Source organism: Andrena cerasifolii, chromosome 5, assembly GCF_050908995.1.
Source record: "Andrena cerasifolii isolate SP2316 chromosome 5, iyAndCera1_principal, whole genome shotgun sequence".
Classification (NCBI taxonomy): domain Eukaryota; kingdom Metazoa; phylum Arthropoda; class Insecta; order Hymenoptera; family Andrenidae; genus Andrena; species Andrena cerasifolii.
Window position 1 is genome coordinate 17,779,328 of NC_135122.1, and position 845,436 is coordinate 18,624,763.

The following is an 845,436-nucleotide window of genomic DNA, read 5'->3' on the forward strand; positions in this document are numbered from 1 at the left end:
CCACAGCTACATACCTAGAAAAGTTTCAACGCGTCCCTTGCTCCCGTAACGATTTACCAATTGCCACGGGCGTCCGTCCCCTATTTTTAAAAACTGATTTTTATTAAGTTTATACCAAACAAGTGAATATTTGTAAAATTTGGCTTTAAATTTGTAATTAAATTGACAGTTCAAAATGGGTCCATGATCCGATTCGTCGATGTCACCGCCAGGGTTGTTTTCTCATTACCTACCATATTTTTCTTCACCGCCACCCCGAAAGTTGCGCCCTTCTGGAAAAATGCCAATTGCTGCCGGTAACCCAAATCGTTCCGAGGAAACCGACAACAAAAAAAAACTGTTACGAGAATCCCACCGACTAATTATATTCGACGCAATGCTCGCAATAAATTATTCGCCCCGCGGGTCCACTCCGCGCCGAGGCGTTTTCACAACGCGACTCGATGAAACTTTAATGCCCTGATAAATAATTGCCCGGCTTGCTTTATTTTCTTCATCGAATCTTTATCGTTCCGTTCGAGGCGAATTGCCCTCGTGCCTTTTTCTTGCGGCGCGACCGTTTAACGAGCGGTGAACGTACGTCGGCACCACTATCGAGAAGAAAAGTCCCGGCTAGGGGAAAAAAAACATTCGAACGTGCAAGTTCGACGACCGATAGTCGACGAAGCGAAATTTTAGCATAGGCGTGTAGCTCTATAGGAAGCAAGAGCGTACACAGGAGCGAGTCAAGATCAGTGAAAACAGCTAATTACTGCGGAGAAATCATTAATTATGTCGCCCCGTATTCCATCTTCGTTTAATATTCTTTTTCTCTGTCCGTTCTCGATGGTACTTCCGTCTCTTTCCCCGCCATGTTCTCCGCCACCGTTTCCATCCTGCTCTACCGCGCTACTTTATTTTTCACCTTTTTCTAAGACTTCTCTTTCACCGTTGCATTCTTCCTCGACGTTAATTATGCGAAGTACTCCCACGACACAAGAATGCCGCTTCAAGATCATGGACTACGGCCGTGTCAGTCGACGACTTTTCTAATTGTTCTCCGCATTTTCCTCTTCCTTTTCGACGCTCTGCTTTTTCACGGCTGCTCGTGGCGGACAATCGACAGTGTGACGGCCTGAAACAAATGCGATATTTCGGATTTGTTTCAAGAGAAAACCTCAAATTATATTAATTAGAAACTTTATGCCTACGTTACATATGCCTATAAAATAATGTTCCACAAACATATCCTACCAATCTCCAGTGGATCGGTTCACGAGTTTTTTTAGAAATCGCGTGCGCCAGCTTTGAAAACGCAGTTTTGAGAAAAACGCGTTTAAAGTTTTAGATATGTACTTTAATTAATTTTTTTTTAAATATCTAAATATGTACAAATATCTTAGCCGTAATGTTTTTAATTAATATAATGTAAGGGTTTTTCTAAAAAAAATCCCAAACATGGCCATCTTCTTTATTGTTATCAGAGTTACTTCATTCCTCGATTTCAATTCGTGTCGGTTTCACTCAAATCCTCTGAAATAAATTCTGAAAATTGTATCAATAATATTCCGTAGAGTCTGCTTCACCAGCTCTTATCATCTCACAAACCTTGGCATTCAGGGTATTTCCTTCGGCATCTACAAACATTTTTTGGATGAGTAATAAAATAAACTTTGCGTTGATCATTAGAAAAGAGCACCCATTCCAAAAGTTGTAGAACGTTTGTGGTCTCGTACAGTGACACACGTTCGCGGCGTACACCACGATCCGTGAATCGCTCCTTGGATACCGTTCATCTATTCTTCACGCGTGCACAGATTCAACGCTGCCCCGCGAACAGGAAAATGCTACGAAACTCTCGGAAGCGCACAGGTTGACCGCAAAAAAACGGATGAATAAGCAGCTCTTTAGTCGACGATAACAATCTTCGCGAGACATTCTCCATCTGGTCGTTTATTGTCGCCAAAAGTGAAACCATCATCCGGGAATTGAAACTTGCTGCCTGGCACTTTAATTCCAAACGCGTTGTGTTATTATGCCCGGCACCATTTGCGTTTAATAATCTCTGTTTAATCAGCTCGTTACATCTGCAGGAAGTAGAGTAGCCACTGTGACTGCCGCCTGTAAAATAAGTGGTTAAACAACATCTCGCTCACACTCTCGCGATATTATTCGAATAATATGGACAGATCGTTTTATTACGTCGAGCCAGTGAAAAGTATGATAATACGTTCGACTGTTTGCTGTCTGGTGAATTAAAATTCCATATTATACGCCTACAGTGGCCCACTATTTCTACCTGGCCTTTGCCACATTTGGAGATGCTGTAAGCGCAAGGGGACATCGGTGATTCAACTCCCAAAATTCGTGCGGTTCTGTCGTCGGAAATTTACATACAATTTACAGCATTCTCTTCCAGCCAGTGGACAGGATCTAACGTGGAAGTGATGCGTTAAAGCTTCTCAGTTGATGGGGATAAATATTCCCTGGAAATTGCACGAACCGACGCGAGAGAAGAAACGGACAGTTCACTGGAGCCTGCCAAATAAGCAGGGTTCGCCACCAAGCCCACGAGGTACCGGGACTTTCCATGTGCCACTTTGGCCATAACGCCAAGATTCCGTCTGGCTGCTTGCACCGGATAAAACTCGCCGAGAAATTCGATCGCCCAACAACTGCACAAGCTCCTCCAGGTTCATTTCGCAACAGGAAACTTGCAATTAGAGCAGTTGGGTCACTCGACTCTCACTGTAAGTCGTGGATCTAGCATGGGCAGGCTCGTCTCTGTAGGCAAAATTACGCAGCCGCCTAGGGCGTAAAGTTGACAAGGGGCGCAAAATTTTTAAAATAATGTTCCCTATGAGATACTAACAAAATACCCCGCGCTTCGCTTCGGGCCTAAGAGATATTAAGAAGTCCGTGAAAATATATTTTACCCTTTTTCACCCCTTTGGGGACGGAATTTCCGAAAATCCTTCCTTAGTGGGCGCCTACGTCATGAAAACAATGTACCTTCCAAATTTCACGTTCCTAGGTTAAACGTTTTGAGATGGGCGTTGATGAGCCAGTCAGTCAGGATTTTTTCTTTTATATATACAGATTACAATTAAATTATACTGTTAATGTTTTAAGATACGAATACAAATTCAGAGAATGGTCATCAAAAAGCTCAATAATTGGGGTGGCGCAATCTGGATTTACTTTTGGGGATTTAATTAAAAATTAATTAGGTGATTGTAAAAATGTATTCAAAGAATAAAATCCAGTTTTCCTTTCTGTTCACAAAGCCCCTTCTTTGGGGATGTTAGGGTGCGCCAAAGATTGGGGCGCAGAATAAATGTAAATAAACGGACTATAAAATAAACTAAAACGGACTAAATAAATACAAAACGTTTCAAGCTTCCCTAATACTTTATCAGCAATAGTGTTACAATATTAGCAACAACATCTATCGATATTAATATTTTTAAAAGTATCCTCTCTCCACGGTTCACACGTCCCCCGCGCACCCCCTACACTTGAAGGCCCGCCTCCCTTGAGGAATTCGGCAGATCGGTTCATTGATCCGTTCCTATAATTCTGGCACACCGCGTACGTAGGTACGTGCACCCGACTAATGCCAATAATTCACAAAATGGTCATCGCCGCTGGAAAGGTTAACGTTCCACAGGCGGAGCATTCGCCGCTAAAAATATCATTCCGACGAATCACGTGCACTGGCATTTCGGTTACGTCACTTTAATGCAGCGTTAACGTAACGCGAATGTTACCGGTGCGAGATGGTAAGGACTCTCGATCGCTGCGTTACGAACACGCGGAGATCGTATATCACCGAGGAATTTGCCCGTAAGCCCCGATAAAAATGGCACACCGTTGCGTTTTAGGGCGCTCCTCGCGCGGGGTGGATTGGCTTGAAAATAGGGAGTAGAATCGAGGATGCGCAGGGAGTATTTTCTCGTTCTCCTTGGCAGGCTTCCTCCTCCTCTTCCAAGTCCACTGACCGAGACTCGGATGCCACGCTATAAAGCCGTAGAAAAAGTCACGATCGTAAAACTCGGCTTGCTTCCGCACTTCGCGATGCTTTCGTGGCTGGCGATCGGACTCAAAAGTCGCTTTTCAAGCGAGGCTTGTTTACTCGAACGCTAGGAAATTCGAGACTTCGGTGGCATATTCACGATGAAATTTCGCGCAAGTGGCTTGTCTCGTTCTCAAGCCGCGGAACAAGTTCCCTTTAATTTTTTAAGGACTCTGATCGAGATAAGGATTGTTATTAGCATGATAGAAGTAAAGTGGCAGGCCGAGCGCAGTGTTTTAGAATTAATGGAACGCATGAATTTCTGTTTTCTCGTCAGGCCTGTTAGTAACGTGTTTTTTCATCGAAAATGCCAAGTTTTCCGTTTCAATGTGGAGCGTGGCGTTATGGCGAAGGGGAACGACGCCGCGTCTATCGATCAACGCCATTTATTATGTACAAAAACTTTTATTCTCTGAGATTATGATTATCAGTAAGTTGCGCGCCAAGGTAGAGCCTGTAAAACGAAAGGTTTAATGTTAACATGTTCGCACAGGGGAACGAGGCGTCTCGTCTTCTTCTATATTCAACGTTGACTTCTAGTTAACCGGATATCACGTCCTATTATTCATTTTTAAGGGGAACAGATTTTTAAGGTGCTGCAGAAAACGGCATTATATTCAATCAACATAGTTCCGCGGAACGGTTTTATTATATAACTACTTTACTGTAAGTTCTCATAAATCTTTCGAGGATAAGCATTATTTGCCACCGGTCGCGCAACAGCGACTGGCACTCTGAAAAATGCTAAAAGTCGCTGCAGGAATGTCTACTGATATAAAGCAACATGTATTGACAATATAAAATAGAGAGAAAACCAATTTGCAACGATAAAGTGAAGGTACCTAATGTCTGCGAGGTGCCTGAGACAAATAACGGGTCCAAAGATGTACAATGTAAATATAAATTCTTCAACTATTGCTTAAATAAAAAAAAACTACGAAATTTGGTATCAAAACAGATTTAATTCAGTAAAACGGTGTTTCCCAATCTTTTTTGAGTCGCGATCTCCTTTTATATTTAAGAAGGTAAAGAAAACAGATTCAAAATAATATTTCAAAATATAATTCCAACTTACAAGGGAAGATCCCGAACCCGAAAATTCAAAAAATTCTGGAACTTTGCGAATATGTAGGGGATTTCCTCCTGATTACATCGTAATTTTTGTTCGTTGCCCAAATTCACTCGAAGCAGGTGAAATTAACCCCTGAAAATTCGGCTATTTTCAGATTTTGCGTTATAACTCGCGAACTGTGAGAGATAGAAAAAAAGTTTCAAGACAAACGTTACTTCTTTTAACTAGATCTATCATTTGCTGTAAAAATTATTTTACAGTTCACGAGTTTAAACACAAAGTCGGGTAAATAACCGGATTCTCAGGGCTCAATTGCACCCCCTTAGAGTGAATTTTGGGAAGAAAACAAAAATTCCCTTGTAATCAGGTGGAAATTCCTTACATATTCACAAAGTTTCAGAATTTTTTGAATTTCCGGGTTCGGGATGTTCCCTTCTTAATAATATTTAAAAAAAAAACGTGGCGACCACCAATTGGAAATCACTGCACCGAAATAATGAATTATAAGTTTTTCTTAAAATTCTCATCATCCTCCCACGGTCGTGCTCTACCTGGGGTAGTTTGTTTTAGTACCCTTCAACTGAAAGTCATCGAAGTACATTCAGGTATCAATGTCGAAAAGATTGTATCCAGGGACCTACAACGTACCGAGGCTACTATCAAACTATCATCATCATTGCCTTCGATGATATTCGTTTATTCGCGAGCCGCTGTTCATTATTCAGTGTCTCCCGACAGATTCGCCTCCTCGGTGCATCCAAGTTACCATCCAGCTGGCATGGCTGAGATCAATTTCCCGTGAAGCACGGGCGTTTGGGATCGTAGTGCACGAATTACACAGGAGATTTGCGTAATCGACCGCGATAATTAAGGCAGTGGAACGCGGCAAACCGTGCAGATCGCAGTTTGAGGGAACGATTACGAGGGAAATGGTTGGTGCGCGCGGAGTTCGCGCCTCTTGTCTTTCCCTTGGCGAGCGCGCGGATAAAGGTGGCGACAAGAACGCGTAATGATCCACGCTCGATTATTGCGAAGAAGAAAGAGAGACGGGCGTTCTTTCGCGGCGAGGAGAGCAGGCTGGATAAGGACGAGTGGATAGAAAATATGGCCATGATATTTACTAACGGCGGCCTCCACGTGAAAGTGCTCGCTCTTCGCTTTATGCCCGGTGCTCGGGGAACGCGTATACGGCTTCATGTAACGGGTGACATGACCGAACCTTTCGAAGAAAAATAAGATCACGCCACGTTCGATTAACGTGCTGCGATTCGAATTTAACGCTCCCATTTTGTCGTGACTCTGTCGGGTGCTAATTCTTCTCAGTGTACCACGAGGCTTCTGTGACCAGGACCCTGACAATTGTTGCTCCAGACGAAGAATGCGGTTGAATATGGAACGATCGAGACGCGAGATATTCGAGTGCCATGGAATTTGACCTAAATAATAACTCGTTGAAGCGCGAATTATTTACCTTCGCACCTATCGACCAGCTTGGCGGGTGCAGTGCAAATGGGGGTGTTTTATTAGGGGATTTTTTAAATTAAATTACATAAATTATTCGGGGGGTTTCGTGGATAAAGAATCAGTTCGATTTATGAGACTTTTTTTAAGGATACTTTGTTTTGGGCTTCTGGGGAATCTTCCGCAGTTATTTTTGAAGATATAGCAAATGTAACTATGTCATTGTGGCGGTATATGTTGAAATATTTTCGGCTATAGGGTATATTCGTTCTTGTTTTTACATTGCTTTTCAAGTTTCACTTTGGGAAATTCAGTTGGCTGTAAGATCTACTTCAAACTCTCTTCCAGATAATCAGAAGAGCTTACGCAGTGTTATCTTTTTCTGCTGATAGTCGATTGGCTTGGCGAACCGAGCATAACTTTTGTCTTTGTTCGCTTCAACTATAATTAATTGTCGCTCAAAAAGTTGTAAAAGTTTCTATACAACTATAGCCACAGATTTGAATCGTTTTCATCTTTATTTTCCTCGAGTCTTATTACAACTTCATTTTAACCGCACACCCAAACGAAACTAATGAGCTTCTCCAAAAACCTAAAAACAGGACCTTAAAAAAAGGTAGCAAGACAATTTTTCATTACCAACAAACTCCCAAGCCAAACCGTGCAAAGAAATCGCTCCAAGTCCGTGTTTCTCAATTCTCGGTAAATGCAAATTTAATAAAAGAACTTGATAAACAAACTTGGCAGTTGCCAAGGGCCAAAATCTCATTGTTGAAAAAAAAGTGGACCCGGTCAGTTTCACCAACGACATGCTCACGCTACGTATCCAGTAAACCAATTCCCCGTTTCCATTCCGACGTTCCCCAGAGTCTCGCCGCGCCGTGCGGGCCAACGTTTTCGTATCGCCCGCCCATTTCACGGTCCTTCCTGTCCGCCGATTCAAAAGCGCCGTTCCGAAGACGGAGTCGGTGTCACGAGCATAATACGTACACAGCCTGTAATGGCAATTCATCCAAAGAATTTCGTTGAAAATATTCGCTGGCACCGCGTCGCGTGTATATCGTTAAGGCCTCCTCGGTGCTCTCTTCGCGAAAACAAGGACAGAAGAGAAGGGGATACGAAGTGGTAGAGGCACCTTTCTCGCGGCGCTCGCTGTGGAATGGCAAAAAGAGTGGGGGAAGTCTGACGTCACATCGGTTGGACGGTAGTGCCGCTAGCCTCTCACTTGGCCCGCGACGTTCGGCTTGTACGGTTCGGTTATCGTTTAATCTCGCGTCGATCCCTTCGATCTCGACCCGTGTACCGATCTCGTCCTTCCACGCCGGCGAGGGCACAGAGGGAGCCTCGCATCCAGCGAATATACCCGATTATCCGTCGTACCCCGAGGACTCGCGAAAGTGCGACACGCGAACGGGTTCGCCCCGAATTAAAAAGTGTGCAAGCTCCGGGGAGTGATATTGTTCGGTGTCGGGTGGTTTCCCGGTTCGCCAGTGTCACGGATGATTATTCTGTTGCGTCGTTGTGCCATGACAACCTGGATACGATCGTGAATGGATTAGGCGGCAGCAGCGGTGAGTACGACTCCTTTCTGTCATTCCGTTTCCGTCTGATCCTGGGTCGGCTGGTCCGTGCTTCCTGGTCGGCGGCGATTTTTCTAATCCCGATTTCCTGTTCGGAGAGCGCTTCGATTCTCTTCCGTCGTGTACTTTGAGGTTGTTTTTGGCGGTATTTGGAATATAACAGCGGGAAGCTGGCGTTTCAAAGGAAAAATGGCAGGCTGTAGGGGAATTTGGGAACATGGAAAGGGGGATTTTTTTAGGTCTCATATTTTCAGTGCTCACTTGGAAACTTTCCAATGTTGTGAACCTTATTTCTTTCATTTTTTTTTTTTAAATTCGTAACAGGTCTCAGCGGGGTACGGGATAATTTCATAATTTAAACACCTTTAATGGAGTAAAGCAAAATGGAGGCTTTTCTAATTTTTTTTTTTACGTATCTCGATTTGCCACTTATTGTTGGTTAGGAATCCCCAATGCAGGTTGTCACTAGGGTGCTTTTAGTTATTTTTCAATTCGTGCTCATTGCATTCACCGGTTAGAAACTCCAGTTGAATCCTTTTAAAGTTCGACCGATCTGTGCGCTGATTTACAAGCGTTTCTCGATTGACTTACGTAGGACCGATCCGTGGACCGTTGACCTTTAAATGCCCGTACGCAGGAGAACTGTCTAAAATGCTGTTTCGCCATCTGTTCATGAATAATCGACGATAAACATCGACGTTGACCAAGGTAGAATTATTTAAATCGTACGAAAACGATCTCTCAGTTTTCAGAAAAATTATTATTACAAGATATGTTGATGCGTCCAATGTTTATTTTTAAGTGTATCTGATTGATTATTTTATTCAGAAAGAATTGTAGCGGTGTTTGTATCAAGTGATTTTACTAGACCTAAAAGAAGCGTTCTTGTTTAGAGCAGAATAATGGCTTCAAAATTAATTTCGTAACGTAAAAGATATTTTAAAAAATTAAAAATTGTCACGATTGTGAATGTTCCCACACAGTTGCCACAGCAAAAAAAATAATGTTAATCTTCTACCGACCACGGGAAGTGGGATTCACAGGTATTTACTGATTTTCCGTGTCTCCTTTAATTTATTTTTCCCGAGATTGTGGATAATGATCACGTGTAGTATTACGTGAAGTGCAAACTGTAAAACCTTCACTGAAGTTGTTAACTCATCGATGCTCTGCCGAGACTTGCTTCCTCGAAGCTATCTAGGAGGTTTTCAATAAAAGCAAAAGACAGTAAATGTGATAATAATTGTTGCAATTCTGCCGCATTACAAATTCCATTGTTCCATCAGAGACGCAAAGAATTCTATTTTAACGAGCGACGTGTATTTCTAACAACACAATAATTTCTCGCCAGTTATTTTCTTTAAAAAATTGCGGCATCGATAAACTTTTTAAAGAATTCCAAGCAACTACAGAATTTCCATATGACCCATTAATTTAAACAAATTACAAGTTACTGAATTTATAATATTTCTATATTAAATAAACGTAAATTGAATAAAATTAGATAGATCATTTTCCTTTAATATGAGATTTTTAAATTTTAAACGACTCAAACTTCTTTTACGATTTTTCAATTAAAACAGCTAAACGTGCGCTCTACCTGCGCAAAATGCGCTGATCTAGTAATCGTAAAAGGAATAAGGGGTTAACGGGTTAAAACAAATTACCACGTTCGAGCAGTCTTAGTGTGAGAATAAGCTTAGAATTAACGATGAACGTTTAACGGGGTCGCCTGAGAATTTTCCATTGGACTCATTATGTGCTACAGTTTCGGGGACGTTCCAAAGTATCGGTAAATGAAGGAGGCGACAAACCCTGAACGTTCTTAGCACGTATCTAAAACAAGTAAAAACTGAAAACAATAATAATTATGCTAGATCTTCTGTATTTTCTGATCTTCCGATTTACCGCTCTATACGAAAACAATATTTTCTATTTCACTATGTGGATCTACCAATAAATTTACAACTGAATTCCAATGTTTCTGTAATTTTCAACAGAAAGAAATCTTAAATCTTAATCTTTAAGTAATATTTCTCCACGTTTCGAGAGGTTTGCATCGCAGCCCGAGCTTAAATAAACAATAACAATCTTTCTTCTTAATATCAACGTGGAATTGGCGGTAGCAATTCTCAGCCACGTAAGATTACACGCAATGCGAACCGAGGATTTTCAAGTTTCCGCCAGCAACTGCGCGATGGCATTCGAGGAATGCCTAGACTCCTCGGAGCTTTTCGTCCACTTTAGGGTTATTCGTTTTGAAAAGATCGAGGCACAGTTAGACCTTCGGTTAAATGTTCCCCATAGCGCATTCAAAGCAGCTCTCGATCCGTTCGATCTGCTTCGTTCTGGAGCATAACTAACAAATAGATTCTCGCGGTCGGCTTCCATGAATCGTCCCGCGACCAGAACTGGAGGCTTTGGCTCTAGAGTATATATCCAGTAAGTCCAGTTTGAGTAAGCATCCTGACTTCTCTTGCCTTCAAGTGGATTGACCTCCGCCGTCAGGATTCGTGATTGGAATAAATTCCCCGTGTGAGCCACTGTACTATGGATTCCGTGTCGAGGAGCACACCAGATCGTTCCTTTCAATTTTGGATGCCATCTCGGTGTAGTCCAGCTGGAATGGAATGCGAACAGTTTAACTTCACTCCCGCGTAACTCGTGCTTCTTTTTTGTCCTGCTCGAAGAGAACGTTGCTGTGACAGCCCCGCGGCGACTATTCAGCGGCTCGTTCGTAGAGATCGTCGGTAAAATTTGAATTTCTATTGTCGTTAATTGTTTCGGGACAATTGTCAGTGCCTTTACCCTTTCGCATACGTGATCCTTTGCGGTAGGTACAGAGAGGGGGGAAATATGGTTTCACGCGTTCCGCGCCACGTGGAAATTATAAATTTTGGTAGTGATGGAAAAAGGAGATTGTGATATTCAATTATAGAAAAATAGTAGTTGCGTTATATTATTCCTAATTTCAGCTTCTACTGATCTATTTTGATCTCTACACTGAACTCAGAAATACCTTTTCAATTTCAAAGGAAGCTTCAATTCTGATAAATACTATCCACCACCGGTGGCCCACGTGGCAGGAGGTGTTAACGATTGACGTAAAATTTAATTTGATCTTGAAAAAGATCTTTTTTTCTGTAGTAATGTATTTGATGAGCAGGTAAATATTTGAAAATGCACCGTACGTGACAAAAGAACCGTTTCTTCTCACCTCGAACTAGCTCCTCTTAGGTTCACGACCTTTTTTTAGATCATCTTGCAGGATGGTCCTAAGGAGAGGAATGCGTGAAGTTTAGGTCGCCGATTTAGTTGAAATTTGGTGTATAAAGACACTTTATACAATATGCAATAATATATTAAACGCACAGGATGCAGTACTGAAAATTTCGAGGGAAAAGTGAGTTCAAAGATTACCAATTTTCTTTTCTAGGTGTGCGCATATATATTTTCTCTAAATTTTAATTTATAATTAATTACAAACGAGGTATAAACAGGGACGCACATAAACAAAGAAAGGCAGAGAGAAAATGAAAAGAGAAAAAAAAGAAAATCCACGAGTGTACAATAATTTTTAATTATTCGCAGAAGCACAAATACAGAATCTGGAAAAGACAAAACTTTGAACTTGATTTTCCCTGGAAATTTGGAGTAGGGTACAAAACTCCAAATTTCGAGGGAAAAAATATATATATGTATTACCTATTAGCAAAATTGTATGAAATTTTCGAAAGACTTTGATTCTCCCTATTTAGTGTTATTCTTCGTTTTTGTAAGCAGATTGCGAGTCACGGAGACAAATTCCATTCAGTGGGAACAAACTGCAGCGCAATCGATCATGCTGGCAGAATCGATTCACTAGAGCGGGAAAAATTACGCATAGCGATATTCCTCTCCTATTTATTGGATCGGAACGTTTTACCGCTGGAAGTTAGTCGAGCGAAAGGGATGAGATTCTCCGAATTCGCGTGGATCTGGAATCGTTTCCCTTTGTGAAATTAGTTATCTCTCCATCTGTGTTTCAGCAGTATATAAATTATTGAAAATCTGTTGTACACGCGGACGAGGCGGGCAGAGTCAGAGAAACGGGAGAGAAAGTTTCACTTTCCCATATATCTTATTGTTGAATATATTTGAGGAAACGTAGTTAATTAATTCTCTTAATTAACGACCGCTTATTGGATGCAACCGTGTATTTAGAGAACACAATCGCACTTTTCCCGATGGAAGTGCCGTTTCTTCCTGTGAATAATTCAAATTTCTTCAAAGCCGAAGAAGATGAACGTGTTGTGCTTAAAATATTCTAAAGATATCGAGCTTCGGTAATCTTCAGTAAGATTTTTTTAAGAAACACATTTCGACAGTTCCATCTTTAATAATTCCGATAGAGAATATAAAGAAGAACTAGCCAAACACAGGTCGAAATCATTATTTCTCTGAAAAGAATAAAGGTTCTTTTCCTCTTCAGACATCTGCGCATCTTACGACTGGTATCTCGAATATATTTATCTGACAAAGAATAAACTGGTTTAGGAAATATAAAAAGAACAGAAAATGTGTGAATATATGTAAGTATGCAAAATATATTATTCGCCAGGCAAAAAGTTAAAAAAAAAGAATCAAAAACACTTATAGCTCGCTATGTGAACCTCTGTGGGTCTATTTTGACCCAATGATGTTCTCAGTCCTTTATGTCTGCTACGATTCTCATTTTTTTTTACCTAACCGTGTTCTCTGCAATTCTGTTACGGCCTTTGGGTCTTTCTCGCCGCAATTGCATTTTAATATTTTGGAAAATTCTTCCAACATCGAAAAAAGTGTAAGACTAAAATCTGAATAAAAGTATAGTTGAACCTTAGACCATGATCAAATTTATTTATCACGTTTCGACACACTTAAACTTGGTTTTGCTCTTCGATAATTCTTCAAGGCACCCAGAGACCACGAACTTTTTCTCACGTTGTATTTTCCACGTATGCATAGCTGCATCTGAAGATGGTGCATTGATCATTGATCTCTAAGCGCTCTGATAGCAGTTGTTCGTTAGTAGTATGCAAGGTTTATTCATTATCGCTGCTGGCAACCTTGAACGTCAGTCGCAGCAAGGGTGCTTCGCGAACGAATTGGAGAAATGTATTTAATATCGGCGGGAAAACAAGCTGCGTTAGTGAATAGGTGGAAATCGATCTTGTTGCGCGATAACGCAAGATCCCGTGCATCAAGGCTGACGGTAGAGAAACTCGACGAATTAGCATATGAAATTCTGCCATCCTTCCTGTTCCCCTCGGCCGTTCGCCAATGAATTTCCATTGCTTCAAGCAACTGGAGCATTTTCCACAAAAGGAATTCTACTGAAACGAAGAGTTCATTAAGATGATTGTTGTGTCTGCTTTTGGGCTCCTAAACTTTTTACACTTTAAGCCCAATTGTACTTCAATTAAACAAATATATATTAGAGGATTGAAAGTTCGTAATGAATTATCTGTGGCTTTCGGTTTCTGAAATTTGGAAGTTGAGCATGTTTCCTCTGTTACAAGGGGAGCAGCGACGCACTCAGAGAGGGGGAGGGGGGCAAGGGGTTCTGGCACCCCCCAAAGAAGGGGCTTTGTAAAAGAAAAGAAAACTGGATTTTATTCTTTAAATAAATTTTTGTAATCATCTAATGAATTTGATTGAATTTGCAATAAAAATATTTTTAACTCAGCTCCCCCCAAGACTAAATTCTGTGTGCGCCACTGGAGAGGAGTGTAGGGGTTTGAGTATTACAGGATAAGAAGGATCAAGAAGCATCTCATAAGTATTACTTAAGACACGCAGACACTTGAAGTATTACTCAAAAGTCCCATTGCTACGCGAAGGATCATAAATATAAAGTGTTGGAATGCTCAGGTGCATCCACTATTTTTCTGTGGTCACTGTTCACGTTCGTCGGCGAAGACAGATGGCTTACTTACAATAAAGCAAACGAGAATCGCGCACATATGACGACTTAGAACGATTCTTTGGCATCGGAAGATAAAATTCACGATGAGCAACCACCAGTTGTATCATCATATCGCTCGATTCCTCTTCTTCTCGACCGCAGAAACAGGAGACGGAAGAAATATGGTTTCGGTAAAAAATCGTAGGGTATAGGCTTACGAAACGTTAGACGTTGCGGCAAATAAACACAAGAACACTTGCAATAACTTGCAATTCATTCATTCACCTATTTGGTACCGCTGCTGAACAGTAGATAAATAATGAAACTAGCCTCCAATCTCGCGGCTTAACGCGTAACGCGTTAACCGACGCCATTAACACTTTCAATTAAATCTTATAAATTTATAAATCAATACCACTACTCGCCGAACCTAAATACATAAACATACGTATCACTTACACCAGTGGCGCACTCAGGATTTAATCTTGGGGGAGAGTGTGGGGGTGGGGGCGAGTTGAAGGGATAAAAATATTTTTAATATTCATTAGGTGATTATAAAAATTGATTTAAAGAATAATTTCTCTTTTCTTTTTACAAAGCCCCTTCTTTGGGGGGCACCAGCGTATTTTGCGCCACTGATTTACATTTCAAGCAGGCAAATTATCCAAATTCTATTGCAAAAGAATTCTGAGAACCAAGATAGGTTTCGCAAAAGTGGATGCATTGGCGGGTCAAATTGCGAATCAAATTGAAATCCATTGTTCTCCCCGCGGAATAATCATCTCACACTACAATCCGTACGATTTCTTGCTAACGCTATCGACCGCCGTTCATCGCCGACTGTTCGTCCGGAGAATGAGTACAAGGAAAACAATGTGCAACGTAGAACCGTTAAGCCGTCGAACTGGCATGGAAAGGCGCTGAAGAAATGGTCTGGCCTGCGCATAACGCGGGCCTGATTTACACCCGTAGGCCGGCGGAGGAACTTCTCACGAGGATACGCGACGAATCCAGCAGGGGCAGATGCGTGCGCGATAATTGACTTCACACGGAAACGCGCGAGACGTTAAAAAGTTTGCCGTTAGCTCGCCGCGGGATGGTAGCTCAATAGCCCTCGAAGTCCGGAACTATGTGAACGCGAGACAATCGTGAAAGTATCGCGCGGCAATGTTCTCTCTGATTGTGTTTCGGTAGAAAGTAAACACAGTGGGAAGAGTAGTCGAATTCTGGGCGAGAGTGCACTCTTTCTCGGCCGCTCTGGGACAGCCGGGGGGAACGAAGGGAACTGTGAAAATCCGTATCAGCTGTAATTACGCGAGTTCGAAAGCGGGGGCCAAAAAACCAGGGAAGAAAGAGGTCGAGGTGTGTAGGCATAAGGTTCGACCGGAAACACAACGGCGAACCGCGCGACGAACGCGTCGAACATCGTTTCGGGGGACACTTCCGAAGTGTGTACTTGCACGATTCCTTTTCGGTGCTCGATTTCTTTTCCCTTTCACTGGGATCCTCGTTTATTGCATTTTGGCTCGTTGTTTGTCTTTAGGAGAAAGGCTTTCAGGCGGCACCAAATTGAAGCTCGCGCAGTATATTATTGAATAATTGCCTGGCCATAAGATTTTTCTGCTAATTTTCACGAAGATGGTGTTTAAGCTGTACTTTCATTATGTTACTCTGTAAGTACGTGCTTATTTTCTTTTTGCGAATTCAAGACCTTCGTAGTGTGGAGTTTCTGAATTCAACATTCCAAATGATGTTGAATTGTTGTAAATTTTATTGTCTTCTATGGAACATGGAGGTTGCTTGGATCTCTTCCAAAATTCATTCGCAAAGTATTATTCTTGTTATAGTATTATTAAGATATTTCTTTGGAATTGGGTCATACTTTGTAGTTATTCCTACAAATATTTTACATCTTTCTCGTCACAACGTGATATTTAATAGATGAAAACAAACATGACCAAAATGTCAGGCAAGTTTACCCAATTTTATAAACATTGTATACCACGAAATTCCCTAGGCAGCTCTCTAGACCCTCTTAACTTGTCGAAAAATCGAAAAGGTGGCGAAGAATCATTTTCGCTCACAATTCACGAGGACTATGCGCTTCGCCGATAGGCACGGTCGAATATAATTGCAGTAAACGACGATTATCATTTAAAGGCCGTCGAAACAGGTTTCCTGTAGACACGAGGATCAGATATATCATCCGAGAACGCGAAAAATTATCGTCTCCCTGTCTACTTTCAGAGGCTGGTCACGTGGAACAGTTGACCCCGAAACACTATTATCATTCGCTGGATCAGGAACCGTTTTAAGCAAAGATTGCTCAGCTTGCAAGGGCGTCGTCACTGAAACGTTAAAAGTGGAACACGATATTATTTTAAAGAGTATAAAGACAGCAACATTTTGCAAATATTGGTCAACAACAGCATGGAAAAAAGAGACAACAACGCAAAGCTTACAAGGGAACTTCGGTAACCCGAGTATTCCGATTTTATTTGAACTTTGCAGGTTTGTAGGGAACCTTAATAGAAATATCAGACAATTTTTCTTTTTCCTACGTTTTGGTTTTTTCAAAGTAAACACACCCCTTAAAGGTTAATGTGTGTTTTAGTAGGTTAAAAAAATTGTTAGAATGAAAATTGAATAGTTTTTTATGCTCTATAATACTATGCAATCAAAATTATTAAAACGTTTTTCCACACTACAAATTTTAAACAATTTGATTGCATAGTATTATAGAGTATAAAAAACCATTAAATTTGCATTCTAACAACTTTTTTTCCTACTAAAACACACGTTAACCTTGAAGGGGTGTTTTCGCCCTGAAGAACCAAAAAGTAGGAGAAAAGAAAAATTGTCCAACATTCCATTAAGGTACCCCACGAATCTGCAAAGTGTAAAAAAAATCGGAGTTTTCGAATTTCCGATGTTAAATAGTGTGGGATTCATTCCTCTCGTGAAAGTGAACTCGGTTTTCTCCGTTTCCACACCGCATTCAATTCCTGCTTAACCGTGGAAATGGCGAATGATTGCTGTTTAATATTAAACACTTGATATTCAGCGTGAATAACGCACCTGCCGGCACGCGAGACGATACCATTTTTCGAGATAGCCTTTTTTGGAGCGAACCACCGCGATTTCCATTCCACTTGATCGAAAATTCGAGGAAAATTTCACCGATCAAGGAGCATGCTCCTGGAGGAAGGCGCGACGACATGGTTGCGCAACGCGAAACCTAGTAACCTTTTGTGATTCGATGCACTGGCGTGTTGAGGTCGATAATACGTGTGCATGGGTTGCATGAATGTATATGCCGCTTTGGGAATGGCAATAGCAACGAGTCGTGTTAAAGTCACTTGGTCGATGAACAAGTCACGCTGCAAGGATGGCGGTGCGTGACGAACATGACGAATCACTCTCCTATTAAAAGAAACATTTTTTTGTGCGGTAACAGGAGACTGTGTTAATAGAGCGTTTCAAATTTCGCCGGAGGGCAAATTGTGCTTAAGGGGCACGTGTCCGTGGAAGTACTCTGTACAACGAGAGCTGAATAAGCAGATAATTAGTTTACGACTAAAAACAAATTCAAGAGCCAAAAATATCTTTAAAATTTTACTGATCAAGTCCTCGATCAAGTGAAAACGCGGGTGGGTCAAAAAAGACCCGAGGTCTTTTGGTGAGGAGTGTGGAGCAGTGGCGCACCCAGAGGGGGGTTAAGGGGGCACCCCCCAAAGGGGAAAGGAGATTAATGTAACCCCGACTGAAGTATTTCAAGAGCTTTGTAACAAAAAGAAAATTGGATTTTATTCTTTAAATAAATTTGTGTATTCACCTAATGTATTTTATTGGATTAGCATGAAAAATATTTTTATCCCTTCAACCCGACTCTCCTCTAAGTCCTGAGTGCGCCACTGGTGTGGAGAGCGATGGTCGCTTACGTCTTTTCTCGTGTTTTTCATAAACTTTGTAATTCCAATCACGCTCGATAAAATGAGAGCTGATTAATTACCTATCCTCACGTATCATAGTTGGTATGAAATTACAATCAAGCCGCCTTGGCTAGCACTTGAGGGAGAAGTGTGACACAGGATATATGAAAGTAAACGGTTTTTTCCTGAATATTTATTAACTGTTTGTGTGTCGAGGAAAAGTACTGAGAAGCACGATTCCCTATTAATATTGCTAATGTAAGTAAAACCTTCACTCTTTGAAAGCCGTGAAGGTTGACTTGTTCCCACTTTTGTTTCGAACTCGGCGCGTTTCACTGGATCAAGAAACTGTTTACGCGTCTCGTCGCGTTTAAATGAGATCTTAAGTTAGTGAACTCTTGACGGAGTTGTGTCTCTCTGAAGTTGCAATGCTGATTCACAGTTTGCATTGTACTCTGCTTACTTTCACGTCAGTGGAACATGTAAAATAGAGGAAATTAAATATTTTGTAACAAATATTAAAGAAAGCAGAGGGGCAATAATTAATGTACAATAGTGTTGAGGTGTGGGTAATAAGACTATTTAACTTTAAAAGTTCTCGAAATCATTATTTTTGTGTGAAACTAACTGACATGAACTAGTTTAATATTTTACAAGGTTAGAACTTTTAATTATTTTAAATTCCTCAATTTGTACATACTCATTTGGAGATCGCCTTTGTTGGTTTCCATTCTGTATTCATTCCCATTCCATTATTGATTCGACGTGGGCTTTCGCGAGCAACCGTTAGTCAATCACAAAATTTCGGTAAATGGAATATTTGGTTATTAAGTCGATGAGTAACGTTATTCGACAAACAGAGCCGACTGAGACTGCAAACACGACTACTTGGCTTTCTCTCCTGGAACGCTTCAATTAAACAATCATTATTAATGAAATAATAAAAAAGATTGTTACAAGTCAAAACATTAACTTAAAGGAAATCCTTAATTAAAGAAGAAAATGAAGCTGTTACAAAAATATTCATATAACTGCTTCAAGCATACCTAAACACAAAAACTTCAATCTTGTGAACACTGAAATTTCATGCTTATTAGAATTATAGTGAAAAAATTACCATCAAGCAGTCGACTACTTTACCCTATAATAGAGCAGCGTTATCATTTAAGTTTCATGATTGTTTATGTAGGACGGAATAGAAAACAACTTAGCAACTTGACTGTTCTCATATAACTAATCCTAATCAACTTTCTACCATTTTGTAACCAAACATCAGAACTGAGAACAGTTAAGAGTGAGCCATAAATTCTTGACACTTAACAAGACAGTGGTAATTAGTAAAATGCACGCCCCCAGTGCAAAATATATATATATATAACCACATTATTTATTTTCAAGCTGAAATTTATTATCCCAATCAGAGAACCGAGCTTTTAACAGAAAATTGGGTGTCCAATTAACAGAGTTAACAGAGACTAGGTCAGGGCTTCTCGTTACAGTTACATCGCGACTTATTTATTAAGGAACGGCAAGAGCGTTTAGCTGGGAACGGTATCCTCTTCTGCATGAACGTGTGCATTTGCCGCTAATGAAATTTCGCCTGCGCGACTACGAACTTCGCACGGAGGCAGCGTGAAATCGATGCAGCAGTTTCAGCGTCTCGCGGAGTCAATATTACGCCACACCGGCGAAGTGTGTCAATAGACAAGCAAATAGTCGAATGCCACGGTGTTCCTCGTGTGGGTAACCTACTCACGAAAAGGAACACAAAGGCATAGTGGTTAGTTTCAGTCCGCCTCGGCCAGTCACAGTTGCAGAGTTCAATGGAGACCGTGAGCCGGATCTCCAAAGGCCTGTTTCAATCCGATCGACTGTCCTCGCTGGACACGCTTTCCGCGAAATCGCTTTACGGCTAAAGCAAGGGAATCGCATAGACAGAGACACGTTTCTGCCCAGTTAATAAATAATAATAATTCACCCGCAAGCTCTCGATGGATCTCGGGGTGGGTGGCTGTAAAAGGGTTCGCAAGATTTATTAGCGCAGCCTCGGCTGGTAAACGATTCCGTCTCCCTTGACAATTATCCTGCCGCGAGTGATAGCTTCTTAGTGGAGGCCTTCCAACGAATTTAACGCTACGAAGAGAAGACAAATGGAGATGACCCGTTTAGGCCCCGTCGCCGATGAACCGTTCGCCACGGCGAATGCTCGGGAGCAAAAACTTGGAAACGCGATGGGCGACCGGTTTGAATTCTCGCTATCGAGAAAGGAAACATCGACTTTCTTCCTGTCCTGCTCCCCGTCTCTCTTCTCCTCTGCTTTTTCACTGCCCACTGTCCCTGGTCTCTTTGTCTCGTACGTACAAATTCTCCTTCTTACCTTTTACGAATCGTTACGCTGCTCGGAGCGACAATCACCATCGAATGCCGTTGTTATTGCCTCTGCGGTGCAACAATTGTTATGGTTAATAACGCTAGAACAATAAACATTCATAAAATGCAACATTCTCTTCAGACTTTTATTTTTATCACACGATATCGCAAATATTACCTTTGGGTAATGGCTTTGTATCACAAACGTACTATTTGCAACAATTAATGCCCCCTTTAAAGTAGCCGTTATCTTGCCAGAGATGGGCAAACATTTATTTGAATAAAAATTTTGAGTTCGAATAAAAGATAAGTATTTTATTCGTTACTCGTCGAATAAAGATAACTCGAGTTATCGTTATTCGACAACGGATAAAGATAAAGTATTTAAATAATTTTTTATATAGCTAATATCCAACTCTGCCAAAAGCTTTGCTAGTCGTAAGAACGACGAGCCTTTGCGTTTAGCTTGAGAATTTATTTGTCAGCTGAATTATGCTTCTATTTTGCTTGCATACGTAGTTAGTGTTTCAGTGTACGCAACTAGTTGTGTTTTAGTGCATGCAGCACTGTATTAGTGTGAGCAACTAGTGTGCTGGTGCAAGGAATGTTGACCATGGATTGTCACTGTGTTATTGGTAAATTACAATCTTGCTCCACTGACCAAGCACATTTTCCATAGTTTCTCTGCATAGCGAAGGATATAATCACGGGACGATAATCTAGTGGCAGAGGCTGTTAACCCTGTCTCCGGAAGAGCGCGATGCGCGAGTAGAGGCCATTGTCTTCGCCTTCCGATTGCTAGACATTCGAATAATATCTTCACATATCATTGATGAGTACTCACGGAACGTACGATTAACTTGAAGCGTGGTTTCCGTTTCGATGTGATTCCATGCTTCCTTCGGTTTCTCTTGTACTTCTTCTTTCCCGATCGGAACGGCTTTAACCCAAATTCTCCTATGATAATGAGAACGATTTTAACCCACATTCTTCTATTATTATGCCAAACATTTTTGGCATTTCCATTAATGGTACAATGCGTTTTATTAATTTGAATAGTAGGCAACTTCATTTACGAGCACTGAAAGCTTCAAGCTTCTTAATATTCAACTTAATTCTTGCAACTTTGATTACTTCTATCGCTTTTATTCGAATTTAAGATCAAACTTGAATATGTTGCTAGAAATGTAGAAAATTGGTTGATATTAAGAAATCTAGGAAAATATGCAACGTACTCTTCAACATGTTTTTTATATCAGTTTATTTCTTCAATCCTTTAAAATATTCTGAACGATCCCGCAGCAGTGTTTTTGCCACTTATAGGTACTTAAATTTACATTCCACCTCGATTAAATCAAAAACTATATGTTAATGTTACTAGGAATAACGGTGCACGACACCTGGGTCCTATATTCGTGGCGTAATAAAAATAAATCCACGTTAACTGAACGTCCCAAAAGATAGATCAATGAGTGGTTTGGGTGAGCATAAATTGAATTAAATTTTCTTCTCGCTGAACAGCCGAGCATCGGCTTGAATTATTTATCTGACAATGTCTGGCGGAAGCATTGCACTCGTACCTATTTTACACGGGCACCAGTTTCATACGCGCTGTCCTCATTGTTGGCCCAAAGTAAACGGAGCATGACTTTGTTCGATGGCTCCGCGAGACTATCACATGGGATTAAAAACGTCCACGTGTCTGTGCGCATTGACACGTGAGTTACTGTCCCTGCGCAAAAAATAAATTATAGGAGTAGAGTGCCACTTAAAATGTTTGGCAGACGTAACGCTTTTTTCCCCTGGGTGTAGAATTACATCTGATTTTGGTGTAGATATAATTATACCCGGGATTTAGTGCCAAGGATACCTGTAACTTTGCGAGGCGAGATAAAAAATTAACGCTGCAGGTGGCAATTCGAAAATTTAGCACGAGCTACGCACTCTTTGGTTCGAGAAAAATTTTATGGGGAGGAATTAAACTTTAATCCTGTGGGAGTCCATTTGTCTTTGCCAGATAAACCAAATAGAAATTCTTTTTGCCAGAAAATTTTATTTCTGCGAGGCAATAGTTAAATAACATCAGTTTTTTAGTTTCAAGTCCCTCTTGAAATTAGAAACGTTTCGCGAGTAGGTATTAAATGAAAAATCTGTTTTAAATCACATTTTTTTTCAAATTTCTAATTTTTTCTGAAATTATTTGCGACTGTACGATCGAATGTACTAATTGGTGTAGTAGGCGCGAAAGATTGGTCCAATAAACATTGTAGTATAGTCGATCGAAGGTCACCACGTTTACATGTCTGACGTTCGGGTATTTGCAAATGTTTACGAATACCATAATAGCGTCACGTTGCGTTCCATTTGCAATCTACGAATGCTTCTCACTTATACTTTTTGCTGCTACAATTTTGCTCGCGCTGCATACAACAGGTAGGTGTTCACGTTAGATATTCTGTTTGCAGTATGTACATGTTAGATGGAATAGAACTATTTAGTGGCGGATTTAGCGAGCGGCCGATGAGTGGTTGCCGCCAGTGCCCCCGCTCAGAAGGCCCCATTTAAAAAAAAAAGATTTTATCCAAATACTACATTTTTTCCCACATAATTTTCATTTTCCACGCGCGCGTAAATTTATTTGTAATTCTGTTGCGCATACAGGATGTCCCAGAACGTTTGCCACCTGGGCCTTTTTCCTTAAATCCGCCACTGCATAAAACATATGTTATGCAACGCGCACAGGAAATGTGTGAACAGAACCAATTTGCGAGGTGTGACAAATTCCTGATTACACAATCGCAGAGGTGTAGCCTTGCCAATAGAGGCACCGGTGTTCTAGTAAATGGTGAAAAAATTTATATCAGAACAAAAATTGCGATATTCGTGATCACTTAAATTATGAAAAAATTATCAAATGACTTTGTCCGGAATAAGATTTAATAAATACCTACTAAAAGAAGGGGTAATAAAAAATTCTTCACAAGAACGTGACGTTTTAATACCATTTCGTAGAGTGGAAATAATTCCTCCAACATCTTCTTCCACGAAGCCTTTTGTAAGGAATAGGTACGAACGTTTGCGTCGAGGCGGTGCGTGCAAGCTGCATATAGTAATTTATAATGGTGGCGTTCGCGCGAGATTTAATTTAGAATAAATGACGGTAACAGATTTCGATCTCCGGGTGCAAATGGAAAAACGAGCGACCTAGGCGCGTTGACGGAGAGGCGAAAATGGAAATCGATCGATCCAGGTTTAATCCGATGTTATCTCGTGCGTAAAGGAGGAAATCCGGTTTCGAGCAACCATTAATCCATTTCTATTGAAAGAAAGCTCGGTATCCCAGCGATATAAGCAGAAATTAACGCCAATTTATCAACAGACGTCGTGTTTCATCGTAGCCGTGACGCGGGGCACTTGAAATTCTTGCATTACTCTTCCTACCAAACCCACCGGTAACGTGCATTTCCGCAAGCAGCACGAATTGACCGTAAAAGTTGTTACTAATGCTCGTCTGGCAGGAAACGATCTTTTCCTTAGTCACAGCAAGATTACACAGTGCGATATTATGTAAGCACGGTGATTGTAGAAGGCAGTGTTTGTTCATCTCTTTTCAGTCGCTGAACATTGCCTTCAGTAAATATTCACGAAACGTGTAAATGATCAGCGAGTAAGGAAGTTGCAGTAGCAATGCACGAAGGTATAAACAGTGCAAATTAAATAAAAATCGAGTATTTCGACAAAACGTAAATAACATGCAACCCATATATTATTTAGAATTTAGACCGATGCAAAAGTTCATTAGCTCAGAACGAGCAGAATCATTTTGCTACTGTTTTCATTTTCTTTCGCGGAAAATTGACTACTTAGCCTTTTACACAAATCCGCTCCTGTGTGCATCAACTTCGAACCGCATTTATTCCAACAAACAGTTCCACGAATCAGTTCCCTTGACAGATGACGGGTCCCTTTTGACCCACGTTAAATATTCAAGTGTATGTCATAGTACTTCTTGAAGGGGTGAAGATTTTAATTCATTGTACCAAAATTAATCGGTGAAAATGGACCCTGAATCCAATACACAGTCCACCTACCCGCCGTCCAAGGGTGCAGGTCCACGTTTGATGGAGCTCCGGACGAATACAGCCACAATTTTTCACCGTCGTGTAATCAGTGACGGGGCGTCCGATAATAGTAACAACATAATTACACGATAGCATCGTGGCAGCGCTTGTATTTAGCGATCGTCGAGCACGGAGTGTTAACGGAACAGAAAATCACTTTACCAGTCGGTTTCACGCGAACAGCTTAATAGCCCTTGCGAATCGTTCATCTCGGGGGCTTCAGATTCGTTCTCGTGCGATACGATCTCCGTACGCGCAATTTCTCGCGTCGACTCGCCGCTGCCGCGTGATAACCGGCATAGAGGAACGGCAAAAAATGAATAGTATCACTCGTACGTTAGCGGGGTAGAGCTCGCTGATCGGCCGTATGCAAATGCATCCGAGGAAGGAAACGCTCGGGTAGACGGCTGCGAAAGGGAGAAGGGAAAGGTGGTACGAGAGAGATCGAACTTGCGTAAAAAATGGCCACGCGGGTATATCCGCGATGCACGCCCCAACAGAGGCTACTTTCTTGAAGCGAAGAAAGCCGTCTACCTACATTATAGGTGGGAGTAGGTTAGGCCACATTACATGCTTGGGCGCGAGGAAATTTTACCTTCCTATATGCAAGTCAATAAGAACAGGGGGGGACTTACATAATTTAACAATGCATACGTGCCCGCCTGTTCAATAGGAGTCCATAGGGAAACGCGTAAGGAGCGTTTCAGATGGAAGCCCGTTTGAATTCTGATGCGTCGATTGTTCGTGCATCTGCACCCCTCTCCAAACTGAATTCAATGTTGCCCGATGCATTGTCTGCGCGTTTTTCTTTACCTTCTCACGTGGAAACACCTGTATTCGTGTATGTACGGTGCTCTCGCGCTCGTGTTCCTGGAATTCGCAGCTTCTAATAGCCTGTGGTGCAGCGAGCTGGAGAGTTGCTAGTAGTGGTAGCCCTTTTTTGGTTTTCTTCTGTGGCTTTGTGCGATCTTCTTGGTAATAAAGTGGCTTTCATTGAATAGAAAATTTAACAGTGCGTCGGAAATCGATAGGCTTTGGTGATTTTCTTTTTCTATTTCTAAACTGAACGGTGGAGAATTTCATTTACATAGTTTACTAGTATATACTGGAATTTTTTATCAGTTTTTAGTCGCAGAATGCTATTCTAATGCATCTTATCGCTTTTTCTTGTTGCGGTCGTATTTCTTTTCTATACCTACTTCGTTTAAAATATGTCGATTTTATTGGAAACAAATTTAAGACAATTTTCGTGATTTGTTGCTATTCATTTTTTATATAAAACAAAATTCTACATCAAACTTCTGTCATGCTAATAATTTCCTTGCACATTGAAAACCCTAATTGGCAGTGGCGGATTTAACAGGGCGGCCGATGAGCAGTTGTCTGGGCCCTTGCCCAGAAAGCACCCTGGGGCCCCATCCTTAAAAAAAATTATGATTTTATCCAAACTATATTTTTTTTCAGTACAACTACCCTTAGCTTGCTTTTAGTAAACTACCTCTTCATTTTCCGGAAAAAATGGGCCCCTCGGAACGTTTGCCACCTGGGTCGTTTTTCTTTAATCCACCACTGCTAATTGGGTGTCCGATTTATGGCTTATATGTGTATTTCATTCGGAAAGGAATGAAGGTTTGGAATTTTATAGCACTTTTATGCAACGCTACTTTTAATGTTGCGTACAGTATTTCTATTGGAGATACTTATCGATTCTACTTTCTTCTCTATCGATAGAAGTTTGCATTTAGAGCTGCATTTACGTAGCCACGTATTATCTATCTGCTAGTGCATAATCCATGGCAATACAACCTTGCTCATTAAATTTTATTTCAAGCACAATTTTTATTCCACTCGCCTGTATTTTCTATGTAACCAGAAAAGTCTGCAGCAACTTTCTGCAAGTCAGCTGCCGTCTAACGAACGGCTAATAAACAATTGCAAAATTATGTGAATATTCAAATTAATTGGATATTAGCATTGAAATCAGTTCGTGCATAAAATCATACCACTTGAGGTATGCTCGCGGTGCTGTACGTATAATGTATCGTGGAATAGTTTCGTGAAAGGCAGGCATGCGAACCGTCAATCGACTTCGATTCTTTCGACTCTGATTTATACCATTCACTCCAGAATCGAGCCGCGTACACGCGACTCACGCCCAAAGAGAATCCACTTTCATGGAGCGAGGAAAGTACGTTTACCTAGGTACGGAAAGGTAGAAGCATCTTGGAATACATACACTACCGGTCAAAAGTTTCGATCACAATACAACTACTATAGCATCATTTGTACAAGATGTCCAGAAATACATGGCACAACCAGGGGCAGATTTGAAGATTTGGCGCCCCTAGGCTAACAAGCGTCTGCCGCCCTTTCCGCGAAATATCAAATATTTTGATTTCAGAGTCGAGACAATTTCAAAATTAATTCAATATGGCAACTCACATATGAATTATTGCTAATTCGCTACATTAAAGAAAGGGAATTGTTTTTAAAGCTGTCTCGACTCTCTGTGTTTAAACCTTTTCCAATTTCTTTCGCTCAAAATTTACCGCTCCCCAAAATTTATCACTCTCCAAAATTTGGTGCTTTGCAAAATTTGTCACTTCTCAAAATTTGACACTCTGTAAAATTTGTGGCTTCCCAAAGTTATCGCTCCCCAACTATTGTTACATCCCAAATTTGGTTGCTCCCCAAAATTTGCCGCTCTCCAAAATTTGTCGCTTCCCAAAATTTACCAGCATAAAGCTGCAGCCTCCTTAGCCTATGCCCAAATCGGCCCCTGGGTATAACACAAAAGAGAGTGATTAGACGCGAAGAAGTGAGTGGAAATTAGAGACGGAATGTTGTGACAGAAAATTTGTTTTCCGAGAAAAATTAGTTCTAAATTCTACTGAGTAGAGACAAAACAAAGCAAAATATTATAATTACTTTCTAATCGCTTCGATTCAACTTGAAAGTTCTACAAAAGAAAAATCACTACTTAGTGTCGTAGATTTGCCATTAGGTACTGGAGCGTGCCACATCGATAATCTGGTAGGAATTGATAGTTGATCTTGACAGTGAGATAGCAAGACCAATTGAGAATAGATCACGACAATATATCACGATCGTATCGAGTGTTGACATTGTACATACACAAACGCGAAAGCAAGTAGTGATTCATATCGAGATCTACTAAATGGTGTATTGATCGATTACACGTGCATGTGGTAGATTTTTAAGTGGAGCAACTTCTAAAGAAATTTATTTTACCATTTTCACTTATTACCTTTGTAGTTGCTTCACGTATGTTGAAATAAATCGCGTTTTGTGGGTGAACGCAAAACGGAGCGTGGGTGATTGACCACTGCTTAATCTATGAATATGTAAAAAGCTGGGAGAAAATATCCTTCACCTGGTTTAGCCGAAATTTGTTACATAAACTTATACACATGCAACTTACAAGTTTCCATAGCACAAGTGTCACTATCATTGACACCTACTCACAGCTCTGTAAAGGTTGCATAACTGTTAATCACCAAGTATCCTAGAGAGGATATCTCCTAACATCACATATTCAATCTTCAAAAATCGACATTAAAATCAAAACAATATTTGAGTTTAGTAAAACTGTCCAAATCCATATTTCTTAAGTTTCAGTAAATTTTACTACTAAAAAATTTCGCCCTCGGCATTTGCCAAACATCCAAATTTTATTTTTTTTTAAAAATCGGAGATGTAAAAATGCAACGTAGCATAACTCAAAAACAGTATGTAGCTATGAAAGATGAGCAGTGATGAACCGAAAACGATAGACACTGGTAAAAAGAACACTTGGATGTACATTTCACTTAACCGACGTCATCTGTGCGTTTATTTAACACTAGGCTTGCCACAGAATTAACAAACACCCCTGTGATTGACACGTGCAAGAAACTTTTGCACGATAGTGTACATATACATACGAAGGAGCAGAAGGAAGGCGATCAGGTTCGCGTAACAGCTCGAGCTGTCTTCTACTAGATGCTAGAGCGGCTTGAGTTTCACGAAGAAACTCGTTCGTTTCTTTCCTCGACGTGCTTTCGGTATCGCGGTAAAAGCGAGAGAAAAACGAAATTATGTTAGCGGCTGGATCGATTGTGGAGGTAAGAAAGGTTATCGGAGGGTTTCTCCGCGTGTACAGGTTCTTGCGTTCCTTTCTTCGGCGAAACTGTAATTTGTTACCGGCAATTTTATGCGAGCTAAAAGTGGCATTAAAAGTAGCACCGTGTGCCTGTAGGTGAAACATCGCGTTTCTCCCAATCGAATTTCAAAGGCGCGTAACATTCTTAAAACTTTATCCTTTCATAAACGCTGATTGGCATCGGCGTGCTCTCGCGTCGACATTTTCTGGAATCCATCGAAAGTACTGCCCGAGAGTTTCGTACATCTCACAGAAACTATTTATTGCATCACTCACAAATTTATGTAGTAGGTACCTACGCAGAATTTTCATAGCAATACACATTTTTGCAATATTATTTTTCTACGTGGTTAATATTGGAATGTTGCAATAAATACTTCCAGTACCGTGTACTCTGAAACTAGCTCAACATGACTTTAATGAAAATTGTAATTTCTATATTCCCCGTTAGGTCTTCGTGAAAGTACTGCCAATAAATTCATTGGTAGTGATCTCATAAAGATTTAGTAGACAATATAAAAGAAAATTTTTTCAAAGTGTTGGACAGCTTCATTATGATTTCTCGAACCACTTCCAATGATCAATTTCGCTATCTCGGTTTTATAAACGTTAAACATTCTTGGAAAGTGGGGGAGGGATTTGTCTTTTTGGAAGAGTTTATGCTGTAAAAGGGGATGAATTTGCGCGAAGCTATAAAAGTCCGTAGGCGAATGATTAGGGAATAGGCAGGATATGGTAAGACTTCATATTCTGATTCATGAAGTTTCTCCACCGGCAGCCTTGACGCGCGTGGTGTTGCGTTATCGTGTAACAAGATCGTTTTCCACCTATTCACTAATGCAGCTTGTTTTCCCGCTAATTTCAAGTGCATTTCTCCAGTCTGTTTTCAATGTGCTTCTGCTGCGATTATTATCCAAGGTGTTGAGAAGTAACAGTCAACAAGTGTTTGCATACGGCCATTAGCGTCGTCGTTCCTTTCAGACAAAGTCTTTTGCCTGCTTCTCTTCATCCAATCATTTGCGTGTAAAATCTTTTTGACAATATACAAATCGTTCAAAAGTGGGCTTCGAGTAACCAAGTAGTCATTTGCATTATCGATATCCTTTGTATAATGAATCTTTGAGATGAATGGTCATAAAAAGATCGACACTCATTTCGAAGATTATGTTTAACAATTGCTTTAAAATTTTACACATAAAACGATGCCATTAGTGAACTTAAATTTTTGAGCATTAACATTGGAAACTAATTTTTTTAGTGCAAGCCTAAGAAGGTATTAAATTGATATTTAAGATACATCAGTTACTCGAAACATTCCTTTCGTTTTGCAGTTCTATTTGGAAGTGATTAATCATATTTTATCTTCGTAATGAAACATTTATAAGTGATCTATAACGTAGTAATTAAGGGTTATGTGTAATCAGATCCTGATCCACGGTTTACTTGAGATATCTCTTCAAATTGGTTCACGAACATTATTACGACCGTAAAGTATAGTCTCGTTATGCTCGTAGAACATGCAGCGGGTTTTAAGAAAACACGGCGCAGCAAGATGTGCTAGAAACACATTTTTCACCCAAGCATGCAAATTTCATCACCGAGAGATTTAAAGCGGCGATAATCTTTGAGCCTGTGAAAGTGTCACGAAACACCAACATTTCAATATAAAAATCTTTCACCGCGATCACCTTCGTGTATTTTCGCACCGCAAATGGATCATTCGTGCAACCTACTATTAAAACAGATTTACAATGCATTTTCTGACGCGTTACTAATTATTAACTGGTTATGGTAAAATCTATGCAGGTTCATTTTTTTTTGTTGCCAGTTTTAAAAGGTCTGTCGCAGAATTAATTGTTGGGGGAGCAGACGTCATAATAATACGTTATCACTGAAGATGCAAAACGAGTTTTTTCTTGTCAGGAGTGTTAATCATCGTTTCACATTAATTTGCGTTTTTTGCAATGGCAGAGGTGCGAGCTTAATCGAGCATTTTGTAGCGCTGCACCTTTTGCTTTTACGAATATTGTAAACAGTGTCATTGTAATATTTAAATATTGAATGTTACAAATTTATAGAAAATAATATAAGAATCTGCATATTCAAATCAGCTTAATCTTACCAGTTTAAACCAGTTTCAAATACAGAAGTTGTTATACACGGTTAAAAAATAAATGAATTATTTTATGTAGGTATTAGATGCATATTAATCCGTACTTATCGATATAAATATTTAAAGATTAGATATTCAGTGACCAATGATTAGAATTTTCTTTTCCTGTACGAAAGGAAATCCTCCGCAGAACGTTCGTGTATAATTTACGCAAATAGCAGAGGATACCGAAGAAAAGAAACAACTTCGTCGTTTAAAATAAACCAAGAAAACATTATTTCATTATTTATTTAAAATAACAAGAATCTTCGATTACGCGATGAAATTTAAGTCTGTGCAAATCTTTCCATGTCTTGGAAATACTTTTTTTTCAACAATTCCGTTATTTGTTTATTTGCATAGATTCAATATCTTATACCTAACTTGGAAGTACTTTAAATAGATGATACCGATGCGTTAATAACTGATTTCCAGGACGATGCAATGCCAAATGCAAAGCAGCAAGCCTCCGACTAAGAGAAGCCGTTAAAAGGAACTCATTAGACATTTTTCGCGTTGCCTTCGAAGAGTGAGAGTGATAAAAAATATACGAAGAACAGGATGGAAACGTTCTGCTTGGAAAGAATGATAAACTGATGTTCACGCTCTGCTCTTGGCGCTTCTTTCGACTTTTCCTCTGTTCTTATTTTCTTCCACGAAAGAGGGAAGAATCGCGGATTTCTGAATCGCGGCTGTTATCTCCGTTGATTGTTTTAACATCTTCAACTGTTTCGACTAGGTGAGCCGTAAAAACGGACGCCGATTTCTCCAGCTCTTACGAAATCGATATCTGCGCCGCTACGCCTCCCTTAGATTCTCTATCCAGATGCAAACGTGGCAGGATTAATTACTAAAAGTGAAATTATTCTTCGTCAGTTGCCGCTTTTGTAAACAGTGACGCTCGGATTTTGTTTAAGAATTATGGTAAGGGCTTGGCAACTTTCAGTTAGAAAGTTAGTAGTTCGACCTACGTTTTTTTTATTGGTTTACTTATTTAATTGAATGTACTTCTATGCTTTTATTCTTTGAGCGAGAGAACAAGCTAAACATCAAATGTCATCTTATTGTTAATTTTTTCAATATGTAGGTATGTACCAACTCCTGTGTTTGATCAAACGAAAGAAATATCACCAGTTACTAAATGCAAATAATTTCATTACAATTCTTCATTTTCACAGCTTACAAAGTTCATTTAACGTTATAGATATTAATGATACTCTCATTGGTTTATATTTCTCTTCTGCAAGGTGTTATAGATAGTTAAGACTGCTACTACTTCCACTAAACAAAAGAGAAGAGGATCTCGATGACATGAAAATATTGTAGAGACTGGTGATATTCACAGCACATTTATTTTACGTTCCTTTTTATAAAGAATCAGCAATATCGAGGAATGTCTTCTTATTTCTTTCTGCGCACGTACAATATCTGCTCGTCTGTCTCCGTTTCACTTTTCCGTTTGCTAATATTTTCATTTCATCTGCCCGTTTTCTCTGTCTCCGCCAGCCGGTAACCGTTTCTCTCGTAAACCGTTATCGGGTCACTTAACCACCCAACGAGATCATGTTCGCTCTGGTTAAATGAACGCTGGCAAAAATGAAATCTCCCTGGAGTCGTCATCTCCGTTCTTCCTTTTTCAGAGATCTCGTATTATTAATACTTCTGGCGGCGTTTGCAGGTCCACTCTCTAAGTGAATTTAGGTCAAATTGCCCCGACACATGGAGCCAACGTGTAACAAGGAAATGAAATATAGATTATCGATTACGATATTTTACCTCCCCGTGCTCTTTTCTTTCGGTCACACTGCAGCTTTTTTTTAATAACTCTCTAAGTAGAACGTAGAAGACCTTAATTTACAATAATAGAAAGCCCAAACTGTCTAATTTTCCTTGTGGAACAAAGTCTTAAAACTGCACGATTCTGTTATCCCTTCAAATGCGAATCTTCCTTTTTAAATATCAATTTTTATTGCAATCTAATTGTTTTACGAACTGGCTAGTTATCACCTATACAGGTAGTTACATGCATCGCCCTTCGTAAGTACATATTGGGACACCTGTGGAATAATTGTGAAAAACGTTGCAAATTTACTAAGGAGCTCTAACAAATTTTACTTTATTTCGTATTTTAAATTAAAAGCAGTGAAAAGTATTAAATCTGTACCAAACATCTTATTTTCCCAAAATACAAGTGTTCTAGTACTTATTAACGGCCGTGTATATAGTATAAATAAACTGCATAATAATAAAGGGGTCAATAAGATGAATCCATACAAACGGCGATCGGCAATGAGATCAACTCGTTGAAATGCTTGGCACGATGATCGTTAAATAAAAATCAGTCGGCAACATGCCGGTGCATCGCAATGAATCCCACCATTGCGAAGTAACAGTATTGAGAGTATAGTTACACCGTTGATTTTACGGAAGGCGTGTCAACCTACATTGTTCAAGTTTCAAATTCTTTGCGTTTCCTTCCTCGCCTGGTTCAATAGCGCGTAGAAATTTCACTCCCTTACCTCGATTACTCAAATCTCTATCAATCCCTGATTTCTCGTCCATAAAAAACTGCACAAAACCGATTCTTCATTAATGGCCAATATCACCTTTCAATTCAGTGTCTACCATCTAAAATCCCCGCAACCGTTCACCCTGTCCTCTGCGTTGCTAGGACGCGATTGCGGTGGATTAAAATGCGCGATATCACTTGCATATTACGGCTTGAAGATGTGACAGCACTACGGCGGAACAGGTCCGCGATCGTTGCACCAGATCGTCCCTGTCGGCCCGGCATATTGGTCCGGAGGCCCCGCGCGCGCAACACACGGCGGGTAAGACCAGTCACTCCGGTAAATTAGCATTTCCTAGACGCTTTCTAGGTCCGCCCGAATGTCTCGTCTGGCGCGACGAAAATTGTGCAACTGCGATCTCCCGGCGAGAGTGAAATTACACAGTGCCATTGTGGAATGTCGTAATGCGATCGAAACGATTGCCCAACGAATCGCTATTTCGGTGTGATCTTATACCCGTGGCAACGGGGCACGGGGCGCGGAAAAAAGAGGGGACAGTTTCTTCGTCCTCGCGCTTCCCTCGCCCGGAACGGCAGCCGGGGACGGTCTCGATCGATTTCGCCGATCGTAAAAAGCAAAATGGAACCGCCGCAGTTTCGAAAACGTTAAAAAGCGGAATCGTAGGATCGCGCGATTCCCGTTTCTACTAAGTAGACCGTGAACCGCGGACACGCGGATCATTTGTCAACAGCCTGCGATACTTATGTATATAGCGGTCCGGGCAGGCGTGTACATTGGAAAGTAGTCGGTGATATGAAGTAGAAAATGCGGATTTAATCGCGCTTTTTTTTTATCCTTGCGTCGTTAAGATTGTTTAGGAGGGGATATAATAACCGAGTACCCTCGTGATTTTTTTTACACCCAGGTAGATGGAGGAAGAATTTTTTTAGAATCGATGCAACGGCGCGGTATTTATTTAATATTTTTTTCAATGTACGGAAGATGTTCCTGGTCGAAGTCAGGCTTCTGAGTCGTGCTAGATTAAGAGACGGTTTGGGGGTTGACTCGATTAGGCAGGCTCGAGGAGGAAGGGAAAGGTTGCTGACAGATGTGTGTATTTATGTTTCAGTGGCCACGGAACGAGAATGAACAATTACGAAGATCGCAAAAGGCCGCGGATAGGTGCTTCGACGAAGCCGAGGACTGCGTCCATCGTAGGAAATGACCATGACGAGCGTGGCTGTCGCCCCGGGTAGCCTCGGCGCACCTTCGTCTGTGCTCACCCCGAAAATGTATCATCTACAGCACGGGTTAACTTCGACATCGTCCTCGCCCACTCCCGAAAAAGTGAGCGTCAATACTGTTCGCCCATATCATTTAACAGTAGTGATAAAAAAAATGCCTAAAATAGGGATGGGTTCCTTGAGGCGTCGTGACTTCGAAACACCTCGAAACCCAAGAAAGTTTCCAGTTTCCGGAATTCCATACCTTGCACTTTTTTCGCGATTAATGAATAAATAATTATTTGCAGCGCGCCTCTAGAATTTTTATATTGCTATTTATTTATTTTCTATTGCTATATGTTTATTATTATAGCTACGTAAGTGAGCTTTGCTACATAAGCATGAAGTTTGAATCTGAAGATCTGCTCCACAATTGTTTTGGAGCGCAAATGCAGATATCACTCCGCGATTTCGCCAATGGTAATGGAAAAGTCTCGTTACAACTCTGTTTCGACGTGACTCCGTATCGAAACCCTGAAACGCGAAACGCCTGGGCAAGGCCAAACCAGCTCTTCCGATGATGTAAGAGCACTCGTGCATTACGCGATTTAATTCGTCCCAGCTCTCTCACAAAGGCTAGCTCCGGTTTTACCTTAAAACCTGACCTCGTTGGCGACACCGAATACTCGCTCCTCGTGTCTTTCGAGCTCGTCGGGGTTGAACCGAGCTGGACGATGCCACGGCAACTCAGTCCCCTGCTAAACGGCCAAACGTCGGATAAAACGAGACTCCAGTGTCCAGTGGTCATTTCTGATCGATCCCACGTCACATTTCCCTCGTGATTGTGATAGAAAAATAATCGATCGCACCCGCTGACGCGTCTCCGTGACTTCCAAAGAGAGCTATGCACGATCAGTCACCGAATAATTAATAATTAATCGACCAGGAGTAGCTCGACGGCGAAATATTCGATACGTCTAAATTTCACGAGCTTCGAGATACTTATTTTCCTAGAATTTCGGTATAGTTCTTGGAACGAAGTCTGAAGTCCTGGTGAGAGGAATTTGGAATATTTTATATGGAAGCTGGATAAAATTCGAAGGTAATTAAAAGTTTGCTCGTCTGTGTTTGAGGAATATGCGCCACTGTGTAATTATTGTGGTTTGATGTTTGTTGATATTTTGGTGGGAGTGAAGAGATTTACCTGGGATTGATTTTCTGTGTCCAAAAGTACAGTGATACAGTATCAGTGGTGCAGTTCAGTGAAATAGAGAAGATCTAATTGTGGGATACATTAATCTTGAAGGCGACATTTGGTGTGCACTTGATCGCAGGGAAATGTGTGCAAGTTTAGAAACTAGAAAGTATGGCAACACTATTTAAGGAAGTAAAGAAAGTTGTGTTCCCTTCGTTTTAATGGCACATAACGCAGGTGCGCGGTGTTTACTGGATAAATAAATGCGATAGAACGTTATGGGGTATAGCTTTTGCTATACCAACGTTGCTTGTATAAACACCACGTTGTAAACAGTCACCCCCCTAATTTGATCTATGCGAGGCCTAACTGTGCCCCCATTTTCTAACCGTGAAATTTTGAAGGATTATGTAAACGCGTATTTAGAACTTAATCAGAAAGCACGAAAATCGTGTCTTATTACCTACGGTGAAATACAATAGAGAAAGTAAATTGCGAGGAAAATGAAAAATGCAACGTCCACGTTAAAGAGTTTCCATAAACAGATATATATCTAGCAGAGTCGGGTGGTACCTGGAGCGCAAAAGTAAGTTGTTTAACTCGTCGACAAAATCGTTCTTTTAAACACTGTAGGCTATACTTTCACTTCACATATTTAGAAGTGTAACGACTCTTCCGTAATTACAATATACAATCGGGATTTACACTTTAGTGGGCACAAAAACTTAGCAGGACAGAATTTTTTTTTACAATTCATTTACATCTAAATACTTGCAGACAATGGTAAGAAAGGAAATATCTACACTTGAGCGTATACAAAGTTATATTTGATAAATAATGTAAGAAGACTGATCAGAAGATAGTTCTGTGTATTACCTCCTGTTTCAGAAAGAGAATATTTGTTATCTTTGAATATTGTTCTTCGCGACAATCAGAGATATAAATTCTAAGATTTACCATAATTCAAAGTTCATCAGGATACGCATAACAGTATAGAAAATGGGTGATATCCAGCAGAATTCCGCGAGAACATTTCTTGTGCAATGTCCACAGACACTTATGCGTTACGAGTGCTTTCCCCCCCCTCGTTGCAGTTTATATAATAAATCCGCTATACGTATACCTTTAATTTGATCACCTTTCCGCACTCCATCAAACGCTGCGAACACGGTAGTAAGAGACTGACGTGCAACCGGTTTTGCGTTTGGCCCACATTGCTATGCTGCGATAGAACTTTCGAGATATTGCGTCCCAGAAGTACGCGTACGTGCTCTCTTTGCATTCGACGCGGTTTTCCTGATGTACCTGTGCCTCGTGATAAATTCTTGCTAAGCTCCGTGAAAGAGGCGTTTCCTTGGTGGATCGAGATCGAGTGGCATTCGTACGTAAACATCGTAGAAAGTATCACTCGACTGACTGCGAGTTTCAAACCTTGGACTAGGGCATAGGTAGTTAAAGAATTTGAAAGTATGTACGAGACGTAGAAATTTATCATAGTACATGTAGGAATACCTCTACGATAGAAGGAGATTTTTAATAGTAAATGTGCAGGGTAAAACAAGAAATGTCCATTTTTCGTGATTTTGCGATTTGTAGCATATTTTGTTGGTGGAAACTGGGACTAAAGTTCAAGTACCACCGAAAAATAACTTTAAAGGTTTGATATACCGGTTAAAAGCAGGAAATGTCCACTCTGCACTGCAAGAAAATACGGAATGTCCCCACTCTTTGCCCAAGCACAAGCTTCCGTTGTCAAGGTAAAACAAGAAATTATTGAAGAAAATTAAAATCATTGAACCCTGTGTCTTACTCTTTACTGATGGACTAAAGTATTAAAACTTAATTTTTAGATAAAGCTGTTTTGTGACGTTCCCCGTTTTCCCCTTACCCTTGAAATGTTTATGTGACAAGTCGATTCTAATTACAGAGATTTACAGTCTTTATTTTTTAAACTACTGGTATATAATTCGAGTACATTGGATTTCGTTGTTACTCGCGAGACGTTTAATTCCATCGCTAGTTTTGCCTAAGTAGTTCCTGCTTCAGGAAACCAGAGAATTATTATTCTATTGAATAGGATCAACGATTATTTCCAAACTGGGACTGACATTCATCGTTAACTGTAACACAGTGTCTTTACCGGTCTTGAAATGTACTTACCTAAAAGATTGTAATACATCGATACCTCTGATAAATCAAAGTAAAATTGGAAGGGAACTGATGCTGCAGTAAAGTAGATTTTGAGAACGCTTTCCCCCTTTAACGTATATTCGAAGTGGTATGTGTGACTTATTAAAGACGTTAAAATATTCCCCGCGCGCAATTGGAAGCGTTATTGCACGAGATCGGTAATTTACGTTGCGTTTGGAAACGCGCTAATCTACCTGTTTGAGAGGTGTTAAAAATTGCTTAACGAGCTACGGACTTGTAGCAACGATCGGAAACATGAAAGAAAGAATATTTTCCAGGGGAATATCTTAAGCGCGCCATTAGGATCGCATAAAAGCCTCAGTTATTTACGGATAGCCGAGGAATAGAGAGGAGAAAATATTGAGAGGGTAAACGCGGAGATTCGTTTAAGTATTCACAATCGATTTCATTAGCCTCGAAGGCAGACATAACGTTTGCACTTCATCGTCGCAGGTTATTAGCAATGCTACGAGTAGATCCGAATGTTTAAACCTTTCCTTAATTGCCTTTAATATCTACGGTTTCCTGTATCCCGATAGCTAGGCTGGCCATTTTCAATGATCACAATGTGTGTACCTTAGTAGGCAATTAATACGCACGAAGTAAGAAGGAAACGTTCAAACTATTGCTGCACTGACTTAATGGGCAACGAATTTGGAAGTAGACAGTATTTAGTAAGGGAATTTTGAGGAAGCATCCAAGACGTGTTTCGCAAATACAGTTAGTCACAAAAGCTGCTGCAGTATATTTAAAGTAATATTAAATTTAGAATTAACCATTATAATTTACATTGGTATGTATAAAGCTTGATTAATATACTTTTAGTTAGTAATATCTACTAAAGGAATGCTCAAAGAAATTTGCTAGGAGAATAAAACAAGATAAGCTTGAAATAGTGTTGGAAGTTCTTCAGTATCTCTTTGAAACGGTACAGTGAATACGCACGAAATTCGAGTCATTCTCCGTTATTAGTTGAAACTCTGTCATTCTGCGGGCGAAACCTCGCGTGATATTAAAATATAGCTTTTGGGGAGGGTAATGCTAATTCGTCATTGGGTTTCTATATTTTCTTCTGACGATACGAGCCTTAAAAATGAAGACATCGAAGATTTGAAAGTTCATAGTTGAAGCAGATCCACACCAGTCTGTCAGAGAACTGTGCGGGACAACTTGATTCAAGTCGAACGAAGGTGTGAAAATATTTGAAAGAAATGGATTTATTTTAACCGAAGAAAACTGAAAAGAAACATCAAATTGCCATTCCGCGGGGAAAACTAAAAAATACTGTACCTATAATATCTGCATACGGCGCACGCCACGAAAGCAAACTTCTCCTCCGAGTTCTCGCGTGCGCCGATTCGACGATAGGGCAGATAGATCATTACGCGCCGGCGTCCCGCGCCGATCGGCGAAACCATCGCGCGCAGGATTATGAAAAGACGAGGCTGGGCATCCGGTTAGGGAAACGTCGAACCGCGCCACGAGCTGGCCAGCCGGGTCCCGCTTCGCGAATTGCGGTATCATCCGCACGACGGCTGAGAGGATTGTGTAACTGCAGCCCCGCGGCGGCATAGACGCCACCAACTATGATGCATCTATGGTGCATCCGCCGTGACCCCGGTGCATGCGCGTGCACCCATGTCGCTTACGTGCGCGATCGTATCACGATAACGCCCATATTCACCTGTCTTCGATTGCGTACACCTGTGTTTCGCCGTGTAAACGGTCTCGATCGCTCCCAATACCCTGCAACCGCCATTACTCCAATCGAAATGGACACGTAACTGTCGGCGTAGAAGCATTTTTGGAGAATTTAATTTGGACCATGGTCACTTCCTTGTTTTTTGACGTTCTATGCGTGACATTTTGGGCGAAGTGGTGTGCAGGGGCGTCGAATTTTGAGGAGCGACAAATTTTGAGAGCGGCAAATTTGGGGAGTGTCAAATTTTGGGGGCGGAAAATTTTGAGGAGCGACAAATTTGGGAAGCGTCAAATTTGGGGGCCGCAAATTTTGGGGGTGTCAAATTTTAGTGGCGTCAAATTTGGGGAGTGGTAAATTTGGGGGAACGATAAATTTTGGGGAGCGACAAATTTTGCGCGAAAGAAATTGGAAAAGGTTTAATCCTTAAAAACAATTCACTTCTTTTTCATATAACGAATTAGGAATCAGTAAGAACTCATACCCATGTGAGTTGCCATATTGAATAAATTTTGAAATTGTGACGACTGTTTTAAATTAATATATTTGATATTTTGCGGAAATGGCGGCAGATACTTGTTAGCCTTGGTGCGTCAAATCTGCAAATCCGCCCCGGGATATGTATAATATATTAGAATAAAAACTTTAGAGAAATATAGAAAAATTATAAAGAAACAATTATATGTTTAAAGAACGTATCATAATACCATATTGTTCTTAAAGGTAGAAAAGTCTTCAAAGGAATGAAAAAGGGGTGGGTCGAAAAAGACCCAAGTGACACTGTAAGGTACACAAGGGATAGAAAAGAAGACATAACTGGGTCAAGAAAGACCCGAGAGTTGTAGCAGGAGGAAGGCAGATTTTGCAAAGCGATACGATTGAAATAGCGAAGTTACTGATCTATGGTATTGTAATGCAGATAGTTCAGGGGATGTTTGAGCATAAAGTTTCGGATATCCTGTGTTCAATGTAGCATAAGTGGTCCTTGCAACAGAGGCAGGTAGTACTTACACAAGCACTTAACCTTTTGCCTTGATGCAACTATTATACGCGAACACGTAGACGATAATATTTCATATTAAATTATCATAATCATAATTAGTTTTGACGTTTACAGGAACATGTTGAATAAGAGAAAGAGTGTTATAGGCACGTTTCCTTTGCATAATAAAATATTGGAATAATAAGAGCACTCGGATAGTAGGATATACAGGCAAGGGAGGCTCTGCTGTATTAAAGTAAGAGGTTCCGTGCTTTTCCCGTTTCTCCCGCATCCATGATACATATTTGCTTCCACGTGATTTTGAAAGCGAACGCTGGTATTTCGTCTTCGTAATTAAAACGTGCGAGTATGTTATCCTACTAGTATCTAGTACTCGAGACACTGGAAATAGAGTTATGCCAGGCAGTTGTGCATCTTACAGAATTCATGTAGGACGATTTATGTACTCGTTTTATTTCCTCTTATAAGAGATATGATGGATCTTGAGAAAATAAGCGTAGCTTTTAATTAGATTGGAAATTAATACGATCATCAGTTAAGTGGCATGTAAAAGTTCCTGAACGGTTGCCTACATTTCCTAGCTCCATTTTGTGAGAAGAAGGCTAAGACGATTTTTGAATAACGTAACATCGAAAGTAAAATGTTGACAGTAGGATGAAATGCTCGCTGTTCCATTTAAAACCCTGAAGGTTGCACGGTTACAAAATACTGATTATGTTATATGCCAGCCTTGATGCCATACGACTTTTACCCAAGTCACTTTTTTGTGTCGCGAGCAGACTACATGTTGTCGTCCGTGACAACTGTATTTTACGGTTTTTACGTAAAGTAGGTACTTACAATAGACAACGTCAATTTATTGAGATTAAGTATCGTGAATATGAAAAATCCCAAATCTATATTTCTTGCATTTCCTTCGCCGTATACTCTGATTTTATATTATTTAAAATAAGTGGAAAGGAACTCGTGTTACTCTAACATAAAAATTTCACACAAATATTTCAAATAAGTGCATACATTTAATATTTCGTAAAATACTTCGAAGCGCAACAGAAATGTTTAGCTTCAGCTCTTTAAACATGCTGCTGAAAGGAAATGTGAAAAATGATCGAATCAAATTTCCATTACCGTATGCTAATTTACACAAGAAACATTATGTGTAGGTATACCTTTGTTTTTAATCGTGCATACACGGCTTGCACAAAGGCTCCGTTTGTTCGACATTCGCGGGCAGAACGACGGTTTTCACCGATCGCCAACGTGTTAAGTAGTGCATACATTTCTCCCGCCAAAAGAATGTACTTTTTCGATCGTGCACGCGACTCTGTAATTTCTAGCTCCACGTCTATCACGCGTAGAAATTCGAACGTGCAATTTCCCATCGCTCGTTGTTCGTCATTGATTCCGGGTCTGTTATTAGCCCGTTGTGCATAAAGCGTGAACAAACAAGGTAAAACAATCCTGGGTACCATCATTAATCAATACCGATGCTTAAGTAATTAATCTTGTTGGTCATGCGCATCATCAGTCTCGCACTTCCGACATTCAGCAAGTGTTAACGAGTCGACACCATGAAATTGAGAGAAAACTTGAAGGGCTATCATTTTAAAATATATTTATGATGACAGAAAAATAGTCGGAACTAATTATCAGGATACATGTTAGCCGTTTTTGCTCTCGAAGTAACAGAAAATCGGCACGGTGTTTTCTTAATGGTTATATACTTGACAGGTCGGAAAATAGGGTCATTTTTAAACGATTTTATTTATATATTTTTTTTTCATACAAAGAGACGTGATATTTAAAAATCAAGATACACACCTTGTTGTGTATAATTTAGGCTGAATTCTCTGCAAAAAAGAAATTTGATACCTTAAGAAATGGTACCATAAAATATCCCCTTCTCCCAAGGCCTCTCCATAGTCGCAACATTTATGGTACCAAAAATATCTGAGAGATTAGTGGAGCGATTTGAATAAAATTTTGCACGAATATTCTCAAAACTATACTCTAGTACTTGTCGGCGTCGATTTCGAAAAAATGAATTTTTTCAAAAATGGCAGCAACTCGAAGTCAAGCATGTGATTATCCACCTAAGTTTTAATCTTCTTTTGCTAATTAAAAACAAAACAAAACACTATCTAAGACACTAATCTTAAGAATATTCGGGCAAAATTTTATTCAAATTGGTCCAGTATTCTCTGAGATATTTTTGATACCATAGAAGCTGTAACTATGAGGAAGCCTTGGGAGAAGGGGCTGCTATGGCACCATTTCTTAATATATCAAATTTCTTTTTGCAGAGAATACAGCTTAATTTATACACAACAAGATGTGCATCTTGATTTTTAATTATCACATTTCTCTATATGAAAAAAGAAATCATAAACATTCCCAAGAAAATGGTTCCTCGCTTACACCTGTGCACCGTTCGTCAAACATGATACATAAAACATTCTTAGGAAATGCAATAAGATTTTGACAATAAACCGTACGAAACATTACGTTTCCCGAGACGCGATTAAGCAATGGGTTACTTCGCCACCATTTTCCGCTGTGGTACACAATTTCATCGCCGATTCAAATCGACTGGCTTCCGTTTACGATACGAAGAAGCCATGGTTGCATTATGCGCCTGGACATTACGAAAAGCCTGTCACCATTCTAAATATAGTGATATGGACGTAATCGAAGGGGATTTAATCGCTGCAGACTCTCAAGGAAATAAGCAGCAGACGATCCTTTAGATCATCGTAGCCAGGCGCAATTGAAAAATCGCGAGATTTCATTATGAAGTTTTGCTACCGTTTCGGGGGCTGCATCGTGTTTGAGCTGGTGGAACTCTTCAGAAAAGATTGGAAAGGAGATTGGAAAACGGAAGTGCGCCTTCGAAGTGGCGGCGATGGCGACTCATTTTGCAGAAAACGCCAGGGGAAACGGAAATGGATTGGCACGGGAAGAAGCGCCGCGGTGGTTCTTGCGAAAAGGGAAAGAGAAAGATACACCCACAAACAACGAAGAGGGAGAGAGGAGAAGTCACGCGAATAGAAGATGCCCATCTCTTGAGGTCATCTCGATACGAGGCCTGGCCACCGAGGGAAAGTGGACTTCTGCTTTTTATGTCATACATGGTCGACTTTTCATTCTCCCCTTTTCCCTGACCTCTCGGCAGGCCCGATTTTCGCAGACACCATTCGAGCAGGAGAATTGATCGTGAATATCGGTAAGATTGCATTTATTTGAACGTAAGAAAAACTCGATTTATTGAATTTATGGCTCACAAGGGATCAAAAAGATTCGAAACTTTGCGGAAGTGTAATTCAAGTGGTGCTAACAACGTGACCATTTTTTGTTTTGGCAGGGAGCAAAGATATTGTGAGTTTTCATATTAGCATGCAGATTCTAATTGTCTTCGTTATGATATAAATTATAAACCGATAATTATCAGTGCCAGCAAACACAAATATTCCAAAGGAAAGATCATGTACTAATTCCAAATGTGGAGATCTATAACGAAACGCCCACGAAATGAAATAACAATAGAATATTACAATGAATATTATTACACACCAGCAATTGAACTCTGATCAGAAACACTCTCCTTTAAAAATTTGCAGTGACACAAATCGTCATGTATTTTATAGAAAAAAAAAGTAATTTAAAGAGAGAACATGATTATTATTTTTTTTCGAAGACAGAAGCAAAAATTCTCTCATAGAAGATAGCTTATCTATAACCAGTCCGTGCTTGGACTTACTGTTCGTGGATCTGTTGCGCTCGTAACTAAACGCGTTGCTTGCAGAGGTCGAAAACCTCCCGTTGGTTTAAAAAATTGCATGACTTCACCGTGCAATTAACATTATCCATCTGCGGGCAGATTCTATCCCAGTAATATCAACTTTGGCTCGCTAATTGTGTAAAAAGCATTAAGCGCAATCATCGTCATGGCTGTGGTAATAATTTTCGTTCGTCGGTTACCGCGGAAATTGCAAACCCTGGATCTTCGAGGAAGCAGCGTGTATAGCAGCTGATGAACTGTAAAACAAATTATCTGCCACTGCTTTACAGTTCAAGCACGCTTTGTAATTGAAAACAAGCGACACGTGGAATTAATTTAGGATTTGTTGATAGAGTTTCAAGATTGTCTATTCAACTTCGCGTTTCCTTTACCGAACGTTCAGCATTCCGAAGCGACGAACTTACTGAGAGAAGTAAGACGTTTGCTTTTCACTTCACACTTTTCGCAAAGGCTTTTAATATTTACAAGGGAACACGCGCCGTTTATTTTAGGGTTTAGTTGCGGGGTTACGAAATTGCTTGCCTGATGGATCGAATGCAACCTTATTTGTAAATTAGGCAACACTTAACGCAGTTCACCTTTCGGTGGTTGCACTTTCGAAACTCTAAAATAAAGAAGCACTTAGGATCGTTGTTGGGGAACGTACTTGTTTTGTTACGTACTTTTTGAAAGTGCCTTTGTGTTTATGAAAACCCCATGGAATTCGATTTAGAAATTGCCTGCTTAACGTCTCACGTGCAACTTTCTTTATAATTCATGCATCACTTTGCACATTTTACGTATCGTTAACTTGCACTTTCCAAAGTCTAATATTGAAACGTTACGATCGTAATTAAAATATCTGTTATTTTTTCATCGTACCTTGGGGACCCTTTTAATGTTTTACTTAGTTTAATTCAAGAACTTCTTGAAAAATTAAGAGAATATTCCATCCAGCTCTTCAAACGCGACTTTATTCGTAGTTCAGGCTGCACTTTGAATATCTTACGTTTCGTTAATCCTGCTTTCGAAATACTAAGAGAAAGAATTACAAATACGGTGTTTCCACACTCGAAACCACACGGTTTGTGCGAGCAACAAAGCGTTGAAATTGGGACCGATATAACAACGTAGTGGTTCAAGTACACTTTTTGATCAGATAGACGTAACTCAATTATTCGGCTAAACATTCATTGTTATCTAGGAATAGAAATTGTATTGTAAAATTGTGCATTATTCATTCGTTCATTACGCAAGTCTTTATCCAAAATGTGTGCGGTAATAAGATATCGTTCAGGATACAAGAGACACCCTAAAGTGAGTAAAAAGTGCTTAGCAAATTGAGTCAAGAAATTAATTCTGTTAGAAACGATTTTCAGTTTCAATAATTTAAGTGATTTATAAACGAACGAGTGCCTTGCCATGTGCTTACTTCGATATTTACCGAGAATTGTCTAAGTATCTTCATTGATTTCTTCACGTGCATCCTATCTTCGCATCATAGAATTACATGCTCTTTAGAAATTGCCTGGTCACGACAGTCATTTTCTACTTGGCGAAGCAAGAAGGTACTGCTCCCCATAATATTACAAAATTATAAAATAATAATAATTGACCACGATATTAATTAGGATAAATAGATAAACATATATTAATTAAGGGCCAAAAAATCAATTTTGACATCAAATCTGAATATAGCTTCTAACTTAGATAATGTCCTCAGGAAACACTACTTTTATTCTTCAAATCCTCGTATAAAATTCAAGCGTACCTCATCAACACCTTGCAATTCAGATGACAAATGCCTTCTGCCCTTTTGCATACACAACACAGACATATTTAATTATATTTTCAAACACTTGCATCAGAGCTTCCAATGGAACCTAATCAGTGCAATTAGACATTGCAATATGCGACGAGCGATGACCATATTCTCAACGAAGCGTCGTTTTCAAAAATACCACTCACAAATTGCAGTAGAATCTCCCACGCACCTTCCGCTCCAAAACTAATTGCAACTGTTAAAACCCACCATATGCCTCGAGCACCTGCTCTGACCCACATCGATGACCCATATGTGGACATACCCACGAGTGTACTGCAGAAAGACTTCTGCAACACCCTATACTCGACCACACACTCGTAATCAATCATCATACATACAATGCACGCAATTGCTGCCACCTGGGGCACCAGGTGGTAACCTGCGCCCTCCATAGGTCCACGGTCCCATAATCCTTATCATTAAGGTGTCCCTTTGCACGAGGTACAAGAGAATCGTGGCAAACAGATCGGATAGACATGCCCGTTAGCAGCAGATTTCACCTCCAGGGAAAAATCGATCGAAATGTCACTGGACTGAAAACCTGTACCGCTCGTCTGAAATTTTGTCGGCCACGCCCGTTCTCGCGTCGCACCTGCGGATATCGGTGCATTTCTACGAGCGCTGCAACTCCTGGCGCTCTGTACAGGCCGAAGAACGCGTCTCGTTGCCCCTACGTTAGTTTTCTTGTCGTCCTTTTTTTTTTCCTCTCGACCAACCGAGCGACAGAGCGTATAGGCCGCTCCTCTTACGTGAGGTTCTGGAACGAGGCTTTTACGAAAGTCCCAGCATCGACGAGAAAGTAAAGCGTATCGAGCCTGCCCTCGGGCCACCAATCTGCTCCATTTTCCGACCTCGCGCGCCGTTGGATGTCGCACCGATGCCTCGCCACCTGTATCCGCCTCTAAAATGCAAATAACCTACTTTTTTCCACGCAGCCGTATCCATCTTCCAAAGCGGAGGAACCGGGGAGAGGAAGCTGCCGGTTTCCTTGGTTCTTTGAAAAGGAAAAAGAAAAGAAAGATAGATCTGTGAATCGGTTCTCCCTTCCAGTCGCTCTAAAGGAAGCAATTCCCCCTGTAATCGCTGGTTAACATTATCCAACGTTCCTCGTGTTCTTCGTGCTTTTCGTGTTCTTTCTGTTCTTTGTATTCTTCGTGGTGCCCGGCGGAAATGGGGAGCATGGATTCTGTGGACGCGGAAAACACGTATTTCTAATTATATTAGACCGAGGCACGTGGAATGCGCCGCCTTTGGTTTCGTCGGGGAGAAAATGTGAAATGCTTTTTCGCCAACTTGCCGAGATAATTTCACGAAAGTGAGAGGCATGAAATATCTGGCGCTCGCGGCTGTTTGATTTATAGAAATCCCAGTTGAGGACCTTGCAGCAACAGGGGTGCAGCTCGATCTTTACCAGCTTAGAGTAAATTAGAAAAAAATATTTATAAAATTGTTTTACCTGAAAATGTTCTAAGCGCCAGTGGTAATAGAATCTGGTTTTTAGAACTTACAGTTTTCTACGAGGATTCTTCAATTATGGATGACGCAAACAATGTCTATGTATTATGTACTCACGTGTACGTAATTTGGTTTATAAACTTGTGAATGTAATTATGTTAGATGAATTAGTTGCGAACGCATTGGAATTTACAAATGTGATGGAACTACTGTAAGATTAATTTGATTTTAATTCAGACGGATACGTCCCCGCGGCATTTGTCGATTCTTCGAGGAAAACATTCTCGTTGGATATAGGAGAAATATTTTACCTCGGCACACGGATCTTGTTTGAACGGCAGGTGTAAGTGTTTGTACTTGTAAGACAAATTATATGCAGCTGTGGCCATCGAGAGGCTCGACGATGTCACTACGTCCTTACCCAAGCACATATGAATTCCCTTCCTGTTACCATAACTAATAAACTGGAATTAAGCACGTCAATCGACATTTGGCTTTCCGTTCCAGAATTCACTAGAAACTGTACCTACAGGTCGAATATTTGTTTATTGAATTCTCAGTACCCCAAGTTCGTTTCTATAAAGTGACTTACACAAAAGTACTACTCCTGTACTACTCCTGCAATTTAAAAATAAAATGATTATTGGAATTAGTGAAGATATAATACCACCGGATGATAAATAAATAAAAGATGAAAATATAGACCAGCGTATATTTTCAAAAAATAATTTAAAACACACAGTAATAAAGTAATATAATATTTCTGTAAAAGTAGTTGATAAACATTAAGTAATGGAAAAATTTACTCATGTATCTTGAAAAGAGAACAAGACCTGGATGAATGTATGACATAATAGCATAACGAAAGCTGTGATGAAATTAAAAAAAGGATATAAAAGACTATAAAATTCTGCGGATAATTTAAAGCTGAAACATCATAATCATATCCATGTATCCAGTAGATTACAATCATTACGGTAATTGGGTCCCCAGTCATTACGATTCGAAACTGTGCAGTCACTTATCCGCGCATCCATTCATTTCCCATAATTGTCGAAGGAAAAAGGGCGTGCGCGTAATTTCATACAGTTTCTTTAAAGATCATAGATTGCATCTAACCTTCGAGCACGCACAGCTCGCACACGGGGATCCCGTCTTAATGTTATTTTTTTCTATTCAGAAACAATGCTCGCGACCATTGCTTCGCGAGTTTCCTGGTTACAATTAAGCTTTCGCTTTCCAAGTAACTCTCATGCTAATTACCCTTGCAATGCCGGGTACGTGTTTAAAATACAACTTCGCTCCGTTACGCAAGACGGTCGTGTTAAAAGTTGACCTTTCGGATACTTTTCATAATCGAACCAGTAGAAAGCTATAATTCTCATTAGAAACGGTGCCTTCAGCAAAATTCCAAGAGATTCCAGATCAGACCCTCGCGTTTCATTGTCGTTTTTTTTAATGCATCCAATTAAAACGTAGAAAGACTAAAACACTCGACTATCCAAGAGCCCTAGAGGAATCAACGACACTCTTAATCCTTTCTGCTCTATTCATTTTTATTTCGCGGTAAGCACCACGTGGGAATTAGCGCGAAATTACCTGCATCTAATAAAAGCATTGCGCACCGCCAGGGATCCACTATTAGATCCTCGGTGACTGCATCGGCACGTCCAGCATCGAAGTCTCCGAGGGAGGCTTGCGAAAAACATTAAACTACCAAAATCATAGTCGGCTGGGCCCGGTCGTCTGTGGCGAATAAAATCCTTTCGCGTCGCGCAAACCTGTTGGCGAGTGCATGTCGTTTTACGATTAGATTTCCTGTTATTTTTAAAGGTCGGTTTCTTAAGCCCGCCTAGTGGAAACCAGAAGAACCAGGCGACCACAAGTCGGAATATTTTTCAGCTCCTTTCCAGCTCTGTTTTTTTACAGTTTCCTATAAATAGAGTTTTTATAGGCGGCCGCAGTCTCGAAATATTTCCTTTGTGCGCGAGAAGAAATGTTTGTCCGCCTCTCCGGCATCCTCGCCCCCTCGCGGTCTCTCTCCTCTTTCGAAACTCGCGACCAAGGCTTAAGACGAGCTCCCTCCCAGGATCGCGGCAGTTTCACCAGGGGAAAACAAATTTAAAATGCGATCTCGGACGATTCCGACCGCCATTTACTTTCGCTGGAACCTGTTGTTCCTTCGTCTTCTTTTTCTTCCTGCATTTCCTCTTTTTTCCTCCCTCTCCCTTTCTACGTCAGCGTCCTCCGTCGTGCTTTAAAAACGAGCAGGCGAACTTTCCACGATGAATCCCGCCGTGAGCGTGTTCCAGAATTCGCAGGCCCACGATGCGACATGTCCGTCGATTGTGTTAAACGCCTCGATAAATAACAGCATTCGCGAATGCGCGCTCGCAAATGAAGATTATTGTACGTTGAGCTGATGTTTGAAAATTAACAGCAAGAGCAAGATTTTACAGTGTATTTGCGTGTTAGTGGGTTACCAGAGGAAGTAGAAGATTTGAAAATTCATTAAATACCGTGAACATGTTTTTTATGTTTGATTAGATAATTAATAATGTTTTTTGTGAAAGATCTGCAGGCTTCCGAAGCACTGATCATCTCTAGTGAAAGAGTGACATTGTTTCTAATTTTAACAAAACTTAACTCGTGCGTGTAAACAATATGAAATTTTTATTTATGGCATTCTGCCGCTTCGAAGATGCAAGCTTTGCTTTTAGACACTTTATATGGATGGAGTGCTGAAAGTGTTGCATTAATATTTGTAGCAGTAATAACACGGCACGTATTCGATTAAGAATTCCGTTCGCCAAAAGAGGATATCCTGTTGAAAACGAAAGCTTTCACGTTTTCCGTTTCGGACGGTGATAGTAACAGCAGTAATTATTCGCAACAAGAACTCGCGCCGAATATTAATGTGATCCCCAAATAAGGGGGTGCGTACTAGCAGAGTTGTCCACGCGAAGCAAATGCATAATAGGTTTGTACGTTCAAAACAGAAGTATCACTTCCGCGTCGATATTTTCTGAAAAGGGACAAAAGTATTGCGCAGAGTCCCGGCACTTTTACTTTCAACAAAAACGAATCTCTTACTTCACTTATACTTTTCGTACAAAATTCTTCTCCCGGCATTACTCGCACCGTTGTCAGTGCTAATGGATTCGTGGATTCTGTTTGCTGCAGGGCTACGACACGCTGAGCAAAGGGAAGAAGTCGTGGAGCGTGAGGCTGGGGCTGTCGCGGCAGAGCCAGAGCGCCGATGACGCTGGAAAGGGGTGGGGAACGATAAGCGGCGGTAGCGGGCTCTCGCGACAAATGATCTACAGTGATCCATGGCTCTACGGTACGGTTCGATCGTCGAGGCCTGGCCACGAGCCACGGGGCTTCATGACGCCGCCGCCCCCGCCGCCGCCAGGGGCACCAGTGCTGGTAGTGTGTTCCTGCCCGGAATTCCTCAGCGGAACCACCAGGAAGTACGGCACCTGCCGCAAGTGCGGTGGTCACCGATTGGCTGGTGTGCCTTTCGGAGGAACATGTCGGCTCCCGCCGATTTCCTCGAGGTCCAGGCCCAGCCTAGCGGGTAAGGCCCTTTTCGTCCCCCCTCCACTGTTCAATTTAACACTTCATCGACGGGTCACGGGATATTTCGTGTTTTTGGGTTCTTAGCTTCGGCGAGTGCACTTAACGCTTTGCACTCTAACTTATTCGCTCGTTGATGGGTTATAGGTATTTTGCTCAATACTGTGCTTATCGATCGGATAAGATGACGAGTTGACTCGGCATTCGGATGAGTGAATGCGTGACGAAAGTTTCAAATTTTCATTCGCATGAGAAGACTGAATAATGTGGGCAAATTCAATTGATTTGTCCGTGGTAATTATCGAACAATCGACTTTGAATTTTTGTGATAGGATGATCAAGTTATCAGGGTAAATATAGAAGTTTGGAATATGCATAAATATAGCGGAGCAATTTTGAAATCAATACATAATTCATTTCATCCATTTTTTTTAAGGTTTAATGATGTTAACTAAAATCATACGTTATAGAATTATTAGGTGTTGTTTTGTATAATGATGTGTTTAAAGTAATTCTTCCCCGAAGTTGCTAACTATACACAATTGGCGAACCATGCATATAAAAATCTCCCGACGATAAAGTGTTAAACATCACATTGGGATGTTTGTTAACTAACGAGCTTTCTTCTTTGCAACACCTCTACGCTTTCAAGGAAATGTGAGTAAAGAATAGATGTCTACTATAATTAACACGCTTGTCTTTTACATCGATTAGCGCTCGCTAATGCATTCTAAGTTAATACTCGTGGTAGTATTCGCAAGCTGCTAATAAACTTGTTTGTTACTAATATTCTGTGCACGGTGCGTTTGTAACGTGGGTATATAATTTCGCTTCGTCTGGGCAGCTTTTTCCCGTTAAATATTAATCATTGCAAAGTTAAGTACTAAGAAAGAATGATGTACGATGGAAATAGTTGGTACTAAGCATTCGCAAAGAACTTCTTTAAGAATTTACACGCGTTTTTAACTATATTTTCTATATTAATTAAAAAAAAATCTATTTTTGTTCATAACAGATAAACTATCGCAAATACTATTACAGTTCTAAGTAGTTCATACAATAGAGGGATATGTCTTCTACAATCTCCGAAATTTTCAAAATTGTAGCTTCGAGAAATATGGCTTTAAAGTTTTCGTAACAATTCTTATATACTTACAAAATTACAGTACTAAAAATATTTATTGCATCACTCTCACGTAGTACGCAGAATATAGCAATAAAATGATTGGCATCAAACTTATTTTGGCGAAGATAGTGAGCTACACATTTTTACAATAAATCAATTTTACACTATTTTCCCAGAACTAAAAATAAAAGAGATATAAGTAATAACATGATTATTCCAGCGATGCAATAAATATTCCCCCTGCTGTATATACAATTTGCGTATAACCCACCCAGTAGCTTATTCCCTACAAATTCCTAACAAACACCCCACGCTTTTCGGGCCTCCAACGCAGCAAACCCCTATACGTAACAACTCCTAAACTCCACCCTCCAGTAACACCAAAACCCCCATCATGGCACATGGTGAAAGCAGTAAACGAACCTCCCCAAAACTCCACAGGAGTGCTACGATCCTCGATAGACGATCCCTACGACCAGATGCGTCGGAATCGGCTGGTGGAGCCGAGGACGCGTGCCCGGAGTATCTCGCCGCACCGTCCGCTGTCCCAGCGCGACTCGCGGAGCCAGAGCATGGCGAGGTCCGCGAAGGAGCGAAAGGGCTCGATAGAGAGCACCTCGTCGAGGTCCGAGTGGTTCGACAAGGAGACAGCGACGGGCTACGAGGAGACGGTTCGGAAGCCGCGGCCCAGCTTCCCCGCGGCTCCCGCCGACGAGTGGCTGGAGGAGGCGCCGGCGTCGGCGGACCCGCGGGGCCCTGCGGTCCCGAAGATCCCGGCCCGGCTGGCCCGAGTGGCGAAAAAGGGCAGGGGCGTGCGCAGCGACTGGCCAGACAGCGCGCCAGTGAAGCAACCCGAAACAGGTCAGACGAAGACCAACCAGGACGAGTGGAAGGAGCGGCCGTCGAGCGCCGGGGACTCGAGACGGAGCATCCTCGAGTGTGATGTGAACCCGTATCTTCTGCTGAAGAAGCAAAAGGACGAGGACGACCTGAGTGACGACCTGTCGGACAACGCCCTCGAGCAGGACGACGCCAGGCCGCGGTCCAGCCTGTTCGACCCGTCGAAAGTGAAGTCGATCGAGAGGATACCGAACCGAAGCGCCGTGGCGGCGATCGGCGGCCAGCGGATCAGGGTGTTCAACGAGCCCCGGGAGATCTCGGACGACGAGGAAGCTATGCCCGTCACGAGGATCCCCATACCAAAGGTCTCGCCGAAACGGCCGCCGAGGCGGCTCAAGGAAGCCAGGCAAACGCTCAGGAGCATACTGAAGCGGGGGAAGGTGCTGGACGCTAGAAGGAAGAGCGTCCTTTTCAACGTCGATAATGTTATATTCGCACCCGAGAAGCCCTCGGAGGCGACGCGTCTGGCGTGGAGCAGAATCGGCCGGATCGCTAACTGCGCTATGGAGGAGAGGAGCAACGGCGAGTCTGAGGAGGAGGAAGATGAGGAGGAGGACGAGGAGGAAGAGGAAGAGGATGAAGTACCGGTAACGCCGCACGATCAAAGGGAAAAGTATACCTTCATCACTGTTCCGAATATCAGAGACCCGAAGATGGACAGGATCAAACTGAAGGAGCCCAGGATCTCGCAGGATGCGTGTCAGAAACCTGTTAACGTCGACGTGGTCAGGGTAGACAAGTTTGTACCCTCTGGTAATTCGGGGCGTGCCCATTCCAGGAATAAAGAGAGCGTTGATGTGCCAAGGAAGAACGACGAAATCCGTCGAAGCTTTTCCAATCGAGCTGCTGCTTCAGCGAAGCACGAGAGTGTGAGGAAGGAAGAGGAGGAGAAGAGAAGGACAGAGGAGAGTATGATGAAAATGGAGGAGGATGCTGGACCGGGGATCAAGATCGAGGAACGTCAGGAGCGTATTCCAGGCATTGCTGTCGACGAGAAAGATCTGATCTTAAAGTCTGAAGGTAAGAATTGTAATTATCCGTTGAGTAAAGTTTCTGTGGATCTTCTTCAAGAATACATGCTGCGTTATACGCTTTGACCTTAACTGAATGATCGCACACGCGTTTAGATCATGGTTAAATTAGACAGGAATCGAAGCTCTCCATATTTCACGTAGAACTCGCAACGCGCAGATCTCCCTCAGAGATATGGTTGTTCAGCGCGTCACCAATAAAACGCAGGAAATTTTCCTGCAACCGTGCGTTGCTACACGTTCGTTAGTCATCGTTTTCAACTGGCCTTCGTTTTCTCAACAAGTAGCTTCTTTTTGCACAAGCACCAATTATTGCTTTCCTTTATAGTTTCACTAGCTCCCTGTTACGGGTGTTTACTTGCACGCTGCTGGCGGAAATAAGACCTCGCAATGATCCCTTGAATACGAAAATTTCAAGAAAGATAAGATGCTTAAATAAAAGTAGAAGGATAAGGATTTCACTTCGACCCTTGGAATCAATCCAAAATGAAGACGTACTTTTTATGAAGACACTTATTTTTCACAAACCTTGAACAAGGAGGCATTTACATTTATAAAAAATTGCAGAATTGTTAGTTGGATGGAAATAGATATGTAAAGTATCTGTATACCTACTTTCAGTACATGGCGATCGCCGATCGTTATAAAGATTTCGTTAAACCGAGATTCGATCGTCAGCATGATATTTTCTTAACAATGATAATATCTTGAAAAGTTCTCTCGCATTAGATGCCGTAAATCATCAGATCAAGCGCGGAGTTCCCCTTTCTCTAAGTGTTGCGGGCGTGTAATTATGCTTTTTAGAGCTCTCACGAGTTTTCTCTTCTTTTCAGAGTTGTTCACAGTTTGCGTGTGATTATGCTCTGTACAATGGTGAATTATGCTCGTGATAGATTCGTCACTTTTGCTTACCTTGAATGAGTCCAGAACCTGTGAGCAATGCTGAAAAAATTGAAATCGTTTTCTTTTATAATCAAATAGACATTACTTTTTACCATTTTTTTTTCAATTTCTTCCCTGTCCTAAGTTGATTATCGTTCGGATGATAATTAAAAAAATGCAAGGTTTTATTTTGCTATTATTTACCAAATATTTTTATTCATGAAAATAAAATATCTTACAAAATTCTCCCATTAGAAAATCCCACCACTAACGCTTTACTTGCCTTTCATCGCAAACGGCAACATTAGATTTATAACATAAATATTTTATTCTTTTAGAAACTCTTCAACAACTTATAAATATTATTGCTACATAATCATTACCAGCACTAGCCTAATTTTAAAAATTTGCCAAGTAATTTAAAAGCGACACCTCGTGTTAAAATTCCAATTTCAATATAATTGAAACGTGCAAAAACCATTGTATATATTTCGAAAGCGAGCTGATTCTTGCACTGAAATTTTTAGCAGAACAATTATAATCTATTTTGATAACAGACTACGTGTACTTGCAACAAATTTACAGAGAGCATAAAGAGATCATCCTTATCGCGGAGCCAGAGCGAACGATCGTACAACAGACCAGAGGTATCTGCCGGCGACGTGCTGTTCATGGACACCATGCGTCTCAGTCTCTGCAGGAAAGTGAAAGAAGCACCGTCCTCGTTGAACTCCAGCCAGCAAACCATCCGACGCGGGGATTCGCAGGAATCGGCGATAGAAACGACAGAAGACGCATACCCGACAAAAGAGCTCGACCCTGTCGAAAGCGACAGCCAGCAGGAATCGTTGAGCTCGAAGGAGATCGACGAGATCGTGGGAGAAAGGGCGACGGCGATTAAAGCGGAAGCAGAAGCTTCAAGGGATGCGCAGAGCAATTACGAAGAAAGGAACGATCATTTCCGAGGAATGAGACCGACCAGCTGGTCACCGCCGCCTGGAAAGCAGAAGTACCGTCACAGAGTCAGCGACCCAGGCGCGAGGACAAAGGACATGGATCGTTCTGAATCGGATCGAGGCAGCCCTGCGTTGCAGACCGCGTCCAACTCATACGGCTCCTCGAAGATCGAAATTGGCTCAGCGACGACGGAGAGCAACGTGTACAAAATTACAGTGAGTCCCAGAGCCTCTCCCCTCGTCCATCGGCTGCAGATAGGTCCAGGCGCGAAAGGGGCGAGAAGGACCTCGATTCTGATCAACGGGGACACGGCGCCCAGCACCGAAACAACGTCCGACAACAAGGTGACCATCAGCGTCGGCGGAGAAGACAGCGTCTACAATCCCACGGTGATCTCTGTGAACTCGGAGAACCCCCCTCGAATAAAGAACTCCGCTGAGAATCGCACCCTGGTGATCTTGGACAACTACAGGTCGAACATCGTCGTGGAGAGCGGCAAAGAGGAAACGAAGGCACTCAAAACGGACCCAGAGTCCGCCGAAGAGGAAGAGCTTTCTCGGAAGGCCAACGAAGCCTCGCTCGGGGAAAAAGCTTCGTTGACTGCCCTAGAAGTGACGACGGATTGCGAGAAGCAAACGAAATCGAGTGTCGAAGGGAAATTGTCTGGTGCAGAAAAGGCCGGGAAATTCTGTACAAACGACCGAGTAGAGCGAACGGAGAAGAAGCCTCCTCAAAAAGACGCGGAAAGTGTATCGAAACTTTCTGGATTGTCGAAGGAGGCGCTGATCTCGAAGCTGCTCGAGGACTCGCTGAGAAAGGCCCGCGAGAACGGGGAGATCGTGGACGAGGATAGTGGCGAGGCTATTCTGAAGATCTTGAAGCAGAGCCTGTTGAAGAGCAAGGAGTACGAAAGCTCCGAGTCGACCTTGGAGGCGAATTACTCGAGGGCGTCCAGCTTGAATTCGGACGGTGACTTCATCTCGACGAATCTGTTCCTCGAGGAGAATCCGTACGAAGTGATCAAGGAGCCCATCTACGAGGAAATCCCTGATGAACCTCCTCCCCTGCCGTTGAGCCCTCCGCCCACGGAGGATTACATAAAAGACAGGATATACTTCGGCGACATCGACTACTACAGGAAGGGCAGCTCCGACCAGTTCCTGGGATCCTATTTGACGGACAATGTGTTCAAGAAGCCGAATCCCGAGGACCTCGCGGAGACCTATCTGTCGAAGAGCCCCGAAGACTTCTTTAAGAAGATGTCCACGTCGCCCGACGAGGAGAATATATCGAGCAAATTCGAGCTGCTCAATTTTCTGATGGACTCGAAGGATCGAGCGATATCGATCGAGGGGGAGGACGACGACGAGGACGAGGAGGACACCGAAGGCGATTTGGAGGCGCTGTACGAGCAAAAGGAGACCAGCCTTGGCGATCTTAGCTCGAAGAGCTCGCAGATCTCCAACGTCTCTGATAGCAGCGAGGAATGCAATATTATCTTAACTAGTTCGTCGGAAACATCGAAGGTGAGCTGCGATTTGAGTAACCGCGTACTGTAATCGTTCGGGACGGCGGACTGAATATTTTTGAAATTATAAATTCCATAACAAGCCTCTTGCAAGGGAAGTTCGGTTTTTTCGTTCCGATTTTTTTTAAACTGGGCACGTTTCAAGAGGACCTTGATGGAAGTAACGGGAAATTTTTTGTTCGCGCCCATTTTCGGTTCTTCAGGGTGGAAACACCCCTTAATAGTTAATGTGTGATTTCCCACTTTCCTGTATATCTGCCTTGGGAATTCTAGTAAATGTAAAAAAAATATTAGAATGAAAACCTTAATTACGGCTTTTTACGCCGTATAAAACTGTGCAATGAAATTGTTAAAAAATTGTCATTTAAATAAAAGAATATTCCCCTCTTTTCACCTTGAAGAACCAAAAACGTGGTCTGCAATTCCAAAATATTCAGATTTCGGATCGTGGGTTTGTGGTAATAGTAATTTATCAAAGAAAAGTGCATTTACGTACTCCGTCGACCATTGCGTATACCACGAAACCACCTGATTTATCATTACTTTTTCATGGTAAGCGGGTATAACGAGATTAAACCTGTGCTGCGGTGAAAGTGACCACTTCGTGCTTATTTTGTAATAGTAATTTACTTCTATGTGATTACTTACGAGCCGAGCATTTCTAATAGGTGGAAACTCATTTTCGTGGTATAAGGATGGTTCACAATTTCAGGCACGTTTATCGCAATTCGAAATGATCCGCCGTTTCATGAAAAATGTTGTACGAGTCTAGAATACCAAGTCACTTAAATCAATTTCATTTAAAATTTGATGTGGCCAGACGACAGATTAGAGTTTCAAACAATCTCTTATTTAGTATATAAAATACTTGAGTTTTATCTGAAGAATAAATTTTAAAATTCGTATACAAACGAACACTCCAACTGCATACAATGAAAAATAACTTTCTAGTCACAATGATTAAACCTTGATGGGACGATTTTAGCAATACAATTCTTTCCAACATTTATTATCTTAATTTTCGTGCACCTAACAATAAAAACGAATTTACAGAAAGAGGAAGCTACGTGATCACAAATAAAATTAAATTTTTAATGACTTATATTAGAATCGGTCACATGGTCGTCCTAAATGCCAAAGAAAACCCACGAGAATCTAAACAATTAATAACGAATATTGTTGTAACATTTTCTGTGTTTTGTAGTTTGTCGTTTCTTATTTCTATGATTGGAAAAGTACACGTGTAGTTGCGATTCGATTGCGTCTAGCATGTGTACCGGTGAGTGAAACAAGGATTTCGACAGGCGTGATGCGAATTACAATGATCCGGCTTTTTATAGGCAAGGGCGGTTGATATAGAACGAACTGATAGCGGAGTGGGATCAGAAAGTAGTCAGGCCAGCAGCACTCGAGGCGTGCCAAGACGTTGGAGAACAGGAAATGTCTCTTCGGGACCAGGAAGTCTCCTCGGTGGAATCCCACAAGTGATTTCCGGTGATTCAAAGCTCTGCGAGGACTGCGAGCAACGTTTGGATCCTTTGATAACGGACAGGTGAGCGACAACATTCGTGCATAAGCATCCAATAGAAATTACAATCCCGAGCAGGGGCAAGATATAATTACGTAAATTTCTCGCCATTAGCGATCACGTCCTCTCCGTTGACACCATTACTTTCAGCTTGCCACTGAGTGGCTAGTAAATAAAATGAAAGTTAAAAGTTACCTGAAAAAATCCTTCTTTTTTTGTAATTTATTACACAAGTATACCGATAAAAGGAGAACGTGGAGGAATATTTTGTTTTCTTCTCGGGTTACTGATCCACGCAAGTATTTTAATTCTTAATTGCAGTGTTTTTACTTTTATTTTTTTAATTTTTCATTTCGCTGCAAATATAAGAAATATTAATTTTTATAAAATATTCAAATGCTACTGTGCTACGGGAATTGTTTCGTTTAAAATCTCTTTTGCAAATAAAATTTAAGGAGCAACTTAAACCTTTTTATAAGAACATGATCTCGTAATATAGAAATAACATTTCTGTAGCGTTTGAATTTGTTGAAGTTTTGCAAATAGGTTCCGCGGATTCATAAGTGTTTTTACTTAAGATCTGTTGTTTTACCAAGCGTAGGCAACCGCAGTAATATCCCCGAAGACAAACCACGTAACAAGCCCTCGGAACCATTGAGCTGCACTTTCTCCTACTATTGATTCTGTTTACCGCAACAAGCGAAAGTTTCGTTACCGAATATACATCAATGTCGAACGAATCGGCGTGCCAAAACGATCGAAACTCTTTTGTATGCGTCGCGCGACACTATGTGCACGTGAATTTGAAAGGAATCGCTATATTAATTGTCACAACGCAAGTTATTTTAATAGAGATTGCTTAATGATAAAGGTGCCCGAGTGGAATAAAGCTAATTTACACACGGTAAAAGACATGGAATGTTTTTCTTTATTTGCTGGCATAGTTTCTTGAGCGTAAGACTACTTTAGAACTTTACTAGGAACATGTTAGAATTAATTCATAATGATTTAATACGAAGGGTACAGTATTGTTATTTTGCAAAGTAAATGCATACGTATGTAGATTATTTATTTATTTATTTATGTAAAGTAGCGGATAACTTACGCATGTAAATCCATATTATCTTACAAGGGAAGATCCTAAACCCGGAAATTCAAAAAATTCTGAAACTTCGCGAATATGTGGAGAATTTCCTCCTGATTACAACGCAATTTTTGTTTTCTGCCCATATTCACTCCGGGGGGTGCAATTGATGTGTTTAAACTCATGAACTGTAAAATAATTTTTTTACTAAGTGATAGATCTAATTAAAATAAGTAACGTTTGCCTAGAAACTTTTTTTCTATCTCTTACAGTTCGCGAGTTATAACACAAAATCTGAAAATAGCCGAATTTTCAGGGGTTAATTTCACCCCCTTCGAGTGAATTTAGGCAGCAAACAAAAATTGTGTTGTAATAAGGAGGAAATCTCCTACATATTCGCAAAGTTTCAGAATTGTTTGAATTTTCGGGTTCGAGATCTTCCTTTGTTAGCTTCACGTCCAAAGTCATTTTTCTCGGAAGCTACGCAACCAATAGAAGAAATGTATTCTATACTTTTTAACCTCTTCGTTTTAACACGTACACCTCCATTCGATAAAACGTTTGTATGCAATTAATCTGTCTTTCAGCGGTGTGGTGTATGCGCCTTTCGTGTGCAGAAAATGCTCGAAAAAGAGAGTGGAGCGCAAGGAAATCATCACGGAAATCGTGGAGACGGAGCAGAAGTACGGGAGAGATCTGCAAATTATCCTCGAAGAATTTCACAGACCGATGCTGAGAGCTGGCCTCCTCACTTCGGAGCAGCTCGCAGCAATTTTCCTTAACGTGGAAGAACTCCTCGAACACAATCTCGTACTCGCGGAGAAATTAAAGGACGCTGTGGAATTTGCTCAGGTAGATAAGCTCGGTCTCAGTTCTTATTATTCATACGATCGTTAATACTTTACACGCTTTGCACATTCTGCTAAAAAAAAATACGTCGCATCGGATAAGTTGCCTGTACTTAGGTGCCGGTGGACTTCCGGCGATGCGCAGACTGCGTGCGCGTGAAATTCTTTTATCGTCTGCAGCTCGATGTGGCGGATGACAGCAGACAATAACCTACATTTACATGACCACAAATGTTCAGCTGCTACTTCTTTATTTAGCACTGCATTTGTAAACTTTTTATGAATTTAAGCACGATGATAGGATCTTATTGCGGCACCGCAACAATATGTAGATTTATGAAGCCGACGAATGTAGTTATTCATGGTCAGAAAGTCAAAATTTCCATTAGAATCAGGTAATTTGTTACACCTTTTTGCTGTTTTAATGGTTGAATGATAAACAGGAATCTGGGGACGAAGATCTCCTGACGGTAGACGTAGGAAAGACTTTCCTGGAATCCGAACGGATGCTGCACGCATTTGAAAGCTATTGCACTCGTCAGGGGAGCGCGAGCTTACTGCTGCAGAATTTAGAGAAAGAGAAAGAGCTGCTGCGGATCTTCCTGAAAGTTTCACAGATGGAGAATACAGTCTTACGTAGGATGAACTTAAACTCTTTCCTTATGGTAAGTCCTGAGTAGAATAAATTACATTGCTTTCTCGGACCAATCATTATGGGAAGCTTCGTATCGAATTCCCTATAAGCCCTTTTGAATTTCTTCTCCATCAAATACAATGACAATTTCGTTTAAGGTTCCTGTTCAAAGAGTGACAAAGTACCCCCTCCTATTGGCTCGATTGCTCAAAGCTACGCCATCGGTACGGCCGGACATTCAAGAAGCGAAGGAGAGACTGAAACAGGCCCAGGCCAACATCGAGCTGCACTTGGAACATATGAACGCTGTAAATATGTCATTCACGCGTGCAATGAAAATCTCGAATAAAACGGAATTTATTATTTAAGACGTTAATGCCTATGCGAATGCTATACGGCTCGTTGCGTAATTGAACAATGCGATAATAGGAGGCGAAAGATGTGACATCAACGAAACTTTGGAGAAGAATTTCCATTATTCAGAACGGCAGGCGGCCCATAGGCGAGCAAGACATGGTGAATATAAAATTGAGAAAGGTAATTTAAACGTACTTATTTTAAAGGGAGCAAATAGAGCGAATAAAACACAACAGAACTTTCGTGGTCTGAATGTTTAAAGAAACTGAATCTAAAAGTAATGATAAGTTAAAATTATTTTAATAAATATTTCTCATTTTGACAAATTAGTTAGTTTGCAAATATCGTAAGGAAAGAACTGATATATTTCAATAATTAACTACTTTTGATTCTAATCAACTATGGTATGGAATTATCTGTGGTACATGACGCGCTTGTAACTCAATGCTTGGTTAACAAATTCTAGAATGCAAAAACACTTTAACAATATTGCTATAGATGGCTGTGGAGGTGTTAGAATGGGCCCACGAAGAAGCGAAATTCATCCTGGAAGGGCGTCTATTAGTTGCTCAGCCAACCGATAACAATTGGAGACGCGGCCGAACTGTCAAGCTGGCTCCTGTTACCGCTATGTTGGTTACGAATGGCAAGGTGGATTATATCATTCTCATTTACCAGTGTTATGTGCATTCAGTAACGTTCTGAATTTGTAATCGACGTTCATGTGTAATGTTATGATATTCCTTCCTCACAGCCAAATGCGGAAGACCTTGAGTTTAACGACGATTCCCTATTTCCAAGGCACATAGGTATCAAGGAGGCTACCCTCTTATTGGTAAAAGAAAAGCTTGGACGTTATTCTTTACTACGCGTAAGTTTTATACAAAAGTTTCAGCAAAATTTCTAATTTGATTGAACGCTACTTAAGATTAATTTAAATGTACATTGTGATTTGAAGTTATGTCCGTTTTTAGGAACCGCTGTACCTTGACAAGTGTATAGTATGCTGTGAAACAGATCTTGAGGATTATTTCGAAGTCCAAGAATTGTCATCCAAGGAAACCTTTATATTTAAGGTGTTTACCATATACTAACACTATTCCGCATAATGTTTTTGTCTGAGAAAAATCTAAGTTCTGGTTGTTCGTAGGCTGAAGATGGAGCCCGAACGAAAAGGTGGTGCAGGACGCTGCAGGCTCATGCACAATCTCTCGGTGCATGGCGCAAACGTCGCGGGGCATTGCCAAATATTATGATATGCGGTGTCGCGAGAAACTGATAAAGAAATCACACGACTAGATATAAAAAGGAAATAGGATCTACATTTACAGTCATTATTTAAAGGTGATTATGATTCCTAAATGCGCAAATGATTTTGCACATGCAAGTGCTCTGGATCAAACAAGCGTATGATCTCCAGATGAATTAGTAATGATTTATCGTGGAGAAAGTGTTGGACCAAAGGATTTCCTCTGCTCATTGACGTGTCAATGAGTGATACGAAAGTCTAGTTCTCGCCGTGCGCAGACTATTTTGCGTTCGGTTGTAGTACGTTGCAGAAACTTTAAGTTTCCCACGTCACTGTAGTTATAACGCGCTGTGTACATACAGCGTTAAATCGCATTAAACCGTTTTCTCTTTCTCTTCTCCCGATTTAATAACCGCATACGCATACAGGATAAGCAATTGCCCATGTCTAGGACTGTTTAATCGTAATTCCATCGAAACTGAAAGAGCAGAGAGTAGCTGTGATACTGACCGGTGTATTGGGTACTTTCTTCAGATAATGTTAAATACCGCGGTACGAGACTTACAATTAGCTTTTTTTCCTATTGTACTTTCTGAGTGACATTTTAACTCCTGCGAGAACGTAAATAATAGTGTACATAGTATTAAGAAACAAGGTAATAGGGTTGGCACAGTTTGTACCTTCGATTTACGCGAGCCAAGAAACTGCCAAATGTTTCGTAAAATCAGGGCTTAATTATAATTCATAAATTAATTAATCTATTATATTCCATAACTATTCCTTGAGTAATAATTAACAGTATTTTATCGCGTCTAACACACAAAATAGAAATTGTACATTGTACTATAATTTTATTTAAAATCTAAGCCATATGTTTGTATATAAATGTGTATTTATATTGAAATCAGTTTTAGTAACATAATTATATGTTAAATCCATCATTCAATAAAAATCAAATATACCTATACGCATGCTGCACGTTGCAGTGCGAACCATATACGTTTATTTCTTCCAACATTTATAATTATTTTAGGTTCAAAGTTTTTTGGGGACATATTGATAACATACTAAAAACTACCATTGAGCCACGCAAAGAATCAAGATCGGAGAAGAAATTTTATTATGTAGTTTGCAAAGATCAGAGTGAAAACAATGAAAAGTATTGATTTTTTCAATATTTAAAAAAAGTTCAATAGTATCATTTGTATGCAATAAATTAAAAGATTCTCTCTCAAGTTTTTCAATTATACTCACTATATAAATAATTTTTAATTCATACAAAAGTTTATGTAAAACATAGTAGAAAATGATTAATGACTTTATGTGGGTGTATATTATTGCTTACAGTGCAAAACAATAGTTCTGTATATAAGTTTATCGTGTCAGTACAAGAAAAAGCAGGAAACACCAACACCAAAGTAAAATTGGTGCCTCATGTATACTGATTTAGCAAATTGATTTATAGTAAATACATTATAAAATATGATAAATATTTTACATAGCGTTTTCAATTCGCTATAGGTAGGCTCTACAGCCAATCCTCTGTTATTCAATTATTCAAGTGTATCGATTGAATTGTGATCTTTCGTTGTGTACATATGTACATGCAGAAAAACAAATGCGCATAGCGTCGTGCATACACACACACACACATACATACTCTACCTACCAATGGGCGCACTTTGCTACGAAGTAGGCCAAAGTAGGCTGTGAATTTAAGGGGTTCTCATACATCAGTCAACTAATCCTAGCACTCAGAACCCCTGGTGTGTCGTAAACAACGAAGATGAATTACGGGTGACATTCTGTTTTCTGTTGTGGTTCCGTTTATGTGACGCGCGTTACCCTTTCTATACAAAATCAGTAATTTTGCTCAATGAAAAATTAAGCTGTGCGTAAAATTATGGCTCAAGCGAAGCTCAACTCTCAAGACAAAACAGATAGCACGCTTAAAGACAAAGAAAAGGAAACTGACGAGAAGGAAGGTACATATCGCTGTAAATTATTTCTCGAAACATGTTATTCATTACACTTCCATCAGGTTTCATCAATCATCTATGATATGTTTGAATCATTCCACTGGATTTCATCATAATTTGGCTGGAAGCTTTTGAAAAAGTTGATTTTTAGTTTGCGTAATTCCCAACAAAATTCATTCGCCTGTTATTGCGATCATTGTTTACAATTGATGGATCAGTGGTTCCTGCGAAATGTAAACTGAATTTATTATTACATCTTTGGCAAAATAATGTTTTCGATTCTCTGGTTTTTCTGTGCCAGGCTCAATAGTGGTACCAGAATGTGCAGTTTGCCTTCAGCCATGCATATATCCAGCAAGATTACCTTGCAATCATGTATACTGTTACCTGTGCGTGAAAGGCGTCGCGAATCAGAGCAAAAGGTGTCCGATGTGTCGTCAAGAGATTCCTCCTGATTTCCTTGATCGACCGCAATTGTTAGAAGTTGACGAAGTACAAAAGGAATCAGAGCACTCCGAGGAAGAGTATCAATGGTTTTACGAAGGCAGAAACGGTAAAGTATATTTTCTTACATAAATTAACCCCAATTGTTAAATTTATAATATAAGAAGCAAAAAAAGTGATACGTGTATGTACAGGGTGTCTTACATAAAACGTTTCAAGCTATAACCCTAAATTAGTAAAAGCAGTAACAGTTCTTTCTTGGCTTTTATGATCCATTGTAACTTTTTGCATAAAAGACGAGATGTCCTCATCACACTACCCAAGAAGAGGCAGAGAGTATAATTTCACATTTTGTTGGTGTCCGTACAGTTTTCTAAAAGCAACCTTATTTAAGACACCTTGTGTATATATATATATCATAAACGCTGTATGTAACAAAATAAAGAAGCATTAAATTTTCTAAAAATAAATCGTCAACATAGTATAATAGAGCTAAATATCTTCTAAATTGATATGCATTATGTGCTATTTATAAAATCCTGTAGATACAATTAAAGTATGAAGAATAAAAAGATAGATAACTTCATTATTTGTTAACACCATGTGACGGGGTATAGATAAGTTTAAATCTTACTCCTTCATAGGTTGGTGGAAATATGATTCAAGGACCAGCTGGGATTTGGAGACTATTTACAAGCTTGGTAGACCCCAGTGCGAAATTTTAATTTGTGGCATGCTTTATGTAGTTGACTTTGAAAATAAATGTCAGTATAGAAAATATCACCCACGTTATAAACGTAACATCAAGCGTGATATAAAAGACGCACCTTGCAAAGGTGTCTCAGGATTAAAATAACTCGTAATCATGTTTCATGTACATCATAATTGACATGATAGATTTTTTATTGCATTTATAACTATGTATAATTCTATACAGTACTCAATATAACTTTCCATGTAAAATATTGTACGAAATAATGTTATAAGAATTGCTACTACTTTGTTATAAAAATTAGTTCTAATGTATGTTTCTAATAAAATGTCTGTATCGCCAAACAGAAGTTATTTTTCTTTGCAAATTCCTCGAGTCGAAGCATCTCCATCAATTGATGCTTAAATTTTGCTAAATCTTTTCCATCATGGGGAACATAACTTGTATGATTTTGAATTAAATTGTTACAGGTTGGTGGCAATACGACCAGCGTACAAGCTACGAATTAGAAACTGCGTATAAACAAGGCAAACGAAATTGTGAATTATTAATCGCAGGATTCCTTTATATCGCTGATTTCGGTTCCATGCTTCAGTTACGTAGGAACGATCCATCTAGACGAAGAAGAATTAAGCGTGATTTGTATAATGTTCCCAAGAAAGGAGTTGCGGGTTTAAGACTGAACAATCAGGATGAGGAAATTATTAGAGAAATAAGGGGCGCGGAGAGGCCAGCTAGTCCTGCGAGCGATAATATGGGTATAATGTTTAATAAATATATTTGGTGAAGTTCTAACACCGTGTATAAAAATTGGTTTATATTAGCGTTGCTTCTTTTAAGCAATGAAATCTTCTGCTGACAGGTACAGGAGATGGTACAAACACTCCAGTACCGCCAAGTAACACACCACAGACACCAGCAGGCGGAACAACAAGTGGCGATGCCACGCCACTAAACGACAGATTAGAACAAAGATCGGACTCTTTGCATCAGGTATTAGAACAAATGCGTTCCTTAGTTCTAAGAGAACATTTATCTTCAAGTACTGATAATGAATTGGAGGAAGCTACGGAAAGTGAATCACTTTCTACTCATTCGGCATTATAATGACTACGAACATCTAACAATTGCTATTCGTCGAGTAAAGGTCATATTTAAAAGCATTAATTTCATTGAGATAAATGTTTGCATCTCATTAAAAGAGGAATATAATAGATTCGTATATATATAAATATATATATATATACAAATTGGCCGTATGTGTGATGTATTGGCAAGTAATCTGTATATTGCTCTGTGATGCTTATTAAAAACGAACTAAGTGTAATGATGTCTTTCATGACAACGCGTGAACTGGATTATTTTAAGGCGTTAAAAGTTCAATTAGTATATTTGTACTTTAACATTTTTACCATCTCCTTAAGAAATCTCCAGGAAGAAAATATCATTCCATACTCCTGCGTTTCTCAATTAATGCTTTTTAATTTCGATCTACATCATATTTGTAATTACTATTACGGATAACATTACGAAGCTCGTAATTCTAGGTGGCTGAAGGTAATTACGAGTTTCTTACACGAACATCAGTAATAATACCATCGACTTATATGTACAGTGTAATACTCTGAGATCGCTAACTATATTTCTCTACTTGCACGGTCACACGTAACTAGTGTATGTACTGCCGTTCATTTCGCAATTATTTTAATCAACATTCGTTAAATTAATACCTTCTAAAAAGTAACATGGTCGAACGTTTGTCTGTCCATCTGTTAACAGTATTATTGCAAATAAATTTAGTATTTGTTAGAAGGTCATATCAGCGTTTCTCGCATTCGACAGAAGATTGCGATCATAATCAGAAGTAATACGTAAACACGACTATAGATACTAAAACATTTTCTAAATGATAAATATGTGCAATTAGGAAAGTTAATTTACTTATTGGTGTGTTATGTAAAAGTCTTTCCTATTGGAGGGGACAATAGAACGCACCTCAGGCACTTTCTCCTATGCCTCTACTCTCTTATTTTTCTTCTACACTTTCACAAGTTGTAAATTACCTATATATCATTTTTACAAAAGATTTTGCTACTTAGTGTGTATTATACTTAATTCTAACTTCTCGAACACATAAAGTGAGACGACATTATTCTTTATATGATAGAAACGTACCTCCTGGCATACGCATTATGTTTCTAAAGGTCGATGAGTGATTCGGAAATCAATTTTCTTTCTATTTATGGTGAACTAATGTGACTTATAATCCATCATGATTTTGAGCTATGCGTCTTGTGATTATATGTAGATATAACATCCAAAACTGTGATACTTCAATTTTCGTTCACTCGTTCTTCTTTAGAAATAAAGGACTCAAGGAAACTGTTTACTTAGATTGCAATGCAACTCGATCTAATAATCATGGGAGGAATAAATTATCAAATATTGGTGAATCAAGTCATGTTTAATTAAAGGATTTTGAGTATATACTGCTTTCAGTAGATTGTACAGATATTTTGTGATAATGGAAAACTTTTATCCTTCATTAATCGAACTTCTTGATTTGCTACAAAGTATTGTAAATATGTGACTTTGATTTGTACAAAATAATTTCCTAATGATGTTTTAGCATTTTCCATGATGAATGTTTTTTAAATCAACACCTAATTAATGGTATAATTACATGATTAGATCAATGCTAACATAATTGAAAGCCTACGTAATATGTAAGTACAATATATCATTTAAAGATGAAAAGTAATTCTAGTTACTATTCTAATAAAATTGCCAAAAAACTTAAAGATTTTGTGAAAACTATTTGAAAATTACTGTGAACGGATAAGAATATTACAAAAAGAAAAGAAGAGAGAATTCATTTTATCTGTAGTGAAATTACAGAGAATATATAACTAATATTATTTAAGGAAGATATTTTCCTAGTGCAGATTAATTATTTAAATCTTGAGGGAGTTTAATTTTTAACAAAGTGTATATTGTAATGAAACGCAACGTGTACACACTTTCAACATCCTCAAATACTGTAACGGTTGTTAAAAATTAAAAGTATATGCTTTTATTAAATAATAATTGTCACGTTTATTCCCAGATAATATATAATATACAGGGGGTAAAAGTGAAAACGTCATGTGAACGTATGTTCTATATACATTAGTTCTCGAGTTATGGATGATAATGAAAATATTCGAAGTGCCCGCCTCGTGCACAACGCACGCTACAGCCAGCTACAGCACGCCCCAGCATTGTGTGAGTTTGGCGGGTTCGACGCTCGGTCGAAAATAATGTCTCGTAAGAATAAGGCACCATAAGGCACTGACCTCCCGAAACTTGAGTACTTGATACTTCATATCGATGGAGATTGTTTGTAAATATTAGATAGGTCTTGAAGTACTAAAGCTTGAAGTAGCCGGTGTTGAGATACGCGGCGAGGTACTTCGAACATTTTATTTAATCATCCATATCTCGAAAACTAAGATATATAGGATATATGTTCATATGACGTTTTTACTTAAATTAGGGTGTAGATTTACAGCCTCAAGTATATTGACATGCATTATGAATCATCTTTATATACTACATTAAACAAACTCTCTGTACTACATACAGCACGTGAATATCGTTTTTTCTGTTGTTATGTCCAAAATTTCCATTACATAAATTACATATCTTCCTTTTTTATTTAATTTCAATACATATATAACTTCGCAAACGGATTCAATATAATCAATATTTATATATATGCATACATGTATGCACATTTTTAATCTACGGACCAGTAACATGAAAAAAATATAAAAGATTCAACGAAAGAACAAAAATATTATTTACAAAATTATTTTTCAAATTCAGTAATTGCATGAAAAAGTAAGTATTAATACCATATTGGCATTAATAAAAATTAAATTTACGCGCCATAGAAGCATGTCAAATCTGGTCAAAACTACAATCAAAGCAACTTCCATGTGGCTAATAAAAAGCCGGTAAACCGCCAGATTCCGAAGTTATTTGAGAAAGAGAAGTATTGCAAGAGGAGTATCAAACTTTATGACTTATTACCGAAATGTGCTGAGAAAAATGTGTTCGGTGTATTGTTCGTAAAGGTTTGTATGCCTTCTAGTGGCAACGTGACATACATTTTTTTATACGCAATATCTTGTATGAAGAACGTCGGCTTTATGTACGTTACATTGCGAGCCCCGAGAAACGTAACAATTGCATATTTATTTAGTGTTGTACACAAAAAAGTAAACGACGATCACGATCGAAGAGAAATATTATATGAAAATCGTTGCTGTCCGTATATCGAATTACATTCAAATGACGGAATGATTGTCGTTAACAAAGCGCGAATTAGTTCCACGATGCTTTGATGCAATACGGTAAAAATACAAGAATTCATTTAGAGGAATAATTATCAAGACGAAAACAAGCGAAAGGCATCGCGACGGGGTAAAAGTATTTTTACATAGAACGATTGAAATCGCCTCATCTTCCGGTCGCATTATTTGATAAGTCTGGGCTAATGTGGCCTACTTTCAGTTAACGGTTAGGGTTGAATAAAAATACATTCGCGATATCTAACAAACATTGCTGTTTCAGATTGCGTTTGGATCGGTCTACGTAGTAGAGGGAAGATTAGTACTTCGCGTAGGAAGACAAAGAATTACAAAGCGCGATGAGCATACAACAAAACACAGAGTTGATCCTTTTTGTGACCCATGTCGAAGCAGAGGACACATTCCTCAGAATCTGGGGTCAAGTTGACAAGAACTCCGCGACATGCGTGGAACGCATGATTCTGCCCTTGGTCGAGCAGTTCGCTCAGAGTCAGGGCTGCGTTGGACCTCAATCCAATAATCTGTGCGTAAACGCACTCTGCTGTGCCAGATTTCAAAACGAGGGATATTATCGGGCCAGAGTAATTAATATACGCGCCGATGGCATGGTGGTCGTGCAGTTCATAGATTATGGTAACATCGAACTGCTGCCGCCTCAAGAAATTCATATTCTTGAGAACATACATGGTTCCGAGTCTCTGCAGTCCTTTCCGCCTGTAGCGTTTGAGTTTACGTTAATGCATGTACTACCTATAAACGGCATTTGGGAAGACAAGATAATTGATTCGATTAAGAAAAGCTTGTGGTATAATGATTACAAAATCTTGATTCACTCGGTAGTCAGCAATCATCGTTTTATCAAACTTTGGTACAATAACGAGGACTTCAGTGAATTGCTAGTCAAGAGACACATGGCGCTAGGAGCCACGTTGCAAGACATGTTCAGGTATTTTCTTCATTTCACTATTAATAGATACTTTAATAAAGTATTATTCAACTTCTAAATTTTGCCAGAGGTCCTTACATATTTTATAATCTGCATTTAACTTTTCAACAATGGATTCCTTAAAAAAATATACGTACTTGTGTGATGTTTATATGAAAATTTCCTCAGAACTCTAATGTTAAGTATCTTTTAAACTATTAACTATGTATACCTAAAACCATATTTCATTAGCTTGTTTCGCCGTAAAATCCGATAAAATGTGTTTGTAATACTTTGGGTCCTCTTCTTGTGAGACATATTGCTTTAGACACGATAAATAATATAAATATGTTTTTATAATAATACAGCCTACTTTTTTATATATATATTTAGTACTATATTTTAAATAAATCTGCGGTTTGTTTAATTGTTAAATCTATCAAAGCATTGTAATTCTGATTTTTAAAATCATTTTCATATAAGCTCACCTTGTAAAATATCAAATGTGTTCTTTACATTGTTCTTGGAGATTAGAAATATGCTATTTTATCAAAATTCTGTTTAACTATTTTCATTTATTAAAACTTACATATACTTTTGTAGGCCGAAACCTATACAACAACCTCAAGTGCCAATGTATCAACAATCGAGTAAACATCTTGTTGGCAATAATTGTACTGCAGTGGCGTCTATGCAGAATCTGAATCCATTACATTGCGATGGAAACGATATGCACGGATACCAACGAAATGTTCCTTTATGTTGCGCAGCTCAACAGAAACACGCGATGCAGTCGCCTGTCCAAGAAGCTCTTGTATTCAAATCACGTGTTTTGGATGTACCATCTAAACACAATGTATACGTCTCTTTCGTAGATGATGGCCCACATAAGTTCTCCGTTCAACTTCAGAGTACATCTCAGATATTAAGTATCCTCATGAGAGACATTAATAACCACCCTATACAATCTTTGCAAGAACCTCCGTTACCTGGTTCAGTGTGCCTAGGTCGTTATACACTAGATAAAGTATTATGCAGGGCTGTTGTAATGTCTGTAATGGAAAACAAGTGTAAACTTTACTATGTTGACTTTGGCCACACAGAAGTGTTACCGTACACGGATATCTTCCAGTTACCGCCTCATTTCATTAATCCCAAAGTACTTTCTATCCGATTCACCCTAAGCGGTGTAAACGAGATAAAAGTTACGGATGAAATGAAAGAGTACTTCAAGCAAGTAGTCACAGGGAAATTACTTATTCTACATGTTCGCCCACCAGAAGGGCCACCTTTGGTTCAGTACGGAGATTTATATGATAAGGGAAAGAATATAAAAGACGTAATGAGACAAGCATATCCAAACCCACCTGTACCCGTCATGACACCTGCAGCTACAACTTTTGGATATCAAGAGCCGCAGAAGTTCTCGAAAGGGGCTGAAGACATTGTATACGTCTCGTTTGTGGAATCCTGCACGAAGTTCTTTGTACAGCTGGATAATAACGTTAAATCTCTCGAATCAATAATGAATTGCCTATCAGAGTTCTGCAAAACTGCACCTACTTTAAGCCTAACACAACTAAGAATCGGTCTTCCTTGCGCTGCTTTATATGATAATCAATGGTTGGTTGCGTACTGTGTTGAAGTTTAGTTTGATAATATATAGTCGTGTAGTAACACGTGCATTGATTTCATATTTTATAATTATTAGGTACCGGGCACAGATTCTTAGCATAAATGCGGAGAATGCGAAGGTCATATATGTTGATTATGGCAATGAGGAAACTGTGACCTTAATGTCTCTTCGTTTTATTCACGACGATTTGGTAAAAAAGTTACAAGCTCAAGCTATAAAATGTATTTTAAATGGTTGGGAATCGTTACCGCGTAACCAAGACGTTTCTAATCAGTTTGAATCTTTAATTTTGGAGAAACGTTTGCGTTTACGCGTGATGGATGTAACTCCGGACGGTCTAGTAGTAGATTTGTATGAACCCGAAAGGTTGGAGAGCATTAAATCGCAAATGTTGAACATGGTTGGAATTGATAAAAAGTCACCCAGCGAATCCAACTACCAAGATATGGAAAGCCAGCACACTACGAAAATGAGTGCAAAAATTAATCAAAGGTATTATCAGATATTTTCATTTATAATGATTTAACTGGATGTACAAACATACAAATTTTCATTACCACGATTCAAATGAATTAAGATGCGATTCACTGCATCGCAGGTTCAACCTCGCAAATCTTAACTTATTAAGTTTTCTAGTTTTCCAAAGTTACATCATACATTCACTGTAACTTTTACTGTTAAAGAATATTGTTTATCTTTTAAAACTTGTATTATCCTCAATTATAAAAAAAAACCTGTAACATCGAGTGTATAATAGAATTTATTGAATCGAAGATTACACGATCGTTATTGTATCCAATTGATGGTATTTTTCTCAAAAGTGAGAAACAAAATATTACTGGATGCGGTAATGGAACATTTTACGTTTATTATATTCGTTTTATGTTGGTATAAAAACTATCAAATTGATGAGTTGACTTCAAAATTTGTATCGAAATGTAATATTATTTCAAGTGTTAATCTATCTTTACATTTCAGTGAAAATACGAATAAATGGCATAAGAAAAGTCAGGTAGATTCATGGGATGAAACGCAGTACAGCAATACCGCACCAGAGAGAAGGAAATCTAAGACTTGGAAAGATGAATCAAATGAAGGGAAGCTTCATGAAAGTAGAAATGAGAAAAATAATTTCCATCGTATGGATCCACGGAATGAAAGGTTTAACAGAGATGACTTTCCTAATAACAGAAACACAAAAGATAAATGGAACAGCAAAAATGAATATAATGATTCGTTTAAAAGTGGAAAAGGTAGAGATAGTAGAAACAGAAGTTCGGGATATGGTCAGAAAAGTTATTCTTCTGACAAGAGTTGGAGCGATAAAGATTCAAATACATCATCTAAAGGTAGTGGTAGACACGGACGAGGTGGGGGTAATCGCGGTGATAGTCGCGGTGATAACCGCGGTGATAGTCGCGGCGACAGTCGCGGTGATAGTCGCGGCGACAGTCGCGGTGATAGTCGCGGCGACAGTCGCGGTGATAGTCGCGGTGATAGTCGCGGTGATAACCGCGGTGATAGTCGCGGCGACAGTCGCGGTGATAGTCGTGGTGGCTATTCCAAACGCGAGGGATTCTCTGGTAGAAATCAGAGTAGCAGATCAAGCGATAAAGACAGCGAAGGAAGTTTTAAAAATGGTAAAATGAATAGTAAGTTGTTCATATTTCGTTCTTGATTTATGTATGCTTATGATACTTAGCACATATAAAAAACATGCTAACTATTAATAGGTGACTTTTATCATGGAAATAATAATAAGTTCAAAGATAGGAAGGGACAAGGATACAGGCTATCACAAAACAAGGTACAATATGCTAATTATAATATCCATGTACTTATATTTCTTGTAATTATAAATGACATACATAAAAAGTTATCGTTTAGTAAATACTTATCTTTATCCAAAAATTATCGTTTTACTAATACATTCATTTACACTAATAAAGAAATTAATGTTTAGTGAAAAATTAATTTAATTTACAAGTGTACTTTTATAAATGGCTTTCCTCTCTGCTTCTTAGATTGCATTTGATATGGCTATAATATATTCAAAATAATTACTATATCATTAATGACTTTATGAAAAGCTTATGAAACCTTACATTTTGTTATATATTTGTTATAGTAAAGATATTAATCTGAAATTGTATGCATTCTGTGAGACAGATTCCTTACTTTCACAGAGTAACTTCAAATTCTAAACGCACCTTTACATTTTTTATTTCTACATTCTAGATAAACAATTAGCAATTATAAATCACTAACTAATTTATTTGTATTTTAGTTTGACAGCACGAATTCTCCCAGCACAGAGGAGGCGCGAAGATGTAGCCCCATGCGAAACAGAAACGAATTTCAGATTCCATCTCCTAATATAGTTATCGGGATTGCAAAAACTTGCGAAGTAGTTTTCACCAATAGTCCGTCTGACTTTTTTGTTCAATTAAGTTCTGATTACACTGCGTTGGATTCTATAATGGAAGGCATTGCGTCGACGTATGAGAACGGTGGAGAATTAATGAAGGCTTCTAAAATATTCACGGGTGTATACTGCATTGCTCAATATGCGGAGGATTTGAAATGGTACAGAGCCGTAGTTAAATCTGTCGAAGAGAATAATGCAACTATACAATTCATAGACTATGGAAATACAGAAACAGTCGAATTGGATAAAATTAAAACCGTCGAAAAGGAATTCGTGAAGCTACCAGCACAAGCTGTGCATTGTAAATTATTCGCTATGAAACATGATACTCCTGACCCGAATGAGACGAAACTCTTTGAAGATAAAGTTAACGGGAAAACGTTAGAAGCAGAATTTATAACTGAGGAAAATGGTGTGTACGCTGTCCTGTTACGAGAAGTTGTTGAAGATTGCCCAGAAAGTAACTACATAAACGAAGTATTCTGTAAAGACATCGACTTATTGAAAGCGAAGGAAAATGCGATATCTCGCAGAAAATATACTGCCAACGCGAAACAGTCGACTGAACCTGATTATGCACCTCTGAATTCAGAATGGGCGACAATTTCACACGCGTCTGGATCTAAGAAAGACGTGATCGTTACATGGTTCACAAATCCTAACAATTTCTATTGTCAGACGCTCGATAATGAAAGCGAGTTTAGGACAATGATGAAAGACATTCAAAAGATATACGTTGGTAGAGAACCCGTCTTCAACGCGTTACAAGTATAACTATTAATTTATATAATTAGTTGCGAGTTTGTATACCCTTTTTAGAGTATCATAAATACATTTCTGTTGTTACTTTTAGATTGGATCGCCTGTTATAGCAATATTCTCCGAGGATGGAGCTCTGTATCGCGCAGAAGTCATAGAGTTGAATAAACTGGGCGGTCATTTCGTACAGTACATAGATTTTGGGAATAGTGCTGTGGTTGCGCCTCAAAAGATTTATCCCGTAGAAAAGAAGTTAATGCAGCTGCCTAAACAAGCTGTTCAATGTTCCTTGCAAAATATTATTCCAGTGGATGGTGCTAGCTGGTCTAATGTAAATACAGGAGCGATTGATAGTTGCTTCAATGCTGACAAATATGAATGCACTTTCCACGACATGGAAGATAATAAATACTTAATTTCATTAAATAATTTCGGGAACGATGTAGCTAATATGTTGATCGAGAAGAAGCTTGCGTCACTTGCTACAGCGAGTAAATCAACTGAGATTATTGAAGGTGAAGATAATTTAAGGGTTGTTGCAGTTTAGTAATATCTGGAACACACTTTTTACATAATTCATATTTCTATTTTGCTTACAGGCAGTAATGGTACTACACAAACAATTCCATGTGACGTGGAAAGAGTGGATATAAATCTTTTAAGCGGTCAAGCACTTAGAGTAAAAGTGTCGAGTGTAGAAAGCGTATCTCAATTCTATGTTCAACTTCCTACTACGGCTACTATATGCGAAAATATGGTCAATACATACATGGCTGACAAAGATCCTAAGGTATGCTTTACAAGTTTATGTTTAATATTATCCATAAGTATATAACTATATTCATAACTATGATATATTCATAGCTGTGATGTGAAATATCTAGTAGTTTTAATATTATTGCAAGCGGGAAAATGCGTTCACGACTCAAAGAAATAATGATTTAACTAATACCACGACCACTTTCTTTGTTTCATATATTTTTTAATATTATTATAAACAGTAACGTATGTATTATATTAACAAGTTGATTATTAAGCTCAGTAATCGAAGTAAGCAATTCCACATATTTCTCGTCAGAACGTATCAAATATACGTTTTTATAATGGCATTAATATGCATGGAAATATTATTCTCAGAAACTGTATACAGTTGAGATAATAGTCTGTTACTAATCTCCATTATTCTAAACACGTAATATTCCTTACATTTCATTGCACGATGTATGGTATTAATAACTGAATTAGTATAGTCTCATGTTTCGTCTATGCTGTGTTGACTCTCCTACTACCAAGTTGCATTAGACACATAATATATTTTTGCGTTCATTATAAGTAATAATATTCCTACCTTCCGACTTAATTAATAGTTCGTAAACTTGTAATTACTGGAGCAAAAGACAGGTCAACTTTGGTGTAATCTACTCCATTCTATAGTGTGTGGTACCACTAACTGTATTGTGTAAATTTAAATAAGTTTACATTGCAGTACGTAGAAGTAATACGAAAAGATTTACGTACAAATTGTGTGCAAATGTCTCTTGCTAATGTTGTAAAATGTTAGCCTATTACATTTCAGCATTCTATAATTTTTTAATGCCAACTTGAAATTTCAAATGCATTTCTGCATTTATCAGCGTTGGTCTCAAGGTTGCAAAGATTTTCATCGTTACCATTCTGTAACATTTACAATTTTGTCATATAAATATTACAGTTTGTTGTTTCTTAATTTTACTTTTAATATTGCATGCCTTGAACATTATATTACTAAATGTGTGTACTAAATAATTGATAAAATTCCTGACAATTTTTATATTTACGAAGGATAACTATTTTATTTAATAATTTCTTCTTCCTGGTATATTACATATTCAATCCGTTGAGTATTATCAAAATTTATCAAAGTATTAGAAATATTACGTTTAAATCATCAGTTAACCATCAAGGCTATATCAACATGATATTGTTGTTGCATGTATTTTTTATTTATGCTTCTCATTGAAATGACCAAAATAGCAAATGATGGTTATTAAATTGATATTTGAAATTTTCTCAATATTAAAACGTCTTGTATTGGTTATATAAAAAGATTTAAATGAACAATATTGGTAAGGATAAGTTGGTAATGGCAGGTGATGCAACGATTGTCAGCCCATGAAATATGCCTGGGCACGGGTTGTTTGGTTTGTTCAAATGGAATTTGGAGGCGAGCAGTGATCAGTAGCCATTCACGATCCAAAGGCTTTGATGTAAAATTCATTGATACTGGAGCATATGATGAGATTCTCTCAGATAGAGTGAGTTTTTTAAAGGACCGAAATCAATTTGCATACTAGATTCATTATACTTGTAGATAATATAACATTATTGCTAGGAGTAGAAGTTATTTAATACCATACTTGCTGCAGTGAAAGATACTAATGCAATGATGTAATGTAAATTTTGGCAAATTCAAAACTTTTATATCAGTTCTACTAAGGCTATTAAATATACAAAGTACGAACCCATATGAACTAATATTGCATTGCTTCATTCATATTAAGCGAAAAGTGCCTGACAATGATAAATACTTAAAATAAGACACAGCTCAATATTCGTTACAATAAAAATACTTTTGTATTATCTTCTTTTATATTGCTTTCGTTTAAGTCAAGTGGCGTATGATGATATCCGATGATCATTAGTATTATATTCTGTCATCCAGGTGTTAGCTTTGCCAGGAGAGCTTGCAGTTATGCAGAATCAAGCAATAGAATGTGCCCTTAAAAATATTACATCTTCTCCCGAAGTAAACGCTATGTTGAAAGAACGCGTAGAAGGGAAAGAAGTAATCATGTACATCGACGAGGTTGACAATAACAGGTAAATCTAATTCTGAATTTATAAAGTAATATCAAAGAAGAATAATTTACACGATTTATACGTTTCTATATCTATATTACAAGTTTTTATACTTACAGGCTCATCGTGAAATTGTTCGATCCGTCGGGTAAGAAAATAAATATATCCGAAGACACCGATGAAGAGATATCACCTGTATGCCCAATGCCTCTTCTAAGTTCCACTCATAAAGTCTTAGTATCATACGCAGATCATTCTGCCAGCATATGGCTACAGCGTAACGCAGATTACGCATTGGACAAAAATTTAATCGAAGCACTCGATCAGTATTATGCGGCTTCTGGAAAATTGGTGGAGCCAAAGGTGGATCTTCTTTGTGCAGCTAAGAGCGCAGACGGCCACTGGTATCGAGCGAAGATCATAAAATGTGCAGAAACTGGAATTTATTTGAATTTCATTGATTATGGCAATAACGAAGAAGTTACTCGCGACCAGGTGATGGCTTTGGATCCGTGCTTCTACCAACCATACCAGTTAGCCATCAATGTGTCATTACCGGTGACACTTAATTGCACGGTGCCCGAGCAACTGGATATACTACAAAGTTATTTGTTAAACAAGGATCTCACTGCTGTTTTCCGTAATGTACACAAGAGATGGGTAGCGGAATTGTTGTATGACGGAGAAAAGATCAGTGAGAACCTCCGTTCGCATAATCTAGCATCGCAGGAAGTGTCAGGAGCAGGACAATCTCAGGTTCACAATATGTCAGTCGGTTGTAAATATGATGTATACGTAACCCACGTAGATTCCCCTAGTCAGTTCTGGCTTCAACGCGTGGACGATGCCGACGATCTTTCCAAGAAGCAGAAGGAGCTTCAAGTGGAAGCTCTTAAATTCCCACAAGTGGATGGAATACTAGAAGAGGGAAGTTTGTGCGTTGCTGTGTACTCTATAGATAGCTCGTGGTACAGAGCGCAGGTGCTTGACGCGGATGAGGATATTACGACTGTTCGATTCATCGATTACGGAAACACGGACGTTATTGACAACAAGTCCGAGAGTATTCGACAGATTCCAGACTCGTGGAAGGAGATAAAGGAATACGCGGTTAAATGTAGATTAGATGTTATTCCTGTGGATTCAGAAGACTGGAGTGTCGCGACATGCGAGAAATTTGAAAATTTATTAACAGCCAGCGAATACTTGCAGACATTGATAATCGCGAACAATGCTCCGAAACGAGTAGATTTGTTGATGAATGGTAAAAGTGTTACCGAAACATTAGTCGAGGAGCATCATGCTGTGATGATTCACACCGAAGATGATTTAATAGACGAGATAGTTGACCTCGAGTTGGATCCCCATTCCGCTTTTGTGAGCCACGTTAACTCTCCAAGCGAGTTTTGGGTACAAGAAGAAAAGTCCGTTGGCGATCTAGAAGTTATGTCTGATAGATTTATAGTGGCTGACATGTTCCCCAAACTCGATGAAATCAAAGATAATATGTTGTGCGTTGCCAAGTATCCTGAAGACGACAACTGGTACAGAGCACGTGTTGTCTCGCACAATGATAACGCCACGCGAGTCATATACTTCGATTATGGAAATTCGGCTACCTCCACTGAAATTCGTACCATACCGGATGACCTAGCGAATGTACCGCCGTTATCGAGGAAATGTCGCTTAGCTGTGCCGGAAGGAATCGCGGAATGGTCGGAAGAGGCTTGCGCTGAATTTATCAAATTGGCGGCTGAGGGAGCAACGATATTTTTGCTAGATGTGCTGAACGAGGACGAAACGTCGCTGGTGAAATTAACATTAGACGGTAAAAATGTAACAGACTTACTCGCAGAGTTCTGTGAACGTTGTCCACCGGTTATAGAAGAACGTCTACCTCCCTTGGGCGAAGAGAATTCACCGAATGCGTTTATTAGTCGTTTCATATCGCTGGATGAATTCTGGATTCAAGCTGAGAGCAGCACTGCAGATCTGAATATGATGTTAGACAGATTGCAGGCAGCTCCTAGTTTTCTTCCATTAACCACGTTTGAAGTTGGCGTGATCTGTGCCGCGAAATATCCAGAAGATGACCAGTGGTACAGAGCCAAAATTATTTCTCATTCTGACGATGGTACTGAAGTTCAATACATCGATTATGGCAATAATGCCACTACAAATGAAGTACGAATGTTACCTGTAGATATTATAAATATTCCTACTTTATCTAAACACTGCACCCTACAAAAACCAGACAATATGAGTTCCTGGTCTCCAGAAGCTTGTAAGCAATTCGAAGAACTTGCTTTAGAGGGAGAAACAGTGTTTCAGTTTGAAATCCTTGATGACTCCAATGATCCGATCTCTATTAAGTTGAGTCTTAATGGAAAGAATATTGTTGATATTCTGTTACCGTTTTCTGAAGACCACGAGAAAGTAGATACGGGCGAAGACAAAATTATAACCCAGGCATTAGGAAGCAACGAAGGAAATTATAATTCAAGTGAAGATGTAATTAATCAGACAGAAGATGAAGAAACCAAAAGCTTTGCTGTACAAGATGTGCATAACTCTACGGCAAAATCGGAGGAAACGTTGCAAACGGATGAAGAGCAAAGTGTAGACATAAAAAGTGAGTTTCAAGATGAAAAATTGCAAACAGATAAGGAGCCAACTGAAATCATAAGTGAATTCCAAGAGGAAACATTGGAAACATCTAAGGAGCCAACTGAAATCATAAGTGAGTTCCAAGAGGAAATATTAGGAACATCTAAGGAGCAACCTGAGTACATAACTGAACTCCAAAAGGAAACATTGAAAACATCTAAGGAGCCAACTGAACTCATAAGTGAGTTCCAAGAGGAAACATTAGAAACATGTAAAGAGCCAATGGAAAACATAAGTAAGTTCGAAGAGGAAACAGTAGGAACGTGTAAGCAGCAAACTGAAAATATAAGTGAACTTCAAGAGGAAACATCTAAGGGGCAAACTGAGTACATAAGTGAGCTCCAAGAGGAAACATTGAAAACATCTAAGGAGCCAAATGAAATCATAAGTGAGTTCCAAGAGGAAACATTAGAAACATGTAAGCAGCAAACTGAAAATATAAATGAACTCCATGAGGAACCATTGGAAACATCTAAGGAGCCAACTGAAATCATAAGTGAGTTCCAAGAGGAAACATTAGAAACTTGTAAGGAGCCAATGGAAAGCATAAGTGAGTTCCAAGAGGAAAAATTGGAAACATGTAAGCAGCAAACTGAAAATATAAGTGAACTCCAGGAGGAAACATTGAGAATATCTACGGAGCCAACTGAAATCATAAGTGAGTTTCAAGAGGAAGTATTAGAAACATGTAAGAAGCCAACTGAATATGTAAGAAAACTCGAAGAAGAAACATCTAAGGTGCAAACTGAATACATAAGTGAGCTCCAAGAGGAAACATTGAAAACATGTAAGAAGCAACCAGAAAACATAAGTAAGTTCGAAGAGGAAACAGTAGGAACGTGTAAGCAGCAAACTGAAAACATAAGTGAACTCCAAGAAAGTCCTGTGGAGCAAGATCAACAGATTACAGAGGATGCTAATAAACCCGTAATAGAACTTACTGTAGATGAGATAGTTCAGAACATGAAGAGAAATGCGTCTGATGATCCTGAAGAAGAGGAAGAAATATTTAGTGGTGATAATAGTAAGATAGAATCAGACGTGAATAATGATGTGGAAAAGATAACAAAAGCTTCGGAGAAATTGGAAATGGAAGCTGAAGTGCAATCGTGTAGTAGTAAAAATGAAATAGAAGTGGATCGTTTATCGCAAAATGAAGAAAGTACATCGAAAATAAAAGAAGATACAGTAACGGCTGCCATAGAGATAAAAACGTCAATTCCATCAGATGTCGAGAGTAGTGATAAAAAAATTGTAGAAACACCAGTTACTGCAATAGGTGCAGAAATACAAATACGTAAGAATGAAACAGAAACATGTCAGCCAAACACAGGCACTCAATCTTGCAACAATGATAATGAAATAGGTGCAGCGAAATTAGAAGAATCTTCAGACAAACAATCTTTAAAAGTTGAATCAGCTGAAAGTGTAGCAACTAGTTATTTGCCTGAAGTTTTAAAGGAGGAGGTTGCTGCGAGCTTTGGAGAGGAAGAGAAAAAGGATACTGATACCTGTAAGATACATGACAGTGATAAACTAAATTTTAGTATAGAGGGTCATAAAAATGATTCTCAGATAGAAAGTACGGACAAACACGACGAGCATGCAGATGTACAATCCGTAGAAATAACAAACAACTAGCGTAAGACTAACGACAAGCAAGATACAACTTCATTGATTGATGCAATAGGGTTTGTAAAGGTTAATGAGATTAATAATGGTAAGGATCCTTTGCAGCCTAAGAGTGCCCCGAAAACTTCTGAATAATTATGTACAAAGACTGACTTTGTATCTCAACATAAATTGTAAACAACGTCAAAATGAGTACCCCTTAATAGTTCATAGCGATGTACATTTAATTAAAAAAATACGGTTATATGAATAATATCTTGCTTGAAGAGTATAAAAGAAGATGCTATAAATGCACGGAAAATAATGTTGCTGTGCTCTCTTTGTTAGAAGAAAATTTCAATAGAAAAGAACATTCCCAACTGTAAATTGCAGCTTTAAATGTAAAAAAAACACATTGAAGTCTAAATCATTTTTATTTTTATGTTATTTTTTATGTTTTTACTACGTAATTAAGAGTACTACTATATATTTATTTGATTTTGTACTATACTAAACGTATTTTTCTTTTTATGTTAGCCTAAAAACTCTGTTTACAAAAACAGTAATGAAATATTTTCCGGTGCTTTACCAAAGAGTAATAGAGAATGTATTTGTGGTACAATAATTCAAAGCTATTCTTCTATTTTCAGAAAGTGAATACCTGAATTGTTATTTGAAACTTATACATAAATCTGATATAAATATATGAAAGTTTTACGATATTACGTGTTTTAGAATACTACCTAGTTATTCGTATTTCAATTTAGTGGACAAATAAAGATTCTTTTCTATACATAATGTGTTGGAAATATTTTTCCTTCTATTAAAAAATCGTGCTACGAAACAAATTATCACTTAAAGATCCGATAAATTACTCTCTTCGTAATATTCAAGATATTATGCCTCATTTAGCAAAGCTTTATGCAAAATAAATTTTTGTGTTTATAGTTTCATTCCTTTGCGTATAAAATAAAATAAAGAAACCACACTGTGTAAACACAACATTAGTAATAGTAATCATACAAAAAATAATAGATACTTATTATTAACATTATTCAACAATAAATACTAAAACCCGTAACATATGTGGATATCGAAACAGTTGACATCAAAATTATACGTTCAGGCGGACATTTCATGAGATTATATCAAATTTATGGAGACAAATAACATTGAAGGTAGCAATTTTCTCGTTATATTATTTTTAAGCTATTTGCGTTACACGCTTCATTACACGTAGCGGATAGAAATACGAATTTGTGCTTTAGTATTGACGTTTGCAAGAATATATTTTTGTATTATTAAGCCGCAGGTATAGTGTTTTCTTTTAAGATAATATTTTCGTAAAAAAAAAGTAATTTCGAGGTCATCTGCAATAATACAATTTAAACGGATTTTCGCAACTGACTTAATTTGTATTATACCAAGTATAGTATACCATTCTATGTTTATTATATCGATAAGAAAAATAAGAATAAAAGTAAATTTTAATTAGGTAAGGTACATGCATGGGCGTGTTAATAATGTCAATAAGAAACAGATTTTCTCTTGTTTGAACGCTGCTTAACGATAACATTAAAAATACATTTAAGAGTGATATATTGTTAATACATTTTATAGTTGATATACATGTATTTTATTCACTGATGATACAACGCCTTTTCATAATTGTTCGTTGTGACATAATAATACTATCCATAAATATATGTTCTAGTTGTTACCTTTTATAAACATACATTTGCGCATCGACGAAAACCGCTTATGAAGTGGACTATTTTTCCAAAACGAGAGATTGTTGCATGGTAATGCGAGGTTTACATACATTTTCCGGTACAGAAATTGAGAAATGTAATTAAAAGTAATGATGCTTCACAAATACTTTGCATTATACACTTAATGGATATGTAAATCATTTAGCAAATATTCTACAAATGGCAATATGAAATAGAAACTTTTATTTTTCTCCTATTAAATGTCGATTCAGTTACCGTTTAGTTATCGTGCAACAATCCATAGCTCGTGTAAATGCTTTCAACGAACTAGAGTGTAAACATTACGAATACAGAATAAAAAATCAGCTTTTGCGACTGTATGTTATAAAAATAAGTAAAAGAACAGAACTTCGTATACTTTTCATTTTATGTACACACACACACACACCCGCGCGCGCGCGCGTGTGTGTATATATGTACCTAATTTCAAATTGTATAATTTACTGGAGCTACAGGACGTTTGTCTCAGAACTATTGGGTAGTTTATTCACAGTATTGCGTTTTCGAATAAATATGGGATTATGTAAACATTTATATTATAATAAAGTATATCTTCTAATACGAGTTTGAAAATGTTTATCATCTTGTTTATAAAAATAATACGGACGGGAGTCATGGTAATAAAATACGTATTCAATATTTTCAATAAAATTTTTTTTTATTTAAATATTGTTTTTTTTATGTTACAGAACTTGTGTCGATTTTTCCTTCTTTCTATCGCGAATTCTTTAATTCGATTGGACACTGGGCTTCCTTGGCTGTGTGGCTAATTTCTCCCTTTTACGTCTTTTCATTCGTTCTATTTAACAAAAATTGGTAATGAAACTTGTCGCGTGTATCGTGTAACTTTTATTCCCGTTCAACAAGCGTACGAATAACATTAATCAAACTATTGTGTAATATATGCTATACGAGGACATGAGGCTAGGACAAATTATAGCTCATTCATAAGTAAAGACAGAAAATTGATATAGATAGAACAGATATTTCTTCTTTCACAATAGAATCTTGATCTTTATATACAACGTGTGCCACTTCAATCTCCTCAGGTAAATATCTCGATAAATATGAATGAACTTTGGAAGTTCGAAATATTTACCTGGAGAAATTAAAGTGGGACACCCTGTATATAATGATTAAAGCACTGATCTATAAATAGTTAAATAATAAAGTATATTTTCCCCGCAGATGTTTCACTTTATTACTTTTAAGTACCGCATAACGTGAGTCAATTAATTTTGTGGTAATGGATGCCGAATGCTTCCGAAGCTAACCCGACGTGCCTGTATCTGACCTCTGCCTTTTCCCCTTCAAACCTACCGACAGATACATTTCTGATGCACTGCATCAATATATCGTATATATAGGTATAATAATATTAAATGTTATCCCACGATTGCTACTTTTTCTATATACAAAATTGAGAAGAAGCTATAATCTGTTCCAGTCATGGGTACCCTGACCATACTTACCCTTTTTCATAGCGATTTTAACATTCATGTCCAGTTCAGTATTATACTCTTGCTGCTTTCTGCTCATCATTTCATCGCGAGCGGCAGCAATCTCATCTTCTAAGTACCATCGCAGAGGTCCCCTGCATCGTCTACAGATCATTGGCTCGTCCAAAGATTCCTTAATTGTGACACCTTTCCCGACATCACTTCTCGGATTAACATTGCGGTAAATGCCTTGACTTTGCTCCTGATCAAATCCGTCATCTCTTCGATTTCTCCGGCGTCTGCTATCATGCACGCCTTGTTGCCTACCTCGGTACCCACCCCGCCGCCCACTTTCATGCCCACTTTGGTGCCCACTTCGTCGTCTACCTTCATACCCACTTTGATGCCCACTTCGGTGCCCACTTCGTTGCGCGCTCCGATAACCCGATCGTTGAGCACTCCTTTGACTGCGTGCAGCGGAAGGCGAAGCAGCATCAGCATCTTGAATGCGGAATCTGATATCGGGCCCTCCTCCAGTTACACAGTACGGGAAAAGCGGTTCAGAATCTTGCCTTAAGAGGCGTAACGTTGGATCGTGGTCTTTAATATCGCAACAGAATCCGTAGGGTTTCGCCCAGAGATCATGCTTCGACGTGCCAACGCTGAATTTCTTAGTTGGGCTTCTCATCTTTTATTTAGTTATTTACTTATATGTAGCTATACACTTGAAATTTAGGCGAAGAGCATATTAACGAGAAATCGTAAGCATTTTAGGTTTTTAATGTGTCAAAAATAGGTTCGAAATATTTGAAAGGACTATCTAGAAAAATCATTGTTTATGCGTAGAGTATAAAGTTCATTATTCATTGGAACGAATAATACTAAACTTTAATTGGTTTATAATAGGCATTATAAAAATGGGAAAGAGATAACAACGAAGGAAACAGATTTATATACGTTCTCGCCGGGGATAATAAAGAGAAATTCTTTATTATAATATAATTCTTTATTTTCTTATTTATATACTCAATGATTAATAAAAAAAAGTAAGGATTCGAAACAATCTTCCCGCTGTGATTACTACGGCTCTCGTCGCTTCTAATTGGCCTAATCATGCCAAGGTATGGTCAAGTGGGAGGTTTATTGACTCGCAGCCGAACAGTCTCTGGCAGAGACTCTGCTTTCCACTTTCCAGTCATTTCCAGTTTCCAACTCCCAGTTCCTTTAGTTCTGCTTGGTTCTACTCGGGGCACCTATGCAGGTACGCTCGAAGAGCACTCTCCTGTCCACGTTTTCCAATCTCGTCAGCCTGTAACATTAAGCGGTTTGACGCACAGTTAATGTAAATGAACGAGGCAAGCCCAGAAAGCACGTGTATCCACGTGTATCCGCAGACCATCAAATGACCTGCAACGTAACTCCGAAGCGTTACTCGTAAAAGTATGAATTCCTCCGCTCTGTCATCTGGAAGTTTAGGCCATTCACCAGGGCAAAGAACGTCGGAAGCTCAAGATTCGGAACTAACCTCCAGCAGGAATCAAACGTCGAAGATCCTGAATCAAATGAAATCCGAGTTGCAAGGGCAGAAACAACAGAAACGTCTGCACCGAGTGTTGCACTTAAAACGCGTCCAATCGTTGAGAGAGGAACTGGATTACCTGAAAGCAACCGAGTGGAGATATCAGCCAATCGACCGGTATATTTTAATGTTTGAGCACTTGTTCGTGTGTAAACTTCTTTCCTGATTGTAACACATTGCATACTTTCATTTCATAGGTACATGGATAGAAACAGTAGAAACTAAACATGCTATCTTTAATCTATACTCTTATAAAGTATACCGTAGGATATAAGTCGTCCACGAAAAGCGACACAGACGAAATCAACAATGTCATAGCTCGCATCGAGAATGCCTACAAGGAGGAGACGCAGAAAGATAAATATTTTAATAAAGATGATTGTTATTACAAGACAGGAAAGATCACTTTCATGGCGACGGATTACGTTCTACTTGATGACTTTTATATGTGCGATAGAGCGAACATCTCGCCAAATAATTTAGCAATAGGCGATCATGTTCATTATTCTGTTTCACGGGAAAACCATGGAGAAGAGCATAAGATAAGGAAGATTATTTCTGTGATAGACGAATCTTGGGATGACGTCCCTGCGGACCCTCTGCCAAACCCTGCAGAACCTCCGCCAAAACCTGTTAAACCGCAAACCTTAACAAAATGCATAATCGGGAAAGTAATAGAATGCAAGAATCGATTATTAACTATAGAACCTGACGATATTTCTGTCGACTTAAATAAAGTGCAATCTGAGTTTATCCCTGTAATTGGAGATTGGTTGAAGCTGGAGTCCGAAGTGGAGATTAATGAGGAGTCTTACGATTTGAGCGGAGATATCTTAGAGATAAAGAGAATACAACCACTGAGATCGAAGCTGGATATTGGAACTGTATCTAGTTATGACCCAAATAAAGAAGTCGGCGTTATTGGCAAAGACGTTGTATTCACTAGAAGGATATGCGATTTGGGCTACATTCCTTGTGTCGGGGACAAAGTGATTAGCGACAGTGTCGAAAGTGATCAGGGAATTTACACATGGAGGTCGTTAACCGTGGTTCCAGTAATTCAGGCAAGTGCTGTTTTGAAAGTAACTGATTTGGACGTTAACGGTTCTATTGGGATTAAGTGGAACAGTTTGATGTAATAATTGAAAATGTATGTAATAGAAATGTATCTGTCCTTTATAGGTCTCAGGAAAAAAGACTGAATTACCAACATTATGCAGTACTCATATAACAAGAAAGAACTTAAACGAACTCATGAAGGATAAGTGTGATATAGTTATTAGTAATAATTTAAACATTGATTTAAATGTATTAGAAGAAACAGATTTAACAGTTACAGTACAAAATGTAGGTAATACTGTTCGTGTATTACGGAAAGGTTGTTTCATGATAAAGAAAGCTCAGTCTCAACTATATTTAGTGCAACCGAGCGCTGCTGATAAAGTTTCAGTATTAAGTCCTTCCGACACTTTGACTTACATATTCAGATGCAAGGGGAAATTTATTGGTAGGAGCGAGGAGTTATTTATTTTTAGTTTTAAAGGTTTTGAAATCGGAAGAATGTTTTATATAACTGTCACACCTAAAAATATACAAAAGAAAACGTGCTCTAAAGGCAATAATAACAGAACCAATAAACATAGCCACTTGCTGGATCTGGATGACTGGAATCAAGCTACATACATTCCAGGCATTCGTCCGTATAGGCCGCCAGCCTTCATCAAAGTACGTAACGTAATATTTAAAGTCCCAAAATGCTATTGGGACATAATATCGCAATGTATAAATGAAGGTAAATCACAAACTGAATGCGAACAAGATGTGGGAGATGCTATACCTTGCCTATTGGGTAGACTCAGTTTTCAAACGTACAAGGATCGTTTTCATGCTTTATTATATTTGGAAGATATTGCTCAAACGATAAATATGCAACAGTACAGTATAGAAAGCACAATCTTGAGGCACTGCGGAGAATATTTAGTGATGGAAGTACCTGGTCTTGCAGAAAAACGCCCGTCTCTTCTTATTGGCGACAGAGCTATAGTATCTTTTAAGTGGGATGATTCTCAAGGTATGTTAGTTAAGCTCGGAAATATTAATACACATACAGAGTTTTCTGTAGAGGAAAGTGAATTAAACTAAAGTTGCTAAATTAATTCCTTGTGAGTTTATGTGAATTATTTAATATCGTATGCCATAAACTAAAAGCTCCCGTTTTGTGTGTTACAGGAAAACTGAAATATGAGGGATGTATTCACAAAGTTACCAGCTCGGAAATTTTCTTGAAATTCAATAGAAAGTTTCACGAAGAATATAATTGTGAAGATTGTCAAGCAACGTTTAAATGTTCAACATCTGTCATACAACGTTGTCATAATGCCATCAATATGGCTACAAATCGCCTGGGACCTAATTTATTGTTCCCTACGCACGTAATTGAAAAAGACTCTCAAGTAAATCTCGAAGAAATTGAAATAACACGCAAGCCAGTTCCTAAACAGATTATTCATCAGCGAACTGATTCCATATCATCGGAGTCTTCTTATACTAGTACTACTTCTATAAGCAATAAATCCAGTAGTACAAATAAGTCATTCTCAAAAGTGTCAGTCATAGAAAGATTATTCAACATTAAACCAGTAGAGTGCAATTCAAACCTTGAAACGAGCCTTGTTTCAACAACACATGACAATCAATCTATCGAAACGAAGAGCGAGATAAGCATGACGAAGAGTGAAACAAGCGTTCAACAGAATTCGGTAGATACAGTGTCGCCAAAGAATTCGAAACAAGAATCACCGGTTTCTTCTCACAACGCTGAATTACAACCGTACCTTTCGCAAGTGAAAAAACGAAAGATACTTTGGTTCAATAAAAGACTAAATTATTATCAAAAAGAAGCTGTGAAAAACATATTGAAGGGGCAAGCACGGCCATTACCGTATGTAATATTTGGACCACCCGGTACAGGGAAGACTGTTACTCTTTGTGAGACAATTTTGCAACTTTTAACAATAATACCTGGAAGTCGATTGTTAGTTGCTACACCATCTAACAGCTCAGCGAATCTTATATCGGAACGACTTCTAGATAGCGGTGTACTTAAACCTGGCGATATGGTATTTTATATTCATATAATACAAAAACTTTGCATAGACCTGGCTTTCTCATTATTAATTAAAAAGTAATTAATAATTGTATTATCAACATACTGCTCGAAAAATTTAGTTCTATCAATATATAGTATTAAAAAGTTACTTTATTACAATAGAAATATGAATGCTAATCCGCTTTGAATGATCGCATACTGGATAGTTAGCATTAAATATTTCTTTTGTATTTTTTTCATAGGTACGGCTTGTAGCTCATCATTGTTTGGGTAGTGATTCTATACCTGATAAGTTATTGCCATATTGCGCCACTGCGGAAATAGCGCAGGAAGGAACATATGAAAAAACAAAATACAGCGGAGTCGGGCCAAGAGTAAATTGTCCTATGAGCGTACTTGGACGGCACAGAATTACTATCGGTACCTGTATCGCGTTGGGAATATTGCACAATATGGGTTTCCCTCGTGAACATTTCTCACACGTACTAGTCGACGAGGCTGGCCAAGCGACGGAACCAGAGATCATGATTCCACTTAATTTTATTCATTCTGATCATGGGCAGATAGTTCTTGCGGGTGATCCATTGCAGCTTGGCCCAGTCGTACAAAGTAGATTAGCGAAGAATTTTGGTTTGGACGTGTCTTTTCTATCGAGGTTACTGCGTCACTTCCCTTATCAGAAGGATCCTAATGGCTTCGAAACGCTGTACGATCCTCGGCTCGTCACGAAGCTTGTTATGAATTATCGAAGCTTACCGGAAATACTTGATTTATCAAGTTCACTGTTTTACGATTCTGAGCTAATACCACAGGTACGTATATTTAACCGACGACAATCATATTTCGGATATTTATTAAATAAAAATACATAATTGAATGATATTTATAGATTTCTTCCAAAAGAAGCAAGGAAGCTAAGATTTTGCGGACATTAGCCGCTGAACTACCAGAAAGAAACGGTTCTCCGCCGTCAGTAGTCTTTCATGGCATTAATGGTCAGAATTGTAAAGACACTGATAATCCTAGTTGGTATAATCCTGAGGAAGCAGCGCAGGTGTATCTTTACTTGTTAAAACTATATAAATGTGGTCTTTCGCCCGACGATATTGGAATCATAACTCCTTATCAAAAGCAGGTAAAGTAGTTGAATGTGAATTTAAAATAATCAATCTAAGAAGTCACATTTTATTAGTATCATTCACTGAATGCAGGTCCTCCAAATTCGAGACTTGCTCATGGAACTAGACGTGCAGTTGCCAAAAATCAGCAGCGTGGAAGGATTCCAAGGTCAAGAGCGTAATGTCATCATTATATCAGCCGTACGGTCCTCGAATAATTTTGTAAACGAAGATATCAAACATTCTCTCGGATTCGTGGCTTGCCCTCGAAGGCTCAATGTCGCAATTACTCGTGCTCGCGTTTTAGTTATAATTTTAGGGAATCCTAGACTGTTAGCCCAGGACCCGTATTGGAGGAGTGTCTTAATATACTGCATCAATCAGGATTCTTATACCGGGTGCAGTTTTGTCTTCTCAGACATAGAAGATTCTCAGGCGATAACAAACGATTCTTTGGTTGTTAACGAAACGGACAATTTGTGATGATTCATGACAATACCCATAGATTACGTCTTTTTTATATTTGTCGAGATATCTGTTACTGAAGCAAGAAATTACATATTGTCCTGTGCACAGTGTTTTTACAGAAAAATAAACAATATTGTTAGTATCATTAAAAATGCAGCTTAAAAGCTAGATTACTTTCGGATAGATCAGTGCAAAGTTTTATTACGAGACGCATAAAAAAAAACCTTCCGCGAAATATTTAGTCTTAAATGATCATTCTTAATTTTCAACTCTTGCCCATCTCTGATCTCGACTCGCCGTGTATGTTGAGTTGTGGAATGAACAATTGTATTCTGCTTTTTCTTCCTTTTTTTAATTAAATATCTTCCGTCTTTTCTGTTAGAATATCTTTTTAAATGTCTAATGATGAAAGTACAGTAAATGATAGCAAGTATTATCGCAAGTACTCGATTACTTCCTTCCTTGCACATTTCGAATAATGAAACGTGCAGACACGTATTACAAGACGTACAGCTTTTACGCTGTAATTTACACATGTGTGTTGTAATATATTCGTACAATACTGATGCAAATATATTTTTATTCGAGTAATATAATTTTTTGTAAGAATCAATGAATAAAAATATATTCGTTTCATGATATATGGTCGATCTTCCCTTGGCGCGCATGCAGCTGAATTATTTCAATCTCAATGTTCTGTTTTCACTGCGGGTTGAATTAAGTGCCTTCTCTGACAGTATCCCTGCTGATCGTGACGTGGTGTCACGAGTCCAAATTCCAAGAAATTTGACGCTGCAACGAATGGAGCCTTTAGGTACGATGTATACGATCAATAAAACTTTGCATTTAGAATGTAAAAGTCTTTTGTATCTTTATAATTTAGTCACGCGTGAGGGAATTTTGTAATGAAAAATGTAAGGAAAAATAATTGTGAATGATACTGACCTTGTTTAGTTCCACACTATGCTTACAGGATCCTGATTCTTAGCCTTCAGCTTGCGTTCGATCAAGTTCTCTAACGCTTCGCTTCGTACGCTCAGCGTCTCAATTTTCTCAACTAGTTGTTGATACGGTGAAGCAGGCTGCCCACCCATTACAACGTGTCCTAACTTGCTGTCTATTTTAGCATCTAGCCGCGCGTTACGTATTAAATTAACGATCCAACACTCTGCCACGTCTGCCTTCATGTTAAGCTTCTCTGCAAGCATTCTGCAATAAAAAAAGAAAATGTTAGAAAACGTTGATAACGTCCTCTTCGCAACATATTGAGAGAGCTATTATACCCAATACTGATACACTGATGAATTCTGCAGAATGTTTCGAAGATCATCAAACGAGCATTCTCTACAAATTCACTTAATAATGCGATCAAGAAAAAGTCATTAAATACAACTGTTTGACACTCTTGTAATTTCTGTCTTGCTCCGACGAAGTCATAATTCACGTATAAATGTTCCAGAAACTCTGTAATAGGATCGCGATACGTATACGATTCCTGTTAACAGAAAGTAATGGATATGTTAATTTGAAGATTTCAAATAACATGAAAAAAAAAATGAAGTTCCAAGAAAAGACTGTTTACAGACCTGTTGTATTACTTTCACGAGATCCTTTAGTATGGACCGCCTGGAACGATTGACAATGACAGCAGCAGCTAAATAACGCAATATATGCGGACACATTGTCTGAATAGCATTTAGGTAACTGTAAGAACAAGAAATAATCTTGAGCATTTAATTACACTTAGTATGTTATTTAAGGATGCTTTTTAAAGTATAGACGTACTGTGGCCGATAGAGGAACATTTCTATGATTAAATCTCTGCCCTTTACATGATTGAAAAAGACGAACAAACTCCAATGAATGAGCCATGTCCTTTGTTGTAATATTTGAAGAGAGTTCCCTATAACATTACTGTCGATGTATTCCCTCAGCTTGTTTACATCCTCTAATGCAGTCTCCCAGTTTTGCACCAAAATCTCTGACGCCAATTTACCCCAAAGCACGTTTAAATAATTCTGGAAATTTACATATGCGCGCATTATTGAAACGTGCTAGTTTCAACCTTGTAATTGAACACTTTGTGGCCATACCTTATCTGCTGGTGGCATTATAAGCATATAGAAATATAAATATGAGGTAGAAACCGAATAATTGCCGCACTCGTATCTATACTTTGCCAACTTCACGAAACTGTCCATCATTTCTACTCGGAACTACAAACACACAGTAAATAAGTTAACGTGAACTTTGATTTGTATTATTTGAAACTGCTATGGCATTGCGTTATATATTTTATTATACTTACATCAGACTCCTGAGTAAGATAATTGTTCAATGCTTTAGAATCTCTCATGTTTTCCATCTTCTTCATGACCTCCTCGTTATTCATGAGCGCGATCACGACTGATACATTATCCTGCAGAACTCTGAGCTCTTGCAGCACATCGGCACGGCGGGCTTTCAACTCCTACAATTAAAGCTCTCGTAGTCAGGCTTGTCATTCACAAATATTCAGTTATATCAGAGTCTATTCGTACCTCCGGCACTTCCAAGTTCGGATACAGCTGCTTCCTGATGTCAATGGTGTAATCTATCATGTTCGTTTTACTAAGTATATCGAGTTTGGCTTGGAGCAACTCGTCTTCATCGTAAATCTGAAAACCGTGAGTGCATTATAACCAAAGCGCATATGGCGAATATATTCCACTTTTTGTTATACCTGTTTCGCAGATAAGAACTCCAGGAGAGGGAACACTAAATGTCGATCAAGATATTGACCTATACGAGATGTCAAATCGAATTTCGCCATTTCGATTGTTGGAGAAGATTGAGCAAAAGCAGTTCTAACCACAATCTACAATTAAAAAGGCCTCTGACCACGCTCTGCGTTAACGTCAGAGAGTATAAAGTGGATTGACTGAAACGTTTCCGCAACGAAATAACGTGTTATAACCTTTCAAACTGTGCCACCAGAGTGCTACCAAGAGCAGTCTTTTTTCTCGCAAGTTATAGAGAGCTCCGAGTTTACTAAACATAAAATATTAATATATATTCAATTATTAATAAGTAAAATTATAGTAGAAATATTTGTAAAGGGTATTCTAGGAGAAAATAAAGCCTTAACCACAACCTTAATATTCTAATATTTTTATTTATTTTGAATGGCTAAAAAGCCTGTCATATTTCGATATTCCAGCGCCAAAGAAAATAAAGTACTTTTCGAAGCCTTGAAAAAACCCTTATACATTTGAAATTATTGATAACTTATAAATATTTCATATGAAAATTAGACAATGAAAAAAAAGCAAGTGAAATGTAATGGGATTTATAGGAATTCATTCAAAATCGTTACAAATATCTCTAGAATAAAATAGGTTGCAAAAAGTTAATGATTACGTAAAACGAATGTACGATACTTTAAGTATTAACTTAATTAATAATAAATATTGAGTTTATTTTCAATACTTTACACTGCTTTAAAAAGTAGTCAGTGATGAAATTTCTTTACTTACAAGTTAAATGAAAGTATACTTTCCAAGTTAGGTTATATTCGATTTATTTGAAAAGTCTGTTAAACAATATTTGTCCAATAAGAGAATCGAGAACTGGGCCGAGTAAACAACGTTTAATGCATCTGTCAAACACGAACATACGGAGTATGTATTTTATGGTCTGTCCTGGCACCACCACATTCATGATTTCCGATTCGTGTGCTGCACTGGTCCGTGGTCGGAGGAGCACTGTTCATCTGTAAAATTCTGTGGTCAGAGTTTCTGTATCTAACACTCCTCTAAATACAAATAACTGAATGAAATGCCACCCAAAAAGGCACCTGCTCCCAGTAAAAAAGTGGAGCAGAAGAAAAAGGAGAAAGTCATTGAGGTATTCGAACGCGATGGTTCTTAAGATTGCTAACCTTAAACGCATGATATCCCATATTTCAAACATACATGCACGTGGGGGAATTATTATTATTTCCGATCGCCTTATCCATTTAAATGCCGCTTTCTTCTTCTCGTAGGACAAAACTTTCGGTATAAAAAACAAGAAAGGTGCCAAGCAACAGAAATTCATTCAGCAAGTAGAGAAGCAGGTAAAATCAGGTGGTGTTAATCCACGGAAATTAGAAGATCCTAATATTAAAAAGCTTGAAAAAGAAAAAAAATTAAAGGAGCAGAAAGAATTAGCTCTCATATTTAAGCCCGTGCAAACGCAAAAAATAGAGAAAGGTATTGAATAAAGTAAGGTTATCGCAGAGATCTAGTTAAGAGAAAAAAAATGATTGTCAATAATTGTCTGATTTGTGTCCTGTTACTCGTTGTTTGCTTTATAGCATTTCAACTTTTTTTTAACACTCCAAACGCCAACTACGAAGGTTAAACAGCGATCGCTTGTGTTTTGTAGGAACTGATCCCAAGTCGGTAGTATGCGCATTTTTCAAGCAAGGACAATGCACGAAAGGCGACAAGTGCAAGTTCTCTCACGATTTAAGCATAGAAAGAAAAGCAGAGAAACGTTCGTTATACTGTGATATGAGAGACGACGATGATAAAGAAACCGATACAATGGATAAGTGGGACGAAGATAAATTGAAGGAAGTTGTAGAAAAGAAGCACGGGGGTGGTAATCGTCCAACCACTGATATCGTGAGTAGACGTCTACGATATTTTCATATTTATTCACCCATTTATAGTATATTAGGAGAAACTATCTTATATTTTGTTAATTTTAGATTTGTAAGCACTTTTTGGAAGCAGTAGAAAAATCAAAATACGGATGGTTTTGGGAATGTCCATCGGGACAGAAATGTATCTACAGGCATGCGCTTCCACCTGGTTTTGTGCTCAAGAAAGATAAAAAGAAGGAAGATAAAAAGGACGAAATGTCGTTAGAGGATTTGATTGAAACAGAGCGAGCTAATTTGGGACCAAGCCAAGTAGGAGCATGTTTATAATTAAATTTTCAAAATCTTCTGTGCGATAATTTAGTAGAGAAGAGATTGTTAGGAATGTTTATCGAAGTGTTTAACATAACTTGTAAAAGCGTGCAGTAGCGATGATCTGTTACTTGTGTCTGTAGACTAAAATAACTCTGGAGACATTCTTGGCGTGGAAGAAGAGGAAACTAAGGGAAAAGAAAGAGCAGGCTATTAGGGATGAAGAAAAGAGACGGAACGACTATAAAGCCGGTCGCCAAGTTGGTATATCTGGCAGAGAAATGTTCTACTTTAATCCTGAGCTTGCGGCTGGAGACGGTATTCTCATTGTTAATTTATAATAATTTTTATTAATAAAACTTACGGCATAAGCATCGTACAAAATTATATTCAAAATGTTATTTAGGTATCGACGATGGAGACGAAGCAATATCTAGTTATGTTCGCGAAGAGGAAGAAGAGGAGGAAGAGATGGAGTACAGGGAGCTTGATATGGACAGGCTTGCGCTTGAAGCTAGTGAAATTGATAGTACTGGAATAACTGTAGCTACTTCGGATCGACTGAAAACCAATGAGACAGAAAACAACGAAGATTCTACTGGTACGTATAGAATGCTCGTATTACCGCAGGATGGTATATTAAGTACTACTACAGTTTTTCTCGCGAAGTTACTTACGAAGTTTTTGGGATAGTTACCGTAGGCGAAGGTGCAGCTGCATTAGCAATTAACGAGAACCTATTTGTGGAGGAAGATTTAGAAGGTTTAGAGGACGAGCTAGAAGATTTGGATTTAGAAGAGTGATGAAAATATTTTCTTTAAATTCTCCTCCTTACTGTGTGTCTTCATTTATCTGTACTCTTGCAATACATGTATTATCAGTATATTATCCATGTATTCACTAGTTTCAGGTGTGATGCCTTGTATATTATTACTTACATTCTATTTGCAAGCAGTATATTTACACATAATGTATATGCGAAGAGCTGGTCTCGTGTAAATCACGCCGAATTAAAAGTTTAATGTATTTTAATTTTTAACGATTAAAAGTATAGTTTATCATTTTTTATTACATCTGCAAATTGTTTAACGTTTATTACCTTGAAAAAGTTAAAGGAAAAGACACGTGACATTGTATACTTATGTAGTAGTTATGAGAGTAACTCAACATGGATGGATTTAGGACGATTACTTTTGTCAGTGTATTACTTTGGGCAATAGACGACGTAAAAATTGCTACTGACGAGACTGGCAGACGATGCAGAACATGTTTTCAAAAATACATTCACATATGCGTATTACTAACACATATGGATGTTGAATAATTTAGAGATTTCTTTAGTTGATCCAAAGTTTTATCACATACGCATCATATCTTTATACACACGGAATGCATGAATAAAAGTAGATACAAAAACACATGTACATCACAAATTTTTGATAAGTGTAGAGATCTCAAATCATTAGAATTTTCCCTTAAACGAGACAAAATAAGGAGAAACTTGAACTGGATATATGTAATTATAAATCTGAGCATCGGACGGATATTTACAATAAAAAGAATGTGTTTACAGTTTATGAAAACATTAAAAGTCTATTAACATTAGAATAAGAATTTGCGAGCTGATCGATGACTTCGGTTGTATCATTTATTTGGAATATATAATAAGTAAAATACAATGAAAACTTTTATATTTCTACCGCTGCAATTATTTACACTTTCACAAATACTTCAAGTTAAGCGCTATAAGTTATCGTTTCTAAGTAAGGACAGACGGTGAATTTTGGTGTATGACAGGCGATATTAATGGCATATTTTAACTTGTATCTTTATGTATGTATGCATTTACGCAGGCACTTCTAATAATGAAGTAAGTATTGAATGAAAAGATGTAAAGTGTTACGAAAGATTCATACACCAGTGAAATTAGGATTCTGTATATTCTGTAACTTCTAAATCTTTTATGCTTGACAATGATGATAAACGTTGAGATGCACGATACTCGTACGAGCCAACTCCTGGATGTTTCTCTATTAAATATTTATATGCAGTGACAAGTTTGTCGATATCCTCTACTGTAAGTTGCATTGGTCTCGTTGTTGGATCCAAATCAGAAAGTTTATACATCATGATGCCTAATTCCCCTCGACACTCCAATGGGAACAGTGTTCTACAGGATGAATAAAAAAAAATGAGAATTAAATATGAAATTCAGAAATTTTTTACATAATTATTCCATTTACGCCCAAATCGCCCGTGATTTTCATTAAGTTAAGACGTCAAGAATTTCAAAGTCGATTTTCACGAAAATAAAGTGCGATATCAAAAAAAGTTACTCTTTCTTTTCTACTTGTAACAAGTAAATAAGTCGAGAAAAAGGAAATAAATTTTTTGATATTGCGCTCCATTTTTGAGAAAATCGACTTTGAAATTCTTGACGATGCATCCAGTCGCATATAGGGAAACCTACCCTAATGAACATCACTGGCGATTTGGGCGCAAGTGGAACTCGCCCTTTATTGCGCTAAGAAAATATACATATGTCATTGTATTCTTTATGAAAAATAGTGAAACTTTTTAATTTTGCATTTCTGTCTAATGTCGTCCATTTCCAGGAGAGGATTTATCAATAATAAGATGACCCTGAGTATGCGGTAACACGTTTCAAAGTAAAAAATTGTACTTACTCGATGCCTCGTATACTATATTTTTGACGAAAACTGAAAATGTGTCGCGTTACTTTCTCAAAAATTTTAAACTCGTGTTTCGTGCGTGGAACAGCCAGAGGCACAAACGATATAAGGCCAACATCGACGTCCGGTTTTGGAACAAAAGCTGAACCTATAATTTACAGATTATAAAAAAACAAACGTTTTATACACGAGGTTTAAAAGCGTAAGTTAATTGTAGAACAGAAGAGTGATAGTTTATTCTACCTGGTATCATAAAATGCAGTACTGGGTGTGTCCAAGCTTGTGCCATTACAGATAATCTGGATCTTTGTGGATCGAATGGTTCAGCTACTAAACGTTCAGCAACTTCTTTTTGAAATGTCAATGTCATTCTGACCCTTCCGAATTCCCAAGGGCCTCTCCTTTCACAGATCGCGTGTAGCCATTGTATTATTAAGGGCGTTGACACGTTAAATGGTAAATTGCCGATTATATAAATCTTTGGGCTTTTGTCCTCCCAAGCTTTCATTTCAGTTTTAGGGAAAAGATCGTTCATGCATACTTTCATGATATCGTCAAAAATTATATCCATGTTACCATTAACTGCCCCAAAAGCATCTGCTAACATGTCTAATGTTGATTTAAAACGCCTGTCTTTTTCTATAACTATTAGTTTCTCAGGATGCTGTCTTAAAATCGATCTGGTTAATCCACCAGGTCCTGGGCCAACTTCTAATACATGACATCCAGCAAGATTCCCTGATCTTTTGACCATTTTGTCTGTTAACTTTTCATTTAGAATAAAATTCTGCGAAAGCTGTTTCATTGCTCTTAGTTTATACAGTTTTACGACATCTCTAATAGTCGGAAGAGGCGGTAATCTTAGCCCTGCCATTTTTCCTTGGATTCGTATGACTTTAATAATGAATACAAATGTAATACGATATATTTATAATTATTCAATATTTATACAACGCAGTTACATTAATGGTTCATGTTTTGTTTCCTTTTCGACCTGTGTTGATAGTAGATAACATCTTTAAATTCTATAAACTATAAATGCTACAAACATTTTTAATTTGCGATAGATTCTTTGCTTATTGTTTCGGGCTCGTTAAGATCGTCTAAGAAAGTTTCTTGTTTCACTGCGTGCATGGTATAAAAGTAAATTCCAAGAACAGTGGCCGCTAAAGACAGGCCAAGTATAGCATTACTTTTACGAAGTTTTTTGTATCTGAGTGCCCTTTCAAGATTTATTTCTTCTGCTCGTTTCAGAAACATTAAATCCATAGACTTTAACTCCTTTGGATTGACCTTTTGCATAAAGTCAGTATTTTTTTCACCTAAAAACGAAGCAAATCACACATAAAGTAATAACTTTATGAGGAGGTATTATGTAATAAATATTAAGCTTGCCATTCACCAGGTTGCATTTTTTAAAATTTTTTCTTCCACACAAGTTTGTGCACGGCTGAATTATCTCCACTGATACTCTGCCTCTTGTTACTGTTTGGCAATAGAGAAAAACTAAACTTAATATATATCCTTGTAATTTCCAAATCTGTTTAGCTTAAAGAAAATTTGCAGAACATTTATTGTCCTTGGTGTTACGCATCTTATTTTCTGACAATTTGTATCGATATGTGCGTTTAATAAATTAAAATTAAATGTTATAAATTGGAATAACTTTGTCATGAGGTTCCTAAAAACTAAATCGAGGTTATAGCGACAAACTAGCCTCTTCTTGGATTTGGAGATTACTTAAAATACCCAAATGACAACGCACAATTGTATACTGTGCAAAGTATAGTTTTTGGGGCAGTGTCAATAGTTATGTTAGTGCAATTCGTTGTAAATTACCTTCCGAATCAACAAGAAAATCGAATGCTCGTTCAATTAAAAAACAAACCTAACCAGTTCTAACGTTCCAACACCGCGGATGCGCATCGGCGATGATCGGCTGTAGCGAGACGTGGGACAAATGCTTACCCCCACCATGACCTACCGCCGTTTATCACTTTGCTCCGCCACTTTCGGACACTCTTGGACACACCTAACCCACAGACGAGGTATAGAATAGACCTATCAAGCAATGTATTTTTGTGTCGCCAGTTTAGGGGGTCCTAGGACCCCCTTGCCATTTTAGTGTCGCATGCAACGTTACCGGTGAAGTCTCAAAACAGATTGTAACGCTACGCGTGGTAGGAACTAGAATTAAGCACGAGTAAAACTAGTTTATGTTTTGAGAGTCAATGCCCGCGATTTACAAATGTTTCTGTTAGAGTAACAATTTAAAAATCGTCTTATGAACATATTTCGTTCAACGGAAGAGAACGGAGGAAGAAAATAAAACGATATCACATTCGTCTTTTAACCTTGCTGTCCTATTCCGGTTTATTTAACGCAAAACAAATTTATTTAACGTACAAATTTATATAAACAACAACATTATTTGTGGAAGACATGCTTTCATGATGTAACGTGGAATACCTCGCAAAGGAATTGTAACTTTGTATATTTCAATAAAATGCTGAAGCAGAGAGGACTTTAAAAATTGTGAAAAACTCAACAGTTCCAGTATCTCGCTGAAATATTCCAACTTGCACTTATTCTTCCATCTTAACACTATATTCGTATTCTGGGGTTCGGTAGGAACAATCGAACAACATTTTAAGTTACATAGTATTGCAAGTTAAAGAAATTCTTATATCTAATTAGAATATTTGACAATCACAGCTATCGGCTCGATTCTCATCGATTACCAGGTCTCACCACGAGGAGGTTGCTGCTTTTCGAGACCCGTAGAGAGATAGATGGAATCAAAGTTCCATCGATCTCCCTGTACATGAAGCCTACTAAACCAAAGAGATGGATGGAAACAAAGTTCCATCGATCCCTTCGGTTTAGATATAGAATCTAGGGAACTGCCAAGCAATCGCTCGATTAAAAGAAATTCAGGAAAGAAGGAAAGGCGAAGGGTAAGCATGAAACGAGTATTGGACGGCGCAGTTCCTACCACCCTGCTGTCCAAGTCGAAAGGGAAAAGCGCTCGGCGCCTCCCAGACGATTCCTGTTGCTCCGATGCGACTCGTCAGGAGCAAACACTTGACCTGACTCAAGCCGTCCAACACGGAGATTGGGTAATCGAACCGGGTGACTTACGCAGGCAGTGTACCAAAAGGTGCACCCCCTACGCCCGAAACTTTTCCCTTTGGACAAGAACACCAAGGGATGAAACTGATCCACCCATACCGATTCCATGCTCAGTCACTTGCTTCCGCAAACGGAAGCAGCGGTAACCTCCTCATCGCAGATGAGGAGCCAATAAACGAACAACAAAGTTAACGATTTAGTGACTGCTTGGCAATTTTACATGGGACCTTAAATACTTCATACTATAATAAATTAGCCTAGGCTTCCTTAGATGTCTTCTTTCACTGTCACTTTGCACGATCACTTTTCACTATCACTTTTCACTATCACTTTTCACTAGTAACGGTGAACCTGAAAAGCTGAAACAATCAACTACTATATGTTAGTAACGGTGTGGTCGGCCTGGAAAGAAATTAAGGAAAAGCTTATTGAGTTGGAGACGATCGAGATAATTTCGACCAACAGCGGAGCACGCACGAGCATGCAAAACCACCGCAGAGATAAGTACTTGAAGGAAAGAGTGACAGAAGTCACAAAAACCATCGAAGACATAGACGAGATGAAATGAATCAGGGAAAACCATCGAAGACATCGACGAGATGATATGAATTAGGGCAAACCATCGAAGACATCGACGAGATGAAATGAATCAGAGAAAACCATCGAAGACATGAAATGAATCAGGGAAAACCATCGAAGACATCGACGAGATGAAATGAATCAGAGAAAACCATCGAAGAAATTCACGAAAATGAAATAAATCATTTAAACCCATCGAAGAAATGCATGAAATAAAATAAATCATGCAAACCCATCGAAGAAATACACAAAATAGAACGACTCGCGCAAAATTCTCGAAAGTATGCATGGAAATAGGACAGATGATGGAAAACGACCGAAGAAATCAGATTTCACATTCGCAAAACAATAAAATTTTAAATGACTCACCGAACCCCAAAATTTCACGAGCACCAAGCGAATAAACGAACCCAGGCCAGAGGGGCGAGAGGCTGGCGGAAGAACCAGGGTTGAAATCCTGACCAGGTCCCCAGCAAGTTCAGCAGCTCCGGGGGAGGGGGAGGAAGAACCAGGTCCTCAGGAAGTCCAGTGGATCCAGGTGGCTCGGCAGCTCCAGGGGGGAGGCGGAGGAAGAACCAGGGATGAAATCCTGACCAGGTCCCCAGCAAGTTCAGCAGCTCCGGGGGGAGGGGGAGGAAGAACCAGGTCCCCAGGAAGTCCAGTGGATCCAGGTGGCTCGGCAGCTCCAGGGTTCCCGGAGGTCCTTCAAGTCCGGAGGACCGACGACGACTGAGTACACGAAGATCTGTGAGCTCCTTATGTAGATTTCGAGGAATGATGTCCCCCGATGAAAACAAGGTCGACGGTTAGTTACAATTGCGAAATCCAGCGAATTCTTCGGCAAAAATGGATTTTCGGCTAAAATATCCATTCCAGTGGCTATTGCTGTGACAAATAATGTTAACAACATTTACACTAACCGCCCAGTATAAATTATTATTAACTATAATCGATAGAACTCGAGATATCAAGCAATTTGTAACATTTGGCCTTGGATTTGCAAATGATTTTCTCCGCCGACTGAATTCTTTTTTATTCTCAATGTTTAATCGTTCGATACATTAATGTTAATGCTTATACATATCACGTAGTATTATTTATAATGTATAAATACGTTTTAGTTGAACTTATTGTAAGTGAATAGTTGCAGGAATATTTGGAGAAATATGAGTGAGATACTTGTTAGCATCGGCGAAGTATAGGCTAAAACGATAGACTTATCACCTTATGGGAATTCGCGTTCACATCACTAACACGTAGAGGCACGGTACTCTATGAAACACTTTTTGATTACAAAATCATTTTCTGTTTTTAAACATCCTTCAGTTTCTGAAAAAGTCTTCTAAGTAACGGGTATATCTGAATGGAATCCTGTTAAATTAAAAGGCCTCCCACATGGTCCAGTAATCGATGAAATTGAGAAATCACGAGATAATATGCACTATGCCATGCACACACTTGACTGAACCGATGAATTTCTCAGGGCTAGACAAACTTTTAAGACACTCATGCATCATGCAACTTTCTGCGAGACTTTTAAAATTAGATTTTACTGTAAATTTCAGTGTTGGCGGCAAACGGAATCCAATTATTATTACTTCACTGGAATGATTAAACAGTGCATTAGAAACTTGTGGGAATATCAGTAACAGCGTGAATTTTTAATACTTTTTTCGGCGCACGATACGTGAAAGGGTTCGCGAGGGTACGCAAAGTGCTAATAAACAATGTCATCTTGCAATTTATAGCTTGCACGGGCTTTGAAGAAATGCCATTTCTGAACGCCATAGTGTCTTGATCCACGAAATGGATTTTCGGAGAGAAATCCGCGTGAGTCGTTGACCAACCGAGCCAAAGCATACCGTAACAAAAGCCTACCCTCTTATGTCAAACTCTCTCTCTAAACAAGTCACACGTATACAAGTACGCACACACCTTTCAGCGTTTCAACACATTTCAGAGTAGTTGCTGAGTTGGACGCTGTTCATGAGTAGATGTCACTACATTCAGACCTCAAATTATGGGTCGGTAATACAGTTTGGGTGGCTCTAGGTGATAGGTCTATCCTATACCTCGTCTGTGCAAAAAGGTTTTCAACAAAGTTACAAATGATTTTTGTGTACTCACGAACAACCCCCGGTTTGCAACTTTATTGCAGGTGCAAGAATCGTGCAATGGAATTCGGAACAGGCCGTTTTCAAGCCGCTGCACCTGCAAGAGAAGTTGCGAGCCGCGAAATTGCTTATGGGGAAGTGGGAGCTGTGATGCATTGGTTATGAATTGTGAAGCGTCGAGTGTAGAATGCGGAGCGAAGCGTAACCTATGAACTGTGAAGTGTAGAGTGCGGAATGTTGCGTAAAAATTAAAATTCTTTAAAGTACGGGGTGTTGCCTGTGATGTGGGGCCAGGAGTAGTGTTAGAATGTTGCAGGAATCGAGTACAAACGGTATGGGTTAGCCATGAATACGCAGAAGAATATGTAACATAGTAATATTTATTAGAAACACGCTACAAACAGAACAGATATTATTCTATATAGGTAACTCTGAAATTCGATCACTGTCGCTAATAGATGTAAAATAAATAGTCGGGGAGACTAGAGAATGTGCCAGGCGTAGCTTAGGTTAGTAATTGCACACTTTAGTCTCTTAAATTATACAAATAAGTTGCATAGTACACTGCTTTGTTTCCATAATCTATTAATGCCTTCTATCGCGAGTGCATGGAGGCGTAACATTTTTTCCTGCTGACCGATATGTGTGACGTAATCGGCAGCTAGTGAGCTAGTATAGCGTGTCAAAATAATTTATTTCTTCGCGAGACGTTATTGTAAATTAGATACAATTCACTTAATTGCAACGTTTTCATTCGCTGTTCGTTTAATAAATATATATATGTCTCCTATGAAACTAATCAAAGTGATGTTCTTGATGATCTACGTGTATTCTGAGTTTTAATACTTGACCTTATAAATGACAACGAAATTATATATATATATATATAAAATATATATATGCATGTATATAAATAAATTTTATGGCAAATGGCGATTGACTTATACGAGTCTTATATTTTACATCGATCTTCTAATTCTCCTCGAATGCTCTGTTGATGTTACACAAGCTATGTTCCCCATGGAATATCTCGAAGCTCCCTATCCTTCGTCAAAACTTTGACCGTGCCTCGTGGTAAGTTCCATATTGATATTCCTTGTTCTTCGCTCCGTAATCATCGTTGAAATTGTCGGAACCACTGTACATCGAGAATCCGCGACGAGACAGCAATTCTCCTGGCACGATTGTAGGGTTCGTGTAACAAAAGTCTGCCATCATGCTCGTTTGCCTATTTAGTTGATTGGACCTGGATAATTTGACTAGCTATATACAAGAACCTCGCGCTGGGTGTGAAATGAATGATATAAAAGCAATTTTGAACGTGTTCCACAAATCGTTTAAAGTTGTAATAATTCAACAATATTCTATCCAAGAGACATAATTCAACCCTTTGCGCTCGTACATTACGACTACTAACTTGACTCTACGCTGTATTTGTGCCACGACAACGTGAAACTTATAAAAATCTTAGAGATAGATAAATGAGATAACAAAGAGTTAAAAAAACGTCTCGATAGGCCGAAAAATAATGATAAAAAAACGAGTCTGGTTACGCGCAGGTCTGTTTTAACTCCTGTACTCATCTCACATACTTCCAGCGAGATAAGCTAAACAATCGCGTCGCGGGGCAGTTAAGATATGATATCAATGACGGTCTGCCGTGACTCATGAATTCAATAAAAGCGTACTCGCGTAGAATCTCCGAGAAACGGTGAACAATTGGCAATGGCATTCGCTTTTTAGAATATAAATCTTACGTGACTTATTCCGATTTTCGGCCTACATCGTCGAGGACGTGGCTCATCCCAACAAAACGACAGGCCAGCAAAGCTATCGATACCGGCAATATCAATAAGAAAACTCGTCAGACTTTATAAATACCATGCCTTTAAGACAGAAGCGAAGCTTACTGCGCGTTTCTCTCCGAAGCAAAGCTCAAAGGGATCAGCGTCAAACAAATTCGAAGGGTCCCCCCCCAAAGGAACACGAGGCGGAGTTTTGCGTGCGCCAAAGGGGACAGAGACAATATCGCGCAATCATTCTTTTCATTTATATCGAGTGGAACAGGATACTCACCCGTCCGCAGCCAATCGATTGATTTTGCAGAAGAGGACGCAGACCAAAACGAAAAGCAGCAACAGTGCACCGGCACCGATCCCGCACGCTATAGCGAAATACAGCAATAGCTCATCGATTTCCTGGAAAGTCGAACAACTGGCCTTAGATCTGCAATTAATCGCCTGGGCTCTACTTATATCAACATTCAATTCAACGGAATTCCAAGGAATTCAACGAATTTAAAACGCGCTGATAGATAGTAGTAGTGTGGGGCGGCTGAAAGGATAGGACGTCGATGGGATGCCGGCAAAGCGAAATGAGAATGCAAGAATGTGAAAGAATCTTTGCCACGCGCGGCTGCTTTGCGCTTCCTCGAACCTGCGTTTCGCAATATGCATTTAATGCGGATGTCAACACGCGGCAAACAAATACGCGAGTGCGGTTCGCAACAATAACTTCACGGACCAGAAGGTTCGCGCAGCAAGTAAAATACGCTCAACATCGAATAGATGCCGCGAATACCTAAACCACGCGCGTTTCTTAGTCACTATCGTCTATTCCTACGCGAAACGTACAGGATTATTTATTCGTCCCACGAATCGCTTTCATCGCGTGCACCTCTGTGATTCCCCTTGCGCCAGTTCAACCTTGAAGGCACATAGTTGCATCTCTAATAGACAGCCGGCCGAGTGCTCGCAATTAGCGTTACAAAACAAGCTTTATCGCGGCTCTATGATTAGCCTCGATTCCCGTGAAAGCACTCACAGAACGCGACGTAAGAACGAACGCGACTGCATTTGATTAATTACGTGCAAATAACGAGGATCAGCGTGAAGTAAGAGTTGCCGCGGTTAATTGAAACGAATGACCGATCGGTAAGCGAAGTGCTCGTCCATCTTATCGTTGCATTCACGGAGATGATTACGGGGTACAGGATGCTTCAGAACTGTTAGAAACTTAGCGAGATATAACAAAGCCTTGATAAACGTGGGTTTGCAAAATAGTTGCCCGAGAGAAGTGGGAACTAGTACAGTAACCGGCTACTTAAAGTCAGTGCATTAACAAAGAATAATGTAAAGAAGACGAAGAAGGCGAACATAGAAAAATAGAACCCGTTTGTTTCTTTTGCACGATCGGTTAATTAACAAGTTAGACGTGTGCCCGCAGTTTTGAAATATCCTGTACGTTAAGGGAAACTATGTCGCGCGCTGTGTATGTACGTATCGACTGGTGCGATTTGCGGTCAGGGACCCGCGGTGTTTCCACCTTGGGATCGGTTTAGGTACGGCGGCAGAAGAAGAAAAAAGTAACAGAATCCTGTACTCACCATTGTAAACACACGGCGGAAGAAAAGTGACACGGGACCCCTTTGGAGACAATACTGGACTGGCGTACACAATCAAGATACCGGTATCAGCACGTTATCGTGACGGACTAGATATCTGCGAAAATCTGGTGGCATTGTAGAACTCGTATTCCGCGAACTCTTCGTATAGCCGTGTGTTAATTCCTTTTTACTTTAGAAGCGATACGGTAAATCGCGTTAGCGTGACGAATCTTTGGTACATCACGCAGAGAGTACAGCTATAGAGTCCGCCTTTTAATTTTCCCGTAGCTGTTGCGCAAAGCGTAGATACCGGACCGTAATCACCGAAATGGAGTGTTACGCAGAGGATGGAAGAAACCGGCATACGAAATCGAACGGTATCGCCCGGCGAAAACACGGAAGATCTACGGCAGCTAATAACACGCTCGGCTACTTCCGGTCGCTGGATCGATCCTTTCCGTGACTTGTTTTTACATACGCTTACGTCGGCTTTGAACGGATCAGGCGGCCAAGTAAATGAACACTAACTAAGGAGCGGTGACGAGAGTGAAGTAAAGTGTGTAACAGTGCCCGCAAAGTAATGCTGAATGCTGATAAACCCCTCCAGGCTTTGGAAGGTGTACAGGTACAGGCATGCGTGCGCGCGGTTACGACTTCTCGCAAGGGTATCCGCGTCCTCCGCGCGCACCGGCCGAGTCCGCACGTGCCACGAGTATGCGTTTACGTGGGTATCGTTAATTTCTTGTATCAGAGCCGAGCGCGGGCCTGTCGAGCGGGCGTGCAGAGACAAAAAGGCACGTACGACGCTCGCTGGACGAGCACACCTGTCGTTCGGGCCAGCTATGTAAACATTGCGCACGTGACGAGCCCTTTTCAATTACGTAAGCTTCTCACAACCGCGAGCTTACCACTTAATGATAATTAGAATTCAGCATTCTTTCAGTGGATTTCTATGTTCCCTTGGGTGCTGCGAGTCGATCGTTGGAGCGCGTGCGACGAACGCGCATCGGCGATCAGGGAATGCGCTGAGAGCTGAAATTTTAATATCGATGTAGAGTTAATTAATTCCAGCCATTTTTACTTGGTTGGAGGAGCAAGGAAATGTGGAGGTGTATGTATCTGCAAGATTTTATTAGATCTTCAAGGATTATAAAAGTACAATAAATATTTGTTTTTATACAGTGGAGCTTCGCTGAATTCTACGGTAGGAGCTAATAGCAATCTTAGACAAGACCTGATAGAAAAATATGAAACTTACAAAAGACATTTACCCTATATTCTCGTCGCTAAGAAGTCTATACATATGTACACGTACAATTGATATTTCTACGATATTTACACAATATCGATCAACGTAATGTTATCGTGAACGTTAGGTTCGTGCAGCGAAGATGTCATGAGCCACTGCAACACGTGGGGAAGCATCATGCTCATACTTAAATACAGATAATAAGGAATGGGCTGCGTAGAACCTATTGGACAAAACCATAAACCCCTTCTGGTCCCATCTCGTATATGGTGACTCAAGAAACCTGCCAAAATTAGCCAAGAGTAGTAACCGACCCTTGGATGATTAAACACGCTCGAATAAAAATTGAGCACGAGCCATAGCGCTATAGGAAGCGTGGTGCAGTGCATAAACGGTCGTTTTTGTAAATGTGTTGCATCCTGTAAGAAAAACTCCATGTTAAATTATTACTGCAATCATTATTACTGCACCTCAGAACGCAGCCATCTGCGGACACAGACGACTACGGTTCTGATGTCAGATTCTGCTGCCCAGATCTGGCTATCAGGGAGGTTATATTATATCACTTACGCTTAACTTCCAACTGCATGCCGCGATGAAGTGATCTACGTCGATAAAAGACGATAGAAAGAAGCACCAGAAGATGCTCGAGAAGTTTTGAACGAGAGACTTCTTCGACAGGTTCAAAACAACTGCCCAAGTGAGACCACCGACGATCGCGTGGGTGGCATTGTCGAAAATCGCGCGCGACACCTCGGCCTTCCCATCTTTCAAACCCTGATCGCCAATAAATGAACAAATGCCAATAGCTGCGGTCAGTATCACTCGCGAAAGAACGTCTCTTTTCCCAAGAAACATTACAGTAGATTCATTAAATGTCACCCGAGGTCTTTATAAATTCTAACAAAAGCTACAGGAGAATAACACTCTGTAAACAAAAGCCCGCCATTTTGGTTCATTGCTACGACATGCTATATACATGCCACCTATGTCCTATACTCTATTTCAGCTAACTTCGTAATCAAGAAATTCAGTATCTTTTAATTGTAAGGCAAATTTTGCATTAATTGGAAAGTCTGAGTCGTCAATTCTGTTCACAATTATTTCTTTTATACTGCGAGGCATTATATTCTAGAACTATTTGAATTCTGTTATGATATTTAAAATTCACAATGTCATTGGCTCTTAGCCAAAACACGATGCATCCCTGGTTGCTTCGATGTTTATCATAATACACTATCGTGACCAATCGTGACATTAGAAGTCATTCGAAGTTTACTATCGAATTGTGTACATACATGTCTCGTGAAAGGTTCCTGGCGGAACGAGGCGAGGGAAAGAAGACTTTCCTCTGTTTCACGCCTCGCATTCACGTAGCATAATGGTAAATAATTCTTCCTCTCAATGATAGATCTCTTCGAACATACGTTGTTTTGAAAATCGCGTATGCGGTACGGCTTTTGTTCTAACCGAGCGTCATCGCGGTTCACTTATTTACATTGTATCGGATGATCGAAGGAGCACGTGCTATTGGAATTTCATTAAACTATCCGATAAAGTAGTGTTTCGCGAGTATCGTGTCGAGATAGTTGTATAAACAACCGGGCCACGAAAATGTCGAATTTCAAGGTACGTAATGCCTGTTTTGCGCGGTAAAACATTCGTTAATGAATGAAATAGGTGCAACAAATTTCGGAAATCTGTTCTGCGTATAGTCGACACGATCTCTGCAAAAGCATATTCTAATTCCTCGATTTATATGCGTATGCTATGCGATTTACTTAATGTTAGAAATGTGTGTGTCCGTGTATAGTGAATAGTATTAGGGAATTATTGTTACTTGCGTATTCTTGATCCAAATGTGACGTTGGTTCTCATTCCAGCCTCCCGATTCCAAAAGAGAAGAATTTCGGAAGTATCTCGAGAGAGCAGGCGTTATGGACGCTCTTACAAAGGTACTGGTGTGTTTGTACGAAGAGCCAGAAAAGCCGGACGATCCTTTAGAGTATCCTTTACGTACAATTCGATACTGCGATAGTAAACCTTTAGCAGCGGTACTTGCATCTCTTGCGGGCAATATATTTCTTTAAACAAGCTGTAGATATATTCGCCACCACCTAGGGGGCATCACGGAACCTGATATTGAAACAGAGTTACTAAAGAAGGAACTGGAGGAGGCTAAAAATACCGTTACAGAGCTAAAGACAAAATTGGTGAAATATGAATCTGACGAGGGGGCAGAATAAAATATACCAAGTTTTAGATTATAACTAAATACTAGTCCCCGCTGGATGCTGACTTTTACGGGGTCGGATTGACTATGTGCCTTAAAAATAGATATAGCAAACTTTTAAAACAATTTAGGACATAAGACAAATTAAGTTTAATTTCGAAAATTCCATTATTCATAAGTCTATTTTCTTTATCATGTTTGTACAAGTATAGATATGTTCTATATGTGGTTTCTTTTAACAAAATTATGCGTATCTAGAAAAATGGGACATAGTTATAAATAGTTGGGTAAAATAATTATAAGATGGAAAGCTCAACAAAATTTTCTTTTATGTGATATTTCTCTAATCAATGTAAAGTATTATTTTTTTTTTATATATGCTGTATATATTTTTTCCTTCAAACATAAGAAATTAAACGAGTTAAGCTTAATAAGGTACACGTGTAAGAGATCTTATTGTAAACACACACGACAACACGTTAAGTTAGAATTCAAATGTATTTCTGGCAATATACATAGATATTAGCGAATCTAGCTTATAACCTAAATGTATTAGAGTCCTTTAGCCTATTGACATTTTTTTGACAGTGTTTTTTATTCACATGTATTTTTCTTGACAGTGTGTGTAACCTAAAAGAAGCGATACAAAATTATTAAACAAATAATGGAACACGAGACTTATTGGTCAAGTCGTATTAACTCCACCTTTCATCATTTAGGCGATCATTGCGTGCAAATGGAATTCTTATTAAAAAAGGGAACAGCCTTCATGTTGGTTTAGCAGCTTGCCTGCGCTTCACTTCCCAGTTATAAATGCGTGCCATATTTACTTCTGTCGTTGTAAATTGGTCTCTAGCAAAGTCTAAATCGTGTTCCACATAGCCTAAATTCCTCTTCGCCGCCTCGATGTTCTTCGTCAACATCTCCTGAGCATCGTCCAGGGTGTACTCTAGCATAACGTTCGCTCCCAACCATAAGCACACCTTGTCCGTAGGTGGAATAACAGCTTTCGCGTACACTTGATCGGACAAAGCAAACTGGGTCTCCAAGTCTGTGCTGTTGTTTTTCTCCAGCTGCAGCTTCTTAATCATTTCCAAGGATCTTTCTAAATCAGGTATTTGTGCCTTCAGCCGCCTCATCTTATTAACCAAGTTGAATTCCATGAATTTGTATTTGCTATGATTCTCGTCCAGCATCTGGAGTACTTTATCCGCCGTGGGATTCTCGGGCTTTGCCATAAAAGCGTCGACATCGTCCTGCATTGAAAACATTCGCTGTATGAAATAACAGTGCGTCTATTTCGTAATGAATTCAAATATCATGGTGTCTTTCTTTTCTGACCATATAAGGTTTGCGTCGTAAAAAAAATCTGTCTCGTGGATTTCTTTTAACGTTGAATACGATAAATAAAAACACTCCGTTTATAAACTGTTAAGCTGTTCGAGGGAGGGAGTTATTTCCTTTTTTATACATAGACTTTTATTGGGAACCATGATGTTTGCTTCTTCGTAAAAACATTCAACGTGACAAAATACAACCTAAATGGATACGATTCTCGTACTAATAAACATTGTATATTAATATATTGCGCAAACTTTTTCCCCGGATAATGTACTTACCACAAAATCGGCCTCCGGTATTCCGGCGTACGACTTTTTCTCTTTATTCAACGCAACGTCCACTTTGTCACCGTCTTCCATCTTGAATTACTCATACGAATTCTCTATGGGTGTGTTCCGATTATGCGCGCTACGAGTGCGCTGCGATCTATGCACTCGATGCGTGAATCGGAACGCACCCCACAACATGCGACCGGTTTACATGACCGCTCTTCGCGTTTAACAACGTAAATACTATGGATTGTATAAATAAACGGTTGTGTAATTTCGAGCGTGCCAATTAGAAATAGAAGTTTGTTTAAAAGCAGACCGGAGATATAGTTTCATACGAATATAGTATGTTGAAATTCAAAATCCTGAGCCACGAGCTAGTGTTCTCTGGTGGCAAATTCGAATATCTGAAAGTGTTCTATCTATCTGTCATTTATTCTATGACTGTTTAATTGCGAATTTAATGTATAACAGCGACGGGTCAGGTTTTAATTACTCCTACGTTCATTATTCCACAAGAATTTTCAATTAATTACATTTGGATAGATACTTAGTTCATGGATACCACGCTAGGTGGCTGTAGTGTTTCTTGGCCCGCGAAACACTAAAAATTTCAAATTTCAAAGTAGAATGACCCAGAACTATCAAGACGATCAGACTTCACGAGCAAATAGAAATAATTTATCAGCAATGTAAGTATATTTAATAAAGCTACCGTAAAACATACTTGTGTCTCAAATTTAGTTACCCCAACTTATTAAAATTTCTCTGCAATACACACCAAGCGCGAATTTCTTGAAGAACTTTGAAAATACATATCTTTAGGGAGAAGGCTAGTTTTTCTTCTTCAACTTTCCAGATTTTCGTTGCCTCTGTAATCCCACTGTCATCCTTCTCCCCTAACGCATGGGTGGGTTCGATTTAAATTAGTCATCCACCCGCACCCCACATACATCCAAGCACCATACACGGACAGGCAAACCGACGTTAACATTTACGATTGACCCGGGGCGCATTTCTCCTCTTTAATACACTTTATTGGCCTAATAGAGCCGAATTGTTGGCGTATCGTGTAAAGTAGGGTAAGCCCTGCCCTATCTGTCTAGACGTCTTGCGCACAAAAGAGCCTCCCTTTTGTGAGGTGATCACGTTGTATGCAAAACAAACGACGAAACCCAGTAGCACGTGTGAATTGTATCGCGCTCGGCAGCCACTGGCAAGCATCGTCCCTGTAATTAGTTTGTTAATAAATCCGCCGCGCGTGTAGCAAACTAATTAGCTAAATAATTACTACATCACTGCATCCCTTCACCACAGCCAGTTCGTAATTAGGAGTTTTGCAATATTGAAATGAAAAAATGGGAACGATGGCTTTCCCTTAAACGAGAATGTAGGGAATACAATTGCAGTAAATAAGATGTCACTTGTTTGCGTATCCTATTGCAGAAATCTGTAGAAGTAGACTCTCCTTGTTTTACTTCGCCCAGATAGCAGACAAATACGTTTTAATTACAAGAACGACTTAATTACACCTCGCAAAATATCACTGGCTCGGTGATCGCTCCACTTGCAACTAAGCTCGCTCTAATCGCGCCGCGGAATAGGCCCGGGCCGCGTACAGCTGCAGCGGAATAATGTCAACTTTCTCGTTCAGCACGAGCGTAGGATTAGATGGCTAGGACAGATTAAGGATGTAACGTTTGTTGTAGGCGCATAGATCACGATGATGACCCGTAACGAGTGCGTGTCGAGCGGCAGGGCGATCATATGGGTACGGGGTACAGTGTACACCAAACAGGAGCGATCCGAGTGAGCGAGTGACTGAGTGAGTTGGAGGTCGGAGGAGTATATTGGCCATTTCCGCAGGAAGCCCTAGGTAACCTGTAACCGCCATTGAGGTTGGAGCTAACGTGCCACAGATCGCTGCCGTTTCATAACAAGCTGCTCTGAATTCGCCTGCCCATAATCTCCGCGCGTTAATTGATTGATCTTTGCTTTTTCAGCGGCCCAGCTGCACCTTGCTCTCTCTCTCTCTCTGTCCGCGAGTCGAGATACGCGTGGCACTCGACGATAGTAACGTGGCACGTTATGTTCAATTAGAACGTAAATACAATACCACTATCTCGTTTCGAGCGCAGGGAGCCTGGCATCGCAATATTCGCTGCACTCTGCGACGGAAGGGGTCGACGATGTAAATTTCGAAGGACCTGTAGCCACAACGGTGATTTCAGGCAATGATGCGTGCTTGAAACGAAGGTGGAAGAGCGATTCAATCTGAGACCAATTTGCAAGGAATTATAAAACAGGAGGAAGAATTTTTTGAACGAGAACGATAGGAAGAATAAGAAACGCGGTTGCCAGACGTTTCTTGGAACTTGAACGCGAACGAAGGAGTAGCCAAGTCCCCCTTCGATCCAATAGATATGCGTGGCGTCGAAGAATGAATTCCTCTCGGGTCATCGAAAAGAAAGAGCCGATGCGTGGCTCCGCGACTGACAATGGTACCACAAATAATACCGGCCGCCTCTTGTCGTCCGCAGATTTAATCTGTCGAAATGAGTCATCCTTTTGAGTTGGCCACGCTTAAGAGAAGCCGAGCAATTCTGCTCGACGGGCAATCAATGTTTAATTCGTCAGGGGGAGCGAAAAATAATGAGAATTAAAAGTTCGCATTGTTCTAGGAAGAGGAATTGGAGACGAGTTAAAGGAGCTCCAAAGTTGACACTGCCATCCTTTTCAGCGGCACTGTCAACAGACCGACGCCCGTGCCCAAGGGTGTCAAAACGATAGGCGTGTACGGAAGTTTTTAGACGCCTTTGAAAGGAGAATGCATTCTTCCTCGAACCGTCAATACAGAGAGTATTTGCTCGGAGCTCGCTTTCGAATTTTCTTTTACACCATCCGGCGCCGATGCGCGGCTCAATCTGACGCGAGAGAAGAGGGTGGTTGACTTAACGAAGTGATCTTCAGCAGACGTACAATTCTAAATTCAATCTGACGTTTGTTTAGTATAGTGGACTTTCCTACACGCGCCTGGCCTCAAGAATTTCAAAGTCGATTTCCTCAAAAATGTGGCGCGATATAAAAAAAAGTTGCTGTTTTTTTCGACTCATGACAAGTAAATAAGTCAAGAAAAGCGAGTAAAATGTTTTCATGTTGTGCTTCATTTTCGAGAAAATCAACTTTTAAATTCCCGACGTCGCGTCCAGTCGCGCATAGGAAAACCTAGCTAAAGATAGGCTCTCGCTACGCCTCACCTCGCCTCGGCGCAACTTCTTTTCGCACTGACATCCAAGCTCGCGTCGCCTCGGTTTTTCCGTATCTGAAGTTATCTGAGCTTGCCTCGGTTCATGTGTTTGGGCAGTTGCTGAGAGAACCTCTTCCTTCCTCTTTTAGCGGCCACCGAAAGCGGTGGCATTGCATCGGCTCGCACTACGCCTCTCTTCCTCAAAATATTCTCGAGGAAGAATCCGCGGCTCGGTGTCGCGCCGAGGCGAGGCGCAGTGTGAGTCAAATTGTGAAAATACATAAGAAAAGCATAGGAAGAATAAAATGAGCCGAGGCGACGCGAGGCGAGGCGTAATGAGAGTCCACCTTAAAGCAGGGTATCCACTTTGCGAGGCTTCCTCGCGAGGCACGCCTCGCGAAGTGGATTCCCCATTCCTCTTCACTTTGCACAAAGTGATCATGCCGAGGTAGTCTCCAGACTCTCCACTCCGCGAGGCGTGCCTCGCGAGGAAGCCTCGCAAAGTGGAAACGCAGCTTAAGACCTCGGACGAGTCCCCTTTTCCTCCCTTTCAAAATTAAAGCTTAGAAATAAAATTTTCTATTCACCCAACACTGCGTTACAAACGCCAGTTTCTATTTCCTACTAATCGAAGGATACACAGAAACTTACGAGCCAAAAAAAAGGAGCCACTTTGCGTGCACTCTCCAAGGTTCCAATGACATCGGCAACGTGCACGGTCGGCTGAAACGGCACGTGCGAATGTATGAATGAAAGTTTACGAGGATAGTAAGAACAGGTCAATCTGCCAATTGACCATTGGTTGGGGCGGACCTGCACGAACGAAGGTTCAGATCGTTCCTCCCTTCTGTCCGTCTTTGGACGTCGACAGCCGGCAGCAGAGGCTCACGTGCACACTCGAGTCGTAGTAAGTATAGTATGCCTACCACCACCGCACGGGAATTGGTCAAGCAGAGTGCAACAGATAAGGGTGCCGGATGGTGGGGGATAGTTGACTCTCTAGTGGCTATTCGGAGTCAGTTGCTCTTATGCTTGCCAGACATTAACAACACCCACGCTGGGCTGTTGCTGCACGAGCCTCGTGACTCCAGCGTCACAGGTGATTCGAAACGGTTTTCCGATTCTCTTCGTTCCGCGGTGTCGACTCGCGCACGGGAAACCGCCCGCCTTAGTGACTGTTTTTCGCGACCGAATTCGATCGTTGCCATTTTCTTTATTGACGCTGGTGCCTGCGGATAATTTTAGTGGTGATCGCGCGCGGGAATATTGGACGCGAACGTACGCTTAATCGCATCGGACAGAGTGCGCCGGATGGGGTGAATTTGAACCCGGCGAATTCAAGCTGGAGGGAGATTATTATCAACCTGTAGTTGATGATTTGCCTGGACACGATGAGGAGTGCGCGAGACCGTCTCGTCCAGTCTTCAAGAAGTGTCGCCGTGTGATCCTTTGACGGAAGAAGGCAATCTAGTCGCCTGACTCTTTATGTGACCGTTCAGTGTGCGGTTCTGCGAGTGATTGTGGTCTAAGCAGCTGAATCTCGTCGGAAGGACAGTGCCGCGACGGAGCAGGGGGTCCTCGAGACCGCGGCGATCGAGGATCAATGCGGAAGAATGCGGATGAAGCAGCTTTCGTCCGCGTATCGTGCCTTCTCCTGAAGTGGATGCTGTCGGGATCGAGAGAACAATGACGAGCGACAGTTGAAAGGGTGTCGCGTGGATTGAGGGTGATCGAGGGCTGGCTTCAGAGGGGGTTGCGAATATTATGTTAGCAACGGGATTATGTGCGTTTCTGAAGGTGCTGGCGTTGGCGGCGAGCGTCGCGGCGCTTCTGCCAGAGGACTTGGAAGATCGATCTGCTCCTGCCAATCTCCAAGAGGAATGCGCCTCGAAATGCCCCGATCTCGACTTGACTCAGGTAATTTCGTCCGTGAAATTCTAAAAGCTAACGCTTCCAAGGAATACACGCTTCGTTCACCATCATCTAAGTACATTTATATACGAACTCTCATCCCTCTGCTCCAAAACTCTCCACTTTCCACCCTTCACCGACAGACTTCGCTCTTCGTCCCCTTGAAACAAGCTCCCCGTCTTGCCTGCAACGTACAGAATCCGTTCTCCGCTCAGAAAACATGGTCACCCGCGATTGAAGCGCGGAAAAAGAAGAAGACATCTCGATAATGCCCGTCGATTTCGTTAACAAGGTGACAGGTTATTTACATAGACCCCGCGAGAGTCGACGGCGACTGGGTGGATAAGAAGAACCGACAGCTCCTCGGAGCTTCTTTCTCTCAATCGTTTATCGGGGAAGAAATAAGAATTTCGTGGCCCTTATCGACCGCTCCTCGCGATTGCCAGCAATATTATTACACGCGCCTATTATGAAAGTGGCAATAGATAAAAGTGACCGAGACGCTTGCATGCCCGCTTAGCGTGGCTCTGGACGGAAAAGAAGTCGGGACGCGACGCTACGAGCTCGGCCGCTAAATTGCCCGTGAAATGCGTGCCATTTTTCCCGTCGCGTATTTTCCTACCGCCGGCGACGACGGCGGGGCCGATTGTTTACAGCAATAAATAATCGCAATCGCGGGGAAATTTCTTTATCGCGCGCTCCATTCCTCGCGGCAAGAGGTCAACACGGTCGCGGAGAAGCACACGTTGGCCCGTGAGATCGGGACGGAGGCCAGGATCGATCGTGCGAGCCCTATCGATAGCAATTTTTTTTTTGCTTCTTTCGCGAGGGGCGCCGATTACGTTCGCTCGCTGGTTCGATTTCAATTTCTGCGCGCCCGTTCGGCCGCCGCACGACGACGCGTGCGCGCGATCCTTATCGCCGTCGAATTTCCGCGGTCCACGAGCTGGCGGTACAGGCGAGCCGCGTCCGCGGTACGAACGATGACGCAATTTTTTTCTCGCGAAAACAAGAATTTAGACGTTCGCCGGAGCCGCGAGAAGCGTTCTTGGGAGCGAGGCGAGCGCGGCACAAAAATGGCTCCGCGCGAAGGACGTATCAATTTAAGTCCACTCTCCATCCCGACTGTACCATTCATTAATTAACTTAACTACACGACGGCGCATCATCCCAGTCCATAAGCACGATCTCGAGGATGAACGACGAGCTGTAACGGATACAGGAGCTTCTGATCACACTTTTCCCTGCATTTTCCCCCTATTTTCTTTATATTTGGGTGCGATGGATCTTTCGCCACGGCACGAGGCGATTTTTTAACAAGATCTTCACACGTCCCTTTCGACGACAGCGTTTGAATTCGGTTGAAGAGGATCGGGTGGATTATATGGTTGCTTGGCGCTCGCGTGTCTTTTTCTTCATTTCGTCCTATGGCTCCCACGAAGAGTGAATGAGGAGACTGAAAGGATGCATCAGGACAGATGAGCGTAACAAAAGGCGGTCTGGAGAAATGATTAAACCGATCCTTTCGTGGAGAGTTAAATTGATAATTGGTAGCAATTCCGTTCGCGCCAATTGCCGAACACACTGATTAGCAGGTTTTTACGGCGCGCTTGTTCAAGTGGGTTCGGCAACCAGTTGCTTCTCGTCGATCGGTTTAATTTTTCACTGGCTAGACAGGAGGGCATGGTTTTATCAATAGCTTGTTAAATGTAAAGGTTTCCTTAATCTCGTTACATTTCAATTACCCACGGGTGCAGATAAAATGGAGCACGGTCCAGAAATCAACTTCTCGCTCCCTTATCTTCCCTTCGGCGTCTTCGACGGCTCCCCTGAATCTTGGGTCGATTTTTCACGTCCCCGCGTGATTTCGAAATCCCAAGTCGCGCGGTGGCTTCGATCCAGAGCATATAGTAAAAAGTCCAGATAAGTGATCGAGAGGCACGTTGCACTGGCGAGCGCAGAGGCGATTTATTAAAATCTCCGTAGCAGGAATTCGTGTTTACGCTGGGCGGAGAAGCGAGCGGGCGCCCGTGTTATTTACTAAACACGTAGTAGCAGCGACGTCGTTATCGTATCTCGAGGTGATGCCTAGGATGACCTTACTATGCTTGCATAATCGCGATCGCGAGCTTTCTAAACCCCGGCTCCGGGCCGTCACGATTTCGACCCTGGCCGATAATTCATCGTACTTTGCCACGAAATGATTTAATGCGCGTCGATAATCCGTCGCCATTGTCGCTGGGGTCGGCCGCGCGAAAGAAGTCTCCGAGAGATGTAGAGCGGTTAAAAAACACCGCGGAATATTGTCAGAAGCGTGGCAATTAGCGATTAACTCGGGCGAGTCTTCCGCGCGGCTGGCAGACGCTGGAATTCCTCAATTCCCTCGACGCCGCTGAATTTTTCCCTTTAATTGAAAAATAATTACTTAAACGGCGCGTGTAATGGAACCCCTCCCACGCTTTAACCTACATACGAGTCGCGTTCTGCGTGGACAGCCGTGGAAGCGGCGAGGTAACACAACGCGCACACCTCTAGGGATTCGAAAATCTGCGTGGCGGCCTGCAGAATTTCGATCTGGCGGCGCGCCGGCAGGATCGCCGCGAGTGCAATATTATATGTGTAGCCGTACACAATGAACTTCCTGCCGGCCACATCCTCTCACCTACAACGCGTGCCTCGTGACTTGCTACGGGTTCGCCTCCGAGTGCATCGATAATCGAGCGAAATTCGAAATCGCCGTGGGATTCGACGCGGAGCTCGATGGAGAACGGGAAGGATAATAGCGGCGAGCGATCCACGCCGAGGAGACGATTTTGTCGCGGAGGTTTGGGCAATCCGGATCGTTACGGAGATACCGCTATTAATTTTAGCGCGAGATACGCTATCGCGGAGGAAAACGAGATCGAGTGATCCGTGTAATTGGGACAGTCCTCGGATGATTATTCTTGCTAAATCGAGATTCCATTGGGATGAATTACGGGGTGGGGTGATTCTGGAAGCTGAAGGGTGGAATGTAAAGGAGTTCGGAGATTTTTTGGTGGCTGCGATGGAGGCGGATTTATCGAGGAACGATCTATACTTGAGACGAGGGTGATCTTCGCGTATTTTAAGGCTGAATTCAACCCTCAATGGTGGGACACGTATACGGGCAAGGCCCACATCTATTAAGATTTCAATGTGAACTCGAGGGAGTTTCGTTTTCAAAGGACAAGGGATCTGCTGACTTTCTCTCGTGCTCAACGAGCCGGTGATCCGTTACACGGGGACAGTCGCTTAATTGGTGGATATTTCGGATCGAAGGTTCTACCCGTGAAGGATTGTGATTTCTTCATAGTCATTGCGAACTGATAGTATCTATAAGGTACGGCAACTCGTTGAAATATATTTGCTTTAATCGCTCCAGCTTCGGCCTACAAACAAATCCTGGGAACCAGAGTTTCGGCGCCTTTACGTGACGTCATGTCAATTAAAACGCATGCACGTATCGCGCGCATGTACGCGGGATCGGGTAGTCGTGTGCAGCGGTTTGAAGACCGTAACGAGTGGCAGCTGATGCTGGCCGTTTTTAATTCGCCCCATGATCTTCAAGGTAATTAATGAAATTAAATGGCGACTGCGCGGCCGAGCGTCTAGAGGCAGCCTTGACAGACCCAGTGTCGTGGAGATTACTAGAGCCTAGATACAGTGGCGGACTGGGTCTGGAAATATTGGTTGCCGGGAGACAGAGGGGGCCCAGTCAGAATTATAAGGCTGTCATTTAATTTTTATAAGGAATAAATAAAATTTTTTAAGTGGCAAAAAGGCACGATTAACATTTTTGTGAAATAAACGTATGTTTTTTAGTAATATTCGGTAATATTTTCTGATGTTTAAACGCCCTATTCCATCAGGGGGGCCCACTTGCCATTGGGAAAGCTTACAAGGGAAAATCCCGAACCCGGAAATTAAAAAAATTCTGAAACTTAGTGAACATGTAGGGGACTTCCTCCTGATTACGACGCAATTTTTGTTTGCTGCCCAAATTCACTTGGAGGGAGTAGAATAATTAACTCTTGAAAATTCAGCTACTTTCCAATTTTGTGTTATAACTCGCGAACTCTAAGAGATAGAAAAAAGTTTCACGGCAAAAGTTACTTCTTTTAATTGGATCTATCATTTGGTACAAAAATTATTTTACAGCTCATGAGTTATAACACAAAATCGGAAAGTAACCGGATTTTCAGGGGTCAATTACACCCCGTTAGAGTGAATTTGGGCAGCAAACAAAAATTCCGTTGTAATCAGGAGGAAATTCCCTTGTTAGACCCTGGCCAGTCCGCCACTGCCTAGATAATGAAACACCTACCTTTTACAACAATTTCATTCAACGTATACTCGTGTTATGCAAGCATATGCATTTTAATATTCAATTATGGAAAAATAGCCGGTGGCAAGGGTGGGTTTTTGCATAAAATTGCCGGTCAGCAATGTGTTAAGAAATAAGAATGAGTGGATCCACGATCCACGCGGCACGTTAGTCACAGGCAGCTGAAATCAAGGAGCACAGTGCCGATTACGCAACACTGACAATAAGACTCGTGGAAACGCTTTTCCACTGTGAACGCCGACATGAAAAATGCTTCCTGCTCTGCATGCTAACGAGCCCGGACCGCGAGCCACGCTGGGCGATGTGTATCTTTTTAATTCCCCGGGTAACGCGAGAATAATTGGCGGGGCACGTAGACGGGCGCCGTCGCTGGAGCGGCCGTTGGGTTCGAGCTTTCAACGGGCCGGGCAACGAAAGCGAAGGGACACCCTTTAAGGTGTTTGCCAAAGACAAACCTCGGACTTCAAAGGTGGATGTTCCATCCCAGTGGACACCGTCCGGTATACATTCAACACCGTGCGACCGTGGCTCGTTCACGACCGCACGAAAAAAACCTGACACCCTTTTCCCTTCAACCTGGAAACACCCTGGGCGCCTTCAGCGTGTCAAAGGCCTCTGACTTGCATCGGTTTCGGACAGGCGTCCGTTACAAGAAAATTCAGGTGCGGGCTTCGTACCTGCCATTTTGAGTGTCTTCCTGCAATTTGTATTTTTTTATTCTTCCTCCATATTCGTGCCTCTTTCGCGAAGAGGAATGCACAATAGCGTCAACGAGCGTTCGCATGGTGATCTTTAAAGCTTCGCGCTGTTAAAGCGTTGCATTAAGATTGGAACTCGATAATCGAGGCGGAGGGGGATTATAGATAAATGCGTGATCGACGTGTAAAAATAGTAACGGTTGAGAGGAACCTTGAGAAGGGGGTGTCGAGAAAAATCTGTGTTGCGCGTATTGAATCGAGAGGGAACACAGAGGCCGGTCATTAGACCCGATCGTTAACGTCGCTGCGAGTTGGAGGCGAGGCGCAACAGTTGGCGAACGCTGCCGAGCGTGACGAAGACGTTGAACATGACGGAAGGACGTGCGGAAGGACGAGCAGGTACACATTAGGCGATTACCTTCGATCAGATAAAACAGCACTTTACCGGCTGATTTCCGTCTTGAGGATCGAACGGAGCACCGTGTTCCTCCCAGTGGGAACGGAAGCAAGGATGGAGCTGCCGCAATGAAACGGAATGACTTTAAAATTCCACTGACGCGATGGCCACGTTTCGGTAGTTATAAAGAATGAAAAGGAACGGGTGAGATTAGTCTGGAGCGAACGACGATAATTGCGAGCAAACACGAAGCGGTGGGAGATAAAATTGGATGCTTCCAAGGTTCGTTTTTAAGAAGAGGAGAGGAGTTCCTAAGAAACAGGAATTATTACTGGGAATATCGTGGCGTTGGAGACCGGCGATGTCGCAGGGGTACGCTTGTTTCGCATGGTGTTGCCTGTCTGTACGGTTTGATTAATCGGGTGCAAAGTTAAACGAGCATCGTGCCGGGCGGCGAGGAACAGACAACGAGATGCGTTTCCACAATGGAAAGAAGGGAGGGAGAAAAATTCATCGTAAAATTGATACATCCACGCTGAGCGGGCGATAGTCGCGAAAACACTGCACCGTCCTCTCTGGTTTCCCTTATCAGGGGACTCGTCATTGGTCGCCGCGCCGCGCCGGTCTGTTGTTCGCGGGAAAACAGAGAGCAACGTGCACGGTTAACGGTCCCTTCGCTTTAGCGGAAAATAGCCACTTCGCGAATAGTCGCGTCGACAGAAATATCGAAGCAAAGCCTATGCAGCTTCTCAAACACACTTCGCGAAGGCAACGAAAGTAATCAACTTCTATTCATCGAATAAGTTAAGGAACACATGGGGGCTTCCCTGGGGTTTACCCAAAGTCGGGTACGTTGTAGGAGAAAAAAAAAAAACAAATTGCGATTCGGCAACGAACGGCGGCAACGACACGGTCGCGTAACGTGCAGGGGCCGCAGAAAATAAATTGAATCGCTTGCCAAGCTTTAAAAGCTAGTAAATTGTTTCATCCGGTTCAATTGACACCACCGCCCCCCTGTGCACCTAAGCCCGTCGCGAACGAGTCGCCGAATGATCGCCGGCGTGTCGTGGTTTCCCTGATTCCGCCTCGGGGCCCCGCGCAGTCGTTGCACCGCTCGCACCTGTACGTTACGCGCGCTTCCGGTACACAGGTGCGCGTCCGGCTTTTTAATGGAGACGAGAGCGAATCGTTAGAACGTGAAACGCGGAAGGGAGGTTCCGCGGAACCGACTGGGTCGAAGGGGCGGCGAACAATTCGTGGGCCGATAACGAGGGTGCGAAGCCATGCGTACGCTTATGGGAATTTCGGGATAATCATCGTAACTGACCATGTTTATGCAAGAACGCCTGTCGCGTCACCTGTCCCTTCATGAATTTAAATGTTCACGCCTGGGGACCTTCGCACTTCGGTGGATCGACGAAATATTTGCACGTTTCCTCGTCGATTCATATTCCTGCACGGCTGCGAATTGCTTAGGCACTGTGCCTTAATCGCCGTTAGTAACGCTTGCTGTTCGATCTGTTTCAGAATCGAACGGACGACTCGAGCTCGGAAGTGGGATGTGGTGTGCGATGCAAGATCGATCAGGTAAGAAGATTGGAAGTTTCGTCGGTACACGTTTCATGTACATTTCTATCAATTCCGTAGACAAGAAATCTAGAGTAACTAAGATAAATCTTCCTGAAAGACGACGTCCACCCCCTTACTTGCGATGATTTACAAGGAATCTCCTGAATGGCGTCAGACTTCCGGGCGAATCGGCTCCGTAGGTGGCTGGACGACTTAGGACGAGGCCAATTCTCGGGCCGGCCGTAGCGCGAATTTAAAGCAAGTTCGTCGGGGAGCATCGACGAACGTTTATTAACGTGCGCGAGACGAAAATAAAGGGACGCCGGTCCCCCGGCACAATGAAAGTACTTCCGCTGCTGTCCCAGGGGCCCCTGTTCACTGACTCTCCGGCCAGGGAGACGGTAAACGGCAAATAAAAACAAAGCCAGGCCCTGCGCGTCTCCCTTTCTCTCTCTATTCAAGCGTACGCAGAGGTGGCCAATGAATGGGCGAACGTGTGTACACGCAGTATTACGCGTATACGAATGAAAGAATGGGATCGTACGGCTTCGTGACTTTAAATTGGATCGCGTACAAGTACGTCCTATGGCGGATGTCGCCAAATTACCGTGCGACTCCGGATTCGCTCTCTACGTTTGCTCGTCTCTTTCCGCCCCTCGGGGCCTCTCTGTCCATCCTTCCACCGTATTCCGGAAGTACCCGCGAAAAACGGGGGAATTTAGCGATCACTCGCGGCTATACTATCGATAGATACCCACCACTCGACCTTTGCATCTATTCAAATAAAAGCTAAATTGTCCCGCGATGCGAGAACTAAACAGACCGGACCCTTGTAGAAATTAGAGACGATCGTTAGGGCGTTTTAATGGCACTGCAGGTAGAAAATTCTCTAAGAGAGGATCGGAGGGTGGCGAGACGGAGAAAGGACCCCGACAGCGACCGGAAGGATATCCAGCAACGCGTGTCTCCAGGGTAGGAAACGAGACCTGCAATTAATGCCACGAAAGGGACAAAGGGCACTCAGATACAGTTAATTACCGCTTGGTCCCGAAAAAAAGGGGTACGGTGATTAAGCGGGGCCCTTGCTCGTGTCCTGGCACGAGGATGCCGGTTTTCTGTGCCGAGCATGTTTTACAGAGCCTCGTGTGCAGGAGGTTACGCGCCACGGATGAAAAGCCTCGAATACCACGGGCCGGTACGTGAATTGCGCTTTAAAACGATTTCCTCCCTCGCCTCGTTTCACGGTTCGTACGTCCCAGTAACGCGCTCGGGTAACGGTTTGCCGGCGAGCGACACAATTTAAGAGGAAGACGCTCTACTTTTTGCTAAACGCAACCCTAATTGCCATCCTCTGCGGGCCCAACGATTTCGCCGGGGTTTGTTAGCGAATTCTGCCTCGTTTCCACGATTAACTAGCCTGTGAAACGAGGCGCGTGGAAGTGTCAGCAATAGTAGTCATAATCTGTTAAAACCGTTCCTGCTCCCATTCTGTTTACGCTATGCTTAATCGAGTCTAATGGAAACTTGAAGAACTGTGCTCGGTTCAATCGACGGTGATTACAAGAAACAGCATCTCGCGTGCTGCGTTACTACAATTCTGTATAAATAATTAAGTATACGCTATGATATCCTCATACAATTTCGTTATAAATTATAAAGAGTAGTACAGGAACTACGAACGGAAGATCAGTTACTATAAAAAGCGGTTGGATATTAATTTTTGCCGATGTACCCTTGCGCAAGTTCGTATATCCGTTCAGGTTTAATGCCTCTTCCGGTAATTTTACGGCTCGATAGCGATGATCCGATACTCGTGGAATTTCTTTTGTATATACGAAGTATCGCGTGTGCAGCGTACCCACGCGGCAGCTCGACGAGGACAGCAGAGAAGCACGCGGTCCTCGATCTTGCAAACAGCAATTTGTACACGTCTCAATAAGAATGTCGCGGTGGCTGGGGATCGTGAGTGCACGGAGTAGGCAGCCTTTCCACGGCCTTCTTCGTCCGCCAGACTGACTCCAGATATTGGAGTGGGCTCGTGAAGCGTAGGACCACCGACAGCGAAGATATCCATGACAAATGCTGCCACTCGACAGTGGCTACCAGAAACGGCACTCGTCCGTGCAAGCGAAACTATCAAGACCCACCCTCGACGTGTTTACCAGTAAACAGAAGCCTACCCTTGCTCGATGGATCCAAGGGGTCCTCTGCTTCGCTTAAACAGAGAAATTAACGAGCGATGTTAAACATCCTAGGAGTCTCGTTATTCGCGTCTTACGTACGGCGTGTTCCACAGGCGGATGCTGGAGAGCAATCAGTGTACGGGGTTAAAGCGAAACGAGGAGCGGACGAATAGATCCTCGTCCGCGGCGCGATGAAGATCTACGATCTACGGGGAGCCGAGTAGAGCGAGGGCCTGGCTGGGGCGTAATGTGTGTTGAGGTTTTAATGAGGAAGTGAGAAATTAGCGGGCGTCGAGCCGCTGCGCTTCAGCCATTTTCCACCGACACGATAGTTTTGTCAACCCCTATCGCACGAGCCAGGAGAAATACAGCGCGGCCGCTTAACGAGCCGAGGCGAATCCGAGCAATCGCCCGGTGGAACGTTTCACGACGGAATCGAACGCGGCAGAGAGGGAGCGCGTACGGCGCGCTGTTTCGTGAGAGAGAGCTAATTGAAAACGAGGATTCAGCTTGATACGGGCGAATTAATAAGAGCGTCGCGGAGGAAAGTAATTAATTGAAGGGTAAAAAATTATCGTCCGCTCGGTTGTTAAAGCAGCAGTTCCAACTGTCGTGCACGCCGGAGATAAATGCTCGCCGGCTACTCCTTGCGCGTGAACATCCTCCTTTTTCTTCTCTCGGGCGTTGATAAGAGAGAGGAAGATGGTATTTTTAACGCGGGCGCGGATCGAAGAAATGCTGCTTGCCTCGGGGGTAAATGCTCGTGATTCTTTCCGTGTTCGATACGTCCACGCCGTTTATACTTCTGTTTGTGAACGCTAACAATTGTCGCGCTCCTCTCGAGCGAATCGCGCGGGCATTTGGAATGCTTGAAAGCGGCGTCGTAAAACTGGACTGCCACCAAATGTTTACAAATAACGTTTATCTAGCGCCGAGGTCCCTTTCCTTCTAGACTTTTCACACCAGCTGACCTATGTGATACCCTCGAATGCCACCGTACGAATCTATCACGTTATAAATGCAACATGGATGTTGCGCGACCTTTCGCTGGTTATCTCCCATCGGTTACGTTCGGGGTGTCAAAACTTCGGTATGTAAGCTTGTAAACATAGATTATTCAGATTCTTTCCAGAGGAAGGTCTGGCATCTATCGTCCCTTCGGTTCGAGCTATCGAACAATCCAAAACCAATTCAAAGTGAAGTTTGAAACGTAGGTGCTTAATCGAAGTTACTTTACCGCCTTTAACGGTAGTAATAACTATAAATCTCTTTCGAAATTCAAAGCGCGATGATAGACGCAGGTGCACCACTAATGCCCCTTGAATTATGCTTCCCGTATCGTTGAGGCGCGGCGCCTGTGGATCGCGTTAGAGTGCCGTTCGTCACGACAATTGGTAAATAGCTCACTCGTATCTCGACACACGACGTTGAACCAGAGATTCCGCTGCACATCACTTCCAGTTCATCTTCAAACACGATCGAACGCTAATTACCAGTCCCTCGGAATTGAGACAAGACATGCGGCTGGGTCGGAAGGCTGAAGAAGGTGCTTGAAAAAGAACAGTTGTATACAGCTGGAGCTGACGACGAACGAAACGATTCAGTCAAGAACTATCAGAATCTTGCTCTTCCCGAAGCTCTTGAGCCAGCCGAGCACGCTAAATCACTTTTGTGTATTTACGCTTCGCTTGACGAGCGAACACGATTTCTTCGAGACGATCATAAGAGAACGACAAGACGGATACTGTGTTCCGTTAGGCTACCGGGTCTGCTGTTTATTTCCACGGCTTCCCGCGCGAGCTTCCGGTTAAAAAGCATCAATGGACATTTCTGGAAGCTCGTACTCGACCGGCATGCCGCATAATTCCATTTATCGGTAACGCAAAGTCGCCGCAGCGCGGACTAACTATGTCAAAGTAATAACGCAATTTTCTTAACGATAACATCGTTGATCTTACGCCGCGTTTATCGCCCTGGAAGAAAAACGCTAGGAGGAACGTGCGTATATCAGCGAGCGCGTATCGATGGGAAGGAAATCGAAGCTCGCGGGCAGATCGCGAAAACAGGCGCGCGTTGGCCGCGTTTCCAGGCGCTCCTTTCCCTTCGTGCTGCTCATCATCGGCTGGCTTGTTGTCGCCGGCAAATGCCCACATCCTCCCGTGCGGAAAGTTAATGCGTTAAACTTCGGTTCGCAAATCCATGCTCGGCACGAACCGAGCGGCTGTCTTATGAACGTGGGCGTTACTTGAGGCACGTGCCACATGTTTCTTGCCCGTGTCTCTCGAGCACTTCGCCACGCAGACGTTCCAGTTGCTTCAATGCCAAAATAATGCGGCCTGCACGCGACATTGATGCTCCGTCGCGATTGGAGTCGCTGATTGGAAAGAAACTGGAGTCGTTTCGACGCGGTCATTTAAACGAGAGCAAAGAAGTGGAAATAATCGTAGGGGGCTGATTTTAATCTCAGGTGTCGCGTAACTCGACGAAGAGCTATGAATGTAATTAAGTATGGTACATCTGGTCGTTCTCTGTTTCAGTGCACAAAAGGCTGTGGAGCGTGGCAACGAGCACTCGACACGAGCTGCCAGGCAGTCTGCGTTAGTACAATTTCCTTAAATGAATTTCTTATCTTAACACTGTAATTCGTAATTCTACCGAGCGTACAGTTCGCGAAAGTTGAACGCGGCACGTTGTTTGCAGAACGGGACGCAGGAGCTGCTGCCGCCCAAGGAACTGTACTGTGTTCTCGGCTGTCACGACGCCTTGAATCGTTACTTCCAGCAGTTGAAAGGTAATCGAACCCGTTCGTAGCACACCTTCTTCTAATGTATCTTTGCACAACATGTTTCTCTATAACTATCTTAAAGCTATTACTATTCTCCGTTGCGGTCTACATTCCCAACGCTTTAACTAAAAGTTCACGAACTCTTTGGCGTAACGATCGATGGCGTCGGACTTCAGTGGCACCTCGTCGTAGTGGTCGAAGTTGCCCGTGTCCTCGACGGACGGGCAATCCGGTATAAAGCTGGGCTGTATCGTTTGGTGGTAGATTTGCATCCAATCCGTGGTCTGGAACCATTTGTGGTCTTTTATGTCCAGAGTGCCTCCCTTTAGATTGCCAAAACGCCTGCTCAGGTCTACCTGCAGTATGTTCTTCAGGATATCTCTGAGCTCCTCGCCGAAATGGGGGGCGAACCTGTACCTGCCGGCGACGATCTTCTCGTATATCCTCATCGGGTCCCGCGAGTAGAACGGCGGATACCCCGCGTTCATCTCGTAGATTAGCACACCGAAGCTCCACCAGTCCACGGACTGCCCGTAGCCCTTCGACAGGATCACTTCCGGCGCGAGGTACTCGGGCGTGCCGCACAGCGTCCACGTTCTGCTGTTGATCATCTTGCAGAACCCAAAGTCTGTCACCCGGATGTAGCCCGTGTTCTGGATCAGAATGTTCTCCGGCTTCAAGTCCCGATAGACCAGCCTGCAATGGTGCAGATACTCGAGCGCCAGTACCACCTGGGCGGCGTAGAATCTCGCCAAAGATTCGTCGAACTTGCCCATCCGCCTTAAGTGGGTGAACATCTCGCCGCCGTTTATGTAAGGCAGCACCATGTAGATGTATGAGTTGTCCTTGAAGCAGAACTCCATGTAGACGACGAAGGGAAACCTCACGCACTGGAGTATCCTCTTCTCGTTGTAGGTGTGGTTCACCTGCTTCAGCTTCACGATCTTCGCCTTCTCTAGGATCTTCATGGCGTAGTAGGCGGAGGTGGCCATGTACTTGACGACGATCACGCGGCCGAACGCGCCGGTCCCGATTGTACGCAACTGTTCGAAGTCGTCGAGGGTGACGGTGTCCCTCTTGATTACCTTCCACTTTTCCAGAAACGAGGCTCTCAGCTCGTCTAGTATGAGCTGGTACTCTTTGAAGGCTCGCTGCCGTTCCAGATTTATCGCGGGCATCGTGAGTGTCCCGTGCGGATAGTTTATGGACAGAGATTGCTCGTCATTCAATTCTTACGCTAGTGAAACGCCAGTGATAGATACACCGTCTATGAGCCACTGTATGGTTATGATTCATTGATGTTACGTTTCATATTTATATAGTATTGATAACGCGATCTTCTTTTCTTCAGTATGTCAGCCACATTCGAGACTTACCGATCTAACCATCAATTCTTTCTTCGTCTCTGATATAAGTTTCCATTAATATCGAATGATGTCGATCAACAGCGGAGATAGGTATTCCTCCGGCACCGGCGCTGGTAGCAGACTCCCTGACCGCAACGTCCCTACGGCTCGAATGGAAAGGAATAGACATCGAAAGACGAGGAGGCGGTATTTCGTACCTGGTGCAGTGGAGGTACGAAGAACTGGCCGAAACGTGGCAGTACTGCAGGAACCAGTCCTGGGGTGAGGATGATCAAATTCTGGTCGAGAACCTGCAGCCGTACACTAAGTACAGGGTAAGCCTTCTCCTCCACCTAGCTTGCGATCCAGCACTTCGCAATTTAATACCGTTTACGACGCGTACCTGAAAGATATCGATCTACAATTATTAGTAGAATTTATGCATGCCTCGAAGAATCAATGAAGAGTTGAGAAATTTGGAATACATTGTTACCTAACTCTTTTTTCTCAGAATCTTCACGATAGTAGCGACTGCTGCATAAAAGTTTTCGTTTCTTGTCTTCCAATTGCAGTTTCGCGTAGCGTTGCTCTTAAAATCGTCTCAGCATAATCCCGAGCCGATCGTCTCCGCCCCGAGCGTCGTGATAAGAACACTCGCCGAAGGTTTGCCGACCTCAGCACCGGTAATTTTAAGATCGGCGGTGGTAGACAGCTGCCGCATCTCTGTGTCTTGGGAACCGGGACCTTTCCCGAATGGGCCACTTTTGTCTTATGTCCTGCGTCTGCAAGGGGCTGACCACTCCCAGCTTAAGGTATACGCCACGCCAGAACTTTTCTACAACCATACATCATGTGATAACTCTATCTGCCTCCCTACCTCGCGAGGCGCGCAATTCTAAGCGCACGTTCCAACGCTCTCTTCTACGAGACGTCTGACCACACGGTTCTATCGACGCCTCAAACTTCATTTGCGCTTTCCCTACTTCGCTGACTTTCGTAGCAAACAGCACTGTGAAATGTCAACCTGGTTCTACAAGATTACCCTCGTTCCTCCGATGGGAATGTATACGTATACTTTGGATAGATAAAATGGGGGAGATACGAGCATGTCTGGGGTGAAATTGCACGCTGATTTGGGTCGTTGTTAAGGGAGCTCGTATTTGAACAGATAATTCAATTCAAATTCAATACCTTTGTATTAACTTAGATAAAAATTCAACCTACCCAGTGATTTATCGCTGGTACTTGGAAAAATAGTTACTTTGAAAGAATGCTCTTCGCTTGAAGTGATTTGCATACACCGCTATCGCAAATCACTATTAATATGCCGCTAATTTTCGTCCCGCTAACACAGCTTGTCACTTGTAAGAACCAGTTCTTCCACGGTATACGTTTCTGGCATGGCGTTTCTATTCCTATTCGCATACCGACTTCCTAGCGAGGGACTGAAAGGGATGACCGCGTTATCAGCACGTTTAACACGCCTCGCGATTGATCGACAGGACATTCCAGCCTCCGAGAACACCGACCACTACATGTTCCAAAACCTCGAGCCGAATAAGAATTATTCCATAAGCGTGACCATGAGGAACGGAGTGGGCGAGGGTCCTCCGGCAGTCATCTCCATCACGACCACCCCGGAGCCAGCTGGTACGTACCGGAGCATCTGCAATTTCCAAGTCAATTGAAAGTTCAGCGCATCTTCGAGATAAAAGAGCCACAGACTTTCAACGTAATCCACAATGTTTCAGTGAAAGATACTCAGCAGCCCATTCTAATCCTCGGTGGTCAGCACGTGGTGATGAAGCAGGACGCGGACATGCTGGACGAGCCGAGCGTCGTCTACGAGAACACCAGCACGATTCGCGGCGTGGCGATCCACGTAGCTTCTGCCCAGCTGTTCGTTTCCGATTCCCTGGGATACGTGTACAGAACATCGATCGTGAAACGAACGACGCCTACGGTGCTCCTCAGCCCCAGCCAGGCAAACTTCAAGCCCCTCAGCCTGTCCGTCGACTGGCTGAACCTCCACCTGTACATCCTCGGCGAGGTGAAACACGCGACGACAGTCTGGCAGATAGCTAGGTGCAATTTAGACGGCAGAGGTTTGACAGTGGCCGTGGCTGGCTTTCTGACACGACCCACCCACATCGAGGTAGATCCCTACAACGGTTACTTATTCTGGGTGACCAGAGGTGGCTTGTACAGACTCGACCTGGCTGACATAAGCAATGGAGTGAAGCACGAGGTACGATTCAAGCAGCGTTGCAAAAAGGATATTTAAGGGGGTATACCCGTTTGAACGCTCGGAAAATATGTACATTTTGTGGATTTTTTTACAAGTCAACGGCTTGATGAAGATTTTCCGTTTTTGTATTATTTTTTACATAGTATTAGGATCTACTTAAAAAAAAAATTCAGTTAAAAATATATTCTTTTTCGGAAGTTATGGGTACATATACGAAACTATCTCGATTTTAGACGGCTACACGGTGGCCCTGAAAAAAAGCTGTGTGTTGTGTCTGAAATCAAAAACAGTAATTTTTTTATAAAATATGTTACGAATACACAATTACCACTGAAAAGTGAAAAGATTCAAAAATACGAAAATGGTAACTCAAAAATGACGCTGAAGTGTGGTGAACCCCACGTGACCAATTTGCGATTATAAGGTGTAACTACGTTTAAGAAATACCCACATCTCGGATAGGACGATCATCAAGTATCACCGAATTGTTACAGGTTCAGCCCTACTTAATCTTAGACGACGCTAATCTAGGCGCGTTCACCGTCGACCACACGAACTTCCGTCTGCTAGTCCCCCATCACATCCAGAACACAGTGATGTCCGTCTCCCTGGACGGCCGCGAGATCCTGGACCTTCGCCAGAACACGCAGCAGCCGAAGTTCAAAAACGTGGTCTCCCTGGCCATGGCGAACGGCCTGTTCTATTGGACGAACGGGGAGGAAGTGTTGATAGAGGGGTACCACTCGGGGCAGAACAGATACTTCCACAACGCGTACCCCGATAGGTGAGAATCTAGATTCTGTCGAGGATACGCAGCGTCGTTCGCCGGAAGCTTCCACGAAACATGTCTGTTGCAGGTCGAACGGTTCATTTGTCAGTGTCAATGTACTTATGGATGCCAGCCAGCCGGTCCCAGTCCCAGTGAACCCACCGACAGGCGTGCAGGCGGTCCTGGGGGTGGAGAGGGCGAAAGTGTCTTGGCAGGCGCCTCATCTGTTGGGTGGCCAGGGCAAGGGTGCCTGGCAGAATTGGTCCTACGAGCTGGAGATGAAGGACGAGTCTACGGGGGAGACGATCCATCAGAAAGATATCGCCGGCTCATCTCACACCGTGCACAATCTCCGAGAAAAATCGGAATACTCGATCAAAGCGGCCGCGTACACCAGCGCTGGTAGAGGACCCTGGTCCACGGAGTTCAGGGGCCGGACGTTGCGGTATACCGTCTTGCTTGGCACGGTTTAATCGAAGTTGCGCCAGTGTTTCCTAATTATTTATTCACCCCTCAGGGATGGATCGCACGCGTCCATTCTTTGGTCCGCCAACGAGGGTCTCCTACGGAGCGACGTGACTGGGGAGAACATTGATACCCTGATGTACAAAGCCAGCTTGAAGGAAGCTGAGACTGATTATCACATAGTCGACGTGAGCTGGTACAAGGACGTTCTATATATCGTGGGGAATAATTCTGCTCTATACCGGTACAATGTCACCAGCCATCAGAAGGCGAAGATGAATATTCATTCTGTCGGGAGTGTTGCCGTCGATTGGATATCGAGGAAGCTATACTGGGCTAATCCGAAGCAGCAGATCGTAAGCGAAATAGATTCTCCGATGGGCAGTGGAAGTTGCGGCGGTGCAGCTTTATAGAATTTCTTTCAGATAACCAGAGCAAATTTGAATGGATCTCACCAAGAGCCCATGTCGATCTTAGCTATCGTTAAGGAATTAATGATCGACTCCATGGAGGCGTACTTGTACTGGTCCACCGGGCACGCTGTGGAAGTTGCGCGGTTAAATGGGCAGGATAGAAGATACTATCATTCTGACGAGATATTTAATGGCAAGCAAGTCATGGGTTTAACTCTGGACACCGAGAACAGATACGTTTATTGGATCGTTCGCAGTTACGAGAGCGGATCGATCGTTTATCGCGCGCCAACGTCTGAAAGAATCCCGATGAGTCACAAAATTGTGCCTGAAAAGGTTCGTATCTAAACTCTAAACCCTGCCCGATAGCATCGACGAAGCGATTCAATATTCTCTATCATATTTTCCTCCGCAGGTTTCAGCTCTGCAGCATCCAAACATGCAAGGCCCACTGTGCTACTTCTCGGAACACCTTCTGTGGCTCCAAGACGACCGAAACGCGGTGATAGGCGACCTGTCTGGCCAAAACACCGCCATAATAAATGGGATCACCTTGTCAGGTCTCCACATGGTGGCTGTAATGGACCCAGCTCTCCACCAGTATCCAAAGAATCTCACGTCAGAGACTGTGGCGGTTTTGCCGAACGCGGTGAATTACAGCAGTATTAGGGTGGAAGGGACTTGGAGGAACTTCAACATCTCCTGGGACCCCGTGGAGAACATCAACTACGGAACGGTGTTCTACGAAGTGAAGTTTGCGGATTACATTAACACTAACTCCAATCCAGAGATCACCACGGAGACCTCGATGCCTTACAATAATTCCGAGCGGATTCTGCCGTACTCGGTGCTGGAGGTAACCGTGAAAGCGTTCACCTATTGGGAAACAGCACATCACACTAGGAGGACACTAAGATCGCCGCAAAGTGTGCCCAGTCAGCCAACGGATCCTAGAGCGTTCATTGAATTCCACAAAGAACCCCCCAGCGAGAGCGTCGACATATTCGTGATATTCAGGTAAGAGGAATGTCTTACGTGTGTCTAGTAACGATTGCGAAACCAGGTGAAGCGAGAGATCGATGGACGGGAGTGTACGACGCGGGTAACCGCGAATAAAGTAATTGCGAAAGTCCCTTCACTTTTCAAGCATTAAGATGCTACATATCTGTTCCCATTCAAGTGAAGCCAACTTCCACGCAACTAACCGTGGCTCTTATATGTTATCGCAGATGGGATCAACCAGAGTTCGCGAACGGCTTGATCGTGGGTTACACCGTTCAATGTTGGTTCATAGAGGACGACGCGGAGATCCAAATCTGCGATCAGTCTCTCATCTCCGATAAATTGCAGCACACCGTGCACGACCTGCTGCCAAACACTACGTACTATTTCCAAGTCCGAGCTCACACGGAGATCGGGCCCGGCCCGTACACCGACGTGATCAACGTGTCGACGATATACGAGAACCCAGTGCCGCAACTGTTGGTCGCAACTATGGACGCGGTGAGGATTTCGGACTTGGACCAGGAAGAGAATCACACTATCACTCGACACATCGCTGTCGAGGTCACTTACCTGGCAGCGGAGCGCAAGATCTATTGGATCAACGAGATGCAAGAGCTGGTCACGTCGGACTTGATCGGCGCGAACGCTACGAAGATCTTGACGCTGAATAACAGCGCCCTTAGTGTATCTGTCGATTGGGTTGCGAGAGATTTGTACTGGTCCGAGTCTGGCTACCGCGAGAACGGTGGCCACATCATCAAACTAGACTTGACCATGTGGCAGGCTGGGATTGTCAAGTACGAGCGCATCGTCACGGCTAATAGGCGCATCTTGAATCTCGATATCCTGCCATCAACAGGGTAATCACTAATTTTCAATCATACTTTAACATGTCCTAGGTACGATTGATATATATGGCGCGTTTACCTTTGCAGATCGTTGTACTGGATAGAGCTGACGAAGAATGACAGGGGTGTGATAATGCAATCTGACTTGGACGGGGAATCTAGTCAACCCTTCTTCAACCACATCGACGATTGCTCTTGCCCGTACAGGCCATCCGTGATTCCTGTGATGGCGATCGACAGTACGAACATTGAAAAGCCAGCCATGTATTGGATCTCCCTGGAAGGTCACTTGAACATCGCTGATATCAATGGATGTACTTGCAGCTTGATAGTCAGCGCGGACTTCAACAAGGGCTTGCCGCCGACTTCTCTGACAGTCGATAAAATGAACATATATTGGTCGAACATCGCGGAGGACCAGATATACTTTATAAACAAGAAATACCCAGAGGATGGGGAGATCAAGCACTTTTATTTACCATCTGTGCGAAGCATCAAGGCTTTAGGGAAATCCCTGCAGCCCTATCCCATCACGAACTGCTTGGTGCCCCATCAGGTGTCCTACAACGTGGAAGAAACCAAGAAGACGGCGTACAGTATTACCGTGAAGCTCCCTCAGCCTGTCCCCCACATTGGTTGCGAGGGATACAGTCTACCCAGGACGCTGTACACGATATACGTGTCGCAGTGCCTGGAGAACGATCCCACCAAGTGCGAGGACAGCGAGAGAACGAAGCTGCAGACCTACGAGACGGAGTACGAGATAACGGATCTGAAGCCCTTCACGAAGTACAGATTGAAGCTGGCGTTGAGCAACTACTACGCCGATCTGGAGTCGATGAGCTTGGAGTTCGGTTCGGGTGTGGTGTTGAGAACCGGGGCTGGTGCTCCTACCACTCCAGAGAACGTTACCGTCCAAGCTCTGACGCCCACTTTGGCTGTGGTTTATTGGATGCCGCCGAAGATACTGAACGCCGCGGCGGTCAGGTACGAGGTGCACTGGCGATTGGTGCGATTGATAAACGGGGCACGGCAGAAAGGAGAGCAGCTGATAAAGGGCACCGAGCGCACGGCTGACGGTAGATTCTTCACGATGCTGGAGCCCTGGCTGCCTGGACAGGAATACCTGGTGTTCGTTCGTGCCTATCCCGCTCACTTTAATGACGTCTACAGCGAGAGCCGCGGCCAGGTGGTGAAAATGTTCCCGGAGCCGAATAACTTGACTTCATCCGGGATCAGCGTGAACAGCTTGAACGTGTCTTGGGTACCGACTGTCAACCTGACGATCAGGTACACTTTAGAGTACAAAGACGTCGCCGTGGAGGACTGGCAGATCGCGAACCACTCCACAGTGAGCAATGACAAAGTGACGTATTTCATTCAGAGACTGCAACCTCGTACTCTTTACAAGTTCCGTCTGCTTCTGAGGTATCCGAGTTATAAAAAGGACTTCGTTTGGCCAGCGGATGGCAGGTTCACGTTTCAGACGCTTGGTAACTAGGCTCGTGATTTCTTTTAACCATTGTTGCAATTTCGTTTTGTCAATGTTGTGAATGATTGTTGGAACAGGCGACGTACCGAGTGCCCCGGGGATGCCCACGGTGACCAAGCTTCGCAATTCCGTTTACCAATTGAATTGGGAGCCTGCCCAAGCTCATGGCTCCCAGATCACCCTGTACTGCGTCGAGGGCATGAGGATAAACGAAATCAACGAGCAGATCGACTCCACGGAGAACGCGGTGTGGAAGTTGTATTACAACGGAACGGACAGCTATTGGATAATCACGGGGGACATGGACGACAAGTATCGGTTTCGCGTTCAAGCCAGGAACGCATACGGATTCGGCGCCTGGAGCCGGTCCAGCCTGATCGTGGACTTGACGGAAACTACGGGGGGTATATTGGCTGCTCAACAACACCTGGGGCTGGTGTTGGGACTCAGCGTCCCTGTTATCACCATCATGCTCATCTGCTTCTGCTACTTCCTCTGCCGTAAGTGTACGATCGTAACAGCAGATCACGCGCTCTCGAGCCTGCGGTGGGAGATCGAGTTAGCGGGGTAAACGAATGAATTTTGTAATTCAGCAGTGTACAGGCAACGTAAAGAGGACAAGAAGGCAGTGTTACCACCTTTGGTGAGCGACGTGGAATTGGCCACCCTTCGGGAAATACCGCGGGGTAATTTCGTTCAGTCCAATGCCCTTTACGCGTCCACCTTGCAGAACGATCCTGACGACTCCACCCTTCCTAAGATCAGGCGAGAGCAAATTACGTTAGCGAAGTTCTTGGGCAGCGGGGCGTTTGGAGAGGCGAGTAACATATCGAGTACAGATTGTCGGGATGGCACGTGGCATTGTAGAGTTATGATTATCACGAGTTGTTTGGAATGTTCCAGGTGTTCCAAGGAAACGCTATGGACCTGGACAGACCAGGAGTCACCCCCGTTGCGATCAAGACGCTTAGGAAGGGAGCATCGGCGCAGGAGAAGACGGAATTCCTTCAAGAAGCTAGGCTCATGAGCCACTTCCGTCACAAGCATGTTCTCAGACTTCTCGGTGTGTGCATGGACACGGATCCGCCGCTGCTGGTGCTGGAGCTCATGGAGGCTGGGGATTTATTGAGCTATCTGAGGGCCGGTCGATCCCTGCAACCAACGGACCCGCACGTTCTGCGTCTGCAGGACTTGCTCGCTATGTGCGAGGACGTGGCGAGAGGGTGCCGTTACCTGGAGGAGCTTCATTTTGTACATAGGGATCTCGCGTGCAGGAATTGCTTGGTGTCTGCTAGGGATCGAGAGAATCGTGTTGTTAAGATCGGTGACTTCGGGCTTGCAAGGGATATATATAAAAATGATTATTACAGAAAGGTGTGTGCTCGTACGTACAATTCGATCTTGGTTTAATGTTTGCAGTTGGTTTAAACGTTGCTCTGTGTGTAGGAAGGGGAAGGATTGCTCCCTGTCCGGTGGATGGCTCCTGAATCGTTAGTGGATGGCGTGTTCACTTCGCAGAGCGATGTCTGGGCATTCGGTGTATTGATGTGGGAAATCACATCGTTGGGCCAGCAGCCATACCCTGCCAGAACAAACCTCGAAGTATTACACCATGTTCGCGCCGGTGGTAGATTGTCTAAACCCCTTAACTGTCCGCCCGTCTTGCACCAGTTGATGTTGCGTTGCTGGAGCGCTGCCGACGCCAGGCCCAGCTTTAAACTCTGCCTCGAAAACATAGTCAGACTTCGAAGTACTATAGAGGATGGACCGTTAAGTCCGGTGCATGCTGGTCATTACTTAGCTAGAAGGGGTAAGTTCAGACTGCAGTGAAGCAAATGTGCCCAGCGAGTAAATAATTGTGGATACTTTGAAGAATGCTTATGCATACAATCATATGTCTATACATGACTGTCATAGTGAAATTCAACATCTAAACTTATAGTTTTACCTTGGCTGCTTCATCATCTAATGGTACAATCATGGTCATGAATGTCCTTACTTAAATTTTAATCTATTTACTAAATCCGACTTTTCTTCACAAGTCACAACATAGGCATGTTTTTCGCAGCATCATAAAAAGTGTTCGATATACGGGCTGGGCGAGGATGAGTGGTGGATTTATTGGGCTGAAAGAAATAAAAAATGTAGAATAAAATATGTTTGGATACGTGCCCTCGTTTTCGAGAAGATCGACTATGAGAGTGGAACTGATTATCTTCAACGTCGATTTTCTCGAAAACGAAGATTCATATGAGAAATATTTATTCTACGTCTGTTATTTATTTTTGCACAAGGAATCACTTTGTTACCGAGTCTGCCACCCATCCTCGGCTATGCTGTATAAATTTAACAATTTGCTTGAACACATATTTATCATTGCATGGCTCATGCTTGCAGGCGTGTCTAACATGGCTTACTTTGCTGACGAGAATCAAAATCATAATAATTCAGGTAGGTTCTTTGTGAACATCATCTATGTTGAGGGTTATTAAAACGACACTGATTCTCACTTTTAGAAAATGACAATAATTTATTATAAACAAAGTCTTTGCTCCAAAAATTGGCTGTGGCCAACGGTAAAAAAAGAATGAGTCTAATTGTAGAGACGACGTTGACTAAAAGAAGAAACTAAATTAGACGGGAATTATTGAATACAAGTAAAATCTTCATAACAAATAAACTGTTATTTCCTAATCAATTATTATAACAATCTATCTATGCTGCTTCTCTATTCCTGTTTCATTGTACGTCAAAACCAAATCTATAAACAAGAACCTGTGTAATAGAATCGATTGCTTTCTTCAGGGAATTCGTGGAAATCCAGCAGCTCAGAAGGCAGCAGAGACATGCAGCCATTCCTTCAGAATTCTCATAATACACCGCTTACATCGCAATCGGGCGAAATACCAAAATACCTAGAATTATTAGCAGATAATGAAGACATTATACAGGGTGGCCCATAAGTCGCTTTACCATTTAAAAATTGAATAACTTTGTTGCTATTACATGTTTTAAAACCAACACTTCAGAGTTCAGACTTGGAAAATTTGTTCCCTGGAAAGTTATTATTATGGAAAGATTCGAGACGGAGCGGCGTATAAAAATAATTGAATTTCATCTTCAAAACTACATATTTCCACGTCCGCGTATTGGGGTAAAATTCAATTACTTTTACATGCTGCTTCCTCGCGGATTCTTCCATAACGGATTTTCAGGTGACGAATTTAGAGAATTTAAAGCAAAAGTTTTAAAACGTATATTAGCGATGAAGTTATTGAATTTTTAAATGGTAAAGCGACTCATGGGCCACCCTTTAATAAGGGACAATTCGACAAGTGGATACGAAGTGCCTCGATCGATTCATATTTCCGATCAAGATTTAGGTAATATTAATAGAATTAGTACAAATACAGATTTAAAGGACAGCTTGCATTCTGATACTTCACAAGAGCAAAAAGATTGTTTGAGCGGCAGTAAGTGTGATAAGAGGTCTTCGATATCCAGTTGGAATTTACCAGAACGTAAGAGGGCATCGATCACAAGCATGACTGAGGAACGTAATAGTTTAGATAGCTCAAAGTTAACCGACCCAACTATCAAAGCGAGTTTAAAGAGATTTCTTTACACCATTGACTGATCAACGGAAGAATAAAAGGAACATGACCGAACGGCGAGGATCCGAAGTAAGTTCTAGTTGTTTGAGCTCAAATATTAGTTTAGCCCCACCTATCCGACTTAGTTTATCATTAACTAGTTCCCAAAATGTTCTTCCATCGAAGAACAGTGTTATTGGTGGTGCCGGAGAATCCGCGCTAACGATAAGTGACAGTAACGTTACGAAAAGTACATTGCCGAAAATTCAAAGGATACATCCTAATTTACAAAATGGTAAAGCTGACATTCCTTTGGTGATAAGTAGTGCGTTATTGAATAATTTATTAAGGCCAGCTCCAGTTGTCGATGACGGTGACGATATAGTTACATACACGAATGCTATATAACAGAGACGTTGTTAGGGTAAACGGTTCGCCAAGCATTTTTGTTATTAAAGGTGAAGAAGGATCAAGTCACTCGAACGAGTCATATTTTTAGAAAGTGATCGCAATTTCAGTTACAATTGCATCAAAGCTGAAGACACACGTCAAGTTCCATAGCTTTAAACTGCCATATTAATGTATGTACATATTTAAATTTTAATATCTGGCATTTGTTTTACGTAAATCGTGGCAGAAAGTGTTTAATCGTAGGGGTGTTAGTTTCTAATTATTAACCATGGACTTGTTTAGCACCTAAGAGACGAGAATAGTTGTAGAGTATTACACGGGGATTAGACTAATCCGCGATAGTTTTATATCTGTTATCGAAACTAATGTATTTATTTAATAATCTAAAGGTACGATTAAAATTTCACTGTTCATTGTACAAATTTCATATTTGGTGATAATATAATGAGTACGATCTTGAAATTGATATTCTTGTTACGTAAGGATTTGTTAAGTTTTATATGGAAATTTAGCAATTCTTATCGAAGTGGTACAAGTAAGAATAAACGCTTGCGCTGAATTTCATACGAATCGACTGATAATGCTTGGAATTCGTGTTCCCGAGCTCGCGTAACACTACAAATTTCGAAACTACTGTAAATATTTTACTAATGTGTACAAATTTGATATTTTTTTAATTTCATTCATTGCTTTTGTCCGTGAAAGTATTAGGACACTGTTATAGGTATCCAAATCCAGAGATTTAATTAGGAAAGTATAATAGTAGTATAATGGTAGTAGTAATAATAAATCTGGATACATACTTTTCGAAAAGAATGTTTTGATACTATTAAGGTAACGAAAATGAATGGTTATTTTTTAAAAAAAAATTTCAAATTTCACAAAACCTTTCTAGAAAGTACGCGAAGATGGAAACACTTCGTAATCTTCCCAGTTAACTCTTTCGCTCCTAACGCCGGCTATGGTTGTCGCGCGCGGAATAGTAGTAGGTAATAATCAGTGTCATATTTGTTTCTCAGCCAGTCCTCTGATTATTACAGTATTATAGTATTATATACTTAAAACAGTGGAGTAACTACAGAGCGTATCGTGACTCGGCCTACCTTGTCGTACAGCGTAGCCGCTATTCGGCTGACGCTGTCGCAGCGAAAGGGTTAATAACTCTCCGATATTTTATCCACATACTGTTAGTTCCTTAAAAATTTTGCAAACTTTTTAAATAAGCCGAACTTTGTACATATCTTTTATTGTTGTATCGAGAAATATATCGCTAAGATAATAATTGTATGAATTTTGTATATTTGGTATACGCACGTTAATACACTCATGTGGAACGCATGCGACGTATAGTTCACTCCCAAGTGTAAATAAATGACTTGCAGCGTACTTCAAAGGTGGTTTATTACAATTAAGCTTTGTCACTAATTTACATAAAATGTAAAACTTACGGATGACAACTTGTTTCCCTAGGAATTAGAAATTTTCGTCATGAATATTGTACTATGATAAATGCTCTATTCAAGGTTTGCAGTAATTTCTTTCATAGTATAACTTAAAGAGAATCGTGAAAGAGATTTATTAATTTATCCTAAGAGGTAACATTAATATGTTATTCGTGTACTTAAAATATTATAGATTTTTTTTCAATATTTTACAAGAGCTCCTGGAAGGAAACGTGCAGATTTTTACTTAAAGCCTCGGAGGAAGATAACATATTTTATACAGTTCTGAAATATAATATTACCTATGCGGTGGTGGTAGTGGTGGTGGTCGTAGTAATAGTGGTAATAGTAGTACTGAGGGGAACGTCGTCGTCTAAAGAATCATCCTTGCTATGTTCATGTAATAAGACGTATTCCCTAGAGCTAAATCCAAAACGTATCACATCTCTCTCTAATAATTCATGGTATCTCCTTGGTTCTAACTTTACATTATTTACAAATGTACCATTCGCCGATTCTAAGTCTATGAGATACGGGCGAATCCTTCTACCCTCGCCACCTCCTTCTCTTTGAAAGGATACCAGACGGTATTGTAAAACAGCATGCTGCTTGGAACACGAAGGATGATCTAAAGGTATATCCGCGATTTTGCGATCTCTCCCCATTAAATACGCCGATTGTCTGTGAACATACAACGTGGGTAGGGCTTTCTCCCCCTTGAAGGGATACAACCTCCACCTGCGTTTAGGTTTCCTCGAGTCTGCCGGTTCGGAATACTTAATAACTACCCCGTTCACAGTATTCGTGTCCTCCGTCAATTTACCAGACAGCTCAAAGTTCGGTTTCTCCTTGTCCTGTGGCTTCGCTTTGGAATCTGCTTTTCCAGTTGGTTTACCCCATTCCGGCGATGGTTCTTTCTTCACTTTGGCTTCCTCGAAATTATTTCTCCTCTCTCTGTTCGCGTCGTTATACCTCTTGTTGTATTGAGCCGTGTCTCTATGCTTTTTATTCTTGTCCTCGTAATCTCTGTATCTTGAATGAGGCTCTTCCCTTCTCAGAGGTGACCTCTCGTGCCTCCTTTTACCATTTTGTCTTTCATCGTCTCTCCTTGGATGATCATACCGACTATCCCTATATTCCCTATCCCGTTCACGTTGCGATCTATCACGATGCATATCATTATTGTCTCTTCTTACTTCCCTGCTAAATTTGTGAACGTCCCTACCTTCTCTGCCATCTCTATAATTTTTATTCTTGATGTTCGATTCCTTTCGGTTCGATCGTCTGTCTTGGTTAGGGCTCTCGTCGCGCCTGTGCTTGCGTCTCTTCCGTGACTTGTCGTCGCTGCTTTCGGAGCTGCTGCTGGACATTTTTATCCTCTCATCGATCGGATCCCTCGAAAGCTAGCCGCGACTAGGCATTTAACATCCCGATGGGAAGTGATGCTAACGCAGGATAACCTATTCTGGTGATAAAATATTCCGTTATAAACACACGAGCGTAAAGTTAGTTAAACACATTGGCACACTGTACATGGCATATCACCCATAATCCTTACGTTTTCGAATTCCTGCTCCAATATTCTATTACACTTTGAACTTTCCTTACAATATAACAAATTCACTACCATTCACTAACGTGCGTCATACGAAACACCGCCATTTGTAACACTACTTCGGGCACAGACGATGTAGAGAATAGACTTAACATCCGACGCAGACTTTTGCAGGCCCCTTATTTTCGTGTAGCGTGCGACTTTATCGATTCAGAGGGGAACAAGTTCAAAACGCTACTAGCGGTTAGAATTAAAATTAAATACAGAGCGATGTCCAGTCTTTATCTTAATTTAAACTTGACTTGCCCACGGTGCACAGTTTAGAATGTTTAGATTAAACTTCAAATTTCGATTTTCACCCGTTATTCTTCTTAACGGACGCGTCACGCTTCCTATTATTCGCGCACTACTCTGAAGTCTAGCCTTTGTCTCCTTATGATTGCGCGTGATATTGCAAATCGGGAAAATGCAAGAAAATAGCAGCCCGAGCTTCGCATTCGTAGTCACTCCGGGACTCCATTAGAACGTACGTTACCTGCTGTAGGTTGCGGTCGAAAGGTAGCAAAGTGAACAGCTCCGTCGTATAAAAGGATTGCGTTTATTTTTGTATAAAAAAAAAGTACAAAATCAGTATATACATAATAATACATAATTAAAATATCTACAAGGATACTTATAGTTTTATGTCCTTTACCTCTCTTAAACCTTGTTTCGCTTTCGTTGTAACCCTAACATAACATGTGAGATGACAGAACGTTTCATGTGTTGCGTCCACACTTGACACGCATGGCATTTGTCACTTTTCTTTTATCTTTTAGTTAACTTTCCGCCATTGTATGCTACAGGATTCGTGCAGTACAACTTAGTGCGACGGGAAATTGGTTTCGTCGAGTGTGTCCGTGCTGTCGGAATTGCTTTCAGCAGCGTTCACGAAGGCCGTCGACAAATCGCCCGAGAGTTTACTCACGGTCTGTGATACCACGTCGTACATGAAGATCTCTTTATCGCCTTCCACAGCATCTTCCGGCCTGTAACATCGTAAAACATCAGTCAACCCATCAGGTAAAAGTAACTTTAACGAATACTCAATCGATTACTGAGTCACGTGCGACGAACGCCTTCGGGCGTTCGGGGTCTACGTAGATCGATATACGTTTAACGATTTCCGCACGCGAGGCGCTTACTTATGCCAAACTCTTCGTATCGAGGATACGACTATCCAGGACTGTTGGCAAGGGTTAAACGCCAAAGAAAGCGAAGCAAGTGGATCTCGATCGTTACCTTGATGGGACGCACGCGGAAGCAGATTGTGCATCGTTCGGGGAAGATCGCGATGGAGGAGAATATCGCTCGTTAATGGATAATTGCGCCGCGGCGGTGCGCCGTTTAGAGCAAGCGTGCGAGTTAACGAAGGTAAACGGGTAAGCAATGGGCGATTAGTTATGGCATCGAGCGCTCGTTTAACACTTACATGGTCACCAACAGCACCACAGATTGCTTCTGCGGATCGGTGCGGCTCTCCTGTTCCAGCCACTTCTTGTAGTTCTCCGCGGTCGGCTTTTTCACCAGTTGCTTGAGAGTGTCGCCAGCTAGAAACTTGACCGCCTGGACGTCGCTGACCCGTCTACCCTGCCGCGACTCGATCTCCTTCTCCTCTTGAAAGTTATAGTGGACGGGAGCCAGCACCACCACGCTGGATATCTTGCGGCCGTTCAGATGCGGCACGTCCGGTATAGGGAAGGAAGCGCCGCTCACTTTAAGAGGCAGATAACGATTGTATTGAGCATCGTACTTGGGTCCCACGGTCACGGGATCCAGCCTGGTGGCGTCGTCGCGTATGTGCTGATCCGCCAGCGCCTGGCCTTGCTCCGTATTCGGATCGAAGCGTACTACTTTCATCTCCACGCCTCCGGGGCGCAAGGTGGCCTGCTCGAACTTAGTGGCGGTGGTGGTCTTCTTCGTCAGCGCCGCTGAGGAAGGGGAGGCCGGCGGGATTTCCGCCGTTTTCGGCTTCTTCACGATGGACGGTACCGGCTCGCTGGCAGCCACCGCGGAAGCGCCCCCGGCGCCGTAGAAATTCACCAAAGCCTCCGGCGGTAGTTTCTCGATCGGTATGTCGCCGACCTTGTCGTAATCCAGTATCTGGATGTCGGCGTTACCCAAAATACCGGAACTCAGCAGCTGTTCCCTGATGTCATCGGGTACCTCGTCCGGAAGATTGGCGATGTTCTCCCTGATCCTCGCCTCGTTCTTCGGGGAAGCGGTGGTCGTGGTTGGCGGCTCTGTGGTCGTGGTCGTTGTCGTCGTAGTGGTCGTGGGAGTCGGTGTCGTGCTGGAGATGAACGGTCTGATGGTGGATATCGAATTGAAATCCTCCGTGTTAGTCACCGGGGTCGCGTAGATCTTCTGAGAGGGACTCGCGCTGTTCCCGAAGGATGGACGTCCCCAGATGGATGATCGCTGCGAGGACGGTGGGTATCGTTGTTGCGGAGGAGGTTGTGGTTGAGAGGTCTGAAGGTTTTGGGAGAAGAATCTGGAATCCTGCTGCTGAGTCTGGAAGATCTGTTGCTTTGCGCCCAAGTGTTGGTCGTTGATGAATTGATTTGACGGATTCCTCAGGAGCGGTTGACTTTCTGGCAACGGACTAGGAGGTTGAACGGAAACGTACTGGTTCTGAGGTATTTCTGGGTATTCTGTTGGCGGGAGCACAGGATTAGGGGGGAAAGGGCCGGGGTGGTGTGGATTCTCTCGAATAGAATAATGCTGCTCCAATTTCGGAACAGCTTTGAAGATTTCGCCGCCAGGCTTCTGAATATGCGGCTGAAGCGGTATCTGCGGCACACTTTGTATCGGTTGCCCCTGGTTGTACTTGAACTGGGTGCGATACTGCTGTTCCTGCTCTTGCTTCCTCCTTCGTTGCTCTTGCGCCCTTTGCTGCTCCTGCACTCTTTGCTGCTCCTGTATCCTCTGCTGTTCCTGGAGCCTTTGGTGATCCTGTTGCCTCTGCTGCTCCTGCTGCCTCTGCTGCTCCTGCTGCCTCTGCTGATCCTGCTGCCTCTGCTGCTCCAGTAGCCTCTGCTGCTCTATCTGCCTCTGCTGCTCTATCTGCCTCTGCTGCTCCGTCTGTCTCTGCTGCTCCAAGAATCTCTGATGCTCCTGCAACCTCTGTTGCTCATGCTGCCTCTGATGTTCCCGATGCTTCAGCAGCTCCTGCTGACGACGCTGCTCGTGGTACCTTTGCTTCTCCAATTCCTGCTGCTTGTAGAGCGGCAGCGGTTGCTGCTGCTGTTGTTCCGCGCTGAAGTGGCTGGCCTGGTTCACCGGCAGCGGCTGATTCTGTATCTGCACGCTCTGATGAGAAACCGAGAGCGCCGGGGGAAATCCCGGTTGCTGCGGGTGATTGATATTGACGCGGTGAGGCGGGCCGAAGCTGTTGAACGGCGCGCGTTGCTGCACTTCCGGCAGCCCCTGGATCGTTATTGGCAATCGCTGAGGCCTCGGCAACGGGTTTCTCGCCTGCGGCGGCGATGGAAACGGCGACTGTTGCAAGAAATTAACCGGCTGTTGCTGGGGCGGCTGTTGCAACGCCTGCTGCTGTGGAAACGCGCCGGCGATCCTCTGTTGCGGGAAAGCGGGCACTCTCTGATGCACCGGCTGGATCGGTTGGTACGGTCCATGTTGTCGTTTGGGAGAGCCAGGAGCGATGGAGCTCGGCTTGGTGTGCTGGACGGGCAGTGCCTCCAGGTCGCTTCGCTTATTGTGGTTGTTCGGTGGCACTTGGTCCGTGCCAAAGGTGACGCGTATACCGCTAGAACCTGAATGGTACACCTCGCTTTCGGGTCGAATGATCGCTCGGAGCGTGGTGGAAGGCTCGGTCGGTGCCGGTGTCGCTGTGTGAACAGGTTCTTCCGGGTAAGGCGCCTCGTTATCCGGCTTGATCTCCTCGTGCTCCTCGACAGGTGTGAGCGCGGGAACGGGCGGATCGTAGACGACACGGGGCTTGTCCCCGTAACCCTTCTTCTTCTCGTACTTGACGTAGAACACTTGTATTGGCTCTTTCGTGGGCCTCGGGGTCGGTAGCGGCGGAGGAGGCACGGGTGTTGGCAGAGACTCGTTCGACTCTTTGATGATTATTTCGATGATCGGCTCCGGCTCGGTGGGGTAGTAATTCAACGGACCTTCTTCGTAGAGATCGTCGCTCTTGGAGCTCGCCAGGGGATTGTAGAGTGGATCCCTCTGGGAGTATTGAACGATCGGCTCCATCTGGACCGCGTACGGCGGCGGTCTGCCTCCTCTCCTCGGATAGAATGCCACCTGTTGTCTCTTGTCGCGGCTCTTGGAGGAATCATCTTTGGCATAGGTCGCGACGACGCAGGCCGCTGCCACTACGACTATCTGGAATGGTGAAACTGCGTCGGAGCCGCGGGAAAGGGAGGCAGGCGCGACGGGGAGGTTTCCGCGTGCCGAGCGTAACGCGCGTTTACGTTTACAGAAACAAACGGCCGAGGCGCGTGGTTAACCGAGTGACCCGATTAATTACGAGAAGAAGCATCCTGGAAGGCCTTAAGAGGCCGTTCGATTGGTATTCTAGCGTCGCCGAATGGACAGTTACTGGTACCCTGATAAGCGATTCCCAGCCGCGATCGTGTTCCCGATATGGCGAGACCGAGTTACGGCACGCGTCGGATATAGGATGTTTCTCGCGTTTAAATTCCGCGGATAGAAGCGGCGATTCTCGTCCAAGGCTTCACATGGCCATGGAGAAAGAAGGAGAGAAAATTTAGGTTTTAGATTCACGGCGGCGCGCGTTTCACCTCGAGAATTCGGTGACTCTCCTAAAGCGGGGGACTTCTTAATATTCCTCGGACAAAAAGGAAACCTGTCTCGGAGCGGACGAGCTCGCTACGGACTTCATTTACGCGGCTTTAATACCGAACGCGGGAAAATCAAGCGATCTACCACCACTGAAATACATAACGAAATTTTCCGCAGGATTCCAGGGATAACGTATAAGAGAGTGGTACTCGGCGGGAACGATTTGCTAAGCGCACATAAACGCGTCGCTAATCCGATATACTTTCCCTAGCTAAGTAGCCTAGGGCGATACGCTGACTGATTACAAATGATAGAAGCTGCGTCGAACGTTTCCCGTAGTCACGAAACGAGGCGCGCTTATTACGATGAAAGTACAAGCGAGCCACCTTCTCTTAAACGAGACCCATCTATTCTTTTAACGCGCGACACCGCTGAGAATTTCTCCAGAACCGTTCAGCCAGGAAGACGACTTGGCGGACCATACCGAAACGATCTTTCTGTATAATTACCAGCTTGAGGAATCGCATAGCGCGTGCAGATCTGTCGCTCCGGCAGCCCTTCCTTCGATCCAGTCACACTTCACCGACTTCACGTGCGTTAACTTTGACGATGGATGGCTAACTCGCGATTGGCGACATGATATCCATCCAGGACCGGGCATGTACTGAACGATATTCAATGGAGCTTCGCATGGGAACTGAGGACAGATTGGGCCCAGAGGCCCGTTTCTCCCCAACCCGATGCCACCACCACTGGACTCTTCAAGAAGCTCCTCTCTAATATCGAATACGGTGGGGCACCTTTCTCTGGCTGGTGCCTACCGTACACTTTGTGGCCAGTGGAAGGCAACGCGCAGACACGGCTTCTCGAGACGAAAAGGAAAGAAAAAATAAGAGGAACGTTCGAACCGCGAGTAGGGACCGGCAGAAGTGGGTAGGGGGAACGGGCAACGTAGTTGTCGACTTTCTTTAAATCCGTCTACCGATCGAAAGGAAAGGAAGATGATTATATTAGCCGAGCAAGCGTCACTTTTCCGTTGACCCCCAAGGCCTATCGAAACCGAAACCCACCTTTCCTCTAGGAGAAGGCCGTGTCCGCCCCGGATGCCACGGTGCACACCGAATTATTCGGTGAAAGACTACCGCTTTACTAAACACAGCAACGCGGCGGATCGCGCGCCAGCATGCAGCTATCATTACTTTCGCTGAAGCCTTATAGCGGTTCCGAGCCAATGATTTCTCGCCAACGAATCATTTCCTGCGTGTGTCTAATGACCTTTCCTTCACCGTCGATAAGCAAAATTCCGCGAATCATTTCTGCCGTTTATGAATTGAGAGAAACATAACTCGGTAGCCGTTATTCCCTCGCCATTGGTTCTTCCCCTAATTCCATCTCGTTACCTGTCCTCTGCTTTTACTAATATTAATTGCCTAACCGTACCTAACGCGTGGTGAAGATCTATTTAATCGCACTGTTAGCGAAACACCTTCATTAGCTTTTGTCTCGGGACGAACGGTTAGTGTTGCATTTCTCTTTTCTCACCGTGACGAAATCGCTCCGAGGTTTTCCCGCAAGTTCGAGCGACGTAAGAAGATCGCGTGCACCATTTCCCGCAAATCGCGGGCCGCTGTGAAAGGCAGAAATCTAGAATACCAGTTAAACGAGGATGACCTGATGAAACCCTTAGTTGCAAAAGCTCTGATGCAAAAAGTTCTCATACTTGCGTAACGCGCATTCTGGGCTGATCTACCGGGCAGCCAGATAACATTCGTTCTAACGATATCCTCCGCACTTCCTGATTCCTCCTCGTGGCCTCACTTTTGAACTTTACGAGCCAAGCTGTACGAGGGAGTCTCTAACAGCGTTTTCTCTTTACGTTCGCGTGCCTGCCCGTAGATTTTCAGGCCCGCATACAGGCGCGCTGACATTTATCGAATTCAATGGACCAATGTCCAGCACAGTGACCAACGGAGATGAGCGTTTGGCGAATAACGCACTGTCGGGATCCGACGTCACTCGTCCTACTTGGAAACTTTCACTTACGTTGGCGTAAGAGGTCCAAATAATCGCCGAGAGACTCGAACACGGCGGGCAAAGGACTCTCCTCCGATGGCCAGTGATTTCGACTTACGCGACTGCATCATCGATAAAAAGAATTACGAAACGTTTTTCTCGACGCCCGAGTATTTCGTATTTACAGTTTCGATCGTCTGGATGGTAAAAGTCGTGCACGCGGCAGCTCGTTTCATTAAAATCCACAGACTGAAGCAAATGGTACGCCTTCTTACAGAGCTAATGGCTGTGCTAGCAACGACCGAGGATGGATTAATAAGCCAGGTGTAAAAAGACGGTTTTTATTACAGCGTTTAGCAATAATTGCAACAGTCCTTTGTGAAACAACACTCCGCAGCGGATTGCACGAATTTCAGTCGCCCAGTTCTCATGAAAGTCCGAGGCATAGTACGGCAGATGATACGGTTCTCCTGCGGCTGTGCTGTTTGTAGGTATATAGTTCTCGGAGAGCAGTGCGCTCATGAGCAATAACGTAACTGTTGAAGAGTGAAAGTGCCGTAAAGTGGGACACGGCTAGCGTCCGATCTTTTAAATAATAAATAAAGCAAGCATACGGCTCGGCAATTTCCCTGTCTTTTGTGTTGAAACGGCGGAAGGCATCCATTTCTCGCGTCCTTGCCTGGGACGTTAGAATTCGGGGGCTTCTTTGTGGTAGAATCTCCCTCGATTGTCCTCCCGGGAACCTTCGTCGTTGGCCCGCACGAAATTTCGTGTTTGAAAAAAGCGTGTTGAAGGATTGCATGACATTTTGCGCACAGTCCGCTCGGCGTCCGCGGTTTCACCTGCGGCTTTCCTTTAAGTAAACTTTGGTGTATTGACATACGCTCACAACTGCGTTATATAATTGGGCAGCATACGCGGTGTTAAACAAAAAGTAGCTTTAATCGGCGTTATGCTTGCTGCACTTTCTATTTCTGTCGTAGAGAGTAGATTTTGAAATCCTCGCCAGCTCGATGTATCTTGGATAACGGTCCGAGTGAAGACGTTTGATTATAGCGTGTAGGAAATATTTCATTTTCATTTATGCGGATGTTACTGCATGTGGTTGGAGGGAAATTATTTGGTAAGGGAACTTAATGGATGCTTAAAGTTTCTGTGTGAATAATAAATACCTTATAGGGTTTAGAGTTTTATCGCAGAGTTAGGTCCACGTGGAGTGATAAATCAAATTTCCGCGGCCATTTCGCTGCAGCTATGGCCGCACCTACAGATATTTGCTGCACGTGTAAAGCTTGTACGAGAACTCGTGTAACGATCGACCAAATATTTTCCGTTCTAGACGTATACGGCTGGCTATTAGACTCTTACGTTGTGGTACGTAACATAAAATACATGTTGTGATTAAGTTTCATTACTCCGCTACCGTCTTGTTCGGAATACTTCGATGCACCCTGACGGACGTGTGTAGCTTAAGCACCGATGTTGTTACTGTCTTCGAGTGGCGATTCAGGCAGATTACAGAGGCTGCGTTTCTTCTGTCGTAGGACTTCTTCGAGGAAAAATTATGGGAAAAGTTACCTGAAAGCTGGAGGCTCGCATTGTATGATACGTCTCCTCAAGAATTTGGTGAATGGATGTCGGGGGACATCTTGCGGTGGGTATTGACACTACGCTATTTGAACGCGTGATTTGCATTATTTTTTAAAATTCTTTAATCTTGTCGCAGGACACGCACGTGGCCATTGTCGTTACTTGCGCTTCGTCAAGTAATTAACACGCTACAGATCAACAGAAATCACGGGGACCCAGAAAGCGTTCTATCTTGTGAATTTAGTAAATCAAAAGCACGTAATAATAAACACAATGAGAAGTTTGAGGCGCATAGCAAAGAAGCATGTGACAACTTATACTCCAAGGATAATAAATTTAATAACTTGTTTTCCAAGCATATAAAAAAGAAAAAGAGATATGAGATACAAGAAATAGCTCAAGTAATGCATTAATGTTTCTCAGTTGGGTATATATGTGCGATACATTGGAAATACTTATAGGTATGCGCAGACTGCGCCCACGAATCTAATTGTAAGTGCATCGTCGATATTGGGTCTGGAATGGGTCACTTAGCTCGTACTTTGTCTTTCCAATATGGATTATGCGTTACCTGCGTCGAGCAGGATTGTACGCTGTTGCAACATGCTAGGTAAAGTTGCCACGACGTGGCAGCGGTGTTACAGGTGATGTTCAAAGTAATTTTTATTGTAGGAAATGGGATCAAGAATTATTGGTGTCTGTAAGAAAGCACGTTCCTAATTTTTGTCAGAAATGTCCGCAGCACTTTCCAGCTAAATTGGAATGGTCAAATTTAGTTGAATCAGAACTAATTAGTCGGTTGCAAGATTTGTTTCATACTGGTTTTGATTTAAAGAAGATTGAAACTGAATTTGGTTTGGTAGGCCTTCATCCGTGCGGAGACTTAGCTCCGTTACTATTAAAGCTTTATTCTTCTAGAGATGAAGCCAAATTTATTTGTATCGTTGGATGTTGTTACATGAAGTTAACTTTAAAGTATGTATATCATTTAAAAGATTTATTTTCATGCATCTCACTGTGTTATACCGAGTGCTTAACTTTTAGTTCAGAGATAAATGGGTTTATGGGTTATCCGCTTAGCAAGTATCTGTCCTTGTGCAAAAATAATGCATTGAATTATACATCGTTAGAAGTGGCATGCCACGCCATTGAAAAGTACTGTGACAAGTTAAAGGCTGGGAATTACGAAGATTTAATAGTTGAGTGATTTGACTGATGCATACGTGGTTAAATATGTATAGTTGAATGAATAATTTGTTTTAGGTGCACACGTATAGAGCGGCTCTAGAAACTATTTTAATAAAGAAAAGTGATGAATTACGGCACTGCAAGTTGAGAAATGTCAAAGTAACAAAAGGGATGACATTTCAACAGTTGAGTGATTTACATCTCGCAGCTTCGATTCGAATACCTGGCAATAACGCGTAAATGTAATTTGATGTTTTAGATACTGCGTTAAAGCGACATCGAATTTCGACGCTCGTTTGCAGCCACGAGATCCCGACATCAACAATTTAGAAATTAATAATTATTTAAATCGTTGGCATCAAGTCCTAGCGTTTGGATCGCTGCGAATGATGTTGGCGCCATTAGTGGAAACGATCGTACTGCTCGATAGATTTCTATTTCTATCCGAGAAGAATTTGTCGCCAACATTGAAACCAATTTTTGATAGCAAACTATCACCGCGAAATTTAGTGCTAATCTCTAGTAAACACGATTAAGTAATTTACATTTTGAATGTATCCTATAACTTCTGACTTAAACATTTCGTAAATCCCGCGTCCACGAATTAAAGTGGCCGATTAAAACGTGCCTCTGATTGGACGCTACTATATAACAATTGTCAAAGAACGATGCATTCCAATTTCCCTTCCTCTGAATAATTCCAGCATTTCGAAGAAATTGTAACGATTCGCCATAATATATCTGACACTGATATCGCTTGAATTTATTCGAAGTAGAAATTTAATGCTAGCGTGGATATTCGCAGGGATTGAGCGAGGAGTGGGCCTCGGACCAATCAGCGAACGGGTGGAATCGTAGAGGGGCGCGTGCGCGCGGTTCCGCCTTAAGGACTAGTCGTGTTCGGGACGCGGTGTCGGCAGGTAGCGCTGCGGTGGCCGGCTACTTCGCTCGAGGCAGAGACGTTCCTCTCCAGCAACATCGAGAATCGAGATCCAGTTTCCCTTAAGCCGCTCTCGCGCGTTTGTCTGTTCTCGTCGCGTTCGCGTCGTGTCCTACCGATTATTTTCTCCTTCCTCCCCCCCTCCCCCGCCCGCGCACGAGATCGTCGACACGGTATAGAAAGCCGCGCGGTATACACAAGGACGTGTCGTCGTAGCACCGAGTGCGCCCCCGCTTTGAAAAAAATAGAAAAAGTAATTGCCCGGTGCCGAGCCCCAGGATGGCGTTCAACGGAGACGGGCCACACTCCAAGAGGCAGCGACTCGAGGAATCCGGTCACAGGGTGAGTAAGTTTACACAACGTTAGAGAGATAGCCCGGTCGATGTTGTGTGTGTTTTCGTTTTGGCGGCGTTGCTCGCCCAGCCACATCGTGGGATCGTTTCTCCTCGATACGCGAGCGCTGTTACCGTGCTCTCGCGTACGGGTGAACGCGTGCGTCTCGACGTGTCGCGCGAGAGATTTACAACCCGTGAGGCGGTCGCGAGCAGCGGAGGGGGGAAAGTCGCCATTTATCCGGTCGCTTTTACCCGTATCACCGCCACCGCGTCGAAACAATGGGCGATGCGCGCGCTCTCGAGAGGAGATTGTCTCGTGTCCGCGGTGTCGTGTCGCGTTTAATACGAAACTCCAGCAACAACGACGCTTAGCTTTCGATACGTGGCTCGTGTTTCGGCAGCAACCTGTTATATATCCCGTGGCCTGTCTCTCTCTGTGTGTGTGCGTCTGCGTGCCGTGTGTATGAGTGAGTGAGTGTGTGGTGCGCGCCCCGCATCGTTCCCCTTACGGGTTCCGTGATCGTCGTCGTCGGCGACGCCACCGTCGTCACCGTTGTCACCGTCGTCCGTTGAATAGGCTCCGTCGCGCTTCCATATCGTCGTTATTGACGACGGCTGGTGCGCGAGGATGCACGTTCAAAACAAACCCCCGTCGGTGAACCGGGGTCGATAATTTCCATCGCGTTATCAGCGGGAGACGAGGCGTTGTCGCGATGCCCGCCGCCTGCGATCACCTCGATAGCCCATCAGTTTCATCTTTATACCGTGACGTATGAGTTATTGGAGCCGGAGAAACGGGCCGGGTAATAACCGAGTAGTTTCGTGCTCGTACGCGTTTCAACCCGTATAGAGGTGTTTCGGAGCCGTCGGCGCCTATGTCCTTGTCAAATCGTTTGTTTGGAGCGGCGGTTCGCTGAAATCGATCCCTGGGCATATTCCGTTAAGATTCTATATTAACCGAATGTATCCGGCGAGGGTTTCGAAGGTACGAGAACACATATCGATATTTGACTGGCGATGTTGACACACCGCACAATTTATTGCCTTCTTATTTCATCATTTATTTTGTGCTCAATCGATTCTTATACGACAAGGTGTATCGAGGCACTACGGAACATTTCTTTTTAAATGATTTCTCACTCTGAATCCGTACACGTGTTTCTCTCTCGCACGATTTAACAGATTTTAAGCGTCTTTATATACTCGTGTAATATTTCATATACTTATTTTCTTTCTAACGAAGAAACGTGTTTAGAGTGATCCCTATACAAATGTTTCCGTGTTCAAGCTTCTTTATTAGAAGTCGTCTAAATATCGTTGGTATCGTTTCTTTGATTTCGCAACCTTTTGTCACTCGCGATGTTTTCCACGCGTGCTATCGCCCCGTGACCGATCGCTTTATCGCCACGACATGCTCGTGCAATCGTTTTAAAGTAAAAGTTTACCACAGCGTGTAGGAAAGGTCATTGTCACCGTCTGCTACTTCGTGACCTCCGTTTCACGGTTGCTAGCACTGCATACTGCTGAGAAACACATGCCAGGGATGATGTAATATTAAGCGTAATGTGTTACATATGCATGTAATGCTGATCATATTATCGCACGACGATGCATTGACGTACCTTGATGGGAGTATTGAACCATTGTGTATCTCTTCTTTTTCTGTACGCGATAGCTCCAGTATTGTGTATCTACGCCCTACGGTATACCTTGGAGTTTAGAGTCGTCTTGCTTGTAATTCAGATGTCTGTATGAATTGAGCGTGAAAAATATTTGGCAATTTCATTGTAGCTGACACAGTGACAACTAGTAAGTCTTAAACTCCATTGCAAGCACTACACAACAGTATTTGTGAAAATCATTATACACTTACCACTTAAGTATTGCCAATCCTTAGAGGTATTTGTAATTTAATCGAACCACTTGAAAAACTTTCTGCAACGTATTTCAGAAATAAGTGCTTGCTCAAGACGTTCAATTGATTACAATGCCACTGTGCGGACAAAACAACTAATATACGGTTAGTTAGTTAAGAAATAGCATCGCTACTTTACCCTACATACTACATACATAGTAACGCCATAGCAGTATTACAGACTTACTATGATACAATTACAGAAACACTGTAGTAACGTTAGAGTTGCTCCATAGTTAATACCATAGTAACAATATATATTACACTGCAATAGAGTTGTCACTATAGTAACATACTGGTACAGTAATCTACCATAGCGAAATGTACTACTCCAACGGAATCCTATCCCTATAAATAGCAGCAGATATTCGTCGCTAACAGATTCCGCATATCACAAAATCAATATCCATACTCATACTTACGCTGCTACTATGCAATAGCCATTTGATTCTACGGATCCCTATGACGACTATAGAGCCTATGACTGACCCAATTGCTCATATTTTACGAAATCTGTGACTCGTACGCGGAAAGCCATCCTTTGTACGCCTAATTACACAGTCTTAGCAAGATCTTTGTTATTTCTAAAAGATCGATAGTGCCCGCAATGGTACGACCAACTTCCACTTACATACCCCAAGTAACGACAATACTACTTATGAGCCAGCGCTATAGGTCGCATATTAAAATATGCATCGACACATTTCCAAGCTCCTCGAGCATATCCTGCTTCGTGGCCGCGGATAGTTTCGGGACAGACGCTCATAAAGCCACACTTGGCTCTGGGTGGTTAACGAGAAAACGTTTCCATTTACGTTACGACAGGCAAAACCGGGTTTCTTGCCCGGTTACGGCCGCGTTCCAATTTGCTGGCCGTCGTAACCGGCGGAAGAAAAAAGAAACGAGCATCTAGTCCACCCCGTTTGTTAATGTTAATTAAGTCACGACGATCAGGTATATAAATCCACGTTGCTGGAATATCAATGCGCCCACCTTCGCCGCCGGCATCCTTTTGCACCCGTGCTTGCATAATGCATACAGATGCCACTCGATTTCCCGGTTTCGTTCGCTCCTCAGCCTCGATTCGATTCGCCCAACGTTTTCGGGGCAGATATCGCTGTGTGTTAGGGGGTTTGCAGATCCCGCGACGCGCGAGATCAAAGGCGTTTCGCTGCCAGCCCTGCACCCCCCTGCCATGAAACATTCAACGCGAATGTAAAAAATATTGGGCCGATCGCGTTTTGGGCGCGATACAATCCCTCTCGGCCGTGATCGCGTGGCTTCCACGGGTTTATCTTGTCTCTGGTCCCTTGTTGAAATTCAAACGCCCCCGTAGAGACGGAGTTATAGGGTAATCGCGTAGAGAGGGGCATAGAAAGCCAAAGCAGCACTTGAAGGGTTGCTATCTCGATCCGAGGCGAGGATACCATCGTTCATCTCGCGATTAGTCGCGGTCTGGAGTAGGATTCATCATTAATCTCGTCACTTCTAATCCTCGCCATTAATCTCGTCATTCAGGCGTTTCTTTGGGAATGAGCATGTCGGTGTTTGTCATAGTAGTTATATTGAATTAATGATATCACGCAGAGTTCCCGAGGTGCTTAGTTCGTACTGCGAAGTTTGTATCACGGTAAAATCTATCAGCCTTTAATATAGGATATATAATTTTATTCTGGATCTGGATAGCATCTGGGTATCTTTGAACAAACATCAAAGGGCAGAGTTATCTCTCCCTTCGCTAATCAGACCCTCGGCATGTACTGTCTCGAGACGCTGGCCAGACGCTGGTCGCCACGAAAAGCCGCTGGTTTGAACTTTGCCAACGCGAAGTCAAGCCGTCTCTCAAACTTAGCGACACTGCCCGCTCGGTGTGTCACGCTGACCAAAATATCACTTTGCCCCTCGCGCATCCTTGCGACATAACGCGCACGTGCTCCTCTCCTGACTGGAATGCCTCTCGAAGCCACCCTCTCCGTCAACCTGTGACGATGTGTGTCCGTTAGAAAAAGATCGATACGCTGTCTGCCGAGTGGATACTTGAAAATCACCACCGAGTGGATGAGATTCATGAACGTTGCTCGAGCAGCTGTTGGACGTTTTACGGGCTTGAACTGGCTGCCAGGGGTGGGACGTCACGTGAAACTCCAACCAGTGGCAGTTAAGGGCGGCTCGCCCTCGCATCTCCGCACTTCTTGCCTCCTAGTTTCTCCGATCTTACATATTTCTTGCAGAAGCTACTGCCAAGGGTTAATTCTTTTGTCGCCATGGGTAGTTGCAAGGGGCGCTGTAAATACCCCTCCCTGGGGCACACGTTTCCACGTGTGCAAAACATAGAACTCACTCGAGACACCCATTTCCTCGTGTGCGATGTACAAGGTAGATTGCACTTCAGACACCCATTTCCACGTGTGCAATGTGCAAGGTAGAATGCACTCGAGACAACCATTTCCGAAGTGTACAATGTGCAATGTAGAATACCCTTGAGAAACCCATTTTCAGTGCGCTTCGCCCTTGTAAATGGACCCTTTTCAACGCCTTCGATACCGCCGTAGAAAATTATATCCCTTTCAGTTTTAATTTCTGCTGGGGAGTCTGGTAGAAGCTTAGAAATCGATCGGAGTGTTGATGGTATTATATTTAGTATCCAATTAGGAGAAAGCGGTAAGAGACTCTTCATAGTTTCGTTTTTAATAGAGAATGAAAGGAAGTGTTATTTCGGTTCAAAGAAATTTTTGCCATCGATCGGTATGTATTTTGGGTCATCGTTGATCCGTTACTTGTTTCACGCGATGCACATGTATTCGCACACCTCGCTAGGATGACGGAAATGTGACGCAACTCGGAAACTGCAATTTGTCGGCGGAGTGGTTCGAAGGCGTTTATTTCAGGCAGCATGATTTAACTGTAATAAAATCTGGAAAGCCCTGACTTTTAGGTCGCGACGGACCTCGAGCGAGGGAACGGCTGTATTCCGTCACGTACTTTCGATTTAAAAAGTTCAGTCGATTGCTGCTGGAATACGTGAAACAGCAATTGAAATCGCGTTAAGGGTGGATTAGATATTCATAAATTGCAGTCGAACCTCACTTTAAAAGAGAACCCTCTGGCATAGCTTATTTAATCCAGGAGTCGGCGGCAGGAAATTATAAAAATGCTGGAAAAAGGGGGGAAAGCTCGATTACTTCCTATCGCGAGTAAAATTGTACATTCCCCCGCGTGTTATTTTATGCAAATTATGTTTGATTCAAAGCGAAGTAGATATTATTAGCTGGCTAGACAGCTCGAAACGCGCGGCGCGCGCATTTTCTTTTCATAACGAAATTAAATCGAATTGCCCGTTCCGTTTCGTTACGCGCGCGATTTACTCCGAAATCGCCGGGCGCCTCGGCTATAAATTGCTTTCGATATTATATCATATAATGGAATAATGCCTGGCGTCGATGGATAAGAGTATTGAATGCGCGGTAAATTGTCATCGATCACGGCACCATTGTTCCATCAATCATGATTATTACGTTGACGCGAAAATAAACCGTCATCTGATATGTCGCCGTGCCTCTGAAAGGCCATTGTTCCCGTTCCATTGCAATTTCCATCATTACATCTTTCACGCGCCGTTATTACGCCTCGCCCCTCCGAAAGAAATTTCATTTCGCGATTCTCCACTTTCATACTCCACTCTATGTACCGCGTACTACGATATTTCAATCTACACAATCGGAGCGGATCCTCTTGCAATTAGAAGCATTGTTCCAGGGAATGAGAAGCCACTCGCGTTTCTTGATATCACCTGTATTTGCGATGTGTAAAACGCACTCCACTTGGAGAAATATATTATGTATATATATATATTCACTTAAAATTGAGGACCTTGCAGCGAGAGCGGTGTAGCTCCATTTTTTTTACAGTTTTTGAGTTACGACGTGTAATATAGGTAAAAAGAGCAATTTATTGCAAATAAATAAAAATAGAAATGAAAATTGATCAACTCAATAACAACTACTTGCTTATTGTGCGAAAATATATATTTTTTAATCAGTGTTCTCTTTTTAATGTTAAGTCAAAGCAATAATTTTATAAACAGTCTTTTCTAATTCATTCCAAGTTGGTAAAGATGGTGAATTTCTCCTCGCATGTCGCGTAAAGGACGTTTCTGCATTCGTTCAAATTCACTCGAAGCTTACGAATCCATCATGGTCGCCCGTCACGGACGACCGAGGAAATTGGTCCCCGTTGAAACGTTATTTCCAGAAGGAAGCGTGTACTTTTTCTCACCGCCACCCGTTCACCCGTTATTCCTGTACCTCTCGAAATAACTGCACCGAAATAAAAGCTTGTTCTCGTTAGCATGGAATCTTCTTGAAGGGCAACGCCGTGAAACAACGCCGTTACGCAACCTGTTCCCAAGGTACCTTGTCGAACAACGCGCTGAAGTCTTTGGCGCCGGGGGGATGACTTTTTATTACGTGTCAATCCTCTGGAGGGTAACTCTAGAACGATCCAGAGAGATCAAAAGAACGTAAACGCGTTGCAACAACGCGGCACGGTCAGGTTTCATTCTTTCGCGAGAAGCACGCATAAACCGAAATTCCTACGCGCTGTGGAGGAGAACACACTTTGAGTGCTCCGAAAGGATCTTTAAGAGAAATTTAACGTTTCCGTTTACATCTTTCTTCACACTCCCGAAGAAGGAATACTTAAAACTGTTGCCACGGGCATCGACGCTTAATAGCTTAAGAGGTAGCACAGTGTTATAGATTGCCAATAGCCGTTCAGTGTCCCACAATCGCCAAAGCAAACCATTCGAAGCAGCAATTCATCCGAAGTACTAAAGTGGCACAATGGGGGGTATCCTCCATTCGCTGCAACTCGAAAAACAGCCTTCCTTTTATCCGCGTTCTTGATTCTTCCTCCGAAGCATTGATAGCCAATCACAGCCACCGTCGTTCAACTCACTCTTTCCCAAACCAAGCGAATTAATTTCCACGCAGAAAGTGTACCGTGCCTTCCGTCCGAGCGTGCCCAAAGAAAACCCACCGGTCTCCTGAAAAACGATCTGTTTTTGCGCGCCACCGGGACACGTTGCGTCAGAATATGCGTCTTAAGAAGCACAATGAAACGCGATATTTCTCTTCCTCTCGAACGTATCGAGAGAACCGCAGATTTGTCGCGGATACGGTGGGAAGAGGGATCGCTGGCGGGGAACGGGGGTATGATCATTCGTTCGCGATTTCCGGCAGCGAATACGTTGAGTAGGATGTTCGAGCTAAAGGTAAGGCAGCCGGGGGAAATTTATTGGGCCGTCCGCGGTCCTGGGACGCGTGATTATTTGCTGGAGGCTGTGAATTTGTCGGTCTCGATGGCCGTGACAGTGAGAGGAGGAGAATATCAATCGCCTGGAGGAGAACTCTCGCGGTATTCGCTGCATGAAAACTTGCCACGTCCAGGACCCTGTTCTCGGCGTCCAACTTCCTGGCCCCCCTGAGAAACTTAGCCGGCCGCGTTCGCGATAATTCCTCCTCTAGAAGCTGGAGGGGGACGGACTTTGATTTGTGTCCGACGCTGGTCGATTATTATGCGATTAATTAAATGGAAAGAGTTTGGCGGGGAATAATTAGAATCCTGGTACCAGGGACCGTTCGATATCCTGGCCTCCTGTCGTTGATTGGATCATGAAGGACATCGATTTGGCGCAATTAATAGACAACTACTAAGTACCGTGCGGCACAGAGAATTCTAATTACGCAAAGGGAACGCGCCACGGCGACGCAATCAGCGTCCGAGATACGAACCCCCTGGTCCCCTCCTCGAGACGTTTCCTTTGCCACGGCGGAATCTAGATTACGAGGCCTGTTCGCGACAAAATCTTACCATTTTTCACGCTATCGCCTATCGATTCGGACACACGTGCCGGGCACCAGAGGTTTCCTCAGAGTTTTTAATCGCGCGGAAAGCACCGACTTCGCATACGCTAGTCCATCCCTCCCTCCTCCGTGTCGAGAGAATAGAAACTGAAATGATCGTGGCACGTTTCATGGGGGAGCCGAGTCGGCGCAGGTTTCGTTACCCCTTTGTTCGGCAATGGACGTCGATTTTCGATATGTATTCCTTCACGTGGCTCGTTCCCCTTTCAATTATCGGCGTTCCGTACGAAAGTCTCTCCCCCATGCAGTAAAGTGTATCGTTCTCTTACGCGTCCGCTCAACGCGTGACGCTTTTCGGTAAATGTTCTCCTTCCAATATGGGTGAATTCGAATTGGGATCTTGAAGGGAATTAAGTTCCTCGCCGAAGGGAAATGGGATTCGCTCGAATATGGGTGCCCTCCGTAGGTGATTCCGTTGAATGTTTCTTTTTTTTTTGCATCGATTTTCTGCTGATTTAAATCCCGAGGCCAAGTGGGACTATTTTACGTTTAATTCGATGGATAGTGCTCGATGCTTCTTTGTCTTCTAATTTCGATGCGAGCATGTCAATCCACTTGAATAATTAAAACGGCTACAATGATTTTTAAATGCTTTGCTCGGGGCTAAGATTGTAGGAAGGTTAATTCTAGAGTCAAGTCGATGAATACATGTGCATATATTAGTCGTATCGGTTCGCGAATTAATATATTCCGCATTGTACGTGGAGCTTTGCCAGCGTGTCGCGAAAATGTTTGCACTTTTCAGCTCGCTAAATTTACGCCTCGTATTTAGGAGGTCGCTCTTATCTGTTCCGCGATAATGTATCGCGCGGCGCTCACCGCGATTCAGAGATTATTGACTTGTTTCTGAAATAAAATCGGAGGTGTTATCGTAACCACACAGTTATTGCAATGACCGGAATTTTTTTGTTCCCGGTGAGCAACCTTTGAGCCTCGTTCCCAACTAAAATACACGAAGTATTAATGCACCCTTTGACGCACATTGTATTTAAAAAGCGATCTTTTTTCACCAGTTTGCGCGTACGTTTGACGGTTCACATCGCAGACGCGGGAACATGGCCCTATATTCTACAGCACACATGTTACGCTCTCGTTTATTTTCGTCGAGTATCTGGTCTTATCGAAGAAAGTCGCGAACTCGGGTCGCGGCGCGCTATTATCTCATTATCGCCTGTTTACCACCGTCGCTTTTCAACGTCGTCGCAACGACGCATGCATGAAGCTGGCACAAACTCGCGCGCAAATTTCAGCCGGAGTTCAAAGCAGTCATTAGAGTTGCTGTAGGCGAGCGAAACGAAATTAGAGGGTCGCGTATCAAACTACAAAGGGGATGATCGTCGACCAACGACGCTTCCCCCTTTTCCATCAACTCTTTCCTGTTTCCCATTCTCAGCCGTTCTGCTCGTCCCCAGCGAGGCGAGTTGCCTCCGTAAAATCCGGATACATCCTCGCCGGTCGCATGAAATCGGAAAATAACGAAGACACTTCCTACATAACTGGAGTGCGCTGATTGCCAGGGAAATTCTGCTCGTTACGCGACTATACAGCTGCGATATGGAACATGAAATACACGAGTCAGAAGACGCTATTAGGTGCGACATGCGAGTAGATGCTACCTGGGGCAGAGTCGAAGTAAACCCAGAGAGCAGAAAAGTCTAAACACAATCTGTTTGAGTTCGATCACTAAAGTTTAACCACATAGAGCTTAGCCAAGTGGACATCTTAACTACCCGTGCTATAGCCATCGGTGCAGTGGTTTCAGAGTCCACGTGGAACTGTATATCCCCAGCTTAACGACCATAATAAATAGAAAGAAGCAAACTACGGTTCTTCATCAGCCTCTCTGAAGCAGGCTTGAACTCGATGCCCCACAATGCTGTGACGTGACGTTTAGATACTCGTTTGAAACACTCCAGTCGCGATTCAGTCTCACAGCCTTTGATCCTGCTCTTGTTCAGAGCGAAAATGCGTGTTTTCTGTTTGCCCCGTGGTTCCGCGTATTCGATACATCGCCGCTCCCTCTGACTAATGATCGCGTGTCCATCCTCGCCTCTGCACGGTATAAATCTGGCCTTAGATCCGTCTGCTGGGGCCAACGGCACAGAACAGAGAAATAGAGGACCGGCTGACTGATGCGTCGAATTCCTCCACCAAAACACAAAAGCGATGTCCGCGTGCCGCGGATCAAGCGAAATGGGAAATTAAGTTGGACCGTTCTGCCGCGGGCGGAGTGTTCTGCTCTGATAATTCCGAGGCTATTCAATTAACCGAGACATTCCCGCCGGGCTGATTCTTATTTAGGGCCAAGCGATCGCGGAACGAACTTAGCCAGTAGTCGCGGGAAAAGGGACGTTTTGGGTTGAATTTATGGAAATTGTTGATGGAAGGCATTGTCGGGTTTGGAGAATCGTGAGATGTAAGATACATGGTCCGATTCACTTTCTGGGTACAGCTCTTCGTATTTTCTTTGGAGTTGCAGCGCGAATACACCAGCTCGCGAAAAGAAAGCGTAGAACTGAAGCCTTCCCCTGGTGCGCTTCCCTCGGAGGCGATTTGCGTGGAAGTTTCCAGGAAATTTACCACGGAATCGATAATTTTTCAGCGCGAGCTTACGCGCGCGGTAGCTGCATTTTTCTCGGTGAAAATAATAATTCAGGTTTTCCCCCCTCTGGCGTTATTAGTCTTCCACTTTTTTTCTTTCATATTCGAGGAAAATGTAGTTTGAAAAAGTGATGCCGGCGCGTGGATGAAAAATGCAGCGTGAACGGCCAACGATCGCATCTCGCGTTCGTTGCATATTTTCCTCTTGTTCGACGAACGCTTCTCTCGCGCGTTAAGTGGCTGCATTGTGTACGCGTGCAAATGAAGAAACGAAGTTGCGTGCGGAGCGTCGACGGCGCGTATTGTTCCGCTCTAATAATTGCCCTCGGAATCAATTGGGCGGGACGGAAAGGTTCTGCCACGCCGACAATGATTTAGGAGCTCGCTGGACTCTGTCTCCGACTTTACTATGGAATGCGAGAACTTAATGAGGTGACAGCCTCGCGTACCGCGCCCATAATGCAATGTCGAAAATCATTTAGCTGAGATTTCCTCTTGCACTCAAGCTGAAACACGTGGAAAGAGGATCATCCGTAGTCTCTCGCGAAGCTGCGTCATCGTTTTTGTGCGAGGAAGTCGCCATAGAGATTCTGCCAGTCACGTAAAGGGTGAAGGAAAGCAGAGGTACTTCATCAGAAATGACACCACTCATTAAGAATGAATACTCCTTGGTGTATAACGCGTACTTCGTCAAGATACTCCGAAATAAGTCTCGTGGACCAGCAGGATAATTGCCCCAAAACATTTTCAATCCGTTCTAGTCCTCCGGTAGGTACTTTAATATCCATTTATATCCACGACGCCAGTTGCATTAGAAGACATTCTGTATACCTCAGCTTCCGTTCGTCATGCTTGCCCCGAGTTGTTCAGTTTTTCTTGTGCCCCAACTCGGCGATATACCGCGGATCTGTACGTACCTATTTACTTTGCATCGTGAACAGATGCCACGAGTGTCGGAGAGCGGGTAATCCAAAGTGATGAGGCTAATCTGCGCTATTAACGGTATCGTCCGGTTCGATGGACCTCTGCTTTCGCGCACTCCTGCTTCGGCACACCTTTTCGGCTGCGCAGGACGAGATACGTGGGCCACGTGTTCAACGACCACGAGTGCGCAGAGATGCCAACGGCCTACGGGAACTATAACGCGGCTAAATGGATCGTGTAAACACGATCCAACTTGGCGAATGCAATTCCTTGGAAAATTCATAGGGCAAAGGGGTGAAACGTTAAAACGATCCGCGCGTATAGGCTCAGCCCTTTTGCGCGCACACGTGCAGGAGCCTCTGTTTCTGTAGAATCGCGGTGGCCCAATTATCTTGTCGGCTATGAATTACGTACAGTCTTCTGCGCGGCGGCATCCTTGGCGAGCGCCGTATAACGAAACTTTCCGTATATTTCGCCGGCAGCTAGCTTGCCGCTGGTTGCCGAGCGAGGAAAAAGCAACGCCCGGTCGCTGCACGAGAATGTTCCATCGCGAAATTTCTCTTGCTACCCCCGGACGAAAAGTTTCTTGCAACGCGACCGACCCCTTCGGCGACGGTAATGCGTTCCGTGGCTAGGATCCTTGAAAAATGGTCACGAACATTAACGGTTTATAAAACGTAACCTTGCTGCTCCTTGGGATAGTTTCCGTCGACGGGAAAAAAGATGATCAACGGAAGTTTGTGGCCTGCCACGCGGAAAGCACGAGTTTTTGTTTCGCCAGCGATGTTAAATCGTACGTGTGGCCCACGGTCAGTGCTTAAGTAGGTGATGGTTTTAAGCCACGTTCCTGCGTGTGTAACGAGTGACATTGAATGCACTTGTGTGGCTGGCAATCGATAGTTTGCAGTGCACGTGAACCTGTACATCCATAGTCAATTGTCGATACAGATATTGACACTCAGAGATGCAGAGATTAAGGGGCGAAGAAGCAGAGACGCGACATCTGGTTCCAAATAAGTTCACTTACTTGAAGGAGTAGCCTGAAGGTGCAATGATACAATAGTCCCCTTCCAGCAGATAAATACCTATCCCGGGGACATGGTTCGAAGAACTTGGCTTCCTCGATCTCCTTTTAAGAATCCCACGAGAAGGTTCTGTTGGGTGGACAAACTAAGTCATTACGAAGCATAAGCATTGTTCTCGAGTTTAATCTCTTTATCAGCACGTGGTTGGCACGCCGCCAATCGACTTTCTCCTCCACTCTGGGACGATCTACGATGCCCTCGCCTTGTTTTCATTTTACTCGTTTGCACCCCAACTTGCGCGAGTCCCACGGGTCCATACGAAATCTCTCTCAAACTACAGACCACGATCCTACTAGATTCTCAAAATTGAACGCATCAGCTTTCCGTTCGACGATTAAAGCGCAGAGACGTCGAATCTTCGCAACAGACAAGCCCAGGTGAACAAAGTAGCGCCCCCTCCTTGCCGATCGGAAGTGGGATCGCGAGCACAGGAAAACGGTCGCGGTCCAGTGTGATTTATGCGTTCGATCGGGCAAGGAGAGATTTATTGGAGCAGGTTCGGACGGCGATATTTTTTTCCGCGGAGCGGTCGGCGCGATCCATTGAGCGTGAAACCACGTGGCTGGCGCCGGGCCAATGCTGAGTTATGTTTATAACAACGTATTACAGATTCTACGTGGGATTCACCTCGCGTGCCTCGTAACGGCGATACTATGCGAGCTCTATACGACACGACGCGACACGCCGTCACGAAATCTTGGATCGCCCAACCTCTGCCAGCAGGCATTCCGTAAGATCCCGTGCCCTCCCCTTTTTCTTCGCGTGCTTCGGCGTGGTTTTGTTTGGCCGGCCGCCCGACACAACTCTTTCTGCATTCCCCCCCAGTTTTCCTTTATTTTCCCGCGGATATTCACAACTCGGACACACGCTGGCCCGAGGCTCGCGTAAACAGGCACTTGAATGATTTGGGAGCAGAGTTGGGCATTATCCGAATAAAAAAATATTCATTATTCTAGAATAACTTGATTTTATTCGAAATTTTTATTTGAATAATGCCCAACTCTGTTTGGGACTCAGAGTCAGTCTCGAGTCTTGGTCCGTAATCATTGTTTCGTGTGCTTTCAACCAAGTATCGGGGACCTTCTACTATTTTCGTAGAATAGAGTCTTCCGTAAATCTGTGGGATTATAACGTAGGTATCTACTAGCTGCCTTCGGTGAACAGTCAGAGGAGAATTCCACCGACCAAGTAACATCGCAAGGAAGCTCCTTCGAGGGGCACCGAGTTTCGCTCATCGTCCGACTCCCCGCCTCGATGCATTCATTCTATCCCGAATAATCCCTGAAAGATGCTTAAAGTTTATTCCCGAGCAAGTTCGCTTTAATCCTATTAGACGGTCTTAATGTTTCACTTTCCGACTGCCTGGCACCTCCTTCCGGTCCGCTCCGATCCCCGATGCGTCACGCTATACGGACGCTTGAAAATTATCGGCCGCCTTTACCCATCGACATCCATTCGGGAAAATATGCCAGGAAAATCGCTCGTAGCTCCTCGATGGATGTACAAATTGTATCGTCCGCCGTAATAAGAGCCTGGAAGTGCGAGTTACCGGCGCATTGCCGTGCTTAAAAATAGATGGAAGAATGGTGTGTCGGTGGAATTGGTATTGAAATTTAAAGGACGCGCGCGTACGGCGCTTGAATGGATAAGAGCGAGTAATCGCCGCTGGCTGGCGACTAATAATGAATGTTAATTTCTAACGGGCAGCGCGCCGTTCAATTTCAATTCTTCTGCCCACCTCTGAGCCTTTTCATGGCTCATCCGTTCGGCCAGGTACACATCTCGTGTAATCGAAGGGAGCGTTGCCGCGTATCGATTGAATTATTTCGGTGCACGGCGTGGTTACGTAAGGCAGCGGGGCTGTAAAGTTTTGTCGCGTTACACACTAAACAGTGTTCCCGTCAAGTGTGCGCCGTGGGGAAGCTGGGTTGCTCGTAAATTACAAAATTAAATTACTTTCGTAAGGCTATCGGTGCGCCGTCGGCGATACACACTACCGTTCGTTACATAAAATTTGCATACATTCAGAATATCGCGCTCCTTTGCTTTCCCGAAGCTCTATCGGGAATATAAATTCTGCCTGATTAACGTCCGATTCATTGTGCCCGTTATTTACGGAAAAACTTGCGGCGACTCATTTGTGGGAAATATAGGCACTGTGGGAAAGCACGGGTAGATCAATTCTATTGTTCGCGCAAAATTTATGGATCTGTCAGTAATTGGAAAGCATTTGGAGGCTAAAGAAGCAGTCGCTCTGCTGCACTTTCAGTATTCTTAAAGGAATGATTTGTCAGGCTACTGCAGATATTCAGAGATGCTTTGTATTTGGAATCTACTTACAAATTTATGAGCTGCAATTCTTCATACACTGTAGAGGGTATTTAAACTCCTCGGAACCCGAGTGTAAGCTAGAAAGTGAAACAGAACGATGTAAAATTGATCGCTAATATTCTGAAAAATTAAGCGAACACTTTATCCTTTAAACGCCACTTCTATAATCCCACCGTTGACGACTAATCAGCTTCGTCGAAGTGTATTGTCGCTGCATTGCTCGGAGTACTTTCCGGTGACACGCTGTTTCCCAATAATCGATGGATGCGCGAGCGAAATTCTGCATACGCTTTAAGGATTTACCTAGGGTCCGACACCTACCCGCCCCTAAACTGTCCCGCTGCACTATTTCCGTCGCCTTTGGGTGCTGTCGTAAAAAGACGCGTGGACGTGTATTAATAGATCGCCCGAGTACGCATCCCTGGTGACATCGCGTACCATCGAAATTCAGCCAAAACCGCAGCGTGAATTTCTCTTATGCAACCTTCGGCCAATACGCGGCAGCGCCTGATCGGCACGCGGAAGGCGAGCCGGCGTTCGGATCCGAGAAATCCACCGGAAACCTCCTCGCGATAAACTCGGGAAACATGCGATTCATTGTTATCAAAGTGTTATACACTAACTTCGCTAATGCACTTGCTCCTTGTCTGTTTCAGAATCACGAGTATGGCGGGTACGGAGACGAGCCACGACGCAAAAGGTACATAAAACAATCCATTCTAATCGTTTACGTGTAATTGCAGAATCGTAGTTTGTGAATTTTCACGAAGGTGCATTGAGATGATTCTGGTAGCACGTTATAACGTAAGTGTGCTCAGTTTGGCGCTTTGTCCTGAAAATCTGCGAAGATTTAGTTAAGGTGGTATGCAGATGCGGGAGTTTCTTATATTTCGGTTAAATATTAGTTTATTCAACGATGGAGAACGTAGGGTGTGCGATCTTTTAATTACTTTACGCGGTGGTAGCCATGAATTTCGTGGTATTTATTAATACGATCATACTAAGCCCTCTTCCTTCTTCCCCAGCAATAGCTCTCATAATATCGCGTTGCTTGGGCCCATTAGCTTCCGCACCAACTCGCTTCGTTCGACAAAGTAGCTCGACTCGCGTGCTTGGTTAAACGATTTATTGCTCCTTGCCGATCCTCCTACCGAACAAGATACATTCAAAATTTCTAACTACAATAACAGTATCGCGGAGTTTATTACACTGCGATTAACCGCGCGAGAAATACGAATCGCCGAGCACGAAACAGAAAAGGGAATGAAAGAGGCAGGCCAGTGCAGATGCCGGGGCGAAATGGCCGAAGTGCAGAACAGATTACTCGTCGTGAAATTTGACCATAAAAGGGAAGCACATCGTTGGCTCGAAAGGGCAGGAACTTAAAACTGGGGAAAGGGTTTAAAGGACACAAAGTTTGAACGGGGGAGGGCCAATGGAAGGCTTAATGAACTTGTACCTTAAGCGAAGTGCATTTTTAATTGTGCTGTTCGATGGCCGGGGGACGCGTGCTGCCCAGAACGGAATTGGAATTATCACGGTGCAGGTGTTACTTGGCGATTGGTGTTGCACGCTGCATCCAGCTGCATTCCCGTCAAATGCAACTGCATCTCCCAGTCTGTGCCACCCGTAAGATGCAGCAGCGACGATCGCGCTCGGACGAAAAGTTAGCGCGAGCAAGTTCACCGAGCGGATATCGCTTGATATCGAATTCCCGCCGCTCTGAATCACGCTTAACGCTCGAGTTAACTTCTTATTATTAGACTTGGCCCGAGCTGAGGAAGGAGGCGGGTTCGGATCAGTATGAAACTTTGGTGACCGTCTGCGACGTTTTAATTAATTTCGATGCATGCCTCGCGCTACCCCCACCCTCCTCCCGTTATCACCAGCCAATTGCACGCTCGAGCCATCGTTGCAACGATGTCGCCACTCGGGAAATCGATAGGAAACGGCTGCGTCCCCAGATAATCAAACTGCTCGTCGTGGGCTTTTTAAAAGGACTGAACGCAGCTCGATTTCTGTATCTACCTCTGAATTTGGGCAATTTACAGAGACACTTGTCATTGCGGTAAGAAAGTGGATATTCCTTTGTTACACGATTATCGAGCCAGAGATTCCCTACACCTTTGTTGGAAGTCGAGGTTCCATAATTCCGAGTGGAAGCAACAGATTCGCGGGGAATTGGTCGTTTTGAATTGCAAAGAAAAACCCGAGCACGGTGCAACGGTGGCGCGCCTCTTTCCCTCCTCGCGGAAAAATGGTAGGCAGTTGAATTCCCAATCGGTTGCAAAGCGAGACGGAAGAGAGAATGGCATCGAGGCAGGTCCATGAAAAATGTATAGCTGGCACATCTATCAATAGGTGCTTCCCTTTCGTTGTACCTACCGCGCTGCCGCGTTGAATCTCGCAAGGAAATTACCAGCGTACAATTTTTCCTCCGTTTCTCTTCGGGGCCAGTAATCGAATATTCGCGCCCTCGACGAACCCCTTCTCTCTCTTTCTCCCTGTACCTCCGATTTAATGAAAAAAAAGAGCAAGAGAGAGAGAGAGAGGAAAAAAATTCGCCAACTGTGCACTGGCTGATGCAATTTGACTGGGATTCACGGCGTTCTGTTCACCGGGAAATGCAGAATTTCTCGCAGCCGTGACTACGCGAGAGTCGCGTCAAATTAAATCGTTACAATTATATGACAACGCTCGGGCGGGGGTTGGGAAATGAGGGCTATAGTAACCTAAGCCGTGCGACATTTTCTTGAAGGAACTTTAATAATATGTTTCTGGTTTTCTTTTCCAGAGAAGACAATAACACACCAAATCACGTTCTCCTCTTCACAATTATCAACCCAGTCTACCCCATCACCGTGGTGAGTGTTCCTTGACAAATCTCTTACGAGCGCTTCCGCGATGTCGAAACACGCCTGTTTCGCGTACGATCAAATATGCCGAGCACTCGAAGCGATCGTACCTCGTGTCTCGCTCGCGAGCTTTCGATGGGCACAAGTCCCGGCGATTCGCAGACGCCCTCTCGCGAATCGTCGAACGCGCGCTCGCGGACGCGGCACACAGTGATATCGATACGTACTATGGGTTGCGGAGTAGCGATGGGACCAAGTACAGGGTGTCCGCTCTGAAATCAAATCGTTCCCCGCTACTACCGTCGAAATACAACACAACAACAGACCGAAAAGAAACAAACATCAGAAGACAGTAATTTCACACGCAGGCGTCGACGGTAGACAACGCTGTCGCCAGAAAATCACATTATCGATTTGAAAAAAGGGCGACAGAATTGAAACAGAAACAGGGAATTTATCGAAAGGAAACGTTGGAGGGAGGGGGGCAAAAGTGGTCGGTAAAACGCAAGCACCATACAGGTCTCACAGGCCGTCGGCACTGCATTTTATTTCTGTTTTGCGCCAATAATAGATGAGCTCTGTCGCTGTTTCTGTCCCACCGGATGGTCGATGCTTGCACGATCTGGCATTGTTCACGCTCCGTCCATTCGCGAGTCCTCGCTCTCGCATACCTCTCCGGTCACAATGCTTATATATCTCTCTCTTTCTCTTTCCTTGCTTTTTCTGCTACGTTTTGTCCTCTCCCCACCTCTCTCTCTCTCTCCCTCGTGTTCTTTCTTTTTTGTTGTTGCTGCTACGTTCGTTTGTTATCTCCACGGTGGACGCACTAATTAAAGAGCGTCTAAACCCTCTGAAGGCTTTTGAGCGCGCGCACGCAAGGAATCGCTGGTGTTCCCTCGCGTTCCTCTCCTTTCGGCAAAATGCTTTTTGCCCGCCTGTTTCTCGCGAGCATGCGCCCCGTTTTTCTCCAACCCCGTCCACGCTCCCTCGAACCCGGTAATGGAAGCTGCGTCGGTTTCACTTTAATTACCGCCAGCGATCTCCGCGAGGCCGTCAGCCAATTGAAATTTTAATCTCGCCGCGGCCAAGACACGGCCAGAGTCGATTTACGCGCTCGGCCCGGCGAGCGAGACAATTCGGTCCACGAGCGTGTCGAGTCTTTCCCTCGGCGCTGCTCAGTTCCACGGGATAACGTTCCCAGCGCCGAGAGCCTCTGCACCGCGATCCCCGGGAACGGGAATTAATGGCGCGTAACGTGGACACGGAGGAACAGCAGATTCTACCGGGAGAGATGATAGAGACGCGACGGTGATTCTTACCATTCCTCAAAGCTCTCCTTTTCGAGGGATCGCCGAAAGAACCTCGTGCAACGGTGGAAGGATTTGAAACGCTTTGTGCTGACGATTCGCCCGGTGTGTTTATATTATAGACACCAGAATTAAGAGAGGATTGAAGTACCTTCCGGGAGAAGTCCCAGACCTCGTGGTTCGGTAGCCGTGATGATTTCTCGCGGGATTCTTGATTCTCGAGACGCGCGAGGGATATGGAAAAGCAATATTATGCTCGAACGGCGGCGATCCTATCGGTGTTTTCTCAATATCTACTGTCGAGGAGATTGATTCCTTGCGTCGAGCTCGCAGTGACGTGCAAATTATTCCAATAATTCCGTGTGCTCGAGCAGCAGTTGCTTGTCCACCGGTCGATAAACGTAGCCAGTGCGTCGCATACCTTGCCGCCGTAAATCGCTCCTCTAAACACCCTACGTGCAGCTCGAATTCCCGGCGATTTGCTACGTTTCGCGAAAGCACTCCGGGGCGATTCGACGAACAGCCTCGTATCGCGCGAAAGAAAACGCACGGAAAAGCGAGAGAGCCGCCTCTATTTATCATCGCGCCGCGGCGGAATTTATTAGAAGCGGTGTGCGGCGCGTGACGTTTGCTTTAAAGCCTGATGCACGCTCGAGCGCGTGCGCTTTTAGTCTCGCGGACGAGCTATTTGCCTATTTCTCACAGGCCGAGCGCTGCCCGCGCGGTATTTTCACCGCGATTGAGACGAATAAGCCGATACATCATCGTATTACCGGGAATTCATCGGAACGGTCCACGATCTAGAGCTTCGGGCCGCGGGTGTGCAACAAATTGAATATACAGGGTGACCCTTGATTCGGAAGGTAGTCTACTTCGTTCACCCTCTGGCGACTGTGAAATTCACCTTCCCTTCCACCGACATCCCGTATCTACATAAAGGAGCCCCAGCGCGCAACCATATTTCAGTTCGCCCATTCGCGACTTTTTCAAGTACGCGCGACGACTCGCGACAAATTTCAAAGGCGCCCGGTATGAAATAAGCCGGTGCCAGGTTTTCGACATCGCTCAAAAGAACGACCGCCATCGATCACGCGGCCCGATGCACGTGACTCGACTACGAACACACCCGCGAATGCGTGCACGTACACGCGACTCGGACGGTTTATATATTATACGCGGATCCTTACCGCCGTTCGCCATCGGCCAGATCGAAAAGCCCCCGTCGGAAGCTGTACATAGCCATGAATTTTCGCGCGCTTTAATTCCAGCGATAACTCACCCACACCGCCCTCCCGGTTAGAGTCAGCGAATTAAGATTAACACCTTGGCCGCGTGAAAATCAAGCGCGCTCCTGCCCCGTGGCCACCGCGAGTTGGGTTTCGCGCCGCGACCGTCCAACTATATCACCGCCGCGGGCAGCTTGATGGCTGTTATTTTAGAATGGCGGATCTACGTTGGATTTATACGGGGCTGTTTGCTGTTGGCGCGTCACCGATGGCCAGCCCGCTCGCTGCCCCAATGGAAATATTTTAATTGGCCGTGGACCGCCACGAGCGTCCGTCAGCCGCGGGGCTGAGCGTGCATTAGTCGAAGATATCCACTGTGAAGTGGTTAACGAGAGAGCTGCCGCGCGTTTCGCTGATTTGCAGCGGAGAATTCTATTTGGAGCATCGATGCTCGCCGAGCGTGTATCCCGCGGTGCGTGGCTGTGTGGGTCTCTTCCCGTTTCAGCTATTATAACGACGTTCGATTGAATTTTATTAGCTCGCAGTGCTTTCGTGATATTTTATAAGCGAGGAGTTGGTGGTGGATTTTTAATCACTCGCGTGTTTAGCCCTGGCTCACCTGTGCCGAGTCCTTGCAAGAGGTTTGATTGGAAGTGGTTTACGAGTGTGACAGAATCAGCCATGCTTTACGAGGGTGGTAGGTACTGGGGTTAGACGAGGGGAATCGTTGTCTGCTCGGTGGAGCAAGATAGAGGCGCGTAAGGGTCCCTCTTTGCCTTCCAAGCTAGGACCGTTTTCCATGCAGTCATCACTCTTGGATTGAACATCAATTTTTCACGCATCTTGCCTACCGAAAGTATCACCAGCTTAACATAGGGTGGGCAAAACCGTATGCACTATACGATTTTGCCCCGATCTAAAGTAGCAACAATAGTATTAAGTTCTATCCACCGCGTAATGAGCCTCGGAACCAAACAAATTTTGTCTCGAACATTTCTTCCCATCTCAAAAATTATTTATACAGGTTTCCCCTATGTATCTTCTAATTAAAACGCCCATTTAGCGTCTGGTATCGAACCTTTCCACATATCTCTGCATCTGAAAGCTTAACCAAGTTGACGACTATTTTATTTCCACATCCAGAGAGGCAATAATGCAACTCGGTAATTGTCACTTCGGTTATTAAAAGCCCATCCAGCTGTTTCTGTCCCTCTCTCTCTCTCTCGCCCTCTCTCTTAGTCGCAACGCTTCGAGTCCTTCCGCGCGCTGAAGTTGAAATTTATTCAACGATATCAAGTGGCATTTAAGGCACGTTACCCGAATCATTAAGACGCTTCCCATCCCCGGTTCAATTTACTCGTTTCGGCCGTAATTCGCGGGGCGAAATGAAGTTCTCGAGGAGGAACTGTAAGCCTCTCCACCGCGGCAGAGTGACACGAGTGCAGAATTATATTCCCATACGTGGTAGCGGAACGCTCCGTCGCGGTTTTCGTATACATACAAGCCGCTGACGTATTTAATGCCCACGACCTACTTCTACCGTCTGCCGAGAGAAAGCTTGTCTCTCGGATCGCCATTTCTTATGCATTCCCTGCCGATTCCTAACTAACGCGAATCCGAAACTTCCGGGGGGCAACTCCGCAGCCACGGTGCCTTTGCATTCCAGGCAAAAAGCCGCTGAAATTCGCGGTGGATTCGAGTCACCGTACAGAGGAGGCGAATTTGCAAGTGGCCATTAGGAGACTGTGACTAAAGAAGCCGGGTTGCGATTCACAGAGAGGATGAAAGCACCTAAACGGAGAAAATTTGTTTCTACGGGAAAGATGGGGTACACCGAAAGATTTCGCGGTCCGTCGAATGAGACTTACAGATCACGAGATTCGGTCCGAAGAAAATTCGACTCAACTGTCGCGTTTGCGAGGAACTTCCCCTCTACCTTCGACACCCGTGAAATAATTGAGTGTTTGCCTTTGAACCGTTAGCGGAGGAGAAAAAGCGACCGGGGTAAAGAACGCGGTACCTACTCTGTTTCCAATTTAAACACACTTCTTCCGCTGAGCCGGTTCATTCTTCGCTAGTGTAAACGGCGAACGCCAGTTCCACGTAGTTTAAAGTTTCCCCACGCTTTTCCCTCTTTCGCGCGCGACCAATTGTCGGCACGACGAGGGGAGCGCCGGGGAGTTAGTTTGCTGAGCATTTTCCACAATTTAAATAGAAATCTAGGAGCGGGATCTTGTTACCGCGCGTAACTGTATCGCCTCGTTTCAATCGCCGTTCTAGAGCTGCACGGTCAAGAAAGCTCGCGGGGACTCAACTGTATACCGCTACCAATCTCGACTCGCGTTTAACCGACCGGTACCCCGCGTCTTTGCTGCTCTGCTCAACGTCTCGCGTAACGTTCCATCGACGTCGTGGAATCTAGGGTGACAGGGGGACAGATCGTTTCGTGTTGCGTCAACCTGGAAATCCTTTAAAAGGAACTTTTGTCAAGTGGAAGAGATTCGAGAGAAAGGGGGCCGCGAGTGTGGTTGAGGATTTCGTAATCACGTGGAAATCATGGACAGAGTCGGGGATTCGAGGTGGTACAGGATGGAATATGATTCAGGGGAGCGTGTAAGTCTGGAGAAGTCTTTTTGATTGAAAGGTAGCGTGTCGTTTTCACGATGAGGACGTACGTGGAAGTTGAAGAATCGAGGCGGGATGGTAGGCTACGAGATCCTCTGTGCTAAAAATCGGCTGGCACGGTCGATTGCAATTTAAAAGAGCGCACGGTATTGTGGAGGATCGAGAGCGGTTCTCGTGGACTTTCAAAGGATCGAAGTTTTGAGGACAGGCTCCGAGCACTTTAAGAATGTTCAGGGGAGGGCAAATAAAAAGGGGAAGAAGCTTCTTCCCGATGTTAGGCTCTTCTGCTTCCTTTACCTCCCACTTGTTTTCCACTTATAAACTACTTTCCCCAGGCAGATTCTTTTGTACGCCGAACTTGTGACGCGGGAACCATGCTCGCATTCGGAGTATAATCGAATCATACCTACGTCGTCGTCGTATGATCACTGCATGGGATAAAGATTAGGTACTTTATCCTTGTTTTTAATTAATCTTCACCCTTCTCCGATCTTTGTTTCATGGAAACTCACTTTCTTCGAACGCCCGTTATACTAGAGCCTAATTGAAAATATATTATTGCTACTAACTCAATTTCGCAAAAAATGTGGGTTAGTCCGTTTTTGTTTTCAATGCCTCAATTATTATTCTACCCTAATCTCTATCAACAGCATTTCTACGTTACACTTCGCGCTGCCCGTTGAACAAGATTCTCCTACCTGGAGCACCGTCTCTGCTCGTCAAGACGGCTCGCGATTAAGATAAATCACCGTCGCGACGCGCTGGCCGCGTGGCACTTAGATCCAGTCCACCGAGGAAACCCTCCTGCTCTGGTATCGGAACGTTCCCGAAAGAGAAGCCCGCGACAATCGCTATGACACACGGCCGAAAATGACGAAGCGGTTGCACAGTGTCGCCCTCGCCGTCCTCCAGATAGGCGGATAATTAGGGGGAAGCCGGCATTATTTTAGAGCAGCTTGCCGCCACTGTCCCATCGTAACTCGAAACATCGCGATAAATTGCCGGGGCGATGAGATAAACGAGAGAGACCCTCGAAATAATGAAAACCCCGGGAAAACGAGGCCGCTCTCCGCCGCGCGGAAATTTATTACGCGCGATAATGAATTTCCGCGAGCCTCGGCTCTTCTTGCGCGTCGCTCCGTCTCCCCACGGGTTTCGTTTATTAAGGTGTATTAGGTGGCCTCGTAAAAACTATTTCGCGACTTTTTCCGTGACGCGTCGTCGAGCTTTCTTAACGAATCCACCTGCTACGATTATTCCTTAATTCTTTATCTTTGCCATATTATTCCCCAATTTCGATAATGGACTCGCTTCTCGTTTTACACTCTCCCTAACAATTTCCTCTCAAGTAGGTCGCACTCTTTCACTAGCTGCATAAATTCACCCGTAACATCTACGATCATCGCCCGTTTTACACCCCCTGCATCACTTACCAAATGACCGAATATTTTCCACGAAATGCCTCGACCACTCCTCCATCGTCATCACTTCTCGCCTCTGGGAGCGAAGGCACCGCGTTAATTCGCCCGAATATACGGCCGCGCGGCACGCGGCTTAATCACGCCGCGGCGCACGATTAAGCGACAAATTCGCGCGGGCCACGCGTCTTCGCGCGATAATGTTCAATTACGATCGGTCACGCGAGTCCCACGCGAATCCTTCCGCTGCCGATTCGGAGGTGTGCGAGTCAGCCGGTAGCTCGACGTAGGTGCTGGTGGCCGCGGTTCCCAAAACGGCGGATTATGTACTCCCATCGGGCGTAATTGATACGCGCGCGAGCGGAACGGATATATCGCCGGGCTCTCGAATATAATAATCGCGCGGTTCGTTCGCCGTTGGAGTCGATTAAAAGTAAACGCGTGGTAGTGAATCGCGGAGCATCGACCGTGGCAAGCATTAATGGGCTCGCCGACGACGCCGAGGGTGGCGTATTGTTGCCGCCGTTCCAGCTGCTCCGAGCGCGTTTTGATTAATGCTGCCGCGAACGTATCGCATCCTACGCCAAAGATCCTCCCTATTAGTCGGCCAGGAATGAATCGTTCGGCGAAACGCTCTTCTGGAGGGATCGGTTCCCTTTCTCCTCTAATTGACAAGAGGAAGGCACGAAGATGCGACGGGAAGGGGGGTTTGCTTCGACTTTCGAGCGATCCGGGGACGCGATAAATCCGATGCGGAAGGATTAATTCGACGGTCGGTGAAACGCGAGTTAACGGCCGGTGTCGCGTTACGATTCGTTCCCTCGAGTTTCAGGAAGTACGGAAATTTTTCCCCGTCCCTCTCCGCCGCGGCCGCCCCTCCGACCACCGCTATGCTCGTTCCATTTTAACGACTCTCCAACAGTGACCGGGGATAGGGTGTGGTTGAAGTAGCAGTCAGGAAAAGTGGTAGGCCGTGTTTGAATCCATCAAGCTGTGCTCTTTTTCCGGCTCCGGTCGATAATCGATAAACCGCCCGCCTTTCCCTCTGCTCCTTTCTCCGCCGCTGTCTTTTTTGTTACACCTCGAGGCGGATGGGTGTGCAGGGATAAAGAGAGACGCCACGCTTCACGTGGGTGCACCCCTTTCCTTTCGCGGATCGCTCGTAAATCGGAGGAGCCTGGGCTCCCCTTTCGCACCGGGGGTGGACACTATTTCAGTCGCCTTGAAATTCTGATTGATCGCCCGTTTCAAAGCAAGTTTTTGCTTCCTTCGTGCTACCCAGACGGATCTCGATGTCCATTCTCCTGGCAAGGATAGAGGGGCACATAGGTGGAGCTACATTTCAGGGGTTGTTTCTCTAGGAGGGAAGCTCCTCGAGGAGTGACACTCTTGAGGGGGCAATGACAAAATTCATTTAGAACCCTGTGGGGAAAGTGAAGTGATCTTAGTGTATGTATCCAGCCTAAGTAGAAAATAATAGTTACTTGGGCAGCGTGTGATGGGAAAGTTGCAAGGGACGTGCGCGAATGCGAGGTGATTGTAACTCACGCAGCTATTGTGCCTCATCTTCGTTTCCTTTGGACAGGTACTCATCTACGCGGTAATTATTGAAGAATGATACTAAGAATGAATCCATGCAAGAATGGTGTCAGAAGCATAAATTTGTTGTTGGAGGAGAAACAAAAGCGTGTCTAACAAAAGTTAGATTTGAAAATTCAGAAAATTTCTATGGCGCCCCCCTTTCGCCTGATGCCCTCGGCACGTAATTGTTTTGCTTATTGGTTAATCCAGCACTGATTCCATAACTTCCCCATCACCCACAATTTTCTCACTTCTTGTGTAGGTACTTTTACATACTCGCAAGAAATCAGTCTTAAACAGTTTAATACAGTTTTGAATCTCCCATTTTCTACCACCGTCTCTCCCCCGAAATCGATATCCAATTGAGCTCCAACCTCGATTTCGATTTCCCAACTATCCACCGCAGCTCCAATTCTTCTAATCTCCGACCAAAGGAGAGGAAGCCCGCCCCCCCTGACGTTTCACGCCGGCAGGTGTTCATTTTCGAGCCGTCTCGACGCGACGTGGTTGATTTATGTCCGTGGACCGGTTGCCTCTTCGCGAAGCTCTCCAGGAGCAAGCCTGCCTATCGATCAGCAGCCGGCTGCCTTTTTCCCTGGACGCATTTGTACTCGTCAAAACTCGATCCCGAGAGGTCGAAAGCCGGCGGAGGCAACGCGGAGGATCTGGCCTGCCACCGAAATAGACCGCCGATGAGGAAACGGCGCGGGGTGGTCGGAGGGTGGCAGTTGACACCGTGCCATAAATATTGATTTTTCCGCATAGCGGGGCCGAAAGTTCGTGACATAATGGCGGGATTCCTGAGCGCGTGCACGCTTGAACGTGCGAGCCCCGCGACCACCCTTTACGCCCGCGTCCCGCGCCGCCTTTCGGAAGATATATAATCGTTTGAAATTTAGGAGACGTTCGTGTTGTGACAGCACTAACCGAAATCATGTATCACAACGTCTGCCGAGGCTACCGCTACATTATCGCGTGATCGCTCGCGAATGTCCCGCTCGCGAGGCTCACGCTAGATGCACGTGCCGCGCACGCATTCTAGGGGCGACGTTATGATAGTTGGACACTGGTATCTGGAATTCAGAACGGAATGATTTAAGAGCGCACAGCGCACGTCAGGGGGAGGAAAAAATGGGATCTTCTGTCTGTTATATCGAGGGTGATCCACCTGCTACTGTTCGTCGTATATTCCCTGAAAATAATGGTATTTCGATTCGAGTCCCACGGACAAGAGCGCCTAGGTCCTTTCTTCGCCGTGGCATTAAAAAAATCACCAGCGTATTCGGGCGTAATAAATTCAGCAGAGTTACAATGGCCAGCGGAGAGTGTGTGTCAACCGACAAAGCCGTAAATTTTTTAAACGATATGGAACGCGTTCCTGCCGCGGACGCTGGGTTTACATTCAAGCTGCTGGACAATACACGGAGTGGACGGCTTTTATGAAAATAAATACAAAAAGGGAACAGACGAATCCCCACCGTTAATGGCGCTAACGGAGTGAATCACTGGCGACGGTACAAAAAATTGCGTCTCAGTGGATGCTCCTCTGCAGCTTCATCTAATTATGCTGTCTATTATCAAGAACCACGGCTGCCCGAGTTTCATGAATTGTTCTTTCTTATCGCGGAACTATTAAAAAGGAATCCTCCCCCGTTGGAATTACTTGTTATCAGGTATGCGCGGTTTAATGCATCGAATATGAAGCGCTGAAAACGCGCGGAAAGTTCGCAGACGTATCGTTGCGCGGCGTAACAATGCTTGCTCGCGCCTTGGGGGGGGCAAGCCCCATTATGCGCACTTGGCAAGCAAACGTCACTTTCACGAGGCGTATATAGCGCGCGTTTAAGCGTCGCTGCTCTCTTTTCCTGATCCTTTTACGGGCAAGGCTACGCGAGCGCTCGGAACGCGACTGGCCAGTCGCTCTGGCTGACACGAGTAAGAGAGACAAACGGAGACGGAGCGCCTCCGTTACGAGCGCTACTCGAACCGTACACCGAGTGTTTGTTCATGTAGTTAAGACCGCGTTTCTATTCCCAGCAGCCTAACGAAATTGGTCTTCGTTAGGAACTTCTGTTACTGCTGCTGCTCGCCGCTGCAACGCCAGGGACACGTTTCTGCAGTCGGTTCCAGAAAACTCTACAGTAAATTTCGTTATAGGGAAATTTCACCTTCACCTCATGCAAGAGTAGTTTTCTTGGTGAATTGTGGATTTTTTGAAACGGTGGAGTAGGGTGGGGCTAAAAGTCCGGCGGGTAAAAAGTTCCGAATTCAAAATCTCTATTCCTAAACAATATATTGAGTTTCGCAGTATACTGTGTAAAAGGCGAGAAGAAACGAAGGTGACCACAGAGTCGCCGCTCGCTCCTGGACGTTCGTGTGAATTACACGACGCCTTCGTTATTTTATGTATCGAAAACTGAAAGAAATACGTCGTTTTTATTGTTTTATACGAAGTAAACCATAGTTTAAACTATGTTTAAAATCTTGAACATAGACTTCCCTCTGTCTGCTCTAATATGTACACTATCAGCCAAAGTTATCTTAACTTCCCCCGCCACTTCATCTCCCATCTACAATTTCGACACTCTCCCCTACTTTTCCCAAACCCTCTTTTTTCGTTTTTTCCTCCACCGCACACCCACTACTCGCCAGCGTCCCTGCATCCCGATCCCCGGGCCAGAAAAACGCGGCAACCACGTATTTAGCGGCCGCCGCACCTATCGTTGCTAATTTTACCATGAAGAATGCCCGAGTGTCTGAGCCGCGTCTGGATTACGTCCTGCACGTATTCCGAGTTGTGTGCGCGTGGTTTGCGTGACTGCATGCAGATGCTCGATCGCGTACGTCCGAGGCCTTAATTCGTGAACGCGGAAAGCGTGTTCGGCACTGATGGCGTCCAGCGGCGTCCCCCACCGCGATAAATCTTTATCAGGCGAGCCGGCCCGCGCCGCCATTCGTCGCCGATTAATTTGCCCGCGGACAGGCTCGATTGACACCGCGGTCCAGAGGCGGCTTTCTTCCGCCCGGTATCACTTCTAGTAAGTGATCGTATCCACGAATAGCCAGACACCGGGCTAGGAACCGCGTCCACCAGCGGAAAAATCAATTCGCCATTCATAGGCCAGATGTTTTCACATGGTGTTCAAATAAGCAGACGAACGACTGCCCGCCCGGCCAGGCGGCCTAAATATATTTCAATCGCGCGTAATGGCCCTTGGAATGGACGTTTTTATGGTGGCGAAAAGTGCTTCTAAATAAAGGCGAGCGCGCTCCCACCGCTCCAAATTCGGAAGGTACTTTCGACGCTTTGAGAATTGTTTCGTTGAAGGTGGATCTAGATTCAGATTTTTACTGGACATGCTCTAATGTTTGCTTTCTTTTTCGCCGGGTTCTTAAAAATACTGGATATCTTGGTATTTGTAATATTTTTAATCTAATTGCGGCCTTTTACGTTTCGCCAGCATTCCACAGTGATTCATCTGGTAAACACTAGGTTTATCTGTTTCGTTTCTTTGAAACATCATTCCTGCGTTCGATCACGTTTCCGCAATCTACCCTGGACTTTGTCTTTCCGTCCCGATTATTCAATGTTCGTGTTACAGTCAGAAGCCGGCGCACTGTGCAGGTACACGATAAGATGATTGGGTTTCGTGATCGATATTGCACGAGAGACGTGGTTATGTTCCAATGGTTATGTGTAATTTTGTTGGATCGAAGGCCATCGTTTCTCGGTTTGCGATAAGTATTCCCACCGTTTCGACGATTCTACGCCGCTCGTTTCTAACGCTAGGACCTTGCGTGTCGCTTGTCTGTTATTTGGAAAAATATGTATCCTATCAAAGTGAAGCTTCGGGAGACTATGGAGGCTGAAAAAGGTCGATGTTTCATGGGACTTTGGGGTTGTCTCGGGTGATCTTAGAGATCTGGGGATCCTGGATTCCCAGGTTCCTCGTATCCTCGAGATTTCTTGACTCTCGTGGTCCTCGGATCTCATTCAGACGCTTAGGTCAATCCTCGACGGTATCAGGTACCACATGTCCACTGATTTTGGGTTCCGTGGTCAACGTAACGTCACGTGTGTGTGTTCACCAATTTCTAGCTTCAGGTCCCTTAGCTTTAACGATCTCTGTCACAGGGCCCTAGTATTCTAAGAGCTTGGGATCTTCGACTCTCAGTGCCGCAATTCCGAATCTACTCCGCATCGAGTTCCATAACTCATCCACCACGTGTCCAAATTCTTCATATATCCTCTAAATGCCACAAATCATGTCTAAAGAATATCTCTCCTCGGCTCGTTCATCAGTTTCCCAATTTACGCGAAAGGACACACGATTATCCAATTATCAACGTTTCATCCTCGAGGGGACTGTGTTGGATGATTTATTCGGGATCTGCTATTCGTCAAAGCCGCGGTCGGGTAGCTGGAAATGATTACCGTCGGCGCAGGCTTCGCCTCTGACCATTAACGCTGAATCATTTACCAAGTGATACGATTCACTCGGATGGCATCGACCTCGGCCAGCCGTCCGTGCGTCATCCTATCGCGGCTCTGCGTTCTTCTCGCGAGATTACGCCCCTCGGCCTCTCTTAAATAGACGCGCGATAAATTGAGCGCGCGTCTATGCCGCTCTCGACACCGTCGATTCTTTCGCGCGTGCACGTTTTCGCGAGGGACGTCGAACGACTCACGGAAAAGTAGCTGGCGATGATGTAACGCTCCAACCTCGTGCTATGTACGGGGTGTGAAAGAAGTATGCCATGGCTCTCGCTGACGAACGTATAGGAACAATACGAGAATATATTGAATATTCTGAAACAGATTATCAATTCAGAGTTTCAATTCTGTGTGTCTTTATTACGAGTAGTATCTGTAGGCTTTGCTTCGATGAGGGAGTGAAGGGTTCGAAAAGAAGTATATGTTTCTCTCTTGCCTGCCCCGTTACGCGTTGACAGCCACTAGAATAGAGGTCGCGCTAAATCTAATATGACATGTACGCGCAGTCAAAGAAAATGAAGAGAAGACGGCGTTTTTCAGAATTATTTTCCATTCACAGTGCGCGTGACCAATGCCACGAGTATCTGCAAATTCATTAAGATAATTATTTAATACATTGCTTATACAAATCTACTAAAATTACCATTTAATGCAAAAAATGTACTATTTAATACACTATCGATTCCCAGAAATCATTGCTTCGGAGGATAGATTCCGTCCCGTTGAAGTAGAACAGCTTGTTTGTCCTCCGAATAATCTCCATTTTTCCCGTCGTGAAAACGACTTTCCTCGGGGCAGCTTCCCGCTTTGCAAAAGTTCCGACAAGTTTCCGGAGTTTCCCCGATCCCCGGGAGTAATTCGAGGGGAGCCTGTCCCTTTGTCTTCGCAGTGACTTTTTGCACCCCCCGCGGTGCTTTCTGGCCTGTGTTGACGAAAGCATGAATACATTAAGCCCTCCCCGCGGATTTATGAACAGCGCGTAATTAATTCCGCACACGAGTGGCCCGCGGTGCCTGGGAATGGCTTCGAGACGGCGTAATTCGCGCCACGGTTTTTACGGGGCAACGCGATGCGCAATTTTCGTTTTTCACGGTTCTCCCCGTACTTCGGTCCTCCCTCCACAAAGGCGAGGAAACTCGCGTCGAATTAATTCATGATCGCCTGGGGAACGCGAATAAAGTCGGATTCGCAAATATCAGCTCCGTCACGCTTCAATGCTGTCAGTTTCAGTTTCAGTAACTGACAAGCGTGAGCCGCTCCAAAACAGGAAAACGATATTTTTTTTTTATCACTGAACCGTCACGGGACTGATATGTGTGAATCCGCCTTAAGTCTGCAGATTGCTCCCTCGAACAATACCTTCCTGTCGTATTTTTCCTATCATCGTTCCCGCACGGAGCTCCTCCCCAACGACGCGACGCCGTCGTTCCTTATCAATGCCTGCACTCGGACGGCAATCGCCCGCGAACTTTCCGATGGGAAATTTCCATGAAAATCCGACTGACTGCGCGCCTCTTCGATTCAGCTGCAATCGCACAGATTACGCGCAACACCGTCCATCGAGGCGGCGGATATTTCTCGTTTTGTCGCAGTGATGCGTCGGCAGATATTGCTGGGAAAGTGTTTCATCTTATCCGTGGATTCTAACGTTGTTACGCCTATTGTATCGCGGATGAAAAGAATGTAGCGAAGACGTGGAAGTTGCAGGGGGTGTGTCCCGAGTATCTCGTTAGATTTCACCCACCCGCAATAACTAATTATGTTACATACCTTTCGTTCCTACTAAAATAGCGATAGTAGACAAATGAAACGAAATCACAGCAGCAGTAAAATCACGAGAGGAGATTTTATTCGGAATATTCTTGAATCATGGAGTCGAAGTACTAGGGAGGATTCTTTCACCCCGTGTTCCTGACTACATTTTTCCTCCGCCCCACTGCGGATTTACATTCGCCATGGAATAACTACAGAAGATATCGAGTAATGCCAGGCAATAGTACCCTCTGACAATCGATATTTGTCGCAAAACCGTCTAAGCGCTTTGCATCGAGCACTCAAGCCCCGAGGATTAGGTCGGATGAGTTTGAAATCCGGATTTAGGATAGACCTTTCCACGCGCGCACACTGCGAGCCCACGTACACATTAAATCCACCGACACGCTCTGCAGAAGTGGTTGCACTTGGTACTCGACTGCTTCGCGCAGGCAAAACGGGCTCCGTTTTATGGGTCCCTGCTCGTTGGAACGCGTTGATGAGTTTATACACCGTAACGACTCCACTGGTCGTTGCAACTTGTTGAGGAATAATGTCGAGGTAATTCGGTTCGTTTGCTCGTTCAGTCGAGGCAACTTTTCCGACGTTCGTGTCAATTGTCTTCGCCTTCCAGAGGGCAGAGACCACGAGGAACAAGCAAACCTCATCTTCTGCTAGCCTTATGCTTAGGAAATTCCAAGTCACTTGATTCAAACTTCCAAAAGATTCCCATGCAATTGAATTTTCTACAAAAATTGCGTTATAATCCGGACGAAATCCCCTACATATTTACAAAGTTTCAGATTGTTTTGAATTTCCGGGTTCAGGATCTTCCCTTGTTAGATGCTTAACTCGAAGCCACTGTTGCTACGAAAAGTAGTCCTCTACCAGGGAGGAGGAACTTTGCCCCACAGTTGGTGCTCCCAAACACAAACTGTAAATGATTTACCATCGTCGGGCGATGCGGTTGAGTCGCGGCGCGGGCTGCTCGCGACTTAGTTCGCGCCAGTTTGCGGTCGAACAAATATTGATTTTTGCAACTTGTTGAACCGGGCAAACAGCGAGCAAGCGCCGGGCGACCTGGGCGGATCGGGGAATCGCGTTAATCCGTCGCTTCGCGCGCGTGTTTCGCGGAGGGGGTTTATTAAAATTGGATCGGCTGACAGCGCGGCAGGGCGTGTTTGCTTCTGGTTATTAGAATCGAGGGCGATTGAATCACGGCGGGGCTCCTCGCTCGTCTAAACGCGACGTCTGCCACCGCGGGGTTGCATTTAGCGCGGTGAGGTCGCCGTTACCTCTCATGATACCAGCCCCGTTCGCGATAAGGTAATGTCAGCCTGAAATACGTAACCACTTTCAGATAAGCCTCTGTGTATCAACCGCGAGCACGAAGCTGGCAAGTATTATCGTTAGATACCAAAACGTGGCCATTCGGGGCGTGCATTGTTAACCCTCCCGCAGGAAGCGACCCCTGCAGACAGATAGGGGTGAGACGGCTTTCCGTCAAACATTCCTCCGCCCTGCTCCTTAACTTTCGCGACTTTTAAGTACTTCCGCGAAGGAGAAAGTCTTTTCGATTACACTTGTTCCAGGTCTCGATTCTCTTCTGAATAACGTTTACTTTAGGAGAGTGGTTCGACGATGCGTTCGACTGGGACGAATCTGAGGGATCAGGCAGCACTGGCACATTTAATCGGCAATATACAACCTTCCCTCGAATCACTGGTGTATTCTGCAAGACAAGATCTCTGTCAACCACCAACGGAGTTATCATCGAAGTCGTAACCTAAAGCTTCTCTCGCTGCGCCCAATGGGAATTCAATCTTCGCACATCTCCAGCCTGAAACGCTAGAATTTAGTCTCCCATAAATCCCCATCCTCGGAGCGTACAATATAAAATAGAGACGTGATCACGCGCAGCCAGCAATGGCACCGCACGATCGCCTCGCCATTGTAAATAACCGAAGGAGCCAGTGGTGCACCTTGCGACTGATATTCGAGTCACGCGTCCCCATCGCAGATTTAAAAGTTTCCCCGGCCACGATTACATTTCCTGTTCGATTCCGTGTATCTGGTTTCCTAGGGACGTGTTGTAGGGGCCAGGTCTAGTCGAGAGCCCGTTACGCGTCCCCTGCGTCCCCGCAGCACCTATCTCCGAGCATCTTCGATCACGTCTCCCCGCTGTGGTAACACAGCTGGCAATGGACCTGCCCCGTCAGGTAGCAGAGTTACGTGCAACAGAGGGGCGGGCGGCGATTAAGGTCAGCGGGCACTCGAGTTTTCGGCCTGTAAGCGGGACGATCTTTCCACGTTGGAGTCTCAATGGAATTAGGGGAAAAGCCGCGGTGGAAACGGCGGTCGAGGAGAGCAGAGGCTGGGCTTCCCTCTGAAAGTTAGCCTCCGTGGTTACGCTCACGTCGTGGCTGCTTGTAGGACAATGGAAGAAAATTTTCCACCTCTCCCTTAGGGTCAAACTGCAGCTAGCCTACTGAATGGTAATGAGGCGCCAGAGAAAGGGTTTTTTCCTCTTGTTTCCTTGGAGAGAGACGCGGGTTATTTTTCTGCAACGAATGAGGCTCGCCCGGGCTGGATTAAACGGAGCGAAGGGGTCGTAGGAAATGAAAATCGGGTTGCTGCTTGATATGCGCTGGTGTATGAATGTTAATGAGTATTTGCGTTGATGAACTCGTCGATTCTTGTGTTAAGGGGGTAGGTAACCCTCAACAGTTCAAAATCAGGCCCTTTTTCAAATGCATGTTCTGAAGTAATAAATAAATATAGAGTTAATTTTTGTTTTAATTTTTAATCGTCATTGCGTTAACTTTAATGTACAAAAAGAAAAATTTAAATATATTTACAGGAAAAAAGTTATAAATATACATGTGAGAGCGTGTGCGCGATGCGCCGTCGTGATGGTGAACACGATTCTGGACAGGTGAATTACCTGAAGCACAAAGTAAAGCAATTTGTATAATCTGTAAGATAGTCTCCATCTTGTGTCGGAAGCAAAATTTTGATAAACAAATTGATACAATTTTTATGTTGATGTATATAATTTTATCTCCTTGTAGCTTTGTACCTTTAGACTACTTAGTAACTTGTGTTTGTTAATATTTGAACTACGGATAAGGTCCCTATATTGTTTCAAGTCTGCTTGGTGCGAGGGTAGTGAACCTTTCCAAAGAGATAGTCTCTCACTAACCACGAACATCCATCCCTCGATTATAGTAATTAACAATACAGCCGACGAATGTTTCACAAGAATCTACGCAGTGATTTGGGCCTCGACGAATCCCACGATTCCCAGACCTCTTCTCCGCGCGGTCCTTAATCAAGAAACGATTAAATCGCCCACGCTTCGTCTCGCGCGTCCGTCAAACGCAGCCGGCGTGGGTGCGCCGAAAACTTTTGATCATCAGTAGATTTCTTCCACACTCCCCCGTTTAATGATTATCGCGCAAACGACCGCCTGCGTTCTCGCGAAATAATGCTGCTGCTCGCCTTTGAATTTCCGTGCGCGGAGTAATCTTACGGCTGGAAGTTTCTCCGGAATTTAGAGGGCACCAGCAGCGCTGCTTTCGCGCTCTTTCCAAAGTTGACATTCGCGTTAGCATTTGCATGGTTTTCCAGCGAGGGGAAAACGAGGGGGGAAGTTGGGAATGAGCGGCTCCGCGGAAAAATATCGAGTTAAAAATATCACGCGGAGAAAAGGGTGGCCTCTATCACCGTTTGCGCGAAACTTCGCCTTCTACGCCCGGTACCGATACCTTTCCCCGTTTCTGGACGCAATTTTCAGCTGGCCAGACGAGCTAGCTGCACGCTCGCAGTCAATAATAGCATGAAAGGGGGCGGTGCTGGCTTCAATAACAATCTATCCGCGGTAAATGCATACCTCGGAGGTCTGCGGTTGTTTCGCGTTTCTTTCTGCGGGCTTGTCCTCTTGCTTTTTAATCACTCGGAGCTCTTACCTCATTGACGCGGCCGGGGAAGATCCACGAGTCTCCGGTTACGGAACGGCGGGCTTCCGTGATTAAAGACTGGATGGAAATTACGAGGGATCCAGTTGTCGCGGTTTTCGCAGCCGCGGCCTCGGATGTAGGCGCGTCCTTTGATGCTCCCTCTAAAGTTAACTTACCAGTTGCGTTTATATCAGTCACGGCGGGAGAGAAGATGAAGGAAAGGCGAAGGTGAGCGGTACGTGAGGTAGGTCAGGCTCGTGGGCTCCGTGCGTCGCGGAATAGAAATGAGGAGGCGACCTGAAGATCCCCTTGTGCACCGATTACTTACCTCGCTCTGTTCTTCGAGCCTGGCTATTGTGAAAGGTTTCTTAAAAAACTCTGGGCAAGACGGACAAAGAAAACGTGCAACACCTGCCGAGTTGCTGGACTCCTTTTTTCTAAACAAAGTTATTACTATTTAGTTTAACGGGAGTACTTATCGTACAAAATAAAAATTACAGTTAAGTATTTAAATAAACGAATGCTAAGTTCTTATTTGATTGAAGGATCTTAATTTCACCTGAGGTTACGTTTATTCAAATTTCGATACAACAATTCTTCCAACGTTTTCCTGATTTCTCAGAGTTGTCATGTAAGATGTCCCGCTCGCTTGAGTTTCCAGCACGGGCTTTGAGTCCGCGAGAAAATAGCACCAGCTCTCGAGATAATCCATCCTCGATATTTATATCGCGCGGAGAAAGAGGCGGACGAAAAACACGAGATCGGCATCCGCGTGGGGCAGGTCAGTGACAGAAGCGCCAGCCGGCTGAAAGGAAAAAATCGAGGATACCTTGGAGGCGTTATTTCCCCACTTCTTTCCACTTCTTCGACGAGCTTTTCCCTCTCGTTACGCTTTTTCAGTCTTCGCTTCGCGACTGCAACACGCGAGCCCCTCAGGCCGCAGGCCTGTGCAAGTGTTTTCCCCGCCAATTATGAAAATTCCAAACGTGCAATCCACCGCGCCGTTCTCCAGACGTTGCTGGCGCTCGTCGATGGCAATTCCCGCGCTCTCCGGCTCTGAAATTTCCCTGGAGGGGCCAAAAAGAGAATCGAGAAATCTGTCTTGAGTTTCCGCGCGACGTTAGCCTCTGCGCCCTCGTTGGAGGCATATTATGCTACTTCGCTGGTTTATTTCTATGCAGTTGGAGTGCGCACACAATGGAGGGGAAAAAAAATCTATAAACCCCGGTGCCGGTGGCTCGAGCTTTAACCGAATAAACGGCGAAACGTAGCTCGCCGCGAGTCTATACGTCTGTCTGGTCGGCTTTCAATTTGTCCTTTCAATTCAGCAGCTCGCAGACGCAGCCCCAGCTCCTGCTTATTACCACGCGCATCGCCAGCTTCTCGAGGCTTCCTCCATCCAGCACGCCGCTGCATCGGTGTACACGGGGATACCGTAGCGTTGTTCTCGGGGGAAATACTCCCGTTCCCAGGCATATCCCCGGCACTGTCTTGGAGCGGAACGTTTCTCGGCCCGTGTCGAGGAAATTCGCCTCGTAATTGCGACGCTTCATCACTTTTTCACGTTGTTGCCTGGGTTGAATGGGATTGGGATGAGATTACAGGCGGTACGGCCCCTAATAATAGAAAAGGCTTTTGCCGGAGGGCACGAGTCCGCGGCGGCTGGCTGCGAAAGGCGGCGTCTTATTTAATTCATCCCGCCGCCGCTCGGGGACTTAACGCGGTTGATCTCGGCCCGTTCCCGAGGCTCCTCGATCGATATCGCGAAATAGACGACGCGATTTGCGTGGTACAATAGGTGGCAGAACACACAAAGCAGTCTTTTGGCAAGAGGATGCGCGTCGCTAGCAGCTATCTGCGTTCGTGAATCTTTCAGCGTGCATCGGCGGGGTCAGAATCTAGATCGTGACTGTGGGTGCATTAAGTCTCGTAGCGGTAGGGATTCTGGCAATGTAGGTTCTTGGTCGGGTCGTAAATCCTTCATGCTGCTTGTGTATCCTGCGACGTTTCTAGAAGGATTCTGTTGTCTCTGGCCTGGGGATGAAAGTTTGATGCGAGTCTGAGGATAGTAGACGTGACTTCTGTAACGATGTACTTATCGTGATTGTTGAAGCGGAGTAACTCTGGAGCGCAAGGTGGCAGGTCTGATCTGCAAGATACTTGGGGCAGGGTAATCGATACCAGAGGTATTCTAGTTTTGGGGAGTTGACACCAGTGACACCTAAATCTCAGAGGCTTGACACTAACGATCCCTAAATCTGGAAGTTCTCGCATCAATGATATTCAATTCTGAGAGTGTCGTCAATGGTATTCGATGGCCCAAGCAAGTCCTCAACCCCGTGCCTCAACAGCAACTTTAAATACACGTCCCCCAACATTCCCAGCCACTCAACCGCGATAGCTCTGATCAAAGTCGTCGCTGATCCCTTCACGATCGCTGCTCGTCAGTGTCTTCAATCTAATCGAGCATCCTTCTGATTACACCACTTGAGCAGCCTCTCCATCTCGCCCGTCGCCATTCTCTACCATTTCTTTCCCCGTCGCGAGATTTCATTAACCAGTAGATTCCATTACCGTATCTACTATCTGGCCGCTCGATATCGTCGCTCCTACGAACGAGCACGGTCCCGACGAACAAAGGGACGTCGAGGGATTACCCGTGTTCTTATCGCGATCCCTGGCCGCTTCTTCTGGCGGTATCATCGTTTAAGCGTGTGGAGGAGGCTTTGTTAAGATCGACGAGAGGCGCCGCGCGAGAAAAAAGGGAGGGAAAGCCGGCCGTATTGAATTTACACCGCGCTATACGGTCAGATGCAACAAAAGGATCTTCCATTCAAGATTCGGACTGCGGCACAAAGGAGCTTTACTTTCCTCGACCCGGATGGCAACACCGGATAATTAAGTCTCTGCCGCGGATACGCGTGCTTCCCAGAGATGCAAACATTGTGCTCGCAGGCCAATCCGCGATGCGAAGCATCCATGGTCCGTGCCCTCGCGGATCATCTGTTACGTCTATTACGAATGCACCATCATTTCTACGAGATGAAAGCCTCTTGCAATAAGTCTCATCCACCCCAAGAAGACCTGCGCCGTTTCATTTCCGCAGTCCTCCTGAACCTTTGTGAGCTTACACTCTGCCGAGTTCGACTTAGATAAACTTGTAGCACCCGCGGAGGAGCTGGAGTGATAAATAATGATACTCGTGCCATGGCAAGTGCGAAATCGGTCGACGTTTTTGTCTCTCTTTGCTACTGATCATTGCGCGCGACATCAGCAAATGCCGGGCAGCTTGCTCGTCGCGGAAGGTACACGATTAAGCGATGCGCGGCGAGTAATAAATGCTCGCTACCTCCCTTCAGCGCGTAATTCTGCGAAGCAGAGGAAAATAGAACGTGGGTGGGGGGCAGTCACTATTCCCCTTTGAAATTGATGACACCCGAATTTGTCAGCTCGAAACCTGAACAGTTTTTCCGTTACAAAGGAGCTGGTGGCCGTTTCACTTTTTCGCCATGCAAATGTTACGATTCGTAAGTCGACCTCCCTCTCGGATGCACGCGAAAGAAGTCGCAGCTTAAAAGTGGCTTTGGCACGGGGCCATGCTGCGTCATCGCTCGCGCTTGTCGGCCCGCAGCTACAGGTAAACATACACCTGATCCTTTGGGCGTTTTTTCAATTGTAGGGCTCTGTTCGGTCGAGGGTGGTCGCTTCGCGTTCAGCTTTATTCAAATGCTTTCCATATCTTCTTCTTTTTGTTTCTTGTACCGACGCGTCGTGTCGCTAGGAAATGTCAATTAGTGTATAGATCGGTATTTGCTGATTCTTAGAGTTGCTAGATATACTGATCAAAGTAGAAGGTCGGTGAAAAAGTTTGATTTTTCTTGAAGCTAAGGACCACTTCGCCTAGCTCATATTAGCAAAGAGAATTCTGTTTTATTCAACCAGCTACACCCCACTTGATCAGTGACGAAGAACTCAATTCCCAGAAACCACTGTGCCCAATCTCAAATAGCTCAATCTTCACAGAAGCCCAACCACAGGTTTCCCTGTTTATTACTCTTCTGACGACGAAGAGTAATGAGCCTTAAAATTCATAAACATTTGCATAGGTGAGCCTGACGCGTAATTATAACACCAAGTTTACAATCCCCCCTTTCGATCTCCCTCCTACCTTTCCCGCCGCGTGGAAATCGAGTGTTTCGTAAACTCTACCGAGGGACACGTAAACACTCAGCCGAGGTGTTGAGCTCGTCGATCGTTTTACGAGATCGATTTCGCCGAGATTTCCATCGCGCCGCTTTTCAACTAAAGGTCGCGCGGATTTCCGACGCTCGAACGTTGGACTGCATCAACCTCGCGTGTTATAAATTATCAGACGCTCGAGGCTCGTCTCCTTTTAGCATCTGCTCGGCATTCAAATCTCGCGAATCTGGAGGAGGGTGCGATAAATTCGCTGACCATTTCCCAGGGACGTATAGTCCGCCGACGGGGAACACGCACCGAGGGATGCTAGACGCGAAGCTTTTTAGAGCCTCATTCCGCATGCACGCTGGATAAGATGTGCGCGAAAACGTCGGATTTGAATTCGAGATACGCCGCGTGAAATATTTCAAGGTGCCATGCCGCGCGCGGTTTTACGCGCGCAGCATACACTCGCCCGTCCATCATTTTATTATTCCACGCGGAACCCGTTTATTTGCGTTATCAAACGATCCTTCCGACGTTCGCCGGTGATGAAACAATGGACACGGAAATACGTGTTCGAGGGTGATCCATCGTGATACGAAGCCTTCGATCGGCTGTATAAAGCTCTTCTAAGAACTGTACCAATTCCACGGCGTAGAATTTCGTTTAACAGATGTTACGCTTAAAATTGAAAGATAACAGTGGAAATCGAAGTCCACGGTCACCGAGTCAACCTCGGTTCTTTCATAAAGTAGATACATAAGTCCGGCAGAATTTGTGTTAAGAAACTCGGCTCTTCTGGGTGATAGCATTGATCCCACGCCAACACTACACAGAACTACCGCTTCTATATTGTAGTAAAATATGTGTTGTATTTTCTGTTCGCAGGAAGTGTTGCACACGATCAGCGCGCCCAGCGGGCAAGTTCGGCGTATCGTTATCTTCAAGAAAAACGGCGTGCAAGCTATGGTGGAATATCCTTTTGCAATACACCCTAGTCCACCGCGGTGGATCGCGATTTTACGTATGGGCCTCGAGCGCCGGCTGCTTTTAGGATAGCACGATAGATGGCCTGAAAGCCCACGAGAGGATCTCCGTCCTGACACACTTCCTCGGAAGTGACGCGGAAGTTTTGTCGGTCACGCGCCCTCGTTACAACGCGATGGAGATTTATAACCGGAGCCAGGGACTGACAAGACCCGGTTACAGGATGCGCTGTTCCTGTATCGGTTATCTTAAGCGTCTGTTACCTCGGAAATCGCGTATAAATAGTAACTCGTTCGATGGCCTACACGCCCACTTAAATCGAGTAGGTACTATTCGAGAACTTTGGAAACGCCTTTTCTTCGGAGAAACAAAGCATCGTGGCTTTTAAGTACCAACGACCGAAGTTCCTTTAGCAACTCTCTGTTCTCTTCGTGCTTCGCGCTCGGTATAGGGGGAAAAAGTAATTAGAGACTTCCAAGGTACTTGAACGGTCCAAAGCGATTGTAGACATTCTTGTGGAAATCTGTATATAAGAAGATCGTGCGTGGTAAATCGATGGAGATCCTCTTCGACCGACATGCAGCCACTAATTCCTCCCACGTTAGATGATCTTCCCCTATCTCTAGCTCGTGAAACACTCTGTCTATATGTCCTTAACTGGCCCCGTCTCTGGATCCACGTTCGACTCGGTGGAATCGGCAACGAGAGCGAAGGAGACCCTTCACGGAGCAGACATATACTCCGGTTGCTGCACACTGAAAATCGACTTCGCGAAGGTGAGTGCATAAAACTGATTCCCTTTTACGGTGCCGCGTTCGGTGCCTCCGCCACCCCACTATCTGCCCCGTTGGAAAGTGCCTCTCGTAGAACGAGCCGAAGGTCGGCTTATTATACGGGGGATGGTACGTGGACGTTTCTGTGAGGAGGTAAAACTTAAAAGGCGAAGGGAGAAAAAAAGAATAAGCCTCTCCCTTCCCGCTCCACCGTTAATATTCATGAGAACGAATCCCACGGAGAAATGCTTCCGCAAATAATGGGAGCGCTCTAAATTCGCGCCCCTCCCTTACGTAACCGGGGCCCGTACTTACGGTACCATGAAACCCGAGGAAATTTCCTCATTTCATTCATTTTACTCCGCGCTCGTTACATATTCCAATTACGAGCCACGGTGACGACATTCTTTTCAATATTTCATCCGACGTCTAATTAGCGAATCCGAACAACGCGCGCCTTAAAAAACTGCTGCTCACCGACGTAACGTGCGTTCCTTTATCTCCCTCGTGATTCTTTTCTGTTAGAAACGAATGGTTGAAGCGTGCATGAGTCCTCAGTGGTGCATACCTAGATGTTTCTCGCAGAATTTCTTCTAATTAAATTGTTGGACGAAAATAGGAGATTCTAATTTTAGAGGGGACCAATCTTTTTGTTGTAACAGCTGTTCGCGTCTCTTTCGACGTTTGCCCTTCTATCGCGAAAAAACATCGCAGCGCAAACAGCCAGGGCGTGCTGCGCAGGGGATGAAAGGAGAATCACGCGCATTAACGTTGGGCCCGCGGCGATGAGGTCTTCCGTGTCGTTTGAGGGAGGTAAAAAAGTGCGATACGTATAGCGAGATCTCTCCTAACGAGCAAGATCTTGTTGCAACTCGCCACGGATCACTCGAACGTGCTTTGGATCGACACACCAACGTTTCCGTACTTTTTTGGCGAATGGAAACATCGTTACACCGAACCGAGCTCTTCGTGCCGGACATAATTACCTTCTCTTACGCGGTAGCTTCCGAATATTTCATTCTCTCCTTCCTCGGTTCAATTAGTTTTTATAATTCACAGGAAGAGTGCTGCGATCACTCAAGGAGTGTAATTAGAACAGTGACTCCTGTGCATGATTACACTTGAGAGTTCTCACCCCTTCGCTGAAAACATTTTACCTGAAAGCAGCTCCCTACAGTGAAACGAAACACCGCTCTCTTCATATTCATTGGCATCGAAAGCATCCCCCATCTATTCAGCGGCCACAAACGTCTGACATTTCATCTCCCACGCGTGATTAATATCGTTTGTAGCGTTGCTCGCGATATGCGCGCTCGCGTTCCGTCTAATTACCGATAATTGCTCGGCTCGCGCGTCGCCTCCTCTAATTAAATAATCACCGTCGCACGTTCGTGGTCGTGAACCACATACGCGAACAAATCTCCTCGTGTCTCGCTACCATAGGATTCTTTAAAAAATCCCGCCTCACAATCCTCGAACATCGGTTCCCATAAGGCAGTGTGCCCCACCGTGGGGTACGCGGTAAAACTTTTGGGGGTATGCCGTGAGAGCTCAGAAGACGCCAGATCTAGTAACTGTAAGATAGCGCTACCCCTCTGTGTTCCGTTTATACCACGCTTTGTGTTTATCGATACTTATATGTAATTTATGAATACAAAATTGATTGTACAGACACATACATTTTTTATTTTATTGCATTTGTTAACCTACAACTACAGTGTCATCTATCTATACAAGGGGTACGCCGAAGTATAAAAGGCACGTGAAGCATAAAAGGTTGGGAAGCTCTGCCATAAGGACTGTCGCATGATTCACTCGATCTCGTAACGTCCACGATCTATCGTATCACTTGCACGCATGTACACGAAAGCATTATTTGGCAGATCTTTCCATTGGCAATAGTCGCGTAAAGGGTGGGATCCGCGCGGCCACGCAGGCCCCGCCTCGAAATCCAATTTCGAACTTGGGGCTGTGGCCGGCGCTCTATTTTCATTAGGCGAACTGTCGCTTTGGCGAACACCTTGCTCCGCAAAACCCAAGCCCTCCCCCTTTTGAAACAAAAGCTCTCGGCGACGGACATCTACATATTTCTATCGAGCTCGCGCTGTTGATCCCCCGCTGGCATTTATCGCGTCGTTTCTTCTATTCTCGCCCGTAGATCGGCCGCCGTTACGTAACGGAACGGAGGAGCGATTTGCCAGTGCGTCCCCGGTCGCGATGCAATTGAAAACGATATTTCCTGCGGATCGGAGTGGATCGATCCTCCGGGACTCGTTAAGCAGACACGATGGGGGTGGTGGATTATATTTAATTCCCGCTCCTGTGGAAACGGCTGAATGGAAGCGTAGCCTGAATGCAAGTCGGTAAGGCGTATCCGTTGCGGGGTTTAATCTGTTTCTCAATAGCAACCTCGCGGTCGATTATTGGGAAGTGGGCTTTAAACTGTAGTTGGAGAAGTTGCGAGTAAATCATGACGGCGGAAATACGGAAAGAACCGCTGGAGAAGGATTCCTTGCCGAGTTTCTCCGGTTGATATTAACGGCGCGCTGGCTGGCATCGATTTCTGCTAACGAAGGGTTATTTGTAACGTCCGCTTCGTCTTTTTAACGAGATCGCCGATGTGTGTAATTATGATGCGGTACGCGGGGATGAAAAACAGTGTAGTATTGGGTTTTTCTCGTAGAGTTTCTCGCCAGCGAACGTTGCAGCGCGGTAGATCGGAAATTTTCGGCGGATCCGCTGCAACAGAAGTCCGCCCTCGTGCCAGAAACGTCGATCATCAATAATGACGCGCGTGTAACGGGGCAAATACGCGAGCGGGCACGATGGGAATCGTTTCGTATCCAATAAATTTGCACGCTCGCCGCGCCGCCGCGAGGAAACTGAACGATAAGCGAGCACGTAGCAATGCTTTGTCAACCTGTCAGCGTTCCTCCCGATATTTCCTCGAATGAAGTTGCCGTGCAGAAGCCAACGCGCACGTACCTTGTGCAGCAGACGCTCGCGCCCTTTCCCTCCATCCCGTCAGACATAGTCGCCAGCAAATTACGCGAGCTGCAGGGGTGGCACCGATTAAAGGGGATGAAAAATTGCCGTGTAAATCGAGCAGATCGCCCCGATATCGTCACCGTGGAAAACGAACGGCACGCCCGCGGCCGACTCGCGCCGATAATTATGGGAACTTTAACGCGGGACTCGATGGGGGCGAATCGGGCAGCGTTATATGCTATAGCAAACGTTCGCGTTTAACTTTATTAAAAGTTACACGCTCGAGAGACCCGCGATATGAAAACGAGGGAAAAGTCTTCGTAACGAAGCGCAACAGTGGATTGCAATTATTTTTAACTATCAGAAGCCGGCGAATTCGTGAAGAAGTTTGTTGGCGCAAATTCAGATTCGAACGCGATAAGCTCGATTCTTGTTTCACTATGCTAACTTGAGAATGAATCAGGGCGGACGCCGTGTTCCCCGCGATCGTAAAATAGAGGAACAACCCTCTCGACTGTCCAAACGTCGTAATGCGACATCATTTGATGTAGTCAGCAGAAGCTGTCGATTGTCAGCACACAGGCCCACCCTCTCAATGGTCCTAAACAAATCAACCGGCTGGTCGTGCAAACCGATTACGAACATTAACAGCTCGCAGCTGGTTCTTGGTCAGGGAAGCCATTTTGGCAAGTACGGCAGCTAATGATCGGGTTACGTCGGCTCGGGGCCGCCTCTCTATAATTATACCTCACTTTGTACCCAATATGCGCATTAACCGTTGCGTTGACAATGAAAAATAGTCTGGCAATTATTTTCCATCGTCGCTGTGTACCACTGTCCGAGTGTACCCCCCTCTTTAGCTGATCGTTTTATCGCTCGTTTACCACCCTCCCCCGGGGCCAGGTAGTTGAACGTTTATTGCTTCTCCCTCCTCGGGGCGGGGAAACTCGAAAACTCTTTTGTCCCGATAGCGTCGCCCCAGCTCGACGAGGGAAAATTAAGAGTACCGCGGGCTTGATTACCGGCTAATTAGAACGTCGTTATCTGTGACGTTTACGGAACGGCGCGCCGGTGCACGGACGAAAAATTCTGCAGCCAAACGGGGCCGGGCCCCGTTCGATGGAGTGTCGGAGATTAAAGAGACGCGGCGTGAAGTAAAACAGGAAATTAGTTTTGGTAGTTCCTGCCCGTGCCACTGTTTCATTAGTTCTGCTCCTATTTTCTACGTTTTCCGTGATTTCTCGTTAATAGTGGTTAGAGCAATACGTTGTGTTCTTTGGGGTTAACTTACCATCGGTTCTACACGTCGAAGTTTCGATTTTGGGTGGCGCGAGGAGGATTTGTAGAAGACGTGGAACTTGACGAATGAAATGTGGTGAACGCGAGATCAAATGAAGGGTAAGGGGAAAACTGGGAATGTCGCAAAACAGCTTTATCGAGAAAATTAAGTTTTATACTTTAGTCCATCAGTAAAGAAGCAAGATTCGATGAATTTAATTTTCTTATATAATTCTCTTCCTAAATAATTTCTTCTTTTACTTTGACTAATACTACTTTTGACTAATAATACTTTTACTATTGCCTAAACAATTGCCTAATTTGAGGGTTTCTCTTTAAAAAATCCCAATTATCGCGCTCCTTTTCAGGCCGTCAAAGTAGGGAGACCCCTTAACCAAATTGCGAACTTCATGCCACGATAGTTGAAGGATCTCGCTTGACATCCCCAAAGAACAGAGAATAATCCATTTCCCATTTCCCTGTGAGTTCAGGTCTGCTCCTCAGTAAACAGATCCTTCACTGTCTTGATGAATTCCCGCCAAAATTCATCGCAATGCAATTTTATGAGCACCGGAGGATACGTTTACCAATCGCACTTGCATGTAATTAACGACATTAACGAATTGTGCCGCATAAATTCCTCCTCGAGGTATCCAATTAGCGTGCTGCTGAACTCTATGAATTCCGAGCACAATGCCCCTCCCCCCTGCTAACGTATTTAATTAACGCGTGCCACGTGAACGACGGTTCACGAAAAAGTTCTCCAACACTTGGACGGCTCGAACCGCGCGCGTTCGGTCTCCATCACCCACGATTCACGCTTCTAATCCGATTTAGCACGAGGCAAGTGCCGTTAGCCTCCATAGTGCCATTTCGCGCGATTATGATGTCGCTGAACATTTCGTTTAATCGAACGAAACGATGGTCCTGTCGGATAACGATTCTGCGTTATGATAACGAAGCGATGTTTGGTTATCGGCCTCGAATCCGCTCAACATGGAAAGCCCAAACAAGTAACCGAACTGTGTATCGTGGATATATCATTCTTTTCCAGACTCACTCTTCGAGTTTGCACAAACTCTTTCTTTGATCACCCATCTTGCTCGCTCCCTGTGCGGTCTTCAATACTCCCATTGAATCCAGCTCCACGTCCTTCAGACAATGGTCTTATTCTTCCCCGCGTGGTTCCGCGGTCCCCATTACCATGCAGCGACGAGGCAGGTCGCAGAAGTTATCGTTGCTAAATTTCTGAAATTTCTGGCATCTGCCAGTCACCGGTGTATGATACCTATCCCGACGCGGCAGATCCTCCGCCCTCATTTGAATTGCAAATAGCGAGGAACCGATTCTGCCGTCGGACCGGGATGGAGCTTTTCCATGGTGAACTGCTGGAAGTTGGCAGTCGGCTGGCTGGGGCCGTTCGCTTTGTAATTACAACGCCGCGCTAAAGGATCCGCGAAGGGAGAAACGTTCACGGACCTGGTTATACTTTCATTAGCGATTTCAGGGGATCGTAGATTATCCTAGGACCCAGGGGCCGCGCGAAAGTGTTTCACCGCCAGATTTTCGCGGCAATTATATTGCGTAATTGTTCAATTACTCGGAGGTTCGCCCGGAGCACACGCCGTCGCGCCCACGAATCCCACGGATTTCGGAAGAACTCGTTATCCTTGCCATTAACGTGCCCAAATGAATTTCCTGGCGGCGAGGCTTTGCCCACGGTTGTTTCGTTAAGAACAATTTTAAGGGGCCCTTGTTAACCATCATCGCCCACGAAAAAGTGATTCTAAATGCGTGCTTCTTGGGAGATAATATCGTAGACGTTGCATAAAAGAAACGGAGCTACATTTATATATTACCCAGTAAGTAGTATTTGCTATAATTTAGTATCGAGCATATGTGCACTCTTTTTCTTAAACTTTAGAAGTACACTTCCAGCGACAAAGGTCCCAATTCCTTCCTCCCAAGTGATGACCGTTGCTACAACAGTTATCTGAACAGAAGACTTCCTGCGTGCACGGGCAGAACGCGCTCCGTTTCGTTGCACCTCGTTCGCGGGCTCCGGTGCAATGCACTAATTAAAGATGCCGGATAAAAGCTGGCCAGCCGCTGTAGGTATAAGAGGAAACTGGATTGTTCAGCGGACGTCTCTATGAAACTTTTATCGAGTCGCCGCGAATAGATAGCATTTGCCGCGTCGAGCTTGTCCTCCTCGTCTTTTCTGGAACTTCCGTGCTCTGTAAAGGAGGTCGAAATCGTTGCGCTCATATAATTAGAACACTCGTACCTGGACCACGAACGCGTTCTTACCGGTGTTTTCGGATGCATTCTAATTCGGCTGCCACCTACAGCTGTTTCAGTAACACTGCACCGTGGTTATCCGAGGGAACGCCGCGGGAGTGTGTGTAGGTATTACAATTTTAATGAGACGATGGCCGACAATGTCGGGTGCCTCGTTGCGTTGAAATTATTGTAATACGCGGCGCGCGTTCAGAAAACGTAAAATGCACGTCAATTGAGTTCGACGAGCTCGATTAAAATTTAAATCGAGGGAAAAACTGTGTATTACTGCCACGATATTAACGATATCTCGTCCGCGTAAGGAGGGAAGTTATTTGCAATTCTTTTCGTGATTGGGCAAGGATTAAGCATTATTCAACGTTCTGCTTCGGCCGGTGCTTTGCACCGAGCCGTTGATCGCGGAACAATTAAATATCGAGGCGCGCCCGTTCGTCTGGATTTATAGAAACAGTTGCACACTTATTAACGTAATTCAGAGCTGCATTTCATAACGTCTCGCGTGGGTTTTCCTCGGCAACCCGTGCGCGCCTTGCTTCCTGCTGAACACTAGACGCGATAAGGAAAGTGTTTTGTAATTCTAGTGGGGAGACATTTGCATTCATTCTTTGCTAATCATTCCGATATATTCACGCAATTCTCGTGATCGGTGCTGGCATAAACAATGTGACACAATGTTTAAGAATTTAACAATTTCTAAATGTGCATAGAAAATTCATTGCAGAGTTCTCAGAAAGCTACTAAGCTTCCCCTGTATTTACATTCCTTGACAACAGAATAGAGTCTTCGAACATCTGTAAATAGTTACATCTTCACTGTGCTTCTCCCAGGGTCTTAGGCTTGCCTCCTTGGGTGCTTAGACACCAGGAGCATGTCCTCAAGTACTTGAGCTAGCTCATCAATACCGGACCATGTAAGATCCTCCATTGGGAGTGTTCTCGAAGTGTGACAGTGCCACCCACGCTTCATGGGGGACGAGGGTGTCAGGAATTGGAGCTGGACAAGGGGATTTCCTCTGTCTACCTCGCGGAGGTATCCGAGGGTCGAGAACTCTCCTTGTGAACGTCAGCTGTGACTCGATCGCCTCGGCAATCGGGTTTGGATCTCGTGATATGGGGCACACAGGTCTTCTACTATCTATATTACACCGAAGTAACGCGAAGTTGAGGTACCATTATGGTGAACGCTCCTCTTCCTCCTCATCCTGCACAGTCCTACCGAAAGTCCTGCAAATTTTACGATGTCGGTCACGCGTAAACACACACGGTACAAGTCTGCTTCCCGTTCAGAGGTCTCGCGGTTTCGGTACCAAGCTGGCTCGCCAGCACATCGCCGCGATCAGGAAATTAACGCTCGCGGACGCTCGCGCTTGACTCGCTCGAGCGTGGCAAACAGTCGCGTCTAATAAAAGTGAACGGCCGATTCCAGAGCGGCGTACGAATGCTTGCGCTGGGAGGTTCCATTAAACCCTGGCGTTACGTAAGAACGCGTTTCATAAGTATTTTCAATGCGGGGTCCTTTTACGAAACAGCCATCGGGAATACCAGGCGCCGCGCACGCGTTCGCATTTTTCCCCTCGGCTTATCGAACCCGTTCTCCTTCGCGGAGGCCCCTCGAACTCGCTACGGACAAGTCCGTATACGCGATCCTGTCGGAGTATTTATTTATATTCCTCTGTTAGCCCGTGCCCCGTTCAGCAGCCGGTAAAACTTGCAGACGCGGTCGGAGCATTGTGCAATAATTTACGGCATTTCCCGTTCAACCGGCACGCAACGTTTTACGAGCTCGTTTCCCGCAAGTTTCCTTGCGAGGCCTCGTCCTCCGAACCTCCTGCCCCCCGTCAACACTTCTCGAGGACGCGCCTTTTACGCGCAAAAAGTACACCTGGCCCACGTGGAACTGCGCACGTCCACATGGAGCGATTAAAGTCGAAACGGCCGGAGTTACGCGTCTTCCACAGCGCGAAACTGAAACTCGACGGTGGATTTCGTAATGGGCGATGCTCGGGGACGTTGCCCTTCGTTATGTCACGATACAGTGTCTATAGGTGTTACGGTAACTTGGAATTCAGGCATTGAGAGCAAAAACGGACTAACCCACCTTTTTGCGAAATTAAGTTAGTAGCATCAGTGTATTCCATTAGGCTGTATTAATCATATAAAGTAGAAACAATTACTCTTTTTTCAATGTGGCTTAGTCCGTGTTTGTTCTGAATGCCTCAATTGATAGAAGGGCTAGCCTTGAAGTCGAGGACCAAGAACTCTATGCTACTAGGTCGGTGCCAAAGTTCGTTCGCTTTGTTGAAACTAAAAATATATAACACGTGTTCTTGATTAAAATATTTTCTTTGGGTATCTATGAACTTCTGCTATTTTTAACAAGAAGAGACATTTCCGTACACCTAACATCACCCGACAGTGATAGAGCAAACTTTTGCACCGACGTAATAGATGTCAGCTGGTCGTATCCGACTGCAGGGCAAACTTCGATGGCCGTTGGTTCCTTAGAAACATTCCCTAGGTGCAGGCAAAGCGGTCGATTTGCTTCGGCCAGCCCTGTGTGACTTCGGTCGAACGAATTCGGGCAAATATTTAGCAAATATCCACGATGTTTGGACAGAGCCATTAAGAGACATGCTGCGAGGAAACAGGCTGGTAGAGATGGTCATTGGTCAACGTTTAACCACACCGTCCTCGTGTTTTAATTGGCAACGAGGCAGCTCGGAAGGTAGAGCGGAAAGCACGATCGGGGAAGTTAGGAGATGGCGTCGGCGACTTGCTCGTCGCAGGAAAAGTCTCTGACGACGATTAGAGCGCTCTCTCTTAGCCGAGCGATTTTGAGACGAGGATTGTTCACTGGGTCGGTTACTTTCGACCGATTTACTTTTTCCGCTTAAAGAATCTTCCCGCCGGGGATCAAGAGCCGCTTAGGCGGAGACGACGGGCTCAGGGATCAATCGGACGTGATCCTTTCCCCGTGAGGAAACTTGTTCGCGCTGATATTTTCCAACTTTCCACGATTTATTTCACCTTCGGTGACGGGGGAGTATTAACAGCGAAAGGGACACTTGGGGAACCTTGGGATGCGCTGGGCGATTTCTGTTGCATCAACTTTGTCATGTATTCTTAACTAAATAGTTCCCGATCTCGACAGGGTCCTCGATATAAGGGACGATTTCCTAGCGGAGCTAAAACTTTGCGCATTCTGCACTTCAGAGTCAAGAGAGACGCCACGTTTATTAAAACTTCGTATCGCATTACTTAACAGTAACTTACATCACCCTCTGTTCGGGAAGATACATCTCAATATTTCCATGCGTCACTTACAGGACCTGCAACCTACCTTGCACGCACGATCTATCATATGAATCGTTACCAAACTCTTCGTTTTCAAATCGCCAGTCTACTCGGAAACTTACAGAGGATAATCCAGGCAATCTTCTTCCCTATCATTTGTCCCAGAAAGTTTCCATAATCAGAGCTGCCATTGTCTCAAGGACTTAGCACATTCCACGCAATAAATTCTCCATTATCCCCATAATCCCTCACGAGTCTCACCCTACCCATCAAGATCTCCAGCCTCCGAAAGCAAGAAATTACAGACTTGAAAACCCCACTGGAACGGTGACATTCTATCCACGGCTCTGTATCGTTCTGTATCGATCGCTGCAGGTCGAGCATGCCGCCGTGACACCAGGTAGCAAGATCAACGCGTAGGAAACGGGGGTGGGCGGGCTTGCCGAGAGGGTGCTGTTGCTTGCTCACGGCGGAGGGAAAGTCATTAAAAGAGAGGGAACCGTTCTAAAAATAGCGGCGCGGGCTCAAAGGACGCGGCGCAAGGCTGAGACAGTAATCAAGGCGTTCGAGTGTTTGACTGTGAAAATACTGTTACAGCCGAGCACGGCGGAGCGTCTAGCGGCAGCGCGGGGATGATGTACACGTATACGCGCCGCGCCGCGCACCGCCAGCCGCCGTATAAATACGGCCGAGCTTAATAACTATCCGTAATTAAACGTCCCCCACGGCTCATTATCTGGAAGACCCTGCTCCATCCAACGCGCGTTAACACGATGCGTGCCACGCGCTTCCAGCCGCCCATCAAATGAGCGAATATAGGTACTCGTTTTGGTAAAAGGGGAACGCGACACAGTGGTCTTTTTGCGTTCCTATATTCTTCACATTCTTCTACGTTGTTCCGAGATTTCTTCATTCCTCAGAGATGAAATTTTGCTTAATGCTTCTTAGAATTCTGTGACTGTGAGTACCGATCACTGCGTTCATAGAACAGCTTAAAGTACCCTGCGTTGCCTGAGTGAAACTTAAATTATCACGAGGTGTCAGGGGGATGAAATGAGGGGGAAGGTGTAGACTGTCCAGTTTTCATGGCAGCCTGTATTTGCGCTAGGTCCTGGAGAGTAACTATGCAAATTTTGGTCCAGATCGGTCAAAGGGTTAGAAGTTAGGAGACCGTACAGACATTCTATTTTATATTCATAAGGAGATTGATTAGAAATACTTTGAAAACCTTTTTGGAATGAAACGTAATATAGATATCTCATGCGGTGTACATATGTGGAGCACGAGGATGGCCAGTGATAGAGCACTATGGTTTCGCTGGCTCGTTCCTTTGCCAAGCCAAATCACGTACGTATCGACCAGAGTCGGAGGGCATCGTTTCCGCGCTCTTCCCTATCCTAAATGCCCTTCGTGCCACTCTTCTGCTTCAACGGAGGCCTCCGTTCGTCCCAGTTGAATTGGAGAAATGCGACGGTTAATTTAAATACCTGTTGCCCCGACTGGCGTGTTCTGCTAGGGAAAATGGCGGAGTCCGTGGGATACTCGTGCGAATCGACGTTCCTTTTAAAACGATATCCTCGTGATTCAACGGTGAAAATGAGCCTGAAAAATTGCAAGACGCGCGTCCTTCGTGGAATCCTCCGAGGATGGAGAGTGAAATGAGAATAATAATTTGAGACGCGAAATGAGAGATGGTGGGCGGCATGGGGAAAGAAGATTCGTTGGGTGAAATTCGGCCCAAAAATGGAAAATCTCCTTCCCACATGAGAGAAGCTTTCTCGACTATGCGCGTCACGCTCGAGGAACCGTAATCGAACTAGAGGCGTACGTGCGAGATGATCGTAACAGGTTGCAGTGATTTCAGTCGGATTCCCCTTTGCATCGCAGCTGGGGGGACAGGGAAACGGGCGAAGAGCCGCGACATGTATAACGTATAACAAAGTTATGAGATCGTGGAGTTACCTATAAAGTTTGATGGGTTTCTGCATTTTTATCGGTCACACGTTTTCGCCAGCCTGTAAAGTTCGAATGGAACTTGAAACGAAAGCAGTGGAAACCTAATATAGGATATTGTTGGGTACAGTTGCTAGATCGACTGTTCATACGATTATCTCGCGTAGATTTCGCAACTCGTACAACTTTGCACGTAGCACGATAATTATCCTGCTTATCAGCGAACCTCCACTCAAATTCCCATTCCATCGAAAGGGGTTAAGAATTCCCTATTCTTTCCATCTTCGCGGTACAGGAGCCTTGGAGCGATTGGCCCGTGAACGCAGGCGAGATGGGTAGATTCCTAATGAAATTCGAATCAGAATTCAGAATTCGCGGGTCGAATGGAGCGCGATCCTCTGATGCGCGACTTGTTCAGAGGTGGCCCCAGGAGGGTCGAAAAGAAACAACCTCCCCGTGGACTTAATGAGGAAACATTAAGGATCGAACCTAACGAGCTTCCGGTTTACTGGCTCCCTCGAGCTGTATCGTCGCGTAAATAGGTCGTGTCTGAAGGGGTCAAGCGTTTCGAAGGCAGAGCGGGTTCGAGAGAGAACCGGGTCCTTTTTGCTCGTGGACGAGTCTCGCGGAGAAAGCGCGCGTGCTCCGTGCTTTGTTCTCTCTGCTAGCCCATCCAGGAAGAGAGACGCGGCGATTGGTAGGTAACATGCCAGTTTCCACGTGCAAATGTTCGCTGACCGTGCGAACGTTGTTCAATCGGCTATTAAATGCAGCGCGCGCGGAGGCCACTTCAAAGCGAGCGCGTTTGATATTTCGTTTTCCGCGGACGGTCTCTTCATTTGACGGGGATGCTTTAAAGAATGCTTGAGAAAGGAATGAAAGGTTTTATTACCCAATAGGTCGGGACGAGGTACGTCCTACGATTTAGGGAACTTCTTCTTGTTTCTGATCCTCCATTGTCACCTGTCTCTTCAGACATTAGAAACCGAACTACTCAGGTACCTCGAGCGGACAGATAGAATGATTTCCATAGCAGAAGAAAGAAGAACGCTGGCTGACGGGCTTCTAGCTTCACCGTGGGCCATGGCGCGCATTCGGAACCGCTTGCCGTGACATCTCGACGAGTTATCCGAGTAAATTGCACGCAATTACCTTTGAACTCTCGAGTCTGGCCGGTGTTCTCGTGTGGCCACAACACGTCCCTATGCTGATGTAATCATCATCTTACCCACGTGCCCTCTTGTTTCGTTCATTCCCCTGCCGTGTACTTTATTTCCATGGGAAAGGAGGCCGGCGAAAATTAGAAGAACCACGAGGATAATGATTCTCTGGTGGCATTCTCTCAGATGATTTATTCCTTCCGCCACGTTAATCCAATTTAACATGGACTGGCGCGATGGAGGGGACGGACGCCACGACGAAGATAACAATGATTTCGGGTTAATCCTCGTAATAGCCAGCCTTCTGACCGCGCGCTACACGATTTTCCCCTCGCTATTTATTTTTGCGCCGACACGCACGTGACCCATTAGCGGCCGACGCTTTCCACTCCGGCTGCACCGCTGAAAATAGTCGATGCATCCATGGGCATTGGGAAATCTCGGATGGTGATAACGCCAAGGGACCCGCGATACGCGCACACAGCCGCGTATAATCGCGACCGTCCTCGACCCTGGCCCACCCTCGAGGTTTTCGGTTTATCGTTGCTGGCACGCGATAACACAGGCTTCCGATAATTCGGTAATTTATCGACAGCGAAAGAAAGACAGCCATTCAGCTCGTTATCGTTCGGCATTATCTTCAAAGTGTATCACGGCGATAACGTTCGTGAATCTGACCGAAAATTGTCCAAGTCCGGTCGCCGAGTGTAATAATAAGTGTCTCCGTGTTATCTTTCGCTATCTGCTGGTATCTCTCTATCCCTCTAAAAATCAAGCGCGTTTAAATAAAAGTTACCCCTCTCGACCGCGGGGGTACACTTTCAGCGGACAGTTTCCTGAACGAAAGTCCTACCTCCTACGCTATCGCTGACGAGACCGACTCGTCGGAGCCCCCGGTATCGACGAGCTGCATCCGACGGCTGGCGTCAGCGCGTGGCTAAATTTTAACAGCCAGGTTCGCGTACGTTTTCCACGAAGAGAAACACGTGGATGGCCGGCCATTCTGTACACGATTGCTGGCCGAAACCGCCGCCGCATCCGCCGCGGAAGTGCACGTGCTTCTGACAGCACTGACGTCAACCAATTGAAATAACGCGTTCGTTATTGTGCACGGCGAGATCCTCCCGCCGACATTATGCACCGCGATTTCCTCCCGACCTCTGTTTTTCTCGCCTCCGCGCGCGCCGCCCCCGCCCCGCGTTCCTCCTCCCGCTATTTCGGACGTTGACTACCATCTATAACGGAATCGAACGCGCGGACAGCATTGAACGGTCGTTAGCAGGCTTGTTGAATCAGGATGCGGCGCTGATTCGTGTTTCTTGTCGCCCATGGTACACGTGTTGCATCGATTTTCAACCCCCTTTGTTCCGTACCCTCGAGTCGAGTGGATTTTATAATCGACGCATTCCCTGCTGCTCTGGAATTCGTGGTTCGCGACGGGGGGTGTTAAAAACAGGGAAGAAACTTGGACTTTATCGATTGGATATCTCGCTTACTGATTTCGCGTAGTTGAAATCGAAGCATCGAGGGTGCTCATTGGCCGTCGCGTAAACGAGCAATCGAGTAAATTAGAGAAATCCTCAGGGCAGCTGGTTTTTCCCGCATCAGGTCCCGAGATTTTCCAGCGGCTTACGAAGTAATCTTCTCCTTGATCGACGATGTCAGACAGCGGTGGGTAAAAAGCCTGCCGAAAAACTCGCTGCAAAGTGACGAATTGCCCCCCGATACCGACCCTCTCGCAGGGCTCCCGAGGGAGCTTCGTCTCAGCCTTACCCTTTAACCTCCCTTATTCACCTTAAACGGCGTATCGGATCCTGAGGCCCTCCGTCTTCTGCTTCATCGTTGCCTGGGGTATCCGTGCTGTAAACAGCGCCGTAGCAGCCAGATTTATCGGATCACCGACGGGATGAAATTCCATTATTTATCGTCAGCTGGTGAACCACCAGCCACCGCGCGTCGCAGGTTATTCCTTCGCAAACAGTCGAACGTGTACGCAGCGTGCAAGCCGCAGCGATCGCGTCCATCCATGGTGTGCATCGATCCGTGGCGCAGGGGGTGCAAGTTGCATCGTCCTCTCACCATGCAAGTCTTCCAGCAGAGCTTCGCATCTTTTGCCTCGTTTCTTCCGTGTTTAAGATCTTTCCGCTTCGATCCCTGGGTTCATCATTATCCTTGGCACTGCTGAGTTCGATAAGCCAAAAGAGCAATGGGGGAGGGTAGGCGAAGCTATGAAAATAGCGGATTCGCTTGCCACCTTTGAGGTACTTTCACCCAGCTGATGAAACTAGGTCGCGCGAGCTGATATGAAATCTTGTGTACTGAAACAATGGACCGCGGTACAGGACATCAATTTGATCGTATTCTGGATCCCTGTCACCTTCAACCTTCCACTGCAAATTAATATTGCATCCCACTAGCCAGCCTCCGGATCCCCAGATCCCCCAGCCGTCTCTAGATTACCCGAGCAAAGATTCCATCGGCATTGCCCAAATATTAAGGCCGATGCAGCGGATAGTATACGATCAGTGTCGCTCGTTAGCTCCCAGGAAACCGCGCACACAACGAGACGCGGCTGCGAGGGAGCAAGATGAATACAGGGGCGTGCTCTCCAAGACACGTGGACCCGGGTAAACCGTGGCCTGGGTCGTGCATACTTGATTCGGGGCTCGTCTGCGTGGTGGTGGGTGACGGATATAGCCAGAGTATTTCAGAAACGTGACGTTGATGTGACAGGGCCGGGGGAGCGGGGACTGGCTCCGCTGTTTATACAGTGCATCGGCCGCCAATTAATTCGAAGATATTTATGCAGGACGCTGGCGGTACTGGGAAGGCGAGGACTTTCAGTCGCCAGGAAATCTCGTTCCCCGCGGACGCTTTAGCACGGCTGTTTGGTTTCGAAACATCCCGGAGGCGTATTATGTTAGCGCAGCGGGGCTTGCGAACTGCTATGTTGTTTGACGTCCGCGCGAATTATTAAGAGAAAACCCTGGTGACTTTGGGGAACTTCATGATTTTCTGTGTGACTTCTTGTAGTGCGCACACTGAACAGTTTACTAGTTACAGTAGACGTGTCTTTCAGAGGAAAGATGAGGGTAGTTGAAGGGGACGTATTCTGGCAACAAGAACCGTCAAGCATAGCATCTCTGTTTCACATCCCATCTAAAAGTGTAGCTTCCCCAGGTGATGGCTAGTAGTAGACAGTATTATGTAATTAACACCGGGGAACAGATTTTCCCCGTTCAAAGAGGAATTCAGTCTCTAAATAAGGCCTAGACTCCAGGCCCCATAAAGAAGCACAACGTTCACATCGAAATACCTACCACCAAAAGCTTTACTCTTCATACCCTCTGGCACGTGGATTAATTAACGCTCTATCCTTGGAGCTTCTCAATATTCATACTCTTCGACTGAATGCGTCGCTTCTGGTCGACGACGTCCCCCAGAAGCTTTGAGGATTCCACGGTAACGAGAAGTCTTTCAGACTTTCACGGTCCCCCGGCTTTTTCCACCGTTTTTCATTATCCATTTCCTCCCCGCTTTTCCTTCCCCTCGATCTATCAGCCAGCTCAGCCGCGGACCAGAACCGTGGAAGCTGCAGCCCAAGTTTGATCCTTCGTAGTTAGGCCCGCGAGGTCCGGGATCGCGTCGAACTGCTCCAAAACACGGAAGGCTAGTCGTCAGCGTGTTAATCGGCCCCACAATGGACCTCATCGACGGATTTCGCTATTTCCAGGATGACCTATATCCGTCGAACGATTTTCTCCGTCCGACACCTCACGTCCCGTGGCGGACTGGCCTAAAGCCAGGCGGTAGTTGGAGCCGGCCGATACGAAAGGCGCCTTGCCTCGTCTTGGATGGACATCAAAGGAAGTAGAGATAATGGGATTGTTTGAGTAACGCTTCCTCGGCTTTGAGCCTGCCACTGGGACGTGTCTGACTATCCTCCGCGTCGCTACTAATTGGTTGTAAAGCTATTATTTCTTACTTAGTCGTTTACTGGCCCGTCCGTTTATTTATAAAACGGTCTCCGCCGTGGCCATCCGTGGTTTATGGTCCTCCCGTACAGCGCCCCGTGGTTTGGCCAATTCTTAGAGATGAATGTAACTGTGCAAGGTCTTGGGCTTCTCGCCGCCCCCCTCGCGGCACTTTAAGTCTTTCCTATTTCGAATTCCAGCTTCGCGATACGAGAAATCCCTCCCGCACACAACTGCGAACGATCGTAATTGAAACTGGGACTTTAGCGCTCAGAAGAGGGGGCGTTTGTGTTTGAACTGTTATTGCGCGTTATTGTTGCAACAAACGAATCGTCGCTTTCGCCGAACGAGATAGGTAATCTTGTTTGTCATATATACGAGTACACAGAGCCTCGCGAGCTAAGCCGAGCGGGACGGTTTAAACGCGCGTAATCGCGAGTGGACCGAGTTATCGTGAGATCGAAAATATGCAAATCGGATTGCCGCTTAAGATACGAGACGGCTGGAGTAGGATTACGTAAGGATCGCTGGAAAACAATCTCTTTCGCTCTCGCGATCGATCCGCGGGCATTAGGCGCGCCTTCCGAGTCAGCCTTCCTGATAACAAATTTCCCAGGGATAGAAAGCGAGCCTTGTGCCCTGTGATCTCGTGATCGCGCCAGGCGATCGACTCGATCGTTGCAAACTTCCGCGTCTAATCTCTCCTCCGATCTCCGCTCACCCTCCCACTGGGCATTAAATTACGATAAAACACTAAAGCACGACGATCCAGTCGGATTATGGATCCAGGGCGCATAATCGAGCGCTCCGGAAAATAATTATTAATTTAATAACGCGGCGCGCATGCAGAGCGAAACCGTTTAACAATTCAAATCGGTATCGTTCGTTTCGAATCCCTTTATCGACTCTGGTCAGCGTATTCGATTAACATTTTCCCGGCGGAAATGAGAGGCAGCAGCTTCGCGGCCTAATTTAGTTTATCTTTCAGTTCAAGTTGCTCCCCATTTGGTTTAATATTCCCTTGGTTCGAACGAGCGAAGCGTGGAATAATATAAGCTCAATTGTTGATCGCGCGTTCATGGTAATTACGTTAATATTCAGGTATGATCTTAATGTTGAAGGACTGACCGTGGTTGTTCCTCGACGTTGACGAGATTCTTCCAAATAAGCGCTTCTGCTCGAGCTCCTTCGATTTCTGCGAGGGTAAACCCCGACTCGAAGTAATCGAAGAACCTTTATCGACGAAGTCCACGCTACTTACCGTAGAAGCTTTTTTCCACCCCGAACCCGCTGAGAATATTTCATGAACGCTGCCCCCACGGTGCATCGTTGCTCGCGTCGCGTCTCAGCCACGGCGACAGCGTCTATTTCGCCGGCCAATGAAATTTACGGCGCCGATCGTTCCCTTCGCGGGTGAAAGTACCTTAAGGTGCACGCATATCGAACGATAAATTTTTACTCATCGAGGTACCGGGGCCACGGGCCACGTACCAAGTCCCCAGAGTTCCATAAATTTGTCTTTATCGGGGGCGATGAAAAGTCTGTCCCTCCAGAGCGACGAAATTATTGAATCTTTCACATTCGAGCTCGCCTCGTTTATTAAGATGGGGCACAAAAGAGCGAGCTGGGAATCGGCGTCGCGTGTCTTTCCCTTGTCGCCCAATTTCACGTCCGATCGATCGAATCTGCATGCAAAGTAGCTTCCATGGGGATCCAGCTCGAGGGGAACGAGCGCCCGGAGGTTTATTCGTCGGACGAGCTTCACGGTGCAGGCTATTGCAACGTCGACGAAATTCTTTTCACTGATCAGTTTGCTGTAAATGTCAGAAGAAAGTGCACTTTCGCAAAGCTTGAAGCACTTGCCTTGAAATCTTATACTTAAGTTTAAGGGGAAGGCATCTAAGAACTGTCGGTTTACAATCTACTACCACAGTTTTATAACAATTCTTGGGTAGCACCAAGTTGCAAGAAACAATTTTATTCCTAATTAAAGCCAGACGAAGATTAATATGTGTCATATGAAACTACCTTGGAGCACATTTTCACGTGGTTAAGCCGCCATTGTTCGACTCTTGCGCGGTTCTTCCGCATCATCAGTTCTAGGGACGCCGCACAATCGTACGTGGCCAGCGACGCACATAGGCGGTAAATCAATTATCACACGAGTATGAACCAGGCTAGGAAGGTTTCTGCAAATCTTCGTTAGCCCTATTGTCCCTCCTCCCCCGGTATATGTGGGTTAATCACCGTTCGCCAAAGTTCGTAGCCATTTCACGGCTTGTCCCAGCAAGCGGAGCAGCTTCGATCCACCAGTTGCTGGGGTCGAATCGAATTCGAGTTCGGCCGTCAAACGGGGTTGACAGGGATCGTGAGCCGTCCCTACCATTTCTCCCCGCATCGATTTTCTTCCTCCCTCCACGCAGCGACAAATTTCACCTGTGTCACGAGTCACGTTTTTCAGTTGCTCGCTTTTTCGCGCGAGAACACCGCCCCGATTGGGACGAGCAATAAAATCGCTTTAATGCCTACGCGGGTAGACGGCGCTCTCTGCTCGATTTTCCTAGTGTGTCGCTTCCGTTCCGTTAAATTGACTTCCCGATCGCTCTCTGAGCCTGGTCTACCTTCAATTCCCGATACATTCGACGCGGCGCCGCTTCCTCTGGGCATTTCCCGCCCCTCGGACGTCCGTTTCCCGGAAAATCGTTCGTTTCGACCGAGCGAGGCGCTCGAGACGCGTTGAAAAGACAACATGACACAGGCTTTGGGTCTTCTGCGTCCATTGGACACGGTTTTTCGATTCTGCGGGGATACACATAGAGAGCGAGAGTAACACTTTGAGTGGCGTCGGCGCGTTTCCACGTCCGTCTTCATATTCGATAGAATTTCTGTGCCTTCCGTAAAGTTTCACCCGAAAGAATACAGTGAAATTGAGCGCATCCAGAGCCAGAAGCTTCTTCCTCGTTAATTCCACAGAAAGTTACACGTTTCGCGTCTGAAACGGCCACGTGCAATCTACGTTCTCATTCAACCCGCGCGGTAATAGAAAGACCCATTTAATCACTTTGCTTCACAGGAAGGTACTTAGAATTCGCACCTGATGCAGCCCAATTTCACTCGCCCCTCCAGCACTCTTCATCCTCTTCTACCACTGTGTCCATCGATCTCCCCACGTTGGGGCATCCAATTCTTCCGAAACCGCGATAGTGTTTCCCGCGTTCCACTTGAAATTGGCGAATTTGAATAAGAAAAAGCAAGGGGGCGTAATTTCGCGGGCGAGCCAACGGGAATTCAATTTTCTCAACGTCAGTCAGAGATTGAGTTTATAATTGGCCCCCACAGCTGGCCTGGCTCCCGCGAATCGATTAACGCGCAGTTCATTAAAATGTTTACCCGCCGCCGTTTTTATTATTTTCACGCGGCAAGCGTACTTTTCACGGGCCTCCCACCTCTTCCGCCTCGTCAGACACGGTTTAATGAAATCCTGGGAGCATTCGATGCGACGTCGCGATGCGTATCCGTTTCACGCATCGGCTCCCCTCGCGCCCGGTCGCGCTGTACCCGCGTGCCGTGAATGCAGCGGGATTTTACAAGGCTCGGGCAAACGCGAGGCATTGTACGCGCGCGGAGCGCGCCGGTTAAATGTAGCACCGAGTTTAGCTCAACTTCACCCTAACGACACGACGATTCAACAAGGTTGCCCATTTTGTTGCTTCTGTCCTCCTTAGTCCCGCGCGCGGCTCCATTTAGTGGCCGCGTGTTTACACGCCGGGCTTACGAACTGCGAACACCCAGGCCACGAAGAAAAAGAAGCCAGCGACGAAACTCTAATGGGGTGGCCCCCGCCGCCGCGTGGGTGGCATTAGACACGCGGAACGGCCACTCGAAGCGTATCCCGGTGCGCAGCTTCTGTCCCAGAGAGCCGTCGCGATTTTCACGCTGGTGTTTCCTGCACTCCGCACGCGAAAACGTGGGAAAAATGCGGGGGATAAACGTGGCTTTCCGCACAATTTGTTTCTCAAGGTACCACCAGTTTTAGGAGCATTTTAGTTGCGGGGCACTTTTATGATTTGGGGATTTGCAACGCAGGTATTTGGTGGACGCAGTATTCTTTTGAAAAAGATAGGCGAAGGACAACAAATTTGCGTATGATATCTCTATAGTCGGCACGTGCTGTGCTGTTCAGTTTCGAGTACCCTTGGACGGTATTTAGTGGCTGGCGACTGAAACACCGGTCACTTGGTAATTGGTAAAGTGTAGAGTAAGTCGCCAGTGAAACAGAGACGTACTTAATCGTCCCGTTGAAATATGCAGAACACCTTCGATTATTCACGGTCCTACGGCGGGCGCGGGGCCGCCGATACAACTTTAAATCCATTTGTGTGTCGTAAACGTCGTTGGAACGGTTCGCCGCGTAAATTTCCGCCGGCGGTGTGCCCGCGAGAGATACAGTCCAGTTAGTGTGACCATAAATTCGTATTATAACAGGCTAGGGAAGAATGTGCCTGACGGATGTTCGAACTGGTCCAGTGATTTTGCAGTAATCTACGACGGCTCGAATTCTCACGAATCGTTACAAAGGATAATTAGTTCAGCCCACTTAACATTTACAAAGGCACTCTTCCGAAGACACTAAATTCTAGCTTCAACAGAGATACCTCGTGCTTCGGCCATTCTTCTCCAGCAACTTTGGCAGCGCGTCAATGTCCAAATGGGGGTGCAGTTGAATTACACCGATCTGACATCTGCTACGTACAGTACCGTCCAGAAGCAGAGGATCGTCTGATTTATTATCAGTTCCCCAGGCAGACACGTGTGGTGGAATTGGATGCTCGACCAGTAATTTGCGACCACGTTCAAAGTGGCCATTCCGTGCTCGTTTTATGACGCCAAGTCACAGATTTTATGAGAGGACAATGATTTTTCGAGTGGATAGATCCGCAACGATACACTGCTCCGTTTTACGCAGTACCCTTCGCGCTGGTGGAAGTTAATGAGGTCAAAGTTAGTTCAGCTTCAAGTTTCAAACGACTAACAGCGCTGTTTTGTCAGGTTCGCTAAGTTTTCATACAACTTCGTTTCACTAAGTTATGCTTTCACACTGTTTAGTAGTCCGTGTACTCGCACAACTTCATCGGATACGCGCAATGTTTATTCTACGTAGTTTAAATAGATAAATTTTACATCGCCTCGAATATTCTGGTAACAGTGATTGCTTGTCATTACACACCAAACCCATCGATTCCGACAGCTTGAACGAGCATTTGAACGGATCGACGGCCACGATGCGCCGTGGGAACGGATTATTTTATTATAACGCACCGCACGGACAGCCGACGTAATAATATTGACGTATGTAATACGTTCCGCTCGGTGGGCGCGTGGTCGGCGTAAAACAGCCGGAGATCGTAGAAATTAATCCATCGGTCGCTAATGCCCGGCATGGTTAACCGCGTAACTATGTTGAACGCTCTGACTGACGCTTTGATGCATTGAATCGCGCCATAAATCACGGGGCAGAGGATCAGCCTGGTTTTCGCGGCGCTAATGAATTTCCATTCGCCTGGGAGCAACACCTCAGATCGAGATTAACAATCCAGGCGAACAGTCCAAGCCCCCCTTCTGGTTACGTAAAACCGAGAAGATTCGGTGCAATTAACTGATTGGGATCGGGGGCTCCTTTCATCCACCCTATCTAGGCGCCGACGTTACAATCATAATTTATGTGGCTCCGAGTAATCATCTTGATCGAGATTTGATCCACCGATTGAATTCTCGGGACATCAACGCGGGAACCTGAGAGTCGCGGGTACTTCATCCCGATATCACGCTAGACGACCCTCTGCGTGGAAGCGTACCCTTAAATTAGGGATTTTAAAGAAGTACCTGTGGCTTTGCTATGGTGGGAGTGATAGGTTCTGAGGGAAAATCGGGGATGATTTCATCCCGGGAAAGGGATACCGTGGAGTGGAGAAACTCGCGGATCCTCGTGATCTGTTCTGTCGATGTGAATCCCGCGGATCGACGGGTTCATTCATCGAATAAATAGAGGAGGATCGTGGACGAAGCCGCGCGTCGAAACAAATCTGCCCGAGATTACGACAGATCGGTGGTGAGCGGGTGCGTGGGCGATTTAATTTTCGCGAAACGCTCGTACACCAGCGAAGACGGTTGATTCACGGCTGACTCACCGCTCGCCGTTCGGCCTGGCCGTGCAAAAGTATCATCGTCCGGTGCACAGGTGCAACGTAGATGCAATAGAGCTCTGGCGTCTCCCACGCGACTATGTCGCGAGCACGAGATATAGGAAACGGGCAAGGCCGATGAAATACGGATTGGCGAATAGTTTAAACGCTCCGTGGAATGTGCGTCCGCCGACGGGCTCAAGGTACAGTCCGCTAGGCTACAGAAATTGATGCAATTTGGGGGTGGAGATAAGCTGAGATGCGCAAAATTTTTATTTAAATAAAATTTCGAATAAATTATTCGTCATGTGTCGAAGAAAGTTGACTCGGGTTAACGAACCAGTGACGATTTTTTTTGTAACTTTTATTCGGTACTCGAAATTTTATTTAAATACAAATTTGCTCATCTCTGGAGCTATGTAGTTTTAGACTGTGGATTTCAGGATTGAAAAGAGAGATCGGTGTGATTAATTATTATTTTGATTACTAGTAGTTATATGTAGGTCTCACCGCGAGGAAGATTCTAAAATCTAAATGAAAGTTGGTGGTTGATTAAAAACTTACTTTCTACTGTAAACGATGTTTCATTAGCCAGCGGAGATGGTATATAATACTTTGAGCGAGAGTTTCTTCTACAGAGAAATTACTCAGAATCTTTTCCCTTTAAGCCACATTGCAAGCCACTCCGCACGAAATCGCACGCTATCACATTTAACTAAACGCTAATGCAACGGCCCTGATTTCGGATCGACGCAATCGGACGCGTCCATTTCGCTATCGATTCAGCGGGAACGTTACGAGATGATATAATTAACTGAGGGTCTAATTAATGAAATATGTTTGGCGTTCAATTAAAATTAATGAAACCCGAGCGCGAACGAGCTGGCAGAATTACGGGACTTCCGTCGTATTAATTTCCCCCGATTACTCTTTTCCCGTGCGCGAATTGCGAAACGATATGGGTCGCGGTTTCAATTCCGGCGATGTCGAGGGGGAAAAAAAAAGAAATTATGTATTAATGTGATCGGTGATCCGGCACGAGCCAACCGCCCTCCCCCGTTCTCCGCGAGCAATTTGCGAGGGAAATGTTTGACGCGAATTAAGCCGCGTATTCACCTGCGCATTCGCCCCGAATGTGCATTCGGCGCGCACCGATTTTTTGCTCGTCCGGTGTTCGGCGCGTGTTCGGGGCGCGGCGCGCATTCGGGCCGATCCGCTTGTTGGCGGTCCATCAAAGCGCGCATTCGGGTCCGAACAATACCATGAAAAGGACGCCGCAAATTTCACTCAACCCCGAACGCGCGCCGAATGCGCGCCGAATGCGCGCTGAGCTCCGAACGGGCAAAAAATCGGTGCGCGCCGAATGCACATTCGGGGCGAATGCGCAGGTGAATACGCGGCTTTAACGGGGGACACCTGCGCCTAAATGCTCGCGCGAATTCCCTTTTAAATTCGTTTCGCACGGTTCGCTTCTCTTTTTGGATATTTGCATACAGGCGATGGGTGTATCGTTGCGCAGACACGGCCAGAGAGATGTGCACTAAAAGCGAAAAGTGTAATTTGCATTTTATAACAATTGTTGAATTTACTAGGATGAGTTCGACGTTCATCGCGATATAACACGGCGGTGATATAATCCCAAGGAAATTAATTGGGACCTCAGAGCCACTAAGATGCTATTCCCACTGCCCTTTCGATTAATTATACTCCTCTATTTCGCGCCTCCTTGTGACTTGCAGCGAGCAAAGTGGTCCTCAGCAACCACTCGATTTTGTCGCGACTGTATTCAAGAGTTAGGTGGAACTCCAAGTAGCTTCTGGAAAGTCAACGTCATTTTCAAGGGAAGCACTTACCGAGACTGTAATTAAGGGTACCTAAAGAAACTCTGCACCAAACTTATAAGATGGCGTACTTTAGAATCCCCTTTCTTCTAAGTCCAAGTTGTAATCGTTTCCTTATCAACTAGTTTCTAGAATCCGACGAATTACGCCAGTCATCTACAAAATGGCCTTAATCAGGGTACGCTTTTCACCGACACGTTTCCACAGTCGTCCCCAAAGCAACAGCGCGCGATGAATTCCCGAGACGAATTCGCTGCTGAAACAAAAGCGTCAACACCCACGCATCCCTTCGATTTTACACCCCTCCCTATCCGTCATAAGGGACAGATAAAAGTGAATCGGCGAGAGTCAGGCTACCAAGTCGTTGGAGTTTCCAGGGTGGCGGGTGTGCTTGGAGAGTTTTATCGCGGTACGAATACCGGAGAGTATTGCTGGATTGCGCGACGAATGTTTTTTGATACAACGAAGCTAGATAACAAGGATTACAGTCGATAGGAGAGGCGCTCGAATTCGTCCCCGCGGTGCTGACTATTTAGATTAGCCCGATAAGCGTCGATAACGCGTTATCTCGTTCAAATATCGATGATTAAAGTCAGGAGTCCCGATTCGATTGACTCGGGGAGGGAAAGGAGGAAGGCAATCGACGAAAGGGCGTTCGTAAAAGTTTCCGCGAGACGATCGCGGGGGTAGCTATAAACGATGCGCGCGGAGGAAGTGAAAAAATCCTCAGCGTTTTATAGCGGAAGGGACGAGTAGAATGATAGTTTGCTCAAAACGAACGGAGGAGATCCTCGCGTGGTTTTACGCCCTCCAGAGCGGCGCAGCTCGGGAAGATTATACTTGTGGGTCTTCGCGGAGGAGCTTACAACGCGTCGTGGCCTTTCCGGCGAATTTCGAGTTCTCTTGGCTGGATTTTTCCGTCCGCACGCGGCCCGCCACTAAACCGGACCTATCCCGTGCCACGTATAAAGGAGTAGACCGAATGTACCCTCTGATCCTTAATCCTGTAAACTCTCGTTCCTCATAAGTCTGCCTTGTACTATTTCTCGAGCGTCGATCCCACGTCGAGGTGGCTGTATCGAACGGAAGAAGGAGCTCGAATCCAGGGGAGCTGTTACATCTGACGCGTACAAATGGGAATTAAACGAGCAGCAGTTGTTCCTCGTTACGGGAGATTATACAACCATGATTTAAATCGAATAACTGCAATCGACTGAGCTGCAAATGTCTCACAGAATGCACTTTTGTACACAATTTATTTTGCTTAATCGAGACCGCGCTCGAAGTTTACGTCTCCGAGTAGCAAACAGATGGTACCTTCGTTACTGCTCGGTGGAGAATTCCTAATTGCTCTTTATTAATATCATAGATCCCTAAATGGTGACAAAGTAAAGATTAATATTCTCCACGTTGTACCGCTCTATTTTCGTGTTCACCTTCTTAGTGCATCTCCACATCTTCCGCCTTCATTTCCCCTTGTATTCACTTGTTCCAGCCGCTTAGTGTACGCGGAAGCCCGAATCCTTGATTCGACTTTCGCCCGAGAATCCAATAAGGGGCCAGAGAAATGAGGCGCCCACGAGATGATGCGTTCCCGTGTTGCATCGGAACACGTTTCTCTCTGCAGCGCGAAATTAGCGTTTTCGAGCGGCTGAATAATTCCGTCGTACGAATTGCTCCGCCGCACTGGCGAGCCCTCCCCCTCCCTCGCTTTAATAATTTTACTTAGAAGGCCGCAATTGCGGGATATGCAATATCCCGCGCGTCCGTAAGGTATTCTCCCTTTTTGGCGCACGTTTCCTGGAGATATAAGATCGCTTTCTCCGATATTCATAAGCATCTCCGCCATCCACTTTGTTCGCTTGGCCCGCGCCCTCGGCGGAGCAAGGATTATAAAGGCTCTCCCAAACCAACGCGAATTTCGCGGCGCGGAGCGGATATTCGCGTTGGTTTGGGGGAGCCTTTAAGCGAATCGAGGCGGAGATTTTCCATCGGTGTTGAATGAAAATTTTCGCTCCCTCGGAAGTGGAACAGTTGTTCAAAAAACCCCCACGTCTACGTACATATACCCACATCTTTTATCCAAACGTTGCTTCGGAAATACTCGCCACAGGGAGCGTAGAATAAAATCACACGAAATTTGGAGGGAATTGCTGGCTTTCCCAACACTCCACACGTTATTTCGTTTTATCCAAGTGCCGTCTGACCAGAGCCTTTCAGCCACGACGCGAAAAAGCGTTTAACTTCTACGAAAGAACGATCTGTCTTCGTACTTTGGAAGGCATCGAGCTCGAGGAACCAGCACGGGGGAGTTCAATGGAAATAGATAAAATGCGGAAGCGTCGCAGCGCGGAATATTCCAAATCCTTCAAAACTTTCGATGTAGAATCGACGATCCTTCGCCCAGAACATTTTCCCCCGTTCTCGCGTCTCCCTGGCAACAGCCCGAAATTTCCATCCGCTGAAAAACTGTCCCGACAAGAGAGCAACGTTTCTTTTTTCTCCGCCGTAGCTTTCCGCCAGCCGTCACCGCGATAAATCACGCGAAATACCGCGGCGAAAATGCATAGTCCCGCCAGGACTTATCAACTCTTCTACGCGGAGTGCAATTACACTTATCGTCGAGTCCGTGGCGCGCAGCTGCGATACAGCTACCAGCGCTTTTCTAATATCACTTTCTTCTTAACGTTCTGACGGCCCCACGACTGGCAGCAAGATTCACGTCACTCGCCAGCTTTTGAATTCGATTCCCCGGTGCTTCAAAAAGAATTTCAAATTGTACAATTCGTGGGTGAAAAATATCGAAACGCTACGGTTACATGTTTGCTGAACGATGGGTGTATGTTGTTTACCCTGCATTCGCGTTCAAAACCCTGCAATATTTCACGAAATGTTTTCCAACCTTTTTCGTTTGCATTCTCCGCGCGTGCGATATTTACAGAATGATCTGACGCAACCAAATCGTGTCTGGGATAAAGAAACTCCATACTGCGTTAATTAAATGCGATCAGTTCCGAAGTATGACGAAGGTGCATCGACCCCATCGGCTCTATCTATTTTCCCGCCATTTCGTTCCTCCGCACGTCTTCCCTATCAATTCACCGCGTCTTATTTCGTCGTGAATTTATCCCCGTGATTAATCACGGGCTTTCAAAGATTTTATTAGCAACGAATGGACCCGCAGATAGAACAGCAGCGTTCCCCCGTAGCTAAGGTTTGTTGCTCCTATCGACTCTCGTAGCTCTCCTCGAACGTTCATCCGCGGGACTCGCATAATTTCACCGCGAAAGAACGGCGATCACTCGACGCGCTAATAAACGTACTGCGTCGCTCCTCGAGTATATCTTTTTCTCTAGCTGGCAGCGTTTTACTTTCCCGCTGCCGTCGCTGGAATTACAAGAGGCGTGGGGCAGGAGGCGAGTGGCATTTGTTAAGCGCGGAGCACGCCCGGACGTTTTTACGATCGCTGGGAGCGCGTCGCGGAAGACTTTCAAATTTACGGCACGCTTCGCGCCGCGACGCATGGTCTGATAAATCTCCGCGCTGAAGATCGACCAGCGAGAGCAGTTAATTACGAACGCATAATTCGACCGCGTTCGCGCGACCATGACGCCTCTATTCGAGCCTCTCCTTCCTTTTTCTATCCCGACAGACTTTATGGACAACGAGATGTGTTGAAGAAATTAGTGAGATTAAGGGTCCTTCCAAATAAGACGCTTCTGCGGATCAATCCTCTATTTTCCTCGGGAGCATAGCTGCCCCCGGGGTAGGCCCGCGTTCGAATCAGATGAAGCAACATTGCAATCAAGTAGGGAGGCAGAGACCTAGAAGTGGATTTACCGGAGGAGGACTTTCCGCTTTCTGCTGACTGCATGCACTTCCAATGGCTTGCCCCTTCATCCCCAATAGCGATTGACGCGTGGTCGCCAGAGGACTTTTCATCAGTTCCTGGAACTTCCTCTCCGACCATTCCTTCGCGCGGATCCCTCGTCTTCGCGCTGAATGTTCCTGCCTCTGCTAGGTAGCCTCACCGGTGGCACTGCTGGCGGACTTAGGATTAGTCGCACGTCCCACTTCCTTCACCTTTGCTTCTCGTACCATTCTTCCCTCGGTCAGCTCCTCGGCGAGGATATAACCGTAAACGTACAAGCCTGCGTCTGCAGCCAGAGATTCTGGCTAATGAACGGTAGACCCCAGGTTCTGCTAACTTCAGCCACTGCACCAGACCCAGAGGCTCTGGTACCGCGCTCCCTCAAGTATTTTCAAAGGGAGAAGCCAAGATTGTAGCCGAGAATAGACAGAAATCGGCGCATAAACCTGCCGCGCGTTGCCATTCGCGACAAACTATAAACCTGTATCCTAATGGCTCGCGACTCGGTATCTCGAAATTAGACGCAGGCTACTAGCAGTCGAACTAGACCCAGTTCGGACCCCCGCGGGATACAGAGCGCACTGTGCCGTAAACGACCGAAGCCAGACGCGATTTACCAATCCGACTAGACACGCATCGGGACTCGAACGACAGAACCCTCCCCGGAGACACGAAGCGCGCATAAGTCAGTCGCCGTGGACTCGCTTGGGAATCCAGTAACAGCGCCAAGACTGTGGGCCCCGCTAGAGTAGTCGCGCGTGGTCGTAAATAATCCACTTGTCACTGAACACACTGAGTGGAACTCTTTGCACGGCGTCTTCTTGCGGGAGCGCATTAAATGTGTCCGCCATCCAGAGTGGATTTTCGATTGTGACGTTACACGCTCTGAAGGATGTCGGGAGAGAGAAACGCGCCGCTCTCCCACCGCTAGATAGGAAGAATTAAATTTCTTTCTTCCCTCGGAGAACAAAGGGGCGCGCCTCTCGGAGGATCGCGGGACAGCAGGTCGAGGGATAAAAAGGAAAGCGTTGGAAAGCGAGAGCGCAGGCTGCGTAATCGCGTCAAAGAGACGCTGGTATATAAGAGTGACGTATAATAACGCTGGCTTGATTGCAGTTTAATAGAACCGGGTGCATGGTATGGATTCCAGGGCGCAGGGTCCTCGCCGAGCTTAATAAACAGCTTGATGACTGGCTTGATATTAAAACGTTCTGCCCGATGATCCGCGGGGCAATCTGTACGACTCGCGCGACCCGCTCTGCCCTGCATTTGTATAATTTATTTCGCGGCCGCGCGTGCATAGCTAATCGAGGATTTACGGGACCGTGCACGTTTGAATTCTCGCGTTAATAATTCTGTGCGCGATCGCCGAATTGCGACTGCATGTACAATGTGTTGTATTTCGGCGTGGCGGCGCTCGAAGTTATCAGCTGGATTCTGGTGGAATCGCTGCGCGATTGTGGACGCAGGAATACTTGTCGTCCGGCACGTTATACAGTTCTGACTGCCAAAGTGCACTTTCCACTTGAACTTACATAACAATTATAAACTCTGTCAGTCGTGGACAATTGACTTCTCTATCAGTATGTCACAAAAAAGTGTTTCCTAGGGGCAGATTACACTTAAACTTTTTTCTCCCATTATAGAATTATTATGTATGCCTCTAATTGAACATTCTCTCTCTCTCTGTTATTTGCAGCCTACAAAGCTGAACGTCTACAAGAATGACGCGGAGAGCTGGGACTACACGACGCCGACGCTGGGTGAGTTCCACCCCCATACTTCTTACCCTTCTCTATCTCTCCACTTCTTATTTTATTTATCTATTTTTTTCTCTCCGTTTCGTTGGTTGTTCACGTCGGTGTTACATTCCGCGTACATCGGCGAGCGTACGTACACCACGCTCCAGAGCATTGTTCAGCCATTGGCGTCACGTACAGGGGCTGCGTTGTACGTGCGTACACGAATCTCACTCGACGTACCAGGAATCGTTTCCTTCTTTCTCCTGTCCCCGGGGACACGCGACGTTCCTTGCAATTTCACGGCCTTTCGAGCGGCCTCTTTTCCCCTTCTTTCGCCTTCTTAGCGCTCACCCATCGAGCAGAGCGCGCGCTAATTGGATAAAACGCGTAGTCCGGATGCGAGCTTTGGAGGGCTTCCGTAAAATGCATCCCCCCGTCGAGCTCGCGGAAACGTCGGCAGCGCACGATCCAGCTGTCTCCGAGGATCGCTCGAAAGTTAGCAAAAAGTAGACACGTGTTGCGGTTCGATTGGTGATTGAACGTGGCCCAAATTGAGTTCCCCGTGTCCTCTAATAGCATGTGAAAATGGTCCGAAGGTGGGACTTGGCGGACGTAGATTAAAGGTATTTCACGCGACTGGGTTCTCTCGGTCTGTTAAAAAATTCTACTTCTTCGCGGTGTCTTACCTGTCCTGCTAAAATTGGACGGAGACTGACGTTGATCGGATCATACGCGAAGTACTCAGGGTAAAGTAGCCGAATATGAGACCCATTTCTTAAAAACATCGTGACTCTAAACTAAGAATACTTTTATTAAAATTCGATACATGTTTTAAAAGTAGAATATGTATTATTCAGCAACCTACTGAAAAGTACTATAACAAAGATTCGGATTCTTCATAATAAAATAAAAACGAAAGTCATTTAAATATGCAGATAAAAAAATGGGTTCCTAATATGAGACCCAGTGTGTTTTTTTCTGAAACTTATTTTTTCTTTCTTTTTTTTATAAAGTCGGCATGTGAAATCTGTTTCTTCACTACCACACTATTCTTGGGCCCACCACCGAAGTCTGCATGGACCCACCACGCCCATTATAACACTTGATACATACACTTAACCCATTGTTCACCTAGCACATCTGAAGAATAAAGACCTGTGCAAAACAAGCATTCTGTATCATAATTTTCTTTCTTAATCACTTTCATCATTCAGAACAAATTCTTCCTCACTCTCATCGGTTGAACTTTCACAGGTCTCATATTTGGAAACAATAACATGATAACTATTAAGTAGCTTCGAAGTTAAGTCTTCATCATTTAATGATATACAACTAGTAAGCCTTAAACTCCATTGCAAGCACTATACAACGGTATTTGTGGAAATCATTATACACTTACACTTTAGAGGTATTTGTAATTTAATCGAACCACTTGAAAAACTTTCTGCAACGTAATTAAGAAATATGTGCTTGCTCAAGACGCTTAATTGATTACGATGCCACTGTGCGGACAAAACAACAAATACACGGTTAGTTAGTAAAGAAATAACATCGCCACGACATTGAAGAGTTCTATAGCGGAGATAAGCTGGGGTCTCATATTAGGAGAGGCCGTCATATTCGGCTACTTTACCCTAGTTGAAAATTAAACACATGTCGCAGGAAGATGGTGTAAATTTAGACTCTTCTCGCGGAGACTCGAGACATCCTTCGAATTAAAACTCTTTAGTCTTTTTGCAAAATTTAGTGCACATCCAAGCATTCTACGCGTTACGGAGTAATGGAAATTCGGAGCTCCAAGAGTAAATTGGACACGAGGAAGCCAAATTTAAATTCGTCAATTTCCTGCTGCCCATCTCCGCGACCCCCTCCCCCGCCTCTCGAATCATAATCCCAATGAATCTCTTCGCGATTAAAGAGCTGTTGGATGATGAACGATGGAAACGAGCCTGGTACGTCGACACCGAATCATTCCTGCGCATCGCTACTCGCATCGATTCCATCGCGGCAAACGAACAGAACAATTCACGCAACGAGACACGGTTAGCGCGTTCCATGGAAAGGCGACACAAAAGTAAAACGTGGAGGCCCGTGGGCGAACGGAAGCTTGGCGCTCGCGAGAGATAAAAAATAGGCGCCGCGAACACGCGCGCGGGCGTGACGTCGTATCAATCGTGTTTGCGATCCATTCTGGCGAGCGATAAAGAGGCATCCCGGCGGGCAGTTGGGCGGGATATTTCCCCTTCGAAATCGCAATCATTCGTCGACCAATTTGTTCTGTCGTCCATCAAGGGAACGGTCGGAGGGCGGCGGCCACCGCCGCGTCGATACTTGGATGGAAATGCAATTGCATTTTCCCTGAGCACACGCGAATTAACGCCCGGCCGCGGTGAGAGAATCTTCTTTGACCCAATTCGAAATTCGCACCGCCGCCGAGGGCCGCGGATCCCAGTTTCCAAACTGAATTTCTGTTGGAACGAAGCTGCACGCGACTCTTCACGCTCGTTACATTCGAGCGATAGTGACGCTGTACGCTCTGAATGCTTCCCCTTCTTTGTTTACGCTAGGGGAGGAGCGCGAAGTGCGGTAGCTAACGGGGCTGTCCAATTCGCGACAATCGAGGATTGTAGACGTAACGAGGTTCTTGCTGTTTTCTCTCGTTTCTTATTCCGATGGAAATATCCGTGGGTCGTAGGATTAAAGAAGGTTTTCATATTCCGTAGATAGTGCTTCTCAGGGAAACACGCTTTTTGGTGTTTCAAGTGTATTTATCCGCGTACAGTGGCATTTCCATTGATCTATTTGCGTCGATACATCCACCCAGAGCTTGGGGCTCGTTTCATGGGATACCTGCGCCAGCTCACCGGAGGTGAGACCGTGTGAAAAGCTCGAATCTGATCGTGACAGTACCATCCACGCTTCGTGGGGGGTTAGGGTGTCCAGAATCGGAGTTGGATTAGGGGACTTCCTCTGTTTGCCTCGCAGAGGCGTCTAAGGGTTGACGAGACTCGATCGTCTCGCCAAATTGGGTTTACACTCTTCTGGGCAGTGATCACCCCCCGAAACATAGGGGTGCAGGTCTTCCTCGAGCCTCCTAGAAAACGTGGCATCTCGTACCCTCGTCTGAAAACATCTGAAACGATATTACGCTTCTCACCTTGCTCCAGTTTCGTAAAACTATATGCTCTAATTGTAGAATCTTACTTGGATCTTGAAACGAACATCCTCCAAGGAGAGCGCAGTCTCATTAATCTCCACTGAAAAAGCTTCGACAAGTCTCCCAGCATCGAGGGCACCTACTAACAAGGTTGCCAGAGCTGTCTTGAGTCCCTTAAATGAAGTGTCCAATACTCTAGACTTCCCTTGGAGCATCCGCAATCGCCTCAGCTATCCTTTGCGCTCGAAACGCGACAGTAATCGTGACTCAGCGTTTTCCGATGCCCGTTCACGTGCACCCGTCATACGCTCCACGGTTTCTCCGCGAAATCTACAACGTACAATTCGCACGTTGAACAAACATCTCAGCTTTCACGTTGAAGCGAGCACCCGTTAATCCAACCGCGTCTTCTGCTTGTACCCCCGAGCCTCCAGCCTGTCCAAGCAACGGGCACAATTAATTTAAGTACACCGTGACTGGGTTCCCCCGAGTTAAACGATTCGAAGCAATTAAACCGCAAGAAGTTGGAGAAGAACAGCCAGACGTGGGAACGATCCGCCTCGGATCGCGTGCCAGGTATACACGGAGCCCCGAAACGCACCACTCCGCGTAAAACGACAACCAGCCACGGAACTCGAAGAATTCGGTCCCATTACACGCGGCGTGACGCGCGCCCGTCACTCCCGGTACCTTCGACCACGCGAAATCTCTAGCCACCCCTTCGAAAGACGAATTCGCTTCGCACACTGGTAATTAGCGACCTCCCCGAGGGTCGCGGCACCCGTTCGCCTCGAGGGCCGTCGAAAAATTTCGCCAATCGGCCCATTGTCCGTGTCGTCACGCGTCGGACCTCTCGATCGTTTCGATCCTTGCAGAAGTTTCTCGGCGGACTACGGGGGAAAACTTGCCGAATCTATTACGCTGCCTTCGGGGAGCCTGCACCGACTCGAGGGGGTGGACGAGAAACTTTTAATACGCGGGCTAACTGGGCTGCCTCGTAGGGGCTGATTCGGCTGTTCGTGCGCTGGCCGGGCTTTCGACTCGTTCGACGAAATTTCGCGTGCACTTGAATTAATGTAACGATTTCGGCAGCCAGGTCGAGCTATTATTAGAGCGCGACGGAAGGTAGTCTAGCGCAAATGTTCTTTCGTTTAATTATTTCGCGGTAATTAGGGAGAACAAGGGGATCTCTGTGCTGTAAGAATACCGAAAAGAGTGAAGTGGAATAAGCTCGAGAAATAAGCAACGTTTGAAAAAGAAATCTCGCGTTACAGCACCTTCCTGTGCGGAATTACGTTCTGAAAAGGTTGCTGGAAACTTGACCCGGCGCGGTTTGTTTGCGACTAAAATACGCGGATTAAAGGGCGGGGGGCGAGTAATTCGAATCTCGTTATTCAGGGGAACCTTAAAGGTGCTAATTTTTCGTAACTCCTAGCGAGTGCGCGAGTAACCTTTTCGAGTGGCTGCGCGAGGAGATCACTAGACCAATTAAGCTGAAGGTAGGTCAGGTCGGCTGCTGCACTCCTAACCTTTCCCTTCTCGCATCTACATGAAGGAGATGAAAGTTTCATTAGATCCAGAAGCTCCGCGGTGAGGCTAGAGCAGCCCCCACCCGCTTCATTTCCACGAAAGAAACGCGCCGTCGAGTGCTCTGGCAACTTTTAATCCGTAATTGCTGGCATTCGTCGCGATACTGGCCGGCGTGTTAGCCTTTCAGCGTCGGCTACGCTCTCCCGCGGTTAAATCTGGGATGACGCGGCCTCTTAAATTGTTGTTTCATCGACTGCTGTAGTCGAGAATCAATTGGCCACTCAGGGCCACTTTTCCCCACTACAAATCGCACCAGGAGCTAGCTTTAAACAGAGGGGGCGCAGCTAATGGAGGGGGATAAACGGTAGGGGTAGTTAAGAGTGTGTAATAAGGGTAGCCACTTCTGTAGCCTCAGAGCAGCAGCTGACTTTATTTAGTTTGCAGCCGTGGATGGGAAAAGGAAATTTGTCATTGTGTTCACATATTTTTCTGCCACATTGCCGAAGTATTTCCGTGGAAATGGTTTAGACATCGATCGTTCCTGAACCTTGATTTGAATGGAGATAGATGTGCGTTGAAAATGGATGAACAGGGGGCTGAAGTGAACACGAATAGTGTGCAGGATAAATTGGCTCGAATGTTTATGTGCAAAAGGATAATCGAAGATTTAGGCGCTATAAAGGCTTCGCGAAGTAAAACACGAGACGGGCGATACGTATTAACTTACTTCTTTTTCGTATGTTTCATCGGTACAGAATTCCTCCGGATGGATATAGCGCCGCGCAGAGGAATAAGAAAACGTGGAAATACAATTTAGATGCGGTACACGTGTCTGACAATTTGGATCTCTTATTGTAGATTGTCCGCATGTAAATGTCTAGCAGGTAAACGTGGAATATAAATAGAGAAGATAATTCAGAGCCATTTGTCAGGAGCTCGAATATATTTAAGTTCGCCGTCTTGCGTTCGTCGGAATTGGATAAAGCCTTTGTAACCGGCGCACTTTTATCGAACATTCATATTCCTCTGCTGCGTAGCATCGGTTCGCTCGCTTGCTGGTTTAATAATTTGTTCTGACTGCAGGTTCGCTTTCCTAAAATTCTTTTTATGAGTAAATGTATATTTATTCTATTTCTTTAACAACACATGATATAGACGATTCCCTCTATTCGTAACTGGCAACGCTATCCTTCGAAAATAACACGGAAGCAAAGCTACTCTTCCCCGCAAACTTCTCGCGTAGCAATCCCTAAGCGCTCGTCACACCAACTAGGGAAAATAACTTCTGACTAATCCAGAAACTCGAGGCGCGAACCCAGCCACCAAAAGACCCTCGAAACAAGTTGAAGCTACGCCCCGAAACAAGTTCGAGCAACGCCCCGAACCATCGCCAAGTTAAATAGCGGTTTGAACCAAACAGCCTCCCGTTTCCCGTTAGATATCGGTGTCAAACGTTTCGCGCGCAACCCCCTTAAGAAACGAAGCGTCGCGAGGTGTCAGCGACGATACGCCGCGGAACCTCCGAGAATAGCGGCTTTTAACGAGGCTAGTTAATCTCCCGATCATGGCTAGTTCCAATTTTCCGTCGTCACGTAGCACCGGGCCGATTCGGTATTTCGCTTTGGCAGCCGACGGTTCGGCCTCTCTCCCTCTGTCTCTCTTTCTCTCTCTCTCGCCCCCGGTATAAGCGTCCGTGGAACGCGCCCGAGGAACGTCGATGGGGACGAACAAAGCCAACTTACGGCGCTGCCGCGGCCTCGGGGTGTATAAAAGCGGAACAAAGACGACGGAGGCTCGTCTGATGGCGGCGAGAGGAACCGTTCGCGAAAATATAAATCTCTCTCTCGGTCGCGGCGCTGGAGATTTAAGTTTCGCGATAGGCTGGGGGTCTCGGGTCGTACGGGGTGGGTATCGAACGACGGGTACACGAGAATAAACTTGGTCGCCAGGGATGCACCGTGGAATCTCTCCTTTTTTGCATCGGCAACTTTTTTATTCCCTACCCCGTGCGATTCGGGAGATTGGCCCGCGGCTGGAATTCTCCAGATAAATGGCGCGAAAAATCAGAACGAGATCTCACGGGCGCGAGAGGGGTGGGTCCCGGCCTCGGTTTAACTGGGATATCGATACGAATATGTCGGGACCTTGTGGTACTTTATTTCAGATGGCGAAACAGAGGTGGCCGTTACACGCGCGCGCGTCCGTGTGTATGTGTAGCTTGCACGGGTAAAATCGAATCCACGGAGGTCGTCGGGGGTTAATAAACTATCGATTATATGCTCGGCCGAAGGCAGAGCTTGTTCCGCTGGCTCCGTGGATTTACCTGGCGGCCGTATATCGCCGCTGAGACGTTTCGCCGAAAACGATTGGATCGGTGGCCACGTCGATTGTACGTAATACAGGGGGCTCTTCAATAAATGACACATCCGGGAGTGCAGTCGGAAATATTTATTTCTGGATGGTAGAATCAGGGCTGCGCCTTTGATATTCTGTTCTGTCAAGCGGAAAGCTTCCTCATTTGCTGGGAAAGAGTGGGGCAGTTTCTGAGGGGCTTGTTTCCTTTTTATCGAGTCTGCCGAATTATTGCAGACATGTATTTTTCTTATCGAACGGTGGCTCGGTAGATTAGGGGGCGTGGGATTTTTAAATGACAGCACGCTGATCTTCCAATTTATATTCCCGCAGCGAGCCACCCGCCGAGGTAACTAGGACCACCCTATTAGCTCAGCAAAATGCAAATGTTTGGACATGGGCGACAGTGACTGAATAACCGCGGAAAAATTCTCTTGAACGCGATTTCGCTGAGTCCGCGTGCTGCAGCTTTGTTCCCTGTTTCGCGACTAATATTGAAATCCACCAGGAAGCCGGCGAACTTTCGCGTAAAATGAAATTTTGCCTAAAGGCACCGGGATCCCTCGTTTTTCGCAACCGGTTCAATTTCCGCGAGCGGGGAACGTCTGTGGAAACTTATTCCCGATAAGCAGCGGATTTAATAACAGTTTAATACCAGAATAATTCGATCGTGACGTACAATCGCGGGTTGCGTTCGCGTCTTGGATCCATCGTCGTTGTCTCCTATAGGTGGCTTGAATCACAATCAGCAGATTAGTGGAGTCATTGATCTAAAATAAGCATCTCAGCATCTTCTGCTTCTGAGCATCTAACATGCAGACATAGTCAGACGGACCAGTCATAACAACACGTGTTCCTGTCTTACCGCGTTCTGAAGCTCAATACATGTTTACTATTCCTGTCTTCGCTGTGGAATTTTGAATAAATGGTCGATACGAACTTGCTATGTATTTCAAGGAAAGAAATTAAATCACTAGCGGACATGTTATTAACTAGTACTCTAGACAAAGATGGTTCGATAATGTTTAACATGGATACTCTACAGAAATTTATTCTATTAGCGTGGAATACCTTACTCAAGATAAACTTAAGCCATAACAAACACGAAACTATTTCGCTACTGTAGGCCCTTAAACTCCTTCAAGTTCTTAATCAAGTCTTCCACAAACACACTTGCTCTTCCAACGAAGGCACTGCTTTCAATCTCTTCCATCTGAGCAGATGCTCCGCTTTTTCTCCCCCGGACTCCTTAGTCGAGCATTTCCAAAAACCATTTCTCAACGCTGACACCCAGTCTGGCAACAGGTGGCTCGTCGAAGTTTCTTTTTCCCGGGGTTTGTCTAGGGAGCGATTAATTAATTTGTCGGGCGTGTCCCCGCGCCATCGCGAAATACAATGAGCACGGCATTTCCGGGGTGGATGGCGGCCGTTCGAGTAAAGCCCGACGATGGCGGATGAGGTGCCATCACGTCGAATTAGGATTCCTCGGATGGAGAGTGCGGGCTTCACGGAAGATTTGCAGCAGCCTGTCCGGTCAGTCACTACCGTTTACGTCAGAGGCTGCATGGCGTGCATCTCTGCCCGACTCGTGAATGTACGCGAACGCTCGAGACGAGGGAGGAGCACGAGGGAAGTGGCCAAAAATCGCGCAAATAGTTCACCGCGGTATGAATTTTTGAATCTTGTAGCTCTCAGACTCGAGTATCCTGTTTCTGGCTAGGATGTTATACGTATACCTTGCAATCCATCTATCTAGGATCATATGGAGAAATTTTTCGGAAATGTCAGTCAGGGGAGTAGGAGGCTTTGAAATTGCAACGTGTTGGTTATCTGTTCTGAGTTTCGAGCACTTATTTCGGTTTGCTTTAACATTGAAGCGTTTATTTCGGTTTGCGTCGAATTTGGAGCATTCACTTCGGTGCGCTTAGAGTTTAGAGCGTTTACTTGGATTAGCTCCGAATTTGGAGCGTTCACTTCGGTTAGCTTTGAATTTAGAGCGTTCACTTCGGTTAGCTTTGAATTTGGGTCGTTTTCTTTGGTCAGCTCCGAATTTGGAATGTTTACTTCGGTTAGGTCTCAATTTCGAGCGTTCACGTCTTGCAGCTCAGAATTTGGAGCCTTCACTTCGATTTGTATCGATTTTGAAGCGTATATTTCGGTTAGCTCCGAATTTGCAACGTTCACTTAAGTCAGCTCCAAATTTTAAGCATTCACTTCAATTATTTCCGAATTTAGAGCGTTCACTTCGGTTAACTTCGGCGACGCAACTCTGAATTCGGTTAACTCCAATTCTAAAGCGTTCAATCCAATTCCCTCTAGTTCAGGGACACCAAACAAAGCCGTACGCTTCTTTCAAGCATCCGCAGTAAAATTAAAATAACCTTTTCCGCCGTCAGAGTTTCCCGTTCACCAGCTAAGGCCAGGATCAAACGGGGAACCGAGATAAAATATTTGCGCTCACCGAACAAATTGCCAAAGCTGCTACACATCCGTAAACGAATCGATAACGAGTCGACACAGAGATCATCTAAAAGCGGCATCGCTTCAACGTGACCGATTTCAAAACGGCAGCGAATCTACGGATGGAAATCCCCCGCGTTTTTCCATCGTTTCGCCGCCGCCGCGTTTACGTTCCTCGCCTTCCGTGCGGCACGGCGATCACCGGAGGACAGGCACGGTGAAAAAACGACCCGTGGGTGGCAGGTGGCGACGATAAAACATAACATCCCTCCGCACGACCGTAAAACACGAACGACTCTCGCGCCCTGCGCTCGTTCGCGCTAGCGACGCCGACGTGCACACGCGATGCAACAGCTTCCAGCCCGAATTCGTTATCAAAGTCGTTCGAAAGATTAGAATCTACCCCGTCGGAATCTCTGTCACGTAGAGAAAATGAGATTGGAAGGACGACGGCGAACGGCGCTCGTTAGCCCTCGGAAGTTTACTCGGGCTCGCAAGTTTCTGGAACAAAACAGTTCACTCGTCGACCGTAGCAGGGGAAAGAAAATTCTGATGAATTCCACTTGGCCTTTCTTTTGAAAGCTCTCTTCTCCCTTCTTTCTCGTGAATTACCATTTCCCCTCATTTTTCATTTCCCCCGCATCTCGTAATGAGAAGTCACTTCGTTCTACAACAGCTGCATTATACATTTCGGTTTCCACTTACAAGCGAACTTCCGAATATACTTACTCCCGCTTTATCTACATTTTCCAACCGACTTGCTCCTCGAACTTTGTGTATATTATTCTACTCTGAAACGCCTTGGGGTATGATATTAATACTTACAGTAGGTATAACGGGTTTAACGGTGATCGCGTGGTCCGAGAGGTTCGAGAGCGTTGATTATCGGCTGATTTTTACGTGTTACGTAATCCCAGTGTTCATTACACGCACCGACGACAGCCTCCGTCCCGTAGCTGATACGGGCAACTGTCGGCGTAATAACCCGGCCACGTGTGTTGGGTAATCTCAGATATATTTTTCAGTAATTGGATCGTTTACCAGCCGGGCTCGCGTTGACGCCCCCCAGGCCCTCCTATGTCGACCCTAATGCTCAATTACTGGCTGGACGTCTTCATGAAGCTGATATCAGGATAGTTGGCCTGGGCTCCGTAGCCAGCCACCGCGTCGAGTTTATACGTCGGTTTCCCTGGTAAATGCGACGTACGTGCCGCGGCAGATAAGGAGCAGGAAAACATAACTTCCGCCCTTCCCTTCACCGCCTCGAACTACTCGCTTCCTCTATTTAATCTGCAGCTAGACGATTTAATTAACCCTTCGGCGTGGAAAGGGGTGGAAGAGCTGTCGAGATACTGTCGTCAGCGTGTACAGAAGGGCAGCTTTCGAGTTCCCAGGATGAAGCTACTGTAGCACAAAAATTTCATCGTCCTGCAAAACTCCATGTAATTGGGGGTGTCCTTTCTGATATCATCTGGCATTACTCCTTCTACCATTCTCCCAACTTGCAACCCCACCGGGAGTAACTCATAAGCTGATGATGATGTCTCGGGTGTTTCCGTGGAAAGCCAAACTTAGCTCGAAGGGGATACTCGAGAGACGCGAAACGTTCAACGTCCGACTGATAACGCGATTGATTTACACAGCGCGCAATATATTTATCGAGTTGTGCACGACACGAAATAGGCGGTCCGCAATTTTCGGTCGTCAGGCCATTACCTCCCGGGCCAATCCTCGCCCCTGAGACCTAGTCTGATGCTGGCAAATTGCTAATTTGTCTGAAAGTTGGGCGGATAGGCGGCGGTGGAAAGCAGCAGGCGGCCGACGCCGCGCGGGTTTCGTGGTTGCTGATGGGGAACTGCTCGAAGATAGGGCACCATCTTTTCCTGCTTCTTGCCAAGTTAAGATGGCGGCGGCCCTCGCGTTGCATAGACCTCGTAGATCTTCTTCATCTTTCCCATCGCGATTGGTAACTTCGCTTCTTCCGAGCTCCGACGGATGCCAACGTTCGTGGAATACAAGAGATTCTTAATTAAGATACTCTTACGTGTAGGTGAATGAAAAAATTTCGCCCCTGGAGGTCTCCGACGGAACTTCGTCAAACGGATTTCTCTTCGATCCACTCGAAATGCTGAAGAAGCCGCGATCAAAACTCCAGACTTGGCTGGGAACAATGTAAATAATACAGGCGAGAGCACTCGAGGGACTTTCGTGCGGGATCAAACGGAGAAAGGGAGATCTATTCACCCGACTTCGTCTCTTATCGCTCCGAGACCTTGTTCTATTTAAGGTCACTTTTCTCCCCGCCTTCTGTACAGAGGAATCTACTTTAAGCCACGTTTCCATGCCCGTAACACGCGGGGTACGACGTACTCGAGGCCCCTTAAAAAGGTCGCGGCTCAAAGGCAACTTCAGGAAATCCAACTCCTCATCGATCACCTTCCAGTACAACTTCACTTTGATCTACGATTCCATCCGCGTGTCTCCTATCCATCATTGTAGAGCGTAAGGAACCAGACACCCTACTCACAACATACATGTTCTCGTCATTTAAAAATTCCAGAGAGACCGTCTGCCGCTTAACCCTCCTAAAGGTAACACCTTCTGTAACTTGGTACTTGCAGATTATGCATTCCGCGTCACACATTCCAAGCAGCTTGATAAACTGACGAAAAGCTTCCGAAGCGAAAGACGAGTCAACGTACCACGGAAAAATCTCAGCAAAAATATTGCTTGACTCGTGGCCATCTTGTTATCTTGCCCACGACGAGGCCGTGACGCTCGATTTCAGCGCTCCTCCGTCGGCCAGCTTCGATCCTCTCGCAGTTTGCACGGTATCCGTTTATCTGCGCGAGAGTGACTGACTGTGCGGGCCGTCGCAAATTTCCCATAAAGACAATCCACCGACCGGCGTAAGCCTTTGCCCGGGAAGCGAAGCTTCTCCGGCCGAGGGTCGTTACAGCCGACAGTTCTAAAGCGGCATCATTAGCGTGAGACGTTGGCTTCCTTCGGGATTCAAGGCTGACTTTATGCACGCGATCCCCGCTGACGGCACATGTGCCGTGAATTTATTACAACGAGCCGATCTGAGGCTACTCATGCCCGGGTCGCGATGCACGTGCATTGTCCCTTGATTACGTTCCGCCTTCCCTTTCATTCGTTTTCTACGGTCGTCGAGACTTTACGGTCCACCGGCGCCTTTCTCGGCATTCAGCTACGAAAATACTAAAACTCAATCGCAAAGGAAGGGAGTTCGATTAAATTTCACCCTGAAACGGTACTGTCACACTTTTCGAACGTACCTGACACTCTGAGAATTGGAATATTTCAAAATTCCCTTAACTTTTTCGGGGAAACATTTCGCATTCCTCTGTAGGTATCTTCGGAGAAGATATTTACTATGTATTAGAAGAAAATCGAAATTTGAGGCGAGTAAAGAAAACATTAAAATTTTCCGTCGTTTTAGGGTTGATATCAAATCTTCCACGCGAGGGTGCAACAGTGAGAATCGTACGGCGCAAACCTTTCCATACCCCTTCGGATGTTTCACATTTAGAAACTGCCTCTACGTCATCAAGTAAGGGGAAGTCGAATTAATTTTCTATCGACCGACACACACCCCGATTCCTCGATGAACGCCAGTGTACCTTCGATTATCAAGGAAATCAGAAGCATGTTCGGGGGACGTTATCGCGTCGACCTTGTCGACGGTTCCGCTGGAAATGAACTATGCAAGAGAAAGCTCGGGGGAGAGAATTGTGCGTGTATAGGTATAGCCAGATGGCGAGGAAATTGCGCCTGGGAAATGGAATAGCATCTCTCCTCGAGTGCATCCTCAAATAATCCACGAAAATGTGCGTTCCGTTCAACCGAGACTGGTAATTGAAAGTCAACGCCGCCTTTCGACCGCAGTTTTCCAAATAACGGCTCTTATTCCATTTTTCCAGAGGGAGTTCCGAGGGAAATAATCTTTCTACTTTGTAGCTGGGTCACTTAACGAGGCGATCCTTCTAGATGTATAAACCAGACTCTTCCAGGTTCTTTGAAATTATATCCCGCTGCAGCTGGCTGGCTCTCTAGTATTTCTCTAATTCTTTCCACTTGGATAAATTGCAATATTTTAATGCTGCCGAATGCTGTATTCTCGATTGCTACATCCACCTGGTCCTCCTCTTATATGAAATTATTCAAAGGATCCTTTATGAAGGATACTGTGCTGACACTTGTAGGAAAGTTCTTGAGAAGGCAACATTAAATTCTCCGATATGTTTCGTTTCATACCAGATTGCAGAGTTTGGTTTCACTGCGTTTCATCGGGCGATGACAGAACATTGATAAAAATTCGCTGAATTCCCGGCAAGTAGATTGTTCTGGATGGAAAAGTGTCGCGCGAATTGAACGACTAAGCCGGGTTCATTCGTATGCACGCATCGCGAACTTTTATTATTCGCGACGAAAGAAGAATTGCAAGGCAGCAGTCGCTTCGATTAATGCGGAAAGTCAGCCAGTCCGGAGAGGCTGACTTTTACTTTGCATTTATAATGTAATTCGCGGTAAAACGGGGCAAACTAGGTGATTCTTCGTGCTGGAACGGACTGCAAGTGGAATAAGACTTGTTGTAGTCAGCCACGCGGAACGCGACGTACATATGTACTCCTCCGGATCCACTGCACCTAACAAATCTTCAGTCTCCGTTCCCAATCAAACTCCCCTTGCCAAAAGCACAAAGCTACTCCATCAGTTCCATTTATTTTCCATCCAAAATTAGCCAAATTAACTAAAAATAACTACGGGGAAGGGGGAGAATAATTGAACGCGTTTCAAGATTCCAGTGCTCTTTTAAACGTTCGCGCTCTTTTCGTTTATGGATCCCGGAAACGAGAACAATTACGGCCATTAAAATGGATTCTCTAACAGGCGAAGAGGAGATCCCCAAGCGAGTCTGTATTTTTAGCGACGCGAAAGCTCACCAATCACCGCTGATCCATAGGACTATCGATCCCTCTTACGACGATTATTCCCGACCCATTTCCCGATACATCTCTGCCTGATGTGTTTCCCACGTTCGTGAGCTATGTACATGCCCAGGTTCACCCCTCTCCCGCGAGGGGCTGCGCGTCACGTTGCAACGATAAAGGTGTTCCGCGGAACGAAAACCTCGGTGCCCACGTCCGAGGGAATCGCTTATCGGGGGCTCTGCCCAACTTTTATTTTTCCTCACCGCCCCTTCACCCCGTCTTCGCCCCGGTTCGCCCCTCCTATCGCTGAGCGTACTCAAAGTTATTGCCGATTCGGGAAGTTCTCGCGCCCTGAACTGATCGTTCGCCTCCGCTTCCAAGACGTTTGACCTATCCACGATAATGTATCGCTGGCTGACGCGAATTGTATCGAGTGATCCAGGAATAAATTGTTCGCTGAGACGCTACTCTCCCGCTCCTCTTTCCTCTGGCCAATTCCTCGATACGTACGCTATCGTCTGCTTTCTCGAGGTCGCCGCTTGAAATTCAGAGAAACAGTGGCTAGTTGTATGAAACTTCAAACTTCCTCCAGGGTATAAGAAGGTCCCTCGCGTCAGCTTTTTGCAAATAGTTTCCCAAAAGAAACATTTTTCTAACATGGGGCGCATTGAGGAAATAGGATTTGGTCGTTCGTTGAAGCGTCGTTGCGTGAAATTAATTGGAGGTTGAGGATCTCACCCTTCGTGGAGGAGAAGATTCTGAAATCTGGTGGTAGCGGTATTTTCTCGTTGAACGATACTGCGTATCAATTTTATTCGTAGTAGGTTATTCCATGTTTCCAGAGCAAGGTTCGTCAAGAGTCGCGTTAAGCATCATCTCCCTCGATACCGCGAGCTCTGCCGTCCATTTTTGGGGCCAGAGAGGACCTAGTTACTTAGGCAGGCGAAATATTATTCGCCGGGCTCTCGTCGCGACGGCACGGTATATTTATTTGGACGGTGAAAGATTTACGAGGAATCTTGATGACTGGTCTTAGCGCGAAGCTGTCGTCGCGGTATTTTAACGCGCGCCAGGACGAGCAAAAGTGTTTTGGGGATTTCGGGGGGATGGTAAATCGCCGTTGTCGCCCGGAAGAAAATCATTTCTCTGCTCGGGGAGATCAAGGACGCGTCAGGGTAACGAATTCGAAGGGAGGTGCGGGGATTGAAACGGCGTTACTAAATCTTCCGTAAAGCCTTGCTGAAATTTGGTAAAGACGCCGTGATGTATGAAATGAGCGTCTACCGGCGATGCACGGCTTCGTCTGACTAGTTGACTTCGCGAAGCACCTACTAAATGAATCGCAATCGTTGATACGACGTTAGCCGCGTCACGCTTCTATTCGAACTTCGTCGCGACTAATTTCATTGAATAGAAATAAATCGGAGCACGGGACGCTGAACATAGAACACACCGCTCGGTACAATTACGAATGAGTTAGACGAACTGTTCGAGAGTAAGCAGTCGCGAGCGAGACGATTGAACGCAACGCCCAAAGGAGGGTGGCTCATGAAACTTCATTGTTTTGTTTCTCCTGCATGCACAGCCCCTCATAGTCTGTAATACTTTCTGCTTTATTTCGCGTCGCATACAGTCGTTTCATGTTCCTCTTGAAACGTAACGGACATCCGGCGCAGTTTCACGCCGGCTGCAAAGATTACCGTCCTCTCGAGCCTCTCGTCCACTAAAAAAACCACATAACGACACGTTCACCTCATCGACGTTTCGTTTTACGAACACACAGAACGTCGCGGATTCTCCTCCACCTGATTGCGAAGGGGGCACCCAGTGCGCGCTTGATTGAATTGTGTTGGTATCGAAATGAAGCGAAGTAAATGCTTTCAAATTTAATGAAACTGAAATAAATGCCTTCTAATTAGGCCACGCCGAATCGAGACGCTTGAAAGTCGGGGGAAATCGAACCGAAGTGAACGTTACCGAATCGAAACGTGTGTCAATTAAACTCTCATGATTTGGAGCATGTAGAATGAATCAAAATTACTCGGTGTATCATTAATTTTTTCCTGTAGTCGAAGGATCCTTGTAGGAAATACTGTAAGTGTCAAAATTAAAAAAAAATATCGGGAAATGTTCTACGTGCCAATGGTATAATATTGAATTTGATACTTTGGCACTTACAGTGTTTTCTATGAGAACTCTTTAACTCTGTAACGAATCGCCTCCAAAGACCTTCTATTCAGTCAACTGCGCAAACGGCAAGTTTATGTCACCGTGGTCCCTCAACGGTGTCCCCTTTAGCAGCCCAGACATCACACTGTTTATTACATGCCCACTTAGGAATGGAAACGTACTAAACGGATCACCAGGTGCAAATACGTTCGTTACACCAGTTTTCGCGCAAGCCTCGTATAATACAGCGTTAGTCTCACTCATTAGAGGAACATTATGCCTGCGAGCAAAGGCGCGTAACGGCGATAAATTCATTCGAACGAGAAGACGCACAGCGAACAGCTGTTCCACTTTGTTCGTTTCCTTCTTTTTACGCCCTGTTTCTGTTGCACCCGCGGCATTACACGACCCTCGCCAACATATATAATATCCAAGCCGCGCACGCGAGGAAGGAGAGCGGCACGTTTTTAGCAGCGAAGCGGTTCACGTCTGATCGTAACAGGCGCATATTACTTGAAAGGCAAATGATCCTCGTCACTCAGCGCCTGGAGCGGGAAAGTAAAATTGCCACGTTGTAACGGTGTAATTAACGGGGGGCTTGGCCTCGTAATTGCATTGCCCGCGCTTTGTCACGTACCTGCGTCGGGAAAAGAAATCGCGGGGAAATGGATCGTGGTGCTGATACACGACGGCGCCACTTTGTTTTACGTGTTTCCGCGGGAGTTCTTCGAGGCAGGGAAAGGGAGCCAGACCTCTTTACACACCGCTCGAGCACAATGTAACATCCAAAGAATTATCCGCTACCTCCTAACACCACCTAAACCTACTTTCCTCTTACTGAAACTGACTTGCACCTCTGCACTCACGATTACTTCGAAACCATTCACTTCCACCCGCCTTGCACCATCCATTTCAAGCTTCCCCGGGTATAACGCGAAACAGCACGCTGCATCCTTCCTCGTGACGCAAGGGCAGCGTCCATATCGCCAGGGGCAACGAGATACGTCGCATCGCGGAACTCCGACATCCGACACGTGAAAATTCGAAGCGTCACTGTCACCTGCTTCCTCCTCGTCCATATCGCGCGTACACCCGCTGACACCCCCGCGTTCGCCGCCATCCACGCCACGTTTCCCTCGGGTCACGCGAACAAAGTATGATATGTGCCATAAAACACGAAAACCTCCGTGCCCCGACTCGGTCCACCGTCGCGCGCTGTCCCTCCCGCATAATCGGCCAGCGGAGAGCTCGTAAAGGTGGACATAAACGCGTCGGCGTTTAATTTACCGCGACAGCGGACGAGCTACGCCGAGTTTAACGTGCCCGCTGTCTGCGCTGCAAGATTGTCAGTGACGCGACGGGACGAGATCTGCTATCGATATTTCGAGATACACACGGTAGGGACGCCCTCGTAACGCTCGGCGGGACCAAGACGATCTGGACGCGAATTTGCCCGTCCAAAGAGGGACAAGTGTGGGTGGAGCGTGGGAGACAAGGGAGATTGTATCGCTCTGTTCTTGAATGAAAAGTTTCGTTGCGCGATACGTGGATTGTTCCTGGGCTGAGTTTGATGGACGAGTAACGCGGAGACGTGTGAAATATTGGCTATTGGTGGGTGGAATAGGTTGGAACTAGAGGGAAAAGTGGACGAAATAACGTGACTGTATTTGGGAGAATTTTTCTGAAGTTTGTTATGAAATTGTAATGTACGTGGAAGAATTCATTATAGTGATTTCGTTTCTGGGGGTTCAAGTTGTTTATCTAAAGGTAGACAGTGAACTGGAAATAGAGTGGTCGAGGTTGTAAGTAGATTAACCACGTAACTAGTCAGACAGCTCTGGGAAAAGAATAATAGGACCCTTTACTCTCTTTCGTTTATGGATCAGGGTAGAAATTTCTGTGGGAATGTTGCGCTTATCGCATTAGATGGGCAAGAAAATTCATGCTAATATTCAATGAAAACGCTTTCGAATTACATTTCACCCTGCAGTTTCACCAAGTCCCTTTAGACTCCCCTACGCGTTGTTTGATCTTCTAATTATGTCAACAATCTCTCGAGACATGCAGCGTGTCGAGTTAACAAGATAAGGTAGCCCACAGGAGCGTTTCGCGCATTTAACACCAAAATTACCGGGTTTAAGACGTGAAAAACACTTGCACGGAGTTTCTTCGCTAATGACACCGTCTGTGCATGTAGCACGATGCAGTTACTTAGAGCTCGCGTAGTACCTCGTACCTTAACCATAACTTACGGAACATCCTAAGTAAGATGCTAATTATACCGAAGTCAATCCATTTCAATTTACCAAACAGTCCATAGTGTTCATTCTATAAATATTTCGCCACGTTGGTCGTCCAGAATGAAAGTCAGCCCGGCGCATAAATCAGAGATGAAACTTAATGGACCGGAAACTTGGAAAATAAGGGGGTATTATTTACGCCACAATAAACCCGTATCGTGGCCGAGCACCGTGTTTACACGGTATTAATGGCGGCCAGCTGGCCACGTCCACCCACATTTCCGGTTTTTTGGGGGTCCCTTACCTCCGGCTTGTTTACGTCCTGTCAGCAAATCGTCTCTCGTACATCTTCTATCACAATTGTTCGGAAGCGTCCACGTGGCCGACCGCCGTAGTCGTTCTCCGTCGATAGCAGTCAAGGCCCGTGCGTCAAACCGCGAGCATCGACACACGCAACAACATTCCATACAATCGCGTACAAGCCTCTTCGTAAATAATCGTAATCAGTGCAACGTGCTCCCAGTGACATTTGTATACTGTGCCTTCTCTTCATCCACGCAAGCATCACACCAAGACATCGACAACCGACCAGCCATGAGACACAAAAACGCCCGAGTCTCGACCAGTTAGAGAGCTAGAAACAAGTAAAATATGTAGATGCTACAAATAAACCACCGTAAATCACGACCAAGCACGAGACAACGAGACAACGGGTACTCCCTGCCCGTTTCGTTAACGCAGCTTTGGGATAGGCCGACATTCATCGACATCAACCAATAAAACGACCACCATACACGACGACTTGATCGATCTACACACGATCTACACGCCGATCAGACAGCGCTAGAACAAAAACGACTCGCATAGAAATGGAGTTCTCCTCAGTCGGCATCGTGCTCTTGCCTCTCGCAGCGCGCAAGTAACGCGTTTTAATCGTGCGAGACAAGAGTCACGTCCACACGACCAGCCATCGATAAACGAAAAAGCAACGGTCTCGGAGAGCAGCATCGGCTATCGATTGTCGCGGGGTGCGAACGGAAAGAGCGGGGGACAGTCGATCGGCGTTAACGTGGCCGGCGAAGATCGCTAGGTTCCGTCGTGTAGAGCCCCCTCATTGCATCGAGCTGCATGCCGTGTAACGAGTAAAGGTACGCATAGCTTAATCACCGATAAAATATGCGGTCAGCAGACGACGGTGCTCGCCGGACGCGATAGTGCTTTTGCTTTTCCCGCGAGCCTCCTGATGCGTGAATCTCTCCTTTCCCCGTTACGTATATTCCCGAGACTGTCCGCGGATCCGTTCGGTACAATCAAGCGCTCTTTTCTCTGGTAATCATTGGCCTGTAAGGCTCCTTGGAGGCGTATCGCCGCGGGGGGAATTAGAGAGACCGTGATTGTATAGCGTATTCTGTGTTCTGTGGTAACAAAGTCAAAGGAAACGGAATTGGTCCTCGTTTGTAAGATCGCGAAGGGTTGTTTTATTGAATTTCAGTGTGTTTATTTAGCTTCTCATCCGGGAGAGGGTGGCGGGGGTGGTTTGATGATAGAAAAGGGTGGCCTCTTTTGGTAGGGTTAAGTGTGTGTCTGTAGGAATATCCTGGTGACCTACTTTTCCAAGTGCTTGATAGTATTGTATAAAAGACCACTATATTCATCGTGCATTTTTCAAATTCTGCGCAAAGTAAATAGATCGTGGGTGCACGTTCTGTGAGTGGATAGAAATTAGTGAAAGCTGCAAAAGAGACTTGAATAATTGTATCATAACTATCTGCTTACTAACTCCTCTTCCACTTCAAAACGTTCGATATCTGATATTCAACGAATTACCGATACTTAAATTGAAGAATTATTCAAACTGTTGCATTTCTTTCAAAGTCCTCTGTCAAGCCCAAGAGAACTCTCTCAAGTTACAATTCTACACCCAGTGTGCGAATATTATAGAATCGAAAATCCTTTGATTCGCTTGAAGCACGTCGATCGCACCGAGTCGATCGATAACCGACGACCCCAATTGCCGCGATCGCTCGGTTACTTTCTAATTGCGCCGAGCAGCATTAACGCGGAGTTTCCTTCTTCCAACGAGTGCCTTTAGAAAAAGCTGGTCCCCGTGCATAGCGTTGATCGAGCGTCGTCGAAAACGATCGTTCATTCGCGTAATTTATTCAGCCACTGTAGCTCCGTCCAGGCAATAACAATGGGACACTCGCGTGCGCGCCGATCGAAGTGCCGTTGTTCATCGGGCAACAACAGTTTATCCTACTTTTCCGATGAAACTAGATATCGAACAGGTTCTCGTCTCTCTCTTTCCCTCGCCGCTCCGGCCACCGCGCCGTGTTCACGTTTCACTGGTACTTTTCATCGTTGCCGGCACACTTAATGATTCCCAGTACAGGCGGGCTTTCACAGACACCATTTTTATTCTCCGTCGATCCGTTTCGAGGATCGCGGAGCCTCGCGTGTAATCCAAACGACATCGCCTCCGAACTTGAGAATCACGATTCGCGACGGGCGTGCGGACTGCAACCCTGACACCCTCTTAGACCCACCTCCGAACCCCTTTCATCATCGCTTTCGCCATAACGCTCGTTTTATTCGTGGCTACTTTTTGCGCACGTGGTGTTCAGCTTCCGCTTTCCGCAATATAACTGTGAGAACGAAGCAGAGGCGTCCACGGTCGCTTTTTTGCAGTATACAAGTTCTTAGAACGATCGGGTTGGGCTTGCCACCTACGTACGCTTTTACCGAAGACACCCTGGTCGCGATCGAACGTTTTTCGTAGCTTCCAACTTTTGTATCGCAGCGTTCTTGCGGCGCTAGCGAAGTTTTATTCATTATCGCGCGTGGTCTTGGCCCAGGCCAGTTTTATCATGCAATTTAGACGGTTTCTTGCTTTTCTTGTACGGTATAACCGAGGTAACAAACCCAGTTAATTATTTCTTGGTCCGCTGAAGGGAGAAGGAAGTTATTTAGCTCGGAAGGTGAGACCCGCTGGTTAAATTCAATTTCCTTCGTGTGCGGGCCCTTTAAATTGAGTAAAAATGTCCTCCAAGCGTATTAATCTCTCCTCGGAGATTAATTCAATCTACGCGCAGTTCTATGAGGAAGAAGAAGCAGAATTAATACTCGAAATATCTTGGAGCAATCGTGCCAAGGAAAATTCACTTTCATCTGTGCACTCTTTCAAACAAAACGCCACCTTTCTATCTCCAATAAACCCATTCGCAGTCGAATCACGATAAAATCGTTGATTACGTTGATATGTACGAACATGGGCAATCATGTATTCAAATTTGTCAGTGTTTAAAGGTCCCATAAAATCGCGAGTAATTCGACGAAAACATCTCTCGCGTAGCGTGTACGTGGGAACTGGGCGTGCCGTGTATTGGAAATATTCAAATTACGTTCACGAGTTGCGTTCCTTGGTCTTCCCGTGCGGAATGGCAATTAAGCTACTCGAACGCTGGTGGAGGTTCAATTATCGGGTGCATTGGTAAGGAAAGCGCGGCCGCTGTATCGCGATATCGCGTTTATAGAGATCAGGCAGTAGCCTAGCAGAGGGCTTGGGAAAGGGGGGAGGGGCGTAATTGAAAATCCCGCGAGCAGGTTTTCCCAGTGTCGCTGGCCTTAATTGCACGGAATCGGCCGGAATTGCGTTTGAACCCGTTGGAATACCCCTCGAAATTAAGCGGTCTCGGGAGCGTAACTTCTTTTCCCAGGCGGAAGTGCGCGTTTAAATGTCGCCCGATCGTTTAATCCCGCGACAGCGTCTGTTTCACGGTTCGCGAACGAGGGTTCGCCAATCGCGCTCCCATACTTTGGAAAATTAAACGAAAGCGAAAGTCGAGGGAAACAGCTCTTGTTAACCTTTCGCTGAGCCATTTTCTTCTCTGTGCCGCATGGGTCGGCCAGGATATTCTACGAATGGTGTTAGGAAATTTGGAGACATTCAACGTTACATAAACTTCTTAATGGGTTTTTAAATAGCTCGTTATTTAGGCGCGATTCAGCTCCTGGGTTTCGATTTGTGGGTATTGGTGAGTTCAGCAGTGAGAAGTAATTTTTTAGTTACCCTTGATGTGATATTTCAAGTGCAAAGGTATCTGTAGGATATATGGTATCGATTCCGTCTATTTATTTAACTTGTTTGCTTTCCCACAAAGTTCACAGTAGCGTACGCCATAGCCAGGAAGTTTAAGAGCCTCTATTCTAATTTCGAAGGTGTTTCCGACTAGTTTCCACCGTCGTTTCGAAAACACCCTGTGTGTAGATTCGTATCGAGGCGACCGACCGAGCAACCGAAACCGTACAAACGTTTAGGTATACCTCGTCCCGACGGTGACACGCGGCTGTGACAGCCAAAGCTTTACACGCGTTCTTTCATCCCCTTGGACACGCCAGCTGCGCGCATCTGAGGCTGCAACATAGAGACAGGCGTGGCTGAAGCGTAGCGTAAGAAGCAGTAGAAACCGAGCATTAGGAACTGTCCGTTTTCCGTCAGCCTTTACATCTCGTAGGGACATCTCTCGCATCATCACAGTGTACTTTGCAATGCTAATACTACCCAAGTAACATTCCTCCAACTTCCATTTGCTCCTTCAGTCGAGCCTCGCAACATTCGGAAGAGTTACATAGAGTTTCATCCTGGATATCGCAGATCACGCTTTGTACTCGAATCTTGAGGAGCATTCCATCCCTCTTTACTAGCTCGTTACTAAAAGCTGCAGCGACTTTTCCTTTAGAATTATTTAGAGTGAATTCGTTTTGTGAGAGACAGAATAAAAGGGGTGGCTTTAAAGAGGCAGACGTTGTTCGGTGGAAAAAATAATCCAAGTATCCAACCACCCTGCTGCCAGTGTTCAAAACTTCCGTTTCCCTTTGAAACGCGCGTCTCCATCGCCGTTCGCCAATAGAGTCCTCGCGTTGACTCGCCGGGGGCGGTGGCTCGAGTAATTCGAAGTTGCCCCGGGAGTTTGACGTTGACACTGAGATCGCGTCCCTTCGATCCCCGAGCAAGGTCCTTTCTCAGCACGCGAGCACAAGAATGCGGTCTGTGGAAGTTAATCAAGAGTCGAGGGGGGCCCTGAAAAATCCAGCTTGCTAGAGGCTATCGGGAACTTCTCGAACACGGGAAATGAATTCCGTTATCGGCTGGGAACGTTTTAAGGGCTGCTTGATATCGATTACGCGCTCTCTCTCTCTCTCTCTCTCTCTCTCTCTCTCTCTCTCTCTCTCTCTCTCTGTCTCTGTCTCTTTCCCCGGGCCGTCTTCTCCTCCTCTTTCAACCGCTCCCGACCACCCGCCACCCGCACCTTTATATTTTATGCCCGCCTTTCTTCTTCGCCGCCTACGTTCTCTGTCGCTAAACGTCGCCCCGTCGGCCCTGCGATCGCGATAAGATTCTGCCGCCACCTCGGGAAAGGCCTCCACCTCGCGACTAGCACACGGGAATGGGGGGGGGGAGAACCCTCTCTAACGCCTCTGTCGTTGGCAATCGCGATATCGAGTCGAATTGCTCGATAGCAGTCGACGAAGGGAAGACCTCCTCCACGCATCCCGCACAACACACGACACGAGTGGGACCCCGTTGGGAGGAGCGAGACACAGCGATGGGAACAGAAATGGGATCGAATGAGAACGGAACCGGAATCTCGAGAACAGTTACATCCACCAGTAACAACAACATGAACAGAAACAACAATAACAAGTACAGTTAACCACCACGGCCAACATGCATCACAATTTGCGCTTTTCTTTTACTTTCTTACTATTCTGTTTCTCTTTTTCCCCCTTTATTAAATACCTGTCGGGTACTGCTGTGCATCCGTAGAGAATCCCACGTAATCTTTATATACATAGTGTCTCACACATTTAGACGCCGTAGATCTGCCGATCGCCGGACTAGAAGCCTGAAAATGTGCCCGATAGAGAGTTATAAAAAAAAACGACAAGTACTTGCCCGAAATAGAGACGAGAGTAAATCGAGTGTAGAGCTACAGTCTATAGAGAGCACCAAAAAACTACGCCTCACGAGTCAACCCTCCTCAAGTAATATATCTTAAATGCTCACCACCACAACGTTTCGCAAAGGCTACCAGTGCACTCACAGACAAACATTCTATCGACCACCGTTACCGCTCCGAAAGTAAAAAGAAAAAGATAAATATGTATAGAAATGTGTACAAATATGTATATACGTGTCTCCATGTCGTGATGCGTCGAGGCTCTCGGAGAGAATACCACCACCTCCTACTTCTACTTGTACTTGTACTTCTACTTCTACTATTACTACTACTTCTACTACTACTACTACTACTACTACTACTACTACTACTACTACTACTACTACTACTACTACTACTACTACTGCTACCACTACTACTACTACCACTATTACTACTACTACCACTACTACTATAACCACCACCACCACCACTCCGATGTCACGTTAGAGAGAAATCAGTATACAAAAAAACTACCCCTTACCGTCTGCCCGTCTGAAAAGATACATATATTCTCTCTTTCTTACCACATCTGTACGTATATCTACATATATATATATATATATATATATATATATATATATATATAATATATACATATTTGTCCATACACACGTACATACACGTGTACGCAGTATTACGCACACCAGCTAGTTAATCTGTCTTGTCGCTCGTTACCACAACTATGCACACCACAAAAGTATAATAAAGAAATGATAATAATATGTACATACATGTCGGAAGAATCGGGAAATCGATCCTGTATAACTAACCAGAGGAACAGTGGGAAAGACACACCCCGTTAACGTACGACGGATACGAAACAACAAAAACAAAAACTACAGAAACAACAACAACAACAAAAAATAACAATTCCCCGGAAAAAGTCAAATATATATGTATGCCTGTATACAAAGTATATAGAAAAAAAACACACATGAGACGACTGGAGAGGCAGGACGATCTGTGTCGCTGAGTACATATATAATATATATATATATATATATACATATAATGATCGTTGCGAGACAAGGAGAGATCGGAAGGAATGTGGAAAAGCGAAAGATGATGATGATGATGATACTGATGATGATACTGATGATGGGGATTGTTATGTTGGAATGTTTGTCTGTGTGCAGATGCAGCCTACTACTCGTTGTTGACTTGACGGTGATGATGGATTCACACGTGGGAAGCGAGATCAGGGCCCGGTGAGAGATTGTGGGGCTTAGGCAGGTCTACGGCTCTTACCTTCTTCCCTTACTACTACTACTACTACTACTACTACTACTACTTTACCACTACTAATACTTTACTGCTACTACTACTACTACTACTATTACTTTACTTTACTTTTACTACTACTACTACTACTACTACTACTACTACTACTACTACTACTACTACTACTACTACTACTACTACTACTATCACTACTACTACTACTACTACTGCTACTCCACTACTACTGCTACTACTACCACTAATACTACTACCACTAATACTACTGCTACTCCACTACTACAGCCACTACCACATCCACTACTACTGCTACTACTATCACTGCTACTACCACCTCTACCACCATTACTACTACTCCCACTGTCTGCAAAGAGAGAAAGTGATAGCCCGATCTCTGTAAACGCGGACCAAACGGTCCGTGTATCTCGTTCGAGTCCAAAGGATCGAGACACGCGGGGGTAACGATCACGGTAAGTCAGTCCATAAAACCACCGCCTAAACGAGTTTGCCAGGAGAGACTGGCTCTCTCCACCTCCTCCGTCCTTCTATCGTTTTCTCTGACCGCGGGAGTCGAAGAATCAAGATCGATCCGTTCAACCCCTTGCGCGGGCAGAGCGACTTACATTCAATTGCAACGAACGCCGACTATACCGTCGCTGTGTAATATACTTTGGTAACGGTTCTTGCTTTAATCACGGAGTGCAAGGAGAGTTGTTAGGCTAAGTCGATGGTGCCTGAGCGTTTCACTGAAAACCGCCTGACCACACTGTGGCCAGCGAAGATCATCTGAATATAAACTATTATCAAGGCATTCGTTGGGAAGGCGACGATCTTAGCCCCTAGTTACTACATTACTGTTTTAAACTTTGATATACAAACTAGCTAGTAAACTACCTTACAGTGGCTCGGGGCTATCTGCTCGTCATCCAGCAAACGCAAGTAGTACGAATAGAAATAAGGTAAACGCGTATTGAATCTCTAACATTCCATCTATTCTGTAACGCCTATGTCTATTTAAGCTGATACGCGATCGCGTTAGCCCCTAATGTATCCACCCAACAATGAACACCATCTACAAGCTAACGTAGGTCATAGTATCCCATGGGAGCGCAGATTCTCCATCGAAACAGTGATGTATGATGCCCGCAGCGTGGCTGACGTTTCGAGGGCCGAACCCGCGGGCACGGTTTTTCGCAATCGATATTTCGACGCGATTGCACGAGCCGGAGACAGGAAGAGTCCGTTGCGAGAGGGCTCGATAGCCATCGCGTGGCAACCGATCGCCAGTTTTTACTGTCGGTTATATTATCGGAAGCACGGTGGTGATCGATGGAACGCCTGGTCCGCTGGGAAGAGCGATGGCTGGGGCTGCCTCGGAGATTAAAAACTCCCGGGGATTAAGAAAAGTTCCGATCACTGGACTCGTGCCTCGGCTCGTAACTGCACGTCAAAACTTTCCGAACCTCCTCTCGCAATCGTACTATATCCCCCCGCCTCTCTTTTTTTATCCAACGTTCAAACGACAACCTAGCGTTAAATGATTCTCGTCGGCTGGACGTACCTAACAGTTTCGCGAATTGGATGGCGGCCATTGATCGAGCACGTCCAATATTTCAGCGAATTTTTTTTCTCTATTTGACGCGACCTACATCCCCTTCGTTTTGATTCTACGCCCGGCGATGGGGGGAAGTAGAAAGCCGGTTCCAAACCGAGATTTTCTACTCGGGCGGTCGTGATTCTTTTCCTGTAAGATCTGATACTCGAAAGGGCCGACCCAGATGTGTGTTATTTTCTAACTAAAGCGCAGCCTGGTTGACGAGCGATGATTTGTCAAAGCATGGTGAGACTGCGAGCGGAGGTACCTGCCTGGAGCTGTTGAAAAACAGACACACGGGACCAGTCATCGCTGAGGCTTCTAGGCAATGAGATACTGCGTACACACGACGTTGTTAATCAACCTCCAAGGGACAGTGACAGCGCGCGCGATTGGCCTCGCTGTGTAATCAGCAAATTCGAAATGACACCGCGTGTGCCACTACAATTGCTGGTCTCTCTTTCCATTGTGCAGGCTGGCTGAGCGTAAACGACTCGTTAACAAATGGGATTGTGGCGTCAGGCGTATCGACGCTTTCACAATGTGGCCATTCGTGGTTCATTCTCGAAGGACGCGTGAAATTAAACAGAGAAATTTAAGGCGGGCGATGTAAATTCATTTCGAAATAATTGGCACGGTTGTGAAGAAAGGTGAAATCGTTCCAAGGCAGGAACTTGTTCGTGTCGCGCCGGAATTCGCTTTACCCCCGTCGTTTATCGCGAATGCTCGTTGGGTTTACCATCGTCGGGGCTCGAGCATTTTCCTGGGGAGCGTCGCGTGGGCCGAAGAAATTTCGTTGCACGAACCGAACCTGTTGCTCTTTCTCTAGCAGAGAAAAACTGCGTGGTACGTTGCAACGGAGCTCTAGAGACCGTGGCAACGATCCACGCCGAGGGACTAATTTTACGATTATCACAGTCGTTGGGCGGATCTTAAAGGCTCCTCTGAAGACCCCATCGTGCACCAGTTACTAGATTCAGCATTGATAACTCAGCAGGCAGTGAAGGAGCAATTATGAATGAATTAAATTCGGGGATGGTGGGATCATTAAGAAGCCACTCTAATTTCGGGCATTGTAACTCACAGGGCTCTACATTGTCCGGGACAGAACTTCACAATCGCGTGACTACCGTTTAATAACAGTACCTTTTAAGAGACTAAAAAAAAATTTAATTTACATTAGAACTCCCACATTCTAACTAAACACAATTTCTCATCGAGCAAACATTTAATTATATATGTATATAATTAGCAAGCAGTTAGTATTCATTCGCACAACTTGCTGGATTCCTTTCTGTGTCGCTGTGACCATTGATTAAATACTTTAGAACACATTTGGCCGACAGTTGTCTAAACAGTGGGGCTCGGACAGTCTCTAAGTTGAATTTAAGCATTCGCGTATTACTTTGTCGCCATTAGAATAAGTGGAAGCTCCTCCCCATATTATACACCCCTTTTGAAAAACACCCTTGCATCCACTGTTGATACACGAATTATGTAAATGAAAATAGAGGAGCGATGCGTGTGTGGTTAGAGGGATGAACAGTGGTGGAGCATGTTCGATTGTCCGCGATCATCCAATCCACTTACGGGTCTCTGTTTATGGTTCCGGTGGTGCGCAGCGGTGAAGCAGACCCATGCGATGGTCGCGGGGTTTCTCCATTGCACTGGCATTTTATGGGGTGCGCGAGGCTAGTCTGCGTGGCGACGGCGGTGTAGGTCGATACAGCAAAGGGAAGCTTGCCGTCATCCCAGCTGTTTCCTTCGCCAAACCCTCCGAGAGCCACTCTTGCCTATTTCCGAAAGAAACAAAGGGACGACACTTGTTCCGCGCTCAATGGGGCCCTTTCTACCGTGCAATGTAATCATTTGCAATTGCTGTTTCGCCACGTACACGGGACCAATTCTATCTTCTAACGTGAGTTTGCGCTTTAACGTTACGCTTCGCTAGGCGGTGGGATAAGGAGTTAAATTCACCCGGTTTTCTTTGAATTTAATTGAATACTTCTGGGGGGGGGGGGTGGAGTTCTCATGATTAATAAAGCATGCACTGCTTGAGTGCAATACACAATTACGCAATATTGAGCGATGTATTTAGAATATGGTGTAATAAAACCCGGCAGAAGTATTCACTGTGAAGCATTTGTCTCTTTTAAACATCCTCGAAGCTTCTTAAAGGAACACAGTGTCTGAAAAAGGTATTCTCAGGCTGGCACCCCTCCTCGTTCTTACAGTCTACGTGAAACTCAAATTAGATTATCCCGTACAGCTGCACGAGGCTTTTTACCTCGGCACAGAAAGAAAGCAATCGATTTGCCATCATTTCTGGCCCGCCGTTTCCCATTAAACCCCCAGCAATGTTGCCGTAGCTCGTACGGGTATCAGAATTTCGTTAACCTACCTGGAGAAGCCATCGGTTCCAATATCCGATTTTAATAGTCTCCGAAGGGGCTGCGTAAGGGCAATTTATAAAGTTACAGGCGACGTTATGGAGGGTAATGGCTCGTTAGCCTGCGCGTCGTACGGGAAAATCACGTGGAACGTTGACGTTTATGGGGGTGCGCGAGATCTACTCCTATCCACGGAGCCGCACCTTTTGTCTAGCAGCTTCCCTTTGAGAACGATCGCTATACACCGCCAACGAGTTCCCACATTTTCGATTCACCCTCAAAGCCACGAAGAAACCATCCAGACGCTCGATTTCTATGGGCGAAAGAGAAGTGAGACGCTTACCTTCTGAAACCTCTCTAAAAGCCACCGACGCTTTCCTCTGGAATACGTCGATCCACTCGTAAATATAAACTCGCCCCACGGTTTACGAGCTTTCCTTTAATTTATCGGCTCCGTCGACGCTTTATTGTTCCTCGGTTGCATTCGCGGAAGCAGCGTTTCGGAGATTGCAAAAACTCGAGTGGAGAGAGTGCCCGTTGGGAAAATATATTTCAGAAACAGCCGCGAACGTCGCGCTGGGGTCTCCGCCCGTGGAGAGTGGAAAGTGGAAAGCGCGCGTCGATCGCGGAACAATGGCGGGCAACGTTTGTCCGCCCGGACACGATATCCGAAATCGCAATCTCCGCGCTCCTCTGCCAGGCGTACAAGTGCCAATATCCAGTTTCGTGGACCTGCAGCGGCCCTCGCATGACCTGGATGTAACCGTTCTCCAAGCTGGCTGTTGAATTCCGTACGGTGTCTCCTGGTGCTACCTCCGTTATTAAAATTGCGCTTGGCTCTGACGAGGCTTTCGGAAAATCTCGCTCGTGTCGCGAGGTATCTCTGCCAGCTATCCTGTGATTAAAAATGGCTGGTGCGAGGAGGAACGCGATATTGGCGTGTTTTATACCAAGGTTACCTTGGGCGAGGTTTTTCTGCACTGGTCATCGCGTGGATCATCGATTACCTACGATGTCTGTGTCTCTTTTAGCGATTTCAATAGTAAGTTCTTCGAGGAGACCCCTACACACTCTGAAACGCGTTAGAATACTTTTTTAAATTTCCCACGCAGGAAATGTTCATGGTGATAAAAATTAGACAAATTGTTTTTTATGATACTATGCGGTTGAAAATTATTTCTATATTTCTTACGTTTAGAGCACGCATTAATAATATATAGTACAGAAATATTTAAAAAATCAGAAAAAAGTTTCGTAGGGTAACACATAACTCGAGCCATTTTTTAATATTTCTGTACAATATTTATCTAATAGAGAAATAATTTTCAACCTCATAGTATCATAAAAAGTTCGTCTAATTTGCCGTATTGAGCGTCTCAGGGTGGCGTAACCCCTCAAGCAAGCCCTAAGTAGCAAGCAACACGTTGACATCCACGAATTAACGGGAAAGAGGCTGAAAGTTCTTTTTTATGAAGCGTAGGCACCAGGCTGATTTATCCGAGCCTGCAGTGTATAAACGCAGAGGAACGGAGCAGGGACTTTCACGGGAGTTTCCGTGCCGGTGTCCCCGACGTTTGCAGGGCGAAAGTTCCGTGAAAGAGGAGGATCGATACTTCATCGTGCGACTTTGACTGTGTAGTCCTCGCCTGTAATAGCATCCTTAAATCGGGATGGAAGCCGATCGTTCGCGGGATAACTTTGAATATACACGAGGCAGCGGGGCGAGGGATCTCCATTTAAGTCTACTTGCGACGAAATATTTCCGCGCGTGCCTCTTCTTCCATACGGAGAGGGATTTCGAGGATCGGTGGAGGATCGATGGGGAAAAACCGTTCGGGCGGATCGTAAATCTGGCGCGCGCGGGATCTATCGATCTCCAATGTTGGTTCTCATACAACCACCTCGGGTAGCCCGATTTTCTAGGTCGTTTGCTTCTTCCGGCGTGGATGGATAGTGTCTGGAATAGTTTACAGCTGACGTCACAGCCGCACGATTATTTGCTTTGCTGTAATAGTTTATTTCCCCGCGTGGATAATTGCACACTAGCCCGTTGGATCATGAATTTCTTAAACCTCCCTATTTATCGCTACGGAGCCTCGACGGCTGAGTTTACGATCCGATTGGTCACGAGTGTTTGCTTAGACCGCGTTCCTTTTCTCCTCACGTTTTCGATATTCCTTCCCGTGAAGGAAAAACATGTACGTAGCAACCTTTGGAAATCGAATATCTCCTGTCCACCAGCATATATTTTCCGCGAATAATATTCTGCAACCCTTCAAATACAACCCTCCAACGCAAGCTTCATCGTTGCGGCGCAAAGTGCCTAATGCACCCAATATTCGCGCGATCGCACGTGCATCCCATTGCATCGGCCAACACGAGGGTCATCGTGTCGCAGCGGTGTCCGCAATCAGATTTCCATTGAAAACAGCATCCAAAGGAGGCGTCGCAGTATCGTCGCTTAATGGCTCGAAAAATTACGCTTTTCCGCCCCCGGGGGCCAATCGAATTCAGCCGATGGGACCGGGAGCCCACCGCGCCGACTGCCCGTCCCGAATGGAGATGCATCGCCCACGGCGGGCCGCGGCGGCTGGCTGTGCGTCGAGTGTGTCGGCACGCGATATCGAATATTCGGAATCGATATAGGTTACGGGCAGCCTGGCCGCTATCATTGACGTTGGTGCACACACCGACACGTTGAGCCTCGCGTCTCCACCTACACACCCACCACCGTGTACGTAATGCGGTTTAATATAGACCGATTGTATACGGCGCGTCGGTTTCGGCGGAGAGAGATTGTATCTCGAAGCGACAGCGAACAGCAGGCCCGAACGAAAACATCTGACAGGCCACATGCGAGCCTGTATCCGGAAGACCAAGTGCGCCGGAAGCTCGGCTGTAACGGATTGTTCGATTAAGTGGATCGGGGGTGGCGGGAACGAGGGCTAGGCTTGAGTTCTCATTTTTTTTTCTTACTTTTGATAAGTTTTGCGTTACGAGGATATTAGTGGGAATGTACAGGGTGGTGCTCGTAAGCGATTAGCCGGCAAAGAAATTATTATGACCATAGAATGGTTCGTTACTAAGCAACTTTTAGCAGAAAAAGAATTTTCTTTTAATTTCACGTTTCTGGAGATGTCGAAGGTGGTACATAATTCTTATTGGTCCACTCTGTATGTTGTGCTTTGCGCGGGAGGGTTCGGCGAGTTTATGAGGCTTCTGCGAGGGAGGTGGATTTAGGGGAGGGCGATGGATTCGTGGATCCCTGTATTGATAATCAAATCGTTACTGAACTTGTAGCGTTGTGTGTCCCACGGTGGACTTGTGAAGTGCAGTATGCATGATTCCAGAGACGTGGTAACTGAGCAGACGTGCCCAGACCGATAGAACTCGATTATCAGCGGCCCCAGGCCCATGGGATTCGACGCAGACGGTTCTAGAGATCCCCGGGATCGGGCATATTTCGGAGTTGAGAGGCGATCAGAGGGAGTGAAACTCCTGAGCTCTTTAATTTTCGACCCTCGCGATCCTCCAAACCACGGAATCCCCATAACTTTCTAATCGCCATCAACGATATCCGGTGCCATGGGGTTGAAATCTATTAATTCCGCGAGTTCAGAATCGTCAGTGTTTCGCAAGGGTTACATTAGCTCAGGACTGCGATAAGTTCGACACACCTAAGCAAACTGTAATACTCGAGCGAGTAACCGTGTCTCGTGAACCCTCGAAAAACCTGACACCTCCAATTCGAAGCCTCGAGAGGAACTGATTAAATGGATCGCCTGTCTCTTAATCCTAACGACTCATTGCGAAATCATTCGGGGCTGCCTGAAATCGGGCCGAAGCAATCTTGGACTCTATTCAGCACGCTCTCGTTCGAGAATACCGAAAAAAAGAGCTGATCGTGCCTATGCGGGCACGATGATCGATTGTAAATGGCTGTAACGTATTTCCTGTCTTCCGAACGGCGCTCGAACGAGAAAGAAGCCGAGAAGTTTCTCCCTTTCCATCGGCAGTAGACTTTTACAGGGAAATGGGAAATAAACGGGAGAAACTTTTGTGCTGTTACAGGATCGAGTGCGCACAAAAACGACGCGACAGGAAATGGAAGGCCGGCTCCCCTTTTGGCGGAACCCAGATACGGTGCCGCGCCCCAGCCATACGGTAAGTATGTCTCCCTGTGCCCCTTTCTCTCCCTTTGATAGTCAAATTAAGCGGAACCGATCGAGAAAACGTGGATGGCTCGTCGAATCGGGGGATGATTACACACTTTTCCACTGGCACGCCTGAAACACCGCGAGGGCCCGCCCCCTCTCTCTCTCTCTCCTCCCCCGTAATTACGTGGCCGTCGATAGAACTACGCGAGCAGCAATTTTACTTCACCGTCAGCCATGCATCATCCGTAAATAGTCCGATGAGGCAATTATCCACGCTAATCCCCTAACTTCCACGTCGTTTAAAGAAACATTTACTCGAATCGCGCTGTAAGTTTCTAATTAATGTCTCGCAGAATAAATAGAAGTGTAACCTGCATCGATATACATACAATATCGTGACGCAGCCTAGTTGCTATTGTATTCTGCGCGCATTACGCAATTTATGAAGTTGGTGGCTTGGGAATACGTTTCCGTTGCGCAGCGATCGGAAGCTATTACCCCGAGCCGCAACTGGGTGGGGACGAGACTAAAGTAATCCTAACAGAAAATCGATGACTTAATCGTAGCGCAGTTACCTGTACGGCGACTGCAGACGAATCTATCACCGAGGAATCGTAATCGAATCTCTATTCTTTCAACAGATACAACACCTGCTCGATAACCTCAGTGAACGTCTAAATTGCGCCCGACACGTGTCGTAACGTAAACAGTAGCCTAGTACCTACGATAATCATCGCTGCGACTTAAGAACTCTCCGAGCACAACCATTCGCAAACACATCCATGATCTCGCTCCCGCCATATCTGTAAAGCAACATCACCTCCCGTCCACTTTATCAGCCGTGAATGCTTTAAATGATCGTTCGTGTCTCGACTCGTCGCTCACGACAAATATTAGCCAGTGCGGTCGTGATTAATGGGTGCAACGACGGGTGGACTCGATTTCCATAATTAGCGTGGCTGAACGTAGGCCGGCGGAGCAACGAGAGGCGGAACGAACTCTGGCCGACGGAAGACGTGAAATATCCTCCCCGTTTTGTTCGCAGGATCCACGCCACAGGTAACCTTCCCCCCGGGCGCCGGCCACGACCGTTACGAGGAGAACTTCAATGGACCAGCAACGTACGCGGAGCCGTACGTCGAGCGTTATGGAATTAAGAGCGAGTTCGGCGGCCGGGAGCCGTTGCACCCGACGCCGCCGCGGCCGGGCTACGTGCCCACCCTTGGACAGACACCACCCTCCAGCACGCAAGGCTCCGTGATGATGGTGTACGGCCTGCAGCCGGATAAGGTCAACACTGACAAGCTCTTCAACTTGTTCTGCCTCTACGGGAACGTGACGAAGGTACGTGACGACTCTTGGATACCTAGCTTTCAGAGGGACAGTGGATCGGTAAATTAGAAGGATAGGCCTGCTACGCTAGTGTAATGTCATTAAGAACAGTACAAAGATCCACGCTCGAGTCCTGTAGAATTCTTCCGAATTTTCTGTTAAAATGGTGTTGAAGAGTTAACGAACGTTCTCCCGACGTGTCCCTCGCAGGTCAAGTTCCTGAAGACGAAAGAGGGATGCGCGATGATCCAGATGGGCGACAGCATAGCCGTGGAACGGTGTTTGCAGAATCTGAATAACGTGACGATCGGCACGGACGGCAGGTTGCAGCTCGGCTTCTCGAAACAGGCTTTCCTCTCCGACGTCACCAATCCCTACATTCTGCCCGACAAGACGGCGAGCTTCAAGGACTTCACAGGAAGCAAGAATAACAGGTAAAGTTGAACAGCGCTCTGTCCGCTAGAATATTCTAGCCATCTCCTTTCAAGTGACACCCGCGTCTCTCCTATTTTGCGGATCAGTCAGCTTTTTCCTGGCCGTACTCCTCGACCCTGTTCGCAATTCCTCCGCTGCGAACTTGGAACTCCCGATTCCGCCGCGATCCTCGCCGACGGTGACCAGGTGTTTCCTGCAAATTGTATCCGAGCCGAGCCAAGAACCTGTAGCGATTCTAATCAGCTCGGAGCCGAACGCCTCGACGCTGAATGAACGTTAATGAGAAGCCGGGCCCGATTCTATACAGGAGCATCCCCGCTGGGCGATCGTTTTCTATCGGCCAGAATTCTGTGTGGAACGGGGATTCCTATGTACAGCGATTAATGATGTTCTTCCTTCCGGGGACTGGCACTCCCCCTGCGCCGCGTTTAATATTTACTCGATGAAAACTTAATTGCGTCCGGGTTTTTGAATGCTCCTGGCCGGGGAAGCTCGCGTCCTGATTGCGAGAAATTAATTACGAGTCTCGTGGGCCCCTTTGGAAAGTTCCAACGTGTGCTGGAGACGTTTCCATCCTGAATTCGGCATTTGATTAAAGTGTTTCTGGGAATGTGGGACAGCTTGGGAATGGCATTTGAAATGGTACAGATTTTTAGCTTCAAGTTAGCAGTATACGTATACTTTTCGAATGTTTGATAGATGGTGTAATTACACCTAATTAGGTTTGCGTAGCCCTTCGCGATTGAAGGAGACCGAGGAGTTTGATTTAACTGATGGATGCTCGTTACTTCGAATTACAGGTTCCTAAACCCAGCAATGGCCAATAAGAATAGAATACAACCACCCTCGAAGATAGTCCACTTTTTCAACACTCCCCCGGATTTAACCGAAGAGACCGTGCACCGTGTGTTCGTCGAACGTGGTATCGAGGCGCCGACGACAGTGAAATTGTTCCCCCTTAAATCGGAACGATCGTCGTCCGGCCTTATCGAGTTTAGCAGCGTCGGTATCGCGGTAGCTGCTATCATGGAATGCAATCACACAGCACTGGAAAACAGCAGTAAGTACACACCCGTTACTAACCAAGACAACTCCACTATTACGGGCGCGCACCTTCAATTTCATTGAGAATCCTTATCAAACAAGAAGTGGACACCTCGGTATTCGATAAAACATTCGCATTTTATATAATTAGCTTCAGAGATCTCTAATCAAGTCTCTGCAACGCGGATCGAGATTACTCGAACCGCGTCGCAAAGAAATTCTAAATAGATACAAGTAAAACTGCGTCATTATCTCCTTCTACGTGGAAGAGCCACTCGAACCCCTTCTGTCAGTGACCTCCCATATTCTGCCTCGGTTATCAAACGCTTAAACGTCGGTATATGTACATTCGCGTGCTCCAGTGGCCCTTTGTGGCAAACACAGCGCGTAGAGAGAAACGAAGTGACACAAGGGGTCGGTGATTGAGAACGTAGACGCAGCCCAGACCTTCCCCAACATTCTACCCTCGCTGACACACATTTAAACACCTCCCGTTGCCACGTTACTTGTGTGTGCCCTCACGTACCCCGTTTCCAATCCAACACAGCGCATGGGGAGAAAGGAAGTGAAATAGCGGGGCAACGAATCAGAACCACAACCGAACGATCTTCCCAAAGCCCTTGCAGCACACGAAAACGACACAGCCGCGGTTCCATTAACCGTACCCCGAAATCTGCTTCAGACGGCAAGTTCCCGTACATCATGAAGCTGTGTTTCTCGTCGTCCCGCACCATACCGACCAGCTTCCCGCCAAGCAGCGGCAGCACGTCGAGCAATTCCGCCGGTAATGGCCACGTCAAAATGCAGCAGGACTCGGAATAGAACGGCGAGGTCCAGGGCCAGCAGCGTCAGCGTCAGCGCCAGCGTCCCTCTCTCGCCCTGCACCCGTTGTGTGCCCCGACGGGCACGGCCCTGCACCCAGCCGCAGCGATCACGCTATCACCGGTCCTACCGCCGCCTGTGCCACCGCCCTTGCCGCCAGCCTGCGTCCTGATCGCAACCCCGACCCTCTATCCAACCGTGCCACCTCCGCCGCCGCCCCCGCTGCCTACGTTCTGGCCGTACTGAAACAGACAGAGGAGGAGCAAGGCCTATCTGGCAGACGAGACGCTCGTCTGCTCCATCATTCTCATCATCATCATCATCATCATCGTCATCCTCTTCTGCTTCTTATTCTTCTTCTACTTCTTCTTCTCCGCGGTTCGTGACCACCTCTGCCAGACATCGGACGCTGGTGGCTGCAAGGATGGAGGGTCGTTGGAAGATGAGCAGCGAGGATGCTCGGGCGCGAGGGCACGCCGGACGAGGCAGGGCGCGCCGGGCGGGGATGATCGACAGGGGGTGGAGACTGTGCAGCATCCGCGGGCAGGCTGGTCGAGGAGTCATCGAGGATCGTCCCGTTAGCCGAGAGGAAGCCAGGCGGACCACCGAGAGGCAGCGGACGTGTTGTTTGCAGTTACGACTCTCTGTGTCTTGTTCTTTTCTCCTTTCTTTCTGTCGTTTCTTCTGTCCTCTTCGTTTGGTCACCTACTTCTCGCTGCCGCTGTCGCCTCGGCAAGGTGCGTACGCGTGCAGCAGCGCCGTCGAATCGCGATGGGTGGAAGGTCGACGTTCGTCGCGAGAGAAGCATCGCTAATACCCCGTCAGTATTAACGCCGAAGCGGTGCGTCCTCTCGGAGAGGATCCTCGCCTCGTCGTCGCCGTTCGTGGATGCTTCCTTCCTCGCTGGGCAGACGCGCGAGGATCGACCGCGAAGGATTGAATTGTAAATAGTAACTCGGGACAGCGTCACCGGGCACGGATTACATATCAAGGGCCCGGGAGGGAGAAAACGGGAGCGACGCGTTTCACACGAGGAACCCGTCGATGGAGCCTCCTCGAGATCGATCTGCAGCGAGCGGAGACGCTCGCCGAGGACTGACGCAGTCCGGACGGACGGAACGCCGCATCGATACCGTTCCTCGTGGAAATGGACGCCACCTTCCGCGACCCTGGCCAGAACGTGTACGAGGATTTTCACGTTCTGAGACGGCGGCGAGCCATTTATCTTCTTCCTCGACTTCACCTTCGTTTTCCATCCGTCGCTCTGGTTTTCGCGGCACGCGCGTGCTGCATCCACTGGCATGCACACACCACTCACGCATACACGTACACACGGGAAGGAAGAGACACATCTCCACGGTTTCGAGCGCGACCGCGTTCCTCGTTGACCATTTCGTGGGATCCAATTATTAAAATCGGAGATTCCTCACTGACCATTAAGGAAACCACATACATACTGAAGATACAGTTTTAAAAAAGAGAGAGAGGGAGAGAAAGCGTGAGTGAGAGATAGAGTGAGAGTGAAGAATGTGTGTTCAGAGGATCTGAATCAATCGTGCTCCGAGAACGATGCAGGCAACCGTATATACAACCGTGTATCGCTAGTGTGTCGCTGCCCTGCGTCGTGATTTCACGCTTCTGACTCGCGAGAATCCTTTTGCTGTGACCAGCAATTAGCTACGCTCCCGCTATCATTATCGTTGTTTTTCGTATATGCTCTACGCGCATATAGACCTATAAACGCGTGCGCGCGCGTGTACGTTTCGTTGACTATTTATGTTTTTAACGTTGTTCAAATTTTATTTCACAACGGTTGGAGTCGTGCTGGATATACGCCCACGGGAGAGTGGCAGACGTATGCGTTCCACTGAATCTCTGCTTTTCAATCTGACGATCCGCCTTTCCGTCGATTCGATTGGGAAATCGGGAAAAGAAGGACGATAGTTCGCTGGCCCCGTCTCTCCGGTGGTGACTTCTTCGTTTCAAAAGCTTCTCGCGAGTCTCGGCGGAAATGCAGATAATAATAAAAGGAGAGAAGTGGAAGTCGTCCCCCGACTGTGTTTATCGATTATGAAGAGAATCGAAAATCGTTTATCGGCCCACCCCTTATCCACCCCCTACCCCCGCCTATCCCTTCGTGAAAGGAAAGGGAGAAAGGAAGGAGGAAAGAAAAGAAGGAAGCCCCCCGCACACTCCCCCCTAACCCAAGCTGTAGTGTTCAGGTTGCGACGACGACTCGATACCAATCGCGCTTGGTAAAGGACGATGGAGAACGGGAGATTAATTAAAAATAAATGGAAAAAAAGACAAGCCACCGGATGGTATTTCTCTACAAGCGCTCGTACACTATTGATCAGATCGCAGATTGTGAATTGAATTTTATACGAAGACGATGATGTCGACGACACACTTACACCCCGCATACATGGATTTAACACACGTACAGGCGACACACACACGCATGCACACACATACACCGCGTGGACACACGTACACACGATATATTAGCAGTCCCTCGGCAATATTTTGTCGAGCCGGGGTGACGTTTTTATAAAAGAAAGGTTTTAGATCTCCGATTTAAGAAAATGAGAAACAAATTACTAATAATAATAAAGAGTAAATAATAATAACGAATGTTGCGTTTTGCGAAGCGAACCAAACGACTCTACTCTAAATAAATAAAGTATATAGAGACTCGTGACTCGGCCATACGTAACGTAAGATAATAAAGAGAAAAAAAAATAATAAAATAAATAAAAACACACGACAATGGGGCTACGGTGTTACCCTAATTAAGATGCGTGAGAGGAATTATCCGCCACACTTTTGTCCATTTGATCAAGAGAGAGAGAGAGAGAGAGGGGGAGAGAGAGAGAGAGTGAAAGAGGAAGAGAGAGAGAGAGAGGGGGAGAGAGAGAGAGGGGGGAGTGAGTGAGTGAGTGAGTGAGTGAGTGAAAGCGAGAGGGAGTGAGTGAGAGAGAGAGAGAGGGAGGGAGGGAGAGAGAGAGAGAGAGAGAGACCGAAACGAGATGATGTGAACTCTTAAATAAGCGAACGATAGGGAAAAAAAGCAAAATGTTTATATTCGAGGCAATATTTGTTACAATACAACTAGAGGATAAGTTGTATACCGTTTTAAGGGGCTCAGTAACGCAAAGCGAGGATCCTTGTTGATGATTGACGAAATACGTGAAGGAAAGAGTTCTTTTTTTTTAAATGAGGGTAAAGAAGGTAACGACAATTCGAAAGAGGAGGAACAGGTGGATAGAAGAAGAGCAACGTACGACTTATAAGCGACGATTAAATACACGTTGTGCGTTGCTGTTGATCGACAAGAGTGTTTCGTTCGAAAGTTTGTCGAGTCGTAATGGTGATATACGTATTGTATCGGCGCGAGAGAAACAAAGGTACTAAGCTAAGGATTTAAGCAAACAAAAAGATTGATTAAAAAGCAAAACCGATAAAGTTACGGGCAACGGTGAAAAGATGCACGTCGATCGACGCGTGGCTTGATGATCGTTACGTTTCATTATTCGTTCATTGTTTCTTCGATTCCTGTTCTCGTAGCTTCTTCTTTTCTCGATTCTCCCGCCGCGGGGAACAATTGTAAAATTGTTTTTACATCACATTCTCATATTTTTATTATCGATATTACATTAGCACGACTATTATTATCATTAATCATTAATGATTGTTACTATTACTATGAATTGTCTACTATATTGTGTAATTGTATATATATATATATATATATATATACATATATATATATATGTGTGTGTGTGTGTATATATATATATATAAAATTACAGCAAGAAAATAGGGTTTCACGGTAGAGTGAATGATGCGTCACGTTTTATCCGACGAGCCATTGGGAAATTTCGGTTTCGTATATTATTATAGTGAGCAGGACCTAACGCGTAAGGTTAAATATGATGAAAACAAAAAAATGTGAAGTAGATCGATAAGAGCAGCTAGGACTTGTAATCATATCATAACGATTTTGTAGATATATATATGTAACTATATGTGATCCGCGGAGTATGGCGTTTAAATCAAGAGCGTATCGTCTCGTAACCCCCTCACGTGCTGATACATGTCAGGGCGCATGTATAGTAGAAGAATCCCCCTGTTCGGGCGCCAATCGAACTTCCAGCGAGTAGTGGAGTTCGATCCCCTCGTTTCTTTTTAGACGGTCGAACGCGAGAGCGCGAGAACGCTGTTTCCTCTTCGGCTACGCGCGCGAGTGAAACTTTGAGAACGAACTCGCAACTCCGGTACAAAGGCTAACGGTAGCGACCCGGCTCGGTGCCCGTTCCTGATCACATATTCCACAGTGGCAGGAACGGTATATGTAATTGAACGAATGGAGGAAGGATGGGAGGGTCAGAGGTAGAAAAGAGCCCGGGTGCAGGTTCGTTCTCCAGGAATTACGGATCGTTAGACATTTCGTTTCCACTAGGTAATTTAGAGCTGGACACCGTGTATCTTCGGCTGAACGATGCCCTCCTGATGATAAATCCCCGCTCCGAAACGCGTGACGCGCGCTAAAAGAGATAATCGAAGGCGCACATGTGTTCCGAGGGAGAGGCGGACCACGCATGGCCAGACTGTCGCTTATTTTCTGACGCTTTACCTGTGTAAATTTCGAGCGCGGCCAAGTGAATCACGTAGCAACACGCGTTACAACGAACGCTTCGAGGAGAAGCACGTTACCGAGCGAGCAACAAAAGCTACGGACGAGTGTACCCCCGCGACCCATGCCATCTTTTCCGTTCTTCTCTATCGTTTCTCGCGACAACAGGTGAGGCACCTTTGCGTTCGTCCCTTCCCACCGTCGCACACGTCGTCGACGTGTTCTACTTCGAATCTAGGATACCCGTAACGACGACGAACCTCCGCGTATTCGTAACGCAACGACCGTCGCGCTCTCTATAGTCTGCTCTAGTTCATTTGGCTGCACACAGCCGTCGAGAAGCCACCCCTCGCGACACCGTTCGCTCTGTCTGCGAAAAAGATTGGCAAGCTGGTCGTCGAAAGCGGAATCCGGGCTGATTATAGCGCGCGCAACGAGCGTTTCGAGAAACGTAAAGGAGATTAGTTCGTGCTGCTTGGCGGGCAGAAGAATGGCTTCCTAAGCGATAGCTGCTTATCACGCGAGGGCTCGGCGGCAAGAGGGCGGGAGGAAGGGTTAAATTTAAAGAGGCCTCCGACCGGAAATTCTCTTCGAGCACTGTGCCATCGGAGGATGACGGGCCTCCAGGAATCCTTGGAGGCTCGCCAAGACGTGCGCCGTGTCCCGGACGACGGAGGGGACGCGCAAGGCGAGCCGTGCGTCGCCTCGCGTCTATCCTTAGGTCCCACTTGTACATAGCTTTCCCTCCATTCAGCGCGTGGACTTTGGAGCGAGCTCTTTCTCTTTAGCTGATACGCAACATCGTCGCTGATAGTCGTCGGCAAACAGCAGCGGCGTAATGCCCCGATCCCACGGGCGCAGCTGATCACGCGCGCGTGTACTTTCGGTGCGCGCCGCTTTTTGTGAAAAGTCACCCCCTCCCCACAATTTTTAACCTGTCGACCGGCAGGTTTCTCGACCAGATATCGTTTGAGGCTGATGAAGGCCACTCGACGCGTATCGCCCGCAGCGAGCGGTTATGTTCACTCCTTTTGTACGAGCGTGATTGTTAGAACTATCGCGACGGGTTCGCTCGTCCTGTCCAATATCAGAGACGTGCTCGAACGACGAGCCGACTCGTCCGCCCCGGGTTAACAAGGTTAAGCGTTTCAGACGGCGTTCCGCGGCGCAGGGCGCGCGCGTGGGATCGCGGCTTAAGACGGGTCGTTCGGTACACGAGCACTGGGGCGTGTCGTCCACCGGTTGCAACAGAGATTCTTCTATGTACAAAAAGATCAAATTGTAATTGTAGCGTGTAGAGGAGAGTCTGTAACGAATATGCAGTATTCCAGGTAGCGTTCTAGCACTGTGTAAACCACGCGATAAATAGACATTATTATTATTACTATTATTATTATTGTAACACTCAATACGAAACTCGAGGTTGTAAAGAGAGAAAGAGAGGGAGAGAGTGGGAGGGAGAGAAAGAGAGTGGGAAAGTGACTGCGTGTGAGAGAGAGAGTGAAAGAGAGAAGCCATCTGTGTCGATAATTAGTTATATATTATAAAAAAAACAGAAGAAGAAGAAAATGAGAGCAAAACAATGAGGCGAACGACTTTTGTTTAAATCTTAACACGAGAAATACATATCCCATCTATATGTATGTATTTGCAGTCGCATGAGAATTTCAATTATATCGATGATTGATTGTGTAATGAATTAGTATTGTCGTGACGACGACGACGATGATTATTATTATTATTAATTATTAATTAATTATTATTTATGATCCCGGCTTTGTGAAAGTCGGGATCGGATAAGTATGTTACGATCTATATTGCGTTTAAAAGCGTTAGGTTTAATGTTTGTAGTTAGGCGATTTAGGTAGATCGGAGAGTAGGTACATATCGTTAATATTGTTATTAATTAATAGTATTGCGTGAGAGGTGTTACTGCCGGGTGCGCTTTGATTTCTTTTGTGCGCGACGGCCCAGAACCGCAGATCCAATTGTTCCCGCGGTAAGTCGAAGCGCGCGAGATCGACGCGACTCTTCCTCCTCCTCGCCCCGAAGCAGGGGAGGAGAAGCTTACATCATCCCAGCGTTTGCGGCCAAAAAGAAAGAAAAAGTCATGTACCTGTCACAACGTCGATCCCCCGACGCAATCTCGAAGAAGCGTCGACTCTATCTCGCGTCAGACTGTTACCCCAGACGCGACGTTATATTTTTTCACGCGGTTAACCACGACAACGCCGAGCATGCTCGACGTCCATTTTCCAGATGGAGGAAACCACGGCTTAACATCGCTGTCCGAAGCGCTTCTCAGTTTTCTCCGGACGAGGACGCTCGAGCACGACGAAATTAAAAGAAAAAAACTGGGCCAGACAAAACAAACCAAAGCGCGGTAACCTTTTTAGCGATCGCTCCTTCCCCTATAAGTATTACCAAGTAACATATACCTGTCCCACATATCAGATTTTACGTATCCCAAGCACCACTATGCGTCATATCAATGTTTCTAAGCGATAAGTCCTAGAACGTGCCCCTCCACCTTCCCTTTTAATCATCATCTCCCCTTCCAGTTTTGCCTCTCATCCAGCGCCCCACCTGACAATTTTATATCCCAACAAATTTCCCCTTCCCCCGTGAAAGAAACAAACCTTACAACCACCCCTTCGTCGCTCCCTTTTAATCCCTGTACCCACCTTCCTACTCCCAAAGAAACCTCCACCTCGTTATTGTACATCTGAGCCAGAAGGGTCTCTATGCTCTGTCTTCCCATCGCTGCGTCAAAAGACAAACTAGTTGTAATAAGATTTGTTGACTGTATACATTATTATACATTGATTGTACACGCATCAGCGACGTCACACGAATCCAGTACACCCCCACACCGTCACGAAACATACACACGTCGGGGAGGGCACCCTCCGCGACGCCTCGCCGAGGAACAAACACGACCAACACCCTCGCGCCACTGCGTCAAGATAGCCCAAGATGGATCGGCGAATGCTGCACCGAAATCCCGTTCCCGTTGCAACAGATCGCGTAGTGTAATGGATCGACGCGACTTCGGGATCGATACGACGGCTGTTAGGATCGAACGATGCTTTACTCGTGTTTCAAGCGAAGGGACGACGAGACTTGGTGCTTTAGCGCGCGCGTAACGAGACAGCCTTTCGATTCTCTTCTTTCCGAGTTGATATTGAGAAGCGTCGGAAGAGAATCGCGTATCGATCCGAAATCGTGGAGAGCGTGGGCGACGAGATCCGGCATTAGCCAATCCATGATTAGTCTGTGGTGTCGCAGCGCGCGTTCATCTCGAGACATTCTATACACGAAATACGATCGTAGGCGACACACACTCGTGTCCACACACCGTCAGTCGGAGAGCTCGCACACGGAGAGGCGACGGGAACAGTAGGCACACGTACACACATCACACTCCACTTACAATTACTCTTTGAAAACGAAAACAAAACAACAAAAAAAAGGAATAATTAATTAATTAATGATGTAATGTGTATATTAATACTTGTATGTCGTACGCTCTAATGTTGTTTGAAGAGTTATTTGCGAGTCAATTATCTGTGCCTAGCAGCCCTGTGCACCCTATCAAATGTACCACCGTTCAGAATGAAGGAATTAAAAATAATAATGGGAAAACAAAATGAAAGATACTGATTGAACCAAAAAAAAAAATAAAATAATATAAAAACAAAACAAAAACAACAAGCATTGAAACCACTCGAGAAACTAAAGAACATAAGGAGACATACAAACGAGCGAGAGAGGAAAGAAAGATACGTCACACTCACAATACACATTATACGCGTGAAAGAAAAACAGAGAGTAAAGGAGAAGGAACGAGGATATACACAGCACAGCCAGGCTACGTGTACACACGTGTGTTTCTCATAACAGCAACAACAGCCCACCACCAATCACAAGCAAACAAATATACTGAAACCGACAAAACGGAAAAGTGAACGAACGAAAGAGATTTAAAAAAAAATACAACAATGAACGCAATGAGGAAATATAGAACGAAAATATAAAAAAAAACACTTGCACCCTGTATACATAGTTCGCACAATGATCTGTTCCTATTTTGGAATCAGTTTTTTCGGATTTGCCAAGAATGTATATCTACAGATTCTATATAAAAAAAAAGAAAAAAATATATATATTAATATAGAAAAACTGACTATGAAATATAAGTATTGAAATCCGCAGTTCTGGAATTGTTACCCTTTTCGATTGTCCGATCGTGTGTGCACCCGCGTCCCTCCCCTCGGCAGGGGCGGCCCAGCAGCGGAGAGGAGAGGAACGCGCGAGAAAAAAAAAAACGCAAAGACGCTTCTGAAGCTAGCAGCCTAAATGTAACGAGTATATTACAGTACCTTCCGTTCGTTTCGTGCGACCGGTTGTGAAACGCTGTTAGCCGCCTAACTCGCTCGTGCATCGAGTTCGTCACGCTGTAATCGAGGCCCGTCGTGCGACGGGGTCTCTCTTTCCTGGTGTTTCGATTCTGAAACGTGGAACTCGGGAGACCAAAATGAGACGCAAATAATTTAGAAAGGAGGACATTAAACGATAGGTAGATACATGCACACAATCAACACGCAGACACACACTTTGACGCGAAGGTGACAGCTCGTTTCTAGTGGCAATCGAACGATCTTTTACCCTTCGCGGAGAGCCCCATCCTTCAGGGGGCGTAGACCCTATTTTACCACTTTGTAAGATGTCCTTTGCAAGCGTAGCGCCACCCGTCACCGCGGAGAATCCTTGAGCAGCCGCCAGACGGTTCGTTCCCTCACCGAGGGGGCGAAGGCGGATGAGGAATCTGTATCGTAGGGGGTTGAACGGGACGATCGCGTGACTTTTTGTCACGAGTCTCTCGTCCCCCGTGCTAATCGACTAAGAGAACACACGAGCCCCGCCGGATAGTCGTCAGGGCAAACGCCACGGCGAGCGGAGCGTAACAGTTGATCATACGTAGACCGTCACACACTGAACACAACAGCACAACCACCATCACCACCACCCCACAACCACTATCCACCTACATGATTCATATTTATATACGACGTAATTATATATGTATATGTGTATAAACTAACGACAGAGAGGACAAAACACTCGCTCATTTTTTGTGCGACATCGAACACTCGATCTTGCCACACAGCCGTTAGAGGTGACCGTGGGACGCTTGTATGTGTGTCTATGGAGAAACGCGAGTGATCGATGCTTCGAGCTCTCTGTTCCACGAAACGCGAACCACTTTGCTAGGCCAGCCGGGTGTGCCCCGTCAGCTTTAGCAGCCGATGCCCCTCGTCGCGAATCGGTCGCGCGCTCAAGAAACGGGGAACGACCGACGGAGAGGGGGATGAAAGTCGCACGTGTACTTTGTCCGCGAGCTTCTTAACGGTCACGATCGTTCGCGAGCGGTGACAGAGTGACGGCGCGAGGGTTTGTCGGGGTGCAGTGGGACCGGAAACCCCCTGGGTGGCCGTCGTTGGGTTGAGGGAGCCCCGCGACAACGGTGGGACTAGTAGTGGACAGAGACTGTGAAGCGACCGAGCGTGAATCGGTCGGTGTTTGTAGAAGCGACAGGTTGCAAGGAAACACGATTTTTTAAACGAACAGTGGCAAAGACGAAGGAAGTAATTACAGGAATACAATAATAGGGAGAACAGTGGGGTACGAAAGGAACATCGAGCACAGAGGAATAATAATCACACTTAGAGATACCTGAGAGAATGAGAATGCGTGCGAGAAAGAGAGAGAGAGAGAGAAAGAGATGAGGAGAGAGAGAGAGGGAGCGCGAGCGTGAGAGAAAGGGATATATTAAAGAGGAGATAAGAGGGAAAAAAGGAACACACTCACTGAAGCGCCGCTAGTAAAAGACATGGTAGGCTATTATTATCGCTAATTAGTCGCTAGCCGAATAGTGATGTAGTTTACCCTTTAGAGTTATTTTTAAGTTCTTAATTATAATATGGTTACTATTAAATTTATTATCGTATCACATTACACACTGTAACACTTCTATTATATATGATAACAAGGAATATTTACCTGTGCATATTGACATATTGTGGAGTCACATCATTAAAAACATATACTACTCAATAATATTCAGCGTCAACGACTCGATTCATTCTACACCCACACCATATGAATATATATACCATGCATAGACACAGGGTGTCTCCGTTTAAACCGATCGTGGCGGAGTATCTTCGAAACGCGTCGGATGACATCGACAAGTGTCTCGAGCGAAACTTTAACGCAAGCTCGAGCTTTGCGCGGGACACTGTTCGATGCCGTTAATAGTTTCGAAGATACTTGTGTTGTTTGATTTTAATGGAACGCCCTGTATATACCTCTACTCAAAGATATATATACATTTATGCCCTGTAAAAAATTTTCACCACCGACAACCACTGATGATGGATCTACTTTGGGAATTGAGTCCTTCGTCCAACAACCAGTCTCACTGGCTTTAATTCTATTTTCTGTTATAGTCCTGTCGTGCCGTAGAAGTTTGGAAAATTACGTAACTATGAATACTCACCTGGAATTTTGATCATTATAATTGAAGCTTGCTGAAAGTCTTCAGTACTGTTTGATGTATCCAAATTTTTGCAGATTTAGCGTTCCTCTTTCTCTTAATTGAAATTTCGAGAGTCTCTTTCATTACCTCTGCCACAATTTTGCATTCCAAAGTGGTCAGAAAACTTGAATTAATTCAAACGCCAATATTCTCATCAGACATTTCAGAAATACCAACATTATTAATTCATATTTATCACCAACAGAAAACCGAAACAGTCGAATAGTTGACTCGTGACTATTCGCTAACTCCACAAACTCACCTGAAAATTTTAATCTCCATTCGACTCGATAACCGCGACATAAAGTTACGCCACGGAATTTCCGCCGTCCGCGAACAAAGGAACGCGCTTTATGCAACCCCCGAGTGCTTGTTATTAACAATTCCAGAGCGAGTGGAAAATGGAGCAAGCAACAAAACTCGTACCTCAACATCCACAGAATCCATTTCGCTCGAGCCTCGCGATAAGATGCCCCCTGTGCAATTACCCCGCAAGAATGCACAACAATTTCGCATGTTTATTGCGCGAAATGCCGCTATAAATCGCGCCCTCGTATTTGCATACGCTCGCGTGCACAGCTCGGTCGCGCCAGATTCGCTCGTTATTTCGGAAAAAAGGATTTTACCAACGTCACATTTTCCAAATCATCGTCAGAGAAACTTCAATCTGGATACTTGAGGGGAGAATCTGGTGCAGTCGACAAAAATCAAGGTTCTTTTGTGGGAATTTTTTGTAAGGAAACTATACACGCAATCCTTTTAAAACTTTCAGGCTATATCATTATCCGACGCTTGCGTCATTTGGAATTACCGCGTTATTTTTAAATAAAAAAAATATTTGCGCACTTCTTGAAAAAACATGATGTAGCTTGAAACTTTTAAAAAGAATGCATGTATAATAATTTCCTTACAATAAATCTCCAAAAAGAACCTCGATTTCTGTCGATTACACCAGGTTCCCCTTTTAATAGCTTACACTTTGCAGTGGAACATTCTAAATTAATTAAACCGTGCAATCCTACACAAGAAAGGATCCCTTAAATATTACCACACTCTTAAGGGGTTACGCCACCCTGAGGCGCTCGAAATAGCACTAACCTAGGCGATTTTTTTTACCGATACTATGAGGTTGAAAATTATTTATTTTCTTCTGATGTGTAGAGCATTTATTAATGCACATATTGTATAAATACTGTACAAAAATATTAAAAAGTGGCCGTGTTATTTGTTGTCCCGCGAAGCTCGTCCGCGGTTACAGGCGTAAGTGGTATACCAAATTATAACACCCAGGTTCATCTGAAATGAAAAACATGATGATTTTAGTGTTCCTTAATAAAATACCTACAATGTAGCGTATGGATTTGAGAAAAAAAATTATTGCACAAATGAGAGCAAGGTGATACTAATACACGCTCTACGCATAACAAGTAAAGAAACAATTTTCAACCCCATAGTATCTGCAAAAAAAATCGTCTAGTTTCAAGCCTCTCAGGGTGGCGTATCCTCTTAATCCCTCCAGTATATTTAATTAACAAATGTTTACAAATTCAAGATTACTTTTGTGTGTATTTATTAAGCAAATCAGTGTGCACGAAAATGTGCAGAAGTATCGTGCTGGAGGGGTTAAATGCCCCACGGGAACCGATACAAGGTAGGAGGGAACAGTCCCGATACATTCGAGCCTCCGTAAACAGAACAAAGATCACATTGAATCTACGACTGCGAGGAGGAAGGAGCTGAGATGAAATACCTCCAAACATTGATAAACATTTGGCGCGCGTTAAAACGCCGCAAAGAAGCTAGATCGCGGCTCGAGTCCTTCGATAACACTGAATTAAACGGGATCTTGATAAGGGTTGCCTGAAATAGAGCTGCTTGAGCATGCAATCGATTCGTGCGAGCTTTTATTAGTAGTTTTTGCTAGATGCGGCCGCAAGCATGCGCACGTTTTTTTCCAACCACCAGCGAGCATCTTCTCCCCTTTGTTTCCCGCTGCCCTCGTTGTTGTCGACAAGGGATGCTGCGCTCGTGGCACTGAGAATCGGGGCGCCTGTTCCGAGCACTCGCGCGACACAAGACTCGACAACATCAGGCGACATCTCTACCAATTGTTGAATGAAAATATCACACGAACAACACAAACTGACCGTCGTAAAAATTGTAAGTAACCGCGGACTCCGTATCTCTGTGTAATCCGGGGCCAGTTTCAATTTCCAACGACTCCTTTGGTAATTAAAATCTGTGGGTCATAGAGCAACGGAGAGGATTGCTTGAATACACGCGACAATAACTGGGATCATATGTTATACCCACAGACAGACAAGAGGTTCCTTAAAGTTTAAGAGGATCCCCGGTCCGCGATTTTGGGATGAAATGGAGGGGAAACAATTCCAGAAGCAGCGATTAGATTAAAAACCGATGTAAGTAATATATTTTCATATTTACAAGGAGTTCTTTTAGCTTGTAAGTTATAATAATCAGATAGTTGAATATGTATATGTATATGGATGTATGTATACATATATATGTGTGTGTGTTGCGCTTGTAAAAATATAAAGTGCGTTTTTTCAAAACGTATTTATTCCATCGACGCGAGAGACCTTCGGGCAGGGTGTTGGTGGGAGGGAGGGATGATGGCTCGATTTCCAGTGGCAAACGTTCGCCCGACGTTCTCGTTCCAAAATGGAAGTGGGCCTGTGTCCGTGGGACCGTTAGAAGGAAGGAAGAGCGGGGATGGAGTTCGGTATGGATCGACGCAACGAGTACATTTTGAAAGAACGCCACGAATAGGTATGCTTTCACTGAAAGCGATTAATTTCCAAGAACTTCGTTTCGTTTCTCGATCGCGGCCCGCGGACTGTATCAGATTCCTCTCTCTCTCTCTCCTGATCGCAAAAAAGAATCCACTGCGCCCGCCTTAAAAATCGATCAGAGGGTCCCCGAGAAATTTTCATCCGCCCCCGTTCGCTTTCGCCCGATCTCGCGGCGAAGAAATTTCACAATCGGGACGGAGGCCATAAATCTCCGCGCGGTTCTCTCCGAAATCGGCGCCCGTCCTCTTCGGGGGGCACGGCGAGGGAGTCCTCCGGACTCGAAAACGGGCGATTTGCATTCGCAGCTTTCGAGAAGGCACGTGGTGAAGAATCGTAGATATCGAACGATATAAAAAGACGTTCCCGCGGAGTGTGCCAGGAGCGAAATCGGGTCTCTGGATTATCGGGCACGTTCCACACCCCTCAGGGCTTGGCTCGGTACCCCGGGGGGCAGCGCGGCTCCCTCCCCTCCCCTGGCTTCTGGATCGTTGCTGGCTGCTTCGGACGCCTTGAATCGCTTGTACTTCCCTGCAATCAGTGCAATCGCATCGTTCGGGATAGGATACCACGGTGAAGTTGTCCCCGGTCGCGCGAGGGGGTTCGGCGCGATTTTTGGATCGATAAAATTGTTGAATTACTTACTAGCTAAACGGACCAGAGTAACGCCCCACCAAATGCTCCAGCCCCACCCGACCAGGCAGAATAAAACGGTGAATAATTGACCCACACCGACCACGAGGTTCACCACGAACGCACCGAGCCTCGATTTCAGTCCAGCCACAGCTGAGAATCTCGGCTGGCCTGCGCATAAGTTGAAAATGCCGCTCCAAACGGTACCTGCAAGCAGTAATCGTATTCTAACACCAAGAATAGGCATCTTCCTTCCTTTTCGAAGAAGCAATTCTAAAGCGATCGTCGCAGTGGTATCGTTAAAAGCGAGAGTAGTTGAATATTCATTAGTATCTATCAATTCTTGCGCTTCTGTAGAAAGTGATTTTTATAACACACTTTAATCCCGCTGCTTATTAGCGATTCACTGTAATTACTTAGTTTCTAACGATCCGAAAGTCTGGGCGGCAAAGATTTCTGCGTGATATCGACCGCGTCGAGCAATTAATTATCGATTTACCAGAACCAGGCAGTAAAACGTTCCACACCAGGCAAAACCAGGCAAGAGGAACTGGTAGACACGGGATAGCGCCGCGCATTAAGGAATTGTGCTCCACGAGGACATCCGGTATCTTGGCCTTCGGTTCCTAGTTACGTAACACAGAAAACGATCGATATTAAATTCTACTTAAACTGAAAGATCATGCGCGTAAATTTATAAGGTGCTAACAAAGGGATTGCAAATGCCTTTGTCCCACTAGTCAAGAAAGATTTCTGTTCACTGCGGTGAACTGTTATGCGTTACCTCCGACAATGGGGGTGGCGCTACGCTGGTAAGGCTGTGCTTGGCACGTATGTTTCTTGTGCGTTCTATTTCAGCGTTCCGCTTGCATTTGCAGTTGTCGAACACTCGCCTACAAATCGCGCCGAATCTCCTCTCCGGAGGGCAGCAAACGGCGGCCTCGGCGGGCGCGATCCTCGACCTTCTTGAGCAGCACCTCACTTCCCTCAGCCGTTTGCATCTGCCGCGAACAGAGCCACGCTGATTCATACCCGTAAATCAACCTATCGCGAGCCTTCTACGCGCTAACGAACCGAATCCAATCAATTTCGCGTTTTAATAAACCTAGAAAGCAGAACTGCGAACGTTAACGCGTCGATAAAACGTACGATCATCAGAGAATCTATTATCGCGAAATCTAGATTCTAGAGTGAAAGCCGATCTATTGGAAGTCGCGGTTCCTTCGAATAAGGGGACATTGGTGTGCGACATTCGCCAGGCGGGAAGTAGAGGCCAGTCGCGAAGGAAACGCCGAGAATGAAGGACGAGTTCTGGTTCGAACACCGAATTAAAGCTGCGGTGAGCTTGGTAAGTGGTTGAATCTTAAATTGTCACCCGTTTCGACGCGTGTGTTATTCGGAAATCGATAGATCGTACTGCCTAGGCGGTAATTAATAAATTCTCGTTAGCATCGAGAAATAAATAAATTAATGGAATCTCCTGTTTCTTTGTATAAACTTTCCAATAAATTCTCGATCAGTACCTGCATCTGTTCTTGAATTTCGGCCAGCAACCAGTAGGTGCACCTTCCTCTGTCGCGTTTGTCGCTGGCTGTTGGCTGGCTTGGTTCCTGTTCGACACGACGGTGGTCCTGGAAGTGTTCCTGGGCCAGGCGAGCCCCTTAGGATTAGTTCGGCAGGCAAGGCACCTCATGCTGGGCCAACACTCGCAGCACCGACTCAAGGACCTCTTCCAGCGCGCGAGAAGTCTGTCAGGTGGTCGTTCACCAACACCGTTTGCGGCTGTCAGCACCCTGCAATCGAAGGGACGGCCGCGCCCCACGCTGTTAGTATTATTAAAAAACGCCTCCTTGATCCATCGAGCCCACCTCGTGATAAAGGAGCTATCGGGGTCGATTAAGAAGAACGCGATGAAACGTGACACCGTTGGAATAACGAGTGGGGATTGTAAAATTAATGACAAATGAACCCTTCGTGGTGTATGTTATTTATTCGTTTCATTTGTAGGTACTATTTATATTAGTAACAGTGTTAAACAACTTACTATGTTACTTGTTCTACGAGTATATCGTATTGATAATAAACATTATTTTCACTGTTCACATGATTTGCAATATTATTGTTATTGTTGTTCTTTTCACTTAGGCATATTCTCTGCAGTGTTTCCACACGTTCCTATACTGTTCCTCCATCATTGTGACCACTGCTCCGATGGTACTTTAGTCCAATTTTCACACTACTCCCACATCTTCTTCACACCATTCCCACGCTACTCCACTCTACTACCGCAGCTCTTCTATGAACATCATTCCCTTGCTATTCTACTCATCCCACGCTATTTTTACATTACAGTCGTACCATTTTTACTTCCATTCTACACGTCGCAACGTCACACAACGCGCATCACATCGTTACACTTAACACTCGCGCAACACGCAACATAAATCACGTATCCGAAAGTACAGCAAAGTTGCAAACAGAAATTAAGTTTCAGGCGAGAGTGAGAAGGCAACGATATTGCAAAGCTGTTTTTTTGGTTCTCGAGGGCGCTAAATTTATTTGCAACATTGTTGGAAAAACTTTGTACTTAAAACCAGTATGCAAACATATGAATGTTGTATGTTGCGCGTTGCGTGACGCGTAAGTATCATTGTAAATGTAGAAGTGTTGTAGAAGTAGCGGTAGTAGCGTAGGAGTAGCGTGGGAATGGTGTGGGAGTAGAGTGTCAAGAATATGGAAGATCTCTGAGAGTAACGTGCAAGTAGCATGGGATTGATTTTAATAAAACATTGGTGCGTTGCGCAAACAATATGGGAAATGTAAAGGAGTGGCGTGGATGTAGAATGGAAGTGATGCATCCGTACGAAACTACGGAAACGAGAAGAAAATAGATGTTGCGAAACCTGGAAAGTTAGTAAAATATAATTTTTACCACGAACAAAATGTATAAAACACCAACTGCATCCTAAATAGGAAAAACTTGCGAAGCCCCAGACAGCCAGACTATCAAGAATATTAAAAAAAAATGCCGCCCCCCTGCGATACAGGAAATTACGTGTCCATCAAACTCCATTTTACCACCTTTCAATCACGCCGCCGTTAATCAATCCCCGAAAGCCGTGCGAACCACCAATCACCGCCTACCTGAATCGAACCTCCCCGAAGCAACGATCGCGTACCAATCTAATCGCATCGATTTCTCACAGCCCGACACCAGTCGCGCCACTTGCCACAAATTCACCCAACATTTTGTCGCACGAACGTGATACAGAAACGTCGCGTAGAATTCCTATCGATCGCACGGTCAGCAACAAAATTCCCACGTGTTTTGCCCTGTTACCCGCTAGGAATCCCACCCTTCCTTCCTACTGTCTTCCACGTCACCCCTAACCTTCTCCGCGCCACTTCGCGTCCTCTACCAAGCAATCTTACCTCTTGCTCCGAAATTTTCACCAACGGTAGCCGGAAAGATCGACGGATCAGTTGGATCTAGTTAGCGAGTAGTTCTACGACGGCGGACGGAAGCCGAGGAGGATGATCTGGCCGGCGAATCGATGTGGTCGTGGACGAGAAGAAATCGTACTGTTCGAGGGGCGGCTAGCGAGGATCGCGGCTCCGCTCGTGTCGCACGAAGATTGCAGGTGCCGCAGTCCTCGAGGGTAGGCCAGACCTCGGAGGACGCAGGGTGGCGAAGCAGAGAGGGTGGTCGGCCTAGGAGGCCGCTGGTCACGCGAAGATTTTCTCCTTCGACCACTGCATATACATAGACCGCGGCACCTCCTTCGCTTGACCGCGAAATCGATAACCCGGGCACGAGTGAAGTTCTTTACCTTAACGCCGTCGCTTTTCAAGGCGGTCGCGCGGCCCTCCACCCCCTTTTCTAAAGGATTTTTCTTTCTAATCGCCCCCGACTCTGTTGTTTCTTACTTCCACCCCTATTAGTGGGTATATCACGTTTAATTCGGCGAACGCTCGCTACGCAACCACCCCTATTTCTTGCGGAAGAATAGCTATCTGTTTCCTTTGTGTCGCGAACCCCGCAGCTTTTTGTTTCAGCGGACTACATTAATGTCGGAATGTTCATCGAATCGATAAGCTGCTGGAGTACTACGCACGCGGTATGCTTCGCGCAGATTCAGCTGAATATTATTGCGAATACCTCGGCCTCTGCCACAAAGAAGCCATTATGCGAGGGGCAAATTGGTTAAACAGCGAAGCAGTTGATAGCGCGATTTCTAAACGAGGAGAAGAGCATCGATGGCAGAATCTAAGAGCTCTGTTTCGTAACGGACGATTTCAATGGCGCAAAGTTTTAATTGCGTTCACTTTGGCTCGTTTACGACGTGTTGCCCCTCGCGAGGCGTGCGTGCGAATGCCGTTTCGAATAGAACGCAAACTTTCTCCTTCAGCCACGCGCACTCAAATATACTGTAACAAATGTACATCTTTCCACCAGAGAGCGCGCGAAATAAAATACTGTATTTCCTACAACGCGCGAACGTTACTTCTAAATCACCTCCACTTTTCCCTTTTCTCACCTTCCAAGGAGATGGTCAGCTTTAAAGCGGGTTAAACTTTCCCCGGAATCCTCGAGCTGTCGTTTTCAGCGAACGTGGAAAAGACACACTATTCTTTAATGGAGCAGTTTCTTTTACGATCAGCGATCAGACCGTAGGGCAGAATTCTACGATCGTCGTAAAAGCACTATCGAGTGAAAGAGAGTCTCGTAACTCCGTCGCGCGCCTGTGACGTCAAGGAACATATTATTATGCGGTCAGAGAATTATGCGAAAAGTGTTGTAACGGTGTCTTGCTGTACCTAAGCGCTGATATACTTATTGCGCTGGATCACGTGGTGCGCCATGGAAATTACGGTCTCGAGGCTTTTTCGCCGAGCGCTATTCACGGCACCGATTTCCCCGATTCTTCGAAGCTAGGAAAACGAAGAGAAAGAAGTTGCACCTGCGAACACCGTGCACGGAGTTCACTTTCCTTTTCCAAAGATAATAACAACAACGCGAAGTAACGATAATCCGTTTGTATTACTTTATACTTATAAATTACATTACATACGTGTAACATACGTAAACAAAATTTGAACTTGCACCAATTACTGTTTTGTGCAATATTTTTGTTTTGGGCGGCTCTAGATTTGAAACAATCGCCAAGAGTAGAAATAAGAACATATCACCTCAATAGCAACTACTTATTGTGTGAAAATATAATTTTTCAATTGGTGTTCTCTTTTATAATTTTATAAACAGTTTTCTCTAATTTACTCAAAGTCGGAAAAGATGAAGTTGCACCCCTCTTGCTGCAAGGCCCCCAAATAGTAACGTATCAGGAAGTATACGAAATTGTAGATTGTAGATTACAGTGCAAAAGATGATGCAGCTGCCTAATCTAATCTTGATGAACCATGAAAGAGTTCCTACATCAAATTGCTTTTCTTTCAACCTCGAATGTGTTATAAGTACTTACCTGGAAAACTACAAACTGGGAGTAAAAAAAGAAGGGAACAGGGAGGTAGGAATCGTTGCCCGTTGAAAACGGAGATCTTCCGCTTCTCCTTGGGCGTGGAAGCTCGACGTGCGAGCTTAGAAACTGTTTACCGATATTCCAGAGTACTTCCACGCGAAATCGCCCTCGCGATCGCGGTATGAGGCGCGTGTTCAAAAGTTGCCGCGCCGTCGCCGCGCAGCGCGTTAAACGAAACCATTAAAAGTCGGCACAAAACGTGCCGGAAAGTTCGTACATCGTGGCCGTGCCACAATATACAGCGGCGATTGTAGCACGGAGCCGCCAAAATCGTGGCAGTTAGAAGTTTACACGGTGCAGGAGCGTCGTTAACCCTCATGGCGCGGAGGAACTTTTAGCCATGTTATTACTTTCACTCGAGGGAGGGGAGCGATGAATAGCAATTCGCGAAGCAGCGATAAACAACTTGCGCCAGCGAATTACCAATTAAAGATTAAGTAGAATCAAATAAAATAGTCACATTTCGCACGAAGATTGCATTACGCGTTTCAGTCTTTTGTATAAATTTCACAAGACGAGGACGAGGACGAGGACGAGGCACTTTCCCTCGTAATTATTTGCTTAACCGCGACGCGCGTATTACGGTAACACAAATAGTGTAATTAGAGTGGCAATCAGATTGGGATTCGACAGTGAATGGAAAGGAAGCGAGGGAAACGCTGGAATTATATTGAGAAACGGGCCGCTTTCACGTTGGCCCCTTTTAATCGTTCTTTTCCGTCGTGGAGCTTGCGCAACACAGTTTTCCAGCGGGCCGGTCGTCTCGGGGAGAAATCCGCAAGTCCGTACACTTTTGAGTAACACTCTGGCGGAATATAGGCGCGTAAAAGTTGCGCGTGTCGCGTTTAATTTTATGTCACGTGGCTTAACATAGTAACGACGGTGAATTAACATAAAAATGGAGTGAAATCTATTGGCATTGCAAATTCAGGCAATGATCGATGACTGCGGTAGGTATCGCGTAGGGACGTTTACTGTCATTCGTTACCAAGAATTCAAATGGCACACCGAGGAATCTAGGAGCGTACAAGAATTGAAAGAGAGTATGCGTGATTTCGCAGTTCTGAAAAGTCGATGGCGTGATTTCTTGGAAATCGTTCTCAATGGTGGAAGTTGACGGAGGGAGAGGACGTTAGGGGGGTTAAATGAAAGGACATTCATGTGGTAAACCAGAGATTAAAATTCATTCCGCCTGATTGAGGGCAATTATAAATGTATTGCTGGCTCGTAATGCCTCCACCTTGCGTCGCGGATACCGTGACACGCTTATCAGCGTGTTATCGCCACGCCATGACGCTATTTTGGACCAAGTTGCGATTCTCCAAATAGACGTGCCTTTGGTTATTCATTGAGGGAAACACCCGTGAGTCAATGAATCAAACGCTGGATTTACAATTTATAATATATCGAGCACCGATGTTAAAAACAACCCATTCAATGCAAACTGCTATTTTGTAGTTCGGCTAAAATGTGACACCCTGTATAATACTAAACTAACGCAGCAGTATGGTACAACTGTGGAATACCTCATGAATCCCGAATAACTACGTGTCCATACAATAATTTGACGGCCCACGTCAGTGGCGTACACAGAGGAAGGGGAAGCAAACAGCTTTGGCACACCCCTCCCAAAAAAAAGGAAAAAGGGAGATTACTGTAACCACAACTGGAGTAACTCAAAAGCTTTGTAGAAAGAAAAGGAAACTGGATTTTATTCTTTAACCCTCATCCCTCCCACGTGTCAATTTGACACAGTTTTCTCGTAATAAGTTATACTGTCCTGTTATTTGTCATTCGCGTAAAGAAAGTTGTAAAAAATGTAAGGTGTAAATGTTAACTTATCAATTTGCATAAAAAATTATCTAAAAATAACTGTTTACGTTGTCACTTCATCGATCTTTTACCACTTTGTAAATTTGACACCGAGGGAGAGATTCAGTTCGTGAAATGAGGAACGGATGAGGATTAAATAAATTTTTATAACCACCCAATGAATTTGATTGAATTTGCATTACAAATATGTTCACCTATGCGTTCAACTCGGCTCCCCCTAAGATTAAATCCTGAGTGCGCTACTGGCCTACGCTTTGCCACGTCGAATTACCTCGCTCCAGTAGAACAAGTCAAGCATATCGCAGCCTCTAGAGCGTCCATTAACAGGGAACATCAGCGACTCGCTTCCTGCCTCCATTAAAGCATACCGCCTTATCAAACGAGGGCCTATCGAAACAAATGGAAGCTCCTTTTCACCCACACACCAACCCCCAAGCGTGGCCGAATAAAAAGCTCGAGCTAAACGATTTTATAAACTGGTCAGGTTTGACGTCAATGTCGCGCGGAACTGGGCCAAACACGAAGGGCTAGTTCATCCTGGCCGCCTCAGACAGCCCCCTCGTCACGCAACCCTTCGCCCTCCCTTATGAATCGGAGGTGGTTGGAGAAATTTGACGGAGCTGGCGCAAACGACCGATGACGAGGACGAACGACAGGGTTTGTCGAACGGGGGGTGGCCAGAGAACGGAGGAACCACCCAAAGGAACGGCAGAGTCAGCCGGCCGAGCGAAACGTACAAAAGGGGTGGTCAGGAGGTCGACCTTGGCCGCACGCGATGCTGACCACTCGTCGGTCGGCTCGCGTAGCGGTGTTACACGTCGATTTTCGGTTATGCCAGCCTAGAGCACAGCAATTATATCCGCCGCGACGATCTGGCATTATGCAGATGACACTCAGCAGCTGTCGTCGTTTGCCGAACGCGCTCCGACCCGCTAGTCGCTGAAATACGCGTGCGACTTGTTTTCTTATGAGGCTTTAGGAACACGACCGACTAATTGCAACGGCTCCGAATGCTTCCGAATTGTAAATCGTCGAGTGGAAGAAGTGTGCGAAAGCAGAGCTTGATAAATGAATACGAAGATGGAGGTTATTAATAAAGATTATTAACACGCCTCTGCAAAATAAAAATACATAACAACCACATCTTAATTTTTAAATATGTATTTTTTTGTGGCATTTTGCATTATTAATTAATTGATTGTCTGTAACAAATATGTGAAAGGTTTGATTGAACTGAAAGTCAAAATTAACATATATGAGCAGCTCATTTTTTATGATAGATACACTGGTTCTGTTTCTTACTATTATTCATGTGTTTAACTATCACCCACAGTACGGTTTGTCGCAGGGGAACCTAGAATTCCTGCAAGATCCACGGGCGCCTTGTCAAGCCGCGGAATCCCAGTAATTTCGAAAAGCAAAGAGAAACGGGTGCCTGGCATGTAACTACACGCTCGTTCGCTGTTTACATCCGACGTGGAAGAAACGCGGCAAGCAACGCGGATATCGACGATTGGGAATCAGCCGAGGGTGAAAAAATGCGCGACAAGGGGCCCGACGAAGTGAAGCGTCGCGCGATGGAATTTTAATGCGCAAATAAGACAACAGGGTAAGTTCCCATCGGGCTATCCCGTGTTTACGCTTCGCGGGCCGGAAATGGCGTGCACGTGCAACGGTGTTTTTAGAGGAATCCCGTTCGCCGAGCGGACGATCGACTAATAATAGACGCGATAATATTTGCTCGCACGGAACTGCTCCGCCGCTAGCGCGCTCGGGATGATTATTTTAAGTCCCAGCGATCGCCGACTGCTAATTCGATTCCGAACGATCCGGGGTGCTGCGGGTGAATTCGGGGGCGAGATGGATCGCGTGTCGCGTAATTAACGTTTATTCTTCCAGAGGATCTAACTATAAAGTAACTAGAAAAGGTAATGTTACGTGGAGATTGTGAGAAAAAGTTAGGTCGGGGGTGCTTTTCTCGTAGATGACCTCCAGTTTCTTAATACCACATAGCATATTCGATCTTCCTTACGAATTTCAAATTTCTATGCGTTGATTAGAAATCATGTAATTGTTACGTTTATAGCACCGAACGACTAGGTCACGGAATTTGATTAAAAATGTAATTGTTCTAGTTCGTTCTTTTCTGGGATTGCCACTTCCAATTCCTCTTTGAATAGCACGTGCGATGAATAATTCATGGCCCGCGGCAGCCGCGAAATTTGAACGGCCTGCGAGGGCCCGCCGCGATTTCGCCTCGTACGATCATGTTTGTAAAGACGTTTCAGTATTCGTACGCGATTATACAGTATCGTCACGCTATTGCGGCTCTCTGTGAGTCACTCGAACGTGGGCCGTCCGTAATAATATCCCGTGAAATTATTACGGCTCCCCGTCGCGTAAAACGAATTTAATCTCGTTAGAATTTCCGTTAATAACGGACCTCACCTCGCGGGTGTATCGATACGCGTCGAAGTCACGAGAACCGCAGATTAATTACGGCGAGGAGCTCTAATGTCGCGCGTGTCAAAGTTCAGCAACAAATTAAATACAGAAACACCTGCAACCTTTAACATATACACCCACCGCGACCAATCAACCACCCCACCGCAAAATAAAAAAAAAACAATACGACTAACAGTACCGGAAATATTTGTTCGCGAAGTACTTTAATTAAAATAAATCGAATAAGGTGAATGTCCCAATTTCTGCTCATTTAAGACGTAAATCGTCATAAAGGTGTAAAAAATTTGTTTGTGATCAAAATTTGCAGAGTAATTGATTAATTCTGTAATTAATAACTGAACCAATTCAAAAACTACTTAAGAAAGATATTTCAAGATGTTTAACTATTAGTAATTTGTAATTAAATATATAATGCTCTAAATGTCCGTAATTCTGCTCACGAAAAATAGCGATGTATGTATCGATCCAAGCTCGTGCAACACTCGCGTAAATATTTAAATAATTTAGAATTATTTTCTTGCAACTATAGTACAAACGTAACGCATATAATAATAAGAAAAATACGAAATGAGCAGAAATGGGGACATGAGCAGAAATTGGGACGTTCACCTTACCAACTACTTTATCGACCACGCAGTTATGAAGATTATTTCATAGTACGTGGATTTGTAGGGCGATATAATAAATATTTCCAGCATTGTACTTCGAACCCTCCCCCCGATTGAAAGTAAAATACGCTTCCAACTAGCTCCTACATAATACCGCAAGCTATGAGGAGCAAGTAAAAGCAACGATTCATGCCCTTATCGACGCTTCAATGTCACGAGCACGATCGTTAATTAATCTCGCCGCTCCATAATGTCCAGATTTGCATCTCGGTCGATTTTATCGCACCGCGGACGAGCCGAGAGCGTCGTCGAGGGAAAGGAAAGAAAAAGGGAAGGAATCGCGATTGTACGGGCCGAAAGACGGACACGGTCTATCCGCCTCGCTGCTTTTCGACGTTCTCCTTTCATCCCCTCCTCTCCCTAGCCTCTTCTTTCCGCCTGGCTCTTTCTGTTTTCGTTACCGATCCGAGTTAATTAGCGACCGCCCGTGTAACGAGGCGATTCGAAATTCTGATTTATAATCCCCTTGAGCGAGGCCGTTGCAACACCGTCGATGTAAATCTCCGCGGGATCGATAAACCCAGCTCGGTTGCCATCGACCGGCGCGGCAGAAGGGTGGCGGTTTACAGGCGACCAGGGGTGAAGGAACTCTGGATCTTGACGCGATGGGCCAAGTTTTCCGCCCGACCCTGTCTGCGATACTCTGCTAGGAAGTGCCCGGCAGCACGAACTTACACAACGATTTAATTGCACGCGGTTTAACGACGGACTTCCGCTCGCCGCTTTTTTCTTCCGCCTATGTTGCGTTGGCGACAAGCCCATGGAATCGCTGCGGACAATTTCAGCCGCGCCGAGTGCATGTGTTCTTTAAATTCCGCACCATCTGGGCGGAGAATCTTTTGCTTCTAATAAACGAGGTACTACTTTTCTTCTTTTCTATAGGAGATCATTGTTCGTTAGGAGACTTCAATTGGAAAGGTAATTAAAACAGTCTCAACTTCGCTGGACGAGGAACACCGAGCTTTTCTTATTTTTAGAGGCGTATGTATTTTTCGGTGGTAGAGGCTGTGTTTCATATATTTTGCTTTTAACTCTGATTACAATTTGCAAAATGTGAATTTCTTTTACAAACTTCTCGCTACGTGACAATACCACTGTAGCGGCTGGCTTCTGTTTAACCAACTCAAGCTTATCCCGCTTCGGAAATTAATGCAGGAACGTTTAATACCCAGTTAGGGAGAGCGCGCCGAGTCAGGAGCGGATTATAGGGGTGACTACATGCTGGAGGACGTAACAATGAATAACTGCGCAGTAATGCAAGCTCGTTCTCAAACTTGGTCGCGTTAATTCCTCGGTTAATAAAACGCGCCACTTCGTAATGGCGATTTTAGCGGCTTAACCATTCCCAGGTTCGCGCGGAGCGAGCCGCCTTCAAAGTGATAAGGGCGGTGTCCGTGAGGGGTAATTCCGTTGGAAAGATGGGGCCTCGATGCGCGGCAAACAGAACGGTTTGGTAAAAGAATCGTTTCAGGGCTCCCATATATAACTGCTCCGCCGGAAGTTGCAGGCAATTCTTTTCGGCCGCGACTCATCACGAAAGTGATTCGTTTAATTGAGAATGATGCTTTGCTTTCGTGTCGCGGCCACGGCTTTATAATTCGATTTTCCGATCCGCCCCGTTCGCTTCGCGCGCTCCATGCATCCTGTGTCCTTTAATACGGATTTAAATCGGCTCGCTGGCGATTTATTGCCATTTCCGCCGGCATAAATAGCCACCGTGCATTCTAGATCTCTCTGGATTAACCTTTGCGATCGTTGCTCGCAGTGCAACTATGATTCGTGAGATTGGCAAATTTCGAAGGACGTGGAAACGCTTAAAATTTCAATTCTTCGTTAAAAAGTAGCGAGATTTCAAAGCTTCCTATGTAAAATTCTCTCAGAAATTCTTGCGGGGTGCTATGCTGAGACACTGAGTTTTTGAAACAGCTTTCCCACAAATGGAGGAAACTTTTAGGAACAAGTAGCTCCCCACTACAATTCTACCGATCCAAGTTTCTTTTGCTACGTAACATTAAACCTCAAGTGCCTCTAATCCTCAGATCATTCACAGAGAAGACTAGAAAGGCAGCAAAAAGAAAAGGAAAAGTTTCTACTCACGTTGGTTCACCGTTTTGCTCCAAGTGCACCACGTTCCCGCTCAGGGTCTCGATCTCCTGCGGCCGTTTTACCACGTGCATCCCCGTCTTCTCCCTCGGCGAGGACACGCCCCTGACGGTGTCCACGCTCACCCCGGTGTCCGTGGAACGCACGCTCTCGATGGAATCGACCGACATCCCTGTGGACGATTTCACGGACGTACCGCTTCCATGATCTTCGGGTCGCTTCGCCCCTGCGCTGGTCACAGTTTTCGAGCCGTTCACTGCACCGGCCATAGCGGACACGTTGTTCGCCTTCGTAGCTGTCGTCGGCTGACCGACCACCGTATTGCCCGCCATGCTTCCCGAGTTCGCGATGGCAGCAGTCTTCGTTTCAGGATCGGGGGTCGGCTTTGACATCGTCCTCGAATCCTCCTGTTTTGCAGTGGCACTCGTAATTCGGCTTGCCGACCTTATCATCTCCTTGCTGGAAGAATTCTTCGCGAGATCGTTCGTAGCTTCCGCCTCGCTGGCTTTCGTCGCATTCGTAGCTGGCGCAGTCTGCGCTGGCCCCGATTCATCGCTCTTCTGCTCGCTGGACCTGGAACCCTTCGCAGTCTGCTCGTTCGTCGAGTTCTGGTTCCTGCTGGATCGTACCGTGGCTGAACCAGTACCCGTGCCGTTCACCTTGGCAAAGTTTTTCGCAGGCTGACCGACGCTGTTGCTCTTCGAGTGGCTACTGGAAGTCTCCGTGGGAACCGGTGAATCCGTCCTGCTATCTGGCCCACCCTTGGCTCGGTTGTAATTGTTGCTGGGCTTGGTGGACTTGGAAGATGGAGGGTTAGACGAACGTTCCTCGCTAGTAGCTTGAGAACTCTGCACCTGTTTCCCTTGGGAGTCGCTGTTGGACGAGTTAGAGGGCTTGCTGTTGGGAGGGTCCGCCTGGCTCCTCGTCTTCTCAGGGTTCTTTCTTTCCGCAGCATCTTTGTCCAAGGGAGCCGCGTTGGCGTCGATGTGAAGAGGCTGCACAGCTGTCGTGGCCGTCGTGTTGACCACGCTGGACGTGCCCGTGGCAGCTGAGGTTTGCTTCAGGAGGTCTATCAGATCCAAGTTACTAGCTCGATCGGCGCTCGAGGAGTTCTTGCCGCTACTCTGCGACTCCTTCGAGCCTGTGCCCGACTGTTTGCCACTCTGGCTGGACCCGTTTGCCTGTTGACTCCCCGCGCGACCCTCCTTGGACCCTTTATCCGCTCCCTTTTTACTCTTTTCAGCGGGTTGGTCGGTGATAGTGATGAACCTCGCTGGATTCAAGGAATTCGAGCTGACTTTGTTCGTCTTCAGTGGGATCTTGGACGGAGAGGTCGGGTGTTCTTTGCTCGTCGCTTTCCTTGAAGTCTTCTCTTGGCTCGGTCTTTTCAAGTTCCGGGCATTCTTCGACGGGGAAATAGTGACCTTCTGCAGCTTCGATGGAGGGGACCTAGCGGCATCCTTGGAACGATTCCTTGGCGTGAAGTGGGATGTTTTCTCGGGCTTCGTCGGTGTTCCTTGTATAGGCGAGAGCTTACTGGGTGTCCTGGTCACCTGCCGACGGGCGGCCAGATTGCTGGTGCTGTTGCTGTTTCCATATGCGTTCAGGCGATTCCTCGAGTCGGTGGTGTTCAAGCGGGTCCGCGAGTCCCCGCGGCGGCCGAACTTCGGCGAAGAGAGGCGCTCGTTCGACTTGCTGAGGGACGTCGATCGCTGACGGGTCGGCTGAGGTATCAGGCTCCTTCTTGGACTACTCTGTTGCGATACTGAAACTAGGAATCGCAGCGGGACTATCTGATTATCCGTCGATGAACGGAGAAGGGGACGAGAAAAGGAGCTGGTGGTCGAAAGGAAGCTTAAGAATGACCCTAAGATCTATGTAACATAAACAAGAATACACTTTCTTTTCATCGAACTGTGTTATTTTTTACCCTCCACCTTTCAAACTTCCGCCAAAGCAGTTAACAAAGAATATAAAAAAAATCCCAATGTCACCAACGCAGAAAATATCCACCCACCCCCTCTAGAAATCTAGAATATCCATCACTCCCCAAGTGCATCGCACCAGCGACCACGACGATAGAATTCTCCAAGTGAAATGAAAGAACGTAAAGGTTACCTCGACGATCGTTTCGACCTCTTCGCCTAGCGTCCGCGGGATCCGGAGATTGAGGCCTCGACTTCGATCTGGGTGGGGGCCCTTTGAACCCTCGTCCACGGAAGGGCGAGGCTCTGCCCGTGGCCAACGTCGGCGACGGGCTTCTCGTCTCTGGGGAGGCTGGCCTCGAATCCGCGATGATCACGAAGCTGGAACGTCGATGCGCCCTGGAAGACGACGTGGAGGAGGGAGCGATCTTGTAGGGCTCGGGTGCACGCGGCGGGGGTGGCGGTATCGACGGGGGTGCCAGGTAGTTGCCGTCGGGTGCCGCGAGCACCCTGAACGGAGGCGGTCGTGAAGCATAGCCGTCGTCGATCCGCCTCATCCTTTCGAGGCCCCGGAGCTGCAACGTCAACGCAACTTTGTAGTCAGGCAGGTCCGGTCCCTGCGAGATCACCTCCGCTACTGAACTATGTATTTATGTGGAAGACAGTGCTCCTACTTTCATGGTAGATATCTGGTCCCTCTGTTTGTGGGAGACAGCGTATCTTCTGATTTGCGTTCGCGATAATGACAGCGATAATACACTCTGATTACGATAGGTTTGTGTATAGTGGAGGTTGAAGGGTAACCGAGGATGAGATTCGTTTGGGGGATTGACTCTAGCGTTGTGAGTAATATTTAAACGCGATTCCGCGTTATCAGGCGGTTTGTGACGGAAGTTAAACGTTGCGATCTCTTTTAGTTTGATAAAACTGCCTCCATTATCTCGTAGGATGTTAAATACGTTAGTAGCGACTGTAGGAATGATACGCGGTAGGAGAATCTAACAATAAGTTAATCGCCCTGTGTCGATCGCCTCACCTTGAGTCCTTCATGCAGACCACCAGGATGCGGAGAGCGCCGAGATCTCTTGTCGCTCTCACCTGGAAAACACAGAAACCACAGCTGAGAAACTGCCCTCGGGGAGAGTGCCCCTATCCGTACGGTATCTGGTGAAACTCGAATTCGTTACAACTTTTCCATGTCGGCGATATCCAGCTGGATATCTGACCGCGGCATCTGGAGGCTCTGAAGCGCGTTTAGCAATTCCACGTTCAAGAAACGCCTTTTAATCCGCGCTATCATTCTCTTCATGTTCGTCGAGCGGCCGAGTAATCCCAGTAGACCTGCTTGTTTATTCACAAAGGACTACAACCAGCGCGCTAATCAAATTAGATCGTTCCTCACAGATTAACGCGAAACTTTCAACGACCCCTGCTTCGCACAGTCACGCCAGAGTAAAAAAGGAGCTGACTGGTATCCCGGAAATTCGAGAGGGGGAGCGAAGCGGTCCCTGGAGCCACGAGTTCAGCCCCGTGGGCCTTCCCGAGCCTCTTAAGACCTCATCAGCCTTCTTCCTCCTCTTCCTCTTCTTCCTGCTCGCTGATGAACGCTCAGACCAGACCGAGACACGGCCCCAGTTCTGGCAATTAACAGAGCCGCGTGCAACATCGTAATTATTCGTCGACTGTTGCAATTACTGACTCTAGTTTTGCGGGCTTCGTCGAGCGAACAGCAGCCCCTGGTGCGCGTTTTATTCACGCTCTCATAGGCGGGAATGCCCGGCCAGATCGCGTCGGTCTCGCTACGCGCGCCATGCTTATTACCGTCATACCGTGACGCTGTTGAACTACATTTTTCTATGTTCCCGGGCTTCGTTATAGTTTTCTTCGTGTCCTTCGACGATTAGAGTGAAGCGAGGCTAGAGCGAAGCCTCTTACTGTATTTGAAATTTCGTTTCGAGTTCTTGGGTGGGGGATCTGTGGCCTTAGAAATCGTTTTCTGGTGTGAAAATCTTCTGAGTTGAATATGTAATAGAAAATTTGAATATTTTGTAGAAATTGTATTAGTAGAATATTATGCGCAGTATGCGAAATAATGAAATCATAAGATTCCCTTTTCCTCTTTTATACGAAGGATCTTAGTTCCTCCGTAGCTGTAATTCTATAATATGCTTCCCTCCCTGTTTCAGATGCTCATGCACAATCCCGTTACGCTGATATGCGCGTTGTAGAACGTTACTTTTATAGTTACACGTGCTACATTTTCAATGCAGATAGGTGAAGTGTAACCTGTGCAACTAAAAATGGGTCAATGGAGTCACTACGTTTCGTTCTTTTCGTTTCCTCTATAACCGACTGAATTAACAAATACCAAGGCGCTATTACAGTTTAATACAAGTGCGTTCGTCACCTTGGAATATCAATAAATAGTCATTTCATTTCATCGTTATTACCGCGAGTCTGAACGTTTTATCGTAGCGCGAGTTAATATAGAACTTCTACGAGTGACAAACAAGCGAAACTCAAGTACGCGTCGTCGAAAACATTCGACAACGAGCATCTATTTATCGCAACGTTAACGTCACGCTACATCCCTTTGCCGCCAGTTCAAATTCAAACTGTGCGCACACAAACGAACCATTTTTATCTACCCCCCGTCATTTTCACGAATGGAACCCGGCGATAACTAACGACTCGCAAGCAATTTCCTCCAAAGCCCAATACTACCCTCCTTAGTTAAAATGTCCTATCTAGCATTTTTCATTTTTCAAAATATGTTGAAATATTTAAAGTTCCACGCGCCTTTTACCTTTTAAGTAAAGTTAGAAAACCCTACGCGCCTCGTAGACATCTAGAAGCACTCTAATTTATTAATTTTTTTAGAAGAACGGCACAAAAAGAATTATAAAACTTCAGTGTTCTCGGATATTTCGAAATGCTAGATAGGACATTTTAACTAAGGAGGGCAGAATATTACTGCAACACCGTGGACGAATTCGAATACCACGTCTTAAGAGGTTACATACACCTAGAATATTAGAAAAAAATCTTTTTTTCCAATGAAGAATTCACAGAAGCTACAACATTATAGGAAGGTCAATTCTATGGTCTCGGAATCGACGATTTTCTGTAAGTTTGAACAAAAATTATCTCACTTTAAACTTTACCTTAAACTTTAAACGCTGTTATCTCGAAACTATTGTTTTTAAATCGGTGGCAATGATACGTAAGAAATTAGTGAACCGATTTGAATGAAACTTGGCACGAGTATTCCTGGCATCAATATCTAGTCTTTATCATACCGCTTTTTGTTCAAAAAGCCACAGTTAGTTTTTAATCATTGAAAACCTGATGAAATTTCTCTAGAATCTTAGTCTTCTCTAGTTTCTAGAGAAATCTCATCAGTTTCTTCGTGAATTCCACTGAAATTATTATATACGGAGATGTTACACTGAGAATCGACGTCGATGGTGGACGGTGACGGCGATAATCGAGGAAATAAATGAAATATAATCACTAGCACGGTAGTAGCGAAGACGCCATCCGGGGGTGACGATACCGATGCAGCGGGTGGTTTTCTTCCAAGTGTACGGCCCCCGTCGGAAAAGCCTTGTAGCGTCCAGCGACATTCCTCGAATGATCATCAGACACACGTTTCTCAGCGGTAAGATCCGTTCCTGGACGAGCGAGAACGACCTCGTGCCCGAAATGTAATTCACTACGTCCCCTGGCACGCTCCGCAACGGCGACGTGTTGATTTACGATGGCCGCTTGTTTCGAATTAATGGACAGGCCAATAGAGGCGCGATTTGCGAGCTGCGAACCCGTACGAGCGTTTCCAGAGAATTATTGCACGCTTTCTAGAAATCTGTCCGCCGTGAATCGCGACGGAACACACCGCAGGAAGAAAGTAACGAGACTGATGGGGAACGTGGAAAAACCACACGTGGTCCAACGTGTTTCCCAGCCATTTCCCCCAAATCTCCCCCTCCCCCCACCCCTGTGGACTGAATACGTTGCTTGGAGATTCGGTCCAGGGTTTCGGATGAAAATACGAATGTTATGCTGTTCTCATGGAACTTGGCTCCTATTGACAGTCTTCTCAGTGTTCCGTGTAGTGAATACGTAATGGTAATGGGGGAAGTTCGAGGCGAATTTTAATTTTGGAGGGAGAAAAAACCAAACTTGATGAGTAATTAAAAGGGGGGGCCGTTTTTAATGGACCTCGTTCGAATTCCTTGCGCGCGATGCTCGGCCAGAATCGTAAAACTTTGGGTTTTGAGAACGAGGAAGTCTGGAGTCCAAAGAGGATAAACCATTCGAGCAAAGTGTAACGCGATCAAGTCGTAAAGCGCAGCTCAACTGCGAAGCAACATCGACGCCTGTGCGAGATCGTTTCCGGCAATTAGGTACCTGAAATCGTTAATGGAAAATCCACGGAGATCCTTCGAACTGGGACGAATGGAAAATGGGTTACTCGAGACTCCTATGAGATCTTCCAGAAACACTCGATGAGCTTATTTTGAATTCTTTCGAATCACACTACTGTAAACGCTTCCGACTTATCGCAAATTTTAAGTGTTACGAATAAAGGTAGTACTGTCTAGCATTTCGAAACAACCGAGAAAACTGAAGTTTTAACATTTCCTTTGTGCCGTCCTTCATTCAAATTAAAACATTTATTTCGTAACAGCCTAATATAAGTTTTTGTAATAAGTATACCAGTAGGTAATATATCATTAACGTACCAATTAATTAATTGTTTTAGATAGGATATTCTAACCATCTGGAAAGCAGTTAAGTTAAAACTTTAGAGTGTTTCTAGATCTCTACGGAGCACATAGGGTTTTCTAACTTTACTTAAAAGGTAAAAGACGCGTGGAACTTCAAATATTTCAACGTATCTTGAAAAATGAAAAAATGCTAGATAGGACATTTTAACTAAGGAGGGCAGCGTAGCTCTGAAAGCCACACAATTTTCCAGTTACACGTGTCCGAACGCGTAATATTGCCATTGCAGTCATTAAACGCTCGAGCATTACGAAGTCCCGTCGTAACTTCCCCGTTGAAATGCAGCCCGCAATTCTGAGGATGGCTGGAGGGATTCATCCGTGACCTTGACACCGTGGAAACTGCTTATGAGATATGGGCACGGGGGCAAGTGACGTGATCGACGATTTTCCAGGCGCGACCCTGCGCATCGTGCACTCTATCTAATTGCAATCGGAAATCGAAAACGCGGCGAGAGGCCAAGGGTCGAAGACTCTTCCCTCACCCTCTTCCAAAAAACCTAAATCACTAGAGCCAGTACTTCTGATCTTTAAGCATTCTTCACCACCGTGAATTCCATTTCGTTTAAATACACCAATTACAAACAATGAAATTGAATAAAGAAAAGTGAAGCCACTCTGATCAATTCTACGACTGCCTTTCCACGCTTCCACTCCCCCGACGTCCAAGTGGAAAAGAGAATCTGTCGCCAGCGCCACGACCAATTGATCCCGCGATTACCCTCAAACGGGCCGAGCACTTTGGACGAAAACGTCGCCATAAATTGCAGCGAAATTTTGCAGCATCTTAACGCTCCGCGGGCTAATGAGGCTCGCTTAACGAGCCCCCAAGCTGGATCCACGTCCAAGTGCAGCGGCTCCCGCGATCGACGGTTATAAATAACGATTTGCCGTTGATGAGGCATGGAAAAGGGTGGCTGTCGGTTTAATTAGCGGCCGTTGCGCAACATTTAATTAAGTCGGCCTGCCGCCGGGGCCCCGAGGAGCAACGCTCGCGCTTTCCGCGGCCGCGGGTTTGCTCCTGCCCGCTTAATCGACTCGCGGCGGTCTGTCGCAACGCGTTTCGTATCGACTGGCGGTCAGCAAATCAGCGTGCTGGTAGCGAGAAGTGGAAAACGCGGATCCTCTTCCACCGAGGGATCAACGACCCCCCTGGCCGTCTGCGTTCGCCGGGCAAGGAAGCTCCGCGCGGCGTAACGATCATGTAATACCCGATTATTTCGCCGGCCAGTCGACCAGGGATCGGCGAATTAATTGTTACGCAAAGCTAAGCGATCCTGCCTTCGCATCCTGCCGCCACTGCTATTCAACGCACTATTACGGCGGAACGTTCGTTATCTGTCAGTTGATGGACGATTGAGGAGGGACTATTGTCAGGAGGTACTTAGGTACGTACGGTGTTTGAGTTTCTTCGGAAACGGGGCCGGAGAAATCTCTTGTATTCACTTGGGATATCATCTGTGGAAGCTTCTTATTCAACTACTGAACCAAACACAGGTGCTTCCACGCCAGCTTTTTAATAAAAATCCACGCAATTTATGTATAAATTTATCCACTCCATAATAAATATTCTAGAACTATTAACCATATAAATACAGTATGCAGACTATCACATGTGCAGGGTCACATGCTACAGGACTGTAAGGAGTTGGAAAGAGAAAACTCAACGATAAGAGGGATACTAAAGAGAGACGTAGAAGGTGCGAAGTGAATGCGTACGGTTCTGGAAAAAAGGAGAAGAAAAGAAGCCCAAGAGGAAGGAAGAAGTCATAATGAAAGCACAATCTTGAGTTAACGGCCCCAGAAACACTTACGCATACAACAGTTGTAACCCCATTTTCAGGCCGAAAGGCAAAAAATAAACCTATTTACTACTATTAACCATCTAAATAATATATAAAATAAAAACTAATACATGCAAAGAAAGAAACAATGTATAAAATATAAAATAATAACCCGAAATTACACATATTTCTCCCAACCCTCGTTTCAAAATAGTATTACAAAGAATTAATAATCTAACTTCAAAGAAAGAATAAAATATTAAAAATCTTAAAGAACTAAAAGTTACAAACAACACTATAGTAAAAAATAAATTTAAATTAATGCAAAAATATTCATTCTTATCAATAATCTTTAAAATAACCCCCGTTACAAAATAAACCAGTATAAGGCTTTCGGATAGCGTTATTCCGTTTCTTTCGAAGCCCTCTGCCCCCTTTCCCTTTCTGTTTCTTTGCGCAAAGAGAGAGGGGAAGGAAAATTGAATTCGTATAACTCGATTCGGGGATAACGTAATGGATGTGGATATTAAGGAGTACAAGATGGAAATTGCGGTTGAGATTACAATTGAGCGCGTCGTTCCATCAGAAATTGTTAGTTCCCACAGGCGACAAGGTGCACGCTCTCTGCCGCCCTATATAGGGCCGAGTATAACGCCGAGCACGGCGCAATTGCAGCTAATTTGAAACAATAAATTTCGACATAGTCGAGATTACACGTTCCCGCGGTTCTTTTTTTTTACCTTCCGTACACGGAAGCGATCAAGCACACATTTTCCGTCCACTCGGCGGCTGAAACTTCTCGCGTGCAAGTCGCGTGTCGTTGCTTTAATTCAAACGTCTCCCTGGCCCGCACTAAGCATCGTGTTCCTTGACAATTGTCATCGATCAAAGGCGAAACACAAGCATGTGCATGCATATTAATCCGCGGGCACCCGCGTGCACGCCAAAAAGTGGCGTGTTATTAAAACGAAGCCCCCTAAATCGTAAACCGTTCAACCTCCATCTTCGTCGTAGATTTACGAACAATGTCGTTGCTCGATCATTGATCGCGGCTGGCAAAAGTAAACCTCCAAGGATCTGGACTCCGACGAAGAAGTAATGACGAATGGTTTGATTCAGCTGATATCGAGGAAATCGGTGGCGAAATCGCTGGCCACGAGATTCTATCGAGGAAGAAGGGGATTCCGTAGGATTTTTCCTTCTCAAGTGGAACAGTCGGACTTTTATCGATCTGATTCGAATCCGAGCCACGAGGGACGCGCGCGCGACATTTTCCTCCCTGAATGAGAAGCCAGGAAACGAGTCGCGGGGATCTCCGCGCCACGAGTCCGGTCCATCGATCTGTCCCTTCTCGAATTACGAAGAAATCACTGCACCGATTCATCGGGAGTAAATATTCCGCGAGCAATCAGCGTTACCTCGAGGCAGCCGCTATAATAATCACGGTGGTTTCGCGCGCGTGGAAGATGTTATCCAGGCGGACCGAAAAAAAGGCATGACCCATGGAATTTCAACTACGACCTCGTGCGCGAGTCACGACAACGTCCACAGTGTTGCAGGAATTCCAGCAATGCACGAGAGAATCAAAACATTCTTTCAACGTTTCAGGGAAATAATAAAGCCCCTCTAACACAGCGATAAAAAACAGTACTCCCAAGGAGAGCAGAATAGAAAAGAATTACACAAAGGTCAGACAAGATGGAACCCTCGAATCTGATCGTCACGGTGAATGCGGACAGAAGGAGACGAAAATAGTCTAAGAGTAGTCGAACCTACTTCCTGAAACAGAATGAAACTGCGCACCTGTTTCTCGAGGCTAATTCCAATCTCAATCAAACATCCAAGCTAAAGTTCCTCCAATAACAAACTAAAAAGATTCCAAAGTACTCAAAGTTTCTTCCTCTGTAGATCAGGATACTTCAAACTACTCCCAATCTTCTTTAAAGTCCCAAAACTAAGATCTTCCAAGAAGAGCTGCGAAGGCAGCTTAATTCTGTTTTGTGATCTCGGAAGTTCCACCTCGGTCGCGATAATTGAACGCTAATCCAAAAGCGGGCGAGAATTTTCGATGCCGACGCGTTCACCGAGGAGATCTGTGCGCCTTACCTGGCTACCAGGTGGACAGCGAAGTGGAGCCGCCGGGCAGGGTGCATTTACGGGGGTGCGAGCCTCAAGGAAGGGCTGATAGTCGTCATCGACGTGGTTTCGGCCGCGGCGACGGTCCGCGTCTTCGCGTGAGCACGAACGCGTCCTTACTGCCGCGGGGTTGGCCGGCTCGGCTGTTCGTCGAGAAAGCGAGGGTAACGAGGCTGGTCACTTGGGAGGCGCTGGCGCGATGACCAGTCCTCGTAAAAACGTGCACTCGCGGCCAGAGGTCCGGGGTCCAAGTAGGAAACAGGAGGAACGGAAGCGAACGGTCGGCGGGCGCGCACGCATCAAAACAAAGTGAGGCCCGCGGACTCTACGGGGCCTGATCGGCGGTCCACCACTCCGCGCGCTCCAGCACCTTGCTGCGGGCGGCGATAAAGCTATTTGCAATTCTGCGTGAATAACTGGGAATATCCATGTATCCTATATAACTCCAAACATGCGCACTGGCAAGGTAATAAAGTGGCAACCCCTTTTGAAATTTCCTGCAGAAATAGAGGCCACTTCAGTATTTCATTATAATTGAACTGTGAACGGTAGAATTTTTAGTAGATTAAGTTTTATAGGAAATTAATTTGAGCTTAATTTACAAACCCAGTGATTTTGTGATCCTGCTGCAATCCTCCGCAGTCAGAAGCTGGAAATAAAGTTCCAAAGGGGTGAGAGACGAAGAGTGTTACAGATACGGTAGGAACTAGAATGATTCCCAATTTTCTTACGCGATATCGATCGTCTAGCAAACTGTGGCTATCCCGTCCGCCCACAGAGGCGATGGTACACTGCAAAATGTGCCACGATTGTAGACACCCGAGTATCGTCCGAGCGCGCGTTATACTACGCGGGTGTTGCATGTGTGATACAGGCGAGGCCGTTCATTCATCCATTTGGCCGAGCCAGGTCCGCTGGATCGAAATTATTGGAACATTAGCTTGATTTAAGCGAGCTGGGCTCGGCCCGATCGTGCGATCAGCCTCGTGGATGCACGTTTTCAATAGCGCTGTGTCGGTAGAATTCACGCTAAAGTGGAATTGAAGTCTTTGTAGAAAACACTGTAGGTACGTGCCAAAAATTACGTTACCATTGGCACGGAGAACATTTTCCTATAAAAATTTTCTTTTAATAGAAAGTAATTGAACAGAAATAGATTTTGCACACCCTCGATGGAGAAAGTGGAGTGACGTAGAATAACGTGGATTTCTTCCCTTTTAAAGAGATTTTATTCGTATATGTACAGTTTACATAATAATCACCGGTCACGTTACACATCGCACACCTGACTTCGAGTTTAAGTGGGTAACTGTTACACGCGGGATCGTGTCAGGTCGAACCCGAAGCGATCGGTCCGTTTCGATTAGCCTCGGCTAAGATTTCAACGACCCTTTCAACGTGAAATCGTTTGCACGCTTTGGAAATCCAGAGAACTTGGTCCTTCCGCAGAGGTCCTTTCTTTATCCTTCTCATCCCTTCCATTCGAAGGACTGAGGAATGCAACGAGGTAGTTAAGAAACTCGACGTTCTTACGGTTCATTCGAGACCGGCATACGTGTCAAGCCTGTTATTTAAAAAAAACTTCGCCGATAATTCCACTAACGATGTTCAATCACTTGAATCTATGAAATGCGGTGAAACCTCGGCTCGACCAATTCGCGCTAAATTAAATTCGCTAGTCTTCCTCGGGGGAATTGAGAAATTTGAAAGTCTCGATTGCTACTCGAGATACGAAGTTGCCTTTGCTATGTCGCCAAGAATGTTTATTTCCCGATGTTAACCGAAAGAAATACGCTTCACGATCTGCTACCGATCGATCCACCCCTTAATTGCTTTTCATACATTCAGTCCCTAACTCGCGCACCATTATTATATCGTTCGCTAACTTAAAACGTAACACGCGCGATGGTCGAAATGGAAATAAACAAGACTTCGAAACCGAGGGATCGCGCGAGCTTTGGCCATAATCTCGAGCTTCCTCGTGATTTTCTTGTTCATCCACGGTGAGCTGGCTGAAAGTACGCGGCCATCTCGATGCTCGCGACAAGCGCGTACCCGCGCCGCGGACCATTTGCTATTCTTCTATATGCGTATGCGTACATATATAATATGTATTTACAGGAACGGGACGTGAACGTTATCCTCGATACGATGGATACTTTTAATTAATTCCCGCGGAACGCGCGTCACCGTAACACCTACGACGCAGGACCTACGTGACGCACAAGCTTCCACGGAACCGGGGCTATTCTTCCGCAACCTTTGCAACCAGCAGCGAAGTGCGATGTTGTATTAACAAGAGGAATCTTAATGAACCGCTTTGACTGTAAGATCAGCAATCTCATTCGACCGTTCCGTCACGAAAAGCAATTGTAACGCGCCGAAATTCTTTCCTATTCAGCTACAGTGGCCATTGAGTATTACTTTAATCGATTGGCGAGAGCGCATCGCCTCACCTCCGTCGGAGTTGTGCAGAATATTACAGCCAGACAGATCAACGCCGATCTAGGATTTGTCGTGATACAATAATAAGTAAATTCCCTTTCATTCTGGTAAAAGAAGATTGAAATTCGCGTGAAGTTAAAGTTTCCACCCCTTCCCTTGAGGATACGCTTTGTAACAAGAAGAGCAGGCAATGATCGATTTTTCTATGGACTTGATTACATGCCTGTGTTACATTTTTATTCCCTCTTTCGTCACTCTTCCATAGACCGCAAATGCTGTTCGAAAGAGACGCGACAAGGAGGCGTGCGAAATAAAATTCGTAGGATAATTATATTGTTGCACATCGATGAGAGAGGACACCATTAATTAAGTACTAAACGCATCAGCTTCAGCGACGATTGCTTTCGATTTTGGTACCGTGATTACTCTTTAACACGGACGATAATGTTTTCGCGCGAAAGAAACTTTTCTTTTTATATTCCCAGACTTCCCTCCTGGGCAACGAGGGAACTCTCATAAATATTTAACGAAGTTCCTTTGAAACGATTGCTGTTTTGTAGATACACCTTATAATAGATCAACCATATAATATTGTCACCGCTATATCCTGTCGTATCTGCACCGGTACGCAAGGAAAATATACGTATATTATATATATATATATATATATATATATATATATATATATTATTCGCTCTATCGCTACGCCTGCGACGAGTCGTTAAACAGAACCTCGGAATTTACACGTTAAAGATTTTCTCGAAATACATACTTCACGTAGCAACGGAAACATTTGTGGGCGAATCCTCGAATATTGTCTCGTTTCGATACGCGCGGAACGCAACTCGTCCTATAATATTCAATCGCAGTAACAAGAATAAAAGTTTAATCGTCTAATGCGGTCGGACTATTTACCTCTATACAGAACTGTAGAGAATGAAAGTAACAGGGTGGAGTAAAAGTGACCATTTTCTCTCCTATACTCTGTAAAAAGCGGCTCGTCGTGGTTCGTGGAAAGGATTGATTGTAACATTAACGAGTCACGCGATTTTTCGGATCCAATTTACACACGGTAGCTTGCGAAGGAATTGACTAATGTAATTATTAAAGAATTACACACCGGGGATCGTTCTGTGACCACCACGCAACCGAATCTCGTTCAGATGAAGCTGCGACGCTAACGTTACCTACACGAATTAAATAAATATAATCCTATGTATCTGCAGTGGTGTATAGAATGTCATTCTCCTAAGCTACTGATCTTGGTACAGCCTTAGTTTCATATAGTTACAAAAAATAACGCTCTGTTATCTTTAAAGGAACTCCCTGCTGTGATAGTAATAATAATTTCATCCGAAATACTCGCCGAGATACTTTACATCTTCGATCCCGCCTTCTCGTGGCTTCTTTGAAGTCTCTTGTGATCTTTCCTGTACTTCTCGATCGTCAGATCCGCGCTGTCCGTGCTGGGTAGGCTGAGCGTTACGGGATCCAAGCTCGCGGCAAGCTTTAGGTACGTCTCCTCCATCTCTTTGGTGATCTTCACCTCGTAATCGAAATCGGTGCTGTCCATCTTGTTGCTGGAAGTTTTGGGCGAGACTTTCTCCTCTTCGCTTGGAACGTCGAAAGATATCAAATCCTTCTCCTTCTCTGGCTCCGCGTTATGTACACCGGATGAGAAATTATTTACATCGCTATTTAAATTCCCTTCGCCAAACTCTTTGATGCTCGTCGCTTTATCCTTGCGTTTACCTTCTTGGACGTCCTCGCGCAGCACGCGAGCGTCTTCGAACAGCTTCGATTTGGCCTGCGACTGGTTCAGATACGACAACGAAGGGCCCTTGCCTATTACGTTCTCGCTGGTCTTCAATTTCGTATAACCTGCCGCTGAATTGTCCATGTGAACAGACGACTGGACCCACTCGGCCACTCTTTGCAACTGATTATTGTCGTGCAGCAGAATCGAAGAGCTCTCCTCGCTGCTGGTGGAGATCGACCTTTCCGAACCAGATCGAGACAATTTCTTCGAATGGACTAAAGCGGTGTTCGGCTTGTTACACCCGCTAGTGTATAGTACAGTTTTGTAATGGCCAGCATTATCTAGGAGGATATTCTTCGATCCAGGAGTGACTCTCACGAGGCAGTTCCTTGGGCCAGCTAGCCGACTCTGGCTGCCCGGCTTCGTATTACCGACGTTATGCAAATACGTTCCAGCTAGCGATTGGACGACATCGCTGGAGCTGCTAGAGGGATCAGAAGTTGAGATTACTATACTATCGCTACTAAAACTTGGACTAGTGGCCACCTCCATTTGCCCAGAATCGTTCTGGCTGGCAACGTTATCAATGTTCTTTACTTCTATTAAAGTCAGCTGCGCCGGATGCTGTGCTTCCTGGGCTGATCTGTCGTTCTTCCACACTCTATCGTTAATAATATCAATTTCAATATCACTGTTAAGCTTGTCCGCATTCTTGCCGTCCTTCTTGTCCGTCTGCGCCTTCAACTTCCTCCACTCGTTCTTCCACAGTCTATCATTAATAATATCAATGTGACTCTTCTCCTTTCCGTCCGAGTACGTTTTAGAATTTTCAGGAACTATGTGACTATAATTAGAAGACTTCTTTTCAGATTTGTTCCAATGATTTGAATTAAATTTACTATCGATCTGTGACTCACACTTTTTATACGGTTTCCCTTGTTTCCCTTTATCGATACTCATCTTGCTATTGGCGCACGTATCGCCGAGCTTCTGCGGCAACACCTGCTTAGCCGTGCCGTCGCTCTGACTCTGGAGAACACTTTGCAGCTGTAAATCGTTACGACGCATCGAGTTCTTCTTGTTCAAACTAGCCTTCGTATTCAAGCCCGCGCGCCCATCCTCTTTCACACCCTCCGCGTTCTTCGCGTTTCTACTTAAAAACTTCTCCCTTGTCCCTAAATGCTGACTAGTCTTTGTACAATTACTCAGATATTGCATTTTACCACTATTAACACTCTCGTTCACCTCGTGGTAAACCGTGTGTACCATAGAATTTTGACTCTCTTTATTTTGGCAATTTTTCTCAATGTTTCTCATATTATCGGGATACTTCTCTAAAGTTTGCGCGTACTTCATACTACAATCGTTACAAGAGAAAGCGTCTTGGGTGTTGGTTTGAGTCTCGGCGTCAACCATCAAAATACTCCTGTGGCAGGTGCACGTATTACAGTGCTTGGCAAATATCCTTTCCTTCTCTCGATCCTCGAGGACTTTGGCCATTATCGCAGCCGAGACGACGTCCACCGGTGGCTTGGATTCGTCGCTGTCGTCGTCGCTGTGCTTCTCGGCCGTCGGCTTAGTTACATTATACACCATTGCTGTCGGAGGAAACGTCGAGATCGGTACTGTGATACTTTTCACATCGGGGGGAGCGTCATTCGAGCGTTTCTTTTGCGCAACGTAAGTCCTAACTTTGGCTTGCACTTCGGAAGGTAACTGAAACAGAAACATCGCTGTAATACAGGATTGAACATCTCCCAGGAACCGTTCTACATTTAAGCAAATAAACTACGTACCGAATCGTATTTGTGACCCACAAAGTTGGAAGGTTTACACTGAAGAAGCTGTATCGCCAAGTTTACATCATTTCTGTATTTCTCCTGAAACATAAAAATATCGATTGTTAGGTAAGCTTTATCTCTCATTTAAATTACACAAATATTCAAGCTTCGGTACTTTAAACATACGTTATCTTGCGTTAAATGATGTATAGTATAATTCGCATCCGCTAATCTATGGGACAAAGTGGCTATGTCCTTGGTAAATGCACTCTTCTCAGTTTCGCATTTGTCTACGATCCTTAATAACTTATCCTCCAGATTTTGATTTACTTTTTGAACACGTTTGTGAGCCTCGTGCAACCTCACGTATTTCTCTTGCCAGATTAAGAGCTCATCCTTGGTCGAAGCCAGCTCCCCGTTTGGAAACTTCTCTGCTTCGTTCAAGAATTGCGTCTCCATCGTGGCGATGTGATTATCTCTTTCCATCAGTCGCTGGCGCAAGTTCTCTATCTCCACGTGCAGGTGCATGTCCTCGTGCTCCTGATCGTTCTTAACGCAGCTCGCACACTTGCAGCCGCATTCCTGAAACCGTAGCGCAGTCAGAACCAACGACTTTCACATATGGTGGGGAAGTAAGATCGCAGACTTTCCAGAAGGTCACAAACCTTCAACTAAAATTACAATCTCTACAGATTTCTCAACGCACAAATACAATTCTTCCCTTCCACTGGATCTTTACTCAAGAGTGACGTACGTACCTTACATTTCTCAGCCATCGTGCAGTGAGGGGATTATGTTTAAAACGGTGAAAAAATATTGACGAATATCGAGACTTGGAAATTGGAGCCTCATAACCCTGTCGTTCGATTGGCGATGGAAATATGGACAGCCTGTACACGTCACAGCGCGATGTGTTTCCTCACAGCATTGTTATCAATAAGGACAGTGTTCGCGATAAAGATGTTGGACAAAATCTGAGAAATGCTTGCGATAAAAATTGGAGGCGGCAGTGGCTACGAGTTTCCCTGTCGTTTTCCTGCACACCCGACTCGTCGGGGTAACTCAACCGTCAACGCTCAGCTTGTATTGCGAAAGCTCGCAACGGCACATCGAGACCGTGACATGTCGCCTCCGCGATTCCTTCATTATGTGTCACGAATTCACACGAGTGGGAAAAAAAACAATCGTCGAATGAAGAGGAAAAGAAGTCGAAACTAAATGCTGAGTGCTCGATAATGAAAATCGTACTTAATACAGAGCCTGGGTATCACCAATAGTAACACTCAAGGAAACGATCGTGCCTCTTATTGGGCATCGATACGCGGCCATTTTCCGTGCCATATTTAGGCGGGCGAAATGATTTGAAAATTAGCGCGGGCTTTGGGATCGAGACGATTTAAACTTGAATTTCTTTAGTATTCATACTGGAACGTGTTACGCTGAATCGAAAGGAAATGGAAACGACTCGATTTGCACAATGTTTATTAAGTATTTCTTATACCCCATACATGTTTGTAATCATAAAACTGTTAATGATGTTAATATAACGATAATTATATAAGATTGAAAGCGTGAAGTTAATACCTGCAGAGTTGTTTGTAAAGTTTGGTTTCGCTTAGAAGAAAATGCGTCGTATGATTTCGAAACTGAAATGAACGCAAGTCGTGAATTAATGAGGATGAATCGCTGGTGACCGATCAGAATTATTCGCGAATTTTAATACTCTTTCGTAAAGATACTAATTATCGATCATCGATGCAACGAACTTACTAGAAATTCGCGTTTCTATTTCATGTAAGAGATATGTACACTACAGGTAAACATTAAATTTCTATACGTGTAAGTACATGCAACTGCACTACGTCATTTTTATCTATAAGCGATAGTAATGAAATATGATTTGAATAAACAATATACATACATGTATATTAAAAACGAAACGTTTATTACGATCTCTATCATTTTTAATAGAAGTACGAAGCATCCTAACGTGCTTTAAAATTTGATTCATTCATCGTGTTAGAGAGTTTGTAAATTTGGCCTGTATAATGCTAAAAATAAGCAGGTTGTACATACAGCTAATGATCTATAAGCATTTTTTTGTTTGCTTGAATGTATAATATATCTTTTATTGGATAACACGAAACAAAGTACTAAACAGTGATATATATATTTATATTTGATAAATATATATATATATATTTGAAGTTATGAAAAAATGCGAAGATCAGTATGGTTGTAGAACAGGATAATAGTTATCATTGCACAGCTATGCAAGAAGTATTCTTATAACGTATGACACAGCAGTGGTAGAATATATGTATATGCTTATATAGTGCCTTACCCTACAATCGAAATGATCCAAACATTAAGATGATGTATGACATTGACTCTTAAATATCAAATTGGTTTTCCTTTTCCTCAATAAATTGTTCTCGCGCGATTGTAAAGTACAGTCTTCTCGATAAGTATTAAAATTTTGGTCATATAAAACAAATAGATGCGACTTTTAAGCTGCAAGCTGAAATCTTAGATCCCTCCTTTAATACTGTGTAAAGTTTCTTTTTTTGTCTTTTTTTTTAAAATGATTATAAAAGGACATCCATATTCACTCGTGAATTTTCGTTTCTACCTATCACGTACATGAGATGTTACAGATATAAAAGACTGCTTTATATAAAAGGGAATATACCGTTTGCCTGAAATTCATATAATTTTTTTTTCATCAAGTATGCAGATGTTCATTAATACTACACATTTTATCACATGTCATTTGAATACAGATTTCGTATATAAAAAATGTTATCGTACGAGCATACGGTATTTTTCTTTCTCTTTTTATGTATATAGATGAACACAATTAAAAAGTTTGGAACATTTCAAATGTTGAGCATCGTATTTATATATATTAATAAAAGAATATGTCCGAATGCAATATTGCTTAATTCTACATATACATTATAATATCTATATCTATATAGAATTTCCATATCTCTCATAACAACAAAATGACTCCTTCTGAATAAGTTTCAACAAATTGAACACAAAAATCACCTATAATAGAGCAAATTTCATGCATATAGTAAACAATGTTAAGTGTGAAACATGAAATTCGCGCGATTTATACTAAGTATTTGATTAAAATTCTCTCTAATACAGTCCGTTCAATAACATTTACGCTGTATCTAGTTATACTTTTAGAAATTCTTCTAAGGACACTAAGTGTAGCCTAGTGGCAACAATATTCCGATTTATATGGGAGTTAATTAAACTCGCATTGTACAACAGATGGTAACACCTACGCCACTCAATTCGAATCTTCCACGTTACTGGCAATTTTAGTGCTCCGAAGCATTAATTAAACACCCGTGAGACCTTTGAACCATATCAGTTAATTATATATGTGTCATTAAACTTTACTGGATAAGAATCAATATTTCGTGTGCCACTGTACTTAATATATGTACTTTCATATACTTTCAGGAATTCGATTCTTAAAAGTAACCGTCGCGTTAAACTCTTCTACGTAAATTGATAGTTACTTTTATGAACAACTCTATGGTACAATATAAATAAAAGAAATTGCACATTTTTGGCACTAACTAAAACATTCGTGCATCTTGTACTAGATGCTTGAAAACCAAATAACGCGAACTGTTTAGCTATACAGATTAAATAACATGGGTTTTCTAATTTCTAACTACGGCGTGTACATTTTACTAGGATATACCAGAGAAATTAATTTATAACACGCGAAATGCTGCGCGCAATGGCAATCGAGAAAAAGTAATTTCTATTATTTGGTTTTCGAGTCTTCTGTACATAGATGATTTCGGAACAAAGATAAGACGTGTGTGTACGTTGTTAACGAAGCAAGAGGGAACAATTCAAATAGGTATAAATTACTATGGTGTTATAAATTGTCTACAATATACAAGTTTGAATGTACAAGACATTAGCATTAGTACGATAGAATTAAAGTTTCAACTCCAGCGAGCTATAGATCTACCAACATCAATGATATATATTTCTTAAATGCTACGATTTATTAGTTTTACTTAAAACATAAGCTCAATTATTCTCCGCATTGAGCGTGATTAAAATAAAGATTCATTTTTCCGTAACTGCACATTAACCATGAAATTCATGCATTTTTTAACAACGGTGTAGTGTAACTGATTATCAACAGAATTCCTATGGAGGCAGTATGTTTATATGCAATAGATATGGTACGCTCTTCGAAGTAAAAATATTACAAATTTTCCTGCACCACAAACCTTTGTGGAATCAAATAATATAACGTTTCTTTCTATCCGTTAACGCAATATAATATACATATACAATAAAAGATAATGTTGATTTGAACTTGTCAAAAATCATCCTCGAATCACTAGTACTAGAGCTTCAAAATTTACGTGGTATGTCGATGTTGCTGTAGGTCATAACTATTTCAAGTTAGCAGTTTTTATGGCTAAATTCTCTATCTCCCTGCTTTGCACTACAACAATATCGAAAAGATGTGGGTAAACTTCGAAGCTCTAGTCATTATGAGTACGTATATACGTAATACGCATAGTACGTACACATCAAAGAAAAAGTTATTTGATACTCTTTCTTCCTATTACATGATAGAATTTGATACATGAAATATTTACTAATGAACTGAGATCGCCTATAAAAGGCATTAAAATCCATTACGTACAATTTAATGAGCAATTGTATCTAATTTTGGAAAGCCGCTTAAAATCAATACTGCTCCCTTTTGAAATATATATTATGTACGACCTATCTTTCGCTAAATCCATTTCTCGAGGATTACATCAGAAAAAAAGTGTCACAAATGACGTGACATTCGTTTCTTCACGTTTTACGCATCGATGACTTAATTCATTCTAGTTAAAGTCTCGCTAATTCTAATATTTTACAAGCAACCTTGCATCCGGAATTAAACATCTATCATCCAATTAATTATTTATATATAACATGTAATAATGCAACATTTCTCGTCATAAAAAATCGTAAGCCTTAGTCGTAATTCGAACAAGGTCATTTGTAATTACAAAATGGATCATTTTCGTCACTGAAACGTTAATAAACCTGTTCCCGATATAAAAACCTTCGTGTCCGATTCTCTTAAGAGCACCACATAAATAATCTCTCCTCTCCGTTATTTCTACAAACGTGCTACGTACTTTTAGACCGAAATATAAAATTTTCAAAGCGACAGAACAATTTTAGACTCTTGATTTTATACAAAGGAACAGATTTCTTAACTACTTTCACAAGGAGGGCTTGTTTATACTTTAAGAGCAGCTTTGGGAGACCAGTGATGGAAACGGGCAGGACCTGTGGGATAGGAGGGTGGATGGATCCATTTATTTCCCCGGTGACCTATGAAGGGAGGCGGAGATGGACCACCCAAAAAGTGGGGAGGCATAATATTATACCACGGTTGGCTTATTGGGTGAGGGCCATAGCCCATACTGAACGAGGGACCGAACCACGAGCGATTTCTATTCAGGTGTAGCCTGGGGCTATTCAAATTGCGTCTCCTACCTGTACCGTTATTGCTATGCTGCTGATTTTGATTAGCAGAGCTCAATGGTTTTGATTTTTGCTGCTCTGTATTTGCGGTCAAAGGGGATTTCTGTAAAGAAAAGAGCAATAAGTTTGCATCGTTTACTGTTAAGAAATGAAAGATTAAATGTAAACTGCATGTAAGGCGTAATATTAACCTGTATTTTAGTCGGCCCCTCGGATTGCTTATTCTCTTTTTCTAATCCTTCTCCATTTCTGTGGAAAATTGGTACAGTATTTTCTTTATCGTCAAACGATGCCAACGTGCAATAGGACCCCTTACTTTCCCCGAATCGACAACACACTTCGTTAGGATCGACCCAAAGCGTTAGTTCTACCGGTAACGACAGATCTTCGTATTTTACACCGGCGGCACTGGCAGCGCCTTCCAAAGTCGCGTCCCTCCGGTTATGACCATTTACACGAATACAACGGTAACCTTGACCTTTGAACGGCTTATCAGGGAACCAATGATTTTTAAAACGCTCCGTCAACAGTTCGACCAAACGTCGCTTGAAACACTCCATCTGATCGGGACTAAATTTTTCGTTTTTTTCTATCAGCTGTACTAAGAACAGTACTGCTGCTGTGATCTCGTTGCGCATGTTGCCTCTGTCGTATGCCAAGCTTATAATTCGCAAACGAGTTCCGCCGTTGATGTCGCGACACAATGTTCTTGTAAACTAAAGTACCATTTGCTGAAGACGATGTGGAGCACATAGAGCCCTTCTGCGCCGTCGCAATGCTCAAATTTTTTATGATCTATAATGTTTTTCACTTTTTGCAAAACAATCTGTTATGCTATCTCGTCCTTTCTTTGGTATACAGAGTTTGTACCACTTGTCTCTATTATTTTCGCCTGAAATCATACCAAAAACGATGTTAGCAAAAAAGCAAATTTGTGAATGATCAATTCGCAAAATAGCATTTCATATTCGCTTGTAAGTTTCGGATGATTCAAAAAATTAATAGGAAACCTAATTTCAAACAACGCTTCTAAGTAAGCAAACCAAAATATATGTAGGAAACCTCGGAAAAAGAGAGCACGGCGCCAGGAATCGAACCCGAGGTGCCTGCATACTGATCAGCAGCGTTAACCACCATGGCTATGCCGACTCTCTGTGGTCCCTCAAGTCCGGGCCCGCTCTAATGGCATGGAGGTTCCTGATCCCACACTCGGCCCTCTTGCGACGACATTCGTCCTCGAGTGTTATTGTCACCCAACTTCGGCGTGTCACTTATTTTTCGCATCGCTGACAACGACCTTAGTGTCTCTTATTTTTCACGTTGCAGACAACGACTTTAAAAGCCATCTCTTGGCTTCGTGTGGCGATCGGTGCTCCCTCCATCCCATGTGAGCCCACAAATGTAGGAAACCTCGGAAAAAGAGAGCCACGGCGCCAGGAATCAAACCCGAGGTACCCGTGTACTGATCAGCAGCGTTAATCACCACGGCTACGCCGACTCTCCGTGATCCCTCGAGTCCGTGCCCCCTCTTATGGCATGGAGGTTCCTGATCCTACATATATATCCACATCTGTACTCACAGGTACCTTGTTTGTTTGTTTCTATAATGCTTAAATTGAAGCAAACACTGAAACAAGCAAATTTCGATGGTATTACGCATACACGACTTGTTGCGTTGCATTAATACTGTATATACATGCACAGAAAACGATTGATTTCATTTCACAATGGAGCTGGATAACAATATGTTATGGGTATTAATTAGGTTATAAACCGTAATAACGCAGGTTAGGAAAATCGTATCGAGACGCAGGGCACGGCGTATACATAGCGATCAGAATGATCGCTCGTTAGAAACAGAGCAAACGACACCATCGCGGGCTATATTACATTCCCAGGAACGATCGCCGCGAAATAATGAGCACAACGAATTATGCCAGCTCATTCTTGTCGTACCAGGTCGTGCCGTGAGCGATTCTGCCTCGGATTCTCGCTAATTATTTATTTAACACGATGTCCCACTGTCGTTGCCGCCGTGCTCCCGTCCTGTATACTTAAAAATTTAGTACCAATATTAAACTGACCTTACGAATCAGTGACGAAAATTCCGTGTTTCTGGTGAAACTACTACGTCTTCTTTCTCTTTAAATAAACGTACTCGACCCAACACGTGTTACGTTGCATCAATGTCCATGAAGTATGTAGAAAAATATAGACCTTCGACGACGACTTTTATTTGTAGCGCTGCGGCTACAGATAAAGCAATCATTTTACAAGATAGTTCGAAACTGTTCCAACAAATAGTACTCTTTTTTAATTTCCATGAGATATAATCCAACATTTTATAGAACGTTCTAATCTGTTAACAAGTTCAAATATTGAATGTGCGCACTGCGATTAACGGATTTTTCGCAAAAGGATGATCGATTCTTAAACGTACTAGTTTTAAACAAACTTTAGCTTCCGATTAATTTATCTAACGTGGATGACAGCAAATGCATATTAGGAATATTAATTATAAACTAAGTTGTAAGAGCAATCTTTTCGAACATTCTTAAATCTATCAGAATTTAACTTATTGCTTACTTCTCGTTCCATTATCACCGCATCGAAAATGTGCAGCGCCCTCGTGTTACACATTATACAAATGTGTGTAGGCAACCTCTGAAAACGTGTTAACAATGTTTACTGTGCTTCATTAGATTTAATTCAATAATTCCGAAACTAACAATCGGAATCGAATCGTTCGAAAATGATTAACATGAATAGAAGCTGCCCGAACATTCTAGTAACAGGTAAACGTAACAACTAACGTCATTCATGCTCCGACTACAATTTGCATTTTACAATTCGTTCGTTCAAGAACAATATAAGACTTAATTGGTGAATTGTTTAATATTAGGCACACCCGGTGTTGGAAAAAGTCTAATGTCTCGTATTTTATCAGAGAAAACTGGATTAGCCTGGATCGATGTTAGCAAGTTTGCTATTGAAAATAAATGTTTGAAGGAGTACGACGAGGTGTACCAATGCCCTATTTTAGACGAAGACGAAGTAATTACATTCACCCGCGTAACCTGAAAACGTTACTTCATTTATGAATAACAACAATTTTCCATTATAGTTATTAGACCATATGGAAGGCCTTATGTGCAACGGTGGAAAAATTGTTGATTACCACGGAGCAGATTTCTTTCCAGAGAGATGGTTCGACATTGTTTTCGTGCTCAGAACCGACAACACGATCTTGTACGATCGCTTGAGGAACCGAGGTTACACGGGGAAGAAATTAGAGGATAATATAGGTTGTGAAATATTCCAAACGATTCTTGAAGAAGCTAGGTCAGCTTATAGGGAAGAAATAGTTCATGAATTGACGAGTAATGATTTAGATCAAGTCACAGACAATGTAAATAGAATATGCCAGTGGATCGAACAGTGGAAAATAGATAATCAACAAGAATAACTGAATTTCACGAGCCTTGTTATTATTTTTATCTCATATCGCCATGTCTTTGTTTCGTAAAATATGCTAGAGGAGGAAAGCTACTTTAAGACGTGGTATATTAATATCACGTATGAAAGATACTGTAGTGAGATATAATAATTAAAATGTTGATAGATTGATAAGAGATTTAAAACAATTTGTAAATAATATAATCATGTTATACTTTTTATACTAAACATATATATATATATTTATACATTAAACTTAATGTATACTTACATTATAGATGCTCTATATATTACTAAAAAGTAAATCATATTCATTCTACTATACCTAAATCATGTTTCAGCTTTTTCAATCTCGTGCTAATACTGTCAAAGTATTTCATTCTTATAAGAAGAGTTTCTGCTTTCTTGATGTCGTTCCCTCGAAAAGCATCTGCAATTTCCCTACAAAGAAACTATTTGTTAGCCAATAACGCATTGTTACGTTCCTTTTCAAATAAAAAAGAAACTATTACATGGACAAATTCTTTAAGACCGCTTCATTTTCTTGCACCAGTTTCTTAATTTTACCAGTGTCAGTCATTGCATCCTCCACTTCTTCGTTTTTCTCCATAATTTCCATTAAGAACTCGGCATTCACATTATCTGTTTCATCTGGTATCGTTACACCGTTCAATTTCAACATGTACAATCCCCTTTTTAGTGGATGTGACAATGTGCTGTAAGCTTTATTCGCAAGTGATGAAAATTTTTCAGAGAACTGTTGCTCTTTCTAGAAAAAATAAAACGAATCGGGTTATATTTAAAACTGCCCGACAGGCTTATCACAAGTGACAGTACTTGCCTCGGTTTTGTTACCAAATTTATCTGGATGCAATAATTTCTGAAGTTCCTTGTACTTCCTCTGAATTTCTGTGAGTGTTACATCGTAACTTTTCGGTATGCCCATTATATCGAAATAAGTTAAATTTTCGGGTGGTTCTTGCAAAGCTTTACACTTAGAACAAAATAGATCTGACTTGTACATATAATTGCAATTCCAACATTTCAGCGGGCTGTCGCTCGAATATTGCGATACGTTTGTTGAAATTACTGAATAAGGGACGTAATTTTTTACCACGTGATACGAATGCAAATTTCGTTGCTGCTTGATTGAATTCAAATAAGAAATGCTATATTTTCTTGCGAGATTAAGGAACGTTCTTCTTAAGTACATCGTTCAGTTACAGGTGTTCATAACCTACACGTTTGTCAACATTGACAGAGTATATACAAGTTTTACGACTTTTAATGAAAGATAAGAAATAACAAAGTTAAAAGTTGCGGCACTTTTTTGAAGATTCGAAGTGTTCGTTCATAAGGTTAAACAGACGTCAGTGATTAAAACATTAGTAAACAGTGGGTCGCTTAATACAACACTGTATCCGACAAGAGATGTGTGAAACTTTAACTGCATTGATTTTTCAACAAAATTTATACATGGATTTATAGTTTGTAAACGGTGGAATATACCGATGTTGATTTAACGCACCACAAAGTAGTAGATGACAGGGAGTGTCACGTGTCTCATAAAATTGCATAGTTCGTGGTATTGGTTGCTTTTAACAAGCCACTGTTTTGAATGTGCATTTCTTTGATTTCTTCGGAATAAAAACAACGCGCGAAGATGCCGACCTACGAAATGCCACTGTTACTGCGAGTAATGAAGAAGGTACCGTGATAATTTCCAACAGTTGTACATACAAGTTACGTATCGTATTAAACACACCTAACCTGCGACACATAGCATTCATTACACAAACGAAATCCATACTATTTTATTTCTATCCACTTGGCTGTCGTTTATCTAACCGAGCAACAAATTGTCTTTACAGTCGGAATGTACAGAAGCATTGAAGAGAGTGGCGAATTCGATATTTGAAACAGGCGGATTTATTAGAAAAATTGAGAATTTGGGTGAGAAGGAACTTCCATGCAAAGCGAGCAGTCACGGGAAGGTTCATAAACACGCTAGGTAAAGTCGACGTTGAGTTTTCATAGCATCGGATGAATGAATAAGAAATTCGTTCCTTATAACTGTGCCGTGCGCATTGTTTCCAGTCATTTTCTATTTTACTTCGATGTCCCACCATCTTCGCTAGCGAATCTCAGTGACGAATGTAGAAGAGATATGGATATTATTAGATCGCATATATATAGACAAAATGAAACACCCAAGGAGAAAGCGTGTACGTTACAAGAGGAATTATTACCCCCAGCCTACAGGTAATCGCTGTCTTTTAAGAGTACGAGCGGCTAGTCGCAATATGAAAACTTTGCATACTTTCTTCTGTATTACAGGGCTAGCGTGATGAACTTGCTGGAAGAAGCCAAGAAACAGAGGAGTGAGAAGTACAAATTTAAATATAATTCTGGGCTCAACTATTATCCTTTCGCGAGATAAACGAACCCATTGTTATTTACTCCATAAGATAGTACTTTGTATATACCATTCGACGAGAATAAAGCAGTTACGAACAGTCGAATGATTTGCCCTGATTTGCCTGTTACACGTCGCGCGGCTTGCAAATGAAAATAATAAGTTCAACCAGACCACGAGCTATTTACTTGTTCGTCCGTGGGTTGTTTATTAACTCATATCACCGATACATTATGAAAAATTATTTTTATAATCATCAAAAAATATTTGTACAAAATACTTAATATAATTATATATCCATTTATCATTATACAATAATTATAATAGTTTATCATTTCACGTGCAACATGAATTTTTAAAGTATAATTTGGTTACACTGTAACTCGTAAGGGGTTTTACAGTAACAGTAACGGGGGGGCCGGTCGCGCCAGGCCCCTCCGTTTTATAGTCTATATGTAATATTTAACAAATACCGGGCCACATTGTAAAATCCTTTATCAGTGGCGCACTGTAACTTTGTTCGTACATTTGCAAACAAAAAATTGGCTTCTCCGTGAAAAGGGGGATCACATTTCTCATTGCTCCCAGTATGTCAACGTTAATACGTACGTTACCATTGAAACGTGTACTCGTGAATTTGCCTGCTTGAGCGCGGGCGTGTCACGCTCCGGATTGTTCGTTTCGCCGAAACGAAAAAGAGAAGAGTACAAAAGGAATCTTACGCCGACAGGTAAACACGTACTCTCTACTTAAGTGTAAATGCATACAAAGTCATCTGGCTTATCGTCCGCGCGCGAGGATGTTCTTTTCATTTTGTGCGCCGTTTAGATGAATTTGGACCACAGGAAAGATAGTTGAAAATAATTTGTCTATAAGTCTAGTGCATCATGAAAATAAAATAAGGGGAGGGCGAGTGAAACTGGAATTAACTTGGAGTGGCATTAACGACGAGCAGCTTTACATATGTCTAGTGTTGCCGAAATTAATGCCGCTCTGATTAGCACCCTTGTTGCTGCCGTACTGCAGACTAATTACACCCTGCCCAGCCCTCAATTGCTCCTCGGTGAAGTTGCGTACATTTTTGTCCGCCTCTTTCGGTCCGATGCTTGGCTTCCCGAAGTTGCCCGCCTGGAGAACATAATAGCAAATCAGAGCAAAGTTGGAAAGCCTCTTATTTAAAATCTCAAAGAAATTATCAAGCGTCAGAATAACGATAGCAGCTCTTCTCCTACCTTTCTACCGAGGGATTGTAAACAAATTACAACGGAATTAAGATTCTGCCTCTCCCAGAGATCGACAGTCTGAAAGGTCTCCTGCGCTGGGACGCCGAGTGCCCTCGCAGCTTCCAGGAAGGCATTTATGTTCTCCATACACTTGAAAGCGAGGCTGGTCTTGTTAATTTTCTTCACCGAGCCGTCTTTGATGTCGTTCACTAATCTGCAAGGCGAAAGCACCGATTAATGCCAAAAATAATCCACGTCGTATCGACGAGCGTCATTCCACGGATGTCTAAGTACTTGCAAAGAAGAACCCCGTCTTTCAGGGTCTCATAGAAGTTGTCCATGTCCCCGGTGGTGTTTATATTCTCGCCAGTGATCGTCTTGATCCATTCCAAGCACTCCTGCGCCAGCTCCTCGCTGTATTTACTGTTAATCTGTAACAAAGCCGATCGCCAGTCAGATAAAACGAAATAGTGACTGTCTCTTAGGATTTTATAGTTAGATGAACGGTCCTAATAGCCACAGTATATATTTTCAAATCGTTCGGATGCCCCAGCTTTCGAGTCGCGGGGATTTACGAGATCTCCATCGATCTTTGAGACTCGAAGGGAGAACGAGCCTCCAGCCGTAGCTTGTTATTAATTATGCGGTGTGCCAGTGATCCAAGTAACACATCCTGTAGGGTCTGCGACACGAGTCTGCTGCTGGAGTCACTGACCCAACTTGGTTCAACACTTCGCCCGTTGTTTCTTCCACGCGGCCCACGGAATCCTCAGCCGTGAGCAGCATCGTTTCGGAGAAAGTTTTTGTGCCGTTTCGAGAGACCGAGGGCACACTTCCGCCCACGCTTCCCAGCGCCAAGAAGCTTTCCACGAGTGGATGGATTTTCCTACTTCCCTCTGCTGCGCGCAGCAATACAGGGTGTGCCAGCGAGCGTGGGCGTGACTTCAGAGGTAAATTTAGTATGTAAAAGTGAGAAGGGTCTTTACATGAACATTCATCTATTATAATCTTCTTCTAAAGTCACAGACATTTCTATGTTACGCAAATTCTTCCATTCGAAATTCAAAGGGCTACAACTGGAGAAGAAGAACAAGCAACGATTCTTCGATCGAAATCCACTGCTCTTCGATAAAAAAAAAGAAAGTTCCGAACGAATGCTCGACAAAGTTCGTATTGAGAAGTCTGCAGAGACCACTGGAGCACAGTTATTCGCGTATAAGACTGCCTAAAAAGGAGAGGTTTGCAGGCTTGGACCGTCGCGTTCATCCCGGTGCAGTATGCATATTCCGTTAGGCATACGGTGTCTCGATCGTGATGCATTTCGCGTCGTAAAACATTCAGCATCGCAACCACTGTGCATGCAATTAGAATAATATACGATCGATCCTGCACCCGACAGCTCCCATAAAAGTGTCCCCGCGACGCGGAATCTCCGACTTTTTCGCGCATCTGTATAAACAAATCAGCCCGCTTGCACATAAGCATTCCTCGACCTTCCGATTTCTCTTCTCCAGCGATTCCCGCTGGCTCGCGCATCCATCCCACTCGACCCGAATTCCTTGCAGTTTCGACTGCATCCAAGCATGAATCCAAAGAACCGTTCAACTCAAAGAATCCTTTTCGGTGTAAGCAACGCGGAACAGACTAATAAGAACGGCAGTTTTCTTCCTGCGAGTCAGGAAGTCTGCGCGAGAACAATGCAAGCTTCCATGCAAAGAAGTTTCACGTCCGAGGTATTCACTTTCACCAAACGCATCGCTTTGTCCGTCCAAGTTGCACTTACGTCGAGCAGCGGGGGGTACGCGCGAGTAATTATAATGCGCCGGTAATGTGGATATCGTAAATTTGGTATATTTAAACTTTCTCAGGAAACGCGGCTCCCCACTGGAACATTCTACCGTGTATTTTCTTGTTAGAGATCACCTTTGCCCGAGTTGTTGAATGAAAGTGTGCCACGGGGCTCTGTGTAGCGTGTACTCTCAGTTTTTCTTCCACGTGTGTCAGTCTTCAAAAAAAAAAAAAAAACATTTCTACTTCTACCTCTTTTGTAAACGCTACTGTGATTACATTGCGCTAATTGCTCCAAAAAGCGGCAGCCTATCTCTCGATCGTTCATTCATCTACGCTTGAATGAATGTCTTAAAGCGTTCTTACGGAAGTCGGAAATGTCTGGTGTAAATTGAAAGAACGACTCCAGGTACGTTCGATTCGATATTGTCGCAAGTGTCTCCCCGTAAATGTTTTTTTTTCGCGCGATACGATAACGTTGGCTGGCCGTCCACTATCTGCTGGCGATACAAGCTTGCAATGTAGAGCACGATGCGAATTCTATATTTAGGTATTAGGTAAGCGCACGATAATTTCATTAACAGAAAAAAAAACGGTGACCATGGTGCCGCGCTGCACGCTTCGCCGGAGAATATTCGTGATTTACATCGGCAGAGCGGAACGGAGGCAAGACTGAACGAGGAAATATTGTTTGCTGATTGCGAGAGCTCCTACGGATTGACTTCTACGATTTAATTCGATTCAGAACGATTTCCTCAAGTATCTGAGACATTTTCTTGGAGTGCCAATGCCGAGGTCAATTTACCGGGTGTATATTGGACCGATTGGCAAAATGGTTGATAGAATCGAGGCGATTAATGAACGTCATCTCGCGCTTCAAATTTCTTCTGATTTTTTTAATACCTTTTACGCGATAGGTTTAGAAAAAGACCACGCGCGGGCCACCGAAAGGTTCGAAAGGAAAAGGCGGAGTTGAAGGGACAGGGTGCGACGTCTACCTGTATAGACTCCGCTGCATTCCGTACGGTCTCGAATGCAGGCTCTTCACGAGCAGGCTTCCGAAGTCCGAAGGGCGTGGCGGAGGGCCCATTGTGCTCGAAATTATGCAGGCTCTCCGAAGTTTCTCGCTTATCATCGCGGTGCGCAAGGAAGTTGAGCTGGCAATGGCCACAAGAAGCTGACTTCATTCTTTACCGATAACACCTTACGCGTTGGAACCTTGCAATCTTGGGAAATTAATCTAGCATTTCCCGGGAGTGCCGTTATTCAGTTAGACGAAACGCCTATTCCATTTATCTACTTTCTTTTCCTTCTTTCTTTCTATCTACTCTTCAATTAGCGAGCCTCCAAGTGGCCTTCCATAGCCAGTCGATCGTGAAACCACTGTACATTTCCCTCCGCTGCTTTTTTCCATCCTCGACGACAAAAAGGTGAATCGTAGCTTGTACGAATCGCGCGCGCTAAACGATCGCAGATTCGATCGCGTCAGAGGAATCGTCGGGGCATGTGATAGCGATTAAAGGATCGCGTTGTGATCCTCCGCGCTCGCTCGCGACAGTGACGCTTTTAAATGGCACGTTCGCTCGTTCACGGTCATGAAAACTGGGTCAGAGGGTCGAGCATCGTTGAACCCGCGAACGAATCCAAGGAATCGCTCTGCAACAATCGTTTCCCTCGACACACCGGGTCCGGTTAGATTAATTTATTGCCCGTAGAATACGCGTCGTTAATCGTTTCGCTTACAGCGCTAAAATCGACCGCGCTTAAATCAAGATAAATATTACATTTCTTAAGAAAGAGAATGAAAATCGATGACGATCTTATTAAATTGCGAGGGACTCGTGATACAACGATACAACGAAATTGTTAATGAGAGTGAAGTAAACAGTTACTGCTATACCGATAAATCCCCTTAGTCACTGATAAGGCGATCGAGAAACAATTCTTACGCGCAAACATTCTGCACCCAGAAGTGATATTGCGCTTTCCTTACAATTGGCTACCGATTAAACGATATCAAGCGTTCGATTCCATTAGAGCGCCATTTTTAGGAATGAATTATCAAACGAATCGATATCGCGCTGATACGAGACCAGCCTCACTGGATAAGTGAAATCTGATTAATCCGACGTCGATAGAATTCTTCTTGTCAATCGTGAAATTTTCATGTACGACGCGCGTGCCCGAGTTTCTGTTTCGTACGGGGATTGGGGAAAAAAGAAGAGCACCGGTTACTACATCGATCCACCTTGATCGCGAGCGCAAGGAGAACTGCATTTAAAAAGAACGCCTCTCTCGCTCGACCAGTTTCCATTTTAGTAAAGACTCGATGACAGGGGATTCGGGCCGAATTCGACGATCCTCCCTTAAACGGTGGATCGCCATTAAGGAAGATCGAACTTATCGCGGATCGATTTGATATACACTTAATCGCCGACCTACTTTCTAACGATTCTACGGCATTTTCAACGTGCAGCTGCGCCACGAATCGATTCTCTGCTTTTTACACAATGGGCCGTGTAAATTCTACTTATTGGCGTATTAATTAATATTTATGACTCACGGTAAAATATTGCTGTACACCTTTGAGAGTATTCTATGATTCGCGCAGACACCAGGTAAAATTGATTAGCTTCGGTTAGGGTTTCTTTCTAATTCATTACTTGTTGCGATTAATCGGTTAAGGATTACAGAATTGCTATTTCAATTAAGAAAATTGCTCGCATATACAGGGTGGAGTCTATTTGGCAATGATTCTCTCAAAAAGGAAGCCTTATGTAGAAAAATGTTATTCCGCGGTTTGGATTTATTTTTGCGTATGAAATTCCCTCGTTTTTTATCGCGCTATGAATTTTTGCGAACCTAGTATAAATATCCCCTGATTTCTATCGCTACATCTGCGCGGCGGCTCTAGTTTTCGAAAAGCCCGGCTCGCTTCAGGCGAATGACACGATGAGAGGACCTTCTTTAGAAAAATCGTTGACCCAGTTCGCGAGACCTCGCGTCACGTTAAATCTCGCACGCTTAATCCGCACGCAACTCGAGTTTTTCAATTGTGAGCCAGCTCGAAGGCTGTTTGCTTGACGTCTACCATATAAGGGCCTCTAAACGAGATGAAGCCTGAACAGGTAAGGCATCGCATCCTGTGCGAGCACGTGGAAACTTGCAAATTGAGTGAAGTCACTTACAGCGACGCGTCACGGTTATACAATCGCTCCAGAACTTGGCTTTAATCCGTTTGACCGTTTGTACACCTTCGCACGCGGCATTTGTAATGAACTATATCGACTAGGCTAGTCTTGCCCATCAAAACGCGTAATTCCACGTCCTCTTCCACTTTACAATGCTATTAAAATTCAAACTTTAATTAGCTACTGGGGAATAAGTTACGTGGTAATTTAGAAGGGTAGATCTATAGTTGAAGTAGTTGAAAATGTAGGAGTCGAAGGGGATAAATAAATTCTATAATACTGTTCCCGAGCAGGTTTCTAAAAAAAAGTAGGGCAGAATGGAGGGACCACTTTTCTCACAAAATTTTATAGAAATGGCATGAGCTACCATTTTCACTTTTTGCTTATGCAATTTTTATATTTTTAATATGCGTTTTCCTGGAAACAAAAAATGTGGTCCGTATTTACCCTTCCTTGAGATTTTAAATTATATTCCAAGTGGAAGGTTCACGGTTGTTTCTGGACCGTGAAATATGTTTCAGCGATCGTGGGAATTCATCAATGTTAATTTGAAAGAAACGCAAGGTCACCAAGGGGAGGCGATGCCGAGGTCGCCGCAGGATCTCGACAAACTCGGTCATTTTTCTCGTTATTAATTGGCTGCGCCGTAATCAACGGATCTACTGGAATGAACGCCTCTATTTGCGGTGCAAAACGATTCTAACGAAGTAAATTGCGGTGGCAATGGAATTGAAACTAAGCTGTACCGAAAGTTAAATCCAATTATATTTTCCCCTTGCAATTTGTTACAATTCTTAACTCGCGTTTAGTCGACTGTACAGCAGAGCTTCGCTCGTAGATCATAATTAGAGGCGATTGTGTAACGAGATTTCTTACACACATCGAAGCGCTGATAATTAAAATCGACTTAGGCCTCGGGCTGAGAAGAATATGACATAAGGAAGAAGCTATGCCCGAATGACTCACAAACGAGAGAAAGTTCCTCAGAATCCAAGCTTCGCTTTAACCCCTGTGATCGTGAGACCCAGCAATTACGCCCTTAGAAGGAATTCGTCAGAGACAGCGCCACACCCAGAAGGGAGAGGGGCAATGAGCCCTGGCACCCCTTAAAGCAGGGGGAGATTAATGTAACCACGACTGAAGTAACTCAAGAGCTTTGTAAAAAGAAAAGAAAGCTGAATTTTCTTCTATATATAAATTTGTATAATCCCCTAATGAATTTTATTGAATTTGGTGAGAGATCACTATCGAGCCATGTTTTAATCTTAAACGCTGCACTTTCTTCATATATCCATCAATTACTATAATAGGCTGGCATTCAAACTTAGCTATTAATCTATTGAGTTATCGTGATAAAATACTCGAATCTAAATTAAAGATAAATATCCGGGTATCCGAAAATAAATTTCGCGGGTACTCGAGTACTCGGATACTCAAAACTCCGAGATAGTAAAATCAAAACTATACTAATTAAAGCTACACCACAACTTAAGGAAAGAAAGTAATTACCAAACTTTTATACCACGGAATCTAAAAGAAAACGCAACTTACGAGTAAATACCAACTCTCAGTTCTCCGAGCTTTTTATCGCGAATCTTATCGAGAAATCATCCTCCAGTTCCTTCGCCGTTTATTCGTGACCTTTTCAAGGAGCCTCGTCGGACCAGAGTGATCGAGGGAACCTCGTTTTCGCGAGGAGGTCGAGCAGAACGCAGACGCAGAGTTCCACGTACGTATATCATGACTCGCTTAACAGAATTCACGTAGCACGCTCGCTGTCCTTCGCCTCTATTGCCATGCTCGTCCTCGTCAGCTAATCATTTGTATACGAATTTATGTATATCAGTTCGGAGTTTCGCGATTGCAACAGCCTCGACTTTGGTTGACACGCTCCACCTCCCGCGCCGATGATTTCTACAAATATTTGCCCGTCGAATCTTCAGAAAGTCCTTGTGCCATTTTCCGAATTCACGCCAGTGATTTAGAAGCCGGCGGTCGCGCTGGCGAAGAGATAATCGAGAAATTCTAATCGCGAGTCGAACTGCCTTGCGCGGTGACTTGAATGACCGAGCAAGAAGATGAACCGCGGAAATCTCGACGAGTCTAAGCTCTAAAGAGGGCGGGAGGAAGAGCTGAAACGAGTGATAATTTCAAAACGCAAGACGTTGGAGATCCACGAAGGCGACTTGGACCATTCGCTCCTAAAACGGAAACCACTTTACATTGCTTCCGCTGGTTAATACAGATATCCTCCGCGGCAATGAAGCATGCCTATTTTTAGGCGCCGAGCATAAGTGCTGCACGCTCGTCGCGCGACGTTCACGGAAACACGTGGCTGCGTATAATTGTTATCTCTAACGAACCGTTGCACCCATATGTCGCTCGACGAGGAAAAATACTAGGAGATCTAACTACACGCTGATGCTTCTCACAAACACGACTCTGAATATTGACAAGCAAAACGTAAGCTCTGATCGACGTGGTTGACAAAAAACGGCAGACAACGGTAGGTACTTATGCGCGACGCGTCCGCGTAACGTTTACTCGATCGAATTCTCGAGGTCGCCGCGTGACCAATAAAATCGCCATTTCTGGCAATTAGCCCCCTCCGCGATGATGATAAATCGATAGCGGAGCCCCTATACGGCTGCTCCCCTTTTCCTCGAAATAACGGACACCGAACTTCGCTACAGTCGCAATTTATAACACAAACGTTCGCCGTGTACGCTACAAAAAGCGCGACGTCGAAAGGGGAACGGCATTATTTTTAATTACTTCCGAGAACAGCTGCTTCGAAGGGGATCTTTGAACCCGCGGGCCCAGTAATTACCGAATGGTGGTCGTGGTTCGCGAAGCGTATCACAAGATACCGATAACAATGTCATCGGACGACCTTTCGCCGCGCTGGGATCGCCGAGCGTCGCCGCGCGTAACCCTGTCATTCATTCTTCCATCGCTAATGCACCGTTGCTCCTCGATAATCGAAAAAGCAGGTGCGTCGTGCACGGCCGCCGCGGCTGCACGCACGCTTCCTTGGACGGCCGACCTTAGCCGCTAATCGTGGGACGAAAGGCAGAGCGGCACCGGCGAAATGCAGGGAACGGGACCCCGTTGCATTCCGATCGCGATAACCGTATCATCGTAACGAGCACGAGTCTCTCCGCGAGTGCCGTAATGAGCGTCCTTCGGGCTTGTTACCCGCCGATTGTTTCGCGGGAAAACAAAAAGAACCGGCTCTAGTTGGCGCGCACAACGGGTCCTCTGTGTCTCGCCCCATTTCTTTCCCCTCGGCGTGTTTAATTGAAAGACGGATGTGGGCCCGCGGCTTCTGTCTCACGACGCAACGGTGTGCTCCTCGATCGCAGCATTGTTATCAATCGCACTGACATGGATATTTATGCTCCAATTTAAATAACATACAGCGTCGGCGTGCTTCTTCTTCGTCGCGAGAGGCTTATTCGGTGGAGGATCGTGACTGGCTGCACCACAGGATGGATCGTTCAACGGGGACGATTCTGCGTTTTCGCAGTGAAAACAGAGAAAGGAAATCTTCCTGTTCCGATTTTTAGCAAATGCAACTGCAAGTGGTGCACTGTGCGAGGCTTTATGGCGGAGTATACTCAGTGGCGGATTTAAGAAAAAAGGCCCAGGTGGCAAACGTTCCGAGAGGCCCATTTTTCGGGAAGATGAAAAGGTAGTTTACTAAAAACGGGCTGAGTGTAGTAGTATCTACAGAAAACAAATATAGTTTGGATAAAATCATAATTTCTTTTAAGGATGGGGCCTGGGGCAGGGACCTAGACGGCAACTGCTCATCGATCGCCCAGTTAAATCCGCGACTGAGTATGATAATCATTAAAAGGATAGCGTTACAAAAAGTTTTTATATGAACGTGTACTTTTTTCATTTATGCCACCTTGTACAGTGCGGCTATTTAGTTTCCCTCTAGTAGGGCTACTTAGTAAGAATTTCTATAAAAAGCAATTCCAAGAACGCAAGTAGTTATAAACGAAGGAAGAAAGCAACGAGGTTTAATACATTGCCATTCGCACGTGTAAAAACACGAGGGTTAAGTAAACCCTAAAATACGTAGCACGCGATACAGTGCTTCTACCGCGCAGTAACGCCGCAGAAAAATATTAGGGAGAAGTGAGCACCGCGAAGAAGTGTACCATGGCCAGCGAGTTTCGTGAGGGACGCTCCCTTCCTCGGCAACCGAGTCTCTCATTTTAATTCCCCGGGCCCCGAAGAAAGGATCGCCCGGCAGCTGTTACTCGCAAGCCAATTCGTTGCAAAGGTGAGCAGTGTGGGCAGATGTCTCAGGTGTTCCTCAAGGTGACACTCCTCCGAGCGTATTAAAACTTTGATAATCTTCCGTGAACCCTTCCGTTTACACTAGACTTATCTGTATCGCGTTATCCACCGTGATACGGCGCTTTAGATTGCACCGTGGACGATGATACTTTCCAACGCTTTCAGAGATCCATGTTTCCTTTAGTATTTTCGAAAGTGCTCGCTCGATGCAGGGCATTAAGCAGTTACGAGAAATTAAAGCGTAATTGATTATATTAAGTCGAGGTGATGTAATTTAATCTCATAGGTAAATCAAATGCACAGTTCGAAATAAGAAAGTAGTATTTTGCTTTTCTTATTTTATTGTGCAAGCTACTCCAGGAAAAACGTGACATTGCCGTGTGGCCGGCTTCGGTATCCCGCGTTACAATTACTTATGGGATTAGTTTGTCCGATAAGCGCCATGAAATATTTCTGACACGAGGGCCGTAATCTATAGGCGTCTGATTGCGAGACTGACACATACACTCGAGACAAACGCTCAACTCCTCCTAGCGTTCCTCAAACAACAATACAAGATCATAATATTTACCAGCCATGAATTCTTCCACTAAATCACTGAACCGAAGAAGCAAAACAACGCTACCGAGGCATTCATATATATTTTCTAAATGCCCCACCCCTTTGGGACACTCCCAACCCCCCCCCCCCAGAAAAGAAAATATAATAACACTATCAACTATCAATTATAAGCGATAAAACATATTAACAACTTTTACCAAAAACAGATGCAAGAAATTTTTTATACAGCCCTACAGTTAAATTCGAAATAATTCAATCCATCAACATTTATCTCAGAAATCCATGGCACAAAAGAGATTCCCTATTGCTTTCCCAATAAGCCACAGTATAACACTCAACCAAAAGCTCAGTAACAATCGTCGAATCCCATTAAAAGAATTAATTACCAAAATCAAAGTTTCCCACCCCAAACCCATGGCATCGATCATCCCAAATTACAATTCTATGTACCATCCTTTGAGCGAGTTGAGGTGCAATGAACCCCGGTAACCGCACATGCGCGACCACGCACCCTTACTAGGTCGAATTCCTGAGAGGGGGGGTGGTGGCGCACTGGGTCACGGTGGCGCCGAACAAACGCGAAACATGAACAGCCCCCTTCCCCCCGAAAGCCGAGAAAAGAAACGGTGGGAAGCGAAGAAGCAAATGAGACTCGTACCTTCCTTTGCGCCTCCGCCGCAAAACCTGATTTAGTAGCTCTGTTTGACGCCATCATGTGGTCGCTGACGCTTCACGTCGGTTGACAGTGGAGAAAAACGTGGGGAAGAGCTAGAGATCGCTAGTCCTATTCTGACAGAACTTAATCTCACTGTGAGCACTGTTTAACGGTCGCGGCTCGACTGACGCGGGCGCGCTCGTGGCAGCTATCGCGCGCCACGCTGGAGAGGGCACGCTCCGCGCCGATTGGCTGCCGCGCCGCTGGCCGCGTATCGAGTTTTCGTTGGCGACACGTGACCTCCGTTCTCCAGTCTGGCACGGCGATGACGTCAGGCGGCGTTCGACGAATTCCTGGAGCCGCTTTCGTGGCTGCTTCGAAAAAACTCCGGCCAGCCGCCAGTTACACGTAATTCACGGCGTAACGGTAGGAAAGACGATTCTTTGTGACGAAACAGAGCTAATACGTGCAGCGAGATTTTCTCGTAAGATTCCTCGAGATCGAGGAAAAGAGAGCTTCAAAATTGTCCGTTTCGCGCCTTTTTGGCGAAGTAGCTTGATGGTTTTCGTACGAATTATTATCGCATTTCGAGGAATGACGAACATGATTCGATATGATTGGTAATTGGAAAATTAATTGTGGTAGGGTTTTTTGGGCACGATGAAAGTTGGTACGTGCTTCGTGGTATTTTTTTTTTTTATAAATTATCAACACTTTAACGCCATGCGTACGAGTTTTTTTCTCGCGGGAGTGTTTTTTAACAGTCTCTGCTTTATTAATTTTCTGCCGCGTAACCGACGTTCGCTTGATTTGTGTATACCGATGACATCAACTCCAGATGTAGACCGATGAGTTCTTTGAATGGCACTCGCTTCGTTTCGAAAGTTCCTAAATCCTCCGATACGATAATCTTATCATTCTACTGTTACACGCATTCAGGGAAAAGATTGTTTGTGTGCTGTAGAATGTTGTTCGTCTTTAAAGCGCTATAAATATCGCCTCTGGAATTACTTTGATATCCCTTAATTAAGTTTTATTTCCAGCTGCTGGGAGGCTATAAGAATTCCTTCGCGATGAAAGAATTATTGCTAGGTCAAGGAACCTTCGATAGATATAGACTGTAGGATCCTTCGGCCAGCTACATCCTGACCGCTTTCTCGTGCCCCTCTGTTGCTTTAGGACGAGAACTCGTTCTGGAAATGGAACTGGCAGTAGGGCGACAAAGAATTTTTTACCGCGCGCATTTCACTGGACCAAGTGATTTGGAACACTGATTTCGATCACGATCTACTGGCGATTCGGCGCAGAATTCGCAGGATTTTGTATTCCAATTACTTCCTTAAATTTGAACGCACTTCTTACACTGATTTTTTTACCGTTGTGTGGCTGATCGAAGGATTAGAATCGAACTTGAATACTGCGAGCCGCGCGCCATAAATCTCCTCTGCAGAACTGTACTCTGCGACCGTACATCGGTTTCCTTGTATCCCTGCAGTATTCTGAGGACGTTCGGTGCCCCGTGAGAAAAGCATTGTCGTAACAGATGGAATGCGCGGAATTCAGTTAATAACGTGCTCTTTTCTTCGGGTGTACAGGTTTAACAGAATTTATTTGAAACGCTTTGCATTAAACTTCTCATTGCATTTTTGACAGAGAGTCCACGCGCCTCCTCGCACATTCCACGAGTTTTCAATCTGAATGGTACAAAGGATGTAATTCCTTTTCGGATGATTGAAGACACGACCGGGGGACGATTCGTTGAGGCAGAATTATTTTGGGATTGCAGAGTTATATAGGAGTACACTGTTCGTTTGGTCATCGGTCACGAGCGTTCAATGAAACCAGCCATAATAGGGAACGATTACGATCGGCCTTCGACGATCTCAGCGTACGCTGAAATTTCTGCTTACGCGTTTTCGTATACGTGTCACGTATCGATGACTCAATCGACTGTACGTCCGAGCCCCAGCGAATGTGTGATCCTTAAAAAAACACTACTTACTCACTCGCGGAATATACGGCGTACGAAGCGACTTGCCAACAGTTCTCGATAATGTTCAACTTTGCTGGATATTTAGGGGCACTTAACTTGCACCAAACTCATTCAACTTGAATATAAAGGCGTTGCAGATTAATTCTGCGCTACTTGAACTAAGAAATTTTTGTGAATGAATTTAAAGACTCCCCTCTCTGTAAATGAAGAAGAGTTACAGATTGGTAAGAACGAGGGATCGAAAATGGAGACTATAGAGAAGTCAGTACGCGTTTCCTTTAGAGGAGACTGCCGAGCAAAAAATTGGAGTTTCACCTGGGCGTTACGCCACTGCGTGGGACGATGCACAGTGCAGTCCAGCAATGCACCAAGGTCGAGGCCACGTACGCCTGTACCTGAGGATTGCATCTCGCCCGTGTACGCGTGCGACCAACACGCGTCTCCTGTTCGCGCTATTCGCCGCGAGCGAACCAGTGTTAAGTGCAAGGACCTCCCCTCGCGTGCTTCAGAAAGGCTTGCTAATTTGGCGAACGCGACTGCCTCGTGCTTCCTATGCAATTTGTATAATAGGAACCCGCTCGATTTCTATTAGCTCTACGCCTGCTCCAAAGGAGAAACTGTAGACGAGATTATTATGCGAGATTATCGCATAGTTTTCCGTATATCGATAAAATATACCTTTAATTCTAACAAAATACCAAATCTAAGATACACCTTTAATACTTTTAACAAGACTTTAATTCTTTCTCGAGGAATTGAAGCACCTGAAATCAGAGTTAAAAAATTACTTAAATAACGGATCAAGTAAAAGTTACTTTAACCATAGATTATTTGACGAAGAAAGTTAATTTTTTCATTCGACAATAATTTTTTCAATTCGTTCCTCGAAATTTTTATTTAAACAAAATTTTTGCCCATCTTTGCTTGGAATGTAAATGATTGGGAGGAACGATTTCATTTTAATGGGGGAAACAACATTTTGTTTTCCTTATGGTAGCCCGCTTTTGGCTCGGTCGAAAGGATTTCTTAAGTTTCTGCTCTCGCTGCATTGAATTCACTTCGTCGTGTTTCTGACGGACGCTGGAATTCTTCGTGCAACTCGCTTTTGCTCGGATATCTTTTGCGTATGTTTTAGATTTCGTCGGATAAGCGCAAACCTTGGACGAATGTCGCGCCAGCTGATTTCAAACTGCTGATGGCATTAGTGGAATTCGAGCTGGAGGAATGTTCGCGAGACTGTTGCGAGTGTTTCGCGTGGGAGAAATTGATATATCATTCTCCTTTAAATAATAACGAAAGGTTAAGGGTACTTTTGAATTCTTTCTCAAAGGGAGTATCGACTTGCAGCGTTTTACGACACTGTCACGTATACCAAGAGCAATCACGCCTGACCACTCGATCCTTTCTTGCCCGGCGATTCACTTACGGTTTCCATCGAAGGATGATTAAAACCGGATCGAATTAAAACCGGTCAAGGTAACGTCCTTGCAACCTGGACGGTCATTCTGGCCGAGGAATTCGGTTCTCTAAGAGCTCGTCGATCAATCCGCCTCGCCTGAATAATTTATTCGCCAGAATCTCCCTTGAGTTTTAAACCGAAATACTTGCTCCAAACTGAGACTCGAAATTTTAGCGTGGCCGCTAGAATTTTTATAATATGTCCCTTCCTTTAAGCTCCTCTGTCGCTCATCGATTTCTTCCGAGGATAAAATTCTGATGCGCTACAAAAATGATTAGCCTTGTTAGTATCACGAAAACGAGACGTCCATGAAGGGGATTATTTTCTAGACAACTTTATTACATATCAGAATACAGCCTACAGCTTGTAAATTAGATACTTATCGATATACTCTTAAATATAAGTAACATCCGGCAGGCTTAAATAAGAGACATTGCCATCTAAAATCCATTAAAAAATATTGAAAAAACGATTGTTAACCGGATAAAAAATAAATTTGAAAGTCATAATGCACATTGCTTTGCTTCGTTATCGATTACAAAAAGTCCCCAGTGTATGAGTTTATATACTTGCGTTTACGTACGAGCGCGCATGTTTGTGTAATGATATGTATGCGTGTGTGCGTGTGTGGTGTCTGTGTGATATGTTGAATGTAAAATTCAGGATTTTCTCAGCACAAGTACGGAAAGATACCAGGCGTAATGGAGTTCCCATTAACATTTCCCGTTTCTCTCGAGTTCTTTCATTTGCCTGTAGTCTAGAATCGCAACATGTACATCGTGTATGCTTTAATAATGTCGAGGAAGAGCCCGTGGCAGTGAACAGAATGGGTATGTAAATATATATAACCTACGATCCTATAATAGATTATGTGATTTGATACATTGCTTTTGCATGCATTCGTTAATGATATTTTTTTTTCCTTTCGTGTAATTCTTTATAATTCATTATAATCCATTCTTCCCTCCCCTCCTCGTAATAGTTTTTTTTTTGTTAACTAGCAAGCATTAATAACAACTGATATTCTTTCGTCGTACGATTAGCATCTCATGATATGACGTGTCAATATGTAGTAAAGTTACCCCTCAGGGGACCGCCCGAAGCCAAACCATAAACTCGTCTTATTGATATAATTTAGCTATACAACGGTGTATATCAAAACTTATAAAATACCCAAAACCACTTGCGGCGGCTCCCCTGACCCTGCTTTTTGCGCGATAATACCATCTCTCTGATATGCGTTAGAGCCAGACTCCATATTGGTCATTGATTATGATTAATGTTCGTGTGATCTCGCGTGGAAGATCGTATCGAATTGATATTTCTTTGCGACGCGTTGTCGGTATCGTTGGAACTTAAAAACGTCGCCCTCGAACGTGGTCGTTACTTGAAAGCCGGCGGTGGCGCCCTCTGTCCGTTCGTCTTCGACGAGTCCTCGCCGGTCATCACCGTCACCAATTCGCCGACAGCTTTCCCTAGGTCTCCTAAAAGAAAACAGGTTCACGTCACAGCCTCTGGCACAGCACAGCCTAGCAGCCCTCCTTTTTCAACCATCGAAAATCACCTATCGTTAAATACATAGAAACGGACGGTTATTCACGCAGGAGTTTCCTCTCAACCGTCCACATGCGCACCTCACTCGCAGGTTTATGATTGTACTATATGCGGAGACAATAAGCGACGAGCAGACAAGAGAATGAGAATGGAATACAATGGATAGAACGCGTCGTGTATAGTCGAGTACTCTGTTAAACCATTACTACCTACACTGTTCGCAAACGTTTCTTTTGTTCCAATGCGATAGAACGATTTCAGAGCTTGGCGAGTATATACGACAAGTATCGAACAATAAACGATTCTCGATTGAATGAGATTGGACACGTTTGACAGCGGTGTGCGGATAGAAGATCCAGCAGGGAAAAGAAGCGTTGATAGTCTCACCTTACATCCATTCTGTGGCGTGAAAAACAGGAAAGCATTGTTATTGTTAAGCGGAAATGAGTTCGTGCATAGAACGTTCGACATAGCAAGTTTATAACACTACATGAATGATTAGACGATCAAATAGTACACGAAGGGGGAACGAACCTGCCATGTGTAAGAGATTACCCACATTATGGGCAACGCTGTGTGAATGCGGTGGCGGTGGTGGCCTCTCTAAACTGCTCACTCTTCCCTCGTTCGAGCCTCCACCACCTACGCCCATACACCCATACCAATAAGCTTTATGCTAGTGTCTCTGGCATTTTATTAAACGCGCATTAATATGCAGTTAGTGTAGCGCTAAGGAAAAATACCCATGTGTCCATTTATTCTGAATGCGGCTCGATTAAGTGTATGCCCACATTGAAAATTGTTTCCTCGTCTAGTATGAGAGGCGCCGCAAGAGATATTTACGTGATGGATGTTGAGATCGAATAAAAACTGGCTGGGAAATGCAGACTAAAATCTCGCAATGACGATCGGGTACACGGCGATGGAATTCTATCCATCATTTCGGTCCGAAATTACGTTACACCAGTATTCATTAACATACCTGGAGAGTCGTGATAGTGTCCATTCATTTTCGCAGGGGAATCCGTTGCTAGCTGAGACGCTGTCACGCTTCGTGTCTGCAACGTGCCCGTCTTCGACGGCGAGGAAGCGTTTGGCTGTAATAAATAGTAAGCATTATTACCAAAACACTTGTAAAACATTACAGAAGATTAAAATATACTATTCTGAATAGAATGCTTATCACTGATATTTCCCTGACACTTACTTATCGCAAGCAATATATAAATCTAAAAGCCAGAAGCTGGACCTACCTCGTCCAGAAGTTGCCTGAGTCTCTGCAGCTGTGCCTCCAGCTGACGGTTATGGTCCTCCAGTATCTGCATGCGCGCCTCCAACCTGCCCTTGTGCTGTCTCAAAAGTTTCGCCTCGGCCATCATGTTGCAGTCGGGTTGCCTATTGCCGTGCCCATCTTCCGGCGTGGAGCCTGGGGTCTGCTTCGAGCGTAACCGTTCGTACTCCGCCTGGAGAGTCGCGTTCTCTTCCTCCAGTTCGCGTATCATCGCCTCGAGCTCTTCCCTCTGCTCGGCGTCGATCGCCGCCATCACCTGAATCGGGCTCCTGGGCACGTTCACGTTGTCGCCGCCGTTCAGGCTCTGGCAATAGTGAGCGATCAGCTGGTGCTCGTCGTCGCTGTCGGGCGTGGAGTTGCTTCTCGTGCGCGACAGCTCCACCTCCGCCAGCCTCGAGGCGTACATTTCCAATCGGGAGTGCATGTCCTGGCTGAGGGAGCTGTGCTGGGGCGACGGCGCAGGACTCTCCAGCGCGTCTCCCTCGAGCACGGTCTGCACGGGCAGATAACCGACCCTTGGGTGCTTCTTAAAGTACCGTTTCGACTTGAATTTATTCCTGAGCGCCCTCGTGAAGTCGCGCACGTCCTCTCCGGATGTGGTCTGTAAAATAAATGAAATTCTATCATAGCACCCATTCGACAACCACGGAGACGGCCTATTCTATAAAGTATGGTACACGGGTGACTTACCGCGGTACAGTATTCCTGCATCGGATGCGTCAACTTGTGGTTCTTCGCCTTACGGCCCGAGAAGAAGCAGTTCTGGCACATGTCGAAGTTGAAGCACTTCAAGCAGCGGTACCTGAAGTTGAAAGAGTCACGATGTTGAGATTGGTGTATAACTTATTACGTATCTTCGATCGGGAATTACACGAAATCTCACCTGAACCCAGTGATGGGATATTCCTTGCATATGTTACACTTCGCTTGATGCTTAGCGCTCTCCGCGGCGGAGAGCCGATGAAGCACAGGCAGCCAGACCATGCTCTGCGGCTCCTGTTGTAGCCAGCTCAGAAAGTGTACAGCCTCTATCTCATTTTTGTCCTTGCCAGCCTTCTCGAAGCAGCTGCGGACGCTGGGCTCGATGTTCGATCCACCGAACGCCGCCACTTCGCCCAGCTGCCTCGGCACTTGGATGCAGTCGTGCAACAGTAAACCCAGCTTCCGTTGATCCACCAGTCTATTCGGATCAGCGATCAGCCGAAACAGATCTGGAACAGTACCAGACTCGTTACGTACCCCCATGCCACTGGGGCTTTGAAACTGAAAACGGGGAGGCCGACTGGAAACTTACATCTGTACTTCTCTTCCAAGTGACCCTTGCACAACAGGACCAAGCCGACCTTGAACGAGAGCACGCGAATTTGGCCGGTTCGTTGGCTGAAAAAGAGAAACAGGTTAGTCGATACGAATGCTCCAAAAGGTTCAATCGTCTGTGAGACCGGACGTGAAAGATCTAGACAGCTCCAGTTAATTGGCTGACAATGCTGGCCGATTGCACACACCTATCGTAGACGTTGAGGAGCCAATTGATGGCCAGATCGATGCACAGTGGCACGGACATCGGCGTAGGATTGTCAGATGTAATCACTTCGTACAGAGACGTCAGGACAGTCACCATGTCAGGGATGTCGATCAGTTTGTCATTCTGCGCCCGTAGTCCGTGCGAATCGAACTGCTCCAATGCGGCGGAAAGGCTCAACATGTCCACTGCGAAGAAGAAATCGATATAACGGAGTTTGAAGTCTCAGCTATTTCTTCTCGGTATATTTATCACGATTAGTGCACCGTAGTCAACCCCTTTGTTACCAGTAATTGGAACAAAAGTAGTTGAGTACTTGAAACTAAAATTTAACTCAAAGTCAGTTGACGAAGTCATAAAATCCCACAGCACTTCTGTGGGAACTAAAACGGGGACACTAAAGTGCAATGCAGACTCTGCGCGAGGTCGAAAAAGCGATCGTGGCTGGCTAATGAGGCAAAACAGAGCCACGCGAGGGATCAGATCCATCGACGGTGATGCAGTGCGTCATCGCAGTCGGGCATGTGATTAATCGAGAAAATTACGACGATTAATGAACGGGCCCATGCTGGAGGAGCTGATTTGCAACAGGGGCGAGACTGATCGTCGTCGGCGGAGGGCAACGAACGAGCAAGACCACTTGGCGATACTCACGGCACAATCGTTTCTGAACGGTACGCAGCTTCATCGCTGTTCTGTACGCGGAAAATCGCACTTCGTTCAGGTCCGCCAGAGAGGACATCAGATCTATCATCTTCGGATGATCCCAATGGGTGGTCTCCGAGTGATGGCTGAAAACGGTTCCGGGGATTAGGAAATTAAACGACCGCGGCGCAGCAACGCGATGGATTAAGAAATTAATGAAATTCGGTAACAAGGACACTCCTCCCCCTGCTCTCATCCCCCCTCCCCCCTCCCCTGCACTGGATAGAAGTTCGGGAAAGTCAAGCGCTGGGAACTTTGTTTAATCTTCATTAAATCCGGACGATTCTTGGCTACGAGCTGCGTTTTAAGAATTTATCCACGGGTCGACGAATCCCCAGATTTATTGGCTTTGGAATCTTTAGGACCGTTCGGCTGGAATTGAAATAAAATTGCTTTTAATCCTCCACTGATGGGATGAGGTTGGAACTTCGCGCTGTTCTTTCAAAGCTTCTTATCCGACTATTTAGTTGCGGCGAGTTGTGGGTTAACGGCTCGGCCGTTAGAATATGATATAATCAGGCATTTGGTTAGACAAAACGTGTGACTCGACCTAATTCGTTCCATCAGTGGAGGTCCAACCATCAGGGGGCGCGGTTTGCCGATCGAATTTCGAATTTCTATCGTCCTGTCCGCTCGCAAATACGCTCGACTAAATATTCCCTCTTCTGTACGTCAAGTCCCGAGTGGCAGCGAATCCCCTGGCGCACTTCTTGTTGCCTCAAATCACAATTGTCTCATCAATTATTCGTTTGCTTGCGCGTCAAGATGGCGCTGGAACGGGGAGGATCCGGGCGGAGATTCGGCTGTGAATTTCAAAGGGACCCGGGCTGGGTGGCAAAAGGAAGATCGATTACTTGATATAGTAAGGCACTTTGGCGGGTGTGAGGGCTCTCTCCCATGGTGGTTCCACGCTGCTCGCGAGGAAAGCCTGGCTGCCCGGGGTACTGCCATCCTTTCCAAATCCGCTTAGCAACTTGTAACGCTCGTCAACCGCCACTTGCAGCACCTTCCACCTGCGAAAACACATGAAAAAAAGTTACCCGCCGTCTCCTACGACTTTCCCTATCTGAATGGCACCGTGAAATCCGCGGGAAAATGGCCACGTAAAACGAAAAAAGGCTCCTCGAGAACGTGACATGTTCGCTGATCAAATTTCATGGGTATCTTCTTGTTAACATTCTGGAGGAGCAAACTATTGGAATCTTTTATAACCAGATAAATTTTCTGACTGTCGAATTCCTTTCAAACGCGCACGAGTCGCTAAGGAAATCAGTAGTTCCTTACAATATCCCGAGTATCCATAAAATTCAAACTCACTAAGCGAATTTCTACCCAGCATATGTACCCCTAAACTTTAAACTATCCTCCTGCATCTTCACCACCTCCCTACCCTTCAATCCGACGCGTCCACCGCGCCAGTAGAATTTCGAGCATTACTACTGAATCGCCTCCGAGTACTTTTCCAGCTGCTCCGAATTTCTTAATGCCCCACATAAAAGTTACGCGACACCGTCGCTCCGATAACGAGCTTCCTTCGTGGTAGCTTGCAGAACCGAGTGGATCTTCGCAGCCACGGAGGAAGAAAAGGAGCCTGATAAATCTCGGAGCGACAGAGCCACGATGTTCCGCGGAACTCGGCGGGGACGCGGTACCTGGTGTTGAGATCTTCGAGTTTTGCCAGCAAAGCATGAGAAACGATGACGCTGCTCGAGGCGAAGACGCTCGCCTGATCGTTCGCGTCCTCGATGTTCCTCTGAATGGGGACCAGCCGTTCGCCGAATTTCTGCAATTGCTCCAGCAATTCCGTCGCCTCGTTCGCGTCGCTCGGATTCTGCCAGCCGCTCTGCAACGCCTCGGCAGCGGCCATCCGCGACGACAGATCCTCGAGCAACTTTTGGAAGACACATATTTTCTGCAAGCAAACGGGGAAATCAGTTCTTTCCATCTGCCGCGCTGGGATCCTCGCTGGATAATTCTCAAGCGGGCTTTGCGGCTAGTAAAATGGCACGCGAGGAGTTCCTTTGGGATCCGTCCCACCTTGGTTCATAGAATTACCAGATTAGGTAGAATTATGGCGACACATTTTTCCTTTATGGAAAAGAAGGAGGGTGCAATTGCACGGTGCAGGTGCATCGTTGCACCTGAGAGAAAGAAGAAGGTCGTAGAAAGTTGGACCTCGTTAAAACGTTCAACTTTTTCCTCTAGCACCTCCTTTTTTTCACCTCAGCGCTGGGAAACAAGTATTAACCGCCTTAGCGAGTTTATTCGCTTGTAATTTTATGCACTGTATTAGATCCTCCTTTACGCGCGTTGCAGGGGATCGCCATGGGTCTCAGAGGATGTTTAGCTATTCTTTTAACGCCGCGATCCATCGGTACCGCCTTAACGTGTGCATAATTTCGTTACGACGGCGCTAATAATCAAAGCGTAATTGTTTGGCGAAAAGGAAGATATATTTCAACGAAGACAATGAAGCCATTGTCCTGGAAATAGTGCTGCCCGGCCGAGCGGACGGAGTTTCTGTGCTGGCGGGCCGAAAAGAAAGTTACAAGCGTAATTGTCGGGGCAGAAGTTTATGGTCATGAAAACCACATTTATGGTTTACCGGGTTTCGCGCGCCCATACGTATATGGGTCAGCCGTGAATGAATAACCGTTGCTGCTGCAATTCGTTGGAAATCGCAGCCAGATCGCTCGTATTTCGCCGTCGATGAGAAGAATTCTGATTGCATTATGACAAATGGTATTCCCATTCATTAACCAGAATACATAAAGAGGAGTTATTTGAAAACCCGCGGTGTTCGCGAGAACGGAGCGCAACTCCCGTCTTCAAAGGCTTCTCTTATCGCCGCACCCGCCGCGCAAATTATTCGAATTTTAATTACAGTAACTCTGGCGAATCGAGTTCTCCAAGTGCTGTTTAAACGCGATTTAGATGGCATGCCATGGGCTAATGAATTTATTTTGGAGCTCAGCGCGATTCCAGTTGGAAAAGTAGCCAAGTGCCTCGACAGGCTTATGTGTTAAAGAACACTCGGTAGGACGATATTCCTCGCGGAGACTCCCTCTTCGATCTTCGGAAATCGAGACAACGCGAGAGGAGCCTGAGAGTGCCAGAGAGCTGTCTCTCCAGCGAATAGGTCGACGATTTTCCTTTCAACGCGTCGCACAATGAAATGGCAAGCTACAGCGACCCAGTCATCAGAGCAGCGCGCCCTTTTTCCACTCCAATAAATTACGTTTCACGGTGAAACGGCGAAACGGATTGCATCATGAACTCGGGCCCGGGGGACAAAAGGGGGACGCGCAACAATGACCCTTAAACAACACCTAACATCCCCTTTTAGCTTGGACCGACGACCCGAAAGCATCCAGTCGCTCTTTCCATTCATTCGATTACCTCCCATTCAAGCGTCGCGCCCCTTCTATCCAGCGTTTCTCCGGTTAAGTCGCCACCTTTTCGCGGTCGACCCTCGACACGGAAAACCGGGCTCGCAACACGGCCGAGCAGCGCCGGGGAAAATGAGAAAATTGCCGCTCCGCGAGCCGACGCTCTCCCCCCGTCCTTTCAGTTTCCATTTGGCTCGAGGGAGGAGAAACAACCTACCGTGGAGTAAAATCCTCTGGGATGCGTTCTCCAGATGCGACGTGTGAACGGAATTAGAAGCGGAGGGATTATGTGGCACAGTTTCGGGGCGCGCGTGATTTCGGGCACTGGTCGAGGTGGGGAATATTCTGTCCAGAGTATTGCGGGGGATGATCGCGCTGGTACACTTAGGTGGATAATAGTTGCTGTGTTGAGACTAGAAGGGGGTCGTGCCGCATTTTAATAATTCAATTATGAGACACGTGGAAATACGATGCTTCAATGGATCAGAAATTTGCATTTTGGGGTTAAGGAAGGAGAGAAAGGAGGGACGGGTGGAGCTGCAAGGGAAGCTGGAGAACGGGGACGGAATGAGCAGCAAAGACGAGAATAAAGAGGGAAACAATAGACAGAGGGAATAGGGAGGAAGCGAAGCTAGAACAGGTGGTGCAGAGGAAGCGGAAGAAAAGGGCTGGGTGGGGAAAGAGCAACGAGGAGAGAAAGGAGAACGGCAGACGAACAGTGGAAAAGGGTTGGCAGAAGTCTGCATTTGCATTCGAAATAAACGTCAACGACGGACGCTAAATCGCTCTAATTAGCCGTCCCGCTATGAAAGTACTTTTAAGCGACGTTTGTTCGGTATCCAGCGCGCGTTCTTAAAGCGGGAAGCGAAGAAAAAGGCGCCGGGGGAAGTCGATGGCGGAAGTTGGTCGAGTTGCCGACGTCGCGAAGAGCGGGGTTGTCCGAGAGCACACTGATAGAGATTCATAAAGCTGAAAGCTATATGTACCTACTGTCTTACATTTTCACGCCTGGCAAATTACTGGAATTATCAAGATCAGATATTGGTCTTAAAAAACAGTGTTCTACTGGTCCCAAAAGGAATTGAACAAGCTAAACGAACAGTTTATAGCATTTGTGCTAACATTTGTAAGTTTATTCACAAAGGTTCCATTTAATTTAGCGTTGTGGAGCTGCCAAGTTCCTTGAAGTATCGAATTGTAAAAATGACGAATGTTTATCTCATTTCGTGCAACGTAACCCAAGCTGACGAAGGACTCAAGTATCTCTGCATACCCTTCTTAGAATTGCAACGAATCCTCGGCGGCGCGAAATAAATTTGATACCGTGTCCAATTGCAAGTAAAAACGAATACCGTAAAAAGCCCGACATACAGTCAGCATCGACGCGGAGGCAATGAAACAGTCTCGCACTCTTATCTATAAACGATAATCGTTTAGGCGTCATCGCATAAAATGAGGGTAGGTGACGACAGACAGACACTTTAAAGTGGTGAACGTTATTTTGATGGCCAATAACCGTGGAATTTCGTTGATCCTCGGTGTCTATTCACATTTGCGTACTGCAAATCAAAAGAGGTGTTTATACTTATGATTCTTCATAACATCTATTTGAAAAGTGGAGTGCACACCACGTATGGAGGGTTAATTCGAAGAGAGCGTAAGCACGATAAAAAACATGGACAAATGATCGAGAAAGCTAGAGTACGTTTATAATTGTTTACTTCTATTCGCTGGTCCCGTTACGACAGTCTTCGTACCGCTCTTCTCTGACACCGTTCCAACTGCAGGTGTCAATAAACCTAATTAGCAGCGCACTTAGCAATTACGTCGTAATTGCAACCCCTGGCTGAGGTTCAACGCGAAGGCAGTCTGTGCATTCAATTCCGAGTTGTTTCTGTTTTGCGACACATCAGACGATTCCCTTTGCGACAGATGCTTTAAAGTCCACCTCAGACTCGTCGATAAAATGTATCACTGAGATTCTTTCATCTCGCGCTCCTTCAGGCATGGCATATTTAAATGATCTCTTATTTAAAAGAAAAATCTGAAGTCGACCTTGAATCGTCGAAATACAGTGGCGTGCAAAAGAATGCGGCTCCTCTTTAAAACAGAATAACTTGTTTAAAATTGGTCCAAATGATTTGAGTTTTTTTAGAAGCTAAAGATTAGTTTGCTATGTGACGTGATTGGTCGTTTTGAAAAAAATTGCAATCGGTCGGAATAGGCATTTTTTAAATTTTCATTACGAGCACAGACAAAAAAGTTGAAAAACATGACATTTACTATTTTTTCGCTATTCCGACCGATTGCATTTTTTTCAAAACGACGAATCACGTCACATAGAAAACTAATCCTTCTAGCTTCTCAAAAAGACTCGAGTCATTTGAAGCAATTTTAAAAAAGTTATTCTGTTTTAAAGGGTGGCCGAATGCTTTTACACGCCACTGTACCTTCTAATCGAAACCAACGCTATTAGATCCACGATCCTGTGAACGAATATTTCCTAAACTTACTTTATTGCTCCTCGAACTACCTTGTCCACCCCTACACCCATTCACCCCGTTCATGCGACGAGAATTAAAAGCTCATAAACTCTCCTAATTTGCCAGGAACGCCGGAAGACGTAATCGAAGCCATCGAGACACAGGAGGAACGGGAAAGGAATAGAACGCCGATGCGATCGAGCGCCAATCTTCTTCGTGACCAGACAGGTGGAGATTTAATTCCCGACGATAAATTCTCGGGGGAAAGAACGTACAGGCGTCGAAAGTGACGCGGCCAAGATGAATGTACACTCGGAAATAAGATTACAGAGCCATCAATACGTTCCCGTTTCCCTGCGCACGAGACCGTTCCAACAAACAGGCGGACGAAAGTGCAAGAACAGAGCTGGAGCATGGGGGGGGGCGAAACAATTTTTCCTCCCCCCTTACTTGGCCGTCTGCAATGTCATTTATTATGTAGCCAACCGGGCAATTAAAGTTAACTCGGCCGTGCTTTCGCGTCTCTCCGTTTCTCTCACTTTCCCCATCCTTCTCTCGTGCTCCCCCGCGCCTCTCCCTCGCCCCCGCGTCGCGCACCAACTTCTTCGCGGAATTTACGAAGCTAATTGTCTGGCGCCGTCCAGTACTCCCTGTTTTGCCGTTTGCACGGTCCATTCGGTAATTAGTGCGTCGCGGAATTTTCCTGGCGAGATTTCGCAAGAAGAGATCGCCATCGCGGTTCTTGGGGTAAGTTTTCGGGGTGGCGCAGAGATTGGTGGTTGCGAGAATTTGGAGGAGGGCTGGGGTCGATTGGAGGACGACTGGCAATGGGAGCTGGGATTCCTAAGTTTATATTATACTGGTAATGATGGGGGAAGAGACTTATGGGCGATGGAATTTTAAGGGTGACGATGGAAAGTAATAGCTACGAAGGATTGTGTACCTATACAGTTTTCTTTCAATCATTCCATGCACGTATTTTCGCGTCTTCTTTTCTGTAGGATGATGCACTGTTCAGCATCTGTCTTTGTATCGATGAGTGACGCAAGCGAAAGGTGTGATTTATTATGCGTGTCGCGGCCCGAGTAAATCATTGTCGCATTGTTCCTTCCGCGCGTCCCTTACAGAGAAAGTGTCTGATCGGAGAAGCGACTCTTCCAGCACCTCTTGCCAGCATTATTCGTGGTAGCTCTTTGAAAATCGAGGGAAATAGCAGTTAAGCTTCTCCGAGCGTCTCGAGGATGCTTCTTTCCCATTCGTTTCTTATAAATACGACTTCGATAACTCAATCAATTCCCGTTATATACCTTTGCTTGAAAAACTCGGGATTAACCGAGAAAGCAACCATAAAACTTTCCGCAGGGCCACTAATCCTGCTGCCACTATCTTCCAATAACAAAGTAAATATAACCACGAGAGCGCGATGCTGTGGAAGCAACGTTTCGGTCCAGATTCACGAAGGGAAAATAAGGGCCACGGAAAGACACGCGCAACGTCGAGTCAGTCAGCGAGCCTCTCCTAAATTTTCAGTTTTCCCGCAGTCGTTTCTGTTATTTATTACAGCGTCGAAGTGGAGGGCACAGAGGAGGCTTGGTGTAGGTGACTAAGCGGCAATATTGTGGCGCTTGGCCGCTGGCAGCACGCCATCCGCATCTATTATAAATCTGGCCTCGTAGCCTCGTCGAAGTACCCTAGACCTTCACCTCACGCGTTTTCGCCGTTCCATCGATTCCACGGCTGGAACAACGCTCCTTCGAGACGAGGCGCCCGAGGATTGCCCAATTCTTTGTTATTTCTGAATGCGCGTCCGTGCCACGTGGGTCAGCGACCTCGGCGTTCACCGGAAGCCACGCGAAAGTGACTCGCTCCTCGCGTTCGTCATTCAAGAAAACGAAAGTGACGTTGCTGCGAATACACCGTGGTACGATTCAAAAGCACCCGCTTAATCCTCTGCAAGTTTTGCCGCGCTCGACAAATAATTTCGTAGGATTATTCAGCGGAGGGGCATTTCCATGAAAATAACGCCCTACGATGCAAGATAAATTCATTATACCTGTTCACGCGGATGAATTCGGTTCGCGTAATTAGTTCGGAGGACGCGCGACACGCTGCGTAACGAATGATTAATTTCACGGAATAATCGCTCGACAATTTATCGGAATTATTTGCATATATTATTACAGGGAGCGTTCGTTCTAACGCGTGCCGATCGATACGCGCTGACGGGCATCATTCTACGGCTAATAAATACATGGAAGTCCAATGGATTCGCGGAAGTTCCATGGACGAAGTCCGAAGACGCTCGAGGCGGGCGTGACTGGGTCTTGAACGCTCGCTGCGTACGAGCGAGGAATGTTGAAATCGTCGAGAGAGGGTTACCGTTTCGTTTCACTTGCAGATCTCCAGAGAAGAAAATCGCTATCCAGGAGAACACATTGACGATAAAAGTACCTCAACGAGTATATGAAAATCAGTTAATACAGAGTCCACTGACAAACCGAACACTAGAATCCCTTGAAGCATAAATCCTCGAAATTGTATTAGAGACGCTCGGCGTGTGCGGGGGACGTTCATCGGCGGTCAGGAATCGCGTTGAATAGTAGCAACCACAGGGTTTCCGCACGAGTGGTGGCCAGAGTTAAAGAAATGAAATTGCACGCCTTTTTTCCCTGTTTTTACGTGGAAGCAGATTATCGCGAGAACTCATTCGTCCGGACAGAGAGCCGTCCATCGGGAAAAGGTATTCATTAGCTTCATTTGCCGGAGATCGTTAAAGCCGTTCGCGACGGGCGCTTTATGCACCGCGGTACGCGCAGAGAGCATTGAAATATTCCACAACGCCGCGGGCAGAGATACGCCCGCCCCGATTGATAAAAATATTTCCCGCGGCTCGCATATGCATGTCTGCCCGGATACGATGGAATGATTTTTACCATCGCCCCTCTCTTCGCGCAGGAGACGAAGTATTCCTGTCCGCTTTTCCGTGAAACTCCATTGTGCCGACAGATGCTCTTAAAACCAGGATCCGTTTTAGAGTGTACGGCTCCTTGAATGGGGGCGGCCTTCGCCGGGAGATCGAAAACTGCACCAATGGCACAGGTCGTCCCCGAGCTTCCATATCGCTGGCAAATATTTATAATCCGGAGGAGAAGTGCATTGGGTTTGTGGCAGCAATTTGGGCACAGATTTAGCAAGGCTAGCGCCTATCGTGTGCGATGATGGATGGAGGGTGTGGTATTTGTAATTTGAAGGGAAGATCGAGTTCAAGAAGAGTGTTAATTGTAAGTGTAGGTACGGGGTGATGGAACAACTTAGGAGTTTCTATTCGGTTAGAGAAGTCCAGGAAAAATTTTAACCAAATCAGTAATTAATTATTCAAAGTTCATACACTTCCTTCGTTACACACGAACACACTCGTGCATTCTCCATCGCGGGACTACGAAGCCCGTCTAAACACTTGAAATACGGACAGCAACGCTCGCCGCTTCATACTTTTAATTAATTTTGAACGGTGCCACGGTGACGAATTTCGAATTTGCTGAAACACAGAATTTCGACCGGGCACGTGGGAGAAAAAGATTTAGGTTACAGAGCCATCATATCCTACCACGAATAACTCTCACACAACGAAACCTTCGAGTGGAATACCATTTATGCGAATCAGAGACTAAGATTTACATGCGCGAGAACGACGAGGGCGAAGGAGAAACTTAATGCCCGGGTCGTTTCATTATACCGCGGATCATCAAAGGGACCCGTTATCAGGAATTATGGATAATCGACGAATTAATTACGAAGAGGTAATCATGAACGCGATGGCAGGGGATAAATGCAGGGACACTCGAAGAAGCTATGCCCTGATACACAACTCCTTGGTGTAATCATGGAGGCCCTGGATCTACCTGCAGCAATATCAACGTTACGAGGATCGTTTCCCCTTTAATGTCCGTCGCTGACGCCACTCTGACGACGTCCACCTGACGGTCTTAATACCCCTTGGATGTAATAAATGCGTATTAACATATACTATACCACACCGACGCCTCGTACTTTCATCCCAGGGGTAATAATCCATCGTTACGTCTTACTAATGAAACTGTATCCTTAAGGTCTACGCACACGTATCAGTAGTAAAAAATATCGTTTCCTTGTTCTGGAATAGCTCAGCTCGCGCTTGTCCGTCAAAGTTACCGACACTGGAACAGAGAGACCATTCAAGCTGACAGTTCCGAACCGTACTGGAACTGATACGTGCGCGTCGCCTTCACACGCTTCACTCGTCTACTCCTATCTTGAGTTCCTACTCAGACGTCTCTGATCCCATGATCGACTACCTTCACACTTCTCAACCGAACACAGCTGAAACATCAACCCAGTCGCCAGCTCCAAACATCTTCCAGTCGATTTCAACGGTCCCCCTGTGCTCGGGGTGATTTTTAACCGCGCTACCATTACGGGACGCGACGAAGCGAAACGACGAAAGCGTGCCCTGTCAGCGAACTCTTTTTCCGCGCGATCGGACACGCCAACGGTGCGCTCCGGTCCGCACGAGCCCCTGTCGCAGCTTTCAGCACGCGAGATCGCAAACACGCCGCGCGTTTCCTGCGCGCGGTGGCACGCCACGGTGAAACAGAGAGAAAAGAGAATGGCCTTTCCGCGCGTTGCGAGCAGGCGTTTCCTGAAAGGCGAGCCGTACTAGCGCTCTAAGGAGAATAGCCCCGACCCCGGCGGATGGTAGCAGCGCTGTATCATGTCGCCGCTTATCGCGATACGGTCATCTATTCCTTATCTGGAATCAGTCATCTGGACTTAGCCGCGCCGCGGCCACCAGGCAGAACGCTACACGGGAATCGGATTAACAGTCGGCGAGACGGTAAGAGCAATTTCCGTGATTGTATCTGCGACACGAGGGAGGCTACACGAGAGATACTGATAGGACAGCTCCTCGTCGCGGGCTCGGTGCCCCACCGAAACTCGCGACGCGGTGTTAATTACGCCCGATTGTCTGTTAAACTGACTAGCTCGCGTCCGATTAACTGGGGCCCCGAACTTCACTTCCCGACGGCTTTTGGTTAATTAATTTACCGTGTCCCCGTCTACTTTGGTTCTCGAAGGTCGCCCGTACAGGGTGGATCGCACACGCGATATACATCGACGGGCGAATCTGGGGTACGAACGTGAGGTGTCACGAATGTGGGGCAGGTATTTTTAAGTTGACGGAACCTGTCCCGCAAAGTGAACAGCTTAATCTTTCTTTCTATTATTCAACCGCTCCTCGATCTACAACCTCCAGAGTCGTCCGAAGCTTCTTAAGGGGGTATACCCGTTTGAACCCTCGGAAAATGTGTACATTTTGTGGAATTTTTGACAAGTCAACAGCTTGATGAAGATTTCCGTTTTTTTTTTACTATCTTTATATAGTATTATGAACTACTTTAAAAAAAAGTTTCAATTAAAAAACTATTGTCTTTCGAAAGTTACGCATACATATCCGAAAGTCTCTCGATTTTAGACGGCTAAATGGTGGGCCTAAAAACTCGCGCTACGTTCAACCAATTCACTTCCAATTATGCATGCAGGATCGTAATAAGATTCCACATCGTCCAACGAGGGCTTCTATTAATCCGATTCCCTGTTTATTATTTAGAAAGAAAAAAAGGTGGCCTTTTCTCTTAGAAAAATGTAACTTTACCTTTGATCTCTCACCATTTCTTTATTTTTCAAAATTTTCAAAATCGGTCCCGTTGGACAATAGCTATTGACATACTTTATAAGAAGATTTTATTGTTTTTGATTTCAGAGACGTTATACAACTGTTTTCAGGCCCACCGTTTAGCCGTCTAAAATCGAGAGACTTTCGGATATGTATGCGTAACTTTCGAAAGACAATAGTTTTTTAAATGAAACTTTTTTTTTAAGTAGTTCATAATACTATGTAAAGATAGCAATACAACTGGAATTCTTCATCAAGCCGTTGATTTGTAAAAAAATCCACAAAATGTACACATTTCCCGAGGGTTCAAACGCGTATACCCTCTTAAGTAACCTATACCCAATTCAAGTCGCCTACACAATGGGACCGACGAATGCATCCATACCGCATCCCCGTTTTCCTGGAGCTTTGCAACCATCCATCCAACTATGGCCCCCAAAGAACCGGCAGCATCTACCACCTCACGACTCCGTGCTCCCTCCTGTGTCGCCGCAAATCCAAACTTGCGCGCGATACGACTACGAGCGAAGTGCAATCGGATGTTTAGGCTTTCGCCGAAATTACCCGACTCCGTGCCTCCTCCTCCTTTTCCCCCGTTATAATACCCAGATCCGGCTCGGCCCGATCTTAGGCGCAGCCCTCGACTCCGCTCGCGGATCCTCCCTACGGGAATCGGGTTAGCAGCCGGAGAAACGGTAAGTGCAATTTCCGTGATACGTATCGGCGAAGAGGCTGGCGGGGAGCAGCCACCGATACGCAACGGTCTGTCCCACAGCGACGGGACCGGCCCCGGCGTGTTAATTACGCGCAATTGTCTGCGAGATCACCGGCTTGGTTTCCCTTCCTTCCCCTGCGCCACACTTGGCGAAGCTTATAACAAGCCCGCCACCGGTGTACGGTAACAATAATTATCGCGCTTGTGTTAACGGGACGCGGTGATTACGGGGCGAGCCGGGGATCCCTGTTGCTTACCCTTTAGGCTGGTTTACAATCGCGGTGACCGCTGCTGACAGCGATACGCAAGCTGGACGAGAGGAGTGTGTATGCTTTGGGGAACTCGGAGTTACTTGATCGAACGGATGTGCGGAGGTGGCGAGGCGGCAGGGTGGTAGCGTTGCTTCAGCGGTGGGAAGCAACAGATAAGAAAGAGTGCAGGTTTTGGAGACTGAGACCTTGAGATCTAGCAGCGCAATTTCTTTAGTTTTCCAAGTTCGTAGAGATTCTTCTTTTTCTTTATATGTAATTGAAGAGTCCTCGTACAAAATTTATAACTTTTTAATAATTGTTTAAACAATCGATAAAACTTGCCATTTGATAGATCTAATTAAAAGCAGTAACTTTTGTCTTGAAATTTCTTTTTTATATCTTACAGATTGCGAGTTAGAAAATAAAATCGAAAAATTGCTGAATCTTCGGGGGTTAATTTCACCCCCTTGGTGTGATTTTGGGTAGCAAAAAAAATTGCGTTGTAATCAGGAGGGAATTCCCTACATATCCACAAAGTTTCGGAATTTTTTGAATTTTCGGGTTCGGGATCGTCCCTTGTTTATCTTGCCAGTTCGCTCAGTACCACGCACGTTTGTGTGCGCGTACCGAGAACCAACAATTGCACATGTGTCGAACACGTGCACGGGAGGTTTCACCTTTTCAGGAGAACGGAAGCTAGCGAAGGGAGGGATGAAAAGGGTGGAGATGGATGTGGAACACGCCGCGGAGGAAAAGGGGCGGCGGCACCTAACCCAGGGCGAAAGACGTTCGCATGGTGGAAAACGTTGGATAAAGAATTCCTCTCGTGAGCCACGAGACAGGGGGCGGGGGTCGAGCGTCTTTCGAAGGGGGCGAGGGCGTAGGTGGAACTTAATTACTTCAACGTTACTCTATCTCCGTCCCACGTTCTGCCTCTCTTACGGCGCGGGCACGGTCGTGTGATCATTACCAAACGTAATTAAAATCTCGTGTCGTCCAGCAAATTAATTTCACGGCTAACGGATCACGGCCCGCTCGCTGCTCGGCTGGAAAGTTCACCAGCTGCGCGATCAATTAATCGTTAATGTATTTTTGCAGAATTATGAAATAACGCGGAAAATCGGTAACGAGCTCCGCTTCCCTAGCAAATACCTACACGGAGAGCCAGAGAGAGTGGAGAGCGATTGATCAACGCATACCATTAAAACTTCTTTCTACCGTCCTGTGTAAATTCAGATGTAGCTTTTTGCCGGTGATTGCTAGGGAAATTTACCTTTCCAGGTATTTTCACCGACCAATCGACGGGGAAGGGATTAAATATTGGCGACGGATAAGAATCGTAAATCTTAGCCGCTTGGCTGATCTTCTTTCCGTATCAGTCGTATTATTTTCAAGAGAGTGATTGGCTTTCAGCTTGGATCGGGATACGCCTCCGCTCGCAGAGAATCGCGAGCGAGCGACGCGTGTTGAACATCGAGGAGACGCGACAGGTACCGTTTTAGCTTCAGGGTCGTCTAAAAGGATTTCTACGTTTTCGAACAAAGTGTGAATATCTCCTCGTTGTTCGCGCGGGAGATGCACCGGGAGACGCGTGCAGCGTGCTCTGCTAAAAATGGAACGTGTAATCCGAGCGATGGATCCAAGTAACCATAGCTTTTCCAATTCAAAACTCTAACTCACAATTTGCACGTTTTTCAAGGTCCACCCGCAGTGTACAAAAAATGGCCTGGTGGTCTTATTGCTTGTAACGATTAATTGTTTGGTAACAAGTGGAGGATATTATTTTAAACGTGACAGGGTCGGCGCGCATCGCAATTGGCGGCGTTACGCGGCGCGTTTAATTAAAGATTCGGCCCCAAATGAGTTTCGCGGGGCCATCGTAATTTCACTCTCGGCCGTTTATTCGATTCGCAGCAGCGTCGACCCGCCAGCTCTGTCGCCGCTACCGCGGGCAAATCCCGGGCGAAGTCGAGACTGTCCACGGGATCGCCTTTTCCACCGCGAAGACGCGGGGTTATCGCCGGATGGACGAGCGGGCGGAACAACCACGAAAAGTTCACGGCCCCCGGGGAAATGGAAAACCGTAATTGCGATTACATTAATTTACACGCCCGTGCGCTGGCAACGGGGCAAGGGAGGGACCTCGAAAACTTTTTCCCAAACAGAGCCGCCGGAAAACGCGTACACGTTATATTTACCGTGCAGGGGATTCAGTTTCGCGAAAGCGTGTGTGTTTTTAACGCGTCGCGTGCTCGGGACTTCATAAAAGTCCAACTTCCGTCGGACCCGATGAGAAAAAAAGAGAACACAAACAGCGACAGCATGTAACTTCACAAAGCGTCGCGCATCTGTGCCAGTCTCGGCTCATCAAACTTTCAGGGATTTCGCTTGATATTTCAGCAGGCTTCCGCCATTTTCAGCGGGGACAAAAAATTCAAGCGCCACTTCGTTCCCTATAATTTTGATTTTCGGTAGTAACATTCGCCGACTTGGGGCTAACAGAGTACCTACAGCATCTGCAACTTTCATTTCAGATAGTAGATTCTAATGGTTGCTAAAGAATCTCGCGTGATTTCGTCCGATAGCCTCGTAGCCAGATTCTATGTAGGTCAATCCTACCCTTTTCCTAGCAGTAACTACCCGCGACATGGTCTAACCAGGGATGCAGACAAGTCCCTTGAACCCTCCCCGAAAGATGTTCCGCAGAACTGTTTCCTCTATTTCGACTTCAACCCTCCTTTTCTCCACGCGCGTACACACTTTCACCCTTCAACCTCGAGGTACCACTTCCCCGTATGTCTTCCAGTGATTCTACCCTTATCAATGCCATCCCTGATCCTCGACCCGCGTCGTCTCTTTAAAGAAATGGCCACGAACCCACAGGCTTTCCCCTGGCGCGGCATTCGAGCCTGTGAAACGCTAGTGACCGAGCGCGAGTCCCGTGCTGGTCGATTTCGACGCTGGGTCTCGGCGCTGCCATTCATCGCGCTCATCGGAGGGGAAGCCTCGGGGTGTAACGAGAAAACAAGAGGCAGCCAGAAACTGCCGGCGAGAGCAGAAGTCTGCTGGACCCTGCGCGCTGCACGGGGACAAGGGGGCAGAAGGGTGAATTTTAATGGGGCAGCGAGGCTGCACTTCTCAATGGGAAAATTGTACCGGAAGTCTCGGGGTGCGCGCGAGCGCGGCAGTGGAGCGAACGCGCAGGGGTTAAAGGCCCATTAAGTACGCCGCAATCTCGTCCTGCGTAGCGCTATCTGCGGGTGAAAGAAGGACACCGAGAGCTGGGGGGTAAAAAAGGGCAGCTGGCTGGAGGGTTCGCGTGTAAAACGCCCAGAGAATATCGCGGCCTGCACTTGCGCGACCGTGAAAGTAGGTTCGGCGAGCGGACGACCACTTTTTACCAGTTTATCGCTGTTAAAATTAGTTGGTACGTTCGTTGAGCGTCTCCACTTGTTCCTTTCGTTTGGCTGCTTTAGATGTGTGTTGTGTTCCGAATGGCAGTGTTTAGGAGAGTTTCAATTCGTGATAGAATGAAGGACAGGTGTTAACTCTTTGGGCTCTAATTCATCCACTTATCGATCGATTAATTATACCTCTGTCCAACGCTGTTGTCATTGAATGCAGGTCTTTGGAGCAAAGAATAATATAGGCACAGAACTACTCCACTTTCACAAAGCTCCGTGCCTCGAAGGCATACTTGGAAAGAGGAAAGTTAACTTCCATTGTCTTCAGCCTGTCTTCGCTAGACAGAAAAGAAGAACATCCATCTGTTACTCCAGCGAGTTCGCAAGAGTTTACTGCGTCGCTTTCAGCGATTGTTAGAGTGAATTTTATTGTTCCGCTTGGCGCGCCTTCTAATCTGGCGTACGTCGATTAAGAAATGCGTTAGTTCTTAAAAACACGATGCCTGACAGCAGCGAATCGTTTGAGAAGTGCCAGAGCCCGGCAACACTTGCGTGCCACTTTAGCGTGAAAAATTGTGCTCCCGAGCAATTCTGCGGTGTAAATCTGGAGCGAACCGCTTGGCTCTCTCGTGTAATACAAGTTGAAAGGACGTTTGAAATCGGAGATCCTTAACACGATTGTCTATCTGTGTAATCTCTGGCCACTTAACCAGCGGGCAACCGCTGTCGCTCAAGATAGGACGCGTGTGATTGCAGTAATTAACTGTTTCAACGTCCGCTCGACGTACGGTTGGACACGCGTTTCCATATCTTCGATCAATCGCCTGTCTGTCACGTTAATTGAAGTATTTATTAAGGAACGTCTCAATTTTCCAGTTTTTCAGCCTAGAATTAAATCACGCAACAGCTCAGCCCAGTCAGCATATTTTTCACAGTCATCTTTTATCTTGGGGCGATAAAAGATAGTAGCAATTATATTTGCCGAACACCTCGTCGCGATAATCCTAACGAAGCAACTTACACTGATACTATTGAAGAAATACCGATGGTATTATTCGATTAAAAAATGATTCGTTATTCTCGAATAATTTTATTTCATTCGCAAATCTTATTCAAGATCATTTTATTCGAATAATGCCCAGGTCCGTGTATAGTCATTCTTCGCAGCTAAAGAGACTGACTTGCTATATCCGAGGTCTCAAGTTTCCAAAACAATCGACAGCGTCGATCCCCGAAAATAGTTCCCTAGAAAAATCGCGCGACACCGATGCTGCCACCCAGTCGCAGAGTATTCTGCGCCGCGAGCCGGAGGATTGCGTAATTCCTCAGGTTTCAGGCACGAGCACGCGCGAACTTTCCTTTGACCGGCGATGACAGCCACGGTGGCGCGCGAATTACGTGCAACAGAGTTTACAACCGCTGTCAATATATCTGTGCCCGGCGATCGTAGCCTTCCAACAGGTTTCAAAGCGCGATCCACATTCGCCAAAGGTCGTTGCACCGGCTCGCGATACGACAATGCTGATATTTCGCCCGGAAAATGCCGCGATGCTGAAAGTATTCGCGATATTTTAGCGCTTAAACGGTGCCGCGGAGATTCCGCGACTGCCATAAAACGGCTAACATTTCGCGGCGATATTGAAACGTTCTCCGTTCCACTCCGGCAGAGTAATAACACACGCCGGCTCGAAAACTCCATTCCGCCTAACACGCCGCGTTAAATCCCGGCGTTACGTTGTTAGAGACTCCTCTCAGTGGAATTACGAACTCCTGCGCGGTATTGCGCTATCAGTAGAGGCAACGAGCTATCTCTGTTATATAAGAAAAACGACGCCGAAGCCAGCTACCCTTGCTATTCTGTATCCGTGGAATAAAAAGAGGCAGTCGCCGACGTTTGAGGAACTACGTGCGCATGTACCTTCGAGGGCCCAGCTGTTGCTCCAACCTGAGCCAACAAGATCGCGCTACCAGTCATCAATGCCTTAAATTAAAGGATTCAAAGTTTCCATTCCACTGAAAACGGGAATTTAAAAAGCAGACAGTATCAGAGTGTGTTATACATTACAATCCTTTTTATTCTTTTTTAAACGATTTTATTCAACTTCGATCCTCTGTTTGATTGTTTGTATTATGTATGTTTGTTTGTCGTCAGAAGCGATAACCCTTCTGCTATGCTCTGCTGCACTGTAGGAGAGATATGCTCGAACAAAGAAAAAAGTGTATAAATGTAAATAATAAAAAAATCGTTGTCATTCGTAATTTTTGTAAGTGCTGTTTTTCGGATAATTTAGTTTCTCATATATTAGAACGTAAAAGTGCCGAATTTTATATATTAAAAATAAGTTTTCAGGTTTTGACCACGAAAATGGATATAGTTCTTCAATTGCCATTTGTATTAAATTTGTAAAATTCCAAAATTTCAATTCTGTAGTTTTGGCCATAAAATCGCAAATTTTTTTCCACTGTGCGTTGTTTCGAAGTGGATTGAATTGCTGGACCGGGCGAGGGCGAAATTTTCGTGCTTCCGGGCCCGTGGAGCATCGCCTCGTCCAAACACTCGATCCTCTCGCCGAATGTACACCATTACGCGTTCCGTAGGAATTATATTAACATCGACGATGTCCCCTCTCGCGACAATGGCCGAGAGCATTTAATCCCGGCAATTGTGCGACTTCGAGGGCTCGTTCTCGCTTCCGCGTGTATATCGGCGCTGCAGCGGGAAATTGCGAGGGCAGGGGGGCAGCGAGGGGGTTGAAGGGACAAGCTGCTCCATTGCGAGCGGGATAAATTATTCATTGTTTACGAGGGCCGTGCGCCGAGCTCGCTCGAAAAGGTAAATGCATCGACAGGGATCACGACTTCTCTCGCCTCGGATCATTAAAATCGCGAAGGAAACAATTACTGCTGGACCATTTATCCGGGCGAAATGTCTCTGTCCCCGTCTGGCCACTACGTCGCTTCCGAGTCGCCCCGAGCTGCCTCGCAGCTGTTGATCGACGAAAATGCGGGTAACGAAGGCCCCTCCGAACTTGTTACCGAACCTGGGATCCGTTTTCCATTGGGGGAGGGCTCGGTGAAGCTGGAGGGACAATTAATCGGCGAATGGTTGCACGGGGAGCTTGGAGAAGTTGCGCGGAAATCGCTGAACGATGTACGCGTTAAGACGCTGCGGGACATAGAAATGCTTCCATTTTATAGGAGGTTGTTGTGGGAAGAATGGGGGAGGTTTCGTGCCGAAATGGTTCTGGCTCGACGACTACTGGGCGAGTTAATTGAGCGGAAGCCTTGCGCTGGGTGCAGTTCCAAGCGATATGGGGACAGAATTTCTCGGAATGGATGTAGAGTTCCAGGATGTTGGTGGATGTAGGAATTCTATGATAAGAAGGGGTGATTCCTCCATTGAATGTGAATAATATTCTCTACGCGAGATATTCGTGTAAAAGGAAATTCGGAATACATAGACTACACTTTTAAATTTGTCAGAGAGATTTGATGGTGCTGCGAAGGTAACCGAATCCCTCAGCGTCCATCGATTCGCCGAACAAAGAAGAGCGAACGGTGCGGCGGTCTGACAAACAAGAGAGAACAGAAACCTCTATCGCCTAATTATCGCGAGACACGGGACACGGGGACGGAGTAGCCTCGGCTTTGCTCATTATTCTGATTACACGACCAGATCGTCTACCCAGCCGCGTAACATCGTGTAACGTCGTAGCGCGGGTAAAAAGGGGCGAGGGGGCGAAGGAAGGAGGGTCGGAGCCGATGACCTTATAAACCTTAAGAGCCTAGCGAGACCGTCCTCCGTATCGCGTAAAAGCGCGCATCGGCCTTATTACCACCCCCGTAATTAATTCTGATGTTGATAGGGGTTGAAGAGGGGGCGAGCACCCTTCTTGGAGGAATTTTAAATTGGGCGTAAAAAAGGGCGCCTCTTTTTCTCCCCTTTGTTCCTCTGGTTCGTTGCTCCGCGACGTTGCCTCGTTCTCGGTGAGAATGATGAATTAAAATTTCTGTTTGTGCACCGTTTCTGTACCAAACAAAAGAGGCAGATATTACGAACGCTTTGATGTATCAATTATTTCAGAACTTTGAGGTACTTAAAGGGGTTAGTTACTATCGAAAGTCCAGCGAGAACTTAGAATACTATTCTACAGTGTGGTATAAAAACAACTACATTACGGGGGGATTCTCGTCTAACAGCTTCTTTTATCTCAAAAGAGTTTAATGCAATATTAATAATAGTTTTTTAAAAAAAATTCATAAATTTCGGGGGCTGTTACAGAAGAATCCCCTCTTAATTGTAATTACCTGAAAATTATATATCCTACTAGATTGTTCAAACAACCCCTCCCTCCTTCAAAATTCTCCGTTCAATCCGCACTAAACTTCCCTCCAGCTGCAGAAAGCACGATCGTTAATCTCAGCCAGCGATAAGTTGCACTCGTTTCGGCGGACTTGCCGGGCGCGGTGGTTTCTGTCGCGGACTTCCGGCGCAGCCAGCATGACCGCGCAGGAACGCGGCCGGTAACGATTCCGCGCATTACACGTCGCATCGAGCATTTCGCCCGTGAAAGACTAATCGACGCGGACCGACGACTACGATCGCCTGCTCTGGACACGTCCACTCGATAATTATCCACGGATAATTTATCGCGACTTGTCAGTGATCCCAGCCCTCCCCCGCGGCCGATGCTCCCGAGGCGGCTGCAGGCGTCCCACGGCGCGGCGAGAAATTCGCGCCCGTTAACGTGCAACGCGCGCCGCGTGAAATATTAACGTTGCATTATGCGGGGCGACGAAGTTTTGCGTAAGCGATGTATACGGGATCTCGCGGGGATGTTTATCCTGCGCCGCGTGAAATATCGACGTAATTCCTCCCCGAGACGATAATGCCCCCCTGGTACATTATCGATATAGAAGGGAGGGTGGAATGGGGGCGGAGCAAGGAGCTCGAGGAATGTTTATGCAATTTCTCGCGGGACGATAAGTTATTACGGTGGTTCGTGTCGCGTGGCCGAGGAACGTTTGTTTTAAGGCTCCCCTGGACCGGAGGGAGGATGTTAATAAACCCCTTCGGCAAATTTTTCTTCGCAGGTCGATTTTATGACGGAGCGCTCAAGATAATTCTGTGAACATTGTGCAGGGAAGATGGAGTGCTGGCCCGGAATGGCGTTGCTTCAAGTAGTTTCAGATTAGGGGTAGTTTGCGTTTCTTGTAATTAAGTGTGCCGGAGCTTAGTATGCAGCAACGAAGAGGGCGAGGATATTGGGAACGGTGTTGGGATCAGTGCAACTAATGTAACTGTTAGAGCGAACAAGGTTCTGCTAATAACACTATCCAACACGATTTTTCTTCCGCAATATCCACTGGCTGATTCTTGTAGAGCTTTTCGTCCCGAACACGAATCCCCAAGCCGTTTGTCGCCATCACCCTCAGTTTTTGAGAAATTCGATTTTGAAAAAACTGTAATTTTCAACTTTGAACATCTTTTGCGTCGAAACGGTAGTAGTTATTCGGTTGCTCGTTCCGTCAAATTAGTCTATGAACCCTCGCGAACACAACGATATAAGTTATTATTGAATTATAAGCATGTAAATATGTTTAAACAACGATCAAAGGGAAAAGGACACCCAAAATGCACTAATTTTTGCAGATATCTTGTTATATATTTTAAAAACTAAGGGTCTAGGAGAAAATTTAACTACTTCGCGCGATGCAGCGGACATTTTTCCTTCGGAAAGCATCAACAGAAGTGGTAAGACACATTTTGTTTTCAATACAGAAGCGAAATAGTTTGGCAAAACGTGTGGCGTTGACCGTGGTAGTCAACGGCGGCGCACGATACACTGCGGCTCAGCGTCACACAATCACTTAACGCGCGTGACTACCACTGTCGACAGCACATGTTTTGCTAAACTACCTCGCTTCTGTAAAAATTTGCAGTTTCTTTGAAAATCGAATTTCTCAAAACTGAGGGTGATGGTGACAAACGGTTTGCGAATTCGTTTTCAGCGCACGAAAACCTATAAGAAACGGCTATTGAATCTTACAGAACACAAAAAAAGTTCAATTTTGTTGAACAGTGTCATCATAAAAGCTAATACACAACTAACAGAGAGTAAAGGGAAATAGGGAGCCCCAATAAATTCCTGTCGCAGAGATCTTCCATTTTTCCCACGACCCGGAGGAGCCCTGAAAATAAATCGTCTCGCAAGAAAAACCTCGACACCAATCCCTCTACACGCTGTTACCAGCAACCCCCCGCAGCGTCATCCCTCCGCAAAACTCCAACGCGCGAGCTATCCCCCCATTTCCAAGTCAAATGCATCCGAAGACGATTTGTTTCGCCGCCGAACTCCTGCCGTCGATACACCACCTGTCCACCGGGAGAATTCCCAAAACGATCGCGCGAACGTGCGACGGCAGCGGCCGCGGTAACAAACGGGAAGGCGGAGAGGAACGAGTGATAAAAGGGCCTCCGCGATATGATTAACAGCCGCGTTACGGTGGTTGCTGGCGAAGCTGGAAGGAGCCGACTGGAACGACAAGGGCACTAATTATTACAATTATCCGCGGACAATTACGACGTTAAATTGCATTCCCGGCGGCGGGGCTGGCCCCGGGGAATGCCTCGAGGAGAATCTGTTGCCGGTGCATCTGCAGCTGCACCAAGGGGAGAAGCACTGGCACGGATTGCGCCGGTGGCGCGACAGCCAGACCGCTGCTGGTGGCTGCGACCAACGCGGCAACCACGAGAAATTAAGGGAGACAGGGAGAAACGTGGGACAGAGAAAGGGGTAGGGCGGGTTATGCATACAAAACACGGGACGCGCGCGACCAGTAGCCTAATGTCTTGCATTAGTTCACGGATGCTCGACGGGCGTTTTCCCTGATTCACTGGCGGGACCTTAGAAGCGTGCTCGCATTCTTGGCTTCTTAGGACACGGAGAGAGATTTGCTTATTCTGTCGCTTTTTGCGGGCGGAATTTTGGGGGTAGCGGAGTTGGAGGAGTTTGGAGGAATCTTTATGGGATAATGCGGAGAGTGATTGAGAATCTGAGGACGCAGGGTTTGGAAAAAGATTTGATGAATTTCTAGAGTTATTAAAGTGTACAGGGGACTTAGGAAGCTCCACGTGGCAACACGTGGGTGGCTGTGGTTAAACCGCGCTGTAGAGGCTAGACGGGCGCGCCGTGACACACAAACCGTCGACACACAACCTGCTTCGTCTGTGTCTCTCTGCATGACGAAAGAGAGGAGACCATAATGCATCGAACGAGGGGAATAGGCTGTCTGCGTCGCCTTGCACATTCCGCGCGCACCGACACGTCCCACTGTCGAATGCCTCCGCGCATTTTAAGCTTTTCACCCGTCCCGGCTAATTAAGATCATTTCAGATTGCCACGCAGAAGCATCACTGCCGTTAGAACACCCCAACGATTTTCTATCTGCAGACGGATCTCCTCCGTCGTTTCTACCGTGATTCTTTTATATCGCCAGAATTTTACGCGCCGAATTACGATTGGCGTCTACAGGGAGGACTCGTGGACGAAAATTTCATCGAACTCGCAGACGCGGTAGTAAAGGAGAATTGGGGATAAATTGGCCAGGATGAATCGAACGGTGAAGGAATTCGATCACGGTGTTCCCAGCGAGGGAAGTCGGCAGATTAAAAATTTCATCCTGCCGATGAATGCAATAATGGAAGGGCCCGTCGGTTTCGACGCGACTTGCTAAATTCGCCACGCAATAGAGGGGAAGTTGGAGATTAAAAAATTGCGAAAATCGATGGGCGACGAGCCACGGGATATTCGAGGGCCGCGAATCGCGAGAATTTCTGGTGAACCAGTGCACCGAATAATCGACGATCCGCGACCTTTGCCACGATCGAGTAATATTCGTAACGCTACCTGAACGTTCGGGAATAAAAACTGTTCCACGAAACGCTGATCACAGCTCGAATAAACTCTCCTTTAAAATTGAGCACCGTCTATTAATCACCAGTTCCAGATTGAGCGGGGAAGACCGTTAAAAAGGTAGATGCAGATTGCGCAAAGTTGAACGGTAAATATCCCAGGCTTTCTACACCTTGGCGTAGGAAAATAAGGAAGTGCTGTTAATCGAATCACTGTTAGTCACGGGAAAGAGGCTCTCCTATCGTCGAGCGAGCCCCGGCGACTATAAATAATCCAATGAGTCGAATTAGAATCATGCTTTACAGCTGTACAACACAGTCGCGGCAGAGGGAGAGAGGAAGAGGGGCAGCGTTTCGCGGCCGTGCGATTTCGTGGGCGTTCGTGTACTTGCATTTAAAACGATAATCCTTACAGCAGTCGTGCCGCTGCTAACATTATTTATTACGTCGTTTTATCGGGCAACTGGCTCGCCTTGAAATCTAGGCGCTCATCCAGCAGCGGGTTCGTGAACCGTGCAAACGAATCGCGCGCGAGGTGCAAACAGCGAGCAGCGAATCGCTAATCGCGGATAAAGGCTCGCCAAGCCACCAGCTGTCTGGAGGCTGCGTCGATCCATGTTACAGTAGTGGTCGAAGGAGAGTTCCAACTGTGAACGGCAACAGCGATAATATAGTTCTATTAGAAAGAACTGTACCTTAGAATTTATATTCTAGAGATTTAGGTGTTGCCTGGAATAACAGTGATACCGATATAGCACGTAAAACTTAATATTGAATCTGTCACGCAGACGTATGTACATAGAAATATGAGTTTCAAACTTTGCTTCGACTAGTACGCAATAAACAGAAATTAATTGTGAATTTATTGTGATTGTTTCCATTATTCCGACGAATATAATAAACGTGCCTGTAGCAGCCTCTATTGTTTTCACGAAGCTTTATTACTAGATTGCCTTTTACCACATTCCTGTCCTTAATTATTTGTCCACAGTAAAAGATTATTCGATCTGAATGGAAAATCGTAGCGTTGGCAATGGAATTTCTATTGAATCGTTATGCGCAGATTTTGAGGCCATACAGGGCAGGCCGTTAATGAAAATGGACGGTTTTATGATACTCGGCTCGTTACTGTGCACGGGGCAAGCTACAATAATACGTTCCTTTGATCGACCGTTCGCGATACATTGCCACGAAAATTGCCGATAAACGCGAAAGGAACCACTGAAGGCCAAGCTAATTGCAGTTACAGTTAACGCGGCACTTATCGCCGATGCTTGTGGCAATATCTGTGGACGATTGATCAGGAACGTGTGTTACTTCGCTCCCAACTGTGTAACAACGCTGGAACGATGAAAACATTTAACATAGAATTACTGCGGTGACTCGAGGAGTAGTTTGGAAATTCAATGTTTTCACGAGCGAAGCAAATTCGCGCAAAGAAACGAGGGAGTCGAGGGACTCTGTTGAAAGTGGCAAATCGACGCATCAAAGCCATTCGTGGGACCGGCACAGTTGCCCAACTAGGAGTAGGTACATGGAGGAATTAGCAACTCTGAACTGTTCGGGGCTCCAACGGGACAGTTTTAACCGAATGAAAAGCTGTTTCTGACCCAGCGAGGGACGCGACACAATGATACGGGTATGCAGGCACGGCGATGGCGCGATTAGCAATCAGAACGGCACGGTTTATTAAAGGCGTGTCAACGCGTGCGTATATATACCTCCTCCTGCTCGAACGACGAGATCACCTCGTAGTAGAACTGCTCGGCCATCGAGAGATCGATCTTCAAAGACGTACGATCGCCCTCGTCCTGCTGGCCATTCTCCTCCTCCTCCTCCACCCCGTTCTCGATATCGTAATCCTTTATCGCGACGCTCCTCCTCGACAGGATCTCGATCGCGTTGTTCTTCACCAGCTCCATCTTTCCTCGCCTCGTCTACTTGTATTAAACACTATCGGCGCCTCTTAAAATCGGAACCCCACGGTTTACCAGAGCACGACCGAGTCAAGTCTCTCTGCTGCGAGGAGCACGTTTGGTTGCTCGATGGAACGAAGAAGCACTCGGCGCACAAGCTCCGACTCCATTACGTAACTTATCACAGCTGATTCACTTTTGGTTGACTTTCACTATCGTTGGTTATTCGCGATCTCTCGAGTATGGACAATACGCGCGCCGGTTTACGTCGCCGGGACACTTGCTACATCGCTAACGCGCATCGGCGAAGGTAGAACAACGAGGAGCTACGCGTGGGTGTTCGTCGAAGATCGGTTCTCTCCTATCCCCTTCGATTTCAGTCGCTTATAGCAATCGCCGAGTTTCCGCGATCGACAGGCTTGGATAGCGGCTCCGCGGTGGGATTGACGGAGATCCAGGTCGTTGGGTCGATTTGTTGGCCCCAGAATGCGGGGCAAAGTCATTGTTCCTTCCTTGGAGATCCCTTCGGTCCTTTGCGAGTCTCACTGTGCGCGTGGTTTCGGTATGCGCGTCTTTGTTTCAACAATTAAGAATCCCGCCTTCATTCTGCGATGTTCCTTGGGAAGGAAGTCTCGTTAGGCCGGCGAGCAGTGGAAGAAAACGAGAGGCGTGCGTGAAGCGTGCACGCTCGCGAGCCAACTGAGCCAAAGCGACGAAAGAGCACGTATAATGCCGCTTGTGTCGGTCTGGTAACGCGGTTGTCAACCAACACCAAAGCTAGATAAGCCCTACCAGTCGTCCAGTTCCCTCGGCGGAAAAGGGAGCAACTTTGAACGCGCACGAGCCGCTCGAAAATTCTGGGAATCGCTTATCAAGGGGGAGAATGGTAGTGGAGTTCTAATTTAATCATTATTGTTCCTTCCTTTAACTAAATTTCTAAATTTAACCAAGAATCTTAGCAGCATACCGTAATCCTTTCCCAAAGGAGACCCTTCGCCCCATATACTTAGCAATCCCAAGATAGCAACAGCTTCGCCCAGAAATGATAAAGCAAACACCGACGTCTCGCAGATACGCCGCGGAGGAATCGTCGAAACCGCGAGGCCTTGGCGAACGATAACAGGAAACGGGCGTGAAACGATCCAGAAGCGTTGGTAGGAAACGTACGGAGGAAAGAAGATGCGAGTAACGAATGACCGTAGGCGAACGTACATTTATACGGTGTTTCTGTGCGCCGTCGATTGCAACAACGGGGGGAACTGGTTCTGAACGTGAAAAGTGAAAATGCGCGGAGCTTCGTGCGAGGAGAAAGAGGTAATACAGTGTCCGTTTACACACGGGGAACAGTAAAGTCTGGATATGACGAAACGCGGAGACGAGCGAGGAGGAATTCTTCAGCGACGAACACGGATAGTCCTGTTACAAGCTAAGGCTTAAGAAGACCCTTCACACATCTTAAGAAGCCTCTAGCTTGTTACGCGACACCGCTTCGAGGACTCGCACGCCACCGTCTGCCCCGTTTCCCTCGTCTTCCTCCTCGGATTCACCGCCTACCGATTTCCTTCCGCGATACCGCGGACGTTTGAAAAGCATCTGGTCGAGTTAATTGGCCGCTGATAAGGCAGCCGTAGATCGCGGGTATCTGGGTTAAAAATAGAAGCCCGATCGAAGGGGAAAAATCGAGGTAGAAAGTTGGCGCGCGACTAATGAAGCGGACGATTTACGAGCGCGATTAGAAGCTTTCGCGCTGCGATGGTCGGGTTTGATCGGTCGAGAATGTTCCATCGATCTCTGTCGTTAGCTTGTCTCGCATTCGAAACAGCCAAACATCTTGCAGATCTGAATCGCTATTTTAATTCGGGAATTTTCAATCATTTAAATATCTACGTCTGTGCTGAACGATCAACTAAGTCTTTGATAGAAACACAATACTTGCAGAAACTTCGAGTAGTAGGGAGTTTCTAGCTTGTACGGTTTCCCAGAGGAATATTGAAAGGAAAAATCCAGTGAAAATCGAGAGTTTCGTTTAGAACGCAGTGGCGAATGGCGAACGAGGAAATAAGAATCGACGGAACGCGTGTCAAGTGTATCGAGGAGTCGTAAAACGGCGCGGTCGTAAACGAGGGCTTCCTCGCTGGGGATCCACGGGAAACGCGGAGGAAAAATGGAACAGAAAACGCGGGGAATTGAGTAGGGTAGGGGAAGCGATAAAGCAGCCACGGCATCGGTCGTTCGACCGCACCTTGCGCTGTGATAAAGCGTTCCCGAGCTGACAGAACGAAGGGACGAACGCTACACCTTTCTTGCGTGGGCGAATGCAGGAAAACGTGAGGATATCTGGCTCGAAATTAGCATATACCTACTTAGACGCGGGCAGTGTAGAATAATGTATTAAACGCGAGGGGCACGCTGCTTAAAATAATGTAAGAAAATGGAATTCAAAGTTCAGCTTTTCTAGATTCCACACATGGATGGAAGAACATAATCCCATAGGTACCTATAGCTAGGTGGGATAATTACAAATCAGAAGCAGAGTATACTTATACCCTTAGAAAAGGAAATTAACTTGGGATATTCCTTATTATAGTTAAGCGTACTACTTCACCTTAATTAGACTTCCCTTCGTACGTTTAGATATAGAGGGTCCGGAAAATGGGGAACTTCAAACTCCATTTTCCCATGAAACTTGCAGCGCTGCACCTCGTGCGTTTAATACATTAGAATACACGATATGTATACGGTAAAACTCTACGCAGAATCTCAGTCAAGTGTCACCCCAACCTTACCAACTACCCCGAATCGACAAATGGAGTCTTAAGACAACGATAAAGACAACACCCGTATCAACGATGCAGCACGATAATGTAATATTATAGTAGCCTGTGAAAACGTTCCCTGCAACCGTCCTCTAAAATCACAAAACACCCCCGTGCGGCGTAAACGATCCATCGGTTGTTATTCCACGACCGCTGAAAGTGCCATTTTCACCCTGGCGGTCTTGAAATACGTAACACAGGGCGTGCTGCAGATTTCCTCCGGCCAATGCTCCGCAAATTTTTCATCGCGTTCTTCGAGCACGCTGTCCCCCGCCCCCTCTCAACTAACCCCGCGGACGTTAAATTCCCATTTTAATTACTCGTTAATTACAGGTCGCAATATACCGAATTCCGTGGTCGCGCCGCGTCATATATACCATTACACGCTCGGTGCATTACATTATGCACCATCTGCGTGCCATTTTGCACGCGGAATTCGGGATTTTGTCGGGCGTTTCCTCCCGTGACGGTGGCGAGCGTGGCCACGGCCGGAAGCTGGGGTAATTATTGCTCGAGTTTCGGCGAGCTCGTCGTTGATCGTGGAAAAACGACGGAGTTTGAGAAGGTTCGGTACACAACCAAGCGAGATGCCAGCGAAGGGGAGTCGCAGTGGCGATGAGTCAGGATGTAGGCTGGCCAAAGAGCCATTTATGGCCAGCAACAAGCTAGGAACGATGCTCTTTAATCGCATCGAGCTTAATCGAATCAAGTCGAAACGAGACTCGGCGATCCTCGGAATTGAAGAGCGACCGAGCGCGAATTAAGGTCGTCGGTCAACGAGAGGACGCGACGGCAACGAAAAAAGAAGCTTGCCGATGGCACGGGCATTTCATCGAGTGACCGTAGGTAGTTTTCTTTTTTTGGCTGACGTTGGCCGAGGGTTTCGGCGGAGCGGTATGAATTTCGAAAATGAACCGAGCTGGTAGTGACGAGGCGTGAGTAAACGGGCTGGTCGGTTTATTACGTGCAACCAGCGCGCCCGCCAACTTGGCGAACTTGTGCAATTAGGTTATAGTACACGGCTGCCGCGTGAATTCGAGCTAATAAGATGAATGAAGCGAGATTCTCCGGCTGCTTTTAATTAGCTCCAAGGAAAATGTCTGCTGGAGAAACTGGTCGCTACGAGAACTGCTCGGTGAATGAGTGAGGCGAGAGGGAAAGTGAATTGTGCGAGGTGGAGGATCAATCAACGAGGAAGTGAGTAATGAAAAGTCCTAGATATAATCTATAAATTACCTTAAGCACACACCTCCGCTTCTACCACGATGTTAATTTGCAGAGGCAAATTATGTACTCGAAATTTTCCTTCAATTTCCTCTCATCGGTACTTAACACCCCATTCATTCCCAAAGCACCGCACAGGTAATCCGAATTCGAGATAGACAAGGGAGGCCATGGGAAACGAAGGAGACAAGCAACGAAGACGCCAGTTATCCTCGATATAAGCCGACTACGATGTTCGAGCGTTAGCAGATCCGCGCGCGAGTGCAGGGATCGAGGCGGCGTTATGGGCCCGTGGTTAGGAGCTGGCCACCTAGGAAACCATTTGGCTGTTCAGCCGATTCCATTTAAATCCCCGACATTTCGCGAGCCGTTATCCTGGATTCGCTCAGATCCCGCGTACATGTGTTTCCGTTCGCGCTGCTCTTTATTCGTCCTCTCCGCGCTCCGTGGCCACAGGATCGTCTGTTTGTGGCACGCGATACGCGCGCGTAGATACGGGTGCTTCGAACCACGAAGGGAATATCTGGATCCTTTTAACGAGTAGTGACGTTTTATCGAGACGAGGCTGAGAACAGAGGATCCGATCTTCGAGGGCCTTGAGCTGTAGCATCCAGGCAACTGTCCCTTAAAGGGGGAGCTGATTTGTTCTTATATGTTTGATAGTTGGACGCGTGGAGTTTAATTCAGAGATAGTCAAGAAGTTTCTGGACGAAGAGAGTTCATTCCTTTTGCGATGAAAATGCTGTGGGAATGTTAAATACATCGAAGCTCGGTTCCATTTGGTTTCGAAGAGGGTAGTTTTGCGGGGCCAGGGGTTCTTAGCTAGAGGCTGATGGGAGGAGGGGGAGATAGCGATGACCCTTTGCAAGAGAAATTGCGATGCGATACTTGCTGAAGCTTAAAGAAACGCGCAAAGCGCTCGCTACGAAGATGATAGATCCATCCGAAGCAAGAACTCTTGCATAGATGACACGAACGGTATTCCGTGACGGTGTAGGGACTAAGTCCCACTCCCGATCAGGTTTCCAATAGCCACTTCTCCATCCCCAAGCCCCGCATGGCCGATAAATATGCAAAACTCCGCAGGAAGTCGTTTCGACGGAGCTCGCGTTAAACAGAGGTCCGTAAAAGAAAGTACACGGAAGAATGAGTACGCCCGCGTAAAAAGACCAGGCGGGCTGAAACGCGACACCCAGGCCTAGCTGCGTTCTGCAACGCGTCAGGGGATTCAATTTCGAAACTATGACACGTGTGCAAGATTTAATTTAACCGACATTCTTCGTCAGTGACAATTCTCACGGCTTCAAAAGATTTGCGATACCCTCTCCGAAGGGACATACCTGCGGACCTTGAATCAAGGAAAGAATCTTCGAATACTCGTGCAAAGAGCAATCAGCGGGAACGCGTTGTTCAACGATCCCTAAAGGCTGGATAGGGAGCACCCAGCTGAGGGCCCCGTTAAAATTTTTATCAGAGAACCCCTCGGTTCACAGAATTCCCAGGGGATCGCGAACAAACACGCTGCGCCCAGGCCCGTGCTACACACCTCGGCTCGTCCCCTTTTATCCGCCTCGGGGAGAGGCTCTTAATGAAAAGCGCGCTCTTTTTTGCCCGTGTATTACGCGTTTCCTAGCCAGGTTAGTCAAACACGTGCTTTCTGGGCGAAACTAGGCGAGCCCGGCGTATGGGTTCCCTCCTCCATCCCTCATCGGCTCTCGGCTCGTTGTTAATCAGACACGACAACGGCGCATCAGCTGCCGTGAATGGACTGCAACGTAATTAAGATTCCAGGGGCAGCTGGGCGCGCGTCTTCGCCGATCTGTTAGGGAAACGACCACGAAACAGGGGAAAAGGAATGAAAAGAAGAAAAAGAAGGGAAAAGAGAGTTCTCAGCTATCCTCGCAATAATATCTAACTCACCCACCAAACGGAGCATTGCACTCCAATCGCCAGACATCCCATCGCGCTCGATGCAACGGAGCGACGATTGCGAAATCTTGATTTACCAACTCGTCAAGCATCGTGGCAACACATATTAACCGAATTACCCAAGAGAGCTGGCTGTTCCGACCGGCAGAGACGAGCAATCATCGAAACTTTCCTCGCGCGATTAAAGCAGCTCCCGGCGGTTCGACGGAGAGCCCTCGCGCGTTCCCTTCGCGAGAATCATTTCGCCGGCATGAGCGCGGCACGGCAGAGAGAGACGAAAGCCAGAAATAACCGAGGCTTACGACGTTAAAAAAGGAGAAGAAAAGAGGAAAAGGAACGACGAAATCTCGACTTCTCCCGGCTTCGGCGACCTCCTCCTTCTTCGTGCTCTCCTCTTTTCCACGAGCTTCTCGTCTGAGCACGCGGTGGCCTCCTCCTGCCCTCTCTCCAACTAGCAGAATGCGCATGGAACGTTGTCAGAAGTGTCTGATGGAAGATGTATTCCTAATGGCGCGGGTCAAAAGAATTCGCGCGACGCGCTCGTGGCTACGGAGCAGCCTCTTCGGCGTCGAGTCGTTTCGATGATCAAAGCACGAAGATTTTTTTGAGGGAGCGGGGAGACTGGGAAGATAGGCGAGGGATCAATTAACTTGTTAAACTTGGGGGACTTCGTTTAGGAAGAGAAAGAAGAAAGCATCCATGACTCGACGGGGTTCCTTAATTGATCTGTCTTCAAGTGACAAAGTATTAACGACTGCAAATTGCGGAGGTGGTTGCAGGACTTGGCGAGCACTCGCGACGCTTCAATTTCTTCTTTCACAAAACGTCCACAACTCCCACATATATCAACACATTCGAGCTTACCTCGATGTATCCAAAATCGACTAACAATCAGCTGTCTGCATCTATTCGAAGCATGCTACCGCGGCGCACGAAGCTACTAACTTCGAGGACACCGTGAACGGAACTGAATCTGAGGAACGCCAATTTCCTCGTTTGTCCTGGCGGCGACGGGGAATAATCTCGGATGCAGCAAGGAACCGCGAGCGTGTCCAGGCGATTTCAGCTTCGCGGCAAGTGGAACACGACGGGAGTAACACGAGGTACAAAAGACCGTTATGCTGGCGGAGCATTGCGAAACGACGCAACGAAGAAATGGGTCAAACGATTCAACTGTCAGTCTGCGCGACACGGGATGAGACGGCTGGCGTATTCAACGCGCCTGCATCGTCGTTTTCACGACAGTGGACGGTCTGATCGAATCGAAACGGAATCTGTGCGCCGGCAACGCGCGTTTACTTTCGATTGTACCGAAGAATGCTTACGATTTCCCTGCTCCTCGGAGATAAGTGGCACGTCAAAGGGCCCCTTCTCGCTTGCAGAAGCTTGCAACAAAGGCTTCTGCACCCCGGCTACGAGTTTCGGGCTGCTGCGACGGCTGGACCGTTCGAATTATTTAAAGCATTTATGGTAATTCATCATAAAGCTTGCATTTCCTTGTAAATAAAGTTCTACAAATGAAATTGATCGAAACTCTATTTTAATGCTTCCTATTTCCTTCTGCTTCCGCTATATTAATATTGAAGAGGTTCGAAGGCTGTCTTCCTGCACAGGATAAATTTCCAGGCAGGCTTTTAACACGAAACGATGCGTTTCGACAGTTTTCTCTGGAAACTCGTGAAACGACACCTCGCCCTGTTGCAGGGTTTATATGTACACAGTAACTGAAGATTATCGAGGAATAATTGTGAGTCCTTGACAAACTGTTACTCCGAATTATCACGAGTGACGTTGGTACTTGGAAATGTATTTAAACCAGCTTTAAAGCGGCTCAAACGAATTAAATGGCCCTGCTCCGTTCGGGGAGTAGATAACAAGAGAATCAAAGTTCACCTGCGAAAATGTGAGCATCCGGGAGCTGCGTTACATCACAGATTAATTAGGCGACCAATGTCCCATGACTAAGGTCCCAATAATCTTCCCGTCATTGTTTCCCTTCGATTACGAACTCCGAGGAATTAGCAGCGGGTCTATTTACTTTCCAACAAGACCGTTCGTTACCTTAGACGACAGAAGTTCGTTAATCCTCGCTAATTGGGTCGAAGAGATTGTCAGAATTGTAGGAAAGTCAGGCACGGCGTGGCCCGAGAATTAACAATGCTCCTCCGCCAACGATATTCATTCTTCAATTACCGATCGGTCCACGTTGGTGCGAAACACTGCCCGAGGCGAGGATATTATCAAACTATCCTCTTGTTGTTAAGAGAGAACAGGGTCACGCGAGGAAAAAGTAGCGGGCAGGCGAGCGAAGTCGCTACGTGAATCGCAAGAAGGTGAAACTCAAAGATGCGCCAGGACACGGGTTTATTGTGGAAACTAGATTACACTTGGGTTGCTAGAGACAAGGGAAAAAAGTCGCCTCATCAAGGCGGTCAGAATGTTCCTGAATAAGCATACCAAGGTGCCAAAGTACGTGGCCAGGGATGCACTCGAATTATGGAGCATAATTAAACCAGTATCTCTATGAAAGCGTGTTATAATATTTTGAAACAGTTGGCACAGTGTATCATAACTGGTTTGTAATATATCGAAGCGCATCGTGAACAAAACTGTATCTACTGCGTACGTACTAATAATGGGATAATCAAACATTACATAGAAATTTTGTGTAAGCTTATTGTAACGACGGAAACTCGGTGGGTGGAGGAAACAACATTAAGCAGTGATCTTTTGGCCCTGCCCTAATTATTCAACTGTGGGAGTTAATAGCGAGGTGAGAAACACCGATGGAGATGAAATTGTGATTGAACTTTAGTGCGTCCATGATTAACACGGCACTCAACATCGATATCTTTTCATCTCTTTATCTTCTATTTGCTGGATACTTTCAAGTTTCGTATCTAAGCGCAGAATTATATCCAAAGAAGATTCTTTTCGTTGACTGCTGATTAGAGAGGGAAGAAGAACAAGAGGGTTGTCGTTCGAGGACATTCTACACTGATCCGAGGCGATATCAGCCTCTCTCCGCGTTTCCGAAGTGTCGGCCATTAAGGAGGAATTCAAGTACCATGGGCAAACTCGATGGGGGAGAAAAAACGATGATCACGCGGACGTTTACGACCTGTAAAGAGATCCATTTCGTCGAGTGCATTTGAACATCGACAAATACCACCAAGGAGTCGAAGGGACCTCAAGGAGGAGTAAACTCTTAAGCGCTCCAAGACGCCTGCGAGTCTTCAACCTATCCTTTTCCCCATTTTCCCCTGCCCGATACGCCCAGAGAGGTTACTTTGACTAGGCAAATTTTTAAATCCAATTTAAAAAATTTCAATACTTTTAACCCCAAATTCCGCCGGACGAAATTCACTGGAATCGTTAAAATTTCGTGCAAAAGAAGACGTTCTACGTAAGGTCGTTGAACGAACAGTGGCGCAAACAACAATCGAATTATTATGCCCACTTTCGCTAATAAGAACTAACGGAACAGAAACAGAGCGTCTTTTGATCGTTCCCCCCCATGGTATGCAAATCAGGTTGAATGGGAAGGCCTGGAGCGAGAGGTGGGGGCACAAGGAACCGAGGGAAGTGAGTTTGGTATCGAAACCGGTCGTTTTCACTGGGCAATTTCGTCCTCTCTCGCGCGTCCACGCGCCACCGCAGCGTTCTTTGATCGTCGCTCTAATTAGCAACGACGCGCGACGTCGCGACGAGCGCAATATCGCGTTTCCGTGGTATGTTTCGGGATTTATTTAATCTGTAGCCAGTGGAGGCCATGTTAATCTCCCCCTGCACGCCTTTGCACGATCTACCGTGGAAAATGGGGAGACCTTTACCCCCGAGGGATGAAACTCGAGCGACTCTTGTACCTTATGAAGAATATGGCTCACCGAGGATCAGCCTCTACGAAGAACCATTTTAACACAAATTCTACATCAAGATATAAAGATTCTTGAGTTTGCAGTGCTCCAAAAGATTATTAATTTCGAGGAATCGCGTAGCAAATATGGCGCTAGATAATTGTAGCAAAAGTCGAGGCAGGTGGCGCCCTCTTAGACAATTCAATATATTTGACAACTTCCCATCCCAAGAATATTAACGAATGTTTGTATCGCAGAGTTGCAAGCGCTGGAAATATAAAGAAAGCTGATTCTATTTTAGCCGAACAGGTTCCCGGGAAGATGCAGCGAGGAACAATGCAAGCCCCATCGGTGAAAATGAAGTTTAACGGCATATTGAATCGTCACGGGAGGCACGCGACTCACCACGGGTTCAACTTGTCGGCCACCGCAATTAACATTAAATCCCTGCTGCGGCACACACGCATTTCGCTCGCCCGTATCCTCCATCCGCGAATTTACGGCAGGGCCCGCTCTGACGCGGCTCCGCATCTGCGTCTTGTTTTAATGGCGCGTTCATCGCGCTATAAAATTATCGATTTATGCGTCGGGTCTCTGGCTAAGCTCGATCTCCCGCGTCGCCGGCGGACGCGTTGCGAGAAAACGAGAGAACGCGAAACGCGAGTTGCCTCTGGGTGTACTGGTCACAGCATATACGCGTAACTAATAATAGAAGCTACATATCCTCGCTAACTAAACATCTTCGATTAATCACACCGTGCTCTTTCATCGCCTTTTGGCTCGCCCTATAATCATCGAACGGCTGTCAATGTTATGCCGTCGCAACTGGCGGCAAGTAAATACAGAAACCGAGCAATAACATCGCAGAAGAAACAGACAGGGACGATGTACGAGGCGAAGTGAAACGACTACCGTGGAAAAGAATAAAGGAACAGCTGTTTACATGATTCACCCGTGCACCGCTTCCCTCGCCGTTCCTCTCATCCTTTCAAGATCCCCGAGAGTTGTCCTGGCGTAACGTCGGGCGATCAACAGAGACAAAACGCCGACGGTATCCCGGGACACTAATTCCCACAATTCTATGGGAAGCTTTTCGTTTTTACGCGTGACCTCCCGCACGCACGACGCGGCAGAGGGACAGAGACAGAGAGAAGGCGCAGGCGCGATCCCGTTCCGACTAAAATCGCGGCGTATCTCCCCTCCCCGCCGGCCGTCGGTGCACCGCCCGCTGTCACATTTTTCCAATCCCTACGGGCTCGTTTCACACGCGAGGATCACCCACTGTTTTCCACTTCGACGGAACGTACTTACCCACGCACTTCGCGATCGCACGGGACGCGATAAGTTCCGTGGCGAGACGATCGAAAGTGACCGACGACGGGGCGAAAAGAAAGGAAAGCGAACACGCGAACAGGCTCCGACGTTCGCGCCGGACGAAGCGGAAGCCGGCTTATGGGAGCTCGCTGCAGTCCCCTCGTGCCAACTCGCCGGCCTTTCGGCTGATCTCGGCGGTCCTCGGCTACGCTCGGGTCCCCTTTGCTAGCACTCGTCGCTGGTAACGCGGGAACCGCCTTTACCTTGCGCTGGTTTCTTATTCATACTCGATCGAGATTTGAAATCGCATTTTTATTTAATCTGTAAAAGTATTCTCTGGGAACAGCGGCGGATAATAACAATTGAAGTGGTTCGGAAGCTTCGTGCCAAGCATGCGCACAGGGAGTACTGGCGTTGCTCTAGAAATAAATTGTAGAATGATAATCCTAGAAGAACATAGTACAAGACTCCCTGATTCTTTTCTTGAAGTATACCACTTGCGAAGGGGACGAGAACCATACATTGACTTCGAAAGTTTTATGTTTAAAGGCTCTTGCGCTCAAAAACCACAGAGATCATTTCAATTTGATGCGAAATAGTTCGCAGACGACTGGAGCGAAGCCGGCCAGTGACATTCGCGTTCCCATTTCTCTGTGCGATCGCGTGGCATTGGACTACCGGATGGCAAAGGGAAAGCCAGCGCAGCGCGCGTGTCCTGAGACTAATCGATAATTAATCGAAGGCCGATCGAACGTAAGGTACTTAGTTACCAAAGTAAGAAGGGTTTAATTAAATATTAATTGGCGGACCGTTGGCGAAGCAATTAGCGATGTTTTATCGGGAGACACGCAACAGCGAAGTCGTCGACCATCGTTGGCTGCAGCGCCGGGCCCCCGAGTACAAATTTCCCACTCGCTGGTTGGCACGATAACGGGCTAGCGATTTTTTTCAAGGTTCCCGCGCGCTTCTTCCTTCGAACTCGTACGACACCTGTTATTAATCTGCAGCCCGTAGCGAGGAATAAAGCAGGACGTGGATATATGTGTGCGAGCCAGCTCGACAGGAACAAGCGATGAGTAATGGTTCATTCGTCAATTATAAATACGATTCCCCCAGCTCGGCGCTGCCCAGCGAAGTTTAGTATTAACAGGGCTGTCCATTTATCTTCGGGCCGGTTTATTTTATACACAAGCCGTGATACATCGGCCGGTTTATCTATTGTTGAAATTAATCCGCCGTTTATTATCGCGCGACTCTGCTTATCGGCGGCCGATGCGCGCTCGATCCTACGCGATCTTCGTCCCCGATTAAATTCTATCACGGGGCTGCGCGTCGCGCCTTTCACCGGTTTCCCGTTCGCCCCACGACTGCCACTATTATTAACTCTCGCCGGGACCCCGCGTGTCTCGCCCATTGCGTGTCGCGGGAGCTTTGAATGAACGAGGGAACGGATCGTTCGCGTCGGATGCGCGGGAACCGCCTTTGTCTCTCCCAAGGATGACGCAAGGTCTCGTTCCACAGTCAGTCACCGTACGCAAAAAAGGAACGCGGGATCTTGTAAATCCGACTGCACGAACTCGACGGGCACCTTTTGTGTTCCTCGCCGTTAATAGGTATAAGAATTTAATATAGTTTTGAATCTGGCTGCGGGCGAGCCCACGAACGCAAAGGGAGCGTTTCACGGGAGAGCGAGTGGTCGCTGGGACGGTTTTCGTGTCTTCCGCTCGGTTGCACGTACGGAACAGCCGTGTCTACATTTTCAAACACGACGCGAGAGAAGCCGAAACGTGAGATGATTCCAGTTCGCAGAATTATGGGCCATGCTACTCGTGACATCGCGCGGAGTTATTGCGATCTGGTCGCTCGCGGCCGTACTCGCCGACCGGATACGGGTATTCGGGTCCATTCGCACACGGCGAAGAGCAGTCGCTGATCTATTTATTCAGCCAGGCTGAAGGTAATCGCGATACGAGATAAGCGCGAGCGACGACGTTGTCCCCGATAAAAGGCGATACATCCAGTTTTACCTTCTTTTCCGCCACCTCTCCAACGGGAAACATTCGAATCTGCCCGAGCATTTTTCGTCGCTCCTCGAAACTGGTTTATGTAAAACCAGCTCCAACAAACTGTTATATGTTTTCAAGTCGATCTCTCGTACGCTCGTTCGATCGATGATCAATTTCCGTGAAACTGGCTGGCACGAAGCACCGCGGATTACCTAGCAGTTGCGACAAAGAAGAACTCCCCCAAGGTGATCGCGACCAAAATCCGCCGCTCGCCGTTCAATAATTGGTCGCATGAACATAATGTAAATTTAACGGCGCCACGGGCTCCGTACCGAGCACAATGCCGACATATAACTCATGTTTAATGCAAGAGTCAGAGGCGTCAGCGTGCGATATTACAATACCGGCCGAGGCCGATTCCGTGATTTCCGACAGTGTTTTGGAGCGATCGTTCAGCACCGTCGCGCATCCTGTCTCTAAATTGCTTTCTCTCTGCTTCGGAACGGGTAATTCCAGAGTGATCGCTAATAGAGTAGTATCGCTTCTCCATCAAAGGCGAGCGCTATCAGAATTGTGTTTCTTTTCGTTCATCATCCAACCGCTCCATCCAGCTTCTTTCAACGACGATGCGCTGCTCGATCGATAATCAACCCTCGATCGCGGTGTTTAAGCACGATCACGCCATTCGTTTATTCAAATTGCGCGCAGAAGCTGTCTCCCCCGAGCCTGTGGTCTTGTTGGAATGCGACTTATCTGGTTATCATCGGCGCGGATCGGGGACGCGAGGTTTATTACACCTCGGGTGTATTTGCACGGAAACGCGGAGGAGCGTAGACGTCGCGTCGCTGTACGCCAGGGTGCGTTGAACTTGAAAGACGGGACCTCCAGGTATATTTGGACGTCGCGGCACGATGGGAATTTAACGCGCCGCTGAGTAACGGGGAGGGCGGATAATGGCCCGTAAGTGTTCGCTTCCGGTCGTAGTTTTAATTCAAGCCAGCGGGGGGTGGAGTGGCTTTCCTGTTGTCGATCCGCCGATACTTTACGCGTCATCGTTTCGAAACGGAAGCACAGCGGACGCGACTGACAGCCTCGTCTCTCGAGCAACGAGCGTCGCAGGAATCAGCGCCGCGGAATTCTCGACGCATCTGCGCGAGGCACTTTGGCAGATATTGCTCTCGCGGTGCAGTGGACACTTGGCAATTGTCGGAAGGCGTAGTTAAACACAGGCAGTTTCGTAGAACGGAGGCGGTAGTTTTGGTTTATATACGAGGAACCACAGCAGGAAGTTCGAGTCGGCTCGCAGAAGCGCACCGTGACCAAACAGTGATTTGAATTTCGTTAATTTACATGCAGTATTCTACATTCTTCGCCGTGCAGGTGGCTGCGGGCGAGTCGACGGTGTCTCGAGAATCAGATTTTCAGAATTCCGTCACGCGTAAAAATGCCTTCCCGTTCTTCGTGCTTCATCATAATACGCCTCGAGATGACTCGAGTAAGCTGTAAACTTACTGGGGCATAGTTTATGTACATTATTCATAACCGTGCGCCGTGCTTTACTTATTCTTTCGTATACAGGCAGAGTAATACTTCACCCCACGGAAGATTCCAGGCTGTTGTTCGCTCGCGTGCATACGACGCTGCATCTTTCACTTTACTCGACTTTCTAAACCCCGGCAAGGCGATACCTCGATGGCGGCTCGATGCATAAAAATTCAATCTCCAATATTCTCAAACTTCTGCGCTCCTGATTTCCCGCGGAATGTCTATAGGTGAAAGATAGCGCCTTGGTCACGCTGCCCTTCAACCGCAGCCCCGTTCGAACCCGGCGGCCATGCGATTCGTAGATCTAACGCACCGCGAACTGGCTCGTTATGCCACGGTAGCTATAGATCACGCGGATAAATACATTTGTGTCTTAATGCCCGGGCGAGCGAGGTCGTCGCGCACCTTTCACCTCCCCCACGTCCATGATACATACGCGTAACGTCCTGGATGGCGCAATGCCGCCGCGGCTACAAATTTGCTTGGTAATTAACCAATTAGCGGAACATTGCTAATTGACTGATTAAGTACCCACTCGTCGGGAACTAGATTGATACTGATGCGGTCGCTGGCCGCGGCGCATTAGCATCGCCGGAAACGGCGCTCGCCAGCCTTCAAACCCGAAACTGCACACCGGGTGTCTGAAAAATCTCGCGTCATCGGTCCGCCGAGAGGCTTCCAGCTCGTCCATCCTTCTCCCAAAACAAGAACACTCGCAGCGAAAAGTCACTTTTCCAAGTTCGCCCATGAAGCAAGGATAACGGGCCGCGACTTTGCATCCGCGGAAGCTATGCGGCACAAACCGGAATAATTCGAAAGATAATCCGATAGCGCGGTTATAATTCGAAAGATGGTGTTTGAGTTTCCCGGTCGGCCTCGTTGTATGCGTTCATTCGTTCGCCCGGCACACTCGCAGGAACACGGCGGGGCACGTGTGCCAACGTATGCCGCATGTATTTGGATAGAACCGCTCCCGGCTATATTCTCTGATTGGGGCTGGCCAAGCTTCCTCCTCTCGCTGCCTTGCTTCCTGCTTTGCATACCTAACTACGGAGGCGAGTTCCTCGCCGAGACAACCCGTGGATCTCCCCGCTCGGCTTAATTTCCACAGCTTTAAACCTCATCCCTCGTCCCAGCCGCGATCGCAGCCACGTCGCACTTTTTCAGACCATCGATGCGCAGTCCCGGGTTTTATCTTTCGTGTCTTCGACGCGAGCCAGGAATCCCCGATGGCGAGCTTTTGTTCCGCTGGGCCGCTTCGATCCGCGATACGCGAAGAAGTTACTCGCGTGTTCCTCGAGTGTTATATACCGTTGTTTATCGCTCGACGCTGTTGCTTTCAGCGTGTCGCGGAAACAGAGGGGACTACGGGGTGGTAGGACGCCGCAAGCGTAGCCACCGGCCTCGGAGGAGGAATCCTGCGGGCTTGAATTCTTCGTAAAAATGTGGGTTTGTTGGCGGAACAAGCACTAGCAGCCAGTGGAGCGTCCGCGTAAACAGCAACACCGTTAGATGCAATCCCGCGCTGCTTTAATCCCATGCTTTCTTTTCAGAGAGTAGCACTCCCGTGGATTTTCATATCGGACGTGGAAGATGCGAGTGGTAATCGACGACAGTGTTACGGACTCACGGCTACGAATGAATAGCACGCTATTGGGTAAGAGAAACGAAGGTGTCGCTCGTAATTACCAGGCAGCCGATAATTAAGACGCGAAGGGTGGTCGAGGGGGTGCGGAATTTAAAAGTTAAATTGTGTCTCGCTCATGAATTATGCATTCGTGGCCCACCCCCTAACTCCGATCCTCCCAGTATATCGTATCGATCAAATGACCGTAAAAGGGTGCACTTTTAATTGCTCCCCTCGCTCTCCCGAGAAGATTCTCCCTCCGTAGGGTTTAACTTTCAACTCCTCCGTCGAGGATCGCTTCGAACCGTTCAATTAATTGTGAGCGGCGAACGCGGCTTCGATGGCGATTAAACACCGCGGAGCGCTTCTCTGCGGGGGTGGAGATTTGATTATTTCGCGCGTTAATTTCGGTCGAGGTGCTCCGAGGACCGGCGGCTTCTCGTGCGTACTCGCCTCGCCGACGCTTTCAACAAAGGCGAGTAATTAATTAAATGTGGAAGCGAACGAGCCGCGCGGGCACGTTGCGTTATGAATTCAACGGTCGCGCTTCACTTCATTGGGAAACTTACTCGATGAGGAAAGTACAGTGGAGACTGCTGGGGGAGACAAATTGTCGCGTCGAATTCGAGAATTATTCTAATTAGCTTCAACACCTCGTCGACTGTGGTTATAGCATTGATCACTTGCAGATAGCGCGGGGAATACAAATTCATGGGAATGTATTACTGATATACCTTCGTTAAGGTGTCAATTTTACAAACCACAATCACCGTAATGGGTAATTAACAGAGGGAATATTAGAAGAGACTCTTTTTCCTTGGTCAAAAGCTCTGCTGAATTGATCCGTTTCGCGACCACTAAATCGTGCGACCCGTTTAATTAAACGCTCTGAAACTTACCCCCCGCCGTCAATGAAAAGGGTTCTCCCATTTCAATTATAAAACCTTTGGCAGGAACGTCCACCTACGGGTCTAGAAAACGTCATTTTCGTTTCAATTAAAGTGAAAACTCCCAACTATGTGCACTGCCCGCGAGAATCGACGAAGGATTTGTATTAATTTCCGCGGAGAATGGTGAGTGGTCACGGCGGGCCAAGGAAGCACTGTGGCTTCGAGTGACTCTCTCGACGTGGAATCGTCGACAAAGGATTATTATATACACACATACACAGAGATCTCACTGGGAAGGGAAAGGATGAAGCACTCAGGGGCTATGAAGCTACTCGAATTATATTAAGACGGATTCCTCGATTGGCAGGCTGTTATTCCGAGCACCGTTCAAAAGAAGTTATTACCTTCTTCGACCAACTCGTGAAATTCCAGGTTAAGCACCTAGCTGACCTTTCAACGCGACCATCCTTGGTCTAGCACTTCGGAGCGACGAAATTAATTTACTCGAACACACTTACCTAATCATTAAAGTGACACTTGACGACAATTTTCGTGAAGTTATTCAGCGATACGCGTGCGTGTAACAGAGGTAACGTTTACTTGCACGTTGGAAGGAAGGAAGAATGATCGATTACCACTGGATACGAAATGGTAGTACCGTGGTTGAAGTATGTTGCAAACGAACAAGCAAAACGCGCACCTGTACGTCGACGTGACTTCGAGGTTGCGCTGCAAGCACGCTCCCATCGATGTTATCAACCCCCGAGTGCAATATTGGTGCGTATAAAGGGAGCTGTATTGCGTGCACGCATCAGGAATTCCATTGTACATCGCGAACGATGTCGCGAACCGAGGACATCCTATCAACCGTACTCCGCGAGACGCAACGAGTGAGATGCAAATCGCAAAACCGCTTATGAAATCAGAGTGCGCTACGTACAAGGTGAAAAGGGAAGGAACGAGGGGACGAGGAAGGTGAAAACAGATTCTACACACGATGTGGAAGCACGACGAGCGTGTAGCACCGATTTACACTTCCAGTTTCCCTGTAGCTGGACGCCAGCCGGATGTATCATGCACGATTACCGATGCATCGCGAACGTCGACTCTGTCGCGGGATCATAAATCCTTGATATTCGAGCTGATACCTCGGGGAAGGTTTACGAGGTTTCGTGGCTCAGTTAGCTGAGGCGATCCTCGTTTCAAGGAGACGTCTTGAAGACCTTATGATCCCGGTTGCGACGAAAAGTGATTCGAAAAGTAATGCCAAAGAGGGTGATGAAAGCAGCAACTATTGCCTGTGAGAATATAAAGTTGAAATCGATGGTGAGATTTAGATCTTCTCGATATTTGAAACGTTCGAGTCAACTTTTTAACGAGGAAAGCAAGTGCATATTCCCTGCGGACCAGAATATACCGCGGAATGTGCCATTCGACAAGTGTCGATAAATAATCGACCAGTTTGCCGGCGCTGACGAAGGTAATAACATGTACTCGGCCCCCTATTAAAGTTAGATCTAGGAGAACGAAGGTAATTTGGTGTACAAAGCTGCTTGTAACGCGGGAAATTCGTTGTCGTTAAGTGCAGGAGCGTTCGAAACGAAAAATCGCCTTCGCCGCAGGGACGGACTTTTTCCGGGGCGTCTTTTCCAGCGTTCACCGATACATGGCTGGCTTTCCCTCCAGGGCACAAAGTCGTTTCGACAAATGGGACGTCCCAGCGATAGAGAAAATTGTACCCGGCAATAATAAAGCGATACGATGGACGGGGGCTGGGGGGATGAATTGAACCGCAGAACAGAGACCGACCTATTCTTCTGATACCACCGATAAGTCCAAATATTACGCCCTCCGGTTTATCCGTCGTGATGTACCGTTTAATCTGATTGTGCCCTGGCGAGGGGGTGGGAACCCTGCTCGAGAATTATCATTGAGGATTGTTTCCTGCCTGCCGGTGCTTTGGTTGCCTCTCGTGAAGCATTCCACTCTTGGCGAAGTGGAAACGTTGAAGAACGTTAAATGTTTGGTAAACGGAGAGCCATGATCGTGGAAAGTTACAGTCAAAGGTTTCTTTAATGGTCGCAGAACGTCCGCGGTGTTTGACGTAATCGAAATATTTCTATTCATATCGAGCGAGACGGTTCGGGGGTGTAAGTGGCTTTCTGGGTTTGTAAAAAGGGGTAAAGTACTCACGTTAGCGGTGTCGTCGAGTTTCCGCATCCACGCATCGCTACGTTCGATTAGGGCGTTCCACTGCTCTGAAAGTTTGTTCACTTCCCGGCGAATGCTGCGCGTCAATTCGCGTGCTTGCTCTTCTGCGCTCCTGTAGCCTCTCGAATCGCCGTCCAGTTCCCTTCCGGCTGAAAAAGAATGGTCAGGTATGCTTAGGTCCTTTGTTCTTAACAACATTAATGGTAACAGGATTCACTGGACTTCGCATCAACGATTCTTGTGTAACAGGACCCGGAATAGATGATTTCTAAGTAGTACAACTTACGCTTCACTATCTCCCAGTAGTATAACCTACGCTTCAGTATATCCCAGTAGTACAACCTACGCTTCACGAGCCACCAGTAGTAAAACCTATGCTTGTCCATTTCTGGAACTGCAATCCTAATCATTCCTACCTATTGTATGTAATTGATGGTACATCTTCGATCTTATCACTCGTAGGCATTCAATATCGAGTTCTGCGGCTACAAGAATTATCGGTACATATCGCTATTTACGTCTCCAAGAATTGAAATACCAGAGCCCCAAACGACTACATAAATTAAAGTTGCAACCAATAATTTTCAATCTCCATCTCTCATCTATACTATAAAGTGAAATTCTACGTTTATCGCGTGCCACAAAAATCTGTTTTCATTCCACAGTGGCTGTGCCAATCAATTTCATTGGTAAGAGAGAATACAACGATGCACAGGACCGTCGTTCGCGAGCAACGCCCGCCATACCCGGGCTGCTCTATCGCCAGGAATTAATTGTCCTATGAATCACACATCATATCATGCGGGACAGTTTTTATGCGCATGTTTAGCATTGATAACGCCTGCCATCCCTACCCGCCCTCGTTCCCGCCGTATCTGCTGGGTTATGATGATTTATGTTTATGGTACCAGCTGCCCTTTACTCAGTGGCTCATCTCTGCGTTGGTTAATCACTGGATGGGCGCAATCACTGATCGACGCGTCGCACGAAACAGGGAAAACAATGTACACCCCTGTGGTTTTGGATCTCGTCGTCGTTATACGATTATATAGTTTGTGGGAAATTCCAGAGACTTCGAGATAGAAATAGCTACTGCGAAACGTTATAAGAATTCAGCCCACGATCAACATCGACAGGTGGCCGAGAGAATCGTACTCAGGGAGTGAGATAACGACGTGCATCAGGGCTGGGGGTGGCTCGCTAAAGAGACCCCCGCGATCGCACGATAGACGGAAACACCTGAAAACTATTTTCACCGAATCGAATTAGGCGGTCCGTGTTCTTCATCGGCAAGCCATCCATTCAACAGTTGCCGCATTCGATTTCCAGTCACGCGCAACTCCACCCACGCTCCTTTTTTTTTCACTCTCTCAAGTCGTTTCCCTTCACCGGCTTTCAACCCCCTAATTCTTTCTCGCCATTTCTCATCCACGGTGGCTTCCGTTTCAAAGACCCGCCGCGAAATTTATACGGTCACGATGCCACCCTCCGCCAGCTAGCTACCAACCGTTCTCACTAAATCGACACATGTCACCACTGTATCGCGTTGCAAAAATCTGCGCCCATCCACGGCCATGATTCCAAGCGATGACGTTTCGATTTCCTCTTTGCAAGATGATTCCCATTATTTTTTCCTGCGCTTTGCGAGCGCTACAGCGGAGTTTTAAGCCCGGCCGACCGAGTGGGATCGCCGCTGTCCCCATCGACGAGTCAAAGAGCTGCGAGTCACGATTTCGACTCGTCGAACCGGGGGATTCGATTCGATTCGATTTCACGGGTCGTGTCCGTGCACCTGGCCAGGCAACTCGATATGCCAGGGTCGCGCCGCTGCGATCTAACCCTGGGACGCGTCGTTATATCGGTCGAAATTTATTGACGTTACGACAACGCCCCGAGAACTGCTCGATGCCGTGCACGTTTCATCGAACGTGACTCCCCGCGGAGTGACTGAAATCGTGCGCCACGCGACGTGGCTTGTCCTCGCGCAGGAGACCCCTAATGTCGAGGATCGAATTCCGGATCTCTGCGCGCCCCATGGCGCTCGCTCTCTTCTTGCTCATTATCTTACATTGAGTGCACCTGCACGCGTCGCTGGCGCATCTGCAGTCGCGTACGAAGTAACGACGCCAATTTACGAGCCGTTTACTAATGCGTTTTTGTAGTTACAGTTCCGCTGAACGGAGTAGACTTCACGAATGTGGAAGAGTGTTCTCTGCTATTGATTATTGGGAGAATTCCTTTCATTACACTTATCTTATTTGCAAAAAACCAAAGATCATTGACACTTGACACTTAGATATCTGTTTTTGTGGCAAGGGGATGTCAAGAGCCACAGAAGGGGAGGGAAGCTGAATTGACATTAAGGTGAGCGGCATTTCCTCGTGAAACTTTACGGTAACCTGGAGTTCCAGTGTCCTTTGGGACGTCTCTTTTAACCCTCGCAAATTCCACTAGTTTCGCAGTACTAGGATACTCGTAACTCGATTGGTACCCGTCTCGCGGTTCCTCCTTAGCATCGGCTAACGCTCATTAACATTGACCGGGAAGTCTTCGTTTAACGTGGATTATTTTTCGGTGAACCTGAACACGATGCTCCTCGTTCGGAGTTCGGAGCTGCCCTTCCACCGGGTGCAAATTATTTCGTGCTTGTATCAATAAAAGTTAACAAACACATTGGATCGAGCTCCTCGACCGTTACAACGAGAATTAAAGCCGCCATTGTCTTTTGTTCCACGGTCTGCGGAGGACAGACTTTGTTTCCCCCCTCTCCGAGCTTTTAATGGACGAGCCCATTTTCTGGCAAGGAGCCTCTGGCTCTGACTGTTTCCCGGTCAAATAACCATAAATCCCGTGTTTCACTTTTCTTAATAATCCCCGCTTTCGAGAGGGCGGAATTATCTAAATGAAATATTCAAGAGGGAGGGGGCCGCGGTTACCACGCTTGCCGCGGGTTATTGTACGTGAAAAGCGGTGACAAGAACGAATGAAGCTCGTTTTCCAAGGGCCGCTCTCTTGTTCCGTGGGTTAAGTAAAAGGAGAACAAGAGAGAGAGGGAGGGAAAAAGAAAGGAAGGAAGAAACGACGAGGAGGAACCGAAGAGAAACTTCTCGTATTTTATCAGTCCACTTAACAATCCCCTTCATTCTCCGCGACCAGCTCACCCTACCGAGGAGCCAACCTTTGAAACTACAAGTTTAATCAATCTCGCCGCTTTCAATCTTCAACGCTGACCCCAAGAAAAAATGACACTACTCTTCGATTCGTTTCCACATTCTGTGCCCTATACTTTCTCCTATTACCATTTTAAAATCCTCCCCAAGTTATTAAAGTAGCCCCACTTGTTCCTCTGACATGTAAATTAAACTACCCCCTTCGAGGTGATGCAGCCATTAAAGCTTAAACACCCTAATTTATAGTTGACTAGAGTGTACACACCGGATAGGGGTTAATGCAACCTGGACATTATTTTCCAGCGTCTAAGAGCCAGTCGTTTGGCAACCCTTTAGCTCCTTCCACAAGTATCTCCATTCCAGCTGGAGATCTCCAGCGAACAACGAAGAAACGCCTGAATCCTTCGAGCCGATTGGTCGACTTCCATTCGGTCTCTCACCCCGTGGGGGTTTTCTCTGGCGCGTTTAATTGGTATGAAAAATCACGGAAAGAAGAATGGCGGGATTTACTGGAATTGAAAGCTCTGCTGGCGGCCTCTTAATTACTAGGCCTGCGCTATTGGCGAATTCAGTCGCGCGTTTGGAACCACCTCCGCGGAGAAACTAACGAATGTACTTGGCCGACTTTCTTTACTCTTTCGCGGCAAACTTTCGTCGTCGCGCGCCTCCCTTCCGCCGACAGCTTTTCCGCTATTCTAGCCAGTTTTTTCGCTTCACTGGCGGGGGATTTCACGTGAATCACTCCGCGGTGAATTCTAATTTTCTTCCGGCACGGAGGAGAACGGTCGCGTTGACAGCTGTCTATTTATCGCTCGACGCACAAAAGCAAGAGCACGACGGAAAACGTGGAATTACGATAACGATTCAAAGCCTAGCAATGCCAACTTTTGGGTAAAGTAGAAACGGAAGATCGATACCTTAGAGAGGGTGACATATTCCTTCCTCTTTTGAAGACAACTTTTACTTAACGACGTAACACACCTGTTTCTAAATCTTTAAATACGATTGCTATCTCAGAAAGAAACACCTTTCACATTCCTCAACTTCTCTCTTAAACCACTCCACGCTCGTACACTCATCACGATTCATTCACCTCCAGTTCCTCAATCACTATCCGACTAAAATCACTAAACCAAGAAAGCAGCAAAGAAAGCTCACCTTCGGAGTCAGAGGTGTCGGAAAGTGGTGGCTCGTTGGCGATGTACTGCCTGCCGCTCAGCAAGTTATTTTCCACGATCGGCCGTTTGTCCTCGAGCTGCCTCCTGAACCCGCGATGATCGTCCTGCAACGCAGTAAAACAAATACACTTCTGTTAAAACGGGTAGAAGCTCGGTGGCTGGCGGGGACGTGGGTCTTGGGGTACTCGAGCGTTTTTCTCGCTGCTCGCGCGAGGGAACCTTCGAGGCTCGTTCAAGTCTGGGCTGGTACGCCCAGCAGGGTAAGTAGGCTAATTCACCGGGGCTCTAAACGACCACGTGCAGGGCCATCGACTTCCGTCTTCATCTCGACGCGTGCATCCGTAATTTCGTTTGACAAGGCGGAACGCTGGCCGCCGGAAGGCACGCGGCCGCGTCGTCGAGTGGCTAAAATGCAGCCTTCGCGATATCCAGCGACTTCTCGTTAACAAGATTATCTTCCCCGTTTCTCCGCGGCCTCGAGAATTTAGACACTTTCCAGCGGGACCAGTTTTTCCGTTGCTCGCCTCGTAAGCGCGCGCCACGCTCCTCGCGTTCCCGCCATCCATCTCCGTTTTTTTTCCCACCCTCTTCTGGTCCTTGTGCCGCTGCTCCGTGTCTCCTCGCTATCCTGGCAAGCGGAGAGGCCCGAGGTATCTTTCGAGTCGCGCGAAATCTTTTCAAACAGCCCGGAATAATTCACCTACTTTCGTCGCTGCGACGACCGGAAGCCCTTCGGCTCGCTGACGATGAAACCTCGGGTTTATTAGGTGTAGCTTAACGCTTCGTCTCTCGCCGAATTATTCCTCCTCCCCTAGCGAGATTCTGCGACCTCCATGGGCTGGTAATTTTGAATATTTCAGTGATTCAATTACTGGGAATGGATGACGACGTTGATGATTGCGATGTTCTCTGGTGCCACGAAACAGCGTCGATTTGTTAGCAAAGAAATTGGGAGCAACTGAAGCCTAACTCGTCCAATTGAAGCTCCAGACGGTTTCTAGTTGGCGACGTCGAGGTAATCGTCTTATCGACGCGGTTATCGGAATGACGGGTTAATTAAGCAATGCGTTCTATAATAATATAGTAACGTATTCAGCGATTGCGTGCTGCAGCGTACAGTGAGTTGAGTTTTATCTAATTTCGGTATCTGACATTATTAAAAAGCGTAACAGTCAGTCGCTTGTCAGATTGTATAAATCAGGGAAGAAGGTGGGTCGATTCACCTACTCGTCTTAAAACAGAAGCGCTTGTACCTATTTCTGTTTTTAAAAATAGAGTATTCCATGCTGCAAGCTTGCAATTTGAAAATTCATTAGACGCGAGCCGTTGCCGCCTCCGTCCGATCCATGTTCAATTAATTTCCGATAATTCTGGATACATCGGTAATTAGTTCCAATTCTACGGAACGATCGCTGCGATCGGAATCGTTGTTCCGCGCGATCGGGAACGCTAGTTAGAATCAATCTCGCCGGTGGTAATCGTCGTCCCGCGCTAATTTCTCGTCCCGGCGATTCCTTTTTGCTACCAGGTCGCGGCGACGATCGATTTCGCGTTAAGCTGCGTTCGAAGGCAGCGACTGGTTGTTACGTCCAACGGCAACGATCCGTTTACGACGGACGCGCGTTTTACGTATGCAATAGTCGCGCGAGCCGTTTCCATTTCGCGTGCCAATATGGCGGATAAAACGAACCGCCCGTTTGGTGCGTGCCACCCGATTCCACCCGGCGACGTTTCGCGACGATAAAACGCGGTGTTCAACGATCTTGTTTCTTGAATTCAGTGAAATGGGACTTTGGTATTCGATTACTCGAATCCAACCGTACCTACTCTTGGTGCATAGTGCGTAGTGCATGTATAGAACACATAATACACACCGCCTATGGAATACAATTTCGAATTCCATTTACTCTCCCGCCTGCCTGGTTAATTTACTACTTAGTAATTTATTCCTATTCCTCACAGTCCTCTTCCTCGTATTCCGATAGGATTCTAAAGACACCGCACCCACAGCAGCTAACAGTCTTGAGCTAGTACCGCGCCAGAAGATACATTGAATAATTCCTATGAATTATCACGTGGCGCGGCTCGTTTATGCACGATTATTTGCGCACGAATTAGGGCGCCGTTTATGCTATTTCCGGGAAATTCCGGCATTACGCCGGCCAGTATATTGTTGAACTGGTATCCTACCCATGGAGTTCCGTTGGATTAACGCCTGGTGCGGTCATTAGTCGGGTGCATTTGCGCCTCCCTTGGGTTTCCACAGGACGCGGTTAGTTTGTAAGTTAAAATTATGCCTGAGATTCCGCGAGGTGTTTACGGGGTGGAAAAATTCCCATTCACCGAATCACTGGCGCGCGCGTCTCCAGGTGAAAGGGGAATTTCCAGCGTGGCCCGGGGTGCAATTACTCGTATAATCGAGACGAATTCACGGGGACCCGGTTCGACAAACAAGGGAACTTTAATCGCTCTTGCAGACAACCCGGTAAACAATTATATCTAAATGCTGCAGAACGAGGCTCCCCTCCGCCGTTTTGTAACGTCGTTACCGTGCTCGCTGCAGGACGGCGCAGTGTACAGATAGTGCACGTGTCGCAGCTGCCGTTGCATGTTGTCACGTCGCAAACGACGACGACCGTGCAAAAGCGTTTGAAACGGCGACGAGCAAAAGAGCCGACGGAGGGCGCGCCGAGCTTTAAAGAACGATATTTGAATTTCATGCATCGCAGATGCGACATCGGCGCATCACGTAGACCCGAAACTCGCTTATTGTTCCGAACACCTGTACACCACGACCTCCTTTTTTTGCCGCGCCTTTTATTCGTTACTCGTGTACGCTGGCCGCCGGACTAACTGATATCGCGTCGAATACATTACGTTTTATTGTCCGGTCCGTTTCGATAAAAATTGAACGCCGTTGGTCCCTCGCGCGTGCAACTGCTCGTAGTCACTCTGGCCTTCTGGGAGCAACGCGCCCCTGCAGGATTTAATTGTTAACTGTCCGCTGTCGAATAAGGGAATGGCAAAATTTCAAGCTTCGCTCCGACGTGGACGAACTGCATGCTTGCTTCATGCAGCTGATAGGGTAAACCAACCGGTAATTGACCGCATACCAGTGAATGACCATTAGGTAAATAAATGACAATTATAAATTTAAACATTATTATATGTTTATAAATGGAATGTAGTTGCACTTTTAATATCCTATATTTTTAGTTACGCGTATTAAGCAAACATTTATAAGTACAATTCTTATTAAAAGTATGAGGTCATTTATTGGGCTTCTACAAGTTTTGTATTTCATAATTGTTTTTTTTTTAAATTACGTTAAGAATAAGTAATTATTTTTATAGAAATTTCAAGAAAAATAAATTTAAATGTCGTTCCCTGGTAGCAACAGTCCTGCATCCAGTATGAATCTAAAAATAACGCCTCCATCGATCAACGCCCACATTTGATCCTCCGCTTCGCAGCGACTCTTTTATAAGCTTCGGGTAATTAGCAGCGCTTCGTTGTCGCGCGATCGATGCCGTTACAATTCGGCTGGAATTATTCCCAGCGTGATCAGCTGGCGTCGTTAAATCGATCCCCGCGAATCGAAGGCAGGGGAGTGCGTCCTGAAAGCCCCCGAAGCCCAGCGTCCCCGATCAATGGTCAGGGGATCGTGGGGCAGCTCGCGATAAGTAGCAGGCCGCAGGTGTCGTCCGTCGATGATATCCGGTGATCGGGATCGCGCGTTACATGCACCTTATCATCCCCTGTACACTCGCAGCCCGAGCGCAGCTAGTAACATGCGCGTTCTAATCTGGATTAGTCCGGGCTGGTACGTCTTTGTACGTGGAAACTGGGCCGCCGAGGGTGTTGCCCACCGGCCCGCAACCACCCGCGGACGCGTGCCCTCGCTCGTCCGTGTCCACCCACACAGCGCCGGCCTAATTGCGTCATTTTCGTGTAATCCAGTCCATTGCAGTAGGTTACGGGAGGATGGTTCAAGGTACACGAGGCTATTTGCCTGGGGACAAGATTGCATTGGCCACCAAGACGCTCGCGATCGCTCCAGAGATATCGAACAGGAGCGAGCTTAACGATATCGATGGAGCGGGTTCGTTGTTTTCGGGGGTGTTTCGAAGGGCGGAAGGGTGACTTGCGAATTGCTCGAGATTTAAGGGGGAGACTCACCTGTTGTTTTTGCAAGGCGGCCACGTCACCGCAGACGGGTCCCAGACCTGTGAGCTCGGTGTCTTTTCGTATCACCCACTCGATCAGCTCGCGCAGGGATAGAAGCAGGGCGTTCCAGTGCTCTGTGTTGTTCTCCAGTCGATTCCTGCGGACAGAAAGAGGGTTCGAGTTTGTTAGAATTAGGAAATTAGTGGCGAAGAGAAAGAGGAAGTTTGAAAAGGGGGAGGTAGACATAATTCGCGGAGATGCGTGTTGAGGTCTGTGGTGTATTGCAAATATATAAGAGTAAATAATTAACAGAGACACGGTTTATAATATATTTGGAGATAGCTTGAATAGTGCTGAATTTAAAGTACAGAGAGTAAGTAACCGATCTCTGCTGCTATAGTGCGGCGTATATCTCGCGACTTGCTGTGTCGGTAATGTTGGTATTTACATGTTCAGATACCCATCGTCCATTAGACGCAGGTTAGGCATGGAAAAGGGAAGTGGGCAGCCGTGAAAACGAGGAGAACGCGCGTGTCTGGCCCGTAAATACTGATGAGGGTCGACTGGGTGGGCTGGCGACGTTTCGTCGTGGCAAAGAAATATTTATTCTCGGGAGAAAGTGAAAAGGGCGGAGAGAATGAAAGCACTCGGTGATGAATGGACAGAGAAGAGGAGGGACATCGACGTAGACTAAGAGGGTGAAAAAGTGGCAGCGCCTGCTGGTAGGAGAAGGCGATGCCAGACATTCAAGGTGAACTATGCAAGTGAGAGACTCTACGAATGAATGGGGCAGAGAGGAAGGTCTTGGAAGCGTGTTGTAACGAAAACTCTGCTACGATACTCCCTCCCCCAGAAAAAAGAAAACAGCAAGAATAATGGATGGGACACGCTTACAAGTGAACAGGAAGTAACGCAAATAATAGGAGGAAGAATTCTTCCTTATAATTCCACAGTGGACCCAGACGTGGTAAATATTCCTATACAATATTCCGTAAAAATTCGCCGGAAGAGGAAGCGGCAAGAAGACCTTATCGAATCGCAAATGTTGCAATTGAGGGGGCTGTTGGAAGGAGAAAAATGAAACGTCGACGTAAATACAAGAGGAGGATGGATGACGGGGGACAAGATAGACAGCGAGAATGAATAAGAAGAGAAAGAAATGGAAGGGATTGAAAGGAGGGAAGATCGAGAGGCGTGCGAAGGTAGCTGGCAAGGAGGGCTGGAAGGATGGCGCTCGGGATTTAGATTTATATTCCGCCATTGTTGCACCGTCGTCGACGGAGCAGTCCCTCACACCCTTAACATCTGACTCCTGTCTTCTCATCCCCATCGCCAGCAACCCTCCTTTTCATCCACGAAAGCCGCGGACCCGTCGCCTGGTATCGCGAAGGAGCAGCCCCGCGGCCGGATATATTGCAGTTATTGTAACGTCGATGAAAGTCCTGCGGAATTCCGCGAGGCAGCTGTATACTTCCGGGAATCTACGCCCCTATATACATGTACACGTCGAAAGGTATTGTGCTTTCTTCCCCAGCGAGATAAGGAGACCCGGATATATCGCCGGGAGGAGACGTTGAATACCGCTAAGAAGGATAGTTTGACTTTCTTCAACTGCTTCTTTCCTCTCCTTTCTTCCTACGGCAAAGTCGAATTGGCTCTATCCCCGGAAATTCCACGTCTACGAAACTGTACTCTGCCGGCGGGGGGGCACCAAGGAATCTGAGATTAAGCTACATCTCAGAATCTGACGTTTCGTTTATTAGACTCGAAGCCTAAAGGTAGACTTTCCTTAGGGCTCCCTTAAAATATTATTATCGAGGAGAGATTCGAGGCGAGGTGCATAGGAGGAATAAAATGAGCTCCCTTAATATTGGAAAGCGCAAGGTCAATAAAAATGTAGGGTGTCGAGTCTCCCTGGCGGTCCTTCCATCGAGAAACAAATGGCCCCGCGATCGATAGCGACGATGTCGGCTGTTTAATCGATGTGGTCGCCCGAACGATTAATTGCTCCAAGTTCGGTGCACCCTGATTACCAACGGGGCTACAACCGAGGTTCCTCGGGGTTAATGGGACATCAACGTAATCCGTGCTCGCGTTCAGAACATCGCCGTGTCGCGAAAAATGCCGGAACAGGGGACGCCTGTGTTCGTCTTCTGCAACTCGGAGCCCGTGCGATCGCATTTCAATTGGATGTGCCCGAGGAATACCATCACGCCTCCGCGTGCCGAGGGGAACATTGAATACACTCCTTTTCCTCCATCTTTACGACGCGCCGACCTAATGTAACATAAATCACTGAGAAATTCTACGAACGGCGAGCCGCGCGAGGAGAGTTTTCTATCCAGGGGCCTGTCATGGGGACGGAATTCTTTAAGAGGACATTGTACGTGCGCGATAGTACGGTGCTCTTCGATTCACGGGGAAATATAGACGGCACCTCTTTGTGGTGGTATTTTAACATCGAGATAAGACGGGTGGTATAAAGAGAGCTTAAACGTTCAATGTCCTTTAAGATTACGTAACTCCAAGTGTCTGGTCGGATGATTGTTCTAATTTCCCAAGTGACACACAGCTGGGTCCACCGAACTTCTGCGATACATGTAAACAGAATTGTCCCGCCCGCTGCATAAAAGAAGAGAGAGGGAAATTGGAAGAACGCGATGGCTGTGAATTTTTTCCCACGCAGAGATGAAAGCTGCAGATTTCTAGATTACGTTCGGCGCGGGGGCGGGAAATATTGACGTCCCCTAAAATTTAGAAACGCTGCGGGAGAGTGCGAGGGAATAAAGAATTGGATTGGATCGGGGGACTTTGGCGGGCTGGTGCGAAACTTTTGATTATGGTGCGGTTCTCTGTGCGCGACCAGAGACGCGGAATAATTAAAACGGCGAAACAAACGAACTGCTGCGACATATAGGGGCTGGGACGTGCTAGGTGCGAACGGGAACAGACCATGGCGATTTTGGGTAAGCCGACTTCCATCGAGAGCATCGAATTTTTCGCTCTTTTTTCTGCACGCGCGACTCTATCCTCTCGCATTAACGAAACCCGTTAAAGAATTTGCGTCACGTTTTCCTAAGCCCTGGGCGTCATGTTTCACGAGTGGGGATGACGTTAATCGTCGTCGGAATTTCAGGGGAAATATGTCTGTAGATCGATGTGCTATTGTGGGTATTCTCAGTCTTCAAAGAATTCAGCTTATTTACTCTTTGAGTTACCAAAAATGCATGGAAATTAAGTACACAATAAACTCTTTCTTAGGAATAATAAACTTGACCCGAAGCATCAACCCATTAATCGTTCAAGTTTAAAAGAAGGACACGGTTTAAAATCTACCGCGAAAGAGGAGTCCCCTTTATGGCGTATCTCAAACACACAGGATTATTAACGAGATTCCGGTATAATTTACAATGCGGCTTAAAAGTTGGCGCGGATTTTGCTGGAAAGCCGCACAAAGGGACTCCCTCCGTTATATCGCTTCCCGTTTGTATCAAGCTTTTATATCAGCCCCGCGTCCAGATAACGGCAGTAATGAATTTAAGAAAAAAGTTTAAGTCCTGCAAAAAGGTTGGAGCGACTGGCAGAGAGGATGGCCTGGCATCAGTTAGCTTTGAGCACGCTCGGCTTCAAAAAAGGTCAAACGAAATCGTCTTATGGCCCATATTTACTCAGAGAAAGCAAGGATGAAGGATTATTTATTTAAAGCACACTGGAATTACTCCCTCGCCGGGCCTCCTCTACTGTTCATTACACTGATTTTGTACTATTATAAGAAACTGCAAAGAAATACACTTTATCGGTCGAGTACTTAAATCCAAGCTTCCATTTCACCCTCTCCGAGAAGTGCCCCATTCCATTCGGCTGTAAATTAATTCTCAGCCTCCTTCGGTAAGAGTTGGGATTTTTCGCCGTGCCTTTCGACGCGCGAATGAAATCGATTCGTGTTCACCAGGATCTCTCGAGGCCATTGACAGACCGCAGAGACGAGGCACCAGTAATCGACTGTTCGCAGAGAAGCGGAAGAGGCGGAGAGGAGAGGGTCGCGGCTCGACAAAGCCTTTTGATCTATCACCTCGTCCTTGCTTCTTCCTCGGTGTCCTCGCGGAAGACGCCACTCGTCCTGGCCCCGGTTAACGCAATAAAGTCGGCAAATGGAATTGCCGCGAACGGGTGGAGCGTTATAATTCAACTCCGGGGAACAATTTGCCCGGTGCAATTCCAATCTGAGCAAGGTCGGCCCCCGTCGACGCGCAAAACCGTCCCCAAACTTCCGCGATAAACAACAACAACGCGACTATTAATGTTCCGCTAGCGGCGGGCGTGCACACGCGGCGCCACCTACTCGGTCCTTTTTGGGCAAGCTGATCACCCTGGAAGAATCCGACTATCTTGTAGCTCTATTCGTGTGAGTGTCTTTGGTTGTCAGTTAATCGGAACTGAATTCGTTGGGCATTGAATTGCTGGTGTACAAAATACCTGGTAAATCGAATTTCTGGTGCATCGAAATTTTGGTACACTAAATTCCTGGAGCACTTTATTTTAGGTGCATCGAATACACGACGCGTCAAAGTTCTGGTGCCTCGAATTTCCAGCGCATTGAATTCGTAGTGCACCGAATGCACGCTGTATCAATTTCCAAGCGCACCAAATTCCTAATGCTTCGAACTCCCACAATCGCAAATACCTGCATACCCGAATTCTCGATTTTCCCAACGCGGCACTTAACTCAGATTTTCTAACTAATTAGCTTCATTCTCCACCAAAGTGTTCTACGTTTTTTCTGTGCCAATTTAAGGTTTAACCGCAACTGGCTCGCGTTCAACACCCTCGACCGCGGTAGCCACAATTTTTCCAATCCCCTGCTTTATACACACTGGCAAAGTAACTTAATTCTTGGCCAGCTTTTCCTGGCCGCAAGTTTCTTTTGATCATCGACTGTGCTAGCGACGGGAAGCAGACCAAACGATCGCAGGCGCGGTATCACAGCTCGTGGCTAAAGCTTAAATAAAATTAACCCTGCTCTAGTTGCCCTATTATTCCCGCTGTAATAATAACGGGCGCAATCGCGGCGTTTTATGGCGTGTGACGTTATACGCCGTCGATAAACTCTCGCACGTACCGCTCCCCGAAATCCGCACGGCTTTATGCGGCCCTTTAATTTAATAACTCGCCTCCTTTACGACTACGGTTCGTGTATCAAATTAGCGGGATAAACCGCGTCGATGAACGGATTTTCAAATGGCACCTAATGGCCACCCGTTCCCGATTGACTTTTACAAGGGGGCGTGAACGATGGTTCATGATACTACGAAACTTTATAGGGCATATCGTGGCAGAAATATAGGAATGGCGCAATAAAAATTCCTTTAGTAAGCTTGACAAAGAAATTTCGTGAAAATTACGACTCCGCGGATTGGAGAACTATCAACTTTTTACTACGCACGTAACGTGAGATATTGTGCCTGTAAAATAATGAAGCTTGCAGAATGCTTTAGTCCTGGAAGGGTCGAGCTATTTCAACGGTGAAAAACAATACTATTGCAGCCACAAATTAAACACCGCTCAGTGATTTTACTGTGTATACACGGGACAAGCCAGTGGAATTAGCGCGCTGCACGTCTGGCCAGACTTTGTTCTAGATTCCCTGTAACTCAATAACCCCCCCAGTTCGGTCCAATCGCACTGGAAGCTCTGCTCCCCCTTGGAAATCCAAATCTTCAGGGAAACGAGGACACTGTTAATAAAATAACTCGCAGGTCGCGTATTCAACTCGAACTTTCACATAGAACTATCCTACTTCTTGCTTCCCTTTACTCTGGACTACCCGCACATGTACAATACTGAAACACTAAAACAATTACACAATCTTTCTGCCCTGGCATCCTTCGAAGCATTAAAAATAATAATATCTACCGCCCCAATCCACAACCTCTCTACAGTATCATTAAGTCCATTACCAATTACCAAAGAAACGACACAGAGGAAATTAAAAACTGCGCACACCCTCCTCCAATTAATCCCACAGATCCCGGTCTCGTTAGCGTGCATCTGGACCAGTATCTCGGCTGGAAGTGCACTTCCTGTCCAGGGTAGCGAGCATCAGCGGCGGGGTATCGATTCCATCGTGACCAGCGCGGGATCGATCCACTTCGCCTGGCGCTGGGCGGAAGGTCGAATTCATTGGAATCGGTTTGCGGCGTTTCCTAATGAGAACGCAAATACCCCCCCTGTTTACCAGCGTCGTTTCTGTCCACATTTAACTCGGCGTGTCGATAATTCGACTTTTTCCTATCATCCTCCACCACGCTGATCCGTATCGGCGATGCGGTCGAATCGACGTGGGGATCGATAATAACACCGTTCCTCCCTCGCGGACCACGGCGGTTCATATCGAAAGCGACACGGTGTATTTATAATCCTGCTAATTTATTGGAATTCGCTTAATCCAACAATTTACGCACCCCTCCCATCATTTTTCCACCCCATGGTTCTTTCTCTTTTCGCACAGCCACTGGGTAATATGGTAATCGGTCGTGCGTTCGGTGCCGATTAATTTTCGCGGGCATTTAATCGGTCGTGGAGAATCATATCTACGTCCCAATAATGAAGATTCGCGTTCCGACGGAGATTAAGTGGGATTAATTTGGCGAAAGACGGGAATTCCGATTCCCAGATCGCCTCGCGAATATTATTGTAACAGGCGAGATGGAGGTAGAGAGTTTCGGTTCTTTCGAGAAGTGTATTCGGAGGCAAGATTCCGCTGTAGTCGGAAGTTACTGGAGAACTTGATGGGATAGAGGATGTTGCTTTGATGAGCAGTTGAAATAGATGTTCAGACGCTAATGTGGATAAATCAGATGGGAAATGTTTCTACCTATACTTTGTCGGTCTCGAGCGAATACGCGTTAGGGAAGTAGTTAAGAAGTAAAAGTGTGGCTGTGGAGATATGAATGGATGGAGTTTCTCGAACGATATAACGAAGAAAGCTTCGAAGGAGCATCAAGAACATAAATTCTATGGCAGGAACACAAAGTGCCCGGGATGCTGGCTTTCTAAAGGGGTTCTGTAGTTATCCCCCTTAATCCCGCTTTCAAAGCTGTCTCAGAAACTCTAGCATGCTGTAATGGTCACCAAACAATAATTATTCCATACTAAAGATGCGACGTTACACGAATATTTCGTGCATCAATTACGAACAGACATTTGCTACCTAACTAAAACGTATTTTAATCAACTCGAAAGAATCTTTGCAAGAATTTATACGTCCCATCTAGACTCCCGAGAAGTGTCTGGTTATTATTCGATGGTGCACGATTGCAGTTCACACGAAGGGTCGACTCGCGTGCCAGTTCCCATCTTCGAGAGTCGCGGGCAGACGGAGGAAGAGTCTTTCCAAGCCGCCATTCATCAGGCGTTCTGAATATTGAATTAAAATCGCGAGTTCGCGACGACCCAGTGACCGAACGCCGCGCACCACCCTCGCGAGGGGATCTTTTGTTTCCCAGGGAAACTCATTTCAGATCTCCCTTTGAGGCATCGGGGCCTCACCTCCAGGCACAAAACCATTCTTTCATTTTTTATCAACGCCCGCGCCTCGGTGCTCCCCTTTTAAAGCCCCGTCTCCTTAAACGCTCGACTAACGCGAAAGACACTCCCTCGTACTCGTTTCATATCAGATTCCTTTCGCCACGAAACCCTCGCGTAACTCCAGAGATATATTTCCAAACAACGCGTTTAACAACCACGCGGCTGTGAAATCACGCATCTTCAAGTGTCCCCAGGGCCGAGCGTCCCCTCGACGAGAAATAAAAGGATAATTTCAAAGGATCTTGGTAACCTGGGCATCCCTCCATCGCACACCCCTCGAACACAGCAAACGATACACGCCAAGGAACGTATCCCTTGAGCTACCATTTCCTCCCCTCTGTCCAGCGATCCCAGTGGATCTTTTTGTTCCCCCGAAAACCTCATTTCTCGGATTTTACTTTGAACTGGAGAGCAGGCTCGGAGATCAGGGGTTGGCGTCTACGTATAAAGCAGCGGGTCGTCAAGTTTTCTGCCCCTGCGGCGAGACAGCTCGACGGATCTGAATTTTCACAGGCGTCGCCGAGGGAAAGTCTGCTCGCAGCCAGCCGGAAATTAGAAATTTCGAGGGGTGTCATCGGGTCACCTGGACCGTCTTCACGCTCCGCGAATGTCCCTTTGTTCGTCCCGCGTCGCTCAAAGGTGTATCGAGGAGATTGCCATCGATCCCACCCATCCAAGAGACAGCGAGAAGCTCTGGGGGTTGCCTTTCGACGCACGAATGCGCCCTATCGAGCACGAACTCGTTCCTAGATCGCAGAGGGATGCTCTCGATCGCTTTCTCCCTGTTTATTCTCTGTTTGCTCGGCAATCTTTTGGAATCGAATATCGATTCGGAGGCTGAGACGTGTCGCGTGTCTGAGAACCTGGGGGGCTCGAATGTTTCAAATATGTGTTCTCGTTTAGGAAGAAGAACTCTGGATGATCCTTCGCATCTCTCAATTAAATATATTTTCCACCTTTCAGAGGTGCTTCGATATTCTCCTCGATTCCTGCACATTTATTTAGATAGTACACCGTCACGTTTGCCTGTATTCATAAGTTTCTCGTTTAAATCGCAGTGGATCTAGAATTCCTGCCGCCCCCCTGTTTAGAGGTCGCGCTGCTGCGCGTTTAATTTTCGTTACCGCGTTGGCAAACGTACAAATATGATTTTGAGCGCGACAAACTAACGATACACCGATAACTCGAAATCGACGTCGCCCCAGAAGGGACCGTCCAATTCATCGGCGGTCAGATTTGATTACAGATCGAATTAATCTATGCAGATTAAACGCTTACCGGCGGGCGGGCAACTGCGAAACGCTTTTCCACCGAATGACTCGAAACGGGTTGGGAGTTCGATTAAACCCGCTCACCGGGCTGGATGAGTTACGGTTCTGTTTGGAATAACGAGTGCTTTAAATCGGAATTAATAGAGGAGATTTATTAAGGAAACGCGGCTGATTTTCCAACGCCCGCGATAAATCGGCGCGTCTCTTCTATCGTTTGCCCCTTGTACACACAGGCGCGTGTCCAGGATTCAGACTGGCTAAGTAAACTGCGGCACGTATATAATTCTAAGAGAACGTTACGCCTCGGGGAGGGTAATCCTCCCTTGGAAATCTGTGTATACGATGGGAAGCGGCTCGAGGGTGAACTGCGATTCGCAGGGGAAAATATGTTGCCGACTGTGAACCATGGACCCTCGACTGCTTCAAAAATATATTAATCGAGGACAAACAGTAGCTTTTAAGTAGCAAACGCGTTAACTTTAACTTTAACGAGTCACCACAGACTAACCGAAAAAAGTATAATACTATTAGTGCACCATTCACTCTCAACCCTCTAACTATCAACACTTTACTTGTACCAAATTGAAAAGAACGTGGATGTCAAACCACCCTTTCCACGTTTCCCATCACAGAGGCTAACCAAAGTTCTGCTAAGCCGAAGAGTGCAGCCCACGAACAGCTGTCCACCGTATCAGAGTGCCAAGTGAATTCTATCTCGTAGCGTCCTGAATCCGAGATACCGATTACCGATCCACTGAAATCAACCTGTCGCTCACGCCAGAAGCTTCCTTCCTTCCTTCCGGTCTGCCGAGCAATCCTAACTCATTACAGGGCTACGTGTTTGCACCAGTGTATCGGATGCGCGATAGCGACACCGGCTTAAAGTATGATAAGGTGTGGCTTAGCGTTAATCCCCGGAAGAGCTGTCGGTTTTCTCGCGCGCAGCCTGCCAGCCACTAAATGCTGCCTCTTCCTTGCCTAACCGTATTCACGACGTCTATATTCTGCGGGCATTACGCCCCGCACGAGCCAGATGCGACCCCAATGCTGGTTTACTTAACCATTCCTAGTCCTTACGAGCCCTATGCACATTGACACACACCGAGCCGTGCTTGTCACTCAGCTTGACATCGATATACGAACTTCTGCAGCCGGGAAACAGCAGTTGCGATGAACCAAGGTGTTATGTTAGCGATGGGCTTTCTTAATTGGTTGCATCTTGAGGGATTGAGTGGTTCATCGCAGAGCTCTATGTAGGTATTATTTTAACATGAATAGGGAAATGCTTCTTTCTTAAGGGGGGATTCTCGTGTAAAAGACCCCGAAATTTGTGATTTTTTTTTTAAAAGACAATTGTTTATATTGCATTAAACTCTTTTGAGATAAAAGAAGCCATCTTTAAAGTCGCAGCAAATATTTCTTTATATATACCTTAATAAACCTTTTCAAATTTTCATTTTTCTTTAAAGTGGACCATTCCCAGCGTAAACTATCTAACTTTAAGAAACTTCTATTTTTTCCAATCAGACGACTGTGATAGGTGCTACACATCCCGCCAACAGAAGTTCCATCGTTGAAGAGGTAGAACAGGATTCCACAATAATTAATAAATAATAAGAAGGATCGACATAAAAAACTCTTTTCTGCAAGTTTAAAGATGTCTCCTTATATCCCAAAAGAGTTTAATCCAATATGACCAACAGTTTTGTTAAAAAAAAAATTCTTAAATTTCAGTTACTTTTGGGACTGTTAGACGAGAATCTCCCCCTAAATGATTCACTTCTAACTGAGGTGTATAATTGTATCAGGTTATCATTCTTCAAATAAAAATCACTTTCAAATTCCATACAGCTTAGCAGGATTGTGTATCGCGACCCTATTCCCCCTTCTAGCGTTCCAAACCCCGAATTCTCATCCCCCGACTGCTTACTCAACAATTCACACGTTTCTAACACGCAACAAACGCACCTATTACTCTCCCAACTACGCCACAGCTTGTCCACAAACTCGAGCACGCTCGTCGCCTTTGAAAGACAAAATTCTCAGACCATTTCGCGCCTCGTCTCCCCGAATGATCGCAACAAATATCTCGACAGGATGGCGGTCATTCGTCTCGTGTTCCTGTATCCAGACATGTTCCACTGTCTTCGGTTCGCTGGCTGCGACGACGTCACGTAAAAATAACTTCGATTTGCCCGGATCGGGCGCGACGGGGTTGCAGGACGATTCCGAGGGGGGCGGGCCGGAGGAACGGGTGCACGTGACAGATTTCGGTGTACGCGAAACGACGAGGAAAAGAACGACGATGCACACGGGGCCGACTGATAAGGGGCCAACGCGGGTGATTCATCACGATCCGCGATTATCTACCTGTCACTTCCGGTTCGGCTGGCCCGCGACGAATCAACCATCGCGACTCTTTCGCTATCGGCGGCCACTATTTTTGCGGGAATCGGCGCCAGTACTTCGGTATCGTTGGCGAATTCAATGGCGCTCCTTCGATCGTACGTTCCTGGCTCCGTTCGCTGGTTCGCGATTTATAATTGAATGGATGGCAGTATTTTTCTGGGAGTATTGTCTGCGTCGATGAGTTCTGTTTCGCTGTAGCGATGGATCGCTCAGATACGGTGCGCTTTTATTCCTGGATTTTAACTGGCCCGGCGAATATGGTCCGCTCGATTCGAAAGATCGTAGATTGCGAACTGCAACCGACTGTATTGATCTCTGCTTCCTTGAGCGCCGTCTCCAAATTGGATCGTTCGTCTTCCGTCGCAGACGTGTTTGTTGAAGAAACAAGGAGGAGCGGAATAACAATGGTATTGCTAGTTTGTCGAGTAAGTGGAACGACGAAGGTCTTCAAGGGAGCGACAGAAATGTTAATTATTCTAGCTCCTCTGCTGTGCGAACGTATGACACTAATTTGAAGAGAAGCTTGCAACAGTACCTTATAATATCCCAATGTTTATTGGTAGAGCTGAAGAAATATATTATAATTCTCCGGGAAATTGATGCGAAACGAGAGTAAAATTTAGTTTTCCAATCCCCGTTCATGTTTGACCGTCGAAAATTAATATCCCCGGCCAAATTGAATCCCACCACGAAGCCACAATCAGTCATTCCCTAGTGAAAGGTCGAAATCATTTTTCCACCTCCTTCATATTTCTCTGGCTCGCGAAATCCCGTTCCTTGAACGCTTCATTGTCCCTTCGTCTCTAAAGTAAACTATCATTCATACCGCGCAAAGCCCGCGGAAAACGCTGGGTCTTATCGTAAACCGCCCCTTCATCCAGGAACCACCCACTTCAATTTCTCTCGCAACCATTGTTCGCGGCGAACGCAACAAACGTATACTCGCGGTAACTCGATTACGGTTCGCGTCGGGTCGTTCTGCTGCTCGTCGAAGGAGCGTGGCTCCGTAACGAAGCCTCGAACGATCGTTTCCAGGGAGGAGGCAGGAGATGGTTCGTGCTGGCGGAGAAGTCGCGAGACGACGCTTCCACGCCACAACAGTTTCCAGGGCGAGCAAACGTAGGACGACGACATTAAAGGAAACGCGCGCAGCCAGCACACGGGAACGAGCTTTGAAGTTCTTTTTCTCCACAGGAATCACGACGTAAACGCGGCCCTCTGCAGCCTCCGCAGCACTACCCCGTCCCCGCGTTTTGTAGTTTCGATGATTCCACGTCGCGTTCGACGACGCCTCGCGCCCCGACACTCTGGCGTGCACGTGAACGCGCGAGTGCGCTAATCGCACCCGCGAGTAATGGGCGTCATCGCACCAGCGTGCGGCACAGAGTATCTTTAATTATTCCTCCCGGTTCATGCTCCCTCTCGACTAACAGCCGCGTGCCTTTGCAGCAGACGTCGCTACTGCGACGACTTCCTCTGTGTGCCGTCGTGTCTCTCGGCAAGAAACCCCCCTGAACTTCTCCCTTACGGTTTGTCTTCGCGCGGCAGCGTTTTCCGCCGCTTTGGCGAGTTTCCGTGGATTTCGCGAGGCACGACGGGAGACGGAGGTATCTTGGATATTTCAGTGTTGCTTTATTTTCTTAATGATGGAGGCTGGTATACGGGGGTTGTTTTATCTGGGAGGGTGGCAGGTTTCGGTGTAATTTCTTTGTGGATTTTGTTGGAAGGATTTCTAATATCTCTGAGCAACTGCAGCGTACCATAACTCCTCGGTAAAGTGTACTCAGCTTCGCGTTATTCCACCCACAGCAATTATTTCGTAATAAGGGGATGAGCAGTAACAGCATCGTTATAAGTGGAGAGTAATACAGTGTATCGTTAAACAAATTACCAACGTTATCTAATCTGACCTCTATATAATAACAAGCAGATCAAACTCGATCCCGATCCACGAACTCGCAATATTCTCCTCTGGAATAATTCCAATTCACGCTGTATAAACGAACCCCTCCTGTTTCGCGGACTTTCGCTGCCCAGCTTCCCGGTCGAGCGTCCGTGGCTGAAAAAAGCGCCGGATGTTGAACAAGTCCGAAAAGGTCCGCGTATCCGACTGTCGGATACGGCTCCTGCCCTTTTCGCGTGCGTGCCAGAGTAACTAATTGCTCGAGCTATTGATTCTGCTCGCTACGGGTATCTTGTTTGCGCGAAATCCGACGAATGAGCTGGCCAACGAAAAGTCAGTGGCCCGATTTGTCCGCTCTTTTTTTTGCTTTTCTATCCGGGGCCAGCCAACCTTCGCTATAAATCGCTGTCAGTGGGAGGGCGAAGAATGAAGTTTCTGCGAATTTTATTGTGACGCTCGCGCGAGCTTGAAGTTTATATGTCCGACAGTCGCGTTGACGCGCGGATGTAATTTATTTCAGTGATGAAAGGCTTGTTCCTCCCTCTCCAACATCCACGAAAATTGCGAGAGCCGTGTTGTGCGAAATGTTGTTTGGAGGGCGAGGATTTGGAAATCGAACGTGCTTTTTTTTTAAGGGGATGTGGTGCGGTGGAAGCTCTGCTAGCTGAGCTATCGTTAGTTGAGTAGTTTTGTTTCAATAGAGGATGTTGTTGCGAGATATAACTGTTTTATTTAGAATACAAAATGATCAACGAATAAGGCGAATAATTTGAGTAGGCGTGTGATAATAGAGGTTTCGTTATGCGATGTAGTAGTAACGACGATATTCGTTGGTTCTGGCATTGTTCTCTGGGGCTGGGGAAAAAGCTTTAAGCTACCGAATTCGTTGTGTGTTCGCAACGATGTAGTTTGCCTCGACTCTCTCCCGTGTAAACCTCCTCGAAATGCTTGACTTTGGCTGCAAGAGGGCCAAAGGATTGTGTAATTCGTACGGCAAACAACAGCTAGGCAGCTGTTGCGCGAGCAAAAAGGCTGCGACATTGGCGAACGAAAGCTGTTGCTGCCGCCGAGGTGTCGGAATTAAGCTAAACTATTCTTTAAACGGGAATCAAACGGTCGTTCTCCATCAAACAGTGCTTACTGATGCGGGGAGACTCAAATTTCGAGAATTAATCTAACTTCTTAAAGCCTAGCGGATAGAAAATCTTGACTACTTTTTCTACATCAGCTTGCATAATGCTATGTTCTATATCTCTTACTTAAGGGGGTATACCCGTTTGAACCCTCGAAAAATGTGTACATTCTGTGGATTTTTTTACAAGTCAATGGCTTGATGAAGATTTCCAGGTTTTTCCTACTATCTTTACATAGTATTATGAATTACTTAAAGAAAAAGTTTCAGTTAAAAAACTATTGTTTTTCGGAAATTATGCATACATATCTGAAAGTCTCTCGATTTTAAAATGCTACAAGAATTACCCAGAACAAAATGCAATCACCCCAAGTAATTAAAAAGAGGTAAAGCATCACTCTCTTCAAAGCACCAAAACGTTCCCTTCAAAAGACAAACTCAATCGACGAATCTGCGACAAAGGCGAGGGGGTAGGCAGCGTTCCTCCCTCGTGTAGCACCCTCCCGAGGTTTGCCCAGAACTTCTGCGCCGCTGATATAACGTACCAGGTTACGTATCGGTGTTCCCGACCTCGTTGAAACCGGTGCCAGAAACGATCGTCGGTCGAATTATCGGGATCAGCATTTCCAGCGGTATTTGTGGCCTGATTGCGGACTGCTGCTGGCCTCCGCGTTAAAATCGAGCTAGGATCGTGGGTCAGGGGGATATAGGTGGAGAAGACTCGGTTGCCGCCGATAAATATGGCCGTCGTGGTTCTAGAGGGACGGATAAGGGGAAAGCGAGCAGAACACACGGAGGGAGAGCAAAAAAAAAAATAAACGACGGGATCGTGGGCGAAAGACGAAAAGGCGGGCCCCGAAAACGAGAGGGGTTGGAAGGCGGGGAGGGTGGCCGGCTTCCGTTGCCTCGTGTCCCCTCCGCCGACGAATACGCTCTTCCGGTAATCAAGCTTCCGCGAGCTGGCTCGAGGCCGCGCCGGTTGGACTAATTAATGGAGACTGATTGCTCGACTCTATCCGGGTTAACCCGCTGCTGACTTCGCTTTATCGGCGCTACTTAAATTTTCGAGTCCTTCCGCGGCCTACGGAGCCGTTCCAGCCCTTTCTGCGAACACTTTGAGCCACACGGAGGGGTGGGTTCGGGGGAGGTTGAAATTAATTCTTCGGGAGTGGGTTAGGTCCGTTATCGGAATCGCCGGCGGAATTCTGCGCCATTCAGATTGTCAACGAGGTATAAAAGGTCGAGGGAGGTTGCGAGTGTCATTTTACGGAGTTGTAGCTTTGCACATGTATCGTTTCGTTGTTAATCCTGAGATTGTTTCCTACCTATGGTTCATATGAAACTGAAACTTCATCCCCAATTTGTACATTTCTCGCAAGCAAAAGGAAGGGAATTAGAGCGACCAGGGGAAGAAGTTGCAGCCTTTGCGAGACAAATTTCTACAGGATTATTAAACGTGCCTCCTTCGCGTTCTCTAATATCCTCCGAGAGTACACAGGCCGAATACCAATAAGAGACCAGGCAGGCATTCTTTGATAAAACATAAACGTTCGTAAAACGGTTGCGCGCTATGGGAACCGTCATATTATGGCGGAGCAACAAGCTAGTAAAGCAAAGGATAAACCGTTACATCCGTCCAGACCGGAGGGCAAATCTTTATTAAAACTCGTGGACGAGATTGAAACGTGGTACATGGGGACACGGAACGCCTCTCTCAATAAAGACCTCTTGGTTTCCCTCCGCTTTCCCTCTGTATCTGCCGCCGCATCGAAATTTCCCTGGTCCGCCGTCAAAGCGCGCAACTTCCGTGGAAAATTCCGCGAGCGGGCGTTTCATCGACGTGGATCCGCGTAGTTCGGCCGAGCGAAGTTTACGGAGCGCGCCTTGCCGGTCGAAGGCTGGAATTAACATCGCTGTAAAGTTCCCGCCGTAGAATCCGATTACGAAAACGGTCCGAGGAAGCGTCCGGCAGCATTTCCTGCCAGCCCCTTCGAATATATAAGATCCGCTACGTAATCGACCTCTCCGAGGGACCTTTTTATCCGCGGACTCGGAAGAAACTGGACGAAGGCGCGTGCAGCTGGTGCCGCGCGTGCTGCGCGCGCGATGGAAACAAGAATTCGCAATTTCCACGGATAAAAATTTCAATGCGGGGTAAGGTAATCCGTGGGCATACAGAATTCGATGGCAGAGGGAGGAGACGCAAACTAGGCCCGCGGGGCGACTTGTATCCCGAGGATTTCACAAGTTTCTGCCAGGAAAATCTACCAGGGATTTGTTATAAACCGGCTGGATGCAAATCGATCGTGACCGCGTGGCCGAGATTCTGCTGTGCATCCGCGCTTTTCTCCCGCTCCCTACCGGAACGATGGCTTTTATAAAAAAGTAAATGGAGGGATCGATTAAGCGAAACGGGAATAATAAATGAACATCGACTGTTGAATTCTTTTCTCTTTCGCGGCTGCTCCTTTCCGCGGCCTGGCTCGCCGCTGGTGATTTTTCATATAGGAATTTCCAGGGAGCCCGGCAACGGGTCGCTTTTCATCTTTCCTTCGAGGATTGAAGGATGAATGGGGCTTTTTTAAAGGGAACGGTAAAAGAGCAACCTGGTGATTTTTCATCTACGAATTTTGGAAAGCTTGCAACGCGCCACTGCCTTTGTTTCGGTGCTACAAATGGCGGGCAAAAGCCGGGATAAGCGGCGCTAGGCGGCGTAGCTGAGTGAGCTGGACGCTGAAACTCTTTATCGACAAGCTTTGAGGCTGAAATTGTTCCCTTGTCCGCGCCGTTTTAGAGCATCGTGACTGAGGGAGTCGTCAGTGCGCGGGGATATTCAACCGGACTTTCATTATTATTTAAAGACTAAGCTGCCATTCAAATATGAATTGCGAATTCGGCGATCCACCCAAAGGCAGACCTAATCCTGATGAATAGAATTTTTAAGCATCACATATATTCGCTGGATTCCCGTTGCATCGCGGTCGCTCCGGCTTTGCCGATCTCCAATCAAAGTCCCGCGATAGATCCCACGAGGATTTATCGTGAATCAGCGGAGCAGAGTCGCTGGTAACGGGTCAGAAATAGGGCGAGGCTCTTTCCCAGCACCCCCATTTTCGCCGAGGTAATTTCTGAGTACGAAGGGTATTACCGCGACGCATAACTGCTGCGCTATCAAAGGAGAATGGCGCGCGGAGAATTTCCGGGTTCATAGTTAACCTACTGCGTGTGCACACCCACCGCCTCTCCGCCCGTCGTGGAAATCTTTGGAATTGTTTGCGCGTCAAAAGCCATTGGTCTTCCGATGTCGCCGCGGGAATAATTTGCAGTTCGATGTTTCACAGATTTCTCATTCCTTCTTCAACACTTCTTTTACCATCACGCTTTCTTCTTCGCGTTACTTCTCTTTCCTGTTTCTTTCAGACTGCTGTGATTTTTCAATTAAATAAGATATGCGAGGGGTTTTCACTAACGCCGAATACGTTCAGAGATACGTAACCGTGCGTGTTTTCCCATTGGAGCAAAACGTTGCGTACGTGTTTCATTTGGAATTCCTCTCGCGTTAAAAGTTATGCGCCGCTTTTCCTGTGTGCAGGAGCCCGTGACACGGTCGCATTTTCCCTCGATTTTCCCTACATCAACCGCGCCTTCGCCGTGAATCAGCTGACGCCGGTTTAATGCGCGCTTCAAATATGCAACGGAAAAATAAATCGATCCGGGCGTGCAAAATGGAACCGGAAATCAGGCTCTCGGAGATGAATGGGTGTCGAGTGAAATAGTAGGAAAAAAAAGTATGTCGCGTTCGATCGCGGGCTGAACATTTTCGCGCGTGTCCACTCGTTTTTTTTGCGCGCGCGTAGCTGTTATTACGGCGAACAGGTTGAAACGCGTGGTGGCGTTTGGTAGAGAGAGGAGTAGGGTGGAGTGTTAATGGTAGGCACAAAAGATTGTATATCGTCTACGAGGAATAATATATCAGTTTTGAAAGAAATCGACGAAGCCAGACACTCTGAGAACCCGATGCAACTCATGAATCACAGTGCCGCAAGCGTTTCACTAAAGCCTAGCAGTATTTTAAAATCAAAGGCATTCTACCCTTCGCACTTTATTCCCATATATTTCACGTTTCCCTATTCCTCCCACCCCAGCATATTCTCTTTTCTTCCTTTTCCTCGTTTCCTTTCTGCATGCACCCATTCTTTTCCCTCAAACCTTACCCACATCCACCTTCTATGTAAGGACCGAGTTTCTGGAAGCTTCAGCGATAATTAACTTCACACATCCCAATTCGTACTGAACAATGAAACGTCTATTCCTTAAATTATTTAAAAGAACTATAGATTTGCTTTTTGATAATCGAATTGTTGCAGCCAAGTGCTAATATTAACCGTTTTGTTTGTGCAGTACATCTTCAACAAGTTCGCTACGGAAAAATATTCCTAATGCGTGCTTTTCGAGTTCCAGCTCACGAAGCTCTCTTTTTCCCTTTTTCCGTACTTAAACTCCTCTTTCCTACCCCTACCCTTATCCTGATCTTTCCCATTTCTTCACGCGCTCTTTACTTCCACCTTTCCCTTTCTTCCCTTTTCCTCCATCATCTGTTTTTCCATTTTTCCCCCTGACTCAGGTGCTCTCCGCTGTTTTCCTCCCTCTGTGCTACGCCCCTTCCCAGCTTCACCTTGTTCCACGTAATTCATTCTCCCGATCCCTACATGCCCCGAATTCTCTCTGCAGCCACTCCTCGACGACCACGTTCCCGCGTGCACGCAAAACGGAACGTGTCTGTCTCTCGAAAGCGGCGCACCTGTTAGCGAGGGGGTGAAAGCGCCCCGGTTTCCACCTGTCGTCGTTCTCACCACGACCGCTAATTGGATCGACAGGAAAGGAAAAGAGAGGACGCAGGGTTGAAAATGGCGCCTTTGACAAATGGGGGAACGGTCGCTCACCTTATCGCCATGCTCTTCGCTTTCAAGTGATGCCATCTCTGGTTCATCTCGTCCAGTCGACGTTGCAGCATGACAGCGTCATCCTGACTGGCCAGAGAGCTCAACAGCTTTCGCCCTGTGCCGTTCAGGGACGCGTAAACGTCTCGGTGGGTCTCGATCTCCGATTGGAGGTCCTGCAACAGAAAATGGAGACGTTCCCGTTAGTGTCTCTGGTGGAAGAAACATAGGCTGCTGAAATATAGGAGGAAATAGATAAGAGTTGTATTTTCAGCAGATTATGTAAGAACTTTCCGACGAAGCTGAACACTCAGGCCAGAATTTCTCAACGTAAATCGCACGTGCCGTCGCGAATTCACCGACAGATATTTTTTATCAATAGTTTCGAGTATTCACGGGCCATTTACCAGGCATTTCCTCCGCAGAAACATGCAGAAAGTATTCACCCGACGCAGAGAGAACGTTCACGGTGTTTCGTCATGGCGATGACGTGAATTGCGGCGAACGCCCGGGCAGAAGTGATTTATGCCTGGTTCCCATGTACATGGTCGCTGCGAGACCAGCCGTTGACGTGCGCCGTCGGCCGCCAATGAAAATAAATCGAGGCTGATGCAAGTGAATTAAGAAATATTCGTCGCCGACAGCGTGCAGCTTTCTTCCCCACCAGACCTAACCCCGTTTCGCTAATCAGAATTCCGATATCGCTAGTTTTAGCAAACGACTCTGGAACGGTGTATTTCCTTCTGACGAACATTTATAATCCCCAAGCATGGAAGACTTTACGTAACGGAGCCATAAAGCTATTTCCGACTAGAAGATTTCGCGAAAACACCAACGTAACTGCATGTTCTCAGAGTCACTCACGTGGACACTGTCGCAACTGAAGATGACTAACTCCGGTAAGCGATAGAGAATTAATGAACCACTGGGAACGCAGAATATTCCCCGACCAGGAACAGACAAGGAGATCGACAAATGCTTAAAAGCTCCGTAGAAACAGCGGAAGCTCTCAGCATTTTCGTTTCAAGAACGTCTGCCGACGTTCCACCGGTTACTTGGCAGAGTTCCGCCGGAAAAACGGATAATAATTCAGGAGCTTTTGTTCCCTGGCGGGTCGGGACATTAAGTTCCATAATTCAAGGGAGCACAGATTGAAACTCGTCCCAGGATTGAATACACGAGATCCAGGGAATACTTCATATTTCTCGTTTCAAAGACTCGCCACGTTTTCCACGCTTAATCAGATGCTCGCTCCTCGGCGTTTGTTCTCCGATTCCCTCGATCCTCGAGGCCTACGTCTAAGGTTGTCGCGATTTTAACGACTCGATTCCCATCTGTGTTCAGGATCCACTGATAGCTTATGCGCGCAAGACAGAAAGTTCGTCGAAACGTTAGGGACGGAATCATTCCCGATTCTGGATTCACCTAGAATATTACCTCCGTGCTTAATGGAACATTTTGTACATTCCATAAAGCAGAGGGAAAACATTGTGGCGCGTTCTGCGTTGCAGCTACGTCTGAAAGCTGCTCGGCGCATCTGTCATAAAGCTTTTCGTTGGCGAGCTCGTCGAGTGTACGAATCGGTGACGTCTATTTGGAACAGTGGGGTATCTGCGTCGCGGACGATGAAGTCTGGTCGCTGACGTCGGATTTATCGTCGAGCCTGTTCACTGGGAACCGCCTATGCTACCACTACAGCGATCCTCGTGGATCGACGAACTGAGGATTTCCCTTCCCTTTCTATTGTCCCACAATGCACGACTGTACTGAAAACATAAGATTCTACAACCAGGAGAATCAGTGGAAGGAAAAGAATCTCCCCAAGCGATGCCTCTTAACTACCCATTTTAACTTCCATTCAATTTCCCCGGGGCGCCTCGTCGCCGCGTCTTTCAATTTCCCTGGCGAAATAAACTCTGGGAAATAAGATAATATGAACCTCCCTTGTTCTCCAATCGCGTGATACCGATCGATCCCGGAATGGTAGGGATGATCGAAGCGTTGCTGTCTTAAAAGCGCACTTTCGATGCAGATTAGATTTCATGGGTTAATGAGTAGCTGCAAAGCTGACCCTGTTAGACCAGGGGCCAATGGGAGGGAAGGGGGAGCTTTGCAGGGAAAATTCGACGGGTAGATGGGCTGGAAAAACGCGGGAAATGCGAAGGCGTCCCTCTCTCGTGCTTCTTATCGCGGTTACGGCCCGTGCAATTACGCAAATGCGCGTTATCGATGTGCCCCGGGGCCGCGTAGCCTTTTTTCTCTCCTCCGTTTTTCTATTTTATCCTGCCTTCCGTTAATCGCCGTTACAGGGGCATCGTTGCGCTGGGACAACCGCGTGAGATCTCGCCCAGCGATCTGAAGCTCGAGCGTGTGCCTCGGCCAGCTCCATTCCGCGAGAACGTTAATGTGGCGAACGACGGGCGATAATTGCGCGATGCTCGTATCTACGTCGCGGTTTATCGCGTCTGGCCGACGCTGATCGTTGATCGCTGCGGTTCGATCGACGACGTTGGAAAATGAGGGCATTCGTGCGATGGGAATCTTTATCGATCGGGAGGACACGTATTGCGAACAGGGACTTTTATTAGCGAGACACAAAGGGAACTTAAGTTTTTAGTGTGTCATTTGATCTCTGAGGAAGCTGCACTGTTGGCGAAACGTCAGGATAAAAATCTAACTTAAATAATTAAACCTGGACCGTGAAAGCTTAAAGCTCTGAATTTAGATTCTAGCGTTGAGTAGCTTATTTAATCTTTAAAATTAATTTGGTAGCAGAACAATAGATGTAATAGTAATAGGCTACTTCTGTAACAGAAACAAAGCGCGGCTCTTGTCATTTGATGGAAAGATGTATGTTTTATGCTCAACGATTTCGAAGGGACGTCTTTAACTATGTTCCGCGAAGCGCGCAAACAGCAGTAACTAAATCGATTCTATGGGCGTTCGTGCAGAGTTCCGATTCAATTACATCCCCGAATCCTTACGCTCGAATCGAAGCGCACGTTCTGCCCGCGGCGAGAGCGTATCATGTGTTTTGATGCCTCGCCGCGCCGCGCCAAGGACGTAATATTACGTCCCCGGCTAGAGACTTGCTTTATTGCCCGGCGTTATGGCTCCTGATAATATTCCGAGCACATGGTATACGTAATTGGCAAAGGGGAACGCGGTTGCGAGCACCTCGCGAACGATACCTCGCGTTCCATTTATCATCACGTGCGTCTGACGAGCTCGGCTCCTCTGAAACATGACTAACGACTTTGTTACTTAATTAGAACCGTCACGGCTCTCGGGGATCTCGCCAGCACGACACCTTTGATTCAAATGTTTCACTTTTCGCGGGATAGAATTTAATTACATCGCGAACCTAAGTAATCCAGCTGTCATCTCCATGTCACGCTCTGTGAAAATCTAACTGCCTCGACCAGTAACTAGGTAATGTCTATTCAATTACATTCTTCGATAACATTAAAATTTCTAGTTATGTACCTGCTAATTTCACGGAGACGGTCGTACATTGAAAAGTCGCGGGGAGGTCGTCGGATATTATTCGTCCTTGGGGTGAAAATTTTCGGGGACGCAAAGGAACGATCTTCCAATGACGGAATCCGCATAATTTAAAGGGTTTCATCTTTCGAACGGGTTCGCTGCTCCACATGACGTATTTAATCGGCGGTGCCAGGGCTTAATCAATGTCTGACACTTACGCGGTCGCGGGTCGGTGACGTGCACGCCCGTCGAGGATTTCTAATGAGGAATTGCCGATTACCCCGTCGGTATACCGAGATTTCACGACGATTCGGTCCCGCTGCGCCTCCCTAATATTCAACCTCCGAGGAGATAAAGCCGGCGAATTTACGTGATCTATGGAAGACACGAGCCGAAAGGGATTCACTCGGAACGGCGGGCTCCTTAACAGTTTGTCACGTCGCGGGCTTCGTTATTCATGCTGAGTCACATAAATGTTGAACGACTCTTGGTATTTATAAGATTTCCAATCTCCAAAGGAACATTTAGAAGTAAACTCGACTGCCGAACGATCCGCGAGGATGGGGTTTATCTCACTTACTAAATAGAAGCTTGGATCAGATTTCGAATGAGTTTACATTACATCTCCATTAAATGGTTCATCAATCTGTTCTGTCTACGTGTTGCAAGTTTCCACCGACCAATACATTTGTCAATCAATTACCATCGAGCGGCTGCACGCGGAAATAAGCCAGCTGCGGGTTGTTAAAAATCCGCTGAAAAGGTGCGTTCGTAATTGAGCGTTATTGAAAAACTGGATTCCCCTTAATTGCCCTGGGTGATCAAAAAGTGAGCTTCACACACAGATTACTTCCCTCCACTGGTCGTCTACTGCGTTAAACGCATCCCCGAACTTAAACACAACCCCCGAGCCACGCGTAGCTACCCCAGCTCGAGGCAACTCGAAACGAATGAAACTTGAGAGCACCGAATCTCTCTAAAATCTTTATCGCTACCTTAAGGAGGTATACCTGTTTGAACCCTCGGAAAATGTGTACACTTTGTGGATTTTTTTACAAGTCAACGGCTCGATGAAGATTTCCCGTTTTTGTATTATGTTTACATAGTATTATGAGCTACTTAAAAAAAAGTTTCAGTTAAAAAACTATTATTTTTCCGAAGTTATGCATACATATCCGAAAGTCTCTTGATTTTAGACGTTTATTATTTATAAAGAAAAAGGTGGCCTTTTCTATTAGAAAAATGTAACTTTACCTTTGATCTCTCACCTTTTCTTTATTTTTCAAAATTTTCAAATCGGTCCCGTTGGACGATAGCTATTGACATACTTTATAAGAGGATTTTATTATTTTTTATTTCAGACACGAAATACAGCTATTTTCAGGCCCACCGTTTAGCCGTCTAAAATTTAGATACTTTCGGATATGAAAACTTCCGAAAAACAATAGTTTTTTAACTGAAACTTTTTTTTTAAGTAGCTCATAATACTATGTAAAGATAGTAAAAAAACGGGAAATCTTCATCAAGCCGTTGATAAAAAATCCACAAAATGTACACATTTTCCGAGGGTTCAAACGGGAATACCCCCTTAACCATCCGCCACGTTCCACGCGATAATACGTCTGCATTTACCTGTTCGAAGAGATGTAGCTCCGCCAGCAGCGTGTAGGAAATGTAGATGTACCGTGCGTCGTCCTGTTTCCTGCGGGCACGTACCCCCCGAGGAGGATTCCCCTGTGGGGCGGCACGCCCCCCGGGCCAGGTGCCCCCCTTGCGCACACTTTCACGATAATCCACCGTAATTACGTACCTCGAGGCTCCCTCATCACCCCGACGGTCCACGCGCGACACGTATAGCCGTCCTGCCCCTCTGCCGTCAACCTTTACCTGTCCACTATCCACACCCCGGCACTCGACCAATATCTGCACGCACTTTCGCCACGGTCCACCCTTGTCCCCCGTCCACTCTCCCTCCGCGTCGAGCGAGGCATTTTTGCCCTTCGTGGCTCCCGTTTACGACCCCCGGCCACGCGATTAACCGTGTTTTCCTAGCGTAATCGGCCCCGCTTCGACGGCTGCATACAAATCCACGAGCATTCGCGTGAATTATCGATCACCATTAACGACGCTCGGCTACAGGGCAACGGGGGTTGGGGGGCGCGGCACGTGCGCGGATTTTGCAAGGGTTGCTCGCGACGGAGCAAGCAAAAAATGTTGGGGCACGTGTCGCGATTAACCAGCCAGAAGAATTTTAAACGCACCGAGGCTAATGAGCGCCCGGAATGGAGCGCCTCAGACGTCTTGCAATGGCTCGCGCGGGGTAATTTCCTTGTTCGTGACCGACAGCGACTTATAAAACTCTGTTTTCTGTTAGAATGTAACGTGAAGAAAGATTGCCCTCTTATCTTCCAAAGGGTTGCAGGCAGCAGGAGCTATGATCTTGTGAAGATCTAAAGATACATAGGAATATTCGAACCACCTCTCTCAAAGTCAAAACCAAGCGCAATTGTCCTCCACTGCGATCACACAACCCCTAAACAAAACTTCAGCAAACAAATTACCACATTAATCCAAACACAAGCAGCACCGATGCAACTGCAACACCCTAGCCCACCTCCGAAATCTCAGTCTGCTCAAGCACCGATGCATCTGACTGTTCCAGGCCCATTGTTACAGAAAATCTAATTCCTCCGTGAGAAATTATCCTCTTATTCTCAAAGGGGTTGAACAAACGCTAGCCAGAGCAGCAAACATCTCCTGTTTCATTATGGAATCAATGACGCGTGGTCAGCTTCTTCCGATAGCGTTGGGATAATATATGGCCGTGGTTGGAACAGTGACGCATTCCGTCGGATTAGAAACCGAGCCCGGACTCGATTGAAGCTGAAAGGGGAGGGGGGGTTCGGGCGATCGAAATAAAATATACGTGGCGCGGAAAGGAGCCGCCGAGGGATGAATAATGCATGATGGTGGGACGAACAGCTTGTGGTAAGTAACGAGGCGGATTTGTAAAACAGCACCGCCACGACATCCCCCTCCGATGAACTGCAAATAATTTAACCCCTGGTCGACACCGTACGGTGGACAGGGCGTATAAAGAGGAACCCCTGATTTTCCCGTTTCTCGATCGGCAGGCGTATAAGTAATTCCTCGATATTGGATTCGGGCACGGTGGACGACGATTATGCGAGGAAATGAAAACGTGGATTCTCTTGGGGAACCTGCAGTCTCGTAGATTTCGCCGGCTTATCCCTTTGCTTCAATATTTGAGCGTCCGAAGAACGGGAATCTTTGTAATCAAATTTCTTATTTCCGTGGGCCGCGTGTTTGCGGTTGCAGTGGACGAGGTATCGTAGTTTCAGAGTCATAAGTGGTTTGGTTTTTTTGCCGCGGATTATTTGATAAGCGAATGACTTATCCAAGGTGCTCTTTTCGTAACAGTTCTGCCTCTATTGAAGAATATGAGAGGCTAACAAGATCCGAGAGTGACTGCGTCGTTTCGCGTCGACAATTGAATAGCCCTTGGAACGAAGTTGCCAGGGATTTGAGGGAATTTTCAGAAGCATAAGGCACCATGTTCTCTAGACTAGATTGATAACAATTTCCCTCGAACGAAATGCAAAGTGAACGTCGTACTTCCAAACGAGTTTCGTGGAAACCTCGCACTTTTTTCCCGCGGTACGAACTCAGCGGCGAGAAAGTCCTTTGACTAAAATGAAAAGTTACGACGGAAATGACGTCGCGTCGATGGTCGGCGACGTGGATTTCGTCGGCGTCCTCGTTAAGAGGTCGTAAAATGATGAACATCGTAGCATCCGATATTCCGCAAGCCCCTCGAGAATTCTTAACCAAAAGAACTGCAAGAGACAGCAAGCAAGTCACATTTTAACGCCTTTTCGACATCATCAATAATGTGTACCTACTTAATACCAACGATCTGAATCATAAACAAAATCGACGACTTCCTCAATTACCTTTCTCTATTCTTTATAATAGAGATTACCAAACTCAGCGACGATTTCAGGTTAATACAAGAGCAGAATTGGTGAATGCTTTAATATTTGATCGCAGAAGTGTGCTTTCCTGCCTCGCCAAGTTTTCGACGCGCCACGTCCCTACAACTGTCAAACAGGCGTCGTTCATTTCTCTCGCCGCCAGGGACGAGGACCGGGGGTCGTCGCCGACGGAATCCATTAACGGTGTCCACGGTTCGACACTTTCCCCCCCCCCCCTCCGTCTCGATCCCCTTCGAGGCGGCGAGAGCAGACCTGCCAGTCGAGCGCGTCAAAAAATGGAACGCGCCCCGCGACCGGGGGCGGCAGCGGGGAGAATTTCATTTTAATATCGTCTAAACGTCACGGGCCCATTGGAAACGTTCGTTGACGCGACAGCAGTCGGAGGAACGGCTGCCGTTTGTCTTCTGTCGAAAACACGCGGCTCAACTTTCTGCTCCAGTGCTGGAAAGAAGTGAAAGTTCCTCGAGTCGAAGGGCCTTTTGGGCGAAGAAACTTCGTGCGAAGAAACATGGGCGGAACTTGGAGAACGACGAAACTGTTGAGTTTCAGAGAAACGAGATGCTCCTCGTAATGAATAATTATGAATTCCAAAACAGCCTGCGCTTGATCGCGACATAAACAGTAGCTTTTGTTACCCTAAAAATTCGCCTTTTCCATCGCTCCATCGATGCATAAACACGCGCCACTTTTGTTTCGAGTTTCGCCGACGAGGATCACGCTTAGCGTACGAGAAGATCGAGGCGAATGGTAATGCCGGTGGCTCAGGGTCTGATGGAGAAATTGGTGTACCAACCACCGCCGTAATGTTACTGAAAGAGGCCGATGCGAGGAAAGGGGCGGAGGTGGGTTCGGTTAAGCGGCTTGCGGACGATTAAAGAGCGCCGCAGCAGCCATCGTCGCGCTCCAGCTTCATCCCCATTGGCGATCAAAACCCAACTGCCTTGTCGTTCGGTTAAATACGAAGTACCCGGACCTATCCTCTTCCCCTGCCTTCGTTCCTCTTCTGATTTTTCCTTTTCCCGGACTCCGAAGCGACGTTCGCAACCTGCAGTTCCGTGGCATCGACGTTCGTCAGCTCGAGTTATTTGGATGGTCGACCATTTGGATCACCAGAAACGCGCGGCGATTGCCATTTATATGCGATTCAAGCTGATACTATCCGCTCCTGTCGTTTTAAATAAAAAATGACGCGGCGAACGCGTTACCAGATTCTTCCCAATTTCTCCGTGGAATTACAAGGCGACATTCTGGTCCCCGCGCAGAAACATCGATTTCCAAGGCTGCACAGGTTGGCCGACGAGAAGCGTTAGCACGAAACACGTCCATATCGGATATGAAACTTCCTCCAGGAGATGGAACGCAGGACACCGTCTACCAGCCGCATACTCAGGATATCTCTCCAGTCGTAGCCAAGATTCCCGAGAAAAGTTTCATGGAGGAGCGTCGACAAAGCTCGCGGAAATGTCGACTAAAGCCTGGTCAAGTGACTCAGGAAACTGCCAGGGCATACCTTCAAAATCAAATTTCCTGGCCCCAGCTGCAAGAGGACACCCTCGCACGTGTTTCTTCTTCCATATACTCTCGCCCTCGAGAAACATTCAAATTCCACGAACAAGTGGGATGAAATGAAGGTGGGACGCATTCGCTGAACCATGAAGCTCTGTCAAAGACATCCGCGACAGTTTACGGTACACAGTTGCGAAGGAAATGGTCATTTGGGAGAGCAAGTGCCCTCCATTTCAGTGAATCGTTCGCTAAACTCATGGCTAATAAAAAAGAAAGGAGACGTTCCTTGGAGCCTGACGATCGTGTACTCGGCGGCCACTTGGATTAGACACTTTCGATGAGGATCCACGCTCCGGACTTTCTTCGAACGACTGTTGTCGGGATTTCGGCTTTTACGATCCGCACGGAAAGGGCGGTTTACGATTTCGCCAATTTCCTGAACGTTTCGCGTCCATCTAATCCCGAGCGGACTGGGTGTCGTAAAAATCGCAGTGCGTAGGGAACGACTCGGAAGGATCTCGTTCGATATCTCGACCCCGGGTGTCATCTCGGCCGGGACGGTCTAATAACGTCGCGTGTTAAAAATATGGGCGACGTTGGAGCTTAACAAAGTTAAGGAACACGGGCCAATTGTGGGAGGGAGTATGGAAATGGGGGGAATATCTGCGAGAATCTCGAGGAAAATCCTGTTCAATTTTCTTCTAACATTTGGACGCGGGAAACTGGACCGTGGTTTTCAGCATGCTCTGACTTGGAGATTGCGAACGGGTTGCACATCGTCTGGGGACGATTCCTTGCAATTGGAGGGTGCGAAGGGCGAGGGCTGGGGACTGAGTTTATCGTAAGGGTGCAGCTTCTTGCATATTTTCGAAATTTAGAATCCCTCTGGCTTGACAGTTGTCGGACTATCTGAATTCTCAAGCGGAACTGTGAGTCCCATATTTTTGCACTTGAATAGGGTGTTATTAGAATTTTTATGCAGGAAGATTGGGGGTTTAAATTGAGGTTTTAGAAGAAGGAAGCTCGATACTTTTCAGAGGAACGGTTTCTTTATAAAGGAACGAGCATCTGATGTGGATCTACTGCTACTGCACGAAACGAAGCTAGTCGAATTTCAGACATATGGTTATAGTTCGGTAATATCACTATTGCGTAGTGGCAGATTACGATCGTTCTGGCATGCAGGTGCTCGATTTTACCACTTTATGACGAGGCATGTCATTGTCCCAGCGCCCGGTCCGTCGTAAACGCCACAGCGAAGATTGATTGCGAATGATATCAACACGTTGCATAGTATGAAACTTAATCCATGACCCGCGAGTACTTTTTCCACTTAAATTTCTGTCGCATGCAATTACTCTTGTGCCACGAATTTCAGTCACAGACTACTGAAGGCATTCTGCTAATATTCCAAATCACACTTTTAAATGTAAACGCAGAATAATGCGATTAATAGACAAGAAATTACACAACGCTATTACAATAAAACTGAATAGTCTGCAGCATCGAATGGATTCTCCCGCCTTCAAACGCTTCGATAAACAGCAATCGACGGTGGGGAGGGAGAGAGAGAGAGAGAGAATTTGGTGGCAATTGTCGACGAAAGCCGCGCGCGTCGACGAGAATTTCACTCGTGAAATTTTGAAATTTGACAGCGATTAACGGGTGGGTGATCCGACGGTGTTCTTGTTCCCGTGCACAATCGTCACGGTACGTCGACGTTAACGACGTCACGCCTGTACACGGCGGAGCAGTCGACGAATTAACGCCCCATTGATGTTCCCAGAGAAACGATCTAACTCGAATCAACGACCTGACGGCTGTTTGTTCGACGAGTCTGCACAATACAGTGCGCAAATGTACGGTGTTGGTCGTTGGAAGGAGAGACTATTATCAACACGGCTGCTTGGGAGAATGAACGCAGCTATTCCAGTGAAATCAGCAATGCTTCAAGACTGAGAAATAAATAATCTGAATAATAAATTATTCAAACTTTTATCACAGTCGTCTTTAGTATTATCTATTATCATCATCACATCCTAGACGTCATACGATTCTATTCGGAAACCGTGATGGAAAGAGACAACTGCAAGAGTAATACGTCGCAAGTAGAACAAACTTAAAAAAGTCAGATACCGCGTCCAGCTAATAATAAGTGACCTCTATTATCACTCTGCCGTCATAAATCCCCTCCCTACTCCGGAAACAATAACCGTAGTTCCCAAACCACCACAGAAACTAAAAATCAAACGGGAACTACTTGAAAAGTAACACAAGCTCGCGGAACATCGACGTTGCAACTTCCTGACAGTGCAGCTAACTCGACTTCATCCATCACAAAGTCACTCATGCAAGATTCACCCCACGATTCATCTTCTTCTATACAAAAGTGGAAAAAAGTGCATTCATCTAGCCCCCTTTGGAAACTACCCCTTCAAGGTCCAAAGGCTTGTTCCGCGCGATTTCGTTACGCGCTCGCCCGCGCTCAAAGCGGATGGAAACGAGTCGACCGTGGCGCGGTGGTTCTCGATCCGTTTTTCAATCCGGGCCGGTTTGCAAATAAATGAAAATCCGCGGCGGTAATAGGCCTCGATCGCATTACCCCGTACTCGAGCAGAATAAACAGTGGCTAAAATGCGGGCGCGCCGCGCACAAGCGGCAATTCAATTGAGCCCCGCGTAAAAGCCGACGGTGATTCACGGAGATGCGAGTGTTTGCGCGCATTTTCCGCGCAGATCAGCCAGCGCGTAACCGGCTCGCCTACGTGACCCTCTGCAAATGCGCATCGAATATGCCTTTTCTGCCCTCCATTCCAGCGGCGGCCGCGTCTATCCAGCCCGCTCGCCACTGGCCGACTCGCTTTCATCCTGTTTGTCGGACGATCGATAATTAATCGAGCCGACCATCATTTCACTCGGTGCACACTGATTCCTCAAAGGAATTTCGGTAAGACTCGGATCTATTCGGAGCGTTCTACACAGGCGGAGCTTCTCTCAAGATTTCCTTATTCTGTAAATCTATAAACCGTGGAGTTTACAGAGACGTTGTTCTTCCTTTGGAAAAGGAATTTACGTTTCAACTTGGAAATATTGATTTTCTCTGCGAACAATTAGAGCGGAGTTCTTTTCGTGCCTTCGAAATAGAAATAGTTGCTTCTCGGGGTTTAAGAATCGGAGATGAGGAAAAGGTAATAGGTTTTTCTTGGTTCAAGTTCCCTTAATTTGAGGGAGGTGATATCGCGGAGTTCTCACGCTTCTTGGCTGAATTTTTGTTTCGTGGCTAGCCGAGTATCGCGACGACATTTCTTTTCCCGCAGTAAGGAGGGAGGGAAAGAAGCTCGCTGGGAAGTTCCGCCTGGATTTTTGGTCAGGGCAGATTTAACACCACTTACTCGCGCTACAATTTATCACTTTCGCGGAACGTTTTCATTTTCCGCCGGCGGAGAAGCCGTGGACGAACTTCACGCGAATTTCATTTCGCTGGGCAACGCTGCACGTAAGTGGAACTTTCTGCCGTAACGATAGAGCCACCGTGTTAGTTGGCCGTCCCCTTGGCATCGGCCCCGAGCTTTAGATTTTACTGGGACCTCGCGGCTTATTTTCGCGTTATTTCGTTCCTTTTTTACGGCCGGACGAGAGGCACCGCGGAATCACAATTTTTTTTCTGTTAAATTTTACGCCAGACCCCGACCGTTCAGCCTCCAACGTCCTCTTTTCCCTTCAAAAACTCCCCTAAAACCCGCTCGGACGAGTAAAAATTTATCCGACTGTTTTTCCACGTACCACCTAATGATTTTAATAAAATCCTGTCCTATTCCATTTCCACCCTTCACAAATGGAATTTGTATAACCCGTCCTACTTCAAGAATTCTCAAAACTACCCCCAGAAATGACTAATTCTCTCCCAAAAGTCCCAGAAATTCTTCAACTGTCTATACACATTGAACCCAGAATCTCTTCGCAGGAACGATGCAATCAGTCAAGCTCGATTGCTCTCGGACTTCTCGCGACGCAGTGTACACGTGATAATCCACTATCTCTGACCTACCCCACGCAACCGTGTAGCCCAGAGCCGCTCGCATCTGTCACGGGGAGTGCAGAATCAGCAGAGGTGCGCATCAGCAGCGTCGTCGTCCTGTTTGGTGGCCATAACCGGCGAATGTGTCGGCTCCTCGTCATGTATTTAGCCACTTTACCCCTGTTCCATGACCCCCCTCCCCTTTGGGTAAGTAAACTCGGGTATACCGCGCGGAGAGGTGGGCGACGAAGGAGAAAGATAGCGCCGCCACGCCGCTGAAGCATAACTCCGGTGGCCATGAATATTTATCGCCGCCACTCAGTGGCACACGGCACACTTCCCGTCAGCAGGCCCAACGCTAGCACCCTGTTGCGAGATGCACGCGGGCAGGGTACTCGGAGGAGCGCGTCGTCGACGGGTGAACGAACCACGTATCGCCGACCCGCGAACGCTGCAAAATGGGACACCCCGTCGAGTCGACCGAACGATCGAGAATTATGGGGGTTTATAATCGGTGGCGATAGTTCCAGCCACGGTTTAATGGAATTGCTACGCGCGGTTTTTCCGAGCAGCTTGTGCCTCCCTTTCGATTTGATACCGCGTGGATGTTGATATAACGTGCTACGGATCGTCTAAATCGAGAGATGTACCTAATAGGATTTTGGAAAAATTGTGGATACGGTGTATGCTACGCTTTGTTTGGTAAGTGAAAGTGTCCTCTTGAAGTTGGACTGGAGGATTTGTGAATGGATTAGAGTGAGTTGATAGCGTTTGATTCAAAGTAGAGGGATGAGTGTTTGATCAGACACAGGATGACGTAGTGGTAGATGGAGTACAGGAATAATAGAGGAGTTTACGTTGGCACGCAGTGTGGAAGTTGGTGTGCGATCAGGCACGAGGTAGAGTGACCGGGATTTGCTTGACCAAAGCCTGTTTCATCAGTGGCACAGTAGAGAAGTCGCTAGTTGGTCGGGCATGAAATACATACACGACTCTGACGTACAGTAGATAAGTCAGTGTTTGGTCAGACTGAGTAGGAGTCTATACGTTCGTCACACAGTAGAAGTGGACTGTATGGTCTGATGTACGAGGTGCAAGTGTTTGATCAGATGCAGTAGAAGAAGCCGCGCTTAGTCGGACATACTATAGGAGTGTAGCTACTTCCTTACGCGTGCAGTTATAAAGATCAGTGTTTGATCAGAAACGGAGTATGAAGCAACGGTTTCTACTCCCATAAAACACAGCAGCGTAATAAATACGGATCCATCGAAGTTTAACGATACTTTTGCTCCATAAAGCATGGTCAGGGGCTCTTTACAGCTCCGCCGATCCTCAAAGGCGTTTTATAATTCCGCGCGTACGCGCGCAGGGCAGCGGTTTGTAAAACCGAGCAGAGACACGCTCGTGAAAGTTTTAATTTGTATTCATACTCTTCATTACGCTCGTAATTAGCTGGAATAGCCTTTCGTGTTCCGATCCTTGGAGACTTGCATAGAATAACCACGAGCTCGCGTCGGCGTTACATACCTACAAGATTGAATCCAAGTCCATACAAATTTTATTCTACGAAACTTTATAAGCATAGTAGGTTTATTAGCGAAAGAGGATAATTCTGAGACCTGTGCAAATACAGATAAAAAGGGAACGTTCAAGGTAATCTCTTCGATACGATCGTCATCCATCATCTCCTTTTCCATCGATCTATTCTGCGGTCCAATAACGTCAAGCTTCGAGACCTATGTAACATTTCTGGAACACAAGGGGCCTCGCAATACTTAATTAATTACTGCTCCATCCCCCTCGCCCCTTTACTACGCCGCACGACGAGGATAGCGACCCCGCCGTCGCTCCAACGGTCGAAGAATGAACGTACACAATCATTCATTGCGATAACGGGCGATCCATTACAGAAAAAGCGGGTTTTAATTAACGCCCTAGCGGCTTGGAAATTCATTAAACTTTCCTCGAAAGGGAACGGTGTGCCAGGCACCGTTCATCGTCGGAAACTTTGAAAGCCGCCATCCCGCGATACACTTAATATTTTCCTCGCGGATTTCCCAACTTCCGCGCCCAAGGGAATTGTTCTTGTCCCGCCGTTACCTTCCCATTAGCCCGGGAAACCATCGATTCCGCCGAATACTATCGGAACATGGGCCCCTGCCCCGATAACAGCGGACATTACGGAGTTTCGCCTCTTCGATAATGGCGTCCAGGAGATTCTGTATTAATTCGATGAGACATAAGCACATAAGGCACCGAGTATCGAATTGATTTTATCTAAGTAGTAGACGTCCTAAACATCAGAGACACAGGACCGGAAAAGAGAGCTCTTCGAATCTGGGGTTGGAAATATTGGCAGTGGGAAGAATGAGGGCGATAACTTGCAAGACTCGCGAGCTCGCCAGCTTCAAAGATCGAGGACAATCTTTTCAGGTTAAAAGCAGCAAGGTTCAAGGTACGAGATCGAATACTTCGGCTACTCAAAAGGCTGAAAGGTTAAAAGCTAGAAACTCGGAGCCCGTATGTTAAAGTTCTATACCAGCGTTTCTTGAAACCGACTCGTTCCTTTTTAAATGACACCTTTCGCGACCGCCATTCTTCTCGCTCTTTCCTTTTCCCTTGTAGCTTAAGAGTATCAAGAAGCCAAGTCTTCCTATTTAGTAAGAACCTGTATATTCATCACACTACCAGTGGAATACGAATAACGTGTCTTAAATCCGTTAACAAACACAGAAAGTACACGTTGCATCTAATCGAACGAGGATGAGAAATTAACCCTGTGTCGAATCGGAAAGAATTACTGGTTTTCAGGTATCTTTATCACAGAAATTCTTTAGAACGTAGTTTACAATTATTATTACGGTCACTTACGAATCAACCCTTATCTCAAATTCCCCCACTCGCCGAAAGCAAAAAATCATTGGGAACAAAAGTCTAACCAACGGGGCCCACAATATAAAGTCCCACCTTTTCTTGCTTTTCTTTCAATTTTTCTTCGAAGCACGTCCAAGCCAGTTGCAAATATTTCACACGACGGGGGAAAAAGCTCTTTCGTCGCAGCTTTCAGCGACGAGCGACGGGGCGAAGCCGATTTAGCGGCCCCCGACGATGCGGTCGTATTAGATTACAATTTTCTAATTTCGCCCTGTCAGGGCGCGTCGCGTTTAACGAGGTTACGTTATATTACGCTATAATTACCAGGTCTGCCGGTGTAATTCCTTTACTGCGCGCCCTTTACGACGTACTCTTTCGTTTCCAACCCCTATCCCTCTCCCTCCTCGAAGATAGTCACCGTTCCAAGCGCGCCGAGGCGGCCAGACGTTTCAATTAGCGTCCATTTTGCGCCGCGAAAATATGGAGAATTTCGCAGTCGGTCGCCTCTGGTGGTGGCTCGAATTTAACGGGCCAAGGTACCGCCGGAAATTCGATGAAACGATCGCGCGGGGGGTGGGTCCGCGCGGGGCAGAGATAAAGCGCGATAGAGCAGCTTACAGGTCGTTCCAAATTTTATACGAGACGAATGGATCGACGATCTCCCGTCGACGTCAATTCCCCGGCCAGAGGATGGGAATTATTTTTTACCGCTCGCGTTGGCTAGATTTATTTCGCCGTTTGAAAAGGTTAACGCCATTCGACGGATGGTAACTTAACGTGATTGTTCCTTGCATCTGGAACAATTAGAGCATATTTACTTGAATCGATGGATAAGAATAGACACGGCTTATAGCGAGAACTATACCATTTAAATTGTCAATTCTGTACAATTAATTTCTGGAAGTCTGAATGTGTCTTTCCGGGACTGTTCTGTGCGTTTAAAATAGAACGTTTCAACGCGAAGTGTACTGTTTTGTAGAGAAGATAGCCGCGATACAGAGGAGGGTTTGAAGACATTCTGCTCGGAGAGCTTACGCCGGTAGGAATTGTCCCGGATAGACACTAGCGAGAAGTTTCCGCTGCCGGGGTAAATCCACGGGGGGATTGTTTGAAAGGAACTCGTGGAAGCCATTGAATGCACTATTAGTTGGTGAAAAAGCGAGATAACCCGACATCGCGGTTACATCGTCGTACAATGAAGCGACCTTTTGATCGAGCGAGAAAAAAGAACCGCGATAAATCCGTGGCTAAGCCAGTGCCGCGGAAATGCAATTAAAGCTCTCGGTAAAGCGGAGGGAAAGTTTAGCTGTCCGGTTGCCCTGGAAGGGCTTTGACTATTAGCGAAGATGACCGATGCTGCGGATCATCTCTGGCTTTCTGCCATACCGAGGGCTGGGCAGCTCGAGGACGTTGGACGGCTTCTACGTTGGGGATGTTGTAAAAACCAACGTTCCTCTGCGATGTCAGAACGAAGGGGGAAAAAGGTCGACAGTTCCGTCAACTCGAGATAAAAATTATGAGACTTACTAAAACATTGTCGGCACGAAGGCTGTCAAGCTGAAGGTTGATTTCTCAAGGAACTGAAGCTCTAAGGCGGACCGCCCCTCTGTTTCCAGTTTTAAAACGACGAATCAGGGGTGAAAGGTGTCAGGATTACGAACCCCAGGGTATTATATCTCAGAGTATTATATCCAGCATTATCCCCATCCTCACTAAACATTAATTTCAAAAGCAGACCCAGGGCCAATTGAATCGAAACAGACATCCTCAAAATTCAAATTAAAGAAACATACACCGCGTGCAGATTGCAGGAGATGTTTGTAGCGCTGGTACCGCCGCGCGCCGTCCGAGCGTCGATAAATTAAAAAACCAGTAATCGATTGTCACGCGAAATTAGCAATTAAGCCGCGATTTATGGGCGGCGCGTTACACCGCGCGCAATTACATAGAGGATAAAAAAATATTTGATTATGCAAACGCGGGTTGTAGTGCGAGTCGCGTTCGCTTTAAAAGCGTCGGATAAACCAGCAGCCTCGCTAGCGGCTTTCCAATTTCCCGCAATCGATAAATTGCGCATCTAATTTCTCGCCCCCTTTCGTTTTCAGGAGGGGGCCAGGGTCGCGGATGGCCGCCATTTGGCCAACGTTTTCTGGCTGCGAGTAATCGTTCTATTCTCGGTCGTTCGAAAAGTCTCGCGAATTTCGCTCGGTGCGAATCAGCTGTCGTTCGCCGGATCGCGTCCCGCGATTCTTTCTACCGACCGCGAATCGACTAGAATTCACTAGCCGATTACGCGGTTGAATTACGAATTTACGACAAGGGGAGTTGCAACGGGTAAATAACGCTTTACACGTGTTGTTCGCGCCTGAAACAATTAATCGCTCGCCATGTTGTTTACACGAATCGAACAGCTGTAGTGATATTAATATTCGTTGTAAACTGCGCGATTAAACTGGCGAAGGAAGGTGTGGATAATTTGGCGCAGAGTTTGTAAATAGAAAATTCGGGGGCCGCGCGAGTGGCTCTTGGAGTGGTTAATTGGTGGATTTCGTGATCGATGGGTGCAGCTCCGTTCGGGGTAATTAACACCCTTGTACGCATGCTAATAAAGCTCGATCGATTCCCGATTTATCAATACTATTATCTGGACATTTCTCCGGCTGTAGCTTCCATCAGACCGATCTCGATGATGCATCGCCGCGGGCAAGTGCAATTCCTCGGTGCATAATTGCGACTGCACCGTTGCACCCGAGCCCTATCGGAACGCGATGCAAACGATCGCCTGTGCGCGCGCGCTCCGGGCAAACAGACCACCCCCGCAGCTCCCCGCTCCACGGCGCATCAATCATCCTTGATATCTGCGACTGTGGGCACAGGCAACGTAATTTGTAGGAGGATACGTTTCTGATATCCTCAAGAAGACTCGAGAGGAGGAAAGACAGCGAGGAGTGCTTCCATTAGCTTCGGCTCCAGTTGCAAAGCCCGGATATACGGCTTTGTTAATAGCAGCAATAAGTGAGTGTATATACGAGGCAAAGAATTAGAAGTGTTGCAAACTCAAATGTAAGATACGTTAGGGATTATTTGGTTCTTTTAGACGGTGGTATACCTACAGGTTACATCAAGAAAATTTTATACATCTCTTCAAACACCCCAGATTAAGTATTACTATACCCTGTATAAAAGTCCAGGGACAAGTACAGCCCAAAATGTAACGCAGTTCAAGTGCACGCTACGTTTGCACACAGTATGACTGTAAGGAATCCTAAACCACCCCCGAGTCTTACAGATATCCACAAATAACTAACAGAAAGTAAGGACAAAATCTGAGACACTAATGTTCGAAGATGTGCCCCCTCAAAGCGATATCGTTTCCACCAATCGATCTATCATCCGTTGAGGATCCATCACCGCTAGCCCGTTGCAATTTCTCGGCGCATAATTGCAATCGCGCCCTCGACACGCGATACATCGGCTCCAAGTGCAGCCTACCGCATGCGCTTCGGGCACCCTCTCCGAGAGGGTCTGAATCCCTATTAACAGTCAGATAGTCGAGCTATAGGAGTCTGTGCGGGAAGGGAGGATTTGGCAGCGCCAAGAGGCGATCCTCCATCCAAGGGGGGTGAGGGAGAAGGAGAGGGTGCGCGTCCATACCGACACCGCAAATGATTACATTGCGGCCGTCCGCTAACTGGCCAACGACCCTCCGCGTTCCACGTATCTGTCGATCAACAGGGGGATACCCATCGAGGTGTTGATGTCTGTGGTCAGAGTTGGTCAACCTCTCTCGCCCCTCTTTCCCGCGATCGGCCTACTTTCCACTTTTTCGTCGTTGCTGACTTCAATCACGTTCCAACGAGTCCCTTCTCTGCTCCTCGAATCACGAGTGTCTTTCTTAACTGAACGGTGCACTCTAATGTCTTATACCATAATTTTGCACCCCTTCTGTTTTCTGTACGTACTTCGTAGAAATGTTAGAAACATGGAGAGCAGTGTAGTCTTCAAGAAGTCGATTAAACGCGAGAACTACGACGGTATTCCTCATCTGTACGAAGTCAATTGTCCAGGGAATTCTTCCCGAGAGATGGAACGATAATTAAAAACCGAACGTAAAGTTTCAATACCTTTCGCCGGGGGAGCCTAGCACTCGAGCCCTCGGCATCTTCCCCTTTATTAAAAATTATACACGAGATACGAGAAGTTTGATGGGAACGAAGTAGCAGCGGCAAGCTCGAGAAAACTCATCGGGTGCTCGGCGGAATGAAGAACTTTTAAATAAAGTTCGCGTAACTCTGTGCGATGGTTAAATTGGTAAGCTCGGGGACGACCATGCGTCTAAGATTCACGATTTCAATACAGGCAACCCAGTCACGGTTATCACAGCGAAAGGGGGCTGTTTAAATAAATCAGTTCTACCAGATGCGATTCTCCTTTTTCCACGAAGCAAAAACTATCAACAAACTCTCCATACCTAAACATCTGTGCACAAAGTATTGAACCCAAACACTAATTGCCCACTGCGCATTATATATCCATTACGAACAGATTAAAAGTAGATCCCATAGAATAACACACCTCCCACCTACAAACAACCACATCACTCCCCAAGCTCCAGTATTTTCCCAGAGCACCGAGGAAGCGCGGAGAATCGCGGTTCTCGCGAGTGCCTCGGCGATTTCTCATAAGCAGCGCGGTAAGAATGTGAAAGCGGAAGACGCCTCGCTCCAGGGGGATTAAATCTACAGTTTCAACGACCGCCTTCGGCTGGATCCGAGTCGGAGGTCGTAAACCTGGTCGTTAAGCATTATCCAGTATCGTTGCTTTGCATCTTGAGCCGCTGTTGTACGAGCTGTACGACAAGAGGCAACCGCTGGCCTCGACGCGCTGTGCGTAAATTATTAATAACCACGACGGACAGCGCCCCTGAAAGCAAATCGGTGTTCGAAAGGGCCGATGGAAGAACTGTCGGCTGATGGATCGTGTCCCGGGGAGGGATGGTGCCTCGCCGCGCTTACCGGGATGATGGATTGCCAGGGCGACCAACTAATTCATAAGCAGCCCCGCTTATTGTGAATCCGTTCGCTGTGGCTGGGATCCTAGCGTCGCTCTAGGGCAGGATGCCGCTACGGGATAAGAAAAAGTGGCCCGAGCGGCGAGGTAATTTGAGTGGGAAGACGGGAACAAGGTGGATGTACAGGATCGTGCAATTACGGTGTCGTGGAATGCAGCGGTACCGAGTGCAACGTCTGCTCGGGGAACTCTCGCCCAAGTGGATGCTGTTCTTGCGTGTCCGACAGAGTTATACCGTGGCCACGGCTACGTTCCCCCGCGATGCTCCGAGTATTGTTACGGGCCGTGGAATGTTCAAACGTGTCGTTATAGCGTTACATTGGACGAGACGATGATAAGTTCTCCGTGGATCGATGTCGATTCTGGTATGAATGGATCATAGTCTTGTGTAATTGCTAAGTGACCTGGTATCCGGAGGCTTCTTGTGTGGCCTGGGCCATGAATTGAGAAGCGTCGAGGAGTGATGAAAGGGAGTCTGAGCAGTATATTATGGTTGCAGTTCTTTCCACTCTGATTTGTGTGCGAATATTGCGTTCCGCATCTGCTGCTTCTGTGTCGAGTAATACTGATAAAGCATGGTGCGGTACATTGAATTTTTTAATAACGTACGTATGCTCGAGACTTATCCTCGTAATATAGTCGCGCAGTGAAAAAACGCAAGCAGTTCGTGCATCTTGAAGAAGAACGAGCGACATTCACGAGTCTGAACGTTACGCAAGTACCTATCATACGATGCCATAGAAGACAGTCGTAAGTCGCCGACGATATTCCGCCGTGCAACCGTTCCCCGTGCCGTACCTCGGGACGAAAGAAGCGAAAGATGTGAAGCGCACCGTAAAGTAAGCAACGACGAAGAGAAATTACCCTTGTTATATCGCATTCTTCACGTCACTCTGTTGATCCAGCAAAGGGAACGGGATTTCCACGTAACTCGTGGGACTCTTATCCTCAAACATCCATTGTGATACATAGAACTGCAAGTGGATTCAAGTGAAACGGCACAAAAGACGTCTGGAAACGACCTTAAACGCAGTAAACCCTTAAACATCACTCTAAATACACCATTGTACCAATTTCCTTACATATACGAGGGAAATTGATGTACCCAACTCCCTCCACTAGACCTACTGAAACACAAGAAATCCCTTCGAACGGCAAATAAGAAATGTTCCCGAAATTCCAAAAACTAAACTACCAAAGCTACAAATACACATGACTGTACTCAACAAGCTGTATTCATTGCGATCTCTTCCCCTAAAAAGTACCATTCGAGTTCCCGTCGACGAAAGCTTACAGTCCCAATGAACTCCGGGAACCCATAATTCCACGCTCCAAGAAATGACCCACAAATCAAGCTCCCTACAACGTCCAAACATCCCCTGCTCACAAGTAGCCCCGCCATCCGATTTTCTCGGATTACAAATGTCACGAGGCGGTTGCAGCTAGCGAAGGGAGATTAAAACGAGCCGCGTGGCCCGGGTATAAATCAGGGGCCATGCAGGTGCGTTGCATCGATCAACCGAAATAACGCTCACCGCCGTTCGCTGCCGGGTAATCCGGCATTCACCCTCGAAACGAGGCCGAGAACTGCCTGCGCGCAATGAGCGTTCGTCGTTGCGAACGAACGGTGCCGAGCGATTGTTTCTCGGCGGTGAGCGTCGTTTGCTGGATGCACCAGCCGGGCCTAAGACCGGCCACCGAGACGCATCGATGGAAACGCACGGAGTGTATACGCCTCTGGCATGGCTTTCTTTCAGGGATCGTTTCGTACTTAGGTAGATGGAAAAATGTCTGGAAGGGCGGTACGCTGACGCGGTTCGTTGGGAAAATATAGCGGGGGAAATTAAAAGATGGAAGGAGAGGCTGGCTTTTAGCTGATGCGATTCGATATTTCTCTTTTCTCCCGCGAGGATCCCTCCCTTCCTCTGCCATCCAAAGGGAAACACACTCCGCGAACCGTGTCCGTTTTGCGTCCCGTTTCAGACGCGAGGAGAAAAATGATTACGGGCGCGCAGTCTTGCTCGAACAAATTCTACGACTGTAAACTCGATCGTTCCGGAGAACCTACGATCGGTTAAATAAACTGTGCTGGAAAATTGAAACGTCCATCAGGGGCAGGACCCTGCCGGTTCCCGGGCGCGACGAGCGGAGATAAGACGCTGGACGTGGATTGATGATGTGAAATATAGTTGCCTGGACGCTGGTGCCGCGATTTCGCGCGAAGTAGCTTCGGGTGCGAATCGTGGTTCCGGGGGTACGGCCCCCTCGTTACTCGCTGCACCGACAGCAACAATGTTCGCGGAGCAAAAGGGGCGAGGGTGGAGGGTGGTCTCGCGTGCCTCCATCAACGAATCCTTCCCTTTGTCTGGCCCCGACCGCGAGGTACACACCAAAGTGCTCCCGTTAATTGCCGCTGCCGAAATTTCCCAGCCCGAGGAAAATTCCACTGTGACAGGGGGCCCTCTCGTTCTCTGGCGGAGCGAACGAATACATCCAAGGACAGTGTATTCTTCCGGCGTGTCCTTCGAGTCGGTGTTGAAGTAACTGGGGAACGCAAGGAGGGCACCCGGGTGGTTGAATGATTGCAAGAAGGCACGGGACGAAAGCCACTTCTCTTTGAAGAAGGCGAGTCGTCGGGCCCGGGGAGAGAACGGCCGACAACGAGCAGAAAACTCCAAGCTCCTCGAACACGTCCGCGTGCCCGATTTAGCCGAGAAGTTGGTAGCAAGTGGGCACCAGTCACCGCGAGGCTCGCGACGTTATCGCGGCCGGGACTCGCGTACGCAAACATTTTCGTTTAATGCAAATGTAAAACAGGCAAGCAGATATAATGAAGAAGATTACGCGGCATGTGGTCAGCATAGATAACGAAGGCACGAGCCGACTACTCGCGTGTGCGCGCTACGTACACGCTGCCTCGCGGTCGTTACACGTATGCGCACGCCACCGAAACGATGCAACTATGCTAATGTCACCATAACTTTCTATATTATCATATTCGATGGTCCTGCGCGACGCGTTAAGCCCGTGTCCCCCATCCGCGGATCGATAAAAACTGGATCTGGGAGTAATATAGAATATAAAGTCGACGTCGATCGTAACTCGATCTGGAAATTGGCGCCCGACGGACCGCTCGCGAACACGAAACTTTGTCCAGGACTGGTTTCTTCTGATTTTACGATCGATCCGTCGGCCGTGTTACCCTTTGATTTATCGAAACACTTGCGCGACCGTTCCCATACGCTCTGTCGTTTTACATTCGCGGGTCGTTTATTTATTAGTCCGGCGACTGATACCGCGCCAACAGGCACGCCTGACGCGCGCGTTAATTTTATTGGCTCCCGGGCTTGTTAACGACGCGGGATAAGTTATTGATATTCCCGGCCGGAACGATCCAGATGCTCTCTTTGAGCGTCGCCACGCGGCCGGCTGCGTCAACGTTTTTTACGATCGCGTGTTAATGGTGGCACGTTTACGCGCGAAACGATTAATCAGCTACGGCGCAGAGTTACGGGGGAAGTTTATGCGAGTGGACGTTAAACGCTCCCGGGGAAAAAGGTTCGCGAGCGTGAAACGTACGCGCAATTTGTCTTCCGGGCTTCGCTTTCTTCCCGTCAGGATCGGAAGAGACGTTCGTTTCTTGCAGGAATTTGTCCGACAGACAACAGAGGTAGAAATTGCACGGGAGGGCAAATAAACATGGGAATCTGGCCAATGCAGCTGCGAAGAGATCGAATATTCCTAGGTAGCTGAAGAAACTCCGCCTTCGGATCGAGTAATTGAACTGCGAGGCACGGAAATTTGAATTTCACCTGATCCTTCAATTACGGGAAATAATATTTTGCACACTGATCGTTCTTTTTTATAACGACGAAGGTGGACAATGTTCGTGCAAGGAAGCATAGTACTTCCCCTGGGTGCAATTGCAGTCCCTCGTTACAGCGTGCCATGGAGCTGTAATTAATGAAGTATCGATCCGCGGGGCGCTGCCCAGTCGATCTATCATGAGCAAGAATCGAAATGATTTCAATCAGCCCCACCCGCAGATGTTCGCGCAAAAATTTCCAAGCTCCTTCTTTTCAGCGCCTCGAATTCTGCTCTCTTTGAAACCGCGCTGCTAAACTTTCCGTGGTCCACCTTTCATCGAGTCAAAGGATCGTCCCTTCGTCGCGAGTGATCAGAAGAACGAAGTATCTAGATTCAGCCCTTTGATGTCTCGCCTCTGAGTAATTAACGAGTGTTTGAGTGTAACCCTTCATGAGGGGATACGAGCAGCTTGTTATCTCGTTTCTGGTTGCACCCTGGGTATCGATACGACGGCGGTGCTAAGCTCTAATTGTGCGTAACAGCGCTATTCAACAGCAGTGTCACTCGTTAAGAGAGGATCGCGGGTATTGATTTTGCTTGAATGAAGGACAATTTCGTAACTCCCACGCGATTTAGATGTCAGCTGCAGAAATATGGGTAGCCTAAGACCTTCTTTGCTCGCTTTTACGTTTTTCTGTGACTGCTATTGCCTCGTATATCTACCAGTAATTCTGGGACAAATACATTTCCTCTGTCCCAGGAAAAGAACCAAATCGTACGTTCCGCCTTCACTGGACAGCGCGTGCTGTCTGCGCAAGTAGTCGATATCAACGATAGGGGAGACTAAAAGATTACTACTGGGTAGTCTGCGTTCCCGTGGAGATTGCGTCATGGGAAGATCGCGTTGATGGATCTAGATTGTCATAAATTCCTTTGCTACTTCGCAAGCAGAATAATCCGTTAACAAATGTCGAACGAGCGTGACGTTTTAGCGTAACTTGCGAGATAGCCAGAAACACGGACGTTGACTCACTGAATTAATCGATCGCAGGAACATCACGAGACATCGACGTCCATCGATGGAATATGAAATTTCTACGGCATATTATATTTCAGTGCCCTAGAACGCTGGATCATTGAGATTGCATATTCATAGAAACGGGGGTGTGGTTTTATCTGAAATTTTAATTCGCCAAGAAAGGGAAGAGAACGCTGGCCGAGGCACTGCGAAATTTTTCACTCGGTGGTTCCTTGGTGTTGGAATTATATACTGTTCGCCGGGGCGAGTTAGTTTTAAGTTACACGTCGGTGAGTCTGCGTTTTTGAATAGAGAAACGTGTGCGTGCTTGTTTGGAATGAATGGGGGGGTTTACATTTAGAGAGAAGTCTGTCGAGAGCCAGTTGCCAGAGAGGGGAAGCGCGAGAATCGACTCGCAAGATATGGTTGCGAGATTAATGAAAATATGGGAGGGCTCCGGAGATATGTCTCTTGTAATTTGCATCTGACTTAACGCCACCTAGTCTGGAGTCTTACTTAAGGAGGTATTAAATTATTAAATTACTTCTCGGTGTGTTCAAACAGTTGACAAATATGTAATTCTCTTAATTTCTTCTATATACTAAATACAATTGCCATTTGCAGTAACATGTGATATGACAAGCAGGATTCCCAACAATGATATTTAACCGAAATCGATCGTGAGAGCTCGTGTGTCGACCAAACGAGGCACGCGAAATGTATCATCCATTTCGAGAACTTTTGCCCGTAGCCAAACTGGCGACCGCGACGTGGTAATACCGATACGATTTTAATTTGTGGATCCATAAATCAGATCCCCGGCCCGTATTGGTGTTATCGAGTTTGGATTTTACGAACGACTACCAACGCTGGTTCCATAGAATGCGCGGCGCAGCCACGGGCGCATAATTAAACGTTAATTCGTGGCATTTTTTCGCGATACTCGACTGCCAGAGAGCAGGCGGGAACAAGAGGGAAAGAGAGACAGAGGGGAAATCACTGGAACGACAAACGGCTGATGAAAGGAAAAATGCGAATGGAGATACACTCGGTCGCGGAAACGTGGATTAATTAAACGAGCGTGATGGCTTTCAATTTATGCATTAACGTTCGCGCTGCGTCTGTTGGTTTGATACGAATTTTTCTGGCGCAGCATAAAGTATATTTTATCGCGTTATGCGTCCGCGTGAAAGCAGAAGTATTTTAGCCAGCCTTTTTCCCAATGAACACGGTTCGTTTCAGGTGACCACCATTTTGCATACTGTCTCGCTTTAATACTTCCAAATTTCCAGGAGAGTAAATTTCAAAAGAATGTGGATATATAGATGTATACGATTGTTTTCTCATACTCCATCTACGAAAATCCTGGAGAGAGTCAACTGGAAGATCGTCACCACCATCTTTCGTTCATCAAGGAATGGAGACCCCTTATTACATATATATGCAAGAGGATTGTAAAATAAATGCTCATAGGGTAAAGATGCCACTCCTTCTCTGCTCCCAAGTAGATAAGATCCGGATATGTGGACGTCATCCTAGCAGATCATCCCAAAATCGAATTCCAACGCGTCGAACCAACGAAGATCCTCGAAACTTCGACCACCCGCGGTGTTTATTTTAATTTGCGAACAAACAGAGCGACCCCCAGCGCGGGAGTGGTGTGGATCAACTCTTTTGAGCACCGTGGACGCGCTATTTTTTGCGATCCAGCGCGATCCGATCGTCGACACGCCGCGAACGCCACCTCGCTGTCGCGTTTTTTCCGCAAATATATGCACGCGCGAGCACCGAGTGCGAAACTGCAGAGTAAATATTTCGCTCGTCCCACCGGTTCACGGTCGAAATCTGTTTGCCGTTCCGTTTGCAGTCGGCGTGGCTGGCATCGCGACAAATTCGAAACGATTCCGCGCGAGCACATTAATTTCACGACAACCCATGGCATCTTCGAGATGCTGTTTGCTCGGCTCGTGCAACAGTTTCCTCCCTCGTCGCCACGTTCCTCGACTAGTTTCCATCGCTGGTTCCGGGTATTTTGCGAGGGGCGCAGCATGGAATGTGGATTGAAGAGAAATTAGAGCGAAACTGGGTGGTTTTCGAGCGGGGGCCTTAACTTCGCGTCGCAATTCCGGCGACCGTGCTCCGTGCGTCCAGCGGTCCATTTAAATGGAACGGCAGAGGGACCATCAACGACCGGGGCTGGCCAACGGAACTGGCTGGGATCGTAAAGCATCGAATCGGGAACGATCGGGCAGATTCCAGGAAAGCGGTTCGCGTCCAGGGGACTTTCATTTCGTACGTAACGCAAACGAAATCAGCCGGTAGCATCGCGTTTGCATGACTAAACAACCGGTTCAATTTCCTTTCAATGGCGCCGCGCAACAAGAAGCCAGCCATGTCCAGAAACTTTTTTCGCTGGCCCCCCGACAAAAGATCGCAAAGCTCCCGCGCTGCTATACAATTCCGCTGCACCTTTCAATCCTGATGCAATGCTCCCTCTTTCCCCTCCCCTTCCCCACTCCGTCTGCTCTATTTCCACCCCCCTTTTTTTCGGCTAATATCTTCCCGTTGCCCTCGCTCGTGCCGTGGCTTCACCCTTTCGGGAGCAGTTTCGGGCGAAATGAAATTATTTAGATCAAAACTATTACGAATTCAGTTCGTTTCATGGTTAGTAGGTTTTCCTCTGGCTTTCTTGGCGCTACGTGTGGTTAGATTTAGAGCTGTTACTTTTTGACTCGTCGGGTACACGACTACCCGGAACAACTTCAAGCCTTTGAATGTGGTATTGTTCGATCATTTTTGTCTAACATCAAACAATACCACAGACAATAAAACATGCAATTGCTCGAAGTACTTTTACACCTTTGCCGATGGAGTGAAGCACCCACTATGACCTAATACTTCAACTAGCCCATATTTGCACTACTTCCTTTAATGGCAGAGCTAGGATAAGAGTATTCGAATAAATCACGAGTTTTATGCATCTGATAAGTCCATCGTTCATAAATGTGTTAGTCGATGCCTTACGAGTTACAGGCACCAAGAAGCATCCTCTTCAAACATTCACCATCAAATTATTCACACAGATGCCACCAGGTTCCACCGAATTCGCTGCACGATTAAGCTGCTACGTGTAGACGAGATCAAAAAGCCGGTCATTGATCCGACGAGAGGCTCCAGGAGCAAACGTAACCGCGTATCGATCGCGGGTGGTTTAACGAAGGAACCGATGGGCAAATATTTATCGTCGACTCGCCCGACTGCCAGCCATTCCGAAGGAAAATATTATTTAATATTTCCCCGCGTGGAGTATCGTTTAGAAGCGTTCGAGGAGGATGGGACGTGACCCGCAGAGGTGAACGACGAGCCAGAAATGGAAGATGGAGGACTCGTTAAATCCACGCAGGAGGAGCGGTTTTTCCCGCAAGATCGATCGGGTTTCCGAAGCGGAAGGGTACGCAGCGAACGAAGGGACGAGGGAACGAAGGAACGAGCGAACGCGGAAGACACGGGCCATTGGCAAGCCTGAAATCATCGATACAGCCAGCGGCGTCGCGCGATAAAGTCTCCTCCCTATTTGAACGTCGCTGAGCTGCTCGGTTGTCTAGATAAAGGATCGCCCCCCGTGTTTTCCGCGGGGCTGCAGCACACGCGACCCACCTTCGCGTGTACACAGGTCTCGTGGACGTGTACAGGAATTCCTTTTGTACGTTCACCAGGCCCTGGGACGTTCGATTGAGACGGATAACGTTGCTCGATCACCGCCGGCTATTTCTCGTCCAATTGCCCGCGAAAAACTCCTGCCCTCCTCGATGATAATACATTCCTCTTCCTGCTCCTCTTTTTCCATCTTCGCTCGAGCTTCTTTTGTGCACAGTATCCATCCCCGCTTTAGTGGCCCTCTGTCTTCCTTCGCTTGCTCATCTCCTTTCCCTGCGCTGCTCCTATATATGTACTATTATAAGATGATATATCTCCCTACTTTTAATGTCCAAAGCTCTTCGTTTAACTTTTCCCTCCTTAGATACCGTTTCTCCAGCGACCTCTTCAAATCCTTCCATCCCCGTACATTCTTTCTCCCTTATCCTTGCATCCAAGTCACCACCCATTTCCTTCTTCTAATTTCCTCTCATTTGTCCTCCCTCGGTCCTTCTATTCCTCCGCTCGCACAGTTCCCTCTGTCTTTCCTAGACATTTTCCCCGGCTTCCGTGGACACAGAGCAGCTTTCGGTCTCAGCGAGCGTCTCGAAGGGGCGTTATACGCGATGGCTTGCAATTTATTAGAAGTCCGCCGGCCGACGAATAAATCGCGGCGTTTCCAGGATATTGGACCCTCGAATTATTGCGTCCCGCGAGGACGGGGCTTACCTGGTGTATTTATTTTACGTCGACGGAAGGCTACTTAGCGGCTGGTTAATGGAGGCTTGAGATACGATCTCCACGGAGATTGGTAGTAATTGGTTTAAGATGGCCGTCGGTGGAGCACCGCGCGACGCTGCCACTTAAGGGACGGCGAACATCGTTGGTATGAGCATCTTGACGTGTGCCAAGAAAAGGATATCTTCTTTTTAATTAGCCGAGGCTCCTTGTTGCTATTTTAAACATCCAGGAACTGTGGCTCGTGCCTCTGCCCTGCTGTCTTCTCCTATTATTTACTAGAATGGTAGCTTTGATAGTACCTAAACATTTTGTAGCACGTTTAAATATGTATCCACCCAGAATGCTTTCCAAACTATACAATGTTCAACTGCAACATTTCTGAGGCTTGAGCAGGTAAACTGCGCTTATAAATTGAATTTTCCACCGGGGCATACCTAGCACTTTACAGTGTATACACCTTCGGTGCATATTTCATGTAGGTACTGGAGCAAATATTTGGAAGAATTAAAAACGATCGAGTTCGTCGCTGAGGGCAAGCAAAGTTGAAAGGTCTCGAAGTTAGTGTGGCGGAGTATGGGATTCTTTGCTCTGATCGAGGATATTGTGTGAGCAGCTTCGACGGGATTAGTCGCCTTTAATCCTCGAGATGCTTTATAATCGCGGGAAAGAAAAGAAGCAAAAGTTCCGAGGCTCGGCTGGTTATCGAGTCTCGCGACGCCTGACCGATTTTTTTTTCATTCTTTTCAGCGCCAGTTTCTCGTCGTCGAAAATCTGAAAAAGCGACGCCGCGCGAGCGTTCACGTCGCGAATCACCTCCCCTACGACCAAGAATGCTGAAAACCGATAGCGGCGAGTGTCAAACGCACGGCAAAGGAGATATTCGAAAAATTTTCCTCTTAGGGGCGGGAGAACGTCGAAACTTCATCCGACGAGCTGTTAGACGTGTCACTAGCCAAAGATTGGCCAAACAAACGGGATTAGAAGTTTGCGTAGACGATGAAACTCGATCAGGGGGGTTGAAGAGACTCGTCTTTCTGTTTCCACGCTCCGTTCACGAGAAAAGCCTTCATGTGTTAGCAACTGAACTCAGTGGAAACTACATAACGTTATACCATTTACAGTGGCAAAAGAAACATAAATTGCGATGATCCGTACTGGCACACCGTCGATTCATTACGCATCTATTACATATGCAAGTAAAAGGAATTGGTGAATTTTGCAGCAAAAACGGTGCAGCTCTATCTTTACCAACTTCGAGTAGATTACAGAAATCTGTATATAAAATTATTGCTTCGACCCACATTAAAAAGAGACAAATAATTGAAAATACCTATTCTCACATAATAAATAGTTGTTATTCAGTTGATAAGATTTTATTTGTATTTTTGGTGAAAAAATATTTTATAATAAAAATGTTAATATTTCTATTTTCATTTATTTGCAATAAATCACTCATTTGTTATCGGATTTGCATCAAACGTGCACGTGAAAACTCAGAAACTATTAAAAATGGAGCTGCACCCCTCTTGCTGCAAGGTCCTCAATTATTCGTTGATTTGTGAACTCTACGCATAGAAAATCGTAAATTGCGTGAAAGAAGAGCTCGTACTATTTCTCAGATGTAGGTACATTAAGCGGAGAGAGAATGCCGGTTCACCGTAACATCCGTCGAAGCGGCAATTCAGATGATGGAACGGACGACGAGCACCGAACAATGAACACCGGCCACTGGCACGCCACCGATAAGCTTAATCGGCAACCAGTAGCTATCGGTTCTCGTTCGTCGATTCCTACTAGTCGACTTCTCGCTGTATCGAGGCAAACACCGCCAATGTCGGCACGGGTAAATGAGAAAATGGGCCAGAGGGGTGGTTTGACATCCACGCGAAAGGGAATCGAGTGGCTGCACCGAGGCATCCTGTCTGCCCCGAAAACGCCAATCACAAACGGGCAGGGGGGAGCACAGTCGTTTTCTCCGAGCAATCGATCATCCCTCAGGAAGAGAGAAGGAGAGACAGAGTGTGGCCTCTGCTTTCGGAGAGTGTTTCTGCCAGGTGACTGGAAACTCTTTGAGACTACGTGACAGCTTTATCTCGATCGAAAATAGAAACAACCCCCTCGGATGCATCACACCCGATGTTTCTTACAAACTCTCCCTTCCTTCCTTCTGTTCTTCCTTCTTAACTACTCTGTACAGTTTTCTCAACGTTTAGTCACTCTGGAGCGTTTAGAAGACGCAGATTTAAGGGTAAGATTCTGCACAGTGCTCTGAATTCTTCGAATACAGTTGTAGCATTTAAATACAAAGCGAAAAAGCACGCTTCCTGCCACTGAAATGCCACGAAAGGTCAAATTACGCAATCAAGTGGCTCAGGCATGGCCATTTCCACGGGGCAGGGCCTGAAGAGGACGAAAGTCGCGGACGAATTCAACGGCTGGGCGTAATTGCACGAGCAAGAGCACAATGGGGGCCGACTGTGAGCCACCGAGAGAGGCGAGAGAAGGATTGACTTCTCGCAGATTAATAACTTCCTTCCTCGGGCGAAGTTAGGGGCCCCGTGACTAAATACCAGGGGGTTGGGCAAAAGAAAGTTCGTCGTGAAACATTCACGAGGACCACCATTCGCCGACCACCACCACTCACCCCTCCTCGAAGCACGAAACTTATTCTCGATCCACTCGAGCTTTTTTTCTGGGCTGGAAGTTATGAAGACTCTGTTTACTGGGCGGCTGTTTCGAGAATGGGGCACGCCTCGCTTAAAAGCAACCCTGGAGACAGGGCTGACTGACCTTTTTCACCGTGACTGATAATTTTTAATAGAACAGTCCAGTGATCGATGCTGAAGGGTGACACTTGATTTACTGACCATCAAGGGGATTTTAAAATAAATCAATTTATAGTGGTTTGATTGGTTTTTAACTGCACGTTGATTCTAATGAAAACCGTCAGTCGAAGTCAGTGATTACGGAAGTATCTATTCAAAGGTGATACACTGAAATATTTAAACTTAGGTTACCAGTGAACAGCTGAAACGCGAACACCGCATAAATTCATGAGGAGCAACAGTTCTGGAGCCGAAATGGCGCCACGATAACTTGGTTCGAGCGCGGGACTTAATAAGAAAGTTATCGGTTATCGAGCTTACTAAATCCAGCAGTTAACGAGTGTCACGGCCCATATTGGCTCGTTTATCTTACATGCTCGACTGTCTCCGCTATCGGTCCTATTTGATATTCTGGCCGCGAGCGCGAGGCGTCGCTAACCGTGCCACCGGCTTCCTGCACGTTCCCAGAATGCCTTGTAAGCCGCCATTACGCCCGGAGGAGAATTGCCGCTGTCCTTTTATTCCTGTGTCCCAATCCAATTGCTTGTTTGCCCCTTTATCCGACAACAGTGAAATACAAACGCTCAGACGATGATTGCATCCGAATACCGTGCATCAATTAAAAGGCACTTGTCACTTGGAAAAATACTGCGCGCCGGAAGTGTGGTTATGAGTCTGTCGCATTATGATTCCTCTGAGCGTTCAGTCTTCTTTTACGAGGAGTTCTTCAAGGTATAGGATGTCGCTATCTAAGCTCCTTAGATTATAATTATTATAAGTGTTGGTTCAAGTGTATCTTAATTGAGAAGTATTATACAACAGATTAAACGTCGGTATTCGGGGCTCATTAAAAAGTAATTCTCACGACGATTGTCGCGATTCATTACAGTTCAATGATCCCTCGTTCCACGAAATCGTTCGATAAACAGAATGAAATCGAGCAATCACGGGGATCATTACTCCTCGGAAGGTTGAGAGCATAAAGATCTGCACGATCCACGCCACGGTACCCATTAGTTTACGTTTCGTTTCTATCGAAGCTGCTCCGCACATCGAACGATTAAAGTGAAAATCGAGGGGCAAAAGGACGACGTAGAATTAATTGGCCGCGAAAGCTCTCTTTCATCGGAATCATCTCCTCCAGCGGAACGATCAGCAACGTCGAAACGGGATTATTGCCGCGAATAGAAGATCGGGCACGAGGAAAGCCGTTGACCGGGCGGCAAAGCGAGAAAATAAGACCCGTAGAATATTCAGGTAATTGAGTAGGAGACCTTCGAGGTCGTTGATTTCGGCAACGAGAGAAAGAGGGCGGAAAAACGAAAGTCAGCCTGCCGTGAGAGAGGCCATTCAGCCACCCTCTAAATTGGTGCACACGACCAGCGTGGAAAAAGGACCCGGGAAGGGAAGAAGTGTCGCGGGGGTCGCTGCCAGTCTTAATACACCGGCACAAATTAAGGCTAGTGTTTTACGGGCATTAAGCGGGCGAAACGCGCGGAAAACTCGAGTTCTCTTCTTTTTCTGCGCCCGGAAAACTCGGTAACAAAGAAGCGATTACGTGGGAATCGTGCCTCCAAATCTTCACTTTGATTGTTAGAATTCATTCTCTGGTACTACAGAGTATCTTAAGAATTAGAATCAGAAAGCATTCGATAAAGCATCGACCGTCTGATAAAACAGAATGTCAACGTCTTCCATTGGAAATATCAAATACTCCTGCCACTTTCCACTAGCCCCGCGAGATGACTACAATCAAAGAGCACGGCAATAAGAGGAGAACGTCTGTGCACGGAGGAACTTCGATAATTTCTTTAACCAGCTCGAAAATAGGTAGGTGCTGACTCCAATCGCCCACAGAGCCTGTCAATTTTTCAGAAACAAGTATCAATCCACCACTCATCCGATCAGCACGTCACAGGGCGCAAGATGCGGCCCTGGCGACACTTCACGTCGACTTATCCGAGTGGCAAATCCTCGGACCCGAGAGGAAATAACCCGAGAGAAGGAAGCTGCGTGTGGCGCCTATAAATAAACCGTCTCTCGGTGAGTGCCGTTCCCTGTTCGCCACCTTCGTACGTTGCCGGGGTGTGTTGGTTCAAGGTGGTCGACCGATTCCTGCGAATATGGAATTTTGATGAAGCCCCGGATACTCCCGATTGCTTTTATCGATTCTACGTCGCCGGGAATCGAGACGGGGGCGGAGAGAAAGGAACGGAGGCGATTACCTGTTAGAAATCCTGCATTTCAGGAGAGCTAGAAGGAGCACTACGAGCACAGTTCTAAAGTGATTGTGGATGGAGTTTCTGATGGTCATTTTATCATGAGACACCCTGCTCTTCCTTGTAAAGGAAACAGTCCGATGGCTGGATCCTTTAAGAACGAGGTCTTCAGATTTGTAAGCTAGTGACACAGAAGAAACCGATAACAGGCGCCTCTCCAGATCCCACGCGCCACGTCCGACCACTAGATAAAGCAATTTTTGACACGGAGAACTCACGACAAGAGAAACCCGTCTTTTAATCTGTCAGGTAGACTCCGGCAGGCGCGCTCTCCGAATCGTGGCCACTGGAAATGTCCCTCGCACGCTGGGAGCGGTGAAACGCGCGGACGTCGCGACGAAGTAGAATAAGACTGCTTGGAACAGGGTGGACAGACGATCCCGGGGCCGCAATAATTAGCTGCTTCGCGAGAGATATCGTGTCTGCGCGTCAATCCAAGAGCGATTAGAGGCTGACACGGTAAATTTCCACGTGGCGAGATCAGCCTCTAATTATTCCTGCTAATTAGTCACTGGCTGGACCCCTCTCCTTTCCCCTCTCTCCATCTCCACTCACACGCGCCTCAACCTGATACCCTTATCGAGGATCGCCGATTATTCTCTCTCCCCCGACTTCTCTGCCGTTAGACGCGTCGTCTAAGGATCTCGCGCGTAATTACACGGCCGCGGGGCGAGACGTGGACGGGCGGGCGGAAGGGGGCAACTTAAACTTAATCGACTATCGATGTTGCCTGTAATCCGGCCCGTGGAGAGCCACAGACGTCTAAAACCGAGGGAAATTATACGCGATGCTGGACGGTAGCCGTGTATGGGGCGTCATTAATTAAAACACGCCGCTGCCGCGGCGCACTTGCCTAGCGGAATGCCGTAATAGTTCGCTGCATTATACGGACAGTCCCCCCTGGCAAGATGTATTACTAGCGAGCTCTATTATGCGACCCCGAGTGCTACCTGATAAAAGCGCCACAGCGGCCACTATTGCGGCGGTCTGTTGTGGTGTGGCAACGATTTTTGTGCGTCCCCCTCGCTCGACAGCTCGACGACCGCTTCCACCATGGGGAGACCCTTGGGAAAGGTGATCGTGGTCGAAAATCTCGGGAAATCAGGTGTAGGTACGGTGGAAGTGCGGCGATGGGGCGGGAGTTGGGGCGATGGCGGATGAGATATCGAGTGCTTCGAGAATCTCTGAGGGAGGATAATTGAATGGGCGGTTGTAGAGACGTGGAAGATGGTATTCTTCTAGTGTGAGGTCTGTGAAGATTGATACAACGTTTATGTGGGAATTTCTAAGCGTAACGAAGCGTTTTATCTTCACATTATTAAAACATTTTATCTAACATTTTATCTTCACATTATTAAAATGTCCGCGATATGGGTAATGGAATGTATGAACACAGCATTTTAGCTGTGTATATGTAGTTCTGTCATCTTAAGCGCAGTTGGAAAGCACCTTTATGTACTTGCAGCTCATTTTCATTTCACATCTTTTTTTATATTCTAATTATAAGGGGGCAGAATCTCGCGGCTCTCGAGGATAAAATCCTTTTGTCCAAAGTATTTCAGGATTAACGGGGCGAAGTTCGGCAACGAGTTACAGTAGAACGCGCATTCACCGTAGAACACGGGTACACGTCGAAATCGGTTTAGTTAGCAAATTACTACGAATGCTGGCAACTGTAATTACGAACGAGTCCTTGAATCAAAGTAACTGCTCGAAACGTCTCCGTCCCTCTGAATAGGAAGCGCGCAAGTGCATTTACCACTCAAACAGCAAAGCGAATTCTCGATTAATACTTTGTTGCTGAGGAAAGACACAAAAGTGAAGTTCCTTTGCGGGACGCCGATTCTACGCTATTCAATGCCCCCATGACGATTTCGCCCGAAAGTGAAGCCAATGAAACTTAGTTATCCATCAACTCGGCCCAAAATCGCGACGACATTGTTCTGCTCGAAGAAATATGCGCGTTTGCAGGGAATAATTCGACTGGCGCGTCGATGGGAGACGAATGGTGCCGAATAATAACACTTCGGCGTGGCGCGGGCGGCCCCAGCTCGGTCTGACACGTTATGAACTGCGTCTACTTGGCGCGAGTTAGGGGCTCCGCCAGGGGCGCGCCTCATCGCATATTAAACGCGAAAATGACGACGCCGCATGTCGAAATGCAGGCTCGCGGGGGCGGTTGCCGGAATCTCGCGTGCAGAGGCATTTCGAGTATTCCATGGAACGGCGAAAACGCTTCGCTTGCTGTGGAAAACGCGTTCCACGCCGTAGAAACTGTCATCGAGTTCATCTACGCGAATCCCGTGGATTAACGTGTCGCGCGCGATACGCGATACTTTAATGCTCCCCCCGCCTCTCGAATTTTTTTTTCGAGCCCCAGCTTATCGCACCGTTTTCCTGTGGAGGGGCGTCGACGAGGGAAACGAGGAACGTAATTAACACTCGCAGCGGCGGCACGATGTAATTTCTCGTCTTAACTCGCGGGGCGATCTTGGATACAACGTGCCTGGACTTTGTATTGACACGAGAGCAGTTAGATCAGGTAAATTACCGAGTGTCCACAATAATATTGCAAGTTTGCAAGCGGAACTTACGTAGCAACACTTCGTATAAGATAAGAAAAATGAAATATATATATATATATATACAGGAAATACTGTGTAAGGCTGCTTAATGCCGCTCCGCACTACCAGAATTCACTCGATCCCATCTCCGTCCACACCTCGACACAGTCGCTACAAAGCCCAAGCAATAGACATCCATCATGACGGCGAGTGAAAAGACGTCAGAACGAACCCAATCTCCGTCAGTAGTATAGTAAAGAGATTTCTAACCCAAATTTGAGTGTTGCGTTCAATACACGTTCAAAGTGGTACGATAGATGTTCAATACACCTATGGCGCCAGTCAAAAGTAGTATGGTATAATAAACGTCTATCGTACCACTCTGAACGTGTGTTGAACGTTTATCGTACCACTCTGAACGTGTATTGAACATCTATCGTACCACTCTGAACGCGTATTGAATGCAAAACTCAAATTTGGGTTAGAAGTCTCTTTACTATACTACTTCTGTCCATCGATTGCTACTTGCCAGGCCACCAGCTCCCCTAACGAACGGCTTTTAAACCGAAAATCATCCAGTGGCATCTTCCTCCTCGTCCCTCCCTATTACCCATCCTGCTGCACCAGCTACGGAGTCCAGTCTCCCGTCGATTCACCTCCAACTAACCGACTCTTCCCACGTCACGCACGCCGCCGTCAATCAGACGAAAACCGATCCCTATCCCCCGAGACATCCCCGTCAAAGCAGCGAAGACAGGGCTGTCGTTGGGGCGCACTTGGATATCGCGGTCCGGGACACTCGATAGTCGTTGCACGCACACCGAGAGGCAGGCAAGCTGCAGTCGAGCAAGGACTGTGTGCTGGATGATGCAGAGCGGCCGGCAGCCGACGCCACAGCGGCGTCGTTAACGAGAGGTAGGGCCATTGTTTGCGGCCTAGTTCTGCCCATCCGCGGACGGCCTCCTATGCCAAAGGGCCCTGGTGTGTGTGTGTGTGTGTTTGTCGATACTCCGCCACGGCACGTGCACGCAATTTAAGTATTACCTCATTACGTCACGTCCCCAGGCCGTCATCCCTCTGCTCCAGCATCGGAGAAACTTGGAAACGGTGCTGCCGCGGCTAATGGACAGCGCCGGGACGCGCGGCACGACGGCGTCGGTGTATTTGTTATGCCAGAGGACGCGGCCACCCCGCGGAGCTGTCGCGTTAAAATGCACCAGGCGGGAGCGGATCGCAACTCACCCAAGTAGGGGCTGCAACCTCGCGATACCTTGTTTTTCCCCCCAAGTACCAGCCGGGTGAAAGTTGGACGCGTTGCAAGTAAAATTGCGCTGCATGGTAACGAGGGGAGGTATCGATGCAACGATTCACGGGCGACCAAGATTCATCGGGTTTATACGAGCAGCTAGATTGCAGTAGGCGAATCGGAGATCTAGCTCAACCACGCGCGTATCTTTTCCTGACGAGCAATCGATGAACGGGTGGAACGTTCCTCTCAGCTTACCGACGAGTAGGTCGCGTCAAGGACCTACCTACCCCCTGAACGACACCGCAGCTGTACACCCTTCGCTCCCAGACATTGGCAATTTCTGCCTTCGAAAGGAACTCTAGCAGCTAGCATGCATCAAGCTTCAGACGAGCACGTTTTAACGCAGGAAAAGGGAAAGTTGCCAAGGTTGCTGAAGGGCTATTTCCTTTGGAAGCTGGTCTCAACTGGCGAGTCTGCCTTCAACTACTACAACCCGCCCTTCTCGAACTTCCAACCCCGTTCTCCGAAGAGATGCAACATTTGCCGCGAAGCTGGCTAGCTTATAACACGTCCCCGTTGTCAGGATTGAGTTCCAAGTCGGTAATCCCTCAATCAGCCGCGTCTCCAGGCGGAAAGGTTCGGAACGACGATGTCTCGAGGAGCCGTCTCGAGACGTGGCCCTCTCTCCCTCGGCAAGCTACGATTTCCTCGGTTTTATTTGGTCTCAAAACACTCTTCGGCGAGCTGGTCCGTCCTCTTTGTATTTTCATCGAGCTCCACCCTTTCCTCCTTCCTCTCTGCTCTCGCACCTCTCTCTTCGTTCCTCATCCTCTCTCTCTCTCTCTCTCTCTCTCTCTCTCTCTCTCTCTCTCTTTCTCTTTCTGTTCCACGGTAACAAGTTACCAGCCGCTCGTCTGTCTTCCTTTGTGCCTCGAATTTATGCATTTCGTAGGTCGGTAGTGAAGTTTTCGCCGCAGCAGCAGCTGGCTGATTCTTTGCCGCGTGTATAGAGCACGTAGCCCAGGCAAATGGAGCGCGATGATACAGGTGAACGCCTGCATTCGTGCAATCTGTCTACGACGCGCAACATTGTTCCCAGGCCTTGTTAACGACGCCTTTGGGGCCCCAGCAACGCGTCTGCCGTTTCGACGCGCGCTGCTTCTTGCGGAAAACAGTGGTTCCTTAAACGCGTGCACTTTGACAATTCGACTCGTTCCCGCGTCGCAGTTTGGCACGGAAGTAAGATGAACCGTTCTTGGAACGAGAAACGTCGACACGGTAAAAAAATGTCCGTCGAAATATCCGCGTCCGATATCTAGTCGGCGTATAATAGAGAACTAAGGCGGTGCGTTGTAGGAAGTCAGTCCTTTTTCCCGGAAAAATGGGAACACGACCCGTCCCGTTACAACGATGCCCGTAATGAACCCCAGAATCATCGGAAAAGAGGAGGTAAAAGAAGATCCTCGAGATACAGGGGCGGGATACGTGTAGACATCCTCGTGCTTGGAAAGAAATTCTCCTTCAGGGAAAATCAAGAATAGCAGAGAATGTTGTCCGAGACCGGGAGCCAACCATGAGCCAGAGAAATGAACGATGGCCGTTTTTCAGATAACTTGCCACGATTTCGTGCTGTTATTCTACGTTTTTGTTCCTTTTTTGTCTATTCGGTAGGAAGGTAATTGCCGCTGTATGCTGTTTCCGGAGAAGTCTCGGCGTTTCCATTTCGAATGAAGGAAACTCGAGCTCGCCTCGTAAAAGTTCGGTATTACAGATTGTTTAATTCGGGCGTATTTTTTTTTATCTTTCGCGGTGATATACGAGCGATGGAACGTTCCACGACGGCGAAAACCCCCGCCCGTTCCACGGATGCTCGTATATTACGGATTTTCGCGCGGTACGTTTGCACGCACACACAGATAGGCGCGACACGATCGTTAAACGAAAGTGAATATCGATCCTGGGCCTGGTATCGCGCGAGAAACTCGGGTAACGAATTCTGGAATACAACACCGGAGGCTGTATTTTTGTCTCGCCCCCTTTTTGCCCACCCTCCTCCACCTCCCAGATCCAACGGACCGCGTCTAAATCAATTTTTATGCAAATAAGGGCGCACCGACGCGGGCTTTTCGAACACCGAGCCGGAGGATTTCCCGTTCATTGATTTACACCCGTTTACACACGTTTAAAGCTACGGCCGTTGATTTTTCACCGCGAAATCTCGTGCGGGATTTCGCCCGCTCGTTACCCGTATACGCTATCGTTCAATCCGTTGGAAGGATATTCGTTTAATTTTCAACAAATACCGCGGGCGATCCACCTTTACCCGGGACCAACGATATATCCGACTTCCTTCCATATTTCCCGGTCTTGTTCCAGCTGGGTACAAGAAGATCCTGCAAATTCTATGACAATGCATCGAGTCCCAGATAAAGCTCCTCAAAGTGTAGTAATTTAACATTGGAAAGAGCCAGTGGATGCAACGCTGTCTTGCGAGCAATTTTCCCAAGGAATTCCTCCCCTGCGTCGTTCATTAATCCCTGATTCCGCTTCTCTCAGCACATCCCGTACACAAATGTTTGCTCGCAAAGAGTATTGTACCGTGTCTCATTGTTCCACGTGACGATAATTCGCGGGGCCATTTCAGAGATTCGCGAAATTGTCGCGGGTAGCTCGGCCCCTTCTGTTGTTCCCGCGTTATCACCGAACGAAAGCGCTGGAAAGTCGTCGACCCGGCATTAGCCCCCGTAAATCTAAGAACAATGACGAGCGTTTTACCGTGTCAAGAGCGTAACAGGCGCCCGGACAAGAGGGCGAGGTCCTCTTAAATCATTATACACGCTCGGCGTGCCGACAACAATCGAGAGCCAGGCAAAAGGCATTTACAGTCGCGCGACAGCATCCATCACCCGGCTCGATCCTAATTAGTTCCATTCACCGGTTCCGCGATAATCCCCGGGCGAGCGCTCGGTGCCTCGTACATAATTACGAAGCGACGGTCCGATTCCCACGGAACTGTGACCAAACGAAAGAGTCGGCAGGGCACGCCTGCTCTCCGACGAGGACGGTATCCATTGGCTCGCGAGGTAAAACGAAGAAGCCGCGCCCGGAGAGTATCCCCTGCAATAATCGTGTCACGCTTGCCTCGATAACGGCCACCGCGATAAATCCTCGCGCCATAAATACCGATCGAAGTTATGCAACAGCGACCCGACACCGTTTAAAGCGTCTGCCCAGAAGCCGCGCTCGTTAAAGTCCGCAGTCCAGGCTTGATTTGCAATTTCCTGTCGCGGAATCCGCTTGTACCCAGCGGAGGCTGCACAGGACGACGTTTCTACGCGTCTCACGTGCTCCACACTTTTTCCCCCTGTTCCCAACGTCGCGAGTCGGCCACGTTGCCCACCATTCCTCGACCTGGTCGCTTATTGGAACGAGAATATTATATACTGCCAGTTTCGCGACTGGACAACGGCAGGCAGCAGGAAACCTTGGTACACACGGCGAAACACCATTCTCTCTATCGTAAAACGATTACTGTACCTCAAGCCCGCCGTGTACAATGGCTTTTGTTATAATGGAAGGTTTGTTTCGCGCATTGGACCGCGAGCCACGGGCGCGCGCGCGCCGAGGGAACTTGGATTTTTCGCCAGCCATAATTCATCGCGGCCCACGCGGGATTCTTTTAAAGGAGAGATCTACGGGCGGGGTTCACCAGCAACGTTTCCGAGCGTTACAATTTGTTGCGTGCTGTGTTTTTACTGGTAACAACGCTGGCGGCGGTGGCTCGATTTATGGCTGCGTTCGACTGCTTTCCTAATGAACGAGAGGATTCTGAGTGGCCTCGATGGGGAAAGTGGTGGGATTCGTGAGATTTCGCGAAAGTAGTTGAAAAGTAGCGGAGTAGCTCAAGTGCATGGATCGGTGACCCCGAAATCCCTAATCGCATGTCCTGGTAATCCAGGGCACGAGCTCGAGGATGAAGATGGGAATATACTGTAGGAATAAATTGCAGGGCGGAGATCCAGTCAATCGGATTACCAGAGTTGTATTTGTATCTGGATTTCTTCTGCACTCCTATATCCTATATAATCCTCGACGGACCGTTTCTTCTTAAGCCCAGTATCGGGGAATGAAGTTCCTTGGACGGTACTTCGGCAGATTCTGCGCGATAGTTTAGCAAGGAATTCTGACAACTTCGGGTTTCAAACGGATCAAAATACCGCGCCACGTATCTCTTGGGCTGTGACGACAGGAGTGGATCTTCGCTTGGAAACTCTCCAAGACTCGCGACACAACGTTTACCCGCTTCCAGCTAGCGGAGGATCCAATCTACGGGAACGTGTCGCGTTCGTGGTCGCACAGCCATCACGAAAGAATCAAGACGTACAATGAAGCTGCGCGCCGAGCCTCCCGTGATGTATTTCGCGTTACATGGTGCACGGACAAACATTCAACAGATCGTAATCACTGGCCGACTCCAATTCCGAAGTCCAAAAAACGTAACGTACAACAGACAAGAACCGTTTTGACAAAGGTTGAGCTTCTCCCCTTGAACTGGGTCACGACAAACTTTTTCTCCTTCTTATTCTTCTTCAGCTAAATCCCAGATAGGAGACCTATTTCCAAGACACTCGAGCCAACGAACCCACGAAGCCCAGTGTCGATTGCCAAAGGAAGCTAAATGAATCGTCGCGCGACGACGCAGCGAGATTCTCGTCGCTCCGGCGGGAACGTCTTACGTTCCCCCGGATCGAGCGGAGGCAGCAGACCCATGCAGACACCGTAACGCAATTACGGTCGTTTACGGTTTTGTCACGGCCATTCATCCAGGGATTGCAGAGCAATGAGTTGACGAGACCCGCGTATTCGTAGCCAGCAATGATTTCTCATGGGAGTCGAAGCTCGACGACGAGAGGTATTCCAGCGTCGTCTCGCTACACTCTCTACACTCTCTCCTCTCTCGTCCAGCTGACAGCGGTTCCTGCTCCCTCTCCAGAGGCTGCACACAGCGAAACGAATCAAGTCGGACGCGCGTTGTGTGCTCGCGCTGAGGGGATTCCGCTGCTTTTGCTTGTCGAATTAATAGGAGGAAGCGAATGACGGAATAGCGACCCGATTACCGTGATCCAGCGGCGCCACGTCCATCGGAGACGCTGCCATTGATTGGGAAAAAACCTACGGGAGGCTGATCGTGGCGGAAAGCTTCTCTCCTTCGGTGGCTGGTGGCCTCGCGATTAATATCCGTGCGAACGCAGAAAGCCGTAAAATGGGAAGAAGGGCTCGCGGATCCGAGTCTTTTTTCCCTTCTGAGCCGAGGAAACGGCTTGGTCTCGAGTGTCTGCGGCCTGTCGCAGTATCCAGTGTCCCTGTGTGCGCGCGCGGACGACGTATTGGATTTCTCCGTTTCGTGCGTGCACCGTGGGCTGAAAAGAAACGACGTTTTCGACGGACTTTTCAGGATTCCTGTCCTCGCTGGCCGAGGCCACGCGGTCGACGCGACGAGTCAGATAAAGCAGAGATTCAGGATAAAGCGAGCTGATTTCGCGGTGAAGTAATCCTCGTCCTGGTGGTAAGAGGACTCGATAACGATGTAATTTCGTGGTTATCGTCGGTGCACAATACTGGCGACGGGATTGACCGTGCCATTGTGCCCAAATGGTTAAGCTTCGAATCGCGTGCCCTAGGTATCGTTGCTCTCTTCACATGGAATTCTAGGAAACCTGTGAAACTTCGATTCCTTCGTGCCTCGACATGAATTCCTAACGATCCTTCCTTCTCTACGCGTAGATCAATGTAGCACCTGAATATCATTAAATATCACATTCCCTTCAATAAGTGTCCCTTTTTCCACTCCCCTATTCCGATACGGTATTGACCGATCTTCCTGCAAAGTAGGCAGCTGCGGACAGACGGTCGTCGCAGGTTTTCAGACGCGGGCGTTGTTTTCCACCTTTGCCCAAAGAAACGAGTCCTGCGCCATTGTCGTCGGGACAAACGATCGTCTTCATTCGTGCGGCGCTTCACAACCGTCCCGCGCGCAGACTCCTTCATTTTTTTCTTATTTATCCCGGAACAAAACGGCCGACAGACAGCTGACGTAGGCGGACAAAGACGCCGGACAACTTTACCTGGTTCCGCATAAAAGGGACACACGGATCGCCGGAGCGCGTCTCGCTTTGCCCTTCGCCCTTGCGGCTCTCCCGCTGCGACCACGGACTAAGCGCGGGCAGATAAGAAGAGGATCGGCATACAAGAGGGACTCGTTACGCGAAAACGTCGCCGAGATCGTCCCACCGTTCCCTCGCCCCTTATTGATTTCGCTGAACCCTGTGCCTGGCGACGTCCGATCTCTGGCTGGCTGGTCTCTGGCCAACCTGCTGCGCTCTTGGTAGCTTCTTCAAAGATACTTTGTATTGAATTTTGACTCGCAGACATCAGAAGGTTTCCTGTCTGCGGTAACAGATTTAAAATTCAGATTCTTCGTATTATACCTTGCAAGGTGAATAGAAGCTTCTAAAATTCGGTAGTCAGACAGGAAGTCCTGTAGCAGGGACACCTTATATTATTTAATTTACGATCAACGCTATCCCACGAATGAACCACGCTGTCATTGTACACTACTCGGAGAAAATCACCTTGTATCACTTGCTAAAGGAAATTTATCAATTGTCTCCTTCTCGATTGACTCGGTACCATCGACCTCGTCGACTGCGTTAGCATCCGGTCCGCTGGGCACGAGTATTACTCTTAAACGTCCGTTGTCTAGACGCGTCGGAATTGACAGCGCGGCTGTAACCGTCGATGAATAATTTATGGGCTCCGTGTGTAATAAGGGGCGTTACACCTCGAACGGATGCGCGGCGTAAGAAGGTGAAAAACGCGGGCATCGTCGCGCGCCGGCTTAAATCGTCCACGGGGAATGACTATCTGTCGATCGTGGAGTGACTCGGTGATCGGCGAAATGGCAGCGCGCGTCCTTCGATCCCGCAACGTTAATGATGGAGATTATCGGGCGCGTGATACAACATGACGAATCCAGTCGTCGGTCGGTGCAAATCGTTCTCTGCCGGGCAGACCGTGAGAATAATGGAATTATCTGCACGTGCATCGATGCAACCAGCCAGCGGCGATGCTCCTCGTGGTTTCTTTCATTGCGAAACGCGGAAACAGTTACGTAAAGGCATGTACGCGATGTCCGTTGTCGACAGTCGGAAGAGCCTGATGAGTATTATCGAAACGCCCGGCCGTCGGCGGAACAATGGCATTGATAGCGGATTCGGACGTCAATTAGAGGTAAATTAGGCGTCGATACGATGTCCAATAGTTTGGCCATTGATTAGGAATTTTTCGCGCGCTAATGGAAAGCGCCATCGTTCGAATTTCATGGCGGAACGAAATTGTTGGGCCGTCGAGCTCTATTCTGGAAAATGTCAGTGGAGCCTCGTCGATTATTCGGTTAACTTTAAGTTCGCTTCTTCGGGTATCTGCCGTTAAAAACGCTGAAGATATTAATGTACGTTCTGGAGCACGAGAACTGTTGCGTGCAATTCATCCTGGCTAGGTTTTCCCCGGGATGAGGGATTTCCTTGGCGGGTGGAACTTTTTGTATTAACACGTCGAGCCACGGTGAAATATGGGCCGGCGTGAAATCTCGACGGAACGAGGGAAAATCACGCAAGAAAATGTTGGCCACATCATTACCGAGTGTATGATTTGTGCTCACGATAATGGCGACGGTCATTACGACTCCCGTTTACGAGCGAATTATACATTGTACATCATTGGCCCACCCCTCGCCGCTGCCCAACTTTTCGCGCAACTGCAATTAATCGACCAAGATTCCGTGGGGATGCATCTTCGATTATACGAAACATAGAACGAACCGAGACAAGCCGAAGACTTATCAGCACCTCAAACCCTATAATTACAAAAGATCCATCACTTGCGATTGCCTGTTTGCGATCCTAACAAGACAGTTTTACTGGCACTACAGGCTCCAAATAAAAAGAGAATGCAGATAAGATATCGCAAAAAAATGTTGCCTCCGGGGTTGCCAAGAGTCAACATCCTTCTCCTCGCGCGAATTTATATTTCATGCAGCCGGTTTCTCCGCGAGATTTCCTTCCTGAAACGTCTCAGCGCCGTGGCCTTCCGCTTCCGAAACCGATTTACAAACTGCATATTCAATTCCCAAATAACGCCTTTGTACCGGGGGAGGGGAGGAGCAGGCTTCCGGTTGCCGTGCAAATAGAAGAAACGCCGGCAAGGCAAATATCCCCGGCCGTCTATTAGGTTTCCAATCTTTATCGCGCCCCTCGAGTTCACCGTGTGCTCCGGGGGTGTCTCGTCGCCGACGGATGTGTGACTCTTTCGCGCGCGAGCTTTCTCTCTTAAAAAACAAAAAGCCCGTCGAGCTGGTGCGAGCAGGAGGGTTGCGCGGCTGTAGTCCGCCACGGTGCACGAAATATCGATCGAGTTCTTTTTAGACCGCAACGTCGACACTCTACCCACCCTTCCCACCTCCCTCCCTCTATCCTTTGTCTTTCTTCAACCCTGCCCTTCCCGCTTCTCACCCTGTCCCTCTTTCTCTCAACCCTCTCTGGTCTCGTCCCTGTCTCGTTTCCACGGCATCCTATTCTTCTCCCCTGTTTATATCCCCAACTTCCTGCCTCCTCCTACCCCCTGCGTCGCGCGCGCACGTGGTTTCCACATCAAAGAAAGCTATTTGTTAATGAGGCATAATTATCCCCTCCATTCACAATGCCAGACGCCGACACGCTGTCGGTCCGCACGAGGATACAGGAGGAGCGAAAACAGCGAGAATGAGAGATTTCGACCGGGGTGGAACACCCTGGAACGCGGTAGAACAGCCGGCGACAAAGGGGGCGAAGAGGGCCAGACGATTTCTTAACGATCAACACCCCACCGGCACCGTCTGGCTCCCTTTTTGGGTTAACCGCGCGGATGAACTTGAATTTGTTGGCGCAAGCTGCTCTGACAGCTGAGACGAGGGAGCACTCAGCTAACAGGGTTCAGATGCTTCCTGTACTTTAGTGTCTGTAATTTTTGGGAATCCTCCAGATTCCTTGTTAGAAACGTGCGACGTGCGAGTCGGTTAAAGGGTGACTGAGATAAACAGTAGACACAAGGCAACAGCGACTAGACGGTAAACCAGACTCGCGCGTCGCACGTTTCTAGCAAACACGATCATTGTATAAAAGCATACGAAGTATTCTTCCGTTATCCAACTTTCCTTGAAAATGGTCACAACCACTGACCGAAACGTTGGAATTTGATAATTCTCAAAATTGCGCAATAGCTTTTATTTAATTACTTAATAGACCGAACCAGTGCGCCGAAATCATCTCTCCTAATATCCAATATCTACCCAAGAATCTCTGCGCGTGTAAAACTGTTCCCCTAATATATTCCAGAGTTCTCACCTAATCGTCGATTCAGAATAAAAAGGAGGCGAGGAACGGTCGCGTCAAGGCTGAATTAACCGATCGAAGGGCGTTGCGGCGCGTTATATAATAACGAGAACGTCAGGTTGGCTCGGGCCGCAGGTGATCATCAGGCGATAATAGTATTAATACATCATCGCCGTGAATACTATGCTTCGCTGCTCTCTGATTGCGCGGCGGGCGCAGCCGCAATATGCGTTTTATCAACGGGAACCAGAGGCCGATAAATAAACCTGGCAGAAGGATGACCGGCGATGGAAAGATCAAGATATTACGGCCTGTGACAGCCTCAATCATCGCGATCGACGGCTGCAAAAATAACCTTCCATGATTTTATTATCGCCTCTATCGCAAAACACTGTATTTTTCGACGACACCCCCAGGGGCCCCTAATCGCTTTCAACGCCGTCCCCGTTCAATGGCCGGTAAGCAACGCGTTAACGATTTTTTACGTAACGTAATTAATAAGCGCGCCTCGTACCCATTGTCCTGTACGTGTGTACCTACGCGTGCATCAGTCAATATTCGATTGGACGGGATTTGTATTATCGGCGACTTTAATTGACACGTCGGATTACCGGTAATAATGCGGCCCCGCTCATGAAGTCCTTGTCACGAAAATATCGAAACAACGCGGGCTAACTGGCGCGCGTATAACTGGCTTATAAAGTTGCCATTATCGTGGGATTACGCTGTGACGCAGACTGCGCATCAAGATGAGTTCAAAGCTGATGATTAACGATTGGAATTGAAACGAGATCGAGAGTTCTAGTGGTTGTCATTGCAGCGACAGCTTCCAATGATCGATAAATGGAACGATAGCCAATCGCGGAGGAGGGGATAAATTCAAGTTGTTAAACCTTTTGGATCTCCATTGGAGAGTTTCTGGAATTTCGATCAAGAATGTTAACGATGAATTTGCCAACAACTTCGCTGTTTCAAGTCACTCCGATTGTGGTCGCAGTTTACAGGACACCCGGTAGGGCAGAGGACAGAATGGACCGCGGTTATCGCGGTCAGAGGAGCAGTGTCGCGTTTGATACCGAAGAACCGAAGTGGAGCAGCAAAACCTGTCACCAGGATTCAATATCTCGCGGCGAGAATCAAGATTCCGTGGCTACCTTTTCTCGGCATCCTTTCCCCTGGCTCTGCGACGATTCTCTTTATAAATATTTGGCTGGAAAGCTGCTGGATGGGAGAGATAGAGTTTCGACGCCTCCTCTTTCCAGAGGGCTGCAAGAATTGTTCAGAAGGAAGACCAGGGGGCACATAAAACTTCACTGAGAAGTACGACTTTGTTTATGTAATTAGATGAGCTTTTTATGAATGCAAGATATAACTAAGGCTAGAATGTATTATCAAAAGATTTGCATTTTGTCAATCATTCATTCGTGCAATTCTCCATCTTAATGCCCCTGAAATGATAATGCACGTGGAACGTTTCATTCGCGAGGAGTAGAGCTTCTGCACAAAGCATAAGAAATCATTTCACCTCGACACTCGAACAAACCAATTTACGACGCGCGACGCGGACGGAGACTGACTCAGACCTCCGCTGGAGTCGCTAATTAATTGTCGAGGATGAGTTAATTTCGTTAAGGAGAGTCCTTCGGGGGAGTATAATTAATCTTAAATGGAACCACTCCGACTGGCTCGAGAAGTTGTTTGCATGAAAGAAGCAACCTTCAGAGCGACTTCCTTGACTTTAGAAAAATACCAAACCTGGTGGTTGGTACGTTATTTTCTTTGAATAGAACAGGATCGACGAGGGAAGCCGAACTCTGTGTATGTACGAAGGATATCAAAGGATATCCACTCGACACACGTGATTTCCTATGAATTGCTGTCCCCTGCAGATTCGTTACCATACAACCGTCGTGTCGACTGATATTTATACTTTACAAAACGCCATGATACGTGTCGAGGCTGCATTCATTAGCGTTCAAAGGCCTGGGCTCGCGACAGACATTCTTTTCCAAGTGTGTCGCGGGCTTGATCGCCCCGCCTTCGTTTCTCCTCGATTTTACAGCATTTTCGCGACGCTGATTCACACAATCGGTCGTTCGATCCTTTTTTTCTAAATTCGTTGCGCCCAGAATAGGCTCGCGGATCGCTGATCCTTGGCAGGCACAAGATCGATAGAGATTACGGCACAAGTAGAAGTGGTCTGGTCAATGTCAGACAGCCAGCCGGTGCATGTCTTGAGAAAATTAGATACTCTTTATGGGATCAGTGCACTTGACCTAATCTTGCTACAGGAACACTTGGGGAGCTTTAATCTACGGCATTTGTTGTTTTTAACATCTCTGAGTAAGCTATTTGTTGTGTTTTTAGCATGTTTTATAGACCTGCTTTAAAAGCTGCCGTGAACGCTAATAATTGTCGAAACTGAGGTAACTGAAGCGATGAAACAGTTTCAAAATGCTTTGCAAAATACGCGGGAGATAATATTTCAACGGTATTGTAACAAAAGGGCTCGTATTGCTATGCACTCATTGCGAAATAATAAATACGAGTTATGAAGTACGAATTAATTTGTTTTCACCAGTCGGTAGAAAGTTTTGTAGCTTCGTTACAGTGTTGTTTGGGATTATTTAAATTTGCCAGAAGGGGCAGATTCGCTGTTTAATTTCCAATGTCGGGATTTAAAAAACCTCACGGAACAGCATTGTTGCAAACAATACGAACATTCAAGGGATTGTAGAAATCTGAAAAGCCAACGCTGCGAAGAGACGAATACGCAATGGTAGATAACCATATTTAAATCGAGTGAATTCGCGCAATCAGCTTAACATTTGTCGGGATCGAAATACGTATAATACAGGCAATTGCCTTCCAATTTTGTCCGATGTAAAATGTCAATAGAATTAAACAAGAAGCAATAGGCTCCCTTAGAATCAAACTGTACGATATAGAGAAACAATTAAGTAACAAACTTCTAAATATGAATAAACGTAAAATGAATCCATTCGTAGTATCGTATATCAGAATGACGTTACAGCATCATCGATTAGGTTATTGCAAAATCTCTTTAAATATTTTCAATTTCACGAATCGACAGAAATCCGTCCACTTTGTATTAAATCTTCTTTCGCGAAATAAGGTGCCAGATAGTATATTCCTGGAAAAATAACGTTGAATTTTATGCTGTAAACCTAAACGGTATAAAAGTTGCCTGCTCCTGGAACGAACGTCGCGTGGCAGATTGTGCTGCGCTCACATTGTTAACAAATCGAATCAGCCGGAACTCGTCGTCGGGCGAGCTACAACAACCCCCGGCGAGCCTGCTGGCCGTGCTTTCTTCGAAACTGATTATCGATTAAAAAGCTCACCGACTCGGTCATAAAGTTTCCGGGTAGCTGGCCCGGACGTCTCTGAAAACCAGACTTCAAGCGCATTCCGTATTATCGATCCGCCTTTCTAAAGAGTTTTAAACCATTCCTAACAAGGCTGCCCCCGCGGAAAAAGGAAGCTACGAAAAATCGAAAGAAGAAGAAAAAAAAGGGTGCCTTTAAAAAGTATCCCGTAGGATTCTAGAGTCTTTTAGGAGTTACTAGAGAATTCCTGCCGGCTCGTAAAGAAAAAAATTTATCGACAAGAATTCACTCGAAGGAACAAGCTCTCCTCGAGCGTGTCTCGCAGCGATGCTTCGAGCACCGAGGAAAAACAATATCTCCGAGTGCTTCTGAAAAGATATCCTCCTCGAACTGTCCTCGATAGAGGAGAAAAAAAGAGAAAAAAGATAGATAGAAAGAAGGAAGGAAAGGAAGAAAGAAAGAAATTGGAGAAGGAGGAAGAAACCGAGCAGAACAAACTGCAGCTGGAAAAACACAGCACTCGATGCTTCGGGGGTTGTCGCGAAGGAACAGCCGCGGAGCTAAGACACGAGAAGGAGGTGAGATTTGAATTCGTGGCGAGGGTAAACGACCCTCCCGGGCTGTGCAAGATTCGGGGAGTACGCGAAAGAATCTATTTCCGATCCCGAAGGATCGAGGGAAGGGAAACTTGGGGCCGCCGACTGTTCGATTACGGTGTACCGAGCCGTAACCACCAACCAGGACGCCAAGTTTGGCTTCGACGATCACTGATTGCGTGGGCGACTGTTGATTACTCTCGTCTCGCGCTCTCCTCGTGCAATCGATTGCGAAACTTTAATTAAAGCCTGCACCCGTGACCGAAACGACGAAAGCCCGCCGATAACACGTCGCTCGTTCCTTACAGACGCGTTTATCGATCCATCGGTCCAGCCACGGGTTTCGCGCGGAACGCGCCGCTCGAAAGCGACAGTTCGATTGTTCGGATACTTTCACCCGCGGCATTCGTTCCTGGAACCGCCGGGAACGTGGCCAGTGAGGGGGGGTCGAATCCTACGGATCTTAAACGCGCGGAATATTGGAATTTAGATTAATCGCGTTTGTATATACTCAATTGTGAGTGTACTTTTATGTATACCTACTTGTTCACTGGATGCGGTGGAAACGCGAAGTCGAATTGGGAATGGAATTTACCAGGAATCACAGTTCCCCGATTTAATTGCACAGAATTTCTCACAATGGAACGTGAACAGATACTCCAGCGACAGATGGAAATAGTATCAAAAACCGAGTGTAAATCGCACGGTAACAAGCGCAACGCAATTATGCAGATGTTGTCAACGCAGGCGGCCTCCCGATTTCCATTCATCGAGAAACTGCATCGAATTCCCACAACAGCGCGGAATTCTATTTTTATTCATCGTGCTGTGCTCTTTTCGAACAGGGCGCGCGACACGCGCCGCGGCGCTGAAAGCTCGGTGGAAATTATATGAAAAATAGGGCAGAAAGGAGGGCGACGGTGGCAACAATTAGAACGCGTAATAAATTGCGGTGCGCATTTAAATGCGATTCGTAACACGAGCGGGGAAAAGGGAATGGTAACGAGTGCGCGCAGGGTAGAGGAGAGCCGGGATATCCTGCGAATTAATCATTGAGATTCGTTTTCGCTGGAAATTCTATTTGCACGCGACCAAGTAGAATGGGTCCGGTTAGTTCAGGCCACGCGGAGGTAAAGGGTGAGAGGGAAGGAACGGCAAGTTACACCGAAAACTTGCGAACTGAAAGTTTCATCGGCTTCTTAGCTCCGTGCCTCTTTACTATTAACCAGCTAGCGCAGGTGTAAACTTTAACAGGTGATTAGTAATAATGAAGACAAATCCTGACGTGGTTACGCCAACTTTTACGCCCAGAAAACTTTCACCCTCGCGCCAAATCCTAGCAGACCTGTGAAATTTTTAACGAACCTGATCCAATTAGGCGATCCTTGTTCCTAATTCAGAGATACTATCTTCTAATCTCGTTGCCACTTCTTAACGCCATTGCGAGGGTCGCGAGAACACCCATTCGGGGTACTTGCTGTGAGCTGTTTTAAAATTAACTAGTAGTAAAATTAACTAGGTGGACTCCTCGAGATCACAGATAATAAAATATTTTGCACGGAAGATCAAAGTTTAGGCGCTAGTGCGATTTCTTTGCAAAGTGGAAATATTGTACTTGGGGAGGGTGGAAAGAGGAAAACTTTAGTAATTGTGATTCCATCTAGGAAGAGAGTATTACCGGATTCTGTGCGCGCCGTTGAAAAATCAATTCCAGTGATCACGAACGGAATGTCTGTTTGTCGAGGATGCGGTTCTCGGTGATTCAAAGGGAAGACGGTGCCTCGGTAATGGAAAGTGGTGGGACGCGCTTTCTGCGGGGAAGGATCGTGGGGCATTATCCACGGTTGGATAAAACGCGGCGAGCCACGAGTTTAAACCGCGGGGACACGATTTTACGCGCTGGAACGCCGGCAGTAGACCGATAAAATCCCGGGAGTTACGACGGTTTAATGCGTCCGCGGGATTTTTAATTAGCAAACAGGTAGCGGCGGTGTCAACTTCTTACGCAATTCAAGAGACGATAGCGGCGCGGCCGCCTTTAATCGCGGCTAGCCAGATTACGGGCGCCGAGTTATAAGCTTGTAATTTAATAGGCGAGCACCTGCGGCCCGATTAACCTTGCGAAAAATGCGAACACGCTTCGACATCGATGCAAGCGGATACGCTGCCGCGTGTCTCGCGAGCCCCAAGCCCGCGATCCGCGGCTCTGATAATGTGTGACGGTGTTTGCACCGTCCTTCGCGATCTACGGTGCTGTTGATTGAGAGTTTTCTGCTTACTAGCGGGGCGCCATGATGGAGCTACCCGGTAGCTGATTGATAATCAACGAACGTAAAGTGACTTGTGGCGAAGCATGCTTGGGGTGGGTTTTCTTTTTGGATATTAAGATAACTGTAAGTGTTGGATTGAGCGGTACCTGAGACACAGTTATATGACGAGGGTATCGAGAAGTATTGTACGATGTAGAATTTAAGAGAAACTAAACGACCACGAACGAAAAGGGGAGACGATATGAGCCGACGAAGGGAATCGATCCAATTGGATTCCGATAGTCGAGATACGGGGTTAATAAACCCCCATGCGGCCATCGTAGGTAATAATTCAAAATACGCATGTGCGCGAAGAAAAGTGTGCACTAACGATCGCTAATAAACTCAAGTTCCATGATTCTTCTGATAGCTTTTAATTAAATACGATTGTGTAACTTAAATAATAGTGTCCTCCGCGTTTCTTTAGACATTGTGGTGACGTTACTGGGAAAGATAGCCACGTCTGGTATAAGGTAGGAGTAACGTGAATTTAGTCTGGGAAATAAGCAAATAAAAGGGTACAGAACGCTATTACCAGGGAATTTGGGAAGGAAATTGCGCGATCAGGGGTTTCGAGGATGAGTTAAGTAGAAGAGATGCCAGGAATGATATAAATCCGCTCATGAGAGCCTCGTGGCAGCCCTTAGATCGACCGATACGCCGTGTTAACTTAATGACCACGATGTCTGCCAAGACGAATGGCTTTCCCGGTATCTGGAAGATTCTTGAATGCAGGTACCTGCCTGCCGACTAAATAGCTCGCGAGCCATCGCTAATTCCGCTTCCATTCGCCATTTTCCCGATTAATCGGGGCCGAAGTCTAGTCGATTACCTTGAATCGGTTAAATTGCACGGCGATTACGATAATCGTGCAACGCGTGCACGCGTGTGTATGTGTGTGTGTTTGTGCGGAAAGGCTGTCGAAGGACGGTTCTAAATGCAAATTTACGATCATCTCTACATGCAGCAATGTTTCACGCTAAGCTTTCTAAAGATATACCCGTTTCCACGGCAAAATTTAATTACGATAATTCAGTTAGATGGCATTTATTTCTCTGTTCTACGCTCGGCTTTAAACATGTTCTTTGATATCCATCGAACCTCAAAGCGAGCTACTTCAAGAAGGATAAGTAATCTTCGGCAGAGAGATCAGAGAAGTAGGTACCACAACTCCAGAAAGTAATGTAACATTTTCTAAGCGATGTAACCTACTTCAACGAGTTTCATTCAATAAATGCTCGCTGCAGGATACGAGTGTGCTCGTCCTGCGAATAGAGAAGGTTAAAAGGGCAATCTAATCTTGGGAAACAGTCGCTGTCGGTGCAGAAAAAAATTCAATAGCTTGAATGTACAGACACGGTCTACGACCTATCAAACGGTCTCAATAGAAGAATCTACTACACACCTAATAAACCTGGGAATCAACGATTATACCTTATCAATTCTCTAACACTTCGTTCCCATCGCGCGTTTACGTTACCAATCGGTGATGGGACTGCAGGACGCGTATCCACAATTCAAAATACTAAGTAGCACTGCGGAAACCAACAGCAGCACACAGATGACACAACGCGTTGCAGCGACCACGAGGATCGTCACGCGACACAGATCGTTTTCAAGATCCACGCACCACCTCCGCGATCGAGCACGCACGCGCGACGAGGAGCGTTCGAAAACTGGCGGCACCAGGAGGCGGGATTTCCGCGCGAATCCCCCTTTGAACGCGGAACAACGATGTTCACTGTACACGATCAGGGATTTCGTTTCGAGAAGAGCAATCCTACGAGTCGGTGATTAACCAAGGATACACGAAGACACTGGCTGCACTGTTCCTACTACTCGCGCACCGCCAATTAGCGCGGCGACGCGCGTGCGCCTCCACTTCGGGCGCTCGCGATGACGAGCACTCGCGCCAAGCTTTTTCGCGCACGGCACGAATATTTCGACTGACAGTTCAGCCGAGACGAACCAGTCTACCTGGCCCCCAGCCCCCTACCCGCGGCCCTCGTCTTCCGGCACTCGACATTGTAGGAAGTACCGCGCACCGCTGTTGTGTTTGCGTGCAAGATTACACGAGGGCAACGATGGCCGTGAGTGACTCGTCGCTTTCACGCTGACGGGACGGATGGCGGGTGTAAACATTGAGAGTGCCTTATGTAGACAAGTTTTTCTGCTACCTTGCGGTGGTAATGGATCTTGTTGGGTCGTTCCGAGTCACCGCGGATCCTTTGCTTTTTATCAGGATTCTGATTCATGTTTCTGCTTTGTGTGTACTGATGTTTCCATTCGTAGTCTTCTTAAGTTAGAAGGTTGTTTTGCGCACCTCCGCTTCAGCAGTCTCCACTCTTAAATCCGAAATCGTAAGACTAACTAAACAGTCGCAGCATCCAGCCCCCCAAAGCACCGTGTCCTTCAGAACAAGGAAGCCACTCCCTTCGCACTACCACTTCACGCTACTCCCTCGAGTCGAGTCTGCTCGTGCACCCTCATCCACCCTCGTGTTCGACACCTCCGCGGGATCACGTGCCGGGGACGCGGCTCTGGATTCCACCCCGGTGAGCATCGCCTCCCGACGATCAGCTGATCGAAGCCTTCCCGAAATATAGGAGCGTCGACGAGCTCGCTGAACCGACAGGCGATCGGTTCGTGGGGCGGAAATCGAGCGGGAACGCCGCGGATCAAAGAGTCCCGTTCAATGGAGCCTGGCGGAGCCGAAATTTCCCGGCGATCTCTTTGCCACGACGAATTCCCGGCTGCAGGGCACTGGCGAGGCCGCCTCTTGGTTCCTGGCAGGCGAGGATGGTGGCGTCGGGGCGTTCTATCGAGGAACGGAGATGCCAGCGGGCGATCTATCGCGCGAGAACGCGAGGCATGAGTGCGGAACGCTGTGGTGTGTACGCGGCACTGTCGTCCGTACCCTGGCTTCCACACTCCAGCCACCGTGGCGGCTGTTCCGCGACGGTGTGTGCGCCTCCACCAACGCCGGCCCGTGTACGTGCGTCGGCTACACACTCGCGTACCCACGTAGGCGTGTGTTCGCCGACCGAGAGAGAGAGGGGACCAGCCGAGGCTGCAAGGATGAAGGGAGAGACGGGCGAGATAAGAGATAGAGAGATCCGGAGGAGACAGGTAAATGGCGAGCGAGAGTGATCGCGAAGAGAGCCCGGGCACTGCGAGAGCCTGACGCGGAAGGAAATTAGAGGGACCGAGAATTACGATGCGAAATTGGGATTGCCAGGGAGAAAGATTCTGGGGATGTATTTCTATTAAATTGCCCAGTGATTACGGCTGATAAAGGGATTAATAGTTCTGAAACTTGGGTTCTTTAGATATGCTAAGGTAGTTTACTGAAATCGAGCACTGACGAAAACAGGGCTGAGATAAAGAGATTCGATCCGTATGCAACCGAACCGAAGCGGACTGATCCGTACCGAATCCAGTCGGATCGAATCGAATCACGGTGATTCGACCGAAGCAGGCTCGAGTAATTCGATTCGAGCCGAATGGAGGCGGGCAAAAGTCACTCGATTTGAATCGCGACTCGAAGCGAGCGCGATCCGATCCCAGTTCAGCTGGACTGAGAAATACAGAGTCCAGATTTGCTCTGGACATATTTGTTTTCGCGAACAATGGCAACGATCCCGTACGAATATATTTCATCCCCCACCCTCGGGCTTTGAACATGCCCGACTGTATTTGTCTCTGTTGCAGTCGCACGAGAAACCGGCATCCTTGGCTAGAAGTTTGCACGAGGGCAAATGCTCGACTCCGGGCGAAGCGTAATTGTATTGTATCGAGCACCGTGACGCGATAAATAATTGCGAGGAGCCGTCGATCGCGTTTCGAGCGGATTGAAACGCCATTGTTCTGTCGGCGATATTTAAGATAACCCAAGATAAGTCGAACCATACGGTGTACCCGTGGCGGAGGAGCAAACGACACAACGCGAACGCGGGGAAAGAGAACACGTGGAGAGATCCGCTGGGAAACAGGGGAGAGAGGGACGGAAGAATGATGATAGCGCGTAGAATACAGAAGGGACAAGCAGGCGGAGAGAGAGGGAGAGAGAGAGAGGAGAGAAGAATGCAAGGGGGAAGAGAACGGATATGCACGGAGTAACGCTGTGGTTCGCGTGCTCCAAAGCGATCTTACAAATCCGCAGTGGATTCTCCTCTCTTCGGACGCTTAGCTTTCGAAACGAGTACCCAGGTACTTTTTAATTCCACTGAATACTGTCGTGGAGTTCGGCGTAGAGACAGGGATTACGCTCTCTTCATTTTGTACGGAAGAATGTGCAGAAGGTTGTAGAATTTTGAATAAATCATTTGTAAATCCTGCGCTTAGTAAATAGTAATTAAGTCATCCGGGTTCGATACATAAATGTCTTCAACTCCGCGTACTTTTCAGTGATGATATAAGGTGGGTACTGAGTAGGTACTTATCCAGATCATGAAGTACAGGGAGTCCGAGTAAATATGTAATATCAATCACTGTCGAAGATTGTTGGAAGTCGAGCCATAAAGGAAACGTGATTTATCGAACGATGGTGGACGATACAGAGAGACCCTGGTACAATGAGTACGTGACAAAGAGCGAGTAAGTGGAGTATGGTTGTAAGGATAATATTTCGCGTGCTGCAGACGTAGCCTACAAATCAGAGACAGAACGGTCCTTCCTTTATTTCTTCTCGTGCTTACTTTCCTACTGTATTAATCTTTACTCCGGCATCCGTGCTCGTGCTGGAACTAACTTAACCTCCCTCCGCCATGGAGTGGCAAATATTGCTTCCAGCCAAGAACGAACACTGGCACGATTTCGTTTCGCAAAGCTCCTCCTGCATTATCCGCCAAGCATATTCTGTACAGAGACCTTTACGCGCAGGATTTTCGAGTTTCACGAAAGAGTCGCGAATGAATTGGATCGGAACGAAAGAAGACAAGCGACACGGCAAATTAATTTCGAGGCAATGAGTTTCAATCACGCATGAACAGTGGCAGCATGGTTGTTGCGCAATTAACGCGTGCACGCACGCAATAAGCGGCTTACGAGATCAATGACTCGCTGATCAAATTACGCACCCGCATTAACTAACAGGGTATTAGAAGATCATCGTGGTATTATCTAACGTCGAATTAATTCCCGTTACATCCCGTTACCTCTCTTGCAGTTTAAACGAAACTGCGTTCCACCGGCGTTTAGTTTTCCAGGAAACTCCCCTGGAATTACTGAGATTCGAAAAGCAACTCCAATAGCACGTAACAAGCCCTTACAAGCTCCTTGGGAATGCAACTAATTAATAAATATTTCCCTCGTGGAATTCTACGTTCCCTAAAAAGAACAAGAACGATTCACCTTTAATCCCAAGTTAAAGCTACATTCTGGTCAGGAAGAAGGGAAAGAGACACAAGAAATTAACTCCTAGAACTATCGTGTTACAAAGATCCCAGAAATTTCCCGAAACTACGGTCAGAGAATTAAGGAACAGGTAAAAGGGTCAGCCTTAAGATCTCCACGACCTGATACGTAGAAGCAGCGATAACGCACTTGTGCGATTCGTATTCTGTGGTTTCCCGAGTCGAGTCCCACAATATCTTCCCTACCCACGAGCAGCGTGCAATCGCACTTGGCGAACGGGTGCAAGAAAAATGCAAATGCGCGTGATGATAACGAGGCGAGTGTCGCGGGCAGAGGCATCGACACGAAGGAACCGCGAGGCTTCTGTCCCGCGGGAGGGTTTCTCCTTTGCCGAGGGAAGAAAGGAGGACGGACTTTGTCCGAAAAGTGGAGGAGGGTCTGCAAAAGGAGCAGAGACAAAGGAAGGATTCACTGCTGCGGGGGAGGGGGGGAAGTGGGGGTTGGTCGGTAAGGATCCACCGAAATAATAAACTCTCCTCTGCCTCGACGAGGAAAATGTATTCTTTCCGCGTCGGCTGGCAACGCGAGAAAAAAGACTGCACCCACCTCCGCCCCTCCGACCCTTACGTGCTCCTTTTCTTCTACACCTTTTCAGGCTTCCATGCGTTATGTATCTGTGCCTCGCGTTACTCCTGGTTCTCTCTGGCTCTTTATTACCCGAGAGGTTAAATTGGGAGGATAGCGTTATCGCGCTGAAAACTATTCAGGCGATCCTCTGGTTTTTTTCAGGCGCCGTCAAGTGGAAACGTCGAGTGTCAGGTACTTTGGAGTCTGTAAAATTGTGTTATATACGGTTAGAATGGAGCTGCCGGGGTCTGCGATAGTAGAGTAGACTCGCGCAACTTCTAGTGTACAAGAGAAACGTTTGAATGCAGATGAGACTACGAGATGAGCGTGTTCGATGCTCCTACGCGGGAGATTAAACCTACGCGAGTCCAGACATCGGATCAGTCTCCTAACGCGGGGCAATTCGGGGTAATTACTTTATTATCTGAATCGTTGCTCTGCCTTCGACTAGGCAGGGTAGAGAGGCTTCATGAAAATGCGAGGGAACCTACAGAACCTTATCTTCATTCGCGATCTTAACGTCGAACGCTCTCGCTGGTCGTTACAGTTTAGATTTCTTCCTGATCTCGCGTTGTATCGCTGGAACGAGGCATCGTTGGAACAACCATTCCGAGCCCGACGATTTTTCCAGCGCGCGCCGGAGTCGTAAGAGCGATCCAGAAAACAAAGAGCACCGGCCCCCTCGCGGGGGGGAACGGGTTACACGATCCTGAAGCTCCGTAACACCGCCATTAATTTATCAACTGGGCGAGATCGTTCGTGAAACTTGCGCCGAGCGGCTGCGATCTTATCGTGGGACAAGGAAATCAGTTTCTTCGACGTCGCGGTGCCAGGGGGCGTTGGTAGCGTTTCGACAAATCTGTGTCCCAGTACCGAGGAACCAGAGAGACACGAATTTAGATGAAAATCGAGAATTGCCCAGAATATGCTTCGAGGGTGAATCTATTAAACCCCAAAATCAAGATCAGTGAACCGAAGAGCTCTATGGTCTCGAAGTCTAAGCACGTGTTTCCAAAGTATTCGATGAAACTAGAGAGTCACCGGGGGAATCCTGGGAGAATCCTCAATATTGCACGAGAAGAGGAAACATTGATTCGCAGCAAATAATAGTTGGCGAATAGGAAGAAGAAAGCTCCGAATGATGAACGTTACAGCTTATAGGGTACACATACCCACTGTCGCAATTCGAGGCGGAGCTTGAAGCGCGGATTCGGAACACCGTAACCAGTTTAAGGGCCCCAAAACTTCGTTGATATATTACGGACGTAACTCGAGACACCGTCATAAACGACGAACGACATTTATGGGACCACAGATTTCGGTGTGCGCGAACGGCCGTAACTTCGAACAGTTTGCCTCGTCTCGTGTCGAAACTATGGCGAGGGTGAGAGTAACAGAGAGAGGGGGGGAGAGAAAGAGAGAGAGTGATCAGGGGGCGAAGTTCCCGAAGCGCGATACCACCGTGGTAATGAAAATAAAATTACACACGGTGTCAAAACGCTGCGCGAATTTGTTGGAGGGTGCTTCTCGCCCCGTGGCCGGGACAAATATTGGATTTCACGTGTCGTGGGTGGGCGGGAGCCACTTAAAGTATTACGTTCGCATGAAATATTGCGGCAAGCATGGAGCCGTTCTTCTGACTGACGTTTAATCACAGATAAAATCCCGCGCGGAGGAAAAACTGCGTTGAGGGCGCTTGTAAACACGGCGCAAAGCGAATCGTGGGGAAATTTACTGCGAGCCCAAGAAGAAATCAGAGGTCCAGTAATGTGGTGTCACTTGGAAGATTGCGATCGAGTGTAATTGACAGAAAAAATCGATCGATTTTTCATTTGCACTCTATCTCTCTGAATGACAGGTTTTCAAAGTTTTACCACGTTCGTCGCTAAGTTTCGTTTCATTTTGCGTAGACGTTTTTCCTCGGACGTTGCACAAGCTTCGAAATGCAGCGTGTACTCAAAAAGAATGGAACATTTTCAGAAATCACTAGTAGGTAACTAGTTTTATTGTAACGTGTGCACTAAATTTGCAAAGACGCTCATAAACGGCCAGGCGAGTGTTTAATAACTGTTTGAAACGGTTCAATCGCCTTGAAATCACTATATGTTTGGTAGCGAAGGAGTATCTAATGATCTGCAGCAATTAGGAAGTGTGGAGTTCCTCGAATATAACATGTGTACCAAAGCACACTTCGAGCCATTTCGAAAACGCAATACAATATCCAATAATGCTGGAAATTGAAGCACCTCATTGGAGTGAACAGCGATTGAAGCATTGTACAGCAGTTCGCTCAATTTACGATATCGTTTAACGTCTTCCCATACCAGGAACCTGCGATTGTCCTTTAATTGCAAAAACAGTGGCACGAAGGGCTGGAAACAGGAAGTTTGTAAACAGCCGGGCAGCAGTAAACAGGACGTATTAAATAATCCAATTTATGCGACGCGGGGAGGGCAAGAAGTATGCTCGCCCATTGAATATGATAATGCTATTTCGTTCTGCCCTCCGCTCGCGTCGCGCCAATAAAAATGATCGCATAAATTACTTACTTTATACTGGCTACTGGGTTAAGTGTTTCCTGGCTTACGTACCTGAAACAATAAAACATCGCAGGTGAGATATGGGTCATCTAAATCCCCTAAATACAGTTAATTATAATTCCCATTCGTTTGCTCTCCTACAGCAATACTTAACCGGTGCACAGATTACGCGCCACAAAAATTGTAGGTATTTCGGGAGAGAGTAAATCAGAATACGTATTAAGCAGATGACGTCGAAAGTTCCTGTGCACGGGTGCATTTGTTGCTAAATTGCGTTGTTAATTGCTAAACTTAAATATGATATACCAGCGTGTATGTTTGTATTTGGGCTGACAAATATGGGCTTGGAGGATATTCGTTCCCATAAATACTACTATCATATGTTGATTACGGAACACTGTCAGGGTAACGCAATAGAAAATGATGGCCTTCTCTCCCTTTGGGAGGCCACGGTAATAATTTATATTATGTAAATCCGTGGGAAAGATAGGCTAGCGATAGTGAAATTCGGTTGGCCGAATGATTCGCGGCAGCGAGAGCAGTGCAGCTTACGATTCTTAGCGCAATATCGCGCAGAAACCGCAACCCTACTTGGCTGCCTGCAAATGAAAAGGTAGTCGGCGAATTTTCACCACCTGGCAGAGAGCAGAACCGACCATCTCCACGGCTCTCCCTCTCCGGCGTTCTCCGCGCTTAAACTCTTCCTTTTTCTCGTTTTCTCTCTCTGCCACCTCTTTTTCCCCGTCGACGGTGGTCGTTGTCGTTCACTTTGCTCGCGAACCAGCCGAAAAGTCGATCGATAACCAACTCGTCACCACCGTGACCCGATAGAGGCGGAAAACGTCGTCGCGCTGCGATTCGACTAATCGAGGCCGAGTCGCTTCTTTTAAAGAAGAGGACCATCCAGCAAGTTTTCAAAAGCGGGCGAACGTTTATGGCTAACAGCGAGCCGCGATAGAATCTTTTATGACATATCTGTTTTATGCGCACCGGACGGCATCGCGGCGGGAAACAGTGTCGTGTCGCGTTAAAGTTTGAGCACTAACGGCGAGTAGAAGGAACAGACCTTGTATTTTTAGCAAAAACGCGGAGACGCGGAAAGCCCGGGGGAAAATAAACACGCTGCCGGCGTTGCGAGCAATGGACGAGGTTCGACCAACGTAAATTCAACGGGGAAAATGAAGTTCGATAGGAAATCGCATTCGACCAAAGGCAAACAATCTATTTCGAGATCAGCCATTTACGGTTCAGTTTATTTTAAACTGCCCCGCGTCACGAATCAAGCAGGTGTTTCATGTATCTACCTCGAAAACTCGGACGACACTTCACTATCGAGCGAACACTTCCCACAAAAAACATCGAACTCCCTCAGCTCCATTTCGAAATGATTAAAAATGAAGCAGCGAGAGAAAGGATCGCATGCAAATTTATTCCTCCGTGCTTGAAAAGAAAGGTTCGTTCGCTCCCTTGGCGAAAATCAGGGAACTCGGAAGAGAAAGGAGGTGGAGCGCGAGGGGACACGCTCCCCCCACGAACAGCAGGAGAAGCAAGAGGAGAAAAAAGTGAGATGAGTAAACGGAATAATGAAGGAACATCTCTTTAAAGTCCCCTTATCTCGTTGGTTCCCCTGAAAATCATGAAACGTTTAACTGAATCTCCCCCCAGTGCGCTTTCAATCCGAGCACAACCTCGGAAACGTTCGCCTCGGCCCTGTTATTACGCTTCAAGATCTCCGCGCGCGTGGGCCGAGAAAGGACCGAGTTATTTCCCTTTTTTCCCCAGCCAGGGACCGGTATTACACGCGCGATTGCTGCGCTAGACCGGAAACGAGATGCAGCCAGCTCGCACGCTCGTTTTATTAACTGCGAGATCTCCACCCCCTAGCCGTGCCCAGGTCGGAAGGGCGGAGGCACGAGTTCCGGTTGTAAAACGCCAATGCAAGGTTTCGCCGACTAGTGAAACTAGGATTTCGTACAGGGTGTGATGATATGTGAACCGGGGGAGGAAGTACTCGTGTCTCTGTTAATTATTTTCTTAACTGCCCGTTTGTTACTTGTTTGACGAAGTTGCTGTAATCACCCTAAGCTTCCAAATCTCTGTAGGAAGGGGGTACAGGGTTTTTTTTTAAGTATTAACTTATAATTATATATTGATTGATAAAAACTTAAATAAAAGGTATAGTTAAAGTTTGAGGCTATAGTTAAAGTTTGTCTAATTTCCCCAGACAATCAATGCTTTGGAAAGTTGCAGGAATCTCTGAAGCAGAGTAATTGTTAAGTTCAGACATCGGTGTACCGATCGTCACCGGCTTTCACTTATAGAAGACAGTTTTCGGGTAACAAAGAACCCATTTAACGGATCAAGGAAAGTTTCTTTACGAGGTGAAGCATCGGCGGTCCTCGTGGAAACCGATCGATCCGCGTTACAACGTCAACCCCTTCCCACCGAGCACCCTCGGATTGTTGTTTTACTCGCGGTTCGTTCGCCCCCGTTGCTCCATCCATCTTCAGGAATTGTTTCTCCGATCGCGGCGTAATTGTCCGACTCGTGGCTGCCTCTGGATCGCGATCAAATCCTCGGCTTATGACGGAGCTTTTTTATTCCGCCTTCGATCCTCCGCCTTACCCGACGGAATATCTCAAATCGATGATCTCGCCGGGGTCCCCGTCGAGGAAACTCCCCTGGCGCTTAATTGAAGTTCCGACCCCCGGCGACGACACGAATTCTCGAAGAAGCTTTCACGTCGACTTTATTAAGGACGGAGAGGCAGAGTATCGCGCGGGTGTCGAGGGCGCAGGACAATGCCGCTTCTCTTTTTTCCCCCCTCGCAACCCCCTTTCTGGCCGCGTTCCTGCGCGCCTCGCGCCCCTATTTTCGCGATTATAACAAAGAGTCGCGACGCGGTCTACGGCGGCCGAGGAATCGCGAGGAAACGTGGCAAATGCCAGTGGGTCAGGCGAAGATTCTGATTAAGAAGGCTGTCCAGGACGTACGGGGATGGAAGCGCGACCTCCTGAATAGAACTTCGACGGGGTGAATTCTTTTAACGCGCTGGTTGTCGTGTCGCCCGTAATTAGGCGGGCTTGGAAACTATTTTCTCGCCAGGGAAGCGTCTTATATCCGTGGGGAACGGTTACTCTTTAGATGCCACTGAGACCTGTCATCTTTGCCAGCTTATTCCGGTTACCCCGAGGGCCGAAGAAAAATTCTATGCTTGTATATCTAGATCTCTTTCTGTTCTGGATATAATAACTTTTTTTCGTTAGCGGGTAGTTGGAATACTTTTCGGTTGGAGATGTAGCAATGAATCCATGAGACTTATTTCAGAGACCCATCGCTAATTTATGCGTGTATAATACTAATCACCCGATACACTATTATCACACCAAACAATAAGTAGTGATGGTTTACGAGGGACCGCATACTAATCACTTCAAGTCTGTTGTTTTTTCGTCAACGCTTCGAAACAGATCGGCAAGGAAATATTAATTGCGCGATATTCAAAACGCGTTAAATACATTCTGCCAGCCGAGGTGGTAGTAGAAGGGTTTAATTAACCCCTCCGCGGTCGTTTCAAGCCCATCGTCACCGGCGGCAAACATTCCCACCATTCCGAAATATAGCGCAGCGTTAAACCCTGTAAATAGCTGTACTATCCGGCTCCCATTTCTTTCTGCGCGTGTGCGTGCGTACATACATAGGTATATTTTTACCGTAAACAATTTATTCCGCTAACGAACAGAAAAACCGTGAGTGAAGCGATTATTCCCTCGTACAAATGAGTGATCGTCGAATTAACGGTTTCGAAGGGTCCGGGATCGAGCTTTGTTTTCATCGCAACGGTTTAGAGTAAACCTGCCTCGTTGCCCTCGGTTTCGTGAATTCGTGTCGCTTCGCAACGAATCTCCCTCTCCCTCTCTCTCTCTCTCTCTCTTTCTTCCCTCTGTGCAGTACGAGAAACCACATGGGAGGAAAAAAAAATAAAGAGAACCGGAGGGAAAAAAGGAAAAGACCGAGCCATTACCACTTGACTCGAATTGCAAAGAACTCCTTCGTTACTCGGGATTCCACTTGACCCAGTAACGAAAGGTAACGATCCTCGATTCCTTCCCGCGAACCCGACCACGTTCCTTCCCGTTTATTCAATATCTCGCCGCGCTCGCGAATCCCGCTGCCGCGATTCCATCATACAACGGGTGGTATCGTAACACGTGGCTAGAGTTTTTCGTGCTCCATTCGAGGCACGAGAGGAAGATATGTTATATAGTACGACTTATTATTTCTAAGTTGTACCTGTTTGTACGCTTCAGTTCTGAAATATCTCTTATTTACAAAGCTAAATCGTTTGTGCTGCACAAGTAACAGAATAAGATTAGTAAGCATTGGCAATGGAATATCCTATATTAATGAATTATTAGCAACAATTAGTCGATTTGCAAATTTCATATGTCGAAGAGTAGACGTGTATCGATGGCGTCCCCGAGGCATTAATTAATCCGCAAGAGTGTCGAGGAGCGACAGACCGACTATGTCTATAGTCTTAACAAATTGCCAGGACAGCGTATCGCGAGCGCGCAATGGTAATTAATTAGGAATGAAATATAATGATCCAGCCAGCGGGGAGGTGAATGACTGATCGAGTTTCCAATTGGGTCGAGATGAGCCGAGGAGATACGAGCTTTCTCGCCAGCGATGGAACACGCGCGATATTTCAGATTTCCAACGGATGACAGCTGGATGAACAGTTTCTGTTTTCGTTGATCGATACAGGTGACAAGGTAACGATCGTTTCTCTAAATGGGCTTCGCTACGCTGCAGTAAATCGTGAAACTTTCGAACATCCATGCGCTACAGATCTGAATTTGATTTTTCAAAGGGCTGCTCTGAATTCTCCGCGAATGAATTGCAGAATCGTGTTCATACAACGTTTCGGGATCAATGACGAAAGAAATACTACGCGTGTAAATATATCGATACGTTCTACCGAATGTTACTTATTGTTAGACAGATGATCTCGTAATTGTATCAAGTTGAATGGGTGTGCTTAATTTATGAACAGCTGTGAGTTCGTGGATGCTGTGTTGTTGCTGTCAAGTTGGATGACGTTAATTCAGCACTGGAAGTTTATGACGAGACGGCTTCCTCCGTCGACTATTAAAATGTTTATAAAGCGGTATAATAAAGACGAACAACGTGTCAAGCGTTTAATGGAGGAGCGATAAATCGAGAGGTCGAATTTCCTGGCAGGAGAGGAAATTGATCCGACAATTGCCTTTCTTTGAGGAAACACACAGGATTACATTAATATGTATCAGCCGGTTTCAAGCAATTTAAGCTACAGAAAGCACTTTGCATACTAATTCGGCCGCAAAGGGGGTTGTTCGTATCCTAAATTGGCGAACGTGTAACTGGGGGGAATTAAAACGGTCACGCGGCGGATCTAATTACAAAATTAGAAAACGTGACTGCGTGAATTGTTGACTAAGCTCGCTATCCTAAATTCTCCACCTTTATCGCCCAGAATAATTCATTTCCACGACCACGACCATTTCACCTATTTAAATCGAACTGCACCGCCCCAGCAAAAGACTAAGCAGCCACCCACCAATCGCATAAATGAGAACACAAAATCGCACACACCCTCATTTATCCTGCTCGCATCGGAATCTACCCTAATAAGTAGCACAGCTCGCTGTGGCCAGGTATCCAAAGACGAGGCCAGCGTGTATGTACGCGCGTCCAACCCCCCAGACCAAAGGGGTTGATTACAATATATGAATATTCAGTGGCAAGCCCTCGGTGTTTCTCGTTTCTTCTTTTTTTCCAAGGGACGCCCGTCTGGGACCTAACTAACGTAGCCCGCCCACCGTTCGGCCAGCGAACTTTGGAAACCGGCTTAATTAATTCCCGCGGACGTAAAATCTTCGTTAACGCCGGTTTGCGCTAATTAGGACAAATTAAGGGGGAGCACGCGCCGGGTTCCCTGCGCGTTCCCTTGGGACGTTGTTGTTATTCCCAGTCTCGAGTGCTGGCAATTAAGAAAGAATCCACCACCCCCCGAATTCAAGTGTCCCGTTGTTTCCTGATATCCCTAACAATTTGCGAGCCGTTTGCGCGACTAATCGTCGACAACGGAGCCCAATTATAAAATCATACCGTCTACAAGTGTAGCACTGGTCTAAATCACCTTCTAACTTCCATTGAATTGATTAAACACTATCCAGCAATAAGCATAAAAAATCCGCTCCATGCCTCCGCTCGTCCAACCACCCTCGCCATCAATTCTCTACGTTCTCTAACGGAAACACAACATACGCGGCGCGAGGGCACCGCATAACTTGCGTGTAACCATGTTGCAATGTAACATCCGAAGAATTCGTCAGGCAGGCGGGATTGCGCGCACAGGTGGAGCAGAAAAATCCGAGAGGAACTATTTTAATACACCCTCTGATCCGCGGTGGCTTTATAAAATTCTTCTCGAGCCTCGACTAGACGGATGAAGAAAAGAGAACAGAGGGCGGATGGTGGAAGACGGGTGGCTGGAAAGATACCCGGCCGAATTTTACCATCCAGCAGGTGGGAGAGATTCTCGAAATAATTCCGCGACTCAAACGAGCCGCTGGAATCTCCGTGTTCTACTTTACGCGTCCCGCGGCCGCCGCTCGCTGGCGAACGTACGTTAAACACGGAAGTATGCCGCCGACAAACGGAAGTTTGGAATTCAATCAACCTTTGATGGCAGTCCCGCTCCGCGCTTGGTGAACCTTTGACCAAGGCTGGCTGGGCTCGTGTAATCGCTTCTGTGTTCGGGCCCCAGGATGCGCGCAAACCATTGTCGAATGTTAAATTCATGCGAGCCTGGAAGGGAGGTCGAGGGAGTTGCGTGCGCCCTGTTGCGGAGTGGGACCTGTAGCCCAGCTCCAGGGACGGCACAGGGCGGGCGGAACCGGTTCGAGAAGAAGAGACGCTGATTGAGACTTCGAATGGAATTGAAGCGTGCTCGGTACTCGCTTGAATGGGCGGGAAAAGTTGCAAGCTGAGGGAGGCGGATCCTGAAACTTCTTATTAAGCCAGCAGCGGTCGCAACTTAATTCTCCACCGCTGGGATATTTCGTTATCGCGCTGTCCAAGCTCCGGTGACAGTGCTTTCGAACGGAGTAGCTTTCGGAGGATCCTTCGCTGCTATGATCGTCTAATGAAGTGTAAGGGGGAAGATGGAGAATGGAGGGTAATGGGTGGGATGTATTAGTAGGGATGCAGGAATGGTGGAATTGGTTTCCGCTTGGCTGATAAAATCAATTCGATGGAAGTGCAATGGATTGCCAGGGGGATTTTTTTTAAACCGGTCCGCAGTCAGCGGGCCCGATTTTCGATAACTCACTTTCGGAGCTGGTGCGTTAATTGTTGCAATGTAATCAACCCGTTCGACGCGCGTTAAACTCCGTGCCCCCTCTCATCTGTGTAATCGTCTGTCCTATTGACGGACCAACGCCCCGGTGAGCTGCACTTTGTTAAATTTCCACAGGACGCTTTGTTCCGCCCCGATAATACGTGTTGACGGGCTCCACGAAAAATATGATCTCCATAAAATCCTTTGAACACGGCTATTAGCGCGGTTATCGGTAGCCAACGCGTATAAATCTGACGAGTATGTTTATTTTCCTCTTTCCCAACGGTGAGCTAGTAGCCGAGCTGGAGGTGAAATTAAGAAGAGGTAGGGTAAACGATACAGTTATTGACCACTCGTGAAAGACAGAAAGCCAAAGAGCCAGAGTAGAATGAGATACGCATAGCACGAGAATCGTCGGCGAACACCCAAGGAGCCAGAAAAATCCGCTCGAAACATCGGGCCACCGCTTACAGCACTTCTCACTCAGCTCAGCCAAGATTACCCCTCCGTCGTTCCTCTTATCCCCCTCTCAATTACACCAGCGTCTAAATAATTATCGTGGGTGTCCCATAGTTCAACGACGAAAAGCACTACCCTCCGAGTCGTTTTCTCGTCGCTCACGACCCCGCGCGACTCCCCCATTCATCGTCGCCTGAGCCACGCGTCCACTCGGGCAAGCCGAGGTAAGTGGGTAAAAGCTCGCGAAGCGGCCAACGAAATCATAATTCGGAGCTCGTGACCGGACTCTGGTTCTGGCTCTGGCTTGGCGAAGGGAACTATTGGATGGCGGAGGATCCATGGGCTTTTCCGGCGATGTGTGCAACCAAGCCAGCGGGATTCGAGGCCCTTTGATTGCCTTGGCGAAACTCCGTCAGCCGTGTGTGCTCATCTGCATAGGGTCCGCGGCCAGGCTACCCGTTTTCAGCGTAGACTTCAGGCGCGCGTCGATGCGCATTAGCTTGCAGCCCCCGCTCGCCTCGGAATAGGTTATTGCGCCGTGGATTTAACATTCCCGGAGCGTTTATCGGAACGGCGGCAGATATAAAGGTAATCAAAGGGCCGAGGATCCGGTGTTGGGGGGCGATTGATTGCATTCCAGGATCGAGCGATGCAACTGCATGGGCCCCCGGTGCAGCCTGGATATTTCGGAGTTCGTTATTGGAAATCACTGTCCGTCTCGTGGCGCCCGTTGCCCGACGGCTGTTTTATTGTGCCTCGAACGCATCATCCCGCAGCGAAACAATCGCGGCCTTTTAATCTGTTGTTCCGCGGATCTGGCCAATCATGGCTGCGATAGCGCGCTTCCTTCCAACTCTTCGTTCTTGAAGATGGTCGAGGGATGTTTGAAATTTCGGTAGATATATGTATGTATGCTTAGTAAGTATTCTAGGAGTTCCTGAGGGGTTATCTTCCCTCTCCCACGTAAACACGTGGATCTCTTCTTTGAACGAGCTATGTTCGTAAATTATACTAACACGCGTTTGCGGCTCGCAAACTTCGTCTCGTTCAAATATCATACTCAATGAACTAGGATACCCGTGTCAGAGACGGAGTAATCCAATGTAGCAACGTTTTCGTTCGGTCTTTTTTTCTATTTTTTAATTTCGCTTCACCACGCTATGGTTCAGCGCTTCGGCTTCTCGCGGCGTTTCCAATGCAAATTTGTCTCGGCCGTGGATTTTTCCTGTTCGCGAACCACGGGCTTCGAGTTCTATTTATGGAGAGGGCGGTGCAACGATCCGCGATAAATCGCTACGCGTCTGCCGCGGTTATGCTCGTTTCGCGCGAGAAACCGCGCCGAAAATCGGGCGCTAATAATTAATCGCGCCCCTCACGATTGTCCGTGTCCCCCATGCTCGGCCATTTGTTATTGAAAATTGTCGCCGATCGATGCTTCTGTTCTGCCGCGTTGTACATTAATATGTTCACCAGGACGAATAGCTCGATAATAATTGGGAATTCAGTCCCCTCCGAGGCTCCCCATTCTTCAACTACAAATTTACGCTTCACTATTACACGTTTGCGAAGAACAAGCGGGTTTGTTAATATCCCGCGACGTTTCCTTCGACCCTCTTTGCCCGAGCACAATCTCGTTTTCCAATCTCCGAATAAGGAACGGCTTCTCGCCCGATATCGAACTTCTTCATCGTCGGGGGTCAGCGTCGAAAGCTGTGCTGAATCATGCACGAGCGAGAGTGCAAAAGGAAGGAAACGGCGTCGACAATATCGAGGAAACGAGAACGTCCAAGGAAATAAAACCCCTCGCGCGAGGATCGAGACGTGGTTGACGGTCAACAGAGGGTTCCTGGAGGGTCCTGCGAGAAACGATACTCTCAGGAAATCTTGCGAGGATTGAACGAAGCTGTTCAGCCAGTGCCTGCGCCTAATTGTAGGGACCAGAGTATCAGGAATGACGTTGCTTTTACGGTTCCTTTTCGACGCCAGGAAGACACGTTCGGGCGCAGGGATACAGCGGGGTCAGGAGAATAAACAGAAGAGCGAAAGAAGGTTTGAATAGCGTGTAAAACGCGAAGGCAAGAGGAGCTAGGGAAATCTTTGGACAGCGAATAAACCGCGAGGAACACAAATAAGGAATGACAAGTTGGAAAAAAAGGGATGACTAGAGAAGACGGTGGATGCTCCATGAAAGACCGCAAACACGATTACGGCAGGATTGTCGAACTTTGGCTCCCTTAGTGCACCCTGCGGTGTCTTAAGCGCGAAGAAAGAATCCTGAGTGACCAGTCAAGGAGACAAATAAAAGCAAGCCACCTAGCTTTCTCAAGCTCCTTTAATCGATGGTAGAGTTGCTCGAAACAGAGAGGAAGGAATCACGATCAGGACAATTGACGGCGTTGACAAGCCGATTCACAGTTCACGGGACAAGAACGAAGGGGGTTGCAGTTCTCGAGATTTAAGGAAGAGCAAACGGTCAACAAAGGATCCCCCCAAACAATTCTCGACGTAACGATACACCCTCGACAACCCAGGGAAAAGGAAGAGTCGGTGTCGGGGAGACAGACCCGAATGAGGATGGAAGAGGCTTTTCCCTTCTCTCTCGCAACTGCAAGGAAATTCGCCCGAGTGTCCTGTACCGGCGAACCAAATAAATCACGGCCCTCGTACCACCTATCTCAGTCCCAACCTACACGAGATGATATATCTTTGCGTGCAACACGCTCGCTTAAAAATCGATTTCGAGTGTCTCGAAGAATAGTGTTTCCTCCGTGAGATAGGAGCGGAGCCGTTCAAACGGGGGATATAAATTAACCCCTTCAGCGCGGAGTGACTTTGTGGATCGCTTGGGGAGCGGAGAATCCATCCAAGTGCTTAAATTTACAACTAAACCGCTGACGTTCGCGATTAGGTGCGATGTAGTCACTTGGTTCAGGTAAGAATACTGTGTTTACAGTTTCAGAGCTGATTAAAAGGACACGATAGAGTGATACTTGGTGAATGATCGATCAGAAGTTTCTCGTTGAGAGTTTAAGCAAATCCAAAGGATAAGTTACGAATAAGGACCGGAAGGGTGACATCCTCATGGCTGTCGAGTCAAACAGAACGAAATTTCGTAGCAACGAACACGTTACGATTGGGGTTCGTGGTTCAAGTGCTCGACTGTTTCCACTTTTTCCTCTTCCACAGGCATTGAACTTTCTCCCGTGTATGCAATTTCTAATTGTAAGCGCACGGTGCTTGAATAATCAATAATGCGTAATGTTTTAACGACGGTGTAATTCAATTATAACTAGCTTGCCAGCGAGGATGCTTATTACAGTTAACTGTTCCCCGGGAGAAGTGCCCGTCTGCCGCAGTCGAGCTCGTTGGAAAAGGTAACCGGGATCACCGCGCCGTCAAAGTCTGCGTGTAGTTCGAATTCTGAGTAACAACGTTCGAAAGTTCATCGCGTAGGTGGGGGGAACGTGAAACAACGAACCACAATGAAATAGCAGGATTAAGTAGGTATTACTCCTGTAGCATTGAAAGAGAGATTAAAAAAGCATATTGTCTACTATCGAGCAATTCAGATGAATAATGAATCCTGTCAATTGTTTCATAAGGTTATGTTAATGTGAACACTTTGTTACTTAACACACTCTTGGAATTTCATACATTATGCTCCAGTACTCTCAGCCGCACCGAACAAGATAATTATTTCCCGTGACACGGTAATTTTCCTAATTAATAGCCGGGATAATTTGTCAGACGTCGCGCGAGGAAGCTCGACATGACGGAGAAAAATTGTGGCTCCAGCTTTATCGCGCACGTTAATGGGTCTTATTACTGCTCGATCGGGGTGCATTAATTACTGCCGTCGTAGCCGTGATTTAATCAATCAATCTGAGACGGAAATACGTATAATCGTTTGGCACCTCTAACGATCCTACTGGACCAGCCATCCTAAACGTTAACGTACTCCACTGAAAATCCAGCTCCTTCGCTAGAAGACACACATGCACTGCCGTTCGTAAGTATTCGGACGCCTATTCTGTGTCGAATAATTGTGAAAAACGTCGCAAATTTATTGAGCGGATGTCCTAATTATTACGAACGATAGTGTGGGTGCAATATACTAACGACTAATTCTTCGCTTCAAGCATCAGAATTGCAATAGCTTTCTCTAGATTGCGTCCAACAAAAGCATGGGAGTCCGGTCCGATGGATACCGTAAAAACTTGGTAAAAATTATTCCATTCGAACGGAGCACCGGTCATTTTCCTTTGTCGTTGCATTGTAAGCGGGCCTTAACGCTTCATCGGGGGCCGCCCGTAAATTCGACCGGTAAATGAGTTTCACTAATTTGCCAGTTTTACGGGCAACGGGCAACGGGCATCGGCCGAGCGCGTTTTACTGCCGACAACGCTTCAAACGTGCCCCGTTCCCGCTCTATTTTTTATCGACTCGTGCCATTTACGAGGCGGGATAATTAAAAAAATCGCCAGTTCGCGGCAATTTCGCGCACGCTCGACCAGCCTTCAAAGTGTTCACGCGACGTGAATACCTGTTCAACGGCGGGGCGCATCAAGCGAAAAGGGGGCCATTATTCACGATTCGATATTTTCGTCGCCGGACAATGGAGCCTCTGAATACCCGAAAATTGGTAATATTATATTTTCGGAGGGGCGCGCGGCCACCAGCGTCGGATAATAGGCGCGGGCGCACACGTCCGCGCGCGTTGTCCGCGCTAATCAGAAAGAATACGTCCTGAAAATGTCGGAGCGCAACATTCGCGCGTTACTACGCGAGCTCGACGCCGGGCTCGGAACTTGGTGACGCAGTAGTCGCGATATTTATCGTCGGTGTTTGTGGCACCGAGGAATTACGCACTCGCCCTGGGGATCTGCGTTGGGAAGGAATTCACACCGCGGAGATAAACTTTTTCGCGATATGAAAACCGAGAATGAATTGGAGAGTATTCGAGCGAAAAGTCGCAGGCAAGAGATACGGAAGCAAAGTTTCCAGCAATTTTGCCGATTTCCCTCGTTCCCTGACACCTTGGCACCACGGACACCGAAAGTTCGGTTCGGTGATTCCAGCAGCAAGCGTCAGGCCGCAATACGTTCCCGTCCTGAAATATCGTCGCTGTAAATCACTGGCCATTCGACCGTGCCGCGATTGCATTATAAAATGCAGGTAAATTAATTTCGATAGGTGGTGGAGGACAGGGTGGGGTGGTCGTTCCACGTGGAAACAGGGAGTGTCGAGAATGGGAATCGGTTGGTTCTACCGGCGCGTAGAAGGGACGCGCGATTGATCTGCACACGGCCGTGTTAGTCGCTCGTACGTAGACACCGAAATGGAAATTTATGGGCAATCGAGCCGACACTTAGCCGCTGCATGGGCATCGAACGATATTTAATGGGTTTCCTGCGATGCAAAGTGCGTCCACGTTTGATTAAATTTCGCACGGAGAATCGTCTGTATTCTTTTTCTATGCAAAAAGGGACTGTATGCAGAATATTTGAAGGACAATTCATCGTTTAAGAAATACAAAGATACCCATTAGAATTACCGACAAAGAAGGAATTAGAATCCATTCTCGCAACTCAAGTTTCAACTACCTATAGGTATTCTATATAGGCCCCCCCCCCCCCCGCCACGGCTTCGCCCAGATATTAGCGTGATTGATTCATGTTTATTAGATTTAATATTTTTTAAGGAAATTAAGTATTTTGAAAAAAAAACTTAATTTCTTCATAATATTTCGGAAAAGATAACATTCTCTCCAAATTTGGGAGATTTATTTTCCCTTCGTCAACAGGCGCTTCTTCGTTCCATGTTAATAACGCGTTTTTGAAATAAACGTGCTAATACAAAATTTACTTATGTGCTCTACATACTCAAGTTCTGGGCTATAACCACAAAATGAATACATAACGCTCGTTTGTGTCAAGCAGCTCTCGCACGATGTGGGTTACCAGATTTGTCGTTCAAAAGATTTTACTTATATTACAATTTACCCCGTGTTACAACCTACCCCGGTATCCGCTAGATATAGATATAGATTCTACTGTTGGAGATTACACCTTCCTACATTTTCAAGGAACATAAACCATTCCCAATTCTATCCAGCAGACAACGCATTCCTTTCCCCTCAGTTGCATATTAAACACAATATTGCAGCGAACGTGATCGCTAAACGATACCACGCGGTGAAAGGGAATACGATAAGGGGAATCGTTGCCGCAAGAAGCAGACCCGGTTAGCAGCTACCCGGGAGCGCGCATTAAGAGATGATATTCCGTGTAACGCCGTTCACCGCGTATAATCCCGAAATTACGAACCGGTCCGCTTCGGCCTGGCGAAGATTACGGGGGGCTCGTAACGCCGGGAAATTCGCGGAGCGGCGGCCAATTAGAGTGTCGTGATTCCTACGAGCCGGTGTAACGAAATTAATTCGCGCACGGCGAAAGTCTGCGATCAACGGGCAACTATGGGCGCGCGGGCAAACAGAGCCACGGGGGTGGAAACTCGACCGTGATCCCCGCGCACGCGGAAAGGGGTTGAGGAAAAATGTTTCCCAGGAAATCATTACGATTATTACGCGAGAAGCGGCGGCCCCGCTGTCCGACGTAACGTGTTCCACATAGCGGAACCACTTAAATCACGAGTGGTTCATTAACCTTACGCCGGTTACGGATAGGGATCAGCGATCGTCGAGAGCCGAGGCCGGGAGATCCCAATTAAAATTCTGTAATTTCAATAAAGTATCATCGTGGAGGGAATTCATCGTTGGAACGCTCGCTGAGAATCCTGGGCTTCGAGGCGAAACCACATCGAGGACACTGGATTCAGATGAAAGATTGCCATACGATCCACTACCCTATTTTTCTGGATAAGTGCCACGTGTTTGGAAGCAAATTTGACAATGAACTTTTCATTATCCACAGCAGGCAAGCCTCGTTAAAGATTACGTTAGACAAAATGAATATTTCGGAATTTTATACTCCATGCTGCTTGATCGAGTAAAGAATGGATGAATCGTGGAACACGCGCAAAGTTCTATCACGCGATTATACGGAAGAATGTGCTGCCAATGTCGACGCGAAGAAAATGGAAGAAAGATAACGTTCTGCCGTCTAGGGCAGATCCACAAAAAGCACGATGATCCAGCGTTTCATCCGGGCCAATAATGGCTCACGGCACTCGTCCCGTTTGTTCCGATTCCACCATTACCCCAGACCCAGCCTCGCAGGGGATCTTGCCAGCTTCATCTTCGATTTATCCGTCTAATTTTGCGAATTAATGGCCGTCGTTGCCGGCGCTGAGACCGACGAATTACATTGTTTAACCGAGCTCCTCTCCAACTCCCCCTCATCGATTTCACCTTTTATCGCGAATCACCACGTCGCAGAGTTATCTCGATGCTCCATGAACGATGGAGATCTCTGTGCCCTGGCCAATTACGTTCGCGAGTTCGTTTCAGTGTCTGCGTGGATTCCAGCGCACGTCAGCATGTAATTACGGGAAGTTACACGTTTGGAAAAAGCTTCCAGCTGTGTTCGAACATTGGTTCCTTCGGCTCTAAATGCTCATCGAGTGTCTTGCTTCAGGTGGCATTTTGTCCTCAGAGAAACTAGGGGGAAGTTTCGAAGCAAGAGAATACTATAAATGGCAAGATAGGAGGAGCAGTATAGAGTTATCAGCCTCGGCGAATGCCACAAACAGAATCCCCAGACAGTTTGTTAGGAGTTTTATCTGCGCCTGGATGCCACTCAATGAAAGTTAACGTCGTCATTATGACGCGATATAATTCTAGATAGAAGTAAACCGAGCAATTTCGCCAGTTGAATGGACAGCTGACGATTAAATCGCCCTCGCACGGTTAATTGTTTCGAGTCGGAATTTTGATGTCTGATCCTGAAATAAAGATTTCATGCCCATTGTAAAAACGAGGATATCTAGCATTCGAAAGATATCGCGGTGCTTGCAAGCGAGAAGCACTCTCGACGGTGGTAGAAATAGTTGTTCCGGAATGAACAAGCTCTTTTGCGAACGAACCGAAATACTTCAAATAATTCCCCCAATGAGGAACTCAAACTCTCGAATCAAAGTCCAAACTATATACAATGAAATTCTCCAGCGTTCCAGCGAATAACTTCCACCACAGTGTCGGGAATATTTGTGCTATTATTCTGTACCTTCTACAGATTATCATTTGAGATACTTGGATTCTTTCCGAGGCACTGTGATTCTCAGAAAGGGGAGTCTAGATCGATTTGAACATTTCCCTGGTATTTCAAAGTCAAGCTCCAAAATGTATGAGATGAAATGCTAATAGAGTTCATCGAAGCGCCATAGAATTCACTATGGACCGTCTATTAAACACCGTTGCACCCTAAGAATTCGATTAAACATGCGATATCGCCGTATCCCCCCCCCCCCCCCCCCGATTTGCAAGGCGTTTCTCGCGCGACTGGCCCACATATCGCCGCCCTTAATATTTTATCGACGACATTCCGGATTCCAGCGTGGAAAACAGCCCCAAGAGTGGGATGGGACGTGCATTGTCATGAAGTGGCACGGTAGACGACGACGGCGGCCGAGGGGATAGGTAAAAATCCAAGGGCTCGCGGCGGAAGGGAAGGAGAAAAGGGGGGCTTTGAAAGGTGCGATATCTCGCCGGGGTGTTCGAGTACCATCGACCCCTCGCGCGTCTTGCTAAAAGGTGATACGACACGGCGGCATTTAACAATCGGCTTTTCCTCGCTGCGCTGTAATCCGATGCACAATTATTTTATGTCCTACCGCAAGTCTGACTACAGACGAGAAACGTGCGCGAAATGTTTGGCACGGAACTCGGCGAGGAAAACTGATCCAACTGATCGATTGGATAAAACAGTTGAACAGTTAGCAAAGAATTTGCACTGCTATACCCGCCTAGGAGTGTGGCGACCTTCGCAGAGTACGCTGCAAGTCGAGTTCTCAGATTTTAGAACCATTTTATAACCGAGTGAAATCTACGAGCTTGAAATATGAGAGGTCACAGTTGCAAGAATGTAAAAGGAAATTGGACGGCGCGAGGAATTCTTAGTTGCGCGTCTAGAGACGCCAAGAAAGATTAAATACGAAGGTTGCGTCGACGTTTACACCGGGAAGAAGGTTCTCGCGGACGGGGCAAAGGCAGGGAGCATTCCAATCTGACAGTGGAAATGAAAAGGGGCTATACGCGGGCGGGACGCAAAACAGAAAGGGAATAAAATGTTCGGGCAACGATGGGAACGCTGGAGTTCCATTCAATTTGATTCGACTCGAGTGTTTCTCACGGCTTAAGCACCTATTTCGCTGAAAGTATCGCAATGGGCAGGTTCGTTAGATTAACTACGGCTCAACGTTGCAAAATGGACTTACCGATCGTTGCAAGTCCAGTGGCAATGGATCCTTGCACCATGCTCTACGTACCTGCAACAAAGAAACGAAGAGTGGTTAGTTAAAAGAAATCTAAATACATACTTAACATTAGAAAACGAAAAACGAAGCGCGGTGAAATTTCTCGAATGAAATGTTCACGGTAACTTGTAACTGTCGAGTGCCATTCCACAAGTTTCAGGAAATATTAAGTTACTCCGACTGATAGTTAGAATCTTCCCCACTCTGTAATGGCAGAGTTTTTTAAATTGCTCTTCGAATGTTCCCACTGGCGTGAAAGGCACACGGAATAATAATTATCGCATAATTATTATGCGTTCCAGACTTGTCGATCAACGTAGATTGTGACAGAGTTTTTCGGCGCTCGAGTCGCCTATTGAATTAATCAAAGCCCATGATCCGACCTGTAAATGAGAGAACGTCGATCGTTGTTTCGCTAAGCGGACGTGATCCACGGTGGAACAGTTCGGGTGTGCGCAGCGCCACACCGTTGCCCCGTTGTTTAATGGTCGTTGGATCCGGTTGCAATAATAATGCCTACGGGTTCAGTAACCTAACGATTCGTCTCCTAACTCGGCCAGGTAGACGCGTTAAAGGTGAGCTAACGCGAATTGCGCCGCCAGGCGGAATACGGGGCCGTGTTTCGTCTCTCATCCGTGAGTGTCTTTGCTCAGAAATTCTACCAGCCCGGGATATGCGCGCCGAGGGTGAAAAGGAATACATTTCCGTTCAGAGACACACCGCAATTCTCTTTTTCATGAGTCACACTTGCATCACTTTTCGTCTACAATGTGAATAATGCACGACGGTGCCTGCAGTTCAAGCGCTCCGGAAGCGCCTACACTATTTCATTATACAAACACGAGGACGTAATTTAATGCTTCTTCCAATCCATCATCAAGTCTCCCGCGCCACACTGCAATCCTCCACTCCTAAACACCCCATGAAATTAGGTACTAGCCGTACGCGCTGCGTATAAAGCGCAAAGAAAACGGAGTACTCGTAACGAGAAGGAGAGATACAGAAAGACCAGGCTAGAGTCGAAGCCTCTTGAAGCAACGACAACTAATCCCGCTCCTCTGCCCGCGATAGACAGAAATTACCCCGTGAGCGGCAACCGGGGAACGTTATCAGCCAGCCACGGTGACACTTCGGTTATGGTGGTAATGGCACCGTTTAGAGACGAGTTAAGTCACGGGCGGCGGTTTCGAGAGCTTTTACAGAAACCGAGAGTAAAATCGTGTACGTGCCAGATCCTGTGCGCGCGTATCTGTGTTCGCGTGCTGCGTGTGTGTACGTGCGAGGGAATTGTCGAGGCGCGCTCGCTCACGAGTGCACACGGTTCGCCAAGTGGATCCTGAAATATGCAACGGACTATCATAGTCATATACCACTTCCAGGCTCAAATCCCGTGACTCTCCGTCCCTCCTTGCCTTCCGACTCTGCCATTCCCGTATTTCCCTCTCGCCCTCTCTCGTTCCCTCTGTATTTTCGACCGTGTCGCTTGTCACGAGTGCACGGGGGGATTGTGCACTGTTACGCTGAGAACGCGCCCGTACAATGGCCGGGGGAGAAGGGAAAAGAGTGGACTAGCCGGCCAGAAGATGACGATGTTAGGTTGAAGTGGCCTGATACACCGAATTCTGGCCGGCGCAATATAGGACGACGAAGTGGTCTCTCGCGGGCGACGCAAGCTACGCAGTCGCGTGATTTTTGCATCGTGAGAGGAGATACTTTCTTCTTGCAGGGCTGGCAAATTGGGCGAGCTTCTTTCGTGGCTGATAAGTGCCACGGGGCCCCGTGGCGCTCTGATTACTTATTTACCTGCGCCACGAGTCAGCCTTCTGGGGGATGCACTGAAGTTTTTGCGACCACTGAACTTACTAACGCTTCAGTTTACGAGCACCGTGCGAATATTCGTAGAATTTAATACGAAGCTTCTGCGTGTGCTGTCAGATACGAGATTTCATTGCGAGAAGAGGTGCTAAAGAAAGAGTAGACACGGACGCGGCATCGTTTTCAAGTAGGCCAGCCATCGGCGCTAACGAAATTCAATTTCCTGGGACGGGCAGGCGGGGCGCTTCCTCCTTAATTAAATACTTGGGGCAGCGAGCATTAAACGTGTCTAATTTCACGCGGATATCGGTTTGCGATCGCGCGACAGGGTCGAGGATAGATTAATCCGAAACTCGTGCGGGGCACCGAGTCGGGGATACCGGTGTCGTCGACTTTGCCCTCTGCGCTTGGAATTCGTCCAACGTTTGCGCGAGATCGTCGCGTACATGCGCGCAAACACACGTGCGCGACGAGCACGTAGCAATATCCCTATCAAAGCTTCCCGATGGCATTAATTTCGATATCGATTCGTCCATCGGGCGGCGAACGTAATGTTTAGAGCGACGGAAGTTAATCTCACGGTCATCGGTGGCTGCAACCGAAAGCCCGTTTTGCTGCCCCGAGTTTCGCCACGTTGTCGACAAATTGCCATCGATTATTGATAACACGCTGGCCCGCGATTTCTGGTTGGTGGGAAATCGTCGCGAGAAAGAAGGAGTTCAATAGGGAAGAATTGAAGTTGTTCTGCGAGAGCAGTCGAGTTGGGGGTTCCATTGTTCGGAGGGTAGAGAGGAATAGATTCTACCGAAGACTTTCCTGTTCATTAGATCTTTAGGTCGTATCTCCCGCATTTCACAGCAAACACTTCGTTCACCATAGCCTCCAGTTGGGCAAAATTGAAAGGACGAACACGAACCTCGACGTCTTTCCAGTTCTCTTCGAGCTCGACGAGAGATATAGAAGACGAGAAAATCCGAGATCCCCAAGTCGCAAGGAAGACGGTGTTCTTCGATGAGGAAATCTCAATTAGAGAGTTCCGTTGGACGTCGATGGGTAACGCGAACGTGACACGCGGCCTTTGTATCCCCGGACCATCTGAGAAGGCAGTGGGAGAAGTCGAGGGAACGACGATCCGCGTCAGAAGAAACGGGAGAGAAGGTGGAGGCGTAGAAGCTCGGCGTAATGGAAAAAGGAACTCGATCCATTTCGTTAACGGACCTGCAGTACCCTGGCACCCCCCGCCCTGCCATTAAAATTATATCGGGGGCTGGTTTAATTCGATTATTCGAGTCGCTTTGATACGCTCGCGGACAAGTGTTCGCTGGAAGGTAGGACGGCCTGTAATGCGATAAAAATCCTTGCCAGCACTTCCCCTCGCAAGAACTATCCGGCTAATAAGATCGGGCACATTTGCAACGCCCGGCGCTGCACCTTTGTTCCGGCCACAGTGACGCTTGTAACATTATTGCGAACATTCCCGGGAAGCTGGAATCGTCTAATGGCAAGGAACACCGACAGCGAAGCCGGGGGCCAGGAAGCGGAAGAGGGCGGGTGGACGAGAAAGCGAGAAAGAAGAGGAGCCGGGGATCCTTTAAACGTAAGCTGCCCTCCCTGCAGGCGCCGGGAGATAGGTGCACGGCCACTTAAGATGAGAAAACCGTCATTTCAAAGGCTCACGCGAGCTTTCCCTCGCCTCTCGAGATGGTAAAAATCCTGGATGTACTTTCCTGATAGAAGAACCCGGGGGTTGGGGAAGCGAGGGTAAGGCGGAATCGACGCAACGAAGCGGAAGGAAGCGGCGGCGTGCGATTACGAACAAAAGCGTTTAGCGCCCGTGCGACTTAACGCTCGCTCTTCTCGTATTTGTCGTTCTGTATCGACGATTTCGAGTCGTCTGCAGGTACACTGACTCTCGTACATTCAAATGAATAAGTAATTGGGAGAACCCACCGAGTGGCTTTTGTGAGTTTTGTCCCCTCGTTCCTCGCATTGCGTAATTAGTCTCTCGCTTGAAAAAGATCGATGCATCGTGCATGATCGATTCAAACCAAACTCGTACAGATTTTTTTCAGCCCGCGTGTGCGCCGGAAATGCGCACGCCCGCGAGCGCGTACACGGAATTTTGATACGCGGTACGTAAATTTCGTATTTCATTCGTCCGTGATTTATTGGAGACATAACTCGGCCAGGCTCGCGCGATTCCGTCATGGGAAATGCATTCGCATCGGCCGAAAATGGAATGAAAGAACGCAACAGATGCATTACGCTGCCAGTGCTCGACGACACGGTGAATTTCGAATTCTGTCGACGCTTGAACAGGCCCGCTGATGACATCTCCACAGCTCTGTTTTCCGCTTGTCCGATCGGCCATCAAGGTACATTTCGACCGACCCGACGTTTTAACCATGGCACCTCTTCCAACCCTTTCCCAATGACGTCTACTACTGGGACTTTAGTGATATTTAAACGTACCTTAAAGAATTTTTCAAAATTTTGAAAAATGTCGATTTTACAGCTGTTTGAAATTAAGTGCTACCTTTTTTCAATACATTACAGCTATGGAAGTAGAAACGGATGGAGACGAGCTTTACAGTGTTTATAGAGAAGACATTGAAGTTTTAAGAAAAAATTATTTCAGTTAAAAAAAAAGAATTGATCCATTTTTGTGCAATTTTTTTTTTTTAACCCACGAAAACTTACTCCGAATTCTGTCCGAGTTCGCATGGAATGTCCCACTATGAACCTCGTATCGAAACTATTTACGCGCACAACGAACGCTCGTTCATACAAGCTTACGAAAAGCGCCTTATTAAGAGACACTTTTCTCTACCCATTACTCTATACCACGGAAGGGACCAGAGAAAACGAGGGAACCCAAGGCACGGCCAACAGTCTGACGTTTTCCACCCGTGAGCCGTCTTCACGCGACCGTGACATCGCGAAGAATACGCGTGACCTGCCCCGCGTTCTCCCCGAAGGCACGGGGCCGCAGCTTGAACAGAGTGATCCTGAGGCTGGATCCTAGTGGGCACTTCTCGCGAGCCACGCGGAAAGTCTCGAGGATCTCTTCCGCTGGAAGGACGAGGAGCGGCGCGGCGTGCGGCGGAACGAGGGGGGAGTCGAGGCATAAAATTGCATTTGCAGGCACGGCAGCTGGTGACCGTCGACGCGGTCGTCGGCATCGATGCGCGTTCGCGGTAAACCGCCCACGCTAACCCACCCCCGTTGTCCGACGCGGTGGTCTGCTCTGTTTGCTCGTTTAAAGAACTCTGTCCCTCCGGCCTGGCGATTTAATCAAGTTCAGCCGCGGAAAAAATATTGCCCGGCTGAGTTTCAATCCGAAACGGCGACGAATAGCCGCAGGCGCGGGCCGATTCGTTGTGCATTCACGCCGAGCGGCATCGGCGGCGCGTGCTGCCAGGACGTGGAAAAAGGAAAGCGACGGAACAATTGGAAACTGAAGGGGAATCCGTCGTTGGGATTCACGGCCAGAGCCGTGTAACGTTCCTGGGTAAATATTTGGAGGTTTAAGGGGATGTAGGTGTTCCAGGGTCTTCTTTTTCTGTGATGATTGGGATATGTTGATACTTGGTGAACTGAGATATGGTATGCGGAAGAGACAGATGGTATCTGTAGCGAATGGTAATAACGGGAATGTCCACCTGGAAGCTTCTAAACGGAGCGATGTTTCAACAACGTCAGGCAAGGAGGACGATTTCCCACGTGTCTGGAGACATTTCCCTGCCTGATTACCCATCAGCTGAAAAACCTGGACGCAGAATATGCCAGCCTCGGGAAGTTCCCGGTGAATCCGCGCGAAATCGCGAGCATCTGCGTCCTGTCGCATATTAATGGTAACAAGCACCCATAACAGGATAGCACTCGAGGCACCGACTGGCTCCGTCTGGAGCGTCTCTTGCATCGCGAAACTGCGAAACGTGAGGGGTGGGCGAGGGGGCGAGGACGGTGCACGGAGGAGGAAAGTTAGGGGCGAAATTCACCTTATATTGTTTGGGAGGCGAAGCACTCCGGGAGAAGTGGCTTCGATTATCTCATGCATTCTGCAGCGGTGAGACATCGCGACCGAGGAAATTGATATTGGCCCCTTCGGCTCGTCTGACTAACTTCCGGCTCGTCGAATCGGGACAATTTTGTCCTACTACCCCCGACCGCAGCACGATCGAGTATCGGTATCTGCGAGGTTTTCGCTACTTATCGGCCGTTTAATCGCGACTCCATCGAGCCTCATCGATGGAAAATTGTTTGTCTGACTGCAGGGTATTGCTCTTCCTTCGAAGACCAGATCGCGTAAATTCAAAGTCCACTTGGGACAACCTCTTTGGACCGCGATTTTGTCCCAAAAAGTTCACAGAACGATAATGTTGCGATATTATAGTTACAGAGAAGCGCAGTGTTATCGCCAGTCTCACTTGTTAAAGGTATTGTTTGCCGACCCAAGTGTTTCCTCATCAGCACAAAAACCTATCCGCTGTATCAGCGTGCCTGCAGCACTCGAATCGCGGGCCTTCGTCGATTCCCTCTCGTACAGAAGGCTACGCGGCCGTCCCTCGCCAGACGATTCCTTGTTTTCAGCGGAACGCTTTATCTCGTTAAAATTTTCCGGGTCGAAGCGACCCTTCCGGCGCGAACAACATTTCCGCCCGGTTCTTCACGGGGTCGAGCGAGACCGTGGCACGTTTCCACGTCCCTCTTCCTCTGCTCGTAGATGAACTCGTCAACGGGGTTAAGTGCGCCTTTCACGAAATTCTTTCGCGCGGTTCTGTCGAGACTTGCTTGGCGCCACACGAACCGAGGCTTCTCAACGTGCGCGCGGATTAGAAGAAAATCAGAGGATCGGCCTCTGAAACGGGATTACGGGGAAGAGGGGGGGGGACCTTTAATTAATACAATTCTCGTAATTGGTCAAAGCCGATGGACGCTCGAGTGTGTCGAGTGGGTGTAGCCAGTACAAGGGCGGATCTCGAGGAACACACGCGAATCAAAGATGAGAGTCGTCAGGCATGCGTTAACTTCCGAGTTCAAACTATTTCCGTAACCTCGCCTGACTCTTTAGATGTCAATGTGCATTCATTGGGATTCTTCTGTTCTTCCTAGCGATCAAAAGTTCCAGTCGCGACATCCGTCTACCAGTTCATCCTCCTCCTCCTTCCCCCCCCCCCACTGCACAGTGGGAAAATTTTGCGATTTTATGGCCAAAACCACAAAAAATAAATTTTTCAATTCGACATAATAAATGCAAATGCCAATTGAAGAACTAATATGAGTATCAAATGCCACCAATTTTACTGTTAAATGTTTTAATACAAAACTCGTATAGACTCGCAAATGTTTATGTCGTAACATACGACATAACTGTGACCAAGACTGGTTCACGTGTTATACATTACAAACCTTTTTATTCTTTTTTAAACGACTTTATTCAGCTTCGATCCTCTGTTTGATTGTTTGTATTATGTATGTTTGCTTGTCGTCAGAAGCGATAACCCTTCTGCTATGCCCTACTACACTGTAACAGAGGCAAGCTCTAACAAAGAAAAAAGTGTATACATGTAAATAATAAAAAAATCTTTATCGTTCGTAACTTTTGTAAGTGCTGTTTTTCGGATAATTTAGTTTCTCATATATTAGAACGTAAAAGTGTCGAATTTTATATATTAAAAATAAGTTTTCAGGTTTGACCACGAAAATGGATATAGCTCTTCAATCGACATTTATATTAAATTTGTAAAATTGCAAATTTTCATTTGTGTAGTTTCGGCCATAAAATCGGAAAATTTCCCCACTGTGCACTGTTACTATTGGATTTCCGACTGCCGAGCAGCGCGCGTATACGCGTATCTGTAGTGGGAATAACGAATCGGTTCGACGAGAGAGCAGAAACGCCGACACGACGAGCATTCGCAGCGAAAGTAAGTCCTTGGGGTGAAAAATCGTCGTAGTGACTAATGATTTCTCGCTTGACCTGGTTCCCATTCTCTGTAAACACACGCGGTTTTGTGTTCCCCCGTGTACGTCTCCGCGTTTTAACTACGAGGGCGCTGCCAGCCGCCGGTAGAAAGGATGAATTGCAAGAAAAGGGGGAGCGGAACGGTGTAAGGGCCATCCGAGGAACTTCGTCATTATTTTGTGCACGTTGCTGTGCCGGTGGTCCGAGGATGTCGAAAAGGTAGACCTTCGGTTTATTTCTATTTACACGTAGAACCTTCTAGCTGGCAAAATACAAAGATCTCGGTCTAAGGTTCACTCAAGCCACGGACCTCTGGCGAATTATTTCGTAGGCCAGAATCCTCGAGGTTTACCACTACAGGCGGCCAGGTTCTCGAGAAGGCAACGCTTCAGAAAATAAAAAATTACCCCGCAGACGCCGACAATGGTGCACCCACTGCTCGCCTGGGCTGGAAAAGGAAGCAAGTTCTGCGAGACCAGCTTGTCCACGGATCTAAATCTGCGCTGGTACCTGAGCACAGTAATTGATCGATTACTATCTCCTTACAGATCTCTCTATCGAACCGTGAAATCACAATCTCTACTTTCTCAGATCATGCACTCGCTATTCGCAACGCAACAGCTAGAAATATAATGGAACGTTAAACAGTCGTAAGCAGTGCATTGTAGCAATCGTTTTAATCCAGAAATCGTGTTCGTAGGGAGAATCGGGAGAAAGCAATCGCTCGCTGGATGTTTCCACTCGATCCTCGCGATTCCGACCGCGTCGTCGCGAACCATTCGTCATAGACGTTGGCCCGCTCCCAAATACGACCGATAAGGAGGCACTTAAGTGCGAACACAGGGAATCAATTTGCACGTGCCCACCTCCGGTGCTTTCTTCCTCGAGGAGGAGCCGCGCTCGGGACGATCGAGGCCAGGATTTCGCCGGTGGGACGTGTCCTTCGAGGTGGCGCCGCGTCTTTCAGGATTATCGATCAACCATTCCGCGCTGGGGCTGGTGAAAAATGAAGGCGAGGAAAGCAACGGCCGAAGAGAATCGCATGCACTTGCTCGTCGCCAGAGAATTCTTCCACGAGTCACTTCTCCGCCTCGGTTCGATGCACTTTTTACCAGGGAATTTTTGTCGATTTCTAGAGGAGCCCCTCTCTTTCTCTTTACTGGCGGAGGCGCGTGATTTATGGAGGAAAATCGACGGGGCTGGCAAGGAAAACCAGGAGTATATCTGCTCTCGTTGGAATCGATTGGGTCGGATGATTTATCATTGTTAATTGCGACGCCGGTGGAACGATACGATGCAGAACGATGGCGGAGTTATTGAATGGCGAGTAGGGGCATCGTCAGTGGCGGGCGAAAGTGCACAATGCCGCCAACTATCAGTATCCTCTCTGTCCTAGAAAACTCTATTATATTCGCGACAGCCCCCGAAGGCACAATACGAGGAACCGGCAACTTTTTAGCCGGCTTTTTTTTCCACCCCGCGCCTTTTGCGCCCCCGCGAGCACGGCCGCCTCGTTACTGGAAATGTCCCGTGTCGTATATTCGCCAAATTTCCGGCACGTTCGCCGATAACCACCGAGGAGAAGAATGAAAAAACATTTGTCAGCGGCGGGAAGGAAGTTCGTTCCGCGTCGCGGGATTTATTCCCAAGAACCCCGTCGAATGCTTCACGAGCTAACGTCGGCCGACTTTTGGCTTGAATTAGCACGAGGGGAAACCAGATTATTAATTGGGAATGGTAGGTACAGGTGTGCGAAGGGAATGTCGTTAGCGTTACTTCACTTTGTAGAAAATATTACTACACATGGCATTGTCGTGAAATTTACAGATACCTTTGCAGACAGAAGCGCAGACTTCTCTCTGAATCGCAAGTAAGTTTCGCATAACATCCCTTGCCAGCGAAGTTGAACAGGAGACACGATTTAGCATCGGAATGACACGGAAACCACGATACCTATGGGAAGAAAAAACCCAAGCTCGAGCCCAATGGAGCCCAAGTCACCGGTATTGAATGGAAGTTTGAATCATAGTTCTGATCAAAGAGAAAGCGGGATTCGCAAGTTCCGTTTGTCTTGTCTTGCCGCTGCAAGAGCCAGATCGATGTTGAATATCCGCAACACGTGGCCCGTGAATCGGGGGAGAAACTTGCACTCCAAGAACTTGCTCGCGCTTCGTTGCCCAGGGCCGTGACCAACTCTCCAGACTTCCTGCTTCCAAGGGACGAACGACGAAGCTTTAAGCCGTCGCGGCTTCGTACCCCCCGTTTCACGCTGAAGAAATTTATTTCTCCGAGGATGAAGACTCTTATCCGATACGAAGGGAATTCCTCGCACGTTCCGACAAATCAGTCGAAATTGAGGCTTTCTGATAAAGTGCCACCCTCCACATACTACCATTAATTCAAGGGTTCGGGAACACTGTGTCAGGATCGATCCAATTGCAATTTCTGAGATTTTCAGAATTGTTGGAAAGAAATGGATAAACAAGCAGCGCGAGAGAAGTACCTATCGTACAAAGGAGATGTAAGAATTCGCAAGAAATATCGCACTCCATAAAATTCCTGCCTCAGCGAACCAGAGAAAAAGTTTCTGACCAGAGTAGCGCGGGCGGAAAGCGTTCGGCGCGGAATTAGTTGTATTCAGAGCGCGTTTCGAAACTGAAGGATTTGATTCGCTCGTCTGGGAACGGGCGTATAATTTATACCCTCGCTCCAGTTAACTTCGCAACTTACAGCGAGCATCCGTTGGATACATTTTAAATCTCCCTCCCCCCCCCTCCCCCCTGCGAAGAACAGATAACTTTCCCCGGCAGACCGCGTGAGCTATAATCTAAGTTAGGCGAATTCAGCCTCGTTACGGGAGGCCGCGCAAAGAAATCCGAAAATTTCGCGGAAGTTATTGAAAGAAAAGAGGATTACCTCGGAGCCCCTTGAATAACGGCTAATAAGATATAAGTTGCAGACACCAGGCCGCCATGAATAAGAATCACGCATAATTATACTTTTAATTTGCCTCGTCGTTCACTCCACGGGATCCTACGCCGCTTCCTCCTTTGTGCCACTTAATCCAACCTTACTAATGCAAAATTCTTAACATGGACGTTGAGAGTGCGGTGAAACGACTTTTCAAAATAGTGTTCGAGACACCATAACTGAAGCTAAGAGTATGAAAGCTCTAATGAGGATTTGTTCGACAGCTGTTTAAACTTCGCATATGGGTACTCTACCCTTCCAAAGTACCGAAGAAATTATATATGTATGCTTGTACGATCCTTTACAGAAACTCCGGCCCCGAAAATGATCGTTCCAGTTGCGGAAGCGCATCAGCCGATCTTCCGCGATCATGAATCTATCAGGGAGTCCAGGAGCTGACGTTCGTTCCGCCGTCAGAGGAAACGAGCGTCTTCCATTAGGCTTATTGGCTAATCCCGCGGCAGTTCGCTGCATCTACGTTCGCAAATTGTTCAAGGATCACGGTCCAGTGACCGACGGCTAGATGAATGCAAACCGTTCCACCTGATACCGTACGGACTGTATCATCCCCGGGCAGGGGATATGGGTCTGCCCATCTAGATAAGGAGCGGGTTTCTGTTTTGCCCTCATCTATCTAGACACTAATGATGCTCCACTTATCCTCCGCTCCTCCCCGTCGTCTTCGTCCCTCCCGCTCGCCGCACCGCGTTCCAACCCTCTTCAACCACCCGCCCCGGCTCTCTCCCTCGATCCCTGCAAGTCTCGCGAAACTCGACTCTGTCTCTGTTACGCGTATCATGGACTTCATTTCGAGCAGTCGCGGAAGCACGAGAACCGATGGAAAGTTTCTTAATATCGGATGGAACTGCGACCTCGTACGAAAGTTCACGAGTCCCGCAACCCTGGCCCAACCGCCCCCTCGTCGAACCGCTCGTCCCGACTTAGGACCCCCGTGATGGCTGTCCCTGGCGCGTGCCTGGATAATTTTTACACGTTAGATCGCGTATCGAGGAAGCTGGGTTGCGAACTTTCCGAGTTCACGCGGATCTTCCGACGTGGAATCGAAGGAAAGACAGTTCGGTGCGGCGCGCGATGCTTTGGGATCTCCGCTGTTCGTTACTGGCACCATGGAATCCCGAAGTTTAGGTGAACGCGAAGCATAGCGTTTCCAGGCAGACACGATCGTCCGTACACGTAAATTGCTTTCGCGAAACCGCTGGAAATTCTTGGTCCTCGGGCACGATTAAGCGAATGAACGCTTGGGGGTGGTGGATCGAGTTGCCTGTGCGATTACATTACGGTCTTCCAAGTGTTACTTTACAGAGATACTTTTGCCATCGATAGCGGCGAGTTAGACTTCTTTCTGGTTAATTACTGATATTTCTGTAATCGTTTAGCTTTTAAACTTCCGCGGTAAGCTACTTTCAAAAGCTAAACATTAGGGAAAGAAATAAATTTGCGATATCGCGTTGGCGAAATTGAAGCCTCGCGGAAATTAGCCGCGTAACGATAATGCGATAAGGGATGGAGGAAACGCAAGGGGTAGGGCGAGAGGGGGCGGCGAGGCTCTTTCTCGGTGCATTATTTAGTTACTCGCGGCGAAAGATTGCGGTCATAAAAAATGTGCACGCGTCCTGGGAGGAGAATTTTTCAGAGTCATTATATAAGGGGAATATTCATTGCGCCCATAACTCTTCTGTAACGTTGCATTTTAATAATACACGAAAAGACTCTCAGAATTGAAAAATCGCGCCGCTTAACTCCATCGTCGGCCGGATGGGTCGAAAGGGAGCCTCGACTACCGTTCCGTATCGCCTTGTAATATTTATAAAGCCGTGTTCCCCGTCGCGAAGCATTTGTTCCTGTTTGTGCTAAAAAATGCGACGAGTTCATGTTCCCGTGTGTGAAACGTGAAACTACGGATGATCCTTCGCTTTCGCAGATTTAGACGATTTAGAAGGACTCGTTTGCTGCCAGCATTTCGCAATGGAATATCCTTTTTTATTGATACTTCGATCTCTCGTTACCTCGACGAAGGTATTAAGCTCCTCGAAACACAGCATTCACGCGCACGCACTTTGTGCCGCTGCGTAGCAATCTGCATAACTTTGGTCGCGGTGCTACGAATGCACGGGAAGTACGAAAATATGCAAATTGGCTCATCAAGACCATACATGCATCATTGTCTACTTATGTATATAAATGAAAACGTGTCAGACTGCTACCGTTTAACAACTTTCCGCGGGGGCTATCCCACCAACCGAGGTATCGTTTCATCGAGTTAAATCGTGCGGAAACGCAGACTGATTGGCTTTTACTGGCATCTGACAGTGCCATCTGTAAATTTCCATGCAGCGAATACGTGAGAAATGTGTGTTTCGAGGGCCAGCTTCTGAAAGTGCTTCGCTGACCGAGTAGAAACACTTTCGATATGAACGAGGGCCATTGAGACCGTTCAGAAACATCAAAAGGAATGATTCTACTTTGATAAAAAGCGCGAGGGGAGTTTCTACGCCAACTGATCGACGCGAGCGATAACTGACTGGAATCGGTACGACACGTCGCGATTTCTATTCGAAGAGAATCATAGTGCGCGTTCATTTCGTAGAAACGATTGGAAGGTAGAAATCCGGGGAATGTTGTTCGCCGATGATAACGAATTCGATGGTAATAATAAATAACTATTTTCCTGGAACCATTGCAAACAACCGTAATACCTTCAAGCTTTGAGACGGTAAATAGAGAGAGAGAGAGAGAGAGAGAGAGGAGCTTACGCGTTGGCACGCCGCCAACATTAAACGCAACACAACAACATTGACTTACTTCCAGCAAATACATTAAATTCCGGCTCATGGGTATTGCCCATGTATATCAAAGCGGTTGTCAGCAACACGGTAAACACCGTGAACGCACGTAAATAAACAGTAAACATTGGTGATACAGCATCCTAATGTCAACTGCATTTTAAACTTGCCACCGGTTGTGGCCCTCTATCTACGCCGATAAAGCGACTCCAAATACCCATATGGTCGATTTTAGACGTTTATCGATCCCTCTAAACCTATCGATGATCAAGAACACGAACGTCAGCCGTCGAACAACAGGCGAAAACCATCCACGTTCGGTCTGACCAGTGACCGACTGTTTCTACTTGAAGCGTGGCTGACGAATGCTACTGCTTCCACTTAATCTTACTCAACAAATTTCCTCTATTTCGAGCGTTACTGGGTCCTGTACTTTTTAGACAGCCCTTATTCTTGCCAATTAAAATGTCATTCTTCTGATAAATGTCAATGTATCCTAGCCGATGAAAGACTGAGATAGAAGATACCGTGTCATTAGGTATACATTTCTTGAATCATCAGCGACTGTTTCCAATGAAGATGCACGAACTAGAGAACGCTATTGATTAAAGCAACGACGGTTCAGTCCAGACCGATACCGTGTCCCGGCAACCTTTCCCCTTCAACGGTCTAAAATTAAGCAACCCCCGACGAATAATTAATCCCCTAAAGTAGAGAGGATGTACAAAGTATCCTGCTTCAAATCCGGATCATCGTGGACGAGATCGAAGAAGGAATGTACGCGATGCGTTGGAAGAAGTAGTTCTCATTTGCGTGTCTGACTATGTATATTCAGGGCGGTTCTACTTAGAAGGGAATCGTTCGAGGTCGTCCTCCCAGATTTTAATGCAACTTTGTACACGTGTAGATCTCATTCGAAGTGAATTTTCTTGAAAACAAATTTATTCCATATTTTCGTCTGATTTTGGCCTGTAGAATCACCCCGTAAAACGAGCTACAGCGAAGCACCCTGTACACGTGTACGAAGTTGCTTTAAAATCTGGGAGGGCCAGCTCGAACGGTTCCCTCGTTAGGTGAAGAAACGGGTGAAAAGCACGTGCGCGGGTAGGGTGATGTAGGTCAGTTTTCTCGGGCCACCGTCTATAGGCAGGCAGGCCGAAATAATTTAGTGGCGATCGATGCCACCTTGCTGAAAATAGAGCCGCCTAGTCGCGAGGGGTGTAATACCACGTGACAATCCAGGCCCGGTGTGTGCACACGCTACTAATGCCAATCTCCCTTTCTCCCGCGACAACGTTCATCCCTTCCACCCCTATCCAATTATGTTGACATCCAGCGTCCGCGTTCTCTTCTACCTGACTCCACACGCACATGCACAGGTTCCTAAGCTGTCCACAGGTGTACGGCGGAAGTCGGAGCAAAACTGACATCGAACCTCCTAAACTTTCACCCCTCTCCCTTCGTGCGTCAGGATGTTCCGAAAATCGAGTTCACAGTGGATCGCCGGATCCGACGCAGCAACGACGTGCCAGCCAGCGAAGAAGCTTTTACGCGGAAGCCACCCGCCGTTCCCCACTTCCGATTTTACAACTAAGGGTGGAATATATCCGCAGCCGCGGGTTACGGTGGAGTTTAACGAAATTTTGTGACGCTGCCGTAAACTCGTGACGCACGGGTTCCCGTGGCTTTTGAGCGTGACGAAATTTGTAATTTCGTTATTTTCTGTAGAGGAGGCGGGTCGAGGATACCGAGGACGTGGAGGAATCTGTCACCCGCGGTCAAAGTGATAGAGAAGAAGAGAGGGTTACTGGGAAATGTGTTTCCTAAATGATCGAGTATCGATTACGCGCCGGTGGTGCGATAGATATCCAACCCGTTCCATCCCCTAAGCTTGAACTTTGGTAGTTAAAAGCAGTACGTGGCCTTTAAGTTTGACCCTTTCCCCGAATCTCGTTAATCGAGCAGAGATAACGAGTTGCACCCCAAAGACGAACGAACTATGCAAAAGAAGCGCGGTTGTGCACAGTTTGCATTTACACGGTACCATACAAGATCAGTGAATCAGACACTGCAATTATTTTAATAATTCAAGGAATCATCGGCATCTGGACCGAACGTCCGAATCGCGGCTGGCCTAAGCGTCGACAAGTGCCGCTGAATATTCATCGATGTCGGGTTATTACGATGCAGCCGCCGGTTCAGCTATAACGAATGCACTAACGTCATTATTACGATCGTAATAATGCACGTGGCTTCGCGGTTTATCAATTGCAGGAACGTCGTCGTTTTGCCTCGATCGGTTTACCGGTCGCAACCGCCGATTCGCGTCCTTCTCCTCTCGGCTCCGGCCGCGCTGTCTCTTCCCTCCGACGCGGTGTAATTATTATGCCGATAAATTACAGCCGGCGAGAGGGGTTTGATTGCGTGTGCCAATTAGCAGCGACGACAATCCGCGAATCCCCCCGTTCGACAGACGTAAAACGAGGATATTTAAACGAGACGAGATCGCGCACAGAGAGCCCGGGGTTCAATTATTTGCACAATGGTAATCAATATAAATATTACGTTAATTACATTCCCGCAAAATTTCGAGAACATTAAAACACGCACCGAATACCATTTTCAATGGCTCCATCGTTCTTTCCTCTCTTCTCCCTACCCTCTGTTTTTCATTTTTAATTATTTCACGGGAACGCGTCGAGGAGTTTCAGTTTCTCGTCGCAACCACATATTTCTTTTGCGTAAATATTCATGCCGAGGGAGTATCGATCGGACTGGGTAACCCAAATACTCAACAGTGTATCGGAAATCGAAGATTAAGCTAATTATCCGTTTTCATTATTCAGCTTTCTCGATTCGAATGAAGGACAGAAGGTTCTCGAGGGAAATAATGATTTTTTATACTTCCCGTGTCTGTATTATAGAGTGGATGAAGAGTGATGGCTGGAATCGATAATGACACCGGGAAGAAGATGGGGGAGCGAGAATTTAACCACGACGAACAACTCGATTAGTTACACTGGCAAAGAGACGAACCCACAAAGTGGAAACGTACGTTCGTACGTGGAATGCTGCTGAATGAAATTAGTCGCATCTTATCCGACGTACTAACTCGGAATTATGCCTTAGTGTCTACTTACAGAAGTAACAGGATCCTTCAATTAAGAAGGAACATCTTCATTCGCTACCAATTAATAAATAGTCTTACGCTTCCTTCGAAACCTATCCACTTTATGTCAGAAATTTAACAAAACTGTACATAAACAATTGCTCCCATAAAGAAATTTTAAAATCAGTGCCGCAATTCAGCTCCGTCTACGCGCCAATTATCGCAGCTGGCCTCACAAAAGCCGTTAGTTATGAAGTAACAACGATTAAACTAAGCCCAGGAAGTCTCCCAATATATTCCCACGCGATAACGGGATCCCAGAGAGATCAGCGCGTGGATAAGCTCGCGTGGAAGTTGCAAGTCGCCTGGAACACGGGCGATTCGCCGTTTTCACGGAGGGTGAATCAGGGGGAGTGCAATTGGCGGCGATTGTTCGGCAAGTATTACACAAGCGGTGCCACCTGGCCGTATTAACGCGTCGTCTCTCGAGCCAGACGACTTGCGACGATCCATTCTCAACAGTGCCTACCGTCTCACGGAACTCGGAAGACGGAAATGCAGATTTAACAGGCGATGTCCAACTTGCACTGAAAGGTACACCGAATGCCTGGGGAGGAGGATCCACGGAAGCGCGGTCGGGGGCTAATCTCCCGTTAATTAAATGAACCGCTCCCGCACGGAGCGCCCTTTTCCCTGCAGACGCTCGCCTGTCTCTTGGCCTGACACGCGTCTCAGTCAATGAGCTGGCGAATTAGGAACGGCCTGAAAATATCCCGCAGCCCCTCGTCGAACGGATCGCTCCAGCCAGCACGTGGAACCACCCGGGATCCCCGCCCCACTCGACAATATATTCCCCGCGACGATCGTAATTAGAGAGAAACTTGACGATTTAGTGGCCATTCGCGCTCCGCTCCGTTGGCTAACCGGTAACTGTGAAAGACACTTTAAGGGCCCTCTTAATGCACCTGACTACAGCTTCTCCGCTATTACGCAACCGTGGCAGAGCCAAGGTCCCCAGGACGAGCGCGGGCAAGATTATCGTCTTGGTGGCTCGAGAAGCTGGAGAACAAGGGGTGGGAAACCACTAAACCGTTCGCAGGGAATTCTGTACGCGGTGTTGATGACCGCTCGATGAGGAGCTAGACAACAGATTATACGATTAATTGTATTAAACCCCTTTTATACTTGGTTAATTTTCACGCTGTTCCGTGGTATCTGTACGCCCGACAGGGGAGGTGTGAGAAGATGTAGGAGGTTCACAGTTACAAATGCATTCGCCAGGGGAAAAAGAATGTTTCAGGAGACGCGACCAGGTCCTACGTGAACACTTAGGGGGCATTCTTTATTCAGGGAAAAGCTGCTGGGCCAATATCCATTCTTGTCTACGTTGTTCTGGCTGGCATCCAGCTCCTCCGTGCAAGGATGCGTTCGCGAAAGTCGCTCGAGATTTATGCAGCTATTATTTCCACCGAAATGCACCGGCGACCCCTCTAAACATGAACACACTTCATAACCATTCGTTCCCGCGCGCGCTATCTTCGCCGCTAATAATGCGCCATTAACGCAACGTCGCGCCGCGACGATGTCGGGGGTATTACGAGAAATCGATTTTTATAGGGGAGACGGTAAAAGACTCTCGTCGATTAAGAAGATCGAAATTCCTTGCCCTTAAATAAATCGACCAGCGGGAGAAAATGGAGGAGAGTGTTTCCAGTTGAGGGGACATTTCAGAGACGCGGAGCTGCAGGGCAGCGAATTAATATGAAAAATCGCCGGGGCGGATCGAGAGAGAGAAGCGGGGGAAGGGAGCGAAGTCAATTGGCGGAACGCGAAAAAAAAAGAAGACATCGACGAGTCACCCGATCGCACGGACGAATTAATTCGCGGAACTCTCGACGGAGACGGTCGACCGCGTTTTAGTGCAGTTCCTAAGTCAGGAAAGCCCTGAACCGTTCCGAAAAGCGGCAAGTTCGACGTGCGTCGCGACACGCCTCGAAACTTCCAGCCCTTTGGGAATTTCAAACGAATCACGCAAAGCAGCCTCGAGTTCGGGGGCCTCGTTAAGTACAGGCAATAGTTGTAACACTCTCGCGAAAGATTTACCGTGAAACGGATGCGCCTGTAACGTAGGCCAGCTTCCGTAGTGGTGACTGAACCTTTAATCTATGGAAATGGCTCCTAAGTTGGCCACCGTTCCCCGATCGATTCCGATTAAACGACGTGGCATCGGTCCACGAGTTTCCAAAAGCAGCTCCTCCGTGTATTTACTTCATTTTTAATATCCCCGCGGCGGGGATTTCGCAAGAATCTTCCCCGGAAGAGTGAAAGTTTACTACAGTTTCAGAGTGCTCGAGTTCCTCCGACGAGCTTCGTCGAGAAACATTAAACGCGTAATGGAAAATTCAATCCCTTAATAACCGAACGCGTCTCTGTCTTAATAAAAGCTCAGCGAAATGTCAGAAGTTGCTGGCCAACAACAAAGTATCGCGCAAAACCTGCTACCAAGTGTAATTTAGGACACCGTGGCTACGACCAAACGAAAACGACGAAGTCCTACGCGAAAGCAACCGCAGTGCACGTAGTAAACCTAGGGTACTAAAAGCGCGCGGCTTTAAGTTCCCAGTGGAAACTACCCTGCAGTTCGTCAGGATGCTTCGAAAATGACAGGTTCATTTTAGGACGAGTGTCAGAGCGGCACAGTTTTACAGTGAACTTCGGGATAAAGTATCGATCATTCTGCCGCGCTGTTTCGAACACTGGGACATCGCTAATTGCGTATGTATAACGAAGCAACCCGCATTAAAATCTCTAACGAAATTTCGTTTCCTGAAATCCCTTGCCTTTTCCCATCGTACGCTTTATCACCTTCCTCGAGACTCGTAATACGAAAGAAGCAAAATCCATAACATCGACAGGAGCAAAAATCGTCTCTCGCTTGGAATTTCTACCGGTTTTTCGGGGCGCGTTGCGGGACCGACCATAGAAATCCCCTAATCGAAGAGGGTTGAAAGGTTGGACGTCTAGCTGCGGCGCGACACGATCAGCAGACGGTTCGGAAACGTAGGGGCTGCGGTGGCCGCGGCTCAAGGTCCCACGGGAATTCCTGATTACTGATTTACGAGGTTCCGGCCCTGAGAGGAGCCGATCCCCGCTCGAGAAGGCAGAGCAGCCCCAGCACCCGTGGCGCAGATGCCACGAATGCGCTCCGAGAGAGGTAAATCCTATCAGAAGTACTTAGAGTTCGGCATTGCCACTCTCTTGCTCCGTGGGTCGTCGTCCGTAACTGGCAGCGGTTCCACCCTAGTTAACTCTCCCTCGGCTCGTCCTTTATCTCCCCCTCTATCGGGCTTGATTGGGCTATGACCGGGAATTAACTTGGCCCTGGCGCATCCGTGTCACGCCACTCTTAACCTTGGACAGGTGTAATCGAAGAAAGAGTTCGTCCTTCCTCCGATCTCGCGATACTCTCGTCAATTGAAAGGACTGCGTGCAAGATAGCAGCGAAGATCGGGCACGCGATAAGAAAGGAACGATCGTTTCGCTGTTCGCGAGAGCCAAGTGATTTTCATGTGCAGGCTTCGGACTGTTTCAGTTAGCGCACTGGTGATTGGAAAAGCTGGGCGTTTTAATTAAAACTTGGGATACCTTGGAGATTCTTTCTGTTCTCCCAAACTATTGTTTCGATTATGTTTTTCTCTTGTTGGAGAAAAGGGAACGGTCTCTAGTTAAGAAGAAAATAAGGCGCGGAGATTGGATCGTATACCTGAAGCGTGTGAATCCGATGTTTCTTGAAATCCTTGAAATCTGTACACACTTTTCTGTCTGTGCTCTGTTTGAAAGGAGAAGCACAGGCGGCAGGGCAATTTATAAGGTTACTATAGTTAACTGTCTTCGTTGTCGGTACTTTTTACCACGCTAGTTGCTGTTAAGAGAGGACGGGGCCACAAAAGAAACAACGGGTCGTTTTATTCTCGCAGCAACAGAGATGTTAAAGAAGCGTGTTCGTTATTCTCGCGAGGCAGAGGGAAATTGTAGCGAAACCGACGGCGATGGTCTCTAGCGACCATCTTACGGACGCTGGCGTGAATGGTCAGTTACCGAATACGCGCATATATGGCGCACACAAGCGCGCCCTTCGTGTGGCGCGGAACACGAGGGAGAGTAAGAGCATCGGACCACGTCGAGAACGGAGTAAATGGTGCATCGTGTTACTTAGCTTTTAACGGGAATTAACACGAGTTACGACTTCCGATGGCGATGCCAAGAAATTCCCCGCGACCGTAAAACCTTCCATAGAATACTATCCGAGATTAAAAACAGTCTGCCCGTTGTTTCGTTCGGAACAATCAAGCAATCATACTTCGAAGTTACAATCCAACGAGGATAAACTGCGACAGAGTTACTTGCACAAAATTCAGGCAAAGACAACGTTTAGCCATTTTCTAAGCGCACTCGGGGTAATTTTACCCCTGTCACAGCGTGAAATTGTTAAGCGCGGCACGTTGCGACACAAGAAACCGCTTCCCTCGCCGCGCCGCGTTAAAAGTAAAATGTTACAGCTACACGGCGAAAGTTTTCGGTTCAGAACGGAAACGTGGAAAGTTTCGCGGCAACGCGTGGAGAACCCCCGGCGGGAGTCCCGTGGCACGGTCAACTGCTTAGCATCATTTGCAATTTAACGACGAAACAATATCAAGCAAGACTACATCTGTAAAAACGTTCCCGGGCGTTCGTTGCGTCTCTTCGTGGCAACTGTCGCGGTACACGCAGAGACAGATCGAGGGCTTGTTGCGAAAAACGAAGGAAACGTAACGCGGCTTCGCTGCTCCTCGTTCCAGTTGCCTGTCACACGCGGCAGATGCAACGTTTCGCATGTAGATGCGTCGGTGAGACGTCGGTGAGACGTCGGCGATATCCTGGGGATATATCGACGTGACGCGTACAACGTCCTGTATTATACGCTCGTATCAGAACTGACGTTTAAAGGGGGCATTAGAATTAAATGAACCTTAAAATAGTGCCCATAGAGAAGACTGATGTGAGAAATGATCAGACTGACAATTTTTGTCTTTGATATCCAAGATGGACTTTTTTTCAGTTTAAGATTCAGATAAAAATAAACTTCTAGAAAAAATATTTTTTTTCAATCAGTGTTCCCTTTTTAATGCTAAACCAAAGCAATACTTTTACAAACAGAGTTTTCAGCTTTACTCGACGTTGGTGAAGATGGGAGCTGCACCTCTCTAGCTGCAAGGCCCTCAATTGACGATTAAGTTATTACGCTACCTCGAAATTGGAATAATTCTACGCTAACCACTGAATGTTCCCCGGAATTTCAATCAAAGTCTTGCACAGAAAGTCATAATTGAAAAAGGAAAGTGCCATTCGGTGAATTCGTAGAAGCACGCATCTGCCAATACGCTTGCAAACATCCGGAGTCTCCGTAGTGCAATTGCCCCTAATTTCCCGCGGGCGTGATTCGTCAAGCGGTTTTACAGTCGCATCCTAAACTCCGAATTACTTCTGAAAGGGCCGCATAATTTAGTCTTAATCGATGAGCGGGCGCCGGTGCTCGCGAATTCCAGCGAACGGGCGGGATTGTTTAATTAAATCGTTCGCGTCTCCCTCGAGGAGCGCGGCCGCCGCTCGAAACCGCTCGCTACGCGGCGACTAATATTTTCCCGCACGCGATATTCAATTCCAAGTTTCGCGGCCTCGCGATGGGACGAAATCAATTCTAGCGGGGTTGAATCGGGGCCATGAATTTTTATGGGGTGAAACAGCGAAGCGAGGATGAGAAGCGCGAGGATCAGCCGCATATATCCAATCCCAGATTTGTTCTTATAAATTCCCATCGACTCATCGACAGATGACTATGAAGAAATTCAAAACTCACCTAAAACCGCGAGTCCTTGATTCAATTATCAATTAAAAAAGAAACGAAATAAAGACAACGAACGAATTTCCACCAGTGGACAAAGGAGTCTCGAAATACGGGAGCAAAGAACGGCTGGCACGAATTCTTTCTTCGCGGCAAAAACCCAAATTCCAGCGATCCACCGATTAATTGAACAGCGAGGAATGCGCGTCGATTACGGCGTGCTCGTTGAAAGCGGATATTTGCGGCTGCGAACCGGAAGACTTTGCGTGCACCCGTACAAATGTGGTCGACTAATTAGCGGCGTTATTTTCGCCAGGAGGTGTTGTCGGGCCGATACGTTATAATTACCTCTTCATTTAACGAGAGCGTTTTTGATGTACCAACGAGTACGTGTTCTTGAAGCACTCCGGCGGTCCGGGCTGTTTCTAGGAAAGCTCTTTTAATACCAACGAAATCAAATTACCGGACACCAGGCCGCTCAACAACGTCGCGAGATATATAAGCACGGCGTCCTTTCGACTCAACTCAGCCCGTTCACTTTTTTGCCCTACGTAACTCATAAGTTTCACGCGGGAGGACTGTATCGATGGAGTCGATGTATCGATAATTTCAGCGGCGGTGCCGCGGTCTCGGGCGGCGCGCAAAGCTTTCCTCCTATTATCGGGCCACCGGAAAAACGATAGCGCTGAGCCATTAACGCCACTGATAACCGTTATTTAAGAGAGCCCCTCTCGCTCTCTCTCTCTCTCCCTGCCCCGGCCAAGAGCGGCTTTATATTTAACGGAAGAAAAAGTCTGTAATAAAAATCAATTGAAAACGATGGCGTCTGCGCGCGCCAACACGCGCCAGCTGACTACGGCTAGCCTACTGCCACCGAGGAAGCGCGCAATGAAATACGGGCATTCGACGTTTTACACCGAAAGGCTGGATTATTAGACTGGAACAAATGAAAATGCATTAGCCGCTCCTTTTTCAAGGGGGTGTCACCGATAAAATAAATGCGCGGTTGTCGATACGATTTCCACTGCACTTGAACGTTCATAGGGATTTCGGGGAGGAAGCAGATTCTAAGGAGCACGACTGTCGCGTGGAGTGTCGCGTGAAATAATCAGAAACAACTGAACAGCACAGCTGCGAGGTATCGGTGAGTCACGGTTAAAAATGAACTCATCTACTAAAGTGGTACAAAATGGCCCCCGATATCTCCTGCAAATAAACCGTAGAATGCGATATCGTTCCACAACGCGCGAACGGTCGTTTGGCGGGGAAAAAAACACGAACAAAGGAGCATCTGCGTCTGTTCGCGAGGGTCCATTGGAATTCGAGTCCAGATGCACTCGAAAGTGAACGAACCAATTTGCCGGTGCGTTGCAGCCGACACGAGTGGCGCAGGTGCGGCGCACCGCAACAGCGGCTTGAATTAATCACCCTGATAAATAATAATAAGTGGCGGGCGTTCTCGCGCCTAGTTAGTTCGTTATTAATACGCAATTCATATTAAACGTACCCTTTGCTCAGCGATAACGACGTCCCCGCCAGGCTTCCTAACGCGGTGCGCACGAGGCGCGCTAAACCCCGTCACGTCTGTCCGCGTCCGCTGCTACACGGCCGCAGCGCCGGGTATCGCGCGTGTTTCATAGTTAATGTATCGTAATTAATCGATGGCTGATAGCTGGAGTGCTATATCGTCGCCGTGGGACGGCGAAACGGCTGGCCCATTACAAGTTTTCGAGTAAATTTCTCTCCACTCGTCCTCGAGCGCGCCTTCGCCCGAGGCTAACGGATGCAAGCTACTTGCTGCTCTTGGCTCGGGGCACGGTTCGGCGGAACGTTACTACTTTGTTTAATCCATAAATATTAATTGGTAAGTGTTTGTGACTTGTGAAGCGTGGAGAAAACGAATTCTATCGAGCAGAATTTTATATGCCCGCTACGGATTCCAATGAAAACTCTGAAACGTCAATTCCGGAAATATCCTCAGTTTGTTTGGTCTGAATTAGTTACACGTGGATCCAGCCACTTGTTTCTCGCAGCGAGGCCCAACCAATTGCCGGATATTGGACGATCGAGACGGATAGTTCTAAATAAACCGTATTGACGGGAAACGATCCGTAATATCGAGTCGCTGAGGCCGGACTAAGAAAAGAACGGTAATAACGCGAGGGCATCGTGGATACCGTCGCGGAACGAGTAGTCGTTCCGCAGATGGAAGTCGTGGGAGGTAGCGGGCGAGCTTACGAGCTTGCTCGAGCTGAGACTCGCTGCGGCGTATCGATTTCAAGATTAACGGTGCCGTCCCGTGGAAACCACGTTTTCGCCGGCGTGTACCGACGGAGGAAGGACACGTAATGCCTCGGGAAGAAAGCGGCTGACGGACAAACAATGGGGACGGAATCAACGTTCAAACAATTACTATCCAGCAACATCGTCGCCGGTGTTGATAATAATTCCGTGGCGAGACAATGGCGGGGCTCAGGCGTCGAGTGCGCACCCGTCGGGCTTCTAGGAAAGGAAGGAAGGAAGGAAGGACCGAGCGAGATAAGCTTTTAATTTTCCCGGGCCCCGACAATGCCTCCAAATTAAAGCACCCTCCGCGAAACCGTACAGCCGAGGCGCGCACGGCGACGCCGCGTTTTGCATAATCATTTTACGAGCCCTGGCGAAATCCGCGGGAATGGCGGCTGATTTTTCCGGCGTTCGCCACCGTCACCCCCTCGCCGGCCCTCCTCAATGGTTAGACTAGCGAACCAGCGCCAGAGGATCGGCGCGATTTGCTTGATTTCATGCTCGATCTGCCCGATTCCCCGCCGATAAATTCTCCCCTCCCTCCGGCGTTATCGACTCTTATGATTTACGAACGACTCGCGGCTAGTTTTTGCCAGTGAAATTCTAGTCCCGAGGGTTTTCCCACCGAGCTCCGCGCTGCTGCGTTGATTTTAACAACGTGGTCGATGGGGGTTCAGGTATTTCGGCAAATTCCGCGGCAGTCTCAATTTAATTAGACCTTAAGCTGTTAAGAGGTTATGATATCTGCATTCCTTATACACGGAGGTTCCCTGAGACAGTACTGCAGGAGCATGCCGAGTCGTGAAACTGCGCTGTCGTTGAAACATTCCCAGTCAAACGCGCGAAATAAAGACAAAAAAAGAGTGTTCTATTTAGGCTTCTGGACAAGGCATCGCGCCTTTTGATGCCCAGTTGCCGCCGGGAGCGGGAACGAGATGAGGGAACGAACGTAACGAGTTAACAAAGATAAAAGGCAGCGAACAGGAAAGCTTCTATTTTTTACTCGACTCACGACGACAATGGGCTGGAATTAAAGCGAGGCACCGCGCTTGCGTAATTATTTTACGAGCGGATAAAATTCATGAACGTTCGCGTAACACAGCCGGATAGTTTCTTTTGAGACGCCAGTTTTCGCCAAACTTCGCCTCCGTCTGACGTCGAATATTTCATAGGCGAGCAACGAGTTCTTCCCTCGCTACCTTCGCGAACGAGAGACACGTCGTTTGCTTTGACGCGTAATTAAACGCGAAGGATATTTCTTTGCTGGCTCGTTCGGAACGTTTTCTTAATACACAACCGGTGCACAATGCACGGTAATTGGAATTTATGAAAGTCTTGCGCAAGTATTCCGCGTTCGGTTCGTTACTTTGTTAATTGCTTTCCATTTAGTCGGCCGCGTTCTGTCTGTCGAATAAGAACAAAATATATTGCCCCCCCCCCCTTCCCGCGATATTCCAATATTCAGCTTAAGCAATCTACTCTACGTGGCAGGATCGGGGAGACCGCGAACGGCCCATGTGAGCACAAAATTTCATTTATTTCGTTGATTAAAGCCGCCATCGGGTGTCTACTTTCGCAAATTTACGGGAAGGACGGTCGATACGTAGCCGTAATATTTGGAATCGCGATGCAACTTCGGGAATGACTTATGGAACCAGAATCTGCAACCCTCCAGGGGACTCTTCCTCGGTACCTCTTTCTGTCTGACCAACTGTACTCTGATACTACTTGTTATTACGCTATAGTGTAGGACAGCGATATGAGATGGTCCACTACATTTGATCACGCGTGTACTGTATTTAATCAACCTTGTATTTTTGCTATATGTATAATATCCTCTCGTTGCACATTATCCCAGCCTTCGTTACATCTCCCAAGAAACTTCGCAACCTATCCTTGAACTACTGTCACGGCACGAGTCTCCAGTACAAGAAGCAATCGTATCGATAAACGTGCCCTATCAGCGCCCGTCATCTAGCCACCTCGAGCCCAATCCGCCGTGGACGGCTGAAAACAAACGCCGAGTCCTGAATTCGGAATATGACGGGCACCTCGTGTTAGGCGCCACTAGATCGAGATTTATGAGGTGGAGGACCTTGTGTCATTCGAGCTGGACCCCCTGTTGGCGGTAACATCGTAATGATATAGTGTCGTGGCGGAGAAGTTCACGTTAATGGGACAGGGCCTGGGTAAAATGTGTCCGAAGTTTGGACGTCAGTGGCGCGGCTTTAAGAAGTTGTCTCTCGGCCGACGGGATGGGATCCATTGTGCGAGAAGGTCGGCTGTTAGGTGGTCCGTTGGATGAAGCCCGGCCAGGACGCAGGGGCGGGGGCTGTATAGGCTTTTGTCGGCAAGTTCCTTCCGTTGAAGTTCGGTGAGTATATTGGCTTAGTTTCGAGTGACATGCTTGGATACACGGGGTTAAATATATTCGCGGATATCTTCGCCTATGCAACAACACCTCGGGCTGGGATACGGGCAACCTAGGGTGTCGCGGGGGACTCGTTTCGGCTAAACACCGGGATTCGTCTCGTTCGACTCCGAGCTTCGGCGGCTAGGAACCGTGGAAACGTCCCGAGAAACCGCAGAGAAGTGGTTTGACGCGAGGATGTCGCTTTTGAGACGCGAGAGCAAATTGATGGGGAGTCGAGGCACTTTGTTGGAGATGATTGTGAGATGTTTCTTTGGAAATACTTTGATTGGAAGAATGTCTGTGTCAGTTGAAGATTAGCAGATGGTAGAAGGTATGGATGCATCTGATCTTCCAGCGATAAATACTAAAAACGCTGGCATCTGTACATTGCAGGCGCAAGGTTCCATGCTATTCCTGGTCGAGGCGGGCTTCAGCTGCTCGCGACTGCTAATTCCCTCCCTGTCCAACTGCCTGGCAGACGCGCACTTATTGATTTCGATAGGATTATCTTGGCCTGCCTCAGTCGTTAGACGACATTAGGCGGTGCTCGCCTCTCTGCCAGTAGATCAACTCGACGTCTGTGCTCCCATGATCTGTCGAATATCCTGCGACCGTCTCTTCCAGCCTCTGCATATTTAATTTCCTCTATTAATCCCTCCTATATTCCGCCACGTATCAACGTGTAGATTAAATTCAGACACCCCATAGGAGTTCCGCGCGAAGCGAGCCACCCGAGCAGACGCGAACAAAACAGCCGACAATCAACCATGAAAGTCATTCGACTGTTAATGGCGTCGTTCATCCCAGAGTTCAGCAAATGAAGATGAAAATGTTCGAGAGCAAGGAACTCGAGAAGAACGCGGATGGGGGATCCCCGAGGAAGGGCGTATCGTTGTATCGCTGACGCGAAAGTATGGCCCTCCAGAAGTTATGGAGCGACTCAGACGTTGTTTGTAAACTTTTAACGCTACACTGGCAGACATACTCCCCCGGTTATACCCCTTTAATCCAGCCGCGACTGAGATGCATCCGGGTGCACGGGAACACAGCCGAGATATACATATTTAATAACGGAAATGCATAACAATGAGCACACTTCTAGACGCTGTTTCTTCAGCTTTCCCTCTCCCACGCCCAGCATTTGCCTTTCTACGTCTTAATCCCTTCCGCGTAAATTACTCCTCCCCCTTTTTCCTACTAGCACCCTTTTGATCGTTATAACCCCGCGTCTTCGGGTTTCATCGGCCGACTTCCTTCGCCATCGACGCGCCAAGATGCCTCGCAGCCACAAATAGACCGGATCGCGATAACAGAATGGCTAGAATCGCAGGGGAAATGCGAAGGAACAAAACCGACGTCCTACCAGGGTGAAAGGTAATATCTGTCGCGGGCTGGAATTAACGTCGGGCATTTAGTTCCGAAACACGACGCTGCATCGTGGATAATGACTGATTCGCCGCGAGAAAAAAAATCGGGGAAGAAGAGCTGCACGCCGACGGACGGAATTACGCGGGGCGGCTTCATTAACGCGTGCGTTGAAAGGATTGCAATCCTGTAATCAACGATTCCGCGTGCCCTATAATGGATGGAGAGGAAGAAGCAAAGCTTGTAATGAACGATTAACATCGTACGGACGGTATTTAAAAAGAGAAGAGAAAAAGAAGAGGGGATGGAGGGGTGAGGAAGCGACGTGGAGCGGAGAGGGTCATTCGTTTTGATCGTTTTAGCTCGTTTTAACGATAGCCCCCGATAGAAATTTGCCAGGAATTTCCATTACCGGGGTGGACCTGATTTCGTGCCTGGCATAACATTCTCGACAACGGGCGCATTGTTTCGCGTTAACTCGCCACTATGGCGCAAAACTTTCCTACGGCCAATAACGGCAGATAGAATTCGAAAGTGCGCCGCGAACCGGCAGAGAGTTTTCGTTCGACTACCGCGCGGCAGCCGGATGCTCTCGTTAAAAACAACGAGGCGATTTATTTTCACGCGCCCGTGGTGGTTGCAAGTTTTTGCGCTCACCGCCGAGGACAGAGCCGACTCGGCAGCCAGTGATTTCTCCGATTCTACACGGTTCCTTAACTAACCCCTGACACGTGCTCGCGTCGTTGGCTCCGTTCGAGATTCATCCGCGACTTGATTCGACAAAAATGTATCTCAGCCTCTGAAAGCTACGAGACGCTGCTAGCAGTGACGCGCGACAAGGTGCAACACTGCATTAGATGAATTTAGTTCAATTTTAAATTTCAGGATATGTACATAAGTAGACTCTTCTACCTCACAAATTGAAATATTAAAATTACGAAAGTACTGTGCGCGAAGAACCGAATCAAGTAATTTCGACCAAATTGTGTTTCTAAATAGTGTGTTCCACGATCCATTACACCAACGTTAATTGAGTACAAGAGGTGTCGGGCATGGGCTCGGCCAAAAACCTTGTCGCAGTGCCACTGGATCCGAAATCTCGTTTACATTTATCGCAAGGGTGGCTTGGATGTACACGCGCGCAGAGGCGTAATTTGCGCGTGCTCGTATTCATGCTTCTTGCGTGGGGGCGATCTTGTTGCTCGAGTATTCATGCTTTCAGACGCGATATTAAGACTTCAATTAAACGTGGCCGCGCCGACTTGGAAACTAATATGCCATTGGGTGGCATTGAAGGATTCAAAGAGCACGGAGATGAGGAACCGCGGAGGACGTGGACGTTGTTTCTCCTTTTCCCCCCAGCCACATGATCAACAACGTCTCGTCGCATCGTGGGGTTTCAGAGCCGCGCGACGTGTGCCCTTTGAAGCTGGCAGTGGTAAACACCGACATAACCACCCGCGGATGCTTCCAGGGAAGTCGAAGGAACGAGAAGAATCTCGTGGAATTCCTGTAGACGGTGTCTAATCGGAACTGCCGACGATTTTCACGAAATTTAATCCCCCGGGGGTACATCGGCGAAGAAACGATTTCTCCCGGCGAACGGGGAAATAAAAGGAGGCGAAAGAAAGCGGAGGATGGTCGAACGTTGGGCGAGAAGAGTGGAGAGGTGATCGGGGAACTACAAGGAATCTGGGAACACTGTCTTCCTTCTGCTTCATTGAGAATTATTGTGTGTTTTAAAGGAAATCATGGGGGAATGTTTAACGATTAGTTTAAATGGCCATTCTTCTTTCAATCAGGTGAAGTATGTCGTACTGTTTAAATTGTAATTCAGATTTCCGGAGGTAGCTCCGGAGGAATTCTCCTTTCCCAAAACTTACGAGAGATTATTTGTTAACCATACCGAGTTTTATCGCGTCAGGTTTTCTAGAAAACTGGAGATACACGCCAGCCGACAGAGTGCCGATTTTCTTAAACAATGGTTCCGCAAGATACCATTTAAAAGCACTTAGGCGGACAAAAGAAATATATATATATATATATAGAACGGGCATCATTTTTTTATTGCACGCCTATTGTGAGAACCTTTCGTTTAATATAACATTCCTCCGCCGCGAGACGGCGGAACAATTGAAAAGCGAATCGTAGGAGCGATGAAGTTTTAATGATATCATCCCCACTTTCACGCGCTGAGTATATTTCTCTAAAGTAAAAACGAAAAATGGGAAGCGATCAATATCTTCGAGCAGGTTCGATCACGAAAGGTTATTACAGATAATAAACACGTAAAAAATCTGACCATCTTCGTCAGTCTAAGATTCCCTGTACCTTCGTCGACCAAGTAAATTCTCGTAGAACAACCGATAGCAAACCCAGTAGTTTCCACCCCCGATCCATCGAATCGTTTCATTTTTCAGCGACGACCGTCTGCGCACCGCTCGCCCCCGCCAGCAATGGACTTTCCACGTGTTAACGTCGCAATTTCCTCCTGCATTATGCAGAACGCACACGCGCGTGCACACTCGTCGCAGCGGAAGCAGCGGTAAATCGGATCCCGAAACTCGCGATACATCGCCCCTACCCCGCACCCCCGTCCCTCGTCCCTTAAGCTTTTGCATATAAATAATATCGCAAGATGGCGGCGCGAAATCATAAAGTTAGCTGCCGAACGAGAAGTTTCGGTTTATCATAGCGCACTACCACCACGGTTATACCTGGATCTTCGGTTTCGCGCCCACGATCGATCGTACGGCGCATAGCCGTCTCTGGGAACGCGGGGGAACGCATTTATTTTTCAAGGACGAAATTTATGTATGACTGGAGCTCGATGGATGTCACGGAGAGATGGGATCCGTGCTCATCGTCAGCCGGGCGCATTATCGATTTAAAGCGAAAACTGACGGAGCCGGCGAATCGCTCCTAAATTCGGGGGAACGGCGACGGGAAAGACAGTTTCGCGATCAGACAATCGACCCTCGATTGTCAGCCTTTAGCGCGGGGGGAAGAGAATAGGAGGAATTCCCGCGACGAACGTTGCCCTCGCGGAGGATTGACGCGTGGTGGCACGACGAGGCGAATGGTGCCTCATTTGGACAGGTCGTGGAAGAAGATTGTGCTAAACTTGGGTTATGCACCGTGCTCGGTGGAACGAAGCAGAAAAGACTACTGAGATTCAATGACGCAGACCTTTTTTGCTAACGAAGCGATGAATTACTTGGTTAAGGGAAGAGGACACTGAAAAAATCGCGATTTTCGACCATTTTTAAGATTTTTTTTTTGCATTTTTGGCAAGTCTGAACCCTTGTTCAACCGTACACAACATGGTTCGACATTCAGTGTTGCCTTTCTACCAGAAAAACCTATTTTTCCAAAAGCTGCAAAAGAGCCGAAAACTAAAACCTTGGTTTTTCGGTATATTTCTCTATTATTTAGCTCTTTGAGTATGTTCAACCGCTGGCTAGTGTTTTGGGAAATCCATATTAACTGCGTGGCCTTGACATTGTTTATTTTCACCAATGGCCAAAATGCGTTTCACGATTCTAAAACGCACGCGTGCTCTGTAACAGAACCCATTTGACTGCGCCTACTAAACTACGAACGCTTTCTTACAAAGAACAGTATGTAACTGACAGTAGGTAACTCTCTAAGCCGGCCCAAAAGGGTCAGTGGCTGTCGACAGAGGTCAGTCTCTCCGGGCGCTAGACACCATATTTTTTTAAATCTTACAAAACTCCAGTTTACGTGAGAATACAGAGTGAGATTTTACGGTGCAGTGAAATTAGCTTGTATAAAACGAGTGAAATGGACCTCATTAGCCGAAAATATCGCAAGAGTAAGAGTACAGTGAAGCGTTCTATTCGTTTAGCAAAACAAGCGGCGGTAGCTGCTAAATTGAAGAGAAATGAGCCTGCAATAGATGATTCTTCATCTAGTGCTCATTTCGAGAATGGAAAAGAGAAGGCGACTAGTACCAAGAAACTGGAATACTTCAGAAATAATGAAGAAAAGCCTTTTTCTGAAGTGCAGGATGAATTCTATATAGTGCACAGATCTACGATTCAAGAGTTGATCAAAAACTGGACTTGCAGTGTTTACCACTCAAATTACTGAGAGTTGTTGCATATATGTACTTTTAAAATAAGCGAATAGTTGTAAAAAAAATATGCAGTAGATAATCCACAAAAAATTGCCGAAGATCGCGTTCTTTTTCGAGAGCTGACTAGGCATAACCCCTTAATCTATAGAGAAACAGTAGCATTAGTGATGCTTAGATGAAATACTATCGCAATACGGAAACGTAATTCCGCTAGAACTGTTTGGAACGATTCAGAGTTGCTAGACTTGGCTCCAGCAACCTGGACCCATTGCACATGGAGAATTACCTTGTATTCCAGCGGAATCGCTTGCGAAAACATGAGAGAGTGATCGGTAGACTGGAGCACAAAACCTCCCACTGATGAATTACCATTCGATTTACATGGACGGTAGAGGCCTCTTCAGAGGCTGTTCAGCCCTCCCGATTGATCTCGCGTCAAAAATAAATCAACGACCACGACAACGACCGAGGGGGCCTTTAATTGAAAGCAGGCTAAGGAGATGTTCTCGGTCGTTCTCGAATCGATCTAAATATACCTGAAGCTAGGGCATGCAACAACAGCTACACACGCGGGAGCAGGGTACAGCCACTGACCTTGGCGAACCTCTCCTGCGTGTCGAGGATCTCTATGAAGAGCGAGACCTTATCGTCGACTATCTTGAATCCGTTCCGTGGCTGGGCCAGCAGCTGCTGTATCGCCTGTGAGGTGGTGAGAGGCGTGGCGGGGCTGGTGGCCGGCGTGGAGCTTCTGGTTCCGGTGCTGGCTGTCCCAGGGCTGGTGTTGTGCAGATGGGTACAGCCGAGGAAGATAGGGTTGCCGCTCGGTGAAACGCCGCAGCTGAACGGCCGGAACGGCAGGCCGTGGAAAGTCGGGCTGGGTCTGGGCGCGGTGGCACGAAGAAGAGACTGAGCAGACGGCAGAGAGAGGCGGCGCACAGCGCTCTGGTTCTGCTGTTGCTGGTTGTGCGTCTGCTGCGACCTCGATGGCGACTTAAGAATCTGATAGTCGCTGGCAGCAGATGGTAGAGATCGGTAGCCAGAATCGGACGGTGAGGCGGGTGGCATCGGTGCTGTCTGAGGTGTGGTGGCGATGCTGTGAGGCCTGGGCCTGAGAGCGGCGCCCGGTGTCCAGGTGTTGGAGTTGCCTGGATTCGTGAGGATGCTCAGAGCGGGCCCTTGTGACGTGGGCGTGGGTGGTTGGGGATGTGGCAGGGTCGAAGCGTACGCCCGCCTAGGTATGGGTTGGTGCAGCACCATTCCAGAGGAGCCCCATTGTATAGGCTCGCCTGTTGTACGAGCGGACGATGGTACGCTGGCTGCTGATGCTGCTGAAGCTGCTGCAGGCATGCCTGCTGTAGCTGTAACGGGTGTCGAGGCGATGCTGTGAGGCCGCCTAGGTACGGGCTGCTGTAGCTGCCCGTTCCATAGAGACTGGGGTGGTACAACGCTGCGAGTCGTGGGTCCCACTGGCCCGTTGACGGGTGTACCGTTGCCCCGTGGCTCCTGTTGACCGTTGACACCATTGAGGCCGCCATTGTTGTTACCACCGTTGGCTGGTAGAGATACTGGAGTGCCGGCGACCGAATGGGCGCGCCGTTGTACCATCCCTGATACAGCTGGGGCTGAGGTTGCGCTTGGTGTGACAACGGCACTCCACGATGACGGTGCTGGTGTTCCTGGTGAGGCGGTTGCTGATGCTGATGCTGATGCTGTTGCGGAGATTGTTGATGATGAGGAGGATGGTGATGATGATGGTAAGGCTGACGCTGGGTTTGCTCTACCACCGAGCTGACCAAGGGTGTGGTGGACACTTGAGACATGGTGGTATGGTGGAGGGGTAATACTATGAGGACGCCGCGGTGCTGCTGGCTGGGGTAGACCGTTGGGAGTAGAGCGAACTTTATTTGCGCCGGATGCTGGTATCGGGGCTGGTGGGGTGTACAGTGGGAATCCGTGACCATTGTGACTCGGGCTACGGGTGGGCAGCTGGTTGATCGGGGACGGCTGTATGTTGTTGCGCTGCTGTTGCTGCTGTTGCTGCTGCTGCTGTTGTTGTTGCTGCTGCTGCTGGTAATGGTGGTGGTGGTGGTGGTGGTGTTGGTCGTTGACGGAGACTGCTCGAGGCGTGGTCGTTGGATGTGCTGGGGCCGGTGGGGGCGGGGGTTCCAGCAGATTTTCAAGTTCTGCTGACAACGACCACGCTGAAGATAGTGCTGATAATGGTGGTACTGTTGGTAGAGCTGGTAGCTGGACGATGGCTGTTGGATTGCCACCGGGCTCGGTATGGTTGACTGCGGCGGCAGGGCCTGGCGATGCGGACTTGTTGACGCGTGCGGCGCGCTCACCGCCGACGACAGCGGTGACGTGCTGTAGATGACGATCATTCAGGCTCGCACGTCCGTTGACATTGCGATAGAAACCGGGAGCCGGCGCAAGGTTTAGGCTGGTCGGCTTCTGTTTCACGCCGCCGTTGGGCTGCGGAGACGAAGCGGGCTTCGGTTCGCCCATTTGGGTATTATCCGAGTCAGGACACGACTGACTAGGTGCCCACCTCCGCGATCATCATCGTGTACCTGACTATAGAGACCTTTCGATATCCCCTGTACGAGCTACGATCCTTAGATTCTCATTTATTGTCAAACGTTCCACGAGTCCAAGAAACGCATATCACGAACGATCCAAAGACACAACGAAGACAAACACGATTCTCAGCGTTCTGGTCGACGTCGCGATGTTCTCTGGTAGTCGGCGAAGCAGCTTGAGCACATTTCGCGCGCGACAAGCTGCCTCGCGTGGGTGAATCGATAAGCTTTCGTCGCCTGGCAGTTTAAGCGTACGCTCTTCTTCCGTTCACTCGGAAAAGTCGCCCGCTATCCATTTCCATGGATGATTCCAGCTACGCGTGCACGGCACACGCAGTTTAGGCTCTATTTGCTCGTTCGTTGCATTCGGTCGATAGGCCGGTCAAGCTTCGTCCTCCGCCATCGGAGAGCGTATAATATTTCGAAATAACATTTGATTAATTGTACACCGGCCAACGTTAATTCAACGCTCGGGATTCTCGCGCGAATCGATCGTTATTAATTGCTCGTCGATTGTTACTCGGCTTAAAGTGCGAACTCACGACCATTATTATATTTAGAGTGCTGGCTCGTTAGCCATCACTGGTGTCCAACAGAAATCCAATCCCCCGAGTTGGCGATATTCTTTCTTTTCCGTTTCGTTTAATAAATCTCTCTCGAACTGGCTTCACATCGACCGTGAAACAACGGTATAAATCTCTCAAATATATCTATATAATATATCGAAGACCTTCGATTAATAAATCTTCGCTATAACGACAACGATCACTAAATCCTCTAATGAATGACTTTAATAGAATCTCGATCTACGATGATTCCTGGATACGTTACACTCCAAGAGAGACGATTCTTCTATGGCCAACAACTTGCTTACTACTTGCAAGGCGTTCGGGGTTTGCCAGAACACGTGGGTCGAACCGCGACTTCTATCGACGATCCAACCGCGATAGGCCCTTTACGCGGAACGACACTAAACGGCCCGCTATATATCCCTACGTTGTTCACTGGGTCAACTTTCGATAAACGACTCCTGTCGATGCTTCTCCACGTTGAATCCCCGCGACGCGCGGACTTGGCCGTAAACGCGCGCACTAAAACACCAGCCACCACCCGACGAGGACACCGCGAGACGAACGTCCAACGATGGACAACACCGTCCGAATGAACCGACGACTGTACAAAAATTTCCTCTTCAACGATACGTCAACACCTTCCCTCTATTCCCTCGCGTCTACCTCGAGCTCGTTACTGTGTCCGTGGGATCTCGATCGAGATGGGATTTCGATCCTCGGTCGTTCCCATGGTCGAGCACCCGTTGACTTTTACAACGAACCTCCTCGACGCGCACCACTGGACTCCGATCTACCATCGTCCCCGTGCACTGATCGCGTAACGGTGATCCTCCTTCATCTCCAAACCGTCGAGGTATCCAAGTTTCCGGCCGAAACTCGGCGTCGGTGTCGCCAGCATGGTTCCCAGCGACAAGACAGCAACGACTTTTCCGTGCGGTACGAGGCTGGAGGGTAGGCGCGCGTCGCGTCGTGTCGTGTCGCGTCGTATCGTGTTGGCCGGTACGAGCCGCGTGAATTGAATGTGCGCGGGTCAGGAATCGAAGAGGGAAGTTAGGGACAGGAGGTCAGTCGGTTGAGACTGACGCGTGGCTGCCGTGCCGGGGGCGGAGTGGCGTGTTCCTCTTTGGAATACGGCGGGATTCGAGCCGCGACCAGCCGCACGCCTGCGCCTCGCGATCAACTGCTTCTCTCTCACGGCCTCTCCTGCCTCCTCCCTTGCCCCTCTCTCTCCGTCCAACTGCCCCTCACATCCCTCCCACTAGTTCTCTCCCTTTGCTGTTCCCTCAGGAACATTGGTACGGCCCTGCCGTGCCCTCCCCAGCCCTCCTCCGGCTGGTCCAGCCGTGCTATCTCGCTCCATCTCTCCGCGAAGCCGTGCTGCCGTCAACGACAACGACGACGACGACGACGACGACGACAACGACCAACGCCGATCCGCGCGTCTGTTTCTTCACGCCGCTAAGCCAACGTGCTAGCCTTCCGCCTCGCGAGCCGACAGAGGGTGGAACGGGACCAACAATGGAGAAAGAGAGGGGGTGCAAAAACACGAGGTGGAAGAAGAACGACTCCCCGCGTCCGTTTGTCTCTTTGAGGACGCGCTCGGTACAACCCGGAGGACACCTCTTTCTTTGCTGTGTCTCGCTCTACATCTCGCGCTCCTGCCCACTAGTCAACTCCCAGCTTTCGCGGTCACGCCAGGGATGGGATCGGCCATCGATCGGATCTCGCTCATATCGACCGCGGTCTCCACCGCGGCGCTTTCTACCGGCTGCTTTCGACGCGACAGACCCGGTACATAATTATTCGCGAGGAGATAAAAAAGCACGCGCGCACACACCGAAAGCGGGATAACGGCGTGAAAAAGAGGCTTTTCCGTGTCTGCGTGCCGGCTCCCAGCGCTGACAACCGTTTCAACGCGGAGACTGGAATAAAGGCGAGAGAAATAGACGAGAGGAAAAAAAGGAAGAGGGAACGAAGGTACTATCTCTCGGCGGAGGCCGTACGCAGGGCACATTGCCCTCCTGCCATCTATTCGCTGCCCCTCCCCGCCCCGCTCTGTCCTTTCTCGTCATCCGTCTCCCTCTGTTTATCTATCCACCCCTCCCAGTGGTGTTCGCCGTAATACGAGCAGCATGCGTCGACTGTCAAGCCCCTTTTCGCGATCTGGGTATGTGGGACTCTCTGGCCACGCTGCTTGGAGACGCTCGCGGATCAATGATAACGGGCTAAGAGCGCGATAATTGCAAGGACTGGGAGGACTTTTTATCTCGTCACGCCATTCTCCCTTCGCGTTTGCGCCAGTCCGGCTTGGACGCTGAGTTACCATAGCTGGGGCGTTCTCCCTTCGATTGCTATCGCGACAAAGTGTCAGAGGATCGATACACCCAGGGATGACTGTGGTATGGTAACGAGAACTTTATTTGCGAGCAGATGCAGCGGCTTCTACGGCGGTATAAATTCTGCGGGGGTGTTCGCAGAGCCGGGGAACACATGGAGCACGGGGATAAAGCGGATTAAGAGACATGTTTGTAACGAAGGAACCGAGTAAATCGACGGTAGAATGTGGACACAGCGAGGAGCGCTGGAATTTCTTAATTTTTTGCGAACGAATTTATCCGCGTCGAAGAATTCAACGGGCTAGCTTGTCCTGGACACGGGTCGGACGCTGCGAGCTCTTTTTCAAAGCTTAAGTAACATTCTACGGACAGTAATCAAGCAACCCTTTCGAGTGACGGGAGAGTTAACGTGAAATGCAATTGTAATTCGAAAAGATGGATGAAAGAATCCTTTCTTCTGTTTTCTTCGATAGAAGGATGTACTTACTCGACAGATTGATGCAAGAATTATCTATTAGTTCCATCCAATTACTATATGAAATTCAGAGAAAGGGGAGCGAGAAGCAGATCACAAGATTTTTATGAAGCAACGGATCGCACGAAACCAACCACGGCGGCTGCAGGAGCCCTCGATATTTCATGACTCGTGTAACATTTTCCGTTTTCAATATAACCGCCTAGCTGTGCTCGACTTCTGTCACCACCACGATGTAACGTACCTATCCCGCGAGCAGGAAATGCATTCCCGCGCCACCGATATCCAGAAAAAGTTCCGCAGACCCGCCGTCGGCGTCAAACTTTTCGCATAAAGGAATCGCCGGCACACGGGAATGTCTCAACTTCGCCGACAACACAGAACGCACGGAAAAGAAACGTGTATCTTCGTACGTTACGTTACGTTTTAATCTACTCCCTCTGCCTCGAATCCATCCACGCTTCAAGGGAGCCACGGGAAGGTAAACGACGTAATGAAGATTCCTTAAAATTCGTGAGTGCTTACGCTCCAGTCGAGGATCGTTAAGAGAAATCCCACCGACCTCTCCAATCGGTGGGTGGAATTTGGTCGAGCGCCAAAATCTGTTACACCCCCGCAGAATTGCCGCGAGACGACATTCACGTGTGCCCAGGTTATCCACGGTATCGGACGGTTTGAAACGGTAACTTACCGTCGAGATGGATGGATACAAATGGAATCGATGCAAGGCCTCGAAACTTATTCGATCCGGCAGCCCCTGTCGAACGGAATTACTGCAAGTTCGGACGAGAGACAGCCACACGGTTGTTGGCAGTAGATAAATCATTCGCTATAACTGGCCACACAGAGCGTAATAATAAAAGCTCCACGGCTGGAGAATTGGGTGGCGACAAAAGGAAGGGAGGAAGGAAAGATGCTCGAACAAATTCGTCCTGACGCAAAGAAAACTCTGCCGGTCGGCTGACGCACTGGATACATGCGATACTACCCATACATGGCGGACGTGTTCAACAGGACTATATCGGGAATAGAGAATTTCATCGAGACGACCTCGGGGAGTTCGAAATAGATGTACAATGATAGAAATGGGTCTCTAAATGGAGCGCTATACCTGCTCAGTTGTATCACGGACGGTGAAAAGTTTACTTCCGGCGATTATTGATTTCTGATAATTGCTCTATTACCGATACGATGTGCAATCAATTTGGCACGTGTGTGAGAGTTCTGCAGAGGGTTAAAAAAAAAAAGGAAGAAGTTGCTGCAAGCATTCGCTGCACGTACAAGTTATTTTCGCGATGTTATCCGTGAAATGGTACTTCGATATTTAAGGACATTAGATACCACGCGCAAACTTCGCCGCGTTCGAATGATTTTCTAAAGGAACCGCAGACATCGCATCTGCGATTATTCAATTGAACGTTAAAGCTGCTCGGGAGCAAGTCACCAATTTCTCTCGGCGACAAAAGGGGGGTAACAACAATCCCCGCGGAGGAGCGATTGCGCGGTACGACGAGCAGCGTCTGCAAATAAAGAGGAAAGGAAGCTACGGACGGAACAACCCCGTGAACAGAATCTACGGCGCAAGTTACGGTAATGGCGCAATGCATTGAGACAATCCGAAGTACTAGCAAAGTCCTCTGGCGTGCGGTTTGTGGTTAGGAGAGAGAGAACGTGGGGACCCGTAGTCAACTAATATGATGTACTACCACTTTATTACGTTGCAGAATCAGCAGTAGTCTGGTGCGTAGAAATCTGAAGGTATCGTCGCAACAAATTCGTTACAGTGCATTCTATGACGTACCGCTACACACTCCACCCATATTAGAACACATAATTGTATTTAGCGCCTCCTCCCCGAGATCACATCGTAGTACCCCCACTCTATGCCAGTATCGTCACATTTTTAACATAAAATAAAATAATCCTTGTTCACTTTATTTGTGCCGAAAGAGTCACGCGTATACTGGCATAGAGTAGGGGTACTACGATGTAATCTTTTCGGAGGAGGCGCTTATACAATTTTAATCGAACTTCACTTGGTAAGTTCGTTCAATTATACAATTAAACGCGTAACGATATTTTACGCTCGAGCAGTTCCACAAATTGTATCGTGAATATGTCATATGAATCAAGCGCGTAATCTACTCTAGAGAACGGCACACGCAAGCTTTGTCACGTCACTCTCCGAAACGAAAATCTAGGATTTTTTAAACTGGACGAACTAATCGGGTTAACATTCAAATCCAAATATTTAATTTGTCGAAGGTCCTACTAAAATACCTCCGCGGACTACCGAAGGACCATTTCTTCCCAAGTTTAATATTCAAACGTGTTACCCGCATCGTCCACCCGGTTTTATACGCCTGGTCTACCGGTGGATGAATTTGGCAAACTACTCCCAACGAAAAGCCATTTTTTTCGCAGGGCGAAACTGCGTGCTGCCCGAGCGCAAATTGAAAGCCTGACGACAAGAGGGCCAAATTGGCGGGATCCCGGCGGAGAGCCCGAAGACAGAACGCACTTTGCAATTTTGCATGCGCGCCATTGTGCGCGACGGAGTATTAAAGCTGCAAGTAACACGCGGGGATTAGTCGAGCAAACGTTGGCCGAGTTGCCACAATGGGTTCGTTAGCGAGTACACGCGAACCGTGGCAGAGAGACGAGAAACGTGAAATGAGGAGCACGAACAACAAGCAAGCCAGCCATCGAAGCCCCTTGCGCGCCCGATCCGCGGGCTGCTTCTCTAACTTCAGACGAGACGGTCGCGCACTCTTCGCCATGTCCGCTGAGGCGCGCGCCCGTTAATATCTGAATCTCTCTAAATTCGGCTCGTTTGCAGGCGAGCGGTGTGTGTCAACCACGTGTACGGGCAGCTTTATCAATATTAGCGCGGTCTCGCTATCGTGGCCGACGTTGCGGTAGCCACTCTCTCAATTACGTCTCATTACGAGACCGTCCCTCCATCTATATTTTCAGAGCAAATAGGGAACGGGAAACGCGGGTCTCTCGACAGGTGCACGTCGAAAGTCGCCTAGTCCGCGGAGAATGGTGGACCAGCGCGAGGGTCTTATTGGAAATTCCACTGCACAAGTGAGCTTGAACTTGTATCGCCAAACGTCCCTATTCGCCAAACAACGCTCGAACCTTTCAGCACCACCGTAAACGTCCAGGAACAGAGGCCTTTCCACCCGACTGCCTGCTTAAACATCCTCAAACACCCTCAAACGTCCCTTTCGTGCTTCATACTTCATCCCCCGTGGAAGGTCCTGCTTCATCCAATTACCACTGTGTTCGAAAGCGTGGCCTCCTAGAAGAGCCAGCCGGCGAGAAGCGTGTACATAAAAATCTTAGACTTTTCTCCGCGGATCTGACCGTCCCTCACTCCGAGCGGCACCTTCTTTCTTAGGGCAGACCTCCGGAGAGGTGAAAAGTTCCACGGCGCGCATACACTGGCAGGTCTACGTGTGTATATTTAACGGTATTTCTTGCAGGGCGCGCAGCCAGCCGAGGGAGGCAGTGTCTAGGTACGAGGTTACGCCGCCGCGATTCTTCGCGAGGTTAGGAGTGCCCTGGCGACCTCGGCCGAGTATTTTTGCGCGGAACGAGTGGCTTTGTGAAGGAAGAATGGCTAGAGTAAGTGCTCCCGTGAAATATGGGTTACCGAGTTAAGGGCGAGAGGGGGTGCAGGGACGGGCCGCCGCCCGCTTTAATGATACATCCGGGCTAGCTTCTTTCGCGAAATCCCCCTCAATTAAATTTCAAGCCAGACCCTCCTCCGCCCCGCCGCTTCTTCCGCGCAGTTTTCTCGCCGTGCCCTGCCTGGGACCGATAAGGCGACTCCAAGTGGTATCAGTTCGATAGGGATCTCTGAAAGGCCTCGCGCCATTTCTATCTTACGCCCTTCCGACGAATTCCAAGAGAAAGGGGGGGGTCCGATGGAATCGTTTCTCGAATATGACGCCCTGGGCTGGAGGACGGCCTCGTGACCTGATGCAGGATCGAGAACCGATCGAGTCATGTGGTATCGATATGATTGGTCCTTCTAGGAATACTCCAGTGCGCAATATAATCAAGTATGGGGAGCTTTGAATGTTTCAACCCTTCAGCGAGGGAGAGTATTTAAAGTTGTAGATCAGGGCAACTACTACTGTTCAGAGTATTGGTTATTCTCCAGAAGCAGCCACTTGCTCCATTCATCAGATAAGCTACATTCTACGCTGATGGGTTTGTAGTGATTTTTGGGAAACGTATCTACAGGCCCCGTTCGTAAGACGAGAGATAGATATTTTCAAGCAACCCTAGCCGGTGTGTCGAATGTAAGGGATTAATTTCGAAAAACCAAGAAATGATCATTCTTTTGATGCTCGAAATGGCGGATTCCTTTGACACGGACGCGGCCGAGTGCATCACGGCGAGGATGCGCTCGACGGTGTTTTCGAGAGAAAAAAAACGGGGGATGAAAACGACAGCAGGCAAGCCTCGCTGGTTTCGAGTGATTTGTATGGAGGCGATAGGGCGTTCCACTTTAATCCAGCGGAAATCTCATATCGTCCATTAACGCCTAATTGAAATTCTCTTTTGCCCGGATGGATACGGCCCGTTCGTTGCAATCAAATACGCATTCCAGGCCGGACTCTCGCGTGGCGATCATATTTTAGACGAGGACCGTTTCCCTACCGCCTTTCAATTACCGATAAAACCAATTAAAATTCACGGCTCCCTCGTAAAAGTTAACGGTTCGCGGCCGGATGCGACCGCCCAGCCGCGGTTAAAGCTGCGTCGGCTTCCGGGCAAGATCGGAGGGAGCTTCCACGGGGCCATTTCCCGGCTCCTCGACATTCAGGAAAAAGGGCGAGCAAGAAGAACTGTGACCCACAGTGTCGAAGTTCTGAAGAGAACCGTCCTCGAAGTAGCTTCGAGTACATCCCCTATCCAGGACGAGACGGACGGTCGTATCGGATTGAATTAACGCCGGTCGTTATTCGGATTACCTCGTTGTACAAAGTGCATCGGAAATGAAGCGGCTATTAATTCGCTACCCGCGAGAGGCTGGCCTGAAATATTCGTAAGCGTGCTCGTGACACGTTCCACTTACCGATTCGGACTCGTTCCTCGATTGCGGCGGACGAAATCTGGACAAAATGTCTCTTACCTGAAACAGAGTGATCGAAGCTCGTTAGTATGTAAAATTATATATTTGGTAGAGTAGTTGGTTGAAAATCGTAATAGATACAGCTTAAAATGTAACGCAAGTAAAGTGTAATAAGGTATAATGCAATTGATTACGTTTGGAAATATGAAGATGTCATTGAAGAATCTCTGCGACTCACTAATCTCACAGGCAATGAATATTTTCATCTCTGAATATAAAACGTTGCCGAGTCTTCGACAGCCTGGGAATTTACTGCGTACACACACTTAAGCCAGGCGTACCATGGATAGTTTAACAGTGAATTATTACCGGCGAGCAGCTACTAATCAATTTAGAAATAGGGGAAAATGTAAAGAAGCGTGGGGCCGATATATTTTCCGTTTCACCAGCGTCGCCGGCCGATAAATTCTCGTCCGCTTTCCGACAGGCATTCAAGGGAACGGTGCTGGGGCGTATAGGTATTAGCGATGCATGCAAATAATAATGTAATATCAATGTTATCGTCGACGCTGGTAGCAATACGCGTCACGCGTCACGGGATTAACCGAAGCTGAATGGCTCCTGGCGACGCAATAATCTAATGATGTCCCCGTTGCGATCGTGATTGAAGACCCCCAGCTGTTCGCCAACCACCTCCCGTTGAAAAACCACCCCCTGTCATTTTTCGCCCTTTGAAAAGCACAAAAACAGGCGAAACTTGAAAAGTTCATAACCAATGACAATGGAAATAGCCAGCGGCTTTGGCTCCTTTCAACGATGCGTTTCGCTAGGGCGATTAACGCGCCGTTTTTCGGAATGGAATGACCCACTGGGCGGTAATGTACCTGACACTCAGGCGTGCTTCACTTGCCATACGTCGAGCATGAACAGCGCACTCGCGCGAAACAGCGTGTAATGAAAGATCGATGCATCCCTTGTAGGTAATTAAAGTAATTAAGTCACGATCGGGGAAACGAATAAACTCTCTGTTGTATACGGAAGAATTCCTTCTTTTTCTTTATTTCACTGCTTCTTTCGTTTTAGCGCGCCGCACCGAGAAGCTCGAAAGCGGGCGCTACGAAGAGGGCGAAAGAATTTCCGAAGATCAATCGTATTACAATTAATACGCGATGTTCCCGGGAACTGCAGGCTGGAAAGAACGACCGGTTGAAATATATAGCACCGTGAATCATTTACCCCGCCCGGCATTGTACTCTCGCCGACGAAAGAAAACGTCGGCGGATGCCTCGTTCGTGGAAAGTTTCTAGAGACGAGGCGAGTTTTAACGATAGCAAAAACCGATTTCCTGGCTACATACCTCGTACGCGCGCGGCTGATCGGAAACTACTTCGAGGTTACGCAAAGTTTCTCCATCGCTCATCAGCCGTCCCTTTTCCGAGGGAAAGCACGGAAACCTTGGGGGGTTGGAACACTTGGATGGACAGGAAGAATCGCGGGGCAAAAAAGAGGTGATCTTGGAGCATTGCGAGGAGAAATTGTTTTTCCCGCTTTCGAGTTACCGATACTCTAGGTAACAATATTTTAATAAAATGAAATGAAACGGAATTTTATTAAAATGCGCTCTTTTTGCCGGCGTGTTCGAATTAAATTAATGAAAAGTAAGACTTCGTGAGTAGAATTGAAATTGAAAATGAGCCAGCATCGGGAGGATACAAGCTTGAAAATAGGGTCGTTCGATTCGAAACATCCACTGGAGCCGCGTAACTGAATTTTTCAGCCAGCTCACTGGCGGGGATTCGGTTTTCGCATAAATTCCGAGCGTAGATACGCTTCGGATAAGGAGGCCGCCGGCCGCGGCACAAATCTCGTTTGGAATTTTTCATTTCCTCGATGGCGATCGGTTTCACACAAAGATGTCATCCGTATCCGACATAAACTCTCGATATAAGATTTCCCGCCCCCGGACATTCTATCGTTTAATTCCAAGAGCAAATGCGGGGGCATAAAACACTGTCCCCGATTCATGTCGTGGCATTTCGGCCGCCTTGGGATTTTCATAATCAAAAGTCGATGGAGAAGTAACCTAAAAAAGCCAACAATCTTCCAAGTAAAAGTTACAAATAAAAACGATTGAAAAGACTACCTGGTAAAATTATTCCCACCATTTCCGATCTTTTCAACTATTTCTTCTTCGAAAACACTTTTGAAAGAACGCCAGAATCAGCCACGAGCTAGCACAGCCACCTGGAACTTCGGAAAATCGCCTAGAACGTGTTTTCCAGGCACAGAACTTCGATTTCGCGGCTGGAAAACAAATTGAAAGAGCTTGCTCGGCGCCGTTAGAGGCACACAGCGAAAAACTCGTGAAATTTCGCGTGGACGGGCGCGCACGCACGTGACACACCGGGCAAAGCCGAAATAACAAGAGAGCGAGAGGACCCGTAAAAAGGAGCATGCCGCGTTATCGCGTGCAAGCGCAAAAGCTGGCCCCTTTCATCGATATTCGCGCGATTGTTCCACTGTCGGCTGGCGGCAGTTCGCTGGAACGCTGATTTGACAGCTCATCTGACCTCTTGATTCGTTGTTCCGATTCCTTTTTTCCCCCCACCGTGCAACAGCCCTTTGTCGAGTCTCGTCGTCCACATCGATCCCCCATTGTACCTACACGCGCAACTATGTCAGTGGCATTACCGAGCCACGTTCCCAGCCGAATGACGGGACGAGCAATCGGTACACATTTTATTTGCATACGGACCCGTTCGATCACGGAACGACGAACTTCTGGGCCACGTTTCTTTCGAACTCTGCCGAGACTCCGCGTCGCCAAACACGCGGCATCAATTACAGACGCGTTCTTTCAACGGAGAAGCCCAGCGAAACGTGTACCGGTCAGTCGAGATGTTATCAAAACCGGAGCCAGACGAAAGTTCGTTAGGTATTATTAACGCTCGCGGTCCCGTCACGTGCATGTCATTAAAACGATACGTGCTGAATAGGTCCAGTTCGGTTCGCTTCGTATTTACGGACGGGGCGCGCACTGTCGGCCGAATTTCGAAAGATGAGAGCAAATTCGCGCACCTGAACGATTACGATATAATTGGGAAAACTGGAGAAACGAGAGAATTGTAACGTTCCTTGGTGCGGGTCTTATTAACAATATTGTGGAATCTGGGAAACAGTATGGGAAATTTGAACGTGAAAAATAAGGCGCGCTGTTGAAAAGAGACAGTTACACTTCTAAAAACCTTATTTTTCACGTTTTTCTGAAAAGTTGTCAACTACCGATACATGGTCAACAACTGGTACCTTTACCCTCCCTATGTCTTCTTATCATTCATGATTCAAGGTGCAGAATAATATTATTTCACGATCGGAATCGGCGATTTTTGGCTGCGTTCGTACCAAAGTCCTGCTGGCAAAGCGGGCGAGAAGTTTCTATCCGCGTATTTGGCGGTGGTGAAAAACTGGATTACCAAAGCGGATTCCACTGACGTTCGTGGAACAAATAGAAGATGACGCGACAATTCGACGCGGCATCGCCGGAATAACTCGCCCGAAGCTGATCGCGCGGCTCGCGTATTTTCCTCCATAAATTAAAAATGCATGGAAAAACGTGAAATATCTTCGGCGATATCTGACCGGCGAGCGCGGCGGGGTGAGGGGCGTAGCGAAACGTCGATAGCTGGGAAATTAAAACGTAACGTATGCCTGCGAGGGTGAGATGAGATCCCGCGACGAGCATGTGTTTTTCAATTTAAAGCTCGACGGAACGGAACAAGACGAAAAACGAGGGGGGTTGAAGTGAGGAAGCAGGGTGGCCGGGAGCAGGGGGTGGAGAAAGATATTGGGTAAACGAGGGAAAAAGCGAGTGGTGGATCCTCCAGTCGTCGGCGGCAAGATAAACGACGGAAAGGCTTTAAACCTCGCACGGGAGATAAATTAGTCTGTCCGGCAGGTGGCCCTGGTTTTTAGGAGCTGCCCACCGCCAGGAATTGCGGATGGAAGCTCCTGCTCGCGAATCAAGGCTGCCAGTAAACCATTGATCGTCCTTGCTGGGAAGCGGCAAACGGGGGTGGGCACGTGGGGGTAGTATGTGGAAATCCCCTTGCACGTGCTTCGGCTTGTTTGGGGTTACATCAACCCGAAACATGAATTGAAAATCACGAGAATTGTCGCTGGAACGAGACTCGACGCAATCGTGAATTGGATTACCAAGGAACGCCCGCGTGGCGGCAGAAATTGGACAGCCGTGAAAAGGAAACCGCTTTTAACGCGGTGCCGGAGCAAAGGAAGAAAGTTTACAGGGGTTTGGGGATGAATTCGGAATTAAAGGAAATGCACGGGAGAGGCGAACGTGTCGGAGTTAAGCGTAAGAACGGGTAGACAAAGAGGAGGGAGGGGGGTTTCAAAGAAAATATTGAAAGCGGTCTCGCCCTATCAGAGAAACTCCAAAGACGTGGAAGCAGCGAGGCGAATAACGAATCTCTGGGCGCCATTAGTTTCGTATCGCAGACGATTGTCGATATCGGAGGAGTCCGTTCGTTTTACGTCAGGAACGAGGAAGGAAACGAGCCAGAGAGGGGCGTAAAGGACGAATCGAACAGGCCGAAGTCTACAGGTAAACGGAGAAAGAAGGGAGACACGGAAATATACCGGCGGAAGATTCGGTTCAATGACGAACGCCCAGAAATGGCAGCTTCCATGTCGAAATAATTTAGTTTATTCTTCCCGGTACTGTGCGGCAGCTTGGCCACCTCCTTCCCACTCTAACCAGATTCTTGATGACCAACACTCTTACCAAATTTCCCTCTAACAAGGAGAGTATTCCACAAAAATGATTTTTCAACCCTAACTTTGAACGCAGCTTTCACCCCCCCCCCCAAATATGAAAACGGGGAGAAATAAAAAAACACGTATTTCTTATTTTTCGGTCCTCTATAACATATCCAAAAATCAAAATGATCGGAGGCGGACACCTAAAATACTCTCCTTGTAAGAGGACAATTCTGTTATATCCATAACAAAGCAGATATATCTGATTCGACGAATCCCGATCAACTCTTCAAATGATTACTGCTCAAAAATTCTCCGTATACCAATACCCATCAACGACACTTTCGATATCGAAGCGAAAAGCTTCACATTTCTTCCCAGCAGCGGCTGGATGTACAGCCCGTGTCCCTCATTCCTAAGAAAGTTCTCGATGGTATCCCATGGGCGAGCCCGGCGTCGCAAACTTCGAGACGTACTGCTTCGTGTCCGAGGAGACTCGAATCGACGATTTGCATAGCGCGCGGTCAATCTTCGAGACGGAGGAGCAAGTCGTGGTCTCTGGCTGAACGTTACAGAACGATAATCGTCCTTGGAACGGATATTAAAAACAGTGGTCGCTCGGAAACGCTCTCCGTGGAAGAAACTTTATCGGTTGCAACTGCTTTCTCGCGGAACCGGCACGCAGAATCTTTAAGGCACGCCGACGGTGTCGGCGCGGCATGATCGATGGCAGAGCGATTCCAGTCCGACGCGCATAAAAGACGGCGGAAATTGAAACGTTGGTTCGGCGAGGTGGGGGCGATTCGATTCGCTCTTTAAAACTGACGTAGGGAACTTCGCGATGAAGTCATCGAGCCGCGAGATATACGACCGAAACGTGCCTCCGCCAGGCACGCGACTCGCGATTTTCGCTGGCAGAGTGTGTTGTGAACTCGGTTCGAGAAATTTAATGGCACTACTTAGGCGGAAGGTTCCTTCCGGGGTTGTTGGCGGAGGCAAATTGTGATCGCGCGTGTCGCGCTGGTTTCCTTGCACGGAGGTAACCGATCTGCCCGAGGAAAATAATAAAACTAGGGACTGTGACCTGGCCGGGGATGAATACAGACGCGATACAGAAGAAACGGAGTTGGGAGTGTTCCGTTTCAGCAGTCCGGTATGCTCCAAATATCATTCCACGACCCCGACGACGATCCCGTCTATGCGTCTCGGGATCAGAATCCTTATCCAAATCGCGTTTCACTTTTTTTCGAGCAGAGTACGCTTTACAACCCTGACCTTATTCAAATCACGATCCCAGGTTCGACTGTCCCACGCGACCCTGCCCCCCAAATTGCATGCTGCAGCCTGAGGCTCATCGAGACTGCGGATCACGTCAGCTTCGGTCAAATAGGGCAAATTTTACCCCGTTATTACCGAATCACATCGCGGCAGTTATTTTCGGCGCTATTAAAAGCGTGATATAAAAGGGGGGAAAGAGCGCACGTGCCATAGTCCGTTTTTTTATGCTCGAAATATACCTCGAACGCGCACGATGCAATCAATGGAAAATCGACGATAACACCCAGCAGCGTAATTCAGTTGCGCGTGTCGGGGCGCTTTCAACAGTGGAAGGAAGTTTTTCAAGCGCACTCTGCGGAGAAAAGCGAGCACGGTAATACGCGTGGAATGCGCGAGGAGACGATACACGCCCCCGCCCCCCCCCCACCGCTTCCTTACTTCGGTAGAACCCTGCAAGAGACTAGGTCCGACGGTGCAGCGAGCGTATCTGCCGCAGCATCATCGCCGATATCTACCCGAAGCATTCTCTTTGCCCTCGTAGCAACGGCGCGCAACGTTTCAACGTGGAATTTAAATAAAGCGAAGAGTTTAGCCAAACGCCCGCAGCACTCACTCCTTTCCCTACTCAGCAGCCCCTAGCGAATTGATCGGTCGCGTGCCTTCGATGGATATTCTTCCCCTATCTTCGCTCGTTTCCTACAATTTCGCCGTATGCAACCCCTAGTAGCTGCTGGCCGTTCCACAGCGCGATACGAGAATGTATTTTAAGAGCATCCCTTTGGGGTAACTTTTCTCCTTCCGATCTCCTGCTCTTAGCCGGAATCACGTGCAACCGGAGCGCAGCGGGAAGCGTGTACGCTCGAATCGAATGGAAAGTTAACAATTTTAAACTAATTATGTAATAAAGTCAGCCGTGATTTAAAGGTCGGTATTGCAGCAACTTTTATTTGCACCGAAATGGTAATACCCATACATACGCGGCTGCCTGGTGAACTAGCGAGAGGGAACTCTTTGCTATTTCCATATTCTGTTCTGAATGTGGGAAGAGATTCTCAGCTGTTGCTCAACAGTTTCTGACAATATAGATAGAGAAATTAGAGAATAATTAAAGAAAAAAGTAGAATCTCCACACCGGGAAGAGCCTCCGTACATAAAAACAGGAGGAGCATGTACGAGTACACAATAAAGTACATAATTACATATAACGACGGATGACAACATCGCAATAGCACCGGTGTGTGCATATCGGGGCAAATGAAAAGCTGTCACACAAGCAATTGCACCAACACAATTTTATATGTAATGTTTGTTCAATAACTGCTTTCTGCGTAGGATATTTAATTAACTTATAATAAGTATATAACTATCACGGTCTGCTTCAGTATTTTGCTAGTAAAAAAATGTCTAACCTAACCTAACAAACTTCATTTTCTTGGGAAATCCTCTCATCTATTTTCGTTCTTTTTTCAAGTACAACGCAACAGCTGAGAATCTCTTTCCACATTCGGAATAGAATATGGAAATGGCAAACAACTCCCTCTAGCGAGTTCACCAGGCAGCCGCGTATATATCGGTATTACCATTTCTGTGCAGAAGAAAACTGCTGCAATACCGACCTGCCAAATCGGCGAGGTCGCGTGCCTCGTCTACCCCCATAAGGACGATCGTAAGCAATAACACGTAGCCAGGTGGCCCACGTAAATTGTAAGAGTTTCGAAAGTGCGACCCGAAGTTTCAACCATTCGTTCCCCAGTAATTCCGTGCCTCTCCCGCTTCGAGTCAGCCCTCCGTGCGCTAATATTTCCCGCTGTACAGAACGGGCCCAACGGCTCTTGGCGACGCTCTTCCCGTTGAATAACAAACGGGGGCGAAGAATAAGGGAAGCACGGAACGCGGAATACGTAATACGGCCGAAAGCAATATTTACGCGCCCGCGAGGATCACGTCGGTCAATCTATATTCAGCCTCCGGATGAACGTAAAACGAGTGAAAAAGCGTCTCCGGTCGCAGAAGTAACGCGGCCGCGATGACCCCCCGGGACACGTCAACGTCCATATTCAGGCGAACCTCCGCGATTTTTCCTGTGAATTCCTTATCTTCGGGGGCCCCAGCCGCGGGAGTCGTCGGGGGAATTCAAAATGTCGACGTTTCAAAGAACGCGACTGACCTGTTTCCCCGCGTCCATGGCCTGTCCCTTTGTGGTCCAATTTCATTTGACGGTTATGCGCCAACTGAGCATAATACGAGCGGGTGGGGAAAAATGTTCTTTTCCGTGAAATTCACGTTTTCGCCGGGTACCACCCCACCAACCCGGCAAGTGTTTTTATTGTTGGAATATTTTCTTCGAATGGTGGCTAGGTATTTTAGAGAGATTAAGCTGTCCGACGGGATGAGTGATGCTGCACGGGACTGTGTATGAATTTTCAAGTGTCCCGATAAGTTATGGACTTCGAGTTGACGTAAAACTCCAGGAAATTGTATTATATCTTCTCTGTTTCGGTGCTCTGAATAAATTTCCCCTCGTTCCGCTGGCAATGTGCGCGGAAAAGTACAGCCGAACAATCAGCGCGCGTCTTTTGTGTTCCTGGCTGTGGTAATTAAGCTTTCTTTTTCACAGTTTCTCGAACAGTTATCCGACAGTTTAGCAAGGGCTGCTTTGTCCCCGTTTTTGAACGACCGTACAAAGACCTCCTGCCACCAACATACGGGCTGATATCGCCCAGAATGCACCGGAAGCATTGTCCCGTGTTCAACGAAAATATATAGGGTGAGTTGCTAAGGAAAATCAAAATATCCCTACCCTCCTCTGGTATTCTTAAAACGCGGATGTGTGATGGACTAAGAGTAACAGATAAGAGTAAACGTTCCCTTCTAATTAACAGAGAGAGAGGGAGAGAGAGAAAGTACGATATTGGAGTAAAAAGGGACTATGGAATGCAAGTGGAGGGAAGTTCATTCCCTTTACTACATATTTTTAATTCAACCACAGCAATCGCGGTTTCTGAAACTGCACTTTGCCCCAATGACCATTATGAGAAAATTGCGAAAATACAGGTGGCTAACGGTGGTTAAGCGATAAGTTCGACTCACCCAGTGTGTGCACACCCGAGCATAGGTTGTAGCACGAAGTCGCCCCCGTCGAAGCTGCAAGCGGCGACATCTGCTTGCAACGTTATCTCAGATATCCCCGCCGCCCCCCAACCCTTTCTGGGTCGAGAGTAGAACTACCAACTATTGGATTTGTTAAGTCACCGACAGGATCGAACGGAGGAACAGGAACTCGGCGACTGTGTAAATTATTGCACAGCGATTGTTTGGTTAATCCTAAACAATACCTTCTCCTATCGTGCAGCGCCAAACGATTCTCACTTAGCCGGCTACTCGCACCGGATGAGCCCTGAGAAACAGTCGGATGAAAATTTCGAGAACGAAGCAACGGTCGTACGACAATTTGATAGCGACAAAAGTTGCAAACGATGGTGCTTTGTTGAGGAATAATAGAATTTCTGGGGAAGTTGGTTCGAGCGCTTGGGTGTCGTAGATTCCACGCTAATCTTCGCTGACCTCTCGGCAGGTTCATTCTAGATACAGCACGTTTTATCATTGGCATTGAATGTACTGGCAACTTGCCCGAATAAAGTAGAATTCTCAGTGAAGGCGAATCTACTGCTTACATTTCTCGATAAAGTTCTGGGACCTGATACCTCGTCGCTGGAACGTGGAAGAGATCCACGGTAGCTCCGGCTGTTCAAATGTAATTTATACGGTGTTAAATGCACCAATTTTCCGGGATACTTGATTTATGACTTCTTTAGCGAGTAAAAACTGAATGGGACGAGAAATTCATTAAATTCAGTAAAAGGTCGGTCTACAAACGAGTGTCTAATTGCTGATGTAATTTACCACGCTGCAAAGTATTGAGATTCAAAGCGCCTCCAACGCGATGTAATTGCGTAAGTAATTAGAGCAAATAAACGTTGCTTTTAGAAGCCGCGACCGCTTACTTAGTAGATTCAACAAAACTAATTTTCCCTGGCATAATTCCTGTGGTCAGGTAGAAGCTCGAGTGACGAATTCGTTCGCACACAATCATTTATCCACGACCGTTTTGCCTCCTTACTGTTCAGCAGCAAAATTGCAGCGAAAAAGTTTGAAAATTGTATTGTATCGCTCACAAAGGAACTGTTACACCGTTAATTTTACGAGCACATTTTAATATTCATATTAACGTCCTTCCCTTTATACAATCAATATAATTAGTTTCAAAGTTATGGTTGATAAGGAACAGCTTAATTACACCTGTAGTAAGTAGCACACTACTTTTGCAATAACTTTGGTATGCTGGTAGCCTCTAAATCGCGTGATAAAGGGATACAGGTGATGGAATACTTAGTAAACGATGTAACGAAGGGCAAAGTGCTTTTATAGAAATTTTAATCGAGAAAAACTGGGGAAATTGAGTTTAAAGAATGCGGGTAAAACTTGCTGGCATGTTGTACATCGTTGTTCAAATATAGTTACCTACTCGAAAATTGCTGTTTATGAAACAGTGGATAAAAAGTTGGAGTATTGAATGATAGCAGAAGGACTTCTGTGGATGGCAACAATTTTCAAAAGGAAATTACGACGTGCGTTTTAATAATTGCTCGCCAAAGGAATGGAATGTAAAGAGAATGTTCTAAATAATAATGGCAAATATTAAAAACAGCTCGGTTCAACGAACCCCCTGGCACGTTGTAATGAGTTTAATCCTTCTTTTTAAACAAATTGAACAATAAACCGTTATTTATTGCACTCTCGTGAATGGTACAAGCGGAAAAGCTGTTCTCCCAATTGAGGATTTATCGTTGACAGGGAAAGTTATCGCGCGACGCGAATTCCGGAATTATTACTAGATTGGTTTTTTCGAAACAATGAAGATGACACAGTGCAACGGAGGGGACAATATTGAGACCATCGATACCATATCTCGAATATCCATAAATCGCCGACCGTTTTCGCGAATTCTTGTAAAGCATCCAATAAAGCACCCCAATTCTAAATGAAAATATACTTAAATTTAGTTGCTACTAAATATAGAAACTTTTAAACGACAGTAAATCATTGGAATTTCACGTTTTGAAAAGAAACACAGTACAATTCACCTAAACATCAACATACCACAGGGGTAGTTTTTTTTTTAATTTGAACGTAAAACAAGTAATATACATAATATACATTCTTCGAGTATTAAACTTTAAAAGAAGACAATGAGAAAAGATTGCGAACACGAATTACTGACACAAGGTAACTAGCACTGATACTAGCACAAGGTAAGTCATCATTGTGCGCTACGAAGCGGCAGTTGCAGTTCCCGGTTCCTCAAGTATCGACGACGGTTAAAGTTCCAACCAGAAGTACCACAGTCGTGGAGCGGCACGTTGTGCAAGAATAACCATCCTCCATCGAGAAACCAGTTGATAACATTCCGCCCCCGTTGTCGGTAAAAGAGAACTAGCGCTCGTGAAAACTACTACCCTCTCACGAGGGGGTATCATCCCTTCTACATTACCGACCTCCAAATTCCCCGAATATCGTAGACTACTGCCCTCTAAGCGAGCAAAAAGCGCATGCGCGTACCGTTTCGATCGCGAACAACCCCTTCCTCGTTGAAATATATGTACCATCTAAATTCGAGGGCTTGGAAAGACCACACAAAGACCAGGATAGTACGAGACGAAGATTGCACCATTTTTTATGAAAACAAAATGAAAGAAACATCAACCACAACATATGTAACAGATGCGCTTTAAATATTTCGTTTCTTTAAGGGTAGCGAAGGAAACAGAATTCACTGCAACGACGTTACAAAACAATGAACGTTGCTGAAGCACAAACCTCCCGATACGTTACACATTCAGGATCGATCAAATTCAAAGACGAGCACCAAGAATGAGAAACAGAAAGTAATCACCGCGATACAGAGGAAGCATCGATCCCGCGCGTTCCATTCATTGTTCGACCCTAAAGGGGTGGGTGGTAACGTGCCGGTTGTCGAACGCGAATGCCACCTCACGAATTTCACCCCCTTAATGGAGAAACTTGCCACGAGCCGCCAGCGTGCCCTTTACATCCCCCTTTTTTACAACCGTTACGACTTCCGTGTTTTATTTTCGGTCGCGTGGTCCGCGTAACGAGGAAGAAGATTCGAGTGGACGTCAGCCGAACGTTACGCGAAAAGCAAACGAGGAACAGGCCTGTTTGCGCGCACCACGGGGAATCCTCGCGTGGAGGAGCGAAGCTGCTTAGCGCGGCGGACCGTGAAGGGAGAGAAAAAAGGCTACAGAGCCAGTGAACAACCCCCTATAAGCGGTCATTATCCGCTCAGCGATTACACGGGGCACGTGCGACGATCAAACGGCGGATTCGAAACATTAATTCACTGCGGCGACCCGTGAAGCTGACTAAACGTGCTGAAAACGCTTCTGCTTGACCGGCAACGGAAACGCGGGTTAGCTCGTTGCATCTCCAGGGGTGGACGCATCCTCGATGCGTTTTCGTCGGGAACTCGGCATGGTTTAGCATTTGGAACAGCGAGGGAGGAGAAAATGGATCGTAAAGGGAGTAGTATGGGAACGTCGGACGATTATACCTACGAAACGAGGAGAGAAGGAAGAACTGGTCTTCTACTGGGAGGCTTCCAGGGGGTTTCCAGATATACAATAATCCCCGACCCGCGAGAGGGAAAAAAATTCTGCGTCGTGATTTAGTGGCGCGTTTCGTGGGTGTACGCGCACACCGCCTCCCCTATAAATTTCCGTTATGCGATGTCTTTTTGGCCGCGCCAAGCGAAACTCGCCGCCCGCGCGACCCAACCTCCCATTGGGCACGTGAAGTACCCGCGGTGTAATGGAATAACGGCTATTACGAGTGGAATATTATCGTCTCGGCGCGCTCAGCCGCGCGGAGAAGGCATTTTATCGATCCCGTTCGGCTGCGTTTAGAGAGCCGAGAAAGGGAAAGTGGCTAACTCGGTTTGCCGATTCTTTCGCCTTTCCGCGACCTTCGCGCCACCCCCCGAAAAGTCCAGCAACTTTCGCCAATAATGGCGCCACACGCTTCGCCGTGGAAATAGAAGATTTTCATGGACACGGTTCTCAAGAACAATTTCAGGCGTTCGACTTATTTATTAAGTTTCGTTCGAGTAATTTCGAGGTCGGTAAGAATGGTCTTGGGATAAGTATAATACTCTACGGTGTCCACCAACGGGGACGAATTGATCGAATGAAAAGTCTGGTTGCGTGGTCGCGGCAGGGAAAATTCGTTACCCTCGGCGAACAGCAATTTTGCACATCCCATTTGTGACTAACAACGATGGGGGATGCTATGTAACGAAAAAGAGGGGTTGTTCGCGTGGCTCGTCGAAAAAACCAAGTGAAATTGCGTTAAAGCGGGTTAGCCACGCTAGGCTTGATTTAACGAAGCACAGGGCACGGTATGTTTACCATGAATATGAGAAAGGGACCGACCTCTTCGTCCAGGCTGACGCGAAACGAAAGTTCAGGTCACGTAAGCGACTCCCTGCTCACCGATCGATGAACTCTACTTTCCGTGTAAACGGTTCGCGAAGGCGTCGAACTCCGGTTCACGGTATACCAGAGACGGGAAGCCTGAAACGAAGGTGGGCATGCTTGCTCCGGGAAATTCGTGACCCAGTTGTGTCCACATCCATACGGGTGCCATGGGAGCTTCATGTGTCTCGCGGTGTCAACAAAATTTCGATTCAATAGGGCGGGAGTAGTGTCGCTGTTTGTTCCCGAAGAAAGAACACGACCCGCATATATTATATATTATATTAAGCTCGCTCCGAAGTGACAAGATTCTTCAAAATCTGAGGTTAAACAAACCAAAGCGCACCTTTTGTGAATATCCCGCTGAATATCTGAATTCAGTTCCATGAGTTTGCAAGTTCATCCGACCATAAATATTAATATCGTAAAAGAATCATGAATGCAATTTCCCCAGGCGTACTTATTTACGTTCCAGGAGGAATATATCAAGCGGCCGTTCGTCCTATTTCGATTTCAAGTAATTCGACCAGCGATCCAATATCGGCGGGCCATAACTTGAGCCCGACAAATCGCAATTCATGCACACTAACATCAAGTTCCACGGTGGACGAAGGTATTAGGGAACCTTCCTTCGAATGCACCGAGGAAAGACGAAGACGGTACGTATGCATGAGTTACGTTCCGAACGGGGGAGGTCGATAAGTCATTAGCAGAATCGCGGTGGCGAGCGTGAACCGCGTGTAGAAACGCCTTGTTACAAGCATTACCGTGGCCACAGTTGCATTCAAGAATACCTGATAGTTGGATAGTTCAGTCGTAAACGTGTTTGCATCGGGGCTAGTACCTGGCCATCGTTCTCCTTCTCTCTAAAGAGAAGAAAATTATTCGACATTTTTACCTAGTAGAAGCAAGAAGTACGTAACGTGAAAAGAAATATTTGCTACCGTGCTTCGGTCACTTCGTTCCAACGAATACTAATCGATAACGTAGCCTTCACTCGAAGTCTAATGAGTGGTGGCAGCTGTCCAGGTGGCATTAGTCATCAGAATGTAATTTCAACTCCGCACCCTTGTTTCACTTGTGTGCGCGACCCGCGAGTGTGTATTGCATCGAATGCGCAGTTCGGATACGGATAATTTTCTAAATATCAGGAAGACATGTGCCGGTCATGATGTTCCACCAAATAGAGAACCGTGCCGCAGGGATACCGAATGGCGAAGGGCAATTAATTCTGGTCTGATCAACGCAGAGCACGGATGCATCGCGGTAGTTCCCGATCTAGATCCACCGCAACGCTGCACCTAGATGCACGTATATACCCGAAAGCCCTCAGAATAGCGTTTGGAATTAATTCCTTTTGCAATCGACGTTGCAGCGGTAACCGTGGCGCAGTTGCGACCGCAACATTTCGCGCTACGCGAACGAAGTTAGCAGACCCAGCCTGTCTCGTTGGCTGGAACCTACCATTCGTTCGGTGTGCAACTCTCGACTGGCAAAAATATGGAGAAACTCTCCGACTACCTATCTTGTGTCGAGTAAAGGAGTAACTCGTACCCGAGCTGGAGGACACACGTTCCAATAATTAAAGACCATCGAAGTGAAGTGGGATACACAGTGACGACATAGTACGAATTTAACAGCAATAGCACGTTACTTAAGGACATTACGTTCCGATTAAATAAAGTCGATAAATCGATGCGTTAAAAGCACGAGCAAAAAGTAACGCGAAAAAGTGGAACAAGCAATTTAGCGAATAAAGAGCAGCATTAAAGCTCATTCGGCTCTACTGAAACGTCAAATATACGTTGGATGTGATTGCGCACAAAACGATCCGGGCTGGAACTGTCCAGCATCGTCGGTTACGCAAACGGAGACTGTAATTGAAATAGAACGCGCTAATTGTTATCGCGTACTGCAGAACGCGGATATAATCAAGTTACACGGTGAATAACATTGATTTTCAATAATGGCCTCGTCGTCACGATCTTCCTTTCGTCCCTGATCCTCGAGATTTGTCGAGCGCCGCTCCCAATCGGCACGGTGACTGTTTATCGAGCAATCAATGTCACCGTCTCCTCGCTAATGAGATGCACGGAAATGATATTCTCGCGCGCTTCCGTCGTCGAAAACGTAACTAGCGCGAAATCCTGCACGACGGCCGAATTTACGGGAGTAATCGCGCCGCGACTGTACACACGGGCGACCCATTTCGATCTATAAACGGATTCAACTCTGCGCGTATGTTAACCATTCGTTACCCGCGCTGTTGTAAAAAGGACAATAGTTGTGAATTTTTTCTTTTCTGCCTCAGAGCGACCTATCGGTTTTCAACACTTTTCTAATCCTCTGGCTGTGGCTTCTACGCTTTATGAAAAATCCTCGCCTCCCGAGGAAAGTCGTATTCTTACACAGGAAAGTGTAAACCGCGCGTAAAAGTTCATTGGTAAAACACATTCCAAAGTGGAACTATTGTGCGAAAGGTGGTGCCACCAATGCAAGTGAATAAAACGATATTTATTTATAATAGTAGTCTATTTTCTTTTTTAAAGAGAACTATTACATCGCTTTTTAGTACTTTTTAAAGGAAAGTCGTATTCTTAACTGAAAACAATTCAGAATACCAAATAAAATCGTAATAGGGACGAAAGGTTAAATATAAAAAGTTGAATAAAGAGGAGGCTCGTACGAATCAAGAACCGAGTATGTACAGCGATATCTCAAGATCGTCGTCTAAATTTAACGGCAATATATTTAGCGCGATTAAAAAAGAATTCTATGGATTCTTCTTAAAAATAACATCCGTGATTTAAGATCCATGCGTGTAGAATTTTTATACAATACAACCCAGAGTACATTGCTACACGATTCTATTTATGGATGAAAATCAATCATCCCTGAATAGGCACACGTACCTAATTGAAAACTTGCGTAAAATTTTGCCCCGATTCCATAGAAAATACACAAACGCGAGGCTGCATAGCGTGCGATTCATCCCCCCTGTGCGCCGAAATTGGATCCACCCCTAGGCAACTGACCGACAATCGACCCAGAGGGGGTGGCAGCGGCGGAGAATAAAACAGAGGAAGGTGTAGCGGCCACCCAGCCGGTTACACGTTAATATATAACCCGACAAACAATATTATAAGCTAATTTCCCGGAATCGCGGTGCCGTATGTTCGTTACGCGAGCGCGTGGACCGTGGATTAATTTCATCGTAACAGGCGCAATAGGCCGTCGGTACACGGTAATATCAATTTGGCCGCGTCGGGCGGTCCATCGGTTACACGGCATTGTAAACAAAACCCGCGGCTGGATTCCGTTCTGATCATTGTCATGAATTCGTTACGGCGAAACGTTTAACTTTCTCATCATCGTCGCGCTCGCGGTTCGAGCTTGATTATTTAAACAATGCCGCGGCATTCTCCCCTCGTCATTTAACTGTCCGTGTAATTATTGATACGCGAAGGGACTCGAGCGAGCGATGCAAGACCGCCGTGCTTACGGGGGGGGGGGGGGGTTCGTTTGCATCCGTGAACCAGCATATTTCTGCGACTTAACATTGCAAATTACTGTACGGTCTTGCGGTGGAGACTCTTATCGAGCGATCGAGAAGCTTGGATATAAAATTCAATGGTGCGTGGAAAATTGTGAGATCACGAGGTAAGTAGAGTGTTGGTTATTGTTTCTTAGTATAATACAAGAAGTATTGCATTTATGGGAGAAAGAGATGATTTTTTTTAATTCTTTTAAAGCGTCTGTATGTTCTGGAATTTATCAAGGAAACTTAAGGTGACTTATTTAGGAGGAATGATTCTCGCGAAGCTGGATGAAAATTCCAGCACTCGTTCCCCGATAAGGGGAGGAGAGGAGGAGCGTGTAATCTTCATCTTATGCAAGGTTTCAGTTTCCCACGGGATATGATGCAAAAGCAGGCGAGCGTTGCAGAGAAGCTGATGGACCGCCACCGCATCGCATCGATACCCGATATCGAACATCTTCCTTTTAATGGATACGCCGATACGTCGACTGCTACCATCGGCACACTTTTATGGCAATCAATCGAAGCCGTAAAACCTTCTCCAGTCAACGCGTGACCCCATACAGATCTGGTTTCCCGTCCTGGCCACCGTTATAACGTCTCGAGGGCTCCTGCGACCTCATTCCTCACGAATTCGCGTTTGTCACGTTTACATTCGAAACGTGTTGATCTCGGAATGATCTCCTAATCTTACGACCCATAAAACACGTGGCACGTTTGCTTACCTATGATCTATCGAGCCTCGAAGAATTTCGGGATTCGACGATGAAACAAAGATGAAGCTCTGGTTCCCGCTTGTTTCTTTTTTGGGTATCAAAGAATTCGCCGAGTTTAATTTCAACGAAAGCCATTAACGATCTCTCAGGCTTTAAAGGAAATTTTTACCTCGCGACTTGGAGTTGTTACTCGGTTCAATAGATGGGAACATTTATCCGCGAGAAGTGACAAGAAATTTCATTTGCTTCGAAGGTATTTTTTAAAAATATTCTAGACTGGCATAGCTCGAAATAATTTTCAACTAAGGTACCTATTAGAGTCGTCCTCGAATACCGTACTGCCTGGAGGACATCTAGTTTGAACAGTGAAAGGGAGAAGAACCTATCGAAGTGCAGGACGACACGAAGAATAGATTCGTAAATTGGTATCGAGAAAAATGAAACTTACCTTGAGCTGATGTTGCGGTCGTCTGAGGGCACCCTGGTCCCGTCGTCCACCCAGTCGATCAGCCTCCGCTTCCAATCCCTCCATCGAGGACTCAGCTTCGCTCAACCAAGCCAAGAACTTGTCCAGGGACCGGTCGAAGTTGTGGAGGGAGTTCATCGCGGAGTGCAGCAGTTTTCCTCGATTGATGATACTGAAAAGGATTTAATAGATGTAACGTTAGCAAATGCGAGCTGTCTGTTCCAGCTGAACAACCGAAACTGCATTCAGCAAAATCTCCCCCCGAATATATCTCGATGCAATGCAAGCACATTGCAGACACAACAGATTTGAATAAGAAACAAATTGTGTAAAACGATACAAATAAATCTGTTTGCAAAATATCCATCCATCGCTAGACGAATCCACTTCAATTTCTACATCTCTCCATTAGTTCGCAAGGTATTCATTTGATAGGTGACAGGAAGTGGCGATTGATAAAGCGCACAACGTACCTGGTGTTCAGATTGTTGTATCTCTGATTGATCGTCTCCGTCATCTTTTTCACGCGAGTGGTGTCGTCCTGCTGGTAGACAGCTATCAGCTCCTGCGTGAGCTGATTGAACATCTCGATCTGGTGCTTGTACTTGTGCAGGTCCGCGTGGAACGACTGCAAGAACGAACGGTACGAAATGAAACGAAGAGGGAAGGTCAACGTCGCCGAGGGGGGAGAACTTATCTAAGTTCGACTTCGTATCGAGTTAGAAGTCGCGCTCGTGCCACGATAACTCAACAGAAGTTAAATCTTCCGCCAGGGGACGAGGCACCAAGTTTTCCGGCACGGTGCAAACTTTTATTTGACCGCCACGGCGACCGATTCGCGTCGATAAAACTTATAATCATCTGGATTAAAGCTCGAATAAAATTGCACCCGCCGAGTAGGTACACGTCGAGCGAATCACCTCTACTTAAACTTCCACCCGCCGCTCGTTCTCGATTGAACATCGAGACTGATTTAAATAACAAGCTGCCCCGATTCGATGAATGTCGCATCAAGTACCCGGCTTGATGGCTTCGCCACGACTAGACGGGGCAAAGACAACATTCGAGGATAACCGTGAGAATCGAGGCAAACGTTAACGACCGGGCACGATGCCTGGGTATCCCGAAGATACAGTGGCCTTTCGTAGAAATAAATTATTCCATGAATATCTCATTCGACTCTTTTGAATGTAAACAGAGCTCCACCCGCGTCATCCACCACAACCGCGATCCCGTTGATTGGGACTTTCGCCGTCCCTCGTCCGCCCCTTTCAGCGAGCAATTTTTTCCTCCGGGCCACGTTATTCTCGCGCACAAAGCTCAGTAGCTAAAAAAGAGGTTACTAGTCGGCCGATGAATACCGAACCGTTCGTTCGTTCGTTCGTTCTCTTTAATCGTAGTCAAGGCTGTAACGAACTCCTGTGTAGCCCGCCTGCACAGCTCCGGCTCGTATTTATTCTTACCGGGCATAATGGCACAGAGAGGTCTCAATTCAATTACACCTAGGACCTTGATTCTGTCGTTCCCCGTAATTGCCTAGTTAAAATTAGATCCCGCGATTGTCGTGCTATTCGGAGAACAGACGAAACTGAATATAAACGGTTGTAAAGGAGCGAAACGCGAGTGGGGCAGGGTGTAGTTAAACGATCGAGAATACAATTGCAGCGGCTCCGCGGAATATTTGTCCAGGGGATATTTCGGGAAGTGTATTGTCAGAGCGTTGCGAGCGTGAAAGTATAACGAATTCATTATCAGCTTCTGACAAATCCTATCAGGACGGCGATTCTTTCCGTGGATTCCCCTGATTGAAGGCGCAAGGCACAAAGTGGAATCTGACTTGCAGACACATTTCGTAGAATAGTGGGCCGCGCGGCGAGACATGGACTAGATAGAAAAACGACGACTCTTGGCCGATTGCAAGCTCGGTTAACGCGCGCGGGTTAATGCAGAAGATGGGGGGAAAAGAGTTGTGGAGGTGGGTAAAAAATTCCAACGTACCTTTTGTTCGCGGAGCTGCGTCTCGAGAACGTCAGCGGTGTGCCCGACGGCTCGCATTTTCTCCAGCCGGGTTTCCATTCGCGCCAGCCAGACTTCCACCTCGTTCCTCTTGGCCTCGTATCGCTGGCTGTCGCCGAGCATCGCGTCCAACTGCGTCTTCCTTTGCATCACTTTCGAGTTCGTCTCGTCCCAGTGCTCCCTCAGCTTCGTAACTGCAACAACAATCAGCGGAACATGCATTTCAGATTATCTCTCAACGCTGGAGTGCTGCCCGCCGAGCTTCTGCGCCAGCCGCGTAATCGCGACGTGTACCTTGAAGCAAACTTTCATACAGAATCGTTAGAGGGTGATTCATCCCTCCGAGATGTTAGCGATAGCTTTTGAAAAGTTTAAGCGAAAGCGACTTTCGAGCAGCAAGCTTGGATTATTGATTATTTGCGCGTCACTCGGAACCAAAGACCAATAAATGTAGCGGAAATAGATGCACACAGTTGTAGGTAGACTGCATGAATAATTGCTCGACAATGGTATCGAAGAATTATTCCAATTAATATTTCAGCCGCGGGGCTGTTTCGTTATTCACGTTGGCCAGGTGGGGCCGAGGCTTTTAAATAAACCTGAGAATCACACAGTAGACGCGATTCGTACGATTAAATCGGCTGAACGCTCGGATTTGGTGGAAGGCGGAACAATTCGTCAGACGGGGAGAGGCATGCTTGCGCCAAATTCGAGCGTACACAGAACGGGTGGCTGTGAAGGCTCGTTAATCGAACACGACGCGAAGCGAGGCACTGGCACGTGTTCGTTGTTTCAAGGAGCACTTCTAGAGCTAGAAGCAGGGGCTAAAATCCACGTTGAAATTCGCGCCAGGCGCGAGGAACCACCTGGAAGCTGTCCAAAGCTGGAGCAGCTTATAGCGAGTGGGGCGCAGCTGGGAAAGCAGGCGTAAAGCACTGGCACCGTTTCAACATCCGTAACAACAAAATTTGCACGCGTGGACACACAGGCGGGGCACACTTTCTGGTCTACCTTTCAGGATGCATCGCATGAGGTCGATGCTGCGCGAGCGCGTGCCATCGAACAGGATCGAAGCTAGAACGAAAACAGCGTCATTCAAAGTGCTGCTCCCTTCTTCAACTTTTAACGAGAATAGTTGGACACGTTCCTTAAGAACGGACATCTGAATTATCGCAATTGAAAACTGCCCGAGACTCGTTTATATCGCTGCAACAAGTTGCGCAGCGTGCACATAACGGTAATCGATTGCCTGAGAGGCGATACGAACGGCAAAGAATTCGTGGGACGTAACGAGGAGCTCGTGAAACAAAATATCCACGATTTTGGATCCGTAGGCCTCGATACGGGCAATCAGAGATTCATGGAACTCGATACGAGTGACCCAGAACCTGTGATGCTTGATACCAGCAACTTTGTGCCTCTGGGATTCAGATCTGACGACCCAGGGACCCTACGAGACACGGGATAGATAATATTGGACCCCGTGGACTTGTTACGGGAGATTATGGGTTGCGCGAACCTCGATATAAGGAGCATTAGATGTATCGAACCTGGTAATGACGTTCTTGGGACTTGTAAGTCGATGCAGAGATAACTTTAGGCGACTTTGAATAGACCCGAGTACCTTTATTGATTTCCTGTCAAATATAATATAATCGTTAGCAGTATTAAAATATTTATCGATACATACTTTCTGTCGTTACCTCCTAAGATATCTTCGTCACGGATTTAAAGCCACATTAGTACCGAATAATTATAATCCCCTGCTAGAGGAATGCTGCAGCGCTCACTCATTACACATAACATTAATAGAATCCACAGCCAAATTATGAAGCAATTTTCCGTAATGACGGTAATGACGCATTCATCTATCCTATAGCAGAGGAGAAACGAGAACTCCCGAGGCAATGCAAAGTTTAACACGTCTCCACTGGCAACATTGTATCCACTAATACTCGCGAAAACTATACTCGAGAATAGAGCCACGTCGAGAGTTGTGGCCCGCTGGGAATTGGCAAATGTGTGCCGGGACAATCAATTTTAAAGAACTTTCAGTGATACGCTGATGCATGAGGCTATTTACGAGCAGCATGATGTACGATGCCAGGGATTAACGAGAAACGCGCATTACCCGACGAGCAAATCAATCTTGCGCGGCATTGTGAACAAGTTGCTCGTGAAACCTGTTAAACCATTCTTTATACATTATCAGAATTTTCAGAAGCTGATATAAATCCTGCTGAAATCCAGCTGATCCACGTTCTCTGCTGAAACTCGTCGATACATCATCCTGGCTAATTTTCCAGAAGGCAGAGGACTGGAGGGGGGAGGGGAAAAATTACGGTCAGAGTGCATTTGCACGTAAGAGGATGCATTATACGTTACGCTAACAGACTGATATAATCCGACAAGCCACGCATGGCAGACTAATGTCGCGAAGTTAAGAGGGACGGCGACGCGCACCCAGAGTACGTGCATTTGAATCCCGGGACCGGAAGCGGAGTGGCTTGATCTATCACCCCAGCTTCTAAAGGGGTACCGAGGAAAAGACGAGGACGACGTTGTCTCCCAGGGGGCTCCTCTCAATGACTTATTACGAGAGCAATTCGCCCTCGTCGACCCCTACGCGCCTTGTACCTTCCCGTGAACTCCAGCCACGAGCGTGACAAGTGTTCGACGGGGCATTAAAGATGACACGTACACTCTCTCCACCCTCGCGGCGAGCGAATCCCCCCTTCCTTCAGCTTTCAATAAATTGCTCACCGACGTGTTTTTCAGTTTAAACAGCGGCTGTTACGCGCGAGCACAACGGCCGCCGCAAAGCTCTCTCCTGTGAAATTAAAGAGCAGCAGGTTGCGTTTGTATCAAGGAATCGGATACAAAAGATATGCTTTTCAAACAGCAATTATAGAAATAGCGGGCGTGGATCGCAAACGCGCATTATCTTCCACAGTTAATCCGTGCACGGCAAACACGCAGTGTGCCAATCGAATCGACAGCCAGCTCGTATTCTCTGGAGCCGCTCGTGGTCATAACCGACGATCGCGATATTCCCTACAGGCCAGCAGCAGCGTTTCGCGAATCGACGTACGCGTGAACTTCGATAATTGCGCGTTTACACAGCCAATTCCAGTGGAGCTCGAACGGGAGTCCCCCCAGAATTTAAAAATACCGGTTCATAGCTCCAGCAAGCCTGGGTAAAGATGACCGCGCTTCGGGGATAAATATTGACGAAACGAAGTTGACAGTTCGAAGGGAACGACTCGCGTACGAGGACACGCGAATTTCCCTCGCGTGTCTTTCATAGCGCGGATGCCTAATGCACCTATATTAAATTCAGACGAATCGCCTGATGCATTCAAATTGGCGGCCTCGCGCCCTGGCAAAGCGAGCAGAGAAAGGTATCTGGATTGAAATCGATGAAATATAGAGGGCGGAGGTGGAGAGGCTCGGACAGGGACAGCGAATGAAAAACGAAGGGAGGGGGAGGGAGAGGGAGAGGGAGAGGAGAGAAGAAGGAACGCCGCGCTGGTATGGTTTGCTCGGGTGAAATGAAAATTGAAGTCGAGGGAAAATCCTTTCTGGACGTGATCTCGCCACAGGCTTAGAAATTGCTCGTTCGTCTGCGATACGACATTTATCAAATAGTCTGCATGCGCGCGGAATTTAATTGTGAAGTCGTGACAGCATAGCAAAGCAACGGCGAGCATGGGTCCGCAAAGGAAACTGACCACTCGTATCTGACCGCGGGCTTATTCCCTGACTCTGGCTGATTGTGAGGGGCTAGAGCCGACCTGTGTGGTCACAATTATCTGGAATAGTTTAATAGCCCCTAGGAAATGTATTCTGGACTTTATTAGGGGGCTTCTGAAGCCACTGACCGAAGAGGGTCGCAGGGAAGCTTTTAGGGAGAGGATATCAAACGCTGATGTTTCATTACTGGCAAAGACTAGGTTCTCACTCTGGTGCATTGAGTGTGGAAGAACGCGAGATGATAATTTGATAAAATAAATCTTGACCAGAAAATTACATCCGCATCAAGCACGTGCTTCGGTCTGCTAATTGGAGAAGGCCAGGTAAGTTTCCGCGAAAGTTTAAGACTTTCCAAAGCGCAGCTAATTCCCCTTTAATCATCTTTAAATACACAAGCGACGCTTCTCACTGAAAATCACTTGTCAAGGATTCGCAGAGAGAATATTCGTTACTTAAGAGCGATTACGCGAGTCTATCTTGACATTGGCGAAAAACTCTGACCATAAAAGACGACTGGCACGCATGGAGAAGCATCGACGTCGTTTCGATTAATGCTGAAACTCCGAACGAACTTTGTTAACAAGACTTCTCCACGAAGATTTCCGCGGACCCGCGACAAGTGGATTATATTCGAACGTGGCCCGACGAAGTTAGCTGAAAGTTGCGCGCTTTGTTGTCCCTGCAACTAGTTTAAGGCATCCAGATGTCCGAGCAAATAAAGAAAGACATTCCCGGGAATCGGAAGGAGCAGGACCGAAGAGAGCGGTGCAGTTTCTCTTCCGCTGCTAGAGCAGCAGGTATCTCTGAAAATGCGGAGGGTTTCTTTTGAGTGTCGGTAAACAGGCGGCAACGAACCAGCGGAGTGTTCGAGTGCTCCTTCCAGCCGCTGGGGATCGAGAAATTGAAGAACTTCTACTTGTTAAGATTCTAACACGCGCTGGAAAACTTCGCCCCTTTGCCTCCCGGGAAAAACTTCAATTAAACTCAAAGAACGCTCGACGCTCGAGGAAGATGTACATGGGCGTACTTAGGCATCTTTAAATCATGGAGGGAAGCCCGTGGTGGCCGTATTTGTGCTCCCCAGTGATTAAGAACGTTGAAATTGACGGGGCTGCTTTAGAGCGGTTAACCAAACAGATTGTCTAATTAGAAAGAGCACAACATCGCGAGGGAACTTTTATAATCAAACGTTAATATACATATGTACTAAAATCCCCAAGAAATGGAATGTGCTCCCATAGAATTAACGTAACACAGATGTATCCAATTGCCCGAGAGCTTTGCTTCAACAAGAATTCTGCATCGAGCGATCAAAATAACGAGGTTCCAGTCGATGGAGGAGGAAAAGTAGAGATAGGAACGGAGCGCAGGGACTCACAGTATGAAACTTTACACGACCGAAATGGAATTTCCGGTAAACTTCGGACCCGACAACTCCAAGGCGACGTCTGCTTCGCGAGATTCTTCTCTTCCATTACCTGTCTGGCGGACGAGTTTCTTTCCCACTCAGCTCGACCGATTGAACCTCGGGGTCGAGGGGAGGGCAGAAAGGACGGGAACGAAAATCGCGACCACCGAACGGTGCAACGACGAGATACATAAGGGAAGCTAGAGGAGAGCTTGGAGAAGAGCCACGGGATACGTGAGGCGTGTGCAAAGCGTGGCATTTTCAAGGCGGCTCGTTCACGAGCCTCTTTATAACCGTTCCAAAAACGTACGTCACGCTCTCCGTCCCTTCATTCCTTCCTTCCTTCCTGCTGCGCCCACCTCCGCCGAGCTGGATAATAAAAAGACTAACGGCTCCCGTGTGTGCAGCTCTCTGCAAAGCACCTCGTCAAGTTCGGGACGACCGTCCGCTAGGCCGTTTGCGCCTCCTGTTTTTTTTTTCTTCCTTTTTCGTGAAAACTTAACGCGGGAGGTCGCTGGGGCTGCTCGTCAAGATACCGCCTCCGCGGAAAAGTTACGTGTCATTGTTAAAAACGTCGTTGAAATCGCCGACTGCGAGGACGCGCGACGCGTCCTGTCACGGTCAACGAGCCCGAGCAGCTGCAACGGAGATTCTGTTAATGAGATTCGGATCCCATTTGCGCCACTCCGCGAAACGACTCTGTCCCCGCTTTGTCTTTGACGCGTCTCCTTCTCCCCCTTCGCGAATCCCCGCGATTACATGGAACTTCCATTTTTCTCCACCATGACCCGCCCTGCGTTACAGCAGAGCGCCGAGTTTAGAAACTTTCCAGAAACTTTCATTAAGAATCCCCCCGTGCTTTATCGTCCGTCCCTCTGTCCAACCTTGTGAATTATTTTCCGTCCCGTCTGGGAACGTGACGCTGCACTGCTGAAAGTACCTACGCTAACGGTTGAAAAATGATGCAGCTACCGTTGTAGCCTCCAAGAGGCAAGTTTAGTAATAAGCGACCCTTTCGGGGGCCAATTTTTCCTTTCGCAAAACCGAGTGAAATTCAACGATTAGCAAGCATTGCTGGCGGCCCTCGGCCGGGAATCCGCAAAGGTGGAAGGTCCAGTGGAACGGGCAGGCACGGGGTCACAGTTTTCCGAGCCCAAACGGTAACAATCGAACTGTCGAACATTGGCGTACACGGCGCGCAAACAGGAAGTTTGATCGGGAAACGCGGGGTTACACGCTGCTCCGTGGCTTTCAACTCTTCCAACTTTCGTTGGGGCTTCGCGGTGGAATTTCATTAAGCAAACACTAGCAGGACGAAACTCGTTAGGCGAACCTTATTATCGCGGCGCGTTACAAGGACGCGGCAGCTCCGAGGCTCGCGAGGATAACCCGCTGAATGCGCCGGGAACCGGTGCACCGCACACGGAGCGAAACAACGAAAGCGGAAGCGATGCGCTCGAACGGGTCGCGAACAATGGACAGCAAGGAATTAAAAGTTTACGAGCAAACCTGAAAAGCCCAATTATTCGGGCGAAGTCGCGGGGACGTCCGCGAAGAAGAAACGAGAGGAGACAGAAACAACGCTCGATTTTCTCTACCCACCTAACCCAGAGGCGTGAAATCGTTTTAAACCGGGTATTAACTGTCCTAATTCGAGTGCGCGCGGGCTCGCTCTGTACCGTGTCGGTGGTACGTCTCTTTTAAAGGGTTGCGCGAAAATTGGCCGTTGGTTCCATTTTTTCACTGCTCCCCCCACTACGCGAGCTGTATGATTGATCGATTCAATCGCTTCGCCGTGACGCGCTCGCCCGAAATTACCCGGCAATTCCTGCAAATTGTTTGCAAATTGCGATCGATTTCAGGACGTGGATTGAAACGCGTGGGAAATTGGAAAAATGGTGACGAATTTGACGTCTCTTGGTCGGCCGGTTGTAGGGGGTGCAGTTTGTAGACGATTCAGTGATTGCTTCGCTGATCAATTACTCCGGTTGCATGCGAGTTTAAAGGGATTTAAATGGCGTCGAACGGGGACTGAGCTTGGAGGAATTCGTAGACACGATACACGTCTACGGATCTACGGATTTCCCGTGGAACGAGCACGATCCAGCGCACGACGGCAAAGAGAAGCAACCCTGAGAACTTTCAGTTGGTTTTAATGCGATTAGGTCGCGAGATGGGTGGAAGATAGATCAACTCTTCCCTCCCCACGCTGCCGATATTCAGGCAGAGGCGACAGACTGGAATAAATAATTCCCGCCTCGCGTACGGGCAGAGGGTGCAATTGTCGCGAGTATTGTTCACGGAGGATCGTCGAATGTGATCCCAGAAACTACGCTCGAGATTTCGCGAGGAATTAATAACATTCTCGACGTTGCTCCGAGTCGGGGAAGGACCAAGGGTCCCGATAACGTTCAAGAAGCTAGAGGAACACTCGAACGCTTAATTGGCTGACTTTGCGATTCCCGTCCAACTTTCTTCCTTGTCCTCTCATGATGAATGTTATTCATTAGCGAGTCGAGCAATGTCTCGTCAAATATCTCGTAGAAAACCATTGAAACGGCACGAAGCCTCGGAACTAATTAACGCGGTGCCGTCTAGGCTTCGTTGGAAGTCGAAGAAAAGTTGGAAAGTAAATGGCTTAACGAGAATCTCGTATTGATTTATCCAGCGAGGTGTTTCAGAGAAATTGGATCAGCTGGGCTATCTGGAGGACCTGCGCTACGCAAGCCTGATATTGGAAGTGACGCGCGTCTCGGTACACCAAGGATGTGCAAAACGAAAGCTGCGCTCTAAGGTACAGAAGCGACAACCAGGTGGAACGTGAGAAATCTTTTACGGATAAACTGCCATGGAGGAGGGGACGCAAATGTTTCGAAGCTGATTACCACCGAGAGAGATATGCCAGCCGGAGGGTCTCTTATCCGTTTCGAAAACGCCCTGTCCAATCGCGTCGGACACCCACTGCCATTACGCGTCTCTATCTGATTTCCAGGTCGCAGGTTACGTGGCCGATTCCCTGGGACGTGTCCAGTGACTTTTTCGTTTCTTTTACGGTCAGCCGAGACGGGCACGAAACGAACGGCGGACGACACCGAGTGTCGGCCCAGCGAAATTGGCTGGCTGCTGGAACGGCCGGCGGAACAGAGGGGAAAAACCTGTGTTTCGCGGATCGCGTGCAACGCCACGGAGATAATTTTCGCGTGTCGAGCTGTGGTCTCGCGGTGGCCACTTCGACACCCCATCGCTACGCGTGCATTACACTGTTTGTCTTCTTTATTGTCAGCGTCAACAGCGGTGCCCGCGATTTTTCCCCGTGATTTTCCCCGCGATATTCGCGAAATTCCGCGGTAACGAGCTCCGCGAGCTCTCCCATTTTTTTCGGCCGAGCCGAGCGGTTCCGGAAAATCCGCGGTTGTGTACACTTCAAGGGGCAGGTCGTTAACTGCTTACGGGGGAATTCGAATGTTTACCGGGGCACGGCCCGCAGAAAACGTTCGAGATAACTACGGTAACAAACAGGGAACAGCATGGCGGAATGGAGGATCGAGGTCCTACCGAGCGCGTCAATTTGTGCTTGATCGACGACCGGTCTTACAATGCCGCACCCTTGCGATAGGTTAAGATCACAAAAGCTCACTGAATTTTTGTATAATAATTCACGCGTAACAGATATATTTTCAAATGCTACTGAAGCGTACAATTCGAGTGATTACCGAGTTCCAGAGTACTGTGATTCTGAGTGCAAGTGTTTGAGTTCAGCTATCGTGGTGTCGTGCCCGCTCGCAGGAAAACTAAAATTTCCCCCTCCATGGAACTTGTCGAAATAGTGGTGGTTCCAGAAGGAGTGTCGAAGACAACTGAGTTGTGGAGGCGTGCGGTTAAGAACAGTGGAGAGGGTGAAATAGCACGAGAAAATCTAAGTCCCTCCCGCTTGTTGGGAACCGGTGAAAAGTGCAGGTACACGCAACGCGGACCTTGGACTCTTGTTGCTACCCTAATCCCTCGAGAATTTCCAAATTTTTCCACTGACAAGGGAAGATCCCGAACCCGAATATTCAAAAAATTCTGAAACTTTGTGGATATGTAGAGAATTTTTTCCTGATTACAACGCATTTTTTTTCTACCCAAAAACACACTAAGGGGGTGAAATTAACTCCTGAAGATTCGGCTATTTTTCGATTTTATTTTCTAACACGCAATCTGTAAGAGATAGAAAAGAAATTTCAAGACAAAAGTTACTTCTTTTAATTAGATCTATTAAATGGTAAATGTTTTATCAATTGTTTAAACGATTAGAAAAAAGTTATAAACAAAAATATTAATAATGTTTTCTAAAATTCGTGGTTTCACGTAAAATCTGAACTGGATGTTTAAATAATTATGAAACAGCATAAACCATATTTTTTATCGCGGAAATATGCTCCTCGATAATCGGGTTCGGGATCTTCCCTTGTGAGTGTCTGTTTAAAATGGGAAACGCGCGATAGGCGTGCAATTAGAATGGGATGAAAACGAACAGGAAGAGTAGGCAGAACTGCATCACCATTTTAATTGGCCCCCTCTGCCCCCTCGAAAACCGTACGTTCTTTCGAAGCCGCATTTCTACAGAGAACACTTTCTATGCAAATCGATACGGCGCTAAGGAGCTTCCCCGCCCCTATTTCTTGTATGCTCAGCCTCGTGTTCGACATCTTAATGCCGTGCACAACAGTTCTCCCGTGCCTAGCAAACTGTTCGATGTCGTATCTGCGGTAATGAGATGTTGCGACAAGTTACCGCTATTTCTTCAAGCAAAAGCATCATCCACATCTTATGAAAACACTAATGACTGTATTCTTCGATCTGGTTCGTTATTAATGATGGATCTCGTATACCCACCATTACCGATTCCATGGAATAGCAATGTTTAATAGGAATTTCTACAATTACTTCGATCACAGCGCAATAAACACCGAACGCAGACATCTCAGGTGACAACGAGCCGAGAAACGTCCATGTGTTCGCGGTTTGAATTCCGCAAGTTCGTTCTCCAGATGACATAGGGGTTTAATAAGAACACGTCGGCCGCAAAATTTCATTTAACATGCCAATGTTTATTATCTCTGTTTTATTAGATCTTCACTTTGTTCCTGCTTGATAGTCCAGAGAGATGGTAATGGGTGGGGGAACATTTTCTGAATTCCCTGTAACCGGCGTTGATTCGAAAGGGGATAAATGGCCCCGATATCGCAGATGGCTTCTATCCGCGAGGAGCTCCCATTCGTCTCGTCGTAATTTATCCGAACTTTTCGCCCCCTTTTTCTGTCCCTTAGACAGACGTCCCAGACGTGACAGGAAAGCGGCATGCGTCTGCGTGCACGGAGCCAGTCACGTGTACCCGCCGAAAGGAAACCTCTGCTCGGTGAACAACCTTTCGTCCCTCGTCGACGAAAGGTCGTGCAATTTTTTCACTATTCCATCCCCCCGCTCCTTTGTAACGAAATCCCAAGTTCGAGGCGGGGCAACGTTTATGTTTCACCGGCGACATTCGACGGGGAGGCTTTATCTTCCCTCTCGCGACCGAGGAAACGGAGCGTTTCGAGAAAACCGTGGAAATGGTACCTCAAAATTATCATCTGCTACTACGAAGTTCAGCTGGCAAACGATAGGGGTTGTTGTCGCGCCGCCACATCATCCCGCGTTCTTCCCAACATACGATGCTTATCTTATTCGGAATTTAAAGGTAAATTCAGCGCGCTATCTGCTGCAACGGAGTACTAAAACCTGCGCGCACGTCACTGCGGGAAATTCTACCCAATGCACTCCAAAGATATTCATCCACCATACAGGGTGCGCCCTTTTGTCTTAACTATGCTAAATACGCCCATTGTGTCCGATGACGGGACAAGGAGGGAACAGAAAAGCCTTCGAATACAATAGAAATATTTGGAACAGTCGCAACAAAAGGCACGCCGAATGAACCTCCATAAAACCTATCCCACACCGCGCATCCCCGTGAATCTGGTGGAAACGGTTTACCAGAGGCAGACCCATACGATGCTCCTTAATGAACTGGAGCCGCGAACGGAGAGTAATCCGCGGTATATCGTTTCAACGCGGTCGAATGAATCGGTGTGCCCGAAGACCGCAAAAAAAGTTTCATCTAGATGCAAATAGCTATCGCGCTGGCAGGCACAACGGAAGAAAGAAAAACGTGCAGACGGTTCGATGCTCTCCGCGACACTGTTTACTATCTCGTTACCATGCCGGACAGTGATAAACTCACCTCGCTATGAAAGCAAGGCCACGCGAGGAGGGTTGGCTTTGCACGCAATCGTAGCTACGAGTTACGACGCCCTGCTCGCGATTCCACGCACGGACACCCGCTACCCTCTGTTACTCTCCCTCTCATTCAACCCTTTGAAGTGTAGACGCGGATAGTTTTTTGTGGAGCGCAACCGAACAATGGGAATGAATGACACTGGAATAAACGGTGTCCTCAAACGTCACTGAGGCACCCTACGCGCCCCTTTCAACCACCTTTCTCCATCCCCTCGTGTTCGTCATGCGTTTTCTAGGTTTTCTTTAAGAATACGATGACGTATGCGCGTTCTCATACGCAAGCGCGATTGTAGTTGCAGGGCCGTGGGATGGAAAAGGTAATTTACCGCTACGGCGTGTAACGTGGGCGTGCGATTCATCAATAACTTCGATTCCTAGCATTGTTCTCAACTGGCGGGAAATTTATTCCATTACGTGTTTGGCCGGCGGTGACTGAAAACTGTGATGAGGCGAAATACAAGACAGCCGCTGAATAACGGCGTCGGAAATGGCGATCATGGAATGATTAATTAATGTGAGTTTCTAGTCATCGAATATTTAGGCGCGCTCGAACGCTCCCCCGTTACACGTGCAAATTTTTATTTAATTTTAACTCCTCCCGGCCTGCATTCGCCGTGGCGTGCGTTCGCCCCATTACGAAGTGAACCCAGATCAGCGTCCATCAACAATTTAGAGCATCCCGCGGCCTCTATCGCGGGCAGCTTTAATACCGCGGTATTTTCACGTCGCGCTGCCCTGTCCCGAATCATCTCCCAGCAGTATTTCTCGGGTTCTTTGGCTCGCGCAATCGTTTTAACGCGGTCCAGCTATATTCCCAGAAACACGCGCGACAGTCTGCGAAAAAAGATTCCTAGCACGAGAATTGGAAACCCGTTCCCGAGCTCTTATTTAAGGATTCAAAGGGGGTTACGGAATGAAACGCGATGAATATTTCAAGGGAGACGGCGAGCTATTAAATTGTACACGGGATTCGCTCAAAGTCACTAGAAGACCGCCTTTGATAGTTAACCCTCGACTATAGGTCGTCGATACGTATCCAGGCGCAGGTTACAAAGTTATGCTGCAGAACTGCTCTTGTAGTTTTGACGACGAGCATGGCTCGACTTTAAAGAACTCGTTTCGAAGGCAATGCACTCGCATTCGTGATTTCGCGACAGTGTCTGGAACATTTCTCCTGCTTTATGCGTTACATTTTTAAATTTATACTACTAATCCCAAACGACCCCTGACATTAACTCGTAATCACAACGAAAAGGATCAATTCACCCTACAAATAAATCTTACATCCCAAGAAAATACCCGCCACCTCAACCACGTCTCGATACCCCAAAACTACCTTCTACAGTCTACGATCCCGGTTCATCAAATCGACCAGCGAATCGTAGCACGCCGTGTAGAACTCGTACGCAACGCCCGGCATCCAGCCGACTGCCGCGATCGCGGTCGGCTCGATGGTGCATATCATTCGAACGTATAAAACGAACCAACCCGGGTAATTAACTAGATTGCAGTTATTCTCCCCTGACCCGACCATCAGGAATTACCGGGTCGCCCGATAAGTGGCAAATAAATGAAGGAAAGAGCCTGATCGCGTGTTACACGGGGGTGGAACAAGGATGAGACCAAAGTGACCTACCCTGATGAGGGCTGTAGTCCGATCGTCGACGAGCTCGGCCGTCCGGCGATCCTGAGGGACCTTCCGGTAAGGGCGAGGCGACGTCCGACGAACCGCGCCTCGATCCAACGCCGGACGAGTGTTCCGAGTCCCTGCGATGCCTGGCCACGTGGGGCGAATCCTGGGGTGTCCCGTGACCAGAACTCATTGGCGCTCTCAGCGGAGAGCCGTGGGAGGAATACGGTGAGCCCGGAGGTAGGATCTTCTCATTGCCTTCGAGGGAACGTCAGCGTGACGGATTGGTCCACAGACCCACGATGCGATCGCGAACGGCGAAAGACCGACGGGGGTGAGATCGCGTAGATCGATCGACTGGCACGCTCGAGGATCGTGAGCTCGCTACAGCATGGAACCAGGCGACAAAGGGCACGAACGCGAAATCCTCGCCCACTTGGGTATACCTGCGGCCAGGTACGCGAAAGGGCTGGCTTTCGTATCAACAAAAAAACGGCAATTTCATTTTCCCGCCGCGACCGTATTTCCGCGCTGACTTTTAGGATATATGAAAACGACCGAAACTCGCGTAACGCTGAGTAAGCTTTGAGGTGGATTCCCTTTCAGTCGAGATTCAGCACCCACTCCTATCTTGATTTTTCTTCTTTTTTTTTTGTTGTTGTAAATTCATGCGTGTCGGGGAAGAGTGGTCGGCTACAAAAATTCATACTGCACGACGACACGTGGCCTCCCGTTGTCGTGGGAGGAGAATTTTTGATCGAGATAAAAAGTAGTGGCGTTAAGAGATGAGGGTTGCTTGGAACGTCGATGGACATGTATGTAGTTGGCGAAAGTGGCGGGCCAATGACACATAGCGTGGCCAAAAACGGATTTTGAAAGCAACGCTGGTTCGGCTATCTTTTAATCAGGAGCACGTCGAACACGTCATATCTCATCCATCGACGCGGTTCAATTACTCGGCTCGACGATCACCGCGAAATCAACGAACGTGCAATGACGGGTTTCAATCGTTGCCCGCGCAACGAGAGCTTCCATCCATCCAGCGATGATTGAACAATCGAGCAAGTTAGACGAAATACTCTCGACGAGTGTAGATACACAAATCGATCTGTCATTTGCAATCGTTTGCGATCGCGATGTAAAGAGAATCAAGATCATTCCTTGCGCAAAGCTACACCGATGTAATTGTCTTTGCACGAGGATTCACCTTGGTCCTGCCTGCACCACGATTTCTGCATCACTACCCCCGCCCTGGATAGTTACATCCCTCATACAAATACGGCAGCGATAAAACGAACCTCAAACATCGTACTCAACGGAGTAGAACGTTCTAAGTGCAACTCAAACACGGTCTGAAACGGGTCGATCTACCCTGAAATCACTGCTAGAAACCAGCCCTATCGGCCGATTCTTCGGCGCCCTTACTCAAGCCCCGGTCCCACCGCCGGTCTTTCCCCTCTCTGTCCAGGAGGATCTCCTATCGAGAGATCGCGATTCGCTGGGCCCAGGTTGGCTAGGTAATACCTTGATGAACGACCGACGAGTGATGAGAAATTCCGGCCAAGATCGACTGGTGCGTAGGCGGAGAATGAACGAGACCAGTTGGGCCGAGGGGGTTGACGAAACCGTGGATCGGATTGCCGTGCATAGGATTGCCATGGATAGAGCGCGACGGTACCATTCCTGGCAAAGGTATCCCCCTCGTTTGTACCTCGTGAGAGGCGGAGACGGGCACATTCGTGGCTGGATGACCAGGAACGGGACTGCCGCCATGTATGGAGCCTCTACGGTGCTGCGACATAATTGGAATTCGATGACGGCGACGAGGATGAGGACGAGGATGAGGACGAGGAACGACGAAGCTGAGCGACAGAAAGGGACCCCTCAATGTTCCCTGGACATCGACGACATCTGTACGATCGAATTCGTCACTGTGATGATCGGTATCCAGACTCTTTTCTCTCCTTACGCGAGCAAAAGCGCTCCAGCATTCGATAATTCTTTGGGTAAATTGGTCCTCGGTGTGCAGTTGGTAGAAGCTCGATGGAGTTGTCTTCTTTTGTTTGGTAGAAGTAAAAAATATAATCCCCGAATATTCCGCAGGGATGTGGAAAGGATTGGTCGGGTTTTTAGGGAATGCGAGGTTAAATTGCTTTCTAGTTCGGAACAGCGAGAAGATACTGCTTAGTTGTTAGTTCTTCTTCCGAATGGAGTTTCGTCGGTTCGATCTCTTCTGAGGGAATTGACTAACAGCACGTTCCGGAGGTAGCTCGTTGAGGAGTGGAGGCCAGCTTCCGTGTACCACGATTATCGTGCATCCTTCCGCGGGAATAATTAACGTCGTTCAGCCCTGCAGGATGATGGTCCCTCGGTGTGACACGAATTTCACGGACTCTGCGCGCAGAGATTTATCACAAAGCGTTTACCCCCGTGAAGAGTCGAGCGATGCCATTTACATCGCTCCGCCTCGGATTACGGCAATATAAAAGCCTCGTTAAAATCGATATGTCTGATATGTGCCCGTCGATCTATCGTTGCAATCAGTCTCTTTCGTTCGTGATTACTCGTTTACCTAGCGAACTCGAGCTCACGGTAAATCACCATTGACACTGGCTATTTTTAGTCGCTCTGCCCGGCTCTCGTCGAGAGCAAAGCGCGTAGCTTGTCGATGTTCGACGCAGAGAGAAACCATAGAGAAAGCTCCAATAGAATCTCCGTCGAGATGACGAGGGAGCCGTGGAAAATTCAGATTCTTAACACCACAGATCCTTGGTTCGTGTAACGATCCGAGAACACGTGACGCGGAGGAAAGAAGAAAGCTCTAGCGTGTATCCATCAGCATCCAGCGGCCGTAAATCCTCTCGCTTTTCACGGGTTTCGTGGCCGCGTCGTAGCTCGCTTTCAACATCAATTATTAACGAAAGCAGCGCACGCGTTTTAGCAGCGGCTCGGCACGTGTTGGCACCTTTCTGGGTGGCTCTCAAAGCCGATTGTTCTGGCTCCAACAGCAGCTGCACCCCGCTCGATCGCTTCCTTATTATCCAGCGCAGTGTGTCTCGGTCTTATCCGGCCAGGGGATTTCCTTATCACTCGCTTTGCTCCGCTATCCGACAACCAACCGCTCTCCATTAACGGCACAACGAAAACTTTCCACCCACGACCGAGATTCTGTCTATCCGCTGTGACCTTGCCAGTCTCGACTTGTTGATTTAAGACACTTGTTGGTTTCGACCGTTATCGCGGTCACCCATGATATGCACTTCAGCGAGGCTGCTTAGGTACAGAAAGAAGGTACGACTCGAGTATCAACTCGAACACTTCGAACGATGCGGTGCGTTGAGCTCGCGATGCGTATGGAGGTAAGCAACTGGATACCTTTCCAACGGTATCTCAAAAAGGGCGCGGGCACTTGAAAAGCACATCAGAAAAGAGAGAAAATATCCATACTCGTTCGCAGAGCTTGGAATATGTCGAGAGAAGCCGTAGAATGGAGGAAAGACGAGCGAGGATGAAAAGAGAAACAAGGGCACGATAGTGCGAGATTATCCACAGGTGGAAACACTGACTCTTCGTCGAACAGAGTGCACTTTCACGCGAGCCGCACGAGAGTCCACGTGTCAGGCGGCGCGAGAAAAAGAGTAGCAGTGACACGGCCAGCGGAACGCTGCGTTTTCCACGTAACACCTGGGCAACACGGTGCGGCGCGGCACGTTTTCCACGAAGGGCTCAGGTACGCGAAAAAAGGGGCGACGTGTCGCGACTCAGAGGCCACTGGTGCCAACGAGCGAACCGTTCACAGTAGAGGAAACGAATTTTTCCGGGCGCAGAGCACACGCTGGCGTATTTTCCGCGGGCACGTTTTTGGCGGCGGTTGCGGGAGCGACGCGACGCCAGCAGCGTCGGGGTGAGTCGTCCGTGTGCGACAGGGAGCGGCCGCGCGAACACTGAAACCAACCCATGCCTCCTCCACCACCGGCAACACAACCACCATCGACGATGCCGCACCCTCTCCTCCGCCACCACCCCCTGGCAGCAGTGCTGCTGCTACTGCTGCTGCTGCTGCTGCTGCTGCTGCTGCTGCTGCCGCCACTACCCACCACCGCCTTTCCTCCACCCGCTACCACCACTATCACCGGCCACCGTCCTTACAACCACCATCACCAGCCCCGGCAATCCACCGGATTCTCTCTCTACCCTTCAACCACTATCCATTGCCGCCGCCACCACCACCTAGCGGCACCGTTTCTCTTGTGTGTGGGTGGAGTAACCCTCCCTCCTCCCGCCGTCCAACCCTCGGCTACCGACGGTGCACCAGGTAGATACTGACGACGCTACTACTATCTATCCCCCACCCCCGTGTCGCTCCTTCTACCGAGCCATCCACCTTCGAAGTCTGCCATCCCTTCGATATATACCGACAGTCTACCTTTCTCCCTTTCTCTTTTACCGTCCCACCACCCGCGACCACCTACCGCCGTCCTCCGTCGTTCTCTTCGCCCTTTCTTCCAGGCGCATCGGGGCTCCTCGTGTGCCACCGGCACAGGCACGCGTCCGCCAGGACCGCGTGCACGTACACATCTCCGAGCCCCAAGGAGACCTCGTGTACGCAGCCTGTTCCGGCCACCCCACGGTGTCGCGATACACAAGCGCGTTAGGCGTGCGTAATTACTCGTCGACGTCGTTGCACCCGCGACGATACCAACGACGGTTGTATGTTAATGAACGCCGGTGCCACGCTAGTTTCTCGCTCTGCCACGGGTCGATGGACTTTATAAAGTAGTCTCCTGAACACGCTACGGACGTAACCGCGTGCCACGTCGGCGACGTTCGCCGACGACTGGCATTCCGACGGTTCGCCCGGAGGTGGAAGGGACCCGGTTTTCTTTCACGATGATCGTCAATTATTGCCCGTCGTCGCGGCGTTTAGCGATACGCCGCCGCTCGTTGTCTCTGCGAATCCTGTCGCCGCGGAGATAGGGGAGAGTCGTACAGTACCGACCAATAGACTGTCAACTAGTAGATACCAAATTTTTCTTATCTGTAAGTTCAATCTGTTAGCAACTCAGATTAATTTATAACATGTTCATTTAGCCTTCCTTCTACCTTGTCCCGCAGAAAAATAAAGCAAATAAGGATAGGTATGATAACCTAACAAACAGGAAGCTAGGATTTAACGAAGAAGTTATCCAGTGTGCTATTTGCAAACAGAGTTGGGAATTAACTAAATAAAAAATTATTTAAATAAGGATCAAATAAAAGTTACTTTAACTTTAGATTATTCGACGAATAAAGTTAATTTTTTTATTCGATGAGAATTTATTCAACGGACAAAGTTAACTTTTTTATTCGACGAGAATTTATTCGATGAATAAAGTTAATTTTTTAATTCGTTGTTCCAAATTTTATTTAAATACAGATAACTTTTTTACTTTTGCGAATTATCAATTCTTATTATTAAATTTCACAAAAATAATTTTCCTCCTCTTATTAAGTTCCATCTATATTACAAACACGTTTTTGAATTTCTGATTTTTATCGACTCTACCCTAAGATATAAGAAAAAACTTAGAGCGGTCGGTGCTGCGCGACTCTCCCCTATCGTTTCCCGTTATAGTTCCCGACGTCAATCGTGCCGTTTCAATGCGCCGTTTTGTACCGTCCGCCTGATGCGCGCTTGATAAATCGAGTTTGAGGAAAATGGAAATTTGTTTCTAGATTGAAAACTCGACGGGAGGGGATGGTAATGGATTGTATGTGTACACTTTGCCAGCGATCGGACGCGCAAAGTTCGATGTAACGGTTCGCGAAATATCGATCTCGATGCTTTTAGAAGTGAATCTAGAAGCCGAAACGCGACTCGGCGGAAACGCCGCTCCGGTTCCGGGCGAAACAAGCTATCGCATTGGGAATCGATCTGCACGCGTTTACGATTCGATGGGCCGTCGGTGGAATTAAGGAGCGGGCGCGTTGACGCGCGGTCGCCGCGGGGCTAATAATCCTCGTACGCAAAGCTGCAATTAACGAGCAGAAAGTTTAATCCCGTCGTCGGCTGACTGGCGCGATTAATCGTCGCAACGAGGCTGGATATTAAATTCCAGCTGCGAGCGAAGTGACAACAATAATCGCTCCAGCCCGATAGAGAAAAAGCAACGATTACCCGGAAAAAGGGAGGATGGAAAAAGCGGCAGGCGTGGCTATTGATTGACTCAAACGTGCGCGCCGTGCCTTGACTGAAAAAGCAACATTTCGCGGCTGTCGAACCTGATCTCCGTATTAAACGCCGCTCGATCGACGATCTCCAGACTTTTTGCCGCGGAGTTCGCCAAGGAAAAGAATGTCGCCCGGCATTCGTCTGGGTAATGCCCTTCCACGGAACAGCAGCGGAATATTTCGTCCTGGCGCGAACTAGAGGGTACCAGGACGAGCCAAATCCCCAAAGTCGTTTATTAGCCGGGGGGGAAAACCACGTGCGATGGCTACGAAGGCCTTGATAAGTGTGGGTGGGTTCAACTTCACGCAATCAGATCGTTCGTAGTTACGTGTAAAAAGAATGGCCACGATTAAGCGAGGGCGCAGAAACGGCTACGCGTGATGCGAGGAAAATAAGAACGAAAATGTTTAACCGTGCTCCGAGTGGAGGTATGAGAAAAGGAAAAGGATGACGTTTTATACGAATACCCGATGGAAATGTTATTTTTTATCGCTTCATTTACAACCAGCGTTTTACCAACTCTGTTTCTGTATTTCTGCGTTTTATAGTTTCTACGAGTTCCAACGACGTTCCCCGGTGTTTTGGTACAAATTTCCCTGCCAAAAGAAATTTTTCAATTTCACTGTTCGGCCACCGTTCGCGTTTACGTGCTCGAAAGAGGCGGCGGTTTCATTCGAAGGAACACAAACGGAATGGAATAAATGCAATGTTCTATCGAGGCGCGGGTTCTCTCTGTCCAAAGGCAGCGGAATCGCCCACTTACATGAAATATACGAGCGGGCAATATTTTAAGATCCCCGGGCGTAATAATACTATCGTAGCTTCTAGGGCGTTACAGCCGGTACGGCGAACAACCATAAAAATTCAACGAACGAGATCGTTCCCCGACGGTGTGGAACGTTATATGGAGGAAGTTAAGCAGTGCGCCTATACGTAATCTACCCTTATCTTCGCTGGCAGATTCGAGAACACTCTTATTCCGCAAAATGGCTTTCCTGTAAATCGTAACCAGAATCGTTTCGCTACAACTTGCAGGACTAATTCACCGTAGCGCTGGACTCATAAATACCTTCTCAATGGGGCTTTTACTTTGCAAAAAGCCCTCGTTTCGATGAGCAAGCAGAGGAGCAAGGTAGACTTGCCCTAGTGCACTTTTCATGCGTACAGAAATAGTAGGCTCGTGTAACAGTGTTGTTTATTCGCAAACGTTGAGAAGGGACTAAGACTGTGACAGCTCTAATTTCTTTACACCCGTGTGTAGGATATAATAGGTGCGCTACCATGGGTGATGAAATGACACGGGGCGTTGTCGGAGCTGTCGATAATCACGTCGGCGAAGCCACGTGAGCGCAGCATATTTCCGCGAATCAGGTAGGAATTTGATAAGAGAGGATTCTGGCTCAAGCGGCACTGACGGAAATGCCGACGCGCATGCCGGTGGCTCATTTGTCCAGGAGAAAATCGTTAGCATTATTGGAATTTCCAACGAGTTTTGGGCGAGTGCTCTCGTTCGATCTCCCTCCCCGCCCGCTCGTAAAACTCATAACCGGGACATTCTCATTCTTTAACCCACCCCCCGGGAGTCATTTCTAACCCTACGTGCAACGAAACTTTAATAACTTCCTCCCTTGAAATTCTTTTCCCTGGTCTTAATGAATGTTCGATGACAGCTTTGTAGATGGCGCGCGTGCCTACCACTGTGCCCGTGGAACAGATAAGGTTATCGAAACGCCACCCTATTCGCATCATCTACTCTGTCAATCGGTTACCATCCCGATAAACATACGCGTGTAAACGCGCCGCAACGAATTCCTACTTACATATCGTACGGGGGTGTTGTAATTTCACCACGAATGCGGCTTGGGCGCTGGAAATCAGCCTGAGCGAACTTACGGATGCGTTTGTCTGTCTGCCCCTCCCTCTCTCTCTCTTGCCACGCGCATCGCGTTGATACGAATAATCGGATTTTCCACGGTTTTCAAGCACGTTTGCGCTTGCCGGAAGTACGGATCGCGATATGTCCCGATGATGGCTGCATTGTGCTCGCGTCCCACCGACGGCACCAGCGACCTCGATCTGGCGATTACTCCAGACGTCTCCGAAAGAAACGTGATCGGCGTATAATTGACAAAAGTTCCTGTACGATTAACTCGGGCAACGGGCCCGCGACGCACGTGTTTATATTTCAATTGCGCCGCCAAATGCGCAGCAAAATGTTGTAGACACGTGGGTGGAGCGCGGGGGAGAAGAATGCTCCGCGCATAAATCTGCAAAGAGCGAATCGCGTTTAGGGCAAACAGGGGTGAAACATGGCGGGAATCGAGTCAGGGGTGACTTTTCAAATATCACGCTTCCAGGTGAAAGAAGAAAGCGTATAGCTGGTCCATGAAAATTAATTTCAATTATATTTAAGCGTCCTTGTTTCTTCTTGAAGATTATGATATAGAGTTTGCTGGGGTGAAGTTGAATCTGGTGACAGGGAATCTATGGTTTCGCAAACGCGGCAAAATATCGTGGAGAAGCAGGAGATAAGTCGTGCCGCGCGAGCGGAGGAGAAATTGCTAGTGGTGGGATCAAGGTTAGCGCAAACATCACGGTTCGACCCTTTTTGCGCCCAGCCCCCTATTTCTCTCAACGGGGCGAAGAGGGGGAAAAAAAGGCGCAGGAAACGTTACGTCGGGGAAAGCAATTTATGGCGGGCTCGGTGAACCGTCGTCCTGGGAATATGTGGACGAAAATGAAACGTCCATGGGCTCCGTCTTCGCGGAACGAATCTCCATAATAAGAATAAGTGGCAATCGGGAGGCGAGGAATGAAAAGCGATGGCGCGACGCGTTAAATCGAGTCCTGACCAGCTGAGACGCTCCTCGTTTTCGTTGCCCGCGACACGCATAAAGCGTCAGGCGACAGGGATTTACAGCGCCCCCGGTGTAAGCGCGCGAGAATGGATGCTCGCGAGGTAAGCAGACGCTGAGGAACGCTGAAAGAAAATCCATAGATCTACGAGTGACGAGGAATCAATGGAACAGGGGGGCGGTAAATAAAATATATCGACGCGAGGCCGTTCCCGTCTACCGAAAGCAGATTCCCCAGGAGTATTTCCTTGGGCGGCGTATCAGAGATTGCGTGACGTGAAATATTAAACGCGAATCCGCGGGACGAGTCGAAAAATCCTGCCTTGTACAGCTGTGTATTAAATCGAAACTAGATCCCGTCAAAAACGTTTCGTGTAAAAAATGTAGCCGAGTCTCGTGACTCCTTTACCCATAAAAACTTGTAAGATGTCACGTAATTAACTCTGACACTTTCATTCCTAATCACTCCAAGTCTACATCTTTAGTTAAAGACCATTTTCTGACTTGGCAATTACGCAGCATAGGGAAGTTATTACACCTTACAATGTTATGTAAAATTAAGTTCACGCCATAAACACATAAACGTTCAGTTCCTGCATAAATATTATTTATGCAATACTTTATTAATAAACGTGAATATTAAAATGTATTCAACTACCGTCGCATTCTCGTACCGCGTAATTGCCAAGTCACGAAATGTTATTTATCTAAAGATATAGACTTGGAGTAACTTGTGAATGAAAGTGTCAGAGTTAATTAGAGCGCTAGACTCGGTTCTACGTGACATCTCACAACTTTTTATGGGTAAAGGAGTCACGAGACTCGGCTACATTTTTTACCTGAAATGTTTTTCATGGGATTGCACTTCTTTTTGTAAGTGATCCTTCTTTTCTTAGCTACCGGTTCTTTTTGGACATCAGCCACTGGGGCTCCGCGCTGTGACTACGTTACGGCGTCAGGACCGAAACATTCATGTATCGTTTTTCGGTAATAGGGCGGCGAGTTTTTTTTTAAATTTCTTAGCGAGCACCTGAGGACTAATAGGAACGTGCCTATCAAATTTCATCGTTATGGGTTCAGTGGTTCCAGAGATATCGAATTTCTTTCATAAATTCTTAAAGAAAAGGATTTTTCCAAATTTTTTAATTTTTCCTTTCATTGTATCCCAAACACCACCTTTCTGCCAAAGTTCAAGTCTCTAGGGCTACGGGAAGTACGTCTGATTTCTGATGATCGGCCAGTATCGAAATAACGAAACTTTCAGTTCAAGTATCTTATGAACTATAAAAGATAGAAAGGTGAAATTTGGGTTTTTTCTGGGTAACTCCAGCACTACGATGTTGGGGAGTGCTTACGGCAAGCGCCCGACTCGACTCGAGTAATTTATGAAATTGTGTTGCAAGTGGAGTGTCCGATCACTGATATTAAAGCAAGTACGTTCCCTGTTGGCAGTGGACATGTTTGCTGCGCATAGATATGGTGGATGTGTCTAGTTTTACGCTGAGTTCTGCACGAAGAGGAAGCTTTTAAGGGAAATAAAGGAACTTCGACCCGACCCAATCAAATTTGAAGGAACGTTGCCCAAGAATCTCAATTTTGTGATTGGGCAAGGATGCCTTCATACACTGCCGCGTCTCCAAAGAAAATTCGACTACGGAGAGGGAAAATCCCCGTGGTCAGCCAGTTTTCTCACTCGAGACACTTTCATCCGTCGTTTTCTTCAACCTTTTCTCCATTCAGCCCCGCTATTCGTCCCTGAATCCTCGGCATTCAGCCAAGATGAATGAACGACGTATGAATGCTAACTACCCGAGCATCCTGTAATTAATATCAGACCACCATCCTCGCGTTTATCTCGCGAAAGGCACGAGAAATTTCTTCCCGCGCCGCGACTTTCGCCTCTTTCGACGAAAGGGACCGCGAACAATGTAGCCTCGCCGCAACACCGCAAGATACTTCCATATAACAGCCCCGTGCGAGGACGTGTAAACGTCAGCTACACCCATGATTTATGACACGTGCAACCAACGAAACGGTTATGCCGTGGATGCCGAGCCTGAAAATGAAAATGGTCGGATGACGCGCCCGTAAAATTGCTTCAGATGCATCTCGTACGTGACGGGAATGAAACCCAGTGACGGTCACGTCTCATTTTTTTCCCCTCGCGACACCATGGAAAGCATAGGAACTGGGGATCGACTTCGCAGACTTTCTATACGGCTGGTGAATAATGCAATACGTGGCGCTTTATATATAGGCTCGACTAGAAAATTCAACAGTCGAAAATCAAAAACTTCGTCTCGGAAAGTACAAATTTAACTAACTACAAATTTGGATCGAGTGAGTTTTATGAAATGGCACCTACGAAGTGTACAGTAGCTTGTTTACCGCGCACGATGATCTGCCCGCGAGAGGATCGAGAAAATTTCATCGAGAGATCAAAGAAAAATAAGTGTCGAGCGCATGGTCGAAGAAGCCTGCATTTTTAAACCCAATTAGCCGTCTAACGGCGCAATACAACTGCGACCATGCGCGAAACGACGCGCCGCGTCCCGGCGGAGGCGAGTTTTTCAAGAGAGAAAAGCAATTTCCCCAAACACGGCCGGCCCTTAAGCAGCCCCGCTCTCATCGTGTGTAATGGAGGAAGCATAATGTCTCCATCAACGATTTCCCATTATGCTTGTCGCGGCGGCTTCCTTTCCTTCCCTCCTTTTTCTTTCGGCCCATCTATCCCGCTGAGCTCGCGCGGCGCCGAACAAAAGCAGAAGGAAAAGCACTTCCTCCTCGAGAGGTATAAGTGTTTTTATTCCGCGAGGAGTGTTCCTCGCATCGTGGTATGTATATCTTGATTGCGGGAGGAACTTTCATAGCGAACCATTTGCAAGTCCAGAACTTGCTAAGTGAAAAATGTTTGCGATCGATCTTGGATCAAAGGGCCAGCGGGCGGACCCTGGAGCACACCAGTAACGATTCAGGGCTAGGAGACACCGTCTGCCACCCATTAATTGTCATAATTAAGCAATTACGCGTGGAGCCTTGACGTGTCCCGATGCTTAAGTTACAGTAACTTAACCAAGGTACGTATAATTTGGGCGATATGCAACGCTCCTAAGTCGCCATAGATTTCAGGGTAATTGCCAAGTGCCAGGACCCCGGAGGGCGCGTAAGTTTTGTCTGGAAAAGTACGCGGCTCAGCCCCCGCTGAGACGTCCTGGGGAACGGGGTTCACGCCCGGGAAAGATAAACCATAAGTAGCTCGCGGAAAAGGCCAGATGGGCCGAGCTACGGCTGAATTCCAGCACTTATTAAGCAAGCACTTTAGCAAATAGGGCGATTCGAAAGATGGCGAGCGAGTACTCCAGTCGGGACGATGATGTTTCCTTAGGATTTGTTCTGTGAAATTAGTATAAACAGAGAAACACTTTGAATACACTGGGGATGCAAGGTAAATCATTTTAATCGAGATATTCAATTACGCGGTTCAAATTTTTATAAACTTTCTCTACTACACTCGTATGCAAAGAAAATACTTTCCCACGGAATTCGCTGAATACCTGTCGTCTGCGAGTCTTGCGCAACGTTTGCACAGCATTATTACGTATTTTCCTAGTCCCGTGCCCGAAGGAACGTCGAAAGGGCCGGGAATGCTAAGCTCATCGAATACTTCTGCTCCGCGACTCGTCAAAATTGAATAACTCTTGGCTCTGGGGCCAGTGGACTTCTTCCAAGAAGTTCCTTGCTCCATCGGCTCCATTATGAAACATCATCCATAAGAAAGAATGCCAAGTCCTGGAGTTCACCGCAACAGGTTGCGCTTTTTGCTCATCGGCTCCGGCGAGATTTCCAAAAGAACGGTGTTCTAAGAAAACTCCTCCGCCCATCGAACCCCATTGACAGACCAAATAGAATGCCATCGCAAAACGATTACAAATACTCCGTTCCTGGAGGGAGCGAAAAATCGAACTTCAAAGTATTCTTGGACGATTTTACCGATCATCGCGCAACAGTAAGTTTCCATTGAATTCCTGTTCCCGCGCCGTGGAGCTAAAAATCCGGAACAACTGCGGCAGCCATGCGTTGACTACGTAACGCGACAAGAATGGGGTGCGTTATTGGCACGGTTTACCCCCAAAGGCTGCGTGCACGTGCACACGTTCGAGAATGGCGCACATCGCGCCGTACACACCTACGCACCCCTTTGAAGTGTCGCTTGCCTCTATTCCTAGAGTACAAGTCGACCATCTCGCACACCATCCTATCACCAGTGGCGCGATAGATGCGTGACCTAGAACTAGTAAACTGAAAATTATCCAATCGCGCGCTGTGAACTCGAGGGACACTTGGGACTTCAGAACTCGTTTAGAATTCTAAACCTTCGCCGTAGCCTGGAGGTTTCATTTAGAATCGACGGGATACAGGGTGCAGCCAAAAATAAAACGTGAAATCCTTGTTAACCTCGAATTAACCGAAGGGATTTTAATTAACGGGCAAGGTGAAGAATTTAATCTCGCGACGTCCGGCTCCAGCAACAATGCCGAAGAAGATAAAGTATTCGATTAAGCAACGTCAGCCTCGCGGCACACCTGACGACAATGCGTGGAATTTTACTCAAAGAAACTTCCACCCCCATCGCGAGCTTACGCTAACGTCGAGACAAAAGCGAGACTATGGCTTATCCGAAGACGTTTTCCGCCGTTCCGTCCTCTTTCCAGCTATTCCTCAGAAGTCACCGAAGTACTAGCGGGGAATACGAAATCCATCTGGGAGGGAATCAATGCGACGTACCTACATGCCAGCCAGTTGGCATCCATCTACGTACATCTCTGGGTACGAAGGTGGATTCAACGACTACATTCACTACGTACTGGTTTCCCGATAAAAGGGTGCTCTGCTTGGAACACTATCTGTCGAATGCACCCCGTGCTGAATAAACAGGATCCCTAATATAAGAAACTGTTTGTTATTCGAAAGGATAAGAAGTCTGAATTAACGCTTGAAATTTATCGAGGTAATAGATACGCGATTCCACAGTGCCGATATATCGAAGCTTCTCTCAACTGGTTGCTTCGTTGTGCCCACAGAATGAGGGATGCGTTCAATTGGCGATGGTGAAACGCGAGGCTGCCAGCACGCTCCGCGTGCTTCGTGCCCGTAATTAAAGCCTGCAAGGGAACAGCGCCGCTCCAGCCTAGGTGCACATTTACCTCGGTCTGATAACGTGACCGTTATGAAAAATCTGCATTGAAAGCCCGAAATACGGCCGCCGCCCGATCTACCGAGGGGGTGGCTTCCGTGTCGAGCCACTTCAGCCCGGTTCAATCTCTCGAGGGGGCCCGTGCACGCCAGGCCAAGACCGAAAAGAAAGAAAAAAGTGGAGGCGAAGTTCCCAGCCGTGAAACGGCAAGCCGAGCCAACTAGCGACTTTTAAATCGATAAAGGGAACCCTTTTATTTTCGCGTTCCCCCGTGCGGTGAACACCGCTAACTTTGGACACCGGGGATTATTTTTCGCGCCCTCCGACAGGCTTGAAAATAGAACAGCGTGAATTCTCCGCCGCGGTGTCGCGCGTTCGTCGGTGAACCGCGATCTATTATTTCACAGTTACTGAATTTACTGCGAAGTAAAATTAGTAAATTTCCAGTGAAATTAGTCGAGTATCAGGTCCACGAAGGAATTATCATAAAGTCCTGGTTGTAGACACCGATATTCGATTTTCACAGGAACTTCATCGGCGTGTGGGGCGAACAGATCGTGCAGGTATATATTGTAAGGATTTTTGAATGCACGAGGAATGCAGGTAGCGACGCATTACGCTAGAGATGGGCACAACTGGTTAATACGTCTCGGTACGCGAGCCCTTTCTTCCCCATTTTCACGCAGAGTGGGCGGGTGCTGAAAACAATGGACGAAAGAATCGTCTGGCTATAATGCACGACCGTAGTGCCAGACGGGACTGACAAGTACCCGGCACGCTAATATAGAAGGAACAATGCGACATCGGCGGCAGAGAGTTTTCCAGGGCTCTTGAAACAATTAGCGGCACCGCCGTTAATCTACCGTCCGACCCTCTATTGCGTCAATCTGCGCCGGATTCCCGGGGATTTGAAAAACTTTCGAAATCGGCCGAATTAACCCACCAATGTTTAGCGAAACTAATTTCGAACATGACGGGTAATCGATAGCCCAGTTGCTGCGATATTGGATAAAGTATTACTAGATACGAAGAATTTGCTTTAAGGTTGAAAAACTGGAATATCTTTGCTTTACGATTTATGGGGACTTTCTGCTTGCAATCGTGACGCAGAAAAAAATTCTGCATCCCTAAGATGAATAACAGACCAGAAGCGCGGTCACCCACTTTAGAATCAGCTTGCACGTAAAAGGAGGGAAGACTTGAAAGTTTCCCACAAGAATTTCGCTGACGATGAATGCCGTTTGCATAGGACCCATTCAATCAGACCTCAGAAACGATTCAAAAGGACAAACCGGCAAGGTGCTTCCGTAATAGCTGGCTGTCTCGAGGAACGGATTGTTCAATTTATTATAGGCTTTGGTCGAGCAATCAGGGCCGATAATTAAACTTCTGAAATTCGCCAGCCCCGCGAAAAGTGCTCGGTAAGCGGAAGCCCTGCTCAGGTATCAATTACGACGACAAAAACTTATTAAGGTCGTCGGATATCGATACGAATATCGATCTGATTTGGTAACGACGCTCCCTCATTACGAGTTTAATTCGATATCAAGTTTCGTTTACTGTTTCGAACGAGCAACTGTGCATCTTGTACATGGATATTACCAGCGAATTGTCCACCAGCACGGGCGAATTGCAAAATTAAGCGAGTTTCCATCGATAGTGAAATCACAGACGCATCACTGTTCGATTCAAATCGAATTCCATTCAACCTCAATTACATAAATTCCCTGAAGCGGTACACTAAGTCCCGAACTTAGGGAGCACTTAGGGGGCAACTTAAAGCACTCGAATAGGAGAAAAGAATTGAGCGCATGGACTTACCCTTGTCGTGCAGCTGCTGTCTGTTCGTGTCCGCGCGAAGGTTTTCCGCGGTGTGGACCAGCTCGTCCAGCTGCGGCTTTTTCTGTTCCAGCTCCCGTAAAACATTCTGCGCAAACCAGACATTTAGGGATTAGTTTGGGGCCACTTAAAAGTTACACAGCGATTTTTAAATCCCCTGCCTGGTCTCGCGTGAGAAACGGGAGGAATCACTGCAACCGAGCGTTGCAACTCTGATTTTCGTTGCAGCAAGTAGTACGAGTCAGTAACGCGCGGTCAGCAGGTGCTGCAATCTTGCAATGATCAGCCAAGCGGATGTTTAAACGAAACGCGCTGGAGGAAGATAAACACGCCTTAAAGGACCGCGAATGCAAGCAGGATCATTCTGTTAAACAATCCTGCCACTGGAGGTTGTCGCTAAATAAAACAGATTCATACGACTTTCTTCTGCGTTATTATATCATTATATTAAGATACCACAATATCATAGTTATATCAGCACCGCATTACTACTCATATATTTCTTTTTACAGTTGCGAAATGTGTTTGCTCGTCGCTGCAACGGATAAAAAGGTAATATTTCGGGGTTCCAGACAAGCATAAACGTTCCACGAAAGCCTCAGGTCGATCACCTGTTTCTGGCTCTCCGTTGTAGCTACCTTCTGCTACACGTACCTATCGATCGGCCGTAGGCATTCCAGAAACCAACCTACCATTTTCACAGTCCATTGTTACAAATACGAGTGGCTTTTTCGAAAGCTCATTACCATTTTGCAAACGAGACACTTATTACTATTTGTCCCTGTCGACGTAATTTAATTGTAACAGCAATAAAATCCCGCGACACCGCGACCAATTAAAACTTTCTGCTTTAACGTTCGGCGGAAGGTAACAATGTAAATTATTCAATTACGCCGCTGTTGTTTTACAATGCTCGAGCGCAACGATTTTACTATTGTATGAGAATACTAGTACTTTAAACCACAAAAGGAAAAGCGAGCGTGCATCCTCGTAATCCATCGAAGAAGCAAGGACACTTTTATACGATATCTACTTACTTCAGAAAAGGAGATTTCAATCATTCGCGTTCTTTTATCGAAGTAGTTCGTTCACAGGATCAAAAAGAATCTTCCATCCCCGCGAATTCGTCATTTCATTGCAAGTCTAATAAATCGTAGAAAAACACAGCGGAACAGAAGGCGCTACGTAAATTCGTTACGCTAGTGCAATGCTTTACGCCATGGCTGAGAAAATGTTTGCTGAACCAGCGATATCAAGGGGATTACGAAAACAATAACCGCGTTAAGTCTCGCTAATCTGCCAGCAGCCCGAGATAAAAGGACATCGAACGCCTAGATCCTTCTCGCCCGACTACACCGAATCCTAATCCCATTCTCGCGCTCGCCTAACGATCAAATTAATTTCCCTAAAGTCGACTAACCGTGAAACGCTCGCCGTCTCCCCCACGCCTTCGTTTACCTGGTTTCGTCACTACTCGTTCCTCGTGACAACTGCAAACAACGCGACGGGCCAGACAAAACGAACAGGAGAAAGCAGAAATCATTGGCGCTCGATACCCTTATTCCTAAAATTCATGGCGGCCATTTAAGCAGTGGCCAATATACACCGAATATCTCGACGATCTTCAAGGAGAGTGCTTTTTATCCCAAGGCCAGTCCGATCCAATTTCACCCAATTTCACAACCATCCCGACAACGTTCGTCGCTACGGGTCCTCGAATTAGCCTGATCTGGGGCCAGAAGTCCCCTCCGGTTAGCCCCTAATAGAGATAATCCGTTCTCCCCTTGATTTTTAAATGCCACCTTGAAGCTCCAGCTTCTTGGAGCCGGTGCACACAAACGGCACGCGTCATTTCGCAACAGCGTCAATATCATTTTAGCCGCGTTCTAGCAGCAGGCGCATATATTTACCCAGTGGTACACTCAGAATTTAATTTTGGGGGAGCCGAGTTCAAGGGATAAAAATATTTTTAATGCAAATTCAATAAAATTCATTGGGTGATTATACAAATTTATTTCAAGAATAATGTACAGTTTTCTTTCCTTTTTATCCGATGTAGGCATCGCGGATTTGCATCTTTAGAGTCCTCCACCCCCCGTTGGAGAGATACACGCGTATTCCTAAGATACTCTCAAGGCCCGATCTTCTTTTTATCCTCTTTTAATCCTCTGTTACGTACGGGCCGCGCAAAGCAAGTTATTTATAAGCATGCCGTGTAATCGATCGTGCGTTACTTCCGTGTCACCGACGGCTCGGAGAACGGAATATGTATATATACATATACGCGCTGAAGAAGGCTCGACGAGGCGAGGCACGAAAATACGAAACGGCCAGCCAACCGTCTCAGCCGATTATAATGCACGGTGATGCATCGCGTCGTTATGTAGATACGAATTTAAATGCGAATATTCCGCGCGTGGCCGCGGACAGAGATAATGGCGACTTGGCGTACAGCGCGAAACGAACTTGCCTAATGCGAAGGGAAAACTGGGCGGGAGTTTCAAGAGGGTGACGAGGAGTGACGCATTAGAATTTTACGTGGAGATCCTGCTGGTGAATAATTCAGTTGGATAATTCAGATCTCCAAAAATAGTATTTAGTTACCGAATGAGGGTGAAGGGTTTCTTAATGGGTGGATCCAATTCTGTCGGTGGCGAAGTATGAAGGGAATGGGTGACTAAATGTTAAGCGGTCTCTCCATTTGTATTAGAATTCATCGTATAGACGGTTGTTTAATGCGCAATTGCGCACTAAGTAGTTTTTCAAACAAACTTTACCTCCGATAGGTATACTGCAAACAAATGAAAAAGCAATCTGAATCAACAGAGGTGGTTGAATTTATAAATATTTCGTTATTTTACACGCTCGCCGCTGCGCACACCATTTCAGTTTTATAAATACTGAAATTCCGAAATATGCGCATATTTTACCGGCGATAAATATATATCCGACTGTTTATTTCGTTTGAATGCATATTTATGCGTGATGTTTTTCGAGCATACAGTGCTGTAGTGTGGGAAGAATATAAACCTTGCGAAGCTACATTCTCTCCCAATTATTAGTCTTTGAGTGCCCTTAAGAGAACTACAGTATACCTTTGGACGAAAAATCCATGGAGAAATTTGCTTTGGATTTTACGGTCTTTACCCTATCTTCGATTTTCAACCTTATTAGCGGAAAATTTTTCAAACGGGGTTCGTTTAAAGTCAAAAGGTTCCAAGGGGAACGTAATGTTAAAGTTCGGTGTGTCTACACCCCGAAAACGATTTCTGATTGAAATTCTGCAGTGGAGAACTCGTACAAAACGAAACACTTCAGAAGACTGATGAAACCGACTGACTTTGATTTTGCAGATTGATGAGAGGAATCTTAGAAGCGTTCAATAAATTACCTGAAAAAAATCTATATACTCTTTAGCGCCGTTCGTTCATCGTTCTAGACATACGAAGGTAACCTCGTTTAATTCCTCCCACGTGGGCACCGCCCCATTTGGATATCCTTCGGTGGTTTTTCCAACAAAAGAGGTAGCCATAGGTGGAACGCGTTAACCGAGCACTACGCTTCAATTCATTCAAAAAGGGCAGGGGCCAATAGGCTGTCACATTCTCATTCCCCTGTGGTAACCCCTGGAAAACCCGTAGGAGTTGATTCGATGAAACAGGAGCCACGGGAATTTCAATGGATACTCTTTGCACCGTACATCCTGAATGTTATCGTTTACGCTGGAAAAGTGATATCCAGAGGGTACCTACTCGTGTCGCGTCCGTTTTAATCCGCTCGGTCAACGGACCCGTCGCGCTTTCAGACACTCCTATATTTTTTCTATTTTTTTTTTTAAATTTTTTTTTTTTTTTTTTTTTTTTTTTATTAGAGAATGTACACAGCAAATGCACAGTAGGAACGTAATCCTGACTAATGTTCGCAGAAAAACGGGAAGGGAATTTTTTAATCCGCTGCTCTGGAAGCTACAGCGATCATCTCGCAATTCAGATTTGTCTCGTTCGGGGCGAAAATTATTGCTCGTCCTTGACAGAATTCCGCTCCTCTTTTCGCGTCGCGTTATCCCGCCATTAAGTTGACTCCGCTTTGAAAAATAAGCCGTCCCGACTAACGCGTAATCACGCCTCTCTGGGACTCGCTGCTCGCCAGGCGCGTGCTGTTTCTGATAAGTCGATAGTAATTAGCGCGTGCCACTAACGCGCGAGTAAATCATAGAGAATTTCCCTTTGAAACGATAATGTAGCCTAATGTAAAGATAAAATACAGGCTACCGGTGATAATGTTTGACGAACGTGTCGAGCACCGTAGCCCTTTACTATCCAAATATTTCACCGCTTAATTAGCTTGATGCAGAAATGCAAATGAGACGGTGCCACTGTCCCCGGTTTTCATCGGGAATATCGTTACGTTTACAGGGCTAATGAAATTCTACGATTCCATTATGGTAGAACGTACACAGTAACCCAGAGCGAATGGAACCAACAAAACTCTGTGGAAGATTAACTAATTACCATGCTCCGTAAAAAGATAAATCAACTCTCGAGAAAAAACGGGCGTTCTAGTTCCATCTGCCACTTATAAATAATCGCGATCGTTGCACTTTAAAGTTAGAGTAAAATTCGTTGAAGGTCTGGTTGAAATTCGTTTCTGCTTGACGATCAATATTGCCTAATAATTCAATGACGATGGGTAAAGTGAAAAGGGCAGGAAATTGGAGTCTCAAGAAACTTGATAAACACGGCGGAAAATGATACGAAAGTAGCCCGACATTGTTCCCCTTCCGGGTAGAAATAACTAAAGCGAAGTTTACGAGATGCATCGACGGGGCAGAAGCGATCTCTCTAACGATCCTCTCTTCTGGAACTCGAGTTCTGCTCGAATAATCACGTTGGCGGGGCGACCGACGTTTACGTCTTTTCCTCGAATCCAATTAAAGGGTAATTGAAAAGAGAGGGGTAGCTGTCTTATCACAGGGGATACTGTTCTTCTATCTGCGAAGAATTCGCTGAACCCTATGGACGGAAGATAAATTGCCGGTTAAAGTCACCACTCCCTTCTGCCCCAGCCTCTCTAGCAACTTTTCCAACTATGAAATATTCCCTCATAAGCGACACGGCGCGTCTTACCCCCGTAATACCGTTCATTACTGGAGGGTGGCGACGGTAACTGTTGTAAAGTATGGAAACTTACTCGATCAGCTCATGCATTATTCAATGCGTCGCTCTCGAAAACATACACACAGTGCCCCCTGATTTCTTACGCCGGGGGCCCACATCGACGCGAGTGCATTCCCCGCTGACTTTCTTCGCCATGGCAAGTGTCAGCAGACCGGGTCGAGCAACATTTGAACGGTGATAGTTTTACTTTCCTTTACCTTCAGGCAGGTGCATTTCAATCGGACTTGCGCGATTTCAAGAATAATAATAGGCGATATCGTTGAGCTATTTAGTCTATTGAGGATGTCGGTTTAATCGCATGGCTGTTCTACTGAACAAAGGCTGAGGTTGGAAAAATGGCACTCTAAAACAGTTCCACTGATGAATATAGCCTGAAGAGACGACGCTACATAATATTAACGTATAATACAGGCCACTGTGCACACTGGTTCTGATCATGGAAATGTCCTTAATACACGACAGTGGAGGAACAAAACGTTGTTGAATGGATGAAAACAGGACTTGGAGATATTAACATGCACTGTTCGCCAGATTATAAGGCTGACAGTGAGCACAGCATTTCCTACCGTTCCACAGACAAAATCGGGAAGAACATTCGACACACTGGACCGAGGCCGCGAGGTTGCAAGGCCGTAATTCACACGAGTGGACTATATAAAACGAAGCGTCACAAATTTTAGCGGTCAGAAGTATAATTCACTGGACTGTCTTGGCCAGCTATAAATGATCATTGCTTTTACCGAAATTTACGACTCGTGACCGTTTCGACTGTTCCTCCCTCTGAAATTTGCTACCTCTTTCGTGAAACATGCCGAGTCACACAGCCCGAAACAATTGTAGCATCGCATATTCGAGTGGCGTTATTGATGTTATACTGGCACTGCACAAGCAGAACTTGAAACAGACAACAACGATGGAAATGCATTGAATTCAAGCAGTTCCCCTCGATCCCCTAACCGTTTCGAGTACTAAAAAACTGTCCTCCTACAGAGCAAATAAAATTGCCTAACTACAGTACCATTGTCTTCCACGCCTCTGCTCGAAACGCCCAACAATGCGGCGATTAATCGGCGATTAACGCGAAGCAGGCTCGAATTAACATCCCTACGAGAAGAGACGGTACATCTCGCGCCGTTTCTATTCCACTTACCCCCCGACGGAGCTAACGATCGCGCTAGTCGCGAAAATAACGAGGCACGCACAGAACGTGGCGCAAGGAAGTTGCATTGCGCGGTACGCAAGAGCGAGAAAGTACACCGCGTGTGGGGGTGGAAGGAACATTGCTTTTACGCGAAACGAGAGACTTAGAAGGGGAGGAACAGCGAAAGAACTCGTAGAAAGCGGTAAAAGAACGAGGAATTACGGTGCAACAAAGGATATCCTTCTAAACCGCTCTAACGTCTTCAGCGGGGAAAAAACTCGTCGTTTTTCTGACTCTGGTGTATCCAGCACGGTTTCTTTTTGCTAAGAAGATTTCCACTGACGTCGTTAATTCCCCTTTCTATTTATCCCGTGAAGGGGTTCGACGAGGCGATGGAGATGCTCGCCGTAAAGAGAGAGCAACGTCAAAGGCTGACCCAGGGAACGGTGTTATTGCATTGTAGCCAGTAAAGAAGCGAGTAAAGCGCACGGAGCGGAGGTTGGGGCGAAATTATTGGGCAACGGAACCTGGGCCGTGGGATTCAGCCCATTCTCGGACAATATTCGTGTGAAATTCGTTTTACGGGCATCAAAGGCGGCACCGTTCCTTTCGTTTCAACTCGATACAGGCTGGGGGCGAACGACGTCTTCGCCGGGGCGCGAAAGATTGCGGGCAGAGCTTTCGATCGTCTGCCCCGATTCAAGGAGATTAGAAGCAACGAGGGGGACGAGTTATCGAACAACACAGCCATTTCGAAAGTGTAGTCTAGCTTGAGGGACGTTGCGCCAGGTCCAGGGCGAGGATTCTCTGCTTCAAAATGGAGCACTCAAGGGGGATGATTATTTTTAATAATCGTTGCTGAAACTGTCTTGGATCGGGACGAGGTGGGGAAATAAGATGCTCTTGACGGGGAAGCTTGTTCAATAGTAGGGCGCAAAGAGTGCCAAACACTACGTTCTATAAGAATATACTGTGTGTGCCTGAAGCTGGAGGATGAGTTACACGGGACGAGGAAGAATAAAGCAATCAACAGCTGAAGCACAGAATTGTAGAGAACGTACGTACGTGAGCAGGGGCTTGGAATAGTCGTAAGTAGCGTGCTGCTCCGTAACGACTACGATTTTTAATTACATCCATGGGGCCGAGGACAAGGGGGAGAGGAGGTGAAAGGAGGGAACGGCTTGCAGTTTACGAGACGCTGGTTAATATTAAGCCCGTAATTCCGTCTCTTCTTTTTGTCCACTTGTCGCTGAGGCAAGAGCCGCGCAGCCAGGCTAGCAATAAATTCCTGTTTCCGGCACAGTCATTAAGCCCGTTAAATGCGAGCAAATATTAGTAGGAGGCGGTGTGATTCCGCGTCGCTGCAATCCATTCTGCCCCGATCCCAGCGACTGCTCATGCTTCTTTCTCCTGTATACTTACGTTAAACCGAAGCTGCAGAGTACCCGAGTACACGGAGGCGCTCGAAGTGCTGGGCTGAGGCTCGTTACGATCCATCGTACGGAAGTACTCGTACGTTTCGCGTGGAAACTGAACGCACTCCGCGTGTTTTTTGTTCACAACAGCCACACGGTCACTCTGCGGAAGGGGTTGTTTTCTGGCCACCGCGGAGTATTCATCGCGGGCCACTAAATATTTGTTCGGGGTCCCTTCGTACCTCCCGTTGCTGTTTACCCTTTCAGAATCGCCCGACGAGAACGTATACACTCCGGCCGTACAGTTTCGCGTACAGTTTCAGCAGTACTTTTGCGCGGCACTTCCATTCACACGCGAGTCCTTGTAGGGCGGTTGTGCCGCGCCAGTTTACCGTCACGCGTCTGAAAATCAGCCTCTTGTTAGCAGCCCTCTTTACGCGGCCATTCAAGTATAGTGGGAAAGAAGAAGGAATTGGGTCCTAAGGAGCTCGCGGGTAGTCGGAAGGAGCACACGTGAAATCCTTTTCCAGCCGGAGTAACCTTCGACGATCGATATTTCACTGCGTCTTCGATATGAAACGGGCGAGCTCCTTTGACAAGTATGAAACAGAGAATGATCGTACTTGGAGCAGGTAGGCCGTGCTCGTTTTAGGATTTGAGTTACAGTGAATGTGAAATATGGCCGGCTAATGCGACCGAATATTCGAACAAAGAAACTCCCTCTCGCTGACGGGGGGGGCTCGAAATGACGAGACGTCAAACCACCTACTGTCAACCTGTCAAATTGCGTGCGCCTCCGTGGGGCCAGCCGAGGCGACGGCTAATGCGGCCCGCCGCAATGTCAAAACTCCTAAATGAGCAGTGACAGAGCGAAAGCGGAGATGCAAAATTATACGATTTGTATGCCGCGTAATAATATAACTGGAGACGTAATCGCAGTCGATGTAGCGTTAATTCGGCTTCTCTTGCCTTCATTATAGAAAGGACTAACAATCATTCGCGATAAATCGAAACTAAAGATTCAGCTGTAAATACTTAAGAAACTCGGAAAATTCAATAAAGACACTGCATCGCTTAATCCACTTTACATTCTTTTAGTGTAATCGACATTTGAAAAGAAATAAATAGAACTCTAGCGCAATACTCAGAGTCTTACCCGCGCAGCTTAAACCATGAAGGCGGAAGGCTTTCAATCACAATCCGCCCGACGAAATTCTAAGAAAAAGGGGAAACCAAGATGATCAGCCCGAGCCAAAGCAAATACAGAGGCGCCACGATCAAAACAGCTACCCCGGAATCCTTTTGTTACGGCTAGATATCCCGAGGTGTAACGCCTGGCTCGTTTCGCCCCATCTTTTTACGAGCGAACGAAGAAAGACAGCGTAGGGCCAGAGGCAGAGAGAAAAGCCAGCCACGCTGTATCGATTTTCGTTTCGTTCGGTATTTCGCCGGCTGCATCAACGGCGAAAATTTCATTGCCGCCCTCTCGTCAAAATCACATTATCAAATTCACGGGCTGATAGCCAAGGGCACGGACATTGTTGTATTTCGCCGCGAGAAACCATGGCGCTTAGAACCAGGAGATGCTCGTTAGCAATTTCCAAATTAACCCACGAACTTTCCTTTCTCGTAGCTGACCTTTATTCCACGGCAAAATTCTCATTAATGGCACGTAGCGAACTCGCCACCAATTACATGGTTTTAATTCTGTCTCTCTTCCTACGTCAACACTGTCAATTTTCATATTCCGGGGAAACGTGTATTTATCAAAGCACAAGATTTGCAGCCACGTTCGAAGGATATCCAAGAAGTAATTGAAATTTTCAGCCACGTCTCTTCGCCGCGAAAGAAATAGAAACTGTGGTGTACGTTTAGCAGCGGCGAACCATCGCAGATTACGGATCTTCGAGCTGCTCGAGCCCATCGAACCTGATTAAAACGTTTCACTACTAATTGCGGCTCCGTCGAACGAGATGGCCCCGGCTCGGGTTGGAAAACAAACGTTGCTGCTTCTATTAACGAACGGACACTGTTCAGATGAACCGAGCGCAAACGTGGTCAGACATCAGGTAAAATGGCCACGCGGACCCGCGAAATAATTTACACTGTTGCAGAGAACGACCGGAAAGGACAGAGGCGGCGGAGTTGGAGAAGAAGGACATGGAATCGAAACGTATGGCCAGCGAATAATTAAAATTTACTTGGTTAATAAAACCTGGCCGCATGAAATTCAACCGCGTGTATTTCGGTGGAAGCTCGTCGTGGAACTGACTGAAATTCGCAGGTTCATGGGTATCCGTGGTAGCTAGGGAACGGAATTATATACCTTTCTCTCTCCTCTGTCCCATGGGGTTTAGAGCCCACGGGGTACGAATTTCGCGTAACAGAGGGTGCCGTTCAGTAAACGCTTTAAACCGTTTTCAAAACAGACGCTGCAATTCTCCACGATGAGGATATTAATTGAAAATTTTCAACGTCTCCGCAACCACTCGAATTGTCGAGAATATTGAAACCATACTGTATGCTTCGATAAGATTCCAAAAAGTAGATGGTAAATTTTTTTTTTTTTCAAAAGTACTGCTGCTGCGTTCTGAAGTAATGTTAAAAAAAAATGATAAGACTTTTTAATATGCATCGCTCAATACAGAATAAAGCAGAACGTTGGAGCTCGAACTGGAGGAAACTCCTGGTACGATATTCTCGCTTGAATTGCCAGGCGTAAGTTCGAACCTGTCACTGCTTTGATACCTAATCGGATGTTGAAGGGGCCGACAAAGAAGACGCGCACTGCGCACACGCAACCCATCCCCCACGCTGTAATTGCGGAATACCAACGTTGACGACCCATTTCTCCTTTAGAAAGTCGTTCCTAAAATTATCAGCGAGGGTAAGGCTCATGGGAGAGGCATCGCGAGGGGTGGAATTTCGAATCGAAGAGCAGTAACACTGACAGACACCCCTACAATCTCGGCGAAGATAGATGCGCGGATTAAATTCAAATCGTGTGCACGCTCACCACGATGCACAGCTCGAGGAGGAAGATTTTACATCTGCCAGAGGTTCGTGGCGCTGGGCTGTCGTCAGCCTATTACCCTGCAGCGCAACGTCCAATTTCATTTGTGCATCGCTCTGCAATCTCGAGCGCGGGGCGAGGGTCTTGGAACGTGATAGAGGAACGACAGGAATGAACATTGTGTATGATAAAAATTCAACTCTGAAGGAAAGCAAATGAATAGCGGCGGAAGTTTCTTCAGGTTGTTCGCGCCCCTCGTGTCGGAAAGGGGATCTTGTCGCTCGCGCACGCACTTGTGCCGGTGCGCCTCCAAAAAAAGACAGAGGCGGCAAAGAGTCCGCGACGCAAGAATGCGAGGAGAGATTAAAATGGGTCGCGCGGCTACGAGCGTGCGCGTGGCGACGTGAAAAAACCTGATGATCCGCGCGTTCCAGGCGGGACATTACTTTAACGAGCTCGCTCTACATTTTACACGCCACGAAAAACTTGCGAATTCCACGGCAGCAATCGCGAAAACGCTCGCCAAGGGATAACGAGGGCTGACAATTAAATATCCAGTTACACTGCGCAGCAGCGGATTACCACGAGCTTGAAAGTTCGTCCGTGGGCGGGGTGAGTGACGCTAGAGTAACTCTAGCGAGCACGTGCTCCAAGATCCTTTAAGGAAGTAGTCCGAGGGAGGACCTCTCTGTCTCTGGACGTGAATCAGAATAATTCGAAAGTAATTTCAATTTAACGGGCCAACTCGCGGGACACTAATTACGGGAATCGTGGCAGAAGTTTGCCCAGGAAATTTCGTCAAAACTCGGCATAATGAAATAGCGGACGCGACGGTGCTAGGGTAGACCGGGGCGAATCGGATCACTTTGTGTTTGGTGGTAAGAAAATAATAGTCAGACATTAAAACACGAATTTTTCATTATATATTCGTGACCAGTACACTTTTGGCTTGAACATTAATATATAAAAATTGAAATTAAACAATGAAATTGAAATATATAATATGTATAAATGTTTCTTCTTCTTCTATAAGGATTGTGTAAAGAATATGCAGCTACAATAATTAATGATATCAATTAGAGAAAAGTCGATACAAGAATTGATTCTACCTCGAAGTGCCAAAAGAAAAGAACAATTTCAAGAGCGATACTTTAAAATTTGATAAACAAAATATGCATGCACCAGATAGACTGGCTCACGTGACCAGAATCCTCATCCAATACCAAAAGCCCGCTCGACTATAAGTGCAGACTGAAGCAGCGTTCAAGATGCATCACGATGCCCCAAACTAGCGCGCGCTCGCAGAATGGGCTGGACTGTTCTCCGAATACCGATGTAACCAGGAAATTGCGAACTCGTGGAAGCTCCCTCATAGCTGCGAGTCCTCGGTGTTATTGCTCGCCAGCTCGCCGACAGGATGTAAGGAGCGAACACGGGAAGAGCGGCACCGGAATCCTCGTCCGCCGGCGAAGAAGAGGCGAAGGAGGCGAGATGTTGGCAGCGAGTTATCAGAAGTCGAAGAACAAAGCTCGCGGAGGTCGCAAGAAACCACGACTCCGACTTTTATTGCTGTCTTATGCGCGAAAGGCGTCGGAAAAAGAGCGCCCGCCACTGACTGGGACAATAGGAAATTGTCGTTTCTACTATAGCTGCCTGGCAGAAAGAGTCTTTCTTGTTTACGATTCCTTTACGTATTCCCTTTGTTAGTCTGGTCTGATTATAAAACGAACGTCTCCCAGCAAGATTCTCGATTCCCTCGTTTTATTCGAGAAAAAGGCGGCGGAGAAGCTTGCTTTAAGAGAAAGTCAGAGGAATTCCTGCTTTGCGTTGTCCTTTGTTTCGGTGAATTTGTTTCTACTGGGAAGATAGCAAACTCAACTCCACTCAAAGATGATAGAACGGAGTCCTAACAAGTTTCTCTAACTTTGAAACCGGTGTAAGCAGGTGAAAATCCTATTCGAACAGCAGCTCGCGTCATTCGAATTCCCTGCACCCAGAATGTCACCGAACATATGGTAAAATGTGCACAGAACGTCCTGTCTTCGAGCTGGCGATTCTCGGCGTGCCCAACTCCACAGTGGCGTACGAAGGGCAATGGAATTAACGCCGATAATACACACAATTTAAATGCATGCTCGTGTTGCACCCCGTTGCAGCGCAGGCTTGACGGTGCACAGTTTTCGCTGCAGTTCCCACGATTTTCAGCTAACCGAATTCGTCGTCGACCCTCATTGGGGAATATGAAATGCGCGCTGCGTTTCTATTCCGAATCGCACACGTTACACCGTTCCGTGGAGAATTCATTTCTACTGTGTTAGCACCGAACAGTTTTAATTCCGGTAATCAGAAGGGATTCGAAGAAGTCTGGCATTTCCTATAGATTATGGGGAGGCTTGTGTACCTACTCTAAAGATTATGAAAGACCTGATATTCCCCGGAGATTGCGGAGAACTTGCCGTTTCTCGATGCCTATTTCCACGGCTCTTTCGCTTCTTTATGCACCTATCTTCTGGTCCAGCATCCCAATCGGAAATCAATAACAACACCGCCGTAACAAACCCATTGTTTTCGATCACCCCTTGGAATCGTATTCCGAAAACTCGGCTCCCCGGCTCGGATAACGCTTTAACGAGGAAGAACGGCCGACGATCCCGCGGAATCGGCTGCCATTGATCAATGGAACGCGCCATTCTTTCGTTACAGACGCGCCGGCAGGGACAACGATGAGAGAAGTAACCGAATTTCCTTCACCGAATCCGTCGCCCACCGTTTTCATGCCGCTTTCCAGCGGATGGAAAAATTTGAGATACGAGCGGGGAACAATTAGTAAGTTGGGATGGTCTTGAAATGGAAAAAGTCGATAAGGACAGAACATGAATGGGAGGAGGGGGTCGGAGGAAGTGCTCGTTCGGGTACGAGACTTTATTGAAGAGGTCGCTGGAGGGGTCCTCGATAAGTCTTAATTAATTCATTCGTTCGAGCCTTATCGAACAAAGCACCGCTTTTGTTCGAAACGGAACAGATTACGACGGTTTGCTACGGGCTTGCTACTCGATTCAACTGCGCGTTTAAGAACCTCTGTGTTGGAAATGCTTATGAAATAAATGAATAAGTTCCTGGGGATCAGAGAGGTTGATTTTAGCTTGGATTAAAGTGGGTATCGGATATAAAGAATGGGAGTAGCTTGATATTCGAGTAGCTTTGGTACGCAAATGGAGACTGTGCACAGCTCAGCAGCTATTTTAGAATATCCGTTACTGGAAGAATATAGTTTAGTTTTACCTACGACAGAAATATTAAGAAAAATTTTCAGAAATACTAAGACAAATTTTCAGATATAGACTGCAACCTATCCCACAATCTGCACTCCACAAAATCGATGGATGTGAATGGTTTTTCGAAGGCAGATTCAAAAACGAATCGCGAGGATTAGCTGAATGCAGAGCGGAGCAGAAAATCCGCGCTCACGCAATCAATAGTCTGGGCATAACAACAATGTATCGTCGCCGCACAGGGGAAGGCGTGGCAGCGTTCATTGGACCCTTAATGCCAATGCCAATGTCAGGGTTTTCCCGGTCAGTAACCCAGAAACCACCCCACCCGCGCTCTTAGAAAGCTGGAGAAACGCCATCGCACCTGAACCTCCAGAGACTCGGTGAAACGTCCCTAGGATCAACCCTCCGTCGACCCACCCTGCAGGAAATTGCACGTTGATAACGCAGGGAGGTTCCATCGACTTTACCCTCCACGAGCAGATAAGGGTTAGAAGTTCCAGGCCCGTTGCTTTCAACCCTCGTGGATATTGCAGATCGCGGTCTTGTCGACACCGGAGCTTTTAGTTCCCTGCGCTCCTACGAACTTTCCATACATAGATAAATGCTCGATGTAATCCTTGGGAGGTTAATGGAATTCTGATTGAAAAGCACGACTGTTCAACCCCCGATTGCTCGTGGAACTTGTATCAGAAGGAAAGTTCTGGAGTCTAAGATGCTTCGAGTTCGTAGATAAACATTGAACTTCAGTTTAAATTATCATAAAACTGTCTCCATTCATGCAAGATTCAAAAGCCTGTGCAACCAGGGAGTTGCGTTTGTTTTTACGACAGCTAACTTTATGGTAGAGGCAGACGGTCTGCTTACCTTCTGTTTGTCAAGCAACTGCATAATTTCGTCGACGTCGCCGACTACTACGGCCTGTTGTCGTAACATCTCTTCTTCGACTGTGAGCCAATCGCGTATCTGTAACAACATATAAAAGTAAAACACTATGATATATTATTTCCTATTTGAAAGACGAAAGAGAAGGTCTAATTTTCTCCGAAGCATTGTCGATTGGACTAAAGCTGGCCATCGTTTGACCGTGATGGAACGGAAACGGAAAGAAGTCATCGATCAGGAGCAAAGAGGGAGCGAACAGGATAGGGCCGAATCGAGTATTTAGAGCCGGAAATTAGCTGGGAGTGTCTGCCCGTAAGTGGCCGCCTCTGTATCCTAATATCAGCCAAAAGGCCGTTCCAGCCAGACACGAACGTCGCAGCAAAAACATCGCCCATTCGCGCGCCATTGTCTTCCATAAAGAGATTATCGCGTACAGCTGCGCGACACGTGCCACACCGCGGACACGCGTTTCAATCCGGGCCACAGTTTTTCTTTATAAAAGTGTGTGATTAAATGTCACCTGTACAGCGCATAATCACCGTTCCATTCAAACGCACTGCAAGTGAATAAAGGTGGCTGAATAACAGCCCAATCGAACGATTCGCTGCTATATTTATCTCCACGCAACCAGCGAAAAGTGGTGAAACGATTACAGGCGTCCTCGAATGTGGGGTAACGGAATCAGGAAGCGGATGCTCCAGAAAAGCCAATGTTTCTCCGAGTCGCGAGCTAGTAACTTTCGGGAAGGTCGATAAATTGTGGAAGAGATAAGCCGGGATGCTACAGGAAATTAAGGTCTCGCTAGGTTCGACGTCCCTCCCCAAAGTCACTGGCTTCCGACTCTGAGCCACTGTCCTTCCTCCCTCGGCTTTCACCTTAGCCCTCCCGGCCGACATAAAGCCAGCCTGATTAAGTGCATGTTGTCGAGGAACGATCATATCTCTCATGTGGTTTTCTTCGCGGTGGGCTCTTTCCACCCCGGCCGCCTCTGAAAGGGCTCGAGCCGCGGAGGGGAAAAGCCCGATGAAAATGAAAGGCCTAGACGACCCCCTGGTCCCAGAGGGGCCACGCCAAGGAGGGTGGAAAGAATATATATTCGGGTAAGAAAATATCCCAGCGAGAGTCCTCGTATATATGCCACGAGACTTTTCACGCGACAGTAACTTTGATATCTGACCCGCTGAAATATGGCGGGCATAATGATTATCGTTGCGTATCTGTCGTTTTTTGCGGCGCTGTTGTAGGCGAGGCATTTTTAAACACGTGCACTCTTTCTTCCTGAGGGAACCCTGTCGGACTAACTGAGATCGAATATCCTCTTCCGAATCAAGCCGCGGCAATTTAATTAAAAATATCGAGAGGCAAACGATAACCAGGACTCGGTCTGACCTATATCGCGCCTCTTCTACTTCTTCCATCCGTGACACTCAAAAATAAACGAGCTGCTTAATTTGGAATATGAAACGCCGCCCCGCCGAATCAATACGGTTCGGTCGATGATGAAAGATGGATAGGAGCCGGTTTAGCCATCAGCCTTTGAATAGATCGCGGGCGAATTCCTCGAGAAAGAATTTCGGAACACCTCCGAGAGGATCGATGTAACGAAGGCGCGCGAGATGCTCTCACCGATGGAGGGCATTAAAAGATCAATCTGGAATCCCGAGATTATAAACACGGCTACGGAGAATATTGGCACGCACGATATTAAATTCTTCTATAAAATTGAACCAAGAAGCGATCTGCCTTCTATCTTCCGCACCCGTCGCTCTTCGATCTTCAACCTCCCGGCTGCACACGAGAGCTTTCCAATTTGTGGCTCCTTGTTTTGCACTTGCTCCTCGAATCGTTGGCCGGGAGAAAAAGAATCCACGCGTCCTCGCGCCATGGTACAGCTACCGAGCCAACGACAGGTCGCGAAAATGAGGTCCGCGAGGGGAAGGACAAACTTAATATCAAAGGACACGTGGATGGCTGCATTCTGCGAACGCACGCATACCTTGGACGCCGAATAGGAAAACATTTCGCTGCAGCAGCCAACAAGAATCTAATAAGCTGGATACCGTGGCCGACTCAAAGGAAAATGGAGTACGAAATAGTTCCTACAGCCGGGAGACACGGCAACGAGAGGCTTTTGTGCATAGCACGAGCTACGGAGAGACGACGCGGTGCGGGGTCTTGAAAGGTGACGCTCGATGCAGATGGAACAGACGAATTTTCCTCCTGCGAAAGTGTACAGCGCGCCTGTCTTATTCTTATGCGGGCATGGGAAGCGTCGTGTGAGGAATAGTTCTAAGTCACGGTTTTCTAGTTTTTTCTTTTTTCTTCTTAGGACTTGGGTGCGTTAGTAATTCTACAGGTAGCACGTACATAAAACGCGGCCCCAAGATGAGGGCAAAATAGAATTTCATTGGCAACTCGATTCCTGCTCGAGTCTCGTTACCTCGAAACCTCTCATCGCTTTATGCAAACAGCACAATACTTGTCAGCAGAGACAGCACAGCCGGAAATGGAAGGAGGGAGATATCTGTTATGACGTCGCTCTGACTGGCTCCAGCCTGACTCTGTTGACTCGGCAAATAGGAAAAGCGTACGATACACCGTATGATGATAAAGCTCATCTGAGCAAGATAATTGGCGAACTTTTATCTGGGGTACCTAAGCGAGTGGGTTGACTTGGAAATGAAACGTTTACTTTCACAGGAAGTCACTTTAAAATACGCTCGCAGGAAGCGCACTGAACCGGATTTAACATCGATATTTGTCAAGACATCGAAATTCCTTTGCTGCAAAGGAATTTTCTGAGTTCGCAGCTTACAGAAGGGGACACTTTGATCACACTTTCCTTTGAAAGTTGGGATTACTTCGGACACTTGGAAATCCTAAGGTAGCTACACTTGAGAAAGCAAACGAATTAAATGCATACCATTGCTTTAACAGATGAGAAAATGATCAAAGTAACATCCCGCCGAACGCGTAAAGATCCGAAGGTCCACCAGCCTTAAATGTGCAGGCGCAGAGCGAGATTTGTCTCATGCGCACAGTTAAAAAGGGCTTGATGAAACGGTACCACGGTTCGTTGCACAAAGGCTCATCCTGAAGGAACGTTCGAGAAGGATGTAATACCGACGAAGTTACGCGGTGAATACAAGGTACACGGAAACGATAACCCTGCGCGTGTTGCTTTAACACATTTTCAACCTGCAGACAATATTGCTCCACACGACCACGTATCAATAAAAACCAAGACGCAAGTGTACCCATTTTCTTCCGAGCGCAATACGCCCGAGTGAAACGCCCGCGGATTGAAATTTCACCTTCTCGACGTAGATAAATCCCGAAAATAGTTCCGCGCGAGTAAATAACAAAGGATATCCAGGGAAGTGAAGGCCGAGAAATGTTTCGACTGTTTACATGCAAAAAGAAGCTCCGCGATGAGTATACGCCCCGCGCAAATAGAGCCCCGAGAAGCTGCAAGTAGTACAACCGCGCAATAAAGCCGACAGCGCGCGTTACTCGCGTAACAAGATGTAACGCGAGCACAACTTTTATAACGGCGAGGAAGGAATTCCTTCGAAGGCGCATTTTAAAGTGAAACACCGAGTGTTGCGGGGAAAAAAACGTATTCCCGCTTCGGATGGAGAGCTGTGCTGTAGAAACCGACACGTGTGAGTTCCGCCCTAGCCTCCCCTTCTCGGTAAGAACGTTTCGGTTCGTGTACGGGATGAATGAAGATCAGGATGGCGCGAAGGCCGAGAAACGGGCGAGTAACTCGATAAAATTGACCGAGTTATACGGCTGCATGAGCGAGCGGTTCGCTCTCCTCTCGTGTCCTCTCCAGCGCCTCTTTCCGCGCTGTCCACCGCTGTCACACAAATCTAATGCCCCTGATAACCGAAAACCCGTGCCGACCACGGCGGAATATTCTGTCAGACTCGCCCCCGGCTTCTTCCGAGTTTTCTCCAGCCGACGTACTCCAAAGATCCGCGCGGCTGACTAGATAAGTCAATCGTGAAACGTCGTGGCAGGGAATCCCTGACGCTGCGGATACGGACGCGATTCGCTCGAAACAAGTGCCCCCGTCTAGTGGAACGATTTGTATGATAAATAGTATTTATTTTCTCCTTCTTCGTAACATATGGCGCGCTGGAGTGGTGTTCGTGATTATTCGAAGAGGAGCATGTTTTATGTTAACAATTAGCGCGCGAAGGAAGTGAAGCAAGATTTCTTCAAGCTTTGGTAGAAGATTCTAAGAATTCTATTTTTCAATGGATACTTTGTAGGATTATTTCTCTTTTTTTATCGAACAGCGAATATCGAAGGGGAATTAATTTCGGCGACACGCTGGGTAATCCAGTTCGACCGTCCCTCCCACTTGGAGGAGCATACAGGGCGCGTTGCCCCTTAATTCCAGGAGCAGATTGCCCGACGCCACGGCGTGTGAATTTAAATGCCCTCCACGAGCGCGCAGCTCCGCGAACTAAATTCAAGTTCTCGAGGCGCACGTCAGATCGAATTCTAAGGGGAAAAGGTGTTACATTCCTGGAACGGCATTATGAATACGGAGGGGACACCATGGGCAGGCCGGCCTCGTCGAGGAAATTTAGAGGCAGCTCGTACGCGGAATGCCGCTTAACGCGTTTTTCGTATCCCTCACACCCTCCGGCACGTCCCCCCGTTACGTTGCCATATTCCTAGTCAGTCTCTTTTCCACGTCCGCGTAATTTATGAGCTTTAATTAGCCAAGACGCCCGAGGGCACGCCAGGTTTTCATTGCCGCAACCCCCAGTCCCCCCGATCGCTATTACCAATTGGTCGTTGTCGTCCTTCGCTGCCAGAAGACGAGCAACTTTTACGTCGTACTTCATCGACGGCGACGTTGGAGCCAACGTCGTGCCTTCGCTTCGGGGGAACTGGTTTAATAGCGATCGTTATTCTTTGCACGTTATCGCTTCGAACCTGCAGGACGAGTCACTGACCCTTCGGGGATTCAGCCTGTTGCTCCGCGCGATGCGAAATGGTGTCGTATTGCGGGGAAAATATTGGAAAATTTCGGGATCCTTTGTGGAAAAAAATATCTCGAATGCCTTTGACGATAGAGAATACTTGTGTACAGATGACTCGAGAAGATTTAGAACCTGTATTCTCTAGCCAGAGGAAACGAAAGCGGAGGAAGTCTTACCTGTAGCACCGATTTGTCAAAGCCCGCCACGAGAGCGGAAGGCGAGGAGAAAGGTGAAGGTGAAGCCGAAGACGAGGAGCTTGAGACCGAAGGGCTACTAGTGGTGACGGAGGTCGTGGGGGTCGAGGGTGTCGAGGGGGCAGGCGAAGGTGCCAACCCCCGAAGGCCCCCTGCAGTTGCACCCGCCGCTCCCGGTGCAGCACCTGCACTCCTTTCGGCTTCTGCAACAGAAAACGAACGTTTATATTAGATACCTGTATTAAATCTTAAAAATTCAGAATGTCTAGCGCCGGCATTTCAACAAACAAACCTAAGAGCAATGTAGCTTCTCTTTCGCACGGGACGCGAGGAGGGATCCAACTCGAGGAAGATAGGAGAGTAAACTGAATTTGAGAACGCCACGGCAAAGATATCGAGATGCCAGGCCGTGGTCTACGTGTGAATTATACGCGGTAGGCGCATTAAAAACCGTCGTGACCTATTTGAACGGTGGGACAGAAAAGCTGGATAGGGAAGCGCGAGGGAACTTGTAATTTTCCGGTCGGTCGGCAACATTGTACTCTTCCTCACGCACGGCGATAGATAATAAAAGCGGAGGAGGGTGGTCCGACTGAAAGAAGTCGGGACGCAACGGTTTCGGAGCACGTACCGCGGCCAAGCAACGCGGTCAATTCATTGAATGGAAGAGTAACTTTCATAGTTTATAAGTTTACCCTCCGTCCAGCCCGCTCCTCGAATCGAGTTGGACGGGTGGAAGCGTGGGTAGAAGAGGAACGCGAGGCGAGATCGCGCCGGATCTCCACCGAGAAGTATCCTCGAAGATGCGCTTAATATGCTCGACTTTAATGTAATTGAAAACTTTCCTAGACTCTCCTCTCGTGGTGGTCGATTTGCAACGTCCCTCGAAAAGTCGAAAGCCCCCTCGCGCGAGAACTCCATAAATTACTGTCCACGATAATTGAAACAGTGAGAATATTCTTCTTCCCGCCGTCCTTCGCGCTTTCCGCGGGAACACTAGGGATATAATGTTTCGACCGTCCAATTAGTAACGATCCTCGATCGTGCCTGGCGTTCACCCTGATTTATTATCCGCCGCGACGTATTCGACCGCTGCTAAGAATTTCGGTGCACGTTTCATCAAAGCAACCGTATTCCTGCGGCACGGGATACGACGGAAATGGTATTAAACCGGGGCAAGAATAAAGTCGGAAAGGAAACCAGTACTCCCCCTGATCCTGGTTTAGTACCCCCTTGTTTCACTACCAGAAATTCTCAGGGTAAGTCTTCCGAGTTTACGGTCCTCATATCTGGCTACGTGTTTGGATGGATTAATCTCGTTAACGTTTAATTAACTCTAATGCTGTTGTAACGAGATCCACCTGCTATACACTTGTATAACTATTACACACTGTTCCTCGTAGTAAAGTATTCACGTGGGGCATGAAATATTCTTCCGTTACTAGACACGGCAAGCTACAGGATGCTTCCTACATATTCACGCCGTTACCAACTTATTTCTTTAAAGAAACCGATGCAACAGATTCTTACAAAACCCAAATTAGAACCTCGGACAGCAAAGTGTGAGAACCAGCAACAATGTAAAAACGTAAACTTGCAAACAGCGATGGCTATACGATAACTTTTTCGAGCATAAATCAATATAAATACGTCTCCGTCGACACTGGCATTTCAACATCCAGCAAGAAATGCCAGAGTACAGAGAACAGCCCGCGAGCAGTCCTGGGTGCGGTTGATGCACGAAATACGTCTCCAGAGATCGTAACTTATGCTGGAAGCCCCCCAGAATCCAGTTTTACGGAAGCCATTATATTTTTATTCCCGGGGTTTTGCGTTCTCGACAGTGCCAGGGCCGAGACATTATCTTAACAACCGGCGCTGGCTCGTTTTATTGCTGAATTTCGTTACACCCGCCCTCGTAGCCCAGCAACAGGGACGAGCTACGGGGCAGGGGCGGTGACAGAAACTCGTTTGCCTCGCATAATTACTCATGAGCCGCGGAACTTTCACGGACGAAGAAATATTTCTTGGGGCCCCCACCTCGCCGAATATACATATATAGATATATATCTTAATGCATTCGCCCATCTCCGTGGGAGGAACGCTGTCTTTGCGACAGGACATTCTCCTCGGCGGTGCTGTCGACTAGGTTAATCGAGACAGAAAATAGTCGCACTAACCTCCGAAGTTCTGGCTAAACGAAGCCCGAATTTATCTTAGCGGACTGAATTTCTCCGTGGAAGTCAAATATTTGCAGAGATCCCCGTGCGCGTAAATTATTTAAATTTACGGCCAACTTTCAGGACACCTGCCAGGGATATTTTAGATTGCAGGGAAGGCAGCAGTGTGGGGAAGCGTTCTCGGAGGAAAGAAAACCTAGTGCAGGATTAATAAATAAAATAGTTGGAATCTAAACGAACGGTGGCTCTGTAAACGAGGTATTGCGTAATTTGAGTGGAAGTCTGATTACTACAGAAACCATCTGCATTTCCAGGTAGACACTATAACTCTGCGTGCAGTTGTAAAAAGCGAAAGACAGTGCGTCGATTCAGAGACAATTTGCTCCTACAGGTGTCAGTTGATGTTATTCTTGATGTAGAGGCTGAACAGTTAAATTAACATAGGTAATCAATGTCACACGATCCGTACAAGGCGACACGAAAGTTTGCGATACACTGTATATCCGTGTCTGCACGAGCGCACCTGTATTCCAGCCGGATGGAACAAAGTGCGACAGGTAAGACGCAGGACTTGCCTCGATGTGCTAGCAAAGTTCCGTCATAAGTTGGCGCAGCTACTAAGTCCTCCTCCCATTCTGGAGCTGGATAGTCTCCGAACTAGTCGGGCAACTTGAGTTACACGCTAAATACATAATAACAATGCTCCCATAAACCTCCTCCCTGCTCCATCCCGCCCCTATATCCCGTTAGATTATGCTAATCAAGAAGGAAATCCCTTCGGTAGGCAGAAACAGAACGCACGAGGCCCCGCTTAAAATTCACCTCACCTTTTATTCTTTAAGGGCTTTAGAGGCTGTCGCGGAGTCATACGTGACTCGTGTTGCAAGGTAATTTTTCTCAAGGAACGCTGGTAGGAAAGACACGAATTCGCGTGCACGATAAAATACTGTGGGGGGGGGGGGGTGGAGTAATGGCGGGGTATTTCGGTGGAATATGTTCAAGGTTCGAAGGAAGGAAAAGTTTAGGATGTTGAACGAGAGTTTCGAGTTGTAGGAGATATATCGTGGAACGCGCATCTTTCTCCTTTAATTTGGAATCCGTAACGCGGAGTCTGGTCCCGGGAATGCCAGCGAAAGCGAGGGTGCTCCGTGAAGAGGACATTCGTAACACTTGTCGCCGCAGCAGCTGCCAAGAGGGAGTTATTGCTCTCGTAACAACGGCAACAGGGGTGGAACTTTTCCAACGGCGTACACCGTCGACGGGAGTCGCACGCTTGCCCAACGGTGGTCTTTGAAAACGCGTCAGCTCTTTGTCAAAGCTAACAAGAAGCGTCGAGGCCCGCCGTCGCTCGCCCTAACTGAGTGCTTGTCGCACCAGGAATCCATCTTTTCGCCGCGGTCTCTCGTAAATACAAACTCCTTATCCGACTTGCAGCGGCCACGAATCGATCAAAGGGAGCGCGTGGGATACGGTGCTCCGAGCATCGTGGAATCCAAACGAAGCGCAATCAAGAGACAGTTTTTGGAAAAACCCTGAGATTACCGAATCTCAATGACGGCTGATTCGATTAAGTTTTGAATGGTCTTAATGGATAGCTTGGGTTTGATTTACATCAGAAAAGTGTCTTCGTTTTGTTCCTACGTGCCTTATGAGCTGAGATATTCCAATGTAAAGTTGCAATTTGCCGAATTTTATCATAAGAGATTTTTCTCCATCGTCAAGTGTGGGCAAGAGTGTGTCTCTCAGGCACGTCGTTCATTGGATGAAGGTTTCGGCCCATCGCGTAACAAATTGTTGTTCAAAATACTTGGCGCTGCGAAACCGAAAAAAATGTTAATTGTCTTGGTTAATAAATAAAACAAGACAAGACACCACTGAGACAAGAAAGAAAAAGATTTTAATGCAATGTATACACATTTATTCAGTTTAGCAACACCAATTCGGAGAGCAGCGCCAAGTATTTTGAATAAAATATTTATTCGTATAAAAATATATCTGCTTAATATTATTTAATACATTTTTTTCTTTGTATAAATAGCCATTGTGATAATTGGCGCAATTTTGGTATATCATTATTTTTGTAAAGTTAAATATAGCACATTAATAAATTTATATTAATTTACGACAATGTTTTTAAATAAGATTCTTTTTGATCGGATTATGTACTTGGCGCTCTTTTTTGTACCTTTTTTTTTTCAAAAAAGGTAATTTCGTGGGGATCAATTACAACGGTAGCGCGCAAAATCCGCGGGCAAACAAAACCCAACGTTTCCTCCAGTTTTTAACCACACCCGAGCGAGCGGAACTAATCCCACATCCACGCTTTCGAAACTCGCACCCCGGCGGCGTGCTCCTCGGTCGCAAGAACCGCGTAACGCCCCTCTCGAACTAATTAGACAGCCAGGAACTATCGGGGAAAGCGACGGAAGTACGATATGGAGCGTCTCGAAGCTGCCGCGACAAGAGACCGGCGGCGCATTCCGCGACAAACAACCGGCCGCGAACAATGCTTCTAGCCGCGCCATTTGTACGAGAACAGGGGAGAAAGAGGGCGCGCGATTTATTCCACGTACGGTGGAAGACGAGCCCGTCGGCTACGAAGAGAAAGCGGCAGAGAGGGAAAGCCAGGCACAGAAATCCCTTGTTAGCGGCGGGGGTGGGTCCGTCGAGACAAGTGCCGCGGGCGGCTCGCGGTGAAAAATAGGACGAATTTGCAGCGAGAAACATCAATTCTCCGTGGCAGCAGTTTTATTCCGTCGAGACGGCGGCAAGGGTGCTTGGAACCCGCTTTCTGCTGAAAAATAGGAAAGCCGCGCTGTGAGCTTAGCCTGGACGTTCGTTCGTCTGTCCGACTGTCTAGTGGGGGGATAAGTGATGCGACAGTGTACGAACGGGAATCCGAAGGAACGAGGCGCCACGGCAAGAAGGAGTCACCAGCGGGTCGCCCCTGGAACGAGGGCAACGCGGTAGTTAAGGGAGACAGGGATGGCCAGTGAATGAGAGTGATAGATTGCGCGACGCCATTCTCTGACACTCTTCCACCAAAAGAGCAACCCGCCCCCATTGTACTCTGCGAGCCGGAACCCAACCGTTGGACAATCTAGACTTCCGTTCCGCTAAACACGACCATCCTCGCGCATCCCCGCCGTTTGTTTCCTTCCGAGCACTTTATATTCGGCTTTCAGGCTGGGTTAAAGCGAGTAGCGCCCTGTCACCCTTGATCGTGTTAATCGGTGGAGGACCGTGATGGGCAGCTGTCGTGAATTAAATGCCAGTTGTGGGAGGTGTCGATGAATTGATTTGTCGACTTGGGCAACATGAAGTGAGATCACTGGCTTGTGTCTGTAGAATTTTAACTTGGAAACTGAAATCTGCTTGATTCTCAAGCACAGTGTTGTCTCGTTATAAGTCCGGGTCCCTTGTTTCGTTAGAAGTACATTTCTATTCGCACCACTTCTTTTGTAGTAGGACTTACAACGAGACAAAACTGTAGTCGCTATTAAACAGAAATTCGAGTAAAAGTTCCACGATAGGAATCTACTGCTGTTATAATCCAGATTTTGGGTCTTTCATAAAACCGACACGGGACAAGTATTTTCAAGACTCGAAGAATAATCTCTGAAGAAACAGCCACATTTCAAGAAGCGACGAAATGACACGGCCGGTATAATTAATAATGGAAAGCAGGATCCATGATAAAATGGTAGTCTCGTCGATGGAGCGGAAAGTGAAACGTGCACCGACAAACGGCAGCTATTACAGGGCCATTAGCGAATCAGAATAATTAGGGGAGACGCGTTTCGTCTGTCGCGAATACGAGACGAAGCGCATAAATCGTGGCCGGCGAAAAGCGTATCCGCGGTCGTAGCCAGCTCAGCCAGACAAATCGTTGTCAATAAAACAAATAGATGGCCTCCGCCGATACGAATGTAAATGAATCGATAAAATCTTGACGAATGAGACACGAGCCGGCAGGATTAAAAGATTTCCACGGATGAACCGGCGGGAAGCACATTTTTTTCCCTCGCAGCAACCCCTGCCCGCCAAACTGACCCGGTGAATTAAAATAAACCGCCGGCTCCTATGAAGAATACTAACTTCACGGAAGCTTAAAACTCTGGCTTCCTGTTAATACCTACTCCCCGTTCCAGCGTGATCCCCAACCGAGCTGCCTCGCAACGCGCTGCGAGAAAATTTCACAGCGGATTCTCCTTCGCGATCATCTCGATTCGTTTTACATCCGACTCTCTACGAAATGTAAATCACCTCTGCGTGAAAGGACGATGAACGTGTAAGCTGCAGGAAAATGTGAATACCGACGAACCGGTATAGTTATACCTAAAATTCCTGTGATACACTTTTACGATACAGATGAAAGAGTGACCCAAGAAATCGCCTCTTTTTGGTCCCACGACTTTAGAACTAAATATTATGCCAAACAATATCTTATGATGAGACATCAATCACGCGAAATTTTCAAGTGGAGGTGACAATTATTAGTTTTTCACATATGGGAGGTCAAAGAAGTGAAAATTCCTTTAGCCATCGAATTCGTCAGTCCGATAATTTAAACAATTATTCCCAGGGGTGCTTGCTAATTGATGTCTTATCATAAGGTACCGTTTGGCATAAAATTCAGTTCCAAAATCGTGGGACCAAAAAGAGGCGAAAAGGGGCCTCATTTTTGAGTGACTCTTTACTCGGTAGTAGCTGCTGATTAGTATTTCTCCCCGTGAATAAGGGTGACGAATGATACGAATCTACCAAAGAATGCATAGCGTGAACGGAACTCGTTAACTATTCCATCGAAAGCGAGAAAAGGAGAAAGGGAGAAAAGGGAGCGTGTTTTTCCTCCCCCATGGAAGCATCACGGCAAAGGACGAATTAATCTGGCTTCACGCAGGGCGAGGCGGCCCTTTCGCCCCGCGTTTTCGATGTAATTGAATCTCTCGTCTTTGCCAAGGCAATTGTTCCGTCCTTCCCACCCCCGTGCCGAGAATTTCAGGGCTGCTCTCTTACCGCGAGAAATTAATCTTCTCTTCCGCAGAAGCGATCCCACTACTAAAACGTAAGGGGTGTGGCAAAAAAACAGAACTAACAAACACTTTCCAAGCTCGATTGAAAATAATTCCCTCAACGAGCTTCTTTCGATGCTCGCGCGATCATCGTGTAATGCACGAGGTTGGCAGCTTCAGGAACAATCGACCATTTTCGGTAGAAAATATAAATTTACTTAAGTTACCGGTGCAGTGTTTCATTTTTGAAGAAGCTACGAGGGTGGGATTACGAGGCTTACAGCACAACCCTCGTGGAAACTATATAAACTTTCTAGCTTCCAAATTTATTTAATTAATTGCACCATTTCCTTTTCCACACTTTTATAAATTGAGCCGTTTATTTTGAAAGTGACCCAAGTCCGTTTATATTTAAAAATTTTGTATATATAAATTTGTAATACTAACTTCAAGTTGTACATGTTACTACACTCAACAAAAAAACAATTGACAAATGGACTCAAGCCACTTTCAAAATGAACAGCTCAATTAGTGCTCCTAGAAAATGATCATCAAGAACTGAAGCAGTATTATAGATTTCTATAGTACCCACTCATTAAGGATACTCCGAAAAAGGAGCTGCGTATTACAGGTAAGGATATAGATCGTATTAAGAAATTACGATTACCTTTCCAGAATAGAGGAGAAAGATGGTGCCACGCTACCCGACCAAACTCCATTAAGCCTTATCATATTAGGATAATAGGATTGCCTTTATTACAATGTCCTTGAACCAGGATTTCTGTTTATCAGCGCAAGACACTCCCTTCTCGTTCTTCTGGATACTTTGCCCGCGAGAACGGTCGCAGAGGCAACGGGAGGCGAACGGAACGGGGGGAGAGAAAAATTACTTTCGCGGCAAGACGTGACGGAAATGCCGGAGCAAAGATTGCAAAATTACGGGGCGTATTTAAATATTGCGGAGCACCGTCGGAGGAAAGTTTATCGGCCGGGAGGGCCTCGCCTCGAACGACAGGCGACGCCGTAGCAACTTTTAACGTGAAAGATGCCACGTGTAGCTCGAAATTACCAGGGTTTAATGAATCCTGGCGTCATTTGAAACGCCGTGAAAAGTTTGACAAAGTACAAGCACAGGAGCGAAGTAGAGGAGGAACCCCAAAAAAGACATAAAAACCAGGGTGGAAGGAAACGTGGCGCCTTAAAGTTTCTTGCTGAAAAAAAAAAATTGAAAATGCTGATACCTTCGCGAGCTGCGGGGAGAAAATTATTTTTTCTTATATTCCGAGGGATATAGCGGGTGCTACAGAATTTTAACGCATTCTCCTGCGGCCTCGCTCCTCCTTGGGAAATCCGTCAAAAAGCGCGAGGAGTCACGAGACACGTTGCCGCTCCTAATACATCTTCCAGCCGTGTTTCATAAACGTTAAAAGAAAATGAGGAACGTTCAGGGGCGGCGTACGGGAGAGTAAAAGGCGGCAAGCAGAACTCCTTCATCTTGCTCGTCGACAAAGAATATAAATCATATGCTTAAGGAAGTGGTTCTTCGGCACGCTGGTTCTTTTGTAAAGAAGATTACGGTGCAAAGGAGTTTCCTCATTTTTCTCCGACCGTGGCCCGCGGAAGGGAATTAACATATTCATAAGATATTTATCAAGGTATCTTTTTGACACCTATTTTATAAAGCACCCTGCTTATGGGGCGAATAAATTAGGACAATCGAAACCGGGCTCGTGTGGAACAACAGTGTACGTATTTCGTCCTACGACGCATTACTTTGTCGAAGAAAAAGGAACGAGAAACAGGACTGCGAGAGGAAAAGGGGAAACTCAAAGGAAGAAAAATCTACGCCAGCGTTTAACAGGATAATACCGTCTGCGCACTGTGAAATCGCACAGAGATGTACAGGCTGTTTCATGGAACTTGGACGGACTGTACCGGCACAGTATGAAACACCGAACAAATATTTATATCAGGGACCCTAACTGTTATAACCTAAATTTTAAAAGTTATGGCATAAGAATTAATATTTTTTTTAAAATGATTTTGGTTATAAATAACCATTATCGATGACCAGTTTTTTTCTGGTTACGGTATAACCAATATCTATTGCGGAAATTTTATTTTGGTTACGGCGTAACCAATATATATATATATTGCGGGAGTTTTATTTTGGTCACTCTAGGCCATTATCAATTTTTATTAATATTATTACGAATAATTTGTATTTATGAACGATACACAATGAATTATAGAATTTATATGTTTTAATCAATAAAAACATATATGTAATAATTATATATTTTATTAATAATAATTTGTGTAAATTCTCTTCTGATAAATTACAGCGCGCCGCGGCTCCTAATACCCACAGTTCGGATTCCAGATATTCTATAGTTATACCGTAACCAAAAAAAAAATTCCCGAAATATAGATATTGGTTACGCCGTAACCAAAATAAAATTTCCGCAATAGATATTAGTTATACCGTAAGCAAAAAAATTCTCGTCAACGATAATGGTTATTCGTAACCGAAAACAATTTCAGTATCGTCTATAACAGTTATCAGTGCCGAGAAAATATTTCCGTTGACAATAATGGTTATCAGTAACCATAACAGATAAATCTTAATATTTTTTAATCACTTGATATTTCGGAAAATTTATGCAGTATTTAATGAAGACTGGCTTCCATTTAAATAAAAATTAACTTTTTCTCAATGATTTTTTTTCGAAAAAATTGAAAAAATAACTGTTATTTCTGGTCTCTGATTTATATACTTCAACTACCTCTTCCACGCGATCTAAATGAAATTATTCAATACCCCCTCGCACTCCAAACAACAAAGCATTACCGCAGAAAGTTAACCCATCTACTCATTCCACGATCATTCTACTCTGCTTCACCCTTTCATCCCCGTCTCGAATCCCTTCGACGGCGCACTTGGTCCCAGCTCCATGGGACATCATGTACAAGCAGAGGCGCATACATTATTCCACGGTGTTGGCGGCGGACCGAAAGCTCGGATAGGTCGTGTTACGCAGTCGTCTTAAACATCTTCCGTAATGGAACCGTGGATTTGATGCGATCGCCAGCTCGGTCTCCGCGGCGCGTACACGCTCGTACGCGCGCGAGTAAGCCCGCCCAGTGTTCAAACACGAGGCTCGGTTGACGGCGTATGCATAATTCAGGAATGCGTGTGTCGTCGATACGAACGGAGGACGACGAGCGATAGTTATGCATATGCTCCGTGCAAATTCTGGGTGGCATATCCACCGCCCCTTACACCGCTACCCACCCCCTTGTTCCAATGCACTCGGCTGATTTTTTGGCCACAGGCCAGCACCCGGAAGTTGTTTTAAAGGATCTCGATCCCTCGGGAAAAAGGAATCTGTCCACTATGAAGTTGCCCCTGGAAGATACACAGGATACTTCGTGGGATACAGTCCTCTAGAGAGATCGTCCACTGGGGGGTGTTACTTTCTAACATGGAGGATATCTAAGGATCTGCCTGGAGGTTAATTTAAATGGCCAGAAGGTTTGGCGAAAGTATGTTCGAAAGGTGAACAGCGCTGTTGGAGATTTCCACCGTGGAACGCCGAGCTGATGGAATTGAGTATTCGAGGGTGAAGAGAGGTGGTATTAAGATAGCGAGGAAGAATTTCAGTGAGTAAAGCTATCGACAGTATTTTCGAAGAGAATAGAGTAAATCCTCGATTCCCCCTGTAGCTCGAGCGACAAGAATTTTCGAAGCGTCCTCGCCGGTGCATCAGCGAGAGCTTAGCAGAGCTACGAGCGGACTTCTTATCCGAGCTCTATACCTCAGCTCATTTTCTGTACCCCCGGCAATCGTTTTAAAGGGTGATTCCAATTTCTTGTTTTTCCACCCAGCATTGTTTCGATCATTCTCCCGACAGCCCCTTAATCTCACAACCTGCCAGCCCTCGGGTCTCGCTTAGCCTCGGAACGCGCCGAGTAAAGAGGATTTTCGAAAACTCGGCGGCAATATCGCGGCGACATTTAACGAGCCGCGTAAATGGCAAAGTTTACGATCCGCGCGGCGTTTATTCATAAAGTTGTGGATCGCGAGCCACCGCCGCAGTCCTCGCGAAGTCGATGCACGCGCACGCACAATGGCGCGCGAGCTCAGACACACCGTAAAAGGGAACCCACCCCTCGGCACTCCAGTAAATAATTAACCGTATAGCTGGGGCTGCAGTGTTCACTCCTCGAGTGAAGGATTTCCCCTCGCCTCCGTCTTTCGTCAGCAGACGTTACCTGGCCGAAGATACGAGGAGCCCCGTCCCCGGGATTCTCATTAAAAATACGCGCACGCGAAAGTACACGACGTCTGATTTTCTTCCCAGAAGTGGAAAGACGCGGACAGGAGACGAATACGAGAGCTCAGGCGAGGACACTTTTGTCTTTGATCCAGAGTCGGAGTACATATTCTCTGTGATCAAAGTGCGCTTGGATATTTCTCACCCCGTAGAGAACCTTCCTCGTCATTTATTTCCGCAAAATTCGACTGAAAAATCCCAATACTCAGCTACGAATCATTACTTCGAATATTAAATATCGTATTATTGAAAATTGATGAGGAGAAACGAACTGCGTAGGGAAATCTAATGTCTCCGGATTGCTAATTGCAATCTGAATGGCGAACTATCGACAAACTTCTTTCATTTCAACAGTCTATTTTAAACGTAGAAAACTAGAGGATGGTTTCGCAGCTCGATGCGAAGTTAAGAATTGAACGCAGGCTTTGGGATGCACGTTTGACAACAGTCTCGAGACAGCGGCGACTCGAATATAGACCCGCGCCACTTGGAGGAGATGAAACCGTGGCTGTGCAGACACTGCTCGATCCCATCGCCGGGCAGAGCGTACAAATGCGGAACGACGTCGTTGCCATACTCGACGGTAAAGAACTCGGCGTTTGCTCGTGAAACGCAGTGGCGGGCAGCTGGTGCTTTTAGTTTACGGGTCTCGTTACTACTTTATCGCGTGTGTCGAGATCGATAACGCCCCGGATATAACGATATATTTCCCGCTCGGTGATCCGAGCAGTTGCTCCTATAAATCTCTACCCACGTACGGAGTCTTCTTTCCATCCCCCTCCGCTGCCACTTTCTCGTAATTCCTTCCACGCCTAATTGCGCGCGCAACTTAAAAAACCGAGGAAATTTTCCAAGAAAGAATTCATTTTTAATAGTTCTTCCCGTGGCCGAGCCCCGCAAGCGAATGGAAAACTCGGTAGCTAGCAAGTTGGGGAAAAAAAATCCCGCGCTCTGTTTCCCCGATTCGCTGTACTTTTCTCCTGATCTCTTGCCTCGCCAGCGCTACGTTTGAAAAGGCGTACCTCCTCCTGCGTACTTGCTACGGAGGAGCGTGCATCCTAAAATACCGAACCGAAGCCCTCGCTTTGTCAAAGCGTCCCCGAAAAAGAATGCAACTGGTACGAGGTAGCACGAACACTTTAAGGGACGCGCCGGGAGGAACGGGTGCCTTCTGCGGGTGAAAAAAGTGTTAAGTGGACCAGGCTTGTATATTAAGTTTGCTAAATCTGCCCGGAAGAGTGCCAGATAAGGAAACCTCGCAATACTAGCCGGTGGGAGGCTCTCAATCTAATAATGCTCATAAACGACCAGCGTCACTGTGCGCACCTGCTCGAATATTAATGCTCCGCCGTGGTAAAGAGAAAAGGCAGAGCGTTCGCTACACACGAGCAAATAATACGCAATGGCGGTGAGTCCGGAATATTGTCGTTCAAGTGATTATCGACATTTAGGCATTCCCAGCCGCCAACAGCAATTTCCGACCACGCGTGTACACGCGGCGTATGGCCGGCGCGTTGATTTGCCTGCATCGAAGGGATATTAGAACCAGGTCGAGGGTGCGTGTGTTCTGGGAAGAAAAGGAAATGGGGCGAATCGACGGGATAAGGCAAAAGCCACGTCGATGAGAAAGGATCGTGGATCTCGCTTGTAAATAGCATAATTAGTTTGTTACTGGCACTCTGCTGCTCCGTTTGGGAGGATTCTCTGCTCAGCGGCACATCCACGAGGAAAATCAATGTAACCCTTTGTTCCTCGAGTCTCATTACCCCGCCAGGGAAAAGTAACGTCGTTTATGGGAGGAGAGAACATCCCCGGGAAACGCTATTGTCAATTCGAGGCCAATTTAAGTACGAAAAACTTTTAACGACTTTCGCGCCGTCGTCGAAGTGGGAACGACGATGAGGGCAGGGGGCTACGAGGGTCCAGGGTGTGAACGCAATTTATTCGAACATCGCCTTAACGATATTCGCATCTTAATATCGCGGGGAGGATCCACAGAATCAAACCCTCTCGAGGAAACATATTAAGAGCACGAGAAACACGCGAACTGAATTAAAGTTGGTAAAAAAGCGATAAAATGTATGGTTGTCAAAGGGAACTCCAGGTAGGATTGAATTTGGCGCGCGCTCGCGTGACAGAGGCGATCCCCCGAACAAAGGGAAACGCTTTGAATGTACGTGGAACACGGGCCTCTGTCGGGGCTGCATCATCCAGGGATGATCGAATGCGACCGAAATGCAAGTTTCGGGAGCGAAACTAGCGCGCTCGGTGCTGGGGCTGCGCGAGTCGTAGCGCGGAGCGTGGCAACCACTGTCCTCGTGTCACATAAGAGTGGCGAGAGGCGGGCAGAAAGTAAGAGGCGACGTGTGTTCGTGCATGCCTGTGCGACGGGGGATGCATTCAGAGCGGGGAACCGTCGTGTATCGAGCAAATATTGATTCTGAAGCATACCTGTTTGCTTGACGGCCGCTCCGTCGTATTCCCGTCGCGTCTCCCTCCTCTCGCACGCGATATCAGATCTCTGACTCGCGTCACGGCGCGCCCATACACCTGAATCTCTCGGAGCGAACGCGGTCGCGGTATTATGAATGCAAATACGGGGGATTCTTACTCTCAGCCGAGCGTGCGGGCTAAGACTGCGCGGCTGGGCGGACCAGTTTGGAAAACAATGAAGCTCAAGAGCGGCGCGAAGACAGCGTGCTCCGAGCATAATAAAACGGAAATTATCTTATAATTAGCGGAGCAAAATCTATGCCCACGAAGATGATCCAAGGAAACGGGGAATTCGCGATGAAATCGGACAGTTTCTGATTTTCAATTGATGAATATAACAATCACGCGCTTTTTATCCCATTTGATTGCGTTTTAATAATATCAAGTGCACAGTGGATTACAGTAGTCAGTAGTAACTCCTTCTATTTCGTTCGATATGAACGAAGCGATTGAAAGCTATTCTGTTACGAATCCGTGCCACAGGCTCGAATATCACCCCCTCGCCGTGTACAGGAGATACGTAGGTACAGTTTAAATGAACGTCGAACGGACGAAAAAATGGATCGGCGAGTACCAAAGCCATTAACTCGTTTAACCACGAACATCAAACGAACCGCGAAAACCGATCGTCCAGCTTTGTGTGGAGGAGAATCGATTGGCTGTCACTGCCAACACTTAAAACATCGAGATCCGACAGTTGACTTATTCGTCAACGACGGAGGATCCATTAACTCCGCTTACGATCCAATTTCATTCTCAGACTCGGAAAAAATATAGTGGTTAGAGGAACTTGAACTACTTAGAATCTTCGAACGACTAGTAAAAGTGTGTGACGGGCGAACAAATTTATTTGAGTTTTTACGATGCCGCTTTTTATCCACTCACGTTCCTTTGCAAGCAGCGATATACACCGAGAACCCGCCATTAGACCGAGGCTTATGTATAAAGAGACGTATATCTCCTCTACGTAAAAGCAGCCGGCGCTGAGCTGTATAAAAGCCTAAAATGCATATTTCAGGAAATCCACAAGACGAGACGAGACAAGACGCGCGTACAACCGCCCCCGTTTTATTTATGAATGCCTATTCTGCCCATCTCTCGAACGATTCCGCGCTCAACGCCACGGCTCAGCGTCGTTCGAGCACTGGGAGTCGAGGTGTGCAGCAATTTTGCTGGGACACTAGATGACAGAATTTAAAATTCAGATGAAAATGGAGTCTTTTACCCTTGCTCCCTTTTTAGGAAAAAGAAAAAAATCGCTAGAACCTCAAGTGCATAGATTTTTAATTCAGTTGGAAAAATTAGACTAGTCCAATTCGGAGATGAAAAGACCGAATCCGATGTCTGTTTTCAATTTGGAGGACGTCTGAGCTCTCCAGGGTAGTGTTTTTTTTTTTATAAAAGAAATACTTTATTTTTAATGAAAAACCAACTCCTGGATTTAACAAGTGCCCGTCTTAAGGCAGGCGTATGCACTAGAGGGTTAATATGATAAATGTGTTTATTAGTAGAAGATAGTCTATTTCGTGTGACCAACACTTATCAAAGGCGATGGTGTTTCTGAAAACACAGATTACGGGAGAAGGTGGAAAGGTCGGCGACGTTTCCACGTAGGTAGAGATGGAGGTTTCCCTTCGTACCAATGGGGAGCTCCAGTGTCAACGGTGCACAACTGCCGCGGCACGTGTACAAGGTGAACGTGAAAGACAAGAATACGAGGGATTTTACAGCGCTGTTCCTACGATCCCCACGTGGCCTGCGGTAAAATAATCCCGTGTGGCTCGTATCGCATGCCTAACAACCCCCGAACAGATCGAAAAATCGAATCACGAACTCGTAAAGTTACTTGGTTTCGGTGGGCACGCCCATCTCATGTAACACGCGTACGAGCCACCGCGAGTACTTTCACCTAGCCCATTCATTTCCCGTCACTTTTACCATTCGCTTTTGCAATTTCCGTCTGACAATGAGAGCGCGCAAAATGACCGACGACCAGCGTAGGTTAAATTCCAGCGGCGCAGAAGGGGCGAGGAAGCTCACAGATCCAGGGAAACGACAGTTTAACGCGACTGTGCGGGGGAGAGGTCCGCGCGGCAAACAAGCAAACGATAAAGAAAGAGGACCAGTGCATCTGGCGCGATTTGTCTCTGACAGCGTTCCAGGAGGAAAAGTCTTGTTCCGGTGCTCCGAGTCTAAGCTACTTCTCCGATGCTATCCACTAGCACGCGGTTAGACGTCGTTTTATCCAGCTCGACGACAGCACGTGTCTACTGGCGATGTCATTCTGAATTGCCAGTTCCGCGAGTAAAAACTGGGTCACAGAGGATAGCAAAAAGACAGAGAGAAGCGTTGAAGTTTGAATCTTACTGCGTGGAAAGAATTCACGTAGCCTGTGACAAAATGTCCAATGAAATCCTATAGAGACATATAGATCGAGGAGCTACTCCAGGACTGATGGATACGATATAACAAGTGGAAGCATACTTGACATGATGTGCCCCAGTCCCGGGGTAAATTGTAACACATCTATTTTACTTATTTAGATACAAATATGAACACAAATAAACATTTCTAAAAAATATAAATAAAAACACATATCATTATTAAACATTTGATATACATGAGTTAAACAATACTGGTTTATTCATATTTGATTCTATCAAAATCTTCTTTTTCGCTTTCTTTACTTTTGTCTTGTTCTCTTGTGCGTCTTGATTTTTTGCGTTTTATCCGAGCAAACGAGAAACTAAACATCAAATTACTAAAATGCGCAAAAATTCAAACGGTTTCTAATGACGGTTAATTGAAATAAAAGTGCTAAGACAACATTTACTTACGTGCTCTAAATACTAAAATTCTGGGCTATAATTACAAATTGAATACATAACGCTTGTTTGTGTCACTAAAACCGACGATGCTGATATCGTGAAGCAGCTCTCGGATGCTGTGAGTTACCAGATTTGTCGTTCAAAAGATTTATAATAAATCAAACATCTTTTCCCATTAGAACGCAAGACACGCAAGCACACACGCGAGGTCTCTCGTTAGCTGGAATACTTTTTGCGCCATATTCGCCGAGAATTCGGAGTAATGTTCCTTCAACTGGCGTTGTTCATCTTTCAGTTTCTGCCCTCCCTTTATACCCGGCGAGCGCGCGGCGTAACCCCCCGGTCTTTCATTCTACTCCAATTCTAGAGAATACAAGAAACCCCCGGCGCAGACGTGCCCGGCCACCCCCCAGAGCTTTGAAACCGACGATGATGCTCCAGGTAAGGCGGCCCGGTGCAGCAATAACGAGTTCCGCGGGGCGAGATCTAACATCGATTTTCATACATGTAACCCGGATATCCGGGGCAGCAACCGACTTCAACACCTCCCTGCCGCCTCTTTTCTCTCGCCACCCCGAGTGGGTGACTGCTCGTCGCCCTCTTTCGCCCTCTTTCGTCCTCTTTCGCCGAGTTGAACCATTGTTCACGGATTTACCCGACTCTGCCATGGGGGTATTGCGGATTGCTTCGTTTCAGGCTGCGCACACTAAGTAGCCCCGTCCTGCTTTCCGCGTCCATGCTCTCGCTTACTACGCCGATAAATTACTCTAATAGCTCTCCTCCAGTTAATTAACCCGACTCCCGGTCCACCCCTGCTCGCCGCGGCTATTGTTCCCCGACGTAAGAAATCTCGTTGGACAACGAGGGACAGCCGGGGAAATGGAATCCGATTGATTTCCTCGACAATAGCTGGCATCCGCGCGAGCACCATTATTACCAATCTTTTATTCCTGCTTGAGTCTTTAATTAATCACGGTGCTATCGGGATAGAGAGAGCCGAGGAAATACGAGAAACAGTTCTCTGACCGCTTAACGCGGCTGCGTTACAGTGATAGGACAATTTTTATGGAAATTAGGTCGGACGGAAGACAAGAAATGGTCAGGTGGATTTGAAAGGGAGATCTGTACACAATGTCGAGTGGAATTTTGTATACGAGCGAAGCAACTCACCCGCGTGTACCGAGTAAAGCACAAACAGGCTTTAAGCTCTGTTGGGATGGCCGCGTAAGCGGGTAACATATGTGAAGCTAACTGTAGGATTACAGTTGCTGGCAAAAAGGGTTCAAGATTTATCGTTCCGAACCGCTTAAACACGGTCATTCGGTACTGGCCACTGCCCTTCCTTCTATTAAGCTTTGACACCACCCCAGCCACCCGTTGAAGTTAGTTACGTGACCGTGGAACGATGGAATCGCAGTTAAGATCTCGGCTCGGGAATAAAATAGTAACGTTGGATAGTAATATTCGTCAGACGCGGTATCCTCTCCGATCGATGGTATCGCTTTAAAACACCAGCAGAGATGCGCTCTTCAACGCGTCCGCCGCAATGAAACGACTTAAACGTTCACTTCGACCGTCATTTACGACGGCGCAGCGATAAAAGCCCCAGCGCGGGATATTTCGCGCGGAAACAACTCAATTGGGCTAAAAGAAAAATCCGCCAACATTTTTCGCGGATATTTCCAACGACGCCTGCCGACGCATTCGTTGCCCAACGATCGCTTAACCGTTAAACGCTAACGACTCCCCCACTGGCGGCAGAGTTCAATGAAATTTCCGCGCGAGCATCGCTCGCCGGTAAACTTATTAAACCATGCCAGCGAAATTTAACGGGACACCATCCATCAGGACATAAACTTCGAATCCCGATACAAGGCACACAACCATTAACGGTAAATCACAGGATGGTTCGATCAATCCACATCAGCCATTATCGTTGCACGCATAACGCACCTCCACTAAATCCTTCAAATCGCCACCGGGCCAATCCAGAATTTCGCCCGATAGGTTCAGCGAAGAATCACGTAGATGCTGCTTATAGATTTACCGTAAATTAAATTAGACGTATATCAATCGATACTGGAGGTACAAATTATAGACTTTGTAAATAGAAAAAAAACTGGATTTTATTGTTTAAATAAATTTTGATATTCACCTAATTTTATTGAACTCGCATTAAAAATATTCTCATCCATTCAGCTCGGCTGTGGAAGCAATTGCATTCGAAATTTACGAAAATAATTAATCTTCCTTCATTGAATCGCATAATTCTATTAGCAGAGGATCTATGAGCGCGGTAGTGGCCACGCAAACTGAAGAAACGTGCGACTAACGACCAACCCCCGAGGAACAGGGGCAGCGAGTAAAACTGCAAGTATTTGAGTTCGCCGTCTAACGTCGTTAAGCACCTTGTAAAGGTTTAAGAAGCGGCGGAAAATCAAACAGGGCTGTAACATCAAAGACCTTATACCCCCTTGATACCCAATTAACGCGTTTGCCGTACTCGCGAGAATCGACGAACATCCGAAAGAGAGGAGCCCCGAGTGTTCGAACGACGATGTCGAGGGGGTGGCGGGAATCAAAAGCTCGGTTGAACGTTTCTTCGCGACTGCGGGGTTTGCCTAAGGTTTCATTAACTGAAATCCCTGTTTCACCTGGAGGCCGCGGCCGGTAATTAAAATGTCGTCGACAGGGACGCAATTTGAGCTTTTAATTCAAAGTGCTTCTGGTACGATTATACAGCCTAACCCTGGCACGTTTAATGTGCAAACTCGGCTGCTGCCGCTCGAACCTCGTTAAGTAGAACGCCCGGCGTGTACACAAAATATCGGGGGCGAGCGAGACGCGGTGGAATTCGCGATGCCTTCGATGCGTCCCCTTCGAACGAGCCTCGTGTACTGATAATGGAAGACGTTACTTACGATAGCGATGCTAACTGTGCACAGAGGCGGAAGGGGCGGGGACGCTTTACGTCGCGAAACTTACCTGAAACAGAAAAAACAGACAGACTCGTGAATGCGACTGCCTCGCTAGCCCCGCGCTTGAATAATGCTCGCGCCCAGCTGAACACCTTAACGACTCACTTAAGCAGCGCACCAGACTATTTGTTTATGTTAAGTACGCGATGCATGGCGCGGTAACTGGGGCTTAATTTATTTCTTCCAGCTTAACCCAGCCGGGGCTTGCACAGTGGAGGCTGACCCCGCAGAATTTCCGCGTTGTGCCTCACTTTGCTTTCCTCAATTATTCAGCTTAATTGGTGTCCCGGATTGGTCTCTTTTTTTAGACAGATTCGTTATAATTGCTGGAGTTTGCTGTAAGGGCGCTTTAAAGGTGGAGGATTCATTCCGTTGAGAAGATATCGAAATGGAGATCTTGCACGAGGCAAGGTACTACAGAATCGTGAACACTCGCTGCAACGCCTAGTGGAGTATGCTGGCATAGAAACGACCGAGGCAGAAGCCAACTGCTGGAAATAGGGACGGTTCATCAACTAAAAGCAACAGGGCGCCATTCCACTGGCCCACATGCGAGACACGAACCCGAGCGCGGCCATCGCCTCCCTGTAATCATTCCCCCGACGCCTTTGCTGAGAAAAACGACTGAAATATTAATGGGAATCCAAGAACCGCTGTTGGATTTCTACTAGCAGCTTCCCCTGTCCCTTTGATCAACAACTCAAGCAACTCGGTGCGTAAAGTACCTTCGTTACTATTCGCTCTAGAACGCAACGTTTCGAGTGTCTCTGCTGGCAGATCTGCCATGGATAATTGAAGATGCCGAGAAAAAGAACCACTCGGTGATTATACCGTGTATTCAGCAATTCGGCCAACAAGCGAATCCTCGCAATTAATTAAAAGTACAGAGATCGTTAAGAGTTATAATCAACCAGTGAGATTCACCCAATTACGGGAGCACGTGAATTTAATAAGGAACAGAGCTCGATAGAGAAGCGATAATTTTAACAAGTACAACTACAATGGAGTATTACCACCAGCTGAACAACATCCACGCAGGGAAAGTCGTAAACGTGTTCCTGGGAGCTCGGAAACCCTCGCCTATCGACTGTCCCTGTGTCCCGATTCTCTGCTGTTGAGTTGCAGCAAGTTTTCCCGTCGTTTCCCTCCGATTGGACCTCGTGAAAACAGTCGAAAAAGAAATTGTCCACGGGTGGGTTCGACTTTTTTATGTAACTGTCGCCTGCTGTCCCTCCGCCGCCACGACCATCGGCATCCATCCACATAACGGATATAAAGCGGCGAATAAACTTTTCCCGAGCAGATGGACCGAACGCACGGGGAAAATCCGATATTAGCATGCCGACCTCTACCCGCCTAGTTCGTGTTCCTTTCCTCCACGATCCTCCACGATCCTCCACGATCCTCCCCGTGAATGGTCTTGCCCCCGACGCGTTTACGGCCGTCCGTTTTTTCCTGCCTCTCTTATTTCCCTTTTCCACTCTCTGCCCGCCTCTATCGCTTACTTCGACGCACGCAGAAAGGCCTCGGTACGCATTCGAGCATCCATAGAAATTGCCCCTTAACTACCCGCCCGCATTACCATATCCCAATCAAGATAACCTCGTGCCCACCATCGAGCCCTCCACTCTCGCGATCTACTCTCCACCAGGCTTCCCTTTTACCAGTAGATTTTCCACTCGTAAATAGACTCGCGCTGGCCGAAGTAGCGCCGAGGAAGCACGGGGCCGGATACTTGCTGAGAATATCGTTCGGGGAAGATTTACCGAGCCTGACGAAAAAGGATCTTCTTAGATGGCTCTTCCTTACTAATGTTGGTATCGTAAGGACATTATTGCAAATTATAAGATCACTAAAAAGCGAAATTGTCCTGGCAATAGCATCGTAGAAAAAAAAATTATGTTAAACGATTTTATTAAAAATGTAGTGAAAACTAAATTAAAATGCACTAAAAACTACAAAATTTACTTTAAATAAAATCGTGGGACACGATATTTCATAACAGGATACGAATCACATTAATACAGAAGCAAACATCGAAATGAATTTGTTGTTAGAAAGTTTTCATTCGCATTAATGAAACAAAATATTTTAATTGCGGGATACAGATTGTAATGTGTTTTATTTAAAGTAATATTAACACCATCAAAATTCAAGTACAAGAAAATAATTATTTTTTAGTTTTTAGTGTTTGTGGATTTACATTTCACAGCTCAGACTTCTTTACAAATATCTTTTATTGCTGTATACAGTATAACTGTTTGCTTAAACGTTGTAGTGCTACAGTCACTAAAAAATAATTAATTCTTTGTACTACAATTTCGATGGTGATATGCTACGAACGCCTGCAAAGTTTTAGTTTTACTATTCGTACATAGGTGACGGATCATTCCTCGATAAATTGTGTATTTTCGGTAATCGCGATGCGACTAGCGTCCCGAACGCAGCGGCTTTTTGCCGTTTTCGTAAGGAACGCGAGTGGCTGATTTCGTGTCGTTTGGATTTGTGGTTATGGGTTATATTTATTGATGACTGGGTAATTTTTTCACCCGTTCGGGGTTAATTTTTTTTTTTTTTAAATACTGAACAGTTTGAAGTGGCTTAAATTTGAGTTACCAGATTTCAACCGTACATATAAACATACACACGTATAAACATCAATATGTTTGCTGTCGCCTAAAAACTTTCGATCGCTAAATTCTTGGATAACGAAATGTGCCCCAGTTCATTATGCCTGTCTAATCCAGATAAATGTGACTATTTTCACCAAAAAAAATACTTTTTTTTTACAAAATCAGAATTAGAGTATTAGATAATCATGATCATGTTCGATCCAAGCGTAGGTCCACTTTAAAGTGGACAATAAACTAGAGGATTTCTTAGTTTTGATGAACCCATTCTAAAGATGATATAAATAATAGCAACAGCTGCGGGAAGTAGTACCCATCCTTGGGACACGATGCATTTGTGAGAACGAAACGTTCAGGGGATCCGAGTTCACGAGGGATCTCGATGTCATAAAACTTTTGAAATGGTTCTGCGGCCTGGATGTCCCACCAGCGACCAGATAATTTCCGCGGCGTAATGAAATATGGATTTGGAATATCAATACTCGTTCAGACGATTCCCGGCAACAGCGGGATCGATGGGAGCGCACACTTTTCGCCGCCTCCACCCCAGCGGCGTGGGTGTGACTGCATACGCCCGCAGATTAGACGGAACGCAGTCTCCAGAGAAATTATTATACCCCGTCAAAACAGCGTGAAGTTACCATTTGCACGCCGACGTGCGCTAGGGAATAGGAGGGTATCGATGTTCCACCGAGATTACGCGTGTCCTGTATGTCGCTGGTGAAATAGGAAGAGCGAGAGTTATTTAATCGTATTAACGCTCGCCACTCGTCGATTAGTCGTATTTGGAAATTACTTTTCCAGCATGGTTGCCCCTTTGAATTTCTGTGTGCACTGAATCGTTCTCGTGAAGCGGGCCAATTTGATCGACCAGTGAAATATTCTGTTTGCGAAGCAATTTGAAATTCCCTACTCCAGGTGATACAGTTTGAAAATATAGCATTTTCTAGGCCGAATCTGAACGAGTCTGTAAACTGAAACACTAAGGACGTTCGAAATCAGAAGATGGACCAAAGAGTCAACTATATCTGAATACAGTAAAACCCGTTCCCGAAAAAGGTACCCACATTATATATCAGCAAGCTGGGACAACGCAACGGTTTTCAAAAACCGATCACGCACGCAGTTACGCAGCTGTGGGGGCGACTTCGAACTCCGTGTACCCTAAAGCCCGATCCCTGTGCAATATCCACTGTAAACAAATGATCGACACGTGACAATGCCGAACATCGATTGTTCTAGGACGTCTAAAATCCGTCGAACAAACAGACCTGTTGTTTCATGGTCCCCCTCTCGGTTCGATTACTATTCGATGGGCTTCGATTTAATTGCCTCGTCGCGCTCGCTGTGCTCGAAACTCACGATGAAACGCTACTCGATCTTCCAGCCTATCATACTTCGTGACATGAACGGAATTTGAGAACCGAGCAAACGCTACGTTGCATACGTTTGACAAGTTTATGATATAAATATCCAAAGAAAAGGGGAGCTTCGTGCTTTCCCTTTTGGACATTATTCTGAGATTCTTAAAACATCTGCGCAGGAACTTGGTCGTTCAAGAATCCCACTTGACGGCGTCCACTGTTAAGGCCAGCAGCGGTGGCTTCAGCATGGTTAATTGCGTACGCGTGGGCGTGTGCATTACGCAACACGCGATACGACGTCTCGCTAGACAGCATAGGTATGCAGTTAGATGAACACCCAAGAACGGAGGGGGTCGGAAGGCACGCGTGTCGGGGGTGGTTTACGAGGAGCAAACACGCTCGGCTATTTCGCGCGATAGGGTCGAATGGACAGACACGCGTGATTCCCTCTTCGTCCACAGCCCCCTCTTCGCTCCCGTCTGCCTCTATCTCTATATCTATCTGCGGCCGCATCCCGACACGCATTATCTGCGGGACGCACTGATAACGCCGCCACCATTCCCCTCCGCTCGATTAATCCGCCTGCTCCCGAGCAAATCCTCCCCTAAAAACGGATACACAGAGCACAAAGCCGCTCGTATTCGGATCACAGACGACGACTGCATTTGGTAATTAAACGAGTCCACCGGCCATCGTCTGGGATCCCTGCAACCAACGATAGCCCTCCCCTCTATGCCACCGGCGGGTTTAATCGTCTTCTCTGGCAGCTACTCTACATAATAACTTTGTTTTGCTAATTCCCCTACTATTTTCATCTCCGACCAGTGCGCCCAGGTTTTGCCGAATTTCAGTGTCGCAACTATGCTGTTCGCCCCTTAACCCTCTAGTGCATACGCCTGCCTTAAGGCGGACACCTGTTTAATCCAGGAGTTGGACGCCTATAGTTTTTTTTTTTTCACAATTCTCAGTTGCCAGCCTTAAAAGTATTGCCACACCGCGTATATTAGCCTAAGAAACATGTCAATCTGACGTTTCGATTTCACAGAAATCTAGTTTGAAGTGCATTTTTCAGCTAAGTATACTGCGAAAATTATTTGTGAAAGTAAAAAAATCGAATAAAATACTTCCCGATACCGTACAGCTAAAAGAAAATTATTGGTAAGTAGTTTGTGTAGTGATCTATCGAATGGAATAAAGATTTGAAAGCAAAAAATAATTTACACCCGTGAAGTGAGGCTTGGCCCTTAGTCAGGGTGTTAGTTTATCACCCTAATAATTGATGCGTGAAAATTTTACTTGTGCACCTTTTCGCTCTTTGTTCATGAAATTTGGTATCTATATACACTCATATATCATATCATACTATTATAATAAAGCCACAGCCTTTGTTTGTATGCTCACAAAAATCTCAAAAAGTACTGAACAAATTATTACGAAATTTTAACTACAGTATCCTTTAACAACAAGAAGGGATATATGCTATGCATTATGATGTAAAATATAATTAATCTGTATAAAGAATGGTATGTACATAAAGAAGTCATGACTACAGGTCGGTATCAGATATATTGGACGGTGCGTTTCGTGAGGGGTATGTTCCCACCATACCGCTTACCTGCCTCGGTGCTCCTTTTCTCAATGTTTTCTGACTCGCTCTCGTTCCATCACGCTCTTGTCTTCGCAGAACAAGAGTGAATCAGAAGTGGCGGGGCTAGCGCCAAGCTCCTGACGTATAGGACACATCGAGTTCTTAGCGTAGAAATACACACATCAGAATAGGTGTGCGTAAGCTCCGAAAAAATTCAGGAGCACACAACTATTACGCTCAGAATAAATAACAGCCATACGGCTACGTTCAGGCTGAGCCGAGCAACGTTCCCGTTAGTTCACCATACTCTTCGGGGACCATGCAACTCCAATTGACAAATCCACGATCGTCAGATTGTGGTGGCTGATTTCCCCCCGATCGCTGCTCGCGAAAATCAACTCACCGCCCAATGTATCTAATAATTCTCTATTATATCATAAATTTATATTTCTTTGAACATTTTTCAAAGATTTTCATTAAAAATAAAGTATTTATTTTATAAAAAAAACACTACATTTTTTGTACTTGCTACATGATTCCGCCTTAAGGCGGTGACACAGAAAGCTGCAAATTGAAAACAGACATCGGATTCGGTCTTTTCATCCCCGAATTAGACTAGTCTAATTTTTCCAACTGAATTAAAAATTGATGCACTAGAGGGTTAACTAGAAGCTACAGGTTCGCGTGGGATCGACTGGCCAGCGCCCCGAAACGAAACGCGAAATCTGCAAACCCCGTCGCTCCGTGGCTCGTTTTCATAGGACAATGAACTAGGACGCGAAAAGAATATCCGAACTATACCTCATTGATTTTCTGGGCGCACACGGGAGCCATTGTTTATACCGTGTCTCGGGTGGGTGATTCCGGGGAAGAATCGCGCATTGTTTTAGCCAAAGGCGTAGAGAGCGGGCCGCAAAGGGGATTTGTCGAGTATTGTCCCCGGAACTAGCGCAAAACTAGTCTATTCGCCGTGCTTGCTTTCAGCTGGAACTGCTTAGTTCCATTAGCGCTCCTAATTTGCAAGCGGAACTCGACGCTGCCCAAACCGAATCGAATTAATCCCATATCGCGATAAAACATTCTGCGTCTCCATCAATCCCCCTCTGCCGCCCTTTAAATCCTCAGAATCTTGCCGAACACTGTCACAGCCGAGGACCGCGAACAGGAAGCCACCAACGACTGTAACTAGCAGCGCGGTTCTCGATAAAAGACATAAATTAATTCCGCCCCTCGAATCGCGAACTTGGCTCGCAATTAAACCGCGAGGGGGTGGGGGCGGTAATAATTAGAAGTTACGCCGAAATTATCCAGCCAGAAATCCCGGCTGCTCTCCAAGTGTAACGGGATCCACCGGTGGCCAGAATATATAGAAGCTCTCATCGGGCTCTGGGCGAACGTTTAATTCAACACAATGGCACAGAGCAACGGCGGCCGGGGCGGTGTTGCATTCAACGCGAACGAATCGATGCCGTGCTTGGAATCGGGCGGACTTTGAATAAGACCCGACCCGGGTAGCGGGAGATGATGAGATGATTAATGGGAAACTCGTCATAAAATTCGCCCGCTCTCCGCGCCTCTTCGCCAGCGAGGGAGAGCCCGCTGTCGGATGGCCCCGATTCACGCGCGCGCGAACCACCGCCCGCGGCTTTCACCGCGCGCTGTTTTTATTTCCAGCCAGTTCTAATGACGCGCCCGGGCAAAAAGAGGAAAGTCGCCTAATCCACTCTCCACTTCCCACCGACGCGAATTAACGAATCTCGGCGACGGGAGCGAGCGGTTGTCTTATTTAAAATCACGACCTCCTATTGCGAATACCGGACTGGCTTTATCGCGGTTTCGATGGTATCCAGAGGCATGGCATGTAATGCGAAGATTGAGAACGGGGTACATAAACGTTCATTTCCAAAGGAGCGGAGCGCGTGGTCGCCACGTGCGAGCGATTCTCCACCCCCGTCTTTGGTCCGTGACTAACGTCGCACCTTGAGCCCTGACATGTGCTACCGTCCCACGGAATATTTTTGCTTTAAGAAGCCTTGCCTTGATTCGCATTTTTTGGGGCAGTTGAATGGACGGACGGGGAGGCTAGATGGAAGCGACTGTGTACCGCGATTTAGGAAGAAAGACGCTGTGGCATCGATCGAAGGAACTTGGGCCGCCGGGGGCGACGAGCTAGAAATAAGCGTGCCCATTGCGCGCAAATGAGGCGGAAAGAGGGGGGAAAAAAGGGAGCCCGAGGAGGTGGCGTTTAAGAAGACAGAAAGGAAGAGGAAGGCTTGTCACGAAATTAATACCAGAGGCTGGGGTCCGAGGAAACACCGTTCGATCCCTCCTCCTCGGCCCCCATGCCGGGTGAATCGAACGAATCCAGTTGGAACGTTGAATAAATGAAGAGGAACGCTTCGGTGACCGAATTGCAGATTAAAGCTGGACGGGCTTCTGTCTGAATGCAATTAACGTGATCGATTTCGCGGTGAATTATTCTTCCAGTGGTTCGCTAGTTAATGGAACTCCCTTTAAACAACACGACGGATGAAAGAATAACGTTGTACGAGCTGCGCGTGTTTCAGATTCAAGCACTTTTATCTACGCGTCCATTTGAATAGATCCAGAGAATCGAATTTATCCATGGAAATACAGAAAGGCGAAATTTCCAGGAGCTTCGTAAGCAAACTGCATGCAGAAATGCGCTTACTTAATCGATGCGCCATGGATAGAGGATCAGCGAGCGCGAATCAACGCGGCGCGTAATTCGTTTAGAGCTTGTAAGCGTCAGGCTAATTGCGTGGAACACGCCAGTATCTACACGCTGAGCGGTGAAATTTTGTTTGCTAGAATAGCAACGACGAAGAGGAACTATTAGGGGGTTGCAACGAGAACAGGCAAAGAAAAGGACCGATCATAATTCGCGATATCAACGGTGACGTCCTAATTTCCACGCTGGTAATTGAATCGATGCGAGGCTTAACCGATAGCCGATCCCAGTCGTCGAATAAATTAATTTCAGGTTACTACGAGGGGCGCGTGAATAATCTATCAACCTAGATACCTGGTTAATAATGTAATCGACGTAGCCATGGACGAATTGAACCAGCTGCATCCGCGATTCACAGTTTTACACGTACCCCTGCCCTGTCCCTTCCCACTCGGACCCGCGGATTGCACGAAATTTTCAAACGTAATCGATTGAACGGAAATATTTTATCTGGCCGTTTACCGACACACCAGCATTGAAATTCCACGCGGACATCGCACACGCGTTGCTCGCTGCTGCGCGGTAATTAGGAGCTTCATTGGAATCAATTAATAGCGAACAATTACCCCTTACAAATATTAGTAGGCCGCGTGCCGCTGCGTTAAGGGAGTTGGAATACCTGTTATCAAGCATACGCGACAACAGGAAGCGATATAATAATCTGCCCGACAAAATAGTAACCGATTGCTTGAATTAAATGCTGCTCTTCCTATTTTCATTTCCAATGTCGTAGGAGTTGAGAAAAAAAAATCCTTTTCGGTGTGTGATATTGCTAAAGAATATACGGAGAGAGCATAGTGGCGAAGCCAACGGAGATTAACCATTGTCTTTGGGGCAGAGACTAATCGAAGGTTCGATAGCGAGCGGTGCATACAAATAGTCGAATATGAGCCGCGCGTCTATTCAGCCGCCCCGATATGCAGGGAGTCGTGAAAAGCTTCGTGAAAGCGGAGGGCTAAGAAAAAGCCATGGGAAGTCGACGTCTTATTCAAGCTCACCTATCAGACTGAATTAAACCGATAAGATTGTGTCTATTGAAGTCGCGTATCCGTTCATTTTTCGCACGCCCTACACCGAGCTGATTCACTCGTTATATCGTAAATTACCTCTATCCCGTGATACCATTATGCACGCACACGCCGCGCGAGGGAATTATATAGTAAAAGCTATCGTGAATAATTTACGTCTTTATCTCCGCGTTAAAGCGTTCTTCTCGTTACAACAGCGATCCACCGATTATTTACCAAACTCGTGCATTATTCATGGAGCCGACGCGAAAAGCTTCGCACATCCGCGGTACTCAACTTTCGGCGTAACTCCAAAGCGAAGCGCATCCGAATTTAGCCAGCCACGAGGCAACGGCACAGATCGCGACAGTGGGTTTACGCGAGGACGCTCTCAGCGTGGGTCGTACTTACATGAAATATTTCATAATAAAGCCATGCAACTCCACGAGCGTCGCGGCACCGGCTCCACGCACGTCGACGACACACTCGCTCGCCCACCAAGGAAGACCGATGTGGGAAGAAAATGTATCTGGGTGCCACGATCTCGCCGGCGGGATAGCTCGCTCCCAGAATGAAATTACGGAGATCTCACGCGCGTGACGCGAAGATGGACTCGGGGTAAGGGATACGACACGGCGAGGCACTGCCACCCGCGATATACGCGCGTGCACGCGTACAGAACTCGGCCGTTGGAGCTCGCCACCGCGAACGTAATCAAGTATCCGCGGGAACTCTGGTGGAAGGGAAGACGGAGGATCTTTTGTGGACGTGCCGTCACCCCTTGGCCGTCCGGGGTCGTACTGTGTTTTACCCCGTCGCCCCTTCCTTCGGCAACCCGGCTGCACGAGAACGTCCGGGGCGCAAGCGCCGTTTCCACGCGCCAGCGAAAACCTCGCCGCCAACCCTACGCGGGGGTTGCACCCGCGGTCAATGTCACCCGACATCCCTGACTCCGGCTCCTCACACGGAGATATAGCCACTTTCGAGCCAGACGCACCGAACCGCACCGTTTTCGAAATCGATCCCTTCGAAATTCCACCAACTGGAGGCTCGTTTTGTGTATTTAGTCGTGGTGGATAATGTGCTGGGATATTAAAGTGTTTAGATAGAGGGGTGATTCGTAGACGCTGCTTGAGAATAATTTAGTCAATTGGTAAGGGGAACTATTCAGCCATAAGTCAGAAGGAGTGGACTGGCTTACATGGAAGAGCTTCAAGAGCATTTGGTGAATTCGTGGGTGATTCTCAGTATCGGATTGGGAACAATATTGTCCTTATAAGGACTTATCAATGCGGCTCAAAAGTGATAGAAGACGCGACGGTTGTATCGTGAGTAAGGGGATGTGGATAGTCTTCAGTGAGACAAGATAAAGTGGGCAATTCTCCAGATCGATTTTTAAACAAGTACTTAAACTTGGGGACGATTTGGGGTCTTTCGACCTTCTAAAAGTACTCCCTTACAATCAGAGTTCATTAAATTCTCGGTTAATACAAGAACAAGATATCTTCGACGTCTTCCAATACTAGGATGCGTGGCTCTGTAGGTCTCGAGAAGTATTCAGCCACCTCAAAACAATCTCAATTACACCTAAAATTCAGTAATGAATGCAGCAACACGTCAATATGAGCTCATTAAAGGTCGAAAAGAATTTTCCATGGCTGATAGATCTTAGATGCAACATCCACAGAATCCCTCCCAGACACTGAGTTCAAAAGACCATACAAAATGGTCGATTGAACAAAACCATTGCACAGGTTGCAAGTGGCACGCAAAAAGTGGTCAACTAAACCAACATAACTGGAGACTGCCCAAGGCACGTTAATTCGTGCATTTAATATCAGCGGCTTCAAGTTGAAGTAATTAATTCCGTTCTCGGGACAGACTATTAGACATTAATTCGCCGGACCGTGGCGAACTCAATTTGCGGGGCGTTTCTAGCGGAAATGATCCCAGTCAGAGCGAAGTGCTTGCAGTCGATTAACGGGATCTCCAGCGTCGTCCCGGCATTTCTCATTCGTTTTCAACTTCGGTGACAACAGCATCGATTATGCAAGCAGTACACGCGAATTATAGGACCACCTTGCGACACTTCGGCTTCCGCGCAACTCGAGATTAAAGCTTGTTGGCAATCCATTTAATGAAGAGACTTATTATCAACAATCGACCGATAGTCTAACGAAGCCCCTATCTTCGCGTGACCCAGCAGCATGCGCATTAAAAAAAGGGTTAATCTCTCATCGAGGCTCGTCCATTCAACCTCGTCGAGATATGCAATTTTCCGCTGAATGGGGGCCAGATATTGAGCTCCTTTTCAATAACTCGCCCCGGTTGCTTGCGTTCTAACAAGAGCCAGGAAAGAACTTGAATTTGTATCGAACAATGGGCAGAGCTCTATAGCGACACACGATACACGCGCAACCTAGATTACTCAGCCGCCGTCGATGAAAAATTCGATTCCGCCTCTGCCGTCGAAGCTGTCCTGCGTGTGTATCGTAGACACCGACTATTTTTCCACGATCAATATTTGTAAAAGAGCAGACGTACCCGCGGCCACCAAAATTAGGGGGGAGACCGTGCAGATGAATACGCCACGAGGAAACACGCGCACAATGGGCAAACGTGCGCATTTTTTTCGACACGTATTCTTTTCGTTGCTGTCTAGAAATCAACCGCGAGGCGATGAGAAGAGAAGAGATCCGAAACACGGAGAAATAAACGGGAACGAGCGTTGTCACGGAACGACACCGAGGCCCGTGGAAAAGCTTTCCCTTAATGGAGGTGTTCTTTGCCGCGGTATCGCGGTGGCGGCTTTGAAATATTCAAGTGAAAATTAATTCGCCCAAGTGGAAGAAGAACCGTGTTCCATAATGCCTGACGTTAACTCGAGGAAAATTAAAGCCGCCGTGGGGAAGTCGCTACACGTGTGGAATATAGAGGGCGAGAGTAAATAGCAAGCACATGGCGAAGAATAGAAGGAATCGGAGAAATGATCAATGCCGGTGGCCGTTTTCATCGTCGCCGATAATTCCACGAGGAACGACCGTCGTATTTCAGGCTCCGTTGTAAAAATCCACCACGATGAAGGGAGGGGGGAATAAAAGGGCGCGATACTCCGTGGCACGTAAGAATGGTCCCCGTGCCTGGAGCGTTCTCCTTCGGCCTTTCTGTTACGACTCCTGTTTCACGGGTTAACGATAACGCGATTTTTCTCGGATTTCCCCGCATTCCGCGCGTAAGAAGAACGGAGAAGGTGGAGCCGCGACAAGAGCGCAAGGGTGCAGGGGCGAGGTGAAAGGGGACGGGGCACGTGGAAAGGCGCCAACAAACGGGGCGCACGATTTACGAGGTGTCCCCCGGGGGGGGGGGGGGCGCACTGATTTCAAATGTTTCCAACGTCTCACCTTTACTTCCACACCGCCTTCGACCGTGCCAATATCGGGAACAGTTCTTGCGCTAAGGATACATATATCGCGTTTATGAGCGCGAACGACGCTGAGCGTACCTACACGGTGCTTCTACGAGGGGTGCAACTTTGGAGAGGAACAGGTACCGCGCTTGGTGAAGAAGCAAGCGAATGAATTGTAAGCCAACGACCTGGAAAATTTCTGCCCCATTCGGGTTGATCTGATCCGGTAGACCTCAAAATTTCACCTCCAAGTACTGTGCGAACATTCTCTGTCCTCCTTTCTTAGAAGTAGAACGAACGCGTTACCAAGTTTCGCGCCTCATTGTATTATAGAAACATTCTACGCTCGCACAATGTAAAATCTGGGAAATCAGAATACGCAGCGCGGTACGACCTACAATCAGCCCTCCGCGAAGCAGACTACCACTTCTATTAGAATCGAGGAAGCAAAGACAATCGCGTTATCCCTGACGAAGAATGAATATTCCGATACCAGTCTGACGTCTCTCCCTGCCACTGAAGAATATCGATCAATGGCCGATAGGAGGGGGCGAAGTTTTTTCGGTCGATTCAAATCAGAAGCAGCGCTCATAAGTCGAGCTCCTTCGCCGCGATAAATTCACGGGCGCACCTGCTACCGTCCGTGCCACCCTCGCACGCATTCATCCTCGGTTAGTAGCCGACGCGAGAGGAAGGAAGAGCAAAGAAGACGGGGAACGCAGAAGCATATCAATGTAAGGCGGGGATTTTTCAATATCCTATTCTCTGGCCTGTCGTAAGTGCTGCAACCCACCGCGCCATCGTCGCCCTTCGAATATGTCCTCGAATAAACCGAGGCGCGTATGAGCTATTCCACGTCAAAACGAATAGGTGAAAAATTTAGTTTCACCGATTCTCTTCAAAATTACAACATTTGTCGATAACCTTGCAATAAAAAAGTATACTGAATTTCAGCGGCTTATAAAAGATTAGCAATAGCGTGTGGACTGACCATGGGATCCATAAAGTTCCAAGCGGTGTGCGCTATCGTAAGTTTTATTTTTTTCTTAACTGTTCCCAAAATCCCTCCATTTTTTTTGAAAAAGGCATTTACTAGTTGAAGATTTAACGAATCGAATGGTATTTTTTTTCAAGCCGGACCGTGAGTGGGAACGACGTGAAATTGCGATTTGAAACTTTCACATCGATTACTGTTAAGTTTATTAACATGAAACAAAATATTCTATATACGGTTTGAGAAAACATTCCTTCAGCTTTAAAATGAACCCAAGACGGTGACATTATCTTTAAAAATGACCGAGATATTACAGTTTAAGTGATGACGCGTCAGCCGATTTTGTTTGAATTTTCGAAACTTTAAGATTAAATATTTGGGAAACTATTTGACATAGGCCGTTGAAATTCAGTATACTTTTTTATTACAAGGTTATCGACAAATGCTGTAATTTTGAAGAGAATCGGTGAAACTAAATTTTTCACCTATTCGTTTGGACGTGGAGTAGCTCGTATGGAATTGCAACTGAATAGACGTCTTTCGGCTTCTTTCTTTATTATACTTCCCTTAAGTCCTTCCCTTTTTCACAAATCAATTCGTCGAGGCATTTGATTGGCGAAGAAGAAGAAAAGACCAGCGCTCAACGACCGCCAAGGAATTATAGCCAACCCATTAGAATTCTGGATTTGCACGACGGAGGGATTGCAGTTAGAGCGAGCCGCTATCGATATCGACAAATGGCTCTCGACCGTGCGGATAAAACGAACGTCAATCTCGCGCGAATCTATTTCCGCGTTCCTTGCGAACGGGGAAAAGCAAATGGGAAATCACAAGATTTTTTTATTTCCATAGTCCATTTCAGGCCCGAACGAAAAGCGCGAGAAGAAACATGGAGAAACATGGGTGAATCTGATTGAAATGCTTTTGTCCCGCGAACATCGCACAGCCGTTGGGGCCAAAAATTGCTGATATTCAAATGAGACGCGCCCGGAGAGGAAGAGGATTTTCAAAGTGATTCGGAGGATCATCCCCGTGATATGAAATTCTCTCCAGAAATGATCCAATAATCCCGTGTCGCGATGCTTGCAGCAATACCGCAAGACAGATTATGCAAGACCGACCTCTCGTTATGCTTGTGTTAGGATCCTCGGAACTGCCTCTCCGCTCACGCCATTTCCCATTAATCTTGTCCATTGTTCCCTTCGTGCGAAACTCCGGATTCTGGAACGCTCGCGTATTATTCCCCGGTGCCGTCCGCTCTCGCCCTTTCCTCCCGTAATCGCACGCCAACTTCTGTTGGGGAACGTGGCGTCGCGAGACCCGACAGCAGTGTCAACCAAAAATTAGAAGGAACAGCCCCGAACTTCTCCCTCCGATCGCCCCACAGATGGGAACGAGTCGAACACCCTCTCCAAATTGGTGGGAGCTGATAAAGAGCTCCGACCAAACAGGCAAGCCGGAACAATAGCGCCCGACGGAAATCAGAAATCAATTTTGAAGAATCATCAGAGGATCCTATAGAATCCTAGAAAATCCGATACATAGAACGCAACGAGCGCGCTACCGTACAGAACGCGAGGAAGCTCGAGCGTACAGAATTCTAGGGAGGCCAACTGTACGGAGGTTCGAGGAAATCGATTGCACGAGATTCTAGGAAGATCAACTGCGGAGGGCTCTAAAGAAATCAGCTGCACCGAAGTCGAATGGAAGGTGTGCAGAGGCGCGGGGAAGGAAATGGGACCGAAAGAGAGGCTGCTGTGCGGAGGAAATAGAATCTGCAGCAGTGGCACGCGGTGATTACGTGCCCCAAAGTGCAAGTTCAGATCGGCTCCCATCCCCCCGTAGGCGAGATTTCTAATTCCATCGAGCCACTGCTACCCGTTCGATGATGAAACGGGCCCCGGTGTACAACTTGCAAACCGCAGTCTCGTGCGAAAACGGTCGCGTGCAAGTCAAATCAAAGTTTCTCCTCCAACCCGATGCTACCTCTTCAGGAAATATCCTTTTCCACCACCCACGCCCCGAGAACCCGGCCCGGGGAACTTCTCTCGTTGGACACGGGCGTTTTCGAATTAATTACGTCCTCGGTTTGGATAAAGACGAAAACTGATGCTCGCCCGCGGGAGAGAGGGGAGATACACTTAAAGGGAAAATTGAATGATCGCCCGGGTCTTGGCGAGTACAAATGGATCTGGCGATAAGCTCGCCTTGCGAAAAAAAACTCGACCGTGGTAATTGGACGATGTGATTAATTTAAGCTCGCGTTACTACCCCTCTATCGTCACGTCATATCGACATTACCGTTCGCCACGAGCCATAAAGGTTATCAAAGATGTTGGTGTAACGAGGATCAAACAGAGCCACGCCACGCAAAGACCAAAGTTAACGTTGCAACGTGACGAAATTGTTTCAGGCCCTGTGGCATTTCCCTCGGCGGAATGTCAAAGGCAGCAGGGTGAATGCAGATGGGAAGAGTTACGAGACGCAAGGAGTGTGTTGGGTATTTTTAATATCCCCATGAAAAGGTCAACTTGCTAACGAGGCAGACCTATTCTTTAGTGAAACGATTACACAGATTCACCTACAAACCCTCGTATGCATGTATATAGGTATAATTGTATGAAATTATTTGTACGTAATCTAAATTACTTTAACGATGGGAGTAGGGACTGATATAAATCTCCAAGATAAGAGTAATAATTTAATAATGAGAAAATCGATACAGCGGGAATGAACAGCTGAATAGAATCAGTAACCACGAAATCACACGAAATTTTCAAGTTGAGGTGACAATTAGTAGTCAAAGAAATGAAAATTCGTTAACGCGTCAGCCCATACGCTTCGATGTACGGACTTCTATGTCAGTCCGATAATTTAAACAATTATTTCCAGGGGTTTTTCTGACTGCTAACAACGAATTTCAACTTAGATTTTCAAAATTCACAACGGCCGATTCAACATGGTGTACGATATATTTAAAAAAAAAACATCCACTACACAGACATTTATATTTCTTGATTTTGATTTTTTTTTTCGCGAATTTTGAAAATCTAAGTTGAAATTCGTTGTTAGCAGTCAGCAAAACCCCTGGCAATAATTGATTAAATTATCGGACTGACATAGAAGTTGGTACATCGAAGCGTATGGGTGGAGGCGGTAACGAATTTTCACTTCTTTGACCTTCCGAAAATTTGTTGCGATTGATGTCTCATCATAAGGTATCATTTGGCACAAAATTCAGTTGCAAAATCGTGGGCCCAAAAAGAGGCTTAAAAAGGCTTCATTTTTGGGGTGACTCTTTGGAAGGTACATTGTTTTTATGACGTAGGCACCCACTAAGGAAGGATTTTTTGAAATTCCATCCTCAAGGGGGTGAAAAGGTGTCATATATATATATATATATATTTTCTCGGACTCCCTAATATCTCTTAGGCCCACAGCGAAGCGCGGGGGTATTTTGCTAGCAGTAAACAGATAATACAAAGTGCTTTGTAAACGAAATTACAACTCTGGCCAAAATATTCGGTAAGACGATTAATGGAACGCGTGCAAGTACAGTTTCAGGGGTATAAATAAAATGGTACGTAGCAGAGATTGTTTGGACGGGCACGACAAGGCAAGCTCGAGACGAGGGACACGCGAATTCTAACGTGAACGAAGGAAGAGGGTGAGAATGTATCCGGTTTGTTAGGAAGGTACGTATTGCGCGCTTCTATCGTGGTCCTACAGTGAAAACAGTAATCAAACTTTGGTTCGCGAAGGCGAAGCCACCCCAAACCGGAGTCGATGCGCGTTTAAGGGGGATGGTTCTTCCCTTCGCATCGCTAACTTCTGCTTACCCTTCCCCACGTGCTCGCCCAGCACGGATATCCGTACGCGGCTGTGCAAGCAGTACCTACGCAATTTGCTCAAGCGTGTACACATACCTATCGATAACATCGTCAACTTGATGTCCGGCGTATGTTCAAGTTAAACCCCGGCGAAACTTTCTGACATACGCGCGGAAGGGTTGCGCGCGAAACACGCCTGGCGATAATTCGCCGTTAGGGATGGCGAATACATTTCCCTCGCGATATCCGCAGTACACACAAATATGCAATGGAAAATAGAATCCATTAGAATTAATACTTATTTAGTACTAATCACTAACTGTTTCTAACCATTTTTCCTGGTCAAAACGTATCAAGACCAACAGCAGTATTTAGTAGAAATGGCACGGTGCAGCGCCGTTTAGATAAACGAAATGCAAGTTTCGCGAAGGCGAAGTCACCCTTAGGGCTGACCTCGGCACCGGCCCTTACCGGGATTCCCTCAGGCCCTAGCATTAGTAAGCTGGCTGCTTCCTATAGCGCGGCCACTAACTGCTGCCCGGTCTTAATGGACCGTTTTACCCCGACCAACCGAACGACCCACCGCCGTCAGATTACAAGCCTGACCGCCGTGGCTACACTCGCTTAAACCACCCCTAACTCCCTTATCACCCCTTGCCCGCCTACGCCCGCCCCTCCTGACCACGGGGCAGCTTGATTGTCGGTACAGTAATGAACGCGGGCTCGAACGCACCGGCGAGACGAAAACAGAGGCCAGGCTTCCCTTCTGCTTCTTCTTCTTCTTCTTCTTCTTCTTCTTCTTCCCCGGCTTCGGTAATTGTTACGGCTCCGCCGCGGATCTGTGCAATGATGCAATCGCTTCTGCTATCTCTCTGCACTAAGTCCCTACCAAGATATTCGGCTTAGCGCGCGGCAACCGCGAGAGCGAAGGCGATTTGCACGTTCCCGAGTTCGACCACCGATGACAAAGGCGAGTTTCGGGATGTTAGCTTTAAAGGGCTTCGAGGAATTTGCGTAGACACTCGGGGGAACGTTCTTGTTGGATAACAGGACCGATAGAAATGGAAGAGCGAGTATCTTTATTTTGAAATAAAAGAAGAACGAGGACGTAGGAGCTCGCGTCGAAATGATCGCGATCTCTCGGAAAACTGCGCACAAATAACGCCCGAATTGGAAGCGAAATCCGAAGCAAAGGTACTCGGTGATTGCGAACGAATTGCAATTGAATGAATGGTAGCACGCGCACTTTGTAAATACTGATATCAGCGGGGGTGCTGGTGGGTTAGGTTGCTCGAGTAATTGATAGTTTGCTTCGGAATAGGGGAAGAGGGAGAGAAAGTAGATTAAATAATCAGAATTCCCCTACTTGGCGCGTCCACGGTAAACACCACGATTATCACTTTTAGTATACGATATATTACTGAAAGGAACAATTTACCTTCTATGCGTCTCAAGTAAAAGCGCGACGGGGTATTTAAAATTGCGAAAGCGTTATTATCATCTGAGTTACGTTAATGAGGAGACCCCCATTGTTTATGGAGTACTCGACGATTCACTAACGAATTGCGAGAATAAGGGAGGGCGGAAGAAAAGCAGAAGGGGGGCGTGAATGAACGAGTAAGCGTCAGTAACTGAATAGATCCGTATAAATAGAGGTGGATGGAAACGAAGCCACGGAAGGGGCAGAGCTCACGACTCGCGTAATTTCTCTAGCCGCGGCGAGTCAAGCGGCCCTTGATCACCGTATCAGGGACCAACGATCTCACTCGCAGGGGAATTTTAAAGTTCCAGTCAATGAAGGAGAGCGCAGAAGTGACGATCCTTCCGTACTGCTGGCTCGCCGTTTGCAAAGCGTTCTTCAAACGGTACCCGAATCCGTACTCCGCTCACGTGCTGTCGGAGGACACGGTGCATCGAGAGATTAAGGATGACAAGCTCCTGAGCAAAAGGATCTTCTCCAAGACCGCGAAGACTTCGCTGCCCGACTGGATCGGCAAGGTCGTGAAGAAACCTCAGGTATCCAAGGGGTTGAAGTCAGGGACGGCCTCGTTTTTATTCTCTCTCTTCAATTAGGACTCGAAATCGCCAGGTATTCATACTCGAGGACGCTATCATAGACCTGTGCGCGAAACGTTTGATCTCGTTAACGAGGAATCTCGATCACAAGAAGCTGGTAGTCACCTCGGAGACGACCGAATACACGCCCAGCTACTTCGACCCGAATAAAACGGTGATGACTCGGCGCACCACCGTTCGATCGCCTCTAAACGGTCTCACGGGTCGAATGATCGAGAGGGTTTGCCACGTTGGTGCGATTAGGAACGCGAAAACAGCAGTGCAGGTGAAGAGGAAGAAAAGGGCCGCGTGATCTCTGTGAACGGCTCCGAGTTCGTTAGAAACCATTGATTGCAACCGTATGTAACCTTTCTTTTTCAGGGCTTTCTGCACATCCTCGCGCGAGATAATGGCAGATCTACACGAGGGCAAGGCATCGCCTTCGGTTAACTTCGTCTACATCCTATTGCATCTGCTCATCTTTATGTTCGATTATTTTTTATGGAGGATTAAATTCTAGCGATACGTTGATTCGTGGAATAATAAGGCGCGTTTGTAAACTTTATCAGCGAACGCTTGTGGAATATTTTAACGACAAAAAAGGAAATCGACGTGGTTGCGGAGATTACAGAAATAACAGAGGCTTCTCAGAACTATATGCATTCGTACTGAGATTGAAATTTCGTCGAAGAGCAGAGTCGGGTGAATCCGGGGAACGAAATGGAAGCGGATATAAGAGGAATGCGAAAGCCCTCTAGACCAGCGTGGCCCAATCGGTTGACGTCGAAAGAATCCATGCACTTCATCTCGTCCTAGACATGAAATTGTATTCCTATGTTCGATCGAATCATCCTCTCTTTGGGAATGCGAAATACCTTTGTGCTTGGGACTCGGATAAAGCGCAGAGTGCATGTAAAATGTGAGTGCCTTTACGAAGATGAGGAAAGACAAGGTGGATATCGGTTCACGGGAATACTGGTCGCATTACTATGATACAGAGAAACGTAGAAGCGAGTCAGAGGTTTAAATTCATATTCGGGGTAAGTCTCGGAACGAGAATTTAAATAACAACCCCGACGTCGCCCTTTAACGCGAAATCTCATTCTGGGTAATGCGCGGTCACCGCCAAGTTACATATTTCACCGTCCAACACACATACACACCCCGAAAAACCATTATTTCCTTCGTCCGTCCACCCCTCGTCATTCGCTCTTTACAACCCTCCGGTATCCACTGTTGTACACCGCTGTTCCATATTACGCACCACCCACGCGTGTATTCTACGAGCATCCATGCGTGGCAGTAACGTATGGCGCGACGAAAACCACCCCCTCGATCGCCACTGGAAGCTTCTTCGTAGTACGATAAAATTTCACGGCTAAGCTGACTCTTATTAGATCCCAGAGAACTGCCGCTTCGTCTTATTTTCTTGCGTTCTGATATCGTGAGTTTCTAGAAAGGACACTATCATTCGGTGTTGAATAACGCCAGTAAACGGGCGGAAACGCGGCTGAGTGCAGCGGCCCTGATCCGCGAGACACGAAATTCGGGGCAAGATAAATACGCGCGCTCCTCCAAGGGTGGCTCCGTTCGATAGATGGGGTAGGGGGTGAGAAATAATGGAGGGTCAGCTGCGCGGGGCGTATATGTCATTACCAGTCGCGGCATAAAAAGCTGTCTCTCGTACAACACCGTGGTGCAATTAGCACAGCGTCATACAGTGCAATCCCTGTGTCAGCGTGACGGAACAACATCCGATATTTCCACGTGCGCGACGTGCGCGAAAATTTTATCCGTTTTTTATTGTAGCTCACCGACGGGAGGCACGGCGTATCGCAAACACGATCCTCCACCAAACTCCAAGCGTCGAATGAAAAAATAAAAAAAGGCAGAGAAATGTGGCGCGAAAAAATATGCACCGTGCCGTGATTTCGAACCCGATTCAAACTTCACGCCACAACAATATTTTTCGTAACGAGACCGGTACGCCAGGATGAGGAACTGGGCACAGAAACGCCCAAGCATCCACCTGCTGATGATGAATTTTAGAAACGCATTCTGTTGCGGCGGAGTTTTATGCTTTTATACCCTCTCTATCTCTCCTCTCCCTTTTTTCCTGTCCTTTTGCTATTCTTCTTTTTTTCAAAAAATCCATGTTGCTAGGCTAGGCACAAAACGTGACCACAGGAACATGAAAGCCTTAATGAGCTCTCTCGCTAACGAGGAACGAGTTTGTTCAGGTGAACATCGTTCCGTCCTCGACGCGTGCTAGACTCGTTGAAAGCGGCTTTTCTCGGATCGGAGTAATTCAGCGTTAACGTGATCACGGCTCACAATATAGTCCGCTAATCGTGTCAGCTTGAATCAATCTCCAATCCACTTTCCACCGAGCGGCGACGAAATATTATGTCGCGCGAAAGCTGCGGGCCAAACGTTCTGCTAATCAGCTTTATTTCGCCACGTGTCGAGCGTTTATTAGCTCGCAGTCAATTATAAGTTACCGCGCTGATTAAGGAACATTTGAATATTCAGTGATTATATAGCGGGGCTGTCTCTGAATTTGAGTAGCCTGCGTCGACGGAGGATCGTCGGCAATGGAAAATACAAGATTGCCCCATGTATTGCGTATCAGTTAATGTAAGTACTGTGTAGGGAACAAAGATTACATCTTGCTGATCAAAGCATGTTTAGTTGCAACGGAGAATTAATGTACGATTATGACTCGGCAGATACATGGGAAATATCGCTACCCTACGCGCTCCTTTGGGAGGGAGACATATAAAGCAGCCAACCTAGATTTTTTCTCTGATCGATTATTTGAGCGAGAGGAACAACTCGCCTCCTCTGCCCCGTCTATATAAATTTCTCAAGTCCACACTGGGAATAAACGCTTTTCCACCAAGACACTATACCTATCTGATTGATTCTAACAATCGTGTACTCTTGCTTCAATGTACCTATTATGGGACGACGAGAACAAATTGCAAAACGCAACGAGATAAGACCGTGCTGGAAGGTGCATCAAAGCGTGAGTTTAACCCGTTTGTAGCCTGCCAAAGTTTCGTCAAACGGGATATGATTCTAACAGAGGTACGAGACAATGGAGGAAGGAAGCGTCGAGGACAGGGGTGGCAGAAGAACGGCGAGGCTACGAAGCTCGTGCTATCTTCGGTCTGGCGGTGTTCTACCACGACTACATTAGACGGCTTATCCGCTCATTATGCGGCCCGACGATCGCGCTTATACTACAAACCTACGACCTTTCCGTTAAGCTCTACCCCGCTTCGGGATCAACAAACCCACCGTCGCCCTTCCTTCCTCAACCTCTTGCGATTAACCCGACGCGATCCTGAATTATGCACCTCACCGCGAAAATTTAATTCACCGTATTAATGCTTCTACACCCAACCCAGCTGTAATTGTAATTTCTTTAATAATCGAAAGTGCGATCATCACGGTCCTACCAAACCTTCGTCACCTAAGAAAGCCTATACTTTTAGAATCGATCCGATCCATGCTATCGTTTACCAATCATCCTGCGCGAAATTTTTAATAATTTCCTTAACCTCCGGGCATTTTTTAATTCAACGTACGCTTCTTTAAGTATATTCGTTTGGAAATGAAAACAGAAGTGTGTGTAGATGACTCGACGAAATTCATCGCCATCGGCGATTCTGAATGCACGAATCGAGCCGAGGATAAAAGTAGAAGAAAAGGGAGCAGTGCTCGATGAAAAGACTGCACTTAACGTGGCGGATATATATCGTTCCACGGGATGGAGTGGAAGTGATATGTGGCCACGCTCACCAAACCGACTAAATCTACTATTTCTTGTTCGGTCGCCAAGCTTTCCTCGGAAATCCCCCGACAATTCCAGGGACGCGCATTTAGCGAAGAGTTCGAATTGCTTTCGCCTGTAGCCAATTCGTAAGGGAGAGAGCCAATCCTATTACCGATACTTTTCCTGCAATTGCTGAATATTCTTCACAGAAATCTATCGCATTAAATAATTCTTTTTGTCTGACAAACGTCTGCTCACAAAAACCTACAAAATAAATTGCTCTGGTCGAATATAGTCGAAGCAAAACATCGTCGATCAATTCACAGAAATTAATTTTATGCCAATTTTCTCCATGTAAACGGAACGAGTGCAGGCTTTCAGAGTTTAAATAGCTTCGAATTGCCCGCGCTTGTTCGTTATTCATAGATAACCGCGGCACCTGGCGGCGCACGCCAGCACTGCCAAGTTACTTTCAAATTTACATATCCCGCGCGAGAACCCAATCGCACAAGGCAATTTAAACCGAACGTTACAGTCGATTAAAATGATCCCGGGCATCGAGATCAATGAATATTTCTTACTTAACCATTGAAAAGCCTGTATTCATTAAAAGATCTCAGAACTCACCGATACCGTGAGCCGTTGACGGCGCAGCCACCACCGCCACTGTAGGTTTGGTCGCATAACTCTGCGATTCAGCTCCGCTGGTCTTCACAAACTGCCAATCTTCCCTCAGTTTCTTCAGCTTTTCCTATCGTGCACAAATTCCAGATGGAAACACAAAATTACTCGCAGAACTTTGAAAAAATCACGGGAGCGATACACTTCGCCCGCCCGCCCGCACACGCGGTAAGTAAGGTAAGTTCGGGAAACTGATCGACAGAGTTCCGATGGATTCGGCTGCACTGATGGAGAGGGAAACACCTACACCTAATGTGTGCGTGACTGCGTACCGCCGCTCCTGTAGGTGTTTCCCCCCTCCATCGGTGCACCCGAATCCCTCCGGACTCTGCTGATCGAGCAGGGCGCCACCTACCGAAAATACTATTCCCCTACCGGAAAAGTGGAAGAATTGCGTTTCGCCATGTTGTTACTAGATAATGGCGAGATATACAAATATTCGAAAATTCAGTTTTATGTAGGGACGTAATTAAAGCGAATAATGAATAATTATTTAGAGTTTATACTGAACGGAATATATTTATACAAAATTAATAGCTTATATTGGTGTACTTACATGTAATTCCACAGAAATGGGTTGCTTCGCAGACTCGCACTCTTTCTCCAAATTGGTGTAGTTCTCCAATACATCCTTCACTTCCATTTCGCGATCCTCGACTTTCATCTGTTATAATAATCTTATAATAATCAATTTTTCATCATTTTTTGTTGCAATACGAGGATATTTTCACACTTGCCATAACATTGTTGATAACTTCGATCCGTTCTTGGTGAGGTAATTCTCGAGATATACTTATTCTCGTTCGCGTTTCCATGACCCATACCATAACAACATCCAAAGTACAAATATATTTCTTAAGAGATGCAAGTTTATTTTCAACGTATTCGCGATGATTGGAGAGACTCGAATTAGCCTAGAAAATTAAATTTAATAATATACTTAAGTTTAGATCCTTTATCTCTGTTAATTGTAGACGAATTTAAAGTAAAAAATAGTACCTTATCCATATCCGCGAGTAGTTTATTACATTCTGCTTCCCCTGCAGGTACACCATTTTGATTTACCAAATTCTGCAATGCCCTTTTACGGGAGAAAAGTTCTTCCTGCCTCGCCTGAAGAATATTATTTCATATTGAAGTGATTATAAAGTCTACTGCGTGCATAGGAATCATTGGATTACGTTTAACAGTAAAATAAGCAAAAAGTAAGAGTTCAATGCTATTTATGTCTTGGCACAGTTTCGTTTGTGCAGTCATGACATGGGAAGATATTATTAGGTTCGGTTTCACTTTATTTAATAACACAATACCGTGCACTGGCCCGGGAAAATTATATTTTTAATAGCAACTTTAATAAAGTGTTATAAAACTTGCTTTAATTAAAGATACAATACGATATCACGAACAAAGTTTACGATAAATGTTCTTGGAAATGCATCGAGTGAATATTGTGATTGTTGGCGATAACTGGGCATTTAAAAGTTCGTATGACATTATCTATAATTTCTGGACATCAAGCATTAAGTATTTTCCAAATATTTCGACTTACCTTGATCAGTGATAATCTTATCGATAAGGAAGTTTCATCTGATGGATTGGCTGCTGATACTAATAAGGAAGTGATTTGCTCCAAAATATTATAAGCACTTTCTAAGATTCTGCCTTCGTTATTCACTTTCCTTTCCATAGCAAAGTTCCTTAAAAAAAATACACATGGTCGTTAAACACAGTGTGAAGAAAAATGTTAATATTAATATTACTGATAACTTAAATGAATTCGGCTTAAATTTTAATCACATTCAACGCCAAATATTAGACTTAATATGTTTTAAAAAGTGAATACATTATTGTTTATTAGATCAGAGGTTATTCTGCGTTGATGACTACAGTAGCAGAGGCAAATCACAACTGAAATAGCTCAATAGGAGAATGAGCTGTATTTCAGATGTAACGCGTCCATCAAAATCTTTCCGCTATTATTCTCGGTATTAGATTAAAAAATTGCAGAGCTATAATTAACTCAAACTGGTACGTACTTTTCTTTCCGTATATTTAAATCGGCTATGATACTTTGCCAACGGCGCTTTATGGTTTCAATGGTTTCTTTTAGCTCCATCATGTCTTCGGATTTAGAGCGAGTTAAAATATTAGCGCTCGAACCGTTAATGTTATTCATAGTTCTTTGCATTCTAGAAATCTCCTGCTCCAATTCAAATATTTTCGTCTTCGATGCTTTAGAATGACCAGTAGAGCTCAATTTTCTTAACGACTCCTCTGTTTTATCTAGCCAATCGGAAAACGATCGACACGTATTGCAAAGTTCTTTCCACTTTTCGTAAGACTTATTCCAACGATTGTGCCTTTCTATGTAACTCTGATTAACATTTATCCATTCCTCTCGCAACTTGTCGCCCAAACGTCTGATCTGCTCAGCTTGTTCTCTTCTTAACTGCGAAGCAACGCTTTCAAAGACAGAGTTAATTTCCTCAATGCTCGGTTTAAGAATATTTAAAGCGTTGCTGATCTTTTTCAAGCATTCCTCTTGGTTTGGAAACATCTCGTAATCGTCACCGTTTAAAGGCATCGAATTCAAAGATCTTGTCACAGTCACGACAGCTTCTCTAATCTTATTCACTCTCGTAGTAAATTCTTGCAAGTCAACTCCTCCCACGTCCTAAAAAGCACAGAATTAAAATGTGAAATCTTTAACGATTTAATGATACTAGAAAATATTAAGTACATCATATACTCGCACATACCACTTCAACTTTCTTGTCAGTTACGTGCTTATCCTTATCCTTGCTGCCACTGTATCTTTTAAACTGTGAACTGACTTCTTGCCACCTGCTGTTAATACTATAACGCACAGTTTCTGAATACCCAACGTTCAATCTCTTTAATTCTATAACCAGGTCATTCAATTTGTGGATTTGTTCCTGTTTAGTGTCAAATTCGGCTGTAAACGATTCTAACTGCCCTTCATAGTTATTGACTTGTTCAAGCTTTAATGGCACATCTCTAAACCAATCTTCGAACTCTGCTATTATGCTATTATATTGCCGCAGTGCTTCTTCGCCCCGTTGTGCTTGTATCCGTCTCGTTTCAATCTCTGACATAACTTGGTGCCATTTACTTCTTAGCTTATCCTGATGCTCATTTTTTATCTTTTCAGCCCTGAGAGGATCAGATGTATGCACTGTCATGACTAGACCATCGCCTTTACTTATCAAAGCTGCTGCATCTGGTGCAAGAGTACTAACTTCTCCTTTTAGTACCTAATACGTACAATACATTATTTGTAAAACCAAAATTATTATCCGATATACATAGGTAAGAAATTATAGTTACACAAACCTCCAGACGCTTCGTAGGATCCTTTTCATTGGTAATGCCACTGATGCTCATTAACATAACATCCATTCTATGTAACATTAGCTGAGCGGACTGCTCGAATTCTAAAATGCTTTTTTCCAAACCTGTCCTGGACAAACCCATTGAAGCTTTGAAAACTCTCTTCTCACCTGAGACTTTCACATCTGCCTTATGCTGCAATTCCTGCGATAACTTCTCAGCCTGTATCTATACACAACAAAATTATGAAACAATCTGATTGAAAGTATTGAACTGGTTTATGTATACGTGAAATCTTCCCCTATCATTATGTATCCAGAGAACTTTGGAATGATAACTGTTACTGTTACTGTTACTGTTACAGTCACTGCTGCAGATGCATTATTAACAATAGATATATAATTATAGACACGGCGGAACTTACAGCGGCAAGATAACTGCTCTTAAAATTACCTTGCCCAAGAGGTGCTCAACATGTTCTCCTAAATTTGAGTCTTCCCCTTCTGAGCTGGAACTTCCAACATCAATTTCTGTGTCATCGGAGAAAATTAAAATATCGTCGGTCTCTTTGTCGCTTCCGTAAAAGCTTTCGCAATCTTCTAACGTATCGTCTTTTGACATACTTCTCGCACGTTTAAATAACGAGGATTTTGTATTCTTTTCAAAGCCCAGACTTTCAGTCTGAATACTTTGTGTCTTAGAAAATTCTGTATTCTTTTCAGCTGTTAATTCTTTGTCGTTAGCATGCTCTTTTCTTCTTCTTATTTGACTGATTGGTGATGAGAGAGGGATATCTTTCTTAGCACTTTCTGTATTTGATTTCGAAGCTGTATCAGTTTCTTCCAGTATGAGGTATTCAGCGACACTATCTTTATCTTTCATCGGCGAAGCTCCAGTCTTTTCAGGTCTATTTATTTTACCAGATAAATCTGTATTCGTTGGAATAGGTGTATATATCTGCGTTACATTATCGTCTAGCTTTATTGACTTGCCGTTGGAAGTCTGAGTATTTGATTGTACAGTCTCAGTATCTAAGTTAAGAGTAAGTTTCTTAATATTTCTCGTCGAATACGGATCTACTGATTTGTGTTTCTTTAAAATAGGAATAAGCTCTCGCTTCTTATTAATGATTTCACTCTCACTACCAACCGCGCTACAAACTTTCCCCCTAACTTCTTTATCCTCTGTATCAGTGTCTACTGATTCCGGCTCCGTCTCTATATCCTCGATAATCTCTACTCTCTCAACAACTTGTGGCATTAATCCTACACTGACATTCGCACTTGGCAATATAACATGATCCTCGGGAGATGCAACTGACTTTATAATCTCCATTTCTTTCACCTCTACGATACAGAAAGGATTCGTCTGCGCGTTATACGCGTATGACTTCGATTCTGTAGTTATCAACGTATTGGAAGAAACTTGAGAAAATAAGCTGCTATTTTTCGACAAAAAGAATTCTTCGTCGGTCGTGTATACATCTGTGTCGGGGGATGAAGAGGGTAAATCGTCGTCAATATGGATAACCTGTGGCTGAGATGTTTGAACAACGTCGGGTATGGAACTCATGTCTAGCTTCCGTCTAACGGTTTTACTAACGTCTACGATTTTAGTCTTTACTTTTTCAGACTTTAAAGAAGATTTCCGGCTACGGTGGACAATATCAACTGGCGAAGTTTCGGGTGTATTCACGACATTACATTGATTATCGTCGAATGCAGGATTAAGATATCCAATGCCATATATTTCCTCATTCTCATCTATCAATTTATTCTCTTTCTTAACTAGCTGCGCCGAAGTTTGATCCGATTGTTTAGACGATTTAATGCGTCCATAATTGTCTCTCCCCTTACTCTCTCCCGCTTTACTTTTTATTAACAAATTGTCTGTGATCTTGTGAATCCATTCCTGTGAAAATACGTTAGGTAACAGAACATTCATGGACAGGCAACAGTTAATTGAAAGAGCATGTTAATAGTATGACAATATCAAGCATGGCCAAATGAAAGTGACAATGCATTTCATTGTGCAAACGAAGCTTTCTCTTTGCGTGTATCCATCACCAATACATAGACTTGGAGCACATTTTATTAAATCCTGATTCCTTCTCTTTGCGAATCATATTCAGACCTCTCTATGAAATTCTATACAAGGGGAGAGACAATGTCACGAATAATTGATCGATTACAGATTTTTCCATCCACCAAAGTTGATATCTGTTTTTCTCTAACAATCACGGTATTATTTACACAACTAGAGACACCTCTTGGGCAGAAACAAACTGTGTCACAAAATTCACTAATGTTCGTCAATATAACTTACATATAATCAACAGAGGAGAGTTAACTATATACATAATAATAATAATAATAATAATAATAATAACAATAACAATAATAATAATAAAGCTTATATAATTAAGTAGTTAAGTGTAATACTTTCTAATGTAATTTAATATTATTACTTGTTACGAGAAACTTTAAATACTTAGGTAAAAAATATATATATATGTTACAACAGTCACAATTCTCAATGGGATCGAAACATTTGTTTTTATCCCATATTATTATACTGCTTCGATGTATAACAATAGTAAGAAATTATGAAGTATACGTGTAATAGATTATTCTTTGAAGAGATATACGTAATGGTACTATAAGGCACAAGCATTACATATACCAATTGTTAAGATAAGGAACAAGCAAAAAAAGCCATGAGGAGATAAGCAATGAATGATGAACTTAATTAACAAATCCACATACTTGTATTCTGTTGGATATTTCTTCCCACTTGTCGCAGACTTCTGCCACTTTCGGGTAATAAGTATAACGTTGCAACTGATTTACTTTAGGTTTCGTTTCTATCATTTCACTTTGAACAGCCTAGGAATAAACGTAAAACATTTTTATTTTTATTTTAAACAATTCCTCCGAGCTGAATTCGCGACGAAACTAAGCCACAGATATATTTAACGAATCAATCACCTTGCATTGCTCAAAATGATTTTCCGTCAGCTGATCGACTGCAACGGCGTCCAGTTTATTTAATTTTTCTTCAACTTGTAAAAGCCATGCATTGATTTCATCGACGTTGGGCTCTTCCTGAAAGTATGAACGTTCGACCTCGCTAACTATTACAATTATTTCACGCGTGTTGAATAGTTACCTCCGGGGCACTGCACAGCCTTAATCTTCTCTCGGTATTTGCCAATCTAGTGACAACATCTAACAGCCTTTCTTTAAGCTGCTCCAAATACATAGGATCACAGAGCTTGGAAAAGTCTTCTTGAGATTTTAATAGCTTATCCTTCACAACGTTCAGCCTTGGGATTACTTCTGTCAATGTCTCCTATTTAAACGATTATGGTGTCAATTTCTAAACAGTTACAAAATCTTAATTCGAACGCTGACTTAATTAATGCTTGTATACGTACTCGTACGTATATCGCGTTGACCGGTAGGTCAGGCATATTCTTCTGTGTATCTAATTCTTTGTTAATACTATCTATAGACATATTGATGTAGGACATGTTTTTGTACATATCACGCGACAGGTCCAACGCCGATTCCAAGCATGACTTCGATTCAGTTATATGTAATCCCAGCTGCAATACACAAATGAGTACTTAATTCCACTATGCTTAGCTAACGGTAATTAATTGACCATGCACATTGGCATATGTATACAACCTTATTGTACAATTCTTTCAGCATATCTATTCGCCTTGAAAATTTCTCTGGTTCTAGAACACATTTATCTTCCACCAATTTCCTCCCAGTCACAATAATATTTTCTATCTCACTTTTAATCTCGCTCAATGTTTGGTAAAAGCGCTGGAAAGTATCATGGCCCACGGTTTCATTACAGTTCTATATAAAACAGAAGACTTAAATAATAAATAATAAATTACCAAGCAGTGTTTTAGTTGCCCTTCGATGGCTTCTGGATCTTCCGACGACAATTCTAACAAACAAGTTGCTTCTTCTATTCCCCTGAGCTCTCGCAAAGCCCTGGATAACCGTGGCTCTAAATTCGTTGGACACCGAAAGCGCTGAAATTTCTTTTGAACTTCGGAAAACTTTTGCTCTATAAGAGACAGCTGTTCTTGCAGTCTGAGCGCAGCTTCTTGCTTCCCAGAGGCTTTGTACGTGTCAATTTGCAATGCCATTTCTTGAAGCGTTAATCGCTGATGCTCCATTTCTTCCATTAATTTCTGAATTACAAACGTGTACAATTAATTCGGGTACTCCGACATATTCGTTGATTAATTCGGGTTGTATGTACAAATAACATTCTTCCCGCCATGCTTTATCGTAACAATGCTTTACATATGATACTCATTAATTTGAAGCATAGAATAAATTTAAGACACATATTAATTTTCACTTTTCACGTACTCATTTACATACAAATTACTGCAATTTCATTTTCGAAGTTTTTGATAAGGGCTAAGAAAAATTTGACTAACAGACCTGATAATCATGAGGCAAATCATCAGCAGTAAGATCGCAGTCAAGGCGTGCAGTTAGTACAGAATCTATTTGCGTTAAGGAGTGTTGAAGAGCAAGAATGCGTCCTTCTGATTGCTGTGCTTGCTTCACTGATCCTTCCAGCAGCTTGGCGCGCTGCCCTGCCTACTCAAAATATAATTCTAATTTTCTGTATAATTTTATTAATGTTATTCTGTTATGTACAGTATTATGCGAAGGCTCCCGAAAAGCAAATTATTCAATTCAAACTAATCTGAGAAAGTCTGCACAATGAAAAAAAAAAAAGAAGATGGGCATATTTTCGTTGTAAAGTATTATAGATTAGTAAAAGCTATTCTGGGTAAATGCAAGGGATGACACACGATAAATGATATAAAATGATCATTAAATAGGTAAAAATAGCGAATTCCACAAAGAGAAATTTTTCCATGCAATTAACGCTGAATTGTTTTATGTTATAGACAAATTTTTAGGGGGAACAATCAATGTCTGAAGCCTCTCGAATCTACCTATGCATATTGTCACATTGATGCATTAATGGGTATATATACCTGATTATTTAAAGTCTCCCAACGATTCGTCAAGCTTTCTACGTCTGCTTGAATGGACTGTGTCATGATATTGCTTTCAAACAGCTGTCTACCAATTTCTTGTATTTTTTCAAGCCTTAATTCTGGGTGATTACGCATGTAATTCTCCAAATCCTTTTTCAAAGTACAACATCATTAGTTTTTCAAAGAAATTTCAAATCGTTTGCTACTCTTACAGAGTTCATACTTACATCAAGCTCTTCAGATATTTCTTCAGCATCCGCAGCAGTTTCCGTTGATCTTTTCAGCCTTTTATCTAATTTGTCCAACCAATCGCTTTCTTGGGCAACCAGAGCACGAAATTCGCCATACTCGTGACTAGCATTTTGTAAATGTCTATATCGTTCATAAATACGGTCTGTAACGTCAGTCCAGCGGGCGTTTAAAAATGTAAAACGTCTACCAAGCTCCTGTACTGAAGATCCCTCCGAACTCAACAGTTTATCATTGCCCATTTCATTAAGATTCCTAAATTCTTCTACTCGTTTATCAATCTTCTCTTTTAATATTTGATGTCGGCCACGAACTTGAAACAGTTCCACCGAAGATGTTACTTTCGTCTCAGCTGGTATATCTTTCTCTAGAGCTGACAGCCACTTTGTAAAATCTTCTATTCCATTTATTATCTCATCGTTCTTCTTTAACGTATCCTCGTACTTATCGTTCAAGCCTTTAGCACCGTCTACAATGGCGTTCCATTTATGTGATACTATTTCTAATTTACTGTTCAATACGTTTGCAAATTTCGGTTCAGAATTTTCGAGTAATCTATTCGTGGATGTTTGAAGTGTTTCTATGTTTGGTTTTGTTTGATTTATATCTTCGCAAAGGGATTGAATCTGCTTCAACTTATGTTCCATAACTTCAACGTCGTTTGTCGTACTATCTTTCGATAGCTCCTCTAAATACTCGTTTGATTTTTCAAGCCAACATTCCAGCTGGGAGAGTTCGTTATTAAATGTTTTCAAAGATTGTATATCTTTCAATAAGTTTTGTTGGCGCTCTTCTAATATTATAGGAATGTCGCTCCACTTTGTATTAAGATCTTGTAGCTCGTCCTTAAGTCTTTGCCCCTGAGAGTCCCCACCAGTTTTCATTATCAATTCGTGACCAACGCTGTTTACGTAATTAAAGATTTCCTGATGCTCCTTCAGAGAATCTTGCAGATCGTTGAACTTCTTCAATTGCTCCGCCATCGTCTTGTCATCTGACATCACTATATGTTCCGACAGTAACATACTTTCCACGTTATTTATAAAGGAGGTGAGATTAATAACTGCATCTGTATATTTCTTTGGTGGCGTTTTATCAATAGCTTCGTTTAATTCGGCTAATCTTTCGGACAACATCTTATATAATGTTTCCCAACTACGGACAAACGTTTCTATATCTATGTTTATGTTACCGCTCTCATTAACAACAGTTTGATTTTCCGATAACTCTTTGGCTTTCTCTATCAACTTTTTCGTGCGCTCATCGTGAGATTTCATTGATTTCATTTTCACCCTAAGCGGCTCAACTTGGTTGTTTCCTTTATTTAAATCGAACCACTTGGAATAACTGTCCAGCATTAAATTCAAACTAGCCAATTCCGTTCGAAACTTTTTCACTTCCTCCAGATATTCTATGCGACTTTTTATTTCCTCCAGCCGATTATTAATTGCCAACCAACAATTCTGTACATCTTTAAGCTTCGACTCTTCCGCTTCCACAGATTCATTTGCATTCTTTAATTCCCCGAGAAGCTGTTTTCCCAATTGCAAAACTGCATTATAATCATCTTTGTGCGACTCTATATCAACTATGGTATCATTATATACTACTTTCTTTTCTTCAACGCTCAGTTCGTCAAATACCCCTTCGGATCGTCCAATCTCTAAATCCACATAGTCCAGCCACTTATAAAGATTATGCAGAGCGGAATCAAATTCGTGTCTGATCGTACTATCCACGCGACGTTTCTTGGAATCGCTATGCGGCGTAGACGTGGCGGTAATTTCTTCCTTGTAAGCGATACTCGTTACCGTTTCAGACATCCATTCGTTGCCCGTGATCACCGTTGTTTCCCTCTCAGATTTCAGGTCAAATTCAAATCCAGAACTAGTTATCCTCTGACTCTGCACTTCCATTATTTGTCCGACGGCTTCCCATCGATCTTGCAAGTTCTCAATCTTTTCCAGTACATTAACACATTCCGGCGAAGTACTCTGCCCCTCTAGCTCTTGAACCGATTCCTGTACAGTCATTAACTTCTTCTGATTCGCGTCCATTTCCATTTTCAGAACCTGTAGCTTCCTGATTCTGTCCAACACTTCGCCAATCTCCGACGCCGGATTCGCTTCCATTTGCTTCAGCGTGATTTCAGTTTCGTTTAACCACGACATCAATCTCTTGTAGTCGTCGTTAATATTTTGCCAAAGGGAGGACAAGGACTGCAAGCGTTGCCTCCTCTCCCCTTTCCATTGACAAATATGAGTCCACCGTTCCCCGAGAGCGGACAATTGGTCTTCCATTTGAGCGTACACCGCTTCCGAATTTTCCTCGTCCACGACAACTACCATATTCCTCATACCATCGACAACTCCTTGCTGCGCCTCGATATCTTGCTCCAATTCGCTTAATTGTTTCAGTTGCTCATCCAAAGCAGATGGACTCAATTCGACGGCTGCCATTAGCGATATCCTATCTTCTGTTCTCGTCAACCATTGCCGCAGCGCGTCCAACTGGCCTTGCTGCATCTGCATAAGAACCTGCAGTTGTCGGAAAGGAATTACTAACAGCGATAAAGACTAAAAGAAAATACAATACAAATCCAGCACACGTTAACAGGTACCGAACGTACCTCGTGAATTTTCGTCTGCCTCTCCATGGCCCGCATTCGAAGTCCTTCCCATCGAGAATTTAATAACGACATCTGAACACGAACTTCGTGCTCTTCGTCTTTATGTAAGCCGCCTTCCGCTAATAATCTCGCACCTTCCTCCAATACAGCACCGACTCCGTCCTGATGTCCGGATAACTCCATTAAAAACGTTTCGTGCTCGTGAAATTGTTGCTTCAACAGATCTAAGCTAGAGCCAGGGTCTGGGGCATGATTTAATTTATCTTCCGCCTCCAGCAGCCAGGTGAGCACTTCCTCCAGAGCGACTTGGTAACCACCGAGCTCCACCGACACGTTTGTTGCTAGGCTCATCGGTCGCGAGGTAGGAGTTCCGAAATTCGTGAAGGACAATGTATTCTGCGAACAAATAGATACACATTTACGGTACACGATACAGAAACGGCAATTATAAAGGATGCAAGATGATTTTATGTACCTCAGCTCCCGGTGTTGTGACCGGACTACCATCGCTCGCCACCGAAAGATCTATCTCGCCTACGTCATCGCCGGAATGAGGTAGCGATTGAAAGAGACACATAACGTACATCATTATCGACTTTTTATCTGGCACTGACGTGTTCACATCTGTAACAGGGTATATTACTTATACATATGAAGTTCAGACTGCTAATAAGCAACGCGCATAGTAGTTTAATTTACCTTCCGGATCTAGCAGCCGCTCGATGCTCAGTTGTTCCTGAGCTATGCGGAACGCATGATCTAGCCTGGCGTTCGGATGCTTCCTCGCTATATTATTGAAATCGAATAAATGAGGCTTCCATCTGTGAAGAATCGCGTTAAAGGCTAAACCGTCCGACCAAGATGTCGTAAAGTTTTTTATATCAACTCCGGGGTAATTCTGAAAGGAAGGATGTACGATAAATTCATTCCATTGCTAAGAAGAAGAGACTTGGAAGTTATACCTGCGAATTCTGGCGGCACCACGCTAAAAGGGTCTTCTCCAAATTCGTCTGTTGCAATTCCGTCATTAGGTCCTTGAGATGGTAATGTACCTGGGCAAATATAGAAATCAGTCTCCAAGTAAATATCCATGGGGAATATATCATATCCACTGTTTGCTAATAAATTCTATCCACAAGGAAACCAGCCCGTCGTAAAACTGACCTGCCAATGTAGAATGATACTCCACACCAATCCAAGTGTTAGCTTAGGATTACCGTCAACGATATCGTTGCTACTAATATTTACAAGTTTCACCTAAAACGACACAACAGAGAATCAGCTTATACGGTCGCTAACAGTTTCTTTCTTCTAAAAACGTAGTAGCCAGCGACTCACGTTATTCTGCTCGAGAATTTGCAAAGCTTTGTTAACATTGTTCAGATGATGGACTCTCATTCGACCGCGTTCTCGTTTCTGCAAATTAACAGCGGTAGGTATAACTCGTGAAAGTTCGATGCTGTATTCCTAAATAAGTTGGCACGATTGTAAGTCGTTGGAACCATTGCAGAAAAAAAAACAGAAGTCGAAGTGAATCTTCAGGATGAGTAAACGCAGGAATGAAACGAGGCAAGTACGCGAAACAAGACATACTTTTCGCTTGGAATGCTCTTACGCCTACCGTGCAGAGATAATCGCCACTCTTATGCAAATATTCACAATACTCGATACGCGCACCTGCTTGGAATTCTATTAGCAGAGCTTACAAAGATAGATAGGACGACTATCGCGATACTTCATCGCAATTATTGATTTCTAGTCAGGGTACTTACGTAAAGCTTCGACGTGAGAACTTCCAAAAGGGACAGTAACCGATTGCCGTCCCTTAAATCGACGAACAAGTCGGAAATCGGCTCGTGATGATTCTGGGGAAAAGATATTCGATGATGCATGTATTCACACGGAAATTATTGAAAAAGCCTGCTGGCTTTAATCGATTTACATGTCTGAATTGTGAACTGGTTTAGATTTTAGAAAGCAAGGGACACCCTACCTTAAGTAACTGCGAATTTATCCATTTTGCAAACGTTTTCTTTTGCACGTCTTCTCGTTCATCTACAACACACGCGTATGCTTGGATTTAATCAACCGTAACGTGCTAACTATTGGGAACTTTGCAATGTTTTCTGTTAAATTTTTAATTGACGATTCTTAGAGGGATCCGAACAAAAAGTTTGGCAAACACTGAAAAGAATTTCTACTGAAAATTCTTAAAGAAATCAAAGGGGACCCTACACTGACTTCTACCTTCTAACTTCTAAAGGTCTGGGTTAAATATCTCGTTTCCACAGCAATAGCGACGGGTCCATTGACATTTCGTCACCACCGCGAAATTATTGTCGACGTGGCAACGACGGCTCGTCATCTGTGGCATTTGACACTCATTGACCTCGCTAGATGCACCAGTAAACTCTCGAAATTTAGGTCGGTCAACAGAAAGTTGTAAGCACGGCGCTTAAGTACCTATGACGGTGATCGAGCGAAAAGGATTCTCATTTCCACTAATTTCCACCAAATCATTTCACTTTTTCCAACGCGTCCATCGTTGCCCTCGCTCCCATTCCTTTATCTACCGAATGCTCCAAATTGTTCCAAGATGAAACATCCAGCGACCGTCGGCCGCGCCGACTTCGTTTATAACGGCGTCGCATTAATCACTGGCTATCGGATCCCCTTCGAGCCGCGGTCCGGCGAGTCATTCATTTTTCATCGCGCGTTTCGACGAAACGTCGAAACCGAAAGAAACGCGACAAGTACGCGGACGTCGCTACCAGAGCCGAATGAATGAACGGCCGTGATTACCGTACGAGGGGGCGAAGGGGCTACGGAGGATCGTGGATGGCGATCACGTCGACGAGGTAAAATATGCTGTAAAGATACGCGTGCAAGAGCGTGCGTCTTTCCTGGACGGTCATCGGCCGTCGTGGAGGCTTTCCTTGCGAAACCGTGCCGCTTCCGAATATGGTGCATCGAGTTCTTTTAACCGGCGACGCGATCACCTCACCACTTGTCGTCTCTCCAGAGAGAGAGGATACTAATAGGATCCTTGTGGAGATATTGAAGATTACAGGTAGCTAGGAAAGTCCCTACTCGGTAAGCTTATAATCCAAAGTGTATAATCTTTATTGTGAACACTGATTGACTTCAGAAGGAATATATGCCTGCCACCTCTGAGATCGTCCCTTGTTTGATAAAGATAAGCAGAAAAGAGTTGGAGATTACAGCCCGCAGTTAGATTGCCTCGGGGCGCGTGTTTATACATGCACATCTGTCGGCTGATTCTCGATGCAACTAACGTAAGCAACGGTGGTTCCCGGGCACGAAGTAAACGAGAAAACTCTGCACTTCAGCCTACTTTTCCCGGAAACTTTACGCGTAGATCAGGGGTAGCTAATTAGAGGTAGGTACCAATAGCGTGCAGACGGAACCGATACAAACCGCGGAAGGGGGCGGAAAGTTACGGGGCTACTTTTCATTCTCCCCGGTGAATAATCCGAGCTCGCGAGTGTTCCAGCCCCGATACTCTCGCCCGAATGCCTTTGGAGCAGCCACCAATTTCCCCACCCAACCCTCGCCGATTGCGATTGCGAGGGTTGAACGAACCGCAACTTCACGGGACACGTAATGCTGTTAACGCCTCGATAATACATCGTCGGGGAAACAGTGCCCAGCCATCTGAAACCACCGCTAAACTTAGCTAAACGCGCGCTAACACGCGGCCTCTTCCTCTTCGCTATACACACATTCATTAGAGCAAATCAACGAAACAAACATTCCTCGCGGCGAGACGCCTTCTCCTGTCGTTCTTCACAGACGATCGCTTATCCACAGACTTATGGCAAGAAACATTCGACTCTTTAACACGTGGGTAAAAACTAAGTAAGAGATTCTACTACCCTAAGTTCTAACCGTCCGCGGGGTGAGTGTCGACACCGATTTGGTGTTTACGCCATCAGCGATTACGCCATCGATAGCGCGCTAGGTTTGCAGTATCGCTGTCGCGGCGCGATCTCGAGTGTCGGTTACCTCAAGGACGCGGAATTTTTCGCGAATCGGCCTCCGCTCGCCGGAGAAATGCTCTCCATCCATGTATCTCTGCGCTTACGCTCCCGTCCCCTTCGGAATTACGCGCGTCGAGCTGGTAATTCCACGTCGATCTAGCTCTTACTCAATTCCTCGGGAACGCGCCTCGCTTCCCCCCTGTCCCGCCCCGAAACTGCTCGACGTCGCCTCTTCATTACAGAGATGCAGATGTTGAGAAAATGAGGAGCAACGGAACGTCCGAAAGACACGGCAGACGCCATTCTACGCGTCGATTAACGATAAATTACCACAATTTCGTCGTAAACGCCCGTGCCGTGTGATCGCAACAGAGAAATTAGTCTATAAATACATCCTCGACTCGAACCTCTCTGTAACAGTTATTAGCGCCAGTCGCCAATCTTACGTTCGAATATTCGCTAACTCGAGATTCTGCTTAACCCTCGCCGAGTTCCTAAATAGTACGCCTCGCTTTCAGGTGATAAGAACATGGGAATCTGATTTAAAAACTAATCCCCCAGGTAGGTATATATGAAATTGCAGGACAAAATGCATCCTACATACAGCGAATTTTCAGCAGAAACCGACCTCTCCGCCCTTTGTATTTAATTTCAAATAATTATTTTAAAATATCATTATTTAACGGCGAGTGAAAACTTTGCGCGTATTTGTTGAATAACAGAAGCCTTTTGTTTTATTGTTTAAATTTAAAAAACAGCGTAAACGCGTTTATTGATTTTAATTTTCTGCGAAACGATACCTTACGCGAAATTTTCCAGTTGAGGTGACAATTAGTTTCTGAGATATGGGAGGTCAAAGAAGTGAAAATTCGTTAACGCGTCAGTTCGATAATTTAAACAATTATTTCCAGGGGTTTTGCTGACTGCTAACAACGAATTTCAACTTAGATTTTCAAAATTCACAACGGCCGATTCATCATGGCGGGCGATATATTAAAAAAAACACCCACTAAACAGACATTTATATTTCATGATTTCTATTTTTTTTTTTTTTTCGTGAATTTTGAAAATCTAAGTTGAAATTCGTTGTTAGCGGGCAGCAAAACCCCTGGGAATAATTGTTTAAATCATCGGACTGACATAGAAGTTCGTACATCGAAGCGTTAACGAATTTTCACTTCTTTGACCTTCCGAAAATTTATTGCGATTGATGTCTCATCATAAAGTATCATTTGGCACAAAATTCAGTTGCAAAATCGTGGGACCAAAAAGAAGCTAAAAATGGTCTGATTTTAGGGTGACTTTTTGCCGCTTTGGGCAGTTGTACTAATAAAAGTGACAGGGGTTCCGAGGGCTATTTAACCGCGCGGAAAATGCAAGACGTTGCCATTTGGGGCAATACGACTCTCACGTTTGTCGGATCGCAACGCACTTTGCGCTGCTTCCCTGTCCCGAGATCGTTGGAAATAGCTGGCACAAAGGGTGCAAAGGCTTTCAGCCACTTTTCGACTAGCCGCGTGGCCGGCGTGCACGCCTTTTCATTCATTGGCGCCAGGCGGAACGCATATAGAGCACCGTGTACGCTTCACAAGCCGCCGCGCCCCGAATGGCTGCCAGTGTACCGAACAAACGTTTAAACGAGACGACAATGCGGACTACCAACTGCGCCTCCTCCGTTGGGCGCGTGTACACAGTGGAACGCGTGTCGTTGGCCCTAAACGCATCGCGCGAAGTTCATGGGTCAAACGAGCTGATGGGGCCGCATAACGTTAGACTGTTAGACCAACGCGGCCTACTATTCAACGGGCACCGTCCGCGACCCCGCAGTGGTGGGAAAATTCAATAGCCACGAGGGAGATTACTCGTAACTCGAACTCGTCTTTCTAGGCGAGCAGAAACACGTGACCGCTGACTATCGCGCAGTGTATCCATGCGTGGCGTCGCAAGTGTAATAAGATGATCCAACTCTTTGTCATCTGCATGGAACGTTTACAAAATCCTAATAACTATTGAGACAGACGGTAGGTATTCGAATACCAGATCGATTGCATGGATTATGCCAAGTTAATCCGGTCTGAAATTACCGATCTGTTGGTAATCCTACTAATTCATTATGTCCTACGGTGAACACGAAACCGTAATTAATCGCACGCGAATGTTTACTTAAACAATGTGGATTCGAAAGATGCGTCGTTAGATTGATTGGGTACACTGGTGCTAATGTGCGCACGTGAAAAGATTGCATTAATTCAGAAGAATAAACAGAATCTCCCCGATTTTCATACATTCGACGTAAAGTTAATGCGTGTTCGTTGTATTAAAAGGTGCAAGAAGTTTCCGTCTACTTTACAAGTGACCAAGTAAATTCATCTCCAGTGAGAAACAAAGAGTCCATTATTTTGCAAAACGGTACATGTAACTCGGTTTGAAGAATGTGTCTACGCTTTTGGAGTCTAAAGTGCAATAAAGGAGAACCCATTTTGTACTTTTATTTGTAGAGCTTGAAATTAATAAGGAAAGACAGTTGCACAGCTGATAAGATGATTCACGCTATATACCTTGAGTTCTGCACAATAGCCCGAAGAAGGAGGTGAAAAACTACAACGCTAATTGCCATAACAATTACGTGATTGTTACTTGTTAACGAGACAATTAACGCAATATCCCTCGCGTGTATTATTTAACAAACGAGATCTCCGAGATCTTCTTTATGAAAAATGTGTAGCATTAGTTTTGCGTAGTAACTGGAGCTATCATCGGTCGCCACACGTAGAATTAAGATCAAATCAAAGGGAATTATCAACTAATATTAAACGATATACAGGATGGTCCAATAAAAATGAGATTTATCTAGAAAGAAACTTTCACTCCAACATTCCACGTGATACTACATTTCAACCGTGCAACAGTTGTTAAAGAAATTCTTCCCTAGTCTTCGCAGCTTAGAAAGTATTAATCTTTCTGTCGATATCGCTCGAATACAGTTTTCCCGCCAATTTTTTCGCGAGCTATGAATTGCCATACAGGGTTTGATAAGAAATTACTCGATGCAAATTGCAGAATATTTAAACACCTAGCGGATGTCTCCTACAATTCTGAGTTTAGAAAATTAAATTCCATCGTGTTTGAAATCAGATTACGAATATTCGTGATACGTTTTCCTTGCGTATTTATACCTGCGTTCAATTCACACGTTCATAAAATAAGAGGAAATTGCGTTAAATTCGCCCGTAGAATTCCATTAGATCGTTTCTCGCCAATGATACGTTCAGTGAACCTTCCGCACTTCGCGCGCCTTCTAATCTAAATGACGCCACTTACGCAGCCTAGTTATCATTCCTGACGTGCACGTGTACCATACCTCTTTCTTGACGTATACACGCGTTTCGCGTATATGATGAATAAATATTTCGACGATTAGATAAGGCATGCCTTAGAACGCAACAGATAGCCCCATTCCCTACTGATGGTGAAAGTAGAAAAGTCTACAGGTGGGTAATAAAGTAATCTAGTTTACATTGAATATCACCACATTTCTCAGCATTTGCGCACCGGCGCATATACAATTCAATACCGAAGCATCGTGATTCCACAAGCAAGAGACAAAAAAGAAGGCTGAAAATCACATGGACTTGACGTAAGAATTTATATTTATACATTACCGCCGCAAAATCAATCTTAAAAAAGCGATGCATTCAATTCCGATCGTCCCACAATTCGATTTACATAGCTTAAACGATGGCTTACGTCAACTTAAACCTTTCGATGCTAAGATCCCACCGGTCAGCACACTTGGTATGCGGAAGTCGTTCGCTACACATTATAAACCATGTTCGCTGAACGCCTGTAAGGCGTTCACCGCACGCGATCCATCCACATACATACAAGCGCCATAACTGAAACGGTTACAATGACACATAACGGGTGTCGGAATATTATTCGAATTTTAAACTACAGGATTACCTATAACAACCTAATTGTAAGGTCCTTTACCTTCGAAAGCTACGTTCTACCAAACTACCAAATGAAGGCAAGCAAGTACAAATACCGGCATCACTACGGCCAAACGGAACCAACTGGAATGGACATGTCAAGGGACGAGACACGAGTGATCGTCGAATCGACATGTCACCGGGAGCGACGCGAGGAACCATTGCAGGAGTAAAAGCGACAATGATCGGTAGATTGGGCGCGTATTAACGAGTCACGGTTGCAGGCTGACGTACCAATGTAAACGACTTCCATCTTGAGACGTTGGAGACGCAGCCACCGGATCGGCGACGTAACGATATATCCAAGGGCACGTTCAGAGGAAAGAGCACGATATCACATCGATCACGGTAGCCACGCCGAACAGCGGGCCGTCACAAGTCACACTCGTGAGGGAGACGCGACGGATTGCCGCTATGTAACGAGGCAAACCGAACTGAACCGAACCGATCTCGAGGACGAGGTTAGGATCGCGCGCGCGCGCACGGATGCACAACGCGCGACACGACGCTGCCGTGTGTACGCGACACTTGTTGATTCGACACTGTCAAGAGGGGAGACCACTGTGCCCGTGTGCTCGCAAACACGTCGTCACTTGCCACACATGGATTTTTTAACTTTCTCTCTCTTTTTCTCGCTCACCCCTTGTCTGTCCCTCCTCCCCTTTCGGCCGCGTTCCCATCGACGATGGCGTTTCTTTCGGGCCCTCGGCACGAGCTTCTTCGTCGCGATCCAAGCACGGATGACGTGAGGCGCGATTATCGTTCCCCCGGCCGCGGCGAGGATAAACGTCGGGAGGCCGTTAGAGGGACAGAGATAGAGGAGCGTATCGGGACGATAATAATGTACTAGAAGGACGCTGAAGACGCGTAATTCGCGGGGCAAGAATAGAAAATGGAAAAGAGAGAATGAAAAAACGTTCCGACTTTCGTGCGAACGTCGACGGGCCGCGGCACGATCTGAACACCGGTCGACTCGCGAGCAAACTGGCAACCTCGGAGCTTGGAGAGTAAGGCCCAACTTCCCCCACCACGTCCCGCCCTCTAGCGATCGACACTTGGAGCGTCCATCTCCTTTCCTCTTTTACCTTCTATCACTCTCTCCTTTACTTTCCCTCCCTTTTCCTACGCTACGTATCATAAGAGTCGATTCAATCGATCGATGTCCACGTAGGAAAACAATAGGAGGATTATCGAAATTCATATTTTTCAATCGAATGTTATTGCCCTGTAAGAGACCATTGATCGGTCGTATACCAGCTGTGATGTTACGTCTATCGAATTTTATCGGATTTCGTAATCGTATGTTTTTCTATTGTTCGTGGAGAATTTGTCGGGGGCAATGAACTGCTTTTTTATAATACGTGGAGGAGTGGTGGCTCGCTTTCTATGAAATTCAGAGGTGCAACTTCGAGGTTCTGGGGCACACAAAAATTATAACGTACAGGAGCATCGGAGCAGGCCCTCGGGCCCCTCCCTTGCGGACCGTGAGGCCCAATGTATCGCAGGTAAACAGGATCTCAGGAATGGAAAGAAGTAGTCTCTCGAGCGGGACAAGTAGGAAGAGGTATACGTCCTCGCGATACGAATTTTACACGCCTACATCGTTGCTACATAATTATTGTGGCGAGGCAAATTTTGCACAGAGACATTACTGAAACAAGATAAAAACGTGGCACCGAAAATAGGTATAATAATAAAGCGTAAATGTTTTGAATATTGTTTAGGCAACTGTAAGAAATAAGATGCCGTAACGAGATAAACGCGATTCTCAGAAACGAGTCTACATCTTTGGATCAGGGACCTCCCACGGCGTCGCGTCTCCGATTCTTCGGTTAATCGCGTCAATTCTAAACGAAAATATACATTATCGTTGCACCTATCTAAATGGCGCACCCCGATTAATTGTATCGGCGCTTAATCAATTAGGTATATCCGGAAAAAAAACAACGATCCTGCGCAGTTTAAACGTCTAATGTACTTACAAATATCATCATCCATACTTCTTTCCATTCAAATCCCCATTTGCAATCGGCGAGTGCTTTGAACAATTAGGTATATTCTACTGTTGTCGCGTGCACAATTCGTCGCACTTAATCTGTTGAAAATATTCGTAGATTGCACTGATTGCACTGTGTACAAGAAATCGCAATTAAGAAACTCAAATCAATTATAAGCTCAGATCCGAAAGGACCATTAACGAGCAAATTCCCACTGGAGACGAAATAAAAGTAACGACTCACGAGACAATAATACTTTATCCACATTTTTGTTCATGAGGGACTGGAAGAAACAACGAGTATCTTTAAACCTTGAATGCCTTTTCAGAAGCGAAATTGAGGAGGCCAATTTAATTCTCGTTGAAAAGGAACAACCTCGTCCGATGCAGTCTGTCGCGGCACTGTGAGGTGTTGGGAAGCTCGCCTCGTGGGCGATCTTCTTTCCAGAAGTCAGCGCCGACGCATCAAATATCAAATTTGCTCGTACGCCGAAATTACGTAGAAGAGAGTTTCTAATTCTAACGACTACCCCTTCGTGGGTGTGCAACGTACGACCTTCGAGCGAGAAGCAAGCATAATCACGATCAATCTTTTCATCCTCTATAAACCATCAGTTGCACGTCCACGCGCATACGTTACTCATCTATCAGAAAGTACATTTGAAACTTCGATGTGGAACAGAAATTAGTTGCTCCGTTACTACAGTAATTTGAGCAGTGCGTGCAACGTATCATTTCTTACTTCCTCCGCGACGAGTATGACAACAAACTTTTTCCCGCCTATGAGAAAAATCTATTACCCAGCAGTTTGAGGGGCGGGATAATGAGTTCGTTGTCACGCAGGGCAAGTGCGATTGGAAATAGACGCTTTTTTGGCGTAAACAGGAAGGCACTTATGAATTTCCTTAAAAAAGATTGAAAATAACACGATAAGAATTATCAGGTCCCAATTTTTTGTCAATCCGACGTCCACTCGGGAATGTATCTATTTGTAGATAAAATATATGTAGTTTCACAAGCACTTCTGAGGAGGCTCTTCGGCTAACTACTTTGAAATTTCGGTGAAAAGCCTCTGAACGTGCTGTGATATCGACAGATTTTTCTGTAGATATTATTATCTGCTTGCTACAAGACAAGGTAGAACGTGGTGCGAAACGTGATCACGTTAATCACATCTATTTATAATTACGTAAATGACATGTGGCGTTCCACATCTATAATTTTAATACATTCTCAAATTAATAAGCTCACCTTTGATGCAGCAGATCTGCTCTTCGACTCTGTCGCCCCGCCATGGATCTCCCTCGGTTTGAATAATCCAGCGAATTTTCCTCGGTTGCATCTGAAAGAAATCAGCGGGCTGGCCGTCACTTGTTTGATCCTCGAGGAACGATTTGCCTCGAAACGCTGAAGTGTTGAACTGCACGAGATTACTAGTTTACTGCTAGATTTAAAGCCGATGTATCGGTATCGGTATGTGATTATTTTTTATGGATAGAACGGTTATAGATAATGCGAGCTGAAATGAAATGCGTTTCCTCCACAGTAATCGTGACCTTCTTGCTTGCACAATTTCGTTTCATTGATTCTGCTTCTTCGTTCGATCAATCTCGATCTTGCTGCACCGCTTTTTATAATTATTTAAATTAGCTATACGCGTGGACGACTCTGTAGAAGTGTAGACGTAGAAAACGCGAGAATCATTACCTCAAACAGCCCCGGGAATCATTGAGCAAATGTTTTTAAACGCGACGTTCAGGGATCCGCTACCGTATAGGCATAGGCTATTGCGGGCAATACTCGTTCCACACTGCCAACGATTTGTCTGTCAACGGAAGTGACACCCTGTGGCTCTTGTGTGCCTATCTGGCCGTTCGTTGCATCGGCCAAGCGTAGTACTCGACCGTCGAGACTTTGCCGAAGAAGAACCATCAGAACTTCTCCACCCACGTATCTGTCACTTAAACGCGCGAACAATCAGTGCTCTCGTCGACGAGATATTATTGAAAACTCTGTTATTCATTCAAATACACCATCCATATCAAATTTCAACAGCCTAAATAACAGTAGTACTTACGCAAACAAAAAATAAACAATGGTAAAGTGCCTACCAAATTCCGGAATGTGGAATTCAACGCACAGTAAAATCAGTAACAGTCAGACAAAGTATAATTAATAATGCTTAAGTTCAATCGGATGTATTTGAAGCACACACGCGTGCCTATGAGGAAAACTTCAATCTTTCTTCTATACATTATTAATTAGATAATTATTCGTTCGAATTTTATTACCTTAGATAAGAATTTTATCTAAATATTAGTGCAAGCTTGCGGTATATTTTAGTCGCATCCTGAAAGTCCTGAGAAATATATAAACGGGGTTGACAACTGAATTGAAGAATGAAGGCACAATATCTATGTTTCATTTAATTTCGAAATGAAATTCTTCAATTGAAAAGATTCTTACTTTAGAGTAAGCATCAAGTATAATGTTTCAAATTTCAAATTTCAAATTTCAAATTTCAAATTTCAAATTTAATCAATCGATTTGCGTAGTCGAACGCGTCACTGTGCTACCTGCGCATGCGTCGAAAACAGTTCACGCGATTCACATCGATCGACCACGAGGTAGAAATTGATAGTAAACGTTAAAAAAACATAACCTACGCGAGGTTCAGCGTGGTTCGTAACGAGTACGAGTAGAAATTGGAGCATAAAAATGTATTTGATGTACTATTTAAACGAAACCGGAGAACGGGTGTATACTTTAAAGGTAGAAAATAGGAAATTCCATATATTATAAAATGCGTGATATAAAATTTCAATTAATATATGCCAACTTTTTTCTATCAATTCATTTTACTGATGTACGCATTATCGTTTTGCAGAAAATAGATCCAAATGGAAAACCCACCCTATCAGCGCACCCAGGTAAATAAATAAATTATACTCTTCTTTCAATGGCGGTAATAATCATTTCACATTGAAAATATTTTCAGCTCGATTCTCTCCGGAAGATAAATATTCAAGAGAAAGGATAACGTTAAAGAGAAGATTTGGTCTGTTACTTACGCAACAGCCGCTACCAACTTATTAGTATTCCTCCCTTTTTACTTCCAATTAATTGCACCTGTATCGCGAAAGAATAAATCTAAATTTTATAACAAAATATGTACGTACATACGCACACGCGCACGTGTCTATGCCTATGCCTACTTTTTACTCTGTATTTGATACGCGGACAAACACGCAAGCATTTAACGCCCACGACTTCCCCTTCTGATAATCTAAATATAAATTTCTCGACAAATTACTGCATTTGTGATCGAGATGTATTCGCGTCGTTGGGACGCAAATTATAATGCAACCTAAATACAATAAACAATGATTTAATGGTTCGTTTCTGTTAATACAAAAATTTTCTTTTATTCAAATTTTAGTTTATCTTAACATGTACATATAAAAAATAAAAGTTATATTTTAATTCATTATACAATACCTAATGACTTCAAATTGGATACAATTTTATTAGAAAAACATACTAACAGAATTACATAAAACCAACTTCGGTATTTAAATCTTAATATTATGTCGAAGCTACTTTAAAGTTTTACAAGCTACGTGTATGATAAAATAAAATTGTTCTGAACTAGTACATACGATAAAACTATTACCGCAAAACTAAAAAACTTGTACCAACATTTCATAACACTTATACAAATATATTATTTTGCCTTAACTTAAGACGGTGAATAACAATGTAGGTGCGCTATTCAATATATTTATGTACACATCTTTGTACATATACACCCAAACATGTATACATGTACCTCTTGTTTCTTCAATATTCAACAGTAATACGTGATGCTATAAATTCAAAATAATTCTTCGATTACAGATAACGAAATAAACGTCACTTGTTATTCATTTATAACGTTATATATATTAATAATTAACATTAATAAATAATGCGGAAAGAAACACTTCGCCGTTACATTATTTTTAGATAAATATTTCAGAATATCATTTGAACTTATAAATACTGAATTTTTATGTTTCTCCAATATAGAAAATATCAAGTATCGAGTATTTTAATGGTATCCTTATTTACATCATTCACGAAAATATCCCAATTAATGCGCAAAAGTAGTTTGCTTTTTACCATGGCAACATAATGATACTTTATGCAATATTCATATGTTGAACGATAAAGAACTAAAATATAAATGTAACGTAAGTAGTATTTATCTTGTTCTTTTTACATTTACTTACATTTTATACAAATATTTATTACAGAATACAACATCCTTATCCTTCATAATGCTTGCATACAAAGTATATAATCTTATATTCCTGTTCCGTGTTATGAGTATATATCGTTGACAAACATCTGTACAAATTTTACAGATTTCTATTCGGCAAAAGGGATTTAGCGTTCGATCACCTTAATACTAAGATGACACGCTCCGTAAGATCTTGGAAATCGACCAAAGTTATGATAAATTGCCTCGTGGTGAACTTAGCACAGCACTTACGTCGCGTATAAATTAAACATTTGGAAGATAGTAGACAATTTTCAGTACCTATGCTATTGCACTATGTACATAACATGAAAATCATAAGTACATAATTTACAACTTACTTCCAAATTAGAGCGAACGAAAGAAGAGATTGGTCAGATTTCAGAGTCACGTTGTTCCACAGGACAAATCATTATTTTGTAACCCTACCTTTCGGCTATGCGTTTCCATTGTAATTACCGAAGCTTCTTAATGTTACTTACTGCTTACAATATTGTCATATACTTGCTTCTAATGGCAAAACCTAACAATTAATTGGGCAAACACGAACGGTGCCATAAATCGAAATTCGAAAATACTCTATTTGTCTAAAATTCGAATTTCAATTAAAGAATATAGAAAAGTCATAAACAAATTCGTATAAAGATGAAAAATAAATTGTGGAAGTGTGCCGAACAATGGAAAAGAGGATATTAATCGAGGTGTACACAATTCGAATTTTACAATGCCATGGATATTATATGCTGTTAATATCAATGCCTTTGCATTCAATTTGCTTCTGAAGGTGCTGCTGGCAGAACGTGAACTTGCTGGGCTTTACTAGCGTTATAGACTTGTCCAGGACTGAATGGCTCTAGTCTCGGAACAGACCCTATTTCGCTTTTGCGAATGTCTTTAAAAAAAAAAGTTAACATTAACAATACCGAGGGAGAAAAAAAACAAGAAAAGTCTTTGGACTTGAGATTGCAGAGAACATGTGACGTATACAAATGGCGATGCACTTACCGCTCTTCGACTCCGGTGCTGGGATGTATCGAGACAATCTAACAACAGGAAGGGGTAAGTAACCACTGGTTAATGGCATCACGTCCAATGTGACACTTTGTTTTTCTAGGACTTCCAACGACACAATGCCAGCAGTGCGGCCACACACGGCCCACATAGCTTGATCAGCAAGAACCTCGTACATTAATTGAGGTGGAGGATTTGGATTAGGACTAGGCAACAGGCGTGTTACTGTGAGATAAAGATGGCACATGCTACCAGCACGACAAAATTCACCTCCGTTCCCAGCTGGTTCGACTTTTGAGGACACTGTAAACAAAGTCTGGAAGATGATGTTATAAATAGAACCTTGTCTTTTTAAAACACTTTTACATAAACTCCGCGGCATGCTAATAAAATCATTTCCACTTTACATCTAATAAGAAGTTGAGCTATTAATATAAGTTAAATCAGAGTACAATATATTCAGATACATCTCACTAGTTGATGACTATTAAATAGGCAAAGGCAAAGATAAAATTTATTCCCTTACCACGTAATCTGTAATATCAAAGTTGCATCTATAAACGCTGGATGCATTCTCCACTCTTTTTAAGTTATGTATATGTAGAGGATCGTCATTGGTACGCAAATCACTTAGTTCTTCAGTATCATTAATTGGCATATATTTTACACGAAAGTCAGTCTTTATGGGCATCATAGACTTCTCGTCCTTACCAATTTCAAGTTCCCACATGAACGATACATTTATTCCGTTACCTATAACTAATCTCTGACCCGCAATTGGATTTAAGCTTTTAAAGGTAACATCAATAGATGTTACTGTTGTTAATTCTGGCTCGGTTAGTTGCAAAAGTTGGGTCGTTAGTCCCGTTACTACTATCTGAAGGAATTTTCTCCGTTTCGCTGTGTGAAGCTTCATAGTTGACATCAATGGTGGGCCAAAGTGGAAAGGTATACCTTCTTCTGATCCCCATGGGCATTGTATATTCAACTGGACAAAAGAATATTAACAGTTACGAATACTATAAAAGCACAAGCACGTACATATATTCTTGCATTTAGATCGATCCAAGGATAAGTACCTTGTGCTCCATCGATAAAGTATCTTTCTTTGGTGGTAGATCTGCTAGCACTTTTAACTGTAACCGTATAGTTTGAAACGGTTCACAGACTGGCAGTGGTATCTCTAACTCTTTTGACATTACTTCCTGTGAACCGTCAATTTGTACTGCTAATCCTCTAGACGTACGTAACTTCAACTTCATTTCCTTCGCTATTTTTATACTCCCGCTCATAATAATTAACTCTATGTCTTGAGCGAGGCCTGCCAGTAAGTCTCTACCGCATTTCAACGAAATTGTTGGCTGTGTCTTAGCTACTTCGTAACATAACCGAGGATTTAAAACGGGCGACAGAAATTCCAATTTCTCTTCGATAACTAGCGATAATTGGCCAACTTTGTAAAAGCCAGGCTGATCAACGCGTCTAACCAACGTAAACGTATTCACGCTCGGCTTCATTATAAATCCATCGCACGTTAAGGCTCTGCTAAAATCACCTTTCGCATTTACAGACGGTTTCCTATGCTTTGTACTGTCAGAACGTCTCACAACGGGTTTGGTATTTCTGTGTACAACACTAGCAGATCCAAGACTTTTATCTTCTTTGTAATCTAAATACGAATACACCTGTAACTGAAGCAGGGTTGGATCGAACGGTTTCATATCTTCTAGAGTACACTTCGATAATCTGCAAGTACAAGATCTATTAATTGACGCCTAACGCTAAACTAACGGAATTCGCACAGCACTATCCACCATGTATCTACAAGCAATCGTTATTTACACAGAACGTAGGTGTTTTTACATACAGCGGCATCGTAGGTTCAGCTGGCAATTTAGATCCTTTTTTCTTATTGGGTACCAAAGGCTTCTGAATTTCTTCGATAGATATAGATGCCATAGTACATTTCACCTCTCTAGGAAATAAACTTTGCACACTGATCTCGATATTAACCACGCAATCTTGCACCACTTTATCCATCACTTTAACTTCCATACTGAGTATTAGAAAGGCGCATCCAAGCTCTATGAGTAATGGTTGAGGAGACGAAATCATTTTCATATATCCAAACATCTCTGCGAAATATGTATTACGAACAGTGACGTGCAATACATCCAAACTGGCGATCGCTGCGCAAACTTTTGTGTATTTCTCAACGTCGTCCATCCTTTTATAACACTGCGCAAGTTCAAGTTGAGTTTGCGCTGCTAAGTGGGCCCAACCTTCGTCGGTGTAAGTTTTTAAGGCGTCTGATAAAAATGCCACAGCTTTCTGATTCTCCCCGAGCTCGCTGTAAAACTGTGCTAGCTCCTTCCCTATTAATCTGGCCGATCGAATGCGACCCACGTGCTTGTAAGTACCCATAGCTAATTCCGCATGCTCAAGATATTGCTTTTTAAACGCCTCTTTCGACGAGAGCGCTTCTTTTAACTTATCGGTCGGTGTTAATTTCCCCTCCATCTGTGACTCAGAGTCTCCCATACCAGCTATAAGATAAACAACTGTGTGTAATTGCTCGCTCGATGGTTCATTCCCAGGCATCAGACCACACAGCTTTCCTAAATCGCCTAACTGAAATAGATCATCATGGTTAAGAAGAGCCTTCGGTTAATATACGGTTTTAGTGACTCACCTTATCCCTGGCAAGAGCCCATAGACTAGCTGTATGTAAAGAGCAAAGATCTAGTTGCTGATTATTATCAATGTTATAAGATGATAATTGACAAGCTTGCAGCACTTCCAATGCGCAGAGGAAAGACCAACACTCGATGGATCCTTCGGGTCGTTGAACTTCTAAGATACGTAATTCGCTTAATGTATTGTGAACAAACGATAAGCACCTTTGTGCGACCTAAATTAAAATTCATTCATGTCTGTAGTTTTATTCCGAATCAATAAACGGCCGATTCTTCGCAAATAAAGGAATCACGGGCTAATGTTAGCTTGTACATACCTCCCATGGTTTGTTAAGCGCTAGTAACATGGCACACTGTCTACTGAATAAATAACTTCTAAGATCTAATAATGATGCTTTACACTCGGCCAAAAGATATCTTAAATGATGATTTGTACCATTACTTAAATTAACGCCTGGCCAATTATTCAACGGAGTTTGAAACAAATTTAACCAGATTGGAGTATCTGCAAGAATTTCGTTTAATTATTCATTTTATAATTCTTAAGGGGGAGAGTAACTAATTAGAGAAAGAACTGATATACCTCCCGCGTTCGAATTAAGCACAAACTGCGTAAAAAGAGCATCTAACTCGTCATACTGCACTAATGCTTCGTCATGCAAGCCTAACATTTGTAAGACAAATGCAAGTTCTTCCTGAAGAAATCAGTTGTGATTAAGAGTCGTACATTTCCAATGCTTCGTACGTCTACTAAGATGTAACAATAAGTAACGCCGCGTTATTTTACCTGTAGTAAGAAATAGTGACAGAAATTCCAGTTCGGATGATTCCTACTTTCTCTTTGTTCTCTAATTATATCTTCGAAATGCGATAGTGTTTTATCATACGCGACAAGCATTAAGTGACGTATACGATTAATTAAACCTCTCCATGATTCTGCCGAGCGCATCTCCGATTTCACGGAATTTATTACAGAAAAACATCTGTTCGACATATAATATATAATGAAACAATTTATAAAGATATATATATACTCGTCGAGCGGCCAGTAATTAATTATTACATCACCTGTCGCCATTCTTAGAAGCAAAATCACTACGTATTTTGTCCAAAACAGTTGTCCTAGGTAATAATTTATTAGTTTTCTTTATATCGTAAGTTTCTACCAAAACGATCATCCAGTCTTGGATCTGATATTGCGTCAGCGTTTTCAACCAAGTATCTATGTCATCTCTGATACTCGTCTTATAAGTATCTACATCCTGAAACCATGATGTACACGATCAAAGAAATAAAAAATATAGCGTCACCTTATATTTCGATAAACTTATATATCTCTGAAAAGATCCAGCTCTGCATAATTACAACGGTGACCTACTTACGGAACATTCACTCCAATAGATATGGAATATTGGCTGTTTTATCAGATGCCAATCCTTCTCGGTTGGAAGAATATCCTTGGAAAATGGCACGAACATCGCCCCGAGTTTAACTTGCTTAATCGGTCTACTGAATGATCTGCGCCATTCCACCATGTCTGCAGGTATGGCTTGCGACAAACTATTTTCCAATGTAGAAAATAACTTCTCGTCTCCTGTATCTATACGAAAAAGAATCCAAAGGGAAGCATGAAAATTATTATCGATTCTTCTCTTTCTCCGATGAATACGCATTATTAATTATAATAAGATACGAATAGGAAATTTTCAAAACATTCTGACTGAGATAAGCATTAACCTATTTAAAATAGCATATGTTCTTCGAAAATGAATGCTGATGATCCAAGAAATCAACTTTAACAGAATTCATTGTCATCTGTTGGAAAGTTTTAAACGCACAAAGTCGTGACACCAAATAATTTCAATCAGTTTGAAAAGGCAAAAGAGGCGTCGCGAAGACTGACAGTTAAGGCTGATTCAGACACGTCGAGTAATTTAGTACTGTTTCGTGTGTGAACACTAAAATTTAGTCAAGTAGTTTAGTAAAACAATGGTAAATTACTAAATTCCTCGCTACTCGACTAAATTACTCGACGTGTCTGTTCCAGCCTTTAGCCGAAGGCATCAATAACAACGCTTAACAGTGTCACCACTGAAAAGAGGTTAAATACGTTGATATTCCGATTAATGAACTTACATGTGATAAGTGGCTTAGTATCCATAAAGGTATTGGTCTTACGTTCACCACCCAAAGACGACCCCCCATTGTAATTCATTTCTAAAGATTGCCAGTTGCTTCGCGAACTTGCTTTCAATCATTACAACTTTACGTCACGTTTGCTACTTTATACAGAAATTACGTTTCAGCAGATTCTCAAACGAAACGCCTGCCACTCCGACGACCGTTCTGGATTAAATTACGAGCGATATTTCCATTCGTCGCAACTCCACGAAACTTCGGCGCAGTCTAACTAATTGAACATTTCATTTCCATCTCTTCAGGCCAGCTCCATTGAGGTTGGAATCTTCTTCGGTTTAACATGTCGTGTCATATCGATTCTCTTAGAAATCTCGATATCTCGTGCCTCCACCATCTCCAACACAGACAAGATACAGAATAGACCGATCACCCAATGCTATTTTCTGTCACCCGATTTTGGAGCTCGATAAGCCGTTATCATTTCCGTGTCACGCCCAACGTTATCTGCTCAGAATTAAATAAGGGCACAGACGAGGTATAGAATAGACCCATCACCTTATGGGACTTCGTGTCGCCACCCAATCTGTGTTACCGACCCATAATTTGAGGACTGAATTTAGCGACCTCTGTTCATGAACAGCGTCCAACTCAGCAACTACTCTGAAATGTGTTGAAATGCTGAAAGGTGTGTGCGTACTTGTATACGTGTGACTTGTTTAGAGAGAGAGTTTGAAATAAGAGGGTAGGCTTTTGTTACGGTATGCTTTGGCTCGGTTGGTCAACGACTCACGCGGATTTCTCTCCGAAAATCCATTTCGTGGATCAAGACACTATGGCGTTCAGAAATGGCATTTCTTCAAAGCCCGTGCAAGCTATAAATTGCAAGATGACATTGTTTATTAGCACTTTGCGTACCCTTGCGAACCCTTTCACGTATCGTGCGCCGAAAAAAGTATTAAAAATTCACGCTGTTACTGATATTCCCACAAGTTTCTAATGCACTGTTTAATCATTCCAGTGAAGTAATAATAATTGGATTCCGTTTGCCGCCAACACTGAAATTTACAGTAAAATCTAATTTTAAAAGTCTCGCAGAAAGTTGCATGATGCATGAGTGTCTTAAAAGTTTGTCTAGCCCTGAGAAATTCATCGGTTCAGTCAAGTGTGTGCATGGCATAGTGCATATTATCTCGTGATTTCTCAATTCACAAGTATCTCACTCATATTTCTCCAAATATTCCTGCAACTATTCACTTACACTAAGTTCAACTAAAACGTATTTATACATTATATAACATTAATGTATCGAACGATTAAACATTGAGAATAAAAAAGAATTCAGTCGGCGGAGAAAATCATTTGCAAGTCCAAGGCCAAATGTTACAAATTGCTTGATATCTCGAGTTCTATCGATTATAGTTAATAATAATTTATACTGGGCGGTTAGTGTAAATGTTGTTAACATTATTTGTCACAGCAATAGCCACTGGAATGGATATTTTAGCCGAAAATCCATTTTTGCCGAAGAATTCGCTGGATTTCGCAATTGTAACTAACCGTCGACCTTGTTTTCATCGGGGGACATCATTCCTCGAAGTCTACATAAGGAGCTCACAGATCTTCATGTACTCAGTCGTCGTCGGTCCTCCGGACTTGAAGGACCTCCGGGAACCCTGGAGCTGCCGAGCCACCTGGATCCACTGGACTTCCTGGGGACCTGGTTCTTCCTCCCCCTCCCCCCGGAGCTGCTGAACTTGCTGGGGACCTGGTCAGGATTTCATCCCTGGTTCTTCCTCCCCCTCCCCCCTGGAGCTGCCGAGCCACCTGGATCCACTGGACTTCCTGGGGACCTGGTTCTTCCTCCCCCGCCCCTCGGAGCTGCTGAACTTGCTGGGGACCTGGTGAGGATTTCAACCCTGGTTCTTCCGCCAGCCTCTCGCCCCTCTGGCCTGGGTTCGTTTATTCGCTTGGTGCTGATGAAATTTTGGGGTTCGGTAAGTCATTTAAAATTTTATTGTTTCGCGAATGTCGAATCTGATTTCTTCGGTCGTTTTCCATCATCTGTCCTATTTCCATGCATACTTTCGAGAATTTTGCGCGAGTCGTTCTATTTTGTGTATTTCTTCGATGGGTTTGCATGATTTATTTTATTTCATGCATTTCTTCGATGGGTTTAAATGATTTATTTCATTTTCGTGAATTTCTTCGATGGTTTTCTCTGATTCATTTCATCTCGTCGATGTCTTCGATGGTTTTCCCTGATTCATTTCATGTCTTCGATGGTTTTTCCTGATTTATTTCATCTCGTCGATGTCTTCGATGGTTTTCTCTGATTCATTTCATCTCGTCGATGTCTTCGATGGTTTTCCCTGATTCATATCATCTCGTCGATGTCTTCGATGGTTTTCCCTGATTCATTTCATCTCGTCTATGTCTCCGATGGTTTTTTGTGACTTCTGTCACTCTTTCCTTCAAGTACTTATCTCTGCGGTGGTTTTGCATGCTCGTGCGTGCTCTGCTGTTGGTCGAAATTATCTCGATCGTCTCCAACTCAATAAGCTTTTCCTTAATTTCTTTCCAGGCCGACCACACCGTTACTAACATATAGTAGTTGATTGTTTCAGCTTTTCAGGTTCACCGTTACTCGGGGAAACTAGTGAAAAGTGATAGTGAAAAGTGATCGTGCAAAGTGACAGTGAAAGAAGACATCTAAGGAAGCCTAGGCTAATTTATTATAGTATGAAGTATTTAAGGTCCCATGTAAAATTGCCAAGCAGTCACTAAATCGTTAACTTTGTTGTTCGTTTATTGGCTCCTCATCTGCGATGAGGAGGTTACCGCTGCTTCCGTTTGCGGAAGCAAGTGACTGAGCATGGAATCGGTATGGGTGGATCAGTTTCATCCCTTGGTGTTCTTGTCCAAAGGGAAAAGTTTCGGGCGTAGGGGGTGCACCTTTTGATACACTGCCTGCGTAAGTCACCCGGTTCGATTACCCAATCTCCGTGTTGGACGGCTTGAGTCAGGTCAAGTGTTTGCTCCTGACGAGTCGCATCGGAGCAACAGGAATCGTCTGGGAGGCGCCGAGCGCTTTTCCCTTTCGACTTGGACAGCAGGGTGGTAGGAACTGCGCCGTCCAATACTTGTTTCATGCTTACCCTTCGCCTTTCCTTCTTTCCTGAATTGCTTTTAATCGAGCGATTGCTTGGCAGTTCCCTAGATTCTATATCTAAACCGAAGGGATCGATGGAACTTTGTTTCCATCCATCTCTTTGGTTTAGTAGGCTTCATGTACAGGGAGATCGATGGAACTTTGATTCCATCTATCTCTCTACGGGTCTCGAAACGCAGCAACCTCCTCGTGGTGAGACCTGGTAATCGATGAGAATCGAGCCGATAGCTGTGATTGTCAAATATTCTAATTAGATATAAGAATTTCTTTAACTTGCAATACTATGTAACTTAAAATGTTGTTCGATTGTTCCTACCGAACCCCAGAATACGAATATAGTGTTAAGATGGAAGAATAAGTGCAAGTTGGAATATTTCAGCGAGATACTGGAACTGTTGAGTTTTTCACAATTTTTAAAGTCCTCTCTGCTTCAGCATTTTATTGAAATATACAAAGTTACAATTCCTTTGCGAGGTATTCCACGTTACATCATGAAAGCATGTCTTCCACAAATAATGTTGTTGTTTATATAAATTTGTATGTTAAATAAATTTGTTTTGCGTTAAATAAACCCGAATAGGGCAGCAAGGTTAAAAGGCGTATGTGTTCTTGTTTTGTTGCGATCCTGCCTTCTCGGTCGTTACACGGAATACGTTTATAAAACGACCTTTAAATTGTTACTCTAACAGAATCATTTTTAAATCGCGGGTTTCGAATGACCTAGTTTTACCCGTGGTGAATTCTAATTCCTACCACGCGTAGCGTTACAATCTATTTCGAGACTTAACCGGTAACGTTGCACGTGACACGAAAATGGTAAGGGGATTCGCGAGCCCCTCGAGCGTGTGACATAAAATTACATTGCGTGATAGGTCTATCGTATATCTGATCTGTGATTATAATTGGGGCACAGAAAAGGTAAACATTTGAAAATTATTATTTCCGAAAACTTCAAAAGGCTGTCACTTTCTTATTAGACGTTAGATTCAATTAAAATTTGTACGGAATCTAGTCCCCTACAACCTTTACTCACCGGAGATATAGGCGTTCGAAAATGATTGGTAAGCACAGATATTTAATATCTCAAAATGTTTAATTAATAATAAAATGAACTTAGAAGTAATTAAAATACTTATTCATGAAAATCGCGTTCCACGCGATACAAATGTTGTTTTATAAGATCTTCTTCTTTGCTCATAATTGGCGTAATTACATTTAAATTCATAATTGACCTAGAATTATATTAAGATATATTTAGATGTCACCGTACATAATACATGAACTTGTGATCGAGACCGGAATACTTACAAATCTGAACACAGCGAGCTTAAGTCCAGAGGTATGAGATAACGTTTGTGCGAGGATAAATCACCAAATGGGTCGTCTTCGTTCTCAAAATTGTCAAATCCTTTCAGTCTACAAGAATAAATGAATAAAATCAATATTTAGCTTACATAAAGATCATACGATCAATAAATTATTTTCAAATCTAATTAATGTTTGCTGCAACGTATATGCCTACCTCACGATGAAATGTTTGTGCCGCTGTATCATTGATGCGTCGACATTACGTTTCGCTAAAGTAAATATTATGGGAAATACTATGTCACGAAAATCAGCAATTTCTACATAATTATGTTGGTCAGAGCTTTTTACAGAGAAATCTCTTTTAAATCTTCGTTTAATTAAAGACCGCGTTGTCCGCGTGTCTATCCAAATAACACGGGCTCCTCTATTAAGCATTTCGGCAAACCAATCGGAACCGCCAATTTCAGCCACATGATTCCACTGTATTCCATCGTACCAATCGTGTATCTTGAAATATAAAAGATTAGTCGATTTCTTCTAATCGACGTTAACGTTTCGGAAAATAGGATTATCAACAACTTACGAGACACTGGCAAACTGTACCAAGTATTCCACGAAAGTCTGCCATTAATGTCATGAAGGATTCAGAGCTTTTAGGATACAACAATACAATATCTGTTCCTGTGTTGCTAATGTTATCGCAAAATAGATTCTCCGTATCTTTTAAAGCACGCATAACCATTTTACTGTATTTGTGCTGATTAGTCTTCGCATTACGTTTACTAGGACTTATGTAAAGTTTCACTTTCTGTATGTTACAAGTGTATATCATACAGATAAAGTATACAATTACAAGCATCGAAAGCATAGATAACATGATAATAACAATCGACAAGAACAGATAGAAATTGGCGTTATTGTCGACTTTGATACCAAAATGTGTAGGAATATATTGACACTCTGCGAAGAAGTTTTCAATTGGCACTTACAATTTATGAATATCCATAATTTATGGTAGAAACTAGAATACACAGTGTTTCATGCAAGATATGTATAGGCATGATAATCTTCATTTACCTTTGAACCATTCACACAGACCGTTCCTATTCATAGGGGACTTCCAGAGAGATCTGCTTACACATCTGGGATCGAGTAAAACTATTACGACACAATATTTTGTATTTCTTAAGGATTCAATTGTAAAGTTTAGTTTTCTTTCGTACACCCCGCTTGTTATCTAATTGATAAACATAAATTTGTTTGAATCATCAAAGTAGCGTACTGTAATAGAAAAATGTTAAACACCTAACTTACCAAACTTTTACTAGAATTATCAGGCTTCTTTTGTATATATTCCTTTTTTAACAATAAAACATTAGTAAGTACCAATAGATCACTAATAAATCTTGTAATGTTAAAATATTACCAAAACATTGAAACTCCAACTATTGTTTGAAATATTATCGCTGTTAAAATTACATTCTTCGTGACCCTCATAGGTATACATAGTTCTCAGCCACAATATAGCATTTTCAACTATTGACGTAGAAAAGTCAATTTCGAAGTAAAGTTCATTACTGTAAAATTTAAATAGAATTTTATTTTACTTTCTCGAAACAGTTACTGCGAGAGATGTTAAATAGTTAAAATTATAATTCTTAACTCACTGCTCCTTTGTATTATTAGGTAAAATGTTATATACACATTTCAATTTTGGTTTTACAACTTCCGTACGACTGTAATTTGTCGTGAAAAATCTGTTGCTTTTCACAAATCCACCTCTGCCGAAGTAGATTTGAACAGCATAGCATGCCGTAAATATATATCGAAAAGGTATCCTAATGCTGCGCTGGAATAAAACACTATATTAAGTGTATCAAAGTGTTGAAAAAGGATCGCTATTATAAATATAGAAATAAAGGTAATTACTCGATGCTCGTTGTTATTTGAAACGAAGCATATGGTATTTGTAGTATGTAGTTCAGTGTCTATATTTTCAAAATCATAACTGATACATGCTTTTTCATTAACCGATTCGTTCGCGAATAAAGTAATTTCATATTTGCAGGCTCCCTTTGGTGGTATAAGATTAATCTCTATATCACCTGTAAAAGATCAAATATTATTTAATAGATTTATTATCATTTTAATGCCTAGTGGCAAATACGTACGTACTTATTTCATAGCCGTTTATATGAAATTGAATATTTATGTTACTATTTACCAGGAAAGTTGGTTCCATCTTGGTAAGTTATTGGTATAATATTTACATTTGGAATATCTTCATTCCCACAAAATTCTAAGAAATCTAAGGTCGAAACATTGTTGCTGTTTGATGTTTGACATCCATCTGCGTCGCAAAAATACTATAAATAAAGAACGTATACACATCTGTGTATTTAGTATTCTCAAAACTGGAAAAAACAAAACTTTCAAATTTTATACTCACGTTGCATTCATCCAAATTCGAAATAACAGAACGCACATGGACGATATAAATCGCAATTACAATATAACCTTTGTGCATAATCATTGAATCGCAGTTTCACGGAAACTATTACTTTACATGCAATTGTAAAGCTGAACGATCAATTACGTTTACGTTCAAAATTTTACACTTTCCATAAATTTTTAAAATTCATGTTTTCGCGAAAACTATATACCAGATGCTCTTTGGATTGGAAAAAAGTGCAACATCGATAATATGTGACCGTGAAATCATCCGATTCGACGCACATATTTTCGAGCAACATATTCACTTTCACACTTTACCGTATGGTGTGTGACAGAAAGAAATGCAGGCACGATGTGACGACAATATCAGACAACACAGAGCGTCAAAAATACAGCGAATAACGAATAACTAATGCATGTGCACGCATGTGCGCACTGGCTGTTTCAGTCAGAATTGTCGGTGTGTACAAACTTCATTGAGGCAACTTCACAAGGTTTAAGTAAATAGAACAGCTGCTGGTGAGATGCAAAATATTGCAAGTCATTGGTCTGATATAGCATTCAAAGAGCAGGGAGAGTTAGAGAATAAAGAAACACATAAGGTGCACCTGATTTGTCAGGAAAGAATATTTCGCTAAATTCTATAAACGGTTGATACATGTATTTCGAATCTTTGTATTGAAACCAGCTTAACACAAGTATATGTAGTATAAAATATGGTTACGAGGGCTACACGGATTTTAAACACTCAATTGCGTATGCATCTTAAAGTTATGTACATCTTTCCATACTCACGGCGGCCTATAATTACAGTAAATGAGGCCAGAACTATAATCATCACCCTACTCACGGCCAATGGGATCGTTCACAATAAATATCGGTTGAAAAAGAATTTGCATTATTCTAGATAACTAGAATAGCACAGAAGTGCTACATGGCTGTTGATTTCCGGTTAGAAAGATTACTGCAAAGAGACTTATTACGCATTTTTCACAGCCTATCTAGCACTCTTACTGCAAAGCTTCTCTAAAAAGAACCCGGTTTCTAAAAGTAAAATCTCCACGTTACTGAACGTAGAAACGAACAATCGCGTTGTGTACACACTATAATAAACGTCCCGTAGACGAAATTTACGCGCTATAGTACAAATTATGGAAAACGGGAGAAAGTACTACTATTGTATTTTCTAAAATCATGCTAAAGGCTTATTCGCGTTACTTAAATCATTTTCAACGCGCAATTTTTTTTCCTAAGACAGATACGCGGGATATCTGAATAGCGCAAACAAGCCTCACGTCAAAATCGGTCGCGTTCGTTACAGGTCTCGCCATGGAAGATACTCGACCATTTATACACTTAACATTGGCTAGCAATATAAACCATTCCCTTGGTTCTCGATTACATATTTCTGCAAATACTGAACAGCTTTTTCGCTCAAGCCAAGACTCGGCAAATCTTTCTCGAACTGTTCCAGCGTGCCAGCACCGGCTATGTAACCATTCAACTTCGCGGCTAACGGAGAATTTCGAAGGACTTCGTCGCTGATCAGTCCCGTAGCTTCCATTAACCATGGATGATTTCTAAGCCGATACTTTTGATGGTAGCTGTAAAGGAAAGAACGCAAATATCTTTTGTAAAAATAATCGACAACTTGTCACTTACAGATTTGTGACGCGCGATACTTACTTTTCAGCGGGGTAAAATCGTTCGAATTTTCTAATCTCGGTAAGGACCAGATCTGTACGTTTGCGTTGCTCCTGTTCACATGACTTCTCGGCTAGCAATTTCTGTTCTTCATCGTGATACAGAACCAACGACATGTACTGAAAATTTACGAAGATCAATATTTTCAAGATAGAATGAAAGGTGAACAAATCGATCTACCTGTCTCTTAATCTTCGTAGTAAGACCGTACTCGTGGTTCTGCCAAAACAGAGCGAGCAGTTGCGAGTACGATATCACGTCTGGATTGTACTCGATATCAACCACTTCCGTGTGATCGCCCCTACGATAAGAATAATGAACGAAATAATAAAGTAAAAGAACGACACACGCAGCTGAAATTAAAACGGAAATGTACATGTTTCTGTAGGTCGGCAACTCTTTTTGCCCACCGGCGTATCCCACGCAAGTCCTGATCACGCCCGGTAAAACGCCGAAAAGGCTGTCGCCTGCCCAGAAGCAGCCCATTCCAAACGTTGCGCGTTTCGCTTGGATCTTTTCGAGTTGTTCAGGCATCTTGTTCAACTAATGCGCATAAAAGAAGAAGAGAAAGAAATTGCATCGTCGTTTAATAAATCAGATAATCGTATTGATTCGAGAGGCACGAGTTGCCAACTGCCATCGCGGCATTACCTCGATCTGATCCGATAAATGCGCGCGAAACCTATTCAGTAACGGTCACGCTGAGATTATTAAGCGAGAAGCCGTCTTGCCCCGAAGGTAGATTCAATATTGATTTAGAAATTTCTCGTTTATCGAAGCGATCGAGATGAATGATAAAGATTAATGTAGCGTACGTTGTTATTCTTCTAAATAATACCTTCACCCAAAACACTAAAACCCAGCGGTCAGTTTGTAACGTTTGAAAACAAAGCATGTATTGTTGTTCGAAGCGAACTACGTTTACCTCTTTCACGCTCAAAACAAGGATAACGCACGAAACGACGCTAAGGATTTTGGCACCGACGGAATCTAACATAGTTCTTTCCTTTCGCACTCGTCTACCTCGTATTTAAATGATTACTGCGTTTAATGCCGTTTAGAAAATCCCGCACATTTTAGCACACCCGGTGTGTATTAGGTGGCAGGGTCCCATGAGCCTACAAAAAAAAAAGCACGACGAGATCTACAGGGTGAGCTATACAACTTGATCGCCGTGGTCGTTTCCGTTTTTTTTTTTTAACGGACTACTTGGTAGAAAAATGTCTTCCCTTATACACGCGCGTTCGGAGATATTTACAATTCAGATATTATAATGATCTCTCCTTTTCAAGCTTTCAATGTATCGTGGATCATTGGCAACGAAGATTTATAATAAACATTTTCTTTCTCTATTTTCGTCCGTCCTATAAAATACGTTTTCGTTGTCATAATTAATGCCACACTGAGACAAGAAGGTATGCGAAGAGAGACTTACTTATGTCGAAGGCTGTCAATCTTGCAAACTGTTTAAAATGCTGTTCGTTAACTTCGGTGTACTTGAATACAACGAATGCCTACCCATATATGTACTACTCTCGATTACGCTACACCTTTGTCTACCACGTGCCACCGTGAATCATTTTTAGCATTACTGGGACATCCTTGTAAATTTCATTGACTCGTAACGTAATACCGTTTACTCCTTCTCCTTCTCCTTCTCCTTCTCCTTCTCCTTCTCCTTCTCCTTACTTCGAGAGATGAAAGTCATACAAATGTTACGCTCGGGTGTACTTACGTACATCGAAATTATATCGGTAGAATTTTTTAAGAATATTACAAACAAATGTGTGTCTTTAATTATCTTATCGAGAGTGAACTTATAAAGTTGAAAACATTGCAGAAATTTTTATTTCATTTCCGAATCAAATTTTCAAACGCGCAGGGATTAATACAGATAGTTTGATTGGTAACGGAAGTGATCACGACGATCCAGTTCACTCGGTTTTCATGGACGAAAATGAAAGAAACCGATAACCATAAGAAAGGCAACGATTTGTATAATCCCAAGAGCGTGACGTGAATTACGGAGTAATTTAATTCGCTGAAATAATCACTCGCCTGACTATCGCAGACCTTTATTACGTCAGTCTTTATTTTAATTCGTTTTCTTGATTTCCTTGGCGGATAATTTTAACGACTAAACATAGCACACAACAGTTTTCAGTAATGGAGCTGAATAGTGACAAGACACGAACAAAGTACAGTAAATCGGATTTTAATCAGACTTAAATGGTTATTTACCTTAATTTATATTAAGAACGAATTTAAGGAAGGGATTGGAACGTTTTCTGACAAAGTTCACTTGAAGCTGAACAAAAGACACCACGATTGAAATTGAAGGTTCACAAGAAACTACCGCGTGCTTCGGACAGCTCTACTTTTTATGTACTCCGTCCCACCTCTTTCTTTCCTACTCCACAGTATCGGCCACCACTACTCCTCCTTTGCAAATCATTTGCGTCCTTTCATTCACGACACGTTTGAATCTTCGATTATAATTGCCGAATATATTGGTTTACTATCTCGATTTCACACCTTCCACCGTACCACTCGCGACTCATCGTTCAACAGTGGAAAACGTGCTTGTGACTTGTGACACGTCGGTATACCTAACGGTAAAACGTTGCGTGTGTATTGGTCGTGTTAGTGTATATCATACTACTAATCTCTTTTTTTGACATAATTCATCAGTGATCTATCAAAATTCTGACGTTCGAAGGTCATTCCGTTAAGGACACATTCCTTTGATGATATCCGTCAGTATTTTAAGTAAACAATCGTACAACCGATGTAGCCGATGTATCGAAGAGATACAGATATTAACCTCTCGGGTGAGGTGACTAACCATACGAATCGATGTCAAATATCATTGGATATGAACCACGTTCATTGGTAATTTAAACATAGTTCGATAAATCCTTTGTGTAAATTGCATCAGAAAATTGAAGCCACATGTGTCCGTTAAATAAGATAATTGCTGGACCGACTGATGTAACGTCTGTGCTCTGGACACTAAGCTCAGTTAGTTAGTGGGCTTCAGTGGGCTTGCTCACGTTTCAAAAAGTGCGGTACTATCGCGACATCCATCGTACACGGAGGTTACTATCGTATCCTCTATAATTAGTCTATTTCCTTTCTATTCGATGTATACGTTAATACCGTCACGTTGCACGCATATAATTCAGTAAATTCGTCAACTTTAACCGTAATATGATGATCATTGATAACTGTGTTGTTTCCCATTGAAAATGGCATGGCTAACCAGAGTCACGATAGGATACGATACTACTTACACGGTAAAAAATCGGTCTAAATCGAACACATGCTAGGTATTTAAGATATCTGCTATCGACGAGTGCATAGCAATGGTGACATACCGCGCTGTGATATCCGATCCCAACAGAACTTCTGCGTAGCAAAAGGGTTAAGTTGGGTATAATCATCCTCGATACGAATATACCCTAATTACAGGTGTTCTGAAAAAAGAACCGTTCATTCATTGGCTCGTAAAGCGATGGTAGTAAACATACATACATACATATATTGTATAAGCACACGATCAATTCTGTAGTTTCTCGGTTTTGTCATCGTAACTTCTGTTTCATGCGATATAACTCGTGTTTCAAAAGGGGTCGATTTGAGAGATTCTTAATCTACCGGATACTGATAAAATTGATTTATTTACTTTTTCCCCTCGTACTTTCTGTTCTGCTAGATCTTCCTTCGAAAATTTCACGATTCTTTTGACTACTGCGATCGTGTGATTATATTTTACGCCCAGCAATTATAAAAGCGCCAGATATTTTGAAGTTCATCTCTAAATTTAGAGTGTAGCGTCTGTCTGAAACGATAAATCTAAAATAAAGAATATTATTAAGGACGTTGTTTTATTTGATACCTCCTTAAAATGTATGTGTATTATTTAACTCGCAATCTAGGGAGGACGAGCACACTTACACTTCCAAAGAGACAAAGTAATACTTGAAATACATCGTAATAACTGGCGTGATGTCACATTTATTTTTTAAACATTCCGCCTTATGTACAAAACCTGAAATAAAGACATCATTTCGAAATTCAATGCTTTGATTTTGTTGATTTTGGTATTTGCGTGTTCTGAAAATCGGATCTGTATCATAAAAGATGAAAGGAGGGCAGTGTCTGCATTGATACAGTTCATTAATCTTTCGTGCACACGCGATACTCTATGAACAACGATAACATTTATCGAACGATGACAAAATTTGTATCTCACTACAATGCATAAGTACAAAGAAATGCATGACGAAGCTCTGCAGGATATGAAATCAAGATTGATTATTTAAGTACCATATAATTCGCGATGTATTTGAAGGAAAGAACATAGGGCATATGTTATCGCAGAATAACGGAATACATAGAAATGTACAAATAAAAATGTGGCCATAGAAACATGAGCATCTAAATTAATATAAAAAAATACGATTTATGACTAACGCTTTATAAAAAACGCGGGAAATACTCTATACGGTATCATACATATTGGTCACACAGGCGCGTTTTTTTTTTCTCACAATATACAATTCGGTAATTATTGTTCAAAATATACATTATTTTACGGAGTAATAAATAAAATTCTGTACAGATTCAAAACTTAACTTTGAATTTCAGTAAAATCAATTCTCACATTGCAGCTTGTTACTTAAATACTTGCTTAAGTACGATATTACTATGCATACTGAAGAATCTTAAACACGAATCTCGAGTTCCCGAGCGCATCACCTACTCAACATCCATACGATCTCCTCGAAATCGTACGATGAGCTGGCGAAGTTAATCAGCATTTAAGGGAATACAATACTTTGTGTAAGGGACTTGAGAACATTGAAAGTTATACTTAACATCAATATGTGCTAGCTCGCACCATGTTCGAATAAGAACTTTGTTCATTCTCTACGTGGATCATCCGCTTATCGAAAGACTACAACGATCGCAAAATTTACAATAGCAAAGGTACTAGAGTAAGAACACGGGAATGAAAGGAATGAAACGTAGCGGGAACGAAAATTTCTGTAGGTCGGAGAAAAGAGTTACATGACGATGCAACAACGCTTCTCGGAATGATTATCGCCAACGATGTCGCTGGTATTTCCGGTGAATCGCTGAAAATCTCCGCCGGCGTTGAGTTCGGAATTGGAGATGGGCGATACAGGGATACCATTACCATTGGCGTCTATCGAGCCAGTGGATATGTGCCGATTCTGTGCCCTCTGTTTCTTCAAATCCGATAACGATTTGACAAATACTACCGAGACGTGTATGTTGATCTTGCCATTGGTGTCACGATCCGGTGTGTAGATTGGCTGCTGATTACCGACCGATGGGTCGGACCCTGTCACTGCCGAGGCAAACATGTAAATCCAACGCTACTTTTCTTCCTCGAGGTTCTCGCGATATTTCCTCCCCTTTCCTCACATTCCATATCATCCTCACTCGTCATTCCACCTCGTGTAACCCTCCACCTAATCCCCCTTTCTTATACACTGAAATTGCACTTTAAAAGAAACCCGACTTGTCACCAACTAGCGGCCATGCGCTAAGCGTTACATGCTTCAGCGATAAGCGTGATAAACAATGCATAAGAGACCACCACGAACGTATTTCTATGCTCTACATATTTTATTCTAGATGAACAGCTTGTCTGCCACCCTTTTTACCTTTCACCAACGAGTTGTTGCAATTCGCTACTATGTTCCCAGGCTATTGGCTTGCAGAACGAACAACTGTTTCAACAACTCGTTTCTTTCTTCTTCTCTCACAATCAGAGAAGTCAATGAGCGTGAGTGTCGGATTGCAAAATAAATCTTCGCACATTTCAATTTAAACGCATTTGGTCACAAAGGAAGATTTAGTTTATAATCTTTTTATAAACATTTATATGCGATTACCCTTCGCATACAGGAAAATACACATGTTAAGCATGTACAATAGTTGAATTCTCTGGAACATTGAAGTCACTTACTTCTCATCTCCTTGAAGTACAAATTAATTATCATTTTCTGCTGTGTCGATGTCCAAACAACATATTTTTCATTATATCGGATTAATACCATTTCAAATCAATCATTTTTTACGGTGTTAGCTTTGATTTGCATAGAATTTAAAGTTATATTTATTAATGGGCGCCAGTAAATATTTCTAAACAATATAACGAAACTATGAATCAGCTATCAAACATTCGTATCACTTTCGTAATAATAATAAATCATATTTATTAATGTACAAGTTTACCTTTACGTACAAAAGCAGATGTTGTTTCATCTTTAAAGTTAAACAATATAATACTCTCTTCTCGAGATACATTATTTTCTACTTTTAACTTAATGAGAATGTAATTTTCAATGATATAAAAAAAATGCTGTATAAATATGATCGATTTGATGTGGAATTTATAGTAGAAGTCCATGAATCATTATAAGGTACTAATAATATGAAACGATCTGATGTCGTGACACAACTGACCTCGTAACGACGTTATCATTTAGCAATAAAACTAAAAGACAGGAAGACATATTGCGCGAGTACGCAGCTAACAATGAGTGAATACTGTTCGTCATCACCACCACAACCAGTATGTTAAATCTGTGATAAAGTTCTGTCTGTGATTGTTATTTCAGCAACATTTACCTTACTAACAAACAGGGAAACTCTAAATTCACGGGGGAGGGGTGGAGGAGAATTGAAAGTGTAACTTTTGAACGTTGCAATGAAGTGATAATAAACACGTTTGATAAAAAGAGCGATAATATAAAAGCACGATGATAACCAGAACTACATCCGAAAATAGTTCTCGGGTGTCTGCAGAAGGACAGACATTATAGTGTAAATTATGGAAGCTGGATATTTATTATTTTCACGATGTGTGGTATTTAGAAATTATGTAAACCAGACGAAACAAGGGATAGAACCTTTCCACAGATCTAATACATATATAAATGGCTGGTCGATATGTATAATACGCGTAATATGTACGTTCTATTTCGTTAACATTCTATTTTACGATATGTAGTAAGTATACATAAAAGTGCTCGTTGAATATTAGTTATGAATGCACTACAGTATAAGTCAAACTCTAGACAATCATTTAAATGACGAATTGAAAGTTGAAAGTTTCATTATCGAACGATGCTACAATTCTAATACTCTATTTAATTGAAAAAGTGATGTGGGGAAAGATATTCAAAGTGTATGGGAGCATTATCTGTATTCCGTTGATATACCCGGAAGATATTAATAAGTTACTTGTGCAATGTAAATGCGCGTTTATGTTTAGAACGCCCTAAATCGTACTCATGTCAGTAGAAAAACAATGTCCATTGGTACAGTCATTGGAATACCTTTCCGCATGTAACAGTCGATAAAGCTTTGCTAAATTCTAACACATGATTTGCAAAAAAGTACTAAGAAGAAAGCCAACAGAACTTAATCCCTACCACAAATAGTTGGACTCTAATGAAATAATCACCGTCCCCGTACCAGAACAATATCTTTGAATAGAAAAACACTGTGTACGCATACAACATATAGAGATAATTTAATATGTTATGAGCCATGACTTTGAAACATACTATAATACAGAAAGTTCGAAAACACTACGAACGCAGCGTTCAGAAGTACGTTTAAAGAAATAGAAAAGTGACATAGAAAACTGACCTCGCAATTATTCAGGAGCAATGACGCAGTGATAACAGAAAAGAAGAAAGGGCTGATAAATGTTCAGTCCTCAACGTTTAGTTTAATGATCTACGAGTAAAAACTCAAGTACCGGGTTTTCTATATTACTGTAACAGTGAACAATCTTAATTTCTGGCTGGTTGGTAACGTTTCCTTGAACTGAGATAGGCGGTTCCTCTACCAATTTGAAGCAGAAATGAATATTCAGTTTTGACAGAACACGCGCATGTTACATTGTAAGATTGCAATTATTGTGCAACGTTACCAAGGTCGAGTTATGCGTAACGAGCGCACAATGAAAATGGACACGACACGTTTACGTTTTCCTGCGTACGATCTTATGCACAAGACTACCATTTACCAGAGGATTCTACTCAACCACAACCGATGCGAGTGTAACATGTTTTGGAATATACCTGATTCTTTATCGACGTCTTCGTGAAGGAAAGATTCATTATCCTTTCCCTCTGGAGCTTTGCGCACTGCCGTTGGTGGGGTACTAGAATCTGTCTCGCTATTTGAATTTTCTCGCGCGCTAACGTCATTTTCTGATTGCGCTATATTCGCAGTCGAGCCGCCGACATACGTCTAAAATATGTTTCCTTTTCATTATTTTACTCTGATAATTCCTAGCACTATTTACATAATCCAGAAACGTTCGTCCTCCGTTGCCGGTAGGATAAAATACTGAAATTCTATTACCTGTTGTGCTTGTAATCTGAAACGAGCTTCTTCCTGAGCATCCTTTTTTGTGGTCAGAACCTTATCTCTGATTGATGTCCGTCTTACACTCTGAGTACGTGTATTTATACTTTGAGATCTGCGTACCCGTCTCCCTTGCGCTTCCCGTAATCGTTTACTTTCCTGCTCTGTCTTCAGTTCCACTATCCTTTCTCTTATCTCAGGATCCTCGCAGATATCTATAAAGTTGAATTTATTATTTTATTAGCATTAGTGCTGAACAGCAAGTTTCGGCAAAATCTCTTTTGTCAAAAGCATTTTTACCAGCTGGAGTCTCATCGTGTTTATTTTTGGGATTTAAATCAGCTCCATTTTGTACCAACAACTCAAGAACTTCTAGCTAAAGCGAAAGAACAAATTTAGAAGAAACTTTTCATTCGACCAACATCGTAAACGTGTGTGTGTGTGTGTGTGTGTGTGTGTGTGTGTGTATTGGTCTTACATGTCCCCAACACGCAGCAGCATGAACTGGTTGCCATTTGTCGTTATCTTCTACGTCGGTTGAAACATCTTGATCCAAAAGGAATTCGACTACCCTTAAGTATCCATTCGCAGCTGCAATGTGAAGCTACAATTCGAAAATGATAGGTCAACATCTTTCTGTCAGCGAGAAGGTATTATTTATCGTTTCAATGCCGGATGATTAATGAACTTTATATGTACCGGCGTAGCACCTTGGTGGTCTTTGTATTCCAGATCACCACCTATAGAAGCTTTATGCTGTAAATCTCTTAACATTTGTACTTCTATCGAGGCCCTAGTTTCATCTATTAATTCTTGAGTAACTCCTCGTCTTGCCATTTCCCCTGTGTTATACAGACAAATAAACAAATGAAGGAACGAGACCACCCTAATGGAAATCATACAACTCGATTGTGTACATCTTATAGATCTTTACCCTCGATGCAATCCAATGTCTTCTCGTCTTCGCAAATATCATAAGGCATATTACCATCGGCGTTAACAGCTAATAAATTGGCACCTCTAGCAATAAGATTTTTAACTAAATGCAAGTGGCCACACGTAGCAGCCGCGTGTAATGGTGTCCATTTCTCACTGTCCTCTGCGTTGACATTCGCTCCGAACTCGATTAATAGTTTCATCATTTCCTCATTATCGTCTATGCAGCACTGATGTAAAGCTGTCAGTCCATCTTCATTCGTCGAATCTGGATTTACTCCTTTCTTCAGGAGCCGTCTCACTGAAAGGTGTAACATTTACGAATATACAATAAGCTACACGGAATACTGTTGTGAGTAATCAATTTTATTGAATACACGTTATACCACCTTCGTCAATGTCATTTCTCGCTGCAGCTTCCAGAAGCATAACACTATCACTAAAATATATGTGACGCTTATTGCTCGTATGCCTAGTTTGATGTCGCAGCCATTCTTTTTCACGTTGACGCCATACTTTCAACTGTTGGAGTCTTCTGTGACGGGCCAAATGCAATCGTTCCTGCGTTGTTAGCCTCTCTACATGCACCATCTCTGCCACCAAATCGGAATGTTCCATGGCTATGTGCTTGTAATCCTTGCAGCTGTATTTACCTAGTCCAAAGATAAGCCGGCAGTTTATTTTACTCGTGCGGCATAGGATCGTGTCGCACCGCTATTTTTAATACATCGAAAAGAATGACAGTAACAGGGATATTATGTTAGTTAAGAAAGGTGTACGAACATTAACCAATTTACCTTTACACTTACAAAGCCAAGAATGTATTCCAAGGTATCTTAAAATTTTCTGATAAACACTAGACATCATTTTCATATAATACCAACTTTTGCACTTTCAGACTCAAAGACCTGTGTGAAATTGGCAACTTGTTCATACTTTCAGACAAAACCTTGTCGCACTTATCGAATACTTAAGTAAATAAATGCTTGGTATTTACAGAAATGTTCTTAAACACTGGTATCAGACCATCATACGACAAGTACCGATAAGTTCATATACATTTATAACGATTCTATTATAAAAGAGCTAATTCATGGAAATTCTTTCTCCAAAAGCATCGCTGTACGTTAAAAAATGAATGTAAAACAATAAATCCAAGATGAAAGCGAGTTACATAATTAATACACAATTGATAATATAAAGAAACGTCTATTGCACAACTTTATCTGCAATTAATTTATCACAAAACAGTCACGCATAATTTCCATGGGCAATCCGATGTAACTTTTCTACGATACATTGCACAATTACAAAAAAAACTGGATGATAACATATGCAAGCATATGTATGAAAGAACATTTTGCGCTTGTTCCTTGCTTTTCGCCTCTTATCTGTCGCGTAAGGAAGAAAAACAGCATGAATATAATCCTCGCATAAAAGAGGAGAGTAATAGACGAGATAAGGGGATAAAAAAGATGGGAAGGAAGACGAAAGAGGAGTAACAGTGCATAGAATATCGATGGGGAAGGAATTAGAAGCGGAAGCACGGATATGTTCACCACTCGGCTACACTCGGCGGTCGTATGTCGAGAGTCAACGCTAGTGAAAGAAATCTGTTCTAGGACTGGCGGGTGTCAAGCCGCGATATGCTACTCACATCGGCAAGGGATTTGCTCGTTTCTTCACTTATTCGTTCTCGATCCAATCGAATGCGGAAGTTTGCTCGTTCGTTCTTTCATTCGTACGATTTTTATCTCTTTTTTCGTTGGCTAGGTAAACAGCCGAGAGGAGTGCAGGAAATTTAGCCGTGCCGAGGCTGACGCGAGCGTAGTCGGGACTCGCGGGCGCACGACGTAGCGGGAGAGAAAGTCACCGTGTTGATCGACGAAATCGCAACATAATTCGCAAGGTTTCTCCGACGCAACGATGCAACTGAATGATATTCGATGAAACGGACCGAGTGCTACCTCTCGGCTTCGGTCTCATGGCAATCACGTCGCTTCTGGTCTCGTCGCGGCGCCGTGCACGCGAGGAAACGCGTACCTGTCAGTCGCCATTTTTAAACTACCTGTAGAAAATCATTCGCGCGTTGCCCTTCACCGCGCGCTAACGTCGTCTTTTTTCAAATTACTCTTGTGCTCGACCTGTCTCCAGGCGCGCGCTGTCGCCCGCGCCGCGCCGCGCCGCGCACGGATTTCATCTCGCGTAGAATGGTCGATTGTGTGCTTTACACGTACTTATGCATAGTGTTTTAGCTCCGTAAAACTTACTGCTCACCGTGCTCTCGGAAGTCCAGATACCACTGCCGTTTTATGTTACTGTTATCTTAACTTGCTTTCGGAGGTATAGTCACGCTGAATTTATTTGACCACGGAATCTTTAAATCCAACTTATCGCGGTAGTTCACCAACACATTTACGTACCCCCCGTCACGACACCTATAGCAACCTATAGTTTCACACGACTTGAGACAGTTCCTTATATGCGTCATGAATATCCAGTTTATCTAGTGGCGTTCCAATGAAACTTATAAAAATAATTATCAAATTATAAGAAAGAATTGACTTTTCTTTCAAAGAATTATGTTTCCATCATTTCATTTCTACTCTGTACATAATTTTCTAAATGGGCATTGCAGTAGAAACAGACTGCCTTCGAGCCTGTTCCGATCATCATACGATATTAATTTATTTCGCGATTAAAATTGTATATAAAATGAATAGTAAGAATATCGTTCCACTTTCGAATGATTATTTCAACGCTCCCGCCATAAAAGCAGATGGTGCTATTACGAATAAGATACACACCAGTAAGTACATATACCTCGTTCGTGATAGTGGCAGAGCCTCGGTTCCACATCGGTAAAGTCGAAAGTGACACGAGGCTAAAAACAAAAATTATCGTTGCTTCACGTGCGTTAAGTAAGTAACAGTGCGTAGTGATGAAGCGTGAGTTATTAACGGATCCTCCCCTGTTGTCATCAGGAGAAACTGATCCGTCGTTTTCCTCGGCAGAAGGAAAAGTTCAACTAGCAGTCGTCGCTGGACTTTTCGCAACTATTGGAAGTTTGTTGGGTAAATTAGCTGGAGGCGTGGAATTAGATTCCGTGGTAAGTAACGCGATTTTCGTATGGCCAATTATTCTTCGCACTGCAGTTTTCTAGCGATACTTTAACGAAGCACTATTTGCTCGTTGATGCATAAGGTCGCGTTGCTGCTGAAAGGAGTACTTTTGATACTGATGGTAACAAGCAACACCGTGGGCTGCACGTTTTTCGTGAAAGCACTCAACGCCAGTGGATCTTCCTTACCCTGTACTATTGCCAGCGCCGCCACTAGTTATGTTTGCTCGGTAATCTGCATTTCTGTCGGCAAATAAAAAAGAATAGCGCGAGAAATCGCGAACGTACTTAGGCATATGCAGCCGTGTTTTTTCTTTGATTCAAGGCTCTGGCGGGTTTCTTGATTTTCGGCGAGTCAACGTCAGTCGTTTGGTGGTGCGGTATATCTCTCGTTATTTTGGGCTTGTTGTTCATCTGTCGCGCACCGAAAACAGGCGAGTCTGCGGAGAAATCGAAGAAACAATAATTCAAACAAAACTCTACATTCTGCTGATTCACCTTGCTGTTCTCTATACGTTTGAATTTGTAACGGTTTGGTATCCACTGTAACGTACACCGAACTGAATAAATAAATAAATAAATAAATAAATGAAATGGATCACTCAGAGTTTCTTTAGAAAAACTTGCAGACCTCCTTTCTTCTTACTTTCGTTTTATATTAATTAGTTTTCCAAGTTAAAATGCGTTCTCTCGTGGATCACTCAAGTACTGTTTCAAGGAAATTGAGTGCGACTTACTAATTGATGTTTTTGAAATTACGACCGTGTACTTACGCCCGATTGTTAGGAATGTTAACTAGAATAAAGTTTCATTTACGAATTAATTAACTACGCGCTATCCAGTTGATTTATCGCGGCAGTTGGTAGTAATGTGTGAATTTACGCAATTCGGAGCTCGCGAAGAATAGTAAAGGCGCCGTCTTCTTTGTTCCTTACTCCTCTGTTCCTCCTGGAAGAAAATAATGAGAAATGCGAAAAGAACGACAGAGAGACCTGGCTGGGGAAAAGATCTCGAGTGGCACTCGTTTTAGAGAGAAAAGTGGATCTCCGCACTTGTGATACTACTGGGTAAGAGACACGAGAGAAAAAGAAGAATGGAAGATCCTTCCGCCCTATTTCCTCTGTTTCCTCTACACACGGGTCTATACAAATACTTGCTTTACTTTGCTGAAGCGAGACTATATAATGTCCCCCGCAATACACGTTATGTATGCCCTTCTCGCTGAACGCTATGTAGTACACATCACTTAGCCGTTAACCAGGTCTTGATGACCGTTTAAAATATTTAACCAGAAAATTGTTAAAAAAAATATTCAAGGTTTAACGTACACTCTTTTTGAGCGTGCCTCTAAATTATAGATAAGCAGCGTTTATGTTAACGTATAGGTTAGTAAGGAGAAAATTGACTAGTCCAGGGTTACTAGCACTTTACATTACACGTAGCGTAGCCCGGTTAAAGATGTACGTGTACAAAGCTGTCCGCTGCCGTAAGTTTCAGTCGACCAGGTTTTCCGTTTGTGGGGCAGGGTCGTGGTTCATAGGTGCATCATGCAGCCGGGAAAGAGGGTAGTGGAGGAGAAGCGAGCGCGAAAGAAGAGCAAGAGGACGGCTTTATCGAGCGGCGGCTGCGCCACAGCGCTCCACGCTTGTTGTCTACCGGCTGCCAGTCATACTCCACTGTCGAGGGTACAGTAGTCTTCCTCTTTTGTTCATGTCCTCTCTTATTATTGCCAATCCATATCTTTTTCTCTTTTAATCTCAGCGAACCACTCATTTAAACGCTCGACATCGAACGATAAAGCTTCGAGTCAGTGATGGATCTCGAAGTACTCACAGAATCATTTAAGTGCATCGTACATAGATTCCATATCTCGATGAATTTACACACAGCACTGGACTCATTGATCGTCCCATTTGATTTTAAATCGAGTTCGAAGACAGACCGACGGCCAGTCCTAGTGACCGACTGCCCGAGCTTGCCCGCTGCAATCATTGATCACCCGGCGTTCCTATATCGGAACATTAGCAAAACTGGTCGCCCACTGTCAGCTGATCGTAAACGGTCTCCCCGAGACGACTCCTTTCGGCGATTCCCGCATGCCGTGGGAACCGTTCGTTATTCCAACGAGAGTCTACTGTCCCGTGTCCCGTGCATGCTTCGCTCACTCCCACCACGCTCTCGCCGCGACCCCCCTCCCGTGCTTTCTCATACCCCTACTCGGCGGCAAGTGCCCCTAGATTCTGGCAACGCTTCTTGCTACTGAGACAACGGGACAGTTTTCATACGGCGCACCCTCCTAAACGCGGCTCGCGTATCTGCCCCGCACGATCGCTCCCCTCTTCGTTGCGTGTGCGTGCCGAACGTGTTAATCAGAGAAGGTGCCTTTACTGTGAAAGTGTCGACAGGTAGTGTTTCCATGGCTCTCCCTCCGTCAATCGGCCGCCCTGCTGGGAATCATTGCACCTTCGCTAACACGTCTCGCGTCTCACCTGATTTGTCGGTCCCGTCTAATTCCCGGCGGTCACGGCGAATCCTCGACTCGATGATAAATCGCGCGAGCTATATAGAGATCAATTAGAAACGGGACCATAACCTGGTAGATTTTCACAAACGGTTGCACGAAGGTAAATAATACTGGGGAGGATTCCAATTGATTTTGGTCCTCGTTAGTCGTACGCGGTACTATCGGGACGTTGAAATTATCTGATTTTCAAGCGAATTGTTGCTCGCAATTTCACCTTTCCATAATCGAAATCGACATTTAAGTCGCGCGAACACTTTTCTGCAGCTTTTATACAGAAAAGTATTATTTAGCGTATTTCTTTTCCAGCGTAACACGTAATCATAAGCGACCTTGTATTTTATTCGATAGTCTACACGAATTGTGTCGATATGATCGCGATCATGAATTTTACATGACAGAGACGTTGTAATTGCTGGCGCTGTGGAAAAAAAAATGATATTACGTCCACTCGACTTAATGCTGATTTCCATTCCCTTTCTCGGAAACGTGGCCCGCGTTGAATATTCGCAGAAAGATCGCGTTGTTATAGCTCTGTACTGCTCCTCGAGCCTTCACTGAATTATTATCCCTTCGAATTTGAGTTTTGGCAGGATCAGCACACGCAAGACTAGCTTCGATTTTCCGTCTGGCGATGGTCCAACTAATACGGTAAAACCAAAGACGCGAAAAGTTTTTAATTTATCGCCGTAGGGAAAATAACGATTGCACCCCTCGGCCGCATTTCATTCCGCCTCGTGCATTTAAAATTGTCGGGAGAGACCGACGAGGGAACAATACAAGCCCGTTCCATACGGTTGAATGGAACGATAACACTCTGTATATTCCTTAATTCCCGGCTAGAATAATGCCTCGATCGTTCCACGCTGTAATAAGTTTCATTCTTCTCCGTTCCGTTTATTTCTTTCGCGGAATTCTCCGTACGTACATAATAATAACCAGGAAACCGATTCAATGAAAGACAAAGCGAACAATACGATCCCGCTTGACAAATAAACGAAAATCTCCGCGATATCACAACGGTCTGAAATGCACGCTCGAGTCGTTTATAACACGGCGTTGCGAACGTTAAAAAAAGACGCGTGGAAAGGAAACATGCTGTGACACATTTGAAGAGGGTTTCGTGACAATCTGTTTAATCTCCGGGTCGCGAATAAAATTTATGGCCGCAAGCGATTTATATCTTTCGCCTGTATTTTCATAAATAGCGGACAAACAGGGCTAGAAACACAGCCAGCCCTTTCCTTCGTCGACAGGGCACTGTTTTAATAGCTTCTCATAATTACCCAAGTGTATTCGAGTCTGGACGAGTTTGAGTGGACAGGGACGTTGGAAGTGGTAGAAGAAACGGTCGAGCAACTGCCAGCGCGTATCAAGTGGGCATCAGTGTTATCGCAAGAGGAAGAGAAACTTGGAATCGCGCTAATCGGTTATACGTTGGTAAGGAGAGTATCGGAGGAAAGATGCCGACGGGAAGACGGTGCATCACGGGAACCATGCCCGACGGCGCGATTAAGTGAATCGGAGCTGGTGAAAGCTCGAGGAATCCATCTTTAACGATGATCCTGAAGGAGGGATGCGAAGGCGGGAACGAAGGGAACTGTTGTCCGACGTTACGATCACCGGGGACCGAGCTCAAGAGACAGAGTATGACGAGCGATTTAAACCGATAGGCCTTTATCGCGAATCTACGATTCTTCTCTAGCCTGGAGGAAACTGCGCTGTTTTTGCAGCTAAATCGGCACCATGGGGAATGGTATGAACAAGGTAAGAGGCAAGCCTACGGACGACTGATCTTTCTATCGAGACCGCTTGTGACACGCGACAGTAATTTCGTGAAGCGTAATTATCTTTAGTTCCGCGGGCAGAACGTGCGCTTGATTAACCGGGTATTTTTTATCTGGTGTTACAAATAATATGCTAATGTTTTCTTTCATTACGATACCGTGCCACAGCCGCGCTAAATTTACTTGTCCTAAATACTGGGATTCGAGGTTTCGGTAGTTCCACTAGGTCCGGCCGATTTATATTTAAGCCGCCGGGTAAAACATAAATGTCGCGGGGCGACTTCGCGGGCTTGTTGGCCCATTTGTCGATGATTTAATATCCATTGTCGAGATCTTAATCGATGCTCCCGACGAAGAGTTAAGAGCTTCACCTTTGTTCCCCCGCGCTCGACTAAAGACACCACGCTTAAGAATGCAGCGCATCGATTGAGCGATTACCGCGAGTTCGCGGCGCGGTCTACTCGCTCGAGTGATCATCTACGACGATGAATGATTAACGTGTGAAGCGCCTGCATCAAAAAGCAACTTTATCGATCACTTTTTTTTCCTCTCGCCTCCTCCACGCTATCCAGACGGTCCGCGTATCTCGAGCACCCACTAGACACCACTTCTATCAACCGGTTGCGAGACATTAATTATCAATATGCCGTGCATTTAAGCGTGGCTCGTTGCGAGGCCAGAAGTAGGACTCTAATCGAGCTGAATAGAATAGCTATTATCTCGCCACACTCCCCTGCTACGATTTTTATTATACATGCGTGATATGTCTGGTAGGTACTACCCGGGCTATACATCGGCAATTATCGCGACAGCAAGGACGCCAATCAGTTGCAGCAATTCGAAATCACTCACATTCTGGCGATCCACGACACCGCCCGTCAATTGCATTCCGTAAGCACGCGGTACCTACCGCCTTATCCTCCGAAAGAGGGGCACATATACTCAACCGATTGTTTGCAGGACAAACACTATCTCTGTATATTGGCGTCGGACAGCCCAGATCAAAATTTATCGCAGTACTTCTCCCTGTGCAACGATTTCATTCACGCTGCCCGCCTGCGAGGTGGAAACGTACTGATACACTGGTAGGTATGCGTAGAATACAGTCCACGTCCCTTAACGCATCGACTCGACCATCTGATATTCGGTTGCAGCTTAGCCGGCATGTCGAGAAGCGTGACAGTGGCGGTGGCCTATATTATGAGCACCACCAATCTTTCGTGGAAAGAGGCACTCAAAGTGGTCAGAGTGGGCCGTTCCATTGCCAACCCAAACGTCGGCTTTCAGCAACAGCTTAAAGATTTCGAGTCCAGCCGGCTGCACGAGGTACGACTCGGGTGTATTTGGCATCCATAGAAATCAGGTTTCCAATGGGGAATCCAACTGAGAGGTGTTTCGTTTTATCGATGCAGGAACGCCGCAGGTTGAAGGAGCGATTTCCAAGCTTGGCACTGGCGGAGTCCGACGCGGAGATCTGCCGTGCCACTTTAAGGAATTACGAAACCATGGCGTTGGCACGCGAGGTCTGCGAAGGGAAATGCGCCATGGGCCGCAATTGCCCTACCGGCCTCTGTAGGCAAGTGTCCAAAAGGTTTGTCAGCTTCTTGTACACCTCTTACTGAACCCGTATACTTTCTAGATGTAAGTGGCAGAGTTCATCTTGGCTGCCCGTTCGTCTCTGTCCGCAGGACCGACAACGTGGAGTTTTAAAGCTGGAATCATTCGTTACGTTCGATATTCTTCTGTGCAGGAGTCCGAGGAGGAAAGGGTCCACGAGTAGCACTAGCAGCTTAACCACCGGGAGAACACCGCCACAATCACCCAGAATGCTTCCGTCTGCACCGCCATCACCAGCCATGCACAGATCATCCAGCGTGCTATCAACAGCGAGACCAAGAAGCGGTCCCGCTGGCTTGCACTATTACACTGGATCAGCACCGCCTTCCAGGTGAGATCCAGATTGGTCCCTTCCCCCAAAGTGTCTCTGTCCCGTAGAAAGAAGCACCTCTCTTCTATATGGTCCTTATTCGGGCAAGAAAAAATGAAAAAGTCACGAGAACTCTTCTCTAACTAACGGAACCGAGACGGTACACCTCGAGGTTGCGTGCGAAATATTACGACAGAGATAATAAGAACTAGGCAGGAACTGCCACAATAACTCGAGCTTCTTTCCACGTCCATTTCGTAGCAGCGGCTCACCAATCTTTTCAACCTCACGTTTCCAGGGCAGTGTCGAGGGTGGACCTCTCTGGCGCAGTGGCCTGCAGTAGTAGCAGCACAAATTTAGCCACGATGGGCAGATCGGGCATTTCTAGTAGCAACTGGCGGTTAACAGCTGGATCAGCGCCGACCACGCCGAGACCGACGCCCCCGGTCTCTCCGCAGCGTTGGTCGAGGCGTGCCTCCAACCGACAGACGTCCCAATTACAAGTCTCCCCCGAAGCTCCCTCGTCCACGGCCACGTAGCACCGACGGCACTTCGGTTCGTTCTCGGCTCTGCCCGAGTAAGCCTGCGAAAGCGAATCGCGTCGCCTATGGACAGCGAATGCCTGACAACGAGTAAGCCAATTACCCGCGACACGATAACCTTGCTACCGCGGCTGCGGCTTGCCTACCGGGGAGCAATAAAGAAGCAAGTTGTGCTTAAGCATCCGGAGCCGCGAGCTTTATATCGAGTGGATTGCTTGGGCTCGATCGATGAATCGTGATACCGCCCAAGTCGAGTCCGTGTGATTATCAGAAGGCAGCCGAGGACGTGTTCTTTCTTACAGATTGGCAAGCTTTCTCGAAAAGATGAGAAATCTCTCCTAACGAGGGGCATCGAACTTTCTGTCTTCGTCGGTTAGATAGAGGAGATTGGAGAGGAGGAGGGAGGAATTGGGGCTAATGAAATGCTCACGCAGCTGCTTACCTATCAATCGAAGATTGTATAGTGAAGAGCGAGAGATCGACTAAATAGCACACGAGACACCGCACAACATGTTCCCTCTTTACCCGAACTGAAGGGGAATAGGAACGGCAATCGCGTAAATCGTTGCTTCGCGCAGACAAGGGGGTTGTATCCCAGAAACTCGCACCGATATGAACGCTAAGCAAAGTACAATATGATTTCGAACGTGCGTATAGCAATCACCGACAATCTTCGCGTACGATTGTATTACCCGGGCGCAATCGTACCTCTTCGTGATACATAACGAGCAAACTCGTTAGCATTTCCCTTTCTTTTCTAACGCTCGTAATGAAAGTTCTTCGCGACGAAACTACGAAGGATAACGATTAAAAGCTGAACCGAGCTGTATGTCCGAGCGGATCTCTCCGCTCGCGCTTACTCGTAGCGATACTCAAGTTACTTTTCCCGAAATACCCAAGGAACTGTAGGAATTCGCTGTATAGAGTCTCGTGTTCCTCCGCGTGAGCGATTCACTCATCAGCAGAGCACACCGATTATCACGTTTGTACGAGCATCGACGTTTCGCCGTTAATCCGTTATGCACCCATCGCGTTTTGCACCACTGCTGGCGAGTGCCGACTACTGCTTGCACCCTAATACTTTCTCCATCAAGTCGGAGCTTAATCAGAACGTTTCAATTGTGTTCAGAATTTCTAGACGAAACGAAGGGCAATCGTAGCCAGCTTTCTTGGGAAAGCAATGGGGATAAGTATCGCTGACAATGTGATTCCGCGGGAATCGAGCGGCGGAAGGTCTGAAAGTCTGAAAAGCATTCTCAACCATTCGATGGGATTACGAGAGTGAGGCGAGAAGAACGCGAGTCGTTGTTCCTCGAGATCGTTATTGAGTTTGTTCTCGCAACCGTCCATTGCAATTGTTGGATTTGTAGCGAAACCACGCTGTTTAGCGCAAGTTGTTAATCCAAAAAAGCATATATACACATACACACACGAGCATATACGTATATGTATATTCGAAACGTGTGTCGATCTGATAAAAGCATTTTACGCGCGAGGGGTGTCGCTGGTCTGAATGCAGTGTAGTTTTTTAAATGGACACATATACCCGGAAGAAATTCATTTGGCCCATTTAGGGGAGGATTGCGCCCCGTTGGGCCGAAGAATAGGTGTGAATTCTTTGTGAATTTTTGGTACAAAAGCGGAAAGAAAAATTCATTTCAGGTTTGACAGGCTGTTTTATTGTATCTTGAACTACTTGTTCTTCTGAATTTTTCTGTGACAATGAACAAAAAAAAACATGGCAGATACAGAGAGAGAGAGCGTTGAAAAATACTGTCACGGGTTATCTGAAACACTTATCTTAATCTATATGAATGTGGCTATCTGCGGTAGTAGATTTATTGCCGTATTTGTTAACATTCCTTTTTTATTTAAACAAGTTTTCCCGATTTTCAGGCAAAACCTTTCTCACGCTCGAATCAGGGCGCTTCATCTTCTTCCCTTCCTTTTCCTTTTTGTGTTTCGGTTAACCCTTACAGAACTTTTCGTCAACGCCAGGGCCACCCGATTATTTTTCATGTTTTTGTTTTTTTCTTTTTTTTTTTCATTGTCACACAAAAATTCAGAACAATAAAACAGCCTGCCAAACTTCAAATTAATTTGTCGAACCGTTTTTGTACAAAAAATTCATAAAGAATTACCTATTTTTCGACCCAACAAGGCACAATCCTCCCTTAAGGCTACCGAGAAGCTACCCCCGTTTTACCAATTCACTGTAATTACTATCAAACGCATTACGACGTACAATTAAAAAATGCGCCCAGTTCAACGGCCCCCGTGCGCGCATGAAACGCGTTTGTTATCGACCACCTCTGTATGCATACGCACTTGGTAGGCATACGTTGTTACAAATGGGATTTCAGAAAATTTTATAACTTGTTGGCAATGTTGGTGGTTATTATGCAACTACGTTGTACATTACGTAGACAAGTTGTTACACAATTCTTGAAGCGAGAGGCCACGAGGGGGTTGTTGACGCGAGCGGATCTCGGCCGACATCGTCCCTCCCCGTTATCAACGCGTGTTTCTCTCGGTCCGCATGATAGAATCGTGATTTATTTTTTCTAGAGTCATTCGATTTATCATAGCGTAAGGGGAAGGAATCAATTAGATTGTAGCGACCACGGAAGCCGCGCTGCTGGAGGGGCGCAAGGTGATCAGGTGTGGTATACAGTTTACTGTATAGTGGTGGTTTAGCTTCAACGTGATATTGTTGAAGTCATTTTCCCAATGCGAACTGTATCCTCGCGAGGCCTGATCGTTAGTCCGACGGGGCCGGTGAAATTAATTAATCACCCCGACTGCTTCGTTTACGTATGTATCTTTCTATTTCTATTGTTACAAGTCAGCGGACTTGAGTGTTGATCCAGCAATAACGATCCCGCGATCAAGATTAGTTTCGTCGGCACTGGTCGGAGGAGTTATCGTTTTGATCAGCTCGAGAGAATACAGCGAATGTTAAAAATTCATAAAATATTTTTTATAAACTCATTGTTTTCAACGTTTCGCTCGATACCTACATATCGCTGTTATATTAATTAAATATATATTTACATATACACCGGCATAAATACATATACATACACACGTCACGCACACGACCATTTAACGTACGAGGAAGTAAATTTGTAGAAAGACAGGTTCTTTACGAGCCATAAGTAACTGTATTTTTTGTTCCTTCATGGTAGAGTTTCGCATTGAACGTTGTAAGAGCTTTAATTTAAAAGAAACAATTGAGAACTTGGCAATACGTTGGAAAGGCGTTTCCTGTCTTCTATTGGACGCTTCAGCTACGTGACTTTATGTTGCTCGCGAAAAATAAAGTACGTAGAAAGGAGAAAGGGAAGAAGAAAAACGTTTTTCAAGCAACCAAGCAGTGATTCACTTTACGCTTAATAGGGTAACTTTCGAAATCAATTTAAGTCGCTGACCTTTTCACGAGACGGAAATGTACAAAAACAATTCAGAAAGTCTATATCGTTCGGTTCTTTTCTATAGAACACTGAACACGGGATCAAACAAAAGAAACACACACACACACAATACGTGAAAGATTGGATAGTACTTAAATTCCACAACAAACAAAAACTTTTGGAACAGGCACGATGCGCTGTTCCATAATTGTTCCATAAAATTCGGATTAACAAGATTCTTGGAATATTCTAAGGCGACTTTGTGCGAGATTCAAAAGTTATCTTTCCCAGTTCTTTCTGATCGCGTATGGGCTTGTTTGGAAATTAAACCATACACTAATGTTTTCACAAGATACGTAACGTCTAACGTTTTATACTTTCTACGGAACTACATGTAAAGTCTACTCTAAGGCGCAGCATGATCTTTCTGTTGGTTAAACGGAATTTATATGTTTAACAGAATTCTGTATACACATTTCCGTTCGATAATTTCTTAAAGTCTGTGGAAAAAATTCAAGGGCTTTCAATAGACACTAAGGATCGTTGAGAGCGTATAACTTGTCTCTGATGACTCGTGAAATATAATGAAAATTTTGGTATATATCTGTAACACTTTAATAAAATTTCTGGCGCTTCGTAAAAACAAGCCTGCCACGTGTTCCTTCATTTCTGAGCACGCGTTAGATAATGATAAACAAATTTGTTGACGCTTATTACCAGCCGGTACGTCGTGCATTTTTACGTAGTAGTAATGATTATCACTAGATAGCGCGAAGCCAGGTGCTTTTTGAAAGTAGAGGTTTCCCAACTATGAATGCTTTGTTTTGCAATATCTCGTGCGAAGAAAATCGTGAAAATCGGGATCAAAACATTCCCATAATCAATTGCATTGTTGAATTGCGTAGAAGTGAGTGTCAACGAAATTGTGTCGATTCATTGGGCTTTCAATTTCGCACGATCGGAATGCAACCGCGTACACGGTTGTTCAATAAGAATCACGAATAGGAAACAATGAGCGAAAGAGAGATTTAACCTGTTTCATTGGAAGGAGTGTGACAGTTCGCAAAGTCTTTGTCAGTTGATCATGGGGGTTGTATAAAATGCTACTGTGCACTTAACAATGATGAGCAGAATGAAAAATGTGTTTGTAATAATGCGCGATAAGTATTGCTTCATGGGATGAGTTCTTCTCTTATTTCGGTGTCTCTCTGCGTTATTCGCGTCGAGATTGTTGACGAGGACTCTCAAGAAACGAATGGTAAACATTTTTTTGTATAATACATTCGACCGTGACTTTCATTTTTCTTTTTTACTTTGTGTACCTTGCGTACTGTTTGTTTTTACAATGAAACGTCTCCATTAATCGTTTGTTTACTAGTTTCCTTAAGCTTGTGTTTATTGTTGTAACAGTGTTATTGCGTGTTGTATAAGTATTCCTCTTCTGTAATATCATGCGATTTGACATACCAAATACTGTTCGCAACAGATACGTGTACAATAAACCAGATTGTTTTTTTCTTTTTTAATTATATACGATTCAAGCTTTTTTAAGTCCCCTCGAAAAGTCATTAAAAAAAAAAAAGGCAGAGATTCAGAGATCATCGGCTTGTTTTGCATCGCGATTAATTCACAGGTGCGATGGCTGCTAAGATGAGGGGTCGCAGAGAACTGACAAAGATAAATATGGAGAATTGCACAAACCTTACAGAGAAGCCGGACTTATCGCTACCTTCTCAGGGGACTAGCACATCCGGCTCCACCTCGAGAGCCAATTCCGAGGAAACGACTTATGATAATTCGGAGGTGGCTGGCGCGAGCGCTTGCGCCTGCGACCAAATCAATTTCATCTCTGGAAATCCGTTTGTCGAAGTAACCAAGGGGATTATACACTTGTACAAGGAAAAGTATGTATGTTTTGCTTTATTATATCGCAAACACACCGTTAGTTACTTATCTAGAGTAATTAATCGTGGTCATTCGCTTTCTTAGCAAATTAACAGACATACGCCATGCAGCTGAACGCACCCAGACTATTTGCATTCTTGCGGTTCCAGCCACGATGACTTGCCATGATCTCTTAAGGTACACGGCGCCTTGCCACCAAGATGTTCGGCATTTCAGAATACTCAGAGACGGTAGCCCTAACCAGTACATGGCGTTAATTACCTTCAAATCTGCTGTAAGTATAATAAAATCTGTTGGAACGTAATATATACCAGCATCGCGATCTAAATAGGATCCTGTGTAATGTTTCAGAATGCAGCTACAGAATTTTATGGCTCGTTTAATGGTACTCCTTATAATTCATTCGAGCCAGACGTTATATGTCACATGGTGTTCGTGTACAGCGTCGAAGTGACGTATAATGCGTTACCTCTGTCCGGGCACACAGAATTACCACTTTGCCCGGTATGTTTAGAGAGAATGGACGAGAGCGTAGATGGAATTTTAACAATTCTGTGCAACCACACGTTCCATGCGAGTTGCCTAGCTAAATGGGGGGACACTTCTTGTCCTGTTTGTAGATATGCTCAGACGCCAGAATCGCTTGCTGATAGCTATTGCATGGAATGCAGTACGTAAAATAATAAACATTTCTGCGTATTCTTCGAAGGAAAAAGTAAAAGGAGAAACTAATAGGAGCTATAAAAATGTTTCCCCAGATACTGGAGAAAGCAACGACGCTCTATGGATTTGCCTAATATGCGGGCACATAGGTTGCTCGCGATATCATCAAGGGCACGCTTTTCAGCACTATCGCGAGACACACCACTGTTATGCCATGCAACTGGGCAATAACAGAGTCTGGGATTACGTTGGTGATAATTTCGTTCACCGATTATTACAAAACAAAGATGGGAAGATGGTTGAGGGGGGCCCCACTGCCACCAAGGCTGAAGGAGCTGCAATGGAAGAGAAAGTGGACTCTGTACAATTGGAGTTTATTTATCTCTTAACGTCGCAATTGGAAACACAAAGGCAGTATTTCGAGGAGAGACTAGGGCGGCTAGAACAACACTCGGTTGTACAAACTACGGAACTTAGAGAAAAGTTAAGCCAAATATCGGAAGAGAATGCGAAAGTGAAGGTAATTGGATTTGATTTAATATTAAGCCGTAGAGATTATATAAGATTCAATATTCTTATGGGAATTCAACGTTGAGAATATTTCAGGAACAATTAACGACATTAAGCCGCGAGAAACAGGGCGTGGATAAACGACTGCAACAAGTTACTAACAAGTTGGGGCAAGTGCAGGCAGAATTGACCGAGGAAAAAGAGTTGAGGAAGGCGTTAGAATTGAATCAAGCCTCTTGGCAAGATAAATACGAAACGCTGCAGACGGAGATGACCGAGTGTCAAACCACGAAACAATCGGAAGTTGCGGATCTCAAGGAACAAGTACAGGATTTAATGTTCTACCTCGATGCTCAGGCGAAAGTTGAAAATTCGGATTTAAGGGAGGAGATCGCATCAGGTCGTATATTGATCCCCGAGACCTCTGGAACGGTGAAAAAGAATACTCGCCCTTCGAAATCTCGCAAAAAACGTTGATATTGTTCACTAATGCTCTATATAGCAATTAAATTTCTAGTGTAAAAAATTAAACTGATGTGTATTATATTTTGAATTATGTTAAAATTAAAATTTTAAATCCAAGTCAGCCGTAGTTGCAAATTAAAACGTAAAAGTTAACTGACTGGTCCTAGTTTTCCATGTTCGAATTTTCCCGCTGTCTCTGAAGCAACAAGAATTGTGTAACAGAACGAAAAAGATGTTTTTTTTATTTTTTTTTTTTTTATTAAGAAGTGTACGAAGACAATTTTTAATGTTTACTATGTTAAAAAAAAAATAATAATAATAAAAAAAATGCTAGTATATATACGTATAAGTAAGAAATCTAGGAGTTTCTTTTTTATACTTAAGAAAAAATAAACAAATTAAATGTGGTTTTGGGTTCGTTATTTTCCGCGAAATTCTAATTTGAAATGGAAAAAAGGAAGCAAAAAGAAAAAATCGAGACTTTGGCAGTGTTTTAGAACGAAGCTATGGACATTTTAACCGTTGTATAATTCGTTGAAAAGTTTGTATACTTAACATTGGCAATTTGTATTTTGAGTCGCTTGATTTCGGAAGGGCCGTGAACTGTTAATTGAATGACCATGTGATATATATGTATAAATGTGTATGTGGATTTAAATAAACTTCATTTATTTAAAAAAATGATAGCTTGCTGTTTTCACTGACCTATTTTGTATAATGAAAAAATGAATTACACAATCCCTTAGCTTATTATGCAACATAAGTTTCACATTCATACTACATATCATTTGTTTTTCTACATGAAACATTTTGTTATGGCACTTGCAATAAAAATGCAAAGAAAAACTTATTTAAAAAAGTACCTCAATACATAATTTTTTATTAAGGTATACACATGTTACTTATTTATATTTTCTTCTTATGGTAATAATTATCCTATTCTTTTTTTAATTCTCATAAGAGTACGAGTCACTTTTAGACAATTATTAACTGCCAGCACAATTCGTTGGCCCTGTTATAAAATAAAACTGATATACATATTTACACTATCTACAATCGCATTCAGTGGGAATACATGTACTTTAACTAAACAATTGCACATTCAGACGTCGATGTTGGTCTCGTATATATGTAAATAAGCCCCGCTATAACAGCTGAGAATATCGAAAATTGTTATATTTAACTAGAATTGGAACGCCCAGTTTTTCTCTTTGTCCGAGAAGAAAAACGAACAGTTGCACATCACAAATCCTAAAAGGTAATTCGTTAAAGAACTATTAACAGATACAAACTCAAACTGTAATGTAAAAACAGCGTAATCGTTTAAAAAATTTCATGCAAAGTCTCATCATACACAATATCCACAGTAGTCTTCACGATTCGTGAGAACTTTTGTTTCACAACAACAACACGTTCGCGATACCAACGCAACGAAATTTGAATACACGATAATTCAGCTCCCTTATTCATATTGCTCTCTTAATTAATTATGCGACGAGGAATATGTCACAAATTTGTCAATATAAAACGGTCGACTGTTAAGATACTTGTCATAGTACAATTAAATATTTTGGTAAACACGAATCTTCTTTAGAATTCCGTGTACACAACAACTTTTCTTAAAATTACTGAAATCTTGCCTCTTAATACAAGTATATGCTTTACATACTACAGGTATATATTTGGAGAGCAATATGAGGAACCAACATCGATCAGTCTTGGCATTAGAATTACCAATAAAAATCATTATATTTTGCAAAATATATAAATATAGAAGAATAATAACTAAGATCCGTAACTACCTTGTAATAATTAATAACGTTAATTATCGATAGGGCCTTGCGCGCTACGAACACAGCGCAAATAAATATACGGGCCACCTTGTTTCATACGCTTCAATGCCCATGCATAAAATTGCAATATGCATGTTTCGTGTAAAATAGTTATTGTAAAAAAATTTTTCGTACAACGATCAACACATAAAAAGTGCTTAATGATTCCGTAATATTCATCATTTAGTTAGTCGTTACTTAATAGTTAACTAGTGTAAGTTGGCAAAAGCATTTCATCGATAGCTTTCCTTTATGGAAGTTACTCATTGTCAGATCTCCAGACAACATGTACCAGTTTAATATTCGTTAAAAATTTCTCCTTATCTTAAGTAGTTACAGTCTCGAATCATTGTATGTAGCAGATTATGTGACAAAAATTTACGAAATGCAACATACAGAGCGGAGAAATACACGATACGTAACGTAAAAGCGTATTTTTGTTTTGCAGACAAGACAAATTAAAGATCCTCCTGTGGCCGTTAATGCTCGATACCAGTGGCACTAGCATCAAACTCAACATCAAAATGTTTATACTAAAGTATCTTAGAACTAATAAGACAAAAGAAAAACGAACGAGACTGTTAAAAAATGTAATATGTCTGCATTCCATTGATGAAAATAAATGTACTTTTATAACATCACTTTTTTTTTTGCTTTATACTAAATTTATCATTCTCTTCGCGTGAAAATGAAAGAAAGAGAGACCGCGAATGGATAAAGAAATGGAAAGTATTGCCTCGCAATACTTTGAAAAGTATCGAAATATTGACTAAATAGATTAAAACTCTCGTCCGTTGCTTAATTCTCGGTATTTATAGGTTCTCGCGCATGATGAATTCTGACATGTTTATTATGATTAGATTTTGTACCGCTAGATTTTCCACAAATATGACATGTGTATGGTCTGGCGCCTGAATGTACTCGCAAGTGTTCTTTCAGATAATACGATCTGTGGAAAGTTTTGTTGCATACATCGCACGTGTACGCTTTGTTCTCTTCGTGCTCTTTGACATGCCTTAAACAATTATATTTTCTTATGAATTGGGCTCCGCAATAGTTACAGGTATAAGGACGCACGTTCCTGTGAGAATTCATGTGAGCGGTATAATCGCTGTGCCGGTAAAACGCAGCACTACACTGATTACACTTGAAAGGTTTGCTACTACGGGCAGCGTGAGTCCATTTGTGCAATTGTAAGTTCCACTTAGTACTGAATGCCTTAGAGCAAACCTGGCATTCATATGGTCTGTCGCCGTTATGAACTCGCATATGCACTGACAAGGAAGATCGTAAATAAATACACTTACATATGGGACATTCAACATTCTCGCCCTCTCTTTGAGCATCTGGAACAAATCTTCTGTTGTGAGCTCTACGCATGTGTCGGGTTAAGCTGGCCATGTGAATGAATCTCTCATTACAATATGTACACGCCTTTGGCTTCTCATCGTGCGTTTCTTTATGCCAGGCCAATTTCTTCTTTGTGTGGAAAATCTCGCCGCATTGGCATATGTAATCCTTCAATTTCTTTTTTATATTCAGATGATGTCTATTCTTGTGCTGAGTAAGATTTGAATATCTACGGAACGTTTCATTGCAAAGGTTACATTTCACAGGCGCGTTTCCAGTGTGACCGTTAGTATGCTCGTCTAACTTCTGTTTCGTTAAAAACGCCTTGTCACAGACCTTACACGGAAATGGTTTAATCCCTAGATGCCGCTTCATGTGTAATTTAAAATTTTGCTTTCTATAAAAATACTTGCCGCATTGGCTGCACTCTAATGGATGTACCTTTAGATGGGCATTAAACAATAAGACCGAAGAGAACTCTTCCTGGCAGATCTGGCATTTAGTGTTCTCGCGAATTCGTTTTGCTGTTTCCTCAATGTGTACTGTTCTATGGTGCAGTTGCAACGACTTTTCACTAGCGAATCTTTGATTGCACATCGTACAGATCACCTCGATTTTCGACGGTAATACTAACGTTTCCATTTTCTCGTCGGGCTCTACTTTCGCAGTCAAATCTGATGATTGCGGTGGTTGGAGTTGATGCAAAAGAGGTTGATGATAAGCTTGTTGAGCATGTAAACCTGGTACAAAAATATCCTCAAACACATTCATGCGGCCGTCCAGTAACTTGATATCCTTTACCTCTGGTTGATCTGTAGTATCTTTACTGCTGCTCGGTCCAGCTTCTTTGTGCGTTGTAGTACTATGTACTCTGCGTTCTTTCGGACAATCAAATACCTCTGGGCAATGATAACATTTAAATGTTCTTCTCGTTGGAGTTTTTCTATCTCGGTCTAGGAATAAACTCGACGTAAAATGGGTAGCTAAAGATCTGCTATCCAATAATGGGCCGCCAATCTCATTGTCTGACCCATCCGATTCTTCCCAACTTTCGCGTGCCATCAGGTCATAGGAAGTTGACATGCGTGACGATTCCTGACCAGCGTACAGCTACACAGATCAGATTCATATACACAGATTAGCATTGACGTGTATATATATATACACATACATATACATATAGGAAGATTAGTTAATAATAATAATAATAATAATAATAATAATAATAATCATTCTGTATTAGTAAAGAAATAATAAGACTTTGATTAATAAACTCTTAGCCTAAGAAATGCGACATAGTTAATACAATTCAAATTAACAATCTTACTGTTAGAAACAAAAATTGTGCCGTATACACACCTGCCAAGCAGATTGTTCTGTACATCCATTGCTTTCCTGCTCTGATAATTCACCTCTAGGTGGCATAGTCTCGTCAGCCCTCATGTTTATGCTTTTGACTTCTTCATCTATACCTACTCCACCTTCGCTACTCGCCATAGATTGCTGACTGGTAGCGCTAACAGCTTTTTGCGAAGAATCACTTATAAATGTACTAGGAACTAAGATCTGAAGCCCATCGTATTCAAAAACATTCATTGGACCTGCATGGGCATCTTCGTTTAAACTAAGGAGTTCCATCGATTGCTTTTGTACAATTGATTTAGAAGAGTGGAAACTCTTTGAGTCAGAACTACTAGCGATACCATTAGATTCCGACAAATTTATAAGATTATGACTTTTACTTGGTGCATGATACGGTTCGTGTGCGGACGTCGATTGTTGCGAATGAATTGTAGGAAACGAGCTCATATGCTCGGTGATTACAGATTGATATGCTGAATTCCCATCCATTTCTTTCTCAACATTCTCGCGTAAAGAAAGCTCCGACTGATCTGCTTTTACGTCCTGCTCGATCGGAGAACAACTAATAGGATCTTTCTCTGGTAATGCATCCATCGTTGCGTTACTCTCTTCGTCGTGACTTAAACTATTAGTATCCATATGACAAAATGAATGCACCGACGCGGGTGAGCATGGTTTACTGAGATCCTTTCTAACTCTTAGCACAGAAATACCGCTGCTTACGGATAGCGGTGTATGCGATCTAACGTGATCCATATTCTCTCCGTACTTAATAAAAGGTGTGTGCGGGCTAGGTATTTCTTCTATTTCCATATCTGCCTCATCAAAGTTGTCTTCTGCTTCGTTTTTCTCATCCTCATTGTCTTCTTCATCCTGTAATGCATGTGCATCAAAACCAACTGGATAACAATTGAGATTATCGGTCGAACCGAAATCTGAACAAACAGAGTAGGTTCTGCGGGGTCTCTTTTCTGTAATTGGCGACGCAGGTGCAGATAAACTGTTCTTATAACGGTATGAAAGATAAGAACTCTTATTTTCATCACTATCTACATCAATTTCTGAAGTTTCAGTAACTTTTATCTCTATATCAGACTTACAACTGTCTTCGTGTTCAATGGAAGTACTGGCTGCTGTTTCTTGGATCACACTTTCCGCTCTTTCTGGGGGTGGACTCTGTTTTGCGCCGTCAATTCTCTTTCCATCATGTTCGGCATTAGATTCTTTTTGCGTTCCATTATTAAATTCAGATTCCATAATAGTGATTAAAAGACGTTCTAATTGTTCTACTTCAGGTTGAGCAGACTCTCTTAGCGCACCTCCTACAGCTGCCTGAGACGAGGTACCCGTGCTTGCATTTATTTCTTCTCCAAAAGGAACTTTTTCGGTAGTTATTTCTTCGATTTCATTCTCTTTTATCATAGATGACACTTCAGGCATAATAACTTTATTGTTCTGTTCTTCGTCTTCGTATCTATGCACATATCCCTGCATATCCGAAGATTCGTAATTAACAGATTTACATTGAACATCCGCGTTAACAACGTGTAACGACTCCCCATCGTCGATATCTGGCAGTACGCTCTCAACTTTATCATCTGCGGTATCAGCGACATTACAAGTGATTGCCAATGGTCTTGGAATGCTATTGTATTCGTTCTGTATAGTATGCTGATCTTCGCTACCCGAGTTATGGGCTTCTTGGTCTTCGTGTCCTATTTGAATTGCACTAGTTTCACTTTCATTCTGCCCCATACAATCATCTTCGTTTAACGATGGAGGGGACACTGGAAGATTAATGTCCGGTAACACTTGCTCGGATTCTTGTTCCGGTTCGGGCAGAATCTCAGGTAAGATTTGTTTTGGCTCGGAATTATTTACAGACACGGTGATCGCAGTCCTACCACTTGTTTCACCAGCCACTGGCCTGACTCTAGCTGTATTAGGTATAGTCGCAACTGGTGAGATCATCTGAACAGTTGGCATCTGTTGCTGCTGATACATACCGTACGGATTATAGAGCATCTGCATCATTTGATTTGCTTGCGGGGCCATCGCGTATTGCGGTATCATCATAGTGCCATTATTTACAAATTGTTGATAACTAAACGAGGCGAACTGCGGTGGCATCATGGTGCCGATCGGCGGACACTCGAAAACAGGTCCTATAGGATACGGAGATTGGGCTGAGAGATGAGTATTTTGCGCAACTGGAGGCGTGCTTTGCGGCGATTGTACAGACGAAGATGTCGTGGGCGCGGATGGCAATAACTGGGTTTGTTGCAAATGCGAAGAATTAGTACTAGCTTTGATAAGGGCTTCAATGACTTGTTCCTTCGGATGAGTGTCCAAATGTCTTTGCAAGCTGATACCCTCGCGCAAATAGAGGGTACATACTGGACAAGCCATTGCACTGCCTGATAATCCATTGCTTAGGAGATCCATTGTGTCTTGGATATTTTGTTTATGCATACAAATTTCTCACCTATTACATTCAACACAACCAATGGAATGGGGCTCTCTTTGAAATATGCACGGTGCAGCAATAAGACCACTTCCTTTCTTTTCTTTCTTTTTATGTAATTGACACGTCTTTGCTGTCGTTTCTGTCGTCACCGTAACCGTAACCGTATCCGTCGTGGTGGTCGGCGTCGTCGTGGTCACTGTCGTGATGGTCGTTATAATCGTACTGGTCGTAGTCGTTGTCGTTGTCACCCGTAATTCGGCTAGTATCGTTAACACATATCGCCAACGGCTGCATGCATTTCGGGCCCTATCAGGCCTGCGAGCACGTTACAGCACGGCATATGTACAGCCGACACGTTGCACCAGCCAGTGCCCCAAAAATATCGACGTTCATGGCTACCTGGTTCGTGTGTGCGATGGAGTCAGCAAGGCAGTCGCGGACAAATCAATATCCTATTAAATCGTCAGCCTCCCCTGCTCTTATTAAATTACACCTGCACTATTCACGCACACCCCCGGTACATCGCCCTCCTCGAACCTGGGTATAACAACTCGTCTAAAGAACCTTCTGTTCCTCATTCGATTATCAAAACGGCGCGTTTTTCGTCTGATTCCAGCCTAAAAACACAACAGAAAACAGTGACGAGTGGGATTCCGCCTTAGAATGAGAACAACAAGAAATGTTACTACGAGCATGGCGCCCCCTCGTACACTGTCCTATTAGCCACAATCCTCGCCGATACAGTCGATTATGAAATAATCGTTTTCTTTTATACCGACTGTTTCAGACAATGTCGCGATATCAAATTATCCTCGCTTTAATTGTCACTCGGAGCAACGGTTTCTTTCGCTTTTCACTATCTCCTGTTGTCTTTCTTCTTCAAATTATTCCCACATCTTTTCTATTCCAACAGGAAAACACAACAGGTGTTTTCCTAATTATCTTTAAACTTTTCAGAGAATTGTATTTCTAATACAAAATCGTGCATACTTTATCAGTGGGTATTTACCGGATTTCCACAATACTCCAAAATTATAAATAATTTCTAAGCGATTGTTAATCATTTGGAGGGTTAATGTTATGAACAAATATCATAATTGAAATGCTAGAAATAATAGAAGTAATATGAACTATTCTCCTTGGTAATGTATTGATGTGCAATAAAAATGAATGACATGATTAATATTTTAATTTTACCCGATGAAGAACGAGAATGATAATGATGCAAAGCTATAATTCTGCGATAATAAGCGACTCACTATACTTCATTTATCTATGGTTTCTGCAAAATGGCGGCTGCCAGGGTCAGGGAGCGGCGAGCTCCAGCTACGCTGATGGAGGGGGAAACCCCTACAGGGAGCGGTGGTAATGTGTGCGTGAGACGTCACGATTGGAGACGAACCGACGCCAGCGCCAAGCGAGTGACGCCGCGGCCAACCAGCGTCGACAACATATTTCCCGGTGACGCTGGTTGGCCGCGGCGTCTCACACACGCGTTACCACCGCTCCCTGTAGGTGTTTCCCCCTCCAATAGCTTCGGTGGCTCATCGTGGGCTCCTGCTACCATGAAGTAAGAGTAAGGAGACTCATCTCTATATCCTAGACAGAAAAAAAGTTGGTCACGAAAAATGTTCCGTTTATCACCAGGTTCGCCAAATGAAATAACTTGGACTTTGTCGTCGCCATCTTGAATATTCGTCTTGTTGCGTGACCATGCGAACGTAGTCACAGAAATGTATATAATCGATAGGTAAATCAGGAGCGAAATTTGAAAGCCGATGTTTGCGTATGATTGAGAAAGTAATATTAAGGATGCGCGATGCGGGTGGCATACGTGGGAAAGATCTAGGGCAGAGTTCGAAAACAGAAAGAGGACACCAATTAATAGACCCCCAAACGAATTGCGAGTTTCTTCTAAGTCACGTAATCTCTTGAGAAGGCCTTGTCCTTTGTTAGTCTTTAGGAGTGTCGATTGACTCCAGAAGTGTTGGCGACGCTATAGAAGTCATAAATTTCCTTCAAGGGTTGTTCTCTCGATCCTCGGAGCAGAGCCTACTTTCTCTTCCCACGTGGGCACCCCGTCCTGTAACGGAAAAGCGCGCTTCAAAAGTAAGGGAAGTCAGTAATTAATTCCTTCGCGAGCAAGTCGGCGTCAAAGCACAGTAATTGGGACATCTACCCTAGTTCGTCGATGCTTGAATCGTCGTGACAATACCTACGAATACGTCCAAATACGCCACCGTCAAGGAATGAAGACTTCTATATAATCTGAAAAGTCCTTACTGATAGTCACGGAGTTTAATAATATATATACTTAAGGGGGTAGACACGTCACGTGACCTGGCCGATTCGGCAGGTCGGTATTACAGCATTTTTTTCTGCACAGAAATGGTAATACCGATAGATCGACGATTACCCGGTGAACTCGAGAGGGAGCTGTTTGCTATTTCTGTATTCTATTCTGAATAAGGAAAGAAATCCTAAGCTGTTCCGTTATACTTATAAAAATTTAAACGGAAAGTCGGCTGGTACTGTAAACGTAGAAAATTCATTGTACATTTTAATTACTTGAGATGTGCTTATGCTACAATATTCTACGTTAGCAGTAAGGAATTCTAAGTGAAAAGGGAAAATAGATGAGGGAATGTCCCCAGAAAATGAAATTTGTTAGGTTGAAATCGCTGTCGTATTTATGTCATAGTAATTCAGGCAGTTAGAACAACAACAGATTAACCTACATTAAAAAAAAAATTCCTATTGTACATCGATGGCTTACAATTAGTGCACATATATTGTATGTCCACTTTTAGCGTTTTTGAGAAAAACAGGTTCAAACATTCAATGGTACTATATAATTACTTAAATACTTTTTGCATTATTGTAATATAGGTATCACTGAAAGTATGTAATTAGTAGTATAAGTTAGAATCTGCAAAATTATAATAATACCTCGACAATAATGCTTGGAAGTTGGACATGCTATTGTAACCAAGTACAGAGGAGGACATACTATACGGAATGATATTATATAAAAATGAATGAAAGGAATAATACTGGAAATAATCTCACTTCAATATTATATTTATTTTTAAAGTAACAGGAATAAAAAAGTAATTCGCGGTAGATATAGGAAGACTTTAAATTTTTTTTATTTATTGTCACATTTTTCCAAGACTATTTTCATCCAGTAACGTCTCCGGAGAGCAAATCAAAGAGCGAGAAGTGGCACAGATGTTTCGAGACAGTGACTGTTTAACGAAGAGACTCAGAACTTTGGAGCGCCTCTTATTTGCAACTTTAAGGCGAGGCCTTCGAAGCTGAAATTTAGTATACCTCTTTCCACTTCATGTTCTCCTGATACCTGGGCCAAGATCTGGCAAAAATTTTCAGAATGCACAAAATTGGGCTTTGTAACAGGAGAACATGATTTCGAAAGAGGTGGCACTAAGAAACGTCTTCGGAGAGAGAATCGAGGATGCCTTCGAAGCTGAAATTCAGAATACCTCTCTTCGCTTCATGTTCTCCTGATACCTGGGCTAAGATCTGGCAAAAATTTTCAGAATGCACAAAATTGGACTTTGTAACAGGAGAACATGATGTCGAAAGAGGTGGCACTGAGAAACGTCTTCGGAGAGAGAATCGAGGATGCCTTCGAAGCTGAAATTCAGAATACCTCTTTTCGCTTCATGTTCTCCTGATACCTGGGCCAAGATCTGGCAAAAATTTTCAGAATGCACAAAATTGGGCTTTGTAACAGGAGAACATGATGTCGAAAGAGATGGCAAAAATAGGAAATCAGGTTTTTGCCGAATTTCTCCTATACTAGGGGATGAAAAATTTTGAAAAAAATCAGACGCATTTCTGTTATCGGGGCACATATTAGAAAATTGTTTCAGATTTTTAAATTGAAAAACCAAGCTGTGAAAAATAAAAAACGCCAAAAAATGCGGAAAAATGCCGATTGTGTATCGAAGCAGGCTTGGCACTATAATTATATTTTTACTGTAAGTACGTATGATTGTTACTATTGTCCTGAATTTTTTTCAGATTTTTAAATTGAAAAACCAAGCTGTGAAAAATATAAAACGCCAAAAAATGCGGAAAAATGCCGATTGTGTATCGAAGCAGGCTTGGCGCTATAATTATATTTTTACTGTAAGTACGTATGATTGTTACTATTGTCCTGAATTTTTTTCAGATTTTTAAATTGAAAAACCAAGCTGTGAAAAATAAAAAACGCCAAAAAATGCGGAAAAATGCCGATTGTGTATCGAAGCAGGCTTGGCACTATAATTATATTTTTACTGTAAGTACGTATGATTGTTACTATTGTCCTGAATTTTTTTCAGATTTTTAAATTGGAAAACCAAGCTGTGAAAAATAAAAAACGCCAAAAAATGCTGAAAAATGCCGATTGTGTATCGAAGCAGGCTTGGCACTATAATTATATTTTTACTGTAAGTACGTATGATTGTTACTATTGTCCTAAATTTTTTCAGATTTTTAAATTGAAAACCAAGCTCTTAGCGCCTCTTATTTGCATCTTTAAGGCGAGGCCTTCGAAGCTGAAATTCAGAATACCTCTTTTCGCTTCATGTTCTCCTGATACCTGGGCCAAGATCTGGCAAAAATTTTCAGAATGCACAAAATTGGGCTTTGTAACAGGAGAACATGATGTCGAAAGAGGTGGCACTAAGAAACGTCTTCGGAGAGAAAATCGAAGATGCCTTCAAAGCTGAAATTCAGAATACCTCTCTTCGCTTCATGTTCTCCTGATACCTGGGCCAAGATCTGGCAAAAATTTTCAGTATGCACAAAATTGGACTTTGTAACAGGAGAACATGATGTCGAAAGAGGTGGCACTAAGAAACGTCTTCGGAGAGAGAATCGAGGATGCCTTCGAAGCTGAAATTCAGAATACCTCTCTTCGCTTCATGTTCTCCTGATACCTGGGCCAAGATCTGGCAAAAATTTTCAGAATGCACAAAATTGGGCTTTGTAACAGGAGAACATGATGTCGAAAGAGATGGCAAAAATAGGAAATCAGGTTTTTGCCGAATTTCTCCTATACTAGGGGATGAAAAATTTTGAAAAAAATCAGACGCATTTCTGTTATCGGGGCACATATTAGAAAATTGTTTCAGATTTTTAAATTGAAAAACCAAGCTGTGAAAAATAAAAAACGCCAAAAAATGCGGAAAAATGCCGATTGTGTATCGAAGCAGGCTTGGCACTATAATTATATTTTTACTGTAAGTACGTATGATTGTTACTATTGTCCTGAATTTTTTTCAGATTTTTAAATTGAAAAACCAAGCTGTGAAAAATATAAAACGCCAAAAAATGCGGAAAAATGCCGATTGTGTATCGAAGCAGGCTTGGCGCTATAATTATATTTTTACTGTAAGTACGTATGATTGTTACTATTGTCCTGAATTTTTTTCAGATTTTTAAATTGAAAAACCAAGCTGTGAAAAATAAAAAACGCCAAAAAATGCGGAAAAATGCCGATTGTGTATCGAAGCAGGCTTGGCACTATAATTATATTTTTACTGTAAGTACGTATGATTGTTACTATTGTCCTGAATTTTTTTTCAGATTTTTAAATTGGAAAACCAAGCTGTGAAAAATAAAAAACGCCAAAAAATGCGGAAAAATGCCGATTGTGTATCGAAGCAGGCTTGGCACTATAATTATATTTTTACTGTAAGTACGTATGATTGTTACTATTGTCCTGAATTTTTTTCAGATTTTTAAATTGAAAAACCAAGCTGTGAAAAATATAAAACGCCAAAAAATGCGGAAAAATGCCGATTGTGTATCGAAGCAGGCTTGGCGCTATAATTATATTTTTACTGTAAGTACGTATGATTGTTACTATTGTCCTGAATTTTTTTCAGATTTTTAAATTGAAAAACCAAGCTGTGAAAAATAAAAAACGCCAAAAAATGCGGAAAAATGCCGATAGTGTATCGAAGCAGGCTTGGCACTATAATTATATTTTTACTGTAAGTACGTATGATTGTTACTATTGTCCTGAATTTTTTTCAGATTTTTAAATTGGAAAACCAAGCTGTGAAAAATAAAAAACGCCAAAAAATGCTGAAAAATGCCGATTGTGTATCGAAGCAGGCTTGGCACTATAATTATATTTTTACTGTAAGTACGTATGATTGTTACTATTATCCTGAATTTTTTTCAGATTTTTAAATTGAAAAACCAAGCTGTGAAAAATATAAAACGCCAAAAAATGCTGAAAAATGCCGATTGTGTATCGAAGCAGGCTTGGCACTATAATTATATTTTTACTGTAAGTACGTATGATTGTTACTATTGTCCTGAACTTTTTTTCAGATTTTTAAATTGAAAAACCAAGCTGTGAAAAATAAAAAACGCCAAAAAATGCTGAAAAATGCCGATTGTGTATCGAAGCAAGCTTGGCACTATAATTATATTTTTACTGTAAGTACGTATGATTGTTACTATTATCCTGAATTTTTTTCAGATTTTTAAATTGAAAAACCAAGCTGTGAAAAATAAAAAACGCCAAAAAATGCGGAAAAATGCCGATTGTGTATCGAAGCAGGCTTGGCACTATAATTATATTTTTACTGTAAGTACGTATGATTGTTACTATTGTCCTGAATTTTTTTCAGATTTTTAAATTGGAAAACCAAGCTGTGAAAAATAAAAAACGCCAAAAAATGCTGAAAAATGCCGATTGTGTATCGAAGCAGGCTTGGCACTATAATTATATTTTTACTGTAAGTACGTATGATTGTTACTATTATCCTGAATTTTTTTCAGATTTTTAAATTGAAAAACCAAGCTGTGAAACATAAAAAACGCCAAAAAATGCTGAAAAATGCCGATTGTGTATCGAAGCAGGCTTGGCACTATAATTATATTTTTACTGTAAGTACGTATGATTGTTACTATTATCCTGAATTTTTTTCAGATTTTTAAATTGAAAAACCAAGCTGTGAAACATAAAAAACGCCAAAAAATGCGGAAAAATGCCGATTGTGTATCGAAGCAGGCTTGGCACTATAATTATATTTTTACTGTAAGTACGTATGATTGTTACTATTGTCCTGAATTTTTTTCAGATTTTTAAATTGAAAAACCAAGCTGTGAAAAATATAAAACGCCAAAAAATGCGGAAAAATGCCGATTGTGTATCGAAGCAGGCTTGGCGCTATAATTATATTTTTACTGGAAGTACGTATGATTGTTACTATTATCCTGAATTTTTTTCAGATTTTTAAATTGAAAAACCAAGCTGTGAAAAATATAAAACGCCAAAAAATGCTGAAAAATGCCGATTGTGTATCGAAGCAGGCTTGGCACTATAATTATATTTTTACTGTAAGTACGTATGATTGTTACTATTGTCCTGAACTTTTTTTCAGATTTTTAAATTGAAAAACCAAGCTGTGAAAAATAAAAAACGCCAAAAAATGCTGAAAAATGCCGATTGTGTATCGAAGCAAGCTTGGCACTATAATTATATTTTTACTGTAAGTACGTATGATTGTTACTATTATCCTGAATTTTTTTCAGATTTTTAAATTGAAAAACCAAGCTGTGAAAAATAAAAAACGCCAAAAAATGCGGAAAAATGCCGATTGTGTATCGAAGCAGGCTTGGCACTATAATTATATTTTTACTGTAAGTACGTATGATTGTTACTATTGTCCTGAATTTTTTTCAGATTTTTAAATTGGAAAACCAAGCTGTGAAAAATAAAAAACGCCAAAAAATGCTGAAAAATGCCGATTGTGTATCGAAGCAGGCTTGGCACTATAATTATATTTTTACTGTAAGTACGTATGATTGTTACTATTATCCTGAATTTTTTTCAGATTTTTAAATTGAAAAACCAAGCTGTGAAACATAAAAAACGCCAAAAAATGCTGAAAAATGCCGATTGTGTATCGAAGCAGGCTTGGCACTATAATTATATTTTTACTGTAAGTACGTATGATTGTTACTATTATCCTGAATTTTTTTCAGATTTTTAAATTGAAAAACCAAGCTGTGAAACATAAAAAACGCCAAAAAATGCGGAAAAATGCCGATTGTGTATCGAAGCAGGCTTGGCACTATAATTATATTTTTACTGTAAGTACGTATGATTGTTACTATTGTCCTGAATTTTTTTCAGATTTTTAAATTGAAAACCAAGCTCTTAGCGCCTCTTATTTGCATCTTTAAGGCGAGGCCTTCGAAGCTGAAATTCAGAATACCTCTTTTCGCTTCATGTTCTCCTGATACCTGGGCCAAGATCTGGCAAAAATTATCAGAATGCACAAGATTGGGCTTTGTAACAAGAGAACATGATGTCGAAAGAGGTGGCACTAAGAAACGTCTTCGGAGAGAGAATCGAGGATGCCTTCGAAGCTGAAATTCAGAATACCTCTCTTCGCTTCATGTTCTCCTGATACCTGGGCCAAGATCTGGCAAAAATTTTCAGAATGCACAAAATTGGACTTTGTAACAGGAGAACATGATGTCGAAAGAGGTGGCACTAAGAAACGTCTTCGGAGAGAGAATCGAGGATGCCTTCGAAGCTGAAATTCAGAATACCTCTCTTCGCTTCATGTTCTCCTGATACCTGGGCCAAGATCTGGCAAAAATTTTCAGAATGCACAAAATTGGACTTTGTAACAGGAGAACATGATGTCGAAAGAGGTGGCACTAAGAAACGTCTTCGGAGAGAGAATCGAAGATGCCTTCGAAGCTGAAATTCAGAATACCTCTCTTCGCTTCATGTTCTCCTGATACCTGGGCCAAGATCTGGCAAAAATTTTCAGAATGCACAAAATTGGACTTTGTAACAGGAGAACATGATGTCGAAAGAGGTGGCACTGAGAAACGTCTTCGGAGAGAGAATCGAGGATGCCTTCGAAGCTGATATTCAGAATACCTCTCTTCGCTTCATGTTCTCCTGATACCTGGGCCAAGATCTGGCAAAAATTTTCAGAATGCACAAAATTGGGCTTTGTAACAGGAGAACATGATGTCGAAAGAGGTGGCACTGAGAAACGTCTTCGGAGAGAGAATCGAGGATGCCTTCGAAGCTGAAATTCAGAATACCTCTCTTCGCTTCATGTTCTCCTGATACCTGGGCCAAGATCTGGCAAAAATTTTCAGAATGCACAAAATTGGACTTTGTAACAGGAGAACATGATGTCGAAAGAGGTGGCACTAAGAAACGTCTTCGGAGAGAGAATCGAAGATGCCTTCGAAGCTGAAATTCAGAATACCTCTCTTCGCTTCATGTTCTCCTGATAACTGGGCCAAGATCTGGCAAAAATTTTCAGAATGCACAAAATTGGACTTTGTAACAGGAGAACATGATGTCGAAAGAGGTGGCACTGAGAAACGTCTTCGGAGAGAGAATCGAGGATGCCTTCGAAGCTGATATTCAGAATACCTCTCTTCGCTTCATGTTCTCCTGATACCTGGGCCAAGATCTGGCAAAAATTTTCAGAATGCACAAAATTGGGCTTTGTAACAGGAGAACATGATGTCGAAAGAGGTGGCACTAAGAAACGTCTTCGGAGAGAGAATCGAGGATGCCTTCGAAGCTGAAATTCAGAATACCTCTCTTCGCTTCATGTTCTCCTGATACCTGGGCCAAGATCTGGCAAAAATTTTCAGAATGCACAAAATTGGACTTTGTAACAGGAGAACATGATGTCGAAAGAGGTGGCACTAAGAAACGTCTTCGGAGAGAGAATCGAAGATGCCTTCGAAGCTGAAATTCAGAATACCTCTCTTCGCTTCATGTTCTCCTGATACCTGGGCCAAGATCTGGCAAAAATTTTCAGAATGCACAAAATTGGACTTTGTAACAGGAGAACATGATGTCGAAAGAGGTGGCACTAAGAAACGTCTTCGGAGAGAGAATCGAGGATGCCTTCGAAGCTGAAATTCAGAATACCTCTCTTCGCTTCATGTTCTCCTGATACCTGGGCCAAGATCTGGCAAAAATTTTCAGAATGCACAAAATTGGACTTTGTAACAGGAGAACATGATGTCGAAAGAGGTGGCACTAAGAAACGTCTTCGGAGAGAGAATCGAAGATGCCTTCGAAGCTGAAATTCAGAATACCTCTCTTCGCTTCATGTTCTCCTGATACCTGGGCCAAGATCTGGCAAAAATTTTCAGAATGCACAAAATTGGACTTTGTAACAGGAGAACATGATGTCGAAAGAGGTGGCACTGAGAAACGTCTTCGGAGAGAGAATCGAGGATGCCTTCGAAGCTGATATTCAGAATACCTCTCTTCGCTTCATGTTCTCCTGATACCTGGGCCAAGATCTGGCAAAAATTTTCAGAATGCACAAAATTGGGCTTTGTAACAGGAGAACATGATGTCGAAAGAGGTGGCACTGAGAAACGTCTTCGGAGAGAGAATCGAGGATGCCTTCGAAGCTGAAATTCAGAATACCTCTCTTCGCTTCATGTTCTCCTGATACCTGGGCCAAGATCTGGCAAAAATTTTCAGAATGCACAAAATTGGACTTTGTAACAGGAGAACATGATGTCGAAAGAGGTGGCACTAAGAAACGTCTTCGGAGAGAGAATCGAAGATGCCTTCGAAGCTGAAATTCAGAATACCTCTCTTCGCTTCATGTTCTCCTGATAACTGGGCCAAGATCTGGCAAAAATTTTCAGAATGCACAAAATTGGACTTTGTAACAGGAGAACATGATGTCGAAAGAGGTGGCACTGAGAAACGTCTTCGGAGAGAGAATCGAGGATGCCTTCGAAGCTGATATTCAGAATACCTCTCTTCGCTTCATGTTCTCCTGATACCTGGGCCAAGATCTGGCAAAAATTTTCAGAATGCACAAAATTGGGCTTTGTAACAGGAGAACATGATGTCGAAAGAGGTGGCACTAAGAAACGTCTTCGGAGAGAGAATCGAGGATGCCTTCGAAGCTGAAATTCAGAATACCTCTCTTCGCTTCATGTTCTCCTGATACCTGGGCCAAGATCTGGCAAAAATTTTCAGAATGCACAAAATTGGACTTTGTAACAGGAGAACATGATGTCGAAAGAGGTGGCACTAAGAAACGTCTTCGGAGAGAGAATCGAAGATGCCTTCGAAGCTGAAATTCAGAATACCTCTCTTCGCTTCATGTTCTCCTGATACCTGGGCCAAGATCTGGCAAAAATTTTCAGAATGCACAAAATTGGGCTTTGTAACAGGAGAACATGATGTCGAAAGAGGTGGCACTAAGAAACGTCTTCGGAGAGAGAATCGAGGATGCCTTCGAAGCTGAAATTCAGAATACCTCTCTTCGCTTCATGTTCTCCTGATACCTGGGCCAAGATCTGGCAAAAATTTTCAGAATGCACAAAATTGGACTTTGTAACAGGAGAACATGATGTCGAAAGAGGTGGCACTAAGAAACGTCTTCGGAGAGAGAATCGAAGATGCCTTCGAAGCTGAAATTCAGAATACCTCTCTTCGCTTCATGTTCTCCTGATACCTGGGCCAAGATCTGGCAAAAATTTTCAGAATGCACAAAATTGGACTTTGTAACAGGAGAACATGATGTCGAAAGAGGTGGCACTGAGAAACGTCTTCGGAGAGAGAATCGAGGATGCCTTCGAAGCTGATATTCAGAATACCTCTCTTCGCTTCATGTTCTCCTGATACCTGGGCCAAGATCTGGCAAAAATTTTCAGAATGCACAAAATTGGGCTTTGTAACAGGAGAACATGATGTCGAAAGAGGTGGCACTAAGAAACGTCTTCGGAGAGAGAATCGAGGATGCCTTCGAAGCTGAAATTCAGAATACCTCTCTTCGCTTCATGTTCTCCTGATACCTGGGCCAAGATCTGGCAAAAATTTTCAGAATGCACAAAATTGGACTTTGTAACAGGAGAACATGATGTCGAAAGAGGTGGCACTGAGAAACGTCTTCGGAGAGAGAATCGAGGATGCCTTCGAAGCTGATATTCAGAATACCTCTCTTCGCTTCATGTTCTCCTGATACCTGGGCCAAGATCTGGCAAAAATTTTCAGAATGCACAAAATTGGACTTTGTAACAGGAGAACATGATGTCGAAAGAGGTGGCACTGAGAAACGTCTTCGGAGAGAGAATCGAGGATGCCTTCGAAGCTGATATTCAGAATACCTCTCTTCGCTTCATGTTCTCCTGATACCTGGGCCAAGATCTGGCAAAAATTTTCAGAATGCACAAAATTGGACTTTGTAACAGGAGAACATGATGTCGAAAGAGGTGGCACTAAGAAACGTCTTCGGAGAGAGAATCGAAGATGCCTTCGAAGCTGAAATTCAGAATACCTCTCTTCGCTTCATGTTCTCCTGATACCTGGGCCAAGATCTGGCAAAAATTTTCAGAATGCACAAAATTGGGCTTTGTAACAGGAGAACATGATGTCGAAAGAGGTGGCACTAAGAAACGTCTTCGGAGAGAGAATCGAGGATGCCTTCGAAGCTGAAATTCAGAATACCTCTCTTCGCTTCATGTTCTCCTGATACCTGGGCCAAGATCTGGCAAAAATTTTCAGAATGCACAAAATTGGACTTTGTAACAGGAGAACATGATGTCGAAAGAGGTGGCACTAAGAAACGTCTTCGGAGAGAGAATCGAAGATGCCTTCGAAGCTGAAATTCAGAATACCTCTCTTCGCTTCATGTTCTCCTGATACCTGGGCCAAGATCTGGCAAAAATTTTCAGAATGCACAAAATTGGACTTTGTAACAGGAGAACATGATGTCGAAAGAGGTGGCACTAAGAAACGTCTTCGGAGAGAGAATCGAAGATGCCTTCGAAGCTGAAATTCAGAATACCTCTCTTCGCTTCATGTTCTCCTGATACCTGGGCCAAGATCTGGCAAAAATTTTCAGAATGCACAAAATTGGACTTTGTAACAGGAGAACATGATGTCGAAAGAGGTGGCACTGAGAAACGTCTTCGGAGAGAGAATCGAGGATGCCTTCGAAGCTGATATTCAGAATACCTCTCTTCGCTTCATGTTCTCCTGATACCTGGGCCAAGATCTGGCAAAAATTTTCAGAATGCACAAAATTGGGCTTTGTAACAGGAGAACATGATGTCGAAAGAGGTGGCACTAAGAAACGTCTTCGGAGAGAGAATCGAGGATGCCTTCGAAGCTGAAATTCAGAATACCTCTCTTCGCTTCATGTTCTCCTGATACCTGGGCCAAGATCTGGCAAAAATTTTCAGAATGCACAAAATTGGACTTTGTAACAGGAGAACATGATGTCGAAAGAGGTGGCACTAAGAAACGTCTTCGGAGAGAGAATCGAAGATGCCTTCGAAGCTGAAATTCAGAATACCTCTCTTCGCTTCATGTTCTCCTGATACCTGGGCCAAGATCTGGCAAAAATTTTCAGAATGCACAAAATTGGACTTTGTAACAGGAGAACATGATGTCGAAAGAGGTGGCACTGAGAAACGTCTTCGGAGAGAGAATCGAGGATGCCTTCGAAGCTGATATTCAGAATACCTCTCTTCGCTTCATGTTCTCCTGATACCTGGGCCAAGATCTGGCAAAAATTTTCAGAATGCACAAAATTGGGCTTTGTAACAGGAGAACATGATGTCGAAAGAGGTGGCACTAAGAAACGTCTTCGGAGAGAGAATCGAGGATGCCTTCGAAGCTGAAATTCAGAATACCTCTCTTCGCTTCATGTTCTCCTGATACCTGGGCCAAGATCTGGCAAAAATTTTCAGAATGCACAAAATTGGACTTTGTAACAGGAGAACATGATGTCGAAAGAGGTGGCACTGAGAAACGTCTTCGGAGAGAGAATCGAGGATGCCTTCGAAGCTGATATTCAGAATACCTCTCTTCGCTTCATGTTCTCCTGATACCTGGGCCAAGATCTGGCAAAAATTTTCAGAATGCACAAAATTGGGCTTTGTAACAGGAGAACATGATGTCGAAAGAGGTGGCACTAAGAAACGTCTTCGGAGAGAGAATCGAGGATGCCTTCGAAGCTGAAATTCAGAATACCTCTCTTCGCTTCATGTTCTCCTGATACCTGGGCCAAGATCTGGCAAAAATTTTCAGAATGCACAAAATTGGACTTTGTAACAGGAGAACATGATGTCGAAAGAGGTGGCACTAAGAAACGTCTTCGGAGAGAGAATCGAAGATGCCTTCGAAGCTGAAATTCAGAATACCTCTCTTCGCTTCATGTTCTCCTGATACCTGGGCCAAGATCTGGCAAAAATTTTCAGAATGCACAAAATTGGACTTTGTAACAGGAGAACATGATGTCGAAAGAGGTGGCACTGAGAAACGTCTTCGGAGAGAGAATCGAGGATGCCTTCGAAGCTGATATTCAGAATACCTCTCTTCGCTTCATGTTCTCCTGATACCTGGGCCAAGATCTGGCAAAAATTTTCAGAATGCACAAAATTGGACTTTGTAACAGGAGAACATGATGTCGAAAGAGGTGGCACTAAGAAACGTCTTCGGAGAGAGAATCGAGGATGCCTTCGAAGCTGAAATTCAGAATACCTATCTTCGCTTCATGTTCTCCTGATACCTGGGCCAAGATCTGGCAAAAATTTTCAGAATGCACAAAATTGGGCTTTGTAACAGGAGAACATGATGTCGAAAGAGGTGGCACTAAGAAACGTCTTCGGAGAGAGAATCGAGGATGCCTTCGAAGCTGAAATTCAGAATACCTCTCTTCGCTTCATGTTCTCCTGATACCTGGGCCAAGATCTGGCAAAAATTTTCAGAATGCACAAAATTGGGCTTTGTAACAGGAGAACATGATGTCGAAAGAGGTGGCACTAAGAAACGTCTTCGGAGAGAGAATCGAGGATGCCTTCAAAGCTGAAATTCAGAATACCTCTCTTCGCTTCATGTTCTCCTGATACCTGGGCCAAGATCTGGCAAAAATTTTCAGAATGCACAAAATTGGACTTTGTAACAGGAGAACATGATGTCGAAAGAGGTGGCACTAAGAAACGTCTTCGGAGAGAGAATCGAAGATGCCTTCGAAGCTGAAATTCAGAATACCTCTCTTCGCTTCATGTTCTCCTGATACCTGGGCCAAGATCTGGCAAAAATTTTCAGAATGCACAAAATTGGACTTTGTAACAGGAGAACATGATGTCGAAAGAGGTGGCACTGAGAAACGTCTTCGGAGAGAGAATCGAGGATGCCTTCGAAGCTGATATTCAGAATACCTCTCTTCGCTTCATGTTCTCCTGATACCTGGGCCAAGATCTGGCAAAAATTTTCAGAATGCACAAAATTGGACTTTGTAACAGGAGAACATGATGTCGAAAGAGGTGGCACTAAGAAACGTCTTCGGAGAGAGAATCGAGGATGCCTTCGAAGCTGAAATTCAGAATACCTCTCTTCGCTTCATGTTCTCCTGATACCTGGGCCAAGATCTGGCAAAAATTTTCAGAATGCACAAAATTGGGCTTTGTAACAGGAGAACATGATGTCGAAAGAGGTGGCACTAAGAAACGTCTTCGGAGAGAGAATCGAGGATGCCTTCGAAGCTGAAATTCAGAATACCTCTCTTCGCTTCATGTTCTCCTGATACCTGGGCCAAGATCTGGCAAAAATTTTCAGAATGCACAAAATTGGACTTTGTAACAGGAGAACATGATGTCGAAAGAGGTGGCACTAAGAAACGTCTTCGGAGAGAGAATCGAAGATGCCTTCGAAGCTGAAATTCAGAATACCTCTCTTCGCTTCATGTTCTCCTGATACCTGGGCCAAGATCTGGCAAAAATTTTCAGAATGCACAAAATTGGACTTTGTAACAGGAGAACATGATGTCGAAAGAGGTGGCACTGAGAAACGTCTTCGGAGAGAGAATCGAGGATGCCTTCGAAGCTGATATTCAGAATACCTCTCTTCGCTTCATGTTCTCCTGATACCTGGGCCAAGATCTGGCAAAAATTTTCAGAATGCACAAAATTGGGCTTTGTAACAGGAGAACATGATGTCGAAAGAGGTGGCACTAAGAAACGTCTTCGGAGAGAGAATCGAGGATGCCTTCGAAGCTGAAATTCAGAATACCTCTCTTCGCTTCATGTTCTCCTGATACCTGGGCCAAGATCTGGCAAAAATTTTCAGAATGCACAAAATTGGACTTTGTAACAGGAGAACATGATGTCGAAGGAGGTGGCACTAAGAAACGTCTTCGGAGAGAGAATCGAAGATGCCTTCGAAGCTGAAATTCAGAATACCTCTCTTCGCTTCATGTTCTCCTGATACCTGGGCCAAGATCTGGCAAAAATTTTCAGAATGCACAAAATTGGACTTTGTAACAGGAGAACATGATGTCGAAAGAGGTGGCACTAAGAAACGTCTTCGGAGAGAGAATCGAGGATGCCTTCGAAGCTGAAATTCAGAATACCTCTCTTCGCTTCATGTTCTCCTGATACCTGGGCCAAGATCTGGCAAAAATTTTCAGAATGCACAAAATTGGGCTTTGTAACAGGAGAACATGATGTCGAAAGAGGTGGCACTAAGAAACGTCTTCGGAGAGAGAATCGAGGATGCCTTCGAAGCTGAAATTCAGAATACCTCTCTTCGCTTCATGTTCTCCTGATACCTGGGCCAAGATCTGGCAAAAATTTACAGAATGCACAAAATTGGACTTTGTAACAGGAGAACATGATGTCGAAAGAGGTGGCACTAAGAAACGTCTTCGGAGAGAGAATCGAAGATGCCTTCGAAGCTGAAATTCAGAATACCTCTCTTCGCTTCATGTTCTCCTGATACCTGGGCCAAGATCTGGCAAAAATTTTCAGAATGCACAAAATTGGACTTTGTAACAGGAGAACATGATGTCGAAAGAGGTGGCACTGAGAAACGTCTTCGGAGAGAGAATCGAGGATGCCTTCGAAGCTGATATTCAGAATACCTCTCTTCGCTTCATGTTCTCCTGATACCTGGGCCAAGATCTGGCAAAAATTTTCAGAATGCACAAAATTGGGCTTTGTAACAGGAGAACATGATGTCGAAAGAGGTGGCACTAAGAAACGTCTTCGGAGAGAGAATCGAGGATGCCTTCGAAGCTGAAATTCAGAATACCTCTCTTCGCTTCATGTTCTCCTGATACCTGGGCCAAGATCTGGCAAAAATTTTCAGAATGCACAAAATTGGACTTTGTAACAGGAGAACATGATGTCGAAAGAGGTGGCACTAAGAAACGTCTTCGGAGAGAGAATCGAAGATGCCTTCGAAGCTGAAATTCAGAATACCTCTCTTCGCTTCATGTTCTCCTGATACCTGGGCCAAGATCTGGCAAAAATTTTCAGAATGCACAAAATTGGACTTTGTAACAGGAGAACATGATGTCGAAAGAGGTGGCACTGAGAAACGTCTTCGGAGAGAGAATCGAGGATGCCTTCGAAGCTGATATTCAGAATACCTCTCTTCGCTTCATGTTCTCCTGATACCTGGGCCAAGATCTGGCAAAAATTTTCAGAATGCACAAAATTGGGCTTTGTAACAGGAGAACATGATGTCGAAAGAGGTGGCACTAAGAAACGTCTTCGGAGAGAGAATCGAGGATGCCTTCGAAGCTGAAATTCAGAATACCTCTCTTCGCTTCATGTTCTCCTGATACCTGGGCCAAGATCTGGCAAAAATTTTCAGAATGCACAAAATTGGACTTTGTAACAGGAGAACATGATGTCGAAGGAGGTGGCACTAAGAAACGTCTTCGGAGAGAGAATCGAAGATGCCTTCGAAGCTGAAATTCAGAATACCTCTCTTCGCTTCATGTTCTCCTGATACCTGGGCCAAGATCTGGCAAAAATTTTCAGAATGCACAAAATTGGACTTTGTAACAGGAGAACATGATGTCGAAAGAGGTGGCACTAAGAAACGTCTTCGGAGAGAGAATCGAGGATGCCTTCGAAGCTGAAATTCAGAATACCTCTCTTCGCTTCATGTTCTCCTGATACCTGGGCCAAGATCTGGCAAAAATTTTCAGAATGCACAAAATTGGGCTTTGTAACAGGAGAACATGATGTCGAAAGAGGTGGCACTAAGAAACGTCTTCGGAGAGAGAATCGAGGATGCCTTCGAAGCTGAAATTCAGAATACCTCTCTTCGCTTCATGTTCTCCTGATACCTGGGCCAAGATCTGGCAAAAATTTTCAGAATGCACAAAATTGGACTTTGTAACAGGAGAACATGATGTCGAAAGAGGTGGCACTAAGAAACGTCTTCGGAGAGAGAATCGAAGATGCCTTCGAAGCTGAAATTCAGAATACCTCTCTTCGCTTCATGTTCTCCTGATACCTGGGCCAAGATCTGGCAAAAATTTTCAGAATGCACAAAATTGGACTTTGTAACAGGAGAACATGATGTCGAAAGAGGTGGCACTAAGAAACGTCTTCGGAGAGAGAATCGAGGATGCCTTCGAAGCTGAAATTCAGAATACCTCTCTTCGCTTCATGTTCTCCTGATACCTGGGCCAAGATCTGGCAAAAATTTTCAGAATGCACAAAATTGGACTATGTAACAGGAGAACATGATGTCGAAAGAGGTGGCACTAAGAAACGTCTTCGGAGAGAGAATCGAGGATGCCTTCGAAGCTGAAATTCAGAATACCTCTCTTCGCTTCATGTTCTCCTGATACCTGGGCCAAAATCTGGCGAAAATTTTCAGAATGCACAAAATTGGGATTTGTAACAAGAGAACATGCCGTCGAAAGAGATGGCACAAAGTAACGTCTTCGGAGAGACAATCGAGGATGCCTTCGAAGCTGAAATTCAGAATACCTTTTTTCGCTTCATGTTCTCCTGATACCTGGAGTCAAGTTCAAGTAATTAAAATGTACAATGAATTTTCCACCTTTACAGTACCAGCCGACTTTCCGTTTAAATTTTTATAAGTGTAACGGAACAACTGAGAATTTCTTTCCTTATTCAGAATAGAATACAGAAATAGCAAACAGCTCCCTCTCGCGTTCACCGGGTAATCGTCGATCTATCGGTATTACCATTTGTGTGCAGAACAAAATGCTGTATTACCGACCTGCCGAATCGGCCAGGTCACGTGACGTGTCTACCCCCTTAAGTAGAAGATTGGTTAACTTGCATGTTCCGGCTGTCAGCTGATTCCTGAGATTGGCGTGACTTTACGTCGAGGATCGATTTCTCATCACGCAAATTTGTCTGAATATTTATAAGGGCAAGATGTTCATAAAACCGTTCAGAGTTAAGGCAAATAATCAACTGAGGGGAACAGAAAGGTTAGTGCGATCTAAGTACTCGTGGCATACGTAATATTACTCTGTACGCTACTTTATCCTTTGAATAATCTATTTTTCCCTTGCGTTTTACTCTTATCAACGATTAGGAAAAAGCTATGCCAAGAAATTTTAGCGGCGTATCCATTGCTGACAGAGGAGGAGGCGCAGCTGCTAATTCCCAAGAAGGAAGCAATAAGCGTTATGAAGGTTATAACGCATAATGGACAATTAGGCAAAGTGTACTGTGTCGCCAAAATACCTGTCTTCTTTCAAATTGATTCGCTGGACCTGGCAATATTGCCGACAATATATACACTGTGGCATCATCCGAATTTGTTGAGGATTTTTACAACGCGTCCTCCAGTTGTGTCAAAGTTATCAGGAGGCGCAAATTTGATGTTGCCCGGAGTGGTTGTCGCGGAACCCGTAACATTGTACTCTTTTGGCAAATTAAAGAAGGGCACTCCTGTTTCTATAAATACGGATGATAATAAGGTCCAATATGTTTTCTTCAGTTTTATATTACGATGTATCGCATTACAGTGCGAAGAAATATAAATATTCCTTTTATATATAGGCGTCAATCGCTGTCGGCATTACCGCTCTGTCTAGCGAGGACATGTACATGTCAGGCGGCCATGGGAAATGTGTAGAAATTTTACATGTAATGGGTGATACGCTGGGTCAATTAGGAAAGCCACCCATGAGACCAAACTTAGGACCACCAAGCATTTACGCAGACAGTAATAAATTAGAAAATCTAAGCAGAATTAATGAAATTACAGACAAACCAGTTGTCGAGGCAGCGAACGACTTGGAAATTTGCAGCGATTGCGTGCTAGAAACTGAATCCTGTGAGGTAATTGTACAATGAACACACGTGGTAGACAGCTGCTTCGGATTGGTCGCTAATGTCATTTCCTCTGTAGAAAAATGTGGAAGAAATTAAAACAGAAAATGTGATTGGCGATCGAGCGGCGGAGGATGCTATAGATCCCATAACAGAAATGGATAACTTATTAGAATACTGTTTCTTAAAAGCATGTAAATCATCCGTAAAGGTCACCGATTTACCAATGCTAGTATCCAATTTCTCCAAGAACCATTTAATAGCTGCATGTCCGCCTGACAGAAATATAGATATAAAAAAGTCTCGGTATAAAAAGCTGTCGGTCTTTCTATCAGAAATGAAAGCGAAAGGCGTTATCGATACCTCGGTTACGAAGGGTGTTGAAAGTTTATTGTCAGTTAAGGTACTATCTACTTTTTTCAACTATAACTAGAACTTGCTACTTACAGTGCGATTATTATTATTACATTCGTTGTTGCAGTTCGATCACCACCTTTTAAGAGAGTTGGTCATTTTAGAAGAGGCTGTGCGACCAGAGCCGGTCGCCTCGAACACGGCGGTGGTCTCGGAGTGTTACAAAGTGACCGCGGACGTCGTGCCAGTGCTGTCGAAATTTGGATACGAGTGAGTATGCGATGCCAAGCTCGGGGCGCACTGTTTTGAAGCCGTGGGGAGGATCCACCTGAAAGCTAAGCTAAGCTATGCTATACCAAGTTTGAAAAAATTAGCTTCAATCAGAGTTGGGCATTATTCGAATGAAAATTTATTATAAAGTTTAATAAAAATTTATTCGAATAACCCCCGAGTCTGGCTTCGATATGTACATCCTTATGGAACCGTTATAGCGCATAGGTTGGCTTCCCGGTGGGGATCCCCGGCTTCACCGCGAGACGATAATTGCAAAGAGAATGATTTTCTGTGCAGAGCAGAAGTCGACAACTGTTTTGTACGTCATGTACCATTTTGCTGTATTATGTAATAGGTATTACATATGTACATTTCACTCCCATACGATGATTGCAGAAAAGGAGACGTTATGAGAAGAGCAGAGATCAGAAAGTATTTCACTGAATACGTGAAGGCGGAGAATCTGCAGGACGGAAAGTGGGTAGCTTCTAATGAATTCCGTCTCGCCTGTTGCCTTGCAACACGATCGTTTAATGGCGCGCTCTGTTACCGCAGGATATTAAGGTTGAACCCGCGACTCGCGGGTATCATGAAAACCAAAGCGGTCCAGGAGACCGTGACGATGGAGGACGGGATAAATAAGTTCATCGGGCGTATGACGCACATGCACGAAGTCACGCTGGCGGGCAACAAACTATTGCACACGGGTAAACTGGAGCCCATCGATATGAGGGTGACCGTCCGATCCGGCGGTAAGAAGGTACAAAGTCCGATACAAATGTCTGAAGCCGCGAATAAGCATGCGGCGCGTCCGGTGAGTCCGAGGCCGTCGAGAATCTGAACACTTTTGAATTGAAGGTGACGCTAGTGAATAACTTGGAGACATTCGGCATAAACTCGAAAGAGTTCAGCAAGGAGTGCCAGAATATCGGCGCGAGCGCAACGATTACCGACGAACCTGGAAAGAAAACGCCCAGCGTCTTGGTTCAGGGAAATCAGATTTTATACGTGTACAAATTACTCACTGGTAAGTAGTAGACTCGTATATAATATTTATCAGGGGTCCCCTTTTCCGTGAAATATCATCTAATATCATTAATTGAGAAACGTCGAGACAATTTTAAAATTAATTCAATGCGGCTACTCACATGTGAGTTTTTGCTAATTCGCTACATGAAAAAAAAGTGATTTGTTTTTAATGTTGTCTCAAGCCCCCCTGTGTTTAAACATTTTCCAATTTCTTCCGCTCCCCTTTTTCTACATAGATTTCACCAATTTTCAGAAAAATACCAGATTAAGAAGATCTACATAAGGGGATTAGAATTCGCCCCGAAAAAGCAAGGGGTCCATAAAAAGTAACAGACATTTCCCATGAATTATTTGATGGCTGTTCTACCGACGGAGCAAGTGTACGCGATCTTGACTTCTCGAGGAGCTTGTACAGAATGAACTCGATCTCGAACGAAGCACATCTCTACGTAATTAAAGAATCATAGACGTTCTGCGAAAATACGTCTACTGTTAATTGTTCCATCGCGGTGATCGATTGTAAGCGAAGAATACAGGACAAAGGAGTACCTTTCACCGCTGTACTTTGGCACAGAAATAAACGGATTCTGTGTGAAGTAAAAACTAACCTTCGTTCATTTACCCTCTCCATCTACAAAAAAATAATAAGACATCACTAAGAGGCCAGGCGGAGGATAGAATCGGGGATCAAAGTTTGTTAATATAATTTATTGTATATCGAGGTTTCAACATGGAAAAGTACAAATATTGCAATATAGGGCCCGCGAGCTCTCCTCGGGTGGGAGGGAGGGAGGGAGGGTGGGAGGAGGTTGAATTTCACAGGAAGAAGAGACAACGCGCGTCAAACGATATATCGAGACGAATTTTCTTTTGTTCTGAACGGGAGATGAGATTGGCTGTGCTCCGAAACCGGGGGTATGAGGTATCATGGATATCAAACGTGCCTCCTCTGTTTTCACATTTTCCGGTTTCACATCTTTCGTTCGCCCCGAACACGGGGAAAAAGGTCGACGGATTGCCGAGCGATCCACCGAGATTTCTCTTGGATAAAGGAAGGGATCCCCTCCTCTCCACGGCCCCCGCATATATTTAATACTCGTTTTGTTCTTTTTTTTTCCTGCTACCGGCACGCACGCGCGCGCCACGTCCATTGCATGACGCGCGCGCGTCCCGTGACAGTCGTTGCGCATTTTTTCTTTTTATCATCATCATCATCGTCATCATTTTCACTTTCTGTTCCTTAACTACACAAGCGGCCGACGCGACCGTGGCCCCTCGTCGCCGATTCCACAGTCACCGCCATCCCGATTCGTCGATGGAAGAAACGATGCCTTTTAGAGAGCACCTTAAACATACTTATCCCTCTCTCTCTCTCTCTCTCTCTCTCTCTCTCTTTCTCTTATTGGCTTGGCTCGTGGGCGGATATGATTTAACAATTCGCGGATCGTCGACAATCGTCGGCTGTCGGCTCTCGGTCGATCACCGAGGCGAGACGGGCGGCTGTGCGCGCGGCGCTCGGTGCCGTTCGCGTTCCACGCACACACCCGCGAGATGCTTAATTATATTAAATTTTAGAATCCGCTCTCTGAAAGGCGACGTTCAAGCCGAATCTCGACGAATGGATCCATCCCGGAATTCTGGATCTTGATCGACGAGCGCGCCGCGGGCGGGTCCGCGCGCCTTCATCTCACTCTCTCCCCCTCTCACGCTATATTCTAAATCGTTTCTTTTCTTCATAATTTTTTTTTCTTTTTTTTTTGGGAACATATTGTGCCTACTGTTGTTGCCAGTTTATCATTCGGTTCTTATCACGATCGTAATCATCGCCCCACGCACACAACGTCGTCGTCGTCGTCGTCGTCGTCGTCGTCGTCGTCGTTCCTCGCAATGTAATCACCGAAATTTCGTTTACTTTTTATCATCACCGTCTCGCGTCTCTTTTACCCACTCATCCTCTACCCCCCCCCCTTTCTCTCTCTCTCTCTTTCGCGCGCGCGTTCTCACGTTCATTCTCTCTCGCTCTCACTCTCATTCTATCACCCCCCCTCTCTCTCTCTCTCTCTCTCTCTCTCTCTCTCTCTCTCGCTCTCTTTCTTTTTTCGCCTTCGGAATTTTCATAGTTTCTTTTTTTCCCATTTTATGCAACACATAATGCGACTAGGTAGTACAGGTTAATTAATAATTAATATCGTTAGTTATACAATAATAACGTATGACTAGACAATGCAAGATAATAATTATATCGTAAATAGTAATAATCATGGATCGCAATTTATATCAACAATCGTGATGGCGCGCACCTGTTCTCGAGAAATATCTTCTTCGTTCTCCCTCTTGTTCGTCTTTTTTTTCGTTAAATTATCATTTGTTTATGTGTGTGTGTGTGTGTGTGTGCGTCGTGTGCGTGAATGGTCTCCTCCGTAGTGTACGTATTCTGTGTTGCGTGTGGTTACGATTCTACACGGAGTGTGGATTGAAAGTCTCTTCGCCTTAGTTACGCGAGTCCCTCTCCTCGGAGGTGCACGCGCGAGATCAGTAGTTCTGTGTTCCGTGTGAGTATGCGTGGGTTTAGGAGAAGTACATCGGCAAGGTTATTATTCGTGTGCGTTCCCGAGGCATTCTCTACTCGTCGCTTCGCTATCCTCGGCTCGCGTTTCAATTGGAAACGAGTTCGGAGGTTCGACAGGCGACGATTTTAAGAACGCTTCGACGAAAGCAGCAGGAACGAGCATTCATTCCATCGTTGTGTCCTCGGGAAAAGAGTTCCGTTTCAATCGTTCCGTCCCTTTCCAGTCCGAGTTAACCGCGAAATCCAATTCGAATTCGATAGATCGCTGCTATTCAACGTAGCCGCGATTCAACACAGTCAACGAAGAACTGCGCGATTGAAGCTTTCACGAAACATTGATCTACAGAATTATAAGAAACATTCGAATACGAAAACTCGAGGCTGTCAAGGCGGACTTTTATTCGCGCGCGCGTGTTATGAAACCTGTAAACGTGCACGTGTGTGTATGGTCTGTGTATGGATGTAGAGGAAGCTTCTTGCTCTGTACTACACAATTAAATCGGTAATCCCGATTAACCTCTTAAAAAGCAACGCCTGTATACAGGCGTAACAGGGCTTGTCGCCGAATGCTGGAAAGCTCGGCAAAGTTTCGCGTGAGAACTACATGGGTGTCGTAATGTAATATAAATGTAATGCAATATAATGTAATATAATAATATAATATAAATGTAATATAATGTAAATAGAATATAATGTATATATAGATATATCTAACTTCCACATAAATACTTGAATGGTGTCCCCTATCTGTTAGTTGCATAAATAATACGCGTAAGTAATAATAATCATGCGATAAGTACACAGTAAATATGGGATAAATGACGATAATTAAATACAGATACACGTACATAGATAAGACTTATTTCCCGTTTACGCACCTAGACGAGATACCGTAGATGGTAAATCGCGAATGGCAAACGAAACACCGCGAGCAAAACTATATACCCGCGTAAAAACACTCCGACAAAGTAAACGTCGTCGACGTAGATCCCATTCGAGAGCGCTATTCAGTAGAGATTCTACTCTTTAAGAGGTTAAAGTAATCTGCTGGGGCGCGACGTATCCAACAGGATCGATCGGCTGTTGGATCGATTATTTAAAAGTGATTACACGGTACTTCCCTTTGGGAATTAAATCCCGGTGGATTAATCCCGTCGGGGCCATCAGCGATGAGCAGAGGGGTAGCCCTTGCCACAGGTCTCAACGTTAGATAAAGGAAACAACTCCCCCCCCCCCTCCCCTCCCCTCCCCTCCACCGACCTGTCACCCACTGGTCGGCGCGGAAAGAAACCCTTTAACTTCTACTCCGTCTTCCCCTCGATATACCGCGAACTAAAGCACCAGTCGTGGTTACAACGAAAACGCCCCGTAGACGCGAGAACAGTTGTTCCGTCGTCGAAATGAAACTGTCCCGAGAACCGTAGAAAGTGGGAAGAAGCTCACTGTGCCGTCGAATGCGCTGGTCGATGCGTGAACCTTTAGGCCTGTGCACGGCCGACAAGTGGTAGAAGCTCGTGCACGATCAGACGCGGGCCAAACTCCTAGGACCTAGACTAACGAGAGCCGTTCGGTCGTCAGTAGTGTATAATCCGTGGGTGATCAGACACGGACTAAAGTTCGTAGCAAAAAAAAAAAAAAACTGTTGCCCCTTAGAAAACGGCACACTTCTCAGAAGTTCTTCTATTAATCGGGCGGACTCGAGAGCCGTTCTACCGATTGCGACGCAATCACGGCTGGATCAACATCCACTACTAGGATAGTCCTTGCGCACAATTCAGGGATATTTTAACACTTTATTTACCGGTCATGGCAGGGCCGGATGAAGATCTTATACAGGGTGATCACTTAGGCATTTCCGATAATTTCGCTACAAACTGTTTCTAACGAAACATATTATATTATATTTTAAAATCAGAAAAATTTTGTGTGGCGCCTCCCTTTCTCCTGTTGACCCAAGCACGTGCCAAAAGCCGATGAATAGGCTACCGGTAAAAGCCTATTAATAAGCTTCCGGTAGATAAAGCATTAATCAAGGTTTTTCAATTCTTCCGGATTAAGGATATCGATCGATTCAAGAACGACGCTCGAGTGAATTCAGTCTTACTTTGTCTACCCCACTGCCCCCCTCCTCCTCGTTTAATAATAAATAATCGCTATAGTTTTGAATCGTACGTCTTTGTCTGTCAATCACGATCCTCGCCTGGTTCACCGTCGTTGTGCGAGCCGTGCGAATTTCGAAATTCTCTCTCGGGCGACATTATGGCTACACATACACATACATACGCGCGCCGTTATTACTATCACTTATGATTTGTGCAGTCCTCCGAACCTCCGATGACACATTAAAATGCACGCGGAGTAGCGCCCCCGGCGGGAAACGCCCGCGAGATATTTACTGGAAGCATTGAAAACTTGGGCGAGAATGTTAACGATTCAACCCTCGCACCGTTTCGATCTCTTTTAGCGAAGCGTATCGGTTTACATCCGAGCAATGGATTTCAAGGGGCACCCCCCAAAGAAGGGGCTTTGCAAAAAGAAAAGAGAATTTTATTCTTTAAACCAGTGTTTCTCAACCTTTTTTGAGTCGCCATCCCCGTTTATAATATTCAAATAACTTGCAACGCCCTCCCAAATAAAGTAAGGTAAATTTAATAAGGCAAAAGATACATTAAATCCTAACTTAAGAATATTATTAAAAAAAACACACACACACACAAAACTGCGGCGACAACCCACCGGTTGGAAATCACTGCTTTAAATCAATTTTTTTAATCTCCTACTGAATTTTATTGAACTTGCATTAAAAATATCTTTATTTCTCAAGATTAAATCCTGAGCGTGCCGTGGTGCGACGTGGTAATCCTCCAGCAGGGGCTCCTTTGGATTGTGTATCTGGATTTTCTTATTTAAAAAAAGCGCAAAGCGACCCAGGTGCGAGAGTGAAATCCGAATTTAAATCATCGCTCGTCACGAGATTCTCGCCGAAGTGATTCAGTCCCACGTACATACCCGTAACGCAACGGAGAAAGAAAAGGAAGCGCCCCCCTCCACCGTTCGACTCCGTTCGATCGTGCGATGAAACGAAAACAGAAAGTAGTACTTCGCGTTTCGTTCGCTTTATCCCACCGCCCGTCTAATATCTCGATTATTACCCCGTCCATCATCTTTCCCGTCTCGACGAACGCGCGCGCGTCCGTCGCCTATCGTAATCGTTACACCTTATTAGAATAGCGCGTGAGTCTCGCCTCTTTCTCTTCGTTCGATCTCTCGCGCTTCGAATAGCGCGCTTATTATCAGTTACAGTTAAATATCGCTATTAATACCGTATTAAAACCCGTCACAAAATACATTACTCTATTATAATCCACGTTTTATTCTCTTGTTTGTTTTCCTTACCGCGTCTATGACACCCCCTCTTCCCGCCTCTCTGCCTCGATTCTCCTTAATTCCGTTAGTAACACGCTTCTCTATCAGACTTTTATCTCGGTTCGTTATAACCAGACCCCCCCTTATACACGCGCGCTCTCAATGGAAGATTCCAGCGAACCCTCCGTTAGAAACGCGAATCTAGTTCGACCCTCCCTGATCGTTATCCTAATTCGCTCGCTCGATTGAAAATCGAACGCAGAGAACCTGTTCACCCGAAGCGACTACGTTTCTTTTATCGTTCGATCTCTTTCGTTCCCCGATCTCGTCGCTCGCTCTCGCTCTCGCTCCCGCTCGGGGTTGAACGATTCTGGCTGGACGATGTCGCGCGTGCTCCGCGAGACAATTTATTCTTACAGAAACTATTTATCGCTCGCAGATTTCGCGAAAGCACTCGGCGGAGTGCCTTCGGTTTTTGAGATTAATTCCTTCGCCTTTATAATTTGCCCCGCGCGCACGCGATCGTCGGATCTCTCCCGTTCGAATATCATCGTTTATCCATAAGAACACCGGAACTCGGAATCCTCGTTAACGCGAGCGCCGTTTATCCCGATGATTAACTCTCTTAAACCCTTCGACCTCCTTCCTTTTGCTCGCCGGCGCTAAAACGCACCAATAGTGAATTCGTTTCCGTTCGAAGTCTAATTAAATAAGAAACACTGACGCTGCACAACCACCGAGGCAACGCATGATCTCTAAATAAGAATCAACTCTCTCAACTCAACCCTGTAAAGGTACTTCTACTGTATCAAGTAACGGTCCAATCAAATCAATCTTAATTATTCATTTCACGCAAGACGAACTAAAATGACGAAATCGTTTGGGTATAAATTTCGAGGATATAAAATCGAGGATCCTGAACATCATATTCGCTGCCTCGATGGTTACAGCGAACACGCCAGCGCCCATCAAAATTGGTTCCAATAGCTTCCGTGCTCGCTCGACGATCTACCAATGTACAATCGCGTATATCACATTACGTTAATTTACATGACGATATCGGACCGTTCCACGCGAGTCGAACGATCTTCGGGTCGACATCCCGCGCGTCCACAGATTATTTTCCAGGGAGGGCCATTTTCAGACACCCATTTCATTAGAAACGAATTTAATTCAAATTTTACAAATATTCCCTTTTTTGGTATAAACTTAATAAAGATTAGTTTTTAAAAATTTGCAATTTTTTCTCAAACCCTCTTGCCCCCCTGCGAACGCCCATGAATTCTGGGATCCCCCTGCACAGACGTAAATGAATCGAGAAGGCGCGAACGGAAGTGTGTCGCTTAGCAGGTGAGAAAGAAGTCACGTAAAGCCGTGTGAGATTCAAGAGCAACACATATATTTCCTTAAGTTACAAAAGTCATCCTCGTAGCATCTTCGTTCGCGCGAACCGACAATTCAAAAAAGACTCTCGCGCGTTCTCGTTCTCATTCATTACCCTTGGCTCACTTTTTTTTTCGATTTTGTTCTTTTATTATTAGCATCATTAGTATCTCTTTTATTTCTCTTCGTTTAATTAGTGCCCTCCGTTCACTTACGTCTACGGTTGTTTCCCATTAAAGCTGTAAAACGTTTCTAAAGACAACAGTCGTAACAGTAGGACAGATTTCGCGGATTGATTCGTGTTCCCTTATAAATCAACGAGCGCTTTCGCCCTCTCCCCTCCCGGCCATCCGATTCGTCCTCGCGCCTCTGCGGTCGGAAGGAAAAGGACACTCTCCTTTTTCATACAACCTTCTACTTTCACCCTCTTTTCTTCATCCCCGTTCTCAATATTCTTTGGTTCGCGTCTATCTTTATCTCTCTATTTTTTTCTCCGTTCCCGTTTTCCTTATTCGTCGTCGTCGTCGTCGTCGTCGTCGTCGTCGTCGCCGCCGCTCGACGGATGCTCTCCGCACGCTCGGAGAATCGTTTCAGAGAGCAACGAATGTATTGCACTGCGTTTATCCTGGGTGATAATAATTTTATGAACACTTATACATACAACGTTATAATATCGTAATGGTAAAATCGCTGGTATTATAATTAGTAGTACGGAATGAACGCGGCAGCGGCCACCGCGGAGGTCCCACCTCCGAGGGAGGATCGTCCGCCGTGGTGGTTGCCGATCACCCTCGGAATCGCTTCTCGAAACTCGACGCCATTAAAGGAAATTGCACTTTGAGATCAGCTTAAAAAACAAGTCGAGTCCGCGAGGATCTCTGTCAAGGATCCGCGAAACGGAAGTGGAGTCGTTGACCAGGGGCGGATTTGTGTAGCTATAGGCTAAGTAGGCTGCAATTTTTTCGGAGCAATAATCTTAAGGGGCGGAAAATTTGGGGAGCGATAATTTTGAGCGAAAACTTTAATAAACAATTTACTTCTTTTTCATACATCAAATTAGAAATAACTCACGTGAGTTGCCATATTGTTGTCTCGACTCTTTTAAATTAAATATTTCATGACATTTCGCGGACAGGATGGCAGGCACCGGTTAGCCTAAGGGCGCCAAATCCACGCCCCGTCGTTGACGGGGTGAAAATCCAATGTTTGCCCGCGGTCAACTCTACGAGAATGGCGTCGCGTTTCCAGGGAGGAATCCCTTGAGCGCGCTGCTCGCTCGGACAACGTTTTCCCTCGAACGAAAAGAAAATGCTTCCGCCCAGCTATTAATACTGTCGATGAATAAACTTTCATTCGATTCCCCCGATAGAAGTCCCTCGTCCTTTCAATTGAAAAAGGATAGATGTGTTTTTTGGCGATGGGACACGGGAACGCGTCCATTCGAGATGGATGATCGGAAACGCGTGTGACATATACACATTAGACACACGTCCCTATTTCACGTGTATTCGTATCTGAACTTCAATCCGTGTAATTTTTAATACACGGATACCCACCCGTGTATTTCTGTCACGATTAATTTTGCGATTGCTTATTAGGTATAGTATCTCTTTTGTCTGTTTAGCATTGCACGAATGATCTCACAGATCTAAATATGAGACGCTGCAGTCTGTACGCATCACGCTAAAATTTTATTTTATTAAAATAATTTAATTTTTTACTTTATTACCCGAAAATGTCGATACTTTAGTTTTCTTGTACCAAAGTAGAAAATTAATAGACTAAATTTTGTTATGAAATTTTATTATGCGTTGATTCTTGTTACCTGTAACCTGAAGATTAGTTTGTTTTCGCAAAAGCGGGCCAATATGTTTGGATACTCAGATATTCACACGTCGAAAATTACAGAAATTGAATAATTAGTTAATAATTAATATACGCGTAGGTATAGTTGTGCAGAGAAATAACATGGTGGCCAAATACCGCGTCGTACAGTCGACTAATTAGAAATATGTACATACTTTGTTGTCACGTCACTCAGGACCGCGCGCATCTTTCAGTGCGATGCGATGGAGGTATGTAAGTATTTGCGTGCGTGCAGACTGCAATGTCTCATATTTAGATCTGTGAGACCATTCGTACAATAATGCTAAACAGACAAACAGAGATAGGGTAAACCAACCAGTGAATGACCGAATTTTTGAATCTATGGACTTTTCAGATTAATACTTGAATATATTTATGTATAACAACGAAACAACTGTTGAAATTGCATTTAAATTTATTTTTCTTGAAATTTCTATAAAAATAATTAAGTATTTTTATCGTAATTTAAAAAAAAAAAATTATAAAATGCAAAACGTGTAGAAGCCCAGTAAATGACCGCATACTTTTAATAAGAATTGTACTTATTAATGTTTGCTTAATTAAAAGTGCAACTACACTCCATTTATAAACATATAATAATGTTTAAATTTATAATTGACATTTCTTTGCCTAATGGTCATTCACTGGTATGCGGTGAATTACTGGATGGTTTACCCTATACCAACTAAGCAATCGCAAAATTAATCGTGATGAACCAATTTAAATACACGTGCACACGTATAATAGAAATACTACACGGGTATCCGTGTACCTACACGTGTATTAAGAATACGGACTTTTAATTCCTTAATACACGTGTACACGTGTATTTAAATACACGTGAAAAGCCACGACTTTGTTTTTGTACCTCGAGGGCCTGAGCGCCGTGGAATGTGCACGAGTACCGACTATCATCTCGTCTACGCGATATATCCTCTCCAAAGAAACAGTCTAATTCAAGAATTCGCGGAGCGGAGGTCACGTGTGGAGGAGGAAATGAAGAAACAGCCTCGAGGTGTTGAGATCGAAATGGAATGCTCGTAGATGAGACCGGAAAGTCTTGTTGCGCGCGTGAGTCCCCGCGCTCGGATGGAATGTGTGTGTTTGACGTGAAGAAGTCATTGAGATCCAGCAAGCACCTCCACTAGAAACCGTTCAGTCTCGCGGCTGCCTCGCTCGCCAGCCACCTTGATCGATGTCGACCGAGATCACGCGAACCTCCAGAGACCTACGAAGGAATGACGATCCAACTGGATCTTGGCGTCCAATGCGGAGCTTTCGATAAATCAGAAGGTAACTCCCAAGATCCGAAAGGAGATATCGCGCTTTGGCGGCCGAGGCGGGCCCTCGAATCGTTCTCGAAGGAGAAAGCCTGAGAGCAACGGTGCGTCGAGCTGCTCGAGAAGAGGAAACGGAAGAACGCGATTCTAGCTAGTTCTTCTACTTCGGGAATGTGTTGAAGAGAGGAAACACCTTCGCGCCGCGACGGTAGATGGGTCGCCTAGGTCTTCGTTTTTCACAACGCGTTCATCCCCCCCCCCCCCCTGCTATTCGGGGGTGAAGTATCTCTGGCGAAAGGCGACCGAGGAAACGGTTTCCGCGTCGACCTCCAAGTAAATCCGCGCAAGCACGAGAAGGAAACGAAAACGGCAGAAGCCCCCGCGAAGCACCGTGAAATTCACCCCCACCCCATATATGCCTAGTGGCGACGAGGATCTTCGAGACACCCGTTATATATAACGATATATCGGCTGGCCCCCCGATCGGTACCAACACGTATGAATACCCGCGCGTTTGGTTCTCATCCTCCTTTTTCTTTACGTGACTTTCCTCTATCTCTCTTTTCCGCCCTCGCTTTACCAACCCTCCTCCTTTAGAGTCGAATAATTACATGTGCTTGTATAACCATCTTTGATGCTTGTGAGTAACATGTGTGTTTCTCGTGTTGCGTACTCAATCACTCGTGTCTCCCCCCCCCCCCTTTCACTCCGATTACATTCAACAAATTGTACACGCACTCTGCCTTTCCTAAGCCTCTCGCACCACGCACGCATCTGTATTCTGTTTCGTTTTCTCGATAAATTTCTATCTTGTTCTGTGCTGTCTGTTTGTTGTGTTTTCTTTGTTGCTGTTGTCTCTTTAGTATCACTATAGAGTTATCGTAATTAAATATTTATACACCCATTGACAAACTAGCTACCACGTTTTTTTGTCGTTTAAATACAGTTCCATAGATATCAATTAATTTAATTAATTAATAGTTATTATAATAAGTTACGATAATTAATAATTAGAATAATCAAAACATGTACCGAAGATTATAGATTATCTCTCTTCCCCCCTCTTCCTCCCCGCTGTATATCGAGTCCCGCTCCCCCGCCCCTTCCCTCTTTGTAATTCTTTCTTCCTCCCCCTCCCCTGTCCTCTCTGCGCTACCCCACCCAACGCGCTTCACGTCTCCCCGGCGTTTCTTCTTTTTTTTTTGGGTAACTTTTTTTTCGTCTTTTGTTAAAGAGTAGTTATCGGTTTCATTTTCATTTGTTGATCGTTGTACTACTCCCCCTGCGGAGTAATTTCTCAAGTACTTTTTTTTTAGTTATCTTCTACCCCTTTTCCCTTTCTCGCGATCTCCCTTTCTCTCGTTTTCTTGCATTCTCTCATACTATCAGTCTCTCTCTCTCGTTTTCCTATAGATTCTTTCTTCCTCTCTCTCTCTCTCTCTCTCTCTCTCTCTCTCAACTCTCTCTTTCTCGTTCTCCCATCCCCTTTCTCGCCCGTTACTTAGTTAGCTTAGTATATAAATACTTTTCATCTTCTTAGTTAGGCCTACGGTGAGCTAGAGCTGCTTTCCCATGCCCCATCCGCTTCCCATTCCCGCCGACTTACGCTCCAGCGCATCGATCAGTCGTGCCCGAGATCGCGTAAAAATAATTTCATTCACCCGCGGTGTCGTTCCTCCCCTCTCCTCGCCGAAATTCGCGCGTTCCCGCTCCCCCGTTCTCTTCCATTCCTACTTGCTCGCCCCTGCGATCACGGGGATCGCTTCGATCCCAGCTTGAGAATACTCGGCGGGATGAAAGGTAAGAGAAGGAAACCAAGACGCGACTAAATCGAGACGAGCAACGTTTCACACTTCTTGTCCTTCCTCACTCCGCTCGAATATCGCGCCGATCGAACAGCGAACAAATAATAGAAACTAACACACAGTGATCTCCAAGGGCAGTGCATGCATTAAACGCTCGCGAGGAAGTCGCGATATGCTGATAAGACGCTGGAAGCCCACGCAACTCGACTCGCCTCGCCGGAGGAAAAGGTCCGTTTAAGAGTCATGGCGAGCCAGTCGTCGAGCTTCCGCTAGAAATGAAAGGAAAACTCGAGCTCCTCCAAGTCAATCCAAGAGGAACACCTGATCGCAGGAGGACTGCGGAGCGCGTGATTCCCGTGGCTCGATTGGCCATCCTGACCTGCGATGCGAGAGGGTTCTTTGCGCGGATCGTTCGCCCCTAAAACGCTCGCTCCCCAAGACGACGGTTTCGTCGGGGGTCTACATATAATATTTTCCCTGGGAAGTTCGGGAGAGTATCGATCGCAAGCCGCGATCGACCGGAGCTAATTTTACATTGCCTAAAATGCTCAGTCTCTGCGGTGTGTGTGTGCGTGTGTGTGTGTGTGTGTCGCTTCGGTACAAATTGGAAGAGGATTTTTTTTACCCTTTTGGTTTCTCATTTTACTTCGCTTTCTTATAGTCCGCCCTACCCCAATTACGCCCCCCTCCCTTTCGTAAGGGGAGGCACAGACACGGGAGTACGGTTTAACATCGTTCCCCATGGTTTCGCCGAACCGGCCAGGATCACGTGAATGACGGGACTGGACGTGGATCTCGCTGATCTATCAAATTCACGCGACCGCGCGAACAAGTGAAGTTGACCTTCACCTCCCGACTTATCAGGATTTCTCCGCGTGGGCACAAGTTTTACTCGCGATCGTCGCCCTTCGATGATTTATTTTGGATGAAGATTGATGATAATGGGATAGAAATGAGACGTGAGTCGATGAATAAAGGCGACGCGATGGTGATTGACGAATGAATGATCGCCAGGATAATTATAATTGAAAGGATATTGTTGGTCACGCAAGATGACTTCTAGTTTTATTCCCACGCTAGTTTCAAGAGGGCGTGGAAATAGATTGGACTAATTTCTTCTCAATTATAATCACCGTCCTCCGGTAATGAATGCGACCAATGATGCGATAGGAAGGAATACCGCACGAGTGAATCTTATAACGATAACCCTGCCCCACCGCCGAGTGAAGGACCAGCGATTGTGCGTTGCTCCAGCTCACAGCGACGTCTCCCGTTCGCCGGTGAAGGGTTGAAAAGCGCCCAGGTCGACCGAGTACAACCTTAGTAGAAAGTATTTTGTGCGGTGCTGTTCAACGAGGGGGCTCTCTCTCCGTGTCGCCGGGCCCTTCAAACCCTCTTAGAGGGGAGCATATCTCCGTAAATCGAGCCGTCCTTCGTCATTCACATGCTCCAAGAGCAGCGGCGTTTAATTTCTAATCCCTAATTAACGTCGACGGGCGATCAACGCAAGAGCCTCGATCCTCCGCAACACACCTGTGGGATCCGCGCCCTTTCCTCCCTCCCTTCTCTCCTCCTCGAGTTAATTGCAGCGCATCCCTCGATGATGTCGCCGCGTTCCCTTTTTTTCCTCCGTGGATATAATCGACGGAGGAAGAAATTGCCGCGAGTTCCGATCGCGGCGAAACGGGCACCCATCTAGATTCTGGACCTGAGGATGCGCGCTTTGCCATGGATACGACTCGACCGAGAGTTCCACTTCGTGTCAAAGTGTCTCAGGCATCGAGAATGCTCCGCGCTATTTACACGACGCGCTCCCCGGCGCACTATTGGCAGGTGTCGCTCACGATACACACGTAATACTCTACGGGACGGAAGGAAGAATACGAACCCTGCTCTCGTGGATGAATCTCAAGATCTTTGTCGGCGTACGTGAAACGGAAACGCGTGGAAACGAGTCTCCACAGAAATTCTAATGAAAGGTGCGCGCGATAAAGCTTCACGAACAGGAAGGCCCACCCCTTCGATTTATACTCTCACGAGGATTCACAATTCGGTGGGGCTGGATCACGTGCTTCGAGGACCTGTGTAAAATAGGTGCAAGCATAAAGATCAAAAGGACGAGCGATGTTACGCTCGGGATCCTCGGTTCAGAGGAGAGCGTAATCGTATCTCGACAGGATCCCGGTTCGAGAAGCAAAGTCCGTTCCTCACCGTGCGCATACACGTACCTACACAACTATAAATTCGTCGTCCTACACCGACCACCCGCCGGCGGCCCATCAGCTTCCACCCCCTCGATCTTCCTCCTTCACCCCGTCCGCAGCCCGTTTCCCTCCGTACCCCTTGACTCCGCAGCACGCGGAGAGCCGCGAGGGAGAATAATCTCAGACTACAGCGCACCACTTTGTTCGACTCCCTCGAGACGGCGCATCCTCGCCGTAACGGAGCACGTCTCACGAGTGCATCGGACGAGAGAAAATCGACGAGGGTCGATCTCGAATCGCGACGCGAGCGAAAACATCGGCAATCGAGCGTCGAAGAAGAGTTTCGAAAGGAGGCATTCGAAGAGGACGAAGTCGACGATAGGCTCGAAGGGAACCTCGACTAGAGCGCGTTGCCAACGTTTCTCCTCGTGGCATTGCGATTCTAAAAGTACAGTCTTGATCTTCGACACGGAACAACGCGCGAGGAGCGTCCGACCTCCCTGCTCCTCGGCAGCTCGTTCGCCATAGACAAGATCTTCCTTGAGATCAATTGGATCACGCCACTTCTCACCTAACGGGCGGAGCGTTTAAACAGCTACGCGCGTAGACAAGCATTTCGCGCGCTTTCCCATCGTCCAAGAGCAATAAGAGGAGCGGTACGCATCACTATTTAATTCTTACGTGTAACGATATCGGTAATGGGACTAATGATTAAATGTAAATTCGTGAATGAATGGTAACATAGCTCGTTCGTCGCAGAAAATTAGCTAAGAACCGCGAACGCATGGACAACTTGTTCCTAGGGGGCGAGTCTTAGCCGACGATTCTTCTCGCGCGACTGGTGGTCATGTGATCCAAGTAATCAGTCTAGAAAAGAAAGGTACCGCAGGCTTGAAAACCGAGGAGAATTAATCGCGTCGGGTCTCAGCTCCTGCGTTCCGTTCCCCAGTCATAGCTGACACCGTCGAAGAAGCCGCAAGCCGCGCGAGAAGCTCTGGTCTATTGAGGCGCACGTTGGAGAAGGGCCACGGGTGCCATTGTTCTGTGCGAGTGTGTACAGTGTCTCCTCAGTGTGTGTGCACGCACGCATGTGCATCCCTTTCTCCAAAATCGCCTACAATAAACGCTGGTTATTCATCGTCATCGTGGTAGTGATACAACTAACATAATAGATACCAATACACATAACGATGTACATCTAACGTAATAATCGTACGGTAATACAGTTCGTATAGTTAAGTAGATTAGCGTGTTCCCCCCATCACTCACTCTTACTCTCTTTCTCTCTCTCTCTGACTCTTACTCTCTCTCTCTCTCTCACTCTTACCCTCTCTCTCTCTCTCTCTCTCTCTCTCTCTCTCTCTCTCTCTGTCTCTCTCTCGCCTCCACTCCCGTCGCTAAGCTTCCTCATTGACTCTCCTTCGTTCGCTTCCGTCGTCCCGGACGAGACTTCCGCTCGGAAAAGAACGGGACAGGGCGCGCACAAGCCACGAGCCTCGACGTCCTGAAAAACGAGGGTTCTTCCTCCTTGTGCGTCTCCTCAAAACCTTCCACGATCCCCTAGATCTCTACGGATCAATGTTACTATACTGTGCGCGAAATTGAGCAGCTTTCGGGCGGGAGAGGCCGTCTCGACTCGAGAGGGGAGGAAAGGGAGCCTCCAGGATGCTAATTGTCTTTGTGCTGAGTTTCAGGTGGACATTGAACGTTACCGATCTCTCCATCAACAGGGCGCTGGAGAACCGTTGGATAGACAAAAGCCGCCGATCCAAGCGCTCTGACCGCGTCCATCGGGGAAAATATATGTGGACCACTTATCCCCCATTCTATGGAATGTTTCGTTAAAATTGTTTAGAATTTTAGTCGTCGAAGTAGTAGAACCTCGATGTGGGCTTAAGGCTCCGAGACCTCGTCCCCTTTCGAGTCCTCGAGGTGACTCGTCCCCACCCTTCGACGCGCTCTACGATTCACAGAGGGACTACGTCACGCTCGCCCTTTGCTACGTTCTATCGCATCTGAGCTTGGCGCCATTTCTCGGGCAAATCAGAGGTCCAGTGAATCGCTGGAAGCTGTTTATGGCATGTCTAAGCAATGGAGGATGTCTGGGAGAAGAGTTCGGGAGTGGATGATGTTCAGATGCGCCCTGGCGGTCGGAGAGATAGGCTTGTATGGATGGTTAGGTGGGTGGTGGTGGTTGGATGGCAACTGAAACAAGTAATCGAAATAAAACGAACGACTTACTTGAACCAAACACAAATCAGTTTAATCCTTAAATAAAACATAATTTCTGTTATGTTATATAATAATTAAATAAATAAATAAATAATCGTAGTAGTAGTAGTAGTAGTAGTAGTAGTAGTAGTAGTAGTAGTAGTAGTAGTAGTAGTAGTAGTAGTAGTAGTAGTAGTAGTAGTAGTAGTAGTAGTAGTAGTAGTAGTAGTAGTAGTAGTAGTAGTAGTAGTAGTAGTAATAGTAGTAGTAATAGCAGTGAAGATGGTAGTAGTAATAGTTAAAGTGAGTAGTCGTAGCGGGTGTGAAGAAAGTAGCTAGAGTAGATGTTTTTAAAGGGTAAAAAAAAACTTAAGGGGGTGAGTAGAGACGTTTGTTTTGCAGCAGTGTGGTACGAGAGTAAGTAGCAGTAAGGTGTTAAGTTAAGGTTACACGTGGCTACTAGACGAGAGACACAAAAAATATGTACGATCGTAATAGCAATGGTAATAATAATAATAGTAATAATGATGGTAATAATAATAATGGCGATGGCGATGGTAGTAATAATAATAACCAGAATAATAATAATAATAATAATAATAATGTGTAATTAATATACGTGAATAATAGTTATGAGAAGGAGAAGACTAATCCTTTATAATAGTAAAGTAATGTAATAATAACGGTCACGCGGGGTAAGAAATGTCCGACAGCCCTAAAGCATCTTGCCGGCAAACCTGCCCCCGTGGATATTTCTTACACGCGACTCGCCCCTCGGTTCCGCGACACAATCCGGCCGCGCGACCCCTGCCCGATTCCCCGAAAAAGGAAGTCGAATCCGTCCTCAGGGGTCCGGCCGTGCGGCGAATCGGCCGAGGGGCTTGTGTAGTAATTTGCACTATAATCATCGAGATCCTCTTTGCTCCCCCGCACCCCTCCCGCGGGAAGTCGGTGCGTCGACGATATGGGGCGACCCGTTATCCTGCCCCGAGGGGGGTGGTTCGAATAAATAAAATAAAATCTTATAGCGGAAAAAGCATCTGTTGCTCGAGGTTGAAAATTACGTTTTTGGGAGGGCGGGACGCGGGTCTGCGCGCCACTCTCGCAGGGTGTCGTTCCCTCTTTTGCTCCAGACCCGCCGCTCCGTCCCTCCCGGACTAGACACAAAAAAGGTACACATAAATAGGACGACATACACGCTACATTCTCTCTCTCTCTCTCTCTCTTTCTCTCTCTCCCTCCCTCTCTCTCCCTCGCGCGCGCGCGCGCGTTACACTACCGTATCTAAGTGGCTTAAGAAAAATGTTGTCGCTTTTACTCACGGTTAAGTACTTACAAGCCGCGTTCGCTCGCGATCCCAAGCCACTATCCCCGGTCCTGGCTCCGCGATGGCGTCGCGCTCTGGATCTTCGCGAGTCCCTTCTCTTCCTATCGAGGAATGGCAACGGACACTGTGCGCTCGCTAAGGGCAGCGCGAGCGAACCGATTCGCTTGTATACCTCACGCATCGTAGCGCCTAAACCGCGCCCTCTCTTACATCGATCTCGTCTGATTCCCTTACCGGTTTAAAAAGTCTGCCCCGACAGAGCGTAGCTCTCTAGTTCTTTGTTCCGTTGGCGGCCTTCGGCGAGCCTCTTTGCACGTAGACTAGACACGCGTTCCGCGGCGATCGAAAGTCATCTGCTCGTTTCGATCGTCGCCTCAGCTCTATCACATTGCCGTGCACCGTCCGTGTCTGGGGTATAGGTCGTTTCGCACGCGTCACGCTCGGAAACCGACCCGAAAAGATTCTTTTGTACGTCGAACATTCGACGAGAAGAGCGAAAGGACAGTTGTCTATATAAAAGTTTCAAGTACTACAGCAGCCTTTCTGTTTACGATTCGCAGTGGTCTCTGCCGGTGATCGTCCATTTTTTTTTTGTTGTAAAAATAGCACGGCCGAGGGAGTTCGTGTAAAGGTGGACGGTGCACGCTCGAGGGTCTTCTCTCGAGAAGCTGCGGACGCCCGCTCGAGAGAGCACTTTGTACTAGCTAAACTATCAGTCGAGTGAAAGAGAGAAACGAAAAATGAAGGAAGAGTTGAAAAAGATAGAAGGAGCTGTCAAACGATCTTTCCGAATCTCCCGCGCTCTTTGGAGAACCGACTGACTGACAAGTACAAGAGCCTGACTAGTAAAATGGTAGCAGAGTTACATTCGCGAGCGACGTAATCCCTCGGGTCGAGTGTTGCCTCGATCTCGTATGCACGTGAGCCCTAAAGTATCTTTCTCTCCCTTAAATTGCGTACGGTATATATATATATATATATATATATATATATATATATATCCGTCTTTCGGTGCTTAATCCCTTAATTCGACTATCTTAGAATTAGAAGTTTGAGACTTAAGTACGTAAGATTCGATAGCCTGAACTACCGTCGTTCTCCTCTGTCGTTCCTTTGGCATCAAAGTGGCGCGTGAGAGCCCTGACCAGCTATCTTCCACATGCCCCTCTCGCCGATCGATCGATCATCGATCCTCCCCGTCTCTCCTTTTCCTTCAACCTTACACTAAACGCGGCAAAATTCTCAGAACCTGCGTCGCCACTATCCAACCCTTATTTTGGGATATATTCGCCGCGATCGGAGGAAACGCGCGATGTCTTCGTCGCAGATACTGGCTTCAATCTCAACCGCTACCAGAAACGGCGAACGCGAGACCAGCCCTGAGCCAGCGTTAAACGCAAACTCAGGGGGGCTCGCGTGTTCTCGCTACTTCACCCGAGCATGTATCGATCATGGAGGGAACGGCTGCGCGCGTCACGCGGCTCGTGCATCCGCCTACATATACATCAGCGATATGTATATACAAGACTAGCCATCGGCGGTCACGCGAGTCGCGTTTTGCTTAGCGCGCCGCTTTCCCTCCGTTTCTGCGCCCTCGCACGCGCTCCCGCTGAAAAGGACCATTTTGTCCGTCCAGGTAATGCAGCGAGACGGGGGAACAGGAACGGGCGAACGGGGAGAAAGAGAGAGGCGGAAGTGGCAGCAGCAAACAGGAGGGAGAAGAAATGAAAGGAAAAGCGAGCTCCACCCTCGCGTCCTTTCCTCCCTAAACGATCTCATTGCGCTCGCGGTATACAATTAGGATAAATCGTACGATTCAAACAGACCCGCGACCTACCTCCGCCTCGTCGCGTCCTCTTCGATCCTCCTCGTGAAACCTCGTCCAGCCTCACGTGCACGCATGCACACACGCACACACAGGCACACGTAGGTGTTCATATACGTACTCACGCGTGTCGGCTCTCTCTCTCTCTCTCTCTCTCTCTCTTACTCTCTACTCCATCCACACACGCACGCGTGTACGTCTGCACCCGAGCCTCTTCTCCCTCTGCTTCTCTCTGTATTTGTTATATCGGCCGAATGTTCTCCAGCAAGAGGCGCCTCAGCCAGCCTCCCTCCGCTAGTCGGAGTCCAGTTCGTTCTCGTTCTCGTTCTCGCATTCGTCCCAGCGAAAGCCCTTGGAGGAGGAGGAGGCAGCGGCAGCCCTGGTTACCATCCCGTAGTTACTAGAAAGCAGCGTCCTCGACTGCTGGTGATTGGCATCGTCGTGGTAACGATTGTTCAGGCCGCTAGCCGCGGATTCGGCGGGGAGATGGTGTTGCTGGTCGATCTTCTTCGTCGTGGAAGCATACGCGGCCGCGGCCAGCGCCTTGACGATCGCGGGGGCTACCACTGTTGTGGTTGCGACCGCGACCTCGCTGGTGGCCACAGGCTCTGCTGCTGCTGGTGTGTGTTCCTGTTGTTCTTCTGGCTGCTGCTGTTGTTGCTCTTGTGGTTGCTTGTCCTACGCCGCCTTGTTCTTGTTCGTCTTAAAGCTGACTTGAAGCACACGGTTACCGAGCGTGTAGCCGTTGAGACTCTGGATGGCGACCACCGCCTCATCGTAGTTGGTCATCGTCACGAAACCGAATCCCTTGCACTTGTTCGTCTGCAGGTCCCGGATCACTTTGACTGATTGGACGGCGCCGAATGGACCGAACAACTGCCACAGCACGTTCTCCTCGGTCTCCGGGGCGAGGTTGTAGACGAAGATGCACCAGCCGGAACCGTTCATCGCGTTCCCCGGTAGCATCGAGTTGGCCAGGAGATCGCCTGCCAGCGGGCTGTACCTGCAACAGTCCCGTCACACCCGTGATAACGCTCGACCGTCAACGATTCACCACCTTTGGCGAAGGTGAAAGAGGCTGGTCGCGTGGATCGTTTTGGCATCACGTACGAGGGTCAAGGGGGTCCGGCCTCGGCGGGCATAGCGTTGTCGTGCTTCTACGCTGGGTGGAACAAGTCTAGTGAGGTGATTGGGAAACAGCGCGGAAACTAGGTTCTCTTGTACCCTCATTGCTTTTCGAAAGTCACTACATTTCTTCTGCCCACGGAGCAGGGTTGAAGAAACAGGTAACAACGGAAGATCCCTAAGCTGGAAATCCAAAAAATTATGAAACTTTGGGGATATGCAGAGGTCCTAAAGTATTGGAGATATAATTTTATTTCTTACATGGAATTGCATGGTTCGAGAGGGCCAATTTATTAGGACAGACGATTTTTTTCTTCGATTATTATTTTAAAAGATACGATGGTCAAGTTCGGTTTTTTAAATGCAACTATTTTTTTTAAGATATCAGTTGATAGTGCGTTCCAAGACAAATTCAATAAGCTTTAATGTATTTTACTTTATTTCCACTGGTTTTTTAGATATTACGCTTGCAAAATTACTGAGTTTCACTGGAAGAAAACCCGCTGGAATAGCAAGCACCGGGGGAAGTCTTGCTGGCGCTACGGTTGGCATTGCCTGTTGAAACAGATACATACCTGCCAAAGGTCTACGCCAGGAATGACAGGGGCCCAAAGGCTGGACAATTCTTTTCCGTCAGAAATGCTAGGTAGGTTCATCTGCGGTATCGAGAAGCGCACCGTTAATGTTTCAAAACGTCATAAAATTTACTTAGAGTTTGTACGCAAAGAGAAGTAGGAAAATATGACTGAATTTTCAACTTCAATAGTCTTTTAGTTTGCACTTGCTTCTACGCTCGGATGGCCGGTTCTTATGGGAGTGATGCAAATCCGGTTGATCCTAATACAATCTGGTCTAGCAACTTTCACACCTCCTAACCCTAACCAATCCAACTTGCATCCCTCCCAAAAGAACCGGCCATCCGAGCGTAGAAGCAAGTGTAATTAAATTTGCAAGCGCAATATCTCAAAAACCAGTGGAAATAAAGCGTATACATTAAAGCTTATTGAATTTGTCTGGGAACGCACTATCAACTGATCTGTTAAAAAAAAAATAGTTCCATTTAAAAACCGAACTAATAATCGAAGAAAAAAAATTTTATCTTCGATACTTTAGGAGATATCCAGCTGTCCAGTCTTCCCGCGGACACCCTGTATGTATTGCGCAAGGGGGTGAAATTGACTTCTATACTTCACTCCTCTACATATCCCCAAAGTTTCATAATTTTATGAATTTCCGGCTTGAGGATCTTCCATTATAAGTTGAAACCGGGGCTCTACATATAATAACACTAAATATATAACTATCTTCCCCCATCGTTCCTCGCAATGATAAACTCGAACTTCCACCAACAAGTTATTGAAAGAGGAAAATATGCAACCGACAGCGCTATTCTAGGTAGTCAACACGAAAGGGAGATGGATGAAACTGTTTGGTTTATTGCTCGTAACGACGTCGTCCACAGAAGTGTCCCACTAGAACCCTTAATCGACGACTTCGTTAACTCGGTTTCCTTCGTATCATTGCGCACCACATTTGAATACGGTGCATTTTTGACTCGGAAGGGATCGCGCGTTCGGCGAGTGCCTCGACTCGAGCAGGAACACGCTCGCGAGCTCCTCCTTCGCGATTATCCTGACGTCGAACGGCGAGCGGGGATTATGGTAACTCGTGCAAGTGTGTCGTATCAAATTATAATTAACAACCCACCGCCGAACCGCTGGACCAAATATAAGGTCGGTACGAAAATGAAACAACGGCTACTGCCTCGTTAAAATGATATTTCGTGGGGAGGGAGGGGGGGGGGGCGATCGAATCCCAAGGGGGTTGGCATGCAATTCTAGAAGCTTTCTAAAGGGGTCCCGACTGTAATTAATTCGAAAGGAAATGGGAACGAAAAGAAAACAGGTGAAAACCAGGGAGACACACGTGCACGCGCCTGTTAACCGGCATGCAACGACGAGTCACGAACATCGAATGCGTATGGGGGTGGAGGGACACGTGGAAGGTTGAAGGTGGAGCATATTTACAAAGAGATGTAAAAAATGTATGTATCTACGTACCTACTTGACGTCACAAGCCGCGTTAAAACAGGGCACATCTCAGTGAGTGTTCAGTATATACTAGTGCCGAGAGGTGACAGTAATTACGTACGCATTCGTTACAAACGCTCATTAGGAACCGCGCGGAATGTTTCATACACACGTATACGTATGTACAAGCGCGTGTGCCGCCGGGGTGGTTGGTGGTTTTCTTTGACGACGCGCTGGACTCAACCCCTAACGAGTATCCCCTCCTCGTTCCCTCCGTGTTCTTCTTTCGAATTAATTTACCTACCCGCATCGAGGAACTACTACTGACAATTACGTTTAAGGGGACCGTTTAATAGGCATGAACATTTTTTAGGATATGTTATAACCTCTTCTTGTAAAAAATTCATAAAACTTATTTTTCGAGCGTTTGGAGCAGAGGGTCCCCTTAAAAGACAAATGAGAGCTGACGGCACTTTTAATGAAAGCTGCGATCATGATGGATGGATGGATGGACGTTGCCGTTAGGGGTTCAATTCAACGCGATGGTTCAACCTCGTTTCATTTGATTTCTTGTTCCTTACGTTGGTATGTACACTGACTGACTTTACTCTGTACTCTTGGCGGCCATGGAATTTAATGTAGGAACGAATCAAGGCGAGCATTCGTCGATGGAACTCGGTAAACGGTTGATTCCCTCTGCTATGGAGGTCGATACAGTGGTGCATTGCTCTCGGTACGATTATCATGTGCTAATTGCTTGCGGTATGTGCGACGTAATATGTACGGTCCGACGAGTTCACTCAATTGCTCTTTTGTACCGAGATCGTGCACCTAGCCCAACTCTCGGCTCTGGATTGCCGACGAACAGAGAGGTGTTTCTCTGGTTTTGGTCGATGAGAGACGCGAGCCCACGTCGCTGCTCTTTGTGCAGGGTGCTCGACTAACTTTGCCATTCGAGAGTTCGCAGCCGCTAGTTTGCCTTCTGGGCGCGTCTGGCCATACACCGACCGATTCCGCTTACTCTCTTACGCTCTACTCCCCATGTTTTATCGCTTTGGGTTAGCTTGCTTTGAGTTAAAACGCTGCGTGGGCCACCGGTGGTCCGTGCATAAGTGAAACTTTTATTTCACGGAAAAAGGTATCACTCGGTTCAGTGTCGAAATTAAAATGGAAGAAAAAGATTATGAAAAGCTGAAATTCTGAAGAATACGAGACATGGCGAGATTATTTTTCTGTAATCTATAATTTTATTCTATAATTTTCTGTAATTTCTCTACTATCGCAATCTACCGTTATAATCCCTTTTTATGTTCTAAGAGACGCAGCTCGAGTTAAGGATTCTTAAGAAGTTTGTTAGATTGGAGATACTGAAGGCAGCGAGCTTCTAAGTGGCTTTACGAAGATGCGAACTAGAGAGTCATACAAATACATACAGCACAGTGTTCGCGCGTGAACGTGCGAGAAGAAGTCATTCAAGTGAATTCTCTGTACGTGGCAGTTAGAGAAACACCCTGCACCATTTCTGCATAACTGTGCGCGTAGAGCGGAGCTGGTGAGAGGTGGTGCACGGTCCCGGATCAAGCCAGACCGATCAAGGCGAACAACGAAAGAACAGAAACAGTGAAGAAGGAAGAAGAAAGTGATAGAGCCTGTCGAGGAACGTTGATTCGAGTATACATGGGTCGCAGTCCCGCGTGTATCATTTCGGATCGGCTGGATCATCGACGAGGATCGATATCCGTCTGTACAGTCCGTGCTGCCTTGCTACGCTACATCCGCCGCTCGTGTCCATTGCAAAAATTAGAAGCTTCAAACTTGCGAAATAAAACAACAGAAAGCTGAACTCTCTACTCGTACTGTCTAATGGCGGATGGAAATCATAGTTGACGCACGAAACTCGGACAGAAGTCGACGCGAAGTACAAATGGCGGCTCTTTTATTAAAGAAGAAGAAAAGGAGCGGAAACTCGATTGCATCGATTGATCGTCAGAGTATTTGTACAGAAAAAAGAGCTTTGTACACCCGAATCGACTCGCATTCTCGAGGGGACGCTAAAATATGTTCTGTGGTGTTCCGTGATGAAGCGTTCCAAGGCCAACGAACCGAGGACTTGGAAGGGAACGGGAGGGTGACAGGACCAGAGAAAGCGTGAGACAAAAAAGAAGTGGCATTAAAAATTTCATAGATATCGAAAGTAACCAAATGATCTTTTGCACTGACATTCAACGATCCACGAGAGTGTTAAATAAAAAAAAGAAATTCAAAGTAAGTGTCCACTTGTTTATAGGTAAGCCTGCCATATGAAATTTTTAACGCGAAGCTCGTTATACAGGGTTACAGAACGAAGCCACAACAAATGATAAAATCAGTCGGGGAGGGTCCGGTGGGGTGGGAAGGGATGTGAAGAGACGGGGAGGGAGGAGCGTAGTGGTAGTAACGAAAAAAATACTGACCTCTGTAAGCCTTTGTTAATGGCAAGCATGGCCTTGCCAGTGCTAAAACAAAACACAAAAAGAACAACGTAAGAAGAGAGATACTCCGGAGTAGAGCCAAAAAATACGGGATAATGTGTGTCTTTCGGGTCGCTTCCTCGTGCTTCCGTTTCTAAATTTCTCTCGCCTCGCCCGTTTTCTTCTCTTATCGTGGAGGCAGAAACGCGGACAGACAGAGGGAAGGGAGAAGCAAAGTGAGAGAAACAGCGAGAAAGAAACGAGTAAGTGTGTCGATGAAAGAAATCGAAAGAGAAACACGGGACATGGGGGGGGGGGTGTTTAACCTTTAGAGGGCCGGGATTTTTCATTGAAACTATAAATTTTATTTAATTTATGCATATATACCACCAAAATGGCCGGCAAAGTATCCAAATTTTTAGGTGGCCACTATCTATAGTGGCCAGCCCTGTCCTTTAAAGATTAAGAGGCGGTTTAAAAGTCGAAAGGAGGATGAAAATAATAGGGGGGAAGAGGCAAGCAAAAGCGAAGCGCTACTCGGCAGACACGATCTTCGAATCCTCGTGTCTTCGATCGCTCGATCGGCAAACTCTCCCTCTCTCTCTCTCTCTCTCTCTCTCTCTCTCTCTCTCTCTCTCTCTGGGCCTCTCGGATCTGATTTCGATCGACTGGACATACAGACGGACGACGTACTGGAACGCGATCGTTAGAGGTTTCGTCTAGTATCGTCCTCTTCTCTCGTCCAATTACCGATCGATAAGAATCGTTTAGTGTCGACGCGACTGTTCTCGCGAAACGGGCCAAGTATCGTGAGAGACGAACCGATTCTTCCAGATCGTCATCGACGTTTCTGAACTCCACATTAATCGAATCGAACTTCCCCGTCAGCCTCGCGCGTCTACGGTGCTCCGATGAGATGCGTGTTCAGAGAAACTAGTGACCCTTCACCGTGGGCCGCGAGGCGACGGAACCAACAAAACTTACAGAAATAACAGAACGTTTGTGTGTGCCTTGCTCCTCCATGTTTCCAGAGTGGTCAAGGATCAGTCTTTTATTTTCTCTCTCTTTACTTACATCTATCTAACTAATTAGTAGCTATCTTAGAGACCACCTTGTACCACTCGTCGTTAGGGAATCGGGAGGTGAACGGGTGGAGGACTGCTCTGGTGAGACGGAGAGGGAGGATGACCAAGTAAAAGAGAATGAGAATCAAGGAAACGATCGTTGATGGTAAAGAAGGCTGAAGCGACGTTCTCAATTAACGTGCCGGCTATCGACACGTGTCCAGAGAAAAGAGGATAAAACGCGGTTACTATGAAATCGTTAGCGATTCCTGGTATTGCGAGTGCCGAATTGGATTAAGTTTGATAGGCAACGCTTCAGTGGGTGTCGCTGATGAAATATTGGTATCGTGGCATCGATCCATCGATTGAAAGGCTTCCCTCGAACTGTTGCACCTGTCTTTTCTCCACGGCGCTCTCCTGGATCGATTCCAAACTCTTTTCGCTTCTACAGGGAAGCTACTTTCGTTTAAAAATAGAGAAAGGGAAAGTTAATTTTGATAGAGCGGTTTTATCTGCATTTTACGTCAAGAAGAGAGTGAAGCCTCGACCAAGAATGTGCGCTCGATGGGGCGGGAAAAATGGCTTCAACGCAGCGGGACATGCGCAAGAACACAAACGAAATCGGTTAGATCGACGGGTGGGCAGAAATCAAGAGAGAAAAAAAACAGAAATGATGATGATGAGTCGTGTGGTAGAGATGAGGTGCAGAAGGAGGAGCCTGCAGTGTACTCAGGTACGCGAGCGGTGAGTGCGTAAACAAGAAAAAAAGATACGGACGTACGATCGATCGATCTCAATCCCACCTCGCCCTGTACACCACCTTCGTCGCTAAACTTTCTAATTAATCTAAAGCCGCTTCCCATAAAATTGAAGCTGCGACCCGATACTCCCAGCGAAATCGCCGGGAATCTCCTACCAATCGCCATCGATCGATCGATCGATCGACCCTCGTGCGACACTCTGTTCAGAGTTATCTACTGAACGAGACAGAGAACCTGAGGAACCGAAAGAAAGATATGTGACAGAGAAATAAAGTCAGAGAAAAGAAGGAACGGAAAGTACAAAAAGAACAGAAAAGGAAGAAGGAACGAAAATAGTAGACCGACAAGAGACGTAGAAGAGAGAAGAGAAAAGAGAGAAGAGAGAAGAGAGAAGAGAAAAGGGAAAAGAGAAAAGGGAAAAGAGAAAAGAGAAAAGAGAAAAGAGAAAAGAGAAAAGAGAAAAGAGAAAAGAGAAAAGAGAAAAGAGAAAAGAGAAAAGAGAAAAGAGAAAAGAGAAAAGAGAAAAGAGAAAAGAGATCTTCGGGTAGAGCGAGTAGAGGCGAGTAGGTACCTGGATAGTGGCGACAGTGGAATGTACCTGAAGCGGCCGGTTGGATGGTGGATCGGGCCGCCGAATCGTCGGGTCGTCTGAGGTGCCAGATAGGCGGTCAACGGCGGTATCGCCTTGTTGTTGTTGCTCGGATTGTTGGCGAACTTGACGGTGATCGGCTCGGCCGCGCCCTTCGGCAGAGTACCGTTCAGTTCTTGGATCGCCCTCTCGGCCTCGACCCGCTGGTCGAACCTTATGAAACCGACCCCCTTCGACAATCCTGTCGGAATCGGTTCAGGTTACACTATAAAGCTCCCTTCCTCTCATGTCTTTTATTTTTTTATTTTTTAAATCAGAATCGAACGGCATCTTATCCGAGCGCCATCGGATTCCTCGTTGACTGGCAAGCGATTATTCAAGAAATCTAGTGGAACGTTTAACACCAGCAATCCCCCACGAGACAAAAGTGGTGTGAGATTGAAGGGACACTCTTTCAAGAGGACAGCACTTTGATGTGCACAAGTGTCACGGGGTGGTTGAAAGTTTTATATGTACAACTAGGCTTTGAGTATCATATTGGGGCAATTAGGGTTTATACAAGAACGTAGTTTTGAACAAATCAGTTTTCGAATTCCACTATTCCACTTTTCCCAAAGAAAACCGGTTATCCCGGTTTTCGAATTTGTACAAAAAAAAGAAAATATAATTGAAAAAGTAAAGAAATATTTATACATATTTTAAAAATTTTCAGTTATTATGGAATTACAAAAATATGACAAAAAAAATATGCTGCATACAGACCCAAAGAAATAAATCTAAAATAACTAAAATCCGTGCAAAATATAAATTATAAATCTTTATATGATTTAGTATTTTTGTGACAAATTTATAAGAAAACAAACGGTTTTAAAAAACCGACACACCCTACCCCTGCATTAGGAGTAGGTATCACTTTTTATTTCTGGTACCGTTGACGGTTTAAACTTTCCGTTGACTACTACTGTAGCTGGTACAGAGTGTAATTAATGAATCATGGACCTCGTCATTTCCCCTGCTAAACACTGTCCTTTTGGAAGCGCGTCCCACAAGTGATTCGTCAACGTTAGCTTCATCACAATGGTGTCTGATAAGGAAAAGATCTTCGTTATCGAGGTTAATAACCATCCATTCGACACGTTGACTGTCCGTGCCACCCATGTGGATTAAAAACAGATTTATTTGAATTTAGAGTCACTATACAGGGTGTCCCGTGACCGGTGGTACAAGCGGAACGGTGGTGATTATCACAGGTGGTGCAAAAATCATCATCCGATGTTAATATTGTTAATAGCTCCTAATTCTTTTAATTTCAGATATACATATGTCAGTGACGTTTTGACATTTCAATAGAAGGGACTCGTGAAACTTATTGTCCATAAAGATGAATAAGTATACCCTTCCAGAACGCGGAAAAATTGTCTCGATTTTGTTAGGTAATAATTCTTATTTAGACAAATGTTTAAAGACTTCTTTCTTTGGGGCCATTTTAAGACATTGGTTTCCGCGAAATCGAAAATCTAACCCCACAAATTTTCCACAGAAGGCCCAGATTTGCATCAATTCGAATGGCGGTCATTTCTTGGACATTATCTTTGAAACTTGAGGTCCTAAAATTGATAAGTCTCAATAAATTGTACCACACAAAAAGCGCCACGTTGTTTCAATTAAAACAAAGTTATGCACTAAGAAAATCGAACGGTGACTTTTGCGCCACCTTTTACTTGAGGAAATAAGTGAGCCTTTCAGTGCGCGCGTTGTCGGCTAAAATGAAATGTCAATCTTCTCGAAAACGAAGCGCGATATCAAACAATTTTATTCTATAAATTCGACATACTTTTTCGCGTAGAATCACCATCGTTCCGCTTTCACGACCAGTTACAGCGACACCCTGTATTTAGCGGAGTTATCCAGTCAACGCGTGGAACGCTGATAAACCCGATCGGCTCGATCGAGCCGAAACGCACTTTCCAGCCCGCGATCAACGATGAATCGTTGCGAAACGACCGATGCAGCTCCGTTTCCTCGAAGACGAGTGGCTCGGTGCGCGCGGATTCGTTTCTTTACACCCGGTGTCGTGTTCTCGAGCGCCACTTTGTCGGATCGAGCTTCTCCCCTGGGCAAGCCGGGAAGCCGATTTCTCCCGGGGAACGTCGGAACCGAGCCGGTGTCGGGAACCCGCAACGCGACAGGCAAGATCGTGCTGCGATCGGCAGCACGGTCGCGAACGAAATCATAAACGCGTCGACAAACGACAAAAAGCGTAAAGAAACAAAAACGGCGCTCGGGAGGAACTTTTTGGATCATAACTGTTTCTGTGGACTTTGTGCGAACAAAGCAGCCGATTGAAAGAAAGAAAGAAAGAAAGAAAGAAAGAAAGAAAGAAAGAAAGAAAGAAAGAAAGAAAGAAAGAAAGAAAGAAAGAAGGAAAGACAGAAAGAAAGAAGGAAAGAAGGAAAGACAGAAAGAAAGAAGGAAAGAAAGAAAGAAAGAAAGAAAGAAAGAAAGAAGGAAAGAAGGAAAGAAAGAAAGAAAGAAAGAAAGAAAAAAAAAGGAAGAAAAAGAAACAAAACAAAATATACGAGAATAAACCATAAGAAAAGAAGAAACTGAGAGAGGAGAACAAAGGGTGATATTCGCATTTTGTTTTTTCGCCGACGTAGCCAATCGCTCGATATCCACCGAAACTGTGAATGTTCCCTTTTTTGTCGCCAAGTAGTTTGTAAAGTGCCGACGTTATCCCGGGGATCGACGCGATTGGCTCGTCTGTGAATGGAAAGAGAACAGAAGACCGTGCGAATGATAAGCTTGCGTGGAAAGAATAATATCGATGGTGATACGCATGAAAAAAAAAGAAAAGAGAGAGAAACGGCTGCTATTGTTCCAGCTCGGGCGTAATAAGGGAAATGAAAAAAGAGTTGTATGAGTTACGTACCGGACAAATAGTCTCCGCCGCCGGTCACAAACTGTCGTACTAAACAGAAACGGAAAAAATCATATCACGTTAAAATTCAACTGGCAGCATACACGACTCGCTCGCCCCTGATTCCTCGGCGGGAGGGTTTGTGACGAATAAATGCCCAAGAGAGGGCGGAGGCGAGAGAAATGGAACGAAGTGAGAAGCGAACGTGGCGAACGATCGAACTGGAGACTCGGTGAGCAACGAGAGAAGAGCGAGCGACACTTTTTCCTCGCGTGGCGTCCGTGACTCCGAAATATCTGAACATTTAATACGGAGAAAAAAGAACGCTCGACGATGTACTCGAATCGGCGACGAGTCCACGTTCGACTCCCGCTGCTCGGTTAAACGAAATGATAGAAGGTGAAGAGACGTGTCTGAAAGTAAAGTAACTGTTCGCATGAGATGAATAAGGGGCGAGCGATCATTGGCGTTAAATTACGCTATTTTTCTCTGAAATCAATGCTTAAGTATGCAACGACTCCCGACGATCGTGAATAAACGAAGGAAACGCAAACGTACTCAAAGGTTAACTGAAAGAACTGAAAAGAAAATAATATAAACAGTAATAACGACAATAATAATAATAATGGTAATAATAGCGAGTAATAACGAAGGTTTGGATCGAGGACCGCACTGTGGAACGGTGAAAAGCGAACCAGGGGACTGAGGGAGTATAAAATAGGAAGTTTCGCTACTTAAATCAGCATCGCAACGTAAAAACGACGGACAAGAAAAAGGATAATGAAAATCAATAGACGGTGAACGATTTTAGAAACGAGACCGCGAGTCGACGATGCTGGTGAAACGAGCGAAAAGAATAAGGGGATGGAGTGGAGGGTGGCTGGCTAGGCCATGAGGCAGTGCGTGTAACCTGGCAAACGATAACGATAGTCAACGAACGAACTCAAATCGAAAACGAAAGCAGAGGCTAGGATGCTGCTGTTCTGCTGCGGTTATCGGCTCGTCTCGATCGTTGCAAAATGGTGCCCGGGTCGTTCCAGAGAAGTTAAATAATAAAAGAATCACGGAACGAAAGAGACCGAATTCGCGTCGCGGACCCGTTGCTCCGTTTAGTGCGAGCCACGGTACACGCTCCCGACGAGTATACTCGTCCTAGGGAAGACCACAAGCGCACCGACCGATCCACCTCGGAATGTTTCTCGATCCTCGATCGAACGAACGGTCCCAACAATGTTCACCGAAGCCTTGAACCGATCGGCCCCCGTCTCGCGTCGACGCGCCTCCGTGTCTGACCCGCGCGGTCCCACTCTACTTTCTCGACGCGCAACTCGCGCCAAGGTGACCTCTCCTCCCTCGGTCGTATCGGCGGGAAAATGGGTGGCCAGACCTTCCACAGGGCTCTCTAACAGGGTCAACGCGATCCTCGGTTCTTTTAAGCGTCAACTTACCGGTGATGTTGTCGCAGAGTATCCGCGACGTGATGATCCTGCCAAAAGGGCTGAACAGGTTCTCCAGGTCCTGTTGCGTCATGCTCTTCGGCAAACCACTGACGTACAGGTTCGCGCCTTTGATCGCCTCGCTGCTCGGTCTCGCGTACGATACCTGCGGAGAGGGAGGATAAGGTCAGTCTAGAGTTCGTTGAGTTTAAGGGGTTAGACCACTTTGGCCGTGTCAAGAAATACCGCATATTTAGGAATTTATATCTAAGTGACAAAAACACCCTTTTCGATTAAAACTTTTCAATAAAGATAGAGAGATGTCGGAATAATATGTACAATTTTTTTTCAAGTTTTCTTTAAACATAAATATGGCGATGAATGATGATTGTTAGAACGAAGCTTGATACAGGATTTCTTCGAGCGCAGAGGATCGAGCGTTAGGTGTACCTAACAGGTGTGGCAACTGGGCACTTGAAACAAGGTGTTCGATCGTACACTTTAGTCGATCTGACGCGACTCTATCTTTGGTCCCCGTTTCCACGTCTAATTTTAATAATAGATTTCGGGGTCCCCATCGAGCAGGCGTGATAACTGCCGTTTAATTCGCACGCTTGATAAAATGACTTTGAATCGAAGCCAACCTGTGTTTCTATTATTGCGGCACCGTGTAATACGCGACACTAGGAACGCGCTCAAAGTTTCAGGAATCGCCTGTGCTCGATAGAATGTATGTAGGGTGCTAGTTCGTGCGTGAAGGCAACGCGGGAAGATTGCTGCCGAGCTACGGCCACCAATTTGTTCGCGGCTTAACTATAGGCGAAGTGCATCCTTAAGGCGTGCTTCAGATTTGATTATTCATGAAAGGAAGACAATCTGCATAACGGACGTGTGATACTCGGGCTAGTTTTCCCTGTGCCCTTTTTCACGTGGATGGCATTTAAAGATCGAAAGAAAACGAACCTTGATCGTTTTGTTTTGCAGACGAAGACCGTTGAGCGTGTTGATAGCCTTCTCAGCATCCTCGGGCCGGTGATAGTTAACAAAACCGTAGCCCAAGCTTTGACCTGCAACAGAAATGCCGGGGGAATCGAAAACAGCAGTGAGGATTGCCGCAGACGGGGGACAAGAAAGTATTAGCCTTGCTATCGCGTCAGAATCTGGTGCTAACGAATTCACTCGCGACACTCAAGTCTCTTTCAGCCGATGATTTATTCAGCTGGCAAGCCAATAAATCGGAAAATTCATTTCTCAATTCTCTCCGTCGATTATTCCCCGTAAACGGAAACTCCACTGACTCGAAGCACCAGCTATCTAAATACTTCTAATGCACCTCGATATTATAGACCTTAATCTTCTCGATTACAGGAAAGCGATGCCGGGCGATGCGGCGGCTGTCAGTTCTCTCTTCGATGCAATGCTTTCCGAAAACAGGAAACGACCGCGCGGCGGTGCAGTACGGCCCTGAGGAGAGAAGACCGTGCGACGAGGTCTCGACTGTAAAACGGCGAGGCATCAAAACCCAAACGACGCCCCCGCCACTTGCGATGCTCGAAATAGCGTCGCGACGTCCGCGGCGCACGTGCTCTCCTCCCCTACTCCTCTCTCTCTCTCTGTAGCAACGAAACGCGCGGAATTCAGCCGCGCGTACGCGAGGCGAAATTACCTACGCTGCTGGATTACGCGCGATAACGCTCGAGTGTGCAACCACTCGTGCGCGTGCAGGGGCAACAAATTCACGGGGAAAGACGCGGGGGACACGCAATATTGCGCAATCCTTCGCTTGACAACGGCCGGGGATCACGAGCTCGACGAATGGGCCTGCAGAGGACAATGGCAGGTCTGAAGAAACGATTATACCAAAGAAACAGAACTCGTAACCACGAGGGAAGATTGAAGCTTGTAAGGGCGCGCCTGCAGACGAAGGGCTAGCAGAATCAAAGCAAGGTTGCCACCTCTAAAATTCTAATTTTAAGCCTTCGTGGTCACACCTTCTTATAATCACAAATTGGTCACAGGCGGTTGAGGTTCACTGCACCCCAGTGTCAGTTTTGAGTAACATTTGTAGTTGAAAAAAATAGTTGCGTACAGAAGCGAACTTTTTGGTTGAAATTCACCACATTTGTTGAATATCAAGGTCAATCGCCTGGGGTATGATACACCCCGTGTGATAATAAAACTTGTTAAAATGTTAATAAAACATGAGAAATCCACTTTGAAGAGGTCCTGGATCAGTCCTCAAAGTTATATTTAAAAGAAACGAGAGAAGAACAATAAGTTTCAGGGCTGATTTCACCCCTTCGGAGTGAATTTTGCAACGAACTGGAATACTGATTGAATGAGGCGATAGTTCGAAGAGGACGATGAGAATTATTGTCCTCCAGCGATTGATGTGCGCGTGAATACGGGATGTTTGTCGACTGTGCGTATATTGAGAAGTGGGCAGCGCATGCATACGTTAAATCGCCAGATTCGTATCGGCCGTGATATCCCTCGACAGCTGCCATTGACAGGTGTATGGTCACTGACGATTTTCCGTCGTCTGTTCGACAAGTTTTCCCCGACGCATCAGCGACATCTAGATAGAAGGCTCTACAACACAGTACTTCCTGGAATAATCGAGATGGGGTTGATAGCGAGCAAACAGCTGGGAAAGTCCGAGGTGTCGATTCAGGAATCGATAGACGAGTTAATTTTGGGGCGAATAGTGAATGACCAGTGTTTCCTTAGTAGTGAATCGTCAATATTATTAATACGACAGTGCTTCCCTGACAGTGGTTTTTATATAGATGTATCGCTAGTCACCGTGAAATGAAAAACTACATGTAAGATTCAGCACTCAGCTTGTCGAATTTCAGCACTAACAAGGGAAGACCCCCAAACCGGAAATTCAAAAAATTATGAAACTTTGGGGATACGTAGATATGTATTAGCATTTTTTTCCCTCCAAAATTCACTCTAACGGGTTGAAATTGATCTCTGAAAATCCGGCTATTTTCCGATTTTCTGTTACAACTCGCGAACTACATATATGTTACCTAATAGTAGTTAGTCCTGAATAAAAGAAGTAACTTTTGTCGGAATATATTTGTTCTCTCTCTTACAGTTTTCAAATTAGAATTTCATCCCCTTAGAGGGAATTTGATAGTAAAAAATTGTGTAATACATACCTATGTATCCTCTACATATCTCCCACCAATTTTACCTCCCAGTCTGACGCGTGAATTTCTAAGCAGGAGGAACGATGTCCGATGGAGAACTTACCAGTGAGTTTGTCGCGAATTAGCTTACAGCTCTCGACCTCGCCGATGCTGGAGAAAAGGGAACGGATCTCTTCCTGTGTCATAGTCTGCGGCAGATAGTTGACGATGAGGTTCGTCTTCGACTCTTCCTGCGAGGCCTGTCCCAAGGTGGACCCCCCATTTTGCTGCACGGCCGTGTCCATTCCGTTCGCCATCATTGCACTCCTCTACCGGCTGGTCTCTAACTACGTACGAAATCTGAAACGAGAAACGCGTAGTCGTGTTCATCGTCACGCTCAACCGAAACCCTCGCACCCAACAGTTTCACGCAGGCCCTGAATCCTCAAAATCGTTAACCACTTCGACGACGACGACGACGACGACGACGACGACGACGACGACGACGGTGATGATTTAAATCGATTGCTGCTGAAAATCGATTGCCCTCCTTAAGCTATCGTGGAATAAAATAAAAAAGGCAACTCGGTTCGACAAAGGGAGGCCGCCACGTTCGTATATCCTCCCAAGGATCGCCCTGCAAATTTTCCAGCAGACTCCGAATTCAGTGGCCCATATTTAGGGCCAAACTGTTTTTCAATGAATTCGAGGGCGAGCTTACTGGACGCGGAGCGTGGCTGTTGACTCGGCGAGCAGCCGAGGGAAGAACACGGGAGGAAACAGAAGAGGAGGTATAAACACGCGCCGGGCAAGAAGGCCCTGGCTGTCGACGGAATGTTACAAGGACGTAAAAACGTCCGTCAACCAAAACACCGCGCGCGATATGCACAAGCTCGCCTCAAAGCGACCATCGCGATTTCGCGAAGAAACGGAATCGCGTTTTTCTGCGCGTACAGGTGAGCGCGTGGCAACGAGCCACGTGTTTTTTCTTTTCGCTCCCCCTTCTCAGGTGGGAGCAAAATATTGTGAGTCGGCTACAAAAGTACAAACACCTCGCCGACTAGTTTGTTCCCATCGATGATAGAATTTCGGTTGAATGATGTTAGATTGAAGTCGAAGGAAAGATTTTATTTATTTATTTATTTATTTATTTATTACCATTTTAGGGGAACTGATATGTTTTACGGTGTTGGGGGTGGTTGCGGGAGGCGACGCTGCCGTTTAGGCGAGGCTAACGATTTATGGAAATGCATGGGTCGCCCGGCTGGATGCTGACGTAATCTGACAATGACTTTCAAAACACAGCGTGAAAAGAACAGGCGGCGGTGGCGGTTGGCAGGGGGCGAGGGAAGGGTCGAATAGAAACGCGGATAATTTAAAGGGGCGACGACCCCCTTGGTTCTGGTTTAAAGGGCTCGCCTCCCTCGTGCTTCCCTATCCAATCCACCCTGCCCACCGACCGAACCACCGTGCTCGATGTGCTCGAGGTATCTACAGGGTGCTCGATATATCCGTCGCCGCGTAAAATCGAAAAAAGGAACGAGAGAAAATGCCGGGGCCATTTCTGCCATGGATACTTGACAGGCGCAGGCGAGATCCCAAGGCGGGAGAGCGACTTTTAAACGTTAACAAGTGGAGCTGGCGGCCACGTGGAAGTAATTACGGTCGAAACGCCTGGCAGGGCACAAAAGTCGCCTAATTAGAAAAGGGAAAGCTTCGCGGTCGCTGATCAGCCGTCAGCTTCACGCACGCGTAAAACGGGAAAAAAAGGTGATTCCGCTCGAGACACCCGGTGTGCACTTCAGCAGCGAAATAGAGCACGAGAGGAAGAGAGACAGAGAAAAGGGGAATTATACGCGATGACCGTGGGGTGCCAATGGTGTTCACGGTTAAGGCGAGTACACACAGCTGCCGGCGCGCATATATCAGCCGGCACGAGCTACCGGTGTACATTTTAATTCTCCGTGTTCCCTTTCCGCCTCTGTCTGTCGCGTATCAGCTGTCCTAAGGGCAAGTCAGACTGACCAATCCGCTCAGAGAACAGATAGCCGCTTTTATTATATGCATCGTCCACCCCTGGCGATGGGAAGGAAGCTGGGACTCGACTGCAAACAAAAGCACCCGAGTGGACTAATAAGGGGGCCTTGCCTCCATTCTCGACGAAGATATATATGGAGAATCCCCAGTTTTCCGAGGAAAACTAACAATAAGACGTGGAGGTAAGCCAGACGTGATAATATCGATGGCATGGGATGAACAATACCACGTATAACTGTGGAAAATCAACACGAAGCTGACAAAACAGGTGTACCAGAACTATTAGGTTGTTGCAAATCAAATGGCCGTTTCTGTTTTTTTAATTTAAATTAAATTCAGCGAATGCAGTTTTTACGTCCATTTCTTCTTCAAACACTTTTTCAATCAAAAAGCTATCTAGGTGCTTGAAAAATTGTTGTCTCTAGGTGAAAGGTCAGGAGAATAAGGAGGGTAAGGGAGAACTTCGCACTTCAATTCTGCTAACTTTTTAAAGGTTTGTTTTGCAGTGTATCGTCGAGCATTCTCATGAAGCAATAACACACCGCGTCTATTGACCAATGCCGGCTGTTGAATACGCAGTTTTTCATACATGATATGAATTTCTTGGCAGTGTTTGTCTGAATTTACAACATCCCTTAGCTGACCGCCATACAGACACCAAAATCTTTCGCGGATGAAGGTTCGGTTTCCGCATATGTTTTGGGGCTTCATCTGCATCCAACCACTGTGCAGAACGTCGTCGATTGTCATAAAGAATCCATTCCTCGTCACAAGTAATTAGTCTATGTAACAGGCCTTCGTTATTACGACGAAAGAACAAAGAAGAACTGATCTCGAAGCGGCGGATTTTGTTGTTTTCAGTAAGTTCACGTGGGACCCATTTGTTCAGCTTTTTTACTTTTGAATCCTCTTCAACCATGTCTTTCAAAATAGTATTTTCAATAACTGTTGGCTTATGGCCGCGAGGCATATTTTCGAGGTCTGTATCACCAGAACGAAATTTTTCGAACCAACCCCTAGTGGTGGTCCGATCACTTGCAGTACCATTGCCGAAATCAGTATTTATATTCCGCGTTGCCTCACCCGCACTGTGATCAAGTTTCAACTCATACAAGTAAATTATTCGAATTTCCTTATTTTCCATGATCAGTTAAAACGGTTTTTATTTACGTACACTGCACAATATAACAGAAATTATACACGCCAAATCACGTGTGAGACGTGTACTTTTCAAATGATACAAATACAACGTCATCTGCACGGAAAAAAGCTAAGCTACAAAGCCGAGAAGTTTAAATTGTAGAAAACGGCCATTTTATTTGCAACAACCTAATAGAACGGCACTTTGTAAAGTTTCATTCGGACTGGCATCTCCAGAGAGAGACCCGAGAGGAACACAGAATTTTATGCTCGTATGTAACACGGGAAAGCAGAGTTTTCTTTTTTTATTAAACTACGATGCGAGCGATGATCAATTGTCTCGTGAACCTCGCGGTAGCTAATGGGTTAAGAGGTAGATGGCCGTGTTTACGGGGGAAACGACGCGTCTAGCAGCCGGAGAAAATGTCGGGGGAAGTCGGCCCGGTTATCGTAGCCCCGCATCTTTCCGTGGTTATCGATCCACGCGCGCTCTCTCTCTCTGGCATCGCGATATTTTAGGACGTCACAATGGAAGCCGGGAGGGAGCCCGCCGTATCGTCGGACAGTGGGACGCATTCGAGGAACGTGTGTCGCCCGCCGGATGACTTCGAAACGCGATTCCAACGAGCGGCGCCGTTGCATGCGGCACACGACAATGGGCGATACGCGTGGCCGCTCGTACACGCGCGCGCCTAGGGTCCTGGCACAATGCGGAAGCCCACCCCTTCGACGACCGATCGGCACAAGTCGATCTCCATCCCCTCCATTAAGGATCGAGCGAAACGCTTTCCTTCTTTTTTTTTAATTCATTCTTTAAGTGCTCAAGAGCGATATATTTCCTGTAAATTTCTGGGGAATCGGTAAGGTTCGATTATGAAATTCTTTGTGGGATATTTGTGAGAGACATTTTCTGATTGAAGATGCGATGGGCGTTTGTGAATTTGAATAGAGGTGAATGGGACATCCTCTTTTACCCTGCCCTCTGTTTATCATGATACCTATCAAAAACGATCATTAAACATCTGCTGTTCGGTAGTTGATTGAACCAAGCTTCGCTTAAGTACCCAAAGATCGTCTCCCAATTTACATATACTACGTATATTACAACACCCTCCATTTACCGCGACGATTATCGGTAACTAGCTGTTATCGGACATCCGGTCGCACCAAGGTCTACCGCGCACAGATTTAACGTCACGCCTGATTTCCACTAAACAAAAGCCTAGTAATACCTACACATTTCCAAACTCGGCAAGCCTCGAAAAGCTATCAGCATAATAATATTGTAGCATTTTCGGAAGGACGTCCCAACTGAAAGGATTGCAATGGAGCTGGAATGAATTGGCGTGAGAGGTAGCAGGTGGGTCGCCAGCCAGCCATTCGTGGGGGAGAGGGGTTAAAGTTGGATTTTCACGTACGCCGGCAGATACGATCTTCGGCCGGTGGCCAGGTGGCCATGGCGACGGATCGTGAAAATCGCGTGGCCGGGACCGATCAATACGAGGCGCAACTCCTCGCCTCGCCTCGGTCCCTGCCACGCTCTCTATCTCCCTCTCTGTCCTGCTGCCGCTCGCCAACTACGCTCCCCTCTTTCTCTCCTTTCGCTCCTTTCTCTGGTGCCGCGCGCACACCAAGCTAGAAAGAGACCCTTCTTGCCGCACGCCGGTGTGGCGACGACGAAGGCGCCGAGCGAAACCCCTCCCGCGCGATAGGGAGCGCACGCGAACGCGCTCCTATATGCACACAGGCGGGCGCACGCGAAAAAACGCAGCAGCTCGTGCCGCGGCTTGGATGGGGCGGCCGAGGGAGCGGAGTGAAGGGCTGAGTGGCGTGGAAAAAGAACCGAGAGCCGAAAGCACGCAGAAAGCGAAGGGTGAGAGCGAGAATGCGCCGCTAACGGCACGGCACGTGCTCCGAAACCATCGCTAGCATCCGAGCGGAATTCTGCCTCGTAGGTCGAGATCGTAACAGGGGGATAGAGAAACGCGCAACCGGAGCGATAAGAATGTCGGATCGATTCACTCGGCTTACCTTTTCTTTCTACGCCTTGCCGTCGGGATCCACCTTCTATCTTACGGATCGATGCACACGAGGCACACACAGAGGCACACACCAGAGGCACAAACACTTTTTTCCTTCCGGGTACGCGACGAGCACTCTTCTACGCGCTCCGGATCGCGTCGCTTCTTTCTTCTTCCCCGGTCTCCCCCTGTGTGTTTGATCGACGAATCGTTAGGGTCGCACGCGAAACCGAGCACCGTGCAAAACTCTCTCTGCCTGTGCGTTCACGCGACTGGGCTACTCTCGTGCCCGGTGCTCGTCGATGTATCGCGCGCCGGGTCTCTCTCTCTCTCTCTCTCTCTCTCTCTCTCTCTCTCTCTCTCTCGCTCTCTCGCTCTCTCTCTCTCTCTCTCTCTCTCGCTCTCTCTCTCTCTCTCTCTATGTGCACCTCTACTACCACCACGCTCTCGCACCGCCGCCAGGAACAGAAGGGGAAATCAATGAAAGAAAAGTACGACGCGAGCGCTCGTAAATCGGCATTTATGCTCGCCTGCTGTGGTCGTCGGGTCCCTCGGTTTCACTTTGAACGGCACATACGCGCGCGCGCCTATCTGTGTATCGAGTGTACGCGAGCCGGTAGGGGGAGAGAGGGATATATATCGTTTCGTCTCCAAGTCTTCCGGAATTGAGATCACAAAATACTCATCGATCGGTGAAAAATCAAACGGGATGGGAGCGTGTGTTTGTACGTGAATAAAGAAATGCGAGTACGTGTGTGTGGGTGTGTGTATGTAAATACGTGTGTTCGTGGGGAGGGTTACGCGAGACTAGAAATTAAAGCGTTAAACACTATACTAAGGAAACGGAAATAACAATACGGCACGGGCGGAGGCTGCCTAGAGACTGGACACACCGGCCGTTCTCAAGCGGCTTGCCCCCGCTTGGCAGCGCTCGGCAGCGCTCGGCGGCGCTCGTGCACCCTCGGCTAAACCCGTGCCGTGAACCCCTCGCTGTATTATTACGTATACCGCTCCCGCCGACTCGCCAGCGAGCCGAGCGTACGCCGCTAGGGGTTGCCGATCGAACTACTTAATAAGAGACGTATGCGCGTTCTTAAATAAACTCCGATCGAACTTGCACCCCTTAAGGGCGGGCACCCTTTCTCTACCCTGGTCGAATTCCAAGTATTCACACAATTCGATCCAAACTGCCTCCATTAATCCGACTGTTGCCAGTCGCTGGAACATGGAACATTGCCCCATTCAGGGGAATAAATATTGGCTATTTGTGCTCTGTAAACTGATTTGCCTGTACCAATGTACCGGGGATGTTAAAAAATGCGAAAGGGCTGGGTGAGGAAAGAAATCAATACTTGGTGGACTGAGATTCTAGGGGGTGTGAAGTGGCGTTTATCGTTCGAGATCAGACGCTTCAATTTTTGAAAACGTCACGTTATCGTCATTTTTGTCCGTTCAACCCCCTAACGAAGCTTTACTCCGCGACCTCGCCTCAGTTGCATTTATAACAAGGGTGTCAACACTCGCGAAACGCTTCGCAGACAATATTCCAGCGGGCACCCTCGAGATGTTTGCCAGAGGGAGGTTTGTTCGTTCGAAATGTTTGCAACATGGCTACCCCGATATTACGAGCGGAAGGTATGCCCCCCCTCCGTTTTCCCACCACCCACCGCCCCTCGTCGCCACGCATCACCCCTTGCGTCAGATCATGACCACCCCTTCACGGTTTTTGACCCCCGCCGTCCCGGCTGCGCTATCGCGTCGATACAAGAGTCCCTTTACCCCTCGTGAGGCCGCACTCGATCCCGGAGTGAACTCGATACCATGAATTACATCGTCGAGGCCCGACGACGGTGGCCATTTGCCAAGGACCATGAAAGCGAAACTCTCAAGGAAACACCGACGAAAAATCTCGCCCCTCGGGGAAGAAAAATTCATCCTGGTACTTTTATCTAACTTCGTGATCCCCGCTATCACCTGGCAGTCTAATCTTAAATTGCATAAGTGGAAGATTCCAATCCTATTTAAACATACGAGATAATATAGTCTGAAGGAATGGTTAAGGGTGATTAGTCGACGCACCTATGTATCTACTGTGTACTTTACTATTAGGTTGCTGCAAATGAAATGGCCGTTTCTGATTGTTTAATTTAAACTTTTATTTGACAAACCTAATACGTATTTCATCAATCGAAATAGTCACCATCGACTTCAATACACTTCTCCCAACGCGGAATAAGTGCACCAATGTCCTTCTGAAAGAAATCCAGTGTACGAGAGGCAATAAATTCAGCGAATACAGTTTTTACATCCATTTCTTCTTCAAACACTTTTCCAATCAAAAAGCTATCTAGGTGCTTGAAAAATTGTTGTCTCTAGGTGAAAGGTCAGGAGAATAAGGAGGGTAAGGGAGAACTTCGCACTTCAATTCTGCTAACTTTTTAAAGATTTGTTTTGCAGTGTATGGTCGAGCATTCTCATGAAGCAATAACACACCGCGTCTATTGACCAATGCCGGCTGTTGAATACGCAGTTTTTCATACATGATATGAATTTCTTGGCAGTGTTTGTCTGAATTTACAACATCCCCTAGCTGACCGCCATACAGACACCAAAATCTTTCGCGGATGAAGGTTCGGTTTCCGCACATGTTTTGGGGCTTCATCTGCATCCAACCACTGTGCAGAACGTCGTCGATTGTCATAAAGAATCCATTTCTCGTCACAAGTAATTAGTCTATGTAATAGGCCTTCGTTACCCACGGTTTTTAATTACGTATACTGCACAATATAACAGAAATTATACACGCCAAATCACGTGTGAGACGTGTACTTTTCAAATGATACAAATACAACGCCATCTGCACGGAAAAGAGCTAAGCTACAAAGCCGAGAAGTTTAAATTGTAGAAAACGGTCATTTCATTTGCAACAACCTAATATTTTCCGGGATTCTGATTCGCTTGGAATTTTAAAAGAAGCCAATGGTTTTAAAGTGGGGGTGGACAGGCGGAGGAAGCTGCATATCCCTGACCTTACCCTGGCTTTATCTGCGGCGATCGAGAGTCTCGGCGACGAGCGCGCGCCAAAATTATGCGCCTCTGACGAAACAAGCCGCGCAACACTTGGCGGTCGTGCCAATAACCGCGTGTACCCGGTCCTTTCGCGAGTCCGTTTCCGCTACCGCGCGCGTCACGCAGCGGAAAGCAGTGGCAGGGCAAACTTCTGACTGGTGACCAGGATCTGTGCGATAGAATTTGCTTGTCGTGGGATCGCCGATGGAATTACGGCGAACCACGAATAGCAAGGGTGGTTATAGAGATGTGGACGATTTAGGAGGATCTCAGGACGTAGCTCGGTGGAATCCCAGCGGACGTTGAACACCCCGGGAGCTCGAGGGAACTGTCCGGTGCATGCACCAACTGTCCACGAGAGAAATTATAAATACATGCGCGTATAAACACTATAAATATACGCGGCCGTGGTATACGGAAGAGCGTGTCCCAGCCTCCTAACCGCGTCCTGGAGATAAGCACCTCCATCGATCTCGCGAGGCGATTACAGCGGTGTCATCGGACGATTGCCAAAACGTTTCATCCTGTACAACAGCAGCCATCAATCGCGCTGATGTATTCGTACACTTGCTCGAGCCCCAGACCGCTTAGGTGTCCGCCTCCGATCATTTTCATTTTTGGATATGTTATGGAGGACCGAAAAATAAGAAATACGTGTTTTTTTATTTTTCCCCGTTTTCATATTTGGGGGGTGAAAACTGCGTTCAAAGTTAGGGTTGAAAAATCATTTTTATAGAATATCTCGAGAACTATTAGAGATAGGGGAATAGTGTGAATTGACGAATTTTGTGTCTTTGGATGCGAAATATGACTGACTCGGCAGATTTTCAAAAAGTCCATTTCTTTAAATAATACATAAAAAATTGGTATTTTTTCTTAATAATTCTTGTAAATCTTCATCTACTTTCATGGAAATTTAGTTTCTCATACTTCACAGCCGAACCGAAAATACGGATGAATCAGAATTTGTATTTCCTACAAATTAAGAAATATAATTATTATTGAAGTTTACTTATAGTAAGGTGTCCTCCTACAGGGAAATGTAGTTCTCAAGTTATCTAGAAATAAAATTCTAAACAAAACATATCTAATACGCATATAATTTCCTTTTGTATAGTTGTAAAATTGCCATTTCGAGTACGAGGTGTCTGTAGCGCTACGTTCTATTGCAAGCGGCGCACTGCGCCCTTAACGTGATTGGCTATCGTAATTAGTTTCAATGTATGCGAAGACCTTAAAATATAGTTAGAAAGATTTTGGTAAAAGTAAAATAGTATGTGCAAGTTCAAATCTTGTTTTTTCGTTTATAAACATATGGTAGTTCTGAAAAGGAGTAATTTACTTATTAGATTTGTGCTTGCTATTGTTTAGCACACTATAGGAAAAATAAAAAAACACGTATTTCTAATTTTTCGGTCCTCTATAACATATCCAAAAATCAAAATGATCGGAGGCGGACATCTAAAATACACTCCTTGTGAGTGGCTTTCCGCTAGGTGACCGCCGCGGAAAGACCATAAGCCCAGTCCATTGTCTAGTCGGCCATGAGAAAGGAGGGAGAGCGAGACTGGGACCGCCGGGGACTTGCAACAGATGTGGAACGGTATGCGGGGAAAAAAATATAGGGACACGTTACACACTGGGACGCATATGCGAGCGCGCGTGGCCATTATGGGCACTGCAGCTCCGAAACTGGTGCACGAACGTGCGACAGGAAGTGGTCACCATGCTGCCGGTTGCAATTGTGAAAGTTCCCTGCCCCCTGCGCCGTCGCAACGGTGCGATATCCCGTGACAGACTGAAAAATCTTTCGTGCACGAACTTAAACGTTCGCCTCGTCGCTCTTGGGATTCTCAAACGTAACTCTCGGGTATTGCTGCTAGTTTATCGGGCGTGATATATCGAAGCATCGGGGTATTGAACGAAGGGCAGCAAGCAGATTTAGCGTCGCGAAGGATTAAGAAAAAGGATCCGGGATCGTGAATCATGGCCCCCGTGCCAATGCGGTTGACAAACGCGAGCCGTACCCTCTTTCGTGTAGTCATGATCCAGCTGTCGAAGGTAGGTTTTCGGGGGTCGCGGACCCCGCCTCCGACATCGATCCGCACTCTGTGCACGAGTATAATTCCCGTGACGTTTCTCCTGGGTCGCTGAACCCCCCTCGATCAGATTCCAGACCCATGCCGACCTACCGTTAGTTAACACCTCGACGTCCGTTCAGGTTAGAGGTCGTGGCTTTTCACGTGTATTTAAATACACGTGCACACGGGATCCGTGTTCTTAATACACGTGTAGGTATACGGATCTAGAGACGCGGTAGCGTCTCGACGCCAAGTACATGAAAGACGCCCTGTATATGTCGACTGTCGCTACCGCTATCATTTACTCGTCGCCCGGCTATTCCACCCTAACCTGAAACTTATTTCATTAATATCTCAGGCCCGCAATATTTTCGAAATTTACAGGCATTTTTCTTATGTAAATCGCATATAAGCTTTCGAATAAGACCAAATTCAATAAAATCGGTCCACGCAGGACAGAGATATCGTAATATCGTCTCATGAATCAGTCGGAAATGGTAGGATTTTCTTCTGATTCTTCTTCTTCTTCTTATTCTCCAACCAAATTTTCTCGACATAATACGTATACGCGTTACACGCACACCTTCGCTAACACATGCTTCGTTCGTCGACTCTCGGGACCATTCGTCAGGGATCGTCGTCCGTCATTGTACATATACCTATATATGTATACTATTCAATTAACCTACCAAGTGTCAAATAACGTAAGTTGTCAAAATTTGAAATGTCACGAGTTTTTACACTACATAGGAGACTGAATTATTGTTTCAATTAACAGTCAGCTATTTTTATAGCAGCAAACTATTTTTAATTTAGAGTTTTTATGGATCTTGTAGAAATGAAGAGGACGCAGAGGCTTGAATAAAAATGAAGGGGACGCACAGGCTTGGATAGAAACGAAGGAGACGCACAGACTTGGAAATTGTCCGGAGAAGGTTCAGAGAAGCATCTTCTTTCGCGCAAGTTTCTGGTAATTTGTCAAATCAACTAAGGTAAATCGACAAAATTTGTCAAAAGACATAGCATTAAGAATTAAGAAAATAGAGTATGGTGGACTGCTTTCAGTGAAATAGGGACCTCTAGTTCAGGTAGATCTTAAAAAGTTAAGCCGATCGTACTCGCCCTAAAAGGAAATGGCGACCCTTCTAAATAGCTGGCGTTACTGCTAAAGCGACAGTACCTAACCAGCTGTTGAGGTAGACGAGGAGGAGCTACGATTCGAGTTCCCTGAGTAATTTTTATAAACGAGGCGAGTGTTTCAGCTTCGGAGAGGGCGCCCCAGCCGCAAAGAGGGGGGCGGCTCGAACATCGGCTATTATATTCGAAATATGGAATAGGGAGGACGATTCGGACGAGCATCTGCGCGAGTGCCAGGAGCGTGCCCCGATGTGCCGGCGAATCGATCAAGCGAGCACGTAATCGCCGCGCTAATTAAGGCGCGATCGATCGATCCTGCTCGTTGGGCGCGATCGCCCTTCTCCCCCGAGGCAATGATCGTATCGCCAAGCAGTCGACGAAGCCCCACGCGATTCACCTACAAGCCCGCGAAGAGCGATTACGTAAGGTAAATAAACGGTAGCGAGGGGGTGGGGAAAAACAGCCCTTGGAGCGATGATCGCGGAATATCGGTCGTTGTCACTGCTGCGCCGCGTTATAGGTGGCGATCAAAATTTTAAGCAGCGAGACTATTATTGGAACCCAGAGCTGGGTGGAAGCATGCAGAAAATCTGGTGAGAATCGATCGAATCAGTTGGTGGAACTCAATGAAGATTGGGTAATTTTCACTTACAAGGGAAGGGTCCACAACCCGGGAATTCAAAAAATTATTAAACTTTGGGGATATGTAGAGGATATATAGGTAGGTAATCCGGCTATTGTCCAATTTTCTGTAAGTTATCAAATGATAATCCTAATTAAAAGCGGAAACTTTTGTCTGAAAACATTTTTTTTCTATCCCTTACAGTTCTTGAGTTAGGTATAACAGAAAATCGGAAACTAGCCGGATTTTCAGGGGTCAATTTCACCCTATTAGGGCGAATTTGGGCAGCAAAAAAAATTGCATGATACATACTTATATATCCTCTACATATCCCGAAAGTTTCATAATTTTTTTAATTTCCACAACAAACGTAGAATGAGCAAACTACCCCTTTCAATTGGAAAAATTGGCAAATCCGTTTCTACGATCTAAAATACTAAACCAAAGTATCCAGAGGCTAAGGCCGCGCAAAGCTTCCCTCGCCACTTGCTGTCGTACACTCCCGAAGTTTCGTGACGCCAGAGAGCACCCCATTGCCGCGATCATTTGTCGATCTTTGTAGGAGAGGACGATTACTCCGTCCCGTGTCTTTTCACCGTTATCACCACCGATAGCTAGTCAGAGGCATTAGAATCATGAAAAGTTTTATTAAATGGACGGTGCGTGTGGGTGGCAGGATTTTAATGGCACGTCTGAAAAGGGTGGAGGGAACGCGTGGCGTTGCGCGCGATGCAATCATATTACGCGGGACGGGCGAACAGTGGCAAACAGTGGCGAAACGTAGGAAGATTCGCGTAGGAGGAGGAATGAGGAAGGCGGGTGAGAGGGGGAGAAAGGTAGAGAAGCTCCATTGATTGGTCGACGGTGGCACGGTGGAACGTTGCAGTTGCCTCGGGGGTATATGAACCCCGGCAGTAGCACCCTCTCTTTCTCTCTCTCTCTCGTCCACCCTCTGCTTCACTCTTTTACCCTCGCTAGGATTTTACCCCAGGGCGAAACGCAGGCGCGTCACATGGACCCAGGAACGATCAATACGAGCGAACCTCCCCGCTAGACCCAGTCTCTCTCTCTTTCTCTCTCTCTCTCTCTCACCTCCACCGTTCCTCTATCATCCTCCTACCGAACTCGCAACCCCCGGCTCAATCTTTCTTATATCCAGCGTGGGGAAACTGATTCGAGGAACAAAATTCGCCTGTCGATACTCCATCTTCAGCCACCTTCAGCCCCTTTCACCCTCGAAAGGAGCTTCGAAGACCATGCACCGCTGTGGAGAAAATGTGGTGTGCTTCTACGGGGATTAGATCTTCTCCTCTGGTTTCTTTAAAGAAACCACGAAGCGAATAGGTATTCCGATACCCAGCGACGGAACGTAAACGGTAACGGGGCGAGCGAACATAGGAAACGGGAGGAAGCGATGCTTAAAGACGACGGTCTCTGAATACACGCTCATTGGCATCTATCTAACACCCCTTTATCCCTCTCACGCACCATTGTGATCGAGGCCATCATCGCGGACGGAAGCGTCCCTCTCGAGACTTCCTGCTTGTCCTCCACGAGGACCCGCAGGGCCAGTTGCTCCATCCTGGATCTGCTTGATCCTTCATGCACATTCTCGCCGAGTATCCGTCAATTCCTCGTTAACGAACTTATTCTCAACCTATCCCGTGAAGATTCTCGTCTCTCTTTCCGTATTTCCGTGTTTCCTTCCTCTTTATTCTTTCACGTTTACACTTCCTTCGCCTTCTTGGCCTCTGTCCCGGTAGGGCCCCAGGAGCGCGATCGTCGCGATCTCGTGACCGCGTTGCTTTCAGCTGCCACGCCCAAAACTTCTCTGGGTCGCGGTACTGCGCGGCGGAAAAGCTCCACGTCGATAAACCTGTGTCTCTAGATTTCATTTCGCCTCTACGCGCCTCCGTTCCCCGAGCTTTCAATTATCAAGCTCCTTTAACTTCGCAGCTAGCGATACCACTGCACACGATTCTGGATCCAGGGTTTCTAAAAGACTTTTCCAAATGGGAGCAACTCTGCCTCAGCCAGGAGAACGCGATCGGAAAAAGGATCCTTCGAGTTGACCCTACATATGGAGCTTTCGGGGCGGAAAACTGGGAGGCGGAGTAAGGTGAAGGTGGCAAACATATATTAATGATCGGTACCTGATAGCGCGCTACCAAAAACACATAGATCGATGTACACAGAGATCGATAATAATAGTTGCAATCATAACGGTAATAATAACAATAATAATAGACCGATAATAATAAATTTGAACGAGTCAGAATGTCACAGAAGCAACGAAAGTAAAGAAACAAATGAACATACCGGTTAACGATGAAAATCAGTGGTTGGAGGATGCCGATATCTGGGCGTAGAACGTAAACGACGGTGGGTTATGTTATATTTCTCTCCCTTTTAAATATAGATTACTTATTTCCCTTCTTTCGTTTAATTTTATCTATATTACTAGATCTCGTTTTCTTATATTTTCCAGTCTCGATTTATTATCTCGTTTTCGGTGGCACGTTCGTTTCGTTTTAGTGTTTAATTTCGTTTATCCCGCTCGCTTTCCCGTTTATTACTCGGCGGAGAGGGGTCTCGTTTAAACGGAATCACCGAGACAAGCCGTGAGATCAAGGTCCCCGGAACGTAGGTATATTTCGTTTGCACTTTAAACGATCGAATACGATTTACGACGTTTCCACGCGGAACACTCGATATCCTTAACCCCTTGGCAGGCTTAGGGGAGGGAGGTTGCGGGACGGGGGGTAGGAGTTGGAAGAAGGACGACGAAACCGCGAGAACACACCCTCTACTGTCCCTCTATCTCGCACTCCCGCCGAATACTACAAAAACTTCTCCCCCCTCTCTCTCTCTCTTTCTCTCGTTGGTTTCCGTTTCCTCGGGGCCTCTTCTCCCGTAACGAAAGGATCTTCCAGACGACGAGTCCGCTGGGCCTCTCCTCGGTCACCAGATCCGCAAACGACAACGAGAATATCGCGCAGCCGAAATTCCCTGATCGATAGTGACGCGTCACGCCCCCCCCCCCCCCCAGGGAGAGAGAGCTCGTCCTTGGTTTCGCGCGGCAATGCTTTAACGGGCTAAAAATCGGGAGGCACGGGCGAGGATCACGAGGAACAGGGGTCCGCGAACGGCGACGGGAGGAAGAAGAGGAGCGAGGAGGGGCGTTTGTAACGGACCAGCGAAATCATCAAGATTCCACCGCGACAGGGTGCGGACGCACGTGGAGGAACGTCGGCAGGATCGAACGCTTCGATTCCCTCTCTATGCTCCGTTCCGACGTTACTGTTTCTTGGTCTTCCCTTGTGCCTTTTTATTCGCTCGTTAAGTCCCTTCGACAACGCTGGCTGGGTCGAAATCGTTGTGCGTGGGCCGCGCGCACACACGGCACGAACACATACACACACGCGCGCGACTCTCCCTCTGGATCGTCGGTCCCGCTGACAACACGTGGGCGGGAGGGATGGCAGGAGCGATCGGCGCGAACGATCGGTGTACGTGTACTCAAGACCGTGGATGTTTCGTGGGGAGCCGGCGGGGGGAGAGAGAGGGTTGGAAAAATCAGGATACAGAAGCAAATGGTAAGAATATGTTGCGGTGTCTACAACGCAATGCCTTTATGTGGTGCGGTAACTAAACTGACGGAGTCGAGCCCCGGCGACGATCGCTGCACCCTCTGTACGCTCGCCGCCGCCGCCACCACCCCTGTCGGCACTAGCTACGACGACCGGCGAGTGGTGGAAGTCGCGGGGGAAGACGGTGGCACGAGCGGAGCGGGCACGGCTAGGACGTTGGATCGAGGAGGACGAGGGATGCTCAGTGGCGGAATGTACGCAAGCGCTCCGCGGAGGGGCGCGGAGAGGAAGGACAGCCTTCGCAGAGGACGTGGAGAAAGGTGAAAAGGGTGGATGGATAGGGGATGGAGGATCAGAGAGGAGGAAAGTGACGGAAAGATGAGAGACGAGGAGCAGAGACAAAAACGAGGCTGCGGGAAGAGGGTGAGGCGAGGAATTACGACGAAGCCGGCTGGATAGAGAATGGAGATTGTGGAGCGGCGTGATACGCAGGCGTGGAATCAGAGCTGACGGAGGCAATGACTGCGTCTTCGGGATGCCACCGCCATGGTTGACCGTTTGCTACGAGGTGCGGAGGGTGGGAGCCGCGACGAGGGATGAAAAGGCTGGAAAATCGCGACCGAATGCGGTGCAACCTACGCAGGCGCCTGACTTCCCGAGCCTCCAACAACCCCTTTTAAAATCGTCACGTTGCCTCTTTGCGGAGGAAGTAATGGAAATTCAGCACAAAGATCGCTCCGCCTAAAAAAACACTTCGCTGCATGACAAATTTTCGCCAAGACAACGCCAGAGAGAAGATGCAGAGACTTCTCTCATCCTTCACAGCCGCTGAATACAGAAAGAAAAGAAAAAGACACCCTGTACATGTCGACTGTCGCTACCGCTATCATTTACTCGTCGCCGGGCTATTCCAACCTAACCTGAAATTTATTTCATTAACATCTCATCACGCCTGCAATATTTCCTAAATTTAAAGGCATTTTTCTTATGTAAACCGCATGTAAGCTTTCGATTAAGAACAATTTCGAAGGAGCGCAAAGTCGAGGGTGGTTACATAGCACGCGGCCGCTGGCGAAGGGTCATAAACAATGACTGCGCTCTCCGGAGACCCTCTGGACCTCGCAATCATCGATGCTGATTGAAAGGATACGCGAAAAGAAAGACACAAAGAAAAGAGAATGGAGGAAGCTCGCTGGTCGAATAATCGCAGGGGAAGACAAAAGGGTTGGAGGAAGAACCTTCAAGACAGGGTGCAGTTCCCATACAGGTGGCAGATGGAGGAGGTAAGTAATTGGGTGTAATCAAGACGAAACAACCCCTGTTATCTAGGTACGCGACCGCGAAGGTGGCGTTAGTAAACGAGAATCTTCTCTGAATCTGTAGAGGGCGCGATCTGGGTTGTCGGAAAAATGAATACAAATCCAGATGGATATCTCGTCGAGGGGTTGGGAAACGCGGTCAACGCAGGCCTAGTTACAGCGGTGCACGATAAATTTAACGAAAATATATTCGCTCGTTTCTCTGCTGGTTGGTTTCGGTGTCGCGCGAAGGGGATCTGGCTCGAATTTGAGGGGAGGACGGAAAAAATGGCCAGCCGCGGGGGAGTGTCGCGTGCGCAAGCGCCCCTGCCGAAAGGGGGGCAACGGTGGCTGTGGCTCCGCGAGAGGGAGAGGGTTGGTAGCCCGCGCGGAGCTCGAGGGCGCAGGCGCCACGTCGAAAATGGAAATCCAGTCCCAGGATCCTCCAGTTCACCTCCCTCCAACGGAACACGGCCTTTCGACCGTGCGAATGCGGCCAAATTATCCCCGTGCCTTTACCACACATCATCCGCCCCTCCAACGTCCTTTCATCCCCTTCAACGTGCACCGATGTATTCACGAAAATTTCCGGAAATTTACGCTCCTAAATTTAAAGAAAACTACATTTCAAGTCGCGCGTACCTATTAAAATTTTATAAAATTAATTTCAAGTAATTGCATTAAATTGGGATTAAATTGCAAAATGAATTTTTCATAAGAATCCAGCAATCGCGGATCTCTGTGGAGCGCAGGTGAAATTGCCTTAACTTTTTCACTATAGCGGCTCCCTTATTTTTCATCCTTTCTTCCCCTGCGATCCTGTTCCATGTGTGGATGGAACATATTAAAGGATTCTTTGTGGAAGGACCCCAGCCTACCTGGAGTATGCGCATTCATCGCAGAATATTCTAATACTACCCCCGGGCGGAGTCTTGAGAGGACACGTGCTGTATAAATGGATCCACGTGCCTCTTGCACCGCGGTTAATAGGACGATATATGAGCGCCAAGGCAGGAGGGCAACTGAATTAAGCGTTTTCCGCCGAAACTGACGAGTTATTAACCCTGAAGTGGTCCCCTGACAAGCTTTCATATCGCTGCTTCTATACTATTATAAAAATTCGTGGATGCAACTGCTTTCATCCCCCAATTCTAACTTCCCCAATTTCGAGCATCCCTTAACAAGCAGCTTCTTCGCGAAACAATCCAACCCTATGCAATTTGCAGGACCAGGTACACTCGATCCACTCCAGCCGAGAAAAGCGGAGAGGCCCGATCGATTCACGCATCAATCCCGTACGCGTCTCAGCCGAATGTCATTTCCACGTTGCTGCGTCGCGGGGGATGTTAACGAACGGGGCGCACAGACAGCTCGCTAATGAGTCAGCCGGGCATTACGAGCGCGAATCGATCACCGCGACGAGAGGGGGTGGAATAATTGGTCGGCTCGTGCGCCACGGGCAAACCTTCGCGTCCAGGCGACCAAGAGACACGGTAGTGTCTCGCGCCAAGTACAAGAAAGAAAGTACAGAAAAGACACCCTGTATATGTCGACTGTCGCTACCGCTATCATTTGCTCGAGAAACGGCTAATCCAACCTAACCTGAATATATTTAACTCCAATATCATACGTAGCATATGCAAAACGCACCCATACACACATTCACGAACGCAAGCACGCACAGCAAAGAAAGAAATAGATTAATGCAATTTATACAAATGAATTCAGTTTAGCAACACCAATTCGGTTTCGCAGCGCCAAGTATTTTCTATAAAATATTTATTGCTATTGAAATATCTATTTGTATAAAATAAAAATATATCTGCTTAATATTATTTAATACACTTTTTGTTTGTATAAATAGCCATTGTTATAATTGCCACAATTTTTGTATATCATTAGTTTTGTAAAACTAAATATAGCACATTAATAAATTTACGACAGTTTTTTTTTCGTTCGTCTGCGCGCGCGTATACTTGGTGAAGAGGTAATTTTGTGGAGATACAAGATACGCGGATGAAAGAGACTCGCGCTGAGAAAAGAGCTGCCCGGGGACGCTAGAAAAGAGGAGGAAAAAAATTGAGGGGTTGATAATCTAATGTTAACGGCAGACGAAAAGTCATCGGGGGTTGCAGGGGCTCCTGAGCACAAAGTTGCTCCTACCCTAACATGAAGAACAGAGGCGCTACGAGTGCGTCTTCTTGATGAAAAAACGGGTCGTTTATGTAAATCTGAGAATCCACTGTCTTCTTTATGCCACGCATTCTTCGTCTTAAATATTAAAAAAATGTGTAAATTATTTAAAGAGAAGCGCAGGTACAACAGACTGTAAAATTTTAAATTTAAAATTGAACCCACGACGGGTTCAGTCGTGACAAAATTTAATTGGCAAACGCTATTCTACATTTTAACCCCGGTTCTGTGCAACGATCGCCGGTCCTGCCAGTGACGTGCCCCTATCGGTCGCCGAGACACTAGTCTAGTGGTTTCCTTTTGTACAGAGATTACGGAGAAGCCGACCGCGGATGATCCGAGCCTCCCGGATTCATTAGAACAACCATACACGCGACTAATGCCTTTCGATACCCCTTTTCCGCCTTTTAGGCTCAATAAATTCATTTCCACGGCGATAACGCCGAGGCGAGCGGCGCGAAACGGCCACGGTCCGTTGCGACGATAAAAAGACAGCCTGCCAGATAGTCGAGGTGGTTGAGGGTGGCGGAGGGAGGATGTCGTGTAAATCCCGAGTCCCGTCTCAGAGCAATTTATAACACTCCTCTTCTTTGTCCCAAAACTTCCGTTCGTCGAGTGCCCTGGGAACACAGGGAGCCAATCCCCTGGCCCCTACGCCATTGGGCGTTGGGGTGGCAGAGAGGAGGCACCGGGGATTTCGAATATCGATCCTTCTCTCTCTCTCTCTCTCTCTCTCTCTCTCTCTCTCTCTCTCTCTCTCTCTTTCTCTCCCTCTATTTCTCCTCATTCCTCCCCCACCGTGTCGAGGCCGTAAAGGGAGGGGGCGGAGAAGGGTTCACCAGGAAGTCCCAGGCAAAGCCGCCAGAAGCAGAGGACATTCACCAGCGGCGAGCAAACACATCTCCGACCGAAAACTTGTACCCAAGGGTGCACTCGAGACGTCGGATTCCAAAGTTTTTACATCGTTACTTCCCTTTTTGCCATCCACCATAAAACCTACGTAATCCTACTGGTAGCTACGAGATTTTATTCAAAATCAGTCGCGGGGAATGCCTGCACTGCTGTTAATAAGTATTAGGACACCTACTCTGAGGAAAACGTTACGAATTTATAAAAAAAAAACTCTGTGAAATTTTATTTGGTATATTAAATTAGAAGCAGTGAAGAGTATTGAATTTGTACCAGATATATTTTCTGCATCAATATGTATTTATGAACGACCGTGTGTGTCCTCCAGCATGCAGCATCCAGCATCCCTGCGACCTCAACTTTCCATAATTCCATCCCTTCTATCCCTTCTATCCCTTCTATCTCTGCGCTTGTCCGTCCGGGCAGAGCCTGGGCCAAAGATAGATATGCGCGAACTTAAGCTGGCTTCGCGTGTGGCGGCGGGTTGCACGGAAGCTCGCGTGGACCCGGGAACGAGGCTGCACACGTGCAAACCCCCCTCCCGATAATCGACCGGTCGTTACGGATTACGCGGCCCACCCCCGCGAATCAAAACGCCCGCCCTTCTTCGTTAGCGTAACTCCAAATTGCTAAAACACCGAGCGCCTCCCGTGCGAAAGCGAATTAAGGGGACCTTCCGGTCTAGAGCCCAAAAAAATAGCTGATCTTTAGGAATTAATTAAAGGAAAACTACTATATATAATTTAATCGGACTTTTTGCATTGTATTAAAAGATGCCTTAAATTATAGAAAGATGTTTTTTGTTTTATAATTAATCATTGCAGACGGCACTGGGGAGTCGTTAAAGTCAAGGGGTCGAAAAATTGATCGAAATCGGACCTATATCTCCAAAAGTTATTATCCGATTCGACTGAAACTTTTTTTTATTTTGAAGAATATACTTCTGGCTAGGGGGGGGGCAGAACAAGTTACAAAAATAACATTCTTTTTAGAAAATAACAACACTTGAAGTTTGAAATCACTTTTTCCCTATATTTTTCACCCTTTCAATTCCTTTGAGAATTAAAAATTTTCAATTTCTTGTATTTTTTTCTGGTATCCCCCCTAGCCAGACGTATATTCCTCAAAATAAAAAAAAATTCAGTCGAATCGGATAATAACTTTTGGAAATACAGGTCCCACCGTTTTGAGAACACTGTTTCGAGAGAAACGCGTTTAAAGTTTCACGTGGGCGCCGAGTGGCCGGTTGTTGCCCATGCATTTGCCGCTACTCAAATGCATATAACTTCGGGAATTTTACGAATTTCAACAAATCCTTTTAAACACGTATTCCTAAAATCGCAGCCAAACAGGGAGCCGCCGAGCAGAAACGCCACTCTCTGCGCTCCCGGCGCGGCGCTAGGAAGAACGAGAGATGGGTAGTACACCTCCGCTCTTTGAAGGGCTACGTTTTAGGGCGGAGGAACGATACACAGTCGATTCACGGACGAAGCGACATTTAGATGATAGATCAAACATCATCGGGCAAATGTTTGCCCTGGAAGCCGAGCACTCGCCGCGCCTGGGACGGTTAATGGATTCTAGGGGAACTTATTCGGTGTCAGAGTAACGGGCTTCCGTTTCGAAGTGGGATAGCAAGTCCTCTTTCATTTTTCCATCTCGTGTCTTCCGGTACACTGTGCTGGAAATATGTATTCCATCAGTCTGTGATTGATTATACTATACGTGCAAACTTTTTCAAACTTTCAGGCTATATTATTATTATATTCTAGCTTATAGTACCCGGCGTTGTCCGGGTAAAACTTTGTGTCAAGGGGCTGAAATAAAGGGGAAGGGGTGCGATGCCCAGATTTCACGATAGCCTATATTTTCCGCATGGGTTCTAGAGAGTAATTATGCGAAATTTGGTACAGATCGGTTAAAAAAAAATCGGGATAAAAAGTATCCTATATGTATGTTATTCCTGGTAGGTACTAGACTACGTGCAGGTATACAAAATTTCAGAAAGATCCACCCAACCACCCAAACACACTTTCGCATTTATTGTATTCATAGGATTTGAAGAAGTGAAGAAAGATTTTTTCATGTAAAAATAACGCGGTAATTCTAAATGGCGCGAGTGTTTCGGAGAGGCCTCGGTGCGATCTAGAGGTCTGAAAGCAAAAAACTACATAGTTTTGTGTTTTAATAAAATTACGCTGTGGATGATTCTCGATCCGCATTAAAAAATGAAAACTACAATACCTAATGGTGAGTGTTTGAAAAAATAATTGCGTTTCTCACTAAAATCTTTGAAATTAGTTATGCGATGAAACTTGCATCCATAGCGTAATTTTATTGAAAACACAAAGCTATTTGGTTTTTTGGTTTCTGGACCCTAGACTGCACGTAATTGGGCAACTTGGCCGCTCCGAAACACTTTCTCCTTTTGGAATTAAATGCCTGTTGGTTTCTTGAAATACATAATAATAAAGCTTGAAAATTTTGGAAAAGTTTGCACGTATAGTTCCCTTACAAAAAAATTCTATAAAGAACCTTGAGTTCTGCCTGATTGCAGCAGATCCTAATGAAAAATCGCGCAAAAATACTAAATTGGGGACAAAAACAAACTAACCCACATTTTTGCGAAATTGAATTAATATCAATAATGTATTCTAAAAGGTTCTACTAATCATATAAAATAGAAGACATTATTTTTTTCTTCAATATGGGTTAGTCCGTTTTAATCTGGATGCCTGAAATATTCAAGTGCTTTACTCCCCTTCCAATTCGCTTGCTCGGAATGACTCGAAACCTTCCCTGCGTGGCGACAAGAGGAAGCAGCGTGGACGAAAACAGGCGGAAAAGAAGAGTCAGTCGCAGGAACACGTATCGATTCAACAAAACCAAGGAAACGCTGGTGCACCGGCGGACCGGGTGTAGTCCACAGTCAGCCAAGTTTCGAGCCCGCTTGGACCAGCCCAGGGACAAGTCGCGGACCGTTCCGCTCTCGATATGTCCGACGCCGAGGAGACTGGTACGTACACGGCCCGTCGATCCATCTTGGTGCAGAGAAAGGGGAGGTCAGGGCGGTTCGTAACAAGCTGGAAAGCTGGGGTTCGTGACTGAGAACGCTAGCACGTAACACGTACGCGATATCGCGCCTCGCGCACAGTGTTCCTCTATATCTCGGCTACGTTTCCGATGGGGATCTCTCTCTCCTGTGATCCGTCAAGTCGATCGAATCCACCAGGAGTCACGCGAGGATCATTCGCTGGCCGCCCCCGACGGGATTATTGCGCCCTGACATTTCGCGCAGGTGCTCCCTGCGAGGGAAAATAACTGCTGCAAAGACGCTCCAAAGAGGGTGGAGTGCACGCGTTGGAGAGCGTGTAACGATCGAAGCTAGTTTCCGCTTTTTCCCAGGAATTGTGGAAGATTCAGCGGCGAGTTCTCATCTAGATTTCCCTCCCCTTTTAATTGCTCCTCGCCAACCGTCAGTTCCAGAGCGCCTTTTCTAGTAAAATTCCACGCGTACCTGAAGCGCACCAGATTCTGGGGCAGTCGAGCAGGAGAATGGAACAACTCCGGTTATACAGGGTTCGACGACCCTCTATGTATACAGGGGGTAGTTTCGTTTAAATTTGAAACGCCTGATCCCTGAGGATGATCCTCGATAATGTCCTCGAAGGCTAATCTACCAAGGGGGGAGCACCTTTTCGCGCGAGCCGAGTCACATGACGGAGCGACGACCGTTGAATGATTGACGAAGAAATTGCGCGATCTTGACGTAAAACAACTACATATAGCCCGACGACCGCGTCTAATTCCTCTTTCTTCGTCTGTCACACGGCGGCCGTCCGGGGTTATAGACGCGCAACTTTCCGCTATCGGGTGCGTCATTCACGTGGACGAGGATCGGCCGCGGTTGGAAATAGACATCGAGTCGTCTCGATTTAGATCTACGAGCGAAAAGACTATGTCGTCCCTTTGCTGGATAATGGGCAAACGAAGAATGGAAGGCTCGCACAACACGTTGCCATGGCGAGTCACGTGGCGCACCGTGAACCGTCTTCAAGTTCCTAATACAAGAATGTCACCCTAGGTGCCTGTGCCTATTTCAAAGGCGATCTCTAGAGCTCCAAGTATCCATTTGTGTAAGAAAATAATGCAACTTTGTGGGCAAGTAGATCTTTCTGTAATTATTTTTACGCAGTTTTGTAGTTGGAAAAAAATGTTGCAACTCTTGTTTAAACTTCTTTTCGATATCTCTCATCGTTCGGTTCTAGAGATATTAAAACCGCACTATGGCACCTAGAAAGCTGCAGAATTTTCTGAATTTCCGGGTTGCTTAACTGTCCTTGTGATGGATGAAAAAAGAAGAGTGAGCCTATCGAGGGTTAATAAACGAATAGCAATCGTCGGAAGCTAACACACGAACCTTTACCGTATCTATTCGTGAAAGACCCCGTATTTCCGAGGGGATTCGACCTCCGAGGCCGGAAACGGAACTGCATTTAGACCGCGCGCACCCCCAATCTAAATTGCAGCATGCACAGCACCGTTCAAATCTCCGGTCGTTAAGGGAATCGTAAAGTTCCGCGGATCGTTTCGCGCCACCTCGTTCCTCTTCGCTAACTTTTAATTCCCACCGTTTCGTGACCTGGAGCAACAGCTCTAACCAAGCAGGATCGATCGTTCCCACGTGCGCGTTTAAAAGTAAATCGCCCACCGGTTTTAGGATGGACTCGAGGGATTCGTTTAGATTTCGATCAGCTACGCCGCTCCTCGTGACCGCGGAGCGACTTCGCGGCAGCTGTCGGCCGCCGCGGAGATCTCTGACGCGTGGCAGCCACGCGAATTCCCGCCAACACGATCCTCCCCCTTCACTGGTCTAAACCACGCGAGATCCTCGCACGAGAACCGACACACCAGAATTAGCTGGTGTGATCACGAGCCCTGGTGCTCACCTTTAGCATCGCCTCGTCGAGTTCAGTCTACCACCGAGCCTCCGACCTGGTGGATCATCGCGGGGCCTGTGCTAGTGCAACATGGCTCTGGGAGAGGGTCGTGACCCTCTGGAGCACACCAGCCTCTACCAAAGAGCCGGTTTGAATATTTTGCTTTTCGGAAATGGAATTCATCCACAATGCGCATCCTTACTTTCCGAATTGCAATTAGTTTCCTGTAATGAGTGGCGAGTTTTTGTTCATGTCGATGGAAACTGTGGTTGCAGAAAGCGAAGACAGTGACGCAGAGGGTGGACGAGGGAACGTGAACAAGATGATAATGCGACCACCGGGTCATAGCGGGAAGGCGAAGAAGGGGCACATCTGCTTCGACGCTTCCTTCGAGACGGGCAACTTGGGCAGGGTCGACCTTATCTCGGAGTTCGAGTATGATCTGTTCATACGCCCGGACACCTGCAACCCGCGTCTCCGTCTCTGGTTCAATTTCACCGTGGACAACGTCAAGTCGGACCAGCGGGTGGTCTTCAACATCGTCAACATGTCCAAGAGCGCCAGCCTGTTTCGAAACGGCATGACGCCGCTGGTGAAGAGCAGCAGCAAGTCGAGGTGGCAGAGGATTCCTAACGACCAGGTTCTTAATTAAACTTGATTTATAGAAAAGAGATCCAAGCTGACCGAAACACAAAGAGGCCCCCGCTGCCTACTGCCGTCTGATCAGTAGATCAAGAGACGTATTCCGGACCCCCGGCTTTTATAGGAGTTTCTGATCCCACACTATTCTTTCCTATTTCACTCGAGGCTCCTTCGTTCCAACATCCAAGTACAGTATTGCATCTGCCCCCAGGTGTTCTACTACAAATCCGCCCAACACCAGAATCACTACGTGCTGAGCTTCGCCTTCGCCTTCGATCGCGAAGAGGACGTGTACCAGTTCGCCCTGACGTATCCGTACTCGTACAGCCGGTACCTGGCGCACCTGGACAATCTCTGCACCCGGTTAACGTGCACGAAGAGAGAAACCCTAACCACGTCCATCCAGAAAAGGAAGGTCGAGTTGATCACGATAGCCTCGAACCTGGAGGACGCTCAAGAGCACTCTCGTCGAGTGGTGGTGGTGGTGCTCGCGAGGGTTCATCCGGGTGAATCACCGTCCTCCTTCGTCTGCCAAGGGCTAATGGACTTTCTGGTCAGCTGCCACCCCATCGCCCAGGTCCTTCGGAACTACGTGGTCTTCAAGATAGTGCCCATGATGAACCCTGACGGTGTGTTCCTCGGCAACTACAGGTAAATAGCTCGACACCCTCGCGAACTATAAAACACAACGATCGAGGGAAGCTACACCTGGGTCGACTTGTTCAAGATCGACCGTGATCGGCGCAGATCTGAACCGCTCCTGGAACAAGATATCCGACTGGCTTCACCCCGCTCTGCTAGCGATCAAGCCGATGCTGAAGAACCTCGACAAGAACTCCCGCACCCCTTTGGACTGCGTCCTGGACCTGCACGCCCACACGAACGCCACCGGCCTCTTCGTCTACGGGAACACGTACGACAACGTGTACAGGTAACTCTGGCTGAACAGGGTAGAAAGGGAGAGTGACTCTATCGATCGAGACTCGAAGCGACACTATCTAATCGACGGCTGCCAGCCTCTCAGGTACGAGAGGCACATAGTTCTGCCAAAGTTACTGACGCAACACGCCGAGGACTACGAGATGGGGAACACAATGTACAATCAGGACTCCCACAAGGCTGGCACCGCCAGGCGTTATCTCTGCTCCATTCTGAAGGAGCACGTCAACTGTTACAGCATCGAGGTATCGATGCACGGGTACAATAGGAAGGCGACGCCTGGGATATTCCCGTATACGGAAGAGGGATGTATCCTTTCTGACTAATCCAGATCTAGGTAGCGGTACCTTCGCGTCCGCCACGAGATGGCATTCGACCGGTCCCGCTCTCTCGCAGGTTCTTCCTAGGCTATCCATTTGTATATACACATGTGCTATCTTTAATTTCTCAATGACGGATGTACAATTTTGTGTCTTTATATGCGGATCGCTGAAAAACAGTCGCAACATTACTAGGTATTCTGTACACCAAGGAAAAACTGACGAATGCCATGGGCCAGATAATAGCACTATTTAACAAAATTAAACCAATTGAAAAAAAAAAAAACTACAACACTAAATAAGTAGTGTGTGGATTCTCCATTATTTACGATTACTTCGATCATTCGTTTTGAAATTGCCCGTTTTCTCTATAAACTTCTGGAACAAAGTGTTCCTAACAGTTCAGAAGTGAAATATTTTCGGATGAAAAATAATCTGAAAGAATTTCGGCAGTTTGAACTGCATCATTGTCCTGCTTCTAATTTGTTCTTGTATTAAATTACGGTAAGTTACGATGTAAGTTTTTCTCTTCTTCTTAGCCAAAACCCACCCAGACCATCGTACTCCCTCCATCCAATTCTTCTTTTTCTGCATTGAATCTTTTCTTGTCAGTAAATATAATTCTTTGCCGCTTCTTCTTCTTCTTCTTCGACTGTACATGTCGTTTTGCAAAGCTCAAAGCTGACACGATGCTCCCTCCTGTATAATATTCTCACATGTCTGGAGTATACGACGAATGTTTCTAGGATTAGTTTCAACTGCAGCTTTGTGAGAAATTTTGCAGCACGCAAAACGGCACATTTTTCACGTGCAGAATCCGCGTGGGGTCGTCCACTGCTCTTCTTTGCATCATAATTATTCACTTGAATCTTTCAATAAATTCTAACTAACTTGCCGGCTTTTCTTCATAGACTTTGCAATTTTTTAAATTGATAAATTTTCTTTTCTTAACTCCAAAATTGTTCAAGTTCAAGCGTGCTATGATTTCGCCCATGGTATTAATCAGTTTTTCCTTGGTATACACAAATCCTAGTGATGTTGTGACTGTTTTCCAGCGATCCGCATATCCTGGTGGCTCGTAACTTCACCGTGTGATTCGTTGCAGACACAAAATTCTACATCCGTCATTGAGAAACTAGAGATTGCACATGCTAGGTAAAGCCTCGCTCACATTAGTCTAGTTAGGTACTTGATTTCAATTAACCTCTGTTATTTACTTGCGTTCAAGTTACTTTTAAGATTACACGAAGCAAGTAGATATCTAAAATGGCGTCAAAGGGGGAGGTGGAGTCTGCTTCGTTACTTCATAAAATACCATTACTCCCCCTATTCTTAGTGATTGTTTTATAATCGTAACCTGACTTTTCAAAAACATTAGGCAGTCAGCTTACTTCAAGTGACTTGAAATTCACACTTGCAGATACGTTCACACTGTTCAAGCTGTATCTTAAGGCAAGTGAAAGTTGAAAGACTCTCCACTTCGCTTGAAACTTGAAGTCAAGTAACCTTAACTAATCTAAACAAGGCCTCTAAGGCTTACCGAGTCCACTAGCAGGCCCAGCACAAAACGCAACCTTCCCTCCTTTCAGTCCTTCCGTCCTACGTACAACCAACCATTCCACTACCACCGCGAAAGATTCATAGATAATAAACGGAGTCTAGTGGTCTCGGTATGCTAAGTCGACGGACGCGGTTCTAACTTTAGCTCGCGACAGTCTTGTTATCTATAGATCCTCTGCTGATGATAGACCTAATTAATCGCTGAAATGACAAGCCATGCCTAAGCATACTCTAAAGTAACTGTCTCTACGCTTTTCACAAACGGTTAAGCAAATGACCATTGAATAATTCAAGCGATATAACCGGAGGTCCGTCTTTACCTAGATATAAGTAACAAAGGAATAGGATTGGATTTCAATCGAGCCTACTCGACTGGCAGAGATCTCACGCGATTGGGTGGGCCTCCAAGACTGCCTCGGCGATCTTGACCATCCAATTAAATCACAGATTATAGACTAGGACGCAATCTGGCCCGTGTCTTCCTCGAGTATTACAAGCTGATGGGTCTCATCCCCGCGGGTCTGCCTGATCAACCCTCCACCAAACGATCGCGACAATCTCGACCGAGATACCGCGTGCTCAGGGAACCCAGGCAGAGGGCCTCTACTAGGACACCTGCTCCCGTACACCTCGCGAGTATTCAGGAGTAATTAACAGCATTATATTCCATATGAATTCCGAATAACTCCAGCCTCCATTTACACCTTAAATCCGTCCCGATTCAGGTCCTGCTAATCCCAGTAGCTCCTCGTCCTTCGAATAATCATTCCTACTGCTCCGAAGAGGGCGAGGAGTTGATTCTGAGTCGGTGGGTTCGATCGCCAGGTACTTCCAAGAGGAGACGGAGCGGCCAGCGAGCGGTGGTTGTCGATCGATGAGCGGCACGCGGATGAGCCAGCTCGGGACCGGAAGTGGAAGTGGAACGGGCGTCGGCGGGTGCAGGAACCGGAGCTACAGGTTCCGGAGCCCCGGGGCGCCGCTCGACAGGGCCTGTGCTCTGACCAGACGACCCGCCGAGCCGCGGCTCACCATTATCGATTTCAATCAGCTGACAAGGGGCGGTTTGGAGCTGGCTACCAGCAAGAACAGGGCAAAGGTCGCACGCAGAACCGCCAAGAGATAGCGCGATCCCTCTCCGTCGAACACGATCGCCCCATCGATAAGTGAAGACTGCGAAATTCTTTGCGAGATTCCATCTGAATTGCTGAGTACGCGATTGCGCAGAGGAGTTTCTCTCCAACGCGCGAGTGCATAAATTCGATGGATCGTACGAGAGCCGTGATTTAAACGCCACATCGATTTGCAAAGGGTTGATTTATAGGGTAATTACGCGACCCCGTGCATATTACTCATTACACAGATGGCTGAAAACAATTTCTACAAACATATTCACACTTCCTCCACGATTATCCTGCATCTGTTAATTGGCCAAATAAACACATATAAAGAGTGACATGCATAATCTTCGACAACGCCAAAAAGACCCCTCGAACGAGAACTGGGCACCCTGTCCATGTGGTGGTTCGTTTTGCTTTCTTAAACGGGAAACTTGCTGCCGAAGCAGTGGCAAAACATTAACTCCTCTGCATCTAAAAATTTATGTAAGTACGTCGTCCACTGAGTTCCATAATTCCAAGCCGAACTCGAATTTGCAAGCTTAGAGACCGACGGCTATCTCGTCCGAGGGGTTAGATGAGAAATCGTCCAGGGGGGATTAGCTTTGGCTCTAGCCCAGTACAACATATGTCCACGTACCTGAATTGCGACAATAACGTTTCCTAATACTGAATGGAGCCGCGGGCTCGTGGCACGCGCATCGGATGGACAGACAGACGGAGCACGCAGGTACTACGCACGGTCACGCCCGGTACACCTGGCCAGGTACAGACCTAGAGACACGCTGTGCGTCCGACGGCGCGCGGACGGGGTGAGCGGAGCAACGTGCCACCGATTATCCCTGTCGCCGTGCGTGTTGCACGTGTGTTGTATACGTGTGCGCGGCCTGTAGACGCGTTGGAGTCGAGCCGGATCCAGGCCTACACGCCGTCGCGCGTGTACGAGACAGAACAACCCGCGATATTCGGTGACGTGGTCGCGCGCGCGCGTTGTTGATATATATTACTTATGCATGTGTGTGTTTGGGTGTCGGTGTAGTTGTATGCGTGTGTATACGATGTGTCAATCAATCGGAACTGAAGAATGAACTAAAACGGAAAGAAATGAAACTATAGCGAAAGAAGGGAGCAGACAAGCGGCCAGTAGCTCTTCTACTCCTGGACTCGAGACGGAACTGGCCCGTGGTGGCCCGTTCCGCTCCACGCCACCTCGGGGCTCACCCTCCACCCCCGTCGGCGACCCCTTTCGCCCCTCCTCGTGCTCGAGGCCCGACTAGCGGATCGCGCGGCCACCTAGTCACCCCCGGCACTTCGGGGTTGGACGAGACTAGGGCGGTGGTCGTTGAACCAAGTATATAGACGAGCTGTCTGCGTCGTACCGGTTGCGCGCGAGCCCCCTGCTTTCCTTTCCCCCTATTCAGCGCATCCCTCTCGCGCCGCCTTTCCAACCCTATTCGCAGGGGGGTTCGCTTCTGTGTCTCCTTTCTCCACCTCGATCCTTCTCTTTAAATTTCGATTCTCTTTCGATCATCCCTCTCTTTCTTCAACCCTTTTATTTTATTCCAACCCTTGGCAGTCCGAGTCTCTCCTTCTCTTCGTACTCTTTGTACCCCCCTCCATCGAGTTTCGCTTTCGCTTCCCCAGCTACTTCAACCCCCTCGATCATGTATATCCGTCTTTTTCCCTCCAGCGCCTCCAAGTTACGCGGCTCACTTCTCTTACTCTTGCATCCCCCGTCTCCCATTGCAACCCAGACCCACTCCCGTCCCTTCGCCTTTCCCTCTGCTATTTTTTTCTCCTCTCCACTTCTTCCTCGAGCTCGATCCAACCTCAACCCTTGGACCTGTACATGCACGGCTTGCAACGAGCCACCAACACACGCTGTTCGCAGGAACCGTTGCAGAACGGTGGTACGGGCGAAACCCATGCCCTCTGATCTATCGCGAACATGAACCTTATCGCGTCCCCGATTGATAGCTCAACAAGTACACACATACCCCGTTGCGCGCCACTTTCTCATACTCTGCATGCGTTCTCACTCCGAGGAAACAAATCCACCCTCGCAGGGTCCCAGAGCGCTCCGGCAATTCAGCCATCCAGACCGCTGTAATGTCCTTCCCCAAGTATTACCATCCACGGGGCAAAGTCAAATATTTGTCGCGATTGATGACCGCGGACCTGCTCGATAACTAGCTAATATAGCGTTCAAATTTTCCAGCCAGTGTTGCGCAGCGCTATAGAAATTTGGACGCCAGTCGGGGGCGCGTCAGCTCCAGAGACGAGGGCTAAATTTATGGGATGCAGAAAGGGTCGAGGTATACATATGTATACCCTTTATCCGGCGCTGATGCGCGCACCCAGACATCCCGTGCAGCAACCACCTACGAGCCCGAGCGAACCCGAGTTCTCGCGAACTTTCGCGATCTGGGTACGACGTGGGCGGAGACCGACCCCGGCTAACCGGGCTTAACCCCTACCACGGACACTTGTTATGCAGCAGAAACTTTGTCAGAGATTGCAGCTTTTCATTCCACAACTTTTACTCGCCAATTAAAATCAATTCTACGAACAACCGCCGCCAAAGAAATAACCTATCTACCGCGTATTTCGTGGGCGATCGATAAATTAATGCGCTTAATATTCATTTATACATTTCGTACAAATCGATCGCCTGGCTCTTAGGAATCAATCCTTTTCTTCCTATCTGATAATCGAGATTCCAACTAATTACATGTAGTTTAGAACTGGAGCTTTATCTTCCGTTGTAGAGACGCGTCAGTATCGCCACAATAACACAGATCCGATTTAGTATTCAATATAATAATATATAGCTGTATAAGTAATAGAGTATAGCCTAGTTAATCGAAATATAAACCACCGAAACTTGGCACGCAGGTGCTACGTATTATGTTTGTTTCGCACTCACCGAATGCAGCCACGTGATGCATTTCCTTGCGATGAAAATCGTCGACTGTTTTGCAGTGGAAGACCTAGTCGATGATACGCAACACCTTTTCATAGGCTCTTCTATTGTCTTCAATAATAAGTTGTTTACGTATCACACTGACGCACTGTTTATCGATGTCCTTAGCATAAACTTTGAGGTTATACAATGTAGATCTGTTTACACTTCGTGCCGTGGCACGAATGTTCATTGAAACGTTTCGAATACAGAATGGGCTGAGAAAAGTGTCTCTTTCACGTACTACTTCGCGTCTGCTCGATAAAAATGACCGTCGAAAGTTTCGAGAGGCAGCCGGGTCCCCATACAGTGGCACATGGTTGGCAATATTGTTCTAAGAGGCCGTTCGGTACCTTCGATACTTTTCCACGAACGAAAACAATACAAGTACTTTCTCGAATCTGTCGCGGTACGTATGTATACGCAAAAACTAATCTCTAAGTAACATGTCGCGTCACGTTACGACAGTGAACGGAGGAAACGACTGGATTGGACTAGATATTTTAAACTGGTCCGAAAGCGAAAGAAGGTGACGAAGGCAAAGTGAAGACAGACATTCTTTCGTTAACTTTAAGACACTTTTTATGAAATCTGTGCTCACAGCAAGTAACGACAGTGGAATTTGTGAAACGAAGGAAATGGTAAGTTCATCTAACCATCCACCTCCATCTCACGCACCAGTTTCAATTCTAACGTCGCGACGCGGGAGAACAAAGTGGTATGGTGCTGCCACCATGCGTTCTTTCTCCTAAAAACGTACTTCGTGAAACTGACACTTTCAGTTATTCATTTATATCTACGAAATTACCTACTTAAACACATGTACACGAACCATGTCGTTCTATTTCTCTTTGAATCACGTTTCCTATGTCAATAAGTGCAACGTCCAGAATGAATTCGTGCGGGAAAGAAAAGTTGCCGCGTAACAACTACGCGTACACAGTACCAAGTCCGTAGAATTTATATGTCCATGAATGGATTTGTACAAAGAAACTTATCTTACCGAAACTAATTGCAAGAGAAATTCCACCTCACGTCCTTTTGCTTTTTGAATTCAGAATTGTAACGACAATCGCGAAACCCGCGGAGCGCCATCTGGGAGATATTTCTAGATAGGACATACGGTTCACGGATACGTAATGAGCCCGTCCCGCAGTTCCCGCACAGACGCCGCCATATTGTACAGGAGGAACGTGGAGAGGAACGAGAGGTGCAGCCACGCCATTGTGCGCATCACTCTATTTCTTGTGCAACGGCACCAGTAGAACGAGCAAAGTAAGTGGAATCTTGACGCGGACGGACCCGTCGCGCGAACAAGAACTGTTTCCTTGAAAATTGGCCGCATCGGGAGAAAAGCTGCGGGCCACATCGGGTAATGATCGTTAATTGCAACGCCACGATGTTTCTTCCTTCACCCCGACGGATCAAGATTTTCTGTTCCATCATTATTCGTTTCGCTACCATTCCGTTCAGCCGCTGTTTCCCTCAACATTTGCACGTTTGGTTTTTACCGGGTTAATAATATCGATTGATCGTCGGTCTCTCTCTGCCATTACGCTCTCCGACCGCGGACTTGCGTTACAGAACGAAACGCATGACGTTGCCTTTGATTGCTCGCCGAGAATAATGCAGTTTTTGCGATAGCGATAAATTCGGCTTGCTTTATGTGTTAAAGTAACTGTCGTAATGTCCGACCGCCCAAATGCAGTGGATAAATCGCGCTTGGTACGGGTACCATTGTGTATAGGTGGTTTTTTAAATGAGTTATTATTGATTTATTGTCACCGCTGCGTTGTATTTTACGGGATATCGCGATCGTTACTTTATATTCTGTATTATGTAGGGTCGGCGTAAAGTAAGAGGGTATTAATTTAATAAAGGGCTTCTCTTGCTGCTTCAATTGAATTTTAAATGCTTACTGCCTATCGCTTTAAATGTAATCTGCAGGCGCGAATTTCCTAAATTGCACCTCGAGGAGGATGTTAATTAAATTGGAGGGTTTAATGTAAGAGAAATAATTTTGACTGTTCTAGACTGTTACTTAGATGAATGGAAAACATGTACAGTAACAATATCGACCCCTGGGAGCCGGGTTACGGGCCCGAAAGGAGAGGTCACAATTCGGACTACGACTATCGCAACGATTATGGGAGCAGCAGGTCGCCAGATTACGCGGAGCACCGCGATAACGAGCATCGCGACAGGGACCATCGTAGCCCGGAATACAGAAATCATCGTGGGAGAGACAGAGACCGCGAAAGGGATCGCTCCAGAGACAGGAGGGATCGTAGCAGAGACGACAGAGATCGTAGCTACAGAGACAGAGAGGATCGCTATGGAAGGCAAAGAGAGAGAGACTCCGTAGAGAGAGACAGAGATCGGGATCGCGACCGAGACAGAGACAGAGATCGCTCTAGGAGAGACAGGGATAGAGACAGGGATAGGGATCGCAGGGGGAAACGAGAGGACAGAGATCGGGATCGCGACGACGATCATAGCCGAGAGAGTATGGACTTTGAGCACGACCATGGGCGTTCCTACGGTTCGTCCATGGAAGGTATCCACTACAAATCTCAATCCCCGAACAACACCATAATGATTCGCGGGCTTGCTCAGCACATTACAGAAAATGACGTAGGTTGTCAACTTAGCGGGCTGACATAATCAGCCATTCCGCGAGCCAGGGTTTGCACGCGTGCATCACTGTTATCATTATGATGTGTGTATCACAGGTGCGGCAAGACATCCTCAACTGTGGTCTCATGCCCAAGGACATCAGGCTGATTCGTAAAAAGGATACAGGTAATTATCGCCATGTCTGCTACTTAAAAAGCCTCCCCTCGACCTAATGTGTAAACTAGTGATCCGCTTTTCATCTCAGCAGGTTGCATTAGATCTGTTTAGTCTTAAGTTGTTATGTTTTTTAGTGGTCATTGAAAGAAAATTGTTTGAAATCTCTAGCAACGACGAACATGCGCGGATCGCAATTTCATTCGAAACTGTAAATAATCGAAGAAGATTTCAAAGAATTTTTGCGCTGGGTAAAAATCTCCGTTATTAGTATTACGTCGGTACCAATCATGCATATCCCATAATTGACAAAGCGGTATACAATGAACACAAGTGCTATCGATCGAATACGAATCATTCATTCATTTTCTGCTCTTGCGACAAGGTAAGTCTGTAATAAATGCAGGAAGAGTATATCGGGGGAAATCAGATCATCATTAATCGTCGCGCAAGGCTGGAATAAATTATCTTCTATAAACTCAAAATCCTTTAACATCTCATATCTCCGTAACGAATCACTGTATTCCATTGTATGTTGTATATATGAAACCCTCTTTGACAAACACACTGGCTGTGTCATTCTAATACGGATAACCACTTTTATATCACTCGTACAAATGGGAGAACATGTACCTAGCATACGCAAATTCTTGGGAGGGTAATTCTGTTTGTACGATCTCTACTACCGCTACTTCGTTCTACCTTATTCTAATCAAACACAAAACGGAGGCTAAGAGATTATCGGTAGGACTGGGACTAAAATAAAAAAAAAAAACAGAAAGAATCGCGTAAAAGAAAGAAAGAGAGAGAGAGGGAGAGAGAGGGAGAGAGAGAGAGAGAGAGAGAAAAGCACGCATAGAAAGTCCGTCTCTCGTCCATGTAGAATTCGTTCTGCTGAGCTTTAGGCAAATGGAAATGAAAGCAAGCGACGAAGCGAAGAGAAATACTTCGTTCGAAACACAGTCTGTCAATGGTTGGTGCTGTGATTGCCTGCCCTCTCAGAGTAGAGACACCCAGGCAAAACGTGGATTAACTTTGGATATGTGTGTATTTGCTCTGTATAGGTGCTTCGCGAGGTTTTGCATTCGTCGAGTTTAACGCGACTCAGGAGGCCGCACGGTGGATGGAGATGAAACAGGTAGAAAGAAGTTCAGTCCAGATACCCAACCGATGCGTTGTGCGCGTGCCACCGACGCCCCGTGGCGGCAAGGCACGGTAACGCAGCCCCCTGGCCTTCCCCATGGCCATGGCTGTGCACCTAATCAAAGGCTACTTCAATCTACCGTACCTAATTATTTATCTCTAGGAGTCCCCCCCACATACTTTGCAGACTTTTCTTAACTCGCTCGCAATTATTCCGTCTTATTGGATTTTAAAGTTCATTACATTCAGAGGCCGCGCCGCGTGCTTTTATTACCTATCCTCTTCTATCTATCATAAAAGTTTGTGGACTAACAATGAAGATCGGAGGAGGGTCATTCCAATCGTCTTATCTTTTTGCGTACAATGCATATACGTAATACATATATTCGGCATGATGATGGTTTACTTTCGTACCAGTCACACTTTTTGCTATATTCTTACAAGACAAATTGCTTTCTCGTTTTTTTTTTCTTTTTTGTTTTAAATTTATTTACCTTTTATTATATCATTTCAAATCTGCTTCTATCATTTAACTTTGGTTCTCGATGAAATAGACCAACATTGACGGAGCATACTTGAAAGAATGGCAACTTATGTGCACGACATTTCTTTTCTATTTCACGTGTAAATTTTGTATAATGCAAGCGATCATACGTACGTTTGCTTGTCTTCCACGAGTTCTCAATTTTCTTCAATCGAGCAAAAAAGAAAAATGTTACCGCGCATGCACATAAATGTATAGTCGGTCCGCAAGCCGTGTGGAATGGCCCACATTTATAAGCCCACGACATTTTACTTTACTGTTCGTTCGAGACGGAAAGCTATGAAGTAGAGAAACTATATAATTTCGTCAACCAAGAAGGAAGTTTACGGGATAAACAAGAGGCTTTGGGAGGATGCTGGACGGGATAACACTGAAATTCTCTGTTTCAGGGAGTACTGATGCTACAGGACCAATACCGCGCCTTGATGCAGTACAGTATACCGAAAGATTGTCATGTAGATAAGCCACCAGCAAAGAACACGCAGGATTGGCATTGCGTTAAGGTACGACTGTTTATAACAATCCAACATTTCCTCATTCAAACGCAACTGTCCCCTCAATCTGTTCCTTTCCTTGTTTACAGTGCGGGGCACACAATTTCAAGAGGCGCGAAACATGCTTTAAATGTTCGGCGTCCAGAGCGGAGAGCGAAGAAGGTGGAGAAGGTAGCGATGAAATCAGTCCTCATCCTACGAACACTGTTCTACTTCGGGGATTGGACGTATTGACGACCGAAGATTCGGTGTTGCAAGCGATGAAGAACCTTTCATCGATGCCGATACGCAGCATTCGCATCGGCCGTGACACCCTTACAAACACGTCGAGGGGTGTGTGCTACTTAGAGATGGGCAACGTGGTGGACGCCATGTATTTGCATACGGCCCTGACGAAGCAGGGCCTGGTGGTGGACGGGCGAAAGGTGGAGATCACGTATTGCAAGCTCCACCAGATAAACAACACCAACACGTGGAAGGCGAACGACAGCCAACCGCAGAGATACACGCTAGACGACGTTGCTCAATTGGCGGAGTATAGTGCCAACTTATACGCTAAGACGCCTGCCCAGAAAGCTCACTATCTTCAGTATTACACGCAATATTATCAGAACCAAATAATGCAAGGATCAGCCATTACTTTGCCATCGCTGAATCAGACTGACAGGGTGAACGCGGCGGCGGCCGTGGCACAGTCTGCCATACAGCAGTTGCAGGCATCGAGGAAACTAGGGGACGCGGACGATATGAAAAACAGGCCAACACCTACGGCGCCGACTAGCACCTCGCTAGCTAGTGGAAGAGTGCCTGCACACTCCAGTGATGGTAAAGTGTACTGTAAGTTCGACTTGTGGAGAGCCGCGTGTTATCTAATTTTTCTATGACAATCTCTGACCGTAACCTGGTGTGTGTTACAGCCGTGCCAGACGTTAGTACCTATCACTACGATGAGTCGTCGGGCTACTACTATGATCCAAGCACAGGATTGTACTACGATCCCAATTCGCAATATTATTATAATAGTCACACACAACAGTTCCTTTATTGGGACGCTGAATCGTTTTCATATCAACCAGCAAAGGTGAGTAACAGCGATACACATCTTACGCTCGATTATGTACAGAAGTGTTGCTTCCAGAGATCCAAAATAACAATTATTCAAATATTTTCGAAAAAAATCGTTAAAAAAAAGTTAATTTTTATTCAAATGGAAGGCAATCGTCATTAAATTCTACAGAAATTTTTCAAAAAAATGAAGTGATTAAAAAATATTAAGATTTACCTGTTTTGGTTACGAATAACCATTATCGGTGACCAGAATTTCTTTTGGTTACGATGTAACCAATATCTATTGCCGGAACCCGCGCTTCGCTTAGGGCCTAAGAGATATAAAGGACTCCATGAAAATACATTTCACCCCTTCTCACCACATCGGTTCTATTGCAGTACAACCGACCCCGATTGTCGATGTTACAATCGCCCCCGACCATGCTTTTGAACTTCAATTATAAATTTTGACTAACGAGACGCATAAAAGTGCTAAGTAACGATATCAGTACTACTTAAAACGTTGCTTTTTAGTTTGTCCAATTACAGACTAAAAAATAGAAGAAGCACATACTTGCAAAGGCAGTGTTTATATTACAATTTTAAGTCAGTAAGAAAAAGTTAATTTAGGGTATCGAAAAGTTATTTTCTTCACTATCAATGTCCCAAAAAATATTTTTGTTGAAAATAATGATTATTCATAACCAAAATCATTTAAAGAAAGATATTAACTCTTATGTCATGACTTAAAATTTAGGTTATAACAGTTATGGTTTCTGGTTGTTTCACGATAGTTGAAGTAAGTACCTAACGATCGCTTCCTTTGTGCAGACTGCGACAACCGTCACACCAGCGTCAGGATCAACGACCAGTGGGACAACGATCACGGCCGCCACAACTAGTAGCACAGACTTGACGAACACAGTCGTCACCAATCAAGCAGCAACTTCGTCGATCACCGCTGCGGCGCAAGACGGTTCGAAGGAGGACGAGAGTAAAAAGAAGGACAGCAAGCAGGACAAAGTGAAAGTGGCGAAGAAGATAGCGAAGGACATGGAACGCTGGGCGAAGACGTTGAATCAAAAGAAGGAGAACGCAAAGAGCAACTGGAACTCGGAGTTCGCTGGCGGTGATGGGAATCAGGGCGTCGGCAGCGGTGCCGCGGACGCGGGATACGCCATATTAGAGAAGAAGTCCTTAGCGAACTCTTATCATGAGGAGGAGGACCAGAGTGGAAATAACGGCTTGGTTGCCGCCTACGGTGGCGGTAGCGACACGGAGGAGGAGATAGAAGACGTGCAACAGGAGGAGAGGCAGCACACCGATTGGGCGAAATTAGCGTGCCTGCTGTGTAAACGGCAATTCCCGAGCAAAGAAGCGCTGCTCCGACATCAGCAGCTGTCCGATCTTCACAAGCAGAATTTGGAGAATTGGTATCAAGTGCGCGGTTTGGACCCGAACGATCCGCAACAGAGGAACAACAAGTACCGCGATCGGGCCAAGGAGAGAAGGGCCAAGTATGGGGAGCCGGAACCTCCGCAGCCGAACAAACTGAAAGAGAAGTACTTGAAGACCAGGGTCGAGGAGATCTCTGTGTCCTACGAAGAACCCACCAGGGCTGGTATCGGCTCGGACAATGTTGGCAATAAACTGTTACAAAAAATGGGGTGGAGTGAAGGGATGGGCCTTGGAAAGTCTAACCAAGGCAGGACGAGCATCATCGAGGCGGAGAGGAGAGTTCCTACGGCCGGTTTGGGAGCGAAATCGTCGTCTTATAGTGCGCTACCGGGGGACACGTACAAAGACTGCGTGAAGAAGATGATGTACGCACGTTATCAGGAACTGTCCGACACTTAATACAAGTATCGGTTGGAAAACTGGGTTTTACACACACACAGACACACACAAAACAAGTACTTGTACTCGATTTTCCATAGACGAATAGGTATGTATGCGTATTATTCGAATAGTATGCTGACTGTGTACTGGTAATTGTGCGGTGATGATCCATTCTTGAGATATATACATTACAATTTCTTTTTATATTTTCCCTGTACGTACTCACGATAATACGTTTCTCTTCCTATTCTCTATAAGATTGTTAGGAAATAATAAAGTAGTGATGTTCGTATTTGGACATGCCGTTGTCTTTTTTTTTTTCACTTTTTTTCCATTAAATTTTGTACGTTTTACTGATAATATCCGTATCGTTACTATTATTTTAAAACTACTATCCCCCCATAGTACTTTCAATCTTTACAGACGGCGATATACTTTAAACACTATGCGCTTTGTTCGTCGAAGGAAAAGTATATGCCTTAATGTCCCTTTTAATATTTGTCGAGCATAGGGTGCTCTACTCAAGAATGTACGACATGCGAATACCAGTATCGAAATAGTTGAGAAGATCAGCATTTTAAGCAATTCTCGTCTAATGATTTCTGCACAATACAGAGTACTTTTCATATATTGGGGATATGAAATGCAGCGAAGCATTATGAAATATTATCGTTAACGAAGAGTTTGAAGACCCAGTTGCTAATGTGTATCGCGTAACTTTTGCTTTGCACGGTTTCGTCTCGATTTCATGATGCTTATTCGTTAAAAATCAAGCTATTCCGGTCCTTTTTATGACCTGGCGCGACTAAACTGGACACTGGCGGCTCATACATTTATTAAACTGTAACAATCTGCATTAAATTTCGTAATTCCTTTATAATGTAATTATGTCAGATTTCACACGTGTGTGTGTGTATATATGTGTGTGTATATATTTATATATATATATATATATAGAGAGAGAGAGAGAGAGAGAGAGAGAGAGAGAGAGAGAGAGAGAGAGAGAGAGAGAGGGAGAGGGAGATAATTATATTTATACTCGTACATATATACGTCGATCTTTTCATTTATAATTGATTTACGTCGTGTTTTCTTTTTATTGTTTCGAGATCGCGCATTCTTCGCAATACATGCACATCGCTACAAGTCATTCGTACACCTTATCGTTATTTTTTTAATTACACATACAAAACCCATGTAAGAAGTGATAGGTTAAAGAGATGTGATGGTGATAAAAATACACGCGGCATTATTGCTTGCAATACACTCGTGTGTGTTCTCTTTTTTCTTTTCGTTTGAGAAATCAAAAGTGTTCGGCCATTTTGTTCTGTTTCTTCGAACTTGCAGCTCAACTGGCGCGAACTCGTTCGCTCTGTTAAATTTTCAAAGGAAAGTTTAAAGATCATGCAATCACGATGAACTTGGGAATTATACCTATATTATTAAATGCACGTAAATAAATATGTAACACTTACGAAGTCGAAAATTATGTAATACGATTTTAGAACAGCTTCCCTGCTATGTCTCTCTATGTCTCTCTCTCTCTCTCTCTCTCTCTCTCTCTCTCTCTCTCTCTCTCTCTCTCTCTCTCTCTCTCTCTCTCATTTTAAATCCTTAACACGTACTCTAATTGATATTGAGACACTTGTACTCACACGTATAGCTCAAGTATTCTTCGATGATTCGAAACATTTGAACTTTGAGATTTCCGTACTCTGAGATCAAATCTCTTCTCTCTCGAACCGCACGCAACACAAGCTACGAAACTCTCGTCGCATTTTGGTATACGTTTATCACATTACAAGTACTCGGATCGGTGACGATCGGCCACGCAAACTCGGAAGCCGCTCGATATATACGCATCGATCGTTTCGATTACATTTATTCGCCCGCCGCCGCAATTCGAAATAGTAAACAATGGTAGGAGTACGGTGATATATTTATCTTCTCGGTCGTTATAAATAGAATACTAAAAAGTACCGAGTATAAATAACTAAGTCGATATATTACGAAAAAATTGACACGCTTATTTACTTTGATTTTTTTAGGCATATTCCTAGAGGAACAAACTACGATTCTCTGTTTGTATATAAAGAAGTTTTGTACTATTAAAACCTGCACCTGCTTAAACAAACTGACTATCCCCTTCAATTCAAACAGGAACCAAATGAGCAAGTACGTTCCGCTACCTACGCAAAACTTTAAACTATCAAATATGCGAGTTAATTGTACAATAATCAGCAAACAAACTATCAATAAAATGGTTTGCATTTTAAGTGAGTCTTAATTCCCTGGTAATCCGTTAGTTTGTAAACATATAATGCTAAGGTCGAAGCCAGATATATTGGCCGGTGAATTCGTTTTCGCGAGCAGCGATCGAGGAGAAATGAACCACCACCACTACCTGACGATCGTGGATTTGTCAGTTGGAGTTGCGAGGCCCTCGCAGGGTATGGTGGAGTAGCGGGAACGCTACTCGGCTTCGCCTGAACCTAGCCGTTTGGTTGTTATTTATTCTTAGCGTAATAATTGTGTGCGTTACGAAGCTATTCGTAGACCAATACGAGATCAAGCTATCGAGAAAGAATCAATGTTCTGACCAATAAAGCTGCTGAATTTTTTCGGAGCTAATGCACACCTATTCTGATGTGTGTATTTCTACGCTGACAGCTCGGTTTGACCTACACACCAGAAGCTTGGCACTATCCCCATCACTTCTGGCTCACTCTTGTTCTGCGAAGGCGAAAGCGAGATGGAACGAGAGCGAGTCAGAAAATGTTGAGAAAAGGAGCATCGAGGCAGGCAAACGGTGTGGTGGGAGGATATCCCACACGAAACTCACCGATCAATATATCTGGCTTCGACCTTAGTAATACGTTTGGTCTATATCATTCGATACAAAAGAAACACTGAGAATCTATATCCCTGTTTCGCACGAAATCGTTCACCTCTCCTTTTCAATCTACTAGAAAATGTATAGAAAATTTATCTTTATGTAATCTCACAGTTAGATTCGCTAATTATTAAGTTGAGTCGCAGCGAACAACTTTATACAGCTATGCTTACTGGTAAGATAATAAAACATACAAACTCTACTTGCTAAACATCTGCTAGAATCCAAGAATACAACGGCCTCAATTGATGATTCAAAACTCTGTATTCCAAGTTACTAATCCCGTCGGTGTCATACCTTTTAGCACTGGTCTCTAAATTCACGAATCTTGCGCTGCTCGGCGACTCCTTCTTGTGAAGTAGCATATAGTACTGCGCAATGTCGGGCCCGAAACGGGTGACCTGGAATTCAGCGAACACTTATGACACGCTATTACTCTCCGATACATTTCTTAACAATCAACGTACTTGGAAACCTTTGGACTGCAGTCGACTGTAGAAGTCGTCATCCTCTCCGCCCCAGCCATAGAAGATATTGGAGAATCCATTGACCCTCTCGAACTGTTTACGCGTTAACGCGATCGCCCCTCCGAATAAGCCAGTATAAGGTAGATTATACCGGAATGTGTTGACGCTCGAACTCATATGCCTGGGCATCTTCGTGCAGGCGTAAATATTGTCAGGGTTCTGAGGTATCAAATCTATATCTTGAAAAATGAAACAATGAAAGTCATTCACTTTGGTCGCCTCTGCGTATCCGACGTTGAAGAGCTTGGCACGATTGAACTCGCGCATCGGGCTCTGTTCTATCACAAATATCCTATAATCGAGATTCTGAGATTGAAGGAAAGGATGGATATAGTTCATAAAGATGGTAAGCTGCGTCTGTCGATTCCTGTACGGTAATATGATGGCGACGTTGAAAAGGGGATGGCAATTGAGGGGCTTCCATTGCCCTCCGGGGAGTATTCCTGAACGCCGTGCCATTGCCACCGGGTCTTCTCGAGGATGGTCTTCGGGGTAAAGCAGTTGAGATCTCCTAGGGTTGATCGTGATAGAGCAAGAATTGTCTCTCGCCGGGTAGGACCTTTCCATCTCATCGTAGATATCCTCTGTCTTTATGAAAGTGTAGTGCGATGCGAATCTGGCTGGGTGTAGGCAGTAACCCAGAACCAGGATCGTGGTGATAGCGTAGGATAATCCACGCGCGTAGTCATAGAAGAACGCGATGACCATTTTCAAAATATTAACGATGCTCCTCATCCTAACCTTGTTTAACGGGGCTTAGGTTAGGCCAGGGAGCGGTGGAATCCAGCAACGCTGATGGAGGGGGAAACACCTACAGGGGCGGTGGTAATGTATGCGTGAACTGACGCCAGCGCGAAGCCAGCCAAATGGCGACAACGCGAAGCGAATGGACGTCACATGCTTTTACCAAAGAGGAGATATAGGGTGTGTTCCGATTCACGCATTATGCGCATAGTCCGTTTCCAACAGCGCATGAACCGCAGTACGTGAACCGGAACGGTTTTCAATGCGTTTGAAACGCTGCAACCTTCTCATAGTGAGTCCTGGTAATTAGTGAGAACAGAGCCGATGCGATTGCTGCGATTGTCAAATTTCCTAAGTAATTAGATACAAGAATTTCTTTAACTTGTAATACTTTGATACAATGTAAAAATAAATGTAACTCGAAATGTTCGAATAAATCCTTCCTTCCCTTTCTTCCACAAATATATAGATATATAAAATAATATACATAAACATAAAAAAAATTTCTACAAACACAGCAGTCGGTACACATTTAAAAAATTTCTACAATTTCAGCAGTCGTATACATTTAAAACAAATACTACAATTACCGCAGTCGCGATTCGTTTACAATCTCTACAATTTCAGAACTAGGTACACATTTAAAAAATTTCTATAAAATCAGCAGTCGGTACACATTTAAAAATTTCTACAATTTAGCAGACGGTACACATTTAAAAATTTCTACAATTTAGCTGACGGTACACATTTAAACAATTTCTACAATTACAGCAGTCGCGATTCGTTTATAATCTCTACAACTTCAGTAGTCGGTACACATTTTTAAAAATTTCTACAATTTAGCAGACGGTACACATTTAAAAAATTTCTACAATTTAGCAGACGGTACACATTTAAAAAATTTCTACAATTACAGCAGTCGCGATTCGTTTATAATCTCTACAACTTCAGTAGTCGGTACACATTTAAAAATTTCTACAATTTAGCTGACGGTACACATTTAAACAATTTCTACAATTACAGCAGTCGCGATTCGTTTATAATCTCTACAACTTCAGTAGTGGGTACACATTTAAAAAATTTCAACAATTTAGCAGACGGTACACATTTACAAAATTTCTACAATTACAGCAGTCGCGATTCGTTTATAATCTCTACAACTTCAGTAGTCGGTACACATTTTAAAAAAATTTTACAATTTCCGCAGTCGTACAAATTTAAAAAATTTCTACAATTTCAGCAGTCCTACACAGTTAAAAAATTTCTACAATACAACAGTCGCGATTCGTTTATAATCTCTACAAAATCAGGAATCGGTACACATTTAAAACATTTCTACAAATGCAGCAGTCGGTAAACATTCAAAAAATTTCTACAATTTAGCAGACGGTACACATTTAAAAAATTTCTACAATTTCAGCAGTCCTACACAGTTAAAAAATTTCTACAATACAACAGTCGCGATTCGTTTATAATCTCTACAAAATCAGGAATCGGTACACATTTAAAACATTTCTACAAATGCAGCAGTCGGTAAACATTCAAAAAATTTCTACAATTTAGCAGACGGTACACATTTAAAAAATTTCTACAATTACAGCAATCCTACACAGTTAAAAAATTTCTACAATTACCGCAGTCGCGATTCGTTTACAATCTCTACAACTTCAGTAGTCGGTACACATTTTAAAAATTTCTACAATTTAGCAGACGGTACACATTTAAAAATTTCTACAATTTAGCTGACGGTACACATTTAAACAATTTCTACAATTACAGCAGTCGCGATTCGTTTATAATCTCTACAACTTCAGTAGTCGGTACACATTTTTAAAAATTTCTACAATTTAGCAGACGGTACACATTTAAAAAATTTCTACAATTTAGCAGACGGTACACATTTAAAAAATTTCTACAATTACAGCAGTCGCGATTCGTTTATAATCTCTACAACTTCAGTAGTCGGTACACATTTAAAAATTTCTACAATTTAGCTGACGGTACACATTTAAACAATTTCTACAATTACAGCAGTCGCGATTCGTTTATAATCTCTACAACTTCAGTAGTGGGTACACATTTAAAAAATTTCAACAATTTAGCAGACGGTACACATTTAAAAAATTTCTACAATTACAGCAGTCGCGATTCGTTTATAATCTCTACAACTTCAGTAGTCGGTACACATTTTTAAAAATTTCTACAATTTAGCAGACGGTACACATTTAAAAAATTTCTACAATTACAGCAGTCGCGATTCGTTTATAATCTCTACAACTTCAGTAGTCGGTACACATTTAAAAAATTTCAACAATTTAGCAGACGGTACACATTTAAAAAATTTCTACAATTACAGCAGTCGCGATTCGTTTATAATCTCTACAACTTCAGTAGTCGGTACACATTTTTAAAAATTTCTACAATTTAGCAGACGGTACACATTTAAAAAATTTCTACAATTTAGCAGACGGTACACATTTAAAAAATTTCTACAATTACAGCAGTCGCGATTCGTTTATAATCTCTACAACTTCAGTAGTCGGTACACATTTAAAAATTTCTACAATTTAGCTGACGGTACACATTTAAACAATTTCTACAAATGCAGCAGATGGTACACATTTTAAAAGTTTCTACAAATACAGCAGTCGCTATTCGTTTACAATCTCTACAACTTCAGTAGTCGGTACACATTTAAAAATTTCTACAATTTAGCAGACGGTACACATTTAAAAAATTTCTACAATTACAGCAGTCGCGATTCGTCTACAATCTCTACAATTTAAGGACTTGGTAGACATTTAAGAAATTTCTACAAATTCAGCAGTCGTGCACATTTAAAAAATTTCTACAATTTAGCAGTCGGTACACATTTTAAAAAATTCTACAATTTAGCAGACGGTACACATTTAAAAAATTTCTACAATTGCAGCAGTCGCGATTCGTTTACAATCTCTACAACTTCAGTAGTCGGTACACATTTTAAAAAATTTTTACAATTTCCGCAGTCGTACAAATTTAAAAAATTTCTACAATTTCAGCAGTCCTACACAGTTAAAAAATTTCTACAATACAACAGTCGCGATTCGTTTATAATCTCTACAAAATCAGGAATCGGTACACATTTAAAACATTTCTACAAATGCAGCAGTCGGTAAACATTCAAAAAATTTCTACAATTTAGCAGACGGTACACATTTAAAAAATTTCTACAATTTCAGCAGTCCTACACAGTTAAAAAATTTCTACAATACAACAGTCGCGATTCGTTTATAATCTCTACAAAATCAGGAATCGGTACACATTTAAAACATTTCTACAAATGCAGCAGTCGGTAAACATTCAAAAAATTTCTACAATTTAGCAGACGGTACACATTTAAAAAATTTCTACAATTACAGCAATCCTACACAGTTAAAAAATTTCTACAATTACCGCAGTCGCGATTCGTTTACAATCTCTACAACTTCAGTAGTCGGTACACATTTTAAAAAATTCTACAATTTAGCAGACGGTACACATTTAAAAAATTTCTACAATTACAGCAGTCGCGATTCGTTTATAATCTCTACAACTTCAGTAGTCGGTACACATTTTAAAAAATTTCTACAATTTAGCAGACGGTACACATTTAAAAAATTTCTACAATTTCCGCAGTCGTATACATTTAAAAAATTTCTACAATTACAGCAGTCGCGATTCGTTTATAATCTCTACAACTTCAGTAGTCGGTACACATTTTTAAAAATTTCTACAATTTAGCAGACGGTACACATTTAAAAAATTTCTACAACTTCAGTAGTGGGTACACATTTAAAAAATTTCTACAATTTAGCAGACGGTACACATTTAAAAAATTTCTACAATTACAGCAGTCGCGATTCGTCTACAATCTCTACAATTTAAGGACTTGGTAGACATTTAAGAAATTTCTACAAATTCAGCAGTCGTGCACATTTAAAAAATTTCTACAATTTAGCAGTCGTGCACATTTAAAAAATTACTACAATTTCAGCAGACGGTACACATTTAAAAAATTTCTACACTTTTAACAGACGGTACACTTTTAAAAATTTCTACAATTTCAGCAGTCGTACACATTCATAAAATTTCTACAATTTCAGCAGTCGTGCACATTTAAAAAATTTCTACAATTTCAGCAGACGGTACACATTTAAAAAATTTCTACACTTTTAACAGACGGTACACTTTTAAAAATTTCTACAATTTCAGCAGTCGTACACATTCATAAAATTTCTACAATTTCAGCAGTCGTGCACATTTAAAAAATTTCTACAAATTCAGCAGATGGTACACATTTTAAAAGTTTCTACAATGACAGCAGTCGCTATTCGTTTACAATCATGTTTTTTTTAATACTTTTTTATACTTTTCTTAAGTTTTTTTATTACTTTTTTATACTTTTCTTGAGTTTTTCTTATGTTTTTTATACTTTTTTTTATACTTTTCACATGTTATTTTTATGCTTTTCTCATGTTTTTTATACTTTTTTTTAATACTTTTATTATGATTTTTATGTTTTTTTATTACTTTTTTTTATACTTTTCTAATGTTTTTTTTTATATTTTTTTAATACTTTTCTAATGTTTTTTTTATGTTTTTTAAATACTTTTCTAATGTTTTTTTTATGTTTTTTTAATACTTTCTCATGTTTTTTTTATCTTTTTCTCTTGTTTTTTATGGGTTAGGTCTGGTTTTTTTGTATTTTTTTAATGCAGACCTACCCCTGACTGTTTTTTAATGTTTTTTTCTACTTTTCTCAATTTTTTTCTACTTTTTTCCACTTTTTTACTAGTTTCAGTGGGTTCGTCCTGGGTAAGGTCTGTTTTTTTTTGTATTTTTTTAAATGCAGACCTACCCCAGATTGTTTTTTAATGTTTTTTTTATACTTTTCACAATTTTTTTTCTAATTTTTTCCACTTTTTCACTAGTTTCACCGGGTTCGTCCTGGGTTAGGTCTGGTTTTTCTTGCTTCTTTATGGGTTAGGTCTGGTTTTTCCTGCTTTTTATTAACCCAGACCTCCCCCAGACTGTTTTTTAATGAATTTTTTCTAATTTTTTCAATTTTTTTCCTAATTTTTTCCACTTTTTCACTAGTTTCACCGGGTTCGTCCTGGGTTAGGTCTGGTTTTTCTTGCTTCTTTATGGGTTAGGTCTGGTTTTTCCTGCTTTTTATTAACCCAGACCTCCCCCAGACTGTTTTTTAATGAATTTTTTCTAATTTTTTCAATTTTTTTCCTAATTTTTTCCAATTTTTCACTAGTTTCACCGGGTTCGTCCTGGGTTAGGTCTGGTTTTTCTTGCTTCTTTATGGGTTAGGTCTGGTTTTTCCTGCTTTTTATTAACCCAGACCTCCCCCAGACTGTTTTTTAATGAATTTTTTCTAATTTTTTCAATTTTTTTCCTAATTTTTTCCACTTTTTCACTAGTTTCACCGGGTTCGTCCTGGGTTAGGTCTGGTTTTTCTTGCTTCTTTATGGGTTAGGTCTGGTTTTTCCTGCTTTTTATTAACCCAGACCTCCCCCAGACTGTTTTTTAATGAATTTTTTCTAATTTTTTCAATTTTTTTCCTAATTTTTTCCACTTTTTCACTAGTTTCACCGGGTTCGTCCTGGGTTAGGTCTGGTTTTTCTTGCTTCTTTATGGGTTAGGTCTGGTTTTTCCTGCTTTTTATTAACCCAGACCTCCCCCAGACTGTTTTTTAATGAATTTTTTCTAATTTTTTCAATTTTTTTCCTAATTTTTTCCACTTTTTCACTAGTTTCACCGGGTTCGTCCTGGGTTAGGTCTGGTTTTTCTTGCTTCTTTATGGGTTAGGTCTGGTTTTTCCTGCTTTTTATTAACCCAGACCTCCCCCAGACTGTTTTTTAATGAATTTTTTCTAATTTTTTCAATTTTTTTCCTAATTTTTTCCACTTTTTCACTAGTTTCACCGGGTTCGTCCTGGGTTAGGTCTGGTTTTTCTTGCTTCTTTATGGGTTAGGTCTGGTTTTTCCTGCTTTTTATTAACCCAGACCTCCCCCAGACTGTTTTTTAATGAATTTTTTCTAATTTTTTCAATTTTTTTCCTAATTTTTTCCACTTTTTCACTAGTTTCACCGGGTTCGTCCTGGGTTAGGTCTGGTTTTTCTTGCTTCTTTATGGGTTAGGTCTGGTTTTTCCTGCTTTTTATTAACCCAGACCTCCCCCAGACTGTTTTTTAATGAATTTTTTCTAATTTTTTCAATTTTTTTCCTAATTTTTTCCACTTTTTCACTAGTTTCACCGGGTTCGTCCTGGGTTAGGTCTGGTTTTTCTTGCTTCTTTATGGGTTAGGTCTGGTTTTTCCTGCTTTTTATTAACCCAGACCTCCCCCAGACTGTTTTTTAATGAATTTTTTCTAATTTTTTCAATTTTTTTCCTAATTTTTTCCACTTTTTCACTAGTTTCACCGGGTTCGTCCTGGGTTAGGTCTGGTTTTTCTTGCTTCTTTATGGGTTAGGTCTGGTTTTTCCTGCTTTTTATTAACCCAGACCTCCCCCAGACTGTTTTTTAATGAATTTTTTCTAATTTTTTCAATTTTTTTCCTAATTTTTTCCACTTTTTCACTAGTTTCACCGGGTTCGTCCTGGGTTAGGTCTGGTTTTTCTTGCTTCTTTATGGGTTAGGTCTGGTTTTTCCTGCTTTTTATTAACCCAGACCTCCCCCAGACTGTTTTTTAATGAATTTTTTCTAATTTTTTCAATTTTTTTCCTAATTTTTTCCACTTTTTCACTAGTTTCACCGGGTTCGTCCTGGGTTAGGTCTGGTTTTTCTTGCTTCTTTATGGGTTAGGTCTGGTTTTTCCTGCTTTTTATTAACCCAGACCTCCCCCAGACTGTTTTTTAATGAATTTTTTCTAATTTTTTCAATTTTTTTCCTAATTTTTTCCACTTTTTCACTAGTTTCACCGGGTTCGTCCTGGGTTAGGTCTGGTTTTTCTTGCTTCTTTATGGGTTAGGTCTGGTTTTTCCTGCTTTTTATTAACCCAGACCTCCCCCAGACTGTTTTTTAATGAATTTTTTCTAATTTTTTCAATTTTTTTCCTAATTTTTTCCACTTTTTCACTAGTTTCACCGGGTTCGTCCTGGGTTAGGTCTGGTTTTTCTTGCTTCTTTATGGGTTAGGTCTGGTTTTTCCTGCTTTTTATTAACCCAGACCTCCCCCAGACTGTTTTTTAATGAATTTTTTCTAATTTTTTCAATTTTTTTCCTAATTTTTTCCACTTTTTCACTAGTTTCACCGGGTTCGTCCTGGGTTAGGTCTGGTTTTTCTTGCTTCTTTATGGGTTAGGTCTGGTTTTTCCTGCTTTTTATTAACCCAGACCTCCCCCAGACTGTTTTTTAATGAATTTTTTCTAATTTTTTCAATTTTTTTCCTAATTTTTTCCACTTTTTCACTAGTTTCACCGGGTTCGTCCTGGGTTAGGTCTGGTTTTTCTTGCTTCTTTATGGGTTAGGTCTGGTTTTTCCTGCTTTTTATTAACCCAGACCTCCCCCAGACTGTTTTTTAATGAATTTTTTCTAATTTTTTCAATTTTTTTCCTAATTTTTTCCACTTTTTCACTAGTTTCACCGGGTTCGTCCTGGGTTAGGTCTGGTTTTTCTTGCTTCTTTATGGGTTAGGTCTGGTTTTTCCTGCTTTTTATTAACCCAGACCTCCCCCAGACTGTTTTTTAATGAATTTTTTCTAATTTTTTCAATTTTTTTCCTAATTTTTTCCACTTTTTCACTAGTTTCACCGGGTTCGTCCTGGGTTAGGTCTGGTTTTTCTTGCTTCTTTATGGGTTAGGTCTGGTTTTTCCTGCTTTTTATTAACCCAGACCTCCCCCAGACTGTTTTTTAATGAATTTTTTCTAATTTTTTCAATTTTTTTCCTAATTTTTTCCACTTTTTCACTAGTTTCACCGGGTTCGTCCTGGGTTAGGTCTGGTTTTTCTTGCTTCTTTATGGGTTAGGTCTGGTTTTTCCTGCTTTTTATTAACCCAGACCTCCCCCAGACTGTTTTTTAATGAATTTTTTCTAATTTTTTCAATTTTTTTCCTAATTTTTTCCACTTTTTCACTAGTTTCACCGGGTTCGTCCTGGGTTAGGTCTGGTTTTTCTTGCTTCTTTATGGGTTAGGTCTGGTTTTTCCTGCTTTTTATTAACCCAGACCTCCCCCAGACTGTTTTTTAATGAATTTTTTCTAATTTTTTCAATTTTTTTCCTAATTTTTTCCACTTTTTCACTAGTTTCACCGGGTTCGTCCTGGGTTAGGTCTGGTTTTTCTTGCTTCTTTATGGGTTAGGTCTGGTTTTTCCTGCTTTTTATTAACCCAGACCTCCCCCAGACTGTTTTTTAATGAATTTTTTCTAATTTTTTCAATTTTTTTCCTAATTTTTTCCACTTTTTCACTAGTTTCACCGGGTTCGTCCTGGGTTAGGTCTGGTTTTTCTTGCTTCTTTATGGGTTAGGTCTGGTTTTTCCTGCTTTTTATTAACCCAGACCTCCCCCAGACTGTTTTTTAATGAATTTTTTCTAATTTTTTCAATTTTTTTCCTAATTTTTTCCACTTTTTCACTAGTTTCACCGGGTTCGTCCTGGGTTAGGTCTGGTTTTTCTTGCTTCTTTATGGGTTAGGTCTGGTTTTTCCTGCTTTTTATTAACCCAGACCTCCCCCAGACTGTTTTTTAATGAATTTTTTCTAATTTTTTCAATTTTTTTCCTAATTTTTTCCACTTTTTCACTAGTTTCACCGGGTTCGTCCTGGGTTAGGTCTGGTTTTTCTTGCTTCTTTATGGGTTAGGTCTGGTTTTTCCTGCTTTTTATTAACCCAGACCTCCCCCAGACTGTTTTTTAATGAATTTTTTCTAATTTTTTCAATTTTTTTCCTAATTTTTTCCACTTTTTCACTAGTTTCACCGGGTTCGTCCTGGGTTAGGTCTGGTTTTTCTTGCTTCTTTATGGGTTAGGTCTGGTTTTTCCTGCTTTTTATTAACCCAGACCTCCCCCAGACTGTTTTTTAATGAATTTTTTCTAATTTTTTCAATTTTTTTCCTAATTTTTTCCACTTTTTCACTAGTTTCACCGGGTTCGTCCTGGGTTAGGTCTGGTTTTTCTTGCTTCTTTATGGGTTAGGTCTGGTTTTTCCTGCTTTTTATTAACCCAGACCTCCCCCAGACTGTTTTTTAATGAATTTTTTCTAATTTTTTCAATTTTTTTCCTAATTTTTTCCACTTTTTCACTAGTTTCACCGGGTTCGTCCTGGGTTAGGTCTGGTTTTTCTTGCTTCTTTATGGGTTAGGTCTGGTTTTTCCTGCTTTTTATTAACCCAGACCTCCCCCAGACTGTTTTTTAATGAATTTTTTCTAATTTTTTCAATTTTTTTCCTAATTTTTTCCACTTTTTCACTAGTTTCACCGGGTTCGTCCTGGGTTAGGTCTGGTTTTTCTTGCTTCTTTATGGGTTAGGTCTGGTTTTTCCTGCTTTTTATTAACCCAGACCTCCCCCAGACTGTTTTTTAATGAATTTTTTCTAATTTTTTCAATTTTTTTCCTAATTTTTTCCACTTTTTCACTAGTTTCACCGGGTTCGTCCTGGGTTAGGTCTGGTTTTTCTTGCTTCTTTATGGGTTAGGTCTGGTTTTTCCTGCTTTTTATTAACCCAGACCTCCCCCAGACTGTTTTTTAATGAATTTTTTCTAATTTTTTCAATTTTTTTCCTAATTTTTTCCACTTTTTCACTAGTTTCACCGGGTTCGTCCTGGGTTAGGTCTGGTTTTTCTTGCTTCTTTATGGGTTAGGTCTGGTTTTTCCTGCTTTTTATTAACCCAGACCTCCCCCAGACTGTTTTTTAATGAATTTTTTCTAATTTTTTCAATTTTTTTCCTAATTTTTTCCACTTTTTCACTAGTTTCACCGGGTTCGTCCTGGGTTAGGTCTGGTTTTTCTTGCTTCTTTATGGGTTAGGTCTGGTTTTTCCTGCTTTTTATTAACCCAGACCTCCCCCAGACTGTTTTTTAATGAATTTTTTCTAATTTTTTCAATTTTTTTCCTAATTTTTTCCACTTTTTCACTAGTTTCACCGGGTTCGTCCTGGGTTAGGTCTGGTTTTTCTTGCTTCTTTATGGGTTAGGTCTGGTTTTTCCTGCTTTTTATTAACCCAGACCTCCCCCAGACTGTTTTTTAATGAATTTTTTCTAATTTTTTCAATTTTTTTCCTAATTTTTTCCACTTTTTCACTAGTTTCACCGGGTTCGTCCTGGGTTAGGTCTGGTTTTTCTTGCTTCTTTATGGGTTAGGTCTGGTTTTTCCTGCTTTTTATTAACCCAGACCTCCCCCAGACTGTTTTTTAATGAATTTTTTCTAATTTTTTCAATTTTTTTCCTAATTTTTTCCACTTTTTCACTAGTTTCACCGGGTTCGTCCTGGGTTAGGTCTGGTTTTTCTTGCTTCTTTATGGGTTAGGTCTGGTTTTTCCTGCTTTTTATTAACCCAGACCTCCCCCAGACTGTTTTTTAATGAATTTTTTCTAATTTTTTCAATTTTTTTCCTAATTTTTTCCACTTTTTCACTAGTTTCACCGGGTTCGTCCTGGGTTAGGTCTGGTTTTTCTTGCTTCTTTATGGGTTAGGTCTGGTTTTTCCTGCTTTTTATTAACCCAGACCTCCCCCAGACTGTTTTTTAATGAATTTTTTCTAATTTTTTCAATTTTTTTCCTAATTTTTTCCACTTTTTCACTAGTTTCACCGGGTTCGTCCTGGGTTAGGTCTGGTTTTTCTTGCTTCTTTATGGGTTAGGTCTGGTTTTTCCTGCTTTTTATTAACCCAGACCTCCCCCAGACTGTTTTTTAATGAATTTTTTCTAATTTTTTCAATTTTTTTCCTAATTTTTTCCACTTTTTCACTAGTTTCACCGGGTTCGTCCTGGGTTAGGTCTGGTTTTTCTTGCTTCTTTATGGGTTAGGTCTGGTTTTTCCTGCTTTTTATTAACCCAGACCTCCCCCAGACTGTTTTTTAATGAATTTTTTCTAATTTTTTCAATTTTTTTCCTAATTTTTTCCACTTTTTCACTAGTTTCACCGGGTTCGTCCTGGGTTAGGTCTGGTTTTTCTTGCTTCTTTATGGGTTAGGTCTGGTTTTTCCTGCTTTTTATTAACCCAGACCTCCCCCAGACTGTTTTTTAATGAATTTTTTCTAATTTTTTCAATTTTTTTCCTAATTTTTTCCACTTTTTCACTAGTTTCACCGGGTTCGTCCTGGGTTAGGTCTGGTTTTTCTTGCTTCTTTATGGGTTAGGTCTGGTTTTTCCTGCTTTTTATTAACCCAGACCTCCCCCAGACTGTTTTTTAATGAATTTTTTCTAATTTTTTCAATTTTTTTCCTAATTTTTTCCACTTTTTCACTAGTTTCACCGGGTTCGTCCTGGGTTAGGTCTGGTTTTTCTTGCTTCTTTATGGGTTAGGTCTGGTTTTTCCTGCTTTTTATTAACCCAGACCTCCCCCAGACTGTTTTTTAATGAATTTTTTCTAATTTTTTCAATTTTTTTCCTAATTTTTTCCACTTTTTCACTAGTTTCACCGGGTTCGTCCTGGGTTAGGTCTGGTTTTTCTTGCTTCTTTATGGGTTAGGTCTGGTTTTTCCTGCTTTTTATTAACCCAGACCTCCCCCAGACTGTTTTTTAATGAATTTTTTCTAATTTTTTCAATTTTTTTCCTAATTTTTTCCACTTTTTCACTAGTTTCACCGGGTTCGTCCTGGGTTAGGTCTGGTTTTTCTTGCTTCTTTATGGGTTAGGTCTGGTTTTTCCTGCTTTTTATTAACCCAGACCTCCCCCAGACTGTTTTTTAATGAATTTTTTCTAATTTTTTCAATTTTTTTCCTAATTTTTTCCACTTTTTCACTAGTTTCACCGGGTTCGTCCTGGGTTAGGTCTGGTTTTTCTTGCTTCTTTATGGGTTAGGTCTGGTTTTTCCTGCTTTTTATTAACCCAGACCTCCCCCAGACTGTTTTTTAATGAATTTTTTCTAATTTTTTCAATTTTTTTCCTAATTTTTTCCACTTTTTCACTAGTTTCACCGGGTTCGTCCTGGGTTAGGTCTGGTTTTTCTTGCTTCTTTATGGGTTAGGTCTGGTTTTTCCTGCTTTTTATTAACCCAGACCTCCCCCAGACTGTTTTTTAATGAATTTTTTCTAATTTTTTCAATTTTTTTCCTAATTTTTTCCACTTTTTCACTAGTTTCACCGGGTTCGTCCTGGGTTAGGTCTGGTTTTTCTTGCTTCTTTATGGGTTAGGTCTGGTTTTTCCTGCTTTTTATTAACCCAGACCTCCCCCAGACTGTTTTTTAATGAATTTTTTCTAATTTTTTCAATTTTTTTCCTAATTTTTTCCACTTTTTCACTAGTTTCACCGGGTTCGTCCTGGGTTAGGTCTGGTTTTTCTTGCTTCTTTATGGGTTAGGTCTGGTTTTTCCTGCTTTTTATTAACCCAGACCTCCCCCAGACTGTTTTTTAATGAATTTTTTCTAATTTTTTCAATTTTTTTCCTAATTTTTTCCACTTTTTCACTAGTTTCACCGGGTTCGTCCTGGGTTAGGTCTGGTTTTTCTTGCTTCTTTATGGGTTAGGTCTGGTTTTTCCTGCTTTTTATTAACCCAGACCTCCCCCAGACTGTTTTTTAATGAATTTTTTCTAATTTTTTCAATTTTTTTCCTAATTTTTTCCACTTTTTCACTAGTTTCACCGGGTTCGTCCTGGGTTAGGTCTGGTTTTTCTTGCTTCTTTATGGGTTAGGTCTGGTTTTTCCTGCTTTTTATTAACCCAGACCTCCCCCAGACTGTTTTTTAATGAATTTTTTCTAATTTTTTCAATTTTTTTCCTAATTTTTTCCACTTTTTCACTAGTTTCACCGGGTTCGTCCTGGGTTAGGTCTGGTTTTTCTTGCTTCTTTATGGGTTAGGTCTGGTTTTTCCTGCTTTTTATTAACCCAGACCTCCCCCAGACTGTTTTTTAATGAATTTTTTCTAATTTTTTCAATTTTTTTCCTAATTTTTTCCACTTTTTCACTAGTTTCACCGGGTTCGTCCTGGGTTAGGTCTGGTTTTTCTTGCTTCTTTATGGGTTAGGTCTGGTTTTTCCTGCTTTTTATTAACCCAGACCTCCCCCAGACTGTTTTTTAATGAATTTTTTCTAATTTTTTCAATTTTTTTCCTAATTTTTTCCACTTTTTCACTAGTTTCACCGGGTTCGTCCTGGGTTAGGTCTGGTTTTTCTTGCTTCTTTATGGGTTAGGTCTGGTTTTTCCTGCTTTTTATTAACCCAGACCTCCCCCAGACTGTTTTTTAATGAATTTTTTCTAATTTTTTCAATTTTTTTCCTAATTTTTTCCACTTTTTCACTAGTTTCACCGGGTTCGTCCTGGGTTAGGTCTGGTTTTTCTTGCTTCTTTATGGGTTAGGTCTGGTTTTTCCTGCTTTTTATTAACCCAGACCTCCCCCAGACTGTTTTTTAATGAATTTTTTCTAATTTTTTCAATTTTTTTCCTAATTTTTTCCACTTTTTCACTAGTTTCACCGGGTTCGTCCTGGGTTAGGTCTGGTTTTTCTTGCTTCTTTATGGGTTAGGTCTGGTTTTTCCTGCTTTTTATTAACCCAGACCTCCCCCAGACTGTTTTTTAATGAATTTTTTCTAATTTTTTCAATTTTTTTCCTAATTTTTTCCACTTTTTCACTAGTTTCACCGGGTTCGTCCTGGGTTAGGTCTGGTTTTTCTTGCTTCTTTATGGGTTAGGTCTGGTTTTTCCTGCTTTTTATTAACCCAGACCTCCCCCAGACTGTTTTTTAATGAATTTTTTCTAATTTTTTCAATTTTTTTCCTAATTTTTTCCACTTTTTCACTAGTTTCACCGGGTTCGTCCTGGGTTAGGTCTGGTTTTTCTTGCTTCTTTATGGGTTAGGTCTGGTTTTTCCTGCTTTTTATTAACCCAGACCTCCCCCAGACTGTTTTTTAATGAATTTTTTCTAATTTTTTCAATTTTTTTCCTAATTTTTTCCACTTTTTCACTAGTTTCACCGGGTTCGTCCTGGGTTAGGTCTGGTTTTTCTTGCTTCTTTATGGGTTAGGTCTGGTTTTTCCTGCTTTTTATTAACCCAGACCTCCCCCAGACTGTTTTTTAATGAATTTTTTCTAATTTTTTCAATTTTTTTCCTAATTTTTTCCACTTTTTCACTAGTTTCACCGGGTTCGTCCTGGGTTAGGTCTGGTTTTTCTTGCTTCTTTATGGGTTAGGTCTGGTTTTTCCTGCTTTTTATTAACCCAGACCTCCCCCAGACTGTTTTTTAATGAATTTTTTCTAATTTTTTCAATTTTTTTCCTAATTTTTTCCACTTTTTCACTAGTTTCACCGGGTTCGTCCTGGGTTAGGTCTGGTTTTTCTTGCTTCTTTATGGGTTAGGTCTGGTTTTTCCTGCTTTTTATTAACCCAGACCTCCCCCAGACTGTTTTTTAATGAATTTTTTCTAATTTTTTCAATTTTTTTCCTAATTTTTTCCACTTTTTCACTAGTTTCACCGGGTTCGTCCTGGGTTAGGTCTGGTTTTTCTTGCTTCTTTATGGGTTAGGTCTGGTTTTTCCTGCTTTTTATTAACCCAGACCTCCCCCAGACTGTTTTTTAATGAATTTTTTCTAATTTTTTCAATTTTTTTCCTAATTTTTTCCACTTTTTCACTAGTTTCACCGGGTTCGTCCTGGGTTAGGTCTGGTTTTTCTTGCTTCTTTATGGGTTA

General features: G+C 45.5%; 42 protein-coding genes, 1 long non-coding RNA gene and 1 pseudogene across 112 annotated transcripts; 21 read left to right on the forward strand and 23 right to left on the reverse strand.

Moving 5' to 3' along the window:
* The first annotated feature begins 7,823 nt into the window (after window positions 1-7,823).
* Window positions 7,824-64,378, forward strand: Rhogef64c (Rho guanine nucleotide exchange factor at 64C). Of its 3 annotated transcripts, none has more exons than XM_076811941.1 (14): window positions 7,824-8,162; window positions 34,470-34,687; window positions 50,892-51,288; window positions 52,855-54,333; window positions 55,812-57,709; window positions 59,052-59,263; window positions 60,911-61,175; window positions 61,615-61,836; window positions 61,964-62,113; window positions 62,235-62,342; window positions 62,661-62,813; window positions 62,917-63,033; window positions 63,137-63,238; window positions 63,313-64,378. In XM_076811941.1, the coding sequence occupies exons 2-14, from the start codon at window positions 34,562-34,564 to the stop codon at window positions 63,439-63,441; spliced, it is 5,358 nt and encodes a 1,785-aa protein (XP_076668056.1). In that variant the 5' UTR covers window positions 7,824-8,162; window positions 34,470-34,561; the 3' UTR covers window positions 63,442-64,378. The 3 variants fall into 3 exon arrangements, with proteins under 3 accessions (XP_076668056.1, XP_076668055.1, XP_076668057.1); XM_076811940.1 differs by having other exon boundaries at window positions 7,824-8,158; XM_076811942.1 differs by lacking the exon at window positions 7,824-8,162 and adding an exon at window positions 31,553-31,569.
* A 715-nt stretch (window positions 64,379-65,093) lies between these two features.
* On the forward strand, window positions 65,094-69,633 carry Rnf146 (Ring finger protein 146). 3 transcript variants are annotated; one of them, XM_076811974.1, is made up of 5 exons: window positions 65,094-65,396; window positions 65,692-65,943; window positions 66,479-66,535; window positions 67,017-67,304; window positions 67,409-69,633. In XM_076811974.1, the coding sequence occupies exons 1-5, from the start codon at window positions 65,315-65,317 to the stop codon at window positions 67,651-67,653; spliced, it is 924 nt and encodes a 307-aa protein (XP_076668089.1). In that variant the 5' UTR covers window positions 65,094-65,314; the 3' UTR covers window positions 67,654-69,633. The 3 variants fall into 3 exon arrangements, with proteins under 3 accessions (XP_076668089.1, XP_076668088.1, XP_076668086.1); XM_076811973.1 differs by lacking the exon at window positions 66,479-66,535 and having other exon boundaries at window positions 65,098-65,396; window positions 67,409-67,538; window positions 68,066-69,633; XM_076811971.1 differs by lacking the exon at window positions 66,479-66,535 and having other exon boundaries at window positions 65,098-65,396.
* Window positions 69,634-70,499: 866 nt separating this feature from the next.
* LOC143368829 (protein tudor) lies at window positions 70,500-86,102 on the forward strand. Of its 5 annotated transcripts, XM_076811938.1 has the most exons (13): window positions 70,500-70,664; window positions 71,164-71,847; window positions 72,430-73,449; window positions 73,538-73,954; window positions 74,441-75,114; window positions 75,196-75,269; window positions 75,750-76,658; window positions 76,744-77,164; window positions 77,249-77,439; window positions 78,779-78,943; window positions 79,351-79,508; window positions 79,607-82,431; window positions 82,954-86,102. In XM_076811938.1, the coding sequence occupies exons 2-13, from the start codon at window positions 71,240-71,242 to the stop codon at window positions 83,793-83,795; spliced, it is 8,304 nt and encodes a 2,767-aa protein (XP_076668053.1). In that variant the 5' UTR covers window positions 70,500-70,664; window positions 71,164-71,239; the 3' UTR covers window positions 83,796-86,102. The 5 variants fall into 5 exon arrangements, with proteins under 5 accessions (XP_076668053.1, XP_076668049.1, XP_076668052.1 ...); XM_076811934.1 differs by having other exon boundaries at window positions 70,502-70,664; window positions 79,607-86,102; XM_076811936.1 differs by lacking the exon at window positions 70,500-70,664 and adding an exon at window positions 70,713-71,013 and having other exon boundaries at window positions 79,607-86,102.
* Window positions 86,103-86,141: 39 nt separating this feature from the next.
* LOC143368842 (uncharacterized) lies at window positions 86,142-87,809 on the reverse strand. The gene is made up of 2 exons (XM_076811975.1): window positions 87,010-87,809; window positions 86,142-86,336 (listed from the first exon to the last, which is right to left on the reverse strand). Exons 1-2 carry the CDS (start codon window positions 87,662-87,664, stop codon window positions 86,266-86,268), a joined length of 726 nt encoding a protein of 241 aa, XP_076668090.1. The 5' UTR covers window positions 87,665-87,809; the 3' UTR covers window positions 86,142-86,265.
* Window positions 87,810-87,960: 151 nt separating this feature from the next.
* Window positions 87,961-96,169, reverse strand: Eif3e (eukaryotic translation initiation factor 3 subunit E). Of its 3 annotated transcripts, none has more exons than XM_076811957.1 (9): window positions 95,973-96,169; window positions 95,791-95,907; window positions 95,559-95,720; window positions 95,344-95,466; window positions 95,036-95,268; window positions 94,837-94,954; window positions 94,534-94,745; window positions 94,196-94,459; window positions 87,961-88,285 (listed from the first exon to the last, which is right to left on the reverse strand). In XM_076811957.1, exons 1-8 carry the CDS (start codon window positions 96,060-96,062, stop codon window positions 94,201-94,203), a joined length of 1,314 nt encoding a protein of 437 aa, XP_076668072.1. In that variant the 5' UTR covers window positions 96,063-96,169; the 3' UTR covers window positions 87,961-88,285; window positions 94,196-94,200. The 3 variants fall into 3 exon arrangements, with proteins under 3 accessions (XP_076668072.1, XP_076668071.1, XP_076668070.1); XM_076811956.1 differs by lacking the exon at window positions 87,961-88,285 and adding an exon at window positions 93,813-94,058; XM_076811955.1 differs by lacking the exon at window positions 87,961-88,285 and adding an exon at window positions 93,813-94,042 and having other exon boundaries at window positions 95,973-96,168.
* Armi (probable RNA helicase armitage) lies at window positions 88,533-93,891 on the forward strand. The gene is made up of 7 exons (XM_076811943.1): window positions 88,533-88,672; window positions 88,753-89,619; window positions 89,738-90,626; window positions 90,785-91,674; window positions 91,907-92,476; window positions 92,554-92,799; window positions 92,876-93,891. Exons 2-7 carry the CDS (start codon window positions 88,783-88,785, stop codon window positions 93,263-93,265), a joined length of 3,822 nt encoding a protein of 1,273 aa, XP_076668058.1. The 5' UTR covers window positions 88,533-88,672; window positions 88,753-88,782; the 3' UTR covers window positions 93,266-93,891.
* Window positions 96,170-96,796: 627 nt separating the features above from the next.
* On the forward strand, window positions 96,797-99,260 carry LOC143368839 (zinc finger CCCH domain-containing protein 15 homolog). The gene is made up of 7 exons (XM_076811969.1): window positions 96,797-97,135; window positions 97,275-97,482; window positions 97,658-97,899; window positions 97,986-98,189; window positions 98,333-98,507; window positions 98,596-98,790; window positions 98,883-99,260. Exons 1-7 carry the CDS (start codon window positions 97,067-97,069, stop codon window positions 98,990-98,992), a joined length of 1,203 nt encoding a protein of 400 aa, XP_076668084.1. The 5' UTR covers window positions 96,797-97,066; the 3' UTR covers window positions 98,993-99,260.
* A 543-nt stretch (window positions 99,261-99,803) lies between these two features.
* Window positions 99,804-101,758, reverse strand: Mttfb1 (mitochondrial transcription factor B1). 2 transcript variants are annotated; one of them, XR_013085296.1, is made up of 4 exons: window positions 101,126-101,758; window positions 100,877-101,030; window positions 100,047-100,359; window positions 99,804-100,009 (listed from the first exon to the last, which is right to left on the reverse strand). XR_013085296.1 is itself a non-coding variant. In XM_076811970.1 (3 exons), exons 1-3 carry the CDS (start codon window positions 101,754-101,756, stop codon window positions 100,116-100,118), a joined length of 1,029 nt encoding a protein of 342 aa, XP_076668085.1. In that variant the 5' UTR covers window positions 101,757-101,758; the 3' UTR covers window positions 99,804-100,115. The 2 variants fall into 2 exon arrangements, 1 of the variants encoding a protein (XP_076668085.1); XM_076811970.1 differs by having other exon boundaries at window positions 99,804-100,359.
* A 42-nt stretch (window positions 101,759-101,800) lies between these two features.
* Window positions 101,801-102,834, reverse strand: LOC143368844 (cytochrome c oxidase assembly factor 3, mitochondrial-like). 2 transcript variants are annotated; one of them, XM_076811977.1, is made up of 3 exons: window positions 102,722-102,834; window positions 102,285-102,367; window positions 101,801-102,204 (listed from the first exon to the last, which is right to left on the reverse strand). In XM_076811977.1, exons 2-3 carry the CDS (start codon window positions 102,292-102,294, stop codon window positions 101,936-101,938), a joined length of 279 nt encoding a protein of 92 aa, XP_076668092.1. In that variant the 5' UTR covers window positions 102,295-102,367; window positions 102,722-102,834; the 3' UTR covers window positions 101,801-101,935. The 2 variants fall into 2 exon arrangements, with proteins under 2 accessions (XP_076668092.1, XP_076668093.1); XM_076811978.1 differs by having other exon boundaries at window positions 102,285-102,388; window positions 102,722-102,750.
* A 4,235-nt stretch (window positions 102,835-107,069) lies between these two features.
* LOC143368889 (uncharacterized) lies at window positions 107,070-109,433 on the reverse strand. Its single transcript, XM_076812095.1, has 4 exons — window positions 109,413-109,433; window positions 109,341-109,367; window positions 108,784-108,905; window positions 107,070-107,953 (listed from the first exon to the last, which is right to left on the reverse strand). The coding sequence occupies exons 1-4, from the start codon at window positions 109,431-109,433 to the stop codon at window positions 107,758-107,760; spliced, it is 366 nt and encodes a 121-aa protein (XP_076668210.1). The 3' UTR covers window positions 107,070-107,757.
* An 833-nt stretch (window positions 109,434-110,266) lies between these two features.
* On the reverse strand, window positions 110,267-112,372 carry LOC143368795 (transmembrane protein 267). Its single transcript, XM_076811873.1, has 2 exons — window positions 111,912-112,372; window positions 110,267-111,760 (listed from the first exon to the last, which is right to left on the reverse strand). The coding sequence occupies exons 1-2, from the start codon at window positions 112,197-112,199 to the stop codon at window positions 111,428-111,430; spliced, it is 621 nt and encodes a 206-aa protein (XP_076667988.1). The 5' UTR covers window positions 112,200-112,372; the 3' UTR covers window positions 110,267-111,427.
* A 359-nt stretch (window positions 112,373-112,731) lies between these two features.
* LOC143368800 (c-Myc-binding protein) lies at window positions 112,732-114,831 on the forward strand. Its single transcript, XM_076811881.1, has 3 exons — window positions 112,732-112,970; window positions 113,225-113,346; window positions 113,443-114,831. Exons 1-3 carry the CDS (start codon window positions 112,956-112,958, stop codon window positions 113,585-113,587), a joined length of 282 nt encoding a protein of 93 aa, XP_076667996.1. The 5' UTR covers window positions 112,732-112,955; the 3' UTR covers window positions 113,588-114,831.
* Window positions 114,054-115,354, reverse strand: Mgr (prefoldin subunit mgr). Its single transcript, XM_076811875.1, has 3 exons — window positions 115,194-115,354; window positions 114,280-114,830; window positions 114,054-114,204 (listed from the first exon to the last, which is right to left on the reverse strand). Exons 1-2 carry the CDS (start codon window positions 115,272-115,274, stop codon window positions 114,342-114,344), a joined length of 570 nt encoding a protein of 189 aa, XP_076667990.1. The 5' UTR covers window positions 115,275-115,354; the 3' UTR covers window positions 114,054-114,204; window positions 114,280-114,341.
* A 4,080-nt stretch (window positions 115,355-119,434) lies between these two features.
* Window positions 119,435-143,890, forward strand: Sev (receptor protein-tyrosine kinase sevenless). 3 transcript variants are annotated; one of them, XM_076811842.1, is made up of 20 exons: window positions 119,435-120,348; window positions 127,331-127,390; window positions 132,093-132,152; window positions 132,256-132,346; window positions 133,789-134,021; window positions 134,259-134,498; window positions 135,189-135,336; window positions 135,438-135,934; window positions 136,429-136,718; window positions 136,792-137,148; window positions 137,221-137,524; window positions 137,594-137,917; window positions 137,997-138,598; window positions 138,811-139,446; window positions 139,522-140,927; window positions 141,004-141,426; window positions 141,520-141,743; window positions 141,830-142,300; window positions 142,373-142,736; window positions 143,732-143,890. In XM_076811842.1, exons 1-20 carry the CDS (start codon window positions 120,196-120,198, stop codon window positions 143,887-143,889), a joined length of 7,041 nt encoding a protein of 2,346 aa, XP_076667957.1. In that variant the 5' UTR covers window positions 119,435-120,195; the 3' UTR covers window position 143,890. The 3 variants fall into 3 exon arrangements, with proteins under 3 accessions (XP_076667957.1, XP_076667958.1, XP_076667959.1); XM_076811843.1 differs by having other exon boundaries at window positions 141,523-141,743; XM_076811844.1 differs by having other exon boundaries at window positions 134,259-134,369.
* On the reverse strand, window positions 132,071-133,518 carry LOC143368781 (cAMP-dependent protein kinase catalytic subunit alpha). Its single transcript, XM_076811841.1, has one exon. The coding sequence runs from the start codon at window positions 133,516-133,518 to the stop codon at window positions 132,466-132,468; it is 1,053 nt and encodes a 350-aa protein (XP_076667956.1). The 3' UTR covers window positions 132,071-132,465.
* A 322-nt stretch (window positions 143,891-144,212) lies between the features above and the next one.
* On the forward strand, window positions 144,213-146,316 carry LOC143368791 (uncharacterized; annotated as a pseudogene).
* Window positions 146,315-148,069, reverse strand: LOC143368790 (putative serine/threonine-protein kinase DDB_G0280133). 3 transcript variants are annotated; one of them, XM_076811864.1, is made up of 3 exons: window positions 147,931-148,069; window positions 146,675-147,837; window positions 146,315-146,396 (listed from the first exon to the last, which is right to left on the reverse strand). In XM_076811864.1, the coding sequence occupies exon 2, from the start codon at window positions 147,740-147,742 to the stop codon at window positions 146,675-146,677; it is 1,068 nt and encodes a 355-aa protein (XP_076667979.1). In that variant the 5' UTR covers window positions 147,743-147,837; window positions 147,931-148,069; the 3' UTR covers window positions 146,315-146,396. The 3 variants fall into 3 exon arrangements, with proteins under 3 accessions (XP_076667979.1, XP_076667978.1, XP_076667977.1); XM_076811863.1 differs by having other exon boundaries at window positions 146,315-146,593; XM_076811862.1 differs by having other exon boundaries at window positions 146,315-147,832.
* A 439-nt stretch (window positions 148,070-148,508) lies between these two features.
* LOC143368785 (uncharacterized) lies at window positions 148,509-156,307 on the reverse strand. Of its 2 annotated transcripts, none has more exons than XM_076811851.1 (4): window positions 155,928-156,307; window positions 153,252-155,774; window positions 149,399-152,322; window positions 148,509-148,955 (listed from the first exon to the last, which is right to left on the reverse strand). In XM_076811851.1, exons 2-4 carry the CDS (start codon window positions 153,267-153,269, stop codon window positions 148,790-148,792), a joined length of 3,108 nt encoding a protein of 1,035 aa, XP_076667966.1. In that variant the 5' UTR covers window positions 153,270-155,774; window positions 155,928-156,307; the 3' UTR covers window positions 148,509-148,789. The 2 variants fall into 2 exon arrangements, with proteins under 2 accessions (XP_076667966.1, XP_076667967.1); XM_076811852.1 differs by having other exon boundaries at window positions 153,252-155,291; window positions 155,370-156,307.
* LOC143368789 (methyltransferase-like protein 25B) lies at window positions 155,899-158,295 on the forward strand. The gene is made up of 8 exons (XM_076811861.1): window positions 155,899-156,129; window positions 156,300-156,409; window positions 156,482-156,746; window positions 156,807-156,955; window positions 157,018-157,320; window positions 157,390-157,543; window positions 157,609-157,718; window positions 157,793-158,295. The coding sequence occupies exons 1-8, from the start codon at window positions 156,010-156,012 to the stop codon at window positions 158,067-158,069; spliced, it is 1,488 nt and encodes a 495-aa protein (XP_076667976.1). The 5' UTR covers window positions 155,899-156,009; the 3' UTR covers window positions 158,070-158,295.
* A 145-nt stretch (window positions 158,296-158,440) lies between these two features.
* On the forward strand, window positions 158,441-279,965 carry Sm (heterogeneous nuclear ribonucleoprotein L). Of its 6 annotated transcripts, none has more exons than XM_076811860.1 (12): window positions 158,441-158,819; window positions 174,245-174,288; window positions 176,383-176,452; window positions 199,877-199,962; window positions 200,655-200,751; window positions 231,289-231,352; window positions 265,491-265,583; window positions 266,622-266,920; window positions 267,119-267,342; window positions 268,144-268,403; window positions 268,935-272,136; window positions 272,226-279,965. In XM_076811860.1, the coding sequence occupies exons 4-11, from the start codon at window positions 199,955-199,957 to the stop codon at window positions 269,207-269,209; spliced, it is 1,320 nt and encodes a 439-aa protein (XP_076667975.1). In that variant the 5' UTR covers window positions 158,441-158,819; window positions 174,245-174,288; window positions 176,383-176,452; window positions 199,877-199,954; the 3' UTR covers window positions 269,210-272,136; window positions 272,226-279,965. The 6 variants fall into 6 exon arrangements, with proteins under 6 accessions (XP_076667975.1, XP_076667969.1, XP_076667972.1 ...); XM_076811854.1 differs by having other exon boundaries at window positions 158,441-158,815; XM_076811859.1 differs by having other exon boundaries at window positions 158,444-158,815; window positions 269,070-272,136.
* Window positions 279,966-282,849: 2,884 nt separating this feature from the next.
* Window positions 282,850-308,134, reverse strand: Stum (mechanosensory transduction mediator stumble). Of its 5 annotated transcripts, none has more exons than XM_076811845.1 (10): window positions 307,860-308,134; window positions 307,735-307,777; window positions 299,458-299,519; window positions 298,615-298,996; window positions 296,491-298,267; window positions 285,413-285,682; window positions 284,674-284,890; window positions 284,389-284,515; window positions 283,902-284,096; window positions 282,850-283,787 (listed from the first exon to the last, which is right to left on the reverse strand). In XM_076811845.1, exons 1-10 carry the CDS (start codon window positions 307,989-307,991, stop codon window positions 283,660-283,662), a joined length of 3,333 nt encoding a protein of 1,110 aa, XP_076667960.1. In that variant the 5' UTR covers window positions 307,992-308,134; the 3' UTR covers window positions 282,850-283,659. The 5 variants fall into 5 exon arrangements, with proteins under 5 accessions (XP_076667960.1, XP_076667964.1, XP_076667963.1 ...); XM_076811849.1 differs by lacking the exons at window positions 307,735-307,777; window positions 307,860-308,134 and adding exons at window positions 299,581-300,430; window positions 307,099-307,380; XM_076811848.1 differs by lacking the exon at window positions 307,735-307,777 and having other exon boundaries at window positions 307,860-307,964.
* Mrps6 (mitochondrial ribosomal protein S6) lies at window positions 289,347-324,629 on the forward strand. Of its 2 annotated transcripts, XM_076811880.1 has the most exons (5): window positions 289,347-289,356; window positions 323,738-323,821; window positions 323,985-324,124; window positions 324,211-324,375; window positions 324,451-324,629. In XM_076811880.1, the coding sequence occupies exons 2-5, from the start codon at window positions 323,777-323,779 to the stop codon at window positions 324,551-324,553; spliced, it is 453 nt and encodes a 150-aa protein (XP_076667995.1). In that variant the 5' UTR covers window positions 289,347-289,356; window positions 323,738-323,776; the 3' UTR covers window positions 324,554-324,629. The 2 variants fall into 2 exon arrangements, with proteins under 2 accessions (XP_076667995.1, XP_076667994.1); XM_076811879.1 differs by lacking the exon at window positions 289,347-289,356 and having other exon boundaries at window positions 323,651-323,821.
* On the reverse strand, window positions 308,335-314,435 carry LOC143368786 (uncharacterized). The gene is made up of 4 exons (XM_076811853.1): window positions 313,872-314,435; window positions 313,300-313,695; window positions 313,129-313,212; window positions 308,335-313,048 (listed from the first exon to the last, which is right to left on the reverse strand). The coding sequence occupies exons 1-4, from the start codon at window positions 313,887-313,889 to the stop codon at window positions 310,949-310,951; spliced, it is 2,598 nt and encodes an 865-aa protein (XP_076667968.1). The 5' UTR covers window positions 313,890-314,435; the 3' UTR covers window positions 308,335-310,948.
* Window positions 314,579-320,897, reverse strand: LOC143368792 (protein BTG3). Of its 4 annotated transcripts, none has more exons than XM_076811866.1 (3): window positions 320,742-320,897; window positions 318,849-319,549; window positions 314,579-318,760 (listed from the first exon to the last, which is right to left on the reverse strand). In XM_076811866.1, the coding sequence occupies exons 2-3, from the start codon at window positions 319,293-319,295 to the stop codon at window positions 318,410-318,412; spliced, it is 798 nt and encodes a 265-aa protein (XP_076667981.1). In that variant the 5' UTR covers window positions 319,296-319,549; window positions 320,742-320,897; the 3' UTR covers window positions 314,579-318,409. The 4 variants fall into 4 exon arrangements, with proteins under 4 accessions (XP_076667981.1, XP_076667983.1, XP_076667984.1 ...); XM_076811868.1 differs by having other exon boundaries at window positions 320,747-320,887; XM_076811869.1 differs by having other exon boundaries at window positions 320,727-320,873.
* Ak6 (adenylate kinase isoenzyme 6) lies at window positions 321,061-322,385 on the forward strand. 2 transcript variants are annotated; one of them, XM_076811878.1, is made up of 3 exons: window positions 321,061-321,452; window positions 321,605-321,711; window positions 321,782-322,385. In XM_076811878.1, exons 1-3 carry the CDS (start codon window positions 321,410-321,412, stop codon window positions 322,121-322,123), a joined length of 492 nt encoding a protein of 163 aa, XP_076667993.1. In that variant the 5' UTR covers window positions 321,061-321,409; the 3' UTR covers window positions 322,124-322,385. The 2 variants fall into 2 exon arrangements, with proteins under 2 accessions (XP_076667993.1, XP_076667992.1); XM_076811877.1 differs by having other exon boundaries at window positions 321,096-321,452; window positions 321,560-321,711.
* Hsc20 (iron-sulfur cluster co-chaperone protein HscB-like protein, mitochondrial) lies at window positions 322,416-323,623 on the reverse strand. 3 transcript variants are annotated; one of them, XM_076811870.1, is made up of 4 exons: window positions 323,556-323,596; window positions 322,951-323,516; window positions 322,626-322,878; window positions 322,416-322,554 (listed from the first exon to the last, which is right to left on the reverse strand). In XM_076811870.1, exons 2-4 carry the CDS (start codon window positions 323,324-323,326, stop codon window positions 322,425-322,427), a joined length of 759 nt encoding a protein of 252 aa, XP_076667985.1. In that variant the 5' UTR covers window positions 323,327-323,516; window positions 323,556-323,596; the 3' UTR covers window positions 322,416-322,424. The 3 variants fall into 3 exon arrangements, with proteins under 3 accessions (XP_076667985.1, XP_076667986.1, XP_076667987.1); XM_076811871.1 differs by having other exon boundaries at window positions 322,626-322,882; window positions 322,955-323,623; XM_076811872.1 differs by having other exon boundaries at window positions 322,951-323,621.
* A 127-nt stretch (window positions 324,630-324,756) lies between the features above and the next one.
* Window positions 324,757-336,457, reverse strand: Chd64 (transgelin calponin-3). Its single transcript, XM_076811874.1, has 4 exons — window positions 336,265-336,457; window positions 326,047-326,183; window positions 325,762-325,966; window positions 324,757-325,657 (listed from the first exon to the last, which is right to left on the reverse strand). Exons 1-4 carry the CDS (start codon window positions 336,319-336,321, stop codon window positions 325,487-325,489), a joined length of 570 nt encoding a protein of 189 aa, XP_076667989.1. The 5' UTR covers window positions 336,322-336,457; the 3' UTR covers window positions 324,757-325,486.
* Window positions 336,458-340,031: 3,574 nt separating this feature from the next.
* LOC143368939 (dystrophin, isoforms A/C/F/G/H) lies at window positions 340,032-678,671 on the reverse strand. Of its 6 annotated transcripts, none has more exons than XM_076812178.1 (50): window positions 678,628-678,671; window positions 678,172-678,262; window positions 668,925-668,986; window positions 668,704-668,796; window positions 668,270-668,347; window positions 668,096-668,188; window positions 667,894-667,983; window positions 667,631-667,829; window positions 667,407-667,555; window positions 666,932-667,327; window positions 664,281-666,839; window positions 664,051-664,203; window positions 663,482-663,643; window positions 662,920-663,222; window positions 662,699-662,842; window positions 662,443-662,613; window positions 662,175-662,357; window positions 661,994-662,110; window positions 661,772-661,891; window positions 659,460-660,917; window positions 659,010-659,234; window positions 658,415-658,930; window positions 657,692-658,329; window positions 657,205-657,352; window positions 656,655-656,768; window positions 656,393-656,569; window positions 656,212-656,319; window positions 655,602-655,725; window positions 611,719-611,939; window positions 606,522-606,620; window positions 591,619-591,724; window positions 562,408-562,619; window positions 560,883-561,037; window positions 560,392-560,581; window positions 498,283-498,333; window positions 417,751-417,923; window positions 398,518-398,662; window positions 394,319-394,442; window positions 389,973-390,139; window positions 346,438-346,697; window positions 345,640-345,798; window positions 344,735-344,871; window positions 344,064-344,268; window positions 343,853-343,938; window positions 343,442-343,769; window positions 343,249-343,360; window positions 342,521-343,159; window positions 342,250-342,364; window positions 341,802-341,909; window positions 340,032-341,197 (listed from the first exon to the last, which is right to left on the reverse strand). In XM_076812178.1, the coding sequence occupies exons 2-50, from the start codon at window positions 678,260-678,262 to the stop codon at window positions 341,097-341,099; spliced, it is 12,564 nt and encodes a 4,187-aa protein (XP_076668293.1). In that variant the 5' UTR covers window positions 678,628-678,671; the 3' UTR covers window positions 340,032-341,096. The 6 variants fall into 6 exon arrangements, with proteins under 6 accessions (XP_076668293.1, XP_076668296.1, XP_076668298.1 ...); XM_076812181.1 differs by lacking the exon at window positions 678,628-678,671 and adding an exon at window positions 341,655-341,666 and having other exon boundaries at window positions 678,172-678,321; XM_076812183.1 differs by lacking the exons at window positions 663,482-663,643; window positions 678,628-678,671 and having other exon boundaries at window positions 678,172-678,321.
* An 855-nt stretch (window positions 678,672-679,526) lies between these two features.
* On the forward strand, window positions 679,527-680,088 carry Nop10 (Nop10 ribonucleoprotein). Its single transcript, XM_076812214.1, has 3 exons — window positions 679,527-679,692; window positions 679,808-679,850; window positions 679,919-680,088. The coding sequence occupies exons 1-3, from the start codon at window positions 679,639-679,641 to the stop codon at window positions 680,014-680,016; spliced, it is 195 nt and encodes a 64-aa protein (XP_076668329.1). The 5' UTR covers window positions 679,527-679,638; the 3' UTR covers window positions 680,017-680,088.
* A 338-nt stretch (window positions 680,089-680,426) lies between these two features.
* On the reverse strand, window positions 680,427-687,566 carry Sidl (SIDL trafficking protein particle complex subunit 10). Of its 3 annotated transcripts, none has more exons than XM_076812187.1 (12): window positions 687,064-687,563; window positions 686,310-686,527; window positions 685,996-686,189; window positions 685,715-685,910; window positions 685,511-685,622; window positions 685,245-685,432; window positions 684,924-685,142; window positions 684,099-684,862; window positions 683,311-683,977; window positions 682,758-683,219; window positions 682,226-682,547; window positions 680,427-682,112 (listed from the first exon to the last, which is right to left on the reverse strand). In XM_076812187.1, exons 1-12 carry the CDS (start codon window positions 687,140-687,142, stop codon window positions 681,988-681,990), a joined length of 3,546 nt encoding a protein of 1,181 aa, XP_076668302.1. In that variant the 5' UTR covers window positions 687,143-687,563; the 3' UTR covers window positions 680,427-681,987. The 3 variants fall into 3 exon arrangements, with proteins under 3 accessions (XP_076668302.1, XP_076668303.1, XP_076668305.1); XM_076812188.1 differs by lacking the exon at window positions 687,064-687,563 and adding an exon at window positions 686,665-686,809; XM_076812190.1 differs by lacking the exon at window positions 680,427-682,112 and having other exon boundaries at window positions 682,302-682,534; window positions 687,064-687,566.
* Window positions 687,567-691,293: 3,727 nt separating this feature from the next.
* On the reverse strand, window positions 691,294-694,495 carry LOC143368942 (uncharacterized). 2 transcript variants are annotated; one of them, XM_076812191.1, is made up of 11 exons: window positions 693,993-694,495; window positions 693,768-693,909; window positions 693,473-693,648; window positions 693,211-693,392; window positions 692,970-693,120; window positions 692,858-692,899; window positions 692,621-692,780; window positions 692,127-692,503; window positions 691,758-692,050; window positions 691,544-691,651; window positions 691,294-691,467 (listed from the first exon to the last, which is right to left on the reverse strand). In XM_076812191.1, the coding sequence occupies exons 1-11, from the start codon at window positions 694,074-694,076 to the stop codon at window positions 691,368-691,370; spliced, it is 1,815 nt and encodes a 604-aa protein (XP_076668306.1). In that variant the 5' UTR covers window positions 694,077-694,495; the 3' UTR covers window positions 691,294-691,367. The 2 variants fall into 2 exon arrangements, with proteins under 2 accessions (XP_076668306.1, XP_076668307.1); XM_076812192.1 differs by lacking the exon at window positions 692,858-692,899 and having other exon boundaries at window positions 693,993-694,494.
* A 141-nt stretch (window positions 694,496-694,636) lies between these two features.
* On the reverse strand, window positions 694,637-699,177 carry Msra (methionine sulfoxide reductase A). 4 transcript variants are annotated; one of them, XM_076812208.1, is made up of 6 exons: window positions 697,943-698,075; window positions 696,627-696,819; window positions 696,078-696,244; window positions 695,882-696,002; window positions 695,684-695,820; window positions 694,637-695,601 (listed from the first exon to the last, which is right to left on the reverse strand). In XM_076812208.1, exons 2-6 carry the CDS (start codon window positions 696,696-696,698, stop codon window positions 695,364-695,366), a joined length of 735 nt encoding a protein of 244 aa, XP_076668323.1. In that variant the 5' UTR covers window positions 696,699-696,819; window positions 697,943-698,075; the 3' UTR covers window positions 694,637-695,363. The 4 variants fall into 4 exon arrangements, with proteins under 4 accessions (XP_076668323.1, XP_076668324.1, XP_076668326.1 ...); XM_076812209.1 differs by lacking the exons at window positions 696,627-696,819; window positions 697,943-698,075 and adding an exon at window positions 699,079-699,177; XM_076812211.1 differs by lacking the exons at window positions 696,627-696,819; window positions 697,943-698,075 and adding an exon at window positions 698,101-698,255.
* LOC143368950 (uncharacterized) lies at window positions 698,180-699,581 on the forward strand. Its single transcript, XR_013085313.1, has 2 exons — window positions 698,180-698,304; window positions 698,421-699,581. It is a non-coding gene; the product is annotated as an uncharacterized LOC143368950 (long non-coding RNA).
* Mypt-75d (Myosin phosphatase targeting subunit 75D) lies at window positions 699,421-706,839 on the reverse strand. 4 transcript variants are annotated; one of them, XM_076812195.1, is made up of 11 exons: window positions 706,713-706,839; window positions 705,853-705,963; window positions 705,445-705,708; window positions 705,054-705,356; window positions 704,819-704,961; window positions 704,598-704,723; window positions 704,420-704,495; window positions 704,117-704,334; window positions 703,831-704,002; window positions 699,633-699,752; window positions 699,421-699,556 (listed from the first exon to the last, which is right to left on the reverse strand). In XM_076812195.1, exons 2-10 carry the CDS (start codon window positions 705,926-705,928, stop codon window positions 699,655-699,657), a joined length of 1,476 nt encoding a protein of 491 aa, XP_076668310.1. In that variant the 5' UTR covers window positions 705,929-705,963; window positions 706,713-706,839; the 3' UTR covers window positions 699,421-699,556; window positions 699,633-699,654. The 4 variants fall into 4 exon arrangements, with proteins under 4 accessions (XP_076668310.1, XP_076668309.1, XP_076668308.1 ...); XM_076812194.1 differs by having other exon boundaries at window positions 699,439-699,556; window positions 699,659-699,752; XM_076812193.1 differs by lacking the exons at window positions 699,421-699,556; window positions 699,633-699,752 and adding an exon at window positions 699,759-701,078.
* A 983-nt stretch (window positions 706,840-707,822) lies between these two features.
* Window positions 707,823-708,755, forward strand: LOC143368948 (transmembrane protein 42). The gene is made up of 4 exons (XM_076812212.1): window positions 707,823-707,976; window positions 708,040-708,164; window positions 708,260-708,406; window positions 708,502-708,755. Exons 1-4 carry the CDS (start codon window positions 707,835-707,837, stop codon window positions 708,640-708,642), a joined length of 555 nt encoding a protein of 184 aa, XP_076668327.1. The 5' UTR covers window positions 707,823-707,834; the 3' UTR covers window positions 708,643-708,755.
* A 1,267-nt stretch (window positions 708,756-710,022) lies between these two features.
* LOC143368946 (dual specificity protein phosphatase 22) lies at window positions 710,023-718,481 on the forward strand. 7 transcript variants are annotated; one of them, XM_076812206.1, is made up of 8 exons: window positions 710,023-710,800; window positions 711,291-712,464; window positions 713,259-713,375; window positions 713,445-713,569; window positions 713,639-713,810; window positions 713,897-714,060; window positions 714,235-714,432; window positions 714,710-718,481. In XM_076812206.1, the coding sequence occupies exons 2-8, from the start codon at window positions 712,444-712,446 to the stop codon at window positions 714,948-714,950; spliced, it is 1,038 nt and encodes a 345-aa protein (XP_076668321.1). In that variant the 5' UTR covers window positions 710,023-710,800; window positions 711,291-712,443; the 3' UTR covers window positions 714,951-718,481. The 7 variants fall into 7 exon arrangements, with proteins under 7 accessions (XP_076668321.1, XP_076668322.1, XP_076668314.1 ...); XM_076812207.1 differs by having other exon boundaries at window positions 713,897-714,075; window positions 714,673-714,888; XM_076812199.1 differs by having other exon boundaries at window positions 710,028-710,800; window positions 713,897-714,075.
* A 680-nt stretch (window positions 718,482-719,161) lies between these two features.
* LOC143368944 (BRCA1-associated protein) lies at window positions 719,162-722,590 on the forward strand. 2 transcript variants are annotated; one of them, XM_076812197.1, is made up of 6 exons: window positions 719,162-719,273; window positions 720,000-720,270; window positions 720,356-720,545; window positions 720,623-720,941; window positions 721,030-721,454; window positions 721,541-722,590. In XM_076812197.1, the coding sequence occupies exons 1-6, from the start codon at window positions 719,177-719,179 to the stop codon at window positions 721,919-721,921; spliced, it is 1,683 nt and encodes a 560-aa protein (XP_076668312.1). In that variant the 5' UTR covers window positions 719,162-719,176; the 3' UTR covers window positions 721,922-722,590. The 2 variants fall into 2 exon arrangements, with proteins under 2 accessions (XP_076668312.1, XP_076668313.1); XM_076812198.1 differs by having other exon boundaries at window positions 719,180-719,624.
* Window positions 722,591-722,756: 166 nt separating this feature from the next.
* On the reverse strand, window positions 722,757-729,583 carry LOC143368940 (uncharacterized). Of its 2 annotated transcripts, XM_076812186.1 has the most exons (3): window positions 726,451-729,583; window positions 725,893-726,201; window positions 725,607-725,831 (listed from the first exon to the last, which is right to left on the reverse strand). In XM_076812186.1, the coding sequence occupies exons 1-3, from the start codon at window positions 728,923-728,925 to the stop codon at window positions 725,760-725,762; spliced, it is 2,856 nt and encodes a 951-aa protein (XP_076668301.1). In that variant the 5' UTR covers window positions 728,926-729,583; the 3' UTR covers window positions 725,607-725,759. The 2 variants fall into 2 exon arrangements, with proteins under 2 accessions (XP_076668300.1, XP_076668301.1); XM_076812185.1 differs by having other exon boundaries at window positions 722,757-726,201.
* A 1,567-nt stretch (window positions 729,584-731,150) lies between these two features.
* On the forward strand, window positions 731,151-751,291 carry Eif2d (eukaryotic translation initiation factor 2D). 2 transcript variants are annotated; one of them, XM_076812883.1, is made up of 10 exons: window positions 731,151-731,227; window positions 748,005-748,182; window positions 748,290-748,677; window positions 748,760-749,041; window positions 749,112-749,435; window positions 749,514-749,656; window positions 750,056-750,136; window positions 750,215-750,419; window positions 750,518-750,686; window positions 750,942-751,291. In XM_076812883.1, the coding sequence occupies exons 2-10, from the start codon at window positions 748,127-748,129 to the stop codon at window positions 751,016-751,018; spliced, it is 1,725 nt and encodes a 574-aa protein (XP_076668998.1). In that variant the 5' UTR covers window positions 731,151-731,227; window positions 748,005-748,126; the 3' UTR covers window positions 751,019-751,291. The 2 variants fall into 2 exon arrangements, with proteins under 2 accessions (XP_076668998.1, XP_076668997.1); XM_076812882.1 differs by lacking the exon at window positions 731,151-731,227 and having other exon boundaries at window positions 747,988-748,182.
* An 11,386-nt stretch (window positions 751,292-762,677) lies between these two features.
* On the reverse strand, window positions 762,678-819,261 carry LOC143369226 (ELAV-like protein 2). 12 transcript variants are annotated; one of them, XM_076812886.1, is made up of 9 exons: window positions 818,859-819,261; window positions 818,579-818,686; window positions 786,164-786,399; window positions 783,863-783,966; window positions 782,912-783,065; window positions 781,476-781,514; window positions 778,526-778,784; window positions 776,133-776,174; window positions 762,678-771,527 (listed from the first exon to the last, which is right to left on the reverse strand). In XM_076812886.1, the coding sequence occupies exons 3-9, from the start codon at window positions 786,357-786,359 to the stop codon at window positions 771,203-771,205; spliced, it is 1,119 nt and encodes a 372-aa protein (XP_076669001.1). In that variant the 5' UTR covers window positions 786,360-786,399; window positions 818,579-818,686; window positions 818,859-819,261; the 3' UTR covers window positions 762,678-771,202. The 12 variants fall into 12 exon arrangements, with proteins under 12 accessions (XP_076669001.1, XP_076669000.1, XP_076669004.1 ...); XM_076812885.1 differs by lacking the exons at window positions 818,579-818,686; window positions 818,859-819,261 and adding exons at window positions 791,251-791,593; window positions 791,666-792,125 and having other exon boundaries at window positions 786,164-786,400; XM_076812889.1 differs by lacking the exons at window positions 818,579-818,686; window positions 818,859-819,261 and adding an exon at window positions 816,293-816,428.
* LOC143368908 (cytosolic carboxypeptidase 6-like) lies at window positions 808,984-813,001 on the forward strand. 2 transcript variants are annotated; one of them, XM_076812119.1, is made up of 5 exons: window positions 808,984-809,152; window positions 811,352-811,716; window positions 811,930-812,369; window positions 812,446-812,649; window positions 812,743-813,001. In XM_076812119.1, exons 1-5 carry the CDS (start codon window positions 809,131-809,133, stop codon window positions 812,981-812,983), a joined length of 1,272 nt encoding a protein of 423 aa, XP_076668234.1. In that variant the 5' UTR covers window positions 808,984-809,130; the 3' UTR covers window positions 812,984-813,001. The 2 variants fall into 2 exon arrangements, with proteins under 2 accessions (XP_076668234.1, XP_076668233.1); XM_076812118.1 differs by lacking the exon at window positions 808,984-809,152 and having other exon boundaries at window positions 811,327-811,716.
* Window positions 814,126-815,923, forward strand: LOC143368891 (uncharacterized). The gene is made up of 3 exons (XM_076812097.1): window positions 814,126-814,132; window positions 814,985-815,183; window positions 815,363-815,923. The coding sequence occupies exons 1-3, from the start codon at window positions 814,126-814,128 to the stop codon at window positions 815,658-815,660; spliced, it is 504 nt and encodes a 167-aa protein (XP_076668212.1). The 3' UTR covers window positions 815,661-815,923.
* Window positions 819,262-819,751: 490 nt separating the features above from the next.
* LOC143369224 (RNA-binding protein 5) lies at window positions 819,752-826,769 on the forward strand. 2 transcript variants are annotated; one of them, XM_076812881.1, is made up of 8 exons: window positions 819,752-819,889; window positions 820,648-821,248; window positions 821,347-821,416; window positions 822,469-822,542; window positions 823,481-823,594; window positions 823,675-824,422; window positions 824,503-824,666; window positions 825,464-826,769. In XM_076812881.1, exons 2-8 carry the CDS (start codon window positions 820,664-820,666, stop codon window positions 826,487-826,489), a joined length of 2,781 nt encoding a protein of 926 aa, XP_076668996.1. In that variant the 5' UTR covers window positions 819,752-819,889; window positions 820,648-820,663; the 3' UTR covers window positions 826,490-826,769. The 2 variants fall into 2 exon arrangements, with proteins under 2 accessions (XP_076668996.1, XP_076668995.1); XM_076812880.1 differs by having other exon boundaries at window positions 819,777-819,986.
* A 2,573-nt stretch (window positions 826,770-829,342) lies between these two features.
* LOC143369227 (beta-1,4-N-acetylgalactosaminyltransferase bre-4) lies at window positions 829,343-830,672 on the reverse strand. The gene is made up of 2 exons (XM_076812897.1): window positions 829,832-830,672; window positions 829,343-829,765 (listed from the first exon to the last, which is right to left on the reverse strand). Exons 1-2 carry the CDS (start codon window positions 830,624-830,626, stop codon window positions 829,571-829,573), a joined length of 990 nt encoding a protein of 329 aa, XP_076669012.1. The 5' UTR covers window positions 830,627-830,672; the 3' UTR covers window positions 829,343-829,570.
* Window positions 830,673-845,436: the final 14,764 nt, after the last annotated feature.

Excerpts from the sequence above, each read along its gene's own strand:
- Rhogef64c (XM_076811941.1), top strand. The coding sequence starts at position 34,562 with ATGACCATGACGAGCGTGGCTGTCGCCCCGGGTAGCCTCGGCGCACCT. Across the intron at positions 59,264-60,910 it reads GATCCTTTGATAACGGACAG|CGGTGTGGTGTATGCGCCTT; the intron begins GTGAGCGACAAC and ends TCTGTCTTTCAG. Across the intron at positions 62,114-62,234 it reads ACTTGGAACATATGAACGCT|GAGGCGAAAGATGTGACATC; the intron begins GTAAATATGTCA and ends ATGCGATAATAG.
- Rnf146 (XM_076811974.1), top strand. The coding sequence starts at position 65,315 with ATGGCTCAAGCGAAGCTCAACTCTCAAGACAAAACAGATAGCACGCTT. Across the intron at positions 65,397-65,691 it reads GGAAACTGACGAGAAGGAAG|GCTCAATAGTGGTACCAGAA; the intron begins GTACATATCGCT and ends TTTCTGTGCCAG. Across the intron at positions 65,944-66,478 it reads GTTTTACGAAGGCAGAAACG|GTTGGTGGAAATATGATTCA; the intron begins GTAAAGTATATT and ends ACTCCTTCATAG.
- LOC143368829 (XM_076811934.1), top strand. The coding sequence starts at position 71,240 with ATGAGCATACAACAAAACACAGAGTTGATCCTTTTTGTGACCCATGTC. Across the intron at positions 71,848-72,429 it reads ACGTTGCAAGACATGTTCAG|GCCGAAACCTATACAACAAC; the intron begins GTATTTTCTTCA and ends ATACTTTTGTAG. Across the intron at positions 75,115-75,195 it reads TAAAAATGGTAAAATGAATA|GTGACTTTTATCATGGAAAT; the intron begins GTAAGTTGTTCA and ends AACTATTAATAG.
- LOC143368842 (XM_076811975.1), bottom strand. The coding sequence starts at position 87,664 with ATGAGAAGCCCAACTAAGAAATTCAGCGTTGGCACGTCGAAGCATGAT. Across the intron at positions 86,337-87,009 it reads TAAAATCGCTATGAAAAAGG|AACGAATGAAAAGACGTAAA; the intron begins GTAAGTATGGTC and ends TTTGTTAAATAG.
- Armi (XM_076811943.1), top strand. The coding sequence starts at position 88,783 with ATGCTATCTTTAATCTATACTCTTATAAAGTATACCGTAGGATATAAG. Across the intron at positions 89,620-89,737 it reads CCGTGGTTCCAGTAATTCAG|GTCTCAGGAAAAAAGACTGA; the intron begins GCAAGTGCTGTT and ends TGTCCTTTATAG. Across the intron at positions 90,627-90,784 it reads TAAGTGGGATGATTCTCAAG|GAAAACTGAAATATGAGGGA; the intron begins GTATGTTAGTTA and ends TGTGTGTTACAG.
- Eif3e (XM_076811957.1), bottom strand. The coding sequence starts at position 96,062 with ATGGCGAAATTCGATTTGACATCTCGTATAGGTCAATATCTTGATCGA. Across the intron at positions 95,908-95,972 it reads AGTTCTTATCTGCGAAACAG|ATTTACGATGAAGACGAGTT; the intron begins GTATAACAAAAA and ends CACGGTTTTCAG. Across the intron at positions 95,269-95,343 it reads TAATGCCACCAGCAGATAAG|AATTATTTAAACGTGCTTTG; the intron begins GTATGGCCACAA and ends GTAAATTTCCAG.
- LOC143368839 (XM_076811969.1), top strand. The coding sequence starts at position 97,067 with ATGCCACCCAAAAAGGCACCTGCTCCCAGTAAAAAAGTGGAGCAGAAG. Across the intron at positions 97,136-97,274 it reads AAAAGGAGAAAGTCATTGAG|GACAAAACTTTCGGTATAAA; the intron begins GTATTCGAACGC and ends TTCTTCTCGTAG. Across the intron at positions 98,791-98,882 it reads AAACAACGAAGATTCTACTG|TTACCGTAGGCGAAGGTGCA; the intron begins GTACGTATAGAA and ends TTTTTGGGATAG.
- Mttfb1 (XM_076811970.1), bottom strand. The coding sequence starts at position 101,756 with ATGGCAGGGCTAAGATTACCGCCTCTTCCGACTATTAGAGATGTCGTA. Across the intron at positions 101,031-101,125 it reads ACTGCATTTTATGATACCAG|GTTCAGCTTTTGTTCCAAAA; the intron begins GTAGAATAAACT and ends TGTAAATTATAG. Across the intron at positions 100,360-100,876 it reads TATAGTATACGAGGCATCGA|AACACTGTTCCCATTGGAGT; the intron begins GTAAGTACAATT and ends TTCATCCTGTAG.
- LOC143368889 (XM_076812095.1), bottom strand. The coding sequence starts at position 109,433 with ATGCAACTATGTGCCTTCAAG. Across the intron at positions 108,906-109,340 it reads TGGGACGAATAAATAATCCT|GAAATCGATGAGCTATTGCT; the intron begins GTACGTTTCGCG and ends TCGACTTTCCAG. Across the intron at positions 107,954-108,783 it reads AATCGATTGGCTGCGGACGG|GTCCAATCAACTAAATAGGC; the intron begins GTGAGTATCCTG and ends CAAATTATCCAG.
- LOC143368795 (XM_076811873.1), bottom strand. The coding sequence starts at position 112,199 with ATGTTTCTTGGGAAAAGAGACGTTCTTTCGCGAGTGATACTGACCGCA. Across the intron at positions 111,761-111,911 it reads CATGCAGTTGGAAGTTAAGC|GATGCAACACATTTACAAAA; the intron begins GTAAGTGATATA and ends TTTTTCTTACAG.
- LOC143368800 (XM_076811881.1), top strand. Across the intron at positions 113,347-113,442 it reads AAGCCGGACGATCCTTTAGA|ATATATTCGCCACCACCTAG; the intron begins GTATCCTTTACG and ends AACAAGCTGTAG.
- Mgr (XM_076811875.1), bottom strand. The coding sequence starts at position 115,274 with ATGGAAGACGGTGACAAAGTGGACGTTGCGTTGAATAAAGAGAAAAAG. Across the intron at positions 114,831-115,193 it reads TACCGGAGGCCGATTTTGTG|GACGATGTCGACGCTTTTAT; the intron begins GTAAGTACATTA and ends TTTTCAATGCAG.
- Sev (XM_076811842.1), top strand. The coding sequence starts at position 120,196 with ATGTTAGCAACGGGATTATGTGCGTTTCTGAAGGTGCTGGCGTTGGCG. Across the intron at positions 135,337-135,437 it reads GACCACCCCGGAGCCAGCTG|TGAAAGATACTCAGCAGCCC; the intron begins GTACGTACCGGA and ends ACAATGTTTCAG. Across the intron at positions 142,301-142,372 it reads AAAATGATTATTACAGAAAG|GAAGGGGAAGGATTGCTCCC; the intron begins GTGTGTGCTCGT and ends CTCTGTGTGTAG.
- LOC143368781 (XM_076811841.1), bottom strand. The coding sequence starts at position 133,518 with ATGCCCGCGATAAATCTGGAACGGCAGCGAGCCTTCAAAGAGTACCAG.
- LOC143368790 (XM_076811862.1), bottom strand. The coding sequence starts at position 147,742 with ATGTCCAGCAGCAGCTCCGAAAGCAGCGACGACAAGTCACGGAAGAGA.
- LOC143368785 (XM_076811851.1), bottom strand. Across the intron at positions 148,956-149,398 it reads GTGGTGCTGTTGGTGACCAT|GCCGGAAGATGCTGTGGAAG; the intron begins GTAAGTGTTAAA and ends ACGATGTTACAG.
- LOC143368789 (XM_076811861.1), top strand. The coding sequence starts at position 156,010 with ATGGCCGCACCTACAGATATTTGCTGCACGTGTAAAGCTTGTACGAGA. Across the intron at positions 156,956-157,017 it reads ACGCTGTTGCAACATGCTAG|GAAATGGGATCAAGAATTAT; the intron begins GTAAAGTTGCCA and ends TTTTTATTGTAG. Across the intron at positions 157,544-157,608 it reads GGAATTACGAAGATTTAATA|GTGCACACGTATAGAGCGGC; the intron begins GTTGAGTGATTT and ends AATTTGTTTTAG.
- Sm (XM_076811854.1), top strand. The coding sequence starts at position 158,753 with ATGGCGTTCAACGGAGACGGGCCACACTCCAAGAGGCAGCGACTCGAG. Across the intron at positions 231,353-265,490 it reads CTACACGACGCCGACGCTGG|GATCGAGTGCGCACAAAAAC; the intron begins GTGAGTTCCACC and ends GTGCTGTTACAG. Across the intron at positions 267,343-268,143 it reads ACAGGAAGCAAGAATAACAG|GTTCCTAAACCCAGCAATGG; the intron begins GTAAAGTTGAAC and ends TTCGAATTACAG.
- Stum (XM_076811845.1), bottom strand. The coding sequence starts at position 307,991 with ATGCAACACCCGCGTAGTATAACGCGCGCTCGGACGATACTCGGGTGT. Across the intron at positions 284,516-284,673 it reads CGCCACCCCCATTGTCGGAG|GAACCGAAGGCCAAGATACC; the intron begins GTAACGCATAAC and ends TTACGTAACTAG. Across the intron at positions 284,097-284,388 it reads CGTTTTACTGCCTGGTTCTG|GTACCGTTTGGAGCGGCATT; the intron begins GTAAATCGATAA and ends TACTGCTTGCAG.
- LOC143368786 (XM_076811853.1), bottom strand. Across the intron at positions 313,213-313,299 it reads ATCATTTAACGCAAGATAAC|GAGAAATACAGAAATGATGT; the intron begins GTATGTTTAAAG and ends TTTATGTTTCAG. Across the intron at positions 313,049-313,128 it reads TGGGTCACAAATACGATTCG|TTACCTTCCGAAGTGCAAGC; the intron begins GTACGTAGTTTA and ends TTTCTGTTTCAG.
- LOC143368792 (XM_076811866.1), bottom strand. The coding sequence starts at position 319,295 with ATGCGCAACGAGATCACAGCAGCAGTACTGTTCTTAGTACAGCTGATA. Across the intron at positions 318,761-318,848 it reads AGGGGCCGACTAAAATACAG|AAATCCCCTTTGACCGCAAA; the intron begins GTTAATATTACG and ends TTTTCTTTACAG.
- Ak6 (XM_076811877.1), top strand. The coding sequence starts at position 321,410 with ATGATTAACATGAATAGAAGCTGCCCGAACATTCTAGTAACAG. Across the intron at positions 321,453-321,559 it reads CCCGAACATTCTAGTAACAG|GCACACCCGGTGTTGGAAAA; the intron begins GTAAACGTAACA and ends GTTTAATATTAG. Across the intron at positions 321,712-321,781 it reads CTATTTTAGACGAAGACGAA|TTATTAGACCATATGGAAGG; the intron begins GTAATTACATTC and ends TTTCCATTATAG.
- Hsc20 (XM_076811871.1), bottom strand. The coding sequence starts at position 323,326 with ATGTACTTAAGAAGAACGTTCCTTAATCTCGCAAGAAAATATAGCATT. Across the intron at positions 322,883-322,954 it reads AATTTGGTAACAAAACCGAG|AAAGAGCAACAGTTCTCTGA; the intron begins GCAAGTACTGTC and ends TATTTTTTCTAG. Across the intron at positions 322,555-322,625 it reads GTCTTAAAGAATTTGTCCAT|GGAAATTGCAGATGCTTTTC; the intron begins GTAATAGTTTCT and ends GTTTCTTTGTAG.
- Mrps6 (XM_076811880.1), top strand. The coding sequence starts at position 323,777 with ATGCCGACCTACGAAATGCCACTGTTACTGCGAGTAATGAAGAAG. Across the intron at positions 323,822-323,984 it reads TACTGCGAGTAATGAAGAAG|TCGGAATGTACAGAAGCATT; the intron begins GTACCGTGATAA and ends TTGTCTTTACAG. Across the intron at positions 324,125-324,210 it reads AAGGTTCATAAACACGCTAG|TCATTTTCTATTTTACTTCG; the intron begins GTAAAGTCGACG and ends CATTGTTTCCAG.
- Chd64 (XM_076811874.1), bottom strand. The coding sequence starts at position 336,321 with ATGATGGCGTCAAACAGAGCTACTAAATCAGGTTTTGCGGCGGAGGCG. Across the intron at positions 326,184-336,264 it reads CGGCGGAGGCGCAAAGGAAG|ATTAACAGTAAATACAGCGA; the intron begins GTACGAGTCTCA and ends GCTTTGTTACAG. Across the intron at positions 325,658-325,761 it reads TACAATCCCTCGGTAGAAAG|GCGGGCAACTTCGGGAAGCC; the intron begins GTAGGAGAAGAG and ends TATGTTCTCCAG.
- LOC143368939 (XM_076812178.1), bottom strand. The coding sequence starts at position 678,262 with ATGCAACCGAGGAAAATTCGCTGGATTATTCAAACCGAGGGAGATCCA. Across the intron at positions 655,726-656,211 it reads CCATTTCTGTGGAATTACAT|GAAAAGCTGAAGAAACTGAG; the intron begins GTAAGTACACCA and ends TGTGCACGATAG. Across the intron at positions 345,799-346,437 it reads CTCGAAGATCTCAACACCAG|GTGGAAGGTGCTGCAAGTGG; the intron begins GTACCGCGTCCC and ends GTGTTTTCGCAG.
- Nop10 (XM_076812214.1), top strand. The coding sequence starts at position 679,639 with ATGTATTTGATGTACTATTTAAACGAAACCGGAGAACGGGTGTATACT. Across the intron at positions 679,693-679,807 it reads AACGGGTGTATACTTTAAAG|AAAATAGATCCAAATGGAAA; the intron begins GTAGAAAATAGG and ends ATCGTTTTGCAG. Across the intron at positions 679,851-679,918 it reads CACCCTATCAGCGCACCCAG|CTCGATTCTCTCCGGAAGAT; the intron begins GTAAATAAATAA and ends AAATATTTTCAG.
- Sidl (XM_076812187.1), bottom strand. The coding sequence starts at position 687,142 with ATGAATTACAATGGGGGGTCGTCTTTGGGTGGTGAACGTAAGACCAAT. Across the intron at positions 686,190-686,309 it reads TCTATTGGAGTGAATGTTCC|GATGTAGATACTTATAAGAC; the intron begins GTAAGTAGGTCA and ends TCATGGTTTCAG. Across the intron at positions 682,548-682,757 it reads TTGATATTACAGATTACGTG|ACTTTGTTTACAGTGTCCTC; the intron begins GTAAGGGAATAA and ends ATCATCTTCCAG.
- LOC143368942 (XM_076812191.1), bottom strand. The coding sequence starts at position 694,076 with ATGATTATGCACAAAGGTTATATTGTAATTGCGATTTATATCGTCCAT. Across the intron at positions 693,649-693,767 it reads AGATGGAACCAACTTTCCTG|GTGATATAGAGATTAATCTT; the intron begins GTAAATAGTAAC and ends GATCTTTTACAG. Across the intron at positions 691,652-691,757 it reads CACAAACATTTCATCGTGAG|ACTGAAAGGATTTGACAATT; the intron begins GTAGGCATATAC and ends TTATTCTTGTAG.
- Msra (XM_076812208.1), bottom strand. The coding sequence starts at position 696,698 with ATGTTAGATTCCGTCGGTGCCAAAATCCTTAGCGTCGTTTCGTGCGTT. Across the intron at positions 696,003-696,077 it reads TTGCCGACCTACAGAAACAT|GGGCGATCACACGGAAGTGG; the intron begins GTACATTTCCGT and ends TTCTTATCGTAG. Across the intron at positions 695,602-695,683 it reads CGATTTTACCCCGCTGAAAA|CTACCATCAAAAGTATCGGC; the intron begins GTAAGTATCGCG and ends TTTCCTTTACAG.
- Mypt-75d (XM_076812193.1), bottom strand. The coding sequence starts at position 705,928 with ATGAAAATGATGTCTAGTGTTTATCAGAAAATTTTAAGATACCTTGGA. Across the intron at positions 704,962-705,053 it reads GACATTGGATTGCATCGAGG|GGGAAATGGCAAGACGAGGA; the intron begins GTAAAGATCTAT and ends TGTATAACACAG. Across the intron at positions 701,079-703,830 it reads AGACGTCGATAAAGAATCAG|TGACAGGGTCCGACCCATCG; the intron begins GTATATTCCAAA and ends TTGCCTCGGCAG.
- LOC143368948 (XM_076812212.1), top strand. The coding sequence starts at position 707,835 with ATGGTGCTATTACGAATAAGATACACACCAGTAAGTACATATACCTCG. Across the intron at positions 707,977-708,039 it reads CGTTGCTTCACGTGCGTTAA|GAGAAACTGATCCGTCGTTT; the intron begins GTAAGTAACAGT and ends TGTTGTCATCAG. Across the intron at positions 708,407-708,501 it reads CCACTAGTTATGTTTGCTCG|GCTCTGGCGGGTTTCTTGAT; the intron begins GTAATCTGCATT and ends CTTTGATTCAAG.
- LOC143368946 (XM_076812199.1), top strand. The coding sequence starts at position 712,444 with ATGGGGAATGGTATGAACAAG. Across the intron at positions 713,570-713,638 it reads GGAAACGTACTGATACACTG|CTTAGCCGGCATGTCGAGAA; the intron begins GTAGGTATGCGT and ends ATTCGGTTGCAG. Across the intron at positions 714,433-714,709 it reads GGATCAGCACCGCCTTCCAG|GGCAGTGTCGAGGGTGGACC; the intron begins GTGAGATCCAGA and ends TCACGTTTCCAG.
- LOC143368944 (XM_076812197.1), top strand. The coding sequence starts at position 719,177 with ATGAATGCTTTGTTTTGCAATATCTCGTGCGAAGAAAATCGTGAAAAT. Across the intron at positions 720,271-720,355 it reads ATACACTTGTACAAGGAAAA|CAAATTAACAGACATACGCC; the intron begins GTATGTATGTTT and ends TCGCTTTCTTAG. Across the intron at positions 720,546-720,622 it reads TAATTACCTTCAAATCTGCT|AATGCAGCTACAGAATTTTA; the intron begins GTAAGTATAATA and ends GTAATGTTTCAG.
- LOC143368940 (XM_076812185.1), bottom strand. The coding sequence starts at position 728,925 with ATGCATAAACAAAATATCCAAGACACAATGGATCTCCTAAGCAATGGA. Across the intron at positions 726,202-726,450 it reads CAGAACAATCTGCTTGGCAG|CTGTACGCTGGTCAGGAATC; the intron begins GTGTGTATACGG and ends TGATCTGTGTAG.
- Eif2d (XM_076812883.1), top strand. The coding sequence starts at position 748,127 with ATGTTCATAAAACCGTTCAGAGTTAAGGCAAATAATCAACTGAGGGGA. Across the intron at positions 748,183-748,289 it reads CAACTGAGGGGAACAGAAAG|GAAAAAGCTATGCCAAGAAA; the intron begins GTTAGTGCGATC and ends ATCAACGATTAG. Across the intron at positions 750,137-750,214 it reads GAGAATCTGCAGGACGGAAA|GATATTAAGGTTGAACCCGC; the intron begins GTGGGTAGCTTC and ends CTGTTACCGCAG.
- LOC143369226 (XM_076812886.1), bottom strand. The coding sequence starts at position 786,359 with ATGATGGCGAACGGAATGGACACGGCCGTGCAGCAAAATGGGGGGTCC. Across the intron at positions 783,066-783,862 it reads TGCAAAACAAAACGATCAAG|GTATCGTACGCGAGACCGAG; the intron begins GTTCGTTTTCTT and ends CCCTCTCCGCAG. Across the intron at positions 776,175-778,525 it reads CCACTGTCGCCACTATCCAG|CACTGGCAAGGCCATGCTTG; the intron begins GTACCTACTCGC and ends GTTTTGTTTTAG.
- LOC143368908 (XM_076812118.1), top strand. The coding sequence starts at position 811,327 with ATGTCGATGGAAACTGTGGTTGCAGAAAGCGAAGACAGTGACGCAGAG. Across the intron at positions 811,717-811,929 it reads AGAGGATTCCTAACGACCAG|GTGTTCTACTACAAATCCGC; the intron begins GTTCTTAATTAA and ends ATCTGCCCCCAG. Across the intron at positions 812,370-812,445 it reads GTGTTCCTCGGCAACTACAG|ATCGACCGTGATCGGCGCAG; the intron begins GTAAATAGCTCG and ends GACTTGTTCAAG.
- LOC143368891 (XM_076812097.1), top strand. Across the intron at positions 815,184-815,362 it reads CACCTCGCGAGTATTCAGGA|GTACTTCCAAGAGGAGACGG; the intron begins GTAATTAACAGC and ends TTCGATCGCCAG.
- LOC143369224 (XM_076812881.1), top strand. The coding sequence starts at position 820,664 with ATGGAAAACATGTACAGTAACAATATCGACCCCTGGGAGCCGGGTTAC. Across the intron at positions 821,417-822,468 it reads GATTCGTAAAAAGGATACAG|GTGCTTCGCGAGGTTTTGCA; the intron begins GTAATTATCGCC and ends TGCTCTGTATAG. Across the intron at positions 823,595-823,674 it reads AGGATTGGCATTGCGTTAAG|TGCGGGGCACACAATTTCAA; the intron begins GTACGACTGTTT and ends CCTTGTTTACAG.
- LOC143369227 (XM_076812897.1), bottom strand. The coding sequence starts at position 830,626 with ATGAGGAGCATCGTTAATATTTTGAAAATGGTCATCGCGTTCTTCTAT. Across the intron at positions 829,766-829,831 it reads TGCAGTCCAAAGGTTTCCAA|GTCACCCGTTTCGGGCCCGA; the intron begins GTACGTTGATTG and ends GCTGAATTCCAG.